The sequence below is a fragment of the Schistocerca serialis genome, chromosome 4 (genome assembly GCF_023864345.2).
Source record: "Schistocerca serialis cubense isolate TAMUIC-IGC-003099 chromosome 4, iqSchSeri2.2, whole genome shotgun sequence".
NCBI lineage: Eukaryota > Metazoa > Arthropoda > Insecta > Orthoptera > Acrididae > Schistocerca > Schistocerca serialis.
The window spans coordinates 353,398,813-354,552,245 of NC_064641.1; the positions used below are offsets into that span (position 1 = coordinate 353,398,813).

At 40.9% G+C, this 1,153,433-nt stretch overlaps 2 protein-coding genes across 8 annotated transcripts; one reads left to right on the plus strand and one right to left on the minus strand.

Annotated features, from left to right (window-relative positions):
• Window positions 1–1,885: 1,885 nt before the first annotated feature.
• Window positions 1,886–158,544, plus strand: LOC126474139 (histone deacetylase HDAC1). Of its 2 annotated transcripts, none has more exons than XM_050101583.1 (10): window positions 1,886–2,019; window positions 9,184–9,296; window positions 74,213–74,330; window positions 77,328–77,683; window positions 82,175–82,376; window positions 111,053–111,302; window positions 128,538–128,596; window positions 132,139–132,295; window positions 142,301–142,413; window positions 157,352–158,544. In XM_050101583.1, exons 1-10 carry the CDS (start codon window positions 1,971–1,973, stop codon window positions 157,420–157,422), a joined length of 1,488 nt encoding a protein of 495 aa, XP_049957540.1. In that variant the 5' UTR covers window positions 1,886–1,970; the 3' UTR covers window positions 157,423–158,544. The 2 variants fall into 2 exon arrangements, with proteins under 2 accessions (XP_049957540.1, XP_049957541.1); XM_050101584.1 differs by having other exon boundaries at window positions 157,526–158,544.
• Window positions 158,545–245,856: 87,312 nt separating this feature from the next.
• LOC126474141 (axotactin) lies at window positions 245,857–803,116 on the minus strand. Of its 6 annotated transcripts, XR_007586576.1 has the most exons (37): window positions 802,946–803,116; window positions 614,825–614,903; window positions 580,262–580,362; window positions 577,757–577,924; window positions 571,140–571,392; window positions 563,641–563,825; window positions 553,473–553,640; window positions 552,929–553,097; window positions 545,443–545,558; window positions 545,225–545,331; window positions 534,646–534,955; window positions 522,046–522,350; window positions 512,216–512,320; window positions 511,999–512,131; window positions 506,377–506,607; window positions 488,785–488,960; window positions 466,237–466,471; window positions 465,886–466,080; window positions 459,511–459,684; window positions 459,173–459,398; window positions 456,564–456,811; window positions 448,827–449,105; window positions 420,903–421,052; window positions 416,519–416,713; window positions 403,271–403,408; window positions 402,699–402,849; window positions 402,439–402,607; window positions 351,234–351,390; window positions 334,676–334,854; window positions 318,495–318,591; window positions 301,804–301,994; window positions 301,561–301,696; window positions 291,583–291,647; window positions 259,151–259,231; window positions 248,584–248,720; window positions 247,638–247,746; window positions 246,356–246,383 (listed from the first exon to the last, which is right to left on the minus strand). XR_007586576.1 is itself a non-coding variant. In XM_050101587.1 (36 exons), the coding sequence occupies exons 2-36, from the start codon at window positions 614,878–614,880 to the stop codon at window positions 246,193–246,195; spliced, it is 5,949 nt and encodes a 1,982-aa protein (XP_049957544.1). In that variant the 5' UTR covers window positions 614,881–614,903; window positions 802,946–803,116; the 3' UTR covers window positions 245,857–246,192. The 6 variants fall into 6 exon arrangements, 4 of the variants coding, with proteins under 4 accessions (XP_049957544.1, XP_049957545.1, XP_049957547.1 ...); XM_050101587.1 differs by lacking the exon at window positions 248,584–248,720 and having other exon boundaries at window positions 245,857–246,383; XM_050101589.1 differs by lacking the exon at window positions 248,584–248,720 and having other exon boundaries at window positions 246,249–246,383; window positions 247,624–247,746.
• Between the last annotated feature and the right edge of the window lie 350,317 nt (window positions 803,117–1,153,433).

The following is a 1,153,433-nucleotide window of genomic DNA, read 5'->3' on the forward strand; positions in this document are numbered from 1 at the left end:
TTGCATTCCCTCCTAGGAGATACCACTGCGTGCACTCGTATTCTGTTCTATAGGTGGCAGTGTGGAACAGTATTGAGTGCCTTCTGGAAGTCAAGGAGCATGGCATCTTCCTGGATGGCTGTATCTACTGCTTTCTGGGTCTCATAGTTAGTTCTTTGAAGCGAGGCGTTGGTTGTACTTCTAAATTCTGATTTCTCAATTCATTTACTACTTAGTTGTCTATCACGTTGTGATCTATTTCTTTAATAACACATATGTCACTGGGACGTCGCCTTTTTTGGGATATTCGTTGGTTCTTGGGTTTTGTCCCTGTGCCTTCACGGCACGATGCGAGGCACGCCACAGACTTTCGCTTAAAGTGTGTGCTACTCGGAATGTGCGACCTGATATACATACAGGTACTATGCAAAGGCGCCCCCATACGATAGTTTGTAGGGGGGCAAGGGGCTGGCTAGACCGGGGTTATGTAGTATTTTTAATATTTTGTGATATGAATTGCGACTTGTAAGTAACCATAAAAAAAGTCCAGTTGTGATCCTGTTAAAAAAACTGCTTAATACCGACTTTTCAATCATATTGTTGAAAGAAAAGCACCTGTCTACAGTATATGTTTTCCTTTCGCTGAAAGCGGGGGTGGGGGTTGGGGGGGGGGGGGCTTGACACTATGTGTTTGTTCTTTTTGAGGTTAATCGTCAGTGTTTCGATGTTCCTTACATATTGCCAGAAGGCGAGGCCCAGCTCGCATTGGATATCTCATTTTGGCATGTTACTGATGACATAGGTGTACATGTAATCTCTGCTGGAGATCCGTTGGATTCGACACCTAAAATACAGTTTTGAATCCTAAATACAGTTCTGAAGCCTTCATTGGTGTGGTCAGGTTCCCTAGCGAGATGGGGTCAGGGGAATCCTACATTTGGGCCATCTCTGTTGTGTCCTACTATGGTGTTTGTGTGTGTTGCTATTGTGTGGCCACGCTAAAGTTATCTGGAGTTCCGCTTCGTTGCCAACTCACGGCCCAAATGCTTTTCGAAGTGAGGATGTTTCCATGAATTGCACCAGACTATGCTCGAGTTACGGAGCAGCGCTATCGGTCCTGGCACGTAATTTTCTCTAAGCTTGATTAGAGGCAGGAACTACTCTGCCGTGTTGCACTAATCTGATACAAAACGACAATTTTGCGATACCTGAGATGCTTCGCGTTCCATACGCGATATGAACCATACGAAGTCCAGTAAATTTGTACAGTGGGAAGCAACCTCTGTCATCCACTTCACAGAGGTTTGCGGAGTATATAAGTGGATGCAAAATACGAATTGCATCTTTCAAGTGCACTTTTGTTTTATGAAAATGTAGCTTGCACTAGGAGTTATTAACTAATAATCCATCGAAGAATAGTCTATTATACAGTTTCTCTAATTAAGAGAGTTATCTGGCATCCGTGAGAATTCTCCTTCTCACTGAACTTTGTTTATCACACGCACATATTTGACATTAGAAAAACAATTTTACATATGTTCCTCATTCGATCACCGTTATCCACTCCATATGTACGGCGAGGAGGCGAGAAAACCTCGTCTTTGTGAAAAATTAGTTTTGCTTTGCAGTTCCTCAACGTTCTTCAGCTGCACGTTGGTAAATTGTAACAATCGTGTATAGTGCGAGACTACTTGTTTTTTTCCCTAACACGAATTCTGTTCTGTATTTAGTTATTTATGCTCAGTGGATGGCATTCGTGACGCGTCGCTATGACACGGAACAGGCGAAATAAAGTTTCGTCTCAGTCAGAAAAAGCATTTGACAATTGTTCAGTTTTTTCAAAGTTCTTAAGTATATAGGTTCCCCTTAGAGCCGTGATCAAGTTCTTTGGTCTGTTCGCAGGCTATTGGTCGCTTACCAGCGGAGATCTGCGAACGTTGTTTACTGTTTGGTGTACCTGTGCGTCTTTTTCAATAGTTTATGTGTGAAAAATGACTACTCAGCCGCACAGTAAGAAGCGCGTCTGCTATTATTATGATAGTAAGTATTTTATTAGAGTACGATTTAGAAATAGTGACGTTTTTTTATATTAAAGTCGCAGTTACTTTCGCAATGAGCGTCGATCCGTATATAATTTAATTTTTTGTCGCTGGTTTAACGTTTAAGTGCGAAAATGGACGTAAATAGAATTAACAATGTAAATTTTAATAGCCCTACAGTGAACGATGTGGTGACTTGCGCACTTCTCAGTTGTCGGTCAGTATTTTTCCTGTTAGGGGAAGAAATTGTCTGGGCGGACATTATCGAAGCACCGTAGTTTGTCATGAGGCACATATTGTCAATGAGAATTGTATATTGATTAATATAAGACCGTTTTTGCATCTCTATTTCTACACCTTACTGATTAATAAGCTGAATTATCGTCATTATCACTGCCAAATAGAGTAACTTTAGTTAGCATTAGTTAAATTGTGTTCCCGCTTTGGAAGTACGGTGCCTAAGCTGTCTTGGAATAATGAATGTGGAATAAACCGCCGATAGGCGATTTTCGTATTTACTCATAGTGAAAACTGTTTGTGTTACGGCATAGATAATTTTGTTAGATAAATTCGAAAAAGTCCTAATTGCCTATAAGATCGTTTTACCGAATTTAGATTGATGTGATTGCTCCGTTTTTGAATGGTCGCTTAAAGATACAAGAAATAAAAATATTTGACTTTGCGACGAGTTTGTGGAGAATAAGATGCATCTGAGACTCCAAATGTCATTTAATATTATCACCATCTCCTGATAATAATAACTTCTTATATGATGAAATGTTTTGCGAAATTGGGTTAAATATTATTTAGGGAGACCAAACGTTTATCAACATCAGTTTTGAAAGCGATTTTTTGTTTATTTATTTATTTACACCAGATAAACGCGGAAATAAAACTGCAAACCAGATATTGTTAAAGAATGCCATTATGATTGTTATGATTCAGATTGTGGAATTGATCTCTTAAACATTTGGATTGGGGGGGGGGGGCAGGGTTGCAGATTTTGCCGAGTCCCATAGGTCATTCCAGTATATTTTGCACCTCCTTCCCCCTCAGACTTCCCTCCATTACCAGGTTTGCTATTCCCTAATGCCTCGGGATGTGTCATGTTAATTGGTGCCTTCTTTTAGTCAAGTTGTGCCATAAATTTCTTTTCTCCTCAGTTCAATTCAATATCTTCCCATTAGATATTAGTCTGCCCTACTAATCTTCAGCATTCTTGTATAGGACATTACAGAAGTGTCCTATTCCACTTGCCTGCTTTGATCCATGATGTCATCAATATGGCCGAAATGGCTACTTTCCATGTATACAAACTGACAATCACAAGACCACCCACACTCGCCAACAAATACAATCAAAAATGAAAATGACACAACATCATCTCACTCGAAAAATAAAATGAAGCTAACGGGACAACCGTGGAAAATTGGAGGTTTTGGCCGAGGCGAGCTAAATATACAACAAGAAAAAACACTGCACCATCCCAAAACAAATAATAGAAAAAAAATTAAATTATGACATTCTGCTGCACCACCAAAACTATCAATACCAAAAAACCAGCACATGCAACTCTGAAAAATGGAGCCAAAAACCCAAATATCCCACATTCACTATGTCATTTAAAACACAACCAACCCACCATAAATATACACAGACAAAAGATAACAATTACTATAAAATAAAACCAAAATGAAAATTACTTACCACAACACAAGCGTGCTACGGTCCGAGCTACGGGAACTCTCATCAACCTCATGTTGTTGCCACAAATGTGACATCTAACGTATTCAGCAATAAGACTGAACATCTGCAGAAAGTGTATGTCAGACATCATCCACTTCAGAAATTAATGATACATTCATGAATTTCACTGTCGGTCTCCATACATAATAAAAAGCTATAAAAAATTGGACTTTTTTCTGCACAATGAACATCAAACTAATCAGACCTAAAAAAAAACCAAAAACATAAGCAATTAAAAAAGCCTTAATAACTCACTAAAACACGTCCACAATCTATGTTACTGTACCAACTACTTAAACTCAAAACCACGTTAGCAGATGACAACCTAAACTCAGATGCAGCCAATAACATGTTAAACTTGGCACATGCATATCCACCACAAGATGGCATGATCAAATACAACAACACGACTTCTGCAAACACAACCAACTCAAAAACTCCACACGGTAGTGCTGTCACACACCACTACATCATGGGTCAAAGCAGACGGGTGGAATTTGACACTGCCTGTGTAGCACCACATTTAGTTATTTTCAGTTTTTCATTGCTTGATACAAATTTGCGACAATCTGGATGATTGTAGATCTGGAAATTGGTAATACTGAAATGTGAAATTCTTACAGAAACATATATTGTGTTTAGATTTTTTTCCTTAAGCATAAGAATTCTAAGCACTGTACAGTGACTTGCATGGTAAAAGGTTAACATGATCAACATCAAAATTGTAGGACTCAGAGGCAACATATATTAAAACTATCTGGGATTTGCTGAAGACCTTGCTATTCTGCATGCAAACACCCAAAAAATCTACCAATAAGCCGCCTCACCACAGAAAATCAGCCTCAGAATACCTTTTGAGAAAACCAAAAAACTATATTTACTGATCCGTCACTGTAAACTATGATCACAACAAAACAGCAGCAAATCAAAATCTCAGACTAAATTGAAATGTGTATGAGTAATCAAAATGCATATTATACAACCAGAAATAATATTTGTAAGTGAAATAATTCTCAAAACCACCAATGCAGCCGAAATAGAATGAATAGTCAGAAGGATGAAAATTAGAATGTGCACACACACAAAATATGTTGCCAAGAAAATGTACACTAGAAAAGTAGGTTCTAATAAAATAATGTATAAGGAACTGGAACCATTTATGAACATGATCAGGCAGAAACACATTTTGTTCATTTGGTGTGTAATCAGCACTCTAGAAAACAATCAACAGGAGAACTTATTAAACAGTAAAAGCAACATTAATTGAATTTCAGAAATCAAGGAACAAAGGGGGGAATAAAAATTACAGTTGAGATAAAAAAATAACATAATTGAGGAAATTGAAGGCAAACAAAACAAATTAAAAACTGAGATAAACAATCAGTTAATGGGATTGTGATTTAAGATGAAGAAAGGAAGTTGAGATCCGATAATGAAAGCGCTGGGAAGCAGGAAACTGAAAAACCTTTTTTATTGAACTGATCAAAGAGGTCCAGTGATGGCATAAAATATAAATAAGTGACAATAGATACTCAGTCAAATTCATATTCTTAAGAGCACATTTCCTTACGTTTGATTGTTTGTTGGTATCTGATGCATGGAAAATGTTAAATTCTGACGGTGTGCAGAGACTGATTTGGATGAAACACACAAAACTTTGTGGTCCATGCAAACATTGTAAAAAATCACACTGGCATTATTTGTTCAAAGTTTGATATTTTTTTGCAAAGTTGTATGTATTAAAATTGCAAATAGTTGTGGGTTTATCTTCAGGAACTGTGCTTCTGGAACAGTTAGAAGAAATGTGTAAAATAGTAAGCTGATGATGTGCCCCTTATGTCCAACTTCCCTCAACAAAGTATGCATTTCCTACCAGTGGAATGCTGTACTAAGAGTTGCACTTCCTGAAGATAGGTTCTAGTCAGCACATTTCTTTCATTTGGAATTTTAATTTCCTGACTGTAATTGTTGCTTTAATACAAAAGCTCTGATACATATTAGACACACAGTTGTAGTTCTATGGCTGCATAACAAATGTAATTACACCATAGTTATGTTGCAGTATTATTCTATGTCACTCTCATGATACAAGTACACATATATCTTTATGGCATTCCAGTCACTCCATTTTTTATTGTTTCTTGGAACTGCTCCTTTTTATTTTCAGTTCTTTAGTAATTTAAATTGTGTCTCCTTTATTTGTGTAAAAAAAAAAAGTTGTTACAGGGTACACAAAGCACACAAATATCAAAATGATGTGTACACGAGGGATCCTCAAAACATTGAACATGTTACAAATTACAGCATTTTGTGTCAGCAAAAATGGCATTTAGTAGACACCACATTCTATCAAGTAAGATAAGTGTCATTAACACTGGAAAGAAAAATGTAAAAACATTTGAATATTTCTTGAAATGCTTGTGTAGTTAAAGAGCTAATCAGGAACACAGATAGTTAATAATGAAAATGACATTCTGGACTTAATGCCAGAAGTGTGTAAAGCCATGACAGCTATGAAGGAAGTAAAGCCATCTGGAATGATGGTAATTCAGTAGAAATCTTTAATGCTGGAGGCAAAGTAATACATACAGACACATAGTGTTAAAAGAAGAAAACAGTTGCCCAAACTGGAAGAAAGCTGTAGGTATTCTACTTACAAAGAATGGACACAAACGATACCAGAAGAAACAGACCTGCCAACCTTCTCTCTGTAAAATAAAAGATGGTTATATTTTAATCAGTTAAAGGAGTAGGCAGGTTTTAGAAATGGATGTAGTACAATGGCCCATCTGTAGATAATAAAAGATTATGAGGAAAAATTTTGAATTTGATTTGAAGAAAACCCGAGAAACAAGATGCTGATTCAGTGGATGTATCAACAACCTAAAGAATGTATACAACAATGGGAAAACTTTCATTACAATTTATCTGGATGGTTGGGAAGTATAGAATTGACTGAGGAGATCGGCACATAGATTCAGTATCACCAAAACTGTTCTCGGCAACCCTGCAGGAAGTTTAATGATTAATGGAAGCCACTCCAGCTGTTTTATTACACATTTATTGTGCTATGGTCCATTTCGTTCTGAGAACATCTTCGAGTTGTCAGGTTTTGCTTTGCCAAATGATTCCAGTTTCCTATTTTTGCTCAGAATTTTGGGCTTTTAGAAGTAAGAATGTTAAGATTTCTTTTTCTTCCTTTACTCTTTTGAAAGGCAGCGACAGTAATAGTAAATATTTGCAACCTTTTGAAACTATGTGCTGTCACACAACTTGAACGTGAATACTTGCCTTTCATTGGCCATTGTGCTACCAGTTGTGCATTCTGCGACATGGACTAACTCAAAGTCTCAAACTGCCACTATACATTGAGATGACAACAGTCATAGCATACCTCTTAATATTATGTTGGACCTTCTTTTGCTCTGTGTGACGCAGCAACACATTGTAGCATGGACTCAACAAGTTGTTGACAGTTTCCTACATGAGTATTGAGCCATGCTACCTCTAGAACCATCCATAATTGCAAAAGTGTTGCCAGTGCAGGATTTTGTGCACGAAATGACTTCTGTTTTATGACCCATAAATGTTCGATGGCTGGCCACATAATTTGCTTGAAGTGTCCAGAATGTTCTTCAAACCAGTTGCGAACAATTGTGGCCCATTGACGTGATGTGTTGTCATCTATAAAAATTCCATCATTGTTTGGGAATATCAAGTCCATGAATGGCTTCAAATGGTCTCCAAGTAGCTGAACATAGTGATTTCCATTCAGTAATCAGTTCAGTAGGACCAGGGGACCCATACCATTCCATGTAAACAGGACCCACACCATTATGGAGTTACCACCAGCTTGCAAAATGCCTTGTTGACAACTTCGGTCCATGGTTTCGTGGGTTCTATTCCACACTCACAAGCCCAGAAGAGCTGCAGGTGATGGTGTGCTGTTAGCAAAGGCACTCAAGTCAGTTTCTGCTGCCATAGCCCATTAACTCCAAATTTTTGATGCATTGTCCTAACAGATAAGATTGTCGTATGTCCTACATTGATTCCTGTGGTTCTTTCACACAGTGTTGCTTGTCTGCAACTATGCAAATGCTGGTGCTCTCGGTCATCAAGTGAAGGCCATTGGCCACTACATTGTCCATGGTGAGACGTAATGTCTGAAATTTGGTATTCTTGGCACTCTCTTGACACTGTGGCTCTCGGAATATTGAATTCACTAACAGTTCTCGAAATGGAATGTCCCATGTGTCTAGCTCCAACTACCATTCCATGTTCAAAGTCTGTTAATTACTGTCGTGTGGCCATAATCACATTGGACGCCTTTTCACATGACTCCACTGACTACAAATGACAGCTCCGCCAAGGCACTGACCTTTCATACCTTGTGTATGCAATACATCTATGTATGTGCATGATTTTTGTTACCTCATTATACTCCTGTTAAAATTACTTTGTTCAGAATATGGGCAATCATCACCTTTGTAATGGAATGATGACAGTGAAAATTTGTGCCAGACTGGGACTCAAACCATGTTTCCTCCTTATTGTGAGAAATTGCCTTACCGTAAGGCTATCTGAGCACATCTCACAGCCGGTCCCAAACTTCCGTATGTTGTCAACCATTTCGGCTGTTGGTGGTGCACCGAGCAAGGTGGCGCAGTGGCTAGCACACTGGACTCGCATTTGGGAGGATGACGGTTCGAACTCGCGTCCAGTCATCCTGATTTAGATTTTCTGTGATTTCCCTAAATCGCTTCAGGCAAATGCCGGGAGGATTTTTTTTGAAAGGGCATCGCTGATTTCCTTTCCTAATCCGATGGGACTGATGACCTCGCTGTTTGGTCCCTCCCCCAAATCAACCAACCAATCGTAGTCACTGCAGTGCCTGTCCCTTCAGACTTGCACACATTTCTTAAGGAACAACACAGGTACTGCAAGATCGTAAATTACTTTGTGATTATTGACATATTGCAGGGGGGGTGGGGGTGGGTCACAGTGTTGCCTGTGTGCAACCAGCCACACTTCACAAAGTGCTGCAGGTATGAAAAAGACAGCCAACACAGTGAGCAGGTGTCCGGCCCCTACCACTCGTCTCGATGAAATGTCAATTGCAAAGTAATTTTAATGAGCATGTAGTTCCTCTCCATGCCTGCCACGCTATATAAAGGCTCCACCATGGTACTGCAGAATCAGAACCCACTGGAGGAAGGATATAGCAGACAGTTAAGTACTGCTTGCAAAAGGTAAGAATTGTGAGTTGAGTCCAATTTAGTAGTAGTTTAAGTATATGCAGCTCTGCCTGGATTTTTTCCTGGTATTTTTAGAATTTTACTTGATGTAGGAGTAATCAAACCTACTAATATTAATACTATTACACAATAGAAGCTCATTCACAAAATCTGGATATTTACAGGTGACATAGGAAACTACTATTATGGCCAAGGTCATCCGATGAAACCTCATCGCATTCGTATGACACACAACTTGTTGTTAAATTATGGCCTTTACAGGAAAATGGAAATCTATGTGAGTATATATATGCTACAATTTGCTTTGGTTTTGATAATTCTTGGAATTAAGTTGTCCTCAGCCATATAAGATAGTTATGTATCTTTGCAATAATTATATGCATGTGATTTATTTTATTGTTGATTGCATTATTGGATGTGCATCCACTATTCTATTGTAATCTTCCATCTGAAGACTGTATGGGTTCACCTGTCCAGGCTATTTAAGAGTCTTCATCTCTGCACAATTACTGCAACTTACTTAATTTTGTACCTGCCTACTCTACTAAGGTTTAATCCTCATCTTTACCATGTTTCACCCTATCCCTTCTTTTAGTTAAGTTGTGGTATAACTTCTTTTCCCCCAAGTTCAGCCTCACAGCCTACTTCTTTCTGGTTATGTGATGCACCTGTGTAGTCGTCAGAATTCTTCTGGAACACCACATTTGAAAACCATGTACATTTCTCTTGTTTACTGTCCATGTTTCAGTTCCATACTCTTCAGACAATTACAGTTAGAAAACACTCTTCAATTTATGCTTGTTGTTAACACATTTCTCTTTATTGTAAAGCTTCTGTTGCTATTGCCAGTTAACATTTTACATCTCTTCAAATTCTCAATTTTGCTGCACAAATAGCAAAACTCATCCGCTGGTTTCAGAATCTCAGTTCTCAATCTAATTCCCCCAACATCATCTGACTTCATTCATCTACCTTCAGTTATGCTTGTTTTACTTGTATTGGTGTTAATATTCCATTGCTTGTTGTTCTGTAAATATTAAGTAATTGTCATCATCCTTTGAGGAAAAATACTTTTTGATTCTTTTTCTGGATGGTTAGAAAGTTTGAATGTAAATCAACACAGCCTGTTTGATAATAGAAATTTTCTCTTGGAATGTTGTAAGTATTTTTCCACAAAAGAAGTTCAGCTTCGTAGCTCAGTTGAGTATGTTACCTGTTAACAGATATAGTGCACTACCAGCAACATCCCTAAATTATTCGATACATGCTTTGATTCTTTATGTTAACAAGCAATGCCACGCCCATCTTAATTGGACATCACATATTAGAATGGAGTGGGATGTAAATCAAACCAACTTATGAGCATAACGGTGCTTTTATTATTTTTCCTTTTTGGGAGGTTAAATGGGTTACACGCGGGCTTTTGAACTGAGAACAAAGTCAAACTGCCCTACCGTTGTCAACAGCATCCCCTACAGACTGTAGCAGAATGTTGGTTTTGTCAAGAAAATCGTTAACCACAACATAATAGCCCTAGAATGTTTACTAATTTAAATCTCTGCTCTAATCTTCTCCTGTTTGTGTAAAAGGCAATATCCTGACTGACTGACTGACTGACTCACTCACTCACTCAACGTCGCCCAGTCCAAACCGCTGAGGAAAGAAACTTGAAACTTAGAGAAGATGTGGATCTTTTATTGTAGGCGTTTTAAGAAGGGTTTTTTCGAAATTCCAACCCTAAGGGGGTGAAATAGGGTTTTGAAGCTAGACCTACATAAATTGTATTTGGTTTCTTGGTCAGAAATTAAGGTATGTGCATTTCAGCATTTTTGGAAATTTAATCCTGTGGGGATGAAATAGTGGGTGAAAACTTTTTGAAAATATATCATTATTAAAGAACTACTAAAGTATTTTTAAAGTTACGTCTATGGACATTGGTATTTGACTTCGTGGTTACAAATAAAAAAAAAAAATATTTGTCAGTGTTTCTACAAATTGAACCCCTAAGGGGATGAAATAGGGGATGAGATTTTTTATGAAAATATTTTAAAATTGAAAGTATTTTATGGGTAAATCTATGAAAAATTAAATTTGGCTTCCCGGAAATAAAAAAAGGTGTTACACTTGTAATGGTCGCCTAGTCGTAGATATTGCTATAATCACACTATTTCACTCCCATTTACGGAGCTTGTTAGCACTTGATGTTAGGTTGGTGCCATTAAAATGCATTGTGGTTATCACTGCTGCTTGCTGGATCGCTGCTGTCTCTCGATGCTGATGCTGGCTCTAAATCTGCTTGTCTAGGGGTAAAAAAAATGAGGGCCCGTGTTTTTGATGTGCTTTTGATGATAAATAACGAGCGAAACCAACAAATATTTAAACTTCAAATATTTATTACTCTGGTGGCCATCTTAATTACACTGTCCACCAAAGACAATGACACAACACAAAGTAGTACTGCTTTTACATGTTCTTTGCATTGTTTATCCACCTCGAACAATAACACACATAATACACACTTTACCAGAGTGACATTCCGACTGCGCTCTCAACCCTTCTTGCTGCTTGTATTTATAGCCTTGTCAAAGAACTACTAAAAAGAGATATAGTTTATAAGTCACATGTACATCTGTTATCATAATTTGTACAGAAACGTTATTAATTTACATCGAGTGACATAATTTAACATGTTATTAAAATGACAGACAGATTTGTTGACTTGGCAGAATAATTCTTTGGTACAAAAAGGCCGTGTTTTAGAAGTTTGTCAATTGACTTCTCAATTTGCATAAATAAATAAATAACATGAATTATTAAGAATTACATTGGTTTTCGTCTAAAATAGGAGTGATTACGTGAACACTGAGTGAAAACGCTCCTAGTGAACAAATAAGTTTCACTGGGTGATTTTTATTCAAGGAGATCCAAAATACCTAAGTTGTCCACTATTTTTCGTACTTCATAATAATTATTTAAGATGAACTTAGTGTTTTAGCATGATGACATTTGCTGCATCAGTGATCAAGTGATAATAACTTTTGTGTTGGTCAGTTATTCAGTATAATTTAATGGGTTGACTGTTTATGGTGACATGTTATGCAATCATTGTTAACATACACAATAACTCTTCTATAATCATAAATACTCGTTAAACTGATTGAATTTGGAGGGTATCGCATACTTTGGTAAAGTAAAGCCTTTAATAGGTTCCATTACAATACCCCGCTCGGGTAATATTATTTACAGAATGTTAATGATATTAGCCGACTAGGACAAATGTGTCAAATGACTAAAATTTGGAAAAGTTCTACTTTAATAAATTTTTTGTTTTACTAGGCATAATGTGTATGTATACAATGACCGTTACGCTGTTTCAAAATGACTTTTTCCTGCAAATATTTTAGTTATGTTGTTTCAAATGTACTTTGTGTTATGACTCTCAGTATGACAGTACAATAAAAATATTTAGTAATATATGAAAGCAAAAAAAAAAAAAAAAAATGTATAATCTTCGCTCACAGTGAGCCACATGGAAAATGATCAAAAACAGACATAAATATATCACATTTTATGTTAAGATATATAAAAAGTGTATGTAAATTATTTCAAAATCAGCTCTCATTGAGTCACAGAATAATCAAGATAATAGAAGGAACATAAAGATATTACATAGATTGACAGGTCATATGTCCATAAGAAAATATTGCTGCTGTCTGCTCTTTTTGAGCCACGTAATGGAAATGAAAACAAAGAACATAATTGTAAGTATGGACATGATATATACACACAAACACTAGACAAGTCATATGCATGAATATAATATGCATTTGAAGAAGAAAAAAAAATAGTTTTTTAAATATTGTCTCCCATTGAGACACACAGTCAATATAGGACAAGAACATATTAATACCAAAATTGCACACTTAATTTGGACACAACATAACACAAACATCAAACTTGGTGAACATCTGATTAGCTGTAAAAAATGATACACAAATCTTATGCCTAAGAAAAGAATAGTAACAAAATGATGGGTCTTGCACAACAATTCTTTATATTGTCTTTTGTATTTGGTGCAAGTATGTCCCATATTCAGCAATACAAAAAGAAAGTAATAAATGTTTGTCACCTTCTTGGGTGCATGGTTAAACTTGCCCATTGCAAGTAAAGAAGATGTCTCAAAATTTAATATTCAATAGTGACAATAAAAATATAAAAACATTCTCTCAGAGATCTGGAACTTTTCCAGGATCTATAGGATGAGTGGTAGTTGCTATTTGACACACCCAGTAAACATCTTTGCTGGTAAAATGCTTTATGGAAAATGGGTAAGTAACTGTATTCAAAAAGGGAAATGTACTTAATCATGTTTATATGGTTTCAATTCAGTGATGTTTCTTAATCTAAATAACCTTCTTGATCTGGGAAAGATAAGTCTATACGCATTAGGATGTGGGCTTTCTTTTATTTCAAATGGACCAATGTAAATATCAAAAAACTTTTTAAGTTCGGCTGACAATAATTTTGATTTCTCTTGTGTCTTGATGAGTACAAGGTCCCCTGGTTTGAACTGTGTAGCTTTTCCTTTGGCTGCATGTCGCCTTTTTCTTGATTCCCCTTGTTTTTTCATGGTTTCCCGTACACAGTCTTCTCTTTCTTGGGGTGACATAATTTTGCAAGGTGGGTACTCTATGTTTTCAGTACATTATTTCAGGTGGGGAAAATCCAGTGGAAGAGTGCTGTAAGCTGTTCATTATTTCTTCAAAACTATTTATGTACTCTAACCAATTAGTGTGGTTCTGGCTACAGTAGGTTCTGCACAGTCTTCCAATCTCTCTCATGTATCTCTCAGCTGGGTTGCTTGACGGGTGGTAAGCAGATATTAAAATGTGTTTAATTCCCGTGTCTTCAATAAAAGTATTCCAGTATTTAGAGGTGAACTGAGACCCATTGTCTGAAAGTATTGCCTTTGGTTTTCCCACAGTGTTGAAATAATTACTTGTAATTTTTGAAACTATCTGTTTGCTGGTAGCTTTCCGTAAGGGATAAAGCTTTATAAATTTGGAGAAGATGTCTACCATGACAAATATAACTGTAACCCCCCTTGTCTTGGGTAACGGTCTGTAGATGTCAGTTGCAATGAGATTGAGTTTATTTGTGGGTAATATGTTCTGCATTATTCCCCTGGTTGTTTGGTTAGTCGCTGTTACCCGCAGACATCTGTCACATGTTGATAACTTTTTCTTTACTCTTCTGCTAATGTTGTAAAAATAAATGTTCTCCTCTATTTTCTGAATACACTTAATGGTGCCACAGTGGCCAAAGCTGTCATGTACATAAGTAATGAGCGTATCTATTTGTTGCTCAGGCCAACACAGTTTCCAATAGTCTAAATTGGGGTTAGGTCTTCTGAATAGTATCCCCTTGTGTACTTTATAGTATGCTTCTACCTTTTCTACCCCAGTTTTTCCAATGTAATTTTTGGCTAGTTTCCAGTTTTCATCGTGGTTCCGAAACCTCCTAATGTCGTTACAGATTTTTTGTATTTCCTTTTCCTCTTTAATGCCCTTTAGATACATAATTTTGAAAATTCTCTCCTCCTCCCCACTACTTCCTTCCAAATCACTTCCCAAAGGTAGTCTTGATAAAGCGTCTGCTACCACATTTTATTTTCCCTGAATGTACCTCACTTCGTAATCGAACTGCTGGAGAAACATGGCCCATCTGGTGAGTTTGCTGCACTCTTGGAGATAGCTTAATGCTTTGTGGTCTGTCTGTACTATTACTTTATGTCCCAAGAGGCAATTTCTAAATTTTGTAAAACCCCAATGTATAGCTAGTAATTCCTTTTCTGTCACTGTGTAGTGTTTTCCATGTTTTTGCAGAATTCTGCTGGCAAATGCGATTGTTCAGTGTTCCATTTTTCCATTTACTTCCTTTTCTTGAAATATATGTACTCCTAACCCTGCGTCGCTGCTGTCAGTAGCTAGCCAGAAAGGACTTGACATGTCTGGTTTATGTAGAAGTTGGCTGTTACATAGTTGCGTTTTGATTTTGTTAAAAGCATCTTCACATTCTGGTGTCCAATCCCACACTACATTTTTCTTAAGTTATACAAACAAACTGCATTTAATGCTTGATTACTGATGAATTTTCTGTAAAATCCTGTGAAGCCGAAAAATGATTTGAGTTGTTTCTTGTTTCTAGGTGTTGGAAAATTTTCTATGGCTTTTATTTTGTCTTTGTCTGGCAAAATCCCTTGTTCTGTAATGATGTGTCCCAAAAATTTTAACTCCTCTAGCCCAAATTTACATTTTTTCTAATTTTAATGTCATTCCTCCCTTTCTGGGTTTCATAAATACCTCCCTTAATAATTCAAGGTGTTCTTCCCAAGTTTTCCAAGTGATTAAAATGTCATCTACGTAAGTGGTTAATTTTGAACTAGTTTCATGACCAAGTACAAAATCTAATGCTGTGATGAATTCTGCAACTGATACATTGAGACCAAATGGCACGACTGTATACTGATAACATTTACCATTATATATAGAAAGGCTGTATATTTTCTCGAATCAGGACTAAGTTCAACGTGATGAAAACTAGCGGTGAGATCTAGGCTTGTCATATGTTTGACACACTCAGATTTACCCAACAGCTCATTATACTTTCTGGGTGGTCGTTTTCTCTGATGAGATACTTGTTCAGATGTCTGGAGTCTAATACAATCCTAACGCTATTGTCTCCCTTTTTTACAATGACCAACGGGTTGTTATAGGCACTGCAACTTCTTTCTATAACTTCCCAATTTTTCCATTTTTTGTATTTCTTTTTCCACAGCATCTCTTTTTGCAAATGGTATTCCATACGGTTTTATAAAGAAAGGCTCATGAGGTTTTAACTGTAATTTACATTGATAATATTTCACTCTACCAGGTCTGTCATCAAACACATCTTGGAATTCCCTTTTTAGCATGATGACATTTGCTGCATCAGTGATCAAGTGATATTAAGTTTTGTGTGGGTCAGTTATTCAGTATAATTTAATGGGTTGACTGTTTATGGTGACATGTTATGCAATCATTGTTAACATACACAATAACTTTTCTATAATCATAAATACTCGTTAAACTGATTGAATTTGGAGGGTATCGCATACTTTGGTAAAGTAAAGCCTTTAACAGGTTACGTTACACAAAGTATTTGGAAATTCAACCACTATGGGGGTGAAATGGAAGATGAAAGTTTTTATGGAAGCATTTCATTGTTCAAGCATTTTTAAAGCAAAATCTATGAAAATTTGTATTTGGCTTCTCTGCTAGAAGTAAAACGTATGCATGTCACTGTTTTTGGACATTCAACCCCTAAGGGAATGAATTTTCAAGATACCATTTTTGTTTCTTGTTATTTCATTTCTCAGTTAGATGTAAAGAAATATTTGTTAGCGGATGAAAGTTGCTATGGAAATAGCTCCACAAGAACACAAAAGGCATGATTAAGAAAAACGTTGAACCCTAGCTATCAGAATCTCATTTGGAAAAATACCATGCTTATATGGGCTTATGTTGTTGTTGTAGTCTTCAGTCCAGAGACTGGCTTGATGCAGCTCTCCATGCTACTCTATCCTGTGCAAGCCTCTTCATCTCCCAGTACCGACTGCACCCTACATCCTTCTGAATCTGTTTAGTGTATTCATCTCTTGGTCTCCATCTACGATTTTGGCCCTTCATGCTGCCCTCCAATACTTCCAGAAAAGACTTTCTGACACTTAAATCTATACTCGACGTTAACAAATTTATCTTCTTCAGAAATGCTATCCTTGCCATTGCCAGTCTACATTTTATATCCTCTCTACTTTGACCATCATCAGTTATTTTGCTCACCAAATAGCAAAACTCATTTACTACTTTAAGTGTCTCATTTCCTAATCTAATTCCCGCAGTATCACCTGACTTAATTTGACTACATTCCATTATCCTCGTTTTGCTTTTGTTGATGTTCATCTTATATCCTCCTTTCAAGACACTATCCATTCCCTTCAACTGCTCTTCCAAGTCCTTTGCTGTCTCTGACAGAGTTACAATGTCATCGGCGAATCTTCTTCTCCATGGATTTTAGTACCTACTCCAAATTTTCTTTTGTTTCCTTTACTGCTTGCTCAATATACAGATTGAATAACATTGGCGAGAGGCTACAACCCTGTCTCACTCCCTTCCCAACTACTGCTTCTCTTTCATGCCCCTTGACTCTGTAACTGCCATCTGGTTTCTGTACAAACTGTAAATAGCCTTTCGCTCCCTGTATTTTGTCCCTGCCACCTTTAGAATTTGAAAGAGAGTATTCCAGTCAACATTGTCAAAAGCTTTCTCCAAGTCTACAGATGCTAGAAATGTAGGTTTGCCTTTCCTTAATGTACTCTCTAAGATGAGTCATAGTGTCAGTGTTGCCTCACATGTTCCAACATTTCTACGGAATCCAAACTGATCTTGTCCGAGGTCGGCTTCTACCAGTTTTTCCATTCGTGTATAAAGAATGCGTGTTAGTATTTTGCAGCCGTTGCTTATTAAACTGATAGTTTGGTAATTTTCACATCTGTCAACTTTTGCTTTCTTCGGGATTGGAATTATTATATTCTTCTTGAAGTCTGAGGGTATTTCGCCTGTCTCATACATCTTGCTCACCAGATGGTAGAGTTTTGTCAGGGCTGGCTCTCCCAAGGCTATAATGGAATGTTGTCTACTCCCGGGGCATTGTTTCAGTTTAGGTCTTTCAGTGCTCTGTCAAACTCTTCACACAGTATCATATCTCCCATTTCATCTTAATCTACATCCTCTTCCATTTCCATAGTATTGTCCTCAAGAACATCGCCCTTGTATAGCCCCTCAGTATACTCCTTCCACCTGTCTGCTTTCCCTTCTTTGTTTAGAACTGGGTTTCCATCTGAACTCTTGATAGTCATGCAAGTGGTTCTCTTTTTCTCCAAAGGTCTCTTTAATTTTCCTGTAGGCAGTATCTGTCTTACCCCTAGTGAGATAAGCCTCTACATCCTTACATTTGTCCTCTAGCCATCCCTGCTTAGCCTTTTTGCACTTCCTGTCGATCTCATTTTTGAGACGTTTGTATTCCTTTTTGCCTGCTTCATTTACTGCATTTTTATATTTTCTCCTTTCATCAATTAAGTTCAGTATCTCTTCTGTTACCCGAGGATTTCTACCAGCCCTCGTCTTTTTACCTACTTGATCCTCTGGTGCCTTCATCTCTCAAATCTGCCCATTCTTCTTCTACTGTATTTCTTTCCCCCATTCTTGTCAATCGTTCCCTAATGCTCTCCCTGAAAGTCCCTACAACCTCTGTTTCTGTCAGTTTATCCAGGTCCCATCTCCTTAAATTCTCACCTTTTTGCAGTTTCTTCAGTTTTATCTACAGTTCATAACCAATAGATTGTGGTCAGAGTCCACATCTGCCCCTAGAAATGTCTTACAATTTAAAACCTGGTTCCTAAATCTCTGTCTTACCATTATGTAATCTATTTGAAACCTGTAAGTATCTCCAGGCTTTATCCATGTATACAACCTTCTTTAATGATTCTTGAACCAAGTGTAAGCTATGATTAAGTTATGCTCTGTGCAAAATTCTGCCAAGAGGCTTCCTCTTTCATTCCTTACCTCCATTCCATTTTCACCTACTGTGTTTCTTTCTCTTCCTTTTCCTACTATCGAATTCCAGTCACCCATGACTATTAAATTTTTGCCTCCCTTCACTGTCTGAATAATTTCTTTTATCTCATCAAACATTTAATCAATCTCTTCGTCATCTGCAGAGCTAGTTGGCATATAAACTTGTACTACTGTGGTAGGCGTGGGTTTCGTATCTATCTTGGCCACAATAATGTGTTCTCTATGCTGTTTGTAGTAGCTTACCCACATTCTTATTTTTTTTTTATTCATTATTAAACCTACTCCTGCATTACCCCTATTTGATTTTGTATTTATAACCCTGTATTCACCTGACCAGAAGTCTTGTTCCTCCTGCCACCGAACTTCACTAATTCCCACTATATCTAACTTTAACCTATTCATTTCCCTTTTTAAATTTTCTAACCTACCTGCCCGATTAAGGGATCTGACGTTCCACGCTCCGACCCGTAGAACGCCAGTTTTCTTTCTCCTGATAACAACGTCCTCCTGAGTAGTCCCCGCCCGAAGATCCGAACGGGAGACTGTTTTACCTCCAGAATATTTTACCCAAGACGACGCCATTATCATTTAACCATACAGTAAAGCTGTATGCCCTCGGGAAAAATTACGGCTGTAGTTTCCCCTTGCTTTCAGCCGTTCGCAGTACCAGCACAGCAAGGCCATTTTGGTTAGTGTTACAAGGCCAGATCAGTCAATCATCCAGACTATTGCCCCTGCAACTACTGAAAAGGCTGCTGCCCCTCTTCAGGAACCACATGTTTGTCTGGTCTCTCTACAGATACCCCTCTGTTGTGGTTGCACGTATGGTACGGCTATCTGTATCGTTGAGGCACGCAAGCTTTCCCACCATTGGCAAGGTCCATGGTTGATGGGGGGTATGGGCTTAATTAGCATGAAATGCTAGAAGGTATTGCAGTTTGTGAACAACAATGAAATTCGATCACACAAAAACAAAATAAAAATTCTCTGCAGGCCACTCAGTCTACCCAAGCAAAGCAGCGATCACTAAGCTAGTTGTTTATATATGCTTGCAATGGAAAGCTTAAGATGCCAAGTATATCCCTATTTGAAGAGGGTCAAAGTTCTCTGAAAGTGGCAGGTATATGTCTGTTTAAAGATAGTGAAAACTCTCTGAAAGCTACCTCAAGTAAATTTGTCTAAGGATAAATAATACTTTATCCTTTTGTTTCTCACTTATGGTCTCACATTTTTATGAGATACAGATCTACGATTGGGTTTCAGTAGCTACTCTTGTCATATATTCATGCAAAATTTTAGTGAGTGAGTTTTCCACAACTGTTGAATAACAGTGTACAGATTGAGTTTGGGTGGTAAGGTACATTTACATGGACATAGAAACTGTGTATTGATGACATATTGCCTGGAAACGTTGTCTGGCAAACTAGTGGGAAGTGAGTGTGACTGTTTTACTTTTACAGTTCGCAAGGAGGAAAGTTAACAAGAAAAAGAAAAATTAGGCTTCTTAGATACATTCTTTTGAACAAACTGCTTCTAAAAAATAACTCGTGAACTGATCGTTCACGTTTAACCTGAGTGTCAAATCATGTTGTTGGGGGGGGGGGGGGGGGAGAACAGAATTTTCGCTATAACACCTTTATTGCTCGTTCTACAACATTTTAAGCATTGTGCGCCTCTAGAAATCCCCTCTAATGGCAATACACTGTTCTTATTGTTTCTTTCACTTTTGGAAAAACCCCTGGAGTGCATGTACTGGGATGGCATACAGCTCTCTTGTTTGTCGTCCTGAATTTCCTTTGTAGTCAGAAACAGTCTCCTTTCAACATGGTCGTATGTTTGGGAAACAGGGAGAAGTCTTCTGGGGGCTAGATCTGGAGTATGGCGGATGATGCTCAACAGGAATGTACATTTTGCTGGATAGCTACAGACAAGGAGTGATGTGTGAGCCAGCGCATTGTCATGATGATGAACATCCAAGTTGGATTTACCCACACTTGAGGCCTCTTCTTGCACATAGCGTCCCCCAAGCCCATTAGGATTCCCTGGTGGATTCCTTGTTTACCATGTGACCATGTGGTGCAAATTCCTGATGGACAATGCTGTTGTAGTCAGAAAACACAACCAACATTAGCTTGATCTTTGACCATCTCATGCATGCTGTTTTTGGATGGAGATACCCTTTCCTCATTCATTGCGGCAGCTACATCTTAATTTCAGTATTATAACCAGACACCTATGTCTCATCACCTGTCGTGATGTTCTTAAGGAAGTTGTCATTGTCATTTGTGAGGAATTCCTCACTGATTTAGTCATTGGTCTGTTTCTGATCTTCAGTAAACAAATGTAACTCGAATTTTGCATTGACAAGATGTGTCTCACAGTAGTCACACAAAATTTGATGGCATGATCCTACTCTGATGCCTAACTTTCTCAGCAACTTTTCAAACAATTAAATGACGATTTCCATGAATCGCAGCACAATATCTCTGTGACTCACGCTGTCCTCTCTGTATGCTGGGCTAAGCAACTGTAATGTAGCTGTGAAAATTTAACCAAGTTTGTAGCAAAATGTCACACACACACACACACACACACACACACACACACATTGGTCTTCAAACTCTTTCATTGTTGTTCCATTAAGTTTCGGGTGTGCAGCCGCAAGAAATCTCATTTTTCTTCTAATATTTTGGCTGTATAACGTTCAGTCATCTTCAGAGTGAGCCGCAAGACTGCTGCTCCAGCGCTCACTTCATCCCTTTATACTGTTGTACCGCGCAACTGCGCATGCGGCCACAGATGCAAATGGGCCAGAGACGTTGGTTGGCGGCAGAGACGTGCATAATGTGCGAGTTGTATTTATGACTACGCAGTTGATCTTTGTTGGCATATCAATATATTATTGTGAGCTGCACTGTGACAACGTCTTTGCGAGTTTATTACGGCAAGTGCCGGATTCCAAGATTTATCAAGATTGAAACCACTGTCTCTATTAATTAGGTTCGTCGTCACGCGAATTTCAATTGCCTCCTTTACTATCGAGTCCCAAAAGGATGATGTAGTTGCCAAAATTTCGACGTTGTCATACATCATACTGTGACCATTATCAATACAGTGTTCTGCCACTGCCGACTTGTTAGGTTACACCTACAAAGGTGTACCTCTGGTGTTCTGTACATCTTTCGTGGACAATACGAGTTGTTTGTCCGCTGTAAGAAAGGCTACATTCACATGGAATTTTGTAAACTCCAGATTTTCGGAGCAGCAAATCATCTTTGACGGAGCCCACGAGTGCAGCTGTCTTAGGTGGAGGATGAAAAATCACTTTTACTTTGTGTCTGCCGAGAATGCGTCCTATTTTTGATGAGAGGCTACCCACATATGGCAGGAAGGCCATCGATTTAAAGGTTTCTTCATCTTCTTCTGCTTTCTTTGTAGCCTCTTTCGGTTTCATTTTCAGTGCCCTCTGTATTTGTTGTGGAGATTACCCATTGTCTTCAAACACTCTTTGTAAGTGAGAAAGTTCATCTTGCAGACTGCTTTCATCAGAAATAATATGCGCTCTGTGAGTCAAAGTTCGGAGAACACTCATTGTCTGGGCAGGATGGTGGCAGCTATTTGCACGTAAATACAGATCGGTGTGTGTCGGCTTCCTATACACTTCATGTCCCAAAGTGCCATCCTCTCTCTGCCGAACCAAAACATCCAAGAATGGAAGGCATCCCTCCTTTTCAATTTCCATTGTGAACTTTATTTGATCGTGGAGGGAGTTCGTATGTCTTAAGAAGTCTTGCAAGTTGTCTTCACCATGGGGCCAAACTACAAAGGTGTCATCAACATACCTCTTTCGTTGTTATTTCAGTACTAATCTGATGTGCAGCCTGTGCATGTGCTCACTTCAGCGGCTGTAGATTGCTTACTAACGACCAGAGCCAAACCTGGCAAACAGCAGTTTGTTTTCTGAACCTGCCGCTACATGTGCACAGTAACCACAGCACTTTCGCTCTGCCGGTTGGTTTGCTATTTCAAGAATTTGATTTATTTTTGAACACTTCTTGTATATTATGAAACTGATTGCAAAGAGTTGGAGAGCCCAATTTTGAAAGACTGGTATACCAGTTACTACCAGACTAACACTCACTTCATACAGAGGTTTGACGAACTTCTAAAGTGCATTTCTCACCAGTAGGCCTCTAGGTACTAGACTCTGGCATCACTTTGATTTATGGTCTTAAGGAATTTATTGAAGCAGTTTGAAATAAACTCAAGCATTTATGTTAATATTCTATTACAGTTCATTAGTGCAGTGGGAGAAGTATGCATTTCATAAATGTGATACATCTGCTGTGAAAGATATGGGACGCAGATGGTAGTGTATAAAAAGGAATAAAGACAGTTAGCAAGTTGCAAAACATGAACGTGAAAACAATCAATTATTGACAAAATTATTTAATTGGATAGATAAAAAATCTATTCACCAAGCGGCAGCAGAACACACACATAAAAGAGTGTCGTAATTGACAAGTTTTTCGAGACATTGGCTCCTTCTTCATGCAGAAGGGTTGGAGGGTAAGGAAGAACGGTGAAGGAAAAGGACTGGAGAGGTCTAGGAAAAGGGATTGATTTCGGGAAAGTCACCCAGAACCACGGGTCAGGGCTTAATAAGCAGTAGGCACTATAATCAGTATGGACATACTGTTTCCATAATTATATCTCCTTGAGGAATACCAGTAATCATTTTAATTTTTTGATAACAGCTTTCTTCTTGAAATTTCAATCGAAAGTCAGTTATAGAAATGCGTCATAAAAGATGTGCTGTTTACTATCTGCAAAATGGATACTTTTCAAGTGCACATAGCAGCTAATCTCAACTTCTGTGCATAGATTCCTTAATCTGGACTATCCTTCTGTAGCCTGAGCAGAAACGGCTGGAAATGGACATGGTGCACCTGCAGGCTGGTCTGTGTCAGCAGTCCTCCTCCACTGTAAATATGGCTATGCTTCAGCAAGACATGGTGATTGAATGTTGTGTGACACAAGGAACATGGATTTTGGCTTAATATTTAGCCTTTAAAAAGAGGCTTCAAGCTTAGGATAACACTGCACCCCAATGTGTACATGGCTCTTGAGGGAGGTATGGGCTTGCTTAGGCTTACTGGCCCCTTGCTGGGAGCTACCAGAGAGAGAGAGAGAGAGAGAGAGAGAGAGAGAGAGAGAGAGAGAGAGAGAGAGCAGTCCACTCGTGGGTACTAATACAAATCAATTAAGAGAAAAAAAGCAGTCAGCTTAAAAAGTAATTGAAAATTCTGACAGGACATCATACTGGTGTCTCATAGTGTAATTCAGGATATGAAGAGAATTACTGGGTCATTAGAAGTAGTGCTCCATGTTACACTGTTACATACATTAAAGATTAACTGCATCTGGCCATCTGAATTTAGGTTTTCCATGATTTCCCTAAAATTGCTCCAAACAATTGGTGGGAGATTCATTAGAAAGAGTATGGCCAATTTCCTTCCCCTTCCTTGAACCAATCTGAGCTTGTGCTCCGTCTATAATTACCTTAGTGTCGACAGGACATTAAACCCTAATTGTCCTTCCTTTCTTCCTTCCTTCCTTTTCCATGAAAGATTAAAGGGGGTTGCTGAGATTTGATGTCTATGAAAAGACTTGAGAGTAGAATGGTTTACTCAGCATCTCCGCTATATGGTGATTAGCAACTTTCCTTCTCTGGTACTGTTTAATCAAAATATTTATTTATCTACAGGTACCACCCTCCTTGAAAAGAACCTGCTAGCTGATTATAGCAGAACTGCAGCACTCTCATTTTTAGCAAGATGTTTCAAAATGCACAGATCTTATTCACATCCAAACATCAGAATTGGAGGAGGAATATCAGATGCACACAAGTTATGAAATGAGTAAACAGTAGGTTGGGAAAAATCAGTTTTCATTCATACCTTTGAATGTCCATCATTGCCAAGATATTTTAACACTTAAAGTATAATTTATCTGTGTCAAGGTGTGATCTTATATCCTGAATACCATGCAGTTTACAACTTTCAAAAGTTGGGGGTATAAAATTTGGTTACGGAGGCAAATAAACTGTGGAGACTGGAGACCACCTTATCATGAATGGGAGTTGCCATGCACCTCCCTTCTAGTTTTGCACTCTCTTCTCCCTACACAAAGTGGAGAACTGAAAGTCAGTACATGAAATTCTGATGATTATTCAATGAGGTATTTAAAGATTCAAATAAACTGAAATGCCATGGGCAAATGAAAAGAAGCACCGAAAGTTCAGATTCATCACAGGATAAGTCTTCTGCATCAGATGACAGCTCTGAAATGCTAATTGAATAAGGTACCATGTGAATCTTAAACAGCCTCCAATGTCTGGGACTCACCACTAAGACTGAGGAGTAGAGACAGGTATCACTGCATAAGTGGCTCACATTTTTTGGGGAACAGGAATGGATTCAGGACTGTTGCAAACGAATGGAAACTCTTTTGACTGGCAAAACTCTCATGCTACCCACTTTAAAAATGACAACATGTTATTAATGGGCACAGTCTGCACAGGACAGTCCTTGATTAGTGACAGGGTCACTAATGATGGCTTTGTTCGATAATTATGGGTATCATTCCTCATCAATCTGACGTAGCACTGATTTATAAGCAGATGCCATCAGAAATTTGTACAGAAAATCACTCTAAGTGTGCCACTGCGAGACCCTATATGCCTTGCTCTCTGAGGCCTCAAGTGGCCATGCCCTCCAATATTCATTCTTGGGGCTTTCAAAACACTGTGGGGCTTTACTAATGTCTACACCTTGCATTTATTTATATTATTGTAGATGACATACTGACAGAAGACAGTGAAAACTTCGTAACTCCGTTTCGTTAAATTTTACGGGAGAAGCAAAAATTGTTTCTTAAATTATAATATAAAGTGGAACGGATAAATTTCCACATATGTAACTATATTGCAGAAGCCTAGTTATTCACTGATTAGAAAAGCCATACACTTTCAAATCTCTCTCTTATCATGGAGTTACTGATTCCTGGAACTACAATATTGTCATGGCAGATGGAGTTATGAGGTTTTCATTGTCTGCCATCGATATTATCTATGGAGGGCAAGGGATGTACTTTAACACTGCAATGTGGTTGCTATTCACCACTGATATCCTTCATTGTGTCTGCTCTTGTTGGTACTGGCTGCAGATTCCTCGACTTGCGCCATAGGGTGGTGGGGTTTTGGGTTCTGCTAAATTGGTCAGGTGTCCACTACACACAGGAGGTGGCTACACTGGTAGGAGGGGCTGTGTGGCATGGACTGGGCGGTTTTTTAGGTTAGACAGTCTTGGGAAAGATCAAAAAGGGCTCCAGTCTCAAAGCGTATAGGGCAAAGAAACGATGAGAATCGACCAAGCAACAGTCGGTATTGTAGTTGTTAATTGTCGTAGCTGTGTTGGAAAAGTACCAGAGCTTCAAGTGCTGATAGAAAGCACTGAAGCTGAAATCGTTATAGGAACAGAAAGCTGGCTAAAGCCCAAGATAAATTCTGCTGAAATTTTTACAGAGGCGCAAACCGTGTTCAGAGAGGATAGATTAAATAAAGTAGGTGGTGGTGTGTTTGTGTCTGTTGATAGTAGTTTATCTTGTAGTGAAGTTGAAATAGATAGTTCCTGCGAATTACTATGGGTGGAGGTTACACTCAACAGCCATACCAAAATAATAATTGGCTCCTTCTACCAACCCCCCAACTCAGATGATATAATAGTTGAACGGTTCAAAGAAAACTTGAATCTCATTACAAATAAGTACCCCACTCATACAGTTATAATTGGTGGAGACTTCAAACTACCCTCGATTTGTTGGCGAAAATACATGTTCAAAGCCAGTGGTAGACAGAAAACATCTTCTGAAATTGTACTAAATGCTTTCTCTGAGAATTACTTTGAACAGTTAGTTCATGAGCCCACACAAATTGTAAATGGTTGCGAAAACATACTTGACCTCTTAGCCACAAATAATCCTGATCTGATATAGAGCATCATGATGGGTACAGGGATTAGTGAACACAAGGTCATTGTAATGAGGCTCAAAACCATATCGACAAAAACCACTAAAAACAGATGCAAAGTATATCTATTTAAAACAGCAGATAAAAATTTGCTTGATGCCTTCCTAAGAGAGAGTCTCCATTCCTTCCAAGCTAATTATGTAAATGTAGACCACCGGATATGGCTCGAATTCAAAGGTACAGTATTGACAGTAATAGATAGATTCATACCGCATAAGTTAATAAGAGACGGGACTGATCCACCATGGTGCACAAAACACGTCAAAACACTGTTGCAAAATCAATGAAAAAAGCCTGCCAAATTCAGAAAAACACAAAATCCCCAGTTCACGCAAGCTCAAAATTTAGTGCGGACGTCAATGCGAAATGCTTTTAAAAGTTTCCACAATGAAATATTGTCTCAAAATATGGTAGAAAACCCAAAGAGATTCTGGTTGTATGTAAAGCACACCAGTGGCAAAAAACAGTCAATACCGTCACTGCGCGATGGCGATGAAAATGTTACCAATGATGATGCCACCAAAGCGGAGTTACTAAATGCAGTTTTCCATAATTCCTTAACGAAAGAAGATGAAGTAAATATTCCAGCCAGAATTCGAAACCAGAACAGGTGTTAGCATGAGTAACATTAAAGTAGATATCTTAGGTGTTGCGAAACAACTCAGATCACTTAAGAAAGGCAAGTCTTCCGGTCCAGATGGTATACCAATCAGGTTCCTTTCAGAGTATGCAGACACAATAGCACCTTTCTTAGCAATCTTATACAACTGCTCACTTGCCAAAAGGTCTGTTCCTAAAGACTGGGAAGTAGCACAGGTCACACCAATATTCAAGAAAGGAAATAGAAGTAACTCATTGAATTACAGACCCATATCACTGACCTCAATTTGCAGTAAGATTTTGAAGCATATATTGTTCTCGAACATTATGAATCACCTTGTAGAAAATGACTTATTGATACATAACCAACACAGATTTAGAAAATATCGTTCTTGTGCAACACAGCTAGCTCTTTATTCCCATGAAGTAATGAGTGCTGTTGACAAGGGACCTCAGATCGATTCCATATTCCTAGATTTCCAGAAGGCTTTTGATACCGTTCCTCGCAAGTGACTGCTAATCAAATTGCGTGCATATGGAATATCGTCTCAGTTGTGTGACTGCATTCGTGATTTCGTCTCAGAGAGGTCACAGTTCGTAGTGATGGACTGTAAATCATCGAGTAGAACAGAAGTGATATCTGGCATTCCGCAAGGTAGTGTCATAGGCCCTCTGCTGTTCCTGATTTATGTAAATGATCTAGTTGATAATCTGAGCAGCCCCCTTAGATTATTTGCAGATGACGCTGTAATTTACCGTCTAGTAAAATCATCAGATGATCAATTCCAATTACAAAATGATCTAGAGAGAATTTCTGTATGGTGCGAAAAGTGGCAATTAGCACTAAACAAAGAAAAGTGCGAGGTCATCCACATGGGTACTAAAAGAAATCTGATAAATTTTGGGTATACAATAAATCGCACAAATCTAAGGGCTGTCAATTCACTAAATACCTAGGAATTACAATTATGAGCAACTTATATTGGAAAGACCACATAGATATGATTGTGGGGAAAGTGGAAAAAAGACTGCACTCTGTTGGCAGAACACTTAGAAGATGTGACAAACCCACTAAAGAGACAGCCTACATTACACTTGTCCGTCCTCTCCTGGAATATTGCTGCGCAGTGTGGGATCCTTACCAGGTAGGATTGATGGAAGACATTGAAGAACTGCAAAGAAGGGCAGCTTGTTTCATATTATTGTGCAATAGGGGTGAGAGTGTCACTGATATGATACGCGAAATGGGGTGGGAGTCACTGAAACAAAGGTGGTTTTCTTTGCAGCGAGATCTATTTATGAAATTTCAATCACCAACTTTCTCTTCCGAATGCATAAATACTTTGTTGACACCCACCTACGTAGGGAGAAATGATCATTGTAATAAAATAAGAGAAATCAGAGCTCGAAAGGAAAGATTTAGGTGTTCCTTTTTCCGACACGCCATTCGAGAGTGGAATGGCAGAGTAGTAGTATGAAAATAGTTCGATGAACCCTCTGCCAGGCACTTAAGTGTGAATTGCAGAGTAACTATGTAGATGTACATGTACTGGTCAGTGGGAAGTTGATTGTAATTTGCTCTGTATAGAGCTCTTCCCACTATGAATTTGCCTTTCTGGATGAGTTGTACCCAAAAAGAGGTTGCCTATATGGATATAACTGAGGAGCTGAACACTTTACATTTACATAACTACTGTGCAATTAACACTTGGCCGAGTCTTCGTAGAAGCAGTTTTCATTATTGTTTTACTATTCTATGTTTGAATAGCACTTGGAAAAATAATAAACATACATGTAGATCTTTCCATGCTCACTCAGATTTTTCTTATTTTATTGAGGTGGTCATTTCTCCTTACGTAGTTGGAGTCAGAGCAGTTGGTTATGTGTGAATACTGAAATAGCTTCTAGGACAATGTGGCTCACATTACTAGTTACCCCCTCAACTTAGAAGACAAACTGTCCAGTGGCGAAATAGGGAATGTTGCTTGGCAATCAGGGGGACTAATATGTAGCTCTATGAAAGTTTAGACGTAATACACCACCAGAAATTCTGCATCTACAACTGTACTCTACAAACCATGATGAGGTACATGGCAGATGGTACGCCCAATTGTACCAGCTCCATTCGCGTATGGAACAAGGGAAGAATGATTGTTTGAATGTCTTTGTGTGTGCAGTAATTATTCTAATCTTATCTTCACGCTCCGTATGTGTCACACATAAGGAGTTGTAGTTTATTCCTAGAGTAATCATTCAAAGCTGGTTCTTAAAACTTTGTTAATAAACTTAGTCAGGATAGTTCATGTCTGTCTTCAAGAGTCTTCCAGTTCAGCTTCTTCACTCTCTTTGTGACTCTCTCCTGCGGATTAGATGAACCTGTGATCATTCGTGCTGCCCTCCTCTGCATGTTTTCGGTATCCTCCGTTAGGCCTATCTGGTATGGGTCCCACACACTTGAACAATATTTTAGAACCAGTCGCATGAGTGATTTGTAAGCAATCTCCTTTGTAGATTAATTGCGGTTCTGCGGTATTCTACCAATAAACTGAAGTCTACCACCTGCTTTACCCACAACTGAATGTATGTGATCATTTCATTTCATATCCCTACAAAGTGTTACACCCAGGTATTTGCATGAGTTGGCCTATTCCAACAGTGACTAATTGATATTGTAGCCAGAGGATACTACATTTTTTCATTTTGTAAAGTGCAGAATTTTAATTTTCTGAACATTTAAAGTAAATTGCCAATCTCTGCACCACTTTGAAATCTTATCAAGGTCTGACTGAATATTTATACAATGATATGAATATAATAGAGGGAAACATTCCACGTGGGGAAAATATATCTAAAAACAAAGATGATGTAACTTACCAAACGAAAGCGTTGGTATGTTGATAGACACACTAACACAAACACACACACAAAATTCAAGCTTTCGCAACCCACAGTTGCTTCATCAGGAAAGAGGGAAGGAGAGGGAAAGACGAAAGGATGTGGGTTTTAAGGGAGAGGGTAAGGAGTCATTCCAATCCCAGGAGCAGAAAGACTTACCGTAGGGGAAAAAAGGACAGGTATACACTCGCGCGCACACACACATATCCATCTGCACATATACAGACACAAGCAGACATATGTAAAGGCAAAGAGTTTGGGCAGAGATGTCAGTCGAGGCGGCAGTACAGAGGCAAAGATGTTGTTGAATGACAGGTGAGGTATGAGCAGCGGCAACTTGAAATTAGCGGAGGTTGAGGCCTGGTGGGTAACGGGAAAAAGAGGATATATTGAAGGGCAAGTTCCCATCTTTGGAGTTCTGACAGGTTGGTGTTAGTGGGAAGTATCGAGATAACCCGGACGGTGTACCACTGTGCCAAGATGTGCTGGCCGTGTACCAAGGCATGTTTAGCCACAGGGTGATCCTCATTACCAACAAACACTGTCTGCCTGTGTCCATTCATGCGAATGGACAGTTTGTTGCTGGTCATTCCCACATGGAAAGCTTCACAGTGAAGGCAGGTCAGTTGGTAAATCACGTGGGTGCTTTCACACGTGGCTCTGCCTTTGATCGTGTACACCTTCCGGGTTACAGGACTGGAGTAGGTGGTGGTGGGAGGGTGCATGGGACAGGTTTTACACCGGGGGCAGTTACAGGGGTAGGAGCCACAGGGTAGGGAAGGTGGTTTGGGGATTTCATAGGGATGAACCAAGAGGTTACGAAGGTTAGGTGGACAGCGGAAAGACACGCTTGGTGGAGAGGGGAGGATTTCATGCAGGATGGATCTCATTTCAGGGCAGGATTTGAGGAAGTCGTATCCATGCTGGAGAGCCACATTCAGAGTCTGATCCAGTCCCGGAAAGTATCCTGTCACAAGTGGGGCACTTTTGTGGTTCTTCTGTGGTAGGTTCTGGGTTTGAGGGGATGAGGAAGTGGCTCTGGTTATTTGCTTCTGTGCCAGGTCGGGAGGGTAGTTGCGGGATGCTAAAGCTGTTTTCAGGTTGTTGGTGTAATGGTTCTGGGATTCAGGACTGGAGCAGATTCGTTTGCCACGAAGACCTAGGCTGTAGGGAAGGGACCGTTTGATATGGAATGGGTGGCAGCTGTCATAATGGAGGTACTGTTGCTTGTTGGTGGGTTTGATGTGGACAGATGTGTGAAGCTGGCCATTGGACAGATGGACATCAACGTCAAGGAAACTAGCATGGGATTTGGAGTAGGACCAGGTGAATCTGATGGACCCAAAGGAGTTGAGGTTGGAGAGGAAATTCTGGAGTTCTTCTTCACTGTGAGTCCAGATCATGAAGATGTCGTCAATAAATCTGTACCAAACTTTGGGTTGGCAGGCCTGGGTAACCAAGAAGGCTTCCTCTAAGTGACCCATAAATAGGTTGGCATAGGAGGGGGCCATCCTGGTACCCATGGCTGTTCCCTTTAATTGTTGGTATGTCTGGCCTTCGAAAGTGAAGAAGTTGTGTCCATCTCCAAGGTCACACGCTGATCTTCACTTGCTATGGGTGCTCGGGTGCACACCATACCGACAAACCTTCGCCTGCGCCAACAAAATCTCATGCCTAGCAAACAGAAGCACGGAAATCCAAAAAAGGAGTACTCCCGCAATGACGTTCTGTGCCATCTAGCCAGCCAATGTCTGGGTCTGCACCTAACAAACGCAAAGGTTCTAAGCAGTCAAACAAAGCCCTTCTACACCTTGATGTTCTTCTTCAACACCAACCTCCGTTTCACTGGGATGCACCAACAACAGTCAGCCCGCTGGCTAATCAAGGGTGAATACCAACACCTCTGTCAAACTAATGGAACAAGATCCTCCAGCCTCTGAACCTGGTCATTGTGCATGTTCGAATTCTGGCAGTCGACAGCTATTGCAGTGACTGCCCCCTTATTTGACCCACCTCCTGTCTGTCATCAGATACGGTTATTCTCCAATGGAACATTCGCAGCATCAGATCCAATAGGGTTGAATTACAGTTCCTCTTGCGATCATACTGTCCAGTTGTTTCCTGCCTCCCGGAAACAAAATTATGCACTCATGATCACTTCCACAACCCACATTTCATTTCACTCCATTTTGACCTCCCCCGTTAGATGGGGACACCGACTCATTGGGAAGCCGTGTTCCTCATTTGAGACAATGTCTATAGCTACACCATGTCCTTGAACACCCAGCTTCAAGCTGTTGCTGTCCGTCTTTTCCTTCCTTGTTTCACGTCTACTCACCTTCATCATCTGCTGTCACCACGGCAGGCATTTTGCGAATTATTGCTCAACTTTTTCCTCCCTTTTTGCTGCTCACCAAGTTCAATGACCACCACCTGTCTTAGAGGCACTCCTGTCTGAGAGGCACTCTCATTGTAGATATCTTCATTCAGTTCAGTCTAATGTGTTTGAACATGGATACACTCACATTTATTTGCAGTTCCACGCACTCCTTTTCCCACTTGGACCTTTCTATCTGTACTGCTCAGCTTGCTCGTCATCTCGAGTGGTTAATTCTTTCTGACACACACTCGAGTAACCATTTCCCCTGTGTCATTTGTTAGTTAATGCCTATCCCATCTGTGCATCCAGCTAACTGGCATCTTTCCCAAGTTGACTGGCAGCTCTACTCCTCACTGAAAATGGTGTTCCGTGATCACCATTTACCCTCCATTGATGACCAGATAGAATACCTTACAAACCTATCCTTACTGCTGTGGAATGTTCTGTACGTTGCAACACTTCCTCACTGCTACATGCATCCATTGATGACCAGATAGAATACCTTACAAACCTATCCTTACTGCTGTGGAATGTTCTGTACGTTGCAACACTTCCTCTCTGCTACATGCACCCATCCCTTGCTGGACTAAGGCATGCCGCAATGCAATCCACGTGCGGAGACGAGTCCTGTGTGTTTTTAAATGCCACCCCCATGATGGTGAACTGTACCCATTATAATCAGCTACTGAGCATTGTTGCCGCATTTTCAGAGGTAGTGAAAAAGCTAATTGGCTTTATTTTCAAAGCTCTTTTAACAGTTGTACTCCCTCTTCTGTTGTTTGGGGTAATCTGTCTAGTTTCCTGGTCTGACAATAGTGAACAGTGTCATTGTAGACACTCTTGATATCTCCAACGTCCTGGGCCAATGTTTTGCAGGCATTTTGAGTTCCACCCACTACCATCCTGCCTTCCCCACTCTGAAATGGGTGGTGGAGGCAAGGGTGATATCTTTCTCCTCCCAGAATTGTGTTACAATATTGCTTTTAATATGAGGGAGCTTAAAAATACACTCCCTTTGTCCCGGTCATCCGCTCCAGGACTGGACGACATTCACATTCTAACGTTGCAACACCTAATTCCTTAGGGTCTATGCTTTCTCCCTCATACATATAACTACATTTGGACAGGTGACGCATTTCACAGTCACTGGAGTGAGCCCATTGTCATTCCCATAGCTAAGCCTGGTAGGGACAAACACTTTCCTTCCAGCTACCGTCTAATTTCCCTCACCAGTAGCATCTGCAAGGTAATGGTATGTATGATTAATGGTCGGCTGGTGTGGTGGCTCGAGTCTCGGAATCTGCTCACTAATGTGGTTTCCTTAGGCACCGCTCTGCAGTTGATCATCTCATCACCTTGTCAACTCATATTATGAACAATTTTTTGCGGAAGTGCAAAACTGTGCCTGTGTGTTTTGATTTGGAGAAGGAGTACGACACCTGCTGGAGGACAGGTATCCTCCGTATTATGTATGAGTGGGGCTTCCAGGGTCGCCTGACCCTCTTTATCTGAAAATTTTTAAAAGACCGTGTTTTTAAGGTACGTAAGGGCTCGGTTCTGTTGGACACTCTTATTAAAGAGAACAAGGTGCCTCAGGGTTCTGTGCTCAGCATTGGCTTATTTGCCATAACCTTTACCCTATTAGGAATTGTCTCACACTAGGTACCTCAAGCACTCTTTTTGTTGGTAGCTTTGCGATCTGTCAGTGAACCTGTCTACTTGAGCAGCGTCCTCAGCGATGTCTTGATCGTCTTTGCTCATGGAGTGACAACAATGGCTTCCACTTTTCTGCTGACAAGACTGTCTGTATGAACTTCTGGCATCACCGGGAGTTTCTTCCCCCATCCCTCCGTATTGGCCCATTCCTTCTTCCATTCATTGACACAATGAAATTCTTGGTACTCACATTTGATAGGAAGCTCTGTTGGTCTCTCAACCTGGCAGCTCTTTGTACTCAGTCCCTCATTGTTCTACGTGTTTAATGAAGTACCTCGTGGGAAACGGATTGGACCATCCTGGTCCATCTGTACCGGTCCTTTGTCTGTTTGAAACTGGATTATGCATGTATCACATATTCATCCGCACATCTGTTTATCTTACATCATCTTAACACCATCCACCATTGCAAGGTATGTTTAGCCACTGGTGTCTTGTATACTAGTCCTGTTGAGAGTCTTTATGCTGAGGCTGCTGTCTTACTGTTGTCCTATCGGCAGAATGTTCTCCTCAGTCGTTATGTGAGTCGTCTGTCTTATATGCCCGGTCACCCATCTAATACTCTGTAGACCTTTAGTATGGGCTGTGCCCAGCTTCTCTGCTGCAGTGTCTTTGTCTACACCAATGATTCCAGGACTGACCATAGTGTCAGGTGTGTCTTTGTACTTGGCAGTGATCCTTTTCAATACTGGCTTCTTGAGCGGTGCTCTATTTTTACTGCAGAGCTCTATGTCCTCTGTCAGCCCACCCAAGTCATCCAGCAACATTCCACTTGCTTACTTTGGGGGGGGGGGGGGAGCCAAGTTGGTATTCCTGTGGTTTCCAAGTCACGTTGGCATGCCAGGGAATGAGGCTGCTGATGCTGCTGCAAAGGCTGCAGAACTCTTCCCTCCGCCTGCTAGTAATTATGTTCCCGTGGCTGATACTTGTGTCTTTGTCAGTCTGTCGGCATGTAGTATCACTTTGGAATCCACAGAGGTGATCTCTTCAGGGGAACAAAATCCAGGACATTAAACCTGTCCCAATAGCATGGTCAACTTCCCCTCGGCTCTTACATTGCAAGGAGGTCATTCTAGCTTGGCTGCATATAGGACACTTGTTTTTGTCATTGCCATTTATTAAGTGGTGACCCTGCCTACTGCTCTCAACTCTTGGTGGTGTGCCACTTTTAAATCTGGTGCCGATTTTGTAGCTGTTTACGTTTACATCTTTGTTTGCCATCCACTTTGTCAGATGTTTTAGTGGATGACGTGTTCTGTCAATCGCATCTTACTTTTTATTCACTGTAGTGGCATGGCGAAGCAAAGTTGTTCCCCCCCCCCCCCTACACACACACACACCACCACCACCACTACCACCGGCAGGGACCTTCGCTATTTCAACAATGTTTTGAGAAATTTTCCCTGGGGATGTCCTGGTTCTTAGCTGCCCCTCGTTTGAAGTTTCTTGATATGATTATAGTCTCTCAGGTTTTTATTTAGTTCTTGTTTTTTCTTATGTTATGATACAGGCACTTAACACCTCAGCAGCTTTGTGCCCTAAAGTACCAACCAGCCAAAATGAGTCAAATACTTTTTGGAAAACACAAAATACAGCGTCTACCAGATTGCCTTGATCCATAGCTTTTGGTATGTCATGTAAGAAAAGTGCGAGTTGGGTTTCACATGATTGACGTTTTCGAAATGTGTGCTGCTTGGCATTGAGGAGGTCATTCTGTCCAAGATACCTCATTATGTTTGAGCTCAGAATGTGTTGTAAGATTCTACAACAAATTGTTATCAAGGATATCGGATGGTAGTTTTGTGAATCACTTCTACTACCCTTCATGTAGATCAGAGGTTTCCAAACTTCTGTTTGTCACGCCCCCCCCTTCTGCCGAAAAGAAAACTTCCGTGCCCCCCCTAAAAAAAATGGAGATTTTTATTAATTATCAAGAAACTATTGGAAAATTTGTGATGGTGACGTCATGTAACATGGTGGGCTGTTAATGTATCGAGTCGCAGTTATTACATCATCAGTCTAGTGTAGTGATTATAAGCCACTCCTAAAGTAAAGAAAGCCCTTGGTAAACAAGGAGAAATATTTGCAACCTTTGCAGATTAGTGGACGCCGGCCATTATTTTAAGTTGAGTGTAGCTTATTACTTTCACTCGTTATCAAAAATAGTTACTCAGTCACAGTGTTAACGAACATCACTGATTTGTATGCCTATAGCGCTCCCCATTGTCATTGCGCATAGGTTGGCATTTATGTCAACGACTACATTTACCGACGGCGACAAACGCCCTCAGAACCAGTCAAAAATAAAAAATAAGTCTTACGAAATAATTTTGCAGGCTACACAGAACTTTAAAAAATATGAATAAAACAACTTCCTTACCTTGATTACATTCCCTTGCTGCACACCATTTCTTCACCAGTATACGATTTGAGGACTACTCTTCGCTTGCCGTATCTAGGATAAACATTTTTTTTGTGCTGGGATACACCATGAGATATTCCACCCAAAATAAAGGCTTATCCATCTTCTCAAAGTCATACTTGGCTGCAGAATCATTTTTAATTTCTAATACTTCCTCTTGTAGTCTGTCTGGCAACACATCCACGTCAACGTGAAATGGATCCACCGCTAACCTATAATAAATTTTACTATCACAACTGTCAGGGAAGTATCGTTCGAATTAATCAATGAGGTGCTGCAAATGGTTCGATATTTTACTCTTAGTATCAGTATCCTTAAAATCGTTGTGAAATCGGGCTTCTTCCAGGATTCCAAACAATCTGGGAAAGCAGGGATAACTGCAGGTTAAAATTTTACGTTTCCATAGTTGCAAGTTATCAGTAAACGCTTTGATGGCATCCCGATGAAAAATTATGTTTGACTCTCCACCTTGTAATTTCAAATTCAATGTGTTTAAAGATTCGAAAATATCTGACAGATAAGCCAATGCAACATGAACACTGGGATTTCTAAATTCCACATACAATTCAGTTTGTTTGTTATTTTCCAAAAACTGCATCACTTCGTCTCGAAGTTCAAATAATCTTCCTAGCATATTTCCTTTTAAGAACCAGCAAACTTCTGTATGAAATAAAAGTGTTTTATACTCTGCTACCAAGTCTTCACAAAGAGCCGTAAATAACCAGGAATTTAACGCACTCTCTTTAATATGATTCACGATTTTGATGACAATTTCAAGACATCATTGAGTTCCTTTGGAAGTGACTTAGCTGCCAATGCTTGACGATGTATTACACAGTGGATAGCAGTAACACTAGGGTTTTTTTCTCTGACCATCTGCACGAAACCTGAACGACATCCAAGCATTGATGGAGCACCATCTGTGCATACGCCTATCAGTTTCTGCCATGATAACTCATTTTTACAAAAGAATTCAGAGACAGCTGCCATTATATGAATTGCTTTTGAAGTTGTCTTTAACTCTGTAGAAAACAGCAACTCTTCTTTAATTGCTTCATTTTCTATATAGCGAACGAAAGCTAGCAGTTTGCAACAATTCGCAACCTCGGTACTCTCGTCTAACTGTATTGCGAAAAAGTGTGATTGTTTGACGGCCGTAACTAATTGATTTTGTATGTCTTCGGCCATATCATCAATCCGACGTTTCACAGTATTGTCAGAAAGCGGTATTTGTGAAATTTTTTGTTTACTTTCTGACCCAAGAACAATATCAGCTGCTTTCAACAAACAGGGTTTCATTAGTGTCTCTCCGATAATATGACTTTTCTTGGTCCTTGAAATAAGTAGCGATAACTCATACGAGGCTTCCAGTACCTTTTCTGATGCCTGAGCGAAGGATCCAGCAGTGTCCAACTTCATCCGTTTCAAATTATCACATTTGCAGCATAAAATTCCTTCGGGTTCTCTTTCAATGCACCATGCTTTGCCCACAAATGGCGTTCCAGACGAAAAAGTCTCATGGAATCATTGCTCAATACCTCATAGCAAATAACACATTGCGGCTGGTCAACACCATTTTTTTTGTATAGAAGCAAAACCGTATTTGATATAATCATCATTATATTTACGTTTTTTCACGACACTCATGGTGAAGTAAAAAGAAAACAAGAAGTTAACAGTATAATTTTGCACTAACACTCATTTTACTGAGGCACAACTGTGAAAGATTCAACGCGATTTCAACAAAATCCAATACATCAGATGTGTCAACAACTGCAAGCAACCAACTGAAATAAAGGAAAGCTACTGTCATCTGTCGGAACCTCAGATGATTGCCTGTGAGGAGTGGGGCAAAGAAGGGGAAGCCCAGCTGCAGCGCAGGTAGTCAGTGCACTGTCTGTCTGCGACCTGGTGGCTGAGCAGGGGTCTTGCTGGGAGAAACGCACTTTTCCCGGATTAGGGCGGAAACAGCCCACAGGCACCCTAAGAATTTGCTACCTGTTCTGCGGTGCTGTTCTGAGCAGTGTAGCCTGGGGTTTTATGCGAAAATCGTTTTCGTGCCCCTATCTTTCGTTACTTATAAACAAAATGTTATAAGTTTTGAGATAACATTAATGAATTGAATTGGTTGCCAAATTTCACAGTAATTAAGTAAGGTCATGGATACACCTCACACATCGCTGGAAACTGTGCACAGTGCCAAGCAGTTATCTCTGTACTCATACCAAAAGAAGCCATTCTTTCAGCAAAGAACGTACACTAATTTCAAACTAAATTATGCCGTATTTCAAAAAGGCAGAAGATAAATAACTGTTTTGTCAGATAAGTAATCCGAATGAAAGAGCTGTAGTATTGTCCGTTCGGGGGGGGGGGGGGGGGGAACGTAGCCTCACTAATGGATTTCATTGTCTGCCTAGCTTGGTTATGTTTCATTGTTAGCACTCACGACAATGTTTCCAGAACGGCGTGAAGTACTCTGCTCAGAACGAACACTTGTACTAGTTTCGCATTCATGTCGTGCACATTTTTCTGGTGACAAAGTGCATAACCCTGGCGTCCAAATTATGAACCCGCCAGTTCATTTGAAGCGTATACAGTCTGTTAAAGTCACTGTAATCGCATCACATGGGGGTCCGCGGGTTGACAGGGTAATAAAACTGCATTTTTGCAGTTATGCAGTATAAGTGATTATTACTCTGATGAACATAGCCTACTACGGCTGAACGTTATAACGTGATTACGTTCAGTTCATGTGTTCAAATGTACAGAATAGTTAATACCTGACTTTTCTGTTTTCCAATTGTCAGAAGTAAGTTGTTTACAAATCTGATGTATAGGAATTAACGCATATCGCCTTCGTAATTTTGAGAGTTTCTGTGTGTGACATTCTACAGGTGACATTCTAAACGTGATCCTCAAAAGCTGTATGTTCTAGGATAGGTTATTGAGATAGGATTGCGGGAAGTGGGACACCAAACAATTGCATTTAGCACCATAATCTATCATTAATACCTGCACATTCATTTTTATTAAAATATCGATATTAAAAAGAAATACTAGGTTTATACCGCTAACTCCACCGGGGCCCCCCTTGCAACATCATCACGCCCCCCCCCCCCCCCCCCTCCCCAGGGGGGCGCGCCCACCAGTTTGGGAACCTCTGATGTAGATGATTGTGATGTGTGCCTTTTTCCAAGAAATGGGCATGGTTTTTTGTTTGAGGGATCTACAATAGATTATAGTCAGAAGAGGGGCTAACTCAGCTGCAAATTAAGTATAGAATCTGACAGAGATTCCATTGGGCCCTGAAGCTTTGTTCAATTTAACAATTTCAGCTGTTTATCAACACCACTGACACTAAAACATATTTCATTCATCTTTTCAGTGGGATGGGAATTAAGTTGGAGAATTTCTCTTGGGGTTTCCTTTGTAAAGGAACATTTGAAAATGGAGTTAAGCATTTCAGCTTTTGTTTTGCTACCCTCAATTTCAGTTTCTGACTCATTCATTAGGGACTGGACACTAACTTTGGTGCCACTACCAGCCTTTACATACGACCAGAATTTCTTTGGCTTCCACTGGACTCGCATTCGGAAGGACGACGGTTCAATCCCGCGTCCGGCCATCCTGATTTAGGTTTTCCGTGATTTCCCTATATCACTTCAGGCAAATGCCGGGATGGTTCCTTTGAAAGGGCACGGCCGATTTCCTTCCCCATCCTTCCCTAACCCGAGCTTGTGCTCCGTCTCTAATGACCTCGTTGTCGATGGGACGTTAAACACTAATCTCCTCCTCCTCCTCTTTGGCTTCTGTAAATGATCACTTGACAATATTTTGGCAAAGTAGTCATTGAAGGCATCATGCATTGCTCTTTAGACAGCCAAAGCATTTCATTCAGCATCTCTATAGCCCTAACTTTGTTTTACACCTATTATACAGTAATTTCTGTTTCTCTAGAAGTTTGTTTACAGCGACTGTGTACCATGGAGGTTCCCTCCCATTATGAACTGTTCTACTGGGTACATTTCTTTCCAGTGCATGGTCAACTACTGTTTTAAGCTTGAACCGTAGTTCCTCTACATGCTACTGACTTTTTATCTAGCTCACTGAACGTATATACAGTGGCGGTCGAAATAATAGAGCCACCTCTATTGACGAGATTAAGAACTAGGATATCTATTAGTTCGCGAAATCGCCACGAGTGCCGTGTTGTCAGTCCCTTGTAGACAACATCAGGGAAGACGTTGCTGCTATCTTTAGTCGTCCGAAAGGAAGCGTTTGAGCTAGACGTGTGAAAAGAGGCATAAAGGTAAGAATCTTCTGGGTCAAAATAATAGAGCCGCTTTACACATGTGCCTTTAAATTGATTTTTATGCAGTTGTTTTGTATGTAAATTGACGTGTGGTTTTGTTTACATTCGTCTAGATGGGCAGAGCAAAGCATACCAGTGAAGATGAGCGTATAGTAATGTTCCGGATGTTCAAAAGTGGGATGTCCATGAATAAAATAGCCAATGTCTTGCACGTTTCGCGAAAACGAGTCCAGAACGCCATGAGACGGTCAAAACAAACAAAGCCGCAGGTGGAGAACAGGGGGCGACCTCGTGTAACTACTCCTCGCGTAGACAGACTCATCACTAGGGAAGTGAAGAAAGACCCATTTTTGTCAACACCACGACTGAAAGCCATTTTGTTTAGCGACGAACATGATGTTCAACCATCAACCTCAACGATTCAAAGACGACTGAGATCTGCAAGATTGAATGGGCGCATTGCAAGAAAGAAGCCACATGTTTCACAAGCTAATGTTCGGAAAAGGTTAGCCTTTGCCCGGAGAAATGAACAAAAACCTAATACTTGGTGGAGGAACATCCTTTGGTCCGATGAATCCAAGTTTAATAGGTTTGCCTCAGACGGAAAAGTCTATGTGCGCCGCCCACCAAACCAGGAATTTAATCCCAAGTACACTTTAAAAACTGTGAAATACGGTGGCGGAAGTGTTATGGTATGGGGATGTTTTTCGTGGTACGGCATTGGTCAATACACCGTATCAACGGCGTAATGAACGCAGAAATGTACAAAGACATCTTGGCAAATGTGATGCTGCCTTATGCTGAAGAGGAAATGCCGCTGAAATGGAAATTTCAGCACGATAACGATCCAAAGCATACTGCAAGGATCATAAGGCAGTTTGTTCAAGAGCACAATATCGAAGTATTAGAGTGGCCACCTCAGTCCCCTGACGCATCACCCATTGAGAACTTATGGGAGATCTTAGACAAGAGAATTGACCGCTCAAAAGCTACATCGTCAGAAAAACTGTGGGAAGAAATCCAGAGAGCCTGGTATGCGATCAGTAGTGACGAATGCAGGCGTTTAGTAGACTCTATGGGTAAGAGGTGCAGGGCAATCCTCAAAAATAAGGGTTACCCCACGAAGTACTAATGCAGTCCTATGCAAAAAAGACTGTTCCTGTACGTTTCATAAGACTGAGATCAAGTACAATATATTTGTTTCAATTGGCTCTATTTTTTTGACCCTGTGGTCTGGTATTCTTTTGAATATTATCGATTATTACTGATTATTTTGTGTTGTGTTATCGATATAACTGACAATAGTACAATGTGACTCGGTTGTAATGGTTTCCATCATAGTTCAAACATGTCAAGTAATAAATGTGCACTTTATTCCAAACCTTTGCCAGGTGGCTCTATTATTTTGACCGCCACTGTATCTGTGCTTGTTTTAGTTGTCCTTATGTACTTCGGTAGTCATTGTTGCCATGAGCACATTATGGTCACTGATACCAGTTTCGATATGGACATCCTCAAAGAGGTCAGGGCTATTTGTTTCCATTAGCTCCAACATATTTCCATTGTGAGTGGGGTTCATGACTATCTGTTCTAGGTAATTTTCAGAGAAGACATTAGTAAAGTTTCAAAGGATGTCTTATTACTGCCACCAGGAACAAAACTGTAATTTTCCCAGTTAGTTGTTGGACGATCAAAATCTCCACTGATGATTACAGTATGATTGGAGAACTCACGTACAAGTGAATTGAAGTTTTCTCTGAAGTTTTCGGTTACATCAGAAGATGAATCTGGTGGGCTATAGAAGGATCCAGTTATCATTTTATGCCCACGTCTGATATTGAGTCTCCCCCAAACAGTCTCACATGCAGCTTCAATTTCTACCTTGGTGGATTTGCGTTTCTTGTCTACCACCTCCATTTCCCATTTACCTATCCTTTGGATAGACGCTTTCACTTTCTCCAAAAATCTCACTGCTATCAATTTCAGGTTTCAACCAGCTTCTGTACCTAGTGTTATGAGAGCTTCAGTGCCTTTCATGAATGCTTCAAATTCTGGCTCTTTGATGATATGTATGCTTTAACAGTTTACCATTAGGATTTGAATACTCTCACTTGTGGGAGGCATTTCTTTTGATCTTACACTGATACTTCCAGGTTTCATGTAACTATCGTTATCTGAATTGGATGGAGATTTGCGTAATCTAAAAAACCCTTGTGTGCACCCCACACACAGTCAGCTACTTGAGTGGCAGCCTTGGATGTGTAGTGCACAACTGACCCATTTAGGGGTACCCTTCAGTACTCACACACTATGGCACGAGTCCAGGAAGTTGCAGCCTAGCTTGTCATAGAACCTTTGAAGTCTCTGGTTCAGTCTTTCCACCCAACTCAGAACTAAAGGACCGCAATCACTTCTGGGGACAATGCTGCAAATCGTTAGCTTCGTTGAAACTCCATGCACTGGGCTGATATTCTCAATCTTCTCTGCCAGTTGCTGGAATGACCCAATAATGACCTCCGAGCCCAGAAGACAGGCATAATTTGTTCCACCATGTGCCTTAATCTGCAGTTGGTTGCACCCTCTTCCCTTGGTGGCTGCTGGAATAGCCTCTTCAGAATGCTGAATGAGGCCCTCAGGCATAACACAGAGTGCACCGGGTGTTCTTTTCTGCCCCTTGCTACCATTTCCCTAAGGAGTACCATCAATTGCCATATGTTTGAACTGCCAATTATTAGTAGACCCTCTACCCTTTTGTGTTTGTGTCCTCCTGACACTGGACAAAACAGGTTTCCCCAAAATAGGTGATTCCTTTAACATATCAACCTGCACGAGCAAGAGCCAAAGAGAGGCAAGAAAAGATCATTAAAAGAATTAGTGAATCTCATTAACCAATTCACACAATATTCACAAGAGTTTGAGTCAGTACTCCCTTTAACAGCACCATCTCACTCAGACCAGTTGCAACAATCCACGTCTACAGCAGAACTTGCAGAAGGGAAGATGAGCTCTGAAGATGTTGAAACTTAAACCACACATACTACATACTGGAATCCACTTTGGCAATTGCACGAGTAACAGCACAGTCCCGAAAACAGACTACACACATTATCAATGATTGTTTTAATAAAACCGGATATCACAAGACGTTTTTGCACTTTGAGTGTGGCACTGATGTTTCATCTGTTGTTTCCTAACGATTTTGTATGGATTCCTGAACCCCAAAACCTCGTGGACTGTTTCCTGTGCTGATTTAGACGGTATCTTTGATAACCTTATCGTATCGAAAGTGGCCATATATCAGTTTTTCATAATCAAATTAAGTTATTGATATATTTATGACCTGAAAACGTCAGTGACACCATACGGTGTTATAATATCCTTTGCCAACATCAAAACTTGGGACCGCAAATTCTTATACAGTCCTTTCTTTTGAGAATGTACTTCCGTTCAATATCGGTGGTGCCCTGCCAATGTTCTTCGTGAGATTGGTGTCATCCACTGCAGAATTCACCAAAGATTTTATGATCTACTTTTTTGTCCGTCCATCACATAGCAGTGGTAACAGACAGTCTAAAACCTGAAAGAATGAGCAGAAGAGACCAGTTTTAGTTTTTCACGTCGACTGAGGTGGTTCAGTGATTAGCACACTGGACTCACATTCTGGAGGACAGTGTTTCAGACTTGTATCTGGCCATCCAGATTTAGGTCTTCCGTGATTTCCCTAAATTGCTCCAGGCAAATGCTGGGATGGTTCCTTTGAAATGATATCCTTTCTCATTCTTCTCTAATCCGAGCTTGTGGTCCATCTCTAATGACCTCGATGTCAATGGGACGTTAAATGCAGTCTTCCTTCCTTCCTTGATAAAACAGTTCATGTAAATTCTAACCACTCACATTGTATTTTTAACCAAGCAGAAATCAAAGCAAAGGGTGCCGTTTTAATTTTTAATGACTCTGTGAGATTTCTAGAGTTACTCTTCGACAAGAAATTAACTAAGTTGCCATGTATGAAAGACTGAGAACAAAATGCATAAAATCACTGGACATTTTGAAATGCTTCAGCAGAAAAGCGTGAGGCCCAACAGTTCTTATTTCCTGCAGTACTAAAAAAACATCCCTAACATTCCATATCAACTGGCAGTCATTATTTATTGATCAGAATGAAGCCTTATCTGTCCACTATAAAGATATTCTCTTTAACAGGCCTTACCAAACTGGCCCAGTTCAGTCTGACTGAGGATAGTATTTGCTGTTATTAGATTAATTATCCAAATATTGAATGGATGTTCAGAAATTGGCCACATGCAAGCAAACCTTTTTGATTCCTTACTAAAGAATGTCTCGTAGAGCTGTATATGTCAGACCTTACAATAATGAATAGGCTCTAGTATCAACTTCTTCAGTGTACTGAAGTGATTTTGAGCTTGGCTATCGAATAATTCTTATACTCACAACAAATTTTGAAAAGTTTGTTTTCTTCAGATACAATGTTGTTTCAAGATTATATCACTATATATGTAACTGGGTGTAAATATATTCCCTTCTCTTTTTTCATGTTAAATGTCTTCAGATTGTGCTTTCTTGAATATCTTAAGTAGCATATTAATCCCTAAGGCACTGGAGCAGGTGAAAAACCATGACAATAGAAAATTTCTCACTTGCTCTGTCTTTATCAGTGGTCTACAAGCTGTACAAGGTACATACTTGCACAAAAATTATACAGAATAGGAGGAAAGGGAAAATGAGGTCACATTCTGTTACATACCAGACACACTGTGTTGTAACTGTCATTCTGTGCCACAGCACTTATTGAATGTAAATAAAACTTCTACAGAAACAATGTAAATACTCAGTTAGCTTAAGAATTAAGCAGAAACAGTTTGTGGTGAAAAGTTCCTTAAAACCACAATAAAAATTACTTGAAAATCATTTGGGAGTAAAACAATAACGTCCAACGTGACTTAGCCGAATAACACAGATTTCAAAATGAAAACTGCATACATGTAAGAAGTGGTGGAGACCACAAGTTCACAACTTGTAACATTAAACACACAGTAAATAGTCAAAAAATTTGAATAACAGCAAACTGAGACAGATGGCTGCTGGGTGCCCTTACAATTTACCCGCTATGTATTCCGAAATGTGTGCAATACACCCATATGTCTGTATCATCCATTTGTATGTCTGATGAAGTTACTAAATACCTCCCTACTTGAATGGACATGTAGGGCTGGTACATACCTAACCACTGCAGGAGAGGAAGATGTGGCAGAAGCAGCTGGGAGCTGAATGATGTTGCAGCAGACAGCTCATGGAAGGTGTCTGGTCCACTGAAGACAGTGGTGCTGAATCTGGAGCTTCTTGCATAGGCTCATAGACTTCTGGGAATGGGGGTGTCACTGCAACACATGGAAGGGTTTTTGATTCAACCTTTCTTGAAGCCATATCGCCATCATGGATGTATCCTGCAGCTCATGGGAAGGGAGGACCAGGTGGCCATCCTCAGAGACCGGGCACTGGAGAAAGCCGTGATGTGGCCACAACAGTGAAGACAGTGGACTTCTGGATGGAGAAGGCTTCTGACCCAGTTTTTGCAACTGGAATTGGTGCTGCGTTGACATAGAATCCCACATGGTGTAACCACCAATGTCACCTGGTGCCCATATTGTTCGGCAATGAATTCGGAGATGCAACCTGGACTAAACACAAATGTGCGTGCCCACATAGGGGCACCAACACAGGATGATCTGGCTGTGTCTCCTCCTATTGTGGGGGTGAACACAGGAAACCCAGAAGTGTCTTGTGAGGCACTCATGAAAGATCTCTACTGAGCAATGATCATTGACTGGTGTGGATGTGTAGGATCCTAGAAAGTTGTTTAACACTGAATTTGGTTTAGCAGTTCCTAAACCTTGCAGCGTTTGCTCCTTAAAGTTGCAAACAAATTGTTCTGACAGCCCATTTTGGCTAAATTGATGCTGAACAAAGTGATGACATGCTGAAATTGTGTGATGATGAGGCAACTTGGTTTAACATTTGGTAACAACGCAGTGCCTGTTTGGAGATTGGGCTGAGTCATCTGATGCAATGACTCCGTTGTACTTGCAAGCAGTTTTGCGTTTTGTGTGAGCATATGGAGCTTGATTGTGCTTGCTTCTGGCGTGGTTGCTTTCTTGTGATAGATGTCAGAAAGCTAAATGACAATGTGTGTGAACATTCCATGTTGTGGGATCAGAAAAATAAATATTACTACAACAGGTGTCTGGTATGTCAAGCATGGAATGAAATAGCACAAGATTTTGGAACAGACACTAAGTATGAGAAAGTAAAATAAATAACTACAGAATTACAAGAATTAAGTAACACAAACAGTTTTGTATATTTTCACATATCAGTTTTGTACAGATATTGTTACAGTATTTTGATAAGGAAATGTTGGCTACAATAGTTACAGTATTCAAAAAATTCAATGTGAAATACGTTTGCAATAATGACAGTTGACATAATTTTTGAATGCCTTTCAGACACTCCTCACTCTCCTTGAGCCACCTCTATTTTCTTTATCATTTTGGAAGCGTGCTGCCAAAGCATTGGTTTTAGTTATGTTCTGGTCAACACACAATGAAGGGAAACATCAGGCCTACTTTTGTTAGTTGTTATGTAGTGCAAGATGCAAATGCACCGAATAATAAGATCTGCATGTTCTACAGAAGTTTCGGTTTCCTTTCGGAGGAGACACCACTTGCTGGCCATAATTCCAAAAGTTTCATTCCACAAGCACTCTACTCCTCAATAACTTCATGTTAAATAACATTTCTTTCTCACTCAGTGGCAGTGCATGAAAAGGGCGCATTAAGTTTTCTGGTAGGTGAAAGGCTTAATCTCCAATTAACAGTGATGGGACTTTCACTGAAGTACTGGGTAGTTCTTTCGGTGAAGGCTAGTTTTCAGTTATATTCAAAATATTATTGTACAAATTACTTGCTCTAAATGTCCTGCCTTCTAATTCAGGGAGTATAAGCCCCAAGACAACTGGTAAATCCGGAAAAAACACGAGAATTTTTTCATCTGGAGAAACCAGAGGATTTTTTTTTTATTTATTTAGGAGTACGGGAATTTTTCGTTGTTTTAGTTTTCAGTTAAATTTTTGTAATTTTGACTGGTATGACTGATACTCTAACAAAAAATTTCAGTTTAGCCCACTACTGCAGAATAATACTGCAGCAATAAAACATAAATAAAAGACTAATGCAAAAATAAAACTTAAGGTGCAAAGAAAATGTGCCATTAACAACAACAAAACATGATGTACACGAAAACTGCTGCCGACAGCAAAATGTGTCAAAGACTATGCAGTACTTTGAAACAACAAACTGCTTTTGATGCGTCTTCCTTGTGGGCCTCATTTTGATGACCATGACGTCACATCTGCATACGTTTGTAGCAGGTCGCGGGAAGATATTACAAATGCTGATTTACTTTCAAAATAAATTTCTCTTTAAATAAAATGAAATATGTTATGTGTGAGAATGGGTGATGAGTTTCTTAGATCAAGGAGCATTAGACTCTCATAGAAAACTTAATACAGAGGACCAGCCATTTATGCCTTTATTTAAAATTATACTGGTGCTTATACACTGAAGAGCCAAAGAAACTGGTACAGCAGCCTAATACGATGTAGGGCTGCTGCAAGCACACAGAAGTGCTGCAACACAATGTTGCATGGACTCGACTAATGTCTGAAGTAGTTCTGGAGGGAATTGACACTACGAATCCTTCAGGGCTCTCCATAAATCCATGAGAGTACGAGGGAGTGAAGAGCTCTTCTGACTATTGCAAGGCATTCCAGATGTGCTTAATAATGTTCATATCTGTGGAGTTTGGTGGCCAGCGGAAGTGTTTAAACTCGGAAGAATGTTCCTGGAGCTACTTTGTAGCAGTTGTGGATGTGTGGGGTGTCATATTGTCCTGCTGGAATTGCCCAAGTCCTTCGAAATGCACAATGGGTGTGAGTGGATGCAGGTGATCAAATAGAATGCTTACATACGGGTAACTTGTCAGAGTTGCAGTTGTATCAGGGGTCCCATATCACTGACTGCACACGCCTTACACCATTACAAAGCTTCCAGCTGCTTGAACAGTCCCTTGCGGACGTGCGGGGTCCATGGATTCATGAGGTTGCCTCCATACCCATACCCAAACACATCCATCCGCTCAATACAATTTGAAATGAGACTTGTCCGACCAGTTATCAACAGTCCAATGTCAGTGTAGATGGGCCCAGGTGAGGTGTAAAGCTGTGTGTCGTGCAGTCATCAAGGCTACACAAGTGGGCCTTCGGCTATGAAAGCGCATATCGATGATGTGTAATTGAATGGTTCGCATGCTGGCACTTGTCGATGGCCCAGCATTGAAATCTGCAGCTATTTGTGGAAGGGTTGCACTTCTGTCACGTTGAACGATTCTCTTCAGTCGTTGTTGGTCCCATTCTTGCAGGATCTTTTTCTGGCCATAGCCATAATGGAGATTTGATGTTTTGCTGGATTCCTGATATTCACGGTACACTTGTGAAATGGTCTTATGGGAAAATCTCCACGTCATCATTATGTCGAAGATGCTGTGTCCCATCACTCATGCACCTACTATAATACCATGTTCAAACTCATCTAAATCTCGGTAACCTGCCATTGTAACAGCAGTAGCTGATCTAACAACTTCACCAGACACTTGTTGTCTTATATAGGTGTTACCAGTCACATCACCATATTCTGCCTGTTTTCATGTCTCTGTATTTGAATACGAATGCCTATACCAGTTTCTTTGGCACTTCAGTGTATGTTTGATACGTTAACGGGTAATACATGTTAAAAAAGACATGTATTTATCCAGGTAACCCATGAAATGTTTAGTGCATAGCAGTGAAGTTTGTAATAGTGCTTGTCAGAAATATTCAGCTGCTGCAGTTTAAGCCATGCTCTTAGGATCCTGCCTAACCACAACCTTGTATTCTTTAATTTTTTAAAATTTTTTTTTTTGGTGACCAGTATTTTGTATGAAAGCTCAGCTTTCCTTGTAGCTATACTGTATGTATATTAATTTAAACCATTAACTTTTTCTACTTGTGTGTTCACACTGCTTAATAGTGATGATTCTGTTGGCTAACTGTATTATGCGTCCAACACACTGAATATCTACTGCAATTAGCTGGTGAGATCACATGCCAGAAAGTTCTAAGCTGATGTATAAAACCTATACCATTCAAAAGATTGATAAGTTTGAAGCTCTGAGGGAAAGTATATTGTCATTTAACATAGAAGAAAAAAAAAAGTGCTTTCACTAGCGGTATAATGTATTATCGCCTGAGCAAAAGCATATTTTTAACCAGGAAATCTAGGAAAAATCTGGGAATTTCTTTTTCTTGTCCACGTGTAAACTCTGTAATTGCTTGCTGTAGCCTCTAACATCAACTGCTGTTAATCTGCATTAGTGTCAGCTACAGCTAGCAAAGCAAGGGACTTCTTCTTCTTCTTCTTCTTCTTCTTCTATATATTACATTGCTCCAGAATGAGGGGGTACTTAACCCAAAAATACTTACCATCAGTGGCCCCACACACAGTTCAGAGAATTCCAACTGGCATATGTGAGTTGTGCAGTGGTTTGGAGCAGTAGTATAGTAAGAGAAGGCAGATGTCCTGGCTCAGAATTTGACATTTTGAAATATTACTGCACACATTGTGAGACTGTAGTTAGACCCATCTGAAATGACTGTGAAAGTGCGTGGAAATACATCCCAACCAACAAATATCTGAAAAAGAAGGAAGTGAACAGAATTGAAGGATCCATACAATCTTTGTAGGATGTGCAATTAATGTGCGAAGGTCAAAAAATAATCTGTTCAGTATACAGTCTACGTAATTATTTATGCATATTTTCGTGTCTGTATTTTCAGGCGAGGTCCTGAAGAATAAATGGAATAATGTACATTACACTTTCTGCTCTGAACTCAAAACACATCATGCTGAACATACAGAAGATGAAGGTGGCATGCCACCATTCCATTGTAATTGGCCACAGTATGAGCTAATGACATTCTTGACCGAAAAAATGACACCATGGCAGACAAAAAGTAGTGTTTGTCACAGGAAAAGAACAGAATTGGAACACAACAATGTACATGATGATGTACTATTCTCACCAGCTCTTGCAGAGTGTCAGTGTGATTCACCTGATGAAAGCAACCAAGCCAGCTGTTCAAGAGTGTCAGTATGTTCTGAGTTCTGAGGCTGATGTTTAAAGCCTCCTCCTTCACCCTCCCTACATACAGACAACCAAAACAAGAGATCCAGTAAATCAGTGCTAAATATAAAGAAGCAGAAGTTGAAGTGAATTGAGCAACAAATGTCAACATCAGGAACATGAGATGTGAGCTATCATCTTTTAGCGATTTTGCTGCCAACAGTGTGAAAACTATTGCCTGAAGCTCAGTTGAAAGCCAGAATAAAAATTCAGCCAAATTTTATTGGAATAATTGGAAGATTCAACCACTTCCTCTGCACATTCTTTCAGGTTGTGCTGTTCTCCTGAAAACCCACCAGCTGATATTGTAATTGCTGAAAATCCTCAAAATAAAATTGGCATTTGTGCAATTCAGCCAGATGATATAGTGATTTCAAGCCCACAAGAGTATAAAAAACTTTGATTTAGAGTGAAATGTGATGAACATTATTTCTGCTCACTGTCAACTATGTGATAATTTATAAAATATGATGAATATATCACAACTTGTAAATTTCTCATAATAAAAAGTTTTTTATAAACTTGATATTGTGTACTTACCTGATGGTGACCATAAATTTCTATTTGGGGGTAATAGCCTTCCTGAAATTTATGTCTTGCTTCTGTAATCTACTTGAAACAGACAACACAATATAATCAAATGCCTCTGTACTCATCCTGAAATAATTCCAGAATTCATCATCATCATCTTTTCTCAAGTCACTGTATGAATGACAGAATTATTCTAAAGTCCTTCTCTCCTTGTTGATTTTTATGCACATGTTTGTGACTGTGTTGAATTGTGAGAGGCCTGTTTTATAATGAAAAAGAATTTACTGGGTTGAGGAAAATGCCTTCATTCTGAGACTGAACAGCTGCTATTCCCCAGTGGCCAGATCATGCGCTGCATTGCGTGGAGTGTGAACTCCCCATCACATTGCATTGTGTCGCATCACAGGCAGTGTAAATGCTTGCTTTGGTCTGAATGGAAAAGGGGTATTGTAAGGTGGTGAATATCATCATGGGTGCAAAATCTTTTAAAATCAGCCTCTGTGAAGTGGGGGACTATTGTCAGTCAGCAGCATGCAGGGTTCATCCTTTTTCTGTGGAGAAGATCCACTCTGAGGCTCCCTTTGTCTGCTGGAGGCAACAACACACAGGAAGTGAGAGGAGGAGTCTGCAATGATTAACCACATGGACAATAGGAAATGGTCCTTATGAAGTTGGGCGGGGAGGGGGGGGGGGGTAGGACAGCTAGTTGGTGTTAACCATTGCGAGAATGACTGGCTGGGTCTAGTTGGTGTGCATGGCAAACAGCACACTGTTGCATCACGCATACCACACAGCATCATTGTCCATACAAGGCCATTAGACATAGTGACATGCCAGTTGCTTTTTCCTAGAAATCCTCCAGTTGGATTGACGCATGAACTGAAGCACCAGATGTTGCTGAGAGGATGGTGCCAACACACAGCACTGTTTGTCAGACTCTATAACAAGTACTACACATTGCCAGACTGAAGTTGATACTGCTAATGAGAGAGAAAAAAAAAGAGAGACATCAAAGGCCAGGTGGCTCTGCACTGGTGAACGTGGGAGGCCAACCTGACCAGACATATTGCAGGGCTTGTTGAAGTCCTGCATAACACAATGTGGATCGCAACGTAGTTAACTCAGAGGCTCACTCAGATCACAGCTGACACATTATTTGAGGTCATCCATTCCTTGGTGCACGAGTGGCTGCATACAGTAGTGAAAAGGCAATGGGTCTTTGGGGTGTGTACAGAACAACTCAAATTTTAAGCTAAATAGGTAGCTTTGGTGAACATATGGAAATGATTCTAGGCTGGCTTACTGGTTTGTTTTTTGTTGCTTCTTCAAGCGTTTGCAATGAACATGCAGAAGAGCACAGACACTGGTCTATAACTTCTGTGAGTTTAAAACATAAATGAGGGTTCCTAAAGTCTCCAGTAGTTATCAGAACAAATGGTGACCTCGGCCTGTAATTTTATTAGGATTTGGGTATACACAGTAACAAATGGTACTACAGACCATGAACAATTGAACTGCCAGATTCTGTTCCTCTGACTGAACCCTTAAGGTTCAAGTACTTGTCACAGTGAAAGTGACACATATTCACATGTAGACTGATGTATGTTGGAAACAATAATAGTTCAGAGGCAAACAGGTAAACTTTGCAAGTCCTTCTTAGTGTACAACCTAAATTAGTATAATGCTCACTTGCATAGTATCTGTTGTAGGCTGTTGTCTACACGAGACCCCTATGTCTGGAATTATTCTGCTCGCTGGAACTCTTCTCGGGCAGGAAATCTGCCTGGTTTGACATTTGAGGCTCCTATATGTGGCACTTTGGGCTCTTTGCCTACAGTTAGTACGTGACTGTATTGCAGCAATTTTCAATCAGTGAGCGTTGTCAGCCTTCATGATTTGGTTATTACAAAGCAGATCACATGGAGAAAATGAAGCCATGTACCAGGAAGTATTAGGGAACTTGTGGAACGATTGCTTCAGTTGGTTTTCTAAGTGAAAACAAATCATTTCTGGATGTTCAAATTGAGGACAGGACTTGACAGAGTACGAGGTAGCACGGCTACATCGAATGCTGGCAGAAAATGTGATAATAAGTACAATACTGAAAATTCGAAAAATAGTGTGTCCATTACCGAATGCAATGCGCAGAACGCACTGGCAATTTAACATTGTGTTCAAAAAGTAACACGAGAGGTGATCTACATCTACATCTGCATACTTCGCAAACCATCGTATGCTGCATGGCAGAGCGCACCTTGTATCACTATTTGTCGGTTCCCTAATTTTTCCACTTGCAAATAAAGTGAGGGATAAAAGACTGTAAAAAGCCTCTGTATGAGCCCTAATTTCTCAAATCTTATTTTCAAGGTCATTATGCAAAATGTATGTTGACAGCAATAGAATCATTCTGCAGTCAGCTTCAAATGCCGATTCTCTAAATTTATACAATATTATCTTGGGGAAAGAGCAGCATCTTCCCTCCATGGATTCCCATTTGAGTTCACGAAACATGTCCGTAATACGTAATACTTGCGACCTTATCGAACCCACTGGTAACAGTATAGCAGCTTGCCTCTGAATTGCTGTGATATCTTCTTTTACTCTGACGTGATGGGGATCCCAAACACTTGAGCAGGAGTCAAGAATGGGTTGCACTAGTGTCATACACAGTTTCCTTTGTCAGTGAGCTACAGTTTCCCAGAATTCTACCAATAAAACGTTGAGCATTCGCCTACTCTTGTACCAACCTGACGTGCCCATTCCATTTCTATCACTTTGCAATTTTATACCTAGATATTCAATGGAGGTGACTGTGTCAAGCTGCACTCTACTAATGCTGCATTTCACCATTACAGGGTCATTTTCGTATTGATCTGCATTAACTTAACATTTTTCTACATTTAGAGCAAGCTGACATTCATCACACCAACTAGAAATTCTGTCAAAGTCATCTTATATATTCCTACAGTTATTCAAATGACACCACCTTCTCATATGACACAGTATAATCAGCAAACAGTTGTAAATTGTTGCTGTCCCTGTCCACCAGGTTCTTTATGTATATAGAGAATAAAAGCAGTCCTGTCAGACTTCCCTGGGGCATTGACAATACCCTTGTCTCTGATGAACATTCAATGTCGAGGACTGTGTACTAAGTTCTAGTACTCAATAAGTCTTTGACCCATTCATATCACTGGGAACTTAAACTGTATGCTCGCACCTTCGTAAACAGTCTGCAGTGGGGCGACATGTCAAATGCTATCCAGAAATCTTAGGAACATGGAATCTGCCTCTTGCCCTCTATCCATATTTTGTAGGATACCAGGTGATAAAAGGGAAAGCTGAGTTTCTCAGAAGCAATATTTTCTAAATCTATGCTGATTTGTAGACAGAAGTTTTTCTATCTCAAGGAAATTTATTATATTCAGACTGAAAATATGTTAAAGAATTCTGCAGCAAACCGATGTTACGAATATTGGTGTGTAATTTTGCGGGTCTGTTGTCTTACTTTTCTTATTTACAGGAGTCATCTATGCTTTTTCCACTCACTTGGGACTTTTCGCTCTGGAAGAGATTTACGATATATGCAGGCTAAGTAAGGGTCAATGCCGCAAAGTACTCTTTTAAAAGCGAGCTGGGATTCAATGTGGACCTGATGAGTTGTTTGTTTTCCTATCTTTCACCTGCTTCTCTATCCCACGGATGACAATTTGTATGTCCTCCATGTGGGTCTCTGTGCAACAGTCAAGTGACGTGTTTGAACTGTCCTCCTGTGTGAATGATTTATTAAATGTAGAATGTAAAACTTCAGCTTTCCTTTTTCTTTCTTCTGTTGCTACCCCACACTGGTCAAGTGCCTGTACAATGATAGCCCCCCTAACCATGCAGGGACCGAACGAGGTGGCACAGCAGTTAGCACACTGGACCTGCATTCGGGAGGATGACGCTTGAAACCCGTCTCCGGCTATCCTGATTTAGGTTTTCTGTGATTTCCCAAAATTGTTTCAGGCGAATGCCGGGATGGTTAATTTGAAAGGGCACAGCCGATTTCCTTCCCAATCCTTTCCTAATCAGAGCTTGTGCTCTGTCTCTAATGACCTTGTTGTCGAGGGGACGTTAAACACTAATCTCCTCCCCCACCATGCAGGGATCGCAGTGTTGGTGCCTTCGCTGAACATGTCCCTTGTGTGCCATGGAGTATATGCCTGTTGTGACTGGGGCACAGGGACTCCCAGCACCAGATTACTGGCCAGGTAGCTGTACTGTGGGTGGATGGTGCCCATGGGGAGAGCCCCCGTTCGGACTGGGTGGCACCATGGCGGATATTTTGCACATGAAGCAGCTTAAACTTTCTCTCGCTGGTGATCACATGGCCTCAGCAATCTCTTCAAATACAAAGGCCTCGTACAACACAGCAAAATATGATACCAACGCATTCCCTTCTCTTGGCACGCCATGGGAGGAATGCAGGATTAGACAACAAGGAGCAATTGCAACACAGCTCCCGTGTCAGTGTTTGGAACTCCAACTTCCTCTACTGTCGCCTCTGGTCAGGGAGACATCACCTATGCCCCCATGGCTTGTGTTCTGACCTTGGATTTGCCTCAAAGTCTCCTTTGGCTCAAAATGTTCCATTGACCCCATGACTTTTTGCTGCCTGTACTTAGCTGTTCTTGAGAAGTATGTGGGTTCTGATGTGGTATTCTCCCATGTCTCAACAGTCGATGGACAAACAGGTTTTGCGTACACTCTGTGTGGTGCAGAGAACTCCACTCTTTGCCAAATGGCTGCAGTGTCTTCACTGCTGAGTTGATGGCCATTAAATTAGCCCTTAGCCATGTTTCTTGCACTGGAAAGAGTATCCTAATCTGTAGTGACTCCCTTAGCAGCCTTCAGGTTGTACGCCTGTGCTACTCTCCCCACCCACTGGTTATACAGCTATCCAGGATCTTGTCTCAGACATTCATTTAGTTGGGTGGCCAATTGTTTTCCATTTGGATACCCGATCATGTTGGGATTTCAGGAAATGAATGGGCTGACCTGGTTGGCCAAGCTGGCCACCAGGATGCTGATTCTGGAAATGGCAGTCCCAGAACTGGACCTTCAGTTGTTTATACACCATTGATTGCTGGAAGTGTGTTGAAATCACATTGGTTCACCCTGATTTCCTCAGACAAACTGAGGACAATTAAGGAGACCACAACCACATGGCAAACTTCCCTGCATGCTTCTTGCAGGGAATCCACCCTCCTCTGTAGACTCCACATTGGGCACACTTCGGTGACCCCTGACGACATTGGCCTCATAGACTACCTGAGGAGCTGGTAGTGCACCCCCTTTCTGGCACCTCCTCTCCCCCCGCGGTCCCTTGGTGGCCCTTGCTGGGTGGCCCAGCCTGGTCTCTACCCTTCCACCTTTTTATTGTCTTCATTCTTTTAAATTTCTTGGTTCTAACACCTTGTCACGACAGATCTTCTAATGACTTGTCTGTGCTGTCTTTTTTCGTGGCTGTTGTTTCTGTTTTTTATCGTGTTAGTTATACATAGAGTTTCTAGGATTTGCCTATCACCTCCTTCCTTTGATGACTACTCCTTGTTTGCTACTTAACAGATGAAGGGACCGATGACCTTGCAGTTCAGATCCTTTCACTCCAAACCAACCACTCAACCATCAGACAAATTTGTGCAGCCTTGTTATGATGATGACAGATTTCTCACCCAATGATTCCCCGTGCTTTTGTTCACTACCATGTCTCCACAGATATTCTGCAAGCACCTGTGGATATCTGTGTTGCTCTGGTTTTCTGCTGAAAGAAACTCAATGATAACTTGAACACATCTCCATTACAGACGCCATTTTGAAGGGTACGTATAGTGCCGCTACCTATATGAAGTTCATGAAACTATAGGGGCTGAAGTAGGAATATTCCACGATATCCCACAACAAATTCCATGTCTTTTCAATCGTAATTGGCTGAGAAAAAAATGTGTTGCATTACTTATTGAATGCCTCTTGTAGTTATTCAAGGCAGTTTTCAGAAAATGTGTTCAGAAGTACTTCTCAAGACTGTTTGTCTGTACCACCTGTGGTGAATCTATAGATGTTCCAATGTATACATAGTAGGTTAGTCACCTCCAACTAATATTACATAGACTGGGTGTTTCCATACTGACCATAGACTTTCCTTGAAGGAATCTAAAACTGTCGCAGCAGAATTGGGTGGCCAGTAAAAACATCCAGTAATTAACTTGATTTGATTTAGACCTGTTGTTTGTCAACTGCAATAAACACTCCCCTTCTTATGGCATATAATCTGTCTTTCTGATACATGTTCCTTGAAACGCTAAATATCTCGAAGCTTTCTACTTTCGATTTCAGCCAGCTCTGGGTCACGAGAATAATTTGAGTTTGAGAAATTTCCTGCAGGTGTGTCAGTTTGGGAGCTTTGTAACAAATACTTGAAAAATTTACTGTAAAAGTTTTGAGAATGGAAGTGTCTCCACTTTGTATCTGATTTGATTTTGTTTTCTGTGTTTTGACTCGTGAGCATTCAGCAGAGGACATCAAACTACAGCCTAGCCTAAAACAACCCCATGCGCACTCTACAAGTACTCCACGATCTGAGTAACTGCTTCCTTTGTGAACAGCACCCTTCACACAGCTCTGTGCCCTATAATGCAGGTCCAGAAATCTTCAGCCATGATCGTCACAGAACCAAAGGAGCCTCTGGTTGGGACCATCCGTTCGGCTCCAAACCAAAGGACCCTGATTGACGGTGTGATGAAATTTGTGACCGTACAATAAATGCAACATTAATTGACCACAAAAACAGTGACCAACACTTCCTTTTCAATCTGAGAGAAAGTTCGAGATCTTGAGTAAGCGTTGTTGACAAAAGCGTAATTGGCTCCTTAATTCCATCGTCTAACTTGGGGGCAGAGTTGCTCCAAGGCCTTGTGGTGATGCACCTGTGACCAACACCAATGCCAAATGGGGCTGGTCACAAGGCAGGGGGGCAGTTTGGAAGGTGGATTTAAACTTCTAAAAATCCTGATTGCACACTTTGGACCATTGATAAGGTACTCCTTTTTTATGTTTATGGTCAAGTGGGTTGGCTATGGAGGCTGCTTGGATAATAAATTGTAGATTGTAGTTCATTTTTCCTAGAAATACTTGCAGATCCTTAATGAATTTTGGCACTGGCATATTCCGAATAGCGTTTACTACATATTCAATGGTGGCCTGAAATCCATTTTCATTGAGGATATCACCAAAATAAATGACCAAAGGGTAAGTGAAGGTGTACTTGGAAAAATTACACTTATTTCGAAACAGAGATTGCGCAAATGTTCGTCAGTTGTATGGCCAGTGAGTGAAATGTCATCTAAGTAACTGAGACAGTATGGAATGCTAGCAATAGTCTGTTCAAGATATCTCTGGAGAGTGGTGGGGGTGCTAGCCATACAAAGTGGCAAACAGTTGTATTGGGACAGTGCAAACTGTGTGCTCAAGAGATCTTCCTTGAGTCTTCATCAAGAGGCAGCTGAAAATATGCCTCTGTGAGAAAGAGTTTGTAGAATAGTTCACCTTCTTAAAATTTAGAATAGAGTTCATCCAAATGAGGCAAGTGATAATAATCAGTTTGTGCCTGAGCATTTGGAGGGCACCCCTCCCAGGCTTCCTAACCACCACAAAGAGCGAAGCCCACCGATCCCAAGAAACGGGACAAAACTTACTGTTATAATCTATCGGAGTTGAATATTAACCTTATCCATAATGGCCAACGGAATCAAGTGGACTTTTTGCATAATCTCAGATTTGCCTTCGCCTGTAAGACAGCATGGGCCTGAAGGTCCAGTGCATTTCCCAACCCAGGTTCAAATAGTGATGCAAATTATGTATGAAGCACATTAATGGCAGCGCAAGGTACTGACATGCTGAGGGAGTGTACTGTATGTGTAATGAAAATCCGAAATGGAATATGCACTGAGGCCAGATATATTCTTGACCAACGGATCTGCCACAACCAAAAATTACAGTGTTCAGGACATCTTCTTGTAAGTGGCTATCAGTTGCACACGACCTAGAAGTGGCATCTCATGACAGCAATACTCCCACAACTTTGATTTTACTGCATTGAGTGAGAGAGCACCCAGACTGATATAACTTTAATGACTGAGACCGATCATCAGGACTGAAACTAAAAATTCTCTGGAATTTTTTGCGTAGTTGCAAGTAATAAAGTGTTATGTGATACCAGCAACTGATCATTGCTAGAAATGTTATTAACTTGCATCGAGTGGGGTTGCTGCCTGGAGCCCTCCACACTAGGGTTTATTTTTGCAATATGACCTTTATGTAAACAGCCACAACAGTCATTCTCATAATGCAAACATTCCCATCTGGAATGCAAAGAAGATCAATCTGGACTGCTGGGAAACAAAAGTGTTTTGCCACAAACAGTGCCTAGCACTGTACTTGTATTGCAGAGAATGTGGCCAGTTTTATGCCATTGAATGGAAGTTGTTTATTAGTTTAAAGACTCCATTACAGAAATACGCTGCACTGAATCACCATGGCTCTTGGCCAACTGAAAAATGTCAGTCAGTTAAAAAAGTTTGTTGCACTGCATTATATACTTCAAGGACATGCACAGTTTGCAGATCTTCAGCCAGAGAGGGTTCAGACTGTGTGTGTAAAACCCTGGTTTAAGCAGTCATGTAGGGACTTGATAGGGACAAGACAGGATATGGTTGTTAGGTGCAGCATGGGAGGCTCTGCTGGGGCAGGAGGAAAGGGACAGAAGAGGAAGAGAAGGGATAGAAGGGGAAAGGACGTGTAGGGTAGAAGACATTTGTAGTGCTGGATTGGTTGCAGGGAATGTGTAGATAAGTGGGAGAAAGAAACTAGGGAAGGTGTAGGACAGGGTTGTTACAGGATGAAGAATATGTTGTAGGGAGAGTTCCCACTTGCACAGTTCTGAAAAGCTGGTGTTAGTAGGATTGTAGGAAGAATTCAGCTTGTTGGGTGGCATGTTCAGCTGTGTCTTGGTCACAATTTGTTGGCAGCTATTCATCCATACATGTTAGTTTTCATACCCATGTAGAAAGCAACACAGTGTTTGCAGATTAGTTGCTAGATCATATGGATGCTTTCACAGGTGGCTCTGCCCTGCCCAGATGGCGTAGGACATGGGTTGGTGAATGGTGCCTGTTGACGGGATCAGCCTCACGATTGGCTACAGTCCAGCCCATGGATGAAATTTGTGGGAGAGAACAAGGCACTCACATTTTACTCCACGCTTAACACATTTTTGGATATTTTTAGTGATGCTCAGTGCAGATAAGATTTTCTGTTCATTGTGCAAACCAGTAAAATTTTTGCTTACTCCATAGATGTGCAATGCCATTTTGTGCATCTGGATCTCATTAGCTTGCCATTTTGTGCATCTGGATCTCATTAGCTGACTTATGACCCATTTTTATAACAATGGAACAAGTACTATATGTGCTGTACAATTTAGTTTGTCATTTGCAGCAGTCTCTGTAAGCAACTGAAGATTTTAATGTATTAAAAAGTAGGCTGGTCAGTTCAGTTTCTGTCAGTGACCAACCATTAAGTGCGTGATTTAATTTTTTGCAGTAGTTTGCTTTTTTGTAAAATAAAGACTTTTGGGAGAAATAGTTAATCTGTCTGTCTTCCACTCATACCATTGTTTATCTATCACTATAACTTTCCAACAATAGAGGGAAACACTGTGGGGTGACAGCTGGAGAAGAAACTGTGTTGGCATTTGTAGGTATTGGGAGCCGTCCTAAACTGATATTACCACACTGACTACCTGTGTGCTCTGTGCCAACAAAAAGTGACTGTTGAATATTCTGTGGTATTTTTACCAGCATTGACATTTGGAAGAACAAAAGGTACTTAAACAATGGAAAATCCTGGATGGAATGTAACAATACGAGAGAAGGAAAGTTGTTATCACCATGTAGTGAAGATGCTGAGCCTTGATAGGCACAATAAAAAGATTCACACAATCATAGCTTCCGGCCATTAAGGCCTTTGTCAGCAGTACACACACACACACACACACACACACACACACACACACACACACACACACTCACACGAGTGCAACTTGCACACACATCTGCAATCTCAGGGAGCTGAAACTAGGTACTTAAAATAATAGGTACTTGTAAATATCATTTGAAGGTTATAGAATGGGTAAAAATCAATGTTCATTTTGATGATTTAAACTCAGGTGTTGCCATGAACTTGAACCCCAACAGGGTGGCAATTCTTCTGGAATATCTGGAATTCTCAGGGAATTACATTTTACATGGAAAAATCAGGACATTCTCAGGGAATTTCAAGACTTTCACAAAATCTCAGAGAATGCTGTGTTTTAACCTAGCATTAGAATTTAATTTTATTGAGTTTTATAAACTACAAATTGTAAAATACTTAATATTTCAGAGTTAGTTAATTATATGAATGTTTTTCCATATAAATTAGCAATATTTATAGACTGTGGGCAAACTACTGCTTATGGCCATTAAATCTCAGCCGAGATATAAGATAGTTTATCAGGGACTTTTTATGACATCGTCTTGCTCCCCATACCTGGAATTCTCAGTGATTTTTTTTTTTTAAAGTTTGGTAGCCACATATCTCTAAGGACTGTTAAAATACAAGAAGAAAGCTTCTCTCTCAGGAAGTGATATTGCTAATTGCATTCATGTGAACACTGTTTGTATTAATGAAACTGATAAACTTCCTTCTGAATGCACATGTAATGTGGTAAACAGGAGCATTTGACAACCCTCTCCACTTTTTGGCAGTATTTGTGGACTTTGGTTGATACTCTCCATTTGGGAATCATAATAGCAAATTCACATTTTATAGTTCTTCTTGATCTTGAAATACAATGTTTTTGTATTTTCTCCTCATGTGGAAATCACAGATAGGAAGCCGAAAAAGTACAACTATAACTTTTCTTATCTCCCCAAATGTCAACCAAAATAAACCCTCAGTTGCACCAAGCAACAGTTTGATGATGATAAAAAAAAAAAGTGTTTACAATTTTACAATTGTAATACATCCTCCACTATTAGTAGGACACTTTATCCTAAAACACTTACAGTCTGTAATTGCCAATGGTTCATTTCAGAAACTTTATTTTTCTTTGTAACAGTCTACAATAGCTGTCTTTTTTCTTTTTCTTAAAAAAAAAATCTTCTGTGCTCTGCAGAAGACTACTACTAAATGACATTGTTAACGCAGCTTACTGTATTTTCTACAGCTGCATAATTAATTTTGATTACCATTCAGTTAAGTGAAAGATACAACCAGTTGCCAAATATCTAGAAGTGTAAACATTTTCTTGAGGTCAGACAAATTTTCTTTTGTCCTCCAATGTATGAAGTATACATTTAAAAGACTAAGGATGATGCAAGTATTAAGCCACAGTCAAGAATGTTAGTCTGCAATGGCAGATGGGCAGAAGACCTGCTGGTGTTGGTTACCCGGTTGAATAAGCCCACATCAAGTCAAGTGGGATGCAATTTCCAGAGTAATCCCAGCCTAAATGTTGGTGTTCTTAAAAAAACTTCTGATATGTGAAAACTACCATGTTGTAGTAATTCATGTGATCCATCAAATAGTGGAAAATACAGGCTGGAATAATGACAGTATTATGAAAAGGATAGATTGCTACCACCATATAGTGGAAATGTTGAATCGCAGACAGACACAATGGAAAGACTGCTAAACAAGTAAGCTTTTGGCCAAAAAGCCTTCTGAATTACACACACACACACACACACACACACACACACACACACACACACACACACACACCTTCATGCAAATACAACTCTCACACACATGACCACTGTCTCTGGCTGCCAGGGCCAGACCTCTTGACAGCAATAGTGTAGGCAGTGTTGTTGTTGATGGCAATTGGGAGGGCTGTTTGTCCTGGCAGATTAGGCATGGAAGAATGGCCTTCCTCACACACCTAATTAATGACATTGCTATGTTTTCTAAAAAAGCTACTGATATGTGAAAATTTTTTCACATGGAAAACCGTTGACATTGTTCTTCATTTCTGTCATTCACTCCGTATTGGGCCTTCACATTGACAACAGGAAAGGGTTTGGAATGCCAGCAACGAGTGACAGCATTAAGACAGGTGCTTCTGGGGAGATTGAGGGTCTGCCCTCCGTGCAGTTCGGTGTGGAGTCACAAGGACATAGTCATAGCACTATTGCTTGTGAAAAAGGGTATTTTTGTTCCGGTCACTAAATACAGATGCCCATATTTAACATAGGTGTTGATGGCCGCGCAGTTGAATGGGTTACTACATTGGTATATAAATTCAGGCAAGGTGGTTGTTATCAGTTGAACTTGCAGTTACCGAAAGTACAATACAGGGAGAACAATGATAAAATTATTTTAATCCTGGCACTGATACTATATATTCTATTTTAAGGGAACTTTTGTTTGCAGGGACAATTTCAAAATGGAACCTAGTGGAATGTCAATATTTCTAGCCCTGACAGGTGATTTATTTACCATAATGATTATAAATAATTGCTCATGTTGTGCATCCAAATATTAATATAATTTAATATTTGAATTTTCTGATTTTTTTGAACTTGGCAGGAAATGTTTGTAAAAACCAGGTAGGCAAAGCCACATAATTATTTTTGCCTTCAGATCTACAATATTGCTTCAGTATTTATCAGAAAAATTTGCCTTCCACAATTTTAAAATCTGGAAACCCTTTCTCAAATTCAATTCTGGATTTGTTCATGTTGCATGTTGGAATTTCTTCAGCTACTTTTCCCAATGAACTGGTTGTCATTTGAATGTGTTAACTTGGTGACTCGTGTTCATGATGGTGTAGTCTCTTCCATGCAGTTTTGAATTTAAACCAGGTAAGGCATTTTGTTATATCAACTATTAAGCATAACTCTCACAACTATATAGCAGCAAAAAATAAATAAATTTCTTGGTCGGTAATTATTAACAACAAGCATATTTCTTTTTTTAAGTCCCACAAGTGTATAAGCATATAGAGCATGATAGTCAACATGTCTCGGTATAGAAGGACAAGGCAGAATATTTGATTTATAATTCAATTAAGAAAGCAACAATTCTTACTTATTAAGACCTTGAGATTCAATGAAATTAGTTTTTGTGACTGTTTTTTCTCATTTTCCATGGTTCTTTGGTGCATGATGTTTATTAATGTATAATGCAGTAGATATAATAAATATTGTATGCATCATAAATTTCATTTTGTGTTTAGGGTCCTGTACCTCAGTTGGTAAAAACGGAAACCTTATAGGATCACTTTGTTATCTGTCCTGTCTGTGTGTCCATCGTATGTCTGTCCACCTGTTTGACTGTTAAAGCCCCTTTTTCTCAGGAACGGACAGTTCTATCAAGTTGAAATTTGTCACGTACTAAGGTCTATGGCCGGCAGGGGCTCGGCATTCATTTGCTGGGTACGGGCTTGGCGACCCCGGTGTTCCTGAGCTGGGGACTGGTAAGCGCTGCCAGTCCCCTGTCATCGTAAGCTCTGGGCATACTTCAGCGATCACTGTGTGGTGCGGTGGTGGAACGTTGTGCTTCTCAGGGAATGGGGATCTTGGCTTGGCCGCCCAGATTGCGAGGATGAAATAAACCTCTATAAACAACCCTTCAATCTCAAGGTGTGCTGCGCGCCGATGAGATGCGTGGCTGTTGAGGTGGAACAGTCATTAGCGGGCAATCTCTGGGGAACCTGTCACACCTCAGCTGTATAAGGCTTACCTAGGCACGCGGGACTCTGTCTAGGTGGACTTCTAGTTCCCTAGCTGCTCGTGGGACCGAGATGGATCCTTCGAAATCCTCTTTTCCTCCTCCCAGCGGAAAGGGTGGGCCGCTGGGAGTTTCTAACACCCAGTCTCTCAAGAGGGCTCGTGCAGTCAGTCCCCCTGGCTCTGGTGCTTCTTTGACAAGTCCAGTTTTTGGTAACAGAATGCATTCTGGTAATCATAACGTGTTTCTCATTGTGAAACAGAAGGAGGGTAGTTATGAGAAGGTTTTGCCCTTCTATATACAAAAGGGTTTGGAGGGAATCTGTGGCTCCTTAAAATCAGTGAAGCACTTGCATAATAGGACCTCGTTGGTGGAAACTTCCAATTCCCAGCAAGCAATTAACCCCCAATTTGCTAAATGTTTTGGGGAGTATGCCATAGACACTGAACTGCACAGCACCTTGAATTATAGCAAAGATATTGTGACATGCCGGGATCTAGTCGACATTCCCAGGGAAGAACTGCAACGTGAGTGGGCTCCGGAAGGTATAGTTGATGTACAACATATCATGAAGAGGGTTGATGGCAATCTTATCAAATACGAGTCCTTTATTCTGACCTTCAGTAGCACGAAACTTCCTGAACATGTTAAAGCTGGCTTCCTTCGCCTTAGTGTGAGGCCTTATTTCCTGACCCCAATGCGCTGTTTTAAATGCCAGTGTTTTGGGCATACCACCTTAGGGTGTGAAGGCAAAGCAAATTGTGGCAACTGCACTAAGGCTGCTCATGAAGGAGTTGGTTGCTCATCTCCAGCCAAATGTATCAATTGCTCTGGAAACCACCCTGTTTGGAGTAGGGACTACCGAATATTTTTAGAGGAACTCAAAGTCCAGAAAATAAAAACAACCAAGTGTATCCCCTATGGTGAGGCCAAAAAGATCTACAAGTCGGTGCAACCTCCCACATTTGCTACATCTTTTGCGTCAATCGTTCAGAAGCCTACTCTAAAAGCAGATGCCTCTATGCAGACAGAGGTGGTGAGTGTTGGCACTAATACATGCAGATGTCAGTGCACTTGCAATGCAGCCAGTGTTTCAGAGCCTGCAGCCCCTACTCGAATGGCAGGCAAAGGTACAGTGGCAAACTTGGGCCAGCCCCTGGCGCCTCCAACAGCTGAGGCCGTTCAGAAGCCCAGTACAGCCGTTACCACTCCCACGTCGGCTCCACTAAAGCCCACCAAACCGCAGAAAGCTCCTATACCCTATACAGCAGCAACAGCAGGTCAAATGACATGGTAAACCGTCTGACCATGCAGATGTCATTTTACATGATGCTTCATCTGACTCTTCCCCCGAGCTGATGAAGTTAGACATGTATGTGGGGCAATCATCGCGCCCCACGCCTGCCCCTCCACCTGCTGCAGTCTCCCCACCCTGTCGAAGAGACAGGATGAAGGTGCTACCCCCGTCATAGATGGCTCCCATACTTCAGTGGAACTTGCAGCGGTTCAAGACGCATGTGGAGGAACTTCGTCTACTCTCTCAGGGTAGACCACTGTGTCTGTGTCTCCAAGAGGCTTATTTCCATCCATCACACTCCCCTGAGCTATGAGGCTATACGCTCCACAAAAAGGATGACCTGCGTGGAGAGAGAGGTAGAGGAGGCGTAGGTAGTTTTGTCAGGCCGGACTGTCATTCCTCACCTCTCTCGCCTACAACGACTTCACAAGCTGTCGCTGTGTACGTGCACGTGCGTCATCCATTGACTGTATGTTCACTCTACTTGCCCTCACATGATGCACTTGATGATGTGGCCCTCACCGACCTCCTTACACAGCTCCCTCAGCCGTTCATTATTTGTGATGATTTTAATGCCCACAATGTGCTTTGGGGCTCTGCAATTACCTGTCCCAGGGGTAAAGCAATTGAGAGGCTTCTCCTGTCATCCTGTGCCTACTTGCTCAATGCAGGACAGAGCACTCACTTCTGCACAGCGACTGGGTTGTTCTCTGCCATTGATCTCTTTTTTTGCTATCCAGTTCTTGCCGCCAGTGCTAAATGGGAAGTGGTCACTGACTTGCACGGCAGTGATCACTTCCCGTTGTGGATTCACCTGCTAGATGGCATGGGCCCTGAAAGGAGACCACCACGATGGCTGCTCAGTTGGCCGGACTGGACACTTTATAGCCAGTTGGCCCGGTTCGAACACTGTGGGAATGTTGAGGCGTGCGTGGATCATATTATCAAAATGGTCCACAATGCCGCTGCAGCATCCATTCCACAGGCTACCAGAAGAGGCAAACTGTCCCTTGTTGGAGTGCCGAATGCCGCTGTGCAATCAGGACCAGGCGTGCAGCTCTGCGTCGGTTCCAGTGTCGGCAGACTGCTGAGAATCTTGCAGCCTTTCGGGTAGCGAGGGCAAAATGCCGCCACATTATTCAAGAGAGCAAGAAGAGGTCATGGCAACAGTTTCTGAACACCATTAATCGTTCCACCAAAAGTTCCATTGTGTGGGAGACCATCAGGAGAATTTCTGGGAGAGGACGGAGGTGCCCCATGGCTTCTGTAATGAATAACGGCACTCTCCACACGGTTCCATGAGATGTTGCCCAGACTATGGCAGCATATTTTGCCATGGTTGCTTCAACAGCCAGTCAGGATCCGGCTTTCCAGCACCATAGAGAGGTTGCTGAGAGGTGTAGTCTGGACTTCCAGTCCACGTCTAATGAAGTTTACAACTGGCCATTTTCCACGTGGGAGCTGGATTCTGCATTGTCTGCAGAATGTGACACATCCCCTGGTCACGACAGGATCCATTACAGTATCCTACGGCGCCTCACAAGGCGCAACAAAGAAATCCTCCTTGCCCTTTTTAATGCCATTTGGGCGTCAGATCACTTTCCTGACTTGTGGCGTGAGGCAGTTTTAATTCCTTTTTTAAAACCTGGGAAAGACAGCACGAGCCCAAGTAGCTACTGTAGTGTTGCCCTTACTAGTTGCATGGGAAAGACCTTGGAGCGGATGGTCAACCTCCGCCTTGTCTGGATGTTAGAATCCCGGCAACTCCTTAGTTGCTTTCATTGTGGGCTCAGGAGGATTCGTTCCACTTTCGATAACCTTGCGTTCCTAGAGGTGGCTATACAACAAGCTTTCCTATGCTGTCATTACCTTGTGGGTGTATTTTTTGACATCAGGAAGGCCTATGATACTACTTGCAGGCGTCTCATCCTGGAGCAGCTTCACAAATAGGGTTTTCATGGTTGTCTTCCTCTTTTTATTTAGTCTTTCCTCTCGCCGCCATACTCTAGATACTGAATTGGCGATGTCCTGTCTGATCGCTTTGAGCAAGAGAATGGTGTCCCTCAGGATAGTGTTTTAAGTGTGACTGTCTTTGCCATAGCTATTAACAGCATTACCTCCAAAGTGAAAAGTCCTGTCCAGTGTTCCATGTTTATGGATGATTTCTCTTTGTTTTGTTCTTCTTCAAGCCTTGCAACGACAACGCGTCAGTTGCAATTTACTCTTAGATGTTTGGATGACTGGGTGCAGAAGAGTGGTTTTAAGTTTCCCACCAAGAAGTCCGAGAGTGTTCTTCTTCACCATTCTCGTTCGATTTTAACCTTTCCTGAGTTGAGGATGAGGGACACTGTCCTTGCTTTTAAAGACACGCTGAGATTTCTGGGGCTCATTTTTGACTCTAAACTTACATGGTTACCTCATCTTAAAGACCTGAAGCAACGGTCACTTAAGGGAATAATGTCTTCGCCACAGTACATGGGGTGCAGACAGGACTTGTCTGCTCCAGTTTTACAGGGCATTTGTGTGATCTTGGCTCGATTATGGTTGCACGGTGTATGGGTCTGCAAGGCCTTCTTACTTAAAGATGTTGGATGTTGTGCACCATGAAGGGCTTAGGTTGGCCACTGGGGCACCCACACCAAGCCTCTGGGCAGAGGCTGGTTAACCTCCACTTCATATGCGGCGACGGCTACTTACGGTGCGCCAGGCGTATAAAACTTTGTCCACACCATACACACCTGCATACCATAATGTTGCTCAGCTTCCTCTGGCACGACTTTTTCATAACCATTATGGGATTCGCACACAGGATTGCGCCTCGGCGATGGATATGGCTGGTTTTTGTGTTTTCCATCGCGGCTGGAGCAGATTTCCACTTTGGCTCCTCTGGAGACCCAGACTTATTTTAGATATGACCAATTTTAAGAAAGATAGTACGCCAGATTTCACATTTCAATCTGTTTTTTAACATTTTAGATGTGCCTCATGGTTTTACCGTCGTTTACACTGATGGCTCCAAACAAGGGAATTTCCTTAGCTGTTTTGTAGTGTTCCCTGATCATATTACAAGGATTCGCCTCCCTGATGAATATACTGTTTTCGCAGCGGACCTCCACATGAACCTGAAGGCGCTGGAGCAGATGAATTGTGTTCAGGTGCCTTACAATCATTGCAGAATCTGTACCCAACTGAGGAGATGGTCCAGCTGATATATGACCACCTGTACTTGCTCCAACGGTGGTGTAAGGTGGTGTCCTTCTGCTGGGTGCCCCTGGTCATGTAGGAATATGGGGCAATGAACAGGCTGATCGGGCTGCCAAGGAGGCCTGCAGAGAGCAGGATGTGGTCCAGTGTCCTATTCCCTTGCAGTCTGTCATTTCTGCACTCCACAAGATGTGCATGGAGTTGTAGGAGGAAGAATGGCTGGCGGTGATGGCCAATAAACTGCGGTTGGTGAAGTCAACAACTCGGCTGCGACGTTCCTCCTGCCGGTTGCTCAGGCAGGAAGAGGTGACCCTCACGCGTCTTCGGATCGGGCACTGTCCTCTCATACATATAATTTTATTACAGCAGGAGGATCCCCCATTTTGTGATGCTTGTGGTGTGCACATCTCTGTCCGGCACATTTTAACAGACTGCATTTTATACCGTGATGCAAGGGCAGCAGCAGAAGTTGATGGGGATCTGCCCTGTGTTTTAGCTAATGATGAGACTTGTGTGTCTAGGGTTTTAAAGTTTTGTGATGTGTCTGGACTCTGGCCTAAACTTTAAGGCTGGAGGTTTTAGTGTATTGCAGAGTGACTGGCTCCTCCCTCTTTTCCTTGCAGTCAGCCAGCCACTTCCATCTGCTATATTGTTTTAGCTCCCTCTACCCCTTTCTTCCTGTGTTGTCCATATTTTACTGCTGACAGCATGCTTCGTTCCACGATTTGGTGTGGGTAGGCACATATTTTTCCAGGGTTGATACCTGTGTTTTACGTTCTGTTTTATCTTCCTGTTCTGAGTATTTTCTTGACCCCCGTCTCAATCTGTTACTGAGCAGGCGCTGAAGACCTTGCCGTCGTGCGTCCATACAACCCCATCCATCCATCCATCCATCATAAGGTCTATGGTTGCTTGGTAGCATAAAAAATTTAAGATTTTAAGTCATACAATCAAAAGGTATAGCCATTTATGTCACATTTTGATACTTGCAAACTCGCTCACCAAAACCCACAGTGTCTATCCCGTTAACCTAGAGTTGTGCAATTTGGCAAGACAAGAGGTTTCACAGTGTAAATAAAGGAAAAAAATTGAAAAATTGTTTAATTGTAATTATATCACATAAAAAAAATATTTTCTGCCTCTACAAACTGACATTGCTTTCATAAAATGTCAAAAGTCTTAGAAATTACTGTAGGGATTTGATTTGGTTTTCAGTAATAGGTAGAGTTTTTCATGAGAGAGGTTTTTCTGTATAATTTATAAATATTTTGTGCTAATAGCCCTGAAATGAAATCCCCTGCTGCTGTAAAAACAATGCCTTGTCATCTAGTGGGGAAAGGCATAAGGCCGCGTGACAGCTGCACCGTGACAGTCTGTGCTTAAGATACGTACACCATCTGTAATGTTTCAAAGCATAGCAATATTGGTAATTGATGCAGGATTGCACTTCTATCATTTGGGATGATGATCTTGTTATCTCATAAAATATCCATTGTTTCACATAACAGTTAGACATTTGCATAACAACAATACTCGTAGCCATTTTCTTTTCTGGGGACTTCCATTAAATCATAGCAAATGGGAAATTATACAAAAAATTTGAACTTGAAACTTAAAATTAAAACATTCTCGAAAGTCTTGGAATTGCCAGTAAAGATATAATGCCAGTATTAATACAGATGACAGTCAAAAATCATCCAGATTCTCCGTTCCTGAATGGATGAATTATCTGTAAATACAAGTTAAGTTTGTACAGAACCCTTGCTGCAAGAGCCGTACTCACAATTATCTGCATTTTTTTTTCTTTATTTTCCAAATAATTGCACAAAACATTGTTTTCTCCGGTTGTAGGAGTGGTTCAGTCTGTAGTAACAGATGTTAATTTGGACAGAACTAGATTGCATTTTTTGCAGATGTTCAAAAACACAGTTATCATGTCCTGTGCTGGTGTTATATGATGGTAATAAATAGTTCCAATAATTCCTCAAAAGTATTGACGTCTATATTGCAAACACTAAGAAACAGTTACTTGAACTACGTTCTATACGTTTTTACTCTTTTTACAGATAGTGAAAAGCTTCAAAACTAGATGATTTGACCCAATCAGTTATTCTTTCCACAATTTAATTTCAGACAACAATACTGTTTTGAAAGGCTTTTTGGAAATTTTTTGTCAGAGTAATCTCTACAGTTTTAATTAGACAGTCTTTAATGAAATAACCTCCTTTGAAAGGTTCAGAATGTTTTAACTATCTACTCTGGGTAAATATGAAATGGCATACACAACGGCTTCATTGTGGTTGCTTAGAAGCTGACATGGCGCTTTTATCTCTTCTGTGCCCTGCTCCCCTATCCTACCCCTGTGCCTTCCTGCTGACCTGCTGCTCTACCTGAGGCCCACATCCAGGTATGGGTGTGCGTGTTTATAACATCTCCTTCTGCCAGTTGGTTGCTCTGTCTGAATTTCATGCCAGGGGATGAGTGCTGGCAGCATCTCCACTGTTCGTCACTTCATTGTGATTAGCAATTTCCTTAACTGAAACTTGATAGGTTCTTTAATGACATAGCCCTAGAAGTTAGTCTATGCCAGAACCAGACCACGATCGTAATCGCTTCTGTGTAACTCTGATAGGCAGTGTTCCATGACCCCAGCTTGTTAGGCTTCTGCGGTCTGGTGTGATGGTAGTGTTCTTGACAATGATCTTGGACAGTACTCACTGTCTGAACTGTGTTGTCATGCCACATTGGCAGCGGATCTAATAGAAACCAGACTTCCATAGTCTGAAGTCATCCTTGACACTATCAAGCAGTGCCATTGTTTGAGTTGGTGGACAGGTGACAGTCTTCACTTGGTGTTTCCAAAGAAGTCGTCCTCTCTTTGCACAGTATGTGAGGAAAAAATCATTTAGTGAAGTTTATTAAAAGATAAAAACTAGAGTATGTACAATGAATAACGTGTTTTTCAACAAAAAATGGCTCTCCGACAAATTTTTATACATATACAGCGTAGCTGTTCTGTTGGGTACTTGCAGTGTACAGACATTTCAAACTGTTCTCCCCCCCCCCCCCCCCCCCCCCCCATGCATTTCAAGAATATTAATTAATTTGAAGTCTAGAGAAGTATGCAACCTTTATTGTTGAAGCCACTGTTGTATATGTATGACTGGCTGAAAACCCATAAGTATGTGATGAACACCAAAATTGAATAGTAGTTATTACCTCAGCCACGTCAGTGAAAAGGCACATGGATGAAATGTAAGAGTGTGAACAAAATTGTGACTTAGACAGGACGGATAATAAATTTTCTGCAGGAAATGCCACGAAGAAGACATTATCTATTGGCGACTGCATTCTTAATTAAATGCGCTGAATTGTGACAGCAGGATCTGAGTGGAAACAGACAACAGATCTGTACTGCTTACAATTCAGGGGACATGCTGCCAGAGGTCACTCACAAAAATAAAAATGTTCTTATGAATGATCCATTCAGTCACCAAAGCTCACAGATTGCTGATGCTACGGCAGTTATTGTCAGGGTGTTCACACTGTACCACTTTAGAGTAATTGTACCATCCCAGTGTTGCAATTTCCTGAAGCATATGAGGCAGTGAGGCAAAGGGTTCATGACAAAACCATGGATATAATCCCTAGTTTGATTCAGTTTTGACCTTATCTGACTGAACAACAAGCACAATGTATATTTTTGGCACTTGTATAGTACTGATCCTGGTTATCAGAACGTGCAGCACTGTCAGTAGATATTTGCATTTATCCAAACAAATATTGTGTTTATAACTTAATTTTCATGTCATTTTCTCTTTTTACATATTTCCGTAACATGATACAAACCAAATCAAATTGAGCTGTTAAACATCAGAGATGTAATGAATTCCTGTATGTGAATACTGACCATTCTTACAATTACAAATAAATATTTATATAAAATTGATTTCCATTTGCAGCGGCCGCATAAAGCAACTGCTGATGAAATGACGAAATTTCACAGTGATGATTATGTGCGGTTTTTAAGGAGTATCAGGCCAGATAACATGTCTGAATATAACAAGCAGATGCAACGCTGTGAGTATACTTCCTAAATTGCTATTTTTTACACACGCACACACGTTCGCCTACTGATACATTGTCCCTGTGGACTACTTTGTGCGGGTGACTGCAGCTCAACTGGGGTGAGAAGTTTTGTGTCGGATGGAGTGGATGAAAGAAGGAGGAAGGTGGAGAATGGGAGGGAGAATTGGAGAAGGGTGGTTGACAGTTGGGAGGGAGGGGCAGGAGGTACCCAAGATAGGAAAGTGGCACTGAAGAGCTCATTATGGCTGCAGGTGGGGGGAGGGAGAGGCAGCACATGATGATGTAGAGAGTGGGTTGAGAGGCGGAGATAGCGCAGAAGAGGGAAACTGCAGAGTGGCAGATGTGGGTGCAGGATGACAGAAGCTAGGGTTCTGGGGCAAAGGTGGATGTAACTGTAGGGTACAGTCTAGTGGGGATAGAGGCCAGAAAAGCTATGGGATCAAAGAATATGTTGCAGAGACAACCATTGAAATTGAACATGTTGTGCTCTGCAGCATATTGTGAGACTGGGTGATAAATTGTGCTGTTGGTCAGTTTGGCAGTGGCCAGTAGTTTGGATAGAAAGATGGCTGATGGATGTGCTCACATAAAATACTGTGCACATATTGGATGTGGTGGATGGCAGTATCAGACAGGCCTTGCACCAGTCCACAAGAGTATGAGTCATATGTCAAGGTGGGTAGTTGTGTAAGTATAGGCAAGGCTATTGCATAGACTGAGCAGGAAATGAAATACACTTTGGACGAAATGGGAAGGATTGTGTGTGGGATGGACCTTATTTCCAGGCTTGATGGTATATTGACATCCTGACAAAGGATATGGTTTTTCTCTGTTGCATTTGGGGATGGTACTGGACCATCAAGGGATCACCAATTTAGTATTGGAGGGCAGTGTGGAGGGTAAAAATCATAGAGGGAGACCAAGAGATGAATACATCAAGCAGATTCAGAAGGATGTAGGTTGCAGTAGGTACTGGGAGATGAAGAAACTTGCACAGGAGAGAGTAGCATGGAGAGCTGCATCAAACCAGCTCAGGACTGAAGACCACAACAACAACTGGACCATGAGAGGACAGCTGCTCCTTTGCAGCTGGTTTCTTGGGTTGGTTAAAGGATTGCGTGCAAGTTTGAATATAGCATGTGAAATTGTCTGTGGTCAAGATTTTTTGGGGTGGGGGTGGGGGGCTATCAGTGAAGGCCTTAGTAATCTTCTTTTGGCCATCCTGATTTATGTTTCCTGTGGTTGCTCTAAAATAAATAATTTTCCAGCAGAATATAAAATTCCATTCTGAACCATAGGCAGACATGCATAGTGTGTTGAAACAGTTTTTACTTCTTGTGTTATGATTTTGAATTTCACAGTTCATGTTAAATTCAGTTTCATTATTAAGCACAAATACTGTTAGGGAGTAAATGTATTAGCAAGTGTAAATAATTCCTAGGTCACTGAATGGGGTTGTGCAAAATATTCTGTAGAATAAATAGTTTTTGATCTTAGCTGTAGTATATTATGCCATATCACACATTGGAATTAGTGTTTTCTTTTCCTTAACTTGCATAAGAAATTTTCAGTGTAGAATTTTATTAGTATGAAAATAACTTCTTTTTTTTAATCATGAGAACCCAATTCAGACTTAGCAGTACTTGATTAGTTGGAAGTTGCTGTTTCCGACTACCTTCCATAAGGCAAGATGTAAATGCTGCTGGATGAAAAATTTAGTTTTCCTTCCTGTCAGCTGCATTCTTATGTCCTGAAATCTCTTAATCATATGAAGAATTATTGGGTGACAGTAAAAAGTATGAGGGAGGAATGGAAAATAATGCACAATAATTTTTTTTTGCCCTGGTACTGCAGTTGCAATGTTGAAATTTCGTGATGATGATGTAGTTGGAAGTTTGCGCTGCAGAGGGTATTTTGTTTTCATATGTGGCTGTAGCGAGATAAACCTGAACTACAAAACACACGCGACACATGTTTCTGTCGTCAACTTGTGAAGAGCAGCGGAGTGTATTTCGATATTTGTGGGTCAAAGGACATAAACCAAGTGAAATTCACAAATACATGTGTGGCATGTATAGGGATGACTGAAGCAATGGTTCCAGGTAGTGTGCATTCTTCCAAGAGGGCTGTGTAAACATCAGTGATTCGCTACGCTCTGGGTGGCTGGTAACAGCTGCAACCCTGCAGAATGTTGGAGCAATTGAAACTAATTTTGAATGACCAGCGAGTGCAACTGCGAACTTTATTACAGCAATTCAACATTTCTTATGGTGTGATGTACGGTTTTGTTTGTGACGCATTGAAATTTTGTAAAGTTACTGTTTGCTGGGTGCCTAAGAACCTGACAGGCAACCACTAGGGCCAGCAAATGACGACAAGCTTGTCTCACGTAAGGTGTTACACCACAGAGGGGCACGGCTTTCTGAAAGGAATCATCACTGGTGATGAGTTGCGGGTCTGCCACTACACGCCTGAAATCGAGCAGGCATCTGTAGAGTGGAAACACTCTGGTTCACCAATACAAAAAAGAATTCAAAGCGGCTCAGTCTGCTAGGAAAGTGCTTGTGACAGTGTTCTGGGATGGGCATGGTGTGTTATTGGTGGACTTAGCTGACAATGATTGCCCTCATGTTTGCTGCTCCTGTTGTGATAAAATCACCAAATTTGGGTGGTCTTGACTGGGCACTGTTGGACTTGTTAGCAACACATGATTATGGGGCACATAACATTGTCATCTACCAGCTACCCCACTCACCTCCCCGAAACAACCCTGAAAGAGGCGTAAAATACCTCCAGAAAACATTAACAGCTCATGCCACCTTATACATGAAGCTTATGATGGAGCACATGCTATCACACGTATTTGAAGAGTTTAGAGAACAGTAGTTTTAAAACCCATTGTTTTGTAGAATTATTTATTTCTTCACTGCTGATACATTTTGATAGGACTGTGCAGTGTTTCATTCTTGGATATTCCTTCTTTTTCAGTTAATGTTGGAGAGGATTGTCCTGTATTTGATGGCCTCTATGAATTTTGTCAGTTATCCTCTGGTGGGTCAGTTGCTGCTGCTGTGAAATTGAACAAACAAGCCTCCGAAATATGTATAAATTGGGGAGGCGGTTTGCATCATGCTAAAAAATCTGAAGCATCTGGGTTTTGCTATGTGAATGACATAGTTCTTGGGATTCTAGAATTGTTGAAGTACCACCAACGAGTTTTATATATTGATATTGATGTCCATCATGGTGATGGTGTCGAAGAAGCTTTTTATACTACTGATCGTGTGATGACTGTTTCATTCCATAAATACGGTGAATACTTCCCAGGCACAGGAGATCTGAGGGTAAGAGCTATTAAGTTTTAAAATTTTGTTATAAATGTTATATGAATAATTATATTTATTTTTTGGAGACTTTGAAATTGTGTGGCTATATAGAAGATGTGTTGTTTTTCTTGTTGTTGAAGTTGACATTATCATTACTAATTATCACTGCTTTAATGTGTATCATACAACATACCAAATTAACATACACAGTCATGCATAGGTTTCGTAACTTTGTCACTATAAATGCTTTTAATATTTAAAAAGTTTGATTGTTTAGCGTAAAACTATATCTATGTTATAGTATGAAGTTGTAAATTTAGTAATGCCTTATCAAAAAAATATCGATAAGTATGGTCTTGAGGTCAGTTTCTTATAAAAAATTTATTGACCATCGCTGAAGCTTTTAATTTGTGTGTTGGTATTCAGGTTGGCGTTAATCGGAAATGGTGACTTTAATAATCATTATGGGATCATTGTTTGCCATGCACAAGTTCAATTGTGTATAGAGTATTCAACAATGGCTCTGCATAGTTAGTATCTCCTCTATAATTTGTCAGCATCACCATCACTATCTTCAAAATTAGCTTGCAGACCTGTTCCTTCTTCAGGGCAAATTATCCTCCCATCTGGTGAGTGGTCTTCCTGCATTGTGTTATCATTTTGGCTTAGACAGAGCAACCTCTTTTGAATTCTGTTGATGTCCATCCATTGAGTATTTTTTTACATGTTAGTTGTTGCCCTGATTTCTGTAATTTATATTGAAAAATGTCCATTTCCTTTCATATATCATCATATCTACTTTTATCCAAGAGCATATAGCTTGCCACAGATCTTATAAATCTCGTTTCAGCAGCTTCTCATTTCTCCTGGTCTGACCTCTTTAGTGTCTAATTTTCACTGCTGTATGTAAATGCAGGGATATCATCTTATAAAACTTGATTTGTGGCTTCTCCCTCCTCATGTGTTATGTATTGTACCACACATTCTTTGAACTTTATTTTGTTATTGATCTCCATCCTTTCAGTGACATAACTTATACCCTAGGTAGTTGAAAATGCATAGTTGTTCTATTATTTATCATGTATAACTTTCTAGTCGTCAAAGGTCGTTTCCCTTGGAAGCACTTCTCCGTGGTTTTTGTTACATTTATCCTCAGGTTAAAATCGTTCACTACTTATAAGACATCTTTTCTATAGTTTTTACTTAGTATTCTGCTCTTAAGCCATTCCGCTTGAAGGAAAAAAAAGTTATCATCCAGTTTCGTTTAATCTTTTGTTGTGATTGATAATTAACTCAGTACCCAGTTTGTTTGAGGTACTATTTCTTTTCCTCTTACACTAATTTTAAACCTAATTTCTTCCTTTTAATGATTGTTGAATTTAAAAAGCTTGCGATGCGACCAGTGCACTGACTGCAAAATTGATCTCTGTAAGTCTGCCTTCATACCAGAAGTTGTCATTAAATAGCTGGTGATCCATTAACACATTCCTTGAGACGGTATTATACCTTGGCAATAAACTAACTCTGACAGTAATTGTTAGATATAACTGAAGCATGGCAAAAAATTCTGTTCTGTTATAGTGCAGAAATATCTCAAAACTGAAATCCCCCCCCCCCCCCCTATGTACACCTACATTAATACTCCTTCTGGTTCCAGTAACTGTACAACCCCCCGCCCCTCCACCCTTTCCAATTGCAAATGGTGTATGGGAATAATGATTGTTGATAAGCCTCGATATTAGCTCTAATTTCTTGAATTTTCTGATCATGGTCATTTCTTGAAGTATGTGGGAAGAAGTAATGTGTGTCCTACTCTTTCCGGAAAGTACTCCCTAGTAATTTTTCATGGTAAACCTCTCAACCTCTCCGTGATGCACAGTGCCTCTCTTGGAGCATCTGCCACTAGAGTTTGATGAGCATCTCTGTAATGTTCTCGCACTGACTAAATAACACAAAGACAAAATACACTGCTCTCTCTCTCTCTCTCTCTCTCTCTCTCTCTCTCTCTCTCTCTCTCTCTCTCTCTCTCTTCCCCCCCCCCCCCCCTCCCCCCTCTCCCTATTTTATCAGTCATACCTGGTAAGCATTCCAGATTGATGAATAATACTCAAGAATCGGTGAGCAAGAGCCTCGTAAGCTGCTAGCTTCGTAGATGAGCTGTGAATCTGTCTGGCATCTGTTTTTCCTACTATTTTGTTTTATGTGGTCATTCCACTTGAGGTCGTTTGGTTAGTACTCCTAAAAATTTTACAGTAGGTACTGTTTCCAGTAATGTGTCATCAATAATGTTATTGTACAGTAGTGAATTTCCTTGCCTGTGTGTGCACAGTAAGTTACAATTATTTATGTTCAGGATCAACTGTCAGAGAATGCACCATTCTTCAGTCTGTTGATCATGCTGCAAGTCAGTGCTGTCATGTGGCATTGCTACCTTTGTGTAGGCAGCCACATTGCCTGCAATCAGTCTTAGCTTCCGATGCTTTCTACTAAGTTGTTTATATACATTGTAAACAGTAACAGTCATATCACTTAGTTGGGGTACTCTGAAAATTACGTTTTCATCTGTCAGTTTTATTCTGATAAGAACAACATGTTGAGTTCTATGTACAAGGAACTCTTGAATTGAGTTGCAAATATGGACCAGTACTCGGTAAGCTTGTCTTTTTTATCACCAAGCAGCAGTGTGGCAGGCTGTCATTTGTCTTTCTGAAGTTAAGGACCATGGCATCAACTTGAGCACCTTTGTGTACAGCGCTGTGGATCTCATGGAGAACCAGAACGAATTAAGTTTTGCAAAATCTCTGTCTGTGGAATCCAAGTAGAGTTTAATAGAATAGATTTTCGTTCTCCAAAGATGTCTTAATTCTTGAGCATAATGCATGTTCCATAATTCTACAACAGATTGGTGCCGATGGTATAGGCCTATACTTATGTGCACCTGTCCTACGACCCTTCTTGAAAATGAGAATAACCTGTGCTTTTTTTCAGTCATTAGATACCCTTCAGTACTTTGGTGAAATATGATAAACTGCTGCTAGAAATGAAACAAGTTCTTCCGCATAATCGTTACAGAATCTTACAGGTATCTCATCTGGTTCAGATGCTTTTCCACTACTAAGTGATTGTTACTGCTTTTCTATTCTGCGATCGGTTATCTGAGTTTGTGCCATTCAACATTTGTACAATGATTGAAAGGAGGGACCTTGTTACAATCTTCTGTGGTGAAACAGTTACAGACAACCGAATTCAGTATTTCGATCTTCTATCTTTTATCTCTCGCTTCGTTGCCAGTATGGTCACTGACTGACTGATTAGATGATTTCAAACCTCTTGCTGCCTTTAAGTAAGAATAAAACATTTAGGGTTTTTAGTCATATCGGTTAACAAAACTTTACTTTCAAAGTCATTGAACACTTCTCTGATTTTTCTCATTATGCTCAGCTCATTATCTCTCTGTTCAACTTTGGTTTGTCAGCTAGATTTTGACTTCTCTGAAATCTGTGATGAAGCCCTCTTTGTTTACATAGCAGTCTTATAATACAGCTGTTAAACTATGGCAGGTCTTTCCCATTCCTGAAGACCTCTCTCGGAACATAGTTGTCTAACGCACATTAAATGATGCTTTTGAATTTTTTTTATTTGTGCCCCACATCTTCGTCTTCAGCATTGAATGTTTTATGTTGACTGTTAAGATACTCTGCAGTTTGCATCTTGTCACTCTTGCTAAGCAAAAATATTTTCCTACTTTTCTGAACATTCCTTGTAATACCAGTAGTTACAGTTGTCATGACAGTATTACGATCACTGATACCCTCCTCTGTGTTAACTGACTCAATAAGTTCAGGTCTGTTTTCACTAGGAGGTTCAAGATGTTACCTTCTCTAGTTGGTTCTCTATCTTCTCAAAGTAATTTTCAGGATGATAATATATGAATCCCTGTCTGTGGCTCAAGTTTGGTATCATGATCTCCCAATCCATGGCTGCCAAGTTGAAGTCACCCCATATTATGATGACATTATCAGGAAAGTTCATAACAGTATTCTGCAAGTTCTGTCTGAAGAACTCTACTGCAACAGCTCCTGACACACACAGGCCTCTATAAAGGCATCTGATTACCATTTTTGACTGACCTTCGAAGCTTAACTTCACTCAGATTCATTCACATTTGAAATGTGTGATAACCTCACTAAATAGTATTGGCTTCTTTACTGCAATAAATATGTCGCCACCATTAGTGACTAACCTATCCATATGATAAATATTCCAATCTGAACTTAGGATGTTGTTGCTATTCTCTCACAGTTTCAACAAACTTTCTCTGCGTTACAACCTTTGGTAAATGATACTAATTCTGGGGCCTTTCCTTGGATGCTCCTTCAGTTTGCTAATATCATATTAATTATACACATGTATGTCTAATTGTGCTCATGCATTTGCAATATTTGTTTCTGAAAATATCATTTTTGTTACTTTTTTGGACTGTCCTTTATAACTGTTCCCTATTTTCAGGACATTGGTGCTGGAAAAGGAAAATACTATGCTGTTAATATACCCTTAAGGGATGGAATGGATGATGAAAGTTATGAATCCATTTTTGTTCCTATAATATCAAAAGTAATGGAAACCTTTCAACCTAGTGCAGTTGTGCTACAGTGTGGTGCAGATTCCTTAACGGGTGATAGGTTGGGCTGTTTCAACCTAACAGTTAGAGGTAACATTCAGTAATTATCTAAAGCAATGACTCAATATATTTTTACTGAAAATGATCATAGACCTGTAAGATGCATAGTAAAAATATACCAAATTACGAAGAAATTGATTCATGTTGCAGGAAGTCAGAACTGAGAATTTATTTAAGAATAGGGAGATATACCAGATTCCATTAAGTAGATAGTTAACTATATTACATGTTGACCTTTTTTTTGTCATCAGTCTACTGACTGGTTTGATGCGGCCCGCCACGAATTCCTTTCCTGTGCTAACCTCTTCATCTCAGAGTAGCACTTGCAACCTACGTCCTCAATTATTTGCTTGACATATTCCAATCTCTGTCTTCCTCTACAGTTTTTGCCCTCTACAGCTCCCTCTAGTACCATGGAAGTCATTCCCTCATGTCTTAGCGGATGTCCTATCATCCTGTCCCTTCTCCTTATCAGTGTTTTCCACAAATCCTATGAAAGTGTCTTGATTTTTCTTTAGCCTTGCTTCCATTATTAGCCGTAATGTCAGAATTGCCTCTCTCATCCCTTTACTTTTCCTAAAGCCAAACTGATCGTCACCTAGCGCATTCTCAATTTTCTTTTCCATTCTTCTGTATATTATTCTTGTAAGCAGCTTCGATGAATGAGCTGTTAAGCTGATTGTGCGATAATTCTCGCACTTGTCAGCTCTTGCCGTCTTCGGAATTGTGTGGATGATGCTTTTCCGAAAGTCAGATGGTATATCGCCAGACTCATATTCTACACACCAACGTGAATAGTCGTTTTTTTGCCACTTCCCCCAATGATTTTAAAAATTCTGATGGAATGTTATCTATCCCTTCTGCCTTATTTGACCGTAAGTCCTCCAAAGCTCTTTTAAATTCCGATTCTAATACTGGATCCCCTATCTCTTCTAAATCGACTCCTGTTTCTTCTTCTATCACATCAGACAAATATTCACCCTCATAGAGGCTTTCAATGTATTCTTTCCACCTATCTGCTCTTTCCTCTGCATTTAACAGTGGAATTCCCGTTGCACTCTTAATGTTACCACCGTTGCTTTTAATGTCACCAAAGGTTGTTTTGACTTTCCTGTATGCTGAGTCTGTCCTTCCGACAATCGTACCTTTTTTGATGTCTTAACATTTTTCCTGCAGCCATTTCGTCTTAGCTTCCCTGCACTTCCTATTTATTTCATTCCTCAGCGACTTGTATTTCTGTATTCCTGATTTTCCCGGAACATGTTTGTACTTCCTCCTTTCATCAATCAACTGAAGAATTTCTTCTGTTACCCATGGTTTCTTCGCAGCTACCTTCTTTGTACCTATGTTTTCCTTCCCACCTTCTGTGGTGGCCCTTTTTAGAGATGTCCATTCCTCTTCAACTGTGCTGCCTACTGCGCTATTCCTTATTGCTGTATCTATAGCGTTAGAGAACTTCAAACGTATCTCGTCATTCCTTAGTACTTCCGTATCCCACTTCTTTGCGTATTGATTCTTCCTGACTAATGTCTTGAACTTCAGCCTACTCTTCATCACTACTATATTGTGATCTGAGTCTATATCTGCTCCTGGGTACGCCTTACAATCTAGTATCTGATTTCGGAATCTCTGTCTGACCATGATGTAATCTAATTGAAATCTTCCCGTATCTCCCAGCCTTTTCCAAGTATACCTCCTCCTCTTGTGATTCTTGAACAGGGTATTCGCTATTACTAGCTGAAACTTGTTACAGACCTCAATTAGTCTTTCTCCTCTTTCATTCCTTGTCCCAAGCCCATATTCTCCTGTAACCTTTTCTTCTACTTCTTCCCCTACAACTGCATTCCCGTCGCCCATGACTATTAGATTTTCGTCCCCCTTTACATACTGCGTTACCCTTTCAATATCCTCATACACTTTCTCTATCTGTTCATCTTCAGCTTGCGACGTCGGCATGTATACCTGAACTATCGTTGTCGGTGTTGGTCTGCTGTTGATTCTGATTAGAACAACCCGGTCACTGAACTGTTCACAGTAACACACCCTCTGACATAGACATAGACAAAAGAAAGTGTTAAACAAAGGAACTTTTGCAAGCAGCAGATTTATTTTATGTGCATATAAATTAAAAGAAAAGGAAACCTCAAATAAAAAAGAGGATGTGTGGGAGTTCGAGGCAATGATAAGAGAAACAAGCCAGACATTGAAGAAAGCTGTTAATATACATTCCTGGAGAACCACTGTGCAATTTCACTTGTGAGAAGAGGCAGTGTTAATCCGTGAAATGAATGCATTGATTTCCAGTGAGAGCACTGATGACGTTCGTTTGGTTGCCCTAAGTCCACCATTGTAATCATTATGATAGAATATGTTGAACTAAATGAAACTGTTGAGGAATGTCTTTCAAAAGATGTGGGAAGATAAAAAAAGTAAAGCTATCATCAATCCGAAGATTGGTTGGAGCACCACAGTTTTGTACGAGGCATGGTCCTGTTGAAGGTGGTATACTGTTGCCTTCCTCCGAACTTTTAGCTGTCTTCACCAGCCAGTTACAGGGGACCTACAGTTCAACATGGACTGTGAACTGTGGTACAACTCAGTATTTTTCAAATCAACCCTTTTTAATGATCTCTGGGGACTGAAAATTTTTTCCTTAAACAGGGGTTTTCCTTAAATGGGTTTTTTTCCCAAGTACACAGGAGTGACCAAGAATCATAATTCAGGTATGTTTATGTGGTAAAAGTATCTATAAAATCACAATCTTAATGGAACACATTAAAAAAAAAAAAAAAAAAAGAATCTAGAAGAGTTGTATGTTTTATCCTAAAGAGGAAAATTATTTCCTGATGGCATCAACTGCACAGCAGCTGTGAATCTTGGCACAAGTTCTTGTTCTTGTTATTGTTCTTCCTCTTCTTGGTTGTCACTGCCTCCTACCTCACAGTTTTCCTTCAGAAGCCCTTCACACAACTCACATTCATCTTGAATGTGGAAGTCACGATATCATCATTGCAAGAAATATTATCCTGGAATTTCACATTTTCTATACCGAGCGAGGTGGCGCAGTGGTTAGCACACTGGACTCGCATTCGGGAGGACGACGGTTCAATCCCGTCTCCGGCCATCCTGATTTAGGTTTTCCGTGATTTCCCTAAATCGTTTCAGGCAAATGCCGGGATGGTTCCTTTGAAAGGGCACGGCCGATTTCCTTCCCAATCCTTCCCTAACCCGAGCTTGCGCTCCGTCTCTAATGACCTCGTTGTCGACGGGACGTTAAACACTAACCACCACCACCACCACATTTTCTGGAATGTCTAAGTGATTCTATGCCATTCATCTAGAACAAGGCCATCTTCAACAGCAATTGATGCACCACAACCAGCCTTTGTGAAACAATTTAACACAATCTGTTATGTTATTCTAGGTACCAATTAACATATGCATAGCCTGGAGAATGTTGAGTCTCATCACTTCCTTTCTCTCAAGGAATGAAATTGACTTTTACACTACTGCTATTCTGTATTTGGTTTTAAAGGGGTGTATTATGCACAGGTCCAGAGACTGCAGATGATTTGTGCATTATGGAGGAGAGAAAACGTCACATACATTTTCAATAATAGTGTTTCCTTGGGATGTACAGGGCATTGCTCGATAATAAGTTCTCTTGTCCTTCTTGTGTGAGAAATCTTGTAAAGATTATGATGTCATCCAGGCATTCCTGTTGTACTTGTAAGTATAAGGTAGCATTTTCAAACAGTGGACACTCCAGGTTGAAATAACAACAATATAAGGAATAGGATAGATTGCTACTCATCGTAAAGATGACCCATTGAGTTGCAGACAAGAACAGCAAAAAGGCTGCTACACATGCAGCTATTGGCAATAGGCTTCCTCAGCAAAGAAAACATACACACATTCACACAAGCAAGCACACCTCATGCACACTTGGCCGCCGCCACCGGCAGCTCTGATCAGAAGGTAATATTTTTATATTTGTGAGAAACCTGTGGGTTTTAAATTTTTCTGTTACTAATGGAGGTATTTTTTCACTTTCATCACTATTTACACACAATAGTGCAGTCATTGTTTCTTTATTTTTTATCTGCATGGCATTTTTCTCCCTTAATAGAATACATTTTTGTCGGAAGTAAGTTATAAAAGAAGTCAGTTTCAGCTGCATTGAAAATATCTCCAGGCTTAAAATCCTGTGTTAGTCATGGCAACGTAATGTTCCTTCAAAAATTTACAATATCTGTGTTTGCAGCCTCACTTTTTCAGAGAAATGAGAGATTATCACTTTTTTATTTTTATTTATTTTTTTAAAATGGTCCAGCCAGTCCTTAGGTGCACTGAAATTTTCAACACTGATCTTTAGGATGATTTCAAGGGGCTTCTTTTGCAATACGCATTCATTTGTAAAAATGCTGTCACTTCCCATTCCTTGAAACAGTAGTAAAAGAATGTTTTGCATGGCATTTAGTGTTGACAGGCAAATGCTTCACCTTTTGGATACAGAGACAGGCATTTAAGAACACTTCTGTTTTTTAGTATGCTGCACAATGAACATGGCACCAAATTGTACTCCTTCACCACATGGGAAAGTTTTTTTTGTTAGCGATTGTCTTCAACATTGTGGCTGATCACCAGCTTCTCCTGAATTGAGATTTCTACATTTGCAAGCCATAACTCCACTGAAGTAAACTAATAAATTCAGTAATAAACAACTACACTTCTTGGCTCACACTTCACACAATCTAACTTCGTACAGTTAGATCACGTGACTACAGTCGCATGTTGGGCAAGGCGGAAATCACTTTCCTATTCCTTCAGCTCATTTTCCAGTATCGCTAGAAGGATATTTGAGTTACTGACCAAAAAACTGTGTTCTAGGTGCGTGTTGATCAGAAGAATAAGTTACCATTTACTGCCATGAGATGATCCGAAAGACGACCTGCATGAAACATATAAATCAAAAACTCACTTGGACACATTAGCAGTTGTGTAAAGGTTCAATTTTAATTTGCAAAATGTTTCATGTTTAATCCTTCAAACTGGAGTATTTCCTAGAGTGGTGTTCGTTAAAACTAAGGATGATTAATATTATTTTTATGGGAATATTGCCAGGACTGAAGAAAATATTCATTAACAGCAGGAGTTCCTTAAATGCAGGTTAGTTAGTTCGGGGTTTTGCTGTACTTGACAGATAAAAGTCCTAGGACTGACTGGATATCGAACTAAAAGATCTTGATCCATGATTTAGATATTCATCACTGAGCCATTGAACCACACATGATGAAACAATTGAAAACAATAATAATACAAAGAAAATAAAATAGAAATGTAAGTTGGATTTCATCAAATGTCATACTAATAAGGGAGAGTAAATAATAAAAAAAATTCAAGATTTATTTAAATGCTTACATAGTGCAAGAGAAAATTGAAACCACTGGAGGTTAATAATGAAAATTACATTGTAAAAGTAATGTCAGTTGAGCTATGTAAAACCATTTGAGGTATGAAGGTATATGGAGATGGTGTTTTAGAGGAAGTGGTTGAAGCTGGAGTCAAAGTGGTATAAGAGGAACTGACAAATTTGTTTACAAAATGTATGTGGAGGAAGACGGTTTCTCAAAACCTGAACAGTACCGTAATTATTCTCCTTTGCAACAAAAAGGGGTAAAGAGACTGTAGCTCTATTAACCCTTAGCTCCACAATGAATGAGATGTTCCATAAAATTAGGTTGCTTAGGGGAAAAATAGATTTTAATCAGACAAAGAAACTAGCTGGCTTTAGAAGTGGATGGCAACACAGTAGACCATTTGCAACTCGCGAAAAAAACTATAAAACCAAGGAAATGGATTCACAGATTTTACAGAAAGGTAATTTCATATAAACTCAATGCAGCACTCACCCCGACTGTCAGATTTGTTTCAAATGTGGTACGTCCAGTGATCCAGATAAGAGATGAAAAGCTACCAATTAGCAGAGGTGTATTACAGTTGTGAGAAAAGCCATAGGTCTGCAAAGTTTTGAAATGGTGTGAAATTTAACATAAATGACTACAATTCTGATTGTAATCCAGGTACAGCAGCGAAATTTATGTCACTGAGAAGCTAATGAGTAGAGCTTTCCATTGATATGCAAGATGGCTGGTTTCTAAGAATTTTCACGTTCAAGGTCACTTTGACCTTGATTCTCTCAAAACATACCACCTTCAATTTTTTTGGAAAAAAAATAGGTTGTGTTGCTCCAGTATGTTACTATAAATTTGGTTAATATCAAGAAGGCACATCAAAGACTCAGGATCAAAAATTTATTTTGTCTCCATCACTGCACTAACAAAATGCAGTGACTTCTTCCAGAACAGCCGACAATAGCAGTCACTATTATACTCACAAATTTGTGAAAATTTCTTGTTGTTAATAATGAATCATAGAGACTTTTATTTCAACCAGTCATTATTGGCTTGTTTCGTGGGTGTGGCTTGTTTACTCAAACTGCAGTGTACATGTACTGGGAAATAGTCTGTAGTAGTAGCTTGTAAAAAATGCATCTCAGGTCAAAATGAACTGTCACAAATCCATTTAAAGGTAGTGTTGCAGGAGTACAGTTGAATTTGAGAAGTGCTCAGGAGTGGATGGTAAACAAGTGTTCTGATGTATTTCCTGGTGGAAAAATTTGAAGCAGATGTAGAAAGCAATCCACAAAACCCTTCAACCCCTGCAGGTGTTGCCTCAGCTGTGCAAGGTACTTCCAGAGATGATGATAGTGCAGATGAAAGAGCATCTGATCTGGCATTAGATTCTTTAAATATTAACCTTCAGTTTCTGGGTGAATCTCCTGTGAAGAGACAGAGGCTAAATGCATAAACAAAAATTGGAAAGGTTGCCTCTTGTGTTGGAGCATACTTACGTGGTACAACTGGAAAAAGAAGAGTATAAAAAATGGAGAAAGAGAAATCACAGCACAGGTAAAAGATAAGTTTCACAACACAGAATGTATATGTGACAAAATACAAATTATGAAGCATTTCCCAAGAGCTGGAGCATAAGGAAAACCATGAAAGAATTTTACACTTTAGATTACAAAATACAAAGAGCAAAACAGTAGCAGAACATGGTATACTAATGACACCAAATCCATAACTAGGTAAGACGTTGTGAAAAAACCATCAGCTCATCCACGAATTTTACTGTGATTGTAACGTGAGCCTTGTGATGCTAGGAAGAAAAGACTGTGCGTATGTGAAATGAAATAGAATTGGAGTAAATAAGCAGAAGCAGCTATAATTATGCAATCTGAAGGAACTGTATGCATATTTAAAAAATAGATAACCAGATGTAAATATTGGATTCTCAAAATTTTATCAGTTGCTGACAAAGCATTGTGTTCCTGTCCATGCCAGTGGAACCCATGTTTTTTGTTTCTCTCACATCAGAATTTTAAGTTAATAATTGACGTGTGTAAATTGAAAGAACTAATGAAGTGTGAAGAACACACATGACCATCATAAAAGCACTGTATAGCATCTGTTACATGCAGTCCTGCACTTCCACAATGTTTCTCAGGCGCATGTCCCTGTTGTCAAAGTTTGAGAAGGCTGAATGATTATCTATCAGTTGGTAAAAACTGCATTGGTGAAATTACATCCAAGTGTTGGGTAACTACGGGCAGGTTAGTTTGCATAAAGTTTACAACAAGCTCCTTCTGCTCATTATCACCCAGCTGCAGTCACAGATCTTTAAAATTGCTAAAGGACAACTCAAAGTAAGTGAATAATTTGTTGTTTGCGATTTTGTAGAGTTTGTTTGTGGTTTTCTAGAGCATTACTCCTTCACCATTCAGGGTTAAGTACAGGGATTTCACTGGAATAATTCACTGGTTACCATCCACCAGTTTGTAACTTACTACAGACCACAAATACAAATGAAATACACCATGTGTCATATGTGGAAGTATCTGATCGCCTTCAGCATGATACAATATATGTATGTATTCTTTCCAGCACTGTCTCATCAGTGTCTTAAAATGTCACTTTCCAACTACAAAGCACATTTACTATGTTTTTGATGGATGTGCTGCCCAATACAAAAACAGAAAGAATTTCTTGTCCTGTCACTACGAAGATCACGGTGAAGGACCTTGGGGTGAGATTGTAGGGGCTGCAAAGAGATTAGCCTCACTTGTCAGCCTCAAGTGACATGAAACCCATATTTTGACAGACTGACAGCTCTTTCAGAGGTGCAAAGAAAATATTCTTTCATGTGTATTCGACTACACATCAGTTTCCCATCATGATTAAGTCATTGCCAACTGAAGCAACATTGCAAGAATACAAGTACAATTCCAGGTACCCATGTACCCATTAGCTTCATTGTAACAAAGACATATTCCTTTATAAATGATAGAGCGCAGCAATCAGTTGTCCTTTTGTGCAGATTTTATTATGCAACTCCAGATTTCAGCTACTACCTAGCCATTATCAATGCACTATTTTTTAAACTCGGTGCATATTAGTTCCCTATTGTTCGGGTGCCAGTCACAGATCTTTGAATATTTATTCAAAGAACTGTGACTGACACACAAACAACAGGGAACTAACATTCATCGAGTTTAAAAAATAGTGCGTTGATAATGGCTAGGCACCAGCCGAAATCTGGATTAGATGACGACTGGTTGCTGTGCTCTATCTTTTATAAATTGCATAACAGCCGCTGAGTGCACCCAGTTTCCTAATGGAAGGTAACCTGATAAAGACATATTCTGCTTCTTTAGTGAGCAGAGAAATGTCGGTGTTTGATATATGGAAATAAATGCTGTTAAAACATACATAGATTTGTTGCCTTTATGTATGACAATTGTTGGTGGGCTGCATATGTCTTCCAAAGTTATGAATAATGGACAATCCATGATGGAATAATGGCAATATTATGAAAAGGATAATTGCTGCTCACCACATAGTGAAAATGCTGCATCGCAGATAGGCAAAGCAAAAAGCCTGACAACTAGAGACTGTGCTCATGTGTGCATGAGCTGGCTGTGTGTGTGTGTGTGTGTGTGTGTGTGTGTGTGTGTGTGTGTGTGTGTCTAATTCTGATAAAGACCTATTTGGCTGAAAGCTTTCTTTGATAGCCTCTCTGTGACTCAGCATCTCCACTATATGATGAGTAGCAACCATCCTTTTCATAATTTTCATAATAAAATTATGAAGAAATAGATGAAGTTGCATCAGCATGGACCATCTCCATCATTTGTATTTCCTGCCATACCAGACACATTTGTTAGCAGAAGATGTGACATTCTCACAAGACTGGATCCAGTGACACCAGCTGGCAGGATATACTGTGTCCCTGCATCAGGTATGGTGACCATTAACAATTTTAATTGGAGACTTGTGAAATGAGATGTGACCACTTTTTATTGACTGTTCATTGAAGCTACATGGTAAGTGGTTCATAATACCATATACTAATACAAAGCATAATTTTGTACAAAATTACTTACAAATTGTATTTTTCAATAATTTGTATTTAGTATTTATGTGCTGCCTTCTGCATTTTGATAGTACATTGAAGCTAAGAAAATAAATTTTTGGCCTTGATGTCTTTGGTGTGTGATGTTGATATTTACCAGTTTATAGAAGCATATTGGAGCAATTCAATATATTTTGTTCCCCCCAAAAAGATACTGAAAGTGGAGTGTTTTGAAATGCTCAAGGTCAAAGATTAAGGTCAGTAACGTTGAATGTGAAAGGTATTAGAAATCTCCCGTCTTGCATATCAATGTTAAGCTCTACTCATTAGGTTTTCAATGATACAAGTTTCAGTGATGTATCTGGATTAGAACCAGAATTATAGTCATTTATGTTCAGACAGATGCATGTAAATTTCGCACTATTTTGAAACTTTGCGACCTATAAAATTTATCAGAACTGTCATATACCTCTACAGATTAGTAGTTTTCCCTCTCTTGTGTGGATCAGTTTACTTTTCTGTGCTGAATTGATGTGGAATTACCCTTAAGCATTTCACTCATATTGAACAAAATCTGTATCAACATCTCACAGAGAAACAAGTTGCTGATTTAGCCTGTTAGCAGATTACAGAGCTACGACTTCCATTAGAATAGTAAGAAATTCAGAACTGAAAGAGGGGTAAGGCAAGTAGATTCCATATCACCAGATCTGTTCTCAGTGGCTGTAGAAGTTTTCATGTCCTCAGGATGGAAAAATAATGAACAAATATGTTTTGAAGAAATGGATTTGAACTATCTACTTATAGTTTGTGATATTGTGCTGTTTGCCTATTGTTCACATGAACTTCAACAAAAATGGCTTAACTCAATGGAATAATTTTAAAAATAGGTCAGAAATTCAATATTAGAGAATAAAATAACATATAAACCCCACAGCAGAAAGAAAACTGTGTAAATTAGTAATGAAGTTGTAGAAAAAACTGTCAAGTTTTACTATTGATGGCAGTTAATGTCTCCTGACATACAGGAAGACAAATAAACTGAAATGTACAAATGGCATTTAATGCGGATGGTAAACTTAATAGTGTTTTCAGCTGCAAGCATCCAATGTAAGGAAAATTAACACTCATTGTGTGTTATCTGTTTTGATGTAATGGCTAACTATTTAGACATTTATTCAGTAGGGAAAACCATTCAGAAACTGAGTGTTGGGAAGATGCATGTTAGAAGTTAAAAGGGGAGACAGAAAACAAAACAAATGATTCAGGAATCAGTCTGCAGTGGTATATGTAACTACGACCGTAATGAAAATGAAACGGAGATGGCCAGGGCATATAGTTAACCAAACAGGCAGTGAGGCCAAAGGATTTCTTTGCAGAACTTCAAGAGGTAAGAAAAGACAGAGATGGCCTAATGTAAAGGAGGGTTGGTAAAGGACTTAACATGGAAGAGTTCATATAGCGAGGAGATGTCTTGAACTTCATGGAGCAAAGGAATTTATTTTAATTTAACTATAGTAAGACAAAATGTCACACTTAATACCGCAATGGTTCATTATTTTGGAAGTAGATAATTATCATAAAGGGGAAATTGTTTTATATTCCTTTTTAAAGATGACATTGCTGATGTGAAGTCATTATCTGTGAGACTTTGTTGACACTCTGTAGAAGTTGTTGGTGCCGCTCTAGGTGATCATGGTTAGAACAGCAGTGACTTTTTATGTCAGTGCAAGCAAAGGAATTTTAATTACTGAATTATAGATGGGTAGCATTGATGAAAGTCACCTAATTATCTTAATATGACTGCCTGGTTTGATATACCTGTGCTTGTGTGTGGGGGGTCTGAATGTGTTTGAAAAATTTCTTGGTCTGTTTAACTGTGACAGTGCTGGAGGTTAGACTTTGAACTGTTGTAACCTCCCTTTGTTGTTGGCAACATACCCAAATCAACTTGTGATATCTAGCAGCTTTATGTCCCGTAGAGGTACACAGTCTGTGAGAAGACTGAATAGTGAGAAAAAATGCTTCCAGGTAGACTGGAAGTAATTAAAATGAGATATTACTTACAATAAGAAAATCATTTTCATGAGATTGCTGAGCTCTGTGTGCATTCAGAAAACATGATAGTAATGAAAACACTGTGACAATAACTCCATTAGCAAAACAGCCAGTTCTAAAGCTTATTAGGAATCGCACAAACAAAAGAAAGAAAACTTGCTAGCTTTCGAACTTATCCTTTAATGAGCTAGAGTAAACACACACACACACACACACACACACACACACACACACACACACACACACAACCTAGACATGTCCCTATTTGGTGCCATCTGAACCAACAAATGCTATTGTAGTGCCTTGCAGGGTAAATTGTAGACACACTCGTATTTCCACCATCTCGAACAAACGTTATTTTAAAGATGAGTGTGTGAAAGTGGAACTGTGTCTACTGCGCCTTGATTATGTGTTTGTGCAGGACTGGTGTGTATTGATGGTTGATTGGCGCAGGCAGATAGTCGCCGCACTTGCCTCAGAAGTTACACGCCCAGCACAAGGAGCAGACTCGCCATACTCCATGACGGTGCTGTCAGTCATTATTGAGAACAGTTGAATGTAGTTAAAGAAAAGAAGAGACACTTACTTATTCACTTACTTTCGTGAGGTCCGGATGGTGGATTTGATAGAGCTTTCTAGATTGTATTTGTTACAAAGTATGTAAGAGTATCTGTTGGACCGGTAATTGTTGGGCTTACAAAAATTGAATCATTTATATGGTGTCTTGTTTGTGGAAATGGAAATATAGTGCAATTGGTTTAAAAGTATCCTGAGTGTACGGAGTTATTTTAAGAGTATAAAAAATTCCTCCAAAACAGCATCTTATCTTTGGAGAAGTTAGGCAGACAGTCGCAGCCGGCTGTCCTGAAAAGAAGATGGCGAAACAACTCCACATAAGCTCATTAGTAAAGTGTGAGTGTGAGTCTGGCACACCAGCACCACACTGCTCCCTCTAGTCACCGGAAACTGCCAGACTATTTTCCGGTAGGTGGAATGGTCGTGGTGGTTGTAGTGGGTTAGGGTGGGAAGAGGAAGAGGAGGAGGAAGAGGGAGATAGAGGCAGGGGAAGGGACTGGGAGTTGGGTGGATAGTGGCACAAAGGTAGGTAGGTGGTTTGCTGGCTAGGAATGTGGGAGGAAGGTGTGGCAGATATATGGGCGGGCATGATTGTAATGGGCGTTGGGAAGCGGCATACAGTGAAGGTGACATGGGGATATGAACTGGGAGGGGGTGACAGGACACAGGAAGGGGGAACTGTTGTGTGGAGTGTGCGAGGACAGTGGGTTACCCGATGTTGAGGCCAGGACAGTTACAGGAGCAGAAGTCGTGTTGTAAGGATAAGTTCCATCAGCATGATCAGAGAAGCTGACGGTGGAGGAAAGAATCCCGGACATTCAACTTGTGAAGCAGACATTAAAATTGAACATGTTATGCCACCAGGTAGTCAATTTTGTTCTTTGCAACAATTGGGCATTGGCCAACCATCTTGGTGGACAGATGACTACTAGTCATACCAACATAAAAAGCTGTGCAGTGTTTCCAGCAGAGTAGGTATGTTAAGACATGTGATCTCTGTGGCAACATATTGGTAGTGGGAGTGACATAGGAATGGACTAAGATGATGTGTAGGTTGGGTGAGTGACGGAACACTTCTTTGGGAAGAGTGGGAAGGATCTGGGTAGGATGTCCCGTAGTTCTGGACAGGAGGAGAGATAATAAAGGCCTTGTCAAAGTATATGGTTCAGTTGTTCTAGTCCAGGGTGACATTGATTGTTGTGGGGGTTGCTCCTTTGTTGCTGATGCTTGGGGTGGTGGGGGGATTGGCGGTGTGTGAGGTTTCGGCCCAAGAGATCTGTTGGTGTACTAAGTTTGGAAAGTATTGCCTGTCTGTAAAGGCTTTTATGAGGCCTTGAGCATACTGGGCAAGGGAGTTCTCATCACTGCAGATACATTGTCGATGGGTGGCTAGGCTGTATGTGAGAGGTTTTTTGGTGTGGAGAGGATGGGATCTGTCGAAATGCATGTACTGCTGCTGGTTATGGGCGTAATATGGGCAGAGGCATGGATGGAGCCATCAGAAGGTTGGAGGTCAATGTCCAGGAAGGATGTGCATTGGCTAGAGGTTGACCAACTGAAGTGGATGGGGGAAAGGGTATTGGGATTGTGAAGGAATGTGAATAGGATGTCATGGCCCTGAGTCCATATCATGAAGATATCATCAATGAACATGAAGCAGATTAGGTATTCGGAGTTTTGGGAGGCTCTAAGCAACCCCCCCCCCCCCCCCCCCCCCCTCCTCCCCTGGACCATGGATGTTGCCGTTGGTGGGGAGGCTTGCGTGCCTCAGTGATACAGATAGCCATACCATAGGCGCAACCACAACGGAGGGGTATCTGTTGAGAGGCCAGACAAACGTGTGGTTCCTGAAGAGGGGCAGCAGCTTTTTCAGTAGTTGCAGGGGCAACAGTCTGGATGATTGACTGATCTGGCCTTGTAACACTAACCAAAACGGCCTTGCTGTGCTGGTACTGCGAACGGCTGAAAGCAAGGGGAAACTACAGCCGTAATCTTTCCTGAGGGCATGCAGCTTTACTGTATGGTTAAATGATGATGGCGTCCTTTTGGGTAAAATATTCCGGAGGTAAAATAGTCCCCCATTCGGATTTCCGGGCGGGGCTACTCAAGAGGACGTCATTTTCAGGAGAAAGAAAACTGGCATTCTACAGATCGGAGCGTGGAATGTCAGATCCCTTAATCGGGCAGGTAGGTTAGAAAATTTAAAAAGGGAAATGGATAGGTTAAACTTAGATATAGTGGGAATTAGTGAAGTTCGGTGGCAGGATGAACAAGACTTCTGGTCAGGTGACTACAGGGTTATAAACACTAAATCAAATAGGGGTAATGCAGGAATGGGTTTAATAATGAACATGAAAATTGGAATGTGGGTAAGCTACTACAAACAGCATAGTGAACACATTATTGTGGCCAAGATAGATACGAAGCCCACGCCTACCACCGTAGTACAACTTTATATTGCCAACTAGCTCTGCAGATGACGAAGAAGAAATAAAAGAAATTATTCAGATAGTGAAGGGAGACGAAAATTTAATAGTCATGGGTGACTGGAATTCATCAGTAGGAAAAGGGAGAGAAGGAAACGTAGTAGGTGAATATGGATTGGGGGTAAGAAACGAAAGAGGAAGCTGCCTGGTAGAATTTTGCACAGAGCAAAACTTAATCATAGCTAACACTTGGTTCAAGAATCATAAAAGAAGGTTGTATACATGGAAGAATCCTGGAGATACTGACAGGTTTTAGATAGATTATCTAATGGTAAGACAGAGATTTAGGAACCAGGTTTTAAATTGTAAGACATTACCAGGGCAGATGTGGACTCTGACCACAATCTATTGGTTATGAACTGTAGACTAAAACTGAAGAAACTGCAAAAAGGTGGGAATTTAAGGAGGTGGGACCTGGATAAACTGACTAAACCAGAGGTAGTATAGAGTTTCAGGGAGAGCATAAGGGAACAATTGACAAGAATGGGGAAGAAATACCGTAGAAGAAGAATGGGTAGCTTTGAGGGATGAAGTAGTGAAGGCAGCAGAGGATCAAGTGGGTAAAAAGACGAGGGCTAGTAAAAATCCTTGGCTAACAGAAGAAATACTGAATTTAATTGATGAAAGGAGAAAATATAAAAATGCAGTAAATGAAGCAGGCCAAAAGGAATACAAACGTCTCAAAAATGAGATCGACAGGAAGTGCAAAATGGCTAAGCAGGGATGGCTAGAGGACAAATGTAAGGATGTAGAGGCTTGTCTCACTAGGGATAAGATATATACTGCCTACAGGTAAATTAAAGAGACCTTTGGAGAAAAGAGAACCACTTGTATGAATATCAAGAGCTCAGATGGAAACCCAGTTCTAAGCAAAGAAGGGAAAGCAGAGAGGTGGAAGGAGTATATAGAGGGTCTATACAAGGGCGATGTACTGCTAGGCAATATTTTGGAAATGGAAGAGGATGTAGATGAAGATGAAATGGGAGATATGATACTGCGTGAAGAGTTTGACAGAGCACTGAAAGACCTGAGTCGAAACAAAGCCCCGGGAGTAGACAACATTCCATTAGAACTACTGACAGCCTTGGGAGAGGCAGTCCTGACAAAACTCTACCATCTGGTGAGCAAGATGTATGAGACAGGCGAAATACCCTCAGACTTCAAGAAGAATATAATAATTCCAATCCCAAAGAAAGCAGGTGTTGACAGATGTGAAAATTACTGAACTATTAGTTTAATAAGTCATAGCTGCAAAATACTAACGCGAATTCTTTACAGACGAATGGAAAAACTAGTAGAAGCCGACCTCCGGGAAGATCAGTTTGAATTCCGTAGAAATATCGGAACACGTGAGGCAATACTGACCCTACGACTTATCTTAGAAGCTAGATTAAGGAAAGGCAAACCTACGTTTCTAGCATTTGTGGACTTAGGGAAAGTTTTTGACAATGTTGACTGGAATACTCTCTTTCAAATTCTGAAGGTGGCAGGGGTAAAATACAGGGAGCAAAAAGCTACTTACAATTTGTACAGAAACCAGATGGCAGGTATGAGTCGAGGGACACAAAATGGAAGCAGTGGTTGGGAAGGGAGTGAGACAGGGTTGTAGCTTATCCCCGATGTTATTCAATCTCTATATTGAGCAAGCAGTGAAGGAAACCAAAGAAAAATTTGGAGTAGGTATTAAAATCCATGGAGAAGAAATAAAAACTTTGAGGTTCGCCGATGACATTGTAATTCTGCTAGAGACAGCAAAGGACTTGGAAGAGCAGTTGAACGGAATGGATAGTGTCTTGAAAGGAGGATATAAGATGAACATCAACAAAAGCAAAATGAGGAAAAGGAATGTAGTCAAATTAAGTCGGGTGATGCTGAGGTAATTAGATTAGGAAATGAGACACTTAAAGTAGTAAAGGAGTTTCGATATTTGGGAAGCAAAATAACTGATGATGGTCGAAGTAGAGAGGATATAAAATGTAGACTGGCAATGGCAAGGAAAGCGTTTCTGAAGAAGAGAAATTTGTTAACATCGAGTATAGATTTAAGTGTCAGGAAGTCATTTCTGAAAGTATTTGTATAGAGTGTAGCCATGTATGGAAGTGAGACATGGACGATTACTAGTTTCGTCAAGAAGAGAATAGAAGCTTTCGAAATGTGGTGCTACAGAAGAATGCTGAAGATTAGATGGGTAGATCACATAACTAATGTGGAAGTATTGAATAGGATTGGGGAGAAGAGAAGTTTGTGGCACAACTTGACTAGAAGAAGGGATCGGTTGGTAGGACATGTTCTGAGGCATCAAGGGATCACCAGTTTAGTATTGGAGGGCAGCGTGGATGGTAAAAATTGTAGAGGGAGACCAAGAGATGGATACACTAAGCAGATTCAGAAGGATGTAGGTTGCAGTAGGTACTGGGAGATGAAGCAGCTTGCACAGGATAGAGTAGCTTGGAGAGCTGCATCAAACCAGTCTCTGAACTGAAGGCCACAACAACAACAATAGGCCTTCCTCTAGATTGCCCATAAAAAGGTTAACATAGGAGTGTGCCATGTGGGTGCCCATGTCTGTGTCATGGATTTGTTTATAAACCTTCCATTCAAAGGATAAGTAGTTGTGGGTCAGGACATAGCTGGTAAGGTGCATGAGGAATGAGTTGGTGGGTTTGGAATCTGACTGATGTTGGAAGAAGTAGTGGAAAGACAATGGGCATGAGGGATATTGGTGTATAGGGAGGTGGCATCAGCAGTGACAAGTAGGGATCCATGAGTTTAAGGGATGGGGATTGGTGAAAGTCGGTGAAGGAAGGACTATGTGATCAAAAGTGTCCGGACACTTGGCTGAAAATGACTTCAAAGTTCATGGCACCCTCCATCGGTAATGCTGGAATTCAGTATGGTGTTGGTCCACCCGTAGCCTTGATGGCAGCTTCCACTCTCATAGGCATATGTTCAATCAGATGCTGTAAGGTTTCTTGGGTAATGGCAGCCCATTCTTCACGGAGTGCTGCACTGTTGTAGGATTCAGGTCAGGACTCCATTACAGGGATGTTGCTGTTGTGTAACCACTCTGCTGTAGGCCATGCATTACGAACAGGTGCCCAATCCTGTTGAAAGATGCAGTTGCCACACCCGAATTGCTCTTCAACAGCGGGAAGCAAGAAGGTGCTTAAAGCATCAATGTAGGCCTGTGCTGTAATAGATGCCATGGAAAACAACAAGGGGTGCAAGCCCCCTCCACAAAAAACACGACCACACCATAACACCACTGCCTCCGAATTTTACTGTTGGCACAACACGTTGGCAGATAACGTTCACCAGGCATTCGCCATACCCACACCCTGCCATTGGATCTCCATATTGTGTACCATGATTCGTCACTCCACACAATGTTTTTCCACTGTTCAATTGTCCAATGTTTACACTCCTTACACCAAGTGAGGCACCGTTTGGCATCTTCCGGTGTGATGTGTGGCTTATGAACAGCCCCTCGACCACCATGAAATCCAAGTTTCCTCGCCTTCCACCTAACTGTCATAGTACTTGCAGTGGATCCTGATGCAGTTTGGAATCTCTGTGTGATGGTCTGGATAGATGTTTGCCTATTACACATTACGACCCTCTTCAACTGTTGGCGGTTTCAGTCAGTCAGCAGACAAGTTTGGCCTGTACACTCCTGTGCTGTACGTGTCCCTTTGTGTTTCCACTTCACTGTCACATTGAAAACAGTGGGTTTAGGGATGTTTAGGAGTGTGGAAATCTCGTGTACAGACATATGACAGAAGTGACACCCAATCACCTGACCACATTCGAAGTCCGTGAGTTCTGTGGAGCGCCCCATTCTGCTCTCTCGGTATGTCTAATGACTATTGATGTCGCTGATATGGTATATCCGGCAGTAGCTGGCAGCACAATGCACATAATATGAAAAAGTATGTTTTTGGGGGTGTCCGGATACTTTTGATGTGGGAGTCGAGGTTTCGGGCATTTGGTTGGAGGTGTTGGTTAACAAGAGCAGAAATTCTTTCAGTGGCAGCATGAAAGCCAGCTACAGTGGGGTGACCAAGATATTTGGGTTTGTGGATTTTTGGGGTGGAAATGGGTGTGCTGTGTGTTATTGGGGTGTGGAAGGACATGGAACTCAGGTGAGAAGTTCTGGAAAGTACATGGATTTCAGTATGGATTAGAGGTTATGCTGGACTTCTGGGATGAGATTACTCTGGCAGAGCTTGTAGGTGGAGGAGTCGGACAGTTGGGAGAGGCCTTTTGTCAGGTAGTCACTGCAACTCATCATAAAAGTGGTGGAGCCTTTGTCTCTAGGGAGGATGATTAGGTCTGGATCTGTATTCAGGTTGTGTATGGCTGTCTTTTCACCTACAGAAGGGTTGATGTTCTTAAGAAGGGACCTGGGGAAGGTTGGATGCCAAGTTGGAGTTGAGGAATTACTGGCACCATCCACATCATTACGAAATGTCATATTCATGATTCATTGAACAAGTGTTAATGTTGTGTAACTGGAAGCTGACTAGGGGGGAGGGGTTATATTGAGGGGGGAGAGGGGCAATAAGGGTCGCGGTCGGACGGTGGTATGAACTGGGAGAGGCAAGGTTCAATACTGGATGAGGTTGGGTTTGGTTGGAGGGATTGGTAACTGTGAGTGTTTCCACTGTAGGAGGAGGAGGAGAGCAGTCTCTGACAAGACCAACATTGTTAAAATGGGATGTAGGGCTGAAGGTTAGGCTTTTGGATTGGATTGAAATGTATGTGGGACTAAGGTTTTTGCCGGAGAGGTTAGCAACGGTGTTTGAGGTTTGCTTGGGTTGTGGGGTGTTGGGAGGGAGTTTTGGTGGATGTGGTAAATGAAAGTGGTCAGATAGGCAGGCTCTGGGACCTATGAGGGGTTGACAAGGGGGTTCATTATGAATAAGATGGATGTTAATGGATAGTGGTACCTCAAGACAGGATTAGGGTGCCAGTAGGTTGACAGTTTGTGGAGCTGGTGTCTGGAATGCTCCTCGAGGTTTTGGAGTGCAAAGGTTTTTATTTCAGAGATGTTGCGTATGTAGTGAATATTGCACTGCAATAGTGTCTTGCAGAGGGAGTACAGTTGGTTTTGGAATGCCTGTACTGTAGAGAGGTGCTTTTGCAGTACCAGGTTCGTGAGGGATAGGGACTGGGCAGAATCTGAGGAAAGGTGTGGGTTGTTGTGAATGGAGGAGAGTGGGATCCCTCCTGGGATTTTTATGGGTAGGCATTTTGAGGGGATTGTATGGTTCAGACAGCATTTAAAGAGCAAGATATGGGACTGGATTATTGCAAGGAAAAAGAGTTACTTTTCTGAACTGAACTGGTGCAGCAATGTGCGAGCAGTGGTCCATTGGGATAGGGATGATAATAGGAAATGTAAATAACACAGGAAATTGGCAACTGAAAGTGTTAGGTGGCTGTAAGAAGAACTGGGTAGTATAGAGTGAATTCATAAAGTTAAAAGGACGGGACAAATTGTACTGGTAGCAACAGGATGGATTGTGACGTGAGGATATTTGATCGTGCAAAGTCATTATCATACACAGGAAAGGAGAAGGAAAGATATAAAGTTCTGATGGGAAGAATGTGTGGCGGTGGGGATTATAAGTTGTGGTTAGTAGCTGGAAGTAATGCTGCACCATCAGAAAGGCGACGACCAGTGGTGTAAAATGTCACGAAAGCTGCACACGATCACATCGGTCGGAATAAGCTGCTTCACAGCCCAAGCTATGTGGATCATTCCTTCCACCACCAGCTTCTTTGAGCCACAAAGATGGGGGTTACCCTTGCAACACATCGTCTGCTCCCGTAAGTGTCCTGGCCTGTATCTTAGGTAAACTACTGTCCCCATCTACATCTACCGGATGGTTATAATTACACTAACCCTATTTAACACATTGTGACACAGAAACTAATTAATGTACAAGAACCAAACTTGGTAGCATTAATGTCAAGGACATGCGGAAGAGAAATAATGCAGAATCAGTTCAGTCGAAACACTTTTAATATGCTGCTACGGTACATCATACCATTACGTACTGGCACCCATTAAGGCTACAAAAGGGGCTCAGTATGGTGCCTTTCGGTGTCCAGAAGGGTGTGAAAGTGCAGGATTGCACTCTGCTCAGCAGAATGAAGCCTGTCCATAGGTATGCTAGCTACGTCTCTTGATATGTTGTGCTTCGGATCAGAACATGTGTGAAAATTCTCCTGGTAAACCCTGTCTTTCAGGTAGCCCCACAACCAGAAATTACAGGGAGTGAGATCAGGCTATTGTGCTGGAAAAGCATTTGGAAATAATCGGTCGATAATTCGATCATTTCCAAATGTGGTTCGGAGAAGTAGGTGAACTTCCCAAGCGATTTTTGGTGTGGACCCATCTTGAATGAACACTATTGAGTTCGATACATCTCTCTCCTGTAGGGTGCATATGACATGCTGGCGAGGCATATCACAGTAACGCTGTCCAGTCACAGTGCACGTCTTTGGTCCTTGAGCACGAACCTGTTAAAAAAATAATGGACTAATGATGAACATAGCCATGAAGCTATACCATGAGCTTCGTCTGTCCATAGGATAGTTCAGGGCCAGCCCTCTCGACGTCAATCCTTGTGAGAAAGTGGAGAGCCTTCTGTGGTGGAAGTTGCTGTGTGATACGGATCTGGTACAGATATCATTTGAGAATGTTTCGAAGCACCTTCCGTACAGTGGACCACAGGGATATTCAACTGCCGTGACACAGCACATGCACTGCGTGGCGATCAGGAATTGCGCGCAGTGCTGTCTGCCATAGCAACAGCTATTTCATCAACCACCTGTGGTATGACCAGTTGTCGGCTTTTTCCCACAGCGATGCCCAGATTTGAACTACTTCTTCATGCTCCACACATCAGATGGAGAAAGGGGACCCTTCTGTAATTCTTTCAGCTGGTGGTATTCTTGAAGTGCAGTTGCAGCATTACTATTGTTTTGATAATAGAGCTTCACCAATAATGTCCTGCTCCTTTCATCCAAGCTCATGTTGAGACATCAACAAGTGCAATGTGACAAGTCAGGTGTGTGAGACTATGAATCACGATGACTGATCATGGTATATGGTGGCCATAGTTGGAACTGGACGATGGCACTGTGACACATGGGTATCATGCATTCCATACTCTGGACATTAATGCTACCAAGTTTGGTACTTGGTACAGTAATTAGTTTCTGTGTTATAACGTGTTAAATAGGGAAACTTCTAAAAAAAAATAACCACCTGGTACTTCTGCATCGATTCTCTGCAAGCCGCCATATGGTGTGTGGCGGAGAGTGTTGTGTACCAGTACTAGTCATTTCCTTTCCTGTTCCACTAACAAATAGAGCGAGGGAAAAAAAAGACAGTCTGTATGCTCTGTATGAGCCCTAATTTTTCGTATCTTATCTTCGTGGTCCTTACACACAGTGTATATTGATCGCAATAGAAATGTTCAGCAGTCAGCTTCAAATGCTGGTTCTCTAAAATTTCTTAATGTTTCTCAAAAACCACTTCCCTCCAGGGATTCACATTTGAGTTCCTGAAGCATCTCCTTAACATTTATGTGGTGTTCCAACCTACAGGTAACAAATCTAGCAGCCCATCTCTGAATTGTTTGAATGTCTTCCTGCCATCCAAATTGGTACAGATCTCAAACACTCCTACAGTACTCAAGAACAGGTTGCACCAGTGTCCTATATAAGGTCTCCTTTGCAGGTGAACCACTCTTTCCTGAAATTCTCCCAATATACCAGAGTTGACCATTTGGCTTCCCTACCACAGTTCTCACATGATTTCTCCATTTCATATTGTTTTGCAACAGTATGCCAAGATATTTAAATGATGTGACTGTGTCAAGCAGCACACTAGTAATACTGTATTTGAACACCACAGATTTGTTCTTCCCGCTCATCCATATTAACTTACATTTTTGCCCATTTAAAGCTAGCTGCCATTCATCACACCAACTAGAAATTTTGTTTAAATCGTCTTGTATCTTCCTACAGTCACTCAACTTCAATATGTTACCCTACACCACAGCATTGTCAGCAAACAACTGCAGACTGCTGCCCACCCTGTCTGCCAAATCATTTATGTATATAGAAAACAACAGTGGTCCTATCACACTTCCCTGGGTCACTCTTGACGGTATACTTTTCTCTGATAAACACTTGTTTTCGAGGACAACATACTGGGTTCTGTTACTTAAGAAGTCTTCGAGCCACTTCAATATCTGTGCACTAATTCCATATGCTAGTACCTTCGTTAACAACCTGCTGTGAGGCACTGTGTCAAACACTATCTGGAAGTATGGCATCTGCCTGTTGCTATTCATCCATAGTTTGCAGTTTATCTTGTGAGAAAAGGGCAAGCTGAGTTTTGCATGAACGATGCTTTCTAAAACTGTGGAAATAAGCTTCTCACAAGGGGAGGTCACCAATCGGGACATGCTGATTTTGCCCAAATTGCGTGTGTAGAAGGAGTTGGGTCTCCACATCACGTACCTTAAATATTTCGCCTGAGTGGGTCTTAGGAAAGGAGAAAATGCTCTCGAAAGTTTTTCCGGTAGCACTATGTACGTTATTTAGCTTTCTGTTCATCGTTAACGGCATAGTGTAATGGTCAAGCGCATTGCTTATGAAACAGGCGACCTGTGACCAATCCCTGGTGCTCCCTAATTTTTTTTCGTCCCCCCCCCCCCCCCCCCCCCCCCCAATTGTTATTTTACTTCGTTTCTTCAGATTGTTCAACTATTTACTGTAGAGTTTAAATACATTCAATCTTTTGAATCAAGTATAAAACAATCATATTGTAAATGACCTCCAAAAAGGTTAGAAAATAAAATAGTATTCTTATTATGTATATGACACTAACAGACGTTACCCTAGCTGACTGGTGGAATCGCAAGCGTCTCGTCAGCTATCAGACAGTAATGGATTTCTCACCAGTGAGTGTCATGACTGTATGTATTAGACTGTGCCTCTATTGTCATTTCGCAACGATTTGTGGAGCTGTGAGTATCGTCGTGCCAAAATCAAACATGGCAATCCAACAAAAAGTGACTGATAATCTCGAAACGTTTGATGAAGATTTCAAAGCAAACTTCACTAGTGCTCTTTCCTATGCTTTTTCAAATTATAAAGAAAAAAGGATGATCACTGACAATCCTCCTATGTCCTTCAGACCTACAGTAATAGCCATAGGTAAAGCAATTGCAGAGGCAGTTATCGACATTATGAATATGCATTTCATAGAGTATGATGAAGACCTGATACTATGCACAGAGCCTGAAGAAGAAAATATTTATGAAGAGGTACGTGGAACATCTCTCTCTCTCTCTCTCTCTCTCTCTCTCTCTCTCTCTCTCTCTCTCTCTCTCTCTCTCTCTGACACACACACACTCATGTTAATCATATGCAGTCTCTTTTTATCTGTCACAGGTGACTTCTTCAAGTACAGATAAGGATTATACTCCTGAAGATTTTTCCACGAGTTCCTCACGTACATCAGCAACATTGGCTGACAAGAAGGAGGTCCTGGAATTTGCTGACACTCATCCAAAATGGAAATTTGCAACATTGCAATCTAGATTCCCAATCCTGAAGAAAAGGGATTATCGTAAAATTTGGAGGAAAGAAGTACACTAAGGTGGCGCCAGACTTGAAAAGTTGTCCTTAATTGACTCGGAAACATGGGATAAATTTCAAGATGCATGTAGCTGCTATGAATTGGTGATGACTAGAACCCTTCAGCAATGGGCAATGACCGCTGCATTCCTGTATTTATCAGAGCGTTTTCACTTCCGTGCTTCTAATACTTGGGCAAAATCCTTCAAGAAAAAATATTCGATAAGGCAGTGAAAAATCACGAAATTCGTCAGCAAAAATGATGTCATAACTTTGGACGAAACAGTGGCGGCAGCAGCAGAGAAGCTTCATATGTAGATGAGACATTTAATGCCACATTTCAACATCGACTATATAATTAACACTGACCAGACCGGATGCCAGTATGAGTCAACATACAACAGGTCTCTGGATGTCGAAGGTGCAAAGACTGTTGTGGTGAAGAAACTCAATCTATCGAAGGCCACCCACTCTTACACAGCACAGTACAGTTTAACCGTTTCAGGGAAACTTTCACCCCTTGTGTTTTTATGATTGCAAGAGCCTGCGAATAAATTCGGTCCTCGGGTTGCCGCCACTGTCAAAAAATTAGAATACGAGTATGAAAATTTTGTCGTTACTTGTTCCATGTCGGGGAAACTAACAAAAGAGCTTTATGCAACATTATTGGAAACAACATTGAAGCCATACGTCACAGACAATAAATTTCTTCTGTTGGTAGATTCTTGGGGTGGCAAAACAGATTCAACATCGTATGATGAGACAATTAAGATTGAGCTAGGCGAGGCAATGTGTACCATGAAGGTCATTTCACCAAAATGTACACCTTTGGTTCAACCTTGTGATGTATATTTCTATTGCCAAGTCAAAATTCCAAGTAAGACCGCAAAGTGCCCCTGAATTGCTCCGACAACAGCGAGAAATATCACCAAGAGAAGATGCAATTGAAATACATTTGATCGTGCAGCATCAATTCAGTGCTCCTGTGTTCACCGCTATGATCCAGCACGCTTGGTTTGCATCCAAACTGATAGCGGATAAACAGTCGTTTCAAAACTTGAATGAAGTGTCCTTTCCAATGATGCATGTTTCAGCAAAACGTAACTGCTCAAACAATGCCTTCATAGAATGTGCCTGGTGTGAAACATATATATGTTTGACATGTTTCTATGATATATGTCACCATCAAATTGCAAACCTTCTACTGTGATAATGAATAAAAAGTAGTGCACATAATCACAAGAATCTTCGGAAACTTTATTTTCATTAAAACTTTTGCCTAATTCAATAAAAATAATGCTTGAATGTGTTTAATTTCTACTGTAAATAGTTGAACAATTGGAAGAAATGAAGTGAAAGAAACATGGGGGTAAAAACAGAATAAAATCAGAAAGCACTTGGGATTGATCCCAGGTCACCTGTTCATAAGCAATGCGCTTGACCATTAACGCTATGCCGTTAATGATGAACAGAACTCTGAGTAAGGTATATAGTGGTATTGGAAAAACTTTCGAGAGCATTTTCTCCTTTCTGAAGGCCCACTCAGGCGAAATATTTAAGGCACGTAATATGGAGACCCACCTCCTCCTACACACGCAATTTGAGCGAATTCGATGTGTCCCAATTGGTGACCTCTCAATAAAGTTTATTATATTCTAACTGAGAATATGCCCCAAGGATTCTGCAGCAGACCAAAGTTAGGGATATTGGTCTATAATTTTGTGGGTCTGTTCTTTTACCCTTCTTGTATGCTTGAGTCACCTGCACTGTTTTCCAGTCACTTGGGACTCTTGTGTTGGGCAAGAGTTCATGATAAATGCAGGGTAGGTGGGGGACCAGTGCCGTAGAGTACCCTTCGTAAAAGCAAATTGAGATTCCATCCAGACCTGGCAGCTAACTTGTTCTCAACTCTTTCAGTTGTTTCTTTACACCAGAGATGCTTATTACTATGTTGTTCACACAGGAGTCTGTCCAATGGTCAAATGATGGTATGTTTGTGCGATTCTCCTGTGTGAACAATTTCTTGGACGTGAAATTTAAAACATCGCTTTTTGTTTTGCTATCGTCAATTGCCACACCAGACTGGTTAACAAGGGACTGAGTAGAAGTCTTAGACCTGCTTAGCAATCTTACATAGGACCAGAATTTTCTGAAGTTCTCTGGCAGATTTTCTGCTAAGGTGTGACGGTGGTAGTTGTTGTAAACTTCATGCATAGATCTCTTCACAGATTCACGAATCTGTACTAATCTATTGACCAGTTGAAACATGTCCTGTGGTTGTGTTATGTACAGCAGATGTTATGTGGAGAACATACAGAGGAGGTGTAAAGTACAGATTGTACTGTTACAACTGTAACAACGGATGGTCCATGATGGTTTGGATGATCATATCCTGGTGTTCACACTGAAAGGAAAAGTAGGTGGTAAGGTCTACGAACACTTTTTAGATGAATATGTTCTTTCAGTGTCTTGGACAGTGTTCGCAGCTGTAGGTTTGCATCCTCCAAGCTCTGGACTTCCTTGCTTTTTTGTCAATATTCTGTTTGATGAAAATGATGATGCAGTTCCACAATCATTGGGTTAGAATATTATTTATCTGATGTGACCTGTATTAGAAAATGTTAAGGTAATATTATTGTATGGAGCCCCTGTTCTGCTTCAGCTATAAGTCAGGTTCTACCATAAAATACAGAATTTTTCCATGTAAATAAAAATAATAGGGGTTTGGTCAGGTTTGCTACCAAACAAGAAAATAGAAATTTGTCCTCTTTCAACTTTTGTCCTGTGCTTTTAATAGATAATGACAATTTTCCAATCATTCATTTTATTAACTGAAGTTGAAAGCTGTTAACAGTGTGACATCTGACAGCACGTTTGTAGGAGACGCATCAAATAATTTTTCCCTTTGATGGTGGTTTTCAAAAAGTCTCCTGCATCTTGTGTATGCCTGAGTTTTGGATTTCTTCTCTTAGCCACTGACAAATGTCACTCTCTTTCCTGCTTGTGGCCTTTCCCTTTCTCCATTCAGAAGAATTGTTCTGTTTGAAAATAAAGCTATGTAATGCCTAATTCAACAAGTATCAGTTAAATACTCATTAGTTTTTTAACTGTCATTATCAGACATCTTTGTATTGTATTTACTGTTGCTTGCTATGCAGACAATGTTGGCCTGGTCCTGTTGCCTTGATATTTCGTATCTTAGTGAATTTCAACAAATCAAATAATTTTGTGATATGAATGTAAATGATTTGACAGAATGAATAGTTATATATTTTCTAACCATGATAAACATGTTGCCTGTATTTAACGTCTTTACTTGCGGAAAATACTTGAACTAACTGCAGAAAGAGTCAAAGGTCAGGGAGTGGGGAATCCATTTATTCTGCACAAGTTACATTAGCACACCAATGATTGCTAATATGAGTAGTACAGCTGCTGTTTGTACACACTGCAGAATACTTAATACATATTTCAATAAAAAGGAGAGTGGAGGTACCTCTGAAGAAATTATCCCAAATAGTGAGTAGCAAACTCACTCACAGTCTTCTGAAGTTGTGTAAAGAAGAGAAACTGGGACTTACCAAGAATGATGGAAATTGTTAGAGCAAATAAAGCTAACACTTCATACACCATCAACAGAGATTTAGATGTTTTCTTTTTACAATTATCTGCCTGCATCTGCAACCTAAATCCAATTAAATCAGTTTGGAACATAAATAAACAAAAAATATTTGCAAGAAATGTTAAACTTGAAAACTTAAAAAGGGGCTGTCACAAAACTGCAAGAAAGAAGTGGTGGTGGAAGACTGAGCTAAATTTGTGGGCATACTTAACAATTATTAAAAAGAGATGTGAATTAATGGAGCAGGATATTGGAAAGGCCATAATACCAGTAGTGATGATGAAAGTGACTGGACACACACTTTGTGATATACATTGAATAGAAAAGAAATTCTATTCAACTGCAACAGAAATTGGTCATACAGCTGATGAAACCACAATTTAAATACCTGAAGACTTTCACAGCAGTCAGTAATAATAAGCATTTAATGGTAAGTAATATTTTTATTCATTTAGCAAGCATGAGATGCATTGACATGTATTTCCCCACTGCTGATGTTTTGAAATTGAATGTACTTCAGATCCTCCTCCCTGTGCAGTAACACAGTTTCTGTCAAAAGACATGAACAATCTCACTGCACAGTGCTAAAGTTATGTCAGGAAAATGATAAAGTGCAACCTGTTATTATTTGTGTCCTGTTAGCTGTTTCCTACGTTGTAGGAGGAACTTCTATTATGCTATTGTGAAGTTTTTGCTTTGTTGACAATTTTAGCTTGTAAATTACATCTTACTCTTGGAATTATGTTATGTTTTAAAGTTTTCTATAATTCGTATTTTATTTAAGTATCTCTTTTGAACTGTTGTGTATTTTAATCTGTTTCAAACAGGCCATGGGAAGTGTGTGGAATTTGTAAAAAAATATGGACTACCATTTTTAATGGTCGGTGGTGGTGGCTACACGATACGGAATGTTTCACGATGTTGGACTTACGAGACTTCAGTAGCTCTTGGTGTTGAAATAGCCAATGAATTGCCATACAACGATTATTTTGAATATTTTGGTCCAGATTTTAAACTGCACATTAGTCCTTCTAACATGGCAAATCAGAATACACCTGAATACTTGGAGAAGATTAAGTAAGTGGATATTAGTAAAATTAAAAAAAGGTAGTTGTTTGTAGTTAACTAAAGGAAAGAAATGTAAGTGTGCGCACTTCGATGGACAAATGCATGCATTGCTGTCACGCGTGTTTACAGTGGCAATCAGTTTGCCTAACAGTATTTAATTGTTGAGTGAAAGAAATACTGACTGTGAGAAATGATTATTATTTCAAACATTGGGACCAGCAAGACTTAACATACCTAAACATTAGGAAGTATTGGCTTATGAAGATTATAGAAATAAGTGTAATATTACTACAACAGTCCATTGCCAGATTACAGGGTTGAAAATTATCGAATACATTGCTTAGTCGTTGGTGTGCACATATTGTTGAAAATATGTTCAACTAATAGTATTGCAATTGCAATTTTAATGCTAAAAGATTGAAACAGCTCTATTGCCCAAGCAGCTGGAGATAGCGGTCATGTGTGTGAGAGGTCTACCTGCTAATGTGAAAGTGTTTGTTTTCTTTCTAGTCTGAAGAAGGCTTTGACCAAAAGCTTAGTGTGTAACAGTATTTTAATTTTTACAGTGAGTAACAGTCTATGTTTCATAATATTTGTTAACTGCATTTTGTTATAGCCCCAACTGTCCAAGAATGCTGAAAAATAAAAAACAAAATGGAAAAAAAAATAAATAAAATGCTTGCAGCTGTTAAATATTTCCCAACATCACATCCCATTGTAACTGTGGTAGAAAAGGACAAAAACTGAAAATATTAAACCCAAAAGTCTCTTAGTTACTGGGGCTGTATGTCACAGGCAATTTATTTGTAACATGAAATCAAACTATGAAAATTCCACATAGGGCTACTTATTGTATAGAGAACACATCAAGTTGCTGACATGCACAATTAAGACATTTACATACAGATTTCGGCCACAGGAATCATCAGTAAAAGAGGAACACACACCATTCACACATACAAGCAAGCACACCTCATGCGCACACGACCGTCAACTCCAGCAGCTCGGACCGGAATGCAACATCACGAACGATGCAAGCAGCGATCTGGAGGGAGCAGGGAACAGGAAGGAGTGGGGACAGGGATGAACTGTGTCGGGTGGGAGTGTTCAGGGGCTAGAATGTCAACAGCTACAGTGTCGGGAGGTTCTGGGACAGGGAGGTGGAGAAGAAAGGTGCAAAAAAGGAGAGGACAGGGGAACCTCCTGACACTGCACTGTTGACATTCTAGTCCCTGCACACTCCACCAGACAGCATTCATCTCTCTCCCCACATGTACACTATCCCTTCCCCTCCCCTGCCCCTTCCAGATTGCTGCTTGCATTCCATGTGATGTTGCTTTCCGGGCTAAGATACTGGAGTTGATTGTCGTGTGTGCGTGAGATGTGCTTGCTTGTTGGCATGAATGCTCTCTCTCTCTCTCTCTCTCTCTCTCTCTCTCTCTCTCTCTCTCTCTCTCGCTCTCTCTCTCTCTGTTTTACTGATAAAGACAATGGCCGAAAGCTATATGTAAGTGTCTTTTAATTGAGCCTGTCTGCAACTGAGCATATGTTCTTTACGGTAAGTGGCAATCTGTCTTTTCTTACATTATGTGTAGCATTATTTGAGTATCCAATTAGCAGTATCCTACATGCATTGTAAGGGTCAAAGTAAAACAATTGTGACTGTAAACCTAATTCGAAAAGGTTTTTGAGCTCCTTATATGTCATCACATAACACAGAATTTGAAATGACTTTAACTCTTGGAAATTGCTTTAAATATCAGTATAGTTTCTCACAGACGAAACTTATTGTTCAGTGCAGTATGTCATTATCAAGTCAACAGAAAAGATTTTAGAAGTAGCATCTGAAGCACCGAAATTTGCATATCAGTAACTGACTAGTTGGAGACACGTTAAACCCAGTTTGCACCAGAAAGTGCACAAGCAGTTGAGCATCAGTGACAGATTGTTCTCTCTGGCATAAATGATAGGCAAGCAAACAGCATTCGATCTAGTTCAATTTGCATTCGCTGGTTCTTGCTCATCTTATGCTGGTCGTTCATCTTTCAGCAAACCATCAGTAGAAGTTAGCATGTTCTCTGCTTCAGCGGTCATAGCATTAAGAGAATTTTTCTGCAAATTACTTTTGTTATTTAACATGAGTTGGGTGATTTAGGAAATTATTAAAAGAGGATGTAATTTTGTTAAAGAATATAGAAAGCATAGATGCATGTCAGACCCAAAGGGGCCCACAGGCCAAAATTCCAGTAGAAAGATACACACTTGGTAGAAAATTGGCGAAGTATTCAAAAGTCCAGCTGGGTCTGTGAAAGAAATGCTTCAGTTAGGTGGGGGTGTAGATACACAAGCTTTTGTATCCTTTTTTTTTTATTAAAAAGGAATACTACAAAAAATGTCCTTGATAATAAAAAAAATACGAATAGGTACTAATAGTATGCTGATTGAAGTAAAATAAAAAATATGGAAAAGACCTGATCAATCTTCTGCTTTAAATTCGAGGTCATTGTAGCTACGTCACAGATGTATAAATCTTATTTTTTGGTGCTTTTAATATTTTTCATGTTATAACCGAACTTCTAAAAATAATTGTAACTTATATCGTGTTATCTCGTCTCCAAAAACTATAGCAATAGCCTATTGACAGGTCATCAATAATTTTACTTTCCATTAATAAAATGTAAATAACTTTCTCTTTGTTAATGGAATCCTTGAGTTTATTGTATATGCCAGTGCAGACATCAGGAACTATCTGAGATATACCTGTTACTGAAATGGGAAATGATTATTAACTTAACCATTTCACCTGCTGAGAACCAGGCATTTTTTGGGTTATGTTGCTTTTCAGTATTTAGCACCCTTCTTTTAAAATCATCCCTACCCCTTACCACCTGCACCCTCTCCTACCCCCCTCCAATGCAATGAGAAGCCAGTGAAAACCATCAAACAACATATATGCAAGGTTTTGGAATAATGCTAAGGCTAGTATTACACTATCAAATTTCTTTGACGAAGTTGCTTTGCCAAATATATTTGACATAGTGTAATAGAGAACCTTTGTCAAATTTATTTGATCATATCTAGTGCGTTCTGCGATTTGATCAAAGAAAGTGATAATCTTCCGTTAACTCCAAGTGGCTAGCATGTATAAACAAGCTGTAAAACCATTGTGTGCTGTGTATGTGGAGTAGAGGATCAAATTCAAAATGTGAAGGAGGTCATATTTCAAAGTGTATTATGACGTTATAAATATGAAAAGACATAATCTGGGATAAAATAAAATATATTTCCTTTTTTGGACTTGGCGATGGAAATCCGCCCTCTTTCTTCAAAGTGAATTAGAATAGTCTGCACTGACAGATTTGTATAGGAAACCAAAACCAGGAAATATTCAAGTTAAGGTCACTGTCACCACTGGTGTTTATTTTTCATTGAAAAGGGAGTTATAGAACTGTTGTTGTGTGCCAAGACCAGAAAATTAGCACAGATGGTAATTGTTGATGCAGCAGTGGTAGCTGAAACTGAATATTAATTGAGTTTTGTGCTAAATGTAATGTATGGAAACGGTAGGTTAAGAAATGCAGAAGAGTGTACCATGGCCGCCTATATTAGAAAACTAAATGTTGCAACATTTAGGTACACGCAAGACACAGAAGCAAGAACAAAGCCAAAAGGTCTTTTATAAGAATAAATAGCAAGTAATGTCCAAGAAAATAAAAATTGTGCCTAGTTTTGAATGTATTACAGTGAACTGAAATCCATAAAGAAATTTGTGACCTAACTATAATCGGCATAAAGCATCAGAAAGCACCATATGGCTTTAATTAAAGTGCAGCTACTCACAATGTTCCAGTGTGGACTGTAATTGTTGCATGACAGCAAAATATGGCAGATATTGTAATATGTTACTGTGGACCCGATTTATGCTGGAAAAAAGACTGGTGCTGTGAATGCAAGGAAGACATACAGAAATGTTTCCATATGTAATTGATAAGGAATGATGTGGGCAAAAAAGGCATAGTGTTGACTTTTATGTTTGTCACTTCCACAATTTGTTCAATATGAGCACCGGACACATTGACAAGATGTTGCGATCATCAAACAATGTGATCAACAGTTACTCGCAGCAGTTCCAGTGCAATGTGAGCAATATTTTCCTGTATACTGTTCTTCAGATCAGGTAGAGACTGAAAAGTCCCTGGTAAATTAGCTCTTTTAGATACTTACAGAACCAAAAGACCCATGGACTCAGATCGGGCGATCTTGCAGGCCATGCAACTGGAGAACATCCGGAGATAACAGATCTGCCACTGGAAGAATAACATGAGATCTTCCCCCATATTGCATGAAAACAATGGTTTCCACACAGTTGTGCTATTCCAAATCAGGACTCACATGCTGTAAAAGGAGGTATTGATATGTGCAAATTTTCTCGGTACACACCCTCTGGGTGTATTCTCTTCAAAGAAGAACGAACCAAAACTGAAGGTGCTTGTGAATCCGCATCACATAGTCACGTACTGCGAGTGCAGCAGCTCTTCAAGCAGAACATGCGGTTCAACAGTACCCCAAATTCCACAGTTCTCTGTATTCACAGCATTCTCTAGTGTAAAATGTGCCTCACCAACCCATAGAAAATTATCCAGGCACAAGTCATCAACTTCGATGTGTGTCAGTCAGAAACTGAAGAGCAGATGCAGAATGTCGCTGCGGATCATGAGGTTTCAGTTGCTGTACTGTGTGGATCTTGTGCGGGTACCAGTGTAAAATAGACTGCAAAACTTTCTGTACTGTTGACCATGGAATAGACAATTCTTTTGACACTGCACAAGTAATAGACTACCCGAGAGATGTGCTACATGGTCAGTTACAGCTACCCCAACGGTAATGTCCACCATGATAGGACACCTTCCTTACTTAGTTTTTCAAATTTCATTATAATTTTCTTTAAATCATATTATATGAATGCGTGGTGTCTGTTTCTTTGAAAGAACAGACTCTACGCAGACCCTGTGGCTGTGAAACACTATATGTAAATGGAAGGAGGATCACTGCCATCAGAGGCAGTGAGACATTAAGCGGAATCGGCAGCGTCAAACAAAAATGTGTACCAGATCGTGATTCGAACCTGGGATCTCCTACTTACTATGCGGGTGTGGTAACCATTGCACCTTTTGGGACACAGCGTTATTGTAGCTGCGTGGAATATCTCGGTATGCCTCATGGCCGATCCACACTTCCACTGAGCACCACTTATCCGCAGCCTCTATCCATCATACTCACGTTCACTAATCAGAGGTTCCTACAGGAGGTCTGACATCTTTCATGCATTTGCACTGAATAAAGTGGATTCATTGTCCAGCCAGCTTATCAATTATATGAATGCGTGGTGTCTGGTGCTTCAAAAGAACAGACACCATGCAGATCCCGCAGCTAAGAAAAATTATATCTAAATGGAAGAAGGATCATTGCTGTCAGCTGCAGTGTGACATTAAGTGGAATCAGCAGCGTCAAGCAAAAATGTGTGCCGGACTGGGATTCGAACCTGGGATCTTCTACTTACTAGGCAGGTGTGGCAACCAATGTGTCGTCTTCGACAGAGCGATATCGCAACTGCACAAACTATCTTGGTATGCCTCTCGGCCAATCTACTCTCCCACCGAATGCCATCTGCCCGACAGTCCCTGTCCGTGGATCGGCTGTGAGGCATACTGAGATAGTCCATGCAATTGCGATAATGCTGTCTCCTGGATGGAGCAGAGGTTACTGCACCTGCCTAGTAAGTAGGCGATCCCAGGTACGAATCCCAGTCCAGTACACAATTTCGCTTGACGCAACTGATTCCACTTAGTGTCTCACTGCAGCTGACAGCAGTGGTCCTCCTTACATTTATATATAGTGTTTCTTTCAGAGGAACAGACATCATTCATTCATGTAATTGATAAACCTGCCTGGGCAAATGGATACACTTTCTTCAGTGTGCATGCATAAAAGACATCGACCTTCTGTGGGAATCTCTGGATAGCGAACAGGAGTATAAGGGACAGGGACTGCGGGCAGGTGTCAGTGTGAATTGGCCGTGAGGCTTATGGAGATAGTACATGCATTTGCAACAACGCTGTGTCCGGATGGCGCAATGATTACTGCACCTGCCTAGTAAGTAGGAGATCCTGGGTTCGAATCCTCGTCTGGTTCACAGTTTTGCTTGGCGCCACTGATTCTGCTTAATTTTTCCTGCAGCTGACAGCAGTGATCCTTTTTCCACTTACATAGACTTCTTTACATCATCTAGCGACATCATGCCTCTCCTCAGACCTTTCAGTCAGTAATACACTCCCAATGCAGCACTGTAATTTTTGCTGTCCGTAAAGAGTTTCACTAATGGCACACAGTCTCTTTTTCTCAATAGCTGTACTGTTAACTGACATTAGGGCTTGTCAAATTACAGCGTGCTTGTCATATTATCATACAAACAGTGTACAGTGCAAGATTTGCGTTTGGTCGCCACAGTTGGAATGAATTTGTTTTCCAGCATAAATTGATTCCACATTAACACATCAGTATATCTACCAAGTCTCACTGCCATACGATAATTACAGCCCACATTAGACCTCTGCGAGTAGCTCAACTTTAATTCTGATCTCCTGGTACTTGGTGAACATGCGGGTATACTCATAACCAATTCCTTTTGAACTTCAATCAGGTTACAATTCATTTCTCATGTTAAAGGATTGATGATACTGTTACGACTTGGCTACTATGAACTGTATACACGACATTGCCAAATAGCTCAGTTGCTTAAAAGTTGAGAAATTAATAGTAGTGGATGTTGGACATAAAGATACAAAAGACACTGGGAATATAAATATAGATGTGAAATAGTTACAGATGGTGGAAACAGGTGATGAATAAGATTGTAGAGGAGAAGATTAAAACTAAAGAACAAAACTACAGAAACTACCAGATATGCTGGAAGAAGCAGTGAATAAATAAAGAAATGGATTGATGAGGGGTTGAAAGATACCGCACAGTCCACAGTGGACCATGGCAGTAATGAGGAGTCAAAATGGGTTGGCAGGAGAAATGAAAAGGAAAAAAAAAAGTTTTTTTATTTCTAGTAAGTTATATAAATTTTCGAATTAATGACTTGAGAATATATCTTAATATGTAGCACTGTATATGTGAAATATAAATGTTTTAATTGTCTATTTTGTTCAGTAGTACTGTTTGTCATAAACACTTTCTTGGGAGATGTAGATGTAAAAGTTGATTTGTTAATCACTTGTCAGTGATCTACAGCCTTTTAATTTTCTATTGTAATATACACCAGTAAATTGGTATTTAAAAGTAAATAGTATGGAGGAGACACATGACACATTGGACATAGGTTCCAGTCTTGGGTCTTATTGGAAAATGAAGGCACCACCAAACCTTTTCTTGGGATTCCTTTCATTAGTTAATCTTTCACCACCGTCACCTCTATATGATTGATTCCATGGATGATTTTAATGTAGGAAGTTAGTTGTAAGCCTACAATAATAACAAAATATTCATCTTTAATGATAGTCAAACAGAAAATTGATGTTGAAAGAATCAAATTGAATAACGAATTTGGTTAACACTTTTAAGTGCCATGTATTTCTCAAAGTGTCGAGTAGAAATTTCATGGCTCAGCATCATGTATGCTGAGTTCTTTTTTGTCATTCTAAATCACAGAAATGAAAATCTATAAACCTGCTGCTACTGTTATGCAAATTTTATCCAACATATTTGATGTGCAAACTGTTTCTGTATGGTATTTTTGTCCTTGTTTGTTACTGATTAGAGTCTTGTTTCATACTTAATTTTTGACATATCCATCACTTAACTAATAATAGGACATATGTTGACACTACATGTTTCGGACTCTAATCCAACCTTGACAAATTCACCCTCATTCGAATTATTTTTCATGATCATTGGAATTACACACCTTCCAGATGTAAATATATCATCAAATATGTTTGAAGATTAGAACAGTCAGTGATCTCTGAAGCTTCCTTCGTGTTCACAACCCAGAGATTCTAAAACTTTTGACTTGCTTTGGGTAGGGGGTGGGTTTAGGGGTCTTGAGAAGTTCACATTTAGATCATGATTGAAACTTTATTTAAACTTTTTGTCGGAATTTTGCATCTCCAACCAAAAAGATCAGTCATATAACAAAACTTACTGACAGATTAAAACTGTATGCCCGAGCGAGACTCGAACTCTGGACCTTTGCCTTTCGTGGGCAAGTGCTCTACCATCTGAGCTACCGAAGCACGACTCACGCAAGGTTCGCAGGAGAGCTTCTGTAAAGTTTGGACGGTAGGAGACGAGATACTGGCAGAAGTAAAGCTGTGAGTACCGAGCGTGAGTCGTGCTTCGGTAGCTCAGATGGTAGAGCACTTGCCCGCGAAAGGCAAAGGTCCCGAGTTCGAGTCTCGGTCGGCACACAGTTTTAATCTGCCAGTAAGTTTCATATCTGCGCACACTCCACTGCAGAGTGAAAATCTCATTCTGGAGTCATATTACAGTCAGCAACAAAGGAAAAAGGAATTTTGCAGGATGTATTCTAGGAATCTAAATTGTAAAGAGTTAAACTCTTTGAAATACATTGAACCAGATAATTTAAGGAAAAGTGATGATGTTCAATATAAGTAACGTACGTGTTGTCTAAGAACATATAATTGATATGAGAAATGGCAGTATGACAGTCATTTTATCAAAGAAATGTAAAGCATGAGAAAACTCATGTAATTAAATCTTGTTCACTACTGATAGATGTGTCAGAAAAAAGTTAAAACTGTTTTCTAACTGCATAAACATAAAAAAGTGCCCACATTAAACAAACGAAGTGACAAGACAGTATTACGAACTGTCCAAACAAAGTAGTCACCACCAGCAAGTCTTAAAGGGACAAAATGTTCTGGGCAGTCTAGATATTGTTGTTCACTGCAGCATTCCTGATATAAATTGCTGTTTTTCAGAAAGTTTTGTTTTTAGTTTCTGGGTATCAACCAATCAATAGGCGATAAAATAATGCATATCACCAAGGATCTTATCATTTACCTGACTCTACATTATTTAACATCAGATACCTACATCTTAATCTGTACTCTACAAGCCATCTTACAGTGTGTGGCAGAGAGTGGTTTGTGTAGCACTATCACTCCCCCTTTCCTTCTACAGTCGCAAATGCTTTGCGGAAAGAACAATTGACAGTAAGCCTCTATGTGTGAACAAATCTGATTTTATCTTCATGGTATTTTAGTGATGTATACATAGGTGGAAGCAATATATGTGCTAAGACAAAAAACGATGATGTGCAATGAAGGAATTATCCGAGTGGGTCAGAAACTGGTAGATGTGAGGTACGTCTAAAGAAAAACAAATTATTGTAATTTCATGAAAATTGTATGATTTATTCAAGAGAAATAGTTTCACAAATCAATTAAGTCAGCAACGTGTTGGACCACTTCTGGCCCTTACGCAAGCAGTTAATCAGTGTGGAATTGATTGATAAAGGTGTAGAAAGTCCCCATGCAGAATGTTATGTCAAATTCTATCTGACTGGAGCATTAGATCATAAAAAATGGAAGGCTCTGTCCATAATACTCCAAATGTTTTAAAGTGCGGAGGGATCCGGCAACCTTGTTGGTCAAGGTAGGGTTTGTCAAGCTTGAAGACGAGTAATAGAAACTCTCACCATGTGCGGGTGGTTGTTATATTGCTGAAATATGAGCCTGGGATGGCATTCCATGAAGGAAAACAAAATGGATTGTAGAATATCATTGAAATACTGCAGTGCTATAAGGGTGCTGCGAACGACAACCAAAGGGGTCATGACGTGTAAAGAAATGTCACTCCAGACTTTCACTCCTGGTTGTCAGGCCCTGTATTTGGTAACAAAAAAATGGTTCAAATGGCTCTGAGCACTATGGGACTTAACTTGTAAGGTCATCAGTCCCCTAGAACTTAGAGCTACTTATACCTAACTAACCTAAGGACATCACACACATCCATGCCCGAGGCAGGATTCGAACCTGCGACCATAGCGGTCGCGCGGTTCCAGACTGTAGCACCTAGAACCACTTGGCCACCACGGCTGGCATTTGGTAACAGTCAGGTTGGTATCCCACTGCTGTCCTCAGCATCTCCAGACGTGTCTTCACTGGTCATGGGGCTCATTTCTAACAGGGGAAACTCCCCAGCACACCCTCCTCAGATTTAGTGGCAATATTGCCAGTGGATAGCCCATCAAAAACTGGACACAAATAAAGCATGAAAACAGGAAGAAGGAGTTCTGAATTGTGATAAACGATCCAAGAACAAGAAGTGCTATAAAGTGCAGCCTGAAACAGCATCGTCATCATGGGTAAGGTTTCATGGTGTTGGACTCCCAAGTGGGCAAGCTGTTTTCAAAACTCCCTTGTGTTGTTATTATTATTATTGTTGTTGTCATAATTATTTTATTATTATTACTTTTTTTTCCGGAACATTATGAACTGTCCGCCTGCTCATTGAAATGTTTGTTCTTTTTCTGTAGTCTTGGCAGTTGTCATATTATAAGTTGGTTATGGAATATGAGTCATGGTAAGAATACTTTTCTGTCACAAGTAAATGTGATAAATAGTCAGATCAGGCGATATACCACATAGGACGTCTCACAGAAATTAAAACAACAAGTAAAGGGGTGTGAACTATGTTACAACAAAAAATTCGAGTCAAGGCTTCCAAAACAGAACACAACTTCAAAAACATTGAAAATGTGTTTTGGCAGAGCACAGAGAATTTGAGTGATTGTGAAACTGTTGCATCCATTTGTTGCAGATTATGTGACAAACTATTATGTTTCCATCATTTCCTTGGAAGTAATCAAATTCACACTCACACAAACACCAATATCGGGCAAGGAGGCATATCTCATTCTCTTACCAGTCATACAAATTAAGTTCATCAATGAGAGATTCCTGTCATATGACACATATTGTCATTAATGCCCTGTATATCACACAAGACACTGGAGGATTCAGTTGACTTGTCACCTTGTCATCAAACATTTGAGGTTTCCATTCAAAAGCCACTTCCTTTCGGCTCCTAATGGAGTTGTACAGAATCATATTTCATTATAGGTCGCTATCTTATACCTCACTGTTGTAAACGGGTATTATGCCATGACATAGACACAATTTTGAATAAAGTGGGAAAAAAAGTAGGCACGAGGGAGGTTTGAACATGGCTCACCTCTTTGGCAGTTCAACACCGTAACCACTTAACTACAATGCCATTTCTCTTCCCAGCTGCTGTATTTTCCATTTCTTGTTCTTGGATCATTCAGTGTTTCTATTTTGCTTTTTTTCCTGTTTTTGTGCTTGATCGGTGTTCAGTTTTTGACTGGCAGTCCACTGGGCCCTCTCACCACTAAATTTGAGGGGGCTGCAATGGGGAGATTCTCTTGTAAGCAGGACTCATCACTGAAGACAATTTTACTCCAGTCAGTGAGATTCCAGGCCAAAGACGTGGCTAGAGACGCCTCGGACAGCATTGGGTTATCAGCCTGACTGTCGCCCATCATATGGTCCGATAACCAGCAGTAATGATCTTGGGTGCCATTTATTTTCATAGCAGAACCACTCTGCTTTACTGACCATGGCAAGCCATGCTGGGCTTACCTTTCAGATCGCCAGATCTATACCCATTGCGGAGCATTTGGAGTATTAGGGGCAGAGCCCTCCAATCATTTCAGGATTTTTTTGTTGTAACGTGCTGATTGGGCAGAATCTGGCACAATATCCATCAGGAAGACATCCAACAACTGTGTTAATTAATGTCAAGCCGAATAACTGCTTGCATAAGGGCTAAAGGTGGACCAGTGCATTATTGAGTTATTCAATTCGTGAAACCCTTTCTCCTTACTAAATCATCCAATTTTTCTGAAATTGTAGTCATTTGTTTGTCTGTAGATGCGCATTTCTGTCCCATTCTGATAATTGTGACACAGTATATCATTTTCTTTTTTCGCCTTAGAACGTATTTGTTGACTTCTACGAATGTACAACCTTGGAACTTGAAAAATAAATTGCACCTTAATGCAGAATGCCTCTCTTGCAGTGTCTGCCACTAGAGTTGCTTGCTGAATGATCATGATTTTCTTTGGATTATTTCTACTTCTTCTATAAAGCCTACAGATACCATACTGATGAACAGTACTAAAGTATTGGTCGAATGAGGGTTTTTTAAGCTGCCTCTGCTGTTGACGGACTAGATAAAGTTCCTGAGGACTCTTCCGACGAATCTACACTATGTGATCAAAACTATCCGGACACCCCCAAAAATGTTTTTCATATTAGGTGAATTGTGCTGCCACCTACTGCCAGGTACTCCATATAAGTAACCTAAGTAGTCATTAGACATCATGAGAGAGCAGAAAGGGGACGCTCCGCGGAATTCACGGACTTCAAATGTGGTCAGGTGATTGTGTGTCACTTGTGTCATACGTCTGTATGCAAGATTTCCATACTCCTAAACATCCCTAGACCCACTGTTTCTGATGTGATACTGAAGTGGAAACACGAAGGGACCTCTTCTGTTGACTGACAGAGACTGCCGCCAGTTGAAGAGAGTCGTAAATTGTAATAGGCAGACATCTATCCAGACCATCACATACGAATTCCAAACTGCATCAGGATCCACTGCACGTACTATGACAGTTAGGCAGGAGTCGAGGAAACTTGGATTTCATATTTCATGGTCGAGCAGCTGTTCATAAGCTACACATCATGCCAGTAAATGCCAGACGATGCCTTGCTTGTTGTAAGGAGCATAAACATCGGACAACTGAACAGTGGAAAAACATTGTGTGGAGTGATGAATCACAGTAAACAATGTGGCGACCAAATGGCAGTGTGTGGGTATGGTGAATGCCCGGTGAACGTCATCTGCCAGCATGTGCAGTGCCGACGTAAAAATCGGAGGCGGTGGTGTCGTGTGGTCGTGTTTTTCATGGAGGGGAGTTGCATCCCTTGTTGTTTTGTTTGGCACCATCACAGCCCAGGCCTACATTGACGTTTTAAGCACCTTCTTGCTTCCCACAGTGGGAGAGCAATTCAGTGATGGCGCCTGCATCTTTCAACACGATCAAGCACCTGTTCATAATGCACGGCCTGTGGCGAGATGGTTACACGACAGTAACATCCCTGTAATGGAGTGGCCTGCACAGAGTCCTGAGCTGAATCCTATAGAACAGCTTTGGGATGTTTTGGAATGCCGACTTTGTGCCAGGTCTCACCGACCGACAACGGTACCTCTCCTCAGTGCAGCACTCCATGAATAATGGGCTGCCATTCCCCAAGAAACCTTCCAACACCTGATTGGACGTATGCCTGTGAGAGTGGAAGCTGTCATCAAGGCTAAGGGTGGGCCAACACCATATTGAATTCCAGCATTACCAATGGAGGGTGCCTTGAGCTTGTAAGTCATTTTCAGTCAGGTGTCCAAATACTTTTGATCACATAGTGTAACTGGCATCTGCCTTTCCTGTGTTAGTTGTATATGGTCATTCCACTTTAAACCACTTTGTATGCATACTCACATATATTTTATGGAGGTAACACCTTCTCGTTATTGTTTCGCAGTTATGTAATCATTTAATAATAGGTGTTTCCATCTAAGTATACACAATTAATTACATTATATATCTAAAAACAAAGATGATGTGACTTACCAAATGAAAGTGCTGGCAGGTCGACAGACACACAAACAAACACAAACATACACACAAAATTCAAGCTTTCGCAACAAACTGTTGCCTCATCAGGAAAGAGGGAAGGAGAGGGAAAGACGAAAGGATGTGGGTTTTAAGGGAGAGGGTAAGGAGTCATTCCAATCCCGGGAGCGGAAAGACTTACCTTAGGGGGGAAAAAAGGAAAAAAGGACGGGTATACACTCACACACACACACACACACACACCCATCCACACATATACAGACACAAGCAGACGTATTTAAAGACAAAGAGTTTGGTCTTTAAATACGTCTGCTTGTGTCTGTATATGTGTGGATGGATATGTGTGTGTGTGCGAGTGTATACCCGTCGTTTTTTTCCTTTTTTTCCCCCTAAGGTAAGTCTTTCCGCTCCCGGGATTGGAATGACTCCTTACCCTCTCCCTTAAAACCCACATCCTTTCGTCTTTCCCTCTCCTTCCCTCTTTCCTGATGAGGCAACAGTTTGTTGCGAAAGCTTGAATTTTGTGTGTATGTTTGTGTTTGTTTGTGTGTCTGTTGACCTGCCAGCACTTTCATTTGGTAAGTCACATCATCTTTGTTTTTAGATATATTTTTCCTACGTGGAATGTTTACCTTTATTATAACCATACAATTAATTACATTTGTCTATACGGAGAGTCAGTTGTCACACACTGCACCAAGTGTTGATCCTCTGTAGGTCTTCCTGCATTTTGTTACAATTTTCTAGCAATCCGACTTACCTCTGTACAACAGTGTCATTCGTGAAAAGTCCCACGAACTTCTTGTATTGTGTACTGTCATTTATGTATATTGTGAAAAGTTATTGGCCTATAATACTTCCTTGGGGTGCAACTGAAGTTAGTTTTACATATGAAGACTTCTCTCTGCTGAGAGTGACGTGCTGTGTTCTGTTGCTATAAACTGTTCAATCCAGTCATGCAGTTGGTCTGATATTCCATACACATGTATTTTGTTCATTAGGTGGCAGTGTGGAACTGTATTGAAGAAATACAGCATCTATCTGGACACCGTTACCTACTGATTTATAGGTCACATGGATGAACAGAGTGAGCTGGGTTTCCATTATCATTGTTTTCGGAACCTATGTTGATTGCCACAGAGGAGATATTCAGTTTCCAGAAATGTCATAATATGTGAGCACAATAGATGTTCCAAAATTCTACAACAGACATATGTTAGATGTAGGCTATAGTTTTGTGCATCTGTGCAACGAACCTTTTACAAAACAGGAATGATTTGTATATGTGGTGTTTGTTCTTTCGGACATAGAAACCATTTTGATCCTGCAGGCACTACGAATCAAGACAGAAAGAAATGAAAGGCATTAGCTGCAAGTGGACACTGCTTTATATCAGAGCTAAGTCAAAAGTTTGTGTCGAACTGGGTTTTGAACCCGGGTGTCCTGCTTACTAGGCACATGTACTGACCAGTGTGCCATGTGGACACAGTGGTCACCACAACCACATGGACTTTCCTAGCGTGCTTCCCCTCAAACACAAATTCTCAACTTATACCACACACTAGCGATGTAATGGACCTGCTCATTAGCCTCTTTGCTCACGGCATCTTGTCGATTCCGTAAGTGTTCGAGGTTGGTGCGCATCTGCTCTGTCTGGGTGGTGTAGTGGTCAGCGCATCTGCCCAGTAAGCAAGAGACCTGGGTTCGAATCCTGGACCAGGACAAATTTTCACCTTCCCCCAATGATATAAATGAATTCCACTGGCAGCTTCTTTAATTCTTTTGTGTTTGGAATGACTTGGGCTCTTTTCCAATCATCAGGGACACTTAGCTCTGCCAGAGACATATGGTACACAGCTGCTAGAAAGGGGCAAGTTGTTCTGTAGATTCGATGTAAAATCATGCTGGTAGCCATTGTGTTTAGTGTTCTTTCCTGTGTTGAAGGATTATGCTTTTTTTCTGTCATATGCGAAACAATTTTGGAAGAAAAAAGTTTAGTATTTAGGCTTTTTCTGTGGCATCCTCCATTTCAGTCCATTATGGTCACAGAGTGTCTGGTCAGAGGGTTTCAATCTCTTTACTGATTTAACTAAAGACAAACACTTAGGATTTTTTGTTAAGTTAATAAATAGAATTTTACTTTTGAACTTGTTGAACATTTCACGCACAGCCCTCCTTTTTATAATTTTGGCTTTGTTTCATTTTTGTCTGTCTGTCTGAATTTAAATTTGCAGTGAAACTGTCTTTGTTTTCAGCAAGTTTCTAACATGACTGCAAAACCATGGCAGTCTTCTCCATCCCTCACTACTTTGCTCTACTCATACCTGTTTAAAGTGTATTGTTCAGTGCTCTTAGAACTTGTCATTGATACTCAACATTGTTAGCGTCGCAAAAGAAATTTCCATGCTGACCGCTCAGGTAATCTGAAATCTGTTCTTGTCACACTTGCTAAGGAGAAAGGTCTTCCTACCTTTGTTTGTATTCACATTTACGTCCTTATCCATCAGTGCTGCAACAGCCTTATGATCACTTGTTCCCTGTTGTATGTTAACATATTGGGTCTGTTTGTCACCAGCAGAACTAAGAATTTACCTTCACAAGCTGGGTACTTGATAAACTGCTCATGGTAATTTTCAGATAAGGCATTTAGAATAGTTTCACTAGATTCTCTGTCCTGACTGTCTGCCCTAATCACTTGAGTCTCCCAGTCAACAGCTGATAAGTTGAAATCTCTCAATAAATACAACAGTATGACCAGGAAATTTACAAAACATTTTCCAAATTTCTCCTCAGCTGCTCTGCCACTACCGCTTCTGAGGCAAGGCGTCTATAAAAGCGTCTGATGACCTGGTTTGATCTGTCTTTTAACACTTGTCTTCACCCAAATTATTTATTATTTATACTAATCTCACTAGATATTATTGTATTTTTATGACTATAAACATGCCTCCACCGGTAGCATTCAACCTGTCTTTCCGACATATGTTCCAATCAGAGTTTAGAATTTCATTGCTATTAATATCTGGTTTTGGCCACTACCCTATTATCCACTTCCTGTGTGTAGTGCATGCCTGATGACACATTTAGGGAATGGGAGGGGGAGTGTTGTAAAATTCTACACCTGATATCTACACTGTCCTTTATTGTATTGAATATTAAGATTGTTCATAGTAGCTCATTGTGCATGCTTTTGTTTGGAATTGTGGCACTAATGGGTTGTGTTATGTATATGATGATTGGCTTCATTGAGTCTTTTTATCCATTTTCTTTTGAGAACTGAGCACATGAGCTTTTGCTTTGTGTTAACGGGCCTTCATTTTCCTCCTTATCTTGTAAAGATAATTTATTCATTTATCAAGAACTGCTATGTAGTTTGATCAGCAAATGTGTTGCTTTGAGACTTCAGATTTTTATGTTATTATCAAATATTTTGTTTATAACAATTGCAAGCAAAACCAACACTGAGCAGTGATATGAGTTAATTTTATTTTTTATTTCAGGACGAGGTTATTTGAGAATTTAAGGATGTTACCACATGCTCCAGGTGTACAGGTGCAGGGTAAGCAGAAAATATATTTCAGGTTAATTTCATGGTGTAAAATGTTTCTTTTCCTGCTCTTGTTTCGCTGTGTTAAGATTGAAAAAGCAAGTATGTGATGTGAAGAGTCGAAGGCAAAGAGCTGGGATATGAAATTGACAGCTAAAGATTATATTTATTAATCTGAGAAAAAGATACTTAAAAAGAAATGTTTATTATGGAGTACTGATGACCATTCACTCACAGTAAACAACAATTTTCTTTGTTGTACTTGTAAGTCTCATTATTGTCATCGTCCAAGTAGAACAACACTGACAAAACGAGGAACCTATGCTTGACTCCAGTAACATATGGGCATATATTGTTTGAAATAATGGACATACAATTTACGAATGCCTTAATTTGCAGTGATGACATTAAAAATGTGTGCAGTGGAAATTTGCACTCATAGTTTCCAGAGAGGTCTAGCTTTTAGATTGTAAATTTTGGACAGAAAGGCATCACACAACAGAAATTTGAGACCTGTCTTCTGACTGATACATATGTGAACTGTAATTGCTAAAAACTTTCCAGTTTCAGTGAGTGTTACTCTATGTCACTTTCATAGTGTACAATAAAAGAAAGGGAATTATTATCCCCTAACTTCGGCATATAGTTTACATTCCTGCTTTCTTCTTCTGCTTTATTAAGACCCTTCAGGATCACATGTGGCTTGTTTTGCATGCCTTCTTTTTTCCCAGTACCTCTTCATTCTCTCAGCTCTTCTCTTCCTTTCTTCTTCTGTTAAGACAACTTTGACTTTGGTGTCCGGCCACCTGTGACCATCCACCGACCCTTTATAATTCTCCCTGTCCTGTACTACTGCCTACAGAGTCCTTTGTTTTATTCCTACAGCCTTCCAGTCATCTCTGACTTCCTTCACCCAGTTGTTTCCTGTATGACATGTAGCATTCTGTATCATCTTAGCCAACCTCTCCTCATCTATACTCATGATGTGTCCAAAAACTTGTAACTTCTTCTTCCATTTCTCGCTCAATATGGGTTCAATATTTACATACAGTTCCTGTCGTGTTACGTGTATACAGATATCCCCATGTTTTTTGGTGCCCCAAATGTCTCTCAAAATTTTCCACTCCTCGTTCTCTAACTGTATACAAGCTCATTTGCTGAGTGTGATTGTATCTGATGCATACAGAGCAGCATTTCTTACAGTTGCTTTGTAATGGCACAATTTGGCTTTCCGTGACAAGATTTTTCTTGCCATATGTTATATTCAATGCATACCAAAGCTTCTGCAAAAGCTGTGCCCTGTCTACTGTGCTACTGTTTCCCTGTATGCCACCAGTTACTTTCTCCCCCAAATAACGAAATCTGTTGGCTTTCTCAACCACTTGGCCATTTATCTTCCAGTCAGACTCAGTGTTTAGTGTCTTGGTCTTCTAGTGTGCAATCTTCAGTCCAACCTTCTCTGGTGTTTTGGCTAGATTTTTTAATGCTGTATTCACTTCTTCTTCTGTCTCATTTAAAAGTGCCATGTCATCTGCGAATGCCAGGCAGTCCACTGTTGCATTATGTTTAACCATGTACCCTATTTATACACCTGCCTCACTATTTCGTCCAAAACCAGGTTAAATAAAATTGGTGACAGCCCATCCCCTTGTCACACTCCTGTTTTTATTTCGAAGCCTGATCCTGGCAGTAGTGTTGTTTAATGTTTCCTTTATTATTGCTTGTGTTGTAGCAACCAGTCCTCTATCTTCCTTTCCCATGTCTATGTTCTGTTATCCTTTTTATTGTGAATATCTGTTCTGTACAGTTCGTCCTTTTTTTTAAAGCCACTCTGGTGCTCTCCTGTTGTTGTCCCCAGTTGTTCTTCAACTCTGCTCAGCAAGATTCTCTACAAAACCTTGTACCCTTTGTTAAATAGAGAGATGCCCCTGTAGTTATCCAGTACTTTATTGTTCCCTTTTTCGCGTAATGGTATTGCTTTGTGTGTTAAATGAAAGAATCTGTCAGAAAGTACACAAAAATATTTATAGATTCACTGCATTCATCTAAACATATATTGTACTGTCCAGATTGGCCTGAAAATACATGATTGACCTTGGTTTTCTGCAATCCCACTCATCGGGTTTAACATCTAGATGACTAACAGTGATGTTTGTCTCTTATGTGCCTTGATTCTACTACAGTCATATTTGAAAATAATATCACTTTGTAATTACCTACTGAAAATACTCTCAACTGAAATCTGAATAAAAATACTGAATAATTTGTGCTCATTGTCCTCAGACTCATCTGCATCATTTTCCAAGAAATCAAGTGTTGCTATTTATAAAATCCCAAAAACTCTAGAAATTTTAGTGTTGGTCAGACACCACCTTGCCATGCTGATTCAGCCGAGGTCACAAACGAAAAACATGTCGCTGCAGAGACCCACCAAAAAGAAAAAGTATGTGTTTCTCCAATGTGCCAACCTCCTCTCCCAATTTAGTAATACTTGAACTATATCACCTACTTAGAAGTTGAAGTGAGTGGGAATTACAACACTTACAGGGATGAGAGGAACCATCAAGAAAGTGTGTACTTAAAAATTTTGGGTGGCAGACTTCTCGGTAGTCTGTTCAAATCAGTATTTTTTTTACAGGTTTCATCCCCAAAGTGCTAATCTTTTGTGTGTGGATTAGATAATGATGTCACATTCATTTTGTAAGCAATGGTATCAACTAAATAACTGTATTCAAAGCCCTTGATTGTCTCCAGAAGGAATAACTGGGAATAAATAAATAGAGGACTAACAAATTCACATGTTCCTTTAGTAAGGAAAATGATTATAAAATTAGGATTATTTTGATACACTGGAATCAAAAGAGGAATCATACTTACAATCTTCTGAGTACCATGTGTGTTAGGGTGACAGCTTGAGCCATAATGTTCCTGAATGATTTAGATGAAAATTAAACTGATTTTGATGGGTATTTCCTAAAACATATATTAATGAAATACATATTAATAACTGGAAGAACTTAGCATCCAATAGAACAGACTCCTAACAGTAACCTATAACAATAATAAGTTTATGTTCCATAGGTGGAAACCTGTTGAACTGCTTAACTCTCATTTTCCAGAAGGTAAAATTTTGGTCAGTTAGACAATAAGATATTTTCTGTTCTGGCTCATGTAATTTGAAAATATCAGCCAGCTTTCAAGATTATTGATCTGGTAATGCTATGATTTTTGCTGTACAGTCCTCTTTAGTACTTTTCACTACCCTATGAATGATGATTGTTTCATACATCCCATTTAGTTTGCATCTGAAATAAAATTTTGATGGAAATATGTGGAACATGTCTAGTTTTTCAGTACATTTTGTGTGTGGATACTACAGTGTTGCAATAGCAATTTCATGTTGCATGATGACTGTTTCCTTCAAAGTCAGTAGCGAATAAATAATGTTTTATTTGTAGTTCTTAGTGGTACATAAATATAACATCCAAAGAAAGTTAAATTTTCCAATAATATAGATAAACAAAATTTTACTTGCTTTTTAAATGTCTTTGCAGCAATACCAGAAGACGCAGTAAATGATTCTGATGAGGATGAAGAAAAAGCGAATCCTGATGAAAGGTTAACACAGGCTGCTCTGGATAAGAGGATAGCTCCTGACAATGAGTATAGTGATTCTGAAGAAGAAGGAGAGGGAGGAAGGAGAGATCAGAGGTTTTTGTTCTTAATTAATAATTGTAGACATTCATTACTGCCAAAATCTTGTAATTATTTGTTCAATTTGTGATATAACTGCATCTTGTGTTATTATTTACTGTAGGTAAATTTTAGCCCTTTAACTGCTCTGGACATGTTAACACGCGCACCTTTGTACCTGTCCCTGTGTACTCTGAACGTGTTTACACACGCCACCAGTCGTTCTACCTGGTACTCTGAACGTGTCCACGCGTAAACACGTTTAACTGATCTCCAGTCACTGTGCTTCCTTCAGGAAAAGAAGACTGATGCTCAAAGGGAAGAATGCCCAACACCACATGTAATTGCACTTAGAAACCTATGTGAATTCATTGCACATTAATTCTTCTATTAAACTTCACAGCTGATGATGACTAAAGTGCTTATGGAGCACAGCAGTGAATGCTCTTCAACCGTTTCTTGTAATAGTTCCACGTTGTCTGCAATTATAAACTTGGCTAGACATTGATTTTAATTTTTGTATCTTTGAGTATTGACAAGAGCCCATTTATTTTCAGAACTTTAGAGCTATGTGTATCCCTCTGAATGTGCCCAAGATATTTACGTATGTGATGTGTTAAAGGTATTCACTACTAGTCCTGCAAATCAAATACTGCCACTATCGGGTTATCCACATTTCAAGAGAGCTGCTGTTCATTACAGAAAATGGAAATTTTGTCAAAGGCCTTCTCCATTTCTTATGGTTGTCAGATGATATTCTTCCATAGACGACAGAATTGTCAGTGAATCATCTGATAGTGCTGTTGAACATATCTGGTAAATCTTTTATGCATAATGAGAACATTATTTAAGATCCTCAGTGAATTTTTATTCTGCAGTGGTGTGTTTATTGCTTTGAAATTGTGTGCTAGATTAAAACAATATGCAGGACCATTACTTGAACCTTTGATCATTGCGTTTCAGAGGCAAGTAGTCTAGTAGCTGAGTTATCCAAGCAAGACTTGCAACCCACCCTAACAGCTTTATTTGTGCCAGTTCCTTCTCCAACTTTCCAAGTCATGTCTTAACTATTAATTATGAAAGAGATTCTCAATAAATATGGGCTGAGAGAAAGAAAATGTTCTCAGTTCATCTTTTAGGTAAGTTTATAGTGACTGTCAGTCACTTTGACCAAACAGAAATGCTCTCAGAGATTCCTTGGTGAAATTTTGCCTTTAGTAAACATTACTCGTGTTAAAGCATCATAGTCACTAATTTGTGTCTCTTTAGTGACACACTTGGGAAAAGAATCAGGTCCTTCTGCAGCAAGGTGGTCAGGAACATTTTTTTCATGTACGAACTGATGTCTGGCATCATATTCTGCATTGTTTCACAAGACCACTGATAACATATGCATTGTTTCCCAAGTCAGTACTGGTCAGATTGTCAGCACTTCCAGGATGTTTCAAAAAAAGACTTTCCAGTTTTAAAAATCCATATAAATTTATTGAGAGAAGATATAGAGCTAGGTTTAGTGTTATTTTGTAGGGAAACAAAGTTTTTTTATGTTAAACTAAAGATGTTGTTTGTGGCTTTCATTGGTTATCCTGCACACATCCCATTGGAAGTCAATTTCTTCCCAAACTCAATGTAGTAATGCAAGTGTAATTTGCTCTGTGGTGGTATACATTCTTGCTCTAAGTTCAGGTAGAGAAGCCAGCAAGGAGGTACAAACACACTATCCACGTTGGATCCCCATAAAAAAGAAAAAAGAAAAAAATGAGTGGTATCAGGTCTGGGGAACATGGGGGCCATGCAAATGGCACATCACAGCCAGTCCATTGACCTGGAAAGCGGTCACTGAGAAAATTCCGGATCTCAGCCAGATAGTGGGGTGGTGCACGGTCTTGCACGAAGTAAACATTTCATTCTTGGTGATCCTCATCAATTGATCTGTGATATCAAAAATAGTTATAACATATCCAGGTACACTATTCCGTTGATGGTTCTCTCATAGAACCCTGTTTCTACAAACCATTTATGCCACTCATAAATTGTAGGCCTCCTAGAAAGATCTTTAGCGTACTGGGTATGGAAATTATGCTGAACTGTTGTCACTGACTTCGATTTTTCAAACCAAAACACACAGCTAGCACACTCGGGTCCAGTGAAGGCAGACATCTTTAATGCAACTGCCACTAGCGGTCCTTACGGTCCGATTCGGTGCTAGTGAACTACGCGACACAAATCTTGATGTATTTCCCTTCAAATTGACACTAAAATCACATCTGTATGTACTATGAATTAATTTGTATGAATTTTCAAATCTGTTCAGTCCTGTTTGAGACATCCTGTACTTCTAACCTATGCTTGAGGTATTTGCATGCTATTGAGTTAATGCTGTCTTTGAATAACTCTGTGACTAATTTGTATGAATATGGGGTCATTAGAAACATGGGGCTGCCACTTTCTGGGACAGATATGAGCTCAGGAACTTTGTTGCATGCATTCCAGAAGCTATCTGTGAAGACTTCTCATTCCTCTGATTTCAGCCAGTTCATAACTGAAGGTTTAAGTGTTTGATTATGAATCGATCGGTTTCATGAGATTTAGATGGCTGTGGCAGTTGCTGGAATGTAAGGGAGGGGTATTCAAAAAGATTCCCCCAAAAGTTTCCAATCTTCTGAACATAGCATCTGTTTGTGGTTATGCATTAACATTAATCAAGAAAATTCTGGATCAACTTTTTGTGCTGATGATTTTGAATGATTTCTAAGTTCTTGTAGTGTTTGGCAGAACACTTTGGGCCTCACTGATATTTTCAGTCCTACAAAATGTACAAAGAGTATACATTATTGGACACAAAATACTACCACTTTCTGTGAAGATTATATTTTCCTTTTTTGAGTTCGGAACTTTCGAATGATGCCATTGTATGGATTGCTCTTTGGACTCTATACAGATAACACCACCACCATCATCATAATCGTCCAAGACTTCCTAACAGAAAATTCAAGTAGCATCCTACAGGCACTTTTGTTGATGTCTCTGAAGTGCAATGTGAGGGCCGACCTTGGTGCCCATATGTTGAGAAAGTGTATATCAACCCGAAATGAGGTTTTTTGTAAGCACTTGTCTGCTCGCTCACGTCACAGATAACCGGATAGCCAGGTGCCATCATGACACTTGCTGCCATCCTTGACAAGTTTCCTTGATCTGCTGTGGTCTTTGGTGAGCACCTCCCCTTCCCATTTATTGCAGTTGGTATTAAAAGTGGTCATGTGAATCTGAGTGCAATCTTGGAAGCACAATGCAGGTCTTCCTGGTGGTCCTTTGGCACGTGCTGCTATCTAATCAATTAGTATGTGGTGGTGAAGACAGGAGTTTAGTATGTATTGGCGAAGAAGGGAGTGGTCCATACTGTGTAAGTTTCCAAGCCACCAAAGCAGACATTCTGTGAGAGTTACAGTGACATTAGTAACTTTGCAGTGTTTGTAACTGTCTCATTTGTCACATGGTGCCTCCATGTACTACCTAGAATATTTTTTAAGCACTGCAGATGAAAGCTGTCAAGCTGACGTTCTTGTTTAGTGTATGATGTCTAACTCTTGGCACGTACAAGAGGATGCTTAGCGTACATGCTCAATAAATGAATATTTTTGTTGTGTTATACTCTTGTGCAGAGCTGATTCTCAAAGTATTTGCCACTTTGCCAATTCTCACAAATATTTCATTGTCCAGAGAGAGATTCTCTGACACTTCTGAGCCAAGGTGGCAGAATTTGTAGGCTATGTTCAACAAAGAGCTATCCAATTTACGGCAGGCATATCCGTGTGTACTCATGCCATAATCAATCTTCTTCACATTCACAGATGTAGAGAACAGCTTTCACACAGTAGCAGATTTGTCCGTGAGCCTTTGGTGGTCATTCTGAGTATGTGTTACGAATGCTGCACTCTTGGTGTGTAAAAGTCTACTTACAAGAAAGTTCTCACAACAGCACTTGGATCATAGTAGTGGGAAGTTATAATGTTTCCTGTTAGTCCTGGTATGTAAGTGGATACCCAGGTATGGTTTGCCAAAAGCAACTTTGAGAAGTAGCAAGAAGAATATACCAAACAAGGTAGGGGCTTGTACACAGCCTTGATAAATTTATCTTTGCACAACATACACGTCAGATGTGCTTCTGGCAGATACCACAGCACCCTTTATATCATTGTGAAAAGCCATGATCATCTTGAGGAGATTTAGAGGAGACCCTACCTTCATTAGTGAAGTATACAGTGGTATCTCCCTGTCCTGTCTTATGTAGGTTGATAAAAGCAATGAACAATTGAATCTTCTGCTTGCACAACTTTCCTTAAATTTGATGGAGTGTGAAGGTCATATCAGTAGTAATTTGCTGAGCTCGAAACCCAGGTTGAGATCGGGGTACACACTCTCACAGCACCACAAGGACTGTTTTGTGGTACAGTACTCTCAGCCGGACATTTCAGTATAAGGTTGCAGAGCATTTTGACAAGTTCTGTGCGGATGGCCACTTTGCGAGGACATTTCCCACATTTAAGCAGCACAACAGCTCATTGAAGCTGCTCCTTAGGAGGCATGCTGTCCAGCTGGTGGCAAGTTGACATTTGAGAAATTTCACCTATTGCTTTTAAGATTATGTTGGCCAAATGTGATTATAGGCTGCACAGTTGATAACAATTCATGATGACTGTTCTGTAAGCATAGCAGTCTTCTTAGAGGCAGGTCCAGTTCCCTTTTGATACCTGAGTATACTCGACCAAGGTTTCCAGCATAGAAACACACCTGTACTCTTACACTTTTTTAATATGTCTCCTACATCTAAATCTATACCTTGTAAGCCACCTTGCAGTGTGTAACAGAGGGTACTTTATCTTCCATTGTCACTTCCCCCCCCCTTTCTATTCATCGTGAATAGTTTGCGGGAAGAATGATTGCCAGTAACCCTCTTCAGTTGCAGATGGTGTGCTGAATGATTGCTTTTGCTTTGTTTAGATTACTGCAGGTATTGTTGCAAGGGTTTGAGTGCCAATTAAAACTTGGCAGAAATTTAGAATCGAGGAATTGTTTCAGGATATCACCTTGCTTGAAGAACTCATCCAGGCATTTCACTTTCAAATTTCCAAAAGTAGTTTCAGCTGTAATGGTAAGAAGTGACTTGATCTTTTGCCAATCTTTGGCAATGGGTGTGTTTACATTCCAGGTATTAACTTTTTTGTGAACTTCATCAGCAAATATTTCTACTGTTGTAGGGTCCTTAGTTTTGCAAAGGTTAATTTTGATTCTACAAAGTGTTTTAGCAGAGTGAATCCCTTTAACACTTAGAGCACGGTGCCTGTACGCCATACGGGCGTGGCCGCCCTGACGTTGGCGACGGCGCCCGTATACCGTACGGGCGAGCCTTTATTTGGCTCCATAAGGTGCGTTTAGCTGGTCTCCAAAGCAGTTCGTCAACTAATGTGGATGTATTTCATTCTTCTTCCGCAAGAGGCAAGCACTTATCGGCTCTCTCATCCTGGTAGCGGTTGTGAGCACTGCAAAGACGAAGTTACCTGCAGTTCATTCACAGATGTTTACGACCGTGAAAATATCGCGCAGCGAGTTGACGGAGGTAGAGATCTTAGATATTCTTTATGGAGATGCAGGATCTGAAATTGACAATTCTGACAAAGAAGATTTGTACTCTCCAGACGAAAGTACAAGTGATGATTCGGGTATGTATATGTCTCGATTGTTTATAAAGTGAAGAGTTCATTAGCGCATTTTGTATTGTGAGTAGTGTTCATTACTTCACTTGCATTTAGTACCTTTTAATACCAATCTCAGCATTATTTTTTTTCTATGTAGACAATGGTACAGACCGTCAGTCACCATCTGTGGTACCTGGTCGTGTGTGGCTCACTGATCATTGATCACTGGTCGGAACTAGATGATCGGCCAGTACTACCAGATTTCCAGGAAGTAGTCAGTGTAGCATCACATTTTTCAGATGCCACTGAGGAGCTTCAATATTTTAGTTATTTCTTTGATGACCTTATTCGGCTCATCAAAAGTGAAACGATTCGGTACGCTGGTAACGTTATTACGGTAGTGAAACGCAAAGGTAGCCTGAAAATAAACTCTGTTTGGCATAAGTGGTCTGCAGTAAAATTGCAAGAGATTTACTGGTTTCGCAGTATTATTTTGCATACGTGGGTCGTCAAATTGCCAAAAAATCAGTGATTATTGGTCAACAGACCCATTTTCGCAGACAGGATTTGCGAGTAAATTGTTGAGACGTGATTGATTTTGCGCTACATTGTCGATGTTACACTTGAATGACAATGCTACATTCATTAGCAGAGATGAAGAAAAGCACGACCCACTTCACAAAGTGAGGCCTTTGTTTGATTTCTTTGTGAATAAAAGCAAAATCAGTTTTCGTCCAGGCATGAATCTGACAATAGATGAGGCAATGTGTCCCTTTCGTGGTAGAACAAGCTTCAGAGTATACATGAAAAACAAACCCAATAAATATGGAATAAAATTGTATGCTCTCTGCGATTCATCAACTGGTTATATGCTAAACTGTGATTTATACACAGGTTCTGCAGGCAGTGTTGGCAATAGTATCCAGGGCCTTGTAAAAAGGTTGTGTTCACAGTACTTTGGCAAACGATATTGCATTTATATGGATAGGTACTACACCAGTCCATCTCTTTTGGACATGTTGTGGGAAAATAAAGCTCGTGGAGTGGTAACTGTAATAAAAAACAGGAAAGGTTTGCGACGAATATTCAAAACACTAAAACTAAAAAACAAAAGATAGGTACCTGCTGTTATACAGTTCAGTGATATTTTGTTTTAAATTTAGATACAGTAATAATGGCATTACTCAAGAGAGAGACCACGTAAAACTTTTTTATCCACGACATTTTTGTGTTTTCTTTTATTAATTATAACACACATTTGTATTTTATATTCTAAAATACTCACATTCATGTAAAGCTCTTACTTTTTCCTTTTAAATCATGCAAAAACCATATTCCTCTCATTTTTCTGTTGTTTGCAATCTAATTTCAAACATCCATTAAATATGCCAGTTCACAGCCAAGTGCCCGGTGTAAAGAGGACAGTGTTGAAAGTGTTAAGCACAAAGTGCACTTTTGTCACTATTGCTGTATAATCAGTATCAGTCAGTGTTATGGAAGGAGCATGTGTGAAGAAAATGCCAGAGCACTTGTCTCTTAGTTAAAATCAGATGTAGGTGATACTAATGTTTGGAGCAAGGGTGCAGCCAAGAAACCTTGTGACTCGCCTTGTATTTAAAGTATGTGTTAGTGGCACACAAATGGTATTTGGCACAAAATTCAAGCAGCAGTAAACCATTCTCATTCATCTTCCTCACCCCATGTATAGCTATGCAGTCTGGCCAAGCAGCAGGCCAAGCAGCAGAATCACATACAGTATGGGCATTGAAGTCACCAAGAATGCACAGTCGGTCCACAGGGTGCAGACCCTGCACCATTTCACTGAGATGTTAAAAAAACTGGTCATTTTATGTCTGCAGTAGAGGTCAGCACTGGTGTGTATACCGCTCTCAGTGTTATTGCTCTGCTGCTAGTTGACAAATGCAAAGTCATAATGCATTCTGAGATCCCAGTTAGGCTTTTAAAGGTGCTCAATGGATCATGCAAGCAGCTAATCGGACACTGTTGTCTGAGACTCGCAGTGTCCTTTGTCTTCCAGAAAAAAAAATTTAATTTTCCTCCTGTACTGAACCATCATTTGGTAGCCTGGTTTCTTTCAAGGTTGGTATAGCAATATTAAGCCTGATTAGTTCAAGGTTGCTGATGGCTGTTTTGCATGGATCTTGAGAGCTTCCACAGGTGTCCAGGAAGCCTTACACTGTAGTGTGGATGTTATATGTTGCTATCAATGCTAGTGTTGCATACATCCAAACGGAATAATCAGTGCCGGGACAGGCAAGCACCTTATTGTCTGGGGACTGCCTAGCGTGAAGTAGGCAGTGATTTACCAGTGGACCAATGCTAGGCCCTCCCACTGTCAGTAGCAATCTTCGATGCACGCACATATGTACATTTGTGCAGATTTACAACTGGTAAACTGTTGCTACCCATGTTAATTCCATGTGGTTGCACATGGATCAGTGTTGGCCTCTTTTGATGCTACTACAGTTGGGATGCCATTTAGGTACCAACAAACTTGCCCACTATTCATGCTACCCTCTCAGCCTTGCTGCCTGCCTCCCCAGGTGCATCAACACAAGGTGTATGGAGTCAGGTCAGCTGTAGGCACATGCCACTCATTTCCAATTGCATTGTGTTTGTGTCTCAACAGACATGCCAATTCCAAGATTTGGTTCGAAGATATTCTTCCCCTGTGCTGATTGTATACCAGTACTAAAAAGTCCATATCTCTGAAACAAAGGGCAGAGTCAGTATAGGATAAAGGAAGAAAGGGAATTGTGTGACAAACTTCGTCTGCTGCTGTCTTGACCCTCCACATCATGGGAACACACACACACACACACACACACACACACACACACACACACACACACACACACACACACCCTCTTGTCCACATGGACAGTGCTAGATTAAACCAGTGTCTCTTCAGATGGTTTCCTCAGTGCGCCTCTGATATTAATTCAGATACAATCCAGGGTTTTAGAACTCAATTTGAAGACAGTTTCCCATCATCTAGTATGTCGGTAACAGTTTGGAACAATGTTGTATGTGGCACATGAAAATCTTTCATCCCAATTTGAAGATTGTGGATCTACCATTTTCCAAGTTTTTCACTCACACACTCAACAAAGTTTTCTTTCTGAATGGTAAGCCTCAACCTTCTCCATCCCATGTGTGTTTGTATGGCTTTTGCTGAATATGTAACACAGTTGCCTTATTAACTCACTAGACAGATCAGTAGTGTGTACTGAATGGGTACACTAGCTCAAAACCCTTTTCTCTTGCTATAAACTGTACAGGCATGTATTGAATGTGCCAGTATCTCTTCTTTCCCTAAGTTCCAATTTCCATAAAAACTCTCGCATACTTTGCTGGGCTAGTGTGCCAGAGGTTGGAAATTGAGAGAGAGATTGACACTTTGAAGCCTTGAGTCAGGTTATAGTTTAGTAGGTAAGAGATTGACTGGGAGGGTAAAGGTTCACAATGGAATCCTGGTAATCTGTCCTTAAATTTATAACAATGAAATTTCTACTGCAAGATGCAAGATATATTCGGAGCCATTTCTATTTTCAGTCTTGTATAGGACTGGGAATTAAAACAAGTTTGAATATCAACATTGGTGATAAGTGTATAACAATCTTCCTATGCCCTCTGTAAAAAAATTCTTGTTATCTTTCTGCCAAGCTCTCGTATCTCGCAGCCTTACAGTTCCTTATTTGTGGTGAAACACTGTTCATACAGTAACTTCATCTCAGGAAAAATGTGGAAGTCACTTGATGTCGAATGTGGACAATAGAGAGAGTGAACCGTCACCCGTTTCAATTGCTGAAGAAGTTTTTGAATTAGGATCCTAGTGTGTTTAGGTTTTGCTATTCAGCTGAAAACTTGTCAACCATGCTTCTTTGTTTGTTTCTGTTGGATCTGAAAAGTTTTCCCAGTCATTTACAGTTTGCAGGCTCATTGGTTGTTGTCCCCAAAGGCAAACGTCAGCAATCAAAATACTGTTCTTGTCCTAACAGACTGCTTCTACAGTGCTAAAAGTGTGTTATGTTGGTCATTTGTTCTGTATTGAGTAATAAGTGAAGCTGTCATGATACCTGTAGAATAGTGCAGATTTTTGTTCCTTTTGAGAACAGCACTGAGTGCATTGTAAGTCATTGTGTTCTGACACTTTGAAAAAGCCAAGAATCAGATAAACAGTTGAAAAACCAAACATTATGCACATTGCAGTTTTAAGAATTTCCGTATTATATTTTCATGTTGTCACATTATAAAAAAGTTGCAACATAGTGATCTGTGTAACATAGTTATTTTATTTGTTCAGATCCTTCAAAGGGAGGAAACGACCTAGGCTTGACAAACTGGAGCCCAAAACAGAAAAGCCTGACCCAGATGAAAAGACGAAACCAGATGATATCACAAAAATGGAGACAAAAGGTAATTTTAAATGCGTTGCAAGAAATTATGTGATGTAATATATTATTGAATGCAAATTTATAGTATGTTTGCATCTTGCTGCCTCATTAGCAAATTTCTGTAAAATTTGCTTTGTTTACACTTTTATTATACGAGTATGAAACCGGTAATGAACCAGTGGAAAAATTCATTAAACTGGGGAAACTGGAATTGTTCTTAAATTTCTGACAGCAAAGCTGCACTAATTTTTCATTTCAAGAACACTTAACTCTTTCAGATTTGACTTTAATTTCAAATTTGAAACTAAGTGTACGTTATATTTTCTGTATTTCCCATTGGTTAAATCTTAATGTGAGACTCGCAACAGAATGCTCCGCTTTTCCAATTGAGCCATCTGAGCAGTTGTCACAGAAAGTTTGTCTGTTCCTTTCATTCCCAACTCAGCAAATACTCTTCCACTTGTCCTACAGAACTAACAAACATGGAAGAAAGAATGTGATGACTGGATCAGTCACCACTGAAAATATATGTAGCTGAGTCAAATGTTTATGACAAGTAAAAATAGCTTAATGGGCAAGAACATCAATATAGGTTCTTGAACAGTTCTTTTCAGATGAATCATCTGCGTATACCTTAAAGACTTAAAAGTCTGCTACAGTCTCTTCCATTCTGGATCTTGATTTCCATCCCTGTGCATTATGCATGAGTGTACAGTTTTATCAAGGTTACCTGTGATGTCAAGTTGGTGGTGTGTAAGGGTAGCATGTGGACAACTGGCATGTGGAATTCTTCATCGTAAGAAGTACTTTGTGAGTGAGTGTTGCTTTGGATTTCTTCCTTAACCATTTTGCAGATTCTCTTGTGTACTCCTGATTGTTATAGTGTGTGTAAAAGTTAGGTGTATCAACTTGCTGGGAGATGAATAGTTTGGAGTTAATTATAGCCTGTCAGTGCAGTAGTCATTTTTTCATTGAATTGGCTAAAGCAGAAATAAAATTGAATCCTAAGAAATATTGCTTACCTATCTACTGCCAAAAGAGGAATGACTTTTCTTTCCTTTTAGCACCTTTATTTACCTGTTCATCTCTTCTGAAGATAAAATATATATTAAAAAGTGAAAAAAGATTATACTTTCTTCTTAAATTTGGATGTTAATTGACTAGCTCTAGTTGTTACTGTTTTATGCTGGTAAGTAGATGCTCCTGTTGCGTTAACAAATGTTTTCAAATGTTTTCATTCAGTTCAAATTTTTTGTCTGATTATTGTTTATGGACTTCCGTAATTACATTGTGGTTGGGAGTGATTCATTTGCAGATTCTTTCATTTAATTATTTTTAATGCCAGCTGGAAAGTTTGTGCTCATACTGGCAGCTGACAACATTTTGCATGCAGTGAGAGTACTTGAAAAGTCGTGAACTGTGGTGTTGGTCTCAAGCTGTTGGTTTTGGAGAGATTTCAAAATTATAATAATTATTTGAAGTAAGATCTTGAAAACCTTATTGCAGTGTGTAATGTTCTTCTGTAAATTTAATTTTTTGTTTAATCAGTTGAATAGAGAGTTGCTTAGTTCCATCTCTTTTGTCACTGGATAGAGTGATTGAAACTGTTCTGCTGTGTGTGATATTTAGTGTGGACAATTTGGCACCGATGATGATGGGTCCTAAGACACTAATGATTGTTACCAGATAGTGTACATAGGGACTTGACCTTTCGTTGCGCATTAACATATGTGGAACAGGAGAATCATTTTTGAATATGCATTTCTAGTAATGTGCCATGTTAATGATAACTTGTAAGCTGTGAAGTGTTATACTAGATGGGCATGGTTTCAAATTTACCAAGCAATTAAGATGATGTGATGAGTTGCTTTAGTTTGCTATTGTGAAGGTGCTGAAGTAGTCTAGGAGCTTAACTTACTGGCAGTTAATGACAAAATTGGCAACAATGTGGGATATGGGGATAAGTACTGTACGCACAGTCTGAAAGACGGAAGTGGACAGACGATGTACTTGACTCAAAGGACAAGAGAGATCCTTGCTGTAACTTCCCCACGAGCTCCATGAAAAATAAATATCTGGATTATGTTGGATGATTTCAGACTTTCTTTTATTGACAAGTGGAAGGTGGCAATAGAAGATTGCATTGTCTTTCGTGTAATGTCAAAGGGTGCACTATTATTAGTGCAGTGAAGTTATGGTCCTAAAAATAGGCTCCAGTAAGTTTTTACATCATGCCACTGTTTCTTTAAAAAACAGAGATAAACTTACATATTTAAATGGCAGTTGTACAGCTGTGAATGAAAGCTGTTACTGTCAAAAAGCTGTAGATCCACGTGCAGAATGTTGCAGTTACATACACAAACTAGATGAAATGTACCTATGAGTGGGTAAGTGATATGCAAGAAAGATTCTCCACCCAAAAGCCTGTGATTTGGATTTGGTATGAGCACCGTTGCTTGCAAGTGCAACTACAGTAGAGCTTATTGTCACCTCCAGACTACCAGAGAACAGCAGAAGTTATTGAGTACAAAGTACAGCTGTAACAGTCTGATAATGTGAATCGAACCTGACTGTTTCCAAATTTTAAGACACCACTATTTTCACAGAAATGAATATGTGTACAATGAAGTTGGAGTGTAAAAGTAAATTTGATGTAATGGAAACTAATGTTAGGGACTTTCTTCAGGGAATACTCACACAAGTCCCCTAACTTGACAGAGATGAAAGTATTACCATTCAGATGGTAATTAAGGACCTGGCCCACAAAAAACTCCAGAAGGATTTAACCTTGACAATGACCGGATAAACTGTGGTTCTATTTAAGAGCTCAGATCTGCCAGAGAAAGTGAGCAAGTGGCTGTATTCCAGGGCACTAGTGACACCACGGTGCCTTTGTGAACTTCCCAGAATTTACAAGGAGAGGTTTCCTTTGCAGTCAATACTCAACACCATCAACTTGCATGATTATGGACTGGTCAAATATATGGCGATGCTACTAAACCCCTTGTGGGACACACGAGTCACCACCAGAAGAACTCTGCAGATTCCATGAAAGTATTTGAAGACATGTAACTACAAAGAGATGATCTGCTCATGAGCTTAGACATTATGTCACTATTCACAAAAGGACCTCTTCAAACGTCCTTGGTGATCCTTACTCAACATTTTGAGCCACAGATAAACTTTTTGAACATGTACTGACTTCCTGCTTAAGATACGATGGAAGTTTTTATGAAGAGAAGGATGGAGTGGCTGTAGACTTCCCACAGGTTCTTGAGATTGTAAATCTACATGCCCACAGGTTCTTGAGATTGTAAATCTACATGGAACACTTCGAGGAGATGGCCTTTCAAACTGCTCGCCAAAAACCCAAGCACTACTTCCACTATGTCGACGATACTATCGTGGTGTGAGAGCATGGCAGACAGGTGTAGGATTAATTTCTGGACTACCATAACAGTAGCCATCAGAACAATGCATTCTGTTTGTAAATAAAGGAAAATTGTTGTCTCCCTTTGTTGGGCCTGAAAAAGAAGGCATGTGGTATGGTGGGTCCTGCAGTGTATAGGAATACGAACCGCACAGAACTGTACTTCTGTGCAATGAGCTGCCACTGTCCAGTGCTATGGCAGACAGTGGTAGCCACTCTGGTACATAGGACACACCTCATCTGCAACTAGGAAAGCCTCATACCTGAACTAAAACACCCAAAGGAAGTGGTCATTAAAATGGGTACAGTGAAGCACAGATTAATAATGCATTCAAGAAGAAAGATGCAACAAACTGGGAAGAAGAGGAAGAAGACAAGGGACTAACTTTCTTTCTCTACTTGGGGCCACTCTTGGACAAAATTGTGAGGTTGCTTGAGAAATACAGCATAAAAAAACAGTCTTATGACAACTTCTTAAGTTGAAAGAGTGCCTTGGCTCTGCAAAAGACCCACTAAGACTAAATGTACCTTGGGTATACAGCCTCTCTTGTGAATGTGGCTCCAATACATCGGGCAAACACAGTGCTGTATCTCGAAGTGCTGTGAGGGTATGTGAGGCATGTACTGCAGCGAATCGTAGAGAAATTGGTGATGGCAGGGCTTACCATAAAAAAAAAGGCAAGACATTTGACTTTTAGGTTCTATGCCAAGCCACCAGCTACTGGGCAACATTATAAAGGAATCAATAGAAACAAGGAGGCATGAAAACCTGGTCAGTGGGGATGAAGTTTAGCAATTTAAATCAGCAGCATGTAATCCTGCACTAGCGGTGATATGATGAGAGCATGCCCAGAACCATTGGACACGTGAGATACTTCCAGAATTTCCAAATTGAAATTCGATCACAGCCTCTGGTGCATCTACTATCCCCACACTGCAATTAGTCCACCTCCCTGCTCATGGGCCAGAGAGTACCCGGTTGCCTGCAGCTAGGTGGCGGGGGTGCACTGCTGGTATAACTATTACAATATCCGCAATATCATTACTCTTCACCAGAAGATCATGAGTGTGACAGTCATCAAAATATTGCATTATTTTAACATAGCCACCCAGCTTGAAACCCAAGAGCTTTTCATCAACTATTCACATAGTAGCTATACTGCCATGCAGCCTAAATGAATTTAAGAAGCTTCTGGTGGAATTTGAACTAATGGTGTAAAAGTGAACCTTGTGTTTCTATTTACAACATACATATTTCAAGAGTAATGGCAGTCTGTCAGTGTACGATATGTGTAGAGAGGAGTACTATAGTGTGCTTGTTGGAGTTTGTGGTCCCTGCTGCCTCATTAAACCCTCCACAGAGACTCTCACTACTCTAATCACACAACTTCCCCATATAACAAACAGTGGAAAATCCATGATTGAATAGTGACAGTATTATGAAAAGGATAGTTGCTACTCACCATATAGCGCAGATGCCGAGTTGCAGATAGGCACAAACTGAAGATATCACATGGTCAGATAATCACTTCCTTTGTGCCATGTGGTGTAGTCCATTGCCTTTGTTGTCTCTTGAGTTTGCTGACACCGTTGGTCATCAAACAATTTGTATTCATCTTTTGACGTGGGACCATGATTGGAGGAGAGCACCCATAGTGGATGCTCTTTGCACCAAACTGGATGGTATACCTCCGTCTGCTTTAACATTGAGATAGTACCCAGTAATGTGGATTTCAGTATGCATGCAGTCCACTACAATGTTGATTATCATAATTTTTGAAAGTGCCAGAGATAACTTGTCTAATGCTTTAGAATCGCAATAGGCCTACAACAGTATGAAGATACAAATGGCGATTAACTACAGTCAATGTAAAATTTGTTGTGGATTTATAATAATCGCTATAGGCAGTGCCTTGTTTCTTTAACCACAGTTGTTTATCACCATATTCACTGTCTGATTATAGTTACTGTTGTTCATTGTACTTACTATACTTTACTGTCAGTTATCTGGGTTCACCCCAATTGACGCTAAAGACATAATTTGCAAAATTCCTGTAGATTTGATCTGTCTTCTTTCTTTAACTTGTAACATTGTTTTCTTTATGTATGTATTATTTGATTGATGAACTTTTATTCTATCCAGAAAGTTCCTGTCAATGTTGTCCGTATTATAGATTGTACCAAGTACATTGGTAAGACACTATGCTTATCTTGTCAGTGATCAGTGATGGGAGAGTTAGTCATATGAATATAATAGAGGGAAACATTCCACTTGGGAAAAATATATCTAAAAACAAAGATGATGTAACTTACCAAACAAAAGTGTTGGTATGTTGATAGACACACTAACAAACACAAACACACACACAAAATTCAAGCTTTCGCAACCCACGGTTACTTCATCAGGAAAGAGGGAAGGAGAAGGAAAGATGAAAGGATGTGGGTTTTAAGGGAGAGGGTAAGGAGTCATTCCAATCCCGGGAGCGGAAATACTTACCTTAGGGGGAAAAAGGGACAACACTTTCGTTTGGTAAGTTACATCATCTTTGTTTTTAGATATATTTTTCCTTAGTTTGTCATTTAGATTTAGATTTTCAGTGTTTTCCATAACCCACTTATAGTACATGATTGAATGGTTCCATCTTCAAGGCCATAATCTGTTCCTTCTCACAGCCTCCTTCAATTGAATTAGTGCATTGTGGCTAATGGTACCAGATCGTGACTTGTGTATAAACTGTATATAAATTGTAAATTCTGCTAGCAGAATTACATTTCCATAACAGGTAAATGTGTCTGTACACAGTTATTGTTCCTCATATTTCCAACATTTCCTATATCTTTTTTGATTTTGAAGGCGAACCTTTCATATTATTTAAGAAGACTAGAAAATATTGTGGCAAGAGTTGCTGTACTTAATGAATAAAATCAGCAAATTTACAGTTGTATATTACAGTTGTATATGGGAAGTTTCCACTATAATCCCATCGAGAAGTGGGAGACATAAAGTCATTGATATGCAAAATAATGGAAATTTTAATACTCTCATTAGTAATTAACGTATATTTGGAGCTGGTTGTAGTAAGACACATTACAAGACGTTGTGACACCTGGCAGGGAATTCTAAGAAAAGTATGATTACTGTTTATTACTCAGTGTGAGAGATAGATACATCTTCCACCCTGTTGAGAGAAGCTATTTCAATCCATTTCCTAAAACCTGAGGACTATATTCATTGTCACTTGCTGGATGTTCCTCCTGTGATATTAGAGAAAGACTTAGCAGGAATGTAACCACTCTTAACATGATTGCTAGCAGCAGTGATCATGAGACTATGTAGTTGCAAGAAGACTTGGCTCCTGATGGTCACAAGACACTACTGGGAGGGAAACACCATAATGTTCAACATATGGCTCTGGCACGTCGTACTGCATGTGCAGCGGCAATTTGAGCTGGAATTGACAGTGCAGTGATTCAAAGAACTGTTACAAACTGGTTACATCAAGGACAGCTCTGAATCAGGTGCCCTTTACCATGCATTACACTGACCCCAAACCACTGCTCATTGGCAGGGTGGAGATCTGTTGTGTTCTCTGATGAAAGGTGGTTCTACCTTGGTGCCAGTGATGGCCATGTGTTGGTTAGGAGGCCAGTTGAGAGCCTGCAGCCAATCTGTCTGCATGCTAGGTACACTGAACATACACCTTGAGTTAAGGTGTGGGGTATGATTTCGTATGATGGCAGGAACGCTTCTGTGATTATTCGATGCACCATAACTGAAAATTTGTATGTCAGTCTGGTGATTTGACCTGTTGTGCTGTCATTCATGAACAGCATTACAGGGAGTGTTTTCCAACAGGATAATGCTCATACACATACTGATGGTGTAACCCAACAAGCCTTGAAGAGTGTCGACATGTTGCCTTGGCCTGCTTGATCACCAGAGCTGCCTCCAAACAAGCATATACGGGACGTCATTGGACAACCTCAGCGTCATCCACAAACAGTATTAACCATCCCTGTATTGACCGACCAAGTGCATGGAACTCAATCCCACAAACTGATATCTGGCAACTGTGCAACACAGTGAACGCATGTTACACCAGTTGTTTATGTACTAGCATTTCACATTTGCAATGGCTTATGTTGTGCTTACACTAACCTGTGATCGTGCAATGTGGTAATCACTTAAATATTTTACCTGGACAGATGTATTCCTGAAATTTCATTACTCTACATTAATTTTTTTTTGTGTCAGTGTATTATTCGCTGTTAGAGGTGGAATTTCACCAGAAAACACAACGGAAATGTAGTTAATGTAGTAGATTTCTCAAGCAAAATTCTGTACAACAATGGAATGGTGATTATGAAATAATATTGTTTTCATAACTGATTCTGATTCAGAAGCAAAATCACTGTGTTTCTTTTCAAAAAGTCCCCTTCATAAACAGAGTCTTCAAGTAGATCATTCAGTAGCTTCTTGACTTCATTACTGGTCAAAAACTTTGAAATATTCATTGGACGGCACACTGTTAGCACAGTGAGAAACCTGCAGAAACTACAGCGACACTTGTCAATCATGGATCACCCATAGCATGGCTGCCAGAGGAGCTTTATTCAGATCCGGTACTTAGTGTTGAAAAGCAATTTCGGTATTATGACTGCATTTTGTGTACAGCAACACATGAACTGTAGTCCAGAACATAAACCATTAAGTAACCACACTTTTTACTCAGAGTTCTCTGGATTAAGTGCTGTAGGTTTCTTAATTTCAAAACATCATAATAACTATGATCCCTAACGGCAAGTGGCAAGTTAGTGATATGATACGAGAGCCATTTTTTAAACCTCCGGTAGGCAATAAATAAAAGACAAGTTCATAGAAAACTATTATTTTATTACCAGAAGTTTTGTTCACTATGGTTACTTTTCAGTATAATAACTGAAAAGATTGAGACATTTATCGCACCTGTGAACAAGCTTTGCAGTACCCTCTTCAAAAAATGTTGGCGCCAATGATGTCAAATGAGCATTGACGTTGTTTTGAAGATCTTCGTTGGTTTGAAAGTGCTGCCCTCCTAGCCACACCTTCAGTTCAGGGAAAAGGTGAAAGTTGCTGGGTGCCAGGTCCGGACTGTACAGTGGATGATCGAAAATGTCCCATTGAAATTGTTCAAGGAGCCATTGGGTTGTGCCAGCAGTATGTGGACGAGCGTTGTCATGGATCAACACAGTTCCTGGAGTCAGCATTCCTCTTCAGGTTTTGAATGGCTCTCCGCAAATGTCGTAAAGTTTCACAATAAGCAACGGTATTGATAGTGGCTCTGGGCTGCATAAACTCTACAAGCAACAAACCTTTTTGGTCCTAAACATGGTAGCCATAACCTTTCTGTTGTTGAATGTTTTTTTGAATTTTTTTGGTTTGTTTGGTGAATTTGGATGCAGCCTTTGTTGTGATTGTCGTTTTGTTCCCAGTGTGTCGTATTGGATCCAAGTTTCATCTCCAGTAACAATTGATTTCAAAAAGTTCTCTCCTTCATCAAGATAATGGTCAAGGAAATTCAGAGCTGGCGTCATTCAGTGACTTGTGGGCGTCCGTCAACGTTTTTGGAGCCCGACAAGCTCAAATGTATTTGTGGCCTAAATGTTTGGTTATGATAGAGTGTACGACACATCTTGAAACTTCTGGAATTTCCATAGACAAAGCAGTTATGTACCTACAATTTTTTCTAACCACTCTGTCAACTCGTTCAACAAGTTCGGCTGTAACAACAGACTTGCGTCCTTGGCCCCCTTCGTCATGCACATCATTTCACCCATCTTTAAACTTTTGGCACCATTCATGTTCAACACCATCAGTCATGAAGTTATCACCATACACTCGGCTCATTGTCCGATGAATTTCTGCTGCTCTATTCCCTTCTGCTCGCAGAAATGGAATTACACTTCACAATTCACACTTGGCAGGAGCCACAATGACAGCAGCCATGTTTACGTAGCTGTAGTCCAACGCAGACTGATGCCTTGAGGTCAGCAATGGCGGAGTGTGTAGTGCGAGAGTTGCGCAGTAGCCTACAGTGCATGTCCACTTTCTGCTGCTTGCGTAGCTCCTATACTAAGTGATCGGAAGTTGTAAAAAAGGGGGGGGGGGTGCAGTAGATATAGTTTGGCCTTATTTTCATAAAAATAGTTTTATATTGGGCCAATGCGGCATGCAAAAATTCACTGCTTATTATGTGCTACTTCCCCTCCCACACTTGTGGCCTGCCCTGCCTGTTCCCCTCCAAGCCAAGACATTTGTCTGCAGAGCAGGGAGAATAGAAAGTGTATTATTTGAATACTGAGTGAGTGATGTTAAGATTCCAGAATGAGATTTTCACTCTGCAGCGGAGTGTGCGCTGATATGAAACTTCCTGGCAGATTAAAACTGTGTGCCCGACTGAGACTTGAACTCGGGACCTTTGCCTTTCGCGGGCAAGGCCCCGAGTTCGAGTCTCGGTCGGGCACACAGCTGATGTTAAGATTGTTCTGAATGTGTAAACAGTGTTGTCACAGAAATTGTCATAAATTTGACTAATCTTGCTACTAGAATAAATGTTATTTCTTTGGTGAACGGCCCCCTTGAATGCCCTTTATGTGGTGAGTTTTCTGTTTCTAGGTCTTTTTCCAGTCTGGGGCAACATGTTAATGACAACTGAAAGTGTGCTTTAAGAATTATCAGATAAAACATTTTCTTTTTTTTTCAATTGTAAAATCTGAACCTATTTTTGGTCTGTATTTAACAGCTTCATGTTCATTGTGAGCTTGCTCAGTAGCCCCAACAGAGAGCCCTGAAAGTACGAGTCCTTAAAGCACTCTGCATTTGAAAGTACCTCACAGGAGTCATATGATCCAACAAAATTGTACTAGGGTTATTTTATCGATTTTGGTTAGAGAAAACCTGCGCTGTTTTCATAAATTACACTGTAGGAAATACTGCAGCCAGCCACAAGTTATTTTGAAATGATTTTATTGCACCATTACTAGTTTCAGGCCTGAGTCGATTGTCAGATGATAGCGTTGATTTCTTTGCAAGTTTTAAATTTATATCCTAAAATACAATAAAGTTTTGTGATTTATAATTTGTAAAAGGTTTACCATTTGTGTGCTAAAATATAACAAAGCTTTTGTGATTGCATTGTTTTCACTTACGTATGCTGTGTACATTGTATTTACTTGATGAAAAGCAATTCTTTGCATGTTATAAGACAGAGGTTTGATTTTCATAAAGTAAGTACGATGTATAGAGCATATACAAGTGTAAAACTAAGTAATCACAAAAACTTGGTTACATTTTAGGACACAAATGTAAGACTTGTAAGGAAGTCAATGCTACCATCTGACAATGGGCTCAGGGCTGAAACAAGTAATGGTGCAATAAAATCATTTCAAAAAACTTGTGGGTGGTTGCAGTATTTCCTACAGTGTAATATATAGGGATTGTTCACAAAGTAAGGTCTGATTTCTTGTAAAACATGAACCATCACAGACTTTTTCAAAAAACTGATTTTATTTACATCCTTATATGTTTCAGTATTTTTCTACATAGTTTCCACATTTGTTTAAACATTTGTGATAAAGTTCTATAAGCATTTGTTTCTCTAAGTCATAGACATCTGCTTCCTGTATAGATAACCTGTCTTTGACTACTTCTTTCATCTCATTGTCTTCTGCAAAGCACTTGATGCTGAGAAACTCCAGGGAAAGTCACTTGGCACCATGTTTGGCTGTACAATGGGTGGGCAGTCTGTTCCAATCCAAAAGATTTTGGGTGCGCATGGCAGAAGGGGTCTGCATTGACTTCAGAAGACTACATCGCTAATTCTGTGTTGCACATTGAAGTTCAGTCAGGACATGCAGTAAGTGGCTGCATTTATTGTTGTCCCTGGCTTCATAAACTAGACTCCATGTCTATCGCAACACACAGTTGCCATAACCTTGTGTGTTGAGGTTGTCTTATTTGCCTTAATTTTGGCTGGTGATGTTGTGTGACTCCATTCCACTTACTGACATTTAGACTCTGGGGTCATGTGAGAAACTCAAGTCCCATCCCCTGTGATACTGTTCTTTAAAAATTGATCACCTTCCTTATGCTATCAATCCAAAAACTCAAGAGCGCTGGCCATTAGATCCATTTTGTGTTTGTCAGTAAGAAGCCTGGGAACCCATTGTGCATACAATTTGCGAAATTGCAATTTTTAAGAGACGGTTTGTTGAAAGTTGTTCTATCCACATTTGAAAATTTCAGTGAGAAAGTTGAAATTGTGAATTGCCAGTCTTTACAAGTATTTTCTTCCATGACTTTGACCATATGTTCTGAATTCGCGGATGGTCAGCCTGATCATGATGCATCTTGAACATTTTCTGTCTGTCCTTGAAAGCGCTCACCCACTTACGCAATTCTCTGTCATGTATTGATTTGGGGCCATACACCTTACTTATCTGTCAATGAATTTCTGCTGCCACAACATTCCTTGCTATCAAAAACTAAATCACTAAGTGTGATGATGAAGAGACTAAGGGCTAGGGAAAAGGAAAGAAAGAGGAAGCTACCTGGTACAACCTTGCACAGAGCGTAATTGAGAATCGTGAAAGAAGGTTGTATATGTGGAAGAGACTTGGAGACAATAGAAAGCTTCAGATTGATCATATAAAGGTTAAACAACGGTTTCGGAATTAGATTTTAAACTTTAAGACATTTCCAGGGGCAGATGTGGACTCTGACCATAATTTATTGGCTATGAATTGTAAAATTGAAGAAATAGCAAAAAGGTAGGAAAGTAAGTACATGGGATAAGGTGAAAGAACCAGAAGTTGTTGAGAGTGTCAGAGGGAGCATTAGGCAATGATTGGCCGAAAAAGGGGAAAGAAATACAGTAGAAGACGAATGGATAGCTTTGAGAGATGAGATAGTGGAGGTAGCAGAGGATTAAATAGGTAAAAAGACAAGGCCTGTTAGAAACAGCTGTATAAATATCAAGAGCTCAGAGGGAAAACCAGTACTAAATAAAGAAGGGAAATCTGAATTGTGGAAGGAGTATATAGAGGGACTGTACAAGACAATATTATAAAAAGGGCAGAGGTCTTAGATGAAAATGGGATGGGAGAAGTGATACTGTGAGAAGAATTTGATAGACCACTGAAAGATCCAGATCGAAAAAATGCCCTGGGAGGAAGCAACATTCCCATAGAAATACCGATACCCTTTGGAAAGCCAGTCAGAAAAGTATTCCACTTGGCATGCAAGATGTGCGAAGCAGATTAAATACCCTCACACTTAAAGAAGAATGTAATAATTCAATTTTCAAGAAAGCAGGTGCTGATGGATGTGAATTTTACTGAAGAATGAGTTTAATAAGTTCTGGTTGCAAAATACTAACACAAGTTCTTTATGGAAGAGTGGAAAAAACTGGTTGAAGATCAGTTTGGATTCTGGAGAAATGTAGGAACACACAACGCAATACTGACCCTAAGACTTATCTTAGAAGATTGGTAAAGGAAAAGCAAAGCTACATATAAAGGATCTGTAGACTTGGAGAAAGCTTTTGACCACATTGACTGGAATATAGTCTTAGAAATTCTGAAGGTAGCAGGGGTAAAATACAGGAAATAAAAGGCTATGTACAACTGTACAGATAACAGGTGGTAATTATGAAGTCAAGGGGTGCGAAAGGGAGGCAAGCACTGTTTGAGAAGGGAGTGAGACAGGATTGTAGCCTTTCCCCGAAATTATTCATTCTGCAGATTGAGCAAGCAGTAAAGGAAACCAAATAAAAATTTGGAGATGGAATTAAAATTCAGGGACATGACATTGTAATTCTATCAGAGACGACAAAGAATTTGAAAGAACAGTTGGTAGGAATGGACAATACCTTGAAAGAGGGATGTAAGATGAATGTAAGCAAAAAGATGGTAATGGAATGTAGGCAGTTTAAATCAGGTGATTTGGAGGAAATTAGATTAGGAAACAAGATGTCAAAAGTAGTAGATGAATTTTGCTTTTTGGGCAATAAAATAACAGTTGATGGCCGAAGCAGAGAGGACTGGCATAAGAAGGAAAAAAGTATCTGAAGAAGAGAGATTTGTTAGCATCAGATGTAGATTTAAAGTCTTCTCTGAAGTTATTTTCTTGGATTGCAGCCTTGTAAGGAGGTGAAACATAGATGATAAACAGTTCAGAGAAGAGAGAAAAGAAGCTTTTGATACATAGTGTTGCTGAACAGTTGAGGAGTCACTGAATATAATTAGGGAGAAAAGAAATTTATGGCACAACATGACTAAAAGAAGGTATCGGTTGATAGTTAATTCTGAAACATCAAGGGATCACCAATTTAGTATTGGAGAGAAGTGTAGGTGTTAAAAATTGTTGTGGGAGATCAAGAGGTGAATTCACTACGCAGATTAAAAAGGATTTAGGTTTCAGTAGTCACTTGGAGATGAGGAGGCTTGCACAGGATAGAGTAGCATGGGGAGCTGCATCATACCAGTCTTCAGACTGAAGACCACAACAGGGGTATTTCCTTCATGGACAAGCAGTTGTTGCAGCAAAGTTGGATTATGACTGTTTTGAAAGTAGCTCTCCCTGTGAGGTGCTGGTGGCAGGATCAGGATAGATGGTGAAGGGCCGAATATGACAGGTCATGCACATAATCTATAAGGCAAGGAGTAGAAGGCAAGTGTGGTTTGTATATTGATTTAGTTGTTCTAGTACAAGGTGGTGGTGTGTACAGTTATCCCTTTCCCCATCTACCCCTGTTTGTTTCCTCTCCTGCATCCTTTCCACTCATCTGAGCTGAGGCCACAACTCAGTCCAAACATAACATTGGCAAAGAGCCTAAGTGAGTGAGTGTGATATTGAGTGTGTGAGTGTGAGTGTGTGTGAGTGTGTGTGTGTGTGTGTGTGTGTGTGTGTGTGTGTGTGTGTGTGTGTGTGTGTGCGCGTGTGGGGGGGGGGGGGGTGAATTACTAAGTAGATAGCTGAACTATGATGATATTCGGCATTTTTCACACATCTGTTTCTTCTGCTCAGAGGACCTGTGTACAGTAGTTTTCTTTCTTCATATCATCAGTAGCCAGAAGCCTGCTTCCAGAACGTGAAACTAAAATTTTCAGGTTTATGGACTTTTAATCGTACCATAAAGAAAATACTTTTAAGGTGTTGCATAAATGTACAAATAATGAGGGTGTATTCAGAAGTTAGACTAATAGCATGTTTTGCCATCATAGTAACAATGACTATACACATCATTCAGCTGTAGCATTTGAAGTTGTTTTGCTACATAAAAACCTACACACAAACTTTAACATTCTCTCTCTGTTACTTCTGCAATAGTATATTCTATAAAAGAAAGCTAGTTAACTTTTGCTGATAATCTGAAAGTGTTCTGAATTTTTTACATATTCTTTGTAGCAGCATCTTCCTCTACAGCTAGCTTTATGTATGTGACAGTGCTGTTTTTATTGTAGGTTCATTTGTTTTATTTTTTAATTATAGGTGAAGTGGAGAAGGATGACAAATCTGGAATTACAGATGACTTAAAGAAAGAGTCAAACCTGAATCCATGATAATTTGTGATAAAACTATAATGAAATGTAGCTTTCATAATTATGTACTAAATCATAATGTACAAAGTTGTACATTAATTTAATCAACCTTTCTCTAACACAGTTTAAACAAGAATATCATCAGGCGATTTGCTACAGTTGTGTGCACTTTGCATTATTTGAAGTGAATGGTGTTGTGTGGTGACATTTGAAATCCAGGATGCATGAAGATCATTTTCATCATTTCATGAGACTTTTATTGCACTGATTCATTTTCTTTGTTGTGTGTTCTGTCAGCAATATCCTCCGTGGAGGACTATTTTGTACATTTTTGATGTGATTGTTTTTTAAAGACAGTTGCCAAAATGAAATATGCTATAGAAAAGAACTTTAAATGTACTTTTCATTGCCTACACAGTAAAACTTCTCATTTGACTTCCCAGTGCCCTCATAAGAAGTTGATTATGAATGCAAATCAACTTCAGTACGTCACTATCTTCTCATAAATTTTTGCGACTTATTTGAATTTTGAATTAGGCTTATTTTTTGATACGACAAATCTGTTTTGACTACGGTAATTCATATTAAGAATTTTTAAAGTGTGGATTAGACAGTATTCTGAAAAGTGTCTTATTTTAAATAGCTTTTGTGTGAAAACTGGTAGAAATAAATTTTTATTGGGGATTTTATATCTTCACATTATTTTAAGGTCAGGATGATATATTTGCTCTGGTGTCATTTTTGTTTTCTTGTATTTGTTTCTCGTCATGAAAGACATGAAACTGGGATCCAGTGTTTGGAAGTAATAGATCTTGCATTTATTTTTGTTTGATACATTGTGATCCAACTTAAGCTAATAGATATTTTTGATAAAAAGATGTAAATATTTGCTTCTGTAGTTGGTGTCTGATTCACACAGATTTTTGTCTTTTCTATCTGTTGGATAAACTGTAATACAGACTGCCATTTTAAGTGGTTTTGGAACAAACCAAGTTGTTTTGGAACCACTTTTCTTGTCTGTTTGACTGACTTTGTAAGTAGGAATATCATTGTACAGTTCAGATGAAGTTTTAACCATAAATTATCTTGCTTATTTATATAAATTTAGAATAGATACAAATAAATTGTTTTATCAGATTCATACTCCACTTGTCATATTTATTTTACCTTTTCCATTAATTTTGTCAGAACAGTGTTACATAAAATATGAACAGCCACAATTAAGCAGGTTAACAGCAACTAAATGATTTCTTTTGGAGTATGGACGTTGCCTTTGGGCTGATATGTATTTGATACCAGTTGCTTATGTTTATATGGATCTAACTAAGTTCAAGGTAAGTGTCCGGAAAATGACGTAATAATGCTCATAAATTATTTATGATCAAGTATACACCAAAATATGGTTTATGAAGAACTGCACAGACAGTGTAAGTAGTCCGGCCTCATCTGTATAAAGAAGTGAAATGTATATTATACAACAGTCTGTCCATTTGGGAGGACGACGGTTCAATCCCGCGTCCGGCCATCCTGATTTAGGTTTTCCGTGATTTCCCTAAATCACTACAGGCAAATGCCGGGATGGTTCCTCTGAAAGGGCACGGCCAACATCCTTCCCTAATCCGATGAGACCGATGACCATGCTGTCTGGTCTCCTTCCCCAAACAAACAACCAACCAACCAACAGTCTGTCATGTGAATTTTCTATAGTACACTAGCACAATAATTTCATTAAACTCTTCCACCTATTCTCTCACTTGATGTGTTGTTGTTTTAGAATATTTCCTTTTAATCTTCTTGTAAGATAGTGGCTATTGGATATGTCAAATATGTCTGGCCAGTTAATAAAATTAAGAATGTTTTGTAGTGCATTGACTTGCCCCCCTCCTACTTTCATTTCAAGTATGATAAATGCAGTTCACCAGGAAAACTTAAATATGATATCCAGGTCTCTGGGTATACAGCTGATTTGTCATTTTCTGCTTACATGACATTTCGACAACCTTTCTGGCAGGGCTCAGGTGTTGCACACTACTTCCATTGCTAGCTGTTTGTACTCCAACCACTGTCAAACACAGTTTGGTTGGAGTCCAAACAGCAAGCAACAAAATTTTTGATCAATATCTAATGAAGAGAACTAGGGAGGTTGCTGAAATATTGTTAAAGAGAAAATGACAGCATTTCTGAAATCACAGGTACAGGCAGGTAAACTTTCAGTTTCATCAAGAACACCCGTAGGAGCAAAAAAAAAAAAAAAAAACCTATACATTGTTGTTTTTTATAGCTTCAGGAATGTTTAAAATAAATGTTATTAGCAGTATAAAAGCAGGAAATAGGAAACTAAGTTAAAATAATTCAGTTGTCTATACACTACGGATCAGAGAGAAACTAAGCTGCAAGAAAGTGCACAAGTTGAGACAAAGGGAAAATGCAGAAGAAAGGTGTAACAGAATGTGAAAAATAAAACATTTTAAGGTGGTCAATGGATTTCAGAAAGGCACTACAACTGGTGCTAATGCATTCACCAACCATGTTCTAACAGGTGGTTAGATAGTGTAAATTACAATGTTGTCAGAGACATTACTCTTTATGATATGAAAGATACAGCACTCCATCTTAGCTGAAAAGAGGATTTATATTAAGGAATATGGTTACCATGTCACAGAATAAAGAAATTAAAAAGGATATTCCAGAAGATTTCATCTGAAGTCCTCTGCTTTTTCTCTACATGAAAGCCATTCCATACTGTTTGGTATAGTGGATTAAATAATTATTTTATGTATTGAGCCCAGGAAAAAGTGTAACTACATAAGGTTTCCACGATGTTCTTTTGAAAGTTATGAGCAGCATTTCCTTCACTTCAGTTGCATTAAAATGTAGAAAGGCAAAGTGCATATTTGTTACAGGTTAAAGAAGGCATAGGGGCTAACATAAGTTTGTAGTGCAAGCCTTTGTCAGAATACTTCTGAGGTTTTCAATGGACTGATTGCTGCGACCTGAACTTTATCTTGAAATGGGGCCAAGCTCTGGAGTTGGATTACATCTACCTCTACATTCATACTCCGCAAGCCACTGTGTAATGGATGGCAAAGGGTACCATGTATCAGTATCAGTCATTTCCTTTTCTGTAACTCTTCAGGCTTTCCTGGTGATCTAAAGACATCTTGGGTTGTTGGGTGTTCTACCTGATATCAGTGTCGTTCTTGCATGATATTTTGGTAACGTGCGACCTGAGACTGCTCCTCGAGTGGACCTGGGCCAGTATTTATGTCGGTGGCCTTCCCCCTCCACCGGCAATTGTAGGCGTTCCCTCTGCGGTCCGCGCCTGCGTGCACTCAAGAAGCTCCGGGAAGACAACAGTATTGTAGTACTGCCGGCAGACAAGGGGAATTCTAAAGTCATTTTGCAGCAGGTGGATTACAATGAGAAAATATGCCAACTTCTGAGGGACCGTTCACATAGAACCTGGGAGTGTGACCCCACTGACAAGGTGGACAAGTAGACCAGGGCTCTTCTGAAGGAGATTGGGATGCCTGATAAGATCCTCAGACAACTACGGGCAAAAGCACCAGTACCACATAGACTATATGGTTTGCCTAAAATATACAAGGAGGGCTTGCCCCTATGCCCAGTTGTCAGTAATATCGGGGCACCTACATATGCAATGGCCAAGCACTTGAAAGATAAGCAAAGAAGGTGGAATATCTGCTCTATGTTGGTTTTATTTCTGCCAGAATTAGTAGGATCCTCCGCAAACACAACATCAAGTGTGTTTTCTGTCCATCCAGCAAGATCGAGGGACTGGTGGGAAATGTTAAAGGTGACCTGGGGTTACGAACACCAGGCATTTACAAAATACCTTGTCAATGCGGGATGTCCTACATTGGCCAGACGACAAGAACAGTGGATATCAGGTGCAAAGAACATCGAAGGCACACCCGATTAAGACAGGTGGCGAAATGAGCCATTGCTGGACACTGTCTATAACCAGATCATGCCTTGAATTATGATGTAACCCAGATTTTGGGACAGTGTTATAAGGGAATCGATAGAGATAAAAGTAACTGATAATCTCATGAACCTGATGTGGGGTACCAGTTAAGCAGAGCCTGGGATCCTGCTCTGCAATTGTAAAGGAGCAATGGGGACAGCTGCAGCACTCCATGAATAGAAGAACTGAAGGTGTGGATATAGAAAACGATCCCCAGACAGAATGCCAGGCTCTCTGGACCAAAGATGGAACATCCGAGAGTGGGTCTGACCTGCGCGGACCGCAGAGGGAACACCCAGAACCGCAGCGGTCTGAAAACAGAACAGTGACACTCCAGAAGATCGCAGTGAGCAGGAGAGGACCGCAGGAAGAACACCCGGCAACCCATACAGAACTCCAAACGTGCCAGGCCAAAGATGGAACACCCAGGAGCAGGTCTGGTGGGCGCATGCCACAGAGGGAACGCCTGCAACCGCTGTAGAGGGCAAGGCTACAGAAATAAATACTGGGACAGGTCCACTCGAGGAGCAGTCTCAGGTCGTACCTGATGAAGGTTACAAGCTACATTACCGAAATATTGTGCAAGAACGACGCTGATATCCGGCAGAACACCCGACAACCCAAGATGTCATTTCCTTTCCTGTTCTGCTCACTAATAGAGTGAAGGAAAAGAACTGTCTATATGCCTCCATATGAGCCCTAATTTCTCTCATCTTACCTCTGTAGTCCTTATGTGAAATGTATTTTAGTAGCAGTAGATTGTTCTGCAGTCAGTTGCAAATGCCGGTTCCCTAAATTTTCTCATTAGTGTTCTGCGTAAAGAACAGTTGTCCCTCCAGAGATTCCCATTTAATTTCATGAAGCATCTCTGTAACAATATATCAGCACACCTCTGAATTCCTTCAGTGCTGTTGTGACTGTGTCAAGATGCACCCTTCTAATGCTGTATTCAAACGATATGGGGCTGTTTTTTCCAACTCTTCAGCATTAACCTACATTTTTCTACATTTTGAGCAAGTTGCCATTCATCACACCAACTAGAAATTTTGTCTCCATCACCTTGTATATTCCTATAGTCACTCAAATGGTGACACCTTCCTATATCTGGAAACCTAGTCTGTATGCTCATATCTTCCATAACAATCTATAATGGGGCACATGTCAAACGCTTTCCAGAAATCTAGGAGTATGGGATCTGCCTTTCGCTCTTAATATGTGGTTCACAGGAAATCATGTAAGAGAAGTGCAAGCTGAGCTTTGCACAAACGATGCTTTCGAAATCTGTTCTTATTTGTGGAAAGAAGCTTTTCTGTCTCAAGGAAATTTATTATAAAATATGTTCAGAAATTTTGCAGCTAACCAAAGATAAGGACAAGGGTCTGTAGTTTCACATCAACGATGTTATGGCACCATCAGCCTAAATAAGGTGTTTCTGTTCTGTATCCTCTGGGTCTGTTTAAACTGTACCAAACCTGTCTCATGCAACATTGTTTGAACTTGGCAGTGTTATAATTTTCTTTATTTCTGTTGAAGCCTTCTTAACGTTTCCATCATGCCATACAATGAAGGGACCATGTATCTGTTCTTTTGTTCACCACAGGACAGAAACATGTAAAACATGCTATATTCACAGAACCAAGTTAAAATATGAAATTGCATGTGTTTTGGAGGAGATGCTACTTAAACTACAAGAATCATAGTGGTGGTGTTATTGTTTTTGTGGTCTTCAGTCCAGAGACTCACTTGATGCAGCTCTCCATGCTACTCTATCCTGTGCAAGCTTCTTCATTTCAAAGCAACTACTGCACGCTACATCCTATTGTATTCATCTCTTGGTCTCCCTCTACGATTTTTACCTTGCATGCTGCACTCCAATGCTAAAGTGGTGATCCCTTTATGCCTCAGAACATGCCCTACCAACCGATCCCTTCTTCTAGACAAGTTGTGCCACAAATTCCTCTTCTCCCCAATTCTGTTCAGTACCTCCTCATTAGTTACATGATCCCATCTAATCTTCAACATTCTTCTGTAGCAACACGTTTTGAAAGCTTCTATTCTCATCTTGTCTAAACTATTTATCGTCGTTCTATTCTCATCTTGTCTAAACTATTTATCGTCCATGCTTCACATCCATACATGGCTACACTCCATACAAATACTTTGAGAAAATACTTCCTGACACTTAAATCTATACTCGATGTTAACAAATTTTTCTACTTCAGAAGTACTTTTTCTTGCCATTGCCAGTCTACATTTTATGTCTTCCCTACTTCACTTCAACCATCATCAGTTATTTTGCTCATCTACCACTTTAAGTGTCTCATTTCATAATCTAATTCCCTCAGCATCACCTGATTTAGTTAGACTACATTCCATTATCCTCGTTTTGCTTTTGTTGATGTTCATCTTATAGCCTCCTTTCAAGACATTGTCCATTCCGTTCAGCTGTTCTTCCAGGTCCTTTGCTGTCTCTGACAGAATTGTAATATCATCGGCAAAACTCAAAGTTTTTATTTCTTCTCCGATGATTTTAATTCCTACTCCAAATTTTTCTTTTGTTTCCTTTACTGCTTCCATAATGTCTAGTTTTAATAGCATCGGGGATAGGCTACAACCCTGTCTCACTCCCTACCCAACCACTGCTTCTCTTTCATATCCCTTGACTCTATAACTGCCGTCTGGTTTCTGTACAAATTGTAAATAGCCTTTCACTCCCTGTATTTGACCCGTGCCACCTTCAGAATTAGAAAGAGAGTATTCCAGTCAACATTGTCAAAAGCTTTCTCTAAGTCTACATATGCTAGAAACATAGGTTTGCCTTTCCTTAATCTATTTTCTAAGAAGTTGTAGGGTCAATAATGCCTCACGTGTTCCAACATTTCTACGGAATCCAAACTGATCGTCCCCGAGGTCGGTTTCTACCAGCTTTTCCATTCGTCTGTAAAGAATTCGTGTTTTGCAGCCGTGGCTTATTAAACTGATAGTTTGGTAATTTTCACATCTGACAACACCTGCTTTCATTGGGATTGGAATTATTATATTCTTCTCGAAGTCTGAGGATATTTTGCCTTTCTCATACATCTTGCTCACTAGATGATAAGAGTTTTGTTAGGCCTGGTTCTCCCAAGGCTATCAGTAGTTCTAATGGAATGTTGTCTACTCCTGGGGCCTTGTTTCGACTGAGGTCTTTCAGTGCTCTGTCAAACTCTTCACGCAATATCATATCTCCCATTTCATCTTCACCTATGTGCTCTTCCATTTCCATAATATTGTCCTCAAGTGCATCACCCTTGTATAGACTCTCTATATACTTCTTCCACCTTCCTGCTTTCCCTTCTTTGCTTAGAATTGGTTTTCCATCTGAGCTCTTGACATTCAAACAAGTGGTTCTCTTTTCTCCAGAGGTCTCTTTAATTTTCCTGTAGGCAGTATCCATCTTACCCCTAGTGATACACGCCTCTAAATCCTTACATTTGCCCTCCAGCCATCCCTGCTTAGCTATTTTGCACTTCCTATCAATCTCATTTTTGAGATGTTTGTATTCCTTTGTGCCTGCTTTGTTTGCTGTATTTTTATATTTTCTCCTTTCATAAATTAAATTCAGTATCTATTCTGTTGCCCAAAGATTTCTACTAGCTCTCATCTTTTTACCTACTTGATCCTCTGCTGCCTTCACTATTTTATCCCTCGAATCTACCCAGTCTTCTTCTACTGTATTTCTTTCCCATGTTCTTGTCACTAGTTCTCTAATGTTCTCTCTGAAACTCTCTACATCCTCTGGTTCTTTCAGTTTATTCAGTTCCTATCTCCTTAAATTCCCACCTTTTTGCAGTTTCTTCAGTTTTAATCTACAGTTCATAACCAATAATTGTGGGAAGAATCCACATCTGCTCCTGGAAATTTCTTACAATTTAAAACCTGGTTCCTAAATATTGGTCTTGCCATTATATAATCTATCTGAAACCTTCTAGTGTCTCCAGGCCTCTTCCATGTATACAACCTTCTTTTATGATTCTTAAACCAGCTGTGATTAAGTTATGCTCTGTGCAAAATTCTACCAGGTGGCTTCCTCTTTCATTCCTTACCCCCATTCCATATTCACCTACTATTTTTCCTTCTCTTCCTTTTCCTACTATCGAATTCCAGTCCCTCATGACTTAAATTTTCGTCTCACTTCACTACCTGAATAATTTCTTTTATCTCATCATACATTTCTTCAATGTCTTCGTCGTCTGCTGAGCTAGTTGGCATATAAACTTGTATTACTGTGGTAGGTGTAGGCTTCAAGTCTATCTTGGCTACAATAATGCATTCACTATGCTGTTCGTAGTAGCTAACCTGTGCTCCTATTTTTTTATTCATTATTAAACCTACTCCTGCATTATCCCTGTTTGATTTTGTATTTATAACCCTGTATTCACCTGACCAGAAGTCTTGTTCCTCCTGCCATTGAACTTCACTAGTTCCTACTATATCTAACTTCAACCTATCCATTTCCCTTGTTAAATTTTGTGACCTACCTGTTGGATTAAGGGAGCTGACATTCCACGCTCCGGTTCGTAGAACGCCAGTTTTGTTTCTCATGATCCGAATGGGGGACTATTTTACCTCCAGAATATTTTACCCAAGAGGATGCCATAATCATTTAATCATCATAGCTATAAATAACAAAAGGACTCCTTCCAGTTACTTTTGTCAGAATAACTGTCTACCTTAGGATTAAAGAAATAAGAAAGTTAAAAAAAATTTGCTTATTTTAATTCCCCAACATCTTGTTTCATATTAATCTGGGCTGTAGCAGAGAAATTTATTGCACAGGACAGGTGTACGTGAGAACCTACCACATTTGGCTTGTAAGAGATCTATTGAAACAATCAGCATCCTCGCAGTGCAGTGGTTGTCTGACGAAACACGTTTTTAGTTCATTTCAGTTTCTGAATATTCAAAAAGACAATAATAACATGGAAAAAAAATGTTCTGACTCCTTCCTGTATCTTATCAGGTACTCTGAATGAAAGAAGTAGTAAGACAGCAGTAAAACATTTCCCCAGGGAAATATTATTATATGACAGACAGTACAAATAATTTTAAAATAAAGAAAACTGTGTTTCCTTGACAATTCCTGTATCCCAGATAAGTTCTTCGCTTGAATTAATCAGATGGATGCTAGTTGTGTACTAACATGTAATCTTACCTGAGAGGTTTTCAAAAGAAGTAGTACAGAACAACACTATGGGTATAATTGAAGTATTTATGAAAAAGTAATCACCAGAGACCTGAGCACAACTGTCTCACTGTTTATGGAGCCAAAAGATGTCCTATTCCCCTAATTCCTGTGGCTGTGACAGGAGCCAGTCCTCCGCTGTGTCCTGCAGTTCATCGCCAGAGTTGAAGCACTTACGTTTGAGATGTTTTTTAGTGGACCAAACACATGAAAGTCATAGGGCAACATGTCAAATTGTAGGGCAGATGCTCAAGCTGCTTCCATTTGAACTTGACCATTACACTTTGTGTGATCTTGGAGAAGTATGGACGTGCATCACAAGCAGTCCAGGCTGTTTGGTCTTGATGGACTTGTTTAGGCTACGGAATCTCTCACAGCACACATCACAGTTACTGGTTTTCTCATGCTCAAGGAATTCTATGAGTATTAGACCTTGAGACGTTGGATGTGAAAAAAGTCATTGAGCATCATGTTGCCTGCTGTTGGCAGAGCTTTGAATTTTTCAGGGGTGAGTGATGACACTACATTTACATTCTTAGGGTCTCACTATGTTACGCAAAGCAACATATGCAAATTTCAACCAGCTTGGTTCTTCTGGCATTTTGTACTTTTTCGTTTGAACATTCTGTATACAGCTTTGTTTGAACATTCCTTATATGAACTTGTATGAACAACATGTGCCCCATCATACCAATTATGAATATGATCTGTAATGTGCATGAAAAGTCTTAAGCATGTACTTGATCCCCAGTCTTGAATTTCTGTCATTATTTTGACATTTATTCTTTGTCGGCAGAGCTACTGAAAACCAAATTCTTAGTTGATGTCAAAATACTACTTCAGATACTGTCTTTTATTGCCTTTAGAGCTGTGTAGTGAGTGAACAGCATGTTCTACATGAATTTTTTTTCTTACACTCTATCCCACGTGCAACTTAGTCACCTGTCTCTTAATACCACATCAGTTTCTGCAGTTTAGGTGAAATGCACACAACATCTGTGACAAAAAGAACTCTCCACATTGGGATCAATTTAAGCTACAGGCATCCACAGTCACAGTCTAAAACAAATCGACCGCAAATTCACTTGTTTGGTACTGTAAGTCAGCACACACCAATGATGCTGCAGCCTGCAAAACCTACCCGCAGCTCATTTGCTATGTAAGTTTTGATGTTGTGTTCCTGCTGGTGGCACATGCATACACTGTGAATGAAGTGATAGACCAGGGAAGAGGTTGGCTGACCAGAAAATAAGTATCCAGCATGTGTTGTAAAACAGGTCTATATTGCTGAGACTTTGGGTCCTCTAATTAAGGCGCTGTACAGAAGTATCATATTCAACATCAAAGATATATGTGCATCATGCAAGAATTCGAGGAGCCTTCACAGGAGCCACTAATTCTGAGTAAACATCTTCCCTACTGTATACTGTGGGAACTAGCTGCAGCAGTGGGAGATAACTCAATAGCTGGGCATTATTCCCACACACTCAGTATTTCCCATACAAAATATGTTGCCACGTGTTACCTCATAGACAAAAAAGGATACTGTTTGGTGTAATTCACAACAAGATTCTTCTCTACTATTATATCTCCCTGTTCAGCCGTGAACATAAGAACATTTTAAATTATTTAGCACAATACAGAATACACACAACAAGATAGTGAGCATAGCCTAATTACTAGTAAGAGTTAAGAGACATGACACAGTGTAACACAATGGGCCAACATAAGCTATGTTCATCTGAGCTAACCACATCTAACTCTGTAGTTACTGTAATAATTCCAAATAAAACTTTTCGGCACTAGTCAGTCACTTCCTACACAGTAGTACATGGTTTTACTTAGCCAAATCAGGTAAACTTTGTGCACTGAGGAGGTTGAACAGCCTCCAGTGACATGGAGGTGAGAGGACACTAGTCCTGTTGGTAAACTTTTCTGTTCCTGTGATGTCAGATACATCACTTCTCATATTATCCGTAGTTAAAATACATTTATTAACACCAGTGTTGAGTAAAGTGTATCCTTATTCAGAGTAACTTTTTGAGAGAATTGTAGTATATATTTTTCTCATCCAGGTAGCATCTTTTACTGACGGGCTATTTCATGTGTCCCCCCCCCCTTTCCCTTTCAGGGACAAGTCCATTCTGCTGTTGCTGAGGAGCGTATTGGTCTGCTTGATTAAAAATTCCATAACACTCAAACCAAATGTTTGATTCATATGCAGACTGCATAAATAAATTGCAAAATTCCAGCTGGATTTTTTACAACATATTATGCAATAAGTCTTGCTTCCCTCAACTTAAGGAGAGTTTGCAGGCAAAAATTCGAAGATTTTCACATTTTACAAAACATGCCCTAGAATATTATGTACTCTTTCCTGCACAAAATAGTGCATAAACTATCTGTGTGTGACATTTATAAGTATTTTATTTTTAATTTTGAAGTCTTACATGCATATCTGCGAGATCACCAAATTTCGGACGTGCATCTGTTTATATGTGAATATCTCAGAAACTAAATTTTATAGAAGGCTGTGATTTTCATCTCTGATAGAAAACAACTGGCGCTCGATGTTAGTCACACTGCTATTTCGCAGTCACCTGGCAGTTGTTTGTTTGTTTTGACTGAAACAGTGACTTTCAACGTAATCTGCTGCAGTTTGACGTAATATAAACATGCCTAGAAGTGTTAGTCTATTCAAGAAACGTAAGTTTGGTGGAAACCAACACTCTAGAAGTGTAAAACAGTGTGTGTTGTTCAAGAGTTGGAATCCAAAAGCAGTGTAAAATCAAATAACCTTGATGTGCCACCAGATAACATGGGAGATGTGACCTCGCCCAATGCAAGTAAAACTAAATTACATAAACAATTCGGGAAACTAGGATTACTGCAGGATAATTTAGAAAGTAGTACTTCTGGTCTGGGCTATGTTTTGTGTGATATGAATATTTTAGTTCATGTTGTGTGATACATTGTGCTGTAATATTTGTGGCGGAAAAGTAATTATTGAAGAAGATTTTTCTGCAAGAATAGAACTCACTACGACAATAGTAATTATTTGCACTGGCTGTGACAAAAAAAAAAAACAAAAAAAAAAAAAAAAAAAAAAAGTTATTTGTGACGTCAAATGAATGCAAGAATAATCTTTATGAGGTAAATGTAAGACATTTCTATGCCATGAGAGCTATCGGAAAAGGTCTTAGTGCAGCGCAGTGTTTCTGTTCGGTTGTGAATCTACCAGTACCACCTACAAAAATTCAGAGGTGTACTGAATTTGTAAGAGAAGCAGTTGAATCTGTTGCTTCCCTGTCAGTGAAGGCTGCAACAAATGAAGCTGTTTAAGTGAAAGAGGCGGAAATTGATATACCAGTTGCGTTTGATGGGACATGGCAAAAGCGTGGTCACACATCAAAAAACTCAGTTCCCACTATCACAAGTGTAGACACAGGCAAAGTAATTGATATTGAGTCACTTACAAAACACTGCTATAGCTCCTGTGACAAAAATGGAAAAAATGAACATGAAAACTGCCGGAAGAATTATGAAGGAACTAGCAGAGGAATGGAAGCTGATGCCACAATGAAAATGTTTAGCAGATCACTGCAGGAAAGAGGTGTACAATACACCCAGTTCCTTGGGGATGGAGATTCTAAGACGTATAAGTGTGTTGTTGAAGCAGATCAATATGAAAATATTGTGATAAAGAAATTGGAATGTGTTGGGCATGTGCAAAAGAGGATAGGCACACGTCTCAGAAAATCAAACAATCTCTTCGCACCACCACACTATCTAATGGCAAGCCACTTAGAGGTCGTCTGACTGATAAAACAATAGATCAGCTCCAGAAGTATTATGGAATGGCCATCAGAAATAATGGAAATGATTTAGAAAGTATTAGAAAATAAGTCTGGGCCACATACTTCCGCAAACTTTCAACAGACAGAGAACCGACACATGCACTCTGCCCACCTGGACCTGAATCGTGGTGTAAATTCTGGAAGGCTGAAGTTTCAGGAGTGTCTTTTGAACACAAGAACTCTATTCCTGAAGCTGTTATGGAAGCAATGAACCAATTTATAGGGACCTAGTTCACCCAGACCACCTCCGAAAGTGTCAACATGGGCGAACACAGAATCCTAATGAATCATTCAATAACATTATCTGGACATAAGTGCCAAAAAATGTTTTTGCAGGGCTGGAAATATGGGAAGAATAAGAGTTCTAAAACATCTTAACATCACTCCAGGCTACCATACTGTAAAGGGCTTGAAGTTATTGGAGAAGATAAGACTTGCCAAGGCACAGTGTGCAGCTCAGTTTACCACCAAAGAAGCAAGATCCATCAGAAGAAAGAAGATTTTGGAGAAGGAAGCTGGCAAAGATGGTGATGTTGACTATGCTGCTGGGTGTTTTTGAGACTTAATTTAAAATAACAAGTCAATTTTTATCGTTTTATACTTTAAATGTGATATTCTTAAAATGACATTTTTATGCTTTATGTTCCTTTATATCAAAACCTACTTGTGATAGCTATATGAAACTTTGGCACCTATTTCATTAAAATATATTGTACCTGCTGAAGCACAACCATAGCAATAACTTGAATAGGAGGCCACTAGGGCATTATGTGTAAAATTATTTCTAATAAAAAAGAGCATAATTGAAAATACATATATATCTCTCCTCCTTTTGTACCTCACCTCTTAGTTCTGGTTCAACAGACATAAATAACATGGATAAGACAGCTATAAAAATTGTACAGTGTTATCATCATTGGTTCCAGAGATGTACATGAAGTAGGCTAATTTAACATTGCCCGCATAGTCCCGTGAAAACTCCCCTTAAGGGATTACATAATAATAGATTCAGAACTGAGCACGGACAGGGAAATAAGATTTCCCTGCTATGTCCCACACCGTCTCCATTGGTTTTAAAATTAATGTAGTTTTGAAAATCAATGTAGTTTTGAAAATCAATAAACCAGAAACACTTTCTAAGCAAACTTAAGTCTTTAGAAGGACCATAATTCCTTACTCTCAAAGAAATTCTTTAAACCATTAATGGTATTACATTTTTATTTACACATGTATGAATACAGGTAGCATTTATCATACGATTGTTGTGATTGTCATTACAAGATTATCCGTGACGTCTTTCTCCACTGTACTAGACAGATTGTTATTCCACTTGTTCTAAAAATTGTTTATCACTTATTTAGGACTTTTTGTCTTATCAGACAACACTTATCCTATTTCTATTCATTCACAACACAAATAGCAAGCACAAAAAAAAAAAAAAAAAAAAAAAAAAAAAAAAAAAAAAAAAAAAAAAAAAAAAAAAACAACAAATAAGAGTGCATAAACTAGAAACACACAAAATTTTAACACAGCAACTTTATTTTCCTCCCTTCATAGGCATTAGGACTTTTAACCTCCTTTCACACATAGAACACACTCATAAAACTTGTACTGTTGCTACTGATTATGCGTGGATTAGAGGGCTCTGGGCTGTCCAGCACTTCCTCTTCCTGCGGGGTAAGACGTGCTGAGAAAAGAATAATTTGGTGGGTGGAGGGATTTGTTTCTGCCCGCCGCTACAGCTGGTCACCACTGCCAACCTCGTCACTTTTTATTTGACAGCTCCTTACTTTACTTGACACTTTCTTTTTATTATGCAACTGCAGATTAAGGTTACCAAAACTAGAACTAGCATTCTGTGAAAACATTGAAAGCATTGCCATTGTTTTGCCAATATTTTATGCAATTAATACAAATGTAAAGCTTTATTCACCGAGGCTTCAAAATTTTGTTTCAGCTTCCTTTTTGAAAACTACCGCACTTCTGTTCTACAAATTTCACATTAATCAGTACTTAATTTAAAGCGTTTTGTTGCTTTTTGTTCCACATTGAGACTCGTGGCCGCTCAGTCCATTTGATTTCAAACCATGGAAAGAATACAAGTTTCTCATATACTAGCATTTGTGGCAGTTTAGCCTGTCATTATGAGCAGTTACCTTTATTTATCATTGACAAGATTCCTCAACAAGAATAACATCACTATATTTTAAGAACATTTATAACTGAGTATCACGTTTATTGATTTAAAATCCACTGCAGTAAATACTGTATCTTTTTATTGCATGACCAGTTTTGGAAGATTACGTCTCCATCATCAGGTGCCACCTAGTAATTTTATTGATTTATGGGCATGTGGTAAGTGGGCCAGTCAATTGTAAAAGATCACACGCACACCTATACAACATATGGAAGCAAGGGTATGATGAGTGGGGTGCATGCTTTGCCAGCCACCAAGGAACTCCTCTACCAATGCTACAATATGTCTTCAGGCGTGTGTTTAATCTTTCGTGATTAATTGGTGTGCCCATATCCATGAATCAATAATGTTACTTGGTGGCATCTGATGGTGGAGATATAAGCTTTCGGAACTAGTGATGGAATAAACAGATACAATATTTACAACTGCAGTGGATTTTTCAATAGTCAGACATCACTATAGATACGAAATATTTTATTACAAAGAGTGCAATTCTTCATTCACCTCAACCTCTTCCTTCTTACCCTTACTAACTGAGACCTTTATTGCAATCCGTAACCAGTGCACTTAAGAGAATGTTCATTCAAATGCCTACCTTTTACATCCACTGTTATTCTTAGGTATGTGCAGGTCTCACTAGTTTAATACTTACATTTTCCGTCCAGTTCATTCTATCTGGCAACCTTCTTCAAGATCTCTTCTTTCCTTTTACCTTAACAATTCATCACATTACCCAAAAATTGTTCTCAGAACATTATTTTGAAAACAAATATTTCACATATAACAAAAAGTACTTTAAAAACTATTGTAGAAATGGTAAGAGAAGAGAACGAGGAAATGAAGACTTGTCCTATCCAGCTCGAGTGTGCACAGTTGTCGAACTGTGAACATCCCAAAACCAAAGATACACCTATGCTGTTCTAAATAATTCATCTCTTCAAGTCCACTACATTCCTTATTCCAAAAGATCTCTTTCATTTAGGTTGCACAAATTGGTATGCATTCAGATGAGAACTTTCCACTTAAAGCGGCCAGTGATAAATGATTATATACTTTTTAATTTCCTGAGAAATCTTCTTCGATCTTTCTTCTGTTTTTACCAGTGCCAAGTCTACTGGCTTGAATGTGGTAGACATTGGTCTTTCATCATGTCATTTCTTCCATCCATTGATGTTCACATCTATTCTTTCTTTAGCTATTTTCTTGCTCTCTTCTCCCAACAGACTTGTCTAGAGGGGAAATCCACTTCCTATAAAATAAGATTAATTTGTTTTGTACCAAACGTCAACTCCGGTGGGGCAATTTCTGTAGTCTCATGCGAGAGTGTATTGATTATATCTTGGAATGACAATATAAAATTGGAAACAGCAGGTAGGAATATCAGCCATGTAGGAAAAGACAGATTGCTACTTACCATAAAGAAGACACGTCAAGTTCTAGACATGCACAATTAAAGGACACGTACATAAAGATTTCGGCCACAGCCTTCATCATTAAAAGAAGACACACACCATTCATGCACACACGACCACCAACTCCAGCATCTTGGGCTGCAATGCCATTCCAGCCCAAGATGCTGGAGTTGGCAGACGTGTGTGTCTCTCTTTTACCGATGAAGTCTGTGGCCAAAAACTTTGTCTTTTAATTGTGCCTGTTTGCATCTTGATGTGTCTTCTTTACGGTAAGTAGCAATCTCTCTTTTTCCTACATTGTTTATATAAAATTGGCCCAAGTAGAATTTCTTCAATGACAGAAAGTTCAGCACAACCTGTTCAGTTCTTTCATAACGCATTCACTAGGATTATCTTCTGGCAAGTACGAGGAAACCTTAGTATACGTAATGCTGTTTCTCTCTAACATACCCTCAAATTTCTCATCTATGAACTGTGGACCATTATCCAAAAGTAGTGCTTGAGATTTCCCAATCTCAATAAAGTAATCTTTTTGCAACTTATCTAATAGAACTTTGACAGTTGTTCTGTGGATGGGGTAAAATCTTGCATATTTTGAGAAAACATTGAACACAACCAAAATGTAGCAACACCTGTCTCTAGATACAAGGAATGGCCCAAAGCTGATCCACTGTTATTAGCTATCTAGGTTTTTCCATTTGCATACCCTGTTTTAAAACCTGAGTAGATACTGTTTCTGCTCTCACAGTTTGGCATTAGACACCTGCTATGACCCACTTCTGTACTTGCCTCCACATGTATTTAAATGCTGCTGTCATTTGCAGTTTTGCAATACATTTTGCCCTCTACATAATGGCCATAGTAACTTTCATGCACTAAATCGATGCTCACTTCAACATGCCGATCTAAAAAGCATAGCATTACTCTCACAAAAGCATGTACAGATGTATTCAATCCGAAAGACACTATGCAGAACTGGTAACAAACCACCAAGTAAGAATGCTGTATACTTTTGTGACTTGAAACTAGCAGTAGGTTCCAGTACCCATGAGTGACATCAAGAATTTTGCTCTGTAAAACCTTTGCCAAAGTTAATCAATTGAAACCAGTCTGTCACTTTCTGTGTCCACAATCTCATTAAGCTATTGTGCGTCAAGAACCAGACACACACACACTGACATTTCATTTTGGAACAACAAATGAAGGGTGGATATCCTTGTTCTAAGCATGCATAATGATTCCCCATTCTACCATCCTATTTATTTCCTCCTGAACAGCATCTTTTTGTGCTTTGGGTACTGGATTCTTTTCTACAATGAACTTGTTGCTTCAGCCTGCGTCAAAGGTCTTGACTACTCTGACTGAGTCAGAAATACGTCACTATTTCATAGGACAATATATCCATAGTGTGAATTCTTCTATCTTGCACTAATTTGTTTCTGTTCGTCAGCCAGAAGACTGCTTATCTTGACTCAGTCTTGTTCTTTCTTAACCTTAAGCCAATAAAATTAATCACTTATCCCTTGTTCTCCCCTGAGTTTTTCAGTATAATGAATTTCTGAGGTACCCAAATTCTGGTCTTCAATTTTTACAAAAGACATCACAAAATTTGTATACGTAACTTAGGATGGAAGCCTCAAAATGAAGTTCAGTACTTTCGCACCACTACATAGATTTTCAAATCACTTCTATGAAGATTTTGGAATCAACACTGCCTGCTTGTGCACATACAGTAGGACTGATATTATTTATAGTTGGGTAGGATCTTCTTTGTGCAACAAATCTTCAATAATTGCTCTATGATTGAAATCTTATTTACCAGGAGAATTTGCATTTGCACTCTCACCACTGGTAAACACTGGAACTTCTTAAGCAGCCTATTGTGAAGCAACAAGTCACATAGGCATTAATGCATTGCACCACTCTTTGTCTACATCTGAATTAAGAGTGATCTTATCATTTAACTTTAAGGGCGATTCACATTTGAATTTCCCATTGAATACGAATCTCTCTTTTTGTTAACTGGGGCTTTTGTGTGTTTCAACTGTTACATGTTGTTAAGCTCCAAGCTATGTTCTACATGAGTGTTCTCAACAGTATCTTGATCTAATTTGTTGTCCAGAGCGCAGATACTCCATATTTGCCAGCAAGATGTTCTACCATTTACCTCCTCTCCTCCTGCATTTGGTTCCTCTTAAATGCCATTATGATAGTATCATCTGTTTTTATTTCTTCAGAAATGCCATGGTTGCTGTAACTACTAGGGGTCACTGTGCCAGGCATAGGTCGCTAGTATCGTAGCATACCTTCCTCTGCACATCAGTGTCAAATGTGTCGTCGCTATATAACCCTTCCTTTTTCTTCGCTTGGCATCTATTCAGTCCTATACCGAGATGTTATTTACTTTAAATGCTCTGCTTTAGTGCGATAATTTTCACATTTCGACATTCCACAGTGGCTCCCATTATGTTGTATGCCACCTGAATTTGGCTGCCTGCATCGGATGCATGTTATGTGCATGGGTCGATTGCTATCTTGCCTTTGTTGAGTGTTCTTTCTTGCACTGTCATGTCATGTTCCACCCCTTCCAAAAATGTGTCGTCATTATAGTTATTCCTTGGCTCTGCATTTAACCCTCAATTGATGTAGGAAGGCGACGTTCTCTCCACCTCAGAGGCAGACACCTACATGTCTATTCCTGCGTCAATATATTTTATAAGTTTCTTTGTCTTTCACTTTACCCTTTGTTTTGCCGCATATCTGCACAGTACTGTTAACTATAGATGTTTTAAATAGGTTCCACTCTTCCTCTACACTACCCCTTTCAGTTTTTGGCAATTTTTGTGCCACTAGATTTTGGAAACTTTTCTTATTTTCTTCTTTTCTTCTTCTTTCAACTTCCACTCCTTAATTTTTGGCATTCTTTGTATAGCATTCAAGGTTTTCATCTTATAATTTAGATCAGCTACTAGTAACCTGTGGCCGCTATCCAAGTGCTCACTTGGTATGACTTCAGTGTCCCTTACTTTTCCTCCAATTAATTTGTCTGTTAATATATAGTCTATAACTGTCTTAGATTTGCCATCCCAAACATATCTAGTAATCTTATGGCTATCTTGTTTCTTGAAGAATGTATTCTTCACTAAAAGATGATTCCTTGTGCACAGATTTAGAATTTCTTCACCCCCAACATTTCATCATTCGTATCCAAAAGGGCCTGTCACCTCCTCATATCCATTTCTATCCATGCCGATCTGAGCATTCAGTTCCCCAATTATCATGTTATCTTCTCGTACTTGGTCTTCCAGTTCTTCAAGGAATTTCATTTGTTCTTCCTCACTGCACCCTTGCTGAGTTGCGTACACTTGGAGTATAGTAAAACTATTCTTTCCCAAGTTCACTCTTGCTCTAATTATCCTTTCACTTACAAAGCTCACATCTGTAACTGGGTCAATGTCTTTGTGAAACACAAACCCCACTTCATTTTTTGCCTCTTTATTGTGGTCCTGCCAGAATAATTTGTACCCACCTCTCAGCAATTTTAAGAGTTTTTTTCCGTTCCACTTGGTCCCACTCAATCCAAGGATATGAATCTTTCTCCTCTCCATCATGTCTACAATCTCTTCAGTCTTTCCTGTCAAGGTTATTACATTTAATGTTCCCACTCTCAACTTGTTTTTTCCTTTTTGTTGGGTTCTAGTTTCCTATTCTTGTTTAGTGTATCTTCTTGCATTCCTTGGTTTTTCTTCAGGCTGTGAAGAGCTGCCATTCGTTCCAGGTGAACAAGAAGTGTTGTCTACATTAGGTATTTTTAGTCCAAGGCTCATTCTTTGATTGCAAGCAATAACAACTTTTCCTCATCTGCTGGCTTGCTAAGCCTAATGCATCTGAGGATTTTCTTTCAGGGTTTACTCCCTCAGCCTTTGAAGGTCCCTCTTCACCACAAGACAGTGGTTCCACTCCTCATTTGCTCTTAGGAGGGAAAGGATGCCTCCTCTGCCAGCTGCGCTGTACCAAAGATGATGTTCTCCACCATAGCTGCCGTTAAGGACTTCGCCATATCCCTGGCATGGGTCTGATAATGGTAAGGAAAAAGGAGAGGTTTAGGATAGGATAGAATAGGATAGGAGACAGGCAGGAGAGATCTGCAGGTGACATTGACTACAGAGGAGAGGATGAGTGCTTTGAGATTGAAGTGGTTCAATCATGTGAAACGAATGCACCCGACTCGAACTCCACGCCAGTATTTGGAGATGGAGGTACCAGGAGGAAGACCAATTGGGTGGCCTAGAAAGAGATGGACAGACCAGGTTAAGGAAGATACTCAAGAGGAGAGGAGAAACATGGGATGTAGTGGAGAGGGAAAAGCTATACCAGGATGGAAACCAATGGAGGCATATCGTTCACGAAGTTCCTACCTGGTTCACTGGAAGGAAATCCTGATGATGATGATGATGATGAGGTGAAAAGCACAAAAAAGTACCACTTTGCATTGGCAGTGGTTTGAGCTGCAGGTACGAACAGTCAAACTCTAAAGCAAACTCACCTCTTTGCTATCGCAAGCTGGCCTAACAGTGATGTTGCAGCCTGCAAAAGTCACCTATCACTTGTTCATTGCGCAAGTTCTGGTACCCAACGCATTCGGTAAAACCAGACGTGCTGTTGAGGCTCTGTTGTGACCTCTAATTAAAGTGGTGCATAAAAGTATCACATCCAAAATCAGAGATATGTGCATGTCCCAACAGAAGTCAAGGAGCCTTCACAGGAGCCACTGATTCCAGAGTAATCATCTGTGCACCTTTCTCTCTACAAACTAACTACACCAGCCAGTGACACTTGTGCAAAATACACAGTCCAGTCACATTAATGCAGCCACCTGTCAAAAAGCCTGAATAACCACCTTTTGCAGTGCAGATGTGCAGGAAAAGTGTCAGTGACATTTTGGAAGACACCAACAGGGATGTGGAGCCATGCTGCGCTATGTGTCTTGGTTGAGAATCTCTGGCACAAACCGCCTTATTGAGGTTGTCCCACATATTCTTGACTGGGCTTAAATCTGGGAAGTGTGGTGGCTGGGAGAGTACACTAAACTCATCCTTGTGCTCTTGTAACCAAGCATGTACACTGTGTTTGGTGTGACATGTTGCGTTGTCCTGCTGGTAGATGCCATTCTGCCAAGGAAAAAACAAACTGCATGTAGAAGTGTACCTGGTCCCCCAGGATCGATGCATATTTGTGTTGATCCGTTGTTCCTTACAGAATGACGAGATCACTCAGTGAAAGTCACAGAAATATACTGCAGACCATAACACTCTCTCCTGTAATCTGGACCCTTATGACAATTGTTGCAGGGCTCTACACACCAACGGCTATCCGTCCATTGGAGCATAATATGTGATTCATCTGGAAAGGCAATCTGTCGCCGTTCAGTGCATGTTCAGTTGCAGTACTGGTGTGCAAATTCCAGCCTTTGTCGCTGATGAACAGCACTCAGCATGGGTGCATGCATAACACAGGTGCTCGCTGCTGAGGCCCATACACAGCAGTATTTTCTGAACAGTTGTTGAGGAGACACTGTCGGTAGCCCCCTTGGTTCCCCAACAGTTGCACATCTGTTCACCTAAACACATCTCCACAGCCGTCTTTCACCCCTGTTATCTATGGTTCGTGGTGCAACACAGGTATCTCAGTACAGGTTTTTCCCATGTGTGGTATACATAGTACGATAAGGAACATTGCCCTATTTACCAGTAAAAGTTGACAGACATGAAACAGTGGGCCAACATAGGGTCTGTTCATTTGAGCTAACCATGTCTTATTTCTGTAGTTATTGTCACCATTCAAAATAAAACTTTCTGGCACCAATCAGTCACTACCTATCCATTGTACTTAGTTTTTCTTTGCTACATTAGATAAAATATCAATTCAGTTTAGTGTGCCAATGAGCTTAGACCATCTCCAGTGACACGGTCTGCTCTCAGCCAACCCCCATTACGATTTGCCTCAAACAAGGGATGCTAGTCCTATTTGTTAACTGTTTGTGTCTGTGATGTCAGGTATGTAACTTTTTATAACATCCATAATTAAAATATGTTTTTTAGCTTCAATGCTGACTAATGCTTATTCTTAATACGAGAAACTCTTGTCAGAATTTTAGGATGTATTTTTCTTAACCAAACAGTATTTTTACTGATGGACTACTTCTTGTCTAAAGCCCCACCCCCACCACCCCATTCAGGGCCAGGCACAAGTCCATTCTGCTGTCAAACTGAGACTTACATTTTGTTTTGCTAGAACTAATCCTATGCCAACTTTCTAGGACACTCAAGACATCTCTTTTGCCACTCTCTGGGACATGGCTTCCTCTCACTTTTAGTGAACCCTTTTCTCCTGATCACTTCATGTAACAGTGGCCAAACTTGGCTGCCTTGTACCTCCCTGAACTCTGCTATTCTGCTTGATTCATATGCATACTGAATAAATAAATTGCAAAATTCCAACCTATTGTACAATAAGTCATGCTTTCCCTCAACTTAAGGCACTACGAAATACACTAGTGTGCAAAACTTAATGAAAAAAGTAACTTTTTCATGATGTGTTGCTGCCAAATAACATGGCTTGATGAAACTTGGATGAAACTCTGACTGTATCTAGAAAGAACTGCTGTTGAATAGCACAGAAGGTAACTGAAAGAAATAAGCAATGAAATGAACAAAAATGACACTTTCATTCGAAGACAACAATTACACTGAAGTAACCATTTTTTATTATAGTCTCCTAGATATTACAAAAGGATGTTTCATCACCATGGACAGCGGTGCATGATCTGCAATGTACACCCATGCTGGCCACAAGGTTGGTAAGTAGTTTTCGTGGCAGGGCATTCCATTCCTCCTCCAGTGCGGTTGACAATTGCTGGATGTTTGTTGATGCATGTGGACATACTGTAATACATCTCGTCAACTCATCTGACATGTGTTTGATGGACTGAAGGTAGGGGAATAGATAGGTCAGGCTATTCACCGATTATGCTCTTGCTCCAAGAGCTGCTCCACCTGCACAGTTCAATGCAGTTACATTTGTTATCCATAAAAATAAAGTCAAGGCTGAATGCAACACTGAAAAAGAAGCACATGGGAACAAGTACAGTGTCACAATAACACTAGTTGGTGAGTATACCTTGTACAAAGATTTGAAGGTCAGTATGCACTTGCGAGAGTATGCCTCCCCCCACTGAGACCACTAAAATGAACATGTTTGACAATGCTGGATGTATGCTCATATGTCGTGAGGCCCACTCACTTGTCAATATTATTGTGACACTATATTCCTTCCCCATGTGCATCTTTTTCTGCATGCATTCGAACCTGACTTCAGTTTTATGCATGGCAATGTGCAACCACATAAAAAAGCCGTTGGAATGAGAGGAGTTTTGGTGACTTGACTGACCTGCTCGTCCTCCTGACATAAATCCCTATGAGGACATGTAGGAAGTGTTGAGGAGACATACTGCAGCATGTCCAAATGTGCCAACAATCATTCAGCAATTGTCAGCCACAATGGAGGAGGAATGGGACACCCTACCATAAGAACTCCTTACCAGCATTGTGGTCAGCGTGGACATACTCTTACATCTGTGGTGATCATACACCCTACTAAGGGCAGATGTAGGGTAAAATTGTGAAAAAACTCGATTTTTTTTTATTATTTAATTTATTAAATTAATTATTTAGGAATAACATTGTAAAGTTTCATAATTGAATTTGGCTAGAAATAAATTTAAAAAAAGTTTTTTTGGGGGTCTGAGCCTGCAATGCCCCATCTTTTTATGCTGTGATCCACACCTTTTCTATGCTAGAAATATTTGTGCATTAATTTTTCATTTACACAACCGAAATGAACTGCAGATGAGCCTGGAACACTGTTAGAAAGATTATCTTTGCTTGATCAGTTGTTTACAATGTTGCTTTTTTGAGTAGTTCATGCTACAAGCTTAATTTAGTTTTTAGTTTTGTATGTATCAATCTGTTTTGCTCGAAATGGACTGTGACAGAAAACACAGATTCAGAAGTGAGGAAATTTCAAATTTCACTTGTAAAAGGTACAGGAGATTTAAATAACAGAGATACACATATTGCTCCTAAGTGTGAAGAACAATTTTTGACAAAGTCACCGAGTTCATCGAAGAAGAAAATTAGTGAAGGAATTGATGATGCCGTGTACAGTGCCAGAGACAACTTCTCCACTGGATTTAGGTTAACTGACTTGGAAATACCTGTCCATATGATTAATGTTTTATGTATATATGGCTAATTGTGGCTCAAAGGGCCTTGACTGTATGATGACAGTGACAGACATATTTTGTGTAAAGTTTGTAAATGAGTTTCAGTTCAAGACTTCTGCTCTCCATGGGAAGAATTATGAGGCAAATACAAGATTGTTATGCCATGAGATGCATAGGTGTAAGCAGAGGAGGCACAAATTTGTTTTGTGGCTTGATGACCATACCTGCATCAGTAATAGATTCAGTGAATACTATAGAAAACTCCTCAGAGCTCTTGAAATTGAGAGCAAGGAGGACATGAAAGCAGCTGTTGAGGAGGCTGTAGATATGAACAATGAAGGACAAGAAGGACACGGTGTAGTGAAGACAGATCTGTGCGTCTGTTGTGATGGAACCTGGATGAAGAGGGGCCATACATCATTTCATGGTGTATCATCTGTCATTAGTGTGAATACAGGGAAAATCTTAAGACTTCTGAGTAATGAGTAAATATTGCTTTCAGTGTGACCCAAGAAAAAACAATGAAGGCAGTAAAGAAGAAAGGTGGCAGCAGTAACACAAGAAAGTGTGCAGCAAGAATTATCAGGGGGTCAAGTGGTGGGTTTGAAGCACTTGGGATGAAACTAATATTCCAAAGGTTAGTTGAACAATATGGTGGTAGGTATGTGAAGTATCTAGGTGATGGGAGATTCCAGTGCTTTTAAGAATGTTTTAAAGAGCAAACCTTATGGCTCACAAACTAAAATTGAAAAACTGGAATGTGTGGAGTATCTTCAAAAGCGAATGGGAGGTGGACTTCTCAGATTGAAGAAAGAAATGAAAGGCAAGAAATTAGAAGATGGACACTTGCTGGGAGGTGTTAACAGACTGACAGGCAAGGAAATCCACACTTTACAAATATATTATGGAAAAGCTATTAGGGATAACTTATATAGCGTGAAAACAATGCAGCAAGCATTGTGGGCAATATTCCTTCACAAATTTTCCACGGATGATACATTCCCTTTGTGACATATTGTGGTGTAAATATCTTCAGGAAGAAGCCAGTGGAAAGCCATACACCCACAAACATGGTTTGCCACTTGCTGTTTTAGACTTTATAAAATCAACTTTCAGGTACCTAGCCAATCCTAGACTGCTGTAAAATTGTGTACACAGAATACAAATGAGAGCTACTATCACCTTACATGGATCCATTGTCCAGAAACAGTATTTGTGTCCTCAATTGTTGTGAAGACAGCTGCATGTGATGCCTGTTAAGTGTCCAGTTGTGGAAATGCAGGTGAGATTAGGTGCCTGCAGAGACTAGATTCCATCCAGGTGCATTCACACTGAAAATACTCAGAAGCATTGATGAAGTGCGACTGGATAAAGCTCAGACAGCAGATGGAAAAATGCAGAAGGTGGCTTTGCAAAGGAGCCAGGGGAAGAGATTACTCCAGGAAGACAAGAAAGAGAATAAATAAATATTATGGATGTAGACAGCATTAGTCACTAGAGGTATAGCAATATTGTCAAAAATTGAAACAAAAACTTTAAATGCGAATTGCTGTAAATTGACTTTCTGAGTTATAGTGTACCATTTATCAGGAACTATAAATGCTAACATCGTGAAGTTTGGCATAGTTCTGAAGAAATGCTTATTGAATAATCTTCTGCAGCACTTTTCTGTTATCTTTTCTCTGAGAAAAGTTCTCCCTTAAAATTTGAGAAAAATAGAGCAATCCCTGGTAACACAAAATTGAAAAATTACTTTTAAAGCAAGTGTGACCTTAAACAAAAATCTGTTCCACACATTTTGTTAGCCTCTTATGCAGATGTAAACTGAGAAATTCCAGTTCTATTGCTTAATTAGTTTACGAGAAAAGGTATATTATAGAAACAATTGTATTTAAAAATTCAAATTCTTATAAAATCTATGTCGATGCACATTTTCAATCAAAAGCTGCACAGAATATCAAGCATCAAGTTGTACATAATAGTCTCAAGCTTTACTGTTTTAGCTGTAATATTTTTGGAGATATGTATATTTAAATACAAGAATGCACTTTGCCCTATGTCTGTCCTTAACCCATTTCTGCCTAGCTTGATATATATGTCGTGTAACATTCTACCATTGTTTTCACTTATTGGCAACAATGTGTGCCTTTGAAATGCCTATCGTTGTATGTCTCTCAATTAAAGAAGCTCTATTGTTGATATTTAAGTGGGATTCTGCCAGTAGCAAGTGGGAAGAGGACAGTTTCTGGTCATTCACTTACTAAAGACTTTTTCTGAATAAGATTATGTCTTGGAAAAAGAAGTAAGAACTATTTTCTGAAGCAATATACCACACAATTTTTAAATCTTTTGGTTAATTATAATGTTATACGAGGATGAGTCAAATGAAAAACTTAAATTTGTAATAACAAATCGAAATTTTGCGCTGTTACCTTGTAAGTTGGTAATCGTGCTACACACAGCGTGCAGAATGGCCTGTAGGTGGCAGCATAGTGCAGATGCACACATACCGTCACAGTATCAGTATAAAGATGGCCGCCCCACTTGCGACTTTCACCAAGAAAGAACAGCATTCTGTTATTCGGTAGTGAAGGTGTGAAACCTATTGAAATTCATCGACAAATGAAGGTTCAGTACGGTGATGCATGTTTGTCACAGCAGCAAGTCTACGAATGGAGTAGGATGTTTGCAAATGCTGTGACTTTAGTGGAAGATGCTCCTCGTCCAGGTAGGGCACAACGAGTTGTGACTCCACAGAACATTGCAGCAGTTGAAGCCATAGTGAAGGAAAACCGCCGAGTGACACTGAATGACATTGCAGCATGTTTACAGATTAGTCATGGGTCAGCACACCACATTGTGCATGATGTGCTCCAGTTTCACAAAGTGTCTGCAAGATGGGTGCCAAGCCAGATGACTCCTGAAATGAGAGAACGACGTACTAATGCTTGTGAAGAACTTCTTTGGTGCTTCGAACGAGAAGGTGATTGATGGGTTTCTTGCAATAATCGTTACTGGGGATGAAACCTGGCTTCACTTCCACCAACCGGAAACGAAGAGAGCGAGCAAGGAATGGCACCATTCCTCATCACCAAAACCAAAGAAGTTTTGAACAGAACCATCAGCAGGGAAGGTTATGCTGACACTCTTTTGGGATGAAAAAGGCGTCATTTTGGAGCATTACATGCCTAGAGGTACTACTGTTGCCAGTGCATCATACACAGATCTCCTAAAAAATCATCTGTGGCCTGCAATCAAAACAAAGCAACATGGGTTACTGTCAGCAGGTGTTATTTTGCAACACGACAATGCAAGGCCCCACACTGCCCATACAACAGTTGCAACAATCACTGATCTGCATTTTGAGTGTCTTCCTCATCCACCATACTCACCAGATCTTGCCCCAAGTGATTTCCATATGTTTGGACTACTCAAAGATGCAATGGGAGGATGAAGAGGTATGCCACGCGGTGCTTGAGTGGTTGCGTGGACTACCAAGAGAATTTTCTTCTAAAGGAATTTATGCACTTTGTAAGTGCTGGAGAACTTGCATTGAGCGTGGGGGAGATTGTGTTGAAAAGTGATACAGCTTTGTACCACTTCTGCACTATAAATAATATTAAAAAAAAAAATTTAAGGTTTTCATTTGACTCACCCTTGTATTATAGGTTAACCACAAAATGCAGTTCATTATTTTGGTTCCAAATCCAGTTTTTAATTGTGTGTCCCACATATTTTACGCTAGGCAGAACAATGAATATAATGTTTCATTCCTCCTCAGAGGCCTGTCCATGCATGAAATCCTGGCTATTCTTGAGGAGGGGGAAGAAGGTGCGACAGATATATTTATTGAGCCTCCTGAAGCTAATGTAGAGTTGCATGAAGATTTTCTGGTGAAAAAGATGGTGGTGGAAAGATAGATAATCTTGGACCAAGCAACTTCATGCTGGTGTAGAAGCGGTATTGACCAACAAAAACAGGTTAGGTGTGAACCTGAGACTGACTGCTCTCATGCTGATAAACCAGGAAATGTCATTTCAGATGAAACAGAAAAGCTACAGATCTGAAAAGCTGTAATAAGAGATTGGAGAAGAGAGGATCTGCAAAGAGATAACACTTTATTTTCAGAGAATGATCACAGTAAGTACAGGAGCTTGTCCCAGTTCCATGTTTTGAACTGTTTTGGAAAGATGAAATAATTAAATTTCTCGGTACTTATTTCTCAGTATTTGTTCAAGAACTGCCCAGATCACAAAATAACAAACGAAGAGAGAAAAGGTTTTCTGGGAATTCTAATTCACTCACGCTATAATTCTGTACGTAGAAGATGTTACTGGGATTCAGGGTTGGACATGAGAGATGAAATGGTGCACAACATGGTGAGAAGAGAGAGATTTTAAACAGTTATGAGATTCATTCAATGATGTGATAACGTGTAACCTCCCCCCCGTCTCTTATCGACCTTAATGACAGTGAAAAATTAAACCGCGTGTACCTAATGGAAATTTGGGAAAAGCAATCATCACTGAAGTTAATCTGTCGGTAAAGAGGGAGGAAGGGTTACATCTAAATGAAAGGAAAAATGAAAATGAAAGTGGTGGAAATTAATTTTGAAAAAGGGTAAAGTTAATAAAGAAAGTAAATGTGCGGTCACTACATTAACAATTAACTGGTGTTAATTAAATATTTGAGATTTGGGGAAAATTATGGTCACCAGTCCTATGGACAACTGCTATAATAACTGAAAAAGATAGGTTAATGCACATATAATTAGCACTAAAAGCGTGGCAACTGTAGGTTGACACATGTTGTGTGAAAACTGAATGTTTGTCAGAAGTAATAAATTTCGCTACACTCTGACTTAATTTAGCAAAAGAATTAATAAAACCAGAAAACTGCAAGTTAATTTAGTGACTGAAATTAATAGTGAACTTTGTTTCTGAAACACTGTGAAATTAAATTAAATAAGGTTAGTCTTGGGCTACCTCAACAATCATCTCAAAAGCAACTTGAATCTACGCAGTTTAGAAATAAGAGATATGAACTTGAATTAAATGATTTTGAACAATTAACAATAGTAAAATTTAGTACATACCAAGCTGAGCTGCAGTCACAGGTAAGCTAAAATTTGGTAACAAAACTCACACTATTAATTTGTGCTTGTGTAATCTAAATGTAGTTCTGTTTGGTTATTGTTGCCAGCTATGAATACTTTAACTGAACTTTGAAATTAAAGCAGTGAAATGGAATGATATTACTTTAATGCTGGCACTTGAATTTCAACGACACTCGGGTTCATTTCAGAAAAAGGAAGGGACCCTGCTTGGTAATACAATTGGGACAGTGAGCAATTTTAGTGATGCAAATGGAACAGTTTGAAAAGCTGAGGTCTGCCATACAGTTCTAAAACTTTACGTGCTTTCAGTCTTCCTTGTTGTTTGATTGAAGGTTTGAAATCGTCGGTCGAGGAGGTGGTGACAATCACTTATTGTCGGCCGTCGCTGTTGTAGAAGCTGGATGTTGGCGCGCCTTCTTCCCAACATGGTCACCAGGCGAAACGGGCTCTTGATGTGTGCCAGCTAATGTTTCCCGTCCGCGACACCGTGCCCGAAACTAACATAGCAAGTCAAGCGCAATTACATGCTGCCAAACCCCGAAAGCGCGGCAACCCACGGGAGTGTCATTCAAAACACCTGCTCCACCTTCCTACTCCAGCCAGACTCTGCTCTGCCTGTGCTCAACACGCCAGAGTTAACACTCCCAAGATCCTAAACACTTTGGTTCTCCACACAACTTATCAATGTAATCGTTTGATAGCATGGTTTTCACTACACAAGACCCAGCATAAAAATACAAATAATACTTACAAAACAAACCAATTATACATTGACATAAATATATATATACAAATTGTAAAACAATTTCAATATATAAACACACAGAAATGTCATATCTTCAGGTAACAAAATGAGGAAAGAATTTATAGTACAATAGATGGAAATAGGAGGGTATGCATTTCCGGCGTTACAAACATACAAATCAATGTACAGTAAATGATAAAATGTGGAAACTTCGCCCATTAATTGATATGTTAAGAAAAGTGTTTTCTGTCCACTTTCAGCCTGAGCAAGATTTGGATTATGATGAGAGCATGATAAACTATTTTGGCAGGCATGGATAGAAACAATTTCTGGAAGGTAAACCCATTAAATTTGGGTACGAGGCATGGTGCCTAATCACAAACATGGGTTACCTAGTGGATTTTCAAGTACACCAAGGAACTGATCCACAGAGGAAACAAAGTGTGCAAGAAAGCATTTGGAAAATGTGCTGCACCTCTGGTTCAAATGATTGATTCACTTCCTGATAAAAGTAAAAATCAGCCCTTCACATTTTATTTTGACAATCTGTTTACATCACCAACATTGTTGGTTCACCTAAAAGAACGAGGTTATGGTGCAACTGGCACTATTTGTGAGAATCGTTATTCTAAATAATGTCAGCTTATACCCTCTAAGACAACATCCAAAAGAAATAAGAAAGGAGATTTTGATTACAAGAGCAGCAAGGAAAGTGGAAAGATTATTACCAGTTGGCTAGATAATTCTGCAGTAACAATTACCTTGACCAGCTATGGGATCGATCCAGTGAGCTCTGTGAGCAGATATTCAAGACAAGAGAAGAAAAGAATACTTGTACTGTGACCACATGTTACTGGAGAATACAATAAAAATATGAGGGGAACTGACTGAATGTACAAAAATGTAGTGTTATATAGACTTAGCATCAGAGGAAAGAAATGGAGGTGGCCAATTTTTACATGGCTACTGGATGTGTCTGTTCATAATGTGTGGCTTCTCTATAAAAAGACAGGTATTAATATGCCAGAACTGCAATTTCAATTGTACACTCTGAAGTGTTACCTAACTTCCAATGAAACAATCCCTAGAGGTCCTGGTCACCCCGCAGGTAAACCATATCAAAGTAGAGTGCTGCAGGACATCAGATACAACAAAAAAAAATCACCTCGTAGTTATGGTGCCACAGAAAAAAAGAAGATGGTGCACTGCAGAAAACTGCAAAGGAACTCCAAGAACAGTGTATTGCAAATGTGATGTTGGTTTGTGCATAGAGTGTTTTGCATGGTATCACAAATAATGAATGCTGTTGCCTAACCATAATGTAAATGACGTACACTGCTTTATTTTATTTACTGTTGTGCATTTCACGTAAACTGTATGCTCTTCCTAGTCCCTATGTAACACCCTCTTTTGCTTAAATTATTAATTACTTTTGTTTATCTTGTTATAGTATGTTTCATTAATGACAATGAACAAATAAATATTTGATTTGTAAAATTCAGAAGTGAAAATTAATTCAGGCAGAAATGGGTTAAGAACCATATCCCGCATTTTGTAATGTCCAGGGCACCATCACAAATCACACTGACGTCAGTGTAATTAATAATCTTCAATAAAAGCGTAATTTCTGTTTACATTATTGCATATTTCTTTCACTTACCTTCTGCATGATACTGCAGCAATTTTTGCTAAATATGAGCGAAATTTCATCAAGATATGTTATTTAGCATTGACATATTATGTCTTTAAGTTCTGCACACCAGTGCATTATGTTTGGAAATAAGTGTGAACAGTGAAATAATATGTCACTGCCACATTTTACACAGAGCTTTTCGTTGGTGACTGTCTATTATTGTTAGATAATTTGGGGGGGGGGGGGGGGGGGGAACAAATGTGTGCTATCAGCTGTACAGTTGTATATTTTGTTCTCTACTGATTTCAGTTATTACAGTCATCTTCACAGGAGAGAGACGGTGTACATCAGTGGATCAAACATACATTTTTGTCATAAATAAGCCAACCAAATGTAGAAAATATGTAATTGTCATGATAGTCTGTTCTAACACAGTCCACATAAATGCGCTGTGCCTGGACACAACTACAGTACTGAACACACACATAGAGTTGTCACCAAGTGTGGACTACTGTTATTGTGCCAAGGCACAGCATGTTTATATGGACTGTGTTAAGACAGACTATTATGACAATTATGTATGTTCTACATTTGGTTGGCTCATATATGACGAAAATGTGTGTTTGGTTTATTGATTACACTGTATTTCTCCTGTTATGATGACTGTAATAATCGAAACTGGAAGAGAATAAATATGCAGTTGTACAACTGATGTCACAAATATGCTTTTTTCAAACATTTTATACAGCTAAGGTTCTTTGTTTAAAGTTACAACAAATCTTTCAGTTTTCCAGTTGATGCAGGGTGAAATGAAATGAAATGAAATTAGTCGTATTAGCAATGCACTCTCTGTTATATACCTTCAAACTCTTTTGATTTGAATTGTGCTCCATTACCAAAAAACCATTTTGCATTCTACGAGGGTCACTCCAAAATAAATGCACACTATTTTTGTAAAAATACAGTTTTCATTTTGCGTGTGTGAAAGTTTTACAGTGTGTAGATACATCCTTCCAGCTTGTTTTCAAACTTAGTTCAACCTGTTCACGTGAGTGGCGCCGTCACAGAATGTCTTCAAGATGGCTGCTACACTTGACATTCATCAGAAGCAACATGCTGTCATAGAATTCCTGTGCTGTGAAAATGAGACAGTGGGAAACATCCACAAAAGGTTGAAAAAAATGTATGGAGACGCTGCTGTCAATTGCAGTACACTTACTCGGTAGGCAAGAAGGTTAGATGATGAAAGCAGGCACGGCAATATTGAGGATTGTCCTCGCAGTGGCAGGCCTCGTACTGCACACACTCCAGACAATGTGCAGAGGGTTAACAAATTGGTGACTGCTGACAGACGCATCACAGTCAACGAATTGTCACCCCACGTTGGGATAGGGGAAGGAAGTGTTTGCAGAATACTGAAAGTGTTGGCATTAAAAAAGGTTTGTGCCAGGTGGGTTCCCAGGATGTTGACAGTGGCTCACAAAGAAACAAGAAAACGGTATGCAGCGAACTTTTGGTGCAGTGCGAGAATGGTGGAGATGAATTTCTTGGAAGAATTGTGACAGGTGATGAAACATGGCTCCATCATTTTTCACCAGAGGCGAAGAGGCAATCAATAGAGTGGCATCATGCAAATTCATCCAAGAAAAAAAAATTCAAAACCACACCTTCTGCTGAAAAAGTTATGGCTACGGTGTTTTTCGATTCTGAAGGACTCTTGGTTGTGGACATCATGCAAAGTGGAACCACCATAAATTCTGATGCATATGAACTGAAGAAACTTCAAGCTCGACTGAGTCATGTTCAACAACATCGGAAAAAGCAGGATGTTTTGCTGTTGCACGACAATGCATGGCCACATGTCAGTCAAAAAACCATGGAAGCGATCACGAAACTCGGATGGACAACACTGAAACACCCGCCTTACAGTCCTGACCTGGCTCCATGTGACTATCATCTCTTTGGGAAACTGAAAGACTCTCTTCGTGGATCAAGGTTTGAAGATTATGACTCCCTTGTGCACGCTGCCAAACAGTGGCTCCAACAGGCTGGTCCAGAATTTTACCGTGCGGGTATACAGGCACTGGTTCCAAGATGGCGTAAGGCAGTTGAGAGGGATGGAAATTATGTGGAGAAATGAAAATATTGTTCCTAAAGGATGTGTCTACACACTGTAAGACTTTCAAACATGTAGAATAAAAGATGGATTTAAAAAAAAAAATAGTAAGCATTTCTTTTGGAATGACCCTCGTAGCCATTTCTTTTTGTTTGTGAAGAGTTACTTTATGCTTATTTTTCTGGTGGTGCCATGCTTGAATACTTTGTTCTTATTTTTGTAAACGGCAGTTAATGCATAACAGAATAGCCTCCCCAAGCAGAGGACGTGGTTTGTTGGTGCTCCTTGACTTTCACTGCTTTGACTGTGGTAAAAAGATGCTGCAGTATTGATACATGGCACACTATTGCCAATATCACAAGTTCAACTAAGATAAAAATTTGTGCCTTTCACATGGTTATTTAAGTGATCAAGCAGACTTTGAGATTTTTCTCTGTATGAGACCACATGTGCCAGATTGGTCCGAATCAAATTCTAGATTCTAATATCTTACTGTTCACGTTGTTTTCTCATAATCTTTCATTGTTTGTGCTAAGACTTATGTGTACCACTATATATTGTTTATTATTGAACATTCATGTCACGCAAAATTCATATTACATCATGAATTGGAACCAAATTTTTGCATTTCACAAACTGTTAGTAACAGTGTCTTATTCAAAAACAATTGTTACCTAATTTCAAAGTATATTTACTAGCTGAAGAGTATTTTTGAGAATTTTTGGATACTTATGAGGGTTTGTAACATCTTCTGTAATAAATGCGAGCTACAGTTGTGTATTCTGTAAGCTTTAGCAGCAGTACTTTTTTAGAATTGTTTGTACACATCACTTTCTTGGGCATTGTAGCTCAAATCTAAAAGAAAACTTCCAGTTTTTGTAGCATAACACATCGTTAAAAAAAAAATCAGCAAGAATAATTTAAAGTTACTTATTTTACATTCAAATAAACATTGCACATGTCTGAACAGGACAGCACTCACAGTGCTGTTTTTGGGCACAGGATGAGTTAGTTGGTTTTCACTAGCAGCTGGTTTTTGGGCACAGGATGAGTTAGTTGGTTTTCACTAGCAGCTGGAAATCAGTCTTACTACTGTGAAATGATGGGAAGCTGCTTTGAATGTGTGTGTTGGGTGAACTGCTGAGAGTGATATACCATAGATACCAAAGCTACTTCAAGCATTATCCTTTCCAAAGGGTACCGTCTCCTTTGCAAGAAATACAGGCTCTGTCACCATTTGTATGCTTCACTCTCAGCGACATATCAGTGATAGGTCTAGAGGCCATGTATATGGTGTGGCAGGGACCAAGGATAACATAGGGTGGTACACTCATCTCTGTAACAAATAAATACATGGTGCTGTCTTCCACTGAAATTGAAACTTAGTAAGACACATTTCACTTGGGAATCCTGCTGTGACCATCAATGAAGTGCTAAAAGAGTAGGTGATCTGTTAATCATAGGCAGGAGGCAGGTGCAACCAGCTGCATATTGTGGAGCATGTTGGAATGAACAATACCCACTTTCTGGGGTCTGAGGTCATCCTTGGATCTTTCCAGTGAGTGACAGAAAATGTTTAGTAGACTAGCCTCGCTTACAGAGTTTCTATGAAGCTCATAATCTACAACATTAAGGTCCCTGCAAGTGGGTCAGACATGCTCTACACTTCAGAGGCTGCCATCCAGATAGTGACCATGTGGTGTGCACATGAAACTTTTTTAGATTAGTTGACTGCATTTAGTCCAGATAACAATAGCTTTAAGAGCAAATAAAGTGAATCCCACAGATGACATGAGCAAAATCCTAGAGCTCAACTGCAAAAGCATTCCTAACAAAGCCCATAGTTTGCAGCTGTCTTAAAAAGCTTAATACAGAAGGCTGCCTAAAATCTGACATTGACAACAGTGAGATTTTGGGGTAGCTCTAAGTGTATATCGAAAGGATACAGTAATAGGAAATGGAGTTGTGTAGTTGCTGCAGTAGACAAGATACACCGGTCCACAGAGAAAGAAATTCAACACCCATGTAAGATTGTATGGGTAAGAGTCAGTATCAATGATGGGCTTAAATTTAGTCTTTCTATTGACTATCAGACTCACCCCAGGTGTAACCGGAAACTTCATAGAAAACATCAGTTCATTGCTACATACATTCCACAGACCTGTTGTCATCAAAGGAGGAGGCATTAATCATCCAACAATTGCTTGGGACACTTGAAGTTTTGTAAATGGTGTGTGTGACAAGACACTGAGTGGAACACTGCTTAACACCTTCTCTGAAAACCGCTTAGATTCAGGAGCACACCCATGAAAATATATGAGACCTTTCTTCATTTTCCTAGTCTTTAACCCATTTCTCACAGGGCCAGTAGGCTACTATTGGACTTGGCAATATTAGCGGTGGAGGGTGGCCAGACCAGATGCCCTTCCTGTGACCTCCCCCACCCAACACACACACACACACACACACACACACACAAGATGGAATTTGTGTATCCCGTCTGTCTACAACTAGCATTATCCCATGTGAAAGCATTTGAAATGTTTAGGAATGTGAAACTGAAGCAGGATGTAGATGCCGACTCAATATTTAACTAGTCAGATGTTGTAAATCACCTACATTCTTCATCCGCTGGGCAGATTTGATCCAAGGCCAGTGCACCTCCTTAAATCCTGGAAGCAGCATGCATATTCACATGGCTATCTGGGCGGGTCCTATGAATACATGAATGATTCACAGTTAGAATCAGTAAACTCATACAAACACCTGGGTGTAATATTTTGTAGGGACATGAAATGAAGTGATCACGTGGATTAGTCATAAGTAAGGCTGGTGGCAGACATTGGTTCATTGATAGGCTACTTGTAAAATGTGATCAGTCTACAGAGCAGGCTGCTTACAGCTCACTTGTGCATTCCAACATAGAATATTGTTAAAGTATATGGGACCTGTGCCAAATAGTAGCAACAGGGGATATTAAATGTATACAAAGCAGGACGACATAAATGATTTCAGGTTTGTTTAACTCATGGATGTGTGTCACAGAAATGTTGAAAAATCTGAATTTGTGCAAAAATCAACTTACAAAATTTTGAGAACCAATATTAAGTGAAGAATCCAGAAATATTCTTTAGACTCTTCTCTGTTTCTCCTGTAAGGATTGTGAAGGCAAGATTAGACTGGTTACAGCATACAGAGAGGTATTTAAGAAGTCATTTCTCCCACACTTCATTTGTGATTAATAGTTCTCAAGAGTATGTGTGTAAATGTGATGGATGACAATTCAGGGATAACCAAATGCCAATAAAGGAAAAAATATATAGATAAAATCCAATGCTTTGGTGACTCCAAGGTTCCTGAATATGTCCTACAATGCTAACAAGATATCTTCAGCAGTGTTGATGAGATGTCTATTGTACATTGAAACTGTGGCTAATTATTTACAGTATACACGTGAATTATGAGTTCCAACAAGATTTTTAAGATGCTGCAACAATTAGGATGGTGTGACCTTTGATAAGCATGTACTTATTAAGCTGAGTTGTAATATCTGAAGTGTCGCTCTTGTGATCTGTTTATCAGAATAAACACACTCATACACATAACAGCTCCAAGCAATGAACAGATTTGGAGACATTTAGTTATGGAGTTATGGCTAATTAAAGATTTTGCCTGAAATTTAGCAACTTCACTAATATGAAACCATTGCAAAACTGTACGAGGTGAAGGTAAAGCATGATTTCCATCTATTTTGTTGTTATTGATCTGGTGAATATAATAAAGCATGTCACACAAGTGCATATTGAAGTCATAGGAAATTACTTCCATTGAATGGCAAATAATACTTGCTGACTACGATTGATCGTTTTACTCGTTGGCTGGAAGCAGTGTCGGTAGGCAATATTTCTGCAGAAACATTAGCCTCTGCTTTTGTGGCAGCATGGTTATCTACATTTGGTTGCCCATTGCACGTTACTGCCAACAGCGGTAGACAATCTGAGTCTGACTTGTTCGCCCAGCACGCAAAGTTCTGCAGATTCATGCACCTCAAGTGAACCTGCTACTATCTGGTGAGTAACAGCATGATTGAGTGATGGGACTTTTCTCTTAAAGCTGCACTCATATGTCATGACACTAACTGGATGATCTGTCTCCCAATAGTTCTCCTTGGTCTGTGGAACACGCACAAGCCAGACATAGCTTCCTCGTCAGCGGAACTTATTTATGATGAAGCATTACTTCTCCCATGAGAATTTACTGTTGCCAATTCTCTGCAGATATCCACACAAGACCAACCAAACTTTTCTCTCAATCGCGTCAAACATGCTTATATTTTCCAGGCAGCACTACCAGCTGAAGCACCACAAAGACAACCTCATCTCCCACACGAGCACCACTCCTGCAGATGCAACAACGATCCGACACAGAACCACAGCCAGTGTACACAAATTGATTGGGATGTCGCGTGCACTTTCCTGCACATTTTTGTGATAATGCTCCACTTCCACCAAAGGAGTTGATGTAGTTTCAAATTGATATTGTCTGCTATGTGTGTTGTGTGTTTTTGTTGCAGCTGTCAGATTTAATTACATGCTACCCAGTGATGCTGCATGTGGCAGTAGCAGCAGTGACAGTTCATTCTTTGACTTTCTGCTGCACCTACTCCTTGGATTGTAATACATACATAGTTACAGAATTTCCCCATTCTGAGCTAATGTTTAACATTCAGGGACCAATCTGCTTTCATATACAGGGTGATTCATGGAGATTTGCAAATTTTTAATATGCTACTCTACAAGTAAAACTACAGAAAAAAGTTCATATAAACATAGGTCCACATATGTTTAGTTACAGAGTTATGGATAATAAAAGATTTTGCCTGAAATTTAGCAACTTTGCTAATATGAAGCCATCACAAAACTGTACGAGGTTAAACTAAAGCATGATTTCCATTCATTTTATTGTTATTGGTCTGGTGATTCTAATAAAACATGTCCCAAACCGGTATCTGCAGTAGTTTTCCGGGACATCCAGAGAAGCAAAGATTATTATACAAGTAAATTTGTTTACTTTTCATTAAGAATGTAGAAATGTTTATGTCATTGTTGGCAACTGTTAGTGAGTTGTTTCAGTCATTTCCTAACCTTGAAAGGTGTTAGTTTTCTGAATTGTTCAGTGTATTTAAGTGAAACCACATAGTAACTGTTGTAGTTTGTAGATTATTTATGAAATAGGGATGCAGATTATCTGACATATTCGTATAGTTTCAGTTAACGTTATTACCATCATTTTTCCAAAATTAAATTCTCTACAACTTCTGCTGAAAATTTTTGCAGTTGTCTGCAGTTGGGCCAAGTAGTTAATAAATCAAAAAATTTACGAAATTACTTCTTTGCTTCTCTGGATGTTCCGGAAGTGTTGTAGGCTGTCTATGCCTCATCTACAAACTGCGAAGGTTAGGAATGGAAGAGATCTTCCCTGAGGGACAATGCAATACACCTTTACATCTTCACCAGAAATACTGACAAGCTGAAACTGTATTGCAGATGTAGCATCATTTAGGAAGTTCTGGAGCTCCTGGTCATCTTATTGTGCTTGAGCAAGTTATGTGAAATTAATAGGATTTGACACTGTTGATGCATGATAGGCAATCAGCAACTAGCAACTACACTGACAGGTCCAGTAATGTGCTTGACATCAGTGCTAAATGATGCTATAAATTCTAGATGGTTACACTGATGAGGTGAGCAGTTGTTACTGTTCTGCTTAAAGGCATAAGTCAATGGCTTATGATCCATGTAGGTGGTATGTTCCCTAGCTTCTACCTGAGGCGAAAGGCAAAGTGCAATCTACATACCTTCAGTGTGCTGAAGCAGCTTAACTCACTGAAAAAGACAAAGCCTCCGGTCCAGAGTGTGTACCAGTCAAATTCCTTTCAGAGTATGCTGATACAATAACTCCATTCTTAGTAATCATTCACAATTGCTCAATTGTAGAAAGATCCATACACAAAGAAAGGAAATATGAGTAATCCAATGAATTACTGACCCATATCACTAACATTGATTTGTGGTAGGATTTTGAAAGAAAAAAAAAAAAAGAAGAAAAAAGGTTTAGCATCAAATAGTGAGCATGGGTTTGGAAAATATTGTTCTTGTAAAATACAACTAGCTCTTTATTCTCATGAAGTAATGACAGGGGACATCAAATTAATTCCATGTTTTTAGAAGGCTTTTGACACTATTCTCCACAAGTGACTTCTAATTAAATTGTGTGTTTAAGGAATACTGTCTCAGTTGTGTAACTAGATTTATGATTTCCTATCAGAAAGGTTACAGTTCATAATAACTGACAGGTAGTCATAGAGTTAACCAGAAGTAATACCTGGCATTCCCCATTTTGTAAAGTTTAAAACAGTTGCAAAACAACTGAGACAAGATATCTGTATTATGCAAAAGTGGCAATTGACTCTAAATAACAAAAAGTGTGAAGTCATCCTCATGACTAATAAAAGGAATCTGCAAGATTTTAGTTACATTATAAATCACACAAATCTAAAGGGTGTGAACTGAACTAAATACTTACGGGTTACAATTACGAATAACTTTAGTTGGAAAGATCACATAGATAATGTTGTGGGGAAAGTAAACCAGAGACTGCAGTTTATTATTAGGACACTTAGAAAATGTAGCAAGTTTACTAAAGAGGTTGCTTACACTACATTTGTCCGCTGCCTTCTGGAGTATTGCTGTGTAACGTAGGATACTTATCAGATAAGTCTGAAGGAGGATATTGAAAAAGTTCAAAGAAGGGCAGCTCATTTTGTATTATCACGAAATAAGGAAGAGTGCCGCAGATGTGATGCATGAATTGAGGTGGTGGAAATTAAAACATAGGTATTTTGTGTCATGGCAGGACCTTCTCATGAAATTCCAATCGCCAACTTTCTCCTTGGCATATGAAAATATTTTGTTGATGCCTATCTACATAGGGAGAAATGATCATCATAATAAAATAAGAGAAATCAAAGCTCACATGGAAAGATTTAAGTGTACATTTTTCGTGCGTGCTGTTCCAGAGTGAAACAGAAGAGAAATAACTTAAAAGTGGTTCGATGAACCCTCTGCCAGGCACTTAATTGAGAATTACGGAGTAATCATGTAGTTAGAGATGTACTTGACTGCTTCATACATGGCAAAAAGTTTGCAGATATGGACACTCCACATCTGGTGTGACATTGATGGATTGTGAACCTAGTAAGAAAGTGGTTGCCATGAGCCATCTGATGCATGTTGCGACACTGCACCAATAGCTTTCTGACTGGCATCCACAACTAGCATTAAGGGTGCATCTAGCTTGGGATGTGTGAGAAGTGCAGCCTTCACCACACTCTGTTTTGTGGCATCAAAAGTGGAGTACATTCCATCAGCTGATTGGACTGGAGGATTGCCTCAAACTTTTGGGCCAGGAAGTGCTGTAGTTAATGGTTCCTGCAGTTCCCCAATGCAGTTGATAACAGCAATAGAGATTGGACATTTCTAGGAACTGGTATAATTCTTTAGTGTTGTTCAGCTTTGATATCTGCCGGATGGCTTCAACCTTTTCTAATACCGATAGAGAGTCTGGAGAAGGTATGTCATGGCCAGAGAGGGTAATCTTGGATTGTTGGGACACACATTTAGCTGTGTTCAGGAGCACACCATATTGCTCTAACACTTGAATACTTCAATAAGATGTTGTTTGTGTTGCTCCTGTGGCTGAGAAGAGAATAATATCATCAAGGTGTGCAAAGAAAAATGGCAGGCCTTGCAGAACTGAATCAATAAATCATTGTCATGTCTAGGCAGCATTCCATAAGCACTCAAATGGAGTGGTGATCACTGATTTTGGTACGTCTCCCTCTGCTACCAGTATATGGGTATAGGTTTTGTCACAATTGAATACACTGAATATAGCTGCATCATGAAACACATAATTATAGTCCCTCAACAATGGCACCAGGTAGCAGTCTGGTACAGTTTTGGTGTTAAGTGGGTGATAAATTTCCACACTGATGCAATGCTTGACACTTCTTAGGCACTAGATGTATGGTCAGATAATGCCTTATTTGAACATGGTGTCAAAGTTGGCTTTAGCAATAGCCAGGCAATTGAGTGCCAAAGGCCTGGGTCTGTATGATACTGGTGGGCCATCAGCAGTTTTACTATGGTGCACCACATTATGTTGCACTTGTTTAGGGCTGCCTGGAGGTCTAGTCAAAGGAGGGAATTTCTGCAACAGAGTGTTGCAAATGCTGCTGGTGGTCTACAGCGATGTGATGAAGTTCGAGGCAATATACTCAGATCTGAACCAGTGTTCACCAAAAATTTTTGGCCCTATTTCCTTTCATTGATAAATAGTGACTAGCAATTGGCTGTGCCTATGACCAGCTACTGCTGGCATTTTGGAAGGAACATGGCGCAGTACACTCTCACAGCACCAAATGTGCTATGGTACCAGTACATGGAATGTTCTGCTTTAAAGACATAGCATTAGTCGATGAATGGCTTGTTGATATTCTGCGGCAGTGCTCATCAAACTGCGACTCACAGGCCACATGTGACCCTAATCAAGTACTTGTGCAGACTATGATTGTCAGCTGTGTTATGATCATATGCACCTACTAACAGCCAAATCCAAAAACAACAACTAAAGTTAAGAATTTCGTAAGACTATAGTTTTCCTGCTCAGTTTTTGTATTGATATAGTCATAAAATGTAACATATGCTTTGAAAAACAATCTTTATACAGCTATGAACTCTGGCTGAAGGTGTGTAGACTATCTTTATTATTAAGTTATCTGATGATGGCCTAGGAAGTTGAAGGCCAGTTCTTAACAAACTATTAAGTAAATTGTACTGTAGGAACATTAATAATGTGTATTCAGCTTTTTAATATGTCTCTGTTCCTCCAGGAACTGACAGACTATTCCATAAATATTTAAAAAATACTTACAGATACTGTAATATTGTACATGTGTTTAATCATAATTGATGCTGATAATTCGGCCATGACCTGAGTTAGGTTGGCTGCTTACCTCAAGGAAAGGGTAAGTAGTGTGGCCACTACAGTCTTAGAGCATATGAGAAGGTTAATGTTTTATTGTTTGTCTTACAGTACTGTTAACTCACAGGCATGCATGACTTGTACCAGTCAACTGCTGTTGTATAAATTTCAAACAGAAGTATCATGGATTTGTGAACGTGCAATATAGAAACCATCATCTACAAATCTGGTAAATATTTGTACCAAGGAATGCTGTTGTAAATGTTGTGATGATTAGCAGAAAAATTACATTCAAAACATTTAGTAAATACTTGTGATTATGTCTCAAATTGTATAATGCATTTAAATATAAGTAAAATTACTATTAATAATCAGTTTATCATCTGCTCACAAAGCCGACACAACAATACTTTGTTAGGCAGTTAGTGTCACAACTTTGATGTTGCTGAGGTTGCCAACTATGTGAAACGGAGAATAGTTGACACAAAGTGTTCTGAATAGTTCTCATTTTTAGCAATGAGTACTTACCACAGCTAGTCTATTGGTGGCTCATAATATGCTAATTTATGTAGGTTACCAATTAATAATAAGACTAGTATGAATGCAGCCTGATACGCCACTCCACAATGTCAGTATCAGCTTTTGAGCAGAAAAGTTTGACGACCACTGTTCTACCCTGTTTTGTTGATGGTATTGGTTTGAGATGACAGCTTGCTGATTTTTGTACATAATAAATCAACCTTTGCCACTAGAGAGTTGTAATTGGCATATGCAACTGCTGCTGCTGCTGCTGTTGCATTGTTGCATGTCTCTGTTACTTCGCTAACCCGAGCAGGAGCAATGGCTTCTTGAAGTCCATCTACAAGCTCTGCATTGGTGTCTAATGACCTCTCTGTTTGGGATACTACTATCATCTTGAATTGTGTTGGTAGGTGGCTGCTCCAAATTATCTGAACTGGTGTGACATCCTACTTGATCCTTAAGTGCTGAAGGTGCTGATGGAAAGAAGGGTTGCAGCCAGAGATGGGAACTTTAAGTGTGAGGCCTTTGGGGGTAATGCCAAATGTCAGACAAGTCTGAGTAAATAAAATATGGGAGTGTAATCTGGCTAGGGCGAAGGCATGTTTGTGGAGGGAATGTAAATAAAACTTAATGGGGTCGTTGTGGGGATGTTGTGAGAGTGACATGGTTTTAGAAGGTGGAAAGTGTAACATGAGGCCGAAATGAAAATGAAAATAAAAATATAAATATAAAAATATACATAAAAATATAAATATATGGGGAGAGATAAAGGTGAACTAGAAAGCTTTCCACCTTCTAATACCATGTCACCCTCACAACATCCCCACAACGACCCCATTAAGTTTTATTTACATTCCCTCCGCAAACATGCCTTTGCCCTAGCCAGATTACACTCCCATATTTTATTTACTCAGGCTTGTCTGACATTTGGCATTACCCCCAAAGGCCTCACACTTAAAGTTCCCATCTCTGGCTGAAACCCTTCTTTCCATCAGTCCCTATACCACTTCCAAACTGAACAATCTATTGCCCTCACCCACCTAATCCTTCACCTACACATCAACTCAGGCAATGAACACACCTGTCAACTCCTATCCTTAATAAAAGTCCTCAATCTTTCCTCTCCCACATCCACACCGGCTGTTCAGATAATCCTCCTACAGGCCAACCGCAAATTAGAACAGCATGCCAGCCTCCACCTCAAAAAACTATCCAATCTCCTGGTTTCCCACCTCCGGAAAGGCAACTCACTCACCCTTCACAACCTTTCCAGCAAACCTCAACCTCCTCTCATTGCACACAGACCCAGTCTCTCCCATCTACTCAATCTCCCACTTCCAGCTCCAGTCCCCCCAAAACCTCAAAATTCTAATCAATACAATCTGGAACCACAACACCCTAATTCAGTAGTTAACCTTTCCTCCAAACCTCTCTCCCAATCCGAAACCTCTGTCCTATCCAAAGGCCTCACCTTCAGCCCTACTCCCAGATTCAACCAAACAGCCCTCGTCAAAGATTTACTGTCCTACACTCGTACTCTCTGCTGGAAATATCACTTTGCCACGAAGAAAAATGATCCTAATCCTACTCCTAATGATCCAGCTTCCCAAGACACTATCCAAATTGTACCCTGCCTGGAACAGTTCCGTCCTACGTCACAGCGGGACCCACCTCCTCTTCCTCAAAATCACCCTCTCCAAACCTTCCAGGAATTTCTCACTTCCAGCCTTGCCTCTCAATCCTTCTTAAAAAACCTTAATCCTACTCCCAACATCACCACTGCTGAAGCCCAGGCTATCTGTGATCTGAAGGCTGACCGATCCATCGTCATTCTTCCGGTGGACAAGGGTTCCACGACCGTGGTACTTGATCGTCGGGAGTATGTGGCTGAGGGACTGCGTCAGCTTTCAGACAACACTACATACAAAGTTTGCCAAGGTAGTCCCATTCCTGATGTCCAGGCGGAGCTTCAAGGAATCCTCAGAACCTTAGGCCCCCTACAAAACCTTTCACCTGACTCCATCAACCTCCTGACCCCTCCGACACCCCGCACCCCTACCTTCTACCTTCTTCCTAAAATTCACAAACCCAATCATCCCGGCTGCCACATTGTAGCTGGTTACCAAGCTGCCACAGAACGTATCTCTGCCTGCGTAGATCAACACCTTCAACCCATTACATGCAGTCTCCCATCCTTCATCAAAGACACCAACCACTTTCTCGAACGCCTGGAATCCTTACCCAATCTGTTACTCCCAGAAACCATCCTTGTAACCATTGATGCCACTTCCTTATACACAAATATTCCGCACGTCCAGGGCCTCACTGTGATGGAGCACTTCCTTTCACGCCGATCACCTGCCACCCTACCTAAAACGTCTTTCCTCATTACCTTAGCCAGGTTCATCCTGACTCACAACTTCTTCACTTTCGAAGGCCAGATATACCAACAATTAAAGGGAACAGCCATGGGTACCAGGATGGCCCCCTCGTACGCCAACCTATTCATGGGTCACTTAGAGGAAGCCTTCTTGGTTACCCAGGCCTGCCAACCCAAAGTTTGGTACAGATTTATTGATGACATCTTCATGATCTGGACTCGCAGTGAAGAAGAACTCCAGAATTTTCTCTCCAACCTCAACTCCTTTGATTCCATCAGATTCACCTTGTCCTACTCCCAAGCCTATGCCACTTTCCTTGACGTTGACCTCCATCTGTCCAATGGCCAGCTTCACACATCCATCTACATCAAACCCACCAACAAGCAACAGTACCTCCATTATGACAGCTGCCACCCATTCCACATCAAACGGTCCCTTCCCTACAGCCTAGGTCTTCGTGGCAAACGAATCTGCTCCAGTCCGGAATCCCTGAACCATTACACCAACAACCTGACAACAGCTTTCGCATCCCGCAACTACCCTCCCAACCTGATACAGAAGCAAATTACCATGGCCACTTCCTCATCCAATCAAACCCAGAACCTACCACAGAAGAACCCCAAAAGTGTTCCACTTGTGACAGGATACTTTCTGGGACTGGATCAGACTCTGAATGTGGCTCTCCAGCAGGGATACGACTTCCTCAAATCCTGCCCTGAAATGAGATCCATCCTTCATGAAATCCTCCCCACTCCACCAAGAGTGTCTTTCTGCCATCCACCTAACCTTTGTAACCTCTTGGTTCATCCCTATGAAATCCCCAAACCACCTTCCCTACCCTCTGGCTCCTACCCTTATACCTGCCCCCCAGTGTAAAACCTGTTCCATGCACCCTCCCACCACCACCTACTCCAGTCCTGTAACCCGGAAGGTGTACACGATCAAAGGCAGAGCCACATGTGAAAGCACCCACGTGATTTACCAACTGACCTGCCTACACTGTGAAGCTTTCTATGTGGGAATGACCAGCAACAAACTGTCCATTCACATGAATGGACACATGCAGACAGTGTTTGTTGGTAATGAGGATCACCCTGTGGCTAAACATGCCTTGGTGCACGGCCAGCACATCTTGGCACAATGTTACACCGTCCGGGTTATCTCGATACTTCCCACTAACACCAACCTGTCAGAACTCCGGAGATGGGAACTTGCTCTTCAGTATATCCTCTCTTCTCGTTACCCCCCAGGCCTCAACCTCCGCTAATTTCAAGTTGCTGCCGCTTGTACCTCACCTGTCATTCAACAACATCTTTGCCTCTGTACTGCCGCCTCGACTGACATCTCTGCCCAAACTATTTGCCTTTACAAATGTCTGCTTGTGTCTGTGTATGTGCAGATGGATATGTGTGTGTGTCTGTATATCTGTCCTTTTTCCCCCTACGGTAAGTCTTTCCGCTCCCGGGATTGGAATGACTCCTTACCCTCTCCCTTAAAACCCACGTCCTTTCATCTTTCCCTCTCCTTCCCTCTTTCCTGACGAAGCAACTGTTGGTTGCGAAAGCTTGAATTTTGTGTGTATGTTTGTGTGTCTATCGACATGCCAGCGGTTTCGTTTGGTAAGTCACATCATCTTTGTTTTTATTTATATAATTTTTTTTTAATAAATATTTGTACTTTTGTCTTTGAATGAATTCTGTCTCGAGCTCGCCATAAGAATTTGCCACCAGGGGCACAGTTATGACATCCTGTACTTCTGTGGCAAAACATTGATCTAGCTGCCTCACCACTATGGCAGCTTTGTTGAATCAGCAGAGTTTCCGGCATAATAAAAACTCACTTCAACTTGTGCGAACTATAGTACAGAGTTACGCAATCAGAATGGAGTTAAGCGTGTAGCTAAATGTGTTAGAGCCAGTTTGTTTTGCATATTGTGAAATTTTGTAAAAAATATGGTCTTGGCTTAGTCCTTATTAGCTTAAAATCAGGTAGAGGTCACCAGTTGTCAGGTGCAACTAGAATTAAGGCTGTCCAGCCTTTGATAAGGATGTGTTTATCAAGCCAAATGTTAGTGCTTGAGATACCACTCTTGTAGAAACTTTATTTATTGGAATAAACACACCCAAATATATAACAGCTCCAAGCAGTGAACAGATTAGGAGCAGTTATACATTAAACTAGAATCGTCCCTAAATGTTAAGTATTAGCTCATAATGGGGACACTGTAACTATGTACACATTACAGTGCAAGAAGTATGTAACACCAAAATTCAAAGAATGAAAGATCACTGCTTCTGCTGCATACAGCCTTGCTAAAGTGCGCGTCATTTATGATGGCGGCCGAGTTTAGGTTAGTTCTGCGCATCTGACGTCACAAAACACAGTCAGCCAATGAACAGAGAACAACGTTGCCAGAGCTCGACTGCAGTGCAGAGCACGGACGAATGTCTTCAGTTTTAGAAACGTTCAGTCATAAATAAAGTAATTGAACAAAAACAAAGTCTTGATAGCAGACTTTCTTTGATAGAAAGTTTTGGAAAAAGCACTCTTTATACCAGTTGCTTCATATTCTACTAATTAATTAAACCAAACAAGCAATAAGCCTCCTAATTCAGGCGATAGCAAGGAAAGGTGTTTGTATCATTCTCACGAACTTTTTTGCGATAAAGAACAGCAGTAATTGTTTATTTCCTATTGTACTTTGACGAAACGTGAGTAATTCATAGTCATACCAACAGTGTTTGTCGGTATTTTGCGTGATATGTTAGAGTCCTCCAGTGTCTCTTAAATGATGAGTTGCGTTAGCGTAATGGTTAAGATGTTAGGCAGTCAAGTGAGAGGATCTGAGTTCAAACCTTGATCGGTGCTTTATATTTTCTTTATTTAAAAACAATATCGAAGTGTCTTACTTCATGAATTTTATTCGTTTGAATGTAATTTTTTGAAATTTCTAGTGCTTTGTCTCTTCATTATAATCATAATAAGTTTTCGGTTTTTCTAATTTTTTCCTCCAATATTTCTTTTTATAGCAATTAAAAACAATGAAAAGGCACACATACAATATTCATGTTATCTGTTTTGTTTGTATATCTTCTCTTCCGCAGTCGCTGTTTTACTATTCATATTGATACATATTCTTTTGCGACAGTATTAAAACTATTATTTAGACCAGAATTTCGGCTCGTACGTTGCCGAGCTACTTGATTGTCGGATGCAATTCTTTGCTTCGCTGCTTTGGCAACATCATCATATTCAATGTTTTAGTTGACTGATTTATGTTGTGGCAAGTATTTGCTGTCCGTTGTGACAAACACAAATTTTTTGTGCACTGTGCCTCACTGACAATATATTTCAGTTTTTTCTATGTTTTATTACGTCCACAATTCAGTTTTGTGTACTTCGCCAACTTTGTTTTAATCAGAAGTGACTCTGGTATAAATAAAACTTTTAATACAGTCGCGAAAGACGGAATATTTCTCAATATTACATAAGACACCTATCTGGTACTTAAATTAAATGAGGTATTGTTATACAGTAAATTTTATATGATATTTCTGTATCTTGTCCACATTTCATTCTCAACATTGTGGAACTAAAATCGACCATACGGAAAGTATACGCTATGGATTTTTACCTCTGCAAACTCTTCAATATTTCGTGCAATGTTTTACTACATTTAATGCTGCACAATAACTCCGTTGAACATCAAAACAAAATTAAGTCATTTACGGGGGGAAGGTATCAGTCAAGATGATGTGTAAAAATCAAATTTTTGGGCCAAATAGTTTTGTGAAATCGAACGATAAGTGTCAAAGTAGTCGGAACACCATGTGTGAGCACAGGCGAGCAGTGCAGTGATGACAAAACTGCGTACAGCATAGAATTCGGGGAGTATGTCTCTGTAGCAGCGAAAGGGTTAATGCGGCCAGTGGTGGCTTTACTTCATAAACTGCGTGCTCCCCCCTAAACGTAAGTTTGCAAACTATACTATACTATGTTTTACTACATTTAATGCTGCATAATAACTCCGTTGAACATCGAAACAAAATTAAGTCATTTACATGCTTCTCTTGGCACGTACGTCGTTTGCATCTGGCAACGCAGCAATCTCCCGCGTTTGGGCGGGCATGCGCGAGCCGCCAAGATAAAAGAATTAAACTATAGTTGGCTCATAATTATATCTGATAGTCATGACAACAACACATGTAGCAGATGACAATGATCTGATGCTACAGTTCATCATAATGAATGTGATTTTACTCTTGTGGCTTTGACAAGTACGAAAGATATATCTCCGTCATCACAAGTTCTTTGATCTGGAACCTAACGGCCCATGCCATCTTGCGTTCGAAGTATGATTTGTTGTAATGAGGACGTCTGTATGAAATATACAGTCATACAGAAATGTGTGTGTTTCCTTGGGTTACAATCCAACAGAAATCCCGCAGTGGTGACCCGAGTAAGAATTTGCACGCCAGTTCATCATGCCTTAGTTTATGCCTTCATTTTTTCTGCTTGGCCATGTATCCTGCTGTGCAGAACTTGGATATCAGAGCTCCTGCACCTGCTATGGTACATTTTGTCACTTCACCACCATCTGGATTCCACAACACGTTTCAAGCAGTTTTGTCGCCTCAACACTTCCGCCACTTGAAATTGCAACATGTGACTGCAGACTCAGGCTTTGCCTCTCCAGCGAATGTGCATTGACATGTGCATTTCAAAAATGATAACAAGAAGAGCAATGTTCCTGAATTCCATCATGCTGAAGTGGAATCTGCATTTTGTGCCCAAACTACATATCAACCGCTAGCTGTTCGGACAACTATTACAACAGTGCCGTATGCTACCTTGCCTTTGTTAGGACAGACCGCATGTACTGATAGTGCTCCCACGATGCCCCATCACCTTACTGCTTCATCGGTTTACAAAGTGGACAATTCCCAGTGTATATCACGAACATTTCCAGGCCAGTTTCCACCCCCAGTGACCATTAGGACCCTCAGTGCACTTTACGGGCCCCCAGCTTATGTGAACAATGTGCCACGTAATGATACTAACTGGCGCGTGGGGTAGCCGAGCGGTCTGAGGCGCCTTGTCATGGTTCACGCGGCTGCCCCCGTCAGTGGTTCGAGTCCTCCCCTCAGGTGTGTGTGTGTGTGTGTGTGTGTGTGTGTGTGTGTGTGTGTGTGTGTGTGTTGTCCTTACTGTTAGTTAGTTTAAGTAGTGTTTAAGCTTAGGTGACCGATGACCTCAGCAGTTTGGTCCCATAAGACCTTACCACAAATTTCCAACAAAAATGATACTAACTGTGGTTTATTCCCCTCTGCAGCCATTCACCCGCTCACTTTTCACAATGCGCCAGCCATGCCTTCCATGTTTGACTTCTGCACCGCGAATGTTGCATCAGACAGTTTGACAGCATCATTTCCTAGTGTTTCAGTGCCATTCTCATCTGCTCTGACAGACAGCTTGCTTGTACCCTATGCAGTGTCATCTGCATCGACTGCACCAGTCCAGCATCCATTTCATATGAGTGATACATGGGATTCAGATACAGAACTGGTTGCGCCTTTGTAGCCACCACCAGGCCGCTTACCGACCCTGTCCCTGCTATCCGAGGTGATGGTTTACCTCTGTGATGTGAAGCCATATATCCCTCCTACAATGCAGTGTTTTAAATGCTGTAAGTTTGGGCATATGTCATCCCGATATACTTCCGGCATCACGTGTCGAGATTGTGGACGTCCTTCGCATCCCAATACTCCATGTGCCTTGCCTCCCATCTGTGTTAACTGCAGAGAACACCATTCCCCCTGCTCAGCGGACTGTAGGGTGTTTCAGAAAGAATGGAAGATCATGGAATATAAGACCCTGGGCCGCCTGACCTACACTGAGGCTAAGTGGAAATATGAGAGGCTACATCCTGTGCCAATGACGTCAACCTATGCCGCTGCTGTAACAACGGTTCTCCCATCTCCTGTGTTGTCATGTACAGTTGGCTCTATGATCTGTCAGAATCCACCCGCCCCCTTGATTGTGGGGGGGGGGGGGGGGGGGGGGGGGGGGGCACTTCACTCCCTGTTGCTCCTGCTCCATCTACTTCAGGAGCAACACCCCCCCCCAACCATCTGGGACATCAGTTCCCACTTCCCAGCCGGAGAAGCGTAAGACTTCTACGGCTCCTCTCGCCAGGAAGGGGTCCCTTGGGGACCTCCCTTCACGAGTTCAGAATAGTGGAAAAGCAGACACCCGCCAGTGGCTGAAGCAACCACCGGTCACTGGTCGTAGGGCTTCACTGTCCTCATCTGTTCCTGAGACTGAGCCAGTGAAGCCCTCCCAGCCGCAACCACCGAAGGCGCAGCGCGAAAAGCTGAAAAAGAAAAAGGCTCCCAAGAATCGAGCCATATCGGTGGCACCCATCCCACCACTTCCTACAAGCTCAGCGTCTGAGGATGAGGTCGAGATTCTGGCGTCTGCTGAGGACCTGGATCTCGCTGGACCCTTGGACGCAATGGATGTCACTCATGCGGGTACTGAATCGGTGGCAGCAAGTGACCCAGTGGCGTAATCTGCCTTCCCAGTCCCTTCACGCCTTTCTCAGCCATGGACAATGACATCCTCCAGTGGAACTGCGGCAGTTTCCTCCACCATCTTGCTGAGCTCCAACAATTTCTCAGCCTTCACCCTTTCTTCTGCGTTGATCTTCAAGAAACTTGGTTTCCAGCAATGCGAACAACCCCCCCCCCCCCCACCCCCCCTCTGTGGCTATTGGGGTTATTATAAGAACCGGGCAGCTTATGAAAGGGTATCTGGTGGTGTCTGCATCTATGTCCTTCACTCTCTTCGCAGTGAGTCTGTCCCTCTACAAACACCTTTAGAGGCTGTTGCTGTTCGGGTGTGGACGCCACAGGCTGTTACTGTCTGCAGTCTGTCTCTTCCACCAGATGGTGATGTCCCACAGCATGTCTTGGCTGTGCTGATAGCCCAATTGACACTACCTTTCCTGTTACTGGGCGACTTCAACGCCCATAACCCTCTGTGGGGTGGATCAGTGGGACGGGCAGAGGCAGCACCATTGAGCATGTATTGGCACAGCTCGACCTTTGCATTTTAAATGATGGTGCCTTCACACATTTCAGTGTGCGGCATGTACTCCACCATCGACCTTTCGATCTGCAGCCCTAGCCTCTTACCGTCTGTCCAATGGAGTGTGCATGATGACCTGTGTGGTAGTGACCACTTTCCAATTTTTCTGTCACTGCCAGAGCGTCACTCTTCTGGGCGCCCTTGCAGATGGGCTATGAATAAGGCTGACTGGGACTTATTCTCCTCCACTGCCGCTATTGAGCCTCTTTCCGGTCACCACCGGCATCGTTACTGCTGCAGAATCTGCCATTTCCCGTTCTTCTGGGTGCCCTCGGCGGAAGAATATGCCTTGGTGGTCGCCTGCGATCGCTGATGTGATTAAAGATCGCAGGCAGGCGCTCCAGCATCACAAGCGGCATCCCTCATTAGAAAACCTCATCGCCTTTAAACGGCTCCGTGCGTGGGCCCGCTGCATGAGTCGACAACACAAACAGGAGTGCTGGGAATGGTATGTCTCCACCATTGGCCTCCATATCTCTCCATCGCAGGTTTGGGCCAAGATTAGGTGCCTCTATGGCTATCGGACCCCTGTCAGCATCCCTGCGCTGGCACTGAATGGAGCAGTTTGTACTGACCCCGACACAATTTCCAACAGCTTAGCAGAGCATTTTTCCCAGAGTTCTGCTTCCGCGAATTACCCACTGGCCTTCTGCTCCAGTAAAGAGTGGTTGGAATGTTGGAGCCTTTCATTTCACACACGCCATCCTGAATCCTACAATGTTCCATTCAGTAAGTGGGAATTCCAAAGTGCCCTAGCCGCTTGCCCTGATACAGCTCCCGGGCCAGATCGCATCCACTGTCAGAGGCTGAAACACCTATCAGTGGACTGCCAGCGACACCTCCTCGACCTTTACAACCGTATCTGGGTTGAGGGTGAGTTTCCGTCGCAATGGCAGAAAAGCATTGTTATCCCCATTTTGAAACCTGGCAAGAACCCATTGGAGGTGGACAGCTACCGCCCCATTAGCCTCACCAACGTTTTTTGCAAGTTGCTCGAACGCATGGTGAGCCAGCGGTTGAGTTGGGTACTGGAGTCTCGGGGCCTTCTGGCTCCATCTCAGGGTGGGTTCCATCAAGGCCACTCTGCCGCTGACAATCTGGTGAGCCTGGATTTGGCCATCTGTATGGTCTTTGCCTGCCATCAGCACCTTGTCGCTGTCTTTTTTGACATGCGGAAGGCATACGATACGACATCGCGCCATCACATCCTCTACATGCTTCATTGTTGGGGTCTTTGGGGTCCGCTGCCGATTTTCATACGAAATTTTCTGTGACATCGTACCTTCCGCGTGCAAGTTGCAGCCTCCCATAGTTCCCCCCGAGTTCAGGAGAAAGGGGTACCACAGGGATCTGTCTTAAGTGTCTGCCTGTTTTCAATTGCAATTAATGGGCTCACTGCAGTGGTGGGAACATCTGTCTCAGCTTCCTTGTATGCTGACGACTTCTGCCTCTACTATAGCTCCATTGGCATTGCAGGTGCTGAACGTCAGCTGCAGGGCACTATCCGCAAGGCGCAGTCTTGGGCTGTAGTGCATGGCTTCCAGTTTTCAGCTGCCAAGACCTGCATTATGCATTTCTGCCAGTGACGCACAGTTCACCCTGAGCTGTGGCTTTATCTTGCCGGTGAACGTCTTGCTGTGGTGGAGACATATTGGTTATTGGGTGTGGTTTTTGATGCCCGGTTGACTTGGCTCCCAAATATTCAGCAGCTTAAACAGCTGTGTTGGCGGCATCTTAATGCTCTGCGATGCTCGAGCCACACCAGCTGGGGCACCAACCGATCTACCCTCTTACGACTCTACCAGGTGTTAATCCAGTCCCGTCTGGATTATGGGAGCCTGGCTTATGGTTCAGCATCCCCTTCTGCGTTGCGGGTGTTGGACCCAAACCTTCACAGCGGGATCCGACTTGCCACTGGAGCTTTCCGGACCAGCCCTGTGGACAGCATACTTGTGGAGGCAGGTGTCCCTCCACTGCGGTTATGGCGCCAACGTTTACTGGTCGCTTATGCTGCACATGTTTGTAGCTTGCCCAGGCATCCTAATTATCGTCTCCTGTACCCTCAGTCGGTCGTCCATCTCCCAGAATGTCGGCCCCGGTCAGGTTGTACGATCACGGTCCACGTACGAGAGCTTCTATCTGGGTTTGGGGTTTTCCCTCTTCCACCTCCTTTCTGGACCCCCCTGCATACACCCCCGTGGTGTGTGCCCCGCCCTTTGGCTTCGGCTGGAATTGACACAGGGCCCGAAGGACTCAGTCCCTCCGGAGACCTTCCGCTGCCACTTTCTTTCCATCCTTGCCACGTATCAGGGCTCTGGCATTGTTTACACTGATGGTTCGATGGTTGCTGGTCATGTCGGTTATGCTCTCACGCTAGGGGACCATTACGAACAACCCTCATTGCCGGTTGGCTGCAGCGTTTTCACTGCTGAGCAGGTCACCATCTTTCGTGCCCTAGAGTATATCCGCTCCTGCTCAAGTGAGTCCTTCGTTATCTGTAGCGACTCCCTGAGCGGTTTACGAGCTATCGACCAGTGTTTCTGTCGCTCTCGTCTGATGATGGCTGTCCAGGAGTCCCTACATACTCTTGCCCGTTGCGGCCGTTCTGTGGTCTTTCTGTGGACCCCTGGTCATGTCGGCATCCAGGGCAATGAACATGTTGACAGCCTGGCCAAGCAGGCCACCACTGAACCACCTCTGGACATTGGTCTCCTGGGAACTGATTTGCGAGCAGTCTTACGCCGCAAAGTTTTCGCGCTTTGGGACGCTGAATGGCGCGATCTGACCACACCTAATAAACTCCGTGCTGTCAAGGAGACGACGACTGTGTGGCGGTCATCCATGCGAGCCATTCGCAGGGACTGAGTTGTCCTTTGTTGGCTCCGCATTGGCCACACCCGGCTGACGCACAGATATTTACTGCGCTGTGAGGACCCACCTCTCTGACACTGCGGGGCGGCTTTAACGGTGGTCCACATTTTGTTGGCCTGTCCGCTTTTAGCTGAACTCAGGCAGACATTTGCGCTGCCTGATACGCTCCCTGCCCTTTTAACAGATGACACTGCCATGGCAGGCTTAGTTTTGCATTTTATTTGGACAGGGGTTTTTTATCACCTAATCTGAGTGTTTGTCATTTTTTGTTATGAGTCTGGCCTTTGGCCTAAGATTTTAGACTGGGTTATTTTTTAGTGTGTTTCTCGGTGGTTGGCTTTTTTGTCTCTATGGTCAGCCAACCACTGTCACACTGTGTGATTTTAATTCCTTTTGTTTGGTCTCAGTCTGTGTCTTTCTTGTCCTAAGTCGTCTGTTGTCATGTCCATTATTCGTTTTTATTCTGTGCGGGTGTTTGAAGTTTTGGAAAAAGGGACCGATGACCGTAGCAGTCTGGTCCCTTTCATCCCACAAACCAACCAACCAACCATCGCCTGGCTGCAGGCGGGGCTGGTCGCACTCCGCCCCCCAAACTGCTGTGCCATCTGGCTCCCAGCAGGCGCGCTCTCTGCCTACCAAGCCGCTGCATATCTCGCCTGCGCCAACCAACGCTGTGTACAAACCCAAACACATAGAGGATGATCAGCCGCCTCCTCTCCCAACGCACCCTCACTGTTGGTACCACATCGTATTTGGGGACAACACAAAAGTTCCACCCCCCATGCAAGCATCTGAAAAGCCAATTGTCCAATAAGCACCAACCCACGCTACATCCCGTACACGTCTCCATCCTGTTGAATGGCCACCTTTATGTCAAAGACTATTCTTTGAGTCGTAACCTCCTCATGGACACCGGTGCTGACGTCTCAATTGTACCTAAATCAATAGTCACATGCACATGCTCTCTCCTGCGAGGCATGAACTCATCTACACTCCAGACTAGTGGCTTCATTGAGCTTTAACTCCACCTCTCTAGCGGCCTCTCCCTCCCCTGGATCTTCCATGTGGTGGACATTGTAGAACCTGTCCTGGGACTCAAACTTCTTATCACACCACCAGCTGTCTCCAAATGTTGTTCGAGGTTCTCTGTTTCACCACACCTCTAACTCTCAGATCCTGTGTGACTGCTGTTAACTGTGTAGTGCATCAGTGTATGGTTCTTGTGAGCAGGAGTTGTGCAACCGTGAATTGTGTCCCGGCCAAGACATGGGCCGTCTGCTGTGAGAATGCCGCTTTGAAATATCGCATCCCTCACGCAGAAGATGAGCTTGCTGCAATCAACCCCACATCAGTTCACACCGCTCGGCAGTGCCGACACCCGAGCCTTCATCACCACACCTGACAGCTCCACCAACAACAGCACACAGGTTAGCAACCCCACACCTATCTCGTGTGACCCCCAGTCTCAACTACACAGTGTTACACTCACCTAGCGTGCCCCCAACAAGTGTGTTCCACTCAATGTCTCTCTCACCTGTTTCGCAAACTGACACTCGTGCGCATTTTGAGAATCCAGCTGTTCAGGCTCTGACCACGCCCTCCATTGCCATGCGTGCACCCGCCCAGTGTGTTAAACATTCCCTCTCCTCTCACAGCTCCTCACATGGCTTGCTCCATAGCTCCATGCACACCATCATCGCCGCAACTGCCGAGTGAACCTCTCTTGCACACTGAGGACAACAGACAGCCTCTACGTGCACTGCTTGCACCCGCCTCATGCTCGGCACTCGTAGACTGCCATCCCTGCTGGCATAAACATAACAAAAATGTGAGTTTTGCACTGCCATTCCCCTCTCGAGCAGACAACTATGCAGCTTCCAAGCCATGTGCCCCTAATAAATCAACCGACACATGCCCCGCCCATGTGCAGTCTTTGAACATTCAGTTTCCACCATTACAGAACTGTTCATCACACCGTCACGTCCAAGGGCCCAACTGTTTGCCACAAGTCTCACCACCTTTACGCACTCAAGTTATGCTCGGCTCACCAGGAAATACAGGAACTTCGTGGGATGGGAATTTTACAGCCCTCCGATTGTAACTGGTCGTCACCCATACACCTTACCCCTAAACAGGACGGCTCATTTCATATGTGTAGTGATTACAGACACTTGAATGCTAGAACTGTGATGGACAATTATCCTATACTGAACATTTCTGACTTCACTCATCTTCTCACAGGTGCTACAATTTTCAGCATACTGGATTGGAAATGTGCTTGTCACCCAATCCTAGTTGCAGCTGAAGACATTCTGAAAATAGCTATTATCACCCCTGTCGGGTTGTACAAGTACCATTTCATGACATTAGGGTTAAAAAATGCTGCCCAGATGTGACAACACTTCATTGAATCTCTCTTGCTCCACTTCTGTTTTGTTTATCTCGACAATATCCCGCAAGATCAGGAACACCACATCACAATAGTAAAGGACACTCTCTCAGCAAATGGAGTCAAGATCAACACCAACAAATTGCAACTGCGCCATCAATCTGTCCAATTCTTGGGGTACACAGTCTCGGCCGCTGGTATACACCCCCCTGAATCAAAGGTGGCAATCAATCTTATCCATGCCACTCCCTACCACATACAAAGAGTTCTGTCGGTTCCTGGGAATGATAAACTGCTACCATTGTCATTTGCCTGCAGCAGCCAACACCCAGGCCGCCCTCACCAGCAAGCAAACTTCACGGACATGCCCATTTTGTGGACAGAACCAATGCGCGCAGCCTTCCAGGCCCTGATAGACTCTCTAGTACGAGCCGTCACCCTCGCTCATCCAATTTCGGATGCTGAACTCTTCATCACCAAGGATGCCAGTGACTTCATGGTAGGTGCAGTCCTACAACAATGCCACAATGATGTGGTCACACTACTTCAGTTCTTTCCGAAGAAACTTTCATACGCCCAACAAGAATACTCAGCCTTCAACTGTGAACTTTTAACAGTTTATGAGGTGGTGAAACACTCCTGCCCCGACATTGAGGGCCGAAATTTCCTCATCCTGACCAACCATAAACCAGTAGCAGATGCCATACGCAAATCCCCTCCAACCCCCCCACCCCCCGTTGCTTTTGGCATTTTGATTTCATCTCTCAGTTCTCTACTGACGTCCGCCATATTAAAGGCACTGACAACATTGTTGCAGATTTTCTGTCCTGCATTGGCACCATCTCAACGGTCCTAGACCTTTCCGACCTTGTGTCCCTACAGAACCAGGAAAAGGATACACAGAAACTTCTCAACAGCCCCTCCGCTTCACTGTCTTTCACTGAAACAAAATTCGCCAGCATCTGATGACAGGAAGTCTGGTGTGATTCATCCACCAGCACCCTCCAACCTCTCATCCCCACCCCCCTCTACTGTTCAGTGTTTGACAAACTACCTTCTCTAGCAAATCCCGAAATTAAGTCATCGAAATGCCTTGTGTCTGAACTATTCGTGTGGTGAGACATGAAGTATGAGTGTCAGACCTGGGCCCAGAACTGCATCACCTATTAGCACAACAAAGTCACCAGCCACACTGTTCCACCTCTCCGCATATTCGACATTCCATCTGGCCACTTTTGCCACGTACACCTTGACCTCATCGACCGCCTTTGTCCCCTCAGAGGGCTTCTGTTATGTTCTTTCTTGCAGCAATCATTTATCTCAGTTGGTAAAGGCCGTACCTCTCACCAGCATAACCACCAAAACCATGGCTAAGGCTTTTGTTTCTTCCTGGATTTTCTGCTTCGGCTGCTGCGCTACCATCACTAGTTACCAGGGCCGGCAGTTTGAATCCACACTCTTCATCCAACTCTGCCAGCTGTGTGATATCAACAAATGTTGAACGACTGTCTACCACCACAAAGCAAACAGACTGGTAGATTGGTGGCATTGCACTTTTAAGAGAGCACTGCGGTGTCACAACAGTCTTTGGACTGAGGCCCTCCTATGGGTACTCCTTCCCCTACGGTCATTGTACCCAGCAATCCCATGCCTCTTCCCAACTTCGTAAGAAAGATCCAAACACATTTTGCAAACATTTCCCTGACCCCAACCCCCCCTCCCCCTCGCTCCTACATCTACATGTCCTCTGATTTCCTTTCATGCAAACTCGTTTCTCACCATTGACGACACCATCCGGGCCCCATTTGCCCCACCATATTCAGGTCCATACAAGGCCATAAAACACGTCACTAGCACAATGGACATCCAGGTTAAAGGTTTGCCACCCACTGTTTCTCTCCACTGTGTGAAATCGGCACACCTCAGCCCAGGGTCTTTCAAGCCCGACGACATTATGCACCCTCCAGTACTGAGGATTCGCACTCACGCTATGACCCCTCAGAGCTGCCGCCACAGTCCTTACTTGAACATGCGTCTGCATCACCATCAATGCCATTCCTCGAGTTCTCATCCTCTGTCTCTACCTCCTCTCCCCTACTCCCTCTTGTGGTTCTGCAAACCGACGTCCCACCCAAACGTGTGGAAGTCATCACTATCCTCATTGACGATAACCACAACTTCATCTTGCTGCAAGACAATTCACCCCAAGCAACCAGGGACCCAGTTCGTCAGTCAATCACCGGCTGCCGCCCGCTCCCACACAGGGTCAACCACATGCTCCTCCAAGCTATGGTAAACCCCCTATGGAGTGTTGCAGTTCGAATGCTGCCAGCCAATCACGCAGGGCAGGAGACACAGTTCCTCCCCACACCACTCCATCTTCACGTGCAGGCTGACGCCTCGTCTGCCTGTACCACATACAGGAGTTGCAAGTCGACCTCCCAGTGTGGTCCCTGCTGCAAGAACCTCTGAAGATGGACATCCGCATCACATCACTGCTGTCTCCCTCACCACCTTCACTGCTGGCTATGCCCCCCTTCCATTGTGCTTAAACTGTGCTGGTACTGTTCCTTTTGACTGTTCTTGAAAATCTTCTGTGGACTTGGTTTAACATCTGACATGGTTCCCCATGTGAAACCACTTTTGCAATTTTTTTGTCAATTCTTGACTACTGACACCATTATGTGAACATTTGTATCATTCTTCCACTGGTCAATGACCAATATCCAGTATCACCAATACCTTCTTCCTGCACATTGTTTGTATTATTATTCTTGTGAAATGAATTAGAAGCAGTAACAAGCCATGTGTAGCAATTGCTGCTGCTCTTTTACAAAAAAAAGGTTCTGTAAAAATTATTGTTTTGTGGGAAATTATTTTGGCATCCAGAATTAACATATTTCATTATAAGTGTTAATGCTGAATTATAAATGTTAATGCTAATGGTTTATGCCCAATGGGAGGTGGGTTGATCACTTCATTGCTTTTACCAATATGTAGGTGTCATTTTTCATCTTTAATACCAGAAAATCTGTAAAAAAGCACCAGTATTTCCATGTTTTTCTGTTGCTCTGTAGTGAATACTGTAACTGTAACCCATAATCTGGTTGACCATCTTTGTAATCACTGAAGTGTCGTGACTGGCAACTACTTATTATTCTTGAGGTTTCCAGGATGTTTGCCTGTAACTATTATATTGGGTTGGTGCACATAAGTTCATAGCATTTTTTTTTTGAGTTCAACAAGCACAGCAGATACCCATAACAGAGACTTTTGTCATCAATGATGTATTCTACTTTATTATTTACAACAGTGCAGTAACACAGGGACAACGTTTTGATTCCACAACTGTAGAAATCACAGGGTTTTCTGGCAAAGAGCTCATAGAGCAATGTTTGAAGTGCATTTTCATTTGGAAACGAAGTTCCTTGATGGCTGTTTGATAGAGAGTGGAAAAAGGTGAAAATCTGAGGGCACAAGATCAGGTGAATAAGGCGGGTGCAGAATGACTTCCCAACCCAACTCATTTATAGTGTGTTTTTATTTTTTTAGCAGAATGCAGGTGGGCATTATTGTGAAGTAGCATCACTTCATGCATTCTTCCTGGATCGTGTCTGCAAACATCTCAGTTGTTGACAAGAAATGTCAGCAGTGGTCCTTACACCTTGGGGAAGCAACTCTTAATACACCGCAGTGTTGCTGTTCCACCCACGATGTCACGCTGTTCTACCGGATGCATAACATTATCTTTTGTGGCTGCATTCGGGGCTTTGTACAGGGAGCTGCTGCTTTGTTTGGGCTCAACCATTCCTTTCTTTTCCTTATATTAGCAGAAAGACAAATTTCTCATCACCAGTAACGATACTGGATAGGAATGGTCAGTATTGTTCACGAGCCAATTGATGACAAGTAAGCAGACATGAACAGATGGCCACCTGCTGATTTTTGTGATTTTGGCTTAGGCCGTGTTGGTATATCTCCATACCAAATTCAGTCGAAATGAGTTCTACAGTTTAACCATGAAAATGAAACAGACATTGTTCCTTCTGCATTCAATAATGTAAGTATGGAAATCTGAATTAAATGTGTTGAGGACTGTATAAGAATTGCATTCAAAATTCTGAAACATATTACATAGGACATATCAACCAATAAAAGCATTTTTACAAGTATGATAATGTGTAAACAGCTTTTTCAAAGAGTAAATATTTTTCCATAATTTGCATAATATTTTTCAAATTAATAAAATCTTGTACTGTACCCTTCCTAAGGTAGCCCGTGTTCTTCCTCAGGGTTCAAGCTATCTCCGTACCAAATTTTTTGGAAATTGGAATGAAAATGTAGTAGACTCACACTTTTGCATCTATAATATTAATATGGATATTGATTATTGTTTTAGTACTGCCTGCAAAATATTAAAATCAAAATAATAAATTTAAATATGTTATCCAAACATTTTTGTACCTAAGGAGTTTTTATGGATTCAAGAAATCCTCAGTATGTCATAAAAGCATTTTGGTTCTTTTTTGTTAGCAATAAGCAAGTGCAGCAGGCCTATACATACATATTGATGCTGATGATAAAAACCCTATTGTTATTCTTTATGTGGCTGATGAATTAGAAGAGGCTACAAAACAAGTGGATGCTGAACATTTTATCGAAGACTTGAAAACTGATATTGAGATAACTTCAAAAACAGCATCATACCTGTATTACTTGGATTTTGAAATGCAACATTTTGATGATGGTATAATAGTAGTAAGTCAGAAAGTGTATGACACCATTTTAATGAATGTGTTGGTTTCGAACAACGTAAACTTTTTTAGACACCTATGACTAACAAACCACATACATTGAGGACTAAAGTTGCAGATAATGAGTAATGTAATTTCCCTTGTTGCGAGCAAGTTGAAGCACTAGTAAATAGCCTTCCGAACTGAATGTGAAACACTCGTAACTTAGCCATGAAGATATGAAATATTAATTAATAGATATGAAATATAAATTATGGTGCATCACGAACAACATTTATTTTAGAATAACCCAGATCACTGTTTCATATGCAGAACAATCCAAATGTATAATGAAGTAAGATAGAATAATAACTCCAAAGGTAGGTATATCAGCCAAGCTTGGCTGGGAACTAAGTGAAGTTTTGGTTGGAACAGACAGAGAGTTGCTCTGCAGCAAGGAGAAATTTAATCACAGCACTCCTGGGCAGCCACTGCATGAATTATTTTGACACCTTTGCCAAACAAATCAGCTAACAACTTGTTACTGATATGTCTTGTTGTCTGCTGCTACAACCTGCTGATTGGAAAAAGACATGATATTTCCTGTGGAGTAAGTTATTTTCAAGATTACTTGGTTCTACTATCTCAGACAATTTATCAAACTTGAAACAAATACTTTGATATATCATAGGGAAAATTATTGATGTGGGCCTTTTTTTGTCATCAAATAAGAATAGTGGTGTCCTATAGTGATGGTGGATGTAATATGACTGGTCTCTTAAAATCTTTCTTGTTGGCGGAGCTACTTCATGACGAAGCAAAATCATTGCCACATCTGCAAATGAGGCAGAGCTTATTGTGGCAAATGATGTTATAAAGGAAATCATCTGGCTGACTAGCTTGTTCAGAGGAATGTGAAAGCAAAAGTAACTACAATATATTTAGATTGACAATCGGGCTACCCAAGGCTGATAAACCCATATTTTGTCGTTGTACAAAACACATTAAAATTAAGTATTTCTTTATTTCAGAAAAGTTGATGGGCTTATTGTGCTTATTGTGGCAGATGATGTTATAAAGGAAATCATCTGGCTGACTAGTTTGTTCAGAGGAACGTGAAAGCAAAAGCAACTAGAATATATTTAGATTGACAATCGGGCTACCCAAGGCTGATAAACCAAAATTTTGTCATTGTACAAAACACATTAAAATGAAGTATTTCTTTATTTCAGAAAAGTTGATGGGAGGAGAGATGAATGTACAGTATATTTCAGTATGGGATCAACTTACAGAAGCATAATAAAACCTTTGAGAAGAAGAGTATTGTTTGATGTGATAAAATGGAAGTCATGGAAGTCACACTTTTAACTGCATTTTAATTAAGTAAGGAAAGTGTTTGAAGCTACATAAATTTTATATTTGTTGAGAGTTATTCTTTGGTTTAATGTAAATTCTTGGGAACTGTGGCAATGAAAAATATTGTTTTTTTGTCCTTATAAATAAATATGTGTATTTCATGTAATAGTGCTATATTCTTTGTTAAAACATAAATCCAAGAAAGTTTAACATATAATACTGCAAAATAGAATTTCATGTCGCCTCATGAGTAGTATGCAATATTATGGCAATCCAAATTGCCCTATCAACATATGACATTTCTTATTAACATTCTTAACAACTGAAATTGCATATCATTTGTAGTACTTCATAAATCAAATATACACTGTTCAGATTGCATTTTGATACTACGAAATTCATATTTGGTGCTATGATGTCATTTCACTGATCAATTCAAAAGATTTTTGCATTTAGGATGGAATACAGTATTTAGATGGAATACAGTATTTAGATGAGAATAAGTCACCATTCACAACATACAAGAGGCACTGATGAGTGGTCAGGAACATGGGAAGGAAAATCAGTTGCAAAGGTATCCTCTCATGGACCATGAAAACACACGTGGACAAAGAGCTGGTCACATCACTGCATGGAATTCTACTTCCACTAGAGTTGCGGAGCGTGGAATACAGAATCTAGCATGTCAGATTTTTACCTTGTGGAGAGGAATGTGGCTAATGACATGTGGCATCAGTTATTTCACAAGCAGAACATAGGAGCTGCTAAACTGTATTGACATAAACTCCATATTTTCTGGATCTTTTTTTTCCTACAGAGTATGTAGTATGAATATAAGCTGTTTCAGAACATCAGCACATTGAGGATTTCTCAAAAACATGTTGTTTTAGGTATGATTCGTTATGATAAAATGACAGGAAGGTACATATCAGTCATTAAAAGCTTTCCATATTTGATGCTTTCAATATTATAACTTGTATGCTCTGAAAGTATAGTGTTTCAGTGTTACAGTACAATGATGATCTGTCAAAAGTGCATTGTTTTGTGCACAATTTGTCATAGTTTAATATCAAGTAATGAAATATATATATATATATATATCTAAAAAGAAAGATGATGAAACTTACCAAACAAAAGCGCTGGCAGGTCGATAGACACACAAACAAACACAAACATACACACAAAATTCTAGCTTTCGCAACCAATGGTTGCCTCGTCAGGAAAGAGGGAAGGAGAAGGAAAGACAAAAGGATATGGGTTTTAAGGGAGAGGGTAAGGAGTCATTCCAATCCCGGGAGCGGAAAGACTTACCTTAGGGGGAAAAAAGGGGAAAAAAGGACAGGTATACACTCGCACACACACACATATCCATCCACACATACACAGACACAAGCTTGTGTCTGTGTATGTGTGGATGGATATGTGTGTGTGTGCGAGTGTATACCTGTCCTTTTTTCCCCTTTTTTCCCCCTAAGGTAAGTCTTTCCGCTCCCGGGATTGGAATGACTCCTTACCCTCTCCCTTAAAACCCATATCCTTTTGTCTTTCCTTCTCCTTCCCTCTTTCCTGACGAGGCAACCATTGGTTGCGAAAGCTAGAATTTTGTGTGTATGTTTGTGTTTGTTTGTGTGTCTATCGACCTGCCAGCGCTTTTGTTTGGTAAGTTTCATCATCTTTCTTTTTAGATATATTTTTCCCACGTGGAATGTTTCCCTCTATTATATATATATATATATATATATATATATATATATATATATATATATATATATATATATATATATATATATATATATATAGCATAGCTGTTAGCTTCATGATCTATAAGGTGAAAGATAGCAGCTTTGTGTTTAGCTACTTCCAATTTTTTTTCCAGCTTTTGTTTCCTAAAGATTCTGCATCTTTGTTAGTAATGTAATTGAAGTATTATCTGCGATAGTCATTGTTATTGATTATAGATAATGAATTTGCTCCAGTTCTTGTTGCATAGACCTACTACTGGAATGTCTCCCCAGTGGCCAGAAACCTTACAGTGGCTTGCAGTCTCTGTCAGAAAGTAAACACAAGTTATATACTGGAATTTTTTGCTGTTATGAAACTTTGCTTTTATGGAACTGCCTCATGTTTGTATCCTGCCGGTAAATATCTTTTCCAATTGTAGTGAACAACTTCGAAAAAAGTTCCTCTTCCTTTAGAATAAAATGACAAAACAAATCCCGATCTTGAAACCTATATGAAGTATGTTACTTCAAAGTGATGCTAGTCAGTACATCTTAATTAATACAACTATGAGAATATTAATATTATGCATGTGCAAACTGACATTATGCACTATACTGTAACTACATTCAATTTAAAACAGAAAATGAGATGGAGATTCAACTGAGTTAACGAATAACTTCTACTAGCATATATCTCAAATCATTGTACAGTATTATGCAGCATTCCCCTACCAAGAATTTGTCATGAAAGATAACTGAGTTAATGAATAACTTCTACTAATATTTACTTCAGATCATTGTACAGTATTGTACAGTGTTCCTCTACCAGCACTTTGTCATTCAAGCCATCAATGATTCCAGAAATCTTTTTGTGATTTTTCATGATTTTCTCCACTCTCGTTCGACAGACAGTAACATAGTTAATGCAACTATTTTAGCCGCACCTATTTTCATGGAGATATAGAATTATAGCTGAACAGGAGGAGAACATTAGAGCCCTTCAGGCTGATTTGGACAGAACGAGGGAGGAACTGAAGCCATTAAGGGGGGGGGGGGGGGGTAAACAGCGGTGGCGGTGGGAAGTGGTAGCTGGGAACAGGGGCCACAGAAAGAGAACAGTGTCTGACGGTTTCCCAATTGGCACAACCAATAGATTTTCCTTGCTACCACAGTTAAGTAAGGAAGAGGCTCCAGTAGAAGTAGATGTAGTTAAGATGCAACAGAATCTCACTAGAAAACCAACTGTTTCAAAAAAAGTAAAAAGTAAGAGGAAAGTTGTGTTGCTAGGTAGCTGCCATGGGAGAGGTGTGGGCCTGATTTTGCAGGAAAAATGTGGTGACAGGCACCAGGTCACAAACTTTTTCAAGCCAAGTGCATGTCTTAGCCAGGTGGTGGAGGATATCGGTTCCTTGTGCAAGGGTTTCTCAAAGCAGGTTCATGTGATGATAGTGGGTGGAGTGGGCAACAGTATTGATAGGGATCAGGGCTACAGATTGAGTGTGACCTGGTGAAAATAGCCTCTGCAACGACCCATACCAACGTTGGGCTGGTGTGTGCTTTCATGCGGCATGATCAGCCACTGTTGAACCGCTCTGTCAGGAGGGTAAATATGGAGTTGGATCAGTTGCGTAGGGTGGCCACTCTGTCAGACATTGGATTGGTTCCTGTCTAGGCTATTGATAGGGTGGATTTCACAAGGCATACCTCAATAGGAAAGGGAAGGGTAAACTGGCAGGGTTGTTAGCGAAATCCATAAGGTGGGACACTAATACTCATGGATGAACCTCTTTTTTAGTCTAATATCAGTGTCCAATGAGAAGTTCAGGCAGGCAGGTGCTAAAGAGGTCCAAAACTCACAAGATTCTCACAACAGTAAAGTAAATAATAATGTTACCATATTTAACCAAAATATTGGTGGATTAAAGAAAAAAGTAGATTCTCACTAAAAAAAGTAAAAAATAATGTTACAATTTTTCACCAAAATATTCCGGGATTGAAGAATAAAGTAGATGAGCTCCTGATTTGTCTAGATGATGTTGAATCTGATAATGTAATAGATATACTATGCCTGTCTGAGCATCACATTGTGTCTGGTATGGAAAAGGTAAATATCAGTGGTTATAAACTAGTTGCACATATGAATAGAAGGAATAAGGTGAGAGGAGGAGTTGCCATATATGTCAAAAGTTGTCACTGTGTAAAAAGCTTAGATACAAAAAAGTTTTGTCTAGAGCAACATATAGAAGCACGTGCCTGTCAACTTAAACTGAAGGAGGGCTCTTTCATAATTGTAACAGTATATAGGTCCTCTTCAGAAAACTTTCATTTATTCCTGGAAAACTTGGATGCTTTGTTGTGCTATCTGTCAGATAGGGGAAAGCAAATTATTATTTGTGGGGACTTCAATGTTGATTCACTGAAAAAGTGTAATAGGAAGACTGACATGGAAGTCTTGCTCGGTTCTTCCAATTTGACATCTGTCGTTAATTTTCCTACTCGGGTAGTAAAGGACAGCAGCACATTACATAATAGACCAAGATAAGTTTAAAAACATAAATTCTTGTCCTGTTGAGAATGGCCTTTCTGATCATGGTGCTCAGCTAGTTACCGTATATGACATAGCTCCATTCAGTAATTCAAAACTACCCTCCAAAGTTGTGCGTTCAATTAATGAATCAACAATTGGAAATTTCAGGGAAAATCTTCAGCAGTTAGACTGGGATGAGGTGTGCAAGGAACCCAATGCTAATTTAAAATATAACTTATTTCATGATACACTTGTAAGAGAATTTGAAAACTATTTTTCCAAGAAAGTAGTTAAATCTAATGGAAAATTGACAAGCAACAAGCCAGAAGTTGAAAACATTTTGAATAATCATTTTTTAAATGTTGTAGAGAAAATAGGATCTAAATGTTCATTAGAAGAAGCAAGGCAGTTAATGGAAGAGGCCTTACCCACACAATTTGATAATATTGAAATACCACCCACCTCTCCTTCTGAAATAAACTCTCTCAAGAATAAAAGCTCACATGGAATTGATGACATTTCCAGCAGGATAATAAAAGCTTGTTCCCAAGAGATAACAGGGATTATTAGCCACATATGTAATAGCTCTCTGAAGCAGGGTATTTTCCCAGATAGACTGAAGTATGCCATTGTTAAACCATTGCATAAAAAAAGGGATACATCTGATGTCAACAACTACCACCCAATCTCTCTTCTGACTGCCTTATCCACAAATTATTAAAAAAGTAATGTATTGTACAGTAACTTCACACCTTTGTAAAAATAAAGTTTTAACAAAATGTTAGTTTGGTTTCAAGAAAGGTTTTTCAATGGAAAATGCTATATATAGTTTCACTAATTAAATATTAAATGCTGTGAGTAACCGGAAGTCACCCGTCAGTTGGGATTTTTTTGTGATCTCTCAAAGGCTTTTGACTGTGTAAATCATGGAATACTTCTAGATAAGCTCAAGTACTGTGGTATGAATGGGACAGCACTGAAATGGTTTAAATCATACCTAACTGGAAGAGTGCAGAAAGCAGTTCACATAATATGCAAAAAACTGGTGATTTCTCAAACTGGGGAACAATCAATGGGGCGGGGGGGGGGGGGGGGGGGGGGGCAAGGTGCAGTCTTGGGTCCTCTGCTGTTCTTAATATATATTAATGACTTGCCATTCTATATTCACGAAGATGTAAAGCTGGTACTTTTTGCCAATCATACAAGTATAGCTATCACACCCAACAGACAAGAATTAACTGATGAAATTGTAAACAATGTTTTTCGGAAAAATCATTAAGTGGCTCTCTGTAAATGCACTCTCATTAAATTTTGACAAAACACAGTATATACAGTTCCACACAGTAAATGGAATGACACCATTAATAAATATAGACTTCGATCAGAAATCGGTAGCTAAGGTAGAATATTCAAAATTTCTAGATGTATGCATTGATGAGGGGTTGAACTGGAAAAAACACACTGAGGATCTGCTGAAACATTTGAGTTCGACTACTTATGCTATTAGGGTCACTGCAAATTTTGGCAATATACATCTCAGTAGATTAGCTTACCACACCTATTTTCATTCTCTACTTTCGTATGGCATCATATTCTGGGGTAACTCATCATTGAGTAAAATAGTGTTCATTGCACAAAAGCGTGTAATCAGAATAATTGCTGGAGCTCATCCAAGATCATCCTGCAGACACTTATTTAAAGAGTTAGGGATCTTCACTGTAGCCCCACGATATATATATTCACTTATGAAATTTGTTATTAACAGTCCGAACAAATTCTAAAGTAATAGCAGTGTACATGGCTACAACACTAGGAGAAAGGATGATCTTCACTACTCAAGGTTAAATCTAACCTTGGCTCAGAAGGGGGTAAATTATGCTGCCACAAAAGTCTTTGGTCACTTACCTAATAGCATCAAAAGTCTGACATAGCCATATAGCATTAAAAGGAAATTAAAAGAATTTCTGAATGGCAACTCCTTCTACTCATTAGATGAATTTTTGGATGTAGTAAGTGGGTAATCCCCCCTCCCCCCCTCCACACACACACACACACACACACACAAAAAAGATTAAACATCATGCAATATTTTGCGTAATGATGTAATATCTTGTATAGACAACTTTTATTAACCTGACATGTTCCACATCATTACGAAGTGTCGTATTCATGATCTATGGAACAAGTACTAATCTAATCTAATCTACTGTTTGATATGCATGACAGTTGCAGCTGAGAACTGCTACTGGGGAGCACAGTGATCACAAATCGTGATGAGGAATAAGTTCCGTGAGATGTAGCAAGTTGTTTTAAACTAGCTGTCCTGACATGAGACTTGATTCTCATCGCAAAGCTTGCCAGACATGATGTCTGTTGTGGTCGCTGCAGGCTCTGAAATGAATTGCTACATCTGGTGGAACGTGCTCCTCATTGCAATTTGGGACTGCAGCAATCTCCAGTGGCAGTTCTTGACTGCATCTGGTGCACAAATCAAACAGTTTCTTTACAAAAATGGATGCACGTGAAATAGCTGCATTGACTCTGTTAGCAATTGTCAAAGAAGAGTGGAGAAAATTGTGAAGAAGGTTTTGACTTGTCAGTGGCTTGAACAGCAAATTCCTGATAGAGGAACACTCCATAATGCTGTACAGTGATCTGATATACATATTAGTAGAAGTTATTCTTCAGCTCAACTGGATATCCATCTCTTTCCTGTTTCAAATTGAATATAGTTAAGTATAGTGTATAATGTCAGTTTTCACATGCCTAATGATGTATTGACTGCCATCACTCTGAAGTAAGGTACTACATACAGGTTTCAGGATTAGAATTTGTTTTGTAATTTCATTCAAATGGGAAAGGATACTTTTTTCGAACCTACTCACCACAATTTGAAAAGATATTTACTGGCAAGATACAAACATGAACAGTCCATAAACCCCAGAGATAGGAATAAATATTTTACGCAAAGTTTCATAATAGTAAAAACTTCCAGTACTTAACCTGTGTTCGTTTGCTTACATAGACTGGAAGCCACATTAAGATATCTGGCTACTGGAGAAACATTCCAGTTGTAGGCCTAAGCAACAAGAACTGCAGCAAACACATTATTTATGATAAATAACAATGATGCCTTGAAATAATACTTCTATTAAATGTATAAGAAAGAGAAAAAACTTTAAAAAAATTAATTAATTAATTGGACAGATAAAAAATCTACTCACCAAGCAATGGCAGAACACCCACATAAAAGGAGGTTATCATCAGGCAAACCGAGCGGGGTGGCGCAGTGGTTAGCACACTGGACTCGCATTCGGGAGGACGATGGTTCAATCCCGTCTCCGGCCATCCTGATTTAGGTTTTCCGTGATTTCCCTAAATCCTTTCAGGCAAATGCCAGGATGGTTCCTTTGAAAGGGCACGGCCGATTTCCTTCCCCATCCTTCCCTAACCCGAGCTTGCGCTCTGTCTCTAATGACCTCGTTGTCGACGGGACGTTAAACACTAATCTCCTCCTCCTCATCAGGCAAGCTTTTGGAGCCAGCGGCTGCTCCATCAGGCAGGAGGGTTGAAGGGGAAGGAAGAGAGGTGGAGAAAAATGACTGGAGAGGTCTAGGAAAAGGGGTAGATTTCGGGAAAGCTATCCAGAACCGCAGGTCGGGGGAGACTTAGTGGATGGGATGAGAAGGTCTTTTGTTTTATGTCGTGTTCTGCCGCCGCTTGGTGAGTTGATTTTTTATCTATCCAGTTAATTTATTTTGTCAAAAATTGATTCATTTCATTGTTAATAAATAAATAGATAAATAAATAAAAAATAGAGGTAGGTAGATGCTAACCTGCTATCTTTCACCTTAAACTTCATGATGCTACCAACTACACTACAGCTTCAACAAGGCTGCAGCACCTCAGTTATATGGTATATATTGTGTAACAGCTGTATCTAAAAATGTCATTATTTGACACTTAACTGTGACAAACTGTACCAAAATGATGTGCTTCTAATGGCCATAGCACTGAAACAGTACACTTTCATAGCACACAAGTTATAACACTAAAAGCATCAAACATCAAATACAGAACGTCTTTAACTATCGATAGGTTGTTTCCTGTAATTTTACCATAACAAATCATAGTTAAAATGACATATTTTCACGATCCTGAGTGTGCTGATACTGAAAAACAGCTTATATTCGTATCATATGCTAAAAAAAAAAAAAAAAAAAAAAAAAAGGTTATTCCCATGCATTACATTGGCTCTTTTTTGCTTGTGACGGTTCAAACCCATGACCCATGTCTGGCCGTCCTGATTTAGGTTTTCCATGATTTCCCTAAATCGCTTCAGGCAAATGCCGGGATGGTTCCTTTGAAAGGGCATGGTTGATTTCCTTCCCATTCCTTCCCTAATCTGAGTTTGTGCTGCATCTCTATGACCTTATTGTCGACGGGGTGTTAAACACTGATCTCCCCCTCCTCCTTCTGCTTGTGACATAAAACAAATGCCACATCTCATTGGCCGCATTCCTCTCCATGAGGCAAAAATCAGACATACCCGATTCTTTATTTCATGCTTCACATTGTAGTAGAATGTGGAATTCGACATTGACATCACCAGCTCCTCATACATGTTTTCACATCTCATGACATGATGCCTTTGGAGCTAGCTAAACAGACAAACACAAACTATTTTCAGTTGCTTTTTTGCCCAATCATTTTATCACATTTTAAATGTCTTGAGAGCCAATCCACGACAGGAAATATGTTTGTGTCTGGTCATCATTTGTGACTTGGGTGTGTCTTGAAATGTAGTTCAGTCAGAAGAAAATAAGTATTTCTGCAGTTCTTCAATTTCCTAATGATATGAAAGCTGGCTTGTTTTGGTGTTGTTGTTTCAGTAATTTCATCCAGTGTCTTAACAGATTGTATTAGCACTTTTTTGTTCTTCCGTAACCTGCTGTATTGATTGCTAATACACTGTAAGTTCTTTATGTTGCTGTTTCTTTGCAAATAAGAACCAACATTTTAATAAGACCAGCAGCACATGGAGCCATTAAGGCAAGGTTCTGGTAAAGCACAAGTTGCATAAAATTATTATATTATCCACAACAAAACACAAAGCGGTTGCCAGAAGAAAGTGCTAACTCACATGAGCTTATTTTGCATTATTGTATGTTATACATTCACTTAAATTCAAAGCCAAGAACATAAATACAATAAGACCAAGCAATTTGTCTGGTACACAGTATTTTCTAGTGGTTCTCATTTAAATTTTTCTACTACTATTGCTGCTGCTGCTGTGACTGGTGGAAAAGTTCGATATTCTCAGCTCCTTCTTTCTTTCTTCTACACAAATATAAAATGAGTAAATAGGAAAAGTGAATAATGTAGTCCACACCAAGCTAGTGTAACACTAACCCATTTATTAACAAATATAGTACAAAATGCTGCAACTAGATATGGCATGGACTCAACAAGTTGTTGGGAGTCCTCTGCAGAAATACTGAGCCATCCAAAATTGTCAAAGTGTTGGTGGTGCACAATTTTGGGCATGAACTGACCTCTCGATTATATCACATAAATGTTCAATGTGTGGCCAAATCATTCACTCATATTGTCCAGAATGTTCTTCAAATCAACAGCAAACAATTGTGGCCTGGTGACATGGTGCACTGGCATCCATAAAAATTCCATTGTTGTTTGGGAACATGACATCCAAGAATGGCTGCAAATGGACTCCAAGTAGCCAAATATAACCATTTCCAGTCAATGATCATTTCAGTTGGAGCAGAGGACCCAGGTCCATTTCATGTAAACACAGCCTGTACCATTATAGAGCCACCACCATCATGTACAGCGCCTTTTTGACAACTTGGGTCCATGGCTTCACAGGGTCAGCACTGCACTTTAACCCTGTCATCTGCTCCTACCTACTGAAATTGGGACTCATCTGACCAGGCCACAGTTTTCCAGTCATCTAGGGTCCAACCGACATAGCCCAGGAGAGGCATTGGAGATGATGTCATACTGTTAGCATAGGCACTCACCTCGTTTGTCTGTTGCCAAAGTCCATTAATGCCAGTTTCAGTCACACTGTCCTGATGGATATATTTGTCGTATGCCCCACATTGATTTCTGCATTTATTTCATGCTGAGTTGCTTGTCTGTTAGCACTGACAACTCTATGCAAACATCATTGCTCTTAGTCATTACGTGAAGGCCATTGGCCACTGTGATGTCCGTGGTGAGAGGTAATGCCTGAAATTTGGTATTCTCACCACCACTCTTTTGACAATGTATATCTTGAAATATGGAATTCCCTAAAGATTTCAAAAATGGAGTGTCCTATGCATCTAGCTTCAACTACCTATCCATGTAAAAAGTTTGTCAATTCATGTCATGTGGCCATAATCACGTCAGAAGCCTTTTCACATGAAGCTGAGTACAAATGACAGCTCTGCCAATGCACTGCCCTTCTATACCTGGGTTACATGATGCTACCACTGTCTGTATATGTGCATACCACTATCCCACAACTTTTGTCACCTCATTCTGCATAGAACATGTATTTGATTGTCCTTGTAAATTTACATGGAGCAGAGTAATTGCTATATAGTGTATCACATGTGATCCTCAGTTACAACACTGTCAATGAATATGAATGTGAAAGAGAGACGACACTGATGCTATATTCCTGTTTCGTCCCAACAAAAATGTTCATTCTTACACTGGTCATCTAACAAGAGGATCCATATAGTGGAGATGACGAGTCACAGGTAGGCACAACAAAAAGACTGTCACAAATTAGCTTTCAGCCAGTAAGGCATTCGTCAGAATTAGACAGCAATAACACACGACTCAGCAACTTCGCTGTATGGTGAGTAGCAACTTTCCTTTTCACAATATTGTTACATTCTATTCTGGATTTTCCATTGTTTGATTAACAAGAGTATCCAGCAGATTGCAGCTGTTGGCTCAAAATGAGTGCTGAATCATAACAGACCTATGCTGCAGACAACCTGCATGACTTTAGCTGTATTGACTCATTTCAATTTCGGTGTGAAGGTGTAGGAATGTGATTTGGAGTGTGCTGCTTGGATGTGTCAAAGGTAAATATCGAAAGTCACAACTGCTGGGTAAATTGTGGCGCAACAAAAATCACTTAGGTCACATTCACCCTTTTTTGTCACACTACTGGTAATAAATTCCAATAAGAAAACGTCCTACTATAAAATGTTCGAAATTTTCATGCAATATTTCCAAAACACGCGACATTATTCTCCCTTGAATTTTCAGTTTGCCAGACCTGTCAGTAACTGGATGTGTGCAGCTGATAGTCACTTGGCAACATGGCTGGCAATACTCAATACCGGTTTTATTACAAGGGTACATCAATTATTATCCGCAATTTAGTTATATTTTTGTTTATTTTGGTAGTACTGTTGTTTTATGCTGATGACCCATGCTTTGTTTATTTGTTGTTATATCTTTGCAATTTGCAAGCTTCTAGGTTAGTTTCGTTATTGCTGGCATGCTGTTAATCATGGCTGCTCCACTGTCTATTTGCACCACAGCAGAGCAACATTCAGTGATGCATTCTTTGTGGACAGAAGGCATATCAGGACTGAAATTCATCGAAGACTTTTGGTGCAGTACGGGAACAGTGTTTTGTCACAACAGAGTGTCTATGAATGGATTGAAAAATTCCAAAATGATTGCACAAGTGTTACGTATGATGAAGGAGCTGGACAACTGTTTACCACCACAAATGAAGAAACCATTGAGCGTTCACGTGAAATGATTCTCTTAGACAGATGATTAATTACTGATGAAGTGGCACATCACCTGCAAATTATTCACAGTTTTGTCTACGAAATCATCCACAACAGACTTGGGTTTCATAAAGTTTGTGCCAGATGGGTCCCAAAACAACTCACACAATTGCCTAAACAAACGCGCTTAGACATCTGCAAAAAATATTCGGATTGCTATGGTAACAAAGGGGACAACTTTTTAGACAGGTTCATTACCGGTGACAAAACATGGATCCATCATTACGAGCCAGAGAGTAAACAGCAGGGTAAGGAATGGAAACACCCAAATTTGCCATGCAAGAAAAAGTTCAAGAACCAACCGACTGCAGGAAAACTGATGCTTATGGTTTTTTGGGACACACAAGGTCCAGTACCAGAAAATTATGGGGAAAGGAGCACAACAATAAACAGTGTATGTTACAGTGAGATGCTTACTGCTAGGCTGAAGCCTGCAATTCAAAGCAAGCACCAAGGATTGCTGCCAAAAGGTGTTGTGTTGTTGGACGACAATGCCTGAATGCATACTGCTGCCGACATAGCTGAAACGCTCCAGAAACTCAAATCTGAAGTACTGGATCGTCCTCCTTATAGTCCCGATCTTGCCCCTTCTGATTATCACTTGTTTGGTCCACTCAAACAGGCATTAAGGAGCCATTGATTTGTCTCATACGAAGCAGTGAAAGAAGCAGTGCATTCCTGGCTTGCAGCTAAACCGAGAATCTCCTTTTATGAGGGCATCAGGAAGCTTGTACAACGATGGACCAAGTGCATTGAAACGAAAGGAGACTATGTCAAAAAATGATGTTCTTGTAAGTTTTCTATTTGATTACAATAAAATTTTATAACTACTTTGTGGATAATAATTGACTAACCCTTGTATATAGGTCTGAAACTCAAATCATTTACATGTATTACCTTTACACATATATGGTATCAAATTTTACTTTCTCAACATTTCAGTTTCTTTTATAGTGAACTGCAGTGTTTGACAGATGACTCAGTACCCTCCTTAATAGATTAGTTTAGTTATTTACATTTTCCATGGATCATAACTGCAATGTCCTCTCTCTCTCTCTCATATTATCCATTTAGAAGGTCTTCTAAGGATGGGGGTTGTCAAGCAGATATGATTTCAGTTTCTTTTTAGATTAATTTTACTGGTTATAAGATTATTCACATCACTGATCAGTACCTCACTCCTTTCTGTTCAACACTAGGACTGAGTGATAGATAGTATAAGATGTTTCTCCTTCCAGTATTACACACACACACACACACACACAAACACACACACACACACACACACACACACACACACAGTTATTTTAGTACTGTGATTGATGGTTGGCAATGAAATTCATAAGGGAGTAAATGTACAGTAAGACTATTGTTAGTGTGCCCAACTGTTTAAGTAGCTACCCATAGAGGACATAGAGTGCACACCTCTGTGCCATAAACACAGTCTTTCTGAGTAATGAGTTGCCACAGATATTATGCCATAGACATTAGTGAATCTAAGTTAAAAAAGGTAAGTCAACTACACTGTCTGATAAAAAAAAAAGCAAGCACCCAGAAGATTTGGTGAGATGTCAATGTATTGTCATACTATTGTACTATTACACATCATTGGCAAGTATGTTAATGATTAGAGTTACAATTCTCTGTGGAAGGTAGAACAGCAACCAGAGTGCATTAGCATTGTTAATCTTCACTGTTATTACCAGGTGTGATAGGCTGTGTAAGCCTTGTGAACAGTATGAGATGTTAAGCGATCACTGCAAAGGACACGGAGATGCTACATGATTATGTCAGACAACGTTATCAGCACCTGACAGAGTTTGAAAGTGGCCTCATTGTGGGTCTCCACTAGGCTGGCTGATCAAATCATACATTATTTTGGTCTGCAGGACATTTGGCTGTTACCACTGACAGATGTTGGACTGCATGGGAATGTGAGGACAGGCATCCTTGTCATGAAAGTTCTGGTTGACCACATCTGACCATAAGGGAGTATTATTCGCCAAGCACATCATAGTAACCTCATCATATTATTATCTGACATTGTCCATATGTAGAGAAGTGATCTCAAATATATATTTTTATAGATAAACCTTTCTTTTTTAATTATTTAAAAGTTTTAATTCTCTAAATCACAATTAGAAAACAATAATTAGATAATTTGTTTGGTTGAAAAACTCAATCATCTTCAGATCCAGGTAAAATTTTTTTAAGTAATTAAAAGAATTATACATACAAAAGTAACCCCTTTATGTCTACTACTTCTATCCAAGAAGCAGTAATGGAGAACCTGCAATATTCTGTCATCCCGCACCACTGGTCAAAGACTAGCAGCGGTGAGACTAGGAAATTACTGTCCCTTGCTTAGGCTCCCATTAACAACACAACACAAATGGCGTTTGGTGTGGTGTCATGACCAGGAAACACGGACTGCTAACGAATGGCACAGCATTATATTCATTGTTGAATTACAGTTCTGTACCACCCTGGATGACTGTTATCAGTGAGTAAGGTGGCAACTTGTGGGGAGGTACCATTCTTCAATATTTTGGAGGGACACAGAAGTGTTACTCCTGGAGTCAAAGTGTGGAAACCTTTCCTTCTGATCCTGTCTGGTGAGTCTCCCCTGCTCTGGGTGACTTTTCCATTATCTCCCCATTTCTTAAACCTCGCCAATTCCCTTCCCTTCCCCTTCAACCTTTCTGCCAGAAGAAGGATCCACTCACTCCAAAAGGTGGCACATTCCCTTAACTTTTATGTGTGTTTCCTCTTGGTACTGCTTAATGACAAGATTTTTTATCCATCCAATTATATTTTCAAAAATAGATTATTTTCATTGATAAATTAGCTCCTGTGGGCACCATTCCTTCTTATGTAACCCCCTTGTCAGTCTTTTCTGTTCTTTACCTTGTTAAGACTGTTGTTTGTTTTCAATCTTATGTGCTAGGTAGCTCATTTGTTTATGGGTACCACCTTTATTAACCAACATCTCTTCTACTACTGATTTCTACACTACTAGACAGATCCACTGTTATTTATTAATTTGCATATCACTCTTTGTGTATGGTTCACTATACAATACAAGGCCTTCTCCTGATTGTCTTTCACTGATTTATTTGCAAATTTGACAGCACTGTTCTTTTCTTTCCCACTCACCACTTGCCTTGCTTCTACACAATTCTTTCAGGTTTTTGTGCAATTGTTGTTTGCCTAACTGCAGTGATTGACTGTTCCTGCCGTCTCCTACATTATTTTATTTCCCAAACATAGTAGATTCCGTTTTCTCCAATGATTTCCTCTGCTTTCCTTCCCATTCTATCCAGTAAGTCTTCCATGACCCAGGGTTCTTTGTGACATTTCTGTAACCCTCCCCATTTCTTAAATCTCACCAGTTCTTTTACTTTTCCTTCAGCCCTTCTGCCTGAATAGGAGCCACTGGCTCTGAAAGCTTGCACATTTCCTTAACTTTTATGAGTGTTTTCTTCTACTGCCACTTGGTGAGTAGATTTTTTTAATCTGTGTTCTTTTATTAAGATGGAACAGAAATCAGTTACTAGGAAAATCTCTGCTATAATAGCTGAGAATACAGTAAACAGCACCATCAAATGTTTTGAAAATCCACAAAAAATACCAGTTAACAAATTTTATAATTTAAATTTTGTGTAATCTGTTGCACAAATTGAAAAGTGGCATGTTGTGTGGCACGATCCTTTTGAAATTCAAACTGAAACTCAGTATCTTTATTGAAATAGGTGTGCTGTTCTTATGTAGATAAACTTTCCCAGTACTTTTTAGATGCAAATAAGCATTGATATTCATTGGTAATTATTAATATCTGCTGTACAGACTTTCTTGTAAATGGGTGTGACAGTAACATATTTCAACCTGGAAAAATACCCAGTGATAATGATGTATCTTGTATGTGTCAAAACACATAGCACATATGTGAAGAACAGAATTTTAGTAATTTACTCAAGATATCTTTAACTGTGTGGTAGGTTTTGACTTTGAGAGAGTTGTTATATTTTTGACTGCTTGAAAATGTGGTTTACGGTGTGGGTTCCTGTTATCATGTCCTAGTTCATGAACCACGGGCATTGTATGAGTGGCCAAGTAATTGGTCCTGTCAGTCGGGATACCATTTACTTTGGAATAAGGCTGGACATCTTGGACATATTCTGAGTCGTGGTCACCTTTGTGCTCAGACGGCAAAGACTACCAAATCCAACGGTTAGTCCCTCACCCATTAGGGGTAAAACTCAATGGGACCCGGGGCAAGTAAGGCTAGCAACCTACTTCCCTGGTACTTTAAGTTTAATGCTGGCAACAATCAGAGCAAAATGCTTCGGACCTTTGGAGGTGACGGAGTCCTACCTCTAATTGACAAACCAGGGACTCCTAAGATACGACTCGGCAAACGAATGGTAACGAGATGGGGAGCTATTAATATCAATGGGGGCAACTCTGGGAAGAAGGTAGAGCTGGCAGAGGATGCAAGTAAGATATTCGGGTAAGGGGTGTGAAAGAAGAGGAAGTGGGAGAATACAAGGTCTACCTGTCAAGAGTCAAAGCAGGAATAGCACAATGGGGTGTAGGGCTTTACATCAGGAAAGAAATGGAACCCAGCGTAGTTGCAATAAGGTATGTAAACGAACGACTGATGTCTGATGTGGATAGATTTGATAGTGTCTAGCAAGAAGATTAGGATTGTGTCAGTATATTCGCATTGTGAAGGGACAGATCAAGATAAGATGGATAGTTTTTATGATGCACTCGGTGATGTAGTTGTTAGAGTAAAGGACAAGGACAGTGTTTTGTTCATGAGTGATTTTAATGCCAGGATTGGAAATCGAACAGAAGGGTATGACACGGTTATGGGTAAATTTGGAGAGGATATGGAGGCCAAGAGGAACGGGAAACAACTATTGGATTTCTGTGCCAGTATGGGCTTAGTAATCCCAAACTCCTTTTTTAAACATAAGAACATTCACCGGTATACTTGGGAAGGCAGGGGAACCAGATCTGTCATTGACTATATAATATACCGAGCGAGGTGGCGCAGTGGTTAGCACACTGGACTCGCATTCGGGAGGACGACGGTTCAATCCCGTCTCCGGCCATCCTGATTTAGGTTTTCCGTGATTTCCCTAAATCGCTTCAGGCAAATGCCGGGATGGTTTCTTTGAAAGGGCACAGCCGACTTCCTTCCCCATCCTTCCCTCACCCGAGCTTGCGCTCCGTCTCTAATGACCTCGTTGTCGACGGGACGTTAAACACTAATCACCTCCCCCTCCTATATAATAACAGATCAGGAATTCAGGAAGGCTGTGAGGGACACACGTGTGTTCAGGGGATTCTTTGATGACACTGATCACTATTTAATCTGCAGTGAAATTGGTATTGTGAGGCCGAAAGTGCAGGAGGTCTGGTCCATATGTAGGAGGATAAGAGTGGAGAAACTTCAGGATAAGGAAACCAGGCACAAGTACATAACAGTGATCTCAGAAAGGTACCAGTTAGTTGAATGTAGTCAATTACAATCATTGGAAAAGGAATGGACAAGGTACAGGGACACAGTACTAGAAGTAGCTAAAGAATGTCTTGGTACAGTAGTGCGTAAAGGAAGAATGAAGCAAACAGCTTGGTGGAATGACACAGTCAAAGCAGCCTGTAAAAGGAAAAAGAAGGCGTATCAAAAATGGCTACATACTAGAACTCAGGTAGACAGAGAAAGTTATGTTGAAGAAAGAAACAAAGCCAAACAGATAATTGCAACATCCAAGAAGAAATCTTGGGAAGACTTTGAAACAGGTTGGAGACTTTGGGTCAAGCTGCTGGAAAACTATTCTGGAGTGTAATTAGCAGTCTTCGAAAGGAAGGTAAGAAGGAAATGACAAGTATTTTGGACAGGTCAGGAAAACTGCTGGTGAATCCTGTTGATGCCTTTGGCAGATGGAGGGAATATTTTGAAGAGTTGCTCAATGGAGGTGAAATTATGATCAGTAAATTTTTCAGATTTTGATGTACAATGGGATAGGAATGATGATGGAAATAGGATCACATTTGAGGAAGTGGAGAAAATGGTCAATAGATTACAGTGCAATAAAGCGGTTGGGGTGGATGAAATTAAGTCGGAACTCATCAAATACAGTGCAATGTCAGGTCTTAAATGGCTACACAGGATAACTGAAGTGGCTTGGGAGTCGAGAAAGGTTCCATCAGACTGGACGAAAGCAATAATCACACCAATCTTTAAACATGGAAAGAGAAAAGGTTGTAACAACTACAAAGGTATCTCTTTAATCAGTGTTGTGGGTAAAATCTTTTCAGGTATTGTTGAAAGGCAAGTGCGGGTATTAGTTGAGGACAAATTGGATGAAAATCAGTGTGGGTTTAGGCCTCTTAGAGGTTGTCAGGACCAGATCTTTAGCTTATGGCAAATAATGGAGAAGTGTTACGAGTGGAACAGGGAATTGTATCTATGCTTTATAGATCTAGAAAAGGCATATGACCAGGTTCCTAGGAGGAAGTTATTGTCTGTTCTACGAGATTATGGAATAGGAGGCAAACTTTTGCAAGCAGTTAAAGGTCTTTACATAGATAGTCAGGCAGCAGTTAGAGTTGACGATAAATTGAGTTCATGGTTCAGAGTAGTTTCAGGGGTAAGACAAGGCTGCAACCTGTCTCCACTGTTGTTCATATAATTTATGGATCATATGTTGAAAACAATAGACTGGCTGGGTGAGATTAAGATATGTGAACACAAAATAAGCACGGGACCTTTGCCTTTCGCGGGCAAGTGCTCTACCAACTGAGCTACCCAAGCACGACTCATGCCCTGTCCTCACAGCTTTACTTCTGCCAGTACCTCGTCTCCGAGTTCGAGTCTCAGTCCGGCACACAGTTTTAATCTGCCAGGAAGTTTCATATCACCGCACACTCCACTGCAGAGTGAAAATCTCATTCTCACAAAATAAGCAGTCTCGCATATGTGGATGACTTAGTTGTGATGGCAGATTCCATTGAAAGTTTGCAAAGTAATATTTCATAGCTAGGTCAGAAAAGTAAGGAGTATGGTATGAAGGTTAGCACCTCCAAAACAAAAGTAATGTCAGTGGGAAAGAGATATAAACGGATTGATAGGAAGAACAAAGTTAGAACAGGTGGACGGTTTCAAGTACTTAGGATGCATATTCTCACATGATGGCAACATAGTGCAAGAACTGGTAGCGAGGTGTAGCAAAGCTAATGCAGTGAGTGCTCAGCTATGATCTACTCTCTTCTGTAAGAAGGAAGTAGTACCAAGACTAAGTTATCTGTGCACCGTTCAATCTATCGACCAACTTTGTTGTATGTGAGCGAAAGCTGGGTGGATTCAGGTTACCTTATCAATAAGGCTGAGGTTCCGGATATGAAAGTAGCTAGTATGATTGCAGGTACTAGTAGATGGGAACAATGGCAGGAGGGTGTCCACAATGAGGAAATCAAAGAAAAACTGGGAATGACCTCTATAGATGTAGCAGTCAGGGTAAACAGGCTCAGATGGTGGGGTCATGTTACACGCATGGGAGAAGCAAGGTTACCCAAGAGACTCATGGGTTCAGCAGTAGAGGGTAGGAGGAGTCGGGGTAGACCGTGGAGAAGGTACCTGGATTTGGTTAATAATGATTTTGAAGTAATAGGCTTAACATCAGAAGAGGCACCAATGTTAGCACTGAATAGGGGATCACAGAGGAATTTTATAAGGGGGACTATGCTCCCGACTGATCGCTGAAAGGCATAATCAGTCTTAAATGATGATGATGATGAAAATGACCAAGGATCATGCAGCCAATAGTTTGTGGGTTTTATACCAATTGATTCCACTGGAAGCATGAAACAATTTTATCAATTACATTTTCAGTTTCCTTGTCAGTGTATGGAAAATTCAGATTTGGCTGCATGTGTAAATAGCATTGTTTCTTGCTGGTATCCTTTTGCTTTAATTCTTGAATTGTCCGTGCTAATGTTCTGAACTATTTCCAGGAAGTTATTAGTAAATATTTTGACTACCTGTCTTCCGACTCTTATTATTTGGCTGTTTGCTTCATAATTAATCCTCACATTCCTTAAATAATTTCACAGTTTCTCTTACAGATTTTATTTCATAATTTGGATTGTTTATTTCAAGCATTATACAGAGGTTTACTTTCATTTTTAATCGCTTTCCATAAGACAGCACAGGATTTCTTGTAATATGAAATCAGTCCTAACTCTATGCTTGTCCTAATAATTTAGTATAATTTCCTTTCCTGTCTACATGATATTTTGATTCATTTTGTAATCCTTGGTGTTTAGGAGTCTTATTACTGCTGGACTTTATTGTGTTGATGAGAAAGCAGCTATTTTTATTCATAGAAATACAGCTAGAAATACATTAAATTTACAATTGACACCTATTAGGCGTGCATATCACTCCAGTCAACATTTCTCAGACTGCCTTGAAATTTTCTGCATTCTGTTTGGTAATAACTTTTTTTCCTGTGATGTCACCTCATTTTGATCAGGAAACTATTATGTACAGCTACATGTGCAGGGAGTCACCACTGGCCTACAAGTATTGCATTTTAGCTAGGGAACATTCTATGTAATTTCCTTTTGTGTGACCATAAAACACCATTACAGAAACATAAGTATGTGCATAAGAATTTTAAATTATTCTGTGTCCTTTTCAATTTAAGTTTGTCTTCAACAGTTAGCATATTGTTGGTTTTCTCATAAATAATGATATTGTGGCTATTGGTATCAGGATTGTGTTTCATTTTTGTAGTAATATACACTATGGGATCAAAAGTATCCGGACACCTTGCTGGAACTGACTTACAAGATCGCGGTGCCCTCCATTGGTAATGCTGGAATTCAATGGTGTTGGCCCACCCTTAGCCTTGATGACAGCTTCCACTATCAAAGGCATATGTTCAATCAGATGCTGGAAGGTTTCTTGGGGAATGGCAGCCCATTCTTCACAGAGTGCTGCACTAAGGAGAGGTGTTGATGTTGGCCAATGAGGCCTGGCACGAAGTCGGCATTCCAAAACATACCAAAGGTGTTTTATAGGATTCAGGTCAGGACTCTGTGCAGGCCAATCCATTACAGGAATGTTGTTGTTGTGTAACCACTCTGCCATAGGCCATGCATTATGAACACATGCTCAATCGTGTTGAAAGGTGCAATCCCCATACCCGAATTGCTCTTAAACAGTGGGAAGCAAGAAGGTGCTTGAAACATCAATGTAGGCCTGTGCTGTAGTAGTGCCATGGAAAACAACAAAGCGTGCAAGGCCCTCAACAAAAAACATGACCATACCATAACACCACCACCTCCGAATTTTACTGTTGGCACTACACACGCTGGCAGATAACGTTCACCGGGCATTTGCCATACCCACACCCTGCCATCAGATCTCCACATTGTGTACCATGATTCATCACTCCACACAACATTTTTCCACTGTTCAACCATCCAATGTTTATGCTCCTCACACCAAGTGAGGCATTGTTTGGCATTTATCGGCATGATGTGTGGCTTATGAGCAGCTGCTCGACCATGAAATCAAAGTTTTCTCACCTCCCGCCTAACTGTCATAGTACTTGCAGTGGATCCTGATGCAGTTTGGAATTCCTGTGTGATGGTCTGGGTACGTCTTACTATTACGCATTACAATCTTCTTCAACTGTCAGCAGTCTTTGTCAGGCAACAGATGAGGTTGGCGTGTACACTTTTGTGCTGTACATATACCTTCACATTTTCACTTCACTATCACATCAGCAACAGTGGACCTAGGGATGTTTAGGAATGTGGAAATCTTGTGTACAGACGTATGGCACAAGTGACACCCAATCACCTGACCATGTTCCAAGTCCATGAGTTCTGCAGAGTGCCCCATTCTGCTCTCTCATTATATCTGATGACTACTGAGGTTGCTGATATGGAGTACCTGGCAGTAGGTGGCAGCACACTGCACCTAATATTAAAAACCTATGTTTTTGGTGGTGTCTGAATACCTTTGATCACATTGTGTACATGTTCCAAGTACATAAAAACAAACACCCAATGGACAACAGCTCATTTTTTTATTTTTGTACAATCTATAAGCTAAATACAAGATATATAATGTGTCATGTCACTCTGGTAGTTGCCCTGCCTTAAAGATCAATTGTGTTGTGAAATTGAGCACTTAACTGAAAAATAATGTGCTTGCAATGGGCACTGGACAAAAAATGACTCTAATTGTAAATGAAAAATGTTTCTCTCAGTGTGCTAGAATTTTGAAGAGAAAAATGTGTTTGAAACAGTAGCCCATACTTGTCAATATGCACTGGAGACAATGGAATAATTCTGTAACGTTATTCAACAGGGATAGAATGTTACTGTCTTGTTAGGTATGATGTGACAAATATGTAACTGCAGAGCATAGATGGGTGTGATGAAAATATTGTAGATATGTTGCTATAAATGAATTTGCAAGTAGAGAAATGGAGAAGGAAGAAACTGTCAGCTTACTTCTCTCAAAACAGTGACAAGGATCAGCTGAGTGCAAGGGCTCCATCCAGTGGCTGGTTCACCAGTAACAAACACTCCACTCCATAGTACATGGCTTATTGTCAAATCAGTTAACTGTACATGATACCTCTACTTGCCAATTAAATTTCAGTGTGGAAAATTCATTCTGCCAACAAGATTAACACCAGATATCTGTGGGTCAAACATGTCATGCTACATGATTAGCAGCCACAACCAATGAGACAAAGATCAGAGAAAATTTTCATGAAATTCTAAATCTACCAGTCGTAACATGCTTTTTTTTAAATTTTATTTTATTTTTTTGTACTTGAAGGGCACTATTTGTATTTCCCTCTAAATGTAATAAAGAGAAGAGAAAGATGCACAATACCAAGAAATGAACACAAAACAACATAATAGCACAGGTAAGTCATTTGTGTATTTCATTACTACGAAAATATATCTTACTTTGTAGGAGACTCAGAACAACACACTACAACAGAATTATCTACAATCAAATCACATTCATTTAACAGAATTAACAGCTGAGCTATAGCAACACAATTTCAAACAACAAGCTACAGCAAGTAAAATACGTACTGTGCTAACACATGACAAAGATCGTAAGTAACAAAACATTTAGCCTGTTTACAGAGTGTCAATTAAAAGGCACCTTTGGGCAGAGAACTTAAAAGGAAAGTGGCAAATAGGTTTTCACATACAGCTTCCAACTTGTGTTTTCATTATGTAACATTATTACCTCCCCCCCCCCCCCTCCCACCCCACCCCCACCCCCACCCCCCCCCCAAATTGCAGTTTTCTTGCCATTTTCTATGACGTGCCTGCAGTTGTTCCACATATTTTGCAAATGGAGATTAAAATACCACATTCAAAAATACTCTTTTAAAATACTCTTTTAAAGCTCAGTATGAAAGAATATACACAAATTCCTCTTGTCCTATCACTTCCACACAGTTTTCCAATGTAAGTGAGGTCATAAGTTCACATATACAAATCACTTCCATTGGCCACTCACTAGAACTTCTTTTAATAAATATATCCTGTCAAAGCAGTACTTAACAGAGGCAACAAAAAATAATACACTGTTTCTTGTTTGTTTGCCTTTCTCATAATTTTAACACACATCTATGAAACACTCAGTCGAGTGAGAGCACTGACTCCTTGCTGTCTCTTGATGCAACAGAAGAATGAAGACGTGGGCCTCCAAGGTAACTGATTGGATTCTCAAATGTGCGTCGCTCTTCATTCAAAAATATGGGTGATAGTTTTGCACCAGGTGTGAGTCGTGGTTTTAGAGCCTCAGATGTACTACCTGGTGCTATCGTATCTGAAATTCATTTTTTTATAGTTTTAGTTTCCCTAACATTAAAAATTGAATAAGAGTTGACTATGTTCTCTAACTTTCAAAAAGCATTATGGAAGTACAGCAAACATCACAGTTTTAATTATATCAATATACTTTGTTGTTTACTCTTTTGACTTAAATATTTAACTGTTTTGGTATATATATATAAAACAACAGCCGAAAGGCCACTACAAAAATTAATTACTTTTGAATGACAGAAATGAAATAGGAAGATACTGTAACAAATTACATGTTACTTTTTCACTATCAAAAGTTTATTACATTTAAAGAACAACAGATTATGTGTTTCTTAACAGAATATTAAAGTTTTTGAAGATTAAAGTCAAAATATTATTTATAAAAAGTATCAGAGTCAACAGATTCTGTTATCAGATCTGAAATTCAGAAGTTAATGAAAGCAAAGATTGTGGCAATGGTAACACCAACACAAAATTGGGATAATGAATTGAATCAAACAGGCTGTTACATTACTGTCATTATTCTGTTGTGGAGCAGTATATACAACATTTTGGGTAAAATTTTGTTCTAATCCAAAATTCTTTGTAAATCTATAAATGGTAACATTTAATTGCACAATTGGGCTCACCTAAAGACAGATTTCTACTATTTCTACTTCAGTCTTGATAATTCAGCTATGCTTTTACTTTGAAAATTTTTTTTTTGCTCAGTTCCACTCATTTCTTTCTTCTTTTTGATAACTCATTCCCTTTGTTCCATGCCTTGGTTTTACTAGTCCCACCTTCAAATGTTTGTTTCCTTGTCTTAACCCTCACATTTTCTGCCACTTTCATTCTTATCAATTCTGGTTCCATCTTGTAACTGATTCTGCTGGCATAGAACCTCATCTGTACCAGTATGACAGCCACTTTGGTTTGTGCTCAATCTCATCTATGCAACACAGAGTTCACTTTTGTTTGTGCACAACTGCCCAATCACTTCCCATCTCTGTTATCTTTCTATACCATTTATCATCTGGTTTCTTTTAATTTTCTTCTTTTTTTTCTAAATGGATAGTAAACAAAGCTTTGCTTTCAAAAGTTTGAGGTTCATTATCCCCTATTTTATGTTGATGGGTCAGTTTTGACACAATGTCTGCTTTTGAAGAGTTTTACATGTCTGTTTTACCACAGCCTCTTATTTATGCCCTTAGTTCTTAACTTAAATTTTTTAAATAGATATATAAATTGCATAACAGTGTTACCTAACAGTGCTAACCTCTGTTTTCCACTCTCTCTTCAGGAATTGGTGGAAAAGGTGGTGGAGAACTCACTTGAGACACACTACTGACCCCATTTATGTTCCCGTCTGCTCTTTGACCCTGCCCCTGATAACACACAACATATTAAAACATAGATACAACACACAATTATGAACATTATAAAAGAAATGAGACATGTAACTGTACAAGGAAAGATCCATGCTCAAATGTGAGAAGAACCCAGAAGTGAGGAGGTTTATCCCAACATGCAAAGAGACACTTCAACATACAAAATAATACCGATAAATTATGTAAGTTGGATTATCTCTGATAGTCAATGCATCTAACCTGTCTAAACGTAAAAATGAAATACATAGTTTTCTTGCCAACAGGCAACCCATTTTTTACATATCTTAATTTAGTAGGCTCTGTTAAATGAATGACGTATTTGGATCACAGCAAAACACACTGTTTACAATACATTACAAGGAAACAAAGTTTGGTTTTTGGTATCATAAGAACTATGTTGAAGTTTCTCAGAAGAGTTTAACATACAGTTTCACATGCAGTTAGAGAAGGATAGAAAATTTAAGATGCACAGGGAAGCTTCAGATAGTGTTACAAGTTTACTTCTGTGATTCTTCTTTCATCTTACAACTGAAAATATACTTGAATTAATTATGAATCAAATCTCTGCTTGTATCTCAATAGCTGTGGTAAGGTGACATGCAAGATGCTCTTAGAAGATTGTGCATCTCTTTAGAAGATGAACTGTAAGCAAGATTTTCCGAATCTCTGATTTGACTGTGAAAATATATACTTTGTACATCTGCACCCAAAGTACACTTCTTAATCTGTGCAGTTTTGTGACATAAGGAAATAACATGCAGCATTATCCCAGTAGTTCATGCTACACTGTCCCTTATAAATTTATCATTTTTGTCTGCTAATTTGCCGGTTCACCTTTAATATAAGCAGTACTCGTTTTTTTCTGTCTGAAGATCCGTATCACTTCAGGCATATGGAGTCGTAGTGAATTCAATGCTTCCTAGCTCATCAATACTATATGGTAGAGTATGATTGTGGTTTTGTTTATACACCTGAAAATATTGGAATGTGATGTGAATCTGATTATGCTAGAGCCACAGATTTATCCTGCAACATTATAAGCAGTTACTACGTGAATGTAAATAGTTTGCATAACTTTAAAAATATTATGCTGTACTTCTCGATTACTGTTAGTTTATAAACTGAACCCTTTATTAGTAATATTTTATGGGTCATGGTTAGAAAATACAAACTGTCTTGCAATCATTCTTTGGTGTTCATTACTTAGTTCCATTTAAGCAGAACAATATGTCTCCAGAATGAATAATTCACCATTGAGCAGAGAGTGCACTGTTTCAAAACTTCCTGGGAGATGAAGACTATGTTCCAGACCATGTACAAGTCCTGATCTGGCCCACAGTTTTAATCTACTATGATGTTCTAGGACAACATGTATTCCAAATCATATTGTGATGTATAATGATCTTCAGCTGTAGAAAGAATGATACCCTTTCATAAAATAAGTAATTATTGGACTCAAATGGTACAGAGTCTGAAGATAAAAACTGCTATGGTACTTAAAAATATGAAACATAATCACTGATACTGAGAATGAGAAAAGCAAATATGAATGATCTAATTTTAAATGTGTAATTTAACTGGATAGATAAACATGTGAATAAATGTGTGAAAGACTGACACAACTTATTGGGATATCAGGAAAAGTGACTCAAACTCTTCAGACCTGGAAGAATAAAAACTTCTGCACAAGAGAAACAGTAAAGAAAACTATGACATCTTAAAGTACAACATATTAGGAGTATGATTACAGGATGACCAGATGAAGGAAGTATATATTTGAGACAGAAATGATGGAAAAGAACACACAAAGATGATAACACAAAATAAGAAAACAGATATAAAGGAAAAAAAGGAAGTGTCCTTTGTACAGTTATATGGTTAAAAGAATGTACAACCAAAACAGCTGGTAGAGAAATCATTAGAAAGAACAGACAAAACAGAAAGAGAAAGTGTGGATGATGAGATTAAATGATGCTGTGACCCTCTGGAAGAATGGATAGAGTGAGGAATATGGGTCATCAATAGCCTCAGGGTGTTTGTTGAATGCGTCAAATAAATACCACACTAATTACAGATCATTAGCATTAGCTTCCACTTTACCAGAACCATTATTTTGACTAAGTGCCTCTGCTGTGACCTGAAGAATGTATACAGTAAAATGTACAGGAGCTCTTACACTCAGCTGGCATGTATCCAAGGTAGCCATTAATTATTGAGTAATAAAATCTTTGGTACCTCACCTTGCAGCATTCTTCAGTGTAACTGCTCTTGGAAATGCTTTCTAAAACCTCATCATGTCAGTTTCATCTGCACTTGAAAATGTCTTATCTGATTCTTAAAATGGTGGAAAGTTACAATTTGTTTGTTGAGTCTCAGTATCTACCTTTCATGGGTGAAGCACTATCAACTGTGATGCCTGAGCATACATCATGAACCATCTCAATGACCTGACCTGTCACAGGCTTCTTCCTATTACTTCCAAATTGGTGGCAGGTGGAAGCTTTAATAACCTAGTTGATGAGGTATGCTCAGACAGCACAACTGATAGTGCATTATGCATTAGCATGTTCCTTAATATTTTTGAGCAGTCACACACCAATATTCTTTGAATGAGCCTAAAACATGTCTGTACAAAATTTTGTAATGATTGAAGCACTGTAAATCATGCTGACTTTAGCAAGAACTTGCATGAGGAACATGATCTTTCACATTGGTCACAGCTATTGTGCTGATGTCCCCTCAGCTTATCAGTACATGCATGAGCACTGCAATTAGTTGGTTGCTACTGATTGTGTTACATGTATATTCCCATCACTGTTTAAGATGTCATGTCAATTATGCAGTGAAAAGGAAGGTGAGTTTTTAATAGGAGATATAATACACTAAATAACTGGACACAAATTACAATAAAATAGTCAGGTGCTGGAAGTATTATTTTATAACATATGGGAAATAAAATTAACTATTAGTGAAAATCTGAACTTTTGGTTTGGGAGTGCATTATATTTTAGGAGAAAGCAAGAATTCTAACAAGACCTATTCAGCACTGTTCACAAAAACTTATTAATTTGCATTTGAATTGGAGAAAATTGCAAAAAATGAAAAAAAGTGTCAAGATGTGTTTTAGTGCCATGAAGAGAAGTTCATAAATAATTTAGGCAGTTTATTTGATATCATACATAGCAATGCTCTACAAAAATTCAAATTGGAAGAAGACAGGAGGCTTTTAATTGAACCGGGAGAGGCAGGGTTTAAAGGTTATCCTGCATGAGGAAACCGAATACTTGCACATTAAGAAGAAAGGGTGAGGCAGAGAAAACTGGAAGAAGAGAAAAGATGAGAGAAACAAAAGTGCACAGCATCTACTTCTAAATCTTCTGCTGTGCTTCTTTCTCCACCATTTGATGAATAAGATGAGACATTTTCAAGTTCAGATGAAACTGACATGATGAGGTTTTAGAAAGCATTTCAGAGAGCAGTTCACTGAAGAATGCTGCAAGGTGAGGTACCAAAGATTTTATTACTCAATAATTAATGGCTACTGTGGGTACATGCCAGCTGAGTGTAAGAGTTCCTGTACATTTTACTGTATACATTCTTCAGGTCACAGCAGAGGCACTTAGTCAAAATACTGAAAAGGTCTGTAGTAATAAATTTTCTCTTCATAGAATCAGACAGGAGAAGAGAAGAGAACAGAACAGCCTGAAACAATAAAACCAATTTTCAAGAAAGATATCCCTGCAGTTCTTAACATTCATTGAGTTTGTAAATTGTTGCTGCCAGCTTTAAATGTGAGGGACCCAAAACAAGAAAGACTTCATTGTTACATTTGGGGACAGTGAACAGCTCATTGGCATTCCAGAATTACAGAATGGTTCTGGTAAAGAGCAAGCTAATGCAGTTTGAATGCATTAACAAATTAGGGTGCCAAAGACAATGTACAAATTCTCTGGAGTGACACAATTTACTCAGTGTCTGTCTTAATGGGACATGCATCTTACTTGAACAAAAATTGGACAAGGATTTAGTGTATTCTTCAAGCAGTCGTCACATACATGAACTTATTTTAAAGTGTACTTAAATGTAAAGTACATAGTGTAACAACCAGTCCTGAAATACCAGCTTTTTCAGTATTTGAGAGAAATCTGAAAACTATCAGTGTCTGTAATTTTCATACTAGCAAAACATTGTAGACCTGTTTTTTAATGAGTCTGAAATTAAGGAGATGTTAAACTTTTATGAAAGTGAATTAGATAAACCAACAGTGAGAGGTCATTACTGTGAACTCGCAGAGCTCTGCACAGTGTGGATTACCTCGTACTCAAACTGATTTAATTTAAGAGCCCAACATATCAATCTACCCAACAGATCTTTCAATACCAGTAACCATTTCAATGTGGCAAGGTCTGTTACTACCTTAAAGTTTCTTCTATACAGGTAACAGTATGCATCAAGCGAGATGGATAGCAAAGCAATTTATTGCTTAAAATGTTTCTGTTAGACATAAATTGAACTATCTATTGAAAATAAAAATTCAGTGAGAGATGTCTCTCTTTTCATTGTAAGTTTCAGTGCAGTGAAGCTGTAGAACCCCCTCATCTGGATCTCTGCTTCTTAAAAGATCTGAAATCATATAAAAGAATAGATTCCATGTTTTCAAAAGTAGTTATAAGGAAACTTATTTATCAGATCAGTTGCCTCTGTTATTGCTGTTTCATGATGTAGTAGACATACAAACCAAAATCAAAATGGTAGCAAATTTGAACAGAGAGGACCTACAAGCAGAAAACTGATATATTCCTTTTTGTGAAGAATTGGCTGGACCATTATATGGTAAGTCTAATATTACTCTAATTACCGTTTTTATTATTTTCAGTTCATTAATATACGTCTTATCTTCACTTAAGAGAAAACGTTAACTGACTTTGTGTCAAGTAAGAGCAGAAATCTGTTCTCTTGCCTGAAGTTTATGGACACTAGTTTTATTCAAGAATGTCCTTCAACATGGACAAGCAGCACTTCATAATTAGACACTACAGGCATGGTTAAGGAGTTAGAAGCTGTTAATGATTGTGCTGAAAGGTGTGTTGAATTAATGCAAGGACTATTGACCATAGATGAGGAGCAAGAGAAATATGTCTTGCACTGTGTCAAGAACATTATAGAAAGTACCCTGATTGCAAGACAGAACACTGAAAAGAAAATATTCTCAAGAATACGAAACACATCCTAAAAAACAGAAAGGTATTTAATTTTGATTTTGTGCAGTCTTCAATAACTTTTACACTGACTAAAAACTACGAAACCTAAAATTTGCTCAGCATGGGTCAGTGTCATCCTATTGAGCTGAAATTTCTTTCCAGTGTAAATCTAACCAACAGAAAAGGGTTGAGATAAATGTTTTTGAAAAAATAGATAAATAAAATAAAAAATAAATTGGGTCAAAATAAGGGACACCCATGAAAGGCACATATTTAGGCTCAAGTTTCAAGTGGCACAAGGTTTTAACTTATCACAAATAATCAACACAGTGTACATTCACAGAGAGTTCAATATTTTTATATTAAGGGCACTTCAGGTAATGCATCTTACATACTTCAGTGTAGCGAGGGGGATAAGGGAAGCCCATTAACCATTAAACAGGAGCTGCATTTTGAATGCTGTCATCCCTTTCATATCAAAAAAGTCACTCCCACATTGCATTGCCCCAGATTGGAACAATTGACCCAGATCCTTCATCAGGGTTTACTGTGCCCAGGAAAGAGGAACAGCCTATCAACAATCCTTCTCATCCTTCCAAAATGATGTTCCACAGCCCAACCAATTAATGGAGTATCCTAGTGCATCCTTGAACTACACCCACTGCCAACCCCATGTCAAATAGGTCATACCCCTGTGGAAGCCCAGGTGCAAGATCTGTATGATAACCCAAAAAGCACATCCTACTCAAGTCTTGTCACAGTCTCATCCTACCCTATCAGAGGCATGGCCACTTGTGAAAATGGTCATGTCATAACTAAAATTCTTACATTGTTGTCTGACTTATTTTACTTTATTACTTGATGATAAATATGAAATAAGTCAGACAACAATGTAAGATTTTTACTTATGTTCCATTTAATGTAATTAAATTTGAAGTAGTTTACTTCCCTTGAGGTTTATATGTAGTTCACATAGATGGCACCATGTAACCAACCTATGTGTTCTCCACAGAGCCTGCCCTCCGCAAAAATTAGTATTCAATGAACTGTGGATGAAGCCCGACCAACAGGCATTACATGCATTGATCAAAAATGATAGTGGTATGTAATATACAAACCATATGAGTTAAGCCATTAATTGCAACTTTTTTATGTCATCATCTAACTATGTACCTGTTGTATTTTTAGCATTGAGAATGGCTAGTTTCCAAATGAAATCTAAATTTGCCAATTAAAAAAAATCAAAAGAATGACTGATGGCTGAAATCTATTATTTACAAGTCAATATAACAGTCACTGCGTGCAACAGTCTTCTGAAAGGAAGGTAACCTGATGAGCATGTTGTGCTCAACTGCATGTTTTGCCACAAGTCAGTCACCTTTGTTCATAGCCACAGTTTGGTGGTGGGCATTTGACTGAATGATTGTCATATCATAAAAAGCTGTGCAGTGATTGCAGCATATTTCTCATGCCACATCCTCACATGTCCCTAATTCTCCCACCACCTCAAGAAACAGCTACAAAGGAGTGACACTCAGTATCACGTTGGACTGGAACTACTGACAAACATCCTTCGCCTTGGCTTTGATTATCTAGCATCATGCCCAGAAATGAGGATCATCATATCCAAGATCACTCCCAACCCTCCTAACATCACATCCGATCACCCACCCAACCTACACAACATCTTGGTCCATCACTATGCCACTCCTATTACCAACCCCTTACTACAGGGATCATATCCCTGTTGAAGACCGAGGTGCAGCATCTGCGCAATTCACCCACCCAGCATTTCCTACTTCAGTCTTGTCCAGACTTATCCTACTCAATTAGAGGCAGGGCTAACTGTGAAAGCAGCCATGTCATATACAAACTCTGCTGCATTCATTGCACAGATTCATACTGGTATGACAATCAACCAGCTGTCCACCAGAATGAATGGCCACCATAAAACTGTGGCCAAGAACAAAGTCAACCACCAACTGGCACAACAAGAAGCTGAGCACAGTATGTCCAATTTCAGTGGTTGCTTCACAACACGGGCAACTGGATCCTTCTCTCTACTACCAGCTTCTCTGCGTAAGCGGATAGGAGTTAGCCTTACAACAGGAAGTTATCCTTACAACACATCCTCTTCTGCTCCAATAATCATCCTGGCCACCATCTCAGGTAACCCACTTTCCCCACAGCCTTCACAAAAGTTTCCCCTTCCTGTGTCCTGTCACTCCATCCCAATCTATGTCCCCATGACACATTTAGCATGTGCCACTCCCCCCTGGCTCCAACAACTGTGCGTCACAAGTGCATCCCTTGTACCTGTCACCCCTCCCTTCCACATTCATAGCCAGCAAGCCAGTTGACTGTCTCTGAACCACTAGCTACCAATGCACAACCCCTCTTTCTGCCTCCTCCCTCTGTCTCCCTCTACCCATTCCTCCTGACATGACCCCCCCCCCCCCACCTCAGCCCACCTGCCAAAATGCAGTCCCAGCAATGTGTGTCTAGGCAGCACAATGTAGGGGCACAGGTGTGTGTGTGTGTGTGTGTGTGTGTGTGTGTTTGTGTGTGTGTCTATTTGTACTTTTTTTGGATCAGCTTTATGCCCCACTCCAGAAAAAAATGTATCTGAGCTGTCAGCTCTTAAATCCAAATCACAGTTTGTAAATTTCTTAAATCCAAAGCACAGTTTGTAAATTTTAAACTGGGTCTAACAAACACACACACACACACACACACACACACACACACACACAATGTGCAACAGTTACATTTTCATAATAAATCAGAACAATATCAATGGTTCTAGGATTAAATTTTTATATCTTTATGATCAATCATAAAAATCTTGTATGACATTCATCATTCTCATTTACTTAATTCTTGCCTGTTTTCACATGATAGGAGATTGTGTGTGATCCTAATTTGGAATAGCAAGAGAAAGAACCATACTCCAGTAGTAACATTTCAGCTAGGGAGCACAAACACAATTAAAATTAGATCTTAAACAACCCCACAAAATCATAAGAAACAACTAATGAGAGTCCCTATAAATTCCTTAACCTCTGAGTCCCATGGAAGTATTATAAATTGTATTGTTTCTCCTGACCAGTATTACTGTTTGAGAGATTATATCTGACAATGACCAGTTACTACAGAGGTACAGTGCACCAGCAATACAAACACTTATTTTTACTACTTTGTTTCATTTTTATCCTTTTTTAAAAATAATCTGAAACATCCTTGTGTGGAGGAACTAGCAAACTCTTCATTTCACATTGGCTTAATTATACTGTAACATTTGTAGCATGGCAGTTATTGACTGAAATAGGAAAGAAGAGTGAATTGTGTCTGGGTGAAAGTAGCCATAACACTTTTTTACAGTTCTGGAACGTATGCGCAGGTGAGTAAGTGGCTCACTTCTTTAAGCATCATGAAAGTAGTTTAAAGGCCTCATGTATTCATATTTATTCTCTTGCTACCACATGAGTTTCACCTCTAGTAATGTTATCTATAGCAAAGTAACTTGTATACAAACAATATCACATTGCCGCATTGTATATAGTTCCACTTTAAAATACAAATTTTCCAAAAACTGAATGGCTGAACTGATTAACAAGGCCAGAAACAAAAAAGGAAATGCCATTTAAACTTTATGCATGGAGATTCACCATTACCTCCAAGCTTGCATTTGTGTTACCAACTTTAGTTTTAGGTTTTTTTACTTTGGCATCAATTTAATGAAATTTATTTTGAACTACAGAGTTGCTCAAAACTGTTGTGTTTTAATTACTTTTGCTTTTAAGAATGGAGTAAGAATTACTAAAATAAAATGCGTTATTATTATTATTTCAGCAGGGGAAGTTTCAGAAGAGGGGCAAAACACACACACACACACACACACACACACACACACACACACACACACACACACACACTAAAATAAGATATGAACCAGGACCAATATGAATACTGCTGATGTATGTTGAGTATCTGAGATTAGAATGCAAATGACTCAGATTAAGTATGTGAAAGACAGAAATAATTCAAAATATATATATATATATATATATTTGTTTCTTACAGTACCAAAGTTGTGGCTATTTAGAAATGATAGTACATGTGAATTTACAACCATACACAATGCTTTGTTGCCTTGTAACACTTCTGTACTGATTAAGGCAATAAAATAAAACTTTTATAACCATAAATAAAAACTCTTAACATTGTCACCTCCTTTAACAGAAATAGACAGGGTGACATACTAAAACATAAGAATATAAAATAATCCTCATAGTAGTAGATGTGGTTGTAACATATAACTGTTTACATAAATAGCTTGTACATTTATGGTACACAAAGGAGAGTTTTATGGAGACATAAACTTCTTTCTCAGGAATTACAATAAATAATTAAATGCATATATGCTCATATTCCCCCATCATTAGTACTCACACTGAGTACTGAATTTTGGATATTAGTAGCAAAAGAAACTGCTGTACAAAGCTTATTTTATCTATGAAAATGAAATTTGAAGGGGAGTCAGGTGACAATAATAAATGTAATGCCATAATTAAATGAATTTAGTGCCTTCTGAATTAAAATTAATCTTAATTCTAAGAATACAAATGATTAATAATCAAACAATTTTAAAGCAACATGGGTGACAATAACAAAAAGCCAATACCATTAATTTGAAGAAAAGGTAAATATTTCTTTATCTACCATGTGAATGAATCATACTATATGACTAAATCTTTTTTCATATTCAGTCAATACTATGTCATTCAATCTTTCATAATGATAGGTTTTTTTCTTCCTAGTGTGGAAAGATAATGCTGCTAACTTCAAGAAGTTATATAATAGCCACAACCAATAGCAAGTGTAAGAGATACGGTTTTGCAAAGCCAGCTATAATTTTTAATAAAATACATAAATTTGGATCAAATATCCAAGTTATAAAGTAAATCCCATGATCACTACTATCTTGACAGCCATGGTAATGAAACTCTTGAATATTTCAGATTCTTCATCTAGACATGGGTTGTTAATGGACAGAATTTCATCCATGAGGTGCAGCACAATTTTTTGTCCAGTATTATTGTAGCTAAGATTCTTTTATCTATGCCCAACATTGTCTTGTTTTCTCTTGCTAAATTGTGTTACAGTTATAGAAATAAATGTCTTTCATTTCACAAACAAATTATCTTAGGAGTAAAATAAATGTGTACAAATTAAGCTTTAATGTGCACACATTTTATGTATCCTTCAGTAAGAATCACAGTTAAAGTGATAGAATATAAGTGCAGTACAGAAATTAAAAGCATTTACTGAGACATAACAAGAAAAGTGCATGGAATGATAAAGAATTCAACTGTATTGGGAACGTTTTCATTCCGTACTTGAGAGGGCAGATTGGGGAAAGTGTACCATAGCATACTTATGGAAAACTACTACAAAAGAAAATGACTTTGGAGGGGATATAGAGAAAAAAAAGTAGAAATGGATAGACAGTTAGAGTACTTTTGCACTGCCTCTATCCTTGGCTTAGTATTCTCACTGCTAATGAAAAATGTGTCAGCAGTGCACATTCAATCTCAATTAAATTTCAAAGTGAATGAGGGTTCACATCCTGCTGTTTTCTGTAGTTATGGCTGACAGCTATGATTCATTATATATTTAAAAAAACACTTGGTTTAAAACCCAACCTGAACTATTTACGTGATTATGACAACCTTTACAGTTGATGAAAAGACACATACATGTATGAAATTCATTTTTATAAGAATACTGCTACAACTCATATACATGTGCAAAATTTTAATGATATATTTTATGTGATCACCACATATGATGATTTAATGTGAATATACCATTATTTTTACAGCTTCTAAAAATAAAAAAAAGATAGTTCCAGTTCCAGTAGTGCTCACTACAGCTACCGCACTAAAGTACTTTAACTAATGAAGATTTGTATCAGCATGAAGCCTTTTAAATAAATGCTTAATATCTGAACACATATTTTTGTACAAAACATTTTTAAGTACTTTTTACTTTTAGCGGATATAAATAAAAGACTAATATACTTCACATCTGTCATCACTGTCACTGGCACTCACTGCAAGTTTGTCAGAATCATAGTTACTCAGAGTAACTTCACTGATTGAGCTGAGAGGAGCAAGTTTCGATAAATTTGTACTTACTGATCTTTCTGATAGATTATCTGCATTTCTGCTCTCATGCCCTACATCATTTGGGATCTTCTGGGACAAATCTTCTATAGACTGCAATTAGCAAGTATTTAACATTAGTTTTTCCCCCAATGTTTCACACTCTTTTATTAACATGAAGTGTGAGAAATTGAAGCTGATTTTTGTTCTGTTTTTATTTCTTTGAAAAATTAAAGGCATTAATTAATTAAACAGTTTCTCTGCTCTTTAATTTTATTGATTCATTATTGCTTATTACATGCTTTTTCCATGCAATAGACTACACATGTTCCTCACATACAGGGTGATTAACAAAGATATGCAAATATTTTAATATGTTATTCTACAAGTAAAACTACAGAAAAAAGTTCATATAAACTTAGGTCTGCAAATGTTTAGTTAGGGAGTTACGGCTAAGAAAAGATTTTGCCTGAAATTTAGCAAGTTTGCTAATATGAAGCCATCGCAAAACTGTACGAGGTAAAAGTAAAGCATGATTTCCATTTATTTTGTTGTTATTGATCTGATGAATCTAATAAAATATGTCCCAGATGTGTATCTGCAGTAGTTTTCCAGAACATCCAGAGAAGCAAAGACATAATTTCATAAAAAGTTTTCTTTATTAACTACTTGGCCCAGTTTGTTTTTTAAATTCCAGACCATTGCACAAGTTTTCAACAGAAGTTGTCGAGAATTTAAATATGGAAAAATGATAGTAATAATGTTAACTGAAACTGTATGAATGTGTCAGATAATCTGCTTTTATTAATACCATAATACAAGTGAATTCCTATTAAACCAGAAGAAACAAAGCTCAGTGTTAAGGAAGTTGTACAGTGTACGTACAATTTCACAATACATTCACAAGAAATGTACAAAACTGTCTCCACTGCGTTCAGTGTATTTAGCTGCATGTGTATGAACAGATTTTGTTGCTTGTGCAGGAAAGTAAATAAATTTACTTGTATAATAATCTTTGCTTCTCTTGATGTTCTGCAAAACTACTGCAGATACGTTTCTGGGACATAACAACAAAATAAATGGAAATCGTGCTTTACTTTAACCTTTTGCAGTTTTGTGATGGCTTTGTATTAGTGAAGTTGCCAAATTTCAGGCAACATGTTTCATTAGCCGTAACTCCGTAACTAAACATTTGCAGACCTATGTTTATATGAACTTTATTCTTTATTTTTACTTGTAGAATAACATATTAAAATATTTGCATATCTTCATGAATCACCCTGTATTATCATAATTCATCCCCTTTATTTATGTTTGACCTCCCCTATTTCTCTAAAAAATTTACATGCAGATGTACGGTGATATCTAATTCATTTATAAGTTCACATACAACTTGAAGGAAGCTTTACAATCAATGTGTATTATCAATCTTGACTTTTGGTACCAACAGATGTTGAAACCATTGTTCAGTGAGGATGGGAAATGCAGGTTCGATATTGCTTGGAGAGGCAAAAAGAAACAAATGAATCAGATAACCAGCTGTAGTGAAAGATGTAATCATAACTGTGATGGAAAAGAAATAGAGTTAGCCAGACCTGCAGCCAAGTGAGAAGAAGATAGAGGAGACAAGGAAGTTCTTTGCTGGATTCCAAATGATAAAGAAATAAATGAACATTAAAATGAAGTAACAGAATGTGACTAAATGACATTAGAAAACATGTAGGACAAACATAGATGTAAACAACTCAAGATGCTTGCACATGCACAACTGTTGAGGAGGCCTTTATCCAGCACCAGGTGATAAATGGTAGAAAATGGTAGCACATAAGTGGCCATATATATTCTGCCAATAATATAGGATTTTCAGCTCCACTCAGCCTGTAGTAAAACATGTGTTGCTAATTTGACCATGGATCTGGCAAATTGGATAGAAACATACTTGTTCTTGGTAATTGGAAGTCTTGATGGAATGGCCGCGCAGTTAGAGGTGCCATGTCACAAATAGTGCGGCCCCTCTTGCCGGTGGTTCAAGTCCTCCCTCGGGCATGGGTGTGTGTGTTGTCGTTAGTTTAAGTAGTGTGTAAGTCTAGGGACCGATGACCTCAGCAGTCTGGTCCCTTATGAATTCACAAAGATTTGAACATTTTTTCCTGATAGAATGTAAATAATGTACAGAGTAAAGGTAAGAAGCCACTAAATAGTAGGGGCTGTGAGGCCTTGAAAGGCACATAAACAAAATGGAGAACTTTAGTATCTTTTGGACAAACCCTTTCTTGAGCTACTGAAAAGCCTGAGGCTTCTGCTCTGCACTCACCTTCACCCCTGTTCTTGGACGCTAACTGTACTCATCCTGCACATATATCCTCTTCCCCGCAGTCTCCCCTTCGCAACCATCCATCCGCCATATTATCAAGTGATGTGAAAGCTCACTGATGCTGGTACTTGAGCCACATTCATGTCTTCCTCTCCCCATCTGCATTCCTATATTGCCACTGCTGCCTCCCTCTCACAGTCATCAGCCACGTTTTCTGAACTCTCCCACGAATAAGGTTAGCCCTATGCATAACTGTATGCTTCAGTTCATTTTGTTTGCATTAAGACAACAGGCTGAATAAAAACGTGAAACAAGAATCGCACCATTTTTCAATATAAGTTAAATGCTTGAAAATGTTCAAATAATTCATAAAATTTATTGTTGCATTTTTGTATTACATTTAATTAAAGAATTAATGTAGGAGTATGATGAAACAGTGACAGGGGTAATAACTGTATTCCATGCCAGACAGGGAAGGCCATAAAATGTAAGAAAGACAAGTATCCTCAAAAACAGCTGTGCAAATGCATTGGAAAGCATAATATACAAACATAAGAGAAGATAGAAAGTAACAAATGACAGAGAAGACTGGCTGACCATAACTCACATTTAAGATGAAGTGCTGTGTGATGCACAGGCATTGAGGTGTAACGAAACCACTTATGTGAAGTGATGAATTGCACAATATTAATAGTACCGACAAATGATGCTTGCTAAAAACAGAGTTAATCTTTATTAATATTTTTTTGGCACTTTTGAAAATACAATATTGGGTGGAGGATCTGTATTGTTTGTGCATGTGAATAAGTGTAATGGAAACAACATTTCTGCAGGAAGGGGGCAGCTTTGCATTTTGGTCAAGCCTTCCAGTGATTGCTGATTTGGGGATTATTCCATGGAAATGCACCAGTGCCTCTGAGACATGTTGTGCACCATAGAACAGTACAATCCTTGACAATGGACTAGTTCATAAAAAGAAGAAGAAGGAGAAGAAGAAAGAGAAGAAGAGCAGGTTCCACCACAGAGTCTGCACTAAAGCCTGTTAGGGAACGGACATTGAGCTGTTTATAATTTTGTTAACAATAGATTATTTGTCAAAGCTAATTTGCAGACAATTGTATATGGGGCTTTACAGAGGCCTATAAGTTGGGAGAATAGATGTACGTCTACAAAAAGAGACTTCACTCATCTGGTAACTTGTTGAACCTAGATAAGCATGAATTTTATCTCCAGCACAGGCCAGACTACACAGGAGATGAAGTCCAAGGAAAGAATAAATAACAGCCAGAGAGGGGAATTGTACTCAAAATAAAGAAATCAGTACTTGTAAATCTCTACATCACAGCATCGTAATTATTACACGAAGTTCCTCTCCTCCACCTCCTCCTGCAAGCATTTGTCAAATACAGTATGAAACATCTATGCATATAGAAAACAAAGATGACTTTTAAATCAAACAATGGAAAATCCAGGATGGAATGTAACAATACCAGAAAAGGAAAGTTGCTACTCACCATATAGCGGAGATGGTGAGTTGTGATAGGCACAGTAAAAAGATTCACACAGTTATAGCTTTCGGCCATTAAGGTCTTTGTCAGCAGTAGACACACATACACACACACACACACACACACACACACACACACACACACACACACACAAACGCGACTTGCACACACGCCTGCAATCTCAGAGAGCTGGTTTCAGTCAGGGCCTCCAAACCACGATGCAGCTTGGCATTTTTCACGGTAATAAATCATTTTGAAGCTTGAAAGAAGTGACAAGTGACAGAAAAATCCTAGAAACAATTGGACCCTGGTCTATGTGTTTGCAATCTGTTATTTACTCTGTTAACCACCGAGCCATACACGTCATTAATACTATAATTTCCCAATTAATTTATTATGTTGGAAATGAAAGACCTTGGAAAAGTTATAGAATAATATTGCATGGTTACCTTCACTTTTACAAATGAGTAATACAACTACTGCTATGTTTCAATCTTTCATAAAATACACTTTCAGTTTTGACTAATGGCAAAGATACCTTAACATGGCTTATTTAGAGATAGCACAAAGGCACACTGTTATGTACATGCTTGCAGGCAAAATAATTACTGTTATTAACTTCCTTCATAATTTCTGTACTTATACTGATGAGCCAAAACTTTATGACCACCTGCTTAATAATGTGTTGGCCACTTTTGAAATACAAATGGTTCCAATGGCTCTGAGCACTATGGGACGTAACATCTGAGGTCACCAGTCCCCTAGAAATTAGCACTACTTAAACCTAACTAACCTAAGGCCATCACACACATTCATGCCCGAGGCAGGATTCGGACCCGCAACCGGAGCAGTTGCGCAGTTCCAGACTGAAGCGCTTAGAGCTGCTTGGCCACAGCGGCCGGCTTTGAAATACAATACAGCAGCAATTCTGCATGTAATGGATTCAACAAGTCCCTGATAGGTTTCTGCAGATATGTAGCACCAGAAGGCTTTCGGCGAAGATGGGTAGTATGACACTTCCCGAAACATCGCGAGATATCAACATTACCACCCGGCTGGAGACCCGAGAAATCTTCATCAAGGTGTACAGTTTCCTACATAGCTTTCTGCTATATTTGCAGGTCCTTTGCATCTCCATATCCTGTGATCCACTGCATCCTTCTTAAAACTGCTGTATGTGCTGTGTTGCTGTCCAACACATCATCCGATATCTGAAATCTCATACTCCTTCACCTCTTCTTTCCTTCCACATATCCCTCTAAGATGTTTTTTATACACCCCTCCTTCTTTCTTAATATATTCCAATCCAGTTTCGTTTCCTTCTTATTACATTTGGTAACTGTCTTCACTCTTGTACTTTTCTCATCTCAGTAGCTTTCCAAGTTTCACTCTATCAATCCAATTTATTTTTTCTAGCCTCCACCACATCCACAAGTCAAAAGCCTCCAGCTTTGCTCTGTATTTCTTCCTCAGTAGCAACATTTAAGCAGCATACAGGAGGACACTCCATACAGACTTAATTAGTTTTTTACTCAAATTATTCTTCTTCTCAAATCTTTGTCCATACTATTGCAGAAAGTTCTTCTTTCTTATAAAATGCCTCTTTCACCATTGCTATAGTAGTTTTAATTCCTGTGCTGCGGTTCCAGTCCAGACATTTAAAAAATGAGACTAACAGAAAGTGCAAAATGGCTGATCAGGTACGGCTAGAGAACAAATGCAAGACTTGAAGCATACATGACTTGGGAAAAAATAAATACCACTTACAGGAAAATGAATGAGACATTTGACCAAAAGAAGCAGTTATATGAATATGAGGAGCTCAGATGGCAACCCAGTGCTAACCAAGAAGGGAAAGCTGAACAGTGGAAGGAATCTATAGAAGGGCTATAGTAGGTTAAGAATAAGGGCAAACCTACATTTATACCATTTGTAAATTTAGAGAATTTTTTGACAATGCTGACTGGTAAATACTCTTTCAAATTCTGAAGATAGTGAGGAAACAAATGTTATTCACATAACCCATACAGAAACCAATCTGCAGTTATAAGAATTGAAGGATATGAAAAGGAAGCAGTAGTTGAGTAGGCACATACAAGCAAACTGATCTTAAGGCTTATCTTAGAAGATCGGTTAAAGAAAGTCAAATCTACATTTACACTATTTGTAAATTTCGAGAAATATTTTGACACTGTTGACTGGAAAACATTCTTTGAAATTCTGAAGATAGCAGTGATGAAATAGATGGAATGACAGGTTATTCATACAACTCATACTGAAACCATTGTGCAGTTATGGGCACTTAAGAACATGAAAAGGGAGCAGTAGTTAAGAAAGGTGTGAGACAGGGTTGTGGTCCACCCCTGATATTATTCAATCTGGACACCAGGCAAGCAGTAAAGGAGACATTTGGAAAGTGTATTGAAATTAAGGGAGAAGAAATACAGAGGTTGACATCTGCTGATGATATTACAACTCTGTTAGCAAAGCGAAAGAGCTTTGAAGAGAAGTTAATGGACACTGGTGTAGCAGAGAGAGAATATAAAGTGGAGATTAACACTGGAAAGAAAAGCCTTTCTGAAAAAGAAAGATTTGTTAACATCAAATATAAATTTAAATGTTGGGAAATTTTTATGGGTGTATTTGCCAGGAGTGTAGTCTTGTACAGAAGTGAAATGTTGGTGAAAAACAGTTCATCTAAGCAGAGAACAGAAGCTTTTGAATTGTGGTACTAGAGGGAAATGCTGAAGACTAGGTGAGTAGATTGAATAAGTAATGAGGAGGTGCTGAAATGAACTGGAGAAAAAAGAAATTTTTTGTGAAGGTTTACTAAATGAAGGGATTAAGTAATAGAACACATCCTGAGGCTTAAAGTGCTCGTCAGTATGGTAATGGAGGGAAGTGTGGAAGGTAAAAATTGTAGAGGGAGACCAACACTGAAGTACAGAAAGCAGGTTCAAACAGATGTAATCTGCTGTAATTATGCAATGATAAAGAGGCTTGCACAGGATATACTAGTATAGTGCTGTGTCAAACACGACTTTGGACTGAAGACCATAACAACAACAACAACACTAATATATTGGCCCCATACTTGGCATCATGGTATGTTGTGCCACTGGATGCATAATACAATCATCTCTGGTTCAAACAGTCAGTAATTTGGACAGCAGCTTTTCCATTTCTCAAGCATTAAGGGCATTTTACATTTCTCAAGCATTAAGGGTGGTGGCTGCTGCCCTCTCTTAGTGGTTTCAGTGACATTTCTTTCAGCAAGATAATCTATGATCACTTGTTGTCCATGCTGTCACAGGCTATCTTCATTTACAGCATGTTTGACTTTTGCACAGGCCAGCACATTCTCGAGATTGCTAATGTGTTAAAACATCCTGTCATCAGTTACCAAAAGACTGGCAAGCCACCACTTATCAGCCACTACAATTGATGAACTGTGGCATGGAGCTGAAGCAGCATGGAATGACATAACTTTATCTGTCACTCAAGTTCAGTTTGACTCAATACCAGCTGAATTAGAGCCACTGTTGTCACCAAAAGTAGGAACTTGTAATCGAAATGGTAAGTGCACTTTCTTTTGTCACATACTGGAGAATCTGATACATATTGGCACTATTTCAAATCATGCAGTTCATGACATAAGTTCATAAATCATAGTAAGACTCAGTTTTTACAGTTTTTAACACACAATTAAACAAAACCCAATGTTTTAATTCCACAGTATGTGCATATAATTAGTGAAACTTAACAGTTCAAATTTCTAGGTATTCAGATAGACAGCAAACTGTCATGTAAAGCCTATGTTCAGGATCTTGATCGAAGACTTAATGTTGCCATTTTTACTATACAAATGGTATCTGAAGTAAGTGATAGTTCAACCCGAAAAGTGGTCTACTTTCCTTATTTTCATTCGCTTATAACACATGGTATTATATTTTGGGGTAACTGTTCCCATTCTAAAGGGATATTTTTGGCTCAGAAACAGGCAGTTTGGGCAATAAGTGGTGTAAGTTCATGAACCTCTTGTCGACCCTTGCTCATTAGTTTGAATATTCTGACACTGGGCTCTCAATATATATATTCTTTGCTCTCCTTTCTTGTTAACAATATCAGCATACTCCCAAGAATTAGCAGCTTTCACTCAATTAAAACTAGGCAGAAATCCAATCTGCATTTGGATTGCACTTCCCTGACTCTTGCGGAGAAAGGTGTGCAGTATACTGCTGCATCCATTTTCAATAAGCTCCCACAAGAATTCAAAAATCTTAGCAATTATCCAAGCACTTTTAAATCAAAACTGAAAAGTTTCCTCATGGGTCACTCCTTCTCTGTCAAGGTGTTCCTTGAAAAATTAAGCTGATTTGTGTGTTATATTGTTGATTACATATACAAAAACTTTTGGCTGTTTTTCTTTTTTCTTTTTTTGGGTTCATAAACATTTTATTTTATCTGTTATTACTATTATGTTGTAATTTCATGTACCAATATGTTCCATGACCTTGGAGGTTTGCTCCTCAATTTGGTCCTACGAAATTAGACATGTAAAATAATAAATAAATAAAAAAATATTAGTTCACAACACAGTCCAATAGTGCACATGTGGTAAATTTACATTCAGTGTGGTTTTGGTGCACAGGAGTAAAAACACGAATTTAGTGTAAAATTTGTTATCGCTGAAAAGCAATTATTTTTTGTTCATTGTACTTATTTCAAAATTTAGTCATTCACATTTATAATTATAATGATTATATCATTTCTGTGACTTTTTTAAAATATAGCTTACAAAAACATTGCAACATAAACTATTAATTATTTATAAATTGCTTTGAATGTAGTAATCAGAATTTCAGGATCAATGTTTCTGTTCAAGGAGGTATGTTCTGTCTTTGCAAATGAATGAAATGCATTTATTTACGTATTTATGTATTTATTTATTTATTGACACACATGTTTTATTTATGAAGCATATCCAGTAGCTTGTAATACAAGCTTGTTTTTGTATGTATACAATAAATGCATTATGTAGTAGTTACAAATATGTTATGTTTTCTCTTATTATTCTCTTGTTTTTTAGTTTGGAAACAACTTTGGCAGCACAAATTTTGTGAGATGTTATTTATAATTTGATCTCATTAATTAATTAATTAATGCCATGTGACGAGGGCCTCCCGTCGGGTAGGCCGTTCGCCTGGTGCAAGTCTTTCGATTTGATGCCACTTCGGCGACTTGCGTGTCGATGGGGATGAAATGATGATGATTAGGACAACTCAACACCCAGTCACTGTGCGGAGAAAATCTCTGGCCCAGCCGGGAATCGAAATTTGATCTCATGAAACTTATGCTACAAAAGTCATTCCTAGCTTCATGTAACTACTACACAAGACATTTATTATATTACAGACCACTAAAGATGCTTCATAAATAAAAGAAGCAAAATGTATAGGGCAAAAAATACAACTGCCTTCATTTAGTTGCAAAGACGGAACACATCTCCTCGAATTTTGAAGCAAGTAAGGAACAATGGGAAAGGGGGAAGGGGGAAGAGAGTTTGTATTTCAAGATATACATATTTGGTCACTTTTTGTATTATCTTTGCTATCCTTGTTGAGTTAGCTGTGCAGCAGTGTGTTTTGAGTTGAAGGTGGCTGCTGAAAGCACTCAATGAGGTGTCTCTATTGTGTTTGTTTCAAAGTATTTCCAAAATATGCAATGAAATTGTTTCGAAGAGAATTCAAAAGCCTGCAAAATCTTATTATTGATTTAACATATAAAATCAGCACATCCAAACTCCTCTTTAGTATCCATGCAGGAGAATGTCATCCACTATGACTGCTGTGCTGGCAATAGAAGGAATCTATGATGTATGTCAAGAAAGAAGAAAAGTTATAATAGTTATTCTCACTATTCTTACTGCAAATAATATTCTAACTCTTCCACATTCATCTTCAGATCAACAGAAGCTGAATATAATTAATTTCAACATAATCATGATAGAAGAAAGGTTTGAAAAATCATTTTTAATTTCTGAAGATTGGTTTATAGTGTGAGAGTAAGGGGGGTTGGAAATTCTGTGTACTAAATTTCCCATCCCATGTACCCCAGCTCACCCACAAATTTAATGATGTATTCTTCCTACTATACTGTATATTGAAAATAAGTAAATTTTTTATTTGCTATATTTCTTAGTGCTGTAGCTGTAATTGCGACCAGTGTATTATAGTTTCAGTTTAACTTTTTTTCAATATTGTTAATTTTAAATTTGCATTTTCATTTATGTGGCACTTAATACCACACCTGAAGATTCTCTTTCATCATAGGACTTATGAAACCACATGGAGTTGAGGTGGCAACCAACTAGACACAGTAATTGGAACATTTAGGAAATACAGGTGATAACTGAGCTTCGTTGGAGAACAGCTGATGTCCACAATATGTCTCAGTCTTTTTGAACAAAGATTAGAGAGCAATAAATCTGTGTATGACTACTACTCACATCTTGACACTCAGTGAAGATAAAGATAATAACTGTGGAAATCTGTGATCAGTACCTTCAGTACCTCAGAAACTTCGTTTCAGCTAGATGGGTTGACTCTAAACATGTCTAAGGCTCACATGATGCAGTTCAAAACCAAACAATCAAAATGTGAGCAGATTAACACTGTACACAACAACCAAGATATAGAAGGAGTTGACTCAGTCAAATTCTTCAGTTTAAATGTAGATAAAAATTTGAGCTGGTAGGCACACATTGAATACCTGGCAAACAAAGTGAGCAGCTTTGCATTTGCAATGCAAATATTATCAACTGCAACTGACATAGACACAAAAATTAGCATATACAAGCTACTTTGAATCCATTGTTAGGTATGATATTGTTTTTGGGTTAATTTGACAAACATAGTGCGGATACTAAAAATACAGAAAAATATCATTCAAAATATGTACATTGCAAATCACAAAGAACCATGTCGACCATTATTTGGAAAACGTAAAATATTAACTCTTCCATCCTTATACGTATATGAGATTATTATATTCTTGTACACCAGACATGAATTATTTGAGAGAAACCATTTTGTCCATTCACATGATACTAGAAACAAAGAAAATTTTATGCTCCACACCCACCACCTCAGACTGTTTGCCCAGGGTCCTCAACAAATGAGAATGAAAATTTGTAATAAATTAAAAGGGAACAAGTTGATGCAGATGAATTCAGTATCACTTAAAAGAAAGCTATATGAGATACTGACACTGAAGTGTTATTACTCAGTGGATGAATTCATGCAGGGTAAACTTAAAATTTGAGCTGGATACAGTGTGTTACACATTCCAAGAAATATCCTTATAGTGTTATTATTTATTGTAGTGCTATGATTTATTAATGTAAAAATCATTGTAACTGTATTATAAATTTTTGACTTGTCTCCTGCACGCAAACCAAATGGATTGCAAATGTACGTCATGAGATGAATAAAACACAATTCACAATCCACTGTATTCATGGTAGAGTGTTTGTCTCTAACACATATAATTAATTAATTAGTTCATTGATCATGTTTTGAAGGTATTATGAAGAGGGAGAACCTGCTTAGGTATAAAATAAGTAGTCAACAAATAGTAATTGAAAAGATAAGCAGATGTTAGAAAATGAATCAGTACACTGTATAAACAGAAAACTATTGCTGGACTAATCCACAATATCTGTGTTAACACAGACCAAATTTAATACAGCAAAATTAGTAGGAAAGATGTTACTTTTAAAAAGCTGATGCTTCCTGAATTATATTAAATACCTATTGCTTATTAGCTACTGCTAACCTAATGTTTGAAAGCAAGCACTAATATTTATATAAGAATAACAGTTATATATGTCTTCAATAATAGAAAAAGGAGTAAACAGGAGGTGTGAATAATTTATGTGAATAGCTAATCAAGTATATTTCTTAATTTTCTTTTGACTGGTAAAGATGTTCTTGCTAAATGTTTGATAGTAGCTGTTGGACACTTTTGAACTAGGTTATTACAACTCACTCTGGAAGGTACACAAGAAGACAAAAAACTAATTTCTATTACCAACAACAAATATTATTAAGGAGTAAACCCATCCTGAAGCAAGTGCAAAAATTTCAAGACACTTCAAGAAACCTCATCAAAAATTATAGTTATTTACTTAACACAATACTGTTACTGCTTGCTTTTGATGAATAAACACTCTATTTTCTCTTTCTGAGATCAAGATTTTTCAAACTTTTTCAGTGACATTGATGATCACCAGATATTTGAAGCTGAGTTAACATTATTGTTTTGTATGATATTTCTACAACTTCTCTACCAATCTTCTTCAGTTGCTGAGCAGGAATCTCGAGTGCTTCAGTCCAGTTATGGGCTGGAGATATTGCTGGAAATTGTATTAATCCAATTAGTGTAATGCCTTGAGAGCAACTTCCAAAAGTAACAATTGTTGTTGTTGTGGTCTTCAGTCCAGAGACTGCAGCTCTCCATGCTACTCTATCCTGTGCAAGCTTCCTCATCTCCAAGTAACTACTGCAACCTACATCCTTCTGAATCTGCATAGTATATTCATCCCTTGGTCTTCCTCTACCATTTTTACCCTCTACACTTCCCTCCCATACTACATTGGTGATCCTTTGTTGCCCCTTCTAGTCAAGTTGTGCCACAAATTCCTTTTCTCCACAATTGTATTCAGTACCTCCTCATTAGTTAAGTGATCTACCCATCTAGTCTTCAGAATTCTTCTGTAGCACCACATTTCAAAAGCTCCTATTGTATTGTCTTCTTGTCTAAACTATTTATTGTCCATGTTTCACTTCTATACATGGCTACACTCCATACATATACTTTCCCAAAAGACTTCATGACACTTAAGTCTATACTTGATGTTAACAAATTTCTCTTCTTCAGAAATGCTTTCCTTGCCACTGCCAGTCTACATTTTATATCCTCTCTACTTCGACCATCATCAGTTTTTTGCTCCCCAAATAGCAAAGCTCGTCTACTACTTTAAGTGTCTCATTTCCTAATCTAAATCCCTCAGCATCACCTGATTTAATTTGAGTACACTCCATTATCCTCATTTTATTTCTATTGATGTTCATCTTGTATCTTCCTTTCAAGACACCTTTCATTCCATTCAACTGCTCTTCCAAGTCCTTTGATGTCTCTGACAGAATTACAACGTCATACGCAAACCTCAAAGTTTGCATTTCTTCTCCATGGATTTTCCTTTTTTGTTTTTTTCTTTATTGCTTGCTCAATATACAGATTGAATAGCATTGGGGATAGGCTACAACCCCGTCTCAGTCCCTTCCCAACCACTGCTTCCCTTTCATGTCCCTCGACTCTTATAATTGCCGTCTGGTATCTGTACAAATTGTAAATAGCCTTTCACTCCCTGTATTTGATCCCTGCCACCTTCAGAATTTGGAAGAGACTATTCCAGTTAACATTGTCAAAAGCTTTCTCTAAGTCTACAAATGCTAGAAATGCAGATTTTCCTTTCCTTAGTCCATCTTATAAGATAAGTCATAGGGTCAGTACGGCCTCCCATGTTCCAACATTTCAACGGAATCCAAACTGATCTTCCCTAAGGTATGCTTCTAACAGTTTTGTGACTTATTAAACTGATAGTTTGGTAATTTTCACACCTGTCAACACATGCTTTCTTTGGGATTGATGTTATTACATTCATCTTGAAGTCTGAAGTTATTTCACCTGTCTCCTATATCTTGCTCACCAGATGGAAGAGTTTTGTCATGGCTGGCTCTCCCAAGGCTATCAGTAGTTCTAATGGAATGCTGACTACTCCAGGAGCCTTGTTTCAACTTCAGTCTTTCAGTGCTCTATCAAATTCTTCAGGTAGTATCATATCTCCCATTTCATCTTCATCTACATCCTCTTCCATTTCCATTAACATTGCCCTCAAGTACATCACCCTTGTATAGACCCTCTATGTACTCCTTCCACCTCTGGTTTCCCTTCTTTGCTCTGAACTGGTTTTCCATCTGAGCTCTTGATATTCATTTCTCTTGTCTCCAAAGGTCTCTCTAACTTTCCTGTAGGCAGTATCTACCGAAACCCTAGTGATATATGCCTCTATACTCTTACATTTGTCCTCTAGCCATCCCTGATTAGCCATTTTGCACTTCCTGTTGGTCTCATTTTTGAGACGTTTGTATTCCTTTTTGCTTGCTTCATTTAAATTTCATAATCTCTTCTGTTATTCAAGGATTTCTACTAGCAACAATTATTGATACTAAAAATGGTTCCATTCTATGCTGGGCACCTGGTACAGTAACAACCTATGAATTTCTTGAAATAAGACAGTCTTGTTTGCAAAATCTTTTTATTTACAGGAAACGACTCATTTCACCCTTTTGGGGCATCATCAGATTGGCATAAAAAGTAATGTGGAAAACAAGCATTTCTGCATTAAGGGCTCACATATGGTATTAAGATAAAATTTTATAAGGAACCATCATCCTGTTGTCATGGGATGATAAATCTCATCTTAATGCCATATGTGGGCATTAACAGATGAATGTTGGTTTTCCACAGTAATTTTTACATCAATCTGATGATGCCTTAACAGGTCTCAACATGTCATTCCCTGTGCATAAAAAGGATTTTGTAACCAAAACTGCCTTACTTCAAGAAATGATTGTTACTGCTTGTCCATTTCACTGTTGGGCTGGAGTCCAGACAGTAAGCAAGATTAACAATGGGAACAACTCGAGGCAACAGCTACAAAGTATCATGTAAAATGGCCATAAGACTTACAAGTTTCTGGGCAGTCCTTTATGGTCACTTATGTCGGTTAAGGACAGGTGTGCACTCAGTGTAGGATCCTATGGAACTAAAAAAATATTAATGTAAAGGCCAATTCACACTGTCCATCACATCACATCATGTCATTTCACATCACATCAAAACATTCTGCAATGCTTTACAAATGGCAGAATCCACACTGGTCATCCCGTCCCATCACATGACATCACAGCACCATCAAGGTTTTTCAGGAAGGAAGTTTTGGCGGCTGACGCCATATGTCAATCGTTCATCAAGTGATCCCACGCTCATTTCATCACATTACCCGGCCATGCTCTGAGCTCCACCATTTCGTGTTGATGTGGCTTTCATGGTTGACACTAGTTGTATGTTGTTTCTAATTCATAATAAATTGTTTTGTTTTGTTACTTCTTTCATTGAAATTTATACTAAATGACAAAAGATTAATCGAAGCAGTGAGGCAACAGTATGGATTTTGCGACATGAATGTACTAAATTACATGCACTCTACTGTACTTATAAAGTGGATTTTTATTCATATCAGTACCTTATTTAATTCTTTACAATTTAATGGATACCAATCTTGCTGCAACATGAACTGAAAAAAGTACTTTGGATAGAATCTGATTAGCAAGTGGAATTTATTTATACGTTGTCAGGTATTTGTAATGTTTCATAAACAAATGGACTGAAAACTTCAGGCATTGCAACAGTGTCAAAACACAAACACTTCTGCATGCATAAGTGGTCAATATTTGTGTGGTTTCACTACCTAAGCCCAGTACAAATACAGCACTTGAACTATTAACAGCCAAATACAAGTTGGAAAGAAAACTTGTACATCTTTATGGGAAAGCTATTGAGGGGTATATGACTATTGCACAAAAATTTGCATTGAACTGGTAGCCAAACTTAACCTAAATGAGGCCAATTTTTCGTGGGATGTGATGAAAGCTCATAATACTGTGAAAGCTCATAATACTGTGTTCCTTATAGTAATTCTGGGAGAAATTTTACATAAGAAATGAAAAAACTGGTGCTTCAACTTTCTAAACTATAAAATGCAGATTCCTCTTTCTCAAGTTCCTTGCATAGCATGTGAAATTTCCCCTCTGTACCATGTAATGATGTTTTTTGGGGTCCACGCTCTTTTTTGCATTATTCTGCATTTATGTCTCCCTCCTCTAATGTACAAGCTATCCCTGCAAACTGCAAACCACTTGATTCCAATAAATGTCATTTTTATACAAATGTTGACTACAGCATCCACATATATACACTACTGAATTTTGTATGTGCTCTTAGTGCATAAAAACAGTTGAAAATCATCTTCAAAAGATAGCAAGTAGCACGAAAAAACAGTTGAGGACAGCCCTGTGACTTGAGATCACATGACTTGAATTAACTTTATGTGCTGTGCTGTGATGGACAGTGTGAATACTCCTTGACATAACAGTGCCACGATGTGATGGTGCCGTGATGTACAGTCTGAATTGGCTTTAATGGATGGGTTTGTTTTTGAAAAAGTGATTATCATGACATAACCTGATATTAATAAATTCAATCCCTAGTTCTCTGAATAAATTCAAACACACACAGTGATGGTTAAGAAACGCCACAACAGCATGTGGAAGAAGTCAGTCACTTTCTGAGTTCAATAAAGACCAATTAACACTCGCTGTCATGACACTGTCATATCATGGCTCCATCACATCAAGATATCTTCACACTGCCCGTGGCACATCAAGTCAATTCAAGTCACATGATCTCAACTTGTATGGCTGTCCTCAGTTGTTCTTTTTGCAAGAATTGTAATCTTTGCAAGGTGGTTTTCAACTGTTTTTATGCACAAAGTGCACATACACAATGCAGTAGCTTGACATTTGTACGAAAATGACATTTATTGGAATCAAATGGTTTACAGATTGCAGGGATAGTTTGTATATTAGAGAAAGACAACAGAAGTGCAAAACAACACATAAAAGAGCATGGGTCCAAATAATGTCATTAACTGGTACAGAAAGGGAATTTCACACACTATACAAGGAGTTTGAGGGAGAGGAATCTTCATTTTGCATTTTAGGAAGTTAAAGCATCAATTTTTTCATTTGTTACATTAAATTGCACTCAGAATTACTAAAAGGAACACAGTGTTATGAGCTACCATCACATCTCATGAAAAATCGGTCTGTTTAAGGTTAAGTTTAGTTGCTGGTATGGTGAAAACTTACGTACAATAGTATTATCTCCCTCGATACCTATCCCTTCAAGATTTAAATGGGTTTGCTTTATGTCTTGTATTTGGCTTTTAATAGTTCAAGTGCCTGATTTGTACTGGGGCTAGCTAATGAAACCACATAAATATTAACTGCTTACACTTGCTAAACTGTTTCACACACGCAATTCAGACAGCTACTTGACAGTAAATAAGCCTGCCACAAACATATATTTAAACAAACAACTTGCAGTCTCTGAATGTTTCAGTCCATTTCTTTATTAAACAATACAAATGTCTGACGACATGCAGACAAATTCCATCTACTAATCAATCTGATTCTACCCACAGTACTTTTTTCACTTCAAGTTGAAGCCATAGTGTAATCCATTTCACTGTAAGATATTAAATACCTTACCAGTATGTAAAACAATTCGCTTTATAAATGTAGTAGACTGAAAGTAATTAATTTATTACATTCATGTCATACAATTCAGACTGTTGCCTCACTGCATTGATTAATCTTTTGTCATTTATTATAAATTTTAGCAAGAGAAGTTATGAAACAAAACAATTTATAACGAACAATGAACAAAAAACAATTGATATTAACCACAAAAACTACCATGAAACAAAATATGAAGATCTGAGCATGGCCATGTATAAAGAGGAAATGAGCCTGGGGGTCATGTGATCAACTGCAGATGGATGACGTCAGCCAGCAAAACTTTCTTCCCCAGAAACCTTGATGGTGCCATGATGTGACATGACCTGATGGGAGAGGACGGTCAGTGTGGATGCCACCATTTGAAATGCATTTCAGAATGTTTTGATGGGATGGATCATGATGTGACGTGATGGCCAGTGTCAATTGGCCTTAGGTCACACATAAAAAAAAGAGGCAGTGTTTGCATTTGCTTGCTATTGCTTGTGCAGTTTATTTGTGAGGATTTTTATAGCATTCTGGATTTATTTATGCTTTGATTCTGAGTTGCTTGTCAATATTTATCATGAAATGTTTGCAGAACAATGATGACAATGAAGAGGGCATTTCTCCCCCATGTAGTGGTTGGGAAGAGATTTCTCAGACCAAGAAAATGAGATGGTATTTTGATACATATGTATCTCTGGACTTTGCAAATACTTTCAGCAGTAGTGAAAATTGTCTAGAGTATGTGATATGCTTAACTATTTTACCTGCAGACACTATGACCATAAACAAATTGAAGAAGAGGTTCTTTGGGAGCATTGAGGTTATGGAAGGAAACAAGTGACAGTTTCAATCTTTTAGTTCATCTATGGGAGGCCAGAATAAGTTGTGCAGTTGGTAATTCACTGTCCACAAAAGGTAATGTTGCAGACATGAGTCCTGGTGTGGCATAATTTAACTTGTCATGTGAATTACAGTGTATACTCCAGTAAATAATAATAGAGTATGTCAGTTCGGTCTCAGAGTTCAAGGAGCTCAAATGAAGTGTTAAGTGAAAAGGATGTTCTCTTGGGCACTACATGTGCCTAGTTGTTAAATTTGTCTATGACTACTGGCAGCAATGCTATTTCAGAGGTAAGACACTTGGGAAGTACTAATCCAAATTACTGTCCTGCTAGGGTAATCAAAGACCAGATGGGGATCACCAAACAGTAAAGTATTCTGGCATGAGCTTTGTCTTATATTCCAGTTGGGGTACAGAAGTCAATGACAAACACTGTCAAGGAACTATCACTTTTTAGGGTTGTACTGTTGCCACACATTGGTGTTCATAAAAACAAATGATACACAAAACCATCATTGCTTTGTGCACCAACAGAAGAGGCTCTGTGGATGATTAGTAACAAACAGTTTATGGTGTGACACTCTACCAGGCATATGTGGACTTGGTGGATGCATGGAAAAGGGCACTTAATTGGAAGTGTGCTAAGAGTGAAATTCAGTGGAAGAAGGTGTGATGATCTGAAGCTGTTTACCCTGCTTTTGACTCAGACTATTAAATCAATGCAAATGTTTACAAAAACATTTTAGAGAATAGTATACTTCCCATAGTGACGTTTTCTAGATCAATATGATTATCCTTCTGTCCTGAAAGCAAGAACTACTTTGCCGTAGTTTCAAAAGAAATTTGAATGTATTTGCTGAAATTTCCTGCACAGACCCTAACTGGACTCCACTGAAGACTTAGGTATAAATTAGAGCATCAATTATGTGCCATATCAATTTGCCCAAAAACTTACTAACACCTGTTTATTATGCTTCAGGACAAATTGAAACAAATTCAATGCTGAATATGACAGAACTAAATAGAAAGGTTTTCTCATAATGTAACTGTAGCAAAATGAGATCTCACATCCTGTTAGTTTCAGGGGACATAAAAGTCCAGAAAACTGGTTTGTTCAGATAATTGAACAGTATACTTTTATTTACCAATAAAAATTACATATATTTATAATAACATGAATCTCTTTTATTGTCACAAGGGCAAGTACAGTAGGAATGTATGTAGTACAGCCTAGTAAACAAAAAATATGCAATACATTTGAATTTTGCATGTACAGTACATACGTATAGAATCAATGCTTTAAAAATCCTTAACTGTGGTCTGTGAAAGCAAGTCTCCCCACTTACAAGCAGCTATGTTACACTTTTCAGGACAGATATCTGAAACTGGTCACTTTCATCTTAAGCTTCACACCACCTGAAGGCAGTATCTAAACATATAAATGCTTCAGAAAGAGGTGGTATATTTTGATCTTCATTTTTTCTACCACTAGCTGAGAGACATGTAGCAATGTCAGCTTTATCAGTGATGAGGTTTACAATTTTGCTATCCTGTAGGATTTAGTGTTGTGGATCTGCATCATGGATACTCATCCATTCTTGAATGTCATCTTCATCACATTCATGGCAACTGTGTTCTTTTAGCATATTGAGCATTTTGGACATATCTTTCTGTTTGTCATTTTCAATTAGACTTTGAGCACTTCCCCCAAAGTTTTATTCCTGGCCTTCCAAATACTGTTTCTTTACACTATCTCATGATGCTGCGATCATCTAGGACGCATCTTTCAAATCAATATTTTCATGATTTATAAACAGACTTTCTTCTCCCTCTTCTTCCCTTTCTCAATAACTTACTTAACAATTCTCTTCTGTAATACCATTTGAAAGACTCAATAATGCCTTGATTCATAGACTGCGATAAGGAAGTTACGTTAGGTGGAAGAGACCTTATTTTATGAACTCATCCTTTTTATTTAAAATATCAAACAATGGATGAGTTGGTGTATTATCAGGGAGCAGTAATTATTTCTCCCTTTTACCATTCTTTAACTGATGAGATTTTACAGAGTGTTCAAAAACTTCCATAAACCATTCTGTGAAAATGATACTACAGGTATTTATCCAGGCGCTCTTTTGTGAGGTGTAAATGATAGGCATCACAAACACATTAATGAGTTGGAAAAGCTTTCTGATTGACCCCAGCTTTGTAAGCATTCCAAACATTTTTGAGAGCATAATTTTCTTTCTTCAATACTTCCTTAATTTGATTATGAAAGAATCAGCGGACAGTTTTTCTTCTTGTGTTTGAAGCTCACAAATGCCATGCCTAGACTTACAACAGTGTTTTAATTGGCACGTGCTTGCTTTAAAATTCAACAGCTCTCCAAGGTTTTCATTAAACTGAACTGATTTTTCACATAGAATGGGACCAAAGGTGGATTCTCCTTGTGATCTTTCTTGTGTAAACACTTGTAAACAGCACAATCTAAAATCATGTTCATGCTGAGCTTCATAGTTTTACAAACTGTAGATCTATCCGTAGAATCAAGCTTAGATATAAAATTTATGATGTTTTTCTTCTGTTTTTATGTGTTTTTGTGAGCTTACTAACTTTGTAGCCCTATTTAGTAGATAACTTGGTTCCGAATTCACCTTCCTCTTAGCATTTTATCAATCTAATAATGGAAACTCCAGGTTGGAATGCTCTTCTGTCTCTCCACCCATACCCTGCTATCTCTCCCCCTTCCCTGCCATCTCCAGAATCCTGCTTTCATTCAATGCGACAGTTGCATTCTAGTCCAAGGTACCAGACATGGTGGTCATATGCGTATGAGGTATGCTTGCTTTTGTGAAGGAATTTGTGAATGTGTGTGTGTTTTCTTTTTTGAAGAAGGTTTTGGCTGAAAGCTAAATTATAATGGTCTTTTCATTGTGCCTATGTGCAACTCAACATGTCATCTTTACAGTGAGTAACAATCTATCCTGTCCTTTTATTAACCTCATATTTCTGTCTCATAGAAAGTACAACACATTTATATTAGACATTGTATATTCAAGTTTACTTTACATGGTAAAGGTACAAGTGATCATAACAGAGAGCAAATGGTTATTATTGCTGGCAACTCAGCATTAGTGCAAGGGCAGGGGGAGGAGGGCAAAAGCTTAGAATGGGGAGAGTAACAGGCATGAACAAGTAGTAGTTCAGTTACGCAGTCATTTAGATGACCAAAGTTTGGATTATTGCTGCTCTACACATATGGCTGTGATCTCTGAAAGGATAAGAGTGCATATCCATAGACTTATGGCCACAAAATACACAGAGTGAACCCGAACTCCACCAAAAATTTTGCAGGTTGTTCAAGGATATTTTCTGAGTATTTTGGTATAAAGGACACATGGTCTTTGCTGGCCTCAATAGATAGTAATAATGTACTTATGATTTATTTATTTTGTTACCCCAATTACCTTTGTCCCTGAAAAAAATAATAACTTTGCAATGAATCTCCATAACATACAGTCACTAAAATGTATAACACAAAGTTCAGAGTAATGGAACAACCCATAGATGTAAAAGTACTGTGATGTGGTTGCCTTTGCTGTGGAAATAGCTTAACATAGCATTGTTGTGTCTTTCCATTGCATTCAATGAACCCTAGCATGAGGTCCACATTGACCAACTCTTCATCAATAAACCTAGCCTTGCTGCTGAATATCACTGTTAATGTACAACTAACATTGCCAGAAAACAAACCCGTGACATGACTGAACAGTGCCAAGGGCAAAGAGTGAGTGGACATCACTGTTGTCAACAGCAAGTACAGTCACTGAATTGAATAAATTTGTTTCCAAACAAGACATGCAGCACATACCATCCATATGGGCATTGCTGTGGACGTATTTTCATTAGATAAGAAATACAAATATAAATGGGGGTAAGAAATAAAACAAAATTTTATTGATCTGTAATGAGCCACCAGAGACAATGGTCACTTATCCCTGAACAACCTGGAGTTCAGGTTCACTCTGTATGCCTCAAGTATTGGTTAGCAGATTACAATTCTAGTTTACTTTGCATCCTGTCTGATGTATCCAAAGCCTTCATCTATGACTACAACTACCTACATTACAGGTAATGTCTCCAAGTTGCCCGTGTTCTGGCTCCACAGGATACCTTCCCTTGGCAGACCCAGCTGTCAACAGTATGGCAGGCATGGTGTATCAACCATAGTGAAATGGATTGTGTCCAAAACATGCCAGTCTGTTCTGCAGTGGAACTCCAGCTGGCATCATGGGAAAATGACGTGTTAGCTTCACCAAGAAAGATGCCAGCTTCAAGACCAGCGACACATGCATCCTGACAACAGTGCCACAATTGGAAGCACTTCTTTGCCTCTTTGAACCATATATAATCCAAGCATCAAACAGATATCATCTGTCAGTCACAACTTTAGGTTGATGCCTGGCTGCTCTCAACCAGTCCAATTCACAGAGCCTCTGCACAAAGTTTTGAAGCAGAGTGACCACCAGGATCTACACTGCTGATTTCCAGCAGCAGCTTGATCTGGAGCATACTCCACTGCACCCACTACATGCTGCTAGCCACTGCACAGAAAACTTTGCCTCCTCCATCTTGGCCTGCTGTGGAATTGATGCTCCACAACTGGTATTCTTGTGTGGAAATTGGATTGTCAACGGTGCTCAGTGGTTGCCATTGTTATACTACTGAATGGACTTTGACTTTGTTGCACTTCCTAAACAGACACCAGGGCTAATTGAATTTAAGATCTAGTGTCCCTATCAGAAACTATTTCAGAAATCCTGTCATTGTGATTCATTCTGTGGAATTCATAATCTTTGAAGAGCTTTTGTGAGCAGACACTATATAATCTTTATTGTTTGTCAGTCATTAATTCGTGGTTAAGTACAATCAGCACACTAAGTCAAAGCTGACAAGCTTGTATTTTTGAATTTTTGTGTGGAATAAAAAATAAATGTTATCTGATTACAACCTCAGTGTAGGACATATCACTACCCTATCTCCTCCTACATCATTTTCTTTTGGGTAAAAGGAACTAAAGTTTTATTTGGTAAAGGCAAGCAATAAAAATATTGTGTTCAGTAAATAACCACACATCTTACAGAAAGGGGTCAATCCATACCAAGTGGTCCAGCACTGGTATCTTGACCATCTCAGAAAAATGTTATATTTGCTGGGTGAATTCCCCAATGTTTAGTAGCCACAAAACTATGTAAAAAAAATTATTGTTTATTATTTTGAAATGGTGGCCATATTTGTTCCAGGCGCGTGTGTTTTTTCGTATTTGCAAGCATCTACATTTTTTTACAATTATTCAGTAGTGGAGTGTCCTAAGCCTTTCAGATAAAATGCATTTAGTTCAACACACTCTGGGCTACAAATTAACATCATTAACACTTAGCTGAATGTATTCTTTAATATATTTTTAATAGTGCCAAGTTATCAGCCACAAATTAAAAAAAACTCAATTTTTGAACAGTAGTTTTCCAAAGAAAGATTAATTTCTCAGATTTAATATTTTTCCTGCTATTACACTGTATAGTATAGTTACTTTTTACAGAGTATCAATTGTGAGCAGCTTACACTTAAAAAAATACACGATTTTAAAAAATGGATTTTTTTAAATATTTCCATTTTGTGGCCTGCATATCTTTGTTGGGGTACCAGATAAAAATCTGAAAAATTCACAGTTAATAGACCTTTATGATATCAAACTTCAGTATAAATTTCAACTTTGAGATTCAATTGAAAATTATGGAAAAAAATTACAAACACGAGTCAAAAATACGTTTATTAACATCTGTGATATCTGATAGGCTAATCAAATAAAGTATACCAATTGCATAATGTAACACACAACATTACACTAGTTAATGAATATTTGTCGAAACAATGCTGTGGTAATTGTTTCAGCAGGCTAACAATTGCATCTGCAAGCCTATAAAAGTCTGATTGTTGTCTTCTCCCTTAGACCAACAATTGTCTACTCACTTATTTAGATAGAATTTCTTGAAGTGTGCAGTTGAAAAATGGTGTCTCAGTGTTCTGTTGATGTTGTTATTAATGAAGCATGTCATAAAAGTGTGTATGGAGAGTATCCTACAGACATTACTTTAATCGAAGATTACAGTGAAGAAGAAAAAGTGTTGTTTTACTTATGAGTAGGCCCAGAGTTCAAATCAACATGCAAGTACCATGAAATAAAATACTTAAAAATTTTTTGTCACCTTTTTGGTCAGTCTTGCATGAACCCTTATAAGAAACATATAACAAAAGATCTGCGAGAAATAACATTTGATCATTATTCTAAAAAAAAAAAAAAAGCCCTTTTGTCAATCTCATACCAGAAAAATCATTGTGTCCAACATGTTATTCTAAGATATTCGCAATCCACAAGAGAAAGGATAGTGAAACCTCAGATAAAGGATTTTGTGACTTATCAGCAACCATTAAAAAAGTAGTTACAGCTTGTGAAATTCTGGGTATATCGCCTGCTAGTAAAATTAGAAAACTAAGTCAAGATAGAAGACTAAGTGCCTTGAATACAAAAATTGAGAAAGTGGCAGCTACAGCCAAAAAGAATTCGAAAGTTTCATTTCAAAATACAATTTGTACTAAAACAGATGGAAGTTCTAAAACTTCACCAACCTAATATGGTGATTTGATAGGAAAACTAAAAACTAAACACAGTACTTCAAACAAAGAGGATAAAATTAAGATTATCTGTTTACTGCTGAATTCTTGGAGTTGAGCAAAAGTTAGTGATGAATTTAATGTGTCACAATGTCTTGTTAAGTTAACAAGGCAATTAGTAAAAGAACAGGGAATTTTACCAGCATTACAAAAGAAAAGTGCATCTAATTTGGTAGATGAAAACACAATCAATAAATTTATTAAGTATTATGATGATGACTATAACAGCCGTTTGATGTCTGGCAAAAAAGACTGTGTTTCTGTGAAAGAAACTGGTTCTAAGATTCAAAGACAAAAAAGGTTAATATTGTGTAATTTAAATGAACTATTCACTGAATTTAAAAAAAGAAAATCCTGCATTAAAATTGGAAGATCAAAGTTTTGCGAGCTGAGACCAAGATGGTGTATTGTCACAGGGGCATCTGGCACCCATAATGTTTGTGTTCGTTTGTATCATCAAAATGTAAAGTTGATGATAGATGGGGCCAATCTTGGAGGTGACTATAAAGACCTTTTGGATGTTATGGTATGCAATATTGACAGTTACAATTGTATGATCAAGGGAAAATATGAAGATTGTCCAGGCAAACAAGCCTTACTTGACGTGTTTGAAGAATCCAAAGAAGATGATTTGATGCCTGACAATATAAAATACAAATAATGGGTGATGCAAGACAGAACTGAAATGGTGACAGTCATAAAATCACGAGAAGAGTTTTTTGAAATGTTGGTGGCTAACCTTGAAATTTGAAAATGCATCATTTTATTGCAAAAGCTCAAAGTAAATTTTTGAAAGACAAAAAGCAAACATTGGCAGCTGATGAATGCTTAGTTCTTGCTGACTTTTCGGAAAATTATTCCTTTGTTGTTCAAGATGAAGTACAAGGGCACCACTGGGTAAACAAAAACTTTGTGTTCTGCCTTACGGCAGGTCTTGTCATGGGGGAAGCCTCGTCAGAGAGGTCCACCGCTTGAGTGACTAGGCAAGTGATTCCAGTGGTGGTTTCCCATTGCCTTCCACTGATGATGATGAAATGATAATGAGGACAACACAAAACCCAGTCCCTGAGCAGAGAAAATCTCTGACCCAGTCAGGAATTAAACCCGGGGCCCTTGGCATGACAGCCAGCCGAGCTGATCACTCAGCTATTGGGGCAGACACTGGGTAAACAAGCAGGCCACAGTTCATCCATTTGTATTCTATTATGAAGATGAAGATAAACTAATGAGCCACAGCTTTTGTGTCATAAGTGACTACCTTGAACACAACACTACAGCAGTTCACATTTTTCACCTAAAATTAACAAACTGCATTAAACAGCACCACCCTTCCATAAAAAAAATTGATTTAATGTTCAGATGGGACAGCAAGTCAATATAAAAACAAAAAAAGAAAATTATTAACAACTCCTTTCATAAAGAAGATTTTGGGTTTTATGAGAAATGGCACTTTTTCACTTCATGCCGTGGGAAGAATGCTTGTGATGTTGTCGGTGGTACAACAAAGTGAGCTGTCACAAAAGCACGTCTGCAGTGGACCAATGACAATCATATCATAACACCTCAAGAAATGTTTGAATTCTGTAAAAAACATATCAAAGGAATTACCTATGTTTTTGTACAATATGAGGAAATACAAGAAGTCTATGACAGCGTCTTGAAGGAAAGGTACAACACTTGTCAGAAGATTAAAGGCACTCGATCTTTTCATTGTTTTGTACCCCATTCACACAACTTACAGAAGTGTGAGATTACATCAAGTTCACCTGATAGTGAATTTCATCAATGTGGAAAACTTGTACATCTGTTTCTTCAGAATAAAGACATAGTGACTTGTGTTTACGACGAACAGTGGTGGGTTGCCAAAGTTGATAATATTGACTGTTAAAACCAAGATGTACATGTTGTATTTTAACACCCTCCAGGACCAAGGACATCTTTTAAAAAAAGTAGAGAAGGATCAAGTTTGGATGCCACTTAAAAATGTACTACGGAAGCTGTCCCCCATGGAATTTACAACTGTGACTGGGTGAACTTATAATCTAACACCCAAACTGAGTGAACAAATTTCTCAAATGTTCAATGAGCGATATACAGGGCTATTACAAATGATTGAATCGATTTCATAAATTCACTGTAGCTCCATTCATTGACATATGGTCACGACACACTACAGATACGTAGAAAAACTCCTAAAGTTTTGTTCGGTTGAAGCCGCACTTCAGGTTTCTGCTGCCAGAGCACTCGAGAGCACGGTGAGACAAAATGGCGACAGGAGCCAAGAAAGCGTATGTCGTGCTTGAAATGCACTCACATCAGTCAGTCGTAACAGTGCAATGACACTTCAGGACGAAGTTCAACAAAGATCCACCAACTGCTAACTCCATTCGGCGATGGTATGCGCAGTTGTAAGGCTTCTGGATGCCTCTGTAAGGGGAAATCAATGGGTCGGCCTGCAGTGAGCGAAGAAACAGTTGAACATGTGCGGGCAAGTTTCATGCGTATCCCGCGGAAGTCGACGAATAAAGCAATCAGGGAGCTAAACGTACCACAGCCGACGGTTTGGAAAATCTTACGGAAAAGGCTAAAGCAGAAGCCTTACTGTTTACAATTGCTACAAGCCCTGGCACTCGATGACAAAGTCAAACGCTTTGAATTTTTGGCGCGGTTGCAACAGCTCATGGAAGAGGATGCGTCCAGTGCGAAACTTGTTTTCAGTGATGAAGCAACATTTTTTCTTAATGGTGAAGTGAACAGACAGTGTGTGAATCTGGGCGGTAGAGAATCCTCACGCATTCGTGCAGCAAATTCGCAATTCACCAAAAGTTAACGTGTTTTGTGCAATCTCACGGTTTAAAGTTTACGGCCCCTTTTTCTTCTGCGAAAAAAACGTTACAGGACACGTGTATCTGGACATGCTGGAAAATTGGCTCATGCCACAACTGGAGACTGACAGCGCTGACTTCATCTATCAACAGGATGGTGCTCTACACATTAAATTTCTGGTACGTTTACTCTTTAATGCTATGAGAGGCAGTAAAATGAAAATCAAACACTTGTCACAATGTGACCAAGGAATGGTTCCATTCCAAAGTAATCATCACATGTGTTAAGACATTTATCCCAGTGAGAAATTATACGATCAACTCTTGTTTTATAGAATGTGGTTGGGCACTGATGGATCCACAATTATACCTACACTTCAACGTTCTCCTCTGACTGAAATTGATGACCACGCATGTCTTTCTTCAGGTCACCAAAGATGTGAAAACCACATGGTGAAAGATCTGGGCTCTATGGAGGATGCTGTAGTGTTTCCCAACCAAATTGCTTCATCCAATTGGGAGTGCGGGGTGGGCATTATCATGCAACAGGATCGTTCCATCCAATGGTATTCCTGAGTGTTTTGACTTTATATGGTGCATCACAGTTCCTGCAATGTGTCTCTGCTTTGATTGTGGTTTCATGCTCGAGGAACTTGATGGGCAGTGGGTCCCTGCAGTCAAGAAGACCATCATATACTTATCTGAACTTGTTGGAACAGCTTTGGATTTCTTTGGCATGCGAGATGAGAGATATTTTGTACTGCTGGGCTGTAGAAATGCTGTGGATGGGATCATCCTGATGCACAATAAATACTGCCCCCAAACTGCCAACTGGGCAAATGCTACCATCGATGACTTGTTTGGGAAGTATTCCAACATCCTCTGTAGAGCCCGGATTTTTCACCATGTGATTTTCACATCTTTGGCAACCTGAAGAACAATATCCGTGGATGTTGGTTTCAGTCAGACAAGGAAGTTGCAAGAGTGGTGTGGATCCGTCAGTGACTGACTACGTTTTACAAAACAGGAATTGACTGTCTTGTTTCCCAGTGGGATAAATGTCTTAACATGTGTGGAGATGACTTTTGAATGGGCCTATTTCATGGTCCCACTGTGGCAGGTGTTCAGTTTTCATTTGACTGCCTCCATGAAGAAAATCAAGTTCAGATGTTGTGTAATTCACACAGTGCGGGGAAAAAAAAAAAAAAAAAAAAAAAAAAAAAAAAAAAAAAAAAAAAAAAAAAAAAAAAAAAGAAGCAGTTTAGATGCTACATCCAAAAGTATGCAGAATAGTATCATGAAACAAAGTAAACAGAAAATAAATACAAGATGACATTCTTCACCTTCGAAGTAATCTCAGTTAACAGCAATACATTTATGGGAACATTTATAAGGAGCTGCAAAGTGTCAGTGAGTATTCTCTTGGAATTACAAAAGAGCTGCTGTCAAATGTCTTTGCCTCTCACAATATAATGCACAGAACAATACATTTCGGTGGTTTTCTTCCCTATTTTGGATTGACTTACTACTAGCAGGTATAAAATCCTATTATGGTACTTTACACAAAATATGGATCTTGGCTACACATGTCAATGTAATGTTTCAGCTGTTTCTATCAGAATTGCCATCTGCTGTTCAGTCAATTTGTGTTGCAAAAACTGGGAATATACTGAATAAGCAGATATTCCGCTTATCCAAAACTAGGAATGCAGTGTTAACATTATCATAACTTATCACCAATTCAGTGTCTTGAGTAAGACATGATTACTAATTTTGTACTAGGATTTAGTTCACTTGATTGATGTAAGTCAGTATGCTCATTCTTGATTGACCTGAATGTAGTGCCTCATCAACAGTTTTTCTGTACATCTCAAACATGTTTGAACTAACTTTAAACCCATTTTCTCCTAGTGACTTCTGTTCAGTAAAAGTATCTCAACTTCTTTTGTTTATGAAACAATGACACTGAGAATGCACACTACGTGATCAAAAGTACCCGAACACCACAAAAAACATATGATTTCATGTTAGGTGCATTATGCTGCCATCTACTGCCAGGCACTCCATATCAACGACCTCAGTAGTCATTAGACATTGCGAGAGAGCCAATTGGGGCACTCCGTGGAACTCACGAACTTCGAATGTGGTCAGGTGATTGGATGTCACTTGTGCCATACATCTGTATGCCAGATTTCCATACTCCTAAACATCCATAAGTCCACTGTTTCTGATGTGATAGTGAAATGGAAACGTGAGGGGACGCTTACAGCACAAAAACGTACAGGCCGACCTCATCTGTTGACTGACAGAGACCGCCGACAGTTGAAGAGAGGTCATAATCTGTAATCTATCCAGACGATTACACAGGAATTCCAAACTGCATCAGGGTACACTGCAAGTACTATGAAAGTTAGGTGGTAGGTGAGAAAACTTGGATTTCATGGTCGAGCGGCTGCTCATAAGCCACACATCATGCTGGTAAATGCCAAACGATGCATTGCTTCGTGTAAAGAGCGTGAACATTGGATGACTAAACAGTGGAAAAACATTGCTTAGAGTGACAAATCATTGTACACAAGGTGGCGATCCGATGGCACGGTGTGGGTATGGCGAATGCCCGGTGAACGTCATCTGTCAACGTGTGTAGTGCCAACAGTAAAATTCGGAGGTGGTGGTGTTACTGTGTGGTATTGTTTTTCATGGAGGGGGCTTCCATCCCTTGTTGTTCTGCATGGCACAATCGCAGCACAGATCTACATTGATGTTTTAAGCACCTTGCTTCCCACTGTTGAAGAGCAATTCGGGGATGGTGGTTGCATCTTTCAACATGATAATAACATCCCTATAATGGACTGGCCTGCACAGTGTCCTGACCTGAATCATATAGAACACCTTTGGAATGTTTTGAAACACCAACTTCATGCCAGGCCTCACAGACCAACATAAATGCCTCTCCTCAGTGCAGTACTCCATGAAGAATGGGCTGCCATTCCTCAAAAACCTTCCAGAACCTGACTGAAGGTATGCCTGTGAGAGTGGAAGCTGTCATCAAGGCTAAGGGTGGTCTAACACCATATTGAATTCCAGAATTACCAATGGAGGGCACCACGAACTTGTAAGTTATTTTCAGCCAGGTGTCTTGACTTTTGATCACATAGTGTATGCCTCAGTCTGAACTGCACTAGAGATCAGTGATATGTATTAGATCATTAGTTATATGCTGTTCTCTTTGTCTTTTAATTTTTCAATGAAACTTTATCATTATACATTACTCATTTGCACTACGACATGTCTTCATACTGATCATGTTCTGCTGATTGAAGCAGATTAATCTGCTTTATAAGAGTGTCCGAGACCATGTGACACTTCTCGAAGTTTACCTTTCCATGTAAGAACATGCAAGTATTTTTAAGCAATTTTGCCATTTAGATGCCAAATGTTTAACTCAACATTTGACTTTCTTATCCTGTTTTGGCCACTCTTAAAAATACTGTTTTATCTCGAGAACAATGAAAGAGTTTACCTCTTCTTGTACTTTATTCTTTTGGCCCAGTGTTTATCACCCAAAATAATATATCTCTTGAACCTCATTTCCTTGCTCAGTGTTTCATATTGTCAAGTGCATAATTTTCCCTATGTTACCTCCATAGCTGCAATGTTAATACCATCAGTGGTGAGGTCTACCTCAGGAGTTGCGTCTGTGCGATTCTTATACTGTGTATCAGGTGAAATGCCATAATTATGCAGCTTTCTCTGTCTGTGCCATAGTTACACAGTTATAAGAATGAATTACCACATGCACAGAATCTGTATTGGCAACACATGGTGCTCTGATAAAGCAGATGTGACAAGATCTTGGTACCTGCCACATTATACAGACGATTTTAATTACTCCATTTCCCCCAACTCTAGCACGTAAAACATTGGAGATGACAACTTACACAATGCCACATGCCTGGGTCCCACAACTCAAATTGATGTATTGAGCAAAGCAGTTTGCTCATTTAATTTTTTAAAAAATTAATACCCCCCTTTTATTTTACATTTATATTTTAGAGGTTTCCACTAGTGTTTTTCTCTTTCTTTCATTCTTATCTCTTGCACTATTAAATCCTTAGTTCCTTTCCATGTGGTATCATATTTTTGATGAATCTTTCCTTTTTCCTTTCATTTTCTCTATGACACTGCCACTTTCAATGAATCAGGTTTTTAAATCTGAAATGTCAAGGGCATTTCATTGCTGATATTCCTTTCATCCTGACAGTGTTTGCTAACATTCTTTCCTAGGCTGTGAATAGTCCTTTTTTCTTCAACTGTTGCCTCTCAGTTGGCAGGTGGAAAAAATCTGGTTCTGGATGCTAAATATTTAACCCAACATTTGTTTTACATGGCCTCAGGGTGTGGCCATCTGATACGAGAAAGAGTTATCTGTAAGTGGTTCCTTTTATATTTGTCTTTATAGCCCTGAATTGAGTCTTTTTAGCAGTCTTCCCAGATGAATTAAATTTTAATTTACCGATCACATAGAGCCAAGGAAACTGCATCCCAAGTTTAGTACAGTAAGAAAAAATTGGGGTTTTTGGATATTATCATTAAAATTTAATTGCATCACATTTGTATTTTGACATTAAAACTTAAATGATCAACCATGGATAATTCTTTGTTTGGTAAGTCATTATCTTACCAAATTGGGTCACTGACAGCAGTAATTACAGACTTTAAAGTTTGTTATTTTTGGAGTTAGAACAAGGAGCTTTATTACTACATAAATACCTTATCTTGCAGAAGACCAGTATTTTCATTTAGAGGTTCCCATGCTAATTCTTTATCCGTGTTATCTGTAAAAGTAACAGTTGAACATTTAGCTCTGTTCCTCATACTGAATGAAGCATTACATAGTTTATTTGTTAACAAAACAAATAAATTCTTGACATGAATCTGCAATTGTAATGATCTTTATGAATAATTCCTTACAGATTACTTGAGCATTTCTGGACTTTACTACCCCTCCATGTTACTTGTTTCAGTTTTTCCCTTATCAGGACACAAATTTAAAACTTCTGAAATAAATTTCAATCATTTACTGAGGAAAAACATCAATTGTCAAACTGGCTGAACAGTCTACACAGATATTATTTATTTATTTATTTTTTACACAGGTAGACTATCAGGCAAAACTGCTAACTGACATATCATTTATCATTATACAATAGGAGTTTGTTCATCTGCATCTACATTTACATCTATACTTTGCAACCACTGTGAAATGCATGGCAGTGACATCCTGTTGTATCAATTACAAAGACTTCTTCTCATTCCATTCACATGTGGAGATCAGGAATAATGATTGATTAAATGTCAGTGTGTGCACTGTAATCAATCTAAGCTTGCCTTTGTGGTACCTATGCAAGTAATACATGGTACATTCCTAAATTTCTCAATTAAATATGGTTCATGAAACTTTGTAAGTAGGCTTTCACGGGATAATTCATATCTCTTTCAAGTGTCTGCCAGTTCACATTTTTCAGTATCTCCATAATACTCTTTTATGAATCAAAGTCATGCACAGCCATTCTTTGTATACATAACATATCCCCTGATAATTCTATTTAGTCTGGAACCCACACATCTGAGCTGTATGCTATGATGGGTCGCACGAGTGTTTTATAAAAAATCTCCTTTGTAGGCTGATTACATTTTCCCAGCATGCTATTGTAAAGTTATGACAGTAGGATTACTGTGTCTTTGGAGCTGTTTGGATTATGTTTACTGTGGTGGAAACTAGCAGGGTGAGTGAAGCAGTGAATGATTGTTTATTGTTTGAAATGAGAAAAATACCCAGAGTGAGAAGGAGAAAAACAAAAGTATGTGATAACCACTTGTCATCAGAAACAGGTGTTCCAGTGAATTAAAAAGTTTTGATTTAACTGTTGCCTTCTTAAAGTTTTGTGGTTCTGATATTTTAAGTTGGAGTGAGTGTGGCACCTGATGTTTCAGTTTCTGCTACCATGCATCAATACCTTACTAGTAGCGATGAGTGATCAGATATTTTTTGGTGAAGAAGAACACAGAGGAGAACAAAATGAAATAATACTATTAAAGTTAAAAGTGATGGTGAAGAGATTAGAAATATGTGCCAACAAAGGAGCCAATAATAGGCACAAGAGTAGGCACTGTTGAAAGGCAAGTAAGAACCAGCATATTAAACCACATGTCCAGACCATTTGCACAATGGACTGTGAAGTGAAAAAGGGAATAAATTCATATGTTGAACAATGGTAGCCATCACAAGTACACCTTGGAACAGTTTTCAACACTGCAGGGCATGCCATGCTACTCAGCCACAGCAATTCAAGATGATGAAAAGTTACGTTCATTTTGCATCCTTCAGTTTTTGAACAATTTATAACCAAGTGACTTAACGGGACTTTGCTGCTATCTAGCTTATAAATAAATTGTAGTAAAAAATTATACTTATACTAGCTTCTCTCATGTGTGCTTGTGTTAGATATATTGCAGAGTCAAAGCATAGAAGTGGTTGTGTGCATTTCTGTGGCTGCGTTTGTGTGTCTGAATGTGTGTACTTGTACTGGAGAATGAGCTGAAAAGCTAGTATGAATAGTGTTTATTAGTGTGTGTTTCTATGCAGCCAGCTAAAGATTAGTGGTTCCTTTCCTTTATTTTACTTATGTTGCACACATATAGGTCTCAATCTCTGCTGTCTCATCAGAATAATAAGAAAGAATTTATATCTCTGTCCTATTCTACCTCCTGTTTCACTCTCCTCTCTTCCACACACTCCATCCACTCTTCATCCTTTCTCCTTATATCCAATATTCTTTCACTTGCCTCCTCACACCCTTTTATGCTTCCTCCTAAAACCACTCCATCTTACAGCGAACAGCCTCCATCTTCCACCTGCCTCCTTCCCTCCTCCTCCTTCTCCTAGTTCACCTCCTCCTCCCCCCTCTCTCTATCCATCCCCTTGTCCTCCTCTGTGTTCCACTACCTTCTCTACTTTTTCTATTTCCATCTCTCCTCCCTCTCTCTGACCATCTCCTCCTACCCCCCCCCCCCCTCCCCCCTCTCTGTCCATCTCCTACTCCCCTCCCTCTGTCTGTCTATTTCCTCTTACTCCCTTTTCCTCTTCTTATCCTCCTCCTCCCTCTCTCTGTCTAACTCCTCCTTCCCCTTCTCTCCACTATCAGGCTCAGAGGACCAAGTGATTCTGATTTGCTTCTGTGTCATACTCTGCTAACTGTTCTCATTTGGATGCCTTACGGCAGGGTATGGAGTCAACACACCACCCTCCAAGCCACTGGCAACTTTCCAGACCTTGGAGATGCTACTTCTCATAAATGTAGTTCCCTAGTAGGCATTGTAAGGGCGAGTGCTCCCAGTTACAGTCCTGCAATGAAGGGAAAATGCCTGGTGGTATGGGGAATTGAACCCAGGTCCTTTCTATGGCAATCAGAAGTGCTGACCGCTCCCTTATGGAGGTGGATATGTTGGATACATTTATATTACTGTAATGACCTGAAAATAAACCACCACTGCTTATGAGCCGCACCCCTAAATTTTGAGGAATTAAAATAATAATAATAATAATAAACAATCAAGACTTTGTGCAAAAATAAGCCGCACACTGACTGAGAGGAAACAAATTACCAAAAATGTATTTGTACTTACATGTAAGACATAAGTACGTACCCTAACCTTTTGTTCTAGCATTTGATGCAATGCATTGACTCCATACTCTGTCTTTCTTACTTTCATCACTATTAGCACCAGTATTCTCTTCATCACTCTCACCCTTATTATTTTCTTCATTCTCTTTCCACAGTACATCATCCTCACTCCCATTCAGGTTATGCAATACATAGCATTTCTTGAACACCTCTATGGTTGACTCTGATGATACAGAGGACCATGAAGCTAGAATCCACATGCACATATGGGTAACTGGTGGCTTCTTAATCTTACTAGATGGAGCAAGTACATAATTTTCTTCCAGGAGTCAATCTGAATACATTTTTTGGAGGTTGTCCTTGAACAGTGTGCTTAGGGCAACAGCTAGTAACTGTAGTTTTGAAATCATTTCTGCAGATATTAAGACAAGATCTACCTTTTGTGCAGCAAGTTTATCTTTTATTTCAGGTGTTAGATATGTCCCTTAAAAGCATCAAAAACTAGTATGGTTCTCTTAGGAAGTAGTGCCCCATGTCTCCAAAACCAAACAGTAGACAAGAAGTCAACCATCAGTTGCATTGTCATCCAGACCTTTTCGTCGCAGCAAATCACTAAACCCATAGGAAAGTGTTCTTTGATCATGGTATTTCTCTTCAGAATGACACAAGTGGGAACTTTGCCCCGTCAGCTGTAACAGCTAACATCAAAGTTATTCAATTTTTTCGTTTCTGGTTCACCTTAATAAGATACTTTTTGTCCTTTCCATGATAACTGTTGCAGTGTTCAGGATGTCAAAAAACTCTGGTATTTCATCAGCATTGGCAATCTGATGAAAAACGGTATAAGTGACCCTTTTGCAACTAGATGATGTAATGCCAGAAGTTGACCAGTTTCTGCTCGAAAGCTGCTGGCATTCTCTGTACTAGAGTAGTACTTTGTCGTAGAGTAAGGCCACAACTCCACATAAACTGAAGAAATTCTTGTTGTGGCATGTTTAAGACTTTTGTGATTATTGAGGCCTTCTATTGTTGATAAGGATATGTCTCTGGAAAAATGTTATTCCATCTCACTAAGGCCAACAGTTGAATAACTTCGTGTGAGATGAGACATCTGTCCTCTTATCTTGCACATAGGAAAGAATCTTAGCATCAAGTTCCTGATACTTGCTACATTTTGGCCCTGTGAATGATTTTCTCATTGAAACTGGCTTCTTCCATTTTTCTTTTGAAGCAACTAAATGTCACACATTAGATTCATCCAATCCATACTGTTTTCCAGCCTCTGTGTGGGCTTGACTTAGGGCACAACTGTAAGTTTGAAGCTTGCATCGTAACTACACCAAATTCTTTGGCTTGATGATGCTTTTCACTCTAAATTGTTTTTCATATCATCATAAAAGGAACCAGGTTTTAAATTGTAAGACATTTCCAGGGGCAGATGTGGACTCTGACCACAATCTATTGGTTATGACCTGTAGATTAAAACTGAAGAAACTGCAAAAAGGTGGGAATTTAAGGAGGTGGGACCTGGATAAACTAAAAGAACCAGAGGTTGTACAGAGATTGAGGGAGAGCATAAGGGAGCAATTGACAGGAATGGGGGAAATAAATACAGTAGAAGAAGAATGGGTAGCTTTGAGGGATGAAGTAGTGAAGGCAGCAGAGGATCAAGTAGGTAAAAAGATGAGGGCTAGTAGAAATCCTTGGGTAACAGAAGAAATATTGAATTTAATTGATGAAAGGAGAAAATATAAAAATGCAGTAAGTGAAGCGGGCAAAAAGGAATACAAACATCTCAAAAATGAGATAGACAGGAAGTGCAAAATGGCTAAGCAGGGATGGCTAGAGGACAAATGTAAGGATGTAGAGGCCTATCTCACTAGGGGTAAGATAGATACCGCCTACAGGAAAATTAAAGAGACCTTTGGAGATAAGAGAACGACTTGTATGAATATCAAGAGCTCAGATGGAAACCCAGTTCTAAGCAAAGAAGGGAAAGCGGAAAGGTGGAAGGAGTATATAGAGGGTCTATACAAGGGCGATGTACTTGAGGACAATAGTATGGAAATGGAAGAGGGTGTAGATGAAGATGAAATGGGAGATATGATACTGCGTGAAGAGTTTGACAGAGCACTGAAAGACCTAAGTTGAAACAAGGCCCCCGGAGTAGACAATATTCCATTGCAACTACTGACGGCCGTGGGAGAGCCAGTCCTGACAAAACTCTACCATCTGGTGAGCAAGATGTATGAAACAGGCGAAATACCCTCAGACTTCAAGAAGAATATAATAATTCCAATCCCAAAGAAAGCAGGTGTTGACAGATGTGAAAATTACCGAACTATCAGTTTAATAAGTCACAGCTGCAAAATACTAACACGAATTCTTTACAGACGAATGGAAAAACTAGTAGAAGCCAACCTCGGGGAAGATCAGTTTGGATTCCGTAGAAACACTGGAACACGTGAGGCAATACTGACCTTACGACTTATCTTAGAAGAAAGATTAAGGAAAGGCAAACCTACGTTTCTAGCATTTGTAGACTTAGAGAAAGCTTTTGACAATGTTGACTGGAATACTCTCTTTCAAATTCTAAAGGTGGCAGGGGTAAAATACAGGGAGCGAAAGGCTATTTACAATTTGTACAGAAACCAGATGGCAGTTATAAGAGTCAAGGGACATGAAAGGGAAGCAGTGGTTGGGAAGGGAGTAAGACAGGGTTGTAGCCTCTCCCCGATATTGTTCAATCTGTATATTGAGCAAGCAGTAAAGGAAACAAAAGAAAAATTCGGAGTAGGTATTAAAATTCATGGAGAAGAAATAAAAACTTTGAGGTTCGCCGATGACATTGTAATTCTGTCAGAGACAGCAAAGGACTTGGAAGAGCAGTTGAATGGAATGGACAGTGTCTTGAAAGGCGGATATAAGACGAACACCAACAAAAGCAAAACAAGGATAATGGAATGTCGTCTAATTAAGTCGGGTGATGCTGAGGGAATTAGATTAGGAAATGAGGCACTTAAAGTAGTAAAGGAGTTTTGCTATTTGGGGAGCAAAATAACTGATGATGGTCAAAGTAGAGAGGATATAAAATGTAGATTGGCAATGGCAAGGAAAGCGTTTCTGAAGAAGAGCAATTTGTTAACATCCAGTATTGATCTAAGTGTCAGGAAGTCATTTCTGAAAGTATTCGTATGGAGTGTAGCCATGTATGGAAGTGAAACATAGACGATAAATAGTTTGGACGAGAAGAGAATAGAAGCTTTCGAAATGTGGTGCTACAGAAGAATGCTGAAGATTAGATGGGTAGATCACATAACTAATGAGGAAGTATTGAATAGGATTGGGGAGAAGAGAAGTTTGTGGCACAACTTGACCAGAAGAAGGGATCGGTTGGTAGGACATGTTCTGAGGCATCAAGGGATCACCAATTTAGTATTGGAGGGCAGCATGGAGGGTAAAAATCGTAGAGGGAGACCAAGAGATGAATACACTAAGCAGATTCAGAAGGATGTAGGTTGACGTAGGTACTGGGAGCTGAAAAAGCTTGCACAGGATAGAGTAGCATGGAGAGCTGCATCAAACCAGTCTCAGGACTGAAGACCATAACAACAACATCATCATAAACCAGGAATTCTTACCAATTTCCAACTGAAACTGAACTATAGGATAACAAAACAATATTGGTAGAACTACACAATGTTAACACCAATAAAGCACTGGTAAAATTTTGCAATGTTGCATAATAAAATTCTAGTCATCAGTTTTGGCTACAAACGCAAGTTGTATTGTTGCAAATGAGATTAATTTTTGTACAATAATTGTTTGTAAAAAGACAGGTAGTGGAGAAGAGCTGATTCCTAAGTTTTTGAGGATAAAATGTCAGTATGGTACAATTCCCATTAACCTAAAGGCTACAGAGAGAAGAGAGAGAGAGAGAGAGAGAGAGAGAGAGAGAGAGAGAGAGAGAGAGAGAGAGAGTGTGTATTTCAAAAGAAATAAAATGCTACTTTGTGGTTTTTTTGTGGTCATTATAATTAATCTCTGCATCTACTTATCACAAGGGTTGTTGTTGTTGTGGTCGTCAGTCCAGAGACTGGTTTGATGCAGCTCTCCATGCTACTCTATCCTGTGCAAGCTTCTTCATCTCCCAGTACCTACTGCAACCTACATACTTCTGAATCTGTTTAGTGTATTCATGTCTTGGTCTCCCTCTACGACTTTTACCCTCCACGCTGCCCTCCAGTATTAAATTGGTGATCCCTTGATGCCTCAGAATATGCCCTACCACCTGATGCCTTCTTCTAGTCAAGTTGTGCCACAAATTTCTCTTCTCTCCAGTTCAATACCTCCTCATTAGTTATGTGATCTACCCATCTAATCTTCAGCATTTTTCTGTAGCACCACATTTCAAAAGCTTCTATTCTCTTCTTGTCTAAAATATTTATCGTCCACACTTCACTTCCATGCATGGCTACACTCCATACAAACACTTTCAGAAACGACTTCCTGATACTTAAATCTATACTCGATGTTAACAAGTTTCTCTTTTCAGAAATGCTTTCCTTGCCATTGCCAATCTACATTTTATATCCTCTCTACTGTGACCATCATCAGTTATTTTGCTCCCCAAATAGCAAAACTCATTTACTACTTTAAGCTTTTCGTTTCCTAATCTTATTCCCACAGCACCGCCTGATTGAATTCGACTACATTCCATTATCCTCGTTTTGCTTTTGTTGATGTTCATCTTATATCCTCCTTTAAAGACACTATCCATTCCATTCAGCTGCTCTTCCAAGTCCTTTGCTGTCTCTGATGGAATTACAATGTCATCGGCAAATCTCAAAGTTTTTATTTCTTCTCCATGGATTTTAATTCCTACTCCAAATTTTTCTTTTGTTTCCTTTACTGCTTGCTCAACATACAGATTGAATAACATTGGGGATAGGCTACAAACCTGTCTCACTCCCTTCCCAACCACTGCTTCTCTTTCATGCCCCTCAACTCTTATAACTGCCATCTGGTTTCTGTACAAATTGTAAATAGCCTTTCGTTCCCTGTATTTTACCCCTGCCACCTTCACAATTTGAAAGTGAGTATAACAGACAACATTGTCAAAAGCTTTCTCTAAGTCTACAAATGCTAGAAAAGTAGGTTTGCCTTTCCTTAATCTATTTTCTAAGATAAGTTGTAGGGTCAGTAATGCCTCACGTGTTCCAACATTTATATGGAATCCAAACTGATCTTCCACGAGGTCAGTTTCTACCAGTTTTTCCATTCATCTGTAAAGAATTCATGTTAGTTTTTTGCAGCTGTGGCTTATTAAACTGATAGTTCGGTAATTTTCACATCTGACAACACCTGATTTCTTTGGGATTGGAATTACTATATCCTTCTTGAAGTCTGAGGGTATTTCGCCTTACTCATACATCTTCCTCACTAGATGGTAGAGTTTTGTTAGGCCTGGTTCTCCCAAGGCTGTCAAAAGTTCGAATGGAATGTTGTCTACTCCCAGGGCCTTGTTTCAACTTAGGTCTTTCAGTGCTCTGTCAAACTCTTCATGCAGTATCATATTTCCTATTTCATTTTCATCTACATTCTCTTCCATTTCTATAATATTGTCCTCAAGAACATCGCCCTTCTATAGACCTGCTATATACTCCTTCCACCTTTCTGCTTTCCCTTCTTTGCTTAGAACTGGATTTCCATCTGTGCTCTTGATATTCATGCAAGTGGTTCTCTTTTCTCCAAATGTCTTTAATTTTCCTGTAGTCAGTATCTATCTTACCCCTGGTGAGATGTGACTCTAAATCCTTACATTTGTCCTCTAGCCATTTCTGAGATGTTTGTATTCCTTTCTGCCTGCTTCATTTACTGCATTTTTATATTTTCTCCTTTCATCAATTAAATTCAATCTCTTCTGTTACCCAAGGATTTCTATTAGCCCTCGTCTTTTTACCAACTTGTTCCTCTGCTGCCTTCACTACTTCATCTCTCAAAGCTAACTTCCACTGTATTTCATTTCCCCATTCTTGTTAATTGTTTCCTAATTCTCTCCCTGAAACTCTCTACAACCTCTGGTTCTTTCAGTTTATCCAGGTCCCATCTCCTCAAATTCCCACCTTTTTGAAGTTTCTTCAGTTTTAATCTACAGCTCCTAACCAATAGATTGTGGCCAGAGTCCACATCTGCCCCTGGAAATGTCTTACAATTTAAAACCTGGTTCCTGAATCTCTGTCTTACCATTATATAATCTGTCTGAGACCTTCCAGTATCTCCAGGCTTCTTCCATGTAAACAACCTTCTTTTATGATTCTTGAACCAAGTGTTAGCTATGATTAAGTTATGCTCTGTGCAAAATTCTACCAAGCAGCTTCCTCTTTCATTCCTTACTCCCATTCCATATTCACCTACTACGTTTCCTTCTCTTCCTTTTCCTACTATTGAGTTCCAGTCACCCATGACTATTAAATTTTCATCTCCCTTCACTATCTGAATAATTTCTTTTATCTCATCATACATTTCATCAATCTCTTCGTCATCTGCAGAGCTAGTTGGCATATAAACTAGTACTACTATGGTAGGCGTGGGCTTCGTATCTATCTTGGCCACAATAATGTGTTCACTATGCTGTTTGTAGTAGTTTACCCACATTCCTATTTTCCTATTCATTATTAAGCCTACTCCTGCATTACTCCTATTTGATTTTGTATTTACCATTATTTTAAAAATTGATTATATTATTATAATGAAAATTAAAGGATGAAAATAATAACACGAAATGAGAAAAGGCAACCACTCATCAACAGTTCACCGAGATGTGGTGTATGGACACACATATAGCAGGTTCACATATAAGCATCCCTCCCCCCCCACCCCCCATCCCCCCCCGCTTCCCTTCTTATCCCTTCCACACACACATAAATGCACAACCCTAACTATACACAGGTAACAACATGTTCCCATTCCTCATTTTCATTATTAGAAAAATATTACTGTTATCTTAGTTTTCTTCCAAGCATATAAACTACAAGTTTAGTACTGAACAGTTTGTGCTTACCAATTTTTGTTTTGCTTTCACCATTCATACTTGGCTTTTTTTCGTCTGGGACAGAATCTGGTATGGTCTTATACTCATTTCTTGCCACTGGTTTTGATTCCAAAGGCTGCTTTGGCTTTGTGTCTTGTACTGGAATCTGTTAAAAGAGAAATATTCATTTCCAAGTGAATATACTTTCTTCCTCCTACAGTGTCATTTGTAAGAACATTGAATCTATGAATTAATTAATATTTTTACACTTACACTCTTGTACCCTGTCATTTTAAGGGAAGATGGCAGGCCAGGATCTTGAAATTTCTGAGATTTTGGCCATCTTATGGCAGCCTCGACCTCAGCTTCTTGCCTCCTTTTATGTTTGCGATGTGAACGATACACTTCACATAAGGCTCCAAGGACAATCACAACAAAGAGTACAGCCATCACTAAAAAGACAACTGAAAAAAATATTAATTTGGTATGGTTATAATAATTTTTAACCTACAGGGATTAACTAAAAACACTTTATCTTATTTCTGTAATGTTCTAAAGCTAATACAGCTACATCTATAGTTAAAACAAAAATCATCCAAAACATACAGCTATTTTTGTAGTTAAGACAAAAGTCAACCAGTTTGATTTGTGGTAATAGCATAAATCTAAATTAGGATGCTTTTTTGGCTAGCTGTATTACCCTTAACCCTTTCGAGACAGTGCCCAAGTCTCATTCAGGCACTGGCTATGCCAGTGTCCAAGTGAGACTCAAGCAGCTGAATTGGTGGCAACTATTGTTTTGAGAGACAGAGCATGGTAAATGGAATACTTCAATTTGTCATGAGACTTGGATGTTGTCATATCTCAGGCTGACAGTTGGATTGACCGTCCAAAGGAGGGTATGCAAGATGTGTATTACCAATGCATCTTGTGGCAGCCAGAATGCATGAGAGACACCATTCTGAAGTTATGCAAGTACTTTGTTTTCATGTGCTACCTTTCAAGGGTGTGCCATGGCTACCTTGAATTAGGGGAAACTGCATCCATCAGAGTTATTTCCCATCAACAACAATGAACAGATGACAGAGGTAATCTTAGATTATCAAAGATAGACAGATCCTAATGAAATAAATGATTCATTGACTGAGTATTGGACAACAGCAATTTGTGAGAAGCTATCCTGCCCCATATATGCAGCTTTGGTCACCACATGTTACAGAGTAGTGAAAGTAGCATGCGTACAGAAATACCCCTGCTGTAGGAAAATAAAGTTCAAAGTACGGTAGGAGGTCACTTAGAGTGATGACCCAAGGTCCTTGTCAGTTCAGGCTGTCAGCATGGTACAAGTTTGTTGAAAATTGTGAAGCACACATTTTGCTTGTCAGCAGGTAGAGGGAGGGGGAATGTTTCACTAGATAAAATAGGAACACTAATATTTCTGTAATTACTGCTCACTAACAAAAAATACAGGTACAAACAGTTCAACCACATCATTCATTTGCCTGTAGTGCCCTGAGACACCTCTAGATTCAACAAGACAAACAGCACTTTATAGCTCCCCAGTTGTGTCAGATAGTTACAGGAATACTCCACAAAATAAGGATGAACCAAATCACCTGATCAGGATCATATTGAGTACATCCCTGACCAATGTCTGTAGGTTTAAAACAGCATTTGAGCAGTCATTGATGAGGATGGTTCCATTGTCTCTTGTAGTCTGTGAAATGATGCATTGCTGCTGCCATTAGACTAAAATGGGGTGGTACACACTACTAATTAGTGTCTCTTGTTCAAATGTTCATGAATTTGTATCTCACAGTTCATGTCTCTAAAGGTTTACAAAATGTCATTATTGTGTTATATGGTGAACTAAAAGATTTGGATGATACAGTTGAATAGACCTGTTAAGCCCATCATTATTTCATCCTTATTTAAAATATGTATAATGTTGAGAAGTGACAGAGGACATGCACCTCTCTGAGCATCATGTAAAAATTTAGATATGAAAAAATGCATGATGTGTTTATTACCTGATATCTCCTTCATGAAATATTAATATGGAGACAACAGTGTTTCCAAACATATATAAATTGTGCATGAATTCAAACAACACCACATGTAGGCAGCATATAACAACATGTACTTGTGAATTACTGCTAAATATAATCTCATTTATAATAACAATATGCATTTTTCAGTTGAGAAATTTTAAGCAAGTTGTAAGTAATCTTTATTCTCTGTTACAAAAATTTAATGTTAAGGGCCAAGCAGATTCTAATTGAAAAACAGGCTAAAAACATTTCTGAGTTCCTAGAATTTCTGCATCTATGTCCACACTGTGGAAATCACTGTGAAATGACCTTGTTCTGCACTGGAGACCAGATATATTCATCTATTTGGTGTTGTTGTGACAAGAAGTTCCACTTGTTGCCAAGTCTACCTGAAAAGCATTGACCTTGCAATAGTGTGCACCAACCTGGAGTGCAGGATCCCAAGGTAATAGTATTACAGTGCCTGCCACTGGAATTTCGTAACTGGCAATTCACTTGTCTGACTGCTGTGGCCTGCTTGAGCTGATGATGCAACACCAGAATTTCCATGGCACTGTCCCATAATTAAAAGAAACCTGTGACCATTTGACCTGCCCTTCTTTCTACACATGTGATATTACCTGTTAAGTCTTATTTGGTATGGGTCCCACACAATTAAGTAATATTCTACAATTGCTTACATTAGTGTTCTCAAGCAGTCTCCTTTGTAGGGTATCTACATTAGCTGAACATCCCACAAATGATCCAAATTTTGCTACCTGCTTTACCTGCAGCTGTGCCTATATTATCTCTCTATTTGTATATTGTGAAGGAAACACTTTTACACTTAGAAACATTTAAAGTAAATTGCCAATCTTGCACCATTTAAAAATACTATCATGGTCTTACTGGATGTTTACAGAAATAAATGTTTCAATCAATGTGGACAAAGACAATGATTTGATCAGGATCAAACTAAGTAAAGGAATGATTACACTAGTCTGAATATACCTTCTGATTGTGATTGACAGTCACTTGTTAAACAGTAATAAAATTTATGTTGGTGAGAGAAACTGATAACATAATAATGAAATTCATTACAGAGTTTGGAGAAGAGGACATGGTAAAGTTCAGGAAGAATCTGGTACTAAAATTTGGCATAGCTGTATCTATAATAATTTGTTGACGAATAATAACCAAATTAATTGACAACAATTATGTCTATGAAGAATCTGCTAAGTCCATGAGTCAGAAGACCGACAGCCCCATTGGACAGAGCTAGAACTGTTATCGTCGGGTTCCAGCAGTGAGCAATAGTTATGTCAGTGGCGAATCAACCCATATTTATGATTTTTTTTCCCTTTTTCTTTTTTTTTTTTTGATTGTGTGTGTGTGTGTGTGTGTGTGTGTGTGTGTGTGTGTGTGTGTGTGTGTGTCAGTTGTTAGCAGGAGGACATATTAGTTAGAAACTGATATTGTTGTAACTGTTTGCTCATAGTAACTAGAATTATGGAGCAGCATTTAGAAGATATATTCAGAATATTTACTGAGCAAGTAACTAGCTTAAATATGAAAGTAGATGCTCAAGATGTAATATTGGTTACTATGAACACAAGTATAAATGCTCAAGATATTAGATTTCAGAGACTTCTGCAGAGACAAAGAAACAGACCATCATTAAATTTAATAACAAATTACAGATTATTAGTGCTGATCTAAATGAGAAGATACATAAACATGTTCAGAAGCTAGAAGAGCATATCACAGAGTCTCCCAAAGAAAAGTTAGAAACACAATAAAGTATCTAAACTACCATCTGCCATTCCGAGTTTGACAGGGGAGTTACAGTCTGAGGTTATTAAACAATGTGCCTCAGTGAGATGAGATATATGAATAACACGGAGGTTTGAATAAAGATATGAAATGAGTAAGGAGTACCCAAATGGAGCTACATAAACAAATCTTAGACACTACAGGAAGATTAAATGTTTAGAACAAAATAAAGATTCATGTTCCACCCTTGCAACCTTGATGGTGTGTGTTAGCAAATTAATTGCACAAGGAGTATAGGAAGGTGGAATCATCTGCCAGTACACCTCATTTAAGAGATGAAACAAATAGAACACAGGCGGAATTACAAAAGATCTGAGATGAATTAGCTAAAATTAGGATTGATACACTACTGGCCATTAAAATTGCTACACCAAGAAGAAATGCAGATGATAAACAGGTATTCATTGGACAAATATATTATACTAGAACTGACATGTGATTACATTTACATGCAATTTGGGTGCATAGATCCTGAGAAATCAGTACCCAGAACAACCACCTCTGGCCATAATAATGGCCTTGATACGCCTGGGCTTTGAGTCAAACAGAGCTTGGATGGCATGTACAGGTACAGCTATCCATGCAGCTTCAACACGATACAACAGTTCATCAAGAGTAGTGACTGGTGTATTGTGACGAGCCAGTTGCTCAGCCACCATTGACCAGATGTTTTCAATTGGTGAGAGATCTGGAGAATGTGCTGGCCAGGGTAGCAGTCGAACATTTTCTGTATCCAGAGGTACTGTATTCAGGCCCGTACAGAACCTGAAACATGTGGTCTTGCATTATCCTGCGGAAATGTAGGGTTTGGCAGGGATCAAATGAAGGGTAGAGCCACAGCTCATAACACATCTGAAATGTAACATCCACTGTTCAAAGTGCCGTCAATGCGAACAAGAGGTGACCGAGATGTGTAACCAAGGGCACCCCGTACCATCACGCCAGGTGATACGCCAGTATGGTGATGATGAATACACGTTTCCAATGTTCGTTCACCGCGATGTCACCAAACATGGATGTGACCATCATGATGCTGTAAACAGAACCTGGATTCATCCAAAAAAATGACGTTTTGCCATTCGTGCACCCAGGTTCATCGTTGAGTACACCACCGCAGGTGGTCCTGTCTGTGATGCAGCATTAAGGGTAACTGCAGCCATGGTCTCCGAGCTGATAGTCCATGCTCCTGCAAATATCGCTGAACTGTTCATGCAGATGGTTGTTGTCTTGCAAACATCCCCATCTGTTGACTCAGGGATCGAGATGTGGCTGCATGATCCATTACAGCCATGTGGATAAGATGCCTGTCATCTTGACTGCTAGTCATACGAGGCCATTGGGATCCAGCAAGGCGTTCCATATTACCCTCCTGAACCCACCGATTCCATAATATGCTAACAATCATTGGATCTCGACCAATGCGAGCAGCAATGTCGCGATATGATAAACCACAATCGCGATAGGCTACAATCTGACCTTTATCAAAGTCGGAAACATGATGGTACGCATTTCTCCTCCTTACACAAGGCATCAGAACAACGTTTCACCAGGCAATGCCAGTTAACTGCTGTTTGTGTATGAGAAATCGGTTGGAAACTTTCCTCATGTCAGCATGTAGATGTCGCCAGCGGTGCCAACCTTGTGTGAATGCTCTGAAAAGCTAATCATTTGCATATCACAGCATCTTCTTCCTGTCAGTTAAATTTCGAATCTGTAGCACGTCATCTTCGTGGTGTAGCAATTTTAATGGCCAGTAGTGTAATAATAAATGGAGACTTGTGGGTTCCCACTAGAATTAATTCAGGAATTGCATTTACAAAGTGGGACAAACTTATCCACACAGTTCCCTAAATTTAAACCAGAAGAGGATGTTCATGCTGCTTACTTCTCAATGACATTTTCTAAATAATTGCCGAAACACTGGGATGACGCCAAGAAAATTAATTTTGTCCTTGGTTATTTAGCAGGGAATGCCAAATGGCAACAGCTCATATGGAAGATTTCTCTCCCTGGAATGACTTTCAGAAAAACTTTAAAAAGGAGTATTGGTCATCACGCACTCAATAAAAGCTGGTACTTGAATTGTTAGATCCTAGGTAATAAAGTAGCAGTTGGGCGTAGCTAGAAGAAACTGGCGTCAAATAAGATCCAAACACCCAAACAAGTCAAGAGGAGAGTCATTTAATAAAAGTATGGTGTACATTACTCCACCATGTAAGAAAAGAAATATGGTACTGTGGTTGGTCAAGTGTAAATGAACTATTAATATTCGTAGAAGGATTAGACACATTAAATGAAGAATGAGGGGATTACAGTTCTGAGGAATCACATGGTTCAGACAATAATTTATTAAAGATGGATAGGGGCTGTGCCTGTCATGTACAGATGCAGGGGGGACTGGCCACTGTCTGTAAACAGCTGGAAGCTGTGTTGGCCACGGTCGATAGGTTTCATGTTGCTACCCTGGGCTGCAGTGGCATTGAGGCATCTGAAATGAATGCTATGGCAACTCTGGAGCCTATAGTGTTGCTTGGGATCCTTGATGCTGCTGCATCCTCCAATTTGCATGTCCTGGCCAGTTGACACTGTAATGAGTGATGAACTATGGCAGGGTTGCAATCTCTGGATGGAAGGCAAAAGTGAGTACTGGCCATATAGCTATCTTCTTATGTCTTAGCAAAGGTTTGAGTTATTGCCTGCGGCTAAAAGTACATTTGAGCCTGCATGGGATGCCTAGCCTGTTGGGACTGTGGCTGATCTTCTTGAGAGGTACAGATAACTGCAGAGGGTGGAATTGCTTGTCACTGGGAGCTCCATTGTTTGGTGGGTTGTGGAGTCTGTCAGAAAAATAGCAGGCAGGTTGAGAAAGAAACCCAGTGTTCACTCTGTCTGCCTGTGGGAGAGTCTCATCTGAGATGTGAAGGAGGATCTTCCAGCAGTGATCAAATGCACTGGGTGCACATGGCTACAAATTATGGCTTATGTAGGCATCAATGTCACCTGCCATTTAGGTTCAGAGGCCATCCTTGGTTGCTACATGTGGCTAGCTAATTTGGTGAAGGCAGCTAGTCTCACCTGTGGGGTGGAAGCAAAGCTATCATTTTGCAGTGTCATTCCCAGAATTGATCATTGTCCTCTGGCTTGGAGCAGAGAGAAAGGTAACCCAGAATCTCAGATGATTCTGGGAATTATCGACCTCTGCAATCAGGTGGAGAATTCTGGGTTTTGCCTTAATAGGTCTGCCAAGCACTACACATAGGAAGCAGCTACTAGAATAGTGGCATAAATGCAGTGTGCACATGGTGGTTTTTATTTAGGATAGAGAAACCCTTTCACAGGCAATAGAACATGTGTTCAGATTCCAGACAGGGTCATATATATCACAGTAAATTGGAGAAAAAATGTTAACATAGTATTAGTTAAATGCAGGACCTCAGAACTATAAACAGCAACAATGCCCACAGAGTACTAGGGATAGAAAGCTGACACTACCAGTTGAATAATTACTCTTCAGTGAATTAATGGTATTGAGGAGCTCTGTTGGGCCTATCGGACCGAGGAACATGGATATATTATTTATTTCAATAGATGAAAGTTCTTTCCATGTAGTATTAGGCAGATTTCCAAATGTTTCCTTCTCTAATTTTCCGGCAATAGTTGCATAATAAGAATTGAAACTGTTTGCAATTGCCCAAGGGTCAGTGACATTCTTGCCACCATGTCATACCACAATATTTTTCTGAGTGGTCTTTTTCCTCGTAAGATTGTGCACAGATTTCCACATGGTCTTAGAGTTATTGAATGACTTCATAATACGTCATTTTCCTTAATTTTTGCCTCTTTTATGACATATTTCAAAACTAGCTTGTAATTTTTGAAATCACTAAGAAATTCTAGACTGCTGTCAGTTTTTGACTGGAGAAAAAGTTACCACTTCCTTTTACAAGATAATCTAATGTCTGATGTAATCCAGTTTTTGAATCTATCTGTGCTTTTGGAAATCACTTTCCTTTGTGGAAAAATTATGTCAAAGTTATGCTTGAAAATGTTCAAAAAATTTTACATCTTTTTGTTGGTAATAGAGGTATCATATACTTTGCTCCAATATTGTTCACTGATTAGATACTGGAAGTATTCAGTATATTTCCTATTATAAATCCTTTCATGGATAATGTTTTGTACACTGGTTGAAATGTGATTTACAGGTATGGTTAGTAATTGCGAGAGGAGGTCACTATAGCCGGTATCAAAGTTTTCTGATGTACACTTGTCCATGTTTACACATACCTGATCAAGGAGAGTGACACTAGTTTTTGTTACATGTGTTGGAGAGCTAACAGTCAGACAAATATTGTAGCCTTTTATAATATTTAATAACTTTCCCTGTGAGGGCTATGGCTCACAACGTCAATATTAAAATCTCCACATAGTACCACTGTTTTCCCAGTTGTCTTAAGTTTGACTAAAGCAAGTTCCAATTTTTTGGGGGAAAAAAAAATTACGTTGCTAACAAGAGATTTATACACACATAAAATAATAGTTTTTTCAGGCAGTAACTTAACAGCTGAGATTTCAAAATTTCTTTCACAACCAAGTTTACAAACAGAGGCTATACTCAAATCTACATTTTCTTTTACATATATACAAGTTCCCCCATGTTTTGATTCCATTCTACAAAAGCAGTTTGCAAGTTTAAAATGCAATATTTTTAAGTATTGAAGATACTCGTTCTGTAAACAATGCTCACAAAAACATAAAAACAGAAACGTCTTTCCATTCACAATTGAGGAATATATTTATTTCATCAACTTTGTTTGTTAATGACTGTACATTCTGGTGTACAATCTTCAGCGTGTATTCGCAATTTAATTCTGCATCACATTTTTTTTGTGATGCTGTCTACTGTCTGGACAGATGACTTCAGTCCATTTACTGACTTCTTAGGATGTTCTGTCTATCGGTACACAGAATTTATGAAAAGAATAGTTGCTACTCCCCATATAGCAGAGATGATGAGATGCTTTCCATCCTGGATTTTCCATTGTTGAATCTGGTACACAGAATTTCACTTTTGAATTAGTGGAATGCTTCACATGTATCTCCCCTTATACTGATTTTAACTTTGTATAGCATTTGTTTGTCTGTGAGGATTTGTTTAAATTTTAATTGAAGCTCTCTTTGCTTTTGTAATAGCTTTCTAACATGGCTGTCAAATAACAAAGAGTCTTTTCCATCCCTCACACCTTTGCTCAGCACGTACATGTCTAAAGTATATTGCACAACTTGAACTTTGTCCATTAATACTCAGCATTGTTAGTGCTGGAGATGAAATGCCCTTGTTGCCTGCTCAGGTAATCTGAAATCTGTGTCTTGTTGCTCTTGCTAATCAGAAAGATCTTCCTACCTTTGTAATCATGTTTAAAGCCTTATTCAGTGATGCTCTAGGGGCCTTATGATCACTGATTCCCTGCTAGGCTGTGTCAAAAAGTTTGGGTCAGTTTGTCAACAGCAGATGTAACATGTTACCTTCATGAGTCAGTTCTCTGATTAACTGCTCAAGGTAATTTTCAGATAATGCATTTACAACAATTTCACCTGATTTCCTGTCCCTAAAATCCACTGTAAGCACAGGAGTCTCCCAGTCTGTAACCGGTAATTTGAAATCTTCACCTAGTACTACAACCTAACCAGCAAATTTATATGAAGTATTTTCCAAAATGAAATTTTCACTCTGCAGCAGAGTGGGCACCAATATGAAACATCCTGGCAGATTAAAACTGTATGTTAGATCGAGACTCAAACTCAGGACTTTTGCTTTCACGGGAAAGTGCTCTACCGACTGACCTAACCAAGCGTGACATATGACTTGTTCTCAAAGTTTTACTTCCACCAGTACCCCATTTCCTACCTCCCAAACTCTCCTGCAAAACTTCCAAGTTTCCCTTCAAATGTTCTGCCACTACTGCTCCTTAGGTAGGACTCCATAAAAGCATCCAATGACCAAGTTTGAACTGCTTTTAATACTTGTCTTCACCCAAATTATTTCATATTCAAAATTTGTACTAATCCCCTAAGATATTGTCATACTTTTTTATGGCTATAAACATGCCTCCACCACTAGCATTCAACCTATATGTTTGATACATATTCCATTTAGAATTTAGAATTTCATTGCTATTGGCATCTAGTTTCATCATGGCAAAAGGAATACCCCTATATAAAAAAGGTGATTATCAATGTATAGGTAACTATAGGCCTGTGTCGCTACTGTCAGTGTTTTCAAAAATTATTGAAAAAGTATTCCTTTCAAAACTAACTACATTCTTCGACAAGAATAATATTATTTCCGATGTCAACATGGCTTCAGACCACAGCGATCAATTGAAACAGCCACTTTCAATCTGATAAACCATGTCTTAAATGCAGTGGACAACCACAGAAACATCTCAGGTTTATTCTTAGACCTAACAAAAGCTTTTGATGTGATTGATCATTCTGTGCTCCTGAGGAAGCTTGAATGGTATGGTGTAAGAGGTGTGCCAAATCAATGGATTAAAGCATATTTGGAATATCGCTCTCAGGCAACTGAAATTAAGTACATGGAAGGAAATGAACTCCAGGTACGCCTTTCAGAACCATGTGAACTAAGTCATGGTGTTCCACAGGGCTCCATACTAGGTCCCTTTCCTTTTTTGGTGTACATTAATGATTTCCCGTCACGCGTTAGGGATTCTGAACCAGTGCTGTTTGCAGATGACACCAGTCTATTGATTGAAGAGAATAAAGAAGAAAATCTTACTGCATCTGCAAAAGATATTACAAAAGTATTGTCTGAATGTTTTACCAGAAACAGGCTAAAAAACGGTACTTACGAATTTCCACACCAATAAAAATGCGGCAAACTTGTAATATTTATAGATAACCAAAACATCAGTGCTGCCGACGAAACTAAATTTCTTGGGATTCATATCCAGTAAAGTCTTAAATGGAGCACTCATTTCACATCCCTAAATTCAAAACTAGCAAAAGTGAGCTATGTAATAAGAATTCTTTGCAACAATACTAGTGCAGAAACAGTTAGGGCTGTATACTTTGCTCACGTACATTCAGTACTGAAGTACAGTATTATTTTCTGGGGAAATGTACACCAAGCAACAACAGTTTTCAGGAAACAAAAGGCAATTATAAGAATAATGAAACAAGTGAGCAGCAGAAAACCATGCAAACCTTTCTTTAAAGATCTAAAGATCCTACCCCTTTCCTGCATTTATATACTGGAAGTAGTCATGCATATCAAAAAAAGTATGCTGAGAAAAGAAAACCTTTTTCCTAAAAACAAAAGTGTGCACGATTACAGTACCAGGTCAGACAGTGACATACATGTTAATCATTGTAACACCACATTATGCCAAAAAGGTGTGTATCATGCCGGAACAAAACTACACAACAGATTACCAAGACATATAAAATCTCTTCCTGAACTACAGAGCTTTAAAAATTCTGTGACAGCCTGCCTTCTGAAAAACTGCTACTATTCAATCTCACAGTATCTTATGCAAGAAAAAATGTAATATGTATCTTTAACTGTAGAAATAAATTATAAATATACAGTATTTTTAAAAAATTGTAATTATTAACTGTATAGATCCAATTTGTTATAAAAATTTAAATAATATATGTCTGACATTTGAAAAACCAATAGATAAAAAGGTCCAATATCCTGTGTACAATATATGTACTGAAAAAGAGATTTATATGGACAAATAAACAAACATTCTGTGATCATAATAGCACTGAAATGAAGGGCAAAACAGAAAAGGCCGAAATACTTATTGTATTTTTACAAGACTGTTTCACAGAGGAAGATTGCACTGAGAGCCTCCTTTAAATTGTCACAAGAATGACAAAGTGGCTGATACTGAAATAAGTGACCATGGGATAGAAAAGCAAATGAAATTGCTCAACAGAGAGAAGGCCATTGGACCTGACCGGATACCAATGCAATACTACAGAGAGTATGCAGAATAACTTGCCTCTCTTCTAGCAGCAGTGTACTGTAAGTCTATGATAACAGAAGAGCAAAGTGTTGCTCATGACTGGAAGAAAGCACAAGTAATTCCCATTTTCAAGAATGGTCATCAAACAGGTGCACAAATCTATAGGACCATATCTCCAATGCTGTAAGTTATAAAATTTTGTAACATATTTTTTGCTTGCATATTATAACATTTTGGGAGACTGAAAATCTCCTATTTAGGAATCAAGAGGGGTTCCAAAAACAATGACTGTGTGAAACCCGGCTTACTCTCTTTGTACACAAGACCAACAAGGCAATAGATACCAGCACACAGGTAGATGCTGTGTTCCTTGAATTGCATAAGGCAGTCCACACTGCGACCTAATGAACAAAATATGAGCCTACAGAATATCAGGCCAACTGGTTGATGGACTGAAGAGTTTCCAGCAAACGGAACACAGGATATCATTCTCAATGGAGAGAAGTCTTCAGACACAAAACTAACTTTGGGTGTACCCCCAGGGAGTGTTATAGATCCATTAATTTTCATGACGTACGTAAAGGACATAGCAAGACACAGGAAAATCACAATGTTAGAAAACTGTAGTGAAATGCAGGAAGATAATTGATGCTTGGTGCAATGAGTGGTAATTGATCCTGAAGGTAAATAAATGTAATGTATTGCTTGTACAGACAGAAAGGCCCTTTACTGTATGATTACACAATTGCAGGACAATCGCTGGAAGCAGTTGCTTCCATAAAATATCTAGAAATATGAGTATGGAGCAATTTGGAGTGGAACGACCACATAAAACTAATCACATGAAAGACGGACTGAAATACACTGGAAGAATCCTCAAGAAATATAGTCCATCAACAAAGCAGATAACTCATAAAACTTGTTTGACCAATACTTGAGTGTTGCTTGTCAATATGGGATCTGTACCAGATAGGATCAATAAAGGAAGTACAGAGGAAAGAAGAGCAGCCTGTTTCATTACAGGTTTATTTAGTAAGCATAAAAGCATCACAGAGATGATCAACCAACTCCAGTAGCAGATGCTATAAGAGAGGTGTTCTGCACCATGGTGGGGTTTACTGTTCCACACAGAGACTTACTGGAAATCATTCTTCCTGTGAACTATTTGTGGTTGGGACAGAATAGGGGTGAATTGACGGCAGTACAAAAAGTACCATCTGCCACACATCACAAGGTGGCTTGTGGAGCATAGATGAAGATGTCCTCCAGAAAATTCACAAACTGATAACAACTGTGGGAATCATTGTTTCTAAAATAAAACTGAAACAAACAAAAATAAACAAGATTGTGAACAAACAGAGGCTACAACAGTGGACCCACATTTTGGGGAACAAAGCAAATTTAATTTGATGAAAAATCCAGGATGGAATACTGACAATACATGAAAAGGACAGATTGCTATGCACCATATAGTGGAGATGTTGAGTCACAGACAGGCACAACAAAAAGAATCCTAAACAAGTAAGCTTTTTGGCCACAAGGCCTTCTTCTGAATTAGACAACAGACACATATACATTCTTGTAAATGCAATTCACACACTCACATGACCACTGTTTCTGGCCTCTCTTGAGTCCATCTCTCTCCTCACTCTTACCACTACCTAGATACCAATATTTTATGTACTTCCCAAGATGTATTGACCCAACAGCTCAAAATCTGCCTCATTATGACACCCCACACAAAGAATTTCTGCTTTTGTACACCAGAAACTTCAAATTACTGCCTGCCACATACCCTTATATCAAAGACCCTAGACACTTCTTCCAATGTCTAGTTGTTTTCTAGTCACTGTTGATTCCACATTTCTCTGCTAACAACCCATGGTCTTGCCACCATTGAAATTAACCTTTCCCAATGCCCAGATTGCTCCAAACCACATCTCCTTTCCTGGAAATAGTGACCACCTCTGCTCTCAACAACAACTTCCCCATTGAAGCTGCTTTCCCCACATACTTTTAATACCTTTTTTTCATCTGTTAACCAACCACAATGGAGCTCACCAACATCATTCAAGAGTGAAACAACAAAATAAAGTTTATATCAAGGCTTTAGCTAGGTCTCATTGTGTCCTAAAATGGGGAATAAAACTCTCATAAACGATGTCTGTACAGCCAAAGTGGTATTCCATTGTGCAATTAACCTATGCAACACCCTTATATGTCCCTATACATCTCTTAGTGCCAGTTCATCTCTACAGCTGAGTGGTCAGTGCGACAGAATGCCATGCAAAGGGTCCCAGGTTCGATTCCCAGCTGAGTCAGGGATTTTCTCCACTCAGGGACAGGGTGTTATGTTGTCGTCATCATCATCATCTCATCCCAATCAACACACAAGTTGCTGAAGTGGTGTCAAAAGACTTGCACCAGGTGACCAGCCTACCTGACAGAAGCCCCTTGCCACATGACATTTCATTTTTTCTGGTGTCAATCTCATGCTAAAGGGCCATAGCTTTGAGGATGAATCAGGTGCAAGTTTTGTCCCACTATCTCACATCCCAGCCTTGTCAAGGCATTTCTTTCCCTCTTAAATGAAAACTCATCTGTGAAAGCAGCATCATGTACAGCATTCAACATGTGAATGAACACAAATGAATTTTTTTGTCTGATGAATGACTGCTATCCTACTAAAGCATGCTACAGTTTCATGAGTGTTTTACAACTAATGCTATTCCTGTTCTATCCTTATCATCAGTTTTACTGGACCACACAGGTGGAAACTCATTCCATTACATATATTTCATTCTCACAACTATACTTCATCTCCACAGGCCTGGTCTTACATTTAACCCCCCCCCCCCCCCCCCCCTCTGACCACTCTCCCCCACTTTTCATCCTATTTCACTCTGCTTCCTCACACTGGTCTCTTATTATCCTTGTTACTTTTTTCCTCTACCATAGTTCACTCACTTGGAAACTTTGCTATCCTTTATCTCCTTCTCCTACTTTAAATCACCCCATATACTTTCTTTTTCCCCCTATGTTCATTTTCAATTTTATTAGCTCTGAAGAAGGACTTTGTTCACAAGCTAAGTAGTATTATTAATTTTTAAATGTCTCTCTACCACAAAATATTTATAAACTGGTACAAAACACTGAAGAGTTCTCAGAGATTAATCAAACATTTTTCAGGGTTACTGTTCTATTGTCATTTGTACTGTACCTGTATTTGCTCTCCATCTGGATACATTCATACAAACACTTGATGGCCTAATCATCCTTCCCCGTTGTCACATTACTTAGACATGTCAACCAGTTCCACTGACCCTGACCTTTGTTTCATCTTAAATCATCCATGCTCTACATTTACAATAGCTAAAGTAATGGGATTTTACCTTCAGAACTGAACTATGAGGTCTTGCAATAAAGAAATGGCACTGTTCAAATTTCTAAGGAATTATTTGAAGTGAGGTGTTACTGTATTGATGTTTTTGATGTTGAATTGCATCTTCAGACTATGTAAATTTGAATCAAAACTGGTCAGGTCAGTGGCAGAAGAGCAGTTTGCTACAAACATGTAAGATAACAGGCCGTAGTGTCACATGAAAACACATACCACTGCTATTGCACTGTTGTCTGTTGTATATGTGAACTGTGGGGAATTTTACCAAGAATTTTTCAACGAAAGGAGAGAAAACTGATTTGGAAATATGTGTCAAGGTAAGTCATCCATGGAGAAACAGTTAAGATTCTGCATAAAGCCATATAATATTTGACTGAATGTTCACTGAATGAAAAGTTGAAAATCAGTAAAAAAAATTGAATAATGCAGTGTGGAAATGGAAGGACTTGACTAGTGGGTGTGGATTGTGGTGATGTAACAATAGTAATAACAATAACAATAATAATAATAATAATAATAATAATAAAAGTGAATTTTATAACAATTATGAATGAAAGAATAATTTAATATTTGTGATAAATAATTATCAATGGATACAATTTAAATGTTAAACATAAATGACTTGCTGAGATAAGAGCATGCAGAGATGTTTTTACGGTCTTTTGCCAGTGGTCATGTCTGGTAAGGTCATGCAAAGTGCCATGTGTGAGTGTGGTGAGTAAGGTATTTGGGAATCTGTTTTAACATTCTTTTTTAGTCTCTTGCTGTGTGTCTGTGTGTGTGTGTGTGTATGTGTGTGTGTGTGTTAATTTGTTCATGGCATAATCTGTGTGTGTGTGTGTGTGTGTGTTTGTGTTTGTTTGTTTGTGTGTGTGTGTGTGTGTGTGTGCTGTGTGTCTGTGTGTGTATGTGTGTGTGTGTGTTAATTTGTTCATGGCATAATCTGTGTGTGTGTGTGTGTGTTTGTGTTTGTGTTTGTTTGTTTGTGTGTGTGTGTGTGTGTGTGTGTGTGTGTGTGTGTGTGTGGCAGGAATAGACTGCAGATGTGTGCAGCATTGTTTGGAATGGGTTCTACTTTGAAGATGACAAACCCTAATTGAACCTATTTCATAAGCACTTAAATCTGTAATATCAGTCTCAGATCTTTTGTGTAAGATCTTACACTCTACATTTTCTGGCTTACTGCAAGAATTCAACTGTAGCAAACTTCTTGTCCACTGCCATTGAGCTGATTAACTTTGATCGAACTTGTTACAGACAAGACAAAGGTCAATGAAGGGGGAAAAAAAGGAAGTTATGAACTAATATGCCACAGCAAATAATTTCTTAATAATGTGAATAATCTCATTTCTTTTTTGACTGAGCTTTGTGAAGTTATTGCTTTTGGCCTTTATAGAAGAATATAACATGTAAATACTGATCTGTTCACCAAACTATTTCATAAAGTAAACCGTTGTGCCCTATGTTAACAGTTTAATCTAAGTGACAATAGGCTTGCAAAACTTTGTTACAGAATTTGTGGCTTAACCGATGTGAAGAGGCTCTGGAGATCTTATGTTATATCCTTTTTGCTATTAACTGAACCTGTAACTAAATGAAATGTTACAGAACTTTTTAACCAGTATGGGGCTGTTACAAAGTGACACAGCAGATCAATTTATTAGAAAACTGGGAAGCATAGCTACAAACTGATACACCACTTACTAGTTGAGGAACTGTCTTCTTCTGCCGACCTTTCAGTATACAAAGACTTGTATTCTTCTTTTTGTGGGCCTTCCTTAAATGGTACATCATCCAGCTCCTAAGCCAAGAAAAGACATAGTACTTAAGGAAACAAAATTTAAAATACAACAGCATCCTTATTAACGTCAGCTGAAATGAATTAGGAACACAAAACATCATTATTGAATATATATGGCTTTCAGGTTTGGGGTCAGATCTAGTTGTGTAGTTCCTACAGTATTTCAATAAGACTCATTGTTGAAGATTGTTAATGTACTAAGAGATGTGGAGGAGATCATTAAGGACACAAAAGATGTATGTATCCTCAGCTTCCTTCTTCCTACCACAGAGCACAAAGGGAATAAAGGATTACAAAGGATGACCATATCTACCAGTGTAGCCACAATGTACTACCATTGCCAAAATGTGAACTAGCTGTGCTGTGTCTGAGTTTATACTGGATCCTTGTGCACTGGCAACTGGCATTTGATTACTGCAAGACACACATTTCAAACTGTAATCAGATGAAATCTGAGCATTTGTAGTTGGGGCCTCTGAAATGTAAATTTGTATGGGTTCTTGGTGACAGAAATCTCAAAAGAGGTGGTTGACAACAGGGTCTTCATCTTATCCTACTGTGCATGGTGCACTGCTCAGAAGCAACATACAGCTGGCATGGATTTTTAAAACTATCCTATGCATATGCAATAACTGTGAATGACAGAATTCTACATTATTGTGACAAGCCACATAATTTACAGACTTCCAAGTGAATTCTGGAATCCAATACACATGCCACAATGCTGAGACAATCGCTTCCAGGAAAAGCAAATGTTTTCAGTCATGTTGTATTCAGGGTGTCTTGTAGCCTTCATATAGTTGATAAATTACATATTTATTTATATATAAAGGTGTACGCTTTATGGCACATTCTCACATTAGTGTAAATGACACTAATGGTGCTTTATAATATTGGCAAAATATTTTGTTGTCAAAAATGCCCAAGATCTTGGTTGTTTTGTATCTTTACCTCTAATTTATGACATGTGTGTGATCTCTAATTTTGTTTCACCCATTGCATCTCTGGATGAGGATATTTGTAACCTTTTTTTTTTTTTTTTTTTTTTTTTTTTTTTTTTTTTTTTTTTTTTTTTTAGTCTGGTTGTTTCATTTAGAATACCATGCAGACTTGTTTTCATGTAAGTAAAAATTTATAGTTCCTCAAGAATATTCAAATATTTGTAGAACTGACATGCAGTGTGTTATGTCTGTTGTTTTGTGATTTTGCTCTCTCAGATGTGTAGTGACTGCTGATGGATTGCCTTAACTGCAGCTTGTATGTTGTTGGAATCTAATTTCAAAATTTCACCAATGTATATTTCTTCACATTTTAATTCATAAGCCAGGGCTGTAAATTTTGTTTGGTTGTTCTAATAAGTGGTACATTCACGTTATTACTGTTTTCTCTGATCTGAATCCAATTTTTAGATTTGTTTGCTGTAGGACATGCTGAATTTAGCATTAGATAACAGGAGACACATTTAAGGGGACTGGTCCATGAATACCAGGGGAAACCTTGAAAAAATTGTCAGTTTTCTAAACAGTGTAACTCAAAGAATAAGATTTGTAAGCCCATATAATGCTTACCATTTTTAAGACATCTTTTGGCAACATTTTCATGTATGAACCACAGCTTTAGCTCTCACACTTTTTATTTATTTATTTATTTATTTTTTTTGCCAGTGAAATAAACCATGCTAATTATTTATGTACATCATAGGTACACATTACTCAAAATACAAACAAAGTAGAACATTTATTTTTTCCTGTAAGTTCGTTACACTTTTATCTTTAAAACAGACTATTGAAGAGATGGTGATGTCATAAACTGTGGTACTAAAAGATTTTAAGTATGATGATAAAAATTTTGGAAATGAATTCATGGTTTTTCTTCAAAAAAGCATTTTACTTTCAAAGTTAAGTCACAAGAGTAGTCTACATTTTAGTTAAGCATGTTTTAAGACAGTATACAAAATTTCAACTACCATTAATAGTTTTTAGCCATAGTGTACCAGAACATGAAATAATTTAACTTTTGGGAAATTCAAGTTAAACATTGCTTTTTCTATTTAACTTGCATGGCACTAATGCACCCTAAGTCCATATTCATCTTGTTTCCCATGTTGTTCTTCCTCCCTTCTCTTTCTCACACTACTTCTTATTCTTGCTTCTTTGGTGGCTTCCAACACTGATTTTTCTGCTTCGAAGAGTCTCCTTTGTTCAATGGCTTTTAGAGCTCTATGCATATTTAGTCCACCAAGCACTCCCATCAGTTCCATAACATTAAGCCTTGACACTACACTGTCACTGAAACATAGAACAGCACCCAGCACACCTATTTTCAAAGTTTTTAGCCCCGCTACAACAATTTTTGGGATCCGTTCCCATATAAAATTGTTCAAACTTCCATTTAGATTTTGAGTCCTACAATGTAAACATTTCTCTTATAATCTTGTGTCACTAAGATTCTTATATAAAGGTTTTATAACTTCCATTATAGCTCAAAAATGCACTAAAAGAAATATAATTCGATATACTTGGACTATGCGAAGTAAAGATAAAAGGGGAAGCCATCATAGAGAAATCAAATGGCGATCTGCTGTATTATAAGTGATCAACGCCAGAACAAAGAGGGATAGGCTTCATCATCAAAAGCAACTCAAAATCATCCATACAAGAATTAATGGAACTGTCGGAAAGCATAGCAGCTTTGAAAATTATCACACAAAGTCATCAAATAACAATCATACAAATATACGCCCCAACAGAAACGAGTACCGATGAAGAAGTAGAAGATTTCTATGAGAAACTAGATGACACCTTAGAGAGGCATCAATCACCAATAAACCTAATAATTGGAGATTTCAACAGTAAAGTCGGCCCCCGCAGTAATGATGATGAAGAACCAGTCGGACCACACAGCTTTGGAACAAAGAACAGGTGAGGAGAAAGAATGGTACAATTTGCTCAAGAACACAAACTGAAAATAACCAACACCTTCGTCAGGAAAAATCAAAACCAAAGATGGACTTGGTGCTCACAAGATGACAAGACGAGAAATGAAATAGATTACACTCTAATGGACAAACAAAACGTAATAAAGAACATCCAAGTAATCTCACAATTAAAATTTAGAACAGACCATAGAATGATGAGGGCAAAAATAAAAATTCCAAAGAAACGAAGAAATGTAGGAAAAGCAAGCAAACCAGAAATAGAAAAACTGAACAGAGCCAAATTTAAACAAGAACTACAGAAGCAACTACAACAAGCAAATATCAATACAAACCAAAGCACTCAAGAAATGTATAATGCACTACAAAAATGCATATAGCAAGCTAACAAGGACACAAGCAAAGACGAGCAAATGAAGAAAAGTCGAACCAAATTAAGCCACAGTACAGTACAGCTAATCAACCACAGATAGATAATGTCAAAAACCAGAGATATTTCAGACAGGAATAAAGAAGAATATGCAAAACAAGACAAAATAACAAAAAGGGAAATAAAGAAACATATCTGTGAGCACCAATCAGCAACAATGAGACAAATACCAGAAACATACAAATCAATTAGAAAAGAGAGGATAAGCGTCCAGGGCGGGAGCAATGGATACTAGGAATGAAGAATCAAGCATAAGAACATCTAAACACAAAAGAGGATATAATCAAATCAGCAACAGAATTCTACAAAGCAATTTGCACAAGTTCTCTACCAAACAAAGCCACTGACCACAACCCTATTGATCCAGATCCAAACACCAGTGAAACCATACCCACTACAACACACAGCGAGGTTAGAACACCCATCACTGAATTGAAAAATGGGAAGTCATCTCTGTTGGGTTGGGTTGTTTGGAGGAAGAGACCAAACTGCGAGGTCATCGGTCTCATTGGATTAGGGAAGGACAGGGAAGGAAGTTGGCCATGCCCTTTCAAAGGAACCATCCCGGCATTTGCCTGGAGCGATTTAGGGAAATCACGGAAAACCTAAATCAGGATGGCTGGATGCGGGATTGAACCATCGTCCTCCCGAATGTGAGTCCATTGTGCTAACCACTGTGCCAGCTCGCTTGGTACGTCATCTGGAGAAGACAACATATACAATGAGCTCTTAAAAGAAGCCCAAGATCTCCTAATACCAAACATTACAGAAGTGTTCAACAAAATCATACAAACCGAAGACATTCCGGACCAGTGGAAAACAAGTACGATTGTACTTTTGCACAAAAAAGGTACAAAAGATGACACAAACAATTATAGACTCATAAGCCTGATGTCTAACCTATATAAACTGTTCATGAAAATACTAACAAGGCAGTTAACAAAAACACTAGGTGAGAACCAACCCTCAGAAGAGGCAGGATTTAGGGTTCCACAAAGGATTTAGCACAGTGGATCATATTCAAACCATTAATCAGATAATAGAAAAATCGGGCAATTGCCACCTCAAAATATACCTTGCTTTTGTTGATTACAGCAAAGCATTTGATACCATCGAACACCCAAGCATACTTCAAGCACTAAGAAATCAAGGAGAAGAAGCAAAATACATCCAATTACTAAGAAACATTCAAAACAACAGCTTCGCTAGAGTTAAAACTGGAAAGAAAGGCCAATCTTTACATGTGGAAAGAGAAGTTAGACAAGGGGATGCCATCTCCCCAAAACTATTTACCTGCATACTGGAGAACATATTCAGGAAACGAAAATGGAATAAGAAAGATGGAATATGCCTCAAAGGCAAGAGACTAACAAATGTGAGATTCACTGACGACATAGTCCTCTTCACCAAAACTGCAAGGGAACCGCAATCAATGCTTCAGGAACTTAACACACAAAGCAAGATGGCAGGTCTCACAATGAACAAATCTAAAACACAAGTAATGACAAATAGATTAGAAACCCCAATATATCTTGAAGGAATGGAACTAATGTGTACATCACAATACATATACCTAGGCCAAACAATTTTCTTTAACAACAAAATGGAAAAAGAAATAAAATGAATAGTTTCCTTAGCTTATAAAGTTTTCTGGGCCTTAAAGTTCATATTGCCAGACAGAACCCTAAATAGGAGGCCCAAAATGGAGGCATTTGAAAGCTGCATTTTTCCCATGTTATTATATGGATGTCAGACATATATCTTCTCAGACCCAAAGAGAGAAACACTCCACAGGTATGCCAAAGGAAAATGCAGAGGAACATCCTTGGCATCTCTCTGAAAGACAGAATATCAAACATCTCAATATACGAGATGTCAGCAGCAATAGACATAGCACAACAGGCTATGAAGACCAAATGGAAATGTGGCAGTCACGTGGCGAGGCTGCAAGACGACAGATGGACAGCACAAGCTACCACATGGGACCCCTACATCGGCAAGAGACTCACAGGAAGACCAAGGCGGAAATGGTTGGACTTATTCAGAAAACAAGCATGAAGACAGTGGACCAGCATAGCCAGAAACAGAAAGGAATGAAAAGAACTAGAACTACAACTAAAAGATCAAGTGTAATTCAATGTGTAGTGTGCATTAAGTGCGGTACCCTCTTATGCGGACTAGCTCACTGTGTTAGTCTTTAAAAGCAGCTACCCATACTTTTAGGAGGCATTTGCCCACAATCAGACAATACAGGCTATTTTCATTCATTCATTCACTATAACAAATGGCAAAGAATGTTTTATGGTTGTAGGTCTCATCTTGAGTAACATTCCTCTGGTAGCAACACCATGAAACACTGCCAGGTGGGTAGAGCACATGACACGGGTTGTCATCTGTGGAAGATTTTTGAAAGAAGGTAGCCCGTACTGCCTTTTTCATTCCCTCAAGGTCATTTTTATGTTGTCTTATGGCTTGTCCATAATAATGCTGTAACCTGTCTATTTCTTTATCTGTAAGCCGACCATGTCCACTAATGCACATACCATCAGCTAATTTCTTTCCCTTCAAAGTCCTTTTCAAATTTCTCAGTCTGGTATGTAACTTTTTTCTGGACATGTCCAAAGCATTCCATTTTTTCAATTTTTGTGTCAGCATAAGGTTTGGAGTCACAAACTTTTTGGTACCCTTTTGAGTCTTCATCTTCTATGTAAGATGTATACATCACACCATATTTCTCCACTAACCTGTGAAATATCTTCACAATACATTCAGATTCCATCCCTCCACTATAACCACTAAAATTAATCAAACAAGTACGATATTCAGTTACCCTAGTACAGCCACGACAGTGCTTGGTAATACATTTCACATCAATGACTTTGTCATTATCCAAGGAGGTAGCTGTCACTACACCATTTAGGGAACTATGGTCTCTTCATTGCCAGGATGCATTCAGGGCTGCAGACAGACATGTGTTGCTGTCATTCATGTCTACACTTCCCTGAGCAGCATTTTTCATACTATCATTTGCTCCTTCTTCTGAAGTCTGTAGAGTAATTTTATTGTACCTCTCAAATCTTATAGGGGGAGGTAAGTCCATAAAAGCAAGAAAATTTGTACAATTCTCTACTATTTGCCTATACACCTCATAGGATAAGCAAATTTAATATTGCTATTACACACTCTTTTAGTTACAACACAAGTATAACCACATTCGCTTAAATCACAGAAATTACAAACAAATCTTAATTTTAATGCACAACTTTTCTAGCACCTATCTCCTCAACTACCCTCACACCACTACTGCCACATCCTTAAACTGCAAAATTTTATTTATTAGTTCAGATAGAGCAGAGAGTTCCACAATAACACAACCTGAATCAAAAGCTGGTGTCTCTATATTATCAGCATTAATACTATCAAGCCTATTGTCCAAATATTTCAGTTTTAGTTTGGAAGCACTTGGAGTAGTTGAGAAGCTAATTCAAGTGTTGTATCACATTATATATCAGTATTAGCACTGTTAATCCATTTGGTGAACCGCTTTCCACAAAATTTGCATTGTTTAGCACTGAACTTCTTAAGTCTTCCCATTGCTTTCAAGTGGAATAAGAAACTCACGCACACAATAAGCAACTGACACACACAATTACTTCACTGTAAACAAAATATTCATGCCAAAACAACAGCAAACAATGACTAGACTCTCTGTATAAACAAAAGGTAAGCAGCTGCAAAGCTTTTCCAGGTTAGCCAAAACAAAAAAAAAAAAAAAAAAAAAAAAAGGACTAAAAAGTCATAAAAACGAAACAAATAACGGCAAAACTTTATTTTTAACAGAGCTGACTGTGTGCCATGGGAATGTTGTGGTGTGTGCAACCACTTTTAAATTCCCCCAATTTTGGTATTTTCTGTGGTCCATTTTCTTGGAAGTAAACTTTTCCTCGTCAGAAAAGCACAGAAAATTTTTAAGACAAAAATTAAAAAAAAAAAAAAAAAAAAAAAGTATCGATTTTTTGACATTCACATACAAGTCCCCTTAATACTGTGCCCATTTAGGATTCTTACAATTGTTATTGAGGCTAAAGTTGGCAATGATGATGTCCCACAGGGTATTGTTTCTTCTTGGTACTCTTGTTGCTGAATATACTCCAGCAAAACTTTGAGGCAAAGCAGTCTTTTGGGATATTTAATCTGCTTAGTTCTGAGGCTTTTATGTTTCCTGAAGCAAGTTGTTACATATCAATATGATGTGTTCCCAGAAGTCAAGTGCTTAAAAATCCAATCACAGAGTGATTTTAACTCAGGGCATTTACATACAAATCACATACACAGTGTTTTAGAATTCAATTTGGTTCCATTATAACAATACACCTATAAACGGCAGTTCACTGCCCTTTTATATCTCCATTTTCAATTATTTATTGAGCTAACAGTTATAGAAAAGATGAAATATATTAGTCTATGACAAACAGAAGAATCATACATATACAAAAAGCCTGTGTCTCTAAAAATAATGAGCTGCAGAGCCTTTTTTTTTTGAGAGGGTAAAGACAAACTTTGTCTATCACGGGAGAATGAAGTTTATTCACAACAACAGTGTTGATCTGTTTAGAATAACAAATGCAAATTAAAAAGTATGTAGAAATGAGAATATGTCAGCATATTTGCACACAATTATCAAGGCTGTTTCCAGTGAGCAACAGTGAACAATTCAACACTTGTATGACAATATATAATTTTTGAAAATTACTCCAACAACAAAAGATTTTAACTGTATGGACATCAGCTGCCCTTCGTAATACTGAGTCTCTTACTTGGTGGTTGACTTCAGTGCCAGAGAACACAAATATCACATTCACTATTTTTCAAGGTGATAAATAGAAACTTAAGAGCTGCTCTCTTCTTCAGAAAGCCAAGTTGTTAAGGTAAGCCCTTGCCAGTTGGGACTCAGTTTAATTGGTAATCCGAAATATCAGTGAGGCACTCAGTAGATAGTAAAGTTATACTCAGGTTGTGAAGGTATGACAGTGCTATTAATAAAAGCTGCAGATAGGTTGTATTAGTAAAATTACATTTGAGAATTGATCAAGTCTATCAATAGATTACAGGGTAGATCATAAATATTTGGATGAAGTTGGCTTGGATATATCAATGTATCAGAGCTCATCAGGATGCATTCTCTCAATCCACTGAGTTATAATGCTACCAGAAGAAAAGCTCTCCATTGAAGTTGTATTAAAACTGGCAGCAGATGTCTTCACCATATTAAAGCATTAAAGATATGACACTACATGGTGCCAAGATTTTATTGATTCGATATGGACAAAAGGCTTGTAACAAAAATGCACTCAAATATTCTTGCTATAAGTATAGAACAAATTTCAAAACATAACCATTTTAATATTTTTAATTGCTTAAATAATATGTCAAGACTGTTCTGTATTGTATTTATTGGTCCTGTTGTCTACAAAAGCATCTTTTGCATAAGACATCGGACAAGTCACATTATAAGCACACTTCTGAAAGTGATTTCTAGGCATACTTATTTAATGTTACAATAAAACACTTTACATCTTAAGTATTTATGCAACACACTTTACAAATTTAAATATTCTTCAATGGAGTAAAATCAGTGATGCTGTAAATAGGATTTTACAGATTTTCCAAAGGTTTTGACCTCAGTAATAGCTTTTATGTTTTCAGGAAGTTTGTTATAAACTTTAACTCTCATGTGGAAAGTACCTCTTTGGCACAGAGATGTGTTGATTTGGGTTATATGTAAATTTTTGATTTGTCTTGTAAAGTGATCATGCATGTCAAGGTTTTTTGCAGTCTGCAGTCCTTACCTATTATATTTATTTTAAAGAATATGAGGATTTCTATGATGTATACACATGGTACTGGAGGAATACCAGATATCTAGATATCGGAAACAGAGCCTGTAGGTTTGCATCCAAATAAGATTGTAATGGCCCTCTTTGGTAGTTTGAAAGTGCCATCACCTGTTTTAGAGTTTCGCCAGAAAGTAACTCCATATTTAAGGGGAGAATTGAAGTAGGCATGATACAAATTCATTACTGTTTTCTCACTACAGCATGATTTTAGTGACCAAAGAAGATAACATGTCTTGCTCAGTTCTGCATTAGGGTATTCAATATGCTTATCCGATTTTACATTGCTCACACAGCCAAGCACTAGGAATTTGGCTTCAGTACTGTTACTAACTATTTTGTTACTGATAGAGACCAATGGGATAAAACTGTCCATGTTTGGAGCATTGTGAAAATTTAGTGAAATGGTTTTTTTACTGTTTATTACAAGTTGATTATTCTGTGCCCAGCTGCTAAGCCGTTTTGTGACATTGTTTACTGATTGCTGTAATTGTTCTTTGCTGTCTCCTTTTATTAGGAAGGTGGTGTCATTTGCAAATGAGATTGTTTTATGTGCATCCACATTTAAACTGAGATCATTTACACATGGAAGGAAGAGAAGACATCCCATTACTGATCCTTGGGCTCACATTTGTACTGAGATCATTTATATATGGAAGGAACAGAAGGCATCCCATTCTTGACCTCTTATTTCTGAATCCATGTTGTTCACTGCATAGGATATTGTTTTTATTTATAAATTTTGTAGGTTTGTCTTACATAGCTTTCCTAATACTTTTGAAATGCAGGAGAAAATAATGGTATAATAGTGATTAACCAAAAAAGCTGAGAATATATGACTATGTCTTCCATGGCAGAGTGGAATTTTATATTAATTATGACTGAGCAGTATCTACAAACAGTGGACCCTTCTGGTATTAAATTGAGTGCTGATTCATAAAGGAGATTGTGTAGAAAATATGCATATGCATAGGAAGATACTCGAGGTTTGACTAAAGAGTAATGCCTCCACCTTCGTAACTCTTCAAAAGTTGGCAGCATTGGTATGTGGCAGGTACTGGCTTGTTCCATAGCCTCTTCTCTGCAGCTCCAATTGGCGGGAAGCTTTAGCATTGAACAGTTATGTTGTTACAATGTTAAGTATGGAACCCTGCACAGATGGTCAGTCAATGCAATTTAAGCAACATGCAGTCATTGAATCTTTTCCAGAATATTCCCTTCAAATTTCTTTGCTTTGTATAGACCTTCTATATATTGCTCCCTATATCAGCCTTCAATTATTTGCTACAAAGGTTTCCTTTATTTTCCTACAGGCAGCAACTATCTTTCCCATAGTCATGATTCCTTCCACAGTTTTGTATTTCTCCTCTAGTCAATCCTGCTGTGCCATTATACACACTTTGTCAATCTCAGTTTATAGACATCTGTTCTCCCTTTTACTGAATTCATTTTCTGAATTTTTCTATAATATTCTTTCATGAATTTTATTTAATAAATCATTTGTTTTTCATGGAATGCTACAGGGGCTTATCTTTGATGCCTATTTAATCCTCTGCTGCCTTTACTTTGTCTTCTCTCATCTTATATTGTATTCTTTTCTTCTGTTTCAACTCTTTGTTGCCTATTGCACCCTTTGAAACTCTCAGCAACCACTAGTTCTTTCAGTGTATCTAGGTTCCATTTCATTAATTTATTACCTTTCTGAAATTTCTGCAGTTTTAATTTGCAGTTAGTAAATAATAGATTTAATAAGAATTCACATCCTACAAATGTTTTGCAGTTTATATTTTGGTTTTAAAATTTTTGTCTTAACCATTACATAATCTATCAGAAACCTTCTGATGGCTTCTGGTCTCTTCCATGTTTACATGTTTTCATGATTCTTAAACAAACGTGTATGTAAAATTCCGTCAAGCAGCTTCTCCTCTTAATTCTTCCCCTCACACCCCCCATTCCTTGTCCATGTTATACTACTTTGCCCTCTCTTTCTTTTTCTGCTATTGAATTCCGGTTTCCTGTCATAATTCAATTTTTGTCTCCCTTTACAAATTAAATAATATTTTTTATTTCATCACTTATTTTTTCAGTCTCTGCACTATCTGTGGAACTAATAGTTACATTGTTGTTGTTGTGATCTTCAGTCCTGAGACTGGTTTGATGCAGCTCTTCATGCTACCCTATCCTGTGCAAGTTTCTTCATAGGCACGTACAATTCTATTAGTCTGGTGGGTCTTGGCTTTTTGTCTGTTTTCGCTATGATAAAGCTTTCATTATGCCATTCATATTGCCAAACAGTGACCAAGAGACATCTGGACCACCCATTGCTGAACGTGCTGCCCAACACAATGTGCTTCACTTCAATGACTGCTTCACAGCCTGCGCCATCTGGATTCTTCTTATCAGCCACAGCTTTTCTCAATTTAAGGCAGGAACTCTTCTGACAACATATCCTTCATTCCTGTAATTCCCTTGGTCTCAATCTTTATTAGTCTCTGTACTCCACCTACCTATCACCTTCCCTGCTTCCATTCCAACACTGCATACACACTTACACCTCCTACTCCACCAACAAACCTACAGTCTTTGCCCTTCTCTACATCTCTTCCCCCCCCCCCCCCCCCCCCCCCCCCCTCTCACCTAGCAGCCCATTCTGTCTCCACCATATCCCTGCATGCTCTCACAAGCAGCACATCACTTCCCCACTCCCACCCTGCCATCCCTTCCACTCACCGCCCCATGCCTCCTCTCCACCTCCTACCCCAGATTACCACACATGTCAGCAGCCACAGAGACAATAGCAATGTGTGTGTGTGTGTGTGTGTGTGTGTGTGTATGTGTGTGTGTGTGTGTGTGTGTGTGTGTGTGTGTGTGTGTGTGTGTATGTGTGTGTGTGTGTGCGCGCGTGCATTCTAATTCAGAAGAAGGACTTTGTTGTACAGAAGTTTAAATGTTAGCTGTCTTTCCACTGTGGTTGTCTGCAACTCAACATCTCTTCTATGTAGTAAGTAGCAATCTAGCCTTTTCATATTGTTATCTAGGACTTTACACTGCTTAACTGCTACCTACATGTTTCTTAATACATTCTCTAGAACATTTTTGGTTCAGCTGGTAAATAGTGATCAGCTACGCAATTGGCAGTGTGTGTTTTGTCTCAATTCCTAGTGCCATGACTGACTGCTGATGTAGCATGAATAATTGCACTATCCGGCAGAGTTTACGAGTGGAAATATAATTTATATTACAATATGACAACACGCAACTCTGTACAGATGTGATGTATCTGTTTTTTTTTTTTTTTATGATACATTTTGGGTTGATATGATCCCTATATATATATCACATCAGTTGGATACACAGATAATGTGTCAGCACTCCAACCACCAACTCCCAACTGACTGGAGAAACATTCAAACAATTCCATTGTCAGTTGGCACTTGATGGTTGGAGTGCTGACACATTATCTGCATATCCAGTTAAGCTGGCAACTGATGTTATATATATAGGGATCATATCAACCCATACCGCATCAACAACAGCCTGAAGATGACACACTGAAGCATTGAAACTGGTTGCAACAAAATGAAATAAAATCATAAGGACAGCTGTAGGTGTTTTAATTTGTCACAATTATTCATAGTTGGTTGTGTTATTCTGTATGTTGTAATTTTATTTCCTGTGATGAATTCGCTGATTTCAGCAAATAATGCCAATGATTATATGATGCCTAATATGATGTAAATGCTTTTATGTGAATAAGTAACATTTTATTACATCTACATCTACATTTATACTCAGCAAGCCACCCAACGGTGTGTGGCGGAGGGCACTTTACGTACCACTGTCATTACTTCCCTTTCCTGTTCCAGTCGCGTATGGTTTGCGGGAAGAACGACTGTCTGAAAGCCTCCATGCGCGCTCTAATCTCTCTAATTTTACATTCGTGATCTCCTCGGGACGTATAAGTAGGGGGAAGCAATATATTCGATACCTCATCCAGAAACGCACCCTCTCAAAACCTGGCGAGCAAGCTACACCGCGATGCAGAGCGCATCTCTTGCAGAGTCTGCCACTTGAGTTTGTTAAACATCTCCGTAACGCTATCACGGTTACCAAATAACCCTGTGACGAAACGCGCCGCTCTTCTTTGAATCTTCTCTATCTCCTCCGTCAACCCGATCTGGTAAGGATCCCACACTGATGAGCAATACTCAAGTATAGGTCGAACGAGTGTTTTGTAAGCCACCTCCTTTGTTGATGGACTACACTTTCTAAGGACTCTCCCAATGAATCTCAACCTGGTACCCACCTTACCAACAATTAATTTTATATGATCATTCCACTTCAAATCGTTCCGCACGCATACTCCCAGATATTTTACAGAAGTAACTGCTACCAGTGTTGGTTCCACTATCATATAATCATACAATAAAGGATCCTACTTTCTATGTATTCGCAATACATTATATTTGTCTATGTTAAGGGTCAGTTGCCACTCCCTGCAACAAGTGCCTATCCACTGCAGATCTTCCTGCATTTCGCTACAATTTTCTAATGCTGCAACGTCTCTGTATACTACAGCATCATCTGCGAAAAGCCGCATGGGACTTCCGACACTATCTACTAGGTCATTTATATATATTGTGAAAAGCAATGGTCCCATAACACTCCCCTGTGGCACGCCAGAGGTTACTTTAATGTCTGTAGACGTCTCTCCATTGATAACAACATGCTGTGTTCTGTTTGCTAAAAACTCTTCAATCCAGCCACACAGCTGGTCTGTAAACAACTCTAATACAAAACGAAACAAAAAATCAGAAAACTAAACAAAAAATCAAGGTCACGTGCAGTAAGACGCGTACAGCGGCAGAGACTAAGTGCGAATCAAGGTCAAGCGCTTTAAAACGCGTACACCAACAAATAACATACTATACAAATGCAGTAGCGTGGGATTTTGTTAACCTTTTTATCAGATAATAGGTCAGTGATAGTTTAGTCATGTAATGCTCTTCATATGTTTTTTCAATTGGTCTGCAGGAACGAGATGATGGTTTGCAGGCCAAAACTGGTTGTTAAATAAAGAAATTTTATCAGCAGCTCTTGACAGTAATCATGACATTCTTCAACTAACTGTTTCTGTTTCTAAATTCTCTAACCTTACTATCTGATTAAAGGATTTAACATTCCACTTTTGACCTCAAGAATGTCAGATTTATATTTTCTGATGATAACATCCTTCTGAGCAGTCCCAAATGGGAGACTATTTTAACCCACAAATATTCCTTCATCAATAAACCACACAGCAGAACTACATGTCCTTGTGAAATACAGCAGTTGCATAGCAAAGCTATATGGCTAATGTTGCAAGGCCGTTGCTGTTGCTGTTGTGGTCGTCAGTCCAGAGACTGGTTTGATGCAGCTCTCCATGCTACTCTATCCTGTACAAGCTTCTTCATTTCCCAGTAGCTACAGTGACCTACATCCTTCTGAAGCTGCTTAGTGTATTCATTTCTTGGTCTCCCTCTACGATTTTTACCCTCCACACTGCCCTCCAATACTAAATTGGTGATCCCTCAATGCCTCAGAATATGTCCTACCAACTGATCCCTTCTTCTGGTCAAGTTGTGACACAAATTTCTCTTCTCCCCAATTCCATTCAGTACCTCCTCATTAGTTATGTGATATACCCATCTAATCTTCAGCATTCTTCTGTAGCACCACATTTCAAAAGCTTCTATTCTCTTCTTGTCTAAACTATTTATTGTCCACGTTTCACTTCCATACATGGGTACACTCCATACAAATACTTTCAGAAATGACTTCCTGACACTTAAATCTATACTTGATGTTAACAAATTTCTCTTCTTCAGAAAGGCTTTCATTGCCATTGCCAGTCTACATTTTATATCCTCTCTACTTTGACCATCATCAGTTATTTTGCTCCCCAAATAGCAAAACTCCTTTACTACTTTAAGTGTCTCATTTCCTAATCTAATTCCCTTAGCATCACCCGATTTAATTCGACTACATTCCATTATCCTCATTTTGCTTTTGTTGATGTTCATCTTATATCCTCCTTTCAAGAAACTGTCCATTCTGTTCAACTGCTCACCCAGGTCCTTTGCTGTCTCTGACAGAATTACAATATCATCGGCAAACCTCGAAGTTTTTATTTATTCTCCATGGTTTTTAATTCCTACTCCAAATTTTTCTTTTGTTTCCTTTACTGCTTGCTCAATATACAGATTGAATTACATTGGAGATAGGCTTCAACCTTGTCTCACTCCCTGTCCAATCACCGCTCCCCTTTCATGCTCCTCAACTTTTATAACTGCCATCTGGTTTCTGTACAAATTGTAAATAGGCTTTCGTTCCCTATATTTGACCCCTACCACCTTCAGAAATTGAAAGAGAGCACTTCAGTCAACATTGCCAAAAGCTTTCTCTAAGTCTACAAATGCTAGAAACGTAGGTTTGCCTTTTCTTAATTATCAGTAATCTAATTAGTCAATAATCCAGACTGTTGCACCTGATCTGGAAATTGCATTATAAATTGTACATCCATTAACAGTTACTTATTATTTGTAAAATAAATTGTATTAATTTCATATTGTGAAGTCATTTCAGTGAAACTCATTGACTTACAAAAAGTTCTGAAACTTTGATGGCTGTCACTAGATTCTTGTACAGATGCTCCCTTTTTGTTTATTTTGTGAAGTTTTACAAAATAATTGTTGGTAAATTTTAGTTTTTCATAACTTGCCTCTATATATACTTGAAAAATTGAGGATTATTAGCTTTAATGAAAAAAAAAAAAAAATTACACACCTGACTGTTGTTGAGAGCTGGCCCAGATATAGGCCTATATTTCCAATCAAAAACTGAACACTGTCCCATTCGTATTCCCTGAGGATTAACCACATTAATTTCTTTACTACCAGCCTTGGTGAATAACATGTATTCTTCCAGAGGTTTCATTGAGTATGAATTCACTTCCACAAAAACATCTGTAATCAAAGCGTACTTTTAATTATTTTGATCTGCTCAAAAATTACAAATATATACAGGGTGATTTTTACTAAAGTTTAAAAAAATCCCCAAAGTGGTGTAGATAACCTGCAACATGAAATTAATATAAGACACATGGGGCCACAAATGTCATGAAACACCTTAAAAGTAGATGACAAATGTTGAACATGTGATGTCACCAGATGACATGCCTCACTGCACATACAGTAGATGGGATTGTCAATCCTAACCTCACTGGTAGGGTAGTTCTACACATCACCCCGCTAGGCTACTCTGTTTTTGTTCCTGTATTATCTGATTGACTGTTTGATTGACTGAGCAGGGTTATGGGACTAAATGCCTTTGTCATCAGTCTTGCATTATCTGAAGTGTTATGGTAGTGCTCATGGTACTAGTAATACAAGACAACAATGAATTGGTTTACATTTATGTCCAGCACTGCCCTTTACAGTGAAGATAGGAGCGACAAGCCCCACCACGGCATGTGCGATGAGGTACGTCACGTGTTAAACATTTGTCATCCACTTTTGGGGCATTTCCTAACATTTGCAGCCTCATGTGTCTTATATTATTACTTGTCTCAGTGTCATCTACATCACTTCAAGGGCTTTCAAATTTTACTAAGAATCACACTGCATGTACAATTTTATTTATTAGGTAGTGTTGTTACTTGTGTTACTGGTTTATGTGACAGATTATCAAGAGGAACTTCATCATTAGAAATTAATGACAAATAAGTACTTGTGGAAATAACAGACCAATGATTTCAGAATTCATTACATTAATGTCAAAGCAGTGGGGAGCAGAGAAGTAAAGAGGAGAAACAAAGTAAAGAAAATTCAGGTAAGAGATTACCGTGTGGATGTCTTCATGAACATCACATTGGAGGAGTAATTATTTTACAGTAGCAACGCAAACAGACAGTGTTTACACAACAGCTGGTACACAACATGCTGTTTCACAGGTGGCTCTCCCTTTGATGGTCTATGTTTTGTCAGTTACAGGGTTGGTGTAGATGGTGGTAGGAGGGCACATAGGGAAAGTCTTGCAGTGGGGATGGTCACAGGGGTAGGAGCTACATGGTAGGGAGATCGGTGCAGAAGGAGCCTAGGGTCTGACAAGGATATTGCGGAGACTGGGAGGGCAACAAAATGCTATTCTAGGTGTGGCAGGCAAAATCTCAGACAGAGTGGGTCTCATTCCAGAGCCTGATTTTAGGAGGTCATGGCCTTGTCAAAGTAGCTGATTAATACATCCAAGACCAGGATAATACTGAGTGAGAAGCAGTGTGCTCCAATGTTGTTTTTTTGAGTGATCAGTAGTGCTAGAATTGGATATGATGGCCAAGAAAATCTGCTTTTGCACTTGGCTGGTAGGGTAATTATGTCCAGTGAAATCTGAGGTGAGAATGGTGGTGTGTTGCTGTAAAGAGTCTGCATCTGAACAAGCACATTTCCCTCAGATGCCATAGGGGAGGGAATGTTTGACATGGAAAGGATGGCAACTGTCATGAAGGAAGTACCGTTGTTTGTTAGTAGGTTTAATGTGGACAGAAGCATGTAGCTGGCCTTCAGTGAGGATGAGATCAATGTCAAGGAAAGTGGCATGACATTCAGAATAGGACAGGGTGTGGATGAGGAAAAAAAATTCCTGGCTTTTTCCCAGATTTCCCAGTTAATAATACACTTTCTCCCAGATGAAAATACACTTTTTCCGTGTTAAGTAACAGTATAATTTTCAACTTATCATTGTTTTGAATGGTTGTGGTTTTATACACAGGCGTAGAATTTCCCGGCACTTTAGAAAATGAAACTCAGGGGAAAAAACACGTTTTGGAAAGATGTCTGATGTGCAGCAACATGTACACCGCATGTTTTCATATTAATTTGAATTCCACCAAACATCGCATGTTACTTTCTGAAGGATTGAAATCGAGATTGGGATGCACTTTTGTAAGCCAGTTGCAGCTCATATCAAGCAATCTCGCCCGCCAATGACAGTGGATATTCAGAGCATAGGACATGTGATGTAGTCAGCCAATCATAGTTAAGTAGCGCAAACACACAAATAGGAAAAGATAATGGTTTAAATTAATGTACATAGTGTTGCTACAAGAAAAGAAAAGCTTTCACGTATAATATTGGTCTCTAAGATTAATAAGCTACAAGAGAAGCTAAGCTTTCACACATAATGTTGATTTTTTTGTGCATGTTATGCTTTAACATACATGATACAAATGTGCCAGTAAAATTTTTAATGACATATGTGTCTGATCTTCTGGGCTCGAAAATATTCTTACTGGTCGCCCTCAAAGATTTGATTTTTAAATGAGAGTCAAACACTCTGTGATTTAAGCAATTCATTGGACATTCGTGCACAGAGTTCATCTTGCATAAAAGGAAATTTTCTTTGAAAGCAATGTTTTTCAAACAACCATTAGGAATATTTTCCCGTGACCTGTTAGAAATAGATTTGCTTCAGCAATTGCGAGCGCCAGATAACAGGTGTCGCTGCACTTGCGCAGCTACGATGGTGCAGGAAGCCCATATGTTTGTATGTGTAAAACATTAAAAGACATTAGAGGATACTCCAAGAGCATGGGAATTTTGTGGATCATACTAAAATGCATAAATCGACTTAAGTGCACTTTTGTATGTCCAGATTCAGATGTAAATTTTCTTGGAGTACCAATACTGTATTATCTCATGTTTGGTTCTTTATTATGGCATAATGCCATACATGCTAGAAGATGAAAACATGAACAGCGAACAGTTGAAACTAGCCAGTAGTCTGGAATTAAACACTTCATTTCAAATAAATTGACTGCTTCAGCAGAAAAGATTAATAAAAGTCAAATTTCTTTAAAAAAACTGACAAAAATAACTTCATTGTTCTGCAAAGCAATTAACGCTTGACTGTTAGAAAGGTGGAAACAAATAAAATCTGCAACAAATAACATATTTTGATGATGATGATAAGGTCCCATACTCAAGGAGCATAGGGGACGATACGGGGAGACTCTTCCGTAATTATGAGAGTGTATTTTAATTCACTAGATAGCTCCCGGCCACAGAAATCCATTTGGTTTTCATTTGACATGAGAACAACAAATGAAGAGGAAACAGCAAAATCACTTAATGTAAACACGGGTCACATGGAGACTACCCACCTCCCCACTACAACTCAGACTGCTCTGTGCTTCAGGTCCTGGTCTACGATATATCCGAACCATGGCAATATTAGAGAGTGGCACTCCCTCTGTCTTGAGCATTTGAGGTAGGATGCCAAAAAGTTAAAGAATCAACTTTTCAAAAATATCTTAATTTTGTGGCGCACATCTTTCTGGAGATGTCTGATACATAGAACATATATGTTCGAGGGAATGTAAGACATGTTATTTGGTCCTAAGTGTGCCAAAGTGCAGTGCCACACTTCTTCACACAGCATTCTGCTATTGCAAGGCTCTGTATTTCACTCTGTGGAAATCAAACGTGTAATTGTAATGGGTGCCATCAAACTATATTCAGGCCAGTGGAAATTAAAATATCCTGTGGTGCCTCTCCTGCTCCCAGTCGGCTGGTTTGACAACCTGCCCCTCTTTAAAAAAATCTCGCAATTAATACTGGATGGGATTATTTGTAACTGGCAGAACAAGAACTCTTCTGAAAATCTGCAGTCTTTACTGCCTATTAGCTAATAACTTGCTGTTTTGTGTGACATAAAATTAAATATAGGATACATAAAATGAGTAAAGACAAGAGACAAGCAAGACAGTACACATTTCTTCAATTCTTAAGTCCTAGCTTTTTTCTCCTCTCTAATCTTGCCACAGCTTTATATGGTGTACTTTCCTTTCTGGTAAAGAATCTATTACCTCATCAAAGTTTGTCAACGTTTTGATACATGAAAAAACGAAATGTCGTTGTCTAATACTAGAAAAGCTGGTAATACAAATAGTACCCAAGACTGGTGTGGTTTCTCGATCTGATTATGTGTACTTGGTCACTGTCTACTAGATAAAACGAAATAGGCCTGCCTAATATTGCAGCAATTGTTACACACCAAATAAACGAGACTGTTTTGGCACAAATGGTCATTTTTATAACACCACAGAATATAATTCACGAAGTACCAATATCAAATGCCTATTAGGCCTACTACAAGCAAAAAGTTTTATGTTAGGAAATAGTTTCACATTTCATTCATACTCTCTAGCTTCTGAAGCACAAGATCAAAAAGTAGCAGTACAAAATTTTTATATAAATTTGGAATCATCATATTATTCCGTGATTTGTGTGAGTCCACGTTTCTTCTCCTTCTGCATTCTAACAATCTTGTCATAATTAATTCTGTAACTATTCCTGCCAGTGTCAAAACTTATTCTCTGGTTAACTTAACTAACCCTGCCACAATCACCGGATTAGTTATCCCGCATTTATTCTCCCGCATTTATTCATTTATTAGGCATTATTACCTGTTCGTACAACTCGTTTTCCGCACTACTCCCAGAATGGAACTTGAGTGGGTGCTAACTGAGGACTGTATAACTGGTCCTTAGTAGTGTAGCGCTCTGGCCAAAAATTTTCTGTCAAAATTTCATTTTCTTGGATACACGGAGAAGACAATATGTAATCTTAGATGCCTGTTATTCCTGTTAGTCGTTTATTTCCACTCTTCTAGTTTGAATCTATAGAAGTCACTATTAATTATACAATGCTGATCATTTGCAAACCAGTCAACCCCATAAACAGTGATTGGCATTCACCCATTCGGCTTTATTTCGCTCAGCTCGTATAGACCCGTCCCCTTTTGTCATCAGGAAAGTGTATTTCTGGATGCGACGGGGATTCCCCTGGCAGAGACATCACATACACTATGCACGCTTTCAAAATCAACTTAGGATTCATTCAGAAATAAACTTATAATTTGTTCAAAAACTAACAGGGATGCGTTCAAAATCATATGAGTAATCGATGGACCAAAGTGTGCTGGATGCTAGGCGCTTTTTGAAACAAGGTTTTTTTCTCAATAATATGAATCTGGCGCCCCCCCCCCCCCCCCCCCTCATGAAACTGCTGCCCAGGGCAGAGACCCCGGTTTGCCCCTGCACCCTAGTTCTGGGCCTGTGCTCATACATGAATCTGGAAGCTTAGGTGCACCAATAAAATTTTTCCGGATAGTCTGGCTGCTTGCTGCTTTTGCTTATACAGCTAACTGCCACACTTCTGTAGCGAGAAGTGGGAGAAGGTACTACTCATATGTGACTCAACTGTGCATGCGCATAAGCTCGCTCACAACTGCTCAAACAAATATAGTGTAAACAGTTGTGACGTCACGCTCATCAGAGGCGATTTCTTGTTATGAAACATTGCATAGTCTTCCTAAATCCTTTGACACATTTTGCTGTTGGCAGATGCTTGTATGAGCACTGTGTTTTGTTGTTGTATATGGTGCATTTACTTTGAAACTTAAGTTGTATTTTCATTTTTTTTCTCTCATTTGTGTTTTATTGCTGCCGTATTATTCTGCAGTAGCGAGCTACAGTAATATTCTTTGTTAGAGTATTGGTTCTTAGCAGTCAAAGTTACAAAAATTTAACTGAAAACTAAAACACTGAAAAATTCCTGGAATTCTAAAAAATTCCCAGGTTTTTCCCCGGTTTTCTCCTGAATGAAAACATTTCCGGGTTTTTCCCGGATCTCCCGGTTGTCCCGGGTCATATACACCCTGTAGGGCAATGTAAAATTTAATTGAGAGAAGGTATTTAGAGATTCCAGGAATTTTAACAGGTCAGTCTCACCATGAGTCCATATGATAAAAATGTCATCAACGTATCTAAACCAAACCAGGGGCTGAAGGCTTATGGATCCCAGGAAAGTCCCATCCAATCAAGCCATGAATAGGTTCGCATAGGAAGGAGCTATCCTAGTTCCCATGGCTACACCCTGATCTGTTTGTATGTCTACCCTTCAAAGATGAAGTAGTAGTTGGTAAGTATGAAGTTGATTAAGGTGAGCAGGAAGGACGTCATAATTTTGGAATCAGGTGGGCGCTGACAGAGGAAATGTTCAGCAGCTGACAGACTATGTACATATGCATGTAGAGGATGTTGGTATTGAGGGAGGTGAATCAATGGTGACAAGCTAGGTGCATGATGAGAATGGGACAGGCACAGATTTCAGATGATCTAGGAAATGGTTCATATCTTTAATACGTGAGGGAGGTCTTTGTACTACTGGCTGCAGGTTCTGATCAACTAAGGCAAATGTACATTCAGCATGTGCTTTGAAGCCAGCAACTATAGGATGGCCAGGATGATTGGATTTGTGACTCTTAGGAAGAAGAAAAGAGGTGGGGATGCATGGTCTGGGAGGAGTAGGAAGTTCTATGGACTGAGGTGTTAGTCCTTGTGAGGGGACTGAGGTTTTAAGGAGGACTGCAGGTCATTTTCAGTCACAGTGATGGGATCTTGATGGGAGATGCTGTATGTAGGTATCAGACTCCTTTTGGTCAAGTACAACAGTGGTAGATCCTTTGTCTGTGAGGAAGATAATGATGGAGTCATCAGCTTTTATGGAACACAGAGACTGGAGTTCTGCAGAGGACAGTTTAGTGTCATGTTGAAGAGACCTGAGGAAGGATTGTGCAACAATGCTGGATGTTTGGAATTCTTGGAAGGCACACATGGGATGATTTTGAAGTAGTGGTGGTGGATCAAGTTGGGATTGTGGTAGGAACTGTTTAAAGCAAGGACAGATGACCAAGGCATGTTTGTAACTGATTAAGTAAATGTTCAGCAAAGAATGGGAGTGTTAGATCCCTTGAAGTAGATTGGGCGTTAGTGATACTTAATTATGTGATTACACATAGCAAAGATGAGTTGGCAACATGTACAAGAATGCTGATATCATCCCAGACAGTGCCCTCTGGGCTTACTCTCTTGGTTACCGTGGATGTCAGAGTGGCTTGCGGTGTCAAGGCATAGGTGGCTTGTCCACCCAACAGATGGGTTGGTATTTCCATAATCCTTCTAAATGAGATATGATCAGGGCCCACTAAGCTGTATTAAGGACTAGTGACTTCATAATTAAAACAGGTATGTTGCCAGCACCCATTTGAAATAAACTTCTGAAAGTTCCAGCACCAAGCTATATTTTGTGGCCTATTTGTATTAGTGGGAGCAGGAAATGATCAATGACTGGCAGCTTCCCTCAAAACAGCAGCACTTCAAAGAACAACATTTGGTTTGAGAGTTGACACACCTTCTGATACGGAGCGAGTTATTTTGAATTTCTCCCATGCTCTTTAGTTTAAAACTCTTAAATTTTGTACATGTTTGTGTATTTATCTGGCACAGTTCTACATATTATTAACAGTGTAGTCCACAGTACTACTGTTTGCATCGCAACAGGCATTTGTTTTCACACGAAAAGCAAGTTACTGTTGTAAAACATTCAGTTGAGTGGTAGTTTCCTTTACAACAGCAATGTGTCAAAGTACCCCATTTGGCTTGTGGGTTGACACAGCTTCCCATAAGAAGCAACTTACTTTGATATTTCCTCTGAGCTCTTTGGTTTAAAACTGTTAAATTTACTACATGTTTGTGTATTATTTTTTATTTATTTCTGTCATCTTTAGTAAGGATAGAGACTGTGACTGCTGTGCTCAGATGTGAGTTGAGTTTGTGACCCTTCACTCACAACGCCAGGCAGAGCTAGCTTTGATCATGCAGCCTGAGGCTGTTGCCAATGGGCACTATCATGGGGGGGGGGGGGGGGGGGGGGGGCAGATGTGAGGATCTGCGGGTTGTCTAGCACATCCCAAATGTCCCCAGATTTGTCCATTACTGTAGCTGCCCCAAGTACTGCCCACATTGACGTTGACTGCTCACCCATGGTTTAGTGGGAGTTTGTTCCAACGTGTGGCAATCGGCAAAAGACTTCCTGGGGGGCTAATTGAAGGGCCTTCCCAGTTGATCTGATGAACAGGTTTCAGGGAGTGTTAAGCCTCTTGGCTGGCAGTCTGGGCTTTCACAGAGAGTAGGATTAGTGGTAGATTGGTGCACCAATACAAGGCATGTAATGTGGCTCCTTAGAAATAAGCCAGCAAAGGAGGGGAAGGAATCCAGTGTGAACTCTGTGTGCATACCAGGAGGAGTCATTCAGGAGCCATTTTGAGCATAGGGTGCAACCAACTGCAGGTTATATGTCCCTTTGAGTTGAAAGAGATTCTCTCTGGTTTTGGGTGAGTAGATGAAGTGGTAAGGACTTCCAGTCTTGCTTGCCACATGAAGGCACAGTCACCATCTGTAGTGTTGTTGAGAGGACTGACTGTGGACTTATGGTACAGAGTTAAGTGGAAAGTCTGAATCAGAGGCTCAGATGGTTCTGTGACCATTTAGGTTTCAGGCTCCTCGATTTGCACCATAGGGTGCTCAGTTTTCAGATTCTGCTTAAAGGGTCAGGACTCCACTATACACAGGGGGCAGCTACATGGGTAGTGGGGGCTGTGTGGGTTAGACTGGGTGGTTTTTTAGGTTAGTGGGTCTCCGAAAAGAACAGAAAGCGTGTCAGTGTAAAAGGGTGCAGAGCAAACACAGGATGAGGGTAAACCTCACAACAATTGGTATTATAGTTGTACACTGTCATATCTGTGTTGGGAAAGAACCAGATCTCCATGTACTAACAGAAAGCACTGAAGCTCAAATCATTATACGTGCTGAATGATGAGTGAATACAGAGATAAGTTCAGGCAGAATTCTTACAAAGAACCTAATCACTTCACAAAAGGGTGCACTAAAGACAGTAGGTGGTGGAGTCTTTGTTGTTGTAAGAAATTGTTTACCGTGTACTGAAATTGAAGTAGATAGTGCTTGTGAGTCAGTATGGGTAGACATTATACTTGACAATTGTAATAAATTAATAACTGGTTCCTGGTGCTAACTCTCTGAGTTGGATGATACAGTTGCTGAACAGAAAACTTGAGTCTCATTTCAAATAGCTACTCCCTCGCACAATTACTGTTGGTGGTAACTTTTATCCACCATAATTATGTTGGTGACAAAACATGTTCAGAGATGGTGGTAGGCATAAAATGTCATTCAAAATAGTACTGAATGCTTTTTCTGAAAATTAATCAAACAATTAGTTCAGGAGCCCACTCGAAGTGTAAATGGTTGCAAAAACATACTTAACCTATTAGAAACTAATAACCCTGGGTAAATAGGGAACATGACGATGGATACAAGGATTACTGATCACAAGGTCATTGTAGTAAGACTGATTAACATAACATCCAAATACACCAAAAATAAACACAAAACGTATCTGTTTAAAAAAGCAGTTAAAAAATCACTTGACACATTTATAAGAGACAGTCTCCACTCCTTCCAGTCTGTCCATATAAGCATAGGCTAGATGTGGTCTGAATTTGAAGAAATAGTATTGGCACCAACTGAGAGATATATACCAAATAAATTAATAAGAAATGGTACCGATCCTCTGTGGTACACAAAACAGGTCCTACCACTAATGCAGAAGCAATAAAAAAATAAAATAAAAAAAGCATTCCAAATTTAAAAGAATGCAAAATCCCCAAGATTGGCAAAGTTTTACAGAAGCTTAAAATTTAGCACAAACTTCAATGTGAGATGCTAAAACAATGATTGTTCCACTCTTCCATAGGGATCATTGCACCCTCAACCTGCTGCAATGTGCTTGCCTGCTGCAATGTGCTTGGTAGGAAGAGGCCTCATATTAGAATGTGGACTTGGCAATCTCTAATGGAAGACAATAAATTCCATTTATTTCTGTGACAACTTGATGTTTGATGATTTTGCATGTGTCTTTTCCCTTTTTGCTTATTGAGGAAATTTACAGTGGGATTTGCTAGCTGTTGGCACAGAAATAGTAACCATTTTAACCCTGGTTTACGGATCATAGTGAGGCTGGTCACTCTTATTTGGGCTGATTTAATAATGTTGCAGCAGATAATAATTTCTGGGTCTGCCAATAACCATTTCCAGTTGAATCTGTACCATTATATGTCCTATAATTTGTCTCATGTGCTGCATATTCATTGGCAGCACAATGTAGAAAACCAGAAAGGTAAATCCTACATCACAACACTACGAAATTTGTAGGAACTGTTGGGCCTGAGTTCTTGGTTTTGTGAATGTGTCAACTTGTAAAACTTTAATGTTGCAGGCTGCTGGGTTTTGTGCTGAGGGTCTACAGTTTAAAAGTGAAAGAAAAGTAGAAGTGGGATAATGGAAAAGGAACAGGTACGCTGGAGGAATTAATTTGACAGAAAGTAGTGTAGATAAAATGGACCAAATAGCAAAGTTGTTGGCATAGTGGGATACAGCTAAGAGAGAGAGAGAGAGAGAGAGAGAGAGAGAGAGAGAGAGAGAGAGAGAGAGAGAGTAAGAAAAGGAAGAGAAGGAAGACATCATGGAAGTAGGCAGGCAGGGAAATAGAGAGAGATGAAAAGAAGACTGAGAAGGAATGTAAAAAGAAGGAACAGAAGGAAGAAAGAATAAATGGCTTGAACATAGATCCTAACAGTTCAGATTAGAGCAGGAAGTTCGCAAAAAGCACCTGAGGGACTATGAAGGGTGGGAAATAGAGGAATTAGATGATGGAAATTCAACATTATTGGATGGGAAAGATGACCTTCCCCAAAATAATCCGGAGAATGCTAATGTTTTGTCTACACTAGAAATGGATGAAGCTCTTTCTCTCACTTCTACTATAAAAACTGAAGAAGACAGTGATCCATTATAATCAGGGAATCAATTCAAAGAGATAAAACTGGATTTTGAAACTGTGGCAGCATGATCAGTTGCTCCTGAATTGGCCATGTTAGATAATAAGGACCTGTTAGAAATTGAATATCTTTCAGTGCCATATTTAGAAGATGAGAATTTAACTTCATTCTAGGGAAAAGGTGACTATGTCACTATATATTTTTGTCTTGATCACAATATAAAATACGGTGACCAAAATATATAAATTTATTGTAAATTATTACAGATTACATGCCTCCTTAACTGACTACATCGGGTTTTACAAAGATGACTATATAGCAAAGCCTGAAGATCTTACTCAACATAAACTAGCTAATAATGATGTTTTACACAGATACGTGAGGCAATACTGACCCTATGACCCTACAACTTATCTTAGAAAATAGATTAAGGAAAGGCAAATCTACATTTCTAGCATTTGTAGACATAGAGAAAGCTTTTGACAACGTTGACTGGAATACTCTCTTTCAAGTTCTGAAGGTGGCAGGGGTAAAACACAGGGAGAGAAAGGCTATTTACAATTTGTACAGAAGCCAGATGGCAGTTATAAGAGTAGAGGGGCATGAAAGGGAAGCAGTGGTTGGGTAGGGAGTGAAACAGCCTATCCTCAATGTTATTTAATCTGTATATTGAACAAGAAGTAAAGGAAACAAAAGAAAAATTTGGAGTAGGAATTAAACTCCATGGAGAAGAAATAAAAATTTTTAGGTTCGCCGATGACATTGTAATTCTGTCAGAGACAGCAAAGGACCTGGAAGAGCAGCTCAACAGAATGGACAGTGTCTTGAAAGGAGGATATAAGATGAACATCAACAAAAGCACAATGAGAATAATGGAATGTAGTCGCATTAATTGGGAGATGCTGAGGGAATTAGATTAGGAAATGAGACACTTGCACAGGATAGAGTAGCATGGAGAGCTGCATCAAACCAGTCTCAGGACTGAAGACCACAACAACAACAACATTTACAATGAAGAGTCAAAGAAACTGGTACACCTGCCTAATACCCTGAAGGACTCCCATGAGCAAGCAAAAGTGCCACAACAGGGCATGGCATGGACTCACCTAATGTCTGAAGTAGTGCTGGAAGGAACTGACAGCATGAATCCTGCAGGGCTGTCCATAAATCTGTAAGAGTACGAGGGGGTGGAAATCTCTTCTGAACAGCACATTGCAAGGCACCCCCAATATGCTCAATAATATTCATGTCTGGGGACTTTAATGGCCAGCAGAAGTGTTTAAACCCAGAAGAGTGTTCCTGGAGCCAGTCTGTAGCAATTCTGGATGTCCCATTGTCCTGCTGGAATGCATAATGGACATGAATAGATGCAGGTGATCAGAGAGGATGCTTACATACGTGTCACCTGTCAGAATCGTATATAGACATATCAGGGTTCCCATACCAGTCCAACTGCACATGTCCCACACCTTTACAGAGCCTTCACCAGCTTGAACAGTCCCTTGCTGATATGCAGGGTCCATGGATTCATTAGGCTGTCTCCATACCTGTACACATCTATCTGCTCAATATAATTTGAAATGAGACTCATCTGGGCAGGCTGTTTCTCAACAGTCCAATGTTGATGCTGACATGCCCAAGTGAGGTGTAAAGCAATTCTGGATATGTGGGGTGTCCCATTGTCCTGCTGGAATTGCCTAAGTCCATCAGAATGCATAATGGACATGAATAGATGCAGGTGATCAGACAGGATGCTTACTTACGTGTCATCTGTCAGAATTGTATATAGACATATCAGGGTTCCCATATCACTCCAGCTGCACATGTCCCACACCTTTACAGCGCCTTCACCTCAGGGTTCCCATATCACTCCAGCTGCACATGTCCCACACCTTTACAGCGCCTTCACCAGCTTGAACAGTCCCCTGCTGATATGCAGGGTCCATGGATTCATGAGGCTGTCTCCATACCTGTACACATCTATCCGCTCAATACTATTTGAAATGAGACTCATCTGGGCAGGCTGTTTTCTCAACAGTCCAATGTTGATGCTGACACATCCAAGTGAGGTGTAAAGCTTTGTTTTGTGCAGTCACCAAGGGTACGCGGGTGGGCCTTCTGCTCCAAAAGCCCATATTGATGATGTTTCGTTGAATGGTTCACACGGTGACATTTGTTGATGGCCCAGCTTTGAAATTTGCAGCAATCTGCAGAAGGGTTGCACTTATGTCATGTTGAACAATTATTTTCAGTCATCATTGGTCCCTTTCTTGCAGGATCTTTTTCTGGCCGCAGCAATGTCAGAGATTTGATGTTTTACCTGATTCCTGATATTCATGGTACACTCGTGAAATGGTCATATGGGAAAATCCCCACTTCATGGCAACCTCAGAGATACTGTGTCCCATCATTCGCGCACTGACTATAACACCATAATCAAACTCACTTAAATCTTGATAACCTGCCATTGTAGCAGTAATAACTGATCTAACAACTGTGCCAGACACTTTTTGTCATATATAGCCACTGCCAACTGCAGCACCACATTCTGCCCGTTTACTTATCTCTGTATTTGAATATCCATGCCTATACCATTTTCTATGGTGCTTCAGTGTAGATATTCATAGCAAGAGTACATTTCAGTTCAATTATTCAGCAGCAAATAGCCATCTGTACTCTTCTGTTTTAGTGATGATGTTCCATATGAGTTAATGCAAATTTGGCTTCTTCTGGGGTCTTGTGTCTTCAACACTATTTTATTTAATACAGTCTTGGTAACTGAACATATGATATGTGTAATGTAGGGATGTTTGTCAAGAACATGTTTAGGAACAATAGAGGTCTCTGTAAATACCAACCAGTTAGCATATCTCCAGCACATCTGTAAATTTTTTGGCTCCAGCACATTTGTTAACTTTTTGGCTCCAAAACTTTGACTATCCTGATTAGTAATAATTTGATCTCTCACAAAAAATGTATGGCTGTTTAGCATATTATACAAGTGCCTGCTGGGCTTGTGTTCTTGATTACTGTGGATGTCACATGTGGTTTTCGGGATATGAACAAAGTGTGCTTTGTCCAGCCTGGAGATGATTTGTGGTTGTATCCTCTTATATTGATTTCATTCTGGTGTAACCACAAGTGCTGGAATGAAGAGGAAGAATGCAAGATCAGAGAAGGCGGTGAGGCAACATCAGCCAATAGTCCACTGACAAGGACCACACCTCGACAGGAGCGACCTTTGCAAGAATTGAATATAAGTGCCGCTCCTGCCAGCCTCAAATGGACATTAGTGGACAGGATTCACAGAGTATTAGCATGGCCTGGCAGAGAGAGTTATGATATCAGATTGTACTGATCCATACCCTTTGCTTGTTTGACCATTGTGTATAGCAAGAACTCAGATTTATGTTGCATGTATTGTCAACCTGCTTCATTGAAATAAAACTACTAATGTTATTTGCTTGAATTGTTGTATAGCATTTCGAGATTGTAGTGTCCCTTAGGCACCCTATACATGATGAGTGGGTAAGACCCCACATTTGGCAACAAGGACTCAACAGATTTCTCATTATAACAAATGTTTTTCAACCCATGTTCAAAATAAACTTCTGAAACGCTGGCAGGAATCAGCAATTCATAGAGGAATGCTACTGGCAGGAGCAGAAAATTACCAATGAAAATGCTTACATTCTATTTCAGAATCTGATAGGCTGAAAGGCTGAAACTGGAAACAGTTTCATGGTGAGGTTTCCAGTTTTCTTAGTGAGTGTTGTCGTTTAGTGAACATCTGCTTGCTTGGGAATAACTCCTAGAAAATACACTGAAATGGAAACATAAAGTTTTGCACACTATCAATATTAGCAAGATGAAATCATGCAGCAAAAGGTACACTATGTGATCAAAAGTATCTGGACACATGGCTGAAAATGACCTACAAGTTTGTGGTGCCCTCCATCGGTAATACTAGAATTCAATATAGTGTTGGCCCACCCTTAGTCGTAATGACAGTTTCCACTCTCACAGGCATACATTCAATCAGGTGCTGGAAAGTTTCTTGGGGAATGGCAGCCCATGCTGGAAAGTTTCTTGGGGAATGGCAGCCTATTCTCCATGGAGTGCTGCACTGAGGAGAGGTACCGATGTCGGTCGGTGAGGCCTGGCACAAAGTCGGCATTCCAAAACATCCCAAAGGTGTTCTTTAGGATTCAGGTCAGGACTATGTGCAGGCCAGTCCATTACAGGGATGTTATTGTTGTGTGACTGCTCTGCCACAGGCCGTACATTATTATCAGGTGCTCAATCATGTTGAAAGATGCAGTCGCCATCCCGGAATTGTTCTTCAACAGTGGGAAGCAAAAAGGTGCTTAAAAAATCAATATTGGCCTGTGTCACACAAAACAACAAGGGATACATGCCCCCTACATGAAAAAAACAATCACACCATAACACCACCGCCTCCGAGTTTTACTGTTGGCACTACACAGGCTGGCAGATGACATTCACCAGGCATTCGCCATACCCACACCCTGCCATTGGATTGTCACATTGTGTACCATGATTCATCACTCCACAGAACGTTTTTCCACTGTTCAGTCATCCGATGTTGACACTTCTTACACCAAGCGAGGCGTCATTTGGCATGATGTGTGGCTTATCAGCAGCCGCTCGACTGTGAAATCCAAGTTTTCTCATCTACCACCTGACTGTCATGATACTTGCAGTGGATCCTGATGCAGTTAGGAATTCCTGTGCGATGGTCTGGATAGATGCCTGCCTATTACACATTATGCCCCTCTTCAACTGTCGGTGGTTCAAATGGTTCAAATGGCTCTGAGTACTATGGGACTCAACATCTTAGGTCATAAGTCCCCTAGAACTTAGAACTACTTAAACATAACTAACCTAAGGACATCACACACACGCATGCCCGAGGCAGGATTCGAACCTGCGACCATAGCAGTCCCGCGGTTCCGGACTGCAGCGCCAGAACCGCTAGATCACCGCAGCCGGCAACTGTCGGTGGTCTCTTATCAGTCAACAGACGAGGTCAGCCTGTACACTTTTGTGCTCTACATGTCCCTTCACATTTCCACTTCACTATCACATTGGAAACAGTGGACCTAGGTATGTTTAGGAGTGTGGAAATCTCGCATACAGACGTATGACACAAGTGACACCCAATCACCTGACCATGTTCGAAATCCGTGAAGTCTGCGGAGCGTCCCATTCTGCTCTCTCACAATGTCTAATGACTACTGAGGATGCTGATATGGAGCACTTGGCAGTAGCTGGCAGCACAATGCATCTAATACGAAAAATGTATGTTTTAGGTGGTGTCCGAATACTTTTGATCACATAGTGTATTAACATGTGGTATCAAATCAGTTGATTCAGACAATTGTTATGTTTAGGAACAAAATGATGGTAAAGTTTGTGTTTTAATCCTATATAGATATAACTCTTATGGACGTAAATCCAATGAGCAAAATGTTTTGTTAGGCAGACTGGTTTTTCAATGCAACTTACTTTAATTCTCAAACAAAAACTACATAAAACTGGTAACAAGTATTCTGGTTAAGAAACTTACTTGAGAGGCAACCATTGAAACTTTTATATGCCGTAAATCTAGGATCTGTTGTATTTAACCCACCAACTTGAACTTCATTGGCACCCTGTTCACCTGTAGGGAGATCAGAGAGACTGAGTACTCCTGTTGGCTCTAGTTTGATATTCTCTTGATCAATCTGAAACAAACATAAAAATTTGTTGCAGATGAACTATAATATTTATTCTCAACCTGTTTTAGTACCTAACTGATTTAACGCAATGATCTGCAAATTTCTATTTGTATCACAACATTTGACAAAAAGAGAGACAGGTTCATATGTTATAGTCCAGTACATTACAACACTGATGGAATGACAGATATTCATATTTGTTGTAACAAGATACAATATGATCCATGCTGGACCATGGTATCATTCTAGTTTAATACAGGAATGCAGAACAGAGATTAAGGAAACAAGAAGATATACAAGCTACTTATGTATGTGATTAATTCTTTTGCACTAATTATTTGTGAATGAGATGAGATGGTAGACATGGAATTAATACATGTCGTTTACCAAATGATGAAAAATTTCCTTGGTGACATCTGGTTTCTGAAATGTTAGCTCAGAAATGAGATAACATGTTGGTAATAGAGAACACACACTAAACCTGGATTGTATGAGGAAATTTATCATTGTTACACAGGGAGAGAAGATTTTCTGTCACATGTGTTCCAGAATTAGTTTTAAGAAATCAGCTATGAGTGTAATTTATTTGTCTATATACTGTATAAATATTCTATGTATAAATATTCTATGTACTGTAAAAATATTCCGGAGGTAAAATAGTCCCCCATTCGGATCTCTGGGCGGGGACTACTCAAGAGGACGTCATTATCAGAAGAAAGAAAACTGGTAGAACACCAGGACAGGGAATGTCAGATCCCTTAATTGGGCAGGTAGGTTAGAAAATTTAAAAAGGGAAATGGATATGTTGAAGTTAGATATAGTGGGAATTAGTGAAGTTCGGTGGCAGGAGGAACAAGACTTTTGGTCAGGTGAATACAGGGTTATAAATACAAAATCAAATAGGGGTAATGCAGGAGTAGGTTTAATAATGAATAAAAAAATAGGAGTGCAGGTAAGCTACTACAAACAGCATAGTGAACGCATTATTGCGGCTAAGATAGACACAAAGCCCATGCCTACTACAGTAGTACAAGTTTATAAGCCAACTAGCTCTGCAGATGATGAAGAAATGGATGATGAGATAAAAGAAAATTATTCAGGTAGTGAAGGGGGACGAAAATTTAATAGTGATGGGTGACTGGAATTCGAGAGTAGGAAAAGGGAGAGAAGGAAACATAGTGGGTGAATATGGATTGGGGGAGAGAAATGAAAGAGGAAGCCGTCTGGTAGAATTTTGCACAGAGCGTAACTTAATCATAGCTAAAACTTGGTTCAAGAATCATAAAAGAAGGTTGTATACATGGAAGAATCCTGGAGATACTAGAAGGTATCAGATAGTTTATATAATGGTAAGACAGAGATTTAGGAACCAGGTTTTAAATTGTAAGACATTTCCAGGGGCAGATGTGGACTCTGACCACAATCTATTGGTTATGAACTGTAGATTAAAACTGAAGAAACTGCAAAAAGGTGGGAATTTAAGGAGATGGGACATGTATAAACTGACTAAATCAGAGGTTGTACAGAGTTTCAGGGAGAGCATAAGGGAACAATTGACGGAAATGGGGGAAAGAAATACAGTAGAAGAAGAATGGGTAGCTCTGAGGGATGACGTAGTGAAGGCAGCAGAGGATCAAGTAGGTAAAAAGACGAGGGCTAGTAGAAATCCTTGGGTAACAGAAGAAATATTGAATTTAATTGATGGAAAGAGAAAATATAAAAACACAATAAATGAAGCAGGCAAAAAGGAATATAAACATCTCAAAAATGAGATCGACAGGAAGTGCAAAATGGCTAAGCAGGGATGGCTAGAAGACAAATGTAGGGATGTAGAGGCTTATCTCAGTAGGGGTAAGATAAATACTGCCTACAGGAAAATTAAAGAGACCTTTGGAGAAAAGAGAGCCACTTGTATGAATATCAAGAGCTCATATGGAAACCCAGTTCTAAGCAAAGAAGGGAAAGCAGAAAGGTGGAAGGAGTATATAGAGGGTCTATACAAGGGCAATGTAGTTGAGGACAATATTGTGGAAATGGAAGAGGATGTATATGAAGATGAAATGGGAGATACGATACTGCGTGAAGAGTTTGACAGAGCACTGAAAGACCTTAGTTGAAACAAGGCCCCTGGTGTAGACAACATTCCATTGGAACTACTGACGGCCTTGGCAGAGCCAATCCTGACAAAACTCTACCATCTGGTGAGCAAGATGTATGAGATAGGCGAAATACCCTCAGACTTCAAGAAGAATATAATAATTCCAGTCCCAAAGAAAGCAGGTGTTGACAGATGTGAAAATTACTGAACTATCGGTTTAATAAGTCACAGCTGCAAAATACTAATGCAAATTCTTTACAGACGAATGGAAAGACTGGTAGAAGCCGACCTCGGCGAAATGTTGGAACACGTGAGGCAATACTGACCCTACGACTTATCTTAGAAAATAGATTAAGAAAAGGCAAACCTACATTTCTAGCATTTGTAGACTTAGAGAAAGCTTTTGACAATGTTGACTGGAATACTCTCTTTCAAATTCTAAAGATGGCAGGGGTAAAATACAGGGAGCGAAAGGCTATTTACAATTTGTACAGAAACCAGATGGCAGTTATAAGAGTCGAGGGGCATGAAAGGGAAGCAGTGGTTGGGAAGGGAGTGAGACAAGATTGTAGCCTGTCCGCTATGTTATTCAATCTGTATATTGAGCAGGCAGTAAAGGAAACAAAAGAAAAATTCAGAGTAGATATTAAAGTCCATGGAGAAGAAATAAAAATGTTGAGGTTCGCCGATTACATTGTAATTCTGTCAGAGACAGCAAAGGACTTGGAAGAGCAGTTGAACGGAATGGACAGTGTCTTGAAAGGAAGGATATAAGATGAACATCTACAAAAGCAAAACGAGGATAATGGAATGTAGTCGAATTAAGTCGGCTGATGCAGAGGGAATTAGATTAGGAAATGAGACACTTAAAGTAGTAAAGGAGTTTTGCTATTTGGGGAGCAAAATTACTGATGATGATCAAAATAGAGAAGATATAAAATGTAGACTGGCAATGGCAAGGAAAGCGTTTCTGAAGAAGAAAAATTTGTTAACATCGAGTATAGATTTAAGTGTCAGGAAGTCGTTTCTGAAAGTATTTGTATGGAGTGCAGCCATGTATGGAAGTGAAACATGGACAATAAATATTTTAGACAAGAAGAGAATAGAAGCTTTCAAAATGTGGTGATGCAGAAGAATGCTGAAGATTAGGTGGGTAGATCACATAACTAATGAGGAGGTATTGAATAAAATTGGGGAGAAGAGGAGTTTGTGGCACAACTTGACAAGAAGAAGGGACTGGTTGGTAGGACATGTTCTGAGGCATCAAGGGATCACAAATTTAGCATTGGAGGGCAGCGTGGAGGGTAAAAATCAGAGAGGGAGATCAAGAGATGAATACACTAAACAGATTCAGAAGGATGTAGGTTGCAGTAAGTACTGGGGGATGAAGAAGCTTGCACAGGATAGAGTAGCATGGAGAGCTTCATCAAACCAGTCTCAGGACTGAAGACAATAACAACAACAACTGTATAAATGTTCCATGGAATATTGGAGTCCTTTAGAAACCAAAACTGTAGCTTTGAGAATATATTACTAGTAGTCGGATGTTAGAGAAGTCATTTGTATTTTATTTTCCCAAAATTTTCAAGACTGCTGGCAAAATTAAAATTGGATCGAAGTTTATGATATTTCTTTAACTTTTTTCTTGTACAAACGCTTAATGTTTTGCCATATCAAGAAGGATATCAACACTTCTTGGTTTGGAACCCTAAGACATCAACCATTAGATATGAAGTTTGTCCATATAGTAAAACCTTTTTTCTGAAAGCTAGATTGGCATTTATTATTAACAGCAAATTGGTCAAAATGTTTGACACTCCTAGCACATGATAATATTTCAGTTATTTTTTAAATTACAGTTACTAATAAAATCAGTCTGAAGTTACTCAGATCTGTGGCATCTCCCATTTTGGAAAGCTAGTTTTATAATGGCAAACTTTATTCAGTCAAGAAATAGACCTGTTACACTGATGCATTAACTACATGACAATACTTTTCTACTTATTTCATCTGTGGAGATTTTCATTGGATACTTATGATACTTTTAATGCCAGATGGCTTTCTCATGGGCATTGGTTTTCAACAGTTGTCTAGTTGTTATGGAACATACAGGTATCACACCACAACTAATGGAATTTTGTTGCTTAAAGGTTTCTAGCCAGACTTGACCTATAGCCCATATAATCAGTAAATCTTTGGAAGTGCAAATTAAAGAACTTAGCTATAATGTCACATCAAAACCACAATCCAGTCAGATTCAAAGATAGAGTTGTCAATGAAGTACAACACTTAGAACAGAAAGCACATGTATATTGACACCATTGTATAACCAGAACAGAACTGATCTCCTGGACAGAGAGATATGGGCAGCTGTCCCACCAGGAGGACATGGGTGAACGGCTTTGATCAAAACAGAGAAATTTCTTTGTATGGCCTAGGCTATTTTCCATGGAGTTACATGTCACCTCCATGGTGTGTGGGGGCGCCAAACTCGCCAACTGATCACTGTTGTCAGAGCACCATTTTGCTACATAAGCCCACCACCCTCTCCTGACTATTTAGACCACTGCTGGACAATGTCAAGTCAATGCTGCCCAATGCCTCAAGTCGGCAGCATCAGCTGTTCCATTCAGCTGCATCAGCAGTTCAGTTCCAATGCTACCAATTGGCAGTACTAGCAGTTTTGTCTCAACACTCTTAACCAGTAGCAACCAGGTCTTCAAGCTACTGCCTGCCATTACCTTGGGGATCATCATGTAGAGGACATTTCTGTTGTACATAATTGTGTGGATATTCATCCAAAAATATTATAACTGATTTTCATTTTGTTAATAAAGTTGGTATTTTAAAAGTGTATTCAATAACTCCTTAGTATGAGGATATTTTACTTGCTAACAATGGTTCTGGCACATTTATTAGGATATAGTCACCAGTTACAATGTTTGTTTAGTTTGGTCTTCCGACTGCTGCACCGATAACATAGCATGGTCCATAGTTGTTTGCAGCATATCTGGTTTAATCAGAGTGATATGTTGTTGTATGCTATCCTTCACATCAGAAAGAGTTCAGATACAACCCTGATAGACACAATCTGTCAGATATTCCCACAACCAGAAGCCACACCACTTTAGGTCAGGGGATCTGGAGGGCCACACATCTTGAAATTGCTTAACAATGACGAAGTCATTACTGAAGGTTTCTTGAAGCAAATCTTCCACCTGGCAAGCAACTTGTGGTGTTGTCTCATCTTGCATGAAAATAGGGGTGTGGAGACAGTTGTGTTCTTGCAAAGCCCAACTCATGTGTTGCACGATGAGCTCCTAATAATATGTAGATGTCACTGTACACCTAACAGGCCCACAAAGTGTCATCCCTTCGATGAAAAATGGACTGAGAGTGAAAGAGCTTGTGAAAACATGCCACACAGTCACATAAGTGGAGTGCAGTGGATGTTCCTGCACAACATGTGGTGGAGTAGAACCCCATATGCAACAGTTCTGTGCATTCATGGCATCATGTACGGTAAAATGTGCCTTGTCCCATCCCCGGCCACATATGCATTTTCATGCACGCAATAAACAATGGGAAAACTCATGGCATTGTAGCCTACATTGGGGTTTCATTTGGTGCACATTCTGAATTGTGTAGGGATACCAGTGTAAAATGCAGTGCAACATCTTTTCATCTGTTGACCTGAGGAGAGAGAATTCCCATGAAATAGCTTGAGCACCGGCTGCAGAATGTGAGGTGTGAGCTACATGGTCAGCTACAGCTACATCAACTTCTTCAACAACTGCCATATGAATGAGCTGCATCCCTCTCCATGGTGCAACATGTAATTCACCTGTTTCTTCGAATTTCTTGATCATATTCCTAAGCCTATTTATTAACATGGGCCTCTTCACAGCTGTTTCTGTTGGTAGTGGAGTGCAGTGCTATTATTGCTGCTGTCCTGAGAAAAACAACTTTACCAGCACTGCACAGTCTTTCCTCTCAACAGCCATTGCATTTCTTACAGAAATTTCAATCTTCCTGAACCAATAGATGCTTCACGAAACAACTCAACAAACAGCATACTGATGTCAAAACAGGAAAGATTTCACACTCTGACTGCTTACAGCACCATATTTTCACCCGATGGCAGAAAGTGGAATTATTAATTTCTTCAGCATACTCCATGAGCTCACCAATTAATGAATGCATCTATGATGTTTCAGCATCCTATGATGTGTACAGCCCATACTGTAGCAATCGGAACACCATCTGTTTAATTATAACCACACGGTACTTATTCATTTTCCTCTCAGATCTACTTTCCAAGATCCACTGCTTTTTTGTATCTCTTATGGGGAAAATGGTCTCATGTGTTAATTGACTTCAAGTTTTTATCTGCCTTAGTTCTGATTTGACTTACATAATGACCAAGTTATGCAGTAGGGTCCATGATGTAGAATGTTAGGTGGGTAGCCATAATTTCTACATTTATAGAAGAGAAGCATTTTACCATTAATGAGGAAGATGGATCAAACTTGCAAACTTGCAAATGAGATACCATGCTCTTCTGCCAGAATGAGTGAAGTCAAGTTCTTCTACAGTCAATTTAAACATCTCTCTTCTAGCATTACCTAAGTAATTCCCGCTTTTAGTTGCTTCCTCCTGGCTACTTTCCTTCTCATGTTTATGACACTGGTAATATGTTTTCTCATATCAACCAGGGATGTAATTATTTTGATAGCCTTGAGGAATAAGTCTTTTTTGTAGCTGATTTATGAGTCTAGAAAGACTTCAGCATTTATTTAAAATTGAATTATCTATCTAACATTAGTACCTGTTTAGAAATTTGAGGTTTTGGTATAGATTCAATGATGGGGTCTGTAGGCCAATGCTGTAGGTTATAGGTTTGAGTTTGTAACATGCCTGCTTTGATTGGATATTAAATTTTCAAAGGTTTCCTTTACTTAACATTGTGCAACATCACAAATGAGTGCCAAGACATACATGTTCAAGTCTTTTGTACAATACTTGCAGAAATAGAGGGGAGAGTTTCATTCAAACTAACAAGAAAAATGAAAGTGGCGGAAATTTTAGGAGGAAAATTTAAAGGGGAGGACCTCACTTATGCGATTAAATAAAAAAAAGAAACATACCCATATAATACTATACTAAAAAAAAAAAATCAAACAACGTGAACTCCACGTAGGATTATCAACAATGTAGGAAACAATAGACTGCTACTTACCATAAAGAAGAGATGTTAAGTTGCATACAGGCACAATTAAAAGGCAATTACCCAAAGCTTTTGGCCACAGCCTTCATCAACAAAAGAGTAACACACCATTCATACGCACAAACAAGCACACCTCACACTCACATGACCGCCAACTCTGATAGCTCAGGCCAGAATGCAGCTATCATGTGGGATGGCAGGAGCAGTCTGGAGGGGGTAGAAAGAGAAAAGAATAGTAGTGTACCAGTGGGGGGACAGGGGAATGCTGTCTGGCAGAATGTGCAGGCACTAGAATGTCAACAGATACAGTGTCAGAAGGTTGTGGGGCAGGGAGGTGGGGAAAAAAGCAGCAAAAAGAAGTGGAGCAGGGAAAGACAGGTGTATGCATTGGCAGAGGGCAGCAAACAAAGAGACTGGGAGACGAAAATGGGGAGGAGATGATAGGACAGAGGGGGGTGCAAATTGTTGAGTGGAGGGTGTGGGGACAGTACGTTACTGTAGGTTGAGGCTGGGATAATTACAGGAGCAGAGTATGTGTTGTAAAGCTAACTGCCATCTGCACAGTTCAGAAAAGTTGGTCGTGGAGGGGAGGATCCAACTGGCTCAGGTAATGAAGCAGCCATTGAAATCAAGCAAGTTATGGTCAGCTGCATGTTGTGCCACAGAGTTGTCTACTTTCTCTTGGCCAGTTTGGTGGTGGCCATTCATTCTTGTGGGCAGCTGGTTGGTAGTCATACCAAGATAACAATATGTTCAATGGTTGCAGCAGATCTGGTAAATAACATGGCTGCTTTCACAGATATTCCGGCCCCTGATGAGGTAGGGTAAACCTGTGGCAGGACTGGAATAGGAAATGCTGGGTGTATGGATTGGGGATATCTTGCACCTGAGTCTTCCACAGGGATATGATCCTTGTGGCAAGGGGTTTCAGTTGGGAGTGGCGTTGGGATGGACTAGGATGTTGTGAAGGTCAAAGCCCACTACCTCATTCCTCCTACACTGTACTAACTTTATCCTAACACACAATTACTTGTACTTCAAACAAATCCACATCACAGCCATATGCACCCACATGGCACCCTCCTACACCACCCTGTTTATGGGCCATCTAGAGGAGACCTTCCTAGCCTTCCAAAACACCAAACCCCTACTCTGGTTCAGGTTCACTGATGATATCTTCATGATCTGGACTCAGGGACAAAACACCCTATCTTCATTCCTTCACAGCCTCAACGAACTTCTCTCCCATTTATTTATTTAATTATTGTTCCGTGGGGCCAAATTAACGAGAAGTCTCCACGGTCATGGAACGAGTCAATACATGAAATTATAACACGATATTAGAAACAGATAAAATGAAATATAAAAAAACATATTCAGGTGACAAGTCGTAAGTTTAAATGAAGAAAATCAACAATCTAACACTGGAACTTCCTTAATTTTTTAGCTCTTCCAGGAGCTCCTCGACAGAATAGAAGGAGTGGGCCATGAGGAAACTCTTCAGTTTAGACTTAAAAGAGTTTGGGCTACTGCTAAGATTTTTGAGTTCTTGTGGTAGCTTATTGAAAATGGATGCAGCAGAATACTGCACTCCTTTCTGCACAAGAGTCAAGGAAGTGCATTCTACATGCAGATTAGAGGTTAGGTTAGGTTAGTGTTGTTTATCGTCCCGTCGACAACGAGGTCATTAGAGACGGAGCGCAAGCTCAGGTTAGGGAAGGATGGGGAAGGAAATCAGCCGTGCCCCTTCAAAGGAACCATCCCGGCATTTGCCTGAAACGATTTAGGGAAATCACGGAAAACCTAAATCAGGATGGCTGGAGACGGGATTGAACCGTCGTCCTCCCGAATGCGAGTCCAGTGTGCTAACCACTGCGCCACCTCGCTCGCGCAGATTAGATTTCTGCCTAGTATTAACTGAGTGAAAGCTGCTAACTCTTGGGAATAGGCTAATATTGCTAACAACAAACGACATTAAAGAAAATATATACTGTGAGGGCAATGTCAGAATTCCCAGATTTTTGAATAAGGGTCGACAAGTGGTTCTCGAACTTACACCACATATAGCTCGAACAGCCCGTTTTTGAGCCAAAAATACCCTTTTTGAATCAGAAGAATTACCCCAAAAAATAATACCATACGACATAAGCGTATGAAAATATGCGAAGTAGACTACTTTTCGTGTTGAAGTGTCACTTATTTCAGATACTGTTCTAATCGTAAATAAAGCAGCATTTAGCTTCTGAACAAGATCCTGGACATGGGCTTTCCACAACAGCATACTATCTATCCGAACACCTAGGAAATTGAACTGTTCTGTCTCACTTATAATATGCCTATTCTGTCTGATCAAAATATCAGTTCTTGTTGAATTGTGAGTTAGAAACTGTAAAAACTGAGTCTTACTGTGATTTAGCATCAAATTATTTTCCACAAGCCACGAACTTATTTCATGAACTACATTATTTGTTACTGTTTCAATATTACACACAAGATCCTTCACTATCAAGCTGGTGTCATCAGCAAACAGAAATATTTTTGAATCACCTGCTTCACTTGGTCCTCATGAATCCAGCATGCCACCTTCCTAAATATTGAGCTCTCTGATGGCTCCCTCTGAACCTCTGTCGACATTAAACCCACTAACCACCAGCAGTACCTGCATTTTGACAGCTGTCATCCCTTTCACACCAAAAGGTCCCTCCCATACAGCCTGACCACCCCGAGGCTGCGTTTCTGCAGTGATAAAAACTCCTTTGCTCCGTAAGCTAATGGTCTCACTGAGCCTTCACAGACAGGCACTATCCCCCAGACCTAGTCTGCAAACAACTCCCCAGTCCTCTCACCACCCCCAAGAACCGGCCACAGAGGAGTGCCCTCTTCATCACCCAGTACCAACCCAAACTGGGACCACTGAACCACATCCTACACCAGGCCTTTGATTATCTACCACCGTGTCCTGAAATGAGGGACATCTTACTCTAGAACCTTCCTAACCCTCCTAAAGTGATGTTCCTTTGCCTACCCAACCTCCACAATATCCTAATCCATCCCTATGTCACTCCCAATCCTAATCCCCTGGCACAAGGATCATATCCCTGTGGAAGACCCAGGTGCAAGACGTCCCAATCCAAGCACCCAGTACTTCCTATTCCAGTCCTGTCACAGGTCTATACTACCCCATCACAGGCTGGATCACCTTTGAAAACAGCCATTTTATTCATCAGCTCTGCTGCAACCATTGCATAGCTTTCTATATTGGTACGACTGCCAACCAGCTGTCCACAAGGATGACTGACCAATGCCAAACTGTGGCACAACACACAGGTGAGCATAACATGCTTAATTTCAGTGGCTGCTTCACTACCCGATCCATCTGGATCTTCCCCTCCATGATCAGCTTCTCTGAACTGTGCAGGTGGCAGTTATCCTTACAACACATTCTCTGCTCCCTAATTATTTCAGCTTCAACCTATGGTAACATACTGTCCCCACAAACCTCCACCCAACAATTTGCACCCCCTCTGCCCTATCACTCCTACCCATTCTCACCTCCCAGCCTCTTTGTTTGCTACCTCTGCCAATGCACCTACCCATCTTTCCCTGCTCCTTTCCTTTTCACTCCTTTTTCTCCCCACCTCCCAGCCCCACAACATCCTGATGCTGCGCCTGCTGTTGGCATTATAGTCTCTGCACACTCCGCCAGACAGCGTTCCCCTGTCCCTCCATCAGTACACTATTATTCTTTCCTATTCCATGCCTCTTCCAGTTTGCTGCTGCTATCCCATGTGACAGCTGCATTCTGACCTGAGCTGCTAGATATAGTGGTTATGTGTGCTTGAGTGTGCTTGCTTGTGTGTATGAACGGGGGTGTTTCTCTGTTTCTCTTTTGTTGATGAAGGCTGTGGCCGAAAACTGTGTGTAAGTGTCTTTTAATTGTGACTGTCTGCAACTTAACATCTCTTTTGTATGGTAAGTAGCAATCTATCTTTTCCTACATTGTTGTTAAAACTATAATCATTTATTTTGGAAAATAAGTAACATAATAAATTTTTGGAAGAACATAAATCACTCAAAGGATTAATTTATTGAAGGAAAAGAGTGGTTTGAGAACCTAATAAACACAATGTGATTAGTGTATGGTATCACCACTGGAGCAGCTGAGGGAGGCTGGTTACTGAATTATTCCAGCTTGTAACACCTGAGGCTACAATATTTAGACAAAATCTGATCTTGGACATAAAGATGGCTGTCATTTGCTACAATTCAAAAAGGAAATATACCACAAGCATTTCAAAAAACTGCCCATGTAAAACCGAAGACATTCTGGAAGGATATTTTAAACTGCTCTTAGTTTTGTAGCAATATATTGTAGACCTATTTCAGTACTTTACTATGTTTGCTAAATATAAATAACATTTTAATTATGAAATTACTTCCCAATGCCATTTCTAACATCATAGATTCCACTCCTTTATGAACTTCCTTCCTAAATGCTGATATTGACTCATCGGATACAGTGCTCAGAACTGTGAACAGCAAGATTGGCTAAACAGATAGTTATCGAATTCCAGATATTGTTTTCACTTAAATAATACTTTAACTGTAGATAGTTGTTGTGACTCACTGATCTTTCAAAGTGCTGCCGCGCAGTTACGCGCGTCCTCTACATGTGGCGCTGTCTGCCAGCCATGCAGCAGCAGCGCCACCTACGCGGCCAGCCAGCCAGCGGGCGCTAGACTTGGACTCAGTTATGATTGATCTGTGACTTTCATGTATTGTGTCTTCCTTGAAATATATTTGTTCAACTTGAAGTTATAACAATTGGTGACGAGGATGGGATTTTTCTTTTCCATCGTTGACCCACATGTTTCCATGGCTATTTTAGAGCAACTGTTGCGAGGTCTCATAGAACAGCAAATGCTTCTCACAAATGCAATTCATGACTTCGTCACGGCATCAAATGCGGGGCATCTCTCGTCATTGTCTCTACCTCCTTTTCCTCCTTACGACGAGATGGCGGAAGACTGGTCTGATTACGAAAAACGTCTTCGACAGCACTTCTTGGCATTTCATGTCGCAAATGAACAAACATGTAAGTCTCTGTTCCTTTCATGGATTTCACCTCAAATGTATTGGTTGTTGTTGCAATTGGCTCCTTTCAAAGATCCTGCGCCTTTGTCCTTTGCTGAAATGTGCTCACTTCTGTCTGTCTATTTTCAAAAGCAACGCATGTGGTAGCCTCTCGTGTTGCCTTTTATTGTTGTCAAAAACAACCAAATCAATCGTATTGTGCTTGGGCTGCTGAACTTCACAGCCTCAGTAGAAAGTGTCAATTTGTTACTGAAGTTCACAAAGAATTCTACGCTGATTCCATGGTACGGGATGCTATTATCTGATCGGCACCCAACAAAGAAGTTAGGCAACATGCCCTTCAGTTGGCAAATCCAACTCTAGATGAAGTCCTATCCATAGCTCAGTCTTTTGAAATTTCTCACGCCGCTGGAACACAAATAGAGGCATGGGGTGACGTTGGGGAACTACAGCCTCTGTACAATGTTTACGAACCATGTGGCGTGTCCCCACTGGCCGATGTAGCCGCAGTACACTCCCAAGCGCAGCCTCAGCCTAACCATAAACAAACTTCTAAGAAACTGCAGAAAAACTCACGGCAACTTCCTTCATGTGTGCGGTGTTTTACGAAACATTCACGAGAAGATTGTCCACAACGTTGGGCCGTGTGTCACAAATGCAAAAAAAAGGATCATGTGTCATCTGTTTGCAAATCCAACCGCATACATGATGTTCATGAACATGACACTGATTCTGATTCTGTGTTGTCTAGCAATTGTACTTCTTCCCTTTCAGGGAAGTTATTGCTCACTGTCCAAATACTTGGTCGAGATGTTCGTGTGCAGGTAGATACTGGTTCTGCTGCCACTATCATCAATTCTCAGACGTATCTTCAGTTGGGTTCTCCAATCCTGTCACCTGTCACTAGGCAATTACGGACTTACAGTAAACAGAAGATTTCTCTCTTGGGACTATTTGATGCTGCGGTATCTTACAAATCTGTCGTTCACACTGTTCCCGTATTTGTGATCGACCATAGTAATGTGGCGAATCTTTTTGGTTTCGATGCCTTTCGCGTTTTTGGATTCTCCATAGATAAGTCTGTCAATATTGTCTCTGATACTATTCCTTATGCTCAACTGGATTCCTTGTCAATGACATTTTCGTCCCTTTTTTCTCCTAGGTTAGGCTGTGTAAACAACTTTGAAGCTCATATAATGCTCAAACCCACTGCTCGGCCTAAATTTTTTCAGGCTTGGCCCATTCCTGGGGCCCTTCGTGATCGGGTCAAATGGGAGCTGGATCGTCTCACTGCTTCAGGGGTCTTGCTTCCTGTCACTTCCAGTGAGTGGTCCTCTCCTGTCATTGTCGTTGCTAAGCCAAATGGTGATATTCGTCTCTGCTTCAAGGGTCTTGCTTCCTGTCACTTCCAGTGAGTGGTCCTCTCCTGTCATTGTCATTGCTAAGCCAAATGGTGATATTCGTCTCTGTAGTGATTTCAAAGCCACTGTAAATCCTCAATGCCTTATCGACACTTACCCTATGCCTCAACCTGAAGAATTGTTCACTAAACTTGCTGGAGGCCACTATTTTTCTAAACTTGACCTGTCAGAAGTTTATCATCAACTTCCTCTCGACACTGCTTCCCAGCAGTTTCTGGTCCTTAACATGCCTTTCGTCCTCTATCAATACCAACGATTGCCATTCTGGGTTGCCAGCACTACTGCTCTCTTTCAGCGATTCTTGGAACAATTATTGCTCACTGTCCCTGGGTGTAAAAATTACCAGGATGATATTGTTGTCACTGGCTCCACCACTGATGAACATCTTCAAAATCTCCACTCACTTTTTCATGTCATACAGACTGCCGGTCTTAAGTGTAATCTTCAGAAATCAAAGTTTTTTCAGGCATCTATCATGTACTTGGGGTTTCAACTCTCTCGGGATGGTATTCGTCCGCTTCAGCAAACTGTTGCTACGATTGATGCCCTTCCTTGCCCTACATCTGTTAAGGAACCGCAGGCCTTCTTGGGGAAAATAGCATACTATCACAAGTTTTTACCGTCTGCTGCTTCGGTGGCTCAGCCGTTGCATCACCAGTTGCATAAAAACATGCCTTTTCACTGGTCCGTGTCATGCGATGCGGCTTTCCAGAAATTGAAGACTATGCTGAAACAGGCCCCGTTTCTGGCTACTTATCAATCTGGCCAACATCTTGTTCTTGCCACGGACGCCTCTCAATACGGGGTCGGTGCAGTCCTTGCACACTGTTTTTCTGATGGTTCTGAACAACCCATTGCTTATGCCTCCAAAACCCTCGCAGATGCCCAACAAAAGTATTCTCAAATTGAAAAAGAAGCTTTGGTCATTATTTATACTCTTCATAAGTTTGATGTTTTTCTCTATGGATCCAAATTTCATCTTGTTACAGATCACAAGCCACTCGTTTCCTTGTTTCATCCATCAACATCACTTCCTGACAAGGCTGCACATCGCCTCCAGCGTTGGGCTCTTTACTTGTCTCGTTTCAATTATGAGATTCATTTCCGGCCGACAGTTCGACATGCGAATGCTGATGCACTGTCTCGCCTTCCCATGGGTCCTGATCTGGCATTCAATAGGGACGAACTTTTGTGTTTCCACCTGGATGTTGCCGAGCAGCAGGTTGTGGACGGGTTCCCCATCACTGGGGACCGGCTGGTGGCTGCTACGGGTTCTGATCCTAGTCTCTCCGGGGTTTTACGCTGTATTCAGAAGGGTTGGCCAGATTGTCTGTCCGCTAAGACTTCTGATCCGTTGAAGAACTACTACACTTTACGTTACCGCCTCACGGCTAGGGATGGTGTTATCCTCCTCTCCATCAAAAATGCTTCGCCGTGTGTTGTGGTACCTACGTCTTTGCGTGCTTCGATCTTGCGCCTCCTTCACCAAGGGCACTGGGGTGTCTCTTGCACAAAATCTCTGGCACACTGTTATGTGTACTGGCCCAGCATCGACTCTGAAATTGCACACATGGTTGCTGCCTGCGGCCTTTTGCGTCACAGGCCGCTGCCCCGAAGTCATCGTTGCCACCGTGGCCTTCGCCTGAGAAGCCCTGGGAGTGTATTCATGCTGACTTTGTGGGACCTTTTTTAGGTACTTATTGGCTTCTCATTATTGATGCCTACTCTAACTTTCCTTTCATTGTCCGTTGCATGTCGCCTACCACCGCGGCAACCACCAATGCTCTAGCTCGCATTTTCTCTTTGGAAGGCCTTCCCTCTACTCTTGTTACTGATAGTGGTCCACAATTTGCCTCTTCTGATTTTGCGGATTTTTGTGCCCGTCACGGTGTCATGCATGTCACAGCCCCTCTGTTCCACCCACAGTCAAACGGTGAGGCTGAACAACTAGTCTGCACATTTAAGGCTCAGATGAGGAAACTCCTGACTTCTTCTGCTGGTGGAACCGATGATGCGCTTCTCCAATTTCTGGCCTCTTACTGTTTCACCCCCATGGGCGACCACAGATCGGCTGAGCACTTACATGGCCGACAGCCCCGCACGCTACTTCATCTTCTGCGGCCTTCCGCCTCACAGCCGCAGGTGCCTTCGCTTGGCCGGTTCACCGCCGACGACCTTGTATGGGTATGGGGATATGGCAGGTGGCCAAAATGGAGTCCTGGCCACATCTTACGACACCCTGGCCAACGCCTGTATGAAATCCAGATGGACACGGGTGTTGCAGTGCGTCATTCGGACCAGCTTCGGCCTTGTGTGCCGGCAATGCCTGTTCCGGATGCCGCTACACCACCTTCGTCTCTACCTGATGCTTGGGATACTGGAATCTCTCATTACTCACAACGCAGTCCTCTCACCATCATATCGGTGCCAACACAAGAACTGATGCCACCAGGAGACGTGCCCATGCGAGAACCAGATGACCATCATCTGTCGGAGCAATTCTACTCGCCTCCTTCTCCTACAGATGCCGACACATCGCCCATGTCTCCTGTTATAACAACCAGACTTGCCGCAATGGGCAGATTGGTGCACAGGGCCCCAGCAGATTCGACCCCCATGTCTCCTGTCATCTCAACCCCCTATCATCGGGGACATCTTGTCCGTATGGGAAGCCTCCTCCTCGAGACTTTACCGCCAGTCAAACAACACCTATGGACATTAGCAACCTACAGGCCACCTCCATCAAGACCTGTGCAAAAAATTCAAAGGGGGGAAAAGTGTTGTGACTCACTGATCTTTCAAAGTGCCGCTGCGCAATTACACGCGTCCTCTACATGCTGCGCTGTCTGCCAGCCATGCAGCAGCAGCGCCACCTAAGTGGCCAACCAGTCAGTGGTCACTAGACTTGGATTCAGTTATGATTTGACAGTTAAAGTGTACACACATCTTACTCTGTTTACTTGATCTGTGACTTTCATGTATTGCGTCTTCCTTGAAATATGTTTGTTCAACAGTTATAACAGTAGTATTGCTGGAACACAAATGATTGTTTACGTGCCTTTTTGGAGTAAATACTGGTTGCCAATTTTTGTAGATAATATTTATTTATTTTAATGTCACCATGTCTGATGATCACCACAATTAGCACATGTGGCATGTCATGTGGGCAGAGCTTTTTGCTGCTGTGGGACCAGGCAATCCATTGCAAGAGTTACTATCAATCACACCATTCTGCTTTTGGATTTCAACCTTGCCCTGTACCTGTACTTTCTTGCTGTCATTATTGGCTTTCATTCTGTGTCCTGCTCTTGGACAAACTTTGTTTTGTTTATGGATTATGCGTTCATATCAGGGCCAGACCGAAAATGTACTATATCTTGTTTTACTGCAAATTGGACTCAACACCTTCTACAAAGTTAAGAGCTGTCTTTCAGTGATGTTATTGGAAGTGTTGCCTTCAATGCTCAAGTTAACATGGAGAAGTGGGATGAATATTGCACCCCTTCCGAAGAGTCAAAGTTACTGAGTCACAGTCCATCTGTAGCCAGAGGTAGAGAGTATTTTGTATGGGTTACAGTTTTACAACCTCTGTCCTAGCACGAATTCAAAATCACCACATAATTATTGATATGTGCAGTCCTCTCACCAATGATTTTTATTTTCAACCATAAAGGAATTATGTTATTGAATTTGACACAATACCACTACAAAAACAAAATCCATTTGTTGTGATCATAATGATAGGACAGTTATTGTGATATATTATCACTTGGTAAAGCCACAAAAATCAAATTAGCAGAGTCAGATCTCATTTGTTCAATATGAACATGCTATTAACATAACTAATTAGAAGCTGCCTTGGAAAGAAATTGTTCAGTACTATTTGTGTCCTAAAAAACTTGTTATGGGATAAGGAGATGCAAAATCAGAGAGTGAACAAAGAGTGTCCTTAGAGCAACACACCAGCTTAAGGTCTCTAGAGTCTGTTCAATCAGAAAACCTAAAACCATTACCAGTGCACTTGTTGTATCCCCATAAATATAGGTAAAACACTGAGATAAGAGTCCAGTAATCACAGTATATTGACAAAGTATGTCTATGACTGTAAAAGCATGATAACCTTGATCCAGAATTTCAGTGGAGTAGATCACAGTAGTGACAAGAGAACTCACTGTTCTATTATACTTGCCCATTCAGTTTTGGGGCAAAAATAAGATGACTGACTCCTCCTCCCCCTCCAACCAGTCTACTATATATACCTGACACCATGTCACTTTTTCTTGCTTTCAGAATTAAAACCAGCACCACTGATGACATTAAGATGCATTCATCATGGACACCAGAACTGGAATACAAAGTTGTAAGAACACCATTTTTACACCACTGAGGACACTAACGAGAATTCATCAAAAGAACCAAAGGATATTTCAAAGGAAGCTTTCTGGGACTGCATCACGAAGTGGTGTGATCACTATATGAATAGAGATGGTGAGACTTTGAAGAAGAAATGAACTTATCATCTGTAAGCTGAAAAACATTTAGTTTTGATTTTGAACATACCTCATCTGCATCTTTGTTTAGATCCATACTGTGCAAACCATAGTTACTTGCATGGCAGAGGGCATATCCCACTGAACCATATAATGGGGTTACTATTTGTTTCAGTGGTGTATGGAATACAGGGAGATTGGCAGCCTACCTACATCTGTGCTTACTGAAATTAGTCTAATCTTGTCTTTGTGATCTCTGCCAAAGCAATAGATAGCGGGCTGTAATATATTCCTATGTTCCACACTTAATACTGGTTCCCCAAAATTTATTAATCAGGCTTTCACGGAAAAGTTTGTGTCCATCTTCAAACATCCACCATCTACATCTACATGTATACTCTGTAAATCACATTTCAGTGCCTGGCAGTTTAGAATTTTCAGCATTTCCATAATGCTGTCATGAGACAGCCTGTCTGTGGCCATTCATGCTGCCTTATTTGTATACATTCAATTTATCCCCTTTGTTGAATTTGGCATGGACTCCACACACTTTAGCAATATTCTGGAATGGGTCACACAAGTGTTTTGTGAGCTACCTCCTTTGCATTTTTGCTGTATCCTAGCAATGAACTCCTCTCCCCCATGAACCATGGACCTTGCCATTGGTGGAGAGGCTTGTGTGCCTCAGCGATACAGATAGCCATACCGTAGGTGCAACCACAATGGAGGGGTAAATGTTGAGAGGCCAGACAAATGTGTGGTTCCTGAAGAGGGGCAGCAGCCTTTTCAGTAGTTGCAGGGACAACAGTCTGGATGATTGACAGATCTGGCCTTGTAACACTAACCAAAACAGCCTTGCTGTGCTGGTACTGCGAACGGCTGAAAGTAAGGGGAAACTACAGCCATAAATTTTCCCGAGGGCATGCAGCTTTACTGTATGGTTAAATGATGATGGCGTCCTCTTGGGTAAAATATTCCGGAGGTAAAATAGTCCCCCATTCGGATGGCCGGACAGGGACTAATCAAGAGGATGTCTTTATCAGGAGAAAGAAAACTGGCGTTCTACGGATCGGAGCGTGGAATGTCAGATCCCTTAATCGGGCAGGTAGGTTAGAAAATTTAAAAAGGGAAGTGGATAGGTTAAAGTTAGATATAGTGGGAGTTAGTGAAGTTTGGTGGCAGGAGGAACAAGACTTTTGGTCAGGCGAATACAGGGTTATAAATACAAAATCAAATAGGGGTAATACAGAAGTAGGCTTAATAATGAATAAAAAAATAGGAGTGCGGGTAAGCTACTACAAACAACATAGTGAAGGCATTATTGTGGCCAAAATAGACACAAAACACACACCTACTACAGTAGTACAAGTTTATATGCCAACTAGCTCTGCAGATGATGAAGAAATTGATGAAATGTATGATGAGATAAAAAAAAAAATTATTCAGGTAGTGAAGGGAGATGAAAATTTAATAGTCATGGGTGACTGGAATTCGAAAGTAGGAAAAGGGAGAGATGGAAATAGAAGTAGGTGAATATGGATTGGGGGTAAGAAATGAAAGAGGAAGCCATCTGGTAGAATTTTGCACAGAGCGTAACTTAATCATAGCTAAAACTTGGTTCAAGAATCATAATAGGAGGTTGTATACATGGAAAAATCCTGGAGATAGCAGAAGGTATCAGATAGATTATATAATGGTAAAACAGAGATTTAGGAACCAGGTTTTAAATTGTAGGACATTTGCAGGGGCACATGAGGACTGTGACCACAATCTATTGGTTATGAACTGTAGATTCAAACTGAAGAAACTGCAGAAAAGGTGGGAATTTAAGGAGATGGTACCTGGTTAAACTGACTAAACCAGAGGTTGTACAGACTTTCAGGGAGAGCATAAGGGAACAATTGACAGAAATGGGGGAAAGAAATACAGTAGAAGAAGAATGGGTAGCTCTGAGGGATGAAGTAGTGAAGGCAGCAGAGGATCAAGTAGGTAAAAAGACGAGGGCTAGTAGAAATCCTTGTGTAACAGAAGAAATATTGAATTTAACTGATGAAAGGAGAAAATATAAAAATGCAGTAAATGAAGCAGGCAAAAAGGAATACAAACGTCTCAAAAATGAGATCGACAGGAAGTGCAAAATGGCTAAGCAGGCATGGCTAGAGGACAAATGTAAGGATGTAGAGGCTTATATCACTAGGGGTAAGATAGATACAGCCTACAGGAAAATTAAAGAGACCTTTGGAGAAAAGAGAGCCACTTGTATGAATATCAAGAGCTCAGATGGACACCAAGTTCTAAGCAAAGAAGGGAAAGCAGAAAGGTGGAAGGAGTATATAGAGGGTCTATACAAGGGCGATGTAGTTGAGGGCAAGATTATGGAAATGGAAGAGGATGTAGATGAAGATGAAATGGGAGATATGATACTGCGTGAAGAGTTTGACAGAGCACTGAAAGACCGAGTCGAAACAAGGCCCAGGGTGTAGACAACATTCCATTAGAACTACTGATGGCCTTGGGAGAGCCAGTCCTGACAAAACTCTACCATCTGGTGAGCAAGATGTATGAGACAGGCGAAATACCCTCAGACTTCAAGAAGAATATAATAATCCCAATCCCAAAGAAAGCAGGTGTTGACAGATGTGAAAATTACCGAACTATCAGTTTAATAAGTAACAGCTGCAAAATACTGACACGAATTCTTTACAGATGAATGGAATAGCTGGTAGAAGCCGACCTTGGGGAAGATCAGTTTGGATTCTGTAGAAATGTTGGAACACATGAGGCATTACTGACCCTACAACTTATCTTAGAAAACAGATTAAGGAAAGGTGAACCTACTTTTCTAGCATTTGTAGACTTAGAGAAAGCTTTTGACAATGATGTCTGGGATACTCACTTTCAAATTGTGAAGGTGGCAGGGGTAAAATACAGGGAGCGAAAGGCTATTTACAATTTGTACAGAAACCAGATGGCAGTTATAAGAGTCGAGGGACATGAAAGGGAAGCAGTGGTTGGGAAAGGAGTGAGACAGGGTTGTAGCCTCTCCCCTATGTTATTCAATCTGTATATTGAGGAAGCAGTAAAGGGAACAAAAGAAAAATTCGAAGTAGGTATTGAAATCCATGGAGAAGAATTACAAACTTCGAGGTTAGCTGATGACATTGTAATTCTGTCAGAGACAGCAAAGGACTTGGAAGAGCAGTTGGAAGGAATGGACAGTGTCTTGAAAGGAGGATATAAGATGAACATCTACAAAAGCAAAACAAGGATAATGGAATGCAGTCGAATTAAATCGGGTGATGCTGAGGGAATTAGATTAAGAAATGAGGCACTTAAAATAGTAAAGGCGTTTTGCTACTTGGGGACCAAAATAACTGATGATGGTCAAAGTAGAGAAGACATAAAATGTAGACTGGCAATGGCAAGGTAAGCATTTGTGAAGAAGAGAAATTTGTTAACATCGAGTATAGATTTAAGTGTCAGGAAGCCGTTTCTGAAGGTATTTGGAGTGTAGCCATGTATGGAAGTGAAACATGGATGATAAATAGTTTGGACAAGAAGAGAATAGAAGCTTTTGAAATGTGGTGCTACAGAAGAATGCTGAAGATTAGGTGGGTAGATCACATAACTAATGAGGAGGTATTGAATAGAATTGAGGAGAAGAAGAGTTTGTGGCACAACTTGACAAGAAGAAGGGATCGGTTGGTAGGTCATATTCTGAGGCATCAAGGGATCACAAATTTAGCACTGGAGGGCAGAGTGTAAAAATCATAGATGGATACCAAAAGATGAATACACTAAACAGATTCAGAAGGATGCAGGTTGCAGTAAGTACTGGGAGATGAAGAAGCTGGCACAGGATAGGGTAGCATGGAGAGCTGCATCAAACCAGTCTCAGGACTGAAGACCACAACAACAATAACAGCAATGAAATGAGGTCTGTCAACCGCTTTAGCTGTCAATCTTTCACAACTTTGCACAAATGTTCAGTCAGTTCTTGATAATATTTCAGTTTTCCTTTTCCTGTTAGTACTTTATTATAGATAACTGATATCTGCATGACTATTAATATTGTCTGCTGGGCCATCAATACACCAGACATGCAGAAAGGGTCCCAACATACTTCTCTTGGCATAGCTGAAGTTACTTCTACATCTGTTGATGACTCAACATCCAACATACATTCATTCATTTACTCATTATTTCATTGTGTTCTATACATCCCATCAAGAAGAAGAACCTTCAGAGAGATGGCGGCTACAGTAAAAGTTAAGCAAGTGTCCTTCCAGAAAAACTTAAATTTTGCCGTAAAAAAGAAATCGTGTGAAAATTGTAAAGACGAAATCAAGAAACTGAATGAACGCATAATGAGCTTACAGTTCATAATCGGCAGTTTGAAAACGGACATTTCGAAAATACAACAAGAAAATAGTGAACTGAACACGCTAAGACTTGTGCGAGATAGTTCGTCCGTTACGGAAAAGTGGTCAAATGTAAAGTGCAAAAACAGCAAGTCCAAAGTGCAAATTCGGAAAACCTGCGAAAGTTACGCAAGCTTTGTGCACAAAAACACATTTCAAGTACTTTCGATCGCTGATAGTGAAAATGCAACTTACAGTTCGCATGAACGTTGGGAAAAGCAAAATGGCACTTTGGGGAATAAGGTAAGAGAAGAAAATTTACTGACGCAAACAACTGTGAAGGAGGTCAATATAAATGTGCCGACCAAAAATTGTGTCGAAGTGTGTGGTAAAACAATACAAAACGATTCGCAAATTGTGAACTCCAATAACAGGAAACTGTTTGTGTTTTCAGACAGCCATGGTCGTGGACTTCCTAGTAAACTAAAAGAAACAACTGAAACATTTTCGTGTGGTATAGTGAAACCGTGAGCCCCACTTAGCGAAATTAAAAAAATGACCGAATCCGCAGAGGCAAAAAATCTGCATGATAAAGACTTCGTTGTACTTATGGGAGGTGCAAACGATGTCTACAAAAATGAAACATTGAGTGCAACGCGCGATCTTAAACAGTGTCTGAGGAACCTCACTCACACTAACGTAATACTTGTCAATATTCCGCATCGCTATGATCTTGTAAGATGGTCATGTGTTAACAGGGAAATAGAAAGTGCCAACAGTCAGTTTGCAAAAATCTGCAAACATTTTAAAAACGTGAAATGCGTTGATATAAGCAGTATTGGACGTAGATTCCACACGCAACACGGACTTCACCTGAATGGCTTGGGGAAAGAATATCTGACAAGCCTGATAACCAGGGTAATAAAAAACCACCAAAACAAATTCAAAACCAAAACGATAATTGCATTGCCATCGCCTGACTCCATTACGAAAACACTTCAAAAAAATTCATTAGAAACTTCATCAGCAGCAGCAAAACATGTAAAAAAAGACCAAATTTTAACAGAAAGAACAGTGGACATCGATTTCAACAACAAAAGAACTACTGTTCCTCATCAGCCAAGTATTATTTTAGACGAAAATAACAAAAACGAGAAGACTCCAAGTTCACAAGGAAACACAGCAGTAGTGGTAGAACCAACATTTGAAGTGTCAGAAACAGCACCACCATCAACAACAACAAATAGAAGGCTGTTGGACAGAAGAAATGCTGAGCCTCCTTCTCATCTCAACGATTTTTTATGTGTGGGCCCGAAGAAAAAGAAGGGACAACAGTAGGTAGTGTCAGGTGTCTCCTCTCTCCTGTCTCAAGGCAGACTCCAATGGATTCTCAGTCAGGTAACACCACTAATAGAATGAAAAAGCAAGAGGAAGGCATCTCTTTCTTTCATCAAAATATAAGGGGCCTCTTAAACAAAATAGATCAACTCCTTATTAACATTAGTGAAAAGGACAGTATAAATAATGCCCAGATTTTGTGCTTAACTGAGCACCATGTTACTGATAAATGTGCCTTGCCATCTATAGCAAGTTATACTTTAGTAACATACTACTGTAGGGAAAGTAAAGATAAAGGTGGAGTAGCAATTTATGTTAAGGATAGTGTAGCATACAAAGCTATAGATATTAAGAAATATTGTGTGGAACAACAATTTGAGGCATGTGCCACAGAAATAACAACTAAATTCTATCCAATAATAGTGTTGGCTGTCTACAGGGCTCCTTCAGGTGACATAAAAACTTTTCTGCATTCAATGGAACTCCTTCTGTCATGGTTACTTTCAAAAGCGAAGGATATTGTAGTATTAGGTGATTTTAATATAAACTTTTTGACAGAAAATAAGAATAAAATAGACTTTGAGATTGTGATGAACTTACTCAATCTGACTTCAGTAATAAATTTCCCAACAAGAATTACATCCGAGTGCCAAACTATGATAGACAACGTTTTTTTAGATGTAAATAGACATCAGAACTATATTGTCAGGCAGGTTATAAGTGGGCTTTCAGATCATGATGGACAAATTCTCACTATTTATGACGTTAATCTGTTCAAAAAAGAATTTCCTCGATGGAAAGTCATAAGAGTAATTAATGAAAAGGCGAAAGGAACTTTCAACCACAGGTTGCAGCAAATGGATTGGTCTTTAGTATATAGCCATGATGATGTTGATACTAAATTTAACTGTTTTATAAATGAATTCTGTGCTCTTTTTGAAGAAATATTTCCCAAGAAATGGGTCAGAAACAGTGCTTCCAATTCTGTAAGCAAGCCTTGGATTACAAAAGGTATAAAACAGTCATGTAAAACCAAAAGGGAAACTTATGCTGCAATAAGATTCTGTAAAGATGTAGAAAAATGGGAACACTATAGAATATACTGTAAAATTTTGAAGAAACTAATACAGAAATCAAAAGCCCTTTATTATGAGAAGAAAATAGATAATTCTAATAATAAAATAAAAGCAATTTGGAGCATTGTAAAAAAAGAAACAGGAAGAGATGCAACAAGTAAAGAAGATATAAATAATATCAGATATGAAGGTATCCTAATAGATAACCCCAAAAGGGTGGCTGAGATTTTTAATAAACACTTCCTATCAGTATCTCAACAGATTGGTTGCAAGCCCGATGTTGATGAAGCTGTAACTCTTTGTCAAGCTGTATATTCTAACACAATTTCAGAAATGCACCTTAATCCTGTCACTGTAGAAGAAATTCAAAAAATCATCATGTCTCTAAAAAGTACGAATTCTGCAGGGGTTGATAATATATCTAGTAATTTATTGAAATATTCTTGTGTGTGGATAAGGGACATTCTCTGTCATATTTTCAATGCTTCCCTTCAGAAAAGTGTTGTTCCCAGTAGACTTAAGTATGCCATTGTGAAGCCCCTGTACAAAAAGGAGGATAAAGCTGAACTAACTATCGACCTATCTCTTTGCTGACAGCTTTCTCCAAAATTCTAGAAAAGCTAATACATGTAAGAATTACTGATCATCTCATGAAGAATGGAGTTCTCAGCAAAAGCCAGTTTGGCTTTCAAAAGGGCCGTTCAACAGAAGACGCAGTCTACGCACTTGCAAATGAAGTTCTAGAAACCCTTAATGAAAAAATGCTAGCACTTGGTGTCTTCTGCGATTTATCCAAAGCGTTTGACTGTGTTGATCACCAGATTCTCTTGCAAAAAGCAAAATTAGTAGGAATAAGTGGTGTTGCAGGCAATTGGCTACAGTCGTACCTCCAAGACAGAAAACAAAAAGTTGTGTTGAATAGCTCGGGTGGAGTATGTGACACTTCCTCAGATTCTGAATGGAGTTCCATTACATGTGGAGTGCCCCAGGGCTCAATTCTTGGGCCACTATTATTCCTGATTTTTATAAATGATCTACCATCATGTACAAGCCTGCCGTGTAAATTTACATTATTTGCTGATGATACCACAATTTTTATGAGCAGTAGAACAGTCAACAATCTTGAGGAACTCAGTAATCACATACTCTCAGATATGGTTAATTGGTTCAAGGTGAATGGTCTCTCATTAAATTCCAGTAAGACCAGCTTTATTCAATTCTGTACAAAAACTGAAAAAGAGAGAGAGATAAGTGTGACATGTGGTAATCAACCAATAGTCAGAATGGAAACAACAAAATTTCTTGGAGTGCACATTGACAAGAAAATGAACTGGTCTTCACATATTATTGATCTCTGTAAGAGGCTTAGCTCTGCTACCTATGCTTTACGGGTTGTCACTACATGTGTTGAACCTAACACTACAAAAGTGGCCTATTATGGCTATTTTCATTGTCTCATTGAGTACGGAATTATTTTTTGGGGCAACCAGCCATTAGCAAGGAAAGTGTTCATTGCACAGAAGCGAGCTTTAAGAATTATATGTAGATTGCGCCCAAGAGACTCTTGTAGAAATAGTTTTCGTAATCTTAAAATATACACAACTACATGCCAATATATTTTTTCTCTCATGTGTTTTGTTTGTAAAAATATAGATATATTTCAACCAAATAGTAATTATCATGAGCATAACACACGGAGGAAGAATGACATACACAGTGAACTCAGAAATTTGAGCTTGGCACAAAAGGGTGTCCATTACACTGGAGCAAAACTCTTCAATGCTCTTCCTCCCGAAATAAAGACAAAGATTCATAACAATAGCGAGTTTAAGAAAGCACTAAAAATATTTCTGCTAGAAAAAGCCTTTTACAGTCTAGATGAATTTTTAACTAAATAAATTGTAATATTTTAATATTATATAATACAAGTTGACATAATGCCACTACGAATTTTATTTAACCTGAGATCTGTATCTGTGTGTGCTCCGTATCTGTTTTCTGTAGTGTTTTAATAATTCTAAGAAAATATGTATTTTCTTTTTCTATATTGCTGCCCAAAGAATTTACTGTATAAGTTTTTATATAATTATGTACTCAATTTCTGTATATGCTATAAGATTATCAGACTGTATTTGTAAAAAACTGACTCGTTCCACGTCCTTGTGTATTCAACACAGTTGACCTATGGAACACGAAATAAATCAAATCAAATCAAATCAAACAGAATGAGTCAACATACACATTAACAAAAGACAAGCAAATTATAAAACTTAATCATAATTAATCTTTATGATGCATTACCAATAAACTCTCATTACACTGCTTAAGATATTCATGGTTATGTCATCTAAATTTAATAGAGTAAACTAGTAAGGGAGCTAGTACTTTGAAAAAAAAAAAAAAAGCTTAATATTTACTTGATTACAATGGTGTATTTCAAAGGAAATATTAAACATTATTCACAGTTTTATAACAAACACCACTACTTGCCATGTAATTAACAGAATTTTTCAATCCCTGAAAACAGACATTCCAATAATTTGTAGGGATTAATAATTTCTTGTTTTATATTAGATTTATGTATATTTGCTCACCAAAAAATCTAATTCCATTCCCAACCCTAGACAAGGAGGTAAAGTCTACATGAATATTATTTTCTGTCTTGTATTTTGATTCTGGAAATAACAGTTCAGTTGAAATTTACTTTATTATCAGCAACAAAAACTATTAAAGTGTAAATGTACTGGGAAGAAAGTGTACAAATTTCAGGATTCTTAAAAAGTCTAATGCAAGATTCTTTGTTATTTACTTTACACAGTATTCTTAATGCTTGATTTTGCTGAATAAACACTTTATTTTCTTTAAGTGCACTGCCCCGGAAGATAATTCTATAAGACAACACCGAGAGAAAATACACAAAATGAGCAACACTCTTGTCTTTAGGTCAGCACAGTGAGACATACTTCTATGGCATAACACACTGAACTGAGCTTCTTGATTAGTTCATCTATGTGATGACTTATTTTAACTTGTTATCCAGTTGGACCCTAATGAGTATTAGTGTGTTTCATTTAGTATATGATTATTAATGTACACATCTGGTATTAACATATCATGATTGCTGGTTTGAAATTACATAATATGAGTCTTTGTGGTATTAAGACTTTGACTATTAGTTGTGAATCACTTGTTAGTGTGTACAGCCCTCATGTGAGCTGTCTCTGCTAAAATTGAGTCTGGACAACTGATCAGCATGCTTGTGTCATGCACAAACATCAAAGTTCTTGAACTATCTTTCAAAGTAATTTGTAGGTCATTTATGTGTGTTAGGAATAAGAGTGTATCCAGTATCGAGACTTGTGGCACTGCACATGTTACGTACCCCCTTTCTGAGGTTAGTGTCATGGTTGAGACACAGTCTGTTAATGAGGTCCTCTGATTTTTGTTATGGAGATAAGGTTCTATCCCTGCAGGAGAGATGCCATTAATGCCATAACATTTTATTTTGCTGAACAGAAATCCTTGATCCACAGAATCAAAAGCTTTTGCATGATCATGGTATATACCTACAGGACAATCCTTTGCTTGAGGCTTTCCTGACAGGAGACTACTGTAAATATGATTCTCAGACAAGATGTTGGATGTCATTGTGAAAGTTCCACAATATTGCATCAGAACAGCTGACCAGCATCTACAGATATGCCAAACACAATGCTGAGACTGTAACCAAAGCCTCCTGTTTTGACAGTCTGAAAATAAATTGTGCAGGCATGAATGCACCAAATTCAGTGACCAGCAGTGTGGATATGCTGATCGGTAGTGAGAGAGATGGCTGCATCACTTGTCGGGTGGTGAACACAAGTGCAGAGGCTGTCAGTCATACTGTGTGCTGCCATCGGCCATCCCAGCTCCCTCTGTTGGAATCCACCTGCTGGAATATGTGCCTGCACTAGTGTGACCTGTACTCGCTGTTGTCAACAGAATATCTATGTTGCCACTACAGCATCATCTCTTGCACAACCAACAATTCTTTTTGGTGGCTGCTAATTGATATTAACATGGCCAGCACTGGATCCCATGATGTGCCAAGTTGGTATCCTGTGTCCCTGTGTTGTGACTCGCCAATTATCCAAAGAGCCGCCGCATAATTACGCACGTCCTCTACGTGCGGCACTGTCTGCCAGCCATGCAGCAGCTGCGCCACCTACGCGGCCAGCCGAGCAGCGACCGCTAGACTGAGACTCAGAGTTTTATCGAATGCCGACGTGTACACAGGTCAACTTACTCAGTGACTTATATGTGTTGTTGTTTGTTCCTAAATATATGTGTTAAACTTGAAGTTCTAACAATTGGCGACGAGGATGGGATTTTTCCTTTTCACCGTTGACTCACAGGGTTCCATGGCTACCGTCGAGCAACTCGTGCAAAATCTCCTTGAACAGCAAACACTTCTAACGGCGGCGATTCACGATTAGCAAACGCTTCTAACAGCGGCGATTCACGATTTCGTCGTGGTGTCAAATGCGGGGCGTTTCTCGTCGTTGGCTGTACCTCCTTTTCCACCTTACGACGAGACGGCGGAAGACTGGTCTGATTATGAATAACGTCTTCGACAGCACTTCTTGGCATTTCATGTCACGGACGAACAACCATGTAAGTCTCTGTTCCTTTCCTGGATTTCACCTCAAATGTATCGGTTGTTGTCGCAATTGGCTCCTTTGAAGGATCCTGCGCCTTTGTCCTTTGCTGAAATGTGCTCCCTTCTGTCTGTCTATTTTGAAAAGCAAACGCATGTGGTAGCCTCTCGTGTTGCCTTTTATCATTGTCAAAAACAGCCAAATCAGTCCTATCGCGCTTGGGCTGCTGAACTTCACGGCCTCAGTCGAAAGTGTCAATTTGTTACTGCCGTTCACAAAGAATCCTATGCCGATTCCATGGTACGGGATGCTATTATCTGGTCGGCGCCCGACAAAGAAGTTCGGCAACGTTCCCTTCAGTTGGCGAATCCGACTCTAGATGAAGTTCTCTCCATTGCGCAGTCTTTTGAAATTTCTCGCGCCGCTGGGGCGCAAATAGAAGCGTGGGGTGACGTCGGGGAAATACAACCTCTGTGCGCTGTTGACAACGCGTGCGGCGCGTCCCCGCCGGCTGATGTGGCCGCAGTACGCTCCCACGCGCTGCCTCGGCCTAGCCGTACACAACCCACTAAGAAACTGCAGCAAAATCCCCGGCAACTTCCTTCATGTCCGCGGTGTTTTACGAAACATTCACGCGAGGATTGTCCCCAACGTTGGGCTGTGTGTCACAATTGCAAAAAGAAAGGTCATGTGTCTTCCGTTTGTAAATCCGACCGCATACACGATGTTCATGAACATGACGCTGATTCTTATTCTGTGTTGTCTGTCAATTACACTTTTTCCCTTTCAGGGAAGTTATTCCTCACTGTCCAAATCCTTGGTCGAGATGTTCGCATGCAAGTGGATACCGGTTCTGCTGCCACTATAATTAATTCTCAGACGTATCTTCAGCTGGGTTCTCCACTCCTGTCCCCTGTCACTCGGCATTACGGACGTACAATAAACAGAAGATTTCTCTCTTGGGACAGTTTAATGCTGAGATTTCTCTCTAATCCGTCGTTCACACTGTTCCCATATTTGTGGTCGACCAGAGCAACGCAGAAAATCTTTTTGGTTTCGATGCCTTTCGCGTTTTTGGGTTCTCCATAGATGACTCTGTCAATATTGTCTCTGACGCTATTCCTTATGCTCAACTGGATTCCTTGTCGACGACATCTTTGTCCCTTTTTTCTCCTGGGTTAGGCCATGCAAACGACTTTGAAGCTCATATCACGCTCAAACCTACTGCTCGGCCTAAGTTTTTTCGGGCTCGGCCCATTCCTGTGGCCCTTCGTGATCAGGTAAAACGGGAGTTGGATCGTCTCACTGCTTCAGGGGTCTTGCTTCCTCTCACTTCCAGTGAGTGGTCCTCTCCTGTCGTTGTAGTTGCTAAGCCCAATGGTGATATTCGTCTCTGTGGCGATTTCAAAGCCACTGTAAATGCTCAATGCCTCATCGACACTTACCCTATGCCCCGTCCTGAAGAACTGTTCACTAAACTCGCTGGAGAACAGTATTTTTCTAAAATTGACCTGTCGGAAGCTTATCATCAACTTCCTCTCGACGCTGCTTCCCGGCAGTTTCTGGTCCTTAACACGCCTTTCGGCCTCTATCAATACCAACGCTTGCCATTCGGGGTTGCTAGCGCCCCTGCTCTTTTTCAGCGATTCTTGGAACAATTATTGCTCCCTGTCCCGGGGTGTATCAATTACATGGACGACATAGTTGTCACTGGCTCCACCACTGGAGAACATCTTCAAAATCTCCGCACACTTTTTAATGTCTTACAGACTGCCGGTCTTAAGTGTAATCTTCAGAAATCACAATTTTTTCAGGCATCTATCACGTACTTGGGGTTTCAACTCTCTCGGGATGGTATTCGTCCGCTTCAACACACTGTTGCTGCGATCGATGCCCTTCCTCGTCCTACATATGTTAAGGAACTGCAGGCCTTCTTGGTGAAAATAGCATACTATCACAAGTTTTTACCATCTGCGGCGTCGGTGGCTCAGCCGTTGCATCGCCTGTTGCATAAAAACGTGCCTTTTCACTTTTCCGCGTCATGTGACGCGGCTTTCCAGAAATTAAAGACTATGCTGAAACAGGCCCCGTGCCTGGCTACTTACCGACCTGGCCAACATCTTGTTTTTGCCACAGACGCCTCTCAATAAGGGGTCGGTGCAGTCCTTGCACACCGTTTTTCTGACGGTTCGGAACAACCCATCGCTTATGCCTCCAAAACGCTCACGGATGCCCAACAAAAGTATTCTCAAATTGAGAAAGAAGCTTTGGCCATCATTTATGCTCTTCATAAGTTTGATGTTTTTCTCTATGGCTCAAAATTTCATCTTGTTACGGATCACAAACCACTTGTTTCCTTGTTTCATCCATCAACGTCCCGTCCCGACAAGGCTGTGCACCACCTCCGGCTTTGGGCTCTTTACTTGTCCCGTTTCAATTATGGGATTCATTTCCGGCCAATGGCTCAACATGCGAATGCTGATGCTTTGTCTCGCCTTCCCATGGGTCCTGATCAGGCATTCGATAGGGATGAACTTTAGTGTTTCCACCTGGATGTTGCCGAGCAGCGGGTTGTGGACGGGTTCCCCATCACTGGGGACAGGCTGGCGGCTGCTACGGGTTCTGACCCTACCCTCTCCCGGGTTTTACGCTGTGTTCAGAAGGGTTGGCCAGATCACCTGTCCGCTAAGACTTCTGATCCATTGCGGAACTACTACGCTTTGCGCTACCGCCTCACGGCTAGGGATGGTGTTATCCTCCTCTCCACTGACAATGCTTCGCCGCGTGTTGTAGTACCTGCGTCTTTGCGTGCTTCGGTCTTGCGCCTCCTTCACCAGGGGCACTGGGGTGTGTCTCGCACAAAATCTCTGGCGCGCCGTCATGTGTACTGGCCTGGCATCGACTCCGAAATCGCACACATGGTCGCTGCCTGCGGCCCTTGTGCGTCACAGGCCGCTGCCCCGAAGTCATCTTTGTCACCGTGACCTTCGCCTGAGAAGCCCTGCGAGCGCGTTCATGCTGACTTTGCGGGACCCTTTTTAGGTACTTATTGGCTCCTCGTAATTGACGCCTACTCTAACTTTCCTTTCATTGTCCGTTGCATGTCACCTACCACCGCGGCAACCACCAGTGCTCTCGCCCACATTATTTCTTTGGAAGGCGTCCCCTCTACTCTTGTTACTGATAATGGTCCGCAATTTGCCTCTTCTGACTTTGCGGATTTTTGTGCTCGTCACGGCGTTACGCATGTCACGGCCCCGCCGTTCCATCCACAATCCAACGGTGAGGCTGAACGGCTGGTCCGCACCTTTAAGGCTCAGATGCGGAAACTTCTGACTTCTTCTGCTGCTGATGATGCGCTTCTCCAGTTCCTGGCGTCTTACTGTTTCACCCCCATGGGCGATCACAGCCCGGCTGAGCTCTTACATGGCCGACAGCCCCGCACGCTCCTTCATCTTCTGTGGCCTCCCACCTCACGGCCGCGGGTGCCTTCACTTGGCCGGTTCACCGCCGACGACCTTGTCTGGGTACGGGGATATGGCAGGCGGCCAAAATGGAGCCCGGGCCGCATCTTACGAAACCATGGCAGACGCCTGTATGAAATTCAGGCGGACAGGGGTGTTGCAGTGCGTCATTCGGACCAGCTTTGGCCTCAGGTGCCAGCAACACCTGTTCCGAATGCCGCCACACCACCTTTGGCTCTACCTGATGCTCAGGATCTTGGCATCTCTCAATACTCACAATGCAGCCCTCTCACCGTCATCGCGATGCCAGCACCAGAACGGACGCCACCAGGAGACGTGCCCATGCAGGAACCAGAGGATCATCCTCTGTCAGAGTACATCTACTCGCCTCCTCCTCCAACGGATGCCGACACATTGCCCACGTCTCCTGTCATCTCGACCCGTTGTCATCGGGGACACTTCCGTCCGTACAGGAAGCCTCCTCCTCGAGACTTTACGGCGTGTCAAACAACGCCTATGGACGTTTGCCATCTCCAGGACACCTCCATCAGTGTCGTCGTAACTGCCGTCTGCTTCACGTCTGCTGTGCAGCGAGCTACCTTAATTTAAGTATTAACTGTATTTTTCTTACTTGTCACTTCTTCTTCTGTGTGTATTTGCTTTTAGGAAGCTTTAATTGTTGGGTGCTATTAATAGTGTTCCATAGATTTCGTGTTTGTTTTGAATACAGTCAGAGAGAGTCCCTTTAGTCAGCCATAGTGCCAGTAGAGTCAGTGTCGTCATAACTGCCGTCTGCTTCACGTCTGCTGTGCAGCGAGCTACCTTAATTTAAGTATTAACTGTATTTTTCTTACTTGTCACTTCTTCTTCCGTGTGTATTTGTTTTTAGGAAGCTTTAATTGTTGGGTGCTATTAATAGTGTTCCATAGATTTCGTGTTTGTTTTGAATACAGTCAGAGAGAGTCCCTTTAGTCAGCCATAGTGCCAGTAGTGTCAGTGTCGTTGTAACTGCCATCTGCTTCACGTCTGCTGTGCAGCGAGCTACCTTAATTTAAGTATTAACTGTATTTTTCTTACTTGTCACTTCTTCTTCCATGTGTATTTGCTTTTAGGAAGCTTTAATTGTTTGGTGCTATTAATAGTGTTCCATAGATTTCATGTTTGTTTTGAATACAGTCAGAGAGAGTCCCTTTAGTCAGCCATAGTGCCAGTAGTGCTAGTGTTTGTTTTCAATACAGTCCAGAGACAGGTAGTGCTATTTTCATTGTTTTCTACAAGAAGTGCCTAGCAACCACAGTTTAGTTAATAAACAGCCGCCTTTAGTAAATTAGCAGTCTAGTTAAAGGTTGATTAACTCTCTTCAGTAAATTGATTCCTTAGGATGGATAGGATGTGTGACTGCTGTGTACGGACGCAGGAGGAGCTGGCCACTGTTCGCAAACAGCTGAGCGTGTTGATGGCCGCGGTCAGCCGTCTTCAGGCTGCTGCCTCGGAGTGTAGCGGCAGTGGGGAGTCTGGTGCGTCGCAAGGTACACCCCAGGTGTTATATGCTTCACCCACTGTCCCTGCTGTCGAGACATCTTCGCGTGTACTGGGCGCGGTTGGGCCACCCTCTCCCCAAGGGGAGTGGCGGGTTCAGCGGCGTTCGCGGCGCACGAGGCGGAGGGTCAATGTGGAGGCTGGCCGTGTGGCATCGCCCGCTCTGCCTGTGAGTGGACATGTGGCTGCTCCTTCAGCAAGGTCCGAGCAGGCACACAGGGGGAGGGGTTTATTAGTTATTGGGAGCTCCAACGTTAGGCGGGTGATGGAGCCCCTTAGGGAAATAGCGGGAAGGTCGGGGAAGAAGGCCAGTGTTCACTCTGTCTGCTTGCCGGGGGGTCTCATCCGAGATGTGGAGGAGGCTCTGCCGGTGGCGATAGAGAGCACTGGGTGCACCCGACTGCAAATTGTTGCTCATGTCGGCACCAATGACTCCTGCCGTCTGGGTTCAGAGGTCATCCTCAGTTCGTACAGGCGGTTGGCGGAATTGGTGAAGGCAGAAAGCCTCGCTCGCGGGGTGAAATCAGAGCTAACTATTTGTAGTATCGTTCCCAGAACCGATCGCGGTCCTCTGGTTTGGAGCCGAGTGGAAGGCTTAAACCAGAGGCTCAGACGATTCTGCGGAGATCTGGGGTGCAAATTTCTCGACCTCCGCTATCGGGTGGAGAACTGTAGGGTCCCCCTGAATAGGTCAGGCGTGCACTACACGCCGGAAGCGGCTACAAGGGTAGCGGAGTACATGTGGAGTGCACATGGGGGTTTTTTAGGTTAGAGAATCCCCTCCCTAGGCCCGACAAGACGCCTCCTGAGACGCGGCAAGGTAGGAGTAGGCAAAATGCAACAGGGAATAACAATATTAATGTGCTAATAGTAAACTGCAGGAGCGTCTACAGAAAGGTCCCAGAACTGCTCTCATTAATAAACGGTCACAACGCCCATATAGTACTAGGGACAGAAAGTTGGCTGAAACCAGATGTAAACAGTAATGAAATCCTAAACTCAGATTGGAATGTATACCGCAGAGACAGGCTGGACAGTGAAGGGGGAGGCGTGTGTATAGCGATAAGAAGTGCAATAGTATCGAAGAAAATTGACGGAGATCCGAAATGTGAAATGATTTGGGTGAAGGTCACAGTTAAAGCAGGCTCAGAAATGGTAATTGGATGTCTCTATAGGCCCCCTGGCTCAGCAGCTGTTGTGGGTGAGCACCTGAAGGATAATTTGGAAAATATTTCGAGTAGATTTCCCCACCATGTTATAGTTCTGGGTGGAGATTGTAATTTGCCGGATATAGACTGGGAGACTCAGACGTTCATAACGGGTGGCAGGGACAAAGAATCCAGTGAAATTTTTTTAAGTGCTTTATCTGAAAACTACCTTGAGCAGTTAAACAGAGAACCGACTCGTGGCGATAACATATTAGACCTTCTGGTGACAAACAGACCCGAACTATTTGAAAAAGGTAACGCAGAACAGGGAATCAGCGATCATAAAGCGGTTACGGCATCGATGATTTCAGCCGTAAATAGGAATATTAAAAAGGGTAGGAAGATTTTTCTGTTTAGAAAAAGTGACAAAAAGCAGATTTCAGAGTACCTGTTGGCTCAACACAAAAGTTTTGTATCAAGTACAGATAGTGTTGGTAGATATCGAAATAGACGACAGAGGGATAGAGAAACAATTAAAATCGCTCAAAAGAGGAAAGGCCTCTGGACCTGATGGGATACCAGTTCAATTTTACACAGAGTACGTGAAGGAACTTGCCCCCCTTCTTGCAGCGGTGTACTGTAGGTCTCTAGAAGAGCGTAGCGTTCCAAAGGATTGGAAAAGGGCACAGGTCATCCCCATTTTCAAGAAGGGACGTCGAGCAGATGTGCAGAACTATAGACCTATATCTCTAACGTCGATCAGTTGTAGAATTTTGGAATACATATTGTGTTCGAGTATAATGACTTTTCTGGAGACTAGAAATCTACTCTGTAGGAATCAGCATGGGTTTCGAAAAAGATGGTCATGTGAAACCCAGCTCGCGCTATTCGTCCACGAGACTCAGAGGGCCATAGGTACGGGTTCACAGGTAGATGCCGTGTTTCTTTTGACTTCCGCAAGGCGTTTGATACAGTTCCCCACAGTCGTTTAATGAACAAAGTAAGAGCATATGGACTATCAGACCAATTGTGTGATTGGATTGAGGAGTTCCTAGATAACAGGACGCAGCATGTCATTCTCAATGGAGAGAAGTCTTCCGAAGTAAGAGTGATTTCAGGTGTGCCGCAGGGGAGTGTCATAGGACCGTTGCTATTCACAATATACATAAATGACCTTGTGGATGACATCGGAAGTTCACTGAGGCTTTTTGCGGATGATGCTGTGGTGTATCAGGAGGTTGTAACAATGGAAAATTGTACTGAAATGCAGGAGGATCTGCAGCGAATTGACGCATGGTGCAGGGAATGGCAATTGAATCTCAATGTAGACAAGTGTAATGTGCTGCGAATACACAGAAACATAGATCCTTTATCATTTAGCTACAAAATAGCAGGTCAGCAACTGGAAGCAATGAATACCATAAATTATCTGGGAGTACGCATTAGGAGTGATTTAAAATGGAATGATCATATAATGTTGATCGTCGGTAAAGCAGATGCCAGACTGAGATTCATTGGAAGAATCGTAAGGAAATGCAATCCGAAAACAAAGGAAGTAGGTTACAGTACGCTTGTTCGCCCACTGCTTGAATACTGCTCAGCAGTGTGGGATCCGTACCAGATAGGGTTGATAGAAGATATAGAGACGATCCAACGGAGAGCAGCGCGCTTCGTTACAGGATCATTTAGTAATCGCGAAAGCGTTACGGAGATGATAGATAAACTCCAGTGGAAGACTCTGCAGGAGAGACGCTCAGTAGCTCGGTACGGGCTTTTGTCAAAGTTTCGAGAACATACCTTCACCGAAGAATCAAGCAGTATATTGCTCCCTCCTACATATATCTCGCGAAGAGACCATGAGGATAAAATCAGAGAGATTAGAGCCCACACAGAGGCATACCGACAATCCTTCTTTCCATGAGCAATACGAGAATGGAATAGAAGGGAGAACCGATAGAGGTACTCAAAGTGCCGCCGCGCAATTACGCACGTCCTCCACGTGCGGCGCTGTCTGCCAGCCATGCAGCAGCTGCGCCACCTAAGCGGCCAGCCGAGCAGCGGCCGCTAGACTGAGACTCAGTGTTTTATCGAATGCCGACGTGTACACAGGTCAACTTACTCAGTGACTTATATGTGTTGTTGTGTTGTTCCTAAATATATGTGTTAAACTTGAAGTTCTAGCACCCTGTTTATCAGATTAGTCAAACTGCAAATTTCCACTGCTGTTTTTGTATTCCATACTGTGTCCTGTACTGAGACATCATGCTCAGTCACTGCAGATTTCTCTTGCTGGTCCAGAAGTGTATCATTGATATTTGACACATCTGCCCTCCACAAATATAAGGGAATCATATAGATACATGGTCTTCTTAAATCGAGATCATCTTTCACTGAGCTTAAAAGAGCTCAGTGTTTCGTTGGCAGACGAAAGATGCATTTAACTTTATGGGTCTCCAGTAAACTTCCTATTTTCGAAGAAAATCACCAACATATGGTGAGATGACCATTTCTTTTTGTTCTTCACTTTCTTCCAGCTTCTCACTTTGTCTAGTATGCACCAGTCATAACGCATGATGAATCCCCTCTTCAGAATATCAATTGTCTAAAAATATGGAATGGAGGTGGTGTAGCTCATAGATAAGCTGTCTGAATTTCATATGGCTCAAGTTCTGTGAATCAACATCCTATATACCCCACTTCATTGTGCAGGATGGTGACAGCTGGTGGCCTGTAAGTATAAGTCTGTCTGTGTAGTTTTATGGTACACAGTGTGACCCAAGGTGCCACTCTCTTTTCTCTGCATCAACATGTCCAGGAACATTACTTCACCATTTTTCTCCAACTCCATTGTAAAATTTATGTTCAAATGAAGAGAATTTAGAAGTTCCAAAATGAATCCAGCAATGCAGTTCCATGGAGCCAGATGAAAAAGATGTCATCCATATATTGCCAAATGCACATAGGTTTCAACTCTGCTGACTGCAGTGTTCTCTCCTTGAAATCTTCCATAAAAAGATTGGCCACAATGGGTGACAAGGAACTACACATTATGACACCAACAGTCTGTTCAAATTGTTGGTCATTGAGTGAAAAGTAAGTCAGGTGAGCACGTGCTTAAAGAAATCAACAAGTTCCTCTTCTAGCTTCTCACCAATGAGCAATAGTGGTTCCTGCAATAGGACTCAATTGAAAAGTGAGACAACATTGAAACTAACAAGAATATCTGATGGTGAAAGTCACAAGTTCTTGACCAAACTGACAAAATATTTGGAGTTGCAAATATGGTGTTCAAATTTTCCCACTAAAGGGTTCAATTGTGCTGCTAGATGTTTTCTTTAATCTGCCAACAAAACTCAGAACTCTTTTAGATCCAGAGAAAGATGATCTTCATTTAAAAAGATCTGGTGTCTATAACATTCCATGTAACTGCAGGATGACATACATAGCAAAAACTTGCCTCACTGTGGAAGACAGATGTGTTCAACATCGAAGAAGAACGCGTCTGGACCAGGCAGAGAAATCTGCAATGGCCGAAAACTGTCTTAGTACAGGACACAATATGGAATACAAAACCAGCAAAATTCTCCAATTGACCCCTTTGTACTGCGACAACATTATTAAAGAAGTAGTGGAAATTCACAGCTCAGCTAATCCACTGAACAGAGACACGGGATACTAACTAGCACAGCATGGGATCCTGCACTGGCCATGTTAAAATCACAGAAACACCAAAGAAGAGTTGTTGGTTGTGCGAGGGATGAACTCTGCCATAGCCATTTCCAAGCCTGGTTGAGAAAGGAGATGGGAGAAGAGTAAAGCCTCTTTAAAAAAACCTTGGGTCACCTGGCCTGGGTGATAGTTTCTTGTGAGGGTCCTTGCCAGGAAACAGTGAAGACTTCAATGGTGGTGAAGGCAGAAATGTACATCATCACTACGGCAGAAGAGGCAACCCTCCAATCCAATGCCCACGTCATGGTTGTCATCAATTAATGAACTGGGTAGGCTGATACTGGACAGCATTAGGCGCGAGTACTGATTTGAAGCACAGAGTAAATGATGCTTCAGATGGATGAAGATGAAAGACTCATGAGCGAAACCAATAATAGTCTGTATCTTTGGCCATGATACTGCGATAATGAAAGGAAATGGTTAGACTAACACATGATTATATTTCCTGGATGTCGGAAGACAGAGAATAATGATGGCAGTTCCTAGAGTAAAAAACTGCGGAGGTGAACTACTCCCCCATTTGGGTCCCCAGGTGGGGAGTACTTCAGGGGGTTTCATTAAAAGGAAGGGCTATTTTAATTTCAGAATTGGGACATGGAATGTAAGAACACTTCAAAGAGCAGGAAAACTGGAAAATATGAAGATAGAAATGAACAAATGTGAAGTGAACATAATGGGTTTTAAGTGAAGTGAGGTGGGCAGACAGTGGTGAAGTAGTGTCAGGAAATTACACAATTTTTTATTCTAGTGGAATAAGTTTTGCATATGATGCAGCAATAGTGATGAGAAATCATACAGTGCAAAGTGTGACCAAAGTGGTGAGCCATAGTGGTTGTTTAATGTTTGTGAAAATAAGTGCAGAACCAACAGACATTCTGATAGTTCAACTGCACATGCCAACATCAGATCTTGATGATTAAGTGGAGGAAATGTGTGATGAAATAAAAGATATATAAACTCTGAAGGCAGAGGAAGAATAAACACCATAATCATGGGCAACTGGAATAGTGTCACTGGAAAAGGTAGGGAAGCAAACATTGTGGGACAATATGGATTAGGAAGAAGAAATGACTGAGGTGAGATGCCAATGGAATTCTGTCAGTGAAGCAAGTTGATGGTGATGAACACTTAGTTCAACAAAAGGAAGAGTAAACTGTACACATGAAAGAGCCCAGAAGAAATTAACAGATATCGGTTAGACTACATCCTCATCAAACAGAGGTTCAGGGGTGGTGTGAAAGATGCCAAGTCTATGCAAGCTGCCAATGAAGACTAGGATTACAACTTTTGGTTGCAGAAATCTGTACAAGATTAAAGAAGATCTGACAGCGTGAAAGAAGAAAACAGAGATGGGACATGAACAAGCTAAGAGAGAACTATGAGGCAGTAAGAGAACTTTGCAGCAACAATTTAACAAAGTGAGAGGGGAAAATGTAAGTGCAAAAGAGCAGTGGCAAAAAGATAAACTGGTTACAAGGAATATCTTAAAGATTGGAGTTGGGAGGCAAGCAAAGAGAGTGAGGAAACCCTGGATCACCAATAAAATGCTGGAGAAGCTGGAGGAAAGGACAAAGTGTAAAAATGTTAAAGAAGAAGAATACAAAAGACTTAAAAATGAAATCAGGAGAGAAACAGACAAAGCAAAGGAAAGTACATAGAAGAAATATGCAAAGAAATGCAAAGAACTATAAAGAAGAGGAAGGTACCAGAAAATGGAGGAGCTGGGAGGGACCAAGACCAGAGGAATAATGACCTTTGGAATTGGAGATTCTAGAGTACAAATGGTTATTGAGCAAGCAGACATGCTAAAAACATGGGAAGAATATGTAAAGGAACTCTGCAATAGGTAATGTGTTCCATAAGACATTGAAATAGAGACAGAGGAGGCTACTGATGAAGACAAAAAAGAGCTCATCATACTGACAATGGAAGTGAAGAAGGTGATTAAGGACATAAGAGGAGGAAAGGTACAGGAGACTACAACATATGAGTGGATTTGCAGAAAGAAATTGGAAACGGAGGTTTGAAGGCATTGACATAACTCAACAACACAATCTACAAAACTGGAGAATGGCCTGAGGACTTTTTGGATGTCACAACGATTGCTCTTGAGAAGTAATAAAAAGTCAAAAAACGTAGTGTTTACAGAACAATTAGTGTGATCTCACACATGGTGAAGATCATCAAAAGAATACTCAACAGATGGCTGGAACCCAAAATTGAAGAAATAATGGGAGAGGACCAGTTTTGATTTAGCAAAGGAAAAAAGAACCAGAAACGTCATCGGCAAGGTGAGGATTTTGTCGGGTGAGGGTTTGGCTGTTAACAAAAAAGTTTGTACTTTTTTTTACAGACTGGCAGAAGTGTTTCAACACAGTCAACTGCACAAAATTGATGAACATCCTCATGGAGATAGGAATTAACTGGACAATCAAAGACTAATCCTCAACTTGTACCTGGGACAAAGACTAAAGATGTGACTAAACATGGAGACACAAACAGCATGGAAATAGGAAGAGGGGTCAGACAAGGGTGTTGTCTGTAGCTGAGTTGCTTTAAACTGTATGAAGAAGGGCTGGCAACAGAAGCTTTGAAAAGATGTGAAAACTTCAGAATAGGATAATGACTCATCAACACCATTAAGTATGCAGATGACATAGCAGTGCTCCCCAAAAATCAAAGATAACTGCAATACACGATGAGCCGATTAGTGGAAACTGCAAGGAAATCAAAAGTGATACGAATATCAAAATGGGAGAAACTGTAAACAAGTGAAAAGCAGAGAATGTAATGCTGTTCAAGTAGTCGGGAAACTTGCTGACAAAAAATGCCCACTGTAAAAACGAAATTCGGGCATGAACTGCCACTTCCAAAGTCACATTCTCAGTTTTCTTGCCACATCAATTTGGGATAAAATCTCAAGCTTTCGATGATAGCCTCCATCGTCATTGTCAGGAGCAACTGACTGTCTTCACTGCTGCTGTGGTAGCCCTATATAGCCCATGGCGGCTTCTGATTAGTCGGCTTGTGATTGGTCACAGATGGTGCCAATGTCTCTGCGCTGGTGGCACCATCGCTTCTGTGGGAGTGTAAACCCTGCAAGGAATGTCTTTGGTGCTTCTCTGCATTGAGTGCTCATTTCCATACACCGCTCACCACTATCACAGTGTAAGTTCTTCGCACTCATTCATATTTCAACAGCCTCCTTAATAACAGAATCCCAGTATGTGGAGGCATGAGACAGTGCTCCGCAATTGCCGATTTCTCCAGTTCACTATTTTTAATATGCTGTTGGTGTTGTGCACAGCCACATGGCACAGAAGCTCTTGAACAATTCATGGAACACATGAACAGCATACATCGGAACATCCGGTTCACTGTTGAGTTGGATAAGGAAGGAAGGTTTCCATTCTTAGACGTTTTAGTACAACAACAGGCAGACAGTTGTCTCAGCCACTCTGTGTACTGTAAGCAGAGGCATACTGATTTTTACCTTAATGCACAAAGCTTCCATAATCCTGTTCAGAAGAGACCCATTTTGAACAAGTTGGTATACAGAGCAAAAACTGTTTCTGATGAGGACCACTTCAAGTACAAAATTAACCATCTGAAGTATGTGTTCCAAAAGAATGGCAATGGTGCACACAATATAAAGGCAGCAATCTCCAAGAAAAGGAAACATGAAAAAGCTGCACACTCACAGGATGACACACTGATTGTGGTTCTTCCTTTTTGTGTGCTACATCCAGCAAAACAAGAAGAGTCCTGGGTAGACGAGGTATAAGACTGATTTTTCGTCCTTCTAAGAAAATTAAGGAGATGATGTGCCCTGTTAAGGACAGTCTGGGCCTCAGGGTCCCTGGAATTTACAATATCCTGTGTGAGTGTGGATGCAATTACATAGGTCAGACCATTAGTACCATTTCCAACTGCTGTGCACAACAACAACGGCATATTAAAATTAGAGAACTGGAGAAACCAGCAATTGCGGAGCACAGCCTCATGAACAAACATAAAATACTGTTCAATGAAACTAAAAATTTGTCCCATGCCTCCACATACTGGGATTCTGCTATTAAGGAGGCTGTTGAAATAAGAATGAGCAAGAAGAACTTTAACCACGATAGTGGATTCTAATTTGAGCGGTGTATGGAAACAAGCGCTCAATGCAGAGAAGCAGCAGAGACATCCTTTGCAGGGTTTACACTCTCACGGAAGCAGTGGTGCCACCAGTTCAGAAATTGACACCATATGCGACAGCAGTACGTAATCACTGACAATCACAAGCCAACCAATCAGAAGCCGTTCACAGGCTATATAAGACCACCACAGCAGCAGTGAAGCCAGTGAAGTCGATGATGATGGAGGTTTTTGTCAAAAGCTTGAGATTTTATCCCGAATTGATGCAACAAGAAAACCAAGAATGTTTTACATATCAGTGCCATCATGAAAAACTTCGTTTTCAAGAAGATGACTCTGTTGACCAGCAAGCTGAGCTTGGAATTAGGGAAGAAACTGGTGAAGTGCTACATCTGGTGCATTGTGCATTGCAGTGTGTGAATCAGTGATGCAGACCATGAGGAAAATGGAGGAATAAACCTGGAAAGTTTCAAAATGTACTTCTGGAGGAGATAGAAAAGATAAAGTGACAGATGAGGTGACAAACGACAATGTACTAAGAACAATACAGGACAAGAAAACTATTCTGAATACTATTCTTCAGAGAAAGGCCAACTGGATCAGACATGTACTTAGCATGAGGGGCTCGTATACAACATCACTGAAAGGGAGATCAAAGGAACTGAAGGAGGGAAGAAGAAGAATTCAATATTTGGATGACATGAAAGATGGAAAGAGATACAGAAGACTGAAGGAAGAAGCTGAAGACAGGGAACATTGACATCAGAATTCTTCATCCGATGAACCAGACCTGCTTAGAGACAAAATACTACATAATAATAATAATAATAGCAATACACAGGACGATGCTGTAATGGTGACACAGATATTCTGTGTACAACAGTGAGGATGAGAACATGCTACTGTGGACACGTATTTCAGCAGGACACTTGACAGAGGGTGCTGGGGTGGCCAACAGCAGTGCACACTATGACTGGTAGCCTCTACTCATGCAGTGGAATTCCCAACAATCAGCCTTTACTTCCCATCCCATCTGGTAAGTCTCCCCTGACCTGGGGTTCCTGGTGTATTTACTAAACTCAACCTCTTTTCCTAAACCTCTCCTGTTCCTTTCCCTTCACCACTGTTCCTTCCCATCAAAACCTTCTGCCTTTTCCTAAACCTCTCATGTTCCTTTCCATTCACCTCTCTTCCTTCCCCTTCAAACCTTCTGCCAGAAGAAGGAGCCACTGGCTTCAGAAGCTTGCATAAGTAAAACCTTTCTTTATGTGTGTGTTCTCCTGCTACCACACAGTGAGTAGATTTTTTATCTGTCCAATTCCATTATCTATGATAATTATGGAAGTTAAATAAATGAATTAAAATTTGTACTATGGCCAGGACTAGAACCCAGGTCTCCTTGCTTACTAGGCAGTAAGCACCACAGCACTAATGTCAAAAATTGCTGCATGGACTACTCAAGTCCAATGCCCTCCCCAACACAAACTTCAATTCATATCTTCAACTTACTTTCCCCCTAAATCATCACTACTGCCAGGGCTCTCCAGCACTGGAAGATCTATAAGATCACCTGAGGTACAGGATTTCTCCATTATGTCCAATGCCAGAGAGCTGCAGCAATAGTGACGATTTAGGGGGAAAATAAGCTGAAGATATGAACTGAAGTTTGTGTTGGGGAGGGAACTGGACTTGAGTAGTCCATGCAGCAATGTTGATCATAGTGCTGTGGTGTAATAGTCAACAATCCTGCCTAGTAAGCAAGGACACATGGGTTCGAGTCCTGACAGTGGCATAAATTTTAATTCATTTCTTCATCTTCCATCATTATCCTAGATAAAGATTAGATTTAAATGTCTCGAGGAAAATTTAATTATAAGATAAATTCTATTCTATTGTCAAAAACTGGTTATTTTCATTGTCAAATATTACTTCAGTTTTACTTCATGACTTTCCATTAATCACTATAAACTAAGACTTTCTGACAGGAACTCATGAATACAGTTGCACAACTGAGACAATACTCCATATGCGTTCAATTTGTTAGAAGATGTTTGTCAGGAAAGGTGACAAAAGCATTCTGGAAATCTAAAAATATGGAATCAATTTGACATCACCTGTCAATAGCACCCATTACTTCATGAGAATAAAGAGCTAGTTGTGTCTCACACGAATAATATTTTCTGACTCTGTGCTGACTGTCAATAAATCATTTCTTTTATGGTGATTCATAATGTTCAAACACAGTGTGTTATAAAACTCTACTGCAAATTGACATTAGTGATATGGGTCTGTAATTCAGCAGATAAATCCGATTTTCTTTCTTGTGTATTGTTGTGGCTTGTGCAACTTTCCAGTCTTCAGGTTCAGAAATTTCGATGAGTGACCAATTGTACACTATTGCTAAGCATGAAGCTATTGTATCTGCATAATGTGAAGGAAGTTGGCTGGTATACGATCTGAATCAGAGGCTGATCTTTTTTAAATGATGTAAGCTGCTTCACTACAATGAGACCGAGCGAGGTAGCGCAGTGGTTAGACATTGGACTCTCATTCGGGAGGACGACGGTTCAGTCCCGCTTCCGGCCATCCTGATTTAGGTTTTCCGTGATTTCCCTAAATCGCTCCAGGCAAATGCCAGGATGGTTCCTTTGAAAGGGCACGGCCAACTTCCTTCCCTAATCAGATGAGACCGATGATCTCGCTGTCTGGTCTCCTTCCCCAAAACAACCCAACCAACCCCAACTACAATGAGCATATGCACATCTAAGTTACTCATGTTAGCAGTTGTTCTTGATTTGAATTCTGGAATATTTACTTCATCTTCTTTGGTGAAGTGTTTAGCAACTCTGCTTTAGTGCCACTGTCATCAGCGACACCACCATTTTGCCAATCTTGGGGATTTTATATTCTTTCAATTTTGTCATGCTTTTTTCGTTGCTTCAACAACAGTGTTTTGACCAATTTTGTGTACCATCACTTATTAATTTACGTGGTTTATATCTCTCAGTTGCTGTCAATACTATTTCTTTGAATTCAGAACACATCTGGTCTATGCTTACATTGTCAGATTGGAAGGAGTGGAGACTATCTCTTAGAAATCCGTCAAGCAAAATTCATCTGCATTTTTAAACAGATGTACTTTGCATTTATTTTTGCTGGTTTTGAGTGTTATGGTATTCATTTTTCCTAAAACAGCCTTGTGGTCACTAATCTATGTATCCTTCATGATGCTCCCTATTTGCTCAGGATTACTTGTTGCTAGGAGGTCAAGTTGTTTTAGCAATCATTATTTTATTCTTTGAGTGGGCACCTGAACTAACTGTACAAAATAATTTTTTTTGAGAAAGCATTCAGTACAGTTTTGGACATTTTATGGCTACTGCTGGGTTTAAACATTTATTTTTGCCATCGTACCAGAGGACAACAGTCAGTTATTGCAGCTCATTATGTTTGAGCTGAAAATAAGTTTTATGATTCTACCACAGACAGATGTTAGAAATACTGTACAGCAGTCTTGTGGATCACTTCTGGTACCATTAATATTTACGTGGGTGTTATATGTACTTTTTTCCAACTACTGGGTGCATCTTCAACTTTTGTAGTCCTGTCTTCCTCAGTTGCATGTAATATTACGGTATATTGATAATTTTTACTTATGGACCGTCTGACAGCAACTGAATAAAACACAATTTTAGTGCCAGATGCACTTCGCCTTTATTTTCTGCAAGGCATCATCAGTGGCAGGTTGCTTGGACAATTTCTTACATATTATGCTCCTGTTGCATTTTTGGTGTTGTTCTTCTTCTTATGAACGCCAATTTGTGGTTTTTCCCACATTCCACAGCATTGCATTAATGCAATGCATTGCATTAAAACAAGCGTTCAGTGCCACTGATGATACCTTGCAGAAAATAAAGGCGAAACGCGTGTGGCACTAAAATTGTGTTTTATTCAGTTGCTGTCAGACGGTCCATAAGTAAAAATTATCAATATACCGTAATAATAATGGGTGCAATTTTTCTTTGGGGTTGGTATATTACAGTTGAAATAGGAGCTAACTTAGCTGTAGCTTCCGTATAGAATCTAATAAGGTATCCATCAAGCCATTGGGCCTTGCTCATTTTTAATGATTTCAGCTGTTTCTCAACAACACTGACATTAATATGTATACCATCCATCTTTGCAGTGCTGTGAGAATTAAACTAAGACAGTACACCTGGATTCCCCCTTGTTAAATGAACATTTGAAAAAGGAGTTCAGCATTTAGATTTTGCTTTGCAACCCTCAATTTCAGTTCCTGTGTCAACTGCGACTGCCTGGATACTAACTTAAGTGCAGTAGACATCTTTACACCTGACAAGACTTTCTTTGGGTTTTGTGAGAGGTCTTCTGATAAGATTCTAGGATGGTAAAACCAAAAATGGAAAATCCAGGATGGAATAGCGACAATATTGTGAAAAGGATAGACTGCTACTCACCATATAGTGGAAATGTTGACTTGCAGACAGGTGTAACAAAAAGACCGCTAAACAAATAAGCTTTCAGCCAAAAAGCCTTCTCCTGAATAAGACAAAACACACACACACACACACACACACACACACACACACACACACACATGAATGTGTGTGTGTGTTTGTGTGTGTGTGTGTGTGTGTGTGTGTGTGTTTGTGTTGTCTAATTCAGAAGAAGGCTTTCTGGGCAAAAGCTTACTTTTTTAGCAGTCTTTTTATTGTGCTTGTCTATGACTCAACATTTACACTACATGTTGAGTAACAGTCTATTCTTTTCACAACATTGTCATTATTCCATTCTGGTATGGTAGTTACTGAAGGCTTCATGCTTTACCCTTTTGAGAGCCAAATGCCTTTCATTTAATATCTCTCTATGTATAGCTCATTCTTTTTTTCACTGTTATTGTGCAATAATTGCTGTTCCTTTAAAAGTTTATGAATAGGAAAGCTGCTACTCACCATATAGCAGACATGCTGAGTTGTAGACAGGCACAACAAAAAGACTGTCACAAATAAAGCTTTTGGCCATTGAGGCCTTCATCAACAATAGACAACAGACATGTGCGCGCGCACACACACACACACACACACACACACACACACACACACACACACACACAAGTGTGTGCGTGTGCCAACGCAATTCTCACACATGACTGCAGTCTCAGGCAACTGAAACCACAGTGTGAGCAGCTGCACCAGTGCCTGATGGGAGTGGCGTCTGGGTGGGGGTAAGGAGGAGACTGGGGTGGGGAGAAGGAGAGATAGCATGGTAGGGGTGGTGGACTGTGAAGTGTTGCAGGTTAGATGGAGGGGAGCGAAGAGGTGGGGAGGGGGAGGGGGGAAGTAGTGGAACAGGAGAAAAGTAATAAGACTGGGTGTGATGATGGAATGGCGGCTGTGTAGTGCTGGAATGGGGACAGGGAAGGGGCTGAATGGGTGAGGACAGTGACTAATGATGGTTGAGGCCACGAGGGTTACATGAATGTAGAATGTATTGCAGGGAAAGTTCCTATCTATTGTCGATGAAGGCCTTAATGGCCGAAAGGTTTATTTGTGACAGTCTTTTTGTTGTGCCTATCTGTGACACAGCATCTTCGCTATATGACGAGCAGCAACTTTCCAATTTTGTTTAATGAGACTGTATACATTGGAGGGATGCTCCCACCATAGACTGTTTTACTAGGTATGTAACTATCCAATGCTTGGACACTGGACAACTGTTTTTCTAAACTTCAGTCATGGTTCCTTCACATGCCTTTGGCCAGGGCTAAATGTTTTGAGTTCTACAATAATGATGGAAGCTGAAGAAATGAATTAAAGTTTGTGCTACAGGAAGGACTTGAACACACGTTTTCTTGCTTACTAGGCAGATATGCTAACCATTACACAACCACAGTACTACGGTCAACATTGCTGCATGAACAACCCAAGTCGAATGCCCTCCACAAAACAAACTTCAGTTCATATCTTTGCTTATTTCCCCCATACATTGTCACTATTTCCAGGGTTCTCAGGCATTGGAATAGCACCTGCGTGTTGGACTTAATGGGGGAGTCCTGTACTCATATTTTATCTTATAGATCTTATAATGAAATTTTTTCCCAAGACATTTCAGTCTCATCTTTATCAATGATATGCAGGGGTGCTATTCCATTGCTGGAGAGCCCTCACAATAGTGACAATGTAGGGGAAAAATAAGCTGAGGATGTGAACTGAAGTGTGTGTTGGGGAAGGCACTTGACTTGGATCATTCCTGCACCAATGTTGACTATAGTGCTGTGGTGCTGTAATAGCTAGCATTTCTGCTTAGTAAGCCAGAAGACCTAGGTTCAAGTCCTTCCTGTGGCACAAATTTTAAGTCATTTCTTCAGCTTGCATCATTATCATGGATAAAGATGAGACTTAAATGTCTCTGGGAAAAATTCTTGAGTCATGACATCACTGTCTCTTTATTTAGTTCACTGAACAAATAAATCTTCCTACTTGTTTCAGTTACTCATTGTAATTTAATAATCTTTTTTATGATACAACTGCCTCATGGTCACTGATACCAGTTTCAATGTGGACACCCTCGAAGAAGTCAGGTCCTTGTTTTCACTAGATCTAATATATCTCCTCTATGAATGGGCCTCTAAACTATCTGTTCTACATAGTTTTCAGAGAAAACAAACAATATTGTTTTGTAGGATGTTTCTTTTTCTCTGCCCACCACTTACAAAACCATAATTATCCTAACCAATTGTTAGCTAATTAAAATCTCTTCCACTGATAATAAGATGGTTGGGGAATATATAAACTAGCAAGTTAAGGCTTTCTTTTAAGGTTCTGGTGACATTTGGGTGGTCTGGTGGTTGATAAAATGATCTAGAGACACAATATGCCCAAACAATCTCACATGCATATCCACTTCTGTTTTTGTGACTCTGAGTTTCTTGTCTACTGTGTTCATAAAATGTTTCCATTTGTCATTAGCCTATCCTTTCAATACACATTTAGATTTTTCCTCAAAATAAGTGATTGTAAAAGCAACAAAGGAAGCTGTAAGGAACAAACTGTTATTCCTTCACATACTAAAATGTTAACTAGTGTGAGACCTGAAAAAGACTAAATCAGCCTTTAAAATATAGAGTCTGTTAAGAATGATTTCCTCCTAAGCAAACCTACTAATTGTACAAACTGCATTATAGATGTTTTTTCCTCCCATTCCCACATGCATATATATATATAACAGAATGTGCGATGTTACAGATAAAGGTAATGAGTGAAAATTCTTACCAATAACTTAGTTGTGTTGTCATTTTTTCTCTGAAAATACACAGAATGTCTGGCACCATTCAAAAAATTTCGATCAGCAACATTGGCTATGAGAGATGAACCTTCTTGATCTTCCCTAAATGTTAGGTGTCCATTACTTGACAATGAAACAAGCAAGTTGTAATTTCGCCTGAAATACACATCAAATTTTAAATATAAATATTTGGTAGCAGTGTGTCTTATGATATTTTACAGATTGGTTTAATCCCACAGCAACTTACTTATGCTCTGTCTGTAGCAGCAACAGTACAGTATTTGTTTTATGAGGGAAACTGCTAGAAAATGCTAGCTGAACTTTGACCTGTTCCACTGGACCATCTAGGATATATTTTCTTTTTATGGCTGATTCACCCTCAAACTCAGATCCTTTTTCTGCAAAATAGTAGAAAAATAGATAACCAGCATCTACATGCACAACAAACTTGGATTCTTTTAAAACCACTATATTCAGTAACAAACTACAAAAAAGGTAGAACATAATATAATACAGAAATGATCATATGGTAAAAGTTTGTTCTAAAAATAATTTTCAGAAATAGATTTTGAGCGATGCAAAAGCCATGCCTATATTGTACATATTGTTGACTATGTTTCTGTGGGATGTTTTCCCATGAAAAGATAAACTGAAATGGAATCAGTGGAGAAAGATAAAATTTTACTTTCTGCTTGGTATCTAAACTTATATGAGATTTTTTTGTGAAACAAAGAAATCAAGAGAGCAGCATGTGGATGACTTTTTTCTGGACAACATTTATAAATAAAGAGTACGCATTATAAAATGTGCAACACTTACCATCAGAACAAGATTCTCCATAGTATGAGGTATATTCACAATTACATGTGCTCTCTCCTTTACTGAAGTCCTCTATACAAATGCCTTGGTTTTTACATGGAACTTCATCACATTTCATTTTGCATCCAATTTTTATGCCTGAAGGACACAGTAAACATACAATAAGAATGACTGAATCAGTTAAGTGCAACAAATCCTGTACAATCAGATGGTATTTTCATTGTTCATTGTTCATTACCACCTAAAGATATATAAGCATGCAGAGAAATTTACAGCGTCATGTTCACTATCTTAGTGCAAGTCCACACTGAATACTTCCTGGCAACCAACATTCAAAGAATATAATATCCACAAAAACTTTAAGCATTAGTAAGAATATAATAGAGGGAAACATTGCACGTGGGAAAAATATATCTAAAAATAAAGATGCTGTTACTTACCAAACGAAAGCGTTGGTATGTTAATAGGAGACAATAAAAAACACACAAACAAACACACAAATTTCAAGCTTTCGCAACCCAAGGTTGCTTCGTCAGGAAAGAGGGAAGGAGAGGGAAAGACGAAAGGATGTGGGTTTTAAGGGAGAGGGTAAGGAGTTATTCCAATCCCGGTAGGGGAAAGACTTACCTTAGGGGCAAAAAGGGACAGGTATACACTCACACACACACACACACACACACACACACACACACACATCCAACCACACATATACAGACACAAGCAGACATTGTAAAGGCAAAGAGTTTAGGCAGAGATGTTAGTCGAGGCAGAAGTACAGAAGCAAAGATGTTGTTGAGTGACAAGTGATGTACGATGGGTGGCAACTTGTAATTAGCGGAGGTTAGGCCAGGTGGGTAACGGGAAGAGAGGATATATTGAAGGGCAAGTTCCCATCTCCGGAGTTCTGATAGGATGGTGTCAGTGCGAAGTATCCAGATAACCTGGACAGTGTAACACTGTGCCAATATGTGCTGGCCGTGCACCAAGGCATGTTTAGCCACAGGGTGATCCTCATTACCAACAAACACTGTCTGCCTGTGTCTGTTCATGGAACCAGAGAAGTTGACGTTGGAGAGGAAATTCTGGAGTTCTTCTTCACTGTGAGTCCAGATCATGATGTCATCAATAAGTCTGTACCAAACTTTGGGTTGGCAGACTTGGGTAACCAAGAAGGCTTCCTCCAAGTGACCTATAAATAGGTTAGCGTATGAGGGGGCCATCCTGGTACCCATGGCTGTTCCCTTCAATTGTTGGTATGTCTGGCCTTCAAAAGTGAAGAAGTTGTGGGTTAGGATGAAGCTGGCTAAGGTAATGAGGAAAGAGGTTTTAGGTTAGCAGGTGATCGGCGTGAAAGGAAGTGCTCCATCGCAGTGAGGCCCTGGACATGTGGGATATTTGTGTATAAGGAAGTGGCATCAATGCACGCCAACCTATTTATGGATCACTTAGAGGAAGCCTTCTTGGTTACCCAAGCCGGCCAACCCAAAGTTTGGTACAGATTTATTGATGACATCTTCATGATCTGGACTCACACTGAAGAAGAACTCCAGAATTTCCTCTCCAACATCAACTCCTTTGGTTCCATCAGATTCAACTGGTCCCATTCCAAATCCCATGCCACTTTCCTTGACATTGACCTCCATCTGTCCAATGGCCAGCTTCACACGTCCGTCCACATCAAACCCACCAACAAGCAACAGTACCTCCATTTTGACAGCTGCCACCCATTCCGTATCAAACGGTCGCTTCCCTACAGCTTAGGTCTTCGTGGCAAACGAATCTGCTCCAGTCCTGAATCCCTGAACCATTACACCAACAACCTGAAAACAGCTTTCGCATCCCGCAACTACCCTCCCGACCTGGTACAGAAGCAAATAGCTAGAGCCACTTCCTCATCCCCTCAAACCCAGAACCTCCCAAAGAAGAACCCCCAAAGTGCCCCACTTGTGACAGGATACTTTCCGGGACTGGATCAGACTCTGAATGTGGCTCTCCAGCAGGGATACGACTTCCTTAAATCCTGCCCTGAAATGAGATCCATCCTTCATGAAATCCTCCCCACTCCACCAAGAATGTCTTTCCGCCGTCCACCTAACCTTCGTAACCTCTTGGTTCATCCCTATGAAATCCCCAAACCTCCTTCCCTACCCTCTGGCTCCTACCCTTGTAACCGCCCCTGGTGTAAGACCTGTCCCATGCACCCTCCCACCACCACCTACTCCAGTCCTGTAACCCGGAAGTTGTACACGATCAAAGGCAGAGCCACGTGTGAAAGTACCCATGTGATTTACCAACTGACATGCCTACACTGTGAAGTGTTCTATGTGGGAATGACCAGCAACAAACTGTCCATTCGCATGAACGGACACAGGCAGACAGTGTTTGTTGGTAATGAGGATCACCCTGTGGCTAAACATGCCTTGGTGCACGGCCAGCACATCTTGGCACAGTGTTACACCGCCCGGGTTATCTGGATACTTCCCACTGACACCAACCTATCAGAACTCCGGAGATGGGAACTTGCCCTTCAATATATCCTCTCTTCCCATTACCCACCTGGCCAAAACCTCCATTAATTTCAAGTTGCCACCCCTCGTACATCACTTGTCACTCAACAACGTCTTTGCCTCTGTACTTCCGCCTCGACTGACATCTCTGCCTAAACTCTTTGCCTTTACAATGTCTGCTAGTGTCTGTATATGTGTGGTTGGATGTGTGTGTGTGTGTGTGTGTGTGTGTGTGTGTGTGTGTGTGTGTGTGTGTGTGTGCGCGCGCGCGCGCGCGAGTGTATACCTGTCCCTTTTTCCCCCTAAGGTAAGTCTTTCCCCTCCTGGGATTGGAATGACTCCTTACCCTCTCCCTTAAAACCCACATCCTTTCGTCTTTCCCTCTCCTTCCCTCTTTCCTGACAAAGCAACCTTGGGTTGTGAAAGCTTGAAATTTGTGTGTTTGTTTGTGTGTTTTTTATTGTCTCCTATCAACATACCAATGCTTTCGTTTGGTAAGTAACAGCATCTTTATTTTTAGGTATATTAAGCATTAGTAAACAACACAAAACACCATAAGCATACAGAAACAAATGGTTCAATTACAGTCAAAGCAAAACACATTAAGGCATCATCAAACAATGGAAACTTGAGGTTGGAATATCAGCAAACTTGGACCGAGCTGCCTTTTCTGAAGAAGGCTTGAGCCAGAAGCTAAATGTGTAACAGTCCCTTCATTATGCTTGTCTGCAACTCAACATATCAGCTTTATGGTGAGTAGCAATTTATTCTTTCCTTTACTGTTAACATAAGGATTCAAAATTAATGAGAGAAACAAGAGAGAAGTATTTCCATTAAGTTACAGTCTTCCTGAGAACTAGCAGGAACACATATTGAACTTTGGATCTGAATTTAGTGGAGAATAGCAGGAAAATAATAATAATAATAATAATAATATGCAATGATGTTTGTTTTGAAAAATTCTGACTTCAGTTTTAAATCTAATCTAAATTGTTTAGTTCACAAATCCTATTTATCATGAATAACATTTTCCAGAGTACAGCATTTTCTGATCCCTCAGTAAACCTTCAGTATTATCGTAAACATGATATCAAATATAAAGACACCCCAGCTTTAATTCAGGACACTGTTTGGTAGCTATCCCTTTCTGCAAATTAGCTCATGAAAAAGAGACATTCTTACACATTCCATTCCTGGCTGCGAGTATTTGTACTGAAAACATTGCAATGGCAGTCATTTATATCTCAAGCCACATTCTGCAATGAAAGGTAAAAAGAACACATCTTAAAAGTTTTTTGGGACTATGACACATGGAAGATACACTTTTGGGCAATCAGTCACAAAGGCAACTACTTTTTTATGCAGACTGCACAGTTTACGAGTGATCAACAGCAAGTTTATCAGTGGTATCCAGAATATTCTGGTGACTGACATGTTGTAAGTATGAACTCTAAAGTTGATTCCAAGCATCTTGTGAAATATCTTATATGGTGTTACACTGCTAGCTACACTTTGAGTTCAACCCTCAACAGGCTCTTTGACACACTTTTCTTTGCTGCCAGTGTTCACTGAAATGAACATTGACTAACAGATGAGATGCCTGCTGTGGTGTTAGTAAAGTAAATATTAAACACAAAGCCTTAATGAAACTAGAACCTCTAGCTTAATTTGCTAGGATTTCAGACACCATTATGTTAATAATCTGTGCTTAATTATGCTGCTGGGGAAAAGAAACTAGAGCTCTTCTTATATCTCATTCCATGTTTGAAAACAGCAACTTGCTTGGCTGCTTCAAATGTGTGTGTCAACACTGCATGTAGTTCTTCTTAGCTATCCTAAATAAAGCCAATGTAATGTTGATCTCACTTTTAATATTTCACATTCCCTGTTCCATTTCTGTATGAACCTTCTCTTTAACTATTTCGCATTCATCATTTTAATTTTTCAACTTCTTTGTTTCTTGTTTCCTTACACTTTTATTACACTTTACTTTAATGAAATATTTAGATACTGTGTAAGAGCAGGGAAGTAATAGAAATGGAGATGATGTGAAGTGAAGCTAGAGCTACATGTGCAAACTAAATTCCCAAGTATTATAGGAACCAGAATGAAAAATGCTCTTTTCACAGCATTTCTTCTGAGTTCTAATGAAATACCAGTGTAACATATTTGGTTCCTAAGTTGTCATTTGCCTGTCTCCTGTTTATATTTACATTCAATCTAGTACTGAAAGTCTGACATATTTTTCTTTCCTTTGATACAGAGTTTTTGAATTGAATGTTGCTGCTTTCCATGTTTTCTTTTCCTACCTCAAGAATTCACAGAGTTTGAACTAGATGTCAAATGATTAAAGTTCACTGCAGCTTTTTCCTGGAACAATTATCAAATGAGAATTGCTCACAATTTTGTACTTTTACTTCTATCTCACATGTTTACACAGTCGAGTCTATTAAATCACAGTGATAACTGATTGTCACTCTGGAGATTGGTGGTTAAAATACCTTTGGTGGAATAAATTTTTGTTGGTATATCTTGGTAAGCAATGGAAGGGGAAGTGAACTATATGAAAGCTGATTACAGATTTTATGCCAGTGTTCTGCATTCAATTACAAACGTAGTCACAGTTAATTATATAGGCTACTGTGATCACTTAGAATGTTTTGACCAGGCATCTTATAGGGTACTGGTTGACTTCAACCTGATGAACAACTCCTACTCGAAATGTCATGAATTCTGCAGTAAATGGTGCCAAACATCTACTTTTCTCATAGTCAAGGACAAAATGGTTTGTGAGTTGTGAGACGGTTTTAAAAACATCCAAAATGTGTCTGATAATACTGTTATCTAGTAAATCTGAGGGCCAGAACATCAACTGGACTTATCATGATTATTGAATCAGTGTTCCATGGTGTGGCTTTATGCCATGGATAATGGTACTAGTGGAAAGAGAAAATCAGACAAGAAGGAAAACAATAAGTCAGCAATAACACTGAGACAGCAGAGAACTTAGGTGCTGTGCTCTGTAACAATCACTGCTAGATCATCTGAGTGTCTCCATAGCATAACACTGCCACCTCTATCCTAAGTATGTTTCAGTCCAGTCATCAAGATGACAGGTGTTACAAAGCCAGTGCACTGTGACAAAGCTACTGATAGAATATAATAGGAAATATGATGAATCTGACCAGGAATCTATTTCCATAATTTCATTAGCTAATCACAGAGTACTTTTGTCCATCTCAGTTGTAACTGTGAATGTCACTAGATTAACAAAGGGAGACATTCAGGCTGCCTAATGTCAATGAGTGGCTGATGATTTCATTATCCAGTTTTTTGTTTCACTGTTACATGTTTTCACTATGTTATAGAGTCTTTAGTTCATATTTGACACTTTGACACCATTTACACATATACGTATGGTATTTTCACTATAACACAGGGGGAAGACACAAAGCAATTTACAGCAACAGCACACATCTAAAATTCAGTAAGGCATGTACAAGACATCATCCCATTACCAAATGTTGTACAAAGTTAAAGAAACATCCCTATACCTGAAGACAGTAAGTGGCTATATTTCTGAAATGCACATAACACATAATACTGATGGAAGAGGGGGCAAAATATTCAGAATGGAAGTGCAATGAATTCAAATAAGAGTGTAATGACACAATCGTAAAAGAAAAAATATGAAATTATAAGCTTATCCATTTGTGACTTGTCTGTGACAATTATTGATTATAGTAATTAAAATTTACATCTATCTCAATATTCTTTGTTACAGGATATCAGGTTTGGAAGACACATCTTCTAAATAAATGGCCGATAAAAAAGCTGTGCAGAGAGAGCTTTTATTTTTTTGAAATTTGAACTATTTTGACACTTTCTGTCTCTGTTAGTGAATGATCTTATTACTAACTAGAAGTGAATCTTTTTTTCATGAAATAATAGTTCATTCATAACGTCCATGATAACTAATAGTTGTGAAACAATGATGACACAGTTGCTATAATCTTGGATAAAATGTTCTTGGTTTTATTGCTACAATAGTATGAATGAAAACTCAAGCTTTTTACAGCTTCCTCTTGCATCAGTGTCAAACATTGACTGTCATAACAGATTCTTTGGAGGTCACCTGTATTGAAGTTAAGGAGCTTGAAGATGCAAAAAGAGATTGTGCAATGACTGTGATGGAGGAATGCTAGTAGTGCCATTGATACAACTGGGAAGTAAATACTTCAGCACATTTTTCTCTAGCCCTTGGCATCAAGGGTCACACTAGTCTAGGGGTAGCATCTCTGACTAGATCAAAACAAACTGGATTGTGGGTTCTATCTGAGTGGTTGAAGAATTCTGGAATAAAGAGACACCCTCACCCTGTCAATGGCCTCGTCAAAGTGGATGGAGGTGAGACAAAGGTTGATAGCAGGCTCATGTCATTGGGGTGGGAATCTGTCCCTAAAAGGCAGAAGAATCAGCAGTGATCAACAGTATGTAGATTCAGGATGTGATGGATACTACTGCATTAAAGACATTTCAATTGCATCCACAGGATATGTGGACTGTAATTAAAAATAAAGCGACATGAGAATCCCTCCAGAATCTAAACTAGTTTCCCATTTGGATCTTTGGGAAGAATAATGTTAACACAAAATTTCTGAGAATGCACATATGGAAGTGAGTCTCATGAACTGTGGGATAAATGTAAAAAATGAAAAATCAAAAGCATTTGAGCTGTGATTCTATAAAAAAGATGTTTATGTTAGGTGAACTTATAAGACACAAAATGAGGAGGTTCTCCACAGAATCAGTGAGGAGAAGAACATGCAGAAATCATTGATAAGGAGAAGGGGTAGGATGCCAAAAAGATGTGGCTTGACACAAAGGAATGATTTTCATGATGCTTGGGGGAACTGTGGAGGATGAAAACAGGAGGAGGTGACAGGGATTGGAAGATATCCAATAAATAATTGGGAATGTTTGGTGCTGGCACTACTCTGAGATGAAGAGATTGGAACAGAAAAAGTAGTTAAATTGATCCACATCAATCCAGTTAGAACATTGAAAGGAAGGAAAAATGAGAAAACAAGTGTGTTTATCTACTGTCACAACTACAGTTGTTGCACATTTATATACTTATTTAATGGGGTTTCGTGCAGTAAACTGTGGACAGTAAAACCTGGACCAATCCTAAAATGATACAAACATTTCTTGCACGATTTCAACTAGAAATAATATTACAGAATATTGTATAATTGAGGACATTTTACAAATGTAATATAAAAGGGTAGTGCAATTTTGTTTTTCTAGATACTTCCTTACAGGACAGGAGCAATGCTCAACCAAGAACTCTTTTACAACTGATTTGATATTAGCCTTGTTCATTATCATATAGGAAAAGATTTTTGTCTCATCCAAAACAACTTTATGCTTATTGATGAAGCAATGACCAATTTTATTATCGAGAATTGTCGAAACGCATATTAAATCCAACTCTCCATTGTCCATCAACCACACAGTTCAATGATCATGTGAATAATTAAGAGAAAGAGAGAGGAGGAAAGTTGCCATTTTGGAGGTTTTACTAAAAGAGGTGTTACGCCTGATAAAAAAAAAAAAAAAAAAGGTCTTGGTTTTAGGGATCTTGGAATTTCTAACATTTATTTTGTTTGAGCACAGTCATAGATATGTCAGTCAGTGAGAGACATAGCAAGTTGTAATTACTCCATTTTTCATGACTTTGTCTCCTGATAACAACGCTTTTTTTTTTTTTGCTCATTTTTCCAATTTTGTACATTTCCTAAATATTATGCTTGTCAAATGTGCTCACATATTTCACAAACTTTTCTCCACTTTTATTATTCAAGGTAATATTTTCAATATGCCAACACCAATACTGCATTTAGTTTTACTGAAAAATCCATTAATCGAAATATAAGACTAACTGGAAATAGTACTGTAATTCTTCATGAGAAATTTCTAGCGTACTACTCCACCTATTTAGATAAATTAACATACACTATTAATATAACAGAGAGAAACATTCCACATGGGAAAAATATATCTAAAAACAAAGATGATGTGACTTACCAAACGAAAGTGCTGGCATGTCGATAGACACACAAACAATTACAAACATACACACAAAATTCAAGCTTTTGCAACCAACGGTTGCTTTGTCAGGAAAGAGGGAAGGAGAGGGAAAGACGAAAGGATGTGGGTTTTAAGGGAGAGTTTAAGGAGTCATTCCAATCCCGGGAGCGGAAAGACTTACCTTAGGGGGAAAAAAGGACAGGTATACACTTGCGCACACGCACACACATATCCATCCGCACATACACAGACACAAGCAGAAGTGTGTGTGTGCGAGTGTATACCTGTCCTTTTTCCCCCTAAGGTAAGTCTTTCCACTCCCGGGATTGGAATGACTCCTTACACTCTCCTTTAAAACCCACATCCTTTCGTCTTTCCCTCTCCTTCCCTCTTTCCTGATGAAGCAACTGTTGGTTGCGTAAGCTTGAATTTTGTGTGTATGTTTGTATTTGTTTGTGTGTCTATCGACATGCAAGCGCTTTCGTTTGGTAAGTCACAACATACACTATTGGAAAGACATGCATTCAAAATTTTCAGTAACATACTCCAATTTTCATAAAACTAATTAACTTATGAGATAATTAATGTTGAAGTCCCAAACCATCGTTATTTTCAATTGCAGACTTCACCTCTGTGCTTGTTAGATTCTGACCTTTTGCTATTATACTTTTGTTAGCCTAATTATCATGTGTAATGTGACACACTCAGTGATTGATTAAACCAAGATATCTGCATATTTTACCACATTTTTCAATATCGTACTTGCACTCATAAATAGGGTATTCCATAAACTTTTATAATTTTCTAACCCATAACATATTTAATAAGCTACATTACTGCCTTAGCATATGGTATTTTAGAGTAGAAAAATCTAACCAAGCAGGTTTTCAAATGATTATGTAGTTTCCAAAATAAAAATAAGCCCACAAACCAGTTTTTAAATAGTTGGATGCTACCCAAATATCACAATCATTGCTCAGATGTGAACAAGCAACACCTGTGACAAGAGAACCATTATAATGCCAATATCTTTTTACAGCAAATGTGCATGAAAGTCTGCAGTTGGGAAGTAAGTGCGTAACATCTGTGTGTAACTTTATCGCAAAAGTCTGTCATCGGAATTAACTTGAGCAAAATCTATATAGAATATAGTCTGCAATGGCAACATTGGCATAACGTCTATGTGACAGTTCCACAAAAATATGCATCAGAAGAACTACCATTTAACATCTGCATTTGTAAAGTGATTAATTTACCAGGTGATCCTTTCATTGATGTGACCTTATTGAAAACATTACCATGTGCACCTTTCTTTTCATCATGCTACCACTGCGTCAAGCTGTTATTGAGTTAACTGATTATTGTGTCAGTTCACTGATGTGATTCCTACCTGTGCAAGATGTGTGAATGTGAAATTGTATCTTGCCACTGCACTGTTTACAGTGCTAATAAATGTGGAAAGAGCTAGTTAACTGTGAAAGCTGAGTAGTGTAGATCACTTGCACAATCCCTGAAAAACAGTTTTCAGCTATTTCACCAAGACATCAAACTATGAGGTACTGAGGATTGGACATGAAATGCAGGTAGGAGACTGTTCCAAGTGGCAGGAAACTGTACACAACACCACAGAAATATTAAAGAAAAAAATTGGACAAATCAGTTGTTACCTGAAACTGCTTCACAAACAAGCACAGAATCAAGTTTAATGAGACAAAAATCTTACTTCATGCATTGACCTAATGGGTTTTTGTTATCAAGAAAGATACTGAGATCAGAATTTACAACAATAGCTTTAACTGAGAGAGTTGATATATCATTAGCAGCATACTGAAGCAGTTATTTACTGCTGGTAAGATAAAGAGTAACCAGTGATAAGCTTACTTTCCAGTGTAATTAGTGGCATTACAAGTAAACCTTTATTGCAGACATCGACATTATTTGTGGCGGAATAAGCAAATACCTTGACTATTTTATCACATCACCATGACATAAGTAGACTGATTATGAAATATGTGTGAGGGTTTACCAGAGTATCTCTTATGACAGTCAGTTTTTAACAATGACGACAAAGGAAGCAGTTCAAAACTTAAGTATTCATTCAAGCCTGATGACGTTAGAAAACAGAAAATTTCGTAAAAAGGTTGTAACAAAAAGACATTTTATTTATTACACATGATTTCTGTAACATTTCTTTTTCTCTTTCATCAATCTATTTTGATGACACTGTCTGTTTAACTTTATATACAATGTTGTCACTCTCAGTTCACCTAAATTTTTATCAGAGTCATTTTCTCAAGAAACATGCTTTCTGTTAGTCGGTTTGAGACAGTTATTCTTTGATGAACAGAAAAGAAGTATGCTTGAAATCTCCAGTTTATCAATCAGTACACAGGTTCAGTCACCACATAAATATTAAAGAAGCTGAGATGAATTCCAGTCCATCGTCTGACTTAAAGTATGCATGTTTAGCTCTCTCACATTTAACATGGCAATAAAAAATAAGTCACTTCTCTTCTTCTGTAGTTTTCTTAATTTTATATACCAAACAACAATTGAAGATAATCATTGTGGGATACAGCACTTTATTCTTTGGCTACATCCCTCAGTGATGACATACCTTTTCCAACATAGGTAGGAAGCTATGATAGGCCTAGCTTGTGTCTGAAATGTGAAAGGTATGATGAGTATGTTTTCTTTGTGAATCATACATGTGAAATCTGATTAGAATTCACCAAGTGATAAAAACTGCTCAAAAAAAGTCAAACCTGAATAGGGCAACACATCAGACAAATTGTTAATACATGTAATTATTTTGGGTCTGACATGGCTCAATGTCATTAGAATTTTACATTATTAGGGCAGATTCATACAATCACTCGGTGCATTTTAAAGCTACTGAACATTATAGGCCAATATATAATGATGTGCTGTATAAAAACATAACATTTTTATACAGTGTTTCTAATATGCATTAATGATTTCCCAATCACATTGTCACAAGATGCAAGTTGTATCTCACGCTGTAGGTGATTTTACTGATAGAAATCAAGTTATAAACGAAATTATAATACCTTAAACAGTGATATAATATCATTGCTATTTATTTACATTGGTATGTTAACATGTGGATAGTTTGTCTATAATTGTTAAACTTGGGTCATAGACTTATTACAGTTATGTTCATGTAATGTGATTGAATATTCACTTCAATGAGGCAAATATGATTTCAATATACTGTCTTACAAAAGGTAATAGAAGTGATGCTGCACATAATATTTGTGCAAATCAAGTGGAAAAAATTAATAAGGAAAACTTATACATGTCATATATGACAGGAATGATTTTGCAGAGCCCAAAGTTTCTTCTTCACAAGAAAGGCAATTAACAAAGGAAAATAGTGATACAGTTGCAAAATAGTTCACATCATTAAGCTGATACAGAAAAATTTTTTAACTGTATATTTATGAATTCACATAGGCTATGTTTATTTATTCTTTTGAAATATATCAGATAGAAACTTCATATACATGTAGTGACTGAAAAACAGATATTTGGCTCAAAGTTGCAGTCCCATGCCCCCTCTTCCTGTTTCAGCACATAGTGACACACTGTTTTATAAGGCAGATACAGCACGACACATAACAATGTTTATTTTTTTTACCTTTATTTCCAAATTTAAACATGCCATTATATGACTTAAAGCCAATGTACTTGAGTGCTTCAGGACCTGCCATCTCAACAAAGTTGTTGTAAGCTGAGAGAAATATCACAGCTGTGTCATTAAAGATTGTTATTGCTGGTAAATAATTTGTTAAATGTGAATAATACACTACAATATTGATATCATGAATACATACATGTATAAATAATAATATGCAAACATAAATTATAGTACACAAACCTCATACTGAAAAAGCTGTTGTGGGGAATTGAAGAAGTCAGGAGTATTTACTGATTACGTCTTTCTGTGTAACTGATACAGAATGCATCTAATATTACAGTGAAATGAAGATAACTAGTCAAGTACTTAAATCATATTGAAATCATGCAAGAGTTTCAGGATTTCAGTCTACAGAATCCCTATTATGCACATCACAGGCAAAGTTAATTAACAAATAATTAGGCTGGAATATTTTTATGATGACATAATTATGACAAGGAGTTCTATTATCTCCTTCCCAGCACAGATTATAGAAAAAGTGCTATACCAAACTGTTCCCATGTTACCATAGCTCCTGTGGACCACAGTTAAATTAAATAGTTATGTGATAGAAGTACTGCAGAAGTAGTTCAGTTGTCATTAGTAATAAACACAGCATATTTACAGTTAGAATACACAAAACACTAAACTAAGTTATTAAAGAAAGTTATTCTAAACAAAGTTATTCTAATGAAGAAACGGGTGTTAGAATTCTACTGGTACAGCCATAATTTATTCTTTTTGGTTTGTGAGCAGCACAACTTAATAGACAAGAATCAGTTCTTTCTGAGAACATACTTTTAAATACAATAGTTCATTTAAATGATTACTAGCTAAATTAACTTACATGCTAACAGTGCCTTCACTTAACACTGTCAGTAAGTCAAAGTACTAGTTTTCATAAAGTCATCAACAAATATTTCTAAGTATGGTGCTTGTTGTACATACCATTTTCAACAGGGTCTTTTCCAAGACTAAAATCAACAGTCTTGTTATCAACAGAGAATCCACGTATACAACCAACATATCCAGACAAAGAAATGGCTGCTGGATTTGATTTCAGGTCTATTGGTTTATAACCACCAAGATTAATTTGAAAATACTCAGTAGGAGGAGCAGGAGGTCGTTGTGGTGACAAGATTTCTGTGTCAAGAAAAAGGAGAAAAAAACAGTAAATTAAAAAACATTCAAATCAGCCTGCTTGCAGAAAATTTAATTCCAACTATTATTTGAATGAAAATTGAAGAGCTTAAAAAAATAGTTTCTAACAACAAAAATAATCAATTGTTGATGATATAATGCAAATGGATAGATAAAAAATTTACTCACCAAAAGGAGGCAGGAGAACACAGACACAAAAACGTTTAATTTTTATATGCTTTTGGAGCCAGTGGTTCCTTCTGGTAGAAGTTGAAGTGGAAGTAAGAGTGGTGAAGGAAAAGGACTGAAGAGGTTTAGGAAAACAAGTACAGTTCAGAAAAGTCAACCCAAATCCCACATCAGGTGAGACTTAGCGGACTGGATGAGATGGAAAAACTGAACCAGATGACATTTGAAAACCTGAGAGCTTAAAGGCGGAAGACAGGGTAATATGCAAGACAGAGATTACTACTACAATATTGTGCATGAGTTAATAAGAGTGAAAAGCTAAGAGCATTGTATGTAACCGAGGTGGGAGGGGGAAAAATAAACAGGTCAGGAAATGACAGATGTAGAAAACTAAAATGGACTTAAGGAAGGAATAGTTACTGTGAAGAAGTGCCGAGACAGAAAGAATTAATTTAAATTAAGGCCAGGAGGGTGGTGAGAACCAAGACAATGTTGTAGTGTTAGTTCACAAATGCAGAGTTATAAGAAACTGGTGTTTGGCTGAAGACTCCAGATGGTGCATGTGGTGAAACAGGTACCAAGGCCATCAGTGTCCTGTTGCAGAGCACTGTCTACAAGAGGATATTGTGTGTTGCTGGTATATGCCATCAACCTATGCCCATTCCTCCTAAATTAGAACTGGGTGGTAGTAATGCCGATGTAGAAGTCTGAACAGTGTTTACGCAACAGATGGTATATGATATGTGTCGTTTCACAGGTGGCTCTCTCTTTCATAGTATTATGTTCTGCCAGTTATGGGGCTGGAATACATGGTGGTAGGAGGGTCCATAGGGCAAGTCTTGCAGCCAAGACAGTCACAGGAGTAGGAGCTATAAGGTAGGGAGATGGGTGCAGGAGGAGCATAGGGTCTGACAATGATATTGTGGAGATTTAAAGTATGACAAAAAACTATTCTAGTTGTGGTGGGCAAAATCTCAGACAGAAAGGATCTCATTCCAGAGCATGATTTTCAGAAGTCATGGCCTTGTCGAAGTAGCTTATTAATATGTTCAAGACCAGGATAATGTTGGATGACAAGTGGTGCACTATAAAGTTGTTTTTTTTTTTTTTTTAGATGGATCAGGTGTACCAGGAATGTATGTGATGGCCTAGGAAATCTGCTTTTGAACTAGGTTGGTGGTAATTACATCCTGAAGGCTGTGGTGAGAATAGCGGTGTATTGCTGTAAAGAATCTGCATCCAAAAAAATATGTTTGCCTCAAATGCCAAGACTGTATGGGAGGGAACATTTGACATGGAAAGGATGGCAACTGCCAAAATGTAAGTACTGTTGTTTGCTAGTAGGTTTAATGTGGATGGAAGTATGTAGCTGGCCTTCAGTGGGATGAAATCAACATTAAGGATAGTGACATAGGATTCAGAATAGGACAACGTGAAATTTAATTGGAGAAGGTATTTAGAGATTCCAGTGATTTTAACAAGTCAGCCTCACCACGAGTGAGTTTGTAGCAGAGAAGAATTTATAGTGTTTGATCACAGCACCAGTTTTATCTGGCTACTAAACAACCTTCACATGGTACTTCTAAAATTGCTGTTGTATGTGTTTTCTTTCTTAGTTTGATTTTTAAAGATTTTGTTGTGTTTATACATTTGTTTGACTATCCTATCTATTTTAATATGCTATTACCACTCCATTTCTGCTAAGTGAATATGGCAACCAATAAAATTAAATTTCTTTAAACTTTTCACTCAAAATACTTACTTAGTGTTTCTCTGAATTAACTTTATATTTATAAAATGTAAACTTTCATGGCCAGAAATGTCGCACTTATTCAAATGTAATTATAAACATTGTTATAGGCTGAAGTCCAGCAACTGTGCGTTAACTTAATTACAGAATGTACATACAGCCACCTCGGCTGCATATACATGTAATTAACTTATACAGTTTTGGTAAACATTTTTGGAATACGGTGATCAATAGATTATTATATTTTGACTAAAGTTCAGTCTTGATCACACCATTTATGTTTCAATGATATAGGTAACCAGTTTCAGTTATTTTTACATAACCATCATCAGACCCATGGCTCCCTTAGGATGGTAGGCGGAGCTCTCCTCAGCTGCTACGAAGTTAGTCAAAATATAATTAACTTATTCCAATATTCTGGGCTGTTATGCCACTGTCAGATGAGTTTCTGATTGAAGCTCAACATTTTGTCCCCACCTGCATAGGACACCTTCAAAGGTTTCTTTGATGGTCCACTGCATAACCTAACTGCTAGCAGGCCAGGGTGTGAATCATACCTTCAAAGAAGCTACAACCCCCCTTGAAGATGTCCTCCATAGTTAGAAACCAAACATAGGGTATCAATAAAAAATTCATCTGATGACAGCATAATAGCCTGTAATATTCTAATAACTATGAAATTTCATATTTATTACTAGGGGAGAGTGGTGTACCTTGGAAGACTTTTCAAAATATTCACTTCTAACCTGTTTTGTAAAACAAGTTGAATATATTTTCATATTTCATTTTTATATGATACTATTCAGTTTCTGTGTGTTGTTATCTTTTTCTGAAACTACAAAAATTGCTCTAGAGAAGTAGGGTTTTACAAAAGGTAAAAACATATTCCAATATACAACATGGTCACATACTTAGGAACAAATATTCAATTGAAATTTAACAGCACTGCAACAGAGAAAATGTTGTCAGTACCGTATTCCTAAGAGCCCATCTGTTATGTTATTACTCAATACATACCAATAATCGGTAAGTGAAATCAAGTTAAGTAGGACTATTATCAAAAATTAGTCACAAGTTAAATACATTTTAAGTAGAAGCCTACAGAAAACTAACACAAAGTCCCATTTTCAAGACAGATAAAATTCCCAAGACATTAAAAAACTCAGTTCATTTGCAAATATCAGATGTTCTATGGTAAATAAATGTCATGTGACTAGGGCCTCCCATTGGGTAGACTGTTCACTGGGTGTAAGTCTTTCGATTTGATGCTTCTTCGGCAACTTGAGTGTCGATGGGGATGAAATGATGATGATTAGGACAACAGAACACTTAGTCCCTGAGTGGAGAAAATCTCCAACCCAGCCAATAATTGAACCCGGGCCTTTAGGATTGACATTCTGTCCTGCTGACCACCCAACTATTGGGGATGGACATTTTCTGTGGTAAAAGACAGTCTTCTATTTCCAGGTACAAGAAGCTGCATGATTAACAAAATATGGCTTAACCATCCACATGTTATGTAACTAGTTTTAAATCATGTAGAATTTTACTCATAATAAAATTTTATAACTAAAGAATTAATAATATCCTCCAAGTAGTTTTAATATGTTAACTGTGCTTAAATGGGCAGAACTAAAAATATTTGCAAATACTGCGCAAAACACAACGTCATGTCTCACAACAACAAAATGGTACAAAACATAGAAAACCGCTTATAGCAGTCTCTGTACCACATTTCTACATATGATTCTAAAATCAGTCACTAGACTGGTACACCAACCTAGAAATATCATGTGTTTCTACATACATCATCCTCAAAGTACATCACTCAGCCTTACATGACACATATTTGTTTGTTTGTTCTGCATTTATTAAAGCATTCCTATCTGTACCTTTATCTTTGCCAGTGATGAGTTTCATAGCATCTAGTTTGCACTACACTTTCTAACATTAATATTTTCTAGTAACGATGAATTATAAATGCATTTTACACTTATAAGTGTCAACACTGATCAAACATTAAACTGTATTCTACAATAGCATATATTCTGATTCATCCATGATCCATAAATACAACTGAAAACAAACCTTTATGCATAAAATTTAAAGGCAAGCGAAACTGTTTTCATCATTAAATAGAACTGATTTCTCCATTAGATTTGAAAACTTAGTTTTTTTAATTATATTACTGAGTATTTAGCATACTGTAATAAAAAATAAATAAATAAAAAAATTGAATGAAGAATCTATTACCTTTTTCTCGATTAATCCAAGGAATGTTTGAATATTTTGTCAACAGCATAACCTTAGTATGTAAGGAATTGTTTTTCTCATTTACATGCATAGTAGTAAGTTCTGGTGTCCTGATTATTGCCACCTGTACAGATTTCCCACTATTTAGACCTGTAAAGAGCAACAAAACAGCCTCTAGCTTAAACAATCAAACAATACATAATCTTTTAATTTAAACTGCAACAATATCTCCATCTACATTAACTGTATGATACTGTCATTACAGATTATAGAGAAACTTCCAATAGAAACTACATGAGATTTCTTATATTATTGATAGCCCTCTGAATGTTAGGCTTCTTCATCATGTTCAGAAGGGATGAGCTGAATCCTGTACAAAACAAAAATGAGGGCCTTACACATGTGTGAGCATCAGTACCATTGCAGACAGTCTTCCTCTACACTAATTATGGTAACTGAAAGTGCAAACTTTAAATGATTCACAATTTTGTTTGCAACATAAACTTTATAGTCCTTTTTCTTCAAGTTGTTAAGTCAGTGCAAGCATCAGACATATTATAATGCAAGTACTGGAGAAAAACTGTCCTGACATCATGAGATAGTTGCATCTATTGGCAGACAGGAGCTACTTAAAGCAATCAATATTATAGTAATTAAACTTCCATGATATAAACATTATACAAAAAATCATATGAGATGACCACTCACTGGGTGATATGTAATTGTCAGCTCTTAGTCACATCACTTAAAGTTGGGATAATGAGACTAGCTTTCAAGCATTTGCACACACACACATACACACAGGTACAAAGATTTGGATGCAAAGAAGGAGCGCCAATGGAACTTTTGACAGGATTCAGGAGAGGGGAAGACTGATGACACTCAGCGAAAATGGTAAAATGTAGGTTAATACTAGTAGCAACTATGAATCTGAGGGACGAGTGTGAGACAGAGGAAAAAGAGATAAGGTGATTACACTGCTGAGACAGGGGTGGTTTGTGGAGAAAAATGATAAGAAAGAACAGAGCTAAGGACACAGTTGTGAAAGTAGAAAGGATATTACTCAACATGCAAACTATGGATGGCATTGGAGGGCAATATTAAAGTATTCAAGCAGTGTTTTGGTGTGCAGTTTGCTTGACAACTGAATGATGAAGTCTATTGTTAGTCAAGGTTAGGAGGTGTTCATGTCTGTAGGCATCTGCCATATAGCCTGTATGGTTAGCACAGCTGACTGCCATTTGGGGGATCCAAGATCAATTCATGGTACTGCCACGGATTTTTCCTTGGTGAGAAGACTGGTATGGGGTGCACTCACTTGTGAGGCCAACCGAGCAGCTACTCAACTGATAATTAGCGGTTACAGGTTCAAGAAAGCCAACAATAAACAGGAAAGCAGTGTGTTGATCACATGCCCCTCCACAGTGCATCCAAAGATGCCAATGGCAGAGGATGATTTGGCAGTCAGTTGGGACATGGAAGTTTACCTATCTTTACCATATGTATGTGTACACAGCTGGTTAGTTATCTTGCCAACAAAGAACACTGCACAGAAATTGTATCACAGTTGGCAGATCATTTGGCTGGTTTCATATGTGTCTCTTCTCTGATCAGTGAATAATTTGTGAAACAGGACTGTAGGAAGTGGTGGGTGGATGTATGGGGTAGATCTTTCACCTGGGATACCCACAATGGAAAAACCTGTTGGGTGCATGTTTGCATTACATTACAGTAGTCATATGCCATAGCTCCTGAAGAGAAAAGTCTCTTGGGTGTGGAAAGAAGTCAAATTGAAAGTGTAGAACACTGAAATGATCTCATATTATAAACTACAAATGTATTAAATTGCAAATTTTGATTACAAAATAACTTAAAATATTAAATTTGAGAATTTCCCTGAAGATGATCTTTAATGAAGTAGACAGACTTGCAACAGAAAGTTCTTTAATTCAGTCTTAAATTCCACCACATTATCTAAATAAAATGTAATGCGCTCTGGCAAGATGTTGGTTACATGTGTAGAATATCAAAGGCAAATAAATGCAAGAACTACAGCACAGTCAGCTTAACAACTCATGCATCAAATTTTCTGACAAGAATAAGATACAAAAGAATGAGAAACAAAACTGAGGATCTCTTAGATAATAATCAGATTGAACTTAACGAAAGTAGAGGCTCCAGAGAGGCTATTCTGACTTTGTGCTGGATAATGGCTACAAACTTAGAAAAAAATCAAGACATTTACAATACTCAAAATGTGTAAGCACCAACAGAAAAACAATAATTTAAGACCAAGAGAGGAGTACTTGGATTATAAAGGATGTCAGCTAACGCTGCAGTCCTTCTTCACTACTATTCAATCTGTACACAGAGGAGCAATGATTAAATAAAAGAAACATTTGGGGGTGGAATGGTATCAGTGATAAGATTTAGTGGTGATGTTGTCATCCTCAGTGAAAGTGAGAAAGAATTACAGGATCTGCTGAATGGAGTGAGCAGAGTAATGGGCACAGAATATGGACTGTGAGTAAACCAAAGAAAGACAAAAGTAATGAAGAATAGCAAAATTGAGATTACTGATAACTGAACAAGAACCTTGTGGATCATGCAGTACCAGCGGGAGCTGTAGAGGGTAAAACCTGTAGGGCAAGACAGACCTTGCAATATATCCAGCAGATAGCTGAGGAAGTAGGTTGTAAGTGCCACTCTGAGATGAAGAGGATTGCTCAGGACAGGAACTCACAGTAGTACACACCAAATCAGCCAGAAGATTAACGGGAGGACAAAAACCACCTTTTCTCAGAGGGGGGAATTTTTTAATGTGATTGAAATTTTTTCAGTTATATAATTATAGCTGGAGGTTCAGGCAACAGTTTGGATCATAACCCTTAGTTAAACAAAAGAGGAAGATATTTTGCTTACAGTCCTCATCAACTAGTGTGAAGATTATGCCTCTCATTGAGCAACACAAAAAGCATTGGCTGGAGTTTTCTGAGGAAAAAGTTAGTGAAGAGCTTGAATAGTGACTCAGGAGATATGGTCATTCATATGTAAGTTTCACTGATCCAGTGTCCATCTCTTGATAGCTTCATATATGCCATGGTCTGCTTCTGAATGCTTCTGATAAGACACCAATTTGCACAGCTATTTTCCAACAGGACCTAGTCTCACTAAAACATATCCATCCTACTCCATCCCCGCCCACTGTTTTCAGTGGATTTTTTTTAGGATAAATTCTTACAAAAAACATAGCTGTAGAGTAAATGTGGTTACTACTGAAACAGCTACTTACTAAGAAAACTATTGCAACTTCAAGAAATCTGTACTCTAGGACAACAGTCTTTTAGTGTCTTCCATCAAAAATTAAGAAACCTTATATATAAAAATGATATACCTATAGTTAATCAACACAATAAACAAAACGGAAAATGGAATATTAACGTATGTGCTACAGTTATTAGAACATCATTTGGAAACCACTCAAATTAAAGATACATCCAGATGGATAAAGCTAACATCAAGATATTATAGTACCAGTAAAAGACAAGGAAGAGTGGCTGAATACATAAAAACTGATGTAAACTCCCAAAGTTAGTGAGTATTTGCATGCTGTACCATAACAGTGGATCTGGAAACTCACAAGCTTAGTATGCTGACAGCTTATAGACCATTAAATTTCATTATTTAACTGGGGAGAGCTGATATGGTTAAGCAGACTTAACTAAAGACTCATTACATGTGGAGGTAATAATTCTGATTTTTTGTCTTATCTAAGATACATACTGATATTGATGTCCAACACTGTATTACATCCTACACTGAAGTTTCCAGTGAGGGCTGAAGACCATATGTTAACAGTCCTTGAAAACTTATAGAGTAGACAGAATATCCAAAGAAGAATAGCACATTTTATCATGGATTCACTTAGTAAGTGTGATAGTCTTACAGAGAAGCTTATCAAATACCAGAGGCGGACACTAGACACTACAAGAGGTGTCGCAAACCATGGAGAGTTTTTTTGATAAAATTCAGGGAGCTCGCAACACAAGAAACGTTTGGCAATAACTTTTAAGACTACAGTTATGGAAATAAGAAAAAAATGAGTTCATATGAGGAGTTACTATGAGTATATTCTTCTTAGACATTGTTTATGATTGTAAATTGAAAGTATTAAGGTGTCACCAGAAGTAACATCAACCACATACCAAAAGGTGGCTTGCAGAGTATACATATAGATGTAGACTTCTTACATCCCAATATCTTTATTGAATTAGATGTAAAAGTGATAGTAAATGGTTCATCTAAGAATGATGCTTAAATTTTGACATAAGACTAACTATCCAGTTAAGGCCAAGTCTAAAAGGGAAAACAGAGTACAACAGAAATATAATCATTGCCTCACTCACTGGTGTTTGTGAAAAGCTACAATAGGACAACTGGGAGAGCTATAGCTAAGTCAGTCTTGATGAAAAATTTAACTCTTTCTTATAGATGTGAGATGCAAACGCAAAAAGGGACTCCTTGAAAAACAAATTTGGTTTTTCAGTTAGTGTAATTTTTCCATTTGCATTAAATTCTGAACAACTTGTAAAAAAATAAAAAGAAGAAGATTTCTGTCTCTAAATTTGAGTGATTTACGACACGTCGCATATTTGTGATTGAAAAGAGGTGTTTTGAGATAACAAATTTCAAAGTTTCACTTTATTACCATGGATTAACTGGACATATTTGAGAAACAAATTCTGCATATATACTATGCTCAAAATGTCTTTTTCTAAATGGTACAGAGTTGTTTAAGTTAAAATTACCATATTTTGTGGAATATAAGACGCTATAGACTATAAAGTACACCTTAATTTTTAAAAGATAACATGTGTACCATTTCTAGTATTAGATTGCAAGACCAGACTAAAAAAAATTCATACTTTATAAAACCGAACTGGCCTTTAAAATCCCTGAAAATCGTCATCTGAACTTTCAAACAATGGAAAATCCAGGATGGAACGTAACAGTATTATGAAAAGGAAAGTTGCTACTCACCATATAGCGGAAATGCTGAGTTACAGATAGACACAACAAAAAGACTATCACAAATAAAGCTTTTGACCATACAGGCCTTCATCAACAGCAGGCGTAGACACATGTGCACACGCCCACATTCGCGCATGTGCACACATGCACATGCACACGCGCACGTGAACATGCGCACACACACACACACACACACACGCACACTTGACTGCAGTCTCAGGCAACTGAAACCAGACTTGGCAGTGTGTGTGTGATTTTGTGTGTGTGTATGTGTGTGTGGGGGGGGGGGGGGGGGGGGTGCGCGCGTTTTGTGTGTGTGTGTCTATTGTTGATGAAGGCCTATATGGCCGAAAACTTTATTTGTGACAGTCTTTTTGTTGTGTCTATCTGTGACTCAGCATCTCTGCTATATGGTCATCTGAACTTTCTTTCTTAGTTTTATAAAATCAAAGTGACCTTTAAAATCCCTGAAAATTGTCATCTGAACTTCCTGCTTCTTCATCTTCATCTTCATCTTCTTCGTCTTCTCCTTCTTCCTCTTTGTCATCTTCGATGTGCTCCTCATATAAAAGATGTTCTTCACTGCCATCAAGAGCATTACTTATGCCACATTTCTTGAAAGATTTAGCAATAATGTCTTCTCTCACTCTAAACCACAACTGTTTTATCCACTGGCACACTTGTTTGTTTTTAGGTCGATTTGAAGCTCCCTTCAGTGTGAATTCATGTTGGGTTTCATCCATCATCTATTTATTACATTCCTCTGTCATATACATTTAAATGGTTTATTTACCAATACATCATGAGGTTGTAATTGCTAAGTCAGTCCTCCTGGAATAATGGCAAGCTCTGTATTTCTCTGTCTGAATTTCTCTTTCACAGAATTTTTCAAATGAGTACTAAACTGATCTAGCACAAGAAGAGAACTCTTCTTCAATAAAGCACCTTTCCTTCTCTCCCACACTCTGTTAATCCATAATTTCATATCAGTCTTGTCCATCTAAACCTTGTAATATATGTGAACAACACCACCTAGCACTATTTCAGAAGGTTTCGGCTTTGTTTTGTGCTTGAAAATGATCACGGGATTAAGTTTAGTACCGTCAGCACAATGTGAAAGGACAACAGTGCAGTGCCTTTTCCATGTCCACTTGTTTTTATAGTTTCAGTTTTAGCACTTTTCATGCTAAAGTTCTGTTATTTGGCACATCAGATGTCAGAGGGGTTTCATCCATATTTGCTATATGGTTAGTTCCGCAATGGTTTTCTTTTGATTTTGAATAATAAAGCAATGGAAAGATAATATTTTCTATTCATGCTCTTGTGGCATTTTCTGAGACACTTTGGTTTTGGTTCACATGTCAGTTAACAAAAACCTGTAGCACCAACCAACTCCACTCTTAAAGTCTGTTAAGTCCACTGTAGCACTAGCTTATGAGCATGTGTTTTAACCACTTTTGTATTAACACCAGTGCCATTTTGATAGTGTACTTGAATCCATTTCAACACAGCATCTACTAGTTTTGGCCATTTTGTATTCATTCCTCTGTTTGCACATTTAGTCTTCCTCATTTATTTCAATTCTTCTTTACTAGTCCACCAATCGCAAATGGATTTTTTTTTCTTTTTTTTTCTGCTGGTGGTGGGGCAAAATGCTGCTCAGTTGCTTTGTTTCCGCATTCTTCTGCATATGCTATTACTTTCAATTTATAGCCTGCATCATATGAATACCTCTTATTTTTTTCCACCACAAAACTAGCTACTAACAAAGATACTGTACTGTTACCAATAACACAAGTCAGTTCCAGTTCAAGTTTGCTGGCACAGTAAACTGCAATAATGCATCATAGGATCAGTAGTGTTCTGGGTTTGTGATGGTAGTTTGGGAGGGAGATAGTGTTAGCAAGCTTGTGAGTCCCCACAACTCATGTTCGTCACATCAGTGCACTGCTGCTGCCAGTTGAATACAATGTTGCTAGATAGAGATGGGTTTCCTGCAGGATCAAATATACGGCCATTTTTAAGAGTCTGTTTAAGAGGGTGTTAAATGAAACACTGGGCATTTTTATATTAATTTTGAATTTAAGACACACCTGAATTGTGGAGGCAATATTTTGAAGGAAAAACTGCATCTTATAGTCTGTAAAATATGGTATATATTATGTGGTTAAGCTCTTCAGACTTATAGTACATTGCTGTGTAGATAAATTTACAACTAAGTAAATTGGCCCCAAACTGAGAGAAAAGTTATTCTTTTATACAAAACTACCCATTCTTCTTCTATACAAAACTACTCTGAGCTCAAACAACCCTGTTGGCAGAACATCTGAAACTGAACATTATCTGCATTATCTGTTGAAAATACCACTTCAGTTGTACTCTCTGTTCTGCGCTCATAGGCAGCACACTGCGCCTGGTACACACTGTGCTCGGGGACCACAGCACAGCTTCGACACCTGAGGATGGGCTTATAACAGTCCAAAACCGGTCATGTGAAAATAAAGTAATTTACAACTGAAGTGGTATTTTCAACCTCTGCTACTCTGAGCTTAAAATGCCTCAAAAATTTAGATGCCGTTTTTTGAATCACTGCATACACAACTGCAAGATTTTGAAAAGGGGCCTCTTGTCAAGCCAATGTTATTTCCCTGTAGCAATACGAGGTCTGTTTTCAGAAGACTGATAGCTACTGACTTAAATGATATTATTGACACCTGTTGGATTCAAAGAACTTTCAATGGAAATAGACATGTACAGAATGAGGTAAATTATCATAAAAATGGATATTTTAGACATTATTGAATGTTTTTGCTTGTACTGCAAATTTACTTCTCTGACAAGAGGTCCCTTTTTGCTTCCTGTCTCACGTATATTCATACACCATTTTGAATCTATTTTCTTATTAAACAAATGATGAAAAAATTAAACTGAAATTGGGGCAAGGGACGATAACATACAGAGTTAAAGCATATTTTACCAGGAAGAGAAGCTTTTACCTAATTCAGAGGATAAGCTGTAACCAATATTGAAAACTCCATTACCACAATTATGTGAAATTCTCCAGTCTGTTATCAAAAAATCAAAATGCATAAGTATGCATGAAAAATGAAATGCTCCAGCAACAAAGCATGACCCACCTAGAGTATTATTAAACAACTAATACATCAAGGCAAATGAAATATAGTTTCCAGATAATAGCTGTGTCAGAAATGATGATAACTGAAATAACTGGTCACCAGTTTCAGTTATTGGTTCACCACAATGGCAACAAACATCACAGCTTTGAATAATCAACTCAGTTCAGATTCAAGGGTGCCCATATCCATGGGGCAAGAGAGGGGGCAAGCCTACCCTCCTAGCTCTCAGGCAAAAATATAGTATAGTCAGGTATTTTTTCTTCAAGAATACGATTTTAAAGTTGGTATTATTCAGGTTTTTAACAGTGTCGAAACTCGAACTTAATTATGGCTTTTTACATCTTGCCTTTCCTCTTCCTAAACATTAAAAATTCTTCATACCCCTAGATATAGCCTGCCCCCTTCTACAAACTATTGTATGCATGCCCTTGTAGAGGTCTATTGGTTTTACTCCAGCACACACTGTTTATGTCACTGGCAAATATAATTTCAAGTGCAAGAACAGGGTGGGGTGGGCGGGTGGGGGGCTTGGGGGTTGGAACCACATGGTGATGTTAAACACTATCATTCTTCTGTTCATGGTGTTTCTAACAGAGTACTAAAGCCTTGTGTCAGCTTAATAGGAGAGTAAAAATCAAAGATACCAGTTAGCTGCATAACAAGGAGCAATGCTTATTGTAAACATGACCCTATTTTTGTTGTACTTAGATAATTACAGTTCTTTGATAATAACGTGGGAATGTACATATGAAGCTAGTAATCAGAAGTAAACAGCAGCTAATTAATATAATGGAGGAAACTGAAGTTATCTTTTGCATCAGAGTACTGATTTTCCTTTCTTTCTTTGCCATTTTAAATTAAACCTGTGTAGGCACCAAGAGTATACTGCACTGTAGTGATAATTTACTGTCAATAAAGAGCATAAATTTACTTTCTGGGAGATATTTATCTCTTTTAAAACAACACTTAAAAGATAATGCTACTACAGAAGCTGAATTGCCTTTTACTCAGAGTGTTCACATAAGAATTCTGCAATACATGCAATATCAAAATGCAATACACAGAGGAGCACATCACCATATACATACATAATTAAAAATACTCAATGAATTTGTATTCCATGCTCTTATAATATTTAAATACATCAATTGTCAGCACTGAGGCTCAGTCAATACTCAGGAAGATATGATCAAATTATTGACATTTCATAAAACTCGATTGCCAAATATTTTCTGTCAATTTAGTTATTTTCTTAATAAAACTTCAAATTTGTAGACAAGATATCTCAGTCTGTTATAACTATAAAAGCCTTAAAACTGAGTTACTATAGTTTGATCTGCAAATGATGGTGGTGTGAAGTAACGGGCAAGTTGTGGTGCCCTGGAAATATTATATGTTTGGAGCTAGTGCGGCCACATGGGTCGTTCGGCCAGATGGAGCCCGGCAGCAAACACGTGGTGCCAAACGTTAACCAGACAAGAGGGGTAGCCTCAGTGCATGGTCCAGCCACGTGGCTGGGAATTCTGCTGCAATGAGGACAGTGCTTTGTGTCGATAAAGGAGATGTCTATGCTGAGAGCGCAAAAGATGGCAGACTTTGTGAAACCATCATGGCAGACATTTCACTGTTCATACGGAAATTAATAATAGCCAGATGAATCATGATACTTCAAAAAGAAACATGTACATTACTATTACTTGCATGACGATTCTGATGGTGTAATCATATTTTCAATATCTTTAATAGTTTAAGGTTTAGTATGTGACTGTAAATTATACAAGTAACACCCAGCAATGAATTTCCAAAATTTAAATGCTTCACCCGATTTTGTCAATCAACATGTCTTTAGAAAGCTATTAGTGTAAACCTAAATTGGTATAAATTACAGGCATGTAACTTGAATAGTACACGAGTTATTGGAGATCAAAGTGGCCGATTACTATCGATCATGTCAGGCCATGAGTACTCCACAGTTACACGAAAAAACGGTAGCAGCATGCTTATAAGTACATTTATTCATCTATCTCTTTGTTAATATCCAATATATACTATTCATGAAGAAATTGGTTAAATATTTACTGTGTTATAGAAAGCACAGAGACATTAGGCTACTGGCCTACCTTTTGTTCTATTTCTTTGATATATGTTTATTTATTTTGTTTATGTATCTAATAATGTGTGTTAGAGCGTGTTTATGGTCCAGCCATAGGAATATTTATATAATTTCAAGTTATTTAAATGTAAAACCAGTACTTCAAATGTGTTTCATTATGTTTGTGTGGGTGCGTTGGCATGAAGACATGGCGCGAGAGCTCAAGCCAATCACAGCGCTCATGAATGGGGAGACTGGATGGAAGCGAGTTCGGCAGAGTTGCACAGGATACAGGAAGTGCTGGATGTGAAGGCACAATGTATGGTCGAGAGAGAGACATGGAGAGTGTGGAGCTGTTTGTGCATGGTTGCAGGTGATAGAAATACTACAGAGTGCAGACTTGTGAACTTGTGAGATTTTGGTGTTTTCTACAGTGAGGATGTAGTATGCATTTAGAAGTGAATATCTCGTGAGCTATGTTGTTGTTCATAACTAATTATGTGAAGAAGGAATCTATTGTTTCCCTGTTATTCAACTTGTATTTTATTTAATTGCTGGACCATTGACACCAATAAGTGTTTTGCAGAAATATACTGCAATCTCAAAAGTACTTCTATTATCGTACTCATCATTTAAAGTCGTTAAGATAGTACCTGCAGATTTTATTTACTTGCACTCTTTCATTTATAAATTTATATGTTACATACATAATTCACAATTGCCGAGTGATAGAAACCTTCAACCATTCAATTCATGTGTATATTATTATTGTATACTGTAGACTCAGCAGTGTTTGGCCTGTAATGCGGCAATTACGTATCCCAGCCCGTAGACAACAAAACCAGCCAAAACTTTTAATATTTCAACTCTGAGTCTGAGGGTATGTGGTTGAGGGCCACCTCACCTCCTTTTTTTAAAATTATTTTTGAAAGCTCGTAGTGGTTCACACAGGTTGAACAGGGACTGCATTGTTGCTGATCTGGGCAACAGTTGCAGTACATGCATACAAGTGCTTTGCACTTGATGTAAGCATGTATGCTGACCTGAAAATTACGTCTTTCACTTGCTTGCGTAGAATTTGTTGCTTACTACCACCAAGAGTGGCACCAACTCAAAATAAATGGATAAAAATTCACTAAATAACTCACTGTGATCACATTTAATGCTTGCATTGGATGCGACATTCACAGCAGTGTGTGCAGAGTACTACAGAATGCTCATGGGTTGTTGGAAAATAAGTGACGCAGGTGCACAGAATGAGCCTAAACTCGACAACCTTTGTTTGTGGCTCCAACTATAGTATTGGCTGCAACTGACCCATGCTTACTTACTGCGGTACTGTGTATACATAAAAAAAAACATAACTCAGTTACAGAAACAGTGTATGAAACTGATACCAATTGTGGGAAATACTGATGTGCTGTTACGGTCAATTCCTAACTAACAGAGTGGAAATTCGATTTTAATATCCAACCTAGAGCTGAAGCACGACTTTCTGTGTGTCATAGAATAAAACTGAAGAATTATTTTAATGCACTCTACGATAATTATCAATGACAATGAATAGCCATAGGCAGAGGTTGTCTACTGGCAACATGCAACATTCTGTTGCAGAGCATCCTCTACAACATGTCAATTGTGACCATATTGCCTGTTTCAAGACTCGCACCATCTGGGTTCTTCCAACAGACCCTAGTTTCTCAGAACTCCACAGGTGGGAACTAGGGCTACAACATATCCTTGGTTCTCGCCACACACCTGACCTTAACTTACATTAATTTCTTCCATCTCAGCATTTCGTCACAGTAACTATCCTTTTCTTCACCCTGTTCTAGTTTTGTACATATTTCATTGTCTTACCCATCTATTTTCATCATCCCCCTTCCGCCTCTGTTACGAACACTGCACTTAGCTTTTCGCTCTTATTAATTCATGCACGATGTTTAAGCAGTAATCTCTGTCTTTCATATTACCATGTATTCCACCTTTTAAAGCTTTAAGATTTCCAAATCTCATCTAATGCAGTCCCCAACAATCAGTCTTTCCTTCTCATCCTGGGCAGTAAGTCTCCCCTGGCCTGCAGCTCTGGGTGACTTTCTCAAAATCTACCCCTCTTCCTAGACCTCTCCAGGCCTTTTCCTTCACCCCTCTTCCTTTCCCTTCAACCCTTATGCCTGAAGAAGGCAGAACTCTCTTATGTGTTTGTTCTATCGTGACTTGGTGAGTAGATTTTTTATCTATCTGATTAAATTATTTTGTCTAAAATTGACTGTTTTCATTGTTATTAACAGGAACATGGGGAACAATTAACTCCACTGAAAAGAGATCACAAAAGTGAATATATTTTCCAAAATGTTTTCTGTATATTGTATCATTTTGGTGATGTCATCAAAATCTCTTCCTTTATTTGGTGATTTGAACAATGTTTAAAGAAAGAAAAGGAAATTTCTGCGATAATGGATGTGCTTTTTCATGTTACAGTGAGGGAAAACTTTTTCTTGCATTTTTAACTTTGAGTGACCTTCATTTGCAATTTTAACATTTGTGACAAGTTATTAGAAAATATCTTATTTTCTGTTGATGTGCTACAATAGGTGCTCAAAATGTTTTTCACATTGTTCTAAGTACAGCCATCTTTCCTTGAGCACTTCGATTACTCTAAAGCACCTCTGCATCAGCAAATGAGTGATATGTTACATGAATTATTCATAACATACTATGTTCTATGGCACAACTGATATAAAATGTTTTTGGTACAACCCCAGAAGAAATAATCAAGGGGGTTAATTCTGGTGACTGTGGTTGTAAGTTACTAGCTCTTCTCTACCATAGTGACCCCACCAGATGTCACTATGAAACCATTACTGTTGACTGCTATGGCATAACTACCCAGAGGGTGCGCATCATCAGGTGGACAATCTCGCATTTAAGCTGGTCCAGGGCCAGTCTGAGTCAGTTGTGATGCAACATGTGGAGTGCGAGGTGAACATGCTTTTGGTTTGGCTCAGGTTTTTATATTGTGGACTCTATTTGTTACAGGTGTAACTTTGATACAGCATGGACTGAACTTTTCTTTGGAATACAGAGTTAAGATAGTTTGCACTATTTCCAACAATCATCTTTTATATATTTCTTACTCGGAATAATATGGGTAACCTTTTACAAAATTGGCAATGACTCAGGACTCATGATAAGTGCAAATCAGACCTTGAACATTTTTGTAATTATGTGGGTTTTCAACCAGGTGACATTTACAAAAACTACTAACTCAAACTGTGCATGGTTATCAGGAGCCAATGACAGCCATTTAACAAGCAGTGCAGGTGTCACCAAATGTCATAGTACAAGCAGAGCTCACAATAAGCAGAAACATTCTTAGAATGATGAGGTTATGTGGTTTGCAGCCAAGTGGAGTGTCTCAACCAAGGGCTCTGTCGATTCTGTGACAGTCTTGGCTGCACATTTATAGACCTGCATTATGGATTGAAGAATTTTAGATATAAACAGATTGGAGCAAAGGTTCCATACAGTCCATGGACTTCATTTAAATATGCCAGGAAAGAAATTACTAGCCAAAAAAATATGTACTCGCATTTCGAAGAAAAGCAAAGAAAGAAGTATAAGTGACAAACAAACAGAGATTAAGAAGTGCTTTAGACGAGTTACAAGCTGTGCCATTGAATAAACGCAAATTACCAAGTGGTTTAAATTGATTAGGCAAGAAACAAACAATCAAGTCGTCAGCCAAACGAAAGTTACGATATGGTTTAAACTGAAGAGGACAGATGTGGATGAAGCAAAGCTTATACAAGCTCCAGAAGTTAACTCACCAGCTGATTGCCACCAGCAATCAGAAGCCACACACAAGAAAGATATTGAAATTTTTTTAGGGTAAGTGCTGTATTAGGAATGCCATTAGATAAAGAATCAGAAACCATTTCACCTAAAGTTACTAAATACCCAGATTTTGCTATACTACACCATAATGTTCAGTCACTCACAAATAAAATTTCCATGTTGGAAGCACTACTCCAGTATGCACTAAAAATATACACAATTTGCATTACTGAACATTGGCTATGAAATGACGAAGTAAAATTAAACTCAATCTCAGGATATAGATTAGCAAGTAATTTTAGCTGAGAGTTTTCCAAACATGGTGGCTCTGCTATCTTTGTGAAAGAACAAATAAAGTTCTGTGATGTCAGTAAAAGTTATATTGACTCAATTGAAAAAGACTTTGAACTTTTGATTACTAAACTGCCAGAGCTTAATTTCATAGTTATTAAATTTCATAGTTATCAACATATATAGAGCACCAAGTGGAAACTTGTGAGTTTTCATGAATAAACTAGAGGTTCTGCTGAACAGGATCAGTACACTAAATATGAAGATAGTGCTTTGTGGGGATTTCAGTATTGATTTTTCAAAAGACAGCAGCACCAGAGATGCTTCGATAAATATGACCAACACATTCAATATGATCCCCACAATACACTGCCCAACAAGATTAACAGAATGCACAAATTCCATTATTGACCAAATATTCATCTCAGAAACAAATTACAGATTCACAACCAGAGTACTGAGCATGGGTTATAATGATCATGAGGCACAGCTGCTGTGTGTAGAAATGCCAACAAGTAGTAGCAGTTCTGAAAAAGTAGTTGAAAAGAACCTTTTCTGAAGATAACATTAGAATTTTTAATCTCTTAGTGGCAAAGGAAAACTGGGAAAGCATCGCCAGTCAGAACAAAGTTGATAGCATGTACACGAGTTTTCAGAGTATCTTTCTTCACTATTTTAATGTAGCATTTCCAAAAGTAGTAAAAACAGTAAAACCCAACAATAATAAGCAATGGGTAACTAAAGGCATAAAAATTTCCAGTGAGAGAAACAGATTCCTGCAGTACTGTCATAAGAAATATAGAGTAACCCAAGAATTCACAGGTTATTCAAAAGCCTACCAAAGAATCTATGGTAGAGTAGTCAAAGAGACAAAAATTATGTGGAATGACAATTTGATAAGAAACTCATCTAACAAAATGAGATCCACATGGAGAGTTATAAAGAGAGAAACTTGTAGTTCAGCGTCAAAGAAAAAGAATGTATCATTAACACTAGAAGGCTCAAAAGTCACAGACCCAAATTCAGTCGAGGAAAAATTCAATGAATGCTTCACTAGCTGAAGACATCATTCAAGTACACTGTCAAGGACCAGTTCCAAGTTTCTCCAGCAAGTCAGTGATCTTGACTGCTTCTATGTATGTTTACGAAACAAACCCCAATGAAATTATAAGTAAAATTAAATCATTGACCAATAAAATGTTAAGTGGTCTTGATGAAGTACCTGATTTCATATTAAAAGCATGTGCTCGCCACATAACAAACCCCTTGGCAAAAATTTTCAACCTCTCTCTAAAAACTGGTGTATTTCCAGATATTTTTAAAATAGCAAAAGTTTCACCACTGCTAAAAATAGGTTCTTCTGAAAAAATATCAAACTACTGACCCGAGACAAAGTTAAGTTCCTTCTCAAAAATTCTAGAAAAACTCTTTTATGACAGGCTTTTAAGTTTCATAAATTAATATGCTCCTTTTACAGTACAATAACATGGTTTTAGAAAGTCTAAATCCACACAGACAGCAATTTTCAAATTCTTAGATTGCATTTTAAAATACCTTGATTGACATAAATTAGCTGCAGGTATTTTTCTAGATCTTTCAAAAGCCTTTGACATCCTGGACCATAACATTCCGCACAAAAAATTAGAAAGACAATGAGTAAGAGGTGTAGCACATAGTTGGTTTTGTTCATACCTAAAAAACTGCAGGCGGAAAGTATCACTTCAGTATGAATTCAACAAAATGAATGAAACAAGAAACAGCTCCTTTCTTTCTAGTGAATTAACAATAAAATATGGTGTACCACAGGGCTCAATCTTAGATCCACTACTCTTCTTGATTTATGTGGATGACTTAGTTGAATACATGAGTCCCACAAAAACTATCCTGTTTGCCGATGACACCAGCATATTGCTCACTGGATCCAGTCCAGAAACTTTGCAGTCCACAGCAGAAAGTTGTATGAAAAGACTTTCTGAGTGGTTCACAAAAAAGAAACTCATTATAAATACTGAAAAAAATGTGTGTGTGTCGATTTTCATTTAATTAATCCAACTAATCAAATGTCTATTCAAGCACAATTAAAAAATGATCCCCTAGGAAACGTAAATGTCACAAAATTTTTGGGTCTATGGGTTCAGCAAGACTTAAAGTGGGACACACATATAAATAACTTGTCTAGAAAACTATCATCTGTGTGCTATGGCCTAAGAATTTTAAAGGGTACAACAAGCAAAACAGCAGAACTACAGGCATACTATGCACAGTTCCACTCACTAGTCCAACATGGGATCATTTTCTGGGGATACTCAACTCACAGTATAAAGGTTTTTAGAACGCCAAAAAGAGCTCTAAGAATCATTTGTGGCCTTAAAAAGATGGAGTCCTGTAAATCCCATTTTTCTGAGCTTGGTGTTCTAAATGTTCCAAGTTTATTCATTTATGAAAATATCTTGTTCACTAAGGAATACCTCCTGAAAACAGGAAAACTGCTACAGAACAAAAATGTACACATCTATAGTACCAGAGGGAAATCAAATATACATAAAAAATATCACAGAACAACCACCTGTCAGAGGAGCATAATTAACGTTGGTGTAATACTACACAATAAGATACCAGAGGAAATAAAAAATGCTACTCATCCAATGTTTAAAGCTAAACTAAAGGCATTTATAATAAAGCACTGTTTCGATTCTGTCAGAGAATTTCTGAATATGTAACAAAATTAACTGTAATAGGTACCTATTTTTAATTTGCCTACTATTTTCCTAATATTATGTATTATTGTAACTTATCTTTGACCTGTCCAAAATCAATTGTACAATTTGTGCTGTATGATAACACTGGACCAACAAAAAATTTAAATTGTCGATGTATTCATAACCCAGTTTCTGAACTCATTGTCCTCCAGGAAATTAGTAATGCTCAAATTATTCTCAGAAGTGAGAGCTGGCTGAAACCTGAAGTACATAGCTCTAGGATACTTAGAGAGGCATGGAACGAGTATCGAAAATACAGATTATACAGCATAGGATGGGTGCAGGGTGGGCGGGAGGTGTTCATTATGTCAACAAAAATATTGTGTCTATCAAGGTCGAAATTTAACCTGACTGAGAAGTTACCTGGACATGGATAGCAGGCCCAGGTAAATTCAAGTTAATTAACAGCATGGTTTAATAATCAAATTCAGAAAATGCTGAGGAAACAGAGATTGGTGCACTCTCAGTTCAAAAAACATGACAGTGCTGACAGGCTAAAGTTAGTAGAAATTCATCTGTCAGCAAGAAGATCAATTCATGAAACATACAGTAACTTCCATCAACATACCTTGGTGAAAGATCTCACTGAGAACCTACGAAAATTTTGGTCATAAGTAAAATCACTAAGCAGGTCAGAGGCTTCTATTCAGTCACTCATTGACCAGTCTGGTGCAGCAACAGAATACAGCAGAAGGAAAGCTGAAGTTTAAAATTTTGCATTTCAGAAATCATTCACACAGGAGGATCGTACAAACATACCATCATTTTGACTGTCACACAGACTCCCGTACTTAGGACATAAGAATAGGCATCCCTAGTGTAGAGAAGGCCAGGGCCAAATGGAATCCCAATTCAGTATTACGGAGAGTACTCTATGGCATTGGCCCCTTACTTAACTTGCATTTACTATGAATCTCTTCCCTAGGGCAAAGTCCCAAGTGACTGGAAGAAAGTGCAGGTGACTCCTGTATACAAGAAGGGTAAAAGAATGGACCTGCATAATTACAGACCAATATCCTGAACATCAGTTTTGCTGAAGTATTCTTGAGGACATTCTGTATGGGAGCTTATAGATAGTAATTTTTCCCTCACTCTATTTGCCAGTGAACTACCGTATTTACTCGAATCTAAGCCGCACTCGAATCCAAGCCGCACCTGAAAAATGAGACTCGAAATAAAGGAAAAAAAATTTCCCGAATCTAAGCCGCACCTGAAATTTGAAACTCGAAATTCAAGGGGAGAGAAAAGTTTTAGGCCACACCTCCAAATCGAAACAAAGTTGGTCCATTGTAATATGAGACACAATTTAGGTCGAATGAATGACGATACAGCTACAGTAGTTTGGTTCGAGTCGTAAGCTTAGCAGTTAAGCTTTACCACGTAGCCATTGCTATGCGTCAGGCGCTCCGTCCGTATTTATACGGGTACCCTTCCTTTTTCACGTGCTTCGTCTGGTTTGAATCGATTGCTTATTTTGCTTTGATCTGATAAGTGCCGTTTTCTTTGTTATTGGTGTTTGCGTCACTCTTAAGCTGAAAATGCATTACTGCACTGTGTCATGCATTGTTTGTCACATTCTGATAGTGCGTGTTTACGGCCTGTCGTGGCACGCGACATGGCTTGCTTTTGTGCGCACTACCGCCGCGTACAATTTAAAAAAAAAAAAGTGAAGAACCGTCTCATTAGCAAAACAATGGCAAGAGACTGCTATTTGTTGTTACTTACACTGTTGCTTTCTTTGATAATGATCAACAAGAATCAAGTAATAGACTACGTATGATAGAACATGTTCTGAACGAGAGTTAGGCGAAAAATTTTTTCTCCGTTTGAAAATCTTTGCGGCCGCTTCTTTATTACATCAAATTCTGCACAGAAATTAGAGTCATCTTAGATTTAAAAATCTAGTCCCTTGCCGTGCTTCATTTCTGACTGTATCACTATTAGGCATAAGAATAATACAAATACAAACATGACACGATACGTATATTGTTCCGTGTTTGCTGTTGTCTCACTCTAGTTTCGTAGTTTATTAGGCAGACAGGATTTAAATGAGATAGCAGCAAACACGGAAGAATACATGGCAAAATGTTTATATTCGTATTATTCTTATGGGGAAGAGAATACTGTATGTGATTCAAATTTCATCAGGTTCCTATTAGCACCCATCTCTTCTCACAGATAGGAAAAAATTCAGAATGTAGAGTTGGCCATATTGACAAACATCCCAAACAGTCTTGCCAGTCAGATTTTCGTAGTACACTGAAATTGTGCTACATTCGAAGATGAACAATACGGAATTTGTATTTACTTCGTTGGATAATGTATGAAAATGCAGTGGTCGAAACTCGCGGCGGAGAAAAAAAGCTCGTCTTCCACTTTTTTTTTTTTTTAAATTTATTTACTGACGCAGAGGTTTTGGCGCCAGTATTTATCTTTGTGCCTACAAAGCATGCCCGCGTAGCGCTACATATATTCGACGGCAGAAGTTAGTTGTGGCGGCACGTACCAACATTTTTCATAACTTCCGCTTGCTTTGCACTCGATTCTAAGCCGCAGGCGGTTTTGTGGATTACGAAAACCGGAAAAAAGGTGCGGCTTTGATTCGAGTAAATACGGTAATAGTTGTATTTCATACCCTCCCCCATGCACCATACAGTGGGTCATACCATGTGGCTGTAGATGTAGCAGAAACATCTCCGATGTCATCCATGTTTACAGCTTTTTCATCATTTAATGAACAACATGAAGAATGGCATGTTTACTGTCAATGACTGAGTTATATTTTTCGGATTGTCAAATTTTCAAAACCGAAAAACAAAATGACATATTCTTGTCAGGAAATCCCAAACAGTAACATCTAACACAGAACTTGTAGCCTTTAATGAAGCCAGTGGAACTTGAGATGTCTAGAATATTTTCTTTATTACATTTACAACATTTTTCAACAAAAGCAATATTAGGAAAGGACAGATTGCTACTCACTATAAAAATGACATGTTAAGTTGCAAACAGGCACAATGAAAAGACTGTTACACATTTAGCTTTTAGCAAAAGCCTTCTGAACAGAAAACACATACACATTCACACAAGCAGGTCCACCTTGTGCATACATGATTGCTGTCTCTGGCAGCTGCAACTGTCATGCTGAACAAAAGCAGCAGTCTGACGTGGGATGGGTAGCACAATATCAGGACACTGTGGTGTGGGGAGATGGGGGTAACACTCATCTCATAACACTCCCTGCAAATGTAGTCATTCTGACATCACATGCAATACTGACTACATTCTAGACTGTGGTGTTAACAATCGATCTGACAGACACCTTATTAATCTGGCATATGTGAAACTTTTTTGTATAACAACTATCAGTACGATGGTTCAAGACAACAGCACATTGAAAATTTATCACAAATACGTCACCCTTATCATTAAATGTCAGTAAATAGCCCATCAAAAATATAAGTCTTCAAGAGACAATATGATAACTGAGACATGAGACAAAAATCACATTATGTAGTTGAAGGTGGAGGGGAAGAAAGAAAAGGAAAGGAACTAATAATATCAGCTGCACTGGGACCTTATGCGGAATCAGTGATAACGAGTGAAAATATGTGACTGACTGGGACTCAATGTAGGACTCCTGCTTATTAAGCAGTTGTGTTAACCAGTGCACCAACCAGACAAAGTCTTTATTGTGAATGTGTGGACTATCTTGGTTATGGATTAAATGCCCATCAAGATGAATCAATTATATGAATGTGTGGTGTCCAAAACAACAGACACCATGCAGAATCCACAGCTATGATACCTATTATGTAACTGAAGGTAGAGGGGGGAGAAAGAAAAGGAAGGAATTAATGATATCAGCTGCATTGGGACTTTATGCTGAATCAATGGCAATGAGTGAACATGTGTGTCAGACTGGGATTTGAACCTGGAATCTCCTACTTATTAGGCAGTTGTGTTAAGCACTGCATCACACGGACACAATGTTTATTGCAAGTGTGCAGACTATCTTGGTATGCCACCCGGTCAACCCACAATCCCATCTAGTGCCACCTATCCACAGTCCCCATCCATGTCCTCCATGTTTGCTAATTTTAGATTTCCACTGGGGGTCAAATGTAAATATGCATCTGCACTGAAGATTGTGGATTAAATGCTCATCGAGGAGAATCAGTTATATGAATGCGTTGTGTCTGTTCTTCTGGACATATCTGAAAGAACAGACACCATGTGGAATGCGCAACTGTGATACGTACTATGTTATTGGAGGTGGAAGAAGGGGAAAGGAATTAGTGATATCAGCTGCATTGGGACTTCTCACAGAATCAGCAGCGCCGAGCAAAAATTTGTGCTGAGCTGGGACTCAAATCCAGGACCTCCTGTTTACTAAGCAGTTGTGTCATCCAGTACTCTACCCAGACACAGTGTTTGTCACAAATGTGGGGCCTATATTGATAATATCCCCAGCCAAGCCATAATCCCGCATTTTCACTCATCGCTGCTGATTCCGCATAAAGTCTCAATGCAGCTGATATCATTAGTTCCTTCTTTTCCTTTCCTTTCTTCCCCTTCCCTAAATAGCTGCAAGAGAAATGAGGAGCAGTAACATTCATATTCAACCTCCTCACAAATATTTGGTTCTTTATTTCCAAGTATGTGGGAATTTCTTACTATGTGGTTAAGCAGGAACCTAAGAGGACTACTGTAAGTGCTGTGACTTCTCACAAAGATTTGGCTGTTTATTTCCAAACATGTGGCGATTCTTAGTGTGTTCTTAGGCAGGAACCTCAGAAGGAAACCTAAATTCTTGCAAGTGAAACGATGAGCAATTACATTCATGTTCTTCCTTGTAACAAATATTTTGCACATAACACTTATCTAGTAAGACTTCCTGCAAACCAGTGGCACTTCTTTTGATTGGCATATTTCTGCCACTAATGACATGGGTGAGCCATTATCCATGTAAGGAAGGCCCACATCGAACACTAACAAAATTCGTCAGCAGTTACTGCAGTTGACGATACTGCAAGGGACATCAAAATGACATCATATTTGCAGGAAATAGTATGAAAACAGTGTTATCCAGGGCAGGTGGGGCAGGAGGAAGGGGTGGGGGGGGGGAGGGAGGGGAGCAGGGAGGGGGAAATGATAGGTGGATATGTTGGAAGAGAGCAGCATACAATGAGGGTGAGGGGATGTGAACAGAGAGGGGGTGATAGGAAAGAGGTGGCAGGAACTGCTGGGTGGAGGTTGTGGGACAGTAGATTACCTTATGTTGAAGCTGGGATAATTTTGGGAGTGGAGTTCAGTAAAGTTGGTGGTGGAGAGGAGAATCCAGATGGCCTGGGTTGTGAAGCAGCCACTGAAACAGAGCATGTTATGTTCAGCTGTATGTTGTGCTGCAGAGTGGTCAATTTTGCTCTTAGCCACAGTTTGGCGGTGACCATTCATCCTGGTGGATAGCTAACTGATAGTCATACCATCTGGTTGATAGTCATACCAAGTCATACCAATATAAAAATCTGTGCAATGATTTCAGCAGAGCTGTTATATGACATGGCTGCTTTCACATGTGGCCCTGCTTCTGATGGGATAGGATAAACTTGTAACAGCACTGGAATATGAAGTGCTGGGTGGGTGTATTGGACAGGTCTTGCAACTGGGTGTGCCACAGGGGTATGATTCCCATGACGAGGGGTTGGAATCGGGATTGACAAAGTGATCAACTAGGATATTGTGGAGGTTGGGTGGGCAATGGAACCATACTTTAGGAAGGGTGGGAAGTATCTTTGGTAGGATTTGCCTCATTTCAGGGCATGATGACAGAAAAAACAAGGCCTTGATGAATGATACGGTTCAGTTGTTACAGTCTAGAGTGGTATTGGGTGATGAAGGGGGGCACTCCTTTCTAGCTGGTTCTTGGATGTTGTGGGAGGACTGGGGTTGTGTGGGGAAATGACATGGGAAATTTGTTAGCAGACTAAATCTGGGGGATAGTGCCTGTCTGTCGAGGCCTTGAGCATACTGGGCAAGGGAGCTTTTGGCACTGCAGATACACTGTCCTCATGTGCCCAGGCTGTATGAGAGGGATTTTTTGGAGTGGAAGGGATGACAGCTGCCAAAATGCAGGTACTGTTTTTGATTGATGGGTTTAATGTGGACAGAAGTGTGGATGGAACCATCAGAGAGGAGGAGGTCAATGTTCTGGAAGCTGACATACTGGGTTGAGGAGGGCCATTTTAAGCAGATAGGAGAGTAGGTATTGAGGTTGTGAAGGATCGAGGATAGGATGTCTAGTCCAAATCATGAAGATATCATCAGTGAACCAGAAACAGATGAGAGATTCAGGGTTGTGTGAGGCTAGGAAGGTTTCCTCCAGATGGCCCATGAACGGGTTGGCATAGGAGTGCACCATGTGGGTGCTCATGGCTGTAACATGGAATTGTTTGTATACCTTCCCTTCAAAGGGAAAGTATTTGTGTGTTAGGATAATGTTAGTAAAGTGTACGAGAAAGGCACAGAGGGTTTGGAGTATGAAGGATGTTGGGAATGGTAGTCTTCAATAGTAGCAACACCATAAGCATGAGCAATGTTAGTGTACAGGAAAGTGGCATCAAAAGTTGTGAGTACGGATCCAGGCGGTAAATCAACATTTTCTGCCTAAGTTTTGTGTTAACCCAGAAAATTATTTTGTAAGACATTATTGGGTAGAAATACAGAAAATATGTCAGGAGGTTGATTTGTTTGTTTCCAAGGTTAGCAATTATATGAAGGGCAAAAGTAGCTGAACTTAATTGTCTGAGAAGCACAGTAATATGCTTCTTCCAGGACAAGTTTCATCTGTATGTACACATAAATATTTGGAACATTTTACCCTATTTACTGACTCCTGCACATGTGCTACATCAATTGTTGATTTGATTATTTGTTGTAAGAACTGAAAATGGTGTTTTTTTTCAAAATTTAGGGTGTGGCTATTTTCTGAGAAGCACTTTATAATTCTTTGTAAAATATGATTTACCTTCCTTTCTGTTGTTTTCTCTCTAATGGGATTTATTATAACACTAGTATCATTCAGGCATCACCCAACCTGCATCTGCAGGACTATCTCCATCCATCTTGTGTGTATAGACATATTCTGCGGCTTCTGCAGCACCACTGAAATCAATGTCACTTCTTCCATTCTGGTCAGCAGCCACCTGCTTCTCCACTCCCAGTGAGCTCTCCAGTGCAATGGTGACTGTTGCATCTTCCTCTAAGCCTCATCATGCCTAGATCTTCCACTGTAACACCTGTGGGCATCAACACATTGCCTTTCTGGTGGCAATTCCTCTGGGCCATTGGGCCATGCACTACCTTCACCTTCTCCTGTGACAGTTGTTGTTAGAGGTGGTGAGGTATGGGGTAGGGGAGTGGGGAAGTGGGGATACAATAGTGCCATCCAATTTCACTGTGGAAACTGAATAGCTGATGCAGCATTACTGATGACCATTGCAGTGCCACTACCCAGAGTGTGTTTGTCATCATGAGCATCCTCTAAGGATATCATGCCAGGATCCAGCATATAAGACAAGCCAGGGCCTGTCTGAGTCAGTTGTGATGCAATCTGTGAGGTGTGCAGCAAGTGTAGTTTTGGTTTGGCTAGAGTGTTCATATTGTCAGAGGGGTGTCTCTGATATGGCGTGGACTGAACTTTTCTTTGACATACAGACTTTAGATAGTTGCACTGTTTCTGAGAAGCATCTTGTGTGTACCTCTTGTTGTGAATGAACTGGGATTAGCCCCACGGATACTGATTGTGGATTGACTTTTATCAAAATCTACCAATTCAACATCCAAGAAAAAATTATGTATGGAACACCTGGCCACCAAGGTAAATGTGTTGGGCACCTGTCTTGCTGCAATCACATTAACAACCAGCTGGAACATTTTTTTAGTAATTCTGTCAATGCAGTTAGAGAGAGACACAGAGTATTGGTCTACATATAATGCTCCACACCTGCTGGTTGTCTTGCTGACATAAACACTGAGGGTGCTCTCCAGACCAATAGGCAGCATTGTGGATATTTAACCTGTTATTAGATTTGAAAGTTCCTTCATGTTCACAGTATGACAATCATGTAGTCCAATTTTTGGTTTGTAAACCATGTGCTCAATGTGATTCCCATCTATAAATCAACTTGGCTTAAAATTCAAGAAAAATAATGAAGTGATATGGATATAAACCATGGAAAATTCTCTAGTCAGTACTACTGCTTGCTCTGAAGTTCCATTATATTATCTGAGTAGAAAAATGTGGTTTGAGATTTTATTGCACCATGAATATAATTATGCACTTCTATCAAATCTTCTGATTTGTTTGTTATGACTATGAGTCAGTTGGCCAATTGCCAAAAAACATGTTGCAACTTGTCTGGACAATCTTCGTATCAGCCTGCATAAAATAAAACCAATTTGTTGTAGGCAATTCTTGTGTCATTCTCTGAGCACTATAAGCATATCAAATGCCTCATCATTAGAAAATGCCATTACTAAATGATTGGCATACAAAGACTGAAGGCCACCCAGAAACTTTTGCCAAAGTACAACCAAAATGCCTCTTATTAGACTTGAGTGATTGAAATAGCAGTGGGAAATGCAAATTACAGTTTGCACCCAGTTTGATTGAATGGGATGGCATAATTCCTGGCAGGGATAATTTTTTGGTATCACTGAAACAGCACAAAACAAACAAAAAACTTTTTAGACAAAATTGTTCAGTTGTGATACCTTCCCAATAGTAGAATTTCTTGTTAATTTACACAAGTGACATTCCGACGTTGAGATTGTTTTCTCCAGATAATGGAAAGTTCACCGTTATAGCTGACCTTATCTAAGTTCCTGTAAGGTATATCTAAAGCAACATGTATAATGAGAATGCCAAAGTACATATCATGCCACTGTTGTTGATGGATTCTTATAGTGATAGTAGCGAATATAATATTTTCTAATCAATATTTATGTTTACAAGAAAGACAAATTTGCTTTCTGTGCAATTTCTAGTAACAATTAAATAAAAGTTCATGTATTAAACCTCAGAAGAGTGAATTACTTCATAAAACAAAACTAGAAAAAAAGTGCAAATAAAGTTGTATGTTAATATCTTATTGTTTTTCTTTCAGTGACTGTAGTACTTAGTTACTTCATTGTCTCATTTGCTTAAACCATCTTTCATTTTCTGCCGGAGATGAAGAAACTGGAGACACTGAATGTTAGTGTTCATAATGTTTTTTTATTTCGTATCTCTATGTTCTATTACCTAGTAGATAAAAGTGTGTTACACACAACATACAGGTATTCTGTCTTGAGCAACATAAAAGATGTTCCACCTTCTTCTGCGGTGGAGCTAGCGACATATATGTGTTTGTAACTTAAATAGTACCACCTGCCATAGCTTCATTGTTTTTGTAATACTTCTTATCTATTGTAATAACACTTAAAGTAAGCAAATATGGTGGATCCATTACTTGGTATTAAACCATGTTTTGGTGGTACTACTACTAGCAGTAATAATAACAACAATACTAACAAGAATAATATACAATATGCTATTGAATTTAAAGTTGAAAAAAGTATTATAAAGCACAGAACCTACAGATAGAGGAAATACTGTTGACTTTTAGACATACTACTGATTTAATGGTTAAACTGGGCAAAAGGATTTACTGTAAATGAATAGTAGCGCTTTCATTGTATAATCAAGTTATGGAATCAATTACATATGTTGGGCAGTAACCCATTCTGACACAGTTTACATCAGTAGGCTCGCAATTATCTATTAAATTACTATCTTAACTTATACTGGATTGCAGTTAACAATGGGATAATAATAATTAACCCCACAAGAAACAACAAAAAAAGTCACATGTAGAGAGGAGAAGGAAGGGTAATGTGTAGTGTGAGTGAGTGAGTAAGTAGGTGTGTGTGTGTGTGTGTGTGTGTGTGTGTGTGTGAGAGAGAGAGAGAGAGAGAGAGAGAGAGAGAGAGAGAGGGAGAGAGAGAGAAGAGAGAGAGAGAGAGAGAGAGAGAGAAGATATTGCTGTTGTTTTTGTCATGTCAAAGGTAGGAGGTAGGGTGTGGACACCATATCGTGACAGTCAGCCTTGAGTGTAAACACATGAGAATGAAGACCTTCTGAAGGGAGAGGAGTGGTGCTAAAGATCAAACTCCACCTCCCTCTTGCAGGACTGGCAGCCTGCATCCATGTTCTGTGATTCTGCAAAAGCAGAACTGACATTTGTCATAGGGATTGCTGATTCTTTCTAGTGCTGTGAGTGTCATATTTGAACCCTGTGATGAATCAAGATCAGTCTCTTCACTCTTTTCAAATTAAGAAAAGAAAACAATGAGCAATGTGCAATCAAAAGAAAGCATTCAGTAATGGCTACAGTGCAACTGCTAGCTGAGGTTGGTAATGCAATAAATTTAGTAGTTCAGGCCCAGCCTCTATTGATATCTTAGGCAACTGTATTCCAAAATACTCCCCACCTAAAACTGCCACATTAAGTGTCAACATAATCTGTTATTAAATATAAACTAATAAATAGTCATGATAATGAAACTGTAAAATAATCAATAGCATGCAACAATTTAAATGACACCTCCAGGGAAGGAGTGTCTGTTGGCAACACTAAACATTGCATCTCCTGAAAATAAGTACTGGATGGCAATTCAGTGTTCTCTTAAGTAAAATAAATATTTAGCTACAAAACAGAAGTAGCAGCTTACTTACCAGGATATTCCACAGTTATATTTTGAATTACATTGTCTGAGTTGAACATAAATACCACAAATGAGCCATTCTCAATGTGTAAGTGGACAAAATTATTTAAATGGTCATTAGCATAGAGCACAAGTGAATTTTTGTCATATGTCCTCAGATTTATGAGAAAACTCTTTGTAAGTACTGATGTAAAAATCTTTTTGTAATCATCATCTGGTGTTGTTTGCAGGTAATTTCTTTTAAAATAAGATTCCTTAGTCACAAATGTGAGTCCATTTACATTTATATCTGAAAGGAAACAGCAATGTGGTAACTACAAAATGAAGCCAGCCAGATGAAACATATATTGTCCTTAAGTCTCTAAACAGAGCCAACTGCTTATTAACAGAAGGAAAAGTGTAGCCGTATAAATAAGAAAATTTACTTTGATGTGTATTTGTACTGATTTTCAGTCTTCTTTATTGAATGTTCCATATTCCATAGATGGGTGTTAATGTATGAAGCATGCACTAATCTCAAAGTTACAAATAATATTATGCTGAAAGTCAGTTTTCATTTATATATTTACTGAATCTCTGCTGAAGAACAAAACTATAATGAAATATACAAACCCAATGGGTAATGGAAAATATAAATGGAATAAAAATAATATGAATTAGGACGGACTGCTGAAGAACAACCACGTCCAATAGCTTAGTCTACTTTTAAATGTACTTAAATGTGCCTGTCTCTCACTCAATGCCTCCTATATATGGCGAGTAGCAGTCTACCTTAATTCACATTGTCACTAAGACAACAGTTAAGGGTTAAAAAAATAACCCATTTTTGTAGCTACTACAGCCATCTGGGCACTGAAACATGGATTCCCTATAATGGAATCCACCTCACTGCTAAGACTTTCCTGTGTTATTATTTACAAATACAATCAGCCCGTTTCATTCCGTAGGGATTGTCTTGAGGGTGTTTGTCAGAATGAACATGCAAGCAAAATGTAAACCACATTTACATTTATAGACTGGAAATTGCATTTTTAAACCAAAGCAGCTGAGATGGATACTTTACTGCTGCATATATGTTACTCATGGCACAAATAAATAAATTGAGACTTAAGTGACGGCATGTGCTCTTAGACTGGCATGACTGTGACTGTCATACCACAATATATGAATGACTACGATATTGCTAAATAAAATACATGTTCGCTTACACATTCATCATGACAAAGACATTTTAAAATGGCCTGTGAACTTAAACTGGGTGGTTCTGTTTGTATAGAGCAATACACTAAAGAGCCAAAGAAACTTGTACACCTCATGTAGGCACCCAGCGAGCACACAGAAATGCTGCAACACAATTTGGCATGGACTCGAATAATATCTGAAGTATTTCTGGAGGAAATTGACACCATGAGTCCCGAAAGGCTCTCCATAAATTCATAAGAGTATGAGGGGTTGGAGAGCTCTTCTGAATAACACGTTGCAAGGCATCCCAGATTTGCTCAATAATGTTCATGTCTGGGGCATTTGGTGGCCAGCAGAAGTGTTTAAACTCAGAAGAGCGTTCCTGGAGCCATACTGTATCAATTGTGGACATGTGGGGTGTTGTACTGTCCTGCTGGAATTGCTAAAATCCATCAGAATGCAGATTGGACATGAATGGATGCAGGTGATCAGACAGAATAATGTCACCTCTTAGAGTTGCATATAGACATATCAGGCGTCCCATATCATTCAAATTGCACATACCCCACACCATTACAGAGCCTCTAGAAGTTTGAACAGTCCCTGCTGACATGCAGGGTCCATGGATTCATGGGATTGTCTTCATACCTTTACACATCCATCCACTTGATACAATTTGAAATGAGACTCGTCTGACCAGGCAACATGTTTCCAATCAATAGTCCAATGATGCTGTTGACAGGGCAAGGTGAGGCATAAAGCTTCATGTCATGCAGTCATCAAGGGTACACAAACGGGCCTTGCTGCTAACATACTTCACATATGACCAGAATCTCTTTGGATTTTCTGCCAGGTTTCGAGACAAAGTTTCATTTTGGAAACTGTTATAAGCATCTCATATTGAAGTGAGCGTTAAATTTCAAGCTTCTGTAAAGGATCGCACTAAATTTCGAGCTTCTGTTAAGGATCTCAAATCTTGGGGATTTTGCATCTGTTTAAATTTGGCATGTTTGTTTCGTTGTTTCTGCAACTGTGTTCTGACTCATTTTGTGTACCAAGGAGGATCAGCTCCATCATTTGTTAATTTATTTGGTATAAATCTCTCAATTGCTGCTGATACTATTTCCTTGAATTCAAGCCACATCTGGTCTGAAACGTATGATAAGCAATAACTTCTCAGCTGTTAAAAGTCTCCAGCCCTGATACAGTCGCCACTTCACCATCACGAACTAGAGCCACAGTAACCCAACCATTACCATGTGCACTAGCATCAGCATTAGTAATTAGTTGATAAAAAGCAATGGAACAAAACTACGATCACTAAAGCCACAACCATATTTAAAAATTTGAAGGCAGCTGTGTCTAAATTTTGTCACACCCAAAGCCACTGGCTTGGGAATATATGGATATCTAGTGATCATCTGATAAGTGTGACAAACGATTATCCTCTTTGCCATTGCTTGATGGTACCTAGGCCACCACCTCCTCATTATAGGTTTACTTAGCGTCGCGTGTGCTATTGCTACCGGACTAGAAGCAGATAAGGGACTTGGCTCATTACTGGTGGTGGAAGTTGCAGTCTGATAACTGGCAGCTACATAAGTGATGTTTCTGGTAAGATGTCATCAGTCATCGAGCAGCAGCACGCGCAGCAGCATTGACACAGACTAGTTATGTCGCGTTATTTTAGGAGGAGAAGGCGTTCGTGCCTTACAGTGTATAAAGCTATTGATAATATATCTATTACTATGAAGATCAGAGTAGGTGCACAAGTTACTCATCATGGTCCTTCAGTGTTTTGCAGATGCGTACTGAATTTAATGCATACTAATGCTGATGGTAGTGCACATGGCAATGGTTGGGTTTCTGTGGCTCTAGTTCATGGTGGTGAAGTGGAGACTGTATCAGGGCTGGAGACTTTTAACAACTGAGAAGTTACTGCTCATCATACATTTCAGATATGTGAAGCTTATAAGAGAGATCGTGGTTCATTTTACTATATGTCTACAATGCCGTTGGTTCTTAGGACATGCAATCATAGTAAAGTAAATGAATCAGGCTCTGTGTCCGTATGGATTAAAGGTGCACTGAATTGTGCCAAGATTGAAGTTGTTGATGATGTGACACATTACTATAGAAACTGAAATAAAGTACCTGTCCTTTCCTTGAGAAAATAAAAAAAAATTTCACAACAGCAAAAAAGAAACCTATTGGGTCATGGCAAATGACCCATCCCAAGTCATCCAGATACTGATATACCAACACACACTGACTCTTAGAGGAGCCATGGCAATTGGGGGGGGGGGGGGAGCTGTGCTTCCATCTTTGGTTTTTTTATATATACAGGGTGTTACAAAAAGGTACGGCCAAACTTTCAGGAAACATTCCTCACACACAAATAAAGAAAAGATGTTATAAGGACATGTGTCCGGAAACGCTTAATTTCCATGTTAGGGCTCATTTTAGTTTTGTCTGTATTTACTGCTCAATGGAGCACGTTATCATGATTTCATACAGGATACTCTACCTGTGCTAGAACATGTGCCTTTACAAGTACGGCACAACATGTGGTTCATGCACATTGGAACTCCTGCACATTTCAGTCGAAGTGTTCGTACGCGTCTCAACAACAGATTCGGTGACCGATGGATTGGTAGAGGTGGACCAATTCCATGGCCTCCACGCTCTCCTGACCTCAACCCTCTTGCCTTTCATTTATGGGGGCATTTGAAAGCTCTTGTCTACGCAACCCAGGTACCAAATGTAGAGACTCTTTGTGCTCGTATTGTGGACGGCTGTGATACAATACGCCATTCTCCAGGGATGCATCAGCGCATCAGGGATTCCATGCGACGGAGGGTGGATGCATGTATCCTCGCTAACGGAGGACATTTTGAACATTTCCTGTAACAAAGTGTTTGAAGTCACGCTGGTACGTTCTTTTGCTGTGTGTTTCCATTCCATGATTAATGTGATTTGAAGAGAAGTAATAAAATGAGCTCTAACATGGAAAGTAAGCGTTTCCGGACACATGTCCGCATAACGTATTTTTGTTCTTTGTGTGTGAGTAATGTTTCATGAAAGTTTGGCCGTACCTTTTTGTAACACCCTGTATATATATATTAGCAACTGGCAGCAAATTAATGTGTGTGTGTGTGTGTGTGTAATAGAGGGAAACATTCCATGTGGGAAAAATATATCTAAAAACAAAGATGATGTAACTTACCAAACAAAAGCATTGGTATGTTGATAGAGACACTAACAAACACAAACACACAGACAAAATTCAAGCTTTCGCAACCCACGATTGCTTCATCAGGAAAGAGGGAAGGAGAGGGAAAGACGAAAGGATGTGGATTTTAAGGGAGAGGGAAAGGAGTCATTCCAATCCCGGGAGTGGAAAGACTTACCTTAGGGGGAAAAAGGGACAGGTATACACTCGCACACACACACATATCCATCCACACATACACGGACACAAGCAGACATATGTAAAGGCAAAGAGTTTGGGCTTTTGTTTGGTAAGTTACATCACCTTGCTGCCAGTTGCTAAGATATATATCTTTGACATGCTAGTTCACTATGTGCGGTGTTCTAGGTACTTTGCGTTGCCCACTGGGCATTCTAGCGTGACACTACTAGTTTTACTTAGCATCACACATGCTATTGCTCCTGGACAGGAAGTAGATAGCTACTGGCAGCTGGAAGTTGCAGTCTGATAACTGGCAGCTTATAAGTGACATTTCTGGTAAGATGGCATCAGGCGTTGAGCAGCCGCACATGCAGCAGCATAGACACAGAATAGTTATGTTGTGTTATTTTAGGAGAAGGCATTCGTGTCTTACAGTGCATAAAGCTATTGATAATATATCTATAACTATGAAGAGCAGAGTAGGTGCGCAATTTATTCTTCATGGTCCTTCAGTGTTTTGTGGATGAATACTGAATTTTACACTTACTAATGCTGATGCTAGTTCACATGGTAATGGTTGGGTTACTGTGGCTCTAGTTTGTGGCTCCTTGAGTATTGAATCTGATAAGTTTGTTCACACATAGAGTACCATCTCCTTCAGCATGACAATGCCAGATCACATGTGAGTGCTGCAACATCTCCTACAATCTGACACCTTGGATCCACTGTCATGGATCATGAAATCCCAACTTGGCACCATGTGATTTTCAACTATTTTCATAACTTAAAGAACACCTTTGTGGATTTCGCTTTAATAGTGATGAAGTGATGCAAACAAAGATGAGGGTGTGGCTCTGTCAACAAAATCAAATATTATACAGCAACGATAGCAACAAGCTTTTCTCTCATAGAGATAAATATGTTCATCATCAGAGTGACTAAGTTGAGAAATAGATATGTAGACAAGAAGAATAAAGATGTAGGATGTTCATAACATTTGTTTTATTTAACAAGATTTAAGAAGTTTCACATAAAAAATTTCAAGGCATTACTTTTCAGCGTGCCCCCATAGCTGCTAAACTATTGTACCTAGTGAATGATATGTTATAAGCAAGCTAGCACACCTAAAAATAGGCCTTTTAATATAATCAAACAATGGAAACTCCAGGTATGAATAGTAACAATGTAGGAAATGGCAGATTACTGTTTACCATATGAGAGACATGTCAAAAATGACACGTCTTCTTTACGGTAAGTAGCACTGTGTCTTTTTAATATAATGATATTTGTAACTAGCTTTTAGCCTGCAGCTTTGCCCATGTACAATACTTCCAATATATTTCACTCATACATAGATACCAGAGACACTGAACATATTTGTACACATATTTCTTTTATATCTTTAGAAATGTACCTCCGAATTCTGAGGAAACTTGTAGTTCTGTCAGAAACTGACTGTTATTTTGAGAAGAAGGACTGTCACACACAACTGGCTGATTCTCCATTGTTTTACTCCATTCAACTCTACAGACGACGTTAAATGTATTCATGGTATCAAGCCATGTGGCATGGCATGGCCCCCAAAACATGCTGGCAAAATTATTGGCTCACTGTAGTGCTCATCCATACAATGTGGGTGATGCACTGAACAGTGCAAGTAAGAGATAGATTGTGCTTCATACTTTTAAAGTATTCCAAGTCAACTACTTACAGGAACAAAATACCAACAGGCCATTTTCAGATGCTTCTACATGTCATAGCTTCTTGTTGTTACCCCCACCCCTAGTGACTGTAATCATATCTTACTCCCACAGTATTTTTATACAGACAATGAGTCTTCTATATACCAAATTTGCTTGAAATTACTCCAAGCATTCATGATTTATGCTTTTATGGAACCCCCTTCCATCCAAAACCCTCAGCCATAGGAAAGGTAAGGGTATCTTACTGTCAAGAATATTTCTCTAGATAGCCAATTTTCGTAGAAATTCCTTCTACCATTAGCAAGATATGCTGATATGTCACTGCCTTTGTACACCCTTCCCCCACCTCTAGGGTGAAACATCATTGGGACTGTCACCAAGATGTTGAGGGACACCTAAAACTATGGCATTGATAGTAATATTTTTGTATGTCATGCCTTCTCACTCCCACCCCTAGGGATGGCTAGGGTATATTGCCCCACAATATTTTTATACAAAAAATTAGTCATCCTGAGTTAAGCTTATATATCATCTGCTTGTCACCCCCACCCATGTCTGTGGTAGGGGGTTCTGGCACCAACAGAAATCTTCAAGGGCCTGCACATAGCTCATCAAAGTTTCATCATAATTGGATGAATGGTATAGGGATGCACAGAAGATGAACAAACAAACAGACCAAGAAATAGTGATTTCATATATTAAATGATGAAGATTTTATGTATTAGATGATTACTATATCATCTGACACCATGAATTACTTAAATTATGAGAATACTTGGTAAACTTGTATTAAAATATTCATCAATGGAACAGAGAGACAACTTCAATTAAAATCACATGGTACAGTGATGAAAATCCTGGGTAGAACATAAACACAATGCTTAAGGAAAACCATTTACCTCTCGGAGGAGGCTTTGAGTAGTTGATAAGAAGGAACATAAAAGAAGATGAATCTCTTCTCTGTCTGATAAGTGAATGGGTTTACTCATTTCACTGCTTATATTCCATTCACAATTGTGTGTTACCTTGGTAATTTTTCCACATGGTTTCCTTTCATTCTGGAATGAAATATTGTATGACATAATTTACATTCTACACTCACACTGCCCATCTATTTCTTTCTCTGTACTTCTATCTTGGCTTTCCGTAAGCACTTTAACTACTTTCTACTTATTGTGATGTGCAAGAACATGGCATCCTATAACAGTCAAATTAACTGCACAGTGAGCCAAGCACTGGGCTGGGAGAGTGAATGTGTGTGTGTGTGTGTATGGGGGGGGGGGGGGGGCGCACACGTGCATGCACTCAAAAGTATACACTGATGAAAAATTAGTTGTATACTATTATGGTATCACACACTTATCAATATCAACAGAAAATAGCAAATGGTTTCATAATGTTTTGAGAGTTCAAATTGAAGCATTGTAATCATTTTCCCTAGGGTACTTACTAGTTTCACACAGAGGACCACGATGAGCCCAAGGATTTTCACAGATGCATTGAAATGTACTCCAAAGCTCCTTACATTGTGCACCATTCTTGCATGGATTTGGAACACAAGATGGTTTACAATCTTTTATTATTTCAGACAAATGGACACTCATGTAGGAATATATATCCAGAACTTCACCATTGACGACTAAGCCTCGGAAGCATCCTATGAGGCCTTGCTTGACAGTGCTCATTTTCAAAAGGTCTCTAAAAATGAAGAAAATACTTTTTAAAATGGAAAGTCATGTGTGGAATGTAACAATATAAAAAGGATAGTTGCTATACACCATATAGTGATGACGCTGAGTCGCAGATAGGCATAAGAAAAATACTATCAGAAAGTGAGCTTTTAGCCAACAAGACCTTTGTCGGTAATAGACAAAACACGCACACACACACACACACACACACACACACACACACACACACACACACACCTCAGCAGCCAGAGACTGTGGTCATATGGTCATGTTTCTATGGAACAATTGCCAAAGAGTATTTGTCCATGTACACAATAAAGGTGGGATGGATGGAGGAGGAATACGGTTGTGGACAGATAAAATTTGGTCTAGGCAACCTGGAAGCCTACTGAAGAAGCCTGCTCTTTTAGTATGGGATCAGTTTCGTTCTCATTGAATGGATGTTAAAAATAGACTGAATGAATTGAAGACTCAGATAGCTGTAATTCCTGGAGGGCTAACTCATTTATTTCAACATTAAGATGTATGTATCAACAGACCATTCAAGGGACATATGGAGGAGGAATGGAGCGATGGATGTAATCTACAGATTTTGAAACTATATCATCAGGAAGGAGGAAGAGACTTAGAATTTCTCAAATTTGTGAGTGGGTCAAAGCTTCATAGGACTCTATAAAAACTGAAAGAGTGATTCAATCATTTAAGAAGTATGGAATCAGTAATGCACTGGATGTTATAGAGGATAATTTATTGCACGAGGATTTAGATCCTGACATGGTGGCTTCACATATTCCTTACTCCAGCTCTGAGGATGGATTTTGAGGAAAAATATTAAAAGGTAAGCAGTTTTTATTGCTTATATTGTCTAGATATAAAAAAGGGTCTTAAAAAGTGGGGGGTGTATCTTTTATACTGGTGTGTCTTGTATACTGGCAAATATTTAATGCCACAATACTATTATGCACTTTTATATGTCTGTGTCAGCAGAACTAATCATTTGTCACTTGAAGATACATAGTAGCTAGCAATTCTGTCTCATAATTTTGTAGTTTTCTCAACTGAATTTTCTTTTTGATACAATTATTTATTTAATTAGTTACATGTTCCACATTTGTACAATACACCATAATGAAGATGGGTGACTCAGTTTACAGAATATTAACTTACTGAAATTTAAATATGGGTGCATGCTGGCAATTTACATGGGGGTTCACATAAAAGAAAACAATATTTAGTTTAACAAACACAAGTAAGAATGCAACACTTTTGCACTAAAGAAATTTAAAGATTCCAAACAAAAATTCTTCAATAGAATGGAATGTACTTCCCAGCTTACTTTTAAATTTAGATTTTCTATGTCAGGCATTTAATATCATAGGGTATGTTATCAAAGATTACTATAGCAGCATTATTTACCCATTTCTGAACTAAAGTCAGTTTGCATGGAGAATAATGAAGGCCAATTTTTTCTTCTTATGTTGTAATTATGAGTGGCATTATTCCTTAAAACTCTAATGGATTATCTATAACAAATTTTATGAGATTCAGTATCTACTATGAGACTGTCCTTAAAATATCTAACACTTTAAACAATAGTCTACCACATGATTGAGGGTGAGCACCAAATATTTTGTTATTGCATGCTTTCATGGAATGAAGAGTTTCTTTCTTAAATATAAGATTCTCTGGTTGCTGTTCCCCATGACACTACTAAATGAAAATAAGCAAAGTAATAGTATGTTGGCTTCCTTCTTTGTTTCTCTCCAATGTCTGCAGCAACACAAAGTGCAAAAGTGGCTGAACCGATTTGAAGTCTAAAAAGTGTTTGTTTTTCTTCCAATTTAAATTCTCAGCAATGTGTACATTCAAATATTGTGAGTAATCTGAATAATCTGAACATCTTTTGATGTACGAATTAAATATGTTGTGATTGATAATTGATGATTCACATTTAAAAATTTGTTTAAATAATAATAAAAAAAAGATTTCCATTGCAATCTACTTGCTGATAGTGTTGAATACTTTACTGAAAACAAAAAATGATGGCTTTCCACCATTCCTAATGGTTGAACATTGTTGAAGCTCTCTTGGAATTGTGGACCAGAGCCTAGTTACCATTAAAACTATTACAGTAATCCTTTCAACATTTATAAAACAGAAGAACAATATTTCATGTAATTTTAGCTCTAACTGCTGCTTTCAACTTAACTTTATGGGATTTAAGAAATTTTAAATTTGCAATAATGAAAAATTACTTTTTGTCCAATAAGTAAACTTAAATTGAGAAAAGAGTTGAAGAGATCCTGTGACACAAAATTATAATGAAGATATTAAATTTATTTACACTTAAAAAGTCTTGAAAACTTACTCCGGTGCTCCTCCTATAAACATACTTCCTTCAAAGGGCCCAAATTCTTCATCTGGTGCTAGATCCACCATTTTTGTCTCTGTATTGATCATGAATCGAACATGATGTTCATTATAGTCAATCCAAATTTTCTGCCACTCTCCTCCATTTAGTTTTCTGCCTGATTTTATTTCCATTACTTTGGAACTTCCATTATTGAGTGTGAAATTAAATGTCAAAGTGAAATCTGCAAACAAAAGAAATATTGAAAACTGTGACTAACAGCTGCAAAATGTTATACTCTTTCATAGGCTTCTTACAGAGAAATAGCACCATAACATCTTTGATATTTTGCTTACCATCTGTCAGTGCAACCATGAAGGAGGGATGATTTGGTCTTATTGGTGGCTGGTACAGTAGTATAGCCTTTTCTCCTGTAGTTCGGAAGCTAAATGAAATATCACCCTTCCTCCATCCAGGTACTTCAATGTACGATTGACTTGATGTAAAAGTTACTACATATTTTTGAGTATCTGAAATGTACAAAGGAACACATGTAGAGAAGCAACCATAATTTTTGAGACAGTGTACATGGTAGTAATGTTTCATGTTATAAATGTGAAATTGTTAACTACTGACATGAAGTCAAGCACAAAACTGTAAACTTCCCAAACTGTCAACCATCTGTTTGTTGAAAGGCAATGTCATCTAAAAAAACGTTTTTATCTCATAGCACAACAAAGTGATGAAGAAAGAGTCATAAAACATACATAAGACACAGATACATCATATTTCTCAATGCTTTTATCTCATTCACATTTTAGGGGGTATCAATACTTTAATTTGTTAAGAATCAATATGAACTTGCTAAAGAATTACTTTCCTATAATAATGCCATAAATGAAAAACGCATTTTTATAAAATGGACAGTAAATATGTGCAATGTAAAGCAGTTGAGATGAAAAATTTTGCTCAAATATCTAAAAATGTTTATACCATATGTTTTATATTCAGATCAGCTGAAAAGAAACTGTATTTTGGAAATATAGTTTGCTACGTACTAATGGATTCTTCCACTGCTACTTGGTACAATAAATTCATATTTATGAACAAAAATCACATACTGGTAATCTGAATGCGAATTTTTCTTGCAAGACTTACAACATTATTTGCAGTACTTACACTTTGTATTTCTCAGTCATAAACAGATTGATGCATACCATTGCACTACTAAAGAACTGGTCAGGAATAAGAGGCCTTATGGAATTTTTAATTAATACAGTACACTGAAAAGGTAGTTCCTGATGCAAAAAACAAGTGTAGAACTGTTGCGCGATGTTAAAAAGGTGGGAAACATTGACTTCAATTATTAAAACAGCTTAAACTTTTCAGTTATCATTTTTATGAATTAAATTTTGCGTGATACTTCTGACTGATCCAGCTCATTGCTGATGTACACACAATTTTGTGCAAATTATGAGTAAATAAATATACTGAATTTTATTAAATGGAATCTCCTGTTTCATAAAAATGTTAACACTTATTTAACCAGTTTCAGCCCCTAGACTATTATCTACTGCTCAGTCTTAACAGGAGCCGTATTTTCAGCTGATGAGTATTGAAGAATTAGTGTTCAGAGTTAGTTTGAGTAACTAACTGTAGGATTATTTTATATCAGAACAGTTACTGTTGGTAGTTTGTTTGGATGGTGTTTCAAAGGGCCCTGCGCATTGGAGCAACAAGGGCATGTGGCCAAGATAGCAGTGACAAGTAGGTGTGTGAATTTTGCAGCTCCATGGTTTCAGGCTGCTGTACAACCGTGACCAGAGGGGCCCCTACTATAGATAACATATTTACAGAAGATAATTCAGAGTCATTTGTTATGAGCTAGTATTGAAAAATAATCAATGACACTTTAAGTCACTTAGGTGACCATGCCAAAGCAAGATTAGCTGGCACCAACTTTTGGTTAATAAACCCGTTATACAAATACCTGGTCTTCTTATTGCAGTTTGGAGTAAACTTTAGGCATAAGGGCTTTAATCAATCTTAATTTCTGTGAGGCAAAGATTTCTAGGAGCTATATGTCCAATGTCAGGTTACTGAAAGCTCAAGTCTGCTGACCATAGGCAGGCACACAGATCAAAAGTTAGTAAAAGAAAGATTTTCTTAAACATTGTCTTATACACTGAAGGGAGTTCCTCAGCATTCATTTGTTCCCTCATAACTGACACACAGCTCTGGATGTGACTGCACACTTGATAATGGCCGTGTAATGTCCAGGTAAACCTACACAATATTCTTGTCTGTTCCTATTCCACCCCTGCTCCCAACCCGTTGCTCCAGGGGTCGTATCCCTGGAATAGATCTAGATGCAGGACTTTGTGCATAGATTCTCACACTACCGAATACAGGGTGACAGTTATTCAACTACATGAAAATAATGTAAATTAGTTACAAACTATGGTGTGCACACATTGTATTTAACATGTAAATGTCACTACAGATATTTGGATTTAGATTGTGACATGTTCAATATGCCCACCATCGTTGGCGATGATGTGGTGCAGACAAATGTGGAATTCTGCATGACCCGCTGAAGTGTTGGAACATTGATGCTGTCGATGACATCCTGAATGATTGTTTTCAGCTCAACAATGGTTTTAGGGTTATTGCTGTACGCCTTGTCTTTAATATAGCTCACAAAAAACAGTCACATGTGTTCAGATCCAGAGAATATGGCAGTCACTCGATGCCCATGCCAGTGGCCTCTGGGTACCCCAGTGCCAGAATGCAGTCCCGGAAGTGCTCCTCCATGACATCATGATGGCATCGAGCTCGGTCTTGCATGAACCACATCTTGTTGAAATCAGGTTGACTTTGGATAATGGTGATAAAATCATCTTCCAAAACCTCCATGTATCATTCAGTAGTCACCGTGCTGTCAAGGAATATTGCACCAGTTATTTTGTGACTGGAGATTGCACACCACACAGTCACCAACTAGAGTGATTATATTTCTCGATCATGAAATGTGGATTCTCAGTCCCTCTAACAAGCCAATTTTGCTTATTGATGAACCGATCCAAATGAAAATGGGCTACATTGCTAAACCAAACCATACTATTCCCATCATGCCCTGTGGCCAACCGTGCTGTTTGAACATCCTAACACAAACTGTTCAGAAGTTATGACGATTTTTCGTACAGTTCAATAATTGACACCCTGTACTCCGGTCCTGTCACAGGCATCTCTTACCCAATCAGAGCCAGGGCCACCTGTGAAAGCAGTCATGTTATCCACCAACTTAGTTGCAAACACTGTGCTCATTCCGTGTGGACATGGCCACTAAGAAGCTATCTGCCTACATGAATGGCCACCACAATATTGTGGTCACACGTTGCGCAACAAGATGTGCTTAGCATTTACTGCTTCACAGCTTGCACCACCTGGATTCTTCCCATCAACATCTGCCTTCCTGTATTGCACAGGTAGGAACTCATCCTGCAACCTATCTTTCATTTCTGTAATCCCCTGTCCTCAGCCTCCACTGGTCCCTGTCCTCCACCTACCTCTAAACTCTTCCTTGCTCCCATTCCAGCCCCACATGTGCCTTCTGTCCCACCAGCACACCTGCATAATCCTTTCACCTCCTCTACTTCTCTCCTTGCCCTCATCCACTTGCTGCCTCTACCCCCAATCTTCCCCCTCCTAGAGCAGCCTCCTGATGATCCTCCAAGCAGCCCACTATCCATCCCTGTCACATCCCTGCACACTCCCATTGGCAGCACTAGCATCTTCTTCTAATCCTATCCTGCTATCCCTTCACCTCCTTGCTCCACAGCTCTTCTGTACCCCTACTACCCACTCCTGCCAAGATTGTTGCTCACATCAAAAGCAGATGCAGGGGGCCCTTAGTGCCGAGACATGACGGCGATATTTATATTTATTATCCAAGTTTTTGAAACAAATTGAAGATAAGAAAATATATTGTAATTGACTACATCCATACAATGTATATTGTTAATGGATGAACAAAGAGATTGATTGGTTGATTGTTACCCACTTATGGTTTCACTGTCCTTCAACCACATTCCATAAATGCTTATTAGAGTAGCACATTGACAACTACCAGCTTCACCATTTTTGACATGCTCATTCCCAGGTACCAGGCCATAACAATCTGGCCTTTTTCAAAGTCATTTATGTCATTGCTGGACTGATCCCCCATTCATCTCTGCTCTGTTTATTTACTTTCCTTACTGTGTCATGTGACCACATTAAGTCTCATGGTGGACAGGGTCATAATGTCTTGGCCCATCAGACTAGATACAGTGTAAAAAGATAAGTGCACAGCTCTTCCTGATCTGTGCAACAACAAAAGTTATTAATGAGAAACTTCTGAACAAGATGTACTATGAACTTATATTTTCATGTTTGCCCTATTGATTACAGCTATGTGGAAGTTGTAAAATGAAAGTTCATTTCAGCAGGTGTCGGTCTTTTCATTTCATGTCTTGATATGATATCAATAAGTTCAATTTGTCATTTATGTATGCAGGAAATAATTATTGATTTACTTCTGAAGTAGGGATAGCATTATCAATCATGCATTAAAAAAAACTAACACCTAGTAAATTTGTTATTTATCTTTCCTAGTTACAATATACAATAAGAACATTTCAAATTGTTTTATTTTACAATATTAATGTTCAAATCTTAAAAGCAACCAGTATTGTTTGTAATTTATTTACTTTGTGATTTACTATCTTTGACTCAGTGTCAGGAGGCATAAAGTGCTTTAGCTTGGCAAGCAAAAAGTAAGAAGGGTGTTGCTGGTTGGACACAATGGCAAAACATTAGAACATGTGAACAGTTTCTATGGCAGCATGATGTGAGGAGTTGTGAACAGAGTGTAATGGGAATAAACACTAGAAATGTTAATGAGATGTCTGATTTAACGAAAACATGAGCCACATGAAGTTTGCAAAGATAACAAACCAACCCAAGAATTTTCTGAAAATAATGGACTATGTTCAACAATTAATGAAACGACTCAGGCATGAAGCTATGTATAAAATGTGTGTTTTTACTGCTTTTCAAAAAATTTAAATTACATTGTATAAAATACTCATAAATTTTCTTGAGTAAACTACAGTTACAGTTAATTTTTGTATACTTTTTATCCTCATGAACAGTTAGAGTAAAAAAGCATTACAAGCTGCACAAGCTGGCTACTTAGGAAGAATATTCATGATTCAAGAAAGAACAGTGAGATATCTAGCAAGAATGCCACCCAGACAGTCCTGTACAGTCACATTAATGTGACCACATTTTGAAAGCCTGAATGGCCACCTCCTGTAGTGGAGACCACTTCAAGACATGCAGAAAGAGAGTCTGAGGCTCTGGAAGGTACCAACAACGTCGTGGAGCCATGCTCACTCCAGTGCCATTGCTAGCTGCACTACGTTTCTCAGCTGAGGATACATGGTATGAACAGCCCACTTGAGGTGTCCCATAGATTCTTGATCAGATTTAAATCTGGGGAGTTTGGTGGCCAGAGGAGTATGGTAAACTCATCCTGGTGCTCTTCAAAACAACACACATACACTATGATCTGTGTGATACATAGCATTGTCCTGCTGGTAGATGCCATCGTGCCGAGAAAAACAGATTGCACATAGGGTGGACATGGGCCCCAAGGATAGATGCATATTTGTGTTGATCCTTTGTGGTTTCCAGAATGACGAGATAACTGAGGGAATGGCCTCTGACTTGGAAGCTTCCAACGATTGTAACAGGTAGTTTTCTTACAGACATTTCACGCTGTACATGCCAATGCCCAATAGAGCATAAAATGTGATTTATCTGAAAATGTCATCCATCACCCATCAGTGGAGGTTCAGTTGCAGTACTGGCATGCAAATTCCACACTCTGTAACCAGTGTACAATAGTCACCATTTGTGCATGAAGCAGATGCCTGGTGTGGAGGCCCATACGCAGCAATGTTCACTGAACAGTCATTGGGGAGATGCTGTTGGAAGCCCCTTGGTTCATCTGGAGGATCAGTTGCTCAATAGTCGCATGTCTATTCACCTGTACATGTCTTCCTGTCACCTGTACATGCCTTCATTCACCCCTGTCATCTATGGAACACGGGCTCCACAGCTGCCTTGGCGCTGGTTTTTGGTAGTGCCATTTTGCTGTACATGTTATACTTCAACCACAACAGTTGTGAATGGTTTATAAAGTTAGCCATTTCATAAATGATTCCACTCTTGGCCTGAAAGCCAATGATCATACCTCTTTGTACATCAAATAAATTGCTCTGTCTCTGCATTATGCCAAAGACTGCACTGTTTTCTGCATCCCGCCAACAAGCTTTATATGTCCTCCACTGCTAGTGCTGCCACCTGCCGTCTGTGAGTGGTTATTGCTCATTGACATCAAACATAATTGGTAGTCACATTAATGTGACTGGACCAAGTGTATCATATTATGACAGTGAGGGAAAATTACAATCAACTCACCACACAACACGACAAAAGGAAAATTATTGCCCAAGGCAACAAAAACTCAAATTGACAATCGGTGCACCAAATAAAGCAAGCAATAGGTTTTTTTTTATAAATTATGTACTTCAATATAGGAAATAAAATGGATTAAATGCTATTTAAAAGTAGCTTAAAACCTTACAGTGTTGGTAAGCACTAAAATAAATATTATGCCTTACTCGTTTCAACACATTCCAGAGGTCCAAGAGTTATGCGACCTTGTGAATCATGAACCAGCTCCTTTTGTTGTAGGAATATCATGTCAGTGATTCCTAATGTATTAGGAGATGTATAGAGACCCTCATCTGTATGCCATCGTGCTTCGTTTGCATCACAGTTACAGGATTGTTTTGGATCAATACAAGTTTTGTTCACTGCAAAGTAAACAAATGCACTGAATTTATGGTACATAAAGCCAGACAGACTGTGATCATTTTTCACAATACAGTCATAATGAAGATTTTTACAACTTCAAGTTACTATAAACATTTAAAATACAGTTCTTTGAATTGTGATTTAATCATAGTTACCAGCACATGGGCACGTTCCTTTCTTTACATCACCAATGTAGTCAACAATTTGTTTGTTTGCTGATGACTGGAACCATGTAGCGGAATGTAGCTCCAATGGTGCCTTATAGCAATCATACTTTATATGCTGGCTACAGCGTAAGGAATGGGAGATCAGTTCTTGTAACATCTCAGGGCTAAATTCCCGGTACTGGATCTTCAACTTGAAATCTTTTTCTGCCAAACTACGCACATCCTAAACAGGGTTAACATCCATTCATCTATACTTGTGCGCATAATTTTTGCTTACAGAAAACACCAAAACAATACTATATTGATAAACAATAACCATAAAAATAATGATAACAATAATAATATTAATAGTAATAGACATAACATTAGCACTAACTCTGCATGTAATAGGTACTGAAAGGATTAAAGTGATGGAGCCAAGAGAGATCTCTCCAGCATAATAATACAGTTGTAGCTTCATGATTATGACATGATGATCGTCCCAGCAATTACTTATGACTGGAAACAGAGGTATGCTGGGAGACATACTAACACAACTATCCCAGGCCCTGACCCATACACTCTAGTTTCTTCCAACCATCAGATTCTGTGAGATAAGGAATATGACATGGGGAATAAACAGAGGTTATCAAAATCTCTATTCCAACAGGGAAAAAAAAGAAAGAAAAAAGAAAACCTCCAGAGGAAACACATTTCAGAGATAAAAGTGATATTTGCTCAGAAAACTGTCCATTAGGATCAAAAGGAATCTAATTATTTTGCTGACCACCTTACAAGTAAAAAAAAAAAAAAAAAAAAAAAAAAAAAAAAAAAAAAAAAAAAAAAAAAAAAAAAAAAAAAAAAAAAAACCACTGTTATACATTCAGCACTCAAATTTAATCCTACCTCTGAAATGACCTCACCACTTTGTCCTACATTTGACAGTAGAATATTTGCTTTGTACGACATCCTTGCTCAGATTAATAATGATAGTAGGAAAGTTACACAAAGTTGAAGACTTATGGAAACCATTTGAGGAGACTACCAGTGGGATAACTCTTTGGTGACTTCTTTTTTTACTTTTATGTGAAGTTTGGAAAATACATGGATACAGATTTCAGATCAAAGAATTTACAGTGGTCTGCAAGGTGCCCTTCATTTTATTTATCCTCCAGCGTGCTTGATTTGTATGTCTTCTCTGTGCCTATCTCCACATTAGAAATCACATAATTAGATTTTCACCTACTGTTCTCAGATCCTAGTGGTAGTCTACTCAAAGACTAGCATCAGGATCTGAGAACAGTAAGTAAAAATCTAATTATGTGATTTCTAATGTGGAGATAGGCACAAAAAAGACATACAAATCAAGCACATTGGAGAACACATAAAATGAAAGACACCTTACAGGCCACTGTCAATTCTTTGATCTGAAATCCATATCCATGTATTTTCCAAACTTCACGTAAAAATAAAACAGGAAGTCACCAAACTTTCCACTACAGGAATTTCAGACTGATCTTGTTGCTGTCACAGGCACAATATGTGTAAGATCTAGAATGTCAAATACTGGAAAACAATTATTTTAATATGCACCACTGCTTAAGAATAACTGAAGTGCAATTCCTGCCTAACAAACTCAGACTTAAAACCAACAGATGTTCAGCAGCAGCGGTCTCGAACAAAACATTACTGGGTTCTTATAAAACATATGAGAGCAAAAATCTAAAGACTGTGCAGCCACAGACAGCACACTTGTAGTATTATGCCTGTCAGACTCTGGGGGAATTCAAACATGGGATTGTAAAACACAACTCATGATCAGATATAGAGGACTGAATAAAATGGAATCTGTAGAAAGGCCACATTGAATGACTGAAAGGTGAGAGATGTTCCTAAGCATGCAGAAGATGATTTGACAATCAAATAAACTGTGATGCACCTAAAGAAAGACTGTCCTTTACAAAGCCTTGCCAGACATACATTTAGAACCCTGACAGCATAGGAAACAATAGAAATCATTTAACTCTTAAAAAAAAAAAAAGATGTAACTGGAGTGTTTACCAGATGGATCTGTAATCTGAAGACATTACTAAGATTCACTGCTTTACCAGTGTAATCATCACTTTTTTAATGTTTAATATCTACAGCCCTTGAGATTAACATAAATACATACTGTAAATCAGGGTCATAGAATCAATATTGAATGATCAGTCTTCACTGGTTGAATACCTCTCTTAACTAGGACTAACGAAGAAACAAAATATGCACACAATAAATAGACAAAATGGTGTCAATGGCAGTCTTTTAGGTATCAAAGGAGGAAAAAGACCCTTATAGGAAACCTACAGCACCACAGCACTTGAAATATGATCAGATTTATCAGCTACTTTCCTTCAGGTACATTGAGAAAATCACACTGAGATCATGAACAACAGTGAAACAATTTTTTAGAGTTATCAATCTGAAAAAAGTTATGCAAATTTACACAGACTCACTATAACAAGATTACAGTCTCACAGAAAATGTTATAGAGGAAATGGTCATCAGAGTAGCTAATTCAGAATATAGAAAGGTTGAAATGGATTTTAGTAAATTAAAAGCAAAGTCATCAACATTAAGAGTGCAAGAGGAATTCCACTATTATGTGCAGAGGAGAGAACACACAGGTGGAAAGAGTATGTAGAAGAACCATGATGATGTGATAGAAAAAGAAATGGGAACTGACATGGAACACAGAGGATCTAGTATTGGAACCAGAGTTTAACCAAGTTCTGAAAGACTTGCCATCAAATAAGATAGAAGTAACTGACTACTGCCCTTCATTATTTCTAAAATTGTTTGAGGAAGTGGCAACCAAATGCTATTCAAGTTGATGTGTAGAATCTATGTCTGGAGATGTACCATCAGACCACAGAAAAATATCATCCACACAGTCCTGAAGATACTAACAGCAGAAAAGTGTGAGAACTATCACACTATCAACCTATAATACAACGAGAAGGAAAGTTGCCACTCACCATATAGCAGAGATGCTGAGTCGCAGATAGGCACAACAAAGAGACTCTCACAATTATAGCTTTGGGCCATTAAGGCCTTCTTCAGCAACAGACACACATATCCACACACACACACACACACACACACACACATACACACACACACACTCATGCAAACACAATTCACACACACAACTGCAGTCTCAGGCAACTGAACCGAAGCTGCCTGTTATTTCGGTTGCCTGAGACCACACGCAGTGGGATTGAGGTAGGATACAATAGTAACTGTAGATATGCTAATGAAAAATCCTGGTGGAATGTAAATAATTTAAGGAGTAAAGGTAAAAACTCACTAAATAGCATGGGTAGTGAGTCATTACATGACACATGAACAAGCAGAAAACATTGCTAGCTTTCAGAATAGACCTTTCTTAGAGTTATAGAGCACACATCCTTTTATCCCATAATCCTCCCGGCAGCATCTTCAACTAGCCCCCTCCCCCACAACCACCTCCATCCCTGGACCAGAACACAGAATCCTAACTTTACTCTTGCATTCCCACTCTCTTCCCCACTGTCTCTCCTTTGTCTGTTTTATTTCCCTCTCCCAGTTCCCTCCTCTATAAAATCATGTGCTGTGCACAACTCATCCCTTCCTGTGGCCAGATTGAGGAAATCAATGCCAGTACTACATTCATGTCCCATGAACCTGCTGCCTTTCCCTACTAGCCACTCATCCCCACCTCCCTCCTGCTCCCCACTCCTTTCTCCCCTCGTCCACATCACCTGACACAACCTCACACCACAAGCAAGCTGGAATGCTGGCACAATATAGTTAACGAGGACAGTGTAGCTGTGTGTGTGTGTGTGTGTGTGTGTGTGTGTGTGTGTGTGTGTGTGAGTGAGGGTCTATTTATATATGCATATGTATGTGTACTCTATAGTTCCAAAAAAGAAGAATTTGTTGGAAAGCTACAATAGTTCTCAGCCTTGTTAACATACTTTTTGATGACTAACTGCTTCTACCAAACAAAAAGTTGTTACTAACAGAAAAACAGCAATGGATACTCCTGGATGGAAAAATACATAAAGTAAGAATAGGGCCACTACTCACCTACGGCAGAAAGATGTATGGCACACAGAATCATGTAGCAGAAAGCAGTACTCATACTAGCTTTTGAGCATTTGCTCTTCCTCTAGTAAAATGACACATGTTCACACACACAACCATACAGACACCCAAACACATACTCTCCCAGTCATGAATAGCCTGATTATTGATTATCAGTCACTAAGGGAAGTTACCTGGGCACATGGTGGTGAGGGAGGGGGGAGGGAGGCAAGCAGAGAATAATAGAGATGAGGAGGGGGTAGGAAAGCAAGGAATAGTGCACAGTGCAAGGAGGTCCATTGGCAGATGACTCAGTGGCTGCACAACAAGAGAAAAGAAGTTCAGAGGGTAGAATGCATAAGTGATAAGGAGAGGAAGAAGGGAATAAGGGAGGGGAGGAAAGGAAAAGAAGGTGGAGATGAAAAGGAAGAAAGGGAAAGGGTGGAAAAGGGAGCTGAGGGAGAGGGAGAGAGGGGTGGAAATGGAGAGAGTGGGAGAGTGGGGAGACAGGGAGAGAGAGGCGGGAGGGGAGAGAGGACAGGTTAACAGAGGTTTAGGACAGGGGGTTGCGAAAACACAGGATGTGCTGGAGACAGAATTCCCAAATTCCCACCTGCTTAGTTATAAGACACTTGTGCTGGAACAGAGCATGCAAATAGTCCATTTACTGAAACAGTTGTTGAACTCATTTGTGTTGTAGTGTGAAGCATGTTCAGCAACAGGGTACTCAATCTGTCTCATTCATAAACATATCCCTTGTGCCATCTCCTCCTTTGATACCAGTAAATTTGCTAACCAGCCAAGGACCAGCACTCCTTTGATGACCATGTACCACCCTGGCCTTGAAAAGTTCAACCACATCCTTCACCAGGACTTCAATTATCTGTCATCATTCTGTCAGATGAGGGATATTTTACTCAAAACCCTATACACATCACCCAACATAGTGTTCCACCATCCACCATATCTATAGAATATCCTTGTCCATATCTATTCCAATCCTGCTCCCAAACCAGGATCCCATGAATCATTGCCTTATGGTTGGCCCAGGTGCAAGACCTACATCATACACCTGCCCACCACCTCCTACAGCAGATCAATCACAGACATTTCCTACCAAACAAATTAAAGCCATATTAGCAATGCTGCAATAACTGTACTGCATTCTATCTGGGCATAACGAGTGACAAACCATCTTCTTGTATGAATGGCCACAATTAGACTGTGGCAAACCTCGAGTTCCACCATCCAACAACCAAACATACTGCACACCACAACACTAATGACTTCAACAGCTGCTTCACTACACAGGCCATTTGTATACTCACTTCCACCACAAGTTTCTCTGAACTACACAGGTGGGAATTAACTCTCTCCAGTTCATCTTGCACTCCTGTAATCCTCCTGGCCTAGTCCTCTACTACTCTGTTTTCCACTGTCTCAACTTATCTTCCCTTTCTCCCTTCTGTTCACACCATTCCCTCCCTCCATGTAAGCATTCTCTCTCCCTCAACCCCTTCCCCTTTCCGCCACTCTCCCTTTCTTTCTTTCTTCGTTAACTGCTCCCTCTTCATCTCCACTTTCCTCTCATTTCCTCCTCTCCCTTCCTGGCCCCCTCTCTCTGTCTCTCATATGCTCTACCTCTCAGCTCTTTTCATCTTGCACAGCTACTGTGTCATCTGCTGAAAGATGTACTACACACTATCCTGTTGCCCAATCCTTGCTTTGTGCATTCTTCCATACCCTCTTTGTAGCTCCATCTGCCTAGCCTACTGTCCTCAATAATCAATAATTAGTCTTACTGTGACCGCAGGAATGTGCATGTGTGTGCCTGTGTGATTGTGTATGTATGTACTTTACAAGAGAAAGAGCAAAAGTTAGAAAGGTAGTGTGAATACTGTTTTCTGTTGCATGTTTCTGTGCTGTGAATTGGCAGACTGCACTTGCAGTAAGCAATTTCATTGTGCTACAAACTGAATATTTGAAAAAGATTTTCAAGTATGATCTACAGAAATACCAATAATCAGAATAACTGTATCATGCTTTTACAGGTCTACTGATGGAGACGTAAGGAATTTTCTACAACTCACAGAAGATACATTAATGAAACATGTAAAAAATAAGCAAACTATACACATTTGTGAGACTTTAGCACATGACACAGTGGAAGCACTTAGATGATGAATATGTAGTGTCTTGCAACATAAAAATTAGAATACATTCCCCTAAATGAGAAAATACTGATGCTAACTCAATTATAGATAAAATAATGATTAGTGCTAATCAACATCAATACACTTCAGAAACACTTAAGACAGGAGTGGGGGACCATTATGACCAGAGTATAAGTTTCCAATAGGAAAGTAATAACACCCAATATAGGAAACCAACAATGTACAAAAGTAGATATTACAGTGGTCAGGAATTTAAAGGATTTAGGCCATATTTAAATGAAGAGTCAAGGGAGCAAATTAATAGTCCATGAAGCATATCTGCTAAATTTGATGTATTCAAACACAAACAATATTTTGATACATACTTTTCACTTAAAACTAGAAACCTACAGAAAGAGCTGTATCCTTTCAGGTGTAAGAAAATCAGATGCTTAGAAACAGTTCCTCTACAGTATTTCTGAAATAAGCAGTACAAAATCTCAATTTGACAAAAATTTTTGTAAGTGTAAAGCAATACTCAGAAGAGTAATAAAAAACTGGCAGATTGTTGGAAAATGACATATTCATACAACTTTGTTGAAAGATAGCTGAATGAAAAATTGCAACCCAACAGATGTATCTGATAAAACTGATTAATTTTTAATTTTTATTTTTTGTTTATTTAATTATAATGGCGAAAAGCTTCTTGAGTAAAATATCATTCATAAAAATTACACACATATAAGGTGGAACATGAAGTAGCTACATAAGATAGTATTTCTCATGACAACTGACATACAGAAAATACAGCTAGAAATGAAGCTACTAAAAGCTGAACACACTGCAGGAGTAGATGACATTTCAGATTTGTTTATAAAAAATATCATAACAATGGATTTGTTTTATAAATCTGCCCTTATCTGTTGGCAACTTTCTAGATTATCAAAAGTGAAACTACTTCATAAAAAAGGCAGCTGTGAAGTGGTGACAATCACCCCCCCCCCAAAAAAAAAAAAAAAAAAAAAAAAAAAAACTGAAAAAGTTTTACAGCCTTCCTGATTTATTAATTAAATATAACACATTAACAAAATTCCAACATGGATTCAGAAGAGACAATTCAACTGAAACAGTGATATTTTCTTTTCTGTACAAAGCATTACAGGGAATAGATATATATGAACATGTTTAAAGCATATTCCTAGACTTACCACAGGCATTTGATACAATCAGCCATGATATGCTACTACAACAGATTGAGAAGTTAGACACTGAGGTGCAGCATGCGACTAGATTTAATCCTGCCTCCCCCCCCCCAAAAAAAAAAAAAAAATCACAGGGATAACACACAAAGAAAATGACACAGTTAATACCTATCAATTAGATTTATCAGCAATCAGAGACAGTGAGCCACAAGGGCCCATTGGGACCAATCTTGTTTTTATTGCATGTTAAATGATTGAAAAACAAATGACAGTAACAATAAAAATATACACAATTGCTGATGAGACCATCATCTTGTTGTTGTTGTTGAGGTCTTCAGTCCAAAGACTGGTTTGATGCAGCTCTCCATGTTACTCCATCATCTTCATCACTGAGTAACTACTGCAAGCTACATCCTTCTGAATCTGCTTACTATATTCATCTCTTGGCCTCCCTCTATGGGTTTTACCTCCAATGCTTCCCTCCAGTACTAAATTTGTGATTCCTTGATGCCTCAGAATAAGTCTTACCAACTGACCCCTTCTTCTAGTTAGGTTGTGCCACAAATCTCTCTTTTCTATTCTTCCTCGTTAGTTATGTGATCTACCCATCTAATCTTGAGCATTCTTCTGTAACACCACATTTCAAAAGGTTCTATTCTCCTCTTGTCTAAACTGTTTATCATCCTTGTTTCACTTCCATATATGGCTACATTCATACAAATACTTTCAGAAAAAGCTTCCTGACGCTTAAATCTACGCTCGGTGTTAACAAATTTCTCTGCTTCAGAAACGATTTTCTTGCTATTGCCAGTCTATGTTTTATATCCTCCCTACTTTGACTGCCATCAGTTATTTTGCTTCCCAAATAGCAAAACTCATCACTACTTTAAGTGTCTCATTCCCCAAACTAATTCGCTCAGCTTCACCTAATTTAATTTCTTCTTGATTTGCTTTTGTTGATGTTCATCTTATATCCTCTTTTGAGGACACTGTCCATTGCATTCAACTGCTCTTCCAAGTCCTCTGCTATCTCTGATGGAATTATAATGTCATCAGCAAACCTAGAAGTTTTTATTTGTTTTCCCTGGACTTTAATTCCTACTCCCAATTTTTCTTTTGTTTCCTTTCCTGTTTGCTCAATATACGGATTGAATAACAATGGGGATAGGCTACAACCCTGTCTCATTCCCTTCTCAACCACTGCTTCCTTTTTGTGCCCCTTGACTCTTATAACAATCATCTTAAGAACAGGAAATTCAGAAGAAATACCAGAAGAAAACATTAAAACTACAATTGAGAAGTAGTAGATTTCTTTGAAGCAAACAATTTATTTATAAAATTGGAATAAACTATTGCTATTAATGTATTTACCACACAGAATAGGACACCAGCTAATTCAATATTGTACTAAATGGACAAGCAATTATCAAGCCAAAAAGAACAAATTTTCTTGGCATATGGATACAACAGAACAAGAAAGGGCTATACATGCAGATTATATGAAAGAAAATTGAACAAGACATGTCTCATTATAAAAACATTAAGGGACTGTATCTCACATAATACTCTTGGGATTATACATTTTGCATATGCTCACTCAGACTGAAATACGGAGTAGTATTTTGATGAAACTGTGAAGCACATGAGAAATCTTTCAGACTGTAGGATAAGGTTAGAAGTAAACCAAAGAATGTCACGCAGACAATTTTTTAGAGAAAGTGTAATTCTACTACTTCCTTGAATGCATGTATTAGGAAAAATAATCAGTGATTAAGAGTGGACTGAAGTCCAGGAGATTTGTTCAGAAGAATCAATGTGGAAAGAAGTGGGATACTGAAGTACAAAGAAGTGGGATACTGAAGTAAAGAGGAACAATAAGGTGTGTTTGAAGTTCTCTATGGCAGTACATACTGTGACAATGAATACCACGTAAACAATTCAGTTGAAGGGGAATGGAAATGTATAAAAGGGCCATCACAGAATTTGTACAGATGAAGACAGGTTCTTGGAAGGTAGCTGCAAAGAAATCTTTGGTAACAGAAGAAATACATCAACTGACAAACAAAAGAAGGAACCACAAAACTGGTCAAGGAAAGACAGGAATACAAAAATACAAGCCACTTAGGTATGAAATAAAGAGGAAATGTAGGAAAGTTATGATGAAATGGCTGCAGGAAAGATGTGAAGTCAAAAAAGAAATCATCATCAAAGGACTGACTCAGTATATAGAAAAGTCAGAACAATGCTTAGTGAAATTAAAAGCAAGGCCATCAACATAAAAAGTGCAATGGGAACCACATCATTATATGCAGAGGAGAGAGTAGACAGATGGAAGAAGTACAATGAACACCTCTACAATGGGGAGGAACTGTCTGGTGTAATATAAGAATATAAGAAGAAATGGAAGTAGCCAAGGAAGATGCAGGGAATGCCACATCAGAATCAGTGTATAACAGAGCTGTGGCAGACTTGTAATCAGATAAGGCAGAAGGGATAAATAACATTCCATTAGAATTTCTAAAAAAATTGGAGGAAATGGCAATCAAACAACCATTCTAGTTGACATGTAGAATCTATGAGACTTGAGACATAGCATCAGACTAGCAGAAAAATATCTTAAACACAATCCAAATGATAGTAAGGGCAGATAAGTAGGTGAACTACTGCACAATCAGCTTAACATCTCATGTATCCAAGTTGCTGACATGAATAATGTATGGAATGATAGGAAGTATGGAAGATTTAAGTTTGACATCCTGTTGACAACAAATTCATCAGAGCACATGCTCAGAATGTTTCAAGGATGGGAGAGGAAATCAGCCATGCCCTTTCAAAGGAACAATTCCAGCATTTGTCTGGAGCAATTTGGGAAATCAAGGACAACCTAAACCAGGATGATTGGATGCAGATTTGAACCTTATTCCTCCTGAATGTGAGTCCTGTGTACTAACCACTGCACCACCTCACTCATTTACTGCACAGAAGAATGGAAAATAAAACTGAGGATCTGATAGATGATAACCATTTGGCTTATGAAATATGAAAAGACATTCATTGGAATTGTTGACCTGGAAAAGTGATCAATAATGTAAAGTTGTGCAAGGTATTTGAAATTCTTAAGAAAATTATAAGTAAGCTACAGGGAAAGATGGGTAATATAGAATACATACAAAACTCAAGAGAGAAGAATAAAAATGGGAAACCAAGAACAAAGTGCTCAGATTAAGAAGGTGTAAGATGGGGGTGCAGCATTTTACATCAAACAAGAAAGGTTCATAAGTGGGATTAAAACTTGGGTTGGAAGAATAACAATAATAAGATTCGTTAATGCCATTGTTATTCCCATTGAAAGGGCAGAAAAATTGGAGGAACTGTTGAAAGGAATGAACAGATCAATGATTATGAGTAAGACAAGTAAAGATCAAAGTAATGAGGTGTAGCAGAAAAGAGATTAGTGATGAATTTAATGCCAAAATTGGTGACCAATAGGTAGACAAAGTGTAGGAATTGAAGCAAAATAACACCTCACAGACAAAGCAAGAAGAACATAAAAAGCAGAATATCACAGGTGAAGAGACAATTGCTGGCCAAAATAAGTCTACCAGTATCAAACATTGGGCTTAATTTGAGGAAGAAATTTCTGATAATATACATTTGGATTATAGCACTGTGTGATAGTGAATCAAGGACAGTAGGAACACTTAAGAAGAGGATCAAAGTGTTTGACGTATGGTGCTATAGAAGGAAGTTGAAAATTAGCTGGGCTGATAAGTTAAGGAATGAGAAAGGAATATACAGAAAACACTAACAAAAACGTGTGACAGGATGATAGGACATATGTTAAGACACCAGGGAATAAGATCCAATGGTACTAGAGGAAGCTGCAGAGTGTAAAAACTGTAGGAGAAGCCCAGACTTTGTGAATGGGTATGATTTGTATGATTTTTTATGTTTTCAGCACTTGCAGAAAAATTGTGACTGGAGATGTGTAAGGGTTCAATTAACTTCAGTAACCATTTCTTTTGGACCAGGCTGCATATACCATCAATGCTAGGTGAGTATTTTATTTGGTTCCTTGATAGCTTTTAATACATTTTATTTGGTTATTTTAGTAATAAACATTGAGCTTTGTATGACATCTTTGTTTCTGTCTGGTTGCATCTTTTTGGTGGAGTGTTTTCGTGCTGAATCTCTGCTGTGCAAAGTATAACAATTTTTGAAAATGTTTACTATTTCTGTGGGATGAAAAGTTTTCTTATTGTTATAAGCCAAAACAATGTTTTCCCCGGCTTTTCGGCAAGGGTTGTGATGGGTGTAGTGTTGGATGGAGTGGGTAGAGGGACAGAGAAGCGAGAGGCAGAGAGAGCGATTGTGGGTGGATGTCTAGTGGCTGGTTTGCCAGCTAGGAAGGAGGGGTGGCAGGTATATGGGCTGGGTATGTGATACATAGTTGTCAGAGAAGTTGGGGAGCAGTGCATGCTGAAGATGATGTGAGGACGCGAATTGGAATTGGGTGACTGGGCAGAGGAATGAGAAACAGTTGGGTAGATGGTGCAGTGACAGTAGGTTACTGGAGATTGAGGCCATGGTGATTAAAGGAGCAGAGGATGTGTTGCAAGGATAACCCTCATCCGCACAGTTCAGAGAAGCTGGTGGTGGAATTAAGGATCCAGATGGCCCGGGTTGAGGAGCAGCCAGTGAAATTGACCATAACGTCTCAGCCACAACTTGTGCCACTTGGTGATCAAGTTTGTTCTTGGCAACAGTTTAGCAGTGGCCCTTAATCCTTGTGGACAGCTGGTTTGTGCAGTGTTTGCAGCAGAGTTGGTATATGACATGGTTGCTTTCACAGGTGACCCAGTCTCTGATGGATGAGGATAAGCCTATGACAGGACTGGAACGGGAGGAGCTGGGTGGATAGATTGTGCAGGTCTTGCACCTTGTTCTACCACAGCAATATGGTCCCTATGGCAAGCAGTTGGTAGTGGGAGTGGCATAGCGATGGATGAAGATGTTGTGTAGGTTGGTTGGGTGACAGAAAACTGCTTTAAGAAGGATGAGAAGTATCTTGGGTAGCATGTCCCTCATTTCAGGGCGAGCTGAGAGATACTCACAGCCCTGACAAAGGGTGAGGTTCAGTTGTTTCAGTCCAAGGCAATATTGGGTGAAGAGTGGGGAGCTCCTTGAAGCTGATTCTTGGGGATAATGGTAGGACTGGGGGTATGTGTGGATATGACACAGGAAATCTGTTTGTGGACTAGTTCAGAGGGTAGTGCCTGTCTGTGAAGGCCTTAATGACACCTTCAGAAAACTGGGCACGGGAGCTATTGTCACTACAGATAGAATATCCATGGTTGGCTAGCCTGTATGGCACGGAGTTTTTATTTTGAAGGGCTGGCAGCAATCAAGCTGCAGGTACAGTGGGTGGTTAGTGGGTTTAATGTGGACAGAGGTGTGGACGGTGCAATCAGAGAGGCAGAGGTCAGTATCCAGAAAGGTTGACTAGAGGAGGACCAGGTGAAGTGGATGGGAGAGAAGATTTTGAGGTTGTGAAGGAATGTGGATAGGGTGTCTTGGCCCTGAGTTCAGATCATGAAGATATTATCAATGAATCTGAACCAGAGTAGGTGTTGGCAGTTTTCAGAGGCCTAGAAGGTTTCCTCCAGAAGACTAATAGGGTGGTTGGCACAGTGGCATAGGAGGGTGAAATATGGGCACCCGTGGCAGTGCCCCAAATTTGTTTGTAGCTGTAAGTCAGGATATAGTTGGTAAGGTGTATAAGGAGAAAGGTGGTGGGTTTGAACTCTGATGGACATTGGAAGGTGCAGTGTTTGATAGTAGCAAGGCTATGGGCATGAGGGATGTTGGTGTATAGGGATGTGCCCTCAACAGTGATGAGTAAGAATCCAGGAGGTAAAAGGGTGGGGATAGTGGAAAGCTCGTGAAGTAAATGATTAATAGCCAGTTCCAATGGGACTTCCAGGACTGTTGGGTTTGTGGATTTTGGCGAGCATGTAGAAGGTGGGTGTGTGGGTTATTGTTGGGGTGTGAATGGAGGTGGGCTCAGGGGAGAGGTTCGGGGAACAGCCTATGGATTTCAGTAGGTTGCGTTGGACTTCTGGGTTGGGATCACTAATGCAGAGATTGTAGGTAGAGGAGTCAAACAGTTGGTGGAAGCGTTCTGTCAGGTAGGCACTGTGAATCATTACCAGGATCTGTTTTCAGTTTGTGTATGGCTGTCCTTTTACTACTGAAAGGTTAGTGTTCTAAGGAAAGGATTTGGGGAAGCACAGTGTGACCAAATCAGAAGTAAGAAATTGTTGAAAGCTCATATGGGTGTGTTAGGTGGGAGGTATGTAGGATGACATTGGATTGTGGTCTCAAGTGGAAGAGCTAAGGTTCAATGTTGGGATTAGGTTAGCTTTTGGTACAGTAACTGGTGGCAAAGAAGTATTTCCACTGTAAGGGCCAGGAGAAAGAGGGTAGGTCTTTGACAAGTTCAGCTTGGTTAAGCTTGAGCTTGAGGCTTAAGATGAGACCTTTGGATAGGACTGAAACTTCATTGGGCCTGAGGGTTTTGATGGTAATATAAACAACTGTGTTTTGGGTTTGCTTCAGTTCTGGGTTTTATGGTGTATTGGGGGGGACTTCTGGACAATGTGGCAAATGGAAGAGATCAGCTAGGCAGAGTCTGGGTTGATTAGAGGTGTTGATGAGGGGAACTGTTGGATAGTGATGCCACAAGATAGTAGTAGGACATCAGCAGGTTGGACAATTTATGAATATGGTGTCTGGAATGATCCTCCACATGCGGTAGCACAAGGGTTTCTATTTCAGAAATGTTTGTGCCTGTACAGTACAAGTATCCAGAGGAGGCAGTAGAGGTGGTTCTGTGATGCCTCAGATGTGAAGAGATGTTTCTGCAGTACCAGGTTTGTGAGGCGTAGGTACTAGCGGAATCTGGAAAGGTGAAGGTCATTACGAAAGGAAGGTGGGATCCAGAGAAGGGGATTTTTATGGTTAGGCTATTATGGGGGGGATTTACATGAGTTAAACAGCATTTAAAGAGTAGGGTGTTAGTCAAGGGTAGAGATACACTTCTGAACTGATGCATACTGATTGAGCAAAGGTCCTTTGGGGTAGAGACAGCATTAAGAAATGGAAAATGGTGCAGGAAATAGATGAATGAAGGTGTTAGGTTGTTATCAGAAGAACTGCACAATACAGCATGGATCCTGACTCATCACTGTTGATGCCACCTCCCTATACACAGTATCCCTCATGCCCATGGTCATGCCACTGTTGAACAGTGCATCTCCCAGTGTCCTTCAGACTCCAAACCAATGACCTTCTTCCTTATACAACTTACCAGCTATATTCTGACTCACAGCTACTTTTCCTTTGAAAGGAAGGTATGCAAAAAAATCTGCTGCCATGAGTAGCTGTGTGGCACCTTCCTATGCCATCCTGTTTATGGGCTATCTAGAGGAAACCTACCTAGCCTCCCAAAACACCCTACCCCTAGTCTGGTTCAGAGTCATTGATGATATATTCATTATCTGGATGCAGGGCCAAGACACCCTATCCACATTCCTTCATAAACTCAACACCTCTGTTCCCATCCACTTCAACTGATCCTCAACCCCATGCATTACCTTCCTGGATTTTGACCTGCACCACTCTGATGGCTCCATCTACATTAAACCAACTAACCACCAGCAGTACCTGTGTTCTGACAGCTGCCATCCTTTCAACAACAAAAAATCTCTCTCATAAAGCCTAACCACCTGTTGATGATGTATCTGCAGTGACAAGAACGCCCTTGCCAAGTATGCTGGAGGTCTCGCAAAGGCCTTTGAAAGCAGGCAGTAGCCTCCAAACTTAGTCCACACTGAGATATCCTGAGAATCAGCTACGAAGGAAATCACTCCTGATCACCCAATATCCCCTGGACTGTAACAACTGAACCATATCCTTCAAAAGGGCTTTGAGTACATCTCATCATGCCCTGAAATGATGAACATCCTACCCATGATCCTTCCCAACCCTCCTAAAGTGGTGTTCTGGCACTCACCCAGTCTACACAACATCCTAGTCCATCCCCATACCACTTTCCACCACCATTCCCTTGCCACAGGGATCATATCCCTGTGGTAGATCAAGGTGCAAGACCTGCTCAGTCCTACCACCCAACACCTCCTACTCCAGTCCTGTCACAGGCTTATACTATCCCATCAGAAGCTGGGTCACCAGTGAAAGCAGCCATGTCATTTACCAAATCTGCTTCAAACATGGTAATCATAGCAAAATAAGAGCTGTACAAACTATATGTCAAACAGGAAGAATGTCAACTGCCAAATTGTTGCCAAGAACACACTTGATCACCCAGTGGCACAACATACAGCTGAGCAGAACATGCTCAAATTTGATGGCTGCTTCAAAACCCTGGCCAACTGGATTCTTCCCTCCACTAGGCACCATGTATGGGCATAAGTGTGTGTGTGTGTGTGTGTGTGTGTGTGTGTGTGTGTGTGTATTGTACTCTAGTTCAAAAACGGTCTTTCTTATTGTGTATGATTATTGATGAATAAACAATTTTGCTTTTCAGTGAATGGTCTTTTTTAATGCAAAGTATTTAAATATCCTTATATGTTTTCTTAGTTTGCTAACAACTTTATCTGAATACTTTTTAGTAGTATGTGTATTCATCTATTGTAAGACTTAACTGTTCCATGCTGTATTTTTTTTTTCTAGCATTCCATTAGTGGTCCAGTTATTTGCATTTCTGTCACTAATATTTCTATGCATAAAGAGAAGGTTGGTCCAAAATGCAAGCCTAGAGTGTTCATCTACATTTGCATATGATAGATATGTGACCAATGTCCATTACTTAATACTTCATTTAAGTGATTTATGTTGCACTCAGTAAGAATATTTGTTCCATTTAGCCTATCTTGTGCTCACTGAATTCTGGATTACATAGTTTTACTGATACATCATACTTACTCTCTTTAATCATTACTTGGTGTAAGGCTATGAATCTACTCAAGATGTCTTCTGTTATTTTGAGATTATATGCTTTTATTCAGTCTAATAATGAACATTTGTGTCTATTTTCAGTGAGGAATCTTATCACCACAAATTACTAACTCACAGGTTCTATATGGACCCTTTCACCCTGTACTAGTTTCCCTGAACTTTGGATGTGGGAATCTGCTCTTAAGTAGATTCTCTCACTCAGCTGCCCCCATTGACTTAACTTCCATTAGCAACCTTCCCTTTTCCTGATGTGTCAGAACTGCATTATTTACAAAAACATTTGTTTATTTTCTTTTTCATTGTTCATTCCTCCCCCTCTCTAACACTTAAGAATTTTTCCCTATCTTTTCCTCTTTATGCACTGCATTATTCTTTCTACTTTTGGTTTTCTTCCTCGTTACTTCTCACTCTATCCCTTCTATCACCTACAAGCTTAAGCTGACACATTGCTCAGTAGCACAATATTTTTGATCTCCTACACTCTCTGACAACTTTTCCTTTACCTTTGCCTTCCCTTGTTCTCACAGAAGGTGGATTTCTGTAAAACTAAGGTCTGAGTGACACCCTCGCCTCATCACCAGACATTTTATTACCTCCCAAACCAATCCCTACTCCCTCTCTGAAGAAAGTTAGGACTAATATTTTCTGCCTTAAATATTTCTGTTGGCAGTACTAAGGATTGTGCCTTCTGAAGGTAAGAACAGGCCAGCCATTCTATTTCAATGTAAGCTTCTCTACATATAATTGGCAATGTCCATACTGACTTACTCACTGACTCACTACTGCCCATTCCAAACCTCTAAGGATAGAATCTTGAAATTTTGCGATGGTACTGGTCTTATACTGCAGACATTGATTACCCCCTATGGGGGTGAAATAGGAAATGGGAAGCTTTTTTGGAAATATGTCACTATTAAGACAATTTTGAAGGCAAGCCTATGAAAATTGGTATGTGGTTTCTTGGTCAGAAATAAAGAAATACATGTATAAGCATTTTTCGAAATTTATCCCCTATGGGGATGAAATGGTGGGTGACTTTTTTTTAAAAAAAAGTAATTATTAAAAAACTACTAAAGTATTTTTAAAGCTACACCATGAAAATTGGTATTTCACTTCTTGGTTCCAAATTAAAAATACGTGTTTCAGTGTTTTTGGAAATTCATCCCCTAAGGAGGTTAAATAGAGGATGAAATATTTTGTGAAATATTTCATTACAAAATTTGGTTTCTCAAGGGAAAAAAAATTGTTTCACTGTTTTTGGAAATTAGACCCCTGAGGGGGTGAAATGTTTTACTAAAATATTTCATTGTGAAAGCATTATAAAGCTAAATCTATGAAAACTGGTATGGTTCAAATGGCTCTGAGCACTATGGGACTTAACTTCTGAGGTCATCAGTCCCCTAGAACTTAGAACTACTTAAACCTAACTAACCTAAGGACATCACACACATCCATGCCCGAGGCAGGATTTGAATCTCCGACCGTAGCGGTCGCGCAGTTCCAGACTGTAGCGCCTAGAACCACTCGGCCACTCCAGCCAGCGAAAACAGGTATCTGGCTTCTCATTTAGAAGAAAAAAAAAAAAAAAAAAAAAAAAAAAAAAAAAAAAAAAAAAAAGGTTTTTCACTGTTTTTGTAAATTCAACCGTTAAGGGGGGGGGGGGGGGGAGGGTGGGGCTGAAATAGGGCCAGACCAATTCTATGATTCATCATCCCTTAGCCTAAACTGCTAGGGATAGAAAACTGAAATTTAGAGAAGGTGTGGCTCTTAATACTGAAGGCATCGTTTAAGAAGGGACTGTTCAAAATTCCGCTCCTAAGGGGGCAAAACAGGGGTTAAAGGCCTTTTAAAAACATGTCACTATTTAGGCAATTTTGAATGTAGAACTATGAAAAACGGTATTCGGTTTCTCAGTCAGAAATAAAATATGTGTCTCAGTATTTTTGAAAACCCAACCATCAAGGAAGTAAAATAGAGTATGAAAGTTTTTTTGAAAAGAAGTCATTGTTAAAGAACTATTAAAGCATTTTAATGATACGTCTATGAAAACTGATATTTGACTTCTCAGGTGGAAATAAAATAAATAAATAAAAATATTTCAGTGATTTTGGAATTTTAACCCCTTAAGGGACTAACATAGGAGATAAAAACTTTTATGAAATTATTTCATTATGAAAGCATTTTCAAAGCTAAATTTATTAGTATTGGGTGGTGGTGGTGGTTAGTGTTTAACGTCCTGTCGACAACGAGGTCATTAGAGACGGTGCGAAAGCTCGGGTTAGGGAAGGATTGGGAAGGAAATCGGCCATGCCCTTTCAAAGGAACCATCCCGGCATTTGCCTGAAACAATTTACGGAAATCACGGAAAACCTAAATCAGGATGGCTGGAGACAGGATTGAACCATCGTCCTCCCGAATGCGAGTCCAGTGTGCTAACCACTGCGCCACCTCGCTCAATTATTAGTATTGGGTTTCTCTGTTATAAATAAAAAGTTGGTGTTTCACCATTTTTCAAATCTCCATCTCTAAGGCAGTTAAACACTGGAAAAATTTTTTTAAGAAAATATTTCATGATATTAAAACAAATTTAAAACCAACTCTATGAAAGCTGGTATTTCACTTCTCAGTTAGATATAAAGAAATGTGTTAGGGGATGAAAATTTCTATGGAAATATCATCATAAGAATGGAAAAGGTGTAATTAACAAAACTCTTGGACACCAGCTACCAGAATCACTTTTTGGTCAGAAGTACAGGATGATTCTAATTAAAGCTAAACTTTCAAACTGCTGTAGAAATGTATGACAGAAGGAAACTAAATAGTTACAAAATGTAGCAATAGATGGTACTGTAAGTGGTTGATTACAAATGACAAATGAATCATACAACAATGCCTAAGGTGTATGTCTTTTTTAACTGCCCTGAGACCAAGAACTGCATAAAAAGCGTCACTCACATTGGTTTTTAACTGTCCTAAGACCAAAAACTGCATAAAAAGCATCAATCACATCGGTTTTTAACTGTCCTGAGGCCTAAAACAGCATAAAAAGCATCAATCACATCAGCTTTTAATTGTCCTGACGCCAAAAACTGTATAAAAAGCATCAATCAAAATCAAATTGTATTATTAATTTCCATGTGACTGGCACAAAACATTCAATATGCTGTCCACCATTTTCTGCAACAAGTTGAAATTGAGAAACAGCATCTTCCACAACTGATCGGAGTGTTTCTGGGGTCACGTTCAGAATGTGTTGTGCAATGCATGCTTTCAATGCAGCTAAGTTTGCAATCAGAACACTGTTTTTTGCTTGAGTATCATGTCGTTTCTGGAAACCCAGAATCTACTATGTAGGAATCAACATGGATTCCGGAAACAGCGATCGTGTGAGACCCAACTCGCTTTATTTGTTCATGAGACCCAGAAAATATAAGATACAGGCTCCCATGTAGATGCTATTTTTCTTGACTTCCGGAAGGCGTTCGATACAGTTCCGCACTGTCACCTGATAAACAAAGTAAGAGCCTACGGAATATCAGACCAGCTATGTGGCTGGATTGAAGAGTTTTTAGCAAACAGAACACAGCATGTTGTTATCAATGGAGAGACGTCTACAGATGTTAAAGTAACCTCTGGCGTGCCACAGGGGAGTGTTATGGGACCATTGCTTTTCACAATATATATAAATGACCTAGTAGATAGTGTCAGAAGTTCCATGCGGCTTTTCGCGGATGATGCTGTAGTATACAGAGAAGTTGCAGCATTAGAAAATTGTAGCGAAATGCAGGAAGATCTGCAGCGGATAGGCACTTGGTGCAGGGAGTGGCAACTGTCCCTTAACTTTGACAAATGTAATGTATTGCGAATACATAGAAAGAAGGATCCTTTATTGTATGATTATATGATAGCGGAACAAACTCTGGTAGCAGTTACTTCTGTAAAATATCTGGGAGTATGCGTGCGGAACGATTTGAAGTGGAATGATCATATAAAATTAATTGTTAGTAAGGCGGGTACCAGGTTGAGATTCATTGGGAGAGTGCTTAGAAAATGTAGTCCATCAACAAAAGAGGTGGCTTACAAAACTCTTGATCGACCTATACTTGAGTATTGCTCATCAGTGTGGGATCCGTACCAGATCGGTTTGACGGAGGAGATAGAGAAGATCCAAAGAAGAGCAGCGCGTTTCGTCACAGGGTTATTTGGTAACCATGATAGCGTTATGGAGATGTTTAATAAACTCAAGTGGCAGACTCTGCAAGAGAGGCGCTCTGCATCGCGGTATAGATTGCTTGCCAGGTTTCGAGAGGGTGCGTTTCTGGATGAGGTATCGAATATATTGCTTCCCCCTACTTATACCTCCCGAGGAGATCACGAATGTAAAATTAGAGAGATTAGAGCACGCACGGAGGCTTTCAGACAGTCGTTCTTCCCGCGAACCATACGCGACTGGAACAGGAAAGGGAGGTAATGACAGTGGCACGTAAAATGCCCTCCGCCACACACCTTTGGGTGGCTTGCGGAGTATAAATGTAGATGTAGATGTAGAACACAACATCTTTCAGATAGCCCCACAGCAGATCAAGATCAGGTGATTGGGATGGCCAGGCTGTAGGGAAATGGTGGCTGATAATTCTAGCATTTCCAAAATGGCACTTCAGCAGCTGCTTAGTTGGATTTGAAATGTGCAGAGGTGTGCCATCTTGCATAAAAATGATTCCATCCACACATCCATACTGTTGGAGAGCTGGAATGACATGGTTGCACAAAACATACTCATAGTGTTTACCAGTGACGGTACAGGTAACAGGACTGGAAACACCTAACTCTTCAAAAAAATTTGGCCCTATGATAAAGGATACCATAAATCCGCACCACACAGTGACCTTTTCAGGATGAAGTGATACTGGTTGATTTGCATGTGGATTTTCCATTGCCCATATTCAAAAATTCTGTATATTGACATATGTGTCAGATGGAAGTGGGATTTGTCTGTCCACAAAATCTTCCACAGCCAGTGATTGTTCACTTCCATGTGAGCAAGAAATTCTAAAGCAAAGGTCTTTGCTGGCAGTCAACAGGAAGCAACTCATGCATGTGGGTAATTTTGAATGGATTGCAAAGAAGGATGTTTCATAGGATTTTACACACCATGCTCAAGGGTATGTCCAATGTTCGGGCAATTCTCCGTGCACTACACATTTTGCACACCACCACTCGTCTCCTCCTGCATAGCTGTGGCCACTGCTTCCACTGACATTGAATCAATTCATTTCCTCTCTCTACCAGGTTGCACACCAAAAGAACCCATTTTTTCGAATTTCCAAATCATTTTCTCCAGACCCGTGGCAGTCATACAGCCAATGTCTTTTTTTGAACCCTTCAGTGTCCAGAACTTCTGCAGAGTGATGTGTGCACAGTCATCATTTTTGTAGTACAGCTTTACAAGCAGACTGCGATCCTGCATTGAGACAGTCATGGCGAATGTTGCATATGCGAAAGGAAGAAAAGCTGTGTACCTGGCATGTTTGCACCAACTTCAATGGGTCATTCACATGACAGGTGTTTTCATTTACGTATTCTGGTGCATACAACACCATCTATTGATCAATTTTCACATTATTTTTCTTCTTCTCCCATACACTTCCCCCTTTTCCAGTAATATTCTGTTGCAATTTGACAACAATCTGACCAGTGGTGCTATTTTAACAGTGTTTTGAAAGATTAATTTTAATTATAACCATCTTGTACATTTGGGAAAGACCATGCTTCTAGGGCCTTAATTAGTGTGAAAAGTTTATACAGTTTTGCAGCTTGCAAAAAATGTAAAAATTCGTTTAAAGAAAAACAAAACAAAACAAAAAAAAAAAATCTTTCAGGCAGCAAAAATTTTTGGCAAACCATGATTAAGAAAATTTCTTCTGATTTACTATTTTACAATGAAAAAAAATTTGTGTAAACCCACGTTTTAGTGTTTTGCAGGAAACATATTCAAATACACCTTAATCTCGCACTCTTTCAAGCAAAGTAGCTCCTAATCAGTCACTGGTACTTACAGTCTGGCTGGGTAAGTTATGCTCTACAATAGTTTTTGTTGCATCTTCTGTTGCTTGAAATTCACATTTAACATGAGCAGGAGGAAACCTTCCATTTCCATCTATGTCAATCCAGTAAACACTTGGTTTTGTATATCCAAGAAGAGCCAGTTCTTCACATGTTTTCCTGTGAAGTGCTGAAAATATATACACAAAATTACTATACAAAGACAAAGGATTATCCACATTTAAGTTATTAATACACAGAAATAATCAACATTATGTCTGGAACAAAAGTAATAACAAATGATTTCTGCAACGAAAAATAATACTGCTGAGCAAAACAATTTGGAAAAGAAAGAAGAATCAGTCATTTGAAAGGAATAAATGAAATTTCAGACATTTCACCCTCTTCATGCTTAGTATTAATTATAATCGGACAAATAATTAAATGTATTAAGTCATAGTAGGTACTTCATGTAAGCAGATCTGATATTCTGTTTATCTTTACCATGGAGTGTTTAAGAGAATTAAACACAGCCTTGGGAATAAATTTTTGAGGGTAGCTCAGGGAGTATGTAAACTAAATCAACAAGTAGAATCAATCTGGATATCAAGGTAGTCCATATTAAACATTCACTAATGTACATAGTGAATGTAAGATTTTCTGTATTACACACAGATTTGCCTTTTTTACACATTGTTTTTGAAATTCCAGCACAAGTTTCAGTTTAGTGGGAACACTGCAGAGACAAGCAGTCCTTTTCTCAGGATGCTTTGGGTGTTATTTAGCCTTTACAGATGGGTACTATCCTCTGGACCTAGTCCACAAAGACATCTCTTGTGTCATATCCACACATGCCACTAATCCTCCAACCACCCCTGAAAATCATTTGCAAAGGAGCACTCCCCTCACTACCCAATATTATCACAGCCTTTGCTAGAGCTTCAGTTACCTGTAATCATGTCCAGAAATGAGGAATTTCTTACATCCTTCTCACCCCTCAAAAGGTGGTACTCTGCCACCCAACCAATCTAGCAAATATGATGGTCCATCCTTATACCACCTGTCTCCAATCCCTTTCCTCACAACATACATCCATGCAGAACAACCAGGTGCTCTGCACCCACCCGCCACATCCTGTTCCAGTTCCCTCAAAGGTATATCTACTCTATCAGACACAGGGCTACTTGTGAAAGCAGTCACATCTATATCAGCTCTGTTATAACTTCTGTATAGTCTTTCATGTGGATACAACCATCAACCAGTTGTCTACCCAAATGAACATGTCCCATCAAATTGTGGCCAAGAGTTGAGTTGGCCAGCCATTGGCCTCTGAATTATGGAGCTGGGAACTGTCTTACGACACATCCTTTGATGCCATAGTTCTTATGGCCACAATACCCACCAGTCCGGTTTTGTGAATTTTACATTTACTCATTCCAATACTTATAAATATTATGTGGTATATAAGAGTACTTATCCAATACCTGTTTGACATACATATAAATCAAACAAGGAAAGCTGCAGAATAAACACAAAACAACAATTTAAAACTATGTTGGCCCTGGAAAACACAATAAAAATTCAGATGATAAGGTGTAAAACAAAAATTTTAACAATCAAAAGCAGATAAATATTTTATGATGAAAGTACATTTAATCACTCTAAGTATACAGTCATGGGCAAACAGTAGCTGAATAATGTCACTGAAAAAGCAGCTGATTTTTTTTTTTAATAAGAGACTATATTTTGTGTGTGCATAGACTGGTCCCAAAAAAATTTTAATAATCTGTAGAGATTCAAATGTTCAGCAGACAGAATAAAACTAATGCCACTGATTAAAGTCACGTAAGTCATTTGTCATTAATGGCACTTAATATAAGTTTTGAATGCAAATTATAAAAGCTGTTTCTCTTTACTTACACATTCTGTGCCTGGTTTTACATTCTTGACAGACCTCTCTTGGAATAGAATTCATAGAATCAGATGAGTGAAATGAAAGAAAAAGTAAATTAAAAGATTAATATATTAAAAAAAAGCTGATCTTCAGCTTGAAGCCAAACGAGGCTAAATAGGAAAAAAAGAAAAAAACTTTACTTTGTGTGTTTGGGGATGGGGAAGTGGGGGGGAAGGTTAAGTCTCTCAGAATATGGCGAGAAAGATCACTGTGATAGCAAACAAAATCCATGAAACACAACCATTGATAAATATAAAATGAAAACAACATTTATGGTAAAAGATGTGAGAATTCTGTTTTGGAAAACAAAATAACTATTAAAATACGTAAAACACTCGATTTTAAACAAGTAAGTAATGAACTGGGACTATAGATTTATCACAATGGACATGCATCACAACGGATCATTTGCAAGTCAGTGACCAAAATTACAGAACAGAGCAATAAGTATAAATAACCATTAAACCTGGGAAAATAAGAAACTGACCAGTGTAAAAAATTCATCATAACCATAAAAATCTGCATGGTTAGAGCTCACTGAAAAATTTAATTAAGATCCAACATAATTCTAGTGATGAACTAGGCAACAGTTCACTCAATATGGAAGAAACAAACAAATACAAAAGGACCACCATAAAATGCAAGAAAACAAACTAACTTCAAAAAGCAGAAATGCTAGGTACCAAAAATGACTTTTTAATAATCAGTGACTCAATGCTCAGAAACACTGAAACTCAAAACTGCAAAGTCAGTGTTAGCCTAGGAATAAGAAAAACAAAAGACTATCGCAGTTCTAAATAAGGAAGGAACTATCAGAGTAGCCAGTAGCTTTTGTAGGAGTGGCAGAAGTCACAGACACTCCTGTATAGTTGTTGAAAATACATTACAATATAAAATAAGATATGATTTTGAAGCTACATCTACATCTACATCTACATCCATACTCCGCAAGCCACTTGACGGTGTGTGGCGGAGGATACCTTGAGTACCTCTATCGGTTCTCCATTCTATTCCAGTCTCGTATTGTTCGTGGAAAGAAGGATTGTCGGTATGCCTCTGTGTGGGCTCTAATCTCTCTGATTTTATCCTCATGGTCTCTTCGCGAGATATATGTAGGAGGGAGCAATATACTGCTTGACTCTTTGGTGAAGGTATGTTCTCGAAACTTTGACAAAAGCCCGTACCGAGCTACTGAGCGTCTCTCCTGCAGAGTCTTCCACTGGAGTTTATCTATCATTTCCGTAATGCTTTAGCGATTACTAAATGATCCTGTAACGAAGCGCGCTGCTCTCCGTTGGATCTTCTCTATATCTTCTATCAACCCTATCTGGTACGGATCCCACACTGCTGAGCAGTATTCAAGCAGTGGGCGAAAAAGCGTACTGTAACCTACTTCCTTTGTTTTCGGATTGCATTTCCTTAGGATTCTTCCAATGAATCTCAGTCTGGCATCTGCTTTACCGACGATCAACATTATACGATCATTCCATTTTAAATCACTCCTAATGCGTACTCCCAGATAATTAATGGTATTAATTGCTTCCAGTTGCTGACCTGCTATTTTGTAGCTAAATGATAAAGGATCTATCTTTCTGTGTATTCGCAGCACATTACACTTGTCTACATTGAGATTCAATTGCCATTCCCTGCACCATGCGTCAATTCGCCATGATGAAGAACTTATATTTAAAACATGCTGTATAGAATTATGTCAAAGCATTGTAATTATCTCTATATGCAGGACTCCAGGTGCTGAAATAACCAATTATGTTTTGCTAAATTGCAATTCCTTTTTGAGAAACTTAAAAAAAAAAGAAAAACATAGTGATTGCTGCTGCTTTCAACATGGATACAACTAGTAAATCAAACATATCAACACAGCTTACTGATCTGATTCAAGAATCTGGCTTCAGTCTAAACGTCACCAATTCAACAGGACAAATGGGAGGACAGCAACATACAGACAATATCTTAACAAATTATGCAGTTGATGCTAAATTCTGCTTCAACCCAAGACTTTCATATAACTCTGCTTTATTGATTGAATTACAAAAATAAACACACAAAATACTAGGAAAACTTTATCAAAAGAAAATTCAGTGAGGAAAACATAAATTTGTTCTGTTGTAGTAATGAGGTTCAGTGGCAATTACAAAATGAATCTTCACATTGGGAAAACTTTGGGTGAGTGATTTCTGCTTGTCTTCAGTGACACATTTTCATACGTAAACTGCTGGAGAAAGGCAACTATGAGATGTGTTCATTAAGTAATACAACACATTTCTTTTCCAGCCAGTTTGGTTGAAAAAATGCAGAATTTGTTGTGGGACATCATCAAATATTCTTGCTTCAGCTCCCATAGTTTCATGAAGTCCTGAGAGGTGTCTGTAACTGATGTGCATCCCAAGAATAGAGCTGTCACTGAGTTTCTTTTGGCAGAAAACCAGAGCATCAAAATTATTTGTAGGTGCTTCCAGAATGTCTACGGAGACCTGGAAGTGAACATAAACATGGAATTGTTGGACGAGTTGTCTGTCATCAATGACACGAGGTCGCACAAATCTGTCCAATCAACCACATGCCTGTCAGCCACACAAAGCTGTGGTTCCTGTAATGCTGAAACATGTAGGCACCATCATTTGAGGTGATCAATGGATCACAATCACACACCTTGATGCTCAACTGAATGTCTGTTGGCAAAGCTGACACACTCATCCACCAGTTGGGGTACTCATAGGTTTGTGCCTGCTGGGTCCTTCACCACTTAACAGAAGACCATAAAGAACAACAAAGGACCATCTATGCAGAACTACTTGTGCATTACAAGGCCAACCATGACAATTTTTGTTGAACACTGTCACAGGTGATGAAACATGGGTTCATCTCTTTGAACCAGAAACAAAACGGCAATCCATGGAGTGTTACACCACCTTTACGCTGAAGAAAAGTTCAAAGCCGCACTATCAGCCAATAAAGTCATGGTAATGATCTTCTGGGACTCTGCTTGATGTCCTCCCTCTTGGTGCAATGATCAACTGAAGTCCATTGCGTTACCCTCAGGAAATCAACAAAATGACTTCAGGGTGTTTGTTGCCACAGAAATCCAAACAACCCTCTCCTTCTCTGTGACACCACAAAGCCTCACACATGTCTGTGAACCTAAGAAGAGCTAACAAAACTTCACTGGACTGTTCTTCCTCATTCATGCTACAGCCCAGATCTCACGCCTTCCGGATTCCATCTGTTTGGTTCTAAAATGGTTCAAATGGCTCTGAGAACTATGGGACTTAACATCTTAGGTAATCAGTCCCCTAGAACCTAGAACTACTTAAACCTAACTAACCTAAGGACATAACACACATCCATGCCCGAGGCAGGATTCGAACCTGCGACCGTAGCAGTCGTGCGGTTCCAGACTGAAGCACGTAGAACCGTTCGACCTCACCGGCTGGTCATCTGTTTGGTCCAATGAAGAATGCACTCTGTGAAGCAGTACATGAACGATCGGGAGGTTATTATGCAGCAAGACGTTGGCTCTGGTGTCGACCAGCTGAGTGGTTCCATGCAGGCATACAGGCCCTACCAGTAAGATGACAGAAGGGTGTCACATTGATTGGAGACTATGTTGAAAATAGGGTTTTGTAGGCAAAAGAGTGGGGAACAAAATGGTGTACTAAAACCCTGAATGAAACCAACTTGCTTTTCGAAGAAGAAAGTGATGCATTACTTATTGAATGCCCCTTGTAATGATCTGAACTGGTTACTACTGGCATCAAAATCTAGGGAGAAAAAAGGAAACTACATATGGATCTGAAACACAATAAAAGTCTTGAGTCTATTAATTATGTTAAAAACTATAAAAAGTATTTAAGACTGCTGTAAGGACATAAAAAGAAATGGCAAAAAATAAATTCATTCAGAAGCTAAGAAAAAAATTAAAAGCAATTGTTAAATTATAATTCTCCTGAAGATGACGAGTATGAAACTCATCAAAACATTGCATCAGCACACTAGGACTCAGATGACAAGATGTGATAAATGTGCCGTAGTTACTTAGCATCTGTGATGAAGTATGGTGTTATCAGAAATAAGTGCAAAGAAAGGCTAAGGGCGCTTTGTTGTCCACTATTAAGAGAGCTATAGATTTCAAGTGTTCTGCTCCTCTTCATACTCACTGAAGATTCAAAGAAACTGGTACACCTGCCTAACATTGTGTAGGCCCCCATGAGCACACAGAAGTGCCACAACACAATGTGGCATGGGCTCGATGAATGTCTGAAGTAGTGCTGGAGGGCTGTCCATAAATCCATAAGAGTACGAGGGGATGGAGATCTCTTCTGAACAGCACATTGCAAGACATCCCAAATATGCTCAATAATGTACATGTCTGGGGAGTTTGGTGGCTAGGGGAAATGTTTAAACGCAGAAGAGTGTTCCTGGAGCCACTCTGTAGCAATTATGGATGTGTGGGATGTCGCATTGTCCTGGTGGAATTGCCCAAGTCCGTCGGAACACACAATGGACATGAATGGATGCAGGTGATCAGACAGGATGCTTATGTACATGTCACCTGTAAGAGTCATATCTAGATGTATCAGGGATCCCATATCACTCCAACTGCACATGCCCCACATGATTATAGAGCCTCTACCAGCTTGAACAGTCCCATGTTGAGATGCAGGGTCCATGGATTCATTAGGTTATCTCCATACCCGTACGTGTCCATCCGAAAGACACAATTTGAAACATGACTCGTCTGACCAGGCAACATGTTTCCAGTTGTCAACATCCAGCATCAATGTTGACAGGCCCAGGTGAGGCATAAAGCTTTGTGTTGGGCAGCCATCAAGGGTACACGAGCAGGCCTTCAGCTGCAAAAGCCCATATCAATGATGTTTCATTGAATGGTTTGCACGCTGACACCTGTTGATGGCCCAGCAGTGAAATATGCAGTAATTTGCAGAATGGTTGCTCTTCTGTCACACTGAATGATTCTCTTCACTCATTGTTGGTCCCGTTCTTGCAGGATCTTTTCCTGGCTGCAGCGATGCTGGAGATTTGATGTTTTATTGGATTCATCATATTCATGGTACACTCGTGAAATGGTCGTAGAGGAAAATCCCCACTTCGTTGCTACCTCGGAGATGCTGTGCCCCATAGCTCATGCGCCGACTATAACACCATGTTCGAACTCACTTAAATCATGATAACCTGCCATTGTAGCAGCAGTAACTAGTCTATCAATTGTGCCAGATACTTGTTGTCTTACATAGGTGTTGCTGGCTGTAGTGCCATATTCTGCCTGTTTACATATCTCTGTATTTGAATACGCACGCCTTTACCAGTTTGTTTGGTGCTTCAGTGTATGAGCTAATTCCTTTTACACACAACATAAGTCTAATCTAATATGGTCTTGACAACCAGAGACTGTGATCAGTTGTGTGTGAGTTGCATTTGATTGAGTGTATGTGTATGTAGTCTAATTCTGTTGAAGGCCTGTTTGGCTAAAAGTTTTGTTTGACAGACTTTCTGTTGTGCTTATCCACAATTCAGCATCTCTGATATATGATGAGTAGCAACTATTCTTTTCATAATGTTGTCATTGGTCTATTTTTAGTAGATAATTCTCAGCATATGTATAGTACTATGAATAAAGAAAATTCATGCTTCCTACCCACTGCCCACAGTTCTCTGCCCAAACTCCACAGTACATTGGAATGAAAACTTGGAATGAATTAAAAGGGCAAAGCATAAATAAGATTGAGAATATTCTTCTGAATAGGAAATTGTACAGCATCCTAGCCCAAAAGTGGTATTACTCAGTAAAGGTATTCTTGAATGATAATGTCTTTACTTGAGCAGGATACAATAAAAAGAACTGAAATATGTAAACCCACAAAAGAAATTTAATAATAATTAATTTTTAATGTAGTGTGTGAAATTAAATGATGTGCTGTAGTTAGATAGTACAGCACCAAAATAATATAAAACTAGAGTTTTTAATAGCATAATGTTGATGAGTCTCCTGTACAATAAATGACTGGTTTGACTTTTATGTTATGAGAAAATAAACTTCTCAACTGATTCTTAGGTTTTTAGAATGCTTACAGTTTAATTACAACAACCTTTATTAACAGCCATTGAGAAAAAACATATTCATTCACACAGAAGAATATGTACAACTACATGTTTTTTTATTTAAATTTGGAATTGAAATGAAGTTGAATAAGGAGGTTCCCTATTACTAAAACTATTCTCAGATACGGATTTTAAACTGGGAAAATCAAAAAGCAGCAGAGCTTAATGGAACATATCTGACTCAGCTTCCTTTTGTTAACGACGAACGTTTTCTTCTTGTGCAGATAAACTTCAACTACTAACCAAGGAGCTTAGAAGAGAAAGTTGAAAGTAAGCCTGAAAATTAATTATCATACAACTAAATACAAGAATAATCAACCCATTCCAATGCAAACTAATGAATAACAGCAATGAAGTTACAGAACCAATGGTGTGTTTCTGTGTATAAGGGTTGGTTGAACAGCTAAAGAATAAATAGGAGATAATAATAGCCAGGAGTGCCTTTTGGTACTAAGTAGAGTTTTCAGATCTATCTTATCTATGTGTTTGAAATGCAGCATTTACAGCAGTCTGTGTCAGCAGTTTTAACTTATGGCAAAACAGCATGCTATTGAAATGTAAAAATGTTCATTAACTGAGGACTACTCAATCAATTGACAGATGTATGTTCATAGTCACTAGGAAATACAGAAAAAAAACATTAAGAACAGGCAGAACATAGAACCCAGTATGTTGTCCTCAACAGTGAGTGTTCATCAGAGACAAGGGTATCATCAGGACTGCCCCAGGCCTGCTATTATTTCTTATGTACACAAATGATCTGGCAGACAGGGTGGGCAGCAATCTGCAGTTGTTTGCTGATGATGCTGTGGTGCACAGGAAGGTGCTGAAGATGAGTGACTGTAGGATGATACAAGATGACTTAGACAGAATTTCTAGTTGGTGTGAGGGATGGCAGCTGACTCCAAATGTAGAAAAATGCAAGTTAATGTGTAAAACAAACACATAATGTTCAAATACAGCATTAGTTGTGTCCTGGTTGACACAGTCATGTCATTTTAATATCTGGGCATAACACTGTAAAAGTGAGAAGAAGCATTTGAGGATTGTGGTAAGGAAGGTAAATGGTCGGCTTCAGCTTATTGGGAAATTTTAAGAAAGCATAGGTCATCTGTAAATGAGGCCACATATAGGACACTACTGCGACCTATTCATGAGTATTGCTTGAGTATTTGGAGTACACATCTGGTCACTTTAACGGAAGACATCATAGCAATTCAGAGGTGGGCTGCTAGGTTTGTTACTGGTAGGTTCAAGCAACATGGAAGTGTTATGGAGATGCTTCGGGAACTCAAATGGGAATCACTGCAGGGAAGACGACATTCTTCTCAAGGAACACTACTATGAAAATTTAAGAACCAGCATTTGAAGCTGACTGAAGAATGATCCTACTGGCACTAACATACATTATCCATAAGGACCAGAAGATAAGATATGAGAAATTATGGCACATGTGGAGGCATTTAGACATCACTTTTCCCTCACTCTGTCTGCGAGTGGAACAGGCAAGGAAACAACTAATAGTGCTACAGCATACTCTCTGCAATGCTTTGTGTGGTGGCTTGTGAGGCATGTATGTAGATGTAGGCTCGACTGAAAGACAGAACTATGACTGCAATGAAAATGAAACAGAGATGTGTAGCACATGTATCAAGTGAGTGATAGATAGACCAAGATTTTCCTCACAGAATTCCTTGAAAAAAAAAAAAAAAAAAAAAAAAAAAAAAAAAAAAAAAAAAAAAAAAAAGAAAAAAAAGACTGAGACAGGAATCATATCCCTCACTCTGAAATTTATTTGCTCTTATTTTACCTTCATAATATTGCATGAAAGAATGAACATTTTGAAACTTATTTAAAATTGAAGTTACTGGTCCTGTCACATTAATATTGATTTGGAGAGTAACGTTACAGGCACAGTTCAGCTATTACGATGATTTACCTTCTCATACTACAACTTAAACACTTTAAGGTACCAGTACTTTGTCAGTGACAAAAATCATAACTACGTCACAAAGAAATATCATGGTTAGACGTGTTCATTTGGAAAGGACAAAACACAGCATGAAATGCAAATAATGCTAATTATTCAAACTGAATTGACTCATAATGATGCACAACTGTTATTGAATTAAGTAAGTCATGGTGTAAAATTTCCAGAAAAAGGCACAATACTGTGAAATTTCATTGTTCAACAAAGAATAAATAGCTTGTTCTTTGCACCTAATTCAAATAACATACTGCCTGACCATAAATTGTTTGTAACATTTGAGTTATTTGTGGTGTCACAGATACGACTTTCTCCCTCACTCACTGTTCACTTGGGAAGGAAACAGAATCAATTTTTATCTGTTCTGATGGGTTTTGCATTGTTTGGTGAGGAGGTGATTCATGTACACTCCATAACACGCAGGTAACATTTGTCAGTCAGCTACTTTTGAGATCATTTTAGTGCAGGTGCCGCAACAATCTCACTGGCCCTGCAGCTCTAGTATTTTCAGAAGATGTAGGCTAAGAACTCTTTGTCATTGTAGTTGTATGTTGCTACATTTAAAATAACAATGGGTGGAGATCTTTACAAAATACTGACTTCTACAGGGTGCATCAAAAAAATGTACACACACTTTGAACTGTCATAGACAATTTATTTCCCGTTCTACAAGGTTAAATATCTGTGAGATAGTAATGTTATCATACAATGAAGGCTTTCACGACTGGATGGTACTGTTGTTGATAATTCTTCTGGGTTATGTGGCCGTGGTCCATGGAATTCTTCTATTCCTAACATTTCATCCAATACTACGTTGGGCATCCTCAGAGGTATGGCTGGTCCTCCTGAGTCCTGCCGACTGATGAGTGCTGCATTAGAGAGCGGCCTAAATGCCGAGGAAAGTGGGCATGGTCTAGCTTGCACGTAGTAGCAGAGAGAAAACTAGTCACAGATAAAATGTAACTATTGATAATAGTCCATCATAGATAAAAAACACTTATCGATTCTGTAATGTTACTGTCCATATCTCGCTTAATTTCAAGGCCTCTTCTTTTCTATTAAAATTATCTTCATGTTTATAAATTTCAATAGCCTCCCTATACAGTTGTGGATAATAGTTCATGGTAGCACTTAAAACTGTAGTTTCAGAAAACTTAACTACATGCTCACCTGACTGAAGTGCATGTTCTGCAGCGGCCGATTTATCTGTTTTTCCCAGTCAGCAAAGACTCCTTTACCCTCATATTCACACTTCTTTTTGTAGTACCAATGTAGACCTTGCCACAAGTACACAGAATTTTATACACACCGCTAGATGATAATGGTGGCCTTCTATCTTTAACAGAATGAAGTACTTGTCCTATTTTTCTGGTAGGTTTGAATACCGGTTTCACTTTATGTTTCAACAAAATTTTGCCGATTCGATCTGTAACCTTACTAATGAAAGGTAAAGACACCGTGTTCTTCCATTGCTGTGTACCATCCTTGTCCTTTGGCCTGCTGTAATTAGGTCTTGAAACTCTATTAATTTCTTTGTTTGAGTACCCATTCTTTCCGAAGGCCTGTTTCAGATGATTCAGTTACATATCCAGATGTTCCGGAGTACAAATCCATTTTGCCCTGTCCACTAAACTTTTGATTACACCTCTTTTTTGTTGTGGGTGATGATTGGAGTTCTTATGTAAGTATCTATCAGTATGTGTGCCCTTCCGAAACACTTTATGTCTTAGACTGCCATCGGTTTGTCTCATGACTAACACATCGAGAAACGAAATAGCCTGGTCTTTTTCCACTTCAATGGTAAACTGAATTTTAGGGTTTATGCTATTAAGATAATAAAAAAATTTGTCTAAGGCTTTTTTACCATGTGTCCAAACCATGAATGTGTCATCTACATAACGATACCAACAACATGGTTTCTTATTTGCTTTATTCAACGCTAATTGTTCAAATTTCTCCATGTAAAAATTGGCAATTGCAGGGCTCAACGGGTTACCCATGGCAACACCATCCACTTGCTCATAAAACTCCCCATCCCACTGAAACTGGCTATATGTGAGACAGTGTCTAAACAGAGCGGTCAAATCTTCAGGGAAAACTTCTGTTATGTAAACCATAACTTCATTGACTGGAATCATAGTAAACAGAGATACAATATCAAAACTGACCAGAATGTCAGAACTCCAATCATCACCCACAACAAAAAAGAGGTGTAATCAAAAGTTTTGTGGACAGGGCAAAACGGATTTGTACTTCGGAACATCTTTTACGGAACTGAATCATCTGAAACAGGCCTTCGAAAAGAATGGGTACTCAAACAAAGAAATTAATAGTTTTAAGACCTAATTACAGCAGGCCAAAGGACAAGAATGGTACACAGCAATGGAAGAACACGGTGTCTTTACCTTTCATTAGTAAGGTTACAGATCGAATCGGCAAAATTTTGTTGAAACATAAAGTGAAACCGGTATTCAAACCTACCAGAAAAATAGGACAAGTACTTCATTCTGTTAAAGATAGAAGGCCACCATTATCATCTAGCGGTGTGTATAAAATTCTGTGTACTTGTGGCAAGGTCTACATTGGTACTACAAAAAGAAGTGTGAATATGAGGGTAAAGGAGTCTTTGCTGACTGGGAAAAACAGATAAATCGGCCGCTGCAGAACATGCACTTCAGTCAGGTGAGCATGTAGTTAAGTTTTCTGAAACTACAGTTTTAAGTGCTACCACGAACTATTATCCACGACTGTATAGGGAGGCTATTGAAATTTATAAACATGAAGATAATTTTAATAGAAAAGAAGAGGCCTTGAAATTAAGCGAGATATGGACAGTGGCGTTACAGAATTGATAAGTATTTTTTATCTATGACGGACTATTGTCGATAGTTACATTTTATCTTTGACTAGTTTTCTCTCTGCTACTATGTGCAAGCTAGACCATGCCCACTTTCCTTAGTATTTAGGCCGCTCTCCGACGCCCGACTCGTCAGTCCGCAGGACTCAGGAGGACCAGCCATACCTCTGAGGATGTCCAACGTAGTATTGGACAAAACGTTAGGAATAGAAGAATTCCATGGACCACGGCCACATAACCCAGAAGAATTATCAACAAAAGTAATGTTATGTTTCTTCAACAGGTGGTTGCAGTGGCAAGGAAGTAACTGCAACAAGGCGGATGTGCATTTGAGCTTTGAAGCACAGAAGCAGATAATTAAGTGGTACTGGAAGTTTGAGAATGTAGCTGCGGTTCGAAGACAGTGGAGAAGTTAATATGGTATAGAACCACCTTCAAGGTTAACAATTACATGTCTACGAGACAAATTCAAAATTAATGGAACAATGTGTGATGTGCATAAAGGTCGATCAGGGCGACCTCGTACAAGTGATGATTCCACAACTGCGGTCTTGGAACTGTTTCAGCATTCACCTCAAATATCTTCAAGGCAAGCAGCACGTGAGAGTAATGTAAGTGCTAGTAGTGTGCTATGCATTCTGAGGAAAGGCAAGCTTTGTGTGTACATTCTAAGGCTGGTGCAACAGCTAAGTGATGACGATCCAGATTGAAGGTTAGGATTTTATGAATGGGTCCAGGAGATGGTGAGATGTGAACTGAGTTTTATGGGTAGCATAATTTGGTCGGATGAAGCCCAATTAAAACTCAATGGAACTGTCAATACGCACAATTGTGTGTACTGGGCTGAAGATAATCCTCACATTACCGTTGGAAAGACTGTGAATTTGCCTGGCGTAAATGTGTGGTGTGGTTTGTCTGCAAGGGGACTCATTGGGCCTTTCCGCTTTGACGGTACTGTTATTGGAGAAACGTACCTAACAATGCTTGCTGACTCCATATTCGCTGCCATTTGTGCATTATACGGTAATGATGAGTTTTATTTCCAACAAGATGACGCCCCGCCACACTATCATAGGAACGTACGAGCATACCTGGATCACAATGTGCCAGGCCAGTGGATAGGATACAGGGGACCAATTGAGTTTCCTGCATGCTCTCCAGACCTCACGCCACTGGATTTCTTCTTATGAGGCACAGTAAAAGATGAGGTGTACAAACCTAAACCACGTAACCTGGACACATTTCGGAATGAGATTCAGGCGGTGTGTGCAGAAATCATTGGACACTTTGGCACGATGTCCGGAATCAGTGGTGACTCGTACTCAGAAATGTATTGATGCTGAAGGCCACCAGTTTGAACATTAATCAAATTTGCAATTTACATTTATTTTTCCAATTGGACTTTAAGCTTTCCATTTCCGGAAATTTAACATTTTAGAATGGGAAATAAATTTTCTATGACGCTTCAAAGTGTGTATACATTTTTATGACACACCCTGTATATGGATCGGAATGGTATATGTTGTGATTATTGTCTATCACAAGCCTACAGCATTCAGTTCTTTCTTGTGGTAATGAGAAGTGTTGGCCGAAAAGAAAATGCTTTAAGGAAAAAAGATAGCAACTTACTGAATATCAGAGACATCAACTCATTGAAAGGCACATAAGCAAGACTAATAACTTTGATAGCTTTCAGCTGAATATCTTTTTGAACTACAGACAACATATACACACTCAAATTCAGCTCTCTCTCTCTCTCTCACACACACACACCCACACACACACACACACACACAAACACACAAAACTTTTATGACTACATTATGCCCACTGACTACTTAGTGAAGGCACTGCAGCGCATTTGAGGTGAGCGAGTGTGTCGGATGGAATGGGCGATGGGAGAAAGGAAATGGGGAATGGGAAAGAGAGTTGGAGAAGAGTGGCTGATGACTAGGAGAGAGAGGCACCAGGTGCCTGATATAGGAATGTGGGAGGGACGGATGGGATAGGAATGTGGCACAGGCACCAGCACTACTGAACATGTATGGTACATGATGATGAGGAGGACTGAGGTGGAGACGGAGCAGATGAAGGAGAGACTGCAGGGAAGAGGGTGTGGGTGCTGGGTAGGTAAAGTTATGGTGTTGGGGCAGGGGTGGGTGTGGTGTGTGGCAGGGGGCTATCAGAGACTGTGGCCAGGAGGATTTTGGGATTGAAGGATGTGATGCAAGGACAACTCCCATCTACTGGTGTCGGGGATTTTCGATCAAGACAGCAAAGGATCTGAGAAGCCACTGAAATCAAGCACACTATGCCCAGCAGCACGTTTCACCAATGAATGGTCAACTGTGGTCTTGCTCATGGTTTTTATGATTGCCATTCAGTCAGATGGATAGCTGGATGGTGATCATTCCCATGAAGAAGCTGTGCAAAAATTGCAGCAGAGCTGATATATTACATGAGTGGTTTCAAAAGTGGTACTGCCTCTGACAGGATAGGATAAGCCTGTGAGTGAACTGGGGTAGGATGTGCTGGGTGGAAGTATGACAGGTCTTGCACCTGGGTCTTTCACAAGAGTATGACCAACATGGCAAGGAGTTGTGTGTGGGTGGAGCATAAGGATGGAGTAGGATATTAGGGTGGGCAGTAGGATTTTGGTGGAAGGATTATGGATAAGGTAATCCTTATTTTCAGGCATGATGACAAACAGTCTATTCCTTGACAAAGGCTGTGATTCAGTTATGTGACTCAAGAAAGATATTGGCTGATGACGTAGGTGTTAGTTCTTGGGGAGGGTGGCTTAGGAAAACTGTCTATACATTAAGTTTGGGAAATTGTGCATGTCTGTAAAGGCCTTAGTAAGATCTTCAGCATATTGAGCAAGAGATTTCTCAGTATTGCAAATGTAGGTCTACAAGTGTCCAGACTATGTGGGAGTGATTTTTTTGCGCGAAAAGGATGAAAGCTACTAAAATGCAGGTACTAGTTACTGTTAATGGGCTTCATAAGGACAAAAGCATGGATGGAGCCATCCGAGATGTGGGGATCACCTTCCAAGAATGTGGCACACTGGGCTGAGGAGGTCCAGGTGAAAAGGATGAGAAAGAAGGTGTTGAGGCTGTAGAGGAATGAGAATAGAGTATCTTGGCTCTCACTCCAGATCATGAAGATATCATCAGTGGATCTGAACCAGACAAGGAGTCTGGGGTTTTAGGTGGTTAGGTAGGTTTCCTCTAGCCAGCCCACAAACAGGTTGGCATAAGATGCTATACAGATGCCCATTGCCATGCTGTAGATTTTTTGTATATATGTGTATCTTCCCCTCAATGGAGGAGTAGTTATCTGTGAGGATGTAGCTAACTATATGCTTACAGAATGAGGCAGTGGTTTGAACAGAAGGAGAGGATGTCTTCACTAGTGGCAGGATCATGGGAATGGGGGATGCTGGTATATGGGGAGGTGGAGTAAACAGTGACAAGCAGATCATGCGGTCAGGATGCTTCATATTCAGTGAAGGAGGCAGTTTGTGTCTTTAAAATGGGAGGATACACTGTATGCTATTGGTTAGAGGTGTTGACTGATAAGAGCTGAAATTCTTTTGGTGTAAGCATAGCAACCAGCTACAATGGAGTGTTCAAGATAGTTAGGCTTATGGATTTTGGGAAGGATTTACAAGGTGGGTTTGCAGAAGGTTATCGAGATGAGAAGGGACATGAACTCAGAGAAGAGATTTGGGGTGGGATTAAGGATTTGAGTAGGGATAGCAAGGAATGCTCGACATCTGGATGAAATCACTGTGATAGTCTTTGTAGGTGGAGGAGTCAGACTGCTGACAGATGTCTTATGCCAGATAATCACTGTCATTCATCATGACAATTATGGAAGTTTTATCTGTAGGAGGGCTCTTGATGGCTGTCCTTTCCTCCACTGCAAGATTTATAGTTCTGGGAAGGGACCTGGGAAAGGAGGATGAGGCCAAGTTGGAGGTAAGGAATTCCTGGAAGGTAACACACGGAGTTGATTGAGTGGTAGTGGCAGATGGGCAAGGCTGGATGGGGAATGAACTGCTAGAAGCAAGGTTCAGTGGTGGGATTTGGTTGGAAGGATTGGTGGGAAAAGTGTTTCCACTACAGAAGGTGTACAGATTTTGCCACATATGAGTGTGTAAATGGTGTACATTACTTTCTCTGCCAGTCTGAAAATCAATTAAAGCAAAGTTTTCCTCAGTCAACTGCTATTCATTTTTCTGCCACTGTATGTCATCATACACTTCTGAATATAATAGCAATAATCACTCAACAGAAATATAGGTCTTTTCTATTCTTAAAATGGCTCATTATTATCATAAAAAAAAATTGGTTCAAATGGCTCTGAGCACTATGCAACTTAACTTCTGAGGTCATCAGTCGCCTAGAACATAGAACTAATTAAACCTAACTAACATAAGGACTGTAGCGGTCGCTTGGTTCCAGACTGTAGCGCCTAGAACCGCACGGCCACTCCGGCCGGCTATTATCATCTCCACATATGTATATTAGTTTGCAATGTTACATGTAATTAAAAAATACTACATAAATCTGAAAGATAATAAAATAATAATCTACAGAAATTTTAAGATGATTGTGTCAACATAATTCTAGGAAATACAGAAGTATCCATCAATTTTTTACCAAAATGACAGTTTTTCCCAATGTATCCTGTATCACTGCAGTCACACAGAATGTGATCATCTTTAACAGAGCATCGTCCTCCATGTTCACAAGCATTTGGTCTCTTGCATGGATCAACTAATTGACAATTATCTATAGAAACATCTCCCACTGCATGTTTTGAGCGGACAACATAGCGTGGTTCAATTGATTCCCCATTCACCATCATAAGTCGCACACATCCAACCAAGCCTGGTGGAAGATAGATAGTGCATTACAATTGGATGAATAATAGAATATACATATACACACTTTATTGTGCAGCATGTTATTATTTACATGAGCATAATGTACTTCACCAACTATTTGTCCATATATACATGTAATTCAAAAGAAAGTACTGGTATTTCATTTACATTTTGCAACATCAAAAGTATATTCAATCATGTATCTTGGCCACAGAAGTAATTCTCCTAAACACATTTAGTTAATATTTCACCATCACTGAAATGCAGTGGCTTCTGTCACTCTACAAGGGCTGCTTGTATGTGAAAAATATTAAGGATATGGTAGCAAATAAGAATAACTAACACTGCTTTCTTTTCTTTACTTGACATTGTCTTACAAGATATATGATTCTCATAATATAGGTAATGTATTGAGATAGACTTTTGTAAGAAGTCCAAATAAAACCTCTTCTAGAATCCCAAATGTTTTAAACATTTCAAAAAGTTTTGTACATTGGTCCACAGTTCAGACATCGCTGCCCAAATAACACTTTGCTTTGGTATTACTTCAAATTTAAATGATATTATCCATTAAGAACAACCATGTTTACCAGAGACACACTATTTCTTATAAAAGACAACATTTTATTTCAATGGAATGGAAATCTAGTATAATGTGTGCATGCTGTTTAGAGATCTCTCACACTGTACAGTATACCTCGGGGAGCTAAAAGGTAAAAGTGTCGTGCACACTTTTTCTATGAAAAAATTGTCATACTACTTTTCTTTAAGGATCTCATAATGTTACTGGTACATATTGACATGTCACCACTATTTACTGTTTGCTAGTTAGTAGAGTATCAGCAAAATATTTTTAACTAGATCCACTAGTATCTATTTGCAATGTGGTGAACACTGTTTTTGTGTTATTGAGCCTGAAGACTGATTTGGTGCCACTGTGCAAGTTAATGTATCCCGTGCGAGACTCTTCACCTCTGCATAAGACCTGCTACCTATACCATTTTGAAACTGCTTACTGTAGTCAGGCCTTTGTCTTCATCTATAATTTTCATCAATTATACTTCATTCCATTACAAAATTGGTGATTCTTTGATGCCTCAATGTGTCCTACCAATCAATTCCTTCTTTTAGTCAGTTTCTGCCATAAACTTCTTTTATCTGCAGTTTTATTCAGTACCTCCCCATTAGTTATTCAAAATGTTTATTACACATACAGACATATATCACCAGTTTGCATATAATATCCTCTTTACTACAGCCATTCCGACTCATTTTCCTGTCCAAAAAATGAAATGCGTCTACTACTTTTAGAGTCTCACTTCCTAATTTAATTCCCTCAATGTCAACCAATTTAACTCAACCTTATACAATTACACTTGTTTAACTTTTATTAATATACATCAAATAACCACTTTTCAAGAGACTGACCACCTTAATCAACTCTTCAAATTTCTTTTTAGCCTTTGATAGAATTACAGTATCATCTGCAAATCTCAAGAGTTTTAATTTCTTCTGCTTAAATTTAACTGGCTTTCCATTTGAAAGATAGAGAGGATAGGTTACAACCTAGTCTTCTCAGTTATTGCTTCCCTTAGATGTCCTATGATTCTTATAACTGCAGTTTTGTTTCAAGTTGTAAATGGCCCTTTCTTCACTGTATTTTATCTCACTATCTTCAAAATTTTAAAGAAAGTACTCCAATCAACAATGTCAGATCTACAAATGCTTTAAAAGTAAGTTTGCCTTTCTTCAGGCTGTCTTCTAAGGTAAATCATAGGGTCCCTTGTTTGTTCCTATATTTTTTTGAAACCCAAACTAATCTTCAGTAATACTAACATGTACCAGCACCTGCCTTCCTTGGAATAGGAAGTCATCTCCTTCTTGAAGTCTGAAGGTACTTTGCTGTCTCATACATCTTGCATACCAGGTGGAATAGTTTTGTCATGGCTTATTCTCCCAACTTAGGTTTTCCAGAACACTGTCAAATTCTTCTTGCAGTATCATACCCGCCCTCTCATATTCTTCTACTTCCTCTTCACTTTCTGTAACATAGGCTTCTAGTTCATTTTCCCTGTCCAGTAGTTCATTTGCCCTGTACATGTTGTTCTATCTTTCAGCCTTTCATTCTTGGCTTAGTACTGGCTTACCATCTGAGTTCTTAATAATTATACAAGTGCTTCTCTTTCCTTCAAATGTCTCTTTAATTTTTTCATAAGTGACATTTATCTTAGCCACAGACAAGCATGATTTTACAGCTTTGGAAAATCCAGGATGAATTAATGACAGTATTATAAAAGGATAGATTCTAAAGTAATTGGATAGATAAAAAATCTATTCATGAAGCAGCAGCAGGAGAACACACACATAAAAAAAGGTTTTAGATATGCAAGCTTTTGGAGCCAGTGGCTCCTTCATCCAGCAGAATGGTTGAAGGGAAGGGAAGAGAGGTGAAGGAAAAGGACTGGAGAGGTTTAGGAAAAGGGGTAGAGTTTGAAAAAGTCACCCAGAACTCTGGGTCAGGGGAACCTTACTTGTTGGGATGGAAAGGAAAGACTGATTCTTGTCCTTTCCCTTCAACCCTTCTGCCAGAAGAGGGAACCACTGGCTCTGAAAGCTTGTATACCTAAAACCTATTGTTATATATGTGTTCTCCTGCCACTGCTTGCTGAGTAGGTTTTTATCTATCCAATTACTTTATATTGTCAAAAAGATAAGTTACTACTCACCGTATGGGGAAATGCTGAGTCACAGATAGATCCAACAAAGAGGCAATTTTTTGTTGTGCGTACCTGCGACTCAACATATCCACTACAAGGCGAGTAGTGGTCTATTCTTGTTACGACATGGCCATTTTACAGTTTTGCATTTCTCCTCTATCCATAATTGCTTTGCCATTTTGCACTTTCTATCTGTCTCATTTTTAGATATGTTTATTGCCCTTTGCATGCATCATCATTTCCTGCAATTTTATACTTTCCCCTTTCATGAATTAAATTCAGTGCCCCATGTGTTATCCAAGAATTTCTATTGGGCCTTGTCTTTTGCCTGATGCTTGGTTTCCTTAACTATTTCATCTTTCAAATCTACCCTTTTGACTTCTATTGTTTTCCTTTCATGTGTTTCAGTCAACCATCTAATGCTTCCATTGAAACTCTCAGCAATATTTGGTTCTTTCACTTTTCTGGATTTGATTCCCATGTTTTCCTACCTTTCTGTAATTTCCTGAATTTTAATCTTAAATTAATAAGTAATACATTAGGGTGAGAGCCAACATCTGCCCCTGAAAATGTAGTGCAATTTAAGACTGGTTTTGAAATCTCTATCTTACAATCATATAAACTATTTGAATCCTTCCATTGCCTCCAGGTCTCTTCCATGAATACAGTCTTCTTTCATGATTGTTAAATTAAATATTAGCATTGATTAAATTATGCTTTATCGAAAATTCTACCAGGCAACTTCCATTTTCATTCCTTTCACCAGTCCACATTTTCTGCTATTTTTCCCTCTTTTTCTTATTCATTATTAAATTCTTGCATTATCCATATTTAATTTTGTGTTTATAAACCTTTACTGACCTGGTCAGAAGTCCTGTTCTTTCTGACATCACATTTCCATAACTGCCACTATATTTAACATCAATTTATCCATCTCTGTCTTCTAAATCTCCAAGCTACACACCCACTGAAGGTATCAAACATCCAACCCTCCAGCTTGTAGAACACCAGTTTGGTTTTCCTGATGGCAACATCATCCTGAGTCATCCCAGCCTGGAGATCTGAACTGAGAATTTTTCCATCTGGAATATTTTACCCATGTTGATGTCATTATCATTAAGACATACAATAATGTTGCATGTCATTCAGATTAGTCACTCATCCAGACTTTCGCCCTTGCAAGTGTTTAAAAAGCTTCTGCACTTCTCCAGGTACCATATGTTAGTCCAGCCTCTCCACAGATAGCTCTCTTAAATGGTTGCACCTATTGTACATCCACATATATCACTGATGTGCACAAGCCTCCCTGCCACAGCAAGGTCTCAGGCAAGCATATGATGACTAGTTGTTACACCACCAACAGTTTGTCTGTTAAGCTCCACTGACAGAAACAGATCAGATTTTTTAATGCTTAATAGCAAATGACAGTTCCTACAGAACACATATTACATACTGGCAATATTAAGAAAAAGAAAGATTGCTACTTACCATATAGTGGAATCAGTGAGCTGTAGATAGACATGACAAAAAGACTGCTCCACATGGGAGCTGTTGGCCAAAAGGCCTTTTAAATTTGACAACACACACACATTCATGCAAGCACAACTCACACACACATGACCACTGCTTCTGGCCACTGAGGCTGGCATTGGTGGCCAGAGATAGTGGTCATGTGTGTGTGAATTATACTTTAAGTGTGTGTTTGTTTTTTTTCTACTTTAGAGGAAGACCTTCCGGTCAAAAATTCACATGCTTAGCAATATTTTTGTTGTGCCTGTTTGCAGCTCAAGATCTTCACCATGTGGTGAGTACCAATCTACCCTTTTCATAATATTGTCATTATTCCATTCTGGATTTCCTTTTGTTTTATATTAGATATTGTATTTAAAAACAATTTATTGATACAGTTATTCCATCAGCAAGTTCTGTGATGGCCAACGGCCTTGCCACAGTGGTAACACCGGTTCCCTTCAGGTCACCAAAGTTAAGTGGTGTCAGGCTTGGCTAGCACTTGGATGGGTGACCATCTGGGTCAGCTGAGCACTATTGGCAAGTGAGGTGCACTCAGCCATTGTGAAGCTAACTGAGGGGCTACTTGATAAAGAAGTAGTGGCTCCAGTTACAAAAACTGATGACAACCAAGAGAGTGATGTGCTGACCACATACTGTATCCAGCGATGCCTATCAGCTGATAATGACACAACAGTCAGTCAGTAGCACTGCACCTTTCGAGTCCTGCTTAGATGGAATTTAAAGTTTAGAGAGCTTCTATGATGCTGCTATACACAGGCCAAAATTGTAAATGTTAATTCACGTGTCCACCTCAGAAGAACAGCAGTTTATCTGTATGTAACTTTGTTTTGTTGCAAACTAAAATGCCACGACAACAAACAAATTTTTTTGTCAATGCCTGGTTTTACTTTACAGTGTCTCCAGACAATATTAATGAAAGCACATCATTTCTTTTCTTGCAGACAACATAAGTACCCACCTGACTGCTTCTCAAGTCATGCTATTTATACAATAGTGATTTTGTTTGGAAATCTATTTCTTTGCAGATATTTGATTGACAGACATTTAATGACTAAAGTTAACCCGCAATTCTGTTAGCAACAGATTTAAAACTCAGTGAACAAAATATTTTAGATTTACTGAAAAAGATGATCCGAGCTACTTACCCTGATTAAGTTTTATTCCAGTTCCTATTGTTAAGTTCTTCTCAAATCTAAAACTCCTTTTTATCAGCTGATATGAGTTATGTAGGTAATCAACAGTGAGGTTTAAGTAACCTTTCTTATAATTTATATCAACCTATAAATAAAAGAAATATGTGAGAAACTTTTCAAAAATATTTTTGTAATTATTAAAATACAGCAATAATACATTATTACTCACATGATGCCAGTTTACATGGGCAACATATTTGACTGCTGATTGGTGTGTAAAATTTCTGGACAGGTCCCTTAGTACAAATCGAACATCATCATTTACCAGTTTAAGCTGATACAAGAAAAAAAACAATGTCATTACCTTATTCAGAATTTATGCAACTTCTGTTTTCTAATATTATTAGTGAAGTATGTTGATTCACGTGTTTTATGAGCTCATTCTTCTTCAGTGTGGCTAGAAACATATTTCTTATCTATTTTGTTTGATTACTACTAATATAAGGTAAATATATAGAGTTGTAACATGCCTGTCAACCTCACTTACCAACAATAAATGAAATTTTAAAGACTCATTTTCATATACAAATAGCATAACATAAACAAACTGTAACTACAGAGGAAAATTACTTATTTTCATTCATTCTGTAGATGAAGTTTCCAGTAAAAAGGATAATTTATTGACATTCTGAATTCCACAACAAAAAAACACTTTGTGCAGGAATGTGATTCTTACCAGCAAGTGCAAATGACTAGTTCAGTGCCAAGGGACAAGAAGAAGGCTCATGTATAGGTGTGAAGTCAAGGATGGGTCAATAAAAAAATATTATGTGTTAAAGTCACACAATAGAAGTCAATTTGTAAATACAGAGGGATGGCAGCACAGTAAGGGAGCAAAAGATTTCTCCAGAAAATATAATTTATGTTAAGGCCATTTGCGCCTCTGTTGGTGGACATCATATTTAAATAAAACTACTGAATGATTTCGTAAATTACTGGATTATGAGTTTTAACAGTCACGGGAAAAAGCAAGAGATCAACTGTTATTACGAAACAGAAAAAAATCCCTTAAAACACCATTTGGATAAATATAACATTAAAACATATATATGTAAGCATCTACAACAGGCAAGATGTAAAAATGTACTGAAATAAGACGACTATCACATGGTCTCCAGAAATTATGTCACTCAAAATAGTGATAGGTTTCAATCAAGTTCTATAACATACACCGAAGTGGCAAAGAAACTGGTAGAGGCATGCTTATTCAAATACAGAGATATGTAGACAGACAGAATATGACACTGCAGTTGGCAATGCCTATATAAGACAACAAGTGCCTGTCATAGTTGTTAGATTGGTTACTGCTGCTGCAATGGCTGATTATCAAGATTTAAGTGAGCTTAAATGTGCTGTTGTAGTTGGTGCTCGAGCAATGGACACAGCGTCTCTGAGGTAGTGATGAATTGGGAATTTTCCTGCATGACCAATTCATGAATATTCCGCAAATATTAGGAATCTGGTAAAACATCAAATCTCCAATACTGCTGCAGCCGGCAAAAGATCATGCAAGAACGGGACCAATGAAAATTGAGAAGAATTGTTCAGTGTGACAGAAAAGCAACCCTTCTGCAAATTGATGCAGATTTCAATGCTGGGCCATCAGCAAGTGTCAGTGTGCAAACCATTCAATGACACACCATCAATATGGGCTTTTGGAGCTGAAGGTCCACTTGTGTACCCTTGATGACTGCCCGACACAAACCTTTATGCCACGCCTGTGCTCATCATTACTGACACTGGACTGTTGATGACTGGAAACATGTTGCCTGGTCAGGAAAGTCTTGTTTCAAATTGTATCAAGCAGATGGACATGTACGGGTATGGAGACAACCTCATGAATCCATGGACCCTGCATGTCAGCATGGGACTGTTCAAGTTGATGGAAGCTCTGTAATGGTGTGGGGAGTGTGCAGTTGGAGTGATATGGGACCCCTGACACATCTAGATATGATTCTGATAGCTGACACACATGTAAGCACCCTGTCTGATCACCTGCATCCATTCATGTCCACTGTGCATTCCAACAGATGTGGCCAATTCGAGCAGGACAATGCAACACCACAAACGACCAGAACTGCTACAGAGTGGCTCCAGGGACACTCTTCTGAGTTTAAGCACTTTCAGTGACCACCAAACTCCCCAGACATGAACATTATTGAGCATATCTGGGATGTTTTGCAATGTGCTGTTCAGAAGAGATCTCCGTGAGTCCATGCCACATTGTGTTGCTGCACTTCTGCGTGTTCATGAGGGGGGGAGGGGGGCGCTACATGATATTAAGCAGGTGTACCAGTGTCTTTGGCTCTTCAGTGTATTTGAAATGAAGGCATGCAATCTGCTTAATCAAGATTTACATATGGTAATGGAAAGTCATGTTAAAATGTAAGTAAGTTTTGAATAAAGCTCACTGACAGGCACATGAATTGAATACTTTGCAACCTTTTGGATGAATCCTTCACAGGTGAGGGATTGTGTCAAGTGGAGTAAAGTGGATGAAAAAGGAGGCTGGGAATAGAAGGGAGGCATGGATAAAGTTGGCTGACATCTAGGATCCCCTGTAGTAGCAGATGCACTGCACAGGAATGCAGGGGATAGAGGCAGAGGTGTGTGGGAGAAGAATGTGGTAGGATCATCATTAACTGTGAGTATGTGCAATGTACGCTGACAATAATGTGGAGGAGTAGACTGGAAGGGGGCTGACAGAGCACAGGAAAAGCAGATCGCTGGGAAGAGGTTGTGGGTGCAGGATGAGTGAAATTAAGAGTTCTGCAGCAGGGTGGATGCGGGCATGGGGCAGGGACTTGCAAATATCTAGGCCATGAGGATTATGGGAATGATGGATCTGTTGCACAGACAACTTCCAGGAATGTTGTTCAGAGAAGCTGTTGATAGGGAAAATGATCCAAATGAAACTGTTTGTAAAGTGGCTATTGATTGTACTCAGCAGCATGTTCTACCACTGGGTGGTCAACTCTGCTCTTGGCTACAGTTTGCTGACACTCATTCCTATGTGTGAACAGCTGGTTGGTTGTCGTAACTCCATAAAATGCTGTGCAGAAATAACTTCAGAACTGGTGTATGACATGACTGCTTTCACAGATGGCCCTGCCTTTGATGGGACACAATAACCAAGTGATGGGCTTTCAGTTACAAGAGGCCTGACTTTACTGACAGTGTCAGTATAGAGACAGGGGAATGATTAGGATGTCAACATAGCTGTGATGGTTACATAAGTTAATAAATCCAACAAAAAACCAGAAGAGTATTTTTGAAAAAATGAACAAATATGCAGTTTTAGAATCCCACTAAGACAATGAATGGACTTGTTCCAATGTGATGGACACAGGGGAATCATGGGCAAAGTTTAATGTGACTATAAATTGTGCTCTTGACAAGTAGTGCTGAGTAAGTGGGATAAGGATGAAAAAGGCCGACTGTGGTTTAATAACAAAATTTGGAAAGTGCTGATGAAGCAGAGACTGCTGCACTCTCAGTTCAAAGAAGAATGTGCAAATGGAGCAGGCAATAGTTTAAATTCATGCGTCTGCAAAAAGATCAACATGTGAAGCACACAATAACTTTCACCAAAGTACCTTAGTGTAAGATGTTATCAAGAACATGAGAAAATTCTGGTCCTCTGTAAAATTACCCAAGGGGGTCAAGGGCTTCCATCCAGTCACTCATCAACTGGTCTGCAAAATGAAAGCTGAAGTTTTAAATTTCAGATTGAAGAAATCATTCATGCAGGAGGATCATTCAAACCTAACATAGTTTGACTGATGCACAGACACCTTTATGCAGAACATAGTAATAGATATCCCTGGGTTACAGAAACAACTGAAAGAGCTGAAAAAAAATAAATTACCAGATCAGGGTGAATCTTTTTTGTGAATTCTGGATAAAGGGCAATAGCCATATTCCATATTACTTGATTTCAGGAAATCATTTGACATGATACCACACTGCAGACTATTAACGAAGTTCCCGGCATGCAGATTATGTTGCATATAAGTGAGTGGCTCAAAGAGTTCTCAAGTAATGACCTAGTATTTTGTCTTCAATGGTGAGTGTTCATCAAAGACAGGGGTGCTCCAGAGAAGTGTGATAAGACCGTCCTTGTCCTCTGTATTCATAAATGATCTGATGGGCAGGGTGAGCAGCAAGTCTACAGCTGTTTGCTAATGATGCTGTGGTTTGTGGGAAGGTGTCATTTTTGAGTGACAGCAGGAGGATACAAGATGACTTAGACAAGATTTATAGTTGCTGTGATGAATGGCAACCTACTCTAAATGTAGAAAAATGTAGTTAATGCAGAGCAGGAAAGACAATCCCAATGTGGTTGAATACTACATTAGTAGCATGCTGCTTTAACACCGTCACATTGATTAAATATCTAGGCATAATGTTGTGAAGTGATGTGAAATGGAACAAGCATGTATGGACAGTAATAGGGAAGGCAAATGACTGATTTTGGTTTACTGGACGAATTTTAGCAAAGTGTGATTTATCTGTGAAGGAGGCAAGCTATAGAACTCTAGCATCATCCATTCTTGAGCACTGCTTAAGAGTCTGGGATGTACATTTAGGCTAACAACCATGAAGATAAGGTAAGACAAGAGAAATTAGGGCTTGCATGGAAGCATATAAACAGTCATTTTTCCTTCACTCCATATGCGAGTGGAATGGGAAAGGAAATGAGTAGTAGTGGTACAAGGTACTCTCTGCCATGCACCACATTGTGGCTTGTGAAGTATGCATATAGATGTAGATGTAGAAGGGACTAGAGAAAGGCGTGCTGGGTGGGTGTATCGGACAGTTTCACATCTGAGTATTCCACAGAGGTATGACCCACATGACAAGGGCTTGTAGGCGGGTTTTGGCATAAGGATGTACCAGGATATTGTGTTGGCAGAGAAGTACCATTTTGGGAGAGGTGGGAATGATTGTGGATAAGATATTTCTCATTTCCGGGTATGAAGATAAATAGTCGAACCCCTGGCGAAGGATACTGTTCAGATGGTCCAAGCCAGGATGACATTGAGTGATGAGGGGAGTGTTCCTTTGTAGCTAGTTATCGAGGGTGGTGGGAGGATTATGGGTGTGAGAGGATATGACATGGGAAATCTGTCTATGGACTAAGTCTGGGGGACAGTGCTTGTCGGTGAAAGCCTTAGTGAGACCTTGAGCATACTGGGCAAGGAAATTCTCATCACTGGAGATGCACTACCCGCACAAACCCTCACACGAGTCAAGCTGCAGAAGTACAGTACCTACAGTGTATTCAACGAGTGCAATGTAGACATACAGGTATAAGTGTGTTGAAGGGTATGTGTGTGTGTATGTGTTAACTTACTCCTAAATTATTTACAAAAATCACTTATGATTAAAAGACAAATGTATTAGAGTGAAATTGATCCTCTAATTTAATACAAGTAGCACTAAAACACTCATCACTAAGCTACAAATCAGAGTTGGCACCAGCTCTGTAATTACCTGACATAGCATGGAGAGGGCCATCTGTAAACTTGAATGCTGAAGCACCCATTAAAGTAACCTCAGGCACATTTAGACACCATACTTATGATGATATCTGCACTCTGGTACATACATACTACGTGTCATTAGGTAATTAAATGTAGCATTTGTAACTGCTTAACAATTGTTACTCTAGGCATTTAGCATAAGGTTAGGCACTGACTAATCTAATGTTGCCATGTCATCCAGCATGATGGCGTTCCACGGCTATTTATATATAGTAACACATGCCATATTACAATTTACTATGTGCCCTAGCCTATACCATAGACATAGGTCTACGTGTCTCACATGCCATTAACTAATAAGCATTTTGTTTGGAACCTAGGCATCTAACATCAATGTTGGCCCTGTGCTGCTTTCATTAAATCTGTGGGTGACTGGAAACATAGCCTGAGCTCATGGTGCCAAATCGTATACCATTCCCTGTTCTATGGCTGACATGTGTAATAGCACTGACTTTGCATTGCAGTTTAGCATTTGGTCAAATTTTCAACTCGGACAAAGGTCTACATATCATATATTCTAGAGACCATGTGTCTATATTAACTATTACTTCTATTTATAATCTTTTATACCCTCACTACAAACTCTGTAAATGTTGTATATAAAAGGTCATTATAGGTGACTGAAGTGATTTTAAAATGCACTGCAAGTACATTCATTGACAGTTTGTCACAGAACTCAACACTCTATTGACAAACATAAAAAGTTTTGTATTGTTGCAGCCACACTTCAGATTTCTGCCACAAGAGTGTAGCAATAAGCAGTTAGGCTAGATGGTGGGAAGTGCAGAGAAAGCATATGTTATGCTCAAAACTCCTTCACGTCAGTCTGCCATAACACAGCAAAGAAACTTCAAAATGTAGTTCAACACAGCTCCACCAACTGCCAACTCCATTTGGCAATGGTATGCACATTTTAAGCTTCAAGATGCCTCTACAAAAGGAAATGAACAGGTCAGCCTATAGCGAGTGAAGAGCGATTGACTTCCTGTGCGTATGTTTCACACACAGTCCATAGAAGCTGTCAAGCAGGGAGCTGAACATACCACAACCAACTGTTTGAAAGATCTTAGGGAACTGACTGAAACTGAAGCCTTACTGCTTGCAATTGTTACAAGCCCTGACTCTTGATGACAAAGTCAGATGCTTTGAATTTTCCACACAGTTGCAACAGCTTATAGAAGAGGATGGGTTTTATGAGACACTCATCTTCATCGACAAAGCAACATTTTTTGTGAATGGCATAGTGAACAGGCACGCTTGTGAATCTGGGGAACAGAAACCCCATCAATCATGCAGCAAATTTGAGGTTCACCAAAAGTTAATATGTTCTGTGCAGTCTCACAGTTTAAAGTTTATGGTACCTTTTCCTTCTGCAAAAAGACCATTACAGGACATGCGTATCTGGACGTGCTGGAAAATTGGCTCATGCCACAATTGGAGACTGACAGTGTGGACTTCATGTACCAACAGGAAAGTGCTTGACCCACTTCCAACCAAGATGTTCGTGAATTCCTAAATGGGAAATTGAGAAGCCAACGGATCAGATATTGTGGAATTGATGATCAGCTATTCATGTCATAGCCTCTATTCTCTCCCATCCTAAACCCATGTGATTTTTTGTGTGGGGTTGTGTTAAAGATTCAGTGTTTATGCCTTCTCTACCAACAAACCTACCAGGACTATGAACTTGCATCAACAGTGTTTTTGATCTGATTGATAGGGACATGTTTCACTGAACATGGGAAGAACTTGATTAATTATCAGCTTGGCATCGCCAGAATCAGTAGGGGAGCACATATAAAGTACTTGCAACATGTCAAAAAATGTTTTTGAGTTTTTATATGTGTGTGCAAATTCCTGTGACAATAAGCCAAATTTCTGAAGTTTCTTCAATAATTTATTATTTGTTTTTTAAATTACGGTGTAGTGTTTTCCTCATTTTAATTATTGTATTACATTATATTTCTACTTTATTATGCTGCACTGCCACCTGGTGGTATCTCCACTAAACTGTGAACCCATGTACACAATGGCAGTCAGTCTGTTTGCTGCCTTGACCTTGTCAATTTTATCTGACACTGTGGCCAGGCAAGATGACTTGACTTATGTCACATTCAGCTTGCTACAATGATGTTTATGCAGTATGTTTCACTTACCCAGTTTTTAAATACAATTGTAAGGTATGCTGTAACTGGGATTTTATTGCGCATAGCTTCGTTCCATTGGCTTTGGATCATATCCATATAATTTTATTCTATTGTGTTCTCCAGTGGACACTTCCTTCAGCATGTTAACACAGAAATGACGAAGTGTCTTACCTATTCTCTTGATGCAGGAACTGCATGTTTGTAACCTGGTATGTTCTCCCAACAGCTTATGCATAATTATTCTTTGACACTGTTGTATTCTAAAGTATTTCTAATTTGTGATTTTTACAACAACTTCCACACCTGAAGATGAGCATTTAAGAAGTTGACACTGGTAATCACTGTTTTCTACATTGTGCTCTTGCTGAATGAAGGTTTCAATAAAAAAGCTATAGTATTCATGCACCAACACTGCTCATTCAGGATCCATATTGGCTTATCATTAGTGAGTAGTCTCTTTCCTAATTCTTTTCTATCCTTTCTCAAATATGCACATGACTAACCTTCTATTGCATCTAATATTATTCATGTCTTCCTTTTAAATCTTTTACAGTTAAAAATGTATGTTTGTATGTTTTGTTGAAGAGTCACTTGTTAGCTAATGTACTGTCTATTGAGTCAAGTAATTATTTTTTGCCTTTTAGAGTGACCTTATGACTTGGCTTTTACCTATGAAAACTGTAAAACAACAAAAAAATATCTAGAAGAAAGCATGCAGGAATTCTATATTATCTTCAAGGAGTAAAGGTAATAAATCATCAGAGTGTTGAGGCATTGAGTCATCAACTGACACATAAACAAGACTGAAAATGTTAGATTTTGGATGAACCCTTGTTCAAAAATATGGAGTATACATACGAGGTCTGTTCAAAAAGTTTTGTAACTTTCATAAATTCAAACCAATGGTATGTTGGAGTGAAATGGTGGTGGCATCCCTGCGCAAACCTATGTTTAATATATAACTGCCAGAAGTTTCATTGCCATATGTCTATTATTTATTGTTCAGTGCTGCACCGAGTAGATCATAGTGTCGCACAGCTTGTGAATTTCAAGATGGCAGAGTTAGAGGAGCAATGTGTCTGCATTGAATTTTGCATAAAACTCAAGAAAACCTTCATAGAGTCACACCAAATTATGCAGGAAGCCTACAGTGATGAGTGCTTAAGCCATACTCGGTGTTATGAGTGGTTGACATGGTTTAGAAATGGCTGGACAGACGTTAAAGATGACCCTCATTCAGGATGCCATTCGACGTCTACAGATGACGCTTGTGTCAGGAACATAAACAAAATTCTGTGTACCAGTTGAAGACTGACTGTCTGAGAGATTGCAGAAGAATGTAACATGTCATGAAATCCTGACACAGCATCTTAGAAAGCATCATGTTGCCGCCATGTTTGTCCTAAAGCGCATGAGTCAAGACCAAAAAGGCCTTTGCCTTGAAATCTGTGAAGAGGTTTTGGATCCTGCAAACAAGAACAAGATTTTGCTTACAAGAATCATAAATGGTGATAAGCTGTGGGTCTATGGTTATGATTCTGAGACCAAGGTTCAATCTTCACCATGCATTGAGAAAGGTTCTCCAAGACCAGGAAAAGCTCACAAGATCAGGACAAATGTCAAAGCCATACTGATAGCTTTCTTTGACTTTGTAGGATTAGTTCATCATGATGCCACAGTGACAAACTGTTAATCGATGGTACTATTGAGATGTGTTGGAATGCCAGTGAGAAAATGTGAGAAGGAAATGCGGTGAGACAATTCCTGGCTCTTGCATCATGATAATGCAGCTGCACATTCATCCCTGTTGGTACATGACTATTGCGACTATTGCAAAAAAGTGAAATAACTGTGCTGCCTTATCCTCTGTGCTCTCCAGACCTGGCACTTGTGGACATTTTTTTTATTTCCAAAGCTGAAAACCCTGTTGAAAAAATGAAGATTGACAACAGTAGACGAGATAAAAGAAAATTCATAGACAGTGTTTCATGTGATCCAGCAAGAGGTGTATCGAGACTGCTTTTGAAAGTGAAAACGATGCTGGTAGCACTGTATCAATAGTGGAGGAGAGTATTTTGAAGGAGACCATGCACAGTAAGTAAGAGGTAAGTGCATAAAAATTTTGTGGACAAAGTTCTGGAATTTTTTGAACAGACCTCTCACACTTATACAGCTACATTGTCCTAGATGGCTGCAGTGTGCTGGCACTGCATTTTAACTAGGTCCAATCTTCACCTCACTTTATCTTCTTTTTGTTATAATTACAGTCACAAATTTATAGATAAAAGTTACTTTTGTTTGAATACCTCCCAGTATCCATGACCAGATGGTGTTGTAATATTGGACACAGCAAGAACTCCAGTTGGCTGGCTGCTTTTGAAGTCAAATTTCAGTGACAAAGTGTCAGTATCATTTAAATACCACTTAATATGAGCTGATGGGAATGGAAGAGTCAGTGGTATAACTTCAACCTTTGTTTCTTCAAATTCTGGCTCCAGAACACCAATGTAATGAACTTTTGGATTTCCTTTCTTCAGTTCATAGAGAATTGAAATTTCATTAAAGAAAACATATTTCAAACTCCCCACAAAGTTATTGTGAGATGCCAGACCTGTAAAAAATAATGCATACACGATAAATTACAGATTAAAGGAATTAATAGTTAAATTTTGAAGAGATTCTGCTCACAAATGTTCTTTTACACCTGAATATCTTGCTAATGGTAAGTTGATGGAGCACTATCTCAGCAGGACAAAAATCAGGCAAGTAGTTCATAGTGAATATACGGAAAAAGTCATACCATCCATATGGCAGGATTTAGGACAACTGTAGAAAAATGAAGTCATGATGACCAGAACTGGATTAGATCTGATCCCTTGGCTAGATTAGCAACTGATTCTGAACTTAGATTAGGGATTTCAGGGTAGTATTAACCTATAGTCATAATTTAAAAATTATAGTACTGTTCTTAATGCTTGAAGTACTGTATGTATGGTGAACAGCCACTGCATAATCTGTTTTGTCTACTTTCACATCAGTAGACTTTCCATCACTGATTAGAGCTACTGAACTAAAATAGGCTTTAAATATCACCAAACCAATGTTGTAACTGCAGATGAAAGTTCTAATAATGCATGAAATGGTTTTTGGTCTTTTTACGCTTGAGTTTTGTTTATATGCTGAGATGTAACATCCATATACCTTTACTTTTAGGCTTCCTATCTTACGTGTAAAAATGTTAATATGGTCATATATGTGAATAGCTTCTCTGCAAAAATGGGTATAGCACCTGCCAATTCAGTCAGAGTTTGAAATGGATTACATGACTGCCTTCAGTTAACACACATTCAAGTAAGGTGGATTTTCTCCCCTAATGTTTCTATCTGCAGCCTCTTTTGTACTCCAGAACCATAAAATGTATTTAATGTTTCTACACTTTTAAGAAACAGAAGAATAGATAGAATTTATAGGTCATGGTACCAAAACCCATAGTATCAAGTGTTCAGGGTTGGCCCATTGTGGTATCAGCAATGGAACCAAAACCTGATTTGATCATCTAGTGCAGCATGACTGAGGTGAGATCTGTCAGAGAATGCAGTGGCCACCATTTAAGTATGACTGTGACGTGTTGTGACCATTCATGTTTTGCCACACTTATGCTTAGTTTAATGCTACAGATAATTTGATATGTGGAGGAGAAACAATTATAATTGGTGATACGGTTCTCAGCAGCACAGCCATAAAAGTATTTTTCATTGTTTCTCTGTCTTATATTGGATAACAATGAATACAGCAACCTCATCGTCCAGTAGTGTGACATATGGGAGGAGGCTGGGGATTTGGGGGCAAGGAGGGCACAGAATGCATGAAGTACTATCAAACCATACTTAAATATTAGCTATATCCCCATCCTTTGCAATGGAAGTTAAAAAGGGCATTTGCATAGCATTGATTTTTAGTATGCTGTACCTCAGTTGGGAGAAACAGGACCCTTACATGATCACTTTGTCTAAATTAATTTTCTACAGCAAAAAAGTCAAATATGAAAGAAACTTATCAAAAGAAGCAATATCCTCAAGTTTATAATGCACAAACAGACATCACTAAATTCATATATCCTAGCAAAGTAAATCCAATCTTAGTTTGCATTCACAATGATGGGATTGTGGCACTTAATTAAATCACTGATGTGAATTTCTGAGAACACTCCTGTCCCTGAGGGGAGAAAAAAACAAAGAACTAACTGTGTATCTATTGGTTCTTTGGTGTACTACAAAACTAGCAGCACCATCTGTTGGTTCTTTGATGTATTATGCTATCACTAAGATAAACAGCCAAATTACTAAGCTAAGTAGACCCCCAGAATTTTAAATTATGATTTTTTTATTTTTCATTTGTATCTGATTTTGATAAAATAAAGTCTATTAATTGCCTCAAGTTATGCAGAAGTTACCTGTGAAAACTCCATGAAAATTTGTTCAGCAAACAATAGGGGTTGAGTTTAAGTTTGTTCTGTGCATCTATGTCACACATTTTCCAACAGCCAATGAGAGTTCAGTAGTGTTCTGAATGCTCTGCTCTGAATGCTGTAGCTAATGTGAGCATTAAATGTTATCTAGTGAGTTGTTTAAGGAATTTTTGTTCCATTTATTGTGAGCTGTCATTGCTGATATGGTAGTTAGTGATACATTCCACAAAAGGAAGTGAGAGTCTTAATTTGCAAGATATATGCTTTCTTTAAGTGTAAGGCACACACGTGCGCATACCGCAACTTCACTTGGAATTGTCAACAACGCAATCCTCGTCCGTGCCTCAACATGCATCAATTACCACTGTTTGAAGATCACACTATGCTACAGGTGGATAAGTAGCAGTTATGTTTGAATAAAAAGAGTCTGGTTACTAGGCTTCATCACTGTTAACCAGTAAAACTACAAACAGTGAAACTATAAAACTGACATTTTGATCATCTTTGCAGTGATCTCTTCACAGTGACTAAACTCGATTCTGAGATGGTCTTCCCAATTACCATCCAGTTTCAGTTGTCAAGTGACTACCAACATCACATTTTGGAGTGTTATTGTACAGTCCAAAGTCAAGGCACTTATGTAGGGGTGCTTACACATAAGGCTATTGACTATGTTACTCCATCGAGGGACTGGCAGTCAATAGCAAATTTGAAGCTTGTACACAGGGGTAACACTTTTCTACCACAAGACTTTTAACTGCATGGCAGTTCTCTTGTGATTATTTACTTATACTGTTGAGCTTGGTTCCTGAGGACCTGCTGGCTGATGGACACACTAGGTCCGTAGGGCTGTGAACAATGGCAGTTAGGTATACTACAGTTTGTAGCCATTCTCCTTGTTGATGTTGTTGGGATATTTCATTATCTCAATGGCCTTTCTCATTTTTCACCATCACATAAATTGTTGCTGAGGAAGCAAAAGGCTTCTTGCAAAATGAAAGTCCAGCTGGCAATTGGCTATTGCTGATTTTCTATGTTGCCCCAGTCATACATACCTTTCATGCTCTGAATCAGTCTCTTGGTTTCACCAATGCAGATACCACTGTATGTACATTGAAATTCATAAATGACTGCAGCATGGACAGAACCTATGGGCCGTAATATATGTGGATCTTTTTGTAGCCACTCTGGTAGTGTAATTCCTCTGTGGTGCAGCATGCAGCCACTGTGGTCAGGTATGCTTCTCACATAAGGCAAGCAAGCAACAAGGATTGTTGTCCTTTACTGTTATCAGTTTTGTTTTGCTGGTTGTCTAGATTAATGCATGTTTTTATTGGTGTATCCATTCATATGGAATACTGTCTAGAGCTTGTTAGTGTGTTAGAGGTTATCAGTATCATTTTTCTTGAGAGCTCAAAATATCACAATACATAACACAGAATTCTTCTGTGCTAGATTATTGTGCAACTCCACATGAAAATATCTGTTAGCATGCATAGTTTTCTATACAATTTATGTTGTAGTTTGCTGCTAAGTGTTCTATATACTTGTACATTCAGGAATGGAACTGTGCTGTTATCGCCCATTTCCAGAATGAATCGTATGTTTTTATGTAGGCTGCTGAGGTGCTGATGGAACTCCCCTAGTCCTGTTTCCGTGTTGCTTTACAAAGAACATGTCATTTATGTACCTCTAACAACCACTTTACATTTCACCTTAACTGGGAATATGGGGCTGCCTCCTCCCCTTACAGCCCACCTTCCTCTCAGCAGATGTGCTTTCTTCTGCAAAAGTTTTCTGATTTGGACTCAGAGGTAAAAGTCATATACCAATGTGAGTGACATCTCCTAAAGTACCATTTACATCGTTCTGAAACAGATGGGTGGGAAGAATGGGTCTACGAGTGTAGCAGTGTGGAACATGGAGCTATTTGTTCAAAGGCTTCAAAAGAACACATCAGCTGCTACAGAAGGGAGGTGGGGAATCCATTGCCACCCCATCTGCCTACTCCTACTCATAGAATTTACCCTGCCAACCGAAATATGTTGACAAGCATGACAGCACTAAGTCACAAATGTCTAACAGTATTCATTCCTGTTACTTGTTAATGATTTCGGGTACAAGCACATTTGTAAACAGAGAGATTATATGTGGAATCTTTAACATAAGACTCCATGTGAACAACCAGGTAGTGTAGCTTGCACACCAGATGTGAGTGAGTCAATTTCACTGATGATTAATCTTAGAGGTTAGATCACACTATGTACCTATGGCACCCCATACATTCTTAACAGCATTGCAACTTTTGACACACAAGTCCCTTAGCTGTGTAAGTATTATCTCTGGATCCACTAATTACACCCTGTGTCTTCTTGTTATCTTGAAGCAATGGAGTCTTTTCCTCGGTAGTGAATGGCTTACACATTTGTAGTAGGTTACTGGGAGGCTAAAACAAATTGTTAACTTGTATTAAGGGGAAATGTTTTCCTGTAACAAGACATTGATGACATATGGCAATTCTCTGTTAGCTGCTTGCTTATACTGTTGAGCCCAGAATTGGCCACCTGCTGAAAAAAATGTGGCCTGTTGGACAGCAATCTCTGGCATCTACGTCTTTGACAATATATAGCCGTCCTCCCCATTCATGTTGCTGCGGGAATTTATCTATCTCAATAAATGACGCAGCCTAATTAATAATAATAAAACTTACAACAACATTTGTAATGGAAGAATATCTCAGCATATTTCAGTAGAGCACAGTGTGTTTCCAATCATGAACGGGCCATGCAGCTTATGTATTGTACACTGTTCAGCCTGTCAGTTTGACCAGAAGAGCCATGTGGATCGAGCATTGTCACATTACTGCAAGATGGGTTGTCAGCATGGTAAGTTGTCCGCTGAATTGCCTTATAATCCATTATGGTGAGCCAAAAAACACTGAAGATTCATCCTGTAGTATTGAGCTGCATTCAATGACTGGTACCTACACATTGTATTTTATCACCCACAAATCTGGTGTCTTCTGATTCACTAAACAGGTTTTCACTATAAGAACTTTTAAAGCTATCATGTACGGAATTCTTTGTAACAAACTAAATGTATTGCATCTAAGGCAGGGTGTCCACCAGGGTGACATGGCGAGTCACATGACATGTGGCATGGCAAAATGAATGCTTCTGTCATATGCAACACACACAGTTTAATGGAGAAGTGCCCACTGCATTGACACAAAGTAACTGAATAATATGGCATGCCATGCCACTGCCACATGAGTGAGGCATGCTTCACTTTTCGCCATGCATCACATTTGTGCTACTGACAATTTATAAATGTTTCTGATTTGGTTGTGCGATTGTCTCAGAATCCAGGAAAACGACATATGGTCCTGAGTTCAGTGTCCATTTTTGTTGGTCTAGCGGAAAAATATCCAAGCACTTACGATAACTACAATCCTGAATACAGCAACAGGGACACTCCAAGCACGGGAAAGAATTGCTAGTGAAATATCACAGACAGGAATGGTAATTGGGTTCTTTTAATTCATTTGTGGAAGAGAAAGAAGATATAGAACCAAAGAGAAGTACATAAGATGGTTTTTCTATAAAACATGTATGCAAATCTTTTAAATGATTTGTTGAATTTAATGTAATCCCATATTCTTTTGGTATGTAGCCTGACATATATGCTTTGTTCTGGGAAGACAATGCTCCGCCGGCCGCGGTGGTCTCGCGGTTCTAGGCGCGCAGTCCGGAACCGTGGGACTGCTACGGTCGCAGGTTCGAATCCTGCCTAGGGCGTGGATGTGTGTGATGTCCTTAGGTTAGTTAGGTTTAAGTAGTTCTAAGTTCTAGGGGACTGATAACCACAGCAGTTGAGTCCCATAGTGCTCAGAGCCATTTGAACCATTTGAACAATGCTCCAATTGCACTAAGAAAGAAACTACAGAGGGGATTACCCAACTACACTGCCTTGTTTGTTAGACGCTGTTTACTTTTTGGCTTTTGATGTGATTTCCCAATAGGGTGGTCTACATTGTGCTGCACAGATGACTTAGAATATACAACATCATGAATCCATACAAAGTTATCAAACAAACAAATAACTTGAATTATCAGATCAGTTTTATTAATGTCACAATTTATTGACATATCCAACAACACTCTTTGACAGTGACATATCAGAAGAACATTCAGACCTCCTTCCCGTGAAAAATCTGTAATTCAGTACATGGCTTTCATTAGTTAATTGCCTATGAGGATACAGTCTTATTACGTGTTTTATGAGAGGAGAAGCAAAACATTAATGAAGGCAAAGGTTTAGGTTCTAAAAGCAGAAGTGCACCTCCAAACAACACTTTACTTTCCCATCACATTTGCAGTCACACTTTCCAATGACAGCTGATAAAAATTAATAATACCACTTATCTTAAAAAATATATTAAGGAAAGGCAAACCTACATTTCTAGCATTTGTAGACTTAGAGAAAGCTTTTGACAACGTTGACTGGAATACTCTCTTTCAAATTCTGAAGGTGGCAGGGGTAAAATACAGGAAACGAAAGGCTATTTACAACTTGTGCAGAAAACAGATGGCAGTTTTAAGAGTCGAGGAGTATGAAAGGGAAGCAGTGGTTGGGATGGGAATGAGACAGGGTTGTAGCCTATCCCCGATGTTATTCAATCTGTATATTGAGCAAGCAGTGAAGGAAACAAAAGAAAAATTTGGAGTAGGAATTAGAATCCATGGAGAAGAAATAAAAACTTTGAGGTTTGCCGATGACATTGTAATTCTGTCAGAAACAGTAAAGGACCTGGAAGAGCAGCTGAACGGAATGGATAGTGTCTTGAAAGGAGGATATAAGATGAACATCAACAAAAGCAAAACGAAGATAATGGAATGTAGTCGAATTAAATCGGGTGATGCTGTGGGAATAAGATTAGGAAATGAGATGCTTAACGTAGTAAATGAGTTTTGCTATTTGGGGAGCAAAATAACTGATGATGGTCAAAGTAGAGAGGATATAAAATGTAGACTGGCAATGGCAAGGAAAGCGTTTCTGAAGAAGAGAAATTTGTTAACATCGAGTATAGATTTAAGTGTCAGGAAGTTGTTTCTGAAAGTATCTGTAGAGTGTAGACTTGTATGGAAGTGAAATGTGGACGATAAATAGTTTAGACAATAAGAGAATAGAAGCTTTTGAAATGTGGTGTTACAGAAGAATGCTGAAGATTATATGGGTAGATCACATAACTAATGAGGAGGTATTGAATAGAATTGGGGAGAAGAGGAGTTTGTGGCACAACTTGACTAGAAGGAGGGACCGGTTGGTAGGACATGTTCTGAGGCATCAAGGGATCACAAATTTAGCATTGGAGGGCGGCGTGGAGGATAAAAATTGTAGAGGGAGACCAAGAGATGAATACACTAAACAGATTCAGAAGGATGTAGGTTGCAGTAGGTACTGGGAGATGAAGAAGCTTGCACAGGATAGAGTAACATGGAGAGCTGCATCAAACCAGTCTCAGGACTGAAGACCACAACAACAACAATTATCAGGTTTTCTGCAGATGATGCTGCTATCTACAATGACATACTATTTGAAAGAAGCTGCATAAATATTCAGTCAGGTATAATAACATTTCAAAGTGGTGCAAACATTGACAACTTGCTTCAGATGTTCAGAAATGTAAAATTATGCACTTCACAAAACAAATGAGTACAATATCAATGAGTCAGTGTTGGAATTGGCCAAATCATACAAATACATGGGTGTAACACCTCGTAGGGATGTGAAATTGAATGATAATATAGGCTCTGTTGTGGGTAAAGTAGACGGTAGTCTTCGGTTTTTTGGTAGAATACTGTAGAAGTGCAATCAGTCTACAAATGAGACTGCTTACAAATCACTTGTGTGACTGGTTCTGGAATATTGCTCAAGTGTGTGGGACCCATACCAAATAGGACTAACAGGGGATACAGAATGTATACAAAGAAGGGCAGCATGAATGGTCACAGGTTTGTTCAGTCCATGGAAGTGCGTCACAGAGATACGGAATTCAAAGCCCAATTTAGCCACTTTTGCCATTATCATCACTGATGTGTGAGATGGCGCATTATCCTGGTGAAAGAGCACTTTCTTGCATGCCAATCTTGATCTTTTTTCAGCCAACATGGGTTTCAGACAATTCAACAATGAAGCATAGGAGGGTCCAGTAATAGTTCTGACTTTTTCCACGTAATCTACAAGTATTATTCCTTGGGAACCCAAAAACAGTGGTCATCTCCTTATCAGCTGACAAAATGGTCTTTGCTTTCTTTGGTGCCCTTTCACAACCCTTTGTCCATTGTTATGACCAACATTTTGACGCTGATTTGTAGTTATTGATTCAGGTTTCATGAACAGTCACAAATCGGCACAAAAAGTCTTGTGGGTTGTGATTAAACATCGCCAGACAGTGTGTTGAAATGTTCTGCCAGATACGCTTGACTATGAGTCATCACAGTACGCACATCACATGCAGCTTCTTCATAGCCAGTTCTCTGTGTAGAATATTACGCACTCACTCAGCTGAGATGCCTACAGTCTCAGCAACCTTAGCTGGATTTTTGTCAACGGTTTCCTCTGTGGTGGTCTTAATTGGACAGCTAGAGCAAGCCTCATCTTTGGTGCTATACAAAAGTAAATGGTCTTCAATGATAGTGCAGAGTCCACATGGACTTCATCCGATTCTCTTTTGATTTTTCCAGCAGTCCAACCCTTCAAATGAAAATGTTTAGTAACAGCACAAAACTAGATCTTTTCCACTTTCAATCACAGTCAACACACTGACCAAGTCAGATGGCTGTTAACAATCAGCTGTACACTCTACATTGTTGAAATTCTTTATATAACCCTTGGTTACCAATCATGAAGGTGCAACAAAAATGTTCCATTCTTTTATGGAAATTTGCCAGGCTATTAAACCACCCTCATACATCTGCATAAATTAAAATTAAATGTTGGTGTGTTCAAAATCTTAATGCTCTGTAAGTTCTTCATTGATTGCTTTAGAAAATTTTGACAGAATGTCACACTTGAATAAGCATGTGTTTTTATATACATATTTTCACACATATAAATAAATAAATATGTAATAAGGGGAAATACTATTAGCAAAACTCTCGAAAAGTTCTTGACTGATTTACTTTATATTTTTACACAATATGCTAATGAAAGAGGCCCACCACGAACTCCTCTCCTGTGCCAACCTTTTCACTGTAGATTAGCATTTGCAATCTATGTCCTCACTTATTTCCTGGATGTATTCCAATCTCTGTCTTTCTCTACAGTTTTTACTCTCTACAGCTCCCATGGAAGTTATTCTCTGATGACTCAAACAGGTGTCCTATCCTGTAATCCTGTCCCTTCTTCTTGTCAGTGTTTTCCACACATTCCTTTTCTTGCTGATTCTGCAGAGAACCTCCTCATTCCTTACCTTATCAGTCCATCTAATTTTCAACATTCTTCTGTAGTGTCACATCTGAAATGCTTTGATTTTCTGATGTTCCAGTTTTCCTATAGTCGATTATCACTGCCATAGAATGCTGTGCTCCAAACATACATTGTCGGAAATTTCTTCCTCATATTAAGACCTATGTTTGATACTAGTAGACTTCTCTTGGCCAGGAATGATGTTTCTGCTACTGTTAATCTGCTTTTTATGTTCTCCTTGCTCTCTGTCATTGGTTATTTTGCTGTCTAGTTAGCAGAATTCCTTAACTTGGTCTACTTAGTTATCACCAATCCTAATGTTGTGTTTCTGCTACTTTTCATTACATTCATCCTTCTTTGGTTTAATCTCAATTCACATCTTGTACCAGTTAGACTGTTCATTCCACTCAAAAGCTCGTGTAATACTTCTTCATTTACACTGAGGATAGTAATGTCTCAGTGAATCTTAACACTGATATTCTTTCATGCTGAATTTTAATTCCTCTCTTGAACCTTTCCTTTTATTTAAAGTCATTGCTTCTTCAAGGTATTGACTGAACAGCAGGGATGAAAGACTACATCCCTGTCTTAAACCCTTTTTAATCCATGCACTTCATTCTTGGTGTTCCAGTCTTATTGTTCTCTCTTGGTTTTGATACATGTTGTATGTCACCCATTGTTCCCTATACACTCTTGTTTTTCTCAGAATTTTGAGCATCTTGCACCATTTGACACTTTCAAAAGCTTTTTCCACATTGACAAATCCTATGAATGAGTCTTGATTTTTCTTTAATCTCACTTCCATTATCAACCATAACATTAGAACTGCCTCTCTGGTGACTTTACCTTTCCTAAAGCCAAACTGATTGTCATCTAACAGATTCTCAATTTTCTTTTCCATTTGAACCCTTTTTTTGTCTTATTTGACTGTAAGTCTCCCAAACTTCTTCTAAATTTTAATTATAAATCTGAATCTCCTATCTCTTCCCTTTCAACTCCTGTTTCTTCTTCTATGATGACATCAGACAAGTCTTCCTCCTCATAAAGGCATTCAGTGTACTCTTTCCATCTGTCCAGTCTCTCCTCTGTATTTAACAGTGGAATTCCCTAGCTTATAATTTCACCAAAGATTGTTTTGACTTTTCTATATGCTGAGTCAGTCCTTCTGACTTCTTCACAGTTTTCATTCAGTCATTTCACCTTAGCTTCCCTGCACTTCCAATTTATTTCAAACCTAAGTGGCTTGTATTTCTGTATTCCTGAATTCCCATGAACATTTTTGTGCTTCCATCTTTCATCGATCAACTGAAGTACTTCTGCTGTTACTCATTGTTTCTTCATAGTTACCTTCCCTGTACCAATGTTTTTCTTTCCAACTTCTGTGATTTCCATTTTTAGAGATGTCCATTCCTCTTCAGCTGAACTGTCTACTGAGCTATTTATTATCACAGCTTCTACAGCCTCACAGGACTTCAAGTGTGTCTCTTTCATTACTTAGTACTTCCATATTCCACTTCTTTGGGCACTGGTTTTTCCTGACTAGTCCCCTAAACTTCAGCCTACTTTCCCTCACTACTAAATTGTGATTTGAGTCTATATCTGCACCTGGATATGCCTTACAATCCAGTACCTGATTTCGGAATCTCTGTCTGAGCATTACATAATTTAACTGAAATATTTCTGCATCTCCTGGGCTTTTCAAAGTATAGTTCCTCCTCTTGTGGTTCTTGAACAGAGTTCTCAATATTACTAGTTGAAATTAATTGCAGAACTAAATTAGTCTTTCTCCTCTCTTGTTCATTGTCACAAGCCCATATTGTCCTGTAAACTTTTCTTTCCCTACAATTGCATTTCAGTCCCCCATGACTATTAGATTTTCATTTCCCTTTACATAATGAATTACCCATTCAGTATTCTCATATACTTCCTCTACCTCTTCATCTTCAGCTTGTGATGTCAGCATGTATACCTGAACTATTGTTGTCGATGTTGGTTTGTTATCGATTCTGATAAGAACAATCCCATCAGTGAACTGTTCATAGTAATTTGTTCTCTGCCTAGTCGTCCTATTGATAATGAGTCCTACTCCCATTATACCACTTTCTGCTGTTGTTGATATTATACTATGCTCATCTGATAAAAAAAAATCCTTTCCATTTCACTTCACTGACCCCCCCCCCCCCCCCCTCCAAATCTAGATTGAACATGTTCATTTCCCTTTTCAGATTTTCTATGTTCCCAAACCATGCTCAAGCTTCTGACATTCCATGTGCCGACTCATAGAGTGTTATCCTTTCGTTGGTTATTCAATCTTTTTCTCTTAATAATCTCCCCCTAGGCAGCCCCCTCCCAGAGTTCCAAATGGAGCCTATTCTGGAATCTTTTGCCAAGAGAGTGATCATCATGACACTTTTACAGTTACAGGCCATATGTTCTGTGGATAAACATTATGTATCTTTAATGCAGTGGTGTCCACTGCCTGCTGCATCCTCATGCCATAGATCATTGCTGACCTCTGCCCACTTCACTGCCCTCTTTGACAAGGCCATTGGCTATACCAGAAGTTTTCGGCTGCCACTGCTGAATATATACAGACAGATACAGGGAAGAGAAAGAGATTAAGATGTCCATCCAGTTCCCATACATATTAGAAATGTGTTCTTTCTCATTTCTTTCTTTTGTATTTAACCAGACTGAACTGCAGCAATGTGTGGCAGGGAACAGCTAGTAAGTAATATTATGAGAGAGAGAGAGAGAGAGAGAGAGAGAGAGAGAGAGATGTAAATACTATAAGTGTATTAGAAAAATATCAAAATCTGAAAAGCCAGTATGATTTTATCATCTATACATCACCCTTCATTCACATGCAGGTGAGTGACTGTCTTTCCTCATTGTTTTATTTATCATCCTAATACTGGAATTACCATTATCAATATTTAAAATCTCTATTTTATCAGATGGCACATACCTGTTTTCTTATGAAGTTCTGGCCCCCCTCCAATATAAATCTCTGGGTCTATATATAAGTAATTCTTTGTTCCAGACAATTCAAATTCTTTTGCTTCAGTGTTACAATAAATTCTCACAAGGTTTTCATTATGAATTATAGTGAGGTTATTCCAATAGTTTGCAGTGACATCATCACCCATTGTTGTAATTATTGGTTCATTTCCTAAATTTATCTCTATATGGACAACTCTGTTCTTAATGGAGACAGCAATGTAATGAATGCCTGGTTCACCACTTGCATAGAAGAGAGCTGAATCATCAAAGTAGGTCTGGAAAAGAAGGATGAATAAAACAAATCAGAACCAGCTTCATGTCATATAATTATAAAGAAAATAATTTAAACTTCTTATCGTGTTTCATGGGCACTTTGGAACTCCATCTAACTGTTTAATTTCTAAAACTGAAATACTACTACTAGAGGAATCATTTTATTAGCAGAGATTGCTGGTTGGAGAATAAAACATGAAATTTGATGTTTTTCTTATACTGTAGCTGACCAGTGCTTAAATTCTCTGAATAGTGACACATTTTAACGTCTTTGACAGAAAGACATTAAAAGGTCATCCAAAAAGTGTGCTGGTTTTGAAATACATAGTATATTTTTGTTTATCACTTGACCACACTGTGTGTATCTCTTTGGTTTCCATAAACATTCCCAGTGTTTCTTCAATCTGAAGTTCTCACATTTCTTCATTGTGTGTCTAACAGTGGAGCAGTATGCTAATGCACAGTATGTGCTAACAGTGAAAATATTTCATCAGAATGAGGAAAGTTATTTAGGGTGCAATAAAGCTATGAATGAATCAATTGTCCACATACTTACTGTAATGTTCAATAAAACAGATTCAGTAATGAATATTAAAGTTCTGGACACCCTCGTTCTGGCTGAGCTTTGCAAAACATTGCAGTAGTTCATGATAGTGCATTAGTCTAGAGAAATTGGTTCTTTGCATTCCCAAGAATTGGGTTTTGGATGTTCTTCAGTACAGCAAATTCTTTGATGTGATCTCCACTGCTACCTTTATTGAATTTAGTTAACACAACAGCTGATAATAAGAAAACTTGACATTTTGTTGAATGGTTTCCTGGCAGATGACAGTTTTGTAAGGCACATTATCTTTAGTGATAAAGTGCACTTCCACTTAAATGGATTTGTGAATAAACAGAACTTCTGTATCTGAGGATACAAAATTCTTGTAGAGTTCAAAAGAAGGAAATGCACCTGCAGCAAATGACAGTTTAGTGGTTTTGGATGGGTGGCATCATTTGCCCTTACCTTTAGGATGGTGAGGTAGAACAATGGAATCCAGTACCATGTGTTGATAAGAAGTGTTCTGTGACCTTGTTTCATTTGAATGGACATTCAAGAGTTGGGGCTACAGCAGGACAGTGATGCTTGTCCCACTGTCTGTGAAACAACTGACTTGTTAGAATAAGCAATTTCTGGATTGCATAATTTCAGTTATTGGTGACCAACAATAGTCACCAAGATCATTTGACTGAAGCCCTTGCGACTATTTTTTCTTTGAGGTTATTTTAAATCACTGGTGCATGTGAATAAATCCTAAAACATCCATGAGTTAAAGGAAGAAATTAAAAATGTTGCTGGTGAAATGCAAGTGGAGTCTTGCCAGGCAGTCATAGTGAATTTCATGGACAAATGTACTGCATGTTAGTCCACTAGACAAGATCATATGTCAAACATCATTTTCTATACTTGAAATGGGAAGGTATGATGAATATGTTTATGTATCTTGTTGATGTGTTTTTCAGAAATAAAGTTCATAGTATGGTATGTCCAAACTGGTGCAATTTTTGAGAGTTCCTGTGGAATAATTCATGATTTAAGAATTGTCAACCATTGCTCTTATAATGAAAAATAAATCACTGTGATACAATCAACAGTATTACAAAAATTGGATATTTTTACACATTACTGACACTGCTGTTCTGAATGATGGTACAGGTGTTTATTTAACTCTTAAAACATGAAATATTGTGTACAGTCCTTAAAAAAGTACTGCAGTTTTGATATTTTTCAAAACACATTAACAAAATACATAAATATGTTTATCATACTTTCCCATTTCAGATATGGAAAACGATGTTTGACATATGACCTCTGTATAAATTCTGGTAATGATAAGTAACTATCTGGCAATGTTTAAATGAGTAGTCTTTAATGTAACATATTCACAAAAACACACTTGGAAAAGAAATAACTAACTGAACAAAGAGTAATTAATACAGCATTATTAAAAAAATATGGAACATTTACATAAACATCTTGCACAACATATAACAGCAAAACATAGGAAAATGATTAACCCTCAATGCTCCTCCTTAATTATTTTTCTTCTCAATTCTTCAAACACTATAAGAGGTAGTGGTTTTGTAGTACACCAGCAAGTTGACTAGGACTTTCTACATATGTTAATCTGCCAGTCATTTCAACATGTTGCTGAATGAATTTTCATGGACTTTCAGTATATTGTTACTTTTCATCATTGGTTTTCTTCAACATTCATATGGCAACCCGATTGTCAACACACAGTTCTGGCAGTTGGTCCAAACCTGAAATTCCAAGTTCTTATCCAAGGTGTCATACCCAACAAATATCGCAAACTGGAGGTCAGTATTTTGCTTCAGCCATTGAAGTTGCCACAAGACGTTTTTTGCAAGCATACCAGGCAATGGGTCCTCCTATTACGATAAGAACTCTGCTGGTGGAGCATCTAGTTGAGATATTATCTCCTTAATCAGAATCAGCATAGGCAAGCAGTGTTGAGCCTCCATCAAAGAATATACTGTACTTCACAGTTCCTTTTAGATACTGAAAAATGTGTTTCACCATTTTCCAGCGATTAAACATTAGCTTACCAATAAATCTGCTTAAGGAATTAATAACAAAACTAATATCTGGATGAGGTATTGTTGCAAAGTACAATGGACTCCCTACAGCTTCTTGATAGGGTTTGGTCCTTTCCAATGGCTCATCACTGACAACATTTTCTTCATCTATCACCATTCCACACTCCATAGGTGTAGCAACTGGATTTAAATCATCAAACTTAAAAAATCTTAAAATTTTCTTTGTATATGTTGACTGATTTACATAAATTCCCTGTGAACTTATTTTAATTTCCTTTCCAAGCTAAGAAAATTGATTTCAAAATATCCTGTCAAATGTTATTTCAAATTTCTGATTCAGCATGTCAAAAGCTTCAGTAATGCTATCTGTTCTCCTTTGAATAATTAGCCCGTCATCAGTAAACAATGCTATAATTATGCTTCTGAATTGAAGTTCATGTTAGGAAGGACCCTGGAGTAGGGTAGCCCATGCAGCTGTGTTAGCTACATTTCTATGGTGGTGTAATGGTTAGCATGCATGCACATGAGACCTGGGTGCAAGTCTCAGCTGTGACATAAATTTTAATTGATTTCTTCAACTCCTTTCATGATTGAAGATAGGATTGTTGTCAGTGTGAACAAATCATAATGTCATTGCATAGTTCAACAATTGTTTTTCAGTTGGAACTTGTTTTAGGTCATAAAAACTCTTTTCAGACTGCAAGCTATATTTGCACCATTATTGAATCCATCCTCTTGATTCATGTAGATCTTTGTAGCTGCAAAACTTTAATTGATTAATAATGCACTACAGGACTAAAGGCTTCTTGTAACTAATCTGGTTCTACAATGTCCATCATGTTTTGTACACACTATCCAGCAACAGGTTAAAGAATGAAATTTTCGTTCTGAAGTGGAGTGTGCGCTGCTATGAAACTTCCTGGCAGATTAAAACTGTGTGCCAGACCAAGACACCGAACTTGGGACCTTTGCCTTTTGCGGGCATGACCTCTACTAACTGAGCTACCCAAGCACGACTCATGACCCATCCTCACAGCTCTAATTCCGCTGGTCTCAGTCTGGCACACAGTTTTAATCTTCCAGGAAGTTTCATAACAGGTTAAATGTTTTACATTCTTTAGAAATTATACAAGACTCCACTTTTATTAGCAATTTGTGGTAATCAGATATTGTTTTACACCAGTTTCTGTCTTTCAAGGCATCTGAAAAACAAATACCTTCAACTTTGCCTATCATTCCAAAGTTTGCATTATTACTGCATTGCACAGGTTTCATTTCATAACCTGCATATCTGACAGGTTCCCTAAGGTTTCACTGGTCATGTAGTTTTGGTGGCAAGACTCTATTTTAAGTTAAATAATCAGATAACATACTGCATTGTTCAGAGACGCCACACAGGGAATCATAACATACCTGGTTTTCTTCTAGATACCCTGTTTCATTCTTCACTTTTCCTGTGAAAGTCTTTACTACTCTAGCTTCTTCTTTATTTGCAAATCTTTCATTAAATATGATATTATCAGAGATAACAATGCCCCTCTCATCAGGTAGGTAGATTCTGTAGCACGGTGAACCCAAATCGTATCTGACAAAGGTTCCTTTCATTGATTTCTTTTCAGTCTTTCTTTGTGATCTTCAAACAGAACATAGCAATCACATAAAAACTTCTCAACTTATTAAGATCTATTTTTTGTTAAAATCACAATTCAGTGTGACTTTTTCCTTTTATTGAGCTTCTTTCAACTTGATTTAGTGTAAAGACTGCTCAGCTATTGGTTAGCCCACAGATTTCATGCATTCACGATTCAGGTTTCATGCATATACTGGTGATCCTGTGGACTCGACAACTGTGCACATTTCTCTTTCAATTCATCTGATTTGTGATGGTGTGTCTAGAAATGAAAAACTCCAAGTTCATGTAGAGCCTGTTTAGTGAGAGCATTCTCAATTGGGACTCCATTTTCTGATAGTAAATATTTTACTTTATTCCCAAACTGATTTTCTATCACTTTCATTAAAATTTCTAATTTGGAAACAGCTTTATCTTTCATTGTCAGAAAATAAACAGTTCAGAAATGGGAAAAATCATCTTTAAACAATAGAAAATAAATTGCTCATTTTAACAATATGAGATTCATTTCATAGAAGTCAACATGAATTACTTCCACAGTAATTTCAGCAACCTTAGTAGTTGTTAGATGAGATTTGTGATGTTTGCCATAGATACGATAAATACATACATATTCATTTCAGTCATCAATATAATCAGTGCCATTTCTATTTAGTACATATCTAACATATACAACATTTCGAGGTCTTAATTTTTCATGCAACATTTCAATTGAGATAACTGTCATACATTTGTTAGATTCTTTTGTATGAAACAACATTCTGTATAGCTGTTGTTTGTGTCTGCCTATTGCTACAGTTTCCAGACTGTTAGCAGTTCTGAAAACTGAGATGTTTGTATTTGCAGCTTTTATTCAGGACTTGAGTAATAGAAAATAAATTAGAGTTTATACAGTGGAACTTCAATTTTACATTCTCCAATTTCACATTTTTCACACCAGAAATTTGTAGTCCCTGTGATCCCCATAAGATCAAGGCTAAAAATTTCCTGATTTTATGTTTCTTCCTAGTAGGGGTTTACCTCAATTGTATGTTCTTCACGACATCCCACTTGACTTTGTCTCATTTTCTTCCAACTAACATCTGATGTGACTGAACAAGTTATAAGTGGCACAATAGACAGATGGTTCACACCATGGGTGGTGGCAGAGTCAAGGGAATATTTTAGGCCGTTGTGGAGAGGGGAGATGTCTGAGAGGAAATGCTGATGTAACCCATGATCGGTGTTGCCTGCACAACTTGCAGTGTTTAGATTTACCACACAATTTTGGTAGAACTACTGCTAGGTTGTGGCAGTAATGTAAAAAAAAGGACGGTTGATGCAAAGTATTCTGGACCGAGCTAATATGTGACAAAGGGGCCCAGCTGCCACCTTTACTTGTGTGACTTATAATACACTCTCGTATTTTTGCATGTATTTCTGATGTACTGTACTCACCAACAAACCTTTTATATGATATGAATCTCAAAGAATATGGTTAGTCAGAATCAAGGAAACATCAGCTGTTTCTGGCTAGTGAGCTCTTATTGGGTGGTGACTTGTTACGTAACCAACAGCCAGTATAACTACCACACCACACTAACAAATGTAAAATAAGCTCAGCTGCTGAATGTGTGGAGAGGGAGAGTGACCTTCAACTATACGAGTGGAGGTATGAGCAAAAGCATTTTGTGAAGTGCTGAAAATGTACTTTTTGTGCAGATCATGTGCTGTGGCAGAGATGTTGTGTGGAAATAGAACACAGAATTTGCAATAGCACAAGACTTTTGTGTTCAAATCTTACGTGATACAGGTACAACAACTACATACACTATTCACATTTATACTTTGCACCACACTCTGTAGATCATAAAGACTGGCAGTAATGATAGATGGCTTGAAGCAAAATTGTTGTGCCTGAGCTTTCTTTAAACGTCAGTTGGGGAAGTAAACTGATCTTTTCACATCTGTGTTTCTCTTATCGAGCCTAAAATAACACTTTGATGGCATGGAGCATACGAGTAGTGGTGAGTATATAAAATGTAGCTCATAACAAAAGTATCAAACAATAACAGCAATGGTGACAAAGCTTGTCATTAAGCAAATGACTGCATTTATGTTTATGGTTTAATGACTTAGCTGCTGTGATATTTTATATTTTTACTTGTTACTTTATTTCAGTAATATACAGTGCATAAAATAAAAATTACAGTGTCTCCTAACATATTTTGCAAAATTGATGGAAACACTTTAGCTTGTAGCTGCTGAAAATTTCTGTCTTGACTGATTCCTTTTTGTTGTAGTCCACCTCATCACATCACAGTTACAGTAATTATTTTATTTAAGTAGAACCCACCAAATGTGTAACTTCTGTTCTTTGGAAAACAGTACCCAAAATTTATGCTGTTATGCCTTGGAAATTTTGAATGTAGCAAACCTGCTGAGGGCAGAGTCTACGGCAAATCACAAGTTATGATCTTAATATTGGCTAACTCTCTGAGTGAACACAAAGAAAAGATCTCTCAAACATTTTTGGTCATAGCCTGTCAGAAAATAGCTCATTGTCTTGTACCCAGATGCCAATTTCAATTTTTTCATAAGCTTTTACTTGCTGTTACACATCTGTGAATTTTTAACTGATAAAATTAATTATAACAAATTATTGTATGAAAAATGTATTGTAATTTTAATTTTTATACAACATATTGAAGAGAATTACAATTTTTAATCATATATGCCAATTACATATGTATTTAGAGGGTTTTAATGTTTTCTTCAATTCTGTATTTTCCTCAATTGTGCGTTTTTTAGTCTGGACTGCATGAAAATATAAATAGATATTGCACTGTATTTGGTAGATATAAAACATTCTCCAGAATTACATCAGACCACTGTTCTCCACTCTCACTCCACTTGCTTGTAATTTAGTAGCATCACCAATCAATGCTTTGTATAGTGATTTAATTTTACATAATTTATTAACCAGTCACTCCTAAATGTCATGTGGTGCATGGTGACACAATTTTGGTATCAAATGTTTTCTTCATTAGGTTGCAAATATATGACATTTATATTGGCAGTAGATAATCCAATGGTGACTTCTTTTTACGTTTGAAACTTAATTGATTCATTATGGCCGGGTTTTCATTTGTCTCATTTCTGTATAATGTTTCATGTAGACATTTCCTGGAAAAATAACCGTTTTGCTTGCAGTTGTTATGCAAATAATTTTCTCTGCAGTATGCTAACTACTTGGCACATTGTTTATTTCTGCAATGTTTCTTTACAAGCCATTTATATCACATTTAAAATATTGAACTGTAGATTTTTTCCTGCTGACATCTTTCGACAAACTTTACTTTTAATTTTGAGATGAAAGCATTTTGGGGCATATTTGATTGTTCTGCCTAGTTTAATCTATCTTCTTCCAGATGCAAATGTTCAAATAATATGTCAATATATTTGTCAGATGTTGCTACATTATCCCACACAGTAAGGAAGTGGTGAAGTTTTGGTGGTAACATTCCAAGACTTTGTGAGATAATCCAGCTCTCTTTCCCAGCCTCACCTTTTTCTTCTAAATGTTCTGCATATTTCTGAATCTGCATGTGGTTTGAATAGCTGACTTACTAGTACTGTATCTGAAGAAATACACTACTGGCCATTAAAATTGCTACACCATGAAGATAACGTGCTACAGACGCGAAATTTAACTGACGGGAAGAAGCTGCTGTGATATGCAAATGATTAACTTTTCAGAGCATTCACACAAGGTTGGCGCTGGTGGCAACACCTACAACCTGCTGTCATGAGGAAAGTTTCCAATAGATTTCTCATACACAAACAGCAGTTGACCGGCATTGCCTGGTGAAACATTGTTGCGATGCCTCGTTTAAGTAGGAGAAATGCGTACCATCACATTTCCGACTTTGATAAAGGTCGGATTGTAGCCTATCATGATTGCGGTTTATCGTATCTCGACATTGCTGCTCATGTTGGGCGAGATCCAATGACTGTTAGCAGAATATGGAATCGGTGGGTTCAGGAGGGTAATACGGAATGCCGTGCTGGATCCCAACGGCCTCGTATCACTAGCAGTCGAGATGACAGGCATCTTATCCGCATGGCTGTAATGGGTCATGCAGCCACATCTTGATTCCTGAGTCTACAGATGGGGATGTTTGCAAGTCAACAACTATCTGCATGAACAGTTTCACGATGTTTGTAGCAGCATGGATTATCAGCTCGGAGACCATGGCTGCGGTTACCCTTGACACTGCATCACAGACAGGAGCCCCTGCGATGGTGTACTCAACGATGAACCTGGGTGCAAGAATGGCAAAATGTCATTTTTTCGGATGAATCCAGGTTCTGTTTACAGCTTCATGATGGTCGCATCCGTGTTTGGCGACATCCCGGTGAACGCACATTGGAAGCGTGTATTCGTCATCGCCATACTGGCATATCACCCAGCATGATGGTATGGGGTGCCATTGGTTACACATCTTGGTCACCTCTTGTTCACATTGACGGCACTTTGAACAGTGGATGTTACATTTCAGATGTGTTCCGACCCGTGGCTCTAACCTTCATTTGATCCCTGCGAAACCCTACATTTCGGCAGGATAATGCACGACCGCATGTTGCAGGTCCTGTACAGGCCTTTCTGGGTACAGAAAATGTTCGACTGCTGCCCTGGCCAGCACACTCTCCAGATCTCTCACCAACTGAAAACGTGTGGTCAATGGTGGCCGAGCAACTGGCTTGTCGCAGTACGCCAGTCACTAGTCTCGATGAACTGTGTTATCGTGTTGAAGTTCCATGGGCAGCTGTACCTGTACACGCCATCCAAGCTCTGTTTGACTGAATGCCCAAGCATATCAAGGCTGTTATTACGGCCAGAGGTGGTTGTTCTGAGTACTGATTTCTCAGGATCTATGCACCCAAATTGCGTGAAAATCTCATCACAAGTCAGTTCTAGTATAATATATTTGTCCAATGAATACCCATTTATCATCTGCACTTCTTCTTGGTGTAGCAATTTCAATGGCCAGTAGCGTATCTTTGCTAACTTTCAATTGTTAAATCTGATATTTTGCCATATAGTGTTTCTAATTTTTGAAGTATTTAACTGACCAATTTGCAACTTGCTAGTTTCCTGGCAATGTTGCTGCTGCTATTGGAACCTATAAAATCTGTGTCTCATGATCTTTTCCAATGCAAGACTTTGCATGTTGATCAAGTCTCCTCAGTTGGTTTAGTTTCATGTAGAGTTGCTATTGAATGAAACTTCTTTGACTTCAGTGTTATGTCTAGTTTAAATCACAAAGAAATGTGATTGACACTTTTGGGATGAATCTCCAACAAAAGTTCCAATTGCAAATCAAGGGAATCCAGTGATAACAGACATAAATTTACTATCACTGAACCTTAAGCATGCAATTGACTTCCCTGGTTATACTTTGCCCAAGGATTGACAAAATAATTCCACACATCTCATTTACTTCACAGCTGATGCTATTTTCAACTATTTGCTGATATGCAATGTATCACTGACAATTTATGTGGTCCTTCATAAAAACTGATGAACAGTTGTGTGTAAAATTTAATACAAGCATGTATCTAGGTCTGCAACCTCTTGAAAGATTCTCTTTTTAATTATAATTAACAGTTGGTGGTGTGTAAAGGAGTACACTTTAATATAACACATTAACATAAAACATGTCTGGACAAGAAGCAACTGGCTGAGCAAAGCGTAATTACTACATCATTATTTTAAAAATATGGAACATATTACAAACACTTTGTACAACATATAACAACAAAACATAAAAAAAATAAGTCAACTATTTTGTTAGTGTGTTTTGAAAAAATAAAGTTCATAAAGTGATGTATGAAAACCAGTGCACTTATTGAAGGATCCTACCCAATATTTCAACACTTAAGAAATGCCAATCATTGCTCTTATAATGATAGTACATAAATGTGATGGAATTGAATTTATTACAAAAACTGGATTCTTTTACACTTTACTGATATTGCTGGTATAAATGTTTACCTTGAACTGCAGGCTAATTCGATTTGAACTTGTGTGTACCCTGTCTTTCCAGTCATACACCCTGTACGAAACGTAAGATGAACCTCGAAAAGTCAATGTGGTAGCAGCTGGAAAACACATTTTCTGTCACAATTTTCACAGGTATTGTTACATTCTGAAGTAACATGATAGTTAAAAAGTGTATTTTCAAAACAATAGCAGGTACATACATTACTTACTGTATATATCACACTGTTCTCCTTCATATTTAGTTCCAAAGCAATCACAAGTAAGGGTATTATAATGATTTACACACTGGCTGCCAAAAAAACAGAGGTTTTCGCGAGTCTTGCACCTTAAAAAGACAAAAGGAAATCAAGGAAATCTAATATTTTCAACAGCTTAATTTGTGTTACATGTCTGCATGAACCATACACCATAATTGTGGCCTCTCCCTATGATGTGGACAGAGTTAGTTATACAATTATATTACATTTTCTCAGAGAAACATCTGCTAACCTTACTGACATGACTGTCTTAAATTAATTTTTTTTTAATTTTTTCCCCTAGAGTCATTTAACAGTCACAGTTGTCCCAGGTGATAAAAATATCATGTTTTGTAAAATACATTAATTTATACTTAACTATGTTCAACCTCTCTCAATCTCTCTCAAGCCCTCACTCATGCACAGACCATATTGTCAGACATTTAGAAATTGTTCTATGGGGTAAAAGAAGTTGTCTTGTCAAACACATCAGAAAGATATGATTTCAGTTTATGTTTAAAGTTAATTTTATTATCTACTAAACGTTTTGCATCACTAGTTTGATGATCAAAGATATGGCTGAATACATTACTCCTTTCTGTGAATAAAAGATAGTGTAAGTGACTTCTCATACTTTCATATTTATGAATTTTACTGCTCTTTTCTAAATGTGGTTGACTGTTGACACAACACTTCGCAAAGGAGTGAATGTAAATGTACTGTTTAAAGAGCCGTGTACAAGAGGTTCACGAGCAGAGACCATATATTTCTTCCATTTTACATTTTTTTTTTTTTTTTTTTTTTGCAATTAACACTTTCTAATGATGAGTTATCTCAGGATATAATGCCATAAGTTATTTTCATTTCCAAAATCTGATATTATCTGTAATGCTTAAGTTGCATAACTCAGACATTTAAGAAGATTTGGAACACAACTTCCACTTAAGTTTCTTGTTGATAAAAACACCTATGAATTTAGAATATTCTGTTTTATTTTGTGATTCTTCGAGGCATTGTTGCTAATCAGGCTTTGTGCATTACAGAACTGCATGTAGGGTGTTTGATATTAGTTTATCAAATGTACATTTGCAAGAAAGTTTTATTTATATTTGAATACCTGCATTTTCAGCAAAACAATTTCAGCCTCTTGGATACACGAAGACAAACTTATATATAACAAGAAAAAGAGTGGATCCACCATTGATCCTTATGGCACACATGTAGTGGCTAAATGACATTCTCTGTAGAGACATCCTTTTCAAATCCTAACTAATTCTGACTAAGTATCTTACTTTGAGAAATTACATTTTCAATTTCTTTAGTAGAACATGGAATAAGTGTGATTTTTCTATATGTATGTGGCATTGCTTCTTGTATGTATTCTATTGCTTTATCCTTTCAAATGTCTATGTGTATTTGCTGAGCTACTTCCAGGAAGTTACTATTAAGTGTGTTGACTACCTGACAGCTGTCTTTCATTATTTGGCTGATTTCTTGAATAAAAAAGTCCTCAAATCCCTTACCCGGGATCACTTTTAACTATCACCCATATACAGAGAGTGCATAATTAAAGTTCCAGTTTCAAAACTCTGTAGCAAGAGAATCATTGCTCAGAATGATGTCAAATTTGAACAACATATTATTGACACTGGTGGAAACATTATGGAAAAAAGAATTAATGGAAATTTGACAAATAGGTGACACTGTAAGGCTAAATGACTGCCTCCACAAAGGATCACATGGTGGTGGTGATACAGCTCTTCTAAAAGAATGGTGACTGTGTGCCAGTAGCCCTGCAGGCAGTCAAGAGTAAGAAAAAAGGCATTGTTTTGATTTCTGCTGAGGGTCTGAAGAAAACAATTATAAAATTCAAAAAGGTAGATCCTTTTGAAGTGCAATGTGGCCGAGGGAAGAAAGCACCTGATCTGACGTCTGTCATAGTGCTTGCGGAATTTCCCAAACACTGGACACATCTGTGAGCCTGGTACATAAAATCCTATGAAACATTCTGCATTGTTATTCATTCAAAATCACCCGTGTTCAAGCTCTGCTTTCTGCTGACCTGTCAGCTAGACAAACATTTGCTCTGGATGTTCTTGCTCACATGAAAGTGGACTATGAATGGCCATGGAAGACAATGTGGACAAATGAAGCCCATTTCCATCTCCAAGGACATGTCAATACACAGAATCGCATAATGTAGGCATCAACTGGTACCACTTCATTCTGCAAAGGTGACTCTGTGGTGGAAGTTGACAGTGTCATTTATTGTAGGACTCTATTTGTTCAAGGAGATGAGTCCTGCAGATCCTTTCACCAGTATCATCACTGGTAAATGCTATGAGGGTCTTTTGCACACTAAAGTCATTCCAAGCCTTCAACAGCATGTATGTTTGTGTAGTATCATTTTTATGCAAGATGATGCTCCTTTGTGCATTCCACAGCCAGTGAAGTGGCCACTGCAGAGGCACTTCGGTAATGCTAAAATTCTCAGCCATCATTTCCGTACAGCCTGGCCATCCAGATCACCTGATCTTAATCCATATGACTTCTGACTGTGGAATTATCTGAATGATGTTGTGTTCAGTGTTACGAACAAAGCTGATTTGAAGCCACACATTGGACAACACATTCTCAATGTGACCCCAAGACACTCCAATCTGTTGTGGAACATACTGTTTCATCTTGTGGCAGAAAATGGTGGTCTTGTGCCAGTCTCAAGATAATTAAAAACCAATGTCATTTTGCTTTTTATGTGGTTTTTGGCGCCAGGACAGTTAAAAACTGATTTTTCTGTCTGATGTGCTATGACCTTGGCATGGTGGATAGACTTTATCTAACTAACACTGCCACAACTGTTGACTGTTGAACTTGTGCAGTCACGCATACTGAACAGTATGGATGGTGTAATATGTAACTCAAACCATCGCCATTGTATTGTGATTCACGTGTCATTTTTATTTGACCCCAGTTATGTTAACATGCTTACAGTGTCATTGTTGTTGTTGTTGTTGTGGTCTTCAGTCCTGAGACTGGTTTGATGCAGCTCTCCATGCTACTCTATCCTGTGCAAGCTTTTTCATCTCCCAGTACCTACTGCAACCTACATCCTTCTGAATCTGCTTAGTGTATTCATCTCTTGGTCTCCCCTTACGATTTTTACCCTCCACGCTGCCCTCCAATACTAAATTGGTGATCCCTTGATGCCTCAGAACATGTCCTACCAACCGATCCCTTCTTCTGGTCAAGTTGTGCCACAAACTTCTCTTCTCCCCAATCCTATTCAATACTTCCAGTGGTAAAATTTTCATTGCTTTTTTTTGTTCCATGATGTTTCTCCTTGTGTCAATAACATGCTGTTCAAATTTGGCGTCCTTCTGGCCAGTGATTCTCTTCTGATAGTGATTCTCTTCCTACACCAATTTGAAGCTGGAACTTAAATTATGAATACTCGTCACATTTAATCTTATTATTTATTATTATACTGTTTTGAGTCAAAAGAATGTGAAACATTTAGTTCATGGTCCCATTATGTATTTATCACCTGAACAAGTCCTTGATGCTGAAACTAACATTCTAACATTAAATAAACCTAATTTTTCACAGAATATCATTTTTATGTAATTCATTAATTAGATGTAGCTCAGTAAATTTCTTGCTAAGTATTTGCAGTCTGTAAATCTCTTTTTTTTTCTCAGATGTTGCCAAAAAGAGGTGTTGGTATCAATGGTATATTTGTTTCTTTGTTATAGAGCTATTACACATAAAAGCAAGAACTTGAAATTTCTTCTATGTCATGCAAACTGATTACGAGAGCTCTCAGTATTATAGGATGGGATTAAGCATTTGCGGTAAGTTTAGATTTCCATGCTTGATAAGGATAAACTGTAGGATTGTATAGTGTCTTTCAGTCTTCTCCCTTGTCATGCATGTCACTGAGCTCACAACAGAAGGATAACTAAGCTAACCAGCAGAGAAAACCTCAACATTCAGCTTGGGGACTTATAATCAATTTTTGAATTAAATAGTTGAGAATTTGTCATCACATTAAAATTCCATTGCCTCTGATGACAATTTCAGGATCACTGAAAATTCTGAGGAAGTGATGTGAATTCCTGATTTTCTAAATATTTGCTTTCTCATCTTTCCAAACTATTATAATTACTTTATATAAACTGGTAGAACTTTTGGAGCTTTTAGTGGGATGCATTGCATGTATGTTAACACAGCTGCTTTTGGATAGTCAAAGATAATAACAGATAGTTTCTTCTGCTTCTAGGATGGGTAAGAAATCAAATGGGGTCAGATCTAGGCAGAAAATTGGGCATGGAAGTGTCTGGGTTAGTGCAACCAACATTTGATCATGGGTTTACAGGAAATTAGTAATATCTGACCATGATTTTACGGGGGAATAGGTTGCAGTAAATATCAACTGCACAAATACATCACAATTTCTTGGAATGGTTACAATGGCTGTATAAATGTCAGTTCCTGCCATAGCCAGGATGGAAACAAGTAACCTAAAGGTTAAATTTTTATTTTATTGTTTAATACAATCTGTTAATAGTCAAGATCACATGTAACTCATATATAAATATATATAATAGTTGCCAGTACTGACTGAGGGACATGTAAACACTCCCCCTTTCATGACCCCTTTAGTTGCGTAGCTTATGCTCCTTGCATAAAGATCTGTCTGTCAGGGCATCTGAACTACTGAAAGTATTTTGTGGGATTGATATAACTGACAAAACAACTGGATGAACAGGTTATCAATAGGGGAGCTGAGAGAATTAAGGAAAAAAAAATAGTGTGGTACTATGGGAGGTCCCAGAAAATACAGGAGAGATGGTCATCCTCGTCTCGTTTCAGGATTCCACTAAATAAACTTAGTTTTGACCATCTTGTGAGCAACGTATTACCTTGATGAAATGAGAGGCCACAGAGGCATTTCAGGTCCTATGGTGCATGTACCTGAAAAGCTTAATAAAAGGTATAATCCAGAACAATACTCCATGATTACCATTTTCCATTCTTCAAATGAGATAGTGCATATACAAGTATATTCATTTACAGCATACTTACATCACTTGATCTCTTCAGTTTTGTTGTAAAAATGGTTAATGGGAAGATCCAAATTGTAAAATGCAGCTTTGTCTCTGGGCCACTTCTACAGCCAGATATTTCATAACCATTTTCAATATAATATATCAATTTTGAAGTACTCAAATTGCAACTGTGAAGTATTTTTTGCCAGGATGGTACCTAACAACTGCAAACCTCCATTACATGAAGATGCTTGTATAATATGTTAGAGACAGATGTCAGTACAATTCCAAGAGTATACAGAATATACTCACGGGTGCAACAGCTACCTACTTCACTCAGCCACTGAACAAGAACCAGGCTCATTCAGAAATCATAAAAAGTCATCTTGTTGTGTCTGGGAATATTAAGAAGCCAGTCCAAAACATACTTATGGTTAATTCAGAAGTAGGAACAAATTTTATAAATTTTTATCCTTCAAACATATCTCCATACATGCAGTACATCTGAGAAGGGAACATATTATTTTGTTTGTCTCTGAATATTTTTTCCTAATGATTTGCTGTACTTTATAGGTTTCATGCACATGAGTGCAAAGAAATCAGCTGGGTAAACATGGAAAGATAACACAAATTTTTCTGAAGGCTGCAATAGCTTGTTTTATTTATTTATTTTTGTCATACCTTGAGGTACATATTGTACACTCTATGAAATTGTATGTGGAAATATTTATAATTATTGTACATTGTTTATGACAGAATAGGCCTACAAGTTTGTAAACACCGAATACCACATACAACATATCTTACCATGTTTACAGATGTGTAAAACTTATTAACACTTTTTTGATCTATGGGTGTGCTTATTATATATCAATGGGAATGAAAGAAAGAGAATGAAAAAGAGACAGAAAGAGAGGGAATGTACTGCATTTTCTCTAAGTGAAAAATGTATGTCCACAATTCACATAAATGTCCAGGTTCTTTTAAGGCAACTTCTTTGGCTGTCAGATGGATAAATTATTGACATGAATTAAATGAAGTATCATTTCAATGATTTCACACCCAATATTTGAAGTATTTGAAATACTTCAAGAATCTGCAAACACAGTTTACTTTCTCTTCTCACTGTGATTTGCTTTATAGCATAGCAGCTCTCTCAGCTAATAATTCTTGATCCCTACAGTCTGCTCTAGCTTGAACTACAGCAGACACCCTAAGTGATAGAAATTTATTTTTTTCGCCACCAGGACTGGCCTCTGCAAGCTTCAGTTAGGAATTCATGGCCTTTCTTACTATAGTTCCATGGCACCAGTAGCATTTGATATTTACATTAGTATTACGAGATTCACATGCAGCAACTAGTTGAGTTTAAACACTTTGTTCAGATTGTTTTCATTCATGGCAGGGGCTGAAATTTGTATTCATGTCCAATTTGATATGTTTTAAATGCGCACCAACAGTGTCAGTTGATATTTATATCAGTATTTCAAGGGTCCACATGGATTAACTGATGGAGACCAATACTTCTGCTTAAATTGTTTTTTACGCACGACACATGCAAAATTCTTGTATTCTTGTTAATTTCTATGAGCCTCCACAAGTACTGAATAATATATTCCCAGTTTCATTTAAACTGTTTTTGTATTTTCACAATGTGCAAGACTTGGTTTTAGTTTTGAAGATGCACAACCCAGGTATTTCATGTTTGTTTATCTGTTTGGACTGCAAAGAGCCGATTATTAAATGTTGAATTAACAAGTCATGCCTAAAACATATTTATCATCTGTGATCTTATAAATTGGTTGCACTTTTTGTCAAACCCAAGCAGAAATTCCGGTAATTCCATGTTAGGACATCATTTTTGTCTTCCTTCCAATCATTATCTTGCATAAAGTTCATAGTTTTTTGTTTGCTTGAGCTGCATCCCAGCCACTAGGCTATTTATTTTTTTCATTTAATATTGCCCTTTGGTAATTGAGATTATGCAGTGCCTCTCAGACAAGGGCAGGTTCATTTAGATTATTCTGTCTAAACCAAGTTGAGTACTTCAGCATAAGCATTGGGAATTTGACAAGCTGTGCATTGACATTCAAGCAACAGGTATGCCCCTTCACTTTTCTGCAGAAATACTGATTTAGCTCTACCAGTTGGCAGCTCAGTCATCAGATTTCAGCTCCGGTTGGGTCAAGTTTATTCAGGAATCATATTAGGAGTCAAGTTAGTTTTGCTAACTGTTGAGTCACAATTGAAAATGCTCCACTCAATTTTATACTTAACAGGGAAATGTCGACTGCAGATCTAAGTTAGGTGGTACTGCAACTATTTTCCACAATAGTATTTAGGCACTTATGTCAAGTAAAAACTATACTTATTGTCTTCATATATCAGAGTTTATGAGCATGTTCACTTACTTGTTAATGCAGCTTTCAACAACATTTTCATGTTTTGTAGCTATGAGTGGTTTAATTGGCAAGAGATCAGATGCAGCTTTTCCAGCACTCAGTATCATATCTTGGATACACCCAACAAATGACTCAATAATATATTTCACACCATGTAATTTTTCCTCTGAGCTAAGACCTGTGATAACATAAATATTCTGTCAACTGGCACAAAAAGGATGATGTGCAACCAACTTAATTAATATTAAATCCATTTACATAGTCAAATGATGTAGTATTAATAAATTGTAAACCATATATCAAAATAATACTGTTTTTTAAATAAATGTTATATTACATGGAGCAGCAAACAATCTACAATATAGTTACATAGAAAAGAAAGCTAATCACGTACCAATTAAAAGTAGAGGAAAGAAAGGCTAGGAATAAATGAAATTTTGCAATGTTTATGTAGGATACAAACAGAAATATGCATTACATTTGTATGAAGATAATCTTAACTATGAGAAATGTGTAGTAAGTTACAGAAAGTAAATCAAATTACATTATTTACCTCCTATCAGAACAACAGAAGTCAAATCATTGGATACACCATAATTTGTTGCTGGATCTAAGCCTTTAATATGAGTTTCCACGAATTCCTTGTCAACTTTGGCAATAAGTCGAGTTCTGTGCACATCTATCAATACTTGAACACTGTGCCACTGGTCGTCATTCAGAGCTGCAATGTAAAAGAACTAATTTCATTAAATGTTTACAGTCACTTTATGAGGTAAAGGGAGATTTAAAAAATCTCAACAAGCTGATGATAATTATGTGGTGGCCTGTTAACTTGAATTTATAAAGCAATATAAGGGATTTTATAGTGTGAAATTGGTGACATGTGTCATCAATGTAAATTGGTTTGAAAGGATCACATTCTGCCACTCTCTGTCCGTCAACATCATAAGTGACATCCAAGAACCATTTCTGTTCCCCATGCAGGGTACTCTTGCTATGTAATCCAATTTTTCAAGACCATAACTGCTAGCAGGCAAACATTCTTGTAAACCTTCCAGAGTACAGAATTTCTTTAAAGTCCACTAGATTTTGTTGTCCCCACGGTAAGAAGTGAAACTGGAATTAGATAGGTTGGAACAACAGCAACAGCTTTGGCCTGTTCCCTTTAGTCAATGGGCCTTTCCTTTAGTTGTTGTGATGACTTTAAATTGGCTGTCAACACCCAAGCAGAAGTAGATACCAACCCCCTACTCCAGCCTGATGAACTCTTTTGCAATTTAGCTGATGGCTAGTTCTTTTCAAAAATTCATGACGCAGGGGATTATTTCCAGCTTATGTTGGCCAAGTAAGTGAAAAAAATCTTGATATTAAATACAGCTTTTGGCCATTACCAGTTTAACAGATTGCCATATAGGGACACAAGTGAATCCTTTTTCATGACTGGTTTATAGAACAGTTGATAGCAGATATTCAGTGTGTCAACTATGTTCACAACACTCTGGTTACCAGCTGCAAAAACAAAGGACATACACAATTTTAATCAGGTTTTCATGGCTCTGTCTGAAAAGGATCTTAAGTGTAATTTTACTACATGTCCAGTTTCTTCATGTGTTCATACACACTGTCACCATGCCGCGATAATGGTATGTCTCAATTTATTTCAAATAGTACTTCTCTGTGTGTGCACTTCACAATTTCACAATTACACTCACACACAGTTATTATGCTTCCCACTTCATCTGCTGTTTTTTTCATTCTGACTGGTATCTACAGGTCCTGCAATGTTGATCATGTGATAATTTTTGTTTATGCCAAATGTAGAACTATATTTAAGGAACATATCTGTATCAACAATGAGACTGCTTTTTGCCATCATTTATGAAGTACAAAACAAACAACAGATAGTGCTGAAAATACTATGAAAATTTTACATGTAGCATATGATGAAGAAATTGAAGAAATGCATGATGAGGTAAAACAAATTATTCAGACAGTTATGGGAGACAAAAATTTAATAGCCATATGTGACTAGAATTCAATAGTACAAAAGGGGAGAGAAGGAAAAGCAGTAGTTGAACAAGGACTGGGGGGGTAAGGAATGAAAGAGAATGCCACCTGGTATAATTTTGCACAGAGCGTAACTTAATCATCGCTAACACTTGGTTTAAGAATCATGAAAGAAGGTTGTATAAATGGAAGAGACGTGGAGACACTGAAAGGTTTCAGATTGATTATATAATGGTAAGACAGAGATTTAGGTACTAGGTTTTAAATTGTACGACATTTCCAGGGGTAGATGTGGGCTCTGACCACTATTTATTGGTTATGAACTGTAGTTTAAAACTGAAGAAACTGCAGAAAGATAAGAATTTAAGGAGATGGGACCTGGAGAAACGAAATAACTAGAGGTTGTAGAGACTTTCAGAAGGAGCATTAGAGAATGATTGACAAGAACAGGGGAAAGGAATACAGTAGAAGAACAATGGGTAGCTTTTAGAGATGAAATAGTAAAAGCACCAGAGGATCAAGTAGGTAAAAAAGATGAGGGCTAGCAGAAAACCTTGGGTAACACAAGAGATACTGAATTTAACTGATGAAAGAAGAAAATATAAAAGTGCAGTAAATGAAGTAGGTGAAAAGGAATACAAAAATTTCAAAAATGATATCAACAGGAGCTGCAAAATGGTTTAGCGAGAAAGGATAGAGGGTAAATGTAAGGATGTAGAAGCAAATATCACTAGGGGTAAGATGGATGCTGCCTGCAGAAAAATTAAAGAGCCCTTTGGAGATAATACAACCACCTGTATGAATATCAAGAGCTCAGATGGTAAACCAGACCTGAGCAAATAAGGAAAAGCAGAAAGGTGGAAGGGATATGTAGAGGGCCTATACAAGGGTGATGTACTTGAGGGCAATATTATGGAAATGGAAGTGGACGTAGATGAAGGTGAGGTGGGATATGTGATACCGCATGAAAAATTTGACAGAGTAGTGAAAGATCTAAGTAGAAACAAGGCCCTGAGAGTAGACAACATTCTGTTAGAATTGCTGATAGCCTTGGGAGAGCCAGCCATGACCAAACCCTTCCATCTGGTGAGCAAGATATATGAGACAGACAAAATACCCTCAGACTTCAAGAAGATTATAATAATTCCAGTTCTAAAGAAAGCAGGTGCTGACAGGTGTGAAAATTACCAAACTATCAGTTTGATAAGTCATGGTTGCAAAATACTAACACGAATTCTTTACAAATGAATGGAAAAACTGGCAGATGCTGACCTTGGATTCTGGAGAAATGTAGGAACACACACGACAATACTGACTCTATGACTTATTGTAGAAGCTAGGTTAAGGAAAGGCAAACCTACATTTACAGTGTTTGTAGATTTAGAAAAAGCTTTTAACAGTGTTGACTGGAATGCTCTCTTTCAAATTCTGAAGGTGGCAGGGGTAAAATACAGGAAGAAAAAGACTATTTACAATTTGTACAGAAACCAGACGGCAGTTACAACAGTCAAGGAACACAAAAGGGGAGCAATGGTCGAAGAGGGAGTATGGCAGGGTTGTAGCCCATCCCTGACATTATTCAATCTGTATATTGAGCAAGCAGTAATGGAAACAAAAGTAAAATTTGGAGTAGGAATTAAAACATTGAGGTTCGCCAACAACACTGTAATTCTGTCAGAGAGAGCAAAGGGCTTGGAAGAACAGTTGAATGGAATGAAAGGACAATACACAATATCAATAAAAGCCAAATGAGGATAATGGAATGTAGTCAAATTAAATCAGGTGATGCTGAGTGAATTAGATTAGGAAATGAGAATCTGAAAGTAGTAGATGAGTTTTGCTACTTGGGTAGCAAGTGTTTCTGAAGAAGAGAAATTTGTTAACATCAAGTATAGATTCAAGTGTCAGGAAGTCATTTCTGAAAGTATTTGTATGGAGTGTAGCCATGTATGGAAGTGAAACATGGACGATAAACAGTTTGGACAAGAAGAGAATAGTTGTTGTTGTTGTGGTCTTCAGTCCTGAGACTGGTTTGATGCAGCTCTCCATGCTACTCTATCCGGTGCAAGCTTCTTCATCTCCCAGTACTTACTGCAACCTACATCCATCTGAATCTGCTTAGTGTATTCATCTCTTGGTCTCCCTCTACGATTTTTACCCTCCAAGCTGCCCTCCAATGCTAAATTTGTGATCCCTTGATGCCTCAAAACATGTCCTACCAACTGATCCCTTCTTCTAGTCAAGTTGTGCCACAAACTTCTCTTCTCCCCAATCCTATTCAATACCTCCTCATTAGTTATGTGATCTACCCACCTTATCTTCAGCATTCTTCTGTAGCACCACATTTTGAAAGCTTCTATTCTCTTCTTGTCCAAACTAGTTATCGTCCATGTTTTACTTCCATACATGGCTACACTCCATACAAATACTTTCAGAAACGACTTCCTGACACTTAAACCTATACTCGATGTTAACAAATTTCTCTTCTTCAAAAACGATTTCCTTGCCACTGCCAGGCTACATTTTATATCCTCTCTACTTCGACCATCATCAGTTATTTTACTCCCTAAATAGCAAAACTCCTTTACTACTTTAAGTGTCTCATTTCCTAATCTAATTCCCTCAGGATCACCCGATTTAATTTGACTAAATTCCATTATCCTCGTTTTGCTTTTGTTGATGTTCATCTTATATCCACCTTTCAAGACACTGTCCATTCCGTTCAACTGCTCTTCCAAGTCCTTTGCGGTCTCTGACAGAATTACAATGTCATCGGCGAACCTCAAAGTTTTTACTTCTTCTCCATGAATTTTAATACCTACTTCGAATTTTTCTTTTGTTTCCTTTACTGCTTGCTCAATATACAGATTGAATAACATCAGGGAGAGGCTACAACACTGTCTCACTCCTTTCCCAACCACTGCTTCCCTTTCATGCCCCTCAACTCTTATAACTGCCATCTGGTTTCTGTACAAATTGTAAATAGCCTTTCACTCCCTGTATTTTACCCCTGCCACCTTCAGAATTTGAAAGAGAATATTCCAGTTAACATTGTCAAAAGCTTTCTCTAAGTCTACAAATGCTAGAAATGTAGGTTTGCCTTTTCTTAATCTTTCTTCTAAGATAAGTCGTAAGGTTAGTATTGCCTCACATGTTCCAACATTTCTACGGAATCCAAACTGATCTTCCCCGAGGTCCGCTTCTACCAGTTTTTCCATTCGTCTGTAAAGAATTCACGTTAGTATTTTGCAGCTGTGACTTATTAAACTGATAGTTCGGTAATTTTCACATCTGTCAACACCTGCTTTCTTTGGGATTGGAATTATTATATTCTTCTTGAAGTCTGAGGGTATTTCGCCTGTCTCATACATCTTGCTCACCAGATGGTAGAGTTTTGTCATGACTGGCTCTCCCAAGGCCATCAGTAGTTCTAATGGAATGTTGTCTACTCCCGGGGCCTTGTTTCGACTTAGGTCTTTCAGTGCTCTGTCAAACTCTTCACGCAGTATTTTATCTCCCATTTCATCCTCATCTACATCCTCTTTCATTTCCATAATATTGTCCTCAAGTACATCGCCCTTGTATAAACCCTCTATATACTCCTTCCACCTTTCTGCCTTCCCTTCTTTGCTTAGAACTGGGTTGCCATATGAGCTCTTGATATTCATACAAGTGGTTCTCTTCTCTCCGAAGGTCTCTTTAATTTTCCTGTAGGCAGTATCTATCTTAACACTAGTGAGACAAGCCTCTACATCCCTACATTTGTCTTCTAGCCATCCCTGCTTAGCCATTTTGCACTTCCTGTCGATCTCATTTTTGAGATGTTTATATTCCTTTTTGCCTGCTTCATTTACTGTGTTTTTATATTTTCTCTTTCCATCAATTAAATTCAATATTTCTTCTGTTATGCAAGGATTTCTACTAGCCCTCATCTTTTTACCTACTTGATCCTCTGCTGCCTTCACTACTTCATCTCTAAGAGCTACCCATTCTTCTTCTACTGTATTTCTTTCCCCCATTCCTGTCAATGGTTCCCTTATGCTCTCCCTGAAACTCTCTACAACCTCTGGTTCTTTCAGTTTATCCAGGTCCCATCTACTTAAATTCCCACCTTTTTGCAGTTTCTTCAGTTTCAATCTGCAGTTCATAACCAATAGATTGTGGTCAGAATCCACATCTGCCCCTGGAAATGTCTTACAATTTAAAACCTGGTTCCTAAATCTCTGTCTTACCATTATATAATCTATCTGATACCTTTTAGTATCTCCAGGATTCTTCCAGGTATACAACCTTCTTTTATGATTCTTGAACCAGGTGTTAGCTATGATTAAGTTATGCTCTGTGCAAAATTCTACAAGGCGGCTTCCTCTTTCATTTCTTCCCCCCAATCCATATTCACCCACTATGTTTCCTTCTCTCCCTTTTCCTACTGACGAATTCCAGTCACCCATGACTATTACCTGAATAATTTCTTTTATCTCGTCATACATTTCATCAATTTCTTCATCATCTGCAGAGCTAGTTGGCACATAAACTTGTACTATTGTAGTAGGCATGGGCTTTGTGTCTATCTTGGCCACAATAATGCATTCACTATGCTGTTTGTAGTAGCTAACCCGCACTCCTGCATTACCCCTATTTGATTTTGTATTTATAACCCTGTAATCACCTGACCAAAAGTCTTGTTCCTCCTGCCACCGAACTTCACTAATTCCCACTATATCTAACTTTAACCTGTCCATTTCCCTTTTTAAATTTTCTAACCTACCTGCCCGATTAAGGGATCTGACATTCCACGCTCCAATCAGTAGAACGCCAGTTTTCTTTCCCCTGATAACGACGTCCTCTTGGGTAGTCCCCGCCCGGAGATCCGAATGGGGGACTATTTTACCTCCAGAATATTTTACCCAAGAGGACGCCATCATCATTTAATCATACAGTAAAGCTGCATGTCCTCGGGAAAAATTACGGCTGTAGTTTCCCCTTGCTTTCAGCCGTTCGCAGTACCAGCACAGCAAGGCCGTTTTGGTTAATGTTACAAGGCCAGATCAGTCAATCATCCAGACTGTTGCCCCTGCAACTACTGAAAAGGCTGCTGTCCCTCTTCAGGAACCACATGTTTGGCCTCTCAACAGATACCCCTCCGTTGTGGTTGCACCTACGGTACGGCCATCTGTATCGCTGAGGCACGCAAGCCTCCCCACCAACAGCAAGGTCCATGGTTCATGGGGGGGAACTAGAAGCTTTTGTAATGTGGTGCTACAGAAGAACGCTGAAGACTAGATGGGTAGATCACATAACTAAAGAGGAGGTACTGAATAGAACTGGGGAAAAGAGGAATTTGTGACACAGCTTAACTAGAAGAAGGAATCAGTTAGTAGGGCACATTTGGAGGCATCAAGGGATCACCAATTTAGCATTGGAGGGAAGCGTGGAGGGTAAAAATTGTAGAGGGAGACCAAAAGATGAATACACTAAGCAGATGCAGAAGTATGCAGGTTGCAGTAATTACTGGGAGATGAAGAAGCTTGCACAGGATAGAGTAGCATAGAGAGCTGTGTAAAACCAGTCTTTGGACTCATGACCACAACACAACCAAATCTACAATTTTTTGTTTTTATGTTATTTATTTACTTTATTTTCTGCAAAAGTGGGAAGATTTAAGGATTTTAAAAATAAACAAAAATTGTAAATTCTGTGATTATGGCCTGCCTGTGGCTATTGTCAATACAGTAGTGTTATGGACACAATTTCAATTTTTAACCAAATGTATAAAGTTACAACCAGTTATTATGAAGATTAGAGCACTTTTGAAATTATTTAAAAAAGTAAATTTTGTAATGCTTGTATGTGAGTGTAATTGTGAAACTGAGAGGCACACGCTGACAGGAACTATTTGAAATAATCAGAGCCATATCAGTACTGTGGCTTGGCAACAGCAGACATGAACACATATTGAACATCATTGGTGCCTGTCAAGTACGCTCAATCACATTTGCTATGTTGATCTAGTGTATGGAAATCAACTGTGCCAAGGACAAGATTCAAAGGAAATTGAGTATTATCTCAAATAGGTACAACCCTTCATATAATTATAATTGGTGGTGACTCACATTGTCCAACTTTGTACAAAATGCTTTTGCCAAAAATTATTTTGAGCAATTAGTTTAGGAGCCAACTTGAAGCGTAAATGGCTACGAAAAGATACTTGACCTCTTAGAAACAGATAATCCGGAGCAAATAGGAAGCATCATGATGGATACAGCTGTTAGTGACCACAAGGTCGTTGTAGTGAGATTGAATACTGTAACATTCAAACTCACCAAAAAATGCAATAAATATTTATTTAAAATAAGCAGACAAAAATTCACTTGATGCCTTCCTAAAAATCAGTGTCCATTTCTTCTGAACTAACTACATAAGTACAGACTTGTAACCTGAGTTCAAAGAAATAGTAGTATCGAAAACAGTCAAAAGATTTATATCAAATAAATTAATGGGACATGAAAGCGAGAAGCATTTAGCAGCTTCCACAATAAATTTCTATTCCAAAATCTGGCAGAAAATCCAATGAGATTCTGGTCATATGTAAAGTACACCATTGGCAAGGCATAATAAATACCTCCACTGCAAAATAGATGATAGTTACTAAATACAGTTTTTGAAATTGTTCACCAAAGAAGATGAAATGAATATTCCAGAATTCAAATCAAAAACAGCTGCCAAAATTAGTAACATAGGAGGAGATATCCTCAGTGTAGCTAAACAACTCAGATCACTTAGAAAATGGAAACCTTCTGTCCAGATTGTATATTCCTTTCAGAGTACACTGATATAATAGCTCCATACTTATGAATTATATGCAAGTACTCACTTAATGAAAGATCAATACCTAAAGACTGGAAATTGCGCATATCACACCAATCCTCAAGACAGGAAATAGGGGTAATAAGCTGAATTACAGGGACATATCACTGGTGTGGATTTGCAGTAGGATTTAGGAACAAATGCGACATCTAAACATTATGAATATCTCAAAGAAAAGATCTAATGACAGACAGGCAGTATAGGATCCAAACATTTCACTTGTGTGCAACACAACAAGCTCTTTATTGTCATGAAGTAATGACAGGCAGATGGTCTCAAATTGATTCCATAATCTGACTTCTCCAAAGGCTTTCGGTTCTGTTCCTCACAAGCTTCTTCTTACCAAATCAGGTTCTTAAGGCGTATTGCCTTAGTTGTGCAACTGGATCTGTTACATCCTGTCAGAAATGTCACACTTCATAGTAACTGTCAGAAAGTCACAGAGTAAAACAGAAATGATATCTGTGTTTCCCAAGTAAGTTTTATAGACCCTCTGCTGTTTCTAACCTCTACAAACGACAATCTGAGCAGCCAGCCCTATTAGATTGTTTGCAGATGATGCTGTCACTAACCACCTAGTTAAGCTATCAAAACATAAAAACCAATAGCAAAATGGTTTAGACAAGATATCTATACAGCACAAAAAGTGTGAGCTCAGTCACATGAGTACTAAAAGGAATCAGGAATCCATTACATTTTGGTTACACAATAAATCACAAAAATCTAAAGGCTGTCAATTCAATGAAATACTTAGAGATGCAATTATGAACAACTTAAATTGGCATGATCAAATAAATAATATTGTTGGGAAGGTGAACCAAGACTGCATTTTATTGGCAGAACAGTCAGAAGATGCAACAAATTCACTTTACACTACCTACACTACAGTTGTCTGTCCTTTTTTGGAGTATTGCTGTGTGGTATGGGAGTCTTACCAGATAGGTCTGATGGATGACTCAGAAAAATTTCAGAGAAGAATAGCTGTTGTTGTGTTATTGTGAAACAGGGGACAGATTTGATGGATATGATACACAAGTTGGGATGGCAATCAAACAAAAGTGTTTTTTGTTGGAATGAGATCTTTTTTTGAAATTACAATCACGAACTTTCTCCTCCAAATGTGAAAGTATCTGCTGAAGCCTATCTAAATAGGGAGAAATGATCATCATAATAAAATAAGGATATCTTAGTTTGCACAGAAAGATTTAAGTGTTTATTTTTTCCCTTGCACTGTTTAAGAGTGGAACAGTAGACAAATAGTGTGAAAGTGGTTTGATAAATCCTCTGCCAGGCAGTTAAGTGTGAATTTTAGAACACTCATGAAGATGTAGATGAGTTTTATTTTATCTACATCTACACTCTGCAGATCATAAAAAGGAGCGTGGAGGGGGCTGCAAGATTACTTCTCACTCATTCACTGATGGCACATGATGACACCTCATACACCTCTTGTGAATTGTTATTGGGCGAACTGTTATTTTCAATGTTGCTTCTTTTGAAGAAGATTTCCTCCAGAAAACCAGTTCATGGAGTGGTGGACAACCTTGTGACCATTCATACATCCATATCTGTACACAGTCTTCCCACTGTTGGAATCTTTGTCAGAGATGTTTTTGTGCCAAGTACTAATACTACACTACACAAGAAATCAAATTGTCTGCTAAATGTTGATGTACGTGCTAGAATTTTCAGTTTGCCTGTTTAATAGAAATTCACATAAATACATTGATAACAAAAAAAGTACACTTATCAACGGTGTGGCCATCACCTATTTCTTTTCCATTGTGTTTGTTTATATATTTAAATTTCTGACACTATGCTTGATACATTACATGAAGTGTTATTACCTTCCCCCACAGTAAGAGAGGTAGACTCCTTTCCAAAAACATGCACAACTTTCAGCTGTCCTTTTTCAACTATAACATACAGTGCATAGGGATCTAGTCCTTCTGGGCGATTCTTGACACTATGATATACCAGCAGCCCATGAGGTAATCTTGTACGAAACTGAAAGGAGATCTGACGGCAAAGCCTGAAACCAAGATGAGAAATAATGGACAGTTAACAGTTTTTCTGTGACAACAAAAACTACTACTACCGCTACTGCTACAACTACTACCACCACCACCACCACATCGTCACCACTACTACAGTGACTAGCTATTATGGACAGCACCAGTCATAGTAGTAGTACTAGAAGAATCAGGATCAGGTGTGTTAATAATGGTAAGTGACAGCAATTACTACTTTTGTAATAAGTGCTACAACAAGGGCATGCTAAAAAGCAATGTCCCAAAATTTACATGAAAATTCTTAAAGCTTTTTTAAACAAAACAAATTTTATTAACATTCTACATCTTTATTCTTCATGTCTACATACTTAATTCTTGACATAGTCACCCTGGTGAACACATTTCTCTCAACGAGAGACCAGTTCATTGATACCGTCACAGTAGAACTTTTGACTTTGTTGATGGAGCCATAATCTCACCACTGCTTGCACTGCTTCATCACTATCGAAGTGAAGTCCTCAAAGGTGTTCTTTAAGTTTTGGAAATAGATGAAAATGTGAGGGGGCCAAGTCAGGACTATTTGGAGGATGATCTATGACAGTGAACCCAAGGCATCTGATTGTTGAAGATGTCTCAGCACTTTCATGTGGTCTGGCAGTGTCAAGCTGAAGTAAAGCAGGTGCCCCATGTGTGAACAAAATCTTCTGCAGTTAGAAATTTAATTACATCATGCTGTTTCTCATGCTTTGACATAGTTATGTTACACATCACCATGTTACATGCTACTATTTGGAGCCCTCTAGTGGTAGATGGTTGCAACTTGTGTCAGTGAAGTGGGAAAGTTGACCAAGTAATGACTTGCATGACATATAATACTTCAAGCAGTACTGAGAACAGAAAAAAAATTGGAGGCATTACTTTTCCCCACAACTTCACAAAATACTAAATGTAATACATCAATTATTCATGTAAATAAAGAGGAAGGCAGTAATTATCTTGAATGAATTGCAGTTAATGTAACTCATCTTAGCCTTATTTTGCTTTGTGGGGATGACCTCGGGAACAAGGACAATAAAAGCGTAAAAGACAATGAATCTTTAGCACTGAGTCTCCACAGAAAATTACCTAGTGCAGGCTGAGAACATCTTAAGTACATATTTCATGTAACCAGAAAACTAAGATGGTTAGGTAATATTGCTACTATTCAGTATGGTAGTAAGAAGATGTGTACTTCAGAATGTCTTATTCTTGGCTTTGCAATGCACCTATAAGATAAGGTCTCTGACTTCAAGCTGTGAAGGTGAACATATTTTGAAAAGAATGAGATTTTCACTCTGCAGCGGAGTGTGAGCTGTTATGAAACTTCCTGGCAGATTAAAACTGTGTGCCCGACCGAGACTCGAACTCAGGACCTTTGCCTTTCATGGGCAAGTCCTCTACCATCTGAGCTACGGAAACACGACTCACGCCCGGTCCTCACAGCCTTACTTCTGCCAGTATCTCATCTCCTACCTTCCAAACTTTACAGAAGCTCTCCTGCGAACCTTGCAGAACTAGCACTCCTGAAAGAAAGGATACTGCGGAGACATGGCTTAGCCACAGCCTGGGAGATGTTTCCAGAATGGAAATGTGGCTAAGCCATGTCTCCGCAGTATCGTTTCTTTCAGGAGTGCTAGTTCTGCAAGGTTCGCAGGAGAGCTTCTGTAAAGTTTGGAAGGTAGGAGACGAGATACTGGCAGAAGTAAGGCTGTGAGGACCGAGCGTGAGTCATGCTTCGGTAGCTCAGATGGTAGAGGCGAAAGGCGAAAGGCAAAGGCAAAGGTCCCGAGTTCGAGTCTCGGTTGGGCACACAGTTTTAACCTGCCAGGAAGTTTCATATTTTGAAAACTCATAATTCTATAGTATGTATCAGTAATTAAATTATTTCATTGCTACAGCTGGACCAATAAAGGCATGATTATTGGTTGCTTATTAGCCAGAGATTTTATTGGAAACAGCTATGGTTTTTTTTCTTTGCTGATGCCTTGTATAGCAGTTTGATGTTTTTTTTTTAACTTTGGTCTGTTTTGTATATATATCACTGAATAAATAGTGTTGATAATCTGTGTTCCTGAAAATAATGTGTATGAAAATTTAATTCTTTCAAGCCACCTTTTTAAACAGTGTAAGCAAACAGTTTTGGGCTGAAGCCCTACCACTCTCATTTATCTGAAGAACTGATCTCCAATAAAAGGTATTCAAAATGATAGTCCTGAAGAATTAGGGAGTGGTCACCAAATAAATATGTGTCAGTTACGAATCTTTGGGTGTTGACTATTTCTACAGGTACTGAAAGAAAAATGAATCAAGTTAGAAAACAAATCGAAGAAAATTACCTTTGTTGGCTATTGCTATGATTCTAAAGCATACAATTCAAATTTGCAACAGACAATTGTGAAGGTTATTGATGTGCAATCTGTAAAAAATTCAAAATGCAACTGGAAAAAGCACCATGGACAGTAATCTGATGGCCAATACCAATAGAGGCAGCTCTCAACCGGTGGCAGCTGATGTCCACAGAAATGCAGTTTATCTCAAACTGGCACAAAGTGACACTTAGCAGACAGTGAATGCAACATAGATAGGACCATCGATCACTCAGACACAGAACTTGTGCAGTCAGAAATCAGAAAATCATCACATTAAAGAAAATTGAATCCCAACTGCTTTAATTATGATTTTACTTATTTTGCAAGTATTTTTGAGCCACATTTGTATAAAGAAGCAATGTGTCATCATGATTGCAAAAATGAAAGGAAGCCTTAAATGATGAACATAAGTCATTACTTGAAAATGAGACTTGGACTTTAATGTACCATCAGGCAGAAAGGGAAAAAATTCAAAATGAGTAATCAAAGACAAAGAAATTTCAGATGGCGAAATTTAACATTATAAGGCTCATTTTGTTGCAAAATGTTATTCCCAGATAATAAGAGTTGCCTTTGATAAAACATTCTTGCCTGTTGTTTATCACTGTTTGCTTCACACAACATTAGCTCTCACAACTGGATTTGATCCGACAATGGACACATGGATGTTCAAACTGCAATTCCAATGATTTTAACAATGACTTTCCTTGTTTTACTAGTATTTCTGGACCAAATTCATATAAAGAAGCAATGAATTTCGATGATTGCAAAACATGGAAGGGAGCATTAAATGATGAATACAAATCATAGTTGAAAATGAGACTGACTGATTTACCAACAGGCACAAAGGCATTGAATTCAAAATGGTTTTTCAAACTCAAAGAAATGTAAGATGGTGAAACTGAACTTAATAAGGCTCATTTTGTCGCAAAATGCTATTTGCCAGATAGCACGTTTTTGTCCATTGTTAGTCATCATTTCATATGCTGTTAGCCTTAAGTAACTAATTTTTGGTCTAAAACATGTGTCACATGCTTAGTATGAGATGTTGAATGTAACATTACATAAAATGAACCCAAAGAAGTCAGAATACAATCCCTGAATTTACTACAGAGCTGAGAAGCTAAATATATATTCACTCTGGCCATTTATGTAGATGACTTGACAATCTTCTCTAATAGAAATAAGCAGGTGGAAGAAAGAACTAATGACTCAATTTAAGATGAGAGTTCTTGTTGAACTCAGCTGGTGTCTTGGCATCAGAATTAAAATGAAAGATTGGGCGATTAGCATCAATCAAAGCAAAAATGTGCATGAAACATACTCATGGTTTTTGGATTGGAAGATTGCAATCAAGTTGCTTATCCAGTCAAATCTGACTTAACGCTGCAAAACTGCAAAGAAAAATTGTTCACTGAGGAAGAACTTGTATTACATCTTATTCCTTACCAGACGTCACTGATCCACTCCTATATTGCCCTCAAAAAAAAAATACTAGGCGTTGAATATGCTGGGAGAGTTGACAGTACATTCAAATCCAGTTATTGAAAAAATCCACTGGGAAGCAGTCAAACAAATTACAAGATGCATCAAAGGCACAATCAATGTAGGAATAATTTTCTGAAAAAGTGAGGCAATCAAAACTGAAGGCTTGTGTGCTGCCAATTATGCATTGGATCTCTATCAATGATTGACTATATTTTTAACTTAGCTGAAGTAGCAGTTTCATGAAATTCGAAACAGCAACAAATGGTTGCTATATCAACTACAGAAGTCAAATACATGTCCCTATCAGCAGAATAGAAAGAAGCAATATATCATCACAGACTGCATAATTGTTTGTAACACAGTCTGTCCCTTACAAATGTCTGCTTGTGTCTGTGTATATGCGGATGGATATGTGTGTGTGTGCGAGTGTATACCTGTCCTTTTTTCCCCCTAAGTTAAGTCTTTCCGCTCCCGGGATTGGAATGACTCCTTACCCTCTCCCTTAAAACCCACATCCTTTCATCTTTCCCTTTCCTTCCCTCTTACCTGATGAAGCAACCGTTGGTTGCGAAAGCTTGAACTTTGTGTGTATGTTTGTGTGTCTATCGACCTGCCAGTGCTTTCGTTTGGTAAGTCACATCATCTTTGTTTATATATATATATATATATATATATATATATATATATATATATATATATATATATATATATATATATATATATATATATATATAATGGAAGGAAACATTCCACGTGGGAAAAATTATATATAAAAACAAAGATGAGGTGACTTACCGAACAAAAGCGCTGGCAGGTCGATAGACACACAAACAAACACAAACACACACACAAAATTCAAGCTTTCGCAACAAACTGTTGCCTCATCAGGAAAGAGGGAAGGAGAGGGGAAGACGAAAGGAAGTGGGTTTTAAGGGAGAGGGTAAGGAGTCATTCCAATCCCGGGAGCGGAAAGACTTACCTTAGGGGGAAAAAAGGACAGGTATACACTCGCACACACGCACATATCCATCCACACATACAGTTCTGGTCTTTAAATATGTCTGCTTGTGTCTGTATGTGTGGATGGATATGTGCGTGTGTGCGAGTGTATACCTGTCCTTTTTTCCCCCTAAGGTAAGTCTTTCCGCTCCCGGGATTGGAATGACTCCTTACCCTCTCCCTTAAAACCCACTTCCTTTCGTCTTCCCCTCTCCTTCCCTCTTTCCTGATGAGGCAACAGTTTGTTGCGAAAGCTTGAATTTTGTGTGTGTGTTTGTGTTTGTTTGTGTGTCTATCGACCTGCCAGCGCTTTTGTTCGGTAAGTCACCTCATCTTTGTTTTTATATATATATATATATATATATATATATATATATATATATATATATATATATATATATATATATATATATATATATACACAATATTCTGTTTTTAGTTTAATTGTATATCGATATGTGTTAAGTGTGTTTCATGAAATAAATTACTGCATTACCTAACACATATTCTTCAAAGACGACACGTGCACTTGAAAAACTCTGTCTGCTAATGTAAAATAATCTATAAAAATGCTAATGTTCATTTGTTTCCATTCTTAAATCTTCGAAATTAGTTTACCAAATGGTTTCATTTGACAGAATGTTGCCACCGAATTCGCGCCTGTGTTTATATGCAGCAATTACGATACGACTGCGAAAAGTTATAATAGGGTATTTGACTGTGTACAGGATATCATCTTATATTGTTAATTACGTCATTTTATGCTCATAATAAGCTGTTTTTCCTCATGAATGTAAATACTAACAATAAGAAATTTCTTTCTTTCTTCATGTAAAAAAATAAGAAATAAAATAAAAATGCAAAAGTATAAATAAAATGAAATTTAATATTAAATATGTATATTCATGATACTGCTCTTAAATATTAAATTCTAATCTCCTTTTACGGCCACTTTTTGAAAATCTTGTAATTACTTTTTCTACGTCTACAGGAATCTGGTAATGAATATGCATAAGTGCAAGACCAAGGAGGCAGTTTTCACTCATCGATGTTCTTAAATAAGCAGATTCTTCCTTCTACTTTGGCAGTTTCCTTGGCTATTTGCAAACACCAGTTTGTTTCTTCAAGATTTGACTTCCGAAATAAGCAAGCAGTTTAAAGCAAAGCCACAACTCTAAGTTCTAAAACTGTTATGGAATTCATGCTTTTTTCAGATTGCGATAGAAGCATACGCTTAGTACCTCAGAATAAATTATATTGATGAGGAAAATGCATCTTCCTCAGTCTTTGGCAGAGTTGCCCTCTGCACTTTCGAGAAAGAGAAATGAATCTGAGTTTTCTAGATTTCAGTATCTGTTTGAACCTGCTGACCGTAACATTTATATTCTTACCGTATGAGAGAATGGATTGTGAATGGATCCACAGACGTTATTTTTGTGTACATTATTACATTTGGCTAATTATCGTTTGTTCACATACCGCATCAAAAGTGAGAAGAAAGCCAAAATGGGGGAGAAGCGTTGATCCAAATCGAAAACGTGCAATTGCAGAATAAAAGGGACTGTCGTAAGGTTCTCACTATTTGCAACTAATGAGAATATTTTCAAGTATTCCTTTGGTGTTCATCGCTTAATTATCAACACCGTCTCTTTGTAAATTGCCACTAGAAACATAATCTTACATACGCACTGCGGGGAAAGTGCTAAAAAAGGGACACAGATCGCTCATGCCTTAGCGAATATTATCATTTTATTCGTAAGTATAGTTGTTTCTTCTGTAGTTTATTCGCTAAATGGAAGAGGTTTCAAGGTCTCTTTTTGAATTGTTACATCAAACTGCATGCCATTGTTTACATCTTCGACTTCAAGTAAAACATACTAGATAGGCCGACGTAATCAGCCCCTAAAGCAGTCAGAAAAAAAAAGATCGGTCACGTACCAGGGGGGGGGGGGGCAATTGCCCCCCTTACCCCCCCCCCCTTGGATCCGCCCCTGCTACCAAAGGCTAGCCAGTGGTGCTGCGAAGGCAAGGGATTTTCAGAGTTCATGAATAAACATCTTGGATAAGATAATGACTTAGTTTTCTGAGTATTCAACTCTGATGATGAGTTGATCTACAAGCAGAGCATGGGTCCAATCCCTGTCAAGTCACAGAGATTCAGGTTGCTCGGATTGTCACTAGCTCAAATTAAGGTGAATGTTAGGATGCTTGTTTCGAATAGAGCACTACATATCTCCTGTCTCATCATTGTCCAATCCAAGCTTGTGTCACATCTCTAATGACCTCAGCTTTGGTAGGTCACTACATCCCTCTCCTTCTCTTGATGGTGGCACAGCTTATAACTCATTAATATCATGTTCCATTTTCATCTGCTGATCAGAACTATACAAAATCTTAAACTGCATAAGTAAAATAAAGAGAATAGCTTTCATTACTTACCTTAGTTGAAAATTTGGTATGTGATTTCCATCAAGTTGTATGTATGTGTTCCTTTTGGCAAACATGAAGACTTTATGGTGACCTGTTTCTTCAAAAGTAAGTTCTGGTCCCCTCTGATTGATTGGTACTGGAGGTAATGTTGTTTTTGGGATCATGTAAGGTGACACTGTTGTTGAAGTAGTCGTGCTGTGAGTGACAGGAGGTTTTTCATCTTTTGTCTTTTGTTCTGGTAGCATGTACTCTGGGGGCTCAACTGAAGAGGACAATGAAATTAATAATTGTTCCACAGTTTCATTAACATTTATTTTTGAATAAGTAATGCATTTTATTAAGAAAAATAATTTCCAAATTTATATGTTAGAACACTTTCCAGCACAATTAAAAGATATGATCATAATTGAAAGGAAATGGACATGCGTAAGATTTACTTCACTGAATTCGATTATACCATAGAAGCACAAATCAAAAGTATGGTAAATGAAACACTGTATCATTGGGAAAACAGAATGTCAGAATGAAAAATAAGGACTGAGCAGAGCATATTTTTAATGATACAAAATACTTCATGATTAACAGAGAAAGTGGGAAAGTATTGCAGAAATCAACACATCTTTCACTATTGTTCGTATCACTTCATCCATGTTACTTGTCTCTCCTTAAGCAAACACCTATTGCTTCATCTACTTATGTTGCTATCTAATACCAATTATAACTCCAAAACCTAATTTACAAACTATCAGCATGCACAATTTAATGTGAACAAGCTCGCATTTTTTGTCTACACCGTACATTCATTCATTCATTCACACACTGTGTTCTGTAAATCCAATCACGAAGAGGGCCCTTATGGATGTGGAACAAGCAAGTTACACGTTAATATGCAATTGCAGCAACGGCAAGCTGCTTCTGTAAACAATACACAGGAATTTCTGCAGATTTCTACTCAAATAATTTGACATGTATGTAATATAAAACTAAATACAAAGGAATTTGTTAACTCCAAACCATGGAAAACCCAGGATGGAATAATGATATTATTATGAAAAGGACAGATTACTATTCACATATAGTGGAGATGTTGAGTCGCAGACACCAAAAAGCCTTCTTTTACAGTAGACAAAACACACACACACAGATTTGTGTAAGCATAAACACACAAACACACAACACACATACACATGCACACACACACACACACACACACACACACACACACACACACACACACAAGCACTGCCTCTGGCCACTGAGGCTGGACTGCGATCAGCTGTTCATGATGGGGAAGCACTATATGGTAAGGAGGAGGCTGGGGCGGAGAGGGGGAGGGATAGCAGGGTATGGATGGGGAACAGTAAAGTGCTGCTTGTGGGAGCATACAGGGATGCGGTGGGGACAGGGTAGGGCAGCAAGGTGCAGTTGTGAGGTTAGACCTGTGGCAGGGAGTGTGGGGTTGGAAAAGGAGGAAAGTAAAGAGACTGGATGCTGTGATGGAATAGAAGTCTGTATGTGCTGGAATGGGAGCAAGAAAGGGGATAGGTGGGGTGAAGGACAGGGCTAATCAAGATTGAGGTCAGGGAGTTACAGGAATGTAGGATATATTGCAGGGAGAGTTCCCACCTGTGCAATTCACAAAAGCTGGTGTGGCTAGGATTGATTCAAATGGCTTAGGCTGTGAAGAACTCATTGAAGTGAAGAACATTTTGTTGGGCAGCATGCTCAGCAACTGGGTGATCCGGCTGTCTCTTGACCACAGTTTGTTGGTGGTCGTTCATGTGGACAGACAGCTTGTTGGTTGTCATGCCCATGTAGAACACAGCACAGTGGTTGCACCTTAGATTGTTATCACATGACTGGTTTCACAAGTAGGCCTGCCTTTGATGGGATAGGTCATGCCTGTAACTGGACTGGACAGGGTGGTGATGGATGGATAGATATATGGTACAGGTCTTGCATCTAGATCTATTACAGGGATATGAACCATGAGGCAAGGAGTTTGGAGGAGGGATGTACGGGGATACTGTGTAGGTTCAGTGGACAGCAGAATACCACTGTGGAAAGGATAGTGAGTAGGACATTCCTCATTTCAGGGCATGACAATAGGCAATCAAAACCCTTGCAGAGAATGTGATTCAGCTGTTCGTATCCTGGGTAGTACTGAGTCATAAGAAAAATGCCACTTTGTGGCCAGACTGTGGGGCTTTGGGAGGTGGTGGGTGACTGGAGCGATAAGGCATGGGAGATCTGTTTCTGTACAAGATTGTGAGGGTAATTTTGGTCTGTTAAGGCCTCAGTGAGACACTTGGTATATTTGGAGAGGGACTGCTTCTCAAGACAGAGGTGACAGCCATGAGTGGCTGTATGGAAGGGACTTCTTGATGTGGAGTGAGTGCAGCTGTTGAAGTGAAGGTATTGCTGGTGGTTAGTAGGACTGATATGGATGAAGGCACTGATGTAGCCATCTTTGAGGGGGAGGTCAACATCAAGGAAGGTGGCTTGTTGGTTGAGGAGGACCAGGTGACATAAACGGGGGAAGAGGCACTGAGGTTCTGGAGGACTGCAGATAGAGTCTTCTCATCTTTGATCGAGATCACAAAGATGTCATCATTGAATCTGAACCAGGTGAGGCGTTTGGGATTCTGGGTGGTTAGGAAAGACTTCTCTAGGTGGCCCATGAATAGTTTGTCATAGAATGGTGCGTTGCTGGTGCCCATGGCCATAGCATGGATTTGTCTGTGGGTGTTGCCCTCAAAGTTGAAGTAATTGTGGCTGAGGATGTAATTGGTCATCGTGACCAGGAAGGGGGTTGTACGTACGAAATCTGTCAAGCATTTGGAAGAGCAGTGTTCAATAACAGTGAGGCCATGGGCGTTAGGGATGTTAGTGTTAAGGAAGGTGATAAGAAGTGCACAATGTGGTGAAGGAACATGAACTGTGAAGAGTCAGTGGAGGAAAATAGTTGGTGTCTTTTATGTAGGAAGGTAGGTTGACGGTAATAGGCTGAAGGTGTTGGTCTAGGAGAACAGACATTCTCTATGTGGGCACAGTAACCAGCAACAACGGCATTTCCTAGGTGGTTAGGTTTATGGACTTTAGGAAGCATGGAGAAGGTAAGAGCGAGAGAGAGAGAAACTCAAGTAAGAGGCTATGGGATGGGCCAAAGGATGTGAGGAAAGACTGTGGGAATGGGGTCACTGTGGCAGGGTTTGTAGGTGGGCAAATCTGGCAGCTGGTGGAGTCCTTCCACCAGGTAATCCCTGGACTTCAAAGCTACAGCGGTGAAGCCTTTGTCTGCAGACAGGATTATAAAGTCAGGAGCAGTTTTTAAGTGGTGAATTGCAGTTCTTTCTGCAAATACAAGGTTAGCTTGCATGTTAAAGGGTTTAGGGAATCTCTAGTTAAGAAATTATGGAATGTTAACAGGGCATGATTTGGAGGCAGTGGGGGTGGATCACCATCGAATGGAGGAGTGAAATGAGTCAGGCAGGGTTCAACATTTGTTTTGGGTTGTGTTTGATTGGTAGGGTTGGTGGCAAAAAAGTGTTTCCACTGTAGAGATGGGGAGAAGGAGAAAAGGTTTTTAACAAGTCCAGCATGATTAAATTTGGGAGTGAGGCAAAAGTTAGGGCCTTTGGGAAGGCTGATACTTCTGTGGGACTAAGGATTTTGGAAGGTACATAACTGTGTTGTGGAGCTGTTTTTGTTCTGTATTCTTTATGATGGTGGAAGGAAGTTTCTGAGGATGTGTTAAATGTAATAGGTCTATGAGGCATGGTTTGTCAGTTATGAGGGGATGTGGCGGAGATTTGGAAGGTGTTGTAGCAGAGGTGGATAGTGGTAGTCCATCATGGGAGTAGAGGTGAACAGGTTCGAGAGGCTTCTGAGGTGGCATTGTGCATGCTGCTCTAGTTCCTAGAGGGCAAGAATTTCAATGTGAAAGATGGGATACAGGAATTTGGGATTGCAGAGCAGCAGAATTTTATGGATGGAGAGATGTACATGATTCTGCAAGACTAGGTTGGTGAGGGCTAAGGACTGGCAGAATCTGAATAGATGGAGATCATTGTGGAAGTAGGTGTTGCAGCTGAAGATGGGTAATTTGATGGTGAGACCATCTGGGGGGCTTCCATGAGCCAGTCAACAACGCAGGAACGGTATGTGGGACTGGGTTCTGGCTAACTTCCTATACTGATTTGTTATTAATGACTAGTTTGGCCCTGACTAGTTCCCATTCACTAAATGCTGTCATTTTTGTTTTTAATGTGGAGATACTTAAACTATATTCATTTGCTATTTTTACAAGCAGATACAGATCACATTGCAGGCAGAATGCAAGAACATATCATATATTATGGTTCCTACCATCTTAACAAGTCACTCATTTATAACAAAATTACCAAGAGTACATTAATACCCTGCAAATATAAATTGGAACTGATTGCAACTCATTATGCATTGGTGGTGTTTAGCAGCAGACATGCACATTTAAAAGTGAATTGTGCTTTTAGGTGTTGTTGTTGGTCACTCTGTGCTTCCTCTATGTGATGAGAAGCAATCATCATAATTTATGTTGTTTCTCCACTGTTTGAATATTCCAAGAATGTTATGGTAGAAGCTTTCCATACATTACAAATTGTCATCCTTTCATGAAAATTTTCACTTTCAGAAGTGAGACAAAGTCACTTGGAATGTGATCAGGGTCATGAAGACTACTGCCATAAAATAGTATGTAAGCTTTTGACTAATTTGCTAAAGCTGTGTTATGATACTGGAAGTAACAGTCCTGTTTCAGTACTGAATACACTATTTAAAAAACTTTTCAATTTGTGCCAGTTATTCCCCCGATTCTCTGCTGAAGAATGCGACAGTTAGGAAGGAAAATGCTTCACCATTTTAATTTGGTTCTTCAGAAATGTGTGAACTGCACATAGTCCCAGGGGTTTCTACTGTATATCGGATGGTATGTCGCCCTACAGTCTCCCTTCATAAATTTCCATGATGTAGCAGCAGTATCTTCAAGGCCAAAGAATGAGATCTACTTAGAAGCATACTTGTTCACAGATCATTTTAAAATCATATCAGACACACAATAAAACATATTGCCATCAAAAGTTAACATAATAAAAAGTTAACAAAGTCATAGACACAGGTACATAGTTACTGACGAGATATAGTTTCACAAGGATTTATACAATGTATACAATTCTCTTTTATGTAGACATATATTGCTAACAAGTTAGTTGATAGCAGTACACAATTCATTCACATCTTAATACAGGGCATCAGGAACATGTTCCTTTCTTTCCATTCCATTCCCATTTGCCTATCTGAAAAACTAAGTTAGTATCCATCCATAGTAATGAAGATAACAACACACTGCATGCAAACAGGAAGTGCACCAGTTTAGCATTATAAACAAACTAGAGACCCACTGTAATAACATGATAAATGAAATTGTCCAGCACTTTAATGAAAGCCACTTAAATGTAAGCAGTAGTAAAATATATCTTATTGTAGTTTAACAACAGTAATTTAAATGATGAAATTAAACTATGTGTAGGCAATGAATTAGTAAAAAAGAGTACAGTGTAACATTCCTCAGTTTAACAATTCAAAGCAATCTAAAATGAGACACACATGTTGACACTCTAGCTTGTAAGTTGTCTAAGAATATATTTGCAATTAATATGATTAGTAAGTTCTGCAAAGACACTGTTGTCCTAAAGACTGCATACCACGCTCTATTTTCCTCTCACCTGAATTACAGAATAGAAATTTGGGGAGCAACAACCAAAGCAAATCTAAATAAGCTATTGCTACTTCAGAAAAGGACTATAAGAATCATCTATGGAGCAAAATATAAGGAATCATGCTGAGACTTGTTTCCAAAAACTGGTGTACTAACCATAGTAAACATGTACATTCTGAAAACAATATTACTTGTTAAAAGACTGCAGCCCAATATTTGTTCTGATTTTTATCAGAAAAATACCAGAAACAAAGAAAAATTTTACACCAGCAGCCACAGAACAGCACTCTATGAAAAGAGTCCACAAAAGCAGGTTTAAAGTTAAACAATGCACTGCCCAGTAAAGTTATGCTATGACCCTACCCACAATGAAGCTTAAATTTCAGCTAAAGAAATTCCTGTTATAAAATCCATTTTACACATTAGAAGAATACCATACTTACATGTAGAATAAGAATTGATTCGAAAAAATATGTTAATAGTGTTAAGCAAACCATTTTACTTGTAATTTAATCATTTTGTTAATCAATGATTCATTGAGAAGAATGTATTATTGTACTATTATCAAGAATTGTAATCTGTTTTTATACATATGTTGAATAGAGTATTATTATTATTATATGTTACACACAATAAAGAAGAGAGAGAGAGAGAGAGAGAGAGAGAGAGAGAGAGAGAGCAAATAAGCCAGAAAAGTGCCCAAGGAAGATTTAATAAAATGAAAACAAATAATATCTGCAGTATAGAAAAAAAGTAATGAATGGGTAAGCATGAAGCAAAATTGGAAGAAATAAATGGAGTGGGGGAAATAAACAGGGCAAAATCTGAATGATGGAAATAGGGTGTATAATAGCAACAAATGAGTACTCACATCCATCAACACAGGCAAGGCTGCACTCATTTTCTGAGTCAAATTTGTTGTCATTTCCTCTGCAGCCACCATAAATGAATGTTTCACATTTACCAGTTTTGTTACTGTAGAACCATTTGTGAACATAATCGGTACAGTCTCCTCGTTCTGGTGGCTGGTGACATCTGTCTGAACACAAACATGTATGTCAAATACCTCACCTTGCAAAGAAGACAGATAGGATAACTTAAAAAAAGAGAGATAATTCAAATGTTGCCGACTCACACACATCTTTTTGGATCCACTGTGAGAGTTCAAGCTTCTTTATTTTCCCTGTAATGACTAACAGCCTTAGACTACATTCAACAAATCATTTGCAATAAGTGAAAACATGAATTTGTACAGGTGTGTACATGCCAACTGCACCACCCATATTGCCATTTACATAACAGTCACTGTATTTATCAATGATAATAATAAGTTTTTGAAAATATAATGTAGCTAGATGGTTAAAAAAAATCAGCTCACCAAGCAGGAAAACACACATACAAAGTTACGGAAATCGGCATGCTTTCTGAGCCTGTGGCTTCTTCTTCTGGCAGATGGGTTGAATAAGAAGGAAGAGGGACGATGAAATGGGACTGGTGACGTTTAGGAAATAAGGACAGCTTGGAAAAGTAGCCCAGAATCCTGGGTCAGGGAAGACTTACCAAACAGGTCGATTGTTTTCAATATTGTGTGAAGATTATGGGAGCATACTTAAAACACTAATGTTCCACACCAAGGTTAGATGGTTATCACAGTGTAAGACCTTAATAAGATTATTCAAACTAAGAGCTGAATTACAAGCTTTTATGACTGAAATTTCTTTTAAATTATAAGAACGTTCGAGGGATGAGACTTGGTTGTTCAGACTACCTTTTTAGGCCGATATATTTGGAAAAGTTAATGAATCAAATTTATCTTTACAAGAGAAACAGTAACAAGAGAAACAGTAACTAATAACATGATAACCACTTTAAAAAAGTTAGATTTTTGGATTGTGCTGGCAAGAGAGAAGTAGACGGATTTTTAAAACTGAATGTGTTCATTGGTCAGACGGCAGAATTGCCAAATGAAATACTTGAAGAACTGGTCCAGGGTTTCCACAAAATGCGCTCATCTTTTGGGACGTATTTTTCTGAAAAGGGAAATTCAAAACTGAAAATGAATTCATGGGTTTAAAACTCTTTTGAACCGAATTTGCAGAAGCCAAAAAATATGTCAAACGAAACTTATAAGTCCTTTTTAGGCATGAAAACAAACGTCACTTGGTGATTCTTGGTGCAGAGTTAGTGATAAATATCAACGACTTGCCACTTCCTTCTGCGGTTGCCAACAATATTCCGCGAAACGAAATTCTCAGTTACTACGACAAAATACTGCAACAGACTGGATGCTGAACCTGACATGCGTCTTCAGCTCCCGTCTGTCAAGTCTAACATTAAGAAGATGATCACAAATAAAAAAGACAGCTGTATCCCTCCCATTAAGTGGAAACAATTTTATCAATTAACAATGGAATCAATAAAGTGTTATTTTGCGTATTGATTTACCGTGTTTCGTTTTGGATATTGTTGTAGAAGTCAGTAATGTAATATGTAGGCCTATCTATTTGTATGGTTAACATTAAATGACGAAATGAACGTTTAAGGGCTCACGTTTTGATTGTTTAAGGGCTCCGTAACGTATTTAAAACGGGTTCCGCCATCAATTATCTATACAGATTATTACTACCGGTATAGTTATTCAACAAAAAACTACGCTCATGCAACTTTTGCTGTTTTATTACGTCAAACGCACTAATTTTACAGCCGAAATAGATGCATAAGACACACGCTTCTACGTGCACACCAAGCTGACAGTTATTGACTAACCGGTAGCTAAGATGTTAGGTTAACGGTACCAGTACTAAATATTTGCAACGAAATATGTTTCCCGTATGCGGTTAATTAAAAATCACTGAGATTAGATTAAGTTGTGGTCCAAGTAGTTCTATAAAGTGAACAAGCTTTGAAGTAAATGTAGTACAGTGTCGAAATTAGTTCTTTTTTTATCCTCTGTAAAGTGCAGGCCCAATTTAGAAGATAAAAAGAGCCTAATTGCCTCACCGCACTATATTTACTACAAAGTTGTTTTTACAACACTACGGACTACAGAGGCGTACGGTACAACAGCTTTGTTGTCCTTGGAACGAAGACTACTTTGATAGCAGCATAAAACAAGAGTTTTACGTTTCTTTCTTTTTATATGCTGTGTCGCCTGTTGGAACTTGGAGCAGTCGTGTGTGAGTTAGGGATCCTGTACACTGACTCCCAGCACCTCCTCTTCACCGCTCGGGAAGTGACAATTTATTGTGTGTTAATAACACAGCTATCGTTCGGCAGTCAGCTATACCTTATAGATACTGGACTGTATAAAATATTCTATACGAGCTTATCACTACACATTAATACAGTACATAAAAAAGATGAATCAGCTACGAACCTGGTATGACACTGGCTGTTGCAACAGGCAAGTTGTACACCGCAAGAAGCAGAAGCGTACCTCCCACAGCTACCAAGCTCTTTCTCGATAGGTCATTTTCCCTGTAGAAAAACATTTACTTTTAACAGTGACATATCCAGAGTCATTCAGTTAACATATGTCAGAGGATGACAGTATTAAGGAGGCAGGTATAATCAGATAACTACAGCATAATTCTCATGGCACCTTTTATAAATTTCTTTATTTGTCTAAACACGCTGGCAGTTAACTGAGCACGGCTGTTATAGTTAAAATCGTAATTGCTTTTACGCAAGAAGCTGATAGAAACATTAATTGTATTTTGTACTACGACGAGTTCACTCAATATAACTTCACAGTTTCCAGTACGAATGAGTTTTTGATTTAAACAAAAACATCTGGCTGAAACGCTTACTGTAAGATATAAATCGAATGGGTAATATATTTGTTTAAACGCTGACCTCAGATTCAGGAAGATGGAGATTCATGCACTGTCTGATCATTCTGACATAGGTTTTTCTTGGTTTTCCTTAATCATTTAAAGCAAATAGTGTTTCCAAGAAAACCACGGTCGGTACCTGTCCTATCCTCGTGAAACGCATATGACAAATCTTATTACTGTACAGACGACCCATGGATCAAGAAATTATTGTACTATATTATAATAAGCATATCTCATTAAGAGCTTCGATTTATTACAATACACAGAAAATAAATGTTTATGTAGAGTAGCAACATAATGCCAAACTACTCAATTTACTAATAATATTAACTGTCCTTATGGTAAAGAATCAAACTTCTCTGTTGATTTGTAATATCTACTCTGTGTACTGACGATGAGAACTCATTTAAGAAACTGGAACATTAGCGCTGTAATATCAGTAAACGATCGTCCTGCAGACATGCGCAGGTATGGTTCTCGTTGCTATCTCTCCGCTTCATAACATGGCAAAAAGTGCTCTTAAGAGGGTCGCTAAAACAGCTTGCGATTCAAATCGTACAATAAGAATGGGTGCTAAAACATAGCTACAAATACTTCCCAAGGCTACACTATTCCTGAAAAGACGTAGAAGAACGAGAAGAAAATTTGGTTGGTTGGTTTGGGGAAGGAGACCATACAGCGTGGCCATCGGTCTCATCGGATTAGGGAAGGAAGTCGGCCGTGCCCTTTCAGAGGAACCATCCCGGCATTTGCCTGGAGTGATTTAGGGAAATCACGGAAAACCTAAATCAGGATGGCCGGACGCGGGATTGAACCGTCGTCCTCCCGAATGCGAGTCCAGTGTCTAACCACTGCGCCACCTCGCTCGGTAAGAAAATTTCATATTTAGGTAATATTGACGAACAGATTCGAGGGACTGACGCATGGATAATTTACATTGCCAGTGTCGTAGTAAGTGGCGTTGTCTGCTACGCTATATTTTTACCCTTTTTTGTTTTATGATATGCAATGGGTGGGCAAACTTTATTTTCTTTTAATAAAATTTCCCAGGGTCTGTGACCACATTGTCCACGTGTAGAACTTTCGGCCACTATTGTAAGTGGCCTTCCGCAGAGTGTGTGCTCCTCTATTACTTGTTATTGGTGGAGAGAGGAGACTGGAAAGCGGGCAACAGTAGTGGCGTAACGCACTCGTATTTACTTGTTGCCTAGTGCCGTTATGAGATGTATGTGCTAAAGCTTCAGTTGCTGAACTACAGCTCCCCTGCCGCACGATGTCAATTCGCAACAAAGCCCTCGCTACCACCCAAGTACCTTTCCTTGCCGTGCCATCTGCGCAGGTATGGGCCAATTTTTTTGTGCTGAATGTACTTAGAATCTTTCCGGACTATGAATGGAACTTCTATCTGTAGTAAAACTTTGCGTCACCGTGCTTTGGAAGTTATTTGAACCTGGGATGATCGTATATCGCTGCACTCGGTCGCTCGCCTCGAACGCGCCACACACGAGTGATTTGCCAAGCATTCAACCAGTCTTACGAACACCGCCGTGATGAGAAGTTTTGCTATGGGAAATGAACTGCTATGTTTAGCAGCAGTGGCAGTTAAAAAAACGAGAATTGTAATTTACTGAACTTGTTTCGAAACGTTTTTCTTGAGAACTGGAGGATACTTTACTGACTGTGCTACACACTTCACAGGCGCCAAGTGAGTCGTGTAGCATTCGCGCAATTTGTTTTGCAAACTCGATGTAACTGTAGAAATGTGGTCAACAGCACAGCTGATTACCATAACTCATGTTGTAAATTGTATGGGGGAGATCAGATTATATGACATGCCAAGGGACTTCAGCATAACTGTATAACAGATTTGCCCTAAACACTTGAACTTATATGCCCATTTAGTATTGCAGTATGTCATTCTGTTTCGAAGTTAGAAACTTTAATAATATACGTATCGATAGTTGCTTAATAAATAACTCAAAATCATGAGATATTGTCCAATGTATCTTGACTATCATGAACTTCCCATCCGTTAACTATACTGCTTCAGCACAAACTCCAAAACGATAATCACTGTGCACGATCACAGGGTGTATTTTGTAATACCTCTTAAGCGAAATGACAACTCCTACCTCAACTTCAGTTTTCCGCAAACATTCTTACTCAAAGCGAAACGAAACAAAACTACATAAACATTCTTAAGACGAAGAGAGAGAACAAATGTGGCAAACAGGGGTTTTGAAACAATTAATGTTTCAGACAATGGTAATTCGTTTTGTCCTTAGTTTTAATCTGTTATATGTTTCAAATAATAAAATTTAACTACTCGGAAACAATGGAAAGTTATTCTCTGTTGTCAAAATTGACATAACAGCAATTCAGTCTACAGAAAACCTGTTTCGCCATCATTTGGAAGTCGACTTTTAGTTTTATGTTACATATCTTTTTCATAAAAAATCTCGATACTTTCAATATATATTTGATTTGATGCATCTGCTTAACTTCTTTCAATTTTAATTACAGAATGCAGATTAATAATGGCCCACCACTAATAATCCGACAACCGAGAACTGGCGAGTTCACTGAATTCAAAATTGTGTCATATGCGTCTTTGAATTCACTAAATAGATGAAACTGCAGAGGATTAAGACGTCTTTTCACAGGTCATATATGAGGTGCATTCAAGTTATAAGGCCTCCGATTTTTTTTCTCCGGACTGGAAAGAGATAGAAACATGCGCATTGTTTTAAAATGAGGCCGCATTCATTGTCAATATGTCCCAGAGATGGCAGCACCGTACGGCAGATGGAATTTTACCACCAGCGGCGAGAATGAGAACTGTTTTAAATACTTAAAATGGCGACGTTTCCTTACTTGAACAGCGTGCAATCATTCGTTTTCTGAATTTGCGTTTTGTGAAACCAATTGAAATTCATCGACAGTTGAAGGAGACATGTGGTGATGGAGTTATGGATATGTCGAAAGTGCGTTCGTGGGTGGGACAGTTTAATGAAGGCAGAACATCGTGTAACAACAAACCGAAACAACCTTGGGCTCGCACAAGTCGGTCTGTTGACATGATCGAGAAAGTGGATAGAATTGTTTTGGGGGATCGCCGAATGACTGTTGAACAGATCGCCTCCAGAGTTGGCATTTCTGTGGGTTCTGTGCACACAATCCTGCATGACGACCTGAAAATACGAAAAGTGTCATCCAGGTGGGTGCCACGAATGCTGACGGACGACCACATGGCTGCCCGTGTGGAATGTTGCCAAGCAATGTTGACGTGCAACGACAGCATGAATGGGACTTTCTTTTCGTCGGTTGTGACAATGGATGAGACATGGATGCCATTTTTCAATCCAGAAACAAAGCGCCAGTCAGCTCAATGGAAGCACACAGATTCACCGCCACCAACAAAATTTCTGGTAACCGCTAGTGCTGAAAAAATGATGGTGTCCATGTTCTGGGACAGCGAGGGCGTAATCTTTACCCATTGCGCTCCAAAGGGCACTACGGTAACAGGTGCATCCTACGAAAATGTTTTGAAGAACAAATTCCTTCCTGCACTGCAACAAAAACGTCCGGGAAGGGCTGCGTGTGTGGTGTTTCACCAAGACAACGCACCCGCCCATCGAGCTAAAGTTACGCAACAGTTTCTTCGTGATAACAACTTTGAAGTGATTCCTCATACTCCCTACTCACCTGACCTGGCTCCTAGTGACTTTTGGCTTTTTCCAACAATGAAAGACACTCTCCGTGGCCGCACATTCACTAGCCATGCTGCTATTGCCTCAGCGATTTTCCAGTGGTCAAAACAGACTCCTAAAGAAGCCTTCGCCGCTGCCATGGAATCATGGCGTCAGCGTTGTGAAAAATGTGTACGTCTGCAGGGCTATTACGTCGAGAAGTAACGCCAGTTTCATCGATTTCGGGTGAGTAGTTAATTAGAAAAAAAAAAATCGGAGGCCTTAGAACTTGAATGCACCTCGTATTACAGTACTGTGTGGCCGCAATTGTTTGCCGCCAACACTGCTGCAATGTGGCTGTTACACACAGCCGTAATGCGTTGTTGCCACGAATTATTGCTGATAATGGATCAGCCTATTCCAAGTCCCGTTGTCGATGTATTGCTAAGGCGTTGTCCACAAAGGATGGAGAATATTTCTTTCGTACTGCTGAGAAACATCTATCTTTCTCCACGGCTGTAAATGCTTTCTTCTTACCCTCCTCTTTCTCACGCTAACGACGTTCCAGTTTTAAGTCAGGTGATCGTAGAAGTCAAAGGGCGGGGGGTCCAGGGGTCCGGACATCTCACCAATTACTTAAAATAAACTAACGAAAAAAGGAAATGACTATCGATTGTCAGTAAGGCCAAGGATAGATTTAAACTATCTGTACATCCATAGAACTAACAGCTATCACCAATCCCTGTTTTAGCCAAGACCAACTGTTGGCCTACTGGAGCTCAGTAGTTGTGAGTCATTTCCGTTCTTACCTACATTACTTTAAGGTAAGAATGGTTCAAATGGCTCTGAGCACTATGGGACTTAACATCTATGGTCATCAGTCCCCTAGAACTTAGAACTACTTAAACCTAAATAACCTAAGGACAGTACACAACACCCAGCCATCACGAGGCAGAGAAAATCCCTGACCCCGCCGGGAATAGAACCCGGGAACCCGGGCGTGGGAGGCGAGAACGCTACCGCACGACCACGAGATGCGGGCCTTTAAGGTAAGAGGCTGCCGCTCATTTTTCAGTCCTGTGTTTCTATTGGATAAGTTTGTAACAACAAGAAAGAACACTAAAACCGATTTTGATTCATTTGCTAGCGTTATGGTAAATTAAAAATATGGGCTCACTATTATGATCGCCAGATTGCCTACCTACAGCAGTTAAATGTTAGCACTGGAGTCGTTGTGTGGAGGCTGGCAGAACTTCGAGTTTGTAATATTTCAGTTTTCACAAGGCAACGAAGCGGTAAATATCATTACAAATAACATTCAGTTAAAATCAGTGCATGAAAATTCATTCGATTTGTCTGCGACGTGCAAAAATCGCGTTAATTAACAAAAGTATTGCACCAATGGCGATGGCTGAATTTCTTCAAAAAATTTTCTCAGTATTCTGTCATTAGTAGCTCAAATGCCAAAATATCGTTCAATATGGTTACCCGGACGGTACTCAATAATGAAAACCTGTTCCGATACGGAAAGATGGGGAGAGGTCTTTGGAGAGCATAGGAGTATACGATGACAGCACATTCTATAGTTTCTAAAATATTTTGGCAGTTGGCTGCTTGAATTCGTCTGAGCCGACTGCGCCCTGCATCCCTCGCTCCCCATAGTCCATAATCTATTTACGATCTGAAGCCAGCAATTCCATGTACAAACAAGTATGAAAATAAACATACATTCAAGCACTATCAAATGACTAAACTTGCACAATTAAAAGAAAAACATGCAATGTCAGAATTCAGTCCTGTTGTGACGCATTTTTTTTTTTTTTGTAAAACAATGTGCAATAACTAGTTTCTCCAAATTCCCCACCGACTTGGGGTAGCTCTGTGTGTTGAACCTCTGAGCTAGCAATCCCTGGATTCGGAAGGCGAGGTGGTTTGAATCCATCCTCCGGCCACCTTGAAAATGGTTTTCTGTGATTTCCTATTTTCAATTTAGGTAAATGCGGGGTTGACTATAGGTCACAGCCAATTCCTTCACAGATTCCAATTCCCTTAAAGATGCAGCCCATCTGCTTAAATGAAAAGAGTAGGCGAGCCTAACGTCTCTTCGGAGACCCTCGGCACAAAAAGTCATATGATAAAAAAATAAATAATTAAATTCTCCTCATTTAGTCTCGTGCATTTGTCTGTCGGGATACACTTTAAGGCAGAAAATATTTCTGACATTTCATCAGGTTACAGATTTATGCTTAAATGAGGAAATTCGAGAATGTGTAAGGCTGAATAATTCCAGATCCTTTGCATTTGCGCTACCAAAAATTGTTCTAATGGTCATATGTTGAACAGAGACCTCTTTATTCCGAAACTCTTGTCAGTAATAATAACGGAGTCCCAAATAATCTGCGCTCATGCATTCTTGATCACTCTCTCATCTCAAATCGAGACTGAAAGTGAAAGAAGAAGAGTGTAAAATGACGGAGCACGAAGGGAGACTGGAGGATGGCTGCTTCTTAGTGGCTTTCCAAAATACAACACTCCTAAATAACGACATTATATCTCCGTTTGGTGAAAACTCAGAGATAATTTTCGAATAAAATGATTTATCGCGCTTTATGAACATTTTCGGAATAAATGAAAAACATGAGTATTTATGCAAATTGGACACCCGCCACCCCCTTTGACAAAATCCCGGCTACGTCCATGAATATTCCACTTCATTTCGAACGGTGGCGCTCGTATGTGGACACTTAACTTGGCACTCTGGCTCCACAGCTCTGATCGGTAGCAGTCGGAAGACTTCGTTCCTTCGTGATTTGCAGATTGTCGTTCTTCTACAGCGTGCTCCAATATCCACTCCATTAATACACTACTGGCCATTAAAATTGGTACACCAAGAAGAAATGCAGATGATAAACGGGTATTCATTGAACAAATATATTATGCTAGAACTGACATGTGATTACATTTTCCGGCAAATTTGGGTGCATAGATCCTGAGAAATCAGTACCCAGAACAACCACCACTGGCCGTAATAACGGTCTTGATACGCCTGGCCATTGAGTCAAACAGAGCTTGGATGGCGTGTACAGGTACAGCTGCCCATGCAGCTTCAACACGATACCACAGTTCATCTGCGTCTCCCTCTACAATTTTTACCCTCCATGCTTCCCTCCAATACTAAATTGGTGATCCCTTGATGCCTCAGAACATCTCCTACCAACCGATCCCTTCTTCTAGTCAAGTTGTGACACAAACTCCTCTTCTCCCCAATTCTATTCAATACCTCCTCATTAGTTATGTGATTGGCGTATTGTGACGAGGCAGTTGCTCGGTTACCATTGACCAGCGTTTTCAATTGGAGAGAGATCTGAAGAATGTGCTGGCCAGGGCAGCAGTCGAATATTTTCTGTATCCAGAAAGGCCCGTACAGGACCTGCAACATGCGGTCGTGCATCATCCTGCTGAAATGTAGGGTTTCGCAGGGATCGAAAGAAGGGTAGAGCCACGGGTCGTAACACATCTGAAATGTGACGTCCACTCTTCAAAGCGCCGTCAATGCGAACAAGAGGTGACAGAGACGTGTAACCAATGGCACCCCATACCATCACACCGGGTGATACGCCTGTATGGCGATGACGAATACACGCTTCCAATGTGCGTTCACCGCGATGTCGCCAAACACGGATGCGACTATCATGATGCTGTAAACAGAACATGGATTCACCCGAAATAAAATGAATTTTTGCCTTCGTGCACCCAGGTTCGTCGATGAGTACACCATCGCAGGCGCTCCTGTCTGTGATGCAGCGTCAAGGGTAACCGCAGCCATGGTCTCCAAGCTGATAGTCCATGCTGATGGAAACGTCGTCGAACTGTTCGTGGAGATGGTTGCCGTCTTGCAAACGTCCCCATCTGTTGACTCAGGGATCGAGACATGGCTGCAGGATCCGTTACAGCCACGCGGATAAGATGTCTGTCATCTCGACTGCTAGTGACACGAGGCCGTTGGGATCCTGCACGGCGTTCTGTATTACCCACCTGAACCCACCGATTCCATGTTCTGATAACAGTCATTGGATATCGACCAACGCGAGCAGCAATGTCGCGATACGATAAACCGCAATCGCGATAGGCTACAATCTGACCTTTATCAAAGTCGGAAACGTGATGGTACGCATTTCTCCTCCTTACACGAGGCATCACAACAACGTTTCACCAGGCAACGCCGGTTAACTGCTGTTTGTATATGAGAAATCGGCTGGAAACTTTCATCATGTCAGCACGTTGTAGGTGTCGCCACCGGCGCCAACCTTGTGGGAGTGCTCTGAAAAGCTAATGATTTGCATATCACAGCATCTTCTTCCTGTCGGTTAAATTTCGCGTCTGTAGCACGTCATCTTCGTGGTGTAGCTATTTTAGTGGTCAGTAGTGTATAGCTCTGTATTTGAATACGCATGGCTATACCAGTTTCTTTGGCGCTTCAGTGTATAATGCATTACACTAAGTGATGCGTTCAATAAATAAGGCAACACTTTTTTTTCCTTGGCCATTGTCGGTTGCAAAAATGCATAATTTTTGGAATGTTCCCGCTTCAGCTCTTATAGCTTCAGGAAGTTCTGATAGGAGCTGTGCGTAGCCTTAAAAATGGCGATTATAACGGAGGTATGTTGCAAGCAGAGAACTCCCATTGACTTTCCTCTGGCGGGAAACCAGAGCATCGCAGATGTTCTTAGTCGCTTGCAGAAGATCTACGGAGACCCGGCAGTGAATAAAAGCGCGGTGAGTGGTCGTACGAGGCGTCTGTTATCATCGCAACAAAGTCGCGCAAACCAGTCCGATCTCCCCCGTGCCGGCCGGCCGCACACAAGTGTGACTCCTGCAGTGTGCTGGTCGCTACAGAAATGCAAAGAACATTCGCCTTCTCCATGACAGCACATGTCTACACACCCGTGAGAAGCTCACAAATCTTCATTGGACTGTTCTCCTTTAGCCACCCTACAGCCCGAATCTCGCACTTTCCGACTTCCATCTGTTTGGCCATCTGAAGTATGCACTCAGGGGAAGCAGTAGGTGGTTGAAAGTGAGGATACTGATGCAGCAAAATGTAGGCTCCGGCGTCGACCAGTAGTATGGTACCATTCAGGCCATCCCAGTAAGGTGGCACAAGGCCGTCACATTGAACAGATATTATGTTGTGAAACAGGGTTTTGGTTCCAAAAGAATGAGGAGTAATATGGTGTATTGGAATCCTGAATAAAACCAACCTGCTTTCAGAAAAAAAGTGTAGCATTACTAACTGAATGCCGTGGGTTTTGTAACAATATAAGTGAAGAAGTTACATGTTTATTTTTATACAGAGAAGGGGCCATTTCATATACTATTGACCTGACTCGCACTCAGCGGCAAGTTTAATAATACACTATTTCAGGATTCTGTCGCAATTTCAACTGCTTTAGAATGTTAAAAAGATGCTATGTTTCGATAAAAGAAGCCGATTTTAACATGGCAACAACAGAAGCTATGTATTCCTCAAAACTCGTAACAGTCCTTCATAAACCAGTGTCTCCTCAGCTATGTCCTTCGTATGGCTGACAACTCAAAACCAGTCCTGTTGTGTAAAATTTGAAGTGGCTTCTTTTGTCAACATTTCAGCCTCAGTGAGCGTAAACTATTTCTTGGTTTTTGCCTCGTTTCTTTTCACTTAGGCCCATATATTCTCAGTCAGATTAAACAATGCCTTTTACCGTTAGTCTGTTCGTCGACATGGTAGCGCGAAGTTTTGGCTTGTACAGTAGTACAAGTTCCATTAAATTCATCTTATACACACTAGGTCAACTGTATCACGCGGAACATTTCTTTGCGCCCAGAACAAAATACCCGCTTTCCTCCACTGCATTGATGGAGATTTATGCATCACAACAGAGTGGTAGGGCGTTTCGTCCATTACTATTGTCGAATTCTGAGGAATGTTTTGCAGCAGAACTTTATCTTACCAGGCAGTGAACGTGTTCTTGGACGACACTTTTATTGCAAATCACATATCAAAATGTACTGAATTGTTGTTATTAATGTAACTCCAAAGCAAAACACTTTTTCACAATACCTGACGAGTGCAGAACACTTTAACGCCAGAAAATACGATTTTTAGCGAGCGCTGACGAACACTGATGCATCTAATGCGTGACATCGCGTGGTGCTGTTTATTCTTGGTGTGGCAACGGGGGCGCTTTACCAACAGAACCGCTGGCGGCGTGGTAGGGAGAGCCGGATCGCCGTTGGTGTTACCTGGGCAACGGCGTCACGTCCCCCTCCGGTCAGCCAAACCTCAAAAGTCACAACTAATTTTAAAACCATTTTTAGTAACGCACTAACACAATATTGTGACTGTACAATGCCGAGCCACGTACGTCATTCGTGTACTGTCGAGTTTTGTCGGACGCCTTCAGCCCCGTCAGCATGTAAACAAAGCTTAGTTCCGCGTGACACTGTCGGTAATTGTAAAATGAACAGGTAATACCTCAGTAACATTCCTAGAATGATGAAATACAATTTGGAATAATCATTTAAAAGCAGTTCGTATGAGAACTAGTATAACCAAAAGGAATATGAAAGGATGTATACCAGTGCAACCAGGTAGGTGATCACCGTCTGGCAGCTCGAGCACTGGCTGCAGAACTTGATGCGTGCGATGCACGATCGGCTACAGCTGCAGCAACTCCAACAACTGCCATGGACATGGACCGCCTCGCTCTCCCTGCTGCACCATCACGTTTCCAACTTTGATAAAGGTCGGATTGTAACCTATCGCGATTGCGGTTTATCGTATCGCGACATTGCTGCTCGCGTTGGTCGAGATCCAGTGACTGTTAGCAGAATATGGAATCGGTGGGTTCAGGAGGGTAATACGGAACGCCGTGCAGGATCCCAACGGCCTCGTATCACGAGCAGTCGAGATGACAGGCATCTTATCCGCATGGCTGTAACGGATCGTGCAGCCACGTCTCGATCCCTGAGTCAACAGATGGGCAGGTTTGCCAGACAACAACCATCTGCACGAACAGTTCGACGACGTTTGCAGCAGCATGGACTATCAGCTCTTGTTCGCATTGACGGCACTTTGAACAGTGGACGTTACATTTCAGATGTGTTACGACCTGTGGCTCTACCCTTCATTCGATCCCTGCGAAACCCTACATTTCAGCAGGATAATGGACGACCGCATGTTGCAGGTCCTGTACGGGCCTTTCTGGATACAGAAAATGTTCGAGTGCTGCCCTAGCCAGCACATTCTCCAGATCTCTCACCAATTGAAAACGTCTGGTCAATGGTGGCCGATTAACTGGCTCGTCACAATACGCCAGTCACTACTCTTGATGAACTGTGGTATCGTGTTGAAGCTGCATTGGTAGCTGTACCTGTACACGCCAACCAAGCTCTGTTTGACTCAATGGCCAGTCGTATCAAGGCCGTTATTACGGCCAGAGGTGGTTGTTCTGGGTACTGATTTCTCAGGGTCTACGCACCGAAATTGCGTGAAAATGTAATCACATGTCATTTCTAGTATAATATATTTGTCGAATGAATACCCGTTTATCATCTGCATTTCTTCATGGTGTAGCAATTTTAATGGCCAGTAGTGTAAATAGGCAGAATACGGCGCTGCGGTCGGAAACGCCTATATAAGACAACAAGTGTCTGACGCAGTTGTTAGATCGGTTGCGCTGCTACAATGGCAGGTTATCAACATCTGAGTTTGAACATGGTGTTATAGTCGGCGCAGGTCAGGGATTTTCTCTGCCTCGTGATGACTGGGTGGTGTGTGATGTCCTTAGGTTAGTTAGGTTTAAGTAGTTCTAAGTCCTAGGGGACTGATGACCATAGATGTTAAGTCCCATAGTGCTCAGAGCCATTTGAACCATTTTTTTATAGTCCGCGCACGAGCGATGAGACATAGCATCTCTGAGGTAGCGATGAAGTAGGGATTTTCGCGTACGACCATTTCACAAGTGTACCGTAATATCAGGAATCCGGTAAAACATCAAATCTCCGACATCGCTGCGGCCGGGGAAAGGTCCTGCAAGAACAGGACCAACGACGACTGAAGAGAATTGTTCAACGTGACAGAAGTGCAGCCCTTTCCGCAAATTGCTGCAGATTTCAAAGCTGCGCCATCAACATGCAACGAAACATCGTCGACATGGGCTTTCAGAGCCGAAGGCCTACTCATGTACCCTTGATGACTGCACGACACAAAGCTTTACATCTCGCCTGGGCCCATCAACACCGACATTGGACTGTTGATGATGAAAACATGTTGCCTGGTTGGACGAGTTTCGTTTACAATTGCATCGAGCATATAGGCTTCTACGGTATGGAGACAAGCTCATGAATCCATGGACCCTGCATGTAAGCAGGGGACTGTTCAAGCTGGTGGAGGCTCTGTAATGCTTTGGGGCGTGTGCAGTTGGAGTGATTTGGGACCCCTGATACGTCTAGATACGACTCTGACAGGTGACACCTACGTAAGATTCCTGTCTCATCACCTGCAGCCATTCACATCCATTGTGCATTGCGACTAACCTGGGCAATTCCAGCAGGACATTGCGACACTTCACACGCCCAGAATTGTTACAGAGTGGCTCCAGGAACACTCATCTGAGTTTAAACACTTTCGCTGGCCACCAAATGCCCCAGGCATGAACATTGTTGAGCATATCTGGGATGCCTAGCAAAGTGATGTTCAGAAGAGATCGCCATCCCCTCGTACTCTAACGGATTTGTGTACAGGCCTGCAGGATTCATGGTGTCATTTCCTCCCAGCTCTACTTAAGATATTAGTCGAGTCCATGCCACGTCGTGTTGCAGCACTTCTGCATGCTCGCGGGGGCCCTAGACGATATTGTGCAGGTGTACCAGTTTCTTTGGCTCTTCAGTGTATTTTAAAATAGACTTACATACGTAAGATTAAAACAGGTTTCCTCTTTCGTAAAACTTATTGTGAGAAACGATTTCAGAAAATAAAAACTGACGTATTTGTCGATTTGAGGAGTAAAAGAATAGGATTTCTTACAGGTAGACACTGCAATTTCTGGCTACTTCTTTAAACTGGGAGATTTTTGTAAGGGACACCTGTTATACGCTAAATTGCTGGCATAACGTCTTTGTGTTTGAGCGTTTGATATTGTTTGGCACTTACTCAACAGTTCAGAGAACGTCACAGTTAGGCGTAAGAATAGCGACTCATTGTTTTCTCAGGTCGGTCACTCTTTAACCTTTATGTAACGGGCGTTCACGACTGATTTTAACATCGCGTAGAAGGCTGCTGGCCTCGCGCGCGGTGTGCAAGCAAGGCTCGCAATTTTCCCAGAGTTGATAGGAGTCCTTTTCGTTGGCAGTCGGGTGGAGGGTCTGAACCAAAGGCCTCGCCGACACTGTGACTGTCTTGGCTGCAGATATCTAGACAAGTGTTATGTGGCGGGGAGTTGTAGCACATCCCTCGATAAGGCAGCGGTGCATTGCAAAAAGGAAGCGGCTATTCGGATAGCCGAGTACTTGTGCAGTGCGCATGGGTTTCTTTTAGGCCAGGCTATAGTTTGAGGAACGTAAAGAACTCTCTCCAGTCGATACTCAGAAAGGCAAGTCAGGCTGCGTCAAAATTTTATCAGTAAATTGTTGAAGTATTCGTACTAAAGTTCGCGAATTTACTGCCCTCCAAGAAAGTTCTCGCGCTCATATTATTCTTGGGGCCGAGAGCTGGGTGAAACTTGAAGCAGAAAGCTTTGAGATATTTAGCGAGTCATGGAACGTATATCGGAAAGACAGATTACACGCCATATGACGAGGACTGTTCATTGCATTTGATAAAAATATTGTCTCTATTGAGATCGAAGTTGAGTGTGACAGTGAAGTTACCTGCTCGCGTATCACTGGTCTGGGTTAAACCAAATTAATTGTTGGATGTTTTACCGGTCACTCGATTCCGCTGTGACAGTTTTACAGTCATTCAAAGAATGTCTATTATCAGTTGCGCGTAAATACCCAGATCATGTAATACTGGCTGGAGGCGAATTTAGCCTACCGACTATAGACTGGGACGTCTGTGGATTCATAGCGAGGGATAGAGACAGGTAAGGTACAGAGAGATAATCTTCCGAAGTACTTTTGAAAACGTTATCTGGGAACTGTTTTGATCAGCTAGTTCGGCAGATCGCACGCATTGGAAATATGTTAGACTCAGTAGCTACAAACAGGTCGTACCTTATCGACAACGTCAGTACAGATACGGGGCTTAGTGATCATGGTACCATTATAGCAACTACGGTTAAGAAAGTAAGAAAACAGTCAAGAAGGCCAGTTGAGTATTTCTGCTAGAAGCAGCAGATAAGCAACCGTTAGCATCTCACTTACAGTGAACTGACATCAATCCGTTCCATTAAGATGGACGTAGAGGAATTATGGACAAAGTTTAAGCAGACTCTAAATCGTGGTATGAGAAATGTGCCTACTTAGTGGAGTAAACATGGAAAAGGCCCAACATGGTCTAATAACTAGACTTGGAAAATGCTTGAGAGGCAATGGCTGTTACACGCTCGGTTCGAAAGAGAAGGCGCAAACGACGACAGGCAAAGGTTAGCAGAAATTCGTGCGTCTGTGAAAAGATCTATGTTCGAAGCATACGGCTACCACCGTCATATTTTAGCAACTTACAAATACCGTCGTCATACCTTAGACATGGATCTGGCCGAAACCCGAGAAAATTCTGGTCCTCTGTAAAACTGCTAAGCGGGTCCAGTCAATTGTTAACCAGTCCGGTGTGGCAGTTAAAGTTTTAAATATCGCGTTTAAGAAATCGTTCACGCAAGAGAATCGTACAAACATACTGTCGTTTGACTATCGAACAGACTCCCGTATGGAGACGTACTGTAGTATTAAGTATCTCTGGCGTAGAGAAACAACTGAAAGAGTTGCAAACACAAATCACCAATTCCGGATGGAATCCAATTTCGGTTTTACAAATAGTACCCTAAGGCACTGGCCCCTTATATACCTTGGATTTATCGCGAACATCTCGCCCAGCGCAAAATCTCAAGCAACTGCAAGAAAGCGCGAGTGATTCCTTTCTATAATAAGAGTGAAATGATGGATTGACAAAATTACAGATCAATATCCATAAGTTCGGTTTACTGCAGAATTCTTTAATATATTCTCAGTTCGAATATAATAAATTTTTCTGACACCGAGCATCTTATGTCCACGAATCAGCACGGTTTTAGAAATCATGGCTCGCGTGAAATTCAGCTTGCCCTTTTCTCACATGATATACTGCGAACTACGGATGAATGGCAACAGGCAGAGTCCGTACTTCTAAATTTCCCGAAAGCATTTGACACGGTGCTACACTGCAGACTGTTAACGAAAATACCAGCATATGGGATAGGTTTCCAGTATGTGAGAAGCTCTAAGGCTTCTTAAGTAATAGAACCCAGTATGTTGTCCTCGACGGCGAGTGTTCATCAAACACAAGGTTATCGTCAGGTGTGTGTTAGGACCGCTGTTATTTCTTACATACATTAATGATCTGGTAGACAGAGTTGGCAGCAATCTGCGGTTGCTTGCTGATGATGCTGTGGTGTACGGGAAGGCGACGAAGTTGAGTGATTGTAAGAGGATACGACATATAAAATTTGTAGTAGGTGTGATGAATGGTAGGTAGCTCTAAATGTAAAAAAAAAAAAAGGTAAGTTAACACGGATGAGCAGGAAAAACAAACCCGTTACGTTGCACCACAGCATTAGTAGTGTCCTGCTTGAAACAGTCACGTCGTTTAACTATCTGGGCGTGACGTTGCAAAGCGATATGAAATGAACATTTGAGGATTGTAGCAGAGAAGGCGAAAGGTCGACTTCGGTTTATTGGAAGAATTGTGGGAAAGTGTGGTTCATTTCTAAAAGAAGAGTGCATATAGGACGCTAGTTCGACCTGTTGGGAATGGACTGTTGGACCAAACTGCTCAGGTCATCGGCCCCTAGGCTTACACACTACTTAATCTAACTTAAACTAACTTACGCTAAGGACAACACACACACACACCCATGCCCGAGGGAGAACTCGAACCTCCCACGGCGGAAGCCGCGAGGACCGTGACAGGACGCCCAAGACCGTGCGGCTAACCCGCGCGGCTGCGACCTGTTCTTGAATACTGGTCGAGTGTTTGGGTTCCGCATCAGGTCGGATTACATCTACATCTACATCTACATCTACATCTATACTCCGCGAGCCACCTTACGGTGTGTGGCGGAGGGTACTTATTGTACCACTATCTGATCCCCCCTTCCCTGTTCCATTCACGAATTGTGCGTGGGAAGAACGACTGCTTGTAAGTCTCCGTATTTGCTCTAATTTCTCGGATCTTTTCGTTGTGATCATTACGCGAGATATATGTGGGCGGTAGTAATATGTTGCCCATCTCTTCCCGGAATGTGCTCTCTCGTAATTTCGATAATAAACCTCTCCGTATTGCGTAACGCCTTTCTTGAAGTGTCCGCCACTGGAGCTTGTTCAGCATCTCCGTAACGCTCTCGCGCTGACTAAATGTCCCCATGACGAATCGCGCTGCTTATCGCTGGATCATGTCTATCTCTTCTATTAATCAAACATCAAAGCAATTCAAAGGCAGGTTGCTAGATTTGTTACTGGTAGGTTCGAACAACACGCAAGTATTGCAGATACGCTTAAGGAACTCAAATTTTAATTCATGGAGGGAAGGCGACGTTCTTTTCGAGGAACATTAGTAATATAATTTACAGAACCGGCATTTGAAGTTGACTGCAGAACGATTCTACTGCCGCCAATATGCATTTCGCGTAAGGACAACGAAGATGAGACACGAGAAATTAGGGCTCATATCAAGGCATATAGACAGTCGTTTTTCCCTCATTCTCTTTGCAAGTGGAGCAGGAAAGTAAACGCGTAGTAATGGTACAGGGTACCCTCTGCCGTGCATCGAATACTTGCTTGCGGGGTATCTATGTAGGCGTACATGTAGAACAAAACAGCAACGTCATACACTGCCTAATATAAAGTTTTGCACCACCTTTCTTACTTGTAGTTTGTATTCTTTAATCGGAAACCACTTTCTCAACACTGTTGTGATAATTACGTGCCGCTACGTGTGTAATGGAAGTAAAACTATCCCAGCATTTTCAGGGAAGTTTAGTCCACAGTGCCGTGTCTCCAATGGTGAACAGGACGGTGGGGCATACCTGGAAAGCGCATTTAAAGCCTAGACCATGCTCGCCTCGTCATTTTACGTCAAGGTACGTTCTCAGTACTGCAAGTTACCATGCGACTTCATGCACACCACAGCAATGTCGATTAAACTTTCATCCGGTACCATCGGACACGAAACATTGCAGATCCGCCCCACAGAGATCGCCCGCATTCAACAACTCCGCCTGATTCCAGAATGAATTTTCAATCTGCAGCGGAGTGTGCGCTGATTTGAAACTTCTGAACTGTGTGTCTGTCCGGGACTCGAACCTGTGAATAACCTTTTGTTCTTAGTCACTGCATATCATCTAAGTCATGTTCGAAGCGCATTCAGGTCTTTTTGTTTTGTTGCTATCATAGTCACTAATCTACTTTTACATATTTTAATCTTGTGTGCGACGTTTCCTTTCCGTATGCTGTGCTTCAGTACTTTGTGTGCTAGAATGAACGATGAACCAATTCCCAGTCCATCGCGGGTACCTACGACTCCATCCTAGAATAGGGGGCTGTACCACTCTCCTCCCTAGTGACACTTGCTACACCCATACCTGTACCCCATTTAAAATCGACCGAGTTAAAATATGTGTGCTATACACTGAAGTGACAAAAGTCGTGGGATACCGATATGCACATATACAGATGGCGGTAGTATCGCGTACACAACGTATAAAAGGGCATTGCATTGAAGGAGCTGTCCTTTGTACTCAGTGATTCCTTTGAAAGGTTTTCGACGTGATTACGCTCGCACAATGGGAATTAACGGACTTTGAACGCGGAATGTTAGTTGGAGCTAGACGAATGGGACCTCCCATTTCGGAAATCGTTAGGCGATTCAGTATTCCGAGATTCAGAGCGTCAAGAGTGTGTTGAGAATGCCAGATTTCAGGCATTACCTCTCACTAGGGATAGTGCAGTTGCCGACGGCCTTCACTTAACGCCGAGAGCAGCGGGGTTTGCGTAGAGTTGTCAGTGCTAACATACAAGCAACGCTGCGTGAAATAACTGCAGAAATCAAAGTGAGACGTACGACGAATGTATCCGTTGGGACAGTGGGGCGAGATATGGCGTCAATAGGCTATCGCAGCAGAATACCGAAACGAGTGCCTCTGCTAACAGCACGACATCGCCTGCAGCGCCTCTCCTAGGTTCATGACCATATCAGTTGGACCATAGACGACTGGAAAACTATGGCCTGTTCATATGAGTCCCGATATCAGTTGGTAAGAGCTGATGGTGGGGTTAGAGTTTGGCGCAGACCACTCGAAGCCGTGGACCCAAGTTGTCAACAAGGCACTGTGCAAGCTGGTGTTGGCTCCATAATGCGGTGGGCTGTGTTTACATGGAATGAACTGATTCCATTGGTGCAACTGAACCGGCTATGTTAGGCTATGTTAGGCTACTTGGAGACCATTTGCAACCATTCACGGTCTTCACGTTCCAAAACAACAATGGAATTTTTATGGAGGACAATGAGCCATGTCAGCAGGCCTCAATTGTTCTTGATTGCTTTGGGAAACATTCTGGACAGTTGGAGCAAATGATTTGGCCATCAGGTCGCCCGAAACGGGACATAATCGAGAAGTCAGTTAGTGCACGAAATCCTACACCGGCAACAATTTCGCATTTATGGACGGCTATAGAGGCAGCATGGCTGACTGAGCCGGCCTAGTGTGGCCGAGCGGTTCTAGGCGCTGCAGTCTGGAACCGCGCGACCGCTACGGTCGCAGGTTCGAATCGTGCCTCGGCATGGATGAGTGTGATGTCCTTAGGTTAGTTAGGTTTAAGTAGTTCTAAGTTCTAGGGGACTGATAACCTCAGATGTTAAGTCCCATAGTGCTCAGAGCCATTTGAACCATTTGAACCATGGCTGGCTGACTGCTGCATGGGACCTCCAACGACTTGCTGAGTGCACGCCACATCAGGTTGCTACACTACGCTGGGCAAAAGGAGATCCGACAAGACATTAGGAGGTATCCGAGAGTTTTGTCACCTCAGGGTAATTATTGTTTGTAAATTACTTGATTGCTGGATTCTTTACTTCTGAACTGGCATTAGTTAGTAGACTTAAGGCTGTCAATGATTTTTGTCTGACCAACATGACTAATAATAATAATAATAATAATAATAATGTATGCAGCACCATAACAACTACCATGTAGTTACTGTTGTCTTTTATTTTCAGTTAGTTCGTTTATCCGTTTCAGCTTGAGTACTGAAGCAATTTATGGTCCACTGCAGGAACCACATACAATTTGGAGAAGAAATTTTCGTGAGATATCTAGCATTTTTTATATCTATGTCTCACTTTTATTGTCATAGACGCACGGTGCAGAAAATAAAGTACGTGTGTAGTGGGTGGACTACGTGAAGAAGATGTTGTTCATACATTCTTTTCAAGAGGTGCAACTTTCACCACATCACGTGGTGTTTTAATGAGAATATCTGAAAAAAGAAATAATTGTTAGTAACTTGTGTACAATCATAAAAGTATTAGCAAAATTGCGTATTTGGTACCACCATAGCTATACAATTTACTGGAAACAAATGAAACTTTGTATCGGAATGGGATTCTAACCTGGATTTCCCGCATTATGCGAGTCGCCTTAATCACTTCGGGTATACGAACGCGCTTCACGGGCAGACTGAGACTTCCGTAAGTTCCGTGTCTCCTTCTCGTAGAGCTGGCACAGTTACGTGGTTCCACATAGGGATAGACTTATTTAGTTTTCTTGACACGCTGTCTTGGCTTTGGCATGAAATACATTAGGGGGCACAGTGTCTGTACTTGACGGTATCTGTAAAGTTAGATGCAAAGTTGCTTCAGACATGCATGCATGTGGTAGTATCATATTCGCAATTTGTGGATACATTTCATGATTTAACGTGGCTACAAATCGTCAGCAGTGTCTGTTCCTGGGATGCAGACATTGGGAAGTATGAAGTTTGGGCCTGTTCGTGAAATGTTCTTGGATAGCCAAAGCGATTGAGGCATCTGATAGCGTAACGCAGAGAATCTGGGTTCGATTGCTTGGCCAGCACAAAATTTTCGTATGTTTCTAGTAAATTTTACAGCTATGGAGGGTACTGTATTCGCAGTTTGCGTACCAAAGATTGAGTAGCAAGATAGATCAGGAGTATGTACTTTGTCAGAAAAGTTCCGGGACAGGCCTTTTTTTTTTTTTTTTAAATTTGTAAGTTTGCAGCACTAAAGAGGAGCAAATGTTGTTTTTATGTTACGTGGGATGTGGGCGTCCTTGAAATTACCTTGGCCATGTTTCCGCGCAAAGTCAGTAGGTGGCAGGGCTGTGCTTATCAAATGGTCCAAATGGCTCTAAGCACTAAGGGACTTAAAATCTGAGGTAATAGTCCCCTAGACTTAGAACTACTTAGACCTAACTAACCTAAAGACATCACACACATCCATGCCCGAGGCAGGATTCGAACCTGCGACTGTAGCAGCAGCGCGGTTCCGGACTTAAGTGCCTATAACTGCTTGGCCACAGCTGCCGGCTGTGCTTATCAACACACTGTTTGGATTCTTGGCGCATTACGTACGATGACACAATGGGTGCTGACCGTGAGCAAAGAGTGAAAATTAAGTTCCGTGTTAAGCTCGGGAAAACCACTAGTGAAACGTGGAAAATGATAAGCAAGCATATGCAGGGAGGCACTTTCAAAAAATCGTGTTTTTTAGTGGCACAAAAGTTTTCGTGAATGCGGACACTCAGTGCAAGACGACCCCAGAGTTGGTGGCGCGTCTGCAGCCCATAACGATCCAGGCGTGGAGTGTGTAAGGTATTTATTGCAAGAAAACTGTCATGTAACTGTGATGTGTGACATGAGATTTTTCGTGAAGATTTAGGGAAACGGATACTTATTGCAAAACTCGTCCCTCACACACTAACAGGCGAAGATAAAGAGGAAAGACAAAGCATTTTTGCTTAACTACTGGACAGAGCCAGACGTGATCCCACGATTGTCAAAGACTGTTCAGGGGTTGAAAGTTGGCAGTATGCCCCACACGCAAAGCGTTAAAGAGCTGAGAGTAGGAGTGCTGGATCATCAGAAAAAAAAAAAATACCCAAGCGACAACCTTCGAGAACAAAGACAATGTCCATCACATTCTTTGATAGTAAAGGATTGGTTCAGCATGTGTATGTTCCTCCAGGTCAAACAGTGAACCAAACACTTTACGTCGAAGTCTTGAAACGTTAGCAACAAGCAATTCGCCGTCGCCGCCCTGATTTGTGGCATTCTCAGGACTGGTTCTTACTGCTTCACAATGCAATACCCCATACTGCTTTATCTGTTACCGAGTATATGCATTCGGGAGGACGACGGTTCAATCCCGCGTCCGGCCATCCTGATTTAGGTTTTCCGTGATTTCCCTAAATCACTCCAGGCAAATGCCGGTATGGTTCCTCTGAAAGGGCACGGCCGACTTCCTTCCCAATCCTTCCCTAATCCGATGAGACCAATGACCACGCTGTCTGGTCTCCTTTCCCAAAACCAAGCCCAACCAACCGAGTATATGGCCAGACATTCTGTTACTGCCATTCCACATCCGCCATATTCTCCCGACATCTCGCCTTGCTATTTTTTCTTGTTTTCGCGATTGAAAAGGCTTCATCAAGATATCGCAGACATCCAACGGGCCGTGGCAAGTGAGCTTACAAACATGGCAGTTGAAAATTTCCCTGCTTGCTTCCAAGACCTCCAGAAACGGTGGCAACTGTGTAGGTAACCAAGGGGACTACTTCGATAGGAGCTAGGATCATTACTTGGTAGGTGCAGTTCTCTATCTTGAAGAAAACCAGTCCAGGAACTTTTCTGACAAAGGGAGCGTTTTGGACGGTATCATGTAGATGGCTACAATAAGAACGGCATCAATAAAAGATTTTGATATTGATATTAGTGTCGTCATGAAAAAGGGGTTAGGTAACAGGGTGCGTCATTGTGAGAGACACAATGCTCGAGTTATTCGTCCGAGATTTCCACAGTCACGTTAATGTGACCACCTGTTAAAAAACTGAATAACCGCTTTTTGCAATGCGGACTGCTGCGAGATGGGCAGGAAGATAGTCAGTGAAGTTCTGGAACGTACCGACAGAGATCTGGAGCCACGTCGACTCCAGAGCCAAGTTTCCCGGTTGAGGAACCGTGGCGCGGACAGTCCGATCGAGGCGGTCCCATAGATTCTCCATTGGCTTCATATCCTGGGAGTTTGGTGGCTAGGCGAATACGGTAAACTCATCCTGATACTCTTTGAACCACCCGCGTACACTGTGAGTCGTATGACACTTTGTATTGCCCTGCTGGTAGATGTCATCGTGGCGAGGAAAAATAAACTGCCTGTAGGGATGGAAATCCAAGGATAGAAAGAACTTGTGTTGTTCCACTGTGCCTTCCAGAACGACGAGATCACCCAGCGAATGCCACAAAAAATATTTCCAAGACCATAACGCTCCGTCCTCCGGCCGTTCACGCCAACGAGCAACCGTCTGATGGAGCATAAAACATGATTCATCTGGAAACGCCACCTGTCGCAAACGAGTGAACGTCCAGTTCGGTATTGGCTTGCAAATTTGCGTCTTCGTTGCCGATGGACAGTAGTTAACATGGGTGCATGAAGCAAGCGTCTGCTACGGAGAGCCATACGCAGCAACGTTCACTTAACTTCTCTTTTTGGATGGAGCCACAGTCACGGTAATATTTTTGGATGATTTAGCTGAAATAACTTTTATTTTGTTGTGTACATTTCAAGTCTAAAAACTTATTTATGTGTCTAAAGACATCAGAGTGGTATGAAATACAAGTCCTCGTCAGAAAAGCATATCTGGCCATATAGTCCAGATCTGGTACTAGTAAATGTGTGAACATCTGTAAAACGTCTAAATAAGTTGCAGACTTTCATTTCTAAATCCTATAGCGCTACTGTTATATGAAACTGCTAACCAATAAACAAGTATGCGCCACACTATTAGGCAACTCAGCTTTTAGGCAGCCATCGTTCACGCCTGTCATCTATGGCCCACGGTGCACCACAGTCGCTTCGGCGGCGGTGTTAGATGGCAGCGTTCTTCAAGTTATATGTACCCTCCAATACTGCTGCCGCCTCCCGTCTGAGCGTGGTTATTCCACGTTGACGTCGGACATAGGCTGTGGTCTCTTTAACGTGACTGTACTGTGACTATTAGTAAGCGACTACCCGGTAACCCAATGCAACTTGCAGGTTGCCTATCTATTGGTTTCCAGGGACAACGAAATTTTGGTTTTCGATAGTTCACGGAATTATTAATCGAATTTAAAAATTTAAAATGCTATCATAATCTACTCATTAAGAGGTGTAATGGTTATGTTAAAAATTTAACACAACAAAACTAGTATTACAGTTAGAAATTTTGTCTATGTCTGGAGGCAGCGTAACTAAAGGCGCGCAGATACCCTGACTTTATTCAATAAGTATTTTGGAACAGTACTTAATGACTTCCAGCAAGCTTGACACATAATTTCATACCTTATCGAAACTTTTTCCCGCTGACACCTGCCACAAAATGATGAAACGAAAAGAGTTAATCTATTACTACGTTTTCGCTGTTCATGCACTAATACTTCGGTTTCAAACATGACGTTTTATTGCTACTTTACTGCTGACTCTATTCGCAATACAGTCAGCAGACAGTATCGCACCACTGAATGTACATACAAAGTTATACCTTTGTACGACATATAGTTAAGGAGATATGACGTCATAGACATTTGGTGCGTGAAAACTAGCTTCTGCTTAGAATCACGTGCAGTGAAACTTCAACATCAGGCATGACGTTTTAACTTATTACTTCTTTACTACTAACTCTATTCGGAACACACTTTGCAGACGCTATTTACATAAGTCACTGAATGTAACTACAAAATTATGTCATTGTACTACACGTAATTCAGGAGACATAACGTCATAAACATTGGCATAAGTGAAAAAATTGCTTTTTCGTAAAATGGAGCTCAAGTTACACAGACTTTATTCATCCAATGTTTGGTAATGAGAGCAGTTAGCTATTTCCAACAAATTTTAAACTCGATACCAAATCTTCTCCAAACTTCTCCTCACCCGCATTTTTCAACGTCAAATATTTAAGACATTAACTCGTTTGTAAAATAATCTACATCCGCATCAAAACTCCGCAGGTCACCTGACCCTCCCCCCCCCCCCCCCCCCACCCCTTTCCCTGTTTTATTCGTGAGTGGCGCGTGGGAAGAATGATTCTCGGTAACCCTCTGTATTAGATATAATTTTTAGAATTTTTTCATTGCCGTCAGTTTACTAAATGCGTGTGGGAGAAAGTAACATGTTGTCCGACTCTTCCCGGGAATTACTCTCTCGAAATTTCAAAAGCAGACCTCTCCGTGATGCGCAACGCCTCTCTTGTAGCGTCTGCCACTGGATTTTGCTCAGCACCTCTGTGGCGCTCTCGCACCGATTAAACCGTCCCGTGGCGAAACGCGACGCTCTTCTATCACTCCTACTTGGTAAGAGCCCCAGACTGACGAACAATATTCAAGAATCGGTCCAACAAGCGCCTTGTAAGCCACTTCCTTCGTGGATGAGTTACATTTCCTTAAGATTCTTCGTATGAATCTCAGTTTCACATCTGCTTTTCCTACTATTTATTTTATGTGGTCATTCCATTTAAGACATTTGATGCTGTTTTGCACATGGAAGTTCGATTCTTTGAAGAAGGGTGGTTTTAGTGGTTGAAACTAAGCCAGCACTAACCACTGTAGTACAGATTTGCATATTATACACTACTGGCCATTAAAATTGCTACACCACGAAGATAGAGTGCTACAGACGCGAAATTTAACCGACAGGAAGAAGATGCTGTGATATGCAAATCATTAGCTTTTCAGAGTATTCACACGAGGTTGGCGCCGGTGGCGACACCTATAACGTGCTGACGTGAGGAAAGTTTCCAACCGATTTCTCATACACAAACAGCAGTTGACCGGCGTTACCTGGTGGAACGTTGTGATGCCTCCTGTAAGGAGGAGAAATGCGTACCATCACGTTTCCGACTTTGATAAAGGTCGCATTGTAGCCTACCGTGATAGCGGTTTATCGTATCGCGACATTGCTGCTCGCATTGGTCGAGATCCAATGACTGTTAGCAGAATATGGAATCGGTGGGTTCAGGAGGGTAATACGGAACGCCATGCTGGATCCCCACGGCCTCGTATCACTAGCTAGTCGAGATGACAGGCATCTTATCCGCATGGCTGTAACGGATCGTGCAGCCACGTCTCGATTCCTATGTCAACAGATGGGGACGTTTGCAAGACAACAACCATCTGCACGAACAGTTCGACGACGTTTGCAGCAGCATGGACTATCAGCTCGGAGACCATGGCTGCGGTTACCCTTGACGCAGCATCACCGACAGGAGCGCCTGCGATGGTGTACTCAACGACGAACCTGGGTGCACGGATGGCAAAATGTCATTTTTTCGGATGAATCCAGGTTCTGTTTACAGCTGGTCGCATCCGTGTTTGGCGAGTTCGCGGTGAACGCACATTGGAAGCTTGTATTGGTCTTCGCCATACTGGCGTATCACCCGGCGTGATGGTATGGGGTGCCATTGGTTACACGTCTCGGCCACCTCTTGTTCGCACCGACGGCACTGTCAACAGTGGACGTTACATTTCAGATGTGTTAGGACCCGTGGCTCTACCTTTCATTCGATCCCTGCGAAACCCTACATTTCAGCAGGATAATGGACGACCGCATGTTGCAGGTGCTGTACGGGCCTTTCTGGATACAGAAAATGTTCGAGTGCTGCCCTAGCCATCACAATCTCCAGATATTTCATCAATTGAAAACGTCTGGTAAATGGTGACCGAGCAACTGGCTCGTCACAATACGCCAGTCACTACTCTTGGTGAACTGTGGTATCGTGTTGAAGCTGCGTGGGCAGCTGAACCTGTACACGCCAACCAAGCTCTGTTTGACTCAATGCCCAGGTGTATGAAGGCCTTTATTACGGCCAAAGGTGATTGTTCTGGGTACTGATTTCTCAGGATCTATGCACCCAAACTGCGTTAAAATGTAATCTAATGTCAGTTCTAGTAAAATATATTTGTCGAATGAATACCCGTTTCTTATCTGCATTTCTTCTTGATGTAGCAATTTTAATGGCCAGTAGTGTATGCTGACGATGAGGAAATAGAACATATGAGGAAGTAAAGGAACTGATGAAATGTGGATGAAAATTTGATCGTCGCAGATGATTGGAATGCTACTACAAGAGATTGTTTTGTATCTGTGCAAGGCGCTGTGAGGGCACAGGAGCGATCGGACACTGTCTCCGCAATATCGTTTCTTCCAGGAGTGCTAGACCTGCTACTTTCACAGGAGAGCGTCTCTGCAGTTTGGAAGGTAGCAGATGAGGCATTGGTGGAAGTAAAGCTGTAAGGAGAGGTCTTCAGTCGTGTTCATATGGCCCAGGCGTTAGAACACTTACCCGCGAAAGGCAAGTTTCCCGGCTTCGAGTCTCAGCTCTGCACAGTCTTAATCTGCCAGGAAGGTTTCATATCAGCGCACACTCCGCTGCATAGTGAAAATTTCATTCTGTAAATGAAGTGCAGTTTTGTAGCGATTGCTAAGTCTTCAATACTTTCTTTGGTGTTTGACGATACTATATCTGTGGTTCGGTACGTCACACGCAGTCATTTCTAGAAATGTATGAGTATTCTACAATGAATAAAAGGTCTGCATCCCAGAATTTGTGGAAGACTAGACATGTGTTATCTTGTCAGAGATGAAGACTTTGCTTCAATGAACCTTTGCAAATGTTTTCCATGCAATGAGCCGACCGGAGTGGCCGGGCAGTTCTAGGCGCTACAGTCTGGAATCGCGCGACCGCTACGGTCGCAGGTTCGAATCCTGCCTCGGGCATGGATGTGTGTGATGTCCTTAGGTTAGTTAGGTTTAAGCAGTTCTAAGTTCTAGGGGACTGATGACCACGGCAGTTAAGTCCCATAGTACTCAGAGCCATTTGAACCATTTTTCCATGCAATGAAGATTTTTGTGTAAACATATTTCTGATAACGAAGGTTATCTGCCTTTGCATTAAATTATTTTTTTAAATTGTATGTGGCAGAGGCCACATTTTCGCTTCTGTGGTTCAGGCCACGTTTTCGCTTCCAAGTGGAGTGCAGCTCCATGTTTAATTCTGGAGAAATTCAAAGTGAACATTTCTGCGTGTGTGTGTGTGTGTGTGTGTGTGTGTGTGTGTGTGTGTCTGTGTGTGTGTGGAAGGATGGTTAGTAGAGGCCATAATTCCGGCCCTGCTCCTAATTTTGTCCCCTAGGAATTTCTGTTTTCCACAGTTTGTGTCGGATGTTAAGCTGCGTGCTAATGCGTGACCTCATTCCATTGTCTTGTTAAGAGAGTCTGTTGTGTGCTGCACGTTTCGCTTCCGTGTGGACGGAATACATTTCTTGCTCTTAGGTGAGTTAATGCAATAGTCAAATTAACATCCGATTATTCCTAGAGATAGCACTGAGTGGCGTTAAAATATTGGGCTGTACTTCAGTCGTGTGTTGCATTTACTGGAGTGTAAATGATATAGTCAAGACTCTGGCGTATGTTACTGTAGCGGCTATTATAACAAATCTGTAGAGGTTCATAATTTCGTCCCCCTTGCAGTTCCTATTTTCGTAGTAGAGACACAATTTGGAACTGTTATTAACATTTAATTTGATTTTCTATTTATAAAGACTATTTTACTTTTTTCACTTGGGAAAACGCAAGTGGCGAGAAACAGATTCGTTGCAGGGAATGCTTGATTTGGTGTAACGATACTTGTTCTTGAACCACACAAACATACAAATTCATATGTGACATATGTTTAGAAGACTGAAAATAACTTGGAAATATTATTCATTCGTGGCCTTTATGGGGAAACAAGCGCTGTATCATTGTAAGAGATACAGAGGCGACCGAGTATGCCAGGGCTTTCCCCAGTTCGCTGCTATACTAGCGCCACGTCGTCATAACGCGCCTGTGCGTAGCATACAAAGTATTGCGCCATAATTTTAAGGCTGCTATTACACTATCATATTTCTTTGACAAAGAAACATGATCAAATATTCGTCAAATTTCTTTTACAAAGATCTTTGACGTGGCGCTAAAAAGAGGTATTACACTGCCATCATATTTTTCGTCATATTTCAAGATAGCGGATAACAACTTGCTACTATGCGCTGCATTTTTTAGTATCACAATAATTGCATTGTGTGTGTTTGGAATAAAAACGGCGGAAAAAAGGTAACATACTTGGACGAAGCCATAGGAATTACTTCTAGATACTAAAATCATTCAGCAAAATTTGTTACGAGAGCTGCAAGTAGAGGACGTCAGGTTTTATAAATAAATTACTTACGAATGGATGACAGTGTATTTCAGTATTTGATCAGTAAAGTAGCTTCTCATTTTATAAAACAGAATACTCTCTTGAGAAATGTTATACCTGCAGAAGACAAGCAAACTGTGATACTACTCTAGCTTACGACACAGCATTCGAATATCACATTGAACATTAACCAAAATAATTCCAGAAAGGTGTGAAGAGATTTGTAAAGCAATGAAGGGAGAATATGTAAACGTAAATAAATGTTTAGTACACTATAAGGGCAATAAGAACTATTTTTATTTCTGAATAATTTAATTAATGGAATTAGTGTTCCAACAACTACAAAATTAATAAAAAAGTATGAAAGAGATGAAGCGCTTTTTAACGTGTGGCATCCAGAGTTAAAAAAAAGGCAAAGTACTCGTAGAATGGAAAGCTAAGAAAGAATTTTTTTATTTTAGAGTGTGATCACATCCTTTATTCCGGCATGCTGAAAAGCTGCGTGGATGTTTTCAGTTGTAGAGGTGGATGTATGTAGCTGTGATAGTTGACATATGTCGCCTGCAGCATTTTACACTTGCTCATCAACACACAATTAATAGCATGCTCTGTGCCCCTTGCGTTTCCACTTCTGCGGCGAACAATTAACTTGGATGACTAGAAGTCAGGGTAATAGACTACGAGGCCTGTTCAGAAAGTAAGCTCCGATTGATTGCCAAATTGAAACCACAGTGAACATCAGAAATGTTTTACTTGTAACAATTAGCTACACCTTGCAGCTACTTCTCTACGTAGTCGCCGTTCTGGCTTAGACTTTTGTCATAGCGTTGTACCAACTTTTCAATAGCCTCATCATAGAAGGCAGCCGCCAGTGCTTTCCGCCAATTCTCCACGCTGGCCTACACCTCGTTGTCTGTGTCAAAATGTTGTCTTCAAAGACAGCGGTTCATGTGACCAGAGATGAAACTCAGGGGGAGACAATTGCGGACTGTATTGTGGGTAATCTAACATTTCCATTTGAAAACGATGCAGGAGCATCTTCATTGCCCCTGCAGAATGCGGCTGAGAATTGTCGCGAAGACGAAACAGCACGACAGTTATGTAATGTTAGCTGCATAGCTTCAGGCGAAATTTCTCACCAGGCCCTCGCACTTGGCGGCAGACACTATTTTCTAGACATCTTTACGCACTCACTGCGAGCTCAGAAATGAGAAGAGCGACGTGATGCTAACTGGGGTTATACTAGAGACACTACCCAACACATCTGTGCAAAGCTTTATCGGATTTTCATAGTCGTTTCCATTTCGCGACCGATCGGAGCTTACTTTCTGAACGCCCCTCGTATTTTACATGGGGCTTACCGTAGAGGTCGCCTCTGAACTGCTAATAGTGCAGTTTCTGATACGGACATATTATTGTGTTTGTGCGCGTGAGCTTTTACTGAATATTTTAATCAGTTGAAATTCAAAACTTGTATTTATAGTCATAGTGCATGGTCCCACTAAGTAAATAGCAAGTAGGAACATTTCCTTTCAGTGAGCACAAGAAGAATGTGGACTTGCGGACTGGAAATTATGGCCAGTATGTTCGCATCGCTTTCTAGTTGACCACAAAAATAGTTTTCAGGCTCTTGAAAAAACGGCGACAAATATTCATAATTAAAATACCCGCGTTCCTTCAAGTGATTTATAATAGTGAAAGTGTTTGGAAATATTAGAATAAAAAATATATTTCAATTAGCTTTGGTTTTGAATATTTTTATGGAGGACGAAATTACGAACACTATTTTATATATGTTTTTTTTTCGGTGTTAATGTTGGTGCAAAATTCTGACTGCAGTATGTTATGACAACTTAATTGTAACTTGTCTAGAAATGGGGAATAAATTCAGTAATGTATATACAAATATTTTGTCTTTTCCGCCACTTTTCAAGGATTGTACAGGTCCTAACCTACATAGCTGGCAAAATTTGTGTCCCCTTCCTTATGATAATCGACGTCGTGGCCATCACAGTCGGCGAAAATTGTTTCGGAAGAAAAAAGCAGGCGTGCTACCTTAGGGAGCTCTTCGGCGTTCAGGGTATAGTTTTAACATGCAAAAATGCGTTCTTTAGTTCAGACGGCAGGTCCCTTGATTAGGAATAGCAAGGGCATGAAACGAAAGCAGTAGTTGATAAGGCAGTGAGACGGGGCAGTATCTTATCCTCAATGTTATTTAATCTGTACGTTGAGCAAGCATGAAGGCAACGAAGGACAAATTTAAAAATTCGGCTAAGTGCGAGTAGGACTTACGCGCAGAGGATTCCGTACAAACGTAATTAAGTGTACAGATAGTTCATCCATACCGGGAAACGAGAGCATCGACTATTTTTGCCTGTTATCCATATCGATACTTTCAAGATATCGGTCCTGGGAATTCCAAGACTTTCGAGGATGATTAAAAACTGTGTATAATTTCGCATTCGCTATTGGAATTCTGTAATTATTTTATTAATTTTGAGTTACGTTAAAATACTATTCTAACTGGCAATTGCATTTATGTCACATATTTCGGTACACGCAAAATCACTGATCAAAACCAGTAGGGTGCTTCCCGTTGATATAGATTCGTAATTGTTAATTACATCACCAGGGGACCGTAGACCTTAGTATGTGGCGTAGATGTCAACACAATACGTCTAAGCATTCCTGAGAAAAAGGTATCTTAACAGTCGGATAGACATAAAGGCAGACAGACTACAGAGTGATCCTGTAAGGATTCCGTTTCTACCGACTGAAGTACGGAAACCTGAAAAAGGAGAAGAGTATGAAGAAGAAAAAAAATTTGAAGTTAGCAGATGACACTGTCATTTTGTCAGATACAGCAACATTTTGAAGACAAATCAAACGGAACGGATAGTCTTCAAAAAAAGTTGTGAGATTAATGTCAATAAACGTTAAACAAGGTTAAGGGAATGTAGTCGAATCAAAGTGAAGTTCCTTCTCTAAATCCTCGCACAAACGAAAAAATGGCTGACATCGAAATAAGTGTCCAAGGAATAGAAAAGCAACTGAAATCACTCAACAGAGGAAAGTCCACTGGACCTGACGGGATACCAATTCGATTCTACACAGAGTACGCGAAAGAACTTGCCCCCCTTCTAACAGCCGTGTACCGCTAGTCTCTAGAGGAACGGAAGGTTCCTAATGATTGGAAAAGAGCACAGGTAGTCCCAGTCTTCAGGAAGGGTCGTCGAGCAGATGCGCAAAACTATAGACCTATATCTCTGACGTCGATCTGTTGTAGAATTTTAGAACATATTTTTTTCTCGCGTATCATGTCGTTTCTGGAAACACAGAATCTACTCTGAAGGAATCAATATGGATTCCGGGAACAGCGATCATGTGAAACCCAACTCGCTTTATTTGTTCATGAGACCCAGAAAATATTAGATACAGGCTCCTAGGTAGATGCCATTTTCCTTTACTTCCGGAGGCGCTCGATACAGTTCCGCACTGTCGCCTGATAAACAAAGTAAGAGATTACGGAATACCAGACCAGCTGTGTGGCTGGATTGAAGAGTTTTTAGCACACAGAACACAGCATGTTTTTCTCAATGGAAAAACGTCTACAGACGTTAAAATAACCTCTGGCGTGCCACAGGGGAGTGTTATGGGACCATTGCTTTTCACAATATATATAAATGACCTAGTAGATAGTGTCGGAAGTTCCATGCGGCTTTTCGCGGATGATGCTGTAGTATACAGAGAAGTTGCAGCATTAGAAAATTGTAGCGAAATGCAGGAAGATCTGCAGCGGATAGGCACTTGGTGCAGGGAGTGGCAACTGACCCTTTACATAGACAAATGTAATGTATTGCGAATACATAGAAAGAAGGATCCTTTATTGTATGATTATATGATAGCGGATCAAACACTGGTAGCAGTTACTTCTGTAAAATATCTGGGAGTATGCGTGCGGAACGAATTGAAGTGGAATGATCATATAAAATTAATTGAAGTGGAATGATCATATAAAATTAATTGTTGGTAAGGCGGGTACCAGGTTGAGATTAATTGGGAGAGTCCTTAGAAAATGTAGTCCATCAATAAAGGAGGTGGCTTACAAAACACTCGTTCGACCTATACTTGAGTATTGCTCATCAGTGTGGGATCCGTACCAGGTCGGGTTGACGGAGGAGATGGAGAAGATCCAAAGAAGAGCCGTGCGTTTCGTCACAGGGTTACTTGGTAAGCGTGATAGTGTTACGGAGATGTTTGGCAAACTCAAGTGGCAGACTCTGCAAGAGCGGCACTCTGCATCGCGGTGTAGCTTGCTGTCCAGGTTTCGAGAGGGTGCCTTTCTGGACGAGGTATCGAATATATTGCTTCCCCCTACTTATACCTCCCAAGGAGATCACGAATGTAAAATTAGAGAGATTCGAGCGCGCACGGAGGCTTTCAGGCAGTCGTTCTTCCCGCGAACCATACGCGACTGGAACAGGAAAGGGAGATAACGACAGTGGCACGTAAAGTGCCCTCCGCCATACACCGTTGGGTGGCTTGCGGAGTATAAATGTAGATGTAGATGTAGATGTAGATCAGATTAGGAGATGAGACACTAAAAGTAATAGCTGTATTTCGTTATTTTTGGCTGAAAAATAATTGGCAATGGCGAAAGCAGAGAAGATATGAAATGCAGACTGACAATAGCAAGAAAATAATCTCTTAAAAAGAGATTTAGTGTTGTCGGGAGGTATTTGTGCGAAGCATAGCCTTGAGTGGAAGAGAAACGTGGAAGATAAATGGCTGAAACAAGAAGAGAATAGAGGCTTTTGAAGTGTGGCAATACACAAGGATGCTGAAGGTTAAATGCTTAGATCTAATAGCTAATAAGGTATTGAAAAGAATCGGGGAGAAAAGATTTTTATGAAACAGCTTGATAAAAGAGGGGCTAAATTGCTAGGACACACTGTGGGGCATCAAGAAATCCCATATTTGGTAATCGATAGAAGTTTGGAGGCAAAAACCGTAGAGAGAACCAAGACTCGAGCAGAGTAAGCAGATTCAATGGATACAGGGTGCAGAGATGAAGAGGATGACGCGGGATGGACTAGCATGGAGACCCGAATCAAACCAGATTTCGGACTGGAGGCAACAACACACAACACACCGTCACGAAGGTAGCATCACAGGGACAGTCTTCGGGGAGTACATCTCGCGCGTCATCACTGTACCTGCAGAAAGTGTCATCACTTCTGTCTCTAAGCTGGTCGTAGGTTGTGTTCCAAAAATGAAGCATAGATACAGAAGTTATGACACTTTCTGCAGGGCCTGACCATCATTTTGCAGGACATTGGTCAAGTACGTACAGTGCAAGCTGTTACTGATTTGTTTGAATCATGGGGCTGCTAATGTTGTACCACCTACTGCACTCCCCTGACTTAAGCCCTCGTAAGTTCAACTCGATTTCTAAACTGATGGAAACACTTCACGGCATTCGCTTCAGAACTGCTACAAATTCGTCGGGCAATAGACCGCGCCGCTCGAACTGCCAACACATCGGGCACTGCTAAGAGTATCCTACGACTTCCGCATCGCTGGCAACGGATTATACACAATGCTGGTGACTACTTTGAAGGTCAGTAAAACTTTGAAATACGTATCTACTTTGTACGAGCTGTAAATACATAGTTACACTATTAACGTTCCAATCCTCGTAGTTTCTATTCTAGTCTCATTCGTGCAGGAATAAACTTACCTCCGGGTTGTACACGAGCAGTCGCCTCTTGGTTTTCTTCGAAATTCGTCCATCATACAGACATGTCTTTTGGCTCCACCTGAAACAAAAAAGGTAAAATGTAAGTTCTTCCGTGTCTGTTAACAACAACAACAACTCCATAGCCGCCTTTCAGTGTGTGCGGAGGACACTTCTGGTACCACCACGAGTCAGAAAGACCCTTTCCTATTCCAACCGCATAAGCTGAACCGGGAAGAGAGAATGTCGGCAACCTTCTGCATGCCTCAAATTTTCCAGTAATGACCATTTTGTGAGAACAGGGAGGAATAAATATGGTGTCTGACTTTTCTTCGAACTTACTGTCTCGAAATTTTAACTGTAAGGCTCTCTGTATAGAAAGCCTTCTAGCGATGTCTTCGACTAGAGCTTGATGAGCACATCTTTGGCTTTCTTGCTCTTACTAAATGGACTCATGACAAAACGCGCCGCTTCTATTTAGATATTCGCAATTAAACTTAACTGGTATGGGTTCTTGACTGACGAGCAGTACTCGAGATTCAGTCTAATCAGGGTTTTGTGTGTACCTCTTCCACGGGTAAGTTGACATTAATTGGCAATCTTCCAGTGACACTCAGTCTGGCGTTTGCTTTCTTTGCGGCCATTTAACCCCGCTCTAGACAGTTACGGCTACATTAAATGACTGTTACTTCAGTTTGCAGGAATTTATTACCAGTAGTTTAATCGACCAATTTTGCAGATAATGCATAACTTGTATTTACGATAAAGGTCAACAGCGAGATTTTTGTACTACCCCATAAAAGAGACTCACGGAACTGTGTGCACAGTTAATGTAAAACGGTTCTGTGAATTACGATCGCAGGGAACATTACGCCACGCGTCTGTTTAAAACAAAACAAATGTAACTTGCTTCCTTCTCGAGAAGAGGAAGGCGACTTCTTCGGTAAGGCTTATGTTTCAGATCACTTTACTGGCGTCTCCATGATATCAGAGTGCGAAAATGTATATTATTTGTTAAATAACTATTGAGTTGCTTGAAAAACGTGTTAATGTCATTTCATAGTACCTTTAGAAATTGATCCTGTTACAAGATTTACGTGTTCTGTCTAGTTTGTTTCAGTGTGGCGAGACTACTTCGCTACTAACGAAGTGATGAAATTGTCGGTCGTTATCGCCGCTTTTAGTGCATATCGCACAATGAATGCAGAACCTGTCTTCACTTAACTTTAAACGAAGTCCGATGTCAGTTTTAGAAAGTAAATATTCACTGTCGTGCATCACTTCGTTAGAATAGCGGCGGCGTCCATGGTAATGTGTTGCCACTGCTTCAAGCTACGTGAAATAGTATTGTCTCGCTATTACACATAGCCACTGTAATTTCTTTCCCGCATTAATTTGTCAAAAATAAACTAATGAATCACAGAAACTGCAGACCTTTTAGCTTCTTAACCGGGAGGGCGATTGTATCCTGCCTCAATCGTCGACCCACTGCATGTCTTGCTGCGTTCACTACAATCTTCTGACGTTGCGACTCTCCTGCACAGGGTATAACAAAAATATGCCTCTAAATATTCGACTGGTAGTAGAGGATGTTTTGAGGAAAAAATTCTGGGTAGTAACTCATATTTAGAAATATTATCCAACGCTACTGCAGAGGATTCAAAAAATGGTTCAAATAGCTCTGAGCACTATGGGATTTAACTTCTGAGGTCATCAGTCCCCTAGAACTTAGAGCTACTTAAACCTAACTAACCTAAGGACATCACACACATCCATGCCCGAGGCAGGATTCGAACCTGCGATCGTAGCGGTCGCGCGGTTCCAGACTGTAGCGCCTAGAACCGCTCGGCCACTCCGGCCGGCTACTGCAGAGGAGATCGTTGAGATACAGGGATTAAAGCATTCCAATAGGCCATCATACGTGGCTTTCTACACTGACGGAGCGTTAAGCGGAATATTTGGTAACTGATCTGACAGCATTCATTATGCCTGTCTTTATAACTTTCATGCTCCGTAAAGTCGTTGGATGAGATTTCCGGAAGTGCGCTCTTATCCTAAAGCTGTTCCTCAGAAGCCCCTTTATCATCCCTCTAAGTTTGTCGGTATACTTTCTTACAGATCAGCAATTTTCTACTCTGCTCAGCGATCACTCGCACAGGTGGTAACTCTGACACTGGTGGAAGAAACTTAGGACTTTCCTATGGTCCAGTGAACGGGGAGCCAGACCTGCAGTACAGATCCTAGCGCGAAAAAACAGTCCAGGGCGCATTCCGAATCAAGAAACGTAAACGCAGCTAAGATCAATCACATTTATTATAAGTTTTTTTATTTTTATGATAAACAAGTCAGTGGACCCATGTGACAGTGGCGGCGCCCTCCACAGGACCATGCTGTGCTCGTGGTGTATCTCTGATTTCCCTCCATATTGACGGCCAGGCTGGGCATAAAGTTCGAATCACTGTCCGATACTAAAAGCATCATCCACGAATATCCTCCTAAAGTTACCGATGATAACCTTAAAACCATTTGTATGCAAGGTGATTCAGCTGCCCCTACCGCTGTCATTTTATGCAACCCGTGGTGTTATAACTGGCCTTCGTAAAGCACGTACGAGATTTTCATATTCTCTCGCTCGCTATACGCAAACTGTTAGTCGTACAGAAACAATGAACGGGACATTCTTGTAGGCAATATAATGTAGCTAAATTTTGTACAGGGATATGGTTTCGCTGGAGGCCACGGTTTTCGTGGTATTCAAGAAAAAAATACAAACGTGACCTTCAAACGCACGTCCACCCCACACTTATCCCTCAACAGTCTGGATTTCCAGTAGACTGTTCGTGGCACTTGCTCCTGTCACTGTAGGACTGATAGTTGGCGCGTAGCGAGCGAGAGAATATGATAACCTTGCGTATGATTTATGAAGGGCAACTGTAACCTTGAGGGTCTGCGTAAAAGTCAGCGGCAGGAACACTGAATCTCCCTGTGTATCATGAATGATAATGGCGAGAGTATACCCTGCGAGGGGCACAGGAGGACACCTACACACTCATCATCCCCCCCCCCCCCCTTCCACGTGCCTCAAAAAGAAAGTCTTTGTAAATTACTGACTAGTAGAAAATGTACTCAGTGCAATTTGTCTCGAAGTATCAAAACTGCAGGGCGATTCAAAAGTCCGTTAACATTTAAAATTCAATATTTCATAGAATACGTCCGGAGAAGGGTAAAAATTAACACAGATGCTTGAAATGACATGGCGTTTTATCGAAACCAGAAAAGCGCACAAAATAACCAACAGACGACGCTTCATATGATTCAAAAGCAACAATTACTATCACAATTGATTTTTAGCAAAGACGATAATTTTTTTATCAAATACTAAACATGTAGGCCGTAATTCATCAACAATATCTGAAGTTGAAGGAAAAATAAAGTGAAGAGCACTGCACAGCATGTCAGTAGGTATGGTAAGAAATTGCCGTGTGATTTTGTCTGTTAGCATTCCTAATGAGGTCGGACGATCGCGATTGAGTTGCGACCTCAGGTAACACCATAGTCAATGATCACACATACTGAGGTCTGAGGATCTCATTCCCTCTCTCACTACAGCTCGTTATATACACGATCCTCATGCAGTGCCACTGACTGACGTACATGCCACATGTTGTCCGGTTTTTCCATTCGCTTTTTTCTCTCAGTAAAACCCCATGTCGTTTCAGGCATGTGCGTCATTTTCACTTCTCTACCTACATCACTCCATGAATTAGTGCAGTTTGTCCTATGTCTCCAATGACCTCGTCGTCGACAATACAAACTCTAGTCGACCTTTCTTTTCCCACTGTTTTGTCAGCTTTCTGCACCTGCACAATTCTGTTGCAGTAGTGGACATAATGGGGAACTATGAATTTAGAAATCATTTGTTCTTGAAGCACTGGATCCCAGCACAATGCATATAACTTTTTAATATGCCTGCGTTGCCACCAGTATGTCAAAGCGACTGGTTTCACTCACTATATACAGTCATTTTCAGGCCTCGCAACCGCTGCCGCAGCAACTCATCACCGTTGTATAAAGACTATTGGCCATAGCAAGTATAGAAAGTCGTCATTAGACATTCACAAGTAATTGGTTGAGTAACGATTGTGTGGCTGCAAGGTGACCGCATATAGCGGACGAAACCGGTCGCCTTGTAATATTTGTAGCGATGTAGACATATTCAAAAGTTTCAGGCTTTAATGGTGTTCGTGCTACTGCTGGAAACTGCGCGACGAATCCTAGAAACCATGGATATTTGCAACAACGTGATATTTGTTCCGTTATTTTGCACAACCCTTCAGCATTTTGAAGCAGTAAGTTTGAAAATGTTATTTATGGCGTAAAGATATTCAAAGTCATAAATCCGGAACAGTAGCAAAGGATCCACGCATTACAGTTACGTTCTGCTCTGATATATTAATGGGTCCCTCTACAGCAATAAACACATATGTAGTGTAGTTAATTTAGCCTTATCAGCATTTGGAATATTCTGCGTTGCGTTGGCAGACTCAGGAATAAGAGCGAAATGTGCAACAAGATACTAAATGTGCGTGCCACATCGCATGGTGTTTCATGAAAACAGAAGACGTTCCTCGTAAGTCTCGCCAAGTGTTTTTTATTTAGTCTTTCCGAATACACTTTCAATATTTCGCTGCAAGTAGCTGGAAACAGCTCAAACAAAACCGTTGATAAGCATTGCGTTGCTACTGACAAGTCACGGTGACAGCCGTAATGTGACTTTTCGAACCACTGCTTATACTTCGTCTTTCTCTGGGATAGCCAATGAATGTTTTTGAACTGAGTATCACACCAGTGTAGCCTAACGTTACTCTGTCGATTGGAAACATAAAATTACATTAGACAATATTTTCTTGCAACAAGACCCAAAATGAACTTTTCCGTCCATACTGGGTATCGTTTGAGATGCACTACGAAAATTTTTTGGTTCTATTCCACCAATACATCACAAAAGTCAGAGTCAGATGAAAAGCTCCTCGACTAGTAAGAAAGATAATAAGGACGTAATTGTTTCTGAATATTGCTGTCTTTGTTCCCATACTATTAGTAGATACTTTCAAAATCAAAGAAGCATAGAGTTGCAAACGTTAGGCTGTTCAACCGTAACTTCGAGAATCTTGCAAAGGAGCGTACACCACGAACATAGTCGTCAAACGTGAAGTGGTAACGGTGTGTGACTGCCATACAGAGATCGTTTGTCTCAAATGAACTCATACTAAGAATGATGACTGAATTACGGACAGCTCTGAGAACATGTAAACGCTGTCGCAAGGCGGCCTGATTCACGCGAGGAGTCATCGCTTAAAGCAAATCACGAGGGTAGTCAGTCCATAGGTGATGAGCGCCCAAGCAAAAGGTTATTGATCGATGTGGCCCTCCTGTGACTGACACTGTAAATCTATGTGGCATCTTTATATCGACAATAGAAGTGGTCATACGGGCGTGGCCTGCTAATGTGTGGCAGGGGGAGCAGCGCTAGATATAGTCCGTGCTTTCACCAGCACTCACGTCGAGGCCTCCTGAAACTTTGTGATTTCTCCTTGTCAGCTGAGTGTATCCAAATGCAATAAACGCAGTAATTTCGAAGACCGATATTACAATATCAGATTTATTGGACATAGTTGATTTGTCCAGTATATTGGACGTAGTGTAATAGGGAACTTTTATCAAATGTCGCCTTTCGTCAAGTTTATTTGATCACTTCTCGCGCCTTTCGTTAGATTTGCCTAAGAAATCGTTCTTCTTCTGTTTACTGAGTAATGTAACCTCTAGGAGCGCTAATTCGCTGCAGGTGTCTGACATTTAATGTTTATGAACAAGGCTTCAAAATTTATATGGCGCGTCGCGTATACAACGGAATTGATAGAAATGTACGGTACAGATGAAGCACTGTATAACTTGCGATATCCCGAATACAAGGAAGCGAGAGTATAAATAAATTGCGGAGGCCATTAGCCGTAATGTATGGCCAGGATGTACCACCGTGGATGTAAAGGAGAAAATCTACAACTTTTGTTGAAATAAAAATATTTTTTAATGCCTGTAGTATGTACTAAATAGTTATTTGCCTTCAGACATTCCTCTTTCACAGCTTTATGAATAACTTCACACGTTTATGATATTATTTTCGTCACTGTACACTGCGGTATTCGTGTGCTATACTGTGAACTAGAGTAGTCTTCTCCTGTTGCAATAAATCGCAGTGTTACGATAAATCGGTCTTTGCGGATATAACAGATCTCAAAGGAGTGGTCTGCTTCATAATGTGCGGATCCACTTTCCTAAGCACATACTGAAACCTTCTCTTATCTATTCGTAAGTAATTTTCATACGACTTTACGTCCTCGGCTTGTAGCTCCCGTAAAAAATTTTGTTGTATGCTTTTATTATCTTTCAGTGAAACCCACGATTTCACCCAAGTATATTTCCTTTTCGTTTTATTCCGCTCCTCTTCCAAATGTAAACACAGTGCAACTGTGGTAGAGGCAAAAAAATGTTCATATGTGTGTGAAATCTTATGGGACTTAACTGCTAAGGTCATCAGTCCCTAAGCTTACACACTACTTAACCTAAATTATCCTAAGGACAAACACACACACCCATGCCCGAGGGAGAACTCGAACCTCCGCCGGGACCAGCCGCACAGTCCATGACTGCAGCGCCTTGGTTCAAATGGCTCGGAGCACTATGCGACTAAACTACTGAGGTCATCAGTCGCCTAGAACTTAGAACTAATTAAACCTAACTAACCTAAGCACATCACATACATCCATGCCCGAGGCAAGATTCGAACCTGCGACCGTAGCGGTCACTCGGCTCCAGACTGTAGCGCCTAGAACCACACGGCCACTCCGGCCGGCACTGCAGCGCCTTAGACCGCTCGGTGTGGTAGCGGCAACTACAGAACATAGTAACAAGGTAATTACCACCATTCTGAATCTTTGACGAAATACTGGACGACAGTGTAATACCACCTATTTGCACCACGTCAGAGATGTTTGTCTACGATCTTTGTCTAATATTTGAACAAATTTCTTTGTCAAATATATCTGAAAGTGTAATATCCCCCTACGATACGCGTCTTTCAGATTCGTCAGATCACTCCCAGCCTCCGTGTGTGTTACGAGGGTGCTTGAAATAAAAACATTAAAAGTACAATAAAATTCTTATAACTGAACTATCGATTTGGCAGTTGGCAGGAATTTGGATCATGTTCCGACAAATGACGATCAGTTGGCAGCCTGTTGTTGCATCACAAGAGGACGTTGGGACAGAGCAAAAGTGACCGCCTATTGTCGCACCGTGTTGAACAGCGATCTGTGATACGTTTTTTGAGCAGTGAAGCCGTTAAACCTGGGGAAATGCGACGCAGGATGAATTCACAGCACGGTGATTCGTGTATGTTCCTGCAGCAAGAGTACGATTGGTGAAGAGATTTTAAAATTTTTGTTGTAGGCGGTACTCGGACAAGCCAGGCACACCGCGTAGTGACGAACGAAAACATTACCGCAGTGGAAGAGGTTGCGAAGGAACACAGGCGAATTTCTGTAAAAGAAATAATCCCTGTCGTGGATATTAGTGTAGGTTCAGCACAGAATAGTATGCATCATCAGGTTAGATTCAGCATAGTGTCCGCAAGATAGGCTCCATATCCGTTGACTGCTGAACCGAGATATCTGCTTGTCGATACCTCGTGAGGAAATTTTGCGTAGTTTCGAGGTCGAAGGTAATGGATTTCTGTAGAACTGTCTGAGAAGATGAAACATGGGTGTCTATCACCATTCTCCTCGCCAAAATCAGAATGTTCCACACTCAACCGTCGGCGGCAAAAGTCTCTGTTTGGATGCGAAGGAGGTAATTTTGGAGCATGTCATGGAAAGGGGGTTAACAGTGACCAGTAATTCATGCTGAACTCTGGTAAAAAAATCACTGTAATTAGGAGTAAACGACGAAGCCTACTCGCTGCAGGTGTTTGTTGCTACGCGACAATGTTCGTCTCCATACAGCCCGTTGAACGGTAGCGACAATACAGGAAAATGTTTCATTTCGTGAAACTGAAAAACAAAAGTGATAATACAGTAAAGTCTCCCTTGAAGGTTATATGTTTCTTCATCCTTAAAATTTGAAGTAGCTCCTACTTCTCCTGAAATCCTTTACGCCTCTTTTTGTTTAAAAAAATTAAAGTGTACTTCTTTGTAAATGCAAATAGTTCTAATATTTTGTCTAAATCCAGTTGCCTGTCATCCATGAAAATGAGATTCTTGTTTCTTTTTAAGGAAAATTAGGTAAGTAAAATAAATTACTTCTCCTTTGTTGTAGCCCATTTTCTTTTTAAAAATTGTATCCTATTTCGGGAGCATAAAGTACATTTAAACCACTAGTAACATAATAAGGAAAAGTGTTACTCTTGATTACGAAGTAAAAACTGGAGGATTCAGCAATCTGTAGACTGGTCTTAATATCTCGTATTGAGGGATACCATGCTTTTGCACAGTTTGCAAAACTGTTTTGATAATTTCGTTTTGTCCTGTAATTGATCGTGTAATGTTGTCCGTTCAACCTCTTCACTCCTGAGATACAAGAAATTTACAGGAATTTCTTCTTTTCATATTTTCCAACAAAGTAATAAACAACCATGACAGAAATGCAAATGCCGCGCGGGATTATGAGAGTGGTCTTTGGCGCTGCAGTCATGGACTGTGCGGCTGGTCCCGGCGGAGGTTCGAGTCCTCCCTCGGGCACGGGTGTGTGTGTTTGTCCTTAGGATAACATGGGTTAAATAGTGTGTAAGGTTAAGGACTGATGACCTTAGCAGTTAAGTCCCATAAGATCTCACACACATTTGAACATTTTTATAAATGCAAATGAAATATTTTTGATGATTCGCTAAGGCGTAAATGGAGGTCCACATATGTGGATCTCAAGTCTGACATACCTTGAAAACGTACTAGTCTTTGCTTTGTATTCTCTTTCTCCTTTATTCAATCAAAAAACTAATCAGCAATATCGATATATTATCTGAAACAGTAAACTGTATATGCTAAAGCACACAGAAAATAGGATTCTTAATGTTAATATTTTTGAAACGTATGACTTCCAGTACAGATTTTTGTAGATTCTCTAAAACAGCTTCATAAATCCAAGAACATGACAGTCACACAATGATTTCTGGTATACAATAAATTGCTACTGCCAGTAAATAAATCTTTGCGGTTCGTTTTATCATTAGCTTCAAAACAATTAATTTTTGACGATCCATAAATACATTTCACATTTGACTTGCATTTCTTTCGTCTTGAAACTGCAGCGAAGTTTCCTGCATTTTGAAGCATTCCTTGCCTCAACATATTTTTGGCAGTTGGCTAACAGTTTAAAACCTAACTTCTGCTGTTGGTTGTAACACAGTCCTTCGTGGCTTTTTATTCGCATTTTCTACACCATCTACATCTTCGTCATGAGAGGAATTCATTGTACAAGGACGTCCTCTTTTCCTACCTACTGGCACGACATCTTAACGTTCTTATTGTTTAACACTCGTTTCATCAAGCTCAGCAGGACAATCTCAGTCAAAAACGTGAATTCGTCATCTTCTTAGTCAGATAATTCCACATTGTTGTCATTAAAACGAGCTTCTAGTTGCTCATATCTGATGTATTACTGTAGTGTGTAGAAACATCAGTGATTTCAGTATTCCATTATCGAAGACCAAATATAAATTAGCTGAAGTCCACGTACTAGGACCTTAAGTAAATGGGATATTTCATAGTAACGAACAAAATTATACCAATCTGAATGAATTTTCAACATCAAGAATAGTGCGGTATCGACCGTTATCCGATCGGATGCACTTTCAAATACGCACACCGCCGTAGCGTTCCCTAAGCCCGCCACTACGCCACGAGAGTGCTGCCACGGAACGGTTACACCGCTGCCAATGAGATGCAAGCATCCCCTCTCCGGAGCTCCAGCGCCGGGTCTACTTAAGTTCTAACATTCATGCACTTCCCCCATTTTGTGTGTTTGCCAGTTGAATAACATTTACAGATTTTAATAGTGGTCAGGGCTAGACATCTTCTGAATATATTGTATTGAAGAGTGACAGACGTACAAATCTTTTGTAGCTGTATATGTTTCAACAATTAGAGATACTGTTAGCAACTGACGCTGTTAATACAGGAACAAAGTTATGTACTATTTTTACTATTTGGTACGAGATGTAGAATAAATTAATATCTCAATTCTCTCTCCATGGATAGCATCTGTTCCTCGGTCCTGTATCCACTAAAGAATCACACAGCGTGCAGAGAAGATATAACAAATAGAAAACCTCAGAAAAAACCACAGAATTTCAGTCTAATATTTGGGCACAATAATTATTTACACACCTTTTCGATGTAGAAGTAAACATTTTTTGCATACGAGTAGCTGTAAACAAACACGGGAATCGTACCTTGCAAGGTGCTGCGCCCTGGTTTTAAAACTAAGAACTAGAATGTCCATATCCGCAAATCATCGGTCTATAAGCTGAAGGAATATGCCTATATACGGAGAAAAAAAATGGTGAGTGAAGCTCCACATGTGTGCACCGAGGTTAAATTCCCTTAACTCAGTGTTGCTGACATCATCACGTAGTGTACGAACTACCCGATAGCCAGACGATCGGTTTGGCTTTAGAAAGGGAAAGGCACCAGTGAGGCAGTTCTGATGTTGCGGTTGATAGTGGAAGCAAGGTTAAAGGAAAATCAAGACACGTTCATAGGCTCAGGCGTTCGACAATATCGAATGTCAGATTGTGCAAGATGTTTGAAATCATGAGAACAATAGGAGTAAGCTATGGGGAAAGAAGTATAATATACAACATGTGCACGAGCCGAGAGGGAAGAATAAGAGTAAAAGACCAAGAACGAAGTGCGTGGATTAAAAAGGGTGTAAGAAAGGAATGTAGTTCCCCCCCCCCCCCCCCCTACTGTTCGATCTATACATCGAAGAAGCAACGATGGAAATAAAAGAAACGTTCAAGAGTGGAATTAAAATTCAGTGTGAAAGTGTATCAATGATAAGATTCGCTGATGCCATTGCTATCCTCAGTGAAGAGGATCTACAGGATCTGATGAATGAAATAAACAGTCTAATGAGTACAGAATACGGACTGAGAACAAATCGAAGAAAGACGAAAGTAATGAGAAGCAGTAGAAATGAGAACAACGACAAACTTAACATCATAGCTGGTGATCACGAAGTAGATGAAGTTAAGGAATTCTGCTAACTGGGCAGCAAAATAACCCGTGATGAACGAAGCAAGGAAGACATAAAGCGCAGACTAGCACTGGCAAAAAGATCATTCCTGGTCAAAAGAAGTCTACTAGTGTCAAATATAGGATTTTATTTGAAAAAGATATTTCTGAGATTATATTTGGAGCATAGCGTTGTTTGGTAATGAGATGCAGACTGTAGGAAAACCAGAACAGAAGAGGAGCATTTGAGATGTGATGCTACAGAAGAATGTTGGAAATTAGGGGGATTGGTAAGGTAAGGAATGATGAGAGTCTCCGAAGAATTTGCGAGGAAAGGAATATATGGAAAACACTAATACGAAGGCGGAACAGGATGGTAGGACATGTGTTAAGACATCCGGGAATAACTTCCGTGGAACTAAACGGAGCTGCAGAAGGAAATAACCCGTGATGGACGAAGCAAGGAAGACATAAAGCGCAGACTAGCACTGGCAAAAAGATCTTTCTTGGTCAAAAGAAGTCTACTAGTGTCAAATATAGGAATTTATTTGAAAAAGAAATTTCTGAGATTGTATTTGGAGCATAGCGTTGTTTGGTAATGAGATGCATACTGTAGGAAAACCAGAACAGAAGAGGAGCATTTGAGATGTGATGCTACAGAAGAATGTTGGAAATTAGGGGGATTGGTAAGGTAAGGAATGATGAGATTCTCCGAAGAAATTGCGAGGAAAGGAATATATACACTCCTGGAAATGAAAAAAAGAACACATTGACACCGGTGTGTCAGACCCACCATACTTGCTCCGGACACTGCGAGAGGGCTGTACGGTCGCAGGTTCGAATCCTGCCTCGGGCGTGGATGTGTGTGTTGTCCTTAGGTTAGTTATGTTTAAGTAGTTCTAAGTTCTAGGGGACTGCTGACCTCAGAAGTTAAGTCCCATAGTGCTCAGAGCCATTTGAGCCATTTAATTTAAAAGAGAGAAAAAGGAAACTGAGTTCAGCTATTTAAAATTAAGTTATATCTCTGTCTTGTATAACGAATCACTGTGTTCGTAATGTGAGCGATCGGATTATTTTGAATTTCTAGCATAATTTATACCTTTGAAGCTACACACATGCATGTTCGATTTCCGTTCGTCTCATGTTTTGTAAAAACAACGAAATGTGTTAAGTCTAGATCGCCATCTGAAAGGTCCTCCATATTTTGTCTCTAATTTGATTTTAATAATAAATCTTAACATTAACTATGTTTTCATTTGCTGACATAGTGGTCAATTCCCTCCAATAATATCATCTGAAGTTCGTGCTTATATGTTCCAGCTAATTAAGCTGTTGGAAAGTGGACGGTTTGGTGACGTGATAAACGCACGCGCCATCAACACGCTATCGAATGTACATTTTCGTCATTCACAAGTCGAAACCTACAGACTAATTTTCTTTTCACGGGGTAAAACTATCATTATTATTGTCAAGCAAATTATTTCTTGCATTTCAGTTTTATATGCACACGTCCTTACGTCGCCAAACTTCTCCGTTCTCCAACTACGACGGTGCGCCTGACTTTCGCCAGAATATGAAATTTGAGCTAATAGTTTCCATTCGACACTGAAATAAGTTCATTTTAATCATAAACCTAGAATGTCTACAGTTTCACGCTTTTCTTGTGTCCTCTTTTGTAGTCAATGCAAAGTGTCCCACCTCTCGATCAATTAATACTCAAAATTTTCTCCTTACTCATCTTATTTTCTACATTACACCAGATATAATATTCTACGAAAATAGAACATGCGTAAAACTACACCACTTCTGTACATTGGCTAACAATAACCAGACAGTATTTACAAAAACTGGTGCACCACCGTGTATGAAGGCAAAATTTCATAGCCTCGCAAAAACATTAAAAGTCTCGCGACTACAGAACCGCGTTTTATAATAAGAATAGCTTATCAAAATGTTTATTCCACTGTAAAATCAAACTGTAACCGCTGACATAGAATGGTGTGTATAAAGTCACTTGCGGTGTGGAAAACTATACATAGATCAGCCAAAACATTATGACCACTCCCCACCGCGACGTTGCATGACGCCTGGTGGCGTTGCGAGCACGTGACGCGGTAAGAAAAATGTGTAAGCGGCGCAGAGACGGACGGCGGATCACGCTAGCGAAGATATCGGCTGCAGATGAGGAAATCCATTGAGGCAACCGACTTTGACAAAGGGCAGATTAATATTATTATGCAGAGGCTGGGAAAGTGTATTTTAAAAACAGCTACTGTCGTGAGCATCTACGGGAAAGAGGTAGACGGACAGTGAAACCACCACTAAACGCTAAATAGTTGGACGTCCAAGACTCTTCACAAAACGTCGGGTTCGGAGGCTTGCCTGCTCTGTAAAGTAGGATAGATGGTGATCTGTGGCATCTCTACCGAAAGAGCACCGTGACGGTACAGGCACAAGTGTTTCGGAACGCACCGTTCATCGTACAATGTTGGACATGGAGCTCCGCAGCACACTACCCCTACGTGTTCACCTAGCGACGTCATCAGGTATGATGGGACCATCGGGATTCGACTGTCGATCAACGGAAACGCGTCGGTCTTCGGGTGACTCACATTTTTGCTACTCTAGATCGATGGTCGTCTCCACAAACACCGTCGTCGAGGCGAACGGCGGCAAGAAACGTGCAGTGCACCACGGACGTGGTGGACCAGTATTATGCTATGGGAGACATTCTCTTGCGTGGGACCTGTGGTAGTAACCAAAGACACGCTGACAGGTGCGAACCACGTCCAGCCCTTCTACATTTCCATCTACATAGGTACTCCGCAAGCCACCATACGGTGCTTGGCGGAGGGTACCCTGTACCACTGCTTGTCATTTCCTTTCCCGTTCCACTCGTAAACTGAGCAAGGGGAAAACGGCTATCTACATGCCACCGTATATGCCCTAATTTCTCGTATCTTATCTTCGTGGTCCTTACGGGCAATGTATGTCGGCGGCAACAGAATCGTACTGCAGTCAGCTTCAAATGACAGTTCTTAAAATTTTCTCAATAATGTTTCTCAGAAAGAACGTCGCCTCCCCTCCAGTGATTCCCATTTGTGTTCCCGAAATAACTTCGTAACACTTGTGTGTTGTTCGAATCTACCGTAACAACTCTAGCAGCCGCCTCTGGATTGCTTCAACGTCAATTCCTCCTTTACCGGTGAACCGCTCTTTCCTAAAATTCTCCCAATGAATCGACGTCGACCATTCGCCTTCCCTACGTCAGTTCCCACATGCTCGTTCCATTTCATATCGCCTTGCAACGTTACGCCCAGATATTTAAACGACTTGACTGTGTCAAGCACCTACACGAACAGTAGCTTAAAATGCTAAATTCAATTTTATTTTAGTTTTCATCAATTGTTAAACGTAACGATAACCTCAAAGTAAACTTCATTTTAGATAAATATAACTAAGTGCCCTTGTGAATGTGAAAGGACTCGTTCCACATCGCTGCGATTAATTGTAGAAATGAAACTAACCCTCACCAACTAAAACTAACTCAGTATTTCTGCGCAACATAGAAGTGTAATACTTTCCTTTGTGAACACTTTATATGTCATCATTTTTTAATGCATTTCGTATTTTCCGTATAAGTAGTAACAGTATAAGTCGCAGATCACTTTAGCTGTGTTTGCGACATTCAGTTGTCATCTGACGATGGCCTAAGAAGCCGAAACACGGCTCGTGACCAAATAAATAATATATTTTGGAGAATCTTAAGAGAGTGTCAACTTTTTAATATTTTGTCATGTTTTGACAAGAACCGACGGAAAATTCATTTAATATACGGGGTACCACAAACAGTGTGAAAAGCTTGTAATGGTGTTGCAGGGTAGGTTGTGCCGATAAATAACTATTATGAAATATGTTGTGTTATTTCCGATGGTCCACCCGAAATGGCGTCACGAAACGTGTGTGTTTAGTTCCATAATAACGAACAAGAGTTAACCGCCCAGTATGAGGATGCTGTATTTATCTCTGTAATAGGTTCCCTTGTCAGTATCCACCTACATACAGAAGAAGAATAAATCCGTTGCGAGTTTATGTGTCATCCGATAAGCTTTACCCAGGCGCTCCTGCGCTTCAAGCCGAGCTTACAGGCCACGGACTCCGGTTATCAACGGAGCACGACATCGGACTTCGTGTATTGGCGTCAGGGACGGTTCAATTTACAGCTCAATGGACCATATCGCTATGCATACGATGTCTTGCTCAACGAGCAGCTCTTCTCTTTGTAAAATAGATGTAGCACTGTTTCTTCAGGACGCCTAGGAGTGTTAAAAAACTTACACTAAAAGCCTTGTTGACTTGGTGCCACTTTTTCCGAATTTTGGTCTCTGGTACTAAGATAATGGCATTAAATGACTCACTGAATGCTGATGCTCCCAAGTACAGCAAGGAGGCTGGTTACACTTCCATGTCGAGTCGACAGTGAGCTCGTGATCAGTCCCTGGATTCCCAAAGCGCTAGTGTGTAGATAATGAGACCGCCCATAAGTTCCATTGAAACTGACACTGAACTTTGTTTTACGAGTTCTAAGTGTTGACAGGATGACGGGAGTGGACGAAACTTCGTAATAAATGAAAATATATCAAGTGATCTAAACGGCTTTATTCGCAAATACTGTTAAATTCAGTTAACATTTCAGAAGAAGGAGTGTTATCCTATTGGTCGATTTTACAGCTGATGATGTTGGAGAAACATTTCTTAGCGCGCGGCACAGTTTGGGTGACGTGGAACCAAGACGTGGCAGCCTCTAGGGAGGGATACTTCCTCTGAGATGAATGCAGCGTCTATAAAATGTAGAACATCCCTCTTGGTAGAATGTACTCGTTTCAAAGACCAAAAGTAACGAGGCAACAAATATTCTATTTTTCCTTTTTTTTGCTGCACAGATAAGCACTTGTGAAACAGCCGACTTAAGAGTAAACAAGAAACAGGTCCTTGAACAGAGGATCAGGGGAGTCCATTATTTGGAGTGCCATCCGCATTGGGGTCTTCATTTGGGGCAGTGTCTGTACAATGCGTCTCGCCAACAGCTCGCCCTTCGGCTGTCGCAAAGCAGCTATGCTGCGCTACCAGCTTGTGGCAAATTATTGTACCGAAGACCGTAACAAATGTTATTATTCTGTATTTTCATTTCCAGATCATTCGAATGGTTGAAAAGAAAGCTACACTCTGATAAGGAAGAAAATGAAAAACGATACTTCCTTCGATACAGCTGTGAGAATACATCTTAGGATGCTGTTTCAAGACGGAATATTCCTCTGTGACCTGCGTTCAGTTAGTGTATACCTGGTTTTGATGATTCGAGCACATCTGAAATACAGCGAATGGGAGAGGCAGCGTACTGTACATTCCAGGACTCGTTCTTTATGAGTAACTGTAGCAGTTCACCGCACAGCACCTTCTGTCTCTCGATCAAACTCAAAATGGTGGATGGTAGTTTTGCAGATAATTTCTCATGCTTGAGCAAATGGTTCAAATGGCTCTAAGCACTATGGGACTTGAACATCTGAGGTCATCAGTCCCCTAGACTTAAAACTACTTAAACCTAACTAGTTAAACCTAACTAACACACATCCATGCCCGAGGCAGAGCCGTAGCAGCAGCGCGGTTCCCGACTGAACTGCCTAGAACCGCTAGGCCGCACCGGAAGGCACACTTGAGCAGAATATTTTCCATCCCACTAGAGGTGTACGGTGTGTGGGAAAAACTTGTTGTTGGTTCTGTCCTCTTTAGAAAACTAGAAACTGCAGTGTCTTCTGTCCTGTTTGCTATACAGTACTTTTAATTTGTTTCGAATCCGTTCTCACCTAAAACGCACCACATAATCAAGTTTCAGAGGGATGAAGTTACAAGTACACTTTCGGCGCAAGGACGAGTAAACAGTTTACGCGACCACGGAGTGACAGAGGCATTAGATGTAAACACGTCTCGTGTGCAGCTTCAGCCAGGCTCACACAGAAGCTATTTCCGTCATTCGACTCGGCGAAGTTTTCCCTGCGTTCCAGCCGTAGCGCTCAATGGAGATGGAGTAGTAATAAATGTAAGAAATGTCAGGATCAATAGAAAATAGGGTTTGGTGTGGCTCGGTGGCTCATTAGCAAAGAGTCAGGATACAAATCCTAAGATCCTGGGCTCGATCCCCAATCAATCCTAGGATTCTTAACTGTCACATACCACTTCTTTCAACTATGGATGTGTTTGTCGATGTGAAGAATGCCGAGCGGCGCCATGGTTCAGAATCCACATTAAACTGTAGGTCTTCCTACAATTGGCTAGGTAAGTCAGTTTCAAAGGTCGGAAGAAGGGAGCAGCATACCATCTCCATCGGAACCAACCCTAATAAAGCACTGCAGTATTCCAAACAATCTTCAAATTGATGAATACTTTACTTGGGGATCTTACAGCGTACCACTTCGACAGGACAGCGTTCTACAACCAACAGATCCTTCTGTTAAATTTCTCAACTGGAAACAAACTAACATTAAGAATTCTTATTCCTATGTTCGTTGCAAAATGAAATGCAGTGATCGTATGGCATTGATGGCAGGGAGTTCGGCTGCTGATCTGCAAGTCTTTTCAGTTGACGCCACATTGGGCTACTTGTGTGTCGGTGACGATGAGGGCAACACAACACCTAGTTCCCGAGCGGAGAAAATCTCCAACGCGGCCGGGAATCGAACCTGGACCCGTTGCCTGGCCGTCAGACATGCTGACAACTTAGCTAAGAGCGCGGGCGCCACTGTCCTTTTATTATCTGATTATGATGCGGACAAAAAACGTGCATTTAAAACAAAATGGGCATTGAGAAGAAGGTTGTAATATCGTTAGTGCTTTATATTTCGAAATAAGTGGTTAGATTACAGTCTATTCTTGTATATGGACGATTGGTAAAGATCTCTCAGATGTTCAACAATGTTTTAACAATGTTACTTATAGTCCGCCTTGATTGCAAAAATGTTTATTCACATGACCGGTTTCGGTTCCTCTAGAACCATCTTCAGATCTGAAACGATAATGGTACTAATTTACTATTTCACAAATGCAAACTTTTTCATCCTATCCGATCAACATCAAATGTACAAGAACGTACTTGCAATTTCGGTTACAGGAGTAACTCGTCCACACACAGCTACCTTCACATGCTGCGTCACATAAAATTGGTTGGCAGAATGCACATCAAAATTAAAATACACAATAAAATTATCATTTTTGTACGATTTAAAACAAAGGGCGGTTTCTGTATCCATGGCTCGACTCCCCACTATCGTAATTCCGCAAACAAATCATATTCCCGAAACCACGGAATATTATCCCTCTCTACAGATTCTTCTGAACGCCGACCAACCATATTTTAGCCTTTTGTCGTCCAGCGCGGAAAGTTTGCGAGGAAATACCTATACTCATACAATGGTACGCTTCTGAGTAAAAAAAAAAAAAAAAAAAAAAAAAAAAAAGGGTTCAAATGGCTCATGGCTCTGAGCACTATGCGACTTAACTTCTGAGGTCATCAGTCACCTAGAACTTAGAGAACTAATTAAACTTAACTAACGTAAGGACAACACACACGTCCATGCCCGAGGCAGGATTCGAACCTGCGACCGTAGCGGCTTCTGAGCAAAACTCCGCGGAAATAACCCAGCGTGCGTGATATCCAAGGTGACAGTTCCTTGTTCCTCTCATCTGCGTCCCAGGTTTTCGTAGTTTCCGAAATATAACCCTTCCCATCCGGCTACAACCTCGGCCAGTCGCGACTCTTGTAAGGTGTCAGGCAAATCCAACACCTTCCATGAAAACCCTGACATGATAAGCAAATCCGGCAGTATGTCACATAGCCCAGAATAAATCCTGACATTAAATTAATCAAAGTAATACGATCAACGAGTGAGCAAATGGAATACCACAGACTAACACAAGAATGCCTAAATGCATGTCATACCTTCCCACTGTGAAACAGACGCAGTTCCAAGGGAAGAAACGAGAACAGAAGCTGAGAGCAGAACCGTGTTAAGCTAGAAGACCCTACGATAAGGGACGGACACTCACATCGCCGACTGACCGCCAGGACCACCCCCCAGCCCATGTTAAAAGATAGATCTCTCCAGAAGAACAGTATAGATCTTACGATAACACTAAAAGGGCCACACCAGCTGCAAGTTTTAGCGTGAGACTTTTTCGCGTCTCTGTTACGTTGCAAACGTTAAAAACATTGCCCCACCACGAAAAGTATAACGTTTCTCACTGGATAGACAGAATTTTTGTAGGCAGAGCTTAAGGTTAACATTGAGACCCTGATTAGTCACTTGAAAACACAGCCAGATAGCTTTTCTAAAACCAACTTCGGTAAATTGTAGTAAGGAGAAGTTAGAAGAGAGTTGCTTCCGAGACGGCGAGGTGTGGGGCTGCGCCGTCCGCCACCCCCTGACGAACACCGACAAGGTAATGAACGCACGCGATGCAGCATAACAGCGCATAAAGCTTCACTCAGAACTGCAGAAGTCTCATGTGTTACACCCCCGTTTTTCGTAATACTAGTGTCGATCGTCAATTAAAGCTCATGGTATTCACATTTGCTACGTGAAGTTAAAATCTGAAACGCGATGATTTTTCTGTTATATAATTATTGAGATGCCATATCAGCCACTGTAATTTATGACAAGTTAAATAAGTAATTTAAGATAATTGAGGGTCACTGTAGACCATTTTGATAGTTTTCTCTTTTGTGAAACTTAATTTAAACCTAAATTATAGATGTGATATGGCATAGGTCATCCTTCGATCCATAGTAGAACTTGGAAACTCATTCAGGGAATATTCGTTCACATTTTTGTTGAACGCAGTTGGTTTTTATCATCCTGTAATAAAGTATTTCCTTTTATCAATAGTGCAATTTATAAACAATGTTTGGTGAGTAGAATAAAAATTTCCAATGGTAAACTTAACTACTTTTTCGACGTTATTTTACCAGCTAACTAAAAATAGGGAAGCCTTGAACCTCTTTCACTAAATTTAGTTAGTATTAAGATTCTTTTACAGGGAGTGCAGTGGAGCTGACGCTGAAATCATTAAGTATTTGATTATATCATCACTAGTCTCACTGAACTCTTCTGAATTCTACATGTCATGCGTGGTCTGGCGTCTCCTTACCAGCAAGAGGTCCCAGGTTCAAACTAGTCAATTCCCTAAAAAACACGCTCAGAGCGTCGTTGCGCGAAAGTGGTAGGGAGACGCGACTTAGAACAAACAGACACCACGCAGAATGTTAGACTCTGTTGTACTCCAGCGCTCAGGTATCCCACCGTCCGTCTTGCTACTTCCTGTGTTTGAGCAGGACCGACACACCTGTATGGGCCTTCCACCCAGGGCTTGAGTTCCGCCTGCCGTTTCATTTCCACTGTCGTTCCAACCTCTACTAGTATAGGCAATCATTCATTACGCCGTTCTGATAACAAAGACACTCCGTCACCTTTCATGCAATAAGCGTCAACAATTATTTATAAGGCATATGTGACAATGTCAGACTCCTTTATATATTTATATATACACTCCTGGAAATGGAAAAAAGAACACATTGACACCGGTGTGTCAGACCCACCATACTTGCTCCGGACACTGCGAGAGGGCTGTACAAGCAATGATCACACGCACGGCACAGCGGACACACCAGGAACCACGGTGTTGGCCGTCGAATGGCGCTAGCTGCGCAGCATTTGTGCACCGCCGCCGTCAGTGTCAGCCAGTTTGCCGTGGCATACGGAGCTCCATCGCAGTCTTTAACACTGGTAGCATGCCGCGACAGCGTGGACGTGAACCGTATGTGCAGTTGACGGACATTGAGCGAGGGCGTATAGTGGGCATGCGGGAGGCCGGGTGGACGTACCGCCGAATTGCTCAACACGTGGGACGTGAGGTCTCCACAGTACATCGATGTTGTCGCCAGTGGTCGGCGGAAGGTGCACGTGCCCGTCGACCTGGGACCGGACCGCAGCGACGCACGGATGCACGCCAAGACCGTAGGATCCTACGCAGTGCCGTAGGGGACCGCACCGCCACTTCCCAGCAAATTAGGGACACTGTTGCTCCTGGGGTATCGGCGAGGACCATTCGCAACCGTCTCCATGAAGCTGGGCTACGGTCCCGCACACCGTTCGGCCGTCTTCCGCTCACGCCCCAACATCGTGCAGCCCGCCTCCAGTGGTGTCGCGACAGGCTTGAATGGAGGGACGAATGGAGACGTGTCGTCTTCAGCGATGAGAGTCGCTTCTGCCTTGGTGCCAATGATGGTCGTATGCGTGTTTGGCGCCGTGCAGGTGAGCGCCACAATCAGGACTGCATACGACCGAGGCACACAGGGCCAACACCCGGCATCATGGTGTGGGGAGCGATCTCCTACACTGGCCGTACACCACTGGTGATCGTCGAGGGGACACTGAATAGTGCACGGTACATCCAAACCGTCATCGAACCCATCCTTCTACCATTCCTAGACCGGCAAGGGAACTTGCTGTTCCAACAGGACAATGCACGTCCGCATGTATCCCGTGCCACCCAACGTGCTCTAGAAGGTGTACGTCAACTACCCTGGCCAGCAAGATCTCCGGATCTGTCCCCCATTGAGCATGTTTGGGACTGGATGAAGCGTCGTCTCACGCGGTCTGCACGTCCAGCACGAACGCTGCTCCAACTGAGGCGCCAGGTGGAAATGGCATGGCAAGCCGTTCCACAGGACTACATCCAGCATCTCTACGATCGTCTCCATGGGAGAATAGCAGCCTGCATTGCTGCGAAAGGTGGATATACACTGTACTAGTGCCGACATTGTGCATGCTCTGTTGCCTGTGTCTATGTGCCTGTGGTTCTGTCAGTGTGACCATGTGATATATCTGACCCCAGGAATGTGTCAATAAAGTTTCCCCTTCCTGGGACAATGAATTCACGGTGTTCTTATTTCAATTTCCAGGAGTCTATGATGTACAACCTGTCACACGATACCTAATTATGTTTGTAGATCATGTCAAAGTATGTTGATGGGTTCTTGTAAGGTGCGAAAGTATAGCCACCTTACAAGGAGTTCATGTTGAACGGAGATTACATTGAAAAATAGGGATTTGTGCCAGAAGAGTGGGCAATGATATGGTGTACTGGAATTCTGAATAAAACCAACCTGCTTTCAGAAGAAAAGTGTTGCATTTCTTATTGAACGCCCCTTATAATAGGGAAGTGACCAGAACTTTGACTGACTATAGCCTCTGCCACCAGCTTCGTTGCCAAAAAGTTCATGATGATAACTTTCAAGCTAAGACTAAGGGTAAGGCAAGGATGCCTGAAGGATATGTTCAGCTACAGACATAAATTAATGTCTGCAGTTCCTCATTTATAAATCCTGCAATTACCGTACACTTCCACACTTGTTACAAATTCTTGCTAGTTTTAATACATAGAGGGAATACATGTCACTTTGCATTCAATGACAGTTGTGTAACGAAAATTGCAATACTGTGATTAAAAAACTTGGAAAAAAGGGTTCTCTCTCATGTAACGCTGGCTTCAAACCATGTTAACTAATTAATAATGAGCAAAACGGCAGTTAAATTTTTATTTACGTACATGCAACGTAGGTAAATAGCTTCCGGATGGTCGAGAAAAGATTGACACTAGCTTTTGAGGATCTCGTTATCCATCTACAAGTCATTAACAAACAACGTAATCCAAATTCGAACTGTGCGTCTTGTGAGAAGAGTTGAAAATCATCAAGGAATACGGCATGTCACACACACAAAACACTGTTAGAACCGCGAATATGAATGTACGGGAGATCGAACATTAACAAGAAGTACTTTATGAATGCCGAGAGGAAAAAGGCATTGGAGGCTAGACGGTTGGAAAACCATGGCTTGGTCAGATGAGTCCCGATTTCAGTTGGTAAGAGCTGGCGGTAGGGTTCGAGTGTGACAGCAAAAAGCGCAACTTCTCTAGCTCTGTATCGTACTGTATCTGGTAAACTCGTCTCTTTCGCTGAACAAAGCGATCACCGATGCATCATTTTACTTATGATACCTTCCTTTCCTTATAATCCGATTTAAATTAGTTTGCATCTGATGACGCTTACGGTCGAAAGTTGCGACGATGTCGCGAAGAGTACTGTCTGCAGGCATCCACCACAGCGCATCACTCTCACCGGCGTCGGAAATGGTTTTGTAGTCTCTATCTCCTACAAAAATCACGTAAGAATTCTGAGTTGTGAAGCACGCAAAAATCTGTCCAAAATTTTAATTAGGACCAGAGATAAGTTAATTTCTTTTGAGACGGTTTAAATTTTCCCACCCGTGAAACAGCTTCAAACTTATCATGTTATATCTCAGTAACTATTGAACTCACTTAAATACTTTTATGTTAGTTGATTACCAAAAACCTCGCTGGCCAAAGGAGTTACGTATCACGTGGCATTTTCTATGAAGAATCGTTGTAAAACGGCATTATTTTTTTAAAATTCTGTTAATATCTAATCGTTACAAGTATGAGGCCTGAGGTCACAATCTCCTACTAAAGTCACGCAAAAAATCTGAAACTGATATATATTAGTTTGGTGCATAAGTTCGTAGCACTTTTGTTCTGCCGACCGCGGCGGTCTAGCGGTTCTAGGCGCGCAGTCCGGAACCGCGCGACTGCTACGGTCGCAGGTTCGAATCCTGCCTCGGGCATGGATGTGTGTGATGTCCTTAGGTTAGTTAGATTTAAGTAGTTCTAAGTTCTAGGGGATTGATGACCACAGATGTTAAGTCCCATAGTGCTCAGAGCCATTTGAACCATTTGAACCATTTTTGTTCTGCATGTTGGTATTCCGGTTGCTATGGGTTTAATTTTTATTTGTAGTTCATTGGTGCTATTTCAGTTTACATATTGTCATTTTATCATCTGGAAATAGTGTGTGCTGTGGACGCTAGAAAACGGAGTGCCAAGTGCAGAAATCGGAACATTTCTGACATATTCTACAGTAGAGGCGTGGTAGTAGCGGAGCAGCCAGAAACAATTGCGCCGTGTGTGGGGATAATGCCACTGGACAGACAGAGCACGGCAATAAAATGGTTTTCTCGTTTTAAAGAGGCTCGTTTCGACATTAGTAAGTCTCCACGTTCAGGAAGACTTACGGGGTTTGATGGAGATCGTTTAAACGCATTAATTCACAATGCTCCATGTCAGTGTACTGGAGAGAAGTGGCGAATGTGATGAACAGTGAGCATTCCACTATCGTGCGACATTTGAATGCAGTGGGGAAGGTACAAAAATCGAGTAAATGGAACCGCAAGCTCTAAGCCAAAATCACAAAATTCAGTGGGTGGCCATATGTGCATCTCTGCTTGCTCGTCATCAACTGGCTCGGGAACAACACAGACGGTTGCTATACTGTATCGTTACTGGCGACGGGAAATGGTGTCTTTATGCTAACATAACGAAGAGAAAGGAGTGGATGAGCTCAAACAAAGCACCAACTTCCCGCACAAAGACCTGCGCTCATCCACAAAAGATGATGTTAAGCATCATATGAAACAGTGACTGTGTGCTCTAATACGAATTGCTTCCCAGATGTGTAACCATCACTGCTGACACTTATCAACAGCTGAGACGTCTTACAGACGCAATCGAAGAACAATGACCAGGAAGATTTAGTGAAGTTATGCTACATGTGGCAACACCCGTCCGTATGCTGCTAAATTGACAAAAAACACTACTCGGCAATTGGGTTGGGAAGTCGTTCCGCACCCACCTTAGTCACTTGATCTTGCTCCCTCAGAGTTTCACTTTCGAACAACCTTTCCGGATGAAAATGCGCTCTAAACTTGGCTCGACGAGTTCTTCGCCTCAAAAGCATGTCATTTCTACAGTCGCGAAATCGAAAGTGAGCCCAGCGTTGTAGACTGTTCTACGTAGTGAAGGACAATGTATTATTGATGACTAAAGTCTTTGTTATGTGTATCTGTTGTCTTACACACTAACCCAACAATATGGACCTTTGTGGTGTCTGTAGTGTCTAACATAGAGTAGAAATATCTCTGAAGTGAGCATTGCGTCCTGCGCATGTTGTCAACATTAAACTGGAATTGTCACGTGATCTAGGGACGACGTCGATTGTTTAACGCCAATTCGCGTCCGCCATCGGGTGACGTCACGTCTCGTCACACAACACCAAAACATTCTACAATACCTTTCGCACAGGTTGTCAACGGAACGTCACGTTATTTCACGCTACGTCAAGGTTTCTCGGGAAGAAAATTTTGACGGTACCAGTCTGTTAACATCTTAAGTTAACCTGTTTTCGCCGCGCTCATTCTCCTTATTACAGTGGATCTTGTACTGTTGTATCTTCATAATCTTTATTTTATAATAGCGCTTTGTTTTAGTGACAAATTGGAGATGTTACATGACGACTGGGACATTTTTTCCACTTTCTTACACAACCGAGGTCGTATATCTGAAGGCGAAAAGTTATTTAGGTTTTACGATAACACAACAGCGCTGACGCCCACAATGTATATGTATAAGAACATAAGTAGACGAAGCAAAGTCCACCATATGACATTTTAAGCAAAAAAGTCAGCTTTAATGAAGGAGTCAAATACAGTTGTTTATGACGTTATTAATTACGTAAGAAAAAACATAATGGATAAGTTTAACAGGCTTCATTAATTCGTTTGAAGCTTTCTTTGATGTGTATGAATGTACATATTTTCCCTAGCAAATAATTGTCGATGTTTTGAAACGTTGTCTCACTTCCCAGTAATTTACCAAACATAATTGATCAAGAACATAGGTTATAATGTTTGCTTCGGCCATTGACAAATTTTGTCGTTGTTAATTCCTCAGTTCTGATACTATACTCTAACATTTTATGCATATTAGGGATGGTGACTCAAAACCCCAATTTCCCCATTCAGTACTGTGTTAAGCGACTTGACGAGATGTGACATGAAAGACATTGTAAATACATGCTGATGTGAAGCTTCTGTGACGTCATGCTCGTTCGTTTTGCTCTTCAAAGCTAAGAGCCCAATTTATTTCAAATATCAGACGTAAACTGCTATGGTGCCTGCAAAACGTCTACACTAAATCCACAGCACTTACGATGGGAATCCGTCTTTACTAGGAATATGACAACATTCAAAATTTTTAGGATAAATGTCGGACAAATCTACGGCGTCCCGAGATCACGTGACCATTGTGGCAACGTATGTTGACAACACAAAATCAATTCTGCGCTTCTGAATGCTCACTCCAGAAATATTTCTACTCTATGGTGTCTAAGCTTGTCAGAAATCTGTTGTTAATTTTAATTAAGACAGGAGTCACGTTTTCTTTCTTGAAAAAGGTGAAAGGAAGACTGCTTTGCGTAGTGAAAGCGGTGATACAGACGGAGCCACCGATACAGGGTTCCAATTGATGTTGGTGGGAACAGTCCCGTCCGCTTACTGTCAAACACCAACTACTTTAATGTGTCCGTAGTCATCTTTTGTTTATCGCTCTTCCTAGATAAGCAAATTCTTTCGCCTGTAAAACGGTTATGCCTGCGTAATTCTGATAGCAAGTCACTGGTTTCCTTACTGGTATTTTATTTTTCCAACGTGCAACATCCGACCCAGCTCGACATGGTTCACGGTGCAGAGAACTGCCGGAGGAGCGCCGTTGGCGCGTCCCCAGCGCTTTTCTCGATAAGTGACACTAAACGGCGTAACGAGCCGCCTGGAAAGCGGGGGCCAGCCCTGACTCAGCCGGTTCCAGCCTCTCCATTAGATGCGGCCCACGGGGGACGGCCGCTGCGGAAGGCCCCAGCAACCGCCGAAACACAGCTGGGCAGCGAGCTATTTCGTTTGAATTCTTGATAAGTGCGCTTTTGTGTGATAACCATCAAGGAGTTACCAGAGAGTTGACTTACATGTCACAAGGTGGTCCAAAAGTGTAAGATAATCAAGAATTCATCGAGGTAAAATGAAGGCAATGTACGAAGTGGAGATACTATAAACTATAAACGAGAATACTATTAATACTAGCGAACCGGCAGTGCTTCGCAGTTGCTAAATATGTATGAGAATCGAGTATATGTCTTGATGTCCTTCTTCCCATTCTCTTTGTCCATCAACGTCTCCCACATTTCTCTGTCCATCTTCTCCTCCTCCCTCTGTCTCTCCTTCTACCCCTCTGTATGTCCATCTTTTACACTTCCTCGTCTCTATGTCCATTTCCTCCTCCTCCTCCCACCTTCTCTTTCATCTACTCCTCGCACTGTCTCTGATGTTGAGCTTTGTTTATTTTTATTTTAAATTCAGTAGCGTAGTAGTATTCTAGTCAGAAGCTGATACGCCATAAATGCGATGGCTATTCAATAAAGAATGATCATAATTTTGTTTTGGCAACATACCTTTACTCATCCTCATAATTTTGATGGTCCTTTTCAAAGTAGTCTCCCATGAATTCCGCGCACTTGTCCCAGCGTTTCTGCCGGTCTTCACATACATGCTGGAAACTATTTTTTGAGAGATCCTTCCAAATAGCCTCCGCATCCTTCACCACTGCTTCTGATTATTGATAATGTCTCCCACGAAGGCGTTTCTTCATGTTAGGGAATAGAAAAAAGTCACATGGGCCTAAATCCGGACTATAAAGGGAGGGTGAGGGGTGCGCTTGACGTTGATTTTTGCAATATATGCAGCAACAACATTGGCAATATGCGGCCGAACATTATCGTGGTACAGCATCAAGCCTGCTTCATGGAAATGCGGTCTTTTGCTCTTGATATGGACTTGCAATGTTTTCAGGACATCCCTGTAGTATTGTCCAGTTACTGATGTGTATGCAGGTGCAACATGCTGATAAACCATTCCATGAATATTAAAGAATGAGATGACCAAACTTTCCAGGCAGAAGCAACCATTTTTGCTCTTTTGGGTGTTGGTGATGAAGGAGATTTCCACACTGTGTTTTGTTGTTTGCTCTCAGGATCAAAATGATGTAGCCGAGTTTCATCAGCAGTGATGACATTTGAAAGAAACTTCGGATCTTCCTCTAACATCAACCTTAACTGCAAGCAGACCAGCACGCGAATATCCTTTTGTTCGGGAATCAACAGTCTTGGAACCCATTGCGCACAAACAAAGGTCATGTGTAATTTTTCTGTCACCAACGTGTGGGTGGCGCCCAATGAAATGTTCAGTATTTCAGAAAGTGATCTGGAGGTAATTCGTCGATCCTTCCTCACAATGACAGCAGCAGTGTTGATGTTTTCTTCCGTAAGATCAGTAACTGGAGCACCAGGTCCACCTTCCTTTGAAATTGATTGTCTCTCCTCATTAAACATTTTAAATCACCTTCGAGCTGTTCTGTTGGAAAGAACAGACTCTGCATAGGCCTCCTGTAACACTGTATAGTTCTCAGCTGAAGATTTGTTGAGACGAAAGCAGAATTTCAAAGCCGCATATTGTTCCTCGCGTGTTACCTCCATTGCAGCGGTAGGCGATACTGAACGTGTCTGACCTTGGCTGCCTCTCACAGACGGGAACCAGGAGTCCCAACAATGAAACTACTACGGCGTATTTGTTGTACATTAGGCTAACAGAATATCATAAGTTAAATTATGACCATAAAAACTTATGATCATTCTTTACCGAAAAGCCCTCGTAGAACATTTTGTTTTTGTGAAAACCAACTGCGAGCAGTAAAACCTGCGAGTAAGAAAACAAAAAAGCAACTTGCTGTGTACACAATTTTTATTGAATATATGTATATGCAGGGTGACAATTATTGAACTATATGAAAATAAATGTAAGTTAGTTACAAACTACGGCGTACAAGCACCTTACTCAACAAGTAAACGTCACTACAAATATTCTGATGTAGGTTATCACATGTTCGATATGCCTGCCATAACTGGTGCTTGTGTGGCGCATTTCTGAATGACCCGCTGAAGTATCGGAACATCGATGCTGTCGATAATCTCCTGAATGGCTATTTTCGGGTCAGCAATGATTTTGGGGTTGCTGCTGTACACCTTGTCTTTAATATAGCCCCACAGAAAGCAGTCGCATGTATTCAGATCCGTAGAATATGACGGCCAATCAGGGCGCATGCCACCGTCCTCTGTGTACGCCAGAGCTAGAATGCGGTCCCCAAAATGCTGCTCCAGGACATCAAATACTCTCCTGCTTCGATGGGATCGAGCTCCGTCGTGCATGAACCACATCTTGTCGAAATCAGGTCATACTGGATACTGGGGATGAAATCATCTTCCAAAATTTTCACGTACAGTTCGGTAGTCACAGTGCCATCAAAGAATGCCACACCGATTATTACGTGACTGGACACTGCACACCACGCAGTCACCCGTTGAGGGTGAAGAGACTTACCGATCGCGAAATGCGGATTCTCAGTCCCCCAAATGCACCAGTTTCGCTTATTGACAAACCCATCCAAATGAAAGTGGGCTTCGTCGCTAAACCAAACCATACTAATTCCCATTATGCCCCACGGCCAACCGTTCAGTTGGAACGTCCTAGCGAAAACCGTTCAGAAGTTATGACGGTTATATATATATATATATATATATATATATATATATATATATATATATATATATATATATATATGTGTGTGTGTGTGTGTGTGTGTGTGTGTGTGTGTGTGCTTTGCTGTGCTGTGAATATGAGACGCTTTGTTTCCTTTCTCGCAATCGGTTTAACTACGAAAGTAGGACATCTAGGCTATAAGAAAAAGTGTTTCTCATGTAGATATTCTTTCCCATTTTCTATATGTTAAGTGAGAAAGAATATCTACAAGATAAACAGTTTTTCTAATGGTTTAAATGCTCTACTATCATAGTGAAAGCAGATTGCGAGAAAGAAATCAAAACGGCACATATTCACAGCAGCACAGAGTACAGCATTTTCTTTCTCGCGTTCAGTTTTAACAGAGTACCGGTACATTGCTGTTTAAAATATATATGTAGCCAATATCCATAATATGTTAGTTAATGATTTTTATAAAAAAAACAGAAGTAAAGTAGTCTAGAATTTTTCAAGAATTTTATTAACGAAGTCTCCAAAAAATGGTTCAAATGGCTCTGAGCACTATGGGACTTAACATCTATGGTCATCAGTCCCCTAGAACTTAGAACTACTTAAACCTAACTAACCTAAGGACATCAGACAACACCAAGTCATCACGAGGCAGAGAAAATCCCTGACCCCGCCGGGAATCGAACCCGGGAACCCGGGCGTGGGAATCGAGAACGCTACCGCACGACCACGAGCTGCGGACAACGAAGTCTCCCTGCGATACATTACATACAGGGTGTAACTAAATTCCCTTCACAAAACTTCGGGACTGGTTTCTTACACCAAACCAAGAAAAAAAATGTCTAGCAAACATGAGCTCTAAAATGTGTATCCTAAGAGCTGTGAGTCCTTGTCCATCTTCACTACTGTCAAAAAACATCTCTTCAACTGCAAGCTCTTTACTTTGCTGATGATGTAAAGTTTCCGATCACAATTCTGCATCAGTGGACTCCTCTCTGCAATGTCTCATGAAGTGAGGGCAAGTATACAGCTGATGGCAATCCGTCCTTCGGATGGTGACATTAGCCCCGACGATCCCTTGGTGAATTTCGGGAGGAGTTGAGTGTGTGCTGGCATCGGGTTTCAACCCCCCCCCCCCTTTTCTAATCATCACACAACACAAACATAACAACATGCACTTAAGCTGCACTTACCTACGCTCAACAAATACTCATAAAACAACTCTCAAATATCCAAGCCAACAATGCCATATGACTTTACTTTATGGCATCGGTAGTGTATGTCTTGTTTACATTGAGATATAACTGTGTTATTACAGCTCAGCTTGTCTTGCACAGTTCAGTTTGTCTTGCAGCAGTTCTCAAGGACGAAGCGTCTGGCAAAGGATAATCGCGTGCGATTGCGTAGTGTCGACCTGTGTCCTACTAAGTCAGTTTGACCGTGTTATCGACCGCGGAACAACTACACGCGACCGGGTGGTAGCTATCTCCGCGGAAGATCAAGACTGCTGGGCCAGGCTGCCGAGCACGCGCTGTTTGCAGCTCGGGTTATTAAGGACGAAGGGAAAATATGGCATCAGAAGGGCTCGTTTACTGTGCAACACCTGCTGCTGACTACAAGCTGTAATAGTCCTCCTGACAGTGTTCGAGAAAACTAGGTAATTGTCTTGGTAATATTTGGTAATATTTACTTCTATTTGCACAATGGTCGCCAGTCAAGGAGTATGATATCGACAAAGAGTAAACAAGAAGGAAGTTTAGTTATTGACGCCTCGTAGATAGCAAGGTTATTACAATCTGAAAAAGGAAGCTCCTCACATTAATGATCACGTAGACACTGCGTTGTTTCGTACTATGTAACCTGCAATGAAGGATTTTAAAGCCACTGTTCGCTCGAATGAGAGAGCCGTGGAATATAATAGCTGCTAGGGCAAGTAACTAATTGTTTTATGCCACCATAATTTCTACTTCCAGTGTCTATGCATATCAATATAATAACTAACCCGACAAATTCAGCATTTGTCTGTGTCAAGAGAAATACTGAAGCCTATCCTAAAAATCTGACGTATTGATAACGCGGCACGTATTACCACGATTCTGAGAGCGTGACAGTAATTTTGGATCGGGAATGTAAGGGGAAAGCGTAAGAATTTTGAAGATTTTATAGCACGTCAACAGCGGTTTTCTCACAATTATGTGAGCGTTTCATGAAACATGAGATAAACCATATAATTAAATTTTTTCTGCAGACAACCCTGTAGGTGGGGCAACCACAGCTATGAGTATTCATCTTGGGTATTAATAACCGCTTCAGCTGTATTTTGGTCCTTTATTACTGTACCACTATCGTTTCCGTGGCTTTAAAGCCACATCTTCCGGTGACATATCATTAAAACCTAAGAGCGGAAAAGCTCGGAATATTTTTTCCAACATTCCTGCAGGTTCTGCTTTTCCGCCATTAGCTATTTAGGAAAATTTGGAAATCTGTGGTAAGGTCTTATGGGATCAAACAGCTGAGGTCATCGGTCCTAAGCTTTAACACTACTTAATCTAACTTAAATTAACTTACGCTAAGGACGAGACACACACCCATGCCCGAGAGAGGACTCGAATATCCGACGGGCGGAGCCGCACGGACCGTGACAAGGCGCCTCAGACCGCGCGGCTTAGCTAATTACTTGAAGATTTTGTTTAGACCACTATGATATGATTTGTTTCGCGCCCATCCACTATACTGGAATTTGGCAGTTTTTTAATACATGAATACCGTCTTTTCGCGGTGTCTTGTATTTGACGGACAAAGAATGTTGGAAAAAAAAAGATTCCGAGCTTTTCCGCTCTTATGTTTTAATCATGTCACCCGAGGACGTGGCTTCAGCACCATAAAACCGGTAGTGGTACAGTAATAAAGGACTAAAATACAGCTGAAGCGGCTACTAATACCCGAGATAAATCTTTTTCCATATGCGATCTGGAGGAAGTCTTCTCCTGATCAGCTGTCTCTGTGTTATGTACAGATATTCCAACGGCCGTTCTTCGCCCTTCTGCATTTATATTTCGATTTACTTTTAAAAACATTAAAATTTAAATAATTGAGGAAACAAACATGGTAAATTCATTTTATACGGGAAATTTTTAATTTTTTGGTTTTAAAACAGGAGCTGGATCAAGCGACTGATTACCCACATCGTAGTTTACAATTGTCTAGGAAGTCTAAGGCAAAAGACCGTAAAGAATTAGTCATTGGCAAATTACGTGAAACTAAGATTAATGTGTGTTATTTACCTTCCGTGAGTGACTTGGTTATTCTGCTTCGTCAATAGGACATAAATGATTGCATTGTCACTAACATTTCTCTGAAATTCCAAGAAAACTTTCACTCAAAATCTATTTACTCAGAATCTATTATATCTCCAGAATTCACCACACCTTAATGTGACAAAATATCTCTCGCCCCTCACTTTATATGCCGACAAGAAATCATTCCACTTTAACAATTAAATCGTAAAACAAAGAACGAAATCGAAGTAAAATAATTCTACAGAATCACATGAAACATTTTCCGCGCGCTGAACCGGAAGCCTAATACGCACCTTTAGTATTTGAAGCACTTCAGTAATTAAAACTAGAAAAACCGCAAAGATGTATCTTATATTTTTCCTGCGTAGTTCTCGTGCAGGGAACACATATCAATAAAACATTTCGAATCGCATCAGAGCCCTGAGAAAATTTCGTGCGTTTCAGGATAATACGATTGAAATTTCATTTGAAACTGAAATATCCTTCAGAATATCAGTTTGAAATCAGGAATTGTATCATCTAAAAATCATTAACTCACTGACAGGTCGTGTATTAGAACCAACAATACCAGGAGATACTACAACCAGGAGATGAGATTTCAGAAAATAAACATAAATCAGTTACGTAAATGCGAAATTGTTTTTAGTTTGGCCATGCAAACAGACATATTAAAAAAATTGAATTTGCCATGTCTTTGTGTGATAAATCGAGAAACAAAAAAAATGAAAGTAAAACAACTCTACAGAATCACATGAAACATTTTCCGCGCACTAAACCGGAAGCCTAACATGCATCGAAAACTTTTATTATTTGAAGCACTTCTGTGCTTCGTCTATGAACTTCATTTCAGGAAACTAATTTGAACAAGCACACATTTTTTTAGCTTATGGATATGAATCAGAACTGTCGAGATGAAAAACTTCTACTGAAGTTGTCACAGTATTAATTTCGTATGCTTAACTGTGAAATGTGAACAAGGAACGACACCTGGCAGATGTTAACTAAATCACATACGTACCCCCAAACACAAAGTAGGGGAGTACAGATTCCCTTCCGAGCAGCTAGGTCTAAGACTTCTGTCGTTTCTCTAAATCGGTCAAGGCGGATGCCGAGAAGGTTTTTCGGGAAACAGCATGACCAGCTGACTTTCTTCCCCATCCACTTCACATCCGAGCTGATGTTCTGCCTCGTCACTGGTAGGACATTACTCGCTAATTTTCCTTTCTTTACCTTCCAAAGCTGTTGACCTCGAACGAAGCAAAACACACACACACACACACACACACACGCACACACACACAACTTAATTTCATCGCTGTTTATTGTGCAAAAATTTCTTTTGCGTTTCACTAGAACGGACTCAAATACGAAAGAAGGCAGAAGAAGCTAAAGCAAAGTATAACTGCCACGTTGTTGTTGGCTTGCGTTTTTTGGCGTTCACACAGACAACTTTTGAAGATTTTTGGCGCTTCCAGTAGAAACCATGATCTTTTTGTTACGCGTATTTGCCCTGATCCGTGTGAAATTGTGTGTGGGATGTGAGAACTTATCATCGTTTTCTTCGCAGTGGATGCCAATGAATTTAAGTGTTTTCCTCGGAGCAAGACATTAATATATATTTTACATCTGTCGTTATGCTGAAGTGGATCATTGACACGACTCCGCTCAGTAATGCTGCCACCGCGACGTACCCTGTAACCAAGCTGTTCCGGAAGCTGATGGAAGTTTATTGTTGCTTGGCAGTGGAATGACAAACAGAGCTGTACACCTGAGCAACGACGCTGCTGAGGACCACACCTGTCAGACAGGCGTCATAGGTCAAGTGTTTAAAATGTTCCATTGTTATGACCCCACGTCGCAGCCGTAATCACAATTTCGCCGTACCACCAGCGTCCGAGATTGCTGATATCCGGGCAGAAGGAAGCAGCTGATAAAATGCTGGGCACGATTAGTGACTGCGCATCGCGATAGCTCAGTGAATGCGATAGCGAACGACCACCTGCCGCCAATAAAAACACTCGTGAATACTGTCCTATTCTCTGGCGTGACGCAGCTTTCGTGTATCGTTTGCGTCGCCGGGAGAAACAATGGACAATACAGAGGCGACGTTAAAGTGTCATCTGTCGCTTGCTCGTAAAGTGTCGACTAAACCTCCAACAGCACGTCTCTTAAGGGACTGGGCCGTTGAGCGCCTTACGTTCAGTCGTGATGCTACCCACTGAACAGCAGTCACGTAGCAGAACTACATTACCACTAAATTCCTAGCGATCGTGGTGATCTAAGTGGCAAAGCGAGTGCCTGGAAACCGAAAAGTGGTGTAATCGACTCCTAGTCGGACCACGAAATACAGCCGTGACAAATAAAAACACCTACAGCCGTCCTTATGATTTTATTTAATTTTGTCACTACCAGTTTCAACGCTTCAGTGCGTCATCTCCAGGCTGTTTTTGATGCGGTACAAGTTGATATGATCCCCATGCATAATACATAAGTTGCCAGTATTACTGGATACGCAGATAATGTGTTAGCACTCTAACCATCAACTGCCAACTGACTCGAACAGTAATGCTGGCAACTGATGTGTTATGCATGGGGATCGTATCAACCTTTACCGCATCAAAAACAGCCTGAAGATGACGCGCTGAAGCCTTGAAACTGGTATCGACAAAATAAAATAAAATTATAAGGACGGCTGTAGGTGTTTTTATTTGTCACGACAGTAAACGGCCGTCGTCCCAGAGACCTTCTGCTAAAAGGATGGACATACAAAAACGAAATACAGCGGTCTGCCTTAAACCTAGGCTTCACTTCTCAGCGATGTGAATATTCGCCAGCAACTATTCGTGGTTTGGATTTCACACTAACCTGTTGTTGTTGTTGTGGTCTTCAGTCCTGAGACTGGTTTGATGCAGCTCTCCGTACTACTCTATCCTGTGCAAGCTTCTTCATCTGCCAGTACTTACAGCAACCTACATCCTTCTGAATCTGCTTAGTGTATTCATCTCTTGGTCTCCCTCTACGATTTTTACCCTCCACACTGCCCTCCAATGCTAAATTTGTGATCCCTTGATGCCTCAGAACATGTCCTACCAACCGGTCCCTTCTTCTTGTCAAGTTGTGCCACAAACTTCTCTTGCCGGCCGCGGTGGTCTCGCGGTTCTAGGCGCGCAGTCTGGAAGCGCGCGACTGCTACGGTCGCAGGTTCGAATCCTGCCTCGGGCATGGATGTGTGTGATGTCCTTAGGTTAGTTAGGTTTAAGTAGTTCTAAGTTCTAGGGGACTGATGACCACAGCTGTTAAGTCCCATAGTGCTCAGAGCCATTTTTTGAATCTTCTCTTCTCCCCAATTCTATTCAATACCTCCTCATTAGTTATGTGATCTACCCACCTAATCTTCAGCATTCTTCTGTAGCACCACATTTCAAAAGCTTCAATTCTCTTCTTGACCAAACTATTTATCGTCCATGTTTCACTTCCATACATGGCTACGCTCCATACAAATACTTTCAGAAACGACTTCCTGACACTTAAATCTATACTCGATGTTAACAAATTTCTCTTCTTCAGAAACGCTTTCCTTGCCATTGCCAGTCTGCATTTTATATCCTCTCTACTTCGACCATCATCAGTTATTTTGCTCCCCAAATAACAAAACTCCTTTACTACTTTACTACTTTAAGTGTCTCATTTCCTAATCTCACACTAAACTACAGGACCCATTTTCCGATGGGATTCGGGGGTAGGTCAGCAAGTCGCAGAAGAGGCATCTTATTGAAAGACTTGCGCCACGCCGTTGTGCCACATGGAATTATTATTATTATTATTATCGGCGGGAGAGGGGTGGGATCTTGTCGTAATGCGGAAACGGATGCCCAGAAGAACATGATCATTGGCTCTCGGGCCAAGGATGGAAGCATTTCCGAAACGGTTTGGTCTCTAAACTGTTTGCGTGGTGCTGCGGTTAAACCATACCGTGGCTGTCAAAATGGTGCTTTCCAAATCGGGCGCTGAGGCAATTGTGGTGCAACAGTGGTCATATATAACAGGAGTGAACGACGGTTGCGGAGATGTGTGTGGGAGAATAGATGTGCAACCGTTGAGCATCTAATCGTCCAGACGAACCAAGGAGCTGCGAACAGTTTCTCCTCTACGATCGTTTAGGGAACGTAGCTGCACATGGGTCCCCGCACCAGGCGCCTGGCTCATGAACTGACTGGCGATGAAGGCTGGAATTTGCACGTCAATACCGTAACTTGACGTTAACGGCCACAGCTGGCCTTTTCACATGAATCAAGTTCCAAACTCCATCGGACAGATGTGTGTACGGCGTGAAACGTCTAAGAGCAAGCAAGGAGGGAGCATTATGGCCTGGGGAATGTTTTCACGGCATTCCCTGGGTCTTGTCGTCGTTCTGGGAGGCACAGTGGATCAACACAAGTATGCATTGATCCTCGGGGACCATGTGGCATCTACCAGCGGAACAATGCTACTTGCACTGTACATGCGTTATTCGAAGAGCACCAGGAAGGGTTTCCTGTATTTCCTGGCCGCCAAGGTCACATACACAAACCCGACAGCGAATGGGTGGGACAGCGACTATCGGATTGTTCGCGGCTTGGATCCTCAACTGCGAAATCTAGCGCAGCTGGCCACGGTGCTGTAGTGGACATGGCTCTACATCCCTGTTGTACCTTCCAGAACCTTCTCTTATTGCACGTCTCACAGTGGTCCGCGTGGGAAGAGGTGGTTATTCGAGCTTTTGACAAGTGGCCAAATTAATGTGACTGGAGATGTAATGTGTATGTGTATGTTGACGAATGCATGTTCCACATCTCGTCCATAATATAGCAGAAGAAGTGAGAGGCTACGTATATAGTATCAGAGTACGTCAGCAGATAATTCATGTAACGCAAAAGCTTACAGTAAAGTATGCCGATTTCTGTATGCAAATTGTTTTAGAAAAATTAACTCTTAAAGTTAGAAGGGGTCCATCCAGTCAAGAGCACCGCGTTAATACACTAATGGCCACTAAAATTGCTACACCAAGAAGAAATGCAGACGATAAACGGGTATTTATTGGACAAATATATTATACTAGAACTGACATGTCATTACATTTTCACGCAATTTGGGTGCGTAGATCCTAGAAATCAGTACCCAGAACAACCACCTCTGGCCGTAATAACGGCCTTGATACGCCTGGCCATTGAGTCAAACAGAGCTTGGATGGCGTGTAGAGGTACAGCTGCCCATGCAGCTTCAACACGATACCACAGTTCATCAAGAGTAATACTGGCGTATTGTGACGAGCCAGTTGCTCAGCCACGATTGACCAGACGTTTTCAATTGGTGAGAGACCTGGAGAATGTACTGGCCAGAGCAGCAGTGGAACATTTTCTGTATCCAGAAAGGCCCGTACAGGACATGCAACATGCGGGTCGTGCATTATCCTGCTGAAATGTAGGGTTTCGCAGGGATCGAGTGAAGGGTAGAGCCATGGGTCATAATACATCTGAAATGTGACGTCCACTGTTCAAAGTGCCGTCAATGTGAACAAGAGGTGACCGTGACGTGTAACCAATCACATCCCATACCATCACGCTGGGTGATACGCCAGTGTGGCGATGACGAATACACGCTTCCAATGTGCGTTCACTGCGATGTCGCCAAACACGGATGCGACCATCATGATGCTGTGAACAGAACTTGGATTCATCAGAAAAAATAAAGTTTTGCCATTCGTGCACCCAGGTTCGTCGTCGAGTACACCATCGCAGTCGCTCCTGTCTGTGATGCAGTGTCAAGGGTAACTGCAGCCATGGTCTCCGAGCTGATAGCCCATGCTGCTGCAAACGTTGTCGAACTGTTCGTGCAGATGGTTGTTGTCTTGCAAACGTCCGCATCTGTTGACTCAGGGATCGAGACGTGGCTGCACGATCTGTTATAGCCATGCGGATACTATGCGTGTCATCTGGGCTGCTAGTGATACAAGGCCGTTGGGATCCAGCACGGCGTTCCGTATTACCCTCCTGAACGCACCGATTCCATATTCTGCTAACAGTCATTGGATCTCGACCAACGCGAGCAGCAATGTCGCGATACGATAAACCGTAATCGCGATAGGCTACAATCCGACCTTTATCAAAGTCCTAAACGTGATGGTACGCATTTCTCCTCTTTACACGAGGCATCACAACGTTTCACCAGGCAAGGCCGGTCAACTGCTCTTTGCGTATGAGAAATCGGTTGGAAACTTTCCTCATGTCAGCACGTTGTAGGTGTCGCCACCGGCGCCAACCTTGTGTGAATGCTCTGAAAAGCTAATCATTTGCATATCAGGGCATGTTCTTCCTGTCGGCTAAATTTCGCGTGTGTAGCTCGTCGTCTTCGAGGTGTAGCAATTTTAATGGCCAATGGTGTAGTATCGGAGTATGTCAGCAGATAATTGATCTAAGGCAAAAGCTTATAGTAAAGTATGTCGATCTGTGTATGAAAACTGTTATAGAGAAATTAACTCATAAAGAAAGAAGCGGCCAATTCAGTCAAGAGAAGCGCTTTAATAGGTTTTGTTAACTGACTGTTTTCTAGTGAGGTTTGGCGTGCAAGGAACTAGAGTTACAGAGATGAAGACCGAATGCCTGTTGGTTGCGGAGGTATCTATTTCGTCTTTGATAATAGCGTGTAAGCTGGGATGCGACGTGGCTGAGCGTTGCCATGTGTTGGGGCGTAGTTTCTGCAGATGGCCACAGGGGTCGAGGGGCGGAAGAGGGTCTGCAGGTGGCGGGTGTGGGACACGGGAGGCGCGCGGCCCGTTGCAGCGGACGGCGCGGCTGACTCATCTTCCTGCCGGGCTTTCTTCGGCCGCGCCTGTCACGCCTTGATTGCCGGGCAGAGCGGGCAGCGCGCCGGCGCTCTCCCTGCCGCCGTTCCCATGCACCCGCGGCCCGCGGCCCGCGAGCGGGCTCGCGGCGCGCCAACCACGCCCACTGTTTACTCCGGCGCCTCCCACGATTAACTCGCAAGCCGCCTTTCAGCAGACGCCAGCACTTGACACTCTTACACCTCCGTCTGTCAGGGCCGGTTAGACAATTTTTGTGCGGTGCTGTGAATTCGATTTTACGCCAAAGTAAAGATTAGCAGCTGGAGGACAGTGTTATCAGCAGTACTGAAAAGAACACGAAGAAAATGCTTGGAAGACGAGCATGCAAGGTGAAACGATCAGCTCTATCCATCTAACTATCTATGTTCTTGGTACGTTCTTTCTGTCTATATTTATAAATTGAAGTCCTCTGTCGCAGTTGTGCCTGTTCGGGCTAATCTTAGTAACCACTAAAGGGATTTTAATAGGTTTTCACTAACAGACAGATTGATTTACGAGGAAAGTTTGGGTGCATGTTTTATAAATACGAGGGTCACTCCAAGAGAAATGCACACTATTTTTGTAAAAATACAGTTTTCATTCTGCATGAGTGAAAGTTTTACAGTGTGTAGATACATCCTTACCGCTTGTTTCCAAACTTAGTTCACCCTGTTCCCGTTGTAAGACGCGTATATTTCTATTGTCTATTGTCAAATCACAATTTATGAAAGATGTTTATATTTTATTAATAGGATTAAGTAGGAATAATTAATATTTGTCATGTAGGAAATCATTGTGGTAGCAGGGAATGTCTGCATCAAAGTATTGTTGACAAGAGAGACCACAAATTGATATAATTTTAAAAAGGGCGGGAGAGACCGCGTGTGGATATATTTTAAGAAAAGAGCGGGAAAGACCGCGCATTGATACATTTTGTAATGGTAGCAGGGATTGTCTGCACCAGAAAGCATTGTTGGCAGCAGAGACCGCACTCTAGCGTTCGTAGGAAGTCAGTAGTATGCGAGAAGTGAAGCGAGTCGGTAGCAGGTCTGTAGCGAGAGGTTGAGAGGAGCGGTGTGCCTGCCAGCCACCAGCTATGATTTACAAGAGATTATAAACGGATGTACAGAGAACTAATATTACTGAATTAATTTTTTGAGAAACTCAAGACTACTGAAGGTATGTTTGCGCATTGCTAGTTGTAAGATTATTGTAAAAAGTAAGTCCCATTTGAACGTTTGTAAAATCATTTCATTACCAACAGTAAATATTTGAAGCGTTTTCAGAATATAATTAATTTTTGCCAGCAATGTTGCATTACTGATTATAATCCATCCCAAAAACCATCAACATAAAACTTTGCAAAAAATTTATTGTTGTCAAGAAAAAGTGTAACTATGAATTACGTAACTTCAGTCAAATTAATTAAAGAATAACGTCAGCTTTGCTATTAAAGAATAACGTCAGCTTTGGTAATAAATACAGCCACTTATTATGACAGTCCACCAGCAGTTAATAGAGTATAGTAAACCAGAGTAAGTATATTCATGTCGCAGTTCGATGTAGCAGTCAGATGGCGATCCAGTAACAGTAAAAAAGGTAAGGAACAGTTTCGGGTTATTGCAGATAACGACTGAGGGCCACGACGACGACACATTCTATGTTTCGTCGAAATAATCAGAAAATAATTTTTAATAAGCAGCAATTAAATTTGTATGCAAAGATTGAGAAAGAATAAATTTCAAAGGGAAGATTTCATTTGTTATTATTAAGCAAGAGATAGAAATCCTAAGGAAAGGTTTCATAATTTATTGTAAAAGGGAAGGTTATCATTAACAAAAGAGGTATAGAGGAGACGGCAAGGTTTCACCGTGAGTGGCTCCGTCACACCATGTCTTCAAGATGGCTGCTACACTTGACGTTCGTCAGAAGCAACGTGCTGTCATTGAATTCCTGTGCTGTGAAAACGAGACAGTGGGAAACATCCACAAGAGGTTGAAAAAGGTGTATGGAGATGCTGCTGTCGATCGCAGTACAGTTCGTCGGTGGGCAAGCAGGTTACGTGATGAAAGTGGGCACGGCAATATTGAGGATTGTCTTTGCAGCGGCAGGCCTCGTACTGCACATACTCCAGACAATGTGCAGAGGGTTAACGAATTGGTGTCTGCTGACAGACGTATCACACTGAAGGAATTGTCACGCTACGTTGGGATAGGGGAAGGAAGTGTTTGCAGAATACTGAAAGTGTTGGCGTTAAAAAGGTTTGTGCCAGGTGGGTTCCGAGGATGTTGAAAGTGGCTCACAAATAAACAAGAAAAACGGTATGCGGAGAACTTTTGGAAGAGTACGAGAATGGTGGAGATGAATTTCTTGGAAGAATTCTGACAGGTGATGAAACATGGCTCAATCATATTTCACCAGAGACGAAGAGGCAATCAATGGAGTGGCATAATGCAAATTCACCCAAGGAAAAAAAATTCAAAACCACACCTTCTGCTGGAAAAGTTATGGTGTTTTTCGATTCCGAAGGACTGTTGCTTTTGGACATCATGCCAACTGGAACCATCATAAATTCTGATGAATATGTGACGACAGTGAAGAAACTTCAAGCTCGACTGAGTCATGTTCGACCACATCGGCAAAAGCAGGATGTTTTGCTGTTGCACGACAATGCACGGCCACATGTCAGTCAAAAAACCATGGAAGCAATCACAAAACTCGGATGAACAACACTGAAACACCCGCCTTACGGTCCTGACCTGGCTCCATGTGACTATCATCTCTTTGGGAAACTGAAAGACTCTCTTCGTGGAACAAGGTTTGAAGACGATGACTCCCTTGTGCACGCTGTCAAACTGTGGTTCCAACAGGTTGAGCCAGAATTTTACCGTGCGGGTATACAGGCGCTGGTTCCAAGATGGCGTAAGGCAGTTGAGAAGGATGGAAATTACGTGGTGAAATGAAAATATTGTTCCTAAACGATGTATATACACACTATAAAACTTTCAAACATGTAGAATAAAAGATGGATTTTAAAAAAATCTGTGTGCATTTCTTTTGGAGTGACCCTCGTCTCTCATTACAAATTGGCTAAACTATGATGAATTATAGTTCTCCGCTGCTGTGAAAGTGATGTCATGGTCATCTAGTGGTGAATGACCGAACTCTATGGAATCACGTTACTTCGCACAGCCATACGCATATCTCCTGTGCCTGTGTCACGATGTCCCGTGATAGAGGGTGCTCCGGAGTGCTGTTAAATTGCAGAGGGTACTTCATCCAAATGTTGCCTGTCAGATGGTCCTTCGTACCAATGTTGCATGGAAGGGGGTGATAACTGTTATCTAATGTTGTCCTCTGAATCCATACATATTGTAGAAGTTGATGTATGTGTGTATGAATCTATGTTCCACATCTCGTCGTAAACCACTGGATCGATTTCAACCAAACTTGGTACGCACATCACTTCTGGAAAGAAGCACTGTTGGGGTAAGAACCACCGACATCTGAAAGGTGTGGGGCAGTGTGAAAGAAGTGTAGCTGAAGACGCGAAGATAGCCAGATTACACACCTCCAGTGTTTGAGAATGAGAGAAATTAGGATACTTTTTCGCGTTGACACCACCACAAAATGATGAAAGCAAAAAAGTTTATAGCTTATTACATTTTAGTGTTCATGCAGTATAACTGCCGTATCAGACATTACTTTTTAAGTTATTACTTCTGTACCACCAACTCTATTTCCAACACATCATGCAGACGGTATTAACAAATACTAATGAATTAACTTAAAAAAACGTATAATTGTACGACATCTAGATCATAAGATATGACTTCATAAGTACAACGATGTCTGAAAAACTGCCCTCTCATGCGTGACGTTTTAATTCATTACTTTTAAGTATTATCTCTATTTGCAACGTATTTCACAGACAGTATCGACACATACTGCTGGATGTACCTACAAAATTATGTCGATGCACGAACCATATTTCGGGAGATGTGACGTAATGATTGATCTGCATGAAAACGAAACTGCAGGAAGAAATTCGCTAGAGATACAGGTGAAATATGTGTAAAAATATGTATGAGATCCGTTACATTTATGTGATATATATGTGACATATGCGAATAGGGCCAAATCAGAGGCTAAAACGCTTCTCCTACACAAATGGTTCAAATGGCTCTGAGCACTATGGGACTTAACATCTATGGTCATCAGTCCCCTAGACCTTAGAACTACATAAACCTAACTAACCTAAGGACAGCACACAACATCCAGTCATCACGAGGCAGAGAAAATCCCTGACCCCGCCGGGAATCGAACCCGGGAACCCGGGCGTGGGAAGCGAGAACGCCACCGCATGACCACGAGCTGCGGACGCTTCTCCTACACCCCTGGATCGGTTTCAATCAGACTTATTACTTACTGTGGGTAAGACACAGCAAACTCAATTACTGGGAGGAGGGATAAGGTGGAGAGAGAAGGGGAGAGAGGAGATGGACAACGAGGGAGAAAGAGTAGTTGGATATAGATAAGGGGAAGGAACAGATGGACAGAAACAAGGAAACGGCGAAATGGACAGAAGAGGACGAGATGGACAGAGAAAGACAATACAAGAAGATGGCCAGAGAAAGAAAAGAGGAGCAGGAAAGAGAGAAATGAACGAGGTGATGGACACAGAGATGGGAGGAGGAGATGGACAGAGAGGGAGAGGAGCAGATGAAGAGACAGAGAAAGATGGACAGAGAAAGTGGGAAGAGGCAGATGGACAGAGAGAGGTTCAGGAGATAATGGACATACAGTTGGGGGTGGAGGAGGTGGAAAGAGAGAGAAGGGAGGTGGACATGGATAAAAAGAAGATTTGAATAAATACATATCCGAATAATACTAGGTGTTCAGATAGTTTTAATCACGACTCTATGTAGTGTCCCGTCAACATAGATACTGCTACGCTGGACAAGTCGTCTGGCCGTAGATATTTACTACTACCCATTCTAAGCTGTGGTAGGTCGCAAGTACACTACTGGCCATTAAAATTGCTGCACCACGAAGATGACGTGCTACAGACGCGAAATTTAACCGACAGGAAGAAGGTGCTGTGATATGCAAATGATTAGCTTTTCAGAGCATTCACACAACGTTGGCGCCGGTGGCGACACCTACAACGTGCTGACATGAAGAAAGTTTCTATACACAAACAGCAGTTGACCGGCGTTGCCTGGTGAAACGTTGTTGTGATGCCTCGTGTAAGGAGGAGAAACGCGTACCATCACGTTTCCGACTTCGCCTATCGCGATTGCGGTTTATCGTATCGCGACATTGCTGCTCGCGTTGGTCGAGATCCAATGACTGTTAGCAGAATATGGAATCGGTGGCTTCAGGAAGGTAAAACGGAACGCCGTGCTGGGTCCCAACGGCATCGTATCACTACCAGTCGAGATGACAGGCATCTCATCCGCGTGGCTGTAACGGATCGTGCAGCCACGTCTCGATCTCTGAGTCAACAGATGGGGACGTTTGCAAGACAACAACCATCTGCACGAACAGTTCGACGACGTTTGCAGCAGCATGGACTATCAGCTCGGAGACCATGGCTGCGGTTACCTGGGTGCACGAATGGCAAAACGTCATTTTTTCGGATGAATCCAGGTTCTGTTTACAGCATCGTGATGGTCGCATCCGTGTTTGGCGACATCGCGGTGAACGCACATTGGAAGCGTGTATTCGTCATCCCCATACTGGCGTTTCACCGGCGTGATGGTATGGAGTGCCATTGGTTACACGTCTCGGTCACCTCTTGTTCGCATTGACGGCACTTTGAACAGTGGACGTTACATTTCAAATGTGTTACGACCCGTGACTCTACCATTGATTCGATCCCTGCGAAACCCTAAATTTCAGCAGGATAACGCACGACCGCATGATGCAGGTCCTGTAAGGGCCTTTCTGGATACAGAAAATGTTCCACTGCTACCCTGGCCAGCACATTCATTCTCCAGATCTCTCACCGATTAAAAACGTCTGGTCAATGGTGGCCGGGCAAACTGGCTCGCAACAATACGCCAGTCACTACTCTTGATGAACTATGTTGAAGCTGCATGGGCAGCTGTACCTGCATACGCCATCCAAGCTCTGTTTGACTCAATGCCCAGGCGTATCAAGGCCGTTATTACGGCTAGAGGCGGTTGTTCTGGGTACTGATTTCTCAGGATCTACGCACCCAAATTGCGTGAAAATGTAATCACATGTCGGTTCTAGAATAATGTATTTGTCCAATGAATACCCGTTTATCATCTGCAATTCTTCTTGTTGTAGCAATTTTAATGTCCAATAGTGTAGATAAGAATAAAAAGTCTGTGTAAGGACGTGTATGGTAGTGATGGACATAGCTTAATGTCCATCACTACCGTACACAGTCTTCTGAATGTTTCCAGGCGTTTACAAAGCTGGCACACCGTGCCGTCGGTCGTGGGGAGACGCGAGCGCTGAATCGTCCTCCGCCGTGAATGAAGGCCGAGGACGGCGGCAGCAGCTGTTGGTCGCGTGCTGTCTGGCTGTGTCAGTGAAAGCCTGGCGGCCTACCCGTCAGGCGCCAACCCGGGCCAAGCCGGGCGCGCGGCCAGGTCACGCGCGCTCCAGAGCAAGGACGGTGGCGCGGGTAGCTAAAGACAGCTGGGCGCCAGCGCGCTGCTTCCGTTGCGCCCGTTGCTCTGGAGCACGTCTTCGGCCCTCGACGGACGTGGGTAATTGCTTTGCACAACTTCTAGTCAATCAGTCACATCGAATCAATCATTCACGTCGAACCGACAGCCTTACTTGACTTAAGGTCACTTGCTAACGAAAAAAAAAAACTCGAATTTTTGGTTTTCGTCTTAAAACAATGCTTAGAGTTTTTTCGAACAAAATCTTAATTAAAATAACTGAACTAGATATGAGGAAGTTATTTAAAAACCACCCTTCATTATACACTTTTTGTTAGAAGTTAAAATATTTTTTTTTGTATTTCAAATTGTTCAAGGATGTCAGGAAAAATATTGAAAAAAATAAGATGTTTTTAATTCAGAAAAAATTATTTTTATTCAGTTTGCATTTATGCAAAACTATGGGAAACATATACACTCATAAGTGACACTTTGCACGTATGCAAAACCGTGTGAAGTTCTAAAAACAAAATTTTTTTGCATTCACGTGTTCTTCCATTCAACTACTAACAATCACCGTCGAAAGAGAGCAATGTCAGCCTGACTTACAATGCTACTCTGAGTGTCATACACTCAATAGCGCATTCTAGTGGCAGAATCTTATCAGTTACCGTCATAATACAACATAGCACATCAGCAAAGCAGTTTCAAGCGTTAAACTTCAAGAACAACGGCGAAAACAGAGTTGAAATTTGGCTTTGCACATCTGCAAAGCAACACATTGAAGGGTTAAAGATCTCTCAGTGTGCTGTCACACCCATGTTTCCTCTGCTTTGACACGTCAAATGTTCTCATTATGCTTCCATTCGGGAAAGATATACTATACAACCTTTTGTCGAGTTGGCTGCTACGTTAGAAGACTCACTTTGCGATGGTATTATGTTTTTCCTAGTATCTCTTTGGTTTTCGAGCACTGTTTTACCTATAAACATTTCTCTTTTTTGTGTATTTGCTATTTTATCATTCTCGAAAGTTATTATGCCCCCAAAAGCTGTTTTGGCACTGAGGTTCTAGAGTTGCTAGGAATATATTCCGGCTTCAGTGTGAGGCAATCATTAGTGGCAGTTGATTTTATGATAGTGAACAAAGGTGAAAAGTGGGTCCTTGAAACAGCTAAAGGAACCAGAACAAGGAGAAACAAGGAAAGGAAGAGAGGATATGACAAACATGTAAATCGAGAAGATGGTTTAGCTGGAATGTATAAGGAATAACAGAGGTGTTCCATACATGAAATATAACTCTGAGCTGAATTTTCTGAGAATTAAATTTTCTGACATATTTATTTTATCCACAAAAAATCAATTTGAGTTAGAAGGCTGAAATTTTTTTGAATATTTCAGGATACTATCTGGAGTGAAGTAGACCACAGACACTAAAGGACTACCAACAGGAAGAAAAAATGCACACTGATTAGTTATAGAAAAGTAACCTTAATTTTGATTATCAGATGTAAATATTTCTAGAATAGAAGCTTGTAACTGAAACGACATGTTTGTAGCCTTTTTTTTTTTAATGGGCCTCTTGTTACTGTGTACGTAGTTTCAAGCTTCTAAGTAAGACTGTGAATGCATAGATTCAAAATATTAATTTACAAATAGAACATGTAATTTACTGATTTTCACAAAAAAAGTCAGGACTAATGTGATTAATTGTGCATGAAATGTTCATCAAGAAGCACTCTTATCGTCCTACAATTTTCATCCTACTTCAATTTCATGTTTTTTAGTTAGAATTACGTACATTTTATGAAAATAGTATTTTTCCAGCTGTTGACAGGCAAGTTACGTTAAGGGCCATTTAAGTAAAATATTAAAACAGTGGCTCAATTACATAAAATTCGTGATAAGACCACAAGACAAATGACACATTCCGAGCAGGCTGTCAACCTCACGTAAAATATACAAGAATCTTAACGTTATACTTTAATAAAGCAAATATCGATAAATGTTTTTGGAAAGTTACTGTAATTTTTACCTGAAGATGTTACCTGCTCTCGAAACACGTGTGAGACTTGTGATTTTATCGAAAAGATTATGCTGTTCGGTCAAAATTTTAACTTTTTACTAATATTTGAGAATCCGACTTCACCTCCAACTGAAACGGAAAATTTTAAAGAACTTGACTTTACAAGTGGCGTCTAAAGGACTGTAGAATCGACTGTTATCCAAATAGAAACATGAATAAAAGTGCCGGCGTGCTTGGACGATATAATCCTCCCGTGGATCTACTAAAAGGCTTTAGAGAAGCTAGGCACACGATCGACAGTGTGATGCACAATATCCGATGCAATTGTTACTGCAATACAAGAGCATTAAAAGGTATTACGCGTATCAAATGCAAGACTGTTCATCATTACAGCTGCGTAAATGCCAGCCCGAGCCAAAAAGTATGGTTTTGTCGATTTGTAGTGATACTGAAGTAGGCAAAAAAATTAACAGCGCAGAATTTGGAAGTGAAGTAATTTTCGAGTTATTATGAGTCTAAACAGGATTTACTCACGGAAATGCTTAAATTATGCAGTTTTAAAACACAAACACAACTCACAACTGAAAAAAAAGAAAAGCCACAGGGAAACATGCATAAAACACGAAAGAAGTGCAATTACGAACGCGGTAAGTCCACATCAGTCTTCGAAAACTGTAAAAAATGCAAGACACCAGTAAACAAAGACTTCTTGTACGAAATATGACACTACGAATCACTATCGGTGTGCAGAAAGTAATCTGCCTTTGAAAGGAAATAGGCAATTCTTACTAGACTGGAAGCGTTCACAGTGCCACTACACAAACGCGAGAAGAATTATGGTAGTTGAAAATACTGTTTTGCAATTACGGCTATTGATCTCTAGTGGAAGAGCTGAATGACGAAAACATATTTATAAACATAGAATTACATCAGCTAAAGAAGAAAAAATATAAAAAAAGAATGTACGCAAGGTTGTATGTCTTTGCATGTTGCATACCGTTGAAAAATTGGATGCTTCTTTCGAAAACAAAAGCTTCATTGTCATATGCGTAAGTTAAAATTCACTAAGATACTCTCTCCCCTATTTTGCGACAATACAAGTCGAGCCGCCCTTCATTGAAGTTTTTCGATGTCCTCCGTCACTTCTATCCCGTAAGGACCCTATGCCATGCGGCAATACTCAAGAAGAAGAAGAAGAAGAAGAAGAAGAAGTACAATCGCAATGTAGGCAGACTCACTAGTAGATTTGTTGCATCTTCTAAGTCTTCTGCCAAAAAACGCTGGTTATCATTCAACTTACGCACAAAAATTTCTGTGTGATCGTTCCAGTTTTAATTACTCGTAACTGCAATTATTAGGCCCCCAGTCAAATCAACAATTTATAAATTGTGTAATTTATGGTTCGAACGAAATTTAATTTTTTTTCAGTGCCCATGCGATTAATCTAACACTTTTACTGTTCAGGATCAACTGACACTTTTCACATCATGCAGTTATGTCCAAACTATTTTGTAATTGGTTTTGATCTAGTCATGACTTTACTAGACGGTATATGACAGTATCATCTGCCAACAATCTAAGACAGCTGGGCAGATTATCCTTCACAGCAATCAAGTCAATAACACAATAATAATAATTTCGTACAAACACATATTCACAAAGAACAATTGTTTCATATTTAAATATTCACATTATACATACTGGAAGGAATGTTGAGACATTTTGTTTAAATTTCTGCAAATTCAGTTTTATTGTTTCAAAGACGTACAAGTGATTATTATCGTCCAAATTGTAAACTCTTTCATTTTATATTATGTATCTGTTCTTCTTCGTTGTGGACGCTGAATGTGATGTGAAATGGACAGTCTTGGCGGAAGAGCTATTGTAAATGGAGCTGATGTGTCCTTGTAGTATTGCTGACAGTAGAAATATTTTGTGTTAAAGATCACTGTGTGTAAATATTAGTAAATATAGTTGTTCCAAAGTTCATACGCTGTATTTCATTAAATAATGACTGGAAGCTACCTGAAAGAGTCCTTTCACCATTTAATGTCTCCTCGTATCAGAAATAGGATCCGAGACCAGCACCATATCCCGCGGATGACAAAGAGGCCACCAACGAAATAACACGGCAAATAATATTTTATAAATCTAGATACGGATGGGAGGTTCGATACATCTTACTTAAGATAAATGATCAAAGTCCGTTTCGAAGATAAATCATACAACATTAAGCATTAAAGACAACATCTCAGTCTCTTAAATTCGTTGTACAGGCTGCACATCAATAAAACTGACAAACTGCAGTGACGGATTCCCGACTGCAAAAACGAATCAATGAACATGTGGTCGGAAACGCATTGTTGCCACCGTTGATGGCTCTGATGAATGAAAGTTCCTCTGACCAGTCTTTGTTTGTTGCAGGCTGTGTGACTGACACAGAGTAATGTAAGCAACAGACTGGTCCGGTATTCACGTCGGGAACAAGCCGAGATGGTATTTTTGGACGGCCAAGTAGATGGAAACGGTCGAGAGACAACACTGCTGCACCAAAACAAGTACTCTCACAGACTACCAAGCAGATGCCACATTTAGAGCCCTTTTTGGGCGTTTGTCTGATCATGGGTCTTTTCAGACAGACGAATGTGCAGGGAGTCGGCGAGCTGTGCGTACACCAGATTTGGCTGATAGGGTTCTACAGAATACTGAGACAAACCCTAGCACAAGCTCCAGGCAAGTGACCCGCCAACACGATGTAAACCAAAATGCGATCATGTGTATCCTGTATGACAACCGCTACTATCCCTATCATCAGGAATGAGGCCATTTTGAACATCTGTTGTTACGTGGATGCAATGCAGCTCTGTACTGTATTCCAAGACAATTTGTTGTCGCTGCAGCGCACCGTCCATTTCCGGACACATGTTTATAGGACCTTATTTTCCTCAATTTCCAATCAAGAATCTGTCCCGCAGTTTGTCGGTTTTATTAATGTTCACACTGCGTAGATTAAGAACAGCAGAAGACCGGCAAACGCTATCTTTTGGAACCCCAGATACAAAAATCTTACTAGATGAATTTCTGTCAATTACTACAAATAGTGACCTTCCTGAATTCAGTAGACCAGCTGAGAAGATACTCCATAGGCATGCAATTTGATTAGAAGCTGCTTGTTAGGAACCAAGCCAGATGCCTTGAAGAGATCTAGAAATATGCCGTCTACTTGAGGTGCTCTGTCGAAAGTACTCGTAACTTCATGTTCCATATTTTCTGAATCCATGATGGTTATGTGACAATTGATCGTTTCTTTCGAGGTATTTCATAATTTGCTCCAAAATACAACTTCAAACCGACGTAAGTGATGTGGATCTATAATTCAGCGGATTACGTGTGTTTCCTTTCTTGTGTATCGGTGTGACCTGCGCAGCTTCCCAGTCTTTCGTTAGTCAGTTAGTTGCATGTTCTACAGTCTTATTCATGATAAACGTTATAATTCATGATAAACTTTATGATTCAGAAGGTGCCAAATAAACAAAAAATGTAACACATATTAAAACAACACGAAAATCATTTATATGAGTATACGCTGGTCGTTTATAGGTTTTTTCTGTGTAAATGATTATTTCTATTCAAGGACGTGTAGAAGGAACATCTGAAAACACTTTGCAGTATCCCATTTTCCATTTCTATGAGGATCTTGTGAGAGTTTTTGTAACTGCAGGTTTTACCTCTTCCTGTGACAGAACAAAATTCATTAGAGATTAATGCTGATTATTTTTGCTTCTGGTGTTGTAGTTGTGAATATCTCTATTACTCTCAATCTAAGATGGATTGTTGACAAGAAATTGCATAGGTGAATCAATAAACTGTGAGGCAGTGGTTACGAGTTTCAGTTGCTTAAAGAGATATATACATGTGTGAACCTACACAAAATTCAATTTTTTTTTTTTTTTTTTTTTTTGCGCAGTGAATACTTTTTCACTAAATGAGGATATCACATAAGAAAATTATAATGCACAAAATATATTAATTTGTTCATTTTTATATCCCCAAAATTGGCAATAATTCTTTTGGTAAAAGTACCTGAACATAAAGCTATTATCAGATTTACTATACGATCTTCAGAAGTTGTCATCAATATCTGTACCTAACAACTCAGAACTTTCTACTCAGTTGGTCTGCTATGCGCCTTAGAATTTAGAAATTTGTACCCTGTTTGTTGAGTCTTTGTTGGTGTACTTGGTTAATAGTGATGAGGCTAATTTTGAAAGTGCAAAATTGGATTAGCTGTGTTTTTTTCAGTGGTGAAAGATAGCCCATTTGTGAAAAGCCAGTTAGTAACTTCCGCAGAAGCATTATTTATGATATTCTTTGATGGTGCTTCTTTGGTCGACTTCACAATACTTGTACTCATAAAATCTGCAGCCGGGACTAATTCTGTATTATGATTCAGGTAAAATGGTAGACCATTAACACAAGTAAATGGGCCAATGATGGAGCCCTGTGGGAATCTCGTTGTAGTTTTTCTTTATGGTGATGATGTGGTGTCCATCTTCATATTACTCGAATAGTCTAGGGAACCTTCTGGCCTGTTTCTTAAATAAGAACTAAAACTGCAATGTGCTGAACTATTTCTTCCATAAAATCTTAACTTTTCCAGTAGAGTATTACGATTGACCAATTCACATGCCTTCAGTTAACCACAGAAAATTCCAACTGGTGATATTTTATGATTTAATGAATTTACTGTGTACTGAGTATATTTATAAGCAGCTGACTCTGTAGAGAGGCCCTTTTCAAATCTAGACTGTGGTTGGCTAAGTATCTCATTACTAAACTGATGAGTGAAATACTCTGGAGTACATTATAGTCTAGGAGGTGAGTCGTTGGTACTGGCAGAGCAGTTGCGTAGTTTCGTTGCCTAGCTGTCCAGTAACGGACCGCTCCTGGGCAAATAACACGATCCATGCTGCCGCGCTGCAAACAAACACGCCAGTGAGTTAAAATTAACAGTGTTTCTTGCTTGTAACCGGTGCTGCTGTTTCGCTGTGTATAACTAGAAGTCCGTAGCTTATTACATATCTGGTGACTTTAGTTTCTATTAACTTTTGTTTCTTTTTAAACCATGTCCAGTGTGATATACGGTGCAAACCCAAAATGTGAAGAGAAATAGACAAAGAAAAGTGTGCTACGTAGCCAAGCCCTCGAATTCTTATTTTAGACGAGGGAGTATTCTGACAAAGAAAATGGATAAGGTTAACTACTCCTTCCTGTTGCCCAGACCATAAAGAAGACTGCAGTAGCTTTGAAAGTAAAAACAACACAGTTGTAACGATAGGGAAAGAACGGCACAACAAGACTGCAGACACCAGGAAAAAAGCGGCCGAGGAAAAAGTAAGTGAGCTTCGGACGATTTTCAGAAAGACGCTGTTCGTTGTTCTGTGTACAGGGCGATTAAGCCGTCCCTACCTATGGGTCTTGTGCAACTTGCAACGCCTTCAGATACAATGAGAAAAATCTTCGTATTGTGTCAATCGCTACACGCAAACTATTAGATCCACAGAAAAAATGAAGAGGACCTTTTTGCACGAAATTTAATGTAGATAAGTTTCGTACTGGGACATGTTTTCTTCAGAAACCTGAGATCTCGAATTAAGAAAAGCATACAAAAGTGACCTTCAAACGTGTTTTTCTTGAATTACTCGAAAACTGCGGTCTCCAGTGAAAACATATCGCACTTAAAAATTTAACTAGAATAAATTTGCTACAAAATACCCTGAAACTTCCTGGCATATTAAAACTGTATGCCGGTCCGAGACGCGAACTCAGGACCTTTGCCTTTCGCGCGCAAGCGCTCTAGAGCGCTTGGTCCCGAAAGGTAAAGGTCCTGAGTTCGAGTTCGGTCCGGCACACAGTTTTAATCTGCCAGAAAGGTTCATATCAGCGTTCACTCCGCTGCAGAGTGCAAATTTCATTCTGGAAAAAGATCCTGCTCATTTCTTCTGTAGGACTCATAGTTTGGGTGTAACGCGGGAGAGAAGATGAAAATCTCGCATGTGGCTTTTGAAGGCATTATGGATTGCACAAAACCTGTCGGAAGGGATGGCTGAATTACGCTGTGTGTTATAAGAGAAGAAATGGCCCACACTATCGAAATTCCTCGTGTAACTTCCTAAAGACGATCTTGGTAAAGGGAGCAAATCTAATTGCACAGAGTGGACAAAGACGTAGTCTTCAGCTAGTCAGCTATTAACGGACTTAATATTAATGAAAATGATAGATGTTGCATGGAGTTGCATATTTCTGGGGAGGATCAAGGATGTGACATTCGAAAGTTCTCTGTGGCTAGAAGAAACATGGCGAGACGCCAGCAGTGATAGTTGTCGTAACCGCAGCACACTCTTAAACTGAAGAAAAGAGAGTATTATATTCCCATCATCATAATGTACGTTCTTCAGATTATAGTGGTTAATATACTGATAAAATATTCTGTTGCTTATTGTATAAAAAGTTAATAACACAAGTACTTTAACCGCCCAGTTGGCCGTGCGGTGTATCGTACGGCTCTCCGGGCGGGAAGGAGCTCCTGGTCCCCGGCACCAATCCGTCCGGCGGTTTTGTGTCGAGGTCCGGTGAACCGGCCAGTCTGTGGATGGTTTTCAGGCGGTTTTCCATCTGCCTCGGCGAATGCGGGCTGGTTCCCCTTATTACGCCTCAGTTACACTATGTCGGCGATTGCTGTGCAAACAAGTTCTCCACGTACGCGTACACCACCATTACTCTACCACGCAAACATAGTGGTTACACTTGTCTGGTGTGAGACGTTCCCTGGGGGGTCCACCTGGGGCCGAACCGCACAATAACCCTGGGTTCAGTGTGGGATGGCGGAGGGGTGAAGTGGACTGAGGTAGTCGTCGTGAGGTGGTGCACCACTGCGGCTGCGGCGGGGATGGAGCATCTCCGTCATTTCTAGGTCTCCGGTTAACATAAAATACAATCCAAAACACAAATATTTAACAACAAAAAGAAAAATACGATTTTTTAGAATATTATTAAAAGTGTTTGTATTTCTGTCAACAGCCTTCCTGCAGTGGTAATACCAGTTCGCATCAGATCACCGAAATTAAGCGCTGTCGGGCTGGGTTAACACTTGAATGGATGACTGTCAGAGTCCGCCGAGCGCTGTTGGCAAATGCTGTGCACGCAGCCCATGTGAGGCCAATTGAGAAGCTACTTGAATGAGAAGTAGCGTCTCCGGTCACGAAAACTGACAACGGACGGGAGAGCAGTGTGCCGACATCTCCCTCCGTATCAGTATCCAGCGACGGCTATCGGCTGAAGGATGACACGGCAGTCGGCCGGTATCGTTAGGCCATTCGAGGTCTTTTCTGACGAAGACAGTCTGTATTTCTGTTGTGAAGTATAAAAAATAATTTAGAATGTTTCAGCGTATTAATTACTGAATAATTCTTATCTGCTAGTCTACTTTATGTATTTGAAGTAGTTACTGTAAATAAATTTAGGTTTAAGATGGCACCTACATGATGTAGCGTTAATATTTTTAGTTATTTATTTATTTCCACTTTTGCCGCTAGCGTACGAGAGTCATAGCGATTGAAGTGAAGTACGCTACATCTGGCAATATTGCCCCCTGGCCACCTGAAGTGTCAGTACTAGTCAGCAACTCACGGACTATGGTTAAGGAATTTTTTTGATGGAGGGATTGTATATGACTGGCAAAAATTGATCTTTCGGGACAGTCTATTCTGAAAGGAACCTAACTGGTCCACTCGTCGAAAATAATGTAACGTAACACTTTGTAGCGGATCTAAGACGTCTCTTCTGAGATCGTTGTCCTCGGCAATTGTAGCAGCGAGGTGGGAGCGTAGGCCGGCGCAGCAGAGGTGCGCTCTTCGCGGTCGCCGGCGGCGCCTTCCGGCCGCAGACGCAGCGTCGCGAGATTGGACCATTAGTCGTCATCAAGAGCGCCGTGGAGCCCCAGCCGGCTGGCCACGTCACTGCCCGCCACGCGTGACGCAGCCAGCCGCCAACACGTGGACATCTCGCCGCTGCTGCGAGTCTGCTCCTGCTCTGTACGAACACTACGAGCGACCAAAGCAGCCTCTCCAGTATGCCATCAGCTAAGTGTCTGGCGTATCATTTCTCGTTTTATTTCACTTATTTTTTCGTGTCCGGAAATCAATTTTTTTCATCTCAAAATATGGCTACCTCCAATAGTTTCGTTCTTCCCTTGGTTAATTTATCGAGAGTATATTTACTGGACACTTACGATAGCTCAGGAGATATTCTACATTCTGCTATTCGCCACAATCACTGATGCCGTCGTATACATCTATAAAGCTGTCGGCACGCGGATCGTGCACTCGAACGTCAGTGTTGAGCGTACCGAATTCACGTGCTGCTGAACGCTCAAAAACGATGCGGCTTGCGCATATGACACGTGTGCCTCAACACCGTATACGCGATCGCAGTGCGCACCAGCGGCAGTTGTCGGCTGTATCTGGCTTACACATCACACTATTTACGAAATGGACGAGGGTAAAATTGCTACGTTAGCTATATTAAAATACACTTTTCCTCCCTTGCCAAAGCTAATCATATCGTTGTGTCTGCAGTATATATAAATAAAAGTTTCAATATTCATTAACATGTTATAAGGCAGAAAGGGTAGCACTGTATCCAGGCAACAAGAATATCGGCTTATACAGAGTGTTACAAAAAGATATGGCCAAACTTTCAGGAAACATTCCTCACACACAAATAAAGAAAAGATGTTATGTGGACATGTGTCCGGAAACGTTTAATTTCCATGTTAGAGTTCATTTTAGTTTCGTCAGTGTGTACTGTACTTCCTCGATTCACCGCCCGTTGGCCCAATTGAAGGAAGGTAATGTTGACTTCGGTGCTTGTGTTGACATGCGACTCATTGCTCTACAGTATTAGCATCAAGCACATCAGTACGTAGCATCAACAGGTTAGTGTTCATCACGAACGTGGTTTTGCAGTCAGTGCAATGTTTACAGATGCGGAGTTGGCAGATGCCCAGTTGATGTATGGATTAGCACGGGGCAATAGCCGTGGCGCGGTACGTTTGTATCGAGGCAGATTTCCAGAACGAAGATGTCCCGACAGGAAGACGTTCGAACCAATTGATCGGCATCTTAGGGAGCACGGAACATTCCAGCCTATGACTCGCGACTGGGGAAGACCTAGAACGACGAGAACACCTGCAATGGACGAGGCAATTCTTCGTGCAGTTGACGATACCCTAATGTCAGCGTCAGAGAAGTTGCTGCTGTACAAGGTAACGTTGACCTCGTCACTGTATGGAGAGTGCTACGGGAGAACCAATTGTTTCTATACCATGTACAGCATGTGCAGGCACTATCAGCAGCTGATAGGCCTCCACGGGTACACTTCTGCGAATGGTTCATCCAACAATGTGTCAATCCCCATTTCAGTGCAAATGTTCTTTTTACGGATGAGGCTTCATTCCAACGTGATCAAATTGTAAATTTTCACAGTCAACACGTGCGGGCTGACGAGAATCCGCACGCAATTGTGCAATCACGTCATCAACACAGATTTTCTGTGAATGTTTGGGCAGGCATTGTTGGTGATGTCTTGATTGGGCCCCATGTTCTTCCACCTACGCTCAATGGAGCACGTAATCATGATTTCATACGGGATACTCTACCTGTGCTGCTAGAACATGTGCCTTTACAAGTACGACACAACATGTGGTTCATGCACGATGGAGCTCCTGCACATTTCAGTCGAAGTGTTCGTACGCTTCTCAGCAACAGATTCGGTGACCGATGGATTGGTAGAGGCGGACCAATTCCATGGCCTCCACGCTCTCCTGACCTCAACCCTCTTGACTTTCATTTATGGGGGCATTTGAAAGCTCTTGTCTACGCAACGCCGGTATCAAATGTAGAGACTCTTCGTGCTCGTGTTGTGGACGGCTGTGATAGAATTCGCCATTTTCCAGGGCTGCATCAGCGCATCAGGGATTCCATGCGACGGAGGGTGGATGCATGTATCCTCGCTAACGGAGGACATTTTGAACATTTCCTGTAACAAAGTGTTTGAAGTCACGCTGGTACGTTCTGTTGCTGTGTGTTTCCATTCCATGATTAATGTGATTTGAAGAGAAGTAATAAAATGAGCTCTAACATGGAAAGTAAGCGTTTCCGGACACATGTCCACATAACATGTTTTCTTTCTTTGTGTGTGAGGAATGTTTCCTGAAAGTTTGGCCGTACCTTTTTGTAACACTTTGTATACACTGAAGCGACAAAGAAACTGGTACAGGCATGCGTATTCAGATACAGATATGTAAACAGGCAGAAGACGGCGCTGCCGTCGACAACGCCTATATAAGACAAGAAGTGTCTGGCGCAGTTGTTAGATCGGTTATTGCTGCTACGATGGTAGGTTCTCAGGATTTAAGTGAGGTTGAACGTTATAGTCGGCGCACGAGCGATGGGACACACCATCTCCGAGGTAGGGATGAAATGGGGATTTTCCTTCACGAGTGTACTGTGAACATCAAGAATCCCGTAAAACATCAAATCTCCGACATCGCTGCTGCTGAAAAAAGATCCTGCAAGAGCGGGACCAAGGACGACAGAAGAGAACCGTTCACGTGACAGAAGTGCACGCGGCCCCTCCCACCGGAGGTTCAAGTCTTCCCTCGGGCATGGGTGTGTGTGTTGTTCTTAGCATAAGTTAGTTTAAGTATTGCGTAAGTTTAGGGACCGATGACCTCAGCAGTTTGGTCCCTTAGTAATTCACACACATTTGAACAGAAGTGCAACCCTTACGCAAATTGCTGCAGATTTCAATGCCGGAGCCGGCCGGAGTGCCCGTGCGGTTCTAGGCGCTACAGTCTGGAGCCAAGCGACCGCTACGGTCGCAGGTTCGAATCCTGCCTCGGGCATGGATGTGTGTGATGTCCTTAGGTTAGTTAGGTTTAAGTAGTTCTAAGTTATAGGCTACTGATGACCTCAGAAGTTAAGTCGCATAGTGCTCAGAGCCATTTGAATCATTTTTTTCAATGCCGGGCCATCAATCGTGCGAACCATTCTACGAAACATCATCGATATGGGCATTCGGAGTCGAAGGCCTACACGTTTACCCCTTATGAGATGGACTGCACGAAGCTTTACGCCTCGCCTTGGTTCGACAACACCGTCATTGGACTGTTGATGACTGGAAACATGTTGTCTGGTCGGACGAGTCTCGTTTCAAATTGTATCGAGCAGATGGACATGTAAGGGTATGGAGACAACCTCATGAATCCATGGACCCTGCATGCCAGCGTGGAACTGTTCAAGCTGATGGAGGCTATGGAATGGTGTGGGGAGTGTACAGTTGGAGTGATATGCGAGCCCTGGTACGTCTAGATACGACTCTGACTGGTGACGCAGCATTCTGTCTGTTCACCTGCGTCCATTCATGTCCATTATGCTTTCGAACGGACTTGGGAAATTCCAGCAGTACAATGAGACACAACACACGTCCAGAATTGCTAGAGTCTGACAGCAGGAGGACTTTTGAGTTTAAACCCTTCCCCTGGACACAAAATTCCCTAGACATGAACATTATTGAGCATATCTGGGATACCTTGCAATGTGCTGCTCAGAAGAGATTTCCACCCCCTCTTACAGATTTATGGACAGCCCTACACTATTCATGGTGTCACTTCCCTGCAGCGCTACTTCAGACATTAGTCGAATCCATGCCACGACATGTTGCGGCACTTTTACATCCTCGCGTTGGCCTTACACGATATTAGGCGTCCGCAGCTCGTGGCCGTGCGGTAGCGTTCTCGCTTCCCGCGCCTGTGTTCGCTTCCCGGCGGGGTCAGGGATTTTCTCTGCCTCGTGATGACTGGGTGTTGTGTGATGTCCTTAGGTTAGTTAGGTTTAGGTAGTTATAAGTTCTAGGGGACTGATGACCATAGATGTTAAGTCCCATAGTGCTCAGAGCCATTTGAACCATTTTTGATATTAGGCAAATGTACCTGTTTCCTTGACTCTTCAGTGTAAAAGTCTCATTACAAGAAGTGCGATACAAATTTACAATAGTTCTCCACATAAGACAAAAATTACATCACCATTCTCATTAATTATTCTTATTTGATCACTGTTCCTCCGAAGCAGCGGAATCTTTGTGTAGAACATGTGAAATACAAGGCTTGCAACAAGAAAGTGGAACATACCTTACTACAAGTATTGCAAGCTGTCTTGTACCAATCCAGTAGAACAAATTCGCTCCACATAGAGAGCACAATCATATTTATATAATATCGAATGTTATAGAACATACTTGTATTAAATTAATGAGGAAGTCTCAGAACCTATTAGACAACGCGAAGGTGAGTAAAAGAATGTTTGAATGTAGTAAGATGCGAATCAGAAACACTTCACACACTACCATTCAACTCAGGACCTGCACATGAGTAGTACATACTACGCCGACCACCTAGTACATGCGCCATACATTGCATCTTACCATGCCCTGAAAGGTTTAATCACAAATATGTTATTAACTGAACAAATAGTACCAAGAATGCGTTTGTGATGGATCTTCAGTGTGCCGTTACCTTGAAACGGTATACTTTCATAACTCGCAAGTTACAAGGACGTTCGTTATAATACAAAACCCAACAAATATAGGTTTCAAATAAAAATCGATATGGCGTATACGACACTGTACTGAAAAGTGATAGACTGTGTGTGATGTAGATGACGTTCTTCCATCTCAATAATCTACGTACAGACGCGCATTCGGAATGTCTGACGAGCTAGACATTGTTCTGCAGGTTCGGAAAGATTCCCCATTGTGCTTTTTCCACGCTATGACGTCAAAAACTCAGCACACTCAACGTTCGCCTATCGGTGCACTTGATCACGTTTGCCTTACTGGTGCTACAGCCTACTGATTTGGTTGAGGGTTCTCCAAATCTTCCAGCTTAAAAGTTCTCGCCACTGGACGTCTCCTGGAATGGAGGGTAGTCGTTTGGAGGCTTGGCAAGTTCTTTGTTCAAGAATGTCTCGCGTGATTTAAATCTTCCGGGTCGACACGAAGCTGCAAATAAGTAATGGTGTTCATCAAATGTATGCTTAATCTTCTCAGTATGTTCGTGACCAGGGCTTCGGGAAATGGGCCCGTAAAACCGGCCGCTTTGTACAGTTATCGGGCTTAGTGGCGTTTATACAACCGGTCAATGGTAGGCAAATTTTCTTTAAATTAAGTTGGCATGTTTTAGCACGTACAGATCCGGATCATACCGGGAAAGCCCGTTCTGCCGTGGAGTAGCACAATGCCTGGGCTGTGGGTCTCAGCAGCTTTGGTCCACCCCTGTTTTGGCTGTTAGCTAATTTTCTCATTTCTTACTGCTAATTCTTACTGCTCTTCGCAGCGAGGTTTGTATATCAATGATCGGCCCAATATGACACCCAGGTATGTCGGTTTACCTATGTGTTCCAAAACGATTCCATTCCAGGTTATATTTAGCTTTCCGTGTGCTTGTTTTGTGGGAAGATGTAAGGCGCTGACTTGTGTCTTTGAGGTATTTGGTTAAGATAATTTTGCTGCTAGTATTCTGACATGGTACTCAGAGCGCGTTCCAGCTTTTATTCTGCCGCTCCCTTGAGCTGTGATGGCCGGACGTCGGCATACAGGAATTGGCTGGTATAATCTGGTGTTGGTTGGTCATTAGTATACAGGCTGAATAGGGGGGGGGGGGGGGGGCAGGACACCACCCTCGGCGAGCCCATTTTTCTGCGCAACTTCGCGTTCACATCAAAAAACTTAGAAAATTTAGTTTATTCTAACAGTTTTCACTTTCTCCCGCTAGATGACAGAAACTAATAACGATGGTCACGGGCGATGAGAAAATTATGTTCAACTTCAATTCCAATCGCATCAGTCTGTCTCAACAGTGCAACGAGACCAAAGGTCCATTTTCTCTCGGCTTCTCACTTTGTAATTATTATTGCATTGTTTTCGTTCTGTTTAGGTCAAGTAGGGACCATGAGACAATTACTTCTTATCTGTTCTTTCGTTTTCCTCCAAGATTCCTTCATCTTTACACCTCGTCTCATTTTTCTTTCTTCAAACTGCTTCACACCTGTTCTCTTAGTGCTTGTGCGTTGGAATCTTTTTCAATCTAACACTTGCCTTATGAAAATGTTTCATTTTGCTGCTGCTACTTCTTTTAAGTTATGTATTTTTAAAACTATTTTAACGTCCAGAATCAGGATTCTTAATTTCTTTTCCCACAGATACTTGAAGATCTGTCTTCTCAGCTTATTATTATTCGTCCTGTATAAACACCCAAAATACTATGTTTCTTTTCTTATTGTTTCTATTTTATATTTTGATAAATTTCATAATTGTTTCTCAGTTTCTCGGCTTCTTTCCTTCTCATCGGAACTAGAATTTTCCTTATGATTGTTAGATTTGTTGTCGTAATAGTCAGATTTTTTAATTTCCTACGAGAAAGAATTGTAGATCAACGCCGAAACGGTCGTCTTCCGACAGGGAACGAGACCACAGTTATATAGTGTATACTTAAATAAATGATAAATAAAATGCGTATAAATCTGTAGGACATGTTTAAAAATGTATATAGATAATGTTGAGGGTAGAGCATACCAAAGACTACGATTTATTGGCAGGACACTGAGAAAGTGCAACAGGTCTAATAAAGAGACTGCCTATACTACGCTTGTACGTTCTCTCCTGGAATATTGCTGTGCAGTGTGGGATTCGCATCAGATAGGATCGACGGAGGATGTCGAAAATGTTCAAAGAAGGGTATCTCGCTTTGTACTATCACGAAGTAGGGGAGAGAGCGCCACGGATATGACACATGAATTGGAGTGGCAATCATTAAGACAAAAGCGTTTTCATTTGCGGCAGGATTCTTCTCGATCAACATCTTTCTTCTAAATGTTTGAAATTATTTTATCGGCCCCCACCTATACAGGGAGGAATCATCATCATAATAAAATAACAGAAATCAGAGCTACGACAGAATTATTTAAGTGTTCGTTTTTCCCTTGTTCTGTTTGAGAATGGAACGGTAGAGAAACAGCTTGAAGGTGGTTCGATGAACCCCCTTCCAGGCACTTAAATGTGAATTGCAGAGTAATCATTACGTGTAGATGCACCGTAACTTAGATGGCATTTGTAGGTCAATTTGAGGCTGTTTGCCGGCTTGTTATACCACAATGTCTTATATCAAATTGTTCGTCTCTGATACCTTGCAAACAGTTATCGTTTGTACCCAGTAGACATTTATTGTTCCCCTCGGTCAAAGCGCAAATCGAAGAGCGCAGAAAATCGGTAACATTGATGCGATGTGCCTTCATAATACACTGTACAATGTTTTGCGGTACGTATGTATATATAGATTTGTGGGTGTGTCTTATGTAGCGCAGGGTAAGCACCTGCAGGGTCACCAAAAAACCGAAACATCGAAATAATCAGAAACTAGTTGCATAAAGGAAATTTACGTTCCAATCTGATTTCGGGCACAGTATCCTTCTTCAGAGGGCTATAACTATCGCATGGCAATCGACCCTGAATAAGGAAAAGTGTGAAGTTATTCACATGAGTACTAAAAGAAACCAGCTAAATTTCGATTACGCGATAAGTCACACAAATCTGAAGGCTGTAAATTCAACTAAACGCTTAGGGATTACAATTACAAATAACCTAAATTGGAACAATCACTTAGATAATATTGTGGGTAGAGCAAACCAAAGACCGCGATTCATTGGTAGAACACTAAGAAGGTGCAACAGGTCTATTAAAGAGACTGCTTACACTACGCTTGTCCGCTCTATTCTGGAGTATTGCTGTGCGGTGTGGAATCTGCATCAGGTGGGACTGACGGATGACATCGAAAAAGTACAAAGAAGGGCAGCTCGTTCTGTATTATCGCGAAATAGGGGAGATAGTGTCACAGACATGATACGTGAATTGGAGTGGCAATCATTATAACAAAGGCATTTTTCGTTGCGACAGGATCTTCTCATGAAATTTCAATCACCAGTTTTCTCCTCCGATTGCGAAAACATTCTGTTGGCACCCACCTACATAGGGAGAAATGATCATCACGATAAAATAAGGGAAATCAGTGCTCGCAGAGAAAAATTTAAGTGCTGGCATGACGTCTGCACTTATTGTTTGACTTCCTTATACCACTTTTGTACAGGCACATTGAACCACATGACAACAGCAATATGTTGCACGCATCTTATTGTTGACACTCGTAAATAATACGATAGTTATAACATTCTGAAGAAGGCAGTACATGCCTGAAACCGGTTAAGAAATTAAATTTCTTTTGCGCAACTGGTTGCTGATTATTTCATTAATCCGTTTTTTTGGAGAGCCTACATGTGCTACATGGATAAAATACTAAAACCGCACTGTGAACATGTCCCAAATCGTCACAAGCGGTGATTACTGAGGAATATTTTTCGACGGCTGTTCGCGACTTCCCTACATTGTAACTGAGACGGGACCAGTGCCTTTTACCTGGAGATAGGTGTCGAGACCCGGCTTGGTGACTGACACACTGCGCGCCGTTGCCCGTCGGACGGTAGTCGCGGCACGACTGACGCAGGTGTCTGCCGGAGCCGCGTGCGTGCAGGCACCAGGCACCGTGCGGCCGGCCGCCTCCCACGCAAGGAGCGCCGATGCTGCGGGGGCGGCCGGAAGCACGGCCGCTGCCACTTCCTGAGGCAGCGGACCACTGCGCAACCTGCCGCCTGTTGGCGCACGGGCAATTGCCTGGGGCACCTGTGACACTGCCCTCTCTCTCTGTTTCCTCGACACAAACGAGCTGCGCGATTCTTTCGTTGTTGTGCTAGTAAATGTTTCTGAGACGTATCTGTACAGTATTAGCCTTATCGGATACTGAAGCATCCCCAACTCTCTTGTGGTTCCCTTTTTAGGTACTCCACGTCGACGTCTCCTCGGTAGGTTTTCCGGCTTTACTTCCCGACGTGACAGCGACGACTCTCCGATGAGGTGCGGGCCTTGTGTTTTGCTATTACTGCGAGTCTTGTAAATATCGCTTTTATTTAGTAATTTGCCCGGTTAAAACTCTCCCCTTTTATGATTAAGACAGCCTGCGCCACCTTTCGGAGGGAGTGGGGACGTCAAAGAGTCACAAAAGTTCATATTAAGCAGTCCGTAAAACACGTAAACGTTCACTTCAGTTAGCGTGTTAGTTAATGCCTACGCTGTCCGCTAGATGGTGCTGACTTACTGCTGAATAGCTTTAGTTCCATAAAACCTTCACTGATTAGTACAAGGTAAATGAAATAAGTACAACACTCTTGTATTCCACTTTCACTCTATATTCAAGGATTAAGATGGTGATGGATGATGGCCTATTTAAAAGGTTCCTAGCCTGGAGGAATCTAAATAGTCCGCAAATGCCGAAATGCACTCGCTCTACGTCCACATTCGCAACTAACGGCACACGACACTTACAAAAGTCCACACGTTAATATTTGAATACCGGTACCTCTGAATTCATTCGTATCAGCATATAATTTGAGTTTCTGTCGTCTATATGTCCGTAAAGTTCCAATCTAGCACTAAAGTCCTAAAATCACCTTAATACTCCGTTGCTACCAACAGTCAGAGATCGTACACTACATCACTTTTGATCTCCGTAATATTATAACAGTTTATCGTGAATCTTAACACGATAAAGTCCAATCTAATAGTTGTCTCGCTGACTGACACGGGTTCCCCGCCCTTTAACGTAACAATCAAGGAAAAAGAGGGAGCAATAATGACGATCAGACCTTTTTATAGGTTTTTCATCACAAGAATTTAATGTCACTGCCTTCTCCATGACGGAATTTCCGTGGCTTTGCTGTACTTAGACGTTAAACTACTTGCTGCTATACTATAATTTTGATCTGCAATTTCCGAACTCTGATTCTACACTATTTTCCCCTCTAAAAATTCTATTCTTAATTTTAAATTATATTTTCTATAGCTTTTATCACTGTAAACTGAACAGAGGTGTTACAATACCTAGCTTCATGTCACTTGAAACGAATCTGTACCATTACGTTGTCTGATCAAGAGCAGTTGATGATACATCTTTGTTTGGTGAACTGTTTGATACCATTCATATTTTGTTATTTTTTTTTAACTGCATATGTCATTTTGATTATGGGAGTTTTCGGGATCATTACATTGTCTCGCGACTGTTATTGGAAATTTCATTTATCCATCTATATTTTAAAAATCCATTTCTTTCATTTCTGTGTCACTTTTGAAAAGTTAATTGAGTTATTAAAAGAAAAAGAGAGTAAGTGACGATTTTGAGGAAATGAGCTTCAAAGTCTCTAACAAATTTTAAAGTCAATGTTCATTTGTTATATTTTCTACAGTAACCACCATGTACAGTGATTATTAATGATGGTATACATAGAATATCAGCGAATAAAATTCAGAATGTTGTGCTTGTAATGTTTTTGCTAACAATCTAGTTAGCACTTACACTCCTCCGCCTCTAAGGATGTCACTTACATTCATATGACAATACTATTATGTTGGAATAACCTACAATATTTTTTCCCATTTTCATGTGTTATATTAAGCCATACACAGAACTTTTATTGATTATACATACAATGGAGTGGATAAGGCAAATGAATAAACAATGTTACACCTGAGACATAAATTTCCAATCAAGTTCTTAACACCTATACATACAAAAATTCATATTTGTTTTTGCTATAGGAAATGGCTATTCCATGTTCTACATAGCATCATTAGAAGGCACAACGTCATTAGCAGTTTATGTGCTTGTTCTTCCACTTCGATGAAGACCTTTACGTGCACTTGCATCTCTTCGCATATTTGCACTTCTTGTTAAGTAGTTCTGCAAATAACCGCTAAGAAGCAGTTCAGATAGCCCGATACACGTGTATCAGTTTGCCACCAAATCGATTTGTTGTTCGACTGCAGTATGGTGCACAATTCTATAAATATTCGGTTTTGTCACTTACACCCCTTTGCTCCTAAGCGCTTCAATTATATAGTGAAATTAGTTTCATTTCGTTCGTCAGTAACCCGAAGATAATTACATATTCAACATTAGCCAAATCATGAAATTTCATTGCCAAAAGTATTCTTGGGAACAAATAATAATTTTTTCTCCTCAAAATAGTTTGTGTACTGATTGTTGCTTTCTTTACAATTGTTAACTCAGACTTACTGTAATATTACCTCACAAACACTTCGCACCCACGAGATGTGGTATGTTTGTTTACTGTATTATAACGTTTTTTGAAGAGTCTCTGAGAAGAATTAGAGAAGACCGGACGTAGGAATCCAAGTCTGTAGCTTGCTTCCAGGTTAAATAATGTAAAATTTTGTACTGTGAAATATGTATGGTAAAATGGCTGTATCAGGAAAGTTAATGTTTGTATTACATTAGTGAGAGCAGGAAATATAAAACCAATGAATCCGAAAAAACAATGTTTAGGTGTTAATCAGATTCATTTATTACATAAATGAAGAGAACCGTGTTGTTGCCCAAGTTGGATTCAAGAATAAATTGCGAACATTCGAAGTTATCAGGTTAATATTCTTTCCGTAAACGTGTCAAGATCAGGGCCTCTGAAGGAATTGTACTCCGTATTTTACGGAGACAAAGAACGGAGCCAATAATTTCTACGTGAAATGAAGAAGATTATATTTATTTACTGCTAATTACTGCTACGGTCAACATAGGATCAACCTATCTACAATTCCGTTTTCCTACATAAAATGTATACATTTCTGTGTTAGTTGACGCTGACAGAAATGTTGAAACTTAGTTATCTTTCTTTATTTATCGTCAGGATTATTGAACCGAGGGAACGGGGTTGTTAGAAGCTGTCAAAGTGATTACATCGTTTTGCTGGTACTGGCGATTGTTTGTTTATTAGAAAGATGGATCAGAGAAATTGTTTTAAATTTTGCTAGAACAACGGAATGTAGTGCAGACAAGTTTTAGAAAAGTTAAATTTTGATTTCGGTGAGTCTGGCGTAAGTAAAACAAGGGTCTACGGTTGGTATAAGCGTTTCGAAGGAGGCCATGAACACGTTGGAAATGACCATCGCCCTTAACGCCCTCGCACATTATCAACCGACGAAGCCGTGGGAAAAGTGAAAGAAGACAGATCATAATCGGGGAAATTTCTGATGACGTGACACATCAGTTGGATCAAAGCCCGAAATTTTTTTGGGTTTTGTGGGTATGAAAGCTAGGAGAGCAAAACTTATTCAGAAACTGCTAAATGTCGACAAAAACAGCGGCGCCTGCAGTATGATCAGGAGTCACCAGATGGAGGGAACAAAGATGTAAAACTACTGAAATGTGTCATAACAGCTGATGAAAGAGTGGTTTACGGATATAATTTCGAAATTAAGGCTCAATCGTCGCAGTGGTAGCATTTCCGTTCGCCAAGACCGAAAAAAAGCTCCAGTGAGGTGTTAGCAGCATAGAGCACCGTAAGTTCTTGCCACAAGGACGATCAATAAGGAGTTATAAGAAAAACGTGAATTGCATAAAGTAGTCTGGAAAAAATCATGGTTTCCACATCAAAATAATGCAACTGCTCACACTTCGTTGCTTGTTCGTGAATTTTTGTGCCAAACAACACTGTACTGTGGCCACAATTCCACATTCTCTAGACAAGGGCCCATAAGACTTTTTCTTTTCATCAAAATTAAGATAACTTTGAAGGTCCGTTGTCTTACAAGCACTGCCAGAGCAAAAAGCTATCGTACGATCGAATTCGGAGATGTTTCGGGGATTGAAACGCTGTGGTATAAGTGTATAACATTTAATAGGGGAAGGTTTTTTATGCCGGCCGCGGTAGCCGAGCGGTTCTAGGCGCTTCAGTCCGGAACCGCGCGACTGCTATGGTCGCAGGTTCGAATCCTGCCTCGGGCATGGATGTGTGTGATGTTCTTAGGTTAGTTAGGTTTAAGTAGTTCTAAGTTCCAGGAGACTGATGACCTCAGATGTTAAGTCCCATAGTGCTCAGAGCCATTTGAACCATTTTGAAGGTTTTTATTGTGATCGGTCGAAACTAGTTTCGTCCGACCAGAACTGCGGATTTTTTTATTGCTCTGGGAGAAGGCTCATCAACTAGAACATATGAAATATTAGTTCACTTTATGACAAAAGCTAATGAAAGATTTACACTTGTTATTGACGATGAAAGCATAACTTGATGCACAGATTAACAAACTGTTCTCTTGCAGAACATAATGCAACATTTACAAAAGTACGTTTCATCAGAAACTTTAAATGTCACTGACCTACACGGTGATGTTGACTGCTGTAGCTGAGGTCTCGAACTGGGGTGAGCGCTTAATCTAGTGTGAGGCTCGCTGCAGTGCAGTGAGGCACAGTGTGTCTTCTGGAACGTCTCCCACTGGTTGTCGCGAATTGCAGCGAGCACTCACCAATGTCGGTGGTATCGATTCATGTTGCTGAGTTTGTTGTAGCACCGCGATCTCTGGACGATACCACAGTTTTTAACCGAAATTTATGTAGGCGAATAAAGAAAATTCTGTCCAAGTATTAAATATTCCCTTTGATTTTTGAAAACACTTCGTATACCGTTCAATTACACAGCATTCTCTCTCTCTCTCTCTCTCTCTCTCTCTCTCTCTCTCTCTCTCTCTCCTCCTTCATTCTTTCTGAATCTTCTCTCCTCGTTGCCTTTCTTTACCTTGTGCAAACTGAGTACGCATACCTTAAGCGGTACGAGAACATGCTCAGTGGAAGAGACGTGTTTCATAGCAGCGAAGATAAACAAGAGCTCATAGCTATTCAGGTTGAAACGTCCCCTTTGAACAATTTTTCACGACTGTCCTTAAACTGACATACAATATTTTTAGCGCAACGCAATCTGACTTTCAAAATTCCCTACTAAAGAATGGCCCTGACTAACGTTAAACTATACCTTTCGCAAATCACTTACCTCACAAAAATCTCCGCTGCTCAAGCTACTGCAATACAGCGAGCGCCACTACTGCCAGCTAAATAAAAGATTCAAACTACTAAAGGCACTAACTACTGATAGGGATAGTTAGCAAATGAAAGATATTAATAGAGAACAAACAATGTATTTACCTTGATATCATCATATATAAATATATCAGTTCATGAAAAATTACAAAACTCCGCCATCTCTCTCCCCACATCCACCACTGCTGGCGGCTCACCTCCAACTGCGCAACGCTACGCGCTGTTCACAGCCTGCTGCCTAACACTACAATGGCGAGTATTACAACAATGCAAAGCAGACACAGACTGCCCACAGCACAGCCAGTGATTGTCATACAGAGGTGGCGTTACCAATAAAAAACCTAAACAGCCTACTTACATAGAGAAAACATAAACAGCCTACTTACATAGCCCCCATGCTCCCCACAAAAAATTTTACAAATTTTGTTGGGCAGTGCCCAATACAGATTTGACAAAAATTTTTCACAAATACAGTAACAAAGAAATCAAATGCACACACTTATTGATATTGTTGGTCAAAAGCTAAAATTTTCTCACAGTCCATAAAGACAGTCCTAATCGTACATAACAGTAGAATAGCAGTAGCAGACACAGACTGCCCACAGCACAGCCAGTGATTGTCATACAGAGGTGGCGTTACCAATAAAAAACCTAAACAGCCTACTTACATAGAGAAAACATAAACAGCCTACTTACACTACTGAAGGCACTAACTACTGATAGGGATAGTTAGCAAATGAAAGATATTAATAGAGAACAAACAATGTATTTACCTTAATATCATCATATATAAATATATCAGTTCATGAAAAATTACAAAACTCCGCCATCTCTCTCCCCACATCCACCACTGCTGGCGGCTCACCTCCAACTGCGCAACGCTACGCGCTGTTCACAGCCTGCTGCCTAACACTACAATGGCGAGTATTACAACAATGCAAAGCAGACACTATTGTGTGTTAGGTTAAGCACAGTCGTGTATAAATTGTTCTAAGGGGAAGTTACATATGTCGACCCTTAGCCTAGGATACCTCACTGGAATCTTCTGATTTTTATTTTGTTTATTGCTAGCGCGTAATTGTAGAGAAAATCTCCTTTGTAGTTGCAGACTTTCATTGTTGTACAGTAAAACAGTTGTGGCATGCATGTAGATTTGCACCAAGTATTTCGCAGCTGCGCTGGCAATTAAGTAGACATTATTTCCATTGCTATGTTATTTTATTTTGCTCTTCAAATTGTGCTTTTCTGTGTTATCGTGTGAAATATTGTGACAATAATGGCGTGTGAAAAACGTAATACTAGGCTCCAAAGTAAACTGAGAAATGACAGTGAAGACGAAAGCAGTGTGTTAGCGCCACCGAGTAATGAATTAACTGATGTTCAAAGTAGTAATCTGATAATTGTGCATAGGGAAATGGAGCGGGCGGCAAACAATGGCACGGACAGTGAAACAATTAGTGAAGAGGGAAGCATTATCGATCGATCGGTCGGCAATAGCTCGCCTCAGGAATCCGAAATGACAGGACACAATTTCGCAAATACTGTAGATTCAGGTTTTGGGTCATCACCGTTTTCTCAAATAAGTCAAGACACATTTTCTGCTTGTCAAAACGTGAATGTTGTCGGTGCAAATGCACTGCCGAAAAGCGTAGAGAAACAGATTCCAGACACTAATACATTATTATTGCAATTAATGCAACAAATGGAACAAAATCAGAGACAAACACAGCAAAAGCTTGAAAAGTTAGACACAATGGAACAAAATCAGAGACAAACACAGCAAAAGCTTCAAAAGTTAGACACAATGGAACAAAATCTTCAAAAGTTAGACACCACACTTGAACAAACACGTGAAGATTTAACTACTGAGTTACATAACATTGAATCTAAATGTCAAAAAGTCTGTAATGACGTAAAAACACAAATTTGTGAGCATTTTCAACCTATTTTTTCGCGGCATGAAAATGCATTACAGAATCACGAAGCAGCCATAAAAGAACTGCAAATTATTGTTCATGAAAATCATGAGACCTTGCAAGCTAAATTTGACTCAGTTGCATCTACCGATTCGGTTACGCAACTTGCAAAAACTCAGGATAACTTAAAGGACACAGTAGATTCGATTTCAACACAAATGGACACTCTGAAACTTGGTTCAGAAAAACACACTGAGGAAATGTGTTCATTATCAGAGAAAGTAGTTGAACTTTCGGATCAGCTAAATAATTTATCTACGAAGGTAGATGATAATCTGAATGACGCAAAACCGGTAGTCTTTAATGACACAGAACAGAGCGAACAAATTAGGAAACTGAAACAAAATCTGAATCAAATTGATACGCAACACCAAAGAGAAATCCGGGAAGTACAAGATCAGCTGACACAGGTAATACAAGAATTACGTATTTCAGAAGACACTCGCGCTCCAACACGGGAAGAGGGACTTAGAAATACGGAAATGCCGCAAAATAATAACACAGGGCATTTCGGAAGTTATGAAAGAAATTGGCAATGTGCACCGAATTTTGAGATGGAACGGCCGACACGACCTAACAATGACCGATATGCGACTCGCCGACATGATGATTTTGACTATAAGCTGTTCATTACTACACGTAAATTCAAAACATTTAAGAATTCTGGCAACGACATTCATCCACAAGCATGGCTCCATCAATTCTCTCATTGTTTTCCTCCCAACTGGTCATTAGAGCACAGATTAGAATTTATGTGTGGCTACTTAGAGAATGAACCAGCTGTAAGAATGCGGTCGGTCATTCACGATTGCCACAGTGAAGGAGAGTTTTACCATGCCTTCCTCTCAGCATATTGGTCTCAAGCCACACAAGATCGTGTAAAACATAGCATCATGATGATGAAACACTTTGAACAATCTGAATTTTCCAGTCTTGTCAAATATTTTGAAGACATGTTGCATAAGAATCAGTATCTTTCAAACCCATACAGCCCCTCAGAACTCATCCGCATTTGCTTAATCAAACTGCCTGAACATTTACGACATATTATTTTGGCAGGACGTTGCAAAGACGACATTGAAGCATTTCAGGGACTTTTACAAGAATTAGAAGTTGACACTGACAATCGCGGAACGCGAAACCGGGAAAACAATCACTACAGGTCACATCCGTCACAATTCCGTGACGACAGAAGTAATAACTGGACACGACAAGGCTATTCTCACAACACAAATCGTGACCAAAACAGACACCACCCTTATGACAACCGCTGGCAGAATAATAGTTACAGAGAAAGATCGCATTTCCGTAGAAATGAACATGACAGAGATAACCATAGAAACAGACAATATGGTAACCAGAACTGTTATTATCAAGGGAGACAGAATAATTTCAGACGCAACGGTCCAGCGCGCAGTTACGATTCAGGGAGAAATTCTCCAACACGTGACGGACAAGGAAGAAACTACGGAATCTACCGACATGACGACAGACGATATGATCGTAACGACAGACCTGAACTGCATCAGAACTGGAGGGATTCAAACAGAGCAGGGCCCTCTCGTCACGGTGAATTTGTAGAAGTTAGGTCTCCAAACCCCAATAACGACGCGCGCCAACAAAGAGACAATAGGCAATGACTCACACCGCTGGCAGCCACAAAACGTTCTTATGACACTAACGACGCAGCTGCCGTAGCTAGTAATTACGTAAAAATGGAAGATATTAGGGACATCTTACTCCAAGAACACGACGTAAAACATAACAACGTTGCATATCCTGTGATTTGCATTACAGTAAATGACGTAAAATTTACGGCAGTACTTGACTCTGGCAGTCCCATTTCAGTAATCAGTGAAACAGCCTTTAGCAAATGCAACAAATCGAACGATTGCCCCACACTTCCGTTACGTAAGATTAAATTACAAGGTGCAATCTTTGGAAAAAGTGTAGATGTACGCCAACAAACCAACTTAGAATTCTTTTGTCAAAGCCACAGCTTCTCTACGAACTTTCTCATTGTTCCATTATTGTCGACGGAAATTATATTGGGAGTAGACTTTTTGAATGAATACAAAGCAATCTTAAACTTTCACGATGCTGAAATAACTTTAGAAAAAGAAGGTAAGTCAATAGCTTTGAAATTTGAAGATTGGCTCTCAAACCATGACGAAGAAATTAATCGGCTTTACCTCCTGTTAGACAACAGTTCGGAATTTTCGACGGAACTTGACGCTAACAATCATTCTGCAAGTACTGACAGGGATGATATCGATGGCGCATTTGACATTAATAAGTTAATTCAGAATAAAATTCAAACAATTGAGAATTGTAATGACACTGATAGGCAGGACCTTTTTGAGATTTTACAAGCACATTCCACAGTTTTTACTCATAAAACAGGAACAATCAAGGGATTTCAATACCAATTTCTTGTTCGTGAGCATACTAAATTTTGTGTTAGACCATATGTAATTCCAGCACATTATAGGGACCGTGTTAGAACAGAAATACAATCTATGCTTGACGAGGGCATTATTGAGCCTGCAGTAAGCTCATACAACAATCCATTACATGTTGTTGAGAAGAAAAATGGATCGATCAGGCTTGTCTTAGATTCGAGACAAATCAATACGATCATTATTCCTGAAACAGACAGGCCGCAAACGTTAGAAGAACTTCTTCAAAATTTTAATGGTGTAAAAGTGTTGTCTTCCATTGATCTCAGATCCAGCTTTTATCAGATCGAACTTCATCCAGAATGTAGAAAATACACAGCTTTCCTTTGTTTCGGCGTTTGTTATCAGTTCCGGAAACTTCCTTTTGGTTTGAACATTTCTTCAGCAGCATTCATTCGCGGGCTAAATTCCATATTACCTGAGTTCTTAAAACGTCACATCACCTTATATGTAGACGATATTCTGATAGCAGAAGCCTCATGGGAACAACACAATCGCATCCTCAACAGCGTGTTACATATTTTTGCAGAATCTGGAATTACAGTTAACTTGGAAAAGTCTGAATTCGGTAGGTCAAAGGTGAGGTTTTTGGGACATATTATTTCTTCTGAAGGCATTCAGCCGGATCCTGAAAAGTTAGAAGCAATCAGAGCCATTCCAGTGCCATCCACAAAAAGACAAGTCCGCAGTTTTCTAGGTCTCGTAAATTTTTACCGTCGTTTTCTGAATATGCAAATTCTAGTTACACCAAAACTTTGTTCTCTCACTGGAAAAAATACTATTTGGAACTGGGACGAACAAGCACAATTGGAATTCAATTCTTTGAAAGAAGCGTTACTTCACGCGCCAATCTTAGCTCATCCAGATCTGTCACAAGATTTCTGCCTTAGTACGGATTCTTCTAAAGTCGGTCTTGGTGCCCATTTATTTCAAGAAGCCATAGAAAATAACACTACCGTTCAGAAAACCATTGCTTTTGCTAGCCGAGTGCTAACCAAATCTGAAAAAAATTATTCCGTTACTGAATTAGAAGCTTTAGCTATCGTTTGGGCATTTAACAAATTCCGTTTCTTTCTTTCTGGTAAGCACGTAAAAGTATACAGTGATCATCGTGCATTACAATTTCTTATGTCTTCAAAATTAAATCATGACAGGTTAAAACGTTGGGCATTGTTTCTGCAAGAATTCCGCTTCACAATAGTCCACATTCCCGGCAAGGAGAACATTGTTGCGGACGCACTGTCACGCGCACCGGCTGGGCTTGAGAAAAGTACCACAGAAGGCAACCTCGAGAAAAATTTCAGTATTCTTTACATTCAGAAAGTTGCCTTTGAAAACTTCATCACCACATCTTTAAAGGACATTGCTCATGAGCAAGATAAAGATCCGATTTGGAAAGACATCAAGAGCAAATGGCATGAAAAGACACACACACAGATTCGGCATTATTATCTGGTTAGAAACAACATACTGTTCAAACGCTGCACTGTTGATGACAAGCTATGGGTACTTTGCATTCCTGACGATTTTGTTAATAAGCTCATTTGGTACATTCATTTCAGCTACGCACATTTTGGTCCACGAAAATGTTATCATATTCTTCGAACGACTTGTTATTTTAACAATATGGAAAAAAGAATTCGAAGAGTCTTGTCTATTTGTAAACTGCCAGCTAAATAAAAGATTCAAACTACTAAAGGCACTAACTACTGATAGGGATAGTTAGCAAATGAAAGATATTAATAGAGAACAAACAATGTATTTACCTTGATATCATCATATATAAATATATCAGTTCATGAAAAATTACAAAACTCCGCCATCTCTCTCCCCACATCCACCACTGCTGGCGGCTCACCTCCAACTGCGCAACGCTACGCGCTGTTCACAGCCTGCTGCCTAACACTACAATGGCGAGTATTACAACAATGCAAAGCAGACACAGACTGCCCACAGCACAGCCAGTGATTGTCATACAGAGGTGGCGTTACCAATAAAAAACCTAAACAGCCTACTTACATAGAGAAAACATAAACAGCCTACTTACAAGGTATGCGTTTTAGAGCCCACGTTTACTGGACGTATTTTCTTTTTTCTTGGTCCATACTACTGTTTCTTAAAGTCTGTCGGAGTCCAAAATCTGTCGGAGTTCTGGTCAAAACTAGAAGAAAATTTCGTACAATGATATATCCGGAAACGAATATCTGTCGAGATATGGGACAATCTGTCCTCTCCTTTCTATCTGTTAAGTAGAAGTAGACACTATGGGCAGTTAGGCAGTGCTGCACGCTGTTACCTCGCATCTTGACACATCCTTCAATCCTTCTTCGTAGTAAATTACACACACCTTCAGATCCACTTGGGTTCCTTCGGACTGCGAAACATGCATTGATAACACTCCCATGCAACGTCTACAAACTAGCAATGGGTCGGGCATACACCAATGTGTCTAATGTCCCTACAGTCGCAAATCTGCGGGATTAAGGCTGGTGAAAGGATAGGCCATGTTACTGGGCCTCCTTAGTCAATCCAACACTCATCATACATTGAGGTGGAGTCTCATCCCGCGATCCGTAGATAGTATGATGGTCTCCCTGCATGCATAAATCACAATCGTTCCCTTTCTGCGAGGGGTTCTGATCCTGATGCCTCCTTACCCCCCCCCCTCCCCTCTTCCCCATGACTGCTCGAGGATTTGCACCTGCCCACACATTAGTACTGGAATAATTTACTATCTGTGCCCTCTTGTGAATCCTACATTCTCTATAAATACTACACACCGCAGGTCACAATTAAAACGTCCATATCTCAACAGGCATTTCTTTCTGGACGTACAGGGTTATTCAGCTGCCTCTACTGATAGGTTTAATGTATTCGCAATGCCTTCAAGAAGCACATAGGAGGTTTTTATGTTGTGTTACTCGCTACATGCAAACTATCTGTCCTACAGCAAAACTGAAAAAGACCTTTTTGTAAGAAATCTAATAGAGCTAAATTTTGTACTGTGATACGTTTTTGCTGGAGGCCACCGTTTTCGAGTCATTCAAGAAAAACGCTTCTGAATGTCACTTTTGTACGTTCTTCTTGAATAATCGAATACTACGGTCAGTAGCGAAAACATACCTCAGAACAAAATCTGACCACATTAAATTGTCTACAAAAAGATCCTATTCATTTTTTCTGTATGACGGAGGACAGCTTGGACGTAACAAGTGAGAGTATGAAGACCTTGCGCGTGGTATTTGAAGGCGTTATGGGTTGCATAAATCCCATTGGTAGGGGCATCTGAATCACGCTGTATAATTATAGGAACGTGTCTTCTAGTTTTAAGCAATACTACCTCGTGTAGGAATAGGTGCCACTTGTTTTGAACGCCTCGTACGAAACAATGTATATCGGAGTCTGAGATATATTTGTAGGTGGGTCTATAGCGACGTTGGTTTGTGTTTTGAGAAGCTTAGACTTTCAAGACAGCTACCAATCCACTACACAGTTAACAAAATAATTAAAATATAGCCAAGCCAACACTGAGATAATAAAACGGGATGCGTTATTTTTGAGTGGCGCATAGTGCGTGAACTTTAACTGTGGAGTAATAAATGTAATGTTGCCCTGGCGTATTCCGTGAAATGTTACGTAGGACAACATTAATGTAAACTGTTGTGTCCTACTGTGCATTGGAAAAAAGCACACAGCTGTCGCAGCCTTGTCATAACAAAAATGTTTTACGCAATAACGTTATTGAATTAAGTTTGAGTGTAACAGCAATCCCAGTTAGCTTGATATGGGCACGATTTCACAGCACTGTCGAGCGTGGGCGACTCGTAAATTACACTAACGAGAAAAGCTTGTTTTACAGTTATATTCATTGTCATGTTTCTAACACCCTGGGAACTGGAAGTTCTGTTTTCACTTGCCTACAATGAAAAACATATGTTTTACATTTAATACAAGGAAGCTATAAGCATGTGGGGTAAATTTCGTTATGTGACCGCTCTGTCATTCCATTTATGTTTGCACAATCGTGCAAAGCTGCGAAATGCCTGCAACTTGAATTCATTCTTCTTCAGTTGTACCTTGTGTAGAACGATGTAATCGAATTCAATGCCATATGGCTTGGTTCAAATTGCTCTGAGCACTATGCGACTTAACTTCTGAGGTCATCAGTCGCCTAGAACTTAGAACTAATTAAACCTAACTAACCTAAGGACACCACACACATCCATGCCTGAGGCAGGATTCGAACCTGCGACCGTAGCGGTCGCTCGGCACCAGACTGTAGCGCCCAGAACCGCACGGCCACTCTGGCCGGCAATGCCATATGTGCCACTGAATTTCCATCTGATATGCTGCTGTTTCTAGCTTTTAACAACGTTTCTCATAAATAGCGAATTTGATCGTATGAGTTACCAAACACGATTCAATTCATTGTATTTATGGTTGAAAGTATATATGTAGCAATTTACTTGTGATGAGATGGCATCGAGCAGAATTCTTTTATCCCGCTGTCCTCTAGAGATATTCAAGCAAATTTTTATAGATTCATGGAAACCGCTTAAAGTCTTTTGCTTGCACTCACAGTGTTTTTTTTTCTCACAAAGAACTACAATACTACTTAACACCATAGTCATTTTAAAAGTTACGGTGGTATTGAAAGTTATCTGTTATATTTGCATATTTTGCAACGACCATAGATTTAGTTTGTTTCGTGTCGATTATCCGCGGGCAACCTTTACTCTTATCTTTGAAGCCACTGCTCTGCTTCTGCTACGGTAGGGTCTCTGCTGAGGTTCTTCGAAAACCAAGCGGCCTGCCCCTGAGGTGCTTAGGCGCGTGGTCGCTGGCCTCGTTTTTGTGAATTTCTAAGAGAGGACAAGGAGAACAGAAAGTGTGGCTTTTCCCCATTCCGTTCGTGTCTGTCACAGTGCTAAGATGTACCTTTCTTATGGTGTGAAATGGCGCGTTATTCAAAGTGGCTGCATTTAGAAACACTGAAGAATATATATATATATATATATATATATATATATATATATATATATATATATATATGTGTGTGTGTGTGTGTGTGTGTGTGTGTGTGTGTGTGTGTGTGTGTGTGAAAGCAGCAATGGTTTGCATGTTTGAAATATTTTGTTGCATGTTGGTGTGTTGAAATCAGTCCAGATTAAATATTAACTGCTGTGGCAGAGTGGTTATCACCAATGCGAATCAGAGGTGTAGTTTCTATTCTGTTTATGAATTGCATTTATCCCGCGATCGAATTTAGCGAATCGGTTCACCAAATAGGTTGCGTCTTCTACGATTTTTCTGTGTACGTCGAAGAACTAGTCTTTGTATGAGAGTGCAGAAGACACCACATGTGTCAAGTCACTGTAATCGATGTGGGCTAAGTAGATATTGTATGTATATGACAGAATAATAATCCAAATTAATGTGAATCTTACATTTTATTTCAAATCAATACGATTCACTTATTCAGTAAAAGAGGTACCATTTTTCCGAGATAATACATACTAGCAAATATGAGGCACTGTACGACTTCTTTTTGTGGAAGGAACTAAACTAAATATTTTGCGACCGATTCAATTCATGTTTGATTCAGCATCACTTTCACTCGTAACGAATACTCAGGGATAAGCCACCCTCCGTATTATTAAGATATTTGCAGGTCATACAAGACAAGTCATATCGACAAGTTCGAGAGAGCAGCTACGTAACGTCCTGCTTACATGTGTTGCGCTACGGTGACATTACTAGTTCGGCACACTGAAATATAATCAGGTTATACATGGATGCACGAACTTGGAACCATGTTTTACTAATTAAAGGAGAGCTAAATATTATCAGGAGAATTTATTCTGGTTTCAGTGAACGGAAAGTTAACCGGTGGTCAGTACTAGATTAATTCAGATATCAAATATAATATCTGCTGCGCTAGTTAAGTATCGGTGTCTGAGAAACTTAACTGTAACTAGTCAGATTGCTTGAAAAAAGAGACAGCATTGGTCGTATATTTTTTACTATTGCAAAATCGATTTTCTGTCACTGAGTGACCATCTTCAGTGCTATATTGTGTAACTTAAATTAGGATGCACTGTTGTCACTAAGCTTACGGCAAGCTTAGTGACAACAGTGCATCCCAATTTAAGTTATACAATATAGCACTGAAGATGGTCACTCAGTGACAGAAAATCGATTTTGCAATAGTAAAAAATATACGACCAGTGCTGTCTCTTTTTTCAAGTATACCTGTTATCTGGTCGTAGTGCACAAGACACCATGGAGTCGCCAATCAATAGTCAGATTGCGTTACACTAATTTGCAGGTTATTAATTTTTATAAGTAGGGCAACTTCTATGTGACGCTTAATTAGTAACAAGTGTTCATTATAATATAACCAAGTAACAGATTTCATTATACACGTACCAAACAGTGTATGATGGGTATGCAACTAAATGCTAACCATTACTTTTATGTGTGATTGCCGCCACTGCTGAGACGCTTATCGTGACGATAAACTCAATTCGGTACCATCACGTCATAGAAATTTGATTTCTGTGATGATAACGGTTTCACGGGCCAACGGTCTTGCCTCATTGGTAACACTAGTTCCCGTCAGATCACCGAAGTTAAGCGCTGTCGGGCTGGGCTAGCACTTGGATGGGTGACCATACGGTCTGTCCTGCGCTGTTGGCAAGCCGGGTGCACTCAACCCTTGTGAGGAGCTACTTGATTGAGAAGTAGCGGCTCCGGTCACGAAAACTGACAACGGCCGGGAGAGCGGTGTGCTGACCACATGCCCCTCCATATCCGCATCCAGTGATGCCTGTGGGTTGAGGATGACACGGCGGCCAGTCGGTCCCCTTGGGCCTTCATGGCCTGTTCGGACGGAGTTTTAGCTTATTATGGTTTCGTGGACTACTGCTGAAGTTTCTGAGTATCGGGGCGCTAGTAGTCGTCGTTGAGATCTGTACCACGGCGCACCTTTCTGTTTTGAGAAACAAACCATTACCGGAGTTTACGATGTCTGATACCACCAAGAAAAAAAAATCGAGAGACACGAAAGGGTGAGAGAGTGAGACAGGTCTGCAGCCTTCTTATTCAGTCTACTGGTAGGGCAACCTGAAAAAAAGGGAGAGATTTGGAAAGGGAATATAGTTCAGGGTGAAGAAATAAAACTTTTTTTTCCCCAGTGACATTGTCATTCTGTCGGGAGCGGAAAAAAAACTTGGAAGTTTTCCAAAAGAGGTTATAAGATGAACATAAAAGAAATAAACCAAGGGTAATGTACTGTAGCATTAGATGATTCTCAGGAATTAGATTAGGAAAAGCGACACTAAATGTAGTGGACTTCCGCTATTTTGGTAGGGAAACAGCTGACTGCAGAAGAAATAAAAAAGATATAGAAAGCAAACTGGTAATATGAAGAGAAAAATTTTGGACAATCTTCTCCATTATTTTATAATCAGAATTTGTTTGCGTATGTTCGTAGCTGTTTTCTGTCAAGAAGAGAATCTGTTGAAATACGTTCACTACTGTGTCACATCGGGTAATGCAAGAACGAAACCAGACTAGTCTAGCAGAGCGATGTGCAACACTGCCCCTTGCCAGTGAGGGTGGGATCAACAAGCCCAACAGCTGCACGTGCGGCTAGGTACGTCATCTGGTGACGTCACAAGCTCAAGACTTTTCATCCACTTCTAGGATATTTCCCGGTATTTGTGGCGCCATGTGTTTTATACTAAATTACTTGACTCACCGTCATCTACGTCGCTTCGGGGTTTTCAAACGTTATTAACAACCACCCCGTATAATGATCTTGAAGAAAATGTTAATAGTAACCTCAGACTTTTCACAGGTTATGCAGTCATTTATAATGAAATATTGTCTGAAAAAAAGCTGCAAAAATATACAGTCAGATCTTGATTAGATATGAAAGTGTTGCAAAGGCTGGCAACTGGCTTTGGGAGTACGGAAATGTAAAATTGTGCACCGCAATAAAAACAAAAAAAGCAGAATCAAATGACTACAATTACCAGTGATTCACAGTTAGATTTCCAGTCAACTCATACAAATGCGTGGGTGTAGCCATTTGTAGGAATATGAAATGGAATGATCACTTAGGATCAGACGTAGTCAAAGCAGGTGCAGACTTTGATTTATTTGGATGATACTGGGAAAATACAGCGGGTCTACAAAGTGGACTGCTTCCAAGTCACATTTTGCCTCCCATCTTAGAATACTGCTCTAGAATATAGGAGTTAAAGGGGATTTGAAAGTATAGATAGAAGGGCGGCACGAGCGGTCACAAGTTTATTTGACGCACGGGAAACAATTATGGAAATGTTAAAGATCCTTAACTGGCAAACTTTTGAAATTAACTGCCTGCTTATACAATTTCAAAACCAGCATTAAGTAAAGATATTGTATAAGCAGGCAGTTAATTTCAAAAGTTTGCCTCTACGTATCGCTCCCGTACGGATCATGAAGACAAGATTAGACTAAACACAGTGCATGCAGAGGATTTAAGCGGTCATTCTTCCCGTGATCCAAAGTAGACGTAGTTACCGTCAAGTTTCGAGTTGGTCCATGAAGTGTATTGAGACTGTCATATTGCTCACATACTTTCTATGCAGTCGTTCGTAATAGTATGTTCAACGAATTTTATTTCAACGATTTTCACACATTCGTCGCCTAACTTCAGTAAGAACGCTACGCATAGTGCTATTCTATACAATAGTTTGTTTTTCTTCCTTGCGGAGAGCTTACTGGTACGAAATGTAACGAAGCAGCACCTGATCAGTAAACGTGTAAACAATTCGAGAACTGTGTAAGGGAAGAATCGTTTACATACACCACTTATCAGCTTTGACTCTTTTTCTGCTATCATAAGATTCTATTATACAATCTATGCTATTTGCCTTTATTTGAATATGATCTTGACACACTCAGCCACTAGATTCCAGTCTATTTTTATAAGATGACAAGCTAGGCGAATGTTAAAGTAAATTGCAGATTTAATCGTTAGGTTGAAGCTCAGTGGACTGGTTTTATCTGTATATACTGCGTGATTCAGCTCCCCCAAGCAATCGGTTTTATGGAATCCATAAAACCTTCAAAAACCACGTGTAAGACGTTTATATTTTCCCGCTCGATACTCGCAAGCTATTAGTCCTACAGAAAAAATGAACAGGAACTTTTTGTAGGAAATTCAATGTAGTTAAATTTTTCCGTTTTCGCTGGAGGTCACCTCTTTCCAGTTATTCAAGAAAAATGCAATCGAAGGACACTTTTGTACGTTCCTCTTAAATAATTCGAAAAGTACGGCTTGTAGCGAAAACGTATCCAAGTACAAAGGTTAACTACATTAAATTTTTGACAAAAAGTTCCTGTTCATAATTTATGTAGGACTAACAGTATGCACACAGTGAGCGAGAGAATATGAAAATCTTGCGTGTGATATTTGAAGACGTTGCAGGTTGGATAAAACCCATGGACAGGGGCAGCTGAAACCTTGTATACTTCTGGATCCAAAATTCCACAAGATTAGTATATTACATGTGCTTTTCTACGCCTTCAGAGGCAAGTCGTCAGTAAAGCGTACAGTTATTCGGCGGAGACTGTGGTAGTTTTGTAAGAAATCAACATCGTATTCTTCACTTCCTTCTTAGAGATAATAATCGTGTCCGACTCCCAGAGTGTTCTTAAAAATATTCAACACTGAAGATGGATTAACAAAACCAATCGTTATATTTTGGATGTGGCACTGCAGTACGTTAGCTGTAAAAAGAGGGGCAGACAATCTTTCTGGTGTGGGTTCTCGCGCTGACGTTTCAGCTAAACAGGCTACATCTACAGGAAGAGTTCTAGATTTGAAATGAGCGTATATAGACTTCTTACGTGACGTTAGTAGCCACGGAAAACAGCAAATAAGAGAGACGTAGAATGTGCACCAACAAACGAAATGTGGATATTATGTGGCATTACAACCTCCAATTTCTACAAGACCTTGGGGTACGAGGACGCATTTGCACAAAGCTATGATTTCCACCACCATTAGACTCCGCTTTAACCATGTCTCGTTTCCTGTACACCTGTGTAGAATCAACTTTTATGATTCCCTTGCTTGTGATTCTGAATCAGAGGCTGACGTAAACCACATCTGGTTTTCGTGTTCGACATTTGAGAATGAACAATCGGAATTTTTGAAGCCTTTGGTGAGTAAGAGTTACCTCCTCAATTTCTTTTCGTTTCTAAAGACATTAGACTTTATAAAGTAATTGTGAATTTCCTTAAGAGTACAGCTAAAAGTCTGTAGACTTTAATAGTATTAATATTTTCATTTACCTGTATCACTTATTATTATATCTAAGAAATAGTATGAAATGAGAACATAAAATGTCTAGTTCACTTATCGCACTATTTGTTAAATATTTATTGTAAAAAAATTGACCACTTTAGCTTTCAATTCTGTAGATATGCAATTTTGCTGTACAATAATTATGTACTCTATGTAAACAAGCGTTTTCATTGGCCAAGTAGAATATAATTTCTGCAGGTCAAACAATACAAAACAAAACAACGTACGCTCCAGTCGAAGGTATTTTAATTTTCCTAAGTGCCTCTCGTACTGATCTAATGTTTCATTCATTTGTGACCTCCTCTTCGTTGGGACGAAACGTTGACACAAAATAAAGAAACAATGAAGAAAACGAACCATTCTTCTCATGCACCAATTATCTTCCGTTGACGTTCGCGGAAGAATCTGAATACTTGCCAATGGTAAGTTCAGGGAGATTAAGCTCTAAAAACACCTCAGATCCTTAAAACTACGAAACAGAATCGACCGCCAGCCAGTTTCTGTAAGAGATAAGACAATAAAGCGCGGTGATGTTAATGTAAAGCATCCGAAATACAGTAGTTACACAACCGCTAGCGCTTACTTCTTTTCGTGTTTAACGTAGCGCCTTGCTTACTCGAAGAGGCTGCCGTAATTGAAAACTGAATTAAATGTTGCAGTTGGAATTTCTATTCGTGAGTAGTGTCTTTCGTTAAATTTCAGATCTCTCCAAACTGTATTCTGGAATGGAAACGTGGGTCATATCGAGTTTGTATTTTATTTTTTCATTCTTTTTACTCTGAACAGAAAAAATTGGGTCCTTCAGAAGAGGGAATAAGTATGGCTGCTTTTAAGTTGCATATAGTTGTATGCAGCTATCGATAGTCTGTCGTTAGCGCGGCGTTTGATTTTTTGGCTTGCGATCGGTTAGACTAACGGGCAAATCCAGTGAGTATTGGCTCCGGGGATGTAGAGAAATGGATAAGTGTGTCTCGCTCGTCGAAATTCTGGGTATAACGTGTTACTACAAGGTTATTTAAGCGGTAAAAAGGCAGTTACTTGCAGGCGTGCGTGCGTACATACTCCAACAGTCCAAAAAGTTTCGAGACTGGATTAAGAAAAATTAGCGAAGAGTCCCGATGGTGATTTTAATGCTTCAGGTGTTATTTTTACTCTCCCCAATTGAGTACAACGCGCAGAACATTCTTAAAACCATGTGAGAATTTCAGAAAAATCGTGCGTCACGTTGACATGAAAGTCGGTTTTGACGTCGAAGCATTGCCTCGTGTTGCGAATTTCTGCACTGTGTCGTTTTGTGGTTAATTCGTATTGCTAACACCAAGTCTTGTCACCAGTGATGATTTTTTTTTTCGATAAGAGAACTATCCGCGTTTTGCGTTTCAAGTAGTGCAGTTGTCCACGTGTCGTTGTTTTTGTTCGGGACACAAGATGTGTACATACTTTTCTTTTCTTCAAAACGTTCTGGAGATCGTGTTGAACACCCGAATTACAGATGTTGCGCTGCTGCGACTTATGACACAGCAACGTTGACACACTACGGCCGCACGTCCACTGCTTAACACTGCCTGCTCACAACACACTGGCCAAATGCACATTTTTTGTTTACGGTTGTTGGATCAAGATGTCATCGTAATTACCATGTTGTCGACGCTTATACACAGGAATAAAATCAGTGTCGGAACGTTGTGGACGGACTGTGTATGGGCCGAGAAATAATGCAAACGTACATTTCAGTACACAATAAAATACAATTGGTCCATTTTGTACTAGTAATAGCTGTTCGTGTACATCTGGAGCGACGCGCTTTTTGACCATTGTGTGAACAGTGCACTATGGTACAAGAATTAACAGCGAAAATACCGTGCTGTTTTTATACCATGTCAGTGAACGTATCATTGTAATATTTTAAAACAAATCAATATCGAAATAGCTGCAACTTGATAATGTTCACGAAAAAAACGAAACATAGTTTGTCTGTGAACGTGAGTCCGATTTATATACGAACATGGCGTGTGAACAGTGCAGTCTTCTGAAAGAACAAGTTTCCAAAAAAGAGTTGATATTAGCAGAACTGTGTTACCTTAATTGGCTTAGCAACATCCGTTTCCTCTGTGTCGAAGCTTTGTATTATTTTGGAACATTCCAGCATTTCTACGAACGACAGAGCCACGGAGCAAGGTACAGTCCGCACTGAATATTCCGATAGGTCGTTTAGGCCGCAATCGTTGAACAGATTTGTCTGCCACCAATCTTTTTTTGTTCTAACGAAAAAAATTTAACGATATCCTTACAGACAGACCGTTAACATGCTGCTTTTGAGCTTTACGAGAGCGAATGCTTTGTATTGGAAATGGGATTATCTTGTCATCATCAGTGCTAAGTCAAAAGAAATGGAGATGTCGCTCGTTGAAAATTGGAAATTTTTTAGAAGAGTTCCGTTGCTGTCCTTTTGCTCCTACAGATTTTGTTTGCTTGGATCAAGATAATCGCACTGAATGAAGTTTCACAAGTTAGTTGTTCGTAGCTGAGCTAGATTTGCTGCTATAAAGAAACTAATGTTCTTTAGTTTCTAGGAACGATGATGTCTATATGAAGCAAATTTACAAAAGAAGGCAGAGCTCTAATACAATTAGGAAAGCAGAGGGAATCGGTAGCAGGTTAAGTGCTTAAGGTAAAGGAAGAAAAACAGAGTAGACGGTAATGTAAGCAACAATCTTCACGAGTACCAAAAGTTAAGGAAACGTAAGTATCCATTTGCCTTTTAGAAGTGGAAAGAGAGAAGAATGGCTCCAGTATCGTCTGTCAGAGGACTCGATAATGCGAAATCTGTTTAACTGCTTAGAAGACGATAGGCGGATTTCGAAAACCCTGAAAACAGTGCATACCGAATGACTACTGGACTGACTTACATTCATCTTTGGTCTAGATTCACCATCTAGCAGGTCCTTATGTGAGGAAAGAGTAAGAGATTTTGTGTTTACGTTAGACAAAATTAGAGTGCAAAATTCGACTCGGCCTGTTGAGATACAATCTAATGACGGACTGAAAATTGTTATTTTATAGAAGGTGGTGAGTGTAGGTTGCTAAAAGAGATAAAATGATCTTTTAATCCAATGAAAAAAATTAACAATAAATAAAATGAATGTTAGTTTAAAGCAGAGTGAAAAGAACTGAAAGCAGATCATTGGGCATCATGTTTTTAACACGTACAAGTAGAACGAGTAATTAAAATATTTTAATTAAATACAGCGTCTTTTTTGCATTATATAATGGGTTTAAAAATGAGAATGTAGTGTATATCGCGAAAATACCAAGCGGCGCGTTGAAGATCCTCGAGTAATAATGGAGCTATTACTCGAAATCATTTTGTAAAGAAAAAGAAGCGACGTAAACAGTGAGAGATTTTTCTTCGATTAGGGAGAAAATTTTGTATCTATAATCGAAAGAGAAACCGTGACGACTGGGTGTTGTGTGATGTCCTTAGGTTAGTTAGGTTTAAGTAGTTCTAAGTTCTAGGGGACTGATGACCATAGCTGTTAAGTCCCATAGTGCTCAGAGCCATTTGAACCATATTTGAAAGAGAAACTTAAGAAAAAGAGAAGAAAACATTTTGATTTACGCGATAAAAGATATACATTGTTACATAAAGACAATTGTGATAAAGACTTGCTGATACTACGAGTACAATGGAACTCGTAAGACTTGTGAGAAGAGCTGTGTTTACCGAGGAGTTGCATACCACAGCACAACGCCTTTTATGACTGAATAACAGATAAGGACTTATATGAGTAGTGATGAAGAGTAGGCTGAAGTTCAAGACATTAGTCAGGAAGAATCAGTACGCAAAGAAGTGGGATACGGAAGTACTAAGGAATGACGAGATACGTCTGAAGTTCTCTAACGCTATAGATACAGCAATAAGGAATAGCGCAGTAGGCAGTACAGTTGAAGAGGAATGGACATCTCTAAAAAGGGCCATCACAGAAGTTGGGAAGGAAAACATAGGTACAAAGAAGGTAGCTGCGAAGAAACCATGGGTAACAGAAGAAATACTTCAGTTGATTGATGAAAGGAGGAAGTACAAACATGTTCCGGGAAAATCAGGAATACAGAAATACAAGTCGCTGAGGAATGAAATAAATAGGAAGTGCAGGGAATCTAAGACGAAATGGCTGCAGGAAAAATGTGAAGACATCGAAAAAGATATGATTGTCGGAAGGACAGACTCAGCATACAGGAAAGTCAAAACAACCTTTGGTCACATTAAAAGCAACGGTGGTAACATTAAGAGTGCAACGGGAATTCCACTGTTAAATGCAGAGGAGAGAGCAGATAGGTGGAAAGAATACATTGAAAGCTTCTACGAGGGTGAAGATTTGTCTGACGTGATAGACGAAGAAACAGGAGTCGATTTAGAAGAGATAGGGGATCCAGTATTAGAATCGGAATTTAAAAGAGCTTTGGAGGACTTACGGTCAAATAAGGCAGAAGGGATAGATAACATTCCATCAGAATTTCTAAAATCATTGGGGGAAGTGGCAACAAAACGACTATTCACGTTGGTGTGTAGAATATATGAGTCTGGCGATATACCATCTGACTTTCGGAAAAGCATCATCCACACAATTCCGAAGACGGCAAGAGCTGACAAGTGCGAGAATTATCGCACAATCAGCTTAACAGCTCATGCATCGAAGCTGCTTACAAGAATAATATACAGAAGAATGGAAAAGAAAATTGAGAAAGCGCTAGGTGACGATCAGTTTGGCTTTAGGAAAAGTAAAGGGACGAGAGAGGCAATTCTGACGTTACGGCTAATAATGGAAGCAAGGCTAAAGAAAAATCGAGACACTTTCATAGGATTTGTCGACCTGGAAAAAGCGTTCGACAATATAAAATAGTGCAAGCCGTTCAAGATTCAGAAAAAAAGTAGGGGTAAGCTATAGGGATAGACGGGTCATATACAATATGTACAACAACCAAGAGGGAATAATAAGAGTGGATGATCAAGAACGAAGTGCTCGTATTAAGAAGGGTGTAAGACAAGGCTGTAGCCTTTCGCCCCTACTCTTCAATCTGTACATCGAGGAAGCAAAGATGGAAATAAAATAAAGGTTCAGGAGTGGAATTAAAATACAAGGAAAAAGGATATCAATGATACGATTCGCTGATGACATTGCTATCCTGAGTGAAAGTGAAGAAGAATTAAATGATCTGCTGAACGGAATGAACAGTCTAATGAGTACACAGTATGGTTTGAGAGTAAATCGGAGCAAGACGAAGGTAATGAGAAGTAGTAGAAATGAGAACAGTGTGGTGTCACCGCCAGACACCACACTTGCTAGGTGGTAGCTTTAAATCGGCCGCGGTCCATTTAGTACATGTCGGACTCGCGTGTCGCCACTGTGTGATCGCAGACCGAGCGCCACCACAAGGCAGGTCTCGAGATACAGACGAGCACTCGCCCCAGTTGTACGGACGACATTGCTAGCGACTGCACGGACGAAGCATCGCTCATTAGCCGAGCAGATAGTTAGAATAGCCCAGTTGTACGACGACTTTGCTAGCGACTACACTGACGAAGTCTTTCTCTCATTTGCCGAGAGACAGTTAGAATAGCCTTCAGCTAAGTCAATGGCTACGACCTAGCAAGGCGCCATTAACCATTTTAAGATAGAGTCTCACTTGTATCATCAAGGAATGCTGTATACAAATGATGGATTAAAAGTTAAGTATTATAGCAGCTACGTACTTTTCTTGCTACCATTCATTACGTATCCTGTTTCAGACCTCTCTCTAGCCTACGTGAGATTAACGCGTGCCTTTCGGCTACTTCAGTGTGGCGTAGCTGTCTTGTTACGCCACAACAAACAGCGAGAAACTTAACATCAGGATTGATGGTCACGAAGTTAAGGAATTCTGCTACCTGGGCAGTAAAATAACCTATGACGGACGGAGCAAGGAGGACATCAAAAGCAGACTCGCTATGGCAAAAAAGGCATGATAGAACATCTGCTAAGACATGAGGGAATGACATCCATGGTACTAGAGGGAGCTGCAGAGGGCAAAAACTGTAGAGGAAGACAGAGATTGGAATACGTCAAGCAAATAATTGAGGACGTAGGTTGCAAGTGCTACTCTGAGATGAAGAGGTTAGCACAGGAAAGGAATTCGTGGCGGGCCGCATCAAACCAGTTAGTAGACTGATGACCAAAAAAAAAAAAGAGGACATTAACGCTCTGAATATTACACAACGTAGTATTACACTAACAATGCTGTCGGTAAAAATACCTGGATAAGAAGCTGGAGTGTAAACCCTTCTTTGTAAAGGGCACGTACACAGCGTGTGTTTCATTGCCATATGCCATAGTTTGGTATTATTATTTTAGCTATCCATGAACAAATAACTGCTGTCTCTTCGTGACGATCACAGGTTTTAATTTTACTCCGACGCAACTGTTACAAGTTGTATGCACGTGCTCTTGCTGTAGCCTTCAGTCCTACGACAAGCTAGTTCATCCCGCTCGAGTCTCTTCATCTTTTCATAGCTACTCCAAGCAAAATTCATTTGAACCTGCTTGATGTCTTGGTCTCCCTCCAAGTTTCTTACTCCTTTCCCATGGTTCCTCCCTCCTTTACAAAATTATGTAGTCTTCGATTTTATGCACATGCACAACAAAGCATTTCTTTACTATGGCGCTTGACATGTGTATTCTGTTCATTTGCAAGTAGCTTAATGCCAAAATCTTGATGGCGGAGAAATAAAAGCATCTTTGTCAATAAATACGGCCAAGGCTGACGATGGGTGTCCCCTTAAGAAAACATTTCCTTCTGTGAGCGATTCGACTGCCTTGTGCAATGCCGCAATGATTAAACAGCGGTATTCATATTTGGGAGAAGCGGAATTTAAATCCCCGCTTGACTCCCGAGATTTATGTTTTCCTATATTAGTGAAAAGCTGGAATCCTTCCTACAACGAAGTTACGGCCCATTTCCTGCTCTGTTCTTGTGTCTCCGGTTACCTTGGCGTTTTGGGACATGCTGCTGAAACCGCTCGGGACTCCTGTCGAGACTTCGTGCTTAGGTTTGTTTCCTGGTTTATGACAGCAGAACGCCAAGTGGCTGTGAACGTTTTAGAATTTAAGTCTGAACTTCGAACGCAAGATAACGCTATTATGACATGATACTCTAACCCATTTGTTTTTACAGTCGTTGCTCGCGACTGCAAAAGGCAAAAATACGAAATAATTTAATGGAAAGGACATGTAAACGGATTTTACTGCTTTGCGTAGTTTGTAACTCATCAGTCTGTTAACAGTGGATGCCCTTTTGCTAGGAGCTTTATAAAAGGTTAATTGGCTAGCATAACCCAGCATGAATCGCTATAAATACAGCAACTCGTCACAAGTTTCATAACTTTTGATCTATTCGCTTAGTGTTTAAAGATGCCAACCTAGCAATCGGTATTAAAGTGATGGACATTCTAGAATATAAATAACTTGCAGTTGTTGACTTGTCAGTTAGTCTGAATTTAATCTTGTTGAGAAACAAGAAGGAGCGATCTATTGTACTTGGGAAAAACTTTCTGTGACCAAGATCGCATGAATATTTCTTTATTTACAACAACCGGTTTCGACAAACTTCGCTATCATGTTCAGGTCTTCAAAAATTTTTGTTATGAAATGTGTTCTTTTTGAGTTGGAACCTCGAGTGCCGGCCGGGGTGACCGAGCGGTTCTAGGCTCTTCAGTCGGGAACCACGCGACGGCTACGGTCGCAGCTTCGAATCCTGCCTCGGGCATAGATGTGTGTGATGTCCTTAGGTTAGTTAGTTTTAAGTAGTTCTAAGTTCTAGGGGACTGATGACCACAGATGTTAAGTGCAATAGTACTCAGAGTCATTTAAACCTTTTGAACCGCAAGTCAAATTGTACCTTCAACGCCGTCTAAGGCGGATCTTCCGTAATGGGAACATTTCCAGCTAATGTAAACAGATGTGCTATTAGGCATTTTATTGTGTACTGTGTGTTTTTTGAGCGCTACATAAATGGACATGGCCATGCGCAAAGGTGCTTTTCTATTTTAAATGTTTTATTTGTGACGAATCTTTGTGCTACATTTTATGCACTAACTTGACAACTTGGCGCTAGGTTCCAACTAAAAAATACGGTTCAAATGGGTCTAAGCACTATGGGACTTATCATCTGATGTCATCAGTCCCCTAGACTTAGAACTACTTAAACCTAACTAACCTAAGGATATCACACACATACATTCACGAGGCAGGATTCGAACCCGCGACCGCAGCAGAAGCGCGCTTCCGGACTGAAGCGCCTAGGACCACTCGGCCACAGACACCGACTCCATCTAAAAATGAACTTATTTTATAACAAACTTTTTTGGAGACGTGAAGATGACAACAAAGTGAGTCTAAACCATGTTAGTCTGTACACCTATGCGCTTCTAGACGAAACAGCGAAGCTTAAAAGAAAGAGTCTAATGATAAACACTCTTTCGATCGTTAAACTATAAACTAACTTCTACCAATGTTCACATAAGTATTTTAATGGGCATGCAAATTTCGAATGGCTAGTTATTGTCAATAGCCCATAAACACTATTTGGTCCGCGGCTACGTCAGATGGTGCTACGAGCTAACATTTTCATGAGTCTCCCACTAGGGGACTACCAGTCAGCGAAGAAGTATTTATGGGCTACTGATTATGACTAGTGTGTCGAGACCAGTACAGCCATTAAATAATTTTTATGTTAGCCTTGACTGAAATAAGCAGTGTAGTTAAAAGTAACGTGCTCGCTGTTGCTCTCTACCAATATCACAGCGAATATGAGCGATCGTTAAACGACTTGCATAATTTGAAGGCGCCCTTGTTAAGGTGACTTCCTGACTTTGAGACAGCGCTCTCGGCCGCCTCGCCGCACCTGGGAGCTGGCCTGGTCTGCGCCCTTATGAGGACGTTAATCACGGGCTGCCAGAGGGCCCTAATGGGCCGGCCCTACGTCCTAATTGCAGCTGCGCCTGCGAGGGCGGCGTCTTGCGCAACAGCGTAGCTGGCACGTTTCGTTTCATTGGCAGCCCGTGGTGTGACAGGCGTCCGAGAAGACGCACTGTCCTGTCGGGCGCAGCCGGCTGGCGGAAGCACGGCTACTAACCGTATTTCGCAATAGGCTATCAAATTTTGGATCCTAAGCGATAGGTTTCATTACTCTGATACTTAGCGAAAAATGCACACAGGGTAACAAGATAAGCGACAAACTAAAGAAAAAGGATATTGCAGTTTGTTGATATACAGTTAAGGCCGAAGCATCGATCCAAATCGCGCCTTGTATACAATCCATTTACATTAATATGACCACCGCTTGTGTTCTACGCCAACGAGCAATAAGCATTCACAGACGGCAGTTAGCAACACTATCAGTTGAGGGTATATAAAGCGTGTCAGCGGTAGGGGGAGTGAACATGGACAACAGTCTCAAACACATACATACATCAAACATGCCAGCCATTACCTAACTCATACAACGCAAACTCATCATTCTACACATCTTCAGAAAATTCCACCTTTCATCTCATTTCATCAGCTGGTTCTGACCTCTTCTGCCAGCCGTTGTGGCCGAGCGGTTCAAGGCGCTTCAGTCCCGAACCGCGCGACTGCTACGGTCGCAGGTTCGAATCCTGCCTCGGGCATGGATGTGTGTGTTGTCCTTAGGTTAGTTAGGTTTAAGTAGTTCTAAGTTCTAGGGGACTGATGACCTCAGATGATGAACCTCAGAAGTCCCATAGTGCTCAGAGCCATTTGAACCATTTTTGACCCCTTCCACGACAACTACAAGCACCCGAAGAATACACTGACTCGCCAAATCAGAATTTAAAATATTCTGCACTAAACAAAAACACAAAGAAAAACACTCAAAAGACATCACACGTAATAGAACGTTGTTTCACAAGTCTCTAGCTCAGACAGAAGGCAAAATGGTAAGGTCCACTGGTCTTTCAAACCTATATGGGCAGAAACCCAACATGATAACGGCAATGGTAATGTCAACGTCAGTTGCAATGGCGGACAACAGTGCAGTCGTCGTAATGCGGAAACGGAGTGGTTTATCTGACCTCCAAAAGGGCATGATCATTGGCTTTAGGGCCAGGGGTAAAAGTATTTCCGAAACGGTTAAGTTTAAAACCGTTCGCGTTTCGCAGTGGTTAAAGTATACAGTCCATGGCAAAACGGCGCTACCCCAAACCGGCGACGAGGCAGCTTCGGTGTACCATGGGCCGTATATAACAGAGTTGAACGATGGCTGCGGAGATGTGTACGGGCGAACAGACGTCAAACTGTTGAGCAAATGACCGGCCAGACGAACCAACGGCCTACCAACAGTGTCTCCTCAACGCCTGGTTCATGCACCCATGCTGACTGCCGTTCATCGCTGACGAAGGCTGGAATTTGCACACCAATTCCCCTACTGCATGTCCACTGAGTGGCGATAGGTGCCGTCTTCAGATGAATCGCGTTTATGCTTCATCCGGCAGATGACCGTGGGCATTTACGGCGTGAAAGTCTGAAAAGGAACAATCTGTAACAATCTTCGGAGGAGACTTCGTTATTGTCTGGGGAATGTTTTCGTGGCATTCCGTGAATGATATCCTCGTTCTGAGAGCCACAGTGGATCAACACAAGTATGTATCTGTCCTACATGCAGTTTGTTTTTACTCGATGGCCTCTACCAGCAAGAACATGAAATGTGCCACACAGCTCGCGGTGTTCGTGCGTGGTTCGAAGAGCGCAAGCATGAGCTTGTCGTACTCGTCTGGCCACCGAACTCCCGGATTTGAGCCCAGTCGACAATCTGTGCGACGACCTCGATCGGACTCTACTTGGCGTGGATCCTCAACCGAGAAACCTAGCTCAGCTGGCCACAGCACTGGAGTCGCTATGGCGTCACATCGCTGTTTGTAAGTTCCAGAACCTCACTCTCTTCCTGCACGGCCGCTATGTAAATAGGAGGTTATTCTGTCGTTTGACAGATGGTCACATTAATGAAACAGGACAGTGCAGTTGCGGCAGGGACCTCCACTTATCTGGAACACAAAGTCATCGATAGAACATGCATGCTAGTGGCGAAGTCGAGCTATCCTCTCGGGTCGTTGTTACTCGTTTACACGCAGGCGAGCACTTCCTGACTGCGACTCAGTAGACGATTTAGCTCTTCCACACGGTCAAGGAAACATGGCAGTTAGCTACTTCGTGCGTCGTTACGCGAGGCGGCGTCGGTCATGTTCAGCGAACTTTATTTACACTTCCTCCTGCATATTGCAGCAGAGCGAACACCACGCGAATCCCGCACTCGCCTACACTACTCTGGTTAGTGATTATGAATAATGGATGGTCCAGGAGATTTTCGACCCAATGGAACACGGAGTCTGGGAACTCGGGAAAGATATTTGTTTTATTTTCGAACGCCTTTAAACACAACATAGCAAGGAGAAGATGCGCGCTACTTAATGGCAACGAATGTAGAAGTCGGAAGACGGCTTCATACAGACGATGAGGCATACCTGTTTTGTGAGAGATGGAGATTCTAAGCTAGCTACAGGTAGTAACGGCTGTGGCCGAAAGGCGTCAGCATCGCGGAGCCTGTGTAATTCTAAATAGTTAAAAACAATGTATTTTAGAAATGAAACTTTATCTTTTGTGAATATTATGACTTCTATTAATTATTACGTATTTAAATCTTTAGTTATTAATGTGAATGAAGATGTGGATACAAAGTAATACAATACAAGAATATTGTTACACCTATTAACTGACTATACAGTAACGTGTGAATTGTATCTATTCAGAGACAGTGAATTATACTCTCAGGCGAAATATACAATTGTAATTCGCCAGTTTATGGTATTAGAGAAACAAGAAACATTTGCAATACTTTAGTTATCTAAACAGGGAATTATCTCAATTTGACATTTTTGGGTGTTCTAAATTGTTCATTTAGTAAATTACTGAATAAAGCTATTAAAGTGCGAGTGGTCCAGAGTAAAAGACGTGGGACTGCACAGTCTGATACTGAATCGGACTGGCTATGATTCATATCAATCGGTCAGAGGACAGACATTCACACGTATTATATGGGCTCAAGAATTGCTTTGTGATGTCTAGAGTAAGTTCGGAGCTGTTGTGCGTGTATTAGGAGCTCTGAATAGATGCAATAATTTGCGTAATTGTAAGTTAAACTTGACCGTGGAGTGCAGTAAAGTAATCAAGAACGAGTGCTACAGACGAACGCGCAAATTATGTTTTTTGTGTGTAAACTGTGACTTTTGAATTTCGCAGGCCGTTTTGGGAAGTTGGGATAGAGAACTGAATGTTCAAAGGGATCGAGTTGTGGTATACTTGGGCGAGCATTTGTCGCAGACAATCATTTGATTAGTTTTTTCGGTTACAGGTTAGTTTAAATAACATAAGCTCGCTATTACGAGTGACTACGACTGCCCGTGAACGATGAGACTGTAACTTTAGATTAGACGGGAAAGCAGAAAGGTGGAAGGAGTATATAGAGGATCTTTACAAGAGCGATGTAATGGAGGACAATATTATGGAAATGGAAGAGGATGTAGATGAAGATGAAATGGGTGATGCGATACTGCGTGAAGAGTTTGACAGAGCACTGAAAGACCTGAGTCGAAACAAGGGCCCGGGAGTAGACAACATCCCATTAGAACTACTGACAGCCTTGGGAGAGCCAGTCCTGACAAAACTCTACCATCTGGTGAGCAAGATACATCATACAGGCGAAATACCCTCAGTCTTCAAGAAGAATATAATAATTCCAATCCCAAAGAAAGCAGGTGTTGACAGATGTGAAAATTACCGAACTATCAGTTTAATAAATCACGGCTGCAAAATACTAACGCGAATTCCTTATAGACGAATGGAAAAACTAGTAGAAGCTGACCTCGGGGAAGATCAGTTTGGATTCCGAAGAAATATTGGAACACGTGAGGCAATACTGACCCTACGACTTGTCTTAGAAGCTAGATTAAGGAAAGACAAACCTACGTTTCTAGCATTTGTAGACTTAGAGAAAGCTTTTGACAATGATGACTGGAATACTCTCTTTCAAACTCTGAAGGTGGCAGGGGTAAAATACAGGGAGCGAAAGGCTATTTACAATTTGTACAGAAACCAGACGGCAGTTATGAGTCGAGGGACACAAAATAGAAGCAGTGATTGGGAAGGGAGTGAGACAAGGTTGTAGCCTCTCCCCGATGTTATTCAATCTGTATATTGAGCAAGAAGTGAAGGAAACAAAAGAAAAATTCGGAGTAGGTATTAAAATCCACGGAGAAGAAATAAAAACTTTGAGGTTCGCCGATGACATTGTAATTCTGTCAGAGACAGCAAAGGACTTGGAAGAGCAGTTGAACGGAATGGATAGTGTCTTGAAAGGGGGATATAAGATGAACATCAACAAAAGCAAAACGAAGATAATGGAATGTAGTCGAATTAAGTCAGGTGATGCTGAGGGAATTAGATTAGGAAATGAGACCTTAAAGTAGTAAAGGAGTTTTGCTATTTGGGGAGCAAAATAACTGATGATGGTCGAAGTAGAGAGGATATCAAATGTAGACTGACAATTGCAAGGAAAGCGTTTCTGAAGAAGAGAAATGTGTTAACATCGAGTATAGATTTAAGTGTCAGGAACTCGTTTCTGAAAGTATTTGTATGGAGTGTAGCCATGTATGGAAGTGAAACATGGACGATAAATAGTGTGGACAAGAAAAGAATAGAAGCTTTCGAAATGTGGTGCTACAGAAGAATGCTGAAGATTAGATGGGTAGATCACATAACTAATGATGAGGTACAGAATAGGATTGGGGAGAAGAGAAATTTGTGGCACAACTTGACTAGAAGAAGGGATCGGTTGGTAAGACATGTGATGAGGCATCAAGGGATCACCAATTTAGTATTGGAGGGCAGCGTGGATGGCAAAAATCGTAGAGGGAGACCAAGAGATGAATACACTAAGCAGATTCAGAAGGATGTAGGTTGCAGTAGTTACTGGGAGATGATGAAGCCTGCACAGGATAGAGTAGCATGGAGAGCTGCATCAAACCAGTCTCAGTACTGAAGACCACAACAACAACGGTACGGACTTGGCTGTTATTTTGTACAAAGGAACGAAAATATAGGAGAATTTTCATCAGAAGACTTTCCTCTTAATCATTTGCTAACTGGACCTAAGACTAGAAAAACAGTGGTTGCACCCTGTACATATCCTTAGTGATACTAGTTCTACCACAGTTTATCCAGTACAGAAACGTTATACGTTTTTTAACAGGGCAGGAGTATGGACAGGACTATACTGTAGAAGGAGAAATCACCGAAAGGTGAGAGGAAAACTTTGTGAAGGAAGAAGTTTTAACCAAGTCGTCACAAATTGGCAAATCAGAAGCAAGGACATGGCTAGGACGAAATTTTTTAGAAGGGAGGGGAAGGAAAGATTTCAAGAAATGCTGTGAAACACTTTGCTATCACATCTACTGGGAGACATCACAGCCTGCTGGAAGGTTGCTGAAGACTTTGGTCATCAGAGTAAGTATTGAGAATCCGTGAGTCACTGCTGATACTCTTGCTCAGCCCTGGCATGGGCTTCACCCACGTACACCACAGATACTGCCTACCACTTCACGTCGTGAATGACACATTTTCGGTATAACTTCTATTAATTAAATTATCGACTGAACTCGGTTAAAATTTCGCCTGCCAATGTGCTGTCCTAACTGACAACCAGGGAACCGATCCTGAGATTATCATTAATAGAGCGGCAACAGAATTGTTTTATTTTTAATCTGTTATGAAAAACTTCAAATAGGGAACTGCATTATAAAAATGTGGCAAACTAACAGCTCCTGATAGGTAAACGTGAGCAGTTCGAGCTTAGATGTTCACGAGGACGTTAGCTAATAAACTCTAACGAGCAAAAAGATTAGAGGTGTATTTACTCTATACACGGCTAATGCAGCTGTAGCCCTGACTAGTAAACAAGAACAAGTGATGCAGAGTTGAAATGCAGATTTTCAGCAATAGAAAGCACTGAGCAATTTCAAACGTAACTGCTATATCATTTGGCATAGTACAAACATCGCTAGGCTGTACCACGATTATAAAGATTGTTTCATTACCACTAGGCACATTACGTTCAACAAAATCTCTTGTATGTTAATCGACAGCCCATTGTCGGATCTATTCAAACACAGATGTTGTCAGACTGTACCGTCCTTCAGCGACGTTCGAGGACAAACGGCTTCCACTTAGCGGAGGCAAGTGTACAGTACGCCACGGACGATGCCTGTCGCGAAACTACGGTAAGTTACAAACAAATTTACCTATTTTCGGAAAACTATGTTGTGACAAAAGTTTTCGTTTTGCAAGATTAATTAATAATGATGGTGCATTTTTAAAAATTTCATATTATTACAAAACTTAATTACACAGTTTCCAAGATTGTTAATTATATTTCAACTTTTATATGAAACACATTACTTATCTTGGTTACGAAGATATTCCCTTTAAAGCAGATATTCCAAATTACCTTTCAGGATCTGTTTTACCCCTTAAAATTGAAATTAGGCACAAACGAAAACATATTAGGTTGGTGCATGAGTTCACAGCACTTTCCATAAGTTTAACTAAGACAACGGATGCACATAACAGAGGCTCTAATCATAAATAATATATTTTCAATCACTATTTACAACATTCTGCCGACGCTGATGTAACTTTTCCATTCTGCAGCTGTAGAAATCACGTAGTTTGGTTGCGCACAAATTATAGAGCCGCATTCGGAGCGCATTTTCATCCGGATAGGAAGTCCCGTGAAGGTTGTTCGATAGAGAGCAGAATGGGTGAAAATCAGAGGCACGAGATCAGGTGAATAAGGTGAGTCGAAAAGACTTCCCAACCCAATTCCCGTACAGCGTTTTTTGTCAGTCTAGCAGAATGCGGGTGGGCGTTGACGTGGAGTAGGATCACTTCAGGATGTCTTCCTGGTCGTTCTTGGACTGTGTCTGCAAGACGTCTCACTTGTTGAGAATAAATGTCAGCAGTGATGTTTACACCTCTTAGTCGAAGTTTCACCACATCCATAACATTATCTTCTGTGGATGCGCGTAGATCTTTGTACAAGGAGTTTCTTCTTTGTTTGGACTCAAACATTCCTTTCTTCTCTTTACGTTAGCATAGAGACACCATTTCTCCTCACCAGTCACGATACAGGATAGCAACCGTCTGTTTTGTTCGCGATCCAGTTGACGATCAGCAAGCAGAGACGCATATATGTTCACCCGCTGAATTTTGTGATTTTGGCTTAGAGCATGCGGTTCCCATCCATTCGATATTTGAACCTTCCCCATTGCACGCAACTGTCGCACGATAGTGGAATGCTCAGGTGTTCATCACATTCGCCAGTTCTCTAGTATACTGACGTGGATTATTGTGGACTAATGAGTTTAAACGATTTTCATCAAACCGCTTAGCTCTTCCTGAACATGAAGAATCACCAGTGTCAAAACGATCCTCATTAAAACGAGGAAACCGTTTTCTTGCCGTGATTTGTCCATTGGCATTATTTCCATACATGGTGCAAATGTTTCTGGCTTGCCTCCGATGCTGTCGCCCCTTACGTCGGAAATGTTCCGATTTCACCACACTGCACTCCATTTTCTAGTTTCCGCAGCTCCACTCACTATCTTCAAATGACAAAATGACAGTATGTATACTCAAATAGCAGCAGTGAACTACAAATAAAAAAATGACAGTCGATAAATAAACCCTTAACAAGCAGAATACCAACATGCAAAACAAAAACGCTATTATCTTACTCTTCAGCCTAAATCCGTCGGCACACGCACCGTGCCTTTGAACGTCAACGTTGAGCTGGCCGAATTCAATGTGCTGCTGAACGCTCAGAAACGATGCGACTTGTGCATACGGTACGTGGACCCTACGTGGTATACACGACTGCAACGAGCTCCAGCGGCAGTTATCGACTATATCTGGCTCTTAAATCACACTGTGTGGGAAATGGACGGGTGTAAAATTCCCATTTTAGCCCACTTAAAACATACTTTTCGCCGTTGTCCTAATGCTACTCATGTTGTTCTGTGTGTAGCATATAAAAATAAAATAATATCTTCGGGAATATTATAAGGCAAAAAGGAGACTACTATGTCCAGTCAGTAACGACAATGATTACAGAAGCTCCATTACACATAATGCGATACAAATTTACTATAGTTCTCCACATACGATGAAACCTATTTCATCATTCTCATTGCTTAGTGAAACCCTGAGGTCATTCTTACTTGATCATTGTTGCTACTCAGTAGCAGAATCTCTACATGGCAATCTCTCATAATAAGTTACAAGAATTCTTTTACCACGGATATGATGCGTTTCTTCTGGTCTTCACGTTTTTAACAGTTTCTGTTACTTTGTTATTACTTTAAGCATATACCATACTATTCGATGTTACGTAAATATAAGTGCGCTCTTTCTGACGGCTGAGTTCGTTCGATTGGCTTAATCTACAGCGTGCCTATCACTACTTGCAGTAAGATATTTTGTCCTTTTTTCTTTTGAATTACAAAACTCAAAAAAAAAGGACAAAATATTTTACTGCAAGTAGTGCCAGGTGCACTGTAGATTAAGCCAATCGAACGAACTCAGCCGTCAGAGAGAGCGCACTTATATTTACGTAACATCGAATATTATGGTATGGCTCTGAGCACTATGGGACTTAACTTCTGAGGTCATCAGTCCCCTAGAACTTAGAACTACTTAAACCTAACTAACCTAAGGACATCAGACACATCCATGCCCGAGGCAGGATTCGAACCTGCGACCATAGCAGTCGCGCGGTTCCAGACTGTAGCGCCTAGAACCGCTCGTCCACCACGGCCGGCTATTATGGTATATGCTTAAAGTAATAACAAAGTAACAGAAACTGTTAAAACGCGAAGACCAGAAAAAATATTTACTGTAGTTTTACGCGGCCCACCAACATTTCAGAAGAGCACTACAGAGCTGTGACCTACTCACTGCGCTACCAAGACCATGCTTCTTAACAGACCATATCTAGGTTGTTACCTTGTCCTAAGAGCTTTAATTGTAGCCATATCATTAAATGACATTTAATTACAGCTAATTGTACCAAGAACATTGCGTTTTAATGGGTCCTCAACATGCCGTTGACTTCAAATGCTCTCTCTCATAATTAGTTACAAGAATTCTTTTACCATGGATATGATGTTTTCCGTCATTTATTACAACGAATCACACAGTTAATGGATGGCTTTGGAGACCTCCCCAGTTTGCTAGTGCTCAGAAACGGCCAATATGGCGCTCCAAAACTCTGCACCGAAGGGAGATGGCGTGCATGAGACGAAGGTGGCGTTGTGCCATCTCATTGGTCAACATTCAAACGCACAGTCAGAATATCTGACATGCTATACATTGCTCTGCAAGTTCGGAAAGATTCCCCACCGTGCTATTCCACGCTATGAAGTTGGAAACTCGGCAAGGTCAACGCTCAACGCTCGGATGCACGGTCTGTGTACCGAGGGCTTAATGGATATAACGTTATTGTGACCCGCTACATACCCGCCGGGTTTCATGGGGATCGTTCCTTTACACCTGTGAGTGTTCCCTTATGAGCGGGAAGATCCGTTGTTTCCTTTCTTATAGTGGAGTTAACGCTTAAGCCGTCGGCACACGGACCGTGCATCCGAACGTTGAGCGAGCGTGCTGTCTGACGTCATAGCGTGGAATAGCACGTTCGGGAGTCTTTCCGAACGCGCAGAACAATATCTAGCATTTCAGATATTCTGAGCGTTGACCAATCAGACGGCACAACACCACCTACATCACATGCACGCCATCTACCTTCAGCACAGAGCTGTGAAGCGCCATATTGGCATTCAGTTCAAGCCTATGCGTATATATGCCGTTCCTGAGCACCTTGAGAATCACTCGAAAACCCGTTGTTAACTGTGTCATTCGTCGCAATAAAATAATGAGAAACACCAAATTTGTGGCAAAAGAATTATTGTAACTTGCATGTTATAAGAGTATGCCATTTGAAGGCAGCGACACACAGGATCCACCAAAAACACATTGTTCTCGGTGCAATTTGTTATGGTTAAATTTCAATTAGTAACATAGCTACGATTGAGGCTTTTAGCAAGTGGCAAGACGTTAGAGCGGCCACAAACTCTGTGTTGTCTGTTTAGCGTAGTGAGTAGCGTTAATGCGTGATAGAGTCTCGCCACGCGGAAATATTTTTTTCCTAACATTAGCGCTCTTCATAGGTTCTGACGCTTTGTTATTACTTTGTTGTAAGTATATACTTCAATATTTGATGTTACGTAAATATAAGTTCACCTTTTTTTTGAGGAGTGAGTTTGTTCGACTGGCTTAATCTACAGGACAGCTTGCGCTACTTGTATAAAGAGATTTTATTCAAAAAATGGCTCCGAGCACTATGCGACTTAACTTCTGAGGTCATCAGTCGCCTAGAACTTAGAACTAATTAAACCTAACTAACTTAAGGACATCACACACTTCCATGCCCGAGGCAGGATTCGAACCTGCGACCGTAGCGGTCGCTCGGTTCCAGACTGTAGCGCTTGGAACCGCACGGCCACTCCGGCCGGCAGAGATTTTGTTCCTTTTTCTTTTAAGTTTCGTAATTCACATGTTGCAAAGATTCTGCTAGTGGGTAGGAACAGCGATCAAGTAAGAATGACCTTAAGGTTTTCTAAAATGTGGGAACGATAAAATAATGTTTATCTTATGTGGAGAACTATAGCAAATTTGTGTCACATTGCTTGTAATGAACTTCAAGCCTGTGTCCTTATTGACTGGACACGGTACTTTCCATTTTGTCTTAAAACATGTACATGGATTTTGAAGTTTTTATTTGTGTATGTTACATATAGAACAACGTGAGTAGGATATGGACAGTGGAAGAAATGTGCGTTTGGACATGGTACTTTCCTTTTTGTTTTAAGGGGGGTAGGACGTCAAACGAGCCGACTTGGAACAGGAGAGGCTCCACAGGACATTTTAATTTCCACTGTTTATACTTTTACAAATAAATTCATAAAACTTTAACAGCATGACCATGAAGGATTCAGGATTCATACTCATAGCAGTGGAAGCTCAAAAACGTAACAAAACACATTTTTTTACATGTGAAATTTCATCATTTTTTCACTTACTACTGGCTGCATTTGTTGCTATAGGTACACTTTTCTTCCTAGGTAAGAGAGATTCTTCGATGACTTTTGCACAGCATACAAACTGTATGAACAGCATGAAACTGTAGAAGTTATTTAATTTATGAAAAAATGAATGAACTGTTACATTTTAATCTTCATGTTTAGAAAAAATTCAAGTTTTATAGTTAATTATCTCAATTTTTTCCACAGTTTTTTAATAGATTTGGAAAATTCTAGAGTTTCATACCCCTGTAGCTACTGTTTGTATGCTATGAAAAATTCATCGAACAATCTCTCTTCCTTAGGAAGAAAAGTGTACCTATAGCAACAAATGCAGGCAGTAATAAGTGAAAAATTTCACATGTAAAAAAAGGTATTTTGCTGCGTTTTTGAACTTCCACGGTGATGAGTGTGAGTCCTCAATCCTTCCTGGTCATGGCGACAATGTTTTATGAATTTATTTGTGAAAGTATAGACAGTAGAAATTAAAATGTCCTGTGGTGCCTCTCCTGCTCCAAGTCGGCCCGTTTGACGTCCTAACCCCCTTAAAACATGTTCATGGATATTGAAGTTTTTATTTGTGTATATTACATATAGAACAACGTGACTAGAAAATGGACAATGGAGGAAATGTGCGTTTTGGCAGAGCTAACGTGGGAAATTTACGCTCGCCCGTTAAGTAAACGGTGTGATTTACAAACTCGAAAGATCCCACAAGTGCCGCTGGAGCGCGTTGCCATCGCGTATACCACGTTGGGGCCCACGTATCGTATGCACGAGTCGCATCGTTCCTGAGCGTTCAGCAGCACGGTGAACCCCGCGCGCTCAACATTGAGGTTCGGCAGCACGGTCCGTGTGCCGACGGCTTTACAGTCGTCTAGACCAGGGGTCTCCAAACGTTTTAGTCTGCGGGCCACATTGATTCCTCCAGGAAGTCATAAGGGCCAAGTTCTACCTAGTGGGATTAAAGCACTCTAGCACTCCATGATCACCGTTATCTAAGGCTAAAGGAAAGATGAAAACGCAAAAATCTAAGGTTGTGGGAATAGCTAGCACTGAAAACAACTACGATTTTTATTTCATTACATAATTTTGATTGGTGGACGTACCTGACCGAAATTCTGGCGTATTTTATTCTGGCGAATTTCAGCGACAAAAAAATATGTCACTGCACATTCCTCACGAAAGCGTCCTGCAAAGTTAACGAAATCTCAAAATCATTGTTAGCAACACTATTACTGCAAGACGTAACAGAGGTAGAGTATGTCAACGCATTGTCATTTCAAGCGGCGCAACAATAAGTTTAGTTATGTAGTCTTCTAGCGAGTAGCAGAGCCAGAGCATATATTTGACAGAATCGCCCTCTGGCTGAGTTACGAAACGGTGAGTGGTTACGGAAGCTAGCATTTTATACAGACTTAACTAAACATATGAATGACCTTAATTTAAAATTGCAGGTGAAAACCAGCTTCTGCCTGATTTATACACCCATGTTAAGTCCTTTCGACAAAAGATTGCTTTGTTTCACTCTCAGCTGAACAAAGTATGCTTAACGAATTTTAATACATGCCAAATATTCAGTCAGCAGACTGAGATTCCGTTTCCTGTAACTTTGGCAATTGAAGCTTTGGGCGGTTTAAAAATTAATTTTGAACCACGTTTTTCAGATATCGATGCAAATTCAAACGATATCAAGATATTTCAAAATCCCTATGACGTCGATATAGAAGCGTTACCCGCAGAACTTCAGTTTGAAATTATTGATTTGCAATGTAGCGACTTTTTTAAAGAAAAACATTCAAAGTCAACATTACTGGATTTATATAAGTGTCTTCCATCCACACAGTTTCCAAATTAAAGTAAATTTGCCCGTGCCTTTTTTTCTGCTTTTGGCACTACTTATTTGTGTGAAAAACTAACTCCAAAATGAAACATGCAAAAAATATTTACAGATCAAAAGTAAGTGATGAGCATTTGAAGTCGCTGATGATTATCTCCACCAGTAAATTTGATCCGCAACGGGAGGTAATTATGAAAGGAAAGTTACAGCTATATAAAAGTCACTAATTATCACTAAGATGTTAAATTTCTTTATGTGAATACTTTAACACTGTGAGTTTTCAAGATATAAATTAATTACTGTTATTTTTATACATCAGTTACAAGTAAAATATCCAATATCATTATGTTCACCAGGTATTGTATTTTCTTTAAATTGCCTTTAAGTAAAAATATTTTATACGATTTACTTGCTATGTGTATTTTACAACGTAATCAAAAGAAAGTGGAACCTCACTTAAGAAGCATCTTCCATAATGATTGATTACTAAGGCTAGTCGCCGAAGTGGTGTCCATTTGAAAGACTTGCACCAGACTCGGGAATAGAATAAAATGCAAAGAATTTTTTTACTTAAAATGTTTTCGCAATACTAGCCTGTTAACCTTTATTTTTTTTCACTATCGCATGGAGAATGGTCTGTCTGTTTATTGAGGATAGCCACAAGTTTAACCATGACCTTCCGCTTTGTAAAGATAGAGCTCCGACAATGTCGCGGTGTATTGGTCGCGATAGGCCTCGAAACTCAGTTGTTGGCAGTGTAGGTAACATCTCAAATATTTGGCGGGCCGGACACCGGGGGTGTCCGGCCGGCTAACGCGGGTCGGTTTGCCGGGCCTCGCGGGCCGGTTTCGGCCCGCGGGCCGTAGTATGGAGAGCCCTGGTCTAGACAGAAAGCGCCGAGCATGAGCCGTGGCCGGCGTGCGAGGCTGACAGCCGCGGTGGGCCGTGTGAGCGGATGCGGGGGGCCCGCCGTCGCGGCCCTGGCGGGCTGCCCGGCTGCCGACCGCCCGCCGTCTGCGGACGGACGTCTGCCGTCCGCCGGGCCGAGCGTCGCACGAGCCAGCCGCAGGCCCGGCCGGCCAGCAGGGCACGCGTGCGCCGATTGTCAGCGCACTGCCTGTCGCCGATGGCTGTCTGCCGAACCTCAACTCTCTCCACTGTCTGAGTTTGCCACGAGACTGTACAGCGCAACACAAGAAATTCTTCTCCGCGATCCAAGTCGCTAAGTGCACCATCTATACAGGAGTCATTTCACATAATGTTGGTACAGGGGAGGGCACAATACTATTTATCAATAGTGAGTTGGACCACCAATGGCTATGAGAACATCTGCAATTCTGGACGAAATAGATTCGTAGAGTGTCCGAATAGTTTCCAACCCGCCAGGTTAGCCGAAGGCGCTAATGCGCTGCTTTCCGGACTCAGGTAGGCGCGCCGGGCCCGGATCGAATCCGCCCGCCAGATTAACGACGAGGGTCGGTGTGCCGGCCAGCCTGGATGTGGTTTTTAGGCGGTTTTCCACATCCCTCTAGGTGAATACTGGGCTGGTCCCCACGTCCCGCCTCAGTTACACGACTCACAGACATTTGAGAGACATTCGCACTTTTCCATGATTTACACTGGACGCAGACAGGTGGAGTACTCTGATCCCGTCCCGGGGGGTGGGGGGGGGGGGGGGGTACAGGGTGGCGGCAGGAAGGGCATCCGGCCATCCCTTCACTTCACATCAACATGCCAAATCCGGTTTAAACACGCCAACCCCGCGCAACTGCGACACAAAGGCGCAAGCGATAGTGTCTGAATAGTTTCCAACGGAATGTTCTTCCATTCTTGTATCAAAACATCCGCCAACTGCACCAAAGATGTCGGAGCTGGAGATTTGCTCCTCACTGTTATAAAACTTGCCATAACGATCAATGATGTTGAGTCTGGTGATGTGCTAACCAGGATAGACGTCTGATGTTATTCTGATGCTCCGCAAACCACCCCAGAGCCTTTGTGGCTGTAATGTGTGCGCATTAGCATCCTGCAATACGGCCATATTTGACAGCAATATGCTATATTGTCGAGGATGTCGAGATATTCAAACGTAATAATCCAGCCAGTGCTGAATATCACGATATAACCGCCCAAATAATGTCAGAAACTCCCTCGTGTTTGATTGTAGGAAGCAGGCAGTCAACATCGTAGGCTTCTTTCAGTGTTCTCCACACATAAACCCGGCCGATTGTAGAAACAGTGGCGGTTCGTGAGTATACATTCTGGCTGTTCACAAATTTTTAGATTCAGGTAAAACTGAGAGTGTGAAATTAATAGCTTCTCCTGTATAACAGTTGTCCTTATCAGCCGGTCCGTGTGACCGAGCGGTTCTAGGCGCTTCAGTCTGGAACCGCGCGACCGCAACGGTCGCAGGTTCGAATCCTGTCTCGGGCATGGATGTGTGTGATGTCCTTAGGTTAGTTAGGTTTAAGTAGTTCTAGGTTCTAGGGGACTGACGAACTCAGATGTTAAGTCCCATAGTGCTCAGAGCCAATTGAACCATTTTTTGTCCTTATCAACAAGTTTGTACAACTACAGCCACTGCCAATAATAATAACAGCAGTAATAATAATAATAATATGTGTAACTTATTTGCCAAAAGAAAATTGTTTTTATGGAATTTTTTGTTCTGTATATAATTAAGTACAGTTTAGGGCAATAACGAAATAATGTGTAATCTTTCGCAACTCTCCATTTTGCATTTTTGTGTAAGTGGGAGTTTTAGGACTCTTCCATTTTTTCGGACAAATGTACAAGATCCCTAACAGGTGTATCAGTTCACGAATTTACTTTCGGGCCGAAAATCAGTACAAGATCCCTAACAGGTGTATCAGTTGACGAATTTACTTCTGGGCTGAAAATCAGATATTCTTCCGCTGCACCCACACAGCAACCTGTGCTAACTGTTCGCTTCCTTGTTAAATGTTCGCCTGTAGTCACGCTTATTTGATTTTGTAATTAAGTACAGTTTAGGGCAATAACGAAATAATGTGTAATCTTTCGCAACTCTCCATTTTGCATTTTTGTGTAAGTGGGAGTTTTAGGACTCTTCCATATTTTCAGACAAATGTACAAGATCCCTAACAGGTGTATCAGTTCACGAATTTACTTTCGGGCCGAAAATCAGTACAAGATCGCTAACAGGTATATCAGTTCACGAATTTACTTCTGGGCTGAAAATCAGATATTCTTCCGCTGCACCCACACAGCAACCTGTGCTAACTGTTCACTTCCTTGTTACATGTTCGCCTGTAGTCACGCTTATTTGATTTTGTTACTCTCTCAATACAACGATCTGTCCTTTTGCGGCTAGCTTTTCCTCGTAATTTGCTTATATGTTCCCACAGTGAGATTTTCACTCTGTAGCGGAGTGCGCACTGGTATGAAACTTCTTGGCAGATTAAAGCTGTGTGCCGGACCGAGGGTCTAACTTTGCCTTTCGCGGGGGAGTGCTCTAGCAACCGAGTGACACAGGCACTACTTATGACCCGTTCTTACTCCTTTACTTTTCCGTTGGCGTTTAAAATAGATTGAACGCAGTTCATGTTTACACTGCACATCAAAACCGATTCCCGCACAGGAAACAACCAACCTCAAACACAACGTGCCGTTTGTGGAAATGATTAAGCTCAAGTAGTAATGTCTACCAACATGATCACTTGACTAGAACAAAATGAGGCGCTGAGATCCACAAGCGCCTAAGGCACAACGCCGTCGATTCCACATTTGCGCGAATATTAGACAAACCAGTGGCTTTCTTTAAGTCTACAAATGCTAGAAATGTAGGTTTGCCTTTCCTTAATCTAGCTTCAAAAATAAGTCGTAGGGTCAGTATTGGCTCACGTGTTCCGATATTTCTACGGAATCCAAACTGATCTTCCCCGAGGTCGGCTCCTACCAGTTTTTCCATTCGTCTGTAAAGAATTCGCGTTAGTATTTTGCAGCCGTGACTTATTAAACTGATAGTTCGGTAATTTTCACATCTGTCAGCACCTGCTTTCTTTAGGGTTGGTATTATCACCAACAGGTGATGTTTCATTACTTAACGCTTTGACTTTGGCATTGCTGTCTTCCCTCGGTGATCCGACAGGCCGGCCTCCCCGTGGGGGCTCCGCCCAGAGGACGGCATTATCGAGAGGGCCTAGTCAGCGTCGCCCACTCGCCTTCCTCTTTTAAAGGGGACCGGCCAGCCGCTCACGAGCTCGGGAATGGCCTCGTTGATTGCCAGCTGCCATAGGCGTCCTCAGCCACGGGCTACGGCTCGCTGCGTGGTGCTTCAACACACGGCCGCACCCTCGTTTTGTGACTTCCCCCCTCCCCCCCTATCCCACATTAGTAGTAGTAGTGGCAGCAAGAAGGTGGTGATATTCGCTGTTTTTGGCTTCATTAAAACAGCAAATAGTTAACACTTTCAGCCAGAAGGCAGATACTTGTTTATAAAGAATGATTAATGTATAATAAGGCGTCGCATAGCGACGGTGGAATTTCCTAAATGATGTTGTGGTGTGCGTACTGTAAGACCTTCGGTACACACACCATCAGATTGTTGGACTTGTCGCTATAGCGAAGTAGGCGAGTGTCAGCAATATGTCTCGTGGTCTTATCGTGGCCTGTTTATCTTCCTTCCGCCGTTAGGTCAGACGATAGAAATGCCACTTGCACGCTTACAGTAGCAGATTGACGGTGACCAACTTTAAACAGAACTTGATTAATTTTCACACACATTTATTAAGATAATAACAAGCATAAAAATAACTTAACTAGGTTCTGGATGCTATTTACAATTGATAATCTGAAGTTCCTTTGGTCTTGGTGCGTTAATCTTATTGTCACATATCTCTGATACTTGACAAAGTGTCTATACATTTCTCTTCATGGCTATGTACAGGAATATGATAATCTTATTAAGCGCAGACTGAAACTAGACTATAGACTGGTACAGACAAATGCAGACTGACTAATCGGAGGTCTGTACACTCGTTATAATACCTCGCGCGTTCATGTATCACTGCGCGAGTGTGATCCGTGAGGAGAAAAGGTTCTACATTAGCAGCAATCTCATTGGCTGCGTTACATATTAATACGCGGATCGGCGGAAGCAGAATTTGGCCCGTCTCTAAGACAGTGCCATCTCGTAGTGCGGAGACGGACGAGCGCTGCGCCTGCGCTGTTGTGCGTAGCGGGGCGCGTTCTAGTGGGAAAGTTGTGTACGCGCTGACTACGCGGAACTACACTCCTGGAAATTGAAATAAGAACACCGTGAATTCGTTGTCCCAGGAAGGGGAAACTTTATTGACACATTCCTGGGGTCAGATACATCACATGATCACACTGACAGAACCACAGGCACATAGACACAGGCAACAGAGCATGCACAATGTCGGCACTAGTACAGTGTATATCCACCTTTCGCAGCAATGCAGGCTGCTATTCTCCCATGGAGACGATCATAGAGATGCTGGATGTAGTCCTGTGGAACGGCTTGCCATGCCATTTCCACCTGGCGCCTCAGTTGGACCAGCGTTCGTGCTGGACGTGCAGACCGCGTGAGACGACGCTTCATCCAGTCCCAAACATGCTCAATGGGGGACAGATCCGGAGATCTTGCTGGCCAGGGTAGTTGACTTACACCTTCTAGAGCACGTTGGGTGGCACGGGATACATGCGGACGTGCATTGTCCTGTTGGAACAGCAAGTTCCCTTGCCGGTCTAGGAATGGTAGAACGATGGGTTCGATGACGGTTTGGATGTACCGTGCACTATTCAGTGTCCCCTCGACGATCACCAGTGGTGTACGGCCAGTGTAGGAGATCGCTCCCCACACCATGATGCCGGGGGTTGGCCCTGTGTGCCTCGGTCGTATGCAGTCCTGATTGTGGCGCTCACCTGCACGGCGCCAAACACGCATACGACCATCATTGGCACCAAGGCAGAAGCGACTCTCATCGCTGAAGACGACACGTCTCCATTCGTCCCTCCATTCACGCCTGTCGCGACACCACTGGAGGCGGGCTGCACGATGTTGGGGCGTGAGCGGAAGACGGCCTAACGGTGTGCGGGACCGTAGCCCAGCTTCATGGAGACGGTTGCGAATGGTCCTCGCCGATACCCCAGGAGCAACAGTGTCCCTAATTTGCTGGGAAGTGGCGGTGTGGTCCCCTCCGGCACTGCGTAGGATCCTACGGTCTTGGCGTGCATCCGTGCGTCGCTGCGGTCCGGTCCCAGGTCGACGGGCACGTGCACCTTCCGCCGACCACTGGCGACAACATCGATGTACTGTGGAGACCTCACACCCCACGTGTTGAGCAATTCGGCGGTACGTGCACCCGGCCTCCCGCATGCCCACTATACGCCCTCGCTCAAAGTCCGTCAACTGCACATACGGTTCACGTCCACGCTGTCGCGGCATGCTACCAGTGTTAAAGACTGCGATGGAGCTCTATATGCCACGGCAAACTGGCTGACACTGACGCCGGCGGTGCACAAATGCTGCGCAGCTAGCGCCATTCGACGGCCAACGCCGCGGTTCCTGGTGTGTCCGCTGTGCCGTGCGTGTGATCATTGCTTGTACAGCCCTCTCGCAGTGTCCGGAGCAAGTATGGTGTGTCTGACACACCGGTGTCAATGTGTTCTTTTTTCCATTTCCAGGAGTGTATGTACACAACAGATGTAATTCGAGGTCTTTGGGCGGCAATGTAAACAGAAGCGGCAATATAAACAGAAGAATGCGGATAGATATGCGATCCTTCTTTATTTTGTTCGCTGGAGAACAAATGAAGCCTTGAGCGCTAAAGACTTGTACTGTTTTTCTTAAGTAAGACGGACGCAGATTTGTGGCAGTCTGATCTAATTTTTAGTAAATGTATGAAAACGTGTTACGTCTAAGTTTGAGTGAAGTGTAAAAAGAAGAACTGTTATAACTTATCGTGACGACGCACGGGCGACTCAAGAGGACAATGGCTATATAAAAGAGCGCTCAATGGACATGAAACGGACATAAAAATCTACCGTCATTGTAGTACTAAGCTTAAGGTACGATATATGTTTTAGTTATAATAAATATTTGTTCTTGAAATATTGAATCATTTAGCAATGCTCATTCCTATAATCTCCTCAGTATTATTTTCATTTTAATTATGCATTTTGCTGGCCGGAGTGGCCGTGCGGTTCTAGGCGCTACAGTCTGGAACCGAGCGACCGCTATGGTCGCAGGTTCGAATCCTGCCTCGGGCATGGATGTGTGTGATGCCTTAGGTTAGTTAGGTTTAATTAGTTCTAAGTTCTAGGCGACTGATGACCTCAGAAGTTAAGTCGCATAGTGCTCAGAGCCATTTGAACCAGCCAATTATGAATTTTGCTAAGATTACACACGTCAAAATCAGCAGTCCAATGTGTGTGTTACATTGACAAAAAGTAAACTGGAATGAAATTTTCACTCTGCAGCGGAGAGTGCGCTGATATGAAACTTCCTGGCAGATTAAAACTATGTGCCAGGTCGAGACTCGAACTCGGTACCTTTGCCATTCGCGGGCAAGTGCTCTACCGACTTTTTTTTTTTTTGATCTCGTTTTTGTTCGTTGTATCTGCTCGGTGCGGACGTCGCAAGACACCCGTTTCAGTTCGTCGTTGATCCATTAACTCAGTTTTTTTATTACAATCGACTGAGTTACCGAAGCACGACTCACGCCCCGTCCTCACAGCTTTACTTCTGCCAGTGCACTAGAGCACTTGCCCGCGAAAGGCAAAGGTCCCGAGTTCGAGTCTTGGCCTGGCACACGATTTTAATCTGCCAGGAAGTTTCAAAAAAGTAAACTATTTTATCGTCTTCTTGCATCAGCTTTAATATTGAATTTCCCTTTTGTGTGATGTTACAGTTGTTTTTGCGCCCTTACGAACATTCTGGTCCCTTAGGAAATTGTTTTGTCATAAGAATAACTTCACGACCGGGTATGATCGTATCTACGATCATGAAGTAATCAGAAAGACGATAATGCAATTTCTTAATCAATAGCACGCTAGCTGTGACTGCTTCAAGCCACGCGAAACTGCAAGTAAAGACTATTCACATTTCATAAGACAATATTTTATGACAATGGTCAATCCATGATTCTTACGCCAATTGTGATTGATAAAACAGTAAGCGAAATCTCAAATTCCAACTTTTCCATTGAATAACATCACTTTTAGTTTGTTACATCACAAGGTGTTGTTCTGCCCTGCTACCAGTCGCTGAAGCTATATCATTTTTTTCTTTTTTTTTTTCAACAGTTATCTTCCGGCTGGGTGGCCACTTCTATTTCTTTCCAAAGAACGTCAATAAATTATATTTTTATATATTTCACTGGGGCCTGGTATTCATACGATGTAACTACCAACTTATTATACAGGTAGAAAGAAAAAAGCACTAGTGATGATAGCAAATTTATTTTGTATCTCCTGTTGGTAATTGATTTCAGTCATTATCATAACTTAGTTGTAATGGCCGAAACCGATTACCAACATTAGATATAAAATAAATTTGCGATCTCAACTGCTGCTTTCCGTTGCAAGGAAGGTTATTCCTAAATTAACCTCAGACCCGATATTAAGAATAAACTAATGCTTGTAGTTTCATGGCTCGTGGCTGGTTGGAAAAGGACACTTTGTAACTCACGTTGCGCCGGCCAGCTACTGTTGCGTTCGTATTGTATAAGCAACAAAGAGCTGAAACGGGGCGGTGTTACTGCGTCTCCCACTAGTTGCTAGAGGCGTTCTGTCTTACGCTTCCTGCAAGGAGTCAATATTGCATTCCATCAGCTGTTGTGTTTTGTGTTTGGGGATGTAGTTATGAGTGATGGTGTTGTGAGGGAGCGGTGCAGAAAATAAAGTCTGATGGCACGGATGTGCGTGATGAAAGTTCTCGAGGAAGGCATTCATATGTGACTGATGATCTTACGCAGTTTGTTGACGAAATTGTGTGGGCGAGACATCGAGTTACAATTTCCGAACTTTCTGAAGATGTGCCTCAGATTTCCAGGACAGCGCTTTACTTACCACTTATTAAACAAATTCTCTTTTCTTTTTTCGTTCGTGAGCTAGAGTTTACTCTACACTTCATTCATTTTTAAACTCAACTTCTTCAAATTTTACACCAGAACGAGCATTTCTAAGCGAATTCTACCTTTTGATGTTCCAATAAAACTTTTCTGAATTTCTTCCAGTTTAGCAGCGCCAACTCGGGACCAATGTGTTCGATAACGGACTGCGTCTTCGACAGGTTATTTAGTTTGAACAGAAAATGAGAGAGGGAAAACAAGTACGTGTTCATGTAAAGCTATCTTCTAGTGCCCAGTCATTTATATTCATGAAGCGTAAAAAAAACAGGTATCCAGATTTGTATGGTTGATTGTTATACCTTTGGAACTTCGAACTCGAAAACAGGAGCATTCATGCAAAGAGCGGTGTAGCCATACGCGTGTGGCGTATTGAGTGCATACAAGTACATAAACACACATTAACACATGAAGCAGCTGTCGTCAGCTTATGACGTTGCCTGTGAAGTACAAGTACACACAACACGACCGGCATGGCAAGTGAGTCCTTGAAACATGTGACTCCTACTCGAAGACTGCGAGTGCCATATGCAGATTTTTGGCATGCCTACTATCGTAGGCTATAAAGCCAAATTTTTTATAACACAAAGAAAAGATAATCTGTTCGTTTCGCACTGCAGTGTCAGAAAAATCGAAGACAATTTATAAATTGAGGATAACAACCAGTTACTCTCAATTTATAAATAATGCTAAACGTTTTTTGCAAAACTGTGTGGTAGTGCAATAAAAGTAGAATAATGAGTTATGAAACAAAGCAAAATTAAGGAACCGTACAACGAATCTACTTACACTGCTGGAATCAATCACGGCACAAAACATACTTTATTCTGTCTGTCGATCGCTGTTTTTTATCTCAAGATTACCGTTCTTAAACACTGTGGCTCCTCGTCTGATGTCTAAAAGCAGAGGAATACTGCCTGAAAACTCTAATTTCGAGACAAAAAACGACAATCGACAGACTGAGTACTGTGTATTTTCTAGAAATAAGAAACTCCTTACCCAGGAGTATGTCCAGTTTTCAAATCTTTTCTTTTCTTTTTTTCTTTGTCATCAGTCTACTGACTGGTTTGAAGCGGCCCACCACGAATTCCTTTCCTGTGCTAACCTCTTCATCTCAGAGTAGCACTTGCAACCTACGTCCTCAATTATTTGCTTGACGTATTCCAATCTCTGTCTTCCTCTACAGTTTTTGCCCTCTACAGCTCCCTCTAGTACCATGGAAGTCATTCCCTCGTGTGTTAGCAGATGTCCTATCATCCTGTCCCTTATCCTTATCAGTGTTTTCCACATATTCCTTCCCTCTCCGATTCTGCGTAGAACCTCCTCATTCCTTACCTTATCAGTCCTCCTAATTTTCAACATTCGTCTATAGCACCACCTCTCAAATGCTTCGATTCTCTTCTGTTCCGGTTTTCCCACAGTCCATGTTTCACTACCATACAATGCTGTACTCCAGACGTACATCCTCAGAAATTTCTTCCTCAAATTAAGGCCGGTATTTGATATTAGTAGACTTTTGTTGGCCAGAAATGCCTTTTTTGCCATAGCGAGTCTGCTTTTGATGTCCTCCTTGCTCCGTCCGTCATAGGTTATTTTACTGCCCAGGAAGCAGAATTCCTTAACTTCATTGACTTCGTGACCATCAATCCTGATGTTAAGTTTCTCGCTGTTCTCATTTCTACTACTTCTCATTACCTTCGTCTTTCTCCGATTTACTCTCAAACCATACTGTGTACTCATTAGACTGTTCATTCCGTTCAGCAGATCATTTAATTCTTCTTCACTTTCACTCAGGATAGCAATGTCATCAGCGAATCGTATCATTGATATCCTTTCTCCTTGTATTTTAATTCCACTCCTGAACCTTTCTTTTATTTCCATCATTGCTTCCTCGATGTACAGATTGATGAGTAGGGGCGAAAGGCTACAGCCTTGTCTTACACCCTTCTTAATACAAGCACTTCGTTCTTGATCGTCCACTCTTATTATTCCCTCTTGGTTGTTGTACATATTGTATATGACCCGTCTCTCCCTATAGCTTACCCCTACTTTTTTCAGAATCTCGAACAGCTTGCACCATTTTATATTGTCGAACGCTTTTTCCAGGTCGACAAATCCTATGAAGTGTCTCGATTTTTCTTTAGCCTTGCTTCCATTATTAGCCGTAACGTCAGAATTGCCTCTCTCGTCGCTTTACTTTTCCTAAAGCCAAACTGATCGTCACCTAGCGCATTCTCAATTTTCTTTTCCATTCTTCTGTATATTATTCGTGTAAGCAGCTTCGATGCATGAGTTGTTAAGCTGATTGTGCGATAATTCTCGCACTTGTCAGTTCTTGCCGTCTTCGGAATTGTGTGGATGATGCTTTTCCGAAAGTCAGATGGTATATCGCCAGACTCATATATTCTACACACCAACGTGAATAGTCGTTTTGTTGCCACTTCCCCCAATGATTTTAGAAATTCTGATGGAATGTTATCTATCCCTTCTGCCTTATTTGACCGTAAGTCCTCCAAAGCTCTTTTAAATTCCGATTCTAATACTGGATCCCCTTTCTCTTCTAAATCGACTCTTGTTTCTTTTTCTATCACATCAGACAAATCTTCACCCTCATAGAGGATTTCAATGTATTCTTTCCACCTATCTGCTCTCTCCTCTTCATTTAACAGTGGAATTCCCGTTGCACTCTTAATGTTACCACCGTTGCTTTTAATGCGACCAAAGGTTGTTTTGACTTTCCTGTATGCTGAGTCTGTCCTTCCGACAATCATATCTTTTTCGATGTCTTCACATTTTTCCTGCAGCCATTTCGTCTTAGCTTCCCTGCACTTCCTATTTATTTAATTCCTCAGCGACTTGTATTTCTGTATTCCTGATTTTCCCGGAACATGTTTGTACTTCCTCCTTTCATCAATCAACTGAAGTATTTCTTCTGTTACCCATGGTTTCTTCGCAGCTACCTTCTTTGTACCTATGTTTTCCTTCCCAACTTCTGTGATGGCCCTTTTTAGAGATGTCCATTCCTCTTCAACTGTACTGCCTACTGCGCTATTCCTTATTGCTGTATCTATAGCGTTAGAGAACTTCAAACGTATCTCGTCATTCCTTAGTACTTGCGTATCCCACTTCTTTGCGTATTGATTCTTCCTGACTAATGTCTTGAACTTCAGCCCACTCTTCATCACTACTATATTGTGATCTGAGTCTATATCTGCTCCTGGGTACGCCTTACAATCCAGTATCTGATTTCGGAATCTCTGTCTGACCATGATGTAATCTAATTGAAATCTTCCCGTATCTCCCGGCCTTTTCCAAGTATACCTCCTCCTCTTGTGATTCTTGAACAGGGTATTCGCTATTACTAGCTGAAACTTGTTACAGAACTCAGTTAGTCTTTCTCCTCTTTCATTCCTTGTCCCAAGCCCATATTCTCCTGTAACCTTTTCTTCTACTCCTTCCCCTACAACTGCATTCCAGTCGCCCATGACTATTAGATTTTCGTCCCCCTTTACATACTGCATTACCCTTTCAATATCCTCATACACTTTCTCTATCTGTTCACATTCAGCTTGAGACGTCGGCATGTATACCTGAACTATCGTTGTCGGTGTTGGTCTGCTGTCGATTCTGATTAGAACAACCCGGTCACTGAACTGTTCCCAGTAACACACCCTCTGCCCTACCTTCCTATTCATAACGAATCCTACACCTGTTATACCATTTTCTGCTGCTGTTGATATTACCCGATACTCATCTGACCAGAAATCCTTGTCTTCCTTCACTTCACTTCACTGACCCCCACTATATCTAGATTGAGCCTTCGCATTTCCCTTTTCAGATTTTGTAGTTTCGCTACTACGTTCAAGCTTCTGACATTCCACGCCCCGACTCGTAGAACGTTATCCTTTCGTTGATTATTCAATCTTTTTCTCATGGTAACCTCCCCCTTGGCAGTCCCCTCCCGGAGATCCGAATGGGGGACTATTCCGGAATCTTTTGCCAATGGAGAGATCGTCATGACACTTCTTCAGTTACAGGCCACATGTCCTGTGGATACACGTTACGTGTCTTTAATGCAGTGGTTTCCATTGCCTTCTGCATCCTCATGTCGTTGATCATTGCTGATTCTTCCGCCTTTAGGGGCAATTTCCCACCCCTAGGACAAGAGAGTGCCCTGAACCTCTATCCGCTCCTCCGCCCTCTTTGACAAGGCCGTTGGCAGAATGAGGCTGACTTCTTATGCCGGAAGTCTTCGGCCGCCAATGCTGATTATTTATCAAAATTTAGGCAGTGGCGGGGATCGAACCAGGGACCGAAGACGTTTTGATTATGAATCAAAGACGCTACCCTTTTTTTCTTTTTTTTTCCGTTGCATTTGCTCGGTGCGGACGTCGTAAGATATCCGTGTTATTGATCAATTAACTCAGTTTTTTTATTACAGAGGGCAGCTAACCCTCTGACCGAACACGCTGAGCTACCGTGCCGGCACCCCTAGACCACAGCGCTATATAAAATGGGCACTGGCCAACGCTCTTTGCTGTGCAGGACCATAGTGGGCATCGGGCCATAGAGAAAATGCCTGGAAAAAACATTTTACAACCAGAAAAAGGAGTGAATAGATTCGCCATTTAACAGACAGGCGTCTTTGTCCTCGAAATATAGGAAGATGGCCGTTTCCCCACAAGAGCACAGAAAATGACAGAAAGGGGACACTCAACCTTGGTCTTTTGAAAATGTGAGAGACCGCTAAATGCTTTGGTTTAATAAAAAACAATGTTTACTCGAAGTAAAACTTGCCAGTATTAGCTAATGATGATAATGATGTTTGGTTTGGGTCATCAGCGTCCACACAAAGTCCAATTTTTACACAGCCCAATTTTTTTACGCAGTACAATCCAGCCACTGTCACGAAATGATGACGAAATGATAAGGACAACACTAACACGCAGCCCCGGGCAGAGAAAAATCCCTAATCCGGTCGGGAATCGAACCCGGGACCCCGTGATCCAGAGACAGCAACGCTAGCCACTAGACCACGAGCTGCGGACAGTATTGGATAACGTAATTAAATCCTAAGTCGGAGAGAGACACCGGATGGAGATGAGACGGAGCACTTCATTGCCTGGAGAAAGAGACAGAGAGAGAGACACACACACACACAACTCCTTCTGTAGATTATAGTAAGACGCAAGTAACTGGTTAATCAGTCAGGGAAAGGAGGCAAGCGTTTTGTATGAAGCAGTGTGATCGATTGGTGCTCGGAAGATCCGGAGCCAAGGCCATTAAAATGCAGTGAGAGATGAGAGACGCAGCAGTATGAGGTTTCCTTATAATTGACATTCGACTGGATGTCTAGATCAAGATCCGGAGCCTCCGCTGCCAGATCTCAAAGCTGAGAGACGCCGCAGAGTCATCTGAGCTGATGCATTGGAACTTAGAAACTTTCCGGGCTAATTTGTACTTAACCACTGGCGAGCATCGTTGTTTCCACCAATGATCGACTCTGCAGCCACTTTAGCCACCACCTGCGATACCGTGGTGAGATGGAGCTGCAACTACGAGACGAGCTGTAGATAAATTAGAGTCACTTTTTCATAATCCGATTGCTCCAAGCTTCATTCTGACGACTCGCATTCAATGAACAGTTTGCTTCCAACTTCGCTCAAAGGTGCGAGGTGTTCCCTTGTGTAATACTATCTATTTCTAATAACCTTGCGATTCGATTAACCTTGCGACAATCAGTCGGCATGCCGTGATTATAAGTTATTCGCATCTTTCCACCTCGGTCCTCCGATATGCCAAGGATTTAATGTTGCCTTAGGTTACCATTTACTTATCTGTGACTTTATCATTTTGATGTCAGCACAGGTTGCCAATTGTTTAATAATCTTTTTTTTTTGTAACAAATCGAAGCCATTGTAATCTATGTTCTATTTAATAGTCGTAAGTTTCCCCATTGACAATTTTGAGGGTACGTTTGTATATCTTTATCGACAACTCCCATAACTCTTCTGCATTTTCAACCCTGTTCTCCAGCACATTTATATCGACGGCCTGCCAGGATTCAACTCACTAACCTGGAGCGTCCGATCTATAGACTCAGGCGCCTACCCACACTGTTTGCTGACAGGACGATAATGACTAATGAGATGTTTTGCGCGTAACTGGTTGTTTGGCACCTTACGCTCTTTCCAGATGTAAATCGATCAGTTGTCGCACTAGAGACGGTATTTGACCACTCGCCGGAGACAATATCTGGCTGCAGTCGGTGTGACGTCATCTGCCGTGTTTCGCCAACCAGTGTCTTCGCAAAGAACGATGTCGTACTTTCAATGACGGACACACCGTCTGTGCGGATGGATTACGTTTAAAAACACAACTGCGGACGACACTGGATGATATTTCACAGACGTGATGCGTAACGTGAAATACGTGACAATAAGCAGTAGACGACAAGGCCATCTGGCAGTATTCGCCAGAGCGGCTAGAAGCGTCGGGTTTTTGCTTGAGAAACAGAAAAACAGAGATAACAATAGCTTGGGGTTCGTTCTCCTTGCAAGTCTAACGTAGTCACCCTCTGAATAACTGACGAAAGTCAAACGGTAGTCGGCACTGTTGTTCGACAATACTATTCGCCCACTGTTATTGTTATCGAGTGATAATCGAATGATTTCACCCTTTGTTTATCTACAGTTCGAAACGAACAACTCCCGTTCCGCTAACAACGTTGGGTTGAAACATGTCTGTCCGTACGTAGTATTTTAAAATGCGGCACCTTGTTCTGTACGAGGACTATTTTTTCCAACCTCCGATCGGTCACGATAGGGAAACCACAGCAAAAATAAAAAAAATTCAACATTTAGCTCCACCTGAACTACTTCTCTACATAGTCACCGCTCCGACTTAGCCATCTGTAGTAGCGTATTACTAACTTTCCAATATCTTCGTCATAGAAGGCAGCCGTCTGTGCTCTCTATGTACTGGTCACCAACTCGTTGCTTATGCCAAAATTCTGAACTCATTGACTTCATACATATTGGTTCAGATGAGCGAAGAGATGAAAATCAGAGAGAGCCAAGTCCGGGCTGTATGGTGAGTGCTCAAATACTTCATATTTAAAACGCTTGAGGAGTATGCTGCTGAGAGTTGTCATGAAGAAAGAAGCGCATGACGGTTACACCATGTGGGCTGCACGAAATCAGAAGGACACCTCAGCGAGACTTCACACTTGGCGAGAGGCACCATTTTCTAGGCATCTTTAAGTGCTCACTGTGCGCTCAGAACTGAAAAGAGCGACGTGACACGATGGACGGGTGTACTAGACACATTACCCAACACAACCGTGCGAAGCTTCATTGGATTTTCACTTTGGTTTTAATTTCGAGACCGATCAGAGATTGAAAAAGATAATAGCCCTCTTATGTGATTACTACCAAGTTGGTAATTTTGGTTTTCCGAAGAGACTGAGACAAGACGAAGATACTGCCATCAGCGACTCCTAAGCTCCTGATACTTCTCCAGGTGATTTAATGATCTCACTCTAACATGTGGAAGTTACACGCGATGACCGTCGCAGGGCAGAGCGGGTCGCTGGAACTCATTCATGAATCCGACAGGCATTGATCCGGGCCCCTCAGGAACTGATGCCGTGCGCCACGCTATTACTGGAGTCCTCGACTGGTCGATTTTCCGGGCGGCCAACGAGGGTCACGCAACACGGGATGGGAATGGGAGCAGACGTTTGCAATCTTCGGCTCGGAATATAGGTAAACTAATTACAGTACAATGAACCGCTGACTTCTCGGAAGAGGAAAAATCAATAGCAAAATCATCCATTTACACTGACATGACTGAGGCACGCTTCGCGTAGGCTGAATAATCTCCGTGGTGTACAAAGACGCAGTCAGGCAGCGAACCAGAGCAAGGTGCAGCATGTGAGACTGCATAGGGAGAGTGTAGAGGATGATGTCCATGAAATAGCGAGGTAAATGAGACGTTGAAAAGTTAGTGATTTAGTTAGTTTGTTGTTCCATAGATCATATTCGTGATGAACGTTATGTGGAGTGTGTCATCAGAACACACGTGAAACTCATATACAGGACGTAACGGGTAAATAGTGCAGATATGTTTCTGTTGATGACTGAAGACGATGAACAATATTACATCAGTATTTACGTCACTTGCTGACTAATAATTATTACAAGTCGCATGTTTTTAAGTTGGTTAGTACCTCGAAGTACACGTGGCAAGAACAAGTCATTATTAATGCTTATTTTCCCCTGGGCAGCATATCAGCCAGGGCCGGCCACGGCGTGCCAAACTTGACGCCTGCAGCGTGTGCGGTCCGCGGGCGAGCCAATGCTCTCGGCCTGTCACTCAGGTTTGCTCGGTCCTTCTCGGAACAGAGCGACGTTTCATTTAGCATGATGGTGCAGCATCTTTTTGGTGGGTGCAACTCTCTGAGTTGGGCGGAATCGTGGTGTAAGCACTGTTTACCCTTCGCTATTTGTTCTCGGTATGACGGATGTTCACAGGTCCAGTGATTGTTCGCGCTAAAAGAAGCAGTCTACCGATCTGTCTTCAGAGCCCTTAACAAGAACGGGAATGGCAAAAGAGATGGACGAGAATTCTCAATTCACATAAGCGTTGGGTACTGCCTATTTGCTATGAATCGACATCACAGTACGACGCAGAGAGAATTTAAACAATGAAGAGCAAAATATGGGATTCATTGTTCTGTACATCGAGAAGTACTTTGTCCTAAATTTGCAGGAATGGAACTTTGAACAAACTGGTGGTACGAATAGTGAAACTCCTGAAGTCGCACCCATTATTTCAATGTCAGTTACAACAGTTTTCAATGAAAATGAACGAAGAGTATGAGAATTCCTATGTTACTGCGAAGTACTTAAGTTAGGGGCAAGCTTGGAACGATTTTTCTATTTAAAACTCGCCGTTGTTGAATTTATGAAGAAAAAATGAGTGCAGGAACGAAAAGTAGAATATCCAGAATGGATTGTAAACTTCGCATTTAAGTGGACTTGACTGCCCTCTGCCCACAGTAATACATTGCAAGGTTAGAAACAACTGACGAGTTTCTGATATAATGTGGATGCATTTAAAAAGAAAGTCGCATTTTAGGGCCAGATGCGGTGTCCGAGCGGTTCTAGGCCCTGCAGTCCGGAACCGCGTGACTACTGCGGTCGCAGCTTCGAATCCTGCCTCGGGCATGGATGTCTGTCATGTCCTTAGGTTGGTTAGTTTTAAGTAGTTCTAAGGGGACTGACGACCATACATGTTAAGTCCCATAGTGCTCAGAGCCGTTTGAACCATTTCGAATTTTAGGAGGGACATTCCGACAAAGGCAGTCCAGTTCCCTGAGCCCATTCGCGTTAAAGAAAGCGCGATGTTTGAAGAATTCATTTTGGCCCTGCAAGAATTAAAATGAGAGTTTTATAAAGGTTTTGAAGACACAGTTTTATATCCCTTTCCGAACTGTTTTTGAGGCCATTTCCCGTTTCAGTTCAAAGTTCCCTGTGTATGTGCAGATGTAACTGGCTGACCCGCAAGGTAGTTCTAGTTTTAGTGCCAAAGCTTTTTACGTTAAAACTGTCCAAGACATCTACATTGCTTTCCTCAGGTAGATTTTCCACATCTCCAACATGAAGTTGCAAAAGTGCTACAATATTTCGATCGACATATTTGACTGAGAGACCTCTCTTCTGTTTTGAAAATAAATAAGTCAGGATTACGTGGCAAGTTGAGTGCGAAACTCTGTGAAATTGCCTGTATGTATCTGTATGCTGACAATTTGTTCAAGATAAAAACTACATTATACTTTCAGCTCGCGAAAAATAATTAATACTGAAAAATTCTTTTGTCTGTGATCTATTTAAGTGAAATACACTCCTGGAAATGGAAAAAAGAACACATTGACACCGGTGTGTCAGACCCACCATACTTGCTCCGGACACTGCGAGAGGGCTGTACAAGCAATGATCACACGCACGGCACAGCGGACACACCAGGAACTGCGGTGTTGGCCGTCGAATGGCGCTAGCTGCGCAGCATTTGTGCACCGCCGCCGTCAGTGTCAGCCAGTTTGCCGTGGCATACGGAGCTCCATCGCAGTCTTTAACACTGGTAGCATGCCGCGACAGCATGGACGTGAACCGTATGTGCAGTTGACGGACTTTGAGCGAGGGCGTATAGTGGGCATGCGGGAGGCCGGGTGCACGTACCGCCGAATTGCTCAACACGTGGGGTGTGAGGTCTCCACAGTACATCGATGTTGTCGCCAGTGGTCGGCGGAAGGTGCACGTGCCCGTCGATCGGGGACCGGACCGCAGCGACGCACGGATGCACGCCAAGACCGTAGGATCCTACGCAGTGCCGTAGGGGACCGCACCACCACTTCCCAGCAAATTAGGGACACTGTTGCTCCTGGGGTATCGGCGAGGACCATTCGCAACCGTCTCCATGAAGCTGGGCTACGGTCCCGCACACCGTTAGGCCGTCTTCCGCTCACGCCCCAACATCGTGCAGCCCGCCTCCAGTGGTGTCGCGACAGGCGTGAATGGAGGGACGTATGGAGACGTGTCGTCTTCAGCGATGAGAGTCGCTTCTGCCTTGGTGCCAATGATGGTCGTATGCGTGTTTGGCGCCGTGCAGGTGAGCGCCACAATCAGGACTGCATACGACCGAGGCACACAGGGCCAACACCCGGCATCATGGTGTGGGGAGCGATCTCCTACACTGGCCGTACACCACTGGTGATCGTCGAGGGGACACTGAATAGTGCACGGTACATCCAAACCGTCATCGAACCCATCGTTCTACCATTCCTAGACCGGCAAGGGAACTTGCTGTTCCAACAGGACAATGCACGTCCGCATGTATCCCGTGCCACCCAACGTGCTCTAGAAGGTGTAAGTCAACTACCCTGGCCAGCAAGATCTCCGGATCTGTCCCCCATTGAGCATGTTTGGGACTGGATGAAGCTTCGTCTCACGCGGTCTGCACGTCCAGCACGAACGCTGGTCCAACTGAGGCGCCAGGTGGAAATGGCATGGCAAGCCGTTCCACGGGACTACATCCAGCATCTCTACGATCGTCTCCATGGGAGAATAGCAGCCTGCATTGCTGCGAAAGGTGGATATACACTGTACTAGTGCCGACATTGTGCATGCTCTGTTGCCTGTGTCTATGTGCCTGTGGTTCTGTCAGTGTGATCATGTGATGTATCTGACCCCAGGAATGTGTCAATAAAGTTTCCCCTTCCTGGGACAATGAATTCACGGTGTTCTTATTTCAATTTCCAGGAGTGTATAAAACCAAGTCGCATGCAGTGCGTGTGCACTAACATTTAAATGCGACGCGTTCGCTATTTTCACATCTTCCTCCTCATTGTGCTCAGAGACCTTGGTGTGGCAGTAGGGAAAATGTGAAGCAAGGCTGAGCACTTTGGCATTCGGGTATGGCCCGCAAGCCGAAATCTTGATCACCCCTTATATCAGGCGTTGAAGTATGGATGTGTGGACGCACAACAGTTAGTCTATAATGACAGGAGTAGCGCACCTAGTGGCACAGTTACTATTTTGCAGGAAGCAGGTCAGAGTTTGTGTGAAAACTGTTCGACCCACAGAAAAAACAACCAACACACTGATGTGTGTACATATTAGTACCATGTAAAAAATATCACCACTTATACTCGTTGACATCCTGTGTATCTAAAAAGATGTAAAACATATTTATGTGTTTACATTCTGGATAATTACAGATTTTTTATAAAATATTTCTATTCAAAAATTCCTCTGTGGTGTAGAAGGACTTAGCAATGGGAATATTCATTTGAAAACTCCGATTTTCTCTGTCAGACATTTTATTCCTTGGGTAGATTGTCAAAGAGTTTTACAGCTACATATTTCACCTCTTTCTGTGCCAAAGTTATATTTATTATAGGCTAATGCAGATTGTTTTACCTTCTAGTGTTGTTCTTTGAACATCTCCTTTACGTTGAAACTAAGATGAAACATATTTCATAAGTGGATAAATGAGCTGCAAAGCTGTGATTCATATTCACAACTCTTTAAAAAGATGCCTGCAAGATGTACGTCTGTGAAGCCCACACATATTTCTAATAATTTTCTTTTGTGTAGCGAATACTTTTTGACTACATAAGGAGTTACCACAGAATATCACTTCTTAAGACATGAGTGAATAAAAATATGCAAAATGTGTTGATTTACTGACTTCTGTATCCACAAACTTGGCAATTATTGTAATGGCAAAAGCAAATGAACCTAATCGTTTTAGCAGATCTCGTATAAGCTTTTTCCAGTTTAAGGTTTCATCAACACGCATACCTAAAAACTATCTACCTTGTTTACTATTCTTGTTGTTACACTAAGTTAATAGAAGGTGGGAAATTCTTGTCAGCATAAAACTGGATGAGCTGTGGTTTCATAGTTTAAAGCTACCCCATTTGTGAAAAAACATTTATTAACTTACACAAAAACATGATTTACTATTTTTCCATAGATGTTTCTTTGCTCTGCTGTAGAAGAATGCTTGTATCATCTATAAAAAGGGCTAATTCTGGCTCCTGATTCAAATGAAATAGTAGATGATTAACATAAAGCGAGAATATTAATGTGGCAGTGATCAAACCCTGTGAGACTCCCATTGTGATTTCTCCTCATGCAGATCATGTGACATTCCTCTTTTTATGACTCGTACAGCCTAGGTTAACTTTCCAGAATCTATTTTTTAAATGTGATCTAATACAGAAATGTGCTGAACTATGTATTCTATAAAAATCTTACCTTATCTAATAACATATTATGAGTGAAGCAATTTAATAACTCATAGAAGATCCCAGCTGGTAATATTTTATCATTTGAGTATTTTATTATCAACAAATATATAAATATCTGTCTCAATAGGGTACTCGTTCTGAAATACAAACTGTGATTGGTTACGTATCCCATAACTACACAGGTGGGTGACAACCTGGAGTAGGTTATCTTCACAAAAATTTTAGGAAATGATATAAATTTTGACTGTTGTCGGTAGTTACTGAAATCAGTGGCGTCACCTTCCTTACAAAGAGCTCTAACAAAGGCATATTTCAGTCTGTCTGGGCCGCAATTGAAGTCTTATTAGAGATATTATGCACCCAATACGAATTTTTATTATTTAGAGTCAAAAAGTCGCGAAAGTGGAAAATAACTGAAAACACCACCTAGAGGATGAACCACTAACCTTAACGAGGCACGTAGTAGAATATATTTCTACTGTTTGAAGTACAGAGGAACCTCCCTCCATGTCTAAAAGAAATTCACTTGTAAAAGGAAGCACCGCAGGTGATTAGAAAAAGACTCAGTGGCATGTCATAAGCACAGAATATTGACTAAAATCAGCAGAATCAGTTTGTTGAAGGAGTGTAACACATTTTTCAGCTTCCCTTTGATTGCTAGTGGAGTCAAGTAACATTTTGCTTGCTTCAAAATGCCGGTGACCCCTAACTACAAAGAAAAATTTAGGAGATTGTTCACGGATATTTTCTGTGTATTTTGGTATAGGGGATCCGTTGTCTCTGGTGGCGTTCTGGTTCACCCTGTATATGTCAGACAATGACCATGACGATGAAATCAGAAGAAAATAGAGATATAGAGTCTAGTCTCACGCAAGTTGGACAGGAGTGGTGGAGGTCGGTGTGTAGTAATAGAGAGAGGAATGGCAGTGGAGCACAGTGTACCGTCGTTCGTGAAAATATTCTCCAACATTTGGTGACGGCGTTCAGTGAGGACTGGCTTGCCCCCAATTTTAACACATTTGTCCAGGCTGTGCTCTACTGATACATTCTTATTTTTTTTTTTTTTAAAAAAAAGGTCATGGTGCCGAATCGCCAAGAGTTGCTGATGAAATAACCTTTATTAGCCACCTATTTCCACATTCTGATCATCACCAGATATGATAACTGATGTGTTGGCAAATGTGCCAACACCTTGTAGGTATAGGAGGCCGAAATGCACGCTATCTAACGCAGACGGGCGTGAATTCTGGAACAGGATAAGTAGTGAATGGTAGCAAGAAAAGTACGTTGCTTTGGGAATACTTAACTTTTATATATCCTTGTTGTGAATACAGCATTCTTGATGAGACATTTCATACGATAACTATCAACTCTGTAAGGCTAATGGCGCCTTGCTAGGTCGTAGCCATGGACTTAGCTGAAGGCTATTCTAACTGTCTCTCGGCAAATGAGAGAAAGGCTTCGTCAGTGTAGTCGCTAGCAAAGTCGTCGTACAACTGGGGCGAGTGCATTATCGTATCTCGAGACCTGCCTTGTGGTGGCGCTCGGTCTGCGATCACACAGTGGCGACACGCGGGTCCGACATGTACTAAATGGACCGCGGCCGATTTAAAGCTACCACCTAGCAAGTTTGGTGTCTGGCGGTGACACCACAATAACATTATTTGCAACAGCCTGTATGGATGGAAATGTTCTCACTAGTGCGCTCCACCGAGAAGTGTCGAATCTGATGATTACAGCGTACAAAATTAACTAACTATTGCAATTCAATATGTATAACGCATCTTATTATTGACGAAATAGGACGGTTTTTATTTTATTTGGCGGCACAATAAGAACGTCGCCATACAGGTTGTTGTAAGTACTTGGTGATGATTAAGTTATGCAAACCTATAGTTAATAACGATTTGTTTCATCAGCAGCTTTTGAGGGTTTTGAAAAAGGACCTTTTCCCCAATTTTAATGTTTTGCCCTTGACAGCAACAGCTGTGATAACCGACGACAACTTGGACATTTTTATGTTATTATTATTAAGCGCAACACATGTGCAGTTTCTAACCATGTGATCCAACTGACTATGACCTAGCGTATTACAGTCTGTTTTCCTGAGGCGCACCAATAAACCACTGTGATTGTTCATTTTTACCGCGCGCTGTTAGAGAGAGGAACGGTAGAGAAAAGTCTGAAGGTGATTCGCGTGGTATCATGCCTCGATATCACCCCACTGGCATCGCAGAATTGGTAACGGAATTCCAGGTTTCTGTCCGATGCAGACCGAGGTCACGCAGGATCAGGCGACCTACCGAGCCACGCCTCCAACTGCTCTGTACGACGAGCTCTGTACGCCGCAATGTACCAGTATAATGGCCGGCGGCAAGCACTCACCGCAGCTGCCTTTGGAGCCTTTCGCTATCACACAGTAGTTCGTGCTTTGGTTCAGGGAGCCTCATCCTAGTAGCTATTGTGTGAGCTGGACTTTACAAGTTAAGTACTTCTTCTGTCTGTACTGTTATCTTGTTCACTAATCTTTTCTGCTCCTGCCCAACTTTCGCACGATGACAGTTGCCCCACCATTCCGTAATCAACTCTCCTTAGCATTGTGTACGAAGTCGTACGCAACAGCTCGAAGAACCTTCTGCATGGCACTTAAGTGTGAAATGCACACTATCCATGGAGACGTGGCCGTAGATACCTCACTGCCGAAGTTATCTGTTACCACCTTACAAATACCCGGTGTTGCGTGGCGCAGGAGTGACCGTAACTTCATAGCTACTTATACAGGATGGTCCATTGATAGTGACCGGGCCAAATATCTCACGAAACAAGCGTCAAACGAAAAAACTACAAAGAACGAAACTCGTCTAGTTTGAAGGGGGAAACCAGATGGCGCTATGGTTGGCCCGCTAGTTGGCGCTGCCATAGGTCAAACGGATATCAACTGCATTTTTTAAAAATAGGAACCCCCATTTTTTTTATTACATATTCATGTAGTACGTAAAGAAATATGAATGTTTTAGTTGGACCACTTTTTCCACTTTGTTATAGATGGCCCTGTAATAGTCACAAACGTATAAGTACTTGGTGTCGCTAACATTCCGCCAGTGCGGACGGTATTTGCTTCACGATACATTACCCGTGTTAAAATGGACCGTTTACCAATTGCGGAAAAGGTCGATATCGTTTTTATGTATGGCTATTGTGATCAAAATGCCCAACGTGCGTGTGCTATGTATGCTGCTCGGTATCCTGGACGACATCATCCAAGTGTCCGGACCGTTCGCCGGATAGTTACGTTGTTTAAGGAAACAGGAAGTGTTCAGCCACATGTGAAACGTCAACCACGACCTGCAACAAATGATGATGCGCCATCTAGCGGGCCAACCATAGGGCCATCTGGTTTCCCCCTTCACGCTAGACGAGTTTCGTTCTTTGTAGTTTTTTCGTTTGATGCTTATTTCGTGAGATATTTGGCCCGGTCACTATCAATGGACCACCCTGTATATGAGTAGACTGTGCAGATGGATTATTCCACGGCGAAGGAAAGGTTGTGGCTAGTTGGATACTGCTCGGCGTAGGCCTACGCTCAGTGATCGAGGACCACGGAACCGGGGCGCGCTGCGAACTGGCTGTGGATCGCGGCCAGTGCATCGGGCACGCGCGCTCCGGACCAGCCGCTGGCGTGTCTCCTGTAGGAATCGATCAGCTGAGGCGAATCATTTATTAGAGCGCCTGACAGCAGACGACGGTGGTGCTATTTCCCCCTGCTGTGACGTGCACGGTGGCGTCTTCTCTCGCAATACTTCATGATGCCGGTCAGGTGACTTTCGATGGAATTGTTGATAGTTAACACGATTGGAACTCTCATAATACCTGCAACCCTACACCGACAATTACATGCACGGAAGGTCACAATTTATTATCATCCGCAGCTCGTGGTCTAGTGGCTAGCGTTGATGCCTCTGGATCACAGGGTCCCGGGTTCGATTCCAGGCCGTGTTGGGGGTTTTCTCTGCCCGGGGACTGGGTGTTTGTGTTGTTCTCATCATTTCATCATCATCATCATCATCATCATCATCATCATGCGTGACAGTGGTTGGATTGGACTGTGTAAAAAACTGGACTGTGTAAGAATTGGGACTTTGTACGGGCGCTGATGACGGCGCAGTTGAGCGCTCCTCAAACCAAACATCAAAGTTCAAATGTGTGTGAAATCTTATGGGGCTTAACTGCTAAGGTCATCAGTCGCTAAGCTTACACACTACTTAACCTAAACTATCCTAATGACAAACACACACACTCATGCCCGAGGGAAGACTCGAACCTCCGCCGGGAGCAGCCGCACAGTCCATGACTGCAGCGCTCGAGACCGCTCGGCTAATCCCGCGCGGCGAAACCAAACGTCTTCATCCTCATCATCACAATTTCATATCAGGCCTCTTCTGCTGTTTCTTGCGTTAATTTTTATTCCTTTGCTAATAGTAGGGTGTAGTATTGCGTGACGCCACGCGCACCTAAAAACTGGTATGCAAAGTATCTGCAACGGATTCTTGAAGAAAATCTCGGGGTAATTTTTGGAAGTCGTTTACCCTGTCGCTGAATCAAACGTAGATCAAAAACTCAATTATTTATGTTCCTGAATTTGTGTCAGCCCCGTAGTCCTGGATGAAATAACTTTCTAGGTGACTCTCGTTTACGTACATAAATTTTTGCCAGTGAAAGTACGCGTAAGTACGCTTCCTTCGAACCTATACCTTTGAAATACTCGGAGAAATATTCGGACGCAGAACCTTTCACACAGAGAAAATGCTTTATAGTTGCATACGAAGATGTGCAGGGTGTGGACAGAAATATGCAATCACCGAGAAAAATGCATGGTTGAACATAAAAGCCAGTCTGCATGTTGCTTCCGCTGTTGACCACGAACGCCACCATTGCAATGTTCTCAATAGGATGTAAGAGTCAGTCGTGATCAGAGCAGTCTTCTGTCTAGTTGTAAGTACCTGACGTGTCAGAGCTAGGTGAATTCGAATGTGGGCAAATTGATGGTGTTCGTACGATAGGTTCTTCGTAACCAAAGTAGCAGAAGTGTTTGGAGTTTCAAGAGCCACCGTATCGAAGTTTTATACCGCATATAGGGAAAGCAGGAAAACATCTTCCGTCGGTTCTTGGTCGAAAAACATTATAATAAATAAAAAGCACCAGTTTCCTTTTGTTGTACAATGTTACTTGTATTGTGTTAACCGGTTTTCGGCTTACGAGGCCATCTTCAGACATTTACTGAACATTGTCACCAAAGAAGTTACAATGTTTGCAAACAACATTGGAAGAGAAGTAACACGTCTAGACTGATGCAGAAACACACAGTAACATCTTTGACATTGAGGTGGTAATGCAATGAAAAAGTAAAATATTGAACAGTAAATAAATAAAAATGGAGTAGACAGGAAAAACTTCTTAGATCTCACCATTGACATCAGTACACACACACACATACACACACACACACACACACACACACACACACACACACACACACACACACACACACACACAGACACTCACACACACTCACATTATTTCAAAATTTATAGAAAAACTACAACTACAGACACAGTAATACCCTCTTGCTCACAACACCCCTTAGCTCACAAACATGCAGCTTTCCGCTCAATGGTCCACCGTCTCATATCCATCCCTATGCCCAGAGATGATTTTAAAGCAGTTAGATACAGTAAAATTTATTGCCACAGCCAATGGCTACAGTCCAGTTCTTATTTACCACATCTTGCACAGGAAACAAAAAGGAAAATTATAGCCCTCCTCTAAGCCCCACCTACTTCCCCATCCACTGTCTGCAAGAAATGGTGTACACTACCATTTCTAGGTGAGGTATCACAGTTTGTAGCCAAAGCACTGAAATCCTGCAAGTATCAGCTTTCCCACTATATTAAGAACACGACAGCCCAGTGTTTTTTTAACAGCAAAGATAAGATCCAGTTATTAGCCAACAGTGGGGTATACAAAATCACCTGTTCTGATTGTGACAAATTTACGTCGGTCAGTCAGGCAGAGACGTAGCAACTAGGCTGGCTGAACATGAATGCAGCTGGAGGTTGCAGAATTTTGACTTTGCATTTGCTGAGCATGTACTGAGTGAGGGTAACAACCACCAGCCAGTGTCCTATGTACTTTACTCCGCAAACAAGGGCCAGAAACTCAACCTGCTGGAAGCCCTGGAAATTATCAAACATCTTGCTCACAGTCCAGATCTAATCCTAAATGACCAGACAAAGCTCAACATATCCCCTCTCCTAAACTTTATATAATCATCACTGTTGTTCGATACTTCCCACACTGTCTGTTCGCACATATTCCCAATTTTTTGTATTCATTATGTTCATTTGTTTTATCGAAGTTGTCTATGTATTCCATATACACTGTAGTTTCAATTGTTGAGGCTTTCTTTTAACTGGCCTTTTAAGCTGAAAACCGGTTAACACAATAAAAGTAATATTGTTAAAAAGCAAACAGGAAAACATCATTCACTAAGTCACAATGCTGATTAAAGTGTGTGTTGAGTGATATGATAGAGGGTCATAGAAGAGGAGTGTGATGAAAAATAAGCGAATGACAGCTGCAAAAGTCACCACAGATCTGAATGTCGCACTCGCGAACCTTGTCAGTACCAAAACAACATGAAGGGAGCTCTTGCTTTCTTTCTTTTGCTTACGCCATAGTCCCGCAGCGATCGCAGGATCGGCCTAGTTACAACGGATTTGGCAATTTTAGTGTTAGGGATGGCCGGATGCCCTTCCTGCCGCCACCCCATATCCCCCCCCCCCCCCCCCCCAGGACGGAATCAGTGTAACCCAACTGTCTGCGGCGAGTGTGATATAGTGCGGACGTGTTTCAGATGTCTGCGACGTGTGTAACTGAGGCGGAACGTGGGGACCAGCCCAGTATTCACCTAGCGGGATGTGGAAAACCTCCTAAAAACCACATCCAGACTGGCCAGCACACCGCCGGACGGATTCGATCTGAGGCCACCGCGCATACCTGAGTCCAAGAAGCAGCGCGTTAGCGCTCTCGGCTTTTTGAAGCAATGAAAGGATGACATTTAGTCGGATGACTCTCGTTTCACACTGTTTCGAACTTCTGGCCTAGTTAACGTCCTAATAATGAAACATGGCGACTTTTCGGTGATGATTTGGACAGCCTCATCGTGGTATTCTATGGACCACATGGATACTCTGCAAGGTCGGTTTACTGCCAATGATTACGTGACAATATTGGCTGATCAGGTCCATCTCGTGGTATAATGTTTGTTGCCCAATGGTAATACTGTATTCCAAGACTGTACGGCCGCCGTTCGCATAGCTCATATCACCCAGGACTGGTTTTATGAACAAGAGGATGAAATGTCACATCTCATCTGGCCACCACCGTCGACAAATCTCAACACTGTTGAGCCTTTGTGGTCTACTCTGGACAGAAGGGTGCCTGATCGCTATCCACCTCCGTCATCCTTACCTTACTGATGACGAATTTCGGTCTCATTCTTCGTCTTCGCTTCATGTATTAGCCAAACTGTCTGTCACAGTAGTCCATCTCTTGTACGGTCTTCCTACATTTCTTCTTCCACCCAGTTTGTAAATGACAGTCTTTATCGGGAATCTTCACCACCCATACGGTCTGCACGTTCATTTCGCTTTCTCCTACCGTCTTCTATTTTTTCGTTTAGGTTTTATATTCCTCATTCTTTCCTTATATCGTTTCTTTTACGATCTTCTCGTGTACCACTCACCTCACAGACAGCATTTCTTGAGCTTGTGCTCTATTTCTTGGTGTCTTGTTGACGCCCATCCTTCACTTCCATAAGCAAAAGTTGGTACTACTATGGTTTTGTAAAACATCAGCTGGGTTTATTTCCTGTTCTTTCCCTGTAATTTTTTTTACCATCGTTCCGTATAAGGAAGCAAATTAATTTAATTTTTAGTCCATGTCGTATTCACACGTGATATCACGTCCAGATACTTAAAATGTTCAGCTTGCCCCTTGATTTTATTATTCAAAATTATTTTTGATCTCACTGATTGAATGCCCTGAAATGCCACCACCTTTGTTTTATCTCAGACGGTTTTAGGTTGTAATCTGCGACTACTTGCTGCAAGTTACAGACTTCTATTTGGAGGTCATCTACATTCTCTGCAATCAGAATTTAGGTCACCTGTAAGTAAAACTGCTTTTAATTTCGCATTACGATCTAAAACTTCTCGTTTTATTCGTCGCTTTCCGTTTACTGATCACTTCATCTATTTGTACATTGAAGAGTCTCGGGAAAATTCGGGGAAGTACAGCATCGTTGTCTTACACCTTTATTTTTGTCAGTTGGGTTTGTCACCATAGTCCCCATACCCATAACAGTTTCGGTGTTTGTGTATAAACTCTTGTCTTTATGAGAGAGATGGATAACCTCGTTGAGCCATTACATTCTACAACATTTCTCTGTTCACATTAGGCTTCTCAAAAATCTATAAAACAGTATGGTTTGCCTTATTGAATTCTCGTCTCTTTTCTTTTCTTCGCTAGGCGATTCTGCCTTTCTGAAACTCTATTACCCTTTAGATATTCATTTTTCCACGAACCGCATGATAAAAGGCAATGAATCCCCTAAAAAGATAATAAAGGAACTGTCTGCGACGACAGCTGCGTGGCAGGTTAATCGCGTTGTTGGCTGTCATTTTGATAGGAGAGGTGGCAACCAAGAGGGGGAAACCTGTCCATGGGGTGGGCCGCCTGCGGTGGCGTGTGGCTTGCGGCCGCGCAAATCAGCGGCTGCTGACGGACGGCCTAATTGGTGGTGGCAGAGAGGGGGGGAGGAGGATTGCGGGGGCGGGTGCCGGGGGGGGGGGGGGGGGGGGACTGCGGCTGCTGTGTGCCGTGTCAGCGGAGGCGACAGAAGGGAGAGGCAGCTCGAGAGAGCAGGGTCCGCTGGAGGAATAACGACTTGCATCAGGTGTATCGTAACAAAGGAACGGAACACTCTAGTAAATACTCATTTTATACGTCATGAGTCCCACAAAACTAAAAGAAAACAGGATAAATGTTTTGTCAACCCTACACTGTAGGAAAATTTATGCTGAAATTGAGGCCCTCAGAGAAACTGGTATAACTGACATTTCACGAGAAAATGAACTACATGCACATTCGGAAAGATAAAGTGTGAATCTCTTCTGAGTAAAAGAAGTAGAAGCGACTTTCTGCGAAGTGCCGCACTCTGTGACGATAAAGTTTAAGCTCTAAGCCATGGGTTCCCAAACTTTTTCTGTAACAGAATACTTTGAGAATACTTTGATGAAACACCTCGTTTATTTCATAAGTTTATACGCTTTGCAAGAAAATGAGAGGAGCTTGATTTATGAGAATTAAATAAAAAATTTATCTTACTCTGTGATCACTTACATTTTATATCTTAACTAATAAAATACAAATCATAATAAAATTTTTAAAAAGTAATTAGCATCTTAGAAATGTCGAAGAAATTCCGCCATGTTATCAACAGTTCTTCTTGGTATACTTATTCACTTTCTGCGGTACATCTGTGACCTACAGAATACAGTTTGGGAAACCCTGCTCCAAGCCAATACCTGGACTGTATTTAGAAAACAAGTATAAGGGAAATGGCTTACAGAAGGAGAACTGCTGCTATCTTTAATGAAGGTTCAGGTACGCATTTCTATGAAAATATAGCAATAGCCTAATGTGTATACTTTTAAGAGTACTTATAGTAATATTTAATGCACGTTTAAAGAGACTATATTTGATAAAGCCGCTTGTACATCTCGAGGAAAAATCAGCATATTGAGCGAACAGATCAGAAGGTCCTTGTACGTGGGCATATATATACCAGAATCTTTATCACAGTCTATAGAGACTGTGATAAAGATTCTGGTGTTTCTGAACAGGAAAATAAACACTTAAGACATGGGTGGAAAGAAAGAAGCAGGTCAACAGAAAGTTTTCGATAGTGGAAATGAAAACAGAAAAACTTTTTTTCAGTTAAAGCCATGGGTGTCATGGCTAAAATTGCATACACACAGAAGGAAATAAAATACAGTGAAGGAATACCAGGTGGATCTAAATTAGTAAAGAAAATCCTCTAACAAAGCAGTTCAACTATTCACTACACCATGCTCAGGGGTTTTTAGAAATGGATTTTAGGAGGCCCACTACTGGTTCCTCTTCTGCATCCTTTGCATTAAGATAGGTTTGAAACAAAAATTAAGAAGTAGAAAAATCTTAAGGAGATCAAGAACTATATCCTTCCTCTTTGTCGTGTGTTCTACAACAATTCTCGTGTATCCTCATTCCCAGACACCAGTTATCATGTGTGTAAGAAGAAACAGTGGAGGAAGAAGAGGATGTGGGCAAAGAACGGGACTAGGGAGACTTAAAAATGCTCAACACGGTTGTTCAAAAATGGTTCAAATGGCTCTGAGCACTATGGGACTTAACATCTGAGGTCATCAGTCCCCTAGAACTTAGAACTACTTAAACATAACTAACATAAGGACATCAACACACTTCCATGCCCGAGGCAGGATTCGAACCTGCGACCGTAGTAGTCGCGCGGTTCCCGACTGAAGCGGCTAGAGCCGCTTGGCCACCGAGGCCGGCTCGGTTGTACAGCATCACGAGTGTTGCCCAAGAGGGAGATTCTTTAAGAGATACAGAAGGTAATGATACTGATTCTGTAGACACTGACTGTGAAGGAATTGTAGAAAGTGGCTATGAAAAGGCTCTCATATGTGTTGGAATCTCACCAATATATTTTCGATTTTGTATTTTAATTTTATTTGATATTTACCTATTGTTTTTCAGCGAGTTATATTAATTTCATTTTAATTATTCACATGTCCTTGTTTTCTAATGAATGTGTATTGTACTGTGTATATAATGTATGTTTTACCAAAACATCTTCAAAATGTAGCACAGTAAAAAAAATTGTTTTTGCACTTCTACCTGTTTTACTCAAAGTCTTAAAACGCAAGAAGTATAAGTATTTTAATATATTATAAAAAACTGATGCTAGGGCGCTACAGCCTCTAAACATGTCTACAACTATTCACAGACTAGCTGACCATTAAGAAAAAATATCTGATGTTTCGATAGGTAATCACATACTATATAAATAGCTATTTACCTTTGGCAATAATTTACTCAGTGTACTTCAGCAAACACTTGGATCGCTTGTACTCTCAGCCCCTCAGTTACTTCAGGGTTCCACTAACAACCTTTTTTTACAGGTCATCAGTCTTCTGACTGGGCGGCGCGGGGTAGCCGCGCTGTTACAGGCGTCTTGTCACGGTTCGCACGGCTTCTCCTGCCGGATGTTCGAGTCCTCTCTCATGGGCATGGGTGTGTGTGTTGTCCTTGGCGTAAGTTAGGTTAAGTTAGATTAATTAGTGTGTAAGCCTAAGGGCCGATGACCTCAGCAGCTTGGTCCCACAGTCCTTACCACAAATTTCCAAATTTCCTTCTGACTGGTTTGATGCGGGTCTCCACGAAATTCTTTCCTGTCTCAACCTCTTCATCTCAGGGTACCACTTACACCCAAGATGTTCTCTATTATTTACTGGGTATATTTCAGTCCATGCCTTTCGTTTATTCTATTCACTGATTTTGTATTTTCTCTTTTCCCTTTCAATTATTACCCTTGCGGGCTTAAAAAAAAAATTAATGGTTGACTCAACTACGTACCCACAGACTCATAGCTGAAATATTAGAAGTTTTGGCTGGTTTCGTTGTCTAGGGGCTGGGATACGTAGTTGCTGGGATACGTAGTTGCCGCATTACAAGCCAAATACTGCTGAGTCTACAGTACAGTATACAATATGAATAGACACCTGAATCGAATGGTCAAAGGTTTTATCACTCGACAATTGCGAATTTTGAATGTAACAAAGAAATTTATAAATGAAAGATTGCAATGAAATAAAATCTGCAGGTACTATTTTTTAAAGACTTTGTATGATGAGTACAATAGCAGAAGTACCTTTAAGAATGCCATTTATTACTGCAAAACATTTATTGGAGTCGATGGTACAGCAATTAAATAAAATATAAGTTGAATAACAGGGAAACAATAGATTCCTACTTCACGTAATTAGTTATGAACAACAACATAGCTCGTGAGATATTCACTTGCAAACGCATACTACATCTTCACTACAGAAGCCACGGAAATCACACAAGTGCACAAGTCGTCACTTCGAAATATTTCTATCTCCCTCGACCACGCGCAAACTGCTCAACACTCTCCAAGTATTTCCTGCGACTGTCCGTCATGCCTTCCCATCCAGCACTCCCCCGTGTCCTGTGCGACCCGATGCTCCTCCCCCACTTCCATACAGTCTCTCCATTGACTTCGGTAGTCGCCTACCGCAGTAGCGAGTGCTGTGATTGACTAGAGCGCTCCCGCCATGTCTCCAAGCCAATGCACACTCACAAACATATTGAAACGCATACGAAATACTGGATTTACATTTAAATAACTTGAAATTAAATATTTCTATTGCTGGACCATAAACACATTCTAACACACATGATTAAATACATAAACAAATCAACTGAACATATATCAAAGGAATAGAAACAAAATAGGCCCGTAGCCTAATGTCTCTGTTCTTTCTAAAACACAGTAAATATTAGAGCAATTTCTTCATGAATAGTGTAATCGGATATAAACAAAGACAGAGATGAATAAATATATTTATAAGTATGCTGCTATCGGTTTTTCGTGTAACTGTGGAGTACTTATGGACTGACGTGATCAATACTAATCGGCCACTTTGACCTCCACAATGGACACTTAATACGTAAATAAGTACTTGGGTTAGAACAAATCAAATCAATTAGCATTCGATACTATCGGGCATTGGGACTTATCGCCCACCCTGTGTATGAAATGAAATTAAGGCCACAGATTAAGGTCGAACAACAAGCTTTACACTGCGTAATGATTCAGTGTCAGCTCGTAAAGACTGGCCGCAGTGGTGAGAGTCACGAAAATTTCTGAACTGTACCAAGGAGTTTAGAGCCGTACTGACTTTCAGGCGTCAAGGAAACTTGGGCTATAGTTAGGTCTTGGCCCTTGTGACTTAGTGCAAAAGCCAGTGTGGCCCTCAGGCTAAAATGTTTGGAGATCCCTGGGCTACACGAAGGCCACAGCTAGGATTAATGTGAATTCTAAAAATTTCAAATTCAGTATTACAAATGAGAATCCCTATAAACAAACCGCTAACCCGGAACCCATGCGAGTTGTCCATTTAACTGGGCTTCCCGGGGAATCAAAAATTTGATTTTCAATACTTTGTGTCGCTATTGACGGAATTTACAAATCTAAAATGGTGTCATGATATTCTCATTAAGAAGTATAAATTTACGTTAGAAGTTTAACACAATAAGAGAAGTTTTACGTTTAGAAACTGTGTGTTTGTATCGGGGTAGCGTAACAAACGACACGCAAAGACCCGCACTTTGTTCATCCAGTATTTGAGAATGAGAGCACTTACCGATTTCCAACAAACATTATACAAAATTTTAAACCTTTTCGAAACTTTTTCTCACTGACGCACTACACAAAATGATGAAAGGAAAAAAGTTAGTCGTTCACTGAATTTTGGCTGTTCATGCAGTCAGACTTCAGAATCAGACACGACGTTTTAATTTATTACTTCTTCACTACCGACTCCATTCGCAACACAGTTCGCAAACGATTTCGGCACATACTACTGAATGACCTGAAAAATTATCATTGGATGACACATAGTTCAGGACACACGACGTCACAAACATTTAAATGCCTGGAAAACTAGCTTTTCCTTAAAACAGCGCACAATAGAACTTCAGCAACAGTCATGATGTTTTAATTTATTACTCCCTTACTACTAACTGTATTCGCAACACGGTCTGCAGACAGTATCCACACATATCACTTAATGTACCCGCAAAATCATAGCATTGTGAGACATATAGTTCAGGAGATGTGACGTCATAAATACTGAGATGGGTGGAAAACTAGCACTTCTTAAAATGGATCACAAACTACCCAGGCTATAGAGCAGCCGGTGTTTTATAATGATAATTAGCGACTTCCAAAAAACTTGCAGCGTAATTTGAAAAGTTTGCTAAACTTATTGTCGGGTTGTATGCTTAAAGTGAAGTATTTAACGCATTAACTCATTTGCAAAGTAAGCAGACGTTCGAGACTGTTTTGGGAGCTCGATTCTTTTAAAAAATTGGGGTTTTACTGGTTTATTCTAACATGTGGACATGAAATAGTTCTTGTACGTCACCAGTGGTGCCCACGCGATAATAATGCGAGAGGTGGGTGGAAGGACGGCGCACCGTCCTCCTCTGATTTCACAGTGAGTTCTGGAGCGGTGCTGCGCTACAGTGGGCAGTTGCCGGCTGTCGTTTGTTTATCTGCCGGCAGCCGCTCCAGGCTCGCCGGCACGCGCCGCCGCCCTCCCTGGAACCCGCTTCGCGCCGAAATTGGATTTTTAATCTCGTTTTTGCACTCAGAGCAGCCACGCGGGGCGTCAAATTGCGCACCCTCTGGCAGCCTGGGGCTCGCTGCGGATGTTAGTGATTACCGTCTGGGGTGGGACGCCAAATTGTCTGACGGCCAGGGGAGGTTGTACGGCTGAGCGGCCAACCTGAACTGTGCGGTTCCCGCCGCCATTGCTCTTTCTGCTCGCACTACTGCTGGTCACGACTGAGAGCTGCCAAGAAATTACTGAAATTACACTGAAGCGCCAAAGAACCTCGTATAGGCACGCGTATTCAAATACAGAAATACGTTAACACGCAGAAACGGCGCTGCGGTAGGCAACGCCTATATAAGACATGTGTCTGGCGCAATCGTTAGATCGGTTACTGCTGCAGGTTATCAAGATTTAAGTGAGTTTGAACGTGGTGTTATGGACGACGCACGAGCGATGGGACTCAGGATTGCACGAGTGTACAGTGAATATCAGGAATCAGGTAAAACATCAAATTTCCGACCGCTGCGGCCAGAAAAAGGTCCTGCAAGAACGGGACCGACGACGACTGAAGAGAACCGTTCAACGTGACAGAAGTGCAGCCCTTCCACAAATTGCTGCAGATTTCAGTGCTGGGCCAAAACAAGTGTCAACGTGCTAACCATTTAACGAAACGTCATCGATATGGGCTTTCGGAGTCGAAGGCCCACTCGTGGACACTTGATGACTGCACGACACAAAGCTCTACGCCTTGCCTGAGCCCGTCAACATTGGACTGTTGATGACTGAAAATATGTTGCCTGGTCGGACGAGTATCGTTTCAAATTATATCGAGCGGATGGACGTGTATAGGTATGGTCATGGACCCTGTATGTAAGCATGTCAGCTTGTGGAGGCTCTGTAATGGTGTGGGGGGTGTGCAGTTGGAGTGATATGGGACCCCTGATACGTCTAGATACGACTCTGACAGGTGACGCTTACGTAAGGATCCTCTCTGATCATCTGCATCCATTCATGTCCTCTGTGCATCCTGACGGACTTGGGCAATTCTAGCAGGAGAATGAGACACCCCACACGTCCAGAATTGCTCCAGAGTAGCTCCATGAACACTCTTCTTGGTTGAAGCGTTTCCGTTGGCCAGCAAACTTCCCAGACATGAACATTATTGAGCATATCTGGGATGCCTTGCAATTTGCTGTTCAGAAGAGATCTCCACCTCCTCGTATTCTTAAGGATCTATGAACACCCCTGCGGGATCATGGTGTCAGTTACCTCCAGCTCTATTTCAGGCATTAATCTAATCTGTGCCACGTCGTGTTGCCGCACTTCTGCGTGCTCGCCTACACGATATTAGGCAGGTGTACCAGTTTCTTTGGCTCTTGATTGTAGCAAAGCAAACTTGCTCTTCAGCGCTCCACGAAATTGTTTAAAGTATAGACCTTTCAGCCAGTTAGAAAACAGGAGTAAAAAGTAGACATTGTCACTGGGCATTCCCCTGCTCCTGCGTAGAGTGGTCCTGAAAGGTGCTGCCCCCTGACAGGAAGTTCGGAATCATTTCTGCAACAGCCGTCGTAGGGGAAATTTTTTTCCCTGTGAAACCAAACGTTTCGAAGGGTTAGGGAAAATCCGGTCCATACTCTTCAGGATGCAGGAAACCCGATTTGCGCCGCCACCGGACGATTACCATAGCGAACCCGGGATACGACACCTGGGCGGCTTGGAAATCATATACTACATCCTAAGCGAGATTTACGATGGAGTAAGTATGATGATGGCACAGTTCTCTTCGAATACAGATTCCTTAAATTTACCCAGGAGGGTTTAGTCGAGAACTACGTCGCCTTTCTTCATGGGATACTTGATACGGGCCAAACCGATCCGCTACGTTCGTAGCACCGCGTCTTTGAATTGGTTCGGTGTCTGTTATGTTTGTTTATTAAAGACCGTAAACGCTAGAACAATAGTTCAGAAATTAGCTGCACTAGCTTCTAGTATGCGTTCATCAATTTTCTAAAACGGTTCAAACAAATCTAAGTCTTTCATTCGTCCGCCCTACTACTGATTTCACGTGATATTCCATTTCATATCACTTCTTATTATTACTCATTAAAATTTACACGATTTGACGTCTTTACGATATTTGTCACTAATCTTGTAGATACTACCGCGTTTTCTCACTTTGTTCTATCCATTATCTCACATGTATCCACATTTAATGGGAGCTGCTTAAGTAATAGAACCCAGTACGTTGTCCTCGATGGTGAGTATTCATCGGAGGTGAGGGTATCATCTGGAGTGCCCCAAGGAAGTGTGGTAGGTCCTCTGTTGTTTTCTATCTACATAAATGATCTTTCGGATAGGGTGGATAGCAATGTGTGGCTGTTTGCTGATGATGCTGTGGTGTACGGGAAGGTGTCGTCGTTGAGTGACTGTAGGAGGATACAAGATGATTTGGGTAGGATTTGTGATTGGTGTAAAGAATGGCAGCTAACTCTAAATATAGATAAATGTAAATTAATGCAGATGAATAGGAAAAAGAATCCTGTAATGTTTGAATACTCGATTAGTAGTGTAGCGCTTGACACAATCACGTCGATTAAATATTGGGGCGTAACCTTCCAGAGCGATATGAAGTGGGACAAGCATGTAATGGCAGTTGTGGGGAAGACGGATAGTCGTCTTCGGTTCATTGGTAGAATTTTGGGAAGATGTGGTTCAACTGTAAAGGAGACCGCTTATAAAACACTAATACGACCTATTCTTGAGTACTGTTCGAGCGTTTGGGATCCCTATCAGGTCGGATTGAGGGATTAGGGAGGACATAGAAGCAATTCAGAGGCAGGCTGCTAGATTTGTTACTGGTAGGTTTGATCATCACGCGAGTGTTACGGAAATGCTTCAGGAAATCGGGTGGCAGTCTATGGAGGAAAGGAGGCGTTCTTTTCGTGAATCGCTACTGAGGAAATTTAGAGAACCAGCATTTGAGGCTGACTGCAGTACAATTTTACTGCCGCCAACTTATATTTCGCGGAAAGACCACAAAGATAAGATAAGAGAGATTAGGGCTCGTACAGAGGCATATAGGCAGTCACTTTTCCTTCGTTCTGTTTGGGAGTGGAACACGGAGAGAAGATGCTAGTTGTGGTATGAGCTACCCTCCACCACGCACCGTATGGTGGATTGCGGAGTATGTATGTAGATGTAGATTAGGCCATATGCAAATATTCTATGTCTTTCTGTAGGTCTTTGTGGTCGTACAACGATTATGGTTTGTCGTACACGACAGGGCCGTCAATAGACAACTTTATATAAATGAGGGTGTTTGTTCTTTCGGATACCACGCAGAATCCGCAGCTGTGGAACATTATAGGTAAATCGAAGAGGATCACTGCTATCAGGTGCAGCTGGACATTACCTGGAATCAGCGACGACGAGCGAAAATGTGTGTTGGACAGGGATCCGAACCCGGGATCTCCTGCTTACTAAGGAAGGTGCGGTAACCACTGCGCCATCCGGACACCGCGTTATTCCAACTGCGCGGACTGTCTCGGCACGCCTCACGGCCGATCCACACTCCCAACGTGCGCTACCTATCCGCAGTCCCTGTCCATCGACTCCATGTTCGCTACTATGAGATTCCCACAAGTGATAAGACTCATTTGTGTATCTGTACTGAAGAAAGCGGATCAATTATATGAATAGAAAGAACAGACACTTGGACTTAAACGGTTTTGCTGTTTTTGGCATAGTCATGGTCCAGACGATAAGTTATTAACTAAAATTTGATGTTAACGGGCGACTTATGTTTGTAGTGATGACAGCTGTCAGCCGTGGAGAAATAATCTGAAGCGAGTGGCTCCTTCTACGAGCAGTGACGCCAGTCACTGCAGCCGCGAACGCATCATAGTGTCGCCGGCAGCACAATATCAAGTCTCAGGCCGCAGACATAAACGCAGTTTGTGGCCGACTTTACGACTTGACATTCCCTGAGTGCCGCTCACCTACCTGTGTGTGCCTCTCAGTCTACTGTAACGACAGCCGAGACTCCTGTATGATGTCCAACAGCCGTCTCCGGCAGGGAGCAACTATTTCAGACGAGTTTAATAACTGTTTGAAATGCCCTGCTTAACCCGCAGGACAGGACAGATAGAATAAATTGTGGAAAGAGGCCAAAATAAGGGGGGCTGTCAGTTACACCCGAACATACAACTTTATTATTTAATCAAACATTACAAGAGCCCAAAAACATATTTTAAATGCACAGCTTTAATCTTTGGGACTTAATTACCGGCTGAAAGCCACTTTAATTTAAAAACGGCTGAAGGTTAATAACCTAAAACGCAAGCACAATCAGAAATTTAAAAGGCAAGCCTTATCTTAAAACAGTTCTTTAGTTAGGTTGAAGTAAACAAGTTAAATTCAAATCAGCTGAAGGCCGAAGACTTAAAAATTCAAAAAATTTTTTAAATGCCTAAGGGTTTACGTGAAACAGTACTTTAAACTAGGCTGAATGCCTTAAAGCAACTCTAATTTAAAACACAAAACCGGCTAGAAGCCATACAAGTACTAACAACAAGAAAAAATATAAAAAAATAGGGCAGTACACACAAGGGCGCCCAGATGTTCGAGGATCAGCCTGTAATTCAAACACTAACGCTCGCTTAGGTGAGACAGGCATTGGGGCCAACCATTCACAATCCGACGACAACTCAACCGACCGACAGTCAGCGGACCCACCGACAAGATATTTTCCACTTCACCCGACCAGGGCAGAGCAGGGAGTTCAACGGAACAACGTAGAAGATATTGGCGCCCACAACGTCATCCACGGAGCTGTCAAACTACACACCGTGCTGGAGAGCAACAACACGATGAGGAAACTACACTGCCTGTAATTTACGTCAACGCCCAGGGCAGGTAACCGGAACGTTAACGACCAGAAGGCAGAAGATTCCGCTGGTGCACTTCAAATGGTTCAAATGGCTCTGAGCACTATGGGACTTAACATCTCAGGTCATCAGTCCCCTAGAACTTAGAACTACTTAAACCTAACTAACCTAAGGACGTCACACACATCCATGCCCGAGACAGGATTCGAACATGCGACCGTAGTGGTCGCGCGGTTCCAGACTGAAGCTTCTAGAACAGCTCGGCCACCAGCGGCCGGCGGTGCACTTCAATTCAAATAGCTGACTGAATACAGTGAAACTCCATCGGAGGGTGACTAGAATTTTCCAGCTTGAAAACCACGTTGTTGCTAGCGGGAATATCCCAACAGCCGACAACGAACTCCAAACGACACAATGTGAACAGTCTTGACTTGCTGGTAGGTTAAATCAAAACTCAACTTTCGTGTCTATGGTCGGTGAGCCACGGACCTCGTAGCAATAGGAACAGCGCCACACTCTCCGACACTGCGTAGAGACCACCAGCAGGCCCCGGCCAAACTACGCCCCGCCGAGAATTCCTCATTGCTCCACGCCAACCGACCGACTCCTCAGAGCCAGTACGCCGACAACATTTAAAATAACACAAACTACACACAGTTTCACGAACACTTGCACGAAGAACTAGACAATGCTAACGGCAGTGATTGTACAATAACAGGGACGGATCACGAGTCAGCACACAGAGCCAACCCATAAGCGATCGCCGGCCACATACACATCGTCCGGCAAGACGACCGACCGACGACCAACCAAAGTCGTCCACTCTCCAATCATGTGTGTCGGCAACCGTCGGGCGAGTCATGGCGGTCTGGACCTCATTGCTGCCGCGCCCCGACTGAACTCGAGCCGCGTGCCAACTCAAAACACTACCAGGTCCGAGCTAACTGCTGGCACGTACCAGCCGACTGGTCGACTCACGACGATCGGGAAGTAATAGCAGTCCAGCAAAGATAATACGGCAGGGCTTATATCGATAAGCGCTGCTGCTGCCGCTCACAGGCAGGCAAAGCAGCAACTCAGTGACACAAGTAATTGAAACTATCATAACGAGGTGGCAGTACGGCAAAAACAGGATGTTAAATAAGAGATGGCACGAACACGAGCCACGTACGGCTCACTCTTAACAGCCCGTTTTAAAGCATGCAGATTCTCGATAGCACACGACTAAGTTATGACATATAGTGGGTACCTATGCACTGACATATTTATTTCTTGCGGACTTCGCGCGGGGCCGAGCGTTTGCAAAATACGACGGGCGAGCCGACTCGGTGCCTACGAGAAAGGCTGCGGCGCGTACGTCACGAAGGTAGACCGAGCCTTTTCGCTCGCTCAAATCAGAAGAAAAACTGCGTTTCTGCACCTGTTGACTCGTAACTGGATGTGAATGCACAAACGAGAATTGCATCTTCTACTAGAATTCACTATTATGGAATCTTACAGTTATTAGTCCTACAATCATAGAAAATGCATAGGACAACTAATAATTTGTCACGGCGGTACTGGGGTACAATAGAATTAAAATCATGTCAAACTTATGATCAGTTGCATAAGCACTACATCTTGTATGAAATGAGGACTGTTACGTAGAGGAGACTAAATGCTACAAACAAGACGTTATGCCATTTATGTCGAGAATTAATCTTAAATTTTGTTGTACGACTAGTAATCAGTAAGACTTCGTAATACCAGATTAAAGTAGAAGATGCAATTCTCGTTTGCAGGTACACACCCAGATGCGTGTTAACAGGTTTAGAAACACATTCGGTCTGCTGAGTTAAGCGAGCGAGCTCAGGCCTACCTTCGTGACGTAAGCTCCGCGGCCGGTCTTTCTCGAGGGCCTCGAGTCGACTAGTCAGAAGTTCGTTACCGGGCCCGGCAAGACGAGGTATACGGTCTCTATGGAGGGCGTCACAATGCGTGACACTGCAGGTCTGAGGAATCACAGCGACCATCTGCGGCGTGGAGCGAGTTGCTATTTAAGACCAGTTCACTTAATTACTGCCGGCCGCTGTGGCCGAGCGGCTCTAGGCGCTTCAGTCTGGAACCGCGCTGCTGCTACGGTCGTAAATTCGAATCCTGCCTCTGGCATGGATGTGTGTGATGTTCTTAGGCTAGTCAGGCTTAAGTAATTCTAAGTCTAGGGGACTGATGACCTCAGATGTTAAGTCCCATAGTGCTTAGAGCCATTTTTCACTTGATTACTCATTTAAATACGTGAAAACTGTTGATAATACATGGCAAAGTTAAGATCTTTAGTGAACAGATTTTCACTGGCATACCAATTTGTTGTGTGTTCGTGACGGAGCCGAGCATTCACGGTGTATTTCGGTTAAGGTAACTAGTGTGTCGTCACAAGTTCGTTGCGGGGGGGGGGGGGGGAGGGAGGGGGGAGGGGGGGAATGGCTGCTTATTTCTGTCTCTGGTGGAGTCCCACCAAGCTCAGGAACAATGGAACTTCGTACAGTGTTCTAGTCGCGAATCATGTGGGGGATTAACGATTGTTGGAAGCCGCTGTGCGAGCTTGTCTTCATGGTGTTTTCACGAAATATACATAGGAGGCAGCAGTTCATTGGCTCTCTCTTCTACGAACGTCCGCTTTTGGAATTTTAACAGAATACCACATCGTGAGGCACAGCACCTCTCTTACAGCATCTGCCACTGCAGTTGGGCGAGACTGTTTCTTGGTTACTGTACGAACCTGTGACGAGACGCACTGCTCTTCTTGAGATCTTTTCTGTTTCATCTGTTCTGCTGTCTGGTAAAGGCTTCCACATACAGGTGTAATACTTAAGTATATGTAAAAGGACGGTTTTGCAAGATACCTTCTTCGTTGGTGAACTTCACTTCCTGAGGATTCTTCTAGTGAATCTCAGTCTGCCATCAGTATCTCTTACACCAAGTTTCATGTTATATGTTAAATCGCTCTTACGATTACTTCCAGATATTTAAAGAATGTGACTACTTTCAGTGAGTGTGTGTACAGCCAACATATATTTACGCAACAGTGGATTTTTCCGCGTATTTATGCGGAATACATTACATTTGTTTATTTTGAGCGTGAACTAATTTCCTATCGCTGTTACTTTTACACATACAAGAACGTCATTGGCGAACAAAATCATAAATCTTCCCATGTCATGTACCTTCGATTCGGATGTTTTTATGGCGCGAAAGTACTTATTCGTTTTATTTATAGTGTTTGCTGAATGGCGGAAAGTTCAGAGATGGCAGTGCGACACGTGTCGGTAGTCGGCTCGTTTGCTGGAGCCTGTACAGTGGTTTCACCTCCGTGCAGTCCTGGTGGGAATCAGACATCAGAAGCGGAACGAGTACGAGTCCAAAGTTGAGGGTTGCATACACTCCAAGAAACAAAGAAAGAAAAAAGCCGACTGGGACGGAAATCGGTACATGTGATGTACACGTACAGACAAACAAATGATTACAATTTCAGAAAAACTGGGTGATCGATTCAAGAGAAAGAGCTTCACAAGTCAAGCCAGTCAATAATGCGTTGATCCAGCTGTGGCCCTTACATAAGCAGTTTGTCGGCTTGGCACTGATTGACAGAATTGTTGGACGTCCTGCTGAGGGATATCATGCCTAATTCTGTCCAGTTGGAGTGTTAGACCGTCAAAATCCCGAGATGATTGTAAGGCCGTGTCCACAATGCTGAAAAGGTTCTCACTTGGGGGGAAATCCGGTGAACTTGATGTGCAAGGCAGTATTTGGCAAGCACTATGACAAGCAGGAGAAACTCTCGACGTGTGCGGGTGGGCATTATCTTACTTAAATGTAAGTCCGGGATGGCTTGACACGAAGGTCAACAACATGGGGCGTAAAATATCGCCGACGTACCGCTGTGCTGTAAGGCTGCCGCGGATGAGAACCAAATGCGTCCTGCTATGAAAAGAAATGGCACTCCAGAACATCACTCCTGGCCGTCAGGCCGTAATGCGGGAGACAGTTAGACTGGTATTGCAATGTTGTCTGGAGCGTCTCCAGACAAGTTCTGGCCTTTCATCGGGCTCAGTTTGAAGAGGGACTCATCACTGAAGACAACTCTGTTCCAGTCAGTGAGATTCCAGGCAGAACAGTTCTCTTCGTACTGTTCACTGTAATGTGCCTATTGTATGTTAAAGCTTTCGAAATGTGGTGCTACAGAAGAATGCTGAAGATTAGATGGGTAGACTACATAACTAATGAGGAGGTATTGAATAGAATTGGGGAGGGGTTCGTGGCACAACTTGACAAGAAGAAGGGACCGGTTGGAAGGACATGTTCTGAGGCATCAAGGGATCACAAGTTTAGCATTGGAGGGCAGCGTTGAGGCTAAAAATCGTAGAGGGAGACCAAGAGATGAATACACTAAGCAGATTCAGAAGGATGTAGCATGCAGTAAGTACTGGGAGATGAAGAAGATTGCGCAGGATAGGGTAGCATGGAGAGCTGCATCAAACCAGTCTCAGGGCTGAAGACCACAACAACAACAACAACACAGTTAAACTATCTGGACTGCAGTTTGGATTGTCTGCTGTAACTGTTTCAAACATACTTACTTAGAGACAGAAATAACGACATATTTGACATCTTCAGAAACCCAACAGGTGCAGATACATTTATACATGCTTCATCCAACACCAACAAAACCAAAAATTAGTGGCCCTTCGACACATGTTACACAGACTGAATAACATCCCGTTCACCAAAGAATACGATGAAAAGGAATTACAAAAACTCAGAGCCACAAACAATGGTTACAACACCCATGTAGCACAAAGACTTAACAAAAAAATCAAAATACAGTTAAAGAAAAATGAAAACAAGCAGATAACACAAACGCCAAAGAGCCCCACAGATACTTCAGCACATACACAAACACAAAAGACACTCCTGACATGACTAACAGAAAGAAATGGTACACTTTAGCATACAAACTCAAATCAACACACAGGATATAAAATATTATAGAAACGGGGATTACACATTGTTTGTAGAAAAAGGAACACTCCACAACAACATACAAACCAGATAACTACCAAGGAGCGGGTGTATACCGTTTAGAATGTCTAGAATTTGAATCAGTATATCTGAGGATGACAGGCAGGAATTTCAAAAGGATTCAGAAGGATGTGGATTACACTAGTTACTCGGACATGAAGAAGCTTGCACAGGATAGAGTAGCATGGAGAGCTGCATCAAACCAGCCACTACAAAAAAAATCTCCTGACATTACTAGAAAACTTTCACAAACAAAGAGCCCTTGCAACGAAGAAGAAAGTAATTAATGTCAAAATCAATATAAGCAATAACTCATTGTTCACGTTAGCCACGAAAAAAATAACCAATAAAAATCTGAAACATAACCAGAGTATCCAGAAATGAGATTTTCACCCTGCAGTGGAGTGTGCGCTGATATGAAACTTCCTGGCACATTAAAACTGTGTGCCAGACTGAGACTGGAACTCAGGACCGAGTTCGAGTCCGGCACACAGTTTTAATCTGCCAGCAAGTTTCATAACCAGAGTAAATAATTAATGAATCTTCCTCTCTCTCTCCCTCTCTCTCTCTCTCTCTCTCTCTCTCTCTCTCTCTCTCTCTCTCTCTCTCACAGACACACACCCACACACACACCCACACACACACACACACAAATATCCACAGAAAAACGGCTGTCACAAGGAACGACACACACACGCAAACTCACACAAAACAAATATCAAATCACACACACAACACAAACAACGGTCGAAAGATAAACACGTAACGACAGTTTGCAACACTACACACTGTAAACACACACATGTTGGTCATAAAATGAAAAGTGCAAGTGATTTTTTGTAGTAAATGTGGGTGAAAAAGCGCCGGAAATCGGCCAAGTGCAGCATTGGGACGAATGAACACATCTTCAGGATCACACATGTGGACTAACAACACTGGTAATCGTAAATAACACCAATGATTATTTAACTCCACGAAACTTGTGCTACAAAAGTTGTTTCTAATATGAAAAACAAGAGGAAAACACGACAAAATGTAAAACTACACTATACATTTATAATATGTGTAAAAAAAGTGTATTACAGGCCACTGAAGATGCTTTGTAAATAAAAGATGCGAAACGCATATGGCAAGAAACAAACTGTCTTTCATTTAGTTGCATAGATGCAACGTACCTCCATGAATTATTGAACAGTATTTCAATCACTTACGGAGGGGGTGGTTTGAGAATGGACACAATGTCCGAAAGTAGTCCCGACCAATAAATAAGCATTTTTCTTAATGCGACTTACTATGGAAGCTAGTATCCGTACTACTTTTCGAAAATGAGTACGTTATTCTCTGCTTCGCGCTGAAAACATTCAGCCTCCGATAATGTTGGACAACTTGTTATGGACACGTTGTCGTCTCGCAAAACACGCAACCTTCCAACAAAAAGAACTCATTTCGTTCGTTCAACCATCAGGCTTGTATCCTCCACATGATTACAGTTGTACATAGGTGATTGCAAACTGTTACTGTATGGAGCTTGGGAGTTAGTTATAAATGACAATGCTCGGACTGACGCCTTGTCCTTTAGATTATAGATCCAATGTTCAAAGATTCTTACTTAGGTCGGCTCGTTAGATGTTGATGGTCAGTGCACTGATCGAATTGATGATAACTTTTCAAATGAAACCTCATATTTGGAAAATTGATCAATATTATTCTTATTTAGGGTATATAAGTTCGAAGTATCAGAACTATTTTCTAACATCGAAGAAGCCGGTGAACCGGTCTGTGAAGGAACAAGCAAAAATTAATGCTATATACGGATTTTAGGTCAAATACTTCGTTACACGCTGAGAATCACATCCCGCGGACAGGCGACACGCATTTTCGCGTTACTGCTTTCGCGGTCAATCTGGGAAATAGGTCCGCGATGCGAATGCTGATGAGGCCATTTGGCTTTGTTCCTAATATGTTAATGGTGCTGCCAAGGCGGCAGTCTTCCCGCAGAATTTCGCCTGGGAACGGAAGGCTTTTACTGGGCAGTGTATCCGTCTGCTGCAGCTGATGTTCAGTCCGAAAGCACTAGTGTATGCATAACCCGCCCAGTTAACGCAATGATGAATGTGTGGCGCACCATCGTACTACAGAAAGTAATAACGGTTAACTGTAAATAACTGCTCACACAATATAAAACCTAGAACTTTCAATATCTGCTCACACAATGTAAAACTTAGGGCTACTAGCTTCCGAAACAGTTGGATGAGCTAAACTTGGATCGACCGTTGGTCGGTTACAACAAGCAGTTGATAGTAGTCTTATAGTGTTTCATTAGCATCTTAATCGAAAACAAGCTGTATCCCGCATTTCTGTCCCACGAACTACAGGGGAGGAGTTGTGTGTGTAATGTCTTATGGGACTTAACTGCGAAGGTCATCAGTCCCTAAGCTTACACACTACCTAACCTAAATTATCCTAAGAACAAACACAAACACCCATGCCCGAGGGAGGACTCGAACCTCCGCCGGGACCAGCCGCACAGTCCATGACTGCAGCGCTCGAGACCGCTCGGCTAATCCCGCGCGGTCAGGGGGGGAGTTATTAAGTTCCACACAGATAGCGCACACGATGTTCCTCAGTTTAGATTCCTCATATTAGAGAGAGATGACTACTTAATCTAACTGAAACTAACTTACCCTAAGGACGACACACGTACGCATGCCAGAGGGCGGACTCGAATCTCCAACGGAGGGAGCCGCGCGAACCGTGACAAGGCGTGTGAATCGTGACAAGGTGTGCGAACCGGTTCAAAGCGCCCCAGACCGCGCGGCTACCCCGCTCGCCAGACCTTTATTTTACGATCCAAAACGGTGTCCTTGCAATCAAAGACACTGAGATTAATTGAATGTATCCGCAGGAAGTGTAGTCTAGCCAGAAAGGAGGTGGTTCACAGACCCGTCGCTCGCCCAAAACATGAATATTGCTCATATGTAATCTGTATCATTTAGGATTCACAGAGAAAATGGAGAAGACCAAAAAGAAAAAAAGAAAAGGCAGCGCGTTTCCGTACAGGTTTATATATTAAGAACGAGTGCCACGGAAATGCTCAGCCGACCCCATGACAGACGTTACAAGAGAGGTATTGTGCATGACGGAGTGGTCTGTCCGCCCCTGGTAGCTGAGTGGTCAGCGCGACGGACTGTCATCCCTATCGGCCCGGGTTCGATTCCCGTCGGAGATTTTTCTCTGCTCAGGGTCTGGGTGTTGTGTTGTCCTTATCATCATCATTTCATCGACACGCAAGTCGCCGAAGTGGCGTCAACTCAAAAGACTTGCACCGGGCGAACGGTCTACCCGACGGGAGGTCCTAGCCACACGGCATTTCCATTTATTACGGAGTGATTTACTGTTAAAATTCCGAGAGAAGAGTCGACCAGTATATTGCTTCCTCCTAAGTAAATCTCGTGAAAAGAGCATGGATGTAAAATTAGCGATATTCGAACTCACGCGGAAAGCAACCAGCAATTCTTCTTCCTGCGAGTCATTCATGACTCATACAGGGAAGAGAGGAAGTGACGTGGTACACAAAATACCTTCTACCACACACCGTAATGTGGCTTACGGAGTACAGATGTAGATGTAGATCCCTGCCTACTAACCATCCAAAAGAAACCCCATAATAAATTAAAGCTGATAAATGAGGGAATGGGGCCAGTAAATTCCACGATCCTCATACATTCATATATGACCTATGTCCGATCTGATCTCATCTATGTACTGTTGCATGTATTTCGCTCCTCCCAGGTTTTATCTCAGCCTCTAAACCCCATAACGACGTGCGCCACACTAAGTTTCCGTAGCTGACTACCATCCCCCACCCGTATCCTGTACTAACTCTTCCCTCACCTCTTCAAATACCTAGAACTTCTCCTTCTGCCTGACAATTCCCGTAAACTCGATCCTTACACCGTACTGCATTTCTCGACGACCCTGGCCTTCTGCCATGTCTGTACCAACACGTCCCACCTTCCCTCCATCTTCAACCACTCCATATTGTTCCCTGGCATACTTATGATCGGCGACCCGTCCCAAACCAAGAAATCACTTAAGAGCTATATATCAGCCGTAGCTCACCTTACTCAATCCAACCCAAAGGAAGGGTGGAAAATACCTGTAATTATGCCTATATTGCAACGCCCACATATACCTCCCAGTTCCGTATTCTTTCGTGTAGCACTGACGGCTTGTCTGACGTAGCGGTAATTTTGTTTATGGTCCACTGCGTATACTTATGGTTAAAATTAACAGAACAACGTTAGGTAACTGAATATGATCATTTTCACATAGCGAAAACGATTGGAGCAGCGAAAGGGTACAGTTCTAAGGAGGCACGACGTAACTGATAAACATGATCGTAGTTCATGCAGTTTGTACGAAATACTTATTACTCGTACACGCAAACTTTCTCGTAAATTAGTCTGTCAGCGAAAGACCCCTACACTAGTTCCTCAGATTAGCCATTACTTACAGACAGAAAAACGATGCGAGGGAGACTTTAAATTATATGTTTGTAGATGTCTTCTCTGTCTACATTATCAAACCATTGCACTAAATGCTAGACGGAACTCCCACCACCAGCAATCTCCGCAGAACAAAATGAACTCACATACCAACATCGTATCACGAATTAATCCCTGTTTCACGCTTTTAATATGTACATAAGTGGCCATAAAACTTGGAACACCAGGAAGAATTGTACTTAGCGAAATCTTACTTATTGTGCATATGCTGTCATATACTAAAGCCCAACTTCTACGCTACTTTAGAAGAAATTTGTTTCATGTAAAAGCCTTGTAGTATTAAGGAGTGCCCTATAGACGTAATGACGGATTTAAAAATACAAGCCTGATATAATTAACACATTAAAGATTTCGGAGCATTAAACGTGACACACTACAGAGAATTTCTTAGATTGACAAATGTCATTAAAACGAAAGAGCAAAAAAAAAAAAAAAAAAAAAAAAAGTTTCACGAATGTGCCCTCTCTTCTCATCCATTAAACCGCTCTAGAGGTGAAGACTAAAATAGTGCATCGTGTTGGGATCGGACTCTTTACCACGCAGCCGGCCGATGTGGCCGAGCGGTTCTAGGCGCTTCAGTCTGGAACCGAGCGACAGCTACGGTCGTAGGTTCGAATCCTGCCTCGGGCATGGGTGTGTGTGATGTCCTTAGGTTAGTTAGGTTTAAGTAGTTCTAAGTTCTAGGGGACTGATGACCTCAGCTGTTAAGTCCCATGGTGCTCAGAGCCATTTGATGCGTTTTACCACGCGTTTGCTGCGATGCTGGACACAACAGAAGAAACCTCGACGTGGCAATACTTTTGCCCTGTCGTTTATACTGCTCTTTCTCTGCAATGGTTTAATGGAAAAAAAGAGAAGAGACCTCCTGAAAAGTTTTTAACCGTTTTGCTTTAGTAAAATTTGTCAGTCTAAGAAATCCACTGCTGTGTTTTACATTTAATGATCTGGAAAGTTTTATGTACGAATTATTTCATGATTATATTTTTAAATCTATTAGTGCATGTAGAGGGCACTTATTATCACTACAGGTCTTTCATGTCAACCAAAAGTTCTTTTAGAATTTTAATACACATTGACAACATACAAGTTAGGGTTTAGTAAATGACACGAAAATTGATAGTACCGTAATAATGGTTATTGTGTAACTAGATCACTAAATTAGAACCAAATTGTCATTTACTTCTATATTCTTAAAACAGATCTGAACAAGAGTGACACTGTCCGAATCCGATGAGTTTGAAACAATAATAACAATGATCAACAGGCGGAAAATGTATGCCTTTTAATTACTGTGCTATACAGTATGACAGAAAGAATACATGATAACATTTCTAGTTGATTTGGGGTTTTGTAGGGAGGAAAAGTTAGTAGACATATCTGCCATCTTTAGCAGGAACAATGCCTAACGCGGTTGGGCATCGATGCTAGTTGAATCTGGATGGTCGAAAGGTATACAGCACTAGTGCTGCTTCAACTAGAGTTCATCAACGGTAGTGGCTTGTGAGTGGTGAAGTGCCATCTCTCGACAACACATGACCACATATTTTCAATGGACGAGAGAATGTGCAGGCCATGGCAACAGTCGAGCATGCCATTTATTGAGGTAGGTCAATACAGTTCAGGAAACATGCGGCCTTCCATTGTCTTATTGAAAGGAAACGTCATGTAGAACTGGAATATATGGTTTGTCTCCAGCCTTAACAGGTCATAACAACGCCTGTTGTACGAATTACCCGCTCTGCGAAGCAGAGGCGATCATTATATGCGTCTGAAGGTTTCTGCGGCCAGCGTCAACTTGAGTAAAGCCATTCAGCGTTAGGCTGTCATCATAAAACACTGAAACAAGTGTACAACTGACGTCTTTGCAGCGATCGTCTAAAACAGCAGTCTAGTCGCAAGGTCGAAGTGGCGGCTGTGTAATTGTTTCAATATTTAATAATGGTGTGGCTGTTACACAACTACTTTTTCCAAAACTGTACAATGTCTATTGTAAGATCACTATATGAAGACTCGTCAGGCTGGATAACTAATTAACACTGAGAACGTTAAACAAAGAGACCTCCATGATTGTTACTGACCGAAACCATTTTGATGAAATGTGACTCGTAAAGAACCAACGTAACTGGAAGACCGGAAAGAGTCTGTACACACCCGTGACTGCCAGTGATTAATTAACATAATTTACATTTTATTCGGAATTAGATGGTTTATATAATTACAAAGCCACTTCGTAAGTACATGAGCTGCCAGCACTCGGGCGAACAGCGAAATCACATAGCCGGACAAGGGAACCACCCAAGCGGAATTCTCAGAAGGACCTATGGAAGAGGTGCAGGTCAGTGTCACTCATTTGATCAGACTTACCTTTGAGATGCCGCAACTGGACGCCGGATACCCTACAGGCAACATATATGCGATCTTCCATAGCATAAGGCTTCCAGAAGCAACCGTTTTTACGAGTCAGAGGTAGAAAGAGGAGAAATGCTATTTTTAGCATGATCGAGTGAGGCACTATTGTGAACAAAACGTAGAAAGCTGTGTTCCTTTGGAGTGTACCAAACGCCGTAGATAACATCTTTGGCTGTCAGGATTAGCTAATATAAATAAACCGAAAGTTGCAGAGAGAAACTCGACTGTGCTGCCAAGATTTCACTTTATTGGCAACAGAAAGAGACAGAGAGAGAGAGAGATACCTTTTTTTCAGCATAAAATTGTAGGAAGGGCATTACTGGTTAACAACCTGAAACAAAAGTCAGGTAAGGGGACCAGCATCTTTTAAGGAATCTTTTACTGGTCGGCACTTGGATATTCATAGCCATCGAAACAGAGTAAAGAACGCAAAACATACAAACACAAGTGTTTCTTTTATTAAGCAGACCATGCACATTAATTCACTACTGGCAGCCTTTTCCATCAGACTTCTCTTCCGCTGGCCTTCGTTGCCGCCAGCGACCATCTCCGAGCCGGTCAGTTGAGGGACTCAGAAACACACGAATTTAACTGTAGGTGCGGGTCGTTGGTGCATTGCCAATGATAGATTCTGCAGCGGCTTCAGCCTCCAACTACAGACTGATACGTTGAGATCGAGCTGCAACAGCGAGATGATCCGTAGGACAGTAAAGTCATTTTTATAGACCATTTCAGTGCCCCACTGACACAGTACGTCACTGAAACGTGTACTGGGCGTTGGATCGACCGTCGAGGAGTCACTTTTTGGCCACTCAGGTCTCCTGATCTTACTCCATTAAATTACTGTTTGTGGGGTAGACTTAAGAGCGAAATTTACAAGCGCAGAGTGGACAAAAACGAGCATCTTTAGTGAGGAAATGTACACAATTAAATACAACATTAGACCACAGCGTCTCATTTATTATCACCTGCGTTTGCCCTGTTCCGCATTGTTTTCATTAGTTTCCTCGGAAACTATTGAGAACCATTATGTTACCTGCACGTGTTCAAGTTGTGGGCCATACGAATGATCTCAGATCAGCAAAACAGCAGCTATCTGCAAGACCTGCAAAATGCTTAGGGGAAGGTGAAAGTTTTGAGCGTCTTTCGTGAGGTAATGTACACCATTAAATACAACATTAGATCACAGTGTTTCATTTATTATCACCTGCGTCTGCCCTGTTCAGAATTGTTTTCATTAGTTTCCTCGGAAACTATTAAGTACGAGACGTACGTTCATAAGAAGTTCTTTGTTCACAATCACTAATACTTTAACCCTCCTAAAAGCATGTATCTTTCCTCCTGGATCACCCTGCATGCATAATTAAGTTTATACGGGACTCTCAGAGCTAAAGTCCTACTCGCACATGTCTTCTATCTCTCTCTCTCTCTCTCTCTCTTTTATTCTAGGAAATTTCTGATTCGGATCGTTGGTAGACACAAGACGTTTAAATAGGTCGCTGCAAATAGCTTGCTGCAGGGGAAATGAAGCTAGTTAAAGAATTGAAGTACAGGCTGGAGGAGAAATAAAGTAGCATTCAGGCCAGCTTAGCAAAAGAATAGGAGCAGCCCCCGACATCATCAGTTCGGATTTGTCTCGGATAAGGCGGCATGTCCTTCGTTTTCTGGAAGGTAATAAAAACCAGTGATACCCTACGCCATTCAGCCCGGGATGCCAGGACCGAGTCTCAGCGCCTTATCCACCTACCGAAGCGTGTTTTCAGGGATATAGGGGGAGCACGCGCGTGTGGCGCGCTTCGGGAAAGAGAACTGGAACAGAAATCCTAGCAGCAACGCACACTTTTTCACCGCCACTGACATCAGATGCGTTGGGAAACTCCTCTATCACTCGGCTCTTGTACTTCTTTCTTATTCGGCATTTTCCCGCTTTTCCGGAGTTTGCATAAATGAATTATTTTTCTTACCGGCGCTAGCATGTAGCTCTCATACTAAATGCTATTCTTATCGACACAACACTACCATTAAGTCATACAGAACCTGAAGTTTCGCCGATGACATGAAATCCAACGATTATACTCTTTCATCGAGATACTTGTGATCCGTGAATTTTACTTGCAGTACGCAACGGTAATTGGCTTATTTAGTTGTAACATGTAGAAGTCTTTCCTGTTTGCACTCTTTAAGCGGTTTTCCGATTTATTCAATATGTAGGACGCTAAAACGGATGATATATGTTATCGCTGCTATTGGAAAATTTTACGTGCTCTGAACAGTGAATTCGTCAGTAGACAAGTACAGTGTGGTGATAATTAAACTTTCACTACTTGAGCCAGTGTAGGCGGAAAACTATTTACATTATGGGTACCCAACTTCATAGAAATGATGTTCAGGCTGTGCGCCGAAGGATTTGCGTTGTTGTTAGTGTTAATCTCATGACCCGCCGTTAAGTACTACTGGTACCTGTACGACGACGTATAGATGAAACACAAACATCAGTCTGCATTACAACTGCAGGCACTGAACACGGGTCTGCGCAAGGTGACCAGTGCTTTACTCGTAGACCTGTTTTATGAAAATGACAGCAATAGCGTTGCTGTTATTCAGGAGGTTAGACGCGTTACAGGAATACGAAGAGGTCCTCCTTCCTCACCAGGGTTGAAGAACGTGATTTGGGAATTGTTCCTGGGAGAGGCCGACGGCCAATTGCGACACAAATTGTTGAAGAAGTTGCTGTTGCCATGTCAGAATGCTGGGCGCACCGTGTGATCTTCAAGTAGTGCACGGGCTGTGTCCCGACAGCTGAATGCTCATGAACCACCATTCGGAAACTGCTGCGAACATTTATGAAATTGTTGCACGGCTGTCATGGATGCATATGGTAGTCACACTGAATAACGTTTGTAGCCTAGAACATAAACATGGTACGCAGTTAACAAATGTTACCCTTTCATGTGGAGATTAAAAATGTGTTTCTTTCAATGGTTCACTCGTTATTTCTTTCGACAAGTCCTTAAAACTGTCTCTACAAAGTTTTGTTGTACTGCATTCACTTGTTTTTCATGGGGCCCTATATAACAGCGAAAGTTTAATTATAACCACCCCGTATTTGCAATCGTGTAACAATTTACTGGAAGCAACCGACCATGTCATTCCGTCAGTAACCAGACCAAACCATGAAATCTTCTCACCATGGATACTCTTTATGTAGATCATAAGCATTCCGGCGGAACTTAACGTTTCATCTTTACAATCTTAAAGTGTATTTACATATCAAAGGATTTAGGATGTAATAAATCTCCAGTAATTCGTCGATATTACCATTTGATAGAAATACACAAGCAGATACACGCACTGCGTTTACATGTGTTTATCTGGGTCGGTTCTCTCCCAACGTCTCTCTCTTAACTACCCGTATTTAGTCATTTATTCCTTGTTATTGTCCCACCTTTGCCTTCGTCTTTGAAAAGCTCTTCTCCTTTTTCATTCTATTTTTTAAAAATTTCTTTCTATCTTATGTTTATCTCTATTATTTGGATATAATCTTTACAGTTATTAATTCCATATTTCTTCTATTTTATTTCTACTTTTCTTGTGCGCTACCAGTCTGATATCTGATATTGTGTGTAGATGTACTGGCACTTCTTTTCTTTTATGTTCCTTGCTGCCTTTTGAAACTTTAATTTCCGTACTTTATGTAATTCGTCTGCTTAAAACCAACGACTCACTTCTGAACATCGATGTCGACAGAGCATAAAATAAATTCTGTATGGGTTTATTTTCGATTTGTAGTTTTTATCTGTCTATTGACTAATCCACATACGCTGATGTACTTGAGAGCTTCGATTTGTGCATAATTATCATGGTCATAAAATATGAAGTTAGGTGGCTCAATGCTTTGGATAGGAGGCTGGCGGAGGTTGAAATTTCCTTCAGGCCATACTGCTACAGGCGTTCCGTGATTTCCCGAAAGCAGTTAAGGCAAGTGCTGGGTTGGTTCCTCTGCAAAGGACAAGGCTGACTTCCTTCCGCACCCTTCCCAAATCCAAACTTGTGTTCTGTCTCCGACATCTTATTCGTCGACAGAATGTTAAACCCGAATCTTTCGTGCTTTGTCCTCGGTTCAAATAGGAGGTGTGACATTTAAGGTAAAAATTATTATATTTTTTATGACATGACATTTTTATATTACATCAGTGTCTTATATTACAGTGATCAGTCATTGGCTACTCCTTCTTGCGTGTTATATTCCACACCCATTTCGCTATTATTACACTTTTAAGATCATAATATTTTCTAAAATATCAATATCAGGTTATCAGCATAAAGAAGTGTTTTCAGCAGTGATAAATCATTCAGATGAATCACTGCCAATCAGGCAGAAATAAAAGTTCGAAAATTTGCTCCTCCAGTCGCTGTGCTGAGTGCAGTCAACCAAAATTTCTCGAGAGTTTTCCCTTGACCATATCGGGAATGCCGCAACCGGTAGTCCTATACAAAATGGCTCTGAGCACTATGGGACTTAACTTCTGAGGTCATCAATCCTCTAGAACTTGAAACTACTTAAACCTAACTAACCTAAGGACATCGCACACATCCATGCCCGAGGCAGGATTCAAACCTGCGACCGTAGCGGTCGCGCGGTTCCAGACTGTACCGCCTAGAACCGCTCGGCCACTCTGGCCGGCAGTCCTATACACGATATCCCAATTGGATACTTGTATGCACAAAAATGCTAAGTACCAAAATTACCTAAAATGAGAAATCACGCTAGTGAAGAGCAACGTACTAAATTATTATCTGCATTGTAAACACCATGCTAAGGAGAGTTAAATATCGAAAGCTATGTCGAATTACCATCAGGATCACTACGTGCCAATGAGACTCCACTGTGCGTCTCACAAGTGACTAAGGTGCAATCTGCACTTTATTTGTTTGTTTTAGTTTTATAGCGTGAGATACAGAGTCGTCCCGTTGTCGATCCCATTACATGATGTGTTGTTAAAAACCCCAAAGTGTCAACAGAAAACTGTTAACGCATCTAACGTTGTATTTTGAAGGGTACATAATGAAAACACTGTAAAAAGATTTTTTCTAGTGATTTTGCTCGCAAATTTGGCGCATTGGATCTTTGTACTTTTAAATATTCCGTAGCAACCCCGTTGTCGGACTTGTCACATGTTGAGATCAGGCTGAAAGCAACTGAGCTCCGGAAAGGGTTGCATTTTTAGGATTTTGCCAAACTGTACAAAGAACCGAACTCCAAGTCTCCACAGCACAGTTGCGTGGAGAACAAAAACTACAAAAGAGCAAATTAAGTCATCCCGACATGATATTTTTACCGATTCCGGGAAACGTTCAGTCATTTTGACAATCTGTCAGAGACCAGGCTAATATTTCAACACGACAGGATTATTCCCGCAGCTCTTTGTACTATAACAGCTAGCTTCATTTGCGAACCTAACGGTATCGCAGTTAAGGCCTAAAGATATGTAATCAGCGAGCCCACATAACATGCACATAGACCCTTTCTGTTTGGGAGCTACAGTTTTCGTACAGTCTCACTGACTGCTTCAGATCTGCAACCTGCCCCTAACCATACTCTCCTTTGGCTTCTTATTGTACGAAAACAGCCACAGTACCACTGATTTGGAACCAACGGAGGAACATAGAGCTTTCCTAATAGACACAACTGGCAGAGAAATGCCACGAGAGGCAACCTTCTTTCTTCTAATAAAATCAGTATTTGCCCACGACTTATTTGATTCATTTGTTTAGCGTATATCAAATAACTGAAAGATGTGACACATAGAAAAAGAAGATATGAAACATACAAAAATATTGAGAATCTAGTATGGAACAGAGAAGGGAGAGAAGATGGTGGCATAAGAAATATTCCTTACCTTAAAACTTGAGATGGTTTTTGCATAATGTAGGGCCACAGTCATAATATATTTCTTCAAAGTCAGTACCGCCATTAGACTTTTGTTTTGTATTGTTACATTTACACAATCATGAGAGTCAAGATGGTATACTCAGTGATAAAACAAAGCAGTAGGCTTTTAGCAGAAATATTGACCCCCAGGCAATGTGTCTAATAGTGTATTTTAAATACGACAGTATGCCATCTTAGGCACTGTATAACATTAAAACAAGTACAGCGGTGCTGACTTTAAAGAAACCTGAGCTGGCAGGGGGAGTGTAGACGTAGATGTAAACCGTTTATGGCCAAGCCCACTGTTATAGTGAATATTCTTTTCTTCTTTTGTAACTAAAGTCATAGCTTTAGGGTGACGAACACCAAATTATTATACATTACTCTTGTAGTAACTCTTACGTCTTTAGTGTGGACTACTTTAGTAACTTACTTCCGTAGTAGTAGGCCTATACTATTTTGGCAACTGTTGGAGAATCCAATTTCTGTTTAATTCTTTATTGTAACTGAGTTTGTAAAACCTTTTTACTAAAGAAGCAAGCCATTTCAGCATACTGTTGGCATGTGTATTTCGTTTCCTCTCGGAAAATATTGTCGGTAGACATTATTGCATCACTTTTTGACATTAATATCGTGTTAGCGTAATATACAGCTACCACCGTCCATTACTGGCGGTTACAGATGGTAATTTAAGCGCCACTTGCAAGTTAAGATACGAGCTAACAGCAACTTGGAGGCGGCCAAGGACAATTTAAGTGTTAAGAAACGTTGAAAACACATACCAAAAGTGAAAAAGAGCGGTTTGCTGAAATAATGAAAAAGTGCATAATTACGATGTAAACATACAAAAACGAAGAAAAAGATTGTTGGGGGTAGATACACGTCGAATAGAATGCAAAAGCTCTTACACAAAGATCACAGGAGCATCTTAAAGTAAATTGAAAGGACATAAAAGCGAAAGAAAAGAAAATGTCACCGAGAAGAGTTCCAAACCGGCAGTGGAGGAGCTGAGACGAAGATAGACGATATAAGCCAAATGGTTGTCGATATGATCCCACAAGTTGTGGAGGAAATAACTGGAGGTAGCGACAATGACACAAATGAAGATAATGTGGTATTTTCAGGCAACATCGATGATGATAACTAATCTGAAGACCGCAATGAAACTGCTGAGAGTGGAACTTTATACCATAGTCACGAGCCTTGGCTTGCATTCTCTGATGGGACCTTATCAGAAGATGCGCACATGAAAAAAAGACAGACAGTATGCGGTTGCAGTGAAGAACAGAGAGTTGTTGGAAAAAGCAGACGAGTTTCATTCATTAAAATGCATTTAATACGAGAATTATATAAAGCAAAAATGTTGTTAATTAACAGACAAAGAGAAATCACGGAAGAAGAGCATAACCTTAAAATGGAAGTTGTGATTAAGTTCAAGAACGAAATGGAGCGAACTTCAGGTTCTGGCACTTCAGCCAATATGCTAGAGAAATTTAGGTTTATGAATATTTTTGTGCTTGTGCAACATTTTATTTACTTGATATTTTATCCAGTGGTTAATATATTACTGTTCTTCGTATGACATCATATACATGTTTATTATATCGGTATCAGAACATTTAATTTTTCTAATCATCAAATTCTAATCAAAACATCTTCACTGTGTAACTACGTGTGCTGAAGTAAGAAGTAAAATGAAAATGTTAATCTGCTAATTGCAAAAGAAAAAAAGAGACAGAGAGACATAAATATAAGATTGGTCACATTTTACTACAGTAATAACGATCCAGAGTCTTATTTATTATTTAAGAAGTTAAAATCTTTGCACTAACTTGTTATTTTACTAGCAAATTAGGTACAATTTTAATTAAAATAATTGAGTCTAATAGACCATAGCTTGGCCTGCAGCATCTACTTTTGACTGAATTGCATACTGATCGAAGTCATTCATCTCCACAGCATCAGAGTGAAACATATCTCCAAGCCGCGCGGAGTGGCCGCCTGGTTTGAGGCGCCATGTCACGGACTGTGCGGCCGCTCCCGCCGGAGGTTCGAGTCCTCCCTCGAGCATGGGCGTGTGTGTTGTTCTCAGCATAAGTTAGTTTAAGTAGCGTTTAAGTCCAGGGACCGATGACCTCAGCAGCTTGGTCTCCTAGGAATTCACACACATTTGAACACACACACACCTCCGACTTCTATTCCGAAGCTGTCTGCAACAGCTGCAGCCGCGGTAACATATCGACACTTGTTTTGTTTGTGTTTTAGTGAGAATTTGCAAACTTTTTTTTTTTCAAACACCAAATGAACGTTTATTGCATGTCTGCTAGCAATTGGACTCCGTCGTAATGCACTTCGGCTCCTTTGTGAGGTCGAAACATGGGAGTACTAAGATGTCTGGAGAGAGCAAATCCGCTAACTCCAACAAGCAACCCACCATATTGTCTATTTTCAAATTCTGCAGCAATTCTACTATTGTCCCAAATGCGTGCATCATGCATGGAACGCGGCCAAAGGCTTACCACTTTCGAAACATTGATATTGGCATAACAGACGATTTGTGTACTGACAGAAAAGAAATTCTTGCGATTTCTGTATAGTTCTGCTTGTGCTCCAGAAGGACAAAGTATCGGTATATGTACACAATTTCTGGCCCCCATGACATTCGAGAAACCACCAGCTGGATAGAATTCCCTTTTGTTCCCTGATATGTTTTCTTGGTTCCGTGCTATGGACAGGTACAGTGGCTTTAAGGCAATTAAACAGTTTATCACACTTTTGAAAGCTCTTCCAGCAGTACCACGACGGGCGTTAATCAGATACTCTGCTACGATTTGATAAGTGCCTCTGCGAAAGATTCGCAGTCCACAAAGAAGGCTACAGTAACGATTCCAGCTTACCAAGCAGCGACTCAGCAAATTCCTTTACGAACCCCACACCGCTCTTTGAAATCATTGCCACTATATATCGCAAATGGGTCTCTTCTCTCCGTTAAAACCCTCATTCTTGGGATGTCTACCTCTTCCTCCATTTCCATACATTCTTCGTAGTCCAGGTAATCCATAGAATTCGGTATTTAACAAGCAGAAACAAAGAACACACCTTACTCTCTAACATTACTCGTACTACTGTTTAGGAGTAAATTTCGGCCTTATTTCCTCCTTAATTTACTAACGTAGTAGTGGACCTGGTGCTCTCCATCAGCTGTGGAGTACATAAATTTATTTCGAGAGTAAATTAAAAATTTCCTCCCGTAGCAATTTAGTGCTTTAGTTATGTCTTGGTTGGTGCTCGCCTGTCTTAGTTATAGAGTTCGCAAAGTAATCCATAATAATAACACAATTGTGCCATAATCTGTCTTAAAATGGAGTAACCTCGCCTCCTTTCGTGCGGGACCGACTACCAAGAACAAGCCGTGATGGCTAAACCAGATTTGAAACTTCCTGACAATTTAAAAATGTTTGCCAGATCGAGAGTGACTCGGGACCTTTGCCTTTTGCAGGCAAGTGCTCTACCGCAGAAGAGCTTCCGCGAAGTCTGGAAGGTAGGAGATGGGGCACTGGCGGAAGTAAAGCTATGAGGAGGGGCTGTCAGTTGTGTTCGGGGAGATCACTCTGAGCCGGCACGGTAGCTCAGCGTGTTCGGTCAGAGGGCCGATTGTCCTCCGTAATAAAAACCTGAGTAAACGAATCAGTGATCAGCTTGAACGGATAACATGTGACGTCCGTCCAGACCAAACGAAACGAACAATACCGAACAAAATAAATAAATAAATAAACTCTGTAGAGTCTCGGTCCGGCACACAATTTTAATCTGCCAAGAACTTTCGTATCAGGGCACGCTCCGATAAAACAGATTTGGAATGTGGATGTGACGCGAGTCAGTGCATTTCAAATAACTGAATGCGTCTCTTGGTCCATGCATAGTTATTGTTTAATAACATTGGTGCTATACAGTTGTCAGGAACCTTAGGGGGAAAAAAGTGAAGCACCTATAAGACATGGTCGGACGTCAATGTAACTCCGTACAAGCACACATTATCGGCGGGTGTGTAAATGAGCAAAACTGCAATTGTCTTGACTGATAGGGCGGCCACCAGAGGGAATTAGCGTTGTTCGGCTTTAGTGTTGTTACCAGGCATGCTGGGGCATATGACGAGCACGAACAGCGGCACAAGTTGAGTGAACACTGTCAAGGACACGGAGATGTCGCATGCTTGTCTGACAAGGGGAGGCCACGACGTTTGGAACGCGGATTTACTGTAAACCTCTTACGCTCGTAGTACTCCATGAGGACAACAAAATGTGTAAGCAGCAGTGCGTCCTTCTCAAGCGTTATTGAGAAAATCGCACGATAATTTCGGTCGTCAAATATATATATCTGTGCGTGGCCAATTTTACCATGAAGCGGCTACAGCTGAGTGGTGACGGCACGGTAGCTCAGCGTGATAGCCGGCACGGTATCTCATCGTGTTCGGTCAGAGGACTGCTTGCCCTCTGTAATAATAAAAAAAAACTGCGTAAAAAGAATCAACGATCAGCTTGAACGGATGTCTTGTGACGCCTGCATAGACCAAACGTAACGAACTATATCGAACAAAATGGAAAAAATTGCGTGTCGGTCAGAGCGGTAGCTACCCTTTCTAATAATAAAACTGAGCGCACGGATCATCGAACAAACTGAACGGGTGTTCAGTTTGTTCGTTGATCCGTTCGCTCACTTTTAATATTAGAGAGGATAGCTAACGCTCTGGCCGAACACGCTGAGCTGCCGTGCCGGCACCACTCGGTTGTAGCAGCTTCATGATAGAAATGGCCACGCACAGATATATATTTGACGACCGAAATTATCTTGCGATTTTCTCAGTAAAGCTTGAGAAGTACGCGCTACTGCTTACACATTTTTTGTCCTCATGGAGTACTACGACTGTACGAAGTTTACAGTAAATCCGCGTTCCAAACGTCGTGACCTCCCCTTGTGAGAGGGGGCCTCATTGGTTGGCTGATTTGGAGAAGCGGACGAAACAACGAGGTCATCGGTCCCATCGGATTAAGGAAGGACGTGGAAGGAAGTGGGCCATGCCATTTCAAACTAACCAGGAGATTGTCACAGGGATCTTGAAAGAACTGAACTGGCAGTCTTTTTAAGATAGACATAAACAATCCCGAGAAGTCTACTTAGAAAGTTTCAGGAACCGGCTTTGAATGAAAACTCTAGGAATATGCTACAACTCCCTGTTTACTCATGTTCGGATCGTGAGGACGAGATTAGATTACTTACACCACACACAGAGACATTTAATCAATTGATGAGCTGGCCGCTGTGGCCGAGCGGTTTAGGCGCTTCAGTCAGGAACCGCGCTGCTGCTGCGGTCGCAGGTTCGAATCCTGCCTCGGGCATGGATGTGTGTGATGTCCTTAGGTTAGTTAGGTTTAAGTAGTTCTAAGTCTACGGGGCTGATGACCTCAGAAGTTAAGTCCCATAGTGCTCAGAGCCATTTGAACCATAATGAATTGTTGTCCCCACGCCCCATATGTGAATGAAACGGGAAAATGCCCTGTACCCTCTGCATTCACTTCACAGTGGTTTTCAAAATATCTGCATTTACATCTACATCGACATAGATACTCCGAAATCCACGTTATGGCGCTTGGCGGAGGGTACTCCGTACCACTACTAGTCATTTCCTTTCCTGCTCCATTCGCAAATAGAGCGAGGGAAAAGCGATTATTTGTATGCCACACTATGAGCCGTTATTTCTCGTATCTTATCTTCGTGGTCCTGATGCGCTTTGTATGTTGGACGCAGTCGAATAGTTCTGCAGTCAGTTTCTAATGACGATTCTCTAAATGGTGGGGCACTCCTGATGATACACTTGTCTCCCATGCACACTCGCCATCGAGGACAACATACTGGGTTCTGTTGGCAAGGTCCGTCCTATTTGTAATGGCAAGGTCTAAGATTTTCCGTTGCCTGTAGTCTGCTAAAACAGCTGCTCAAGACAGTTTTCAGAAAACTTGTTCAAAAGTACTTTGCACTATTGTATGTCTCTACTCCCTGCAATGAATCCATATACGTCCCAGTGTGTACTGGGTAGGCTAAAGTCGCCTCCAACTAATGTTGGATGATTTGGCTATTGCTACTGACCGTAGAGTATGGATGCAGATGTAGGTGGTATTTTATGAAACTTCTGAATCTTTTACTCTTACATGGAACAAGTAGCGGACTGTGCGTAATAAACCGTGTGCACGACTTATCTACATGCGACGCAGATCTCAAACGAAACCTCTGTTCCGCAGCACAAACGCGTGCTCTCACAGTATTTACGCAAGGTATCTTATCAGACGGCATAATAATCTGTAAAAGAAACAGAGATAAGACCATAGATTCCCACGAGGTAAAACGTGCTGCCACAATACTCCATTTACATATGAACTTGGTTCGTAATGTTGACACGATTTTGAGTAACAAAGCAGCCGTCACATATGGTGTCACTTAAGCATGTTCCCCCCCCCCCCCCCCCCCCAAGAACCATGGACCTTGCCTTTGGTGGGGAGGCTTGCGTGCCTCAGCGATACAGATAGCCGTACCGTAGGTGCAACCACAACGGAGGGGTATCTGTTGAGAGGTCAGACAAACGTGTGGTTCCTGAAGAGGGGCAGCAGCCTTTTCAGTAGTTGCAGGGACAACAGTCTAGATGATTGACTGATCTGGCCTTGTAACACTAACCATAACAGCCTTGCTGTGCTGGTACTGCGAACGGCTGAAGGCAAGGGGAAACTACGGCCGTAATTTTTCCCGAGGGCATGCAGCTTTACTGTATGATTAAATGATGATGGCGTCCTCTTGGGTAAAATATTCCGGAGGTAAAATAATCCCCCATTCGGATCTCCGGGCGGGGACTACTCAAAAGGACGTCGTAATCAGGAGAAAGAAAACTAGCGTTCTAGGGATCGGAGCGTGGAATGTCAGATCCCTTAATCGGGCAGGTAGGTTAGAAAATTTAAAAAGGGAGATGGATAGGTTAAAATTTAGATATAGTGGGAATTAATGAAGTTCGGTGGCAGGAGGAACAAGACTTTTGGCCAGGTGAATACAGGGTTATAAATACAAAATCAAATAGGGGTAATGCAGGAGTAGGTTTAATAATGAATAAAAAACTAGGAGTGCGAGTAAGCTACTACAATCAGCATAATGAACGCATTATTGTGGCCAAGATAGACACGAAGCCCACGCCTACTACAGTAGTACAAGTTTATATGCCAACTAGCTCTGCAGATAACGAAGAAATTGAAGAAATGTATGATGAAATAAAAGAAATTGTTCAGATAGTGAAGGGAGACGAAAATTTAATAGTCATGGGTGACTGGAATTCGGTAGTAGGAAAAGGGAGAGAAGGAAACATAGTAGGTGAATATGGATTGGGGCTAAGAAATGAAAGAGGAAGCCGCCTGATAGAATTTTGCACAGAGAACAACTTAATCATAGCTAACACTTGGCTCAAGAATCATAAAAGAAGGTTGTATACATGGAAGAAGCCTGGAGATACTGACAGGTTTCAGACAGATTACATTATGGTAAGACAGAGATTTAGGAACCAGGTTTTAAATTGTAAGACATTTCCAGTGACAGATGCGGACTCTGATCAAAATCTATTGGTTATGAACTGTAGATTAAAACTGAAGAAACTGCAAGAAGGTGGGAATTTAAGGAGATGGGACTTGGATAAACTGAAAGAACCAGAGGTTGTACAGAGTTTCAGGGAGAGCATAAGGAAACAATTGACAGGATTGGGGAAAAGAAATACCGTAGAAGAAGAATGGGTAGCTTTGAGAGATGGAGTAGTGAAGGCAGCAGAGGACCTAGTAGGCAAAAAGACGAGGGCTAGTAGAAATCCTTGGGTAACAGAAGAAATACTGAATTTAATTGATGAAAGGAGAAAATATAAAAATGCAGTAAATGAAGCAGGCAAAAACGAGGTCGACAGGAAGTGCAAAATGGCTAAGCAGGGATGGCTAGAGGACAAATGTAAGGATGTAGAGGGTTATCTCACTAGGGGTAAGATAGATACTGCCTACAGGAAAATTAAAGAGACCTTTGGAGAAAAGAAAACCACTTGTATGAATATCAAGAACTCAGATGGAAACCCAGTTCTAAGCAAAGAAGGGAAAGCAGAAAGGTGGAGGGAGTATATAGAGTGCCTATACAAGGGCGATGTACTTGAGGACAATATTATGGAAATGGAAGAGGATGTAGATGAAGATGAAATGGGAGATACGATACTGCGGGAAGACTTTGACAGAGCACTGAAAGACCTGAGCCGAAACAAGGCCCCGGAAGTAGACAACATTCCATTAGAACTACTGACGGCCATGGGAGAGCCAGTCCTGACAAAATTCAACCATCTGGTGAGCAAGATGTATGAGACACGCGAAATACCCTCAGACTTCAAGAAGAATATAATAATTCCGATCCCAAAGAAAGCAGGTGTTGACAGATGTGAAAATTACCGAACAATCAGTTTAATAAGTCACGGATGCAAAATACTAACGCGTATTCTCTACAGACGAATGGAAAAACTGGTAGAAGCTGACCTTGGGGAAGATCAGTTTGAATTCCGTATAAATATTGGAACACGTGAGGCAATACTGACCCTACGACTTATCTTAGAAGCTAGATTAAGGAAAGGCAAACCTAAGTTTCTAGCATTTGTAGACTTAGAGAAAGCTTTTGACAATGTTGACTGGAATACTCTCTTTCAAATTCTAAAGGTGGCAGGGGTAAAATACAGGGAGCGAAAGGCTATTTACAATGCACAGAAACCAGATGGGAATTATAAGAGTCGAGGGGCACGAAAGGGACGGAGTGGTTGGGAAGGGAGTGAGACAAGGTTGTAGCCTATCGTCGATGTTGTTCAATCTGTATATTGAGCAAGCAGTAAAGGAAACAAAACAAAAATTCGGAGTAGGTATTAAAATCCATGGAGAAGAAATAAAAACTTTGAGGTTCGCCGATGACATTGTAATTCTGTCACAGACAGCAAAAGACTTGGAAGAGCAGTTGAACGGAATGGACAATGTCATGAAAGGAGGGTAGCCCTGTATGGAAGTGAAACATGGACGATAACTAGTTTGGACAGGAAGAGAATAGAAGCTTTCGAAATGTGGTGCTACAGAAGAATGCTGAAGATTAGATGGGTAGATCATATAACTAATGAGGAGGTATTGAATAAGATGAACATCAACAAAAGCAAAACGAGGATAATGGAATGTAGTCGAATTAAGTCGGGTGATGCTGAGGGAATTAGATTAGGAAATGAGACACTTAAAGTAGTAAAGGAGTTTTGCTATTTGGGGAGCAAAATAACTGATGATGGTCGAAGTAGAGAGGATATCAAATGAAGACTGGCAATGGCAAGGAAAGCGTTTCTGAAGAAGAGAATTTTGTTAACATCGAATATAGATTTAAGTGTTAGGAAGTCGTTTCTGAAAGTATTTGTATGGAGCGTAGCCCTGTACGGAAGTGAAACATGGACGATGACTAGTTTGGACAGGAAGAGAATAGAAGCTTTCGAAATGTGGTGCTACAGAAGAATGCTGAAGATTAGATGGGTAGATCATATAACTAATGAGGAGGTATTGAATAGGATTGGGGAGAAGAGAAGTTTGTGGCACAACTTAACTAGAAGAAGGGATCGGTTGGTAGGACATGTTCTGAGGCATCAAGGGATCACCAATTTAGTATTGGAGGGCAGCGTGGAGGGTAAAAATCGCAGAGGGAGACCAAGAGATGAATACACTAAACAAATTCAGAAGGATGTAGGTTGCAGTAGGTACTGGGAGATGAAGAAGCTTGCACAGGACTGAAGACCACAACAACAACAAGCATGTTTCGTGAGCGGTCAATAGCTTTTTTCACTCGCGAGCCTTGCGTGTGTAAATATTTTCTGCGAGTTCGAATACTCGTTGCGATTCCCACGTATATAAGGGGCAGTCAAATGAAAACAGATGAAAAAACGTGAATAAATTGTTTATTATTTAAAAAGCAATCGCCACAACAATTAATAGATTTACCCACTGTGAGACAAGACGGTCAATGCCTTCATGGAAAAATGTTCGTGGTTGTCTACGGAACGGTAATTGTACCTCTTCGTCCGAAGCAAATCAAAAGCCACAAATGTCTTTCTTTAGAGCTATAAAAATAAGAAAATCGCATGAGGAGACATAGAACTGTATGGAGAATGTGTGAGGGCCAGCGAAACTTCTGCGCGTACTAGAAACAACCTTGGCCACATGTGGGTCCGCCCAAGGTCTCGATTTGCTTTGGACGAAGAGGTGCAGTCCTGGGTACAACCGTAGTACAGTAGGCAACCGTAAACTTTTTTCTATGACGGCTCTGGCCGTCTTGTCACATAGTGGGATAAATGTATTAACAGTTGCGGAGTGTAGTTTTAAGTAATAAACGAGATACTAACGTTCTTTCCGTCTTTGTCGTTTTCATTTGGCTGGCCCTTGTATCTCACGCTTGAACTCCTTCAGTATCTGAAGGCAGTTGCTGCAATTTATTAAATCAAAAGATATCATACTCCGATTTTTCCGATTGCTGACGTTACCACGGAAAGCACGGCATTAAGGCGCACTATGCCAATTGTGGAGCTACAGCAATCACAGTATCGTACAACATGGGACACAGGATTGATAGAGGAGATAGAGAAGATCCAACGAAGAGCGGCGCGTTTCGTCACGGGACCGTTTAGCTGGCGAGAGAGCGTTACGGAGATGCTAAACAAACTCCACTGGCAGACGGATGTTACAAGAGAGGCGTTGTGCATCACGAAGAGATTTACAATTGAAATTTCGGGATAGCACTAGCACTTTTCTGGAGTAGTCGGACAACATATTACTTCCCCCCCCCCCCCCCCCTCCCCACACACACACACATACATCTTGCGTATTGACCACGACGAGAAAATTCGAGAAATTAGAGCCAATACAGAGGCTTACAGACAATCATTCTTCCCACGCACTATTCGCGAGTGGAACAGGGTTGGAGGGATCAGATAGTGGTACCGAAAGTACCCTCCGCCACACACCATTAGGTGGCTTGCGGAGTATGAAGTAGATGAATTGTGCTGGTAACCATTTGTAGTATCTTCTACATTACACATCACAATTAAAGCGTCACTTTTTTGAAACCCCCTAATTGTCTCAATTAGAGACGCAGAAATTTGATACTTGATGTTGTAAGTCCTTCCTCTACAATGGAGAAAAAGCGTGGCGCCCTGCGACGACACTCTCGAGCTCGGCTGCAGTTCGAACACTTAAGCGTCGACAAGCGAAAAAAAGGCCAGACCTCAGAAGTTCCGGTGAGGTGTAAAGAAGGTTAATGACGTCACATTGGCACCAAATTTCATTCAAATTCCTCCCGACGCCACCGTATATATGTCACACAATGAGAAGGTCGTCACACCCCTTCTTATCTACATTTCACCCCATCTGTCGCGTCTGCGCCCAGAGTTGAAAGCATGCCGTTTTCTTTTGTGTGGCCAAGAGAAATATTTCAGGCACACCATCCCTTAGGGTCGACACGAAAAGGTCTCAGGAGGTGACACAAAGGGCGCTCATTCCCATACATTTAGCGGTCGAAAATGACAGTTCGCAGTGCGATGAACAACGAGCGACGTTCTTGATCATGTTCGACACTGCTGACACCCCACTGATGGCTCAACTCTTCTCTAAGGAAGTCGTGGGGCTATGACGCCACTGAACGCAATCTGAGCCCTTTGGAGAGTAGCACGATTTTTACTCTGATATACAGAGTGGAACCGCTAAGGACCGTTCAAAACCGATAAACGAAATATGGACGTGATCCGAAGCAGCAAAAGTTGGTTATGGTTTTTCAGCCGTTCTGTTTCGCGCCCTCCTGTGGCGTGATTATTGGGTGGGCGATGCAACATTGGCACATGTGGGAATAAAACGGCAGACGATCATTTTCCGACCTCTCCGGTTCGGCAGCACCTCGGTGCCACCCAGACACGAAGATCGAGCTCTTTAAACGTGTACCTGTACAGATATGTCGATCCCATTCATATGCAGTTCTAGCGCCTACTACGACACCCGTTACATTCCGTATGCCAGCAAGCAGGTTCCACAGCAGTTGCAGAGCACCACTCAGCTGAATGAGGGTCGAAGTCTCTTTACAAGTATGTTTCACATGTGCCACCGAGGGGGTTGCCGACCTCGAGGTTCGCCGTTTTATGTACGCAAATATCATCGCTTCATCCTTCCATGGTCATGCCACAGGAGGGCGCGAAACAGGAGGATACAAACGCCCTTTACTTCTGCGAATCACGTTCATATTTCGTTCTGAACGGTCGTTAGTGGTTCCACATTTATACCGACGCAAAAACCTTGATAGTGCTACTCCAAAGGGCTCACATCACACTTAGAAGTCTTTCAGCCCCACGATGTCCTTGGAGAAGATTTGAATAGCCAGACGAGTGGGTGAGGGGGGGGGGGGGGGGGGGGGGAGGGGCGCAAGAGCGCAGTGTCTGCCGTGTCGGAAATTTTTCAGAACGTCGTGTTGCAGCTCTTCTGTGCTTGATTATTACAGCTGATGCAGCACTCCATTGGCCGAAGTATACAGGAAGAAATTAGCTATGGATGAGTAAAAGTAGTCACTTACCATAAGCGATTTAGGAAAATCATAAAAAATCTAAATGAGACTTTCCGGACTGAAATACAAGTTCAGTCCTAACAAATAACTGTATCAGTGGTGGGTGTGAGAGATGGTGAATATTATCAGAACATAGTCGACGTACCGGCCATGTTGATCCTAGCTTAATTTGCAATAACTACGTTTTGTATTGAGTCAGCAGAAATATGATTTAGTCTCATTATTTTTTAATGCGTGATATATTTCATGATATGTTGCTCTGTACGTTCCTCCACTGCCCAGGCAAGTAAGCCAGAGCGACTGTTACACAGAAAATTTTCCCTGTGCTCAGGAAAACAGATGATTTGAAGTTGTGGAATGTTGGCGAGACAGGTTAGCCTAGCAGCGCTGTAGTGTCGGCTGTACCTCTTCTCAGCCACAGAGATTTTAAAGTGGCACTCTCGTTTGTTCCCAGTGCCTTGTTAATCTAAGTGCACTTGTGATTGGGCGCGACGCACTAGCCTGCGGAACCGTGCAGTCGCTGTTAAGTCCAAATAACTGCCAGGTCCCTGATTACAGACTGTCGCTAGAGGAAGCCGGTCTTAAATTATTCGTTGCTTCTGGTACCCAGTCATTTTCAAGAGTTGTTTGTTACAAAAACAACGCGACGTGTATTTAACTCACGGCTGAAGTCCATCATTGTACAGGTATATAATTGAAACTTCAGTGATTCCGATTGCTTCGTATCGTTTGCTTTTGCCTTTTCATCTTGCTTATGATTTAAGTAGTTACTTCTTCGATTTATTGTCCCAAGTGACTGGAAAAGACCACAGGTTATTCCCGATTACAAAAAGGGTAAAACATCGGATGCACAGAATTGCAAACCAATGTCGCTAACGTCGGTCTGCTGCAGTGTCCTAGAGCATATTCTAAGCTCGAACGTTATGGCATTCCTAGAGGAAAACTAGCTTCCCTCAAAGAATCAGCACGGATTCAGAAAAAAAGCATTCGTGTTAAACACAACTTCCTTTATCCATGCACGACATCTTGCAAACAATAGATGCAGATGGGCAGTCAGACTTCCGTCTCCGTAGTTTTCCGTAAGGCGTTCGACACTATGCCACATCATCGACTACTGCTCACAATACCCATACGGATATGGCCGCAAATATGTGACTGACTTACAGAACCTGCTACACTATACTAGCCGGCGAATGTTCCACAGAAACGAAAGTAGCATTGGGCGTGTCCCAAGGACCAAAATGGGACCTCTGCTGTCGATTATTTTCCTGGGTACGTTTCCCATCTCTCCCCATATGGCGTTACGTTACGATCGTTTTAGCGGTCCAGGTGCTATGATGTGGGGAAGCAGAATGTTGTCTGACGGTGCTGACTTCTTCATCTTTGAACACGGCATCCTTGCCGGCCAACGTTCTTCTGACACTATACCCCTCCACATGTTCGTCTTTTAAGGATTGCGTTCGGTCCTGACTTCATTTTTACATCTTCATCTACATGGATACTCTGCAAGTCACACTTAAGTGCCTGGCAGTGGGTTCATCGAAGCACCTTTGCAATAATTCTCTATTATTCCACTCTCGAACAGCACGCGGAAAAAACGAACACCTATATCTTTCCCTTATGTTATTATGATGATTGTTTCTCCCTATGTAGGCCGGCGTCAACAAAATATTTTCGCATTCGGATGAGAAAGTTGGTGATCAAAATTTCGTGAGAAGTTTCCGCCGCAACGAAAAACGCGTTTCTTTTAATGGTGTCCGTCCAAAATTCTGCATTATGTCCATGACACTCTCTCCCCTATTTCTGCTGCTCTTCGTTGAGCTTTCTCGATATACTCGTATCTGATAAGGATCCCAGACCGCGCAGCAGCATTCCAAAAGAGGACGGACAAGCGTGATGAAGACAGTTTCTCTAGGAGATCTGTTACATTTTCTACGTGGTCTGCCAATAAAGCGCAGTCTGTGTTTTGCCTTCTCCACAACATTTTCTACATCTACATCCATACTCTGCAAGCCACCTGACAGTGTGTGGCGGAGAGTACCTTGAGTACCTCTATCGGTTCTCCCTTCTATTCCAGTCTCGTATTGTTCGTGGAAAGAAGGATTGTCGGTATGCTTCTGTGTGGGCCCTAATCTCTCTGATTTTATCCTCATGGTCTCTTCGCGAGATATACGTAGGAGGGAGCAATATACTGCTTGACTCTTCTGTGAAGGTAGGTTCTCGAAACTTTAACAAAAGCCTGACCGAGCTACTGAGCGTCTCTCCTGCAGAGTCTTCCACTGAAGTTTATCTATCATCTGCGTAACGCTTTCGCGATAACTAAATGATCCTGTAACGAAGCGCGCTGCTCTCCGTTGGATCTTCTCTATCTCCTCTATCAACCCTATCTGGTACGGATCCCACACTGCTGAACAGTATTCAAGCAGTGGGCGAACAAGTGTACTGTAACCTACTTCCTTTGTTTTCGGATTGCATTTCCTTAGGATTCTTCCAATGAATCTCAGTCTGCCATATGCTTTACCAACGATCAACTTTATATGATCATTCCATTTTAATCACTCCTAATGCGTACTCCCAGATAATTTATGGAATTAAATGCTTCCAGTTGCTGATCTGCTATTTTGTAGCTAAATGATAAGGGATCTTTCTTTCTATGAATTCGTAGCACATTATACTTGTCTACATTGAGATTCAATTGCCATTCCCTGCACCATGCGTCAATTCGCTGCAGGTCCTCCTGCATTTCAGTACAATTTTCCATTGTTACAACCTCTCGATACACCACAGCATCATGTGCAAAAAGCCTCAGTGAACTTCCTATGTTATCCACAAGGTCAGTTATGCATATTGTGAATAGCAAAGGTCCTATGACACTCCCCTGCGGCACACCCGAAATCACTCTCACTTCGGAAGACTTCTCTCCATTGAGAATGACATGCTGCGTTCTGTTATCGAGGAACTCTTCAATCCAATCACACAATTGGTCTGATAGTCCATATGCTCTTACTTTGTTCATTAAACGACTGTGGGAAACTGTGTCTAACGCCTTGCGGAAGTCAAGAAACACGGCATCTACCTGGGAACCCGTGTCTATGGCCCTCTGAGTCTCGTGGACGAATAGCGCGAGCTGGGCTTCACACGACCGTCTTTTTCGAAACCCATGCTGATTCCTACAGAATAGATTTCTAGTCTCCAGAAAAGTCATTATACTCGGACATAACTCGTGTTCCAAAATTCTACAACTGATGGACGTTAGAGCTTCGTCTTCCTTCCAATTTAAATTGTTCCTAATTGTAATTCCAAGGTCGTTGGTTGAATTTATGGCCTTTAGATTAGACTGATTTGTCGTGTAACCTAAGTTTAAAGCTTTTAGCACTCGTGTGGATGATGTCACACTTTTCATTGTTTGGGTTCAACTGCCAATTTTCACACCTTTCACATACGTTTTCTAAATCGTTTTGAAATTTATTTTGATCTTCTGATGAGTTTACTAGACGATAAACGGCAGCATCATATGTTCTCAGATTGTCTCCTAAATCGTTTACGTAGATAAGGAACAGCGGAGGACCTATGATACTATCTTATGAATCCTTCAGTTACTACGAACTGTGGTCACTCTGATAGGAAATCACGAATCCAGTCACATAACTAAGACAATATTGCATAAGCACGCAATTTGACTACAAGCCGCAATCTAGAAATACGGAATAAATTTGAAATTCCTTGTCAATACCATTCAACAATTCGTGTGAGTAAAGAGTTAGCTATTTTACAAGAACGATGTTTTCTAAGCCCGTGTTGACTTTGTGTCAATAGAACGTTCTCTTCGAGATAATTCATAATGTTCGAACACAATACTGTATATGTTCCAAAATCCTGCTGCATATCGACATTAGTGATTTGGGCTGTAATTTAGTCGATTACTCCTACCTTGCTTGAATATTGACTTTCCAGTCATTTGGTACGGATCTTTCATCAACCGAGCGATTGTATATGATTGTTAAGTATGAAGCTATGCATCAGCATACTCTGAAACGAACTTACTTGGTATACATTGTGGAGCAGAAGACTTGCTTTTATCAAGTGATTTAAATTGCTTCGCTACTCAGAGGATATCTACTTCTAAGGTACTCACATTGGCAATGCGCGACCGCATCGAACAAGGCAAGTGGAGGAGGTCTGGGAACAAGAGGGTGTTCGGCGAAGCTGGGCTGCCCGCTCCTCATGATTTAAATCCCATGGAGCATGTGTGGAAAGTGTACTACAGTACACCGACTTGCAACAGCGACGATTTAGCAGTTGTCGACGTCACTGGTGTAGGAGTGGCACGCTCTACCACAAGAACGCCTTCCCAACCTTGTGGCCGGCGTAGAAGCATACACTGCCGTCCGTGGCGATCACACACTATGCCCCCTCTTTTGTAAAGTTCAAGGGTTCATCGAGTTTAAAGTATTTAATGTCTTAAAATAAAGATGTCGTTCCTGTTCGTCTCGTCAGGTATTTCTTTCAGTAGCCTTCTATTTATATTGTAACAGTTCTTTCTGTGAATGGTCCATCGAGCTATGATACTTGGCAGGGACACATCATGCGAAACTTACTTCCGCTCTTAAGTTTTGCACAGCAGTGTATGTAAACGATTTAACAGGTAGGATCAGCATCACTATAAGATTGTGCGGCGATGATACAGTTGTGTGCAGGAAAGTGTGCGTCTTTGGACGACCAATAGGGATTGCAGAAAGACTTGGACAACATTTTCACTTGATGTAATGAATGGCAGCTCTCTTTAAATGTGGTTAAATGTAAGATAATACCTAAACAGAGAAAAAAGAACATAATTTTATCCATTGTTTTTCAGTGTTTAGTCCGCGACTGTTTTACTTTCGTAAAATGGAGAACAAACCGCCTTCAGTCACAAGTTGCGTTTATTTACTGCACTATGCGTTTCGAGACCTGGAGGCTCATCTTCAGGTACTTTTTAGTGATTTACATCAGGTTGTTTTAGTTGTTTGCAGTTTAACATTGTATGATGTCTGCTTCTGTGCGAAATGTATAGTGCAGTAAATAAACGCAACTTGTGACTGAAGGCGGTTTGTTCTCCATTTTACGAAAAAGAACAGTATAGCATCAGATTACAAGACTAGTAGAAAGCATCTTCAGCTTGTCACCAAGTATAAGTTATTAGGTGTGATGCTAAGGAGCGATATAAAAAGGGACTTTCACAAAAAATCAGTATTAGGAAAGGCTAATGGAAGACTATGGCTCGTTGGAAGGACTGTGGTGAGTCTGTAAGGAAAATCGCATATAACATGCTAACGCGACGAATTCTAGAACACTGTTGCAGTGCGTGGAGTCCTTATGAAGCAGGAGTGAAAGCAGGAAGCGAACGAATTCAGAGATGCGGTGCTAGGTTCGCAACAGGTCGGTGTAGTCACTCGACAATGTAACAGAAATCCTCGGAAAACTTACATCGGAAGTCTTGGAAGAAAGACAAGCAGTTCTCAGGAAAACCTGTTGCGTTAATTTAGCCAACTGGTATCCGAAATAGACTGTGCGATCATTACGCTGCCACTGATGTAGCTATAATGAAAATGAGATGAGGTTAATGCACTTACAGAAACATGCAGACAATCATTTCTCCTCGCTCAGTACGTGAACTGAATAGGAAGAAACTGGCAACACTGATATGACACACCCTCCGCCCTGCCCCTCACAGTCGCTTTCGGAATGTGGATATACAGTAGATGTATTTTTTACACTACGTCTTTTCCTTAAATAATGGCACGTATTGTTTGTAGTCCGAATGTTAACTCATGACAAGCAATTTTACTCGAGTATTCGTTTGGAATAGTGTTTTCTGGGCAGCAGTGGAAGTATCATTCCCCATGGTAGGAAGAATGAAGATTAATTTCCAACACCACGTCGACGACGAGGTTACTAGAGACGGAGCACGAGCTCATATTGAGGAAAGAAATCGACCGCTCTCTTCACTACAGAGGAACTGTCCTGGCATTTGCCTTAAGGCGATATAGGTAAGCCACGGGAAACTTACATCTAGATGACCGGATGGGGGTCTGAACCACCGTTTTCCCGAAAGCGAGTCTAGTATACTAACCAGTGCGCCACCTCCCTCGGTCACAATTAGTTATGTGGGGGAGCAAGTTGATTACGGCTATTTTGTTGAATAATGAAGTGGTGCGACAGTGAATTCAAAAATATACGTCAGTTCTTACAAAATAAAAACAACAACGAGCTACTGTTAATAACGCTATTCCAATAGCACCGTTAACGACTTCGAATCAATGTATTCATCAGACAGCTGTTCACATGAACCTGTAAGTTTATTACTGATCATATTTATGTGTCGTTGAGAAAATCCATCAGGCATCACACATTTTGTTGATGTATACACACACACACACACACAAAATGATGGAGTTAGGTAGTCGTAATACTAAATTTGGTCACTTAGTCAATTTTGAGAAGAGGAAAAATGGCGAATCGATGAGGAGCAATTTGGGAGTAAAGCATGTTTCACTTCCCCCGCTGCAATGCACGAGGGAGTTAGCCCATGGGTAGTAGCTATTGATCACGCAACGTTAATACATCTTTCTTTGATAAGACAGTTACGGGCAAGCTAGATAAGGTAATCACTACGAAGAGAGTAACAGATCACCCGCATGTCTCGCGAAACAGATGACTTTAAAAGTTGTGATCTAAGCAAGAAGACACTGGTTTAAAATTTCATGGAAAGGAGGCAATAATTTCTTATTGCAACGAGTAGCAAGCGGCTCTGAAATAGACAGAAGCAACGATCTTCGTCATTGGTGGTTAAAACTGCGTTACCCTACAAAGTAATCCCATAGCGCCCACATTAGATGCATTCCCACTCTTTTAGCCTAACTTTTTTCCACCTCTAGACGGATCCCGGAAGTATTCAACTTGTAGCTCTATGCTGGAGATGATACAGCACTTTAGCTTAAACAGACTGCACACGGAATGTCTGTTATTGAACTTGAAGGATCTAACATGGCCTTCAGTCCGTAAGAAACGCAGTGATGTAAGATAATGCATATCGACTCTCGATCTATAGTTAGATTTCTTTCATTTAAAATCAAGGTGACACCTAAACGTGAAGATGAGAGTCTTTAAGAATATTACCCTTGCAAACACACTGATGCCTCTTACGTACAACTTCGGTAGTGGGTGGTTCAGCAACTTCATTCCCAGCGAGTGATAAAGAAAGGAAGTACATTATAGGGCCAGCACAAGAAAATATGGGCGTATAATAGTCTCTTGCCATTAGATATAACCCTTTCTCCATATAGACACATGACGCAAGCGAGTTGTCTTAAACCACAAAGAACACTTGTCTGACTTCAGCCATTTGCCGTTGACAATAACGGAAAGCTGTAGACATTTCAAGCGCTGGCGCCACATGTCAGAAATTTAGCGCTCTTAAGATACAAAAGTGATGCTGCGTAAGTCACTTATACGACGAAAGTCTTCGGGGGAAATTGCCCGTAGGACAGTGAAAATTTATTGAGATTAAGTTTCCTCGTGTAGCGATTAAACGCTGCAATCGTGAACAGCGAATTGCAGAATAGAAGGTGGTACTTATAATATTGTATTAGTAAGAAAGCTTTGAAATCTGAGACTATATAAAGAAAAAAATCATCATCTGCGTAAAATTGTCGAAATTTTTTTGAGACAATCCGCAAACAGTTGCAGTACAAAAAATTTTGGTTGCATATATTTTCAATGTTATGACCAGTTTAGCACCCATCGGATCATTTTCGGATCTGAGTGTGTCTGCTCCAAGAATAAACCGTCAATTTTTATAAGCAATATTCATGCCACGACGTAGAATAATACAGTGACTGTAACGTAGTAAACTGAGTCGTTTTCTGACTTAGCACGTATATTGCTTACTGTACCGGGCGCGTTACTCTTGTAGCAGACGTATATCTGAAGATGGTTTGATGGAATCAAAACCAGTCACAACAACAAAAATTTGTGAAACCTAATGCAAAATTAAATTTGTTGTTCATTAGGTTTGTTGTGTAATGTAGAAGTTTTCTGTCGAGGTAGTTTAGGTTTCAAAACTTAAAAGCTCATGAAGACTGCAACAATGGTTCCGTAATTAGTAGCATTCTCTCTTCAAACGCGGTCCGCTCTCGGTACAGAACTGAGAAAAGGAAAGCAGTGTTATCTTGTTCCGTGCAGACTTGCGCTCGAAAGAGGGAAGAACTGATTGGGAGTGGTTACTAGCTGAAAAGAAAGCACAGGTTGGCGAGACCACGAAATTACACTTCGTCATATCTGCGACGTACTCACTGTGTAAGGCTCCGCTGCGCTGCGTCGTAAGAGTTGCTGTAGGGTGGCGGGCTCGCTGGTGGCGAACGGGCACACGCACCGTCGCTGGCGGACGAGACTCTAGCGAGGTAAGCGGTGTGGCGAGGTGGCGGCAGCGGTCTCCCTCAGCTATACTGTGCGCCGTGCCTTCCCGTCCGGCCGTTGCACAGCGACTGCCGTGGACGCCTCGCGTCGGGCCGCCCGCGTACGCCCACCGGCGTCGCGGATGACGTCACCCGGTGCGCACGCGACGGGGCCGCCATCTCGCGGTCGACGGCAGCAGCAGGACGGCGCGCAATCGGTGACGCTAGACTGCTGCATACGGTAGCGGTGACGCCGGGCGCGGAAGCCGTGGCGCAGGTGGCAGCGATTCTGTAACAAGGGGACAGATCGGCAAATAATTGGTTCCTTTGCTAACGCCATCACATTTGACGACATTTAACTACACAGACGACCATTGAAACTGCAACACAGTGAAGATGGCGTCCAACAAACGTCAAAATTGTCGTGAAGTGTATTAGACACTTGGGCATGCAAATGATTGACATTTCAGCACAATCACACCAAGTAGTAGACCTACGAGTAATGTCATTACGTTCGGAACGGGCTGTTTAAAAAAAGTCATAGGTTCCTGCAGGAGGTATTATTGGTCAGAACTAGGAGAAGAGTTTCAGTTGCCGGCCGGTGTGGCCGAGCGGTTCTAGGCGCTTCAGTCTGGAACCGCGCGACCGCTACGGTCACAGGTTCGAATCCTGCCTCGGGCATCGATGTGTCTGATGTCCTTAGGGTAGTTAGGTTTAAGTAGTTCTAAGTTCTAGGGGACTGATGACCTCAGATGTTAAAAAGTCCCATAGTGCTCAGAGCCATTTGAACCTTTTTTTTTCTTTTTGTTGACGCACCCAGGCGAGACATAAAACTTTATGTCGCGCAGTCATCAAGGGTACAGGATTTGGCCTTCTACTCCAAAAGCCCATATCGATGATGTTTCGTTGAATGGGTCGCACGCTGACACTTGTTGATGGCCCAGCATTGTGTCACGCTGAACGATTCTCTTCATTCATCGTTGGTCCCAATCTTACAGGATATTTCTCCGGCCGCAGCGAGATCGGAGATTTGATCTTTTACCGGAGTCCTGATATTCACGGCACACTCGTGAAATGGTCGTTCGGGACAATACCCACTTCATCGGTACCTCGGAGATGCTGTGTCGCATCGCTCGTGCACCGACTAAAACACCACGTTTAAACTCACTTAAATCTTCATAACGTGCCACTGTAGCAGTAGTAACCGATCTAACAACTGTGCCAGTCACTTGTCTTGATAGGCGTTGCCGACCGCAGTGCCGTATTCTGCCTGTTTACATATCTCTGTATTTGAATATGCATGCCTATAACAGTTTCTTTGGCGCTTCAGTATATATATATATACACTGAAGCGCCATATATATATATATATATATATATATATATATATATATATATATATATATATATATATACACTCCTGGAAATTGAAATAAGAATACCGTGAATTCATTGTCCCAGGAAGGGGAAACTTTATTGACACATTCCTGGGGTCAGATACATCACATGATCACACTGACAGAACCACAGGCACATAGACACAGGCAACAGAGCATGCACAATGTCGGCACTAGTACAGTGTATATCCACCTTTCGCAGCAATGCAGGCTGCTATTCTCCCATGGAGACGATCGTAGAGATGCTGGATGTAGTCCTGTGGAACGACTTGCCATGCCATTTCCACCTGGCGCCTCAGTTGGACCAGCGTTCGTGCTGGACGTGCAGACCGCGTGAGACGACGCTTCATCCAGTCCCAAACATGCTCAATGGGGGACAGATCCGGAGATCTTGCTGGCCAGGGTAGTTGACTTACACCTTCTAGAGCACGTTGGGTGGCACGGGATACATGCGGACGTGCATTGTCCTGTTGGAACAGCAAGTTCCCTTGCCGGTCTAGGAATGGTAGAACGATGGGTTCGATGACGGTTTGGATGTACCGTGCACTATTCAGTGTCCCCTCGACGATCACCAGTGGTGTACGGCCAGTGTAGGAGATCGCTCCCCACACCATGATGCCGGGTGTTGGCCCTGTGTGCCTCGGTCGTATGCAGTCCTCATTGTGGCGCTCACCTTGCCGGCGCCAAACACGCATACGACCATCATTGGCACCAAGGCAGAAGCGACTCTCATCGCTGAAGACGACACGTCTCCATTCGTCCCTCCATTCACGCCTGTCGCGACACCACTGGAGGCGGGCTGCACGATGTTGGGGCGTGAGCGGAAGACGGCCTAACGGTGTGCGGGACCGTAGCCCAGCTTCATGGAGACGGTTGCGAATGGTCCTCGCCGATACCCCAGGAGCAACAGTGTCCCTAATTTGCTGGGAAGTGGCGGTGCGGTCCCCTACGGCACTGCGTAGGATCCTACGGTCTTGGCGTGCATCCGTGCGTCGCTGCGGTCCGGTCCCTGGTCGACGGGCACGTGCACCTTCCGCCGACCACTGGCGACAACATCGATGTACTGTGGAGACCTCACGCCCCACGTGTTCTGCAATTCGGCGGTACGTCTACCCGGCCTCCCGCATGCCCACTATACGCCCTCGCTCAAAGTCCGTCAACTGCACATACGGTTCACGTCCACGCTGTCGCGGCATGCTACCAGTGTTAAAGACTGCGATGGAGCTCCGTATGCCACGGCAAACTGGCTGACACTGACGGCGGCGGTGCACAAATGCTGCGCAGCTAGTGCCATTCGACGGCCAACACCGCGGTTCCTGGTGTGTCCGCTGTGCCGTGCGTGTGATCATTGCTTGTACAGCCCTCTCGCAGTGTCCGGAGCAAGTGTGGTGAGTCTGACACACCGGTGTCAATGTGTTCTTTTTTCCATTTCCAGGAGTGTATATATATATATATATATAAAATTTTAATAAATGAAACCTTTACTGGCTAGACCGCAATTTACATTGGAGAATTAAAAATTGACGACTGGTTTCGGTTGTACATAACAACCATCGTCATTTCTGTAAAAAAGCAGAAAAACGTTTTTTTTTTACCCACAACTCACAAGATTATGGAATGTGTTTTTATTTTTGGTGTTACACTGGAATTTTAATTTGCTCATGCCATTTGTCTGTTACATAGGGTAAGGACAGATACCATCTACAGGAAAATTAAAGACGCCACTGGGAAAAAGACAATCAGCTGAATGATTATCAGAGCGCAGATGGAAAACCAGTCCTGGGCAAAGAAGGAAAGTTGAAAGGTGGGAGCAGTATAAGAGGGGCTATACAAGGGATATGAACTTGAAGGCAGTATTATAGAAACGGAAGTAGGCTAGATGAAGATGAGATGCGAGATATGATACTGTGAGAACCATACGTGAAAGATCTATTTGAAACAAGGTCCCGGGGGTATACGATATTCCGTCAGAACTGCTGATAGCCTTAGGAGAGTCAGCCATGATAAAACTGTTCGATCTCGTATGCAAGATGTATGAGATAGGCGAAATACCCTCAGACCTCAAGAAGAACGTAGTAATCCCAATTCCAAAGAAAGCAGCTGCTGACAGGTGTGATAATTAACGAACTATCAGTTTAATAAGTCAGGGTTGCAAAATGCTAACACGTATTCTTTACAGAAGAATCGAAGAACTGGTGGAAACCAATCTCAAGGGAAGATCAGTTTGGATTCTGGAGAAATTTAGGAACACGCGAAACAGTACTGACCCTACGATTTAGCTTAGAAGATAGGTCCGACCGGTCGCGAAATAGAAACCAGTGTGAAATTCAAAAATGTTTTATTTGAAACAGTTAGCTAGACCTTCTATCTACTTCTCTACATAGTCCCCGCAAAGACTCAGGCATTTGTCGACTTTCCAATACCCTCGTCATAGAAGGCAGCCGCCTGTGCTTTCCGCAAAATCTCTACGCTGGTCTACAGCTCGTTATCTGTACCAAAATGTTGTCTTCATAACCAGTTGTTCATGTGAGCAGAAACAAAACTCAGTGGGAGTCAATCACGGGCTGTATTGTTGGTAATCAAACACTTCTCATCGAAAACGTTGCAGTAGCATCTTCATAGGCCCTGCAGAGTGCGGGCTAGAATTATCATGAAGAAGGAAACACATGACAGTTATGTTATGTGGGCTGAATAGCTTCAGACGAAATCCCTCAACAGACCCTCACACTTGGCGTGAGACACTACTTCCTAGTCATATTTATTTGTTCACTGTGCGCTCAAAACTGCCCTTCACTCTCTCCAGCGTTTGTACCCAGCAGATAAAGGAACCCAGACTATCCACGATGCCCTCCTCCAACTACAGCGACTGGGGAAGCAGGTGTCTTTCTGCTGGGTACCAGGGCACGCGGGAATTCTGGGGAATGAAAGGGCTGATCGAGCAGCCAAGGAGGCGTGTCGTGACCGTCAGGTCTCTCAGTGTGCTATCCCACTGCATGCCCTCACCTCGCTGTTGAGGTATAAAGTCCGGTGTCGATGGGGACATGAGTGGCTAGAAGTGACCGACAGCAAGCTCCGTGTGATCAAGCCCACAACTCAGCAGTGTCGTACTGCCTTCCAGGCACGTCGACGGGACGAGGTCATCCTTACTCGTCTTCGCATCAGCCACAGCCCTACGACGCATGGATTTTTACTCCGACGAGAGAACCCTCCGATGTGTGGTACTTGTGGCGTGCAGATCACGGTGCACCACCTTTTATTGGACTGCATTGTATTTGCTGACCAGCGGACTGCAGCGGATTTGCCGGCGGATCTGCAGTCTATTTTATGCAATGCTCAAATGAATGTGGTTCGGCTTTTAAAGTTCTGTGAATTGTCCCATATTTTAACAAGATTTTGGGGAGATATTTTTAATGTGTCAACGGAGTGGCTGGCTCACCCAAATTATTTCGTAAGTGGTCCGCCAGTCTCATTTACCTGTGCTGTTCTTTTAGCTCTTTTGTGGGTTTTTTCCCTCTTTCACTTTCTTGATTAGCTATCTTGCCTCCTCATTAGTTTTAATGCATGTGAAAGTGCCTGTGCGATAGTCATTGTGTGTTCGTTTCGTGTGCACGCGTGTACGACAGTTTTCGTTCTTATCCACCTCTGTTTGTTTTCATCGATGTCAGGGAGCTGATAACCTAGCCGTTGGGGGCCCATACGTTCCCAAACCGCACACGCGCACACAATACTGAAAAGAGCGACGTGACGCAATCGACGGGCATACTAGAGACACTGCCCAACACATCTGTGCAAAGTTTCATAGGATTTTAACTGTTGTTGCCATTTCGCGATCGATCGGACCTTACTTAGCGAGTGGACCTCATATTTTGATATTCGCAAAAACATTAAAACCTTTAGGGTACTTCCCCTTGACGTAAAATGATGGAATGTGACAAGAAGGGAGGTTTCACGGTACAGATGAAGGAAATAAATCAGGAAATTGTTAATTTGTACCTATATCACATGAAGAATTGTTTCTTTTGTCGTTTATTATCCGGCTCCAAACGTGAAATTGAAATATTCTCAAAAGTCTTCTAATCCCTGAGCAGATATCTTGCCAGTATCAGTGACGATAACAGGCAAAAATCGTCGAGATCCTTGCTTCCCGGAATGGATGAAATGTCTACGTAGTTAATTAAGTTCGTGTGGAACCCTCAGTGCGCGAATCCTTCTAGAACCTGGTTAGTTTTTTATTACGAATGCTTGTTTTGCAGGATGTCTGCTATTGATACTGTTAAACGCATATTCACCTTAACTTATGATTTGTGCGATAAGTTACTTTGAAAACAGTGAATTATCATCTATACAACTCTGTAAAGTTGATTGTGATGTATGTTCATTTTACTTATGGAGTTTGCTATCCCTGTATATACTATGTTGGCTCTAACATTTGAAGCTATATGCTACTTTGTTGAGAATTTTTCTGAATCGATTTCTTTTTCTGCTGAAGATAGTTCTTGTACGCCACCGAAGCCAATTATGTTTTAACTGTCTAATGTAAACTGCAGTCTAGGCAGTAACAACTTTTTGTATTACTTTTTTTTAAATTTTAATATAAAGGTCTTAAATTGATATGCCGGGAAAACAATACATGTTGAGATATGGGCCAATTTGTCCTCTGACCCACATTTCCCTATAACAAAGAAATAACAAAGAAGTGCAGTGTCGCACGTGGCTGCCATGCACTACTTCCTTGAGTGCTTCTTCGCAATGAATCTCGTACTCTTTCGAATATACATGGCTCCGTTAGGACTGCGGCACATAAATTGGACACTCGCTGCTGTAACGTTTGGTACATCGTCAATGAGGTGGACATAGAGCAATGTTTTTGAAAATTCCTGTAGCGTTCCGGCTTAGTGAGCGGTGTGGCCATGCTCCGGATATCCTCGACCAATCGACAACCCACGAAACGTTGCGGTGAGATATTGCCACACAACCGTAAAAAAAAAAGGTGTGCATTATTTAAGTAGAGTTATTATCTTTTTGCAAGGGTAATGTTCCCCAATAGCTCTAGTGGTAGTGGTAAGGTGCTATGGGACCAAACTGCTGAGGTCATGGGTCCCTAGGCTTACACACTAATTAATCTAACTTACGCTAAGGGCAGCACACATACCCATGCCCGAGGGAGGAATCGAACCTCCGACGGGGGAGCCGTGCGAACCATGACAAGGCTCCCTAAACCACGCGTTTGCCCAGTGTGGCATAGCTCTTGCACTTCACCACGTAATGAACTGCAACAGTAAGACGCCCTACACTATCGAATGATACACATTACTCGTCACCAGTGGAACTGTCTGTATTTCAACAGGTATTAGTTTCTAGACATGTGATTATAGAAAATTTTCTTCTATATCTGACTGATACTAAACTCGTGTGGCAATATGTGACACTTCTTTTAAACACCATGTGTATAATGGTGTATTACGCAGCGTGTTTCTCATTCGAAAATCGCGTTTGAATTTTGGTTCTTTGTGAGAAAATCGTGTTACGCCTGGTGTGTGAGGTAGAAACTTCCACCAATACGTGTCGGCATTCGAAAAAGGTCTGGTCGTGACTTATCGAAACTGCGGTTTATCGTTCCGCATGCTGCTGTCACTGGGCAGGATCTCATTACTGCCACGCAAATATTGAATCGATGGTTAGGTAAGGTCCATATTCAAATCATGAAATGTGTTTTTTTCAGAGCGACCTTAATGGACTGACCACATAGAACAAATAGCAGGAGAAGCGGATGGCAGTCTCAGACATAGGAGTAATGGTTCAAATGGCTCTGAGCACTATGGGACTTAACTTCTGAGGTCATCAGTCCCCTAGAACTTAGAACTACTTAAACCTAACTAACCTAAGGACATTACACACATCCATGCCCGAGGCAGGATTCGAACCTGCGACCGTAGCGGTCGCGCAGCTCCAGACTGTAGCGCCTAGAGCCGCTCGGCCACTCCGGCCGGCATAGGAGTAATGCCTCCGAATTTTTTATGTAAAGGTTCTTACTACTTTTCAAATAAAACCTACCTTCTATATCCGTATACTTCATGTCTGCGTATTTGTAGCCCTCTGTCGCTAGAGGGCTCCGAATTAAGGCGTGTGACGCGGCGGTGTGTAGGTGTGTAATGTAACCACGTAGGTACATGAGAAACAGCCTGCTGTAATCGAATATCGAATTCTAAGAGTTCGTGCTCACATGGAGCTCTTTTAGAATGAAAATGTCAGACCATACACAAGAGTCCCGAAGTATGTAACAATCCGACGCCTTGGGTTCACTGTCATCGATCATCCCCCATAGCATTCCGACTCGGCCCCACCCGTTTTTCATCTGATTCCAAAACTTAAAGAACGCTTTCGAGGACCTCACTTCGATAATGATGAAGGCTTGTAAGAAGTGAGCCAGTGGCTCCGTCAACAAAGTCAAACTTTTTACAGTGGCGGTATCAACAAACTAGTGCCTCGTTGGGAGAAATGTGTTCGTCCCTAGGGTGACTCTGTTGAATTTCACCGAATGCACTCAGTTTTGGCGCTGACGTGTAAATGATAATGGCCGCTCGAAACAGACGAGATTCAGTACGTTTATCAGACGCCAGGGGTGCTGTAGTAGACTCCCATCTCTCGAGTAGCCAAGTAAGTCTAGAGAGTGCATTACAAGGAGCTTGTTCGACCAATTTTTGAGTATTGTTCATCAGTATGAGACCGTTATCAGGTAGAACCGGTAGAAAAGATAGAGAAGATCCAACGGAGAGCTGCGCGCTTCACCACGGGATAGTCGGCGCAAGAGCGTTGGAGAGATGTTCAACAAGAAGCTGGCAGACGCTACAGAGAGGCGTTGTGGATCACGCAGAGGTTTGCTATCGAAATTTCGTGATAGCACTTTCCGGGAAGATTAGGACAACGTATTCCTTTCTCCAACATACATCACGCGAAATAATCACGATGAAAAAAAATCGAGAAATAGGAGCTAATACAGAGGGTAACCGACAATCGTTCTACCTACACGGTATTCACGAGTGAAACAGAGAACGGGGCGAGCAGTTATTGGTACAAGAATTACCCTCACTCTCCGCCACACACAGTCAGACGTCTTGCTGGGTGCTGATGTAGATCATGTTGATGTAGATGTAGCTGCAGTACGACAAATATCCTTGCGGACAGTACGACGACGCGTGGACCACCACAGTGTCAGCACACTGATTATTAATGCGGCTACCCTCGATGCGGCATCAAGATGAGGGGCGCAGGCAGTGTGCTACCAGTAACAGTCCTGGGGAAGTAAGGAAGCTCAGTGTTTAACGTCTCGTCGACATCGAGGTCAGTAGAGACAGTCTCTAAGCTCGTATTGTTTCAAGGATGGACGAGGAAATCGGCCGTGTCCCATCAAATTAACAATCCCGACACTTGCCTAGAACGTTCACAGAAAACCTAATTCTGGACAGGCGAACGTGGATTTGAACCGTCGTCCTTTCATAGTGAGTCTGATGTGCGAACCACTGTGCAACGTACAGCATCACGATGGACGCGTGTGGAAGCTCGGAGGAAAACGAAAGTTGCCACATCGCATTCGTCAGCACCGTGCGGGCCCGACACCTGGTGTCATGGTATGAGGTGCGATTAGGTACGCAACACGCTCGTCTCTGGCACGGAAAGCCGCTAATATGCACAGCACCCTTTACTTTTCTGATATGGGAAGGCTATTATCTGTGTCCTATTTCCGAGGTCTCCATGATGTTAAACAAGATGAAGTCCTCAAAAAGGGCGTTTGACTGTGGACCCGAAAAGCACAGCCTAGAATGACTAACCCGTACAAAGTATCCGGCCAAAATTAACCATGTATTTTCCCTATTAAGCGTATACCCACAATAAGCAAAATGTCGCTATTTGCTATCTTTTCTCATATTGCAATTTTAGTGGCAAGTCACATTAATGTGACCACCTGTCAAACGACTGACACGAGACGTGCAAGAAGAGAGTCAGTGTGGTTCTGGAAGGTACCGAGAGAGATGCGGAGCCATGCCGCTTCAAGCGCCGTGGTCAGCTGCAGTCAGGTTTCTCGAGTGGGGTTTCAAGGCGTGAACAGCCCGATCCAAGTGGTCCCACAGATTCTCTATTGGGCATAAGGCCGGGGAATTTCATGGCCCAAGTACGGTAAATGGAGTTCGGTAAACTCATCCTGGTGCTCTTCGAACTACGCACGTACACTGCGAACAGTGTGACGCATTGCGTTGTCCTGCTGGTTGATGCCATCGTGTCGAGGAAAAAACAAACCGCATGTAGGGGTGGACATGGTCCCCAAGGATAGATGCATACGTATGCTGATTCACTGTGCCTTCAAGAATGATGAGATCACCCTGGGAACTCCACAGAAATATTCCCCGGACCATAACCCTACCACCTCTAGCCTAGACCCTTCTGACGATTGTTGAAGTGTGTTTTCTTTCTGTCACGTCATGCCATACACGCCAACGACCATCTGTCCGATGGAGCATAAAACGTGGTTCATCTGAAAAGGCCACCTTTCGCCACTCAGTGGACGTCCAGTTACGGTACTGGTGTGCAAATTACAGCCTCCATCGCCGATCAACGGCAGTCAGCATGGGTGCATGGAACGAGCGCCTGCTGAGGTGGTCCATATTCAGCAACGTTAGTTGAACGGTTGTTGAGGAGATACGGTTGGCCTATTGTTGCTCAACAGATGCACCTCTATTCGCCTGTACACATCTCCTCAGGTGTAGTCCACCCCTGTCAGCTATGACCCGTGGTGCACCACAGTTACCTCGGCGCCGGTTCTGTATAGCGCCTTCTTGCGATGCACGGTATACTTTAACGTTAGGAAATGCCTCCACCGTTGGCCCGAAAGCCAATGAACGTGTGCTTTTCAACGTCAAATACGAGTAAATCGCTCCGTTTCCTCATGACGACATCGAATGCATCCGCGTCTGCTGACACCCTTGTATACCCTCCGTATATAGCTGCCACATGCCCTCTGTGAGTGGCTACTGTATGTTGAAGGCGAGCAGACGCGGTGGTCACACGAATGTGACTAGGCCGTGTACATGTGAAAGCTCCTGCCGTACGCCACCTCTCAACGTAATGTCCTGGACATTAAAACATTTATCACAGGGGTGGATCAACTTCTTTAAACACTCGTCGTAGAACTTGGCCTGCAGCGACTTTAACAGTGATTTTAAGCTTCTCGTCGTTTGCAAAAAATTGTTTTTAATAGTGGCATTTTTGCTGCTTATGACATCGTACGAACCAAAGGCCTTGCCGTAGTGGTAAGAGCGGTTTCCTTTAGAACCCCGAAGTTAAGTGGCACTTCGATAGGTCACCGTCCGGGTCTGCCTGATGCTATCGGCAAGCGGGGTACACCCAGCCTCTGTGAGGCGAACTGAGGAGCTACTTGATTCAAAAGTTACAACACCTCTCACGAAAAATGACAGCGGCCGGGAGAGCGGTGTACTGACCACATGCCCCTGCGTTTCCGCATACGGTGAGGATGACACGGCGGCCGGTCGGGGAATTTGGAGTTTCAAAGCCTGTTTGTTATGACATTGTGCGAAAAACAATGCCTTCCGACGGTCCGACTATTCGGAATATGCACTGTAGCCACTACCTAGCACTTCGTTATAGCTGCTGCTAATTTGGCAGTACGAGACATCACAATGGAAGTAGGGAGTAGATCTGTAGAAAAATTTATCTCTAAAGCTGGTCAGAGTTTCAATGAGAAGCCTCAAGTCGTTGTCCATACGGTTCTACCATACTGGTAGAATTTTCACAGACTGTTTGTATTTAGCTTTCGGGCGGTCTCTTGTTCAACACTGCTTCGCCCTTTCATATTACTACTGAACTATATGTCTGTCACTAATGACCGTAACGTCGACGGGATATAGAACCCTAACCCATTTAAAATCTCAGACATTGCGTAAACTTATACTAATAACCGTTGTGCTAGGTTTTCCCTCTCAGGTGCCAGGATTTCAGCCATCTTCCATAAAAGAATAAATTGCGACTTGTAAAACTAGAATTTTTTTTGTCATTCGCCTTCCTCCTCTATTTTAGCGCTTGCACAGAACCTTAGAAAGAGCTGCTCTTAATCTCATTATTCACAACACAGTTATACGAAGGTAATAAATCCTCTCATCCTGTTCGCTGCCAGTGTCGTTGGCTCTCATCTCTGCATAATTGTAAGAAAATGCTGAAAGGTCTAGATAAATATCCACGTGGTGTTTTTTAGTTCAGTTGGTAGAGCATAGGCTCTCGAAGCGCAGACATCCCTGATTCTAAATCCGGTACGGAGTCCAGTTTTAATCTGCATCTACATCTACACGTTCGTGATGCTTACGCAAAACGTGCGTTCGTTGCAGTAGAATCGTTTTGCATCTTTAGGCTGCGTTCACTCTGTTCGCCAAGACAGGCCGGGATAGGATGTGCTGAACCGGCCCGCACCTACCCGGCTCAAGCTGCTGTCGAGAGTGTTCACACTGCAATGGGGAAGACCCATTTCTCCAATTGACACCCTGTAAAAACTCCACATTCTTTTATTAATTTACGTTTTCCTTAAAACCTTTGCTTTCCTTGTGAAAAAAGAAAAGCTTACTATTCATTTCCTGTGGTTTTTAAGTTCCATAACGTTTCTCACTCGTATTTTAAGAAAATGTGCTGTTGGTACACATGGCAGTGCAGCATCTTAGATTCTTAATAAGCCATTCACCATTCGTAAGAGTCAATTACATTATTTGTCAAGTACATGCACTTGATTTACATCTTGCATGAAAAAGAAGTTTGATAATGTGTTGCGTACCATTCGATACGCTAGAGACCATACGTTACTGCGAGTGAAACATTGCTAAAAATACAAAAGAGTTTTTGAATTGGTATGGCTATTGACATATGTCTTCTTTCAGAAATAAATATGAATTATGAAATACCGTCAATGCTGCGATCCCGAGCCGACGGAATCGGCTTAGGTTTAGTGTAGTATCAGACGCCATATGATAGAAAAACGAATTATCCGCTATCGGTGTATGCCTAGTAGTCGACAATCTTCTGGTTGTAATCATATATATGTTTTGAATATTCCAAATATATTCGAATTTTAGCCTCGGCGATGACTGATTAACTGGACAATCAATTGCTATGATCTTACAATAGTCAACATGTCCATATGATAAAAGTAAATAGTTAATTCTTATCCGTTTCTTACAAGTGGAATATACATTTCGTATTTGGAACTGGAACATCAGAATAAATTAATGTAAGACTAGACTTTACTTTATGTGAACTACACTCCTGGAAATGGAAAAAAGAACACATTGACACCGGTGTGTCAGACCCACCATACTTGCTCCGGACACTGCGAGAGGGCTGTACAAGCAATGATCACACGCACGGCACAGCGGACACACCAGGAACCGCGGTGTTGCCCGTCGAATGGCGCTAGCTGCGCAGCATTTGTGCACCGCCGCCGTCAGTGTCAGCCAGTTTGCCGTGGTATACGGAGCTCCATCGCAGTCTTTAACACTGGTAGCATGCCGCGACAGCGTGGACGTGAACCGTATGTGCAGTTGACGGACTTTGAGCGAGGGCGTATAGTGGGCATGCGGGAGGCCGGGTGGACGTATCGCCGAATTGCTCAACACGTGGGGCGTGAGGTCTCCACAGTACATCGATGTTGTCGCCAGTGGTCGGCGGAAGGTGCACGTGCCCGTCGACCTGGGACCGGACCGCAGCGACGCACGGATGCACGCCAAGACCGTAGGATTCTACGCAGTGCCGTAGGGGACCGCACCGCCACTTTCCAGCAAATTAGGGACACTGTTGCTCCTGGGGTATCGGCGAGGACCATTCGCAACCGTCTCCATGAAGCTGGGCTACGGTCCCGCACACCGTTAGGCCGTCTTCCGCTCACGCCCCAACATCGTGCAGCCCGCCTCCAGTGGTGTCGCGACAGGCGTGAATGGAGGGACGAATGGAGACGTGTCGTCTTCAGCGATGAGAGTCACTTCTGCCTTGGTGTCAATGATGGTCGTATGCGTGTTTGGCGCCGTGCAGGTGAGCGCCACAATCAGGACTGCATACGACCGAGGCACACAGGGCCAACACCCGGCATCATGGTGTGGGGAGCGATCTCCTACACTGGCCGTACACCACTGGTGATCGTCGAGGGCACACTGAATAGTGCACGGTACATCCAAACCGTCATCGAACCCATCGTTCTACCATTCCTAGACCGGCAAGGGAACTTGCTGTTCCAACAGGACAATGCACGTCCGCATGTATCCCGTGCCACCCAACGTGCTATAGAAGGTGTAAGTCAACTACCATGGCCAGCAAGATCTCCGGATCTGTCCCCCATTGAGCATGTTTGGGACTGGATGAAGCGTCGTCTCACGCGGTCTGCACGTCCAGCACGAACGCTGGTCCAACTGAGGCGCCAGGTGGAAATGGCATGGCAAGCCGTTCCACAGGACTACATCCAGCATCTCTACGATCGTCTCCATGGGAGAATAGCAGCCTGCATTGCTGCGAAAGGTGGATATACACTGTACTAGTGCCGACATTGTGCATGCTCTGTTGCCTGTGTCTATGTGCCTGTGGTTCTGTCAGTGTGATCATGTGATGTATCTGACCCCAGGAATGTGTCAATAAAGTTTCCCCTTCCTGGGACAATGAATTCACGGTGTTCTTATTTCAATTTCCAGTAGTGTATATAAAAGCTTGCGACATTCTGTTTTATTTCGTTCCAGTTCGATAGAGCCAAAAAGAGAAGTACATTTATAGATTTTTCTGTGTGTAAGGTGACTAATACACAAAATGTTCCTGTTTGAAATTTTCACCTTTGTATTTCCGGGAGAGTGTAGTAGCACAAGTTGAAAATAATTACCTTATCTCCACTTTTAAAGTATCATGCACAACTCTTAGGGATAATATATCTTTTAGAAAATTCATATGATGTAACCAACGCCAAGTGGAACTTCCCTTGCGAAATTTTTAAATTCTTCACTCTGTGTCTTAGGGTTTTCATTTGTTTTTCTGTTTTAACAGAAATAATCACAGGCGTGTTCATGGTAGCGTGAAACACTGCAGGCTAGGTAAACGAATTACTGTCGATCGATGCAGGCGTAGCATTTTATCCTCGTGCAGTTCAAACAAGTTTAAACTGTGAGAAGTGTATGTATTTGTTTGTTTTATTTTCTGCGCTGTTTCTTCTCAGTGGTTGGCTTATCTGTGCCGCTCGTTTACTGCCAGGCAGTTAGAGAGATCTTACAGAATAATGACTATTGTCTTAAATTGTGTTGAAAGTGCAATAACTCATCGTGTTCTGAAGCACAATAGTAGTAGCAAGCTATAGTCTCAATTCGTGTGTATTGACCAGCTTTTAGCAATGTTTCTTTCTTACGTGAAGAACTAAAACACTTTCATATTCATATTACAGATTGAATCGTAGTAAACTTCAGTATATGCTGCAGAACATCGAAGAAAAATTTCAAAACAGAAATAACAGTAGAAGAAAAATGTATATGTCGCTGAAGTAAGATAAGTTACAACGAGGTTATTGTTTTGAAGAAAAACCTTGCACAAAACTCACTGCTCCCATTCATTACACAGTGGCTCTTATATTTTAAGTTTTACAAATACACTGACGCACCAAAGAAACTGATATAGGCATGCGTATTCAAATACAATGATATGTAAACAGGCAGAATAAGGCGCTGCAGTCGGAAACGCCTACATAAGACAAGTGACTGGCGCAGTTGTTAGATCGGTTACTGCTTCTACAATGGCAGGTTACTAAGATTTAAGTGAGTTTGAAAGCGTTGTTATAGTCGGTGCACGAGCGATGGGATACAGCATCTCCGGGGTAGCGATGAAGTAAGGGTTTTCTGGGAGAGTGTACCGTGAATATCAGGAATCCGGTAAAACATAAAATCTCTGACATCACTGTGACCGGAAAAAGATCCTTCAAGAACGGGACTAACGACGACTGAAGAGAATCGTTCAACGTGACAGAAGTGCAGCCCTTCCACAAACTGCTGCAGATTTCAGTGCTGGGCCATCAATAAGTGTCAGCGTGCGAACCATTCCACGAAACATCATCGATATGGGCTTTCGGAGCCGAAGACCCACTCGTGTACCCAAAATGGTTCAAATGGCTCTGAGCACTATGGGACTTAACTTCTGAGGTCATCAGTCCCCTAGAACGTAGAACTACTTAAACCTAACTAACCTAAGGACATCACACACATCCATGCCCGAGGCAGGATTCGAACCTGCGACCGTAGCGGTCGCGCGGTTCCAGACTGTAGCGCCTAGAACCACTCGGCCACTCCGGCCGGCACTCGTGTACCCTTGATGACTGCACGACACAAAGCTTTATGCCTCGCCTGGGCGCGTCAACACCGACATTGGACTGTTAATGAGTGGAAACATGTTGCCTCGTCGGACGAGTCTCGTGTACGTGTATGGAGACAACCTCATGAATCCATGGAACGTGAATGTCAGCAGCGGATTGTTCAAGCTGGTGGAGGCTCTTTAATGGTGAGGAGCGTGTGCGGTTGGAGTGATATGGGACCCAGATACGTCCAGATACGACTCTGACCGGTGACACGCACGTAAGCATCCCGTCAGATCACCTGCATCCAATCATGTCTGTAATGCATGGGCAATTCCAACAGGACAATGCGACACTTCACACGTCCAGAATTGCTGCAGAGTGGCTCCAGGAATACTCCTCTGAGTTTAAACGATTCCGCTGGCCACCGAACTCCCCATACTTGAACAATATTGAGCAAATCTGGGATGCCTTGAAATGTGCTCTTCAGAAGAGATCTCCACCCCTCGTACTCTTACTGATTTGTGGACAGCCCTGCAGGATTCATGGTGGCAGTTCTCTCCAACACTACATCAGTCATTAATCGAATTCATGTCATGTCGTGTTGTGGCACTTCTGCGTGCTCGAGGGGGCCCTACATGATATAAGGCAGGTGTGCCAGCTTCTTTGACTCTTCAGCGTAGCTGCCTTAGAAGAAGAATATGTTATCGCATTGCTGAGACTCCTCAGGAAGTAACAAGTGTCGTAATCTTGGATGGCGCCTTGGTGTGCCTTCATCAAAGCTAATTTGTCTTTGCAAAAACAGACATAATGTCTTATGGGATAACAGCAATCAGTGATTTTATGTTACTTTAAATCCGTCTTGATTGCAAATTTTTTTTTTTATTATTCATATGACCGGTTTCGGTTCATTCAGAACCATCTTCAGATCTGATATTTAAGTTACAGGAGTAACCCGTCCAATTCAGCAACTTTCACATGCTACGTCACATGCTACGTCACGTGATGTGACGTAGCATGTGAAAGTTGCTGAATTGGACGGGTTACTCCTGTAACTTAAATATCAGATCTGAAGATGGTTCTGAATGAACCGAAACCGGTCATATGAATAATAAAAAAAAAAAAATTTGCAATCAAGACGGATTTAAAGTAACATAATTTGTCTTTCTTGAGCATCTAAAATTCTTTGCAATATTTTTCCAAAAGTTCTTTTTTTTCCTTTTTTCTCCATGACGCCATACTCGGCAATGGTAATGGCTCGTTGACTGGAGGTAATGACGACCTCACAGAATGATCATCTTGTGATATTGACAGACTGAAAAACGGAAATTCATGACATGATTCCATTTGGCACACTGTGTCTATTTCCACTGACAAGTAACAGTGCAGAAGTCTTGGTATTAATATATAATTTACGAAAATCATGTAAAACAAAAGCCAAATGGAATTGTGATTCGATGGACTTTTCCCTGGATCACTTGATCTCACTTTCATAATTTTCTTTACCTTGTTTTCTTTAACAGTATCTAAGGTGTTTCCATGCCGATTGCACGGTTTTAACCGAAATAACTATTAACCGGGATAGGAAAATATGGGTTTTTCGCACCCTATTGCTGCTGAACTGTGAAAATAGATGGATTAAATACTTTTAATTTTTCCACTGCGATTGCGATTAATAAGAAAGAAAAATTAACTTATGCGGTAACAAGTTTATTAAAAACAGAGGAGAGACGTCTGATATGTTTACTGCAGATGCTGAAGCGTATGTTAAACACTCTGAATGTCGCCGGTGTGGCGCTGCTCGGCAGTGGCTTTGATATCCCGGTATGTCAAGGCCCCGGCCCATCTGGCTAGTCACGGCCCGGAAAACAGTGATGTATTCTGAAGCGATGCGTTTGCTGCATACAAATAAGTTCAGTTGCCTGTGATACCATGGGGTAACATTGATTAATTGCAAGAACTGTGGGGAAGTGTAGTGCATTTTCTGAGGATACGGCTTGTAAGACATCCGTGTTCCAGTTGTTGACGACAAAACGTCTGTTCTACTGCAAATCTCGACAAACAGTTAGGAAGATGGCAGATCGTGCGGGGTTGTCACCTTTCATATTTTATTAATAAAGTCATGAGCATGTACGCTTTTAATGCATGATTATCTAAATAGGAAGGCACTAGGGCATTTAATAAAATTGGTCACCATTGATTGTGCACTGCTTGTCTCTGCATCTAGTTGCTGTGGGTAATTAGAGGTGACGGATCTTGCTTTCCGTTAAGTTCAAAATGGTTCAAATGGCTCTGAGCACTATGGGACTTAACAGCTGTGGTCATTAGTCCCCTAGAACTTAGAACTACTTAAACCTAACTAACCTAAGGACATCACACACATCCATGCCCGAGGCAGGATTCGAACCTGCGACCGTAGCAGTCGCGCGGTTCCGGACTGCGCGCCTAGAACCGCGAGACCACCGCGGCCGGCTTCTGTTAAGTAACCTTTAGAAGTGTTTGTGTTGGCACTGTGTGGGGAGAAACACGCTGCTCAGAGAGTCACCGCAGGGACGCCTTAACGGTCTGCAGTTCTGGGAAGGCGAAAGCGCAGGGATGCAGATACAGGACCAGAAGGGGCAGTGCGGGAGCTGTTCGTTGCTTTGGCATCCTGGGGGTGGATGGCAGACTACCCGAGCCGAGTGATGCAAATCTGTAAAATGTTCCTCCTCAGAGTCTGAAACAGCCCCGCTCTGCTGGCTGCCCGACGCTGTGGAGCCAGCACAGCCGGTGTATTTTTTGAGTTATTTAGTATCCTACATCAAGCGATTTCCCGCGTGGTGTGAAAAAATAAGCGATGTGATTGGAAATCAGACGATGATGTCAAAAGAAGTACTGTGGGCTTCTGTAATTTTTGGGGGCAAGCCAATGCATGGCGGGGGGTGATTTGCCCGTCTCATGGAGGGTGGCCGCGCCTCGATATATGTTTATGTGGTTGGCGCAGAGAGAGCCTGGCATGTGTCATTTGGTAGTGTGTATTTTCTGTGGTGCTCCACTTGGAGCGTACTTTCGGCGAGTAGGATTTTTCGAGGAGTTTGTTGGGACACGCCAGTTGGGAGAGATGGTCCAGGGTAGAAATTAATCAGAGATATCTCCCACATTATCGTATCACCAGATATCTTGTACAATGTTATAAAATCACATCGATTTGGTTTACATTATAAATTATCAACGGCAAGCCATGTTGACAGATGTCAAGCACATTCTGATTATAAACCGTCAACTGTTTCCCTGCATTTGGTTCATACATGTCTGTGTGCTCACGTCATCGTTGTGGGGGGATGGGGTAGAGAGGTTGAGTACATTCTGTACCAGTCCTCCAACCAAAGAAAAGTTCCTCTCAGTGCTGGGAGGCAAACCCGGGTCCCACGCACTGCAAACAGCCTCGCTGACCGCTAAGATGTGGAAGCTAAGGATTCAAGATGGTATGAGGCTTTATTTTTTTACCCTTGATGCAGCCTCTTTTCTATTCCTATTTCTGTTTTCTTCTTCCCTTCTCATCTGCTGTCATTTCCCTTTTTACTTCAGTCAGTTTCTTCTCTGGTTTGATTCCTGTTTGTACTGTTATCATACGCTGTTGTTTGAAATAACTGGTCACATTCGACAAGAACGCAAAGAAGAAGTCACTAAATATCAATTAGACTAACGTTCGTTAAATTCTGAATATTCGTTACCATAATATTGTCATTACTAATGTCATTGTCAAGAAATTTTATATTGCTCATGTACCGCGCGGGTATAATTAAAGCGCAGTTTCTCACGGAGGTCCATTGTCGGCTATAATTGTCGTATGGCAGCGAAACTTGGTAGATATGCTAATACGTTAATGTAGAACCCTTTTTACGCTGGAAAAATATTATTTCCAGTTTAGGCTAACAGGTGAAAATCTGGTGTTACAAGAAAGACATATAGAAATGTTTCCATACGTAATGGATTAGAAACAGGACACGGCGAGAAAAGGTCAAACAAATGAGAAAGGCATAATGTAGATTTTATTATTAACTGCTGCTTACACAGTTTCTTCAGTACTAGCACCGGAAACTTCGACGAGCTGCTGCATTCGTAAAACGAGGTGATCAGCAGGGTCAAGTTGTGCCACAAATACTATTCAGTACTTCCTCATTAGTTACGTGATCGACCCAGCTAATCTTCAGCATTCTTTGTAGTATCATATTTCGAAAGCTTCTATTCTCTTTTCATCTAAACTGTTTATCGCCCATGTTTGACTTCCATACATGGCTACACTCCTGACAAATACCTTCAGAAAAAGACTTCCCAACACTTAAATAAGCGATGTTAACAAATTTCTCTTCTTCAGATGTGCCTTTCTTGCCATTCCAGTCTACCTTTTATATCCTCTCTACTTCAGACGTCATTTTGGTGCCGAAATAGCAAAAATCAACTACTTTATGTGTCTCGTTTCCTAATCTGATCTGTACCATCACCAGTGTGAAATAGATCGCAAAACTTCCCGTAGTGTTGATAATGAGATAGACAATTCTCGTGACACTGCATGAACACTAGCACTACCGGGGCAGGTGGTGTATGGTCAGTTACACCAACAGCAGAGTCGTCAGTAATTTCCATCGGGATGGGACTCCTTCCTCTTCCATATGCCACAGCTAGCTCACCCAATTTTTAGAATTGCATTAAATCGTTTAATGACATCGGTGATATCCTCAGATCTTTCAGTTGGCGATATTCTCTCAATGCAGCACTGTAATTGCTGCCGTCCGCGTAAAAGAGTTTCATTAACAGCGCACAGTCTCTGTTTTCGATACCCATGCTGTTCACTCCGTTATGGCTTTTCATCTAACAGCGTGGTCCTCACACCGTGTGAGAAACAGTGCACAGCGTCAGATTTGCATCCGGTAGTCAAAACTGGGACTAGTTTGTTTCCCAGCGGGAATCGGTTCCGTATTGACGCATTAGCATATCTGGCGTACGATAATTAAAGCCCACAGTGGACCTCCGTAACAAGGAGTGCTGCTATAACATACGAGAGTTGTGAGCCCAGCCCCCATACTGTGACACTTTTGTCTTAAAAATCTAGCCTTCGGAAGATTAGTGTTAATAAAGTTCACCTCATTTACGACAGTTTGCGCTACTTGATTATGATCAAAACTCAAATGTTGCGAAGCAAGTGCTTGCCTTTGGATAATGAAGAGTGTCCACATTATATAGGAGATTTGCCGTGGATAAGTCCTTGTAGGCCACTGTAATGCCCCAACACGGGTTGGATACCATCCGTACATACACCAACCCAGTGAGCCCAGTTAATTTAATTTTCTGTCGTGAAGCTGTCCACTATTTCGAACAAATCTTTATCTGTGGTATCTGCATTTATTTCCTTACAAAAAAGAAGATCTTCCCCTCATTTATTTAATATTTCATCAATAAATCGCACATAGCAAATTAAATAATTATTTCTACGGCTATCAGTGGCCTCATCAAGTTGCAAACTAAAATCCTTCCCTCCAATTTTTTCTACAATTGGTTCATGAAGATCCTCTTATATCTTAAATTCGGCCACTAGTTGTAGTGACACACAAAGGAATGCGCAAAACCAGATTTCCATGGACTCTCCAAGCATAATGGACTCCACGTCAATAGTACACGGCAGAATAAGTTTCTCTGCAATCGTACAATCGTACGGGCTTTCATACTATTTGGTACTCGTAAAGCTACATTGTAGAATGCTAGAAGCACTCTACACGAGGTTTTCGCCGGCAAAATGATGATTTTTATTCTTTCATTTGACTCAGTTTTCTAGAAAAATATTGTTTTGGTTTGACCACGTCACTCTTATGCACACATTCTAAATGACGCTTTAATTTGCTAGGTGGCATACTTTCAACAGAATGTGGCTCATCAGTATATTTTATGTCAGGTATTCCATATGATAATATTTCGTGTGTTGTAACAGGCTGATGCAATGTAATCCTTCGAGTGGCAAATTACGTACGAGTATGTATGTGGATATATAGCTAATGGGTATTGTCAATGGCCACTAAAACAAAAATAAGTGCAATGCGCTACAATACAGGTGGTTAATCGTGTTGAAAATCACTTTCTGTGCCAAAAACGAAGGGTTATGGTGTAACATATCGTCAACGACGAAGTTAGCAGACACGGATCTCACTGGTGTTAGCCCACTGAGGTATGAAATCTCTGTGACTTTAGCGCCATTTGGCGACTGGCCGATACACAAACAAATGATTAGTACCGTCTGTTATCTGTGTCAGGGACATCTTTATACTCAGTGTGTTTGTGATTTATGGGCGCTCATCGACCACGTTATGAGTGCACTTTGTGTATTCTATGTTATACTGCTGCATATTGATAATTTTATGTGAGTGTAAGGTTCATATGCGGTTTGCTTTCTTTTGCATGGCGTAGTTTTGAAGCTGCGATTTTGTACGTAGGGCCAAACTATCGTAAAATGTGCCTGAACGTGTAAAGAAGGTGTAACGAGCTTACTGGGAAAAATGTGTGATTTCCAAGGTACAATCCTTTTATCATATCATGCAGCATTGTACACCACAATTCAGTAGGCGTCACGTCACAACGTAGATCAGATAAGGTATCCGAAGTCACTCCCAATGGTTCGAGACATCTGCACATCTTTCACGTACTACACCCGTAGGCAGAAGTCTAAAGTGCTGAGCAACTAGCTTGTCAGAAACAGGTACAACCACAGTTGTCAGAAACAACAGAAGAGATGACTGGACTGTCTTGCAAAGAGTTGGTGAAAAGGAAGCCTTCTTCTAAAAGCCTTCCAGCCATGTTTTGGGCTATGATTTCATATTACTTGAAGAAATACAGCAACAAGCCACTTTTTAATTTCACACAGTCTGTTTGCTGATCAGATAAAGATAACGTGTGCTCTCCGACAACTTACTTTGTCTAAGGTCAGAGAGAAAGTGGAGGTATGGTGCTTACAGATAAGAATAATTAAAGAATTGTCACACCCATGTTATACTAAATTATTCTTTATCATGTAATGTTCTAACAGCATCAGTTGTAAACAAAGATATTGTATACACATGCCAGAATTTCTGGTACAACTGTAATGTGGTACACTCAAGAGCATAATTGTACTCTGGAGATATAAAGATATCAAAATGAACCGCCTCGTCTTTATCCGGAGAAAACGTTTTCGACATGCCTTCTCACCTTAACCTGAAAATAGACTGGAGTACTATCGTATAGCATACACGTCACTAGAGTGAGTTATTCCAGCAGCGGAAACAGTGTGCCCCACAGGAAGCGTACTGACTCTTGATGGATGAGGTGTCTTAGACGATCGGTAGGTTGCCTGAGTGGGTGGTCAGTAATCGCGCACGAAGCTGGAAGGGCACTGGCGCTTCATGGTCAACATGAAGGGTGGATTCTTCGTAGCTCACAAATGAGTGAAGTGAAAATCAGCATGAACACTGAGTCATCGAAATGTAGGGATGGAGCTGTAGCACAGTTGAGCATACTCGAAGAAGGCTCGGCGTATGATGTCGATGGGTTACTTGCAGGAGCTCAAGTAAGGCATTAAGGGTACCTAATACGCATGGCATGATTCTTCACTTAAGTTGTCTTCTGTCATTAACTACTTGGTGTCACAAATGGCTTTACAGTCACTAAAGCAATAGACTGAAAAATGAACATCCTGAATCAATAATACAACAAGGATGATGTTTTACGCACATATTGCGATCATGAGCCGAAACACGGTGACCACTGCCCACCATGAGATTCAATACGGCAGGTGGCATTGCGACCACGTGGCGCTGTAAGGAAAGTGCATAAGCGAAGCAGACACGAATAAAGACACATTCTAGCATCGATATGCGCCCCAAACAGGAGAATCCTCTCTAATAAGCGATTCTGACAAAAGGCAGTTGATAAGTACTGGCGCCTGGGTACGAGTGTCTCGGGAACGGCGAAGCTGGCCGACTGTTGGTGTGCTATCGTAGTGAGCGTCTAAATGGAAACTGCTTGACGGGCAGCGAAACCGCGAGTAGGCGAGAAGGTGTTGCACTCCCCGTCTCATCACAGAACGTGGAGGTCGAAGGCTTGGCTGTTCTGAATAGCAGGGTAGGCGACGATCTGTGGCACCTCTGAAGACAGAGTACAGTGCTGGTGCGGGCACATGTGTTTCGGAGCACACCGTTCGGTTCACAACAGGGGCAGCTCGCTTTGCACTGTTTGCGAAAAAGAGAGTGTCACGGATATGATAAGAGAGCTGGGGTGGCAATCAGTAAAATATGTTTTTCGTTGCGGCGTGATCTTTCCACGAAATTTCAATCACTAACTTTCTCCTCTGAATGCCAAAATATTCTGTCGTCGGCACCCTATATAGGGAGATATTATCATCGTAGTAAAATAAGTCAGAGCTTGTGCAGAAAGATTTAGGTATTCATTTTTCCCACGCGCTGTTAGAGAGTGTAAAGCGTAAGAAATAAAATAATGCGACTTTTTTTGTTTTTCCAGACTCTCATGATAAAATGTATCAACGTAAGCTTAAAATAGGAATAAAATAGACGCTTCAATAAGCAAAAGACTATTTACGTTTGAAAATGTATTTAGATAAATTTGTCGATATGTATGAAAACTATCTGCCTGTTGTTAAAAAGTAGAAGTTTGTTGAGGGAGTAGCTCCTTCCGATTAATCACTGTTGCTTGTTCCGCCTTGTAGTGCAGACGGTGGTATCTCTATCCGGCAAATCTTGTACTTTGTATTGTTCTGAATAATAACTTGGCATAATTATCAAAAGGGTCAGTCATTAATGTAGTCATCTATATGTTTCCCACATATATTTTCATGCTGTGTATTTTCTGGTTTAGAGACGGTGTGTCAGGAAGGGTAACGTGACATAGTTCGAACGCAGTCAGACCTCTAGCGTCTTGCTACATCTACATGTGCATGGATACTTTGCAAATCACATGTAAGTGCTTGGCAGAGCGTTAATCGAACCAACTTAACAATTCTCTATTATTACAATCTCGTATAGCCCGCGGAAAGAACGAACACTATCTTTCCCTACGCGCTCTGATTTTCCTTGTTTTATCATGGTGAACATTTCTCCCTAGCCGGCCGCTGTGGCCGAGCGTTCTAGGCGCTTCAGTCCAGAACCGCGCTGCTGCTACGGTCGCAGGTTCGAATCCTGCCTCGGGCATGGATGTGTGATGTCCTAAGGTTAGTTAGGTTTACGAAGTTCTAAGTTTAGGAGACTGATGACCTCAGATGTTAAGTCCCATACTGCTTAGAGCCATTTGAAGCATTTCTTTGTTTCTTCCTATGTGGGTCGGTGTCAACAAAATATTTTCACATTCGGAGGAGAAAGTCGGTGATTGGAATTTCGTGGGAAGATTCCGTAGCAACGAGAAACGTCTTTCTTTTGATGATGTCCACCCCAAATCCTGTATCATTTCAGTGACACTCTCTCCCATATTTCACAATAATACAAAACGTCCTGCCCTTCTTTGAACTTTTTCGATGTACTCCGTCAATCTTATCTGGTAAGGATCCCACACCGCACAGCAGTGTTCTAAAAGAGGACGGACAAGCGTAGTGTGGGTAGTCTCCTTAGTAGATTTGTTACATTTTCTAAGTGTCCTGTCAATAAAACGCAGTCTTTGGTTAGCCCTCCCCACAACATTTTCTACGTGTTCCTTCCAATTTAAGTTGCTGTTTGAGTATTGCGTTACAAACGGGACCTACATCTTTTAGCACGAAGTCTGATTCATTTTTACTATTTAAGTCATGGACTGTGCGGCTGGTCCCGGCGGAGGTTCGAGTCCTCCCTCGGGCATGGGTGTGTGTGTTTGTCCTTAGGATAATTTAGGTTAAGTAGTGTGTAAGCTTAGGGACAGATGACCTTAGCAGTTAAGTTCAGTAAGTTTTCACACACATTTGAACATTTTTTACTATTTAAGGTAGAAACGAAGGTGATGCTTTTCACGATCAATGTGCTTAATGAGCAACGGCACGTTCTTCAGCACCCACCGATCAGTAAGCGATAGCCATTTTATTTTCTTTACAGGAAGTCGTGTTAATAATAGAATAATTAATATATTCAGATGTTTAGATGTACCGAATACGTCATGTCATGTGTCTTTCCGACGGCAAACCTTTATTTTATGTACTGCATAGTATTGAGCACATTCAGTTACCTTTGTCGGTTTTTACACTTATGCATTACTACCCGCCGAAGGATGCCTTGCATTTGGAACGGTAGAGAAATGGTCTGGACATGGTCCGGCATTTCAGTGAGACCTGCAGAGTAGACATGTAGATATAGATATAAATTGTTAAATATCGGGCACATGATCATCGAGATTGGACTGTGTATCAACATAAACATGTCGCCTCGTCGGCTGAGTGACGTTTCTTGTCACATCAGGTCGATGGTCGTGTGTGGAGACACTATCATCCAGGGAATGTCTGCTCGGAACGCGCACAGCGTCACAGACAAAGGCCAGTGGGGGCAGTGGACATTCACATGGGGTTCCATCAGAACTGTAGTAGTAATACTTGAAAAATACCGCAGACCATCTGCATCCCTTAGTGTCTGATATCTTTCCCGATGGCGATGGCGTCTTGCAGTATGATAACTGCCAGTTTCACAAGGCCAGAGTAGTGCTACAAGGGTTTGAGGAAAGTGACAGTGAACTCACGTAGATGCCTTAGTCACCAAATTTGACTGATCTGAATCCGAAAGGACCCATTGGCGACACTACGGGGTGGCAGTTCCGCGTCCACGTACCAGCTTCACATAAATTTCGCGACCTGCGTGACATCTGCGGATCTGGTGCCATTTACCTCCGGAAACCTACCATGGACTTGTCGAATACAAGACACGGAGAAGCGCTGCTGTATTGCGTTCCAAACGTGGACCAACGCTGGTGTTAAACAGATTATCATTACGTTTTTGCTCATCGGTGTATTTAATGTGTCACCGCTCTGGGCTTGGTAATGGTTTCAGCTCGACGGAGAAGGAAGTGTAAGAGTTTCTTGAGGTATGACAGAACCAAATGAAGCGATTCATTGATCATTAAATGCTGCAGAGCTACCAAATTGCCAAGACGCTTATTATTACGTTTCAGTCACTGTTATAAACAATCACAAACATTTTGTATGGTATTAGAAGCGAGTGGTTAAGACGCCAGTCTGGATGCGATATGTCCTGAAACTGCGGAACGCGTCCGAACGTCTCCCTGAACTCGGGTATTGTCATCTTGGAAGACGGAAGTATCGGCATCGTACTCATCATGAAGATGTTGAATTAGAGGCCAAACTTGCGTGAACGTTCTGGTTGATGTTCACGACAATCCGAATGACACCGCTAGTTATGATGCGAAAAACACCACTCGAAACTTAAAAGAATCACCTCTGTCCTAAACTACGCCCTTGGTACAGTATAAGCCATCTTTCGAAATGAGCCAAATTTGCGAATAACTGGATCACACAATAAGCCTCCAGTCAGTTATTATCCTGTTCCTGTGTTGTTCGACTAATTGAAGATGCCCAGTTTTATGTGCTGTCGGGAGCATTCGCCTTTCGTGAAGTAGGCTACTCGACTCCAAGAATCCGTTGCATGCAGTTCACCTCGCAATGTCGCTTAGAAAATAGTTGAGATGAACCTGTATTCATTGACAGCAATAATTTCTGCTGGTCCCGGCGGAGGTTCCAGTCCTCCCTCGGGCATGGGTGTGTGTGTGTGTTTGTCCTTAGGATAATTTAGGTTACGTAGTGTGTAAGCTTAGGGACTGATGACCTTAGCAGTTATATCCCATAATATTTCACACACACCATAATTTCTGTCGCGTTTGAAACAAGGCGACATTGTCTCCGGTCTCTATCGACTAGAATATTGTTACGAACACTATTCTTTTGCTTTGTCACATGACTGAGAGTAGTCGCCATTCCTCTCTTGTAGACATGTTAGACAGTCGCGTTCATGCAACAACAAGTCGGAGAACTATACTGACGGTGTAGTCAGGAGCAATCCGACAGCTCTTTTCTGCCGTTTTGTCACGTCTCCTAGTCGACCTTTTTTCATTGCTGAGTAAGGTACTACTCGCAAAGGTGTAGGGGGGATGGATAAGAGCGATAGCTACTTAGTGTTCCTAGCGAACGCGGCGGACACACTCTCGTGCCTCAGGTATCAACAAGATCGTCGCTTTGCAGAATGTGCAAGCCCTCTAGCAAGTGGAGGGGCTGCGTGAGGCAAACCACCTGTGTTCCAGTTGTTACACAGGCCGTACCAGAGAGACTCACAATGAGCAGCGCTACTCGTCGAAACGGCAGCTGCAGCCGAGGGCATTATAATTAGTCCGCACGGCCATCACGGTGCGAGCTACGGTGGAGAATGGTTTCGCGATATGAAGCGTATGTGAATGAAACACGAGGGAAGGGCGTTGAGGGTAGAAGGGTGAGCGTTATGGGCAGAGGGGGGAGTGATTTCGTTCTTTTCGGGTGAGGCTGGAAGGCGCCGAGATTTCGAGGGCCCTTGGGCCTCTCGAAGCTATTGTATTGGTGCCATTGTTCGGGCGCCATCTCATCCATCACCCTTTCGACCCCAGTACGATTATTGCTGCGGACGTGAGGGACGTTTACGGCAGCAGTGCGACAAAAGATCATACAAGCACAGACAATCGCGCTCTTCCATTGCTTTCGCTCGTAGTCCACTTCTTTATTCATGTTTTTCCGCGAGAGGCTTCCACGAATATCGGAGGAGCAGATAGGCACTCCGACGCAGCGCACAATAGTGTGTACCGCGATACGTCACTTTATTTCGTGCTACCTGTACAATGACGCGTCCATAATTGTTCCTGGGTGTTCCGAGTGTTGCGTATGCACGCAAGATATTATTCGCCTATTTCTTTGGACCTCAAAGCTGTTTCAACTAGTATAAGCTCTCGAAACGTACGTGCAGAATATTAAACGAGCTATGCAGGAAAAAATGTCAGAATGTAGGTAGCTGAGGCAATTACACCTATTTCTTTGTTGTTGCTTTGATAAATTCGGTTCCTAGCCTCAATTAGATTGTGGGGTCAGCTGCCTTACCACTCTTCAGTCACGTGTGCTGTACTGAAGTTTCGCAGAAGTAACATATAACAATGAAGTTGTCTAATGTGGCTTTTAATATACGAGTCGTTCCGTGGTGTGCTGATATTTATCTGGATTGAATTTTTCGTATAAATGATGAAACAATTCACGGTCTTGGTTTCGAGCGTTCCTGACGATGCTGACTAGAGTGGCAGATCCTGGTAATGTTTTCAGGCGTCCAATAGACCTGCAAACACCGAAGAGAACAATCACGTACTCGTTGATGGGAGAGACTACAAGGAAGCTAATTAGAACTTATGCCAGAAACGGATGTTAGAGAAATAGATCTACTTCTTAAAAAGTCTTTACTTTCCCTTTAGAGCTGCTAATTAGCAGCGCTAAGCGTAAGATTTCAACTTTTGAAATGTTCATAGGAGTTACAAAATCTTTTATTTAAGATGACCGTCGCACCTATAGTGAAAGGTTGTGATTGCGACATCTGAACTCCTTAAGGAGTATGTTCCATTTAGTGATAGACCATAATTGCATCGAATTACGAGAAATTCACAAAAGAATATGCTCGCAGTGAAGAAGGCACACTGTGGTGACAAAGGTCATGACACAGCACATATACAGATGTCGATAGTATCGCGTACACGAGGTATAAAGGGGCAGTGCGTTGGCGGGCCTGTCATTCGCACTCGGGTGATTCGTGTGAAAACGTCACCAACATCATTATGGCCGCACGATGGGAATTAACTTTCTTTGAAGGCGGCGTAGTAGTTGGAGTTATACGCATCAGACATTCCATTTCGGAAATCGTTAGGAAATTCAGTATTTCGAGATCCACCGTGTCAAGAGCGTGCGAAAAATACCAAATTTCAGGTATTGGTTCTCACTGTGGACAACACAGTGGCCTACGGCCTTCACTTAAAGACCGAGAGCAGCTGTGTTTGCGTAGAGTTGTCAGTGCTAACAGACAAGCAGTACTGCTGGAAATAACTGCAGAAATCGATGTGGGACGTACGAAAAACGTATCCGTTAGGACAATAAGGTGAAATTTGGCGGTGAATAGACTGTGGCAGCAGAGACCGCCGCAAGTGCCTTTGCTAGCAGCGCGACGTTGCCTGCAGCGCCTCTCCTGGGCCCTTGACCGTCTGGTCAGATGAGTGCCATGCCACTGGGCCGCAGAGGATCGTGACTGGTTTGAGGAACATTCTGGACAATTCGAGCGAATGATCTGGCCACCCAGATGACTCCCATTGAACATTTATGGGACATAATCGACAGGTCAGTTGGTGCATAAAATCCTGCCCTGGCAACACTTTCGCAATTGTGGACGGCTATAGAGGCACCATGACGCAATATATCTGCGGGGGACTTCCAACGACTTGTTGAGTTCACGCCACGTCAAGCTGCTTCACTACGCCGGGCAAAAGGAGATCCGATACGATATCAGGAGGTGTCTCATGACTTTTATCACATCAGTATATTTCCTCGTCATGATGAGAGATGACTGTGCTGGACAATTCTGCTGACAACAGTGAAATAATAGATACTAAGTGTGGCTATAAAATAACAGATTTTTGGACAACATGGTTGTGGAGATGAAGCAAAGATCAGTTATTCAAAAACAGTGTTAATCGCGTTTATTATTATTATGCCGCCAACCGGTTTCAACCCGACGTAGGGGTCAACTTCTGGGCGTTTACACCATTGGTCGACTGCTGGTGGTGTCACTCCTGTCTACAAAACTAGTTTCCTGCCGTTATGTAGACATAATAATAAATGCGATTAACACTGTTTTTGAATAATTATAAAATAACAGGTCTATTGCTGTAAAACATTTTGTTTCAAGAACAAATTCAGTTAACCTTCATGCGCTCGCGCTAGAAATAGTCACGCGAGCGCTCGCGAGAGCGGTCGGCCGACCGCCCGAGAGTTTTCATCAATCTCTTGAGGTTTTCCGTTTTTAAAGGTCATATTTCCATCAAATATCGACATAGGATATCTCACTCAATATTGCAAACACATTTGTAATCAAAATTATTTATTTAACAATAAAATATACAGTGGAATACAAAAAGGAAGCCAAATACCCAATTTAATGTAAGAACATTTTTTTAATTGTAATGTTTTGGGACTATATAATGTAATACTTAAGACTAGAATTATTCACTGTCTTAACTCGTCACAAGAAAAGCTAATTTTGCTTTGAGAAAAGAATTTTTGATTGAAAACGTCACAAACGTTTCTGTCAGATGATAAATGCTGATCAGTCTGTATCCATTTCATTTTCGTTTTGAGGCTGACAACAATTATTGCACGTAACTGTCGTGGTTGAATGTCGTAGACAGACGTTTCTTGCACATTCACCGCATCCTCGCTTTGTTTTTATATTCTTTTTTGAGCCACACAAATAACATATTCCTCTCCTTGTAGGGGTTGATACAGCTGGATAAACTACGTCACTCTCTCTGTAATTTTCCAAACATACTAACAAATCTTTTGGTAAATGCTTCAATTTAGCTCTTTCTTTCAGGTTTTCGCTCATCAGTTCCAAAGATAACGCATGTAAGAATTGTCTTCTCGTTTTTCCTTTCATATTACCTGTGTTGAATTGAAAAATGCGTAACGAATTTATTCCTGCCAAGTGAAGTAAGCGGAAAAATATACATGCAGACCACCTTTGTGTTCTTCTTGATGTTGAAATTCTGGAGCACATGCACATTCACTAGCGATTTGGAAGAGTCTATAAAATTGAGGAATTATAGGGGAATTACAAAAAGAAATACTTACATTCCGAAGTAAACGAGTAGAACAAAGTCTCGTAAGCGCCCGCAAGGCGGTAACTGACCGTTTTTGTAAGTGCCGTAAGCGCTTGCAAGGCGGCAAACTGACAGTGTTAGTTAAGTGCCGTAAGCGCTCGCAAGGCGGTAAACTGACCGCCGAACGTGTTCGGACCTATTTGAACTTGTTCTGAGAGGCAGAGAGGTGCGACTTAGACGAACTTTGAGCAGCATCTGTCGGTAAAAGGTGCAACTAGAGAATACATGTCGCTCCCGCAACCTCGTTACCTTTGTGGAGTAAGTATGGCGCGAAATTGCAAAAAGGCGGTCACTTCACCGCCCGCGCGAGAGCGTGAAGGTTAATATCACCCCAAATATACTCCCCTACTCTGTCCCTACAACGCTCCGTGCGAATTTTCTACTGACGGAAATGTGCTGCAAGTCTTCCTCTGTGAGCTCCTTGATAGTGCTTGCCGCTTTTTCGTTCACTACTTCAACGGACTGAAATCTTGCTCCTTTTAATGGAGATATGACTTTGGTAAATAGGTAAAAGGTAACATAGTGCTAGGTCAAGCGAATAAGGTGGGTGGTGTAACACTGGGATAATGTACTCCGCTAGAAGCCTATCTGTTAGACAGTGCGGTATGAGCCGGTGCGTTGCCTTGATGCAGAACTCATGACTTGTTCTTCCACAATTCAGTTTTTTTTTCTCGTAGTTAGACGTTTAGGAATCCAGTGAAGATACACAATTCCAAGAACATCTAAAAAAAAAAGATTCGTCACTTGTTTTCACTCTTGGCAAGAAATTAGGATAATTTTCAGCTGTATTCAAAGTGTTAGTACGAATATTTCCTCGAGCTTCTTCTTGTCCCATCATGAGAATTTTCGGTACCAGTCTCGCAGACAGTTTTCTCATGTTCAACTGATTATTTAAAATTTTCCTGACGCATTCTTTGTCAGTTCCTACAGTTTGAGCACTCGATCGAATACTTAACCGACGGTCAGATCGAATCACATGCCCACCAAATTTTTCGATATTTTCATTCGTTTTCGGTGTTGAAGGGCGCCCCGGGCAAGAGACATCTTGAGCGTCTTCTCGGCCATCTTGGAAGCGCTTGAACCACTCAAAAACCCACGTAGATTAGATTATAGTAGATTAGACGTACTTTTCGTTCAAATTGATCCATAGTGAGGCCATCCTCTGGGATGCTGAAATGTGAAACATGTCAGGAAACATGAATACATAATAAATGTATACAAAATAAGAACAGATATGCTAATGTAACTTCCACAGATCCTAAATGAAATTGCAGTTGTGGAGGTGAAATCGGTAAAAAAATACTTTAGCGTATTTACATTGTAAAGAATATACAACTTGTCACCAAATACTAAATGTTCAGCACAATTAGGTGCATATGATAATTCTTAGGCTATTATAGTCAGGTATCATCAATTAATAAATATAAAATAAAAAACATTTTACAGCACTTACACTTTACGATGATCGTATTTCTGCACAAAATTTATACAGAAGTCAGATTGTACATAATATTCACATTATGTGATACTATTAATAAGACACAAACATCAATCGGTTCTGCTAAGAAATTCATCAGTGGAATAGAAGGAGTTGGCCACCAATAAATCCTTCAGAATTTTCTCAAACTGAGCCTTATTATTACTCAAACTTTTTATCGCTGCTGGCATGTTACTGAAAATATATATTGCTGAATAGGGGACACCTTTCCAAACCAAGGCAATTGACTGTAAATCTTTGTAAAGTTAGACTTATTTCTAGTACTGATTCCTTGAACTGAGCTGTTGGTTTGAAAAAAAAATGTATTTTTAGTCACAGATCTCATTATGGAATAAATATATTGGGAAGCAGTCGTTAGTATCTCCAGTTCCTTAAACAGCCCTCTGCAGGACGTTCTTGAGTTCATATCACAAATAATTCGTTCTTGCATTCTTGGGCTCAGAAAACTTTTGCTTGGCTTGATAAGTTACCCCAGAATATAATCCCGTATGACATTATGAGAACTATCTAAGCATGGTACGCTTGCTTTTTTATTTTCATATCACTCATGTCTGACAACATTAGCACAGCAAACAGAGATTTGTTTAGGCGGTTCAGCAGTTACGTGGTATGCTTCTCTAGTTAAATTTATTATCAGGCTTGTAAGGTGCGGTTTGTTTTTTCTTATTCTAGAATTGAGAACAACTGTGCAAGGTGAAATGAATGGATAACGCATCTTGCCAACATCAAAAAGTGAAATAATTTTATTCACAACAATGTAAAATATTAACTCTCTGAAAGAACATTAATCCTAAGAACAATATTATGAAAGTTTAATTGGAAGTTTCTTTACGTTAATCCTAAGCACAATAATATGAAAGATTAATTGGAAGTTTCTTTACAAAACTGCTCCTACACGTATGTTATGATGTTGGTCAGTATTACGAAAATGGTCCGATTCCGGTTCAAAGTTTGGTGCTATTTGGGATGACAATCAAGTGTATGGTGGATGGTTAGTTAAGTGACAAATTTGAGCGCAAGATTACCCAAGGCCGCTCGAGTTTACCGTGGATGCAAGCTGGTGAACCAACAAAGTTTACACCTCTGCAGGCCGCTCTCTCCCACGGAAATTCCTATAAAACTAATCCGGCCTTTGCTGAACTTTCCAGCAGAAACTTTCCCTATGTTTCTCGATAAGCGAGAAAACATGAACTCAGCCCTAGTCTTATTATGTGGCGATATACACGCACATGGTTGGAGCAGCGTGCATGTTAGAGTGCCCTCTCAGTTCTTGCAAGAACAATTAACTAATTTGGCTGGTTCGTTTCTCCACAGATGGAGCTAAACGTTGCTACAGCTAATTTCTAGCTGAAGTGCAGCCACTGTGAACGCGGTGTCCACACAAATTTCTTCTCTGCGTTGTACGGAGCGTTAAGCACTTGACGCCAGGTCAGATAAGAGTCCCCGTAGAAAATTTCTCTCTTGTGCTACTCATGGCAGAACTGGGGTTCCTTTTTCACATCATGGCTTTTTTCGACCAATAGGAGCATTCCTCTTATTTTGTAGACACTCTCTCTACCAATCGCAATGTCCCTTCTATCAAACTGCATCGAAACTTCAGTATTATTCTCCTTCCTAGTGCATTTCTGGCAATCGGACGTTTTGTGACCATTCTAGACACCTAAAATATATTGACTCTTCTGTGTGTCGCACTCGCTGGCCGAAATGCATCACTGGCTTCTGTTACTATCCTTTTGGAATTCCGAAATGCAGCTTTCTAAAGCTTTTTTCTTTCCCTTGTGCAGAGGTGCCACTACATGCGTCCTCCGGCCTGAATCACCTGGCCAGGGGTCGCTGACCTTCCTCCTGCCATCCCTTTAAGTGGTTTCTGTCGTAAATCCCGCAGTGCAGCTTCATTACAACTTTGTGGGGCTGGCTTTTCAAAACACGTTCCCTGTTCCACCTTCTGCTCAAAGACATGCATTGTATAGGAATGGTGTGTTAATTACTGTCGACTGGCTGTCATCCCTTTTTGCATTACTTACTAATAGAAAATGTTTTCATAATCACCGAATTACGTTAGGTGTCATATTCACCTTCTCATTGCGATTTGTAAAGGTCTCATGTAAGGTCCGAATCTGACCATTTATTCTACCATCTTACAAGCTGGAATCCTAAGAATGTAACAAAGTAAATTTTTTCTATCTGCTTGTCTTCATATTTCAGACATACCGACAGGAAACCTTTTAGATGTTCTGAACTATCTGTAGCATGTGTTGTCAAGGTTTAGTAACAGAAAATTGGCCATGAGACATTAATTTATGACCATGAAAATTTCAGTAGCCGCCCTTTCTAACGCTATTATTGATTTATTATTTAATTCAATGTTTGTATCACATGCCAACAATAGAACCTTGGCATGTGGTAATGTTCCTGATGAAAGATCATTGACATATGCAAGAAAAAGTAAGGGCCCTAAGATGGAACCTTGGTGGACAGCACGTGTTATTGGTTTCCAGTTGGCTGAAATGTGATAGCTTAATACATGTCTATTTCAGACTGACATTTTTTCCTGTATTTCCTGCTACACTATAGTATTCTAATTGAAAGGATATTGTAATTTAGACAGTCAGATGCCTTTGACAGGTCACAAAATATACCAGTAGCCCGTAATTTATAGTCTCACTGCATGTGTAGATAGCCCTCTCAATATTGGACATATTTAGAAATCTGAATTGTGACTTGGATAACATTTTATTTGTGGTCAGACAGTTAAAAAGATGACAGTATATTATTTTTTCTAAATTTTTTGAGAATGTGGGCAAAAATGAAATTGGGTAGAAGTTTCATTACATTTCTTTTTCTCCTTTCTGATACAAAGCCTTAACTTCAGAATATTTCAACCATTCAGGAAATGTTCAACTGTTAAAACACTGCTTACATAAATAACATAAATGTTACTAAACTCAGAGGCATACTGTTCAATCAACTTTCTTGACATATTATCATAGCCACTAGAATTTTTTGATTTTGCGGATTTTGTGGTAGACAATAATTCTAATGGTGTTGTGAAGGTCATATTCATATTACTGTAGTTATTTGTAGTAACTGATCTGAGGTATTCCATGACAGCTTCTGCTGAACTTTACAACCTCAGTTTTTCAGTAACAGTTATGAAGCTGCTTACTGAAAAGTTCAGCAACGCTGCACACATCTCTTACATGTGTATTATTTACACTTAATGCAATGTGACGCTCTTCATCTCTGGTTCTACCAGTCTCATCCTTCACTGCATCCCATATTGTCTTCATTTTGTTGTCTGATGTGACTATCCTTTTCTGATAGTGCATTTGCTTTGATGTCCATTTATTCTTCAATATTTTGCAGTATGTTTTGTAATGATCTATAGTCTTTACATCAGATCTGTTTTTGAGTGATAGATATAATTCCTTTTAGTCTTACGCAATACCTGTATTCCTTGAGTAATCAATCTCTTTTTTTTATAGAGTTTAGTATAATCTGAGTTAGTTTTTGGGGTAAACTGTTTTCAGATATGTTAAGAACATTATTAATAAAAGTGTAGTATTTTTTATTCGTCTTATGAGCAATGTACACATCACTCCAATTCATGTCTTTGATTTTTGGCTTACGCACGACCCTCTTGAACTTAGATTTAGTAGATTTGATATCCTGATCAGTATTAACATTCAGCGAAAGGTACTGCATATCATGGTCTGTAACATAATTTCGTTCAGTAGACGTTTATACAAAGATATTACAAGTGGCTGTCTTTGATCCCTTACTGATTCTAGTTGAAAAGTTAACAGGATGAATTAAGTTGAATGACAATATTATTGATTGCAGTAAGTTCTTACTGGGAGAGTTTTCAAGAAAACATAAATTAAAATCACCAGCAACCACTAATTCCTTCTTTTCTGTTGTTAAATAGGCCAATAGAGCTTCAAAGTGATTTATGAACAGATAAAAATTACCTGCTGGTACTCGGTATACTCCTACTTGCTATGAACGATTTATTATGAAATTCTACTTCTGGTGCATACGCTCCCATATGCTGCTCCAGGCAAAATTTATGAATTTCTTTGTTATTAAATGTATGGCAATTCCTAGTGCATGTGGTAACTCCACTATTCTCCATTTCTACCGTACAAAAGTGAGAAGCTGACTTGAATCCTGCAACACGTAACACATTCATACCAGTGGTCGGATGGTGTTCATAGAGGCAGATTATTTCAACAGGGTTGAATGACTCTGATTCATCACTGCAGATAAGTATTTCGTTTATTTTACTTTTTAGCCTTCGAATATTTTGATGTACTAACGATAGCTGACATTTCACATTGACTGAGATAAAACCGTGTGGAATTAAAATTTCTGTTGATTGCTGAAAATTTTTAAGCAACAGCTGTTTTTGCTGGTCCAATGCTCCAGAATTATGCTGTTAAGTTTATTTCTCAAACTGAACGTTCGTTTCAATTCTGACCCTTCGTAGAACTTGACTTCTTTCTGTCCTATCTATCCTAAGAAAAAGGTGCTGCTCCAACACCTGTAACCACTGGCATTTTACCACTCGTGGCAGTGCCTCACACCTTAAACTTCCTGCTGCTAGCCCAGCCAGTTTACCCTTCCCTTTCCTGTTGAGCTGTAAACCATGCCTAGTATAATCCCATCTACTGAGAGAATCAGCAGAAACCACACCAATATGTGACTCCACACCAGACGCAAGCAGCTGTTCCAACTCCAAATTAACTCTCCAGACAGAAGAGTTCAAATGATGTCAGTCATGAGTCTTAGAACAGACACAGACCCCACACTAGTGCGTGGCACTCTTTACCTGGTCACTGTCTATATTGTACTCAGGGTCTCTATCAATCAATTGCCTAGTTCACCCACAACTAAAGTGTCTTCCTCGGTAATGTTTTTACATACTGGACCTATATCCTCAGTCACGTGACCAAGAGCAACACTAGATTTAAAAAAATTGGTGACCTGGTATTCTAATGCTAATTCATCCTGCAGAAGTTGGCCTACACCTCTGGCATGAGAACTACCTGAAAACAAAAGCTTATTTCTTTTTGCTGCCTTCCCTTCAGTTAAAAAAGCAATTTTCTCTACATCTCTAGGCCCGAAGCAATAACGTAGACTGACTTGGATTCTGTACAGTAAATGCGGTTTAGGCTAGAGGCTGAGCATAGTACGAAGGCATTCGAGTGTAAAATGTCGTGTCAAGGAGCAGAATAGCGAAGGGAAATATGTTATCTTTGTACCTATCGATCTTTACGTACTATATGCAGATGATTTTTTTCCCTTTTTTCGGTCATCATTGGTATGAATGGTCTGATGTAGCCACCACGAATTCCAGTCCTGTGCTAAGCAGAGTAGCATTTATTGGATGTATTACAATCTGTCTTTCACTAAAGGCGTTATCCTCTACAGCTGCCTCAAGTACTGTGGACGTTATACTTTTATCCTTCAGCGCATGTGCTGTCATCCTATCCTTTCTTCTTGTCATGTTTCCCACATGTATCTTTGCTTGCTGATTCTGAAGGGAACTTCCTCGCTTCTTATCTTATTAGTGTAACTAATTTTCCACGTCCTCTTAGAGCACCAAGTCTCAAACTGGACGATCCTCCGGTTTTCCTACATTCCTTGATTCACTTCTATCGAATTTAGTTCTCCATTTGAAGAAATTTCTTCCTCAAATTAAGGCCAATTTTTGGTACAAGTAGACTTCTTTTGGGCTGGAACGCCCTCTTTGTCTGCGCTAGGCTGCCTTTTATATCCTCTGTGTTTCGTCCGTCATACGTTATTCAGTTTCCAAGGCAGCATGATTACCTCACTTCATCTACTTTTTTGGTCACAAATTTTGATGTTAAGTTTATTGCTAACCCCATTTATGCTGCTCCTCATTATCTTTGTCTTTTTCCAGTTCATTACCAATCCATATTCCATACTCACGTGACAGTCGATTTTATTGAACACCACCAGTAATTCTTCTTCACATTCACTGAGGACAGCAATGCCGTTTCATCCTTGATATCTTCCCTGAATTTTGAACCCATTCTTGAAGGTTTTTTTTATTTTGCTTATTACTTCTTCGATGTGTAGATTGAACAGTATGGCAAAAAACTACATACCTGTGTTACACCTTTTTTAATCCGAGCAATTCGTTGTCTTCCATTCTTATTCTTCCCTCTTGGTTTTTGTACATATTCTGTGTTACCTGTATGTCTCGATAGCTTAGTCTTTGCAAGCCACTAAATAGAAATTTGATTAAGACTCTGTTGTATAGCTAGAGAAGGCCGAAATGCACGCGTTAAACTCAAGCAGGCTGGCTTGAGGTCTGAAACAGGATACGGAATGAATGCTATAAAGAAAAGTACGTAGCTGCTGGAATACTTAACTTTAATCCATCATTTGTATACATCGTTCTTGATGAGACATGCTTCATACGATAACTATCAATTGCTATGGCGCCTTGCTAGGTCGTAGCCATTGACTTAGCTGAAGGCTATTCTAACTATCTTCTCTGCAAATAAACGAGGCTTCGTCAGTGTTGCATCGCTAGCTAAGTCGTCTGTACAACTGGGGCGAGTGCTAGTAAGTCTCTCTAGACCTGCCGTGTGGCGGCGCTCGGTCTGCAATTACTGACAATGGCGACATGCGGGTCCGTCGTATACTACCGGACCGCGGCCGATTTAAAAGCTACCACCTAGCAAGTGTGGTGTCTGGCGGTGACACCACAGACTCTTTGACGTATTTCACATCCGTGAGGAGCATTTCATTTGGGATGTGTGGAAGGTCTTTGTTTTTCTTTGTAAATATTTATTGTGTAATCTTGTTTTTCTGACGAAAAGGACATCTGGTCTAATGTAATCTGTTATCCGAGAATTATGAACATATTGCACCATTGGACATGATCGTATCTGTTTTCCAGGTCGACAAATTCTATGAACGTGTCTTGATTTTTCTCAATTCTTGCTTCCATTAGCAAGTGCAACGTCAGATCTGACTATGTAGTGGATTTGCCTTTACTAAGACCAAGCTGGTCATTACCTAACAGATCCTCAGTTTTCCTTTCGATTCTTCTGATACCGGACAATTAAAACTAAGGCAGTGATATACTTAATCGAAGGGAATAATTTGGAAACATTTGAAATGCAAAGTTACAGAGTTCTGTTCAAATTAAATGAGCAGATGAAATAGGAAATATAGAGAAAAGCTTAGCCGAGGAAAGAAGTTTGTGTGAAGCCATCTGAAGAAAGAATAGGTTAGTGCGACTTGTGGTAAGGTATCTAACGGTAATTATCTTGCCAATGGAAGAAGAAATAGAGGGAGGGAGACTATCTAAAACGGTTTATGAAGAAGGTTGGAGACAATGGGTACGCAGAGACGAACAGGTTACATCCATGCATAAAACGCAGTAGTTATTTTATCAGGTTCTTGAAACTGATAGAAACAAATATTCACGTACTACAACAAGGAATTCCTGTCGATATAGCATTGAAGTAGGAGAAAGAATGTCGATAAAAACAGATCGTTCTACTGAAGCAACGGCGACAAGTTAAATAGCTTTTTACAGAGCAGTTACTATTAAGTTGTAGTGTTTTAACTTTTTGAAGTGCCACTGATGTTGATGAAACTGAAGACATCTCGATCAAGTGAAGTCAACCACGATGAAAACTGATTCCTGTAAGCTACATTTATACTTCACAAGCCACCTAACGGTGTGTGGTGGAGTGTATTTCCCGTACCAGTATAATACATCCTGTTTTGGTCAAAATGCGGCCTTACGGAACATCAGACTAGCTTTGTAATTGGATTAGGGTTTCTTAATAGACAGAATACAACACGTCGACCTTAATGGGGCGAAATAGTCATATGTAGAAGTAACATTGTAGTTACCTACAGGAAGTGTTAACGAACAGTCATTAGTCACGATACGTAGATAAGATCTAGTGGCTGTTTGGGATGATGTCTTGTAACTAAGAAAGCTGTAACGCCGGAGAACTGTAACGAAACGCTGGAAGATATGCAGAGGACTGACTGTTGGTGCGTGGACTGGCAGGTGACACTCATTGTAAATAAATGTAACAAGCTAAGCGTAAACGGAAGGAAAATGCCATTTTTGTTCAGTCACAGTATTGGCAACAGCTCACAGGAAACAAAAACAGCATAAATATCTACCAATAACTTTACGGAACATCGAAAGTTAAGTTGTTTGCCGAGGTGAGATTCATTGGGAGATTCCGAAGGAAAAGTAATTCAGAGTGGAAAGAAATGGCTTACAAGGTACTTGTTCTACTTTTCTTGAGTATTGCTTATCAGGTGATATCCTTACCATGTTGGACTTCAAACAGATCTTCTCGAGAACAAGTTTTGAAAGTAAATAATACTTATAAAAGGTGTAAGATAAAAAAACTCTTCTTTGGATTAACTTAGGACTTTTCCTAACTTAGTACACCAGTTATGATTGTTTCCATACGACGGATAACATAAAATGACAAAAAAACATAATTTTCTGTAGAGATTTTCATGTTCAGGCGCGCAGTATGTTCAGTATTAGACGCATTTGGGGACTGTGAGTGAGGGCGTGGCGGAGACTGTCATCAGACACGTGCCAGTAGCGTGTGGGAGGGAGCTCATCTCCCCCTGTTTCGCCTCTGAGCTTGCCAGCTGTTAATCGAGAGCGATCGATTACATGTGTCTGGCGAGCGCCACCGGAAGTTAGGTGCCAGCCGAGACGATCACTTCCAAATGTTGTGACATTGAGAACCTGCAATAATCATCATTGTAAATGCGTAAACAATTCGTCAAGATCTACGTTACTGAATCAGCGCAGTGAATCTGAAATTACTAATTTGTTTCGAATATTCCGTATTTATTTTCCGTTTCCACCCTGAAGAAAAACGCCGTAAAGTTTTCTACAGGACACTGTTTAGTGTTGTTTGTGAATTTCAGTAACGAAATTCGGCTACAAGTTCTAGTCTTTCTCACCTTTCCCGTCTGTTATTTTATAACAGCCAGGGATCCGCTACAAATGGAGCACTGAGCAAAATACAAAATGTACATCCCAAGTCAGCACGGTAAAGGCTCAATTCATTATTCGTTTGCGGTGAATCAATGAAATGTGGGCAGTGCAATTGAAATTCTGCATGAAAAGATAAATTCAGTTATCTTGTTAATGCATCTATGTTATATCCATGCATAAAATGCAGTTGTTATTTTATCAGGGTCTTGAAAGTGATACCAAGAGGTCTAAGGCGCTGCAGTCATGGACTGTGCGGCTGGTCCCGGCGGAGGTTCGAGTCCTCCCTCGGGCATGGGTGTGTGTGTTTGTCCTTAGGATAATTTAGCTTAAATAGTGTGTAAGCTTAGGGACTGATGACCTTAGCAGTTAAGTCCCATAAGATTTCACACACATTTGAACATTTTTGAAACTGATAGAAGCAAATATTCACGTAGTACACCAAGGAATTCCTGCGAATTCTGAAGGCTGAATACAGGTTATGTAATAGTTAATAGCGAGAACTGACGCGGTTGACAGTATTCGATGGCAGAAGCAGAAACTTTCAGGTAAAAACGGGTCCGCTAACTAGCTGTCTGCGAGATAACTGCGAATGTGTGTGCTTCGGATTGGCCACCCACTTCAGTACGAAATTTTGTCCTTTTTGTATAATTGCATTTGAAATGTGAGCTTTTCTATTGTGGATGTTGTATGTTAACTAGGGACCTAGAAACGACCGAGAGGCTCCGTCCCCGCCACAGTGGTCCACAACGCCACGACGACTACCGCAGTCCACTTCACCCCTCCGCCGAACCCAGGGTTATTATGCGGTTCGGCCCCTGGTGGACCCTCCAGGGAACGTCTCACACCAGACGAGTGCATCCACTATGTTTGCGTGGTAGAGTAATGATGGTGTACATGTACGTGGAGAACTTGTTTGCGCAGCAATCGCCGACATAGTGTAGCTGAGGCGAGACACGAGGAACCAGCCCGCATTCGCCGAGGCAGATGGTTAATCACCTAAAAACCATACACAGACTGGCCGGCTCACCGGACCTCGACAAAAGTCCGCCGGGGACCAGGCGCTACTTCCCGTTCCGGAAAGCCGTGCGTTAGACCGCTTGGCTAACCGGGCGGGCCCAACTTTTCTATTAACTTCCCTCTGTCTGAGCTCAAATTTCACCAATGACCCACGGCTGAGGAATGCGGCACACGCACACACACACACACACACACACACACACACACACACACATATATATATATATGTAACACCGGTACATTTTGCTGTTGATGTAAGACGACAGCCAATCCGCCAATACGGAGCGGGATGTATATATGCAGCAGGACCTGTAACTTAGCTTCCAAGAGCACGTGACCTCAACGCTACGATTGAAAAACTTCAGCAGACACTGCACAGTCTTGTAAGGATGTACGGACTGATCTGGGGGTGTTTGAAAGAGCTCGTAACTTGCTGCAGACACGAGTGCAGCGTCGAGTCAGTGACACATGGAACAAATGGAACAGATATTAGTGTAAAGATTGTAAGAGAGGGATGCAGTCTTTTGTCCCTACTGTTCAATGTGTACATCGAAGAAGCAATGACGAAAATAAAAGAAAGGTTTAGGAGTAGGATTAAAATTTAAGATAAAAGGATAACAATGATAAGATGCGCTGATGACACCGCTATGCTCAGTTGAAGAGAATGGATTGAACAGTCTAAAGAGTAGAGAATTTGCACTGAGAGTAAATGAGATAAAAGTAATGAGGAGCAGCAGAAATGAGAGAAGATACAAAATTAACGACTACGAAGTGGATAAAATTAAGGAAGTTACGATCTCGAAAGCAAAATAACCTATGACGGACACAGCAAGGAGGACATTAAAAGCAAACTAGCACAGGCAAAGACGACGTTCCTAACCAAGCGAAATCTACTGGTATCAAACATAGGCCTTAATTTGAGGAAGAGATTTGCGGGACTGTACACTTGGAGCACAGCATTGTATGGAAGTGTTACGTGGACTGTGGGAAACCGGAACAGAAGAGGAACGAAGAGCTTGAGATGTGGTGCTACTGAATAATGTTGAAATCCAGATGAACGGATAAGAGAAGGTATTAGAAGGTTCTGCATATAATCTGCGAGAAAACGAATATATAGGAAACATTGACAAGAAGGAGGGACACGATGATATGACAAGTGGGAATAACCTCCATGGTAGTAGAATGAAAATAGAGAGGGTAAAAGTTATAGAGGAAGACACAGATTGGAATACATCCAGCAAATAGTTGGCGACGTAGGCTGCAAGTGCTACTCGGAGGTGAAAATACTGCCGCAGGGGTGGACTTCGTGGTGGGCCGTATCAAACCAGTCAGAAGACTGACGACTAAAAAGAAGTTTATATCAAATTGCAACATGTAAAATGCTTCTTAAGGTAGTACGTGGGTGAAATTTGAGCTCAATTATATGGACAATTGATGGGAAAGTTTACATTTCTAATGCATTTTTACCAGTTATGACAATATTTCATACTGAAATCAGTGGCTGCTCACAGCCGCACGTCGGCAGTTATCTCGCAAACGACTCCTTTGTGGACGGAAGTTCACTGGCATAAATGTCGCAGATGGCAGAGAAGTGGCGTATATTTTTACCCATCTCAGTTTCGCTCTAAGTTATAAAGAGACCTTGTTGAATGAGACAGCAACTTCCGTAAGTGACGTCATATTTTTAACGAACTACATTTTTTAGTGAGGTGGGCACCAAATTCGGTATACCTGACTTTCTGCAAAGAACTTCTTATCATTGACCATACACTCCAGCAGTATTTTATTGGAAACAACTCATAAAGTTTCAATGCTGATGCCGTAGTTAATTACAATACGTATTGCAAAATACAGAACATCGTAAGACAGACATCAAAATAAACGTATTACGGAAAAAGATAGTAATATCGGCTAACAATACGGAAGGAGGAGAGTATTAAAACCAAAGGTGAAGAGGAGTTGATAGCATTAAGAGTAAATGGTACGTTGGTAACAAATGTTTTTAGTGGAGCAAACCTTTTTGAGAAGCCTTCCACAACTGTTGCTGAAAAGATGGGGTTGTAAGTTTCAGTAGGCGCTCCCATGGAATATCTCAGACCAGCTTTTACAAGTAACTCCAGCAATATGGTATGACCTTCACTATACTAGCAGAAGTAACGCTCGGCACAAAACCTTTGAAATAAAAGAAACTAGTGATTTTGATAAAATATGAACAAAGTTAATTAATGAGTATTTCACTGGGTTTATTAAACCAGTAATTTATAACTGGAATTCTTCCAGAATGGATGAAATATGCTGAAGAGTTTACGTAAGACAGGAAATAAAGAAAGGCCGTCAAATTTATCTCCAGTTCCACTTTTGCCAGCAAACTCGAAAATTTTAGAAATGGTGTTGTACAGTCGGCTTCTTAATCATCTGACTGCAGATAATATATTGTTACAGTTCGAATTTGCTACAGGTTTCAATAATGAAAATGGTGTTTACACATACAGGGAGAATGCACTTAGTTCAATAAACTATAGATTACAGGCTACTGGTGTATTTTGCGATCTGTAAAAGGTAGTTGATGGTAAACAAATTAGAATATTATGGTCTACAAAGAAATGCTTCAAATCCTATCTCTCTGATGGAAAACAAAGAGTCCTCTATTAAATAACTTGCTGGAATGCAGCCGGATGACATCGTTGACATCGCAGGTGTACACCTTGTCATTTTCATGCAAAATTTAAGTAAAAACATTCGTTTCTGTTATAAGGTTACTAGCTGTTAATTTCAACTTCTTCCTTCATAACACTTTCCAAATAGCTGGAACTGCATGCCAGACTATACGTGTTGTTATATTCATGGCAAGACCTATGCCAAGACAATGTTCTACAATAGCAGTTTTGCTCGGATGTTCAAAGAGTATGTGACACTTATAGTCAGTACATTGATTCTCCACAGTCCTGACTGACCAATATAAGACATGCCACAACCGCAACGAAAATGATAGACAACTGACTCACCCAAACCAGGATCGGACCCTAGTCTTAGATTGTGGTCGAAAAACACATATTTCCGCAAAATACGACCAATACTAATGCAAACGTCTCCTGCGTAAGGCAAAAAGGCCGCAGACTGATACCAATTCGGTATTATAATCACTCACACGGTGCACGGTCGGTCGATAGCGCAACGCACGTTTGATCTGTGTTCCACTACAGACAGCCATCCTGATGAAAGGTCAGGGTCTGAGATGACGTGGGCCCTGTGAAACAGGGTATCAAGTGCCCCATCATGCGAGCAAGATGGCGACAACTATCAGCCTCTAAATATAAGTCCGTGTGAGTAGGCTTCCTATAAACGGCACTGCTCTCCAAGTCAAGGTCTTAAATTCGCCTGCACAGCGATTATTTGCTGCAATTTTGCCTAAACAAAGAGACGGTGTCGCCTGCCCAAATATCGACGTTTGCTGGCGACGCCAGCTGACTGCGTAATTTGAACGATGTATACGCTGACGCTTCCATTGGAACTACTGACAGCCTTGGGAGAGCCAGTCCTGACAAAACTCTACCGTCTGGTGAGCAAGATGTATGAGACAGGCGAAATTCCCTCAGACTTCAAGAAGAATATAATAATTCCAATCCCAAAGAAAGCAGATGTTGACAGATGTGAAAATTACCGAACTATCAGTTTAATAAGTCATAGCTGCAAAATACTAACGCGAATTCCTTACAGACGAATGGAAAAACTGATAGAAGCCGACCTCGGGGAAGATCAGTTTGGATTCCGTTGAAATGTTGGAACACGTGAGGCAATACTGACCCCACAACTTATCTTAGAAGAAAGATTAAGTAAAGGCAAGTCTACGTTTCTAGCATTTGTAGACTTAGAGAAAGCTTTTGACAATGTTGACTGGAATACTCTCTTTCAAATTCTGAAGGTGGCAGGGGTAAAATACAGGGAGCGAAATTTGTACAGAAAGCAGATGGCAGTTATAAGACTCAAAGGGCATGAAAGGGAAGCAGTGGTTGGGAAGGCAGTGAGACAGGGTTGTAGCTTATGCCCAATGTTATTCAATCTGTATATTGAGCAAGCAATAAAGGAAATAAAAGAAAAGTTCGGAGTAGGTATTAAAATCCATGGAGAAGAAATAAAAACTTTGAGGTTCGCCGATGACATTGTAATTCTGTCAGAGACCGCAAAGGACTTGGAAGAGCAGCTGAACGGAATGGACAGTGTCTTGAAAGAAGGGTATAAGATGAACATCAACAAAAGCAAAACGAGGATAATGGAATTTAGTCGAATTATGTCGGGTGATGCTGAGGGAATTAGATTAGGAAATGAGACTCTTAAAGTAGTAAAGGAGTTTTTGTGGTGTCACCGCCAGACACCACACTTGCTAGGTGGTAGCTTTAAATCGGCCGCGGTCCATTAGTACATGTCGGACCCGCGTGTCGCCACTGTCAGGGATCGCAGACCGAGCGCCACCACAAGGCAGGTCTCGAGAGACTGACTAGCACTCGCCCCAGTAGTACGGACGACGTAGCTAGCGATGCACACTGACGAAGCCTCGCTCATTTGCAGAGCAGATAGTTAGAATAGCCTTCAACTAAGTCAATGGCTACGACCTAGCAAGGCGCCATTAGTAACATTGCATGTATCTAAACAGTCTCACTTGTATCGCCACAATCTCCAGATGTACCAAAAGGATGGATTAAAGTTAAGTATTCCAGAAGCTACGTACTTTTCTTTATAGCATTCATTACGTATCCTGTTTCAGACCTCACGCCATCCGGCTTTAGATTAGCGCGTGCCTTTCGGCTTCCTCGCATTGTGTCTAGGCTGTCTTGCCTAGACACAACAGTTTTGCTATTTGGGGGGCAAAATAATTGATGATGGTCGAAGTAGAGAGGATATAAAATGTAGAATGGCATTGCAAGGAAAGCGTTTCTGAAGAAGAGAAATTTGTTAACATCGAGTTTAAGTGGCAGGAAGTCGTTTCTGAAAGTATTTGTATGAAGTGCAGCCATGTATGGAAATGAAACATGGACGATAAATAGTTTGGACAAGAAGAGAATAGAAGCTTTCGAAATGTGGTGCTACAGAAGAATGCTGAAGATTAGATGGGTAGATCGCATAACTAATGAGGAGGTATTGAATAGAATTGGGGAGAAGAGGAGGTTGTGGCACAACTTGACTAGAAGAAGGGATCGGTTGGTAGGACATGTTATGAGACATCGAGGGATCACCAATTTAGTATTGGAGGGCAGCGTGGAGGGTAAAAATCGTAGAGGGAGACCAAGAGATGAATACACTAAGCAGATTCAGAAGGATGTAGGCTGCAGTAGGTACTGGGAGATGAAGAAGCTTGCACAGGATGGAGTAGTATGGAGAGCTGCATCAAACCAGTCTCAGGACTGAAGACCACAACAACATACGCTGACAGAAGCTCACGTCTCACAGTCCCTTGTTAGTCTAATAGGCAAAATCCAGCACGGATCTCAGAAAGTTCCACTTTTTCTTGTATATGTCAATGACCTTTCATCATAATAACTGATGTGATGCCATTATACAATCCTTATTCGAGCAATATTGAGTGTATACAGCCCAGTTGTATTCATTTACTTATTGACACTACATGATTCTTGGCAACATTGTCTCACTTTCAAGTGCTAAAAACAAGAAAACCAGATAAAACAATCGTCCTTATACCGAAAGTTGTATAGGGACTACAGACGTCCTGAGTTAAACTGCCTAATGGCATAAAATTTTTTAAGGTAGGTTTTAACTCAAGACGTCCGTAGTCCTTACACGTCTGTCGGTATAAGGTATATGGTATCCTTGTTTTTAGCACTTGGAAATGGAACCTTTCATCAGTAACATTAGCAGATGTTCATGTTGTTTGCAGTTGATACAAACGTTTCAATAAATAGCAAATCAAGTTTCAGAAAGATCTGTTTTTGCAATCTGTAAGTGACTTTTGTCCCTGAAGAGGGTGACAGTGTTAAATTCTTTGGACTACAGCTTATAAATTCAACTGGGAAGTCGTACAATAGAACTTCTGAAGCACATAAACAAATCTTTATTTGCCTTGCATATGTCGTCGGACGTAGGCGATATAAAATAAAAAATCCCGAAATCCTGAAAAAAACGGTGAACTACTTTTCGAATTAGAGGATGTATGCAAAAGTTGGAAAGAGTATATTGAGGAACCATATGAAGGAGAAGATATTGCTAATGAGGGGGAAATTCTGGAAGAAGAGAGCAGCGTGGATATCGACATGATAGGGCCACCTATATCTAAAGAGGAATTCAACAGTGCCTTGAATGATCTAAATAATGGCAAAACGACAGGCACAGGTAACATCCCAGCAGAAATACTGAAGGAAATTGGAGAATCAACAAAAGAGTACTTATATAAACTTATTAAAGAGTACTATGAAGATGAAAAGAACCATCTACAGATTTGCTTAACAGCAAAACAGTTATAATCCCAAAAAAGGAAATGCTCTGGACTGTGAGAACTATAGAACTATCTCCTTACTATCCCACACTTCCAAAATAATGTTAAACATAATAAAAAATCGAATGAAAAGAAAATTGAGGCAAACCTAGTAGAAGACCAATTTGGTTTCAGAACCGGAAGAGAGAGGCAGTACTAGCTCTGAGGATGGTATTAGAAAGACGAATTGAAGTTAATAGGAAAACCTACTTCCTTTATAGATTTGCAAAAATCATTTGACATGGCTGGCTAATTGGAAATTGTTATTCCGAGCAATGAAGGAAATAAATCTTGATTGGAGGAACAGAAGATTAATATGGAATCTGTATAAAAGGCAGGAAGCAGAGATAGAAGTGAATGGTGTGAAGATGAAAGCAAAAATAAGGAGGGGAGTAAGGCAAGGATGCCCATTATCACCATATTTGTTCAACTTATTCTTTGAAAAAACCATTTAAAAATTGAAAAGAATGACAAAAGGAATTAAAATTAACGGGGAACGAATACACTGTATCCGTTTTGCAGATGATATAGTAGTACTTGCTGACTCAGTAAAGGAAATGGAGTTTATGTTGCTAAAATTGGCCAAAATCCTAAGAGAATTTAATCTAAAAATAAATAAGAAGAAAACAAAAACTATGGTAGTAGGGAAGACAAAACAAAATGGTTAAGTTAATATTAAACTAGAAGATGATGTTCTAGAGCAGGTTGAGAAGCACAGTCACTGACGACAATAAATGAATCACAGATATAAAGAGAGGAATAGCCTCGGTAAAGCAAGCTTTCCAAATAAAAGGAATTTTGCTAACAGACAATGATATAAGCTTAGAAAGTAGGAAAATATTTGGCGAAACTTTTGTCTGGAGTGTCTTAACATACGGATGTGAAGCGTGGACTCTGGAAAAGGCAGAGAAAAAGAGACTGGAAGCAATGGAAATGTGAATGTTGAGAAGAATGACGAAAACAAGCTGGGTAGATAGAAAAAAGTAATGAACAAGTTTTAAGAGAAGTGAATGAGAACAGAACGAAGAAAAACAAAGAATGATAGCGCACATAATGAGACACAACCAGTTCCTAAAGAATGTACTTCAAGGAAAAATTTTAGGGAAAAAACCAAGAGGCAGGCCAAGAGAAACGTATTTTAATAACATCAAAGAAGACATGGAGATAAAATCGTATGAAGAATTGAAGAGGATGACAATGGAGAGAGGGACGTGGCTAAATCGACAAGGCATAGCCTTTAGTTTGTGATGATGATGATGAAATACTTTTCTTATTTTTATTCGATAATATCATATGTGATCATTTTTTGGGGTAGCTCATCAAGATGAGCGAAAGTTTTCTTTTGGGGTAGCTCATCATGATGAGCGAACGTTTTCTGAGTTCGAAGGGGTATAATACGAATTATTTGTGGTGTGAACACAACAACGTTCTGCAAAGGCTTCTTCAAGAACTTGTATGAGCACATCTCGAGAGTCAATACAAAAATCAACGAACTGTGGATACTGATTACCACATCCTAATATATTAATTCTTTTGTAAAATATGTCATAAACAAAAAACAGCTTAGTTCGTGGACTCAGTGATAGAAATAATAATAATCTTCACAAAAATTGAAAGTCGCTTACTTTTGCACAGAATGGTGTCCATTCTTTAGGAACACACATTTTCAATACCTTGCCAGCAGCCACAAAAGTAGAACTTCTAATAAAATTCATTTTAATAGTAGCCTAAGCGATTTTTTGGTAGCCAACTTCTACTCTGTTGACGATTTTCTTAGTAGGTATGACTGATGTGTATATATTATTAATAATACCAAATAATGTATTATAAGGGGCGATCAAATGAAAACCGAAACCCACCATAACGGGACCATGGAATGGTTCCATTCAAAAGTAACAGCGGCGCGCGTTAAGACATTTATTCCACTGGGAGACGAGATGATGAATCCCACTTTCGTAGAACGCAGTCGGCCGCTGATAGTTCCACAACTGCACCTACTGTTTCACTTCCTCGTACGACATCAACCGACGCCCATATATGTCTTTCTTCAGGTCACCAAAGGTGTGAGAATGACGCGGTGAACGATTCAGGCTGTACGGAGGATGCTGCAGTGTTTCCCAACCGAATGGCAGAAGCGCAGCCCTCGTCCGATCGGCGGTGCGGGGAAGGACGTTATCGTGCAACAATATATTTCCGTCCGACAGCATTCATTGGTATTTTGACTTTATAGGGCTTTGCAGTTCTACAAAGTGTCTTCATAGGGCATTGTGGTTCCGCGCTCGTGGAACTAGTCGAGCAGTGGGCCCCTGCAGTCGAAGAAGAAGGTCATTATGAACTTAACGGAGCCTGTGCGAACAGCTGTGCATTCCTTTGGCGGGGGAGATGTGGATGTTTCCACTGCAGGCGTTGCCGTTTGCCCTCGGGAAGCACTTGAGGTCATGATAACCGTCGGTTTCAGTAGGACAAGGAAGTGAAAGAGTGGGTGCGGTTATGGATTTTTCAGCGGCCGACCGCGTTCTACGAAACAGGAATTAATAACCTCGTCTCCAAGTGTGATAAATATCTCAAAGCGTGTTGTGACTGCTTTTGAATGTCATCATTCCATGGTACCATTGCGGTGGGTGTTCGGTTTTCATTTGACTGGCCCTCATACATAAAATCTGACTTCTGTAGATCCTCTGTGCAGTAATGTGGTCAATGTAAATAAGTGTTACAACAGACTTTTCTCTTTGATGACGTGTGGCTGCAATAGCCAGAGAATTATCACATGCATCTCAGCGTACTGTAGCTTTACATGTTTTGTAATAAGTTTCTTATTTCTTTTTGAATTAAAATATGTTTAAGACTTTTGACTTATATCAGTAGGAATCTTTGGACGGTATTTTAGCATAACCCTTGTGTGCAAATGTGACATGTTCTACTTCCTTTAGGACCTCAATATGGATATACGGAATGAAAAGTGCTTCAAATCTATCCTAAAGTAAACAAATGACAATAATGGCTGCTTGAAGGATACTGCATCCTTCTCAGTGTTACTTCAGACCATAAACCTTCTATTTTAGATACTTGCTTGAAATACCTCTAAAATTGAATCTTTTCTTCAATTAGCAAAGCATTAGCGCTATTAATTCAGTTTTCCTACGGCCTTAAGGAAACAGAAAACTGGAATTTAATGACCTGTTGACAAGAAGGTCATTAGCAGCTCAAGTGAGTTCCGTTGCACACAGTAACTGCATATGCCAGGCACTCGAACATCAAGATTCCGCCAAGGATGACACAAAGAAGTGCACGTGGCGATGCCTTGCAACATGATTATAGTTTCGCTGTTTTTCAGGAGTATTCTATTCTTTTTATTATGCAATGAGACGCTAAGGTAGGCGGGTCAAACAGCGCAGGAGTCAGCTGCACTGAGTGGTTAGGAGGAGCAGGAAAATGAAGGCTGCAGCCGGGCACCGCTATAGCAAAGTTGTCGCTTTGTCAGACACCAAGCAATTTGCTGACAATACTACTTGCGTTAATTTAAATTGACGTTCTGTATTGCGAGTACTATGATGTCTGCGCACTTGTCCAAAAAAGAAAAAAGTCAAGAAGCCACATCGTTCAGTGCCGAATGGGGATTCACTTTCATTTTTGTATTTTAAGGGCCATGCAAACCGTTCAGTATGCTCTCGCACTATTAAGACATGGGAAAAACACTTATTGGAGCGTCATTACAACACCAGCCACAAAAACGATAGGATGCACTTGTTTACCTACGAAAGCCAGCGAGCGCTGGCTGAACTGAAGGAGGCCCTTAGGGAATAACACTGAGTTAAGGGTAAAGAGGGATGTGTCAAATCTATTATCGTCGACATCACCAATTATTTGAATTCATTAGGTGTCTTAATGCAAGGGGAGAACCATTCGGTAACAGATATGGCAAACAAGATTGTTGCTATCAAGAAAAAAAGGTAATCCTATGGGAAAATCAGTATCAGGTTCATAACATTTTCCGAAGTCTTGGCAGTCGTTTGTGGACCAGACATGACTATCTTTCAATAACTGAAACATTTAGTAATTAGTGCGTAGAGAGATTTCCAAGACATTGCACGATTGAAGACGTATTTACATTTGTCACACCGTTCTCGGTTTTGGCTGTTATTGTACCTCATTACTTCCAATTTGAGCTGATAGGCGTACAGCCTAGCACCCAGATCAACGACCTGTTGTGCAATCCAGGGATTTACAAGGATTTTATAAAATATAACCCCAAGAGCAATATCCTAGATTGTACAGACAAGCCGCTAAAGTTACTTGAATGTATGGTTCAACACATGTGTGAAAACTTTTTTTTTACTGTTATAAAACTGTCAAAGTACCGCCATGTACCAAATGGTTGTAATTAATGTACAACCACTCACAGAGGTCCAGTGTGGGATGTAGTTGGTTGATATTCCAATGCTTTAATGCGGAATCGGTTTATGCTGCAAAAAATTAGTTATAATTTTGGTCACGCTGTGAATACGTATAGAAATTTTTACATACGCGATGGATTAGGAACCGCACGTGGGCAGAAAAGATGGAACAAGTGAGAAAGGCATAATGTTGATTTATTATAAGCCGCCAGTTACACAATTTGTTTAATATGAGCACCAGACACATCGAGGAGGTGCTATACGAGCACCAGATTTGCACCTGGTGCCCAAAACTAAAACAAATTTTTTCCCAGCATGAATCTGTTCCTCATTAACGCATTAGCGTATCTACCAAATTCTGCTGTCGTACGGTAATTACGGCTCGCACTCGATCTCCATGAGCAGCTGCTCTTTAATTATTACCGCCCTGAATGATGATAGCAGTAGAGTTATTGCACAGTCTTTCTCGAATAGCCGTTCCTTAAATATATCCGATACGGTTTCGCGGGAACAGCGTCCCCTCTTTCCATACCTTCATTCGTTTGGGATAGAATCTCTGTTAAGGGTACAGGAAGATCTGTCTACCTGCTCGGTCCAAGAAAATTTGGCATCTCCCAGCGGCAATTTTTGCTGTGGCCGTGCCTTGCTACTGAATTCCTTTCTGAAGTGTCTGTTATAGTAGCACTTCTAAGGAAGCCCCTTACATAGCGAATATGCCGAGAACTTGGAAAATCTGTTATGGTTCTTTTTTGGGATAAAGAAGGACTCTTTTTTCGTTAATCTTTTATTTCTTGAATTCAGGAAAAGAATAATATCATAGAAACACTTCAGAACAGTTCAAAAATGGTTCAAATGGCTCTGAGCACTACGGGACTTAACAGCTGAGGTCATCAGTCCCCTATAACTTAGAACTACTTAACCCTAACCAACCTAAGGACATCACACACATCCATGCCCGAGGCAGGATTCGAACCTGCGACCGTAGCGGTCGCGCGGTTCCAGACTGAAGCGCCTAGAACCGCTCGGCCACTCCGGCCGGCTCAGAACTGTTGTTAAGTGATTTAAATGCTCTTCGGATGTTTTTGAGAAGCCAACATGACCACCTAGGTAGTAATTTAAAATGTCGAAGGGGGGTTTCAGTAATTCAAGAGCGGACGGTCGCACACACGAAACAGCGTACCTTTCATAGAGGCCATCAAGTGTTAGGAAAGCAATATTCAGCCCTGTTTGGGTCACCTTGGTCACACCTCGACCACGAGCCAGTCTGCCTATCCGTAACTGGGAAATACTCCACTCGTTTCAGACAGTCCAATAGGTCATCAATTCGCTCCAATTTTTAATGAATTTCTTCAAGTGCCAGTAATCGACGCAGAAACGCCATATTCTTTCTTCACGGGAACCTTAAGAAGAGGACCAAGAACTTTATAATTGCTGAAATAGAAAAGGGCCATATTAAATAAAATATTCCGGTACTCGCAACTTCTGTTTCTGTAGTATGAGTCTGTTGCTTTATCCACTTTCTACTGAGAAATTGACACTATTTTGTTACACATGTTTTGTATAATTTTACACGGAGTAGAGCTGGATGCTGATGACTTTCTCCAGTTTTTGCCCTCCAGACGCGATTCGGGCATCATCGCTGCACGGAGCTGGTGGACAGGAGCGAGGTCGCGGCGCCAGCGAATTGAGGAAGCGCCGCTGCCCACGGTTGCAAGACTCGTCTAAAATTAGCCCCGCTGCGTCGCGCCAATGACAGCCCCTGTAACACCAGCCGCACTCTGCGTGTTGTCCGCATTATTCAGCGCCCAGGAAAGACAGCACTCCGCCCCATACGCTTGTATTACCGTCTGCTAGTATATACATACGACGTGGTTTCACCGGTTATTGTGCAGACAACGTCAGGAACGAGTAACGTCCGGCGTATTTCAAGGGCGTATGATAGGGCCGTTATTACAGTGAGTCTTTTCCTGTACAGTGGCGTTTTCGCTGTTGTAAAGGGTAAGCGTCCGTGTTTGAGTTGTGGCCCAGCACACAGGTTTACTCTTCCGGGAAGTTTCACAACACCGTTACGGTTCACAATGTATGCACGGTTTGCAGTCCTCTGAGACTCTTTGTGTTACAGGCAGATAGTGTTGCCATAAAATTGTTATAAAATACAGGAAGACTTGTAGATAAGCAGTGTCTGGTGTATAGCTTGGCAGCTCACCCTCATTATAAATAAATGTAACGTGAGTAAACAGATGAAAAGCCCTGTGTCGTTTGATTATATCACCAAGGGTAAGTCGCTGCATTCAGCTCTAAACATGAAGTATGTGGCAGTATCTGCCGACAGCAATTTTAAGTGGGACGAAAAGAAAAATCTGGTCTTGAGAAGGCACGATAGACTGTGAATTATCATAAGTGTAAACCATCTACGAAGGAGGCTGGAAGCACTCAGTCAGGGGCCAAGACACGGGGAGGCGGTAATAGGGGGCGTGGCTATCCCTTTCCCCCCTCTCACAAGAACATTTCACTAGGGGCATTTATGTTCTTACTGGCAGAATGGAAGAGCTAAACTGTTCACATCAAATATAGCCAGAACCATTTAAGACATCCTATTTTCACTCAAATGAATTGTGAAAACGTCTTCACTGAACGACGTGTAGCCTCTTTTCATAGCTCTACACTGAGCTGATAAAAGTGATAGGATATTTACTAATATCGTGTCGGACCTCCTTTTGCCTGCCGTAGTATATCAACTAGCTGTGGCATGGACTCAACAAGTCGGTGAAAGTCCTCTCCAGAAATATTACGCGATTCTGCCTCTATAACAGCCCACAATTAGGGAAGTGCTCCCGGTGCAAGATTTTGTGCATTAAATGACATGTCGGTTATGTTCCGTATATGTTTGATGCGATTCACGTCGAGGGATCTGAGTGGCTAGTTATTCGCTCAAATTGGCCACAATGTTCTTCAAACCAGTCCCGAACAATTATGGTCTGGTGACGTGTGACATGGTGCATTGTCATCCATAGAAATTCCATCGTTGTTTGAGAAAATGAAGCCATGAATGGCTGCAAACCGTCATCTCCACCCAATGATCTCTCCAGTTGAACCAGATGACCTAGTTCATTCCATGTAAACACAGCCGACACCATTATGGAGCCACTACCATCTTGCACAGTGCCTTGTTGACAGGTTGGATCCATGGCTTCATCGGGTCTGTGCCACACTCGAGCGCTACTGTCAGCCCTTACCAACTGAAATCGTGACTCATATGACCAGGCCGTGGTTCTCCAGTTCTCTAGGATTCAAACGATATGGTCACGAGTCCAGAAGAGGAGCTACAAGCGATGTTGACCTACAAGCAATGTCGTGCTCTTAGCAAAGGCACTCGCGTCGGTCGTTTGCTGCCATAGCCCATTGACGCCAAACTTCTCCGCGGATACGTTCGTCGTACGTCCCACTGTGGTTCTGCGTCTATTTCACGCATTGTTGTTTGTCTGTTAGCACTGACAACTCTACACAAAAGCTGCTGTTCTCGGTCGTCAAGTGAAGGCCATTGGCGAGTGCGTTGCCCGTGGTGAGAAGCAATGCCTGAAATTTGATCTTCTCGGTACACTGTTGACACTGTGGATCTCAGAATATTGTATTCCCTAACGATTTCCAAAATGGAATGTCCCATGCATCTAGCTCCAACTACCACTCCGAGTTCAGTGACTCTTAATTCCCATTGTGCGACCATAATCACGTCGGAAACCTTTTCACATGAATCAACTGAGGAAAAATGACACCCAACCGATGTACTGCACTTCCATATCTTCTGTACGCGATACTACCGACATCTGTATATGTTCATGTCGCTAGCCCATGACTTTTGTCACCTCAATACATTAGTTAGGGTGCAGTGGGGATATTCCGCTCATTTCAACTATTGGCCCTATATAATATGACATGAAACTTTTTACAAATCTGTCAATGTGATACGATTATGGTTATTTTAATTATGAATATATTCCAGGTGGAAGTTCCTTTTCACGAACAAAGTATTAAACGAACACCTGAAGAAGGCAGAAATTACAATATACAAAAATGGTGGGGCTACTCCACAAAGTGAAGAGGCATGTTTTGTCGTATTGCACCCCAAACACTTGTAACCATGCAACACATTGCTGGCACTGTATCCAGTCTCCCTTCTTCACTGAGGTTAACGAACAAAATTTCAGAGCACAAAATCCACAGGGAGTTTTCTTATTATCTTCAGTTTCAGTTAGCTGTAAGTCATCACCCGACTCACTCAACTGACAACTTTTCTTACTTGCATTACTCTTGCTGTCATCCTGCATTTTCAGTCTGCATTTAGAGTGAATGGTACCTGTCATCTTATATTGCTGCAAGGTATTGGTAGGATCAGCTTCGCGAAATATCTCTTTCCTGATTTCCTAAATCCCAAGAATGACTATTGAACAGGAGCCTACATTCACTTGTCTCGAACAAGTACCCAACACAAAATTTCTGATTTGTGGGCCAAATTTATTTAAATACTAATTAATTAAATTGATAAAGGGCACCACCTCACAGGTCGTTTGACGATCTAATAAAATACCAATCCACATACTGGATGTGCAATAATCATGTTAAATTTCATTGTAACATTATTAAGGGGAGGTGCAAACTGAGTGATTTTAATGATCCTGACTAGGAAGCGGATGGCACAGTGAGATGTAGTAACAACGAATTTAGCAATAATTAACATTTATTTCCTCATTGAAAGTGCTGGCATAAACTGTCGTCAGCACTCCGATTGGCAGAGAGGCTGCGAAAGATCGATAATGGGCACTGGAGTAGGCGAGCCTATCAGCAGAGACCAAAGACAAACTCGCAACTAATGCGGAACCCTCTCGACCGCCAGTACTTAGATCGCCGCAGACCGGAGTCACCCAGTCAGTCATTCAGTGATTCTTCAGTCGCGGTCCACTCACTAGCAGGCGCAATCAGATGATTATTTGGGTTGAGGGGGCGCTCGACATCATGGTCATCAGCTCACTGACGAAAAGTCGACATGCAAATCTCATGGGTGGCGACGGAGGCTGTCCCCACAGGCTCAGAGTCTCAGTCTCAGGCAGCACAAAGTGACCAGAGGAGTGTACATTGCGGAAGAGCTTTTGCCATAAAAACTTGCTTTAAGATAAGTAGCTCTCTGTTTATGTTGATAAATAACCCTGTTAACATATGTGTGCAGTTTGTGTGATAAAAAGAGGATACCAGCCACCAAACAACATCCTTTCCTTGCATCCCATGGTACAAGCCTACAGTGGCAATGAGACGACACAAAAACTGGCGCAGAGTATAATTCAGTGCAGATTTTGCTTGCTTCTCTTGTGTTTTAGCTTGCAGACATGCTCATTTCTCATTGGTAATTTGTTATTGTGTTCTTGCATGTATTCCAGGAGGGCAGCCTCAGACTAATCAAATTTCTCTTTTTCAGAGGCTTTGCTTGCTTTTTTGCTAAAAGGTATTTGTGTAAACGATGGCTACCTGCCGGTCGTCGGTGGCCGTGCGGTTCTAGGCGCTCCAGTCCGGAGCCGCGCTGCTGCTACGGCCACAGGTTCGAATCCTGCCTCGGGCATGGATGTGTGTGATGTCCTTAGGTTAGTTAGGTTTAAGTAGTTCTAAGTTCTAGGGGACTGATGACCACAGCAGTTGAGTCCCATAGTGCTCAGAGCCATTTGAACCATTTTGATTTTGATGGCTACCTCACCCCCCTCCAACCCTGTCCCCACGCCTCAGCCGCAGACGGCCAACGTGATCGATCCAACACAAGCTTTTCAATTTCAGAACCAAGTTGCTTCACTGCTAACGACGGTACAATAACTACTGGCTGCACAAGTTGCGTCGGCCGCGCGACAGACAAACCGACCATACCAAAATGGTTCAAATGGCTCTGAGCACTATGGGACTCAACTGCTGAGGTCATTAGTCCCCTAGAACTTAGAACTAGTTAAACCTAACTAACCTAAGGACATCACAAACATCCATGCCCAAGGCAGGATTCGAACCTGCGACCGTAGCGGTCTTGCGGTTCCAGACTGCAGCGTCTTTAACCGCACGGCCACTTCGGCCGGCCGACCAGACCAACATGTGCCGCCGACCAGCATACCAAAGTTCCGGCAATTAACGACAACGAAGAGGAATGTCTCGAATACCTGACACAGAACCAAGCGCATTGTCAAGTTCATCGAATACAAGGTACTGTGCTACAATAGTTACTTTCGATTGCGGAGTCCCCAGTCTTCAGGTTCATACAAAACCTATTCCCAACTGCGTCCCCGACGAACTCTGCTATGATCGAATAATCGCTGCTCTAACCAAGTAACATGACTAGGAAGTCCAAGTAGCTGCGACCAGATATCAGTTTTTGTGGTTGCAGAAAAAACCGCAACATATGTACCGTTAATGGAACACAGAATTACCGGGCATGACTCGGAAACGTAAATTTAAGTGTACTTGAGGCAACTTTTACAGTAATTTAATGATTAGAGATGCTATGACATTCAGTGTCCCAGTCGGCCGTTGCTCGCGAGAACTCAAGCAGCCTCAGTAAGGAGCGTGTACACAGCCGCGCGGACAGCCACGTAGGCAGGTAAACAAATCCGTGAGCTTAGTGAAGGCTTGCCCTACATGTTTTGCTCGCCATAAAAGACAGGACTGTCCATAACGCAATGCAGCGTGTTACACATGTGGAAAAAAAGGCCATGTCAAAGCAGATTTTTTTCAAGGGCACAAAAACACCAATTTTGTCCGCTCCCAGAAAAAACAGGCTCTTAAACATGCAGTGAATGTTGTGTTTTCTAAATCTACAACAAGTTCTGACGAATGTAAGATTAAGTTTGTGCCTCTTTCTCGCGCTAGTGCTGTGCAAGAATATTCTAACAAACTATTGCATTGCGTATTGCTGGCCGACGTGTGAACTTTCAGTTAAGCGTAGGTGCCTCAGTAACTTTGCTTAATCGTGCCTCGTACGAACAGTTAGGCTCACCATGCCTTTCTAAATCTAGCAAGCACCTCACTGCTTACAACGGACAGGATATTCCAGTGCTTGGACAGTGTAGTTTGCCTGCCGCTTGTAAGCATAGAACTGTATCGTTGACTATCGATAGTCGCCTCTCTGCCGAGCGCAGAGTAACAGTGGGGAGTCGTGGCGTAGATTTCGTGGAGCGTGGGCGGAGTATTGTGTTGATACCGAGGCGGCAGCAAGTATCTTACAAGTTATGGTGAAGAAATTGAAAATGTTTGCCACACAAATTTTGCGTTTAATTTCAGTGTTCACGACGCATCCAGAAGGTGATGTTTCTCAGTTTCGTGTGTCGTGTCGGGAGAACAACAATCAACCACGTCGCGATGGTTACGGTAAAATAATGTGGACTAGTATGATCCTAATTGCAAGTTCTAAGTGAAAGAAACGCATATCGTTTTGACTGGCTGAATATCAGGAGCGCAGGTACTTTCTCGTTCGTATATCGTACCCGAAATTTTATGGAGCATCCACGTCACGATTCGGTCACGTGCACGCTCGTGCAATAAGCTATTAAATTGTTTAGTATTGTTGGAAGAACTGTGCCTATCGTCGACTGATAAAACATCCGTTGAACAGTGATTATTTTGTGTTCTGTGCACCGTGTTTTTGCATTGGATGCCATCATTTAAATTCAAATGGCTCTGAGCACTATGCGACTTAACTTCTGAGGTCATCAGTCGCCTAGAACTTAGAACTAATTAAACCTACCTAACCTAAGGACATCGCACACATCCATGTCCGAGGCAGGATTCGAACCTGCGACCGTAGCGGTCGCTCGGTTCCAGACTGTAGCGCATAGAACCGCACGGCCACTCCGGCCGGCGCCATCATTTAGACAGCAACCTTATATGTCACAACAGGCACGTACTTCGAATACAAACACTTATCACATCCATTGTGGAATATGTTGTTTGTCAACAGTGCAGCCCCACCCTGTGCGATTGTTTAAAAGAATACAGTGAATTCTACCAGATCAACTGGGTATTGTTTGTGTGAGTGGCTCCTCTCCGTGCTAGGCAAAATTTATTGCAGGACACATCATAGCAGCAGCAGATCAACCGCCACGGGAAGGGCCAGGTGCGTGGGTTTAGGCACACGGTCATTAAATATCCAGCCAGCCACGTTCCTTTGTCTAGAGAGTGCTAAAGGCTAGCTTTAATTAGTACTGCATATCTACCCCCTTTCCTCCAGGGCGTGTTACACCCTTACAAATCTCACACTAGGACAGTGAATTTTACTGTGTTGAAATCGAGAGACAGTGAGAACATTTATTTGGACATAGCATCCAAGAAGATGCATTTTCCGTATGTGCTTTCGACGCAAAAGACATTGTAGGTAGCTTCCTTAAAGAATTCCTGAACTATTTTCAGAAGGAATGGGAAAAGCTATTACATTTGTAGCGCATATTACGGTGAAAGACAATGCACAGCGTAAGTTTTTTAGGGCCCGCCCCATTCCAATTGTTTTAACAGACAAAGTAGCCAGTGAACTGAAAGAATTGCAAGATAATGGCGTAATTGCTCCCATTCAAGCTAGTCAGGGGGCAAGTCCTCTCGTTTTCTTGCCTAAGCTTTCTGGTCGCATCCGCATTTGTGATGACATCAAGTCTACAGGCAACCCACAGACAGCAGTTGACTTATCCGTTACCTCGCCCAGAGGAACTCGTGAACAGGCTTGGTGAAGGACGTACTTTTCTAAGATAGATTTGCGTGATGCCTACTTGCTAATTCCGTTGATGAAGAATCACAAAGGTGTTTGTTGTCAATAAACACTTAGGACTGTTCAAGCATTTGCGTTTGCCTTTTGGCTGTGCTTCCGCACCCGCCACTTTTCAACGTTATTTGGAACAGCTGACTGAAAAAGTGCCATTTTGTTCAAACTACCCATGACGATATTGTTGTCTCAAGTCGTACACCACAGGAACACATTAACAGTTTGTGTACTCTTTTTCGAGGTTGTCAGAGGCAGGACTCAAGTGCCGTCTCGCAAAGTGTGACGTTTTACAAACTGAACTACAGTACTTAGGTCATGTGATAAACAGTCAGGCTGTGCACCGAGGTCATGTGATAAACACTCAGGGTGTGGACACCCTCCAATCTCATTTGCTGGCAATCCGTGACCTGCCTGCTCCTCGAAGTGTATCTCAACTGCAGTAGTAATAGGCAAGATGACGTACTACATGCCGAATGCCGCTCAGATCGCGGCTCCATTTCATCATCAGAAAAATGTACCTTTTGTGTGGACTAAAGACTGTCAAGACGCCTTTCAAAAACTCAAAAATGCTTTGCTCAGTGACAGATTAACAGTGCATTTTGACCCTGCTAAGCTAATAGTTTTGCAAATCGAAGCATCTTCCTACGGAATCGGCGCTGTGATTTGCACAGAATTGGTGCACAAGACAGACCTGTTGCTTTTGCCTCAAACTTGCTCACTCAAACGCAGTGCAATTATTCACAAATCGAAAAAGAGGCTCTCGCTATTGTGTATGGTGTGACTTGGTTCCATCACTATTTGTATGGTCGCAAGTTCTATTTAGTGACAGATCACAAGCCTTTGCAGTTCTTGTTTCATCCGTCAAAGCCGGTTCCTACATGCACTGCTCAAAAATTGCAACGCTGGACTTTGTTTTCGCAATATCAGTATGAAATTGTGTACAGACCTACGGCAAATCATGACAATGCAGACGTCCTATCTCGCCTTCTTATTGGCTCAGTCTCTGATTTTGATGCATCTGCCGCATCTTGTTGCCAGATCGGTGCGCAGCACTCTGAATTGCTGGAATATTTGCCCTCGCACTACAGAAGAATAGCGCAGGCCACGGAAGCAGACCCAGATATCAAGATTTTGTTGCATTACCCTTGCAGGTATTGACCTCGTTCATTGAACAGTATCCAGAACTCAGTTTTACGCCGATATTTTGCACGTCGGCATAACCTTTCAGTTCAACAAGGTGTGATTCTAGTTCACAATGACAGTGGCCAGTCGTGTGTGCTTATTCCCAAAGTGTTGCAAAAGGACTTGTTGCGATTGCTGCATCAAGGACATGGGGAATTTTTCGCACTAAACAGCGCGCCGGCACTGTACTTGGCAGGGCATGGACGCCCACATTAAACAGATGACGTCACAGTGCCGCACATGCGCGGAAAACCAATCTGCTCCACTACAGACGTTTTCAGCTTGGCATAGGACTCAATTGTCATGGCAAAAAGTGCACATAGACTTTGCAGGCCCATTTTGGAACTCTAACTGGCTCATGGTGATAAACTCTTTTTAGCAAGTTCCCATTTGCGTTGCCTGGTGCTTCTACCACATCATACAGCAGCAGTCCAGCGTTGTCCTCAATATTTTGCATCGAAGGGTTGCCAGAAGTACTTGTGTCGGACAACGGACCACAGTTCACTTAATGTGATTTTGAACAGTTTTGTGAACAAAAAGGCATTCGTCATCTAACAAGTGCTCCGTTTCATCCGCAGTCCAACGTAGTAGCGGAACGCTTGGTACGCACTTTCAAACAACAGATGGCCAAGCTGTGCACCACCCACACACGGGAACAGGCGCTGAAACTCTATCTCGCCTCCCATCGCTCCCACCCACGAGACGGACCATCACCGACGGAACTTCTGCATGGCCGCCGCCTTCTGACGCTGCTACACTTGCTTCACCCATCGCAGCATCCAGCGCCGCCAATTGTCCGCAAGTACAGCTTTGCGCCGCGCGATCTTGTTCTTTTCAGAGCTTATAGCAAGCATGGGCGCTGGGAAAGAGGCGTGATCCAGGAATGCACTGGCTCTTCTGTGTATTTGATTGCAGGTCCTGATGGTTTGCAGTGCTGCCACCAGAACGAAATTCGCGCATGTCATTTCCAACCGTGATTCTGCTGCTTATCTTCCCTCAGATTCACGGCCTCACAGAACCACATGGCCTTCGCACCCACCCGCTGGTGGCACCAGGGAACCCCAGGAGGAGCGGATGGACGATGCGCCCTCACCCCCGCCATCGCCATTTCTATCGCTACCACCATCGCCATCGCCGTCATCGCCCCATGACAGTCCCTCAGGTCTGGACATGTACCCTGGCAGCAGTTCTGTGAAGGATGTTCCTGTTGCCTTGCAAGCCAGAAGATGGGGTACAGCTCCCGCTCCTGGCTCATCTCTAAGTCCAGCGTCCTGCTTCCCTCCCCAAGGTCGTACGCAGCCTCACTACACAACAATGGTGCGGCATTTCAGGGGGGGGGGGGGAGAATTTGCTGGCATAAGCAATCGACAAAGATGCTGTGAGAAGATCGATAGTAGGCAATGGAGCAAGTAGGCACCTATAAGAAGAGAGGCCAAAGACAAACTCTCAAGAAACGTGCTGCCAACGCCCTCTCGACTGCCAGTATTTAGATCGCCGCCTCGGACCAGAGTCATCCAGTCAGTGATACAGTGAGTCACTGAGTCGAGTCTTCATTCGCAGCCCACTCACTAGCAGGCGCAACCAGTCTCAGTCTCCGGCAGCACATAGCGACCAGAGTAGTGTGCATAGAGGATTGAACCTCTCCGTTTATATTAATAAAGAACACTGTTAATATATTGGTACAGGTTGTGTTATAGGAAGAGGATACCGGCCACCAAACAACATGCTTTCCTTGCTTCCCATGATACAAGCCTACAGTCACAACGAGACGGCACAAAAAGAATCGCACACACCACGTTCACACTGATCGCTCACACCACAAAAGAATTTAGGAGAAAGTTTCCCTGCTCCACTTGAAGCTCACTGAGTCAGAGCGCAACTGGCTTTAACGGTCAGTTTCAGAGAACAAAGCCCACTTATGAACAATTGAGTAATTTTGTTAATAAATTTATCAAACGTGATCGCATCTACTCCGAAATAAAACTGAGGATTCAATTCGAACACGAGAGGTGTTTACGACGAATTGGAGCCTCATGGTTTACTAAGAAACGCACGTGGTGCAGCAGAGTACGAGCTACTAAGTCAGTTGGAAAGAAGCAAAGCACAAATTGGGCAGTAAATGAAAAAAATTTAACATAAGCATTCCACAAAGCACACGACACATTCATACATGATCCACGAAACTAACTAAAATTATTCATCACGTGGTGGCACCGCTCGTTCATGCCAAGTTGCAGTTGCACGAAAGATCTCGTAGAATAAACTGAATACTAACGAAATTAATACCGTTCCTTGGGTGAATTAGTTGGTGCGGCATTTTTATCAATGCCACACAACAGAGTGACTACCGGAGACTCAAACAGAGCTAACTCTCACTCATTTCAACTTAGCAACTCAGAGCATCCTCACTAACCGGCGTCCTAGGGAAGAATAAAAACCAACCTGTTCCATATGAACCGGGAAGGGCTCAGAGAGCGGAAGCGATTTCTACCTGTACCAACCTCACAATGGATGCTGACCAACGGCCGTTAATACCTCTCTGATCCAGGGCAGTCGTATTCAAAGCTCTACACAAAGTTTGGCTAAATGACCCTTAACATTCAAAAAAAAAAAAAAAAAAAAAAAAAAAAAAAAAAAAAAAAAAAAAAACCCTAAATGCCAGATACAGACAAACCACACATTCATACTAGCGGACAACAGCGGCTACAGGAAAGATAGATATGAATGCATGATAATGGATTACAGAGATACGTACAGTACATAGTTATGAATTTGAAATTGAAAAAGACATTCTGCTAAGGAGTTGAAATGCCGCTGTAGTCAAGCACACTCGCGTGCATCTTTCTCCCCAATCGTAGTCGTACCGAACATCTGAGTCGTCAACAATTGTGGCGAAACCGAAGGCTACTTTCAAAGATCAGTGGAACGGCTCACATGGAGACGTTTCAAGACTTCGTCGTTTCGTAGTTTGGGTATGAGGTCAAATGCCATGGTTCTGGTCCTACCTTTTTCGACTTCTTTTGCTGAGCTGGAAAGGATTGCTTTGAAAGGAGAATTCTACTGATGAGTGAAGGAAGAGGATCTTGGCAAAGACGACTCAGCTTGCAACGGGGAAAACTGAAGAATCTCCGAAAGTGGTCATGATGGCATACTGGGAATGTCAACCTGAAAATGAACTGAGGGAAAAAGTTTGTCTCTGGGAATAGATAACGGGTTTAAGAGGAACACACCAGTGCATTTGAATCCTTTATCAGCATTTCCAAAGGTAGCAGCTTTATTCCAAGCTGTGGAAAACAATTCTCAAGGACAAAACTTACTGGTGTTGAAAGCATGTAATATATTGCAGCGTAATGGTGGACAACTTGCAGTGCTTTGAAAACTGATCAGTCCACTGGCTGATGAGCATCCTTCATCTTAGTTTGAAGGCACATCGTCTCTATCTCATTCCGACGACAATATTCCTGGCATTGGAGAGAACAATGAGAGCTATGGCCATCAAAAATTAGACACTTTCCAGGTGAAAGTGTTTGAGGCAGAAAAACTATTGAAACGTCCCCTTAAAAAATTATTGAATTACTTTGCTGGTAAACCCCTTACGTTATTTGATTTTCAAACAGCTGAGCAGAACTGAACGTACTCAGACATTTCGCTCTTTACTTATTCTGATCAACACTAAACTGACACACAATATTTTTAGCGCAACGCAATCTGACTTTGAAAAATCCCTACAAAAGAATGGCCCTGACTAACAATAACCTATACGTTTCATGAATCACTTACCTCACAAAAATCTTCGTTACTCGAACTACTGCAATACAGCGAGCGCCACTACTGCCAGCTAAATAAAAGATTCTAACTACTGAAGTCACTAACTACTGATAGGCATAATTAGCAAATGAAAGATTTTGATAAAGAACAAACAATGTATTTACCTTAATAGTGTTCAAAAGTCATAATATATATATCAGTTCATGACATCCAGTCTTACAAATTTACTGTCTCTGATGGACACACGTCCAGATCATCCGCTCTCAAAACTCCATCTCTCTCCCCACATCCATCACTGCTGGCGGCTCACCCCCAACTGCGCAACGCTACGCGCTGTTAACAGCCAACTGCCCAACACTACAATAGCGGCTATTCTAACAATGCCAACCAGTCACAGACTGAACACAGCACAGTCACTGATATTCATACAGAGCGCTACTGGCGTTACCAATATAAAAACCTAAACAGCCTACTTACAGTGTCTTCGTCCACATAACTAGAATGAGACATGGTGGCTTCTGAAACCGCTTGTTGAGGATGTTTGTAAACCTCTCTAAATAGAACAATTTTGAACACAGCAAAGGGAGGAATAAGAGCGCCATTAGCACTGAACCAAGCTACAGTAGAGACATTTCTCCCCCTCAATATTTGCTCCTCTGATACTTTTTGTTCCCACTATTTTAGGTGGGGAATAATTATTAAGGGGCAAACCCGTCTTGTCTACACTGAAGATGAAACGAAACTTACCATAAACTCCAGTCTGCTCAGAAAAAATCCAACGCAGTTCGAAAAATTCAGTCACCAGCTGCTTATTTATCCCCTTACCTCTTGCTTTTGACAAGCCTTGGAATTTTGGAGTGATAAATCTCTATGCCTCCGCATAAATCCAGTAAACCAGTCTTTACTTGCAATCATGTTTTCCACGCACAGAGATGCTTGGCATTATTCGTCATTGCATGAGTAAATGCTGCTCTTCGAATTTTCTCAGGAGTGCAGCAAAAACCTCTTTGAACTTATAACTTTTATCATCCTCTTTTCCTGCACTAAATACATTTGGATAACCGCTGGCGATTAGTTTCTCTTCTTCCACTGCTGAATCACATTTTTAAGTAGTGACTCAATCTTAAAGTGTCGAATAAGGAATTTTCAACAATGCAGCAGCTCCTCTCACTGTCTCTTAACACATGTTACTGGTTGTTTCACATCCTTTTTTGCATCATTAAGCGCTTGGCTTTTTCCTTTTATACATATAAACCATCTGAAAAAAAAGACCAAGAAAACATTTTCTCTGGAATTTTGCATTAAAACATCGACTAAAGTAATAATTTGACTCAGTGAAAACAGTCCCACAAGTACATGGCAAAATTACCCCACGAACAGAAATTTCGAAAGATGCATTAACTCAGACCTTTGTGGAAAGAGACGGCGATATTTGTTGATACACACACTCCATAATCTGTGTTCTTATATAGGTAGCATTAAGAGTTTAAAATTTCACGTTGATAATCATGGTAAACATTAATTTGTTATGTTGTATTCTTTAACTACAGAAATAATTCTTCAGAATTCTCTTACCTCCAGTGTGTGTTCTTCTGCTCTGTCAATAACGTTGAGAGATTTCAGGGCACTCTCAATTCTGATTCGATGTTATGCCGCTTCATGTTCTTAGGGAAGATGATCTTTATTCCGATTTGACTTCATACATCATGATGAAATGGTGGGCAGTAGTTAATGCTCCTGCTTGCACGCTCTAGGGAAGGAACAACGGTAAGCTGCACCTGCGTTCAAAGGAATAGGGTGCCGATTTAAACGACTGTAGTAAAAGCGCATGGCGCTGTGGGCCGAGGGAAGTGCGTTTGTTCTGTGGATCCTGGGTGGAAACATTTCCGGACAGCCGAGTTCCAAAGTCTCATTGTTCAGACATGTTGGTTGGCGCCGGTCGATTGGCATCCGCGTCCAGGTAGACTGACTAGCGACGAGAAGTTGCCACTGCAATGGCCAGCGCATTGTAGACTGGCAATAAAGCAGAGGATGGACCCTTGTTAGGCAGGAAGCCGACGAGACAACTGTGAACGTTCTGCGAATTTCCGTGGGACAGGTCACTGGCGCCCAGACGTCCAGACTCTCTTACAAAACATATTTGTGAAAGCACGAGGCTTTTAGCAAGTTTATGGCTGTTCTTTGGAAACTTCGAAACGGACGCAACAGGGGAGATAAGCTTTTTATGGATGGGTGTGGTTCCATCCTGGTCATGTTGTTAGCAAAAGACACAGTGCAAATGCGTGGGAAAAAGGCCCTGAAAATGAATCTTTTTTTTCCTTTCCTCCCAATTAACTTTAAAGTCTCTGATTTGTCAAATCGGTGTATGCAGAGCAAGGGGCGCTCTCCGAGCTTCAAATGCCATGCTCCAGCTTGTGATTGGCTTGTGCTAAATGGGGGAAGTCTAAGATGAGATGAGGAGGAAAGCGGACAGAAAGAGATCACTCTTGTACTGGCACTTTGCTAGTAAAGAACTGCAGGTCTCTAACTACATGGTGAGACTTGTGTCCTTTGCTAGTGTGCCACTTGAGGAGTCTGTGCCAGTCACGTTTTGTACCGTCAGAGGTACTGCTTATAGCATCATGCTCACAACGAGTGAAGTATGGGTGCACTTATTTGTCTTGAGTCAGCCGTCTAAAAATTTTGACATATTCCATCATGCGTAGTTATGGCATGGAGTCAAATTGGTTTGGCAGAACTGCAAATGGGGCTTCAGAGGCTTATAGGGAAGTACTTGTGTTTCGAATTAACCGAATGCGGGAACGCGTACTTGCATTTTTTGAGCGCACGCCATTAATCACTTACTGCAGCCGTCCATGACTTCAGTCGCCAAATGAATCGTGGTGTGACGCCCTGACCAGCGGAAGGGTAAAGTATTCGCTGCTACAGCGTAGGGCTCCGATATATGTTTCTCAGCACCCTATTCTTTTCAACCATATTTTTCTGTTTTGGGAGTAGTAGAGTATAGGTGCTTGATGATGGTGTAGTTTTTGTGCCATAACCCGGATTCACGTGTATGGAGTCAGATAAAGCGATTAGTGTTCCGAACCCCAGCTGATCACTTTGTCCACCATAGACCCAATTCTAGTCAAAGCGTTTGTCAAATAAAAATGTTTGTGTGACGTTTCTTTAGTCATTTTTGTTGTCTTGTGATGTTAAGCATGAATAAATCTATTGTCATTTAGATCAGAACCTTCCCCTGTGTTCTGATTAACAGTACCTTGCCATTTTTATTAAAGTCCTTATTTCAAAAGAACGCAGTTAGCTTGCTATGTAACGGAAAACACGCTTACTAGAGCCACTTGCAGCGACAGAGAGATTCTGGCACACACTGAAGGCAAAACAACGTTTACTCTATAGTGAAATAGCGAACTATTGCCACATTTCTTATTTCAAGCCGATTACCTCCGTGAGTGAAATACCCCACTGTACCCTACAGAAATATCGGTATCAATTTGGCTTTTTCAAATATAACTATGGTAATTTCTGCTGCTAGTATCATATTTCTAAATGCGACAAACTGATGGGTGTTTAACTCTTTAAAATAGTTTCCAAGTAATTAAAAGATTTATGATTTATAATCTGTTTTGAACATGCAGCTGAGTACTGTGTTATTCCATGGTCTTTGCCTTCCAGTTGGTATGTTGGTTCAACCATATGAATCAAGTGTGAAAAGTAACATATTTTGAATTTAACTTTTCTCCACTGTACTGCTTTTGGAAGTAGATTGTCTTAGTTACGTCAAGTTGGAGCATTCAAGCAGCTTGATGTGGTAGGTCCATTTCGCATAAGACAGCAATCAGTTCCGGTACGGCTTCTACTTTCAAATGGTTCAAATGGCTCTGAGCACTATGGGACTTAACATCTGTGGCCATCAGTCTCCTAGAACTTAGCACTACTTAAACCTAACTAACCTAAGGACATCACACACATCCATGCCGGAGGCAGGATTCGAACCTGCGACCGTAGCGGTCACGACGTTCCGGACTGAAGCGCCTAGAGCCGCACGGCCACACCGACCGGCGCTTCTACTTTCCCTACAACTTGTATTACGTGAATATTCCACATTAGGTCGCTCAGGATGGTTACTGCTACCTATTACCTATATAAGGTAATTAATACGAGGACTATTTTTTCTTGGTTAGATAACAATAAAACTCAGTAATGTTTTATTTGCAACATTTACCTGCACCTTATAGATACTCCTCTACATCGTCGCCGCTCTCACTTAGTCATTTGTTGTAGGGTGCTACCAAAATCCCCTTCCCTTCGTCATAGAAGGTATATGCCAAGCTTTCTGCCAATCGTCTGCGCTGTTTTGCAGGTAGCCGTCAGTCCCAAAATTCTGACCTCTTAGCCAGCGGTCCGTGCGAGCGAAGATATGAAAATCAGGAGCAGCCGAGTCTGGGCTGCATGGTGGCTGACCAAACACTTCCCATCGAAAACTCTGCAGGAACGTCTTTGTTGGAGCTGCAGAATGCGGCCGAGGATTGTTATGAAGAAGGATAATGCCTGATGATAACATCCCTCTTCAATTGTTCTGAATAACCCTTCGAAGACCATCTTATCTAATCGTCTAATCCATGCTCTGAGCAAGATATTGGTTGTCACTCACTTACTTCCCTGACCGCCTGCACCATGAACGCCTGTCATGCATGACAGCTGCGTTATGTGGGCTGCTTGAAATCAGGCAAACCCCTCAGCATGAAGAAATCGAATGACAGCACACAGCTGACACTTAGCGAGAGACTGTTGTTCAACGCGCCTTTACATGCTGACTGTGCGCTCAGAACTGGTGTGACGTGAGGCGACCGTGTGGGATACTAGAGACACTGTGCAACTCATCTACACAACGATTCGTCGGATTTTCACTGCGGCTTTAATTTGGTGACAGAGAGGACATAGAACAAAAAAATAGCTCCCGTATTTCTAGAGATCTGTCAGCAACAGGGTAATCGAACAGCGCTGGATCTTTTCGGCTAAATGCATGCAATTCGTTAATTTATTTATGTTCAGAGTCAACTACAAGTCCCTGCAGAGAAATCGTCGATGTTCTGTGGGCCTTCCTGCTTTTATCTATGGTATTCTAGCGTTGCAACCTTCCTGTAGACGACAGCATCGTCCGCGAATAACCTCACGGAACCTTCAATATTATTCGCTATATCATTAACAAAAATTTTAAATAGTTGTGGCCCTCTAACTTTCCCTTGAGGAGCTCCTGACATTATCTTCACATTTGTCGATTTTATTCCGTTAAGACCAACATGGTCAGATCTGTCTGCAAGGAAATCCTGCGTCCAATCACAAATCTGGTCACATCTTCTGTGCGCACGTATTTTGTTCAGAAAACGGCAGTTTGGTCCCACCTACCTTCAGAAACTTACCACAAATATTTCGAATCTATACACGCGGAATCGCAGATTATCGCGTTCCAAAGTTGGAAGTACACGCATTTAATCAGGTGTGCACAGTCATTTGGCTTCTCGATATATGTTGGCTCATCACGTGCCGTATATTCTTGAGGAGCAAATTATACTGCTAACAGCTGAACGGGAGAAAGATTGCCTTATTAATTAGTCTCCAAGTACGTTTTCTACACCGTGTATTTGCCCCGAGTAGTCTCATGTCCTGAAGTACTCGACTGGATTAAGATGAAGTTGAGGAGCCATACACCGGTGGTAAAACTACGTGTTTGCACACCAGAACACAAGGTCGCATAGTTTGAATTCCGTCAAGTTACCACGACCTATAAGGGGGATCAAAATGTTTTAATTTGAGGGCGTTGCTGCAGCGTATACGCAACGTAAAGTGACGCCGATATAGGGAAGTAAGCACCGAAACGTAGGCATGGGATTAGTGTGGCATTCGTGTCTTTTCGAAGCGCGTGCGATAAATGTGGAAACGTGAACGATGGCGACGTTATTACCAAATGCGTCCAGACAAGACCAACATGCCGTTATTCTCCTCTTGGCTACCGTCCGGTAGACATCCATCGGAGAATGAAGAATGTATATGGGGCAGCATGCCTGTCGAAAACCAACTGCGACAAGGGTTGCTGCTGCTCCATTATAACACATGTCCCCATATCACAAACGTCGTAGCGCGGAAGTTACGCTATGAGGTATATTCGAGCACCCGCCCCATTGTCCTGACCTCTTTCCAAGCGATTATCATGCTTTTGGTCCCTTAAAAAAGCCTTGAAGGTTCGACGATTGCTGTCACTCTACGCTGTGCAGAGGGCAGTTATGGACTTCTTCACGCAGCAGGATATGTTGTTTTACCAAACGGTTATATTCAACCTGGCGCGTTGGGACGATGACAGTCTTAATGCTCACTGCGATTTTGCCTGACTGACATATCAATTTTGGTCCATACGGCCTTCGAATAGAAACTTGTTGGTCATTCCTTATATGTAGGAGCCACCATAAGCCGCGATATCGAACCAATTAGATGTGCTTTGAAGACACTGGCAGATTGATTCGATTCACGTTGTAACCTCTCTTTCTCTGTATCTTTTCCCACACTTGCAATCAACAGTTTAGTTTGCGGCGGTCGGACATGGATAAGGGATGGTTGACAGACAGAGCAAGTTTCGTTGCGAAATCTGACAGTATTGCTCAATCGAATATTAAAGTTCCTCAAAATCAGGTGGAAAAACGTTTCTTTGAAAGACTAATAGTACGTACTATTTTACTTCTTTTATTGATTTCGTAATGTTCGTATTAACAGCTAAATTTATTCCACTTCTGTACTGAAGTTTGCCATTGTGGTATTGATTTTCTGAATTAATCTTACATGCTATAGTAGTCCACGGTAGCCTTTATATCTGTTCAGATAATTATACATCTCGCCAATGGATGCTACGGTATTGGCTTACTCCACTGATAGTGATTTGTCCACCGAAGTGATGTGAAATTATGCGCACCCTATACTTTGAATAATTACTATCGTTCGACTGAAAACTTGCAGTCTCGTATTTCCTCATATTAAACTGTTCAATAAAGTTTTGTGCCACTCAACTGCACGCGACTTTTCTGCGCGAAATCAGAGCGATTCTCACCTCGAGTTGCCGCGTGACTGGTACCGCTTGGGGATTGTTCAACGAAACATCAAGACAATGTCCCTGATTGGTAAGGCGTGTTCTTCTCCGACAGTTCCAGAGAACCAGTGATGCTTAACCGGTACAATTTACTAGTTAATGCCAATATCGATAGCAGCACCCCTTAAAACATTCACATTTCATTCATTTTTTTTAATCATGTCTTTCTTTCAGTTCGACACTTGAAAGTTTCCTGGTTCCGAGATTCTGTAATGGAGTTCTTCGATTTATGACGTCTTCTATGAGGAATCCAACCAGTCTTTGTTAATAATTTCGTACTATCTCTGCTTAGGTCGCCTAAATGAGCACCTGTCATTGATTTTGAAGGTGTACGCTGTTTTGGCCACAATAGAAGATGGGATACTGTAATACAGATGTGCATCCCCTTCACGTGTTTATGCTAATTATTACGCATATTTATGCAATCAGGAATGCAGCCGGACTACATGCCCATCTGACAATTATGCGTCAGCAAGGGGCATTAACGAGAACATCTTAAGAGGCAATGTTGTGCAACCTTAGTGGGGACAAGATCCGATAATTCGGGAGTAGGATCTTACAATCTGAGACAGTGTTCCGAGACAAACTTCCGTCACAATGTCCGCAAACATGACGTCGGATCCGCCTGGCAACAGCGATCTAAACGCCCATTGGCTGAAAGTTTTGATATATATATATATATATATATATATATATATATATATATATATATATATATATATATATATATATATATATATATAGGACACGAGTTAAGTGTTTTTATTGGCTCAGGGAGAAAGGTGGGGTCTCTTGTGCGTCGGGAAGACAGGGCGAGTTAGTAGCAAGCCGCCACTCAAACCGCACGGTCGAGTTAACGGGGTGGCTCCATAAGAACGGTCGCGAGTAAATATTCCTGCTGTTAAACAAGATATAAAGCTAAAGTGAAGGTATTAGTTATCAGCGAACGCCACGTGTCGTGGGCAATATCTATCAAGAGTATGGAAAGTGATAAATGTGTTGAAAAGGGTCGAATATAACGGCGTAGCCAAGAGCCGCCATACTGGAAATTCTGTGGCGTGTGTTTCAAAGTATTTTTCATTAAAACGAGTATTTTACAAAAAGTTGTTAACATTTAACAACTGGCATCCCGACACACCGAACTTCAGCAGGATCACAAACCTACATTGAACCTGGTACCTGAGCGCTACCACTGTCTGACGAGGGACTACTGAAGCAGCAAGACACCAGGTTAGTAACACAGAAACCAGAAACCAGAGAAGTAACGCAGAGTCGCTTCCTTCTCGCTACAATGCCACAGAGAGCATTGTAAATGGCTTCCCTGGTGGGCATGTAGCTGAAGTGTATCCTGTTAAGCTGGGTAACAGTGTCTGCACAAAGCGGTCATTGTAACAAAGTGCGTACTAAAAATCAAGGCATGCAAGTAAAATACCTGGAGAATACGAAGGTGAACTGTGTGTTGAATAGTGACAGTGACAGTGACAGTGAATAGGATGAACAGGGAGGTAGGAGAAGTCACTGAACAGTGACTTTGGACAGCGTAAACAGTGATTAGATAGTGAACATGTACTTGGTATTATAATAGAACAACGCCGTGGAGAACGCGAGAAGTAAAAATCAGTGCATGACGTTTATGTATAACAAGCTCGGTGCAGCGTAGAGGTGTAGCGGTGACACGTTATTTATAAAGGCATTAGTAGTTTTCTATTAATGTTCATTGTGTTGAAAGTTTTTTTTTTTTATTCTGCGGTGTGCATCATTCATCTCCATAACGCGAGTGGAAAAGAACCTATCTTCCTCCTCTAGTATCACTGTATCACTGGAGAGAATGAGATTCTAGTAAGAAAACCGCTCCGGTTGTGTGTTTGGAACCAGAATATTGAAATAACACATCTACGAAAGAGTTACCTCTTCTCTAACGTTTTTCCTTGATAATTTGTCTTTTGAAAGTACTGATGACGGGGGATTTTTCCTCAGTCGATCTCATGTCTGCCTCGATACTGCCTGGAATTCAATGTACTGAGATTTCTCTGTTCGCAAACCAGCCGAGATGTCCGAGAAATAAATGGGCTGGACGACTTATCACATCAAATAACGGTTTTTGAAGTCATCATTGGTCTATACATCATACTGTTGTCCGTATGTACGAAACTCTTGCCCTACCTCTTCAGTCAACCAATATCAACCAATATTCCATTATATTCAGAGCTGTTGTTTTATTTGCAAGTGGCACAGGATGAACTGACTATCGAAAGGTCTTTGTATAGTCTCTAAATTCTCTCAATTCACCATCATAGTGACGTCGTGAAATCCGGATGGAAGGGGTACCATGATGCTCGAATGTTCTGGAACATGGGCACTCTGAGTATTAGCAATAGGCACTGCCATGGTACACAATGCCTCTAATCAATTACCTAGCGGACGTGTGATGAAACACCCAGCTTTTTTGTGAATCTTGTAAGATTATGCTTATCTATGACACACATATTTGGTGTAGATTGGGTGCAAAAAATGTTCAAATGTGTGTGAATTCCTAATGGACCAAACTGCTGAGGGCATCGATCCATAGACTTCACACTACTGAAACTAACTTATGCTAAGAACAACACACACCCACGCTCGAGGGAGGACTCGAACCTCCGGCAGGAGAGGCCGCGCAATCCGTGACATGGCGCCTAAACCGCGCGGCCACTCCGCGGGGCAGATTAGGTGCAGCTAGCGATGTTATAGAGAATTCCTATGCGCACAACACGAGTTTTACGTTTTAGTTTGTTTCCTACTGGGATCCGCGAGAAGTACATAAGCGATACTCAATCGAATCGACTTAAGCTAAGAAGTACTGACATCTTGCAGTTTAATAAGCACTATGCATAAAATTTATTGGGAAGACGGCTGTTATGTAACGCGAAACAACGCCGAGAAGATTTACTTACGGAACATTCAATGGGGCATTGTTTGCTACCTAGCACCTTTTTCTATGACTTTCGCGGTTGATGTTTCAAACTACATTCTACAGTATTCTGTAGAATATGGGCAATGGCAAATGCTAGGGCGAAACATGTGTTGTATTTTCATTTTGTATGAATTTGACTTTTCTGTAGGAGAGTGCATTTTTACATGTGTACCATATTCTAATTTCCACTCCACCAATAGTCCGATTCATATTTGCCTCTTAAATACTCCTTTTATTCTGCCTCGTACTGATCCCAGTCTGCCACCAGCAATCGGTCACATGAGGATTTTTGTAATTTCTTCCTCGATGAATGAATTACTTTTGTTTAAAATTCTCCAGTTTGAATTCTGGACAAGTATAGCAAGACGTGGCGGTACTAGCCCTACGACTTTCCTTAGACGACAGAAAAATAGAGAAATTTACATTTATAACACAAATCAATTTAGAGAGAACTTTTGACAAAGTTAACTGGAATACACCTTTTGTCATACTGACAGTAATAGAGATAAAATACAGGGAGGGAGAGGTTGTATACATTTTTTACAGAATGCAAACTACAGTTACAAGTGTCAATGGACTTGAAAGGAATGCAGTGGTTAAGAAGGGAGTGAGACAGGGTTGCAGCCTATCGTCGACGCTATTCAGTCTGTACGTTGAGTAAGCAGTAAAGGAAACTAAAGAGAAATGTGGAAAGGACATAATGATTCAGGGGGAAGAATAAAAAACTCAGCGGTTTTCTAATGAACTGTAATTCTGTCAAAGACGGCAAAGGATTTGCAAGATTAATCGAACGGAAAGGATAGTTTGAAAGGAGGTTATAAAACAAATGGAATGGAGTCGAATAATGTTAAGGTAGGTGATGCTAAGGTAATTAGGAAATGAGTCACTGGAAGTTATCGAAGATGTCTGCCATTTGGGCAGCAAAGTAGCTGACAATGACCGAAGAAGTGTGTATAAACTGAAGGCTTGACTAAACGAAGAAAACAGTTTATAAAAAAGAGAAATTTATTATTCTAGTACAAATTAGAGTGTTAGGAAGACTTTACTGAAAGTATTTGGAGTGTAGCCTCGTACGGAAAGGGGAAGCGGACGACAAGCAGCAGAGCTTTTGAAATGTGGTGCTACAGAAGAATGCTGAAGGTTAGCTGGGTAGATTGGATAACTAATGAAGAAGTATTGCATCCAACTGAGAAGAAAGGAGCCTTGTGGCACAACATGTCTAAGAGAAGCGATCGGTTTATAGCACGTATCCATAAGCACCACGGAACAGCCAATTATATTATGGAGAGAAGGATGTGGAACGCATAAAAATTTTTTGAGAGAGATCAATGCTTTAATAGAGTAGGCAGGTTCATGTGGATGTAGAGGCTGGCACAGGACAGACCAGCTAGGAGAGCTGCATCAGACCAGTCTTTAGAATGAAGACCCCCAACTACAACATTATTTCAATCAATGTCAGTTGACATCCAATTTTCTTGTAGGTTTATCAGGTTGCCAATGGCCTTGTCGCAGTGGTAACACCGGTTCCCGTCAGATCACTAAGTTAAAAGCTGTCGGACTACGCTAACACTTGGATGGATGCCCATCCGGTCTGCCGAGTGCTGTTGGCAAGCGGGGTGCACTCAGCCCTTGTGAGGCGAACTGAGGAGCTACTTGATTGGGGAGTAGCGGCTCCGGTCTCGTAAACTGACTCACGGCCGGGAGAGCTGTGTGCTGACCACATACCCCTCCATATCCGCATCAGTGAGGCTTGTGGTCTGAGGATGACATGGGGGCCGGTCGGTATCGTTGGGCCTTCCAAGGCCTGTTCAGTCGGAGTTATTTCAGGCTACTTACCTTAAATTAAACCTGGTGCTTATTTCTTGACATTTTGGGTGATGTCCACCACAGACGTGAACGAAAGGTACGATTGTTCGGTAGAATCCGTGGGACTCCTGTATAATTGCTCGCATAATATGTTTAAGTCTTCTAGACTCTATGGTAGGATAGTACTGTGTCTCTTTACATTTAATTAACCACTGAATAACATTAAATCCGATAATAGAGACTCATACTTTTCAAAAATGGCTCCTTTCCTTTCTTCCATGGTTCTAGTATTTTGTCAGAGATATCTATTAGTGATCTGTAGGGGTCGTATGATGTAAATCCGCCAGCGGCTACCGTAATTGTTCTATTCACACTAGCCATCAAAAACCTATTAGGCGTGTGTAAGTGAAATGTATCCAGTCCTTCTCCACCAACTGATTGTGACATGGAATATTTTCGCGTTAATTTTTCACCAAATACTACTCTTATACTTGCTTGTACGAGTGGTACTATTATAACCTGACGAAATACAATCGTCTAGCCATAACAGCGGGTTCTTTATTTGCTTTGGGAGGCGGCTGATCGGAAACACAACATATGAAATATCAATTCACTTTATTATAAGATTGATAAAGAAATTTGCTTAACTTTATACAGTCCATAGCCCAGGAACTTACCAAATATTTACAAGTGTTTGAAAATTAAAGCATCACTTGATGCACACATTTACTAAAATTCTTCATTCGAAGTAGAAAGTTCTCAGTGTTCAAAAGTACAGTTCCATCTAAGACATGAGTAACGTATTAACCCTAACTAGTCGAGTTGTCTTCTTGATCAGAGGTCATGACCTGAACAGAGCCTTCTTCTGCCCTGCTGTATATCGGCCTCCGTGCGGTGGCGCTGTGGAGCTAGGACAGAGGGCGTGGGGTGGCTCCGCCACCGCCTCCCATCCCTCGGTGCAGACTGCGGCGAGACATCGCTAACTCGTGCGGTATCGAATGCGAGTTGCCGACTTTGGTACGGCGCCAGGATCTCTGGACAATACCACACAGGGCACCTACTATTCTAAAAAAGATCATTGTGTTATCGAATTTATCTTAACCGGTTTTCTACTAAGATGGAAAGGAATAGCGCATCGGACAGCGTCTTTCGAATTCATCCCCAACCGATTTAATTTCTTCTTATCTCTGAATCTGCCAATGCTAACGCGAAGTTCAACATTGAGCCTATCGACGTTCATTCGTGACCTACTCTTGACAGCATAAAAACTGGCCGCCGGAAATAGCAGCCAGAGTTAAAGTACGGTACAGCACTGGCATGAATGAGATGCAGCATGCCATAGTTTTCTTTTTGTCTTGGGGTCACGCAGACGAGGAAGTACTAATTAAAAATTGCAGGAAACTGGTCTTGTTAATATTTCAGACCTCTTCCAAGAAGGCACAAAATATTTTCTGCAAATAGAATGTGCTGGTATTCTCTACAGACACAGTGCTCGTTAACCGAATAGATATGTTGATGTAAAGTGTCTCATATTCGAATCCATGCGAACTTTTTTTGCCCATAGAAGACACTTTCTTCTCTTCATTTTATTGTACAAAACACATTTCAATGTTCTTCAGCTATTTTCTCGACAGAAGATGCGACAGAATTCTGGCTTTAAATAAATGACAGTCACTTCTGTTGGAGAATTACCTTACTGAAAAATCAGATTTGTTGCACTATTTGACATAATACGTGAGAACTAATCACACAGTTCCATTGATATTACACGGTAGTAGGTTAACAGTCTGTCGCGGCGAGTTATGTCTTCAAGTGCAAGCCACCATTCGTTCTATAACAGCCAATGAGAGAACAAGAGCAAGTTCAAACTCCTGCGCCACATTTCTTTCAGCTGAGTCACATGTCTCATGCGTCATGCCTCATCGTCAACAGGCTATTCGTGACTGCATAATTTCTCATGGGTCTTGGGAATTTGATGGCGCCAGTACCCATGACGTGGTATGCTCTTCCTGAGTGCACTGCGTGGAGACAGATTAAACGATACAGAGATACTAGGGAATTCAGTAGGCTTGTGGAACTGGACTTTGGCGTGTAACTTGTGCAGGATAACGACGTTGTCAAGACTTCACGGAAAATTCTTTTTAAATCTGGTATACTTGAAACATACCACTACGTTTCTGGGGTTGGTCGATAACGTTCGGCGACGGCTTCGGGAGGCCGGACTACTTCGCAAACTTGTCAAGAAGAGGGTCCGTGATGATCATTGGTTTTGCCGATCAGAGTTTTCCGAGGACAATGCCAATTGTGAGAGGTGGAAGTTGATATATTCTGACGAATTGCAGTCGTCATCAGCCAATGGTAGTCCAATGTAAGTAAGACAGTAAACTGTTTCCCAGAGGACTAGCCCCTGTACATATTTCAGCGACGGGGTAGGAGTGGTTTGTGGGAATTGAAGAGATTTCGCTTCTCGACTGGCTCTCTTCTGCGCCAGATGCAAACAATACTATATGAAGATGGTATCTGTAACTTAGGACATGTCCGAAAGAACAGATATGATCTTCATATAGTTAAGGCTAATCGGCCATTGACCTCCTTCTGTGCGGATGCACACATATTGCCCGAACACTTACGGGACTCGGTAAGATTGTCTGCCGCGAGTCATGGGTGTAATGGGCAAGGGCACTGCGAATGTAGTGTGTGGACATTAAGTTAGGAATATGGATCTCACAGGGAGCGTGCAAGGGATAAGTCCCTGCGGTCTCACTATCCTCTGTGCCCTCGTTGGCTCAGATGGATAGAGCGTCTGCCATGTAAGTGAGAGATCCCGGGTTCGAGTCCTGGTCGGGGCACACATTTTCAACCGTCCCCGTTGATGTATATCAACGCTAACGGCAGCGTAGGGGCTTGATTTAATTATCATTGCAAACAATACTGTAAAATTATGGGCAAAGACAAAACGGATCATGCGGGAAAACTGGCCTGACCCCACACCAAGAACCCATGGTGACCTATCAAACTCGCGCTACCTACCTGGGAGGAAGTGGCGCAAAATGAGAGATTTATTACGTCATATAGATTCTCTTCCTCGCAGAATGCAGACACTCATTGAAGCATTTTATGGGATATTAAGTGGTAAAGAATACCATATGTTGTGTTCTTTTGATGACCGAAAATATCTTAATAAGAACCGTGAACTGTTCGTTCTATTAATTCTGTGTTTTCTACTGACTAAACGAATTGACGGAGCAATAAAAGAATTGAGTAGCTCAGATGCAAAGCAAACCTTGACACCAGGCAGTCACATACCAGAACGCCGGCTGTGTCACTGAGATACATATACGAGAGCTGAAAACACTGATTTTTTCACAGATGTTTATTACTCCATTTCGATGTTTGTATGATTTTTGTCAAATTACTCCCCTCCTAATCGAATGCACTTTTCATAGCATCTCTGCCAGTTGTCGAGCAGATGGTGAAGGCCATTCTTTCAGTTCCTTCAGAATTGCCTCACTTTTCTTGAGCGCTGTTTCTGAATTCTCAAATCGAATGCTCCGAATCTTCGCCTTTAGTGATGGGAATAAAATAAATCGCAGGGTGCAAGATCGATGTTATAAGGCGGATGCGGTACGCAGGTAATATTGAACTAAGCTATAAACTGCATGACTTCATTTGTGACGTCAGGCCGCACATTTTCATAATGAAGTTGCCGCCCATTCCGAGAAATTCTGGTCGCTTCTCTGCAGTGTGCTTCCTCAGTTTAGCCAATATGTGCGTGCACTATGCTGCTATAACAGATGTGTGAGGCGAACAGCATTCTACTAAATCATTCCATGACAGCCAAAAATTGTGATCACCATCACGTTCCCTGCAAGTGGAAGAATTTTCTTCTTTTTGGTGTTGGGGAACCTGGAGATTTCTACACAGTGTTGGCTTGTTTTCCGTCTGGATCATAATGATGCATCCATGATACACCACTGGTGATAACCGATTCCTGAAACGCATCCCCTCCATCAACTAAGAGACGCAGCACGTCACAGCTTGTGTCCGTTCGCGTAGACTTTTCATGGGCAGTCAACAGACACTGCACTCAACGGACACAAACATGGATAATTGCAGATGATCGTGGATAATCGCAAAAACACTGCTGTATGAAATTCTCAATACTTCATTGAGGTTACATAAAGTTATACACCGATCCTGGCGGAAAATCAGAGCGGCTGTGTTGATGTTGACTTCTGTCACAGCAGAAGCCGAAACACCAGGCCCACCTTGATTAACACAGACAGGTGGGTGTGCATCAACACCGTACGCTTGCTGCAGCTTTTCGTAACTTTCAGTGGCTATATGGTTTAAACGAACACATTTATACTGAGCCGTACTGCTCCTCTCTCGTCACCTCCAATTTTTGATATGAAAAATGCAAAGAGAGTTTACAAAATAGAGCATTACTATTAACCTTCCGATACGAGAGTGCTATCGCCTATCGACATTACACACACCGACCCACTTTTTCCAAATATTCATAGTACAGGTAGGAAACTGTCACGGAACCTATAGGAAAAAAATCAGTCTCGTTCTTTATTGATCAGCTCTCGTACATTGTGCTGAAGCTGCCGACATTTAGATATTCTTACCGCTCTTGATTCCGCATCACTAAATGAAGCAGCTTTACTAGGTCTGCAATACTGTGAGTCACGTGGCATAATTTTGTCGCGTGTTTTTAGACTATATGTCCTTATGATAAGTGTGAAAAAGGTGTCAATCCTATTACACTCGCAATTACACGGGTTCTTCACTTTTATCAGCAGATTTCTACACCCCTTGGCGCGACTGTCTGCTGTGTAACATGGTGGGTAATTCAAATTTCTCTTTTTTTTGCGCTGTCAAGTGTACTTGGCTGGGGGAATAACGCACCGACGCTGATAGAGACGCCTTATAGCAATGTAACTAGTTTAAGTACTCTAAGGTTTATTAAGTCACAACTAATAAGAAGTCACGTAACATAATAGGAGCGACCCGTGACTTGCAGTTTCGGATGAGTGCTTTTCATTGCATGCCGCAATTAGCTCTGCTTGCACAGCTTGTCGGTCTTGAGCGGATGTGTTTTATTGTTTGACTTCTTGCCAATCTGGAAGTCGTTATGCGCTGAAAGAGCTATGGAACGGCACTCGTCCACTGTTTACGCAACCTCATGTGCATTACTACGGAATGGAGTATGCAATTACAGCACTGTCAGAATGGTATCGTCTGGAAAGACAAATCATTATTTGCAAGGTCGATGTGTGGAATGAGTATCAGCTGGGGTTCAGTATTAACCAGGCTCATTACAGGAACCGTGGAAGTCTACTGTAAGAGGCAAAACTACATCTGTTGCAGGAGGAGGAGGAGGATATTAGTGTTTAATGTCCCATCGACAACGAGGTCATTAGAGACGGAGCGCAAGCTCGAGTGAGGGAAGGATGGGGAAGGAAATCGGCCGTTCCCTTTCAAAGGAACCATCCTGGCATTTGCCTGAAGCGATTTAGGGAAATCACGGAAAACCTAAATCGGGATGGCCGGAGACGGGATTGAACCGTCGTCCTCCCGAATGCGAGTCCAGTGTGCTAACCACTGCGCCACCTCGCTCGGTTACATCTGTTGCAGTAGTTACGCAAACAACGCGAACGTTTCATGATCTGACAGGGTCGCTGCTTTGCTATCGATTATTTTATTTTATATTTCCCAAGAACATATCATTTAAGTTTGCTGTACAGATTTGACCACTCAACTTTTTCAACTAGTCACGTGTGTATCGGTCAAATACTCATACATAAACGGGAACACTATGTACTTATAAAATTTTTGTTTTGGACAGTGTATCGCCAGCTGAAAGTCATCCAAGACGTAAAAGGTGCATAAAGTCTCGGCTCTTTTATTTCTAACGATAAGAGAAGGGTTGCTGGATTCAAACGTTGCCGTACTTCTTTCGAACGCAATCTACTTGAAGAACATCACAAAATGACAACCACAGAGATAATTCTTATTGTTGTTATTATTATTGTATGGCATTACAGTACATACAAATACATGTACACAATGTATTTCCTGATTAATTTTTGAATTCCACATGAACTGACACATTTTGTATCACTTCATGCATGTCCATCAGAAGACTTTAAACTCATGGAGTGGGGAGTTCCCCACAATATACCTTATTGCATGTTCCTTCGCGCCACAATCACATCCAGTAGTTCCTCAATAACCCCACTTCTTCAGCATGTGGCCACATCTCTCTTGTCCCGTTCGGATGTGGTTCAGCCTCGACCATTCACTACACGAAATATTAAACCCTGCAACTTCCTTTATTTGATTTTGAATTAGATTGACATTCCGAGTTGGATTTTCATTGTAGCGTTCGTTCTACTTCACTGTGACACCGAAAACGCCTGTGACCGCAAGATCGATCAAGGCGGCGTGTGGAACTGTAGGCGTATAGCTGAAGGATTCTGGCGAGCGTTATTAAGCTCTTACGGGTTTCTACTTAAGAAACTGACCGTAGACAACTTTTCTTCTGAGATCTGGAGGAGCAAAATTTTAGAGAGTAGGCAACTACCGAATGGCAGTAGACCTGGCTAGTAATTTTGTATGTCCATCCTTTTAGCAGGACGTTTCTGTGACGGCGGCCGTTTACTATCGTGACAAATAAATAAAAACACCTACAGCCGTCCTCATGATTTTATTTTATTTTGTCGCTACCAGTTTCAACGCTGCAGTGCGTCTTCTTCAGGCTGTTTTCGATGCGGTACTGCTTGATATGATCCCCATGCATAACACATCAATTGCCAGCATTACTAGATATGCAGATAATGTGTCAGCACTCCAACCATCAACTGCAAATGGATGGACCGCATCAAAATCAGCCTGAAGATGACGCACTGCAGCGTTGAAGCTGGTAGCGACAAAAGAAAATAAAATCATGAGGACGGCTGTAGGTGGTTTTATTTATTTGTCACTGGCTAGTAATGGTCCTCATAGCCTCATTCTGATTTATATTTGCCATATTAGTACGAGAATTACTCTTCTTTTTTCAATATTCTGCAGCGGAATAATAAAGAAGTGAAATCGCAGCATTGCGTAGTGTATCTGCATTTGCTTCCCTGTTGGTTCCGGCTATTTTGAGGGGTATATTGATTTTTGAGCCAAACTTCCTAGTTTGGTTCGTGCAGTCCTGTCTGCCGGACTTTGTCATGTTGAACGTGACAGATGTTTACGACAGTAGCTACTTGCTCGTACAACATAATTCGCAGTGCGGTTGCTTGTGAGAACACTAGAAAGAGAACCAGATCCGGATCGTATCCACGCATGGGATTAACGACCGTGGGCTGGTACACTGGGCAGCTAGGGTGTGTTTTTTGGGCGTTAGTCCACGCCTGTATAGGTAAACACGGGGCTGGTCCCCAAATTTCACCTCAAACAAAACGTTACACAAACAATTAATATACGAAACAGACAGAATCAAGTTTTCACGGATAGCACACACGACCTCCCTTCCTTAAGCTGCCTTGACGAATGTGGCGCCAGGAAGGGTATCTGGCCATAGCTTAAATATTAAAATAAAATTTGCCAAATCCTAACTAAGCAGACCCCGTTACAGTTGGGATAAACACCAGGGAGAAGAAATTAAGAATTTATGGGAAACGTTGATCCCATAAAATAGAAGTGCAACTTCCATACAAGTACTGCTACAGAGCAACAGAGAACATACATCGAAATCACAGATTAAAACGTCAGAAAAATATATCATCACCTGTAGCGGGAACGTAAGTTCCTATGCTTATTTTCTTACAGTTAATTTTTGAACTATAACTGTTACTTTCGGCAAGTTCTCGTTTTTGTGACTAGAGATCATTGACGACGTATTCACATTCATTTTCAGAATCAGAATCATGTGCAGAAGGATCACTTGTGCACCATTTTTAACGCAGTTTGGACGCAGCCATGTAAATTTACTGGTAATATTTGAACACAGTTTTGAAACTTCGTGCGCAGTTATTACGAACAACATTACTGTAGTTTCTGTTCATGTATATAGACATATGGATAGAGTAGTATTTCTTTCTAAGAAGAATATACGAAACAATTCTTTCACTGATTCCAAACTTTCTTCACATTTTGCCACAGCAGCAAGAATGGCTGCATCTGCTGTTACATTGATGACAGTTTGATGTTCTTAGTAAACCTTCATGACCTCCTCCCAAATAAACATACTGTTAACGCAGTGACAATTTATAAAAATAATTGTGCTGTAAAAAAGCAGTGAGTTAATAGCAGTTCAACGCTGTAATTCAGTGAAATTGTGCGTTTACTATCTACATCTACATCTACATTGATACTCCGCAAGCCACCCAACGGTGTGTGGCGGAGGGCACTTTACGTGCCACTGTCATTACCTCCCTTTCCTGTTCCAGTCGCGTATGGTTCGCGGGAAGAACGACTGTCTGAAAACCTCTGTGCGCGCTCTAATCTCTCTAATTTTACATTCGTGATCTCCTCGGGAGGTATAAGTAGGGGGAAGCAATATATTCGATACCTCATCCAGAAACGCACCCTCTCGAAACCTGGCGAGCAAGCTACACCGCGATGCAGAGCGCCTCTCTTGCAGAGTCTGCCACTTGAGTTTGTTACACATCTCCGTAATGCTATCACGGTTACCAAATAACCCTGCGACGAAACGCGCCGCTCTTCTTTGGATCTTTTCTATCTCCTCCGTCAACCCGACCTGGTACGGATCCCACACTGATGAGCAATACTCAAGTATAGGTCGAATGAGTGTTTTGTAAGCCACCTCCTTTGTTGATGGACTACATTTTCTAAGCACTCTCCCAATGAATCTCAACCTGGTACCCGCCTTACCAACAATTAATTTTATATGATCATTCCACTTCAAATCGTTCCGTACGCATACTCCCAGATATTTTACAGAAGTAACTGCTACCAGTGTTTGTTCCGCTATCATATAATCATACAATAAAGGATCCTTCTTTCTATGTATGAGAATGGCATAAACTTACTGAAGAGCAACAGAAGAATGATCTGGTGTCTTATTACTATTCGTATATTAACGTTTAATATAGTCAATTTATGAGTAAATATTTTTTATTTTAAAATCAAGATTGGCATTAACGAGAATGCCCAGGAATAAAATTTGCTGTTTGTAAGACCATGAAATTTATATTTAAATTTAAAAATAAGAACAAAACTTCAAATGAACTGCTGACTTATTTCTGTTTGTACATTAACGTGCTCTGGAATATTGGTAAAGGCAGATTCTGTTTATTTCAGTTGGTGGAAATATGTATAAAAGTTATAGTATTTTTAATGAAGAAAAGCTGTTTGTGTGACTATGAACTTAATATTTAAAACAAGAACTAAATTTCAAATGAACTGCTGATTTATCTGAAATTTTGTTCTTATCCGAACAGGAATAACACGAGATCACTTCGTTCTTCTAGTCATTTATTTATTTTATTTTATTTTGAACTTTCATGTTAACGCCAGTTTTGATTGAAGTATTTGTACATATATCGACTTTAACAAATGCAAACAAAAAGAACATCTCTGGCCAAAGTAGACCTATGTCGTATCTTTTTGTCAAGATCTTTATTATAAGGAGCAGTTGTATAGTAGATGCCGGATGCTGGAAAAGTTTCGCTATCATAATGTATAAGCATTCATATTGTGTGAAAGTGTGTGTCGTGGTACCAAGTGGCCGCCACAACGGAAGCAGACAGATGGATACTAATAACAAAAATCTCCGATACTCTCACGTAAGTACGAAACCAAATTTTAGGTCCAAATCGACAGATAAACAATACTTAGGTTATGTATTAAAGCATGTTCCCACTTCTGGTCGCAGATCCAGCACCCAGGATTATGCTTGAAATAGGTATGTAACTTCCGGAGAAGCATTTTTAGATGAGCCTAAAAATGCTTAGAACCGGCTCTTGGTATGAAAAAATAACTATTTAAAAAAGTGACTGATCGCAATTTCCTATATTTGCATTGTGTTCAACCACTATGGTGCTCAGTAGTGCAGTATGTGCGATAATCACACAGTACTGTCTAACATATTTGTACCCATCACACTAGGACAGTATCAAGCGTGATTCGTCCGAAAGCACCACTTTTGTTACTCAGTTTCTATATATCCAGTTCGTGTACTAATAGCGTTATAGAACACTTGTCATATTTGACCAATAGGAGCCGACGAAATAGCGCAACAAGCGGCGTCGATTCATCGACATACAGTAAAAAGATTCCCACATTAGTTGCAATGATCCCGAATAAAACTTGACTTGAATAGAACTTGACGTAAATAAATAAATCAATCGCCCTTTTATAGACTTTCTATATACGCCCTCCACTTTTCCGCTTTCTCTACTTTGCTTGGAACTAGTTTTCCATCTGAACACTTGATTTCATACAAATAGTTCTGTTCTCCAAAGGTGTCTCTAATTTTCCTGTAGGCAGTATCTATCTTCGCCCTAGTGATATATGCCTCTAAATCCTTATATTTGTCTTCTAGCCAACCTTGCTTAGCCGGTTTGCACTTCCTGTCGATCTCATTTTTGAGACGTTTGTATTCCTTTTTGCTTGCTTCATTTACTGCGTTTTTATATTTTCTCGTTTCATCAATTAAATTCATATCTCTTCTGTTACCCAAGGATTTCAGGTAGCTCTCGTCTTTTTACCCATTTGATCGTCTGCTGTCTTCACTATTTCATCTCTAAAAGCTACCCATTCTTCTTCTACTGTGTTTCTTCCCCCCGTTCTTGTCAATCGTTCCCTAATGCTCACTCTCAAACTCTCTTATCCAGGTCCCATCTCCTTAAATTCCCACGTTTTTGCAGTTTCTTCAGTTTTTAACTACAGTTCATAACCAACGAATTGTGGTCAGAGTCCTGGAAATGTCTTACAATTTAAAACCTGGTTCCTAAACGTCTGTCTTACCATTATATAATCTGTCTGAAACCTTCAAGTGTCTCTAGGCCTGTTCCATGTACACAACCTTCTTTCATGATTCTTGAACCAAGTGTTACCTATAATTAAGTCATGCTGTGTGCAAAATTCTACCAGGTGGTTTCCTCTTTCATTTCTTACCCCCATTCCATGTTCACCTACTACGTTTCCTTCTCTTCCTTTTCCTACTATCGAATTCCAGTCACCCATGACTACTAAATTTTCGTCTCCCTTCACTACCTTAATAATTTCTTTTATCTCACCATACATTTCATCAATCTCTTCGTCATCCGCAGAGCTAGTTGGCATATAAACTTGTACTACTATGATAGGCGTGGTCTTCGTATCTATCTTGGCCACAATAATGCGTTCACTATGCTGTTTGTAGTAGCTTACCTGCACTCCAATTTTTTATTCATTATTAAACGTACTCCAACATTACCCCTATTTGATTTTGTATTTATAACCCTGTATTCACCTGACCAGAAGTGTTGTTCCTCCTTCCACCGAACTTCACTAAGTCCACTATATCTAACTTTAGCCTATCCATCTCCATTTTTAAATTTTCTAACCTACCTGCCCGATTAAGGGATCTGACATTCCACGCTCCGATCCGTAGAATGTCATTTTTCTTTCTCCTGATAACGATGTCCTCTTGAGTAGTCCCCGCCCAGAGATCCGAATGGGGGACTATTTTACCTCCGGAATATTTTACCCAAGAGGACGCCATCATCATTTAACCATACAGTAAAGCTGCATGCCCTCGGGAAAAATTACGGCTGTAGTTTCCCTTTGCTTTCAGCCGTTCGCAATACTAGCACAGCAAAGCCGTTTAAGTTAGTGTTACAAGGCCAGATCAGTCAATCATCCAGACTGTTGCCCCTGCAACTACTGAAAAGCCTGCTGCCCCTCTTCAGGAACCACACGTTTGTCTGGCCTCTCAGCAGATACCCCTCTGTTATGGTTGCATCTACGGTACGGCTATCTGTATCACTGAGGCACGCAAACCTCCCCACCAACGGCAAGGTCCGTGGTTCATGGGGGTGGGGGGTGGGGGTGGGGGGAAGTACGCGTATACGGACATAATAGATAGAAATGGATTGTAAGCAGAAACAAGGGGTACTGCAGCATGCAATGTGGCCACACCACGTTATAGACGCCGTCTTCTTCGCACGGCCGTAAAGAACTCACAACTTAGTTTGATTTCTGCCGAGTATTAACTGAGTGAAAGCTTCTTATTCTTGGGAATAAGCTAATATTGTTTACAAGAAATGGATATATATAGAGCAATGTCAAAATACCCAGACTCATGAACAGGGATCTACAAGAGGTTCATGAACTTACACCACTTATTACCCGAACCGCCCGCTTCTGAGCCAAAAATATACTTTTAGAATGGGAAGAGTTACCCCAAAATATAACACCATACGACATAAGCGAATGAAAATAAGCAAAGTAAACTAATTTTCATTTCGAACGATCACTCACTTCAGATACCGTTCGAATAGTAAAAACGACAGCATTAAGTTTTTGAACAAGATTTTGAACTTGGGTTTTCCATGACAGTTTACTGTGTATCTGGACCCCTAGAAGTCTGAAGCGTTCATTTTCACTAATCATATAACCATTCTTGTGAAAATAAAACATCAGGTTTTGTTGAACTGTCTGTCAGAAACTGTAAAAACTGTCTTACTGTGAATTAGCGTTAGTTTATTTTCTACAAGCTACGAACTGCACTATTTGAAACCGAGCCAATGTACACACAACGTCCTTTACTACCTAGCTAGTGCCATCAGCAAACAGAAATATTTTAGAGTTACTAGTAATACAAGAGGGCATTTGTATAAATAAGGAACAGAAGTGGCCCCAACACTGATCCCACGGGCACCCCTCACTTGACCGTACCCCACTCAGACCTCACATCACAGCCATTCTCAACGTTGTGAATAATGACCTTTTGCTGTCTGTTGCGAAAGTAAGAGGTGAACCAATTGTGAGTTACTCCCCATATTCCGTAGTGGTCCAGCTTCTGGAGCAATATTTTGTGATCAACGCAATCAAACGCCTTAGTTAAATAAAAAATGTCTAGCGCTCAAAACCTTTTGTTTAACCCATCCAGTACCTCACAGAGAAAAGAGAATATCGCATTTTCAGTTGTTAAACCACTTTTAAAGCCGAGCTGTACATTTGATAGCAAATCATGTGATATAAAATGATCAATTATCCTTACATACACAACCTTTTCAATAACTTTAGCAAACAATGATGGCACAGAAATAGGTCTGAAGTTATCTATATTACCCCTTTCTCGCTTTTTATAAGGCGGCTTTACTATTGAGTACTTTAATCCTTCAGGAAACTGACCATTCCTAAAGGGAAAATTACAAATATGGCTGAATACAGGGCTAACATGTGTAGCACAGTACTTTAATATACTGATAGGCACTCCATCATCTCCATGAGTTTTAGTCTTCAGTGATTTAACCATTGGCTCAATCTCTCCCTCGTCTGTATCGCAGAGGAGTATTTCAGACATCAATCTCGGAAAGGCATTCACCAAAAGAGTTATGATTCTCTGTAGAAACTAAATTTTTATTCAATTCACCAGCATGCTCAGAAAATGACTGTTAAATACAGTACATATATCTGATTTATCAGTAACAGAAATATTTTTACTACGAACTGACTTTATATCGTCGACCTTGTGCTGCTGACCAGATACTTCCGTCACAACTGACCATATGGTTTTAATTTTATCCTGTGAATTAGCTATTCTATTTGCATACCACATACTCTTTGCCTTCCTAATAACATTTTTAAGCACCTTACAATACAGTTTGTAATCGGCTACTGTAGATTGATTGTGATTACTTCTAACATTTTGATATAAATCCTTCTCTGTTCTACATGATATCGTTATCCCATTAGTAAGCCACCCGGGCTGCCTGTTAGTGCTAGTACACCATTTAGAACGATGTAATAGAAAGGAATTCTCAAAGAGCATGAGAAATGTGTTATTTATCACCTATATTATCGGCACTATCCTGCCACTCCTGTTCCTTAACAAGGTTTAAAAAGCTCTCTATTGCTTTTGGATTAAATTTTTCCAACATAGTTTGTAATTACATGTGACATTTGTTTGAGTACCTAGTGTTAAAATTTGTGTATCGTGGTCTGAAAGGCCATTCGCCCTTTTACTAAGAGAATGCCCATCTAGTATGGAAGAATGAATAAAAATATTGTCTACGGCAGTGCTATTGTTCCCCTGCACCCTCCTTGGAAAAACAATCTGCATCAGATCATATTAATTTGGAGATCTACCAACTTCCATTTTCTTGCACCATCATATACAAAATTAATAATGAACTCACCACATATAACTAATTTCTGTTACTTCCTATAAAGTGAATGAAGCACCCTCTCTAGATTGAGCAGAAAAGCTCGGAAGTCAGAGTTAGTGGACCTATAAACAACAACAATTAGAAGTTTAGTTTCACTAAACTCAACTTCCCTGCACAACATTCAAATATATGTTCAATTCAGTGCCGTGATACATGGACTCAAATGGAATACTGTTTTTTACGTACACAGCAATTCCCCACCCCGCAAGAAACTCCTGGAAAAACAGCCAGTTAATCTGTATCCTCGTAAAGGAAGCCTCTGAATTGTCAAGTTATTTAAGTGGTTCTCCGATATACCAATAATTTCAGACCCAACATCTATAAGCAGTTCACTAACTTTATCTCTAATACCTCTTATGTTTTGATGAAATATGCTAATTCCTTCTCTACTTGGAAACATGACGTTCTCTGAAGGCGAGCCCATAGTTAGAGGGACTTACTTTAAGCAGGTGTGCCTATCAGATGACTTCAATCTATAAAAGGTACAGATCTAACACCAACTACAACAGGAATTTTTCCATGAGTGATCCCACCACCACCCTGTCACCTATAAGCTTTGCCAGCCTTCCCTTTCCATACCTATCGAGGTGCAGGCCATGCAAGATGAAACCCGAAATACTGGTAGACCAAACTGGCGCCACTGAAATGTAGCCCATGCCCTTTGCCATCAGCGCCCTCCCCAGCCCCATGTTAATGCGCCTGACAGCCGCATTAAGATGAGGCCGATCATGACGCTGAAACAGTTGCACAAAATGCACATTAGTGCAACCACTTTGAGTAGCTGTCTTTACCAGGTCACCACCTACATCATATTCCCCGTCCCTATCAAGACTGTTCCCTGCTCCACCCACTATCACTACCTGATCTTCCTTCGTGAAATTCCTACATAACTCTCCTATGCTGTCAGTCACCTGAGCCGACCCTGCACTAGGCTTCACAATGCTGGTGACCTGCTACTCACTCATCAACACTTCCTACAACTGCTGGCCCACACCTCTACCATGCGAACTACCTAGCAGCAGAACCTTCTTCTTTCTGTTAGACTTTGCAACTGCCCTAGGCCTCATAACTGCTGAGGACTGCTGCAGGTTGCCTACGTCTACAGCTACAAGAGGCTCGTCTCCACTCAACTCTGACAGTTGGTCAAATCTATTGCATATGCGCAAAGTATAACTGTCTGAATACCTCCTCCTCCTAGCTGCCTTCTTGTCAACTGCCAGCTCCCATTCCCCACTAGCCCTCACCCTCCTCAACCTATCTAGTTCCTCCTTTGCGCATTGTAACTGCACCTGGAGGGCACAGATCCTCTATCAATTTATTTCTAGGCTACTACAAATTCTGCATTTCCAGGAGAGGATCTCGCTAGAATGCCCACTGGCTTCCCCATTGCATTCCCTCCCCTCCTCCCCCCCCCCCCCCCAAAATGAAAATATTTTGAACAAATCCCACGACGTAACTCATTACTCACAAATCTACGACAGAGCCCACACTTCTCACTCATGGTAAAATTCTAGTTACTGACAGAACTATACGTCTACGTTATCTAAGTTCAATGACACCAGTAAAACTATTTATTGAACTAACAATAGTTGTCTCGATATTCTCTACTACTTGTATGAAAACTACTGCACACTGCTAATACCAGTACCAAGAAAACTTCACAAAATTACTAGCTAAAACTAAAAATTAAAGCGACCACTGGAACACTCAACAAAGTTAAAACACTGAATGAAAATCTGACTGAAATATTTCTCTAGAAACACAGAAGGTTCTAAAAAACACAGCGAGCGAACATTTCCAAAAGTTTGTTAAATCTCTATTTCGCCAGAAACAGCACGAAACACCGCTGAAAACTATTAAATTTAAAAACTGTATAACAGCGCACAAATAACTTTGTCAGTATTTAGCCTTATAACCGCTACAGTTGCAGCTGCACGTCGCAAAATGTAAACACACTACTGAGGAGTGAGTCTTGGACGAACGACGTAAGCACACTCACGAATAACAGACCATTCGAGTAAATAAAACATGAAGAAACACTGAGATTAATGAAAATCCACTAATAACTTACTTTTACAGCAAATATTAACACAAATAAACTTTAAAATAAGTAACTGGAGACAAAAACTTTATAAAATATTGACGAGCAATATCAACAGCAGTGCAGCACACGTGACGTCCACGAAAGAATGTGAGTCAATATTATGGGAATGGAGGAGGACGTAGATGAAGATGAAATGGCAGATATGATACTGCGTGAAATACCTAAGTCGAAACAAGCCCCGGGAGTAGACAACATTCCATTAGAACTACTGATACCCTTGTGAGAGCCAGCCCTAACAAAACTCTACCATCTGGTGAGCAAGATGTATGAAACAGTCGAAATTCCCGCAGACTTCAAGAAGAATATAGTAATTCCAATCCCAAAGAAACCAGGTATTGACAGATGTGACAGTTACCGAACCATCAGTTAAATAAGTTACAGCTGCAAAATACTAACACGAATTCTTTACAGACGAATGGAGAAACTGGTAGAGGCTTCTCGGTGAAGAGGAGTTTGGATTCCGCAGAAATATTGGAATACGTGAGGCAATACTGACCTTGCGACGTATTTTAGAAGATAGATTAAGGAAAGGCAAACCTACGTTTGTAGCATTCGTAGACTTAGAGAAAGCTTTGACAATATTGACTGGAATACTCTTTCAAATTCTGAGGATTGCAGGGGTCAAATATAGGGTGCGAAAGGCTATATAAAATTGGTACTGAAACCAGATGGCAGTTACAAGAGTCGAGGGGCATGAAAGGGAAGAAGTGGTTGGGAAGCCTATCCCCAATGTTATTCAATCTGTATATTTGCGAGGTGCCGGGGCTAGCAGTGTATCTAACACTAAATTCTTCTAGAACCTTCATAAGGAAATGATGCTCTAAGCCCCCCCTTTTCTAACTCCGACTTTTGCTGTTGCACACGGATTAAGAAGAAACGCGAACTGACTCTAGTCGACCCTGCTATTCCACCAATGGAGATACTTGGCGCCAATTTCTGCGCCGATATTGCTACGTCACAGAGCTATCCCCTGAGCCAGCCAATCACAGTTATGACTTTCCAGAAAACGCGGGAATTTGCCCGCCAAGACTGCCTGGGAACACAAGTCATTCCCACGCCTCGCTGGTAGCCCGCCAGAAAGTGTTTTCACTAAGTTTCTGCCAAGTAACGAAATCTCTAGCCCAGCCGATCCGTCAGACCCCTGTGGGCATGTCGCTCCCGCTCTTATGACAATGTCGGCGTCTGGAAAGCATCCAATCGACTCCCTCACACCCGTCGGCTTAACCCTTTCAAGTTCAGCAGAATCCGCCTGTCACCGGACCACCCGGGTGACGAGAGACGCTGTATGGGAAGCCCGTCTGTGAAGGAATAGCGACTTTTCACCGCATGCAATTAGAGAGGAAAACCAAGTTACTCAGAGTAAGATAGAAATATGAGAGGGGGTTCATGCCACCTCTCATATTGAGCAAGCAGTGCAGGAAACAAAAGAAAAATTCAGAGTAGGGATTAAAATTCATGGAGAAGAAATAAAAACTTTGAGGTTTGTCGATGACATTGTAATTCTGCAAGAGACAGCAAAGAACCTGGAAGAGCAGTTGAACGGAATGGACCGTGCCTTCAAAGGATGATATAAAATGTACATCAACAAGAGCAAAACGAGGATAATGAAATGTAGTCTAATTAAATCAGGCAATGCTGAGGGAATTAGATTAGGAAATAAGACAATTAAAGTAGTGGATGAGTTTTGCTATTTGGGCAGCAAAATAACTGATGATGGTTGAAGTAGAGAGGGTAAAATATAGACTGGCAATGGCAAGAAAAGCGTTTCTGAAGAAGAGAAATTTGTTAACATCGAGTATAGATTTAAGTGTCACGAAGTCATTTCTGAAACTATTTGTATGGAGTGTAGCCATGTATTGAAGTGAAACATGGACGATAAATAATTTGGACAAGAACAGAATAGAAGCTTTCGAAATGTGGTGTTACAGAAGAATGCTGAAGATTAGATGGGCAGATTATGTAATTAATGAGGAGGTACTGAATATAATTGGGAAGAAGAGGAATTTGTGGCACCACTTGACTAGAGGAAGGGATCGGTTGGTAGCACACATTCTGAGGCATCAAGGGATCACCAGTTTAGTATTGGAGGGCAGTGTGGAGGGTAAAAATTGTAGGGGGAGACCAAGAGATGAATACACTAAGGAAATTCAGAAAGATGTAGATTGCAGTAGGTACTTGGAGATGAGGAAGCTTTCACAGGATAAGAGTAGCATGGAGAGCAGCATCAAACCAGTCTCTGGACTGATGACCACAACAACAACAACATTGACATTTAAATGATGATCATAATTGGGAAAATCAGATTCTTCAAGTAGGTTCTAGATGTTGCACTCTATTCCTCATTTTGCAAAAGTTTAACTACCCAAAGTTTATAGCGACGTTACAAGCACGATGATGTTGTAATTTGCGTGTTGTTAGAATGCGTACTTATGAGGGGATATTGAAAAGTAATGTCTACTAATTTTGTATTCTACTTTCAATATTGGTTGAAATATTACAGGTCATGCGTGTTACTCGGAGACGTTTCTGCTTCGCTGACGCAAGTTGCAACCTTCTGCGTATAGAGTGACCCGAATTGTAGGGTGCACAATGGCGACGTGTAGCGTAACTATGTCGGTCTGCGAGAAAGCGAGGACCACGTGGAAGACAGGCGTTGGCGCGTACGTCACAGCACGTGACCGTGCAGGCCTTAAGAGAGCCAGCAGCGTCTACCACGGGGAGCGAAAAACTATTTCATATCAGTTTAATAATTCTTAACTGCGCGTTTAACTACATGCAAGTTCTCGATATCACACTACAAAATTGAGTCCTTTAGCGGATACCTTTTGAATTAAATATTGATTTCCCATGGGTCTTGGACGGAGCTGAACGTTCCCGAAGTGTGGTTGAGAATCCTACTTGTGTCACATCACAAGTTCGTTGCGGGGCCGTGTATCCCGCTGGTCCCGGGGACAAACATAGCGACGGTATCAACAAACTGGTCTCTAGTTGGGAGCAATGTGTTCGTCGGCAGGGCGACAATGTTGAGATGTAAATATGTAATCACGAAAATTAAAGATGTAGACTGTTAATGACGTTAGTTTTATTTAAAAACCTTTAGGTTTTTCACATAAATTCGAAGGCTCGTCTCTTCAGTACGCCCTCGTAACTAATTCAAATAACCTCGGTATTCCTAGCAATGCGTCAGATTGTTATTAAACGTTTCAGTACTTTGGAAAATAATATTTCTTTACTTCTTTTTCGTGGTTCACCCCGATAGCTGAGTAGTCAGAAGCTACTACCCATCAACAATTACTATGATAAAAACGCCATCTTCCTCAGAAGAACCGTCATGTTAACTCCAATTTTCGATGATGCGATTCAGAACATGGAGAAACAAGAGACAATCTGATCTTTGAAAAACACGTACGATGAAATGACGAACATCACTTTCTGGTCTAGTCTTGTGTTTCTTCTAAAATGTCAAGGAACTTGTGATTAATTCCACATCTACATCCATACTCCACAAGCCACCTGACTGTGTGTGGTGGAGTGTACTTTGAGTACCTCTATCGGTTCTCCCTTCTATTCCACTCTTGTAGTGTTCGTGGAAACAAAGATTGTCGGTACGCCTCTGTGTGGGCTCTAATCTCTGTGATTTTATCCTCATAGTCTGTTCGCCAGATATACGTAGGAGGGAGCAATATACTGCTTGACTCCTCGGTGAAGGTATGTTCTCGAAACTTCAACAAAAGCCTGTACCGAGCTACTGAACGTCTCTCCTACAGAGTCTTCCACTGGAGTTTATCTATCATCTCCGTAACGCTTTCTCGATTACTAAATGAACCTGTAACGAAGCGCGCTGCTCTCCGTTGGATCTTCTCTCTCTTCTATGAACCCTATCTGGTACGGATCCCACACTGGTGAGCAATATTCAAGCAGTGGGCGAACAAGTGTACTGTAACCTACTTCCTTTGTTTTCGGATTGCATTCCCTTAGGATTCTTCCAATGAATCTCAATCTGGCATCTACTTTACCGACGATCGACTGTATATGCTCATTCCATTTTAAATCACTCCTAATGCGTACTCCCAGATAATTTATGGAATTAACTGCTTCCAGTTGCTGACCTGCTATATTGTAGCTAAATGATAAAGGATCTTTCTATGTATTCGCAGCACATTACACGTGTCTACATTGAGATTCAATTGCCATTCCCTGTGCCATGCGTCAATTCGTTTGTTTTGTTACTTTTAAATGTCACTTGAAAATAATGTACTACTGTAGAATGTTATGAGCAATAAATTGAACATCTTTCTCAAAAAAAAAAAAATAAATAAACAAAAGTGGTCAGCTTGGCCGTCTGTCACGCCATGGAGCCCGGGTTCGATTCCCGGCTGGGTCAGAGATTTTCTTCGCTCAGGGACTGGGTGTTGTCCTCATTATCATTTCATCATCGTCAGTGGAAGGTAACGGAAAACCACCACTGGAATCACTTCCCTAGACGCTCATGCGGTGAACCTCTCTGACGAGGCTTCCCCCATGACAAGACCTGCCGTAAGGCAGAACACAAAGTTAAGTATCTTTTTCGCAGCTATGGCATGTTTCTTCATTTTGATTCTGTACGTCCTGTACTTGATCCACAGTGTATCACCACAGCAGTTAAAATGCTACTGTCAGGCTTTGAACCAAGACGCGAAGACGCAAATGTTTTTCCTCTACATGTTTATTAAATACTAACATAGCTCTCTCGGTTGGCAATGCTTCATTTTGCTTTCAAAACGAGCCCTAGATATGTGGCGTCAGGAGGTCTGCTTTCAGATGAATATCACGACTGGGTGACTTGGTAAGCGTTCTTTCAGCATTAAATAACTTGATTTGTGTGGGACAACCGGAAATTCCGTGCTTTTCCGAGACTGAGTCAGTTCTTACAAAACTTCACTACTCTTTCGTGCTACCTGTGTTCCGCTGCTTCTGATGGTACAGAGGTGAAAGCCCACTGGGCGTCAGAGTTGGGTAGAGCGCCGGGTGTCGGAAGCAGGGCGGTTGGCTAAGCGGCGCCGCGGCCGGGAGGTAAGTTTCCGCAACAAGTGCTAAGCGCGTTAAGTGCGGAAAGCTGCGTGCAGGCGTGAGCAGCCGCTTAACTCGACACCCCTGCCGGCCGCGCTAACCGCACAACAGTCTCATTAGTGGCGGTTGCCGCACATGTGCGCTTTTTGGCTCACCGCGCCCATCTGTCAGTCCGACATTTGGGACGACATCTGGCCTGGCCTTTCACGCTCAGCATCATGCTATTGTCTCCCCTAATTCATTACTATTGTCCGATTAAAATTGCTTGGTAGTTGACGTCTGTCACTTGCAGCTACGGTATTGCAACACTCGCAACACTCGCTGCCAGGTACCGCTCGTTTACAGGCGACACAAAAATAGGGCGGGTCACTTTGCAAATACTATTAATGTGTAACGCGGAGCAATGTTGGAAGCGACCGTCGAGAGTTAAGATGGAAATGGGAGGTGCTCTGTCGACAGCCGATAAATAAATAAATGCCGTGTGACTAGCGCCTCCCGTCGGGTAGACCGTTCACTGGGTGCAAGTCTTTCGATTTGACGCCACTTCGGCGACTTGCGCGTCGATGGGGATGAACTGATGAGGATTAGGACAACAGAACACCCAGTCCCTGAGCGGAGAAAATTTCCGACCCAGATGGGAATCGAACCCGGGCCCTTGGCATTGACATTCTGTCGCGCTGACCACTTTTTTTTTTTTGTTTTTATTTATTTATTTATTTTCAATAAGGATCACTCTGTTAAAAGGAACATATAGACCATTTCATCGTATGGTATGTGCATCACATAGTGAGTGGTGAGAGAAGCGTGAGGTTCGTCATCAGCTGTCAAATGTGCACACCGGCTGCACCCGGCACATCCCAACTGCGTGGGGGGTCGAGGAAGACTGCCTGAAGATAATTGGCAAAGGTTTTCCGATAGTGTGACCATCTATGAACCTCACTGTGGGCTTGCTGCAAGAAATACCAAAAGTCAAGTCGCGACGTGGCAGTATCCCCACAGAGGTACGCGATCGTCCAACCTTTGATCCAGATGATCGACTGTGATTTAGTCGCCGGAAAGTAGTCACTCTCTGGATGTAAGAAGGAAGCAGGTGTAATATGTTGCGGGGTCACACGGAGGTAGCAAGCCACCATCTGTCTTCCTAGGAGCCAGACGTCCTCCACCGCGATACAAGTTAAGCGGTGATGGTCGTCATCCACTTGGTGACATTTCGGGCATAGTGGAGTGTCCACTAGTCCAATTGCATGGAGCCGTTGGTGGGTGTTGAACTTGCCACAGGCGACAGAGAACCACAGTGCCCGAACGAAGGTAGGAAAGAATTTTTGGTGCACATGTCTCCAAATCTTCGGCCAATGCAACCTGGGGTGTTTCAGTTCAATTACATTACAACGTATCCGTCGTAGCAGCCAAACATAAAAATCCTTCGCGCATGGCGGTCTCGTGCGCGGAAGCTCGTCTCTGATATAACTAAGTTCCACGATAAATGTTGAGACATGCGCAAAATGTGGCGTAATGTTGCCCACCGCCACCGGAGGTGTGAGGGACGCTGGAACCAGGAGATCCAGTAGGCGGGATGTAAGGGAATCACGCCCGCTACGCCATTGCTTATACATTGTGGCTAGAAGGAGCGCCGTCGCACGGCAGTGAACATTCGTAAGTCCGAGTCCCCCCTTGTCCGTAGGGAGAGTGAGCGTTTCGTATCGCACCTTGAGGGGCGATCCAATCATCACGAAATAGCCTAGTGCTGATTGAAGGCGACGTCCGAGCGTGAGTGGTAGGGGCAGGATCTGCGAAATATGCACCATTCGAGAAACCACATAAGTGTTCAGGTACTCGACTCGCTGCAAAGGATCAAGGCGCCGTAGGAGATGTTGTCGGACCATGGTACGTGTTGTCTGTAAAATACGTCGGTAGTTAACTGCTGCACTATGTTTTACAGATGAGGTAAAGTCTATGCCGAGATAGCGGAATCGTTGCACATAAGGAAACGGACTGATTTCTTCCGGCGTAAGGCCCCTTCCCACCGGCATTGCCGCCGATTTGTTCATGTTCACTGCACCACCCGCGATCACACTGTGGTCCAACAACAGTTCAAGGACCGTCTTCACCTCTTCCTCAGAACGAACGAGCAGCAGGAGGTCGTCCGCATAGGCACGACATTTGAAGGTGTAGCCCCGTAGTTCCATCCCAGAAAGAGAATTGGTGAGCCTCCCAATTAATGGTTCCAACGCTATCGCGAACAGCAGCATCGAAAGAGGGCAGCCCTGGCGAATGGATCGTCGAATTTGAATGGGCCCTGCTATACGCCCATTAACCTGTACCAAGGATTGTGCGCCCCCGTAAATCCTTCTAATGAGACCAGTAAAACGGTCTGGAAAACCCATTTGTTCCAGTACAGCATACAGATAGTTGTGGCGCACCTTATCAAAAGCACTGTCAAAATCAACCGCCACCATCGCCGCTTTAAGCCGGCACTCCTCCGCCAGCGCTATCACATCACGGCATTCGCCAGTAGCTGTTTGCACATTCACCGATCCACCCGGTGTCGTCTGTTCCGGAGAGAGAACGCTACGAATTAACATACGACATCGGGACGCTAGCAACCGTGCAAAGATCTTATAGTCGGCATTAAGCAGGGTGATGGGGCGATAATGTGTGACCGTAATTCCTGGCTTCGGTTTATGTACTGGCACCAGGAGGCCTTCCATAAAAGCCGGTGGAATAGGCGCATCGGAATTTAACATCTCGTTGTACATTTCCGTCCATCGCGGTGCCATTTCGTTGCGAAATTCGCGATAGAATTCAGCAGGAAGCCCATCAATGCCTGGGGACCGATTCAACGCACCTTGTGCGATCGCATCATGTATTTCCTCACAGCTAATGGCTTCCAGTAAGGTGCCCGCGGCTTCCACCGTCAGTGTACGGGAGACGGACGTGGCGATACGGTCGAGGTCATCGAAAGAGGCTGCTTCTTCCCGATAGATGTGTTGGTAATGGTCGACGAATGCAGAGACAATGTCAGCTTGACGCGTCACTCTTCGGTCTTCGCGGGTGATTAACTCCCGTACCAAAACGCGTCGTCGGTGCTTTCGTTCATTCACGACGTGGTGCATGGAAGGAATCTCGTGCCTTATCGTATCGTGACATCTGGCGCGCACCATGGTTCCCTGAAGATGTTTCCGAGCTAAAGCCACTAGTTTAGCTTTTATCCTTTTGCGTTCGATCCAGATGTCCTGTCCCGGCGGGCCAACATCCAGGTCGCGCAGTGCTGCAAAATAAAAGTCGGTGGTACGGCGGCGCCATTCCGCCATTTCCCTGCTATATGAGATGAACGTACGGCGAAGCGCCGATTTAGCACAAGTCAGCCACCAATCAAGCTTCGTCGCATACCTTCCAACCCTTCGCTCGCACATCGTCCATGTCTCAAGGATCCGTTGACGGCATTCAGGATCATGTAGATGTTGAATGTTTAGTTTCCACGGGGCCTTACTGTTCCACACCTCTCTACGGGGAAGAAGCACCGTACAGATGTAAGCGCTGTGATCGGAAAAAGCCAATGGCCAGCGTTCCGCGTCCTGGACATCATTTGCATGAGCCCGTGAGATATAAATGCGATCTAATCTGCTCGCCGAATGACTTGTCACATAGGTGTATCCCGGTGCAGCTCCATGTCGTAATTCCCACGTGTCACTAAGTACAAGGTCGTTGACAACGATTCGCAACTCCTGGCTGATGTTTGCTTGCGGCCATTGGTCTTTCTGGCTGAGAACACAGTTGAAATCTCCACCAATTATTACACATTCATAACGTCCATGGAATAGTGGAGCAATGTCTTCGGCATAAAATCGCGCCCTTTCCCGCCGCCGATTGTTTCCCGACGGTGCATAAAGATTGATGATGCGTGTCCCAAACGTCGTGAAAGCCATTCCCCTGGCCGACGGAAGATAACACACGTTTTCCACTGGGAAGCCATCTCGCACGTAAACTGCCACCCCACTCCCATTGTGATCTCCATGTGACGAATAGGATTGGTAGCCTGCGATGTATGGGAGTGCAGCTATGTGGACTTCCTGCAGCAAAGCAATATCCACATCAGATGCCCAAACCGTTTCCTTCAATAGGTGTATTTTGGCCGGGGAACGCACGTCATTGATATTTAATGTCGCAATACGGTTCGCATGGCGTTGAATCCCACTCTGTCGAGGCGCAACAACATCTCCCTGCACCGGCGCCGGGGGCTGAGTTAGAAGACGTTCTCTCGCCCCTCTCCCTTCACCTTCAGCAATTATTAGTCCGTCTTCGTGAGTGCCGGCTGCCTCTGTATGACGTCCGGCGCCTCCTCAATATCCTCATACCACATCTTTTCAGGCTGTGATATATTCGTGTCCATAGCCACAGCATCTGCGTCTGGAGAGCCAACTGGCTGTGATTTCTCTTCAGAATCACCACGTCCCGGTACCGTCAATGTGACTGACCGCTGTGGGTCGGATCGAACAGTTCCCAGTACCTCATCCTGTTTCGTAGAGGCTGTTGTGTCGTCTTGGTCCACAGGCACATCGTCGTCGGGGCAAGGGGAGTCATCCCGAGGAGATGTCGTGCGACGCCGCCGTTTCCTCCTTTTCGGGGAACGCTGTTTGCGTGATCTTCCGTCCGTGTCCTCAGATTGCAGGGAATCACGGCTGCCCGACAGAAAAGCATCCGTAGGAACTGGAAGTGTTTCGAGTCCCATCGTTGAACTTGGTGGGAGTTCGGTCGAAACTAATGATGTCGTCTCAGAGTGCGTTTCAGACGGAACAGCATCCGTAGTGGCTGGAACTGCTTCTTGTACTATCGGTGTGCTGGGTGGGAGTTCGGTCTCATCTGATGTCGCCGTAGATTGTATGCTCGACGGAGCAGCATGCTCTGTCATCCCGACGTCTGCGACAAGGTTTCGGAGAGTGCCATCTTGATCTTCCACCGAGGCTGTGCCCTTTCGGTCATCAGCGGACGCAGTGAGGGCTTTGGCATAGGTGATCGGTAGTACTGTCATCGCCGGCGACGGCTCCCGCACACCTGAAGGCAGTTGCGTAATCCGTCGTTGCATACAGTTCGACCTGAGGTGTCCCTCCTGGCCACATCCAGAACATGTACGTGGTTGACCATCGTAAATCACCACCGCCCGACAACCACCAATTGTCAGATAGGACGGTACATGCTTCTGAAGATCAATAGTGATCTGCCGCACTCCGTTAAGAACGGGGTATGTGGCGAATTGTGTCCAGCGTTCTGCTGTGTGACCATGTACTGTGCCGTATGGCTTAAAAGCCTCGATAACTTCGTCAGCCGGGAGCTCAAATGGCAGCTCAAAAACACGTATTGTCCGTATACCCAGACCAGCATGTTCTACAGTTACCGTGCCGACATTCCCGTCACTATGGCAAAATCGGAGACCTGCTTTTGTCGCCTGTAGAAGTCTCTCACACGCCGCGTCATTTACCATCTTAACATACACCGTGGGACTAACGATGGACAGGTGAATTCCAACAATATCATTTGGCGGTATCTTGACGTCCTCTCGAATGAATCGTTCCACTGCTAAAGCCTTTGGTCGTTCGTAGTCTTTGCAGAAATTGAACCGTAATGTAGTTTTCCTGTACTTGTTCGCCATGATCGTTGTTACTAGCTCGCGCGCAGACTAAGTCCACAAGTAAACAAACACTCGCACGCGCCGCACAGGCGGAAGTATCGGACCTCCGCTTCGCACGGCCGCTAGCGCCGAACTGTTACCACTCAGCTACCGGGGGCGGACGACCAGTGAGTGAACTGCGGCACACAAGGCGTTTCGTAGCATTGAATATAAACTCATGTCCTAACCTAAGCACAAACTCGTGATGTGCAACGTAGCCTATAAATCGGCGATCAACAATCTGCGGCGAAGAAAATTACGATAGCTTTGTCCACGGCACGTAAGACAAACATCTAGGAACAAATTCAAGACAGAAGAGTTTAACAATATTTTTGTTTACGTAGCCATCTTCGGCAGTGAAATAGCAAATTGTAATTTCTCGCTGTCATTGGTTACTTGAAACTATCCTCACACTGGCTACATGGGATGCCATATTACAGACCTATGAGCAGCCTTGGTTGGCACGTTGTATCAGATTATAGGGGACAGAAGCGGATTTCAAACAAAAAAAGAATAGTAGGAACAAAAATAAGAGCAAATAAAAAAAAGTGAATGAGATTTTGAAAATGATGCAGCAAAGTATTAGAAACAAACTATTTATGCAAATCAAGAAACTGAATTAAAACAGCCATCAATTTCTTTTAGAAATTAAAAGAAATTCGCAGTATGTGGCGAGATATGAACCTACGAACTTCTGAAACAGCTAGTTGTTTGGCTAACCACTGCGCCAAAGGACTGGACGGCAGGTGGGAATTTTTTTTGTGGCTCTCATGACCTAGTCGCAACGGTTATTGCAGCCTTCAAAACTTCGTCATCACGTGGTATCGTGAGAAGCTTACCTAACGTAGGCCGATCTCTACGATTATAAATAACTGTACACGTCAGGCTGAATCTTGTACGGAATAATCCAGTCGTTTTTGGTTAGGGCTGTGTATGAAACGTGTGCATCTCCTTAGCATCGTTTTGGGAGCGCACGGGCGCACGCGCGCTGGTGTGTGTGTGTTTCCAAGTATGTTGTTTTTGGTGTGGTTATCATGTGTGATGAAATACGAAATAAAAGGGCCAGACCCAGGATTGGGGATCCAAACACATCAAGAAAGAAAGCCGGACAAGAAATTGGAAGTGAACTGACTACTTGTTGTGGCAGTTTGGTGACGGCGAACGGTTCGGCCGTGACGGTGAACGCTTTGAGTATAGGACATCAGCTCCATCGTGCGAAATGTCAACTATCAAGTAGTTTTAATCGGACTGTAGTTACAATGTCACCAGTTACCACATTGGACTCATATTCGGGAGGACGACGGTTCAAACCCGAGTCCTGTCATCTTGATTTAGGTTTTCCGTGATTTCCCTAAATCGCTCCAGGCAAATGCCGGGATGGTTCCTTTGAAAGGGCACGGTCGACTTCCTTCCCCGTCCCTCCCTAATCCGATGAGACCGATGACATCGCAGTTTGGTCTCTTCCCCAAAACAACTCAACCCATCACCCTCACCAATTGCCATGTTCAGCTAATAATGAAATTAGCACTAACGAATGTATCTGTCGGTGCAATTCATTCACTATATGTATTTTACGAATCTTCACTGACACTAAGTGGCACATACACTGATGAACTAAACATTATCGCCGCTGCCCACGGCGAGATTAAGTGCCACGTGAAGGCGCTGTAGGTACGTGATGCGGTAAGCAAAATGTATAAAGGCAGCAGAAACTAATGGTGAATCACCATAGCGACATATGGGTCCCTATTGGAGTTATCGACTTTGGCAAGGGACAGATTGCTACGGCCCTGCGCTGGGAAGGAGCATCTCGGGAACGGTGAAGTTGGTCGGCTGTCCGCGTGGTAATGATGTCCATATCCATGGAAACATGTTGAAGCATGCCGAAACCACAAGTAGGCGACAGGTTGTTGGACGTCTACGCCCCATCACGTAGCGTGGAAGTCGTTGGGCTTGACGGATCTGTAAAGCAAGATACTTGGCGCTCTGTTGCAGATCTGACGACAGAGCGCAGTGCTTGTCCAGGCAGAAGTGTCTCGGAGCACACCGTTCAGCCCACGTCGTTGAACATGGCGCTGGTCAGCGCACGGCCTTTACACTTTCCGACCTTGACCTAATGACATCGTCAGTTACGATTGCAGTGGGCAAACGATAATTGGGAGTGAATCGAGAATCAATGAAAACGTATTGCCTGGTCGTCTGAATCACGTTTCTTGTTACACCAGGTTGGTGATCATATCCAGATACACTTTCGTTCAGGCGAACTTCTGCTCGAAAGGTGCACAGTGCTACAGACGCAGGCCGATAGGAGCAATATTCACTACGGGGACCATTCATTTGGGTCTCTTCAGAAGGAGCGGGCTTTGTTACTTCATATGATGGTACATTAGATTAGCTGAAGCCTTGTAAAATCATGTGATGTATGTAATAAGGCCCACTCCTTTTGAATATTTTCAGAAATATCGAAACCTAGGTCAGTGACTAATAAACCTTTGTTTTGCAACTGGTTGGCTGATTTTTGCAACCTCTTCAGATTTACACAGTTGCTGTTTCACAGCCATGTTTAAGGTTTTAAAAATGCTCCATCCGAACAGGCCTCGGGAGGTTCAACGGCACCGATCGACCGCCGTGTCATCAGCAAACGATAGGCGCCGCTGGATGCAAATGTGTAGGAGTATCTGGTCAGCACACAGCTCTCCCGGCCGTTGTCAGCTTTCGTGACCGGAGCCGATACTTCTCGAGCAAGTAGCCCCTCAGTTTGCTTCACAAGGTCTGAGTGCACCCGGTTTGCCAACAGCGCTCGGAAACCAGGGTGGACACCCATCTAAGTGGTACCCAAGACCGACAAGGCTTGGCGTTGGTGATCTGACGGGAAGCGGTGCTAACACTCCTTCAAAACCATTCCCAGAAACGCTTAGAGCTGCAGGAGAGCTTCTATAAAGTTTGGAAGGTGGGAGACGAGGTACTGGCAGAAGTAAAGCTGTGAGGACGGGGCTTGAGTCGTGCTAGGGTAGCTCAGACAGTAGAACACTTGCCCGCGTAAGGCAAAAGGTCCCGAGTTCGAGTCTCGGTCCGGCACACAGTTTTATTCCGCCAGGAAGTTTCATATCAGTGCACACTCCACTGCAGAGTGAAAATCTCATTCTGGAACTCATACTTAGCTGAAATCGGTAGCCGGTGATTGTATGGAATGGAAGTGGCTGGTTGTTTATTGTGAATGTTCGATCGGGAACTGATTGAGATCGACCGGCATTAACTGAAAACAGCAATTCCTGTGGGGCTTAAAACCGACTGACATTGACAAGTCGTGACTGTCGTCCTGGGTCTCCGTCGGTTAGGACCTTTTTTTATGACCAGTACTCCACGTCGGTGTACTCGACGCTTTGCATCATTTGAAGACAGGAAAAATCGCGAATTATCGGACCACATTACACGTCTCTGGTCCGCAACTGTCTACTTTCATTATTCTTTGGTTCACTGAAGAGGTGCAGCTAAGCTATGGAGTACACAAAGCAAGTGCTGAAGCACTCATAGTACGTGGTCGTGCTTTCCAAGTTGTTCTCATCAATTTTCGCGGAACATTATTCCTAGGAGTCATTTTCCGTTTGGTGTTCAGACAGAGCTGCTTTAAAGACAACGTAGCCTCGAGGCATTGTGGGGTTGTGGAGTGTACCTGTGTCGTTCCTATCTAGGAGAGACTTACGCTCCAGTGGATACCCAATTAATACACACATACCGTCATTGTGGCTATCGATTCACCACCCATTCTTACCTAGCGACAGACGATGGTGGAAATTTTCATTTACTACTAGACATGGTGAAAATGAATGAGGTATGCATTTCTCTTTAATGGAAGACACTACTGTGCCAGCCGACAGATTACTATAAAATTGATCGATTCCATTCAATCAAGCTCTCCTTCATTCAAGGTCATAAATGCACCTCTAAAAGTTATCTGTGGTGCTGTGTTAATCATTTTCCTATATCACAATTCCAGGACAATCATCTGAAGTTGCAAGACTGAACTATAGTACACCTGGACAACGTAAATCTAATCCTTAATTTTATCCATTTTTCGCAGTGTTTCTTCAGTGACTGTATTACTTTCGTAATAATAAAGAAGAACCACCTTCAACCACAAATCGTGATTTTATTATTAAGGGCATCTATGTAAATAACAATGTAAAACTTTGTTAATAGTATCTCCGTATTTGTAAAAATGCAGTGTGTGCACGGTCGAAATTCTTTGATTTATTTTGAATTGTGATCGAAAATGTGCTGTGTCAGAAAGTTACTGAAAATGTGCTGTTTAATAGAAAGTGCGTATTTGCACGTAAACATTCTACTAGAACCAGCAAGTTACTTTTCAATTTATAATAGTGCTATAAACTTATATTTCGTAATGTGGCATTTTGTAATATAACAATGTGATCTTACTAGGCCCAGAACTAAACGAAATGTAAAGTCGATGTAGACTGTCAAAGCAACTGAAGATGAGACCACAGGGCTCGAAATGCGTCCGTGCATTTTAATAAAATCACAATGTGGCTGAAGGTGGTTCTTCTTTATTATTATACATTCAGTCCATGTAGCTGTCAACATTAACGTTATGGATTTTATTTAAATATTAATCGAATGCACTGCACAATTGTCGTGTTAGTATTTCAGACTTAGTAGCTTAAATCATTCGCAGATAGTGAGAACGATTCACTGCACTTTTGGCAAAGTTTTTATATGGCGAGAATAGAGTCTAAATGCGAAATCCAGTTGGAGAGTAAGAGTATGAGTCTGATCTGTTTGCACCTCTTCCATGTTCACGATTCTCTGTGTTGTGCAAATGGCAGCGTTGTTAGCAGCATTGCTGAGAACACAGTGAAATTCGTCCACGTCATACTGTATCCCTGTCAGTGAAATTTTTCTGCAGACCATTAAGGTTGCAACATCATTAAGGTGTCGTGCAACAAAAGTCAAATTGGATTGAAGTGTACTACATGCTTGGATGTGCAAATGTTTATCATTTCAGTGCAACTGCACGAAATATGCACAATCGATGTCCTCTACATTCTGTGGTATGCGTCGCGTTAGAAGGACTAACGTCTACCAGCATGGCTGGGATCCAGTGACTTCATGCGAATATGGAATCAGGCAGACCACACTCAACGTCATCCAGAATCTGAACGGCCCAATTTGCAGGCTTGTTTGCAACAGGACAAATATTCACAAGGAGAGTGCGACGATGCACTATAAGCGAAATTTCATTATTTGCTATCCTTTCTGATGTTGCAGCTTTAATGACCAGCAGTGTATTTAGGTAACTCATAACTAAAAATCGTTGCGCGGTTCTAACTGCTTGTGACCAGAATCAATTTGGACTTTAGTGATACGGTTATTTCTGTCATACATGGAATTTATCGCAGTTGCGAATGTGGACAACCAACAGCTGTGTAATGGAATGACGACAGTAGAAATTAATGCCGGGCCGGGACTCGAAACCAGATTTCCCGCTAACAGCGAGTGGTCACCATACAACAGGCTATCCAAACTTGACTCAGGGCCGGATCCAAACCTCCATATGTACTCAACCATATGTCTCAACCTGTACTAATACTTTCATTATGTATATTTACATACAGGAGAGTCATTTTAATTGACAGTCGCTTGACCGGTTTCGGCGGGTAAATAGGATATTGCAGTGCCTGTGTAGTTCATAAGTACGATTCTAAGGTCCTGCAGACATCAATGCATCGTACTTCAGAACAACCCAGGCACTGAAATATCGTATTTCTGTATATGTTTGGAGGAGTGTTGAACATTTATGCATCGTTTATTGGAGATAATTCTCCAAGCCTGGCAAATTCGTAATACGCACGATCTATATAAGTAATAGAGCAACCAGTATATATCCCCACATTGCATCATGGGCAAGAGTACATTCAGGTACAAACCTATTGTTCTCTTTTGATTGACAGGTCCTTAATCTATTGTTCTACTAAGAGGATTATGATCACCTGGGCATAATCCAACCTTCTGAGAAACCTCTCGCCAATGCTTAGAAGTCGCAGGCACAAATACAGCAACTACTGCTGCAGCCACAGCCGCTGTCGTGGATGGACGTGTACGCCAGAGTGCGCCACTACCAGCCATGGAGGGCATCAGGGGGTGATTTGGGTGGTAGGAATTCAGATGTTATCAGTACATCCGGTGCAAACAACATCCGGTGCAAACACCCGTCATTTTCAATCTCCTCTCAAGCAACAACACGCATTCAAACTGGTTCAAATGGCTCTGAGCACTATGGGACTTAACTTCTGAGGTCATCAGTCCCCTAGAACTTAGAACTACTTAAACCTAACTAATCCTAGGACATCACATACATCCATGCCCGAAGCAGGATTCGAACCTGCGACCGTAGCGGTCGCGCGGTTCTAGACTGTAGCGCCTAGAACCGCTCGGTCACCCCGGCCGGCACACGCATTCACTTCCATTCCCAATCACCCAGAACACTGGTCAGTTCGCTAGCCACCGCCGCTACAGACAAGGGCAGACAGGCCAGCGAATTCTTTGTACCGAACTGCCTGTCACAGGCTGAGTTAATCCATTACTTCCGGTTGTCGACTCCTCGTGACCACCCGCGCAGCTGCTGCAAAATAAACAGCTCCAGCTTGGATGTATGCAGTAGTTCTAACCAATTCTAACTGGAGATAGACGGCCATCTTCCAGAAATTCACTTTACCCAATCTGAGGCAGCGATTTTGTTGATCATACACCTCGAATTTCTCACGCGAAATGTAGATTCCTCCGTTTTATACAAGTCATTTTCGAAGAGCGAACTTGTTGTGAAAACCCTGCACAATGTGGCATAGGCTACATTTTTTCTAAGTTTTTTCTCTTCAGATCCATGTCAATTTAGACAAATGGCTCTCTTCTCCAGGAAAGCATCAAAGACAGCCGTCAACTTGCGTGTATCTATTACCTCAATGGACATACAGTAGAATTTGTTAAAAAACTATACAGCAACTGTTCTGTAAGGTATTTGTCAGCTGACACTGCATTGTTGTGATTAGTGGAGAGTACAGAGAAGCGCATTGTAGATACTGGTTTTTAGCGTTTAAAACGCCCGAATAGTCCTGCACAGGATCAAACATGCCACCCATTCTGTAGTTGTATATTGCAATCATCCCAACTGGTAATACAACGCCGTGTAGCAAAGGATACTAAAAAATTTATAACGCGGTTGCCGATAACTTTGGGGTCACACCTGGGATTGTGATCTGAGATATATAAATTTATTATTCTACATTTGGTGGTCATCCACCTTAAACATTCTATTGTAACCGTCTTATCGCTCTCGACTGACTGTTTCCCTGCTTCCTGGTGCTTCCATGTCGACTCTTCTTCGTATTTCTCTTGCTGTCGCATACTCGTTGCCAAGTACAAGTATTTCTTTCACCAAGCAGAATACATGCAAGTACTCCCTGATTTCCCCTCAATTTCCCGTACATTTTGGCGTATTTTCGCTCAATTTATACGTATTTTCCGTCATTTTTCCTAACGTTATTGAATTTATGTCAATTCTGCACATGCGATCATGACATTACTTCTCGCCACGCATTCGAAAACTGCTTTTAAATGTAGTACAGTTGTCAACACCTAGCACAAATGCACTATTTTTCTGGTAGGACGGAATAGTATAACACTGTAGTCAAATGCAGCCTGTCACTTCCAACCACTTATTCTACAGTTGAGTGTGTTTGCCCTGTCTTCTGTAAGTCTGTGTCAGTACATATGTCGAAGGTGGCTCCCATGACGTAGTCCTACCGCTAGTGGGTCCAAGTTTGGACACAGGACACATGTCCGGACGTAACGCCTGGTGGATCCATCTTTGAACCCTATCACAGACATGATGTATTGTAGCATCACGACATGTGGTCAATGCCAGTACACGGACGTATTTGTTTCCCGATATGTTAGAATACAGGTACACGGACGTATTTGTTTCCCGATATGTTAGAATACAGGGGCGAAGTAATATCTTATCGAATTCTCTACCAGCTGGCATTAGCGGAGTTTTTATAGTTCATAGTTTTTCTCTGTTGGATGGTACAAAATAACGAGAAGGGAGAGAATGTTTGGGTAACAGACATGAACGCATTCTGAGAGACGAAGATCTCCTTCAGATTGCGGTACCTCTATATAGTTTGGAGATGTACAACAATGCAGTAGCAAAATCCTCGTCGTTCTTCCAGTCCCTGGGTGATGTGGAGTCTTCTTAATTTTCCACCTAAGAAACACCACCGTAATTACTCGTATTGTCTTTTCTACTACCTCTTGTTGCACAAGGAAGTTCCGTTTGGCGGTGTACACGGTTGGCTGAGATATGGCAATGTGTTCCCATTTCACCGAGTGGTCCATACACAGTCCTGTCGCAATAACTAGCTCCGCCTGTCTCTCTAAGGGATGCAGAAGGTCTTAGCTATAGCGCTCTCTGACTTCTGTTCGGTTCCGACGTATACTGGAACGATCACATGGATAAACCTGCACGGAGGGCGAGGCAGAGACTGAGGAATAGCCACAAATTGCACGCTGGAGTTATGCTGTATGGGATCCTTAGCAGATAGGTTCGAAAAAGGTACTTGTTTCGAGATATGAGAGTGGCACGAATATGATTCACTGGTGGCTGTAATCATTAAAAGGCGTCTCCGTAGGATCCAACACAGTCATGTGGTTGATTGGATAGACTTAATTCCAAATCACAGATAACATTTCTACCAGTAAGTGTAACACTACGAGTAACTCTTTTGTGTGCGCCTGTAGAACCAAGACGGCTTTTTGTGCACTATGACAGTGACATGGTAACTATGATCGTGTTTTTTATAGCGCGGTCCTTTCGTGAAATGTATGTTGTTGGCGGTTGAATCCTTCTACTATCAGCTTCGGAGATCGGTTCGACCAGCCGCTGTAGCCGAGCGGTTCTAGGCGCTTCAGTCCGGAACCACGCGGCTGCTACGGTCGAAGGTTCAAGTCCTGCCTCGGGCATTGATGTGTGTGATGTCCTTATGTTAGTTAGGTTTAAGCAGTTCTAAGTCTAGGGGAATGATGACCTCAGCTGTTAAGTCCCCATAGTGCTTAGAGCCATTTGAACCATTTTTTGAAGATCGGTTCTCAATAGTGTTCCTCGAAGAGAACGTCATCCTCCCTCCAGGGATTTCACTTTCAGGTACCTGGTGAGTGTAATCCGACTGCTGAAACACAGTTCCTCTCCGTGTAAAGTCTCTCACGATCAATTTAATTAATTAGCCTATCAATTTGATGTCAATGATGTGCCACCTGGCGGTTGGATGTGATTCTTGACCAAGTGGTTATCAGGTGTTCCTTTTATCGTTGCAGTGATATCTTTGAACGAAATTTCAATGTCCCAGCTACACAGGGAGAGACGACCATCTAAATAAGATCGGATGTTTGTCCGAATTTATAAAGTGATACCTAGTATAAACCTGATGTTTACGACTTCCGTGTTGTTACCTTAAGACACTTCGTATGTGGCCAGGCATTTGTTTCCTTTTAGGGAGTTCGAAAGTGAGGAGGCGTCCTGTGACAGAGGTAGATCTCAGCACTCCATCATGAACCAAAAACGAGTTTAATATTGTAGTCCTCTGATGCATGACGTAATAGATATTGAGATGATTAGAACAGATTTTCTTCTACCTGAGGAGAAAATACTTAGAGGAAATGTACCCTATGCCATAATGTTACAGGATTTTCACAACAAAAATGCTTCAAATGGCTCTGAGCACTATGGGACTTAACTGCTGAGGTCATCAGTCCCCTAGAACTTAGAACTACTTAAACCTAACTAACCTAAGGACTTCACACATATCCATTACTAAGGCAGGATTCGAACCTGCGACCGTAACGGTCGCGCGGTTCTAGACTGTAGCGTCTAGAACCGCTCGGCCACCCTGGCTGGCTTTTCACAACAAGTAACGTTACTTTAGCGATGTGAAAATCTGATTTGTTCTGTCTTCGGAAACGACTTGTATAAAAGGGAAAAATCTACATTTCGCGTGAGAAATTCGAGGTGTATGGTCAGCAAAGTCGCTGCCTCAGATTGGGTAAAATGAATTTCTAGAAGTTGAGGATCTATGTGCGGTTAGAGTCGGTTAGAACTACTGCATACATCCAAGCTGCAGCTGTTTGTTTTGCAGTGCACTGCAGCTGGCTGCAAGGATGATCACGAGGAGTCGGCAACCAGAAGTAACGGATTAGCTCAGCCTGTGACAGGCAGTTAGGTACAGTCGTGCTCAAAAGTATCCGAACGACCTGAATTGCATTTCACCTGATTCGCATGCAACCCGCATAACGCAGCTGTCTAGCAGGTCCTCTAATCGCTCGTCGGTACAGTCGTTTGACTATTGAAAAAGGTTCCAACAAGTCACCACTAGAAAACACTGCTCTGTATTGCAATAACTCAAGATATAAAGTAACACCACACTACTACAAATATCAGGGAACACCTTATCACAGATAAGACTGTCCTTAAGGCTTGTAAGCTCACATTTATTACAATAAATGACATACCTGAAATGCTACCACTCTCATTATTATGTCAGATAGGTAATGCACGTAGTAAGTTGGTCGTATTCATGATCTGCTCTTCAAACTAACATACCGTACTTATTACTTAACACAAAATTACATTAAAAATTTGAGTTATTCCCGAGCAGCTAGTTGAGAATATGTATGAACTTCAAATGACACGACGATCAGTCTCGTTCTGCATGTGGATTCAAACCCAGGTCATGCAGAATACCGAGCGAGGTGGCGCAGTGGTTAGACACTGGACTCGCATTCGGGAGGACGACGGTTCAATCCCGCGTCCGGCCATCCTGATTTAGGTTTTCCGTGATTTCCCTAAATCACTCCAGGCAAATGCCGGGATGGTTCCTCTGAAAGGGCACGGCCGACTTCCTTCCCCATCCTTCCCTAATCCGATGAGACCGATGACCACGCTGTCTGGTCTCCTTCCCCAAAACAACCAACCAACCAACCATGCAGACTAAGCAAGGATTTCGTGACTGACGGAAACTAGTCATTCCTGACTAGGCATACAGAGAGTGATATACCCCAATTTTAGACAGTATCTGTTAGCAAATATCAACTTTAAATTACATAACGTAAACATTTTTAGCGGACGGGAATTCCTACCCAACATTTGTTGTCACTGTTAACGAACTACGAGACATGTTAAATATTGCTTCTTCACAAGTAACTTACTTGAAGTGCCGTGAGGTAAAGCTTTGTGTTGCACAGGGATTCGAACCCAGAACCTAATCGAATTGATATCGAAGCACAATCAAATGTGACGTATCGGATTTTCTCGGCAGTATCTAGAGGTTTTAACTGATATGACGAGAAGAAACATTAATTTTTTCCTTCTCAGGACTCCAACCCGGCACCTATCGTTGTTATATTCTAGAGAAAACGAACGTTAAATTTGGGTTTGTTACACCAACAGTGAAATGTGAGCATGTTTGAACTAGAAATAATATGACGAAGAGTTAAGTGCTGACTGGGAATCGAACTCCACACTAAGAGATGTCAGCTACCGACGTTTCTCCACCAGCAGCTCGGAATAACGTTATTGAACTTACAGTGATCTCGCATATAGTTCTGTGTCTCAGTGGCAGTAAAAAAAGTCAGATACCGTTAGTGTTGACAACGAATGAAAATACATTAAAAATAAAAATTATTATAAACCAGCAATAGGTGTTCTCATGTTAGAGCTTGATAATACGTAATGAAAACTTTAGTGCCAGGCCAGGATTCGAACCTATTCACGCGCAATTTGTGGAGATGTTGAGGAATCTGCAGTTTTGAACAAACAACAAATTGTAGTCAAGCTGTATTGTCACGAATGGATTAAATTCCACGTTAAGGGCGATCTGAGTTGCATTCCCTGTTCAGAACCAATTTTATCGACAAACGGAAGTTCAAATAAAAGATGGAATAAGTGTCCTGTGACCATACATAGCTTTTGTTATGTCACTATAAATAAACAAATAGTATAAGAATGGTTACTGGTGACGGAGTTTCTACATGTCACCACTCGTGACTTTATTGTGTTTCAACCTAACGTCTACTTAGTAGGGATGGAATATCATGTTTAATGTGAATTTCAGACCGTAATGCCATTATACATTCTTCACTTGTCGTTGCCAGAAGAGAATAGAATCTGTCTCTCCCTATCAAAAATTATGGGCAGAAGTTGGAATCGAACCAAGCACATAAGGATGTAAACGTATCATCAATCCAACTGACCACCAAATCTTCTTCTGTGATTCATTTTTCTTTCGTAACGCTGGTGCACCACACTGGATGAGATTTCTGACACACAGGCTTCCTGTAGTGGTTTGCAGCATGTTCAGTACATTAATTTACTTGGTTGACCGAATCGCCATGAACTAGCTGCCTCGGTTACCCAGTGCATCCTTTCGATTCTATATTGTAACCACTGAAATAAAATCACCTAACTGTCACCTACACAGAACTGCGAACAGAGTAGGATGCAGAAATTTAAATAGGAAGTGTTCCTTGCCAATTGAGCTACTCTATTGCGCTATCTGTTTGTTGAAAAGAGGCGTTACTTGTTGTGCAGCATTGTAAGCTTTTCACCATTCCACTATGAACCGAAAGTATTTTCTTGCGATTTCCTTATCGATGTTTGATCTGACTGCTTGTAGCTCTTTCACAGAAGGGATAAAAACGTTACAGCCAGCGCGACTACAACTGCGAACCGTAACATACGCCTTTTACAGGTCAGCACGTTACCACAGAGCTAGCGAAGACGTATGTGTCCGGTATTCCTATTACGAGGCCAATAGTGGCTAGAACTCGTAAACCGCTGTTTAAAGGAGGAGATTAGTTGCGATTTCCACGTGCAACCACTTTCCTGGGCAGAAAACCGTAAATTTATAATCTTTTGTTACACCTCAAGCGGTAATAACTAAGATTATTCAATGGAAATGACAGGAAAAACTAAGTGAACTTTGAGGCTTAATTCCGTGCACACCAGGAAGTAACTCGTCGATCACAGAGATGCAAAACATACCTTGCCCTCTTGCCAAATCTCAGTTACAGTAGCAGCAGGAAGAAGACGAACCGATGTGATCCTACAACAGGCTGACAAGTGACCATAGCTGGCGTCTCAAAGACGCGACTGCTACGGCCTGGAATACGAAATGCGTGTGATTCGCATTTCTGTAACTAGGTTTAGGGACTGGAGCGTAGTTACTAATAATAGTCAGTACTGACTGCAAACTAAGCATCATAAATCAGTAACTCTCATAGTTGTTTTTATATTTCTTTCGTAAGCGTACTCAAAACTAAGAAACTCATTCACGGACGTTTTCGTGCCTCGACGATAGTCGAGCACAACAAAAAAAAAAACGAATGTATGTGATATACCTCCATTTAGAAGTAACAAAGTGCGCATATATTTAAAGATGAAGCGCATGATGTGAAGTTCTGTAACAGAGATACGAATCCAACACGTAATCGGATTGTTAACTAAGTAAAATCAAATTTTACGTATCGGTTTTTCTTACCAGCTGCTAGGAGTTTGAATCTAAAATAAGGATACAAATTTTTGAGCTTGAGCGACAATCGAACCGCACACCTACCGTCCTTCTTTACCATCCACGAATATAGCTTAAGTATTAATTGCTTACTCACCAACAGTAAGATGTGTGCATATTTGACCAGAAATAACGACACCTATAGCGATTGTTGGCAACACATGAACAGACATTAAAAATGCACGTTAATTTTCACTAGCAGGCCGATGTGCACATGATAGTGCTTGAAATGAAATTATGAATTTTTTGTACTGGATCAGGATTCAGACCCACATAATTACCTTTGGAGGAGACCTAGTGAAGGTTGCGGTCTAGGGAAAAGGAACGAAATGATTGAAGTATACTGTTCCGAGGGATTCAGATCCTCGAAAGAGGATATATAAATTCGAATCACAGTCCAGCACCAAATTTTTCAACGTCTCTAGTTCAATTAAGTACAAGTAAAATAAGAGCCCTGTTCCTTTAAATGGCTATCGGTTCATCAAATAAAATAAAATTTTCTAATGCAAGTAAGTTTACTGGCGACAGTATTTCTGTCTACCATGACTCCCGCCTGTGTCATTTCCCAACGTAAACCGGCTCTGCCCAGTTGGTAATGAAGGAACGTGATGTTTAATGCGGATTCTGGATTATAATGTCTTTCTCTTGAGGTTACCAGAGGTAAAGTAAATCTGTTTGTGCCTCTTAAAAGTAAATGCCTGAACCCACGCATTGCACCTGTGATAGTTGGTTCCACCAGATCATTGTCGCTACATTTCTCAGCCCCAGGAGTGTGCTGTAACGAATGACGTGCTTAGCTTACAAAATTAGTCACGGTGGAAAAAATGTGAGTCTATTAAATGGTGAAATAGATGCAAGCTTCTGACGCGGAGATTATGATATTCTCGTGTCAGCATGTAAAGACTCTTCTAGGCATCATAGCCTCGATGCGAAGCCATTTTGAAATTTTCACTAATTCAGCAAATTTATTGAAGTGTGAAGTTACCGGATAATTCTATTATTACCGTCATTATTACTATCATTTTTTTCATACCGTTGCTGGAACACATGTCCTTGAAGATCATTTAACGCCTTTTGGTCACTATAGAAGTAGTTGCCCCAGAACAGGTTCTTTCCTTGTCTACGAGATCCTTTTCATGTTAACATCAAACATCAGCAATTACTCGTAGATTACATTAAAACTAAACTAACTGATAAAGATGTTAATTGATAACGAAAGCACGCTGGCTTTCTTTATTTACTTGCGCCTAGAATTGCTGTCGAATACTGCGAAACCAAAAGCAAGGCATCTTACTATCTTCCGATATACGTCGGAAGGCAGTTTCAAGTTGTGTATGGCGGAGAATGTTTTAGAAAATCAATTGCTTTCCATTGTAATAAACAGGAAGTAGTTGTTGTAGCTCCGGCAGTAGGAGTAAGTAGTAGCTAGCAGTCTGGTGTATGGAGTTGGCGGGACCAGCTGTGGGGAGAGATGGCGGTTCCTGAGCGATGTAGTGTAAGGTAAAAGCAGACGTGCGCATATGTAGTTTGTCACAGCTAAATTTATACTATTGTTATATCAAGTTCCATGTAAAAGTTTTATAAAAATCTTTTAAATATAATCTTTCTTATAAAATTAACTTTTTGACAATCATTCATCTGAATTTAAAGAATTTACTAATTTCTGCAATCCATGGTCATCCCGATTATCGTAAAAAAAAATCTGTTCTTTCCTTCTATACATGACAAATCTAGCAGCCAGCATTGCACTGGGCTGTGACATAAATATTTCTTATAGGAGCTGATATATACGCTTTATCTGGCGACTTAATTGAGGGCCATCTTTCAGGGCCATGACGCAGCATTGGCGACGTCCAAATTTACCAGTTTACATTAACAGTCAGTTAATTATTAAAAGGTTGTATATGAGCCCAAATTTTATTGAGAGGTTAGTCACATTTTTATTGCGAGGTTACTGATTAATAAGCTGTTGGGAGGTTACACTGAGTGTGAATGCTATACATATTTTTTTAAACTGTTGGGAGGTTACACTTTATTTTTTCTGTTGGGAGGTTACACCATGTAGATGTAAATGCAGATTTTGTCGAAAAATGCTTCCTTAATCGTAGGCTTGCAAAGAAAAGAAACAAAATTCAAAAAAGATTCATGTCGTACGAAAGAGTCATCTGACAAGAACTAACGTGTTACTATCATAAAATCTATCTACACAATTTGTTCCTAATGGGGAAAATATTTTAAATTTACCATTAGTATGCATATACCATGGATAATCTGGTCACAGAACTCTGATACTATCTCACTTGGTCGTATTATCTAGTACAATGGTATAATTTTACTACGCACATAGTGACACGTATTTTGTCATTTCTCTTATAGACAAAACGATTGACTTTCATTGCTTACTCAGTGCACGATGTTCTGTAGGAGCGTTAGCCAAGATGGAATGAATCACCGTCCAAATAACCAGTGTTGCGTGACCCGGAAAGGTTCGATGTGACAGGCAGTGGTTATGAAGCACATTTAGAACAAGGCCGCAAAGGACGAACAGGTGGCTGACGTCAACCTTCAGCCCGACACGGCACGAACTCGGTAAGTTCTGGAGCAGTCACGCATGCACTCAAGTTTATGCCCTCAAAGTTTCTCGTCGTCTTAAGCGATACCGATTTGGTGCTTTGCATTGTTGAAGCCCAAATATTGACTTCTGAATTTAAAAGATACCTGAAACTTTACTTGCTGACATATGTATGGATCGTGTCATGACCGCTGACATTCCTCGTCATCATCCAGTTACTTACAACTCGCTTGATTTCGATTCGTTGGACCGATACTGACTAGCTACAAAACTACTTAAAAATCCAGATGACTAACGAAGAATTATTGTAGTTATTGTCTATGATGCTTAACTTAGAAAACTACCATGCAAAATTTGCTGCTAGTCTATTCGGACTTAGTTATAATTGAGCCAAATGGTTGCTTTCAGATGTGGGCAGAGAGAGAAAATGGCGGGGGGACTGAGGTGTGTGTGTGTGTGTGTGTGTGTGTGTGTCTTGTGTATTTTGTATTTTGTTTCCAAATGTCAGTTTAATTCTTCACGTTTAAAGAGTCTTTAAAATTCTGAAAGAAGGGGCTGTCTGCTAATTCCGTCTGTTCATTTAAAATGGTGTGGGGTGATTTATGTTTGTGGGTGAAAATCTGTAATTTTTCAAGAGGTCAACCTTATTCCCTTGTCTGCAGTGTGTAAGATATGGGGGTTTATTTCTAGGTCTGTAATGGAATGTTTATTTTCTGCTAGATGGGTGGCAAACGATCTATTTAAGTTGTTTAGACGGAATGCATCAGTATTATTTTTGTATCGCGTTTCAATGCTTCTGCCTGTCTGCTGTATGTAGTAACAGGGGCAGATATTTTTTTTCTCATTGATGAAGATTGTATCTTCCTTACAGGAAATATAAATGGCAAATTAACATAAATTAGTAAAAATTGAGATGCAAATTAATATGTGTAATTTACGAACATTATCTGTTGGACGAAAACTATAAAAACAAATACTCCAAACCGATATTTCAATTAAGTCACATCCCAATGCAAATCTGTAACGCAACCACCCGTGTGGCACGCTTATAATTATGTATTATTTATATTTTAGGACAACTAATCAATAGAAAACGAACCACATGTTCTAATGAAAGCCTGGAAGCTGTCTGACGATGAATTATAATGAAAATAGAAATGATCGTATGGCATTGTTGGCCGGGAGGCCCCATTCGCGGGAGTTCTGCTGCCGTATTGCAAGTCCTTTTTAGGTGAAGCTATATCGGCGACTTGCGAGTCAAAAAATGGTTCAAATGGCTCTGAGCACTGTGGGACTTGACATCTGAGGTCATCAGTCCCCTAGAACTTAGAACTACTTAAACCTAACTAACCTAAGGACATCATACACGTCCATGCCCGAGGCGGGATTCGAACCTGCGACTGTTGCGGTCGCGCGGCTCCAGACTGAAGCGCCTAGAACCGCTCGGCCACACCGGCCGGCACTTGCGAGTCAATGATGATGAAAGTGATGATGACGTACACACAAAACCCGAGCCCCCTACGTGGTAGGCGGTATTGCTACCGCTAAGCTACGAAGGCGGACGATGAATTGTAATGATTCACAACCGGTAACGGTAACTTTTGAATAAAGGAACTTAAAATAAATTTGTGGCTGCTTGCTGTCTCAACACCATCAACATTTGTCTTCAAATAACAGCCACGGTCTACAGCCATGTTATCATATGACAAAATTGCAGTAAGATATAACCTTCATCATTGTGAGTGTTAACCAACAACGTGTTTGGTTCAACGTGACATCTTTGAGCGTGTAGTTTAATCACACTCGTTGGTTTGTTTACGATTTATAAAACGTGGAAGTTAGTGTTTGCGACAAAGTCTGTTAACTGCAGCGTGTGAAAGCCATTCTAAAACGTGAATAGTATTTTACAAAGTACTACACATAACAAATATATATCTGCAGAATCTATTAACGGTAACACCTTTAAGTAGAACTTATATCGTAAATGCTTCATGAAACTGTACCACGTGTTGCGCTTGTATGGTGTCGTTTTCTTTCTTGCCACAGATACACAACAAGCCTCACAAAGCTAAAATAAAAAAGCACTGAATTTATATATCTTCTATCTGACGATGAGCTGTTAGGCAGTTTGCAACCGGTCATGGTTTACTGAAATACATCTGTTTAAAAAGGCGACTGTCTCTGGTAATTTCTGAAAACGTTTTTATTAAGTGTGTGTTGGGGGTATAGCTTTAAACTTTGCATAATTTCAATCTCTTCCAGAAAGATTATGGTCTGCCTCTTACCTTCTTTGTGTAAAACATTAAAACTATTAGCTATACCTGTTATGGAGTGGCCAGACTCGGGTAAGTGGTTACTTAAAGTAGACTCGGAGTTCCGCAAACTTTGGTGTTGCCGGAACATATACCAAACCCTCTGCCACTCTGCTCCACATACCAGGCAGGGAAATTGTCTCAACTGACGCAATACACATCAACAGCGTCGTTCTTTTCACAAGCAACCTTTTCTCTATGCTGAAGAACTTTATAGTTTTTGTGGTTGTGTTGTCAAAAGGGAGCCTCAATCATTCCTATGATATTTGGATACGCACAAAAATTTTCGTAACTTTCCCCGCTGTGTGTGTGGTGGCGTTAGGGCCCTCCGCGAAACACATGAGCACGCTGACTAGCAGTGTGGCTCTGCATGGAGAGGCGGTTGGAGATTGGCTGCCCGCCACTTCCTGGTGTGAAATGAGTTTTCTGAACCATCGGGCTTTCAACATTAGTAGCTGGGCCATTTTACCTTTTTGTTTTCTTATTTTGCTCTCTCCATTGTGGGTTGACGCACCTAAAACATGTACACTTTTCTACTGGTCAGTTTGATCTACGACGCCTGCTTGCTACTGCTTACAGTATTTTATTTTGAGAAGGACGAATCTCTCCCCTTCCAAGTCATAGACTTAATGTTTTACTGACAGGTCAATATCTCATACTGATTGTCGTAGAGCTAAGATTATTGGGATAGGAACCCGATTTTTTTATCGTAATGTCGATTGTTTGTTTCCTGTCTTGTAGATGTGCACCTGAAGATGTTATCTGATATCACGAAACTGGTGGTGTGAAGGCTGTTTTCTTGCTGGGGCGATTGAATTTATTTGAGACTGGCACCATACAAAATTTTAGAAACGTCATGGTGTCGAGATGTTACTTAAAGCCGTATTCATAACTTGTATTTTACTTATCTGAATTCTTTCGCGATTCGTGAGTGGATGCTTATTCCACTATATCTTGAGTTACCACGTCTTCCTCGTTAACTTCCTAAGTGCACGCATTAGTTCCTGTCGATGTCTGGTTACCACCTCTCCTTGTACCATGGGTAAGCAATTTTTTCTGCCCTGTCTTTTAAAGTCGATTCAGTCGCAATCTCTGGAAGTTAAACCTCGTTTATACTACGTTTCCTATTACCTTGCGGGCCAGTCATGTGTGTATCATGTGTAACCGAGGCAGTTTAACGCTTTATGTGCACGTTCCTAATTTGAACGAACATTTTTGTTATGTTTAGTTTTTCCCCGTGTGTGTTTATTCTAGAGAAATAAATGTGCAGTAATTCAATCACTTTCGCTGTTGTTTCGCTCTGTCACGCTTTAAGTATTGACTAATCAGGGCTCTCAGCCATGCTTATGTACAAAGGAATTCCGTTGTGTAAACCTTTATTCAAAACGACAGGCAGCGTTTCAGTTAACCTTCAACAGCAAGGCTAGTTGATTTATGTACAGTTCTCCCCAATAACGGTAACGTTTTGTTTAGCTCGGGCTGCCAGGATTGTTTATTCTTTATTAACAGACACGTCTTAATGAGCCTGCATTCACCGGCACAGCAATTCATTTCGGGTTTGGAAACGTAGTCACTGAAAAGGAGCAGCACCCGTCTCCGGTCCGGGTCTTTTAGAATAGGATCTTTTTTGCGACACTATTCTTACACCATGTTACAAGTCAGCTTGTGGTACACCATTACTTGTAGACGTGTAGGTCAGTCCGCACTGATACACCAACAAATCGGGCGTCATGATTCACGGTGGTGTCATGAGTACGTCCAAACACAATAAATCCTCATTGCCTCGTCTCTACGGCGACCCATCTTACTGCACTGATCCATAAATCTAATGTCACGTACTCACCACGAATGTATGTAATTTACACGTTTTTAAAAGTGGCTTTGCGCTCCAAACGACTTCCAACAGGTCGGTGATTACCGTTCTGTTGCCATTCCAATAAATCATAACGAGCTCCTCGCAAAACGACGCATAACTTCTTAACTGGAATCACTCAATAGAGGAAAGTCCACTGGACCTGACGGGATACCAATTCGATTCTACACAGAGTACGCTAAAGAACTTGCCCCCCTTCTAACAGCCGTGTATCGCAAGTCTCTAGAGGAACGGAAGGTTCCAAATGATTGGAAAAGAGCACAGGTAGTCCCAGTCTTCAAGAAGGGTCGTCGAGCAGATGCGCAAAACTATAGACCTATATCTCTGACGTCGATCTGTTGTAGAGTTTTAGAACATGTTTTTTGCTCGAGTATCATGTCGTTTTTGGAAACCCAGAATCTACTATGTAGGAATCAGCATGGATACCGGAAGCGGCGATCGTGTGGGACCCAACTCGCTTTATTTGTTCATGAGACCCAGAAAATATTAGATACAGGCTCCCAGGTAGATGCTATTTTTCTTGACTTCCGGAAGGCGTTCGATACAGTTCCGCACTGTCGCCTGATAAACAAAGTAAGAGCCTATGGAATATCAGACCAGCTGTGTGGCTGGATTGAATAGTTTTTAGCAAACAGAACACAGCATGTTGTTATCAATGGAGAGACGTCTACAGACGTTAAAGTAACCTCTGGCGTGCCACAGGGGAGTGTTATGGGACCATTGCTTTTCACAATATATATAAATGACCTAGTAGATTGTGTCGGAAGTTCCATGCGGCTTTTCGCGGATGATGTTGTAGTATACAGAGAAGTTGCAGCATTAGAAAATTGTAGCGAAATGCAGGAAGATCTGCAGCGGATAGGCACTTGGTGCAGGGAGTGGCAACTGACCCTTAACATAGACAAATGTAATGTATTGCGAATACATAGAAAGAAGGATCCTTTATTGTATGATTATATGATAGCGGAACAAACACTGGTAGCAGTTACTTCTGTAAAATATCTGGGAGTATGCGTGCGGAACGATTTGAAGTGGAATGATCATATAAAATTAATTGTTGGTAAGGCGGGTACCAGGTTTAGATTAATTGGGAGAGTCCTTAGAAATTGTAGTCCATCAACAAAGGAAGTGGCTTACAAAACACTCGTTCGACCTATACTTGAGTATTGCTCATCAGTGTGGCATCCGTACCAGATCGGGTTGACGGAGGAGATAGAGAAGATCCAAAGAAGAGCGGCGCGTTTCGTCGCAGGGTTATTTGGTAACCGTGATAGCATTACGGAGATGTGTAACAAACTCAAGTGGCAGACTCTGCAAGAGAGGCGCTCTGCATCGCGGTGTAGCTTGCTCGCCAGGTTTCGAGAGGGTGCGTTTCTGGATGAGGTATCGAATATATTGCTTCCCCCTACTTATACCTCCCGAGGAGATCACGAATGTAAAATTAGAGAGATTAGAGCGCGCACAGAGGTTTTCAGACAGTCGTTCTTCCCGCGAACCATACGCGACTGGAACAAAACTAGTTTCCTCTCCTTTTTCACGCTACAAATGAAAAAGTGTCTTTTGTCGGCAGCACGCGAGTTCTTAACAAGGCGTACCCGGAATCGTAAGTTCTGAACTTCCGAATCGATATCAGCCACGCCCGGCCGGTTCAGAGCACTTTGCAACAGGACCTATGAAGTAGAGGAAACGATGGATGGAACTTATAGAATCCGCTTTCTAAATAAGTTTATTGTAAGCTATTATGTCACATTTGACGATTATTTCCTTAATGAGTATACAACTTCGGTATACATGTACGTTGTAGACTTCACTGATATTAATAGAATGTGTTACATCATGAACAACTTGCCCGTCATGTCTGTCGGATATGTGGATCAAAATTTCATCATTATGAGAGCTTCTTTTTAGTGCATAAAAACCCCATTACTGAAGATGAAGAAAAATGGCTTGAGTAGATAATGGTTGTTAGGTGCTTGTTGCGTTACTGCAACTTCTCCGTTGGGGATTATAATACAGCGTGCTATGAGGAAATGCACGTCATCTTTCAGACTTTGAGAAAGATCGAATCATTGGCACGGGCAATGTGGGACCAGTTGTCGGACACATAGTCACTTGTAGTAGAATGGCTTCAAAATGAACGAAGACAAGATGGACGTGGAACGACACTGGTCTTCCGGAACGACTACATCGCAAGATGATGAGTGTGCGACTAGCCATCGCGAATACCAGGTGTACCGGTATGAAATGAGCGTTAAGATACAAATGTGTCGATAGGGAACATTTGTTGTGAACGAGCCTTAATTTTTTTGTTTGGTTGGTATGACATCTGTCAAAGATACACTCCTGGAAATTGAAATAAGAACACCGTGAATTCATTGTCCCAGGAAGGGGAAACTTTATTGACACATTCCTGGGGTCAGATACATCACATGATCACACTGACAGAACCACAGGCACATAGACACAGGAAACAGAGCATGCACAATGTCGGCACTTGTACAGTGCATATCCACCTTTCGCAGCAATGCAGGCTGCTATTCTCCCATGGAGACGATCGTAGAGATGCTGGATGTAGTCCTGTGGAACGGCTTGCCATGCCATTTCCACCTGGCGCCTCAGTTGGACCAGCGTTCGTGCTGGACGTGCAGACCGCGTGAGACGACGCTTCATCCAGTCCCAAACATGCTCAATGGGGGACAGATCCGGAGATCTTGCTGGCCAGGGTAGTTGACTTACACCTTCTAGAGCACGTTGGGTGGTACGGGATACATGCGGACGTGCATTGTCCTGTTGGAACAGCAAGTTCCCTTGCCGGTCTAGGAATGGTAGAACGATGGGTTCGATGACGGTTTGGATGTACCGTGCACTATTCAGTGTCCCCTCGACGATCACCAGTGGTGTACGGCCAGTGTAGGAGATCGCTCCCCACACCATGATGCTGGGTGTTGGCCCTGTGTCCCTCGGTCGTATGCAGTCCTGATTGTGGCGCTCACCTGCACGGCGCCAAACACGCCAACGACCATCATTGGCACCAAGGCAGAAGCGACTCTCATCGCTGAAGACGACACGTCTCCATTCGTCCCTCCATTCACGCCTGTCGCGACACCACTGGAGGCGGGCTGCATGATGTTGGGGTGTGAGCGGAAGACGGCCTAACGGTGTGCGGGACCGTAGCCCAGCTTCATGGAGACGGTTGCGAATGGTCCTCGCCGATACCCCAGAAGCAACAGTGTCCCTAATTTGCTGGGAAGTGGCGGTGCGGTCCCCTACGGCACTGCGTAGGATCCTACGGTCTTGGCGTGCATCCGTGCGTCGCTGCGGTCCGGTCCCAGGTCGACGGGCACGTGCACCTTCCGCCGACCACTGGCGACAACATCGATGTACTGTGGAGACCTCACGCCCCACGTGTTGAGCAATTCGGCGGTACGTCCACCCGGCCTCCCGCATGCCCACTATGCGCCCTCTTTCAAAGTCCGTCAACTGCACATACGGTTCACGTCCACGCTGTCGCGGCATGCTACCAGTGTTAAAGACTGCGATGGAGCTCCGTATGCCACGGCAAACTGGCTGACACTGACGGCGGCGGTGCACAAATGCTGTGCAGCTAGCGCCATTCGACGGCCAACACCGCGGTTCCTGGTGTGTCCGCTGTGCCGTGCGTGTGATCATTGCTTGTACAGCCCTCTCGCAGTGTCCGGAGCAAGTATGGTGGGTCTGACACACCGGTGTCAATGTGTTCTTTTTTCCATTTCCAGGAGTGTATTTAGTATACATCAAGTCACGGAACAAACAACATCATATGTTTTCATCGTGTTAACAATGTCGAGTTTTGTACCAGAAAGTGATGATTTGCGGAAAGCGTTAATTTTTTGTTTCCATTTGAAAAAAAGTGCTGCAGGGTCGCATCGAATGCTTGTCGAGGCATATGATGATCACACTCTATCAGAAGCAACATGCAAAAGATGGTTTCAACGGTTCAGAAATAATGATTTTGATGTGAGAAATGAAGAACGTGGAAGACCACCAAAAAAGTTCGAAGACGCCGAATTGCAAGCAATATTGGATGAAGATGATTCTTTGAGTCAGAAGCAAATGGCAGCAATGCTAAATGTTGCACAACAAACAATTTCTGACCGTTTGAAAGCTATGGGAAAGTGTGGAAAAGGGGTGCCACATGAATTGAATGAAAGACAGATAGAAAACCGAAAAACCATTTGGCAAATTTTGCTTCAAAGATATTAAAGAAAATCAATTCTGCATCGAATTGTTACTGGCGATGAAAAATTATTTTAAGAATCCTAAACGGGAAAAATCATGGGTTAATCCGGGACAACCATCAACATCGACTGCAAAACAAGATCGTTTCGCAAGAAGACACTGCTCTGTGTTTGGTGGGATCAGAAAGGTGTCGTGTATCATGAGCTTCTAAACCCGGTGAAACTGTGAATACTAATCGCTACAGGCAACAAATGATCAAGTTGAGCTATGCATTGATCGGAAAAAGACCAGAATGGGCCAGAAGACATGGCAAAGTAATTTTTTTACACGACAATGCACCTGCACACAAAGCAAAACTTGTTCAGGATACAATGAAAACTCTTGGCTGGGAGCTGCTACCCCACTCACCGTATTCACCAGAGTTGGCCCCTTCCGACTACCATTTCTTTTCATCAATGGGACACGCATTGGCTGAGGAACACTTCGATTCCTACGAAGAAGTCGAAAATTTGGTGTCTGATTGATCTGCTTCAGAATACGAACATTTCTATTGGCGTGGTGTCCACAAATTGCCAGAAAGGTGGTCAAAATGTATAGAACGCAATGGTCAGCACTTTGAATAAAATTTTTTTACTTTTCAATTCAAAATTAGTGTTTTATTTTCACAAAAAACTTTCATTTCATACCGGTACACCTGGTAAGTGGATGACAACAGATGAAAGTCTGGTACACAATGTGACCATGGCCCGCCAGGAATAGATTTCTGGAAGCTTGTTTGAGATTTAGAGTTTCCGTACGTTCTTTACCCCACTTAAGCCCTGTCACAGACGACACAAGCCTGCGTTGTCAAGGGGGAGCGACGACGACTATACTGTTTGCTGTCAAACCACTCCTGATATTAATATATTTCATTGTCCTTTTTTAAATCTCGTTTTGTTAATAGCACATACAAGACAGATATGCAAAATAGTTACTTTCTTATTTATACTTTACTTCATCGAAATTAATTATTCACTCCACACTAATGACAATATTAGAGACAGCTCACCTGGAAATACGACGTATGTCTGGAAAGTAAGTACCATTTTCGAAAAAAACCTCATTCATAATTTTTCAAACCAAAATTAATTTTTTCAAGAAAGATAATATTTTAAACTATTTTCTGCATAGTTGCGACCATTGTTCAGACATCTGTAGTAGCGGGAAGCCAACTTTTCTATGACCTCTTTATATGAAGATGCCACCAGTGAAGACAACGACCGCTGAACAGCGTTTTTTGAGTGTCTTTCTCCAAAATCACGTTTCGAGTTCAAGAAGGTACGAGATCGGGGCTGTACGGCGTGGAATGCTCAGTCAATTGATTGTGTTGATTCACGACATGCACGTCCCCATTCTGCTGGCGATACCCCAAACCGTAGTCAGCAATTCGGTTGGGAGCAGCTACGTCAGCAGTCATACTTCTCCGTTCTCGCACCTTCTGACTACCACTTATTCTCGAACTTGAAGCGTGCTTTTGGAGAAAGGCGTTTTGACAGCGATGACGATGAAAATGTGGCGTTCAGCAGTGGCTGCCTTCAATGGTGACATCTTTCTATGAAGCTGGCGTAGAAAATCTGGTTTCCCGCTATCACAAAAATGTGAACAATGATGTAGAAAAATAGTGTAAGATATGCTGTTGCCCATAAAAATAAATTTTGGTTCGAAAAAATATTTTTATAATTTTTTCCAAACGGTGCTTTCTTTCCGGAAGTGCTACGTACTTTTCTTGAGAAATATTCACGATTTACGATTCGTAAAAAACTCGTGGAGGTGAAATTTTCAGTGATCAAATAGCTGTTTGTTTCCAAATTACGTTAGTTCATTTGAAAGTCCTTAGTCTCCTCTCTTCCACAAACGTTTTACTCTTACGGAAACCTTCCTATTTAAGAACTATTCGTATTCAAAATTTTCGCGTTCCAGAAGTTCGAATCATAATAATGGTTGTTTTTAAAATTCAGTACCATGTGAAGTGGACTGACAAGGCAGCCAGTCCACAGTGACGGGTAGCCGATAGAAAGGAAGGCACGCGTACACACACACGCCGACGGGCGTCAATTCTGGAACAGGATAACTATTGAATGGTAGCAAGAAAAGTACGTAACTGCTTTATACTTAACTTTATTAGTTGATGACTACAGCGTTCTTCTTGAGACATTTATACTATAACTCTCAAAGTAGGTAAGGCTAATGGCGCCTTGCTAGGTCGTAGCCATGGACTTAGCAGAAGGCTATTCTAACTGGCTCTCGGCAAATGAGAGGAAGGCTTCGTCCGTATGGTAGCTATCAATGTCCTCGTACAACTGGGGCGAGTGCTATATCGTCTCTCGAGACCTGCCTTGTGGTGGCGCTAGGTCTGCGATCACACAGTGGCGACACGCGGGTCCGACATGTACTAAATGGACCGCGGCCGATTTAAGCTACCACCTAGCAAGTGTGGTGTCTGGCGGTGACATCACACCATGGTTTTGTAACGCTTATTTTTCTGATTCCAAAATTGCACACTTCGCTAGAATAACTTGTTAGTTTGGTAATCATTAAATATGGAAAATTTCGTCTTTTAGAAAATTTTTGGCAGACTTGCAGAATTCCTGTGTAACTACATCCTTAAAAATATAAGCTGTAACCTTACCTTTTTTGCAGGTTATAGAGCTTATAGATTAACAGATTTGCTCTTTCGCCTGTTGTAATTTTGTGTCCTCTAATTTTACTGTCTATTAAGTTAATTTTTAAGTTGTGGTACCAAATTTTCATTTTTATTCTTACGCGTGTCTATAAGTAGACGTGTAGGACAATGACTGAGCCAGTCACTAGCTCGCATTCATTACATCATCAACATGTAGCGAGTCGGCATATTGTACACTTGCTATGTGGAACTAATTGCGTGAAACATTCCGTAACGAGCCATCAATATATGTGTAAATATTTCAGGACTGAATAGTGAAAATTATTGTTACAATTTCCCACCAGATGATTGTGTTATATAGCGTCTACGGAAGTGAATATCTGAGAATATTTGTTACAAATAAATATGAACAAATCTGATGTTTATTACCACAGTGTGGTGTACATTATTTGAAATGCTTTGTTAGATGCTTTCACAAGAGGAAGATCGTCAACATCGAGTGACAGCGCAGCTGTCGAAAGCAGAACACCAGATGAACAAAGTTCCAAGCCAGAGTTAACAGTGACACTGAGGGTGGATTCTGTGGTGTTGAGAGCTGAGTTTCGCTTCTGTTTGTGGTGGGATATTGACGAAGGCGTATCCGTAGACGACCTGTTGTGGGCATGTGCTGGGTATATCAACAGGGATTTCGTTGTAATTGCTGATGATAAGCTGAATGCTCGTCACTAGGCTCTGTGGTAAGGATGGTAAACCATGTTTTCACAGCCTTCTTGACCAAGATAGCCAGTCATATATCACAGTGATATAATGCAAGGACTCACACTTGCAGCTCACACCACAAACGTCTTGACGAATTAACTAAGCCTCGATTGGCTTCCCTAATTTGTCACCTATAGAGCATGTTTGGGATACCATGGGAGGAGGTATTCTACTATGGAAGCTTCTTACCAGCAGCCTTCATGATGTGACATGGCATGTATTTCAGGCATGGCAAGCAATTCCTCAAGATGGCATTCGGAGGCTGTTTATTTCATAGCACAAAGAGTATAAGAGAGCATATGTGCCTGTAGCAGCAGCAATTAGTTCCAAAATTGCCGTTGCGTATTGGAGATCTCTGCGAAGTTTGGTAAGTACGAGTAAGGCTTGATAATATTAGGAACTAACGTTAAAAAAGAAACAAAAAACAAAAAAACAAATTGCAGCAGTGAAACGCTTGCGATATGAAGAAGACTGGAAGTCGGAAGAAGTTGACAGCTCTTATGTGCTTTGAGAAAACCACTATGAAACAGGTAAATTCTGCAACTGAAGTATTCAGGCTGTAATTTGGTGAAACAAGCGTGTTTGAAACTAACAGCCGTGATTCAGGTCACATCCAGAAACAAACTTTATATAATCACGTCATAGGCTTCGTAACTCTGTAGATTTTGAAGCTGATGAGCTGCATGCCTTTATTTTTTTTATTAATTTTCCGCTGCATATGTCGATGAGAATTGTTCAGAAGCCGTCCGTAAAATCTTACTTTAGCAAGCATCCGCATTTGAACACTCAGATTTTTTACCAGACTATGCACCAAGACAGATTTGAGCTACTTTTTAGTTTCCTCCAGTCTGTAAACGATGAGGAACTGCAGGAATCTGAGGAGAGTAAAAGATTGTTCAAGTTGCTCTCGATCATTCAAGACTTGAAAGATACAACTGATAATTTATACAGCATGCGAGAAAGCATTTCTGTGGATGAATCTCATACGTTATAGAAGTGAAACCTGGTTATAGAAATCTACTTCTAAGAGCAGTGAAATTTGGAATATAGTACATCAGATCTGCGAAGCATCCACAGTATATTTAGGGGAAATTGTAATTCATATACAAAGTTCTGTGTGAACCAGACATAGACTCCATAATGTTGGAAGAACTACAGGAAGCAAAATCAATATATAAATGATATGCACTAAATATTGCAAAAATAGGAATTCTTGATTTTATGAATATGTGCTGGTAAAATGGTTATATACCTGGTGGGTGGAATAAAGCCAAGATATACGCACTTTTAAGAAAGGAGACAGATATGAATGTCAGAACTACAACGGTGTTAGCCTTCTGAATTCAGGTTATAAATCATACGCTAGAATTTCAACAAAATGACTATTACCAATCGCTAAAGCTGTACTATCTGATGCCCAATATGGTTTTCGAAATGGCAGATAATGCTCGGACTGTTTTTTTCACAATGACGCAACTAATAGAACACCATCGTGAATCCAATTTACCTACTTTTCTTACCTTCATTGACGGCGAAAAGGCGTTTCATAACGTAAATCTAAGCAAACTATGGGAAACTTTGAGAAACAGAGGGATTCCATCTCATCTTATAAGAGCTGTTGAGGATTTATCCATCAGTAACAAAATATAAACCAAAATCCCAGGCAGCAGACATAATATGGCTGAAATAAACTAAGGAGTTAGATAAGGGTGTCCCCTCTCACCCACTCTTTTTAATATGGATATCGGCGATACAACAGATTTTGGTTACAGACAATAAAAGTTTTTTTAATTAACAATGTGGGTGACAGTGGACTACTTTTTTCTGATGACCAAGTAATTATTAGCCAGAATGAAAATGGCACACCAGAAGCTATCTTTTATTTAAGTAAAATGGCCACAGAATACACTTTGAACGTCCCCATCACAAAGGCAAAATCAATGGTATTTTAGGACATCCGCACATGCTAGTTAAGACTGAATTTGGTAAGTAGCTCATAGAACAAGTTAATACATTTAAATGTTTGGGGTGTAGCATTATATACAAGGGAACAATGAAATACAAAATGAGTTGGACTTATTTAACTATTTCTTTAGAACTTTACGCAGAACAATGGGAAAGAAAGTCCACAGAGATACTCTACTAAAGTTCTATAACCTTCTGCCAATACCAGCACTGCTCTATGGATGCGAAAACTAGACTCTTAAGAAGGGAAATGAAGAGAAAACAGATGCATATGAAATGAATTTCGTTAGATACGTAACTTTATATACTTTGATGAACCAAAACAGAAACGATAACATCCGAACTGAACTGAATATGTAAAACATAACTGACAAAAAAAACCAGAAAGAACATAAAGACCGTATGTCAAATGCAAGAATCACTAAGCCATAAAACAATGTAAACAAAGAGGCAAAACATCTTTAGGAAAAGCAATTAAGAGATGGTTTGACCAATTTTGAAGGAGACAGAACGGAGCAAAAGGTTCATCCCTTGATGTAGATAAGGTTTGATGATATAGAAAGTTCCACAGAGGTAGAAGCGATGTTTATTTGAGCGGAAACCCTGAAAACAAGTCATAGTAAAACTTCTTGAGCATCTTCTAAGCATAGGCCATACACACTCGATGGACAATTATTCCAAAAATGTGCGTTTGTGTCATTATTTGATGAAAAGAGGTATGAATATGAATGTAGCTGGAACACTTCGACTTAATACGGAGAATTTATCTGATGTCTTGAAAGAGACTTAAGAAAGGTGAAGTGGTAGCATGTAACTCACGGAGCGTCGGCAAAGGAAGGCGTAAGTGATGTACTACAGAAATTTATAAGGTTGATAAATATTGCTGTGCACAGTGTTTTTATTGTTTACTTGCGAACCCAGCAATACTCTGCAGTTACTAAATGTACATAGAAATTGGATATACGGTCTAACCTCCTTCTCTCTCTCTCTCTCTCTGTGCATCTTCTCCTCCTCCCCCCTCTCTCTGTCCATCGCCTCCTCCGCCCTCCCTGTGTCCTCTCTATTTTCTCCTGTCCCTGTCTCTCACCATCTCCTCCTTTCACCTCTCTTTGTCCGTCTCCTCCTTCACCCACTCTACATCCATTTCCTGCAAACGTTTCTCTCCATGTCCTCTTCCCTCCTCTCTGACCTTAAGCCTCGTTTATTTTTATTGAAAATTCGTATTCCATAGTACTGTGCTAGTCATAAGCCGGTAAGTCATTTACACAACTTTTCGGTTTTCTGTGAAAAACGTCTGTGAGGAAGAAAATAAAAATGGCTGTGCAATTTTATACAAATATTTATAACGAGAAGAAAGGTTATGGGAAAAACGATTTGTCGACTGTGAGAAAGAAAACAAAACTGCACACAGAGCATAGGATTTCCATTATTGGAGACTTACTTAAGAGAAAACCTGTACCTCTATGTAGCCCATGTGCATGTGTATTACAGTACCACGTAAAAGTTTAAAGTAAACCAATCAAGAAATTTCATAGTATTTTGGCAGCAACACTTCCCCTTTATGTATTACATCATTACTTATATATTTAAAAACAAGTTTAGCTTATATCCATCTGAATATTCGTTAGAGTATTGTGTAAAAATCTGAAGTAAATCACTCAAGAACTTATCGAGATTTTCGGTGACAAACTTTCCTCTTTTTATATATATATATATCCGTCTGAATGTTTGTTGGAGTATTGTGTAAATATTGGAGGCGATTTGATGAAGAACTTTTCAAGATTTTTGGTAACGAAATTTCCCCATTTTATAGTACATATGTATTTATATATTATCTATATTAGAAATCTATAGCTTATGACCTAAAAATTGTTTATGAAAGAATTGTGTAAGAGATTGAAATAAATTGCTCATCAACTTGAGATTTTTGGTAATGTTTCCCCTTTATTACATATATGCTTGTCCATATATCAAAAACATATAACGTGTGTCAGAATTATCACTAGAGTATCATCTGAAAATCTGAAGGAAATAAGTCAAGTACTTTTTGGTAACAACTTTAAGTAACGACTTGCTTATATTTGTAGTAAATCGTACAAGAACTTTCTGGAACTTTTGCTAAAAGCGTCTCCCCCTTATGTGTGTGCAAATGTTATAGCCTGTCTACGTCCAGAAGTTAAATACTGTATCATACAAAAAGTTGAAGTAAATCAGTCAACAGGTTTCACAAAAATGTTTCTCCTTTACATATTGCATATATGTTTATACACTGAAGCGCCAAAGAAACTTGTATAGGCATGCATATTCAAATACAGATATATGTAACACCTATATAAGACAACAAGTGTCTGGAGCAGTTCGGTTACCGCTGCTACAACGGCAGTTTATCAAAATTTAAGTGAGTTTGAACGTGGTGTTATAGTCGGCGCACGAGCGATGGGAGACAGCATCTCCGAGGTAACAATGAAATGGGGATTTTCCCGTACGATCATTTCACGAGTGTACCGTGAATATCAGGAATCCGGTAAAACATCAAATCTTCGACATCGGTGCTGTCGGAGAAAGAACCTGCAAGAACGGGACCAACGACGACTGAAAAGAATCGTTCAGCGTGACAGAAGTGCAACCCTTCCGCAAATCGCTGCAGATTTCAGTGCTGGACCATCAACGAGTGTCAGCGTGCGAACCATGCGACGAAACATCATCGATATTGGCTTGCGGAGCCGAAGGCGCACTCGTGTACCCTTGATGACTGCACGACACAAAGCTGTACGCCTCGCCTGGGCCCATCAACACCGACACTGAACTGTTGATGACTCATATATACTGTACGTCCATATAAATGTTCATTAGTTTATTGTGTAACCATCTGATGTAACTGATCATGAACTTTCCTATACTTTTGGTAAGAACGTTTCCAAAGTGTATATTACATACATATTTATGTATTATGTATATTTAGAAATATATAGGCTATGCTCGTTCGATTGTTTATTAAAGTTTTGCGTAAAATTTGGAAGTAAATTGGCTTCAAACCTTTTTAAGATTGTTGGCAACAACATGTATGCTTACCTATTATATACAATGTGACAGAAGTCAGGGAATAGCTAGACGCACACCTGCAGATGGCGGTGGTATCCCGTACACAAAGTAAAGGGCAGTGTATTGGCGGAGCTGTCATTTGTACGCAAGTTATTCACGTGAAAAGTTTTCCAGCATGATTATGGCAGCACGATGGGAATTAACAGACTTTGAACACGGAATGGTAGTAGGAGCTAGACGCACAGGACATTCCATTACGACGAATGTACCTGTTAGGATAGTGCTGCGAAATTTGGCGTTAATGGGCTATGCCAGCAGACGACCGAGTCGAGTGTCTTTGTTAAGAGCACGAAATTGCCTGCAGCGCCTCTCCTGGTCTCGTGACAATATCGGTTGGACTCTAAATCAGTGGAAAACCGTAATCTGGTCAGATGAGTCGTGCTTTCAGTTGGTAAGACCTTATTGTATGGTTCGAGTATGATGCAGACTCCACGAAGCCGTGGACACAAGTGGTCAGCTAGCCACTTTGCAAGTTAGTAGTGGCTCCGTAATGGTGTGGGCTGTGTTTACATGGACTGGACTGGGTCCTCTGGTCCAACTGAACGGATCACTAACTGAAAGTGGCTATGTTCGGCCACTTGGAGATCATTTGTAGCCATTCATGAACTCCATGTTCCCAAACAACGATGGAATTTTTATGGTCGACAATGCGCCTTATCGTTGGGCCACAATTTCTCGCGATTTGTTTGAAAAACATTGTGGACAATTTGAGCGAATGACCTGGTCACCCAAACCACCAGACATGAATCCCATCGGACATTTATGGGACGTAATCCAGAGGTCAGTTCGTGCACAAAAATCTGCACAGCCAACACTTTCGCAATTATGGCTGGCTTTAGAGACAGCACGGCTCTGTATTTCTGCAGGGGACTTCCATCGACTTGAGTCCATGCGACGTCGATATGCTGCACTAGGAGGACATCCGACACGGTATTAGGAGGTATCCCATGACTTTTGTTATCTGAGTATATTAAAAATAGCCTGTTTCTGTCCGAATTATTATCAGAATATCATATGAAACTTCTACATTTATCTACATCTACATTTATACTCCGCAAGCCACCCAAAGGTGTGTTGCGGAGGGCATTTTACGTGCCACTGTCATTACCTCCCTTTCCTGTTCCATTCGCGTATGGTTCGCGGGAAGAACGACTGTCTGAAAGCCACCGTGCGCGCTCGAATCTCTCTACATCTACATTTATACTCCGCAAGCCACCAAAGAAAATTTCTTACATACTTTTCGAGATTTTTGTTAATGCTTTAAATAATGGCTTGTCTTTATATAGTAGTATTTATAAAGTGAAAGACAAGGGAAGAAACAAATGTAAATTTCAGGTTGCTTCTCCTATCAGAACTGCTCAAAATTGACGGGAAGAGTGTAGCTTCGCTTCTGTGTGGGCTGTCTTAAAAAACTGCTATGCCTGAACGGATCACAGCACGGCGTTTCACAGAGAAGGTGCCATCCAGAGAGAAGAAAAGCAAGCTTACAAGGAGATGCGCATTATGTTGCAAGAAAACGGGGAAAGGAACGGAAACATCGTTCTGGTGTACAGACTCGTTTCTAGAACTTTGTTTTGGAGATTGTTTCAAGGCATACGACAATTACTTTTGTATAAATTATTCCCACTAAATTGCTACATTCATGTACCAGTCGACAAAGTAAACTACCACCAGTTTGCCATGCACCTGCACAGAAATTATCTGTTTGAAGGGTTAAATGTTCAGTAGCTAATGACAAAATGAGTGAAAAGGAACTCCAGAATTATACGGTGAACGAGGAGGAATTTGAAGCATATTAGTTGGTTTCTTTAGACAAGAATCTGATCTTTATGGTAAACCAAAAGTGAGGCAAAACAGTATTGAGCAAGTGTTGGGAAGCATTAGAAATGACATTAAAAAGGTCATTACTGATTTAGATTCAAAACTGAATTCCAAATTGGACCATAGAAGCAGTGACATTTAACAAGTATTTTAAAAATTTAATTCGAAATTACGCAAGAACAGTAGTGAAATTAGTACTTTGAATTCGAAATTAGATAGATAGAATACAGAAATTTGCAACTTAAAACTTGATTTGAGCTGTAGTACTGGACCAGTTCTAAAAATAAGTTAGTGTACAAAGCAACATTCAAGAGCTAAAAAAAATTGGAACCTAAATTAGTAGCTTTCATACTGATATTTGGTGGAGTAAAAACTAAATTGGAAACCACTATAATGAGCTGATGGAAGCTTGTGCTGATTCTTATCATGCTAAACAAGAAGCAGTAATTAAGTCACGTTCTAATAATGATGATAAAATGATATCTAAAACAGAACAAATAGCCGCTGTTGTGATTAAGAATACGACAGGAGAATTGAAAATTATTGATATAGGTAATGAAATTGTGACAAAATGGCAGACTGAAAAGAAATGTGAAAAGATGATATTTTCAGTGAAGTTCTAGTAGTTAAGAATGATGGAAATAAAACTGAGACAGAATATTTAAGACAGGGTAGGAAAAGTGAAAAATGATAATGAAAATTATTAATAAATTATGGGTAATAAATGTATCTAATGTTTTTGAATTTGGTGGAAAGTAGTTTCCATTGTGAATGTATTGTTTAATGGAGTAAAGCTTATCAGCTCTAAAACATTCAAAGCATTTGTTGTTTCCAGGGCTCTCGGGTGTCCAGCCGGATGCGATCGTTGAAGTCCTACGATATTTCGGCGAATAATAATAAATTCCATCAGAACCACCTGATGATGGCGGAAAGGTTATTCGCCGAAATATCCTGGGACTGCAACGATCGCATCCGGCTGGACACCTGAGAGCCCTGGAAGCAACACATACGCCGGTAAAGCCTCCGATCACATAACAAAGCATTTGTCGTTCGGTGTGCTGCATTTGCAATTCGTTTGACTAGTAAATATTAGATTTCTCACAGTGCTGTAAGTCTATACTGAGAAGCAGGGTTCAGATGAATTGTGAGGAAATGAACAAGCAGGGGGGTCAATGGTGTTTAGTGACTACATTACTTAATGAGAAGTGCCTCTTCACTTGTGTGAGTCTATTTATCTTTCTTCTGCTACCCTGTCTACAGACTGTAAGAGAAATGTAATCATCTTCTACCATCCTCAATTCATACATAATCTAAATTGCTATATCAGTGTTTATAAGTAATATTTAAGGGGATGGACAACAACTTGTCAGAAAAAAATGTGAAAAATGTTGCATTTCGATATTGGTGAATTAATAATAATAATGAATTTTTGTGAACTTGCAGCATGCTGCAGATGAGAAATAGGTCTGCAGCTTGTCTTGTAACCGAAATAATGGTTGTAGTTTCATCACAGTCATCATAAGTTGCATTGAGAAGCATCTATTTTTTATTTCTTGATGGTTACTAGTTTAGGACAGCTGTGTCCATGAAGCTTCCTGACAGATTAAAGTTGTTTGCTGGACCGAGACTCGAACTCGGGACCTTTGCCTTTCGTGGACAAGTGTTCTACCATCTGAGCTACCAAAGCACGACTCACGACTCGTCCTCACAGCTTTACATCTACCAGTACCTCGTCTCCTACCTTCAAAACCTCACAGAAGCTGTTCTGTGTTCGAGTCTCGGTCCAGCACACAGTTTTAATCCGCCATGAAGCTTTATATCAGCGCACACTCCTCTGCAGAGTGAAAATCTCATTCTGGAAACATCCCCCAGGATGTGGCTAAGTCCAGTCTCAGCAATACCCTTTCGTCCAGGAGTGCTAGTTCTGCAAGTTTCGCAGAAGAGCTTCTGTGAAGTTTGGAAGTAGGAGACGAGGTACTAGCAGAATTGAAGCTGGGAGGACAGGTCGTGAGTGGTGCTTGGGTAACTCAGATGGTAGAGAACTTGCCCGCAAAAGGCAAAGGTCCGAGGTCGGGTCTCGGTCCGGCATACAGTTTTAATCTGCTAGGAAGTTTCATATCGGCGCACACTTCGCTGCGGAGTGAAAATCTCATTTTGGAAGTGTGTCCATTTTCAAACCATCTGTGCTGTAAGTGAGACAAATACAGGCAATAGCCCATGTACAGAAACTGCCCCAGCAGTAATCAGAGCAGTATATGGCTGACTTAACAACAGAAAAATGCACCACATTGGATGGACATTAGAGAACTAGACTAGAGTTCTCTAACGCCTATCCTATGTGGTGTAATTTGCTGTTGTTAAGTCAGCCAAATACCGCTTTGGTTACTGCAGGGGCAGTTTGTGTACACGGGCGATTGCCTGTATCTGTCACACTTACAGCACAGATGGTTTGAAAATGGACACAGAGGAAAAATCTCATTCTGGGAGGTGTGTCCATTTTCAAACCATCTGTGCTGTAGGTGAGACAAATATAGGCAATAGCCCATGTACAGAAACTGCCCCAGCAGTAATCAGAGCAGTATACGACCGACTTAACAACAGCAAATTGCACCACATTGGATGGACATTAGAGAACTAGACTAGAGTCCTCTAACGTCTATCCTATGTGGTGTAATTAGCTGTTATTAAGTCGGCCAAATACCGCTTTGGTTACTGCAGGGGCAGTTTGTGTACATGGGCGTTTGCCTGTATTTGTAACACATACAGCACAGATGGTTTGAAAATGGACACAGGTGTCCAAAACTAGTCACCAACTTATGATGAAGCTACAATTCAATGAAGTTTTGGACATAATAAAAAAATTCATTTCGTTAAAAATATTAAAAATTTCAAGTAACCTAAACAGTGAGAGAAATGTGAAATTTATCTCAAATTAGTAATGAGAAATTAATGAAAACTGTAAGTATTTAACTTTATGAGGAACACATCAAGCAGGAGAAGAAAAAGATCTTTCAGATACTAAAAGTAGTACCATTTGTGTAAGTATATAAAAGTAATATTAAAGTCATTTGTCCAAAATAAAGTGAAATTATGTTTAGTTGTCTGTAACAAAGTGTATTATAGCAAAATGTGTCACAGTGTAACCCTATGGACAGAAGTAAAGAAAAAATTATTGTGTAATGTGAAAAACTGATTTGATTAATGTGTGTATTGTGTGTTGTATAAAAAAAAAGTTATGTGCTGCCAAGGTTACTTATTTTTTACTATGGCATATTATTACTGAGTAATTCTGTGAATAAAGCAAAGCACTGATGCTCACTGATTTGTTATGGAGAAGTATTAAATAATTCAATGGTGAGGTAGTAATGAAGTGATATTATGAAGTATATGAAATGATGAGGCAGTATGAAGAGGTGATGAAATAACATGAAGTATACTTAGTGATGATGAAGTGATTATGAAATTAGTAATGGAGACTATGGGAAGTATTATGCAATGTAGCATTAGTCAGTTAATTTTTGTGAAATGAAAGCTACCTATTTCCCTTCAAGTGTGATGTTAGCTTGGCCGGGTTCACCAAGTGCTAACTGCCAATGCCCTCTTTTCCAATGAAAATCATACTACATATTGCTAACTGCAGATTATAAGCTGCTTCCATTAACAAACTTGCAGTACCATAACTGAATTCTATACTGAGTAGACATGTAATCTACTGTATACCACATACTTACAGTACTTGCCCTGACTCAATAATAGCAGGGGACAAGTAGTTTACATAAATTATATCTTGCCTATGTCAGCTGCATGTGAAGTACCAGCCAATAAAAAGTCTGATATTAATTAACACTACAGAATGCTTCAAATTCCCTTCCTCATACTGAATTTAATAATATTCATCTTCTGGGAGGGGGGGGGGGGGGGAGACCATAATTCTGGAAACGGGCAGTATGAGATGAGGTGGAATATTTGTAAAACAGTGCTGACTGATAATGACAACCTTATTATGGTGGTTATTGCCCCATATTAAATACATGAAATAATACTGAAATAAAAAAATTACAGTCCCTTAATTATATAACAGTCATACTTGAAACACAAAACATGAGAAAAGACTAGCATGATGAACTAAAGGACAGGGCAAAAGAAACTGAGAACTACTTAAAAGTAGGATAATCCTGTATTTAACTCAGCTAGGGAAAGAAACATTTCATTCTGCCACTGTTGAAAATACGTGGTGAGCAAGAGTGGTTTTCAAAGGTAAATCAGAGCCCTTTTGCTAAAGCTGATAAATTCTATAATTGTCAAACCAAAACAGAAGTCAATTTGTGGTCCATTCTGCATGATGTTCTGTTCAGTGGGATAGCCTGAACTAGCAACATTATTACTTTGTACCTTGAAAAATCGCAGTTTGATTAAAACAGAAGAAACGATCTAAATTAAGTTGTAGCTTTTATGAATTTAATGGATACACTGTTCTTAAATATAAGACAATACATAATTAGTCAAAATGAACCCACAGCTGATGGCACGTGGTCACCCTTGTCATGAACTATTCCAAAGTACATGGTTAGGCATTGGCCATAAAAATTAACTGAAAAACTCAATGAAACAAAACAGAAAAGTAATCTCAAATATTCCACAAAGTAAATGAAATGATTCTCTCATAATGAACAAAAAGCAATCGACTCTAATCATGACAAAATCATACAAGATGAGACATTATGTCCTACCAAGGTGGCTACAGGATCCCCAGTATAACTTGAAAAAAAAAATGAAAAAAAGGCCAGTGATGGTGGTCGTGTCCACAGACCATATTTTTTTAGTGTAGTGAGCGATGAACTTCTCCTAACCCTCATTGGAAAAAAGCTTGGAAGTGCTCTGATTTGTAAGGAACCAACACTGCAGGGCCACTCTGTGGATAGCTATCAGTATTGATACTACACAGCCCAGAACATACAATACGATCTCTGCTTCCTTGATTGTCAGATGCAGCAACACTTACTTGCAGATTCACACATTGCAGAGATTATCTGGGGAAATTGAGGGGATATAGGAAGGATGCTGGTTGACACACAAAATAAATATATTCACACCCTTAGTACATATTATCATGTTAGCAGAAACATAAAAGTCGTCTGTGTAAATTATACAGGGTAATTAAATAATATAACACTGCCAGAAAAAAAAGTTGGCTTATGCAGCCACCTTTCAAATCCACTTCATCAATTGGCAGATTGTGAGTAAAATAAAGAAGAAATTAATACAGACATATATTTCACAACAGATATGAATAAACGTTCAGATGTGGTGATCTAGGAGAGAAATGATACTTGTATTTGCTGTGAAAGAAAATGTATGTAATTTGAGGCTAAATTTTGAGAGATTTATGTAAAAATTGTGGCACTATGGTTAAAAAGTTTAGCAATTTAAGAAAAATAACAGTAATACTGAAGGAGAGCAACAAAGTTATTTGAAACTACTGAATGAAATCTTAATTTTTGAACAGTTCACTTAACCATTCATTATTTAACAGTTTGTTTCACAGTTTATTGCTGTGTGTTTGTTTTCACAATGCAGAAGTACTCGGCTCCTGTGCAATGTGAAGTTGTCATTGAGGTAGTTTGTACTAATGATTTAAGATGTTATGAAAAATATGACTGTGAATAATTAGCATCACTAGTTAGAAAAATGTAAAGAAATCTGTCAGCAATTAACAATAGGTTCCATTAATATTGAAGGTAATAGATTTAGAAATTCTTTAGTTTACAGATGTTGTGAGAACATTTGGGTATCCAGTACAGCTTCCATCCATTTCATTTATACATTATATTAAACTGAAAAAATATAGCAGACATTGTCTGTTTTTTTAGAAAGATTTAATGTTTTTACAATTGTAATCTATAATGACAATTGCTAATAGAACTCTTTTTTGTTACTTTATCAAGTAATTGAATAGGACATTGATTAATGTGAAGGCAGTGCAAATGGGGACTTAAAAGAATTCCTTGCAAGACCTAATAGATGCTGGTGGTTGTGCTCAGAAATGAACGCCTGAAGAGATAGATCAACATACTTTAGCAAGTGCAGTACAATTAATAGAAAGTGTGATTCTTTTATGTGGATATGTGAACCATAAAAACCACTTTCTGCCCTCTTAATGAAAAAATTTCAACATTGAAAAAATATAAAATGATAAAAATTTGCTAAAAATTTAAAAATAATGTTATGTCTGTATTATATTATTATTACAGTGCTCAAATTTTGTAATATGGCATTTTGTATGATGGTAGTCAGCCCTGCATCCACTATTTGCCTCATATGATTTATAAAAATATGCAATATGTATAAATGTTATTGGCCATTACAGAATTTGATATGTGCTGACTGTACTACATGTTCGTTGTAAGTAATTTTTCTTTTTTATTGTATTATCCAGTTAGCTATTTCCCATTATTCATCTGTTTAATCCAGTTTGGTGGGGGCATTGTAACAGAAAAAGCTGGGACTATTCAACTTGTTCTTACACCACTCCTGATATTAATATAACGCTTTTTGCTTCATTTAATCTCGTTTCGCAAACAGCACAGTTTTAAAAAAATAGCCAATTGCTTATTCCTACTTTATTTTGTTCGGATGTATTAATCATTAGTAACTCCATGATTTACAATTTGTACAAAACATGTGGAGGTGAAATTTTCAGTGAGGAGGTAGTTGTTTGTTTCTAAAAGTAGTTAGTCCATTTTAAAGACCTTATTCTTCCCTTCTCCACAACATTTTATTTCTTCCAAGGAATTTCCATTTAAAAATTTATTCATATTCAAAATTTTTGTTCCATAAAGTTCAAATCTTAAATAGAGATTGTTTCCAAAATTCAGTATCATGACCTTGTAGTCCAGATGTTTCTGATTCCAAAAATGTCTACTTTCACCAGAGTAAGTTGTTAGTATGTTAATGATTCACTTTGAAAAATTTCACCTTTTAGGAACTTTTGGCAGTCTTTGGGAATCCCTACTTTAGTTCATTCTCGTAAAACAGAATCTATAATTTTTGCTTGTTTATGGTTATACTGCTTATAGTTAAACAGACGATTATAGAAAGCATAAAACAAAACTAAATTTAAGATTTAATGTGAAACAAGACAACACTGAGCAAGAACAAAGGGAACATTGAGGAATGAAGTCAGCTGAGAAACAAAGGAGGCTAAACAACAGTTCTTGAAGGACCAATGTAAAGAGTTGAATGACGGTAGGTAAGCTGGAATCTGCCTATAAATCATTTAAACAGTTCTTTGGAACCAGACAGATAAAAAGCCGTGGAGTCCGAAATGAAGATCGAATAATGTTATATGAGCAGAAAGATATATCAGAATGGTGGAAACAACACCTTGAAAAAATATTTGCAGGAAATAGTGGAGATCTGGAACTCGAGAACGCTGAGGAAATCGGTTCGGAAGAGGAGGCAGACTATATCTTTGCGATGAGTTCGACCTTGCAGTCAGGCAGCTAAGACATGGGAAAGCCACTGGAGTTGATGATATACCAGCAGAAGTCATCAAAGCTACTTGAGAACAGCTATTCCGTCTCATGAAAGTTATGTACGAAACCGGGATGTTCCCAAAAGACTTTTAAAAAATGGATTACAGTACCAATACCAAAAGCAAATACATATGAAGAACATAGGGCCCTCAGTTTGGTAATACACGTCTCGAAGATCTTGTCCTCTACCATTATAAGGTGGATACAAGGCTGCAGGATAGATGCAATGATCACAGACGACCAGTTTGGCTTTTGAAGAGGTGCCTGCACACGAGAAGCAATTCTCAGCTTACGATTAATTCTTGAGAAAATTCCGAAGAAGGGTTATGACACATATATTGCCTTCATTGACACAGAAAAAGCATTTGACATGGTAGACTGGCGACAGATTTTTAAGATGCTGAGAGAGATTGGCCTAAAGTATAAGGACAGAAGAATAATGCAAAGTCTGTATAGAGAAGAGGTGGCTGTGATAAGGTGTGGAGAACATCAAGAACCTACCAGGGTGTTCGACAGGGCTGCTCAGTCTCACCTGTCGTGCCCATTGGATACATTCAGAAGGCAGTAGATGAAGGTAGTGTGTAGCTAGGAATTAAAATTCTTGGTAAGTAAATAAAATGCCGAAATTTGCTCATGACGTCGCAATGTTAAGAGAAGGTTCAGAACAATTAGAAGCGATGCTGGGCTGTATGGAAAACATCCTCAGCTCTTCCGACAGTACGAAAATTAATGAAAGTGAAACAAGACCTCCGTTACCAATTGCTCACTTAAAATGAGTGACTGGAGATTGTCGATTCCTTTGCTACCTAGGGAGTAAAATTACATCAGACGGAAGGGTAGGAAGAATATTGCAAGCCGAGTCCACCAGGCAAAAGTTACTTTTATCAAGAAAAGAAACCTTTCCACATCTAGCAGCATAGACAAACGCCTGAGGAAAAACCTCACCAAGGCGTTTAGGCGTTTTCGGAGTGTGCTGATATAGGAAGTAAAACATGGTCATTCGGAGAAGCGAAAAAAAAAAAACACTTAAAATAACAGCTACCGCAGAATACTCAAGACACCCTGGGTAGACATGATATCAAACGAAGAGGTGCTCCACGGAGTGGAACAAGAGAAGCCTTGTGACCTACAGGTAACCAAACACAGAAGGGATACATGGGTCGGCCATCTGCTGAGACTTGGTGGTATCATTGAAGGCTACAGTAGAAGGTAAAAAATACAAGACGCAGACCGCGACTAGAATATATCAATCAGAGCACCGAGAATACCAGCTGTACTACCTATACCACTCTCAAGATGAAGGCCGAAGACAGAAGTTCATGTCAAAATGCTGCTAACCAACCTGATGGTTGAAGATCTAAAGACAGAGAGACAGTTAAGTAGCCCTATTATTTCACCTATTGTAACATTGTATTCTCTGATTTTGCTGTCTTTTACGTTAATATTTGAAATGTACTTGCAAATTTAGATTTTTTATCTTGTGTGTCTATAGGAGGGTGTATAGGACAATGATTCGACCAGTAGCTAGTTCGCACGCGTTACATCAACAACTTGTAGCGAGCTGGCAAACTGCACAGCTACTATGTGAAGCTATGTACGTGAAACATTCTGCATTCGGCCATCAATATGTGTGTTTCAGGACTGCACAGTGAGAATTATTGTGCTAACATGCTAGCAGAAAAATGTTTAACATGTTGTTTATGGACGTAACCGTTCACATGGTTAACATGCTTAGACCTTCGTGACAAAGTGATCATCGGATAATTAATATTGAACATTAGTTCCCCAGGGTGATGTACATTAGTAGGATCATTTGCCCTTTTCAGCACAGTATGCGTTGTTGCCAAATCTCTATCACCCCTTCTTCCTTTCCCTCCCTCACCCATTCTCACCCCACTACTCTTCTAGGCCAGTTGTCCAGTTGGTGGGAAATGGCGGGAAATTCAATCACAACTGTCCTGTTGGTTGGGGGTACTGGAACAATCTGTATATTTACCAGATTTTTTCCAAGCTGGAATAAAAATGCACATTGGGGTCAGGATTATTTATTATCCTGCTGTAACCCGTCTGATAGGGGAATTAATTATGGTACAAAAGGAGCTCTTGAGTGTTAGACCACCCACACTGACTGGACGCCTATTTGAATTTATTGATAGCCAATATCCCATCTGACTCGAGGATTTTAGAGTTTGCTCTCCCTTCTGCAAAGTAAAACAGTTCTTTTTTCTTTAGTCATCAGTTCTATGACTGGTTAAATGCGGCCCGCTACAAATTTCTCTCCTGTGGCAACATTTTCAACTCAGAGCAGCACTTAAAACCTACGTTCACAATTACGTGCTGGATGTATTCCAAACTCTGCCCTTCTCTACAGTTTTTATCCTCTACATCTGCCTCTAGTACCGCGGAAGTTATTCCCTTATGTCTTAACAAGTCATATCATCCTGTCATCATTAACCTAATTTACGAAAGCAACACTGTTCTAGCAACTCATTTAGAGTTATAAGTTGCTTCTTGTAATATGCGACTATGACTGCAGATCTCAAATTGCAAATAAAATCGCGTTATGTGTTTAGTTGGTTGTGGCTGACCAGCGAAGCAGTCATAGGAATACAAATGATCCAGGGCTTCTATGAGGCAGCTAGGATTGATTCTGATCGGTATCCTCCATTCAAAACATGTAAAACAAAATCCCGGGGAACTTAAATGGGAATCCGTCCAAAAACATAATTTGTATCTCACGAAATGCTATTGGGTAAATTTAAAGAAACTGCCTTCATGAAGACTGTATAACAATCATGCCATCCTCAATCTTTATCTGGCCCAGAGAATAAGAATAAGAATAGAGAGACAGAGCACATACTGTGGCTTACAGATACACATCATCTTCTTTTCACCAGTACGTGAGAGTGGAACAGGAAAGAAAATCGATAATACTGTTAGTCTATATATCATCCGCTATAGACGTACAGTGGCATGCGGAGTATGTGTTTAGATGTAGACTTTTTGCAGACGGTTGAGTTTTCTACAAGAAGGCAGTAGCAAATTGCAGGAAGACCCTTGTAGTATCGGTGACTGGCACAGGGATTGGGAGTTGACACTTAAGTTAAGTAACTGTGACGAAGTGTGTGCATAAACAGGCGTAATGTGCAATTAAAGGAAAAGGAATCCAACCACATAAGAAGGGGTTACGAATCACATGTTTAGCCTATTTTTTTAATGTTGCTAATCAGTCAGGGATCTTTCCAGGGAGATTAATAGAAGATCGAACGAGATGTGGCGTGTTTTGTCATGGGACCGTTTAGCCAGAGAACATAACTTATATGCGAAACAAGCTCTTGTTTGTGGGCGCTACAAAAGGGGCCTGTATATCACGGAGGTGTTTCACTATTGACACAGTCCAAGGAAATAAGTCCCAACTGAAATATTTCATGCTCCCAGACACGTCTCGAGGAATGACCACGGCGGTAAATTAGAGCTAAAAATGGAGGTTAGCGGCAATCATTCTTTCGACGCAAATGGAGCAGAGATGTCGATTAATGTACACACCGACACACACCTTAAGGAACATCCAATGTTATCTATTGTAAATTTTAACGCCTTATAACAGTCCTTCGACTCGAGAGTTACGACTATATCTGCTGACTTTGTTCGCACATTGGAGTAACGAGGTTCGTATATTTGTATGGTAATTGTCCCAGAACAGGTATTTATATCTACGTGGGAAAAGATTCATTTTACGCACAGTATTTTATATATCCTTTCACGTGTACCAGACAATATTGCTCCCAAAGCGTGGGATAATCACGATATTTCGCTCGATTAGTGTATGCAGAAGATTCATCAATGAAGATTCTGCACTCTGTTTTATGCTGTTTAAAATACAAAACATACTAAGCAATGTAGAATTTGCTACTATCTTAAGCAATAAGCTGAAAATACAATGGACAGTTGGCGATAGGCTATACTGTTAATGGAGGAGATGAAATCTGTGCTACAGTATAAACGCGAGTCTCGCAGGCAATACACCATCGCGCGTCGTGCGTGCATGTATGCGGCGTCGGCATATCTGAGGATGCTGGTGGAGGTCCTCTCATATCCGTCTGGCTGGACGATGGAGCTGGGGCAGACTTGAAGCATGAGAACTCAGTCGACTGTTGAGATTACCTGCACAAGTGCAGGGCGGGGTTCTGGCTGAGTGGGCACAATTGTTTGTTATCAGAACGATGTATCTGTTTACACCAGACAATGTGACATGCCTGCAAACGTATCTTCCAAATTCCTACTCTTACAGGAGTGGGGGAGGGAGGGTGGAGGGACAATATGGGCTCGTACATTTGCACATAATGTCCATCAATTACACGGGGCAATCCTGTGGCCTTTGGCGGTCGGAGATTGTGGAAGGCCCAACCTTGATACCACCTTTCGTAGCCATCCTGCTGCCCACTTTTAATTTGGGCGAATGTGAATGGCCTAAATGCCTTTACTTCCCTTGGCTTGCCCTAAAATTCCCTGGTCATCATAAATTAACTCTCGCCTTGTTAACTCTGTTATCAGATGCACGCAGTGTGTGAGTGGTCCTGCAGAATGATTAAAGGAATGCCTGCCTAATAATAAATTAGTCCTGATCGTACATTCAGTTCGCCGTCAGCCGCAGAATAATTCTCAGATTACATGTCTGTAAATTCATGTGTTACTCTGAAATTCCCGGCATATATTAACATAAGAAATGTAGCCACTTGAGACGAGAGGGTGACAGCTTTGGACACTACTTGTTGCTGGCTGCAGGGAGGCGAGATACCACTTGCTGTGGGTTGGCGAACTGGCTGTTGGCGGTGGTGCAGTGATACGAGGCCCTGCCAGAGTGAAGGGCTGCGTTAAGACAGCGAGGGAGGTGAGGCAAGGCGCTGCCATCTGCTGCAGAATGCTGCAGCCCCACTAGCAGCAGAAATGAACACAAAGTACTATGAAATGATTGTATTGCATCGAAGGCCACGAGTCCTGACCTGCGGAAGTTCGACCTCCGAGTAGCAAATCTTTTAAATTGAGGCCACACTGGGCGACTTCCACTTCAATGATGCTTAAATGACCTTGACAACAACACAACACCCAATCCTCGAGTGGAGAAAATGTCCCACCCAGCTAGGAATCGAACCCCGGCCTGCTCCTTGGCAGTCAGACATGCTGACCACTCAACTAACGAGATGGAGACAGCATACTATGTACAGCATACTGCGCCCCTTTATCAGTGTACTTTCGGCAGCCGGCACTTGGCGTCAAAGGATGCATGCATAGTGGTCTGCGTTAGCTGGCCGATACATCTAGTGAGGCTGGCAGACGTGGAACATGGGGCTCAGGAGACACGTGCACTGGCAGCTGGGTGACACTGTGTGTGTGGTCTCGTGACTGGTGTTTTGTATAATAAAGACTGTGTGGAGCTGCTGTGTTTCATAATAAACACCTTGTAATTGCCCCTTCGTTCCTGAGTGCATAAAAAAATCCGTTACTCATACAACCATTTCCACCCTGTCACTGCCAAAATAAATATCAGTGTAATTGTGTTTAAAAAGTCGCTAAGTGGTATTGAGGATCATCCAACACTTTCAGTATTGTATCATGAAACAATACTTCAGGTCCAGGACCTGTTTCCTTTTGGCTAGAGAGGGAGGGAGTGTGAAGGTGCAGAACCTGTTTACTTTTGGCTAGAGAGGGAGAGAGTGTGAACTAGTCGTAGAGGCAGTCATCTTGGGCTCCATCTTTTGTAATAGATTATGTTAATTGGGTTCTAAATTTGGGTCACAAATTATTCCAATTTGGGAAGGCAATGAATAAATTAAGTTAATAGAGATATAAGGGTCAGGCAATTATGCTTACTTGGTAATAAATAATGCCATAATGGTCATAAACTATCATAGTACAGACATTTATACATAAGGCCGCAGTTGGCCTAGAGGGGAACGGGAGGGAGACCATAAACCAAAGGTTGGGGCATGGGGGGGGGGGGGGGGTATGATAGCTTATTTGCCTAATTATCCAATAAAATAGTGGTCCAGAACCCAGTTCGTACCTTTCCTAGTGTCCCTAGCATAACTGTAGCGCTTTCAGGTGCTGATGAAGCAAGGTGACCATGTTCAATGGTCACAGCAATGTGCAACTTAGCTGCCGATCCCTTCATAAAGTGCTTAAAATAAAGTTATGCACCACGTGAGTCAGCTTCGTGTCAAGGAAACAAGAAAATAATGCTAATGGGATGAAAACAATTACTTTATTGCGAAATAAAAACAAAGTAATTACCAAAATAAAGGCAGTCTGTCGGAAAATTGCTGTGTCCACAAGAAGATAAGAGACAGAGCCATACAAAGAGGGGCACCACATGGCAAGGCCAGCCACCAGAGTGGCGCAACATAGTTAGGTTCAGACTCCATAGAGGATGAACGCAATAAGGGCTGTGTTATACTTCCGCAATACGTCGCTCAAATATTTCCCAAGTGAACACCTATTCTCCAGATGTGGGTGTAAGCACACATAAAGCTCCTCTGACCAAGAGACAGCGACAGTAGCGTACAGTATCAACGGTACCTCAAGCCATTGTCAGGAGGGTGTCTACTGCCGCCACTAATAAGAGCTTCACATTCTACAAGTGACTATAGTTGTCGTTCATTTCACTGGATTCGGGACTAGACCGGAATTAAAGACAGTCCATGCAAGTCAGCTATAAATTACTGCCATGGAACTTTTTTCAGTCTAAAGTTAAGTATAACTGCGCAGGTTATGTATTGGAATTTTTCTTTTAATATATTGTTATAAATTTCATATAATTTGCGTTGCCACATACTACTATTTAGCTGTTGCCTAACCCTGACCGGCCCTGTATAGCTGCTGCATGAAAGCAAGCCACCTCGTAAAAGCAACTACTTTAGGTGGTAGGGGGTTGCTTCCTTCTTCGTATTTAGGCTTGATGCCAAGTCTACTTGGTGAACACAACATAAATACATATCTCTGAAACCAAAACCTCTAGTGGATAACTGTCAACACCATGTTGCTACACTCCTAGCATTATAACATGTTCAGTTCTTCCTTGGCGTGCTGCCCACAATGTGGTCGAGGAGTAGCTGCACAATACTGTCCAACTGATCGACGGCAAACCTCCTGAGGTCATCCAATGTGTGAAAAGGGGTCCTGCAACGATGAACAGTAGGTTTCAACTGATTACAAGCGTGACCAATCTTATTCGTGTCAACAGATTCAGCAGGCAGTTCAATTTGGAGGAGACTGTTCACGAAGCGTGTGCTGTGTGTTAGTGCATTATCGTTCTGAAAGATGAAACCTTTACCGAAATGTTGACTCTAGAGCTGCAGGATAGGCTGGAAGGTCTTGTCACAATACTGTACAGTCCTCAATAGCGACCAAAGGTGTGCAACATGGTATCAGCTCAAAACACGGCTTGCTCATCTCTCTGCTGAAAGTGGGGAACTGCAAGGCTGACACGTTTTGTTGCTAAGGGCCTCCTCATTCTTCTAAGACCATCAAAAATTGTCACACAAATCTTGCACTCATCGGCGAAAGCACCCGACTCCACTGATGCAGATTCGATTCCGGGTGCTCCTTGTTCGTCTCCTTCGGACAGCAGGTGGTTTTGTACTGAACCTTTCTGGTACATTAAAACTGTGTGCTGGACCAGAATTCTAACCTTGGAAATTGGAAATTTGTGGTAAGGTCTTATGGGACCAAACTGCTGAGGTCATCGGTCCCTAGGCGTACACTCTACATAATCTAAAACTAACTTATGCCGTGGACAACACGCGCACCCATGCCCCGAGGGAGGACTCGAACCTCTGAGGGGATGGGGGGGGGGGGGGGGAGGGGGAGCCGCACAGACCATGACAAGGCGCCCCAGACCGCGCGCCTACTTCGCTCGGCGACTCTAACCTGGGACCTTCGCCTTTCGCAGGAAGTGCTCTATCGACTGAGCACGACCCACAACCGCCTCAGACCATTACTTCCGCTAGTGCTTCATTCCCACCTTCCATCTTAATAGAAGTCTCCTGCATACCTTGCACAACTAGCACTCCGAGAACTGCAGAGACATGTCTTAGCCACATCCTGGGGAACTGTTTTCAGAACAAATTTTCACTATGCGGTGGAGTGTGCTGATTTGAAACTTCTTTGGTGATTAAATCTGTGTAGCTGAAGTAAAGCTGTGAGGGTGGATTATGATTTGTGCTTGGATATCTCAGACCGTCGAGGGAGAGGTGGTGGTGTAAAGTTTCTGATGACCATTCTTTACGCCAAAGCCCTGAATGAAATTGCAAGTTTCTCTGCAGGGTCTCCTGAAGTGAAAGCATGTACCACTGTTGATGGTGATCCGTCCACTGGACCTGATGTATTTCGGAAACAGTTCCATAACGTAAGTGAAATACTTATGCAAAGACCAGTTAGATTGGAATAATTAACTGACACCGAGAAATGTGATACATAACAATACTAGCGATTGTAGATAGCTTACTATTGTAATTTACTCTTCGTTTTCTCTTATATTTGAGTATTTGTGCCTCATTTAAACCCGAGTTCCCGTGTTCGATTCCCGGCGGGGTCAGGGATTTTCTCTGCCTCGTGATGATTGGGTGTTGTGTGATGTCCTTACGTTAGTTAGGTTTAAGTAGTTCTAAGTTCTAGGGGACTGATGACCATAGATGTTAAGTCCCATAGTGCTCAGAGCCATTTGAACCAACCTTATTTAAATAAGCCAAATGCCTTGCTGCAGTGATAACACCGTTTCCCGACAGATCACCGAAATTAAGCACTGTTGGGCTTGGCTGGCACTTGGATGGGTGACTATCTGGGTCTGCCGAAGGCTGTTGGCAAGCAGAGTGCACTCAGGTCACTTGAGGAGCTACTTGACTGAGAAGTTGCGATTCTGGTCATGTAAAATGACAATGGCTGGGAGAGTTGAGTGCTGACACATTCACCTCCGTATCTGCATCCAGTGAAGCTTGTGGCGTGAGAACGACGTGGTAGTCAATTGATATGATTGATCCTTCAGGGCCCCTTTCGACCGAGTTCGTATAGATAAGAATATCCTGAAAGCAGGTTGGGACGAGGTGACATAGCCGTGGAGTCACATAGGCAACCAACCTTGGAGTGGTTCACGAAAGGCAGTGCCAGGAAGCACGCAGATTAATCGCTCACTGGCTACCGTAGAGTCTTTTATAGTGCCACTGCTGGGCGCCCAAAACACCGCAGGAAAACACATATAAGATCTGTAGCGTAAGGCCCCCAGCCGTGACCGCTTTTACAACCCAGAAGCAGAATGAGAAGGAACGCTGTTCTTAGCGAAATCCAAGAAGGTACTATTGTGCGCATAACGAAGAAAGCTGTGTTTCCTTTGGAAAGCGCCAGATACCATAGATGCTATCTCAAAAATGAAGCGGAAACCCTGGGTTCTGGGACATTGGGAAAGTGTGAGACGATGTTGGACGTTGAATTCATAAAAAAAGGAAGTTACGCAACATAAGAAATTCCAGGAGTGACTCTTATGAAGAAACTAGAGATTAGACAGAGAAACTCGAGTGTATCGACGAGGATGCACCTCACTGGTCACAGAGAGAGGTGGAAAGAGAGTAAGGCGCCTTCTTTTTTAGAGTTAAATGATAGGACACGTCTTACTGGTAAACTGCCTAAAGAATAACACAGGGAAAAGGGAGCAGCGTTTTCCAGGGAACATTTTTACTGGTCGGCACGTGGAAGATCAGTGGCTCAACCGTTCTGAATAGAGTAAAGAGCGAAAACGTGGATATGTGAGTTTTCCTTTAAGTGGGCACTTGATACAAAGTTACTTCTTCTTACTACTCTTTGGACAGAGTCCTGACTGTCTGGGTCCACTGCCAGAGCATATGGGTCGAGAGAGATTTAAGATTGGCTCACACTTAGCCGCTGACTGGGTCATTGGTGTGTTTCCTGTGACTGATTCTGCAGCCACTTGAGCCTCCACACACAATTTACTATTGTGGGATCCAGCCGGAACCTTGAGGCAGTGCATAGGGACAATAAAGCCGTTTTATAGAATTTCATGACTTCAGGATTTTCTTTGAAGACTTATACGGATGTTCAATGACACCTTGCATGCAAATCTAAGCACAGGTTCAACACATTCCCTTCTTGAGTACTATTTTTCTGTTCTACTAACAGCTCAACAACCATGGCACCACTTCGTTACTGGAATTATCTCACGTACGCGATTAATAGACTCTTATTACACACCCTTTTATGAGACGTACGAAGGTTTTTACTATAATGATGTTATCATTGGTTGTGACGCGTTTTCTTTAAAGGTATAAACCGAGTTAACTGTGATTATTTAGTAATCATTTCAATCCTAATTCATTATCCTGGAAGGTAATTAATTAATGTTTGACAGATGCAGAGGCCAATTACTGCACATCCACTTTTCAATAATAACAGGTCGGAGGAAGCCAGCGGCAAACCACCTCCACTAGGACCTTGCCAAGAGCGGCGATGCAGGAATGCTGCATTTGTTCCCCTTCACTCTCCTGTGATTAAACTAGTGCCGAGAAAACGGATTTTTTTTGCGTTTAAAGCCCTGATGACGGTACGATTTTTTTGTACAGCCCATAGACATATAGCTGTTAATCCATACGTGACCTACACCGGCTCCGGACAGAGTGAACGCAAGCCTGGCTACCGTTGTTATCTGGCGCGCCTGGGGAGGCCGCGGCGAGCCGGCGCGTCGCTCGTTAAGGCGCGCAACTGGGTCGATCTGCGATAAGCGCGCCGCGGCCGGGCCGTATACTGCGCTCTGTAATAGCCTCGTGCTCGGTCGATCACCGTTTATTTTATCCCTTGCTCTGTACTTATTTGCCTTGCCGGCTACCAATAAAATGCGAGTATGTTAAACATAAAAAAATTGTTCAAATGGATCTGAGCACTATGGGACTTAACTTCTGAGGTCATCAGTCCCCTAGAACTTAGAACTACTTAAACCTAACTAACCTAAGGACATCACACACATCCATGCCCGAGACAGGATTCGAACCTGCGACCGTAGCAGTCGCGCGGTTCCGGACTGAGCGCCGTAACCGCGAGACCACCGCGACCGGCCATGAATGTATGTGATGTCCTTAGGTTAGTTAGGTTTAAGTAGTTCTATGTTCTAGTGGACTGATGACCTCAGACGTTAAGTTCCATAATGCTCAGAGGCATTCGAACCATTTGAACCAACATCCATTAACATACATTTGGAAATTGGAAATTTGTTCAAAAATGGTTCAAATGGCTCTGAGCATTATAGGACTTAACATCTGAGGTCATCAGTCCCCTAGAACTCAGAACTACTTAAACCTAACTAACCTAAGGACACCACACACATCCATGCCCGAAGCAGGATTCGAACCTGCGATCGTAGCGGCCGCGCGGTTCCAGACTGAAGCGCCTAGAACCGCTCGGTCACACCGGCCGGCTGGAAATATGTGTAAGTTCCTATGGGAACAAACTGCTGAGATCATCGGACCCTGGGCTTACACACTACTTAATCTAACTTAAACTAACTTAAGCTAAGGATAACACACACACCCATGCCCGAGGGAGGACTCGAACCTCCGTCGGGGGGCGCCGCGCGACCTGTGGCAAGGAGCCTGAGACCGTGCGGCTACCCCGCGCGGCTAACATACATTTCCTTGAATATTTTCTTATAAACACATCATTTCATCTCACTTTACATTGCGTGTCCTACCAACACAGAGTCTCGACTAAGAAAATCATGTTCATACACTCTCCTATCCTCTCGCTAACTGCTAGTCCGTCCAACGACAGAATCTCTTGCCAAGGGCGCAGAGCGCAATCAGCGCTATTAACACAGTCTATAGCGCTGCTAACATACAGACAGGCTACTTACAAAGTCAGTAACGCTTTGTCCACCTCTGGCTTTTATGCAAGCAGTTATTCGGCTTGGCACTGATTGACAAAATTGTAGGATGTCCTTCTGAGGGACGTCATACCAAGTACTGTCTAGTTGGGTCTGTAGATTCTCCAAACCCCAAGCTGGTTGGAGGGCTTTGTCCAAAATGCCTCAAACGTTCTCCATTTTGGAGAAATCCGCCGACTTTGCTGACCGAGGCAGGGTTCGGCAAACACGAAGACAAGCAGTAGAAACTCTTGCTGTGTGCGAGCGGGCATTATCTTGCTGAAATGTAAATTCAGTATGGCTTGACATGAATGGCAACAAAACGGGTCGTAAAATATCGTCGACGTACCTCTGTGCTGTAAGGGTGCCGCCGATGTCAACGAAATAAGTCCTGCTATGAAAAGAAACGGCAGCTCAGACCATCGTTCCTGGCTGTCGGGCCACAGGAGGGGCGGCAGTCAGGTTGGTATTCACCATGGCCTGGGGGTCTCCATATATGTCTTCGCCGGTCATCGGGTCTCATTTCGAAGCGGGACTCATCAATGAAGACAATTCTGCTCTAGTTAGTGAGAATCCAGGCCGAAAATGTGTCTGGAGACGGCCTGGTAAGCGCTGTGATAGCAATCTGACTAGAAATTTTGTCTAATTGATCTTGTACCCTCCTACGGTCACGCAACGACGACGTCTTCCCGTACTCCACAGCATCATCAAGAAACAACCTCAGATTTCCGCAGAGAATAATAGCGGTGCAATTACACATCCCTGGGCCACGTCTCACGAGACGCTTGTCTCTGATAAACACTCGCCGTCGAGTTTCTGTTACTTATGAAGTTCTCTAACCTCTCATCTATTCCATATGCTCGTAACTTCGTTAAAACTCTACAGTGGGGCTCCGTGTCAATGGCTTTTCGGAAATCTTGAAATGTGGAATCTGCTTGTTGCCCTTCATCCACTGTTCGCACTATATCATATGAGAAATAGGACAAGCTGAGTTTTGCACGAGCGATAGTTTCTTAAACTGTGCTCTTTCGTGGGTAGATGCTTCTCGTCTCAGGGAAATTTATTATATTCGGTATGAGAATGTGTTCAAGAACTGTACAGCAAACCCGTGTTAAGATTATTGGTCTGTAATTTTGCGGGTCCGTTCTTTTACCCTTCTTTTACACAGGAGTCACCTGCGCTTTTTCCAGTAGTTTGGGACTTTGCTCTGGGCGAGAGATTTGAGATAAATGCAAGATAAGTAAGTGACCAGTGCCGTAGATTGCTGTTTGTAAAACCGAATTGGGGCTCTACCCGGAACTAGTGACTTATTTGCTTTCAACTCTTTCAGCTGTTTCTCTAGGCCAGGGACTACAATTACTAAGTCGCCCATTTAGGAGTGTGTGCCATGGTCAAACGACCATGTATTTGTACGATTCTTCTTCACGAATTATTTCTTAAATGCTAAATTTAAAACTTCGCCTTTCCTTTTGGTATCTTCTGCTGCCCCACCAGACTAGTCAACGAGTGACTGGAGAGAAGTCTTAGATTCGCTTGCCGATTTTACATAGGGCCAGAATTTTATCGGGTTCTCGGCCAGATCTTTTGCTAAGGTATCGCGGCTGAAGTTGTATGCTTCGCGCATAGATCTTTTTATAGACTCACGAATCCCTACTAACATTTGCTTGTCGTCATTTGTGCCTTTCTTTTGAACCGAGGTGCAACAACATTTGCTTCCTGAACATTTTGCGAAATTCATTGTTATACCACGGTTACCTGTGGTCTACCAGTCTGCCTTAGGAAGTGGCGCGGCACGATCTGCTGTACCGGCCGAGGACGCGCGTGGAAGAGGAAGTGTTTACATCACTGATATTCGCGCGTGTTGTTGTCTGACTAGATCGCCAAGGCACACAATTTTAAAAAGACTACGCTCCAATTTACGCTTGACAACGAATATGTCAGACCCAAGGCTTTCGAAATAGAGCGTTTTTTGAGGGAGGAAGTTCGTTTACCTGCTGCAGACCTAATTGGGATACACCTATCCATTGTAAGCAGTAGAATGTACGTCTAGATAACCCATGAAGCTGCGTGTGAAAGAATTATCGCCGTTACTCAAAGAGGATTTAAATTTCGACACTCTGAAAGGCATATCAGCGATGTAATAGTAGCTCCTTCAGGCTTGGGTTGGTTGGTTGGTTTTGGGGAAGGAGACCAGACAGCGAGGTCATCGGTCTCATCGGATTAGGGAAGGACGGGGAAGGAAGTCGGCCGTGCCCTTTGAAAGGAACCATCCCGGCAATTGCCTGGAGCGATTTAGGGAAATCACGGAAAACCTAAATCAGGATGGCCGGACGCGGGATTGAACCGTCGTCCTCCCGAATGCGAGTCCAGTGTCTAACCACTGCGCCACCTCGCTCGGTCAGGCTTGGGAGTGAGGGTCATTTGGATCTTTGAATTGCCAGAATCGATGGATATTGAATCGTTGCGACTATATGGAACGGTAGTCATACGCCTGAACGCTGGGTGAGTTTTAGCACCTATCCCGTGGTAAACGGCGTCCGACAGGTGCAGATCGTCCTTAACGAACATATATTTGTGTAGTGGAGGATGTCGAACTATTGTGATTTACGGCCGTGCAGCATTAGCCGAGCGATCTGGTCTGGGGCATTGCAGTCATGGATTGTGCAGCTGGTGCCGGCGGAGGTTCAAGTCCTCCCTAGGGCATGGGGGTGTGTGTTTGTCCTTAGGATAATTTAGGTTAAGTAGTGTGTAAGCTCAGAGACTGATGACCTTAGCAGTTAAGTCCCATACAATTTCACATACATTTTTTTTATTGAGATTTACGATGGCCAGCCATGCACATGTTCTGGCTGTGGTGGAGAAGGGCATATCCGCTCGGAGTGCATACAACCCCGCGTCTCGTAACTGCCACATGGACAAGCGTCACAGCGAGAAGTTCCCACGCATCTGCCGATGACGTACGTGTCGGTGGCCCGCCGGGAGGTGATGCTGAGTTTCGAGCGTAACACGGACATGTTGATGCAAGAGCAGACAGAGTTAGGGGAACATGGAGGTGACACGGAGAATGCCCCTACAACCACATCACGGCAGATGAGGGAGGAACTTTCCGCACCCTCACATGTAGCACACGGCGTAGAAATGGTGATCGAGACTGTGGCGGCAGCAACGGACCAACGAATGCTCGACGAACATAGACAGGCGTCGCCTACGGCGGCAGAGGGCAGGGCGCGCAAACAACGATCGCCGAAATGTCGCCATAGTTCGTGTGACATGTCCTGCCCTAGCCTAGGGGACACGGAAGTTATTGGAGTCGAAGAAACGTCTGACATAAAACATGTGCCTTTAGAGGACGCTGAAAGGATTCCTTCAGATGGTGACCGGACGTCCTGCCTTTCAGACGGTCCCTCTTCATTGGCACCAACTGACCCGGTACTGCCGATGGAGCAGTCAGTGGTAGTGTCCCAGCAGCTACATCTAAATGCAACAGAAGGCGTTTCTGGGATTGATCACCAATGCGAGTGGGCAGAATCAGTCGAAAATATACAGGGATTGGCACCCCCAATTGATGACGACTCACTTTTAGGATGCACACCACAGAACGAAAACACCGGAGGGCAGCCCGATGGCGGGCCCCCCGTCTGAGCACGAATAGTGGACTAAAGACTTTGGAGTTCACAATGACATGACACGAGCATTACAACGACAGCGGACCAAGCATATAAGGTGGGAACAGTGAACGTAATATCACACGATCGCTTGCAAAGATGCAACTTTCCGGGACATGATTTACGCCACGGACGTGGATATTCTGCTGGTGCAGGAAATCTGCAATGGTGCCTTTTCAGACGTGCATGGTTACAACTCTTACCTAGCGCCGACTCTAGACGTGGGACGCGGCACAGCGATATTAGTCCGGGAAGGGATTCAGGTGTGTGACCCCGATTATCTCCCTTCGACTCGGGGTTTGACGATGACCGTGAACGGCACTAGTATTGTCAACACCTGTGGACCCTCCGGATCTGACAATCGACGGGCGCGTGCGCAATTCTACTTGGAGAAGATTGCTCCCCTATTCCATAGGAGATATGACAAAATTTTGGTAGGAGGGGATTTTTACTGTGTTCTGTCACCGAAGGATTAAATCCCTCATTTCGGCTCCTGCTACGCATTGCACATGATCTGCCGAGACATGGCACTAATGGACACATGGGAAAGATCCATGGGCAGCGAGAGGACTACACGTTTTACACTAGCCGATCGGCGAGCAGGCTGGATCGGATTTGTATTTCTGACGGATTAGGATATCATGTACTGGCCGCTGAACGTTGGCGCACAGCTTTTACGCATCACCTTGCATATTTATGCACGTTATGCCTCCCATGGCAGCGATTCTGGCGGACCCGTAGTTCGTGGAAACTTAATTCATCCTTATTGGTGGATCCAGAATGTCGCCAGCGGATGGAAGAAACATGACAGACAAGCATTTGCCGTCTGCCGATGCACCGTACGGTTCTTTCATGGACGCAGCAATGTGCAAAACCGGCGATACGAAGAGCTTTCATAACGAATGGCAAGGAAAAAGCGAGATCGCTCCGAGATACACTTGATTATTACAACATGGTGCTCCGTGACCTGTCCTCCAGGGTCCCATCACCCAAGCGTCAAGCGGAAGTCCATCGGATTGAGGCGTGCATTTTATCGATGACGAGACGTCGATTGGAGGTATTTTCGATCCGTCCTCGATGCTTGGACAACGTCGATGGAACGTATTTACATGCATCATGTGTCCAGGGGATATGCGACTAATCGCTTATCCTTGATCACAGTGCTGCATGATGGTGATGATGGCCTTTGACGCCACAACAAGACATTGCTGATGGATTTCTGTAGCATTACCGCCTTCTTTTCACTGGGACGCTGACGGACAATCGGAGAGGAGAAGAAATTCTGTGACAGATGCAAACGGAGGTGGATCGTCCGGACCGGATGCAGAAGCGTTATTGGAACCCCTAATGGAAGACGACATGCGGAGGGCACCCACGAAGGGTGAGGATTACATACTTTCACGGGAAACGAGGATGTGATTTCGGCCCTATATTGCCTCCCTTTCTTTTTCGTAAGTGATTATCTTTTTCTTGGGATTTAAACGTAAATAAAAAAGAATCTCATAAAAGTACAATGTTTCCTTCCAGCTGCCTCTCCCTTATCCTGTCAGGAGATGGGGATACCGTGGCCAGGCCTCCAAGCACGACTCCTGCCCTCTCTGATCTATAACATAAAAAAGAGGGGTTGTGTATGTGATTAATAACCAAAACTCTCTCGCACCCTTGTTCGCACCCCGCCGCAGCTTGTATTTTAAATAAAAAACTCATCAGCAGTGGCAGTCGTAGACTTCCGGCATACGAAGTCACCCTCATTCAGTCAGCGATCTTGTCAAAGACGGCGGAGGTGCGGATATTTGTTCGGGGCACTGTCTTGCCCCTTGCCCTTGGATGGGATACTACTCATAAAGGCGGAAGAGTCAGCAATGATTAACGGTATGAGGATGCAGAAGGCAGTGGAAACCACTGCATTAAAGGCACATAACGTGTATCCACAGGACGTGTGGCCTGTAACTGAAAAAGTGTCACAATGTTCTTACCATTGGCAAAAGATTCCGGGAGGACCATGAAAGAAAGATTGAATAACCAACGAAAGGGTAACGTCCTACGTGTAGAGGCGTGGAATGCCAGAAGTTTGAACGTGGTAAGGAAGCTAGAAACTCTGAAGAGGGAAATGCTAAGGCTCATTCTAGATATAGTAGGGGTTACTGAAGTGAAATGGAAAGAAGACAGGGATTTCTTGTCAGATGAGTATAGTGTAATATCAATAGCACCATAAAATGGTATAACGGGAGTAGGATTCGTTATGAATGGGAAGGTAAGGCAGGGAGTGAGTTACTGTTAACAGTTCAGTGATAGGGTTGCTCTCATCGGAATCGACAGTAAACCAAGACCAACAACTATAGTTCAGATATATATGCCGACGGCGCAAGCCGAAGATGATGAGATAAAGAAAATATATAGGATATTGAACGGGTAATTCAATATGTAAAGGGAGATGAAAATCTAATAGTCATCGGGGATTGGAAAACTGTTGCAGGGGAAGGAGTAGAAGAAAGGGTTACAGAAGAATTGAGCTAGGTACTGTCTGCCCCCGGTAGCTGAGTAGTCAGCGTCACAGAATGTCAATCCTAAGGGCCCCGGTTCGATTCCCGGCTGGGTCGAAGATTTTCTCCGCTCAGGGACTGGGTGTTGTGTTGTCCTAATCGTCATCATTTCATCCCCATCGACGCGCAAGTCGCCGATGTGGCGTCAAATCGAAAGACTTGCACCCGGCGATCGGTCTACTCGACGGGAGGCCCTAGTCACACGACATTTATTTACCTAGGTACTAGGATTGAGAGAGGGGAAATGCTAATGGCATTGTGTAATAAATTTCAACTGGTAGTAACGAATATTCTCTTCAAGATTGACACGAACAGGATGTATACTTACAAAAATCCTGGAGATACGGGAAGATTTCAGTTAGATTACAATCTGGTCAGGCAGAGATTCCGATATCAGATACTGGATTGTAAGGCATATCCTGGAGCAGATATAGACTCAGAGTAGCGATGAAGAGTAGGCTGAAGTTTAAGAGACCAGCCAGAAGAGTCAATGCAAAAAGAAGTGGGATGCAGAAGTACTAAAGAATGAAGAGAACTCTTGAAGTTCTCGCAGGCTATAGATACTACGTTAAGGAACAGCAAACTTGGTATGCAGCTGAAAGAGAATGGACATGTCTAAAAATGGCAATGACAGAAGTTGGAAAGAAAAACAAAGGTACAAAGAAGGTAACTGCGAAGAAACCACAGGTAACAGAATAAACACCTCAGTGATCGAGGAAAAAAGAAGCAAAAATGTTCAAGGAAATTCAGGTATACAAAAGGAAGTGATAGCTAAGGCGAAATGGCTGCATGAAACACGTGAAAGAATCTAAATCGCTATGATGGTCGGAAGGACTGATTCAGCATATAGGAAAATGAAAACAATCTTCGGCGCACTGAAAAGCAGGGGTGGTAACATTAAGAGTACAGTACAATGGGAATTCCACAGTTAAGTGCAAAGGAGAGAGAGCAGGTAGATTGAAAGAAAACATCCAAGTCCTCTATGAGGGGAAAGACTTGTCTGATGACGTGAAAGGAGAAGAAATAGGAGTCAGTATAGAAGAGACAGGGATCCAGTATTAGATTCAGAATTTAAAAGAACTTTGGTAGACTTACAATCGAATGAAGCAGACACTGAATTACAAGACATACGCAGAGCCAGACTCAGATCACAATTTAGCAGTAATGAAGAGTAGGATGGATTTGAAGAGACTGTTCAGAAGAGTCAATGCACAAAGAAGTGGGATACAGAATTTCTAAAATCATTGGAGGAAGTAGCAACAAGACAACTAATGGCATTGTTGTGTAGAATGTATGAATCTGGCGATATACCATCTGACTTTCAGAAAATTACTATCCACACAGTTCCGAAGACAGCAAGAACCGAAAAGTTCCAGAATTATTACAAATCTGCTTAACAGCTCACACATCCAATATTCTAGAAGATTAGTATACAGAAGAATGGAAAAGTTTGGTTTTACGAAAGGTAAAGGCATCAGAGAGGAAGTTATGACGTTGCGGTTGATAGTGGAAGCAAGACTCAAGAAAAATCAAGATACGTTCATAGGATTTGTCGACCTGGAGAAAACATTCGACAATGTCAAATGCTGCAAGATGTTCGAAAGTCTGAGAAAAATAGGGGTGAGCTATGGCGAAAGACTGGTATTATAAGCATGTACAAGAGCCAAGAGGGAACAATGAGAGTAGAAGACCAAGAACGAACTCGGTTCAAAAGGGGAGAAGACAAGGATGTAGTCTTTCACCACTACTGTTCAATCTACACATCGAAGAAGCAGTAACGTAAATAAAAGAAAGGTTCAAAAGTGGAATTAAAATTCAAGGTGAAACGATAATAATGATAAGATTCGCTGATAAAACTGCTATCGTCAGTGAAAGTGAAGATGAATTACAAGATCAGTATAATGAAGAGAACAGTCTAATGAGGACAAAATATAGATTAAGAGTAAACTGAAGACATGTGCGGAAGAGGGGGCTAACTCTCAAATGTAAAAACTTAGGGATAAGCGCTGAGAACTGTTGTTGGGTACAGGAACTATTGAAACTGACACTGATCTCACCCATAAACATCACATTAGGATGAAATACAGCGCAGAGAATTTCTTGCATTTCGCTAGATATGATTTGTATAATGCCAAAAACGGGCTAACCTTCCGCTACTTTCCGGCCTCCCTCCAGCGGAAAGAAGCTGAACAGCTGTGTAGTAGGATAGCCAATACTGTGCCATATGGAAAACAGACAATACAAAATTAACCATAGTTTGAAAAGAGCTCGGGGCTGAGGTAGATTATGTTGGAATTAATAAAACGAAGAATATGTGTTGTGTAATACGTAATATATATGTAACATTAATCACTTTATTAAACTAGATTAATGAAGTGAGTGTCTGAAGTGTTCAGTTGGTACATTCAGTACAGGATACAAATAGTGAACATGGTGGACGTAGAAATGGGAAACGTTGAAGAAAGTGTGGAAAATCAATGGAAATTATCGAAAGAGTCCACAAGAAATTGAGAATAAGTAGCGAAACTGTGGTTAAGAGTACAGTAATTATAAGAGTGTAGTGAGAAAGGCAAAATCACTAGGTTCAGGTTGAGGCTATGCGAGAAAATGCTTCGATATTGTATCTGCAGGTACACGGGAGAAGTAGTTTCGTGATTTCCGAAATCTAAGTAACAATGATCTTTAAAATTCTTATACATTTGGATGTGTGAATATAAATCCTATCAAGAGGAGGTATACTGATGATCGAGAGAGGAGAAGGCGGCAGACAGCCAACATCTATAAGGTTAGCGTAGGTGAAGTAGACTTCCGGTTTTTGTAAGAAAGCTTGGATAGCAATGTTTGGTATAATCGTATGTAAATCAACAAAAGAAAACATCTGGAGCTCCTGAAGTTAGTCTCTCTGTTTCATTAGGCAACAAAATACTAGACGTACATTCGCAATGACAGATTTATATGTAACACGATATTGAAAGCTAAATATTTTATTTAATGTGGATAAGCGATGGGGGGGGGGGGGGGGGGGGGACGTAACAATCACCTAAATAAATGCAGCGAAGCGGACCAGAAATTGGCTCATGTACGGGTACATATTTTTCCTACGCAGTAAAGTCACTATTCCAGGAAAAAGAATCCCAACATGATGTATCTGTGTGCAGATCCAAGCATTGGCAAGGTGTACAGTCTTTATCAAGATAAGTGCAAATACAGCAATTAGGAACCTCCTAGCATGTACTGTAAAATATTTTATCAGATTTTCAATATTGGCTTTTCGAAACCACGTAGTGGCATTTGCCAAGTTCGTCATCACCTTAAGATGCAAATTTCATGTGCGAAAAACGGTCAGAAAAAGGAAGAGCTAGAAACAAAACTGAACTTCCTGGCTAAACCGGTTAGTACTGTCTATGAAAATCTGAAAATGGGCTCAGAATATTCAAAAACTTATAATTCTATTATGGCCATTGGTTTCATCAATGGATGCGTTGTTTAGCGACATCAGGCTATGATAGTGGCTACTTGAGCCATACGTTATGTGTTATCACCAATTTTCCCTTTTACAGTACTTTCATCTACAGTTAATGGTAATCTGTGGTTGTGGATGTCTGATAACGTAAAAAAGAAATATTCACGTGTTATTTTTCTTCTTTATTAATTACTATTTCTCAAGCTACGTTCCATTATAAAGGATATGACAGATCAGAAACAATAACGAGTCCATACTGTACGGATTTCCATTAAAAATAATAGTTTGATACCCTTTTTTCCAGCCTCATCTACACAACCCAATTGTCTTGATTTCTAAATACTGTGGGTTAACCCGTTTTCCCGCGCATTTCTTGAACTGAAGAAGTAATAACAAGTACTCGTAGTAGGAATATGATCAGCGAGAAAATTAACATCAGGATTGGTGATCACGAAGTAGATGAAGTTAATGAATTCTGCTACCTAGGCAGCAAATAACACATGACAGACGGAGGGAGTTGGAAAAAAAAGCCGACTGGTATCAAACATAGGCGTTAATTGGAGGAAGAAATTTCTGAGTTGTATGTTTGGAGCACAGTTTTGTATGGTAGTGAATCATGGACTATGGCAAAACTGTAGCAGATGAGAATCGAAGCATTTGAGATATGTTACTTCAGAAGAATGTTGAAAATTAAGTAGACTGACAAGGTAAGAAATGAGGAGGTTCTCCGCAGAATTGGCAAGGTAAAGAATATATGGAAAACACTGACAAGAAGAAGGGGCGGGATGATATGACATCTGTGAAGACATCAGGGAATGACTTCCATGATACTGGAGGGAGCCGTAGAGGGTAAAAACTGTAGAGGGAGACTGAGATTGGAACACATCCAACAAATAATTTAGATCGTGGTTTCAAGTGCTATTTTGAGATTAAGAGGTTGGCACAGGAGAGAAATGGCTACGTGAAATGCTAACAATTGCTACCCTGCTCTTTCTAGCAGGAAAACTCTCCTAGCCTTCTTGACTCGATGTGATACCATGATGACAAATCCCGTTTCTCGGCCTGTCGATAAAACAGTTTTTTTCTTACAAATGCATGTAGAGCAATGTCACATGTTTTTTCAGTGAACGAAATGCGATTGTGAAATATCTACAAAATACCCATCTATTATTTCCACAACAATGAAACAGGAGAGAGACTCCTTGAATACGGCAATAAAATTTAGCTCGTAATCAGAAACGCACCCTCAAATAATGAGAGTTAGATTGATACTTGTGAAAGGTCAGGAAACACAGGAAGATAGCAGCTGGATTACATCATGGTGAGACAGATGTCTAGAAATTAGCGGAAGGATCGTAAAAGTTTCCATGAATAGGGAGAGAATCAGATAATAGTAAAATGACGAGTAGGCTGAAGTTTACAATAATTGTCAGGAACCTTGGAAATTAGAAAACCGATTCAGCTGTATTGGAGTCATTTTTACTGGATTCCAGTAATTTATTGGAGTCTAATAAAAAATAACCGCTTCAGTTGTATCAAAATTCTTTTAACTGAGCTCCAAAATTACGGGAGCCCAATAAAAAGGGTTTTCATACTGTTGAAGAGGTTTTCTAATTTCCAAGCCGCATATCCGCAGCTGTGTTTGACCAGACTATGTATTCTTATACAAATGTTAGGAAGTAATAATGTTCAAGTAAGTGGGAGTAATGATAATGTGCGCTTAAAGTTCTCTGAGTTTGTAGAAACAGCAATAGCGAATGTCAGAGTAAGCAGCTGCGTTGATAAAAAAAAGTAATCACAACAGCTGAATTAAACAAATGAAGGTACATGTGAGATAACTCTGAATAAATTTCGGGTAAGAGAAAAAGTGCTTCAATTGATCGACAAAAGCAGAAAATTCAGAAAATAAAAGTATACGACAACATAAGTAATCTAGAAATAAAATGAATAAGATGTAAGGGAAACTAAAGTCAAGTGGTCTTTCTAGAAAGTGAAAGTCGTAAGAGGGATACATTCAACACACAGAGGGGTGAAAAATAACTTACGGATAATTTAAAAATTAATTCGTTAAAATAAAGACAGCAAAGAACGAATAGTCAGAAAGAATAATGGGAAGTTCTACAGGGGGGAGTAACATGCTGACTAAGTGACAAAAAAAGGAAATTTCGGAAGAAGAATCAGTAAGACAGTATGGTAAAGGAGGGGACTATTGTAAACTCAGTTTTTACAGAGAATGCATCCATGCTAGATTCTGTTTAGAAAGGTATACCAAAGAGTCAAAATAAAACTGAGGGCTTAGTAGCTGCCGATTAGTTTCGGCTTAGGAAAGGTAAAGGGACGACAGGGACAGTTATGACATTAAGCTTGATAATGGAAGCAATGCGCGAGACGAACAGGGACATTTTCATTGCTTTTGTCCCCTTAGAAAGACCATTCGACAATGTAAGTGATGAAATGTCTTAGGAAGTCACATGAAAATACATTTGGGATGTATAGGAAGATGTGTGATGTATAATATGTAAAAGAACCAAGAGGGAACAAGCAGAATCGTGATTTGGGTTTTCCGTGGTTTCCCTCGACCGCTGAGACAACGGCCGACCCCCTGTCCTATCCGCATGAGCTACGTGTCCTATCCTCATAAGGCATGTTATGTATGCTCTGTGATTTATATTTTGGCCTTTTGATTTTCTCTGTTTTATATTGACAAATCCTATATTTGTTAGACAATCCTTGGATGAATAAAGAAATAAACAAATAAATAAAGGAAGTGTCCGCTCTAAAAACGATGTGAAGTGGAGACGCGTACTTTCTTCACTACTGTTGCACCTGTATTCCGGAGTAGTTTCAAAAGTGGGATTAAAATACAGAGTGAAACGATATCAACGACAAGATTGACTGATGACTTTGCTGTTCTCTGTGAAAGTGAAGAAGAATTGTAGAAAGTGCCGAACTGACAGTAAACCTAAGAGCAGCAGAGTAGCAGAAAGGAAAATCGTGAAAAACCTCTTATAAAAATTAAGGACCACAGTGGAGAAAAAGTGAAGGAATCGTGTTATGTTGTAAGGAAAATAGAGTATGACAGACACAGAACGGAGGATACAAGAAACAGATTGGCACAGGGAAAAAGGACATTCGTTGCTATATGATGTCTACTCATATCAAACGTTACCCTTACGCTGAGAATGAAATTTCAGAGAATGTACATGTAGAGCACAGCATAGTATGCAAGTGGCTCATGGACTGTGGCAAAACCGGAAAACAGGAGAGTCGTAGCGTTTAAGAAGTAGTGAAAATTAAGTTGACTGATCACATGAGAAATGAGGAATCGGCGGGGAAAGGAATATGTGGGCAACGTTGATTAGAAGAAGGGAAGGAATGATAGGATAGTATTAAGATATTCGGAGAAAACTTTGATGGTACTGAAGGAAACCGTACAGAGCAAAAATTATACAGGCCGACACAGATTATAATATTTACAACAAATAATTGATAGCGTTAGGTGTCGATGTTACTCAGGGATGAAGTGATTAACACAGGACGAGAAATCGGGAGATTCATCATCGTTGTGACTTAATCTGACCCGTCCCACGGAAACAAGGGGTTGTCACACCGTTTTCATTTTCAGTGCATTTAAAATGTTTTTAGCTGCAGTTCTCTTGAAATGTGAGAATATGTGGAAATTAGAGGATGGCAAATTTGGTGAATATGATAAATGTTTCAGCAATTCGTACTTAAAAAGCCTCAGTTTTCATGTTGGCTTTTGTGGAGAGGTGCACTGTCCTGCTGGGAGATTATACCTGTCTCTTGCACTCGACGCCTCCTCACGAGTATTATTTCCTTTAGTTTGTCGATAGCACATGCGTTTTATTAGCTATTTATTTTTACTATTTACTAGGAAATCAATAAGAACAGCCTCAGAAACATTCACCAAAACCTTTCTTGCAGACTAAATGGACTTGTTTTCTCTCCTGGGATATCAGCTATTGCCCATCGGATCACTGTTTCGTTTCCGCGAAAAACGGTAGTTCCACGTCTCATCCACAGCAACAAATCGGCTTACAAATTAGTTAGATTCTTCATAAAATGGTCCAAAAATTGGTGAGGAATTTGTGTTTGTGTTTCTATTCAAATGCAGCACCCAGTCAGCACAAATCTTTCTAAGAGCTACATCCCTGCGTTAAATACTCCGTACTCTTTCTTCTCTTAGGGTTATGGCTTCGGTTCTATCATCTGCCTGTAACAGCGGAAGGTCAAGGATTAACGAGTGCACTACATCGTTTATATAAACTGTGGCTACAGATATGGAACATTCATCACGGAGAAAATATTCAAGGTCTGCCATATTTATCGAAATGAAGAGGCAGATTCCACTTCGTGAAAAGCATGTATCTACGATCTCCTGCTGATATGTCATACCAATTTTGTTTTGCGACCACAAAATAAACTTGGAATCGGAAAATAAGCTAGTTTGTAAGTTACTATATAAGTTATCAGTAAGAGAAATGTCAACAAAATGGAAATAAAATAAATTCCTGTTATACAAAGGCCCCAACATGCCAAGAGCTTTCCAGCGGGCCGCCCGTCTCCTGTCAGAAAAGGGAATGAAAAATAAAGAGAGAAAAAAAAGACATGGAATGCAGCTACCCCTAGGATTAGAATATTACTGTGTGCACCTACGACACAGTGACACTTTGTACTTTGAGTACTTTCATTTTGCGATACTCGCCAACTTCGTAATCAGGAGCTGACTCCGAGACCCGTGTGTGTGTGTGTGTGTGTGTGTGTGTGTGTGTGTGTGTGTGGGTAGGTGGGTGCGTGTGCGATTGTTTCTTTGACGTATGTATCTTAGACACGCAGCGGTTCCAGCTGTCAGACCGCGACGATGAGGATTGTAAATATCTTCAAAGATTCAAGTTTCAGTTCAAATATGACGCAACTTGAGTACTGTGAAAATCTGATACATCTACGTCTACTCGCAAAATCTCTTAGACCATATCTTCAGTTACTGTTCAAAAGAGTGTGCAGCGCTCTGCAATATACATACTCAAAATACATCACCAAGGTGCCGGCCGCTGTGGCCGAGCGATTCTAGGCGCTTCAGTCCGGAACCGCGCTGCTGCTACGGTCAAAGGTTCGAATCCTGTGATGTCCTTATGTTGGTTAAGTTTAAGTAGTTTCTAAGTCTAGGGGACTGATGACCTCAGATGTTAAGTCCCACAGTGCTTAGAGCCATTTGATCCACTTTGCACACCTCCAAGACTTGAAAGTAGCTGGTGACAAAAGGAGGTCTTCACACGTAACTTGAATGCTTTTCTCTTCCTGAAGTACTTCTTTCCTCTACATGTATACTTCGGGTTTGCTTAATTGTTTCATGAGGTTACAACTGAAGTGTTTGGGGCAGTCTGCACGCCGTTCATGTAGAAGTACCTCACATATTGGTAATTAGAATATTAAAGCGATATGCCACTAAAGTGAGTTGGGAAGTGTGAATTCTGCTGAGGTAAAGTGAATACAGGGTTTTTTAGCTGATCCAAATCACATAAGTTTTTTCATTGTCTTTCCAAACCATCCTTGGCAAAAGCCGGAACGGTATCGACTAAAAGTCCATGGCTGGCGGTTTCCCATTTGTTTGACCATCATTACCAACGTCATTATTTTCAGCACTATTTTTATTTTGTAATTTGATAGTTCAATTTATTTTACTAAGGTTTTTTCTCTTACGGGGTGTGCTACGATCTTGGTCGCTGACGCAGAAATCAAATGAATAAAAATGAAATATACAAATAAAGTGCGTTGCATCAGCTACTGAAAATACACTGGTGTGCAAATTTAAGGCCGAAAGTAACTTTTGCATGACGTCTCCCTGCCAAGTAAAATAGCTCGATGTAACTTCGACCATACATAGAAAGAACTGGTTCAGTATAGTATAGAAGTTACCATTATAAATGTCGGGGAGTTCAGTGCAATTACTGTCTTTGAATAAAAGTGTCATCTCTATTCGTCTCATTGCGTAATTCTTTCAGTATGTACTGTACGAAGTGTAGCAGTTCTTTCTATGTATGGTCAAATTTTCATACAGCTATGTTACTTGGCCCTGAAACACCATGCGAAAGTTAGTTTTGTCATTAAGTTTTGCACACTGGAGTACAGTATTTTCAGTGTCTGATGCTCCGCACTTTTCAGATATAGCATCTCCAGCTGTTACGAAACCGTTATTATTGTTAGTAGTTTCGACAATCATCAGGCACAAGAAGTTTTTCTATTACATTATCCGAGTAGATACGCACATATCGCACTATTCCACTCCGTATAAAATCAGAAACACATACAACACTGTTCTTAAGGTTATATTCTCGAGGTAATTTCGAAACTTTTTTTCGACAGCATTATCCGTTACGGAAATCCAGAGTTTGGAAGTTACCGCAAAAAATATGAACGTAAAATGTAATTTTGATTGAAGCGTACAACACATGACGAGGGTTCTAGAATCATCGCAAGGGCTCAGAGGTCGCCAAAATATGTTTTTAGTAAGAATTTTTTCAACATATAACAGTTTATCATTCGCTGCCTCTGTATGACGGGCGCTTTACGCCTATTCAAATATGCTCAAACTGGTACTGGAGCGACAAAAAATGGGCTGAAATGGGTCTTAACATGTATGAAAAGAACTTAGAAAGACTACCAAAAATTATGTAAAGCTGGAAAGACAAAAAATCCAGAAAAATATTTCTGATAACATTTTTACTCTTTTAATATAAAAATCGTTAGCCGGGCGATTTTGATGAATTACGATCGATGAACAAAGTACGCAGAAAAAAATTTAAGTTAGATAGGCTTATATATATGTTGTTTATATGTATAAAAGTATATAAATGTACCGTAGTATACAAATAAACTGTTAAAACTTTATTGACTTATAGAATTCCTGGTGTACAAGCGGCACATTCAGTTATAGCAGAGATGAGAAGGGAACCAGCGGATTAAATGGCCCTGTTGAAGCACAAAAAAGGCGAATTTGTTGCTGTTTAAAAGACCCCGAGAGAAAAATAGGGAAAGAGCTGCCTCAGCCCACTTTTCGCCTTCATAACCAAAAAATATGGTATGTGAACATATTCACGCTTTTTTTAGATGAAAGAGAGTTGCAGACAGACAGTGATTGTGTAAGCTAGAGGAGACAGTGCCAGTGAGAGAGAAAGACAGGTGAGACTGTAATGTTGGGAGACAGAAATTGGCAATGAAAGAGAAAGGGAGATGGATGAAGACAATAGCAGTGACAGCCAAAGAGGGATGATATAATGGTGGCCAGGAGGGACAGTAGCAGTAACAAACAAAAAGAGAGATGGATGGAAATAGAAGCAGTAGGAACAAAACAGAGGGAAGACAGTGGACATGTAAAAAACAGATGTATGGAGGCCATAAATGTATTTGGTGGGAGGGGGAGGGGGACTAGACCCTTCCAGACTGATTAACTTTAATGTGTATAGGGGAGGGCGTATTTTAGATTGAAGTTTTAAACACATGGGCATAGGGAGAAAATAAAAGTAGATGTTCCAGAATTTTTGAGCTGCTGCGATATGGTGGAGTCAGTAGTAGTGAGAAAGAAAGGCAAAAGGAGACAGTGTAAATGAGAGAGGAGACAGTGACAGTACGATACGCAGAAAATCCGTAGGAGAAAAAGGAGACTGTGGGAAAGAGACTTACATAGACAGTGGCAGTGAGAGGGAGACTCTAAGTGTGAAGTGTTAACTACGAAGCGATACAGTGTAAAATGATTTAGAATGTACTGTGTGAAAAGAGTGTGAATATGTTGGCGTGCCAAAATTTGTGGTGAGTAAAGAGGAATGAACATTGAGGCAGCTGGTTCCCCACTTTCCTGTCAGAGTTTTTTTAAGGGGAAACAAATTTACCTTTTTGTGCTGCGGCAGGAGTATTTGTCCGCTGGTTATTTCAATGATCTAGTGGGTACCTGTGGAGGCTCCGAGAGGCCCTATGTGGAAGATTTGGCTACAGAAGGCAGCAACGCCAGAGCTCTGTAGCAAATTGCAAGGGGGCCTGCAGAGTTCCGACGACTGCTAAAGGGACTGGCACGATCTTGAACTTGAGTAAGTCCATAAATAGGTGAAGAGGTCCTCTGTTCTTCGATTCAGAGAGAACTGTAACTACCTCAAAATAACCTGTGAGTAACCGTCCGGAGCGACCTAAAGTTGAATGATCACATAAAACAAATGCATTGTGTTCAGGTTACGCAAATGATAAAAAAAAGTAATGACTTGAGAAGATATTGATATATTTATAAACGTTATGTGTCTAAAAGTATGGTAATCCAAAATGTCTTCTCACACACCTAATACACCGCGATATTCACACCATTAGTTTCGCGATAGACATCTAATCTGTATTCCAGTTCTCTCCAAGTGTTTTGCAGCCTTGCAGGCATAAAATTTGCGATAGCTGCATGGATGCGATGGCGCAGATCACGAACTGGTGTCTCGTACAGTTCATTCTTTATAAACAACCACATGGGCTTCTAAGAGGCCAAGAAATCGATGAACTTCCTCTCCCAGTTCAGCGATCGCGGAACTCATGATCCAAGAAATCCCTCACAATATTCGTAAAAAGGCCTGGGCGCCATCTAGTTGAAAGATCGCGTCATGAAGAAGTTGCTGCACAGCATACAGCTCAAACATATGAACGTACGTTGATGCATTAACTGTAGGCTCCGTGCAGAAGAAAGGGCCTATAATCCTGTCCTTCAACAATCCACACCTTTGGAATTGCGTTCGCTCTCTGTCACCATGTGGCGGGGTTCAGTTCGTCTGCCGCGAGGGGTAGCCGCACCGTCTAGGGCGCCTTGTCACGGTTCACGCAGCACCTCCCGTCGGAGGTTCGAGCCCTCCCTCGGGCATGGGTGTGTACGTTGTCCTTAGCGTAAGTTAGTTTTAGTTAGATTAAGTAGCGTGTAAGCCTATGGACCGATGACCTCGCAGTTTGGTCCCATACTACCTTACCACAAGTTTACAATTTCAGTTTACCGTGCCGGGAAGTGTAGCCTTGTCCGAGCAACAGCGGAATTGAGGAATTTTTCGTTTTCATCCATTTTTGGAAGAATGCCCTCGTCGCAGTCCTACCTCAGGCATGCGTTTCTGACGAAGTGCAGTTTGCACACCCATAGCCCTTTTATGGACGACATTGCGAACTGCCGAAAGAGGTACCGGTAACTGAGTAACTGTAACTGACTACTTGCTATCGGACTGATGTACAAGGACTCCGATGGAAGGACGTACAGATTAATTCAACAGTAGCCTCTGAAACTACCTCCCTGGCTTGGGGGCCAGACATCGAAAGCAAACTCGTATTTTCCCGAAGCCGCTTGTCCCATTTCTTGACTTTTAGGTAAATGGGATCATCCCCAGGAGTTCGCAATCCATATTCACGCCCAAATCGACGTTGTACCATCGTAACAGACAATAACTCCGGGACAAAAAACACACAGAACGTCTTCTGTGGAGCCCACATGTCTACTGACGCGCTTTTACGTGAACAGAGCAGCTAACCGCAGGTGCAAGCGATACTAACTGCAGCAGAAAACATTTTGAGTTACCAAACTTGCAGAAACAAACCGCCAGTAAATATCTCAATTACGTCTCAAGTAATTGCATTTCATATACACACATCAAAAAAATGTTTTGTATCACCCCCGTTCCCAGAACTCCTGAAGATAGACGTTGACTGTGCCCAAAAAAGTAATCAACCATGCATGAGCAGCGCCTATTAGACGGAGGGGGTCCAACAGTCGGTCAATTCGAGTCATTCCACTAGGAAGGAGGTACTCGGCTCGTGTTGTCTGCAGTTTAACCATGCCTAGACGGTCAATACCGCGTTCGATCGCGTCCGCATTGTTACTTTGTGCCAGGAAGGGCTCTCAACAATGGAAGTGTCCAGGCCTCTCGGAGTGAACCAACACGATGTTATTCGTACATGGACGAGATACAGAGAGATAGGAACTGTCGGTGACATGCCTCGCTTGGGCCGCCCAAGGGCTACTACTGCAATGGATGACCGCTACCTAGGGATTATGGCTCGGAGGAACCCTGACAACAACGCCACCATGTTGAATAATGCTTTTCGTGCACCCACAAGACGTCATATCACGACTAGAACTATGCGCAATAGGATGCATGATGCGCAACTTTACTCCCCACGTCCATGGCGAGGTCCATCTTTGCAACCACGACACCATGCAGTGCGTTACAGATGGGCCCAACAACATGCGGAATTGACCGCTCAGGATTGGCATCACGTTCTCTTCACCGATGAGTTTCGCATATGCCTTCAACCTGACAATCGTAACAGACGTGTTTGGAGGCAACCCGGTTAGGCTGAACGCCTTAGACACATTGGTCAGCGGATGTAGCAAGGTGGAGGTTCCCTGCTGTTTTGGGGTGGCATTATGTGGGGTCGACGTACGCTGCTGGTGGTCATGGAAGGCGTCGTAACGACTGTACGATAAGTCAGTGCCATCCTCCGATCGATAGTGCAACCATATCGGCAGCATATTGGCGAGGCATTCGTCTTCATGCACTACAATTCGCGCCCCCATCGTGCACATCTTGTGAATGACTTCCTTCAAGATAACGACATCGTTCGACTAGAGTGGCCAGCATGTTCTCCAGACAAGAACGCTATCGAACATGCCTGGGATAGATTGAAAAGGGCTATTTATGGACGACGTCACCCACCAACCACACGCCGTTGAGGAGTGGGACAATCGGGACCGACAGTGCCTTGATGAACTTGTGGATAGTATGCCACGACGTATATAGACATGCATCAGTGCAAGAGGACGTGCTACTGGGTATTAGAGGTGCCGGTGTGTACAGCAATCTGGACCACCACCTCTGAAGTTCCCGCCGTATGTTAGTACAACATGCAATGTGTGGTTTTCATGAGCAATAAAAAGGGCAGAAATGATCTTTATGTTGGCCTCTAATTCAATTTTCTGTGCAGGTTCCGGAACTCGCGGAACCGAAGCGATGCAAACTTTTTTTGTGTGTGTAATTATAACTCGGACGCTGTATATTAGGAAAAGCAGACGTCGGATTGAGATTCATTGCGAGCATCCTGAGTTGATAAACACTCCTTTGACTGATTCTTGACTACTGTTCAACAGTCTTGGTCCCTTACGAAGTAAAATTAATAGATAAGAGAGAAAAGAACCAACGACGAGTGGCACGTTTTGTCACGGAATAGTTTACTCGGCGAGGGAGCGTTACAGATAATGCTTAACATACTCCCCTCGCAGACGCTACAAGAGAGTCGTTATGAATCACGTACCGGTATACTGTTCGAATTTGTGAAGTCACGTTCTAACAAGAGTCGTGGAACATATCATTTCCTCTCATATATGTGTCGCGAAATGGTCACGACGAGAAAATTATAGAAATTAGATGTTATACGGTGCCTTATCAACAATCATAATTCCCACGCGTCATTCGTAAATGAAACAGCAAAGGAGGGAAAAGGAGAACACTGCGTCACACGCGAACATCTCACCTGCGTAGTACTGGTGTTGATGCAGACGTTAATGGATCCCTTGCATGCCCCGGTGTCGTCTGATGTTTGAACAGCGCATGAGGGAAACGAGGCAGCCCCCGTGTTGACACGGCCACCGGATCCGGCCCGCAGTGCGGTCGCGCAAGTGAGAAACGCTATCCCGCGTCTGCCCTCGCTCGTTAAATTGGTAATGAATGTGCTCTTGACCGAATGACCAGGGCAGCTGTCCGCAGTACCGCAGAAAGGAATGAGCACATCCTCATGTACGTCTCTTTGTTGCCTGCTTTAGAGCTGCCAAAAAGTTGGGAGCCGTCGGAGGCGAAGTGCTGATAGGGGTATCGAAGGAATCGGCAGTTATCCGTTGACGAAAGCATTTCAGTATTCGCTCCATCTTATTTATGGAAACTATAGGAAAATAAAAAAGTCGTATGTAAATCACAGACCACCTCGCTGGGTAAAATTCACCTCTTTGTCAGTGCGTTAAAAACATTAGACGTCGTGAGTTAAATTATTTTCTGAGGATAATGAAAGTGAAATTGAACACATCACAACACATTCACTTGACTTAATATAGGTACACCAGAATATTAAAATCAGTTGTCTCAATTTTAAAGATACACACAATCAGTTCTCTTTATTTTACGCATAACGGATGTTACACTTCCGCAGTAAAGATGGCGTATTACTAACAACAGAGAGCGAAGTGTACAGGCAGTCGAATACTCGATTAAATATTTGTATCGTTCAGGACATGAAACAGAAACACTACTATTTAATAAAGACGACCTGGAAATTATGCTAGATGACATATATAAAGACATTCGAGTTATAAAGAATCGAAAAACAACGGAATAACGTGGCGTTTCAATACAAACGCTTAAATCTGGAGGGGAAAGTAACATAAAACGAAACTGCAATATTATTTGCATTCTTTCACCGGAGAAAATAATTCCCAAAACTGGAACAACGATGTAATTATTCTACTTCATTAGAAATGAGGCAGAAACTGTATAATACGAAAGAGCTAGCAATATCTTCTTCCATGAAGTACAAGCTGTTCACTAAAAATATCGCCTGTCGCTTAGAAAGAACACTGAACAATAATCTCTGGGAATAGGCTGGGTCTGGAAGATGAAACTGTACAACACAATGTGGAACACAAATACACAGAACACTAAACACTTTAACACCACACACTTTCTACGCAAAAAATGAGTTCTTTTTTGTCTTCCTTGTTATAAATGAGTGTTATTAATTTTAAATATTTGCATAAAATATTTCAAATCTAATTGTGAATATATTATTAATATAGTGATACCACTGGTACGCTGATGACGTTAGATAGATCATCGTCATCATCATGAGTGTTCTGTCCTAGGGCAGGTCTTCACAAGTAGCTCTCCATGCAGTTCTGTCATTTGCTACCCTCGTCATCTACTCGTAATTGTTTTCTATCCTTATACTATCCATCATATGGTATCGTCTGTGTCCTATCTTCTTCTACTTAGTGTTCATTCCATAGCATCCTCCAGTAAACAGTCTCTTCTCATCCAGTGTCCAAGCCAATTGTATTTCCTCTTCATGATAATTTTTAAAAATTCCCTCTCTTACCCCAGTCTTTTCAACAGCTCCTCATTTCTCACTTTCTCTACTTATTTCATCTCTTCTATCATCCTCCAAATTCACATGTCAAATGCTTCTATCTCCTTTCTTCCTCTTCCTTCAGTGTCCATCTCACAGCCCCGTATAATGGCACGCTCCATTTAAAGCACTTCGCCAGTCTCTTCCTCAGGTCCCTGTCCCACACACACATAGAAGCCTCCTCTTCTTGTTAAATGACTCCGTGGCAATTTCTATGCGCGTTTCATCTCCTTACTGCATTTCATGTATTCCGTAATTATGCTTTCCAGATGTTTGAAAGCACTAACTTGTTTTATATTTTCCTGTCCTGACTTTATCGTTGTTTTTACATTTCTTGTACTTATCGCCGCACTTTGTGTCTTGTTCTTATTAATTCTCACTCACAATTCCTAGCAGATCTTATTTAATTCTTTTAACATTCCAATCATAATTCTTTCACTCTCTGCCAGTAACATCATATCATCTGCAAATCGAATACATTCTGCTCTGTTACCACCAACCCAAACTCATCTTTTTCGTTTCAAACGTTTCTGGAAAATATGCTCCAAATACATGTTGAACATTATTGGGGGTAGGCAGCAGCCTTCCACCACTCCTCTTCCAACTGTGCTCTCCTCTGCCATCTTATTCCAAATCTGTACTCGTATTTTCTGTTGTAGGTACAGATTCTTAATCAGCCTTCTATCCCTAGAGACGACTCCATTCTTCCTTAGACTGTCCATCAATTTATTCCACTAAGCTTTACCAAAGCTTTCTCTAAGTCGATGAAAACAGCATAAACTTCTCCTCTTCTTTCAAAGTATCTCTCACCTATAATTCTCAACAGTCCAATTGCATCTCTTGCGCATTTCCCTTTTAAATCCGCACTGGTCTTCTGAAATACTTTCCTTCCAGCCTTCCATCAAGTCTCATATTTATGATCCTTGGCAGAACTTTTTCTGCATGAAGAAGGCAAACTTACGGTTTTAAAATCCTCACATTTGTTGGCATTGCTTCTCTTCTCATTCCGTAGCATTGCTGGTGAGAGGAAATCATCCTGTCATTCACCTTCTTCATATATCTTACTACACAGACTGCACTGTTTAACTATTCTCTGAGAGACAGAGTAGACGGGTAGAGGATGCACGCGTCTCAGGGGAAGTTGGCAAGGGGCGGCGATCCGACTGAGTGCAGTGTACAGCCAGATGGCCGCACTTGAACTGAGCAGATGCCTTTTGCGCTCCAAAATGTTATAAAGCATTTGCGATAAAACTGGTGGAACAGCCCGGTATCTAAGCTCCACTAAAGCGCAGTGGACGGAAAGAAGTTGCCACTGTAAAATCTCGCTGACTTCGTCAACTGTATCTGAATGTGTGAGCGAGTGGCAAAAGCTACAAATAAACCTCAGCGTCGGAGAAAACGTACCAGTCTCTGCCGCACATCATCGCAGCTAACGTTACTGTGACTTTGCCAGTTTTGTAAAAAAAAAAGCGCAGAACCAGCGAATCTTATGTAGTAAGGAACAATATAAATGGTTCGTTTGTAAGTAGCGTACGAAAGTGTAAATTTTATGAATTACCACTTTGTGTGGGGGTCACATATTCATGTACATCATATTCCGCAAGCCACCTAACGGGGTTTGGTCACGGTGCTTACGATACCATTAACTGATCCCTCCTTCTTTTTTCCAGTAGCGAGTAGCACGTGGGTAGAATGATTGTCGGTAAGCCTCTATGTTAGCTCTAATTTCTCGAATTTTCTCGTCATGTATCTGCCAGGAAGTAATATGGGGTCTCTCGAAATTTCGACTGTAAACGTCTCTATTTTGCACAACGTCTCTGTTGTAATATCCGCCACTAGAGTTTGTTGAGCGTCTCGGTAACACTCTCGCACTAACTCAACGATCTCCTGACGAAATGTGCCGCTCTTCGTTGGATCTTCTATGTATCTTTTATCAGCCCTTCCTGGTAAGGATTGGTCGAACAAGCGCATTGTAAGCCTCTTCCTTCGAGGATGAGCTAAAATTGCTTCATATTCTTCGTATGAATCTCAGGCTGGCGTCTACTTTTCTTACTATTTGTTTAATTTGGTCATTCCGCTTAAGGTCGCTCGGGATAGTTACTCCTAAATGTTTTACGGTAGATACTGTTTCCAGCAATTTGTGATCAGTAGCATAGTTGTACAGTAGTGGATTTCTTTGCTTATGTATACGCATACGATCATTGTCAACCGTCAGAGGCTCCACCATTCATCAATCCTCTGCAGACTTTTCTGCAAACCGATACTGTCTTCTGGCGTTGCTACTTTCTTATAGACAACTGCGTGCTCTGCGAACAATCTTAAAGAGCTTCTGACGTTTGCTAATATACCTTTTATAGGAGTTGTAAACAGTAACGATCGCATCGCATTTCTTTGGGGTACTTCGGGAATTAACTTTACACTGTCGATAATTGGTAAAGTCGTACTCTTTTCCCACTAAATGGCAGAGTGGACGGGGTTTCGTTCTCCATAAACAATGTAACAGGTGAGCACAAGACATGTTCCACAATTCTATAACCGATTATCATCAGTGATACAGGCCTATAATTATGTGCATCTGCCCTACGATCATTCTTGGAAACGAGAATTAACGTGCTTTTTCTCCAGTCGCTAGGTAACCTTCGTTGCTCCAGCGATCTACGATAAACTGCTGTTGGAAGGGGGACAAGATCTTCCGCATAATCTTTGTAGACGGTGATAGGTATCTCATCTGGTCCTGATCCTTTTCAATTGCTAAGCGATTGTAACTGCTTTTCTGCTCCGCAATCTGCTATCTCAATATTTGCCATTTCGATGTTCGTACGATGATTGAAAGGAGGGACCGTGTTACGATCATCAGCGGTGTAACAGTTTCGGAAGACAATTCAATATTTCGGTCTTCTCTCTGTTATCTTTCATTTCGTTGCCAATATTTTGAGACAGCTTTCGATTCAATTACAACAAAATGTGTTACAAATGTCGCCCAGGGGGTGATGCATTGATTCATCCTATGTTAGCGTAATAAATAATGTAGACATCAATGCTGCGGGACCCATTAGACTGCCGGCCGCGGTGGCCGAGCTGTTCTAGGCTCTTTAGTCCGGAACCGCGAGACTGCTACGGTCGCAGGTTCGAATCCTGCCTCGGATATGGGTGTGTGTGATGTCCTTATGTTAGTTATGTTTAAGCAGTTCTAAGTTGTAGGGGTCTGTTGACCTCAGATGTTAAGTCTCACAGTGCTCAAGCCATTTGAACCACTTGAACTCATTAGACTTCACAACTATGGTGGAAAATTCAGAACTGAAGGAGAAGTCAGACAATGTGATTATATGCTACTGCAATAATTGTGAACAGTAACAGAGGAAGCTGTGATATCCTTGCAGAGGGAAAGTAAAAAAGGAATTTGTAATATTGCAACAGAACATAGGCACAGACATTCTACTGCCGAGACTGTGTTGTATGCTTCTAATGAAGCTAACTTCATCAAAAAACTAAGCAAGTTTAAAAGGGGGTTTGAAAATAAATTTTTACTAACTTTAAAATAATGTATACTCAAACACATTGAAAAAATAATACAAATAAAAAATAAAGTAATAAAACCAGATGATGCGTTTTTATGTTTGAAGTCGCCGAAGGAGAAGAAAGAAGGGCCGCGAAAGTAAATAAACAGAAGAGTGAAACTGAAACGGAGGATTTACAGTCACTTTGTGTTACTGATTTTTGACTTATGATTGAGAGACAAGTACTGTCACAATGAAAACAGTTCTAAAACTCAGGGCTGCACATATGCAGTGGAGACATGCTCACTGTGCGTTACAGTGAGAGAGAAGGGAACAAAAATTGGGTCAGAGGATAAAATGGAGTGAAAAGCCTAATTATGACAGGAATGTGGAGCCATGCCAACTCCAGTGCAGTGGCCAGCTGCGATAGGTTTTTCAATTGAGGATCTATAGCACAAACAGCCAGATCGAGGTGGTCTCATTGAATCTCTGTTAGGTTTAAATATGGGTAGTTTGGTGGCCACGGGATTATGATAAACCCAATATGGTTGCTCTTTGACCTACATACGAATATTGAATGCTGTGTAACATATTGCATTGTCCTGCTGGTAGATGCCATGTTGCGAGCTGCGTGTAGGGGCGGACGTGATCCCCAAGGGAATATGCACACTTGTGTTGCACCACGAGATCACCGAGAGAATCATTTACTGTGCTGTCATTCCTTTGTTCTGCAACAAAACAATGCTTACATCTTCATCAAACAGGATTAATTCTGCTTCCTGATTCAAATGAAATGGTAGATCGTCAACATTCAACAAGAGCACTTGTAAGGTGTCAAACAAATAACACACCTTATATTGAATTCCCGAAACGATTCCGGTTAAATCGATATGTCACATGACATAGTTACACGAAATTGTAAGAATTTTATTGATATGCTGATTGAAAGAACAGGCCGGCATTTCGTGAACATAAACCACTACCACTCACACTACTAATTGCACGCAAGTAATTTCCCAGACCAGAGCTAAAAGACGCAGTTCTGAGGGAAAGAGAATTTTAAGACGGGAATGCCCGTCCAAATGTTAGGTTGAAACATTCGCAGCACGACATTCAGTGGACACAATGCGACGCTGGAGGCACTGCCGATCTTGTCCCTGATTTTTGTGATGACCCTTTGAAAAACCTTTCTACAGGAACGTGGCTAAAGTCTGGAGATATCCAACTCAAAACACTGGTGACTCACTGGGGACACTTGCGTAAAAACCTGCGTGCAAATAAGCTGTTTATCTCAGTATTATGTAGAAGAAGCTAAACTATGCCCTGCGAAAGAAACGACGCCTGTGATAGGCTACAGAAAATCTAGTGGGTGGAGTTATAAAAGTACGAACACTCTGATTGGTCAGAAATGAAAAGCGTGGACACCAGCTTTGATGTAGGCAAATGCAGACAGAGAAACCCACTCTTGCTCTTGCAACAAATCGTCAAGTGTTTGAGCAAGGCGACTCGCGCTGCGCTGAGACGACTGCGAGAGTTGTTATATGAACACTTGTTCACAGGCTCGTCTTAACTCGTGAGGAGTTAAACTGGAAAGTCTCCTAGTATGGCGAATTGCCCCGAGCACTGATAGTTAACGCTTGCGAGCGATTTGAGGTCGACGTACGCGCTATTCGAGCCAAACAGCGTGTACCATACCAATTAACTTAGCAAGGGAACAACCAGGAGTCTTGTCTTTACCGAAGACGTCATAAATGTATCTGATTAGTGTTTAACAGTCGAGAGATATTTAGAATAGATTCTCAGGAAGCTCGCCCCGACAGCAGCCACTTCTGCCGCTGACGAAAGGCAAACATGCACGCTCACGCTATGTCAGCAAGTGATACTCAATTGATACTCAGGACTGCGGTCGTCTCCATCTCTCCTATTTTTTTATGCATTCGTCCACGACCTGTAGCTGAACATATTCACGATTGTCGATCTTAACTGACGGAGAAACGCGAGATTTTCGAATTAACGAAAAGAGCTGATCAGCCGCTCTAGAGTGGTTTATACTCTGGAGTTACTGAATTGTTTTAATTGTGCACTTTTTCTGATTGCTCTTTACCGGGACCCCATCCATTATTTGGTTATTTTAACTACGCATTTTGGCTTAATTGATATCTCTGGCCCCAATTCTATTTAATTTGTTTGTTTTTATCGACCCCAGACATGGTCATCAACCATTTCATTATTAAATAACCTTAGAATAGTTAGGAATTTTGCTTCACAGTCGTGAACACTCCATATCAATATTTTACCATCCTGTACATATTACAATTATGACTGATATGTCATAAAGTCATACTTAGAGTAAAAATGAACCTTAACAACAAAGATCTAAGATTTTCATTTTTTGATAACATATAGTTACGCCTGAACCCGTACACTAATTTCTGTTAGCGATAACGTTTCCTTTAGAGGGAGTGTAGTGGAACCGACATTGAGATCATTGTCTGATTACATCACTGTCCATACTGCTGCACTCTTCTCACCTCTGCATGGAGAGCTGGTATCTTTCTCCTTGCACGCCGTAGGTCCAATACAAATTCCTAAAATACTCACAGAGCGTCCTTGCGCAACTGTGGTAGAAAGATAGATCAGAACCAGTCTCACACATGTTACACACTAGCTTCATAATGATCGAATCCTGTGAGACTTCCACAGTAATTTCTCCTCATGCAGATAAAGTGGCGTTCCTTTTTCTAACACTCGAACAGCGTAAGGTAGCTTCCTGCATTATGTTTATTAAGTAAAATCTGTTACAGGAATATGCTGAAATGTTTATTCCATAAAATCTTAACTTAAGTAATAGAATAGGACTGAGGAATCAAGTGCCATAGATATGCGAAAAAAGATCCCAACTGGTGCTGTTTTATCATTTAGAGATCTTACTATGTGCTAAGCAAGTGTGTATCCTATTACTGCGCAGATGGGTAAAAACCCTGGAGAACATTACCTTCCAGAACCTTTTTCGGAAGGTGTGACAGTGGACTGTAGTTATCTACATCTGTGGATGCACGCCTAACAAGGCATCTGCTAATGTCTGGAATAATACCCCGAATTAATGATGCGTTACGTGAGTGATTAAGAAATTATGCTTAACATAAGTGACCACAACTTTAAATTATTTTATTGGAATAATTATCCATACCATATGAATTTTTTTTTTAGTCATGTTGATCTTCGTGTTTCAGATAGGAATGTTTTTTATTTCACAAAAGTCTTTGAGTTTTACTTCTTTAGAGTACAGTTTTGCTTATTCTTCTGAACTATTTGCACATACATTTTACCCTATTTTAAAAACTAATTACTAAAAATATATGCTGCATATGAACTGTCTTGTACAGAGCTCCAGTTCTCTTTCACAGAAATAATGTAACCTTCTGTTGCTTCTTTCCCTGTTTCTCTTTTAACGACATATCACATTAATTTCATTTTAGCGTCTGATCTGTCACTTTCAGATAAGATGTGCATACTCCTGCTTTTCTCACAACTTTTATTAATACGTTACAGCGCTGGATCATTTCTGGATCGTTATTTTGTTCTGTTTCGTCATTAATTACTATACTGTTTCCTTTGAGGGCTTCTGAGTTGCGCGTGGAGTTGAGTTCTGTGATATAACTGAGCTGACTCGAGATCTGACAATCAGTTTAATGCAATGAAGTCATATATTTCTTATTGTACGAATACATTATCTGTAAGGTTACTAGTGTCTTGAGCAACTCGGGTAGGAAAGAGTATGACATAATCAGTTACAGACGGCACAGAACAACACCTGTAGATCGCTTTTCTTGTCAGATTTCTTCAAGAAATTTAGATTGAAATCAACAGAAATTAAAAATCTCTTGTTTCACTCGGACATTAAAAATATTCAAACGAATTGACGAGTTACTCAGGAGAGGGCTTATACACTGAAACAATCACAAATATTATATTTATCGCTTTTATTTCAGAAGCATGTGCTTATATTTCCGCATCTATACAGAATATCTCTACATTTTTGTAATTATAATCCTTTATTAAGAATGTGACAAATCCACCTGCATCCATATTGTATATACAAGGTGACAATTATTTAACTATATGATATAAAATGGCCATAACATCTGTACGGTTTACGTTAGGACGTTCGAACTGTACGGTTGGCTGCAGGGCGTGATGGGCATTAATATGCGCGTTATGGTTTGGTTTAGTGACGAAGCCACTGTCATTTGGATTGGTTCGTCAATAAGCAAAATTGGCTCATTTGGGGGACTAAGAATCCACATTTCGCGATCGAGAAGTCTCTTCACCCTCAAAGAGTGACTATGGCGTGCAGTGTCCAGTCAGGAAATAATCGGTACGATATTCCTTGATGGTACGGTGACTACCGAACGGTACGTGAAGGTTTTGGAAGATGATTTCATCCCCATTTTCCAAAGTGACCCTGATTTCGAGAACATTTGGTTCTTGCAAGACGGAGCTCGACCCCATAGAAGCAGGAGAGTTCAAATGGTTCAAATGGCTCTGAGCACTATGGGACTTAACATCTGAGGTCATCAGTCCCCTAGGACGTAGAACTACTTGAACCTAACTAACCTAAGGATATCACACACATCCATGCCCGAGGCAGGATTCAAACCTGCGACCGTAGCTGTCGCGCGGTTCCGGACTGAAGCGCCTAGAACCGTTCGGCCACCGCGCCCGGCAGCAGGAGAGTGTTTGATGGCCTGGATGAGGACTTTGGGGACAGCATTCTGGCTCTGGGGTACCTTGAGGCCACTGGCATGGGCCTCGATAGGCCGCCATATTCTCCGGATCTGAGCGCCTGCGACTCCTTTTTGTGGGGCTATATTAAAGACAAATATATTACTAGGAAAAGATAGTCATATCAGAGAGCAAAATAAAGACAATATGGGATATAGTGAAGGAGGAGACCGGTAGAACCAGACATGAAGAGGGACAAATAGCATTAAGAGTAAATGATACATTGGTGACAGAAGTGTATAGCGTTGCAGAACTTTTCAGCAAACATTTTATAACTGTTACTGATAAGATGGGGTTGTTAGGTTTTGTAGATGCTGCTATGGAGGCCGGCCGAAGTGGCCGTGCGGTTAAAGGCGCTGCAGTCTGGAACCGCAAGACCGCTACGGTCGCAGGTTCGAATCCTGCCTCGGGCATGGATGTTTGTGATGTCCTTAGGTTAGTTAGGTTTAACTAGTTCTAAGTTCTAGGGGACTAATGACCTCAGCAGTTGAGTCCCATAGTGCTCAGAGCCATTTGAACCATTTTGCTGCTATGGAATGCCTCAGACCAGACATTTCAAGTAACTTCCATAATATGAATTGGACCCTCACTACCCCAGCAGAAATAATGTCCATCATAAAAATCTTTAAAATCAAAAACATCTAATGGGTATGATGAAATATCAACAAAGTTAATTAAAGAATGTGATTCTGAGTTAAGTAACATATTAAGTTACATGTGTAACCAGTCGTTTATCAGTGGAATATTTCCTGAATGGTTGAAATACGCTTAAGTTAAGCCACTGTTTAAGAAGGGAGATAAAGAAATAGCATAAAATTTCCGTCCAATTTCACTTTTGCCAGCATTCTCAAAATTTTTAGAAAAAGTAATGTACAATCGGCTTTATAACCATCTTATCTCAAATAACATACTCTCCAAGTCGCAGTTCGGATTTCTAAAGGGTTCTGATATTGAGAAGGCTATCTACACTTGCTCAATATAGAGATTGAATTACATCAGGGAGAGGCTACAACCCTGTCTCACTCCCTTCCCAACCACTGCTTCCCTTTCGATGGTCGAAGTAGAGAAGATATAAAATGTAGACTGGCAATGGCAAGGAAAGCGTTTCTGAAGAAGAGAAATTTGTTAATATCGAGTATAGATTTAAATGTCAGGATGTCGTTTCTGAAAGTATTGGTTGGTTGGTTGGTTGGTTGGGGAAGGAGACCAGACAGCGTGGTCATCGGTCTCATCGGATTAGGGAAGGATGGGGAAGGAAGTCGGCCATGCCCTTTCAGAGGAACCATCCCGGCATTTGCCTGGAATGATTTAGGGAAATCACGGAAAACCTAAATCAGGATGGCCGGACGCGGGATTGAACCGTCGTCCTCCCGAATGCGAGGCCAGTGTCTAACCACTGCGCCACCTCGCTCGGTCTGAAAGTATTGGTATGGTGTGTAGCCATGTATGGAAGTGAAACGTGGACGATAAATAGTTTGGACAAGAAGATTATAGAAGCTACAGAAGAATGCTGAAGATTAGATGGGTAGATCACATAACTAATGAGGTGATATTGAATAGAATTGGGGAGAAGAGGAGTTTGTGGCACAACTTGACAAGAAGAAGGGACCAGTTGACAGGACATGTTCTGAGGCATCAATGGATCACAAATTTAGCATTGGAGGGCAGCGTGGAGGGTAAAAATCGTAGAGTGAAACCAAGAGATTAATACACTAAGCAGCTTCAGAAGGATGTAGTTTGCAGCAAGTACTGGGAGATGAAGAAGCTTGCACAGAATAGAGTAGCATGGAGAGCTGCATCAAACCTATCTCAGGACTGAAGACCACAACAACAACAACAACAACAACATCTACACTTACAGTGAAAATGTGCTTCATTAATTAGACAAAAAACTACAGGCAGCTGGTATATTTTGTGATCTGTCAAAGGCATTTGTCTGTGTAAATCATAATATCCTTTAAAGTAAATTAGAATATTATGGTGTAACAAGAAATGCTGCAAAATGGTTAAAATCTTATATCTCTGGTAGGAAACAATTGGTGTTATTAGGAAAGAGACATGCATTAACAGGCACCAACCAACTGGGAACTAATTACATGTGGGGTTCCACAAAGTTCCATTTTAGTGCCCTTACTTTTTGTTGTGTATATCAGTGACCTGTCATCAGTAACATGACCAGATGCCAAGTTCGTTTTGTTTGCCAATGATACAAACGTTGTAATAAATAGCAAATCAAGTGTAGTCTTAGAAAGATCGGCTAATAAAATATTTGTAGACATTAATCACTGGTTCCTAGCCAATTCTTTGTCACTGAACTTTGAAAAAACACACTGCATGCAGTTCAGGACTTGTAAGGGGTGTCCCACGAATATATGCCTAACATACGATGACAAGCAGATAGAAGAAGTGGACAGTGTTAAATTCTTGGTATTACAGCTTGACAATAAATTCAATTGGAAGGAGCACACCACGTAACTGCTGAAACGTCTTAACAAATCTCTATTTGCAGTGCGAATTGTGTCAGATATAGCGGATATAAAAATGAAAAAGCTGGCATACTGAGAGCTTACTTTCATTCCATAATGGCATATGGGATTATTATTTGGGGTAATTCATCAAGCCAGGCTCATGTTTTCCGGGCACAAAAAGGTGCAGTTAGAGTTATATGTGGTGTGAACTAAAGAACATCCCACAGAAGTCTGTTTAGGGAACTAGGGATACTAACTACTGCTTCCCAATATATTTATTCCTTAATGAAATTTGTCATTAAAAATATATCGCTTTTTCAAACCAACAGCTCAATTCATGTAATCAGTACTAGATATAAGAATTATCTTCACTTACTCTTGTACAAAGAGGTGTGCACTATTCAGGAACACAAATTTCCAATAACTTGCCAGTAGCCATAAAAAGCTTAACAACCAATGAAATTCAGTTTAAGGCTTCTACTCCACTGATGAATTTCTCAGTAGAACCCATATATATAAGTACAATCTAACTTCTGCACCATTTCAGTGGAGTAATGTGTTCATCGTAAATAAGTATTATAATAGTTCTATTTCATGTTTATTATCTTATAAAAATAAAAAAAACACTTTTATTTTAAATTCAGTACATTAGTGTTTGTAAAATGATTCTTTCATATAGTGTTAATAAAAAAATGACGATCATTCCACTTGGGACCTGTGGAAGGTACATCAGCTTATTTGTTTGAATTGTAAATATTTGTCACCTATTATCGTTTTTCTGACATGTTCTACAGCCTGGAGGACCTCCTCACAGCCGCGCTGGATTAGCCGAGCGGTCTGAGGCGTTGCAGTTATGGACTGTGCGGCTGGTCCCGGCGGAGATTCGAGTCCTCCCTCGGGCATGGGTGTGTGTGTTTGTCCTTAGGATAATTTAGGTTAAGTAGTGTGTAAGCTTAGGGACTGATGACCTTAGCAGTTACGTCCCATAAGATTTCACACACATTTGAACCTCTTTACTACGGATCAATTGGAATGAAAGGAAAACTTATCTAATCTAATGACGGCGTATAGCAACGACCCCAAAACCATTGCTGATCTGAAAACAGCCATTCAGGAGATCATCGGCAGCATCGATGTTCCGACACTTCAGCGGGTTGTGCAGAATTTCGGTATTCGTCTGTGCCACATCATCGTCAGAGATGGCAAGCATATCAAACATGTCATATTCTAAATCCGAGTATCTGTAATGACGTTTACATGTTCAATGAAGCCATGCCGTGGTTTGTAACTAATTTCCGTGTTTTTTCATATAGCTCAATAGCTGTCAAAAAATGGTTCAAATGGCTCTGAGCACTGTGGGACTTAACATCTATGGTCATCAGTCCCTTACAACTTAGAACTACTTAAACTTAACTATCCTAAGGACATCACACAACACCTAGTCATCACGAGGCAGAGAGAATCCCTGACCCCGCCGGGAATCGAACCCGGGAACCCGGGCGCGGGAAGCGAGAACGCTACCGCACGACCACGAGCTGCGGACTCAATAGCTGTCAGCCTGTATGTGAATATACAACTAACCGCTACAATTAAAATACGAGTGATACAATAAATATGTAAAGATGAAATTTGCTACAGTGCTTTAAGCTCTGTTGGTAAGGAAAAACCGGAGTCAGTCGCTACATGAGGACACTACCACTAATCTCCGTATGCTGGTTCATTTTTCCGCGACTCATTGGGAGTAAACGATGAGCTTGCCCTTGAGGGAAAGAGGTTATTACGCGGGCACTTTAAAGTGGCAGTTTGAGGTGGGGAGTCCTTTGAACAACGGTTGCGTAAGATTCCGGTAGAGATTGATGATGAGGATGTTTGGTTTGTGGGCCCTCAAATTCGGGGTCATCAGCGCCGTACGAAGTTCCAATTTTTGGACAAACCAATTTTTTTTTTTCACAGTCCAATCAAGCCACTGTCACGAATTACGATGATGGTGAAAAGATGAGGACAACACAAACACCCATTCCTAGGGCAGAGAAAATCCCCAACGCGGCCGGGAATCGAATCGGGACCCCGTGATTCAGAGGCAGCAACGCTTACCTCTAGACCAAGAGCTGCGGACCGGTAGAGATAGGACATGGACTACCTCGTTTACTACACTATCAGCCTCAGCAAACGATTGCGCTGTTTGAGTACTTCACTTCGCTTTGTGTTGCGCATTGTTCGTTACTTTCTTTCCTTATTTTGCGTTGAGTGACGAGACTAAGGGGTTCGAGTACAATCCTCACGAGAGGACTCGGCGACTGTTGTGACCATTGCGCCAGTTCTGCTTTCGCAGAAGCACAGAACGCTGTCGTTGACTGCCAGCGCTGCGAGAGGCAGGCGTGCCTTGCTCCCCCCACACCGCTCCTCGCCACTAGGTCGGTCAAAGATGTCGTTTGTTTATGCTCGCGGGTGGGTGCCATGTCATAATGTCCGCATTCTATCCATCGATGAGTTTAATTTTTCTGTTTCCTATCCTGGCTACCAGAATGTATAAATAATATAAACAAATTTCAGTAACAGAATAGGCATTTAACAGCAGAAACATTGGCCGTCGGAAATTGCAGTACACCCTTTGTACAGCCCTGTCACGAATGAAACGCAACATTTTGTTATTTTCGTTGACATTACGAGGATTACTCCGAAAATATTGTGACAATGATTTTGTCGGCGTTTTAGACCGAATACTAGAAGACAGAGGCACTTTTCCGCACAAGTGATACGGTGTTGTTATTGTTGTTGTTGTGTTCTTTAGTCTGAAGACTGTTTCGGTGCAGTTCTGCGCGCTAGTATATCCTATGCAAAGCTCTTCGTCTCTTTGGTACTGCTGTAACCTATAACCATTTGAGCCTGCTTAGTGTAGCCACTCCTCCTTCTATCATTTTTATACTCCAAACTTCCCTCCGGTATTAAATGGACGATCTTTTGGTGCCTCGAGATGTGTCCTATCAGTAGATCCTTTATTTTAGTCAAGTTGTGCTACAGTTCTCCCCAAATTGATTCATTTCTTCCTCATTATCGGATTCTTCCAATCAAATCGTCAGTATTAAATTGCAGCACCAGATTTCGAAAGCTGCTATTCTCCTCTTGTGTGAGCAGTATGTCGTACAAATATCGCTACCATTCAACGCTACATTTCTGACAAATAACGTCAGCCGGCCAGTGTGACAGAGCGGTTCTAAGCGCTTCAGTCTGGAGCCGCGCGACCGCTACGGTCGCAGGTTCGAATCCTGCCTCGGGCATGAATGTGTGTGATGTCCTTAGGTTAGTTACGGGACTGATGACCTCAGATGTTAAATCCCATACTGCTCAGAGCCAAATAACTTCAGAAAATACGTCTTACCATTTAAATTTAAATTCGATGACAAAAATGTCTCTTTCTCAGAAATTTTTTGTTGCTGTTGTAAGTCTGAATTTTATATCCTTTAATTCTACCACCGTCACTAATTTTGCGGTCCAAATAACAAAACTCATCTTATCTCATATTTCCTAATCTCATTCCTTCACCATCGCTTGATTTAATTCGTTTACTTTCCATCACCCTTGTTTTACTTTTGTTGATTTCGACTCCTAACTTCTTTTCGAGATATTGTCCATTTCGTGGAACTGGTATCCGAAATTTTTCGTCGTCTCTGACAGCATTAAAATGCCATCGGCGAATCTCAAAGTTTTTATTTCTTCTCAACGAACTTCAGTTTCTTCTCTAAATTTTCCTTTGGTTTCCTTTACTGCTTACTCAGCGTACAGGCTGAATAGCATCGAGAATAAGCTACAACTCTGCCTCATTCCCTTCTCAACTAATGCTTCCCTCTTTTATCCCTCGACACTTTCACACGTGCTCGTATTTTTTAATACGAACATAGAAAATATGTACATATTTTTCTAATGAAAACGGATTAAGCACGTAAGAAAATATGTATAGAAGTTAAGTATTTGATACAAAACAAGAATGGCTCCATAGCATACTATTAAGTGCGCTTAAACTTACCAAAAACACAAAAAGGTAATTAAGAACGTAAAATTTACATTGCTTGATTTTTTATTTTTTAGTTCTATGCTGCGGTAATAAACGAATATTATTTTCTGTAACATCTGTTTACTACAGCGTCCATTTTGTCTGTTGTACCCTACCTCACTTCGCTATTAAATTAATCAAGTTCGTTCCAAATTCTCTGAAGTCATGGAACGTCGCCGGTCAGAAAAAATGCTTTTTATGAATAAAATGATCTCTTTACTTCGCAGTGCGTTGGTGATACATATTTTAGAGATAAAATATTATAGGTGAGATGTCAGCTGGTGCCCCTTCCTCCACCAGCCCTCCCCCAACTCCTACTAACCCTCCCCCCCCCCCCCCCACCCTACCATCCACCACACCACCTGGGATATAGCAGAGAGAAGTAAAATTCAAGTAGCCTAAATTTATTGCGAAAGAAATATAAAACGTATTTACTATCCTCTGCCCCGTGTCACCTCTAATGTCGGTCAACTCGCGTTTGACGCTCTTACAAAAAACAAAAGTCGAGCACGACCGAATCCAACACTCCCTGGTGCGTTTCGGCACAGCGTTGCGAACACAAGGTGAATGACGGTAAATCAGCAAATATTTTGACGTAGACAATGGCATGAGGATTGTACAAATATACTTGAGGAAATGTATTCCACTGTAAATTGCTGGTTCCACGACTTTAGTGACATGCGATGGCTAGCCGAGAGTATGACCAACCTGCAGTTCTGTCTGTCATCTGGAAATTAAATTGTCTGCCAGCTAAAGGCCAGGAAAACTCAAAACACATACGTAGGGATGGCCGCTGCCATACCTTCAACAGTCACGGATACATCGTCAATGCCAGCTCTTACTCAGGTCACATTTTACGAGCAGACAGCAGTTACTTTACCCAAAAGGTAATTCACCCTCAGGAGTAAAAATTCTGTTTAATGAGTGCTGCTACACATGAAGAAACGTAGGGTCAGTCAACCACAGCCTTTGTGCATGAAAATTTCCTACAAAAATGTTGAAAACCAGTTGTTGTCTATGAGTTCAACTCAAATTACCGACATTTGTAATTTGCTTGAGACGGTTTTCCCGAGATGCCCATTTAATCTCTTATTTGAAAATACGAGAGCGTGCTGAAAAGTAATGTCTTCAAATTTCATATGTAAAAACTTTTAAGTTTTTTTAAAATAAAAAACATTATTAACAATCTACATCGTTATAGTTCATGTCTATATATTTTCAGCTCTTTGCCGCTAGACTATTCCATATTTTAGCGTGCAAAATGGCGACGTGTAACGTAACTATGTCGTTCGTGAGAAGCAGTGTGTTATAAACGAGTTTCGAATTCGAAGAGTACGTCCCCACTTGGAGCTCCCTTTCCTTCAGCATGACATTGCGGGTCATACGCGAGCACTATATCATCTGCAGCAATGCGATGCCTTGGGTTCTCTGTCGTTGATCATCCTCAACACGGTCCCGACTTTGTCCTGACTTGGCCCCATCAGATTTTCATCGTTACCAAAACTTTTTTTTTTTTTTTTTTTTTAAGTGTCTTCGAGGACTTCACTTTGACAGCGGAGGTGACGTTGTGCCTCCGTCAACAATGTGAAACATTCTACAGTGATGGCATCAACAAACTGATATCTCGTTGGGAGAAATTTGTACGTTGCCAGGATGACTATGTAGAGAAATAAATATGTTGTCGTGAAAAAAGGTGTAAAATGTTAATAACTTTTTTTCATTGAAAGAACTTTAAGAGTTTTCACTTAAGAAATTTTGAGACATTACTTTCCAGCCCGCCCTCGTACTATATGGCGGCAACAGTTAATCTTCACAATGTAGCCGCAAAGGAACTCATCGTTTCAAATATCAGCAAAGTTATTATTTGCAAGAACGATTGTTTAGCCAGAAAATCAACAGTGGAGTTCAGCAAGGAAGTGCACTTTTAAGGTGGCAAGATTTTGTCATCATACATTTAGTATTCTGTAAAGGTGTTTCGATTTATATTTATATTAGATCACTGCTTATGATGCACAGTCGGATTATCAGTCATTTCATTGGTTGATTATGGCTCGTACCACGTACAAACAGTTCCTGTGGTATTGCATGTCTGGGAGTTAATTAGAACTGCACACTGACAAAGGGCAATGTGGGCTACACATTCCTCAGGAGCCTCTAAAGAGAGGATAGGGATTGAGTTGTCTTGTTCTTCCGGGGCGGACATTTATTGCCCTGAAAAAGTGCAGAGCTGGGATGTGGTGGTTTACAATGCTGGAAGCGACAGAACCTCCAGAGTGCAGACTGTGCGACCAGGAGGCTGCACTCTGGAAATTTTCAGAATGGCGTGCCTGGCGAAAGAGAGTTGGGGGCGGAAAAAGATGATGCGACATCCTTTTAGGTCCGCTCCCCGCGCACGGGGTCTCGGGTTCGATTCCCGGCGGGGTCAGGGATTTTCTCTGCCTCGTGATTACTGGGTGTTGTGTGTTCTTCATCATCGTTTCATCATCATTGACTTGCAAGTCGCCGAAGTGGCGTCGACTAAAAAGGACTTGCAATACGGCTGGCGAACTACCCCGCATCGGGCCTCCCGGCCAACAATGCCATACTATCATTTCATTTCAGTGTCAAGGAATGTGGGGGGTCGCGAACGATGGTTGTAAACCGACCTCCGAGGAATCTCCTCACAGTAAACCAGTAAACGCTGGGGCACACTTCACAACAAAAAGCAGAGATGCGTATTTGATTGACGGAGTGCTAAGGACGTAGGAGGGTAAATCTAAACTTTCAGAAAATCTTTGGAAGGGAGTATGAGCTTCGGGTGATTGGCTGGTAGATTCATGACGCATGTAGTGGGAGGTAATGTTTTTGTAACGGCCACTGGGTCTCCTCCCCTTGCGTCCAGGAGGGAGCTGACTAGTGACACGGAGGGGCACTTCCCTGCGGGAACTGACTCAAGAAATTTGCTTCCGCGGATTGACATAACTAACGAGAACTAAGGCAGGGAATCTTGGAATTAGATTTTGGAAAGTCTTGCTTTCGACACAAAGAGCACTTGAAGAGGTTTCTCTGTGAACACAGTTGTCATTCTCTTTACTCAAGTGACGACTCTATACCTTTCTGTGGAGTCTGATACATACTGGAACCCTCTTTACGAAATAATACTTGAGTTGAATTTCTGTTTCTCGCTAGTGAGCAAACAGAAATCTTGACTCATGTTCTGTCTTGTACCGAGGTAATTTCGGCCCTAGGAATTTGCTGATGGCATGATGCTTCCACTGTGTAGGTAGAGAATTGCAGGTATGCCACCTGTTTCTCACCATTAATCAGTATGAGCCAGTACTGTGTCCATCTAATTAAGGAAGGCGTGATGTAAATAGAGTAAGACGTATGTCCTGCCTATCTCTAAATTACATTTGGGGTAGAATCTGACGTTGTGCACTTTATATTTGTACAAGTTTTTTGTGCTGTACCTGTTTTTGAGAATAAATCATTTATAGTATCCAAATTGTGATTCATTCTAGAAGCATCCTGACGGGAATGATTGGTTTAATGTGTTAAACTGTAGTGAAGTATAACCACAAAATGATACCTCGTTTTATGGAAATCCCTAGGTGAAGGTTTTCAATGGCAGGGTCGGTTTAATCATTTGCAGGCATTTGAAATCCATCGTGGAGACAACATTAGGCAACCACACATACATACACTGTATGTTACAAACACCACAAGAGTTTACATATAACAAGCCTCACTGTTATTTTTTACTCTTATAGATGATATAATAAAAACATGAAGAAAAGCTTTAGTGAACTTAGCGCAGTTGCGTTTACTGATAATGTCAGGATCTGGGATGAGACAGAAAAGGAATTTCATACCTGACTTATCATCCAAATTCTAGGAATATGATCTCCACATTGGCGAGATTAAGACTGTAGTGATGGTAGTTAACAGAAATAGGCATCCCACAAGTGTGAATCTAGGAGACCACCCGCTGCAGTGTCTGAGCAGTTTTCCATACCTCAGAAGTATAATTTCCTGGGATAATGTGATTAGACAGAAGGTTACCAACACAACGCAAATGGGTTCTGAATATTACCGGCAGGTCAGAACCATTTTAAGGGCAAAATCACTTACGAGAACTAAGTCTTTCGCTGTGACACTGTCGTACAAAACACTCTCGTTCTTCTTGCCGCGTCAATTCAGAGTAAAACCTCGAGCGTTCGACGATTTCCACTGTCGTCATCGTCACGAACAACTGACTGTCGAAATCGCTGCTGTCGTAGACGTATATAGCCCAAAGACGGCTTCTGATTGGTAGGAAGTTACACCATGCTGTGTCAGATGGTGTCAACGTCTGCGTTGGTGGCGCCACCGTCCCGCCGTAGCGTAAACATTGCGAAGAATATCTCTGTCTCTTGTCCACACCGAGAGCTCGCTTCCATGCACCGCTAAGATTACATGCGCCACCACGGTTCAAGGTTTTCACACGCATTCTTATTGCTACAGCCTCTTTAATTATAAGGTCCCAATGCGTGGGAGCCTGGGACAAAACTTTTGTCTCGTCAAACTGTATTTTACGTTTGTTTGTGAGGCTGTGCCCAGAAACTGCGGATTTATCCAGCTCAGTATTTATAATGTCTCGTTGATGTTCTGCACAGCGGTCGGAAACGGTGTGGTTGAACAGACCGATCTAGTTTCTTCCGCATTCACATGAGATGTTGTAAATTGCAAGAATCCTGAGATCGAGACTGTCCTTAACAGGGTGTAGCATCTGCTTTATCTTCTTAGGTGGTCAGAAAGCAGGTCTGATACCTCGTTTTCACCGGACTTTGCCTATTTTGCTGAATGTAGCGCCGCAGAGCGGAAGGAATTCAATTGGTGACTCATTGCGTGAATGTTCAAGATTTTCACGTTTCCTTTCCTTGGTGAATTTTGACTTGATATCACGTGACGCATAGTCGTTCTTCCAGAACACACACTTCTGATGACTGATCTCGGAATCCAAGTGGTCTTCGTCAGAAACGGTTTTTTCTCTGTGTACCAATGTACCTAAAGCCGCTCTCTTCTGCACTGGATGGTGAAAACTCTGAGCCCTTAGATATAAATCCGTGTGCTTCAGCTTGTGGTGTACTGAGTAGCCGAGATATCCATCCGACTTTCGTTGTACCAGACATCTAAAAACGACACTGAACTGGATATTTGGATACATGCTATTTACATTCCTGAAAGTTCTCAAGAACTTCTATGCCGTGTGGTCAAACCATAAACATGTCGTCAACATAATGAAAAAATAGTGATGGACGAAGGGGAACTGAATTTAATGCATGTTCCTAAAATGTCCCATAAAAAGGCTGGCCATTGTTGAAGACAAAGGAGAACTCATTGCCAATCCGTCCATTTCATAAAATTTACCGCCGTACAAGAAGTAGGTGGTCGTCATAACATGTCGAAACACCTTTATCGTTCAGGAGGAAAATGCCCTGCCAACCGTTTCAATATGTCCTTCACAGGAACTTTTATAAATGAGACCACACCCATCCACATTAAAATATCGTTTGGGCCAACTCTAATCTGTTTAATTTCCTCAGTGAACATGTGAGAGTTTTTGATTTGATGTTCACAGCGGCCGACTATCGGAGTCATCCGCTTAGTTAAATATTTGGCCAGCTCTTAGGTAAGAGAACCAATGGCGCTAACAGTTACCTCAATGGAATACCTTCCTTGTGGTCATTAGGTAATCTGTACAGCCGAGGAGGTCTAGGAGCTCGTGGTCTAAGATTTTTGATGACATCCTCTGGTAGACCAGAATTGTTCACGAACTCCACCGTTTTCCTACTGCATGAAAGAGTGGGTCCCGTTTTAGACATTTGTATGTGCTACGTTCAACAACGATGCCACTTTGCTCTGATATTCAGTAGTATTTAGAACAACCGTGGCACTTCCCTTGCCTGAAGGAAGTAACACAAGACCTTCATCTTTCCGCAATATAGGAAGCACCCCCCTTCCCCCCTCTCTCTCCTCTCTCTGCTCTGTTGACGTTAGATTTGGTCGTATTAGCGGAGGTTAAAATGCGACTGGTGGTAAGTTTTACATAGTCGGCGTCGTCTTGTGAGAGACGCTACACCACCTGTTCCACTCTACTAAAAAACACGTAGGTAAAGTGCGTGACTTAGGAGAGAAATTCAATCCTGTATTAAGGACCGAGATGGCACCTTCGTTCAGGTTCTTGTCCGGCAGGTTGATGACAGTGCGTGACGTTCCATGAGATGACATCGATCTTTGCGTGGTTGCAAGTATCTCAAATTTCTTTATCTGTTGCGCCGTTGTATCGCTATGATGAGCTCTTTGATGAGCTGCCCTCAAAGTATCGATCCACTCCCAGTCGAGAGATGAGGAGACTGCAGATGAAGAGAGGTGGCAGTTATACAACCTGCGTGCATTAGTATCCAGTTCGTACCGTGTATGTCGTACCTTTTCTTTGACTATGCCCAGGCTAGTCTTCCGTAATATATTATTCGCTCCAGCCACCTTATGTGGTGTTTTACCATAGAAAACATGGGCACGATCTCCTTATGCCGATGACGTTGCAGAAATGCCAAATTACTCCGCAACTGTGCATATTTCCACGCAGTTTCTCCAGTTGACGAACCTGGCGCGCAGTGCTCTCTCCGTATAGAAAAGCTATACGAGAACGTCACGAAAGACTTCGTTCTCATACAACTCTTCAAAGGAAAACATCTGGTCATGGACTGCTGAGAGAGCAGCATGCCACCACGATTGATGTAATCTATCAAAGAGTTGAAATAGCTTGAAATAACACATGCCCATCTGTCATCCAAGCTGTTCAAATCGATGTCCAGCCAGGTTAAAGCTGTAGTCACTACTAGCTGTGGCACCTCCGTGTTCTAAATTTTGCACCCTGTTTTCCCCTCAATCCCCAACGAATTTTATTATGTAGTCTTACTGTTGCACTATATCTATATAAAGAGAGTGTATGTGTGTACACCTGATCCTCCTCCCAGTCTCCTATATCCAACCAAATTTGGCGCAGAAACAGTAGGTCTCACGAGTATCCGCACTGTGGGGTTTGTAACCTCTTAGCTCCAATAGGAGCAAAGATAAGTGCAGAAACTTATTTTTCATAGCCTCTCACGTACAAGCGGCCCTGCACAACAGGCATATTGTGTGGGAACAGTATCAGCGTGCCAAATAAACCTGCTTTGCACATTTCAGGGGTAAGAAACTGTTTTCCAGGGCATGACATTTAGGCAGCCCTGCATGACAGGTGTGTTGTGTTTGAGTAGTATGGTCTGCTCTGCGTGACAGCCTGTATGTCAGGGACCAATGTATGAATTTTCAAGCCTCTGATGTGTAACCTGTCCAGTGTGACAGGTGTGGTTTGAGAATAATATCAGCCTTTTTTTATTGAACTGTACTGCAGTGGTTACAAGTGCTGATGAGTATGGCTGGGGACAGGTTGAGAGATGTTGGGCACAGCAAGGGGGAGGAGGAAATGGACAGAGAGGTGGGAGGAGGGGGAGATGCATGAGGCAGGTGGAAAGTGTAGAGGGTACCGGTCATGTGAAAAATGCAGAGGGGGAGGAATAAATGAAAAGAAAGAGGGGAAGTTGGATACATTCAGTGGGAGGGGGAAGAACATATGGTCAGAGAGAGGTGATGGAGGAAATGGACAAAGAGAGGGAGAGAAGAAGATGAAGAGACAGAGAGAATGGAGAAGGAGGAGGCGGAGAGATATAAGTGGTAGGATAAGGTGGACAGGCGGAGGGTCGAAGAGATGGACACGGGGGCAAAAAGGAGGAGGTGTATTTTATATATGTGTAATGCAGCCGAAGCTTCGGGGAAACGCCTACTACACCCAATAGGTATAATTTTGTTGTTTGGTATCCTTCCTGGTGCTGCAATGTGAGTGCACAGTAGTGTAGTTACAGAAAAATGAAGGATTTTTACTAGCCGTTGTGAGGAAAGTTCAGCTGTGATCCTGTAGAACTGTAGGAGGACGTGAGGCAATATTGATCCTACGACTTACGTTAGAAGATAGGCTAAAAAATGTGCAGTTATGATACCAGAAATATTCAGGTATATATACTTGAATATATCAGGTATCTCAACTGCAGATTTTTCAGCGCCCATTTAACTTTAGGACTCTGTATCTCAGAATGAACAAAAATGGGCTTGTACCACTATTGAAATAAGCCCTTCATATATGGCTCATGCCTTGTCGGAGCCACGCCACAAATGCTATTTTTCTGAAGACTTGGCCATCTGGAACTCGCACTTAGGTGAGTGTCATTTCCGGCCAGGCCCGGAATGTATCATAAATTGGGTTAAATCTGTGATGGCGAGTAGTCCTGGTTCCCTTCTCAGTTAATGGTCTCTTCTCTCTGTTTCCTTTGCTGGAAACCGTACTGCCTTCGATAAAGCCATAGAACTCTGAGTGGCCCTGGCGAGGGTTGGACAGGAGTCCCTTTGCATTTATAAGAAAACTTGGTCTTTAGCTCTCACAAAAATCGTAATTTTGATTTCTCTGCTTATTAATATAGACTTTTGTAGATTTCTACACCTCCAGTACTTTTCTTAGTCTTAAAGCACCGTTGAATAACGGAGGAAGACAGGATAAGATCTGTGCACGAGGTATTCCTATCCTTCATAGTGGACACTGTCCGTCTCCAGAGTTACTCCATACATAATCTTGCCACTATTAGTGCGACCTTTTCTCGCGCAAATGCGTTTGTGACAGTTCTTGCATCGTTCTCAGTCGCTAGGTGCTCCTTGGCTTTGTTGTGGCTGGTCGGTGTAAGGAACGTCGTAGGGGAGGAGACTGTCTAGCAGAAGCTATGCTGTCTCCTTATTCTTCCTGACCATGTGATGGCTTTTTAAACACACTCTGACAGTAGCCTGGTTTCTCAGCTCCCTATATTGCATTGTAGTTTTCCTCGAGTTTGCACCTTGTTTCACTAGATATAACTTTACAGAAAGTCTTCTGGACTCTGTAGCTGTTTTCTCGAACGGTCCCCTGTTATTTCTCACTGCTTCATATCTTCTTAACTCAGAAAGCCGGGGTTCTTTACGTTTGTTGCTGCTGAATATTATGGCCAGAGCAGCTTCCATCTGTTATTACACGAGTACTGTATCTACAATTCTTACTACATCCTGTAGTACGAAAGCTTGACCAATGTTTCGAATTTTTTTTCCAAGTGACACTCACAGATTCAACCTGCGATTCGTGTCTTGTTATTTGAATTTACTGTCAGTGGAAATCGTCACACGTACACACTAGATTTATACTTTTCTAAAGCTGGTAATTCGTACACTATGTCGTTTGACAACTGACGACTACTCACAGACGTGCCACAAATGCACGAGGCGTGCCTGCAACATCTCTTGATAAAGACCAGGTGCCGTGATGATGATGTGTCAGTAGCATTCGCCACGTGCTGTAGCACACTGCAGTGTAACTATGGTAACGCTACCGCCTGTTTAGGGACAATTCATACTTCACTCTCGTATAAGCAGCTCGCAGTTATTAACGTCCACTTTCACCACGCGACGACGACTATTGCTGAAGCGGCGTTCGCTATCAATAGACACAATTTTTAGGATTCTTTCATTTGTGTCAAGTGGTTTTCTTTACAGATACTTCAAAAATTCAAGGCAATTCGCATCTTACTTGAGAAAGAAAAAAAAAAAGACCACTCAGAAGCATAACGAAAAGAAATTCTCAAACAGTAGAAGCTGAAATTTTATTTTTATTTCAGTGATAAAAAGCGGTTGCCCGAAACAATAAACTTAATGTCGCTAGGGCTGCAGATTCCTGTTTTCCACTTTCCTTCTGTTGACGTATCTTGGCAGCAGCGGGAGGTTTGTATTCGCTTGTTCCCTAGCCAGCAGCGTCCTCTTGGAAACGCTGTAACTACCGACTTTCCTGTGGATCGCGTGGGAGCGGCACATTAAACGCGCTTCGCCGTAGCGTGCCCCGCCTTATACGCACACCACAGCGCTCCAGTTCGCTCAAATTTATTTGCTGGCTTCATCCCACACATTTCCACTAACTGGAACTACTAAGAACTCTTACCCTGTCCCACATTGCAGTCCATTATGTAGCACAATACAATTCGCCATTGTTATATTGCGACATCTTTCACTCACGTAGCGTTGAACATAGGATTTCAATTAGCAGTCAGAATAGAAACGTGTTTAGTATTGATGAGAGTGCAATACAAATATTCATTAAGTGTGTATAAATTAATCACGATTCCTTAAAGGTTCGAACCCTCATGTGTAAAGCATCTTCAAACTTCTCGTTCCTTTACAAATGAGTTAATGCGTTAAATATCTGACAAGATGCATGTAAGCGAGGAAAAGTCTTGGTTTGAAATTACGTTTAAAGTTTGGTGGAAGTCGCTAAGCGCTCTCATTATGAAACACTGGATGAATATATTCCGGGTAATTTGCGCTCTGTATCAAGCAAAAAAGCCAGTTGATCCCCGCATCTCAATTTTCTTGACGTCGTATGTTCTGGGCTATGTCTCATACAATGACGTAATTTTGCTGTTACATTCAGTGGCAAATGTCGATACTGTATGCATAATGCGTTGCAAATACAGGCAGTAGTAAGGAGGTAATGATTTAAAACGCCATGCTTGAAAGGCAGTTGTAGTGCTTGAACATCGAAAATGAAGTAAGTGATACAATATTTTCCTTTCATCATTTTGTTGGGGGAGGGGGGGGGGAGGGTTCAGCGGAAAAAGTTTTGTAAAGATTTGAAATTATGTGTAAAGTTTGTTTGCAAGTCACTGAGTGCCCTAATTCTCTGTCAGCGGATGAATACAGTCAGCGACTGGCTGTTGTGTGATGTCCTTAGGTTAGTTAGGTTTAAGTAGTTCTAAGTTCTAGGGGACTGATGACCATAGATGTTAAGTCCCATAGCGCTCAGAGCCATTTTTTAAAATACAGTCAGCCAAGATAAATGCACAGTTGCTAACTATAATAGTTCTCTTACTTTGTTAAATTTTATAAGACCAGCTGAAAAATGCTTCTATCGGAGCACAAAAAGGAGATTAGGCTTCTCTTTCAAAGACTCTGACTTAAATTGGGGTACCAGCTGCCTCATTCTAAGTTCTTCAGCACCTTTAAAAATTTTGTCATGCGAACATATTCGTGCTCCTTTTAACGTGCAACTCACCTCTCCCTTCCCCAAATTCCCTTAACTGTAACTCACTCACACCCAATAGTCCATGGCTGTTAAGTCGCTCATACCCATCCAGTCCCACTTCCCCGTTGTCACTCATTCATTCACACCAATTCATTATCATTACCTCTTCGTGTATCTCTGTCACTGTCTCCTGTCAAGCAGCCACAACTCTCTTCGTTCCGTTCTACTACTACAGTCTCGTACTATTAACACTGTTTCCCTCTTACTCTCTCTTACTGCTAATATCTCATTCATTTCGTCCCATTGCTGCTGTCTCTTCTCACTGCCACTCTCTCTCTGTTCCTCGTTGTCATTGTTACGTACTGTCTCTCAGTATCACTAACTCTCACCCACTTCCACTTTCTCCTTCCTTTTTTTCTCTCCCACTGGCACTAACATCACTCTTTCTCCTAGCATTCTTCTGCACTGTCAACTATGTTCCACTGTAGCTGTGTCCCTCTCCTTGTCTCACACTGCCATTGTCTCCTTAGTTCTTCTGCTGTCTACTATCTTATTACTTTTCTTTCCCACTGCCACTGTCTCCTTCCCTCTCAGCATAAAAAATTACTAATATGTTGTCATGCCAAAATTTTTAGGAAAATTGCGAATATGTTCGCATGTCAAAATTTTTAGGAAAACTTTTGAAGGTGTTGAAGAAGGTAGAATGGTGCAGAATGTGGCAGTTGGTACCCTACTTTTTAGTGAGAGTGTTTTAAACAGGAGCAGATTAGCCTCTTTTTGTCTGCGATAGGAGCATTTTTCCGCTGGTTCCCTTCTTTCCCCTGTCACAGTTTACATATGTGAAACTCAGAACTAATTTTACCCCTGAGACCGGATTTTACATGCACAAAAATTTTGCATGTGCTTCAGTACTACAACATGGGGTTCCCAGAACTCTTCTGATCATAACGGAGAAATTTTACAGCATATTTCTCCGTGCTACGTCACTTTATAAACTACTTTTTCGACTCACACCGGATTTTACGTGCATATTTTACGTGTACAAGTACGGTAACTTTGATCCCCTGTGTCTTCGGAGCGAATAAAGATATCAAGAAACACTTCAAGATTGTTTGAGATCGGAATCTTAGGACTCTATTGTAAAAATTACAACCACTAGCCATTGGAATCCGTGGCTCGGTTTTGATTCAAAAAATGATAAATAAATCAGTTTTTGTTGTTTCCTGAAAAACCGCCCATGAACTAATGGTCCCTACACAAACCCTTTAAGGCCCGCCTTAGAACGCATCAAATGCAAAGAGGACTAATTGATTTGCCCCATTTGCCTAAGGAGAAGAAAGTATCATTCATACATGACATTAAGACGAGCCTTCTGTTGGGTATGCAAATGGTCTCTAGCCGAAGAGCTATCCAAAACACTTGACCCTACCTTTAATACCAACTGGACCCGAGATATGAGCCTCGGAAGAATCCCCCTTTTTATGAGCGGCTTTTGAGACATAGTAGGTAGCGTATGCTATCGCATGCGTACCGATTATACCATTTAATGAGCAGATTATGACAACATTTTAAATTTTAGAGATTCAGCCAGTAATTATAGGAAACACAGAAGACGAAATTTTGTTGCGCCTGGAGGCCGTTTTACTGGGAACCTACAACTGAGAACCTGCACCATGAACCATTAAGCATGAACCTGGAAAAACTATTTATGAATGTAGATAAGCAGACAGAAGTAAAACACGGTTCGTGCTATTTATATTTGTCACTTATTCACCAAACTCTAGTGATGACAATGATGCTGAGGACGATTTTCATAAATTTCCGTCCATTTCTCTTTGTTACAGGTGTATCAGGACAGCTAAAAAACAGAATAAAGTGTATATATTTATAAAGGCATGTTCAGTTATTGATGGTAGCACGTAACTGCATCAGACCTTAACAAATTACTCAAGGGAAAGTGATTAGGATATACTGACTGAAGTGTAGGTGAATGACGTCACTAAGAAATTCTGTAAGATGACAGTTCTTTGAGCTTCGTATGAAATCCTCTATCAAAATACTCTCTATTTCTATTATCTGGCATAACCTATTCATCAACATGAATGTTCTACATCTTCTCCGAAAACACTTGACCGACTGCAACCAAACTTGGAATACATACCCTTACCGTCAGGCAACAATCGCTATTGGGGTAAGAATCACCTAGTTATCACAGTTGTGGAGAGATGACGTCATAAACACTGAAGCGCCTGAAAAACTGCCACATTGTACATGGCGTTTAAATTTATTGCTTCTTTGCTACTAACTCTGTTCGCAACAGATATTTCAGACAGCATCCACATATACTGCGGAATGTGTCTACAAAATTGTATCAATGTATGACTCGGAGATCAGGAGACATAAAGTCGCAAACACTGAGGTGTATGATAACTGCCGCATCACGCATGACATTTAAATTTGTTTCTCCTTTTCTACTTACTCTTTCGGAAAAATATAACGCAGACAGTGTCCACATATGCCGCTAAACGTACCTGCACATATTCAACAATGTACCACACATAGTTCAAGAGATATGACGTCATAAACACTGAAATGCGAGAAAAAATGCCACTTCATGCACGAAGTTGTAACAAATATGTTATTCTTTACTATTAAGGCACTCCCACAGTCGAGTCAAATTAAGAAATTTCTTGACGCGTGGTAGCGCTTTGACAGCTTTCAATTGAGAAGCGTAAACGGCTGTAGCCGTCTGCAGAGCGATGAAGAGACGTTTCCATAGAGACGGTTTACAAAATCGCGTTGTAAACACGCGAAGCACCTGTACTTGTACATTTGTACATTATGCATCTTTATTTGTATGACGGTTTCGTACTTTCAAAGGTGTTTTCACGAGTAATGAAATTTTTCGATATTACTCTGCAACACAGTTCATTTTTGTTTGCGCTTCTAATGGAATATTGGAAGAATGAATATCCGGGCGATGCCGGGTTTGTCATCTGTTTTGAATCGTCACTCTTCTGGCTGGTTTGATGCGGCTCCCACGAATTCCTCTCCTGTGTCAACCTCTTCATCTTGGAGTAGTACTTGCAACCTACGTCCTCAGTTATTTGCTGGATGTATTCAAATCTCTGTCTTCCTCTATAGTCTTACCCTCTTCAGGTTCCTCTAGTAACATGGAATCTTTTCCCTGATGTCTTAACAGATGTCCTACCATCCTGTCCCTTCTCCTTGTCGGTTTCTTCCGTATATTGCTTTCTTCGTCGATTCTGCGAAGAACCTTCTTATTACTTACCTTATCAGTCAACCTAATTTTCAACATTTTTCTGTAGCACCACATTTCAAATGTTTCGATTTTCTTCTTTTCTCGTTTTCGCGCAGTCCATGTTTCACTACCATACAATGCTGTGTTCTAAACATACATTCTCAGAAATTTCTCCCTCAAACTAAGGTCTATGTTTGATACTAGTAGATTTTTCTAGGACGGAATGCTCTCTTTGCCAGTACTAGTCTGCTTTTTTTGTCTTCCTCACTCAATCCGCCATGGGTTATTTTGCTGCCTAGGTAATAGAATTCCTTAACTTCATCTACTTCGCGATCACCAATCTTGATCTTAAGATTGTCACTGTTCTCATTTCTGCTACTTCTCATTGCTTTTTTCTGTCTTTGATTTACTCTCAATCCATATTCTGTTCTCATTAGACTGTTAATTCCATTCAACAGGTTCTGTTTACGTTTAGTGAAGATTGGAATGTAATTATACTTGAATCGTTCTGGCGAAAGAATACATCCCCGACTTACAACCTTTTTAATCCGAGAACTTCGTTCTTGGTTTTCCACTCTTGTGGTTCCCTGTTGGAACTTGTACATATTGTATGTTACTCGCCTTTCCGTATAGCTTACTACTGTTTTTCTCAGAATTTCGAACATTTTACACCATTTGATATTGCTGAACGCTTTTTCCGGGCCGACAAATAGTATGAATGCCATGATTTTTTATTAGTCTTGCTTCAATTATCAACCGCAACGTCAGAACTGCCTCTTTGCTGTCTTTACCTTTCCCAAATCCAAACTGTTCGTCATCTAACGCATCCTTAATTTTCTTTTCCATTCTTCTGTAAGTTATTCTTGTCAGTGATATGAATGCATGAGCTGTTAGGCTTATTGTGGAATAATTCTCACACTTGTCAGCTCTTACAGTCTTCGGAATTGTGCGAATGATGTTTTTTTCCCGAAAGTCAGATTGTTTATGGCCACACTCGCAGTTTCTACACACTAACGTGAATAGTCGTTTTATTGCCACTTCCCCCGATGATTTTAGAAATTCTGGTGGAATGTTATCTATCCCTTCTGCCTTACTTGATTTTAACTGTTAAAAAAAAACTTTTAATTCTGATTCTAATATTGGATCTCGCATCTCCTCCATATCGATTCTGGTTTTTCTTCGTCATCAGACAAGTCGTCCCCTTAAAAAGTCTTTCCACCTATCCGCAATCTCCTCTACATTTAACAGTGGAATTCCCATTGCACTCTCAATGTTACCGACTTTGCTTTTAATTTTACCGAAGGTTTGTTTTGATTTTTCTATATGTTGAGTCGATCCTTCCGACAGTCATTTATTTTTCGATTTCATCACATTTTTAATGTAGCCATTTTCCCTTAGGTTTCCTGCAGTTCCTATTTATTTCATTTCTAAACGACTTGTATTTCTGTAGTCCGGTATTTCCCTGAACATTTTTGTACTTCCTTCTTTAATCGGTCAACCCGAAGTATTTCTTGTGTTACCCATAGTTTCTTCGCAGTTACCTTCTTTGTACCTAAGTTTTTCTTTCCAACTTCAGTGATTGCTCTTTTTAGAGATGTCCAATCGTCTTCAATCTGTACTACCTACAGAGCTATTCCTTATTGCAACACTGAACTCGCATTCGGAAGGACGACGGTTCAAACCCGCGTCCCGCCATCCTGATTTAGGATTTCCGTGATTTCCCTAAATCGCTTCAGGCAAATGCCGGGATGATTCCTTTGAAAGGGCACGGCCGACTTCCTTCCCCGTCCTTCCCTAATCCTATGAGACCGATGACCTCGCAGTTTGGTCTCTTTCCCCAAAAACAACCAAACAACAACCCCTTATTGCAGTACCTACATCCTCAGAGAAATTTGAGTGTATCTCTCATTCCTTAGTACTGGCGTAACTCACTTCTTTGCACATTGATTCCTCCTGATTAGTCTCTTAAACTTCATCCTACTCTTCATCTCTGCTAAATTGCGATCTGAATCTATATCTGCCTCTGATTACGCCTTACAATCCAATATCTCGTTTCGGTATCTGCGCCTGACAATGAGATAATCTAATTGGAATCTTCCCGTATCTCTCGGCTTTTTCGAAGTATATCTTCTTCGCTTACGATTCCTGAAATGAATATTCGCTATTACTAGCTGCAATTTACTATAGAACTCAATTAGTCTTTCTCCTCTTTCATTCCTACTACTAAGTCCATTTTCTCCATTAACCCTTCTTCTACTGCTTCCCCTACAACCGCATTCTATTAGCCCATGGCTACTAGATTTTCACCTCCCCTTACATACTGAATTACCAGTTCAATGTCCTCAAATTATTTCTGTATCTCTTCATTTTCTGGTTGGACATAGGAATGTTTACGCAAACTATCGTTGGCATTGGTTTGCTTTCGAATCTGATGAGCACAACCCTACCACCATAACTCACTCTCTGCCCTACCTTCCGATTCATAACGAATCCTACTCCCGTTATACCATTTTCTGCTGCTGTTGATATTACCCTGTACTTATCTGACCAGAAATCCTTGTCTTCTTTCATTTCACTTCACTGACCCCTACTACGTCTAGACTCAGCCTTAGTGCTCAATGAATGTAAAAAAATGATACCCTCACCTCTGCATGTGGACGCAGCATAGTATCCTCCATTTGTGGTGTGCGTAAGTTTCAGTGGCAGACTGTCTACAACCATTCAGTAGACTCCTGATTACACGAATGGAAATGTACTCTTTGGACGGTCGGGCGGTTTACAATGAATATGTTTTGCCATTGATCCTTGATTTCATCCTAAGAGAATGGACATGAGGAACCGGGCCCCCTCACTTCTAGCATCGTCAATTGTCAGCAAGCCGTTGGAGAAAACTCCTTGCGAAACTCTCTGTCTGTAAAATGGCAGGAAATTCAAACAACTGCAAAAAAGGTTTTCGTCTGCCATCCGTCTGAAGGCACTGAGGAAGTAGGTAACTTGTTCTAAATGTAAATTGATGGGAAATCCATAAAACCAAGCCGAGCAATTGTCTTGCTGGTTGAAAATCCAAGATGCTGGACCCTGGGATACTGCTGCAGCCTACGTGGTTGTCATATTTCCCCATCCCTATGGCATCAGAATTCAGTATGATGGACCCTGGGATACTGGTGGAGCCTGCATAGTTGTTATTTTCCCAAGCCTATGACATCAGAATTCAAGATGATGGACCTGGGATGCTGGTGAAGACTGTATGGTTGTCAGATTTCACTGTTTTTCGCATTTCTAAGACATCAGAATTCCAGATGGCAAATCCTGTGATACTGGTGCAGCCTACATGGCTGCCAGATCACTTGTGCAAAGTCTAGAATCTAAGATGATGGACCTGCGGTACTGGTGCTGCGTCTCTTGCCCTACGTTTAAAATTGCGGGAGAATCAAAGAGTCTTGTTTAAAATGTCATCTTAACAATTCCCCTCTATGACGTAACAATTCACTGATACACCTTGCATGATCGTTACCTTCAGTTTGCACTGATTGACATAAGTGTAAAACTGTGTACTATTTAAACTATTGCCACCGCTTTTGGGATAAGAAAAGAATGTTTACATCCTTATTTAAACAAACATCGCTTCAAGGAGCGTCTCCCGCATGTTTGAGAGGTTGCACGGCGCACCGTGCTGCGCTGGTTTGTGATGCTGCCACAAGCCGCATGTGAACAGCGCCTCTGCAAATTTGCTACTCCCTCGATCGTCAATAAAGATAATTTTTGGTATTGCCAAGTGCAAGTTATCTGCTATTTGTTTTTGATCGTATGAATAAGCTTGGAAATCAGTAAATGGATTCTGTATTGAGTGGACAAACAAACTGCCATATGCAATGAACTTCATTACTTGATCGATCTCAGGAAAGGACGGAAGCAAGTAGTTTGTGTCCCAACCTCATCCACAGTGTGTGCCGTCCGGCCGTTCGGCCGCTGTGGCCGAGCGGTTCTAGGTGCTTCAGTCCGGAACCGCGCGACTGCTACGGTCGCAGGTTCGAATCCTGCCTCGGGCATGGATGTGTGTGATGTCCTTAGCTTAGTTAGGTTTAAGTAGTTCTAAGTTCTAGGGGACTGATGACCTCAGATGTTAAGTCCCATAGTGCTGAGAGCCATTTGAACGAGCCGTTCGGGATTATTTATAGGAACCCTTGATCTTAAATTCGGCAACTGTATGGTCCCTGCGATCCAGTTTGACAACAGGGATACGTGGTGTGCATCACATACACAAGAAACATCATTAATTATCATACTGAATCTGATAAGCCACGCTCGGGTGAAATCTCAGTAGAGTTCGCTAGATGGGCTGCAGGTCAGTGCCACTTGCGTCACCATACTTTGAGTTGCCATAAGTGGACGCTGGGCACATCACAGACAATGTAGATACAATCTCCGGTGGCGTAAGGCCTCCAACAGTGACTCTTTTATGACTCGACGGTGGAAAGAGGCGAAGTGCAGGTACAGAAAATGCACTATTTTGAACAAAATGTAGAAAACTGCGTTTCTTCGGGAAGCACTGGACGTAACAGATAACATCTAAAAAATGGAGTGGGAGCCTGCAGTTTTGGACCTCTTTGTAAGCTTGGAACACATCCGAAAGTTAGGTCCATAAAAGTGAAATGTATTATAAAACCTACCAGGATTGGCTAATGTAAATAAACTAGAAGACAGAAACTCGAGTGGGCTACTGACGTCCCACTTCATTGCCCACAGAGAGAGATAGAGAGAGAGTAAGATGACTTTTTTTACCACTAAATGGTAGAAAGCTCACTGCTGGTTAACCGCCCGAAGAAATACCGAGGGAGGGGGACCAGCATCATCTAAGAAATCTTTTTACTGGTCGGATCTCGGAATACCCGTCGCCCGGCTATTAAGATTCAAGTAAGGGAAGCAAAACGCCAAAATACGAGTTTTCCTTTTAAGAATCAGCCGGTACAAATTCATTCGACATTCGACAATGGGACTCCTTCTTCGCTCGACTAGCGGGAGGCATCTCCTCCGCCGGCCCTTGCCGCCCCCAGCGTCCATTCCCGAGCACGTGGACTGAGGGACTTCGAAAGTTTCCGGCCGATTCGAACTTGGCGGCAGGCGCGGGTCGGTGGTACGCAACCAGTGATTGATTCTGCAGCCGCTTCAGTCTCTACCTATACAGAGAGACAGCGAGCTCGCGCCGCCACAGCGAGATGATTACGGGCAGTAAAGTCATTTTTTAGAAATTCAATAACCGCAAGCTTCAATCTGAAGCAGGTTGTTTTGTAGGACGGGCAACCACAGCCAAACCTCGTCTTTTTTTCAAAGAAAATTCCGCACTGGCTGTATGAATGATTTTTATTAAATCTTCGACCGGTTCCGCACTACTCATCGGTGCATCCTCAGGCAATCTGCACAAAAAATAATATAATAAGAGCTTATATAAACTATTCGATCCCCCAATTCTGAGGTGTAAATTAAACTTTTAAATAGCCGGTTTTTTGCATTAAACAAGAAAGTACTCACATACACTATTTATAACGTAATAACGTTGAAAATTGCCCTGTAGCCACTCCCCACCATTCACGTCCAATATACCGTCATCTGGTGAAAGCGGTAGTTCAAATTTAAAAATCCTTTTTAAAACTTTTTTAAAATAATGGGAGCGGCAATGACCTAGAAAATAAAAATAAAATACGATGCTGATAAAACACCCTTGAACACGAACGACGAAGAGCGGAAAATTAGCATGAACAAACAGCGGAATTAGGGCCATGTGAACATATCAGAACATACCGTGCAAGTTGAGAGGAGCCGCGCGGCAGCGGACGCAGCCTGACTGACTGGCCGAAACCCGGCAAGCGCTCACGCAGTGGCGCGAGAATCGCCAGAGGCCGGATGACGTGTTCAAGGTGTGAAGAGTTGGGGTTGCTGAACATTTGATAAACAATTCCTTATGTCTATTTTTTAATCTAATACCATACTAGGTGGCCAATATAAAAAATGGGCAGTTAGTTAAAACTATAAGATTAAAAAATGTGGTTCTGAATGCGTAAGGCCCGGAGTACACCTAAAAATATATTGGACAGAACCTACTAACAAGTAAGCTATAGGGGTAAGGCTACCTGTTAAAGTAATCAAAGTTTTCTAAAAGACACTTGTGTCTCAGATCGGTCTGGGCATTATGTGAGGAGCGAGGAGATTTCTTCAGAACTCTGAAGATTTCAACCTCTTCCAAAACATTAAGAGTGTTGCCCTTACTTCCCAAGTGTAACACCCGCGTGTTGTTCTGGATACCGGTGATACCGTGACCCGTTTCCCGCAAATGCGCACCTACGGTGATTTTGGGCCTGGGTCCCCGATGTGCTCCTTAAAGCGGGTCTCAAAACTTCTTCCTGTCTGGCCTATGTACTCCGAATCACAATCAGCACAGGCGCTTCTATGTACCCCTGGATGACTTCAATCTGAAGACTTGTGTTCAGATTCGAATGACCAATTTGCTTCAAACTCTGGCCACAGATACAACGCTTTCCCGTCTCTAAGGCCATATGTCTTTTACGCAAACATCACGACAAATACGGTACAGCCCCGCGACAGCAATTGTTTTTTTTTTTATACACAATTATTAGAATCTTACCACAGACCCTACCGTCAGATCTACCAAGGTTTTATTTTAGATTTAGTATTGCTTGTCAGATGATTGATGATTTACTCTAACGTAATAAACCGAATTACTTGCGATTTATTGTTTATTTTAGTAGTTGTCGTATTCCTAATTCATTATTCTGGAGAGTGTCTAATTACTTCATGGCAGATAACAGGGCCAATTAGGGTACATTCAGATTAAACAAACTGATATCCCCCTGCAGTACCACTGGCAAGACCATTCATACGAATGTGACATGTTAATTGTGTAACGATAGAGGAACCACTTCCTCTATCGATACACAATTAAGACGTCTCAGCGATTTTTAGTCACCCAAGTACCTAGGGTGTGAAGCTACATAGCTGATATTGTAAGTAGCCTGTTTATGTGTTTGTATGTTCGCAGCGCTATGTAGCTTCTACATTAATAACTCTGACAGCGCTATGTGCACTCTGTAAGAGACTCTGTAGCTGGTAGCACTAGCAGTGGGAGATGACTCACAAGCAGTGATGTCAAAATATGGTAGAAAACCTAAAGAGATTGTAGTCGTATGTAAAGTACACCAGTGAAAAAAACAGTTAATACCGTCATTGCGCGATAGCGATGGAAATGTTACTGATGATGGTGTCACTAAAGCGGAGTTACTAAATACAGTTTTCCGTAATTCCTTCACGAAAGAAGACGAAGTAAATATTCCAGAATTCGAAACCAGAACAGTAGTTAGCATGAGTGACATAAAAGATGACATCTTAGGTGTTGCGAAACAACTCAAATCACTAAAGAAAGGCAAGTCTTCCGGTCCTGATGGTATACCAATCAGGTTTCTCTCAGAGTATGCAGACACAATAGCGCTTTTCTTAGCAATCATATACAACCGCTCACTTGACGAAAGGTCTACATCTACATTCTACATCTACATTTATACTCCGCAAGCCACCCAACGGTGTGTGGCGGAGGGCACTTTACGTGCCACTGTCATTACCTCCCTTTCCTGTTCCAGCCGCGTGTGGTTCGCGGGAAGAACGACTGTCTGAAAGCCTCCGTGCGATCTCTAATCTCTCTAATTTTACATTCGTGATCTCCTCGGGAGGTATAAGTAGGGGGAAGCAATATATTCGATACCTCATCCAGAAACGCACCCTCTCGAAACCTGGCGAGCAATCTACACCGCGATGCAGAGCGCCTCTCTTGCAGAGTCTGCCACTTGAGTTTATTAAACATCTCCGTAACGCTATCACGGTTACCAAATAACCCTGTGACGAAACGCGCCGCTCTTCTTTGGATCTTCTCTATCTCCTCTGTTAAACCGATCTGGTACGGATCCCACACTGATGAGCAATACTCAAGTATAGGTCGAACGAGTGTTTTGTAAGCCACCTCCTTTGTTGATGGATTACATTTTCTAAGCACTCTCCCAATGAATCTCAACCTGGTACCCGCCTTACCAACAATTAATTTTATATGATCATTCCACTTCAAATCGTTCCGCACGCATACTCCCAGATATTTTACAGAAGTAACTGCTACCAGTGTTTGTTCCGCTATCATATAATCATATGATCTGTTCCTAAAGACTGGAAAGTAGCACAGGTCACACCAATATTCAAGAAAGGAAATAGGAGTAACCCATTGAATTACAGACTAATATCGCTGACCTCAATTTGCAGTAGGTTTTGGAGTATATACTGTACTCGAACATTATGAATCACCCTGAAGAAAATGACTTATTGATACATAACCAACCACGGATTCAGAAAATATCGTTCTTGTGCAACACAGCTAGCTCTTTATTCCCATGAAGTAATTAGTGCTGTCGAAAGGGACCTCAGATCGATTCCATATTCCTAGATTTCCAGAAAGCTTTTGATACCGTTCCTCACAAGCGACTATTAATCAAATTGCGTCCATGTGGAGTATCGTCTCAGTTGTGCGACTGGATTCGTGATTTCCTCTTAGAGAGGTCACAGTTCGTAGTGATAGACGGTAAATCATCGAGCAGAACAGAAGTGATATCTGGCGTTCCGCAAGGTAGTGCCATAGGCCCTCTGCTGTTCCTGATTTATATAAATGATCTAGGTGATTATCTGAGCAGCCCCCTTAGACTGTTCGCAGATGACGCTGTAATTTACCGCCTAGTAAAATCATCAGACGATCAATTCCAATTACAAACTGATCTTGTGAGAATTACTGTATGGCGCGAAAAGTGGCAATTAGCACTAAACAAAGAAAAGTGCGAGGTCATCCACATGGGTACTAAAAGAAACCTGAGAAATTTTGGGTATACGATAAATCGCACAAATATAAGGACTCTCAATTCGACTAAATACCTAGGAATTACAATTACGAGCAACTTAAACCGGAAAGACCACATAGATAATATTGTGGGGAGGAGGGCGAAACAAAGACTGCGCTTTGTTGGCAGAACACTTAGAAGATGCGACAAACCCACTAAAGAGACAGCCACATTACACTTTCCGTCCTCCGCTGCAATATTGCTGCACGGTGTGGGATCCTTAGCAGGTAGGATTGACGGAGAATATCGGAAAAGTGCAAAGAAGGGCAGCTCGTTGCGTGTTATCGCGCAATAGGGCTGAGAGTGTCACTGATATGAATCGCGAGTTGGGGTGCCAGTCACTGAAACAAAGGCGGTTTTGTTTGCGGCGAAATCTATTTACGAAATTTCAATCACCAACTTTCTCTTCCGAATGGGCAAATAATTTGTTGACACCAACCTACGTAGAAGAAATGATCATCATAATAAAATAAGAGAAATCAGAGCTCGAAGGGAAAGATTTAGGTGTTCCTTTTTCCCACGCGCCATTCGGGAGTGGAATGGTAGAGAAGTAGTATGACAATGGTTCGATGAATCCTCTGCCAGGCACTTTAAGTGTGAATTGCAGTGTAACCATGTAGATGTAGCAGTTGGAGGTGAACAGCCAGTACTGATGGACGTTGGAAGTTAGTTAGCATTGATGAAGGTTAGAGGTTTGAAGTGTTAGCGTTAAGCGGACGATTTGGACGTGTTCGACTTGGAGATTGAATATTATTAATGATTACCTAATTTTTGGAACTGGATGTCACGGTTAATTATATATATTTTTTGAACTGGATGTCACATTATTAAGGTAAAAACATATAGTTTGCTCTGCAACAAAATCTTTCCTTTGCTTACCGAATGCCTATCAGTAGTTAGAGCCGTCAATAGTTAGAATCTGTTATTTATCTGGCAGTACTGGCGCTCTCGGCATTGCTGTAGTACGGTTACGGAAGATTTTTGTGAGGTAAGTGACTTAATAAACGTCTAGGTTATTATTAGGATTTCTACTAATTCAGGGCCATTCTTTTATATTAATTATTTGAAGACAGGTTATTAATTTTAAAGCAGTCAGATCGCGTTATCCTTGAATATGGTGAGTAATTAATGAATAGGAAAGTAAAAACAATTAAATTTCATCTGTGGACCCTTAGCCCAGGATACCGCACTGGAATCTTCTGATTTTCTTGTAGTTTGAATAATTATTGCTTGATTAGAAATTAGTTATTGTTTACTGCTAGCGGGTAATTGTATATAGAGCATTTCTTTTGTAGTTGTAGTCTCTCTGCCGGCCGCGGTGGCCGAGCGGTTATAGGCGCTTCAGTCCGGAACCGTACTACTGCTACGGTCGCAGGTTCGAATCCTGCCTTGGGCATGGATGTATGTGATGTCCTTCGGTTAGTTAGGTTTAAGTAGTTCTAAGCTCTAGGGGACTGATGACCTCAGATGTTAAGTCCCACAGTGCTCAGAGCCATTTGAACCATTTGTAGTCTCTCATTGTTGTACTGTATTGTAGTGAGCAAAGCAGTTGTGGTATGCATGTGTATTTGCACTAAGTATTTCGCAGTCGCTTTGGCAATTAAATAGATATTTATTATTTTCCGTGCTATTTTAGTGTGTCTTCTTATTTTTGCTCTTAAAATTGTATTTTTTCTGTGTTATTGTGTGAAATATTGTGATATTCATGACGGGTGAAATACGTGACACTAGGCTGAAAGCAAATTGAGAAATTTCAGTGAAGACGACAGTAGCGTGTTAGGACCGCCTTCTAATGAATTAACAAATGTTCAAGATAATAATTAGATAATTGGGCATAGGGACATGGATCAGGTAATAAATAACGGTGTAGAAATGGAAACAGTGAACACAGATCGGTCGGTAACTGTTTGCCTTAGGAATGCGAAACGTCAGAAAGAAATCTTGCAAATACAGTAGATTCAGGTTTGGCGTCATTGCACTTTTCTCAGTTAAGTCAAGACACACCCTCTGCTTTTCAAAATACAAATATTGCCGGTGCAAATGCACTGGCGAAAAGCATAAAGGAACATGTTTCAGGCATTGAAGCATTGTTATTGCGATTAATGCAACAAATGGAACAAAATCAGAAACAAATTAAAGTAACACTTGAACAAACACGTGAAGGTTTAACCGCTGAGAATTTCTGAAGATGTAAAAACACAAATTTGTGAGCGTTTTCAGCCCCATCTTTTCGCGACATGAAGACACATCACAGAATAATGAAGCTGACACAAAAGAACTGCAGATTATTGTTCACAAAATTCACGACGCCTTGCAATCGAAAAGTGACTCAGTTGCATCTACCGATGCGGTTACGCAATCTGTAAAAGATCGGAAAACAGTAGATACTATTACAACTCAAATGGACACACTAAAACTTGGTTCAGAAAAACACGAAGGAAATCAGCACATTATCGGAAAAAGTAGCAGAACTTTCGGAGAAGTTAACAAATGCATCTATGAAGGTAGATGATTTCCTGAATGATACGAGACCGATAGCTTTCACTGACACAGAAGAGTACAAGGAAATTACGAAAGTTAAACGAAATCAGAATCAAATTGATACGCAACACAAAAGAGAAATGCGGGAGGTACAAGATCAGTTAGCACACGTGATACAAGAACTGCACATTTCAGAGGATACTCGCGTTTCGACACGGGAAGAGGGACTTAGAAAATAAGGAAGATTCACTAAGTAAAAATAGTGGTATTTCGGAGATCTTGAAAGGAGTCGGCAAGATGTAGCAAGCCTTGAGAAGGAACAGCCGAGCCGGCGTAATAATGACAGATTTGCGACTCTGCGTCATGATGATTTTGACTGTAACCTCTTCATCATAACGCGTAAATTCAGAACTTTTTTAAAGAATTCTAGTAATGATATACATCCACAGGATTGGCTTTGTCAATTTTGTTACTGCTTTCCTCGTAATTGGTCATTAAATTACAAAAAAGAAAAATTACAAAAGATTCTCGTGTAAAACTGATTATTGAGAAACAATTTGCTTTCTGACTTAATCTTTGCGATTAAATTTTTCACTTCTAGTTACCTTTACGCTTTGTCACATGTCGCATGCAGCAATGTTTCGAAGTCAGCTATCTAGTCAACAATCTATGGATCTTATTAAGACTGTAATTTTACGAGTTCAGTTTTATAGGGAACAGACGATACAGTCTCAATGTGTGTACGTTTTACTTGTGAGTTGCACGATTACGTCATGACCATCAAGTCCACATTCTTGGAACATATACTGCTAATGAGGTTTTTCTGCAACATTTTGTTTTACTTGAAGAGACAAAGAGGCCACATATGACAGAATATTTGGTTTGTTTGACAGCTACACGATTATACTACAACGCTACTTTGGAGTGACACAATCTTCGTTATTGCTTTTGCGCTGTATCAATTTTATGTCTGCACAGTTTTTCCGCATTTTTCTATAAAGTAAAATATGTTTGGGTAATGCCTTTTGTGGCATAGCTACAATGAGATAGGTATTTCTCATAACACAACAATACGTTACAGTGTAGTACTTTCAAGGTCACAGCAATGAACGTAATAACTACGACATTTATACGCATAGCACTTTACTTTTGTGTATGTCAAGGTAAGTACATTGACTTCTGGAGAACTTTGCTTATGGACGACAATAACTACGACACTTGGTACATTTTTACTGTTAGCCAATGACAGAAATTATCTTACAGCAAGAACTATAGTTTAGCACTACACGAATAGCACTGAGTGGTTACCTTTTGTATTTTGATTATTTTTGAACCACAATGACACAGAGAAGGTTTTCGGTAATACATTTCATTCTCCAATTTAATCTATAACATCTGAGAGTATAATTACATTAGCGCTCATGGAGGTACACCCACTTTGTGTACTATGCATGTGGCAAGTGCAAGGAGACCTAGCTAATATAGCATTTGCTTATATAATTTTACGCGCCGATACCATATTTTCTCCAACACAGAACTACACAGCTATCTAGACTTTTAACAGATAGGGATGAACATTTTTTTACTACATCTCTGACTCATATCTAGTTAATTACACAGCTGGATTACTTGCATTATGAAATTGTACTTTGTCTGCGTTTTGGTTATTGAAACGAGCAGAGAGAATTTTTTTAAGGTTTTGAGATTACTGAAGGAAGCTACAACGATTTTGAGATTTTATTGATCTGTTATGAAGATGTTATTACGACGACGATGTGTATTATGATGTTGAGATACGTTTCTGATCAGTAAGATGATGCTATATCAGGAGTATGATTCTCCTACATGTTTATCAGTATGAAGTAATGAGGAAGTATTGACGAATACGTATATGTGTAATGAGGCAATGAATAATGAGTAGTCGTTAGGGACTCTGGTTTGTGAAAAACTGTTGGAAACCAAGAATTGTACTTTAAGAGTTATGAAAGGTGAGTATATATGTGAATGTGAGTAGCAAAGTGCTGACAGAAATTTTTGGACGCTGTTATTCATGAGATTTCGTTTCTACACGCTTCTAACGTAAATTTTCAACCTGTGAAATTTTTTATTATTTGTATGAAACTACCATTGTAGCTGAATCTGCTGTCCTGAATATTTTGGTATAGAGTACATGTGACCCTGACGTAATGCTCTGCTGCTCCTGGCTGCATGCCAGCCGCTTTGAAATATACCTATTGTTGTGTAGATTTTAAACTTTCCTCGTGCCGCTTCAGCAATTTTGGAGCTTGCCGCACATTCGCAGGTGCTCGCATAGCTGTAGAAACGAGAGGCCGTTGACCTCGAAATTGACATTTCTTTGTGGAACGCACCAAAGAAGCAATGCACTGTTGCTTGGAGACATGTGATTGCACTTCGGAGCACGTACCTTGTGCTACGTCTACGTGCCTGATTATGACAAGTGTCTCTCTACGAGAGTTGCGAGAATTTTTACTGACTTATGAAATGCCATATGGCTGGTGAATGATGTTTTTATGCCTTGCTTTGTATATATTTGCTTATTTTATTTGATATCTAGTTTCTAGTTGGCCTGCAGCATTGATTTTACCAAATAAAATTAATTAAAAAAGGAGCACTAGAAAAGGAAAGAAGCATAAGCAAGAGAAGGGACTAATAACAGAAATTGTGTATATAATTTTCTTTTGAAAGACTTGGTAATTTTTTGCTAGAATAAGTTGATGTGGTACACCACTTTAGTGATAAAATGTGACATAGACATTAAGATGTGAATAGACATTTCCCTATCTGCATTGCTGTCTTTACTGTAATATTTTTTCTGCTTGTACTTTCTCATGTTTATGTATGTTATTGCATTTGCTACTGCTGTTTGTCAGACATTGTCCTACTGAATTTTACTTGGTATTATTCTGATAAGCCAATTTTAGCACTGATTTATTTTTCTTGTATGCTGCATATTGCCTTATATTAGTTGTAATGTTGGATTTGCTTTGATAATTTAAATGTGCTGCTGCCAGTTTGCAATTTTTGTCATTGCTGTTTGTGTTAATTGTTTTGTGCTACTGCATTGCGTCGTTCTCTAGTTTATGTATCCGACTCAGCAGATTTAAAGTAGTTTAAGAGGGGGTATGCTGTATAAGAAAATGAGTTGTGATGTGTTGGGAAGAAATAGATTGAGGAGCTACAAGGAAAAGGTTTGGCCAAAGTGTATTATACAATGAGGAACATTTATTTTGAAAAACAAAATGAACAGATATATAGGGTACAGTGATAACAGGTTTAGGTAGGATTGTCTTGGAAATAAATGATGAGGTAAGAAATAAATATGAAAGTATAAATCCAGAAGGCATGCTTAGATAGGACATTTTTCTTGGGACAATATTGAACTAAGGGAGATCTCCGAGAATTAAATAATGTTTTGGTTGGAAATGAAGTACCACAAGTACTGCAGTACCAAATGTTACACTGAAAATAGACCATGACCTTTCTTTTTGTGTTATTCTGCTATGTTTATGTGTACACTTGTGCATCTGTGTTCTTCTTGTCTCTGTGTGTTTACGTGATGAGATAAATTTGGTAGAATTTTTTTTCTTCTAATGCTAAGCTGCATTCATTATGGTGAGGAATACTGTTATCCTCAAATATAATCTGGTTTTGTACCATATTCTTTACTTTGGGAAGTTGTTTGGACATTATTTATTCTGTTATGTTTTCTTTAATGCTCATGTGTCAAGTTAATGTTTCAAAGGATATTCTCATTTTTCATTATTTACATATGTCACAATTCCTGTAATACTCATGTATACTCTTATTTATATTCTTTTTGTAAAGCCTGTATTACTACAAATGGTATCATTATTATCATGTTCTTGACTAATGATGTTTTCTGTACCTTTGTAATTGTATTCTTATGCTGTAAAATTGTAATTGTATAGACACCAATTCTTCAAGTTGAGTAAATAGTTTGCATTCATTTTACTGCACACATATCTGTTGGTCGTACTATATGAATAAAATGTCAGAGTTTATATGACTGTGTTAGTACTTGCATGTGTGTTGATAATTTAGCAAGGGACTGGTTAACAGCATTGCTGGTTTTAAGGATATTGCAAAATAATTAGTGAGTGCACAAGTGGTAGTTCATGAACTTGCCACATTATCATCAAGACTCTTCAATTGTGATTGTGTACCCGCACAGTTGCAATGGATGGATGCTGGCCATCTCTACAAGGATTACAGTGGGTCTGCACCTTTGGTGGTACACTACTACCATAATCTCTACAAGGACTACAGTGGGTCTGCGCCTTTGGTGGCCCACTACTACCATAATCTCTACAAGAACTACAGTGGGTCTGCACATTTGGTGGCCCACTACTACTGTAATCTCTACAAGGACTACAGTGGCTCTGCACCTTTGGTGGCCCATTGCTACCATAATTTCTACAAGGCATGCTGTGGGTTTACTCTGTGGTGGCCTACCTACCAATATTCTTCAAGACTTCGACTGACTTTGCTGTGGGTTTGCTCTGTTGTGGCCCATTACCAGTATTCATGTCAAGAGACAGTACTATGTTTCCCTTGGGAGGACAACACTACTTCTTCAGGACTGCCTGGAGGTCCACTACTTGTGTGTGCATTTTCTTCTATTGCTCAGACTTTGTGCATTAAACTGTCATAGACTACTCTTCTGATAAATGTATTTAGGAACTGTGAGATGAATTTTTTGATTTATTGATCAACAGTATATTACTAATTGTGTGCATCTGATCTATCTGATATTCTTAATATTAAATTTTTTTTATCAAATTAGTCTTGGCCACTGCCCAAACTTTTTTCTAAATGTTTTTAAGAGGAACAGGGGGGCTATGTAAGTAGCCTTTTTATGTGTTTGTATGTTGGCAATGCTATGTAGCGCTCTGCATTAATAACTCTGACAGCACTGTTCGCACTCTGTAAGAGTCTCTGTAGCTGGTCGCACTAGCAGTTGGAGGTGAATAGCCAGTAGTGATGGAGGTTGGACATACAATCCATTTTAGAGCTGGGAATCATCTAACCTGCTGTGAGTTCATATAACAGCCCATTACAAGTGGTTGAGAAAACGAATAATTCCATTAGACAGGTTCTTGATTGCAGACAAATTAACACAGTAATCCAACCTAAAACCGATAGACCACAGACACTAGATGAACTATTGCAAAAATTCCATGGAGTAGTTTCCTGTCCAGCCAGACACCGAGGTATTTGACCTTCTCGCGGAAACGTATTGGGCGTGTGTGCAGTGTTATTGGGTTGCGGTGCTGATGTTTGCGCAGTTGCTTCGGTCTTCTAGTGAACAGAACGGCCTCACACTTGTCGACGTTTACTCTAACACGCCATTTCCGCAGCCAAGGCTCCGCCGTTCTGAGTGCAGTCTGTAGTCGTGAATTAATGTTAGACGGCTTCCAATCTTACTCAAGGATGGCGGTCATTCGCGTAGGTATCCACCGTCGTGTTGTGTGTAGCTGGGAGGTCGTTATTGTAGAGGTTAAACAATAAGGGCCCTGGGAAGCTTCCTTGGGGTACTCCTGCCTGGATACCATGTCGTGACGATTGTTTGCCTTGCACGTCGGTGTTGAAATTCCTGTCCGTGAGATATGAGTGTATGAGACGTACCAGCCCGTCGGGGAACCCTGTGTCGCTGAGTTTGCGTATTAGGCCGTTGTGCCATAGACGATCGAAAGCCTTTTCGATGCCCAGGAACACCGCCCCATTTGCTTTGTTTGTGTTGTGTACGTGTGTTATGTATTCAACGAGGCGGAGGAGTTGTTGTGTTGTCGAGTGGTGATTCCTGAAACCGAATTGCTCCGGTCTCAGGGTGTCGTTTGTGATACAGTGCCTGGTGAGTCGTTTTAGTATTACCTTCCCAACGATCTTGCTGAGCGCGCTCAGCAGACTGATGGGTCGGTAATTTTGTGGGAGGGAGTGGCCTATCCCCGGCTTCCTGAACATCAGGACCTTGGCCATCTTCCAAAAGGCGGGGAAGTGTTGGTGTTTGAGTATGGCATTCGAGATGTGTGTTAGGTAGTCTACAGCTTTGTCTGTGAACTCCTGAAGGACACGGTTTTGAATGAGATCGTGACGAGGGGCCTTCCTAGCAGTGGCATGCATGATGGCCCATTTGACTTCAGCTGTACTAGCTTGTCAGATGATGTTGCGCGCTGGTTGGGCCAGGATGCGTGTGACCTCCTGGTCGGTAGAAAGTGTGAACTCTGGGTCAGAGGGATGTAGGTTCGGTGTGAATGACGCTGCGAGTGTGAGAGCCATCAGTTCCGCTTTTTCTTCCGCAGAATATGCTGGTCCGTCGGGCCCTTGTAGAGTGGGGGTGTACAGTTTCTCCCTGTTGAAGTGTCGGGCGAGGTGCCACACGCCAGGTCGTGTGGTGTCCAGCCCTTCGAGTTTCTGGTCCCACTGTTGTGTCTTAATTGTTTGTATTTTGTCCCAGATTATACTCTGGAGCCCGTTCATGTGCTGTTTGCCGAAGTGGCCGTGCGGTTAAAGGCTCTGCAGTCTGGAACCGCAAGACCGCTACGGTCGCAGGTTCGAATCCTGCCTCGGGCATGGATGTTTGTGATGTCCTTAGGTTAGTTAGGTTTAACTAGTTCTAAGTTCTAGGGGACTAATGACCTCAGCAGTTGAGTCCCATAGTGCTCAGAGCCATTTGAACCATTTTTTTGTGCTGTTTGAAGTGCTGGCGCCTGGTACGCTGCCAATGTCTCCTGAGGCGGTTCCTCATTGAGATAAGGCCCAGGATTTCCTGGGGCAGGGCAGCACTGTGTTGTTGTGGTGTGCGGATCGGTATGGTGTCGGTTACTGCGTATTGGACGGCGCTGGTGAGGGTTTCAACTGCCTTATCAATTTGAACTGTCTCGTTAATCGCGTGGATGGGTGGGATGCGACTGTCAAGCGTTTCCTTGAACTGCGTCCAATTCGCGCGCCTGTAGTCTAACATCCTGCGTTGTTCCATGTGCTGCAGTGTTTCTTCAATGTACAGGATACGGGTTGGTGATTTGAGGGCAGATCGTTTTCAACGGCAACGTTGAGTATCGTTGTTATGCCCTTGATGAGGGCCATGTCTAACACGTCTGGCCTGTGTCCCCTCCGGTAGGGAATGTGCGTCGGTTCGGTCGACGCTAGTGTGATGTAGTTTCGTCCTAGTGCGTGTTCGTATAGTTTCTTGCCGTTGGAGTTTCGTATTCGTGAGTTCCAGTCCGGGTGTTTTGCGTTAAGGTCTCCAGCGGCGATTACGCGCGGCGATATGTTGAGTATTGTGCTGATGTCGCGTGTTTTGTTGTATACTGACACCAGTGTAGTGTAGGCTCCGTTGAACATGACCCTGACGGCGGTTGCCTCTAGTTTTTCGAGTTCAGGAAGCACTATGTTTGTGTGTTCTATGTCTTCGTGTATGATGATGGCTGTTCCGCCATGACCGGAGCCGTCCGGTCGGTCGGTACGATAGACGCAGTAGCCGGTGAAGTTTAGTTGGTTGCGTGGTTTGAGCTTAGTTTCGCTCAGTAGTGCCATAAGGATACCCTTACGCTCCACGAGCGCGGCAAATTCCGCCCTTTTGTTGCATTCCAGAACAGGTTCTGTGTCAGTGTCTGGTTGTTTGCGATGGGGGCCGGGTGTGGCGTGTTATCCATGTAGGGGTGTGAACAGTGTGGTGAGCGCTGTTTGTATGGCAGCCCAGTACTGCGCAGGTTGAGCAGTCATGAGCCGTGTGATGAGTGTGGTGACGGCCGCCGCGAACTTGTTATAGATCTGAGCGGTCGAGTTATGGGGGAATATTGTTGCCAATAAACCCTCAAGTGTTATGTTGGTGTTGTGTGTGTCGGCCTGTGGCTCAGTTGTAGTGTTGGCGGCCGCTGGTGCTGGTGTTGGCGTTATGTGTGGGCTGGCGCTTGTGCTGTTGTTGTGTGGTGCATTTTGAAGTGCCTGTGTTTCAGTTGTGGTGAGGGGTGGAGTACTGTGTGTGCTGGTATCGCTGGCTTGCTGACTGTGTGCCTGCGTTTCAGTGTTCTGTTGTTGTTCGGTACTTTGTTGTGGTGCACGTGTGTTCCCACTCCTGTTACCTCGTGGTCGCCTACGCCTTCTCTGGGTTTTTGATTCTGGGGGTCCTTGTGTAGGTGTGTCTTCCTGTGCGTCGTGTGTGGATTCGCAGGCTGTGGCTTCAGGGGGTGGGGTTGTGTTGTTTTTGGGGACTGGTGTTGGTACCGGTGTGGTTGTAGTGTTGCATGTTGGCTGAGACGGTTGTGTTGTCGTCGCAGCGGTTGTGTTAGGTGCGTGTGCTGGGCGCAGAGGTTCCGCGGCCCGCTCCGCTCCTCCAGGGCGTGTAGCCATGGCGAACGATACTCCGCTCCTAACAGGGTTTGGTGCGGGCCTTGGACGTGATATGGCGTTGGGTGGTTTCGATTTTTGAGTTTTGCGCCTCTGCGCCTCTTTGTACACGTCGCAGCCCCTGTAGTTGGCCGCATGGCCTTGACTACTGTTGGCGCAACGGCGTATGTTTTGGTGGATTAGTGTGCAGGCGTTGGATGCACATCCCCTGCAACGGGGTGCCAGGTCGCAGCGAAGGGCCAAATGACAGAATCGCTGGCAGTTGTTACATTGTTGGGGGACTTGTGGTGGTTCGTTTATCTCTACCCTTACGTAAATCCGCAGAAGGCTCTTTATCTGCAGAAGGCCGCGGGAGGCGGCCGTGTCGGCCATCTCGACCAGGTAGTGTGGTAGACGATGGTGAGAGCGGAAGCCCGTCATCCTGGAAGCACTTTTACAGTCGAATCCCAGGAAGTTGAGCGCCGCTTTTACTGTAGTGTTTGGGGTATTGGGGTCCACTCCCTTTACCACGTACTGCTGTGTCCGTTCTTCAGCATTTCTGTACGTATAATATTGGGAGATCTTTGTATTCGTTGTTAATTGACACGTACAGTGAGGCCCTATCCCCAGAGCACTTCGTGTGGAGCGTGCAAGGTGTGTGCCTTTCCGCGAATGTTGCGTTGAGGACACTAAGGTCCCCATAGTTTTGTATTACGACTGGGGGAAAACCAGTCTTCTGATGTGCGGGCGTAGCTGCGGTTGGTGTTTCTGTGGTGTTGCTGACCGCAGGTCGGGTCGTGTTTGTTATTGTGGTAGTGTTCCTTACCGGAAGTGTAGGTTTCGGTGTAGGCAGCAGCGCCTTTCGGCTACCTAGCAAGTATGGTTGCTCGCTTGTTTGCGTACTGTTTCTGGGTTTGCGTCGTGGGACCTCCACCTGCCAGGGCCCGGTGTTCTGGGTACGCATCTGCAGCAGCTGGTTCCGCCGCTGGAGTCATCTGCCGCAGTGGGACGGTAGTACATGACTCACTAGTTGCAGGTGAGTGTAGTGTGCTGTGGAGGGTACTTGTCCGCGTGGGGAAATCACTTGGGCCGCAGGGGTTGGTTATTAATCGACGCTGGTTGAGCAGTTCCTGCGCTTGCGCCGCGATCTGCCGATCCTTGTCGGCTAACATCTCATCAACGGCGGCAAGCGGGACGTTGACGTCGACGAGAACAGACGACTCACGCGCCTCTTTCGCTGCAGCCTTACTGCGAGTTAGGGCGGGGGAAACACCGGCGGAATCTGCCACCTTGGTGTTGTCAGGAACTTTATTAGGTGAGGGTGGGCACGACAATTTTGCATTTTCTGAAAAGGAAGAGCTAACAAATAGGTCCTACGGAAGAGGGGGAATGCCCTACGCCCTAGCGTGCGCCGTTGGTGCAGTGGCGCGGCACCTAAAGGAGGTGCGGGGGAAGAAAAAGTGGCCTACAGTACGCGAGGTGGTCCGACGTGAACGGGCCCCTGGTACTGGTCAACCCTAACACAGAACGAGATAGTCTCGCTAAGGGAGTTTGTAACCGAAGATACGGGATGCTACGAGTCAGTGACTGTTGTGACAATTAAGTTTCTCCGCGAGATACGCGGCTTTACGACGAAAGGGAGCAAATCTCAACCTTCCGCCGATCCACCGAGCGCTACTGACGCTTCGAAAGGAGACTCTCTGTAGAGCAGAGCGGTCAGCGAGGGCTAAACTCCAATAGCTACCGTTGCACCGGCCATCACAGGCTGAGAGCTCCTTCCGCTGCGACGGCAGGAGCGCGTCTTCAAATGTCGGTGGTCTCTGTCAGCCAACACACGAGGTCGGCCCGTACGCTTTTGTGCTGTACCTGTCCCTTCACGTTTCCACTACACTATTACATCGAAAACAGTGGATCTAGGGATGTTTAGGAGTGTGGAAATCTCGCATATAGACGTATGACACAAGTGACACCCAGTCACCTGACCACGTTCGAAGTCCATGAGTTCGGCGAAGCGCCCCATTCTCATGATGTCTAATGACTACTGAGGTCTCTGACATGGAGTACGTGGCAGTAGATGGCAGCACAATGCAGCTAATATGAAAGACGTATGTTTTTGGGGGTGTCCGGATACTTTTGATCACATAGTGTATACTCATTATTTGGCTAAAGTTTCATTTCAATAACTAAGATATTTTTTGAATAGTTAAATTTCGAAATACTAGTAAAAATTACAGGCACGACGTCAAGGTCCGCTTTAAACGGGCTTACTCCTCTGTCGTCTTGACTTGTAGCACAAAGGTAGAGTGAAGTTGAACACCAACTGAAAAAGAGATCTGTTTGTTATAAACAAACTTCTTACACAGAAAGAAGCGTCACTGCAACCACTTATTGCACTAAATTCTGAGCAGTAATAAATAACACGTAATTCAAACACAGTGACCGTCATCTCCCTTTCTTTTTCAGTCATATTTCATTGCGTTGCATACCACATAATGTGTACCTGTAAACATTGCGAATATTATCATTTCGTTTCGATAAACGCAATAACCCATGCAGGTACGAGACTCACTAAACAAAGCCTGGACGTCACCTTTACACTGGAGCTAACAACATTACATACTTTTGATTATGAAATATGTCTTTCACAGCAGGGAATATGAAAACTAATTATCATCTCCGGTATTACCTGGAAGCCGACACACCCTTTCGCTGCAATTACGAAGCACTCCGCGGTCTCCTGGGAAAATGAGCACTTGATTAATTGCCAAACGAGCTAACAGGCACTTTCCCTGAGAGCACAGGACTATATCAGGAACTTCGTAGGTACCATGATCATGTTTCCGGATAATCGGTATCAACTGAATTATTTTACACTCTTCGTAAATATTCCCGGAAATATCAAATCTAAAATGATGTGGAGTAAAAATTTTTCAGCAGTGGGTCATTTCCAAATTACTGGTTGTAAGCCAACAGGAACCTCATATATAGGGGAGCCACAAACAGTCTGGAGAGCTTGTACGGGTTTCCAGGGCAGGTTGTACCGAGAATTAATTGTTAATAAAAAAAATTCCATACGCTGCGCCGTTTGAAAGGTAATTATCAGTGAAGTTATCCAATAAGGCCATTGCGCGCGCAAATTCAAGCGACCCGCCCTAGATGGTGTCGCTAAACGTGTTCTTCGTTCGGTTTTCTAACGCTGAACAAGAGAGCGACACAAAAATTGGACATGGGACGGCAGTAAGGATCGAATCTGAGCGAGAGGCTGAGCAGTCTCGTGCGCTGTGACCTACGCTATATGAACAATTAACACTAATATTGCATCTGGCTGGTCGTTTGAATTTGCGTTCACAAAGGTGTGACGGGCTAATTGCAGTGCTAATGACCTAGGAAACGGCGCAACGTATCGATTTTTTTTCTTAGCAATTATTTCTTAGCACAACCTATCCTGTAACACCCTTACAAGCTTTTCAGACTGTTTGTGACTACTCTGCATATAAATGTGCCGGAAAAATACGGCACTCACAGTGTTTCGCATCAGCGAATGTTACATCGCTGAGAACGAGTTAAGTTAAAGACACCATCATTACTAAGGAAAATAAAACATGGTAAATCGATAAACAGTCAAAGGGAGTAAATGAAAACCGATTACGGCTCAAAATCTACATTTCTAGAATAGCATCAGGAGGGCTACAAAGCTTAACGACTCCATCCGATGGACGGGTCACCATCAACACATAAACACGCCCTCACACGTGCAGACATGTCGAAGTGGCTTAGAATGTAAAACCTGACTTGGCAAGAAATGTGGTGATGAGGCACTTCACGTCTCCACATCTACTCCTCCGACTGAACACACACTGGTGGTGAAATTTTTTGTTTCTAAGATTCGCAGTGCCTAACTCCTAATCGTGTGGCCGTGTTCAAGCGTGACTCAAAAACATCTCTTAGCCGTCTTCTTATACCATCTCTGTTTAATCTGACCTTTCTATCTCCCTTTCCAACCCATTATGACTCTCTCCAACACGTCTCTTTTTAGCTTTTCACGCTGCAGTCTGTAATGCTTCTTTTATTTTCTCTTTCCTTTTGTAATGCTAATTCTTGATATTAAAGTCATTCAAGCTTGAAATGGAGAAAAAGAAGTGTCCTTTCTTCGGGATTTAAGTGTATTTTGTGTGGTCGGGTAGAGATCATAAACACTCCAAGAGCGTCGTTGGTCCTCGTTAGTTCCAACTTGCGTTCCTCGTTAGTGCAATACAAGACAACGTATCTTTTTCCGCACCTTTTCCGCATCATCCAGTGTCCGTGGTGTGGCAGGTAAGGTTGATAGTCGTATATGTCTGGAGTGACTCTGGTCGTCGAATAGTGTGTTAAATGAGCCACATATCCTAGTATACAGCTGATATTTGATTCCTGGGGACAGGTACCAGTTCGGCTGAGGAATTACACTCCAGTGTTGGGGTCGTTCTAGTAATTAAAAACAATTTTTTCCTCGTCCATGACCAAATTTCATTTGGTCAGAACAATTTTCTTACGAGTGTGTCGTGCATCGGATGCTTTCTACACAGGGGATCTGCTGTTAGACTTATGTTGTGTAACTTCTTACTTGTTGAAACGTCCCATAAACTGTATCCAACCGAGGAGATTTGTCATCTGACGCCAGGAATTTTTGATAAAAACATTCGGCCAAACCCTGCTCCAGAATGTCGGTGGACAACTTCTGTGAAGTGGATGTCCCGGTGAGTGCTGAAACGCTTGTTGGTGTAAAAAAAGATGTGGAACAGTGAAGGATCCTTCCCCCATGTCACTTATAGTAACTGCACGTACAAGGCGGGGGTCGGGAGTTCTCTTTCCAGTATGAATAAGGGCGGAGAAAGCATTAAACAAACTTTTAGCCACAGAATTTGTTGTAATTGAAAAGAAACTGAAAATAGTTGTGGCGTGCATAAGGTTGAAACACGATACAGAATTGTGCAATTCCAAACCGTCTTCGGAAATGTATGTTGCTGCTTTTAGAGAGCGTAAGTGAGGATGTTCAACGACCCAAACGATTGCGATGGTGGCGGAAATACTGGTTACTGTGGCGTGAGGAGAAGTAAGAACTGTGTCTCAGTTTCTTTTCTGTCGCGTGTTACTCGGCAAAATGTCGCTCGGTTTAGTTGTCTAAGAGCACAGATTAACTTTTGAACCGATCTAATCGAAAATACCGTTTGTATTTGGCACATTTCCACTTATCTTTTCAAACTATGAAACTGTCCTACACCGTTTCGAATGAAATCATGACACTGATCAATACAAAATGGTAATAAATAAGTCAGGAAAATGCACCACGTGTTAATAAATGAACTTGTCGATGGCAGTTGAAACTTCAGCCTTTTCACCAAACTTAAAACCCTCTGAATTTCCCTGATACAGCATCTAAGGAAATTTATGACTGGAGCACATTTTGAAGGTCGTAAGAGGAGTCTGATACCTGTAGAAGGGTATTTTTGCAGACCTCTCCGAATAGCTCTTCAGAAGACTGTTCGTAGGAAAAACGTTTCAAAAAGTGCATTGATCTAAAATGTTACGAATTATGTAAAAAGTTGACGTGTCGGACCAGGAGCTTTTCCCGTAGCACAATTCCCTTTGTCGCACGATAGTCACCACTCTTAACATCAGCAGCCTTTCCTCTGTTTGCATCAGTAGCGACTTGTGTCCTTACATCGTAAGACGCCGCTGAAATTTTCGGAAATACACTGGAGATGAACAAATTCCGAACGATGTAAGTGATTTATTATCAGAATTCTAACTAGCGACCTCAGGTCGAATATTATCTCGTTATCGACAGCTGGTCATCCCTTTCCTATCGATCGTCAACACATTATTTCTATTTAATCGAAGTTCCACTAAACCAATGTGCATACAGAGTAACATGCTGCAACGACAAGCCAAGTACGCGACCACTACGAATAAAACGACTAGAAAAACCGCTTCATTTTTGGTGTTGGGTGGTGAAGAGTATGCATTACAACCAGTAGTATCAGTTTTCAACGAGAGTAACGCCAAAGTTTCGCCTTCCCTTGACCTGACTAGCCCGTGTCTCAAATACCACACGTCGTTCCTGTGAGGTAACTGATGCACGTAGTGACGAGAGGGTGACGTGTGCTGTCGTGTAAATCAATAAAGGTTTAAAGAGTGCGCAGCATGTGGCATGCTTGTCTATTATTGATCCACACAGGTATTTCATGAGAGGTTTTCTTCGTAACGATGAGACTTACTGACTAAATTTCGGGGACGTGCGTTCCAAGGTGGGCCAAGAATAAATTACTTCGCGTCACAATAAGTCGTAAGATGAGTTCGGCCGTCAAATCAGATAAATTCTAGCTAATACCGACGCTTTCCGATGGACCTTCTGACGACGCACCGTTCGCAAATGAAATAGCAAGCCCGAAAACGGAAGTGTTATACGATGCACGCTTCACCACTTGCCGTAGTCGATATTCATATTGAAACTTAATTGTTTTTACTTCAACTGTTCAGTGAAACTGAACGTACTGTCTCTTTGCTTGTCTGTATCAATTCATATCTGACCTACAGAATTTGTCCTGACAAACAGAAATCAAACATTTCCTGTTCATTAATTACTCACAACATTCAAGTATAACGCAGTCTGACTGCTTTAAAATTAATAACCTGACTTCAGATAATTAATATAAAAGGATGGCTCTGAATTAGTGGAAATCCTAATAATAACCTAGACATTTCATAAGTCACTTCCCTCACAAATATCTTCATTACCCGAACCACAGCAATGTGGGAAGCACCAATACTGCCAGCTAAATAAAAGATTCTAACTATTGAAGGCTCTAACTACTGATAGGCACGTGGTTAGCAAAGGAAAGATTTTGTTGCAAAGCAAGCAATGTATTTTTACCTTATTATTGTGACATCCAGTTCATATATATATAGATATATATAAAATCAATCGTAACATACGGTTCAAAAAATTATATAATCATGAATAATATTCAGTCTCCAAGTCGGGCACGTCCAGATGGTCCGCTTTCGCTAACAGTTCAAAACTCTAACCTCCATCAGTGCTAACTACTCACTTCCAACCTCCATCACTACTGGCTGTTCACCTCCAACTTCCATCACTACTGGCGATTCACCTCCAACTGCTAGTGCGACCAGCTACAGAGTCTCTTACAGAGTGCGAACAGTGCTGTCAGAGTTATTAATGCAGAGCGCTACATAGCATTGCCAACATACAAACACATAAACAGGCTACTTACATAGCCCCCCTGTTCCTCTTAAAAACATTTAGAAAATAGTTTGGGCAGTGGCCAAGACTAATTTGTTAAAAAAATTTAATATTAAGAATATCAGATAGATCAGATGCACACAATTAGTAATATACTGTTGATCAATAAATCGAAAAATTCATTTCACAGTCCGTAAGGAAATTTATCAGACGAGTAGTCTATGACAGTTTTATGCACAAAGTCTGAGCAATAGAAGAAAATGCACACACAAGTAGTGGACCTCCAAGCAGTCCTGAAGAAGTAGTGCTGTCCTCCCAAGGGAAACATAGTACTGACTCTTGACATGAATACTGGTAATGGGCCACAACAGAGCAAACCCACAGCAAAGTCAGTCGAAGTCTTGAAGAATATTGGTAGGTAGGCCACCACAGAGTAAACTCACAGTATGCCTTGTAGAAATTATGGTAGTAATGGGCCACCAAAGGTGCAGAGCCACTGTAGTCCTTGTAGAGATTACAGTAGTAGTGGGCCACCAAATGTGCAGACCCACTGTAGTTCTTGTAGAGATTATGGTAGTAGTGGGCCACCAAAGGCGCAGACCCACTGTAGTCCTTGTAGAGATTATGGTAGTAGTGTACCACCAAAGGTGCAGACCCACTGTAATCCTTGTAGAGATGGCCAGCATCCATCCATTGAGACTGTGCGGGTGCACAATCACAATTGAAGAGTCTTGATGATATTGTGGCAAGTTCATGAACTACCACTTGTGCACTCACTAATTATTTTGCAATATCCTTAAAACCAGCAATGCTGTTAACCAGTCCCTTGCTAAATTATCAACACACATGCAAGTACTAACACAGTCATATAAACTCTGACATTTTATTCATATAGTACGACCAACAGGTATGTGTGCAATAAAATGAATGCAAACTATTTACTCAACTTGAAGACTTGGTGTCTGTACAATTACAATTTTATGGCATAAGAATACAATTACAAAGGTACAGAAAACATCATTAGTCAAGAACATGATAATAACGATACCATTTGTAGTAATACCGGCTTTACAAAAAGAATATAAATAAGAGTAGACATGAGTATTACAGGAATTGTGACATATGTAAATAAATGAAAAATGAGAATATCCTTTGAAACATTAACTTGACACATGAGCATTAAAGAAAACATAACAGAATAAATAATGTCCAAACAACTTCCCAAAGTAAAGAATATGTTACAAAACCGGATTAGATTTGAGGATAACAGTATTCCTCATCATAATGAATGCAGCTTAGCATTAGAAGAAAAAAAATTCTACCAAATTTATCTTATCAGGTAAACACACAGAGACAAGAAGAACACAGATGCACAAGTGTACACATAAACATAGCAGAATAACACAAAAAGAAAGGTCATGGTCTATTTTCAGTGTAACATTTGGTACTGCAGTACTTGTGGTACTTCATTTCCAACCAAAATATTATTTAATTCTCGGAGATCTCCCTTAGTTCAATATTGTCCCAAGAAAAATGTCCTATCTAAGCATGCCTTCTGGATTTATACTTTCATATTTATTTCTTACCTCATCATTTATTTCCAAGACAATCCTACCTAAACCTGTTATCACTGTACCCTATATATCTGTTCATTTTGTTTTTCAAAATAAATGTTCCTCATTGTATAATACACTTTGGCCAAACCTTTTCCTTGTAGCTTTTCAATCTTTTTCTTCCCAACACATCACAACTCATTTTCTTATACAGCATACCCCCTCTTAAACTACCTTAAATCTGCTGAGTTCGGATACATAAACTAGAGAACGACGCAATGCAGCAGCACAAAACAATTAACACAAACAGCAATGACAAAAATTGCAAACTGGCAGCAGCACATTTAAATTATCAAAGCAAATCCAACATTACAACTAATATAAGGCAATATGCAGCATACAAGAAAAATAAATCAGTGCTAAAATTGGCTTATCAGAATAATGCCAAGTAAAATTCAGTAGGACAATGTCTGACAAACAGCAGCAGCAAATGCAATAACATACATAAACATGAGAAAGTACAAGCAGAAAAAATATTACAGTAAAGACAGCAATGCAGATAGGGAAATGTCTATTCACATCTTAATGTCTATGTCACATTTTATCACTAAAGTGGTGTACCACATCAACTTATTCTAGCAAAAAATTACCAAGTCTTTCAAAAGAAAATTATATACACAATTTCTGTTACTAGTCCCTTCTCTTGCTTATGCTTCTTTCCTTTTCTAGTGCTCCTTTTTTAATTAATTTTATTTGGTAAAATCAATGCTGCAGGCCAACTAGAAACTAGATATCAAATAAAATAAGCAAATATATACAAAGCAAGGCATAAAAACATCATTCACCAGCCATATGGCATTTCATAAGTCAGTAAAAATTCTCGCAACTCTCGTAGAGAGACACTTGTCATAATCAGGCACATAGACGTAGCACAAGGTACGTGCTCCGAAGTGCAATCACATGTCTCCAAGCAACAGTGCATTGCTTCTTTGGTGCGTTCCACAAAGAAATGTCAATTTCGAGGTCAACGGACTCTCGTTTCTACAGCTATGCGAGCGCCTGCGAAAGTGCGGCAAGCTCCAAAATTGCTCAAGCGGCACGAGGAAAGTTTAAAATCTACACAACAATAGGTATATTTCAAAGCGGCTGGCATGCAGCCAGGAGCAGCAGAGCATTACGTCAGGGTCACATGTACTCTATACCAAAATATTCAGGACAGCAGATTCAGCTACAATGGCAGTTTCACACAAATAATAAAAAATTTCACAGGTTGAAAATTTACGTTAGAAGCGTGTAGAAACGAAATCTCATGAATAACAGCGTCCAAAACTTTCCGTCAGCACTGTGCTGCTCACATTCACATATATACTCACCTTTCATAACTCTTAAAGTACAATTCTTGGGTTCCAACAGTTTTTCACAAACCAGAGTCCCTAACAACTACTCATTATTCATTGCCTCATTACACATATACGTATTCATCAATACTTCCTCATTACTTCGTACTGATAAACATGTAGGAGAATCATACTCCTGATATAGCATCATCTTACTGATCAGAAACGTATCTGAACATCATAATACACATCGTCGTCGTAATAGCATCTTCATAACAGATCAATAAAATCTCAAAATCGTTGTAGCTTCCTTCAGTAATCTCAAAACCTTAAAAAAATTCTCTCTGCTCGTTTCAATAACCAAAACGCAGACAAAGTACAATTTCATAATGCAAGTAATCCAGCTGTGTAATTAACTAGATATGAGTCAGATATGTAGTAAAAAAATGTTCATCCCTATCTGTTAAAAGTCTAGATAGCTGTGTAGTTCTGTGTTGGAGAAAATATGGTATCGGCGCGTAAAATTGTATAAGCAAATGCTATATTAGCTAGGTATCCTTGCACTTGCCACATGCATAGTACACAAAGTGGGTGTACCTCCATGAGCGCTAATGTAATTATACTCTCAGATGTTATAGATTAAATTGGAGAATGAAATGTATTACCGAAAACCTTCTCTGTGTCATTGTGGTTCAAAAATATTCAAAATACAAAAGGTAACCACCCAGTGCTATTCGTGTAGTGCTAAACTATAGTTCTTGCTGTAAGATAATTTCTGTCATTGGCTAACAGTAAAAATGTACCAAGTGTCGTAGTTATTGTCGTCCATAAGCAAAGTTCTCCAGAAGTCAATGTACTTACCTTGACATACACAAAAGTAAAGTGCTATGCGTATAGATGTCGTAGTTATTACGTTCATTGCTGTGACCTTGAAAGTACTACACTGTAACGTATTGTTGTGTTATGAGAAATACCTATCTCATTGTAGCTATGCCACAAAAGGCATTACCCAAACATATTTTACTTTATAGAAAAATGCGGAAAAACTGTGCAGACATAAAATTGATACAGCGCAAAAGCAATAACGAAGATTGTGTCACTCCAAAGTAGCGTTGTAGTATAATCGTGTAGCTGTCAAACAAACCAAATATTCTGTCATATGTGGCCTCTTTGTCTTTTCAAGTAAAACAAAATGTTGCAGAAAAACCTCATTAGCAGTATATGTTCCAAGAATGTGGACTTGATGGTCATGACGTAATCGTGCAACTCACAAGCAAAACGTACACACATTGAGACTGTATCGTCTGTTCCCTATAAAACTGAACTCGTAAAATTACAGTCTTAATAAGTTCCATAGATTGTTGACTAGATAGCTGACTTCGAAACATTGCTGCATGCGACATGTGACAAAGCGTAATGGTAACTGGAAGTGAAAAATTTAATCGCAAAGATTAAGTCAGAAAGCAAATTGTTTCTCCATGATCAGTTTTACACGAGAATCCTTTGTAATTTTTCTTTTTTGTAATTTAATGACCAATTATGAGGAAAGCAGTAAGAAAATTGACAAAGCCAATCCTGTGGATGTATATCATTACTAGAATTCTTGAAAGTTCTGAATTTACGCGCTGTGATGAAGAGATTACAGTCAAAATCATCATGACGCAGAGTCGCAAATCTGTCATTATTACGCCGGGTCGGCTGTTCCTTCTCAAGGCTTGCTACATCTTGCCGACTCCTTTCAAGATCTCCGAAATACCACTATTATTACTTAGTGAATCTTCCTTATTTTCTAAGTCCCTCTTCCCGTGTCGAAACGCGAGTATCCTCTGAAATGTGCAGTTCTTGTATCACGTGTGCTAACTGATCTTGTACCTCCCGCATTTCTCTTTTGTGTTGCGTATCAATTTGATTCTGATTTTGTTTAACTTTCGTAATTTCCTTGTACTCTTCTGTGTCAGTGAAAGCTATCGGTCTCGTATCATTCAGGAAATCATCTACCTTCATAGATGCATTTGTTAACTTCTTCGAAAGTTTGGCTACTTTTTCCGATAATGTGCTGATTTCCTTCGTGTTTTTCTGAACCAAGTTTTAGTGTGTCCATTTGAGTTGTAATAGTATCTACTGTTTTCCTCATCTTTTACAGATTGCGTAACCGCATCGGTGGATGCAACTGAGTCACTTTTAGATTGCAAGGTGTCGTGAATTTCGTGAACAATAATCTGCAGTTCTTTTGTGTCAGCTTCATTATTCTGTGATGTGTCTTCATTTCGCGAAAAGATGGGGCTGAAAACGCTCACAAATTTGTGTTTTTACATCTTCAGAAATTCTCAGCGGTTAAACCTTCACGTGTTTGTTCAAGTGTTACTTTAATTTGTTTCTGATTTTGTTCCATTTGTTGCATTAATCGCAATAACAATGCTTCAGTGCCTGAAACATGTTCCTTTATGCTTTTCGCCAGTGCATTTGCAACGGCAATATTTGTATTTTGAAAAGCAGAGGGTGTGTCTTGACTTAACTGAGAAAAGTGCAATGACGCCAAACCTGAATCTATTGTATTTGCAAGATTTCTTTCTGACGTTTCGCATTCCTAAGGCAAACAGTTACCGACCGATCTGTGTTCACTAACTGTTTCCATTTCTACACCGTTATTTATTACCTGATCCATGTCCCTATGCCCAATTATCTAATTATTATCTTGAACATTTGTTACTTCATTACAAGGCGATCCTAACACGCTACTGTCGTCTTCACTGAAATTTCTCAATTTGCTTTCAGCCTAGTGTCACGTATTTCACCCGTCATGAGTATCACAATATTTCACACAATAACACAGAAAAAATACAATTTTAAGAGCAAAAATAAGAAGACACATTAAAATAGCACGGAAAATAATAAAAATCTATTTAATTGCCAAAGCGACTGCGAAATACTTAGTGCAAATACACATGCATACCACAACTGCTTTGCTCACTACAATACAGTAGTGTGCACGTTGTAAATTTAACTCTGAAATTTTTTTTGTACTATCACGCGATCTCTTTCTTCCTGTTCTCTATCCTCTTCCTTTTGTCTGATTTCTATTGAAAGTAATCTATTATTGTGAGCATTCAAAATCGGTTGTACTTCTTCTCTAATTTCTTTCTTTAAGTCATCTTTCATGTTTTTGAAACATGTCCCTATTCGTGAGTCCAACCGTGTTTCCATTGTTTCCATATCAGTTTCTAGCCGTGTTGCCACTGTTTTTAATTCAGATCCTAACCGTGTTTCCATTGTTCCCATATCAGTTTTAATTGTTCCTATCTCTGTTTTAATTGTTCCTATTTGTGAGTCTAACCGTGATCCCACTGTTTATAATTCAGATCTTAACTGTGGTCCCAGTGAGTCTAACCGTGTTTCCATTGTTCCCATATGTGATCCCAAATTTAATATAGCACCCATCAACTGCTCCATGTTAATTGGTTCGAAATTCTTTTCACCCCTAACATTTCCCGCAAAACCAGCTTCCTTCGACATAGCCGTGAAGCTATCTGTATTCGATACTATTCCAGAATCTTCTGTCGTTAATCTCGAATTCTGAAAATTTTTTGATTGTGAAAAATTTTGAATTGGTTCCGGACTATTTTCCCGACTTATTAAATTGTTTTCAACTTTATTATTCATCATACTGTTCTCCTGTGTTGACGGGTTTGCCATGTTAACAATTTCGTCATTCTCACTATCCATCATTTTTGCCTTTTTCATCGATCGCGTAATCATTTACAAAACATACAAAATTCGTCACTATACGAAAATTACACACAATGAGACCTTATCTCCAACAATATCATTCACACGAAATGCTTCCCTCAAACACGATTAACGAACAATTGAAATCTTCATAATTGCACAAAATTGTCACACGCGTATACAAGACATCAAAAATTAAATTTTGCAAAAATACCATTGGAAGAATGACAATTACCAAATCTACACATGCAATATAGACTACAATTACTAAACTACAAATTACTACAACAATACTACTGTCTGCTATTTTTACAATCAGAAGAATTCCAAGGGACGATCCGAAGCAGCGGTCGCCACGTGCATGGGGGCTTAATTATTTACTATGCAAATATTTTTTAATTTTAGTAGCTGACTGTCCGATTACACTGTCTCGTAAACGGTTGGCCCTTATTAGTATTTGTACGCAATCTGACTGCATAGAACAACAACAAAGAATGAAAGAAAATTTCTGTTAACTCAATTAATTAATTAAGTCCCCAGCAACTATAAAACCTAGAAAACAACAAAACACAAGTGTAGCTGTTCTGTGTGTGGAAGTGTGATTCAACGTACACATCTGGCACGGTTCTTCCTCAATAAGACCAGATATTTTAAACACCATTTATACTGAAGTAATTAAAAAAACCAGAAATACTATAATTGCACATAGAAACCAGAAATACAGTCTAATACAAGATCACGAGCTGGATGCTTTGTTGACTGAACCTGTGACCAAGAGGCATTATTGTTTAAGACATTGAAATAATGAAAAAAAAAGGAATTTTTTTACCTTCATATATATTGACGAAAAGCACATTACAGCATCCCTAATCCAACAACATCTGGTGTCTAGCCCATCAAAACAATACTACAAGTTCTGAACAAGCACTCTCCACGGGAACTTCTCAACAACGACTCACCACTGCTACATCTCAACAAGCACTGCCTACTGCTACTTCTCAAGAAGCACTTCCTACAGCTACTTCTCAATAAGCACTCTCCACTACCGCATCTCAACAAGCACTGCCTACTGCTACTTCTCAATAAGCACTTTCCACTACCACATCTCAACAAGCACTGCCTACTACGACTTCTCGACAAGCACTGCCAGTGGAGGTGGCTGAATAATACTTTTTGGCGCAATCTCTGGCGCTATGGCTCAGTGTAGCCACCTTTCAATATCTTGCAAAACCCTACCGACAATCGAAGTTATTGAAATTGGCCTGTAATTCATCGGATTACTCCTATTTCCTTTTTTGGGCTACGCCGAGCATAGAACTCATTAAATGAATCCAGAGAACCGTTGAAATAATAAGTCTTGTGAATGAACCTACAAAATCTGGCCTGTGGAAATTGTGGTGTGGGTACCAAAAGTTGTTTCCAGAACTCTTGAACATAGATGTTGACCGTGGGTATTGTATCACAGACACAGTCCCTTTGACTGTTCAAAGGTGTCACTAAATCCGCCCAAATATGTAAACAACCATGCATGAGCAGCGCCTATTACACAGAGTGGGGTCTGACAGCCTATCAGTTCCAATCATTTCACCAGTAAGGAGGTAGACGGCTCGGGTTGTCTGTAGTTCAACCATGGCTAGATGGTCAATACCGCGGTTCGATCGCGTCCGCATTGTTACATTGTGCCAGGAAGGGCTCTCAACAAGGGAAGTATCTAGGCGTCTCGGAGCGAACCAAAGCGATGTTGTTCGGTCATGGAGGAGATACAGAGAGACAGGAACTGTCGACGACATGCCTCGCTCAGGCCGCCCAATGGCTACTACTGCAGTGGATAACCGCTACCTACGGATTATAGCTCGGAGGAACCCTGACAGCAACACCACCATGTTGAATAATGCTTTTCGCGCAGCCACAGGATATTCTGTTTTGACTCAAACTATGCGCAATAGGCTGCATGATGCACAACTTCAGTCCCAACGTACATGGAGAGTTCCATCTTTGCAACCACGACGCCATGTAACGCGGGACAGATGGGCCCAACAACATGCCGAATGGACTCCTCTTCACCGATGAGTGTCGCATATGGTGTCGCATTTGGCTTTAACCAGACAATCGTCAGAGACATGTTTGGAGGCAACCCAGTAAGGCTGAACGCCTTAGACACACTGTCCGGCGAGTGCAGCGAGGTGTAGGTTCCCTGCTGTTTTGGGGTGGCATTATGTGGGGCCGACGTACGCCGCTGGTGGTCATGGAAGGAGCTGTAACGGCTGTAATATACGTGAATGCCTTCCTCTGACCGATAGTACAACCATATCGGCAGCATATTGGCGAGGCATTCGTCTTCATGGACAATTTGCGCCCTCGTCATGCACGTCTTGTGAATGGCTTCCTTCAGGATAACGACATCGCTCGACGAGAGTGGCCAGCATGCTCGCCAGACATGAACCCTACCGACATGCCTGGGATAGATTAAAAAGGGCTGTTTATGGACGACGTGACCCACCAACCACTCTGAGGGATCTACGCCGAATCGCCACTCAGGAGTGGTACAATCTAGACCAACAGTGCCTTGGTGAACTTTTGGATAGTATGTCAGGACGAATACAGGCATGCATCAATGCAAGAGGACGTGCTACTGGGTATTAGAGGTACCGGGCTGCACAGCAATCTGAACCACTACCTCTGAAGGTCTCGCTGTATAGTGGTACAACATGCAATATGTGGTTTTCATAAGCAATGAAAAGGGCGGAAATGATGTTTATGTTGATCTCTATTCCAATTTTCTATACAGGTTCCGGAACTCTCGGAACCGAGGTGATGCAAACCTTTTTTTGATGTGTGTATTAAAAATTCAGAACTCGGAAACCAGCGAAGTTATGGGCTTCAAACCTTGGATAGCGTTGCATCTTTACATAACAGAAACGATTTTAAAATTTAGTTGATATCAGCAAAAGTAGAAGGAAAGTTAATTTTTGAGTGGAGTCTCCTCTTAAGCACTGCGCCGTATATACTGTGTGTTCGTATCTGAGGCTACGTCGAACCTAATAATGGTCATTCCTCTGAAGTCAGCATATTGTTTGCACTTCTCGTGCGGTACCAGTCGACCGTGCTGTACTATGTAACGACACACGACCGTCCCATTTCATCGCGAGCGCACGTAACACAGACGGTAAAGGAGCGTGAGCTCTCTTCATCTACATCTACATGACTACTCTGCAATTCACATTTAAGTGCTTGGCAGAGGGTTCATCGAACCACAATCATACTATCTCTCTACCATTCCACTCCCGAATAGCGCGCGGGAAAAACGAACACCTAAACCTTTCTGTTCGACCTCTGATTTCTCTTATTTTATTTTGATGATCATTCCTACCTATGTAGGTTGGGCGCAACAAAATATTTTCGCATTCGGAAGAGAAAGTTGGTGACTGAAGTTTCGTAAATAGATCTCGCCGCGACGAATAACGTCTTTGCTTTAATGACTTCCAACCCAACTCGCGTATCATGTTTGCCACACTCTCTCCCCTATTACGTGATAATACAAAACGAGCTGCCCTTTTTTGCACCCTTTCGATGACCTCCGTCAATCCCACCTGGCAAGGATCCCATACCGCGCAGCAATATTCTAACAGAGGACGAACGAGTGTAGTGTAAGCTGTCTCTTTAGTGGACTTGTTGCATCTTCTAAGTGTCCTGCCAATGAAACGCAATCTTTGGCTCGCCTTCCCCACAATATTATCTATGTGGTCGTTCCAACTGAAGTTGTTCGTGATTTTAACACCCAGGTACTTAGTTGAATTGACAGCCTTGAGAATTGTACTATTTATCGAGTAATCGAATTCCTACGGATTTCTTTTGGAACTCATGTGGATCACCTCACACTTTTCGTTATTTAGCGTCAACTGCCACCTGCCACACCATATAGCAATCTTTTCTAAATCGCTTTGCAACTGATACTGGTCTTCAGATGACCTTGCTAGACGGTAAATTACAGCATCATCTGCGAACAACCTAAGAGAACTGCTCAGATTGTCACCCAGATCATTTATATAGATCAGGAACAGCAGAGGTCCCAGGACGCTTCCCTGGGGAACACCTGATATCACTTCAATTTTACTCGATGATTTGCCGTCTATTACTACGAACTGCGACCTTCCTGACAGGAAATCGCGAATCCAGTCGCACAACTGAGACGATACCCCGTAGGCCCGCAGGTTGATTAGAAGTCGCTTGTGAGGAACGGTGGCAAAAGCTGTCCGGAAATCTAGAAATACGGAATCAACCTGAGATCCCCTGTCGATAGCGGCCATTACTTCGTGCGAATAAAGAGCTAGCTGCGTTGCACAAGAACGATGTTTTCTGAAACCATGCTGATGACGTATCAATAGATCGTTCCCTTCGAGGTGATTCATAATGTTTGAATACAGCATATGCTCCAAAACCCTACTGCAAACCAACGTCAATGATATAGGTCGGTGGTTCGATGGATTACTCCTACTACCCTTCTTAAACACTGGTGCGACCTGCGCAATTTTCCAATCTGTAGATACAGATCTATCGGTGAGCGAGCGGTTGTATATGATTGCTTAGTAGGGAGCTATTGTATCAGCGTAATCTGAAAGGAACCTAATCGGTATACAATCTGGACCTGAAGACTTGGCCGTATAAAGCGATTTGAGTTGCTTCGCAACCCTAATGCATCTACTTCTAAGAAACTCATGCTAGCAGCTGTTCGTGTTTCAAATTCTGGAATATTCCATTTGTCTTCCCTGGTGAAGGAATTTCGGAAAACTGCGTTCAATAACTCCGCTTTAGCGGCACAGTCGCCGGTAACAGTATCATCGGCACTGCGCAGCGAAGGTATTGACTGCGTCTTGCCGCTTGTGTACTTTACATACGACCAGAATTTCTTCGGATTTTCTACCAAATTTCGAGACAACGTTTCGTTGTGGAGCCTATTAAAGGCATCTCGCATTGAAGTCCGTGCCAAATTTCGCGCGTCTGTAAATTTTAGACAATCTTCGGGATTTCACGTTCTTCTGAACTTCGCATGCTTTTTCCGTTGCCTCTGCAACAGCGTTCGGACCTGTTTTGTGTACCATGGGGGATCAGTTCCATCTCTTACCAATTTATGAGGTACGAATCTCTCAATTGCTGTTGCTACTATATCTTTGAATTTGAGCCACATCTCGTCTACATTTGCATAGTTAGTTCGGAAGGAATGGAGATTGTCTCTTAGGAAGGCTTCTAGTGACACTTTATCCGCTTTTTTAAATAAAATTATTTTGCGTTTGTTTCTGGTGGATTAGGAAGAAACGGTATTGAGCCTAGCTACAACGACCTTGTGATCACTAATCCCTGTATCAGTCATGATGCTCTCTGTTGGCTCTGGATTGTTTGTGGCTAAGAGGTCAAGTGTGTTTTCGCAACCATTTACAATTCGCATGGGTTCGTGGACTAACCGCTCGAAATAATTTTCGGAGAAAGCATTTAGGACAATCTCGGAAGATGTTTTCTGCCTATCACCGGTTTTGAACAAGTATTTTTGCCAACATATCGAGGGAAGGTTGAAGTCCCCACCAACTATAACCGTATGAGTGGGGTATTTATTTGTTACGAGACTCAAATTTTCTCTCAACTGTTCAGCAACTATATCATCGGAGTCTGGGGGTCGGTAGAAGGAGCCAATTATTAACTTAGTTCGGCTGTTAAGTATAATCTCCACCCACACCAATTCGCACGGAGTATCTACTTCGACTTCACTACAAGATAAACAACTACTGACAGACACAAACACTCCACCACCAATTCTGCCTAATCTATCTTTCCTGAACACCGTCTGAGACTTCGTAAAAATTTCTGCAGAACTTATTTCAGGCTTTAGCCAGCTTTCTGTACCTATAACGATTTCAGCTTCTGTGCTTTCTATTAGCGCTTGTAGCTCAGGGACTTTCCCGGCACAACTACAACAATTTACAACTACAATTCCGACTGTTCCTTGATCCAAGCACGTCCTGTATTTGCCATGCACCCTTTGAGATTGCAGCCCACCCCGTACTTTCACGAGGCCTTCTAACCCAAAAAACCGCCCAGTCCACGCTACTCAGCCTTCGCTACCCGTGTAACCGCCAGCTGAGTGTAGTGAACTCCTGACCTATTCAGCGGAACCCGAAACTCGACCACCCTATGGCACAAGTCAAGGAATCTGCAGCCAACACGGTCGCAAAACCGTCTGAGCCTCTGATTCAGACCCTCCACCCTGCTCTGCAGCAAAGGTCCGCAGTCGGTTCTGTCAACGATGCTGCAGATGGTGAGCTCTGCCTTCATCTCGTAAGCAAGACCGGCAGTCTTCACCAAATCAGATAGCCGCTGGAATCCAGAGAGAATTTCCTCAGATCCAAAGCGACACACGTCATTAGTGCCGACATGTGCCACCACCTGCAGCTGGCTGCACCCTGTGCTCTTCATGGCATCCGGAAGGACCCTTTCCACATCAGGAATGACTCCACCCGGAATGCACACGGAGTGCACACTGGATTTCTTCCCCTCCTTAGCCGCCATATACCTAAGGGGCCCCATTACGCGCCTAACACTGGAGCTCCCAACTACCAATAAGCCCAACCTCTGCGATTTCCCGGACCTTGAAGGCTGAGAGTGATCCTCTGAAACAGGACAGACAGCTGCATCTGGCTCAGCCAGAGACAGTGCCTGAAACCTGTTTGTGAGACGCACCGGGGAGGCTTTCTGATCAACCTCCGGGGACGTCTTTCGCTGTCTGCCACGCCTTGGAACGACCTCCCAATCAACCACAGGCGAGGGCTCAGCCCCACTGCGGGCAGCAACCGGGGCAACCACAGCGGCAGACCGATCTGGGGACAGACGGGACGAGGTTGACATTCCCGTGATACCCAAGTCCAGGAGGAAGCAGTCTCTTTTCGTCCCCAATTAAATTTACTTACCATATTTACAAGGTTGCCAATGATTACATTAAAAAACTTTTCAATATTTACGTATTTGCCAGTGATTCTGACGTTTTCTTCGTCATTGTAACTTCTGTGAGTGGGGCACACAAGTCAGAAATGATGTTATGTTCACATCAGTTTGGAGTTTCTTTAAAACCTTTACAATCGCAATCGTTTCATTAGTCTTCATTGCTGTACTTTTTCTTCGTTTCCCATAAAAGTTTAAAATTAGTCGGTGAAACTGGTGGCGTGGTACTCTGCACCTTCTCGAAGATTTTTCGCTAATGAGTAAACAGTCAGATGAGATTTTGATATTAAGGTTGAAATCCACCTATATGAGATGGGAAAGGAAAAGGATACATGGAACGGCGGACACATGATAATCGTATCACCTTTCGTTTGACAGTTAACATTTGCTTGTACACTGACAACGGAATACGATATTAACTATGTCAAAGAACGAGCAACAGGACTATTTTTTTTAGAAAATAATCGGTTTAAACAACTGATCAAAGGCCCGAAGCCAGAAGCAAAGACTCGATACTAAATACAAATTTCAAAATGGTAAGCCGATTTTTAATTAAAGCAATTTGGCCTTGGAATAATTGAAAGAATTACTCTGCCATAACTTTAACAAAAAAGTCGCGACTTAGAGCTCTTAAAAGGATTATAAAAAGGAAGTTTAAATTAATGTCATTATTAATCAGACTAGCCCTTGAAAGAAACATCTGCAGCTGCGATTACTAAATCACAGTTCCAAACATTCAGTTTTCAGAACAGGCCAACTATGAAAGTTAAGTGCCAACAGCTACAATCCAGCAAGAGTTTCCTCTACATGCTTGGAATGAATACAATACGGAATTGATGACAAAATAATTAGAAAACCATCTTAAACATTGACCACTAGAGAAACTAAGCTCAGAGTTTCCAAATATTAGCACAATAAGTACTGGCTGAAATAATTTTATCTAAAGGTTGATCATAAATCGGATATTACCCATGTCAGGAGAGATGTAAAATATTTGGCAGAAAGTTTTAACATGAGAACTTGTAAACAAGAGCGTATGCTAAACAAACTTAACTTAATAAATACACTACAGCTCCAGTAATGTAATGTCGGGCAGCCACAAACACTGCCTTTAACACCACGCCTCTGTGTAACAGCAACAGATCCCCATGGCCAAGCGCCACGTATAAAGACCCTTTGAAAAAAAAGAAAAATTTTTTTGTGTGTTCACTGTTGAGGGTAAATACGTGCAGCGTACACAGGGCGATGTGTGAAACTTATAGCGATTACGCGCTTCCGCTGTTGTAGAAATCTGCTCCAGATGCTGCAGATACCATATTGAGCTTCTTGAAATGAACAATATTTCATTGTTCTATTAACTGATTTACTTCCATATACACTTAAATTTTACAATGTGAATCAAAAACTCGCAATGGCGTCGATTTTTACATCCCAAGAATGGCTCTCCTCTCCTAAATTTTTTTTTTTTACTCTTAAGGAGAACAAAAGTCCTATCTCCTAAGAATAATTATGTGAGCGCAGACCGCCACAGGGTAATAAACAATATCTTTGTCTCTCTCTCGCACTGTCACAGCAAGTTACGCTGTATGATACATCATATATGCCCCTCTTGTGGACGATCGTTTTTCGGCAAAAACAAACACGAGCGTTCACACAACACTATATCGGTGATTGTTTATGACGCTGTATTAATGTCCACTAGAGTATTAATGTCCACTGTATTTCTTATGATATTTTGGTATTAGTGAATGACTATCTAAATGGAAATTATAGATTTGGGTGCATATACTGCTGACAAAGCCTGTGCTGCTTGAAAATTCCTGATGCAGCTTATATGCATAGCTTACATGCTTGCTTTTATTCATTTGTCGAGGATGGCATGAGATGTGATCAGAAACCTTTTTCATCACCACTCAAAGCTTCTGTCACTCGCCTTGGGATGTATCAAACGGATAATCTAGCCATTCGGCCAAGCCCCACAAAGGAAAACCAAGAAAAACCTCGGGGTAGCTTTGCCATCCTCGTATTTCTCATTTGCAAAGAAAATTAATTGAATTACAATGGAAAAAATAAAAAAAGATATTTACAATATGGATTTTTTTTAATGAATTTAAACACTGTTCACAAAAGAAACACAACACTGTTAATCTTCTGTGTCTTGAGGTGAACCGTCGACGCGTTGGTTTACGTCCATCTACGATTCCCTTCTATCTGTCATCTCTGGGTAACTGATTGAATTCTATTCCCATTTCACCGTCTCCTCGTGGGTATTATGGTTTTCCGCATATGCTTAACATGAAAATAAGAGTCAGTGTAAGTTCTGTGGAAAAGGTGTTTGATCTATGATGAGCTGAAATAGAATCTAATCTAAAGTTCTTTCTAATTCTCTGTCCTGAATTCGAAATATTCGGAAGTCGTAAGGTGTTCTTCATTTCTATCAACAACCCTAGAATGCACTATACACAAATCCAACTGGTGCTGCCGTGTCAACTTATGCTCGTCATCTTTCAGATGGACTTTAACACTTGTTGATGTTCTTATAACTGAAAGGCATTCACTCAGTTGGTAACTTCGCGAGCAACAATTGACATAACATAATTTACATACACAGATATGTTACAACAATAGTACAATTATAAAGACAATGTCCATCACAAAAGATTGAAACAAAGTAATAGGCGTCCTTTTAAAACTGAGAACGGGTTACCCCTTCTGAACAGCATGACTTCAGCTCAGCGAGTAAAAAAGCAAATGCAAACATACACTGACATTGCTAAATTGACATAAGAAAAAATATCTTGCCATAGACCAGATTCATTTGAGTCACTAACCCATGGTCATTATGCGTTGTGAAACCTGATTGAAGTTACTATCAACTAAATAAAAAAAATTTTGAAAGAAATCATTCATACTATAGCTAATTCTCTGCATACTGAAAAGAAAACTTATCTTTACAGTGGAAAACAAATACACAATGTCTGCATATCTCTCATACATTATGCCTGAAAAGAATAACTAAATACTAAATTGCAAAAAGAAAGAAACTATCCTAAGTATGATTGATAGGTTTAATGAAAATTCTCTATTGTCTAATCAATATTATTTGATTCAATCTTCAGAATCTTCAGTCATCATGAAATTACTTTAACAAGTGATGAGGATACATTTCTTTCACCTTTCCATTCTTCACATCCTTCAAAACATAAGTTCCTGGATGGGGTATTTTGGTAATCGCAAATGGTCCTTGATACAATAATTGCCATTTTGTGTTATTCCTCTGTATAAGTAAAGCCTTAGGATGAGTTTTTACCAAAACTTGGTCTTTCACTTTATATGTTTTTTATTTTTCCAAGTCGATTGTCAAAATATATTTTCCTTTTTCTTGCCTTGTCCATTATATTGAGTAAGGATTGTCGCACTTTATTTTGTAGGTCTATTTCGTTAACAGCCACTTTAGGAATTGGTCAAATCCAGTCATTCTGTTCCTGTTTTCAAACATCATTTCGTATGGGGTGTATTCTGTCGTAGTATGTGGCGTATTGTTTACAATTTCCTGAAAATCGTGAAGATAATCGATCCATTTGGGTTGCTGGTTGTGGTAATATGTTCTCATGAACCGGTTTAATTCACGAAAAATTCGTTCCACGGGATTCGCCAAAGGGTGGTATACTGATGTTAGAATTTGTTTCATACCACAACTGGCTAATGTTTGCCTCCAATGAAATCCAGTGAACATTGACCCATTGTCAGAAAGAATAGCCTCTGGTTTGCCTACCTTGACTATATAATCTTTGACCAGCTTCTTGGGTATGGATGCAGCAGTAGCTGATTTTAATGGATAAAGTTTGACTTACTTAGTGAATATATCAAGAAAAGCTACAATATATTTATATCATCCCCTTGATGATGGTAGAGGACCACAGACGTCGACCAAAATGATTGACAGCGGTTTAGTGGGTATAATAGGATGTAGGAAATCTTTCACACAAAAATTTCCTGGTTTGGCTAGCTGACAAATTTTACATTTCCTTAAGTGTCTGTGTACTTTCCTGCGAATATTTGGGAAGTAGCAATATGCTTGAATCTTCCGAGCACACTTTAATACTCCAAAATGTCCCCAAGTGATGTGCATGTGCAAAATTAAGTCATTCTCATTCTTCTCGGGAATACACAACTTCCAATTATCTGAATCAAGATGCCCTTTGAAAAATAAGACGTCGTACTCAACTTTGTACAGCCTCTTCAGATCACCGTTTCCAGGCTTTGCTAAAGTTTCCTTTATTGAATGCCAACGAGGATCTTCATTCTGTAGTTTTTCCATGTTCTTACACATGTCAAGAAAATGTTTCCTATATATTCTATCAGTCATTATAAGAACATTAAATTCGGACGGATTGTCCGTGATGTTGATAGTTGACAAATCTCCATCTGGCATTCTAGACAGTGCATCAGCGATGAAATTATCCTGTTCGCTTATGTATTTAATTTGAAATTGAAACTCTTGGACTGAGAGCGTCCATCTTGCTAATCTTGGATGTAATAATTTACATGTTTGCAAAAAACTTAACGCTTTGTGGTCACAGTATACTGTTGTCTTCGCTCCGTATAAGTAATAGTAAAATTTCTTAAATGACCAGACTACGGCCAATGCTTCCCTTTCGGTAGTCGTATATGTTCTTTCACAAGCAGTTAAGAGTCGGCTAGCAAAAGCTATTGGACAGAAAGTTGATTTTCTATCTATCATCTTTACTTGGAAGAGGCATGAACCTATTCCAATTTCCGAAGCATCTGCCATTAAACCGAATTCTTGGCTCATATCTGGATGATATAATATTTGTGAATTGACTAAGGCATGTTTTATTGCGTCAAATGCATTCTGACATTGTTGCGTCCACACCCACAGAGTATTTTTGCGCAACAAGCTGTACAACGGTTCTGCATTAATAGAGTGGTCGTGAATGAACTGTTGTTGGAACTGCAAAGTTTTTGATTGCCTTTAGTTTCCTGGAGTCCGGTAAGATGCCTTTTCCATTTATAAGATGACCCAAAAATTTGATTTTATCTCGAGCAAAATGGGACTTTTGCAGATTTGCGGTTATGCCTGCTTCCTTGAAACGTTCTAACACTCTTCTCAATAAATCAACGTGCTCCTTCCATGTGGTCGTAGCTATGAGCATGTCGTCCACAAACAAAGTTAAATTGCTTCGAAGTGCAGGTCCCAATGCGTAATCTAGAGCATTTATAAAAACTCCTGAGCTCACGTTTAGCCCGAAAGGTAAAACCTTAAATTGATAGCTTCTACCTGCATGTACAAACGCGGTGTACTTTTTTGATGGTTCGTCTAGAGCCCCCTGCCAAAATGAACTTCTCAGATCAATATTTGTTAAGTATTTTATCCCCTCGAACTTTTGAATTAGCTCATCGATATTTTCCGGATGAGTTCGCACGGGCACGATAATCTTATTTATCTGCCGTGCGTCTAGCACGAGACGAACTTTTCCTCCCTTTTTCGAGACAACATGAAGCGGACTACAGCATGGACTCGTCGAAGGTTCTATCAGATCCCATTCAAGCATCTGGTGGATTTCCGCATCAACTGCCTTTCGTTGGTGCCACGGTACTGGATAAAAGATACGGCAGAAAACTTAGTGTGGTATCACACCTAAATGGCATGTATATCCCTTGATTACACCAAGTCTTTCTTGAAAGACTTCATGATATTCCTGTAGAAGATCATATAATTGCTTTCTTTGGTGTTGTTGCAAATATTCAGGTTCTTGCACCTTTTCATATACCATATCTTCAGGGTTTAAAACTGGTTGCAAGTAATTAATTTGATGATACCGTGCAGGTTTGCTATTTATCCACTTTATTTGCAGCTTTGGTCCCTGACAATACTTTCCATGGGTACTATATTCCCTGAGAAGATTCACTTGATGTTTCTGATCCATTACTGTAAAACTGGCAGGGCCTAGAGAAAAATCGATATGCCAATTTCTCTCTCTAAATTCATCTATACCCAGGATACAGTCCTCAACCAATTTTTCTATTACAAGGAACGTGCAATTTATAGCTACATTTCCTATATCTAACTGGAGTTGAGTCTGCAGTTTAACCTAAGAAGACTTATGACCAGTAGGACCTACAGTTCTACAACATTCAACAGGAAAAATCGGTGGATTTGCTTTCTGAAGTATTCTTTGAAATAACTTCTCAGAAACGACATTTACTGCTGCTCCTGTATCTAAAGTAACTTTCACAGTAATGCCTTCAATTGCCGCCTGAATTTTCGCAACATGTTCAGTGATATGTTCCTCTTGACAAGGCATCATATCCTGCTGAAGTTCTTCTATTAATAATCTGCCATCATTGTACCGAAAAAAATTGACGCTTGAATTTTCGCCCCTGAAAACTTCCTCGACTGCACCGTCGGGGCTTCTGACAGTCGAGTTTAGTTTGACGATTGTCCATTATTAGTAGATGTCTGCTCCGTTACGTCAGTTATTATTGGTGGTTGATTTCTACATTCATTTGCAGTAGCATTTGGTACCCAACCTGAAGTTTGTGGTTGGTTGAGATATTCTTTGGTTCGTTGCTGATATCGGCGTTTTTGCTGATAATTCCCTTCTTGATAGTATCCTTTCCTCTTCTTATTATTCTTCCTCCATTCCGTTTATATGTTTGTTCACATTGTTGGTCATGATTACACTGGTCGGGATTTTCGTTACCAAATTTCAGGTTTTTCTGGAAATAATTCACCTGTGGGTTTGGTGAATTGTGTGCAAAAGGTTTGTTTCCATGCTGTTTGTTGTTACTATTGTATTTGTTAGGTTGGTAACTTGGTTGGTTATAGCACACACGTGATTCTTCGAACAGAATGTCTATTGAATCCAATGTGGCTAGAAAATCTTCCACATGTTGTTCAGGCACATGTAGAAGTTTTCAAGTGGAAGTTTGCCCTTTAATATTCGAATTATATCCTGCGTCGGGATTGGTTCATTCCAGCAGTATTTGATTTTATTTATATACTTCTCGAAATACTTTCTTAAAGATCCATTTTCGAAAGAAAAAGGTTGTGGGTCAAAAACTTCCTTACGTAATCTTTCTGGTACTCCCTTATTCCAGTATTTGTGCAAGAAAGTGCGTTCAAATTGGTCATAATCTTGACACCAATCGGATGCTTCTGACGCTCACATCGATCCATCTCCATGTATGAATCCTGCAATGTACATAATTTTTTGTTGCTCAGTCCACATTCGCGGCAATATCCCTTTAAATTGCTTGATAAATACCACAGGATTGCTCGACTTCCTTTCGGGAATAAATATCTGGAATTGACGATATTTAAGCATTTTTTCTTCATTCACAGTCACAGGTGTATTCTGGTGGCTACTTTGCGGTGAATGATAATCTCGATAATTTGTTTCTGGTTGATTACGTAAATATGCACCAATACATGGATATTGTTGCATGGATTCGGTTTCACTGGTTTCATCAGGAATAATGTCTGCTTTTGATAAACTGCAAGTAGTATGTGCCCCTCTAGTATTAACTAGACCCTGCTGGCATGCTTTTAATGTATTTTCTATCTTTGCTTTCCAAGCAGGAAATTCATCTCCTATATTCTCCTTAATCTCTTTAACTTCTGCTTTAAGTTGTTCTTGTGCAGCTTCGTTGTTAACTTGCACGTTAGAAACCGTTTCTTTCAAGGTCTTGTCAACATAATTTCGCACTGTCTCGGTTTGCTCTTTCGCCCAATCTTCAATGTCCTTAGAGAATGCGATCTTATGTTCATTGAAAAGTTTCTCTATGTGTTTCTCACCTTCGAGACTGAGAGTGTCTATCCTCCGAGTAAGCTCAATGACAGCTTGCTCGTTATCGTGCTTAATTGTATTCACGTCTTGCGCAATAGTGTTCTGTACATGAATAACTTCTTGCACTTGATGATTTAGTGTATCTTGACGACATAAGATGTCTTTGTATTTGTTTGTTAATTCCTGATACTGTTGTTCTTGTGTAACTATGAGTTGCGCCTGACTGACAATCAAGTGACTCTGCTTTGTTTCCAAACTCTGGAATTTTTCAGTAATCTTATCATTTATTTCTTTTAGTTTATTAGATTGCTCCTGAGCCAAATTAAATTGCCCACTCTCCAATACTTGGAATCTACGATTCATGTCATTTGCAAACGTGGATTGCGTGGTTTCCAATGCCTTAATCTCTTGTGTTATGACAGTCAAACTTGACGTCAGCTGGGATAACAAATCGGTATTCTCAGCAATTGGCGATTGCACTGGGCTTAATGAGGATTGTACCGACACAATTTTCGGTGCAGTCATTTCGTTTTCGCACGCGTCTGTGTCAGAGATGAAATTCATGTTGTTTGTTGGTTGCTGCATATTTCTCTGGACTTCTTTCGACATATGAATGTCGGAACTAGCAACCGTATGTGTCGACGGCGTGAACGCATTAATTACTGCTGGTTGCTCAGGCGTAATCGACATATCGCTAACTACGGCGGTATTAAATTCTGTGGCACTAGTTGACGATGCATTCACACTATTTAATTCATTTTGTGGCATTGTGATGCGTGCTTGCTTATTGGCTTTGAACATAGATCTAGTTATCACCATGTAAATGAGCAATTGACAGTTGCTCCTCTAAATAAGTCATACAAAAGTGACAAATTTTACACACGCAAAAAACGTTAATGTCCTAATGCTGTTAATGTACACTTTACAATGTGACAAAACACAGTACATAGATAACACATAAAATATTGTCTTACTATATCTACTGAAATACTGGAATTCTAGTAAAAGTAATGTAGCAACACTATTTATACTTAGAAAATTAATACATGAAAGGTCACTACAATGCATAAATGCTCAAGAAATCTAGTAATTCAAATGTTCTGGCCTTTTTGAAGTTTCTACTCGGCTGCTGGGATGACGTACTCGTTCTCTTCACAAGATACTCCCGCACGTTCAGTTAGCATGAAACATACAAAGGACCATAATGTAGTTACTCTATAAAACTAGACATATATACACACAATGAAACATTAATTACTAAATTACTAACATAGTTATATTGCAGGTTCACTATGAGTGTTGTATCAGGATCGTGTCCTGTCTAACGGTAGACATATATAAAGACTCCTTTGAAAAAAAAAGAAAATTTTTTTTTCTGTGTTCACTGTTGAGGGTAAATACATACAGCGTACACAGGGCGATGTGTGAAACTTATAGCGATTACGCGCTTCCGCTGTTGTAGAAATCTGCTCCAGATGCTGCAGATACCGTGTTGAGCTTCTTGAAATGAACAATATTTTATTGTTCTATTAACTGATTTCCTTCCATATACACTTATATTTTACAATGTGAATCAAAAACTCGCAATGGCGTCAATTTTTAGATCACAAGAATGGCTCTCCTCTCCTAAATTTTTTTTTTTACTCATAAGGAGAACAAAAGTTCTATCTCCTAAGAATAATTATGTGAGCGCTGACCGCCACAGAGTAATATGTTTGTCTCTCTCTCGCACTGTCACAGCAAGTTACGCTGCTTGATACATCATACACGGTAGACAGCGCACGCTCAACTCACAAAACTAAGAGCTGTCAACGAACACCGCACAGGTGAAACGTGAGCTAAAAGGTACAAGCTAAGAAAATGTAATTCGCCCGCGTCTTAATAACTTAATGGCATAAAACCTTCAAATCTGCCGTAATAATCAGACAGTAATGTTGCTCAAAATTGCACAGAGCAAACACCGCTTAACGACATAAAACGGTAAAATGATGGCGTAATAGACGTCTCCCCCAAAGCAACTTAATTGAAAAGGTTAAATCATTACTCTCAGAAAGTTACTTGAAATAGAAAAATAGTCAATAAGTTACCTAGGCTACACAGCCAGAGGCTTGTTTTCACCAAATTGAAATTTCTGTGAGAACCAGGAGCTTACCTCTAGGAGGTGGTACTTAATTGCTACCATTTACATGTAAGGTTCTCTTCTATGGTAGTAGTAGGGTACAATGGGACCAAACTGCTGAGGTCATCGGTGCCTAGGCTTATACACTACTTCCATTTAAACTAACTTACGCTAAGGACAACACACACACCTATGCTCGAGGAAGTACCTGAACCTCCGACAGTGGGAGCCGCGTGAACCTTGACAAAATGGTTCAAATGGCTCTGAGCACTATGGGACTTAACATCTGAGGTCATCAGTCCCCTAGAACTGAGAACTACTTAAACCTAACTAACCTAAGGACATCACACACATCCATGCCCGAGGCAGGATTCGAACCTGCGGAACCTTGACAAGCCGCGCGAACCGTGACCGGGCGTTTACTCCGCGCGGCGACTCTCTTCTATGACATTTATATTTCAGAACGATCTAAAACAAATTTGAACAGCCTACATTAGTTCGACAAATTTCCTTAAAATAATTTAAAGATTAAATAATGAATCCAAGAAAATATCCCAGGGTGTTACATACAAATACTTAATAAATCAGATTTATCACAGAGCTTATGAACAATTTAACAGTGGTAACTACCCAATTTAATTAAACACTAGGGTAACGACAAACGGCCTGACGGTTCACTTATTTGAAAACCACCAGATTCAAGGTACTAGACAGGTTACGGCGTAAACAGGTAATAAATGGTTCAAATGGCTCTAAGCACTATGGGACTTAACTTCTGAGGTCATCAGACCCATATAACTTAGAACTACTTAAACCTAACTAACCTAAGGACATCACACACTTCCATGCCCGAGGCAGGATTCGAACCTGCGACCGTAGCGGTCGCGCGGTTCCAAACAGGTAATAGTAAGGTAAAATTTCAAGTAGCACTTACAATGGCAAGCGGATACCTTTACACGTGTAGAACAAGCAGTAACCATTAAATGGATCAAAATCAGACCAGTTGTGGTTCTCAATAATTACAACGGGTAAAATTTTTTTTTTGAGGTACGTAAAGCGGCAGTCGCAGAGGCGGGCATATCACAGCACGAGCGATAGCAGCTATTGCTACACCAAGAAGCTGTTTTTCCACAATTTCAACTCACTGCAAAAAGCTAGCATCCAAAAGCTCACAATATGGACATAAGGGAAGACAATTCATCTGAAGCACACTGAAGTGCTGATGACAAGTACAATGCAGCCGCTGACGGTACAGTCGCAACTACTCAGTCTCCGCACAAACAGAGCCAACGGCCCACAAAGCTGACGGTCCGACCATTGTCCGTGTTGCCCCGTCGCCACGCTCCCAGACACTACCCAAGTCCACACGCTCCAGCGTGTTTTCAAGACTCCGCGCCAGAGATAACAGACAGGGAGCTAAGGGTAATTCACGCCACCTGGGGAGGGAGCCAGCAAATGAAGGGGCAAGAAAAGATGCAAAGAAGCTGCCACGGCTCAAATGTATTTATATTTGGTTCCATCATTCTGAGACGTTATTAGTGCGCTGGGATCTTATACTGTCGCTCCACATCTCTTTTGGCATAAGTTCGCTATCGAACCACTGGTCCACGAAATAGTCATAGAAGTCCTGAAGCTTTTGGTTGTCAGGCGTGCTCTCCTCTCATCCAACATTTGCAGGGGAAGATATGCTAGATCTGAATACATTCTTATGTGACAGCGTATTTTCTCGTTTTCCTTATAGGCTGGAACGAGGCCGCAAGACAGTACTTGTTTCCGCAAACATGAATTAAAATGATAATTGGAACCAGTACTCTCCGTTCCAGAAAACAAACTGTTAGCTGCTTGGAAGATGGCTATTTTGAAATCTGTCGTCAGTGATGCAGGGTTCCATCCAGGCATGTTAGTTTTAATAATTTTAAAAGTACGTTCATAATTACGCTTCCCGCTTTTTATTTGGCAGCAAAGCGTAAAACAACTGGAATGGTGTTTGTTTCCTCCCAAGAACTATTAAGTTCGGTGTGGTGTATAAACAACTGTCCAATCTGCTTGCACGAACTCTTGAACGTTTCATCCACAAAGAACGTTTCGCAATTCGATACTCGTGCTCTTTCCCTTCCGCTGGCAAACAACAGTATTCTGTCATTCGGTTCCCTGTTGCCATCTGCAAGCAAAAAGTGGCTACCATCATTCATCAGTAAATTATTTTCTTAGAAGAATATTCCTCCAGAATCGGTGGGATCTTGTCTACTTCCCACATATTTTCTCCTAATGCGATGTAACGATTGTTCGCACTTCTGTGTGATCGTACCGATGTTACCAAGTCGTAGCCTCGGCTGAAAAGCTGCCTTACTTCTTCAACGTAAACTGACGAAACTGAAGCATCTGTTTCTTCTGCCAGCTTCTTTGCGCTGACAAAATGCTTTCATACTTCATTTGCTGTTTCATTTGAAATACAAACATGGCTACCACCCAGTAAAACTGTGTTATTCTTTGTGGATAGTCTTCCCTTGTATTTTTTCGTTTATTCGATACAACACCAGTAAGCCACTTATTGTTTTTTTGTATAGTCCACTATATACTGATGCCCATTGCAAATCAGTAAAGGTTTCCCTTTGGCGGTATCAGTGATCTCCGTTATCTCAGCGCCAAAACACGGAACACTGCTTGCCAGTTAGAGTTCAACTACAGTACTGAACTCAGGTAGAAAGCCATGCACACTACGAACTGGTGCGGGGACAGGGAACTTGGTATGGAAATGGTCTCTGCCCTTCGCGAGTATACGTCGCAGAAAGGGCTGACAGGCCGGTGAATCCTACTTCTGGAACACCCTGTCCACAGCCTACAGAGTCCTGGGCTCCGCACAAAAGGCAACACATTCCCTCTCAGCACAAGTGTCATTCTGTGCAAATGTCACAAACTCGTGGGAGAGACTCGAGCACCCGCGCTAGGATCCTGATCTCTCCCCATGCCATTGTCATAATTTCGATTCCTTAAAAACGGCTTGTAGGCAGAGGATGTGCAGCAGGTAAGTATGAACTTCTTCTCGCAGCAGGCCTCTTCATTTTACCAAAAGGGTATCTTGAACCTGGTGCGTCGGTGGGGTGATTGCCTCAATGTTCCAGCCCTTTTGTCTGACTGCCATGCCGCTTCTGGACAGTACAGCCTTCCAAAGGAAACTTTCTCGTCGCCCTATACTGGGTGGTTATATATAAAGTGCAGCTACTCACGGACGTCCAGGGTGGGCTGTAATTATCGTATGGCAAAACGAAACTTGGAATATGAGAATGCGTTAGTTTGGAACAGATTTACGCTGGAAAAAAAATTGTTTCAAATTTTGACCATCAACTGCAAACCTGGCACTGTGAATGTACGAGAAACGTATAGCAATGTCTCCATATGTAATGAATTAGGAACGGAGGAAAGTGGCAGAAAGGTGAAACCAGAGAGAAAGGCATAATCTTGATTTTATTATTAACCATATTGTATGAAGACGCGGTTTCCATACAGATGCGCTCCTTCAAAGCAGGAATCACATGCTGTTCGAGCAGGTCTGGATGACGTGCAGACATCCAGCACACCTGACAAGACCTCTGGGCATATTGTCTTGAAAAAAAAAGTTCTGCGAATAAAAGTACTTGGAAGTCCTTATTAGGACTGTTGAGATTTTTAATAAAGTCGGTAATCCGATACATCGATATTAAAAAAGTATCGTTGTCGAACATCGATACGAAGGAAAGTAATTATTGATCCACCGATGTATCGACGGAAGAAAATATCGACGTACCGGCCAAATAAAATATCGACTGCACAAAATATACTGCCAGTTTTAGAGCTGTATATTTAAGAGTTGATTTATTGTTAGATATTCTGTACGTCAACAAGCTAGGAGCCTGCTTGTTCCCTTAGAGCAAGAATTGAAAGGAAAACGGTACACTTTAGCACTTTGCTAACGATGGTGGCACAATAAAAGGTGCCGATGAGTCTGTCGATCGGTTTCACCACATGTCGGATTTGCTTGGAACACTCCATGTCGACTTCCCAGTTTTTTTTCATTTCTGCAGACTCTAGTGATCTAGCAGTTGCGTGGTGAAGTTAGACGTTGCAGTTTCTGTTAGTAGCACCGAGCGCCGATTACATCAGGATTTCCCCTGACACGCCTGTGCCCACCGCAAAGACCAGTCTTGTAATTTAGGGTTTTGTTCATCTGTTTCAGCTACTGTTTTTGAAGAATGCCGATGTGAAGGAATAGCACAATAGCTGCGTTACAAATTGTTTTCTAACGCAACTGGTGTGCTGTGCTATTTTTTCGCGTCGGAAATCTTGTTATTCCATACACACGACCACCCCCGTGTGCAATCGAACTTCTTCTTTGTGCCATCTATACTTGCTTCACACAGTCAAATAGAAAGACTGGATTTGATGAACTTCAAAAAAGTGGCAAGACTCCTTCCCACAGTGAAAGTAAAATTATGTTCTACTATAATTTCAAAAGAACAACTTCAAATATTAATTGAAAATTGCGACAAGAATATAATACAAAATAAAAATATCTGCGCTCCATATTGCAGTCTCTGTATCACCATATCTATTTATCGGTGAACTAGTATAGACCACATCGATCGATATCTTTTGAACTTTAGTCATATATCGATATTTTATCAGCAGCCCTAAACCACACCACTCAGTCACATAAGGAGAGCACAACGGCTCTTTGTGCACAACACGCGGTTTAACAGTGGCCAAATTCGGCAGTTCTGCGTATTCAATGTAGTGTAAATTTTGCCTCACCACTTCACAGAATATTGCAGGGCCACGTGTGATTAACTTCGATCGATGCCAGAAACCGAAGAGCAAATTCGTGGCGTTTTTGTGAGTCATGAGATTTCAGTTATTGGATCTTGTACGGTTACCAGTGAAAAATAGACCACAAAACTCTCCGTCCTGTTGACCATGGGATGGACAGTTCTCGTGGCACTACGTCAGCACTAGCATGTGCTACACGATCAGTTACAGCAACAGAAACCTCGTCAGTAACTTTCACTGGAAAAGACGCCTTCCTCTTCCAGGTGCCTCACTAAGCCCACCCGTGTTTCAGTCAGCGATACTCTCTCAATGCAGCAATGTAATTGCTGGTGTTCATATAAAACAGTTTCACTGACAGCACATATGGTTTTTCTTCTCCATGGGTAGCTTCACCCTGTGTATACACTATGTTATGAAAAGTATCCGGACACTCCCAAACACATACGTTTTTCATATTAGTTGCATTCTGCTGCCACCTGCTGCCAGGTACTCCATACCAGCGACCTCGGTAGTCATTAGACAGAGCGAGAAAGCAGAATGGGGCGCCCTGCGGAACTCACGGACTTCGAACGTGGTCAGATGATTGGGTGTCACTTGTGTGATAAGTCTGTAAGCGAGCTTCCCACACTCCTAAACATCCCTAGAGCCACTGTTTCCGATGTGAGAAATGGGAAACGTGAAGGGACACGTACAGCATAAAAGCGTACAGGCCTCGTCTGTTGACTGACAGAGACCGCCGACATTTTAAGAGGGTCGTAATGTGTAATAGGCAGACATCTATCCAGACCATCACACAGGAATTCCAAACTGCATCAGGAGCCACTACAAGTAGTCTGACAGTTAGGCGGGATGTGAGAAAACTTGGATTTCATGGTCGAATGGTTGCTCATAAGACACATCACGCCAGTAGATACCAAACGACTCCTAGCTCGGTGTAAGGAAGGTAAACATCTGACGATTGAACAGTGGAAAAACTTTGTGTGGAGTGACTAATCATGGTACACAATATGGCGATCCGATGGCAGAGTGTGGGTATGGCGAATGCCCGGTGAACGTCATCTGCCAGCATGTGTAGTGCCAACAGTAAAATTCGGAGGCTGTGGTGTTGTGGTGTGGTCGTGTTTTTCATGGAGGGGCCTTGCACCCCTTGTTGTTTGGCCTACACTGACGTTTTAAGCATCTTCTTTCTTCCCGCTGTGGGAGAGCAATTCAGGGATGGCGATTGCGTATTTCAACACGACCGAGCACCTGTTCATAATGCACGGCCTGTGGCGGAGTGGTTACACGACAGTAATATCCCTGTAATGGACTGGTCTGCACAGAGTCCTGACCTGAATCCTAAAGAGCACCTTTGGGATGTTTTGGAACGCCGACTTCGTGCCAGGCCTCACCGACCGACATCGATACCTCTCCTCAGTGCAGCACTCCGTGAAGAATGGGCTGCCATTCCCCAAGAAACCTTCCAGCACCTGATTGAACGTCTGCCTGCGAGAGTGGAAGCTGTCATCAAGGCTAAGGGTGGGCCAACACTACATTGAATTAGAGCATTACCGATAAAGGGCGCCACCAACTTGTAAGTAATTTTCAGCTAGGTGTCCGGATACTTTTGATCACATGGTGGAGGTCAAATACCGGCTTTTCTGACTGCAAAGAAAGTCTTATTAAGTCTTCATAAAACTTCCATTACGCTGTAAAAAGATGGTATTTGACCTTTATAACTTGTATAATTTTCAGAATGAGATTTTCACTCTGCAGCGGAGTGTGCGCTGATATGAAACTTCCTGGCAGATTAAAACTGTGTGCCCGACCGAGACTCGAACTTTGGACCTTTGCCTTTCGCGGGCAAGTGCTCTACCATCTGAGCTACCGAAGCACGACTCACGTCCGGTCCACACAGCTGTACTTCTGCCAGTATCTCGTCCCCTACCTTCCAAACTTTACAGAAGCTCTCCTGCGAACCTTGCAGAACTAGCACTCCTGAAAGAAAGGATACTGCGGAGACATGGCTTAGCCACAGCCCGGGGGATGTTTCCAGAATGAGATTTTCACTCTGCAGCGGAGTGTGCACTGATATGAAACTTCCTGGCAGCTGTAAAGTTTGGAAGGTAGGAGACGAGATACTGGCAGAAGTAAAGCTGTGAGGACCGGGCCTGAGTCGTGCTTCGGTAGCTCAGATGGCCAGTCTGCGTTCGGCAGGGCAGCAGTGCGCACCGCGCTCGGCCGTCCACGCCGCTGCGCACGCGGAGTGTTTTGTTTACTTCCTCGTCACCGCACTTCTCAGTCGAACAAGCTCTAATGGCCAACTCTTACAGGAAGAACACTCTTAAGTTCACCTTCTCAAATGAATACGCACGACCAAAAGCACTGGCCGTCGAATGCTTCCTACGCGAAGGCGTGAAGATCCCCCGTGACGAACTCATCGGCATACACCTATCGATCATTACCAGCGTCGTTTATGTTAAGATGACTTCCGACGGTGCCTGCAACGAGATTATTCAAAGGACGCGACATGGACTAAAATTTCGGCACTCCGACGGAAACGTCGGGCCTGTGGATGTCGACCATGCAGAACTTGGCCTTCAGACGATCCTTGTATTCGAACTGCCTTTCGAGGTGAATGAAGATGAAGTCATCGCGGCGCTAAGCCCGTTCGGAAAAGTCCAGAGCCACGTAGCCGAGACATGGGCACAGTTTACGACGTATCCGGTGCTTAATGGTGTGAGACAAGTCCGAATTGATCTGAAACGGTACGTTCCATCATACATTCCTACCGGCGGCTGCGTGCGGTGGTCATTTACGACGGACAACCTCGAACATGTTCCGGTTGTGGCAAAGAAGGCCACGTCCCTAATGAATGCCTGCAACGCCGCATCAGACAACTAAGGCCCGACGATACGAACACCGACAGAACAATGACCACCCTTCCAGTCACCTATGCGGCGACACTCCACGTCCAGCCCACACAAGACGCCGTTCATGAGCGTCTCTCTGGTCCGATACACCCGGAGGCGTCCCAGCACTTTGACACCGGCGATGCCGCCCGTGAACATGTCCAACAGCCGGACACACCCAAGCTAGAAGATCACAAGGATACCAATGAGAGTGTTCTGGAGAATGACGACCGCATTATAGCACCCGCGGCTTTTGTACCGGAACGACGTGAATCTCTTCCTTCCTCAGACACCGAAACTCACTGCCGAAAGCAGAAGTCGCACATACGACGAAAAAAACGCCGCAAGACATCAGAATCGACCATTGAGCCACCTCCGCAGGACAAAGAGATGGCACATCACTCTGACGGAGAACACGATAACACTTTCTCCTCTGTCACGGAGACGCGTCATCCACAAGACGGTGAACCTGAAACGTCCCCTTTGAACAATTATACAAGACTGTGCTTAAACTGACACACAATATTTTTACCGCAACGCAATCTGACTTTCAATAATCCCTACAAAAGAATGGCCCTTACTAACATTTCACAAATCACTTACCTCACAAAAATCTTCGTTACTCTAACTACTGCAATACAGCGAGCGCCACTACTGCCAGCTAAATAAAAGATTCAACAACGGAAGGTACTAACTACTGATAGGCATAGTTAGCAAATGAAAGATTTTAATAGAGAACAAACGATGTGTTTACCTTAATAGTCATCAAAAGTCATAATATATATAGTAGTTCATGACATCCAGTCTTACAAATTTCAAAACTCCGCCATTTCTCTCCCCACATCCACCACTGCTGGCGGCTCACCTCCAACTGCGCAACGCTACGCTCCGTTAACAGCCCACTGCCCAACACTACAATGGCAGACAACAATGCAAACTGGCCACAGACTGCACACAGCACAGCCAGTGATTTTCATACAGAGCGCTACGTAACGTTGCCAATAAGAAAACATAAACAACCTACTTACATAGCCCCCATGCTCCCCACAAAAAATTTTACAAATTGTTTTGGGCAGTGGCCAATAGTGATTTGATAAAATTTTTCATAATTACAATAACAAACATATCAAATGCACACACTTATTGATACAATGTTGGTCAAAAGCTAAAATTTTCTCACAGTCCATAAAGACAGTCCTGATCATTCATCACAGTAAAATTGCAGTGTTTTTTTTTCTCAAAGTCTGAGCAGTAAAAGAAAATGCACACGGAAGTAGTGGATTTCCATGCAATCTTGAAGAAGTAGTGTTGTCCTTCCAACGGAAAGACAGTTCTGACTCTTTACATGCAGACAGGTATTGGTCCACAACAGAGCAAACCCACAGCAGAGTCAGTCGAAATTTTGAAGAGTATTGGTAGGTAGGTCATCACAGAGCAGACCCACTGTAGTCCTGGTAGAGATTACGGTATTGGTGGGCTACCAGAGGTGCAGACCCACTGTAGTCCTTGTAGAAATAATGGTATTGATGAATTATCAAAGGTGTAGACCCACTGTAGTCCTTGTAGAGATGGCCAGCAGCCATCTGCTGCGACAGTGGAGGTGCACAGTCACCATCGAAGAGTCTTGCGGACAATATTGTAAGTCCATAACCACCACTTGTGCACTCACAAAGTTTTTGGAATTGCCCTTAGAACCAGCAATGCTGTTATCCAGTCCCTTGCTGAATTATTAACACACGTGCAAACACTGACAGTCCCTACTTCTCACATATTGTCCATATACTATGACCAACAGAAACGTGTGCGGTGAAATGGAACTTACAAGTTAATAGTATGATGAACTGGTTTCAATTACAATTTTATAACATAAGAATACAATTACAAAGGTACAAAATACATCATTAAAGAACATAACAATACAGATTACATTTGTAGTAAAACAGGCTTTACAAAAGAATAGAAATAACATATACGTCAGTGTTACAGGAATTAAGACATGAGTACATACATAAAAGATCAGAATAACTTTCGAAACATCAACTTCACACATGAGCATTAAAACAAAACAGAATAAATAATGTCTAAGCATCTTTACAAAGTAAATAACATATTATTTGAAAAATTTTACAACGTAACTCATATCAGCTACACACATAAAGACAGGAAAAACACAAATATACAAGAGTACACAAACACATAGCAGAATAACACAAGAGGAAAGGGCAGGGTTTGTTTTCAGTGTAACATTTGGTACTGCATTCCAACCCAAAACTTCATTCCATATATCGTCCCTCTTATTTCAACATTTGCTCCAGCCAAAAAAAAAAATCCGATCCAAGCATGCTTTCTGTATTCTGTTCACATCCTCTTTCAAAAATAGTTTTTCTCCACTGTGCACTACTTTTTTGGCCAAACCATTTTCTTATAGCTTCTCAATGCATTTCTTCCGATTCATCGTAGTTAGTTTCTTATATAGTCTACCCCTCTTAAGCTAACTTAAATCTACTCAGCTCAGATATATATACCAAGGGACGAGGCAATGCAGCAGCACATAACAAATTAACACAAACAGCAGGGGCAAAAAGAATACAAATTGGCAAAGTAAGCAACAATATTACAACTAATATAAGGCAATGTTCAGCAAACAAGAAAAATAAATCAGTAGTAAACTGGCTTAGCAGAGTAACACAAATTCAAATTCAGTAACACTATGCCTGACAAACAGCAGCAGCAAATGAAATAACTTATATCTAAACATGACATAGCTCAAGCAGAAAAAATATTACAGTAAAGATGGCCATGTCTAATACCTATGTCACATCTTAACACTAGAGTGATGCATCACTGTAACTTGTTCTAGCACACAAGTTACCCAGTGACTGACAAAAATTATGTATGCAATTCCTGTGAAGTGGAAATGTCATTTTGTGCTCCCTCATTTTTTTGGAGTCCATCCACCATAAAGTTATTTTTTACTGGATCTGTAGGCATAAAATATTTATATTAGTACATCTATAAAATTTCATTTTAACCAATGCTGCAGTGCAGCTAGAAACTAAATATAAAACAAAATGAGTAAATAAATACATAAAGCAAGCCATATGGCATTTCTCTCAACTAGCAAGAAAATAGCCGTGAAATGTTTCTCATCGTTTCATTAGGCATCTTAGTAAATATCATAAATTAAGAGCTCCACAGTATAATCATATGTTTTCAAGTTTGAGCGTGTCGTATTTGCGATGCTTTCTACAAAGGAATGTCAATAGCGAGGTTAATGGTCTCTTTTTTTCTCCACCTAATGGCTTTTTCTCCAGGTGACTCACACAGCTGGTCGCCTATAACGCATTACGTCAAGGTCACTTAGCTTTCTTACCGAAATATTTACGACACCAGTTTGCACTACAGTGACAGTCTAATATAAAAATTTCGCAGATCGAGAATTTGCATTGCAAATGTGTCTGGTTGCCAAATTGTCTGTTTCTATGATTGGCTCTGTCATATTCATTACTACGGAAATGCGATCTTTCTCTGTAACTATTACTCTGCCAGTGGTTGTCATATGGGTGGTGTCTGTTTTGGTCACGATTTGTGTTGTGAGAATAGCCTTGTCGTGTCCAGTTATTATTTCTTTCATCGTGTAATTGCGACGGATGTGACCTGTAATTGTTGTGTTCCTGTTTTCGCGTTCCGCGATTGTCAGTGTCAATTTCCAATTCTTCTAACAGTCCCTGAAAAGCTTTAATGTTATCTTTGCGACGTCCTGGCAAAATAATATGTCGTAAATGTTCAGGTAATTTGATTAAGCAAATGCGGATGAGTTCTGAGGGGCTGTATGGGTTTGACAGGTACTGATTCTTGTTCAACATGTCTTCAAAATATTTCACAAGACTGGAGAATTCAGATTGTTCGAAATGTTTCATTATTATGATGCTATGCTTTACTCGGTCTTGTGTAGCTTGAGACCAATATTCTGAGAGGAAGGCGTGATAAAACTCTCCTTCACTGTGACAATCACGAATGACCGATCGCATTCTTACAGCTGGTTCATTCTCTAAGTAGCCACACATAAATTCTAATCTGTGTTCTAACGACCAGTTGGGAGGAAAACAATGAGAGAATTGATGGAGCAATGCTTGTGGATGAATGTCGTTGTCAGAATTCTTAAATGTTTTGAATTTACATGTAGTAATGAACAGCTTACAGTCAAAATCATCGAGTCGGCGAGTCGCACATCGCTCATTGTTACTTCGTTTCAGCGGTTCCATCTCAAAATTCAATGTGCCTTGCCAATTTCTTTCATAATTTCCGAAGTGCCCTGAGTTATTATTTTGTGGCTGTTCCATATTTCTATGTCCCTCTTCCCGTATTGGAGCGCGAGTGGCCTCTGAAATACGTAATTCTTGTATTACCTGTGTCAGCTGATCTTGTACTTCCTGGATTTCTCTTTGGTGTTGCGTATTAATTTGATTCTGATTTTGTTTGAATTTCCTAATTTGTTCACACTCTTCTGTGTCATTAAAGACTACCGGTTTTGTGTCATTCAGATTATCATCTACCTTTGTAGATAAATTATTTAGCTGATCTGAAAGTTCAACTACTTTCTCTGATAATGAACTAATTTGCTCCATGTGTCTTTCTACTGTGTCCTTTAAGTTTTCCTGAGTTTTTGCAAGTTGGGTAACCGAATCGGTAGATGCAACTGAGGCAATTTTAGCTTGCAAGGTCTCTTGATTTTCATGAACAATAATTTGCAGTTCTTTTATGGCTGCTTCGTGATTCTATAATGCATTTTCATGCCGCGAAAAAATAGGTTGAAACTGCTCACAAATTTGTGTTTTTACGTCGTTACAGACTTTTTGACATTTCGATTCGATTTTATGTAACTCAGTAGTTAAATCTTCACATGTTTGTTCGAGCGTGGTGTGAAGATTTTGTTCCATTGCGTCTAACTGTTGCTGTGTTTGTCTCTGGTGTTGTTCCATTGTGTCTAACTTTTGAAGATTTAGTTCCACTGTGTCTAAATTTTGAAGCTTTTGCTGTGTTTGTCTCTGATTTTGTTCCATTGCGTCTAACTTTTGAAGCTTTTGTCCCATTTGTTGCATTAATTGTAATAACAATGCACTGGTGTCTGAAACATGTTCCTCAGTGCTTTTCGGCAGTGAATTTGCACCGACAACATTCACATTTTGACAAGCGGAAAATGTGTCTTGACTCATTTGAGAAAACGGTGAGAACCCAAAACCTGAGTCAACAGTATTTGCAATATTGTGTTCTGTCATTCCCGATTCCTGAGGCGAGCTGTTGCCGACCGATCGATCGATAATGCTTCCCTGTTCACTACCTGTTTCACTGTCTACACCATTATTTAACGCCCGCTCCATTTCTCTATGCACAGTTACCAAATTACTACTTTGAATGACTGTTAATTCATTACACAGTGGTGCTGGTAAGCTACGCTCGTCGTCACTATTATTTCTCTGTTTACTTTGGAGCCTAGTGTTACGTTTTTCACACGCCATTATTGTCACAATATTTCACACGATAACACAGAAAATAAGAGAACACATTAACATAGCGCTGAAAATAATATCTAGTTAATTGCAAGCTGCGAAATACTTGGTGCAAATTTACATGCGTGCCACACCTGTTTTACTGTACAACAATGAAAGACTGCAACTACAAAGTAAATTCTCTATACAATTGCGTGCTAGCAATAAACAAAAGCTACACTAATTACACAAACTACAAGACAAAATCAGAAGATTCCAGTGAGGTATCCTGGCAGGGTCGCCATATGAAACGTCCCCTTTGAACAATTATACAAGACAGTGCTTAAACTGACACATAATATTTTTAGCGCAACACAATCTGACTTTCAATAATCCCTACAAAAGAATGGCCCTGACTAACATTAACCTATACCTTTCACAAATCACTTACCTCACAAAAATCTTCGTTACTCGAACTACTGCAATACAGCGAGCGCCACTACTGCCAGCTAAATAAAAGATTCAACTACAGAAGGCACTAACTACTGATAGGCATAGTTAGCAAATGAAAGATTTTAATAGAGAACAAACAATGTATTTACCTTAATAGTCATCAAAAGTCATAATATATACAGTAGTTCATGACATCCAGTCTTACAAATTTCAAAACTCCGCCATTTCTCTCCCCACATCCACCACTGCTGGCAGCTCACCTCCAACTGCGCAACGCTATGCGCTGTTAACAGCCAACTGCCCAACACTACAATGGCAGGCAACAATGCAAACTGGCCACAGACTGCACACAACACAGCCAGTGATTTTCATACTGAGCGCTACGTAACGTTGCCAATAAGAAAACATAAACAGCCTACTTACAAACCGTCCAACAGAGATCGTGCGCAAGCCCCACGCCCAGAAGCCATGGAACATTGCACGCCTGCTGTCACCGACGCAATTGAGCCGACTCGGCCAGCGCTGCCACCTCTCGCCGATGTCAAACCTGTCGGACATTTTTCATGGGCAGATGACACGTATTTCCCACCCCCATCTGATGCGGAAATGAAATCTGTTCCTCCGTTAGACCAACACTAAAATGGGGGAAGTTTCTACGGCGACTCCTGCGACTTCTATGGACTTCCAGCAGGCGTACCGAATAGCTACTATCACTACTAATAATATCGGCTCCCACGCTAAACTTCAACTGCTCCATGACACGCTAAGAGCAGCGGACATCGACATCACCCTGTTACAAGAACTGAGGACAGCAACTTGGACTTGGTGTTATGAATATGAGACGTACGCCGCCCCTGCAGCTATGGAACACACAGGCGCAGCCATCCTCCTCCGAGAAGGGATTGCAGTTTCCGATGTCGCATACCTCCCAACAGCGCGAGGGGTGGCCATAACAGTTGAAGGACTCAAAATCATAAATCTCTACCCCCCATCGGGCACTGATAGACGGAGGGATCGCTCCCAGTTCTACACAGAAGATATCACGCCTTTATTCCTCGGCCGATACGATCATCTCATCGTAGGTGGAGATTTCAACTTTGTCCTCCAGCGCACAGACCAATACCACCATTTCACCACATGTCCGGAACTTCGCTTCCTCGTCCGCCGCCTTCGTCTCCTCGACAGTTGGCGAGTGGTACACGGCGTCCGCCCGGGGTATACACACATCACGAGCCACTTCGCCAGCCGACTTGATAGAATATACATCTCTAACGCTCTAAAATCAGTTCTCCTCGACGCGGAACGTTGGCCGTCTGCCTTTTCGGATCATGACATCTACATCTGTACCATGAACCTACGTCGACAATCTATATGGCGCAGTGCAGGACCTTGGAAACTCAAGCCAGAGATTTTAACCTTGACCAGATGCCGTCTAGAGGGAGCCATTGTACGAGCACGCAGCCAAGATATGCATCATATTGTTCAAAATGTTCGTCGACGCCGACAGGCTTTAATGACGACTTTAGACTTACCTGATGGACGACGGCTGACTTCGCAAGCTACCATTGCGGATGCATTTACAACGCACTATAGACTTTTCTATCAAGAAGTACCTGCCAGTGCAGAGGCCATTGCTGAGGTTGCCCAGGAGACACATGGTACCCTAAACGCAGCAGCTGCAACCCTCCTGACTTCTGAAGTGACCACCGACGACGTCCAAGGCGCTGTGGCCAAAGGGTCTCTGTATCGATCTCCCGGTCCGGATGGTTTACCTCTCGAATTTTACAGAACCTTCCAAGATTTGATGATGCCACGATGGAGGGACATGTACTGGGAACTTTTGTCCGGCGCGGCCAACCCGCCACCAATGTTCATGGAAGGCTTACTTGTGCCAGTCCCGAAACCCGCAGGAGGAACACGACTCGACAGTTATCGGCCGATCACGTTACTCAATTCCGACTTCAAGATTTTCACACGCCTTCTAGCAGTGCGACTCAAACATGTCCTACGAGACATTGTTTCCAACGAACAAACATCTTTAGACGGCGATCGTAATATACAGACAGCCCTCAGTGAATATCGAGATGTGATCGCTGTGGCAACACACTCGCGACTGCCAGGCGCTTTAACCTCCATCGACTTCAAACAAGCGTTTGACCGCGTCAATCATGCGTTCCTCAACGCAGTGATGGACCGAATGGCAATTCCCCCGACGTTCACGCAAGTGATTATGCGGCTCCTTCGTGGAGCAACGTCCAGACTTCTCGTCAACGGCAGACTTACATAACCTATACGGATTGAACGCTCAGTAGGGCAGGGTTGCCCTTTATCGACGGTGCTTTATGCCATTGCGATGGAACCACTCATTTGCGGATTACGGCGACGTTTGACAGGTATTCCACTCCGGGATCATATGTTCCGCTGCCGAGCTTACGCGGACGACTTGGCCCTCGTCGTACGTTCAGCGGCCGATGTACAAGCTGCGATGCAGTGGATTACCCGTTACAGTGCAGGGGCAGGGAGCGCTATGAACGTGGCAAAATCATGCGCCATGAAGATCGGCCGCGGCCTTCCCGCAGACAGCGTAGTCCCATTTCAACTGGTGGACACCCTTCGTTGTCTCGGGTTGGTGTACACGCGAGACATTCGCCGCACCTCGGCGATCAATTTTCGGGCGCTGCTGCAACGCATCCGGGCCAACATACAAAATCACATACTACGCCCGCTGACTATGTGCCAGAGAGTCACCTTCGTCAATACCCATCTGGCAGCCCGGATACCCCATATAGCGCAGATTCTGCCCATCACTGCGACAATGGCGGCCCCATTACAGGCGGCTTTCGGCTATTTCATTTGCTCTGGACACATCTTCAAAGTCCAGTATGAAGCTCTCACCTTACCGAAGCGGGATGGTGGCCTCGATCAGGTTAATGTGAGAGCCAGGACTACGGCACTTTACACCAATACTATGCTCCGGTTATGGAAAAGCCAAAATGCTAGTTTTACTGGAATGTTGACCACCGAGCTCGCACCTGTTTCGGGACGCCCACCGACGTCTTTGGCACACATCCCACCTCCGATGTCACATATCGGCCGTTCCTTTTTGGAGTACAGCTACATATGCACCGAGCTCCCCAGGACCAGGAAGACGACCACCCGCGACATCTACCGCCTTCTCCGGAAGTCTCCACCCCGCAACCCCGTCGAAACACGTCACCCCCAGGTTTCATGGCCTACAGTTTGGAAAACGATCCACCAACCATATCACACCACTGACACCACCTCTATGTGGTACCTTATCGTCAACTATACTACAAGACAGAAACTGCATCGCATCGCACTGGTGGACTCACCCCTGTGCCTCAAGTGCAATGTCGAAGGTATAGATTTACATCGTTTTGAGTGTGGGCCAGCAGCAGCTGTCTGGACCCTCGTACAGAAGATTGTGGCTTTCTACCTCCGAGTACCACCACATCACGTTTCTCCTACCATGATGATATATCCCGACACGACCAACTTTCCATCGGCTAAGTGGCACGCCATCACATGGATCAGTGGCATGACTGTCAACTAACTCTTCCGGGACGACATCGTCGATCCGGCGGACTTTTGGACACGCCTCCAAGTACATCACCACACCCTTCGCCGACATCGACACTATCGGGCCACTTTCGCGAACTATTTACAGAGTATTTTCACCAACCCGCCTCAAAGCTGGAATCTCAACGAACCGTGCCAGCCAAGACTGGACGATCCCACGTTCCCCTTCAATGGTCAATGATAGAATGTATTTTGTTCTGATGGCGCGCCAAAGTGGAGCAGGTGCGGAAAGTATTCCTATTTTATTTCACTTCTCTTTTCTCCTCCTCTTCTAAGTTTTTTTTTTCCTTACACATGTTTATCCTTTTCACACATAGCTCTCTATCTGCAGCCTATTTGTTTTCTTTTTCTTTCTCCTGTGCTCCCAAAAAAAAAAAAAAAGGTTGCTGCGGATGGTGAGACTGTATACTCATTTATGTTGACAAAAAAAAAGGTCTGGAAAAACTTAAAAAAAAAATATGGTAGAGCACTTGCCCGCGAAAGGCAAAGGTCCCGAGTTCGAGTCTCGGTCGGGCACACAGTTTTAATCTGCCAGGAAGTTTTGTATAATTTTGACTGTAGGAAAATGAAAGGTCGTAAAAGAAAGAGGAGAACGTGATAATAACTGAATGTACCATAACGTACAAACAGGAGGCAAAGGTAAGGTGTCTGAGAGAGTCGAGCAGCAAATAATGTGGGAGATGCACAAGTTAACAGGATTTCAGTGGTGTCGGGTGTTTGCCTCACCCTAACGTACACGTGCTCGCGCAGTGCGCAGTACCGTAACAGCTAGCGCGCACCAGGGAACGCCAACTGCGAGTCTTTCCCTTGAGAGCAGTCTCGCCCGTAGCTGCGCAGGCTTGGCTTGTTAACATCACGCTGCGTTGTTAGCTCGCTGGAACGGAAATGTAGCCTTACGGGGTAGCAATAAAACCGAAGCTAACGGTACTGTACCTAACACGTGATACATTACCTACCATTACGGTGAATGTGCTTTCATAAATGTCGGTTTTACTGTGTTAGCACTATGTGACTTTACTATTCTTCGTACTGGCTTAAAGGACGCCAAGTTATACTCTCTCCCATGAAATTATCATTTGTACGATCTGCTGCTATTATACATGCAGGAAGCGGGATATTGGATACACATACAGCACTGACTGGAAGTAATCTTGGCTACCCAAATTCCCTAAACAATGAAAAGCAAATTTTATCTCCGTCCTATTCTGAAGGGACTACAACAGACAGGTTTATCCCACAGTATTGGCCTTATTAGTGTTCTCGAAACTGGCCACATATGCTGACCCCATCCTTGTATTCAGTCTACTACAGTGCGCAATGCAACGTTACAGTGTGTAATGGAAGGGACTTTGTGTTACTTTTTCTACTTCTCTCCTTTACTGTTTTATTCGTGAATGGTTTCCACGTAGATTGAACGTAAGCCTCAATATGAATTCGAATTTCTTCGATCACCATTTCACGAGATAGTACGAGGTGAGTCAAAAAAATAACGGCAATCTTTGCTTTATGGAAAGACTATAACAAGAGGGGCGCTGAATAAGTAATGAAACAGTTTTTTTCCTGAAAACAGGTTGGTTTTATTTAGGATTGCAATATACCATATTATTCCCCACTCGTCTGGCTACAAAATCCTATTTTTCAACAAAATCGAGCGAACAGGCTGAAGTTGTTTCCTCAGTTTCCTGAGTGTAGCACAATACACTTCAGTGTAGTGCCGTTAAAGTCAAAGAACACAGTGAGCACAACCTTTACAGTTGATAGTACTTGTCGAGATTTTTCGGTCTCGCTGGTCCAGAACACGTGCAATAGGACAATTTAACCTATCTGTAAACCCATGTTTCATCGTCTGTTATAATGTGTTTTAGTAGTTCTACAAGTTACCACGTTATTCGCTCCGTCTGGCGACTCCTGAACAACTTACAACCGCCGCTGGTTTTGTTCGAAATTTAACAGTTTTGAAACAAATTTTGGTGTCACATGTTTCACACCCAAAACATTCAAAAAATATCATGACATGAGCCAATTAATTTTCTTTCACGTTTTCTACGATTTCAGCGATTGGGGGCTTGGGGGTCGTCCGGGGCGCTCGTCATTTTCAACGTATTGCTTGTCTTGTTCGAAAAGCTTATATCATTCGTACTTGCTTCACTCGTAGTAAGCTCACCAAAAGAAAAGTTTAACATTTCTATGGCTTTGCTGCACTTTATAACGTTCTTTTAGCAAAATTTAATGCTAATTCTCTGTCTCATGTTGTACAGAAAACCATCTCTGATATTCCCGAAACACATGTAGCCATCATAACAGCTTACAAAAGACTAAATATCAGACGTAGCTAACGTTGTACTGGCACTTTTCAAAGATGATTAATAACACAATATCGAAGAATCACGCGAATCGGACTAATACAACACCCGATACTCCCATCACTTTTCGAAAACACCTCGAACGTGGTAGGAAGTAAGATGTTGCTTCATTATCATTGGAAAGTTCATTGCTGGAAATCAAACAATAGACTTGTTCCTAAGATAGAAAGCGTTTTTTAATGAGCGCCAGCCATTGGATATGGAGCAGCATGTTAATGGTGCTCTCGCAGATACCAAACTAAGCCAAGATGAATAACGCTTCTCTTCTTTTGATCCTCCTTATTGCTTCTATCGAAAATATATTTCTATACTGTCAAACAATATATAAGATTTATTACATAGCGAATTTTGTAAGTCACCCATTTGGTGGACAAATTAAATTTACTTTTGATTCTTTCAACGAATTTGTCTGGCACCTGCCTTTCCTACATCTAGTTTGCAACACGTAGCATTTGTTTATGTTGAGGTCTAACTGCCAGTCTGCAAGAAGAGACAAACCTCGGATGGCTTTCTACCTTTTCGCCATATTTTCTGCCGTTGTAGCTCTCTTATGTACTACCATGTCAGAAAGTATCCGAAAGACCTGACTTGGGTTCCGCCTGATCTGCACTTAGTAGTCCACATAACGTAACTAAGTTAGAGGTTCTCTAACCTCTCCTCTATTGTCATCTGACTGTACAAAATTGTTACCACAATCGACCACTAGAGTACACTGCTCTGTAATTGCAATAATTTAAGATGTATATAAAAATCTCGAGACTACATATATGAGGGACACCATATTAGAAATGAGACAGTTCTTATCGCTTGTAAACTCAAATTCATTACAATAAATGACATTTCTAAAATGTTTTTATTCTCATTGCTATATGAGACAATTAATACCCGTAACTCAACCTCATAAATCATCCTGTAATCCTTTCCAAAAACTAAATTTTCATTCCGTATAAGAGACTTTTCAACTTTTTCTGGACCCCTGAAGTTCGATGATAATTCGAAGTATTCTTGCTCTCTAAAATGTTTACCAACCACCTATTAAAGATCATTTGTTTGGACTAGTTAATACAGAATGACAGGTTAGAAAAAAGCCATTACAGCGCCAAATGCTCTGGAGAAAGTTCACCGTGAACAACTTACGATTCTAACACAGAAGCTATCTTCATTGCGGACTACGCATAAAGAGACGTGGTATACCTCTTTTTAACCAGTATCACTTAATAAACCTGAACTTGAAATTACATGACGAAAATTTCTATACTGGACCAGGACACTGGGTTTTAGACCCAAAAGCAATAAATACTCAACATTTCAACCTTTCCATACTTCGTTACAGATGCATCAGAATTCCAGTGTCATGCAACATTTTCTGCCATTTTCAGTTAATTTAATGAAGTCAACTGATGACACAGTAAACCGTTCTGGGCTGATCAAGGCCGTGCATTCGTGTTTTCTGGTAGTTTTGGCGCATTTACTCGTTTTATAGTTGGGTAACATACTGCGACGTTAACTGCTTTATCGTCAGAGTGATAAATCACCAGAAATGGTTGAAGATTTATAGCTAGAATACCAGCTCACTTTATTAGCTTTTCTGACGCGATATTCTCCCTTTACTCTGAAAATTAGGTGAACAGCAAAGGTAAACAAGAACATCCAGTGCGTCATTTTGCGAATTCATATTCAAAAAATAGTGAGAAAATAAGCGACATGAAAGTTTCTGAGAACGAATAAATAATAATAACAATAATAATATGAAAACTACACAGAAAGAAGGTGTTAAGTCCAAATCTTATGAAAATGAGTTAGTGGTATCGTTATGAAGTTCATAATATGTACTTTCAGTTGGGTGAACTTAAAGGAATGTGATGGGTATAGTCACGGAGTTGTAGCCAGATTAAAATATGATGTACATGGAGAAAACGGGTCAAGTCCGTCCAATACATGGACAGAAAGGGTGAAGTCCAGCAGACGCGGATTTCTGAGCTGTATTGATTTTTTTGTCTGCTTTTATGGAAGTCCCATTGTTGACACTGTTAAATGCAATGTCATAGCCGAAGCTAACACAGAGCAGATTTGGCATTAGCTTCTTTGCTTTGAGCTGTGGTGGAACTGAATTTCGTGGCGTGATGTGTGTGATGGAATATCCAGAGTCAAGTTGCAGCGGCAGTTCTAGAAAAAGACAGAGCTATGGTAGACAATCTGAAATATCTGTAAAGCTAAGAAAAATGTCACAAGGCATAGGAGAGCATTGTAACTGTAAGAATAATTGTACTGATTTGCTAACACATGCAGAGAAGTCTACATTAATATTTAACTTCAGTTTTCTGAGGGACTGGAATGAGCAAAGTTTTCACCTGACAGTACTGATTTCTGTTGAAAATGTACGACGCCGAGGGCCTCACAGAGATGAGACAACAGCTACTTTGCTTGATAATGCATTTCATTATAGGGTTAGAATAATGAGAGACAATGACAGAATTGTCTGTTTGTCAAAAGGCCTTTATATCACTGCATGCTATTTCAAAGAAAAGATTAGAAACTATCAGGAATTCCTTAAGATAAAGGCAGTTCATAAACGAGGGAAACACGGAAACCAAGTTCATAAACATGCAACAGCAGCAGAGCAAAACATCTGACTATTATTAAAAATTGCCTGTTCAGTCTATACAGAACCTGCAGCACGAAGTCATAGATTTTCTTAAGATTGTGATACTGAATTTCATTCTGGTTATTTCCAGTTGCATTAGAGAAGGGGAGAAAGAACTGACTTTACTCATACCACTGGCCCTATGGCAACAGTTGGATTTTGCGTCGCATCAGCAAAGAATGGTTCAAATGGCTATGAGCACTATGGGACTCAACTGCTGTGGTCATCAGTCCCCTGGAACTGAGAACTACTTAAACCTAACTAACCTAAGGACATCACACACACCCATGCCCGAGGCAGGATTCGAACCTGCGACCGTAGCAGCAGCGCAGCTCCGGACTGGAGCGCCTAGAGCCGCACGGTCACCGCGGCCGGCTCGCATCAGCAAACGAGCGCGATATCACACAACCAGTGTGGCGTCGACGCCGGGAACATTCGCTCACTGTTGTATTAGCAGCTTAGGCAGAACAATAGAATGCTCATAAATTGAAAGATGAGAGAAATTAGTGTAATTTACCAGCAAAATGACCTTCTTGCAGTAAAAAAATTAAGTTTTCTCTTTGTTATTTATTACTCTGTGGCATATCATGGGGATCAACTGCATCGACCCTACGTACTTCAGCTCTAGGGTTGGTTTACGCTGTTGTGGAATATTGCTCCCCAGCCTGGATGAGTAGTGCTCACACAAAACTTGTCGATACATAGCTCAATTGTACCGAGGGTAGTATAAGCAGTACCATCACACCCACAGTGGCTTTTTGGCTTACAAGGGAAATTCCCCGTAGCAGCCCCCTCAGATTTAGTGTTAAGATGGCCCAGTGGAGAGCCTGTCAAAAACTGAACACGGATCAAGCATGAAAACAGGAAGAAGGTGTACCGACCTGAGAAAAAGTAAGCAAAATCGAAGCAGTGAATGGTTCAAGTTCAAGATATGCAGCATCGAGCGGATTTGAATAGCCGTGGCGTCGTGGTTATGTGGTCATGGCGTTGGACTACGAATGAGAAGATCTGTGTTCAAATCTCCTTTGTCCTCTCTGAATTTTTTTTTCTTGCAAAATTATGAACTGTACGTTCGGTCATTGACGTGTCTGATTCCTGTATTCAGATTTCTGCCTGTGTCGTGACGTAACGTCCGTTTGCAATAGCGAGGTGTAAGAAAGGGACTTCCAGATATACTTACCTCCTATTTGTTCTACGCGAGTACCACACGTTATGACTCTTGCATTCCGTTTTGTAAGTTTTGACTCTTGAATTCCTTTGTTGTAACGTAGTTCACACCAGTTTATTTGTTGTTTTCATTTCTGTGAAAGATCTATGCGATATCTCTCCCTCTCTCACTATTCGTCGCATTTACTTGCGACGGTAACTTATTCTTACCACACGACTCATATTCTACAACCAATGTACAGTATGATATTTGCTAAGAATGCAGAAGGAGGCCAGAAACGTCAATAACCGTCCGGAAAGTCCAGAATTGTTGAAAAAAGGGGCACGAGGGCAATTTAAACCCTGATCATTCGGTCTGCCGTCCAACACTGTAGCCACATAACCACAACACCGTGAATCTTGCTACCTGCCCGACGTTGCACAGCTTGAGCTTGGACAGCGCACCGTTTCTATTTTGATTCTTTTTTCACAGTTCAGAACACCTTCTTCTTGTTTTCATGCTTGGTCCGTATTCAGGTTTTGACCGGCTATCGACTTACCCACTGCTGAAAACATACATATCACCCATGCAAACTCGAAAGTTAATGACCACATTACTGGAAAGTCTGTGAGGTCTTGCAAGAAGTGACCATAATCTCATGGCAGTAGTTGATAATGACTCAGACGCTAACGCCCAGACCGAATACTATACGATTCACGCAAAGTCAATTGGGAAATTTTAAAGTTAGAATTGATGACAGCGCCACTGCATGGCAGTGGTCTTGAAGTTGACGCCAAAGCCAACGGATTGGTGCGACTGTTGCAGATGCTCAAGACACGAGTATAAAAACATCTATTAGGAAGTCAAAAGAGTTCAAAATTCCCTGGAGGCCCACCCTACAATCCTTAAGATGTAGAACAAGGCAGGCGAGAAGGTACTACCGCAGATCCTTAGGAGAAAGAACGACAAAAAAGGCTGGGTTTCTATCAAACAGTGAAACAAAATTATGAAGGATTAAGTTTTTACACCAAACAAAAATAAAAAAATGGGAGACATATGTAAAGGACCAAATCATAAAATTTTTTTGGGTTTTCCACATATACTTTCAGCGAACAAAGTTCAATCACTAAGTATATTATCGACCTTGAGACAATCCGCTGGGACGATGATGACAGACTGGGAGACATTAGTGCAGCACCTACTATACAGGTCCGGTTCCAGTCTCCTACGGTTCTCGGAAGAGAGCTGTATAGGATACAGTGGTGAGATCCTAGTTACACTCAAGAGCGCCAAGGAAACTTCACTGACAAACACACATTTATTAGGCAGTAGTACAAGACTGTCTTCCAAAGTGCCGCGCCACACCCGGGCCGGCAGTGTAGAGCCTCGTCAGTGGCAGGAGACCAGCTTGCACTCATCTTGCAGTATCGTCAGCACAGCAAAGTGTCAGGTGGCGGCTGCAACGTCATGGGCGGCCGTCGACCGCGGAATCCAAAGATCTCTCATAGACGTCGAAGATTTACACTCAGGAATCTCACCCCAGGTGCACCTGAAGCACTCACAGGCTCTCAGGACTCGGCTTTAGGGAAGAGGAGCCAGCAGTATTGGTGTCTGCCACAGGAATGAGACAAGCAGCAGAGGTGCCCACCCACTCACAGGCAGTTGACAGTGTCCAGGTCACGTAGATCAAGCCTCCAGCAGACCTGCAGGATGATGGTGGCCTTTGTGCCCCATGAGTGTGGCCTCGGAAGCTGGCAGTGCAGCTGGCAGCTGCAGCGTCCCTCCATCCGGACTCGTGGTTTCATAGACGATCGATGATATTGAGGCATGCCTTTCCTCTCATTGGATAGCTGCAACTGACACAAGAGCTGAGGCTACACATTGGGGAGTTGGCAAACAGCACTCGGTAATCAGCAACGAAACATTTATTTACGTGGGTGGGGTATTTATGTTAGCGCTTGCTGTGTGCTCTGTGGCGGTGGGGATGGTTGTGACATCATGTGTCCTGGTTGCCTCTTGCTGTCACCTCTCCCAGTGACTTCAAACTTTCGCAGCTTCACTTTTCAGAGGATCTTTCCTGCTGTCTTTGCACCTATATACTTATTGTTGCGTTATACCTAGCCTTCCTAACGAACCTATGTTTTGTCGCTGGTATGACAGTCTCTCTCAGCTTCCGTGATGTCATTAAGCTTTATTTGAAGACATGGGCACTCAGTCGTTCCCTCGTGCTGTGATAGCTTCTGTGTTAGCCACAGCTCACTCAACATTTCCCCCTAGCCCCCTAGTTGGCAGTCTACTGATCATTGATACAGGCGGTTTGGCTTCCAGTAGCTGCCAAGATAGAACTTGGACGAATTTTTAGTGTCCACTGGCGATACTATACTCGGATGTAACATCTCTCCCTTGCATCAGAAAATTAGTCTAGACGTTTTCAGTTTGGAGTATTCGTAATAAATTCATCCTACATACTTTGCATCAATAGTCACACATTATACAATTGTTCTTCTGCTACCATACAGCTAATTTATATGATTTTCAGCGGTTGATACATTTAATCGGTAGTATATGTTCTTGCACAAACCATTTCTTACACAGTATCACCATTATTCACATATAGTTTCATCTATTAATTTACACGTAAATCGCTTACTATGTCTGAGCTTTATTTACAAACCAATCAATGGGTATCTGATGCACAGGTACATCTGAGTGTTGCACTGACTTTCATTTAAAACAGAAGTAGATTACACAAATCGTAATCAGAACCACTACAGCGCTGGTAGATGAAATGCTTATAGTGATGATACTGTCACAATTTCTGTATGTGTTATAACATTTGTTCAGGCGTAATCCTCCCTAGTACTTCGTCTAGTAAGCGTAGACTGTCCAGATTCAGGGTATTGTTCAGGGAGATTAAATTTTTGGTAGGCAGCACCTCTAACAGCTTCTCGGGGGCAGCACAACATAGGTTGTTCCCAGTTAAATGTGTTCATACCAGTGAACGTAACTCACAAGTCCTACTTTTGTTATATTCTGCCATCCAGTAATTCCACTCTATTCACACATGTTGGTTTCCCGTGTTATTAACAGATTACTATACTTCTGGTGAAAAAACTGTGTAGACACAGTGGGTGCCTACTCTCTGGAAATGCGGATATGGCATTAACACTTCCCTTTGACATTCAGATGCTTCGGTTTTTCCCAGGAGCAACTGAACCTTATATGGCTGTGCACCAATCTGTATTATCCTACTTGGACAGATACTAACACTATCCCTTTGGCATCTCTGTATGTCTTCCAACGGCATTAGAGTGCAGCCATCTCTTTGCTCTGACAGTATTAATAAAATTTTGGTATGTTCCTGTACCCTGAGAGAAAGGAATCTTTATCACTATCTCCCGCTCCCATCAGAAGGGGAGATTAACTGGACAAAATTCTACCACCATATACATAAACAACAGTACGCCGATCCCTCGATAAAGTAAAAAAAAAAAAACCACTTTAAAACATACTATCAATAGTACAGAATAGAACTCGACGATTTCCTAACACTCTACATAAGAAAAAAAGAAGTGTAATATACGTAAACAATATTATGAAATATTATCTATCGATGTGGCTTAAAGATGTAAGGCATTTTAAATGTACCCTGGCCATCACTTGTCTGTTTCTTCTTTATTCCTCGAGGCTTCGCCTGCTGCTGGTATCTGTGGAAATGCATCTACAGCGCTCTTAAAAGCCTTAATATGTCCCATGTGGATAATTGAAGTAATCTTTGGCGTCTGTAGTTTAACATTGACGTTATTTCCACTGCTTGTTATGGTCCATGGTATTGGGTCCGAATTTTATTGTTTTGCCTTTTGATGCCATGAGATTCATGACTAATACCCATTGACCAACAACGTATTGCAGTAAGCTCCCTACAAGGTGTGCTACCTGCTATTGTTGTTCTAAAGTTTTCATGTCTGCACATTTTACTTGTTGCCAAATGTCTCTCAATTTCTGACCAGACTTTTTTATTGAATCAATGTTAGATCCAAGGTTTGGCTTAATCACTTCAAAAGGTGAAGGCATTTTCCTCCCATGTATTACCTTATATAGCAAAAGACCAGTAGGTGTTTGGACTTTACAATTGTATGTGGTGATTACACAATTTAAACATACATCCCAATTTATATGATTTTTGATAATACAATAGCTCAAAATCTTTGAAATCGTGCGATGAACTCTCTCTGTTCTTCCAGTGGCTTGAGGGTGAAAGAGGCTTATTCACAGCTTGCGAATACAGAACAATCGACGCAATTGCTTGATAAGATCAAATGTGAGATTAGTACCCTGGCCAGTAATTAGCATGCCAAATGGGACGTCCAATTATTTACTAATGCTTGAGCAACTGTACACCCTTTTGCGTGAGAATGATAGATTATAATCTATATATATTTATTTATTGCTGGTGTTTTATTAAATGGGCCTAAAATATTCATTCCAAGCATTTAAAACGGTTTAGTCGCTTCCAGTAGACTTCTGAAAGGAATCAGTTAGTGGCTAAGATCAGCTCATTGCACACAGGGTATGTAGTTCCTGGAATACCGCTTGACAAGTCGTTTAATAGTATTCCACCAACATTTTTCTGCTACTCATCTATCAATTGCTCTTTGCACACACAATGACCTGACAACATATAGTCATGTACTTGTGTCAAGACTTCATTCTGGAAAGTCGCAGGTACTACCACTCATAATCCACACTCTGTTATTCTGCACAGCAAGCCTCCACGCATCACAAACTGAGGTTATGCAGTTTGAGCCTTTCGCCATTCACCAATGATCCTGCCCAGTGTTAGTAGAACTGCAGTATTTCTACTCAAGCTGTTGCTGTTATCATGCCTTTTGCCTCGCTTGTGTATTACTGTGTAATCAAATTGACTCACATAGGGTGCCCACTTTGTTAATCTGCTGCAAGGATTATTCAATCCTAGCAACCATTTGAGAGCAGTGTGATCTGCCACTACCTTAAACTTTTGGCCTTAAAAATAGCAGTGGACGTACATAATATCATATATTACTGCCAGCATCTCCTTCTCAGTCATATAATAATTTTACTCTGCTTTGTTCAGCTGTCAGTATGCAAGTACTACAGGATGTTCTTTACTGTCTATATTCTCTCCTAGGACAAGTCCGAGAGCTGTAGTACTTGCATCAAAAAAACAGAACAAACTCTTTTTCGAAATTGAGGAATATCAAAACTTGGTAGAATATCAGTGCTCGCTTTAAAGTATGAGACGCCTTCTGACATTCGATAAATCATTCAAATTTTGCTCATTTCTGTAACAAATGGTTCAAAAGGCCCAGCATTTGCAGAGACTGACGAAACTCTGCAATTGTTTAACTGTCTTCAGTGGCGAAAAATCCTGAACTGCTGAGTCCAAGCGTGGATCTGTTCTCACACCTTCTTTGCTAATTATGTGCCCAAGATAATTTATTTTTGTTGCTGCAAAATGACATTTACCGATGTTTAGCATTAGTCATGCTATTGTCAGTCTTACGAATACCTCCTCCAATTGTCACACATACTTTTCCATGTCCTTTGAAAACAATATTATGTCATTTACATAGATCAAACATTGATTTGATTTAAATCCCCTAAATACACCATCCAGTAATCTCTGAAATATGGTGGGTGCATTGTTGAGTCCAAATGGCGTTTGACGACATTTGAAATGACCTCCTGGGATGTAGAAAGTTGTCTTTAGTCAATCCACTGGCAATACTTCCATTTAATGAATCCACTCTTTAAATCCATTACCGAGAGTCTCAGATGTACATTGTGATCGTTCCTGCATTGAGGTGTCGGCAGTCACAGTCTTTTAGAGACATATGCTGACTTTTTTGCTACCAAAATTACACATGCCCCACATCAGGAACTGTCACTATGCTCAATAATACTATCAGTTAGCTGCTGGTCGATAAATTCTTCCATTACTGGCTGGATACACTTCAGAACTCGATATGGGTTCTTGTACACTGGAGTATTATCCCCTGTTGAAATTCTGTGTTGCATGAATGGTGTCACTGCTAATGGACCACTCAGATCAAACAAATCCGTTAAATGCTGTAACAGAGCTTCCATTGCCCCTCTATCATTTCCCTGTAAATGTTCACTTTCTCATGTAAGGCAGTTGCATTGATGATTTACTTGTGTCAAATATCTTCACTTGACCTGTCTATATCACCCTCCTCTGTCAAATCTAAATTGGAAATTAATAAATTCTTAGGCAGACTCAGTTCATAAGTGTCAAAATTATCAAGACTGACGAGAATAATAAAATCTCAGTCCATATGTGTGACGTGTAATATACCTCTGTGTACAGAACAGTGTTACTCATCCATATCTTTGTTAGTTTCCAATAGCACCATAACATATAATAAATCCTTATGTAGATCCATACCTACGCTCACCCAGATCAGCTTCCCTGTACCTGGTGGGATCGTATCACATGATCTTTAGCGGTTGTGTCCACAATTTACTGGGTACCATCTTCATGATCGGTGAACGCTACGGCAGTTTAACTTTGTAGCTGCTGTCCCTAGCGGAAAAAATGTTCCACCAAGTTTATTTGTAAGCTCCAAAAGGTCAATTTTTGTATGATGTTCAGAAAGAAATTTGAGTTCAGTGATGGCGTAGTAGCCCTCACTAACATCGCGAATTACTTTTACATGCCCTCAATAACACTTATTTCCCATTACATTTTTAATACAAAAAATACTGATTATCTAAACTGGATAATTAAACGGTCGCCAGCCCACTAGAGCCATGAATATCCAAAATCCTAATTAAGGTAATGCCAAAGAAAATCAAGCAAATAATTTCTGACGTGGCAACATAAGGTTGTCACTCTTTTCCACAAGACAACAGTTGACAAGAAAATAAATAAATCAGAAGGCACTGAGTTTACAGTTACTCTGTCCGAAATAACTAATTTAAAAGTCATGCTAAGTGAAGTTGCGGGTTAAATAAATGACTGACTGACCAACTGAAACTTCGTTTCATAAAAAATTACTTTGAGTAACCTCTGCATAACGTAATGCAAAATTTGGAAAAAAGGCAAGCAATTTACTTCTAAATATTGACAGACTGAACTGAATTTACTTTAAGCAAATGAGCAACTGATTTACTTTTAACATAACAATAAGGTACGTACCAAGCCAGCAGAAGTTACCAGCTAAGCTAAATGCAGAATAAATGGAATTGCCCACTCTTAATTTGTATTGTATCTTTAGTTATTAGCTCTGAAAGTGAAATTTTACGTTACTTTGAGCAAAGTTAACACTCAGAATTACAAATTAATTAATCCTATGTTATGAAATGCAAGAATGAACAGTTACTTAGGCAGCAAAATTCAGACTGCAACTGGTTGTTAGCAAATAAACAAAACTGGCAGTAAGTAGTTAATCAGTTTTCATATTTTTACGACTCTCGGTGATTACATGGAAAGGAAAGGGGTCCTGTTTGGTGATGTTGTCTGAGAACAATGACAGCACAAGTGACCCGGTTTTAATTATTGAAGCTTATTATTGAAGAAAATTATGAAAGTTTGTGAAAGAAATGTCACTGGGTAATGCCGGTACAATGTAAGTCCTACGATGTTGTAGCTGTGCTGACGACGATGAATGTAGCTGACGACGATGCTGAGCTGCCGCTGTTGCTGCTGCTCCAGTTACACGGATAACTATGGGACAGGCAAAATTTAGAATGGCAGCTTCCTCCGCCTCTTCCCTCCTCCAGTGTTCTCAATACTCGCGGTTTAACGAATTAGGTGCGCCTGCACTGGCTAGATCATAGTGCACACAGCGTATGCTGGTGTGCCCAACAAACACTTATGCACTCTTTCATGACTCAGGCTGCTCTGCTTCCTATCTGCTCGCAGAGTGATAGAAGCCCTCCATACGCAAAGTTAAACAACGGCACAGTTATTGCCATTTCTAGTTGTTATCGATACATTAAAAATAAAGTTCCCTTGACTATTACCCAGCAATTTACAATAGTCTATTTAAATGGTTCAAATGGCTCTGAGCACCATGGGACTTAACTTCTGAGGTCATCAGTCCCCTAGAACTTAGAACTACTTGAACCTAACTAACCTAAGGACATGAGACACATCCATGCCCGAGGCAGGATTCGAACCTGCGACCGTAGCGGTCGCGCGGTTCCAGACTGTAGCACCTAGAACCGCTCGGCCACCCTGCTGGCTAGTCTATTTACATTATAATTACAATGAATTATATGCTGTCAGAAACAAATACACTCTTACATCCAGCACATATCAAATATAGTTTCCGTAATACAGCTTGCAGATTAAGAATTACAGTACAAGTCATCAACGGATATTAAAGGGCGAAAAATTTTGGATGGTGCAGAAGGTATTTTAATCTGCACTTTCAGTGTTCCATCAGTTGTCAGCTTAGTTTGCCCTTTTTGATGTTTGACTGCAGGAAGTGGGGAGGTAGCTTGCCTGGCTCAACCGCCGTGGTGCCCCTGTTTGGTCAGGACCTCGGGAACCAGACGCTACCCACGCCTGCTGCCGCTGAGCGGCTTCGTGATTGGGTCTGAGTCAGCCTGAGTTAGCGCTCTGGAGCGCCCCGCCACGCGCTAACCTGAAGAGCACGGACTGCGGTGTGAGGCCAGGGCGCTCTTCCTGCTGCAGTGGACGCGCCTTCCCAAGGAGTGAGAGCTTGGCCCCGGAGGTCCAGCTTCTCCACCAGTAACTCCGTATGCGACATCTGGGGATTGAAAACTGAAGTCAACCAACTCCATGAAAGTTGAATTTGAGGGAAAGGACAGTAAAGGCGAGCCACTTGCACTGATGTATTTTACTTCTTAAATCGTTTTCAAAGATTGGTATGCTTTTCAATGGACTATTGCCACATTACGAGAGCGTGCTCAAAAGTAATGCCTCTGGATTTCTATGAGAAAAATCTTAAAGCTTATTAAATAAAACAAACGTTATTAACAATCTATACCATTATTCTTCGTATCAGATATTTGCTGCCCTCTGCCACTGGAGGGCTCTTACTATAGCCTGTAACATGTCGATGCGTGAGAGACAGCATGCCATAATCGAGTTTCGAATCCGAAGAGTTGGTCAACGTATGGACTACTCTGTCCTTTGCATGACAGTGCCAGACCACACACGAGCACTGCGGCATCTGCAACAATCCGACGCCTTGGGTTCCGAGTCATCGGTCATCCTCCATACAGTCCCGACCTGGTCCCATACAATTTTTATCTGTTTCCAGAACTTAAAGAACATCTTAGAGGGCTTCGGTTTGACAGCGAGGAAGCGGTACCAGCAGAGGTGATATTGTAGCTCCGTCAACAAGGTCAAACGCTCTACAGGGACGGTATCAACAAACTGGTCTCTCATTGGTAGAAAGGTGTCCGATGCCAGGGTTTCTATGTTCAGAAATAAATATGTATACACGAAGAATAAAGGTGTGGAATGTTAATAACGTTTGTTTCACTGAAAAAGGTTTAAGAGCATTCCCATTAAAAATTCGGAGGCATTACTTTTCAGCACGCCCTCGTACATCCATAACATATTACAACCTTTGCTGGGAAGGATAATATTTCCTCTGAAACTTTAAGGAATATACACAAATGTGTTTCTTTCTACATTAACATACAGACCTTTCATATCCTCAGTCCTAACAGACGCGTTGCTTAGAAAGACTAATATTACGAGGGTCGTTGAATAGGTAAAGCCCCGCATATTTTTTAAACAGCCATTAATATATACAGCTAAACGTCCTTGTTCGTGCTTCACATTTGACGTTTGTTCAGTGTGCCGGTGAAGTTTCGAACCGTTCTGGCAGATGGCAGAGCCATAGTACAGCGTCAAAATGGCGTCTACATACGACTCACGTTACAAGCAACGTGCTGTAATTGATTTCTTGTGGGCAGAAAAAGAAACGGTAGTGTACAGTGTATAGCGATGCTGCAGTTGATGGGAGTCGAGTTGCGTGGTGCGTAAAGGAAGTTGAAGCCTCAGGAAATGCGGAAGCAGATCTCCCTGATCAGCCACGCCCGGCACGTCCAGTCACAGCGACTGCTGAATCGTGTGGATGCTATTATTCTTGCCGACCGGCACATCACAAATCGACAATTGGCTCTACAGTTGCCGGTCAGCGTTGGAAAAGTGTCTGCAATGATCGAGACTTTCGGATATTCAAAGAGGTGCTCACGAGGAGTACCACGAGATTCAAAAAAAGGCCATTCCATCTGAACTGTTGGAGCGTTTTGAGACGTACAGAGAACCCTTTCTGTCACTGATTGTTAGGAGGGACGAAAGCTGGTTGCACCGCCTTACGCCGGAAACAAAAAGGCAATGCATGGAGCAACATCATCCTCATTCAAGACAACCCCCTTTGATTGAAAAGTCGTAGTGACAGTGTTCTGGCACTGTGATGGCGTAATAATCGTGAATGTGATTCCAAGAAGGTCAACCATCAATTCAAAGGCATACGTGAAGACTCTGAATAAACTCAAGAACCGTTTCCGACGTGTTCGATCGGACAAGAATCCAGCAGAAATCTTGCTCCAACACGATAATACACGTCCACACACTAGTCTCAGAACCCGGAAACACACCGCCAAAATGGGTTGGACATCATTGCCTCATCCACTCTGCAGTCCAGACCTAGCACCCTTGGACTTCCATCTCTTTCGACCGCATAAAGATTCTCTACGGGGAACACACTTTGAAGATGACGAGAGGGTCAGTCATGCAGTGAAAACGTGGTTACTCCTACAGGATAAGAGCGTTTACGAGCAGGGAATACATGCTCTTCGACAACGTTGGCGTACGGTTATAGAACGTGATGAAGACTAGGTAGAAAAATAGCGCATGGACAAGACATGTTGATGTATATTGTCACCAAATTCTGACTCTTAACAATAAATATGTTCTCAGAAAATAAATGTGAGGTATTATTTATTGAACGACCCTCGTATCACGCATCTCGTAACTGATTACTAAAATATTTCTCAACATTTTGGTCTTCATCAATGTCACCGTCATCTTCATCCTGATGGTACATCGCTAACGCGTGTGTTCAGCTGCACTGGATTATTTTTGAAGTAAGCGTGTTGTGTTGGCGTCACCTATGGCGTGCTGACTGGCCTTCGGGACTGAAAAAATTAACAAACGTACACCATGAATCTGTAAGCGTCATAAGATAAGACTCTTGTGGGCTTGCTTCACTGTAACATACAAAAAATATGGTTGTACTTCTGAGAGCAAAACGTTTAATACCAGTTCGTGTGTGTTCATTTAACTATGAAATTTGTGCAATACTTCACAGGGAAGTAACTTGTTTTGACAATAGAATGGTAGTTTCCAATGAAAAATAGCCTAAAATGGATGTGGTTGAGATTAACTCCGAACTCTCCATCTAATAATTTTATTTATGAAGTGATGAACCTGTTTTACATGTCTAAACGAAAATATTCAACACGAAAAAGAAAGCAACCGTTCTTACGGCTCAACGTCCCATTGCTACCCAAATAATTAAAGACGGTGCCCCAGCTTATTTGAGTGTAATAACCGGAAGGAAAGGATCTTCTCTTTCTAAAGATCCAAGTTAGCATTTATTATCAGTACCCACATATTAATCCTTTCTTAAAGGGAATTTAGAAATATGCATCGTTCACTAATGACAGCAATCGGTCACTGAACAGAGATTATTTCAGTTTGTCAAATCAGGTTTTCCTCTTATACTGTTAAGTATCGCATTGTTTTCTCTATTGTATTTGACATAATTCATTAAATTTTATCAGGTTATAAGATCGGGGTTGGAACCACGTATAGAGAGAGCAGTTGTTGCCTCGGAATCCCTTCTGGGTTTTTCGGCAGTCCTAAAGGTAAAAGGGTTTTCTTTCTGCACAAACAGTGGCACCTTTTCATGTAGCGTTTGAGATTTTTGTCGTAGGTGTATCTATTTAGTGTAGGTAACTGTAAGGATGTGTGTACCTCTCTGTCATATTCTATATCTACATCTACATGATTACTCTGCAAATGACATTAAGTACCTGGCAGAGGGTTCATCGAACCACCTTTAAGCTATTTCTCTATCATTCCACTCCCGAGCGGCGCGCAGGCAAAACGAGCACTTAAATCTTCTATCTTGATGTTTGTACTGTATGACGGTGAGAGAAGGGAGAGGGTGAAACTCTGTGTCGGCACGTAGTCTGCTGCTCTCGAATAGCACCACGGGATTCGCCGGGCTCAGTGTTCCTGTCCGACGCCCATTAGCAGTGGAATTCAATCCAAGCCAATAGCGCGAAGTCTAGTGATCGGGGACCACCTCTTCTTCCCTTGCCACTCAAATACTGGCAGCGAAAACTAGTCCACTACCAGGAACTGAACAGGCTAAAACATCTTAGCGGGTCGTTAGCGACCTCGACTACGGAGGCGAGTGGGATCAGGTAAGAAGATTTGACACCGCTGAAACTGTTCTTAGCAGCACTACAGGTACTTTTCAAATCCTTAAACTGGGAATACAAAGAAGGAGTACAAATTACAAAACGTATGTAACTCTCCTTCGTCTTGTTGATGACATTATTCTGTTTGCATCTAGTGCATTGAAATTTCTACAATGAACGGGTAAATAATATACAACGAACCAGTTAAAAAGAAAACAATAAAAGTTAACAATGCACTCACAGAAACAGTTTACGAGTTTTCGTGTGTAGCGTAACAAAATAAATAAACATAGGAGTAAAAATGATGGGAGTGTTTTGGTAAGTTAAGTACGATTCTCCAGATATTTCCCATGTGTCTGAAGAGGAAAGTTTACGAGCAGTGTGTACTGCCAGCCTTGACTTAAATGCGAAAATTCAGTGTTGCTCAGAGAGATGCACATAGGAATTACTAGCAGGGACAATATAATGTGTCACCAAAGAGGCTGAAGATTAGTTAACTGTGAAGCATTGTTTAGAAAATAAATTATGTGTTGTGTACATAGTTCCACGTAGTCAGTGCGTACACAACTTTCCCACTAGAGTGCGCTCCGCTAAGCACAACAGCGCAGGCGCAGCGCTCGTCCATCTCTGCACTACGAGATGGTGCTACCTTAGAGACGGACCAAATTCTGCTTCCACCGATCCGCATATTAATATGTAACGCAGCCAATGAGATTGCTGCTAACATAGAACCTTTTCTCCTAGTGGATCACACTCGCGCAGTGATACCTGAACGTGCGAGGTATTATAACGAGTGTACAGACCTCCAATTAGTCAGTCTGCATTTGTCTGGAACAGTCTGTACCAGTCTGCATTAGTCTGTACCAGTCTTTAGTCAAGTTTCAGTCTGCACCTAAGAAGATTATCATATTCCTGTACATAGCCATGAAGATAAATGAATAGACACTTTGTCAAGTATCAGAGATATGTGAGAATAAGGTTAACGTACCAAGACCAAAGGAACTTCAGATTGTCAATTGTAAACAGCATTCAGAATAAAGTTACATAATGTCTATGCTTTTTATTATTTTAATAAATGTGTGTGAAAATGAATCAAGTTCTGTTTAAAGTTGGTCACCGTCAATCTGCTACTCTAAGCGTGCAAGTGGCATTTCTATCGTCTGACCTAACGGCAGAAGATAAACACGCCACGATAAGACCATGAGACTGACACTCGCCTACTTAGTTAGAGAGACAAGTCAAATAATCTGATGGTGTGTGTACTGAAGGTCTTACAGTACGCACACCACATTGGTGACAAAGATGGGATCAGATTTAAGCTATGACCAATGTACCGAAGTTGAAATGCAATTATGTAACAAACTTTTTGCTTCTCCGGTTCCCTGTTCCATAGGTTTTGAGCGGGTTTTCCTAGCGGATTGCAGGCGAATGTCACGGGGAGCAACTTGTGTGCACCCACATACATACACACGCCGGAAAGCAAGGATTTAGAAAAAAAGGCTTGTCAAGCAAACTTCAAAAGCTTTTTTTCTTCCCCCGGAAGGGAGGGATGTTGTGTACATAGTTCCGCGTAGTCAGCACGTCAACAACTTTCCCACTAGAGCGCACCCCGCAAAGCACAACAGCGCAGGTGCAGCGCTCGTCTCTCTCCGCACTACGAGATGGCGCTGTCTTAGAGACGGAACAAATTCTGCTTCCGCCGAACCGCGTATTAATATATAACGCAGCCAATGAGATTGCTGTTAACGTTGAACCTTTTCGTTTCGCTGATCACACTCGCGCAGTGATACCTGAATGCGCGAGGTATTATGAGTGTACAGACCTCCGATTAGTCAGTCTGCATTTGTCTGCACAGGTCTGTACCAGTCGGCATTATTCTGTACCAGTCTATAGTCAAGTTTCAGTCTGCACCTAAGACGATTATCATATTCCTGTACATAGCCATGAAGATAAATGAATAGACACTTTGTCAAGTACCAGAGATATGTGAGAATAAGATTAACGTACCAAGACCAAAGGAACTTCAGATTGTCAGTTGTAGATAGCATCCAGAATAAAGTTACATAATGTCTATGCTTTTTATTATTTTAATAAATGTGTGTGAAAATGAATCAAGTTCTGTTTAAAGTTGGTCACCGTCAATCTGCTACTCTAAGCGTGCAAGTGGTATTTCTATCGTCTGACCTAATGGCAGAAGGTAAACACGCCACGATAAGACCACGAGACTGACACTCGCCTACTCCGTTAGAGCGACAAGTCAAATAATCTGATGGTGTGTGTACCGAAGGTCTTACAGTACGCACACCACATTATGAATTCAGATTTTTGTGTAAACTTCCACTATGATATACATCGTTGGCGTGATGGGAGTAGAATATCTGTTACTTGACCAGAGACTTGAGTGCATTCTTAGCGTCCATCGTCAACAGTAGTGTGTCTCTTAACTGTGTTTAAGTCTACTGCACGGCGTTGTACCTTATTTCTATCGTACCCACATGGCACCCGGCTTCCACATATCAAAAAGTGTGCATAACAATTTCTTGTGCATTCTCGAGACAAATGGGAAGGAAATTAAATATTATTATTTGCTGGGATTAGATAATAGTGTTTGTTCGGTTCGGAAGCATTATTGGATGACTTTAATTTTAATGTAACTTTTGTAATATAGTAACCCTAGCCAAGTGCGCCTCGTGCTCGCACTCGATGATGTGCGTTTGCGCGAATCCTCTAAAAACAAAAAGCGCACGCATGTTAATAATCCATTCATATCTTCAGCGATGTCGGATTTATTCATCATGAAGTAATCTCGTGTGATATTGCGTTATCAATTTTATTTCGAGGTCCCCAAGACCTTAAATGCAAATAAACACTACATTAAAATTTCAGAGGCAAATAATACTGTAACGGAAGATTCCTAAAATACTAAGGAACAATATTCCGGAATCTAATTTTGGATGTGATCATTTCTAGAGAATTTACTTATTTGCACAAAATAGAGGCTATCATTAAATAAAGATGAAAATTTATGTAGCTCTTTCTTCTTCCTTGAGGAGTATACACCAACGGCCGTGATTCGAGAGTTGCAGACAAGGCAGGATGTGATACTTTCATGAACAGATGTCGTGTCTCCTCAGACACTCAGCCGGCAGTCCCTGGCGACTGCTTCTTCCAGAAGCTGATACTAGACATATATTTTGAGGCCAGTCACTCCGTGGTCATAAAACTCAGGACACAACCACCCAGACCTCATTTTGCAGACTTCTCTTCAGGGCAGAGGTTGCCGCAAGTTGACTCCAACTCGAGGAACTGCTCTGGACACTTGCTACTTCAACTAAAGTTAAACATTGTCTGTTAATTATCTTGAGCAGAAGATAGTAATGTCTTTCACATATAAGCTCACCGTTATCACTCGAAGCATGTGATTATGCACTGCTATTTCCGTATGACATCAACAGCCATGTCACAGCAATCACTCCCCTATTTCACCAGGTTTTTTTTGTCATGAGTTTAGCTCTTTTTTGTAGTGTGCTAGGATTCCCACTTGCAGTCAACTCTGTCCATTACGACAGTAGTGCGAGTGCCGTGTAAATCACTGTGTAACTTTATGTGCTGATTCTTGTATTCTTTGGTTAATATCTCTGTCAATGGCTTCCTTATATGTAAGAGGGGCATTCGTTTAGTAATGCAACACTTTTTTCTCAGTCGATTTCGGTTGAAAAAATGGGAACTTATTATGGGACATCGTGAAATGTTCCTGATTCAGTCTCTACAGCCTGATAGGGGTGGCATTATATGTAACCTTCAAGATGGCGTCTGTAACGGAGTTGCGTTCCAAGCAAAGAACTGTCATTGAGTTTCTTTTGAGGAGAACCAGAGCATCGCAGGCATCCGTGGGTGCTTGCAAAATTTCTATGGAGATCTGGCAGTGAACAAAAGCACGGTGAGTCGTTGGGCGATGCGTCTCATCGCCGCAAAAAGTGGCACAAATCTGTCTGAACTCCCAGTGTGCCGGCCGACCGCACACGGATATGGCTCCTGCAATGTTGGAACGTGCAGACATTCTCATTTGAGGTGATCGATGGATCAAACACCTCGCTGTTCAACTGGGCGTCTCTGTTGGTAATGCTGACACACTCGTCCACCAGTTGGGGTCCAGGAAGGAGTGTGGATGGCAGGGAGGTTATTGATGTTGCAAGACGTTGGCCCCGATGTAGACCAGTAGAGTGGTACCATGCAAGCGAATGCCCATCAAGGTGACGCAAGGCCGTCACATTCAATGGAGATTATGTTGAAAAATAGGGCTCAGTAGTCGAAAAAGTGAGGAACAATATAGTGTTGTATTACTTTCTGCACAGCACTCGTAAGTAGTATTAAACCGTCGTTTGAGAGTTTTAATGGAATACATCTCTTCCTTAAACTTCAATTTTTGTTATTACAGTTGAATCCTCTGTAGGGCCCAAGGGAGTGGGCAGAGTGGCGGGCCGGTAGTTCCTGGTGCCCGAGGAAAACACTTCGTTAATCTTCAGCCACACTGCTCGTCGTTTTCAGTGAGGGGCAGACGCCCTTCGCGACAGGCCCTCAACAGTTATCTGACTTCTGCCCCAGTGGAACTGAACTCGAATAGGTATCCTGCATTGCTAGCGTCAGGCTGGGCAGTGGCTGGCGGTCCGTCAGTTGGACAAGGGTCTGACGTCAGCGGCGCATTACTTCTTCTTGCTGTGTCAGCCCTCTGCTCTTTGAAAACCCATTCCAAGGCAACTCGGGCACGGCTCATATATTCCGCAGTGATGAGGGAAGACTGGCGTGCAAGGGACTCGCCCCACTGCCCCCTGGCAGGGGTCCCGTGGTTGCAGGCGCAGACAGCAGGTCTGCTATACTGAGCCACCAAGTCCCACAGCGTGGACTTACGACGAGAACGGGTGGCCCCGATCGGGTCTCAAGTCCATAGCTGCAGCTGGCGGTGTCCAGTATTCTCATCGTCTAGTGTAGCCCTGGCGTCATGGGCTCTGCTGGGCTCTGTATGTATCTGTCTCAAAATTCACAGTTGTTTATGCTGCTCTGGGGCCCATTTGCTGCACTATTTCCGCACCGAGCGAGGTGGCACAGTTGTTAGCACACTGGACTCGCATTCGGGAGGACGACGGTTCAATTCCACGTCCGGCAATCCTGATTTAGGTTTTCCGTGATTTCCCTGAATCGCTTCAGGTAAATGCTTTGTATGGTGCCTTTGAAATGGCACAGGCGACTTCCTTCCCCATCCTTCCCTAACCCAATGAGACCGATGACTTCGATGTTTGGTCTCTTTCATCAAATCAACCCAACCTCAACCACACTATTTCCGACACACGGCCACTTAGCTCATAAAGCGGTTCCTGCCCTGGCGTAGTGACGCCGTCCTGCTGGCCCCAGCCCTGCCGCTGCATGGTGCAGGTTTCACTCAGCACCGGTAGTCTGTCTCACAGTCCATTTGTGTACATGTTGCTGTAACCTATATGCAAATTCGTACTAGTTTCACTTTAAACTAGGTAGAGACTCTACACCCCAATCCACCTTCCTCTCTGTTACTCAATTGGAACAAAAACGACTCCCAGTCACGGCCTAGACTAATACATAAGTTCAGTTCCTTGCAGTTTTCAAATTTCCATTCCAAAAGCAGAGCCAGTTGCTGCAGCCTAGCAAGTATGGGGCGAGATAATGTTATTTGAAACCCACCATTCAACGTTTGGACTGAGCAAGGGTAATTAATTACAAAATTAATAGTGTTTATATATTTTAGTAAAGGCAACAGAACAATTCATCACCTCACACATCCCAGACCATACAAATAAATGGCATTATACATAAAAAACGTTCTTGAAAATGGGAATCATTTCTCGAATGCTTCGTGCAGAAGAAAAATAAAAAGCAAATCGTGATGTAGCAGAAAAAATGTATCTTGAACAAGAACCCGTAAAAAATAACTGGACCAGACTAATGGCCAATATTGTCAGTATCAATGAACGCTCACAATTACTTTGCTAGGCATTAAGACTGATTGAAACTTATACCTAACTCCTGGAGGAGCGAGTGTGGTAGCCGCAGCGTGTCACACACCGTCAGTGAGTGGAGGATTACGAATGGTGGGACCGTCATACCGGCAGCGTAGAGCCATCGTGGACGGACTGGATCCAGCTTACATGTTTGGAGTACCATTTTGTTTTACAGTGGTGGTTATTAGCTTAGATGAAGTGGGAGATATGATTTAATGGTAGTAGTTTGCAGTAAAGTCTCTCTGTGGTACGACGAGAAATCTTCCTACCGTGGAGCGTATAGCTACAGGCATGAAGTAGCACAGTAGTTCTGTCATGAAACAGAGATATTTCCACATTGTAGAAAAATGAACACAGTAGAAATATAGCGCAGTCACAGTCTCCTTTGCAAGTAAGGAACTTATCAACTAGCACGCCGCTTCCGGGATTTCGGAGGCACGCCGTCCCCGGATCCAACCCGCTGTCTTCCTTCGGCAGGTGAGCTGCGAGGACATCTCGCTTTCGTTTCGTCCACAGAGTCACGAGCGCGCGTAGTTTGTTTATCTCCTCGCTGAAAGTTAGTACACGAATCCATTGACATTTATTCGCTATGGCTCGTTCTTACAGAAACGCCAACAACCCGACGGCGTAAGACCACAAGCCTTCAAAATCTAACGATTTATTAGTGACGAAGTTCAGCTAGAATTACAGCACATCGATGATATCCACCTACATATCACAAGTAGCGTCTACGTCAAGATGGTCAATGGGGCTACATTAATACTGTTGTGAGCAGATATACGAACATACTCTGCGAGTCTTCGAACTCTGATTCGAAGTGCTGCCGGACGTAGTCACCGCGGCTTTGTGATGGTATGAGACCATCATTAGCCACGTGACAGAGACGTATCCGGTTCTCAACAACTTTAAGTAAAAATCGAATTAACAAAACACGTACCATTTTACCTAGTCATAGGTGGATGTCAGGCAGCTATGATGTACGATGAACAGTCGGTCCTTGTTCTACTTGCGGCCAGGAAGGTCTCATACGTTCGGCGTGTATTAAACATTTGCTTACACAAATCCCGTTAGGTGATTACCACCACCACCTATGATTACGGCTCTCCCTGATGTGACATGGTCGACCATCGTGGCAAACGGCGGACCACTTGAAAGACGGCGACATCACACTCCACAATGAGGGAGGTCGCCCATCGATTTCGCAGGGTAGAGGTGTATCACCACACAACTCGCTCCCCCCCCTCCCTCCCGCCCACGAAGTAGCGGACGATTGCGTTGAAACAGGATGCAGACGGCAGGCCAAACACATGCGGCGACGCTGCTGGTGATCCCCATTCACGGGAGAAGCTCTGCAGACCTACCACTTAGTGTCCATCAGCTGCTGCGCGTTCACCGTGCCAAAAACTTGAGGCAGTCATCAGTGATCTCCAGCTGTAAAATACATGAGAACATGTCCTTTGGAATCGGACGGAATTTACGCATTTTACGAATCACTCGTCTGTCGCCCTTTTGATTACGCGACCTATATATATGTGTGCCGCCACCCTTCATCACCAACGGGTGTGGCGCAGCCGACATCCCTGCAAGTTAAACCTCGCTCATTTCGCTTCTCCTGATACACAGCATGCCTCGAAGACAGATGGAGTTCGTGCGTCCAGTGCCTCGCAATGTAACCTGCATCGATTAGTTGGTGGTTACACTGCGCCAAACACGATGTGTGAAGAATTTTTATTACGCATGGTCGCAAGGCTGCGGCTTGAATGCGTCGCCCCTTGGATTTCTATTTCACCGTCTTTCGCGAACGTGTCTGCTTGCCACCCCCTACGGAACGATAGATGACAGTTCACAGTGCGAGGGCACGCATCATGGATATGTGCTGCCAACTAGAAGGAACGATCGTCCGAACGCGAATGCACGATAAAATAGCAACGGAAAGACACATCATGTACTACGTCATTCGAGAACGTAAACAACGACGACGGGCGCTGACACAGGCCATCCCTAGTGAGGATGGTCGTCGGCTCATTATGCCGTGCGGTACTGGCACAGCCTCCTTCGACCATTACGACGATTTTATCCTGCTCAGTGTTTCGTCCCGACGTCGTTTTATAGCAGTGAATTATTGGAAGAAATTATGGAAGATGAAGACGTTATGACGCCATAGGTAAAGGAGCATCGAACAAGTCTGCTGCTCTGACTGACTCCCCATGGAGTTTTATAGAACTTTTCAGTATGTACTGGGCCCCAAGTGGGTGGAGATCTGCCAGGAGCTCATGTCCCCCCGAGGTGCCTCTCTCCGCTGCTTCCGTTGAAGGAGTGATTTATACCTGTTCACAAACCGACAGATGACGGTCGAATACATGACTACCGCCTTATGACACTCCTTAACTGCGACACATTGTCAGCGTCTCGTATACGATTGATCCTGCCTCACGTCATCTCACTAAATCAATCTTCTCTAGGGGACATCAATAACATCCACACTGCACTTTGTCGATACCGTGACATAACAGCCCTAGGCAGGGCCCTCTGAATCCCGGGAGCACAGACGTCACTAGATTTTAACCAGACTTTTCGATCGCGTTGATCACGTGCACCTGACGTCCGTTCTTCAACACGTGCAGTACCCTCAGAACACGTGCAGTACCCTCAGAACACGTGCAGTACCCTCAGAACACGTGCAGTCACGAAGCGCCTCCCACGAGAGGTGACCTCCAAAGCGCTCATCAACGAATATCTCACGCAGTCCATTCCGATTTCGAGAGCGGTGCTTCATTGCTACTTCCTGTCGACCGTACTCTACGTCCTTGCACTGGAACCGCTCCTCTGCAGCCTCCATAAACGGCTCACCAGACTAAAGTTGCGTAGCGTCACATTTCGCCGCGAAACATACGCACACGCCACTATTCTCATCCTCCGCAACGGTGACAATGTAACCAAAGCCCGTAGAATGGATTGGCATAAACTGTGTGGCCTCCCACAGCTATCTAAATGTCACCAAATCGGTCGCCGTGAACATAGCATTCAGTTTAGCCCCAGCGAGTATCAACCGCCAACAGCTTAGTGGTACTATCAAACGCCTCGGGTAGAGTTTCACGACGATATACAGCCCTTAACTACTGTTACTTGTTACATTAAATTCGGGTGAAGATCGCCAACATTCGTCTCCTGATCTCTCAACATTCTTGAATGGACGCTATTCCTCAATATTTACTTAGCGTCGCGCATTCCACACACACAGCTCATGTACTTCCAAAGCCGCTACGTATATTAGCGGCATTTGGAGCCTACGTCAGTACCGGCATGCTCTTCGAAATCACTAATTTCTGAGAACATTTCTCGTGGAGAACAGCAATCTGGCACTCATTTACTGCACAGATGATGCTCGTGAAGTTACAACACCTGCTCCATTCACCGCAACCGCCTACAAAAACTGACCGAAACCGCTTACTACCAAAATAAATGTTCTTGCGGTCGAGACTGTTTGCGTCCATTTTTAAAGTCTTCAAAGTCAGTTATGAAACGCTGACGCTTCCCATAGACAGAGGAAGTATTGGCCTAGTTCACGTTCACGACAGAGCTGTGGCCCTGTTTATCAGCTCCATATCAAGCTGTGGTGGCACCACTCAGTCTTGCTGCTGGAGTCCCTGGTTCCGCTCTCCCTTACGCCCCCGCTGACGACGCAAGACACACCCCCGCCTTTCTATTACTTCCGTCACTTTCACCTTGAAGACAGTTAGGTCCTCATCGCACTACCAACGTCGACACTGTTGGCCTACAATGGAGGCGTCCACCAAACGTCGGGGACGCAAAGAACCCTCATGTTAGTTGAAAGGTGGTGTGGCGGACGAGAGACGCGGTTACACTGGATTCAGACGTCCGATATAAATGATACATCACAGCAAACGCTGAACGGGTCACCCGATTTCATCCGATTGCGTTTCCACAATATACATATGACGGACTCGACTGTATGCGCGGAATGGGGAGTTCCAGACACGGACGAGCACCGCCTCAGATGTGGCGCATCAATAGACGTAAGGCGATTGGTGCGACAAATTTTGGTGTAGCCTCTACGAGTGACCCCGGAACATATCGTACCTCGGATGCTACTTTTTCCGGATGAGATGTATTTCCTGCATACCGAAATCAACGCAGCCACGTGGGTCCGTGGGCAGGGGGAGAACTATCTAGTTCACGATGGACCTAAAGATGCATTGGACTTTTCAAACTACTTATAAGAACGTCAAGTGAGAGTGTACGGAACCCGAATAATATTTTTCTAATTAGTTGTGGAATACCCTACGTGACCCTCCACAGGGTCAACAGGTAGGAAGAAATATCTATTGACTGAGCAGACGAAGAAACGGCCGGCTGTCCGTGGAATAACCTACGACGTGCGTGATGATCATGCATAAGAAGAGAAGCGGCACACCTCTCTGCGTCGTGCTACGCAGTACATATTCCATTTCCTCGATACAGAACAGTCGCGGGATTATTTGTTTTCTTATGGCACGATGCTGTGCTAGTAGCATGTATTTTACGCGTAGTATTAAAAAAAAGCTCCGTAATCGGTGGATTGTCGGATCGAGTCCCACTCAAAGTTATTTTTTTTTTTAATTTAAAGAGAAAAAACCTTCCGGCAGATTAACGACAAAGGGTAGTGTACTGTCCAAGCTTGGATATTGTTTTTAGGAGTTTCTCCCACACCGACTAGAAGAATACCTGGTTGGTACCAATGTTCTGTCTGTATCATGATTCGCAAACATTTTCGAAAACGTTCTCATACTTTCACATCAGATAACAGTAAACGCAGACGGATGCTCAAATTCCGTCCCAGGGTGGAACGGATTGACGACAGGAAGAGCAATCGGGGTACCCTATACCACGGCCCTCTATCACTAACATTGTCAAATTCACAGTAACATGCCGACCTTGTGAAGCCACAGGATAAAACCGTGAAAAAGAAGATAAAAAAGTGAAAAAAAAAATACACAGTGTTGGAATACGGCGCTTTGTTAACTAGAGCGTCGGGTAAATCATGTGTTGGTAAATGCAATTTAAACAGCTTTTCAATATTGGAAAAAGGCCTGAAACGATTAAAAGTTATCTGTTCGATTCACATGCGTGTAATGTGAGGCTACGTTTACAGTGAGTAGCACACACGAATGTCCAATCTTGTTTAACTTTAAGGTGAGCAATAAACAGCGAGAAAAACTGCTTTGTTAGTTCTTATCTTTTTTAAAAGGTGACAGCTTAGGTGGGTCGGCTTGAGCGAAACGATGTAGTTGCTAGCCTTAACTTTTCCCACAAACTGTGTGTCTGACCTGCGTTCGTACTTTACAGTATGCCGTCTGACAGGTAAACAACAATGATAGTCAATACTTACTTGCATGGAAGAAGTAATTGCAGTACTTGGAAATGGCAAAAATTTTTCTTTAAGGCCTTTCGCTGTCGCTAAGTTACATGCAAAATTGCAGGTTATGTAAGTCTAGGACAGTGGCCATCAAGCGGCCTCAATCAAGTACTCGAGCGACCCGCGGTTCTCAGCCATTTCTTATAATGATATGCGTATACCAACAAATGGCAGCATCCAGAAATGTCAACTAACGTTAAGAGCTTCTTAAGAGGGAAGTTCCTCTGCTCAGCAACAAACAAAATACTTTAATAAGTGCACAACTTTAATTGACGGTGAATTTGGCCGTGATCTGAGTAAAGTCGGCCGCTTACCTCTGGCGCAGAGGCGTAAGTAGCAGGGCCATTGTGAGTTTAGACGATGTGGGAAGGTGAATGTTTTATTGTTTTTCTTCCAGTACTGACTGACAGTTTACGGCGCGCGTGACCCGTACCTAAAAACTGCTATGGTTCAATTTCCACACGAAAGTAATATGGATTTGTGATTGCGCATTACAGAAACGGTCATCTTCAAATGCGGTACTTATTTGTAGCAAAGAATATTAAATAAAATTAAGGCTGTTGTAATATAACACAATGAGTGGAAGAAAAATGGGATTCAATACATTTAGTGAACTCTTATGATCGTGTTTCATATTGCATATTGCAGTAAAATATAAGAACAATTACTGCCACTGATCAGTTAATCGTCTGCTCACACCGGCAACACATCGCTTTGTCAAGCAGTTATACTTCATAAATTTGGGGTCGTTGAGAGTGGCAGCAGTCAAGCAAAGAACAGTCGGCGCGAAATTTCCGGAATGTGCTCACTTTTAAGGATCACCATTTGGGCACGGCAGCCAACTTACCACGCCTTTACTGTAACTAGTCTTTTGGGAGGTCATGCTACTCTAAATCACGTACGTTAACAATAACATCGGTACGTTTGCCACTGGAGCCGCCGCCCCGCAAATTCATTGTCGGCTCTTGAGCAAATATGTTTGACGACGTGGTCTAGGGTGATTTCTGGACGAGACGCGCGTTTCCTAGAAGATGACGTTAAATTGTACCTATTCACTGCGAAAAACTTTACAATTCGCGACCTCATCCTCAAAACACAGTTCTACGGTCCAAGCAAACGAAGGTTGTGACATCGTCATAGGAGTTAACTGCACGGATAATGCCAGCAAAACGCAGGCAAAACGTCAATTCTGTCTTTCGCTTATGAAAAGTTATCGTTAGTGCTTAAGAGCGTGACTGTTGTTAAATCGTATGTGCTTTATATGACAAACAGGTCGGTGCTGTCACGGAGCTACACTTTACTTTGCAGGTCAAAAGCAATGCGTTTTTTGGAATATATCCACACATGGAGCCTGTATTCGAATGCCAAAGCAAAGGGCGTGATCAAACTACGCCAGAGAATACAGATAGGCGAAGTTTGAGATCCAGCTCCAAGACGCTATGAGGATTTTCGTCGTACTATCGATGATATTTGTGGGTGTTCTTAACACAGGGTGCGTCCTGAAACACCTGACGGTTTTGGAAATAAAACAGCAATTCATGGGAAAACAAATATTTATTTTTTGATAAAGATACATTCTTTTTTAAGAAGAAATAGTGTGTACCGCTATTTCTAGAAAATAGCATTTGGTAAGTATCCAAGAGGGTGAACAACAGATTCATGTAGTCTGTCTGGAGGAGATAACGTTAACTCGCCGCAACATGTCGTTTGTAATCTCCCCAATGCACACACGAATTCGATCTCTTTGCTCGTCGATACTGGTTGGGCATCGCTTGTAAACCTTCTGTTTAAGATAGTCACACAAACGGTAATTAGATGCTGTGAGTGCGGGCGAACGAGCAGGCAAGCTGATGGCTATCGAAGTGAAAAATGACTCTGTCTCGAAACATTTCATTCAGGACTCCCATGGAAAGACGTGCTGTATGGGCTGATGCTCTCTATCTCGCTGAAGCTACAAGTACGCTCGGAATTAACTTCGTCACACAGAAACATGGATGGCACACCATACTGTCACTTTTACGGTCTGCATAGGGCATTCCAGAAATTCACACGGGATTCTGCAGCCAAGAAACTAACTACTGAAACGCGACGCAACAGACATTAGCAACATATTCATAGTGTCCGCTTCAGTTTGTAGAAGCTGCAAGAACTCGTTGCAAAACTGAAATATCGTTGTCTTATCCCTTACCCTAAGCTTATGGACAGCTTGGATTTTAGTCGCATGGCAGTGAAAATTTTACTACTGCAACGACGCTTGGTGTGTGTACTGGGAACGAAAGTTTAAAAACTGTCAGGTGTTTCCGGCGCAGCCTCTACAATCGTTTGTGAAATTTGCTTTTCCACTTTGCGATTTGTGGTAACTGATATTAACAAGGATACAAATCGCGTTTACTTAATTTATCCCGTGCTTTTGAATGAAATTATACGTGTTTTAGCCTTTACACTATACCGACTGAAGAGCTGCTTCTATTTCTTCCGTGTTTTATTCAACTTATATTTCAGATGACATTTTTGTAGCAACTTGACTCTACAGTACTGTTCTCTGGCAGCAAGAGTATTACCATGAGAAAACCAGTTAAGTAAATACCATTCTGGTAAAGATATGTGACTTTGTTTTAAAATGCTTTTATTATCGCGTACAGCTGACTTTGTGAATAGCCCATTCTCCCGATAACAGAACAGCAGCACACCAGCGAAATCAGTAACCGCTGCTAACAATAGAAGTAATTTTTATACTAACAGTGCTAGTCAATGTGTGAGGTTGGTACCTATATCTCGAACGGCTAAGCAAGACCCCTGACATCTGGCAGAAACTTTGGAATAAAATCTCTGTCCCGGTTAAACCTAAGACATTATCTCCAATGGGCTATTTCGATATTTTTCCTTGCTTCCTTACAGTTACATTCAGTAACGCTGGAACTCATCTCCTCAGATAAGATTTCATCAAAGAACCATCCATTGGCAAGCGGCGAGTTAACGGGATAGAACAATATTAAGGAGGAGGACGAAGCTTTGATGCCTTCGTGTTGAAGGAAAAATTAAGCCAAGGTGTAGAACTATCCCACTTCTTCTGGGTCTTGGAATGGAAAATAATTAGTGCAAATATAAGATTTATGTTGACCCTTTCAGCAAATTACGACTGCGGACAATATAGAGCGGGTCTAGTATGCTGAACGCCATTCTGAAAATAAAATCTCCTGAATTCCTTAGAAGAGAACGTTGTCGAGTTGTCACTATTTAGAGATGGACCGAACACCGAAAAAAATTTAGCTAGATGCTGAATGGTCAAAGCTGCAATGACAACCCTGCTAGGATCCAACCAAGTAAATCACGAAAAGGCATCCATTACAACAAGAATATACCGACTTCCATTCCTGGTATGGAGTAAAACTGTTGAATGAGCTGGTGAAAGCCACCCAGCAAGCCTTTTTGCTTTCTTTGATAACACGACGACATTGTGCACGGAGTCGTTTGTATCTGATACAGTTCGCCATTATAGGGTGGCGGTGGAAGGTGCGTAAAGCACGTCGCCTAACACGAACAGCGTAGCTGCTTGCCGTAGTCCACGAGGGGACTGGGACTCGACGGGGAGAAGAGGAAGTACGAGGGATGGAGTATTCAGCAGCAGTGAGAAGAACATTCGTGAGGTATGCGACCTGACTATCGCAGCTGGAGAAGTCTTGATCATGGAAGGTCACCAGGGAGGTGAAAAGCCTCCAGTCAGCTTTGGAGATGTTCCAGCTAGTGGAATGTGGAGAAGGGGTGTGATGCAGGAGATGGATTATGCAGGGGAAATGGTCGCTCGAGCATGTGTCAGACAGAGCATACCACTCGAACCGACGTGCAAGTTGGATAGCGGATATTGAGAGGTCCAAGTGAGAACAGGAATGCGTTGCGTCCGAAAGGAAGGTAGGTGCACCGGTATTTAAGCAGACTAGGTTGAGGTGGTTGAAAATGTCTCCCAAGAGGAGCCTCTCGGGCAGGATGCTGGACAGCCCCAAAGGGGATGGTGGGCATTAAAGTCTCCAATCAACAAAAATAGTGTAGGAAGCTGAGCAATCAGTTGTATCATGTCTGCCCTAGTAAAGGCAGACGATGATGGAGTGTAAACAGTACAAATGGAAAATGTGAAAGTGGGGAGAGTAATTCAGACGGCAACTGCCTGCAGATCTGTGTGCAATGTAATTGGATCGTAGTAGACATCATCCCGAACCAGCAACATGACCCCTCCATGAGCCGGAATACCTGCCACAGGGGGCAGGTCAAAACGCACGGAGGTATAGTGTGCCAGGTCAATACGATCGCATGGGCGTAACTTCGTTTCTTGGAGACGGGGCAGTGCATTCGAAGGAGCAATTTGAGTTCCTCTCGGTTGGATCGAATGCCGCGAATATTCCATTGAAGAAGTTTCATTATGAAAACGAAAAGAAAAAAAAAAGAAAGAAACAAGAAAGGGTCACCTCGATGGCCGCTGAGGGTCTAGCTTCGAGGGAGCACTGCTGCTGCAATCGATAGGTGGTGAGTCATGGTCCATCAACTCAACAGTTGCGTCTGCGACCTTCCTGAGCTGGTCAGGAGAGGCAGCTTCCTCCGCCGCTGAAAGGCCAGATGATCGGCTACCAGCAGTGCGGCCTGGCGAAACTGAAGATGGCCGGGGACGGCAACCGTTGGGTGGCGCAGGAGAAGAAACGCGCCTTAGCGGAGATGGAGAACTCTTTTTTCTATGAGTCTTCTTTGAAGAATTACGTTTGGTTGTAAGAACAGTTGATGGCTGTGAAGTTCAGGTACCCAAGAAATCTTCGCGTGTCGGTTCTTTTTTGAAGGTCCGAGCATCTGATTTAGAGGACCTCGTCTTAGACGTAAAAGATGATGATGTTTGAGCTTTAGGGTTGCTGGGAGGAAGAGGAGACGTTGATCTGGCGATCTTGGCACTGGCCGATCTGACGACCGAATCACTAAATGTTAGATCGCATGTCTGTGTAGTTACCTCCCTGGTAGGCCGAGGAGAGGCGAGAACGGTACTGTATTTCCCTGCCGGAAGTACAGCGGGCTTTCTGCTATACCTGTATACTTTTCTCATCTTTGTAGACAGGGCAGTCGCGAGAGGAGGCAGCATGGTCGCCCATGCAGTTCACACAACGAGGGGACCGAGGTGGACAGTCACCCTCATGATCGTCCCTGTCACAGGTAACGCATTTAGCCGCACTTGAACAAGACTGCCGTGTATGGTTAAACTGCTGACATTGGTTACACTTTGTAGGGCTGGGTACATACGGCCGAACATAAATGATCTCATAACCCGCTTTAATTCGTGAAGGCAATTGCACATTGTCGAATTCGGGAATATGGTTCGGGTCGGTATGAGGTATTTGTCGACCCTTTTCACGACCCGATGGACGGCCGTCACTCCCTGATCAGAGAGGAAAGACAGAATCTCCTCATCAGTTAGTCCGCCGAGTGACCTGGTATACACCACGCCACGCGACGAGTTCAAAGTGCAGTGGGCATCCACCTGTACAGGTAATGTGTGTAAGAGAGTGGCTCGAAGTAATTTTGGGGCCTGAAAGGGGCTCTCTGTCTCCAACAGCAAGGTACTGTTGTGCAGCCGAGTACAAGATTTCACTGGTCCTGCAATTGCATCTACACCCTTCTGAACGACGAAAGGGTTGACTGTTGAAAAATCGTGACTGTCAGATCTTATGACAACAAGAAACTTCGGTGCTGGTGGCAGAATTTTCGGAACAGGAGTTTCATCTAACTTTCTTTATTGGGCAGAAGACAGGGAAGAAGAAGAAGAAGAGAAATCCATTGTGGATGAATCCCACATGATTGCCAGCATCTCCGATGGCGCGCTCCTTCCTTGTGGGGGCCCCCTCAGAGAGCACTCCCACCTTAGGTGAGTGTCCACATCTCAGGTCACACCTTCCGAGAAACGGACGGAGGGACCAATCGGCGCGTTCAGAAGGTAACAGCTCAGGCAATCACACCTTCCTGGGCCTGGCCCTTACCAGGGGGTAAGTGCGTGCCTTACTTGTCGACCCAGGGCGGGGAATTACGCGTTACCCTCTTACCGGCCACGCGTGCGAACGCGTGGGTCGGCCTTCAGACACGTACAGGGAGGAAAGAAGAGAGCAAAGAGAGGGAGAGATAGAAGAAAGAGTCTCAAACGCCGAAGCGGGGAATAGGACAAGGAAAAGAAAACAAGGAGAATAGGACAAGGAGAATGAGGCAGAGATAGAAGTAAGGGCATGAAACCAAGGAGGAGAGTGAACGTAGGGAAAGACCAATAGAGGAAGAAAGCGCGAGAATGGAGAAAAACAAACAGGATCCTGGAGTGTTCAGACGTCCGTCTACGGACGAAGGCTCGATACAGTACTCCCAAGAAGAGGGAATGTAAGGGGAGTAAAGGGGGGGGGGGAATAATTGGGGACGAGGAGGGATGGGGCAGGGGGGTAGGGCAGCTCGGAAAGGAAGGAGAACTGCACTAGCTCGGGACCCCGAGCTCGCCACGCATGTATCCACAAAAGAGTTGTGGACCCTCTGGGGGTCAGGGTATTGTGACCCATATGTTGCCAGATTGGAGGTTATCGACCTGCTGCTACTGTTTAAGCAAAGGTCTATGGCACTTCCATGCTACTTCCCCTTACTTTTGTTAAAGAATAATAATTTTATGACCAAAGAGTGGGTCGTGGAACCATAGTGTGAATTTAGAACTTTGTTGTCATGTAAACTATGTTAATGACTGACCTGTTTTGGGTAACAGTCATTTCTTTTGAAATGGCTCTGAGCACTATGAGACCTAACATCTGAGGTCATCAGTCCCCAAGAACTTAGAGCTACTTAAACTTAACTGACCTAAGGACATCACACACATCCATGCCCGAGGCAGGATTCCTACCTTCGAACATAGCGGTCGCGCAGTTCCAGACTGAAGTGCCTAGAACCGCTCGACCACACGGGCTGGCTGGTAATTTATTTTATAATGCTGGTTGGACGACTCTATGGCAACAGCATGTGTTAACCGTTTCAGGCCAAGAGCAAGGCTTATTCTCGCTATTGAAGGTAGGAAATCGAGGGGCTCGAGAACTTAAGTATCTCTCGCGCTTAATTCTTAGACCGATTTTCTCTCTCTTTTTGTCAGTTTATGCACTCTCTTTGTGCCTTCACCCTTTGGGAGGGTCTGTCTCCCCATCCCTTCGATACCGCCCTGGAAACACGTTGTTTATTGTAACATAAAGTGCAGTATTGTGCGTTACTTGTTTCCTATCCATTGTAGGAGTGTCGACAAAATCGCGTACACCTGAGCGCGTCGTGGCCACCCTGTTATATGCGGTCCACGGCGGCTGTCGCAACTGCGCAGGCGCGCAAACACGCGAGTGACGCACGGCCGCGTTTAGCTGGCGGCCGCGGCTGGCGGCGTAACCGCGCCTCGCACCGCCGTGCTAACACCGCTGCGGGGACGCCTCTAATTGCGGCAGTCCGACTCCCTGTGTGCTGCACCGGGCATCTGTTTCCAGGTCGAGAATAGTTGTCTCACACTTCCAATTTTGCACGTCAGTCCCCCCTTTTGCACAGAATGTTGAATGTACGATGCTGAAGTGTGTGTCTCACTATTCGCAGTTTAAAGAGGCGTCTCCATACAGCTTTCTTGTTCACATGTGTTACGGCCTTTATGGCCTTTATGGACACCAAAAATCTCCTCTGTATGGATCAACATGCAGTCCACAGCCAACATCGTGAGAAACACAGTGCGCTCCGTTCGTCCACGGGTCCCAGGAAGCAGTAGATACATTCTAGCACCCACGTTAATGTCATGTTCCTTGACTTCCGGAAAGCGTTCGGGACGGTTCGGCACTATCGCCTAATGGACAAAATATGAGAGTATGGAATATCATGCCAGCTGTGTGGATGGATTCGAGAGCTTCTACTGCAGGGTGTCCATAATTAAAGTTCCAGTTTCAATACGCTGTAGAAAGAGAAACATTGCTCAGAATTATGTCAAATTTGAACAGCATGTTATTGACGCAGAGGAAACACCATGTAAAAAAAAAGTTACGAAAATTTTACCAAGATATGGAGCCGTAAGCGTCTTAATGTAAATGGGGTAGGCTACAAATGACAGATGAACCGCAGCACGACGGATACGGTTTGAGTTGCACAGCGCACCAACCGTACTGTTCGATGTGCTTGACTGCACAAGTGTGCTGTCTAGAGTTGTGGAACTTTTAGCTAGGTAAGCCCACCCAACACGTCAAGGTTGGTTTTTAATTATCTTGAAGCCAAAACCAGCTTAAAAAGTAAAATTATGTCGGTTTGTAATTGTCCTGGAGTCAAAAGCCGCATAAAGAGCAAAATGACATCGGTTTTTTAGTGTATGGGGGCCTAAAACAGCACTAAAAGGAAAATGACATCGTCTCGAATGGAAAACAGCCCACAGTTGCTCTAAATTCTGTTTATTTTAAACCTTGACCATGGTTTCTGCTATAATAATATAGCCTTCTTCAGAAGTCATACACAGTAACAAACGAAAAATGTCTTATTGCTGTGTATGACTTCTGAAGAAGACTATATTATTATAGCAGAAACCATGGTCAAGGTTTAAAATAAGCAGAATTTAATGCAACTGTTGGCTGTTTTTCATTCGAGACCATTTCGTAACGGTTGCTGTTTTCGCTGCCATGATGAAAATAATGAAAATGACATCGGTTTGTGTCGTGAGCCTGGCGGGGACACACTCAATATGCTGTCCACCGTTTTCTGCCACAAGCTGAAATCGAGAAATAGCATGTTCCGCAAACAGATCGGACTGTCTCGGTGGTCACGTTCAGAATGCGTGGCTTCAGTTCAATTACATTCATAATTGGAGCACTGATCCTTCAGGTAATCACACAGCCAGAAATCACACGGATTAAGATCAGGTGATCTGGACAGCCAGGCTGTAGGAAAATGATGGAAAACAGTTCAACACTTCCGAAATGCCTCTGCAGTAGCCGCTTCATTGGCTGTGCAACGTGCGGAGGAGCGCCATCTTGCATAAAATTGATCCTGGCCACACATCCACGCTGTTGAAGGTCTGAAATGACGACGGTGAGCAAAAAGATTCCTAGTGTTCACCGTTGATGGTACAGGTAACAGGATCCACAAGACTTATCTCCTCGAAAAATAGGGCCCTACTAAAAACGAAGCCGTGAACCCGCATCACGCCGTGACCTCTCTTCAGAATGAAATGTTACCAGTTGACGTGCGCGCGAATTTTCCGTTGCCCATATTCTGCAGTTGTGCGTATTAACAGGTCCTTGGAGATGGAAATCGTCTTCGTCTGTCCACAGAATGTTCCGTGGCCATTCATTGTCCACTTCTACGCAAGCAAGAAATTCCATGTCTGCAGGAAGCAACTCCTGAACGTGGGTGATTTTGTATGGGTAGCAGTGCATCATGTTACTTGGGATTTTATGTACCTTGCTCGTAGGCACATTCCACGTTCAGGCAATACCCAATGAACTGTAAGTTTGTACCCCACTGGTCGACCGCTCCTGCACTGCTATGGTCAGATCTTTGGCAGGCGTCGGATCAACTGCTTTCCTTCCTCTGCCAGTTGCAAGAGCCTACCTATTCGTATTTTGTAACCATTTCCTCCAGACCCTTAACAGACTTCGGACCAATGCCTTTTTTCATACCACTGAGTGTCCGGCACTTCTGCACGGCTACTGGCACACTGCCACTGTTGTTGTAAAAGAGCTTTACCAGCAGCGGGCGATCCTTCATGGGGACACTCATGTTGGACGTCTCGAAGGCAAAGAAGAGAAACAGTCGTGTACCGTACGGCTGTTGGAGTGCATATTCAGACGCTTACAGCGCCAGCTGCTGGTCAAATTTTCGTTAATTTTTTTGTTCCATGTCGTTTTCCCCTGAGTCAATGATATGCTGTTCGATTTTGACGTCATTCTGAGCAGTGATTCTCTTCCTACAGCGATAAACCTGGAACTTTAATTATGGACACCCTGTGAATGGAACAAGGCCGGTCATCATTAACGGAATGTGAAAGCAGCTTCGGGTGTGGCCCAAGGGAGTGTTACAGGAACGTTACTTTTGGAAATATATGACAGGCGTCAATCAATCTATCTTTCACATAATTTTGTGGTTTTATAATTTCGTGACTTGATCAAGTAGGCAGAGTATATTTTTTCTACGTTTCCTCGTATTTTACGTGCCAAGAAGGAAGATCGCGCTGGCAACGCAAACTGAGTGTGATTTACTCTCGTATTTATTACATGTGATATTCAGCACGCCTCGAACCTCTAATCTCCCGTCCTAAACATGCGTGATCGCTGGGCGGAATGAACATCAGTGCAACAAGAATGCAAACGAGTCGGTGAATCCAGGTGAAAATTCTTGATTTAATTTTGAAACGTCAGCTGTGGTTCCCAGGCTTCTACTACAAAGCCGGCCCTTTCGCCCGTTCGGCGAGCGTGAGAGCGTTATCTACGCGAGTTTTCGCACCGCATGTTTTGCTGTTGCGTTTACAGAACTTTTACAACAGGGCCGCTTTCGTTCCAATATTGGGTGTTAAACAGACCACAACAGAATTATAAAAAGTGGAGGCATGTTTCGTACATGAGGCATGTTTCGATCATAAATAAACACAACGAAGAACACAAATGAGCAGTTTGTTTACTTTAGGGTGAGAAATTACACTTTTTCGTCTACATAAGGACGCTCGGTCAAGTGACCTTATTGATTTCATTAGAACAATAGGCCACTTGTTCTTGTTCCCTCACTGCCCCACTACTGTGGATAACGTCGGAATTATATGAGGCTCTTTGCTGTTGATACTGAAGTATACAAATATCAACGCTAGAAAATTGTAGCTAAATGCAGGCAGACCTGCAGAAGCACTACACTTGCTGCAAGGATGTCCATTTCAGCCTCAACATGAACAAATGTAACGCAGTATGCATAAGTAAGAAAAAGAACCCATTATTGCGTGGTTAAACGATTGCAAAGGAATTATTGGAAGCAATTCTTCTTCTTTCTTCTTCTTCTTCTTTTGTAACTGCCTTTATCCCGCATCATGCGCAGGGTCGGCAGGGTTTAGTACGGATTTGGCATGATTATTTTTAAGGGGTGACCCAACGAACTTCCTGCCGCTCCCCATACACTCCAGGACGGAATTAGTGTACCCCAGCTGTCTGCATCTAGTGTAAATCATGAAATAGTGTGAATGTGTTTCAAATGTCTGCGAGTCATGTAACTGAGGCGGGACATAGGGGTCATCCCGGTATTCACCTAATGGGATGTGGAAAACCGCCTGAAAACCACATCCAGGCTGGCCGGTACACCAGTCCTCGTCGTTAATCCGCCAGACGGATTCGATCCGGGACCGATGCGTCCACCAAAGTCCAGCAAGCGGCGCATTAGCGCACTCGGCTACACTGGCGGGTCAATTACTGGAAGCAATCACATCCATAAATATCTAGGGGTATGCGAACGGAGGACTTTAATGAGGGATGACGACACATAAGTAATCCTACGTAAGGCAGACGCCAGACGGACGTTTATTGAACTAATCCTCAGGGAGTCACGAATGTTTTGCATTTGACAATATTGGACTGTTACTTCTTCTTTAATGACTTGGCTCTAGGCATTTTACTAGACTTCTGTGTTCACTTACTTTTAAAAAGTGACTATCAGTATGTCGTCTACAGTCTGTGAAACGACAGCTGCTGTTATGCGTCCCATTAGGTGGAAATATGCGAGTGACAATGAATAATTATCACATAAATGAATTTAAAAAATGCGAAACCATAGTAATATTAGATCGATCAATGACACAGCAAAAGCTAGAAAACACAAGTTCCACAGGAGACATATTTTTATGAAACATTTAAGAAAATTCAAGACATAATTTTTTACTTTTAATTTTGCAGACATAATAGAAACTTGCAGTTGGAAGCTGTGCTTCCTTATTGTCACTTTTAATTAGCAATTTTCATTTAGTCCAATAACCGCTGAAGTAACGATGAGATACAGAAAGAATCTCTGAAATGATTAAAGACTGAAGCCTTGGGTGGACTTTTATACTGGTTTGCGACATACAACCACTTAGCCACGCGTATGAAACTATTAATATGGGTACTTCAAAGTGATACACATCACATTTATCATTGCTACTTCGAGAGACTTTCAACCTTCATGATGGTTGCTGTAGTTTTTAGTTCTAAGACTGTTTTGATACAGTTCTGTATGCTAATCTATACTGAGTACATCTCTTCATCTACGATTTACGCACCTCTTAACGCGTTTACTGTCGTCAAGACTTGGTATTCTTTTGCAGTTGTTATTTTTCATATGTCCCTCCATTGCCAGACTTATGCTTCCTTGATGCCCGAGAATGTGTCCTAACAACACATCCCTTCTTTCAGTTGCGTTATGCCGCAAATTTCTTTTCTGACAAGGTCAAACAGTACCTACCTTCAACGTTACTCTCCAACGCCACACGTCAACTGTTCGATAATCCTTTTTATACCTGAAAGCACATCTCACGTGAATTTCACCCCGTTGGTGCAAGTGAGGAAAGATCTCTGGTCATTTACGTAGTCAATTTAAGAGTGACAGAAATGTCGAAATTCATAAGCTTCGATCATATTAGTAGAAACTCGATACAGAAAAAAATTCATAGAGTTAGATATCTAATTACTGTATCCTTCGCGCTGTAGTTGCTCAATTATCCTTTGATTGATATAATTAAAAATGCCAAAATTTTTAAGTGAGCTGCATAGGCTATAGCTGACAATCGGGAAGAATTTATGATTTAAATATTACACTATACTTTGAAAGTCCTTGTCATATACATTGATTTTTAAGTGAACTACATGGTGGGAAATATATAGCACATTAGATATTTAAAGCAGGGTACTCCCTCTGGAAATTTGCAATTTATTCCTATTTCTTTATTTATCGAATATTACTAGCGATGACAGTAGCATAATGTGTGCAACACGCATCAGGAAAACTAATAGTTTATATACCTATGATGTTCTTCTGTAACAGAAAGCATAGTACAAAGAGGAATCCTGCTGTTGGAAGATATAATAGAAACAATGGATCGGTGCTACCTGCACATTAAATAAACCTAATGTTAGTAAACACCCAGTAACATTTAAAATATGTGACAAATTTCTGTAGCAGATATTTGATTACGAAAATCTTGTACATGTGCAGTAAAAGGCGTTGGAAAGAAGTCTAAACGTGTATTTGTCTACACGTGCATTTCTCTCATGTGATAGACGAACGATTTTTCTATACCCATGAGTTCATGTGTGATTCTGAGCTCATGATGCAGAGAACTATGATTTCTATAGGCTTACCTAGATTCCTCACAAGTTCAGTATTTGCTCACATAAGTAAGCTACGCTCTCGAAAGCAGAAAATCCACGTGCAATAAGTCCCTTTGTGATCTTTGCTAACGCAGTAGCGTTAAGAAGGCGGGGCCACCTACGAATTGTCTGTGGACTGTGTACATGAGGTACTTGGATGAGAAAATCTAAGAGGAAGTATTACGATTCTTGTTAAAAATAAACATTTTTCAGGTGCTCGAGGAAACTCTAAACAGTTTGGTATCACCTTGCTCTTATTTTTTATTCTTATGTTACCGTCAGGGTATAGCTGACATTCCTGTGGAATCTTACTGATATATCTTGCACCCTAGCAACAATACACATTCGACTAATGAAAATTACGGTCCTCATTGGCATTAGCAGCTCTTGCCAGAAAACTGAAATCTGTACAGCCAAGTTCTACTTGATATTGCTCTACATATACTTAGTTAACGTAAGGATGGGATAATATTTACAAGAAAACGCTTAAAGTACATTAGGTCTGGGGAGAAATCTACAAATGAAACTTTCTTTGTTTCTTTACATTACCGTTGTCAGTCCGACCATTATTCTTCCTCTCCCGAGACGGGAGAGGAAGTTTCATACTCATGAAGGAAGGAAAGTTTTTACTGAGGTCTTCCTAGATCTGCGTTGTTAAATTGAATAAGGTACATTTGCAGGCACTCCTCCTTTTTTTCTGAGTACAGCCGTAAGCAAAGTTCTTACGTAGCTGCCATGCTGGAAAATAAACCAGCTAGACATAAACTTTCGTAGTCCCATGAGTTAATGCTGTCTTCTCAGAAGCTTTGAAGTAGCTATCGACAACTTTCTTCACGTGTCTTTGTCTGCCTTGTGGGTGTGGAATGTTGACTTGACGAGAAAGAGGGAAACCCCAATGAAAGCCGTCTGGTGCCTCAGTGCATTATTTGCCTTATTGCTTGGAATTAAAGAGAAATTCTGATGGTTAAGTAAAAAGAAAAGCCTTGCATGGTTTTAGTTATCTGGTGTGACTCCTTCAGAATGCAAATCCGCATGTAATGGAAATTTTTGTTGTTGTCAACACTATCATCTGGACTTAAGATATATTTCTTGATATTATTTGTTTTTAACACAGTAAATTAATGAAGCAGTAACTTGAAATATTGGCATCATCCTGTTTTGAGTGTGCACTGTACTCGTGACATGCTGGGACTCGGCAGTGCAGTGTGCGAACTGCCTAGCACACCTATATACTCGCCACAGAAAGTTTATACACGTCAGTGTTCACCTTGTACAACATTAAACCAACGAACTGCGATAATTACAGAGAGTAAATCTCTCTTTAATGTCAACACTGTGGTAAACACAAATGTGAGCATCTCTCGTTAATCATTACTTATATTAATGAATTAAATTTCCTACAGCATGATTTAAAGATTCCAAGTAGGGGCACCTGTTTTACAATGAAACGCCGCCACACTGAGAGCACAACCTAGCTGTTGAAGAAAAGCCCATCACATTTTGTTTTTAAATTAGGGTCCCCTGATCAGTACAGTTGGAGGACAAAGTACAAAAGCACAAATGCTCCTAGGCTTTTACGTTTGAGTTCATTTTTCTCATGTGTGCACCATAACTAAAACATTTACAATCAATTATCTGAACAAAAATCAATATCACTTCATATCCAGGGGGCTTTCAACGTTAGCCGAGAGCGCTAATGCGCTGCTTCCTGGACTCGGGTAGGTGCGCCGGCCCCGGATCGAATCCTCCCGGCGGATTACCGCCGTCGGCCTGTGTGTCGGCCAGCCTCGATGTGGTTTTTAGGCGGTTTTCCGCATCCCGCTAAGTGAATACCGGGCTGGTCCCCACGTTCCGCCTCAGTTACACGACTCGCAGCCATTTGAACACGATCGCTCTATTCCATGGATTACACTAGATGCAGACAGCTGGGGTACACTAATTATGTCCCGGGGGGTACAGGGTCGCGGCAGGAAGGGCATCTGGCTACCCCTTCTAACTAACCTTGCCAAATCCTTTCCTAACCGTGCTGACCCTGCGAAACTGCGGGACAAGGCACCAGCAAAAGAAAGATACAGGGGGCTTTCAATAAGTAATGGAATAAATTTTTCTGAAAGCAAGCTGGTTTCATTCAGGATCCCAGTACAGCATACTCTTCCCCACTCTTTTGACTACAAAACCTTATTTTTCAACATAATATCCGTTCAATGTGACGGCCTTACTTGGACGGTTTGTGTGCCCACTTGGTACCACTGTACCGGTCGGCGTCGGAACTAACGTCATGCTGCATCAGTAACTTCCACTTCACCCACGTACTGCTTCCCACGGAGTCCGTCTTTCATGGGGCGCCTGGAAGTCGGTAGGTGCCTTTTATGATCTTCTGGTAGGCTGCGAGGAACCCAGCGAGGGTACAGATTTGAATATCCCTACTGGTGGACGAGTGTGTCAGTACTAACAGAGACATCCAGGTGAGCAGCAAGCTGTTTTGTGATCTGTTGGTCACCTCGAGTGAGACTGTCTGCACGTTCCAACATTGCAGGAGTCACAGCTGTGTGCGGCACACAGGAGATCGGACAGGTTTGCGCGACCTTGGTGCAAAGATAAAAAATGCCTCTCCCAACGACTCACTGTGCTTTTGTTCACTGCCAGGTCTCTGTAGACACTCTGCAAGCGTCGATGAGTATCTGTGTTGCTGTGTTTGTCAACGAAAAAAAAAGTCAGTGACAGCTTTCTGCATGGAACACATCGCCGTTACAGGTTACGGTGAAGGCCACGTATAGTGCCGCCACCTATTGGCACTTCATGAAACTATAGGAGCTGAAGAGGTAATATTCCACGATGTCCCATAACAAATTACGTATTTACTTATAGTATATCCTCGTAACTATGTCAAATGGTTGCTTACTTGAAGCTCTAAAGTATAAATGTCCTTCACAACGGAATACATGTAGATGTACGCAGAAATAAAACAAATGACTGCTTGAGTGAAACTCAGTTTGTACAGAATGTACTGTAAACACCTGGAAGATACCTCAGACTGTATAAAAGATAGCTACGCAACTGCGACTGTCTTTCCAAATAAGCGCAGCTTGCAAACGCGCAAACGCTATGTAAAAACTGATCGAAGATCCAAGAAAGTGAAACCACAAAGAAACAGAACAGATTACAGTGCTGCTCGGAGCAAACGCAACGCTAACACTAAAAGTGAAACTTATTCAAGACTCAGCGAAGTACGCCAGGCTGGGACCGGGCGCTTCCCTCTCCGTTGCCAAAAAACGACAATTTGAAGGAGAGGATACACGACTTTCTGTACAATGACGAGCAAGCATTTCCCTGAATACACCAAACTGCGAGGGAGGCTTACCGAAACTTCTCCACCATCGGTCAGTGTATGCAAATTAACTACCCAGAGGTTGATACACTATATTTGCTATGTCGCGACATTAGACATCCGATAACAGTGCGGATGCTGCTGAGCAATATGATTGGCTGACAATATCCAGAATGTAAGGTACACATGTTAAGCGGTGGGCGATTTGTACGGCTCGAAATGAAGAACACACTTCGTACGCCGCTAATGCAGTATAAAACTTTTATTCTTCCAAGACGACCGGTTTAGACAGTCTTGCGCTGCCATCATCTGATCTAAGGGGAGAACATGAAGGGGAGATCATATTAATGTCCCCTATTAGATAAAATACAAAAAATTCGCCTAGCTTGTGGGACGTATTACGACAGTGCAACGTTACATTACATGAAGTCAAAGCACAAAAGACACTTGATGATTGATAACTGATTATTACTGAAATTTCGTCACTGTACAATAGGCAAACAGTATATACTGATCAACCTGAACATTATGACCATCGACCTACTATCGATCTAAACCCATTTAGGCGATAGCAGCGCCACCTAGCGAAGAATGACCGCTACTAAGACAAATGCACGGTGCATGTAGTATCAGTTGAGCTTGCTGTCCGTGTGTAGAATGTGGAAGCCACGCGATATATCGGAGTTTGACCGAGGGCAGATTGTGATGATCCGGAGGCTCGGCACGAGAATTTCGAGGTGTGCTGTGGTGTTCGAGGAGTGCTGTGGTGAATGTCTTCAACAAGTGGCGAAACCAAGGCGAAATCACGTCCAGACGTCGCGTGGTAGAGCGGTCGCCCCTCATTACAGATGTCGGATGTCGTAGGCTGGGCAGACTGGTAAAACAGGACAGGCGCCGAACTTTGGCGGAATTAACATCAGACTCTAAAGCTGGGCAGAGTACAAGCGTGTGTGAAGACAGTGCACCGAATACTCTCACGATGGGCCTCCGCAGTCGACTACCCATGCATGTGCCAATATCAGTACCATGACGTCAGCAATTACGTCTGAAATGGGCACGTGACCATAGGCACTGGACTTTGGCACAGTGGCAGAGCGTTGCATGTTCTGATGAATCCTGAGACTTTCTTCATAATGCCGATGGGAGGGCCCGGATCCATCGTCTTTCAGGGGAACAGCTCCTTGTCACATGTACTGTGGAACAGAGACAAGCTGGCAGCGACTTTAATATTATGCTCTGTGGTACATTCACGGGGAGATCTATGGCTCCAGTGGCGCTAGTGCAAGGCACCATGGCGGCGAAGGAGTAATGTATACCTGTTGTGGACCACGAACACTCCTTTATGACGATGCTGTTACCCTACGTCAGTGACATTTTTCACCAAGATAATGCGCCATGTCACAAAGCCAGGAGTGTGATAGAGTGGTTCGAGGAACACAGGGCGAGTTCCAGTTGGTGTGCTGCCCCCCTCCCCCCCCCCCCCCCGCCCCCAAACTCTCCAGATAGAACACATCGGGGATGTGACGGAGCGTGGTGTCAGGACTCATAACCACCCTTCCCCGGAATTTACACGAATTTGGCGATTTGTGTGTGCAGGTGTGATGCCCAGCGATCTACCGAGGTGTCATTGGTTCCATGCTACGACGCGTTGCCGCTGTTATCCGTACCAAAGGTGGACACACCGGCTATTAGGTAGGTGGCCGTAATATTCTGGATGATCAGTGCATGTGACCAAAGATTTAACATCGAGCATAAGTCAATGGTAATTATAAACAAACGGCCAGTTGGCACTCCTAATCGTTATATCGTGCATTTTGAGAAATACTTCTTTATTTCTCGTACGCGCTATTCATTGTTTATGATCTTTTAGCGTTTAATCGTCTCCACACGTCCGCCCCTTATTACCTTCTTCGTGTTCTCCCCTTAAATTAGATGATGGCAGCATAAGACTACTGAAACCCATCACCTCGGGGCAATAAAAGTTTCTATACTGCGATCACATGTATGGAGTGTGTTCTTCATTTCCGACATTCAGAACGTAAAACTGAGAAATTTTATCATACTGGAGACGGGAAAATGCTGGTTTCGAGTGTTTACATCAGCCAGCAATACTCAGAGGACCTGCGGTCGCCGTGCTCCAATATCAAAGGCCGATGCCGCCGTGCCGACGCGAGAGAAGACAATATTTGGCAGAGCAGTTCCGTGAAACCACATCCCCACGGGTTTTGGAAACCGCCCCGTATTCAAAGCACCAAGACCACTTTTTGTATCACATCCTCTCTGACCCATACCAAGAAAGAGAAATTCAATAACCTCACTGCAAAAGCCACCAGCTGTATATTGCCCTGCAGCAAAGTTAAGAAAATACGGCTACGAAATTTAATTGGTATTGGAAAGTGGTATGTAACTGTACGCTCACAAACTTCATTTCATTCCCTCACTACAAAGCCTTCGCTGCAAATGAATAGATGGCTTTATCAATGAAAATGTCATGAATACAAATAATAATATACCATAGTGATCTCACATAAAATACTGTGTAGTTATTAGCTGAAAGACAGGAAGAACATGTATGTAATATGAAAAAAGAATTATCGTTACTCCTTACGCCTGAAGTATTGAAACGTCCCCTTAGAAAAGTTTATGAATTACTGAGCTGATAAACCCCTTACGTTATTTGATTTTTCAAACAGCTGAGTAAAACTGAACGTACTCAGACATTACTCTCTTTACTTATTCTGATCAACACTAAACTGACACACAATATTTTTAGCGCAACGCAATCTGACTTTCAAAAATTCCTACAAAAGAATGGCCCTGACTAACAATAACCTATACCTTTCATGAATCACTTACCTCACAAAAATCTTCGTTTCTCGAACTACTGCAATACAGCGAGCACCAATACTGCCATCTAAATAAAAGATTCAAACTACTGAAGACACTAACTACTGATAGGCATAGTTAGCAAATGAAAGATTTTGATAGAGAACAAACAATGTATTTACCTTAATAGTGTTCAAAAGTCATAATATATATATCAGTCCATGACATCCAGTCTTACAAATTTACTCTTTCTGGCGGACACACGTCCAGATCGTCCGCTCTTAAAATTCTGCCATCTCTCCCCCCACATCCTCCGCTGCTGGCGGCTCACCACCAACAGCGCAACGCTACGCGCTGTTCACATCCAACTGCCCGACACTAGAATAGAGAATATTTCAACAATGCCAACCAGCCACAGACTGCACACAGCACAGTCAGTGATTTTCATACAGAGCGCTACGTGGCTTTACCAACATAAAAACCTAAACAGCCTACTTACAGTGTCAGTTTGCTCGCGCTATGTAAACAACTTCTGCTGTTTTTAGATGAACTTATTTCTGCTTCACTGTCTGGTTGTTGTCATTGGCATCAACGAGAGATAACTGCTCATCAACTGCACCACAGGTCAAACAAGTTTCAAATGAGGAAATGCCTCTCTGCACAATTATGGATCTTTTAGACGGACTGAGCGCCCCTGAAGTCACCATCAGCACATTTGGCTACAATATCATTCCTGATGTGATTTACTTGTTCGTCGACCCTTCTACAGGGTTATTACAAACGATTGAAGCGATTTCACAGCTCTACAATAACTTTATTATTTGAGATATTTTCACAATGCTTTGCACACACATACAAAAACTCAAAAAGTTTTTTTAGGCATTCACAAATGTTCGATATGTGCCCCTTTAGTGATTCGGCAGACATCACGCCGATAATCAAGTTCCTCCCACACTCAGCGCAGCATGTCCCCATCAATGAGTTCGAAAGCATCGTTGATGCGAGCTCGCAGTTCTGGCACGTTTCTTGGTAGAGGAGGTTTAAACACTGAATCTTTCACATAACCCCACAGAAAGAAATCGCATGCGGTTAAGTCGGGAGAGCGTGGAGGCCATGACATGAATTGCTGATCATGATCTCCACCACGACCGATGCATCGGTTTTCCAATCTCCTGTTTAAGAAATGCCGAACATCATGATGGAAGTGCGGTGGAGCACCATCCTGTTGAAAGATGAAGTCGGCGCTGTCGGTCTCCAGTTGTGGCATGAGCCAGTTTTCCAGCATGTCCAGATACACGTGTCCTGTAACGTTTTTTTCGCAGAAGAAAAAGGGGCCGTAAACTTTAAACCGTGAGATTGCACAAAACACGTTAACTTTTTGTGAATTGCGAATTTGCTGCACGAATGCGTGAGGATTCTCTACCGCCCAGATTCGCACATTGTGTCTGTTCACCTCACCATTAAGAAAAAATGTTGCTTCATCACTGAAAACGAGTTTCGCACTGAACGCATCCTCTTCCATGAGCTGTTGCAACCGCGCCGAAAATTCAAAGCGTTTGACTTTGTCATCGGGTGTCAGGGCTTGTAGCAATTGTAAACGGTAAGGCTTCTGCTTTAGCCTTTTCGTAATGTTTTTCCAAACCGTCGGCTGTGGTACGTTTAGCTCCCTGCTTGCTTTATTCGTCCACTTCCGCGGGCTACGCGTGAAACTTGCCCGCACACGTTCAACCGTTTCTTCGCTCACTGCAGGCCGACCCGTTGATTTCCCCTTACAGAGGCATCCAGAAGCTTTAAACTGCGCATACCATCGCCGAATGGAGTTAGCAGTTGGTGGATCTTTGTTGAACTTCGTCCTGAAGTGTCGTTGCACTGTTATGACTGACTGATGTGAGTGCATTTCAAACACGACACACGCTTTCTCGGCTCCTGTCGCCATTTTGTCTCACTGCGCTCTCGAGCGCTCTGGCGGCAGAAGCCTGAAGTGCGGCTTCAGCCGAACAAAACTTTGAGTTTTTCTACGTATCTGTAGTGTGTCGTGACCATATGTCAATGAATGGGGCTACAGTGAATTTATGAAATCGCTTGAATGATTTGTAATAGCCCTGTACTTTCTTTCTTAGCTTCACAGATTTTAGACCATCAAAACAGTGACAGTGTACATTCATGCTGCGATGTCACTAAATCTCACGCAATACTAACTTCTGTTAATTGCTGAGAAACATTTTTGGCATCGCCTGTTTTTGCTTAATTTGTATACTTTCGATCTACAATGAGTCGGAAAGGAATTTTCTGTATGTCCATCCTTGTGATTGATGGTCTGTGGGACTTTGGCCGCTCACTTACGTAATAAAACGAAACGACAGCAGCAACTACGTCATCTTCAGTGCTTAACTGACGCTGATTGAGTGAAATCTAATAGTATACACGATCTCAACAGTGGCCAACATCTGTGAACAGCTTTCCATAGTTGATGGTTGTTGTGTGATGTCCTTAGGTTAGTTAGGTTTAAGTAGTTCTAAGTTCTAGGGCACTGATGACCATAGCTGTTAAGTTCCATAGTGCTCAGAGCCATTTGAGCCAAGTTGATGGTTGCAAAGCACAACATTGCTTTTATAGGGTTTTACGGAGACCAGCTCATAGATGCTAGCCACTGATGGGATCGTATATACGACTGGAGCTCATCCTCTCAGCGTAAGTTAAGGCCTGAAGATCGTCTAATGAGTCACCGAAACTGGTTACAACGAAATAAAGTAACATCAAAACGAGACGACTGCAGGTATTTCATTTTATTACGGCGGAAAGGAACTGTTCTTAATGAAAAATGTTGGTATCGGCTATGGCTCCCAAAAGCAGCAAAAAAGTCGACTATGTTTCTGTTTTTTGTTTTGTTTTTGGAGTACAAACCTCAAACCGAGTATATGTGGATTGAGCTTTCGTGTTCCATGTAACAACACGAAAGAAACTATTGAACTGCTATTTCTCGTAATGAGACATGTGATTGCTTTCGAACGAACTGACGCTGTTTTTTGCTGAACCATTTAAGTATTCAAAGTTATGACATAGGGTCCGCAAAGAATCTGGTTCATGTTTGTTCTCGATATACGTTGTTAGCTAACCACATACAACAGGGCGTCAATTTTCTTAGTGTGCTCTTGTTAACTGGGACAATAAACAAAGCAGATAATGCCTGCGGACTCAGCCTTCACGCAACGGTCCTGAGATAATTATATACCGAAACATTACATAACCGAAAAGAGTGTACCATTTAATTTTTTTTTTACATCTAGCAGAATGAAGCTCGTTTCAAATCCGTTTTCCTTGCACGTTTACGTCTGGTATATCACATCTCAAACACTTTGATTCTCTTCTTTGAAGGTTTTCCCACTGCGTATGAGTCATTTCCGTACAGTACTACGCTCCAAACGTATATTCTCAGGAATTTCTTCTGAATTGGGCCTATGATTGGCACAAGCAGACTTCCTTTATCGAGGAAGACGCTCTTTGCTTGTGCTAGTCTGCTTCTTGACTTTTCGGTATGCGTTATATGCTTCCAAGGCAGCAGAATCGCTTCCATCGTTTGCTATAACGTCTTCAATTATGTTAGCAAACTTGTCTCTTATCTCAGTTGTACTTCTCAATACTTTCATCCCCCACACGCTAGACAAAGTGCCTAGAGAAACACAGTGACCGTGTTGTAAAATTTTTTATTATGTATTTTGTTTGCAGGTCACTCAAATAGTATCTTTCCCGATTTCGACTTATTGCCAAATAATCAGATAATCTTTGCTTTCAGAAAGAACAATTTACGCTAAGTACAAATGGTTCAAATGGCTCTGAGCACTATGGGACTCAACTGCTGTGGTCATCAGTCCCCTATAACTTAGAACTACTTAAACCTAACTAACCTAAGGGCATCACACACATCCATGCCCGAGGCAGGATTCGAACCTGCGACCGTAGCAGTCGCACGGTTCCGGACTGCGCGCCTAGAACCGCGAGACCACCGCGGCCGGCGCTAAGTACAATAGTAAAGTCATTGGACCTGATATAGTCGGCAATGATTTCTCTCAGGGAGCCATACTGAGCCGTATTCTGTGTATACACGAGATCTTGAAAAATTTTTTGTCGCCAGAACTATATACCTTACGATTCGCTGATGATCTTTGCCTGTACGCGAGCGCGTACTCCGTAAAAACAACAATATAAATTATGGATCGTGCTGTATTAAACGTTAGAATTTGGTTGAAAGAGAATGGCCTGGAGATAACACCGAAAACAGCCATCGATCGTTATTTTTACGCGAAGAAGAGTTCCAGAATGCCCAGATAATACGAGAGTTGACGGAATAAATATCCCATTCGGGAGTCAAGCCGTTTATAGGCATGAGAACTGACCTGAGACTAACTTGGAGACCTCACACAAATGATATTTCTTCTAAAATAGAAACGAGGATGAATGTACTGAGACGTGTGGCTGGCACATGGTGGGACTCACACCCGAAAATTCTGTTCAAATTGTATAGAGCTTTTGTGAGATCAGTCTTGGCTTAAGGACGCAAACTTTAACGTGATGAGGCACGAATTTCCATATCGAAGCTGGAAAACCTTCAGTATCGCTGTATTCGAATATGTGCTGGAGTCATGCTATCCACACCTACTAGTGCTCTCCCTGTTGAGGCAGTAATCAGTGTATCAGAAGGGAAAAACTTGCGAATAAATACATTTTAAGCGATTCTCACAGACAGGACACAGAGTAATCAAAGGCATAATGTAATGTTGGCCAGACACTGAAAAATTTAACTACATCTCTCGAAATAAAAGAAAGCCACTGATTATGAAATCTTTTGAATGGTGGACTTTGTATGAGAATAAAATACGACGTCTTACCAGAATGCCTAGCCGCATTCAACTACCGAGAAGAAAATACACTATTCTTTGATGATATCGAAGAATATAAAGATTCTCCAAATTTAAAGACTGAAATCAACATTTTTCTCAATACTATTGTCCTGAATCTGACGAAGATTTATACGGATGGATCCAAGACCATCGATCATGATAAAGTAAAACTGATGTGAAACCGTCATACAACTGTTATTCAAGGAATACTGAGGGTACTCAGCCCAGATGTCAGTCGTGTGATTATTGCCACAACATTTTTCGGGACTACATTATCCCATTTTCAAGTCCTAAAAACAAGGAAACCAAATAAGACAGGGAAACAAGAGGATGGAGCGACTACAAGGTTTGAAAATTATACCCCTCAACAAGGATACATGCGAAGACATATAAAGGTACCATACTCTTCGTATGAAAATTATGAAAATGATCCAACACATCAGTTTTAATAAGCAGTGTATAGAAAGCGATTTAATCCCCAACTATGTGACGAAGAGCTTCAAGTGTAACGTGAAGAACAATTTAATGAATAATTTAAGTAAAAATTTTTGTAAAATGTGGATAGATAGAGAGTAGAGAATTGTACAAGAAAAAATTCATATTCGGCGAGGAGTTGTACACGGTACGTTTACGACAATCCAAGGCACTGTCGGGGGTACAGTTGGCAAATTATGTAACGATATCAGTGGCTTAGTTCTTAAAACTAAAGAGGCAACAGTTCAGACACATGAAAAGAAATAATTAGATTTAGTAAAAAAAAAAAAAGTGACGTATAAATGGAGCAGATGTGTGTGAAGTGAACAATAAAACATTTTACCTAAGGGTTAAAAACTATACTAACGCAGAGTTCTCCAATGAGGAAATAACTCTTCTACATAAATGTTTAAAATACAATGTTACACCAGCAGCAACGACAAAAACACAACTATAAATTAGTGGTGGAAACCAAAACTAGTGCAAATAGTTGTAAAATGTCGAGGGAGGAGCAGTGGAATTTAGCATATGAAGCAAACAAAATAATACAAAAGGAGTTATCAGCTGCGGGAGCAGAGAATTGAAGATATTAAACAAGGTCAATCGGAAGTTGGAAGAAAAGACTTTGGTAGTATACCCGAGAAATTGGAAGCAGCTTACACTCCGGGAAAGCCTGAGATCACGATGACTCAACTGTTGGTCCCATCACTACTGCTGCCCATCAGTTTTGGATCAGTCTTATTATACTGATATTGACGGGGTACTGAACTGCAACATTTTGCACCTTTAAATTATTTTCCGCTAAGGACGGATAGGGAACAGGAAGGGAACTTTTTACTTGTTGAGCCTAATTTTGAAGTCAGCAGCTTGCGAATCGTATTAAAAACTTTTGTTCAAAACCGCACAAAAGAATACTGTACAGTGTAAAATCCCACCACAACCGAATTTTGCATCTTTGTTCAAAATGTTCAAATGTGTGTGAAATCTTGTGGGACTTAACTGCTAAGGTCATCAGTCCCTAAGCTTACACACTATTTAACCTAAATTATCCTAAGGACAAACACACACACCCATGCCCGAGGGAGGACTCGAACCTCCGCCAGGACCAGCCACACAATCCATGACTGCAGCGCCTAAGACCGCTTGGCTAATCCCGCGCGGCTTTGCATCTTTCTACTATTTTTCGATCCGTCGTAAAAGTTCAAGGGACACTTATTCATACGATACTTTCGCTCCTGTTGAACCGTAAACTATGTATAATAAATAATCGTTTGCAGGCGTGTACACTGATAACGGTCGAAATAGAATTAAAAGAGAAAGACATTAGCGTTACACTTCAATGGCTTACTTGTGTGTTATGTCCAGCAAAAATCGACACATCCATGGACCGTTTACGAACATTACGAGCACACTAATACACTAACAAGATTCTGTTTTCCTTTTTTATGGTAATAAGACCGGAAACTTTTGAACAGCTGGGGTTGCCGCACTCAGCTAAAATTTAGAGAAGTCGTGTGACTATGTGCAAGGTGAGTGGCACATTTGTAGAATGGGGAACAAAAGAAAATTTCTCAGTTGTGCTTGCACTGGTTAAAAATTACTTACTTTGTGCATCGATTTATTATTTTTTTTAAATGTTCAAATGTGTGGGAATTTCTAAGGGAGCAAACTGCTTAGGACATCAGTCCCTAGACTTACAGACTACTTACACTAACGTAAACTAACTTATGCTAAGAACAACATACACACCCATGCCCAAAGGAGGACTCGAACCTCCGGTGGGAGAGGCCGCGCAGTCCGTGACATGACGCCTCAAACCGCGCGGCCACTCTGCGCGGCTATTATTATTTTAGATGAGAAAAGACTCCTTTACATCAGAAAGGAAACAGCAAACAGGACACAGGTTTGAAGCCGGTGGCACTATACTGAAGAATTGCTTGTATACACAGAAAACTTTCCTGCGTTGCAGAAGAGTCTTTTAAGCGGTTAAGCGATAGACCATTGATTCCGGTTGCTCTGCAACTAGCTTCTTTCGTCCACTGGTCGGCTGGTAGCTAACTACATTAGTCAACTACTTTGAAGCTCGTCCCATTAAGAACTGGTTGCTAATGACCTCCTCACCTGGTGAACGGAAGCTGCGCGTCAATAACGGCAGCACCGTGCTCACTGCTCTGAACAATGTATCCAGTGTAGCGAATCCAGAAACTCTCACACAGTTCAAAGATACTATAAAATTTTGCACCATGTCTAGTGTCGACTATCGTGAAGAAGGCACTTTATTACCATCATCATCGAAACAAAAGAATACGGGAATTACACAGCTAATCACTCGAAGTGTTGACTTTTGATATAAGTCAAGAAATTCTGAAAAGGCAGATTTCAAGTTTTTGTATGTCTGTCCTCCTGATTGAAGATTTGAGGGATTTTGGCCGTTAACTTATGTAATAAAATGGAACACCTGCAGCCGTCCTTTCGATGTTACTTATCAAATACATTGTAGCTACCTGTTTCAGTGACTCAATACACCATCCGCAGACCTTAACTAACCCTTAGGGGATGAACTCCAATCGCGTACGGAATCCCATCAGTGGCCAACATCTACGAAATGAACAGTAGTCTACTGAAACCTGTACATAGTGACGAGATCGTGGATACGATTGAATTTCACCCCCTCAGCGTGAGTTAAGACCTGAAGATGGTGGAATGAGTCACCCAAACTGATAGCTATATAAATAATATCGAAAGGACGGCTGCAGGTGTTCCATTTTCTTACATATGGATAGAGTTTAGGTTCATCGCATTTTATAGAACGACAGTGATTGGAATAAATAATAATTTGGTTCCATATCACAAATAAATTTGGAATTTTCTGGTATTTCATTCCGACACTTCCCGTGATCGAACTAAATCCACACTTACACTCCACAAAACACCTAGTGATGTGAAATGGAGGTTACTTCGTGGATGTCTGTTATTTTCCCCATTTTCTGTTCGATTCCTGTATGGTGCGTCTGAAGAACTATTGTCTATAAGCACCCATATGAACTCAACTTTTTCTAATTCGATTATAAAGGCAACTTGCAGCACATATGATGAAGGAATGAAAAATCTTTTTGGAATATACGCGTCGGAATTTTAAGAGTAAACTTCCCATGAAATACAACTCTTTTAAAGTCTCTGCAGGAATACTTATGGATCCTTAAGTCATTGATCTTCAATCACACAATACAGAAATAGTTGTTCGTTGAATCTGTACGTTACGTTTATTTGTTTTCAGTGTTAACTGCCAACCGTCGACTTCCTGCATCTAATTTGTCATTGTGCACCCTCTCATCTGACATAACGTGGGTAACTGAATGCTTTCCTATCTTCAGTATCTCACAGAGTCAAGCCGGTTTCTTTTAGTTATCTTCTTTCGTTGATATAAATGACAGTATTCATCGACGGGACCACAACTCATACGAATATTTCTCCGTATTTATTTTATATCCTTCTTAGTGAAAAATGGATTCCTATTTCTCCTTATACGCAGCAGAATCGTTCCATCTGCCTGGTCGAGAAGGGACTGTTGCTGACATTTCAAGTAAAATCTTCACTGTACATAAGGCGATAATGCTTTAGCTGTTTCACAAAACAGTGATACGGGTCCTGTCGCTCAATTTGATCAGCCGCAAGTAATACTCCTGTCAGTGTTCTGATGCGTGCTATTTAAGCATATCACTTGAAACTGTATTTCTATCAAAATTTCAAATAATACATTCGGTGCGAATGTAAAAGCTGTTGTTCTTCAAAGTTATTTTGTTTGCTTAAACGTCGAACCCATATCTAAACTGAAACTGTTAATGAGAAAGCACCACAGATTCTGTTACTTGAGTCAAAGTATGCGTAAATGTACTGTTCCAATCTTAACTCTTGAGTTACCACCAGAACCAAATTTCAGATCAAACAATTAAGATAAACTATTTCGATTGATTTTTAAAAATTATTGACTTTAAATAAATTAAGTTTTCACTCGTTCTGATTTCCCAGCATACTGATTTAGAAACTTATCATGAAACAGTGAAACTTTCAGTATAGTTTCCGATGTGCCTGGTACTTCCAAAATAACTTTCTCACTGATAAATTTCCAAGTAGAGTTCAAAATGAAAATCCTTTCGTTCAGCTATAGATCATCCATGAGCTTTTCAATGTTTGTCAGAATGAAATTCAGTCTCCAGTTGCATAGCTATTTTTATTACGCTTTACCGGTTTAGACATTAATTTGTCATCTCCAGAAACCTACAAAATTAGGGATATTATAAATCTTTAGATGATGGCTATACATTTATGTGGAGTACGATAAGTGTATTATAGAGACTTAGTTAGTACTGGCTTAGCAGATGTCAGTATCACCCTCACATAAGCGTAATGGCTTTGTATGTGATTATTGTAAAGACAGATTGACAGTTTACAGTAACTGAAGCAAATCTATATATATGTCAAGCTGTTGTGCTAGCAGCGAGGAACATACATAAAAGTGTATAAAATTATAATCAAGGTATATAAAGAAGTTATTATAACACATTTGAAAAAACATGACACATAATTCAATATATAAAAGGAATGGACTAATTTTCATATTTTGTAAGCGATGATATGCAATAAAATTAGTGTCTGTTTTTAATGCATGTTGATCATTCAACAAATTTTTTAAGTTAAAGTGGGAACGCTTATATACTTCAAACTCTTCTGAAAGGTTCATTTTGTATCAGTTGTCAACTATACGCAAAATTTGCATGTTAAGCAGGAGTCAGTAAGGAAGAGTCACTTTCAATGTTATTCAGAAGTCGTTAAAATTGAAAATTTCTTTCTTGCTCCTTGGTAAAATCACCACATTGCTCAACATACACAATCACCACAGATTTAAATTAACACTTTTTTCCTTTTAACATACTGATACCATGTACGATGATCATTACCTGTTTTGTGAACTGGTACATTTCACATACATCAATTTCAAAAATGAATTCTTATAAGAACGCGCAGAGAAGATTTTGCAATGATGACACGACATTCTCGCCATCGCGGACAGTTCGTACTCTTTTGTGTAATGGCTTGCTCTGCCAACTGCTGCCTTGGTAAACATCGTATAATCACTTGCCAACATCTTCCCCCTGTGACATCGAACAGACAGAAAAAATAACATTTTAGTGCACACATCATACGCAAAATCTTAATTAAATCATACAGTCAAGTGGGAACTAAGGAGAGTGCTGTTCACTCAAATGTGGAGCACCACATATCCTCATCCTGAGCTGAGCGACCTCAGGTTTGATTTTATAGGATTTATAAGATTTAAAAGTTCACTGGAAGCTCAGCCGGTCCTTTTTTCTTTTCTTTCTTTCTTTTTTTTTGCTGTGGCATCTGTTTTTGTCATGTAAACCACAACAATTCTGTTGCTCAGATATGAAGTAAGTAGACCACCAACGCTACAGCGCATCTGCCTTCCTTCTGTGTCGCTGAAATTTCCACTCTGGCACCGCCCTGCAGCGTAGTAACCGCCTGGTGTCGGAGTGCAGTTCTTGCTGCATCAGCAGCAGTCTCCAAGCAGTAACGTTCAGTCAGCTCTCGTGTGACCCACGTATGCTACCCCGGCCCCTTGCATTAGCTGTGCCAGGTGTCTTAATTTTTACTCACCCGCGCCGAGTTAATTATTTGCAGCGAAACACTACATTAGTATTGGTTTTAGCTCTGATATAAAAATATGTGAGCGCTACCCATTCGTAACAATAATAAACAGCTTAGTACACTGTGCAACATTCCATTAATAATTTGGCCACTTCACACAAAGGTAACACCAACACGTGGAAAGAACGCCTTAGTTTATTCCTGATTATATTTGTTAAATAAGAGTCGCCTAAGCGTGGGAAAAGTTACAGGAAGCATTCTTCATAAATGGAAATCAATTTCGTAAATCACTAAATTTTTATTCAAATTTAAAAACCACAAGTGTGGAATCCCCTTACATAAGGTGGGAAAGGAAAGGACATATGAAAGGGCGGACCCACTATACCGCATCATTTTTCCTTTGACAGATCATATTTATTTACAGAACACATTACACTAATAAAGAGAATACAATATTAAACACGTCAAAGAATATGCAGCAGGACTATTTTCTTTTACAAATAATCGGATTAAGTCACTGATCCTAGGCCCCAAGCCACAAGCAATAAATCAGTAAAAAATTGTAGGATAGTGAGGCAAAACACTTCTTAATTAAAGCAATTTGACCTTGGAATAATCAAAAGGCTACTCAGGTAAAACCTTAATAACAAACCGCCACTTACGGCTCTTAAAACAGTTTCCAAAACATAGATTTAATTTAATTTCTATCTTAAACAGACTAGCCTTTGCAAGGAACATCTGCCTGCGATTACTAAATCACAAGTCTAGACATTAGGTAGTTGGATTATTCCTGGTATCAAATGGATACTGTTAAAATATCTGCGCAACATATATAAATAATCCACGACACGTACAAAAAGAATCCGTCTGTACTAGGGATGTAGTGACATTTGAAATATACAGGGCGCTATAAGGACAAACATACGACGTCCCGAGAACACGTGACCAGGCCGCCAATGTATGTTGACAACACAAAATGTGTTCTGCTCATGTCAATGCTCACTCCAGAGATATTTATATTTACTCTATGGGTAAGTGGCGAGAAGGGAACAAGGACAGTGGCCGTCCCGTCGGCTGTGTGGGCCGTTGGATTGGTGCAGAGACCGGTTGGGTGCGGGTGTACCGTTAGTGGCTGCATCGACGTTTTCACCACGCCCTTCAGTGTGCTTCAGCTGAATTGTCTTCCCTTGAATCCGTGCTGTGCGCTTTTTGATGATGGCGTTTTGCACTGTGCTGAATTTACACTTCTTGGTGTAGCAAGAGAGATGCGCTGAGATATGCCCCCTCTCTGACTCTCGCCTTATGGCTCTCCAAAAAAAATTTTTTTTCACCCATTGTAATTATTGCTAACCACAACTCGTTTGTTTGAGGTTGATCCGTTTAATAGTTAGTGCTTGTCTTGTTCGCGTAACGGTGGCTGCTTGCACTTATAAGAGCTAAGTGGAGTTTTCCCTTACTGTTACTTGTTTACTCCACAACCTGTCTGGTACCTTAAATCTGGTGGCTTTCAAATCAATTTTCCCGGTCAGCCGGCAGGACATTTTTTCAATACCCTAGTGTTTAATGAAGTTTGGTATTTAGTGCTGTTAAACTGTTCAAATGGTTCAAACGGCTCTGAGCACTATGATACTTAACATCGGAGGTCATCAGTCCCCTAGAACTTAGAACTACTTAAACCTAACTCATCTAAGGAAATCACACACATCCATGCCCGAGGCAGGATTTGAACCTGCGATCGTAGCAGTCGTGTGGTTCTGGACTGAAGCGCCTAGAACCACTCGGCCACCGCTGCCGGCTGATAAACTGTTCGTAAGTTCTGTGGTAAATCTGTTTTATTGTTCAAATGTGTGTGTAATCTTATGGGACTTACCTGAAAAGGTCATCAGTCCCTAAGCTTACATACTACTCAACCTAAATTAGCCTATGGACACACACACACCCATGCCCGAGGGAGGACTCGAACCTCCGCCGGGACTAGCCGCACAGTCCATGTGACTGCAGCGCCTTCGACCGCTCGGCTAATCCCGCGCGGCCTGTTTTATTAAGTGGTTGTTTTTAACGTGTTGAGATATTTTCTTGGATTCATTGATTAATCTTTTATTTATTTTAAGGAAATTTGTCGAACTAATGTACAAGTATACTACTCAAATAGAGTTTAGATCGTTCTGAAACTTAAGTGCCATGGAAGAGAGCCTTACTTGTAAATAATAGCAATTAAGCACCATCTTGTACAGGCAAGTTCCTGTTCCTCATAGAAATTTCAGCTTGGTGCAAACAAGTCTCTGGCTGTGTAACCTAGGTGAACTGTTCACTGTTTTTCTATTTCAAGTAACTTTCTGATATTAATGATTTCACTCTTTTGGGGAGACGGTTATTACGCCGTCATTATACCGTTTTATGGTACTAAGCGATGTTTGCTCTGTGCACTTGCGAGTAATGTTACTGTTTGCTTATTACGGCAGATTTGAAAGTTTTATGCCATTAAGTTATTAAGACGTGGGCGAAATACATTTTCTTAACTTGTATCATTTAACTCATGTTTCGCCTGAATGGCATTTGTTAACAGTTCTTAGTTTTATGAGTCGTTTGGTCCGCTGTTGGTGCGGTGCTTGGCTACGGAGATCTGTTGCTGTTACACACGGGCATGGTGTTTTTTCGGAGTGTTTGTGGCTGACCTACACTACCTTAGTGGAGTTGTTCGCACTGGCAGAGTATTTTTTAAGTTCGTTTAGCATAAGCTCATATTTACAAGTCTTAAGTTCATATTTTCCTCCAAATATTTTGCGTCTTTCCTGAAACGGGTAATATTATCCGATTTATGATTAACCTTCAGGTTTTCTAAATCAGATTATTTCAGTCCGTACTTATGGTACTAATATTTGGAAACTCTGACCTTAATTTCTCTATTGATCAATGTTAGAGATGTTTTTCTAATTATTTTGCCATCACTTCTGTACTGAATCCATTTTATGCACGTAAAAGAAAATATTATTGGATTCTAACTGTTGCACTTAATTTTCACGGTCAGTCTATTCTTGGCGGCCTGGTCACGTGTTCTCCGGTCGTCGTATGTTTGTCCTTATAGCGCCCTGTATATTTCAAATGTCACTACATCCCTAGTACAGACGGATTCTTTTCGTACGTGTCATGGATTATTTATATATGTTGCGCAGATATTTTAACAGTATCCATTTGATACCAGGAATAATCCAACTACCTAATGTCTAGACTTGTGATTTAGTAATCGCAGGCAGATGTTCCTTGCAAAGGCTAGTCTGTTTAAGATAGAAATTAAATTAAATCTATGTTTTGGAAACTGTTATAAGAGCCGTAAGTGGCGGTTTGTTATTAAGGTTTTGCGTGAGTAGCCTTTTGATTATTCCAAGGTCAAATTGCTTTAATTAAGAAGTGTTTTGCCTTACTATCCTACAATTTTTCACTGATTTATTGCTTGTGGCTTGGGGCCTAGGATCAGTGACTAGTACAGACGGATTCTTTTCGTACGTGTCGTGGATTATTTATATATGTTGCGCAGATATTTTAACAGTATCCATTTGATACCAGGAATAATCCAACTACCTAACTTTTAAGGGCAAATGATATTGCATTCTGCTTCTTTGCGACGGGTGTCACAGTTCAGATGCACTCGATTTTTGGTAGTGTTCGGTATGATACGGCACTTTATAGTATTACAGAGCCTGGCGTACGTTTTTGCAGTGATAGTCTTGCAAAACGACTTGACAGTACGCTAGTACTTTAGCAAGTGTCCGGAAAAACACCGAATTTGCCACACATTAGCGATTATATCCCTGCTAATTCGTCCTTTTTTTCTGCTATTTCTGCGTATTTATTTTCTCGTTTTTGCGACCTAAGCACAATTTTACTTACTGGTGACACTTTGAAGTGTTTATTTAACGTATTTTACGTACTTGCTCACAGTTTATTAAATAAATAGTAGACTAAGTAAGAAGGGGAAGAAAAGGCGAGCGGAGAATAAATATACTGCAAAGCAAATGCAGTTGGTCATGTAACAGTCAACCCATATAACACCATTAAGGGAAGTGGAAAGTGACACAAATGAAAGAGTTTGGGGACATGTTTACTAGTATTTTACGCTTCTTAATCAAATGGTGAAGAAAATAAATTGAATGCAAAATACACCAAAGAAGATGAATGTGTACTTTGATTAGCTAAACTATTGTGTTTTTTATTTGATTTGTGCAGAAAATGTATTTAAGCTGAATGCAGAAATTGGTAGTAGGTGCTGTGGAAAATTAAAAATAGTTGGTATAGTATCTACCTTCAGCCACACACGTTCAAATTTTTCTCTGTCTAAACATTACTCTTCAAAGTGTTTTGAACATACTTTGGAATATTTTGTGGGGACAAAATTACCCCTCCTTATTTTCTGGAGCCACAGCTTTACTCGTTGTCCATCCTTAGGGAAACTAAAATATAAATCACATATAATCATTCTCCAAGTCCTAGACACACTTAACATGGTCTCCTACTGTAACTTTATAGTAAAGAAAAAGGTTTGGACACACATATTATACAAAGACAATTACAGACTCCCACTCTATTGAATTTATCTGTCCCCGTCTTTCAAATCTATATACATAATCGACAAGTCATTGATAAGTGCATGGAGGATAGTATTTGCTGAAACAACTAACCATTCCCTTTCCTGTTCCACTAGCAAATTTACGAAAGGAAGTGATTGTTTGTAAGCTTTTGTACGAGCCGTAATATCTATTATATAGTCATAAAATCGTTGAAAAATAGGTCTACAGAATCAAGCCTTAATTATAGGGCATCTCGAAATTTTTAAACACAGTACCCATGAAAAGTTACTATCCCTCCTTTCACATATTTTTCTTTGCATCCGCAGCAACAACAGTAATTCACCATCGCTATTACACCATCAAAAAACGGAGAAAACACAACAAAAACTCTTGATATTATAAACTTCAAACTCTGCAGTAAAGCACACACGCACAGCGAAGTCCCGAAAACACGTGACAATCCTGGTTTAATGTTGACAACATGCGCAGAACGCAAGGCTCACTCCAGAGATATTTATTCTATGCACTTACCCAGACACTTCCCAACTCCACACGCTCCGGCGTGTTTTCACAACTCCGCGCCAGCGATAACACACAGAACGCTAAGGGTAATTTCTACCACCTAGCGGAGCGCCAGTAAATCAAGAAACGATGAAATGCAGATGCCACGGCTCAGTGCAGTCTTACTGTAGCGTGTCTGCCCCTGGTGGCTGAGTGGTCAGCGCGAAAGAATGTCATACCTAACGGCCCGGGTTCGATTCCTGGCTGGGTCGGAGATTTTCTACTCTCAGGGTCTGAGTGTTGTGTTGTCCTTATCATCATCATTTCATCCCCATCGACACGCAAGTCGCCGAAGTGGCGTCAACTCGAAAGACTTGCACCAGGCGAACAGTCTAGCCGATGGGAGACCCTATCCACACGGCATTTCCATTACTGTAGCGTTACTGATGGAAAACAAAAGTGCAGCAAATTAACATGAAAACCTGAAGGTAATACTCATGAAGTTTGACTGACTTCGTTAGGAAGACTGAAAGAAGGACAATTCCGTGGCCCTCATCTGCACACTCGCATTTTCAAATAATCAAGGGAAGTAACCACATAAACTCTGCACCCAAGATGCACAAACAACCAAGTAAACGTGAGCTGTTCAGAGTACGGACTGTGAGATATGAAATGAAGAGCTGATGCTATAGCAAAAGGCGGCACAGGTCAATAGCCAGGAAAGAAATGATAGTCGGTACGGGACGACTTCCAGGAAACGATTGACAAGAATGCCAAGTTCTCTGTATTGAGCTCAAACTCTCTCTGCAGAGACGGCTGCATGCTAAGTGGCCAATGTGACGAACGTATATGTGCCCCGATGCATGAAAACAGAGAGAAACGTTGCAAATGTTTCCATGATATTGTGTAGAAATACGCACAGTCATACATACGGTTGAATCGATGTTGTGTGGTCTTTTACTGTTGCTTGTCGAAGCATACATATGCTGAATAGATACTTGCCACATCTCAAGCGGGCCGTTGGGTGCTAACAAGGAAACCTCCCCATCGCACCCTCCTCAGATTTAGTTATACGTTGGCACAGTGGATAGGCCTTGAAAAACTGAACACAGATCAATCGGGAAAACAGGAAGAAGTTGTGTGGAACTATGAAAAAAATAAGCAAAATATACAAACTGAGTAGTCCATGCGCAAGATATGCAACATCAAGGATAACGTGAACTCAGTTACGCCGTGGTCCCGTGGTTGGCGTGAGCATCTACGGAACAAAAGGTCCTTGGTTCAAATCTTCTCCCGAGCGAAAATTTTAATTTTTTATTTTCAGACAATTATCAAAGTTCAGGTACTCGCACATAATCAACTTCGCTCTCCAAAATTCCAGGACATGTTCAGATTTGCTTGGACATATGCAGGATTTTACAGTCTACACGCGGAACAACTTGAAAACGTTAAAAACTTATGTTTTGACAGAGCACAGGGAAAACTGTGCGACTGTGAAACTGTTGCATTCATTTGTTGCAGTTTATGTGACAAGCTCTTAAGTTTTCATCACTTTTTTGGGAGTGATTATGACATCCACAAGAAAACCTAAATCGGGCAGGATTCGCATTCGGGAGGACGACGGTTCAATCCCGCGTCCGGCCATCCTGATTTAGGTTTTCCGTGATTTCCCTAAATCGCTCCAGGCAAATGCCGGGGTGGTTCCTTTCAAAGGGCACGGCCGACTTCCTTCCCCATCCTTCCCTTATCTGATGAGACCGATAACCTCGCTGTCTGGTCTCCTTCCCCCAACAAGCTAACCAACCTAAATCGGGCAAGGTAGAAGAATCTTTTCACCCATTCGCCAAGTGTACAAGTTAGGTGGGTCGACAACATATTCCTGTCATGTGACGCACATGCCGTCACCAGTGTCGTATAGAATATACCAGACGTGTTTTCCTGTGGAGAAATCGGTTGACCTATGACCTTGCGATCAAATATTTTCGGTTCCCATTGGAGAGGCACGTCCTATCGTCTACTAATCGCACGGTTTTGCGGTGCGGTCGCAAAACACGGACACTAAACTTATTACAGTGAACAGAGACGTCAATGAACGAACGGACAGATCATAACTTTGCGAAAATAAAAATTTTTACTGGAGGAAAGACTTGAACCAACGACCTTTCGTTCCGCAGTTGCTCACGCTAACCACGGGACCACGGCGCTACTGAACCCACAATACCCTTGATGATGCCTATGTTCCGCATGGACTACTCAGTTTGTATATTTTGCTTATTTTTTTCATAGTTCCACACAACTTCTTCCTGTTTCCTCGATTGATTTGTGTTCAGTTTCTCAAGGCCTATCCACTGTGCCAACTTATAACGAAACCTGAGGGGGGTGCGATGGGGAGGTTCCCTTGTAAGAACCATTGCAGCTATAGGTCAGGGGTTAACTCCCAGAAACTGCAATTTCAGAACACAATTTCAGAGCAGGTTCTTCGAACCACTCTAAGGTGCCACCCAACTCTTGAGCAATCCTTTCTGTTGTAAGAGGCAGAAACCAATAATAGACCCAGAATCTGCTTCCTTGTGTGAGAACCTTCCAGGCAGCACCTAACAGTCCACAGTGCCCGCTTTAACTTAAGGAATAAATGTAACTGAAATGATACGGAATCAGGAAGCGATCTGTACAAGTCATGTTACAATAATAATGAGCCAAAACATTGTGAATTGTTATCACGTGCTTAGTAGCATGTTGGTCCTCTTTCGGAACAGTGTGGGGTAGGTTCAACAAGTCCTTAGTAAATTTGAGGATGCGTGTGCCATCTGATATTTAATCACAGTAGATATCAGGTTGCCGTAAATTATGGACCGGTGGTTTTTGATCACAGATCTATAACCGACAGCGTCCCATAGCAGGCAAATTTGGTGCCTAAGGCATCAGTGCGGGTCCATTATCATGTTACTCAAACCACAGTGGTACAATTCTCATCGTGTGGCATGAACAGTTATCCACTGGCAGATACCATCGCTGTCAGGGAAGACACGAAGGAAGATGGGATGTTTTTGGTCCGCAGTAAGGTCCACGTAGCTCATAGTTACCATGGCGGCTTCGATTACTGACACAGGTCCCGTAGAAGTCCAGGTAAATGTTCCTATATCATAATATTATACCCACCGCCCTCGTCTATGGCGCAGTGCATATTTTGAGCAGCCATTCGATTGGAGCCGGCGTATTTGGACGTGATCATCGGGATTTGGTGTAACGAGAAACGTGATTCATCGGAGCAAGATACAGGTACTCACTGATCAATCGCGATAATCCTATGCCTACTTCAATCGTAGCTGAGGTATCGTGAGATCAAAATGATCACTTCTAGAGGTCGTGTGCTACGGAGTCCCATAGCCAACAAAGTGCACTGAATACTGTGATTGAAACACTTTGCCTGCATCACCGCTGTACTCTGTTGTCAGATATGCCGAATACCAGCGACTATTCTGCTTTAGAGAGCGT

Coding starts and splice junctions, on each gene's coding strand:
- LOC126474139 (XM_050101583.1), top strand. CDS start 1,971: ATGACTACTCAGCCGCACAGTAAGAAGCGCGTCTGCTATTATTATGAT. Junction 9,297..74,212: donor ACAGGAAAATGGAAATCTAT/GTGAGTATATAT, acceptor TTCCATTTGCAG/CGGCCGCATAAAGCAACTGC. Junction 142,414..157,351: donor CACAAAAATGGAGACAAAAG/GTAATTTTAAAT, acceptor TTTTAATTATAG/GTGAAGTGGAGAAGGATGAC.
- LOC126474141 (XM_050101587.1), bottom strand. CDS start 614,880: ATGATGGACGAATTTCGAAGAAAACCAAGAGGCGACTGCTCGTGTACA. Junction 459,399..459,510: donor CATGGTTGCACTGACAGATG/GTAAGCAAAATA, acceptor TTTTGTTTGCAG/ATTTCACTTTGACATTTAAT. Junction 301,697..301,803: donor AAATGACAGGGTACAAGAGT/GTAAGTGTAAAA, acceptor CTCTTTTAACAG/ATTCCAGTACAAGACACAAA.